The 1,153,433-nt window shown below is 37.1% G+C and overlaps 2 protein-coding genes, 5 long non-coding RNA genes and 3 pseudogenes across 16 annotated transcripts; 3 read left to right on the top strand and 7 right to left on the bottom strand.

Moving 5' to 3' along the window:
* Positions 1 to 41,592: 41,592 nt before the first annotated feature.
* Positions 41,593 to 159,330, bottom strand: FAM184A (family with sequence similarity 184 member A). 6 transcript variants are annotated; one of them, XM_082474487.1, is made up of 19 exons: positions 158,786 to 159,327; positions 103,646 to 104,500; positions 102,795 to 102,930; positions 101,185 to 101,366; positions 97,026 to 97,223; positions 93,269 to 93,391; positions 84,982 to 85,143; positions 82,650 to 82,771; positions 82,037 to 82,187; positions 71,297 to 71,338; positions 63,009 to 63,221; positions 60,829 to 60,982; positions 57,186 to 57,313; positions 55,601 to 55,785; positions 55,011 to 55,157; positions 48,292 to 48,409; positions 46,214 to 46,318; positions 43,538 to 43,740; positions 41,593 to 41,939 (listed from the first exon to the last, which is right to left on the bottom strand). In XM_082474487.1, the coding sequence occupies exons 1-19, from the start codon at positions 158,951 to 158,953 to the stop codon at positions 41,858 to 41,860; spliced, it is 3,474 nt and encodes a 1,157-aa protein (XP_082330613.1). In that variant the 5' UTR covers positions 158,954 to 159,327; the 3' UTR covers positions 41,593 to 41,857. The 6 variants fall into 6 exon arrangements, with proteins under 6 accessions (XP_082330613.1, XP_082330618.1, XP_082330615.1 ...); XM_082474492.1 differs by lacking the exon at positions 43,538 to 43,740 and having other exon boundaries at positions 158,786 to 159,330; XM_082474489.1 differs by lacking the exon at positions 55,011 to 55,157 and having other exon boundaries at positions 158,786 to 159,329.
* Positions 104,508 to 111,466, top strand: LOC309667013. Its single transcript, XR_014267475.1, has 2 exons — positions 104,508 to 110,717; positions 111,042 to 111,466. It is a non-coding gene; the product is annotated as an uncharacterized lncRNA (long non-coding RNA).
* Positions 113,524 to 120,563, top strand: LOC309667354 (spindlin-1 pseudogene; annotated as a pseudogene). The gene has a single exon. The product of its transcript is annotated as a spindlin-1 pseudogene (transcript).
* A 24,069-nt stretch (positions 159,331 to 183,399) lies between the features above and the next one.
* On the bottom strand, positions 183,400 to 195,992 carry LOC309666884 (histone deacetylase complex subunit SAP18 pseudogene; annotated as a pseudogene). The gene has a single exon. The product of its transcript is annotated as a histone deacetylase complex subunit SAP18 pseudogene (transcript).
* Positions 195,993 to 257,180: 61,188 nt separating this feature from the next.
* MAN1A1 (mannosidase alpha class 1A member 1) lies at positions 257,181 to 431,143 on the bottom strand. Of its 2 annotated transcripts, none has more exons than XM_082474678.1 (13): positions 430,838 to 431,143; positions 429,793 to 430,637; positions 385,248 to 385,344; positions 382,810 to 382,925; positions 363,212 to 363,292; positions 331,003 to 331,097; positions 290,913 to 291,036; positions 288,808 to 288,901; positions 280,523 to 280,638; positions 271,090 to 271,309; positions 270,155 to 270,327; positions 258,165 to 258,280; positions 257,181 to 257,764 (listed from the first exon to the last, which is right to left on the bottom strand). In XM_082474678.1, the coding sequence occupies exons 2-13, from the start codon at positions 430,399 to 430,401 to the stop codon at positions 257,638 to 257,640; spliced, it is 1,968 nt and encodes a 655-aa protein (XP_082330804.1). In that variant the 5' UTR covers positions 430,402 to 430,637; positions 430,838 to 431,143; the 3' UTR covers positions 257,181 to 257,637. The 2 variants fall into 2 exon arrangements, with proteins under 2 accessions (XP_082330804.1, XP_082330803.1); XM_082474677.1 differs by having other exon boundaries at positions 430,847 to 431,143.
* LOC309667026 lies at positions 312,470 to 883,353 on the top strand. The gene is made up of 2 exons (XR_014267488.1): positions 312,470 to 315,647; positions 881,695 to 883,353. It is a non-coding gene; the product is annotated as an uncharacterized lncRNA (long non-coding RNA).
* On the bottom strand, positions 331,638 to 362,533 carry LOC309666968. The gene is made up of 2 exons (XR_014267432.1): positions 347,391 to 362,533; positions 331,638 to 334,350 (listed from the first exon to the last, which is right to left on the bottom strand). It is a non-coding gene; the product is annotated as an uncharacterized lncRNA (long non-coding RNA).
* Positions 600,374 to 603,831, bottom strand: LOC309666823 (glycerol-3-phosphate dehydrogenase 1-like protein pseudogene; annotated as a pseudogene). The gene has a single exon. The product of its transcript is annotated as a glycerol-3-phosphate dehydrogenase 1-like protein pseudogene (transcript).
* Positions 883,354 to 1,017,715: 134,362 nt separating the features above from the next.
* Positions 1,017,716 to 1,032,676, bottom strand: LOC309666716. The gene is made up of 2 exons (XR_014267258.1): positions 1,025,423 to 1,032,676; positions 1,017,716 to 1,025,102 (listed from the first exon to the last, which is right to left on the bottom strand). It is a non-coding gene; the product is annotated as an uncharacterized lncRNA (long non-coding RNA).
* Positions 1,032,677 to 1,062,318: 29,642 nt separating this feature from the next.
* LOC309667002 lies at positions 1,062,319 to 1,093,384 on the bottom strand. Its single transcript, XR_014267465.1, has 2 exons — positions 1,068,593 to 1,093,384; positions 1,062,319 to 1,068,283 (listed from the first exon to the last, which is right to left on the bottom strand). It is a non-coding gene; the product is annotated as an uncharacterized lncRNA (long non-coding RNA).
* Between the last annotated feature and the right edge of the window lie 60,049 nt (positions 1,093,385 to 1,153,433).

Here is a 1,153,433-nt window from a genome sequence, read left to right as displayed (position 1 = left end):
CCGTGGGCCACAACTACTGAGCCCACATGCCACAACTACTGAAGCCTGTGTGCCTGGAGCCCATGCTCTGCAACAAGAGAAGCCACTGCAATGAGAAGCCCGTGCACCACAACAAAGAGTAGCCCCCGCTCACCCCACAACTAGAGAAAGCCCATGCGCAGCAATGAAGACCCAACACAGCCAAAAATAAATAAATGAATAAATTAATTAATAAAATAAAAAGATAACTCTTAGGATTTACTCTCTTTACAACTTTCATATGTAACATACAGTGGTGTTAGTTATATTAATCATGTTGTACATTGAATCCCTAGTACTTACTTTCTTATCCCTGAATGTTTGTACCTTTTGACCACCTTCATCCAGTTCCCCTCCCCTTAACCCCCACCTCTGGTAACCATAAATCTGATCTCTTTCTTTCATTATAAGTTTGTTTGTTTTTGAAGTGTAACTGATTTACAACACTCTGTTAGTTCCTGGTGCACAACATAGTGATTCCATCTTTCTATACATTACAAAATGATCACAATAAGTTAGTTAACGTCTGTCACCATACAAAGATAATACATTATTATTGACTATATTCCCCACTCGGTACATTTCATACCTGTGACTCATTTATTTTGTAACTGGAAGTTTGTACCTCTTAACCTCCCTCACCTATTTGTCTCCTCCCCTCTGGCAACCAGCTGTTTGTTCTCTATATCTATGCCTCTGTTTTCTTATGTTTATTCATTTGTTTTGTTTTTTAGATTTCACATGTAAGTGAAATCACACAGTATATACAGTATTCACTGGGCATAATACCCTGTAGGTCCAACCATGTTGTTGCAAATGGCAAAATTACATTTTTTTTTATGGATGAGTAACATTCCATTATTATATATCATATCTTCTTATCCTTTCATCTATTGATGGGTATGAAGTTTGCTTCCATATCTTGACTATTGTAAATACTGCTGTAATGAACATAGGGATGAATGTGTGTTTTCGAATTAGTATTTTTGTTTTCTTCAGATAAATATCCAGGGGTGGAATTGCTGGATTTTATAGAACTTATTTTTTTACTTTTTGAGGACCCTCCATACTGTTTTGTTTTTTATTTTATAATTTTTAAAAATTGAGGAATAGTTTATTTACAGTGTTGTTCCATACTGTTTTTCATAGCAGTTGCACCAATTTACATTCCCACCAACAGTGCACAGGGGTTCCTCACCAACACTTTTTTTGTATGATCTTTTTGATAATAGCCATTCTGAAAGATGTGAGGTGGTATTTCATGGTTTTGATTTGCTTTTCCCTGATGATTAGTGATGTTGAATATCTTTTCATGTGCCTGTTGGCCATCTGCATGTCTTCTTTGGAAAAATGTCTATTCAGGTCTTCTGCTCATTTTCGATTGGGTTGTTTTTTGATACTGAGTTGTATGAGCTGTTTATATATTTTGGATATTAACCCCTTGTCAGTCATCATTTGCCAACATTTTATCCCATTGTGTAGGTTGTCTTGGTCTTTTCATTTTGTCAGTGATTTCCTTTGCTGTGTAAAAGATTTTAAGTTTAATTGGGTCCAATTTATTTACTTTTACTTTTATTTCCTTTACCTTAGGAGACAGATCCAAAAAATTACTACACCTTATGTCAGAGTGTTCTGCCTATGTTTGCTTTTAGGGGTTGTAGGGTTTCAAGTCTTACATTTAGGCATTTAATCCATTTTACATTTATTTTTGTATAAACTGTGGGGAAATGTTCTAATCTCATTGTTTTATATGTAGTTATCCAGTTTTCCCAGCAGCATTTATTGAAGAAAATGTCTTATCTCCATTGTATATTCTTGCCTCCTTTGTCATAGATTAATTGACCATAGGTGCATAAGTTTACTTCTGTGCTCTCTATTCTGTTCCAATGAACCTATGTGTCTGTTTGCCAGTACCATGCTGTTCTGATTACTGTAGTTTTGTAGTATAATCTGAAGTCTGGGAGGGTGATACCTCCAGATTTTTTAATTTTTCTCAAGATTGTTTTGGGCAATTCGGGGTCATTTGTGGTTCCATATTTTAGGATTATTTCTTATAGCTGGGTGAAAAATGTCCCAGGTATTTTGATAGTGATTGCATTAAATCTGTAGATTGTTCTGGGTAGTATGGCCATTTTAACAATATTCTTCCAATCCAAGGGCTCAGGATAACTTTCCATTTCTTTGGATCATTTCCTTTATCAGTGTTTTATAATTTTCAGTATATAGGTCTTTCACTTCCTTGGTTAAGTTTATTCCTAGGTATTTTATTCTTTTTGATGTGATTTTAAATGGGAGTTTTAAAACTTTATGATAGTTCATTATTAGTGCATAGAAAAGCAACAGATTTCTGTATATTAATCTTGTATCCTGAAACTTTTTGAGTTCATTTGTTAGTTCTAGTAATTTTTGGGTGGAGACTTTAGGGTTTTCTATATAAAGTATCATGTCATCTGCAAATAGTGACAGTTTTACTTCTTCCCTTCCAATTTGCATGCCTTTTCTTTTCTTTTTTTTTTCTTGTCTGATTGCTGTGGCTAGGACTGCAATACAGTGTTAAATAGAAGTGGCAACAGTGGGCATCCTTGTCCTGTTCCTGAATTTAGAGGAAAGTCTTTCAGCTTTTCACCATTGAATGTGATGTTAGCTGTGGGTTTCTCACAAATGGCCTTTATAATGTTGAAATATAATCCACTTGCATGAGATTTTTATCATGAATGGGTGTTGAATTTTGTCAAATGCCTTTTCTGGTCTATTGAGATGATCGTGTGATTTATCCCTCCTTTTGTTAATGTGGTGTATCACACCAATTGATTTGCAAATATTGAACCACCCTTGTGTCCCTGGAATAAATCCAACTTAATCATGGTGTATGATCCTTTTTACATATTCTTGGATTTGGTTTGCTAATATTTTGTTGAGGATTTTTGCATTTATATTAATCAAAGATATTGGCCTGTTATTTTCTTTCTGTAGTGTCTTTGTCTGGTTATTATAAGAGGGTAATTGTGGCCTTGTAGAATGAATTTGGGAGTATTCCATCCTCTTCAATTTTTTGAAGTAGTTTGGGAAGAAAGGTATTTTTTCTTCTTTATATATCTGGTAGATTTCCCCTATGAAGCTGTCTGGTCCTGGACTTTTGTTTGCTGGAATTTTTTGTTACAAATTCAATTTCACTACTAGTGATTGGTCTGTTCAAATTGTCTGTTTCTTCCTGATTCATTTTTGGCAGTTGTGTGTTTCTACAAATTAGTCCATTTTTCTAGGTTGTCCAGTCTGTTGGCATATAACTGTTCATAGTCTTTTTTATGATTTTCTGTATCTCTGTGGTATCGGTTGTTAGTTCTCCTCTTTCACTGATTATTTATTTGGGTCCTCTCTCTTTTTTTCATGAGCCTGGCTAAAGGTTTATCAATTTTATTTACTTTTAAAGCAACCCAGCTCTTGGCTTCATCTTTTCTTTCTTTTGTTCTCTATTTTATTTCCTCTCTGATTATTCTTATTTCCTTCCTCTGTTGACTTAGAGCTTTGTTTGTTCTTCTTTTTCTAATTCCTTTAGGTTGTAGCCTAGGTTGTTTGAGATTTTCTTGTGTCTTCTTTTTTTTTTTTTTTATTGCCACGCTATGTAGCATGTGGGCTCTTAGTTCTCCTGACCAGGAATCAAACCTGCGCCTCCTACAGTGGAATCATGAAGTCTTAACCACTGGACCTCCAGGGAAGTCCTGAGATTTTCTTATTTCTTGAGGAAGGTCTGTATCACTATAAACTACCATCCTAAACTCTTCTTCCTGTATCCCATAGATTTTGGAGTGTTGTGTTTCCATTTTCATTTGCCTCAAGGTATTTTCTCATTTTCTCTCCTTTTTAAAAAAATTTATTTATTTTATTTATTTGTTTTTGGCTGCATTGGGTCTTCGTTTCTGCGCACAGGCTTTCTCTAGTTGTGGCGACTGGGGGCTACTCTTTGTTGCAGTGCACGGGCTTCTCATTGTGGTGGCTTCTCTTGTTGCAGAGCACAGACTCTAGGCACATGGGCTTCAGTAGTTGTGGCTCACGGGCTCTAGAACACAGGCTCAGTGGTTGTGGCACATGGGCTTAGTTGCTCCGCGACCTGTGGGATCTTCCTGGACCAGGGCTTGAGCCCATGTCCCCTGCATTGGCAGGCAGATTCTTAACCACTGTGCCACCAAGGAAGTCCCTCATTTTCTCTTTGATTTCTTCATTAACCCATTGCTTTTTTAGTCACATGTTGTTTAGTCTCAAAATGTTTATTGTTTTCCCATTTTTCTTTTTGTGATTGATTTCTAGTTTCATACTGTTGTGGTCAAAATATATTTGATGGGCTTCCCTGGTGGCGCAGTGGTTGAGAATCTGCCTGCCAATGCAGGGGACACGGGTTCGAGCCCTGGTCTGGGAAGATCCCACATGCCGCGGAGCAACTGGACCCGTGAGCCACAATTACTGAGCCTGCGCGTCTGGAGCCTGTGCTCCGCAACAAGAGAGGCCGCGATAGTGAGAGACCCGCGTGCACCGCGATGAAGAGTGGCCCCCGCTTGCCACAACTAGAGAAAGCCCTCACACAGAAACAAAGACCCAACACAGCCATAAATAAATAAATAAATAAATTAAAATATATATATATATATATATTTGATATAATTTTTATCCTTTTAAAAATCTGAGACTCGTTTGGTGGCCTAGGTAGAATGTGATCTATCCTGGATGATATTCCATGTGCAATTGAAAAGAATATATATTATGCTGTTTTTGGATGGAATGTCCTGTAGATGTCTATTTACTCCAACTAGTCCATTGTGTCATTTAAGACCAAGTTGCCTTATTGATTTTCTGTCTGGATGATTTATACATTGATGTAAGTGGGGAATTAAAGTTCCCTACTATTATTATATAATTGTCAATTTCTCCTTTTTATGTCTGTTAGTATTTGCTTTAGGTATTTAGGTGCTCCTGTATTGGGTGCTTATATGTTAACAAGTGTAATAATAACCTCTTCTTTTATTGCTCCCTTTATCGTTATATAATACCCTTCTTTGTCTCTTGTTATAGCCTTTGTTTTAAAGTCTTTTTTATCTGCTATGAGGATTGCTACCCTTACTTTCTTGTTGTTTCCATTTGCATGAAGTATATTTTTCCATCCCCTCACTTTCAGTCTGTGTGCCTTTAACTCTGAAGTAAGTCTCTTGTTTACAGTGTATAGAAGGGTCTATCTACCCTATGTCTTTTGATCAGAGTATTTAGTCCACTAGCATTTAAAGTAATTATTGCTAGTTATGTACTTACTGCCATTTTGTTATTTGTTTTCCAGTTGCTTTGTAGTTCTTCTCTGTTCTTCTTTCTGTTTCTTCTCTTTTGGTTTGATGATTTTCTTTCATAGCATGCTTGTGTTCCATTCTTTTCAGTTTTTTGCATCTATAGTAGGTTTTTGATTTTTGGTTACCATGGGATTCGTATATGTTGGCCTGTAACTATATCTACTGGTAGTCATTCAAGTTGAAACACATTCTAAAAGATCTACATTTTCACTTCCCTCCCCCACATTCTGTGGTTCTGATGTCATATTTTATACCATCATGCTTATCCTTTAACTGTTTATTATAGTTATAGTTGCTTTGTAAACTTTTTATCTTTTAATCTTCATACTGTCTTAAGTGGTTGATCTTTAGTCCTTACTATATATTTGCCTGTCCTAGTGGGATATTCCCTTTCCTATAGACTCTTCTTTTTGACTTGGGGAAGAATTTTTAACATTTCTTTTGGTAGATTTAGTAATGATGGACTCTTTTAAGTTTTTACTCATCTGAGAAGTTCTTTTTCTCTCCTTCTATGCTAAAGGATAATCTTATTGGGTAAAGTACACTACGTTGCAGGATTTTCCCTTTTAGGACTTTGAATATATCATGCCCCTTTTGGCCTGCAAAGTTTCTGCAAGGAAATTAGGTGATAGCCTTATGGGGATTCCTTTGTATATGACTCTGTTTTTCTCTTGCTACCTTTAAATTCTCTCTTTAACTTTTGTGATTTTAATTATATGTCTTGGTTTGGATCTGTTTGGGTTCATTTTGTTTGGAACCCTCTGTGCTTCCTGTACCTGGATATATGTTTCTTTCTTCAAGTTAGGGATGTTTTCTGCCATAATTTCCTCAAGTACATTATTTTAAATAAATTTATTTATTTTATTTTATTTATTTTGTTCTTGGCTGCATTGGGTCTTCGTTGCTGTGTGCGGGCTTTCTCTAGTTGCGGCTAGTGGGGGCTGCTCTTCGTTGTGGTGCGCAGCCTTCTCATTGTGGTGGCTTCTCTTGTTGCGGAGCACGGGCTCTAGGCACATGGGCTTCAGTAGTTGTGCCACAGAGCTCAGTAGTTGTGGATCACAGGCTCTAGAGTGCAGGCTCAGTAGTTGTAGTGCACGGGCTTAGTTGCTCTTTGGCATGTGGGATCTTTCCGGACCAGGGCTCGAACCCGTGTCCCTTGCATTGGCAGGTGGATTCTTAACCACTGCACCACCAGGGAAGCCCTCTCAAGTACATTTTTGATCCTCTTCTCTCTTTCTTCTCCTCTTGGTACCCCTAAAATGTGAATCCTCATAAGCTTAATGTTATCCCAAGATCTCTAAAATTGTTTTCATTAAAATTTTTTTGTTTTCTAATTGGGTGCTTTCCATTACTGTATCTTCTAGATCACTTATACATTCTTCTGTATCACTCAGTCTGTTATCCATTCCTTCTAGTGTTTTTTATAATTATATTTCATCTATTGAATTCATTTCAATATTTGTTTGGGTATCTGTTATATTTTCTAGTTCCTTGTTAAAGTGTTCACTACATGCATAAATCCTTTTCCTAATTCATTTAATATTTTTATGACCAATATGTTCAATTCTTTATCTGGTAAATTACTTATTTCTATTATTTTTTTCAGGGGTTTTCCCTTGCTCTTTTAAAAAAAATTTTTTATATTATATTGGAATATAGGTGATATGTTAGTTTCACGTCTACAGCAAAGTGATTCAGTTATACATATACATATATACATTCTTTTTCAGATTCTTTTCCCATATAGATTATTACAGATTATTGAGTAGAATTCCCTGTGCTATACAGTAGGGCCTTGTTGATTATCTATGTTATATATATTGTTATATATATATCTGTTCATCCCAACCTCCTAATTTATGCCTCCCCAACCCCCACCTTTGCACTTTGGTAACCATAAATTTGTTTTTTAAGTCTGTGAGTCTGTTTCTGTTTTGTGAATAAGTTCATTTGTATCAATTTTTTTTTAGATTCCAAATATAAGCAGTATCATATATTGTCCTTCTCTGTCTGACTGACTTCACTTCCTATGGTAATCTCCAGGTCCATCCATGTTGCTGCAAATGGCATTATTTCATTCTGTTTAATGGTTGAGTAGTATTCCATTGTATATATGTACCACATCTTCTTTATCCATGCATCTGTTGATGGACATTTAGGTTGCTTTCATGTCTTGGCTATAGCAAACAGCACTGCAGTGAACATTGGGTTGCATGTATCCTTTTGAACTGTGGTTTTCTCTGGATATATGTGCAGGGGTGGGATTGCTGTGTCATATGGTAGTTCTGTTTTTAGTTTTTTAAGGAACCTCCATACTGTTCTCCATAGTGGCTATACCAATTTTCATTCCCACCAACAGTGTAAGAGAGTTTGCTTTTCTCCACACCTTCTCCAGCATTAATTGTTTGTAGATTTTTTGATAATGGCCATTCTGACTGGTGTGAGGTGATACCTCATTGTAGTTTTTGATTTGCAGTTCTCTAATAATTAGTGATGTTGAGTATCTTTTCATGTGCCTCTCCACCATCTGTATGTCTTCTTTGGAGAGATGTCTATTTAGATCTTCTGCCAATTTTTTGATTGGGTCATTTGTTTGATATTGAGCTGTTTGCAAATTTTGGAGATAAATCCCTTGTCAGTTACATTGTTTGCAAATATTTTCTCCCATTCCATGGGTTGTCTTTTTGTTTTGTTTATGGTTTTCTTTACTGTGCAAAAGCTTTTAAGTTTAGTTAGGTCCCATTTGTTTATTTTTATTTTCATTATTCTAAAAGGTGGATCAAAAAAGATATTGCTGCAATTTAGGTCACAGAGTGTTTTGCCTGTTTTCCTCTAAGAGTTTCATAGTATCTGGTCTTACATTTAGGTCTTTAATCCATTTTTTTTTTTTTTTTAATTTATGGCTGTGTTGGGTCTTCGTTTCTGTGCGAGGGCTTTCTCTAGTTGTGGCAAGGGGGGGCCACTCTTCATCGCGGCGCGCGGGCCTCTCACTATCGCGGCCTCTCTTGTTGCGGAGCACAGGCTCCAGACGCGCAGGCTCAGTAATTGTGGCTCACGGGCCTAGTTGCTCCGCGGCATGTGGGATCCTCCCAGACCAGGGCTCGAACCCATGTCCCCTGCATTGGCAGGCAGATTCTCAACCACTGCGCCACCGGGGAAGCCTTTTAATCCATTTTGAGTTTATTTTTGTGTATGGTGTTAAGCTGTCCAGTTTTCCCAGAACCATTTATTGAAGAGAGACTGTCTTTTCTCCACTGTATGTTCTTGGCTCTTTTGTCATAGATTAGTTGACCATAAGTGCATGGGTTTATTTCTGGGCTTTCTGTCCTTTTTCATTGATCTGTGTTTTTGTTTTTGTGCCAGTACCATACTGTTTTGATGACTGTAGCTTTGTAGTATAGCCTGAAGTCAGAGAGCCTGATTCCTCCAGCTCCAGCTTTTTCTTTCTCAGGATTGCTTTGGCTATTTGGGGTCTTTTGTGTCTCCATACAAATTTAAAAATATTTTGTTCTGGATCTGTGAAAAATGCCATTGGTAATTTGATAGGGATTGCACTGAATCTGTAGATTGCCTTGGGCAGTATAGTTATTTTAACAGTAGTGATTCTTCCAATTCAAGAACACTGTATATCTTTCCATGCTTGTGTTATCTTCGATTTCTTTCATCAGCGTCTTTCCTTTCATCAGCATCTTATAATTTTTGGAATACAGGTCTTTTGCCTCCTTAGGTAGGTTTATTCCTAGGTATTTTATTCTTTTTGATACAGTGGTGAATGGGATTGTTTCTTTAATTTCTCTTTCTGATCTTTCATTGTTAGAAATGCAACAGATTTCTGTGTGTTAATTTTGTATCCTGAAACTTTACTGAATTCATTGATGAGCTCTAGTAGTTTTCTGGTAGCATCTTTAGGATTTTCGATGTATAGTATCATGTCATCTGCAAACAGTGACAGTTTTACTTCTTCTTTTCCGATTTGGATTCCTTTTATTTCTTTTTCTTCTCTGATTGCTGTGGCTAAAACTTCCAAAACTATGTTGAAAAATAGTCGTGAGAGTGGACAACCTTGTCTTGTTCCTGATCTTCGTGGAAATGGTTTCAGTTTTTCACTGTTGATTATGATGTTAGCTGTAGGCTTTTCATATATGGCCTTTATTATGTTGAGGTATGTTCCCTCTGTGCCCACTTTCTGGAGAGTTTTTATCATAAATGGGTGTTGAATTTTGTCAAAAGCTTTTTCTGCATCTATTGAGATGATAATGTTGTTTTTTTATTCTTCATTTTGTTAATGTGGTGTATCACAGTGATTGACTTATGGATATTGAGAAATACTTGCATCCCTGTGTTAAATCCCACTTGATTGTGGTGTGCGATCCTTTTAATGTATTGTTGGATTCAGGTTGCTAGTATTTTGTTGAGGATTTTTGCATCTATGTTCATCAGTGATATTGGTCTATAATTTTCTTTTATTTGTGGTACCTTTGTCTGGTTTTGGTATCAGGGTGATGGTGGCCTCATAGAATGAGTTTGGGAGTGTTCTTTCCTCTGTAATTTTTTGGAAGAGTTTCAGAAGGATAGGTGTTAACTCTTCTCTAATTGTTTGATAGAATTCACCTGATCCTGGACTTTTGTTGGGAGTTTTTAAATCACAGTTTCAATTTCAGTGCTTCTGATAGGCCTGTTCATGTTTTCTACTTTTTCCCAGTTCAGTCTTGGAAGATTTTACCTTTCTAAGAATTTGTCCACATCTTCTAGGTTGTCCATTTTATTGGCATATACTTGCTTGTAGTAGTCTTTTATGAGCCTTTGTATTTCTGTGGTGCCTGCTGTAACTTCTCCTTTTTCATTTCTAATTTTATTGATTTGAGCCCTCTCTCTTTTTTCTTGTTGAGTCTAAAGCTTTATCAATTTTGTTTATCTTTTCAAAGAACCATCTTTTAGTTTCATTGATCTTTTCTATTGTTTTCCTTGTCTCTATTTCATTTATTTTTGGTATGACTTTTATGATTTCTTTCCTTCTACTCACTTTGGGTTTTGTTTGTTTTTCTTTCTCTAGTTCCTTTAGGTGTATGGTTACATTGTATATTTGAGATTTTTCTTATTTCCTGAGGTAAGATTGTATTGCTAGTAACTTCCTTCTTAGAACTGCTTTTATTGTGTGTCGTAGGTTTTGGATCATCATGCTTCAGTTGTCATTTGTCACTAGGTATTTTTTGACTTCCTCTGTGATTTCTTCAGTGATCCATTGGTTTTTTTCATACCATATTTTTTTAGCCTCCACCTGTTTGTGTGTTTTTTTGCAGTTTTTTTCTTTCAATTGATTTCTAATCTCATAGCATTGTGGTCAGAAAAGATACTTGATATGATTTCGACTTTCTTAAATTTTTGGAGGCTTGCTTTATGTCCCAGCATGTGATATATCCTGGAGAATGTTCATGTGCAGTTGGAAAGAATGTGTATTCTGCTGCTTTTGGATGGAATGCTCTATAAATATCAATTAAATCCATCTGGTCTAATTTGTCATTTAAGACCTGTGTTTCATTATTAATTTTCTGTCTGGATGATCTGTCCATTGATATAAGTGGAGTGTTAAAGACCCCCACTATTATTGGGTTACTGTCGATTTCTCCTTTTATGACTGTTAGCATTTGCCTTATATATTGGGGTACTCCTATGTTGGATGTATATATATTTACTATTGTTATATCTTCTTCTTGGTTTATCCCCTGATCATTGTGTAGTATTCTTCTTTGTCTTTTGTAACAGTCTTTATTTTAAAGTCTATTTTGTCCGATAAGAGTATTGAAACTCAGCATCCTTTTGCTTTCCATTTCCATGGAATACCTTTTTGCATCCGCTGGCTTTCAGTCTGTATGTGTCCCTAGATCTGAAGTGGGTCTTTTGTAGACAGCATACGCATGGGTCTTCTTTTTGTACCCATTCAGCCAGTCTTTGTCTTTTGTTTGGAGCATTTAATCCATTTACATTTACGGTAATTACTGATATGTAAGTTCTTATTGCCATTTTGCTAATTGTTTTGGGTTTGTTTTTGTAGGTGTTTTTTCTTCCCTTCCTCTTTTGTTCTCTTGTGATTTGATGATTATCTTTACTGTTGTGTTTCGATTCCTTTTCCTTTTTTGTGTATATATCTATTGTAAATTTTTGGTTTGTGGTTACCGTGAGGTTTTGACATAGCAGTCTATCTGTATACGAGATTGTTTTAAGTTGCTGGTCTCTTAATTTCAAATGCATTTCCAATAACCTACATTTGTACTCTCCTCTTCTCACGATTACTGGTTTTGATATCCTATTTGTGTGTGAATAATTTTCTACCTTTACTCTATGTTTGCCTTTACTGGTGAGCTTTCCCATTTGTCATTTTCTTGTTTCTAGTTGTGACCTTTTCTTTTCCTCCTAGAGAAGTTCCTTTATCAATTTTTGTGAAGCTGGTATGGTGATGATGAATTCCCTTAGCTTTTGCTTGTCTGTAAAATTTTTGATTTCTCCACTGAATCTAAACGAGAGCCTTGCTGGGTAGAGTGTTCTTGGTGGTAGGTATTTCCCTTGCATCACTTTATTTATTTATTTTTTTGAATTTTTGAATTTTGTTTTTTTTTTTATACAGCATGTTCTTATTAGTCATCAGTTTTACACACATCAGTGTATACATGCCAATCCCATTCGCCCAATTCAACACACCACCATCCCCACCCCACCTGCCGCTTTCCCCCCTTGGTGTCCATACATTTGTTCTCTACATCTGTGTCTCAACTTCTGCCCTGCAAACTGGTTCATCTGTACCATTTTTCTAGGTTCCACATACATGCGTTAATATACGATATTTGTTTTTCTCTTTCTGACTTACTTCACTCTGTATGACAGTCTGTAGATCCATCCACATCCCAACAAATGACTCAATTTTTTTCCTTTTTATGGCTGAGTAATATTCCATTGTATATATGTACCACATCTTCTTTATCCATTCGTCTGTCTATGGGCATTTAGGTTGCTTCCATGACCTGGCTATTGTAAATAGTGCTGCAGTGAACATTGGGGTGCATGTGTCTTTTTGAATTACGGTCTTCTCTGGGTATATGCCCAGTAGTGGGATTGCTGGGTCATATGGTAATTCTATTTTTAGTTTTTTAAGGAACCTCTATATTGTTCTCCATAGTGGCTGTATCAATTTACATTCCCACCAACAGTGGAAGAGGGTTCCCTTTTCTCCACACCCTCTCCAGCATTTGTTGTTTGTAGATTTTCTGATGATGCCCATTCTAACTGGTGTGAGGTGATACCTCATTGTAGTTTTGATTTGCATTTCTCTAATAATTAGTGTTGTTGAGCATCTTTTCATGTGCTTCTTGGCCATCTGTATGTCTTCTTTGGAGAAATGTCTATTTAGGTCTTCTGCCCATTTCTGGATTGGGTTGTTTGTTTCTTTAATATTGAGCTGAGTGAGCTGTTTATATATTTTGGAGATTAATCCTTTGTCCGTTGATTTGTTTGCAAATATTTTCTCCCATTCTGAGGGTTGTCTTTTCGTCTTGTTCATGGTTTGCTTTGCTGTGCAAAAGCTTTGAAGTTTCATTAGTTCCCATTTGTTTATTTTTGTTTTTATTTCCATTACTCTAGGAGGTGGATCCAGAAAGATCTTGCTGTGATTTATGTCAAAGAGTGTTCTTCCTATGTTTTCCTCTAAGAGTTTAATAGTGTCCTGTCTTACATTTAGGTCTCGAATCCATGTTGAGTTTATTTTTGTGTATGGTGTTAGGGAGTATTCTAATTTCATTCTTTTACATGTAGCTGTCCCGTTTTCCCAGCACCACTTATTGAAGAGACTGTCTTTTCTCCATTGTATATCTTTGCCTCCTTTGTCATAGATTAGTTGACCATAGGTGCATGGGTTTATCTCTGGGCTTTCTATCCTGTTCTATTGATCTATATTTCTGTTTTTGTGCCAGTACCATATTGTCTTGATTACTGTAGCTTTGTAGTATAGTCTGAAGTCAGGGAGTCTGATTCCTCCAGCTCTGTTTTTTTCCCCTCAAGACTGCTTTGGCTATTCGGGGTCTTTTGTGTCTCCATACAAATTTTAAGATGATTTGTTCTAGTTCCGTAAAAAATGCCATTGGTAATTTGATAGGGATTGCATTGAATCTGTAGATTGCTTTGGGTAGTATAGTCATTTTCACAATATTGAATCTTTCAATCCAAGAACATGGTATATCTCTCCATCTGTTGGTATCATCTTTAATTTCTTTCATCAGTGTCTTATACTTTTCTGCATACAGGTCTTTTGTCCCCCTAGGTAGGTTTATTCCTAGGTATTTTATTATTTTTGTTGCAATGGTAAATGGGAGTGTTTCCTTAATTTCTCTTTCAGATTTTTCATCATTAGTGTATAGGAATGCAAGAGATTTCTGTGCATTAATTTTGTATCCTGCAACTTTACCAAATTCATTGATTAGCTCTAGTAGTTTTCTGGTGGCATTTTTAGGATTCTCTATGTATAGTATCATGTCATCTGCAAACAGTGACAGTTTTACTTCTTCTTTTCCAATTTGTATTCCTTTTATTTCTTTTTCTTCTCTGATTGCCGTGGCTAGGACTTTCAAATCTATGTTGAATGATAGTGATGATAGTGGACATCCTTGTCTCGTTCCTGATCTTAGAGGAAATGCTTTCAGTTTTTCACCGTTGAGAATGATGTTTGCTGTGGGTTTGTCGTATATGGCCTTGATTATGTTGAGGTAGGTTCCCTCTATGCCCACTTTCTGGAGAGTTTTTATCATAAATGGGTGTTGAATTTTGTCAAAAGCTTTTTCTGCATCTATTGAGATGATCATATGGTTTTTATTCTTCAGTTTGTTAATATGACGTATCGCATTGATTGATTTCTGTATATTGAAGAATCCTTGCATCCCTGGGATAAATCCCACTTGATCATGGTATATGATCCTTTTAATGTGTTGTTGGATTCTGTTTGCTATTATTTTGTTGAGGATTTTTGCATCTATGTTCATCAGTGATATTGGTCTGTAATTTTCTTTTATTTGTGGTACCTTTGTCTGGTTTTGGTATCAGCGTGATGGTGGCCTCATAGAATGAGTTTGGGAGTATCCTTCCTCTGAAATTTTTTGGAAGAGTTTGAGAAGGATTGGTGTTAGCTCTTCTCTAAATGTTTGATAGAATTCACCTGTGAAGCCATCTGGTCCTGGACTTTTGTTTGTTGGAAGATTTTTAATCACAGTTTCAATTTCATTACTTGTGATTGGTCTGTTCATATTTTCTATTTCTTCCTGGCTCAGTCTTGGAAGGTTATCCCTTTCTAAGAATTTGTCCATTTCTTCCAGGTTGTCCATTTTATTGGCATAGAGTTGCTTGTCGTAGTCTCTTAGGATGCTTTGTATTTCTGCGATGTCTGTTGTAACTTCTCCTTTTCATTTCTAATTTTATTGATTTGAGTCCTCTCCCTCTTTTTCTTGATGAGTCTGGCTAATGATTTATCAATTTTGTTTATCTTCTCAAAGAACCAGCTTTTAGTTTTATTGATCCTTGCTATTGTTTTCTTTGTTTCTATTTCATTTTTTTCCACTCTGATCTTTATGATTAATTTCCGTTGCTAACTTTGGGTTTTGTTTGTTCTTCTTTCTCTAGTTCCTTTAGGTGTAAGGTTAGATTGTTTACTTGAGATTTTTCTTGTTTCTTTAGGTAAGCTTGTATAGCTATAAACTTCCCTCTTAGAACTGCTTTTGCTGCATCCCATAGGTTTTGGGTGGTCGTGTTTTCATTGTCATTTGTCTCTAGGTATTTTTTGATTTCCTCTTTGATTTCTTCAGTGCTCTCTTGGTTATTTAGTAACGTATTGTTTAGCCTCCATGTGTTTGTGCTTGTCACGTTTTTTTCCCTGTAATTCATTTCTAATCTCATAGCGTTGTGGTCCGAAAAGATGCTTGATATGATTTCAATTTTCTTAAATTTACTGAGGCTTGATTTGTGACCCAAGATGTGATCTATCCTGGAGAATGTTCCATGCGCACTTGAGAAGAAAGTGTAATCTGCTGCTTTTGGATGGGATGTCCTATAAATATCAATTAAATCTATCTGGTCTATTGTGTCATTTAAAGCTTCTGTTTCCTGATTTATTTTCATTATGGATGATATGTCCACTGGTGTAAGTGAGGTGTTAAAGTCCCCCACTATTATTGTGTTACTGTTGATTTCCTCTTTTATAGCTGTTAGCAGTTGCCTTATGTATTGAGGTGCTCCTATGTTGAGTGCATATATATTTGTAATTGTTATATCTTCTTCTTGGATTGATCCCTTGATCATTATGTAGTGTCCTTCCTTGTCTCTTGTATCATTCTTTATTTTAAAGTCTATTTTATCTGATATAAGTATAGCTACTCCAGCTTTCTTTTGATTTCCATTTGCATGGAATATCTTCTTCCATCCCCTCACTTTCCATCTGTACGTGTCCCTAGGTCTGAAGTGCGTCTCTTGTAGACAGCATGTATATGGGTCTTGTTTTTGTATCCATTCAGCAAGCCTGTGTCTTTTGCTTGGAGCATTTAATCCATTCACTTTTAAGGTAATTATCAATACGTATGTTCCTATGACCATTTTCTTAATTGTTTTGGGTTTGTTTTGGTAGGTCCTTTTCTTCTCTTGTGTTTCCCACTTAGAGAAGTTCCTTTAGCATTTGCTGTAGAGCTGGGTTGGTGGTGCTGAATTCTCTTAGCTTTTGCTTGTCTCTAAAGCTTTTGATTTCTCCATTGAGTCTGAATGAGATCCTCGCTGGGTAGAGTAATCTTGGTTGTAGGTTCTTCCCTTTCATCACTTTAAGTATATCATTCCACTCCCTTCTGGCTTGTAGAGTTTCTGCTGAGAAATCAGCTGTTAACCTTATGGGAGTTCCCTTGTATGTTATTTGTCATTTTTCCCTTGCTGCTTTCAATAATTTTTCTTTGTTTTTAATTTTTACCAATTTGATTACTATGTGTCTCGGCATGTTTCTCCTTGGGTTTATCCTGTATGGGACTCTCTGCGCTTCCTGGACTTGTGTGGCTATTTCCTTTCCCATGTTAGGGAAGTTTTCGACTGTAATCTCTTCAAATATTTTCTCTGGTCCTTTCTCTCTCTCTTCTCCTTCTGGGACCCCTATAATGCAAATGTTGTTGTGTTTAATGTTGTCCCAGAGGTCTCTTAGGCTGTCTTCATTTCTTTTCATTCTTTTTTCTTTAGTCTGTTCTGCAGCAGTGAATGCCACCATTCTGTCTTCCAGGTCACTTATCCGTTCTTCTGCCTCAGTTATTCTGCTATTGATTCCTTCTAGTGTAGTTTTCATTTCAGTTATTGTATTGTTCATCTCTGTTGGTTTGTTCTTTAATTCTTCTAGGTCTTTGTTAAACATTTCTTGCATCTTCTCGATCTTTGCCTCCATTCTTATTCCGAGGTCCTGGATCATCTTCACTGTCATTATTCTGAATTCTTTTTCTGGAAGGTTGCCTATCTCCACTTCATTTAGTTGTTTTTCTGGGGTTTTATCTTGTTCCTTCATCTGGTATATAGCCCTCTGCCTTTTCATCCTGCTTATCTTTCTGTGAATGTGGTTTTTGTTCCACAGGCTGCAGGATTTTAGTTTTTCTTCTGCTGTCTGCCCTCTGGTGGTTGAGGCTATCTAAGAGGCTTGATGGGAGGCTCTGGTGGTGGGTAGAGCTGACTGTTGCTGTGGTGGTCAGAGCTCAGTAAAACTTTAATCCACTTGACTGTTGATGGGTGGGGCTGGGTTCCCTCCCTGTTGGTTGTTTTGCCTGAGGCAACCCAACACTGGAGCCTACCTGGGCTCTTTGGTGTGGCTAATGACAGACTCTGGGAGGGCTCACTCCAAGGAGCACTTCCCAGAACTTCTGCTGTCAGTGTCCTTGTCCCCACAGTGATACAGAGCCACCCCCCCTGCCTCTCCAGGAGACCTTCCAACACCAGCAGGTAGGTTTGGTTCAGTCTCCCCCGGGGTCACTGCTCCTTCCCCTGCGTCCTGATGCGCACACTATTTTGTGTGCGCCCTCCAAGAGTGGGGCCTCTGTTTCCCCCAGTCCTGTCGAAGTCCTGCAATCAATTCCCATTAGGCTTCAAAGTCTGATTCTCTATGAATTCCTCCTCCTGTTGCCGGACCCCCAGGTTGGGAAGCCTGACGTGGGGCTCAGAACCTTCACTCCAGTCGGTGGACTTCTGTGGTGTAAGTGTTCGCCAGTCTGTGAGTCACCCACCCACCAGTTATGGCATTTGATTTTACTCTGATTGTGCCCCTCCTACCGTCTCATTGTGGCTTCTCCTTTGTCTTTGGATGTGGGGTATCTTTTTTGGTGAGTTCCAGTGTCTTCCTGTCAATGATTGTCCAGTAGCTAATTGTGAATCTGGTGTTCTCACAAAAGGGAGTGAGAGCACGTCCTTCTACTCCGCCATCCTGGTTCAGGCCTCTCCTTTCATCACTTTAAATATTTCATGCCATTCCCCTCTGGCCTGCAGAGTTTCTGCTGAAAAATCAGCAGATAACCTTATGGGGATTCCCTTGTATGTTATTTGTTGGTTTTCCCTTGTTGCTTTTAATATTTTCTCCTTGTCTTTAATTTTTGTCCATTTGCTTAATATGTGTCTTGTCATGTTCTTCCTTAGGTTTATCCAGTATCAGACTCTGTGTGCTTCCTGTCCTTGCGTGACTGTTTGTTTCCTGTGTTAGAGAAGTTTTCAGCTATTATGTCTTCACATATTTTCTCAGGCTGTTTCTCTCTCTCTTCTCCTTCTGATACTCCTGTAATGTGAATGTTGGTGCATTTAATGTTGTCCAAGTGGTCTCCTAAATTGTCCTCATTCCTTTTCATTCTTTTCTTTTTTTAAAATTCTATTCCTCAGCAGTTATTCCACCGTTCTGTTTTCCAGATCAGTTACCCATTCATCTGCCTCATATATTTTGCTATTGATTTCTTCTAGTGTATTTTTCATTTCACTTATTGTATTGTTCAGCAGTGTTCATTTGTTCTTTAAATCTTCTAGCTCTTTCTTAAACATTTCTTGTATCTTCTCTGTCTGTGCCTCCATTCTTTTTCCGAGAATTTTGATCATCCTTACTATCATTTCTCTGAATTCTTTTTAAGGTAGATTGCCTATTTCCACTTCACTCAGTTGTTCTTCTGGGGTTTTATCTTGTTCCTTCAACTGGAACATATTTTTCTGCTGTTTCATTTTAACTTTCTGGGTTTGTGGTCTCACAGGCTACAGGACTGTAGTTCCTCTTGCTTCTGGTGTCTGCCCCCACATGGGTGAGGCTAGTCTAAGGGGCTTGTGCAGGCATCCTGGTGGGATGAACTAGTGCCTGCCCAGTGGTGGGTGGAGCTGGATCTTGTTCCTCTGGTGGGCAGGTTCATGTCAAGGGATGTGTTTCGAGGCAGCTGTGGGCTCAGGAAGACTTTAAGCAGCCTGTCTGCTGATCAGTGGGGCCGTGTTCCCACCCTTGGTTGGTTGGCTGGCATGAGGCATCCAAGCCCTAGAGCCTAAGGGCTGTTGGTTGGGACCAGGTCTTGGCATCAGAATGGCAGCCTGAAGCACAGCTCATGCCAATGAGTACTTTCTGGTACCTCCACCACCAGTGTCCTTGTCCCTGAAGTGAGCCACAGCCACCCGCTGCCTCCCCAGGAGACTCTCCAAGACCCGCAGGTAGGTATGGCTCAGGCTCCTTTGAAGTCACTGCTTTTTTCCCTGGATCCTGGTGCACAGGAGACCTTATGTGTATTCTTCAAGAGTGGTGTTTCTGTTTTCCCCCAGTCCTGTGGAGTTCCTACGATCATGCCCTACTGGCCTTCAAAGGCAATTGCCCTGGGAGCTCCTCCTCCCGATGACAGACCCCCGTACTGGGGATCCTGACATGGGGCTGAGAACTCTCACTCCTATGGGAGAACCTCCTCGATATAATTATTTTTCAGTTTGTTTGTCGCCCACCTGCCGGGTATGGGATTTGATTGTATCGCGAATGCTCCCCTCCTACCATCTCATTGTGGATTCTTCTTTGTCTTTGGAAGTAGAAAATCTCTTTTGGTAGGTTCCAGTCCTTTTTTGTCAATGGTTGTTCAGCAGTTACGTGTGATTTTGGTGTTTTTGTGAGAGGAGACGTGCTCAGGTCCTTCTACTCCACTGTCTTGTCAGGAAAACCTGTGATTTTTTTTTTTTCATTGAGATAATTGATGTACAATATGATGTAAGTTTCAGGTGTACAACATAAAGGTTCACAGTTTTTAAATATTATATTCCATTTATAGTTACTATATACTATTGGCTATATTCCTTTGTTCTACAGTATATCTTTGTAGCTTATTTTATACATAATAGTTTTTACCTCTTAGTCCCCTACTCCTATCTTTCTCTTCCCCTCTTCCCTCACCCACTGGTAACTACTAGTTTGTTCTCTATATGTGAGTCTATTTCTATTTTGTTACATTCACTAATTTATTTTTTAGGTTCCACATAAGAGTCATATCATAACGTTTTTGTCTTTCTCTGTCTGACTTATTTCACTAAGTGTAATACCCTCCAAGTCCATCCTTGTTGCAAATGGCAAAATTTCATTCTTTTTTAGAGCTGGGTAGTATTCCATTGTGTGTGTGTGTGTGTGTATTTATGTGTGTGTATATATGTATGTGTATATATAATATACACATACATACCACATCTTAATTATTCATTCATCTGTGGATGGACACTTACGTTTCTTCCACTCTTGGGAATCATAAATAATGCTGCTATGAACATTGGGGTGCATTTATCCTTTTGAATTAGTGCTTTTTTTGTTTGTTTTTTTCGGATATTTACCCAGGAGTGGAATTGCTGGGTCATATGGTGTTTCTAGTTTTAGTTTTCTGAGAAACCTCCATACTGCTTTCCATATTTACATTTCCACCAACAGTGCATGAAGGTTCACCTTTCTCCATATCCTTGCCAACATTTGTTATTTGTGTTCTTTTTGAAGATAGGCATTCTGAATGATGGGAGATGATATCTCATTGTGGTTTAATTTGCATTTCGCTGATGATTAATGATGTTGAACATCTTTTCATGTGCCCATTACCCATCTATATGTCTTCTTTGGAAAAATGTCTTTTTAGTTCTTCTGCCCATTTTTAATCAGGTTGTATTTTTGATGTTGAGCTGTATGAGCCGTGTGTATATATATATATATATATATATATATATATATATATATATATATATATATATATATATATATATATATATACATATAGTATATTAACCTCTTATTGGTCATATTTGCAAATACTTTTTACCATTCTGTAGGTTACCTTTTGATTTTGACAGTGGTTTCCTTTCTTGTGCAAAAGTTTTAAAGTTTGATTAGGTCCAATTTGTTTATTTTTCCTTTTATGTTCTATGCGTTAGGAGACAGATCTAAAGAAATATTGCTACAATTTATATCAAAGAGTATACTGCCTATGTTCTCTTCTTGCAGTTTTAGTATTTATGGTCTTACATTTAGGTCTTTAATGGATTTTGAGTTTATTTTTGTATACAGTGTTAGAGAGTGTTCTAATTTCATTATTTTACACATAGCTGTCCAGTTTTCCCAATACTTCTTATTGAAGAGACTGTCTTTTCTTCCTTGTATATTCTTGCCTCCTTTGTCATAGATTAACTGACCATAGGTGCATGGGTTTATTTCCGGGCTTTCTATTCTGTTCCATTGACCTATGTGTCTGGTTTTGTGCCAGTGCCATGCTGTTTTGATGACTGTAGATTTGTAGTATAATAGCATGAAGTCAGGGGGAATGATTCCTCTAGCTCTGTTGTTCTTTCTCAAAATTGTTTGGGCTATTCGGGGTCTTTTGTGTTTCTATACAAATTTTTAAATTATTTATTCTAGTTCTGTGAAAAATGCCCACGGTATTTTGATGGGGGTTGCATTGAATCTGTAGATTGCCTTGGGTAGTACAGTCATTGTAACAAAATTCTTCCAATTCATGAACATGGTATATCTTTCCATCTGTTTGTGTCGTCTTTAGTTTCTTTCATCAGTGTCTTATAGTTTTTCGAGTATATGTCTTTTATCTCCTTAGGTAGGTTTATTCCTAGGTATTTTATTCTTTTTGATGTGATTGCAAATGGATTGTTTCCTTAATTTCTCTTTCTGATATTTTGTTGTTAGTGTATAGAAATGCAACGAATTTCTGTATATTAATTTTGTAACCTGCAACTTTACCAAGTTCACTGATGAGCACTAGTGGCTTTCTGGAGGTGTCTTTAGGATTTTCTTTGTATAGTATCATGACATCTGCAAACAGTGACAGTTTTATTTCTTTCTTTACAATTTAAGTTCTTTTTATTTCCTTTTCTTTTCTGATTGCTGTGGCTAGGGCCTCCAATTTTGTTGAATAAAAGTGGTAAGTGTGAGTATTGTTGTCTTGTTCCTGATATTAGAAGAAATGCTTTCAGCTTTTCACCACTGAGTATGATGTTAGCTGTGAGCTTGTCATATATGGCCTTTATTATGTTGAGGTATGTTCCCTCTATGCTCACCTTGTAGAGCGTTTTTATCATAAATAAAATGGATGTTGAATTTTGTCAAAAGCTTTTTCTGCGTCATTTGAGATGATCATATTTTTTTTTAATTCTTCAAATTGTTAATGTGGTGTATAACATCAATTGATTTGTAGATATTGAAAAATCCTTGTGTCCCTGGGATAAATCCTAATTGATTGTGGCGTTTGATCCTTTCACTGTATTGTTGGATTCTGTTTGCTAATATTTTGTTGAGGATTTTTGCATCTATGTTCATCAGTGTTATTGGTCTGTCATTTTTGTTGTTATCTTTGTATGATTTTGGTATAAGGGTAATGCTGCTCTTATAGAACTAGTTCAGAAGTGTTCCTTCTTCTGCAATGTTTTTGGAGAGTATTGGTGTTATCTCTCATCTAATTCTTTCATAGAATTCACATGTGAAACCATCTGGCCCTGGGATTTTGTTTGTTGGGAGTTTTAAAATTATTATTGATTCAATTTCATTACTGGTAATTGGTCTGTTCATATTTTCTATTTCTTTCTGGTTCAGGTTCAGTCTTGGGAGATTGTACATTTCTGGAAATTTGTCCATTTCTTCTCAGTTATCCATTTTATTGTTGTATAATTGTTCATAGTAATCTCTTATGATCCTGGTATTTCTGTGGTCTGACTTGTGACTTTTCCTTTTACATTTCTGGTTTGATTCTTTTGGGTCCTCTCTCTTTTTTTCTGGGTTTATCAATTTTATCATCTCAAAGAACCAGCTCTTAGTTTCATTGATCTTTTCTAATTTTTTGTCTTGTTTCATTTTTTTCTGCTCTGATCTTTACGATTTTTTCCCTTCTACTAACTTTGGGGTTTGTTTGTTCTTTTTCTAGCTCCTTTATGTGTACGGTTATGTTGTTTATTTGAGATTTTTCTTGTTTCCTGAAATAGGCTTGTATTGCTATAAACTTCCCTCTTAGAACTGCTTTTTCTGTATCCCATAGATCTTGGATTGTGTGTTTCCATTTTCACTTATCTCCAGGTACTTTTTAAATTTCCTCTTGAGTTCTTCAGTGACCCATTGATCACTTAGTAGCATATTTATGGTATTTTTATGGTAGCATATTTTAACCACCACATTTGTGTTTTTTGTAGTCTTTTTCTTGTAGTTGTTTTCTAGTCTCATATTGTTGTCAGAAAAAAATTCTTGATATAATTTAAATCTTCTTATTTTATTGAGACTTGTTTTGTGGCCTTGCATATGATCTATCCTGGAGAATGTTCCATTTGCCCTTGAAAAAATTATGTATTCTGCTGCTTTTGGATGGAATGTTCCATATGTGTCTGTTAAGTCCATCTGGTCTAGTAAGTCATTTAAGGTCAGTGTTTCCTTATTATTTTTCAGTCTGGATTATCTGTCCATTAATGGAAGTGGAGTTCAAAGTCTCCTGCTATTATTGTGTTATCAGTTTCTCTCTTTCTGTTTGTTAATATTTGCTTTATGTATCTAGGTGCTCCTGTGTTAGGTGTATATATATTTATTTATTTTTGGATTGATTCCTTGATCATTATGTAATATCCTTTCTTATCTCTTGTTACAGTCTTTGTTTTTTTTTTAATTAATTAATTTATTTATGGCTGTGTTGGGTCTTTGTTTCTGTGCGAGGGCTTTCTCTAGTTGTGGCAAGCGGGGGCCACTCTTCATCGCGGTGCGCAGGCCTCTCACTATCGTGGCCTCTCTTGTTGCGGAGCACAGGCTCCAGACGCGCAGGCTCAGTAATTGTGGCTCATGGGCCCAGTTGCTCTGCGGCATGTGGGATATTCCCAGACCAGGGCTCGAACCCGTGTCCCCTGCATTGGCAGGCAGACTCTCAACCACTGCGCCACCAGGGAAGCCCACAGTCTTTGTTTTAAAGTTTATTTTTTCTGATATAAGTATTGCTACTCCAGGTTTTCTTTTCTTTTTGGCTTCCATTTGCAAAGAATACCTTTTTCCATCCTTTCTCTTTCAGTCTGTGTATGTCTTTATTTCTGAAGTGAATTTCTTGTAGGCAACATATACATTGGTCATGTTTTTTCAATCCATTTAGCCACTCTGTCTTTTGATTGGAAAATTTAGTCCATTTAAATTTAAAGTTATTATTGATAGGTATTTACTTAGTGCCATTTTGTTAATTGTTTCTGGGTTATTTTTGTAGTACTTTTTCTTTCTTCTTTTGCCCTCTTTTGTGATTTGATGATGAACTTCAGTGTTATGTTTGGGTTCCTTTCTCTTTTGTGTGTGTTTATCAATCATAGATTTTTGTTTTGTGGCTACTGAGAGTTCTATCTCTATCTATCTCTGTTTTTCTTTATTTGTGATTATTTTAGGTTGATGAATTTCTTAACTTCAAATGCATTCTTATACCCTGCATTTTCACTCCCCCCTCCTCATGTTGAATGTTTCTGACATCATATTTTACATCTGTTTGCTTTGTGTATCCCTTAACTACTTATTGAGGGTAGATGAATTTACTACTTTTGTCTTTTAACCTTCCTACTAGCTTTATAAGTGGTTGATCTACTACCTTTACTGTGTACTTGTCATTACAAATGAGATTTTCCTTTTGTAATTTTCATATTTCTAGTTTAGGTCTTGTCTTTTCCATTTAGAGAAGTCCTTTTAACATTTTTTTTTTAATCTGGTTTAGTGGTGATAAACTATTTTAGCCTTTGCTTGTCTGTAAAACTCTTTGTCTCTGTGTCAAATCTGAATGTTAGCATTTCTGGGTAGAGTATTCTTGGTTGTAGGTTTTTTCCTTTCATCACTTTAAATATATTGTGCCACTCCCTTCTGGCCTGCAGAGTTTCTGCTGAAGAGTCAGCTGACATTCTTATGGGAGTTGCCTTACACGTAACTAGTTGCTTTTTCCTTGTTGCTTTTAATATTCTTTTATTATCTTTAAATTTTGCCATTTTAATTACAATGTGTCTTTGTGTGGACCTTTTTGGGTTAATCTTCTATCGGACTCTCTGTGCTTCCTGGACCTGGATATCAGTTTCCTTCCCCACATTAGAGAAGTTTTCAGCTATTATTTCTTCAATAAGTTCTCTGCCCTTTTCTCTCTTCTCCTTCTGGGATCCCTCTAATGCAAATGTTAGTATGCTTGATGCTGTGCCAGAGGTCTCTTAGACTATCCTCATTTTCTAAAAATCTTTTTTCTTTTTGTTCAGCTTGTGTGTTTTCATTATTGTCTTCCAGTTGCTGCTCTGTTCCTCTGTATCATCTTACCTACTCTTGATTCCTTCTAGTGTATTTTTAATTTCAGTTATTATATTCCTCAGTTCTGTTTGGTCCTACTTTATATTTTCTATCTCTTTGTTAAACTTCTCACTGTGTTTATCCATTCTTCTCCTGAGTTCATTGAACATATTTGTAGTCATTACCTTGAACTATTTTTTTGAGTGGATTGCTTATCTCCAGTTTGCTTAGTGTTATTCTGGGGTTTTATCTTGTTCCTTTGTTTGGAACATATTCCTTTGTCACTTCATTTTGCCTAATTTTCTGTGTTTATGTGTGTGTTAAGTAGGTTTGCTACATTTCCCAATCTTGGAGGACTGTCCTTATGTGGGATATGTCCTATGGAGCCCAGTAACACACTCCTTTTTGGTCACCAGGGCTATATGATCTCAGGGTGATCCCTATGTGGGCTTCATGGGTCCTTGTGTTGTGTTGGGGTGGACTACTGTGGGCACACTAGTAGGCAGGGCTGGTCCACTGCTTGTTTGACTGCCACACCCTGCCTCGTGTGGAGGCTGCCAGCCACTGGTGGGAACTGGGTCATGGTGTGACTGGGTGCATGATCTGGGGTGTCCTGGCTGCTGGTGCTTGGAGCCAGGTTCTAGCACTAATAGGAAAAGAGGGAGGACTCCAGAATGGTGCTTGCCAGCACCACTGTCCTCATAGTAGGACAAACTTCCAGAAAAAGGCTGCTGCCAACATCTTTGTCCCTAGGAGGAGTCGCAGTTGCCTCCTACCTCTCTGGAAGGCACTCCAAGATCAGTGGGTGGGTTTAACCCAGGCTCCGTTCAAATTCCTGCTTCTGCATTGTAACTGAAGCATGTGAGATTTTGGTGGACCCTTTAAGAGTGGAGTCTCTGTTTCCTACAGCCCTCCAGCTCTCCTGTATGCAAGCCCTGTGGGCCTTTAAAGCCAGATGTCTAGGGGCACTTCTTCCCAGTGCAGAAACCCCAGGCTGGGGAACCCACTATGGGACTTGAACCCCTTGTTCCTTGGGGAGAACTCTGCAACCCTCCTGTTTGTGGGTTGCCTACCCTGGGGATATGGGTCTTGATTTTACCAAGTCTCCACTCCTGTTACTCATCTCTTTGTGGTTCCTTCTTTGTATCTTTAGTTGTGGAAAATCTTGTCTGCTAGTCTCTAGGTCATTCTCATCAATAGTTGCAATTTTGGTGTGTCTGTGGGAGGAGATGAACTTAGGGTCTTCCTACTCTACCATATTGGCCACTTCTCTGGAAGGACATTTTTCAGCTACATTATATACCAGGAAGTCATGCAGCTCTAAACAGATGCTACAGGGATGCATGACTGAAGCTATTCTTTAGCCATGGTGGGTGATGTCAACAATTGCTTTGAAAGTGTTCCAACCAAAATTATTTTGGCTATGCTTTATGACATGGAAGTCTGGAATTCAAGTAGAGTGATTTTAAAAAGTAAAATAGATCCAATTAAAAGCAGATTTCTGAGGAAATTTTTCATTTTGCTTGAAATAAAAGTCAGAGGAGATAGTCATAACATAGGTAATTTCACATTTCATAATTTGATTTCAGATATACCATTTCCAAAGCATATTGTTCTACCATTGGTTAGAAATACAAAATAACAGCATTCCAGGTATTGTCATCAGTAGCTTGTCTGATTACAACCTCTTTCTACTATCCAAGAGTCTAGCTAAGAGAAATGATATTTAAGGAAACTTGTCCAAGGGGCTTTTCATCCCTTTATTTACAGTTCTATCCTAGGATCAAGTTAGACATTAGACAGTTACTGCTTAGTAGTCTGGCATATTTTTACAGAATTTCTTAAATTGAGTTGTTTTTTAATGCTACAATTTCCCTTTTTATATAAGGTTATTCAAGATAACAGCTTTAAAATTCACATGTTTTGTTGTAAAAATAATTGAGAATACCATTTAGTATCATCAATTGAGAATTGATTGTCTCCTATAATGAAGTTCTATGAGGAATTACTTCTAGAATTCAGGGCTCAGAAATCTTTTTATCCTCATGAGAACCGTTCCTCTTTTCTGATAATAAGAATTATATAACCATACATCTTTTCACCCTAGCTCAAAGACACATCAGGCAAACACTGAGGTTTAATTTAAGCCTGGTTATGTTAGCCTTCAACTGCGTGTTTGTATTCTCCTTTCAGTTAGTCCTGATTTTCCACTACCATTTAGTTAGTTGCTTTGATAAAGAATATATATACTTAAAAAAAAATTATTTATTTATTTATTTTTGGCTGAGTTGGGTCTTTGTTGCTGCACGTGGGCTTTCTCTAGTTGTGGCGAGTGGGGGCTACTCTTCATTGCGGTGCGTGGGCTTCTCATTGCAGTGGCTTCTCTTGTTGTGGAACACTGTCTCTAGGCGTGCGGGCTTCAGTAGTTGTGGCTCACGGGCTCTAGAGTACAGGCTCAGTAGTTGTGGTGCACGGGCTTAGTTGCTCTGTGACATGTGGGATCTTCCCGGACCAGGGCTGGAACCCTTGTCCCCTGCATTGGCAGGCGGGTTCTTAACCACTGCGCCACCAGGGAAGCCGAAGAATATATATTTTTATTGTATATCATCCATGTAGTCACTTCTAATCCTTTTTGAATGGAGCAGTGTGTGTCTATATTTTTAATGTATATCTACATATATGTTAAATTAACATATATCTACATATATAAAATGACAGTGAATTTAGAATGTAAAAGGATTTGTGTATATGTATTACCACACACATATGTACATGAACATATGGAACACACAGAGTCATTTTTATTATTTATTTTATTTTATTTATTTGGTTGCACTGGGTCTTAGTTGCAGCAGGCAGGCTCCTTAGTTGTGGCTCACCAGGTCCTTAGTTGTGGCACATGGGCTCCTTAGTTGTGGTATGTGAACTCTTTGTTGCAGCATGCATGTGGGATCTAGTTCCCTGACCAGGAATTGAATCCAGGCCCCCTGCATTGGAAGCATGGAGTCTTAACCACTGTACCACCAAGGAAGTCCCAGTCATTTTCTCTTGAAAATACAGACATATTTTATTCTATTCTTCCAGTAACCTACTAAGTGTTGGGCATTGTACTAGAAGGGAAAGGCAAAAGATAAATTACATGGTAATTGACTTTGACATTTTGGGGAGACAGGAAACAAGTCTTTCCTCCTGTATCACTTTTTTATAAGGCTAACCCGGACCATTCTGTTTAATACTGCATCATGTCCATCCCTTCTCACCCTCTGCACTCTTACACATCTTTCCCTTTTGTCTATGGCACTTATCGCTTTCTAACATTAAATGTATTCATGATGTTTATTGTCTACATCCCCTGCTTCTAATCTAAGTTCTATGAGGACAGGGATATTTGCCTTTTTCAATGATATATTCATCCCAACCACCTTAAGTAATACCTGGCATATAGTAGGCACTTAACAAATATTTGTCGAATGATTGAATAAATGTAATATAAATGCTACAGGTGCACCTAGAAAAGAATGTCTAATTCAGTGTGAGGGTGTGGAAAAAGCTTTCACAGAGGAGGTGACAAGAGAGTTCACTAGGTGTCAACAGAAAGATATTTCAGACACAAGCCCAGATTACTCAGAAATAAGAAGGGTAAATGCCTTGGTAATACTCTGGGTAGAACATGCATTGGTCTGTACATGACATCCCCCCAGCATCTGAGGGTAATCTTCAGTCATCCTTCTCCATCTCTCTGACTGTACATTCCAAGCACTTTCTGTTCAGATAACATAACTTAAACATACTGAGGTACCAAGAGCAGAACTTTCATTTGTGTAGCAAATGGCATGTAGAAAAAAAGCAAAAGGAATGGATCTTAGTAAACAGAAGAGATGTCACCTTGAATAATTTGCAAATATAGCACCTTATAATTATTTTTATTCAGAAAGCAATGAAGAATCACTGGGATAGTATTCTACTACTTAGCCTTCTTTTTTAAAAAAAGTTTTAATTTAGGTGTAATTGACATAACATTATTAGTTTTAGGTGTACAACATGATTTGATATTTGTATACATTGTGAAATGACCACCACAATAAGTCTAGTTAACATCTATCACATTACATAGTTATACAAAATTTATTATTTTTGTGATAAGAACATTAAGATCTACTCTCTTAGCAACTTTCAAATATGCAATACAATATTATTAACTAGTCACCATGCTGTACATTTCATCCCTATGGCTTATTGATTTCATAACTGGAAGTATGTACCTTTTGACCCCCTTCACTCATTTCTCATACCCTTGCTACCCCCCACCCCAACCTCTGGCAACTACCAATCTGTTCTGTGTATCTATGAGCTTGTTTTTGTATTTTTAGATTCACATATAAGTGAGATCATATGGTATTATTCTTTCTCTGACTTATATCATTCTTTTTTTATGGTTGAATAATATTCTGTTATGTATAAATATAATATATATACATGCATGACACATTTTCTTTATCCATTCATTCACTGATGGACATTTAGGTTGTTTCCATGTCTTGGCTATTGTAAAGGTGCAAAGAACATGGGGGTGCATATATCTTTGGAGTTAATGTTTTTGTTTTTTTGGATAAATACCCAGCAGTAGAATTGCCGGATCGTATGGTAGTTCTGCTTTTATTTTTTCCAGGAATCTTCATACTGTTTTCCAGAGTGGCTGCACCAATTTACATTCCCACTAATAGTGCCCGAGGGTTCCCTTTTCTCCACATTCTTGCTGACACTTGTTTCTTGTCTTTTTGATAATAGCCTTTCTAACCAGTGTGAGGTGATATCTCATTGTGGCCTTGATTCACATTTCCCTGATGATTAATTATGTAGAGCATCTTTTCATATAATTGTTGGCCATCTTTATGTCTTCTTTGGAAAAAATTTATTCAGATTATCTGCCCATTTTAAATTGTATTGTTTGTTTTTTTGCTATTGAGTTGTATGAATTCTTTATATATTTTGGGTATTAACCCCTTATCAGATATGATTTGAAAATATTTTCTTTTTTCTTGAATTTTTATTTATTTTTTTATATAGCAGGTTCTTATTGGTTATCCATTTTATACATATTAGTGTATATATGTCAATCCCAATCTCCCAATTCATCAAACCACCACCACCACCCCTGCCACTTTCCCCCCTTGGTGTCCATACATTTGTTCTCTGCATCTGTGTCTCAATTTCTGCCCTGAAAACTGGTTCATCTGTACCATTTTTCTAGGTTCCACATATATGCGTTAATATACGATATTGGTTTTTCCCTTTCTGACTTACTTCACTCTGTATGACAGTCTCTAGATCCACCCACGTCTCTACAAATGACCCAATTTCATTCCTTTTTATGGCTGAGTAATATTCCATTGTATATATGTACCACATTTTCTTTATCCATTAATCTGTCAATGGGCATTTAGGTTGCTTCCATGTCCTGGCTATTGTAAATAGTGCTGCAGTGAACGTTGGGGTGCATGTGTCTTTTTTTTTTTTTTAATTTATTTTTGGCTGTGTTGGGTCTTCATTTCTGTGCAAGGGCTTTCTCCAGTTGCGGCGAGTGGGGGCCACTCTTCATCGCAGTGCGCGGGCATCTCACTGTTGCAGCCTCTCGTTGCGGAGCACAGGCTCCAGACGCACAGGCTCAGTAGTTGTGGCTCACGGGCCTAGTTGCTCCGCGGCATGTGGGATCCTCCCAGACCAGGGCTTGAACCTGTGTCCCCTGCATTGGCAGGCAGACTCTCAACCACTGCGCCACCAGGGAAGCCCCCACGTGTCTTTTTGAATTATGGTTTTCTCTGGGTATATGCCCAGTAGTGGGATTGCTGGGTCATATGGTAATTCTATTTTTAGTTTTTTAAGGAACCTCCATACTGTTCTCCATAGTGGCTGTATCAATTTACATTGCCACCAACAGTGCAAGAGGGTTCCCTTTTCTCCACACCCTCCCCAGCATTTGTTGTTTGTAGATTTTCTAATGATGCCCATTCTAACTGGTGTGAGGTCATACCTCATTGTAGTTTTGATTTGCATTTCTCTAATAATTAGTGATGTTGAGCATCTTTTCATGTGCTTCTTGGCCATCTGTATGTCTTCTTTGGAGAAATGTCTATTTAGGTCTTCTGCCCATTTCTGGATTGGGTTGTTTTTTTAATACTGAGCTACATGAGCTCGTTTGATTCATTTGCAAATATTTTCTCCCATTCTGAGGGTTGTCTTTTCATTTTGTTTGTAGTTTCCTTTGCTGTGCAAAAACTTTTAAGTTTCATTAGGTCCCATTTGTTTATTTTTGTTTTTATTTCCATTAGTCTAGGAGGTGGATCAAAAAAGATCTTGCTGTGATTTATGTCAGAGTGTTCTTCCTATGTTTTCCTCTAACACTTTTATAGTATGCGGTTTTACATTTAGGTCTCTAATCCATTTTGAGTTTATTTTTGTGTATGGTGTTAGGGAGTGTTCTAATTTCATTCTTTTACATGTAGCTGTCCCGTTTTCCCAGCACCACTTACTGAAGAGACTGTCTTTTCTCCACTGTATATCCTTGCCTCCTTTGTCATAGATTAGTTGACCATAGGTGCGTGGGTTTATCTCTGGGCTTTCTATCCTGTTCTATTGATCTATATTTCTGTTTTTGTGCCAGTACCATATTGTATTGATTACTGTAGCTTCATAGTATAGTCTGAAGTCAGGGAGTCTGATTCCTCCAGCTCCGTTTTTTTCCCTCAAGACTGCTTTGACTATTCGGGGTCTTTTGTGTCTCCATACAAATTTTAAGATTTTTTGTTCTAGTTCTGTAAAATTGCCATTGGTAATTTGATAGGGATTGCACTGAATCTGTAGATTGCTTTGGGTAGTATAGTCATTTTCACAATATTGAATCTTTCAATCCAAGAACATGGTATATCTCTCCATCTGTTGGTATCATCTTTAATTTCTTTCATCAGTGTCTTATACTTTTCTGCATACAGGTCTTTTGTCCCCCTAGGTAGGTTTATTCCTAGGTATTTTATTATTTTTGTTGCAATGGTAAATGGGAGTGTTTCCTTAATTTCTCTTTCAGATTTTTCATCATTAGTGTATAGGAATGCAAGAGATTTCTGTGCATTAATTTTGTATCCTGCAACTTTACCAAATCCATTGATTAGCTCTAGTAGTTTTCTGGTGGCATTTTTAGGATTCTCTATGTATAGTATCATGTCATCTGCAAACAGTGACAGTTTTACTTCTTCTTTTCCAATTTGTATTCCTTTTATTTCTTTTTCTTCTCTGATTGCCGTGGCTAGGACTTTCAAAACTATGTTGAATGATAGTGATGATAGTGGACATCCTTGTCTCGTTCCTGATCTTAGAGGAAATGCTTTCAGTTTTTCACCATTGAGAATGATGTTTGCTGTGGGTTTTTCGTATATGGCCTTGATTATGTTGAGGTAGGTTCCCTCTATGCCCACTTTCTGGAGAGTTTTTATCATAAATGGGTGTTGAATTTTGTCAAAAGCTTTTTCTGCATCGATTGAGATGATCGTGTGGCTTTTATTCTTCGATTTGTTAATATGGTGTATCACATTGATTGATTTGTGTATATTGAAGAATCCTTGCATCCCTGGGATAAATCCCACTTAATCATGGTGTATGATCCTTTTAATGTGTTGTTGGATTCTGTTTGCTAGTATTTTGTTGAGGATTTTTGCATTTATATTTATCAGTGATATTGGTCTATAATTTTCTTTTTTTGTAGTGTCTTTGTCTGGTTTTGGTATCAGGGTGATGGTGGCCTCATAGAATGAGTTTGGGAGTGTTCCTTCCTCTGCAATTTTTTGGAAGAGTTTGAGAAGGATTGGTGTTAGCTCTTCTCTAAATGTTTGATAGAATTCACCTGTGAAGCCATCTGGTCCTGGACTTTTGTTTGTTGGAAGATTTTTAATCACAGTTTCAATTTCATTACTTGTGATTGGTTTGTTCATATTTTCTATTTCTTTTCTACTTCTATTTCTACTGCCATTCAGTAGGTTGCCTTTTCATCTTGTTATAGTTTCCTTTGCTATATAGAAACTTTTAGTTTCATGTTGTCCCACTTGTTTATTTTTGCTTTTGTTGCTTTTTAAAATTGGGATTCAACATATATAACACAACATTTATCATTTTACCCATTTTTAAGTGTACAATTCAGTGGCATTAAGTACATTCACAATGCTGTGTAATCATCACCACTAGCCATCTCCAGAAATTTGTCATTGTCTCAAACAGAAACTCTGTACCCATTAAATAGTAACTCCCCTTTATCTCCTTCCCTCAGTTTCTGGCAACCTCTGTTCTCTCTGTCTTTATGAATTTGTGTATTCTAGGTACCTCACATAATATACAATATTTGTTCTTTAGTCTGGCTTATTTCACTTAGCATGTTTTCAGGGTTCATCTATGTTTTAGCATGTATCAGAATTTCATTCCTTTTAAAGTTTGAATAATATTCCATTCTATGTATATACCAAATTCTGTTATTGTGAGATAATAGATAATACATACATTGGTCTAAAACAAGGTTATACAAAAACAAACATTTTAGTGATATGACAAAAATTCAGTTCAACAAGCAGTATTCAGTGGCACTAATTTAGGAGCTTCCAAACCAACAAAACCAACAAAAATTCCTGCTCACATTTTAGCAGAATGTAAATTGTGAAGTAAAATAGAATAAAAGAATACAAAATAGTAGGACAAAAATAGAAATTAAGCATTCTTGTAACACAGTATAATCATTTTAATCTACACAACTAAAAATTTACAAAAATAAAACAAGATACATCTTTTAAAACTACATAATTAACAATATGAAAGATTAAGTATTAGAGGAACATGTTAGATATTTTTAAGACCCAAACCTAACTTCTGGAGATGAAAACTACAATGGCTGAGATGTAGCATACATTGAACAGGATTAACAGCAGATTAGACATTGCAGAAGAAAAGATTAGTGAATTTATAGACATAGCAATAGAAACTATCCAAAATGAAACTGAGAAAAAAGCTCCCAGAATTCAACAGGGTATTGGTGAGTTTTGTAGGACAATGTCAAGTAGCATAATATATGTATAATTGGAGTCCTCAAAGGCCAGGAGTGAGGGAAGCAGAAAAAATATCAGAAGAAATAAAAGCCAAAATATTTTACAAATTTCATGAAAACTGAACCCACAGATCCAAGGAATTCAGCAAATCCAAAGCATACGTGTGAGAGAATGGGAAATAAGTATTGGTCTCTGCTGTTGGTCCCTGGCACAGAGCTCCTGAAATCCTTTCCTAAAATGATAAAAAATTAGGAGCATCTCTTGTTCTAATATTGTCTTTAACCCTGTCACTGACGCAGTGCTCCAAAAACCCTTATAAATTCCTAAGTGATAAGAGCATCTTTTGTTCTATTGAAGTGGCTCTGAGTGGGCTGCTGGATGGCTTCCAGATGGGGCTAGTCACCAGAAAAACTAAACCTTGATTAGAAGCTTAGAATTTTTCAGCCCTGTCTCCCCCATTTCTCCAGAGTGGGGAGAGGGGCTGGGAACAGAGTTAATAATTGATCATGCCTACGTGAGGAATCCTCCATAAAATCCCAATAGTATGGAATTCAGAGAGTTTCCAGGTTGGTGAACACATCCACACTGGGAGGGTGACACACCCCAATTCCATGGGGACAGAAGCTATTGCCCTCATGGCCCTCTCAGACCTTGCCCTGTGTTTCTCTTCATCTGGCTGTTCATCTGTATCCTTTATCATATCCTTTAATAAACTGGTAAATGTATTTTTCTGAGTTCAGTGAGCCAGTCTAGCAAAGTAATGAAATCCAAGGAAGGGGGGTCATTGGAACCTCTGATCTGTAGCCGGTTGGTTGGAAGCACAAGTGATTACCTGGGCTTGGGCTTGGGACTGACATCTGAAGTGTGTGTGTGTGTGGGGGGGGGGGGGGGTCTGTGCAGTCCTGTGGGACTGAGCCCTAAACCTGTGGGATCTGATGTTATCTCCTGATAGTGTTGGAATTGAGTTAAATTGTAGAATGCCTGTCTGGTGGCAGAGACTTGCATGTTGTTGTGGAGAAAACCCAAAACCCACCCACACATTTGGTGACCAGAAATAAGGTGTTTTGTATAGGGAGTAAAGAAGACCCACAGGAGATAGACTGAACTAAGGATTTTCCCTACAACAGGAGGGAAAGACTGTGTTTATTTTAGTTATCCATTCATCTGTTGATGGACATTTGGATTGTTTCCACTTTTTGGCCACTGTGAATAATCCTGCTACAGCCATTGGTGTACAAGTAAATGTTTGAATTCCTGCTTTCAATTCTGCTTTTGGGACTATACCTAGAAGTGTAATTGCTGGATCATATGGTAATTCTCTGTTTAACTTTTCGAGGAACTGCTAGACTATTTTCCACAGCAGCTGTACGGTTTTACATTCCCACTAGCTGTGCAAAAGGGCCCCAATTTTTCCACATCCTTGTTTCATTTTTTTTCTTTTTTAAAAAATAAATAAAAGCTATCCTAGTGGGTGTGAAGTGGTATCTCATTGTCGTTTTGACTTACATTTTTCTATTGGCTAGTGACATTGAGCATCTTTTCAAGTGCTTATTGGTCATTTGTATATCTTCTTTGGAGAAATGTCTATTTTTTAACATTTATTTTATTTATTTATTTTTGGCTGTGTTGGGTCTTCGTTGCTGCACGCGGGCTTTCTCTAGTTGTGGTGAGCGGGGGCTACTGTTTGTTGCAGTGCACAGGCTTCTCATTGTGGTGGTTTCTCTTGTTGCAGAGCATAGGCTCTAGGCACGTGGGCTTCAGTAGTTGTGGCACGCAGGCCCAGTAGTTGTGGCGCACGGGCTTATTTGCCCCGCGGCATGTGGGATCTTCCCAGACCAGAGCTCAAACCCATGTCCCCTGCGTTAGCAGGTGGATTCTTAACCACTGTGCCACCTGGGAAGCCCTGGAGAAATGTCTATTGCCCATTTTTAAATTGTTTTTTGGTTGAGTTTTAGTAGTTCTTTATATAGTCTGGATATTAATCCCTTACCAAGTATATGCTTTATAAATATTTTCTCCTATTTGGGGGAGTTGCCTTTTCACTCTGTTAGTACTGTCCTTCGGTACACACGTTTTTAATTCTGATGGAAGTCCAATTTATCTTTGTGCTTTTGTTACCTGTACTTCTGGTGTCATGTCAGAGAAATCATTGCCAAATCCAATATCATGAAGCTTTACCCTGTTTTCTTCTAAGAGTTTTATAGTTTTAGTTCCTATGTTTGGGTCTTTGATCCACTTTGAGTTAGTTTTTTTTGTATGTGGTGTAAGGTGTAAGGGTCCATGTTCATTCTTTTGTATGTGGATATCCAGTTTTCCCAACACCATTTGTTGAAGACTGTCCTTTCTTAATTGAATGATCTTGGCACCCTTGTCAAAAATCATTTGGCCACATATGTGAGTTCATGTCTGGGGTATCTATTCTATTTCAAAGAGATTCTGACTATTAATAAGAGTAAATTAAATTGTTAAAATTAAATATAGCTACATTCAGAAAATTACAAAGATACTATATTCCTGGTATTACCAGAGGTGGTTAATATGTAGTAATCTTCCAAACTGAAATTAATATGGTATAATCCATTATCACAGTGGTGTCATGTGACAGAGAATTTGGAATATTTGTAACAACATGAAAAGAAAAATGCACACCATTATTGTCAAAGAATATGTCTATTCCAAATAATGTTGTTGATCTTGTTTTGTTGGAAAGATAAAATGTGTTCTCCTTTCATATATGAAAATAAATGAAAAGTTATGAGACTTCCTATGGATAATTTTTAGCTGGGTCCAAAGCATGATACTGCTCTCAAAATATTTTCATATGCTTTGATCATTAATACATATTTTAGAGTCTGAATGCATAACTAAAACTTGTTTTAGACATATTTCTAAACATCTAATTTGTATTGTTTTTGGACAAACTTTTGCATATGTTTCCTGTGTACATGAATGAAGCATTTCCTACCATGTTATACATTTTTCCTTCTCCACTCCCTAATCCACATTAACATTCCCTACAACATAAAGAGGGACACAGCAAAAAAAACCAATCATGGTTCAGCTCTTCAAGAAGCACTTTTTCTGCTCTAGCTGTAGTATGGAGTGCCATATATAGAAAGAAAATATTCCTTACGATTGTCCCATTAGGACCTATCTCTTCACTCCAGATTTAAAATCAGTATTTGGGAAAAAGCTATGAGTTAGACACTTACTGTTTGATGATAATGAAAAACCTTAGGTAAATATTTTAAGATATGATGTTAAGATAAAAATAAGAATTTTAATCATACCTACATATGACTGGTTATGAAGGAGGTGACAGAATGAGATAAAAACTAAGAACTAAACATCTTGACCTAAATACAAAGATTAATTTGACAACTTCTAAGGTAAGAATGATATTGTGTTTATGTATTTGGTCTTTGTCCCAGTTTCTGGCACAGAGCTCCTAAAAAACCACTGGCATTTCCTAAGTGATGAGAGGAATAAAAAGGTGTCTTTTTTTATGTTAATAAGGTGATTTTTGGACCCCACCTAAGGATAGTTGCCAGAAAAACCAACCATGTGATTAAAGGGTTAGAGCTCCTTGGTTCTCAGGGAAGGGGAGAAAAGAGAGGCTGCAGACTGAGTTCAGTCACCAATGGCCAATAAATTTAATCAGTGGATTACACTGATAATGCCTATGTAATGAAGCCTCCATAAAAACCCAAAGGACTGGGTTCGGGGAGCTTCCAGGTTGGGGAACCAGTACACTTTCATGTGCCATCATGCTGGGCCCTGAACTCCAGTAGGACAGAAGCTCCTTTGTTTGGGACCTTACACTATATATTTTCATCTGGCTGTTGATTCATGTCCTTTAATATCCTTTATAATAAACCAATAATCTAGCGAGTAAATGGGTTTCCTGAGTTCTGTGAGCCACTCTAGGAAATTAATCAACCCAAGGAGGGGGTCATGAGAACCTCTGGTTTACAGCCAGTAATAGCCTGGGCTTATTGGCATCTGAAGCAGAGGGTAGTCTTATAGGACTGGGTCCTTAACTTGTGGGATCTGATGTCATCTCTGGGTAATTAGTGTCAGAATTCAGTTGAATTGTAGGACACCCAGCTGGTGTCAGAGAATTGGATGTGTGGGGAAATGCCCCCGACACACATTGGAAATTGGTGACCAGACCCTTTGGAAAGGCAATTGATAGTATTTTTCCACTGTGGTTTTACTTCTAAAATTCTAGTATAAAAAATAATAATAATCAGTTCTCTGCAAACACTCTTGCTCCTCTGACTTTATTCCTTTTGTTGTACTTACCTAAAAAAATCCTAATCCTGGTTAAGTGTCCATTATTATCCATTCCTATAATCCTGCATCCAAGTAGCCAAACATGGTCAAAGAGCAAAATCATGCTGCTGGGTGTCAATATAAACATATAGCCTCTGAGCTCAACCACTGCCTGACTATCCTTGTACACTTCTCCAGTATATTTGCTCTACTTTCCAAGACAACTATTTACTCACCTATAGTAATTTATACCTTTCTCAAACTCTCTCATTATCTTTGTAGGAAGGTAGGGTTAAGAGTATCCATCTTACTACAAAGCCCAGGAGACTGAGTCACAGAGGTTAAGATACTTGTTGGTGGCAGAGCCAGTAGGCAGGGAGGGCGCCTCAGAGGAGGTGAGCTTCCTATCACTGAAGTATTAAAGTTCACTCAGGGATGTTATAGAGGAGATTCAAGCATTCTGTGGGAGATTAGAAGAGATGGCCTTTAAGATCCTAGGATTCCATGTTGCTTCTTATATTCTATCAAAATAAATGTCTTGCTGAAACTTCTTCTTCAATCACAGTGTTAACAGTGTTACGGGACTTCTTTGACCATCTCTTTAATGTTATTACATGTAACCCAGTGATAGAGTTGAAGGTTATAAAATTGTTGCTTGTCTCTTCTTTCTCCTTCTCTCCCTCCCCAGTAGCAAAATATGATAAAACACAAACAAAACCCATCTGACCCCCCATCTCAGTCTCACTATTACCTTCTCTGCCTCTTTCCCCTTACCTGTATAGCCAAATTTCCTCAAAGAGGGGTTTTCACTCACTCTCTCAACTCCCTTTCACCTCACTTCTCCGGAATCTAGCTTTTGCTCCTGCCATTTACCCTGACTCTGCTTTTGCTAAGACCATTTTCTAGTTGTCAAAGCCAACAGACACTTTTCATTATTTCCCTTTCCTGATCTCTACAGCACTTGACACTGTTGGTTGGCTGCTCTCTCCTTGAAGCATTCTTCTTACACAACATCATGCTTTTGGGGATCTATAACTCTACTTCTCATTCTCATCCAAGGTCTGCCTGCCCTTTAAGTGTTGGTGCCCCCCCCAAAGTTCTGCTCACAACTCTATTCCTTGTTGTTTCATCCACACACCTTTGGCTTTATTGATCTCATATATGCCATATTCCACTCCAGACCCTTGTGTTTAACTGCTTCTGTTATTCCAGAGAAGCTTTAATGTCAACATACCTGAAATCACACTGCATCTTTTGCCCACACTTCATTTTCTTTCATATTCAACACATATCTGTCACCAACTCCCAGCAATTCTACATTTTCACTCTTTTTATTCCTTCATTTCCGTTCCCATGAACAATTCTTCCTTTCAGTCCTCATCTGAACCAATTCAATAAATCTTGAATTGGTCTTGCTGTTAGTCAGGTCCCCATCTTTTCTTAACAAATTGCGGCCAATATGCTGACTAAACAGTTTAAAACCTAACCATGCTATTTATTACCTGCTCCAAATTCTAGAGGATCAAGTTGAATTCCTTACTAAGCATTCCAGGCCGTTTGTAGCATAAAGAGTACAGGTTTCAACCTTTACGAGTTGTGTGTGTGTACGTATGTCTGTATAGTGCGGGGATGACAAAGAGGGGGAGTTCAGGTTTTTCATCTGGGTGGTTGAAGGGTTAAAAATGTTAAAATTATACTGTCTAATACAAGGTAGGTGCTCAAGACATGGCTGCTCTCTTATTATGCCCCGTGGTCCTACAGGATTACACTAAGTTCTTTGGATGCAGCTGGCCTGCTCCTTCCTGACTGTTGTTTCAGCTTGTGCCTTAACCAGACAGACCAAAGGTGGGGCTGTTTAATTCCTACTCATCCTTCAATATTATATATATTATATATATTATATATATATAGTATTATACTTGAGTACCACTTCCATATGCAGCTTAGGTAGCTTGACACCGTAGGCAAGTAGCCACCACTTAGGTAGCAATCAATCCCTTCCTCGTCTCCACTCCCAATGTACCCTCCATAGAGCTGATTGGGGCCCTTCTGATACTGCTGTAAAAAAACAGTTTGGTACTGAACTATTTCAGCGAGTATATGATTAGCTCCTTGAGGCCAGGTGTTCATCTTTGTATGCCCATAGTCACCTGCAGGAGTTCTAATCATCAAATCTTTCTTTGGTAAATAAACGTCCAAATTATAAGATATGTATAAACTAGGGGCAAGAAAATGAGCTTATAACTGTGTTTTCTGAAATAAGCATTAACCATTTTTTGTTGGAAAATTCAATCTCTTAGTTGAAGAAAAAATTCAAAGCAAGCATTTTATAAGAACTTTTTTTCAGGATAATTTAAAGAACACACTACCAGCCATGCATACTCATATGCAGTGGTTTATTCCTTGAAGATTTTGTGAGGATTAAATGAGCTAATCTTTCTACTGGCCCCTCAGCACAGTGCCTGACACATAACAATCATTTAAAAAGTTGGTCTTTAACATTATTATTATCATTCATAGATCATGTTCACCCAGGTTATTCTAAAATCTACATTACTGAGTCAACCATATTTGGCAGTCTTAGAAATGGATGCACTCTTTCAGGCCACAGGATACAATACAGTAGCCTGCCAAGGTGGACTGAAAACTTAAAGGAAGAAAAGGTCTCATTAACATGTGATGATAGTGGTTAGTTGGGTCCATGTTCATGTGTCAGCACCAAATTGCCTACTTAGAAAACTAACAAGCTGGCTTCGTAACACTGAGCATAGATGCTGTACTAGAAATCCTAGGTCCTCAACTATCAGAATAATTTTAAAAAACAATATAAATCAGTTGGCAGTATTTTACGTACTTGAAAGTCCATAATTTCCACATGTGTTTTCATTCTAGCCTTGTAAACTTAGAGAACACAGTTACAGTTATACACGGAAATGAAACAAACAAATTAACAGGTTATACTTCCCTATCCTGATTTTGTTATTGAAGTAATTTGACATTTTATGATTATTATGTAGTAAAACTTTTTCTGGCAAGTCTTACCTGGAATTAAAAAGTATTTAAAAGTTAAAACAAACTTACTAGAAAAAAAGAAACACTGTTTGTTCTAACAAAATTTATTATGCAGTAATTACAAAGATTAAAGCCTCTCCCATCTCAAATAAAAATAACTGTTATAATTACACACATAATATAGTACCTTATAGAGTGATTCCAATAAATATCACAGGACATACAGGGCATTTTGAATTGGAGAGACAAATACTTTCACAGTGTTTGACACAGGAAACCCTGTTCACATAACGATCTGCATAAGGTCATGCTTTTAGTAACAGTCCACCTAGAACTGTGCCAAAACAATTCTTTCAGAATGTGAAGTACCGGGCAAACCACTCCTGGCGCTGGGGATCTGGAGAAGCCACCGGGGAAGCTTCACTCTGAGGAGGACTGAATTCATAAAGAGAGAGACATGTAACCCAGCATTAAGCTGTTTTGCAAAATGAAGGGAAAAGCACATAAAACATCAGTGCAGATGACCACAACTGGTTCCCTACGTTAGGAGATGCATTTTAAAGATCTGCTACTTCCTCTACACTGGACTGTGTTCTCCACTCCATGAGAGTGCAGCAGCAGCTCAGATGAAGTCCGTGAAGGAGGAGCCACATTACAACAATTACAAGAAACAAAAAAATCAAACAGTTGAGAAAAGTCAGGTGACCTTCTTGGAATAAAAAAGTTCAGGAGGAACTGTAGGAAATAAGAGAGAACCAGATAACATTCTTCTTCTTCAGCACCTTTTCTCTTTTAGTTGTTAGTTAAAAAAAAATTTTAGAATCTGACACAAGCATTTCTTACAGATGTGTCCTTAACTATAACTAAATTAAGTAACTAAACCATGGTATAATATTTTTTATATATGTATGTTTATATTAAACTTTCATAATTCCATAAGCAGATACTCTAGGGGAAAGGAGTACATTAAAACGCCAATTTCCCCTCCATCTTCAAAGTTATATAATTTATACTTATCTTAACTCTAACAACTAAAGATTCTTTGGGCTAGTTAAGAAAATAAAAGAATCCCTACCGTCTTTGGGGGAAATTACAAGGCACGCAACAATGTGTAATGGAAACTCCAGTAGTCATGTTCCTTGAGCCCATGCACATGCATCTTACTGATACCTGAACATACCCATGCACAAGGGAAAATAAGCAACACAAAATATTTAGCAGGAGACACATTCAAAGGTGTATTTGACTATTTTTCATTCTTGCTATCTTTTTCTATTTAAAATAATGTCATTAACTAGTCATTAATCACTGAGCCTAGAAAAAAAAAGTAGTCTACCTGTATGATTATTACTAGTGACACTGAGACTTAGTAAGAATAAGTCAAACAATAAATTTTAAACTAGCACAAGATCAGTAATAGTAAGGTAAGCACAAAATGACAGCACTTTCTGACTAATTATTTAATGGATAAACAATTGGATTTCATTCAAATTTTACTTGTTAATACATCTACTCAAGGACTCTGAGATAAAATTGGAATATTAATTATAAAATTTTTTTTCTAAATTTCCCACTTTTATCATTAAGTTCCCAGAGCTTATATATTTTTTGTTTTGGCAATAAGCACCTATATATTTATAAATAAGCAAGGGAAAAATAAACAGATAAGAAACAAAAGCCACTTAATAAATAAAAAATATCTTAAATTTCTGTAATAAGGGGGATGGATTATTAATGAAAAACTGGTGATAATTCTAAAAATGAAGCACCGGTCCATAAATGTTAAAATTCTAAGCATATGAATTACATTAGTACCTCTTTAAGCATTTAGAAAATTGACAAGAAAATAGAAAAAATCTTTTTAACAGAGTTAAAAAGGAGTTCGCTAGAGAGGTGGTGAATATATTTTGAAACTATTTCACAGTAAACTTTCTTTTCCTAGGCTGTTCTTAAAGGAGTAGATTTCTGCAATGTAAGAAAGTAAATTTCTCAAGTTAAAAAAGAAAAGAAATCACTGGTGAGACGGGGCTCACCTCAAAAATGTCTTGGGCTCTTTGGGTGGCACTGGCTGTGGAAGTGGTTTGCTGCTGTTGAACTCAGTCTCGTGGACTGGAGAATTAGGAATGGGATCCAGGCGGTTAGGATGTCCATTGCCCACTCCACCAGATTCCAGAGCACTTAGATTGGGAACACTCACAAACCTGTTTGTTGGTGATTTATTGTTCTTCTTCTTTTGCTGCATTAAAAATAATACATGTGAGGACAGTCCCTGCATAAGGACGAATGAGAAAACAGGAACAATAGAAGATACAAATTCGGCGTGGGAAAATTTTGGAAGCTGGATGTTAAGATGAACCAGTGTTACCCAAAGTGTGGTCTGGGGATCCTTGGAGGTGCTCTTTACATGGAATCCTCACAGACAGACATGCTGCTAGGACAGAAAGAATGAGGAAGAAATGTTCAGGAATGGTTCATGGGGAGGAGAGGAGGGGGTGGAAAGAAGGCCACGGGATAAAGAATACTGGGAGGAAAAGGGAAAGGGGGAAACAGTAGACCTCGCGGATACCATGAGGTTAAATGGGTTTAGGCTAAAATTAGGAGAAGGTGAAAAGTTAACATAATTTTAAAAGAGAGGTCTGTGAACTTTAGCCATCTGTCAAAGGGAGGCAGTCCTTGCCTGGAAAATAAAAGGAATGAGAAAATGCTTGGCAATGTAGTTTGAATCAAATCTCACATTTCTACCTAAGACTTAGAGCTGACCTAGAGAAATAATTTGGTTTTAAATTCACTGCACCATCTCTCTGAAGAGGGAAGATGAAATCTGTATACTTAAGTCTCAATTACCAATTAATTGGTAGTATTACCATTAGCTCACAATCTTTGAAAAAAATTTAAAGGTTATAAAACAAAAGCGATCAATCTTTTTTTACCTTTTAATTGGTCTTTAAAATTGGTGGATGAAAAGAGCAATACAATTTCAGATTATTAAAATCTATCAGCTTTCAAATCATTAACTTTAGTCTCTATTCATCTGTAGATTCAATGAACGTCATCTTGCTTTGTGTAATAAAAATTAACATAAGTGTGTGCTAATTTATGAAATAATTTTTTGCAAAATGATTCGAGTTTGAAAAAAATGCAATTAATAGACAAGATGGTCCTTTTCCTTTACTTATAATGATCTCAACTATCTAGACATTGTCCTTTGTCATTTTCTGTGAATCACAAAGTCTCTGAAAAGAAGCCTATTTTAGCATAACTGCAAAAAGAAAGGAAGAATAATATCTTCTTCAGAATTATTTGTGAAAATTGAGTCCCTATTAGGAGTCAAAATTTACAAAGATGTATCTTTAGCATTTTCTTGTTCTAGTCATGAGAGGGCATAATTAAACCTACTTAAGGTTTCTATTTTAAGAAATCAGAAGTATCATTGGTAAAGTTCTACAGTAATGGTTTTGTGGCTAAAAATGTAATTCCAATAAAATAGGTAAAAAGGAAATATTTCTAATCTTAATTAAAAGCTTATTTCACCCTAAATAATGAATTTAAAAACTGAAACTAACTATATTCATTCATTCACCAATTATTTTTTTGAGAGGCCTGTATGTGCCAGACACTGTTTTGGACTCCGGAGATACAGCTATAGGTTTCCTGACTTTAGTCATTCCATTTTGCAAATCATTCAAGTCATTCTGTTTTAATAAACATTTAAGTTTAAAGTTTGGAGCACTTTAAGTTGTGAAGAAAGGATAGATTCCTTCTTCTTAATAGAGAAGTTTTATGAGCTTTGAAAGCAGAAATTTTTCTGGCTAAGGGCCTAAGAGAAATTAGATATGATGTGCAAATTAATTAAATCTGAATCCAAAACATAGCTTTAGCACGGGCATTTTTATTTCTACTACTGATTTCTGCTAAAAGATATGTAATCCCTATAAAGCCCATATACATAATTATTTATTCTTTATTACTTCCTTTATTCACTAGAATAATTTGTAGTAGCTTATAGAAAACATGACGAAATTTTGCAACTGAACAAATATTTACTGAGTACCCACTATACCTATAGCACTATGATGGGAGTCATAGGAATCTCGGGTACAAAGATGTATAAGACTTAGCCATGCCCATTTCATTTATCTGCAAGGCTCTTCTATCTGTCCTAAGACAGCAACAAAATGTAAGAATAGGTCATGTTCAATTTTAATTGTCAAGAAAGGTGATTAAGACTGTAAGAAGTAAGGCCCTTCTCTGAAGATCAGTGGGCAACAAAATACATGTCCAACCCAAGGCCCATTAAGATGGCAGGCCTTAAGTCAGGGAGAGCTGTTGGGTATACAGGGCTTGGAGTACTTTTCAAGACCCCATAGAGAACAGTTAACACTAAGGAAATGACAAAAAGTTATCCTGAGGAGACTCAGAAGTGAGTTTTCTTTTTTTTTAAGAGATATAAAAAAACAAAATGGTATAACCAAGGTTTTATAATATTAATAAAATACTGTTTTAAAGAATATGAATTCTCAACAAATAAATGAATATTAGCATCTCATTTGAAAATGAGTACATAAAGAATTCATAGATTTTAGTCCTAGATTATTAAATTTAAGAAAACATTTTTTGGAAGTTTTATCTTCTGCTGCTCTAAATATTTTATAAAAATTTTAATCAAGTTTTAAACCATATTCCTACTTTACAATGTTTACAGCACATACCTTAGTCAGTGGATTAATAACACCAACAGTAGGACTTGAGTTAAACACTTTGTTGAAGTTAGTTTCTCGATTGACTAATTCCAGCTGATAAAATTTATTATCCTCCTATGCAAAAGAATTACAAACATTTCTTAAACATTTTCTATTGAATATTTAAAAACTTAATTGTATAAATGCCATTTCATTCAAAATTTAATATAAAACCTGAATGAAAATTTATATACCTTATTCAAAGATTTCTAGACCTGATTGTCAGGTCTAGAAATCTTAGAAATCTTAAAGTCTGCTGGTGGGTGAGTTTTCTTCAACACATTTCAAACCCTGTGCTCTGGGATTCTTCTCTACCCTTTCATACCTTTTCCCTCCAAGGCTGGAGCTAAATGTTTTATTTGGCCCATCTCTTTTCCAGAGGGCTGACTGTGCATTTTGAGCAGGCTTAACCTGCATTCATGGAGCTGCTCTGTGCATGGCTGAGTGGTTTCCAGACATGAAGATGGCACTATGGTATATCATTATTCTTGAGTACTGGAAAAGTATTTGATCTTGCCTAATCTCCTCTCTGAGACATCAATGTATTACAGCAATGGTAACCACAGAACAGAGAAAAAGTGAATGGCCCATGCAGAGATAAACCCTTTGCCTTTGGCTTCACCAACAGGTGCTAATTGAACAACCAGACTGTAGGAAGTAAACACATAAGTGAATGGATCACTGTGTGTGTGAAAGGCAGGGTTGTGTGCTCTAGGAGAACTAGATTCTCAACCCCCTCCTAGTTACCACTGACCATTTGCATCATTAATCTCAGCCCACGTGCCTCACAGTCCACAGAATCGGGGTGTAGTGAAAAGAGTATAGACCATTCCCTGGCTAGAACTGGAAAATCAACAGCTATTTCTACCACAGATGAAACATAGTAATACATTTGCTAATTTCATATGTAGAATATAAGGTAATTTTTCATGAATCTACTGCTATCAGACAGAGACAGAGCAAGCTATGATGCCTGTGCTCATGTTCACAAAGCTTGGAAAACTGGGTGGTTATTGGGATGAAGTAGCACATATTCTGTCTTTCCAATGCCTGCTCCTGGGCTCCATCTATGAACCCCAATCAACTACCTGTTGCTTTTTGGCAGGAACTTCTAGTCCCATATAACAGGATGGCTTTCCTAAATGCTAAGAGAAATACGTTAAGGAAAAAGGACTTCAGAAATAAATGCTCTTAGGCTCTCTTTGCATGCTAATGTCCAAAGTTTTTATGAAGAGATCAATGAGTAAATAGAATGATTAGCATTCTATTTCTAGTTTTACTCTGATTTTTATTTGTTAGTGGCAGTAAAAAGCAATATTTTAATTATTGATCAGGTCGTATAATTTTAGAAGACTCTGAAATGTTTTATGCATTTTAAAACATTTGTGTTTTTTTTTTATTCTTGAGGAATAATGACTTTAATGAAGGCAGTGTATTTATTGTTAAGTCTGTATTTTCTTCCCTGATGGACGTCTCAGAGCCGCTAACATCTCAGTGTGCACTGAGACTCTCAAGACAGAGCCTGTAGCTTTTCTTAGGCTAGAACCCTAAGAAAATAGAATCCTTTTTCCATGAAGTATGTCTTTGGATCAGGTTTTAGTGGGACACACTTTAGGAAGTTAACAAGACTAACTGGAAGTGTGCAATGCAGGCTTGTGCATGTATGTGTTGACTGTTCTTTCCCATCCAATTCTAATTCTACATGTACAGCACACACACACTTCAATAGTATATTAACTGTACACTGGCAATAACATATTATTAAACATTCAATATGTATTAAAAAGTATTTCTTTTTAAAAATTACTGAAAAAAGACACAATCTTCTTACCATAATACCAAATTTAAAATTTTAAATTACTTTGTATTTCTTATCCTCATTCATAAACATTTTAATAAACATTCAATCACAATACATATATTTTGTACTTTCAACTTTTGTTTAGCATTACTTAAAAATATTTTCTCATGTTTTCCCAATCAACAGTTCACAGATGACTAACATGGTTACACCACAACCCCCTACCCCCCAAACCAAAACAACTTACCATTAGTTTCGTTATGACCTGATCTCTTTCTGTAAGCATGGCTTTTAATTCTGCAATTATCTGTAAATCTTCTGGTTTTGATTCTCTCATTAGATATTTTTCTTCCATCTCTTCTAGTCTAAAAACAAGAAAACCTTTCATTGATATGATGCAGACATTCTTTTGCAATGCCTCTATTTTTCAAATTGGTCCAGTTGAACACACAAAAATTTAAAATCAAACTTTTTCCGTTAAAACTTGTAAGTGTAATGACATGATTGCCTCAAGGGGTAGTGTTATGAAAGGCTCTCCAAGTGTAGATGAGGTTATTAAAGGCTTTGCAGATTACTTTTGGAAGAATTCACTCATTTTTAAGTCATTTAAGTGTATATGGGAATGAGGTGAGGTATGCTCTGTAGAAGAAATAATATACTGAATAATACTAACCTAGCAATGCAGGCTTGATGCTGGAAATGTAGGCTTACTATTAGAACTTACCACACATACGATATTGTGTGATGACATAAAGTTTGTTAACATATATAAAAAGGACAGAAGATACAGAGGAAAGGGGTACAAAGGACACACACATATGACATCATTCTTTCCCGGTTTATGGGAAATGCAGTTTACAAATTCTGCATATCAGTTAATATACTGAATATATAAACTGGAAAAAAAAAAACCGGTTCCTTGGATAAAAGAAGAATTATATTTCCTTCTAGGCCTGTTCTGCCCTGAATGAAATGAGAAGGTAATAGAACTAAATGCCACTGAAGACTCTAGAATAGAGGCCATTTTTTATGAGCAGAGGTGCCATGGATCCTGCAGAGTCTAAGAATATAGCACAGGGCAGAATGAAGAGGATGCAAATGGAAACTGCTAGTGTAGCTTGAAAAAAAGCACTCTCAATTTTAGAAAATTCAAATAATTAGAACAGTTTTAAAACTTGTTTTCAAAATATGAAGAATAAACTAAGCTCAACAAAATTATGGTTAATGAAGATTCACAGAAAACTTTCAACAAATATTGAGTAACTTCTAGATGATCTATCCTCTGGGTATCAGTGATCCACTCCCACCCTCCAGTTCCAGAGGGGTACCAGAATCTGTGCATTTTAGTACTTTTAGTAAATTCCACTAACTCAGCTCAAGCCAAAGACTTGGAGATAACATTTTTGGCTCCCTCCCCAGCGCCATGGCTAAAGTTCTAATCTGGGAAGTAGGGAGGTATGAGGGAGAGGAAGTGTGGGGTTAGGGAGTGACTGTCTCAGGATCAGCTGGGACTTCGTCAGTTCACTGTGAGGCTAGTTTCATTATCTTCACTTTTGTTCTGTGACAATTCACTGAGCTCATATAAAGTAACCTTGCATTTTATCATGATGTGGCATTATATGGGCAAAGGTTTATATTTTATGGGCAACGGTTTTGAGAAGCTTGAGAAACATGGAAAAAGGCATTTGCGTTTCATACCAGAGTAGCCACAAGATGTCACTGGAGTACTTTCTTTATCAGTAAAAACAAGGTACAAGATTTTTGAACTGTTTCCTGAAGCTGAACAAAAATACTTGGTAGTAAATGGTCACTAAAAAACTCAATTTAGGGCTTCCCTGGCGGCGCAGTGGTTGAGAATCTGCCTGCCAATGCAGGGAACACGGGTTCGAGCCCTGGTCTGGGAGGATCCCACATGCCGCGGAGCAACTGGGCCCGTGAGCCACAATTACTGAGCCTGCGCGTCTGGAGCCTGTGCTCCGCAACAAGAGAGGCCGCGACAGTGAGAGGCCCGCGCACCGCGATGAAGAGTGGCCCCCGCTCGCCGCAACTAGAGAAAGCCCTCGCACAGAAACGAAGACCCAACACAGCCAAAAATAAATAAATAAAGAAATTTTAAAAAATCCTCAATTTAAAGCCTTATTCAAAACTATTACGTCTTAGAATAATTTTGAATGTTGCTTTTAAGTATGGAAAATTCAGAAAGCATCTTCTTGGGGTGTAAATAAATACATGTACTTCATTTGTAAAGTTAAAAAAAAAAAAACCAATAACTATTATGTCTTTTTGTTCCAGTACAATGAGAAGTTAAGGTAAAGTGAGTCTAAAATAGTCAGTTACTATCCCTGAACCACCTTTTTGCATAATAAAGGTCTCTGAACTTAAATTCCAGTGTATGTTTTTGCTTAGTTTCAACATTCTTTACCTACAAAATTATTATCAGTTAAATCTTCTCCACAAACTATCTTTACAGCACCAAAATTTTTTTTAAAAGATACCTGGATAGTAAAGGGAAATAAATAATTGATTAAACTGAAGAAACATCCATATAGACACAAATGGGAAAGCATTAAAGGAGAGAACAAGTAATATGATGTAGATTTAACCTGCAAACATATTTCAAGAATTATGAGTCTTTCAAAATCCTGATGGGGGAAGCACGCTTCGTCCTCTTCTGATGCCCATTCACGCCAACACCGGGCAGTCAACGTTTTCCCTTTCAGTTGCCCCATGCACCTCTCTAAGCCAGCTGCTTCCCAAAGACTAGGTGTGAACGACTAGTGATACAGGAGACAGTTTAGTTTGTTCTCCTTTAATCTTTCTGACCACGAGGAGAAAAGTCTGTTTGGTTCTGTGTATCTTGACTGGTCTTCATAGCATATATGCTTATTACGCTGTTTCACAGCACTCAGGCAGGCCTCAAGCATCAGTGCTAGCCAGGATCTAATAACACTGCTGTATTTTTAAGAAGAAGACTTCACAGAAGTCACATTTATATAGTTATGGCTTAACTTCTATTTGGAATAATGGATGCAATTTTTCAGTAGCTATAATGGTTTTACTGCAGAGTTAAAAATTTAACAGGAAAAGTTGATTAAGTTAAAACAAGTCAATTAAAAATATTAAGAAAATAATATCATAGGTAGCCAGAAATGACCAAATTCCCAAAGGCTGTATAGGAAGGATTAAAGCCTGGGAAACACTGCCTTGAGGGAACCACACAAGTACATACAGACTTTTACTCAAAATACAGATTCCCATTAGAAGTAATACAAAGAGAGAACAGACAGAAGTAGAACATATAAAATTACTAATTAGGGTCACTGCTGGATTCTCCCCAGGCACGCACGCCCTGATTTTTTTTTTTTTTTGGCTCTGAGAATATATAGGTCAGTGTCTATGGCTCATGGATAACATAAACCAAAAATATGAATGCATAAAAAGCTGTATAAAAAAGTTTCCCAGTTGATACTCCTTCCACACTTTTAAAATAAATAATTGACAAAAAAAATCAGTAAGTTGAGATTTTAGAGCCAAACAACAGTATTATTAGTCACTAATGACTAATTTCTAAAATATGACTAGATTCTAAAATAGTCATATCTGTTTTAGAATTTTAATTGTATAAGATGAAAGGACTCTATTATACTGTCTCCTACAGCCTTAAGGAAAGGAAATATAGTAATTCAAGCAGCTTAACGTCAAACTTCTCTTTCCCATAAATTACAGGCACAGGTTCAGACTTGTGACAATAGAATGACTTCATCCTTACCTCACAAGATTATGAAAATAAGCTGTATGGCAACTTAAAAATCAAATAACAACAACAAAAAACTATTAGGGTATTGTAGATAAAAAAAAAACTCAAACAACTTTTAAGGAATAAGTAATTCTGGTGCGGTGGAGAGCTTCTTTTTAATTAGGTATTACTGACCTACTTAAAGTACAAGTACAGAAACTCAAATGTTTCCCCCAATTAGAAATTACCTTTTGGCTTCAGTACAGTGAGAAGTTAAGGTAAAATAACCCTAAACAATAATAATCTCTGAACCAAACTACCTTTTTTGCATAATAAAGATCTGCCATGACTCCAAGTTCTGTGTATATTTACATTTAGCTTAAACAAAGTTCTTTAAATTCTCATTTGTTTCTAAAACAAAAACCACGACATATTTCTTAGATACAATGTTTTTACTAAGATATACTATACCACTCAAGAAAATAAAACAATTTCTATAGCATATCTGAAAACCTAAGTAGACTTTAATACCCAGCACTAGAGAAGAGGATTTCTAGTAATAATTCCGTAAGAGACACAGAACTCTTACCACCATTTCAACGATGTTTAGAGGGTACAGTCCCTCCTTTAAACTTTTGTCCCCATTTCATTTCCCTGGAGTCCAACAAGGTTTGGGGCAGGGACAGAAGCAAGAAATGTCCAGCTGCTCCAGGATCCCCTCAGCTCCAGGCTTCAAGTGGCAGCCTGACCCATCCTCCACCATACCCACTGCCAAGAATCCACGGGGCTTTGCTGATTTTGAAGTTTTAAAGTCAGCATGCAGTTGATTAGGAACTTCAGTAGGGTACCCTTAGTTCTCTGAAACAGGCTGAGAATAGTTCAAAAGTTGTTCTCCCCACTTCCTTAAACTGGAATGGACCCTCCCTGCTTTCCATCTGTTTAAATCCAAACCATTCAGCAGATCCCAGCAGGCTGCATTTGAGGATATGGGCCAGAAATATCCAACTGTCTACAACTGTGCTTTTCAATATGGAGGCCACTAGCCCATATGTGGCTATTTACATTTAAATTAATTAAAATTAAAGGAAGTTAAAAATTCAGTTCCTTGGTTGCACCAGCCACTGTTCAAGTGCTCAACAGCCTTTGTGGCTAGCAGCTACTATACCGGACAGAGCAGATACAGCACATTTTTGTTATTACAGAAAAATCTACTAGACATTGCTAGCCTAAATACAGTTGTATATGTGTTTGTTTTTAACTAAATGAGTAGATACCTAAAACTAGAGGTTAATTACATAATGACAGCAGGTGAAAAAAGAAATGATTGGTTAGCACAGACCTAGTTGAAGTAGAAAACAAATGGTAGATCTAGAAAAGCAGAAAAAATATTTGACTTATGAGTAACACTAATTCTTTGATTAAAAATGAATATTAAAATACTAAATTATTTTCTATCTACTGAAAGTTCATAATGCGCAAAACCATAAAAAGCGGAATAAAGTAAAAACAAAGATATAACCCTTACTACTTTGTAACGTAACATTCCTAAGGAGACTGGACACATGGACAGACAGAGGTTATCCTTTCTGTGAGCATGTTTTCTCAGAGTATGAAGAGAGGGAATACCAGGATTTTAGCCTCTGCCTGATAAACAACACTGTGGTCACTGGGGTTCATTGTAACTCATCTCTGCAAAATGCCTGAGATTATGAGCTTTTCGAGACGGCAGGTGAGCAAGCTCTTATTGCAGCCCAAAAGATTTAAAAATTACCCCCAATAACTGCAAACACCCAGAATCACTGTGACTGGGGAAATGACCTCATGAGTCTCTTTACCGTTTCAAGGGTAACTTTATGAAGTGGTAAATATTATAGGGAATCCTCAAAGATTTTATTTGTGAAATATTCATTGAGTGCCTACTGATGTGAAAATTCTGTATGTGTCCATTAGAAAGAGCACCTCACCTCAGAGGCCTCTGAAGTAAATGCCAGTGACTGGGGGTCTGTTTTCTGTTTCAGCTGAAGTGAATGTGGGCATATGTGGTACAAATTTAACAAGACTTACTGGAGGCTTAGCTGGTTAAATGGATGAAATGCGAGATGATTTTTAGATTGGAGGAAGGTAATAGGCAGGAATGACATAGAAGGTTATTCTAGACTGTAGAGGATAACACAGGAGACTCTTAGAAGGAAACTGTGAGGGTCAGTGTGGCTGACACAAAGGTAGCAGACAGGGAATATGGGTGGCTGTGGGATGAGGCAGGAGATGGCACGCTGGAGCTAAGAGTTTAAGTTTGACTTTGACACTGAGGGTAATGGGATTAAGTCACTATTTTGACTTTATTGAAGTATATGGAGATATTTATATTTTTTATGAAGGCTTTTTAATTGATTGGAAGAGGAGAGACTGAAAGTGAATAAACCATTGCAGCAGCTTAGAGTAAATTATTTCTGAGATAACTTAAACTGGACCACAGTTTAGGCCACAGAGATGGAGTGAATGCCAGGTGCATTAGCTATAGAAGTTTATAAGTAAGTGTGTAGGAAAGAGAGAGGCTATTAAATATTTTTTAAAACATAAAGCAATAATTAGAACTTTAGGTTTTAATGATGCTGGAGCTACTATCTATGAGCAGTAACTTTGTGATGTTTTACATTTATTGATTTTTAAAATCATAAAACACTCAAATGCTTGTTGTAGGAATTCAAACAATGTGTAAGTAGAGTATATAAAAAGGAAGTTTCTGCTCTTCTCCATCATCTCCAATACCTCCTAATCCAGTCCATAGACGGAATCACTACCATTAAAATTTGTATTTGTTTCTTTAAGATCTTTTGATATTTTTGTAAAATATGTATTATTAGTGTATATATAGGATCATAATAACCCCATTGGTCACAATATGCTCTTTTTACTTAACATTATATAATGGGTATCTTTTGAGTTTTCACCATGGCATGATAGTTCATGATCCTGAGGGACAGTCTTTGGACAAATATTGTCCTAGTAAAACCATAGCAGTAGCAGCTGATAAAACATAATTGTTCAACTGCCTTCTTGTAATTAAAGAATATATCATATTGCAGTTACCATCTGTAAATACAGCACTTAAGTTTTCTTTTTAAAGTATCATTTAATTAGATTCAAAAGACTAGCTAATCTGAGGTTAGACACAGTGCTCCTCAGTTTATTCTCCACACATGAATTTTCTTTAATATAATGTGACTTACGACACTTGTAAAGCTGCATTTATTTCCTTGAGTAGCTCGTTAGTCTTATTAAAATCTGCCCGCATGATATTTTTCTCTCTGAGGTGGTCTGCTGTCATGACATCCAGCTCTTTTTCAAGTCTCTTGTTTAAATCTTGTTCATGCAACCTGTTTAATTTATTTTTAGTTAGGAAAACGTTATTCTGAAGTCGAGCTTTCAAAACTTTCTATACTCTAACAGATTTGAAATGGTTTTAGGTATAATATACAGAAAATTAGTAGAAACAGCCTAAAGTAAAGTACTTACTTTGCTCTAATCTTCTAGCTTGTTAAAGTTGTCTCCTTTAATGCTTTTTAAAATAACATTTTTAAAAGATTTTAGTTAATTACATACAATTTCCAAAGTTAGTGAATGTATATACATCTTTCAAAATATAAACATTTCTTCTACATTCAAATTATAACATAGTCAACAAATAAAGTAAAAAGTGGTCTTCAATATCTTACTAGAAGGCTATCTAGTCGTAAAACTAGGCATGTATTGCTAAATACCATTGCAATAGTCTTTCAGGTAACACTGCAAATTCCTTCTGTGGTGACTGATGGCATACCTCATCTGTTGGTTGGATTCACTTCTTATTCTGAGAATTTCTTTTCCCTTAAATTCCAATTCTTTGGTTAGAGCATTTATATTTTCATGAAGGTGCTGTACTTCCTTATCCAAGTCTGAGATGTGATGCTCTCTGTGCCTTACTTCGTCTTGTAGATCTGTTATCCTACACATGTGCTCCTTACTCTGAAAAATACAAATAGTTCTTAAAAGTTTTCTGCATATTTACTTTCTGTGTTTAAGGGAAAGAAAATGACACACTGGAATGTCAAATGTAAATCTGACATTGCTTCAAAAGCAAACTGCTGAAATAAGGAAACCTCGAGGCCGCCTCTATTTTCATATATCAATATATAAGAAGTGTTTATATGGATGCAGCTTAAATAGCTTCAGGGCCACAGGGGACCCAAAAGACCATATAAGCACATCTCCCTCATTTTACTGATGAAGAAACCAATACCCAAGAGATGATTGGTCCAAGGATGATCTATAATCAATGGCAGAGCTGATATTAGAATACAGGGCTCTTAAGTACTCAATAAGTTACATGGTCTTGCAGTAAAATGCTGGTGCCATCGTCCTTTAATTTAAAAAGGACCTGCATCTATGGAGGCCATCCCAATATATACACATCCCATTGCTTAGAAGACTTTGTCTGCTTCATGCTGGTCTAGCAGTTATCCTGTCTGACAGATAAGCTCCCTTCCATTTTCCTACAAGTCACTGTTTTCTGCAAATTCTGCAGGCCTAGACATTGTCAATTTCAGCAGTGTCAATTTCAGCAGCAGCCTAGTTGGAGAGAATATAAGTTCCCTCCGTGGTTATAAGGTGGCTCATTTAAAACTTTCTAGTAATGAAGAAAAATTTGAGCTGATCATTTAACATACTTGAAGACTAATAAAGTGAAAGTCATAAGTAATAAACGAATAAACAAAGAATAGCCTTCATTGTACTATGACTAGAAATCCATTCATCCAGACATACATTCAGGATCACAAACTATCTAAAGAAAGTACACTTGGCTAATGAGCAAAATTTAAAAAGTGTGAACAGTAGCTGTGCTAGTGATATGGAAATATAAATTATCTTTTTTCTTCCTGAGAACCTGCTACTTCGATAGCTGTGCTATCTGATATGGCTGTGTAAATTAACTGAAATTAATTAAATAAATTAATAAAAATTAATTAAAAATTCAGGTCCTTGGTCACACTAGACATATTTGGCTCGTGACTATCACAGTGGATAGCACAGATATAGAATAGGTCCCTCATCATGGAAAGTTCTACTGGACAGACACTGCTGTTTTATAGTATTCTGTTTTCACTCTTTGTATTATTTATATTACATTGTTCACTCAAGATGCAAATAAAATTCAAAATGTTCAATTAAAAGGTCATAAAATAAACTGACCATTACACTAAAGTCGAATTACCTAATTCCCTTTAAAAATAAAACTCTTTAATATAGATAGTAAATAATTACTAGTGAAAATACTAGTTATTACAAAATAATTTTCAGAAAATTGTGAACATTCAAATCTATTCACATTTATTTAAGAAGCCATCACAGAACAGAATGTTCTTTACCTGTCTTCTGCTGATATCTATGCTTCTCTCTAATTCCATTTTAGCGGCTGACAATTCTTGTTGATGATTATGCCGTAACAAATCAATTTCAGCTGCATGTTGATGGTTTAGTTCTGAGCGTAAAGAAGCTTGAATCCAAGGAAAAAAAAGATTTAGTGTATTTTTAAAATATTAGTATTTTAGATAAAAATCATAAAAGTTAGAGTATTATTTTTTAAAATTAGGACACATATTCCCATTAAAATATCATAGGATTGTCTATGCCTCTTAAAATACTACATATTATCATAAAATATAAATTTAGAGGTCATCTGGCTTTGAAGAGGATAAGAAAATTTTCAGCTGCTCAAATGGATCAAGGTGTTTTCAGTTTGCAAGTAAGGTGCTAAAGGAGAGGAAATTTTTAACTCTTCTCACTCACTAGTAGAATAACACATTTTAGAGTTGAATGGTACTATAACATATATTTAGGAGGCAACTTCCCACCCACGTAAGACTTCTTCCACGCTATCCCTCAAAGATGTTAAGCACTGTCTGCTGAGTGTTCTTAGTGATTTGGAAGTCATTATTTTTATCTGAATTTGAGATTATTTCATACAATCCACACTTACTGAATGCCAGGTACTATATTATGGGAGAATAAAATATGACCCTGTTCTTATAACTGCACAGGCTAGAGGGAAGGGCATCAAGGAATTAGGTGGGATATCAGAGATGAACATTATAATGAAATACAGTGTTTCAGTTATAATGAAAGCAGGGTGGTGTAAGAACCCAGATTTCCTAGGAGAGGGAAACTGGGGATGCTATCAACAAAGGAATTGTCACGGTAACACAGTCTAAAAGCCTGAGCTGGGGTCCTCCAAGTGGAGGAAGATAAAAGCATTCAGGAAGAAGGAGTAACATATGCAAAAGCAGAAAGAACCCGCTCTGTCAGACAAGCTATAAGAAGTTTGGTATGGCAGGCGCCCACAGAGCAAGTGGTCATATTGGAAAGAAAATGGAGCCCAGCCTGAGAAAGTTTCAGTACAAAATGATTTTCACTCCCTGTTTAGATTCATGGTCCTCAAACTAAGATGTGTGTGGCAGTGTGCCTGAGGGACTTTTAGAGTACACATGATCATCTTCCAAAACATGAATTTTACATGAAGATTTTTGGAAAAGCCACTGTTTTTAATGTTAACACTGAATATATGAGTAAAATACAAGTTACAAATTTCAAAGCTAAAACATGAGACTTCAAAGGAATGCTGTGCTTGTAGCAAGTCAATTTAGGCTCCTCCCGAGACCCTCATGTAGGGCATAAGTTCAGTTTACCCTGGTGTTAAGGGCTGCTTCAGTGGAAAAATTGACAGGACCTGGGGAAGGGTACGAGGAATCACTGAAGGATTTAAAGTGGGGAAGTCACATGGTGAGATTTGAGTTTTGCAAAAATTAACCCAACTGGAGTTTGGAGAATGGACTGTGGGAAGGAAGATCAGCAAGAAGGTTGTGGTACTAATCCAGGTGAGAAATGATACGACCGTGAATTAAGGGTGGCAAAAGGATGAAAGAAGAGGAAACAGATACAGAGAATATTTAAGAGGAGGAAATAACACGATGTGCAAGTGAAAGAAAAAAGGTTGAATGCATCTCCCAGATTCATGGTTTTGGCAACTCAGTAAACAGTGATACCATAAATTCAAGTGGGAGGTATGGGAATGGAAATATATTTTAGACCTGAGGGAGATGGTGAGCTAATATTTTAAAACAGAGTGTGAGTTAGAATATCTAACAGTCTAATAAGCAGTAAAAAATATAAATCTAATTCGCAAGGAAAGCAGATTGGTCTAGAAATACATATTTGGAGTCACAAGCACAACAGATGGCCGTTGAAGCCATAGATGTGTGTGTAAAAATAGAAACAATCCAATTGGAAAAGAAGATATACAAATGGCAAATGAGCACATGGAAGAATGTTCAACACCATTAGCCATTAGGGAAATGCAAAGTAAAATTCACAATGAGATATCACTACACTCCTACCAGAGTGGCTAAAATAACAAAATAATGACAACATCAAATGCTGGTGAGGATGTGAAGAAACTGGATCATTCATACATTGCTGGTGGGGATGTAAAATGGTATAATCACTCTGGAAAACAGTGGCAGTTTCTTAAAAAACTAAACATACAATTATCATATGACCCAGCAACTCAACTCCTGGGCATTTATCCCAAAGAAATAAAAACTTAAATTTGCACAAAACTGAAAACATACAGATGTCCTTCAGTGGGTAAAGGACAACAAATGTGGTAGTTCAATACTATGGAGTACTACTTAGCAATAGAAAGGGACAAACTATTGATACATACAAGAACCTGCATGAACCTCCAGAGAATTATGCTGAGTGAAAAAAGCCAATCTCAAAAGGCTACATATTGTACAATTCCGTTTACAACATTCTTAAAATGACAACATTATAGAAATGGAGAAGAGATTAATGGTGGGGGAGGGAGTGAAGTACATGTGGCTATAAATGGGCAGCAGGGATACCATGGTGATGGGAATGTTCTGTGTCTTGACAGTATCAAGGTCAACATCCTGGCTGTGACACGCACTTTAGTCTTGAAAATGTTACCATTGAAGGAAACTGGGTAAAAGGTTCAGAGGATCTCTCTGTGCTTCTTATAATCTCACGTGCATCTACAATTATCTCAAAATAAAAAGTTTAAGAAACCACAAAAAGTCTTTTGTCTACAAAGACAAATGTATTTAAATCATGTTTCAGTGGATACAAGTTCCAACACTTCGCCCATTTTTACCTCTCCTCGGGAAGAGGAGAGAGCTATAACAACTTGGCCTAGAACTCCCAGCAATAGTAGAGATGATGAACTGGGTCAACTGGTTTTCCCTTTGAGGCCCCAAATATTCAGAACACTTTGGTCTTCTTTGTTCTCAATTCTTACTTGGAAAAGAGTGTGCCACTGAAGTGTGACAAAAGACGTCAAAAACGTTAGGAGAATTTGGAAAAAACACAAACAGAAGGAAAATGAGATGACAGGAATAAAAAGTCATTGAATGACACTAAAAAACAAACAAAAAATCCTTTAAATACATATTCAGTTTTTCTTCCAAACTCAATTGATCTCCTATAAAAACTATAGTGATTTGAATACCTCAAAGATAAAAGTCCTATTTAATAAAAAATCTGGAAAATATCCAAACAAAAAGTCAGACCTAGACATGACTTTTCTCATTAAAACAAAATCCTGAAGTGGAAAAAAACCCAATATGATGATCTAGTCTAAAGACATGTGGCTCCATCCTTATCTATTCCTTTCAGTCACTGGATAGTGGGAAGCCTAAATGTTCTGACTCTGTTTAGTCCCTTAATGATAAATGCAAGCACCATTGGGTGTTGCTTACACAGCCAGAGTATGGAGAACGTTGAGGGGACCTCACTTTACTGTTTGTGTTCTATCCATTCTACTCTGCCATACTTGCTCCTTCATCCAGTAACTTCAAATAAAATATGAACAACACTTAGATATTCGTTTTGATGTTTCAAAAATTAAGAATAAAACTTTGTGATTTCTTGTTGAATTTTAAGTTAGAAGGATGTAAAAATAAATATGACAGGATTATAATCTTTTCAAAATACCAAGCATAGCCTTTCCTTCATCTTCTAATTCAAACCGAAGCGTCTGAAGTTCCTGTTCCATTTCTATCCGGAAGCCCTCCATTGACTCTCTGTGTGCATCTTTTAATGATTGAAGCTCTGCAGAATGTTTCTGTTGTAAATGATTTTCAAGAGCCTAGAATAAGAGAAACATGTTCAAATTATTATGCTAGAATATAGGAAAGGAAATGGAAACAAAATAGAAAAATTACTAAAACTCAGTTATTATTCAAGGAAAACAAGTCTTTTTAAATTCATTTTCAAGAAAATTAGATATAAGATGATCATCATTAGAAAATAAATTAGTAGGTTCACTTCAGTTAGAATAATCATCATGAAATCAGGCTGAGTCAATATATAGTGTTTGAATTGGGATACAGACCCTTTACCTAAGGCAGTTTTCAAATAAAGCTGTTTTCTGAAGCTGCTAAGGGACATAAACCACCTAAAATTAAAGAATAATTCCTCTGTGTGCACAGACTTAGACTCAGGAAAGAGGTGGGGGAGGGCAGATCAGGAAAGATCTCCTGATCAGGAAAAGAGAGATGAGGGCTTTTCCTACTCCAACCTTAACAAAACTTTTGTAGCTATTTTCTGTAGTCATTCTTTGCTCCTGCATTTGTGAACAGAAGCAAAAGCTGAGAGGAGGTAGCTGGAAAAGTGAACTAAAGCCCTTCATGTGATTAGTTTTAAAAGCCTAGCCAGAGAGAACAGACTACACGTGGCCAAGACGCAGAGAAGATACAAGAGAAAAAAAAAAAACAGAGCTCAGGGTACTTCAAGTTTAGAGTGAACTGTAGCACTCAGCCAGGAAGGGTTTTCCTTACTATAATCTATAACATGAAAGGCTTCTGAGAAAGATACCACATTATAACTAGGACTGTGTTTCTTCAATCACTACTCTAAAATGCTGCTTTTAAAAATTATTTGACTACTTATGTTCTTCCTGAAACGTACAGCGTAAGTTCCTTTGGATACAGGTAAAATAAAGGACTTCTCGTATAGACAACATGACTCAGGTAAGCTTGGCTACCTAATGACAGACAATAAAACTGCCAGTTCTGATTTCTTTTGAAAAATGATTACAGTTTTGAAAAGACTGAATGTGTAAAATTAAAGCACTGATATGAAAGCTTACAGGTTGTCACAGTTCACAAATGGAATCCAATGAATAGATTATTTAGTAATGCGAACAGGACGAATTTTTAACCAAAGGAACTTCCTTGATTTTCTGGACAAGATCAATAGACTACAACTTATTGTATAGGCAAATGAGTTGTTTTTAAAAGAATATGACTTTTTTGTTTTAACAATCTTTAAATAACATACCATTTCTTAAAATAGTATCTATACCCAAATAAAAGATTAAAAATGTGTATCTGTAATAACTATACATGGTGAAAATTACTGTTAGTAACACTTTTTCTATCAAATCTTTATCCATAAGGTCCCTAGAAGAAATTGAAAAATACAGTGTTAAGAAGTGAACTAAACCAAAATTAATCACACTAAGGCTATGTCAAACTAACATTTTAACACAGAACTAAATAATGGATATGGGGCGATTCTGGCATATAATTAAATAAATAATATATCTGTTTATGTCTTTTTTTAGTGATTTATTTGTATCACTACTTTTCATATAGCTGTTAGGGCTGTATACAGGGAACTATACTATTTTAAAATGTCTCCCATTTCAATTCATTGTGAATTCTGTACATAAGAAAAAGTATGAGGGACAAAAATGTGAGATTAAAAAATATAAATTCCTTGGGTACATGTGTCTTTTGTAGATCCAGACTGAAAGAGAAAAATCTAAAATTTGATGAAAGACTATTGTAAGTTCAAGATAGTATTAAGTGATCACAGTGGTTACAACTAAATTTATTTAATCACTGCTAACATATGACAAGCCAGACGGTGTATTAGTTTCATCATGAACTTGGCAATATCTTGGGAAACAGAAATAAAATTTGTCTGCTATAGTGTATAATTAGCGTCTGTGTTTAATTACTGTGACCCCCTACAAGAAGTCATAGCCTAGAAAACACAAATAAAGCAATATATAATTTTGGGGGGCAAAAAATGAACTCTTTAAAATTAGAAGGCTAACAATTATTAGGCTGTTGATTACATTTGAACATATGTCACTTTAAACTTACTCTTTGTTCCTTTTCCTTTTCTTCTTCCATAGTTTGAAATGCAAGGACATGTGCTTCTTGTAAAGATTTATGTCTTTGTTGATGCTGTTCCTCTAATTCTTCAAGCTCTTGTGTAAGTCGTTGTCGTTCTTGTGTAAACTGGGCTTGCAGTTGCTGCAAAGAGGTCTGAGACTGGGAAAGCTGCATCTCCAGGTTCTGTTTCAGCAAGGAAATCTATGCCACAGAATGGTACACAAAGAAGAATAAATACAAGGCATGTTTCACATATTGCCTATCTAAGGAAAAAAGCATTTCAAAGATAGTAAGAAAAGCAAAATAATTGCCTTAACAAAGTGTCCACTTACAATGTTTTATAACATATCATAGATAACTAATCTTTAGGTATTACCACTTTTATTCTGTTTTCAGTAATTACCCTAAAAATAGACTGTTTTAGTGGTATTACGCTTGTAGACTCTCTAAAGAACACTGCAGCCCACGTTTAAAAATACAACAAATACCTATGCTGCACTGCAACAAAAATTCATGATGTGAAATAATAACAAAGATAGCTAACGTATTTACTAGGTTATGGTCACTTTACGGAATCACACTATTTAGTATGAGAAGTTAAGCTGCTTATTTTTGAGGCAGCAAAGTTGAGTAGTTAAGACTGTGGGCTCTGAGTTAAAACTGTAGCTCTGCCACTTGTCACTGTCAGCACCTCACTGGGCTGTGTCAGGGGAGAGTGTTACTACACACAGTTCACTCAGAACGGCCCCTGCAACGTAGTAAGTGCTCAATGAAAGCTAGCTAAGATTATTTGAGGATTAAAAAACTACTCTTTAAAAGATTTATTAGTTTATAATTTAGAATTCTTATGTTAAAAAAAAGGTTTTTATTTTTGAATTTTGATTTAATTCAAAGGATTTCAAACTTTCAAGCTTTTTAAAAATCACAAACCCCTCACAATCCTCCAGTTACAGCCTTCTAATAATGACAGGTGCTTTTCATTCACTATGGAAAACTGATTTGTCCCTACTTTTGAAAACAGACAAATCACCCTTAATATGTCCACACTGCTTCTATGTGTTTTAAAATACTTAAATTTAAGTCCATTTTAAAGACTAAAAGCACAAAATACATGCATCTGTATATGTGTGTGTGTGTTCATTTACACATTTGTTGAAACCAAATTTTTATTTGATTTATTTCTCTTCTCATATACAGGAAACTATAAACTTGAAACTAGATAACTCAATCATATTCTAGAAGTCTGAGGCTAAGGGGAACTTAAGGGAACCAGATAAAAAGTTGTCAAATGTGTTCCATTAAATAACTTAAGATGCTGTGTTTATACACAAGTAAAACCGTTTCTGTGGCCAAGAAAGCTAATGGAAAGAGAGAACTTTAAAGTGAGTTTTTGTAAATGAGAAAAGACTTTCTTTCGATTGATGGAAGGCAGATATAGTCTGCCTCACATGTCTCACCAAGGAAGGTACCTGGGAAAGAAAGAGAAAGGGTGGAGAATCACCAGAGATGCAAAATAAGAAAGAAAAGAAAGAAGGAACTGGAAGACAGGAGAGGTCAGAGGTCAGCAGCTGGAAACAGTCACAGACTGCAGTGAGCTTAGGGTGGATAACAGCTCTCTGGAAGGGTTTTGAGCAATGTTATACATCAGGATTAGATGTAAAGATTAGCACGTGCCTTTGCGGAAAGGGTCAAGCACCGGTGAGAAATGATACAACTGACATATGTGCAATCTGTTTTAACGTATTTCCAAAGAAGTGAGTTTACCTATTGAAAGTTATATGAATTCTACTTATTAATTTCTCCATAAGCCTAAGATTTCAGAGGTTATTTCATATGTTTGGAGTCATGGTGAACCGCAACACTCTGACCCCAGGCAATGCAACTTCCTACACCTCTAAATGGCAGTGGCACTCATGATTTACAGCTCAAATAAACCCTGCAAGTGTGAAAACTGCAGGAGAAAGTCACAGCAACAGCTAAGCCTTATTTGTGGAGAAGGAGGACCAAAACAAATTATACTATGTGATTTCTTACCATTTTATGCAAAGAAAATCAGGATGAAATGAATATTAAACACAACCCAGAAAGAAAAAACAAACCATAAAAGGGTAAAAGGCAATAAAAATGTTTGTGAACCCTGATGTGTAAAGTGACAGAGCCATTTTCTTCCCAGCTAGGTGGTTCTTGAAATAGAGAAGGCACCTAGCCAGTCTCTTCCCAAGCTCAACCCTAGTCACAGACCCAGCACAGGGACCCACATGACTACCTTGTCTCTGGTGACAACTTGTTAGAACACATATGAGAACATGAGGAAAAGACTACTGTTACATGTAGAATAATGACTCATATTGTCAAAGCTATTATCTGGCCACTGGCCACGTGAGGACTAATCTACCCAGTGAATGAACTGCTCACCAAGCCATCTGGCCTGGTACGCATCCGTGTCCACTCAAAGAAAACGGGCATGATTTTCTGATTTGTACACTATATGGGCTAGCAGTGGCCCTGGATTCTGTCCTCCAATGAAGTGTGCACTCAGGTTAATAAGAAGCCAATCAGTTCACAGCAGTGTAGCTTATTTTCTGAAATACCTACTTCAAAAGTTCACTGTGTCAAAAAGAGCTCCCACATGTTAATTTGACTATAATTTGACTCACACTTGAACCACTTAAGGATGAAATTTATCAAGAATTATAACATATAATGAAGTACCACAGTAATATAACAGTTATACATTTAAAATCTAAGCACACTTTCAAACCTCTCAAGCTTTAATAAAATACACTTACATATTTTATATCATAATATACTTTACCTTGATAGAACTCCAAAGTAATATTTTTCATTTTAGGATATATGATTAATCTTTATTATCTATACTCAAGAAAACATAAAGTATATGTAAAAAGACATTATCGTGCAATTTAGTATTCAAGTATAGTTTATATATTTTATACTCTTAATTTTGGAAGCACACCAAAATAATATTAAGGCTATCTAAAAATCTTTGGATTCATGCTCAAGACAGTAACATGAATTATAAGCAGGAAGCCTTTATCATGCAATGCAGCATCAAAACTTACTTATTTTGTTCTTTTTACAAATTAATAAATTAGTAGATTGCATCATATTGTCAGCCTTTATTCAGCATGAAAATTACACGGCACTTTAAAGACAGAAATGAGCAAAGCAACGTAAAATGAACTAATGTTTTATAACTATAACTTAAAACAGCAGAGTTTAGTATACTTTACGGAAATACATATAAAATTTCATTAATTCAAAATAAAAGAGAACGATAGATTTTGCATTAAATACTTTTGGTAACCTTGATCAATACTTTTATTACAGTATTATAGAAAGGCATGTGTTGAATAAATGAGAAGCAGTAGTTACTTCAAATTATATTTTCAAAATATGGTACTACTTTCTACACATTTGTTATAATTTTAAATCTTAAGGCTTTTTATTTTGCTGATCTTAAATAAACCAAAGAGAATATTTACTTCAGTAAAAATTTTAATCCTAATTAAAAAATTCTAACCACAGCAGTTTAGATATGAATTATATAATATATTCTACTGATCAAGCAGATACCAGATACTTTCAAACAATTTTAAAAGCCAAACTTTGCTGATAGTGATTGCTACCTTCTGATCTCTACCACTTAAAATACTGTCTTTTTGAAAATAAAGTGTTGTAAAAATTTCAAAAAGATAAAATTAAAAACATATGGATACATTTTTCTGAAGAAGGGAAAGCTTTACCTACTTCCTACAGGGCAGTTTCACAAAGATTCTGTACCTCTACAATGGCGCTTGCAGAAATCCCTCAAAATAGAAACTGAAACATCAAATCTGAGGTACTGGATACGATAGGATGTCAAAATGAGATATGTCATTAATTATGTACATCCTACGTTTTTGATGCACTGTTGGGATTTTTTTTTCCCCCTTTAAAAAAAATCACTCTTATTACAGAAACGAAAGAATACATAAAGTATACAAATAGTTTATCCTTGAAACAAAGTATTTCTTGAGATAGTAAATGTAATCTGTGGTTCTCAAACCTGGCTGTATATAAGAATTATCTCTGTAGATGTTAATAAATGTACTTGCCCAGGCCCTGATCCCTGGATATTCTGATTAAATAGATCTGGAATTGAGCTCAGGCTACCTAACATATTTTTATTCCTAACTACCAAAGTAATGTGTTCATTGTGAAAAATAATTTTTTTAAATAAAGTAGTTTATAAAATGAAAGTGAAAGTCTCCTTCCTTCCCTTTTCCTTGCCAAATTCCAATCCCTAAGGGTAACCAGTTTTACCACTTTGGTATCTCCCCAGACTCTTATTTATTTCTCTTTTGATATAATTTCCTGTTTTGCTTTCTTTTGTTTGTTTGTTTGTTTTTTTTAACTACATTGTGTGTAAACGGGTGGATGCATTTCACCATGTAGAGAGTACAGCTGCCATGATATGACAAAATATTGGCTATGTCTTACACACAAAAGTTACTTGGGGGCCCCAGGGCACACCTCAAGAGACCAGTGCTTAATGTCCAAAGTAGCTGGAACAGAGACCCATGGGGCTGCTGATTGGGACAGACATTCCCTATGTCTTACACAGAGAAAGAAACACTACTTCATTTGCGAAACCATGAGGGAGGGTGTCCAGACCTGCAGGTGTTGCTATGTGATGGAGTGGCTTTTCAAACACTCAAGTCTATGTAGCTCCCTTCAAGATGAGTATACTCATGGATTTGCTCAATGACGGTCAATGATTTCTCCATTAGGGAGGCCAACAAGTTTGGTTTTAGAGGTTTGTTCTTCCTTGCACAGTGACATTTCTAGGGTACACAATCCATGACACGTAGGCATGCCCCATTCTTTTCGATGACTACATCTAATGCGAATGGCAGGCACTGTTTCTTGCCTCCCCAAATGCCCATCTCCCCAGTTTCTTTTCTTCCCAGTTAGCTGAACTCTTGAGTTTGTTCACAGACTGAATGGAAATCCCTGTCTTCAAGATGGTATGCCCCTCTCCCAGCACCAAGGAGTGAATTATGACTGGGATAAGAAAGTCACGGTAATCTAACTCTAAGGTCATATCACCCTGTTTTAGTTAATAAGCTAAAAGGAAGTATGTGGGGAATTTGGGGGGAGGGGAAAGACTTTATTTCCTGATAAAAGTAAAAAATGCTTAAGGAGAGTCTCTTGCATTAGCACAGTTGTTCAAGAACACGACAGCTGGAGCTGTAGCAGCCATGTTGCAACTATGACATGATAAACTTGAGGTCCAAAAGTTAACACATTGAACATGGCAAAGCAGAAGTACAGCAAGTACCTGAGCACTTTATTATCTTGACAGCTTGAGCCACTGTTACCTGGGTATTCTGCTGCTTATAGCCAAATGTATCCTAATAGACATCATTCCAAAATATAAATACACTATAATTACTTTAATTCTTCCTGACGGAAATTCAGATCATCTCACCTGGTTTAGCTATTATAAACACTGCACCAACCCCCCCCCAAAAAAACAAATGGTCTAAATGCACACACATATGAGTCTATCAGAAGGCTGTACATACCTCTCTTTTTTAAGTTTCATAGATGACTTTAATGCACAGTCACAGCTGAGAACCACTGCCCCAGAATTCATAAAACGAAAGACTCTGGCTGGTTCTTTAATAATAATCTTAAAGCAATGTCTAGAGAAGTCTTTGAAGCCCTGGCCTTTTACTTGTCCTCTGCTCTCTGTTCATTTTATGAGACCAAGGAGGAAAACAAAATATTTTCCTCAAGTAATAATACCTGTGGTTTTTTCTTCCTGTAGTTTTGATCAATTTATCAAGATATTGGTGAACTGTTTATCTTGTGCTTCTGTGTGTTTTTGAAGATGGCTGTTCTATAAATCATGATTTTTCAAAAATGATTTGCTTTTTAGGGTAGAGGTTTTGTGTGAGAGGGTTCATTCATTTTTGTGAAAACAAGAAAATTAGCAAGAAAAAGCAATTTGAAAAATAGGATGTGTAAATATAATTTCATTTTTCAATAAGTTATAGGTATGGAGTTGTGTTGAGCCAGAACACTTATTTATTTTGACAAGAAAGGCCAACACAAATTACTAGAAAGTCTAAACCACATGATATTAATATTCAGTTCAATATTTTCAAATATATAAAGCAACATTAAAAACTGCTACCATAGGCTTAGTAGAGGACAGTAAGGATAATTTACTACTATGTCAACAACTTAACATAAATGCTCATGTAAAATGTTTGAAGGTGTCTGAATATTTTAATTCTTTCTATGCTTTTTCCTTTTTTAACCTCTAATTTGCTATTTTTGGAGAGTCTAGCTAAGAAAAGTAAACTTAAGCTTCTGAAATTATGACCATCCTGAAAAATTCTGAATTGTTCATAATTTGTTTGGTATTTTCTAAGACCTATAAACTGAGTTTATTGATTAAGAACCACAGTAATGCCTAATTAATGTCCTTAAGATATTTCTGGAATATGTTTCTAATCATCCTCTCATTCTTAGTTGGAAAAAATTACAAAGCTTTTATAAAGAACAGAGGAATCAACAATCACTTGTTTTTTTAGAACAAGACAGCATATAGTGGGAAGCTTCTTGCATGGAAGGCTGGCTGAAGACAGTGTGTGGAGCGGGTGGGTAGATCTCACCCTGCTGAATGACACTGACAAGGTCACATCTTGTTTGGATGATGACTGAGTGACGAGTTCATCCTCAATGACTACGATATTACAAAAGAGAATTAATGAATGGGGATTTCAGTGTGTTACAAACCCCTTTTACTTATTTTGTAGGAGATGAGTCAACGCATTCTCATTTCAATTAATAATAGATTCAACTTCAGTAAGGTTTTTATTTTAATGAACACCTTTTCATTTATAACTATTTAGAAAGAAGTGACTGTGTCGTTGCAAGTATTCTGAAGTACAATTCAACTAATTTTTGACAATACTCATATCTTATTTGGGTTCTTATTTCTATCCCAATTAGTACATATGTCAAAAAGTCTGGATTAATATAGCAATCATGGCCAAATTCTTACTATGTTCTATGTGACTGTTTAAAAAAATTTCTAAATGTAGCCTTATTTCACCAACATTGAGATAAATATCTTTATTGCTTACTTTAAAATATATTAAAGAAGCTGGCATTAAATGTATTCATGTATTTCTAATTTTTACATAGACAGTAAAGTTGAATATAAAGAGTAGATAAGAATTTTCTTGCATAGTAGAAAAAAATTAGAAAGGTATGAGAACATAGTTTTGAAGCTATCAAAATTTCACAGGCTATCTCTAGACTCAAGACCTGGTTCCTCTAGGTCAGGAATTGGCACATTACAGTCTGTTTCTGTAGATTAACGGATTCATTCACGTATTGCCTGTGGCTACTTTCACACAGTAGCAGAGTCCGGTAGCTGCCACAGAAACTGCATGACCCACAGAGCCAGAAATATTTACCGTCTGGCCCTTTGCAGAAGAAGCTGGCTGACCTCTGGCCTAGGATATCAAGAAAAATATTCAAAGATGCTTAGCTGTCTGTTAACTTATTTTAAAAAAAACAAGTTGGGTATGGGTTTGATGTGAAAATAAATCTCATTTTCTCTCTTCACGTGTAAAGAAAAAAAATTTTAATGAGTGTTTAAATGGAATATAACTTTGAAGCTTAATTTCTGCACATTTTAGTGTACATAAGTAGAAGAATAGCTTTGCCAATTCTTAGGAAAGGGATTTACTCCATTTTGCTTTAAATCTTTTAGTAATTTTAACATTAAAATGTAAAATATGTTCTGAATCTATGAACCTGCACAACTATCTAAAACTCTTAAGAAGTCAATTGATACTACTTTTTCAAAACAAACTAGTTTAACAAAAGAAGAAATACATTTATTTCCATTTTTATGAGAGTCAACAACTTAATAGTTTTTCAAAAATATTACTATATCTTTCAAAGTAAACATTAAAATAATGAAGTTTACGTGTGAGAGGTAAAATCTTGCTTGGCTTTAAAATAAAGTACATGCTTATCAATACAATGTGGTGGATGTATGCACACACACAAATGCATGCCTGAAAGTTAGAAGCTTCTGTTACCCATATACAAAACATATCTTACTGAATGCCAAAAAGTGTATTTTTTTAAATCATAAGTTAAAGCTTTAAAGCGGTGATGATGCTTATGCAAAACCAAAAGTGCAACATGCCCTTGTGTACAAATTGTAAGTGCCGCTCACTTACATTGTTGATAGATTTATGCAAAGCTTCACCCAGAGAGTGCCTCTATGAAAAAGATCACAGGAATAAAGGGAAACATTCAGAAATCAACTAAGTGAAAGAAAGAAGAATAAAAAGGGAGAGTAACACACAGAACATTAATTACAATATGCTCAAGAAAAAAGTAAGTTGAAGACAGTTCTGAGAAAGAAATCAGACAAAAAGACATTTGCAACATAGAGTCTAAATTATTTATAGTCCCTTAGAACAGTGTGGGCTGGCAGACTTACCTATGCAAGAGACCAAAGGCTAGTACATGTAAACCAGAGGTCAGTTTAAAAGATAATGGTTACTGAAGCACCTAGAAGGAATATTAGTGTTCTAAATGCCTCCCAGAAATCTCGAATATAATGCTTCAAAGCATTCCACTCAGCACTGGAGTAGGTTTTAGAAGGATTTCTCTTACGAGAAATGAGCAGATGAGAACTGAAACACTAACTTGATTGACTACATAATTTGGGGGCCAGAAATAAATATGGATAATCATTGAAAATATAAAGATTTGATAATAATCTGGTTTTATACTCAGGGGAAAGGAAGAAGAGATGCCTTCATATCTTTTCAACCCTGTTTTCTAGGATATATTTGGTAAAATTTTGTATGATCTAGGTTCATTTTTTAGAAGTTCATTGGAATTCTGAGTGATAAACCATTGAAAAAACATACACTCTCCCTCCCCCAAATGTAGGGAAAATGTGATTTCATTTTCAATTGCCTCACTTTTTTTGCCTTCCAAGGATACAAAATAGTATTTTAAATTTATATTATTAATATAACTAGAAAAGTTCCTGTAAAATGGTTTTTACTTTGGACACTAATCAAATTTTCAGACAAAACATAATTTTCTGTTTTTCCTCATAATGTGAATATCCCTTGGTGTGTCATAAACTAAAGCTAGCTTTTATTTGGTAAACAATTTTTTACCAATAACTTAAGACTAATACAAAATTTAGTTTAGGATATAGTTCACAGAGTTGAAAAAATAAGTTGAGAAAAATGCTTAACTTTCTATTTGATTATACCATAACTTCTTAGTTTAAACTCTCATACTTTAGAGAGTCTGTTAATTTTATTTTTTTTCTTTATGCTTTCTCATACTCATAATATGCTTTATATACTAATGAGACACTTCTCCAGACTTCACAAAACTTAAGAAAATCTGAGGGATTTTTAGTTGTAGTTTCTTTTTTTTACCTCTTTGTATTTCTCTGAACTGATGTTCTGGCATTAGAAGTTAATGTAAAATGTATGGCATTTACTTATGAAGTAGATTTTTTCCCTCTTTAAGGTATCATCAGACAAAAATATATACGTTATTTAGGATTCCTGAACTAACTGATAAATTAGACCAGTATGAAAGATCAGAGGTTCTTCTGTAGGAATTCTAGATTTTAGATTTTATTTAAGAGTATATTTGAACATTTGGAATCTAAACTCATATGGTCACTAACTCTGTCAACATACTGTTGGCAGGCCATGGAAATATCTAAACCAAAGGCATGGTCGCTAAGCTGTGCCCTGGGGTGACTTACACCATAGACCTGGCAACAGCAATTAGAAAAGGCACAACAGTGGTGCTGGGTCACAATACCCTTATTGATGAGTACATAAACGAAGTAAGATTTATTCTTTTGTTAAAAAATTTTTTATTAGAGTACTATTATATTCCAGGAAGTACAGAGTGATATAGAGAACTGAGTAAGAGAGTAAAACAAACATACACAAAAAATAAGAAAAAGTTCATGGTAAATATTATGACAAAAAAGGTTGATGTGACAGGAAATGACTAGAGGTGATACTGGGTTGATGGTAAGGAAAGATCTTTTGAAAAATGTGACATTTAAAATGGCATGATCCGATTTACATCATAAAAGATTACTTCAAGTTTGTGGAAAAAAGTGAAATTGGGGAGACTAGATAGAAGGCTGTTACATGGTGTCCTGGACTAGTGTTTTCTAAGGGAGGTGGAAGCAGGTGGCGCTGGGATATGCTTTGGAGGTGGAATGAACAGGATTGACATTACAGGAGAGATAAAGGAAAGAGAGAAAGCAAGGATGACTCCTCATCCTTTGAGCAAAAAGCAGTGCCAAGAAGCGAAGATAATGGGATGGGGTTGAGAATCAATACTTTTGAGTCAGACATGCTAAGCCTGAGATGCCTATTAGACAACCAAATGACTGAATTTAGGTGAAGACATCAAGGCTGGAGATTTAACTTTGGAAGTCACTGACATACAGATGGCGTTTAAACCACAAAGCTGGATGAGATTCCCCCAAGTAAATGTTTGCTTGAAAGAATATCGGATGAACTAAAAATCTGTATGCAAAAATATTATTTGGCAATACTCTATATAAGCAAGATCCATGCTAATAAAAATCGATGCCCTATATAATAGTCAATTTGTTTTAAAGCATCTTAAGCTACTTGTTAGTTTTTGAGATGAGTGAAAAGGGCCTCAAGAGGTCCTCTTCAGCTCACTGAGAGCACTTAGATACTTCAGCATAGAAGGCTTACATAGAGTGTAAGGCTTACATAGAGTGTAAGGCTTACATAGAGTGTGTTTCAGCATTTCTAGTCTTGAAGGATGAATATAATAAGACTTTCAGCTAAGTGAGGAAGAAAACTGAAAATAACTAAAAATTGCTGCACTTAATTAGAAATTTACAGCTTTGTACATAAGAAATTATGCTCTTAGGAGTAATCTCATTGTTCTAAACCTCAGTTTATTCATTTAGAAAATAGCACAAGGTTTTTTACATGTTTGTAGTTTGCAAACATATTGGTATATAACTATTGAAATCCACTGAATTACAAGCTTTTAGAGGACCCTGCCTTGTTCATATTTTGTATCCAAATTGCCAAACTTGGTACCTGGCAAAGAGTAAGTGGTCAATAAATGTTTACTAAAAGACTAAATGAATGACATGGACTTTTACTATTGAGTTAGTTCTTACTACTCTCTACCTTTTCCCTTTCCCCACAGTAACATAAGCAGTAATGAGACATTTCTAGATAACGAAAAAGAAAGAAATTATTTAGAAAAAATATGTATATCTTGAATAAATCCTGTTGACAAAAGCCAACAGAATCTAAGACTTAGAAATGTAACCCTTCAGAGAAATGAACTAATGAGTATACTAAATATTTGTTCAGAAAATATTAATCTGAACAAAGATAGACTGCCAAGAGGGAAGCAACATACGCTGAATGGCACCTATCTTGCCCTACTCTATTCTGTTCTCCATACCGCAGTCAGAGTTTTGAAATTTCAATATTTGAATGCATCACACTCCTGATTAAAACCTTCAGTAGCTCCTCATTGCACTTTAAAGTCTCAACAAGGCAAACAAGATCCAACCCTGCCTACCTCTACCACCTTCCTAGCTCTCTATTCCCCAGAACAAAGGTATTTGGGGGCAGGCTGAGGGCCTCTGCACATACCTCCCCCTCTCCCCACATTGCTGTTCTCCTTCTCCTCTTGGCCCGACTACTGCTTCTCTTCCAGGTCTCAGGTAAAGGATCCCCCACTCAGAGAAGCCTTCCCCAAGTTCCCAGGCTATGTTAGGTCCTCATGGTACATACACTTGTGTCCCATGGTTGTAATGAATTAATGTGTCACACTGTTATTTCTATTTGCCTTCTTTTCTAGATTATAAGCAACGAGAAGGCAGAGATCATTACAACCCCATCACTGGTCTGACACAGTGCCTGGCATATCAGAAGCACTGAATTTTTGACATATGTCAAAATGTCATCAAATGCCAATAGACAGAATAAAATTTTCATTACTAACAAAAGAAATGTAATTTGTTAAATTTCTAAATTCCTTGAAGGAATATCTACACTAATCTTATGTTGCAATTCAAGTAAAATATGTTAGATCTTAATAAAATGTTCCAAAATTAAATATTTAATATACAATACTGTAATTTCTTAAATTATGTAAAGCTTTTTCTAATATTAATTTCAAATATACTAATATCTAGAGAAAAGCAACCAATAAACCTAAGATTAGAAGTAGGAATCACAACTTTAATAATTCTCCTGAAGCAAAAAATAGAAGAAAAAGTCATGAACAATTGTTTAATATTTTAACTAAATTAGTAATAACTGGCTTTTAAATGAAATTAAGGTAGAGAAAAGCTAATATGTTAGGTAATCTTAACACTTCTCAGAGACTACGTCTTTAAATAACTTTATAATCATACATCCATTGAACGCTTTCATATCCAAAATATTTTAATTCTTTTTAGTATCTTGCCATAGGAAATAGAAATAGATTAAACTGATTTATTACTACAATGCCATCTAGAAGTTCTTAAGTATTTTTCAGGTGTGTCTGGGCCCTAGTACCCCTGAAGGCACAAACTGTTCTGCATTTCATCACAGTCCTACTATAGTATTTTGCAGAACAGATACACACACACACACACACACACACACACACACACTCAGTACACATTAAAACTACCCAGTATTTTAACATCTCTTTTAAAGTTAGGTATAGATATCATAGTTTCATCTCTTCACTCTCTTCTAAAGATGTCAATATAAAAACTGGATAGACTTAAATTTGCAAAAGGCAGTTTTTGGCAGGGAAAAGAAAATTAAATATTTTTAGATTTGCAAATTAATTCAGAAAGCAATTTAGTACTATTTATTTTAGAAGAAAAAAAACTCAAGCAGAAAAATAACATAGGTCTGATAAAAGAGGATATAACATAGTTGAAGTAAGAATGTCATTAATTTTTTTGACTGAAGAAAAATTTAAAACTTCCATATTTACTAAGGAAAATATTGCAAATTAACTTTGAATCCAGGAACTGAAGTAGGAAGAATGAAGTATAATGGATGTTGGTTGGTTTTTGGTAGACTTTAATTCCATTCCACATTTTCTGAGAAAGCAAAACTGAGCCATGCCTGCTATTCCCACTCTCTGTTCTAGCTGGCTTTTCTCTTTTCTCCATGTTATTTCCCTTCGTCTTCCTGCTTCTTCTTCCTTTGACTTCCCTCTTCCTTACCCAAGTCCTCTCTTTTCCCAGGGTTCAGGTTGGATCTCTGATGTTTCTTTTACATAGTTCCTGCCCTCCTAATTTCTAGGGAGAGGATTCTGAACCTTTAGGGTCAGCTTCACTGATCTCCTGGCACTGCTTAGGGCTTCCGTCAAGGTCATGGTTCGAATTAGCTGAGAAGAGATGATTATTCCAAGTCCTTTTCTATTCCTTCTACCTCAGAATCTGCTTGCAGCTATTCTTCCATTAAAAGGTAGTATTGTTACTCATTTAAAATGCGCATAAAACTGATGAAAATATAATCTTTTTTCAATAGACAGAAATATGATTTCTAAAGAGAGAGAATTCCTTTCTTCCTAACATAAAACTTCTCAAAGAGTTAAGAGGGAGAGCCAGCAGAATGAGTCCTGAGCTTATAGTGCCAAATTTACTCAAAATTTTGCGTTCTAAATAGTCTAGACCAGTGCTAATAGAATTATAATTCAGAGCCACATATGTAATTTTAATTTTTTAGTAGCCATATTAAAAAAAAAAGTAAAATTATTTTTAGGCATATATGTAACCCAATATATCCCAAACACTAGCATCTCAACATGAGATTATATAAAAAGTACTAGTGAGACATTCCATATTCTTTTTTTATACTAAAATTTTGAAACCCGGTATAAATATTACACTGACATCTCAACTTGGATGAAGTTCATTTCAAGTGCTAAACAGTCATAGGTGGCCTGTCACTACCATTTTAGACAGCACTAGTCTAGAAATCAGAAAGCGGTCTGCAACAGCCTTAAGAAACTGGCTTTTCAGTCACTCTTGATCAAGAGCATTGATTTTAATGCTCTGTTTCTTATTCATGTCATTGTTCTTTCCTACTGAGTGTGACAAATGCCAAAATATCCTGGGATTGTAGAATCAATACGTCTAAAACCAAACTTACCACCTCACCCCCCTTCAATGAAGTAGTTTGTCGTGACCTCCCTGTCTCAGATGATGATCTTCTTTTCATTATCCTGGTTTCAAATCCTGGGTCAGTTTTAACATTTCCTTCTCCTTTACCAAAGTATTCCATCAAATTACATGATTTGTTCCTTTACAAGTTCTCTGGTAATTCTCAGTGAAATAAACTTAACTCAGGTCCTATTTGGGTAGAATTATTTGTACTTCATATATTTGACAACTTTCGCTTTGGATGCCGTGCCTCAGTTTTTCTTTATTCAACAACTACTGAGGGCTTACTGCATGCCAGGCACAGTTTAAGCTGCCGGGGATGCAGCAGTGAACAATACAGACAAAGATCCAGCTCTCATGGAACCACATTCTAATAGGGAAGAGAATCAATATGATGCTATGTAGTAACAAATGTTCTGAAGAAACACAAAGCAGGATAAGCAGACAGAGAGTGACAGAGGGTGCTATTTAAAGTGGTCAAGGAAGATCTTTTTGAGGAGTTAGGATCTGAGCAGAGATTGAACAAATTGAGGAACAAGCCATGTAGATGTGGGGAAAGAGGATTCCGTTTGGAGGGAGTGGCAGATGCAGAGGCCCTGAGGTGGATTAAGCTTGGTGTGTGTGATCCAGAAACTCCACGTAGTCCAGTATGACTGTCAAAAAGGAAGGGAGAAAGTGGCAGAAGATGACACGGGCAATGCAGCCAGAGGCCAAATCACAAGGTCCGAATCACGAGGCTACGGCAGGCCATAGTAAGAGTGTGGATTGTGTTCTAAATGCGATGGGAAGCCACTGGTGGATTTGAAGCAGAAGAATAACTTCATCCAACTTAATATTTTAAGAGCACCACTTTGGCGGGTTGGAAAGCAATTTGTAGGTAGGTAAGAGGAGAAGCAGGGAGACCAAATGTAGGTTCCAGGTGCGGTGCAGAAGAGAACTGCAAATGGCTTGTTCTGGGCTGGTAGTGCAGGAAGCGGTGAGAGACGGGCAGATGCGGGCTCACTTACTGTGAAGGTAGAGAGCAGGAAGTGCTGACAGGCTGGCTGTTCAGGGTGAGAGGGGAGGCTGAGCAGTAAGGGATGGGGGGGTCTAGGAGGGGCGGGCTGCCTTAGGCTGGCACGGCAGAGGGCTGCACGGCACGCATTCAAGAGTTCTGCTGCAGACACTAACTTAGGTATTTATATCGAGATGTCTCCATTTCATCCTCACTTCAACATCACAGCCATATTAAGCTGTCTAACATAAAAATTTCAGCATGTGATTCCTCTGTCCACAGACCTTTGATAGAATCTCACAGCTTATTGAGCGAACTTTGAACTCCCAAGCCTAGAAGTCAAAGTTTTTCACAATGACCTCTCTCCCCAACTGTCCTCTTATTTTTCTGTATTCCCCACAGTGCCTGGGAGATAAGAGTATATTCAATTAAATGTTTGGTAAATGAATAAAAATATTTGTGTTCGTCCTTCACCTTATTCAAGAGTCACACTAAAGCTGACCTCCTCAATGAACTCTTTCTCAATCACACTGGTTATACTACTCTTTCTCTACTCTATTCTCCTACCCTGCAGTATGTCGGTAAATGTTTAACAGCTCTCTGAAAAACAAAGCCCTCATTTGTAGCATCTGCTGTATCTGTGAGGTAAACACTCCCACCATGGATGACTTCAAGCCACCGCCGTGATGACCCTGAATGTGAAGTTGAGAAGGTAGGTGCACAACCAGCTTGGTGAGCTGGCAGAGCTGCTGCACCATTGCTCCTACAGTACAAACTGTCCATACCATCTATAAAGTCACTCACTACATAGTGACTTTTACTGTAGGTATCTTGTATACAAATCTTTCCCCTATTATACTGTAAATATGTGGAGAGTAAAAATTGTGTCATATACATCGCTATAATCAGCTAAATGACCTTGGGGCCTCAAAGTTCAAAATGGAAAGTCACACATAAGCTACAAAATTCCATAATTTTATGCCTGAATGATCCGTGTGTCTCTCAAATTTCTCAGTCCACTGATCTGAATGAGGGCATTGGAATATGAAGTCATATTGGACCCAAAATTAAATCTGCCTTGAAAAAGGTGAAATAAAGAAATAAATGATGACAGTTTAGGATCACAAATAGAAAATACGATCACAGGGGAATCTATATAATCGCTTTTCTTTAGACAGAGTTGAAAAATAACAATGTAGTTCTTTTGCTTTCAAGGAATTCAAATGTACGCACTGATCAGCCCAGGAAGCATAATTAGTTTTGCACTAAAGTGTAATCATTGAATAGAAAAAAAAGAACACAATGAAATAGTAAAAGAAAACTAAAAGATATAAAATTAGACTCTGATTGGAGCACAGAATGAAAATAATAGCTTTTGGAACTTTTCATAAAGTAAAAAACATCTGATTAAAGAAAAATGAAATTCTTATGCTTTTCTATGCCCATTTTTCTGATACGTTGGCTATGAGGGTTAGTTTAAATCAAATTTAACTCTCAAGAGTTTAAATTCATGTGAAAGACAAATTACTTTACTTCTTCTTTGCTCTGAGTAGGATGAAATACATGTAAGCTAAGACACAAAAGTTAGACTTGTGTTCAGTTCACTCAGAAATAATTAAAATACATGAAAATGCAGATCTTCTGATACCTTTCATAACATACGCTTCTGCCTAGGCCCTGGCTGTTTCCCATTCTATTCTCCACTCTTACCTCCTTAATGTCACGAACCCCAAGCCAGGTCTGTTTTCCCTAAGTGCGGAGGGGTGCAGGCTGTGCTGGGTGAACAGAGTGGAATGGCTGTAGGGGTCAGGGTTGGGGGTGGAAGGTTTGAGGAGCTGGGCCGAGCAGGAGTCAGGCAAGTGGAAAGTGGTGGAGCAGGTGTCAGAGCACAGCCTCTAGGAAACTATCAGAAAGAATCAAGAGAACAAGATCCAAAGGGCCAGGAAGGGTCTTCTTTCCAAAACAAAGTTCCATTAAAAAACTGCTAGTTTGCTAGAACTGTTGTCATCTCATATGTCTACAAAGAGTGAAACCTCTAACATAATACCCACTTTTACTTTAACGTGAAATCCTTTGTTTAGTTGTTTTCTTAACTTTCTTCAGGTAGACAATCCTGGATGCAACAGCTATTTGCCAGCTTATCTACGGTAATGTGTGTGCCCTACATATTTTAGAAGTGGCGAGAAAGGAAGATACTGTAATTTTGGAAATGGCCTGATGGCCTGAAGCAGCACAGAACAGTTTTACCTTTGGAGGCAATTAATTTATGGTTAATCTGCTTTGAAAACTGATTAAAAAATTCTATCAAGCTAGCAAAAATTGGAGCCACATGTAATAAAGTATTTTATAATACATAGACCTCGAACAAGATGCAAAGCATTATGTCCTCTCGGGAATGAACAATGTAGACTAGGTATCCAAAAAAAAAAAAGACAAGAAAAGAATATCAGAGAAGCATGGATGAAATCTGACAATTTAATATAAGGAAGAGTAAATGAATAATGAATGAAATAATTTGATAGAAAACAGGTGGGAGAAGTGGTGGGCCCTCTTTACAGTGCCAAATCTAGCCAGAAAATGTCTATGTCAATACTTTCTGATTGAAAAACAAGGCGGACTTTTAAGGATGTTTTCCATTTTTATCATGTAGTTGAATTATATGATAAAATTAAATATTCCAAAGTACAGAACATCATAGAGGAGTAGTACCACTCTATCCAGTAAAACTTGTCCTTCTAGATCCCGAAGTAGAAATGTAAAATAAGTATACAGAAGGTATAAGCAATGCTAACATGGTGACCAACTTCTAATGAGAGTTGTTGTTTTCTTATTTTTGTTTCAAAGGTTTCAGATTCATTTATTCACAAAAGCTCATAAATATTCATGTAGGTATACTCCCTTTCCAGAGTAACATGTAAGTTATTATGAAATACCAGTCACAAATTGGCAGGCTCAAAGTACTCTTGAAAGAAACTGCACGTATGTACCTGTGTAATAAATAATCTTACAAAAAGCCTGCCCTGTTTATTTTGGAATTCATCATGATCACAAATAGAAAGATAATAGTGTATTTCAGGCACTAAATTGCTGAGCTGCTTCTGGTCCAAGTTCTGCACTTGCTTATCAACTGGTGACTCATGCAGTCAGTCCTATTTAATTATTGGCTTTGCAGGAGACTGTTAAGAATTCATAAATTTAGAAGTTGTGTAAATGAGTGAAAATGTGCAAATTCTTTTAATTATAGTTATAAATGCTCTGGAAATAACGAGCCTGACATAAGAAGATAGATTTAGAAAACCACCTTTCATTTATGTCATTTTGAAGCATAAGAGGCAACTTCCTGTTGGTGAGAAAGTAAATTACTCACTTCTGGTAAGTGGTTTTAGGAAATCAGAATAACATCTAATAAATTTTACCTTCCACTGCCCAAATGGTATCTAATGGCTTGGAAAAAGATGTTATACTTCCAAAAAAAAAACTTTTCCATTTAAAATCTTTAATGCATTCATTTCAAATATTAAACCAAAAAACTGTAAGTGCTTCTCAGTATTTAGGACTGCAGATGTAACATGATTATTTAGCACATGGTTTCATAAGTTTAAGAATATGTCTCCTTGATTTTATACATTTAAAAAATTTTAAGTTTGCCCTATGAAAAATGACAAAATACAGTGAATTAACACACAATTTCTGTAGCTAGAGAATGTCAAGGAAAATGAAACTCCATAATCTACAGACTATTATTACCTGGTTTAAGAGATCTTCTACTTTTTTCTGCCATGAATCCCTGGCTGCATTTTTCTCTCGCTCTTTTAACTGCAAAAGTTGAGACATTGCTGACTTTTTATCCTCTTCATGTTGAAGCCTTAACTCTTCGCGAAGCTTAGAACACTCTTGTCTAAAATAGAACAAATGCACTTAATTTGTGAAGAGAATTATTCCTCTCAATAACTGCAGTATAGTTGTTTGCAGGTTTTCTAAGCATTAATTAATCCTCCTCAAAAGCCAACTCAGAATAAGAGGTGATTATTTCATAGTTAAAGACCATAAAGTAAACTGGTAACTTATCCAAGGTCATTGATTTATCAAATTATCAACAGCAGAATAGGTACTAGAGCAAAAAGTCCTTTGACTTCCGGTGAGTACTCTGCCTATGTTATAGTCCAGGAAATGAAATAAAAAGTAATCTATATTTAAGCAGAGAAAGAGAATTCCAATTTCTCTGCAATTAATCATGGGAAAAATTCATTAAAAATGCTGCTACTACACTTCAACAATGAGACAATATAAGCCATATAACAGAAAACCATTTTCTGCACGTCTGTATAGATAAGATTACATTACTGAGTAAAGAATATACCTAAGGTTTTCAGTCCATTTTATCTCTAAGTCATGGGCCATTTTGTCCACTCTCAGTTTCTCCTCTTCTTTCATGGCAGCAAGTGTTTCTTCATGCTGTTGCCTTTCTTGTTCTAGCTCACTCTGAAGAATAAAAACTTTTCAATGAAGACTAGTCTTCAAAAGCAAAGTCACTGTTGCTTATTTCAAATAACAGAGTGCTTGCATTATAACTTTTAAATTCTACAGCACAATAATTGATAGTGCTATCTATGACAATTATTTGAGATTTTCTGACAATAAAATCATGGTACCCATTTAATATTTTAAATGTCCTTGTGCAAACTATATTTTATTAAGGCTTATAAATTTGCAAATTATTTTAATAGTTTAAAGTCAGCATTAAATTAATAATCTTAACTAAATTTTCCATATCATAGGTATCTAAGGATTCAATTATCTTCACCTGTACACACATTACATAGGCAGATACGCTGTTAAAATTCATTCCCATTCATATAAAAAGTATGCTATCTACAAAGCTTAAGCATTATAGTTGTATCTCACTGACATGATTAAAATAATCGTGAGACATTTAGGCTTCTATTTTTATCCTGTAACTTGAAACCAGTGGTCCGTGGGTTTAGTGTTATCATGGTAACATGAAATCTCTGTAGAGTAGCATAATAAATCAAGTGGTTTTCTGGAGCTTGGGGCTGGATATGACCTGTTTGGACAACACTGGCAACCACGATCCCTGCCAGCAGTGTAGCTGCTCTTAGGGTACAATGGAAAAGGAAGAGATGATGGTCCATCCTTCTGTTAACACAATGGCCCTTTCTGGATCACCCACTTGCTAGTAGCACATTGCAGCATTGTTGAGGGGCATATCCAGATTGATGGGAAAGTAGCAAGTCAGTGCTGAAATTGTTGACCTGGCTAGTAAGCAGTAAGTATTGAAACCTGAATTCAGCCATCTTAGCCAACTGTCATTTTCACTAAGTACTCTGCCTCTAAGAATTATTTTTTTCCACCAAAGACAGTGTTGAATGGAGTAGAATTTCTCAAAGAGTATGTCTTTTACTGAATGCAAAGCACTTTATTAGACATTATTGGGGTGGGAAAAGAAGTAAAGAAAACACTTGCTCTTAAGAAGCTTACTCAAAGTTATGGTAAACTGTGAGGCAGCACCTATATTTTCTCAATTAAATTTGTCCAGCAGAACAGAAAATGAACAGTTGATAAGGTTTTGCTTAAGTGTTTTTATTATGTTCTACTATTTGATAGAAGAACAATGTAAATATGAGCAAGGACCTTAAAGAAATGGAACTGAATCCAATTCTAAGCTAAAAAAAAAAAATTTGAAGGCAACATTTACTGAGCGCTTACTATCTTGCTAAGCACTGTGCTGTAATGGTTTACCTCAGTCAATTATGACAATAGCAGTGTGACGTGCAGTATTATCCCCCCCCTCTCCTGCATTGTGTGGATGAGGAAATTAAGATTGAGAATAAGTAACTTGCCCAAAGTTACACACTAAGTGATAGATCCAGAATTCACACCCAACCAATCTGACTTCAGAGCCCACACCTTAAACCATCTCTCTGAAAGAAAAAATAATAAATCTCTAGCTACTGTCCCCCTAGTTGTATGGTTCACTTCTCTACCTTCTAAGGCAGTCTAAATATTTGCTCTGCTTCAAGACCCTGAAGGGGAAAGACAAATCTTTTCCAAAATCTGTAGGTCACAGAGAATTACTTAGTTGCTATAGATGAGAGTTCAACTCTTACCAGTAAAAGAACTGTGCATACTAACTGTTACGGATTGAATTGTGTTTCCAAAAAGATATGTAGAAGTCCTAACACCCCAGTTCCTCAGAACGTGATGCTATTTGGAAACAGGGTCAGTGAAGATGTAATTAGGTAAGATGGGGCCACGCTGAAATAGGGTAAGCCCGTAATCCAGTATGACTGGTGTCCTTACAAGAAGATGTGAGGACACAGGAAGAATACCATGCAAAGACAGAGAAAAGATTGAAGTTGTGCTGCCACAAGCCAAGGAATGCCTGGGGCTACCAGGAGCTGGAAAAGGCAAGGAAGGATCCTCCCTTAGAGGTTTAAAAGGGAGAATGGCCCTGCTAACACCTTGATTTTGAACTTGCAATCTTCAGAACTGTGAGAGAATAAATTTCTGTTGTTTTAAGCCACCTTGTTTGTAGTACTTTGTTATGGCAGTCCTAGGAAACTAATAATAATTATATATAAATGTGATGTTTGTAATAAACTTTAAGCGAAGTAACTAAATTATATTTTTACCTTGCTGATATTTAGATTATAACAGGATAATGACATTACCTCAGCATTTAATAGAGCATCTCTGGTCTCCTTCAGCCTGCCTTTAGTCAAGTCCAGCTCATTTTGAAGTCTTTCCTGGGAGTCCTGAAGACTAGCAATGAGTCCTTCTGCAGAGCCAAGACCTTGTTCACTTTTGCTTACCATTTCTTGGAGGTGGCCAATCTGCAAGTAAATACAGTACTTTTAATACACCTCAGTGTAATCGACCAGCAAACAGTCACGTTTGTTTTCTTAAAGTCTTTTCTTTAGATGTAATTTTACTGATGGATCTTTGTTGATGAATTTGGAAGAAGCACTCAACCATGATAGTCTTCATCTGTTGTTTTTTGAAAAGACCTCCATATTTATGATTTCCCTTTGTCATGGCAACCATGTAAATACATGGATACCTCAAGCTCCTGTGAATTCCTGGTTCTATCATATAATCAAATACCTATAAAAAAGAATTGAAGATAAAGATCATACCCAAGATTGAGAAAAAAGGATCTTTTAGATAAAAATATTTTTTAAACCGCTCTTTAAAATTGGATCACTTATACTTCATTTGAGCCCTGTTCTCCATCTATCTATAAAAGTGATAGATTTAGGTCAATATTGATAAGCTGGTAAATGTAGCTTAAATTAGGATATGTTGTGATCTCTATGTTTCCATAAAAAATGTGTGTCTTGAAATTGTTAAGAGTTGAATTTACACACTCTTGAAATTAGGAGCTAATAGACAATTTGTTGATTAAGCAGACCTCAAGTAATGAGAACTATTATAAAATCAGTAAATGAAATACTTTAAATTATCTAGGAAAATATTACGAAGTAAAAATCTCATTTTTATAAAACAGCCAAGCTTATCAAAACTCTACAGAAATGACAACTGGTAATTAAAAAATAATACCTGACTATTTCTCACTGTAAATACAGACATCACAAAGAAAACTGAAAATCCTTCTTTAATCCCCTCTCTGACCCGAAATCCCCTGCCCCCAACTTCCTGTTTCCTTTCCATGCAGATATATGCACATGCTGAACAATTCCAGTGATGGTAGCATTTTATTTTGTTAGTATCTTTAAAGGGATGCCAACCTCATAAAATGAGCTGGGAGCTTCCATTTTTTTCTGGGCTCTGAAATATTTTCATAGCTAAGATTTACTTGTTTTTTGAAAATTTAGTATAATTCATCCATTAAAATCCTCTGGGTCTAGTGCCTCTCTAGATACACGTTGGACTATTTAGTTTCTTTCATGGCTATAATTGGTTTGGCCAGGTTGTTCAACTACTTTGAGTCATTTCAGAAATTTAAATTCTCATATGAAGACATCAGTTTTCCTTAAATTTGAAAACTAACTAGCATATTTGTAAATAATATTCATTTACAATGTTGTAAAATTTTCTCTGTCACTGTATTTATGTCACATTTCCCTAGTCTACATAGCTTACTTGTGTCTTCTCTACTTTTTGTGTTGATCTGGCTTGCAGAATGTGTTCTGCGGCAGTGAATGAATGAATGGAAGAAAAGTGACTGTTAACAGAGTTAAAGAGTACTGAATTTAGGAGAAAATCTAGTTTCAAGTTCTGGGTCTGCCAGTATAAAATAGCAGTAAAAATACCTACCTCACAGAGTTACTATGATAATTAAATTCAAGGATATATGGAAAAAGGTTCTTTAACTAGAAAGCAACATACAAATATTAGGTACCAATCAATACTCATACAATTCGCCAATCACCTATTCCACCCCTCCCAGTTTCTCCTCTCTCATAATTTTGCTTATGGTGTGTTTTGATATCTGTACAAATATTCTGTGTTTTTAATTCATGACACTGCCATCATATTTCAAAAAGCCTTCTTTGTCCTTGTATTTTTGTCACTTGAGTTTTGTATTTTATTTATATTTATATTCATGATTTAATATTACATTTCAATGCTTAGCCCACCTGGAACTTTTTTGGTACAAGGTTGAAGAAAGACTCTAACTTCATTTTCCTCTTCTCTTCCATTTACGTACAGTCTTAAAAAAGCATTGTCATCCACTATGATTCAGATTAAACCTATTAACTCTGGCCTCTATCCTACTATTCTACTGACATTACAGGCAAGTCCTCAGAGAACTCTTGCTTGCATAACATTTTCAGGCCTCATAGTCTGAGCCTAATCACTGTCTGACACCGACACTTCCACCCTCTTGCAAGTATCTGCTTTCATGCTTTTCTGATATCCATTAATCCTTGTTCTCATGCTTTTGATTTCTCCTTTTCAATCGCTTTTCCTGGCTCTGTTAATTCAATACTGGTGCACCTCTTGTTACCAGCAATCTTCTCATTAGCTACCCTTGGGTAAGCTCTTCTACTTAAATGGCTTCCAGAACTGCCTGATCTTTAGCTCCAAGCCTGCACACTCTACTTAGTTCCAGCCTAGATGTCTCACAATCACCGCAAAGTCAGCATAGCCAAACAACTCGATGTCTTGCCATCCAATGTATTTTTCCTCTACAGGAAGTACAGATTCCTATCTTCCAACAGTGGCATTATTATCTGTCCAAATACCTAAGCTAGATACCCGAGTCACTTTCTACCACTCACCATATCAAGCCCTATAAATTTTACTTTAAAATTTTTTTATTTTTGTATTTTATTGACATATAGTTGATTTCCAATATTATATTAGTTTCAGGTACACAGCATAGTGATTCAATATTTTTATAGATCGTACTGCATTTTAAAGTTATTACAAAATAATGGCTATATTACTCCATGCTGTACAATATGTCCTTGTAGCTTATTTTATACATAGTAGAGTGTACCTCTTAATCCCATACCCCATCTAACCCCTCCCCCCGCCCCGTCCCTACTGTAACCACTAGTTTGTTCTCTATATCTGTGTCTGTTTCTGTTTTCTTATATACATTTGTTTGTTTTCCTTTTTTAGATTTCACATACAAGCATTAACATAAAGAGTATCTGTCTTTCTCTATCTGACTTACTTCACTAAGCACAATACTCTCTGTGTCCCTTGTTGCAAATGGCAAAATTTCATTCTTTTTTATGGCTGAGTAATATTCCATTATATACATATTGGGTTGGCCAAAAAGTGCATTCGGCTTTTAAGTAAAAATAAAAGACAAATTTTTCATTTTCACCAAGAACTTTATTGAACAATGTATTCACCCTTTTGTTCCACTACCTTCTGCCATTTTTCAGGCAACTTCATAATTCCATCTTCCCGAACCTTTTTATCTTTTTGAGCAAAGAACTGTTCCAGGTGCCTTTTACAGTCTTCCAAGGAATTGAAATTTTTTCCATTCAGAGAATTTTGTAAAGACTGAAATGAATGGAAATCCAAAGGTGCAACGTCTGGTGAATACAGCAGATGAATCAGAACTTCCCAGCCAAGCTGTAACAGTTTTTGCCTGGTCATCAAACAAACATGTGGTCTTGTGTTACCCTGATGGAAGATTATGTGTTTTCTGTTGACTAATTCTGGATGCTTTTCGTCGAGTGCTGCATTCAGTTGGTCTAACTGGGAGCAGTATTTGTTGGAATTAATCGTTTGGTTTTCCGGACGGAGCTCATAATATAGGACTCCCTTCCAATCCCACCATATACACAACATCACCTTCTTTGGGTGAAGACGGCCCTTTGGTGTGGTTGGTGGTGGTTCATTTCACTTGCCTCATGATCTCTTCCGTTCCACATTATTGTACAGTATCCACTTTTCATCGCCTGTCACAATTTGTTTTAAAAACGGAACATTTTCATTACGTTTAAGTAGAGAATAGCATGAGGAAATATGGTCAAGAAGGTTTTTTTTTGCTTAACTTACGTGGAACCCAAACGTCAAAGTAATGAACATAACCAAGCTGGTGCAAATGATTTTCAGCGCTTGATTTGGATATTTTGAGTATGTGGGCTATCTCCCACGTGGTGTAACGTTGATTGTTCTCAGTTAATGTCTCGATTTGATCGCTATCAACTTCAACTAGTCTACCCGACCGTGGAGCATCATCCAGCGAGAAATCTCCAGCACGAAACTTCGCAAACCACATTTGACACGTTCGATCAGTCACAGCACCTTCTCCATACACTGCACAAATCTTTTTTCTTTTTTTTCTTTTTTTGGCTGCACTGGGTCTTCGTTGCTGCGTGCGGGCTTTCTCTAGTTGTGGTGAGCGGGGGCTTACTCTTCGTTGTGGTGCACAAGCTTCTCATTGCGGTGGCTTCACTTGTTGCGAAGCATGGGATCTAGGCGCACAGGCTTCAGTAGTTGTGGTGCATGGGCTCAGTAGTTGCGTCCCGCAGGCTCCAGAGCACAGGCTCAGTAGTTGTGGTGCACGGGCTTAGTTGCTCCGCGGCATGTGGGATCATCCTGGACCAGGGATTGAACCTGCCTTGTCTCCTGCATTGGCAGGCAGATTCTTAACCACTGCACCACCAGGGAAGTCCCACAAATCTTATTTTGTGTTTTGGTTGCATTTTTACCTTTCTTGAAATAATAAAGCGTAATATGCTGAAAATGTTGTTTTTTCTTCCATCTTCAATATTAAGATGGCTATACAAAAACTAGCTAATTTTGGTAAGTCTTTTTTTAAATGCACGTTGATATGACAGCTGTCACATACAATCTAACAAAATTGTTTCAAATGAAGTTAAAGACAACTAAGGGCTACTAGAGCCATCTTGCGGAAAAAACCGAATGAACCTTTTGGCCAATCCAATATATACCACATCTTCTTTATCCATTCATCTGTTGATGGGCACGTAGGTTGCTTCCATATCTTGGCTATTGTAAATAATGCTGCTATGAACAGAGGGGTGCATGTATCTTTTTGAATTAATGTTTTTGTTCTCTTTGGATATTTACCCAGGAGTGGAATTGCTGAATCATGGTAGTTCTATTTTTAGTCTTTTGATGAACCTCCATACTGTTTTCCATATTGGCTGCACCAATTTACATACCCACCAACAGTGTAAGAGGGTTCCCTTTTCTCCACATCCCTTTTCTCCACATTTGTTATTTGTAGACTTTTTGATAGTAGCCATTCTGACAGGTAAGAGGTGATATGGCATTGTTGTTTTTGATTTGCATTGTCTAATAATTAGTGATGTTGTGCATCTTTTCATGTGCCTGTTAGACATTTTTCCAAAGTAGACATATGGATGACTACTTAGGTCTTCTGCTCATTTTTTGATTGGGTTGTTTATTTTTCAATATTGAGTTGTATAAGCTGATTATATATTTTGGATATTAACCCGTTATTGGTCATATCTTTTGCAAATATTTTCTCTCATTCAGGAGGTTGTCTTTTCTTTTGTTGATGGTTTCCTTTGCTGTGCAAAAGCTTTTACATTTAATTAGGTCCCATTTGTTTATTTTTGATTTTATTTCTTTTACCTTAGGAGACAGATCCAAAAAATATTACTACAATTGATGTCAAATATTTACTGATCTCCTACCATGTGTCAGGCAGCGTAACAACTGTGATAGAACATCTTATAATAAACAAATCCAAATGCTTTTCATTTTAACAAAATATTGAAAAAATATATATCTACTTAAAAAGCTTATTTCCAGAAGAAAATCTACAACTTAAATGTTATAAGAACATTTTAAAAGACCATAATGGTCAGAATTATTGATGATTCAGCCTACTATTTTGTCTTCAAAGGTGATCCCAAAATAACATTTCATAGGATAACAGGGTTATCCTTCACCTGAGATTTTAAACTCACTAGCATCCCTTAATATACTATTATGATTCTGGCATTCATGAATTTGTCATCTAGATCCACAGTTGAACTACTTAACATTTTGAGGCTATTTCACTTGGAAGGGTATCAAGATCTACCAACTTATGAAGACAGTACATTCCTTAATTTTTTCTAAAACAATCACTTTCAGTTTTTATGAACTACTCCCCTAATTCTTTCCTCCTGTCTTTCCACAGATGTATCTATTTTCCATCCAATAAATGTAAGTGGAATAAAATCTTTATTTAAAAGGCAAAACTTCTGACTAGGTATTTTTAAAAATGCAGCTATATGTGTTGGGCAAGAGGCACACGTAAACATAGGATGCAGAAAAACAGAGAGTCAGTGGATGAAAAAAGATACACCAGACAGCTTATACAATACCAAATAACACAGACTAAGCCAAAAAGTATGATTTGTTAAGTAGCTAAAACAATTTTATATTTGTATGCATATAACAAAGCCTCTAAATATACAAAGCAAAAATTGATAGAATGTAAGAAGAAATAAGCAAATACACCATCATAGTATCAATGTTTAGAAACTGATAGATCAAGAAGATAAAAATGGAAAAGAATACAGAATATTTGAAGAAAATAGCTTAAAATCTTGATTTAATGAACTGGAATACAGACTACATTGCATTAAACGAGCGGATGCACTCAGAACATTAAACTTCGTTTATGTGTGAGGTCACAATGCTAGGCCTTAACAAGTTTCAAAAATTGTTTTCATATGAAGCACAATGCAATTAAGGTTACAAAAGCATTTCAATCTCACACAGCTTTTCCAGAGAACAGAAAAGCATATAAGTCCTACTTCATTTTATGAGGCTTGATATAACCTTGATTCCAAAACCAGAAAAGGATGGTATAAAGAAGGAAAAGTACGAAGCCATCTTATTTAAGCCTAGGCTTAAAAATCCTAAAATGAATATTACAAAACTGAATCTAGTATTATATAAAAAAGATATATATAATCTGTCATGACTAACTAGGACTTATTCTAGAACTCCAAGGTTGATTCAAAATTATAAAATTGATTAATGTAAGGTACCGCATTAACAAGTTAAAGAAAAATGAGTATGTTCCCAATAGATGCAGAAAAATCAACATCAATTTGTAATTTTTTTTTAAATTAGGAAGCTAGAATTATAAGAGAATTTTCTAAACCTGATAAACAGCATTTACAAAATAAAGCTTCAGAGAAGCATCATAATTAACTGTGAAATGTTGATGTCCTTCACTTTAAGAGCAAGAAACAAAACAAGAATGCTTACTGTCTCTGGAGATCCTAGCCAGCAAAGTAGGACAAGAAAGAAAATGTCCCAGCATGAAGGGAAGGCAGATACATACAGAGGGATGAGTCAGGCAGATTCCTGGGAGCCACTCTAAAGTGGCACCAAAATATTACCAAGGTGCTAAAACATAATTGAGAATGTATCCAGAAGCAAAATCAATTACATATTAATTAGAACTCTTCTCAGTGAGATTACAATATGTAGGTTACAGGAATGCTGAAACCACTTGGAATTGAGAGTAGAACTCCAGGGCACCTGCATGAGAAACACAGATGGTCACTAAACCACCTTCTAATGACAGCAGGACACCATAACCACAAGGATCACAGACCGCGAGAGAGGTATGCAGTGGATGATCTTGGACAATCGAAAAGAGACTGAGCTAATACCAGTAACAACATTAATTCTCTATTATATCCAAATGTCGTGCTTGGTACCTTCTCTGGATAAATATTTAAAGATAATTAAAGAATACTGAGTGCAAATCATTAGCCTGCCCAGGGGCACTCATGTGTTTTGGTGTGGTTTCTGTGAGCAGAAGCAGAGTGATGAGAAAGCAGGACTTAAAGACTGTTGGGAAAGATGAGGCTAGTGAGGTAGGAACAGCTGACAAGATGAGACACATCAAGACAAGAACTTGTTTTAGGAAGACCAGTCTACGAGCCCCATGAAGGATGAGCTGGAAAGGAAGGAAAAGAGGACAGTAGGGGGGCTGTTCTAGGACGCAGATGAACCAGGACACAGGAGAGAAAGGGATGGAACAAGCAATATTATAGCTTTTCAACTGTCTTTACATTTCTTTTATTCACAACTTTCTGATTTATAACATTCTATTCTATTCTATTCTTAGTCTTTTCTTTTCCAAGCTAAACAATACTATTTTCATATAGAATTTAAAAATTATTTTAGATGTCACTATCTAAAGATTCAGGGTAGAGAATACGAAGTCAATGTTTTGCAAAAGGGTAGAAAAAACTCTTTCGTTTTCTTTCCTGTAATGGGCTATTCTCCTTTGTTTTGCTTTTCCCCACAAAAGCATCTTGGTCCAATATTTTTTGTAGTAAAATTTTACCTGGTGAGATATAATCACTGTCACTATGAAAAATTCAGCATTAAAGAAAGTTTTTGATTATTTTTACTCCAGATATGTTACCTTCATTGAGGCTCATCTACTTATACAATGTTCCCAAATAAGGTACTATCAATGAGATGTAACATAGGTGATTGATTGGCCTAAAGAATCCTTGCCTCTTGATTGGCTGAATTCAGCTTGTCTTCCAGTTCTTCCTTCAGGTTTTCTAGCTCTTGTTGAAGCTGATTTTTATCCTCTTCCAGGTTTAGCTTTTCCTTTTTATGTTGTGCCTCCAATTCCTTAGAAAAAGAAATTTTTTAGAAATTAACAAAATTGCAAATATTGTATACTTCGAAGACTCCAAGAAAAAGACTACTCTGTTTTATATTTTGATGCCTTGCTCTTCAAATTAGTCTTATACTTAATTATTAATATCAGAGTTAACAGTGAATCTAATTAATCCTAGGGGCTTAGAGTCTATCATTCTGAATCACTTATGATGCAGTGGTTAAGTCATTTTTTTAAATGGTAAGAATATCTGACTAGTCTAGATCAACCTGAAGTCAAAAAAAAGAAATGTGTGATATAAATGATAACTTGGTGAGATGAGAAAAAATTCTAACTATCTCTTGGGTTCATAATTCTTTTATATTTACATAAAAATACAAAATCTAGTAACACTTCTGGAACTCAGTGGTCTAGCACTGGAATGTAGTCAAGGATTAACCAGTAAGAAATTAAGGTATCTAAAGAGCAATATTACTAAAATTGATACTTACTGAAGAACATCTACTATTTGCCAGACATGCTACTTACTACTTGGGATACAAAGGCAATAAGACATGGTCCCTGCCCTTAATAGGCTCATTAAAGAATATGTGATTAAAATTAGATGTAATGGGGAGTACCAGAGTATATGAATAGGGAACTGATAAGTCCTGGCTTGGTGTGAAACGTTCACAGAGAAAGCAATTCCTAAGCATAGTTTGGAGTGTACCAGTAAGAAAAGGTGGTGAAGCAAGAGGGAGATATAACATTCTAGGCAGAAGAAAAAGCATGTGCAAAAACCATGGAGGTGGCAAAGAACCAGGTATGTTACAGGTGTTCAGTATTTCTACAGTGTAAGGTGAGAACAGTAACGCATAGGGTTCTATGTTGGGTGTCCCCAGGACAAACTCCAGGTTTGATGATTTGCTGGGATGTCTCACAGGACTCAGCGTTTAGTTGTACTCACAGCTATCTGTATTACAGCAAAAGGATACAAAGCACAGTCAGCAAAGAGAAAAGGCACATGGGGCAAAGTCTGCAGGAAACCCGCCTCAAGCGTCTAAGAGTCCTCTCACACAGAACTCTCCTGCAAGTTGGGGCAACACGTGTGAAATGTCCACTAGGAAAGCTCATGAGGGAACTAACACAACACTGTAAAGTAACTATACTCCAATGAAAATTAAAAAAAAAAAAAAAAAGAAAACTTTCATAGAATCAGATATTGGTAAATAACTAAATATGAGAAATATAACAAATACATTATTATAATTATTATTTTATAAACTTACCTTAACCCTAAATAATATCCTTACACTTAGGATGGATTTGTAAAATTGCCTTTGTGTCTATAAAAATGGTACAGAACTTTGTCAGTTCAGCCTAGGTGGTTAGGTATCTACTTTCATGATCATTAACTTCATTTCCCAAATAAACATACTCGGGGGCGGGGGGGGGGGGGGCGGAAAGCAAAGCTCATGAGGGACTTAGTGCCAGGTTTCTTACTGGGGGCTGGCCAGTTTAGCATGTTCCAAAATTCGAGACTCCAGGAAAGAAAGTACATGTTCAGGATAAACCATATTGTTTGCATAAACAGTTTAGGCACAGGGAGCCATTCTTATCAGGGAATGGTGGGAACCCTCCTGAAATTCAAGTTCTAGACACCAGCCACGGGCCAACCTTGCACCATGTTTTCTAAGGATGGCAGGTTCAGGCCTGCTGTGTTATCTCTTTTCTGCATGGATTCTCTGTATATTCACATCCTATTTGGTAGCTAAGTAATAAGGAATGGTGAACTCACTTTTAGATAAATGTTCTTTAAAAGATAATTTGACACAGGAGAAAGACTATCTGGAAGGAGGTTGGTTTTAGCTTAGGCTCAGACATGAACTAGCCGGGCAAGAAAGGAATGAAGCAGCAAGTGATAAGTTATTCTGAGAAAAGACAAGGGTAAAGATGAGGCTATCCTAAGAGGTTTTGACTATGTTTACATACAGGAAATTCATGTCATCTGCCTTATGGCAACCATGCTTTAATGAAAGTTTGTAAGAAATGCAAATGGATGAAAGTAGATTTTCAGGTAGCTCAGAAATTGAAATTTAATGGGTGAAGGGATGATTAGAAGAGTAGTAATGAGGTAAAAATTATATTGATGAAAGATGCCTTGATTCTAGCACTTAGAACTTAATACAGAGGAATAAAGAGAGGCAAAAGGCACCTGCAATTTAAATATTCCAGTAAGAGAGATGGAGGTTAAGGTGAAAATAGGATGTGGAAATGAAAAAGAATAACAAAAAGTAGCTATGGGAAAGATTACTGCAGCCACAGTTACTGCTAAATCCTTTACTATAAAACCTCGAACACTTCATACATACACCCAGAGTCGGTAAGCATGCACATGCTTAATTAATTAACTAATCAATTAAAGCTGTACTGACTGGTCCTGGAATAGTGAGCTGGCACAGAAAAAAGGACAACTACAACTTTGAGAAATAACATATCATTAAGTTTTGTCTTTAGTTATATAAACACATAACAGTATATTTAGGTAGAAATATTCTAAACGGAAGTTTTATTTTGAATTTTTAATTAACTTTAGGTGTTATTTTTTCCAACTGGTTGTCAGAAAAGGAAGAAATGTAGAGGCAGAAGATCTCAATTCACATGCTAACCTCTTCTATTTACTAGGTTTGTGGGTCTGAGTAAATCATTTAGGTTTATTAAACCTATTTCACCACCCACAGAATAAAAATGTCATTAATCTCCAAGACACAAATAATAAGGAATATATAAAAAAGCTTTCAGTAAACTGTAAAGTGCTGTTATATAAACACATAACCATCATTAATACATGCCTACATAATGTGGTGGCTAAATGCCTTAGGGTTGGATACCTGAGACCTGAATTCAAGGTCTGACTGATCCTTACTAGTTGCACGTGCTTGAGCAAGTGTTTAACCCCTCTGTGCCTCCACCTCCTCTTCAGTAAACTGGGTATAGCAATGAAACCAAAAGCAGTGTTATAAGGATTAAATGAAAAAATAAACGTAAAACATCATGGCAGTGTCTGCTACACACAGTAAGAAGTACTAACACTTATTTATCACTATATGCTCAGACATGTCTGGGTTTTTAACATTTTGCCTCACTTAACCCTCACAGGGATATTACAAGATGGATCTTATCTTCGTCTGTCAAATGAGGAGCCTCAGGCATAGCTTTTGGGACCCAAGAATAAGCAGCTAGAAAGCAAAGAGCTCAGTGTAAGGCCCCAATCTGTCAGATACTTGGCTTTTTCTACTATATAATTCCTGTCTGTCATGTATGACTATTAGCGAGCTGATTACTTATTTGAGGGCAAAACCAAAACAAAACAGATCATTTTTCCAGGGAAGGAAACTGGCTACAGGAGAATAAGGGCTTCAACTAGTGAGGCTTCCTGAGGAGGACACCAATGCTGCTGTCTCAAGATCAAGGGAGTGTTTCTATTACGGCTTAACACCAAGTAGAAGAGCCTCATGTCGATTTAACAAACTACACCCCCTATAACAACTTTTATGTATGTTACTCTTTGAACCGAGATTTACAGAGTGATTACAAGACAGCGGCTAGATCATTATAGAAAGCCCACCAATTTACAATGCAATGCTAAGCTGAATTTTTACTCACCATTTGCAGTTTTTTCTTATCCCTCATCGCATTACTGTGGACAGCCTCAATTGCCATATGGTGCTTCCAAGCTAATTCTTCCAAAGTCTTAGAATGGGCCTCATTTAATTGAGCCACCTCTCCTTCCAGTCTATTTTGCAGGTTGTTTAGCTCCATCTCATAATATTCTTGCTGAGTTTTCTTTGCTTCATTTACTTTCTAAAATTGAACAAAAATAAAGATCAATAATTGGCATCTGCTTTTTTCATTACTGCTATTAGTATTGAATACTCAGTAAACAGATAAACTTGGATGAACTGAGTGCTACAGGATTCAGATATGGTACATGAGAATACACCATTGGGTGTTCTCAGAAAATGACAGGGTGGCACAGGCAAAATGAGTAATTTTAAAGCAAATGATAAAATACACTATTATTAGGTTAGAACCGAGTGTGAGTCGGCACATCTGCAGGCTTAAGAGAAAAAGGCTTCCCATATGTCAAAGTTGTACACAAAATGGCTTACCAATTTACCCACTCAAATGATACTATTCAATACAATTTTATTGCGTGCCAATTATATGCCTTTTAAGCATGAACAGTCTAATGATGAAAAGAAGTCAAAAGAGTGTGGCAATATAATTTTTTAAGTTCTATGAAAGGAGCATGCATCGTATGTTGTGAGAGTATACAGGAAAGGAACCTAACCTGGATGGGGTGGGAAACAATGTGATGTGTGTGTGAGAGACAAAGAAAGAGAGAGAGAGAAAGAAAGAGACAGAGAGAGACTGACCGATCAGGGAAGGCTTTCCAGAAGAGAAAACATCTGAGCTGATGATGACACAATCTCTCACTTAATTCTCACAAGCCCATCAGGAAACAAGAGATGAGAAAATTTCAAACCTAGATCTGATGTCAAAAGCCTGCATTCATAACCATTTCCAGCATTTTGAAAGCTGAGAAGCAGTTTACCAGGCGGTGAAGCTAGGGAGATAGAAACCCATGCAGCTGAGCAGTGAGACGAGAACACAGGATTCAAGGCTGGGAGCAGAGAGGGATGAGGCTCAGAAGCAGGCAGGGTCAAATGATGACCAGGGAGGGGCCTGTTATGCTAAGGCCTCTGGATTCTATTCTGATGGGGATGAGAAATCACTGAAACTGACATTTAAAAAAAATTTTTTTTTTTTTAATTTTTAGATACTTATTTTTAATGTTTGTTGTTTAAGCCACCCAGGCTGTGGCATTTTGTTATAGCAGCCCCAGCAAACCAAGACAACTTGTCAAGGGGAGGAAGTAGAAAGGAAACAAAGAAAGGAAGACCTTTGGGAAGTATCTGAATTTAGGGAGCAGGAGGAGAAAGAGGAGCCAGTGAAGGAGACACGAGTCATTAGGGAAGGAGGAGAGCGTCAGAGAGACAAAGGGTGGCCAGGGGGTGACCAAGAGGTGTGAGTGCTGCTGAGAAACTGGGTACAGTTTTTGGGTGTGCTGGCTCTGTCCCCACTGATGCCTTAGGACCCAGTACAACGGAGCAGGAGAGGGGAAGCCAGGCCGAAAGGAGGAAATGGAGGTACTGGATGAAGGCTACTCTTTGAAGAACTTACGTGGTGTTATGAAAGAGGAAGATGAGAAAGTAAAACTTCAAGAAAATGAGGTTGAAAGATGCTTTAATTCTCTTTAGGGGCTGGGGCAGATCCCCTCCTTGATGCTCTGTAAGACTCTCGGAAGACAGACACACCTCCTCTGGATCATTAATTCCTCCCGGATGGGCAGAGCGATCCTGCTGTCTGGCCTCTACAGCACCTGCCTGCCTGGCTCAGTCTGCAGGTCCCTAGAACTACCTAGGTGGAAATAAAAGGTCCTCACGTCATAGGAGGCAGCACAATGCAGAGATGGAGAACATGGGTTTTGGAGTCTCACAGACCTGGGTTCAAGTTCCAGCTCTGCCACTTATTAGCCATGTGACTGGGGGTACCATGCGTGCATAACGTCAATAAGCCTCAGTTTCTCCATCTGTGAAATGGCAACGATACGGTAGAACCTATTTTACAGGGTTGCTGAAGATGAGATAATGTGCCCCCAAATGTTTAGCAATATACCCAGCCTACTGTAAATATTTTATAGTTGTTAGCAATTATTTTACATAATAAAGAGATTATAATTATTCCCAAGGCCCAGTGAGGGGGAAAAGCCCTAGGGAAGATTCTTGAATGTAAGGCACTGGACTTTCTTTCCTTTCAAAGCCAGAAGGTGTAGACAGAGGAAACAGAAACTCCCAGCTTCTTCTTTCTTGCCTGGGACAGACTGGGTGTCAGCTCTTCCCTTCAAGCCTCCCCTACAGGGATGGGGGTACTGGGGGCTCAGGGCTCAGAGCAATGTTCTGAGAACATTGGATCCCAATCCCTCTGCTAGCTCTCCCTGACTTGGGGTCACCAGAAACCAGAGCCCCTACTGGAATACTTGAATACAACATGTTTAAGGTTCTTTTACCACCATCACCCACAGGTCTTTTTGTTTCACAGCTCAGACATGAAGTCCCCCTCATCATAGATCATAGCTTTTACCTATAAAACTGTACCAGCCAGGGCTCAACCAGAGAAGCAGGAAGAAGAAAGAAGCGGAGGGGTGCTGAGGAAGAGAGAGGTCATCAGGAAGGGTGGGCAGGAACTCTTGGGCATGGGCTAAAGCTGCTGTCCACAGGCAGAATGTCTTCAGTGACTGACATTTAAAAAAAAAAAATCATCTTGGCAGTAGGCTAGTGAGCTGATAGAAGGCAGGGAGAGTGCAGAGCTGAGAGGACTTGGAAACTGATAAGGGGGTTAAGGAAACAGTAATCAAGAACGACTCCCAGGTTTCTGATTTACCGAACGAGACAGACTATAGTGCTACTGGTTGAAAAAAGGAGTAAATGAAATATAGTATTTTGAGGGGAGGAAGTTCTAAGCAGGTTGATTTGACACATCTGTGAGAAACAGATACCTAGTGGGAGTTAGATACACAGGACTCAAGTTCAGGGAAAAGATCTGGCCTAGACGAACGGCTTTGGGAGCTATCACTGACCAAGTGACAGCTGATGTTACTGGAATGGATGAGCTTGTGGAATGAGATGGGAATGCAAGAGGAACATCAAAGGTAAGGACACAGAAAAGACTAAAAAAGAGTGATATATGTGTATGTATAACAGATTCACTGTGCTGTACACCTGAAACTAACACAGCATTGTAAATCAACTATACCCCAATAAAAATTTTTTTTAAAAATTAAAATTAAAAAAATTAAATAAAAATTTAATTAAAAAATAAAAAAATTAAATAAAAATTAAAAAAAAAAAAGGTAAGGCCACGGAGAGAAGAGGGAAGCTCACAGACAAGACTGCAGGGCCTGGGAGACAGGAGGAAAGTGTGAGAGAACCAAAGACAGATGCTGTAAATCAGAGGAGTCAGTATCCCAGGAAGACAAGATCCCCCAAGTCCAGCAGCCAGGACGTCACTGGAGGCTGAGGACAATGCCGAGCCTGTGGGGTGGTGGCAGGAGAACCCAGCCCACACGAGGTAAGGAGTGAGTGGGAGGCGAACAAGGGCGAGGAGAACAGACACTTTTCAATACACTTGGCTGCTGAGAGAAGGAGGAAGAGTGTCCCAAACCCTCACCTGGTATTGTAGATATGTGAAAAACTGGAATAAATATTCAGCAATTACTCTACACATCCTATGTCTTATTTATTTCATTTAGAAATTAAGTATGTTGGTATATGAATTTTCAGGGCTTGATTTTGGTCATCCTTTTCAGTTTAACAGACATTTCCTAGGTGTATACACAATAATACGTTTCATCAACAGAAAAATAAATACGATTAACCGTAATGTACATCCCACTGAAATAAGAGTTCATTCAGCTTCTGGCTTGAAATAGGTTGAAGTGTCCTAAGTTTTTACGTTATAAATTGTTATCAGCAATATTTTGAACATATACACAATATGGGAGAGCCCAGCTTTATATCAATACCTTTTCTCCTCAAAATAAAAACAAAAAATTACTAAAGACATAGACTGTTACTATGAAATAGAAGTAAACACTCTAAATCAAATCTGAAAAAGAGGAAAACTGAACTTTTCTTTCTTGTCTTTCATGGCGGGTGGTGGGGGTGGGGGGGGGGATGTGGAACTCTCCATCATTCTTTACCTTCTCCAGTTCCAAAATCTGCTGCTTCTGCTCTGCATTCAGACTCTGGGTTTTGCTTTGCAAGAAAGCTCTTTCTTCTTCAAGCTGAGATAACCTCTCATTGGCCCTTGATTTTTCTGATTCTAGATCTTTAATTGTAACCTCCTGGGTCATTTGAGTTGCTTGAAGCATTCCAATATGACCTACCCCCCCAAAAGAAAGCCCCAATTTAAAATCTGTTGCATTGTCGTATAAAGCAGTTTATAGTTAATGACACAAGGTACTTAATATGGAAGTAAAATAAATGGCCTGCATGTACAAATAGCTCTTTGGTTTCCTCACTGTATACGACAGAAATGTTTACCACGGGAATACTTATTATCCAAGTAGAACTACTTAGATGAGAAAGCAGTCCATTTTCACACCACTGACGCTGCTCGCTGCACCTAGGACCAGTCCAATCATTTCTGAAGATTTCAAGCTCTACAAGTTGAGGTAGAAACAACTCCTCAGGGTACATATAAAAGTCCTGGGAGTAAAACAAAGTAAGAGAAGATGCACTGAGTAGCACAATGGCACTAAAATGAGTAATTTATTCTTTTCTAATCTCTTTTTTTTTCAAATTCTAACATAAAGAGGAAGAAATCTGTATGCAGCAAGGAAAGATGGCGGGCAGCAGTTTGGTTGAAACTAAATTTGCTGTAGACAACAGACCTGATAAAGAACTGAGGCAGAGCAAGAACAGATAAGGACAGCAAGGCTATGAAAACCTAAAACGACAACAGCAAAAAAACAAAAGTATGGGGGGTGGTATGAGCAGAGACAGAGAGATGGGAAGTGAATATGAGAAAATATGCTCAGAAGGCATGTGCGTTAGGACAGCGGTTCTCAAAGCGCCCCGGACCAGCAGCGCCTGGGATCACCGGTCACAAGCGAGGCTCGCCCCAGACCTACTGCGTCAGAAACTCTGGGGATGGGGCCTAGCGTCTGCGGCTGCACGAGCCGTCCAGGTGATTTTCATACACACTGAAGTCGAAAAGCTTCTGCTTCAGGGGGAGGGTAATCTGGGATTCACCAACGAGCCAGTCAATCAGATGACATCCTCAAAGAATTCGTTCAAAGGCCTCCCCTGGCTCACCAAACACCCCAGCGAAATGTCACTTCAGATTGATACAGGTCACCCCCTCCTCTAGCGAGGGCTTCGAAATGGGCCCGTCAGCCACGTCAGGATGGGCAACCCAGCTTTAGTATGTAAAATGATCCTTATTAATAAGCCAAATGAAATGAGGCTGCTGTAATTCAAAGATAGTTCCACTAATTTAAGTATTTTAAAATATTTATGTTTTAAAAGGACATGTTTTTAAAGGACAAAGCCTCTTAGAGTGTTTTTCTTTTAGTGACTGACTTATTGGTGCTAAAACCTATAATTCTTAACGTTTTTATAGAAATATATTCCTAAAAATAAGTTATCATTTGCTTATCTTATGATTAACAAGATAACAGAACCCTTTAACATGGTTAGAATCTAAATAATTTTAAAATATGAGAAGAAAAGGCTAATTCCGTCTCGAATTAACATTTAAGTGTTGGTTTTAGCTGAGGAATACACCAAGAACTGTGGTCAGACATACTAGCTTTGAGGACAAGATCTGAAGCTTGCTGCTGTAAACGTTCTCTGGCTGCTGCTAGCTCACTTTCCACTTCCTTGTGCCTGCTTAATAAGGCCATTTCTCCCTCCTTGGCATCATCAAGCTGTTTTTGAAGAACCTAAGAAAAATCAAATAGCCATTATTAATATGCAAGAATGATGCTAAGCTAAAAAATTCATTTAAACTACCAGCAGCAACTTTCTCTTATTCAAAAGTCAGACTTAACAATACCTAGTTTTGAATCTGTATCAGTGACACATAACTTGTTATCTTCATAAGTCAAATGACCCAATCATGAAAGGCTATTTGACCCTTTCTAATATATTTAAATGCTGCACAGATATTAAAAACACACCTATGAAATTTTCTATGCCAAGAAACAAAGAAACTTGCCAGACAGACTTTTTGGCTTTTTTTTAAGACTTGTGCCATACCCCTATTTATAAAGCAATCTTAATTTTTTGTTCAGTGTCTGGATATCAACTGATGTGCAGACCCCATCATTAATGGAGAGAAAGGAAAAAAACATAATTAAAGACCAATATTTTAAACTTCCCAAATCACTGGGAAAATATTAACATGTTATTAAAAAATCCTTTCATAAACAATCAACAAGGTTTTAAGCTTATCTTTTTGGGCCTTTCATATCTGAAATTGTTGTAGAAAATAACAGCTACAGGTAATAAAGATTACCTTTTCACTGATTTTCTCACAAAAGAAAAGTAGAAAAAAAGCAAAATGGAAAAAAAAAAGTTGAAGTGGTCTAATCGAAAAGAAAAAGAGAAAAGTGGGAAAAAAAAAACCATGTGTTGAATGTAATATTCTTTACTCACCTGAACACTGTTCTCTGCTGTAACAAGTGCTACCTGAAGCTTCTGGCATTTGTCATGGAGACTTCCAGCTTCATCCTGTACCATCTGTAACTCTGTCTTTAATTTTCCTATGGTTTTTCGTAAAATTGCTTCTTGCCCCTGAAATTCTTTTCTAAGATCTGCTTCCTTTTCTTTGCTAGCCTGGAGGCTTTCTGCTGTAAAAAGCTGTGACCTTTTCAAAGTATCTAGCTCATGTTCATAAAAGGACTGAGCTTTACGCAACTTGCCTTCATAATCCTCAATTAGCTTTTTCCGCTCAAGCCTTAGCTCTTCCAGTGTCTTGTTTAAGGCCTCCACCTCCATTCTGTGCAGCTCCTCCGCTTTCTCCTGTCCTTTACTAACTGAGGCACTGTGATCCTGCTGTGACTTCAGCAGCTCTTGGATCTCCCGTCTGTGAGCAGTTCGCAAATCTTCCAATGCCAACCGTTTGTCTTTTTCAAACTGTACTTGGACTTGTCCAAAACTCCGTAATCTTTCCTCAAATTTCCTTCTAATCTCTTCAACCTCTCTAGACATGGTTACTATGCGTTGGACATGCTGGGCTTCTGCACAAAGTTGCATGTCCTCAACTCTGTGCTTATAAGCCTCAAATTCTGTCAAAGCCTGCTGCTTCATTTTTATGTGATCTTCTAATGATGCTTCTAAAACTTGAATCTTTCTCTTAAGGTCTAACTCCTCTGATACTCTGCTTTTATACTGCAATATTTTTTCTCTTGTTTCTGCAAGAATTTGTTGGACTTCTTCTTCATGAGCATCTTTGAGGGCTTGAATTGCAGATTCGTGCTCATCATTTTTAGTGTTCAAAGCATATATTACCTGCATGGTTTTAAAGAAAAAGGGAGAAGAATTCAGTAAACCATATTATTTTCTAATTGAAGTTAATTCTTTCATTTGGATTGACATTATTTTCTATGCAGATAATATTGGCTATGGTAAATATTAAATACTAAAACTTCATGCATTGTTTTTGTACTCACAGATTTATTTAGCAAATTTACGTAGCCCAGTCTTAAAATCTGCACTTGAAGACTTTTTGATTAGGATTTTAAAGCATTCAAAATTAAGAATGTTTTCCTAGAAATAAACAGTGAGGAGGAAAGAGACAAAGGAGGCTACCTGGTCTATGAGAATGGAGTTTTCCTACGGCCCAGTCTAGCTTCCTGGGGACTGTGGTGGGATCAGGAGAAAAGCCTCATGGTAAGTCTCTGCCCTACACTGGAGGCCTAGAGATGAAGGAGGCTTTGCATGAGTGGAAGTTCTAGGCCCTACGTCTTCCCAAAGGCCTCTTTCAACTGCCTAAAGTCTGGTGTATTTTAAATTTAGAAATTTCCTTTTCTAATTCCATTATGGTCTGTTTTTAAAGTTGATCCTTTTCACTCCCAAGTGGTCTCCTTACAAAATCCAGTTAGTACTTTTGTGCTCACCTATCAAATGTTGTAGTTTTACTCATTGCCTAATTTTCCCTCTGCCTCCAAGCAAGCCAGATTCCTAGAGCCAGAGTGTTCTGAGTACAGGTCTTTATTTTCATTTTCGTCCTTGGGTTTTAATGATTCCATTGAGATTTCCCCACCTTAATTCCAATGACAACATACTCCTTTTATAGTAACACTCCCACTCCCGTATGTTCCTTGATGTCCTCCACATAGCCGTGCGGTCCAACAGTAATATTCACAACTGTTACTTAAGGCTTAGAGATGTGCCTACTTTCTTCTGAAGTAAAAAAAAGTAAATACTATACACTCCAGCAAAAATCCAGAGGCTAAAAATCAGTGTCCTGGAACTTCGCTTATTTTAATATCATCTTACTTTGGCTTCAGAAATGAAGTCCAGCACCAAATACTACCTATCTATCATCTATCTATCTATCTATCTATCTACCTATTTATGGTTGCGTTGGGTCTTCATTGCTGCGCGCGGGCTTTCTCTAGTTGTGGAGGGCGGGGGCTTCTCTTGTTGCGGAGCACGGGCTCAGTAGTTGTGGCTCGCGGGCTCTAGAGCACAGGCTCAGTAGTTGTGGTGCACGGGCTTAGCTGCTCCGCAGCATGTGGGATCTTCCCAGACCAGGGCTCGAACCCGCGTCCCCTGCATTGGCAGGCGGATTCCCAACCACCGCGCCACCAGGGAAGTCCCAGCACCAAATACTTTTGCAATTAAGATGCAGAAGTGTTGCCCTTTTTGTAGAGAACTTCTTTATGCAGACTGAGGCAACTGAGACAAACTACCTGGCTCTCCACAGATCCTGGTAACTCCAAATCCTGCTGCTAAATCTAGGCTGTCGCCTGCCAAGCCTGCAGCTACACTGGCAGAAGGCAGAATACACACTGGAGCTACCCCACTGCAGGGGCTTCACTCCCTCCATACAGGGCTTTGTCTTCCACACCCAGTCCCCTGTCCATACACTCGGCTAGGTCTGCTGTATCTATTTTCTTCAGCATGACTGAGATGTGGTCATACCAAAAGAAAAAAGGTTGAGAGATGGCAAGATTCCACCTGTCTTGCCACAACTACCCTTCTCCTACAAGGGCCACAGGAAAACATGTGCACAGAGGAAAATAAATACTTATTCACGGTGTCTCTCTCTTTTTTAATAAACCTAATTCCAAATTCCACGTTATGTCCCTAAATGGGCTAACACGCATCCCCATGGAGGACTCCTTTTATTTACACATTTAATCTTAAAGGTAGCCTATAAACCAAGAAAATTGGGTGGCTTCCTATTCCTTTCCCTCAGGGTCATACCTGTCTACCACACTGATGCCAGAAAAGACTGGAAGGGGCACTATGGAAAAAGACACCAACCAGCTGGAGAGAAGTCCATTTGCCAGAGTGCCTGGAACAGAGCTGGTCTAGCCCACAGGTTGCAGACCTTCCCAGAGCATGTCTGCATGCATTCCCTCTTCATCTTACTAAGCACGTGGAAGGAAAAGAGATAATCCAAAGAGATGGGATCTCCAAAGAAAATAAGTCACACTGTTAGCACTTTGCTCCAGGAAATGATCATGAAAAGGACCAGTCCATGGTGGGATTCTATATAACTGGTGATGAAAAGGGAGAGGGAAGCAACATGTGAGCCACCCCTTGTCAACTATTTATTGAAATACTCTTCTTTTTTCTAATTTAATTTCCCTCAGTCTTCAAGAGTCAGCTCAAGTTCTGCCTCTTTTAATAAGCTTTCCAAAGCTACCCACATCCATGGGATTCTATCTTTTCTTTATATCCAACATCACCATTTCCTTACCACCACTCATTCCTGATGTTAGATTGGTTTAATTTGGGGTGTCCTGACAACAAGGCTGGAAAGCTGTGTGATGATGTTAGCCTAGAAAAGTAGCTGAAGGTACAGAAGCTCAGGAGCACACAAAAATGTGAATAAAAAGGTGAAATTAAAGGGGATCGAGGTTATGAATTAAAGCATTAAATTAAAACAGAATTTAAGAAAAGTAAACATCTGATAAATAATAGGGAAATATTATGGTGAGAAGTTAAAACAGAATTTAAGAAAAGTAAACAAAACATCTGATAAATAATAGGGAAATATTATGGTGAGAAGTACTATTTCATTTTATATTCTAATCCAGGGATCAGCAAACTAGAGCCTACAGGCCAAATATGGCTGCTGCTTGTCTTTGTAAATAAAGTTTTATTGGAGCACAGCTAGGTCCATTCCTTTATGTATTGCCTACGGATGCTTTCCCACTACAACAGCAGAGCTGAGTTGTGGAAAAGACCTTATTACCAACTCCTGCCCTAATCTATACATAGCTATCTTACCAGCCAAAACTGGCAGCCAAAAATAAAAAAGTGTGATTTTGCACTAGCTTTGTTAACTCTCTACTAAACAGTCTAGGCTTTGTACCACTACAACTCATACACTGAGAACACCAATTATGTGATTCTGAAAGTATATTACATAAAATAAATACAGTATCATACTGACCATAATTTGTATCTTCCAGGACAGCAATGTTAAAATAAATTTCTAAAACCTTAAAAAGGAACAATAAAAAGATGGCAAGTACAATAACAAATTAGCAGTGCTCTTAGAAATGACCATTTAAAATATACCACTATTTAATTATACTATTTTTAAATGACAATGCTATATATGAATTTTCAAGTACCTTAACTATACATAGTATCTTCTAGCTATTCACTTTTCTACATAACTACAAAGGCAACCATTTATTAGTATCTTTCTGATTAATTATTATTTCTCAGTCAAAGGTAATATAGATGGTTCTATGTTCTTTGAACACATAGACGATATATGACTTGAAGTAACAGAATGGACCCAAACTGAATTTTTGACCCTAGGTAAAATAATTTCTCCAAGCTTCAAGTTTCTCAATATTAAATGGAGATCGTATTTATTCTACCCTAGTGACATTGTTGTTATAAGATCAACTTATCACTGACATTTTAAAATGATGTTATATAAAGATTTTTTTAAATATAAAGCACTATAAGATACTAAGCCTTCCTTGTTAGTTGTATCATTTATTTATGGAGAGAACGAGACTAATTTTAAAAGAAACTTCAGTAAGTAATCATAATCATCCATAAAATTGGCTATGATTTTCCACATAGGAAAAGGAAATTCTCTAACGTCTCTTTTCATAAACTATTTTAAAAGCCATTAAGAGCCATTCGCAATTTTTCTGGAACTATGAACATTCATGGAATGGGACAGTACAATCATTTCAGCAATTTCATGCAATTTCACAGTTCCATTTTATGCCCATGATGCATAATTTAACTATATAACCCATGATGAGTAAGCAATTGTGAGTAATTTTTATTTTTTCTATGAAGATTTTCAGATACTCTTACCCACAGATAAAATGAGAACAATTCTAGATCCTAATTTTAAAAATGCTACTTAGGTAAAAAGTGTCTGAAATAGTTCTGAAATAGTCACTGTTGCCTGCTGTGAACTGAACTGTGTCTCCCCCAACCCCACAAAATTCATATGTTGAAGCCCTAACCCCCAACATGATGTTATATGGAGATAACAGGAGGTAATTAAGTTTAGACAGGTCATGAGAATGGGGGTCCCATGATAGGACTTAGTGCCTTTATAAGAAGAGACACCGGAGCTCTTGCTTCCTCTCTCTCCGCCATGTGAGGACACAGCAAGAAGTTCTACAGTATTGGTCAACGGAGCAAATACATTGGCAATATAAATGTTCCCACTAAAAGCTAACTCATTAGTAATAAAGCATGTTCATTGAAAAGTATGTTATATTAGCTTAAAATATTTTAAGTGGACCTCAATTGTTGCATATTATACCAACAGGTTTAACCCTGCTAAGGTAAGGGAATTATTGAATAAATGATGGTACATTCCCACAGTGTAAAACCATGAAACCATTAAAAAGCACATCTCATTTAGGAGGATATTTCAAAGAAAAAGCTTGTAGTATAAGGCAAATACACATGCTACTATATACAATAAGATCCAATCGCATACAGAGAAAACAATGAGTGCAGATGCATATTTAAAGGTGTATTAAGAAATTAACCAAATTTTAACTGAGGATATTCAGTATTTCTAAGCCTTCTGTAATGAATGCATGTTACTACTATAATCAGAAAACAATAAACCATTTTAAAAGATTAACATTAACAGTGCTAAAAGAATGAATCAATACTCTAAATGCCTTAGCTGTAGAAAAACATGACAATGAAAATGAAAACAGAAAGTTAAAGGAACATTAATTCCAACAGATACCCTTCAAATTTCCTTAAAAATCACTGACTGAAATAAAACTGATTTATACAAATCATCCTTAAACTTTTTCAAGAATACTGAACTTTAATCATTTCACTTATAAAAAAGAACATGCATTTTGGAAATGTAAAAAAAATCTAATTACCTAGATAAAGTTTGATAGCTTACTAGCAAATCTTTAACGGTCAATTCCTACTTCATTCATTCTTCCCTTCAACAAAAATTTACTGCACACCTGCTACGTGCCAAGACCTATAATCGGCACAATGGTGAACTGGATGCGTATGTGTGGTGTCTATTCTCTTGCAGCTTAGAGGAGACTAACCTTAAAGAAATATTTACTCAATTTGTCAAAGTGAAATATTGATAAGTCTTACAAAGGAGGAGAAATACAAAATGAATCTTTGCTGGGGTGGGAGTGAGGGTGGTAATGTATGAGTTTTCCCTTATTCTGAGTAAAATGCTTACTTTATCTTAACCAGAATCTCTTTTTAAAAAAAATTTTACTGATGTATAGTTGATTTACAATGTTGTGTTAATTTCTGCTGTATAGCAAAGTGATTCAGTTATACATATATATATATATATATATATTCTTTTTCATATTCTTTTCCATTATGGTTTATCACAGGATATTTTAACCAGAATCTCTTTTAGTCAAAATGTTAAGGGGAAAGCTATAGAGATGGAATTACAGGCTGAAGGAACAGTATGAGCAAAAGACACATCGATGGGTAAGCACAGGACTCTGTGAAGGGAAAGATGGGCTCTGCAGCTAGAAGAGTGGACATGGTCCACACTGCAGAGATACTCATAGCTGCTGAGCTGGACAAGATCAAGAGGGAGAGACTACTGAGGAAGAATGAAGAAGACCGAGGACGAGGCCTTGGGCGGGGTTCAGCGGGAGGAGGATGAGGGCCCACAGACAGAGGCAACGTGCTGAGAGGGATGAGCAAGAGTGGAAGCAGGGCGCCACAGTCCAAGGTGCGAGGGACGGGCAGGGCGTCTTGTCAAAAGCTGCACAAAAATCCAGAAAAATGAACACCTGAAGCCCCTGCATTCAGAATCTCAGAAACAATCTTTGAGAGAGCACATTCAGTAGAGTGGTGAGGGCAGAGCGAGTGGACACATGGATACTGAGTAAATGGAGGCACTTAGCTAGCAGAGAAAAAAACTCCAAGAAATAGTTGGTCAAAGGAAGGAAATAACTAGGGACAACTAGGATGATGGCTTAGGGGGCAGCAGCGTCCAGTCCAGGGAGAGTTTTTTGTTTGGTTTTTTTTTTAAAGAGGAATTGAAAATGTATCCTAGGGAAGGGCTAATTGTTGGTTTTTTTTTTGTTTTTTTATTATTATTATTATTATTTTTATTTTTGGCTGTGTTGGGTCTTCGTTTCTGTGTGAGGGCTTTCTCCAGTTGCGGCGAGCGGGGCCCACTCTTCATCGCGGTGCGCGGGCCTCACTATCGCGGCCTCTCTTGTTGCGAAGCACAGGCTCCAGACGCGCAGGCTCAGTAATTGTGGCTCACGGGCCCAGTTGCTCCGCGGCATGTGCGATCTTCCCAGACCAGGGCTCGAACCCGTGTCCCCTGCATTGGCAGGCAGATTCTCAACCACTGAGCCACCAGGGAAGCCCTGGAAGGGCTAATTGTTGCACCAAGGTCATGGAGAAAGTTTGAGGCTAGGATTGCCTGACACAGGCGGAGAGACTGGCACTGACTGACAGTAGGGAAAAACTCCTCCCAAGAGAGCAAGGTTAAAGAGCAGGATTTGAGGGCTTCCCTGGTGGCGCAGCGGTTGAGAATCTGCCTGCCAATGCAGGGGACACAGGTTCGAGCCCTGGTCTGGGAAGATCCCACATGCCGCAGAGCAGCTGGGCCTGTGAGCCACAATTACTGAGCCTGCGCGTCTGGAGCCTGTGCTCCGCAACAAGAGAGGCCGCGATAGTGAGAGGCCCGCGCACTGCGATGAAGAGTGGCCCCCACTTACCACAGCTAGAGAAAGCCCTCGCACAGAAATGAAGACCCAACACAGCAATCAATCAATCAATCAATCAATCAATCAATCAATATTAAAAAAAGACCGGGATTTGAGGTGGAGAGGGAAAATGGGCAACTCCTGTCTGATTGCTGCATGCTCCTCCGTAACAGGGGGATGAGATCACGTTCTTAGAGCGCAGAGGCCATCAGCAGCTTCTCTCCACTGGCCACAGATGATGGTCTTCACCGTGGTGAGGCCAGCGTCAGGCAGTCTTCCCAGTGTGTCTGTCTCACGACAGACTCAGCCACTCAGCAACCATGAGCAGACCCTGTCATCACTGCTCCTCAGGGTGATGTTTTTCCTTATCTCTTGCTTATTCGAAAATTCTGGATATTTGTTCACTTTCCTTTTCTGATCAATGCCAGAGACAGTCAGACAGACCAACAGAAGAGAGAGAGAGAGAGAGAGAGAGAAACTCACCCTCAGAGTATATAAGCACTACATGAGGCACCGACTACTTAACAAAGAAAAAAAGGAGCAATCTCATATTCGACAATTTTTTTTAAAGTTCTAGTACAATTAATTTATGATAAACAATATATAGTGGAAAATAGCCTCTTCAATAAATGGTGTTGGGAAAACTGGACAGCTACATGCAAAAAAAAAATAATCAAACTGGACTACTTTCTCACACCGTATACAAAAATAAACTCCAAGTGGATTTAAGACTTAAATGTAAGATGTGAAACCACAAAACTCCTAGAATAAAATGTAGGTAGTATGCTTTTTGAGATCAGTTTTAACAATATTTTTTTGGATATGTCTCCTCAGCCAAAGGAAATAAAAACGAAAACAAACAAATGGGACTACATCAAACTAAAAAGCTTTTTGCACAGTGAAGGAAACTCAACCAAACAAAAAGGCAGACTACTGAACGGGAGAAGATATTTGCAAACAATCTATCTGATAAGGGGTTAATATTCAAAATGTACAAATAACTCATACAACTCAACATCAAACAAACAACCCGATTAAAAAATGGAAAGAAGACTTGAATGGACATTTTTCCAAAGAAGACATACAGATGGCCAAGAGACATATGAGAAGATACTCAACATCACTAATCATCAGGAAAAGGCAAATCAAAACCTCAATGAGATATTACCTAACACCTGTCAGAATGGCTATTATCAAAAAGACAACAAATAACAAGTGCTGATGAGAATGTGAAGAAAAAGGAACCCTTGTGCACTGCTGGTGGAAATGCAAATTGGTGCAGCCACTATGTACCGACGCACAGTGAAAGCAGTAAGAAGGTTCCTCAAAGAATTAAAAATTGAATTACCATGCAATGCAGCAATTCTATTCCTGGGTATTTTTCCAAAGAAAACAAAAACACTAATTCAAAAAGATATATGCACCCCTATGTTCATTGCAGCATTGTTTACAGCAGCCAAGATATGGAAGCCACCTAAGCGCCCATCAATATGTGACTGGATAAAGAAGATGTGGTACACCCACATACCCACCCACCCACACACACACAATGGAATGTTACTCAGCCCTAAAAAATGAAATTAAAAACAATTTTATTTTATATTGGAGTATAGTTGATTAACAATGATGTGTTAGTTACAGGTGTACAGCAAAGTGATTCAGTTATACCCATACAAGTATCCATTCCTTTTCAAATTCTTTTCCCATTTATGTTATTACAGAATATTGAGCCAAGTTCCTTGTGCTATACAGTAGCGCCTTGTTGGTTATCTATTTTAAATATAGTAGTGTGTACATGTCAATCCCAAACTCCCAATCTATCCCTCCCCTCCTGCATTTTCCCCCTGGTAACCATAAGTTCGTTCTCTAAGTCTGTGTTTCTGTTTTATAAATAAGTTCATTTGAAACTTATTTACAAAATGAAATCTTGCCATTTGAGACAACATGGATGGACCTAAAGAGTATCATACTAAATGAAATAAACCAGACAGAGAAAGACAAATACCATATCATTTCATATATGTAGCATCTAAAAAAACAAAACAAAGAACAAATAACAAAACAGAAACAGACTCACAGATACAGAGAACAAGCAAGTGGTTGCAGGGCAGGGCGGGGCGGGGTGGGGGGGTGGTGAGTGAAATAGGTGAGGGAGGTTAAGAGGTACAAACTCCCAGTTACAAAATAAACAAGTCGTGGGCATGAAATGTACATCATGGGGAATATAGAAAATATTGTAATAACTTTGTATTATGTCAGATGGTAACAGACATCATTTTGTAACATATAGAAATACCAAATCACTATGTTGTGCACCTGGAACTAATGTAGTGTTGTAGGTCAGTTATACTTCGATTAAAAAAACAGATCTCATACATTTAAAACAAAGGAAGAACTTCCCTGGTGGCGCAGTGGTTAAGACTCTGCGCTCCCAATGCAAGGGGCCCGGGGTTCAATCCCTAGTCAGGGAACTAGATCACACATGCCACAACTAACAGTTTGCATGCCACAACTAAGGAGACCATGAGCCACAACTAAGGAGACCATGAGCCGCAACTAAGACCCAGCGTGACCAAATAAATAAATATTAAAAAAAAAAGCAGCCCTAAACACAGGAAGAATATGTTTCTATAATTCTGTTTTTATTATTAAACCCTTAGATACAATTAGCAAAAGGTTACTTGGTCCTTAAGCCACCAAAGTTAAAGAATATTGAAAAGAGTCTCTCAAACTTCTCAACAACAGTGGGTTATTGACCTCTGCCATATAGGGTCTGTTCTATCTGTTCTAGAGCAATAACACAGACCAGAGAACTCTGCACCTCAACTTACATTCAATGGCACTCCCAGACCAGCCTTACAAGTAAATGTTTCACAAATTATTAAATATAACTGATGAGCTCTAAGTAGCTAACTCAGAGAATCTAATGTTTCTATAAAATGGTTCACTTTTTGGAACCTGATAATTATTAGCATCCTTAAGGGCATGTTAATGAAATGCATTTAAAATGTGTTTTAGAGGTGATGAAGTTGCACAAATCCATCCATATTTTCTTCCTATTCTACTGATGATCAATAATAGCATGTATTTATGCTACCTAGGTTATAGGATTAATCATTGCAATGTAAGAAAAGTTTATAGAACTGAATTCAAGAACCAGCCCCAAGCAGCTCCATGCTAGCAAAATGAAGTGGAAAAAAATAAAATGAGAAGGTCACAAATGACCATTCATCCTGAAGAAAAAAAAACAAGAAGCAAAACCCACAGAACATCATTTAGTGTAAAATAAGTGTCTGAAAGAAAAAAATCCCAAACTCATACAGCACTAAGCATGTGCATGCGTGCGCACATGTGCGTGCACACACACACACACACACACACTCACTTTCTTTTTTCTGAACCATCTGAACATAAGTTCCAGGTACTTGTCACCCCTAAATACTTCAGTATATATTTCCTAAGATCAAAGACAATAGCACTATTACACCCAAGAAGTTCAGCCTAATGGAATATTAACTAATATACAGCCTATATTCAAGTTTACCAAATTATTCCAATAATAAAATTTATAGCAGCTTTTCTCTATCAATGCAGATCCAATCAAGGATCCCACATTGTACTGAGTCTTCAGTCTCCTTTAATCTGAACACTGACATTTTTTAAGAGACCGGGCTGGCTGTCTTGTAGAATACATATGATACAGACTCACAGAATTATGTCAGGTTCCTCTTTGTGGAAATTTTATGTTGTGCTTTCTCAATCTATCCTATTGGTGATTAGAGTACTTAATACCACATTATGAGGGCACATTTATCAGTCTTCTTTTCAAATATTACTCTTCCCCAACCTTCTTCCAACCCACTGTTCCTTTTTCATGATGTCCTACTCAGTTTAAAGAAACGAGAAAAAAATGACAAAACGAATTTAATTTTGTTTAAAAAGGTTTAGTCCCTATGAAAACCCATCCTACCTATATGTGGCAAGCCCTCCAAAGGGGCTGCCTGAAGAGTAAGAGCTCCCCCTGTGGGCTACCTGTCCAAAGGCCAAGCTTGAACTGCTCGTAACTTTGAGGGGATTTTTTAAAGAGGCTGAGAGAACGGTGAAGAAACAAGGCAACTGGCAGGCTAGGTATTTAGAGAGAATTTTAACAGTCCTTTTAACCCATATTCTCACAAAATATTAAGCCACATATTCATTTGCCATTAATAACTATGGAACTGGATCTACCAGGAAGATTCACAGAGTATCTGTAGTTCAAGGTGAGTGGAAGGGGAACACTTGCTACCCATATACAGTAGTTTACTCCTGGCAATGAATTACTTCCATGTTTTTATTTTCTTGGTCCAGTTTCTTTTGTTATAAGTCAGAAAAAAAAATTTAAAAACAAAGGCTGTTCTTCATTCATTATGTAATCAAATTAATCCCAACAACAGACTTATGTCCAAATAAAACATTTACGAAGCAGTTAACAAAATAAAAAGCTCATCTGGATTTATTTAAGCCAAAGGCACTATAAAACCCTAGATTAAAAAGACCTTTGGGTAGTACGGCCCGTCCGGCCGGGTCCGGCCCGGGAGGCTCGGCCGGTGCAGTCGGAGGGCGCAGGGCGCGTGCGCCGTGCGGCCGGGGGCGGGGCAGCGCCGTCTGGCTCGGTCGGGCAGGGGCGGGCGGGAGCTCGGCGCGGGACCGCAGGGCCAGCGGGCTGCCGACGGTGGCCTAGGTGGCTGGCAGAGTACTTAGGATTTCACGTATTTTTGCTGAACTTATTAAAAAAAAAAAAAAAAAGGGCGCTGGGATGATGGATTAACAAGAACATTGAAATCCTGTGAAAAGTTTCAAATTGGAGCACACTGAATTTTCATCCTAGTCCAGCAGCTCTGCTGCTCACTTAAATACAGATGAATGAAGACCCCATTCGGGAAGACACGTGGCCAGCGGTCCAGAGCTGATGCAGGCCATGCTGGTGTATCTGCAAGCATGATGAAGAAACGAACATCCCACAAAAATCACCGGACCAGTGTGCGGCCGAGCGAACCTGTTTCCCAGCCCCGGAGGAACATCGTAGGCTGCAGGATTCAGCATGGGTGGAAAGAGGGGAATGGCCCCATCACCCAGTGGAAAGGAACCATTCTGGACCAGGTGCCTGTAAATCCTTTGTATCTTATAAAATACGACGGATTTGACTGTATTTATGGACTAGAACTTAATAAAGGTGAAAGAGTTTCTGCGCTTGAAGTCCTCCCTAATAGAGTTGCAACATCTCGAATCAGTGATGCACACCTAGCCGACACGATGATTGGCAAAGCAGTGGAGCACATGTTTGAGACGGAGGATGGCTCTAAAGACAAGTGGAGGGGAATGGTCTTAGCACGCGCCCCTATAATGAACACATGGTTTTACGTCACCTATGAAAAAGATCCTGTCTTCTACATGTACCAGCTCTTAGATGATTATAAAGAAGGTGACCTTCGCATTATGCCCGATTCTAATGATTCACCTCCAGCAGAAAGGGAACCGGGAGAAGTTGTGGACAGCCTGGTAGGCAAACAAGTGGAATATGCCAAAGATGATGATGCTAAAAGGACTGTCATGGTCATTCATCAAGTAGAAGCCAAACCATCTATTTCAGCAAGTTTGATGATGAGTTCCATATTTATGTCTACAATTTGGTGAAAACATCCTAGATGTCATCACGAACTTTGCCAAATTTGTGGAACTATTAAATGTATAATTTGTAGACATAAAGACTTGATTGCTTTCCAGTTTAATGAAAGCTTAAATGTCCCTGTGAACCCACAATCTCTGCCAGCAGAACTGTTTTTGTTCTGAATAGTACAGATTTATGTGAACACAAAGCATTTTGCGTAAGGAACTCCTTCCTCTTAAAAGAAGTCTGTCTGTTTGGAAGGGAGTTACAGGCAATTCTGGTAAAAGTTAAGCTAGTATCACAGTCATTTAAAACTGCAGTAGATCTTATCCACTTTCCCCTTCATTCTTAACACTCTTATTCTGCTGCCACAGTGCAAGCATAGTTTGATATTTTTGTTATTCCTTTTTTTGAAATATATATGTATCTATATCTACCTACCTACCTGTATCTGTGTGTATACATACATAATGTATATATACATACACACAGATCTGTATGTACACACACACACACTTCATGGGCAGTCCTTTCTTTGTGGGTTGGAGTGGGGCTTACATAATTTTCTCCAGTTTAACAGGAGTGCTGACCCAAGCCATTTGTATTCAGTGTATTTAGTGTATTACTGCTGTTTATTCAAAATTAAATTCGGGCACAGGAAGCGCATCGGGACATTCAGCTTGTTTTGAAAGTCAAGTTCAGAGCACCATTTCAGTCTGGAGGCTTTAAACTGTAAATTCAAATATGAATCACCTGTGAACATTTAATGACACACACATTAGAATTTTACGAAACAGAAATCTGGGTAAAAGGCTGCCTTTAATTCTAAGCTTTGTACATTATTTGTTTACATTTTTTATTATAAATACTGCTTTTTAAGCAAAGCCCAGGTACTTGGTCCACATAGTGTAATGCAGGTGTATTTTGAATGGCACATTTGGTCCATTATTTGCACAAATTAGTAATCTGGATTTTAGTACATGGATTTAAAAGGCAACAGTATATCAGTGGTTTCTGTGTATTTGGTAAGTTCCTGGAAGAACACAGTGCTTTTATATTAGAAATGTAAGTTTAAGAATGGCGGTGTTGCCTTTTAACAAGTTCTCTGGGATACCTTTATTTTTATTACTATTATTACTGATATATGATTATGGTCAGAAGGCTTTTCCCCCTCGGCTTTTCCCCTCAAAGAATGCCTAGACAAATAACAGCTTAAATTCCTGACATGTTTTGTGGTGCTGTATGTTCTTGCTCATGGTGTGCTGTTGATGTAGATTCATTCCATTTGGTGGATCTTGCCACATCAGGGTCAGTCACCTGCACTGGCTTGTGTGTGTGACTGATAGCAGCCCTTAGCCATTGAATCCTTTCCTGCAAGTTGTCCTTAACTAAAATAGAACTGCAAAAGTGGTTCGTTTAGAAGCAAAACGTCAGTTTATCACTTTATTTTGGATGATCCCTGGCAGTTTGAAAGCTAGGAGAAAGATGGTTTGTGAAACCAGTCTTGTGGAGATTGAAAATCTTACCTAAGATTTGGGCAGAAAGCTTAAATGCATATGAATCTCAGCCAAACACCAGGTCTGTGTGACGTCTGTCATGGCTGTTCTTGATGTTAAGAGATCCTGTAGTTTCAAGGCCGCGCTATGCGAGGTTTGTGTGATGCCCATTTTCGCCTTCAGGAAGGCTGTGCCTTGTTGTGCTGGTGGGTGGTAACCTCGCGCACCATGTAAATACAGCACCCCAGTTCTCTCCAGCGTGCCCAGTGCCTCACCGAGGGCAGCCAGGGGTGAGCTTCTCCATGCAGTGGGTACCCAGGTCTTAGATGTTCCTCCTGTGCTTGAAACAAGTGTCATGCTACAGATCTGTCATCTGTTCTCGCGGTGGCTCTTGTAAGAGTTCCTGCATGTGAATCTCAAGGCTGAGCCGAGCTCCCCGTGCCCAAGTGGACACGTGTGGCCCAGAGAGGGAGTTGTCCAGTGTGCACTGCATGAACAGGACACAGTGACTTCAGACTGAAAAACAAAGTCCTTTGGAGGTATCCTGAGGGTTGGGTCAGTTGAAACATTTCTGGCATTACTTAATGACTTGCATTGTAGTTTTTCTGCAAGTACCTTTAGCAACTTTTAATACCATGTGATCTCTCTAGATGAATGTGACGTGTGATTTATTATCATCATTATTTTAATCATTGTTCCATTTATCGCCTTTAGGGTTGAAGGAAGGGGAAGGGTTTTTTTGTTGTTGTTTTTCCTTTTTTTTTCCCATCCTTTTTTCTTTTGGTGGCTTAAACCACACTTCCTGACGCCGTGACTAACTCTGCTCCCCAGCTGAGTATTTCAGCCTTCGTCTAGGCTCATGTTTCAGATCTGCATGCACTGCTTGCATTTTCCTGGTATCGGAATGTTGGTTCCTTGTCCTAGGAATACGACACTAATTTCTAAAATTATCATGGGACTTGTGACAACACAAGACATGAAACTCTGTATAAAATGTATTGGCCTTTCTCACTGACCTGCTACAGTATCATTGTGTGTGTGTGCGTGCGTGATGTCTGGATGCCATGTAAAGCTTCAAAGGAAAACCTTAAAAGCAGACCACCCTTTTTTTGCATGCTCTATTCTAAGTAGAATGTTCAATGTAACTAACTAAAATTGCATGTTAAATATATTTCGGTTTTTTTCTTTTCTATCTGTTTTTATTTGTTTTCAGTTTCTGTATATTTGCTTAATTCTGCTGTTTTACTGGCTGTAGGATAAAGATGCACTGGTGAAGCAAATGCAGTGCCAACAGAAGGTGATTTTCCAGTTGTGTATGTCATGCAGCATTTGAAGGGACTGTGCATTCTTAAAACAATCACGGTTGCTTCTAAACCAGATTTCCTTTCTATTATTGTTTTAAGTGCCAAACCCCGAAATGCATTGGTATTGAATCTCTGAACGCTGTGGACCCATTAGAAGACTGTTTTGACTGTCACAAATTGCAGTGCCTGAAAACATTCTTGAAGCTGATTGTCTTAAAAAAAAAAAAAAAAGAAAGTTCTCCAAAGACACAACAGAAATTATTGTAACAAAATAATTATGGTCGAAATGTCTGTGGTTCCTTGGAAATGCTGCGCTTTTTGTATTTTCCATCATTAGTGCAGTTTTAACGAATGTGTATAGTTCAGAGGTCTTCGTGTTCGCATTTTAAAATTAGGTAAATGACCTCATCTTTCAAGCTTGAATTCATTTTTAATTTTAATTTTATTTTATACAATGCGTAGACAGTTCCCTGTTCTCTGCATTTAGAAGTATAAACAATATAAATCTGTTAATTCTGTAATTTTTATAATTATGATGTAACTCTATCCTATCCTTAAAACATTTAAAACAAACCCTTTATGTACAAAAATAAATAAATAAAAATTAAAAAAAATAAAATAAAAAGACCTTTGAAATCCAATTGCTTTGGGAAAGAATCACCTTTAAAGATATGTTTGCTCTATGCATTTCTATAATGATTGTTAGAAAAGTCTTTTTAAAAATATAAAGTCTAATAACATTGGAGGTATTTTCCTTGATGGTAATAGAGAATACATCTGTTTCTCCAAGAAAAATTTAACTTGACTTTTGAAATAGCAAACAGAAGTCTTATTATAAGGCTTATTATTTAAGGTCCATGCAATGGGATCTGTGCTACCAAATCTTAACCAAAAACAACAACAACAACAACAACAAAAATCAATCAACAAATTTTGAGTGAATGCCTTACTATGTTCTCAGCACTTTTATATATGCATTATGATAAAGAAAAGTATAAATGTTCGTACTTAATCTTACTTAAATAGAACTGCTTAACACACACACAAACTAACGGCAGACAATTTTAGATAATACACGTAAAGTGCCAAGCTGTTGAGTACAGAATACTGTATACATAGCATGAGAGGTTTTCAGTAGAGGAACTGGATGAAGACTGCAGTAAACAGAAAGGCTTGAAAGGACAAAGGCCGGTGGAGAGAACTGTGAAGAAAGCAACCTGAGTTAAGGCACAAGACAGGAATGGTTTTGGTGGGTGGCTGGTGTGGTCAGATAATCCTGAACAGAGAGACGCGTGAGTGCCAGGGAAAGCCAGATAGAGTCAAAGAGTTCCTGGTGATGAGTTTTGTCCCTGCAATTTAACTGGGAAATGAGTCTCTCAAAGAATTTTAAGAGATTTAGAATCTATACATATTTTTCTGTCTGTTTGCTCACAGTGGTGCTGGACAATGATTCTAAGACAGACATTTCTTTTCCCCCGCATTTAAACATCTCATAAGTTGAGAAGAATCTTATAATCAATTGTGTATCACAGATGGACAGCATTTTTTCCTTCTAAGTGGTACATAAAATAATGATGCATCTTAAAAATCAACCACCACCACGAATCAAGAGTGCTATGAAGCCATTAGGAAAAACGAATGAGTAAAGTCTTTTATGTTTAAAGTAGAACATAATCAATTCTCAATTCTACAAAAAATTGTCTGAACCTCTTGCTCACAAGGAACAGAAGAAACCTGAGGGTCTACAGTAGGAAGGCGCAGGAACAAGTCTAAATTGAGTCCTCACAGAAAGTGAAGATTGAGTCCAAGCCAGAAAGACCAGAGGATATAAAGCAAATGCAGAAATAGTAAATTATTCGTCAGAGTACAAGCTGTAAAAACCTAAGACCTGGGAGAGAGAAATGCCATTGAAAAGCAAGCTGAATTGTCTAGCAGAGTGCTAGAAAACACGGGGTAAGACCAGGGGCTGATGATAAAGAGGTTGTTTCCAAGTTTGTCAAGAGCAGTTAAGTCCTCAGGTCATCACTTGTACCAAGCAGACAGTTAACCCTCCTCTATGCTGGTAAAAAAACAGAAGAGAAGTGAACTGGGAAAATGAGCTGGAGCAGTTCCAGCCTGGGGAACCAGAGGAGGGCAGGTGATAAGGAATGAAACTAAGAGCAGAGAATTCAGTGAAAATCTAATGAGCCACGGACTGTGAGACGATATTTGCAAAAGACATCTGATAAAGAATTGCTATCCAAAATATACAAAGAACTCTTAAAACTCAACAATAAGAAAATGAATAACCTGATTAAAAAATGGCCAAAAGATCTGAACAGACACCTCACCAAAGAAGATATGCAGTAGTAAATAAGCATATGAAAAGATGCTCAACATCACATGTCATGAGGGAATTGGAAATTAAACAATGAGTTACCACTATACACCTGTTAGAATGGCCACAATCCACAACACTGGCAACATCAAATGCTGGTGAGGAAGTGGAGCAACAGGAATGCTCATTCACTGCTGGTAGGAATGCCTTTTAAAGTGGCTGCACCATTTTGCAGTTTAGCAGTTTCTGACAAAACTAAATGCTCTCTTACCATATGATCTAGCAACCTTCCTATTTGGTATTTACCCAAATAAGTTGAAAACTTATGCCCACATAAAAACTAGCACATGTATGTTTTATAGGAGCTTTATTCATAATTGCCAAAACTTGGAAGCAACCAAGTTATTCTTCAGTAGATGAATGGATAAATAAACTGTGGTATCTCCAGACAATGGGATATTATTCAGCACTAAAAGGAAATGAGCTATCAAACGATGAAAAGACATGGAAGAAATTTAAATGCATATTATTAAGTAAAAGAAGCCAATTGAAAAGGGTACATACTGTATGTATATGACATTCCGGAAAAGACAAAGCTATGGAGACAGTAAAAAGATCAGTGGTTGCCAAAGAGGAGGGAGGGATGAAAAGGCAGGGCACAGAGGATCTTTAAGTCGGTGAAAGTGTTCTGTATGATACTATAATAGTAGGTACATGTCACTACACAGTTGTCAAAATCTATAGAATATACAGCACTAAGAGTGAACCTTAATGTAAACTATGTATTTGGGGTGATTATGTGTCAATGTAGGTTCATCAGTTAACAAATGTATCCATCTAGCGCAGGATGTTGATAGTGGGGAAGGCTGTGTCCATTAGGGGAGAAGGGTATGTGGGAATTCTGTACTTTCTGCTCAATTTTTCTGTGACTCTAAAATGGCTCTAAAATATAAAGTCTATTAATAAAAACTGCATCCTGAACAGTAAGTCCCCATTCCCCTCCCCTCCCTAGATTCCAAATGCCAGGAGTTAGGCTTATAACACGTCCCTGGCAGCAAACTAAAGAACCCTCTGGAGGCAGTGAACCACTCAAAGAAAAAAACCTAATCATAATGACATTTGGGTGTGTGTGCTCAATTAAAAAAATCATCTGAGGGGCTTCCAGTTTCTATGCAGGATGTAGAAAGATGGAAAGAGCAATGTTCCCCAGAAACAACTAAAAATACCAAACAACCTACAAAATCATAAGTTTTCTTGAACCTACCAAACAGCTGAAATCACAACACAACCTCCTGGCTTTAAATCTAAGACAAGTCTCCCAGGGCACACAGGACACAAACTTACGGCAGAGCACAGACGTAAGATGAGGATCTCATACAAGTGAGTAAGAAGAATTCAGCTAAAATTTATAACAAGCTGTTAAAGGCAGAGCATGGGTTTAGTTAAACTACTCCACAATATTGCTGCCTCAGCATCCATTCTGTGTGGCCAATCGGCCTGCAGGGCCTTGAACTGATACTATCCTCTCCATCTAGCATGCATGCCCTCGAAAACAGCCCACAGGCTCATAAGTAAATGTAAGTTCCTGATGTGACTCCCCCAGCTGCCCTGGTGATCATCAGTCTCCCCCACCTCCCAGGGTCTTCCTCTTGTGCCCCTTAGATAAAAACAGGCCCCTGAGAAGCTTACCAACCACCTCCCCCTCCTTTTTGGTTTGAATTGACCAATCTGGCCTTAGCCTGGGACCCCCCAAAGTACTCCCCCAGGATCCACCCTGATCGCTGCCTACACCCTGCCTTAACCTCCCTCATGGCCCCTTAAGGTGTGCCATGTACCTCCTCCAGGACCTGTAAAGTAATAAACTCGATTTCAATACTCTTGTGGTCTTTTATTGAACCATCCATCACCCCACGGCTCTACTTAACAAATGTTAATTTAACAAAGTTACAACAATGGGCAAGTGTGAGAACATAGAACCCACGAATGCCACAGGCAAATGGGATTGCGCACACTCACAACCTCTTAGCCATGACCTCAGTGGGTGACCACACGAAAGACTGGAGACAGGGCAGAAGACAAGAGAAAGCCTCCCTCCATGCAACAGGCCAGCCAGCCTCAGCTGAAAAAGCACAAAACCCCACCCAGATCCTTATCATCTAAGGAACAAGAGCCATAAGCTACCCGGGTAAGAGCAACAAACCTTGTTTCGCCATTGGCCCTACCTCCCCCCTCCCCCCAGGGCACAGCTGATAACCAACTGAGTCTGGGGAAAGAGAAAAAGAGTAAAACCTTTTGGGCAAGGGTGAAAATGAAAACAAAACATATCAAAACTTCTTAGATGCAGCTGAAATGGATTGGCAAACTGCAGCTTGTTTTTTATAAATTTATTTATTTTTGGCTGCGTTGGGTCTTCCATTGCTGCGCGTGGGCTTTCTCTAGTTGCAGAGAGTGGGGGCTACTCTTCGATGTGGTGCGCAGGCTTCTCGTTGCGGTGGCTTCTCTTGTTGCGGAGCGTGAGCTCCAGGCGCACGGGCTTCAGTAGTTGTGGCACGCAGGCTCAGTAGTTGTGGCGCATGGGCTTAGTTGTTCCGTGGCATGTGGGATCTTCCTGGACCAGGGCTCGAACCCATGTCCCCTGCATCGGTAGGCGGATTCTTAACCACTGCGTCACCAGGGAAGCCCTGCATCTTGTTTTATAGATAAAGGAACACAGCCATGCTCAATACATTCATTAACGTATTGTCTATAACTGCTTTCCCACTATAATGGTAGAGATGAGTAGTTGCCATAAACTACATTGAAAGAGAAGAAAGACTTCAAATCAATAATCTAAATTCTCATCTTGAAGAAGCAGAAGAAGCACAAACTAAACCCAAAGCTAGCAAAAGGAAAGAAATAGTAATTAGAGTGGAGATAAATGAAATAGAGAATACAAAACAATAGAGAAAAATTAATGAAACCAAAAGTTGGTTCTTTGAAATGATCTACAAAATTGACAAGCCTTAGGGATATCCACCCACTTTCACCACGCTATTTGACATCGTACTAGAAGTCCTAACCAGAGCAATTAAACAAGAAAAGGAAATACAAGGGTTGGCTTCCCTGGTGGCGCAGTGGTTGAGAATCTGCCTGCCAATGCAGGGGACACAGGTTTGAGCCCTGGTCTGGGAAGATCCCACATGCCGCGGAGCAACTGGTCCCGTGAGCCACAGTTACTAAGCCTGCGTGTCTGGAGCCTGTGCTCCGCAACAAGAGAGGCCGCGATAATGAGAGGCCCACGCACCGCGATGAAGAGTGGCCCCCACTTGCCACAACTAGAAAAAGCCCTCGCACAGAAACGAAGACCCAACACAGCCATAAATAAATAAAATAAATAAACCCAAAAGTTTAAAAAAAAAAAAAGAAATACAAGGGATCTAAAGTTGAAAGGAAGAAGTAAAACCATCATTATTCACAGATGGCATGGTTTGAATTGTAGAAAATTCCAAATAATCCACAAAAAACTATTAGAGCTAATCAATTCAGCAAATTTGCATAATACAAGATTAATACACAAAATCAGTAGTGAATGAGCAATAATCTGAAAAGGAAATTTAAAAGGAAATGACATAGGTTCCAGAGATGTGACTTGCATGCCCCAAATAATTTAATATTAACAGGTAAGAGTCTGAAGTTTGCAAATGTGAAGAAAAAAAGCCTTGTGGTCCATACTCTGGGAATTGCATATAATTTTTAGTTTATCTAATCTATATTGCAATTTCTGGAGACTGACACTTACTGACATCTTTAATGTGTGTGGTAATTTGGAATTATAGCATTTTATTTTTTCTCAAAATTGTATGGGATTGATCTGAACCTAGCTCTGTACATTGAGATATACTACATAGGTAAACATCATCTATCACACATATTGAAATAGAAAAAGGGGTTGACAAGGACCACAATTCTAGCGACCTCTTCTAAACTGAAATATTTTAACGACATCTCCTTGCTCTCAAAGTCATATGGGTTCTCCAATTCCTGCCCTTCCATCCATTGCAAGAATTGCAGACATTCTCAGGCATAAGGGAAGTGAAACCATAAGTGACATTCCTTCCTTCATCTACTCATCTTTCATGGCTCTATGGTCAAAGAACCATCTCAAAGACCCATGGAAAAGAAAATTAGCTCCTAATTACAAAGAAGTTAGGAAACCCTTGCTATATTGATAAAAATAAATCAAGAGTAAAGGAAGGCTTGCTCCTCTCTTCCACTCACCAACATAAAATGCTATTACTGTCCATGAGTCTCTCAAAACCTCTGCTTTTTTTGTTTTATTCTTCTAATTAGATCAAGGAAAGAGACCCTAATAGAAACTAGCCTTTTTTTTTTAACCACTTACTGGCTTCTAGTTGTTTCTCCTCCTCCTAGCTGCTGAGCAGCTTACATGATCATCTCATAGGGCTGGCTCTTGCTCAGGTCTCCTCAAAAAGCCACTCTGGCATTACTCCTTTCCCCACCAAATCCTATTTCTCCAGTAGAAAAATCACCCACAGGGACTTCCCTGGTGGCACAGTGGTTAAGAATCCACCTGCCAATGCACGGGACACGGTTTCGAGCCCTGGTCCGGGAAGATCTCACATGCCGTGGAGCAACTAAGCCCGTGAGCCACAACTACTGAGCCCTGGTGCCACAAATGCTGAAGCCCGTGCACCTAGAGAAGCTCCACAACAAGAGAAGCCATCGCAACGAGAAGCCCACGCACAGCAATGAAGACCCAATGCAGGAAGGAAGGGAAGAAAGGAAGGAAGGAAGGAAGGCTTAAGGAAGGAAGGAAGGAAGGAAGGAAGGAAGGAAGGAAGGAAGGAAGGAAGAAAGAAAGAAAGAGAGAGAGAGAGAAAGAAAGAAAGATCACTCACAAACCAACAGTGGAGCAATGACTTAACAAAACAGGACACTTCTGCAGCTTGGACTTGGAGGAATCAGAATAGTAGTGGAGAGGGAATGTGGAGTAGGCTACAAAAACGGCAAAGGAGACCAGAGTGCCTGCCATCCTCATTCACAGACAGACGATGCGTAAGGCACCACAATGAATTTAGTAATGAGAATGGCAAATAACAAAGCTGCAACAAAAAAGATTTCCTGTATTTTCAAGTTCAACTCAAACTATCTTCTCAAATACAATGAAGAACAATTGTTTTTTTAAAAAACATTTATACTGTAAAAATCTGGATTAGGGAAGTAGATAAGTATTTCATAACTAATTATGTTTTTCTCTGAACCTTTGCCAATACTCGTGTTCTCCCTGGAATGTCTTCCTCTTGTTATGTCCAATTATCAAAAACTATCTTTTTAAAAAGTTGTATGTTCTATATATTTCCTGATTACTAAAGTAATCTTTGTGCCATGTAGAAAACTTGAAAAGTATTGGGTTGGCCAAAAAGTTTGTTCGGACTTTTCCACAAGATGTCATGGAAAAACCTGACTGAACCCAAACAAACATTTAGGCCAACCCAATAGAATAGATAAAAACAACAACAACAACAAAAAACAAAGGAAAAAATATTTGTCACCCTTTATCCTATTACAATTGTTACTTTTTTTTTTTTTTTTGCACCTCTCTCCTTATAACAGAATTTTATAAGAGATTGGATATAGGGAACAAAGTACAAAGAAGAATAAAAATCACACTAATATTTGTAACCTGAGGAGTCAGAAAAAGAGTTGTATCTATGATGGAAAAGGTATACTTTGTAAAGTTAATTGTACCAAGTTGATCCTCAGATGAACAGACAATTTTGTAGTAATTGTTATGCCCACCAAATAAAAAATTACCGAAATACACCATAACTATGCACCATAGTTTTTTATGATACCCATCCAATTTCCTGTATTATTGCTCTTCTCCATTTCTACTTTTCTTCTCAAAGGAATTTCAGTCAGAGACATGCATAATATATAATACACTAATCAATATTGTCAAAACTGAATTGGTAAGTCTATGTAAAAGTACTTTTAAATCTACCATAATATCACCTCTATTCCAACCAGCGTATGAATCCTAGGGAGACCTACAATATGTAGGTTCCTATAATATTTTGAACATATCTCTACCATGGTACTTATTTAACATGATATAATATATCCCATCCCCATAAAAATCTATTTTTTTTCCTATATTAGAGCCTTTGCAATAACTGGATATATAAGGTATCATATGTAAATGTGTATTGGGCAGTATTAGTGAATTGTTAACCAACATTTTAACTCATGTTCTAGAAGGCTTTGTATCAGATATACAAAACAGGATAATAATAATATTCCAAAGATCCTGTGCTGTGGAAACAGGATGAAGAGTAAAGTGTCATCAGCCAGGAAGAAGGAAGATGAAGCCAATGTAACATTCCAGCAGCTGACAAGTACCTTCTTTTCAGGAGGCCCAGGCAGGAAGCTGATTCTTCTACAATTTTCCTGCTTATTACTTCAAGAAGCAGTACATCAAAAGCATGAATTCCCTGTGCCGCATATCAAGAGAGTGAAGCCATTACGACTGGCATGTCTCCAGTATTTGGGAGAAGCCACGTCGGACCCCAACCCTACTTTTTTTTTTGCCCCAGCCCTACTCTTACATACTCCAATAATGTGCCTCTGAATGGCCAGGAATGCAGAAAAGACATTAAGATATTAAGAAGAGCGAATGTCACTACAACAATTACCTGGTACATCACAGGATCCACAAGACTGTAGAATCTTTATTGGTAAGAACATTCTGCCACTGGATGGAGAGGTGGAGTTAGAATGGGAGGGCTATAGTGTGTTATCTTGTCTGGTCACAGGACTCAAATAAATAGGCTTTTGAATAAGGGCTTGGATGTCAGCAAAACTCAATAAGGTGAGTCATGTAAGACTGGAATAATATTATTCCATACAGCATACACTAAGCTCTTTAGAACCTGGTTGAATTTGGGGAGATACCCTCCTTGAAAAGTCAGAGCCTTCAGAGCCAGTGGCCCTATACAGAGGCCCAGGTCCCCAGACACCAGTGTTGAAGACTCAGGTCCTGAGCTGGGGTGTGGACTCCTGAATAGCTCCTGAGGTACAATCAGTCTCTCAGACTGGGCCCTCCACTATGTCAGCCCTTGACTAGCCCTTATGTCCTCTAAGTCACGTATTCCCTTGCTCAAGCATACTTCAAGGACTTAAAATAATATTCATTATCTGTTTTGGATGTAGACAACTATATTATATTTTTCTCATTTCCTCATTTTACACCTAAATATGCTATTTAGAATGAAAATATACAAATGTGTCACCTAAGAGTTCTTCCTTCTCTTTTCCTCACCTCCCACAAGAAGTCGTTGTTAAGTCCTATCAGTTATACTTCCAAAACATATCATGAATCTCTGCAGCGTTCTCCATCTCCACTGCAACCACCCTAGTGCAAGCCACCATCACCTCTGGCTCCAGAGCAAGGACCACTGCAGTGGTCTCTTCAATGACCTCCCGGCTCCCATTTACGCTGTGCTGCAATGCATTCCTCACTCAACAGCCAAAGTGGTCCTCTCAAAATATAAATCATAACTAACCCTTGCTTTCAACCCTCTAAGAGTTTTCCATCACACACATACAGGGGGAAAAAAGCCAAAATCCTTTTCTGTGGCCTTCAAAGTTGTACTTGATCTGGTCCCCACTCCTGACCTAAGCCTAAAGCCACTTTCACCAAAGGAATCAACAAACATACCACCAGAGACAGGTCAGGAAGCAGCAGTAGCTGAGAGAGACCAACTGTGCAGCTGTGTTGAGAGGTTTTGTGTAAAACTCATGGGGCATCTGAATTTCTATATACTGAGTTTTCTTAAAGGAAGTACCCCAATATAATGAATCAATCAAAAGTCAAGGTATCAACACTTTACAGAATTCAATAAACATGCCTTTCTTTGTACGTAATGGAGAACCAGTGAAGGATTTTAAGCAGAGAAATAACTTGATCTGACTTGCATTTTAGAAACTGAAATTCTGGTTGCCTTGTGGAGGATATATGCAATGGGAGGAGACTAAAGAACAGTCAAAATGCATCAAAATAACTCAGGAAACAGCCTGAGGTTCCTACACAAATCTTGATGGGGAGGGATGAGACCTGACTGAAGAGCTATTTAGGAGGTCATGCATAGCAAGAGAATCTGGTGGTTGATTCAAGGTGGGAGGAGAGATACCCTCTCCGAGTTGTTCAGTCTGTCAAGGAGGTTATGGACCTCTACAAATTTTATTCTAGCTTCAAGCAGGGCTCACATCTGACAAGTTACAGGGACTTGTATGGCACCCCTAACTGAGATTACTCACATGCTCTCCGCCCCATTGGCGATCTCTGGGCTGGGCTGGGATGTAACGCAGGAGCCTCTGACTCCAGGTCCACTGTTCCATTCTGAGCGTCTATCTTCCCAGCAGAGTGGGCACTTCTAAAAACACACCACCCAAATTTCTCTAGCCTTCACTACGGCTCGCTGTGCTGAACTATTTTCTACCCAACAACCAGAGGGCTGTTACACTCCCATTAATAACTTTTAATCACTACGGTGGTCATTCTCAACCTGATGTAGGGGTAGGACACAGTATAAGAATCAGCAAGTGCCCTTTTAAAAAACTACACACTCATTCCCCTCCCCTTTCAGATGGCTATCCACACACCCACCAAGGGGAGTGACTGATTGGAAAGATTTTTTTTTTTAATTTTTAAAATATTTATTTATTTAGTTTTGGCTGCATTGGGTCTTCATCGCTGCGCGCGGGCTTTCTCTAGTTGCGGCGAGCGGGGGCTATTCTTCGTTGTGGTGCGCGGGCTTCTCATTGCGGTGGCTTCTCTTGTTGCGGAGCACGGCCTCTAGGCGCACGGGCTTCAGTAGTTGTGGCACGCAGGCTCAGCAGTTGTGGCACACGGGCTTAGTTGCTCCACGGCATGTGGGATCTTCCCGGACCAGGGCTCGAACCCGTGTCCCCTGCATTGGCAGGCGGATTCTTAACCACCAGGCCACCAGGGAAGTCCCTGATTGGAAAGATTGAGAACTACCTGCTGCTTTACTAAATGCAAAGATAAGGGCCTATAAAATTAATTCAGTAATTAAAAAGAAGAAACACTATGCCAACCTATTCTATAAGAATAAGAATTATGAAACATAACAATAGTATCCTACACTGAGTTCCAAGAGAAGTTACTCTGTGTTTTTGAAATATTTTTTTCTGTTGTTTTTTACGATGACAAACATTTTCAGGTCTCAATTTATTTCTCAGCAGGAACTACATAGAGTTTAATGAAACGAACATTATGATGCTCTTCCTCCTGAGAAAACCTCAGTGCCATTCTGAAAGGATCTGAAGAAAGCTAATGAAATTCTAGAAAAGAGCTTGAAAGTTGTCAATATTCAAATTCTTTAGAGAAAAAATTCATATTAATGACCAAAACAAAAAAACCCACATATTCCTCTTTTTACCATCCTGTCTCTGCTTTTTTTATCAGCAAATTTTAAAGAAAATACTGTATGTAACCCTGAAAGGAAAGCTAAGATAAATGAGTGAATTACAATAAAATAAAGCAGGTTGGCTTAGTAATTAGATACAATAATCTAGATTTTTCCAAAGTGTGGCACAGGAGATGACTTTAAGTATTCAATATATTTATGTTAATGGTCCCTAGAAATAACACAGTAGTAGCGCATCAAATCTGTGAAGTCATATATTATTGCTTAAGATAAGATTAAAGCAGGCAGAGGAATTCACACAGACATCTTGTCTTACAGGTCCTATACTCAGGAATGCTCTTGCTCTGAGCCTGAGTAACTGAACAGTGTGACAATCCCTTTTAAAAAGATAACGACAAGATATAACTCACATACCATAAGATTCACCCTTTTAAAGTGTACAACTCAGTGGTTCTGAGTATATTCACAAGGTTGTATAACCGTTACCGCTACCTAATTCCAGAGTATCTTCGCCTAAAAAGAAACCCATAGCCATTAGTAGTTACTCCCACTTCCCGCTCCCCCACAGCCCCTGGTGACAGCTATCCACCCTTTGTCTCAACGGACTGGCCTATTCTGAACATTTCAGAGAATGGAGTCATATAATATGTGCCTTTTTGTGTCAGGTTTCTTTCACTTTTGATGTTTTCAAGGTTCATCTGTGTTTTAGCATGTATCAGTACTTCATTCCTTTTTTTTCTTATGGCCAAGTAAAATTCTACTACATACCACATTTTGTTACCCATTCATCAGTTGACGGACATTTGGGTTGTTTCCACTTTTTAGCTATTATAAGTAATGCTGCTCTGAACATTCGTGTACAAGTTTTTGTGTGGACATCTTTTCAATTTTCTTGAGTATATACCTAAGACTAGAATTGAGGGGTCACGTGATAACTTCACGTATGTTAACCTACTGAGAAACTGAAAAGCTATTTCCCAAGGTGACAACATCATTTTACAATCCCACCAGCAATGCATGAGGCTCCAATTTCTCCATACCTTTGCCAACAACTTACTGGCCACTTTTAAAATTATGGCCACCCCAGTGGGTGTGAAGTGGTTATCTCACTGTGGTTTTGACTTGCAGTTCCCTAATGACTAGCGATGGCAACCTAACTCCTTGAAAGTACACGTGGTACAGATAATACATCTCTCTGGTGTCCAATCTCATAGTCTACATTTCTTTCGGCATTACAACAAGCTCTTTTAGCCTCTACTACTCTCTGCGGTGGATGTGGTTTACTGCGGGCTTCTTCCACCCTTTCAGCCCTTGTCCTGACTGCCTCCCGAAAAGCCATGCCCTTTGTCTAACACACCTGCTCTCTTCTCCCTCCTACAAGGCCTGCAGTGCCCACTTCTTCTCTGAAGAGAAGCCTGGTCTTTATCATTTTCCTGCTCCCACCCAACGGCACATACTCAGCTTTACCTCAGAGAGCCCTGCCCTCACACCAGTAGCCTCCGTCAGTCCTAACTCTGCAGACTTCAGTTCTTCCCATTCTTTCAACTCCCTCTTCCATTTCCCAGTCTGACATTCCACATTTCCAAAGTCCTTCCTAATTTCTCCACATTCCAAACCACCTCTCCCTTTGACTCCAGCCTCCTCTGTGCCCCTCTGGTCCTCTCCATGTCTCCCCCTCCTGATACGCCTCACGCCACAAGCGCTACACCTAGCCCTTCACTGACCCTCTCTTCTAGGCACTATGAAATGTTATCCCACTCTTGTTCTCTACTCCCCACTTCTCACTATAGCCTGGAGTCTGTCTGCCATTTGAGTTGTAAGTGACTAAAAGCAATAATGGAAGAAAACCTTTTCCAATCGAAGTGCTGTGATGGTTAATTTTGTGTCAACCTGACTAGGCCATGGGGTACCCAGACATCTGGTCAAACATTATTCTGAGTATGTCTGTGAGGTGTTTCTGCATGAGATTAACATTTGAATTGGTAGACTGAGTAAAGCAGAGTGCCCTCCCTAACGTGGATGGCCTCACCCAATCAAGTGAAGACCTAAATAGAATAAAAAAGGCCGAGTAAGAGTGAACTTCTTTGTCCCATTTGAGTTGGCACATTTGTCCTCTCCTGCCCTTGGACTGGGCTCACCTGAGTCTCCAGCTCGCCGACTATAGATGTTGGGACTTTTCAGCCTCCATAATCATGTGAGCCAATACCTAATAATGAATCATATTTATATATCCTATTATATATTGCTAAAAGATAAACTGAGGGATATTTAAAATTTTAAGAGTTTATTTGAGAAAAAATTGAGTCGCATTGGGCAGTACCAAACCGGAAGTGATTAGGAACACTCCACCAACAGGAACTCAGGGAAGGGCTTTAATAGAGAAGAGGTGGAAGCAAAGCAAGGAAGTTATTTGATTGGCTACAGCTTAAAGCCTAGTTGGCTCTTTGTGATGGGTTCTCCTTAGGTTTAGATTTCATAATCTTGAGGCATTTACAGGCTTAGATTTTGGTTGGCTTACCTAGGCCACCATGGCATTACAGCCACCTTACTCTAAGAGCCACCTTGTTTAATTAACTTAACAATATCCTACTGGCTCTGTTTCTCTGGAGAAATCTGACTAATACTTAAGCCCTGGAAGCCCCTTGTCCCACGAATGGGTAAATAAGCAAAAAACATGCAGAGGAGTTTAGATTTGGTCTAGTGAACAAAGAAGAGAAAATGAATACTCATGCAGGGGATTACATTTATTAATAGTACCATAGCACTAAGAAGCAAGATAAATTGAAATAGGGAGAGCACGAAAGTCAGGAGACTACAAAAACAAGGTCTACGCTGATTTCTACCTGGGGGAATGCAAATGAAAAGGAAAATCTAATAGAAATACCAAAGAAAAAACCAAAAATACTTAAAAAGAAAAAGTTAATCCCAAAATTCCACTCTCAAAGGAAGGTAGGGTCAGACAGAAATGCTAGAGTAGAGAAAGGAAACTAGATTTTTTTTTGGCCTATTTCTTTATTCTTTGGCATGTGGGAGATGTCTGATGGAGAAGATGATTAATTCAATTTTGGACATGTGGTATTTGAGGTGATGGCAGACATCCAGGTACAGATGACAGTCTTAAAAATTAAATGGACAGAAGCTTCCTAAAATTAATTTAGGGTTCTACCGTCCCACAGCAACATTCTATGCTCACCAGAATATATCTCTCGTCTTATTCAAGGGCATCACGTGGCACTGGGCATCAAAGTAACTGGCTACTGAATCACAGTTCCAGCATGCAGTTAGTTTCAGCTCTGTCACTAAAATCTTCAAATATCTCCCAAACTAAAATTATTCATATAATATACCAAGTATTTTATCCCTTTCCAAAGTGATGTAAATTTGGGCACTCACACATGCTGAGCATCTACACTGTGATAAAATGAAGCCAAGGACAAATACAAAGGAAAGAGCTGTCATAAATATTCAGTATTTGAACCACAATATCACTAACCTCCTTAAATCCCCTTAGATGGAACTATGTCCTAGATAATCCTGGCTTGGTGGGAACTCACCAGTGTGCTAAAGATTTGGTCCTCTTCCTTCCTGACACACTACTTACGTAAATACTATCATCTGCCCCCTTCTCAAAGAGGATAGAAATAAGAGCTTAATCAGATTGAAAATTTTCTTCCACAATATGGTTAAAAATTAATGTACTGTAACTTGAAGCCAATAAAGGTTGTTGCCCAAATACACACATACACCATTACCAAAGATCCAAAATCTTGGAAGCAATCTCCAAAAGCCTTGAAATTATTGTCTTCTTGCTTATTGTCCCAATAGGTAAGTAAGACTGGCAAGTGGCTAAGCAGTGACAATATCCAAAATGCACACCAGTATATTTTCTAACTTTCTGCTACACTTATAATAAAAAGTTTTCTTATTACCATATATTACCATATATCTAATAATGCCTTCATTAAATGTTGAGGGAAAGCGTCTCTGCTAATCTGGAGATTCTATATTTGTGTTTAAAATGGCAGTAAGAGCTATTTCCTAATAATGTATATTAGGTTACCATCTCTCTTTTTTTAATCCCTTAAAAGTTTGTGGCTAATCACTGAAAAAGCTGTTAATGTGAGTTAAATTTTTTCCTCTCTTCCCAGAAAGTGTATGTTTTGGCAGACTGTATTTTCCAAAAACGATCACAACATTTCCCATCCCACATGCTCTTCTGCAGTGGGACCTTGCCACTCCCCCATCAAGAAGTAGAGTCTGACTCTCCTCCTCTCAAATCTACACTGGCCTTAATGATTCACTTGTAACCAACAGAATGTGGCAAAAGTGATACTGAGATTTCCGAGCCTACGTCAGTAGAAGCCTTGCAGCTTTCTTTCGTCTCTGGAGGACCCAGTCTCCAGAAGCCAGCAAACTGTGAAAAGCTCCAGCTACCTGGAGAGGACATGTAGTTCCTCTAGTCAACTGCCCCAGCTGAGCCCAGCCTTCAAGTCATCTCAGTCCAGGCACCACATGAGTAAAGAAGTCATCCTGGAAGTGGATTCTCCAGCCCCAGTTGTTTCAACTCGCCCTGATCAAGTCACACCCAGCTATTCTAGTCTTCCCATCTGAAAATCCAGACATTGTGGAGCAAACCATCCCCACTGTTTCTTCTCTGAATTCCCAACCCAACAATGTATGAGAATAAAATGGTGGTTGTTTTATACAAGTTTTTGGGTGGTGTGAAAGGCAGCAATAGGTAACTGGAAGGTATGTTAGGTAACATGGCCATCTCCTCACTTTAATGACCAGAGTCCACATTTTTCTTCCCATTTACTTTACTGAAACTTTCATTTCCAATATTTTTTTTTAGATGTCCCTGTTAATTTCCGCAATTTATTTTGACAGTTCAACTTCAGAAACCAACATATCCAATAAAACTATTTCCTAGGGTTTGGTCTTCAGCTTATATGTTTTATAAATTTATCTATTTACTTATTTTTAGCTGCATTGGGTCTTCGTTGCTGTGCATGGGCTTTCTCTAGTTGAGGCGAGCGGGGGCTACTCTTTGTTGCGGTGCACAGGCTTCTCATTGCAGTGGCTTCTCTTGCTGTGGAGCACGGGCTCTAAGTGCATGGGCTTCAGTAGTTGTGGCACACGGGCTCAGTAGTTGTGGCTCACGGGCTCTAGAGAGCAGGCTCAGTAATTGTGGCACGTGGGCTTAGTTGCTCCGTGGCATGTGGGATCTTCCCGGGCCAGGGATTGAACCTGTGTCCCCTGCATTGGCAGGAGGATTCTTAACCACTGCGCCACCAGGGAATTCCCAGCTTATTTGTTTTAAAAGCTTCTTTCTAACATCCCTCTTTACTTATTGGAATTATTTCAGTTTTTTTCACCCTTTTATTCCAATCTGTGTTTGAATTAGGTCATGACTAAAGGCATAATTACTTGAAGCAAATGCTGTGCACCCAACTATACCATGATAAGTAAATATTCTGTCAGGCATAAGAATTATTCAGTACTTATTATAACAATACACTATAGCAGTACTTCAGGCATTTATCATTATAAATGCTGTGTTAATAAGAAGTGGCTATACTGAATTTTATCTACTCTTACCCATAAGAATTATCTTGGCAGAAAAGCACATTTTACTATTTTCAACAAAAAGACTTCTTATTTGAGATATAATCTTAACATAAAGTCTTCAAACCATTGCATCTTTGTAAGTATAGCCTATTTTATAACTTGCTACTATATTTAATAAGTATAAATTGGTCACTCACAAATCACAGCATAAAAAAAATCAAATTCTTCATTTTCCTAATGGAACTTCATTTTCTTTATGAGTATTTGGTTGATGAAATGTGTGAAAATGAGTAGTAGTCACCTGCAAAAGCAGCAGGGAAAGGCAGTATCCTGGGGAGGGAGCCAGGTTTTCAATTAAAGTAAGAAGACGGCATATTTTCTGAAGAGATGTGGCTGCAGAGAAGTTTGCTGAGCATGGAATAAGAGTTCCAGAGAGCAAATATAAAAACCCAACAAGTGTCCGGGAGAAGAAAGCACAGATGCCTGAGGGTAAGCCAGATGACCCAGGGGGCTATATGTGGAGCCGGGTCCAGGGACAGAGACATGACGTAAGATAGAAATAGCTAGCTTGAAGCTTCCAAGATGGGCTCTGGTCTTACCATTTTGAACACAGCAGACTGTGGGTTTTACACAGGATCCCAGATATGTCAGAGAAAAGTGACCAAGGCCAGCCTTCTTACTTCCACTGTACAACTGTGAGAAAGTTACTTTAAATGTCTCCAAGCCTCGAGTTTTTTTCTGTAAAGTGAAGAGAATACTGCCAACTTCATAAACGTATGATGACGAAACAACACAAGTAAACTGCTTAATACAGGGCCTGATAGACTTTAGTGCGCAATACGCTTTTTGGTTTAACGGCTTTTGTTCTTGACGTGGTCCTCCCAAGAAAGTGTAACCAGGTATGTGGGGGGCAAGACTGGTCAGTCCCACTGCCTCGCATCTGTGGTGAAGGCAGCTGTGCTCAGTAGAGGATGAAAGCACCCAGAACGTTCTTGCTGATCTGACCAGAGTTCCACTCAGATAACACTGACCATTAAGCGGTTTACTGAATACAAATACCGCTTTGCCTCAGGTAACTTCTGTCTCGTACCTCTGCTAGACTGCAGGCTCTTGGAGGACGTGCTCCTGACTTACTCGTGTCCCCCACAGGGTCTAGTATTTGTCAGACGCTCTGAATGGCTGCTGAATGACTATCCATGCAGGGATAAAGTAAACCAGGCAAAGCCCCACACCTCAGAGGTGTTCACTCCACAGGCTGTAGTTTGCACAAAATCCCTTCTTTTGTTAAATAACTTCTATGCTAGTTTTCTAAAAGATGCTGTCATTTTCAGATTTAAGATTAAGTATTGGGCTTCCCTGGTGGCGCAGTGGTTCAGAGTCTGCCTGCCAATGCAGGGGACACGGGTTCGAGCCCTGGTCTGGGAAGATCCCACATGCCGCGGAGCAACTAGGCCCGTGAGCCACAACTACTGAGCCTGCGCATCTGGAGCCCGTGCTCCGCAACAAGAGAGGCCGCGATGGTGAGAGGCCCGCGCGTCGCGATGAAGAGTGGCCCCCGCTTGCCACAACTAGAGAAAGCCCTCGCACAGAAACGAAGACCCAACACAGCCAAAAAATAAATAAATAAATAAATAATAAAAGTGTTAAAAATAAATAAATAAATAAATGTTCGTTTAAAAAAAAAAAAAGATTAAGTATCAATCAACAAAAAGATGACAATCTAAAAACAATCCCAGATATTTAGTAAATAGGCATTTTTATTTACGTTATTCACTATTTTTAGGAGGACAAACTATCCAGAAATGTTGTATAAACAAGTTAATAATCAAGTTGAAAAGACAATTTGAGCAAATAATTCACTTAAAAGCATCACATTTTTCTCAAAAAATCTAGCCTCTTGTTTTACCATTTGTTGAATACCTATAATTTTCTAGTTGATATTAAAAAAAATGCTTAAGCAAAATAAGATTCTGCATAAGACCATATATTCCAGCTTAGTTAGACATGTGAATGCAGAACGGCTGCAAATTAAATTCCAATATCCATCCTCACTCCCTGGTTCCTTCACCCATCTCTGTCCCTCTCAGCCAAAGACACAGATTCTCTTCCAACAGAAGCTGGACTTTACGTTGTACCTAGTACATCATGGGGTCTGGAACTGATGCGGGCATTCACCTAGCTGCCTAATGCTGCTTTCTAAAAAGTCAGACAACCGAGGTTCAACTCCTACCTCTTCTAGCAGCAGGGCCCAGGGCAAGTCACTTAAACCCTCTAATGCTCAACTTCCTCATAAAGTCTAATAACCTCACAGGGTATGGTAAGAATTGAATTAAGTATCATAAGAAAATAACACGAAATGGTTGCTTATAAATGGTACTTACTGTTAACCATTCCAAATCATTATTCTTCCCCCATAATGAAAACTGCCTCTTGCTTTACGACTCATCCTATTACTTAGCTTTATCACTCCACCTGCCTCATCAGAGTAACAAACCAGGCTCCCAGTCACTGCCACATTCAGAATAAATTCAGCCATGGGACTCGCAAATCTTCCTCCTATCCCAACTCTGCCATTATCTTTGGAGATTTCAAAAATGCATGTAGAATCCAAAAGACCAGACTTAAAGTTCTTTGGGATTCCTAACTCTAAGAACCTCACTCACCTATAAACATTCTCAAGACTGTGCCCTGGATCTTGTTATAACTTATTTCATCTTAGAAATCTTCATATAGCTCCTTCTCATGCTACAACTCCTTGTGTTATCCCTCAACCACTGGCCATTATCTACATTACATACCGATGGTCCTCTCAATTCCTAAATTTTCCTTTATCTATTAGCTCCATCCCAAACCTCACTTCCTTCCCCGTGCAGCACACCAGGGTAGATTAACTGAACTATTCTCTATCAAAGTTCTTTAAGTCTCTTAAATCCCAGTTCTGCTACACCTCTCAGGCAAAACTCAGACTCCGGATTAATCCTTTAATAACATGCCTTTTCTCCTACATTTGGTGAACAATGGTCCTCTCCACAGTACGGCAGGACTTTGCAGAAAACTGCGCAGCATTCAAACTGATACCAAATATCACGTCTAAATTCCTCCTGGGACAACCACACATCTCACTGATCCTTTCAGTTGAATCTGGTTAGCTATTTTCTCCTCCTTCCCACTGCAGCTATTCTAAATGTTTTCTATTCTGCTTAAGGCCCCAATCACTCATGATTTTAATAATCACCTATATGAGGGGAGATTACTACACCTCCCCTCATATTTAGTAATCTCTCCTCAACTCCCTCGCAACACCTGCTACAGAGAATCTCACTTGGTGAAGCACTAAAGTCCCACACTAACAGCCACGAGTCAACTTGAAGCTGGAGCCTCCAGACCCAGTCAAGTCTTCAGTGTGACTGCAACCGCACGAGAAGTCCCGAGCCAGAGCCACCCAGCTACATGACAACTGAATTCCTGGACCTCAGAAACTGGCAGATAATAAACGTTTGTTGTCTTATGATGCTAAATCTGGAGGTAATGTGTTACACAACAATAGATGTCCTTCATATATTCCTATCTCAGTTGACATCAATCAACATCTATCTAGTCGCTCATTCATTCATTTAACCATTATTTGAGTACTTACTATGTGACAGAGACCTGTTATCCTCAATCTTCCCTACAATAAATTGTCATAAAATCTTTACAAGTTTATCTCCAAAACGTTTCTCCAATCTACCCCTCATATTTGAGATTTCCCAAATCACCTCTTTCCCTCTCTCACCACAGTCCTAATTCAGGCCCTCACAATTCTCACCAATACTATATTACAGTAGACTCCAAATTAGTTTCCTTGATTCTCATCTGTCCCTGTCAAGTGTGATCTATTTAAGACACAGAGAAACAGCACGTACACAAGAGTTAAGGTGGCAGGATCAGGAGAAAGTTCTCTCAAGGAATAGATGACTCTGTAGTCTTTGTACACAAGTAACTTAGGCTTGACAGTCTTCATAGTTTTAGTAAAATAGAAAGTAGCTCACCTACTCAATGTGTATAAAGAAAGAGAAGAGGATACAACTGTGGACAGTTCAGAGACAGCAACATGACACAGTGCAGCCATACTGAGTTACATGATGTTGATCAGATAACACTGGGTTACATGATGTTGTAGAGCAATATAAGTCCATGCACTGGTTCCCTGTTGCTACTGTAACAATTTATGACAAAGTTAGTGACTTCAAGCAACACAAATTTATTAATCTTATAACTCTGAAGGTCAGAAGTCTGAGAAGAGGCTCTTGGGGAGTATCTGTCTCCCTGCTGTTTCCAGCTTCTAGAGGTCACGCATTCCTTGGCTCGTGGTCCCCTTCCATCTTCAGTCCCAGCAATGGCTGTCAAGTCTTTCTCACACCCCATCACTCTCACACTGACTCTCCTGCCTCCCTCTTTTGCTCAGGAGAATACTTGTGATTATACTGCCCCATCCAAATAACCAAGGATAATCTCCATTCCAAGATCCTCAACTTAATGATACCTGTAAATGTAATGTAACATATTCACAGGTTCCAGGGATTAGGACGGGGACATCTTGGAGGTGGGGGGAGGGTGGCAGTATTCTGCCATGGTCCAGTCCCAGAATTTGCTCTAGCGATGTTCCACAATCCAGAAATAGAAACAGAGAAAACAAATAGCAAGTGTGACGCAGGATTGAAGGTTAAAAATATGTAGAGTCCTAAAGACCAATATTAAAGTGACAGGCTTGTCTTCAGATCAAAATCTTATTTTTTTCTACAGCAGTTAACTTTGCTAATTCCTTCATGACCACAGAGTAGTCTTATCTGGGCTCCTTTTTCACCAGTATTTTCTGATTATCACCAGGAGATTGGGACAAGAAAGCCTGTACCAATCTGAACATACCTTACAATTAACAACATTGAAAGTGCACATTCTTCTAGGTCATTTAAGGAAGATATATGTCAGACTAGAAACCAGTAAGACTAATTACCTGCCAAAGACATTCTATATTTGAATAAATAGTTTTTAAGAGTTTTCTGTATGTTGCATGAAGTCAACCCAGAAATATCCAACCAATTGTGCTGTAGTCTCAGTGAGTAAAAGATTTCTAGTTATCTTTCGGTGCCTAGACAAAGGCTTTTAACAAAACCAACTCCCACACTGACAGTTTGTGCTGGGAAGAAAGTAACTGTAACTGGAAACATTTTAAGTAAATGATGACTATAAAAAATAAGACTTTGTTTTACTTAAATTAAAATAAGTCAACAGTATATTTTTAAAGGGTTCACTCCATGCCATGAAATAATGTATACATTTCCTTTTTCTGACCTAGGGCAATATGGTAGATCCAAGTTCAGATTATGTAGATTATAATTTACATACAAGGAGAGAATCTGATTGTAGTTTTATCCCATGCTTATGATTGCAGGGTGTCTGCTAGGTGATTGGCAACTCACACAAAAGATGAGTATTGCTGTCCCCACCATCCCTTCCAGCCCTCTCATCTGAGGGTATTTAGGGAAATAATACGTCAAACTCACACTCACATGAGGGTGTTTAGGGTGTAATAAGAGTCATAGTCATACAGGCCCATGACAACATCGAACAAACCAGAGCAGGACTAAGTAAACTGCAGATGCAAAGTTCTACATCCATTTTTAGATACACTCGATCCTCGTTATTCATGGATTCCATATTTCCAAATTCGCCTACTTGCTAAAATTTACATGTAACCTCAAAATCTAACACAGTATGTTAGACAAGCTTCATTCAGGCATGAATTATAGTGCTGTTTGCTGTGAGTACTCTGTTAATGAATCAACAATATGTATTAAATAAAGTGTCATTAAACAGAAATACACCTAAAACAAGGTTATGTATTGATGGCTTGATGAAAATGTAACCATAGGGTGTCAGGACCATAACCCCGTATTTCCCCTATATAACTTCATAGAACATAACTACCTCAAATAATGAGAATCAAATGTATTTTATTATCCGTTCAACCTTTACTTTGGATAGCTGTGGTCCCTAATAATGTAGAATATATCTCCATCAGAGGAGAAAATATATACAAAAACAAATACGTTAGAGATGGGCTTCCCTGGTGGCGCAGTGGTTGAGAATCCGTCTGCCAATGCAGGGGACACGGGTTCGAGCCCTGGTCTGGGAAGATCCCACATGCCGCGGAACAACTGGGCCCGTGAGCCACAACTACTGAGCCTGCGCGTCTGGAGCCTGTGCTCCGCAACAGGAGAGGCCGCGATAGTGAGAGGCCCGTGCACCGCGATGAAGAGTGGCCCGCGCACCGTGATGAAGAGCGGCCCCCGCTTGCCACAACTAGAGAAAGCCCTCGCACAGAAACGAAGACCCAACACAGCCAAAAATTAAATAAATAAATAAAATTAAAAAAAAAAAATACGTTAGAGACAATGTCAGCACAGGCTGAACCAAGTGGGAGAGGCCTGGAGAGTGGGTACAAATTGACATTTATTGACCTCCTCTCCTACACAAATTACCTTGTTTCATCTTTACAGTAATTCTATGAGATAGGCTTTGTTATTCTTATTTTACAGATGAGGAGGCTGAGGCTCTGAGAAGTTAAAACACTTACTAAAGGTCACAGCCTAGTAAGTGGTGAAACAGAAATTCAAACTGCGGTCTGTCTAACCCACTGAACCACACCTCTGACCCGTATGGCAGGCACTGCTGCCTTACTGGGCCAGTGGCTCTGGGAATGTCACTCTCTGGCCCACAACCGAGACACCAAAACCCAAAACATACCCATTAACTCCCGGGACTCAAAAAACCGAAATTTCCCTCATCCCCTTTACCCCTGGTCATTACAGAGATTTGTAACCAGAGAATGTGTCAACCTTATTCTTTAAATTATTCTTAAAAGCTGTATGAAAGAAGAAGTTGGAAGGTACTAGCATAGTTTCTTTATCTAAGAAAACTAGATATATACATTCTACCCAAAACAAACCAACCAAACAGAAAAAGCTGCCAATAATTAAACATTTAAAATTTGTCATACTAAACTAATCTCTTGATTAAAATGTTCACCTACTTTATTCTGGTCACATTTTCTCAGAAGTCTATAGAAGTTAGATAGCCTCATCCACCAGAAGGCAGACAGCAGAAGCAAGGAGAACTACAATCCTGCAGCCTGTGGAACAAAAACCACATTCACAGAAAGATAGACAAGATGAAGAGGCAGAGGGATTTGTACCAGATGAAGGAACAAGATAAAACCCCAGAAAAACAACTAAATGAAGTGGAGATAGGCAACCTTCCAGAAAAAGAATTCAGAATAATGATAGTGAAGACGATCCAGGACCTCAGAATAAGAATGGAGGCAAAGATAGAGAAGATGCAAGAAATGTTTAACAAAGACCTAGAAGAATTAAAGAACAAACAGAAATGAACAATATAATAACTGAAATGAAAATTACACTAGAAGGAATCAATAGCAGAATAACTGAGGCAGAAGAACGGATAAGTGACCTGGAAGACAGAATGGTGGAATTCACTGCTGTGGAAAACAATAAAGAAAAAAGAATGAAAAGAAATGAAGACAGCCTAAGAGACCTCTGGGACAACATTAAACGCAACAACATTTGCATTATAGGGGTCCCAGAAGGAGAAGAGAGAGAGAAAGGACCAGAGAAAATATGTGAAGAGATTATAGTCGAAAACTTCCCTAACATGGGAAAGGAAATAGCCACACAAGTCCAGGAAGCGCAGAGAGTCCCATACAGGATAAACCCAAGGAGAAACATGCCAAGACAGATAGTAATCAAATTGGCAAAAACTAAAGACAAAGAAAAATTATTGAAAGCACCAAGGGAAAAAGGACAAGTAACATACAAGGGAACTCCCATAAGGTTAACAGCTGATTTCTCAGCAGAAACTCTACAAGCCAGAAGGGAGTGGCATGATATACTTAAAGTGATGAAAGGGAAGAACCTACAACCAACATTACTCTAGCCAGCAAGGATCTCATTCAGATTCGATGGAGAAATCAAAAGCTTTACACACAAGCAAAAGCTAAGATAATTCACCACCACCAAACCAGCTCTAAAACAAATGCTAAAGGAACTTCTCTAAGTGGGAGGAAACACAAGAGAAGAAAAGGACTTACAAAAACAAACCCAAAACAATTAAGAAAATGGTCATAGGAACGTACATATCGATAATTACCTTAAACGTGAATGGATTAAATGCTCCACCCAAAAGACACAGGCTTTATGAATGGATACAAAAACAAGACCCATATATATGTTGTCTACAAGAGACCCACTTCAGACCAAGGGACACATACAGACTGAAAGTGAGGGGATAGAAAAAGATATTCCATGCAAATGGAAATCAAAAGAAAGCTGGAGTAGCAATACTCATATCAGATAAAATAGACTTTAAAATAAAGAATGTTACAAGAGACAAGGAAGGACACTACATAATGATCAAGACATCAATCCAAGAAGACGTAACAATTATAAATATATATGCACCCAACACAGGAGCACCTCAATACATAAGGCAACAGCTATAAAAGAGGCTAACAGCTATAAAAGAGGAAATCGACAGTAACACAATACTAGTGGGGGACTTTTAACACCTCACTTACACCAATGGACAGATCATCCAAACAGAAAATTAATAAGGAAACCCAAGCTTTAAATGACACAATAGACCAGATAGATTTAATTGATATTTATAGGACATTCCATCCAAAAACAGCAGATTACACTTCTGAAGTGCACATGGAACATTCTCCAGGACAGATTACATCTTGGGTCACAAATCAAGCCTTGGTAAATTTAAGAAAATTGAAATCATATCAAGCATCTTTTCTGACCACAACGCTATAAGCTTAGAAATAAATTACAGGGAAAAAAACATAAAAAACACAAACACATGGAGGCTAAATAATACATTACTAAATAACCAAGAGATCACTGAAGAAATCAAAGAGGAAATCAAAAAATACTTAGAGACAAATGACAATGAAAACACGACGATCCAAAACCTATGGGATGCAGCAAAAGCAGTTCTAAGAGGGAAGTTTATAGCTCTACAAGCCTACCTCAAGAAACAAGAAAAATCTCAAAAAACAATCTAAACTTACACCTAAAGGAACTAGAGAAAGAAGAACAAACAAAACCCAAAGTTAGCAGAAGGAAAGAAATCATAAAGATCAGAGCGGAAATAAATGAAATAGAAACAAAGAAAACAATAGCAAAGATCAATAAAACTAAAAGCTGGTTCTTTGAGAAGATAAACAAAATTGATAAACCATTAGCCAGACTCATCAAGAAAAAGAGGGTGCTTCCCTGGTGGCGCAGTGGTTGAGAGTCTGCCTCCCGATGCAGGGGACGTGGGTTCGAGCCCTGGTCTGGGAAGACCCCCCATGCCGCGGAGCAACTGGGCCCGTGAGCCACAACTACTGAGCCTGCGCTCTGCAACAAGAGAGGCTGCAATAGTGAGAGGCCCGCGCACCGCGATGAAGAGTGGCCCCCGCTTGCCGCAACTGGAGAAAGCCCTCGCACAGAGACGAGGGCCCAACACAGCTAAAAATAAATAAATAATAAAAATAAAGGAATTCCTTTAAAAAAAAAAAAAAGAAAAAGAGGAAGAGGACTCAAATCAATAAAATTAGAAATGAAAAAGGAGAAGTTACAACAGACACCGCAGAAATACAAAGCATCCTAAGAGACTACTACAAGCAACTCTATGCCAATAAAATGGACAACCTGGAAGAAATAACCAAATTCTTAGAAAGGTATAACTTTCCAATACTGAACCAGGAAAAAATAGAAAATATGAACAGACCAATCACAAGTAATGAAATTGAAACTGTAATTAAAAATCTTCCAACAAAACAGAAGTCCAGGACCAGATGGCTTCACAGGTGAATTCTATCAAACATTTAGAGAAGAGCTAACACCCATCCTTCTCAAACTCTTCCAAAAAATTGCAGAGGAAGGAACACTCCAAACTCATTCTATGAGGCCACCATTACCCTGATACCAAAACCAGACAAAGACACTACAAAAAAAGAAAATTACAGACCAATATCACTGATGAAAAAAAATGCAGAAATCCTCAACAAAATACTAGCAAACAGAATCCAACAACACATTAAAACGATCATACACCATGATCAAGTGGGATTTCTCCCAGGGATGCAAGGATTCCTCAATATACGCAAATTAATCAATGTGATAAACCATATTAACAAATTGAAGAATAAAAGCCACACGATCATCTCAATCAATGCAGAAAAAGCTTTTGACAAAATTCAACACCCAATTATGATAAAAACTCTCCAGAAAGTGGGCATAGAGGGAACCTACCTCAACATAATAAAGGCCATATATGACAAATCCACAGCAAACATCATTCTCAATGGTGAAAAACTGAAAGCATTTCCTCTAAGATCAGGAACAAGACAAGGATGTCCACTCTCTCCACTATTATTCAACATAGTTTTGGAAGTCCTAGCCACGGCAATCAGAGAAGAAAAAGAAATAAAAGGAATCCAAACTGGAAAAGAAGAAGTAAAACTGTCACTGTTTGCGGATGACATGATACTATACATAGAGAATCCTAAAGATGCCACCAGAAAACTACTAGAGCTAATCAATGAATTTGGTAAAGTTGCAGGACACAAAATTAATGCACAGAAATCTCTTGCATTCCTATATACTAGTGATGAAAAATCTGAAAGAGAAATTAAGGAAACACTCCCATTTACCACTGCAACAAAAAGAATAAAATACCTAGGAATAAACCTACCTAGGGAGACAAAAGACCTGTATGCAGAAAACTATAAGACACTGATGGAAGAAATTAAAGATGATACCAACAGATGGAGAGATATACCATGTTCTTGGATTGGAAGAATCAATATTGTGAAAATGACTATACTACCCAAAGCAATCTACAGATTCAGTGCAATCCCTATCAACTTACCAATGGCATTTTTTACAGAACTAGACCAAAAAATCTTAAAATTTGTATGGAGACACAAAAGACCCCGAATAGCCAAAGCAGTCTTGAGGGGAAAAAATGGAGTTGGAGGAATCAGACTCCCTGACTTCAGACTATACTACAAAGCTACAGTAATCAAGACAATATGGTACTGGCACAAAAACAGAAATATAGATCAATGGAACAAGACAGAAAGCCCAGAGATAAACCCATGCACATATGGTCAACTAATCTATGACAAAGGAGGCAAAGATATACAATGGAGAAAAGACAGTCTCTTCAACATGTGGTGCTGGGAAAACTGGACAGCTACATGTAAAAGAATGAAATTAGAACACTCCCTAACACCATACACAAAAATAAACTCAAAATGGATTCGAGACCTAAATATAAGACTGGACACTATAAAACTCTTAGAGGAAAACATAGGAAGAACACCCTTTGACATAAATCACAGCAAGATCTTTTTTGATCCACCTCCTAGAGTAATGGAAATAAAAACAAAAATAAACAAATGGGACCTAATGAAACTTCAAAGCTTTTGCACAACAAAGGAAACCATAAACAAGATGAAAAGATAACCCTCAGAATGGGAGAAAATATTTGCAAACGAATCAATGGACAAAGGATTAATCTCCAAAATATATAAATAGCTCATGCAGCTCAATATTAAAAAAACAAACAACCCAATCCAAAAATGGGCAGAAGACCTAAATAGACATTTTTCCAAAGAAGACATACAGATGGCCAAGAAGCACAAGAAAAGCTGCTCAACATCACTAATTATTAGAGAAATGCAAATCAAAACTACAATGAGGTATCACCTCACACCAGTTAGAATGGGCATCATCAGAAAATCTACAAACAACAAATGCTGGAGAGGGTGTGGAGAAAAGGGAACCCTCTTGCACTGTTGGTGGGAATGTAAATTGATACAGCCATTATGGAGAACAGTATGGAGGTTCCTTAAAAAACTAAAAATAGAATTACCATATGATCCAGCAATCCCACTACTGGGCATATACCCAGAGAAAACCATAATTCAAAAAGACACATGCACCCCAATGTTCATTGCAGCACTATTTACAATAGCCAGGTCGTGGAAGCAACCTAAATGCCCATCGACAGACGAATGGATAAAGAAGATGTGGTACATATATACAATGGAATATTACTCAGCTATAAAAAGGAACGAAATCGGGTCATTTGTTGAGATGTGGATGGATCTAGAGACTGTCATACAGAGTGACATAAATCAGAAAGAGAAAAACAAATATCGTATATTAACTCACATATGTGGAACCTAGACAAATGGTACAGATGAACCGGTTTGCAGAGCAGAAATTGAGACACAGAAGTAGAGAAGATACGTATGGACACCAAGGGGGGAAAGCCGCGGTGGGGTGGGGATGGTGGTGTGATGAATTGGGCAATTGGGATTGACATGTATACACTGATGTGTATAAAGTTGATGACTAATAAGAACCTGCTGTTAAAAAAAAAACTATAGAAAAAAATGAGAAAAATATATAGGCTAAAAATGGTACTAAAAATTGATAGTATTAATTAATAGTGCCCAGCACAGTATCTTTCAAGGACTAGACAGTCAACAAAAGTTTACCAACCTTTTAGATCTACATGCTCTATTTTAGTCATATTTAAGTATATCTTCTCTTGTTGCTCTGAGTAGACCATTATATTAAACACACACGAATACACAACTTCCTCTCAAAATTACTTGTACTTTGTTTACATAGTGCTTCACTAGGCAAAAGATTTAAGAATAGACAGGGGGCAAGGGGGGAGAAGGGATAAATTGGGAGACTGGGATTGACATATACATAGTACTATATATAAAATTGATAACTAATAAGAACCTACTGAATAGCACAGGGAACTCTACTTGATACTCTGTAATGGCCTATAAAGGAAAAGAATCTAAAAAAGAGTGGAGATATATACATATGTATAACAGATTCACTTTGCTGTACACCACACCTGAAACTAACACAACATTATAAATCAACTATACTACAATAAAAATTTTAAAAAGAAAAAAAAAATGAATAGAATACTATTTAGTGTTTTGGTTATGAAATGTTTTCTGAAAGAAATGAGATTCTGTTAAGACTGTGCTTAAGGAGAAACAGGATGAAAAATGCAAATACTTGTGAACACTCAGACACACATTTAGCAGAATAAACAAAATCTTTCCAACCAGAAAGCCCAATATCTAGAGTATGTAACTATCCAAACTCCGCACTTCATTTTATAAGGAAGAGAGACACAGCAAATAAAAAATGAAAGTAACAATTTATTCAGAAATAAAGTTTCAGCATTTGGCAAAGGATTAGTATAGTTCTGGCCTAATCTGTAAATATACTGATTATCAACAAGGATCTGGAAGTGATAAAGGGCTCTACATAATTTATGAATGGTATGACTTGAATGTAAGTATATTATTTTGGAAGGCAGAAAATCATTAATCCCTATGGTTAACTTCTAGTTAACTAAAATAATTCATTCTCCAACAATTTTGAATAGGGATTTATCTTTATATTTTACTAAAATTAGCAATTTTATTGATAATTTAAGTATTAGTAATGTACTTTATGAAGCAACATTTTATTTTCAAACCTTCTTAAACCTCAAAACAGAGATGTACATATAAAGAAATACAGATTAGTAATTTTTAAAAGTCATTAAAATACTATCTCCCTTATAATAAATAAGGTGTTACCGCGTAGCTGAGTCTATTATCCAAATCCCAAGTATTATGGTTAATCATTAAGTCTTGTTTTCCCATCCACTATAGGTCCTTTGGTAGTCTCAGCCTCCCTTTATATCTCAAAATGACAGTAATAAAAGATATAGGACAAAAATTTTTCACATATTCAACTTCACTACTTTTTATACATTCTTGTTAAAGTTTTGGTAGGAGAGAAAGATGTAATAATTAATGAAATAAGTTTGAGGCCTACAAATGACAGTACTCACTGCTGTAGTTTAATAGAAAGCTAAAAATAAAAGGTTTATTTTCTAAAATATTTGCTCTGGTCTCAAATGTTAAGTATACCAAACTTAACTGACTGTAACTGGTGATCCTCAACCTGCAAAGACTGGTGTTTCCAAAATTCATTTCTATATCTTAATTGATTGACAGTAAGAGACTATTTTCCAAAATATTTTAAAGGACCGTTAAGTTATGAAGTTAACGTAAAAAAAAAAACAAAAACCTTTATGGCTCAGAGCACACCCGAAAGTAGTATTTTCCCCACATATTTATAAAACTGTTTTTATTTTAAAAAAAACAAAAACAAAAAAAAAACCCTGAATTCAGTTAGCAATTTTCTCCCATCTCTCCTCAGGTGTTTGTCTCCCAAAAGGGCTGGAGGACACCAATTCCAATAGACTCACTGTTGTTTTCATTCAAAAGTAGCCTGAAGGATAGAAACTTTCTCCGATGAAAAAACAAGTATGGCATTAAGAATTTCTATTATTCACATCAATCCCATTTTCATGGCATAATATTCAAGTTTATTTACTCACAGATAAAAGAGGTTTTTAATCTCATAACATAAATTGAAAGGGCAGAATAACAGTACTTTACCACTCCTCACCCCACCCCCACTACCTCCTATTGTCATTTGGAAGTTAACTGGCTTTACAGGCCCAGGTTACTCCATTCTCATCTCAAATTTAAGATATGAAAATTTCAGAAATACTCATAATTTTAAGAAAGCATAGAAATTTACTTATTAATTAAAATTAAACAAATTGTTTCAATCAAATTTTGCTGAACCCTTATCCTTCATACTACTTTTTAAGAGGTTGACAATTAGAAGACAGCACAAGATTTTCATAAACAAAGAAGACAGAGAGGGGTCGGGGGGAGAAAAACTGGAAAACTTCCAATGTACTGTCCTCAGAAATGGGACCTAAGCAACAATCCAATTAAGAAAGCAAGAAGTCAAAAGAAAAATAATTAAAATAACCACATAGTAGTAACTTTGACACCAAGTGTGACAGTATTTAAATCAACCTAATTAAAGAATTTGTAAAGTCTGGAATGACTGAAGCTGTTAATAAAAACATGAAAATATTATGACATTTATCTGAGAATATAAAAGAAATAGCTATTACAAATCTACCAAAGCCACAGTCACAAACTGTACAACCCACATATCCAGAAATTGTGCAGTGTATGGGAGAGGCATATGGGTTTCACTCTCATCAGGTCTGTGATTCAAATGGTAAGCAAAACATAGTTCCAACACGGGGAAAAACAACTCCATGGCCTCTTAGGAGCTGAGTGGGTAATATGAGTTAGAAGGAAGGCATACACAGCAAAAAGAGATCTGCTAATATGGCTGCCCCTCTCCTAGACCATTCCAGAGACCTGGGTTCGAATCCAAGATCTGCCAGTGACAAGCTATATAGTCTTCAATGACTTTACACCCTCAACTTCCATACCTGTAAAATGAGAGGGTTAGGCCGGTAAGAATCTATGGTTTCTTCCAGCTCTAAACCTTTTAACTCTAAAGGCAGTCGATTTATAAGTTTTTAGAAAATTGATTAATAGCATATCATGCTTTTGTGCCCATTAGTAAAATACAGGAAATTAATTCAAACCACTCAGCTATGACTAAAAGATTACACCTAAGCTGCTGCATAATAGAATGTCAAAGCTGCAATGTAACAAAGGAGGGAAAAAAAGATGCTACGTTTGGCATATGCCAAGCTGAAACAATCCAAGTCATAACCAAAACGAAATATTATTATGAAACAGTATTTAGGTAATTCAAACAAACCAACTAGTGAGAAATCAGTTGAAGTTAACAGAGAGAAAACAGAATTGTTTGAAAATTTCACTGGTTTTGGTATTATATAAACACATTCAGGTTTTGAATAGAGTAAAAGCAGAGTTAGTATTAAATGACTGATCAAAAGACTGTTTTTCCATATTTGCTAAGAATCTGGTATATCAATTACCTTCCTTTTGAAATGATAAATAATACTTATATTTTAGACAAAGTGCTTTATGTTTTTATTTTTGCATCAAAAATAATAAAATAATATATAGCTTTTTGAAGCAGTTTAAGGGGAAGCCAAATATTTAAATATTTACGAGTAATTTAACTCAGCTGAAATGATCTAGCATTAATCCAGAAGAGCAGCAGATACAACCCCTCAAAAATATTTACTGACTTTGTCTACTATATAACAAAATTACGTGGTACATCATTATCTTCAATAAATATTTTTAAGCTTTTATAACACTATGTGCAAAACATTCATATTAAGGTTACATGAAATATATAGTCCCTACAGCTGAGGAACTTACAGCCAAATTAGAGAAACAAAGTATATTTATAAACACAATAAACGGTGTGCAAATGTGTATTATTAAGTATCAAATAAGAAGTACAGACAATAAATGTTACAGTAATTCAGAGTAAGGTAAACCCAAAAAGGCCCAGGTTGGTCAGGGCAGTTCTTGGGAGGAGACGCATAAGTTGGGTATTAAAGGAAGACTTTCAAGAAGGGTTTGATGCTAAACACAGAGAACGCAAAGCAACTGTTCCTGCTCTTTGCAACCTTATACCCAACCTTATACTAGTTACGTCCGTACGTGATAACTGGACTAAACTATATCAAAAGTGCAATCAACTAAAACAGTGTTGGATGGGCAGCTAACATGACAGGATGTTAAAAGGGAAGTTTCTACTGAGAACCAAAGACAACTGACATTCCAAAGCAGGTGCCAGAACATTCTCAAAATTTCCAAAGGAGGCTAAAGTCTAAAGTGTTGAGATGTGTTACCTCCTACCCTCAACACTAGTGAGAGAAGCTTCAAGGAGAACACAGAGCAGGGTTCTGGAGAAGAGTTCCTCGGGGAGAGCTACAGGAACAAGTGCTCTTGCCTTCCAGCGGGGAGGGAGGGGATGGATGCCTGCCTCTCACCTAAAGCCTAGAGGAGAAGGCTTTGATGGGACCACTTGAAGAGCCTGATATGTGTCTCGAGCACTCTGAAGAACGCACTGAACTGGCACCTGATTCACCCCTGGAAATTCCAAAGGATAAGAAGCTAGATGAAGAGGCATGTGAGAGCAGAAGAGAGACAGCTTCATTGGGACCACTTCCAGAGTTTGTCTGGACAAAGAATGAGCGCTCCATATGGACCAATGTGGGTCCAATGAGACAGACAGAGAGAGCTGGGGTGATGGCATCTGGGTCCAGCCAAGAGGGTCACCTGAAGCTTGAACAGACCTCAGCAAAATGAACATGAGGTCCTGCCAGATCCAAGAAGCTGAGGAAGACATAAAAACCCAGCCAGAATTACAGATGCATTCTCACTGTCAAGCAATGTGAGGTGGGCAATTGAGGTGGGAGGTGCAGGATCCACAGGTGAAAGAAAGAACTTGAAACATCTGCCGAGTCTACAGCAGCACCGAAGCTAGATCACCAGGCACTAATCGAGTGTTAGTTAGCTAGTTGCCGCTCTTCTTTCCTCTCTTCCCTTCTTCCTTGTCCAACTTGGGAGAAGTCAGAAACTCGCACTGACAAGACAAAGAAGGAGCAGTAGAAAAGCCCAGTCAGAAGAAACAAAAACAGTCCCCGATTATTGGCTTCCCCCTTGCAATGGGCAGAGCTAGGAACTGGGCATGGGGGAGAAGCTTCATCTTTAACTCAGGTTTGGTTTGGGGTTTTTATTTGTTAGTACTAGACATTTTAATAATCAGACTGAGACTTTTGTGACTTAATTACTGAAGGACAATTTGCAGTATCTAAAAGCAACCAGGAAAGTCAAGTTTATCCATGGGCAGGGAATGTGCCAGCCTCACAGCGTAAATTGAAAGGAACAGTGAATGACAAAAATAAAGCTGTTTTATAATTCCATCCCATAAGTCCTGCTTCTCAATCGAATGCACTAAAAAGTCAACACAGTGGAGAGCAGAGAAGTACACAAATATCATCTTATAAAACATAACTACCCATCCAGCTTCTCTATCTTGAGATGGCTCAGTCATTAACAATTCCAGAAATCTGCCACAACATAACTCAGGAATCTAATAGTAATTCTTAAAATTTGACATGAGCAACAAAGTATGATAGACTCACTTTATTTATTTGGTTGTGCCGGGTCTTAGTTGTGGCATGCATGTGGTCTCTAGTTCCCTGACCAGGGATCGAACCTGGGCCCCCTGTATTGGAAGAGCAGAGTCTTATCCACTGCACCATCAGGGAAGTCCCTAACAAACTCACTTTAAAAGGCAAAGACTGTCTTGCTCCCTGCTGTATCTCTAACACTTCACAAAGCACCCCTTACATAAAAGATGCTTAAAGAACAGCTGTGTCCTTTCCATGCGATGGCTGCTAGGTTAGGTTCTTAGAAAACAGAACCTGAACAAATATGCCTGCAGCTGAGACTGCTTTTTAGTTAGTTTAAAATATGTCAGTATGTGTAAAGTTATAATGTAGATTACTTTCATCCTTCTCCTTTCATTGTCAGCCAAATCTCGGAAATGTGCATATTGTATTTTTAATACTGTACTATAAAAACAGAGAGCAACTGTGAAAATTTTAAACCCTGATATTCAAGTACAAGAGAAATTACTATCAGTATATACATTTTTAAAGATTTTAGCAGAAAACCCACAAAGAAATACAGTATCACATAATGTTATTAATGCAGGATGGTTTATTTTAAAAAGAAAGTAGCATTTTAAAAGTATATTATCCAGTATTTTACTAATACTTTGTTGGCATATACGTCTTTTCAGTGACAGCCTGAATTAAGAGCCTACTATCTTAGAGAGTTATAGTATCATCATCTTTCTTTAAAAGATTAGGAGGGCTTCCCTGGTGGCTCAGTGGTTAAGAATCCGCCTGCAGATGCAGGGGACATGGATTCCAGCCCCGGTCCGGGAAGATCCCACATGCCGCGGCGCAACTAAGCCCGTGAGCCACAACTACTGAAGCCCGCAGCCTAGAGCCCGTGTCTGCAACAAGAGAAGCCACCTCAATGAGAAGCCCGTGCATCACAACGAAGGTAGTAGCCCCTGCTCGCCACAACTGGAGGAAGCCTGCGCACAGCAATGAAGACCCAACGCAGCCAAAAATAAATAAAATAAATAAATTTATATAAAAAAAAAAGATTAGGAAATTGAGGCTCAGAGGTTAATGACTTGCCCAAGGTCATACTACTAGTAAATGGTAGAGCAGGAGTTTTAACTCAAGACAGTGCGTCAGCTTCCCAAGCCATGCTAACAATAACACTGAAGAGGTGAGTTCTGTTGACTCACTTCCAAAAGAAATAAAATCTTATTTTAATGGTTACCTCTATAATGTCTAATTTTGAAATACAAGCTATTGCCAAGTTCCAAACATAGTTCTATTAACAAACCTCTACTGGTGTGAATTTATTAATAAACTCTTCATGAGTGAAAACTCAATAAAGCAGATAGCAGTAAAATTTCTATCAGTCAATATATTACTCATGATATCATTCTTATGGTATTTACAATAAGTATATGTGACTATAAAACTGACAGTTTCCAAGTTGGTACCTAAAGCAAGCAGGTCTTATTGTATGTTTCAGAAACTGAAGGGTGTTGGCTGAAACAGAGCCCTATTATCAGATTGTTCCATTCTCCTGCATTATCTTAGTAACAGAGGTAAGAGATGGGGTGGGATATTTCAGTGTTAATCAGTAGCTCTCCACCTGCCCATCCCTCCCCGGGGAACATTTGGCAACATGAATTGGCCTGGAGACGTGTGTATTGTCACTACTGTGTGTGCATGTGGGGACTACAAGTAGATGGTGCTAAACATCCTACAGTGCACAGGGCAGCCCTGCCCACTCCCAACAAGGAATTATTCAGTCTAAAATGTCAGCAGTGTCGAGGCTGAGAAACTCTAGTGTGAGATTAAATGTCTGAGGTACTTAGCAGAGAGGGTGGCGTGAGTGTTTAGAGACTGTAACTATAAACACTAAATCAGAGTCCAGTAACACTCAGGAAAGACTAGACATAGCACTCAAGCCGTGATGAGAGCACTGGCAAGAGGGCAGCCTCCTGCTTTGTTAGGTTTGAAGCGGGTAGTGTAAAGAAAGTGATTGCAACTTCTAGTAGTACTCCAACATTTCACAGTTGTGCTGATTTTTTTTTTTTGATAAAAGAACAGGAAATTGAAAAAGTATATGTAAAAAGAAGAGTAGTTTGCTGGAGAGAAAAGAAACTTCATTTGTTAAACTGTACACAGTTCCACTACCAGCTTACTGAGTGTTTCTATGACTTACAGCAGGGCCCTAGAGGGTTACAACCTAAAACAAAAAATAATGGATGTTTTGGACACTCTATAAGAGAAAATGAGAATAAATAAATATACATGTGCTTCATTCTGGATATCAGTGTTCTAAAGACCAAACATGATTTCAGAAAGCCTGGCTCCCAAAATGTGTAAATGCTCCCAAATGTGTAAATGCTCTGATGGTATACTACTGTTCCTTCTTGGGCCTTCCCTTCCCTGAATTTGGGGACCCTCAGTCAAAAGAGAAAACAGTAAAAAATGAACACGTAGCAAACCTCTGAGATGGTGCTGACATAAAACAAAAACCTAACACCAACAAGCAAAATTGCTTGGAGTTGAAAGAGTCAGACTTCAGAGGTTATCTAGTAGCAAACCCCACAATGCCAGCCTCTCTTCACATACCAACACCCCTAACAAGTGGTTAGCCGACTCCACTTAAACGCTAAACTAAGGTCTATCACTTCTACTAGCTTTCAGAAACCACGAATCACTTCTTCTCACGTAATGGGTATTGAAAGATTGCGCCTGAGCTCTAAAGAGAGCAATGTAATTGATCTAAGTTGCTCCTGACCCACAGATACCAACTGTTTCTCATTACCAACATTTCCTTAAGCAGAAAAAAAAGCTCACCATCCACAGACGATTCTAAACTACAATTGGCCAAATCTGCGGGCGTATTTGCCCCTTGAAAATTATCTTCTGATACATTGAAGCATTTAACGAAATGCAGACACATGATTCATCTAAAAAGCCTTGTTTGACATTCTGTCAGTATAAGGAATGACTCATTAAAATGGCACGCTAGGTATGTTTTATCCTCCTACATCGCTCAGCAGGATTTATTCTCCCCTTAACTACGTAACCAATGAAAGATACTGATGAATTCGAAGACTCCGGATCATGTTGGGTAAATACGGTACTGTACTTTATACAGTTACAGTAAAGCCTCGTGGAGCCTTGGCAGATGCACGAGAGCAAAACTAAAGTGATTTATTATTGTGCCGTAAAAGAAGTAGATCCTAATTTGTTCTGTGCTGGCTTACCCCAAAAGGGTAGCGGGGGGCAAGTCCCATAAACCCAGCTTTGCTGTCGGGTTTAATTTAGTTTAAATTAACGTCACCGGCGTTGCTCCGAAGTTTGAACGGTTCCAGGAGGTAAGTCTCTGGCTGTTGCTTCCCCAAAACAGCCCCCTTTCAACTCGCCCCGGGCGCAGAGCGCGCAGCCTCCCAACCGGGCAGGTGGGCCCCGCGCGGCCCGCACAGGTCTCCGCAGTGCCCACCCCGCAGCCGCTCCCTTACCTTGGTGAGCTGGGCGATTTTCTTGCTCATTTTCAGGTGCAAGTCCTGGCTGTAGTCCATGCAGTGCCCTGCCTGCTGCGCGGCGGCCGGCGAGGGCGCGAATTTGGCCGCCCCGGCCGCCGAGCCGCCGTAATAGTGCTGCTGCCAGCTCATGCCCGGGGTCGCCATCTTCCCGGCAGACCCCGGCCGGGGCACCGGTGCCCGCGCTCGGGGGGCGGCCCGCCGAGCAACGGCGACGGGGACGCAGGAGCCGGGGCGGCCGCTTCCGGACCCGACACCCGGCGCCCGCCAGTTGCGGCCGCCCGCGCCCCCCCGCCCGCAAATCCCGAGTCACCGCCGTCCAGGGACGGGGCGGCCCCGCCGGCCCGAAGCCGCGGGCGACACCGGCGCGGGGCAGATGCCCGGGGGGCGGCGGCGGCGGCGGCCCGGGGCCCGCTCCGCTCTCACCCGCTCTTCGGCTCGCGCCTGGCGGGGGAGACGTGGGCGGCGTGGCCCCGCAGGTCCCGCTCCCACCTGACACCCAGCGGGACAGCCGCCTAGGGGGTTGCGGAGGGAGGAGGAGACTGGGCGGGCTGCTGCGGGGGGAGGCGGGGACCTGGAGGAGAGCGCGCGAGCCGCTGAGCCGCCGTTACCAGGGTGCGCGGCCCGCGGAGCGCGCGGGGTGGCGACGTCATTTCCCCGCAGCCAAGCTCCGCCCCGCGCCGCCGCCTTCCCCGCAGCCCCGCGGCCGGCGCGGGCGCCTCTTGCGGGGCTCGCCGCCAGTGCCTACCCCTGCGGCGGGGAGCTCCGAGCTCCGGCCGGCCGGTGGTAAGCCCCGTGTGCCGCGCGTGCCAGAAAAGACGGGCCCGTGGTCACCTTCGGTGTGTAGAGCGCATGCCGATTTACCGAGCCTTTGCACGTGCATCATCGCGTGCGCTGGGCCCAAGTGGCTCTTCCCCAAGAAAAGCGGCAAACTCACATCCCGCTCCCTCCCAACGATGGCCTCAGCACCGGAGACGTGCGTAATGAAGTCGCGGGGAATCCGATACCCCCTACCCAGACCCTTCCTTCCAAACTCACACAAACATGATTGTTACTGTCTTAGGCTGACGGACTACGTGCCAGGCACTGTCCCTCATTCAACACCAAGTGTCTGTGTGGAGAGGACACACTTCATCAGTCAGTTGGTATAGCATTGCACCACTTCTTCCCAGTCTAATGGAGCCCCAGACAATTATATATGAAATCTACTTAGCTGCAAGTAAAGGGGAAAACAAGCTGAACAAGATGTCCTTAAGGATTTGGAGCTGGGCTAAAATGTGTCATTACTTGTGCATCTTCACCTTACTAAATGTGTTATTTCCTACTAATTTTCTCCTAACATCTCTACTCCTGCAGGTCAAATAATTTTTTTTTTTCAACGTAGTGTCCTGTGTTGAAGTAAATCAGTCATTTTAGAGCATTCTTAACACAAACTTTAAAAATATAGAATCGTGTCTATTTAAAAAAAAATATGTTCTCATGCAGTTTTGCAGGACTGAATCCTCTCCTGTTATAATATGTAATTTCTCTTTAGCATGCAACTAACCACCATATAAATCTGATATTATTAACAAATCCGACTGGGGGCCATATTAAAGTATTTGTGACAAAATCTAAACCTACAAGGTGAAGGTCGAATAGGATCTTGAAATACTTCTGGAACTGTTGGAATTCCAGAAAGGAATTTTGAAATTGGCTACCTCTTTTCTCAGATGCTAAGTACTCAGCCTTCCCTCTAACAGAACTTTCAGAAAATTAAGTTGTCTAGTTCCAAGGTCCTGAATGGAGCAGATGGCCAGAAACAAATATCATGCAAATTTTGCTCCCTTCTTAAGCTCTAATGATTAAATGAAATTAAAGAGAATTAGAAGGTGGGTTATTTCATCAAATTCTAGGCATGGAAGATTCACAATCATTTTAGAACCCTCATGTCCTTTATATTCTATGCAGGAGTGTGTGCTCCAAATGCTCCTAAGTTTCCCTAAATTTTTATAGCTAACTTTTGCTAGGGCAAAGAAGGTGTTTTTTGTTTTTGTCTCTATGATATAGTGGAAAGAATATAGGACTGGAAATAAGACCAACGTGTAGCCTCAACTGAATCACCAATCTTGTTCATCCCTCAAGTGCATCCTCTGAAGAGTGTTATCAGCCCCTTCCCGGTCTAACTTGGGAGTTAAAGGTTGCAACTCTGGTCCACTAGTAGTTCACTCTGAACCCCATCACAAGAGTTCCTGCCATCACTATACAGCATAGCCCAGGAGGAGCCTTTTCCTAAATGCCCAGTGTCATTCCATGAATTAAATAGTTTTACCTGACCACAGTGGGATAAAACAGGTCATCTGATACAGAATTCTATTTAATTATGAATGATACATAGAAATATAAAGTCTAATATAATACACTCATAATCCCATCACTCAGAATCACACTTTTAAAAGATTCAGTGAAGAAGTTGTGCAATAAGAGAAAAGAGGAGAAGCTAGTTAGGTAAGAAATCTTTGTTTAGCACCTGTATCTCCCGTGAGATGGTTTATGCAGAAATATTTCTCAGAAGTCTATTGTGTGCCAGGTGCTGAGGCTGCAGTGATGACTAAGAATCAGTCTCTGTTAGCAGCCTAGTGGGAAAGACAGACAAGTAATAAGGCGCAATACAATGTGGTGTTAATTAAAGGAACTCACAAGAGGGGCCCTTAACCCAGCCTTGGAGTGTTGAGAAGGCTTCACACATGTGAAAAGGTCATGTCTGAATGGACTCCTGAAGGATGAGTTCTTTGGATTAAGAGAGATAGTAGATGTGGACTGCTGGCTCTGAGGACAGCAAGGGCAAAGCCCTGGTGATGGGAGAGAGCATAACCCATTTAGGGAACAGCAAGTGGTGTGACATGGCTGAAGCAAAGGGTTTGATGGGGTGTCAAAATACGAGGCAGAGTATGTAGCAAGATTATTCGGGAGGGTGAACTTATTTGCCTTGATAAAGAGGTTGGGACTTTATTCTAAAGGCAATAAAGAGCCACTGAAGGGCTCTAAGCAGGTGACTGAAATAATCACATTCGCAGTTTAGTAACGTAACTCTTGTGACTGTGGAAAATGGGTTACATGGGCAACTTTGTAGACATGGAGACTAGTTAGTTGGGAGGCTATTGCACTTACTCAGGTAAGAGAGGATGGACCAGTGACCTAAAATATGGCAGTGAGAATAAAAGAAATGGATGGATCTGAAACAACCATAAGTTAAAATAGAAAGGACACTGGGGCTGAGGAGGAGAGAGTAGTCAGGGGCTCCCCCTGAGACAGGGACTGGAGAAGGAGGAAGAGGTGGGGGAAGGTGATAAATTCAAGGTAGAACGTGTTATCTTTGAGATTCCTGTGGGACACCTAAGTGGAGATATTCAGTTGCAATTGAATATAGAATAGGAGAGGTAATAAGAGTAATCAAATTTAGCACAGGGAGATCAGCTCGGTGCTTTGTGACCACCTAGAGGAGTGGGATAGGGAGGGTGGGAGGGAGACGCAAGAGGGAGGAGATATGGGGATATATGTATATGTATAGCTGATTCACTTTGTTATAAAGCAGAAACTAACACACCATTGTAAAGCAATTATACTCCAATAAAGATGTTAAAAAAAAAAGAAAAAAAAGAGTAATCAAATTTGAATACAACAAGAGAAGGTAAGTATTGCTTACATGAGAAGACCAGAAGCCATCGGTATGTGAAAAGAAGCATCTGTCTAGGTGGGTTGTCATCTATGACATGATAGAACTTATCCTTGAGAAGTAGTTGTAATCCATAGATGGAAGCATCAGGCCCAAGGGCATGATACCTGAGAAGTGGGCTTTTAATGCAGAATTTGGGCACAGCAGGAGTAGAGGCTGATGCAGGGGTATAGTCACTGAAAGCAAGTAGAGGAATGAGCTGGGAGTAAAAATAATTGTGAGGATTAGAGCTGGAACAGAACTTCAAGTCTCTTATTTTACACATGTTAAAGATTAGAAAGGTTGAGTTGCACAGATTTTAAAAACCAGTTAGGGCTAGAATTATGACCTAGATATTTTAAACCCCAGTTCTCTCTGGTTTACCAAACAATAGTTTAAAGCTGTTTATCAGAGTATCTCTGTTCTGGTATTCTTTAACTAGACATTTCTTATGCTAATATTTCCATACACTGATCTTTCAATTATGATTTATATTTGCAATGATGTCGCACAGGCTTGCAAATCCCCTACACACTTTCTGAATTGTTAGAAATGGTGGGAGGAGGGAAGAAGAAAGTGGTAGTGGTCACTGTAAAGACCAATTAATGATGAAGCTAATGAGGCTCATGTGATTCCTTCCAGGAGATGTCCTCACGAGTGATAACATGATTATAAAATTTAGTAAAAGTTTATAAAGATAACATTTTTTGTATTTCTCCATTAAACTTCCCAAATTGTGTATACTTCAGGCTCCAGAAAACCTAGATTAACCCCAGGCAGCAGTACCTAAAGTTAAGAATTAAAATGAGGACTGGAATGGAATATTTCATACAATGGACTATTACTCAACCATAAAAAAGAATGAAATAATGCCATTTGCAGCAGCATGGACGGACCTAGAAATTATCACATTATGTGAAGTAAGACAGAGAAAGACAAATATCATATGATATCACTTGTATGTGGAATCTAAAACAATGATACAAATGAACTTATTTATGAAACAGAAACAGACTCACAGACATAGAAAACAAATTTATGGTTCCCAAAGGGGATAGTGGGGGGGAGGGATAAATTAGGAGTTTCGGATTAACATATGCACACTACTATATATAAAATAGGTAAACAACAAGGACCTACTGTATAGTGCAAGGAATTATCTTCAATATTTTGTAATAACCTATGGAATTATAAAATGGAAAAGAATCTAAATATATACATATTATTTTTCAGAAGAATTTCATATGTATTTTATATATATGTATAACTGAATCACTTTGCTGTATACCTGAAACTAACACAACATTGTAAATTAGATATACTTCAAATTTTTTAAATGGTAAACAAAATTTTTTTAAAAATGAGGATCAAGATGCGTACTCAAAAGTTAGTGGACCAAAAGCCCAGGCAACAAAAGAAAGAACAGGTAAATTGGACTTCATCAAAATTAAAAACTTTTGTGCATGAAAGGACTTTACCAACAGGGTGAAAAGGCAACCCATAGAGAAAATATTTGCAAATTATATATCTGGTAAGGGATTAATATCCAGAACTTATGAAGAACTCCTATAACTCAACAGTAACAATAACAAAACAACGCAACTGCAAAATAGGCAGAGGACTTGAATAGACATTTCTCCAAAGAATATATACAAATGGTCACTAAGCACATGAAAAGATGCTCAAGACTACTTACCGCTAGGGAAATGCAAATCAAAACCACAGTGAGATACTGCTTTACACTCATTAGAATGGTTATTATAAAAACAAACAAAACAAAGTAACAAGTGTTATATGAAGAAATTTGGGACCCTTGTACGTCACTGGTATGAATGTAAAATGGTGCAGCTACTGTGGAAAACAGTATAGCAGCTCCTCAAGAAATTAAACTTAGAATTAACATATGATCCAGCAATTCCACTTCTGAGTATGTATCAAAAATAATTGAAAGCAAAGACTCAAAGACATATTTGTAAATATTTGTACACCAGTATTCACAGGAGCATTATTAACAGTAGCCAAAACGTGGAAGCCACCCAAGTGTCCATCAACAGATGAATGAATAAATAAAATGTGGTATATATATACAAAGGCATATTATTCAGCCTTAAAAAGGAAGAAAATTCTACATGCTACAATATGGATGAACCTTGAAGACAGTATACTAAGTGAAATAAACCAGTCACAAAAGGACAAATACTGTATGATTCCATTTATATGAGGTACCTAGAGTGGTCAAATTCATAGATACAGGAAGTAGGATATCTCCTACTTTTTTATATTCCTATAAAAAAGTTATATATCAATTATATCTCAATTTTAAAAAAAGAAAGTAGGATGGTGGTTGCCAGGACTGGGAGGAGGTTAGAATGAGGAGTTATTATTTCATGGGCATGGAGTTTCAGGTTGGGAAGTTGAAAAAGTTCCAGAGGTGGATGGTGGTGATGATTGCACAGCAATGTAAATAACTTAATGCACTGAATTGTACTCTTAAGAATGATTAAAATGGTGAATTTTATGTTATGCATGTTTTACCACAATAGAAAAAAAAGTGGACACTGATTTCTTCAGTGAAAGACATCCTTGCTACTTATGGGAAATCCATTTTAGAGAACAAGGAGAGAATGCTGTTCCATCAACCAACAAGCATTTTTTGAATGCTTCCTTTGTGGAGGTGAAACCGTCATTTTCTACCCCAGGTCGTCGTCGTTAACTATAGGGAACATCTGGATTTGAGGTTTGAAAGAAGGAAGAAGTGAGGAAATGTTCTTCTTTTTTCTTTTCTCCTCCATCCCACTTGTGCCAGAAGAGTCATAGAGATCAAGTCAGCCAGTCAATTAAGAATGGTATTAAATATCTACAAAAATGCATGACAAGTGGGGATGGCCAGGTGATCTCCAAGGAACCTTTTGTTCTCATCTGCATCACATTGTTAAGCCTCTTAGGAACATTCAGTACTTGAATGGGACTTAATCTAAGGTCATGCAACAAGGCTTAGTTGCATAATGGACTCAGAATCAATAGAGACTGTCTACCAGCAACTGAACTCCAGTGGAATCAATAAACACAGTGGATCTGTGTAAGACTTCACACAAATACAGAAAATATTTTGCGTTAAACATTTTTCAAATGACCACTATTTTCTTAATGCAAGGCTCCAAGTATAATTGGAAAGAGTATCAGAATCCTGATAGTCCAGGCCTGATTGTGCCACTAAGCTACAATCTTTTTTTTCATCTTTAAAGCAAAGACATTGCCCAAATGATCTTGAAGATTTCTTATATTTCTCACATATTACATGGTGAATTATCTCGTATTTTTAGAACATAATTTTGTTACACTTATTTGGATATACCACAAATCAATCATGTCCCAACCTTCACTTTCACCTTTTAACACACCCAAAGCATGGTACACAGTATAATCCTAAATCAGGTTTCAAATCTGTCCAGATAAATCCAGATGGCTACAAGCTGGTAGACATCACCATAAATGAGTTTGTCTTTCATTGGTGTCTTGCTATGTGCTTCCTTCTCTTTTTAACCTCTTTGTTATTTTTTTGTTCCTTCCCCATGAGCTCAGAAAACTCATCTCTGTAACATCAATCAATTGAAAATAGTATTGAATACCTTCTAAAATGCACAATCCATAACAACTGTTTAATAATTGTTTGTTTCTGAATTTTAGTTGACTTCATCCACCAAAAATATTATTAGTTTTTCCTTTATTAACAAAGCCAAATTTTTCTGTAAACATCATGATCAACCGGCAGCTAACTGGTTTATCAACCTGCTTTGTGTGAGTTTCTCTGAAAGCAGAGACTGAATCAGGTAGTTTACCTGGTAGGTGATTGTGAGAGCCAGAAAAACTGACAAAGATAAGAAGGAAAAGCCATTAGAAGATATATTATTGATCTGCCTACCACTTTGATCAATTGGGACTCAGTCTCACTAAGGACTCTCTGAGGAACCGTGTAGAATGCATATCAAAATTTTCCCTGCTGGGACAGAAGGCTGACACATTTATCCACTATATCCCTTCACTCATTGGTTGAGGGTGGCTCTCAGGGGAATTAACTTCCCTGGGTGTCTGGTCATTCAGTATGGGTTTAGCTCCTGGGGCTTTGGAGAGAGCTGTGAGTTAGCAGCAGGCACTTGAGGGGTACCGTGGCCTGTGTAGGAACTGTCCAGCACCTCTGCAGCTGAAATCAAAGGAAGTGGCACAGGACACCAAAAGTATCTGCTGTAGTCTATGACTTGCACCTTTCAGATCCATTTTTTGCCCTATGTAAAGTCCATTCTACCACCAGTTCTTTAAGGTCATGGCCAGCTGCTAATTTTCAAAAGGCGTTAAGGCAAGAGAGTTAGTGTAGCAAGCAGATGTCCCTTGCTGCAACTGGTCCAAAGGCCATAACACATTCATCAGGTCCCTTCTCCACCACCCATTTTACATTCCTTACCCTTAGCAAACACTTCTGCTGGTCTAAGTTATTTGCTTGGTGGGGAGACCCAGGCCTTCAACCTTGAGGAGTTTAAGCTTTGCCCATGTCAGGCTGAGGTTGCTAAAATTTTTCATTCAGTGCTATCACCAAGCATGGAAGGATAAAGTGAATCCCAATGAATCTGTTGAGATCTAGAAATACTCCTCCTTTTCTCCATTATTTAGCAAAAATCCTAGGTGCTCATGATAATTGGATCAATTACCCTGCCAGTATAAAAAGTGCCTTTCTTTAAGTGCTGATCTTCTGGAATAAAGAGCCAAAGTTAACAGGTGGTAGTCATAGCTATAGGTTTTGTGAGACTCTTACTGTGTTCCCTACTAGAAGTGATTTTCTTTCTCCCAACTTTAGCAGTAACCAAGACCTAAAAATCTCACAGAGCCTAGGGACATGGGAATAGGAAGCACAAATTCTGCAAGTATTTCTGTTACTGGGTATGATGGTGAGAGGAGCCATTCCTACTTCCCCTCCTTGGTTTCCAGACTCACGTATTTTAGCTGTTGAGTACACAGCACCCTATATCGGTCATTGGCTAAATGCATATACCACGTCCCGTAGGACAACTCTCAACCATGTGGGATGTTGTCCCAAACTAATCTTAGCTCTCAGATAATAATCCTGAAAGATATACTATAAGAAAGGAAGCCAAGCACATATCCAGAATAGGAGATGCTTCCTGTAGGGATGAACTGCTTCCTCCTCTGTGGGGTGGGGGTGGGGAGATCTGATGTAATAAACTTGCCACTAAGTGCCTGGCTGTGTCCTTGAGGATTGATACCCTTCCCAATGCTTAGTACTGGTCTTTGTCGCTGACAAGTCAGGACTTCTGCAGAAGCAGTAGCTATGTCAGTTTGGTGAGAATGAGCCAATACTATTAGGGCCATGCATAGTCTCTATACCTGCCAACAAGGCTACTATATTCATGGGTTCATTGCACTAGCACTGAGGTGTCAAGAATAGAAGCTGGCTTAACCTAAATGGGAGGAAAGTCCAAAAGGGAGGGGATATCTGTATGTGCATGGCTGATTCATTTGTTGTGCAGTGGAGGCTAACACAACCTTGTAAAGCAACCACACTCCAATAAAAATTAATAAAAAAAGAAAAGAATAGAGGCTGGCTGACATTTACCTGAGGAGAATCCTGTCTGCCTGGTTTTTAAGAGCCTACTCAGTGATAGATGCTTTATGATAGACGTTAGTGTGACACATATAGCTGTGCATATTTGTTTCTACTCCTTTAGCTACTTACATATGCCTTTTCCTCAAATCTCTTTTTTTTCGAGGATTGGCAGTATTCTTAGTCCTATTTTTTTAACATCTTTATTGGAGTATAATTGCTTTACAATGGTGTGTTAGTTTCTGCTTTATAACAAAGTGACTCAAATCTCTTTATACTAAATATTATAATCTTGCTCATTCTAGGCCTCCGACAAATCAGCCTAATAATTCACCACTGCACAAGAGAGCATATATAACCTTATGTCAGGCTAGTTCTTCCTCCATACACCAAGTGCCTATTCCATGCTCTGAGAACTGTGAGAATTTCTCCTCATCACTGTCTTTTAGGGCTACCTGTGAATGGGGTATAGTGCAATAGCAGACCATTTGCACCTGTACCAACATATTGAGCCAATATGTCTTTAAAATAGGCTCAGATTTTTTTCTTCCTCTATCACTTGGTTACAGGGAACATCCCATGAAGCCATGGGTGTGGACTGATAGAGACTCACTGATGCAACAGAGGGTAGTGACATGAGAATCTGACTACCTGTTTATAAAATTTACTTGTGCCTTCTGGACTTTCTCAGGCCCCATCCTGTAGGTACCATTTCTATCATATGATGAATTGCTGCTGTGCAAGCTCACCTTGTAACTTAAATGTTTTGACATTTCCAGTTGCAGTCACTTGATGTCACATGGTCATGTTTTCAGTCTCTACTAGGACGCTGGAATATACCAGAAACTGTTTTTCAAACACTGGGTGGTTCCCTGTAGCAGAAGTCATATCTTGACTCAGAATCTCAGATCTCTGAGTTGCCACTCTTTTGTTAAATATCTCTAGCACCACTGAATCTGTCGGGTCACGTAGTCCTAGATACAAGGAAGCTTGCACCACTGCCTGAACCTGCCGTGGAGTCTTCTCTTGCTTTGGACCCTACTTGTAATTGGAAAATTTCTGAGTCACTCAATAAATGGTTTGGAACAATATACCCCATATGGTATCTGCTGCCTCCAAAATTAAGGACCAAATTTGTGCTGTACCTCTTTCTAAATGTGAGGAATACAAAGTTCAATAACTAAGTATATCCATCCTAGTTATGCACTCGGATATTGGGAGAGTAACCATAAGATGGCCTGCAAGCCTACTGGAGATGCCTTGTACCAGGACTGCATTTATCCCCTGGCCTCCTTAAGCTCCCACTTTACTGATGGGGCCATGTTGGCATTTAGGTTCCCTGTTATCAGTGTCACCTTAAATTCTGTATCTAACAGCCCTTGAAAGGTTTGGGTAAAAGGTCATAGGCTTTTTTAGGGGAAGAACTGAAGAGTTAATGTATATATTTATAATGGAGTTTCAGGGTCTTTCCTCAAGAGGGATCAGGCTTCCCCCTCAGGTAGTGGGTCTGGGCCTGAGAACTATCTCAGATATGGAAACTCAACAAAGGATTATGATTTTCTATTATGGTTGCTGATCTTAGCATGCTGCTCACCTGCTTTTAATTTTTTCTGAATATGAAAGTCAAGTAATACTTTTGCAGGCTGACTATCTATCTTATCCCTAGGAACATAAAGGTCTATTAGTAATTACTCCAAATCCCTGGGTCCAGGCACCCTGGTTACCCTTCTAATCTTATTGCCTATTACAGTGATTATGCCTTTCATGTTTAAGTACAGCTACTTGGCCTTTAATATCATGGAATTTTTTCAATCCCATTGACTCTAGGGAACCCAATTCTGTGGCAGCCTTTTATTCCATGAACCCTGGTTCATAGACAACAATGACACTGAGATTTTAAAAAATGCTAGTGCATTTCTTATTGCCCTAGCGAAGGGAGTATTCTGGGAAACATAGTCAAAGAGTGGGTCTCACATAAAAAGCTCATTCTAATGTGTTACCTCCTTGAGCCTTCTGACCTGTTCCTTTATACTCTGATGGCAGTTCTGGCATCTCTACATCATTGTCTTGTCGAAGCTTCAAAGCACCATCTTAGCAGTGTGTTGGGACAAGCTCCAGGGACAATTGAAAGGATGTTAAATCCTGTGTCATATTATATTTTCCAATAAACTCTCCCCTATTGACCCTTATATCCCACTCACTATTCAATTTAACACTTTTTAATCTATTCCCATAGATCTTTCCCTCTTTCCTGTCAGTACATACTAACCAGATACTGTAATTCTTTCATTAAGTTATTTCGTCCCATAGCAGAGACTGTACCTCTCTCTTACCGTATTCTAGGCCCTGGCTCACATTATCAATCTGAAAGCAACTGGAGGAGTCAGTGGAGGGGATCCCAAGGAGGTCGGCATCATCTTGTAAGTCCTTCCTCTCAGGGAGGTGTTTATCCTCTTGAGGCAAGGGGAGACTGCTGTCCTCTAGTGAGGGGGGAAGAGACTGGCTTCTACAGCCTCCATGACTCAAGAGCATCCAGGGTTTAAGGTCCGCATACATTTCCTCACTGATGCTTTCATTCCAAGTGTTGGGGGTCCCGGTCTTTCTCTGTCAAAGCTGTCACTTGAGCAGGGAGACCCTCATGTTCAGTCTCCTTTGCCATTGTGTCACTCTTAATATTAAATTCGGAGCCTGGCTTTCAGCACAGCCTGCCTTTTTGCCACAGGATCTCCTTACTGTCTCTCAGGGAGGACTCTGATTTTCACAGAATGCCATGAATTGATAGTTGGCTGGACTGAACTTATCTCTCTTTTCCTTTAAATCATTCTTCAAGACTTCTAAGGCAGTTTACAAAAGCCATCCAATTCCACTCCACGTGTAGTTACCATTGCCCCTTTTCATGCCAGTATTAGAGATACTGGATAAGCAAAGCTCCCTCTTCTTCTACATCCTATCCACCACAGTTGAGAGTTTGGTATTTATGTCGGAGGTATGGACATTACAATTACCACCAGCAATGGAGTTTTTGTTTCCATCTAACTGGTGAATAAACCATCTTCAGAATACTATCCTGAGGTCTGCTTTCTAGGGTTATATCTGGTATTACTGTCTTAGTTTGGGGGTCCCTCAAAAGCAGAGCCTGAAGTAAGGACTTGAGTTTAGGTAATTAATTTTCTGGATGACTCCAGAAAATAGGAGGGAAGTGAGTAAGCTTATTGAAAGAAGGAAGATGAAAAAGTCAGTGAATGGGAGAAAATATTTACTAATCATATATCTGATAAGGGGTTAATATCCAAAATATATTTTTTAAAAAAGCTCATACAACTCAAAAGTTAAAAAAAAAAAAAGCAAAAACAAACCAATTCAATTTAAAAAATGGGCAGAGGATCTGAATAGACGTTTTTACAAGTAAGACATGCAGGTGGCCAACAGCAACATGAAAAGTTGCTCAACATCACTAATCATAAGGGAAATGCAAATCAAAACCACAGTGAGATATCACCTTACACCTCTTAGGATGGCTATTTTCAGAAAAACAAGAGATAACAAATGTTGTCCAGGATGTGGAGAAAAGGGAACCCTTGCACATTGTTGGTGGGAATGTAAACTGGTGCAGTCACTGTGGAAAACAGTATGGCGTTTCCTCAAAAATTTAAAAATAGAACTACCATATGATCCAGCAATTCCACTTCTGGGTATTTATCCAAAGAAAACAAAAATACTAACTTGAAAAGATATATGCACCCTATGTTCACTGCAGCATTATTTACACTAGCCAAGACATGGAAACAACCTAAGTGTCCATCAAATGATGAACAGATAAAGAAAATGTGACATAATACTATTCAGCCATAAAAAAAGAATGAAATCTTGCTATTTGTAACAACATGGATGGATCTTGAGGGCATTATGCTAAGTAAAATAAGTCAGACATAGAAAGACAAATACCATATGATCTCACTTAGATTCTAAAAAAGTAAAATAAAATAAACAAGCTAATAGATACAGAGAACAGGTTGGTGATTGCCAGAGGTGAGGGGTAGGGGTGGGCAAAATGGGTGAAGGGGGTTAAAAGGTACAAACTTCCAGTTATAAAATAAATAAGTCATGGAGATGTAATGTACAGCTTGGCGACTACATTTAATAATACTATTTGTATTACACGTTTTAAAGTTGCTGAGAGAAATAAAATGGAAGAAACTATTAATCCATGATGCAACATGAATGAATCACAAAATAATTATGCTGAGTGAAAGAAGCCAAAAAAAGTGTGTACTACATGACTCCATTTACATAAAATTCTAGGAAATGCAAAGTAATATGTAGGGACAGAAAATAGATCAGTGGTAGCCTGGGGAGGGGATGAGGATGTGATGGGGAGAAGCAGGAGGAGGGAGGGGATTATAAATAAGCAAGAGATAGTTTTTAGGAGTGACAGATATGTTCATTATCTTGACTGAGGTGATGGTTTCATAGGTACATACATATATCAAAACATCAGATTCTATACTTTAAATATGTGCAATTTATTTTTGGTCAATTATAAGCCAAAGAAGTTTAAAAAAAGAAAAAGAGCAGTATTTATTTTTAATCGTATACAATTATCAATTAATTTTGTTTATTACTTCCAACCAGTGTGCCTTGTCAATCTAACCATCAGCTTGCATGCCCCTTCTGAGCTAGACTGAGTGTTTTTAACAAATGAAATTGGCTTCTCAAGTCCATGTTTCTCCAAGATCTCTGACACACAATAAGTGAAAGAAGAATTTTTGTCTTGCTACCAAACCAAAACCCTCTAAGAATCTTAAACATACATGTAGCACTTAGGTGTTAAGTATTTTTTTAAAAAGGCACATAGAATGACCCAATTTTACATATTATATTAATTCTCAGCAGAAAAAGCTAATAATTATATATCAAATCTTATTTCCCTTACTGACTTCTATTATAATATACTTGGAATAAGTTAACATATTTTAAAAAAAGCATAGCATATTTTTTATCTCAAAGTCTTTTTTACAATTTTCCTGTACTCTAAAAGCATCAAGTCAGTAAAATAAGCCAAATCTATCATTTCATACCCAGCTTTAACTCTTAACAACCCTAGTGAGTATTTTGTTATAGGCAAGGGTGCTAGAAAAGCAGTAAGAAAAGAATTTGAGTTGGAGAACTATAGAAACCTCATAAAGGTCAATCTCCCTCAAGAATCCATTCTATAAACATATATGTCGCAAATTTTCTTGGCCTCATATGAATCTTCTTGAGCTATCCCATTCCATAGTCATCAGTATTGTATATATACCTGGTATATCTCACCAAATCTCACATTTATGAATTAACTACTACTGGGCTTAAAGAAAGCCTGGATAGATTTCAATAACTCTTCATAAGGATAAGTTTCACAAGTCATGTCACCTGACTTTATGTACACTTAAACATTCATCAACTATTAATTGCTATGAGGTGGAACAGGATTAAAAAGTTATTATTTTAAAAGGTCAGTAAATTAAACTGAACAGTGAAAGACCTGGGTATCATCCAGAAACCTACAATGGTGTTACTGTTTCCTTGAGGTATGAAGAGCCTAATGCAACTATCAAGACAACCTATGGTATACCCAAGAACATATGGTGAAATAAATGATGTTTATTATGATATAGTAATTTTTGATGAAATAAATTATGTTTATTACACTGTAAAAAAAAGAACGTTTCTAAGAGAATAATTCTCAACAGTTCTCATCACAAGGAAAAAATTTGTAACTATGTATGGTGACAGGTGTTAACTAGGCTTATTGTGGTGATCATGTTGCAATATATACAAATAGTGAACCATGTTGCACACCTGAAAGTAATATAATGTTGTATGTCAATTATACATCAGTAAAAAGAAAGAAAGAAAGGAAGGAAGGAAGGGAGAGAGGGAGGAAGGAAGGGAAAGGGAAAGGGAAAGAAAGAAGGAAAGAAAGAAAGGAAGGAAGGAGTCAGGGAGGGAAGGAAGGAAGGAGGAAGAAATAAAGGAAGGGAAGAAAGAAAGAAAAAGAAAGAATGAAAGAAAAAGAAAGAAAGAGAAAGAAAGGAAGGAAGGAAGGAAGGAAGAAAGAAAGAAAGAAAGAAAGAAAGAAAGAAAGAAAGAAAGAAAGAGAGAGAGAGAGAGAGAAAGAAAGAAAAAGAAAGAAAGAAAGAAAGAAAGAAAGAAAGAAAGAAAAAGAAAGAAAGAAAGAGAAAGAAAGAAAGAAAGAAAGGAAGAAAGAAAGAAAGAAAGAAAGAAAGAAAGAAAGAAAGAAAGAAAGAAAGAAAGAAAGAAAGAAAGAAAGAAAGAAAGAAAGAAAGAAAGAAAGAAAGAAAAAGAAAGAGAAAGAAAGACTGGGTAAAGTCAGTGAAAGCTGTGTTATTGAGCTAACTACCACCGAGGGGAACAGATCTCAAGTTTCTGAGGGTCCTCTGAAGAACCTTGTGGAATCCACCTCAGAATTATTCCTCCAATGAATGGGAGGCTGAAGCATTTATCCCCTGGCTTCCATGCCCCGTTGGTTGAAGCATACCTGGGGGCATTTCTTCCTTACATTTTGAGCTTTTCCTGCACACAGCTGTATAAGCTCCCACTGCTTCAGAGAAAGACTTGGGAAAGAAAGCCAGAGAGACGAAGAGGGCACTTGGGATGGGACTCTGTCAGCACGCATCGGAAAATCCACTACTCCTGCAGCGCAAATCAAAGGTGGGCTGCGTGGACATAGCGCAGGTTACTAAGGGCATTTGCTTCATCACCAAAGCCAGTTCCATACACCAGTAACTGGTCTCCTAGTCTCCTTGAATTAATATTTCAGTTTCATAAGCCCCATCCATTCTTACCAGAAGAACCTTTGTCTCCTCAAAGGCACTGAGTGAGAGAAGAAACAATCTATGTACATTTTATAAAGTTAGTGCTGAAGTCAGGAAAGATCCTTGCTCCTAGGAGTTGTGTGATTGTGTGACTTCCTGTCAGGTGTGTGTGTGTGTGTGTGTGTGTGTGTGTGTGTGTGTGTGTTAACCTGTGTTAAGATATTGGGGGAAGAGCATTAAGCAGATTATCAGTTGTCCAGTCTCTTGCTCCAGGCTCAAAAATCCAGTGTCCAGGAGATAGAATTTTGCTTCACTTTTCATGACAGTCTCTGGGAGGGCCTCTCCCAGAGAAGATATTAAAATATCTAGATGAGAAATAATACAGGTTTTTCTATTGTTTGGTGAACTTCTGGCCCATATTCCATCCTTCCAGAGAATGGGAAGAATAGGAAGAAAGAAAAGGGTAGTGTTTAAGAGTATCATTAGCATCGTGTCTGAATCTTGGCTGAGATTCAGTGTGGGAGAGACAGCACTTTGTAAATGTTTGGATACATATTTATCTCCCTCTCCCCCCCACACTTGCTCCTCTCAGGCCCTGGCCTGTCCTTGGCATTGGTAGATATGGGCTGGTCTCCAGGCAGCCCATCCAAGTTCACAGCTTGGAGACAAAGCAGTAGATTTTGGCACGTACTACTCAAAGCTCCCTCTCTTTTCTCATTTGAAGAGTTGATGTGTCACCCTAGGGGGATGAGAAACGCAGTTAAAAAGAAGGAATGAAGGGAGTACAAAGAGTAGGGGCCAGAAGAGACAATAATGAGAAGAGTCCAGATTTAGAGAAATTATATTTAAAGGAATATTTGGGTCAGAACAATGATGACATTATCTTCCATCCTTTCCATCCAGTGGTTCACACTGTTCTCTCACACCTCTGCCTCATGACTGATTTTATTTACAACTTGAAAAGTGCTACTTCCTTTTTCAAAAAAGCTTATTCACTTAGGTAAAAGAGCTTAGCTTTCAATTCTTCACCTCTTTTCCTCTTTCTTCTTCCTGTCTTACTCTCCAGTTTCTCAGGCTACCTTTATAAAAAGAGCAATTAAAAGCAAAGACTGAAACAAAATGAGAGCCATCACAACGAACGCCTGTAAAACAAGTTTCACATATTGACACTGAATTTAGAAAATGGAAAACTGAGATGTCTTCCTTTGAGTTTCATCCAAAAGCAGATTCTGCATTAAGGATTTGGGTACAAGGAGTTTATCTGGGGAGTGATCACAGGAAGCAGGGTGAGAGAGGGGGGAAGTGAGACATAAAATGGAAGGAGACAGGGCAAGATGGTGCACTGTTACTGCAAAGGTTACTGGGGTGAGCAACTGGCCTTCACTACCACTGTGGACTCTCTGGGAGGCTGTGTAAAACACAGCTGAAATAGTCCCAACAAAGGACAAGGAAGTGGGAGTATTTTCCCATCAATATCCACTCATTAATGGTTGAAGATGCTCCTGGGACATTAACTCCCTAGGAGCCCTCAGGCAGAGAAACACTTAAGGTAAGGAGTTGCTGGAGGTAAGCAAATTGTCTACCCAAACACAGCTGACCTCTGGGGTGAGCTGAGGGGATGTGAGCAGGGCATTGATGTCAGAGTTGCGTATTTTTGTTTTTTGATGGAGTCTTTAGGATTTTCTATACATGAGACCATGTCATCTGCAAAAAGAGAAAATTTTATTTATTCTTCATTTCTGATTTGGATACTTTTATTTCTTTTTTTGCCTGATTGCTCTGGCTAGGACTTTCAGTATTTTTAAAAAATTTTTAAATTTAATTTGATTTTGATTCTTTTCTCTTTTTTAAAAATAATTAATTAATTAATTTATTTTTGGCTGCTTTGGGTCTTCATTGTTGCACGCAGGCTTTCTCTAGTTGCAGAGAAGGGGGCTACTCTTCGTTGCAGTGTGCAGGCTTCTCATTGTGGTGGCTTCTCTTGTTGTGGAGCATGAGCTCTAGGCGCATGGGCTTCAGTAGCTGTGGCTCGTGGGCTCTAGTGCACAGGCTCAGTAGTTGTGGCTCATGGGCTTAGTTGCTCCACGGCATGTGGGATCTTCCTGGACCAGGACTCGAACCCATGTCTCCTGCATTGGCAGACAGATTCTTAACCATTGTGCCACCAGGGAAGCCAGCACTTTCAGTATTATGTTGAATAAGAGTGGTGAGATTAGGCAACTTTGTCTTGTTCATAACCTTAGAGAAAAAGCTTCCAACCTTTCACCATTTGATATGATGTTAGCTGGGGGCGTGAGGATAGTTAGTTTTAGAAGATTAATTTGAATTTGCAAATATTCTAGATACCATAGCAAGAGAAATGAGGAAAGTATTGGCTTTCAGGACGTGGAATCTATGATGGGACTTAAACCTCTTGAGGGCAAGGATGATGTCTCAGATTTGTATTCCCAGAGTTCAGCATAGTGCCTAATAAATAAGGGGTTGTCAAATCTAAAAAACTAGGAGGACTTCCCTGGTGGAGGACTTCCCTGCGCTCCTAATGTAGGGGGCCCAGGTTCCATCCCTGGTCAGGGAACTAGGTCCTGCATGCCACAACTAAGAGCCCACATGCCGCAACAAAGATCCCACATGCGGCAACAAAGATCCCGCATGCCGCAACTAAGACCCAGCATAGCCAAATAAATAAATATTTTTTAAAAAATTAAAAAACAGGGAAAATTTAGTTACCCACAGTGAGTATCCAAATGGTATCACACAAAGAGTATTCCTACAAAGATTCCAAGAATAGAGTCTTAACTGTTCAAAGTTTCAAGATGCTAAAACTCACCAGGACTTTCATTATTTCATTTTTTAACGGTGCATGCTTTCAAAATTATGAATTCCATTTTATTCACTTGTAAAAAGTATATAGGTCTCCACTCAAGTGTGGAGTGCACACTTCTTCCAAAAGAGTACTATGGAAAGAAGGGAAAAGAATAACTTTAGAGTGCAGAAACTGACAAACACTACCTTAGCCAGATGATCAAGGTGAATATCAACAGTGACACGTCATTTTGATAACATGTACCATTGATACAATGTGATGAAGTGGCACTTTAGCTCTGTGATTCTCCTCCCTAAAACTCATAAGCCCAGGATAATTACGAGACAAATGTAAGGCAAAACTCAGTAGAGAGATATTCTACAAAATACTCACAAGTACTCCTCAAAACTGTCAAGGTCATAAAAAACAAGGGAAGTCTGAGAAACTGTCACAGCCAAGAAGAGCCTAAGAAGACATATCTATTAAATGTAACATGGTATCCTGAATGAAATCCTGGAACAGACTACTGACATTAGGTAAAAACTAAGGAAAACTGAATAAACTATGGACTTTAGTTAATAGTAATGTACCATACATTAATGTTAATAACAGAGGAAACTGGGCATGGAATATTGGGAACTCTCTGTACTATCTTCACAATTTTCATGTAAATCTAAAATAGTTCAAAAAAAATTTATTTTAAAAATATATAGGCTACAGTCAAAACAGAAATATTAGCTTTCTAGTTTCCTGTTTTTCCATAATTTCCATCTCATACAAAGCTGTTTTTGCCCTTCCAGTAATAGAAATACACATAGAAGCATATTCACATCACAGAAATTAATAATAATCTGTAGTTTTACAGTAAATATCAAGTACATTTATTGCCAAGATGCATAGTAAGTTAGTTGGTAAACATTAATTTTAATTAACTATGTGTAACTAACCTAAAGGCATCAATCATGAACAGCCAAGTGTTAGTAAGTTACCAATTCTATGATTAAAGAAACTGTACCACTATCCAAGGTCAGAGAATTGTCTTGGATTTTTGGCATACTTTCTATAAACTATCATTTGTGAATTGGATATTGCCAGGAAGAGAAATGCTATTTAAAAAATCAAACTGACTTATTTTAAAAAACAACTTATTATATAATAATAGCTACTGTTGTATAGCTATTACTCAGAATGTTACCTTTTGTCTTCTCATCTGTTTTCTTATGATTTTGGAAAATAGGAAGCCAAGTACTGACAATGCCATTAGGTTTTTTTACTAGTTCAACTTTTATAATTAGAGGTCATATGAAATATTCAGAGTAAATTCAATATATTTACATAATTGCTTGGCTCTTACTAGTTTTAAAACTAATTAACTGGATGAACTTTGGTAAATTACTTAATCTTTCTGTGTCTCAGTTTTCTCATCTCTAAGAATGATGGCTAGTAATTATCTCATATGACACAGAGTTGTCATGACGATAAGTAAAGTAATAAGGCATGAAAATTATATGGTAGGTAAGTTATTTTTCAGAGTACTAAAAGTTCTTTGTAAATAAAAACATTCACTGAAAAAAGTCTCAGAAGTTATGGTGAATGGGAAAGATTCTGTAAGAGGAAAGATTAGTAACTGGGAGTAACTTTTTCCAAAAATGGGGAAAAAAACCATTTACATTTGTTATACTAATTTATCCAGGTTACTCACTTTATGAAATGTTTCTGTAGGCCATATAGTCCTTTCCCAGCTCTCAAGGGAATATCAAAATTTGGGGTTAAATCTTTTATCTTAAACTTGTAATAAAAGATAATTAATAGGGACTTCCCTGGTGGCATGGTGGTTAAAAATCCGCCTGCCAATGCAGGGGACACATGTTCACTCCCTGGTCTGGGAGGATCCCACATGCCGTGGAGCAACTAAGCCCGTGAGCCACAACTACTGAGCCTGCGCTCTAGAGCCCGCGAGCCACAACTACTGAGCCCATGTGCCTAGATCCCGTGCTCCACAACAAGAGAAGCCACCGCAATGAGAATCCTGCACACTGCAACGAAGAGTGGCCCCCGCTTGCCACATCTAGAGAAAGCCCGCGCACAGCAACGAGGACCCAACACAGCCATAAATAAATAAATAAATAAATAAAATTTAAAAATAATTAATTGAAAATACCACTTAACATAGAGTAAACATTAAATGTATAAACTGCATATGAAAAATACTGCATGATCTTAATTTGCTAAAGCCTGTAACTTCTCTCATAGATACTCATGTTCATACTACTTTCCTAGGTCGTCATGGTTTATTAATATTAACCCGAATGTGAACTCAAGGTTTCTGAAGCAGAGCGGATTAATATTTGCTTACAGCAAATAACTGTGCCAGTTCCCTTTTGTCCCAATTCTTAACCATACAGCAACACGATAAGAGGTAGATCTGGCATCATCCCACACATATCAGCGTTTGTAATATGGTTAAGCACCCTGAAAATATAAATCTGGGCGTTTATGTAGAAAGGGACTGCTGTCTCTCCTCCTATCCTGAAAGATGGGGACAAAAACCTTTTTTCCTTGAGAAGGATCCTAGGTTCTTGCTCTTACCCTTTGAAATATATGTAAATCTCTCCAGGGGAAGATAAGACTAGCATCTCCGGGGGGGATTTTATAGCAATTTTATAGCTTCCCCAAAAGTGTTGGGCTGAAATGTGAAATGTAACATTCCATCACTGCAGGCTACAAGGATAAATTTGATGGGCATATTTTTAAAAGGATGTCATAGATGGAATTTCTGTATTAAGAAGGATGATGGACTAGAGAATCTTCAAACTTTTCTTCTTTTGAGTTTGTGATATAAATTAAAAAGGCATTGATTTTTTCTTGCTATTAATAGTCTGAGGAAATTTAAGACAATTCATTAGGCAGCAGCATTGTTTACAAATATAAACTGAATTGGAATAAAAGGTCAGTCAGGCCAGGTTCTCCAGAGACCAGAATCAGGAGTTCTGGGAATAAGGTCCAGATCTATATTTTAATGAGCTCTCCATATAATTCTGTGTATTCTAAAGTTTGAGAAGCACTAACGATGATGATGATGGTAATTTTTCATGCAGAGTTTTTGCATGATTTCCATAACATTCTTTTTCCTCTTATTTGTGGTTAATATAGGTAGCTCATCTAGACCTTTTGATGCCTTGATACAGGATGGGTGAATTCCCCTTGACACCCTTACTAAATAGTTACTTTTGTCGAATGAGGATGTAGAAGTGGGAGGAACTGGAGAGCTTGCCTAGAGCAGAGTAGAACCATAGCCAGGGACCTAGGGTCTCTTCTTTCTTCTGAAACACTGTTAAATGCTCTATACCCCACCCAGGTTGAGAATTTTTTCTTGAATTTTTTTTAGGCTTCTCCATCTACCTTTTCAAATTGTGTACTTCTCTTCAAATTGCGGAAACTAGCTGGTTTCCCAGCCCCTCACCATGGACTGGAAATGACATTGCCCTCTGGAGGTTGTGTTGACTTCTATTTTGGAAGGAATCAACCAGGCTTCGGTGGATGGATGGTTTGATGGAGAGTGAAGAGAGCTGCTGATCAGTACAAGCTGAGACTCAGTACAAGCTTGGGCACCTTGGGATGCTGCTAGGTTTTCCAATCATCAAGTGTCTGAGTGGAGCCGGAAATGCTAGAACCAACAATCTCTGTTCTCTAGGAAATAAGATTGCTTTTTCCTACTCAGCTTCAAAACTTTTTCTTCCTAGCTTTTGAGGGCACCTATGAGTTGACCCAATACCACAAATCTGTATCTATTTCTCACATATTTTCCAAAACAAGCTTTCCTCTGCATCCCACAAAGAAGTTGATTGTGTTCATACCTCCTTGCCTTTCCTTCCTTTCTATTTGGAAAGTTCTTTTTTTTTTTTTAAACTTCTCCCTTCATAATTTCTCCCTTTTCCCATCTCCTCCATAAGATCTTTCTCAAATATCCTTGGTCTTAAATTCTCGGTCTTATATTCTCAATCTCTGTAGCACTTATCCTCTGAACCATATGATTTAGCCATTAACTACATGTTGTGCCACATTATTTGCTCTAGTGTTAATGTGTCTTAGATTTTTTATTCTCCAAATTAAATTATTAAGTGTCATGAGATTTTTTACATCTCTCACTTTACAAATGCAAAAGTCTGCTCTTAGTAGAGAAAAGAAATTAAGGTCATAGATTTAGAACTGGTTTTAGCACTTGAGCCTCTGCCCCTCCTCCTATTTAGTTCTATTCTACCAGGTGCTCTGATTCTGGAATATTTTCTCTAAACTCTCTTATCTTACTTTTTTAAAAATTAATTTTTGTATTGGAGTATAGTTGACTTATCTTACTTTTAATTAATTAATTTATTTTTTATATTTATTTATGTATTTTATTTTTTGGAACCAAGCAAATAAACCACTTTATTTTCAACTAGTGGGAGAATAACCTGGAATTACAGGCGAGCCCCCATTGCAGGAGTTCACACTGTTATGAAAAGTTGGCTTACAAAGTCCTTTAACGAGTTCCTGCCTTCTTGATCTGCACAGTACATCAGTATCTTCTCTACAGACAGGAAGGTAATCATGGCTCCTCTTCTCCAAAAAATTAGGTTTAAGTTAATTGTATGACTTAAGGAGCTCAAGCCTATCTAGTATGAATGAATAAAGAGTCTAAGGGTTTGGGGCAAACTTCAGTGGAGAAGAGGCCCTAGATTGGGGTTCCAGGCTTGCATCTGTCACCTGTTGACTGCACCAGGGACCCCAATCCTACAATCATTAGATTTTAAAAGGCTGCTTTTGTATGTACAAGATCAAATTACTGCAATTTTACTTTGGTAGTACATTTTTTCAAATTTTGGAATACACATTTTCAAAATTTTCTTCTGCAATAGATTAAAGGTAATAGGCCTTATCACATACTGCGCACTGTTTATAAACTTCAAAATGAGACTGTAACAGTGCCGTGAAAGAGATGGCACCCGTTCTGACTAAACTCTATGGCTAACTTTGTTTCTTACTTGTCAGGCACTATTCTAAGCCCTTTGCAAACATTTAATTAGTCTTCACAATCCTATGGGCTGTTACCTCCATTTTACAAATTTTAAACAAACAGAAAAAAAACAGGTCCAAGTAACCTGTCCAAGGTTACTATTAGTGTAACCAGGATTTAAATGTTCAGTCCAGCTGCTTATAACCACTATGCATACTGCCTCTCAAATCAGACACGAGTCAGCCCCAGCGCTAAACAGGGCATGTGAACGTCCCCTACTTAACTTGACCTCATCCCTGACCTTCTCCCTTGATCTAAGATTCTTCTTTCATTCCTCCCTGAATTTTCAGATCTTCAAGATAAACCTTTCCATCCTTATCCTAAGTTCTAACCCTTGCTCCTCTATACTACTTCCTGCCCTCAGAAGGCCCCATTCTCCCTCTTTTCAAAACATAAAAAGGCCTCACCGTGGCACCCATTCTCCTTTTCTCTAAATTGCCATCACACCTTGATTCAGGCAGGCCTCTCCCTTCAAACACAGACAGCTTCTTCAACTTGCCTCAGCTCAGACTGTTCCAAAATGTCTCAGCTGCCCCGCCCTGCACCTTCCCAAAGGTCTTCTGCACAACTCAATACAACCTTCTGTGCGACAAACTCCTGCACTATTTAATACAATCTCATGGCTTTCTTGTTCTGCCCCATTTGGGCTTAAACATACCAACTCCACTACTTAGCATAAACCCCCAATACTAAATTAAACCCTGAACCCATGCCCCATTAACTTTCACACTCAAGGTGATTGCAACATATGTTTAACAATATAGTTTTACATGGAATGCTAAGAGCACTTTTCATAGTTTACAGAACTTGAAACATATGGACTTTCTATTAATATTCATACCATAGCAAAGTCAAGTCGAACTCCTACATAGATGCATTACAATTTGTTTAGAGTTTAAAGGCTTACTGGCAACAAGGGGGTAGGAAAAAGCGAAAGTTTATTTTACATAACTGAATGGAAAATAAATTCAAGAGATAGTAAATAAAATTTAATATGGCCTCATGCGCCCTGAAGGAGGTGGTGCCCGATTTGGAGGAGTGATTGCTATGTCCAGACAGTCCCCTATTTGGAACTTCTGCGACTGCAGCGTCATGGAGTCGTCGTCTGTCCCCTTCTCCCAGACACGGTGCTGCCAATCTCCTTTACTCAATAGCCAGGCCTTTTAGGATCCGTAAAAACAATTGCAAAATCGAAGTGTGTGCCCTTCTTTCTGGCTTCTGGGTAGACTTCTTTTACTAACCTAGTCAATTCTTTCAAGGTTGCATCCATCCAAGTGTAGATCTGCAGCTCGCTGGACGGCACGTTTCCGCGGGAGAACTCGTGCAGGCGTTGGTGGCGGCCCTAGGTGGTGGTGAAGACGCGCAGCAACAGCGGGCAGGTCTTCTCCCGATCGATGGGCTTCTCGGGCTCCTTCTTAATTTCCTCCTGGGTAACGCACGACTCCACCACCATCTTCCTCCTGCGGCCCCTATCTTACTTTTTAAATGACTCCTTCTCTTTCTCTCTCTTGGATGTTGATGAATGTTCATTTCACAGGATAAATATATTAGTTATGTACAGAGACCACCAAATGTTCTCATAAAATATAATAGGATATGGATGGGAACTGCATTATCTTGACCTTGTGGCATCTCACAAATGAGTTATTATAGCATGTGGTAAAATCTGATAAATTGAACTCTTTAATGAATAGGGACTCCCACATTCATGGTGATCTTTATGAGAAATATTAATAAACTCAACTCTACTTTTATTATTTAAAAAGTCATTCTCTCCTACTATTTTCACTCCTAAGTGCCACTGCTTCATTTATCTAAAGGCCTACTAACTCATTACTTTTAATGCTGCACAATGTCTGCCTTAGTTAATTTTTCCTAGAGGCACATCTGATTAAAATGTAATTCTGCACTATATTTTATGCACCTTTTCTCAATTGAAAAAAACAAGTATATTTATTATTTCTGTCTCTAAACACACCTTTAATTCATCTACCCATCTCAGAATGTCTATCTATCTGACTAAGGGATTGGGTCTGCTTCACCACCATAAACCTGACTATGGTGATTGAAGCAAATAGGGGAATATTTTTCTCACATAACAGGAAATAGGAAGTCCTACTGGAAAGTAAGTAATCCAGCTAGACGTGGGTAGCCCAGGGATGGTTAGCACCTCACCTGGGTCATCTTCTCCAGGCTCCTTTTTCTACTTTGCAATGTTGAACATGTGCCTTTTGTTTTCCTGATAGTCTCATGGTTACAATATAGCTGCCCCACATTCTGTTTCCCATCCAAGTTTTAGGTAGGAAGCAAACAAATCAAACAAACAAAAATAAAACAACAAAGAGAACAACAACAACAAAAAACAACAAGGAAGGAGGAAGAACCTCTATCAGGAGAATAAAACTTTTGATCTGCAGCAGAGGAGCTTACATGTCAAGGACAGAACTGTGTCATGTGACCTCTGGCTGCAGTGGAGGTAAGGAACTGTAGTTTTTTTTAGTTGGGTACACTGCTAGCCTAACAAAAAATTGGGGTTTTTTATTATTAGGGAAGATGGTGAGAAGGATATTGGGTAAACAGCTAGCAGTGTCTTATCACAAAAAAGCCAGAGGCAAATCACTCATAAACGATTTAACCTACTTTGAAAGTTCCAAGACGTGGCAAAGAGATTATAATGTATGCGTGGTTGGCTGAGACATTTCAGGCAAGATTGTCGAAAGCTTTGAGCCGAATATCAAGCCCTCGGATACTGCTTCCACTGATTCATTAGTCTTTTATATTACTCAATTAAAGTATGCCTCATTAGTTAAACCCAAATAAACGCTTTAAGAGTTCCTTATATTGAACGTAGGAGACCTAAGGAAAAATATTGATCCTACTCTGTTTGAAGGGTCAAAACTAAACACAGGAAAAAACAGCTACGCTTTTGTCAAGCGTTATGCCTAGTTTATTGATATTTGCTGCCACCTGCAGTTTAAACTTGATATTCACTCTGGTCGTTACCTGTAACTGGAACATGTTGACCCAGGAAGTGAAAAGAAAGAAGAAAATTGCATGAAGAGTATCTTTGTCACTGCTGCAGCCATATGCTTACTCAAAATTGAATTTCTTATTTGCACACTATGTTCACAGCAGCATTATGTACAACAGCCACAAGGTAGCAGCAACCCAGGTGTCCACTGATGGATGATTGGATTAACAAAATGTGGTATATACACATCATAGAATATTGTTTAGCATCTAAAAAGAAGGAAATTTTGACACACGCTACAACATAATAAGTGTCTTTGAAGACATTTTGCTAAATTAAATAAGCCAGTCACAAAAGGACAAATACTGGATGATTCCAGTTATCTGAGGTTCCTAGAGACACAAAGTCCAAGGGCAGTTGTCAGAGGATGGGGGAATGGGGAGTTAGTGTTTAATTTGTGCAGATTTTCATTTGGAGGAAGATTAAAATGTTCTGGAGATGGAAGGTGATGATGGTTGCACAATGATGTGAATTTACTTAATGCCACAGAACCGTACACTTAAAAATGGTTGAAATGGTAAATTTTATGTTATGTATATTTTACCACAATAAAAACAATTTTTAAAATATTGAATTTCCAGGGAAGCTGATTCTGTAGAATACCGAACTGCACATACTCTAATTTATATTACCATGTAGTAACAAATTGATACTAAGTCTTTTGGGTTTCTTCTGGTCCTGAAAAAGTAGGTCCCTTGCCTGTTGATGAAGAGACTGTCAAGTTCTAATCGCTATGCAAATTGTTTTGGCTGTGTCAGGGATGCAGCAATTTAATGTATTGGGTTGGCCAAAAAGTTCGTTACTGAATGAACTTTTTGGCCAATCCAATACTACGAAAAAGCATGTATCAGATTCAACTTCAGGGAAGAAGGCGAATAAGGGTAATTTGGGCAATTCATATATCTCTGAAAAAGCAATCTATTGGTATATGGAGCTGAATATTTTCATTACAAGAATTAGTTTTTGGGGACTTCCCTGGTGGTGCAGTGGTTAAGAATCCGCCTGTCAATGCACGGGACACGGGTTCAGTCCCTGGTCCGGGAAGATACCATGTGCCGCGGAGCAACTAAGCCCATGCGCCACGACTACTGAGCCTGCATGCCACAACTACTGAAGCCTGCGTGCCTAGAGCCTGTGCTCTGCAACAAGAGAAGCCACTGCAATGAGAAGCTCATGCACCGCAACAAAGAGTAGCCCCCGCTCTCCACAACTAGAGAAAGCCCGTGGGCAGCAAAGAAGACCCAACACAGCCAAAAATAAATAAATAAAAAAAAAGAATTAGTTTTTGGATGTTAAACAGCTGTTGAAAATTAAAAAAAAATCATTTCTATAGTTTTTTGGTAGTTTTAGAACATAGCAAAAGAACAAGACTATGCCTATGTGTGTATTATTTTAACTATTAAAAACTATATAATCCCCGAATTTTATTTATTCTGGAAAGAAAGCAGGTGGGGACCGCCTAGGTTCATGAAATGGCCTATTACATAGGGTTTCTGAACGGTCATATTTCAAATTGAACATGTCATATGTAATGGCTTCCACCCAGGTTATGTTTAAATCATTAAAAAAACTTTTAATGTAATATTTTTAGTTTTCTGGTCATTGAAAGTTTAATGGGTTCTACATAAAGCAGTCTCCTTATTTTTTTCCTTTTTCAGCTTATTGGGTTTCCCTTCAAACACTTGTGATTCAGATCGCCAGAAGCTGTTACCCCTTATACCCATGAAGAGTGGCCCACCAGACAGCTGTCACTCTAAAAAGAAACTGAATTTTATTCTTTTAGGAATAAAATTAGGAAATTGTCTGCTGTCCTTTTTCATTACTTGAGATGGTCACACTATTTTTTTTTTAAAGGAAATACATGTAGAAAAGATAAAAACTGAATTGAGAAAGATATTTGAAATATCAGAAAAAAATGAAAAAAGACGCAGAATCCAGGGCATCCACGGAAGATTTATGTGTGTGGGACAGAGGAAGAATGACTTCTGCAAAGAACAGCAACAAAATTACTAACTACCATAAAAGGCCACTTAAAATACATATTTCCTTATTAGCAATGCTGAGTGGAGCTGTTTGGGATAAAAGAGGTGGAAGCTTTACTTGTCTATCTTGGCAGAGGGTAGTTGACGGACAGTCCCGCTGCTGTCCCTTCTGGGTCCACATGTCCCCAGGGTTACTCCAGCCAATAACTTCGCCTGGCAGAGGTACAGTTCCTGTGGATGGGGCCCTGATCTCATGGGCAGCTTTGGCTAGTGGATTCCACACCAGCCTGGGCAAAGTTTCTTAGAACTGGGCTGCAGTCTGGGGCTCCTACACAATTCTAATTCTTTCCCACCTCCTTTCACAGCTGTCAGACCTGCATTGCTGTCTGAAGCCTCTCCCCTTCTACTCCTGCTTTATCCCCATTATCCTTTAGAAGCACTTCCCCTAATAAATCTTTTGCACATCTAGTCTGTCTTTGCATCAGCTTCTCCGAAGTCCCAGTTTACATACCAAGAAACACACCAATTTACCAAGCTAAGTATTCAGGACAATAATGCTTGAATCCACCCTTCCTCTGATAGAATAGCAGACCCAGGCAGCAGGCCTCGCTTTCCTAGTCACCCCAGGCAGCCTCAAAGCCCCACTCCCCACATGACTCATTTTCAGCTTATTTCACTCAACACTTTCCTTTTAAACACTCTCACTGTATTCTTTGAAATTCTAGAACTGTGATCAACAAACTGTCACATATATCCAAGCTGCTATAAATTCCCCCAAATCTCTGAATTCTCAACATCCTTCCCCTTCACTGCTGTAATGAGACCTGGTTGCATCCTGAGGTCTCTGATTCTCCTGCAGCCTTCTTGAGCTCCCATTAGGCTCAGTGCCAGGATATGGGATAAGAACCCTCCTCATTCCCAGTCACACTTCGGAAACCATTTCTCTTCCTTTCTTTCCACCCCCAGCCCCAATCACGGTCCTTTGGAGCTCACGTCATATAGCTCTACCGTGTTGCTATCATCTCTTATTCACTGAAGACTTTAGCTTCCAGCTCAGTATTTCTCTCCACCCAGGGCTGTCAGATTCAGCAAATAAAAATACAGAACACCCATTAAATCTGATTTTCTGACAAACAACACACAATTTTTTATTTGGCAACTCTCTCTCCTCCTTTACTTCCCTCATCAGTTTCAGTGTTTCAATATCCATGTGGATAATTCTGCTAACACTGGCCTCTGGTTACCAGCCTCCTAACCTCTGATGATCTTTCTTTCTACTGCACGTTAACAGCCACTTCTATAGTCACACTCAGAAACTTGACCTCCTCCAAATCTCAGTTTAAAACATGCACTTTTTGACGTTTGCCTTCTAGTGTTCTAGCTTACACACTCTAGAAGAGGAACAGGATTTGGCAAACTATGACCCACAGCCCACATTCAGCCCAAAGACAGCTTGTGAGATAAGAATAGTTTTTACGTTTTTAAAGAGTAGTAAACTTAAAAAACAAAAAAGAATATGTGACAGAGACTGGAAGTGAATCACAAAGCTTAAAATATTTACTATCTAGTACTCTATAGAGTTTGCTGATCTTGTTCTAGAACCTTCTCCGTATTGAGACCTCTAATTCACTGATCTCACTTCTTTCTTAAATTGTTATCTACACTCACTCCAAAATGATTCTTGAATTTTGTCCACAAATCTATTTCTCCTCATCTTAGTCAGAATCCACAAGAAAACAGAGCCCGTTTAATGGGCAAGGTGTAATGCTAATGGTATGAGATGACAGAAAGGAAAGCGAGGCAGGGGGCCATGGGAAGCCATGCAAGGTGATGTCCTACTGCCCTGGCCACCGTGAGAAGCTTGACCATGTGGAGTTCTTTGGGCAAACCGGATGGAGAATGCATGCCTGGGAAGAGGCCATCATTGGCCATCATTGGGAGAGGGGTAATTATCTGACCACTCCCTCCTTTTCCTATTTCCCACTGTCAAAGTGATAAGAGCAGACAGAGACCCACGTGTGTGGCTGGTTAGTCAACCTCAGGGCAGAATAGTGTCAACCCACAGTGTGGCTGAGGCAGGACACAATATCAGAAGGTTCAGGAGACAGGTAAGGCTGAGGGGACCTATGCCCATGTCTTAGTCAGTTCTGGCTGCTGTTACAGAATACCACAGACTGGTGATTTAAACGACAAACATATTTTTCTCACAGTCTTGAGCCTGGGAATTCCAAGATCAAGGGACAGGTAGATCTGGTGTCTGGTGAGAACACTTTTTCTGGTTTGCAGATGGCCATCTTCCTCTTGTGTCCTAACATGGTGAACAGAGAGAGAGGAAGCATACTCTCATGTTTCTTCTGATAAGGGCACTAATCCTGTTTATAGGGCTCCACCCTCATGCCCTAAGCACCACCCAAAGGTCCTACTTCCTAATACCATCACACTGGGTATTAGACTTCAACATACGAATTTTGGGGGAACAGAAACATTCAGTCCATAGCAGCGCAATACACTCTCTTAGTTTCCCTTTTTCAGTAGATCCACAACTCATCCAACACATTTTTTCCCAGCCAGAAACCTTAGACTTTTTCTTGATTCTCTCCATTCTTTCACTAAGCTCCTTCAATAAAGGGGCAAGTACTGTCAGCTTTGTTTTCAAAAGATACACTGAATCCATTTTCCATCTCCACTGACAACACATCAAGTACCTCCAGCAATAACCTCCCAACTTGTCTTTTTTTGTTATATAGTCCATTCACCAATAGCAACCAAAGTTATCTTTTAAAAAGTAAATCAGATAACATCAGTCACCTACTTAAAACTCTCAATGGCTTCAATTTCACTTGGAATATAATCCAAATACCTCACCACGTGTCATGATTCTAAAACTATTTGTTGAGCCTATACTATATGGTAATATGGTTTTTAAACACTTGGGGTACAAAAGTAAACACCACAGGAAATAATTCCTGCCTCATGGGTTTCCCTGGTGGCGCAGTGGTTGAGAATCTGCCTGCCAATGCAGGGGACACGCGTTCGAGCCCTGGTCTGGGAAGATCCCACATGCCGTGGAGCAACTAGGCCTGTGAGCCACAATTACTGAGCCTGCGCATCTGGAGCCTGTGCTCCGCAACAAGAGAGGCCGCGATAGTGAGAGGCCCGTGCACTGCGATGAAGAGTGGCCCCCACTTGCTGCAACTAGAGAAAGCCCTCACACAGAAACGAAGACCCAACACAGCCATAAATAAATAAATAAATAAATAATTTTAAAAAAATTCCTGCCTCATGAAATTTATATTCTAGTGACAGAAGAACATTAATAAGCAATAAGTTTAATACTAGGTTCAAATCAATGCAATGGTATAGATAAAAAGTAGAGTAGGGTAGGGGGGTTTGGGAATGCTGGGGAGGTGAGTGGCAACTCCAGATTTGGTCATTATGTTGGGAAGAAGGTGACAATTTATTAGTGAGTTAAAAGAGGTGGATAGTTTGCTGTGCAGAAATCTAGGGGGAAAGCATCTAGGAAGTTCAAATGCTCTAAGGCAGAAATGTGTTTGTGTTTTCAAGATCCAGCAAGGAGGCCAGTACAGGGAGAGCCTAGTGGAGAAAAGGGAACTCTCCTACATTGTTGGTGGGAATGTAAATTGGTGCAGCCACTATGGAGAACAGTATGGAGGTTCCTTAAAAAACTAAAAATGGAGCTACCATATGATCCAGCAATCCCACTCCTGGGCCTATATCCAGAGAAAACCATAATTTGAAAAGATACATGCACCCCAATGTTCACTGCAGCACTATTTACAATAGCCAGGATGTGGAAGCAACTGAAATGTCCATTGACGGAGGAATGGATAAAGAAGATGTGGTAGGTATATACAATGGAATATTACTCAGCCATAAAAAAGAATGAAATAATGCCATTTGCAACAACATGGATGGACTTAGAGATAGTCATGCTGAGTGAAACAAGTCAGAGAAAAACAAATATCATATGACATAGCTTATATGTGGAATCTAAAAAATGGTACAAATAAACTTATTTACAAAACAGAAATAGAGTCACAGATGTAGAAAACAGACTTACGGTTACCAATGGGGAAAGGAAGGAGGGAGGGATAAATTGGGAGATTGGGATTGACATATACACAGTACTATATATAAAATAGATAACTAATAAGAACCTACTGTACAGCACAGGGAAATCTACTCAATACTCTGTAATGACCTAAATGGGTATAGAATCTAAAAAAGGGTGGAGGACTTCCCTGGTGGTCCAGTGGTTAAACCTCTGTGCTTCCAATGCAGGAGATGTGGGTTCAATTCCTGGTCTGGGGAACTAAGATCCCACATGCCACATAGCGCAGCCAAAAAAAATAAATGAAAAAAAGAAAAAAGATTGGATATATGTATATGTATAGCTGATTCACTTTGCTGGACAGCAGGAACTAACACAACATTGTAAATCAACTATACTCCAATAAAAATTAATATAATAAACAAAATAAAATGAATAACACAAATCCTTCCCCCCTTCCAAAGATTGTTTAACCTTAGAAAATAAAAATAGATGAATATAATGGAAAATTATGGATCCCTTAAAATAATAAACATGTGGATTATATGTAACAATGGACTAATGCTTATGATCTGATATGTGAAAATAGTAGACTATGTAATTAATATAATATATATGTTGCAATTTAATATATAATTAAATATACACTGAAATTTCTAATGTGAAAATGTATATTAATATAAATAAGAACTTAAGTTACATTAAAGATGAAAAGAGTTATGTTGGAATGGCAGATTTAGGAATTTTTTTTACTTTCTTTTTTTAGTTTTATATTTTTACATTGAAAAGCCCTCAGACCCCTGTAAAGAGCCTGTATGTAGAAGAGAAGCATTATGAACAGTATCCTTTGTTGTACTTTGTGTTCAGCTGTCTAAGAATCATATGTTGCATGTGGATATTTGGTTTCCCCAACACCATTTACTGAAGAGACTATCCTTTCCTCGTTCTTGGTTCCTTTGTTGAAAATTAGTTTATTTCTGGGATTTCAATTCTATTCCATTGGTTGTATGTATTTATGCCAATACTATACTGTTTTGATTACTATAGCTTTGTAATATAGTTTGAAATCAGGAAGTGTGATACCTCCAGCTTTGTTCTTCTTTTTCAAGATTGCTTTGGCTATTTAGGGTCTTTTGTGGTTCCATATGAATTTTAGGATTGTTTCCATTTCTGTGAAAAATGCCATAGGGATTTTGATAGAGATTGCATTGAATCTATAGATCACTTTGGGTAGTATCAACATTTTAACAATATTAATTTTACCAACCCATGAACACAGAATATCTTTCCATTTATTTGTGTGTTCAGTTTTTTGCCCAATGTTTTATGGTTTTCAGTGTACAGAGTTTTCACCTCCTTGGTTAAATTTATTCCTAAATATTTTATTCTTTTTGATTCTATTATAAATGGGATTGTTTTCTTAATTTCTCTTTCTGGTAGTTTGTTTTGTATAGAACTGCAACTGATTTTTGTATATTGATTTTGTATCCTGTAAATTTACTGAATTCATTTATTACTTCTAACAGCTTTTGGTGTTGTTGCTATTTAAAAAAAAAAGCTTTATTGAGATATAACTTTCATACCCTAGAATCCACCCTTTTAAAGTATACAGTTCAGTGGTTTTTTGATATATACAGAGAGCTGTGTAAGCATCACCACTATCTAATTCTGGAATGTTTCATCATCACAAGAAGAAACCCTATACCCATTAATTGTCACTCCCTATTCCCTTGCTTGTCCCAGCCCCTGGCAACCATTAATCTACTTTCTATCTCTATGGATTTGCCTATTCTGGACATTTCATAGAAATGGAATCATATATTGTGTGGCCTTCTGTGTCCGGCTTTTTTCGCTTAACATATTGTTTTGCTCAAAATAGGTTTCACGCGTATTTTAGAATGTATCAGTACTTCATTACTTTTTATAGTCAAATAATATTCCATTGTATGAACATACAACACTTTGTTTATCCATTCAACAGTTGATGGACATTTGAGTTGTTTCCACTTTTTGGCTACTGGGCTGCTATTAACATTATTTTTCAAGTGTGTGAAAATGTTTTCAATTCTCTTGGGTATATGCCTAGTAGTGGAATTGCTTTGTCATATGGTAACTCTATGTTTAACATTTTTAAGAACTTCCAAACAGTTTTTTAAAGTGGCCACACTATTTTATAATCCCAGCAACGAGGATACAAATTTCTCCAAGTTTGTCTTTACCAACTCTTGTTATAGTCTGTTTTTTTTTTTTTTAATAGCCATCCCAGTGGGTGTGAAGTGGTATCTCAATGTGGAGTTGTTGCTATTTGAGTGGAGAAATGCATTACATTTTTAATGGAGAATTATTTTTTTAAAATCAGAACCTTAGATATATAAGCAGTGTGTAAGTTTCAATTGTTAATTTTAAATAGTCCCTGAAATTGCTTGATGCAGAATTTACAAAACTCAGTGATGTTAGAAAATCTGGAGTGGCATCTACACTTTATGAAATGTTTTTGCCGCACCAACTTTCTAGTGCAGACCTCTAAGATAGTTGCTCTTAGTTGAGTGATTATTTGATATTTAAGTGTAAATTAACTCATCAGCTGTATCACTTACACCTGGCTTCATGCTAAATCGATTAGAAGGCTAAGTGGAGTGAGAATAAGGCAAAGTGATTTCTCAAAAAGGCATGAAGATCTGAAATGTCGATGAAACTGAACAGTGGTATACTCTGCTTTGCTAAGAAATTGATGCAGTCCCTAACAAAATTTGGCTCTATTTATTACCCTTTTTTAAGTAGACTATTTGTCACATTTTAGTGCAACTTTTTTTCTTTGAGAGTTAATTAATTGACCCATCCTCTAGTAGGACTACTGCTCTTCTGTGTAGGGTTGTGGATCTTTACAGAAGCACCAGATGGTCAGCCCTCCCTGTACAGGAAAATCCAGCCTCAGTGGTCAAAGAGAAGTGGGAAGAGGTCTCCGAAGGGCATGTCCTGCATAAAGAGGGCTTCTAGGGGAATTCATGTATTGCTGATCTAACAGGAACTAGCTCCTTTGTTAAACCTCTGCTATTTATGTTGACAAGTTGATTGCTGTTCACGCTATTTGCAGTATGTATAGCTATTTTGGTCACATAATCTTTGGTGAGACAGATAGATATTTAGGAAATAAATCTAGGCGGTTATATTTTAAAATTGTAGAGAAATATATCTGGAGACATTTGTTTCCTCCCTATTCTATTTTTAATTCTGTCTGTCTGAGTCACCCATTTTTTGTGGGGTTACATTACAGTTGTAATATGCAGGTGCAGATAGATTTTCAGACACAAACATTTACAAAGAACACCCCCAAAGCATATTCACTATCAATTACTATCTATGGAACCCCATGTTACTGATAAGTAAAATTCGCCTTTAAAATTTTCATTTTATTATGAGGTAGCACCTCACACTGGTCAGAATGGCCATCATCAAAAAATCTACAAACAGTAAATACTGAAGAGGGTGTGGAGAAAAGGGAACCCTCTTGCATTGTTGGTGGGAATGTAAATTGATACAGCCACTATGGAGAACAGTATGGAGGTTCCTTAAAAAGCTAAAAATAGAACTACCATATGACCCAGCAATCCCACTACTGGGCATATACCCAGAGAAAACCATAATTCAAAATGACACATGTACCCCAATGTTCACTGCAGCACTATTTACAATAGCCAGGACATGGAAACAATCTAAATGTCCAAAAACAGCTGAACGAAAAAGAAGATGTGGTACATATATACAATGGAATATTACTCAGCCATAAAAAGGAACAACATTGGGTCATTTGTGGAGATGTGGATGGATCTAGAGTCTGTCATACAGAGTGTAAGTCAGAAAGAGAAAAACAAATACCATATGCTAACACATATATGTGGAATCTAGAAAAATGGTACAGATGAACCTATTTCCAGGGCAGGAATAGAGATGCACACGTAGAGAATGGACATGTGGACACAAGGGGGGAAGGGGAGGATGGGATGAATTGGGAGACTAGGATTGACATATATACACTACCATGTGTAAAATAGATAGCTAGTGGGAACCTGCTGTATAGCACAGGGAGCTCAGCTCAGTGCTCTGTGATGACCTAGATGGGTGGGATGTGGGGTGGGGGGGAGGGAGGTCCAAGAGGGAGGGGATATGTGTATACATATAGCTGTTTCACTTCATTGTACAGCAGAAACTAACACAACATTGTAAAGAAATTATACTCCAAAAAAAAAGATGTTCTTGGCTATTCATAGCCTTAGCGAATCAGTGTTTATGGAGTTAAAGATGACAGTCAAAGAAACTTTTTAATTCAAAAGATTCTTTTCTTTTTCATTTGGTTTAATTACCTGGCCTATAAACAACTTAAATTCTGGCAGGGTTTATATAACTCCAGTTCTTAGCCACTGCCTTAAAGACTTTTTATATATGTATATTAATTATGCAAGAGCTTTACAGTATCAAAGTTCATCTTACAAGTTCAATATCTTTTATTAATTGGCAACATTTTATGTAATTTTTAGAATTAAGTTATGTTGAAACTTATGATAGCATCTCTTGAATTTTTAAATCAAGGCAAAAATGATTATAACTAGTTCATTGGCTTTAACTTTATGCCAGTAATTGTAATCATAATTTTAAAAATCTACATTTATTTATGAAGCTTTACCTGGGGTTGTGAAAAAAGCTTCTCATACTCTATTAAAAAGAAGATAGTTTTATATACTATTAAAATGAGTCATGCTGAAATCATTGCTTACAAAGGGTCCATCTAAGCGATAATGGGTACAAAAAAGTAGGTTACGCTCTGGTAGTAGAGGTCTTTTTTCCATCTGGCGAATCTAATGATACTTGAAAAGATGTTAAGTCATGAACAAACTAATAGCCTAATTAGAACATCAAATAAACCATGACCCTAATGGCTTATTTTATTTTGCGCCTTTAAAGTACTTTTGGTAACAATTACTAACCTGTATATTCCAAACAAATACAACCTCAGAACCTCTAGAGTACTGTAGTTTTTTTAGCTTTTTGGGGGTTATGTATCTGAGGAAAGTGATGAACACTTTGGCCCAGGAGAATGCATATGTTCACACCTAATTTTACATAAAAATTCCTGGGATCCATAGATCTCTAGAAATCCTGTTCTGTTAGTCTCAGAGAAAATATTAATTGTAATTAAGTTAATTTTACTAATGCTTTGAAAGGTATTATTTATAAATTATTCTTTATAAACATTGTTGTGGCTTGATATTCAGAAATTTTAATTCATATCCAGGCCATAACATTTATTAATATTTTCTTAGGATAAGCTTTCAGAAAATTTGCATATAAGTCTGGTCTCAGACTTGAGCCAGCTTTATTAATCAATCAATCAATCAGCAAATGTATGGTTAACAATTACTGTGTGGCCATCTTTAAGAAGTCAAATAACGTGAAATATTATTGCCTTTTTCTTCAGGTTTATTCCTTTACATTCTAGTTATAAACCTAGACGGACACACCGATTTGCTCCTCAGTGTTGGAGATTTTGCATTTTCTGGCATATAAATTACACGTCTACAACTTTGCACCCACAACTGGCAAACAACTTTTGAATTCCCAAAGAGTTGGCAGACTACTTTTGAATTCCCAAGGAGCTGGGTCTAATTCCACAGGGTGTCCATAGGTTAATATTCTGTGAGGAGGAGTTGTTTAGAGTCTTGCTCATAACATGCACCTCAGGGAAGTAGCAAAAGCAAGCCAGCAAGTAGGAGATATTTCCCAGTAGCATGCCAGCCAGGGGGAAGTTTGACAGTGGACATTAGGATGCTACCTTGAAGAAACAGTTTCTGAGTAGTTAGTGTATTATTCAGGGTCCCAACAAGAAACGGATGGCACACTCAAATTAGGATAATTTGAGAAGGGTCCATTTACAAAGAGATAATTACAAAAATGTGGGTGGGGTAGGGAAATTATTACAATAGTGCAGGAACCTGGGGCCACTAACTGGGACTGTCACCACCCCTAGGTCTGAGGGGCCATGACAAGGAAGAGGTTACTAGAAGCTGGAAGGGAAAGAGTGATGGAAAGCAGGTCACCTGTGTCCAGGGACACACCAGCCCAGGGTGGCCTCCCTGGGAGGGAGCCAAGGAGGTAAGTATCTCTATGTCACTCTCCTCCCACCTCTGATCTCTTTTAGCAAGAACCAATAAAAATCCCTCTGGTCAGCCTCCTGGGGCAGAGAGTGATAACAGACAATGGGGGAGAGTGGCTCTTAGGGCAAAGGGAATATTCTTCCAGACAGTCCTCAACCTGGAGGCTAGATGTTTGAAATCTCACCTTTTTCAATCATGGATGGCATTTAAGAAATTATGGCAAGGGGCTTCCCTGGTGGCGCAGTGGTTGAGAGTCTGCCTGCCAATGCAGGGGACACGGGTTCGAGCCCTGGTCCGGGAAGATCCCACATGCCGCGGAGCAACTAGGCCCATGAGCCACAACTACTAAGCCTGCGCGTCTGGAGCTTGTGCTCTGCAACAAGAGAGGCCACAACAGTGAGAGGACAGCGCACCGCAATGAAGAGTGGCCCCCGCTCGCTGCAATTAGAGAAAGCCCTTGCACAGAAACAAAGACCCAACACAGCCAAAAATAAATTAATTAATTTTAAAAAAATGTAATGGCAGATCCTCCTACGTGAAACAATTTAAAAAAAAAAAAGAAATTATGGCAAAATACTACAGGGGCAGAAAATTTTTCCATTGTTTCCTTTTTCTCTGCATCTCTCCCTGCTTCTTCCTCCCATGAAGCTATTAAAATCGGCCCCTTTAAAAATCAGACCCTCTGAGGATATAAAGGCTAAACCCCTAATTTGTTATGTTCCCTGGACTAAACCTGAACTATGAGCCATGTTCAAAGATTTTCCCAAAGTAACTGAGGATCCCCACGGATTTGCAGAGGAATTTAATATAGTCATTTAAGCTTATCAACCTGGTTTTTCTGATTTACATCAGCTAGTTCATATGCTTGTATGTGAAGGCCAGGCCCAACCGTGGATGAAAACTGCTAATTGGGATGATCCTGAGAAGTCTTTAGAATTACGTCCTGGAGACAAAGAAATTCCTGCTGCTTCATTACATGATCAGGCATGGGGAATTGCTAGGTGACTCCATTTGGCAATTCCTAGGGCTTTCCCAAAGCCAGTTGATTGGAATAAAATTCAGGCTTTTACTGAGAACCCCAGTGAGCCCATGCACGATTATTATAGCCAGCTCCAAATTGAAAACTCTGGTCTGTTTGTGAATGTTGAATCTACTTGGGAAGACTTTATGTTCATTGACAGGCTGAATGGAGATCTTTTTCTTCTAGTTAAAAGCACCAGGATGGAATGGGAAACTATGTCTAGTCCAGATTTAGTTAATTTAGTAAACGAGCTCACCTGCACCCTAGGTGATCAGACCAAAAGGAAGACCACTAAAGTCCTTAATTTTCAACTCCAACAAATGGAGGCCCCTAAACAAAACCAAAACCCTCTTAGCCTCTGCCATTATTGCAAAAATCCAGGACACTGGAAGAAGGACTCTTAGAAGCTTAAGTGCTCCAGGTACCTTCAGACTTTTCAATGCCCTCCTGACCCCCAGTGATGGGACTCTGAGGAACTATGGGGGTTTTTCCCAATCCTTTCCCAATCCTTCTTAGTCAACTTGGAGAAACTGGGAATGAATCTTTCTCTGTCTTTACTGACACTGGAGCTATACTCTCGGTGCTCAACCCCACTGTTATTAAGGCCTCTGCCTCAGAGTACTAAAATGGTTCAAATAGTAGGGGTCTTATGTAAACTTCAACAAGTTCCTCTTTCTAAGCCCATCCCCTTCGGTTTAGACCCTCTAAGAGATACTTACCCTTTTCTCCTTAGTTCCTCCACCTCTATTTATTTATTGGGGAGAGATTTCTTAGAAATATATCATGCTGGAATATCTTTCTCCCGAAATGGGGAAATAATCCTAGAACTTGATAGCAGCAACCAAAATAGCCAAATAAGCAAGGCAAATGACCCTTCAACATCCTCTATTTCCTCTGCCTCTGATGACACTAGAGCTAAGTTTAGGGACACTAATAATTTGTCCCTGTTGGACCAGTTACCACCTTCCTTATTGGCAAAATCCTTAACTGATATTGGTAGAGTGCACCTTCTATTGAGGTCCAAATAGATCCCTCAAAGCTTCTCCCCAGAATTAAATAATACCTTATAAATAAAGAGGCCCTGCAGGGCATTAAGCTGATAATGGAAGACTATAAGGCCCAGGGCTTCCTTATTCCCTTCACTAGACCCTGCCACACCCCTATTTTACCTGTAAAGAAACCTGGTGGCTAAGGCTGGAGATTTGTCCAAGACCTCTGAACCGTAAACAATATTGTTATCCCTCATCAGCATTTTGTTCTCAGTCCCCTTACTTTATAAGCCTTCATCCCCACTGAAAGCACATTTGATTGATTTATGTAGCTCCTTCTTCAGCATCCCCGTGCATAAAGCTAGTCAATATTTCTTTGCCTTTATTTGGGAAGGAAAGCAGTACACCTGGAAGTGATGTCCCAGGGTTTCACCAAAAGCCCTTCTTACTCCTCACCTTAAAAGCTTATTTAAGAGAATATAAAAGATAATATAAAATTTCCTGCAGCCTCTAGTTTATTACAATATGCAGTTAACTTGCTTCTCTGCTCCCCTTCCCAGGTCTCCTTACAGGAAAACAGCATCCACCTGTTAAAGCTTTTAGCTGCTAAGGGACATAAAGTTTCTAAGGAGAAATTGCAGTTTGTTCAAACCCAAGTCTGTTGTTTGGGGCACCTGATCTCAGAACAAGGCCTGCACCTAGATCCGGATAGGCTTTGTGGCATCCTGAACTTCCCAAAACTCAAAACCTAACACCTACTATGAGGTTTTCTTGGGTTGGCTGGCTATTGTCAGACCTGGATTCTGAATTTTATCTCATGGCCTTGCTGTTATATGCCTTACTATAAAGAACACCAGACCTGACCCTATTACTTGGAAGGATCAGAATGACCTAATTTTAATACCTGAAAGGAGAGTTTGATAAATGCTCCCTGCCCTTGGTTACCCTAATTATCAACTTCCCTTTTTCCTCTTCATACATGAGAGGGAGGGAAGTGCTCTTGGAGTACTTACCCCAAAACGTGGAGATGACTATTGCCTCAAAGGGTATCACCCTGTGGCACAAGGATCCCCCACTCTTGCCTCAAAGCTATTTCTGTCACTCTGTCCCTTTAGTTAAGGCCAATGAAGAAATAGTCACTGGATCCTCTCTAACCATTTTTGTACCCCATGCTGTAGACGCTCTTCCAAATTCTCATCACACTCAACAACTTTTGGCCAGTTGTCTCACCTCCTATGAAATCTTCTTGCTAACTGTTCCTCTCTTATAATTCTTTCACTCTGTAATAACTTTGACCCTGTCACAATTCTTGCCTTCTCTACTGATGATATTCCTTATGATTGTTCAACTCTAGCAAATCACCTTTTGACCCCTTGCAATGATTTACAGGAAACTTCCCTAACCATTCCTGAGTTTTCATGGTTTACCCATGGTTTTTATTTAAAGGATTAAAATGCTAAATATTGTGCTGGATATGCAGTTGCAACTCCATTTGAAGCCATCGAGGTGGCACCTTTGCCTCTGGCTACCTCGGCCCAGTGAGCTGAATTATACTCTCTCACTCGGACTGGTACTCTAGCCACAGGCAAAACTACAAACATTTATACTGATGGTATACCTTAGGGGTAGCCCGTGACTTTGGAATGCTATGGAAACAGTGAGGTATCTTTACCTCTAATGGGGATAAAATTAAAAATGGCTCTTATGTTCAAAATTTGTTAGATGCCTTACTCCTACCAGCCACTTTGGCTATTACTAAGGTCCCTGGGCATTCCAAACTTAACTCCCTGGAGACTAAAGGAAACTACCTCACTGATATTTCTACCAAGAACACTGCTCTCAAAGGAGTCAACAACCCACCTTTGTCATGGTCTGGAGGGATGTTCCCCCAAATGGTGATCTAGAAAAATTGATTACAGGTGCCCAAAACTTGACCCCAGAAAAGGAAAAAAAACAATATTGGAAATCTATAACTGTTGGTTCAGAAGAAAGAGAGAACTTTGGTATAGGCCAAATATCAATCCAGTCCTGCCATAGACTCTAAAATTCCCATTACTGACTACTGCACGTACATTAAACCATTGGTCTGCAGACAAAATAATAAAGTCTATGAATCAATACTGGTAGGGGAATATTAATAAGACTGCAAGAAGCGCCAACTTTGTTTGCCTTACCTGTTCAAAGTATAATCCAGGGAAACCAGTCTGCACTGCTTCCAGACTCTTTAAATCACTCAGTGAACTGTTCAAGGTTTGGCAAGTGGAATTTATTCAGCCTCCTTTGTCTCATGGATATAAATATGTTTTAGTCATGGTTTGTATGTTTTCCCACTGGTTTGAGGCCTTTCCATGTAGACAAGCTACTGCCTCTTCAGTGGCTAAAATACTATTAGAAAAAAATTATCCCTACCTGGGGAACCCCTCTTGACCTCCATAGCAACTGGGGAATCCATTTTACTGGTCAAGTACTACAGCAAGTCTGTGCTGTTTGGACAGTCCTACAGCATTTTCACTGTGCTTATCACCCTCAGTCTTCAGGACTAGTTGAACAAACTAACAGCATCATCAAAACCCAATTGGCAGGGGCTTCCCTGGTGGCGCAGTGGTTGAGAATCTGCCTGCCAATGCAGGGGACATGGGTTCGAGCCCTGGTCTGGGAAGATCCCACGTGCCATGGTGCAACTAAGCCCGTGCACCACAACTACTGAGCCTGTGCTCTAGAGCCTGTGAGCCACAACTACTGAGCCCATGTGCTGCAACTATGGAAGCCCACGTGCCTACAGCCCGTGCTCCACAACAAGAGAAGCCACTGCAATGAGAAGCCCGCGAACTGCAACAAAGAGTAGCCCCCGCTCTCCACAACTAGAGAAAGCCCGCACGCAGCAACGAACACCCAACACAACCAAAAATAAATAAAGAAAATAAATAAATTTATTAAAAAAAAACCCAATTGGCAAAATTTGTGGAAACCCTTCAAATACCTTGCTCAAAAGCATTGCTTTAAAGTCTCAGATCTATTCCTTTGAAATTCATAAACTCTCACCCTTTCAAATAATTGCTGGCTGCCCCCATGCATCTATCTTTCACCTCTTTTGATCTTCAACCAATAAAAGGAGATATACTTCAGTGTTGAAAAGGTCTAATTACATCCATTGAAAATAACCATGCTCTAGTAGAGCAGTCTTTTCACAGAGCACTCCCGGGAGATGAAGACATCAAACACCACACTTTGCAGCCTGAAGATGTTGTCTCTTAGAAAAGACATCTCCAGAAAGACTCTCTTCAACCCCATTGGAAAGGCCCCTATCAGGTACTATTAACCAATCCTTGTGCCACCAAAATCCAAGGAGTAAACTTGGATTCTTGTGTCATATCTAAAGAAAGCATCAAGCCCTGACTTCACCTGTATACCAGGTGGTGACCTGGAAATAAAGATTTCCAGGAATTGAAGCAGATGATAGCTGAAGGAGATAGCTTTCCCAAGATGACTAGACCAGGCCTGTATACTTTTTTTTGCTGTTGCTTCTTACCTTATTTTATCCCTCTCTTTATTGGAAAGACAATGCTTTTATCCATATTTTCCAATCTACTGCAAAAGTGGAAAACCTTTCTGACCATTGGACCTGTCACAGGAAACTCCAATCTGTTCATGATGTTGGAGACCCCTTGTTCTTACCTGTAACCAATTTCTCTTTAATCCCAAATGTCACAACTGATTATACACACAAACCTGTATATGTTACCTATAGGGTTAGGCTGTTACAACCAGGTGTTTTCCCATACCTTCTTTCAACATTTCCCCAGTCATAACTGTACTTGCTCAACTAAATACCTCCATCTTTGCCAATTTTATGACCTTTGCTCCTAACATTCTTTTCCTTATCTAAATATGATTTGTCTCCCTGCACCCAAGGGAGATACAAATAGGCAAACTCCTCTTTGCCAGGCTTTTTGCAAAGATTTTTTAAAGGATGAGACAGTACCTCCCAGAATGTCATCCCAATTCCTCTGATCACTGGCTTGAAAAGGTCAATCAAGAAATTCCAGCTAATGGATCTGTCAATAACTAGACCTTAGCTGGAGTTTTCTGTGCTCCACCTGGTTTCATTTTTATCTGTGGTGGATGGCATTTACATGGCCATTTAGACAACTGGTGAGTTGGAGGTCAAAGCTTATTGGGACATTTAACTGTCCCTGTTAAAATCCATAACAAACCAGAAGCTTCCCATTGGTCCACCCCATTAAGCCTCTATGGCTGCCTTAAATGAGAAATTCCAGGAGTCATATATGACTCTGGGTTTGCCTCTGTAGAGTGAGTCTGTCTCCCTTGTGTCACAGTAAGTGCAAGAGATCAGAAGTAAATGCATGATCAAAAGTCTCTCCCTAACATTAGAAGAGCTAGCCCATTCTACAGCCAAAGCATTAGCAGCACAGCAATGATCATTTGACTCATTGGCTAAAGAGGTTTTGGACAATTACATAGCCCTTGATTACTTACTTGCTGAACAAGGATAAATGCCTCTGTAGAGGTAGAAACTCAATTACACAAGATCAAGGAACAAGCCTATTGGTTACAACAAATTTCACTTGACTCTCCATGGTCCTTTCACTTGTTCAGTTGGCTACCTTCAAGTCTAGGGTCCTGGTTTAGGAACATCATACAAATTGGATTTGTCATATTACATTCAAAAAATTTTTGTTTGCATAATTATTTTTAAACTTTGTACCTATTGCATGTCAAACCCTTGTAGAAATGACATACCCAATAAGATAATGCTAGCTCAACATGCTGAGATGATCTCCAATGCTTATGACCTTAATAAGACAGAGTTTAGATGGGAAATTCCTGAGAGTTCTCCTTCCTACCCTTCCTTGTTACTCAAGTGTGGCCTCAATGGTTTCTAGTCTGTACACTTTCCCTCCGACGTGGGACATGACAGCCAGGAAAGGTCCTTCCTGGCATCTAGGGTTAAAACTACTAAATACAGAAAACCTGATTTTTGATAAGTGATGTTTTTGAGGAAAGAGCTTGATTGTAAAGGGAAAATGTGAAAATGAATAAAGGAAAACCTTACTCAAAATGGAGTAGAGAAGCCCTGAAGGTGGAGCTCTCACACACATACCACTCATATCACTTACTTTACATACCCCAGCAGGAAGAAGGAAGATTTTCTCCTTGCCCCGCAACAGCCCAGCCAATGAGAAACTGCTGCAACTCAACCAATGAGACTCCCTGAACTCTCACTCTCCTCCAATACACTTTCATTCAAAACAACCTCTCCCAATTCCTCCTTTCCTCTATAAAAGAATGCTCCTCTCCTTTTTTCTATGGACTTACTTATAGCTCACAGTAGTTTGCATGTCCCGAATTGCAATTCTTCTGCTATTCCCAAATAAACTTGATTTTGCTGGCTAAACTGCTTACCTTTTTATTTTAAAGGTTGACATTACATCTGACTACGTCCCCTACCAGACCAGGGCAAGGACTCTGTTTTTCCATCTCTACCTTTTCTATACCTCTAGCACTTAGCACAATGCATGGAATATAGTAAATGATAAGTAACTTTTTTGTTGTTGTGTTGTTGAAGAAAAGAAAAATGTGATATAAATTAATTTTAAGGTAGTCATGGAAGGAAACCAGAATAGGTCACCACCAAATATGCCTCTTTGACATAAAAATTATTTTGAGCTGAAGGCAATTAAGATGTAGCAAGTGCAGAAGAAGTTTCCTCTTTTTCCTAAAAGCAGGATATAAATTCTCCTTCTCCTGGAGACAGAATCTTATCAGCTCAGAGAAGACACCAGAGGAATCTGTAAACGAAACTTACTCCATTATATTTGTCTCCCATATATTTACCTTCCTACAGTTTGCCATCCTTGGAAGCCTAAAACTGCTTAACTTTTTCCTGTTATTTCTCTACAAATTTATTGTTCTTTGTTGAATATGCTATGGAAGCCGAAATTCTAAGCCACCGCTTTGAGCTGCTTTTGATTTAGGTTTCTCCTGTGTGATATGTGCTGCATGTGTTAATAAAGTGTTTTTGTCTTGTTAATCTATCTTTTTGTTAAAGAGTCCCAGCTGAAAACCTAAGTCAGGAAAAGTTTTGTCTCCCTACACCATTGGTGAGGTGGACCAGGTAATAGCAGCTAGTATTTTTTTGATTGCTGATTCCATACCAAGCCCGGTTCGAAGCACCTAACATAACGTAAATCTCATTTAATCTTTATAACAATTCAATGAGATAAGTACTATTTCCAATTTATGGTTTAAGAAACTGAGGCGCAGATAAGCCATGTGACTTGTTCAAATTCACATGGCTAGTCAGGAAAGTAGCCCGTATCTGAATCTAGGTGTCTTGTATCAGAGCCTGTGCACTTAAGTGCCACAACATATTGCCACACAGAATTTTCCTGAATGTGATCTTTTGCCGTTTCAGTGTAGAGAGTATACTAGTTTTCTTTTGCTGCATAACAAGTTGCCGTTAACTTAAAGCCTTAAAAGAACAATCACTTATTAGCTCACAGTTCTATAGATCAGAAGTCTGGGCATGCCATGGCTAGGTTCTCTGCTCAGCATCTCCCAAGGCTGAAATTAAGTGTCGGCCAGGGCTGTGATTCTCATGTGAGGCTTGCAGTCATCTTCCAAACTTATTCAGGTTGTTGGCAGAATATAGTTCCTTGTGGTTGCAGGTCTGAGGTTCCAACTTCTGCTGGTGGCATTGCTCTTAGCTTCCAGGGACTACCTACTGTTCCCTGCCACATGGCTCCTCCATTGTCAAAGTCAGCATTGGAGACTCTCCTTTGCATCACACCTCCCTCATGTTTGACTCTCTTTCCAGGAAGAGTCCAATCTCTTTAATGATTTATCTGATTAGGTCAAGCTCACTAAGGATAATCTCCCTATCTGAAAGTCACTTATTTGGGACCTAAGTCACACCTGCAAGATCCATTCAGTGTAGCACCTAGGCTAGGGTTTCACTGAATAATTGGGAAAAGGTATGTGCACACCGGTGATAGTGGAGTACTATGGAATTCTGCCTACCACGGTTAGGAACGGGGTGGGGTGGGGGTAACAGTGGGAGGACAGAATCTAGGAACTGACAAGGGAAACTGGTAGCTCAGACTGTTCTCTGCTCTTTAGAAAAATATCTAAGCTCATGCAGGCTATGAGAGGGCATGTTCTGGGTATCTAGCAATGTCATTGAACTTCACAGAAGAGGACTTAGCCCAGGAATTAGGAAACCTGACCCTGCCACTAAGTAGCCATGTCATCTTGGCCAGATCATTTAACTTCTGCAGGTCTAGAACTTACGGGGTTGAACAGATCAGGAATTTCCAACGAGGCAGGAGAGCAAGAATGAGGCAGCTACCCTGAAGTCACCTGGGGGGATCTTTCAAACCAAGTATGTCCCCTTCTTTCCCAAGATGTTGTCACAGTTCTGAGAGGTGGAAGGGAAAGGTTGATGAGCACGTGCAGTGTGGAATTGTTCCTTAAGTCATTCCCTCATCCATCCATTCATTCCACAAATATTCATGTAAGACCACCTACTTTGTGCCAAACACACAGGGAGGAAATGAGAGAGAATAAAGCAGACAGGCTCTCTGCTTACTGTCCAGTCAGGGACACAGAGGCAAGTGAGTGCAAGATGCTGAATGTTACTGAGAGGGGAACCACAGGGTGCTAAAGGGGTTGAGAGCAGGGGTCCTTTTTGAGGAACTGATGCTTAAGCAGTAGGCATTAGCTAAGAGAAGAGGGTGGAAAAGCAACAAAGCGGGGAAGGGGGGGACTGTTTCAGGCAAGGAAAGAGCATTTATGAAGGGTGGAAGCTTAAATGACTAAGGCACATTTAAGGAACTATAATTAGCCCACTATGACCTGAATTGGTACATGTCCAGCTGGTACATAGCCAGCTGTACAAATCACGCTGAGTCTGAATTTTTTTGCTAAGCACAATGGGAAGGCATTGAAAGGTTTTAGGCAAGAGTGACTTGAAGAGATTGGCATTTAAAAAATAGCACCTGGGCTACAGTTTGAAAAATATAGTGAAGAGGGTGTCTGTAGCAGAGTCAGGGAGGTGACTGCAGTTGGCTAGGGCCAGGATGGTGTCCATGGGCACGGAGAGAAGAAGGCAGATTTGAAAGAGATGCACAGTGGTTGGTTGGATTTGAGGGATGATTTGTATATACCACCAATTACAGGAGTTATAGGATTAAATGTGACTGCATGTATCTTAACTCACAGTTGCCCCTTTATACTATTCAAGATGTGTCTTCTCCATTCACAAGATCTTTAGGTTGCAACAAGACAGCAGACCTTCTTTATCCTTTCGGGATACTTACTCCATTGGTTTGGAATATTCCACTGGAATAAGTTTTTAAGTGAGATATAGAAGATCTGGATTCCAATGCCTTATTTCCTTATCTGCTCAATGAGGGGGGTGAATTGCAAACCTCAGAGACTGATTCTAGGGCTGACCCTCCTGACCCCAGGGGAGCTAATCAGAGGCACTGGTCTCACTCTGGTTTCCCCCCAGGCTGGCCTGAGTTGCTGGCTGCAGTAGTAGCAGAATTGGCAGTACCCTGAGCAAAGTGCACATTTGGATCAAGGGCCACCCCAAAGGAAGAATTTTTGTACTCCTCCAGTCCCAGGAGTAATGCAAAGGTAGTAGCCAGGGACAGTCATGCCTGTAAATTTGGCTTCATAGCCTGATACCTCTGAAAGTTGCCCAACATGTCACATGGCAGGGTTATGTACCTTGAGCACATGCAGGTATTTAATCACAGTCAATTTCCTTTTAATTTCTCATTTCTCAGTGGAAGAATATGCATTGAGTACAGTGAATGACATGAAGTCAACATAAAAGGTACTGCATTTTATAAACTTCATTTTGCTCTGTCCTCAGAGATTCCAATCAGCAGTGGAACTCTGTGCCTGGGCGGAGATGCCTGAATGCAATCTGCTGGGGATGGCAATGGAAAGTTCTGTCTGTGGCTTACCTACCCCCAGGCTCCCCCCAGCAAAACCAGCCATGAAGCAGATATGATGGAGATTTTCCACCCTTTTAGGACCCAGACTCATGTCACTGGATATATATCGCCTTTTTGTAAATGCATCTCATAATTTGTCTTTATGCGCATTTTAATCTAATTTCACTCGTACAATTGCTTAGATGAATTGTAGAAAGTGCATTTTATTTTAATCCACTAGAGGGCGCCAGAGGGATTTAGACATTGGAGCAAACAAGCTTTACCTAAGGTTCTTAGTATCCGTATTACAGAAATTTCCAGGGGTTTTCAAAGTGGGCTTACTATCAGAATCACTGGGCGATGTTTTTTGTTTTTGCTTTTTAAACTCATTTGCATTTAAAAAATAGACTTTTTAAGAGCAATTTTAGGTTCACAGCAAAACTGAGCTGAAGGGGAGTATTAAAACATATGTATTGATTGATTTCCAGGCCCTGCGCCAGATCTATAACATCAGAAGCTTTGGGGTTGAGGAATCTCTATTGTAAGGGTTGGTAGAATGCCTGCCTTTGTAAAAAATGTATTTAATTATACAAGCTTAAAGCCAAGAACAGGGGCAGGAACACACTGAACTTTATGTAGCATACACAGCAGGGTGTAGAAACAAAGGCTCACAAGGATTTAAATATTAAAAAACTATATAGAAATTAAACACTTGAGATTGTCAATATTTAGAATATGGGTCATATAGTTTTACAATTAAACAATTTCAACTGTTAAATAGAATCTATATGATTTACATAGAGTCAGAGGACAATCTGAGAATTACCATTAGAGTGAGACTTCCAAGCTCCAGAAATGAGATTTTAGGGAACCCCCAACTCAGGAAAGAGTATGCTGTTTCTGAAATAAACATTTCATGAAATACTGCCAGATTCCTGTGCATCTTTCCCAGGGAATAGAAATAAATGCCTTAGATTCGATGGCCATCTGACCCAGATGTCTCCATAGTATCCAACACAATCTGGCACACTGGCCCAAAGACACAAGCAGCTTAAAAAATTGAAGAAAGAAAAGAGGGCACATGGATCATCATGGAGAGAATTTAATAAATTCTGTCCCGATAAATAGCAGTTTAAAATAAAATGAAAGTACTCGGATTGATTTTTAGGAAAGTGTGTTGGAAAACTCAAATGGTATGAAGAAAATTAGCAATCTAGTCCCTTTGGATGCTGCTGGCCTTGTGGAAATTTACAAATTTATTTGTTTAAATCAACATCAAATAGCCAGAATCCTTGTGATAAGAGCTGGTCTTTATAACAGGTCTCTGAAACCTAATGTGAATATCAGATAAAAACTCAGAACAATGCTCTATCCCACCCCACCGAGGTCCACCCTAACTGGGTATTTGCTACAATCTCAGGGTCAGAATTGTATTTTCTGATGCTGATGTATTTCCTAAGCCAAAGGTGAAAGAGCATGCCTCCTTCTGGCTCAATCTAAAAACAAAGATTCTGAGCACAGTCAAATTTGAAATATTTTTCCTCAAAGATTGTTCTGGATGAATTAAATAAAACAATAATTTTAAAGAGTTGCAAGGCCCAATTAGCCCAATGGACCCTGATAAGTGTGGAAACAAGATTCTTCCCTTTACACTGCTGCCTGAGAAATCTGGGCAGGTTGGCTGCAATCTCAGAGTTCTTCATTATTCTTTCTTCAAAGGTTTGTTTCCTCTGTAAGGAGGGCCCTCATATACTTTTATAACCTAATCTACTCAATCATAAAATATAACCCTGTATTATGTTTTATGTTGTAGATGTATTTCAAAACAGAAAAACAGTAGAGGAGTGGGAGATGAGGTGGGGGAGTTAAAGAGGAATAAATTTACTCCTATAATTTATTCTCAGACTAGTATTTGGAAAGGAGGTTATGAGATGGAGAACAATTCAGTAATTTACACTTGACTCTTCTGAGTAAATCATGCAAATGAATAAAATTCCATTTCTAGCTAACTTGATTATATATCCTTCCCTACATAATCATGTCCCATTTTGAGAATAAAATTTTAAAGTTTTTTTCCCTATAAAAATATTCTCTCTTTTTTTCTGTTTTAAAATAACAAATGCCAAGTTCCCTATGGATTTTAATGATATTGAACATCAGACTATATGTCATTTTTCTCATAATAAAGAATACATTTACAGGGCTTCCCTGGTGGTGCAGTGGTTGAGAATCTGCCTGCCAATGTAGGGGACACGGGTTTGAGCCCTGGTCTGGGAAGATCCCACATGCTGCGGAGCAACTGGGCCCGTGAGCCGCAGCTGCTGAGCCTGCGCATCTGGAGCTTGTGCTCCGCAACAAGAGAGGCCGCGATAGTGAGAGGCCCGTGCACCGCGGTGTAGAGTGGCCCCCGCTTGCCGCAACTAGAGAAAGCCCTCACATAGAAACAAAGACCCAACACAACCAAAAAAATAAATATAAATAAATAAAAATTAAAAAAAAAAAGAATACATTTACAATGTTATTCAGTCCCTAATGACTGCAGAATGAATTTCAGTCCCCTGTCTGCCCCTACCTGCTAAATATTTTTCTCTTATCAGCCTTTGGTTGCAAATGCAATACAATTTACAGTAAGTTAGTTGGCTGCAAACCCCAGTAATTCCTACTAGGCTGGCTTGGCTAGAGGACAAGAACTCTTGTTTGAGGTTCTGGTACAGCTTCAGCGTCACGAGATCATTAAAACTGTCAGCTGGTCTGCAGCAGCTGCCTAGGTCCCAGGTTCAATAACTTGCGCATACCAAACCTACATTTTTGAAGAGGAAAGGTAATTCTAATTGTAAATGCCACTTTTCATTCATTTGCAAATTTCTTATTTACTCAATCTCTGATTTTTTTTTTTTTTTTTTTAACATGTTAACCGCTTTCTGTTCCTGCCCTACCTATCCCACCCCTGAGAGACACATTTAATGGATTACAGCTCTTTCTTCCTCGGAATGGGGATATAGTCCTGTAATCCAGCACAGCGATCCATAGTTCCTACAATTATTGGAAGTTGGCACTTGAGGTGAAATCTATTTACTACCTTGGCTTTAAGTTATACCTGTCAGAAACATTAGGTTCCAATTAGCTTTTCCCTTGGTAGTAAGGAGCTTAGAGGATGGGTTGAACTGGGACCCAGATGCTCACATAATGCTCCCTTCATTTTAATCAACACTTAGTGTTGAAAATATAAGGGGACAAAAAGCCAAACCGGGCAATAAAGACAGACTTTTTTCATAAATATTACTGGCCTGAGACTTCTCACTGAGTTGAGAAACTGGGTGACATAAATCTTGTTTGATTGTGCTTGTTTATCCTCAGTTGTGGATATTTTTGTGTGACCAATGAGTGATAATCTCATCAGAGGTTTGAGAATTAGTAAATTCTCAGGAGGGAACCTGTGTTCAGAGGAGAAATCTCGGCAAGTATTTGGCACATAAGTAAACTCTAATTGGTTGTCGCCAACTGCATTCTACAGTTCAGTTCCTATACAGGTTTTTTCACATGAGTTTTAATTTAGTCTGGATTGTTTTACTAATTTATTCTGAATTATCTTAATTGATTAAAAAATGTTAGAAAGATAATGTGGTAGATTATTTATCCAGCATAACTTTCCTATTTGAAACAGTCAAATTCTAGATAGTTTTTTAAAGTCTCCTTTCCTTCCCACCTGCATTGGTAAACTGACATTGAAAGTAAGAAAACCAAAAACCTCCCAAACAGAAGAGAAAAGAAGAATTCTGGAAGGTAAGCAAGTTCAAACCAACCATCACTCTGAGGTTTCTGACAAGCCTTGGAGACCTTGAGATCTGTTTGATCAATGCAGGGAGTAGGGGGCAGGAGGTGAAACCTAGGGCCTCCTCCAAGTGAAAAGACTGATGCTAGGCGTTCACATACAGCTGAGACCCCAAAGAGCTACACCCTCAGTCTCAGGGTGAATAAGAAGTGAAACCCCTGCCTTGAAGGGGAAAGTGAGAAAACCTGTCTTGACCTTGGCACCAAGGGAAGGGCAAGGAACAACTCTGTAGAGAATTCCTAACTCTATGCTGATCTCAAGTGGCTGTGCGTTCTGAATTCATCCTACCCATGTGGCCACAAAAAGCCTTATGTGTAGAATGTAATTTGAAGTGGTTTCAGGTTGGTGGTGCCCCTGGATGACTGGCAGAAGCAAACACAAATCCCCTCTGGAGAGACTCAGGCTACAAAGAAAAATGGAAAGTTGCCATGAAATGATCCTCATTAGAGGAAACTCTGAAGTTTCCATGTACTTTGAGGAGAAGGAAGGTCTGAGATGCAAGAAGGAATGGGGAGCAAAAATACTGCTAAATATGTGGATAGATATAAACACGTACTGTATAAAACAATAATGATGTTTTATCTGTGGGAAAAAAATAAGGTAAACCAAAAGACTAGATAGCAATAAGCTTGTAAGGTGTAGAGAGGAAAGGAGTTAAGTTTTTTAAGGTTCTTATGTTATTCAGGAGGGGAATAAAGATATTAACTATAGTTTTTCAGGTATGTGTACTAAAATAGCTTGGATTGCCATTAAAAGGCTAGGAATAGTATAACTCTCAAAGAAATAGAGAAGAAAAAATGAGATGGGAAAAACATAATTTTAATCAGTCTAAAAGAAGGCAAGAAAGCTAGGAAGAAAAAAAACCAGGAAGTTAAGACAAAGAGAAAGTACATGATACAGTGCTAGAAATAAATCCAAATATATAAATAATCACAACAACTCTCTAGTTAAAGACAAGTTTCGTCAAAATAAATAAAATCCTCTGTATGTTCTCTATAACAGATATACATAAACATAAAAACACAGAAAGATTGAAAGTCAAATGACTGAAAAGATATTCAGGCAACACCTAAATGAAAACTGGTATAGTGGAATTGCTACTGGACAAAATATAATTAAAGGTTAAATATGAAGTCACGGGCTTCCCTGGTGGCGCAGTGGTTGAGAATCTGCCTGCCAATGCAGGGGACACGGGTTTGAGCCCTGGTCTGGGAAGATCCCACATGCCACGGAGCAACTGGGCCCGTGAGCCACAATTACTGAGCCTGCGCGTCTGGAGCCTGTGCTCCGCAACAAGAGAGGCCGCGATAGTGAGAGGCCCGTGCAATGCGATGAAGAGTGGTCCCCGCTTGCCACAACTAGAGAAAGCCCTCGCACAGAAACGAAGACCCAACACAGCAATCAATCAATCAATAAATAAGAACGTGAATTTCTTAAAAAAAAAAAAAATGAAGTCATTTTATGACGGAAAAAGTTAAATTCATCAGGATGATATAACAAGTCAAAACTTGTATGCACTTAATGAAGTCTCAAAATATATAAACCAAATACAGAACTGCAAACATAAATTGATAAATCTGCAAGCATGGGGGAAATATTAAATATCCCTCATAGTAAATAAATATCTCTCATAGTAAATTATAGATAAGGCAGACAAAATATCTGTAAGGATAAAGAAGATTTAAAGAGCAAAATCAACAAACTTAATCTCCCAAGTTGGAGTATGCACATTTTTTTGAAACACAGATGAAACATTATGAAAACTGACACTATGAAACTTGACATTAAGCTTCCACAGGCACTCTGTATAAAGCCTCAAGTCAAAGGACTGGTATCATATAGATCGCTTCTCTAACACAACGCAACTAAATTAGAGATCATTAAACAAACATAACTAAGAAAATCCTACACATTTAGCTATTCCAAAAACCACACATGTCTAAGGGTCAAAGAAACGAGTCAGAGAAAATTAGAAAATCTTAATCTGAACAATAAAAATACTCCCCATCAAATTTTTGGGGATTCAGATAAAGTGGTACTTAGGGAAAATTTATATCAGAAAGAATAAAGGCTCAAAATTAATAAGCTAAGTATCTAACTTAAGAAGTTAGAGAAAGGAGAATAAACACAAAGAAAGTAAAAGAAAAAAAGTAATGTAATTTGAGCAGAAAATAATGAAATAGAAAACAAAAATAGAATAGAGAGAGCAACATAGTCCCAAACTGATTCTTCGAAAAAAACTAAAAAAAGAACAAACCTCTGGGAAAATTAAGGTAAAAAGGGAGAGTATTCTCAAATAAACGTCATGAACAAAAAGAGTGATATGACTAAAGATGTCAAAGTCATGAAAAAAAAAGTCAATTGTTTTACAATCTAGATGAATACATTCTTATGAAAATACAACTTGTTAAATCTCAAGAAGAAATAGAGAACCTGAATAGTCTTATAACCATTAAAGAAATGAAATAGTTAAAAATTTTTGCACAAAGAAATTTTGATCTTCAGATAATTCCAGTCTTACACAAACACTTTCAGAGAGTAGAAATAGAGGGAAATAATCCCCAACTTATTTTATGAAGCCAACATTACCTTGATGTCAAATCTAGACAAAGACATTACAAGCAAATCCAAAACCCAGAATACCCTGAAATAGGCCAATCTCAATCATGAACATAGATAAAAATTCTGAACAAAATTTATATTAGCAAATTGAAAATGCATAAAAAGACAGTACATTATGATCAGATTGCCTTCATCCCACAAATGTAATATTGGTTTACTTTTAAATTGTATACCACCTCATAAATAGAGAAAAATCAGGTGATTATTCCAACAGATTCAGAAAAAATTTAGAAAAACTCAACATTCACTTAGATTAGAAAAATTCTTGGTAAAGTGAGAATAGTCATTGTCATAGCTTGAGTTCCTCAGGAAGAAGAACCTGAGATGGGGGTTAACGTGCAGGCAGCTGACTAGGGGGTGTTCCTGGTGTTAGCATCTATGGAAGAGAAAGAAGGAAGTAGGACTGGGCAGAGGGGGGAGAAGTTGGGCTGCACTGTAGACTCAGGGAAAGCCTCAGCCAACCCTAAAGAGAACTCTGAAATGAGGGTGGCCCTTTGCAGTTGGCTTGACTTGGGGTGAGTAGATTGGGCCTTTATATCTCATGTCAACCCGAGGTGAGCTGCCCCAGGAAGTGGATGTGAGGTGGGCAGGTTGACTCTCTTTAGCTAAAGAAGGCTGACAGTCAAGGGCTGTCTGCCAGCAGCACTCCCAGCTGCTGGAAGAATTACTTCAGCTCCCAAGGGGGACCTCAGAGGCACATCAGAGTGTCTGTTACAAGTCTGTACAAAAATCCTACAGCAGATGTCACAGTTAATGTTAAAGTGTGGAAACCATTCCCTTCAAGATTAGAATCAAGACAAGGAAGCCCATTATCACCACTTCTATTTAGCACTGTGTGCTGAGACAGGACAAACAAAAGGTTTAAGGATTAAAATGCAAACAAAATGAATATGATTTGCAGGTGCTATGATTGTCTATGAAGAAGATAATTTACAAATAAATTATTACAATAAACAAATTTGTCAGAGTTGCTGTATGCAAGGTAAATGTATATAGGTATGTGTATACATATGTCTGTCAATTGTATTTTTATAAATAGTTATTTAGAAAACCTTATTTTAAAATACTATTTACAATGGCATAGAAATATAATAACTTGAAATAAATTAACAAAAACGTGTGATCCCTTTTTGGAGAAAACGATAAAATTGTTTTGAAAAATATTAAAGAATATGTTAAATAAATGGGAAATATATGATGTTTATGGATAGAACTCTGTTCTATAAAGATGTCAATTCTTCCCAAATTGATCTATAGATATGATGAAATGCCAATAAACAAAAGTACCACTGTGGTTTTTGTGGAATTTCATTTATTTATTTTTGGCTGTGTCTGGTCTTTGTTGCTGCACGCGGGGTTTCTCTAGTTGTGGAGAATGGGGGCTACTCTTTGCTGCGGTGCACAGGCTTCTCATTGCAGTAGCTTCTCTTGTTGTGGAGCATGGCCTCTAGGCACGGGGGCTTCAGTAGTTGTGGCACAGCGGGCTCTAGAGTGCAGGCTCAGTAGTTGTGGTGCACGGGCTTCATTGCTCCGTGGCATGTGGGATCTTCCTGGACCAGGGCTCAAACAAACCCAAGTCCCCTGCATTGGCAGGCGGATTCTTAACCACTGTGCCACCAGGGAAGCCCGGTTTTTGTGGAATTTGACAAGCTGATTTGAAAATTTATATGGAAGAATAAAAGACCAAGGAAGAAGAAAAGTGAAAAACTTGCAATACTGGATAAGATGACTTATTATCAGATTATATTATTAAGAACATGATGCTGATACAGGATGAAACAAATTGACAAGTGAATAGAACAGAAGAGAGCCCAGAAAGAAATCCCTATATATGCATATATGGAAGCTGGATTTTCACAGATCATTGGAAAAAGGAGACTATTTTGTAAATGGCTTAAGGACAATTTGGTTCCTGTATATATATATATATATGTATATACACACATATATATATATATAGTTTTTATTAATTAATTAATTAATTAATTAATTTTTGGCTGTGTTGGATCTTCGTTTCTGTGCGAGGGCTTTCTCCAGCTGTGGCAAGCGGGGGCCACTCTTCATTGCGGCGTGTGGGCCTCTCACTATTGCGGCCTCTCTTGTTGTGGAACACAGGCTCCAGACGTGCAGGCTCAGTAGTTGTGGCTCACAGGCCTAGTTGCTCCGTGGCATGTGGGATCTTCCCAGACCAGGGCTCGAACCCGTGTCCCCTGCATTGGCAGGCAGATTCTCAACCACTGCGCCACCAGGGAAGCCCCCCCATATATTTTTTAAAACCTGAAAATAGATCCTAACTTTATATCATAAACAAAAGTCAATCTAGGTGTTATAGACTTAAGGTGAAAGGCACAAGCATACAGTTTTAGAAATAGCATATAGGGAATAGCTTCAAAATCTTGAGTAAGGGAGAGTTTCTTAAAGAAGACACAAAAGTGCAAATTATGCAGGGAAAGATGAATACACTCAAGTACATTAAAACTGAGAATTCAGATTGTCAAAAGACACAGTAACAAGAATAAAGAAACAACACGAAAACTGAGAGATGATATTTGCAACCCTTATTGTCAACAAAGATTAGTATCTGGAATATATAAAAACTTTGAAAAATCAATAAGGAAAGACAAACCAACACAAAAATGGAGAAAACACAGGAGCCAGATCCTTACAAAAGAGGAACACAAAAAGTCCATAACCATAAGAAAAGGTGTTAACCTCATTAGCAATCAAGGAAATGCAAACCAAAACCAAAATAAGCCTTGTAAGTTATGTTTTCCTTTGCCCCCAAACTTAACAGCAAACATTTATTATCTAATAGTTCCTGTGGGTCAGGAATTTGAGAGTGGCTTAGCTGGGTGATTGTTGCCCGGGATGTCTCATGAGGTTGCACTCAAGGAGTTAGTGGAGACAAGGATATACTGTACAGCACAGGGAATATAGCCAATATTTTATAATAACTATAAATGGATTATAATCTTTAAAACTTGTGAATCACTATGTTGTACACCTGAAACTTACAAAACTTTGTAAATCAACCATACTTCAATTTAAAAAAAGAAGGAAAAATGAAGGTAGATGAGCTGTAGTCTTCTAAAGGCTTCACTAGCACTGGAAGATCTGCTTCCAAGATGGCTCACTCACATGGCTAGCAAGTTGATATTGGCTGTTGGCTGTTGCCACATGGAGAAACTGCTTGAATATCCTTACAATATGGCAGCTGGCTTCTCTCAGAGCAAGTGATCTAAAAGAAAGTCAGGCAAAGCTGTGTTGTCCTTTGTAATCTCGCCTCAGAAATCATAGTCCATCATTTCTGCAATATCTTATTGTTTATGCAGATCAGCTGTATTTATCGTGGGAGTGCAGTGTATCAGGAGGTGAATGTTAAGAAGCAAGATTCACTGAGAACCATCTTGGATACAAGCTACCATAGCTACCGTTGCACATGTAACAGACTGACAACATTTTAAAAGTCTACCACTCCCTGTCATGAAAAAGACACAATTACACTCACTAGGACCACAGGGGAAAAATCAAGACAGAAGAGCTAACTATGTTGTGTGGGTCCCCTATCCTCTTGTCATCCTTCTGGTGAGAGAGAGGCGCTAGGGCCATTGAGCCATGCTGTCTCTCTCAATCCAAGAGTATAGAGCAATAAAGACTGTCACCTGCCTGCACATGGGAAGATAAACTGGTATAGACATGTCAAAAATATTTGCATTTCCTAGGAGAGTTGAACTTTTGCACAACCCATGATCTAGCAATTCCACTCCCAATATATATTTTAAAGACAGTTTTGCACATGTGCAATAGAAAAACATGTTTACAGAAGCCTTACTTTTAAGAGCAAAAATTTATAAATAATCCATTAATGGATAAACTAATTATGGTGTACTTATCAAGTAGAAAACTATATAGTAATGCAAAATGAATGAACTAAGGTACATGCTTCAATCTTAAGTAATCTAAAAAACAATGTTGAACAAAAGATGCAAATCACAAAGGAATATGCACAATATATTCTTTAGAGACCATACATATGAGATAAAACTGTAAAGAAAAGCAAGAGAATAAATGATCAATACAAAATGTAGGCTGGTAACTACTTCTGTGGGAGAGGGATCAGGAAGTAATTGGAAAGGAGCACTGGTAATGTTCTATTTTTCAAATGCCATGGTTCTTTAAATACTACTGATACATTTTATACAGTCTTTTTGTGAAAAGAATATGCTTCACAATAAAAAAATGCAAATAAAATGTTCTTAAAAAGTAATTTTAAATGTCAGGGCTATTTCAGTGAGCAAACGAATTTTTCTTAAATATTCATCATTACACATCAAGCATCTCCCCATCCTCCATTCCTCTTCATCAAAAGAGAAAAGTATAAATGTACCAAGCCTAGAAAAGCGAGTCGAGTTTCTTCAATTCACAAATGCTACCACAAAAGTCATGGTAATTTGCCCTCAGAGCTCCGTCTGATTCATTGTCTGGCTCCACATCTTTGATGTGGATTTTCAGAACAGCTAAAATAGGCTGAGAATAATAAACCCAAATCCAACTTCATGCAAAAGAAAAATCAGAATTTGACTCAAATTGATTTGCTAGGTGAATTCTATTCTTCCTCAGGTCTGTGACATCATGTCATGTTAATGTTAAAACATATATTATCCTCTTTATTTTCCTCATTGCTCTGTAAATGGTTCAGAAGAGAAATCTCATCAAGTCCAGATGAGTTACCAAGATGGCCCTAAATATTAGGGTTCTCTTACTGATAAAAAAAAATCAGAAGAATATTTCCAGAAATATAGTACATTTTTCTACAGTATGTTAATCACTAAACTCTTAAGAGTTTCCAAATCATAAATAGCTTTCAATAGTGTATATGCATTTTAGTTGCATAATCATATAAAAATAATTCATTGGCATTAAGGAAAGATCAATAGCACAGATTTGACAGACCCACGGATCAGTCAGAGTTCTTTGGTTGCAAGTACCAAACACCAAATGTGATTAAAACTAGAAAATAATTTATTTTGAGAATATGGGGTGTCTCACCAAAGCGAAGAAACAACTGACCAAGCAGACTTTGGAAAGGGCAGGACTTAGGGTAGCTTCAGGAATCTAGATAGTAGAACTCATTAGGCAGTATTTTTTTCCTAGGTACTATCATCAAAATAAATTAGCTCCAGTATCTTTCAGTTCTTGTGTCACTGTGCTCAGTTTTCAAATTCCTGTGACAGTCTGGCCTGGGCCACTTCTTGACAAGAGGAAGGGTATGGCATAATTGACAATTCTACCCAGACTGCTGCAGTGATAGATTTGGGGTGGTAATGGGAAAAGATCCAGTATTCTCCAAAGTAAAATCAGGTGCTGTTACTAAAAGAATAGGGGGTATTGACATTGAGCTGGCAAAATAGCAGATATCCACTATAACCCTCTTAGCAGAAATTAATTTTGCTGTAATCTTCTTATCCAGAACCATTGCACAATTTAAATTAATGTTACAAACATTTGGGCATTGTCTTAGTTGGCTTGGACTGCCATAACAAAATCCAATAGATTGGGAGGCTTACACAACAGAAATTTATTTTCTCACAGTTCTGGAGGTTGGAAGTCTGAGATCAGGGTGCCAGCATGGGTGGGTTCTGGTGAGACCCCTCTTCCTGTTTGCAGATGGTCATCTTCTCCCTGTGTCCTCACATGATCTTTCCTGTCTCTTTTTCTTAATGCCACCAGTCCTATCAGATTAGGACCCCACCCTTATGACTTCATTTAACCATAATTATGTCTTAAAAGTCCTATCTCCAAATAGAGTCATACTGAGGGTTTGGGGCTTCAACATATAAATTTTGTGGAGACACAGTTCCGTTCATGGCAGATACCACTATGGGATTCACAATTTGCTAACTTACTTTTGACAGTCTTCTTGTCCTCATGCACAAAGTTGATTGCAAATTCTGGAGAATGTGTGCTGTTTTCTAAGTAATCTGTCCGGGGTTTGTCACGCTCTGTGGGGAGCCCTACCTCTCTGCCTCCTGGACCAGGAAATACTGTGCTCAAAGCCAGAGGCGCGTGTCTGATGTCCATGCGCCAGGCTGGCTGGTCCGAGTCCATTACTTTTCTGCATTTCAGCTCTGGAACACTCTCTGCTCCAGTCTTGGTAGTGTTTCCTCTTCTGTTTTTCAGACACCCCAACAGGAATTGCTTAGCGAGGCCATGTGGAATTGTGGAAAGGTGTCAGAACACCTATGTTCTATCCCTAGCTCCAGTACCTCAAGCTGTGGGACTTTAGGGAAATCATTTAACTTCAGTAAATTCATCTATGCCACAAATGTGCATTGCTTTCTTACTTGCAAATTTGGGGCTAGGAGTTGAGAATTCCGTGATACATGCTACGAAGGAAAATGTAGGATGCTGTGAGAGCATGTGAGGAGGGTGAGGAACCAGCAATGTATCTGGCAGTGTAGGTCGCGGAAGGCTTTCTGGAGGAGATGACCTTTGACAAGGAAAATGAAGGATGAGCAGGAGTTACCTAGGAGTAGAGTGGGGGCAGACTGGGGGAGGAAACACCTTCAGGACAGGGGGCCCAGCATGTGTACAGGCCCTGAGGTAGGAGTGACTTGGCACACTGAGCTTCTGGCTGGATCAGAGAGGCACAGCAAGAGTGATGTAAGGTGAGGCTGGGCAGGGAGGCAGGGGTAAGAGCAGACCGTTGTCAGACCTGTCGTCAGTTTTGTTCTCTGTCCCAGGACCGGGGATAGGAGTAAAGGAGACTTGCTCCAGTGTGTGTTTTCAAAAGATCACTCAGACTAGAATATGGAGGAGTACTGAGGGAGGAGGAGGGACGGCTGAGGCTAGATCAGTGAAGCGGCTGGGGAGGACGGTGGTTTGGAATAGAATGGGGAGAGTAGAGGTAAACATATTAGTCATTTCTAACCAAGATTACTATGGCTGCAGATTATATTAAACCTACCTGATTGGCCCAGAGTGATGTTTAGTGAGTGATGAATGCATTCAACATTTATCGAACCAGACACTTCTCTAGGTGCTGAGGATATGGCAGTAAACAAAACACAGAATTTTCCCTCACACAGCTTATTTGCTAGTGAAATGGTTTACATTCTAGTGGGGTAGTTGAAGGGTCAAATGAGATACGTAAATTACCCAAATGTGAATGGTTACCTTGGGATCTCTAGTTCACTGATTTCTAGAGAATACTCGTTTTCAGCTTCCTCCCTCTATTAGTTTCCTGTGGCAGCTGTAACAAATTACCACAAACTTAATGGCTTAAAACACCACAGATGTGTTACCTTCAGTTCTGGAGGTCGGAGATCTGAGGTGGATCTCAGTGGGCTAAAATCAAGGCAGGGCTGCATTCCTTCTGGAGGCTCTTGGGGAGAATCTGTTTCCTTGGCTTTTCTCGCTTCTAGAAGCTGCTTGCATTCTTGGCTCAGGCCCGTCCATCTTCAGAGCCAGCAACTGCCAGTCACGTCTTTCTCACACTCCATCCCTCTGGCACTCACCCTCCTTCCTCTCTCCTTGACTTATAAGGATTCTTGTGATTGCATTGGGCCCACCTGGATAATCCAGGAAACTCGCTCCGTCTGAAGATCCTTCACTTAATCACATATGCAAAAGTCCCTTTTACCATGTAAGGTAACGCATCTACAGGTTCTGGGGGCCAGGACATGGACACTTTTGGGGGTGGGTATTATTCTGCTGACCCCATTCACCAGTGCAGGTTTAGTCTGTCCAAATCATGACATGGAATCAAATTTTCTCTTTTCTCTTTTTGGTGACCTCCCCAGGGTGTCACAGAGCAGTAACGTGAATCACAGAGACAACCAAGTTGGTTCAGTCTCTTTTTCCTGTGTCTGAGAGGTTTTAAGAGAATCCTAGAGGACTCCCTCTTTATAAGAGGGTCTAGTGTCAAAACCACAGGTCTGGCCCGGTGCTGCTGGGGAAGGGAGCTGAGCGGGTGTTTCCTGCTTATCACAGCCGCCTCCATGTTCTCAGAATATTCCAGCCAGTATCTGGAAATCTTTAACCATGAGCGCTCTGTCAAGCACGATGTCCTACCTACAGGGTTACTAGTGGGGAAAAAAATGACACTTTAAAGAATATCCCCTGACACATTTTATAGCATAGGGGTAGGAAAAAATTCAGGTCAATAAGAGAAGATCTGGAACTTGTTTCCTTATGGGGGAAACGATTCTAAGCAATTCCTTAAAGAATTACGCTTTCCCATAATGCTGTTATTTTTCTTTTAATTTTAATTTTAATTTATTTATTTTGGCTGCATTGGGTCTTCATTGCTGTGCACGGGCTTTCTCTAGTTGCGGCGAGCGGGGGCTACTCTTCATTGCGGTGTGTGGGCTTTTCATTGCAGTGGCTTCTCTTGTTGTGGAGCATGCACTCTAGGCACACGGGTTTCAGTAGTTGTGGCACACGGGCTTAGTTGCTCCGCGGCATGTGGGATCTTCCCAGACCAGGGCTTGAACCCGTGTCCCCTGCATTGGCAGGCGGATTCTTAACCACCGCGCCACCAGGGAAGTCCAATGCTGTTATTAAGGGATGAGAAAAACACCACTGGGGATTTTTAGTGACCCCTTTAAAACTAAATTTATTGGCATTTCATCGTCAGGGACCAGGCTGCAGTTTTTTGTTTTTTTTTTTTTTAAAAGAAATTCACGTCCTTATTTATTTATTTATTTATTTATTTATGACTGTGTTGGGTCTTCGTTTCTCTGCGAGGGCTTTCTCTAGTTGTGGCAAGTGGGGACCACTCTTCATCGCGGTGCGCGGGCCTCTCACCATCGCGGCCTCTCTTGCTGCGGAGCACAGGCTCCAGACGTGCAGGCTCAGTAATTGTGGCTCACGGGCCCAGTTGCTCCACGGCATGTGGGATCTTCCCGGACCAGGGCTCGAACCCGTGTCCCCCGCATTGGCAGGCAGACTCTCAACCACTGCGCCACCAGGGAAGCCCCAGGCTGCAGTTTTGTACATCTTTCCCATGGCTGCTCTAGAGGAGCAGCTCTGAAAAGGAAATAAAGGGTTAAGTTAATAAAGGTTAAGTTCAAGTCCTCTCTTTTCCTTCAAGAAAATGACTACGGTTTTCTGATTCTAGGTAAGAAACTGCCAACTCAGTAACAGCAAGTGATAAACGCACCCCCTTCAGATGCACACATTGTGTGAGGTGGGAGTGAGGCCTGGGGCTGCTGCAGCGCCTGGCGGGTCCTTGGCTGCACTTTGCAGGGACGGGCATGTTTGGTTTGGACCTCCAGCCCCTGTGTGTGAGAGGGCCAGGCCGTGGAGTGTGGTTTCAAATACGTGGATGAAAATGGGCTTGAGAGGGAGGACGGATACTAGAGCGTTGCAGAAGTCAAGGCTGTTATCCGGCAGGAAAACAGTGCACTCTGCCCTCGTGAGTTGCCCCTGGTGTGACAGGGCCAGGAGCTGACAGTGGAAAGCTGCGCTGAGAAAGGGGGCAGGACAATACGCTCTCTGGCCCCGTGTCTTTATCGCCTGCTCATGGGTCCTCAGGTCAGATTTGCTTCTTCAGCGGAAATGATTCTCCATTTTCCCCGGCCTCTGAGAAGGCCACTGGAAGCAGCAGCCAAATGAACTTCAGGCGGGACGGGCCTCGTCTCTGAAGGAAAAATGCACAAGAGGCACCCAATCTGCACTATCCACTTTCCTAGACGCACAGTGCACTTCTTTCTTCCTTTCTCAGCCGTTTTCCAAACCCTGCTCTCCGCTTTCTTTCAGTCCTTGTAATCAGCATCATCTCATCCACACCTTTCAGTGGCCGGCAACACAATGCCTGCACCCCGGCTCGCTGGTCTCAGTTCCCTGCAAGGCAGTCTCGGCTCTCAAGGGCATCGGCTGAAGAACAGACGCTGCCTCTGCGTCCCCTTTCCCACACTCCAAGCAGGAAAAGGGGTGAAAGGGAGGTGAAGAAGGGCCTCTCTTTCCCTTTCAAAACCCTGGCATCAAAACCCTGCTAGGGTTTCCATGCAGCACTTCATTGTGCAATGTGGGCTACAGCCCAGGTCTTTCCCATTAAAGCTAGAATTGATTCACTAGGTAATAAATGGAAGAATCCTCCCCAGGCTTCCCAGCAAAATTACTTACACTATTAGTAGCATTAAGCAGGCTTTTACAACTGGAGATAAGCTACCTTGATGTTCCGTCTGTCTAGATGTGTGAAGTCCAGGGCTATTTCTCATGGCCTCGAATAGGTGTCAGGGCCAGAGGAGAATGTGACTGTCTGTGTCTCTGATCTCCTGCCTGGATTTGTTCCTATGAGGCATTGCTCTTTAATTCTTTCACTAGAAAGCCGTAGCTCATTAAGACTAACTACACACAGAGAGCATAAAATAAACACACTTTTAAACTCTGACTTTGCCTTAGGGTTTAGCAACCTGCCTAGTCAAATTGTCCTGGTGTTGCTCTTAAAGCAAAGCTGCCTCTGTAAATAAATCACCAGGTGGCTCTGTCCAAGCATCTGAGAAATTTGTGTCAACATGTCTGTCACTTCTGCGGGCTGCCTGCTGTTTCGACAGTCAGGTGCAGGGTAGGCACCAATCCCAGCTAGCGTCCTGGTTGTAGGGTTGCCGAGCTGTTGAATGGGGGAGATCAGCTGAACTCCTTTAAAAGTCCATCTCAGGGTCCCAGAGTTGTATATCTGGAAGAGTCTATGTGATAATCAGTAACACCTTTTTTGTTTTTGTTTGTTTGTTTTTCAATAGATGAGCTCAGAAAAATTTTAAGTGAAATCTTATATTATTATTATGGTTATTATAGTCTCATTTAAGGAATCACATAACAAATCCTTTTTAAACACAAATAATCATCTGTTAATTTTACTTCTTCTAGAAGTGCTGATTTTTGTATGTTGGAAAATGGTTATTCCTCTAGAGAATAGCGTTCAGGGGTAAGTAAGCCATTTAGCAGCAATATAGTTAAAGTACTGAGAGTGAATAATTTCTGTTCCCACTCTCAGTAAATCTGTTTTGTGTGTCCCAGCTTGAAGAACGTTACGGAGGACACGGACAAACATCTGAAGACGATATATCAGCTAGGCAGCCTGGGCCTCCCTGGGGTGCGGTATTTAAGGAGGTGGCGACAATTGAATAAGTCAGGGAAGGATGAGATGACCTTGCAGCCCTGATGGTTTCACTTCCCAACAGCGTCCAGGCACAACATTTCTGCCTGTCCTCTGGGACAAGGTGGGCAATGCAGGGCAGCAGAGGGGGCGTTCTTCAGGGACCAAAAGCAACAAAAAATAGAAAGTGTAAGGAGCTGACTTGATCTATTGAAGTCCATGCTTAATGTTCTTCCTTCTCCCAGGGATGAAAATGGCATTGAACATTTAACAACACACAGCGAATGCAGTCCCAGTGAGAACCACAGGGGCACTCAATAAGCAAGAATGGACTTAACACTCCAGAACAAGCAGCAAAGGGAGAAGGAAGTCCTTGCAGTCAGAAGGCACACAAGCTAAATGTCAGCTTAGATGTGATCTTTACTCCCATCCAGTGTGATGCTTCGGCATTTACAAAATGCATTTAATGCTCACAGAGATCCTGGAGGGTAGCTATTGTGGGTTGAATTATGTCTTCCTGAAAGTAATGTTGAAGTCCTAACCCCAGTACCCGTGAATGGGACCTTATTTAGAAATAGGGTCTTTGCAGGTGTAATCAACTTAAGATGAAGTCATACTGGATTAGAATGGGCCCTATTCCAGTGACTGGTGTCCTTGTAAAATGGGGAAAATTTAGACACACATAGAGGAGAGAATGCCATGTGAAGACAGATACACAAGGCAAGACAGCCAGGTGACAATGGAGCCATGTGACAATGGAGCCATGTGACAATGGTTGCAGCTGAAAGCCAAGGATGCCAGTATTGCCAGCAACCACCAGGAGCTAGGGGACAGGCACGGAACAGATTCTCCCTCTGAGCTTCCAAGAAGGAACCAAACTTGCTGATACCTTGATTTTGGACTTTTAGCTTCCAAAATTGTGAAAGGATACATTTCTGCAGTTTTAAGGCATCTAGTTTGCAGTACTGTGTTATGGCATCCCTAAAAAACTAATACTGTGGATGATCTATTTCCAACTGTATGAAAGAAAAACCCAGGTTTCAGAAATGTTAAGAAACTCACCCAACATTCTATAGCCAGTAGGAGGTTAGTATGGAGACTTAAAACCCAGAGCTGTGACTTCAAATCCTAGGCTCTTTCCCCACCATGGCCTTGAAAACAGTTGACATGGAGGTGAATAAAGAAGAGATGTGCAGAAATTTCATTTCTGGGTATACACTCAAAAGTATTGAAAGCAGGGTCTTGAAGAGATATTTGTACACCCGTATTTATAGCAGCATTATTCATGATGGCTAAAAGGTGAAAGTAACCGTAATGTCCATTGATGGATGAATGGATAAAAAAAATTTGGAATATATATACAACGGAATATTATTCAGCCTTAGAATGGAAGGGAATTCTGACTCATGCTACGACATGGATGAACCTGGAGGACATTTTGCTAACAGAAATAAGCCAGTCACAGAAAGACAAATACTGTCTGATCCCACTTATATGAGGGGATCTAGAGTAGTCGGATCCCTAGAGACAGAAAGTAGAGCGGCTGAGGAGAGGAAGCAGTGGGGAATTGTTTAATGGGTATAGAGTTCAGTTTTGTAAGATGGATTGAGTTCTGGAGACTGGTTTCACAGCAACGTAAATGCACTCAACACTGTTGAACTATACACTTAACAGCGATTATATGATAAATTTTACGTGTATTTTACCACAATTTAAAAAGGAGAGAGAGATATGGAGGGTCAGGGTTAGGGTTAGGGAGGCATGGAGGTAGCCTGTTCTGCTAACACAATTGTTAGGTTGGTTTTGCTCTGAGAAGGCACAGCCAGATTGGAAGGGCTGGTTTCCTCACTCAAGAAAATATTGCTTCCACCTGCCTGGGACTTGCACGCTATGGAAACCTTCAAAGAAGGAGGGTCACCTGCCTTCCTCCAGGGGGAGGGGGCCCACCCTCTGACAGTGCTGGCCTCGCCCTGCAGGCCAGCACACACTCTCACCCCAAAATGCTGCTCCAGGCAGCCTGGCCCAGGCGCTGGGCATCTGCCCCCGAGACTTACCTTGCTGCGTTCTTCTCTCCGAAGACTTGGGGAACGCATCCTCCATTTGTTAGTAGGAGAGCGATTTTCATTGCTCTGCTTCCTGATCTTGCTGGCTTGTGGTGAAGAAGGGAGGCATGGGGGTCCCTTCCACGGACTAGTCCCTTCACCTCCAAAGTCACGTTCCCTGATAACAGAGCTGTGGCCCACCAGCTAAGAGATGGCCTCAGTGCTGTTTCCTGGATGGGAGCTGAGGGCTGAGCTGCTGGAAGCTCCAGTGCAGTGGCCCCTGGCCTGCAGGGTGCGCTGTCTCGGTGGGCACTCTAGATGGGTGGTACATGCCTCTATTTTGTCTGCGCCTTCACCTGTGCTTGTGTCATTGACATACACATTTATGGTCTGATTCATTTGAGATTTACAACACCTTCTTTCGAGAGTTTAAAGGGCGCAAGGGGACAGCATGGATGGATAAGCATCATAATGTTATGTGAATGTGTTGGTCCCTCTGCATCTGGCCTTCCCCATCCACTCCCCACACTCTTCTGCTGACCTCTAAGGATGACATGTCCAGTGCTCCCCTTGCCCTCTGGCTTCCAACTGGGCTCAGCCCCTGGGAGGCACTGGCAGGGGACGACAGGCAGGGGGAGAGTCCATTCATGGTAGGTCTTCTCTCTGCTCCCTCGCTGCTGGCCCGTGGCTGAATTCCTCCACTAAGCCTGCAGGTCCTGTTGGGGTGGAGTGGGGTGGCCCCTGCTGGCTTTGGAGCTCCCAGAGTTGCAGCCACAGCTTCCTCCTAATGACAAAGCTGAAACATTTTAGTCACGAGTTTGATGTCCTATATTCAAGGGGAAGCAGTCCATGGACTGGGGGGGGGTGGGTACAGTGCCTCACAAACAGTGGCGCATTCTTCCCTAGGGAATTTAAGAAACAGCCAGCTTTACAGAGCGTTAGAAACGGCAACTGGGAAACAGGGCATGATTGACTGGGGTTGCACATCTGACCTTACGTAGAAAGGTCAAGGGGTAAGGAAATAAGTATAGAGCCTAGAGTTGGCTTGACATTTGGGGATTGGATGACCAGATATACTGCGTTACAGGTACGTGAAAGTACAGGTACACCTCCGTAAAGAGCTCTATTCCTAGTCTCTTCCATTCCTCCTCTGGGTACCATCTGATTCCTGCTGAGACTCTGACTGATACAGTGAGTGTCAGGAGAAAAAAATATTATCACAGAGAACCAAGAGGTTGGGAAAGGACAGGCAATATAAAAAATGCAAATCAAAAGTTGATGGATATACTTAGGTTCTCTGACTTACTGACTGGAATTTTTAACATGAAAGACCCAACAGCTGCATTGACTAGATCCTGTGGCTTTTTATTTTTAGTAGTCTGCAAGTCTTATCAAAAAGACATCCACCTTCTGTATATTATGGCCATGATTCCTGTCCACAGATAAGTGTGGATGTTTCGAGGACCAGCTATGAGGAGGAGCTACACACTGGTGCCCTAGTCCAAAAGGCTAATATTAATAACAGTAATAGTAACATTACCATTTATAATATGTTGGGCATTATGCTAAATCTTTTCTGTATCGTCTCCTTGAATCCCCACAACGGCTCCATGAAGCAAACACCCTAATGTACAATGAAGAAACCGAACTTAGAGAGGCTAAAAATGTGCTTAGGATTTTACAGTTAGACTTCAAGCCCGGGTATCTGACACCCCAGCCTTGCATTTGCAGCAGCCCTGCCCTTTCCAAATCACGGCCATTGCATTTCTAGGAAATCAAATATAGTTTTTTACCAGGATAGGGCAAGGTCCCCAAACTCTAATTAGAGGAACTAAGACACCCCATGGAACAGTGGCAGGCTCTGTTTCACGTCTCTTGCTTCCCCCAGCTGCCCACAAAATGGGACACCCTACCACCACCACCACCACCATCACCACCACCATTACGACCACCATTACCACCACCACCACCATTACCACCACCACCATTACCACCACCACAATTACCACCTCTATTACCACCACCACCATCATTACCACCACCACCATCATTACCACCACCATTACCACCACCACCATCACCATTACCACCAGCACCACCACCACCATTACCACCACCACCACCACCACCACCACTACCACCACCACTACCACCACAATTACCACCACCATTACCACCACCACCACCACCATTACCACCACCACAATTACCACCACCACAGTTACCACCACCATTACCACCACCACCGCCACCATTACCACCCACACCACTACCACCACAATTACCACCACCACTACCACCACCACTACCACCACAATTACCACCACCATTACCACCACCACCACCACCATTACCACCACCACAATTACCACCACCACAATTACCACCACCATTACCACCACCACCGCCACCATTACCACCCACACCACCACCACCATCACCACCACCACCACCACCATTACCACCACCAGCATTACCACCACCACCATCACCACCACCACCACCACCATCATCACCACCACCACCACCATCATCGCCACCACCGTCACCACCACCACTGCCACCACCATCACCACCATCACCACCACCACCATCATCATCACCACCACCATCACCATCATCACCACCATCATCACCACCATCACCATCATCACCACCATCACCACCACCACCACCACCACCACCATCACCACCATCACCACCACCACCATCATCACCACCATCACCACCACCATCACCACCACCACCACCACCACCACCACCGCCGTTACCACCACCATTACCACCACCATTACCACCACCACCACCACCACCACCATTATCACCACCACCACTACCACCACCATTACCATCACCACTGCTACTTCCTCCTCCTTCTCTTGAAGCTTAAGTTTCTTCCAGGTTCCTCATCCAATCCTGACTAAGGCAGCAAATATCATGACTCCCAGTGGGTAGATTTCCTCTCCTCTGCTGCCTGTCTACATGGCCAAGTCCAGCTGCTTGGAGTCTCTTGTCCCACCCCTGCTCTGTCTCCAGGGATCTTCTCAGCCCTGACTATCCCCTCCCCCAGCACACACACTATTGCTGCCTGCATCAGATAGAGGACGAGCCAGCCCTATTCTCACAAGCCCAACATGGTTGTCTATCAGTCAGTCTCCCTGCCAGGCTTGGCTCTAGCTGAATTTTGGAACAGACTGAGAAGTGGCCACACGATGGCACTATAAAGCTGCCAATGCTCTCACAGAGTTGGCAAACTGCAAAGCTCCAGGGAGTCAGGATCTGTGCTTTTCTGTTTTTGTGAATGTCAGAAAACTGAAAACGGGTAATGGTCAACAACCTCCAGAAAATCTTAATATTGTTTTGCCAAGGACTCTTCCTAATCAATGGCTACTGGTGTTTGACACTTGCCAAACGTCAGCTGTCCTTCTTCAGCACACATCCTCACTGCCCAAGGCTCTCTTCTCTTTGCACTCAATACCTTTCTGTTCTAAATAGTCTGTCAGTTGCTATGAACCCAAAAATACACACACAGAGATATAAGAAAGATTAAAATTTCTTACCTAAGCGTGAGTGAAATGCTATCTCCTTTTGTTTTGGTTCATGATTATGCTAAATAGTTAGAAGTCTTTTCCATTTCTACACACATAGCTGGGCAAACATGCACAAATGAAAACTGCCCACATCTAGAAAAATCCCTCTGCTGCCCTGGCTGATTAGTCATTACATATTTACATAACACAGGCAAGGTTGCCCAAGTAATCATACAAACATTGGCTATTTTCCTGTATCTTTCCTGGCTGATTCAAATTCTTAGGAATTGAGATTTGTTTTGTGCACGCTTTTAAAAACAGCACTGGTGAGATTTACTTGGACTTCTTATTTTTTAATGTGACCGAATGATAGCCTAATGTTCTCTGAGCTCTGTGTCAAAGACAGCAAAACACAGTGGGGAGAGACACATCTTCAGGATCTAGTTGGTGAGGAGAATGGGCTGAATCCTGGCTCAACCTTTACTTTGTGACCTTTGCCAAATATTCTCAGCTTCTTTGACCTTTAATTTGCTTATCTGTGAACTGGGTAAAGAGTATTTGACTTCCAAAGTTGTTTGGTGGGATTAAATGAGATAAGGCAAATATGCATAGAAGGTGCTCAATCATTCATAGCTAGTATTCCTGTGATTAGACTGGATGATCACAGAGCGTAACCTATAGTCAAGTGGCTGAAAGGTCAGGAGAGTGTCTCATGCTCCTCTGGAGACCCCATGTGGTGATGAAGAGCATGATCTTTTGAGTCAAATAGTCTGTGTTCAAACCTTGGTTCTTCCATTTCCAAGCCTCAGTGTCCCAGTTTGTAATGGTGATAATCATTGCCATTATAACATTGAACGAGACAATACACATATTGTGGGTTGAATTGTGTTCCCCCCCAAAGATGCTGAAGTTCTAATCCCCAGTACCTGCAAAGGTGACCTTATTTAGTAATAGGGACTTTGCAGATGGTCAAATTAAGATGAGGTCATTAGGGTGGGCCTTAATCCAAAACAACTGGTATTCTTACAAAAAGAGGAAATTTGGACACAGAAAGACACTCACAATGGGAGAACAGCATGTGAAGATGAAGTAAGAGATCGGGGTGATGCACCTACAAGTCAAGGAATGCCAAAGATTGCCAACAAACCACCAGGAGCTAGGAGAGAGGCATGAAAAGATTCTTCCTCACAGCCCAGGGAAGGAACCAACCCTGCTGAGACCTTGATCTCAAACTTCTAGCCTCCAGAGCTGTGAGATTATAAATTTCTCTTAAGCCACCCAGTTTGCGGTACTTTGTTACGGCAGCCCCCCCAAACTAACACAGCGTGGATGCACTAACCCAGTGGTTGGCATCTAGTAAGCATTCAATAAATGTTAGTTTTATTGCTGTTGCTGTTGGCTAGTGAGATTTCTCACCTTTTCTAACACTAGTTCCTTTGCACACAAATATTCCCAGCTGGTCTCTCCTGCTTGGTTACTAGAACATGCATTTTACTGTGATGCTTAAACACGTACAGAAAGGAATATACGAAAGCAGATTTCAATCAAGCTGTTGTTCGGATTTTTAAAACATTTAAACACCTTCAACAGAGTTTTCACTAAATAGAAAGCCCAGTGTATAAATAATGATTTTATACAAGGTGAGGGTAGAACCAGAAAACATCCCTGATTAGATTGTGAGGTATTCTGGCAGGTGTCAGGCCCGTGGCCAGCAGGAGACAAATCAGTAGCTCTGAGGGGGAGGATGGGGCATCCTGACTTGCTAGTCACACATTTCTAGGGAGTGGAAGTTCACCTCATGAAAAGCACAAGATTCCTAGCGGGGCTCCTCAGTGGCTGCTTTATTTTACACTTGTCCTGTAACAGCACAACAGAAGCAGTTTTATTCTCTCATTTCTTGGTATGACCTGTCTTGCTGATGACAACTACTCAGAAGTCTTGACCGATCTGACCTGTGACTTGATTTTGTATCTTGGCATTCGAATTGTCTCTAAAACACAGCACAGAAGCTCACACAGCTTCTGAGTCACAGAAGCTATTCAACAATACGTATGTGTTGAAAGAATAAATGGGCTGCAAAAATAAATATGTATTTTACCAATACCTGATTCTTGACCTTAAAGATCATTAGGATGGTCTCACAGGAAACATGCTTTAAAAGTTTCAGGTAGAAAGTGTCGGTGGTCTTTCTTTCTGGAGAAATTAAAATTACAAGCATTCTCTTCCTCTCATACATGCAGTGTACAAACAATCCCTAGAAATGAACTGTCTGGAGTATTTTATTTCTTAATTAATCCAGTTTTGCTATTTGGTGTAAGTAGGATGATGCTCAAGCTCAATGAAAGAACAGGAAAGTTTAGGGAATACAATCCAAGGAGGGGTTTTAACTCCCTCCACATCTGCTGCTCTATTTTGCTTTAAATTAGATTTTAAAATTAATTTAATTTTTCATTTGAAGCTGCTCAGCTTTCCCTCACCCCTTTCTCTTTTCATTCTTTACCTGGTCCTCCTGTCTGTGTCCCCTTGGAGGCCAAACACTACTTTCTACATCACCTGATAATTCTTTTTCCATCTTTTTTTCTTTCTTTTTTTTTTTTTATCATTTAGCTATATTTCTGTAAGAAGAGCATGACATCACTTGACAGAACTATGCTTATTGGTATATGAAAAGGGCAAAGCTCTCCCCTACTGATGTTAGAAATTCCACTCCGTAATTCACGTCTTTCTTAAAGCACCGCCCTCTTTCAACATGCAAATACTCAAGGTAACACAACAGTACGCAACTTGACACATCTTTACCTTAGTTTCCGCATTTGGAAAACCAAGACCCAGCATGGGGATAACTATTTCCCAGGACTATTGCTGAAGATCACATTTTCATGTAGCTGTTGATCAGTACTCAGCTTTTCACCAAGCAAGATTTTTATCTGCTGACCACAGGTATGATACAAGAAAATAATGGTAAAATAAAATCAAGGAACCAGGAACAAGGATATTACATACAATAGCAGAAAGTCAAGACTAAGTTAGGAAAAACATCTTGGGGGGCGGGCTGGGCTGGGCTACCCAGTTTCTGTGATGAAGCTTTAGTTATTTATTTTATTATATATTTTATTTTTTTTGGCTGCATGGCATGTGGGACCTTAGTTCCCTGACCAGGGATCAAACCCATGCCCCCTGCAGTGAAGCTCGGAGTCCTAACCACTGGACTGCCAGGGAAGTCCCTGTAATTAAGCTTTAAATATGACTGAGATTCTTGAAAGTTCAAGGGTTAAGAATCAGTTATATGATTTTTATGATCAGAGAGAAGAGTAGGTCTTTTAAGAGATGATGTGTGGAACTTGAACGTCCTTAGCCCCATCAGCATGATTTTTATGACCAGAGAGAAGAGTAGGTCTTTTAAGAGATGGTGTGTGGAACTTGAATGTCCTTAGCCCCATCAGCATGTGGTGCAGTGAGGTCCTGATTATACAAGTAATACATGTCCCTGACCGAAAATCTAGAAAACACAGACAATAAAAATGACACAGAACCTTCCCACATAAAATTAAGAACAGTTAATATAGCCTTACTCATACTGCACACATAGTTTTTTTTTAAACATCCTTATTGGGGTATAATTGCTTTACAATGGTGTGTTAGTTTCTGCTGTATAACAAAGTAACTCAGCTATACGTATACATATATCCCCATATCCCCTCCCTCTGTGTCTCCCTCCCACCCTCCCTATCCCACCACTCTAAGTGGTCACAAAGCACCGAGCTGATCTCCTTGTGCTATGCGGCTGCTTCCCACTAGCTATCTATTTTACATTTGGTAGTGTATACACACACATAATTTTTTATTTTCCTTTTTTTTATCCTAAATATTTTCCTACAGTGTTAAATCTTTTTGGTTAACATCCTTTTTAATGGCTATACAATATTCTGACTTATTGATGTGCCTTCATTTTATTTAGCTATTTCTCTTATCCTAATGTAGGTCAGTTTTGATTTTTCACTATTATAAGTAACACTGCAGTGAAAATCAAATATAAATTTCTGTTTGCATTTCTGATTGTGTGCTTAGAATCAATTTCTAAAAATCTTTTTTCTCCCAAGTTGTTCAGGGCAGTATATTTGAGTGAACACTGGTACTTTTTGCCTTTCATTAGTGACTTTGGGTAAAGGCAAACATTGTTACCAGCTATTAGTTTGCTGATGGCCCTTTTTTAAGGATAGAGACCCAATAATTCCTACTCCTCTAGCCTTGTGACTACCTACTGAATTGCATCATTACCTCAGCCAGGTTTACAATGCCCCCCACCCCTCCCCCACCCCACCTGGGCTGTCTGAATGCCCTGGACATTTCCCTGACACCCAAAGAAGGGTTTTGAAAAAGCTGAGATTGATGGGGTCCATTCAGGAGTGTGCTCTTTACGTGGAAAGGATAAAGGTAAGTGCATTTTTATGGTAGCCTTCAGTCACCCTGAACACCTACTGACCTAACCAACCTCCTGAGTTTATGCCCCTTGTAACCCTCTGAAGACTACTCCGGACTCTAATACAAACTCAAGGACATGCTGATTCTATAAACACAGTGTGTGGCAGCAGATCTCATTAGAAGAGGAGATGGGTGTACTTTAGCCCAACACATTACATAAAGAATGCCAGTCTCCATAGCAAGAGAGACAGCTTACCTTGACGGTCCAGAGGTAGCCTTTTCATGGCTAAGACCTAAGTGGATACAGTAGATTTTAAACTGGGCTGAATAGAAATTGCCATGAGGCTAAAGACACAGAGCTGGTTCTGGTCCCCAGCTCTGCACTGGGGAGGTTCCTGTGTAGATCCCTACGGCTGCTGGCCTATGATCTCCAGCTGCCACGGGGATAGAGGCTTCGTGGACTGCATAATAAGCCACAGCTAATGGCACAGGATGGCTCTCAAGATGGTCATGTGGCTCAGAAGAGGGTCAAGAGGGTTAGGATGCCAAGTGCCCACCTCTGCTTTTAGACATTTTATGGGTTACCGTTCCCTGAGAGGTTGGCTGTTCCAGAAGAAAGGAAATCCTTAGAAAGTCAGGGGAACTGGAGTCATGTGTTGGAAAGCTGCATATCCCAGGTATGAGATGAGCACAGAGGCAAGGACAGGGTAGGAAAGATGCTAGAGGGAGGCTGCAGGTAACTGTCAACATGCCCAAGTCCCATAGCCATATTCTTCATTCTTGGGATTTCTGGTTTTAGAATGAAAGGAACAATTGGTCTCGAAATAGATGATGGGCAGGATTAAAGCAGACATTTATTAATTAATAGCATGAACTTTAAACAAGTGATACACACTTAACTGTAGCCAAAACACTGCGGTTTAAAAAAGAATATCACGTGGCCAGCAACCCTTGCCAATATATTTTTACAAGGCGGTTAATACTGCCAACACTCTGTGATGTTGAGGCAAACTACTCTGGAATATCGTGGTACAGAGCACAACACCATGTATTTGTGAAAGACTAGATACCAGGGGAGCAACCCCTATAACCCAGGAATGTGCAGTGGGAGCCAGGATGTATTGGTGGGATCCAGCCCTCGTGCTGAGCATCTCACCTCCCTACCTTTAATGGTAGGTGGGCGTAGAGTTAGGCTGAGTGAGACGTCTTATGCAGAGGCAGGGAAGCCAAGACCTGGGGTTTGTCTTTTAAAAGCCCGAGAATGTATCTCATAACTAGAGCTGGGAACTTCTCCCAGCCTAACCTTTGCCTCAGCGTGTGTTGCTCGGTAGAGCGCCAGCAATCTTTTCCAAGAGCCAATCTCAGCGCTGGCTGGAGCTCCACTTGTAGGAGCCTGGAGCAGGTCTCCTTGAGATCATCGACCTCCAAACAGGCCCAGCATCCTCCAAATGTTCACCGCATCCATGGCCAGGCCAGGCCAGCTGCTGCCTTAATAGATGCCCCCCTCGCCAACACACTCCCAGTGGGGCTGACTTCCTGCCTGCCTGACTGGAGCTCCTCTTGATTCTCTGACATTTAGCCAAGTTGCATAATGAGGAAGCCATGGTTCAGTCTGTAGTTTAGTACCAGGAGACACAGAGGCCTGTGAGTTTGGCAACGATTTGACTGGTAGCAAAACCAGATTAGAGCTGAGGGGCTGCTAAGTGGGCAGATGGGTTCTTTACATCTGACTTTTTTCAGAGGTCCTCTGCAGAGTTGGCTCTTGCCTTGTTGTGTAGCACGTGGTCTCCCAGAGCGCTGGTGAAGATGGGCAGACCGGAGCTGGTTGAAGGCACCAAGAGTTACCGGGGTTCAGCACCCACACAGACCATCAACTTAAGCATCTAGCACTTGCCGTGGAGCGCGGAGTACGTGTGCCCTAACTATTCACTGAAAGAAGACATCAGCACTCTCAACTGTGGATAACATTAAGAGAGAGAGAAAGAGGATGTATTTTTCATACAAGCAGTGGTTCTATTCACAGCAGCAACCATCCTCCCCAGCCCAGCCTCCAACTAAGCTGTGATGACCGAGTAGGGAACGAAGAAGCCCTGACCCGAGGGAAGTCCTTGCCAGATGGAAAAGGGAGAAGAGAGAGCTCCTTCCTTCGTGGGTGGATTTCGAAGTGACAGAGGACATGACGTGGAGGGTGAGGGGTCAGCTGTGAGAGTCCTGGCCACCATCTGTTGCTGGTAGGTGAGGCTTTGGCAACAGCCTCAGGAGAGGATTCTTTCAAGTAGTAAGGGACCCTGGAGCCCCTCCTCACTCTCCCCCTCCCTCTACCCAGCCCAGCGCTCTGTCTGTGATGAAACATTTCCCGGGCCACTGTGGTTGGAACCTGGAAATGCAGAATAAAAGAACAAAAATGGAGGATGCCAAAGCAGTGCCGTCTGTGCTTGCCATCTGTGAGTTTTCAGAGTGATTTTGCTTCCAGCCTCCCCTCCAGAGGCAGCTGACATTATTTTCATACGCAGAGCTTCCCATACCCTGGCAGCCTTCTTTGGCTGCCAGAAATAGAGTCTCGGGGTCGAGGAGCTTCCCCAGAGATCTGATCCACTCAAGAAGAACGTTGTCTGTGGCTGCCCGCTCACCGGCACCAGGGCAGCATTTGTTCCTGGTGATGAACTGAGCGTGTGATGTGCTGTCTGGAGGGGGCTTCACGTGGGATGTGCAGCTGCCCTTTCCTCAGCAGCGTCAGCCTCATGCGTGAAACCTTCAGTGACCCCGCATTTCTTAATGGAGAATTTCTCAATGGAGAATTTTAAACTTTTCCCCCTGCTTTCAAAATCCTACTTAGCCTGGCCTCACCCTGCTTATGCAATTTGTTTTGTACTCGTCCTTAACATCCCATCCTCAGTCTGGTTGCCCTGTTGCCCTTATTCTTAGATTCTTCATCTTCCATAGAATCTTCCAGGTCTCCTGGCTCTCCTCCTTTTTGATCATTGTTTATCACACATTAATTATACACTTTCTTCCAAAGCTCTCTTGTGTCAGTTTTGTTCTCCCCAACTCATTTAAGAAAGCATTGAGGCCAGGGTCCCTGCCTAACTTTTCTTTTTGAAGCCCCATCTTAGTAAACATAGACAAGGGCGAGCTTTTGCTGGGATTCAGGTATTGGGTCTCTGACCTAAGACCCAGCTCTTTCAGCTGTGACCTGTGTGGAACAGGGAGGGACAGCTCGTTCTCGGTAGAGGAAGAGGAATGAGGTAGCTGCTGGCAGACAACTAGGGTGAACAATTCCTGGAACTCAATCACACACCAGTGGAACAGATCCTAGGGTGGCCACGAGGGCTCCTGCCCCTTCTTGTCATTTGTCATCTTCTCTCCTCCTTCCAGGCTGTAAGGGCAGGGCTAGAAAGGAAACCACAGCCTATGGTCCTGCTGGCAAGGAATCCACAGCACTTCACTGTGTTGGCCTCCTCCCTGGGAAGGGAGGTCTGTGTGAAGGAAAGAGGTATTTGCTGCAAGAAATGGTCTGGCTTTGGGAAGTCTGGCCGTAGTGGATGTCCATCCAAGCACCTGCACCTCCAAGGTAGGAAGGGGGGGATTGCTCTCTTTTCATGTCAGCATTTTACTACCTCTTATTGGCAATGAGAGAGGGAGGTGAAACCCCAGCCAGAGAAGTGGCGACTAGCTTCTCCCACCCCCAGGAGGTGCCAGAGAGGGGCAGCCCTCCAGACTCCCTGGCACCAAGCATTTCTCTCCTGGAAAGGCCCCCAGCTGCTTGCTGTCCCTTCGTCAGTCTGCCCCCCTCCTTCCCAAGAACCTGCTGGTCCACACATGTTTTGCTCTTCAGTGAAATGGGGGACTCTTAGTTGTACCCAGCGGCACACCCCAAGGGGGTCCACATGACACTGTACTGCAGGATAGGACCCCAAAGGCATGGAAGTGGGATGGGGGAGGGGAGATCAGGCTGGGGAAGGGGACCCCCTTGTGAACAAAAGTTCCTGCATCTGACCTAGAGAACAGACTTGAGGACACAGCGGGGGGAAGGGGAAATTGGGATGAAGTGAGAGAGTGGCGTGGACATATATACATTACCAAATGTAAAACCGATAGCTAGTGGGAAGCAGCTGCGTAGCACAGGGAGATCAGCTCGGTGCTTTGTGACCACCTAGAGGGGTGGGATAGGGAGGGTGGGAGGGAGGGAGATGCAAGAGGGAGGAGATATGGGGATATATGTATACCTATAGCTAATTCACTTTGTTTGTTGTACAGCAGAAACAAACACAACATTTTAAAGCAATTATACTCCAATAAAGATGTAAAAAAAAAACCCCAAAAACGTTCCTGCATCTCTGACTCCCTCCCTTGACCCTGGGTCTCCGGGGGGGGCTTTGGTGGCCAAGAGCTTGGACTGCTGGCTGGGGGGTGGGTATGGACGGGGATGAAAAGGCTCAAATTTGTTGTAGAAAAGACACCTTGTTTTAAAATGTTTGCCCTCTGCTACTCTGTTGTGGGACACAGCTTCCATTTCCCAGCTCTGATTTTGGGCTCATTTGCACTAGTTATGCCAGCTGAGGTTAAAGAGGTGGAGGGAAATCTTTCTGATCTTTATGGAGGCTCTGCTTTGTGCTCTGCAGAGCCTTTCACGCCTATTATCGTGTTCTCACAGCCCCTCGCAGAAGGCATTTTATATCCATGGTACCCAGGAGGAGATGAGAGCCGAGACGGGGGACTTGCTCCTGACGGTGGCCCCCGTGCCCCCCTGCCGCCCTCCTCTCCTCTCACTCATGCCCTCACCCACTCTACTCCTGCCCTGTCTCCTCACTGTTCCTTGACCTCCATGCCCCATTGTGTCTTAAATCCTTTGCTCTAGCCAGTCTCTCTGCCTGGCACACTCTTCCCCTGGATGACCCAATAACTCCCTGCCTAATTCTTCCTATCCTTCATGCCTTTCTGCCAGTCTCCCATTCCCCACGGCGGTCCACCCTGACCACCTGATCTTCATACTGCAACATGTACAGCAGGTACCATCCCCGGCTCTTGTGATTGTCTCACCCTGTCCCACTTCTATATCTTCCTGTACTTCTCATCTTCTAACATAGATATAGTTTCCTTATTTATGAAATTTATTGTCTTCTGCTAGAATATAAGTGGCCTGTTTGTCCACTGCTGTCTCTGCAGCACCTGGAATCATGACTGGCAGGTGGCAGGCACTCAATCAATAGCTGAGGAATCAATTTAGTGAAAGGTCACCTTAGCCTGGATCTAGCAAGAGACGGAGCTGGATTCAAACTCTAAAGCTGGCCATCTTGCTCTCCCATCTCAGAACCCACGGCCTGTCCGGGTGGAGAGCACAGCACTGGCTGCTCAAGAGATGCCTGTTAATCAGATTTCCCCCACAGACTGCTGCCCCCTCACAGCAGGGATACCAGAGTTAATGTCCGTGAACACAGGGCCTTGCCTTGTTTTTCCTGGTTGACAGGTTTGCTGGCATCCGGATGAGGTGGCATGCTCCAGGTCACAGGGCACCAAGCTCTGTGGTACTTAGGAATGTCCTGAATGAGCTCTCCTTGAAAGCAACACAAGCTGTTGGGCCCATGCTGAGTGCTCAAGACACAAGCTTGAGATCTCTCCAAGTCAGACACCTGTCAAATTCAGAATTGGCTCCCAGCCTTGCTCGAAGGATTTGCTCTCTAGGAAATGATGGATGGAAAGAGCTGGGGCTTGTAAGGCATGAGCTGGAGGTACCAGGGCAGCACAGAGCCTGAGGGGATTCGAGGAGAAGCCAGTGGAGCAGGGGCACCAGGTATTTATTACCTGAGTGGCTGCTCTCCGGGCAGAAAGGCAGCTGAGCCCCAGTGGGTTAGGCTGCTGCAGTGGTCTTGTCATTTTTGTTTTTAATTAGGGTCTGGGGATGGAGATACTGTGAAGAACTCTATAATGTGAGGGCAGAATTGGGTCAGTTGGGGTCCACTGGCTTGAAGGATGCAGACATTTCACTGCTCATTTCATAATCTGTTTCCTCAGAACAGATTCTCCCCTGAACTCCATTTACCCGGTCCTTTTACTTGTTATGCTTGTGGTTCTGGTTTCTGTTTTGTTTTTCTTGTTTTTATTCCTGTTATTAGCTGACCTTGTTTATGTTGGCATTAAGGACAATTTTCTTCCTAATCTCAAAGGCTTGGTAATAGAAAGTTACACATGGTTTGGATTCTTGGATAAAGGGAACATTCGTATTTATTCTCATACTTACTGGCTCACTATGTTAGTGTTTCTAGGATAGACCCAGAATTAATGTTGTAATGAACACTCCAACTGCTAGGAACACCATTCTGGAACATATTAACCCAGTCAGAGAGCTGCCAGTTAGGCTGGTATTTGGTCAACAACAGGCATTTTCTTCCCCACAAAAGAGAGTAATGGAATTCATTTAGCATTTCCTAGCTTGTGGTATCTATTTCAACATAAATTCCTATATAGGGATCGATTGCACATATAACTATAACACAGAGCATTGGGGGAAATATTATGATGAGGAAAATCAGAACACAAGCACACATCAGGTCCTGGCTGATGTCATACAGGCAACCGATACATGTTCTCAGGAACAGCATTTAGAAAACGGACTTAATGAAAATAAATCACCTCTGTATGATTTCCCATTGCGAGAAGCTGATATCTGTGGCTAATCTCAGTACTTGGAACGAGTGTGGCAATGTTTCAGTTAATTCTGGGTGATTCTGGGTGATTTAGTTTTGCTCCCAATGGATATACACTTTCTGTTCATGAGTTGCTTTGTAATAGAAGTGTGTCTCAGGATTGAGACTGTCACTTTTTGATGACCTAACAAATAAATAAAACAGTTTTTAAAAACAGCATCCTGGCGACTTGAGAGAATCCGCTTGGCTTCCCAAAGTGTATAGCTCACCAGGACGCAGTTTGCCTCTGGCCCCAGATTGCCTGGTCTGGCAGAAAATACACAGGGTGCCACACACAGTAGCAACATCCTTTTTCACATGTGCATCTCTTCCTTCGTATTCTAATAAAATCTCCCAAATGAATAAAAAAGAGGCTCAACTTCTTCACCATATGTTAACTGGGATCACAGAAGAAAAATGAGCAATTTTAGCAGAATTCTCTAGATCTAAATGGTGCAATGAACCTACATTTGGAGAACTCCTAGGTTAACTGAGCTACAGTTTTTAACTTGTTAACTGTAGCCTCTAGCTACAACAGTGGTTTCCAATCATTTTCAGGTTACAGACTCTCTTCCTCCCACTTTGGGAGTCTGGTTAAAGTTTTAGGTCCTCATTCCTGAAAAATGCACATAGAGGTATACCCAGATTTTCGAAAGTTCACTTTTCGAAAGTTCACTTTATGCCACTTTACCAAAGACCTACATTAGTACTTGTTTTCGCTAACCAAAAGAAATCCAAGGAGGAATTTCAATTTTACAAAAAAGGCAAAAAGTGAAAATAGTGTTCAGCATGTGTCTTGCAGTGAGCCGTTATAGAGGCAGCTCACACCTTAAGCAGCGACAATGTCACCACCAAGCTCCTTCCCTGGGAACTACGCTCAGCATCTCAGCATCCAGGCACCACAGCTTTGAAATGTGTCTGTGAGCATCTGGGCTCTGTCTCAATTTATTTTGTGCATCTGTTAGCAAGATGTGTCCTAAGGTAATTGCTTCTTCCATTTCGGCTTACGGAAGGCTTTTCGGACAGTGAGGAACCCTGTACACTCACAGGCCCCATTCACAGACTTCTAGGTCAACAATCCCTCATCTGACACCATGCCAGAAGTTTCTTGTGTTTATGTTCTTTGGTGTGCTCTCTAGAAATGTGCCCAGATTCGCTGTTTATACTGAAACAGGTACACACACTACACACATACACATATATATGTGACATTTTCTCTATTAGAATGAATAAATGAAATAATGTATGAAAAGATATGTCATAAAAAGCCAAATATGAGAATATTGATATTATTGTTGCTATTATTATTATTTGCATTGGCCATTTAAAAATTCAGCACTAAAACTTTTGGTCGATGTTGCAGCAAATAATTTCTTTTATGGAAATTGCTTTAAAATATGACCTTTACATTCTTATAATCCAAACTGCCTCTTTATTCTTATTTCATTCTAATAAATCTTTAAAAAAAATCACAGCACACCCACTCACCAGTCTTTGTGGGACATGTACTTTGCGGTGTATACTATACGTGAAGTCCTTTTCATTCTGTGAAAAAACCACTTCTCCGTAGTACTCTGATGGGCTTGCACCTTACTGTAACTCCGACAAAGGTCCTGCCGAAAACAATTTAATTCTGACCTGAATTAGTAATTTTATTAATTACATTTTGAGCAAGTCAATTGCTTGTTTGTTTAACTGATTTCTTGTCATAAACTGATTATAGACCATTAATGTTCATTAATATACCAAATTAGATTTCACATCTTCTGCATTATACACTGGAAATGACACCAGTCCACACATTGACAGGATCAGTTAAAAAGAATGCCTGTTGCAATCACACTCTCCTGTGTAATTTTAGAAGTAGATAACCACTCAAGAACAATTTATGAGCATGCTAATTCTTTTTTTCCCTCTCCTTGCCTGTAGCGGTAATATACAGCTCTGATGTGGAGAGCCCTCAGGAGTGTTGTCTAAATGAAATTCTTACAGTGGGGCAGAAAATAACTTATGAGAGTGATAACTTTGTTCCAGCATATGGTTTATGGACTTTTGCTTAACATTTGGGGAGGAGGAGTAGGGAATGGGGGGAGCTGGGAATTGGAGAAATACACTGAGAGAAGAGTAGGGAGGGAAACAATGTTTATTTCCCATTTTGAAAAATAGCATCTCAGCTCAGTAGAATCAAATTTGAACTAATGGACTCATGCAAAATCTTTGACAAAGAAGGATCTCTCAATATATACATTTGTTGAATGCCTGAAAGAGTGGGTGCCATCTATCGATATGGATTGAACTCAGAAGGAAAAAGAACAAAATTACATTTATACTGCTAGTCCATTTGGGCTGCTATAACAGAATACCATAGACTGAGTGGCTTATAAACAACAAACATTTGTTTCTGACAGTTCTGGAGGCTGGGAAGTCCAAGATCAAGATGCTGCAGATTCGAAGTCTTATGAGGGCCCTCTTCCTGGTTCACAGATGACTGTCTTATTGCTGTGTCCTCCCTTGGCGGAAGGGATGAGGAAGCTCTCTGGGCTCTGGGATCTCTTCTTATAAGGACACTGACCCTATTCATGAGGGCTCCACCCTTATGACCTAATCACCACCCAAAGCTCTACCTCCAAATACCATCACATTGGGAATCAGGTTTCAACATATGAATTTGGAGGACACAAACATTCAGTCTATAGCACATACTCATTTACTAAATGCTTATTATATACTATGAGCTAGAGTCAAAGATGAATAGGCATTATTATAATATTTTCTATAAAAAGGAAAATATATCTTAAATATTATTTTCTAGCAATCAATTTTGGACTTCAAAGTTGTTCCAATTTGTCACCTAGTACTAGACATTTGTTTCAACCAGTCTCCCAAATTGGATATTTTGGTTGTTTCAACTTTTACAAATAACATAGAGTAGCAACAACTAGCTGAAAAAAATAATTTAGCAAAATGAGAAAAGCTCTGCTCCCAATTTTGAAATAAATGACAAAAATGCTTAAATTCTGGACCCACAAATTGTTGCAAAACAACACTATTCTATAACAAAGTGATCAAACTTGGCAACAGTGACTGAGGATATTAATTTTTGACCAAATTATAGTGCAGACCGGCCTTATATTTGTCCAATTTATGAAGTTAAATTGCTTTTGATAGGTTGTTTTGGTCTAAATCACTAGTAGAGAGAGAGAGAGACTGGCAACAAATAATTGCAATATAATGTAATAAGTACACCCATTTAGGCTTATCCAAGATGCTAACACAGCAAAAAGGAGGAAGACTGGGAGAGGTTCATGGGTGACATTTGAACTGGGCTTAGAAGAGTAGGCATTTCCATCTAAACCCAGTGAACAATGCAGAGAAAAATACTCCAAAATGTCTTTAATTTTTTTAAAAAAAATCAGGATTCTATGCTGATGAGTATTATTAAACTAATAGAGTCAGTGTTTTTTAAAAAAATCTAAGTTCTCTCTCGGAAGACCATTTAGCTTTCATCATTTTTATGTTCCACTAAGTGGGGTATAAAACTAGGCTGATGTATTTGGGTTGGCAGATAAAGACTTAGAAAAGTGCTACTACCAGTCATGTGAAAGTTTGGAGTTAAGATCAATTGTGATCCAAAGCAGGGTGACCAAAGTTTAATCACTGACATCTAAAACGATCATTTTGATGGCCATACCTTCTTCAGGTTTTATTTTAGTCTTATCTGTCCTATTCTCTGAGAACAAGCGCTTCATGGACTCACAGATTTCCTTCTCTGAAGTCTATTCTTTGACTGAAAGCACTTGTTAAACTTTTTGGATCTTTCACGGATGGGCAAATGTGGCTTCTCACCAGCAAGTTCATCACTGAGATATGAAGGCTCAAAAATATGTTCAATATTTCTGCTCTGCAGCTCCGGGAGGACTCATGGATCCTTGCAATCAAGGTTCTCAATCTGTTAGTTTCTAGCAGCTGGTAGCCTTAAGGCTTGTTTTTTCAATGAAGACCTCTCAAGCTAAGCAGAGGTTCCAAATGGTGAGTCTAGCTATAGCTACTTTTGTGACGTTTACCTGTTTCCTCTCATATCTATTCCCTGAACTTCCTCAGCTTGGCTCTGCATCTCAGGGAACTACATTTCCCAGACTTCTTTGCTCTGTTTTCCTGGTAGTCTTGACCAACAGAGGCATTGGTAAAAGACTGTAAGGTAGGGGAAAGGAAGAAGCCAGTGTATTTCTCTTATTCATTGTGCTTCTAGTGGTGTCTCTAGCAGTTGCTGTATCACCTTCATGATTCTAGCTCCTCTTGGACTATTCCTTCCCTCTGTGGTCTCAGTTTCTGCTGTAAGTCCTCCACTGTCGATCTAGCTCATGCTCCGATCACTTCTGCTCTCTGGTAGCATCACCTCCACCTTGTGTCTCTCCCGCTTCTGCCCCAGATAGTGGCATACTGCAGTTGCTAATTGCTGAATTGCCAGCAGAATTCACCATCCACTGTTTGGCGTCTCAGCTCTTCTATCACCGATGTAACTAATTCTTTGTGTTAAATTTCTTCTTTCTGAGACTGAGTGGTTTCTGTTTCCCTGGCTGACATACCACTTGTAATGATTACAAAGCTAATGACCAAAAAAGAAACTGGAGGAATTCTCAATTTAGACAAATCTGTTCACAGTGTGATGCCTGCTCCTGAGAATCTAGGAATCTTGGTATCGTAACCATTAGAATCACAGAAAAAAGGTTTCTCCAACTTCCTTTGAGACGTGGGGGCATATCGGTAGTTTAAACAAAGGTCTCAGGGCAGTTCCTAATTGTATTGGGGAACTGCCATGTAACCTCTGTCCAGTGGAGTAGTAATTGGCACTTGGTCTTGAATTTTCCTCTCAGGAGATAAACTACAATCTCATTGCCAAATAGATTTTTTTTTCTTGCTTCTAGCTTTTTATAGAAATATCATGGGCAAAAAATGTAATATAGCATATTTTTGCAGGGTCGGGGGGTATGTATGTCTCATTTTTCCCTTTACACCTTTTACTCCAAAATAGAATAAAACATTTATTTTAGAGAGTATTCAAGACTCATTTTAAGCAGAATAGCCTGTACAGTTTTAATCAATAGATAAAGACCCTGGAGAAGTCTTTGCTCTTGCTCGGACATACTGAATCTCCTGTTTAAAGAATGAGCTGTGTACATAAGCCAAGAATGCTTTTTGGTTTGGCAGTCTTTATCTGATCTTTGGGAGAGGTTAAAAGCCCCGATACACAATGTGGAAATGTTGAAACTTCTCCTTAATGCAATCATCATTATATGAGGAGAGGGAAAGAAGAAAACCATCTATTGTATACCTTTTTTAAAACAGAAAAATAAATCCAAGATCTTGTGAAAATTCATTATTTTTATTTACCTTTTAATCATGGTTTTGACATATTATATGGTTTTTATCTAGTGTTTAAAGAAATCCTGTATATTGATTTGTAATAATGACAGAAGTCACTTTCAGAGTTTCAGGGACCGATTAATCTCTCTGAGAGCCCTTGTTTTTCTCCCTCTCTGTTATTTGCTCATTTATATTAGCACTTCCGCTAGAAGTTAGAGGCAAGAAGATAAGGTGGATGAGAGTGAAAATTCTAATCAGTCATTTTTGTCACCGTTAGAATGGTTGAAGAAAGGCCAGCTTGGGAAAAGGAAGCTGAACTTATTAGGAAGAAAATAACAATGTAATTATTAATGGATTTGCTTGAGTCCTAAAATCCTTGGTCCTATTACTAGAGAGGATTACAAAAAGGCTGCAGTAACTACAGAGGAGTTCTTTCTCCTTTACATCACTGACAGTGCCCCTCGTGTGTTTCATCGACCAGAAGAAGCCAGTCTCAGATGTGTGAGCAGCCTTTATCTATGATGGCTCAAATGAACAAACAACCCCTCATCCCCCCGAAACAAATTAAACAAACAAGCCTAACCCTAATGGCGAGAGAGTCTCCGGTGTGTCTGTTGACCTTACCAGCGGTGTGTAGTCCAGAAGCAATTAAGATGCAGGAATACAGCTTGGACTCCTGTGGGTTTTCCCTGAGACAGTTGATATATTTTGAACATACTAAAAGATAAGAAAATTGTCCTATTTTTGGTGGGTTTTCTTTTGCAAGTACAGTGATGAAAATTTTCTAAGGACAGCTTATAATTAGGTATCTCACAGTTAAGGTAAACACTAGATTACCCACTAAAAATAGAATCTGCATTCAGTTTTGCAGATAGAAGTACCACTTTGAGTTAGTAGGGCCTAGCAGAGGCTGTATTCTGTTGCAGTCAAACTTAAGATGAAAATTCTGTTTATATTTTTTTGAAGAAAAGTTTGAGACTTTTTCTTCATTCTTAACACCTTGTTCACTCTTTACCAAATGCTCTCTGAGTGCCTCCTAGTGCAGGATGGGTGTAACCAGACTGAAAACAAATATATGCCAGATGCCATATTAAGTCTTATATTTATATTAATTAATAAGCCATGGCACCTTCCTTTTAAAATTTTATGTATTTTTGCATATTTGCCCTTTTTCTAGTCTTTAGCTCTGTGCAGACAAGAAGCAAGTGTAACTTGCTCTCTGCTGAATTCCTAGGACCTAGGATACTGTCTGATATACTCTGGGTGCTTAATAAACATTTGTGGAATGAATGAATGAGTAAACAAATAATGACACTGGAGTGTGATGCATGTGAATAGGAGTTTGCATAAAGTCCTGTAGAGAGTCAGAAGAAGCAAGAACAAATTGGGGGAAGAGAGAGGCAGACAGGTCACAAACATGTAAATTGAGATTTGAAGAGTAGACATTTTTCAAGAAGAGTAGAAGACAGGGAGGGCCACTTCAGGTAGAGTCCAGAAAAGTGAAAGTCAGCAAGGGTGTGGCTGCGGGAGGGAGGAGAACTGTGTGTACTTTGTCAGGCAGAATCTGGGGCAGAACTGCAAGCCCCTCTTCAAGAGTGAACAGTCTTCTGTCACTGGGGGCGGGAGCGGAGGCGGGGTAGGGGGTGGGAAGTACCAGAAGAAAAGGCAAGTGTCACTCTCACCTAATGCGTGTCTCCACTGCTGTGGAAACTAAGGGTTTGTTTGTTTGTTTTGGAGGAGGGGGACAGGTAAGGGGATTCTCAATCAAAACCACTTTATGCATTCTTTGGATATGATTATTTTAAGTCACTATAAGTGCTTTTCAAACATGTAAGCTGATTTTGGAAGCAATACTGTTTCCCTCAGAAGTTATTTCATCAATCTTTCCTAGATCATAAAATTGAATTTGTTGGTTTCCAAAGCTACTCCGGGATGAAAACAAAACTATACTTCAATTTTAAAAGCAGTTCTTAACTTGCAGTCACTGTTTTATTTTCATGGGATTATTTGAATATATCAATGACACAATTGATAATAATGCTCTTACCAGAGCAGCAATCAGGTGGGTTGAACCCTATTTCTTTTCTTCTACAAATGTTAAAAGAAAACCTCCTGTTCTTCAATAAAAAATATGTGGAAAAGTCTTCAATTAGTGCATCACACTAGTGTGAAGAAAGAACTGGATATTTCTGTTCTCATGTCAGAAAATAAGAGCTAAACTCTGACCTTGGAAAATGAGCAATAATGTGTGTTTGAAGCAGTCTAATTGAAGGACAGCATCCAAAAAAGCCTAGGGTATTTGGAAATGGCAAGCAAAATAATAGCAAATGTGTTCTCATAACAAAACAAGCTGGAGGCTTCCCAAGGTAGAGGAGAGATGATTCTTTCTAGCTCTTTCTTACAGAGCTAGAAATAGGGGCTGGGATTCAGGGATTGAAGGCATAATCCTGCCAGGTATAGAGCTAAGAACATGTACATATATTAGCTACTTTAGTCCTCACGATGTAGGTGTTATTATTCCCATTTTACAGATGAGAAAATGAAGGTTTTGATGTCTTGTAATTTGGGCGTGGTGGCCTCTAGTCCATGGACGGAACATTCCTGGCTTGTGTACTGCTGTTTCCTGCTCCAGCATCCACAACATATATCACTGAAGGCATAGCCTAGCTGTTCCACATGGGCTGGTCACTCCTCTCATTTTACAGATGAGGAAACTGAGATGTAAAGACTTCAAGGGCTTGTTCCAAATCACGCAGGAAGTTAATAATAGAGCCACGTTTGGCACTCAGTTGTCTTCTCAGTGAAGTCTGCTTCCCATTGGCCCAACTGTACCTACTTTCTACCCCTTCTCTACAGCATCATATAGAGAAAAGAGACTAGAGGGATTTTATTTTAATGGTGGCATGTAAAACATTTAAAATTTTGCAGCTCCTCGCTAAGACTACATTAAGTCACAAAGTTATAAATCTGGAAATAGCAGATAGCAGTGTGAATAGCAGTGAAATTTACTTAGGATTTATTTAACTAGTGAGGTTAAAGTATTGTATTGACTGGCAGGGTGGTGATGAGGTTTTGCACAAAGAAGGAAGAGACTTAGTCTGCTTCTCCTTCTGTCACTTACTAAATAGAGGCCTTGGGTCCCAACAAGCCAAAGCTGTCATGTCCATGAAATGGGACCAATAGCACTGTGCTTGCCTTAAGAAGTTGATATGGTGACCTCCCATCCTGGTTCTAAGCAGTGATTCAAAGCTATGTGTTTCTACTTTCCACCACCAACTATAAAAATTGAAAGTCAGGAACAAAGTTCTTAAAGATTCTGTGAATGAGAATCATCACTTATTTCTCCTAGAAGAGTTAAAAAACAGAACAAAATAAAACAAACAAACCAAAGAGCTCTCAGGTGTTCGTCATTTTCTGGAAAATGCTATTTGAAAATCAGTACATTTTATGGCCCTTTTTGCAGAATTATGAATTAATATGTGTTCATAGCCTAAGGCCAAAATATCCCAGGATGCAGAAAAGTTGCTATGCATCTATGACTGTTCTCTAAGCTTTCATGGTAATTTGCATTCGCTGGGGAATCAAATGGATCTGTAACACAAAATTACGTTAATTTATTAGTAAGTAATGGCATGTCTTAAGGAGATTCAAAGTGATCATAAGTCAAAAAATCTTTGGCGATTAGCATTGCAATGAATGTAAAAACGCGGCAGGGGTGGGGGGGCGTAGGTGGGTGTGGGTGGAAACAAAGGTCTTTTTCAGAGGTCATTTCCAAGAATATCTTATACATTTACATGGCGCGTGGCCAAACTAGGAATCCTGTGTAGTCTGTGCAAGTGACAGTCATGTTAAAATTCAACAAGAAGAAACAATTTAAGAACTGACTTTAAAAGCAGCTATTGGGAGAAGAAAGCAAATGAAACAAAGGAGTGATTGAAGTTAATACTTTTAAGATTACCTCAATAAGAAAGAGTTGTTTAAAAATCCAATGTAAATCTGTTTCTTAAAGATTTAGGTGTACGGCTTACTGTTCAGAAATGCTTTTGTGAAAGGATGAATCTACGTTTTCCAAAATGATCCAAATTATGTTTCAAGTTGTTGTTGTGCTTAAACCTTGAAGTAGAAATAAAAATTCAGAAAAAGGTACATATGCTTGTCATGACTTGCTAATTAATTCACGATTTCTTCTGCTATCTCAGGACTTCCACCTACCTATAACTTAAAACTGTGGCTCTCGACTTTAGTATGCATAGGAATAACAGAAAGAGCTCATTAAACGTGGATATTCCAGGCCACCCCCCAATTTTGATTTGCTCAATTTAGGGTAATGCTCTGGAATCTGCATTTTACCAAGACCTACAAGAGGTTCTGATACAGGTGAACTGTAGCCCACACCTTGAGAAATACAGCCTTAGACCAATTTCCAAGGGTGAACTCTGAGTTTACACCTTTCTGTTGGAGTGGCTGGTTGGATATAACATATGCTCTCATATATTGTTCTTTCTTATGAGCATAAATCTTACCAAATCCCTGTGTCTGGTAGCACAGAGCCAGGACAGAAAAGAGTTCCTGACCTTGGGAAAATTTCCCAGTTTCCTCATATTTAAAATAAGAGAGTTGGACTAAATGCTGTCTAGACTCCTATGTAGTTCTAATAGTTTATATGCATATCTGATGCCTGGCAAATATTTTGTAAAGATTATGACTCATGTGTTGGCCAATGTAGACGGAATGAGCCAGGAAAAAACAGAGATCAGTCTTTGGGTCATTAAATCAGTTAAAAAGATGACATAAGATTTCCCCTCAGCCCCAACCTAAGGAGCTAGAAGGGCAATTAGAAAATGAACTCTGTGCTTGAATAAAAAAAGATCTATATTGTTTTCCTAGACATTTAAGCAACTATCTACATATAATTATCAGAAATTAGATGTATTGATTGTCAAGTTGCCATCACTGTGTGGATGGTTGACAATTAGTATGAATAAAAATCATGCTTAGAATCTTTTTAAATAATCCTGTCACCAACAGAGTAAACACAACCAACATCATTTGTGTTACAAATAATTGAATTCAGAAGGTTCGCATTTGACTAACTCTACGTTAAGTGAAAAACCAATTTCTTTGCTTCATGCTATTGAAATAGGTTTTTTTATATGATATAGGGACTGTGAGATTAAGTTACAGAAAACAATAGTAGGCTATTCAAACGGAAACACTGAAAAACTCAGTATTAAAGAAATCAAGACTTAACAATTTTTTTGGTGTGTATTTTACACAAGGCCATACATGGTACGTTAATGATATAAATGGCGTAAAAAAAAAAGCTGTTGGTTGAGGGTTGATTCCAGTCATAAATACTAATTTACTCTATATTTCCCTAAAACTACTATAAGTAGCAATAAAAAATTACCCATTCTTATGATTATTTATTTAAAACAACAGCATGTTATGTAATACTGGTACTTAATATTTTAAAAATTGTACTGCTTTTAAGACATTTGCAAATAGCTGTAGCAAAGCCTATGAATATAAGGTAGAATCTCATTCATTCATTCATCTGTTAACCAAACATTCACTGTGTACTACCAAGTGTGAGATGCCACTCTAGGCACTGAACATGGCAGGGAGAGAAAGACCCAATAAAGTAACTTTCTGTTTGCATGGGGCTTAAATTCTAAGAGGTTAGACATACAACAGACACTTAAGGAAACATATATGTTATATAACAAATGTTAAATAGAAAGTAAAATAGAGTCGGGGCAAAGGGTGATGGGGAATGTTATATTGATTTGTCAAGAAAGCTACTCTGATAAGGTGCCAACTGAGCAGAGGCCTGAATAAGGTGAGGAATGAGCCAGAAAAACATCTAGGAAAGAGAATTCCAGGCAGAGAGAACAGCAACCCAAATGTCTGAAACATTTTAAAAAGTACCACCTGAATTTGAAAAACCTATGCTTTTAAAAAAATATTGTAGGCTCTCTTGTAGCTTACGTTGTCTCTTTTCTACTAAGCCTCTTTGACCACTCAAATCCTAGTGGCCTCCTGCCCGCCTGACCATCTACAGCAGAATTAACTTCTCATTTAACACAACGAAATGCTGTTTTGTTTTGTTTCAGCGGTGGTGGTGGTGGGGGAGTTTGATCTCCTCGATTGGACTGTAAACTTAAGAGCAAGGGCCGTACTCTTTATGTTATTTCTAACGCCAACTCCCTGCCTCTACCCTACCTGCCCTGGTGTTCACCATATGTTAGATTCTTAATAAAACTGTTTGATTAACTAAAGGTGGTTATGCAACATTATTTGCAATTTAAAGTTTTTAATGGGAAATATTTCCTCGTCACAATTCTCCGGGTGTGGTACGGAATCACTGTTAGGATCTAATATTTCCATTTGCAACTGTACACACTCATCCCAACATATTCAAAAGCTTCCTTAAAAGGAAAAAAAAAAAAAACAACAAATGAGGAGATATATTAAAAGGCTTTATTTACAATAGAGAAATTTTACAAATATAGTTTTTAAAAATTATGTGTCGATCTATCGTTTCCCATAACATTAGAGATTTATATAAAGTTGGAAATGACAGAATGGATTTAAGTACAAATCAAAAACAATCAATGGAAAGAACTGGTAGTACATAGGAAGGCGTCATGACAAACATCACTGAGTTCTGTAAACTGCCATACAACTTATATGTGTAATATTAATTGCACGACGTATCGCAAAACAAATGCAGAAACACAAAATTAAGTGCTATTTTTATTATTCACCTTTTGGGATGTGAAAACATATGTAAACTTAATTGCACAGTTTTTGCTGAAAATGAATGAAAGACAGCATTTACCTAAGGACTTCAGTTGTTTGAAATAATTAATGCAAAATATAACTTCAATTAAATTACATCACCATAATATTAATCTCTTATCTTGTTTACATTTTTGGTGTTTTGGGTTTTGTTAAAATATCCAAGTTCTAGAATTGAAATAACTTTGTTCTTGCCACTGGCCGAGCAACACGTAGTACAATCTTCTTGCCTATTTATTCCAGAATACAAAAGGTACGTCACAGTGCAGTGTGTACATACAACCTGATTTTAATATCCTATCTGCTGCAGAAATACCTATCAGCTTGTGCTCTTTCAAATCAGATTGAAAAGCAAAGAAAATAAATTAATTTAAATTGCTAGTCCAAGGACATTCATGTGAAAATTATAATCTAAATACATATGGCCCAATTTTAACAAGAATCTTCTATGTTTTGCCTTTAAGTCCTGGGAATAGCAATCATGACGTACTAAGGGATCTTTTTCACTTACTAATTTTGTTGATTTATTGTTTGAATGAATAATATTGAAAAAGAGGGCAGGTCACACAAGGTGGTCCTTTCAGACAAAGGAAATCTTTTGAAACACTTTCAAAAGCTGAAATAGCTAAAACAACTAAGTCTATTGAGATCTAAGAAAATAATTGTCTTAAAAAATATTAGGTTGAATCACATGAAATTGCTGATACTGAACAATCTTTAAACTAGAAATGCCTCAATTTCACGCGCTTCAGCCTAATCCGTGGGGTTGCACTGATCTATTTGACCACTGTAGCTGAAAATGCAGGTGGTCAAAATCTTTGTACCTCAGTATATGCATCATCATATTAGCCCTTTCATGGGAATATATATAAAATATGAACAAATATGATAAGAAAACACAAGGTGTCACCAGATCTATTTTTGGGAAAACCATTCATATCTCAAAAAAATGCTTTGAAGAGTCATATAATCATAATTATTTTGATCTGCTACAGGATTGTAGGGGATTGGCAGTGTCCATTCCTACATATTACTTCTAAGCGGAAATCGCTATGTTGAATTTAACCAGACAAAATACACTATATCCTAATTTGGCCTAAAAGTTTATTAGATTTTCCTCAATTGACCATGAATAGATACATTGGCAAAAATTCTTTCAGAGTTAAATCCTGCTTCCATAAACTGAAATGAAATAATTTACTACATTTGAGAAAGTGCTCTTTTCAAATCTGAAAAACCTGAAAGAAATGTAATGGTTTCTTTTTTTTGAGAAAAAAAAAATTAAAGATGAAATGCAAACAAAAAACCGTATGAAATACTCACCCTCTCTTCGGAGAGAGCCCCAATTTCTTCATATATTCAGATGAAAGCAAAAGCTAACACACTAAAAGTTATACAATTTCCTTTTAAAAAATATAATTCGGTAACAGCAGAGCTCTGAAAAACTGGAAAGCTCACTTCACTGTGTGGTAGAGAATGGAAGAAATTAACCAGTACATGATCCAGAGATGACACAGGGCATTTAAAGTAAACCCTGAGAACTAATTCCCAAATTAGGAAACACTAATATAAGTAACCAACAAAAATATACCGTGGATCCAATGAAATGAGGTCAAGAGGAGATGATCCTTTTGGGATGACATTCTAATTTGAATTAAAATGTGAGTAAAGTATTTTAGAAGACATTCTATCAAATAATGATAGACCTGCATAAGGAGGCTTGTCACAGTTATAAGATCTGTCTCTGGTGGATAGACAAACCAGATTAACACGAAATTGAAAAGGAAAAAGCTTTTTATTATTTAATTTATTATTATGGCTTTTTGCAACATGGCAAAACATTACAGCTTAAAGCAGACATCATCTCCTCATAGAGGAGGAAAAATTTTTGCAGTCAAATCAAAATTGTAATTAAGAGGTCATTGGTATACCATTCTATTCAGTTTAATAAAAATGATACTACACCTTCATGAACTCCAGAGATAAAAGATTACTTAAAACAAACAAACAAACAAAAAACCATGTGATTCACTGAATGAATAATAAAGGCTACAATAAGGAATTTAGGTCCATCTATGTCTATGATAATAAACATAAAAGACTGCAAAACAATTTTAAAACTTAGAATGATCACAGACCTATTATTAAAAATTCATCATATGCCTGATCACCAGAAAAAGAATTATTAAGGTATGCAGTGAAGGGAATGGAGGAGAGTAAAATATAAAATGTCTTTTTATTTCTCATTGACTTCAACTTTCTTTATATCCCTAGAGAGTACAGGGAGAAGATGTGCCTCGGTATTGAAGATCCAGTGTTCCAGTGGAAGTAGATCATCATCAGAAAATATTAAGTACAAATATCTGGAGAGAGAAACATGGGTATGTGAGGCCTGAGAGACCCTGTCAGCCAGTGAAACCACAAAGAGACAGAAAAAAAACACATCAATGTCTCCATTCATCTTATGGAGAATCATGGACAACCGTCAAGTATAGCAAAACCTGAAGGGGTATACTCATTAATGCCGAAGAAAGAAGCTGCTCTGTGCTTTGGTCCCTGTGTACGAGAACCATACAAAGCAGTCCCAAGTCATTGAACTTACATGATGATGAAAACACACCTGCAATTACTGCCATGCATGTAGAATGGCATTCGGAAGCAGTCACGCTTGATGTTATTTGAATGTGTTCATGATAAAGACAACTAGAAAGAAGATCTCTTCAGGTATCTTAGTCACATACATCCAGAATAATTTTTACTTACTTTAGTGTTTCTGCCAGGAAGAAACTCTGCTGCACATCATCATAGCTCTCCTTATGGAAGTAAACATCCCTGAGGCCTGAATAGCCTCCTTTCACTCTGCAGTGTTTCTCCAAGGCCTAAATCACAAAGAGGAGGGAAAAAAATGGTCACATTCCAGTAAACTGACTGTCACAAATTTTTACCATTAGATTGTCACATTTAAATAAAATAAGGATTCAAATGGAATGACAGATTGCAATAGTTTCAGGTGAAAATTTAAAAAACCATAACATGTAAATGCAAATAAAGTATGAAAAGTTAAAGGACATATGGACGGTATATCTCATCTAATTGGAAACACTTCTACATTTAGTTCTGGAATTTCAGTGATTTTTACCATTTCTTTTTATGGTCTAGAGCAGGATGCATCAAACTACAGACCACAAGCTATATCCAGCCTGCTTTTTGTTTTGTAAGTAAAGTATTATTGAACCACAGCCACACTCACTTGTTTACATATTGTGTGTGGCTCTGTTTTTTCACTACAATGGCAGAGTTGAGTAAATGCATAGGGCCCCCAAGCCTAATTATCTCTGGCCCTTACAGAAAAAGTTTGCTGACCCCTGGTCTAGAGAGATTGTTCATGTCAACTGGGATTCTAAACCGCTGGTTGAGAAAGTGTACTGGACCAAAACAGCTGCTACTATCATCAGAATATCTTACTTAAAAAAAATTGATTGTGGAGTACTGAGTGATATTGGTGACCGACAGATATAAAAGAGAAAATGGAAAGCAGTGAAAAAAACATGCTTGGTATCTATTTCTGAAATACATTTTTCTTTTCTTTAGTCTGAGATGGAAGAAAGATGGGATGAAACCACTGGTAACTACCAAGAGAGAAATGAGCCTACATTTCTATAGCTGCCTGACTACAACGAGTACTACAGTCAGAGATGGGAAAGGACACCAATTGGGCAGTGTGGGAATGAAAATTTAGGTAACACCTAAAATAACTTGCCTTCCATTCTGTCAGCTGCTGCTAACCTGACTGCTCTTTGTATTTGGAAATTACACTGGTTTGCTTTGCTGGTTACCAGGTATAGTCATCTCCAGGAAAGTTATTTTCTATTCACCACATCCTATTAATTCTAATAACTATATGGTCAAATAAAGATTTCCACTGTATACAAACTGTCATTGGAAATCTGGTTCTAATTCACAGAATGTGGACAAAAATAATAAAGTGTAAGCCTAAACCCCTTAAAATTTTTAATGAGATAAAGAAAACACAAGAAACATGAAAAAAATGTTACTCTTAGGTTCTCATGTCATTATTCATTTATTTTTCAGTTTTCTTTTACAGATCACAACCCTGTTCCTCTTTTTTTATGTGCATAATTACATCATATTTTCCTCCCATTTAGCTCAACTACCAAGAAGATATGGCATAGATCTTGCCATGTTAGTTGAGAAAAATCTTCATTGGCTAGAAAAGGGCTTTGGAGGAAAGCACGGCTCTAAGCATGCAGAGCCCAGAAAACGTGAGATGGAAGGCAAAGGCAGGGAGCAGGAATGTGGTGCTGAGCGCTCAGCTTCCATCTGCAGACACTGATAATGAGGATATTGACTCTGCACCCTAGGGCTGGAGGGCAGAAGGGAGAGAGCATGGGGCCCGGAGGAGAAGCATTTAATTACCAGGTGAAAGAAAATCTAACTGGCAGGCTATGTGAATAAAAAACACCCATCTCCTCGTTTGGTACTGTTTAAAAGCCCTGGGGAATATAAGAACAATTAACTTAAAAAAAAAGCTTCCATTATATTCTTAGTTTCAGACAAAGAGCTAAGTGGGGGAAAAGCCTGAAGAAAGGAACTTTCAGGTCCTATTATATTTTTCCTTCCTTCTTTTTTGATAACAGTTCTTTTTGACAAAAAGTCAAATACCAGATACATGGAGTAGGTCAAAAATTATTTGTAAAAAAGGAAAAAAACCCCAAGATTTAGAAGACATGGGTAAATTTGTTATTACTGAACATAATGAAATCCTATTTCTAGACATCTTCTTAAAAAAAAGACTTTATCCACAGAAGTTTTTCTTGGTTTGCCCCTTGAAGTTCTTTGGTAATAAAGAAATAAGCTAAAGAGAGGGCCAGGCATGATAAACAGCTAACCCTCCCTCCCGTAGAAATTTCTAAAAGCTCCTTCTTTTATTATAGAAAAAAGAGTTGTTTTTGGGGTAGGCACTGCCCAAACGTTGTTCATCTTTTCAGTTCACCTCCACTCATTCTTTTTCTCCCCCAATCCTGATGTGGTGAACCAGAGTAGTCAAGAAGACAATCTAACGTTTTAGAGGTGGGGACCAAATCCAAGCTCCAGACTCCCTAGCTGTGGCCTCAGTTTCCTGGACCCAGGCAGCATGCCTTTTCTCAACATGAGGTTGTCCTGAGAATAAAACTCAAGACTAGTCCAGAAGATGGCGGAGGAGTAAGATGTGGAGATCACCTTCCTCCCCACAAATACATCAAAGATACATCTACATGTGGAACAACTCCTACAGAACACCTACTGAACGCTGGGAGAAGACCTCAGACTTCCCAAAAGGCAAGAAACTCCCCATGTACCTGGGTCGGGCAAAAGAAAAAACAGAGACAAAAGAATAGGGACGGGACCTGCACCTCTGGGAGGGAGCTGTGAAGGAGGAAAAATTTCCACACACTAGGAAGCCCCTTCACTGGCAGAGACGGGGGTTGGCTGGGTGGAAGCTTCGGAGCCACGGAGGAGAGCGCAGCAATAGGGGTGCAGAGGGCAAAGCGGAGAGATTCCCCACAGAGGATCGGTGCCAACCAGCACTCACCAGCCTGAGAGGCTTGTCTGCTCACCCGCCAGGGTGGGCAGGGGCTGGGAGCTGAGGCTCAGACTTCGGAGGTCAGATCCCAGGGAGAGGACTGGAGTTGGCTGCGTGAGCACAGCCTGAAGGGGGCTAGTGCACCACAGCTAGCTGGAAGAGAGTCCGGGAAAAAGTCTGGAACTAAGAGGCAAGAGACCACTGTTTTGGGGTGCATGAGGAGAGGGGATTCCTTCCCTGTCTGTCCACAGAAGGCAGAGCACTGCCTAAAGAAGCTCCAGAGACGGGCACGAGCCGCACCTATCAACTCAGACACCAGAGATGGGCTTAAATGCTAATGCAGCTGCTGCAGCCACCAAGAAGCCTGTGTGCAAGCACAGGTCACTATCCACACCTCCCTTCCCAGGACCCTGGGCAGCCCGCCCCTGCCAGGGTCCTGTGATCTAGGGACAACTTCCCCAGGGAGAACACACTGCGCGCCTCAGGCTGTTGCAACGCCATGTCGGCCTCTACCACCGCAGGCTCGCCCCGCATTCTGTACTCCTCCCTACCCCCGGCCTGAGTGAGCCAGAGTCTCCTAATCACCCGCTGCTTTAACCCCGCCCTGTCTGAGAGAAGAAGAGACGCCTGAGGGCAACCTACACAGAGAGGCAGGGCCAAACTCAAAGCTGAACCCCAGGAGCTGTGCGAACAAAGAAGAGAAAGGGAAATCTCTCCCAGCAGCCTCAGGAGCAGTGGATTAAATCTCCACAATCAACTTGAGCTATCCTGCATCTGTGGAATATCTGAATAGACAACAAATGAACCCAAAATTGAGGCGGTGGACTTTGGGAACAACTGTAGACTTGGGGTTTGCTGTCTGTGACTGACTTGTTTCTGATTTTTATGTTTATCTTAGTATAGTTTTTAGTGCTTGTTATCATTGGTGGATTTGTTTATTGGTTTGGTTGCTCTCTCTTTTTTTTTTTTACTTAATTTTTAAATTTTGTTTTATTTATTATTATTATTATTTTTTCTTTCTTTTTTTCCTCTCTTTTCTTCTAGCCACATGGCTAACAGGGTCTTGGTGCTCTGGCTGGGTGTCAGGTCTGAGCCTCTGAGGTGGGAGAGACGAGTTCAGGACAGTGGACCACCAGAGACCTCTGGGCCCCACATAATATCAATCAGCGAGAGCTCTCCCAGAGATCTCCGTCTCAATGCTAAGACCCAGCTCTACCCAACAGCCAGCAAGCTCCAGTGCTGGACGCCCCATGCCAAACAACTAGCAAGAGAGGAACACAAACCCACCCATTAGCAGAGAGGCTTCCTAAAATCATAATAAGGTCACAGACACCCCAAAACACACCACTGGATGCAGCCCTGCCTACCCAAAAGACAATATCCAGCCCCACCCACCAGAACACAGGCACGAGTCCCCTCTACCAGGAAGCCTACACAACCCACTGAACCAACCTTACCCACTGGGGGCAGACACCAAAAACAACAGGAACTACGAACCTGCAGCCTGCGAAAAGGAGACCCCAAACACAGTAAGTTAAGCAAAACGGGAAGCAAGAGAAATATGCAGCAGATGAAGGAGCAAGGTAAAAACCCACCAGACCAAACAAATGAAGAGGACATAGGCAGTCTACCTGAAAAAGAATTCAGAGTTATGATAGTAAAGATGATCCAAAATCTTGGAAACAGAATGGAGAAAATAAAAGAAATGTTTAACACGGACCTAGAAGAAATAAAGAGCAAACAAACAATGATGAACAATACAATAAATGAAATTAAAAATTCTCTAGAAGGAATCGATAGCAGAATAACTGAGGCAGAAGAACGGATAAGTGACCTGGAAGATAAAATAGTGGAAATAACTACTGCAGAGCAGAACAAAGACAAAAGAATTGAGGACAGTCTCAGAGACCTCTGGGACAACATTAAACACACCAACATTCGAATTATAGGGGTTCCAGAAGAAGAAGAGAAAAAGAAAGGGACTGAGAAAATATTTGAAGAGATTATAGTTGAAAACTTCCCTAATATGGGAAAGGAAATAGTCAATCAAGTCCAGGAAGTGCAGAGAGTCCCATACAGGATAAATCCAAGGAGAAACACACCAAGACACATATTAATCAAACTATCAAAAATTACATACAAAGAAAAAATATTAAAAGCAGCAAGGGAAAAACAACAAATAACATACAAGGGAATCTCCATAAGGTTAACAGCTGATCTTTCAGCAGAAACTCTGCAAGCAAGAAGGGTGTGGCAGGACATATTTAAAGTGATAAAAGGGAAAAACCTACAACCAAGAGTACTCTACCCAGTAAGGATCTCATTCAGATTCCACAGAGAAATTAAAACCTTTACAGACAAGCAAAAGTTAAGAGAATTCAGCACCACCAAACCAGCATTACAACAAACGCTAAAGGAACTTCTCTAGGCAGGAAACACAAGAGAAGGAAAAGACCTACAAAAACAAACCCCACACAATTAAGAAAATGGTAATAGGAACATACATATTGATAACTACCTTAAATGTAAATGGATTAAATGCTCCAACCAAAAGACATAGACTGGCTGAATGGATACAAAAACAAGACCTGTATATATGCTGTCTACAAGAGACTCACTTCAGACCTAGGGACACATACAGGCTGAAATTGAGGGGATGGAAAAAGATATTCCATGCAAATGGAAATCAAAAGAAAGCTGGAGTAGCAATTCTCATATCAGACAAAATCAACTTTAAAATAAAGACTATTGTAAGAGACAAAGAAGGACACTACATAATGATGAAGGGATCAATGCAAGAAGAAGATATAACAATTGTAAATATTTATGCACCCAACATAGGAGAACCTCAATACATAAGGCAAATGCTAACAGCCATAAAAGAGGAAATCGACAGTAACACAATAATAGTAGGGGACTTTAACACCCCACTTCCACCAATGGACAGATCATCCAAAATGAAAATAAATAAGGAAACACAAGGATTAAATGACACATTAAACAAGATGGACTTAACTGATACTTATAGGACATTCCATCCAAAAACAACAGAATACACTTTCTTCTCAAAGTGCTCATGGAACATTCTCCAGGATAGATCATATCTTGGGTCACAAATCAAGCCTTGGTAAATTTAAGAAAATTGAAATCATATCAAGTATCTTTTCTGAACACAATGCTATGAGACTAGATGTCAATTACAGGAAAAAAACTGTAAAAAATACAAACACTTGGAGGCTAAACAATATGCTACTAAATAACCAAGAGATCACTGAAGAAATCAAAGAGGAAATAAAAAAATACTCAGAAAAAAATGACAACGAAAACACAACGACCCAAAACCTATGGGATGCAGCAAAAGCAGCTCTAAGAGGGAAGTTTATAGCAATACAATCCTACCTCAAGAAACAAAAAAAATCTCAAATAAACAACCTAAACTTACACCTAAAGAAATTAGAGAAAGAAGAACAAAAAAACCCCAAAGTTAGCAGAAGGAAAGAAATCATAAAGATCAGATCAGAAATAAATGAAAAAGAAATGAAGGAAACAATAGCAAAGATCAATAAAACTAAAAGCTGGTTCTCTGAGAAGATAAAATTGATAAACCATTAGCCAGACTCATCAAGAAAAAAAGGGAGAAGACTCAAACCAATAGAATTAGAAATGAAAAAGGAGAAGTAACAACTGACACTGCAGAAATACAAACGATCATGAGAGATTACTACAAGCAACTATATGGCAATAAAATGGACAAACTGGAAGAAATGGACAAATTCTTAGAAAAGCACAACCTTCCGAGACTGAACCAGGAAGAAACAGAAAGTATAAACAGATCAATCACAAGCAATGAAATTGAAACCCTGATTAAAAACCTTCCAACAAACAAAAGCCCAGGACCAGATGGCTTCACAGGTGAAGTCTATCAAACATTTAGAGAAGAGCTAACACCTATCCTTCTCAAACTCTTCCAAAATACAGCAGAGGGAGGAACACCCCAAACTCATTCTACAAGGCCACCATCACCCTGATACCAAAACCAGACAAAGATGTCACAAAAAAAGAAAACTATAGGCCAATATCACCGATGAACATAGATGCAAAAATCCTCAACAGAATACTAGCAAACAGAATCCAACAGCACATTAAAAGGATTAAACACCATGATCAATTGGGTTTTATCTCAGGAATGCAAGGATTCTTCAATATACGCAAATCAATCAATGTCATACGTCATATTAACAAATTGAAGGAGAAAAACCATATGATCATCTCAATAGCTGCAGAAAAAGCTTTCAGCAAAATTCAACATCCATTTATGATAAAAACCCTCCAGAAAGTAGGCACAGAGGGAACTTACCTCAACATAATAAAGGCCATATATGACAAACCCACAGCCAACATCATTCTCAATGGTAAAAAACTGAAACAATTTCCACTAAGACCAGGAACAAGACAAGGTTGTCCACTCTCACTTCTATTATTCAACATAGTTTTGGAAGTTTTAACCACAGCAATCAGAGAAGAAAAAGAAAAAAAAGGAATCCAAATCGGAAAAGAAGAAGTAAAACTGTCACTGTTTGCAGATGACATGATACTATACATAGAGAATCCTAAAGATGCTACTAGAAAACTACTAGAGCTAATCAATGAATTTGGTAAAGTAGCAGGATACAAAATTAATGCACAGAAATCTCTTGCCTTCCTATACACTAATGATGAAAAATCTGGAAGAGAAATTAAGGAAACACTCCCATTTACCACTGCAACAAAAAGAACAAAATACCCAAGAATAAACCTACCTAAGGAGACAAAAGACCTGTATGCCGAAAACAATAAGACACTGATGAAAGAAATTAAAGATGATACAAACAGATGGAGAGATGTATATACCATGTTCTTGGATTGGAAGAATCAATATTGTGAAAATGACTATACTACGCAAAGCAATCTACAGATTCAAGGCAATCCCTATCAGACTACCAATGGCATTTTTCACAGAACTAGAACAAAAAATTGCACAATTTGTACGGAAACACAAAAGACCCTGAATAGCCAAAGCAATCTTGGGAAAGAAAAATGGAGCTGGAGGAATCAGGCTCCCCGACTTCAGACTATACTACAAAGCTACAGTCATCAAGACAGTATGGTACTGGCACAAAAACAGAAATATAGATCAATGGAACAGGATAGAAAGCCCAGAGATAAACCCACGCATATATGGTCACCTTATTTTTGATAAAGGAGGCAAGAATGTACAATGGAGAAAAGACAGCCTCTTCTATAAGTGGTGCTGTGAAAACTGGACAGCTACATGTAAAAGAATGAAATTAGAACACTCCCTAACACCACACACAAAAATAAAATCAAAATGGATTAAAGACCTAAATGTAAGGCCAGACAATATAAAACTCTTAGAGGAAAACATAGGCAGAACACTCTATGACATAAATCACAGCAAGATTGTTTTTGACCCATCTCCTAGAGGAATGGAAATAAAAACAAAAATAAACAAATGGGACCTAATGAAACTTAAAAGCTTTTGCACAGCAAAGGAAACCATAAACAAGACGAGAAGACAACACTTAGAATGAGAGAAAATATTTGCAAACGAAGCTACTGACAAAGGATTAATCTCCAAAATATTCAAGCAGCTCATGCAGCTCGATATCAAAAAAACAAACAACCCAATCCAAAAGTGGGCAGAAGACCTAAATAGACATTTCTCCAAAGAAGATATACAGATTGCCAACAAACACATGAAAGGATGCTCAACATCACTAATCATTAGAGAAATGCAAATCAAAACTACAATGAAGTATCATCTCACACCAGTCAGAATGGCCATCATCAAAAAATCTGCAAACAATGAATGCTGGAGAGGGTTTGAGAAAAGGGAACTCTCCTGCACTGTTGGTGGGAATGTAAATTGATACAGCCACTATGGAGAACAGTATGGAGGTTCCTTAAAAAACTAAAAATAGAACTACCATATGACCCAGCAGTCCAACTACTGGGCATATACCCAGAGAAAACCATAATTCAAAAAGAGTCATGCACCACAATGTTCACTGCAGCACTATTTACAATAGCCAGGACATGGAAGCAACCTAAGTGTCCATCAACAGATGAATGGATAAAGAAGATGTGGCACATATATACAATGGAATATTACTCAGCCATAAAAAGAAATGAAATTGAGTTATTTGCAGTGAGGTGGATGGACCTAGAGTCTGTCATGCAGAGTGAAGTAAGTCAGAAGGAGAAAAACAAATACCGTATGCTACTACATATGTACGGAATCTAAAAAAAAAAATGGTTCTGAAGAACCTAGGGGCAGGACAGGAATAAAGAGGCAGACGTAGAGAATGGACTTGAGGACACGGGGAGGGGGAAGGGTAAGCTGGGACGAAGTGAGAGAGTAGCATTGACATATATACACTACCAAATGTAAAACATATAGCTACTGGGAAGCAGCTCCATGGCACGGGGAGATCAGCTTGGTGCTCTGTGACCACCTAGATGGGTGGGATAAGGAGGATGGGAAGGAGATGCAAGAGGGCGGAGATATGGGGATATATGTATACATATAACTGATTCACTTTGCTATACAGCAGAAACTAACACAACATTGTAAAGCAATTATACTCCAATAAAGATGTTTAAAAAAAAAAAACGAATAAAACTCAAGATGAAGCCACACTTAGCACAGTGACAGGGGCCTTTCAGGTGTTTAGAGAGGCCTAGCTATTTTTATTTTTTGAGGCTTTTGGTAAGTTAAGAAGAAAAAAGGGGGGAGGATGCTGAAGAGGCATCTTTAACTTTCAAAAAATGAAAAACCTTCATGTCAAGTCTAAATTTTAAGACTTTAGGGATGTGAAGCTGGGGACAAGCAGCTCTCCTGGGCCCCCCGTAATAGGCCCTGGTTTTACAGTTTTTCCACAGTGGAAGTGGCTATGTAACCAGGCCGCTTAGTCTGATCAGAACATCATTTCACCACAGTCTGTTCTTGGGGCTCTCAGCCTCTGGGCAAGAGTTCCTCTAAAAACAGAGCATGAGACGAGGATTGGATGCAGGGAGATTTTGGGGGAGGTGATATCAGGAAGTGAGCGAGTGAGTGGGGAGAGTGAAACAAGGAAGGGAGAAGGGCCAGTGAAATACACGTTGAGCAGGTCACTGCTGTGTGCATGGGGGGGGCTTGCTCCCGCTGGAAACCCTGTAAGGAACCATCTAGAATGCATCTCAGAATTATTCTTCAGAGGAGTAAGACTGGATAGTTATCCATCAACTCTAAAACCTCACTGGCCGAGGGCTGCCCCTGGGGCTGCAGACTCTCCCACGCTTCCCAGACCACAGCCAGCTGCCTGTGAAGGGGCTCTGAGTCAGCACAGCTGACAAGACTGGGCGCTGGAAGTCATGCTGCCCGCAGGTCAGGGTGCCGCCCACTGGAGCCGTAGCTGAGACATAGGGTGGGCTGAGGAGATGGGACACAGGAAAAAAGGAAAAAAAAGGGCTGCCATACCTCCTAAGTCTATGGTCTTCGTGCTTTACAAAAGACCAAGAGCCCCTAGCACTCACTCCTCCCTCCCCGCTACACCTCAAGTTCTAACAGAAGTTATTGGTACTACTGGCAAAAACAAGGGGAATTCCTGTGTTGTGACAAGTTAACAATTTGACATCATATGCTACACTAAAAGGGGTTAATAGATAAAAATCCTAACACATCAAACCAACCTTATTACCCTACAAACAAACCTTGCACCCCCCCCCCCAAAAGAACCAAGCAAATGGAAGCTTCCTGCCCACATGATAGTATTTACTTACTTCTTCCACTTTTGATCAATTCTGTAATATATTTTTCACACTTCAACGTCTCTAAAATTGGCAATGTCATAATTTAATTGGTAGTGTTGTGCTTTCTTAATGGTATATAAAATGGTGTTTCTTATCAATTATGGTGTTTTATATTTGATGAAATATGTTATTTCTGATATTTTCAATTTAAACTGATATTTGCAAGGTGAGTATTAACCTTAATTTCTTTGCTGGCCTATTGAAGACCAAAATAATTCCCAATCACCAAGGCTTAGATGAACCTCAATTTTAATATACTTTTTTCAGAGGAAAAAACATAAACTTAAAGAAACTGAAATTACAACTAACCATAATTAGAAAATTATGCAAAAAAAAGAGGCCTAAAAAATTGCTATTACTTAAAATGATTGATAACTGGTTATAAGACACACATTAAATGAAGAGGGTAATAAGCAAGATTCATCAGTGGCTCCTAAGATATCAGTTAAATTTTACACAAAGGCAATATTCATTTCAGATTTCCCGAGAGGAGTTATTCCCTAATGGTTTTAAAAGACAGCTAACTTTCTAACAAAGAGTGCTAGACAATAAGAGAATGTAATTAAAGCATTTGCTTGTTCTTATCCCCTGAATTCCCTCTCACTCCTTTTGGAATGATAGCTCTAAAATTAGACGTTGTTTGATGCATATCCTGAAGGGCACCTCTGCTGGCATTCGGCACACAAAGTGTTCAACAGATTAGTTTAGGAAGATGATACACCATATTCAGCAGGAAGAGACCCAAGTAGTGACAAAGACAATTCAAATAACACACTGGACAGATAGGAAGCTTATAGATATTCGGAGAATCCTGAGACTAGTGTTGGAATCTTCTTGTACAAAGTAGTTCTTCTATAGGTACTTTCTAAAATTTAGCTCTAAGTAGCTAATTTACTCTAACTAAAAGCATATTTTATCATTTTCATGCCCAAAGACTAAAAGAAGCAATCACATAGTGGTTTCTTGAAACAGAGAGCAGTTTGGGGTAACTATTCCCAAGCTGCCCGTAATCCTTTGTGGAATTAACCGATCAGCATTTTTATAGTCATGAGAACTTAATTTTATAATACGCCTTTCTAGATTTCTCCTTCAACACCAGAGTAGGTATATTTATATCACTGTTACGTAAAGCAAAGCTGAAGCCAGGGATATAGGATGACTTAACTGAAAACACTCAGTCTTGAATGGAAAGATGGCAGGTCAAAACTTTAAGCTTTAAAAATCATAGAAAAGTTGATATGCTAGATTTATAGGTATCACTGAACATTTTTTCCACAGACATTTTTCTATAAGAAACATGAGCAAACTAAAACGTCACCTCTACAGCTTCCCAGGCCCATTTCCTGTATTTTGGATCATGAGTCAGTCGCCACATGTACATGTAAGTCTCAACAACTTCTGGCCGTAGGATGTAGTATTTTTCATTTTGCCTCGTAGCAATGGCTTCAACACCGCCATCAAATCTGAAAGCTTCTGGTCCCAGTTTCGCAACTAAAGGAGATGCAATGGAGGACAAGGGTTATTGTCCTAGACAATGTTTAGTGTCTATAACTTAAGTGAAACTAGAAAGTACCTTACAACATTCAAGAGAGGTGCCAAAACAATCATTTTAAGGAATAATTATAAACACTCTATAATAAGCAATATTCAATATACCTTTATAATTTATTCATTGAAAAGAGTCCATTTTAGAAAATGGTAATGATCCCTTATTTTCTTTCATTTAACCACCATTTACTGAGCACCTACTGGGTAGGTACAAAGCACCACCTTATTAGTGAGCTAGAAAATCAGTGGTTGAGAATTATAAGTCATTATGTCATGAAGGTTATTTAGTATTTGTACATCAAACTCCTATTTTATAAGAAGGCCGCCAGACTCATCATATATTTCATGGAGATTCTGGGAAGATTAATAATGGTTTATAACATACCAAGTTTCTTTTGTACTGGGACAGAGACTCTCACCCAATGTTATTTACCTAAAGCAGGGCCAATAAGTTAGACAGACTTAACCCTTTATGGCCTGGATTTTTGTTTCTTGGTAAACTAAAGGTAAATATTTTTATATAGAAGAGCAATGCTTCTTGAAGTAAAAATAGAGATTCATTTAAGATATTAATCATGATCATCAAGTTTCATCAGGCATGGTGGATGTTCTTTTGATGGCAACAAATGGACAAAATGGACAAAGTTCCTTACTGAATGAAATAAAAAGCACACAGATTGTGTATGAAGAGTAACAGGTACTCACATGTGCGATTGTAAGATTCATGACAGGTACGGGCAATTTCAGCCCCGAGTTGAAGGTAGTGTTGGGTCAGGCCTTCAGGAGCGTTGTCTGCCCCAAGGGCAAACATGCCTCCTGCAAAGCAGGTCAGGTGGCCCATCTTGTGTTCCAGGAGGCCCCCTTTCCACTCTGCGATGTAAGTCAGTCCGTTACGTGACTTCCGGATCAAGTGAGTCTCAATTGCCTGAAAATAATACTTATTTTCAACATTTTGTAATCTCTTCTCAGATTTATACCAAAAACACCACAACATTAAAAAAATAAAAAAAGATAAAACATCACTCACGATTTGAGTTTGTTACTACAAATCCAATTCGACCTGAAATTTCATGTTATTGCTCTCTGTATATGTCCTCTAGTCTACGCCTTATTAGTTTGGTTAGTTAGAATTAACACTGTTGGGCCAGCCCAGTAGGTTTTGCTTGGTTCCATGACCAAACACTTGTAGTCCTCATACTGAAAAAGCTGTTTCCTTTTCAAAGATAGGCCACTGGTATAGTGATAAGAGCTGCTTTAGTGCATTTCCATTTTCACAAATGGAGAAACAACACAAAGCACAGGCTCTACCATGAATGGTGAACAGACCATATTTGTGTATAAAATCCAGGCTGGTGGTATTACCCCTCCTTTCTCTCTCTTAGGCTTGGAGGGGTAGCAAAACAGAGTGGGAAAAAGGAGCTGTTCTTGAGTCAATCAGATTGCTTGGCTTCAAATTCCAGCTCTGACACTTACTATCTGTAAACTTTGTGGGTAATTTGCTTACTGTATCCTTAAATCTCAGTGTCCGTATGCATAAAATGGGAATAGTAGTATCCACTGAGAAAACTGCAACATTTTGCTTATAAAGCAGTCAGTACTGTGATTAGCACTTGATAAAGGTCATTTATCATCATCACATCTCCATTGTGGTAACACTTGAATTAAATTCCTCCCTAATAATTCTTTTAAAAAGGACATTAATATACAATGAATAAGTATTTTTTTAAAAAAAGAATAAAGGTCTGTAAATTTGGGAGAAATGATGTTTACAAAAGTGGCTTGTTAAACACCTTTTATTTCTGCCCCAGGACTGTTGATATTCTTTTGAATAAACAAAATAAGATAAGCCTTTTTTAAAAAAAAACCCCAAAATTGTAGTGTAAGTGCTTGGCATTACTATTTTTAATTACTTTAACAGGAAATGCTCCCCTACACCCCCAATTACTTCTTGGAAGGAGAAGGGCTATGATTGTGTCTATAACTGTTATACTATTATAAAAAAAGAGAGGATTTTAGGAATCACATTTGGGAATACAGGCATAGCTCATTTTATTGAGCCTTGCTTTATTGTGCTTTGCAGATATTGCATTTTTCACAAATTGAAGTTTTGCAGTGACCCTGCGTCAAGCAAGTCTATCAGCGCTGTTTTTCCAAAAGCATTTGCTCTTTTCATGTCTCGCTGTCACATTTTGATAGTCTGCAATACTTCAAACTTTTTCATTATTATTATATTTGTTATGGTGATCTGTATCAGTGATCTTTAACATTACTATTACAACTCACTGAAGACTCAGATGATGGTTAGCATTTTTTAACTAAGGTAAGTACATTGTTTTTTTAGACATACTGCTATTGTACATTAAACAGTCTAGAGTATAGTGTAAATATTAACTTTATATGCACGGGGCAGCCAAAAATTTCATGTGACTTGCTCTACTGTGTTATTCACTTTATTGCAGTGGTCTGGAACTGAACCCACAATATCTCTGAGGCATGCCTGTAGTAGATACAGACTACTTGTGATACAGAAGAATGAATGAAAATGAATGCATAGGTAGATAAAACCTCTCCTACCTTTACTGGAAATAAACAAATGAAACCAAGATGGTAAGAAATAAATGAACGCACTACTGTGCTCATTAACTGTGGTTAAGCTAATTTTATTGATGGTCTAGTTATTACATTAATATTTCATTCTTATTTAATGCAACTGAACATCTTAGCTATTTATACTTCTCATAGCACAAATTGCAATAAAGTCCTTCAAGCAGATACTTGTTCATCACCCAAGAAATTATTCTTTCTACATGGCAAGAGTAATAGCTTTTGAGCATGCATTAGAGAAACATTATTACCCTGTTACAGATCCTGAATAAAGTACTATATTATTTTTGGCATGATTCTGACAAAGTTGCTATCTCTCAAAATAAATTACAACGAAGTTCCAAGACTTTTAAAACAATGTTTATGTGGCAATGGGAAAATGTAAATAAATATAAAGGAGGAAAAAATAGTCTTTGGTGGCTCTAAAAAATGTGTCAAGCCTACAGAGAATTGATTAGGAAAAAAGAGTATTGTATATTTTGTGATTTCATCCTTCTACATTTGAAAAAAATTAGTTGGCTGTGCCTATAGAATCCTAAATGCCTAATACATCACCTGCCCAGGTATCATTCACTCCAGTGGACTTTCTTGCAGCATGAGCATCCACCACTATGGATTCTTAGTATGGCCTCCAGATGAGGCCATAACAGCCAGTTGAAAACTCAAAGTATTTCGTTATTAACACACAAAAGAAAACATGCCACTCTGGGATTAAATGATTTCCAAAATGCACTGGAAGCTAAAACTGATGGACTACATCTCCAGTAACTCAACTGTCCGGAACAGTATTGTAAGGGATCCTCTCTTTCATAATAATGATATTTTAAAGTACAAGCAATACAAAGAAACTTTACTATGTAACACATGACTACTTCTTAAAATCAGAAGTATAACTGTTCTAGCTTTGCTTTCTATGTTGAAAACACACAATGGATTGAAAGTGTTTTTACTATTAAGAGAAAGAGGAAACACTTTGACTTCATTTGCTCTTAATGGATTTTCCTGTCAATGGTTTGTCTAAATACAATATGCTAAAAGCTGTGTGGGTATAGTTCTCAAAACTGGAGGAAAATTATTTCAAAGAGTATTTTAAAGTTGCCTTTCCTGGAACATCAAGATCTTAGGGGGCCACTTTAAAATTAGAATAATTAAAATGTCTGCCAGGACTGTAATTAAAAATGACATAATGCAAACCACACTGTATGGAGAACTCCCTGGTTTAAAACCTGAAACCTCATAGGAATGAAGAAAAATAAACCTGAAGAGGCCATATGGACCATATCCTAGTATGCTTTTAATGTTTATCATGTCCTTTAAAGGCTGTGCGAAATGAAGGCCAATGTTCTAACTAAGGTGTCTGGTTCCTATATGTGAAATAGTAAAGAGTTGTGTCTGCTCTACTTAGTGAAGTTCACTACTGACCTTGGAGGGAACCAATGTAATATTAAATCCAGTCAACTAGAGCAGTACAAGTTGTATTTATATTTAAACAAATAAGTTGGTCTATTGTGAAATCACCCAGAATTCCTTTTAGGGACACTGATTTTAGAACAATGGCAACATCATTGGAATTACAAATATCCATTTTTTCCCCTATGAATTATTATTATTATTTTTTTTAAAAAATTTCTTATTTCATATCTAAACTATGTAAGAGGCTGAGCCCGACAGGACATCTCCCACATAAGGCCACTTCTCTAAGATTAGGATATGTAAGTTACCTACCTAACACACAGAAATAAACATAGAGAACTGGGAAAAGGGGGAGACAGAGAAATATGATCCAAGTGAAGGAACAAGACATAGCCTCAGAAAAAGAACAAAACAAAGTAGAGATAAGCAATATACCTGATAAAGAGTTCAAGGTAATGATCATAAAGATGCTCACTGAACTCAAGAGAAGAATGGATAAATACAGTGAGAATTTCAACAACAAACAGAAAATGTAAGGAAGAAACAGAGCTGAGGAAAACAATAACGGAAATTTAAAAAATATACTAGAAGGAATAAACAGTACGTTAGATGATATAGAGGAATGAATTAGTGATCTGGAAGACAGAGTAGTAGAAATCACACAAAGTTGAATAGAAAGGAGATAAAAAAAGAAATTAAAAAAATGAGGTTAATCTAAGAGATCTCTGGCACAACATCAAGCATACTAACATTTGCTTTACAGGGTCCAAGGAGGAGAAGAGGGACGGGAAGGGACAGGGAACTTATCTGAAGAAACAATAGCTAAAAACTTACCTAACCTGGGAAAGGAAACAAACATCCAGGCCCAGGAAGCAAAGAAAGTCCCAAACAAGACACACCAAGGCACATCATAATTAAAATGGTAAAAATTAAAGATAAAGACTCTTAAAAGCAGCAAGAGAAGGGCAACTAGTTACCTACAAGAAAACTCTCATGAAACTATCAGATGTCTCCTCAGCAGAAACACTGCAGGCCAGAAAGGAGTGGCACAATATATCTAAAGTGATGAAAGGGAAAAGCCTATAACAAGGAATACTCTTCTTAGCAAAGTTATCATTCAGATTTGAAAGAGAGATAAAGAGTTTCACAAACAAGCAAGAGTTGAAAGAATTTAGCACCACTAAACTGGCTTTATAAGAAATGTTAAAGGGACTCCTCTAAGCAGAAAAGAAAAGGCCACAACTAGAAATATGAAAATTATGAGAGGAAAAACATCACTGGTAAAGACAAACAGATAGTAAAGGTAGTCAATCAACCACATAAAGCTAGTAAGAAGGTTAAAAGACAAAAGTAGTAAAATCATATATATCCATAATAAGTAGTATGGATACACAAAACAAAAAGATGTAAAATATGACATCAAAAACATTACACATGGTGGGGGAAATAAAAATGTAGAGTGGTTAGAACGTATTCAAGCTTAAGAGATCATCAACTTAAAATAATCATATATACATATGAATGATGTTCAATATGAACCTCTTGGTAATTACAAACCAAAAACCTATAATAGATACACACACTCAAAAAAGAGGAAGGAACACAACATAAAGCTAAAGATTGTAATCAAATCACAAGGGAAGAGAGCAAAAGAATAAGAAAGAAACTAAAAAGAACTATGAAAACAATGAACAAAATGGCAAAAAGTACATACGTATAATAATTATTTCAAGTGTAAATGGACTAAATGCTCTTATCAAAAGACATAGAGTGGCTGAATGCATGAAAAATCAAGACCCATATATATGGAAAAATCAAGACCCATATATATGCTGCCTACAAGAGACTCATTTCAGATCTAAAGGCACACAGACTGATAGATAAAAAAGGTTATTCCCTGCAAATGGAAATGGAAAGAAATCTGGAAGCAATACCATATCAGACAAAATAGAATTGAAACAAAGACTGTAAAAAGAAACAAAAAAGGACATTACATAATGATCAAGGGATCAATCCAAGATGAAGATATAATAATTGTAAATATATATGCTCCCAACATAAGACCACTTAAATACATAAGCAAATATTAACAGACATAAAAGGAGAAATTGACAGTAACACAATAATAGTAAGGGACTTAAACACCCCACTCACATCAATAGGCAGGTCATCCAGAAAGAAAATAAGGAAACACTGACCTTAAATGACACATTAGACCAAACAGACTTAATAAATAGATAATTTAAGAAAACTGAGATCGTATCAAGCAACTTTTCTCACCACAATGCTATGAGACTATAAATAAACTACAAGAAAAAATGCAAAAAACATAAACATGTGGAGGCTAAACAATACACTAGTAACAACCAGTGGATCACTGAAGAAATCAAAGAAGAAATAAAAAAATACCTGGAGACAAGTGAAAATGTAATCACATTGATCTAAAACCTATGGGACACAGAAAAAGCAGTTCTAAGAGGGAAGTTTATAGCAATACAAGCCTACATCAGGAGACAAGAAATATCTCAAATAAACAACCTAAACTTACACCCAAAGGAAACAGAAAAAGAACAAACAAAACCCAAAGTTAGTAGAGCAGAAATAAATAAAATAGAGACCAAAAAACTGCAATAACAATAGAAAAGATCAAAGAAACTAAGATCTGGTTCTTTGAAAAGATAAACAAAATTGATAAACCTTTAGCCAGACTCATCAAGAAAAAAAGAGAGGGCCCAAATAAATAAATCAGAAATGAAAGAGGAGAAGTTAAAATGATACCATGGAAATAAAAAGGATCATAAGAGATTACTACGAACATTTATATGTCAATAAAATGGACAACCTAGAAGAAATGAAAAAATTCCTAGAAATAAATAATCTCCTAAGATGGAACTGGAAATATCAATAGAAAATATTAATAGACCAATTACCAGTAAAAAAAATTGAATCAGTAATAAAAAAAAAAGTTCCAACAAACAAAAGTTTGGAATCAGTTGGCTTCATGGGTGAATTCTACCAAACATTTAGAGAAGAGTTAACACCTATTCTTCTCAAACTATTCCAAAAAACTGAAGAAGAAGGAATGCTTCTGAAATTCTATAAGGCCAGTTTTACCCTGATACCAAAATCAAAAAAAAAAAAAAAAAAATACAGGCCAATATCAGTGATAAACATAGATGATAAAATCCTCAACAAAATATTAGCAAACCAAATTCAACAATAAATGAAATGGATCATACACCATGATCAAGTGGGATTTATCCCAGGGATGTGAGGATGGTGTAGTATCTGCAAATCAATCAATGTGCTAGACTACATTAACAAATTGGAGAATAAAACTCATATGATCATCTCAATAGATGTAGAAAAAGCTTTTGACAAAATTCAACATCCATTTATGATAAAAACTCTCAACAAAGTAGATACAGAGGGGATATACCTCAAGATAATTAAGCCCATATATGACAAATCTATAGCCAACATCATAATAAATGATAAAAAGCTGAAAGCAACAAGATCAGGAACAAGGCAAGGATGCCCATTCTTGTCACTTTTATTCAACATAGTTTTGGAAGGCCTAGCCACAGCAAACAGAAGTCCAAATTGGAAAGGAAAAAGTAAAACTGTCACTTTTTGCAGATGACATACTATATATAGAAAAATCCTAAAGACACTACCAAAGTAGTAGGACTAATAAATAAATTCAGTAAAATTGCAGGATACAAAATTAATATACAGGTATCTGTTGCATTTCTATACACTAATAACAGACTATAAGAAAGATAAATTAATAAAACAATCCCATTTACGACTGCATAAAAAGTGTAAAATACCTAGGAATATATCTAACCAAAGAGGTAAAAGACTTGTACTCTGAAAAGTATAAGACATCAATGAAAGAAACTGAAGACAACACAAACAAATGAGAAGATATACCATGGTCATGGATTGGAAGAATAAATATTGTTAAAATGACCAGACTACCCAAGGCAATCAACAGATTCAATGCAATCCCTATCAAACTACCAAAGACATTTTTTTATAGAACCAGAACAAATAATTCTAAAATTTGTATGGAACCACAAAAGATCCCAAATAATCAAACCAATCTTGAGAAAGAAGAACAAAGCTGGAGGTATTAGACTCTCTGCTTTCAAACTATACTACAAAGCTACAGTAATAAAAACCATACAGTACAGTCACAAAAACAGACACATAGATCAATGGAACAGAATAGAGAGCCCAGAAATAAACCCACACTTATATGATCAATTAATCTATGATAAAGGAGGAAAGAATATACAGTGAGAAAAAGACAGCCTCTTCAATAAATGGTGATGGGAAAACTGGACAGCTACATGCAAGAGAATCAAACTGGACTACTTTTTCACACCATATATAAAAATAAATTCAAAATTGATTAAAGATTTAAGTGTAGACCTGAAACTATAAAACTCCTACAAGAAAACACTGGCAGTGCTCTCTTTTGACATTGGTCTTAGCAATATATATATATATATATCTATATGTGTGTATATATATATCTATATCTATATATATATTTTTTGATCTGTCTCCTCAGGGATGGAAAATAAAATAAAAAATAAACAAGTGAGACTACAACAAACTAAAAAGCTTTTGCACAGTGAAGGAAACTAACAAAAAAAAAAAGTGAAAAGGCCACCTACTAAATGGGAGAAGATATTTGAAAATATATCTGATAAGGGATTAATATCCAAAATACACAAAGAACTCATACAACTCAACAAATAACCAGGCTAAAATGGACAGAAGACCTGAATAGACATTTTTCCAAAGAAGATGGAAGGCAGAGAGACGGCCAACAGACACATGAAAAGATGCTCAAGATCACTAATCATCAGGGAAATGCAAATGAAAATCACAATGAGATAACATCTCACACCTGTCAGAATGGCTATCATCACAGACAACAAATAACATGTGTTGGTGAGGATATGAAGAAAAGGGAATCCTTGTGCGCTATTTTGGGATTGTAAATTGGTGCAGCCACTATAAAACTGCCATACGATCCAGCGATTTCACTTTAGGGTATTTATCTGAAGAAAACAAAAACACTAATATGGAAAGATATATGCACCTGCATGTTCACTGCTGCATTTTTTCCCATAGCCAAGATATGGAAGCAACCTAAGTGTTCAAATGGGTGGTTGCCAGAGGGGAGGGGGAATGAGGGAGCAGGAGAAATAAGTGAAGAGGATTAAGAGGTACAAACCTCCAATTATAAAACAAGCCACAGGGATGCAATATACAGCATACGGAATATGGTCAATAATACTGTAATAACTTTGTATGGGGACAGATGGTTACTAGACTCATTGTGGTGATAATTTCATAACATATACAAATGTCAAATCACTATATAGTACACCTGAAACTAACATAATATCATACATCAACTACATTTCACTTTAAAAAAAAACTATTTAAACAACACAACATTGTTAATCAATATAAAATAAAAATAAAAAAAAAACTAGTTAAGGAAACAAACACTACATAAAGTATCTATCTAACACACTACTTAGAACACAGAAGGTAATTCAAATATTTGTTCACTCTCATTCCTCCTCCATCACAAAGGACCTTTGAAAACTATTAATAATCTTCGATTAAATATTAGTTCGGTTAGTTCAGATTTTTATTTGAAAGTACTATTTATCTCTGGAGGTTAAGTTTACTTCAAAGGGAGGTAGCCATTAGGATTGTCTGTAATCTTGGGCAATTTTAACTTCCTCAATTTTTAGAATATATAATAAATTCAGGATTTTTTCCTCTCCATAATTTTAAGTGTGACTCTAATAGGGAACTCATACTTGTTGAAGAAAAATACCCCTTTTTCAGACGTGTGAATCTTAACTGAGGTTTGAACCATGAAAAAAACTTTTAACTGCCCTATTAGAACTAAACATTATCAAGTATGATTATTATTGTTATAATTATATTAGCACATATTGAACTCTACCTAACTGGAAACATTCTGTAACCCACTCAGGTAGTATTCCATTTTTTCATTAAAGCTTGATTAATATGCAAGTTATAAGTTAGTTGAGTGGCAACGATGATTTACATTTGGGTTTACCTTAATAGCATCGAAATACATCTTCTTAGCTTGTAGATCTGTCTTGTCAGACATTAACCATGCCTTTAGCAAATATTCATAAAAGCTGTCTCCAAGTCCTCCAACTGATACATGATCTGCAAAGAGAGGGAAATGAATCTTAGACTGATTCAGACTTTAATTCAGATAATGCAGTAAAATCATATTAGTAACTAGAATGCAAAACCGTTAAGTCAACTGCAACTCAATGTTACATTTAAATTCCAACAAATCTCTTGTTTTCAGAAAGATATTCTGAAATGAGCAGATGTGCTGTTAACTAATGTGATATACTTTAAATAATTACCAATGTAGTATTGTAAACATGCAGATAAAAAATATATAATCAACCCTAATTCTATTTTTACTCTGTTTCTTTAGTAAAAATACCAAATTAAAATGTTTTACCACATATATTCAAATATATTTTTAATTGCTTTATCTCTCAATAATAAACTATGTCAAAGCTATGAGTATCATCAAATCTTAAAAAAAAAACAAAACAAAACTGGCTTGCAATATAACCAGAAGCTCCTCAGCTTCTTGTATTATAATTTTTATTATTTGATAGGTTTTGTAGTGTTATCAATCTGAAGGGTCAAAATCCTTTGAGAGAGGTAAGAAAGAAGACAGGGCAGGAGAAGTTTTTCTTTTTAATACAGTCACCCCTCCATATCTGTAGGTTCCCCATCAGTAGATTCAATCAACTGTGGATTGAAAATATGATAAAAAAATTCAAGGAAGTTCCAAAAAGCAAAACTTCAACTTGCCATGCACAGCCAAATTCTATTTATATGGCATTTACATTGTATTTACATAGCATTTACATTGTATTAGGTATTATAAATAATCTAGAGATGATTTAAAGTATCTGGAGGATATGCATAGGTTATATGCAAATACTATGCCATTTTACATAAGGGACTTGAGCATCCATGAATTCTGGTATCCCTGGGGTCCTGGAACCAATCCCCTGCAGATAGGGAGGAATCAATGTACTCCAATCCGAACATCCCCCTCCACTGTCATTTATTATGCCAGATCCACTACATATTTATATTATTGCTATACAAACAGTCTTTGACTTATAGGTAGGTAATCCTCATTAAAAGTGAGAAAACTGAGGTTTAGAGGGGCTAAATGAGATTATAACATTGGTAGGTGCCAGCTAACTCTTCAGCCCACACAGGGTCTCAAACTTGGAATCACTTGCTCCCTAACATATAACACTAAATGTACATACTCTTTTGCCTACTGCTTGAATCAATACTGTTACTTTTCAAGCATATTTACCTACAAAAACAGAGACATACTCTCTTTGAAATATCATTCCTAGAATTCATAGAGAATTTGTGTGTTAATAAGGTAGTCTTATTTGGGAAATTTGCATTTGAAGTTTCATAACTTGAAACTAACTTTATGTATCTATTAAAAAAATAAAACCTTTATTAGTTGATTTAGTTACACAAAAGTAAATTAGTTTTTATAGTACTATCAAGACAATTTTCTCCTGAGTCCCACCCAACAACTCCACTTGGACATGGGGACCTAAAATTGAACACAGGTTAAAAGTGAATGCATTATCTTTTCCTCCTCAACCTTATCTTAGCCTTGGTCCCTATCTCACTAAGTGGCGCCATCATCCTGCCAAGTCTGCACAAGTCAGACATCAAATAGTCATTCTTTACCTCTTCTCTCCTCCACTCCCATATTCAATGAGTTACTGAACTCTACTCATTTTACCTCCAATGTATCTCTTAAGTGCATCTACTCCTTCCTGTCCTCACTAATGTGATTCTGGCCCAAGCTACCACTGTGCCCTGCCTGAGTCTGCAATGGCAAATTATCTGGTCTCCTGCACTGTGATAGCATCTTGCTATTTAAACTTATTAAAATTAAAAAAAAATCAGTTCCTCAGCCACACTAGTGCTCATACATGTGGCCTGTGGCTACTGCACTGAAGAGGGGAGATACAGAACATTTCCATTATCACACAAAGTTCTGATGGCAGTGCCACTCCAATCTATTTCCCACATTAATGAATGCCAGAGCAACCCTTTTAACATGTGAATCAGATCAGCCCTTACTTGAAGCCTTCAATGATGGAGACTCAAAGCCTGGGTCTCTGGAGACCTGGGAGGCCCTGTATGACCTTAATCTTCTCTATATTATCAGTTCTGCTCTATCTGCTCTCTGCCCTCTTGCTATATGGTCCCTCTTTTGGTTTCTCAAAACCATCAGGCTCCTTCCCACCTCAGGGATTCTAAAGGCATTGTTCTCTCTGTCTGAAGTGCGCTCCCTGATTCCTTTTCCCTTCATTTAGTAATCCTGACTCATATTTCATATCTGATGCCCACTAAGTTCTCTCATTATACACTTTCTGATCGCACGCGTGTACCACACCTCACCTGCACTTTCGTAAGATGGTGAAATTTTTTTTGTCTCCTTCATAAGATTATGATCCAGGAGGGCAGGGACCAGACCTATGATGTTTCCCAGTCCACATCAGCTCCTAAAAACCATCTTGCACATAGTAGGTACTCAGTAAAAAACTGATGAACAAAGCAAAATTCTTTTAAGTCAGTCTTATTAAGGACTACACCTATGAAGCCCAGAAGGGCTATATTTTTAAGTAAATACGTGATTTTCTTTTGCAGAAAGTCCAGAATTACAGTTTTAATTTTAATGTAAAATTAGTATTTTTATAATTGTAAGGCTGATCCTTAAAAGAGCAGTTTGAAGTGACCTTTACAATTTCCTAAATAAATGGCCACAGAAACCTCTGACATTTACAAACTAAATAGACTAAGTACTATCCCATCGATAATAAGCCCTGTTGTTATAAACATGACTGCAGGAGACAAATGCAAGAGATGTGTGGTAAAGCAAATCACGTCCAGTTACTGTCAAAATAACGGGGACTAAATAAGTAATAGGAAATGATGGCCATGCTCCAGACATGTCCTTTAGAGTTAAAGCAATGAGAGTTGAAAACTAACAGCCAGAAGCAGCTTCATTTTCTTCTCCCTTGGGTTATGATTCTATAATGAAGGAAGAAGCAAGCTTGGGCATTTGGTGATTTTTTAAAAAAGGAAAAGGGTTTACATATTTGTTTTAATTAATGTTGCTAAGTGCTGGTTAATTTTCTATTTTCCTACCTATAAAATTTTTATATTTGGAAAGAATCAAAATAAAGGAACACAAAGGAACATAAAGGAGAAACAAGAAAAGGTCTTTTTGATAATTTAGCATATCACTCACTAAGCTTCCCCCATGTCTGGATGACTATTTGTGTTGGCAACAAAGTCCTGTGTAAATATCTCAGTGGCTGTAAGAGAGAACATGCCTGATTTTATCAGCAGGAAAGGACTGTCTACTTCTAGAAAGAACATATGTGGTATTCTTATTCCGAAATGCTCTAAACATAATGTGTATAATAGCTACTCAAATATTATGTTCTTTTATAAAAGGGGTAATGTATTCTTTTCTTTTCTATAAAAGGGGTAACGTATTCTTTTCTTTTCAGTAGGATTAGGTCACATAAAAGGATTCCTAATACTTAAAAAGAGAAAAAAAATATCAAAAGAATCAAGACAAAAAGGATTAAATACTCAGCATCTTCACTTTTTAATTTTATAGACTTCATCTGAATCTGAACTTCTCTCCTCAAAGCAATCCCCCAATGATACTAGTACCACCATATTTTATAGATACACACACACACACATATAACGTTGCTATGTTAACTGAAGAAGGGTGATAATTGTTCTGTTTATAAGACACGGAGCCCCATATTTGGCCTCAACAGTCAAGAGATATTATCATTGACCAGGACCGGATGTTGCCTCTCAGCCACAATTGAGGAGCAGGAGACAAATTGTTCAGAGAGGAAAAACAGAACCATTATTAAAAACAGAGGCAGAAAAAGTCAGATTGGATACGGACTGCATGAGTATTCACAAAATTCAAGTAAGCTCCTACTAGCTGGAAGATACTATGTGCTGAGTTAACAAATATGGCGAAGTCACTGTCCTCAAAAGTTTTGGATCCATAGGAAGATGGGTATGTATATGAATCATTAGGAAAAGACTGTGATAGGAACGTACCCAAAGTGTTGGGACAGAGGAGGAAGAAGGGGGCGGGCAGAGGAGGAGTGGGTGCTAACAATTTCCAACCAGTGTCTTGAAGAAAGCCACCTAGAAGAAATGGAGATTGAGCTGGTTCTTGGTAGAGTTAGAAGTGCAGTAAAAGGGCTGAGGAAACAGCACAAGCCAAGACCTGGATATGGCCAAGCAGACCTTGATTAAAGAATAAAAAAAAGTGTGTCTTCCTTGTGGCTGGAACACAGGATGGGGGTGGGGGAAGAGAGACGGGGGACTCATGAACCCTATTTGTTTTTCCATCAGGAATTGGCCCATAAACAATCCAATTACAAAGGGCCCTTTGTACCAGGAAGCATGGCCAAATACGTAGTGTATTGGTGACCCAGAAGGTGAAGCTGGCATGTTCCAGAACAACTGACTCTTTTTGTCCCTCTTCATAGTGACTTCTAAATCCTATATCACAGGAAGAAAAAAGTAAATCATAGAGACTTTTTTTCAACTTTTGAAATCTTTCGTGAGAAGGAGAACTCTAAAAACGCTTGTCCTTTCAGAGAATCGTATCTAGTTATCTTGAACTCAGAAAGCTACTCAGGTTCTATTTTATCCCAAATACTATAGTGGCCCTCACACTTTTTAGCCTCAGCACCCTTTTACACTCTCAAAAACGAATAAGCACCCTAAAGAACTTGTTTATGTGATATCTATCAATATTTACCATATTGGAAATTAAAACAGAATTTAAAATATTTTATTAATTTATTTAAAGTAATAATATACCCATTATATTAATATATAGATTTTTCATAAGAATATGTTACATTTTACAAAACAAAAATAATTAGTGGGAAGACTGATACCATTTTACATTTTTGCAAATCTCTTTAATGTTTGCTGTACTAGAAGACAATTGGATTTTCATATCTGCTCTACATTCAATCTGCTGCTATATGTTGTTCTGGCTGAAATATATGAAGAAAATTCAGCCTCACACATTTATACAGTTGGAAAGCAAAGAGTATTCTGATAGTCTTTTCAGATAATTGTGGGTAATTTTTCTTTGGTACTACAACAAAACTTGACAAGTGGTCAAAGTTTTTTAACAGTTGCAATGTGGCGTTAGAAACCACATCGATTAATTTTTGTACTATTACATTAAAATCCACTGGGCCATCTTGCACTTTGAATGCACTTTTTCTCACACATGATTTTACAGCAGCATGCATTGGTCATTTGGAAAATACTGGTTCACTGAATTATGCACATCTTCCAGATGTTGATACATTTGATTATACAACATTGAAAAACCATATTTGTTAATATCATCACCAATCTCAGCAGAAGAGTCTTTTAGTGTTGGTGAAAGACATTAAGCTTATGGTGGCAATGTGCAAGTTTTTCAAAACTCTAATTTTCATTTAGAAGCTCAAGTTTTACCTTTGGCACAGATACTGTTAGTTTTCCTGGAAGCAACGTGCTCATTTTTGCGACCACGTCTATCAATTACCCAAGTCTGAATAACCAGTTTGTCTTCAGTAGTTCTTTCAAGTAAAAATGGTGACTTGTGAAACAACATGCGGCTAGTTCAGCTTGCAACTCAATCACACGAGTGCTTTTCTATGAGGCAACCACTATTTTTCATCATGCAGCAGAAACACCTTAAGCGTCCTTTCCATTTAATCATACAGAATATTACAATGATGTGCACTCAATGATTGAGATTTACTAGAATCAGTAAATTTTTTGCTTCATTAAGAGCATTCATGAGTGAAACTGGCATCTTTTTATTTGTTATCTGCAGTGAAGGATATGACCACAGGTATATCTCATTTTATTGCCCTTTGCAGATACTTCGTTTTATAAAAATTGAAAGTTTGTGACAACCCTTCATTGAGCAAGTCTATCAGCATCATTTTCCCAACACAATTTGCTCACTTTGTGTCTCTGTGTCACAGTTTGAAAATTTTCACGATATTTCTTTTTCATTACTATTATTTTTTTATGGTCATATGTGATCAGTGATCTTTGATATTACTATGACTTACTGAAGGCTCAGAAGATGGCTAGCATTTTTTAGCAATAAAGTATTTTTACATTAAAGTATATACAGTGTTTTTTAGACATAATACTACTGCATACTTAATGGACTACAGTATAGTGTAAACATAACTTTTATATGCACTGGGAAATAAAAAAGAATGTGTGACTAGCTTTATTGTGATATTTGATTTATTGCAGTGGCCTGGAACTGAACCCACAATGTTTCTGAGGTATGCCTGGTGTTAGTACTATCTAGTGTCTCTGCCATGGCTATCACTATGGCTTCAGCAGTTTTGTCCACCATTGCTTTTGCAATGTAACTGCAACTGTCAGCACAGTAAAAAAGGCAGAAAGTCTTAGTGTTATTACAAAAATAGCTTTGATTTTGTAGATCCCCTGAGAGATTTCAGGGACATCTAGTGATCTGCAGACCACACTTAGGTTAAGTGGCAACCTTGACCATGGTGTTGTGGTCTCAATGCTAGGGCCTTCCACAGACATTACTAACACAGACATAGATTTTAGCACATTTTTTCTACTACATTATTCTTTAAGAAAAATACTTCTAAAGTAACAGTGAGGCATAATCATCTAGGAATATCATATTTAAATATAAAGAAAACAACTCAAATTAGAGTAAAATTTCAAGACGTTGCTAACATCCACGGCACAGCTAGACATCTCACTTAGGATTTTTCATTTGCTCTCAGGTGCTGCTTAATCTACCACACTGTTTTTCCAAATCAGCTTGAGAACATTTCTCTCAGCTACTCTGAATCTTTATATGCCTGGCCACAGTCCCTAAGGATCTGAAGTGAGGGCTTCTAGCACAATACTTTCTTCTACGGTAAAGTTACCTCTCCTGGCAGGAAGCCTTTATCTGCTGGCTTAAAATTGACTAAAGTACCCTGTTTGCTCTTACAATTTCTCAACCCTTAAAGACGGCTCCTCTCCCATCCTGTAGCCAAACAGAAAGAGAAAATGTTACAAGATAGAATACTCTAGTTAGTCTAGGTAAACCTTGCTAGTCATTAGCACAAAGGAACAATTTTCTTATCTATATAACCAGTTTATTATAGGCTAGCATCCCCACGGTACCCTGACCAGATATTCCCTTTCTGATTAACAGCTTTAAGTGTGCTTACAGATCATCATGCTCACAGTTATGCATGAAAAATAAACAATCTAGTTCCCCGGTAACATTTACAGTCTGTCTTATGACAGAAGCCTATTTATTAAAGGAACCATGCTCCCTTTCCCCTTTTCTAAAGATTCTCCAACAAGATCTGTGCTTTTCTTGGTGTTCCTTCTCTCTGTTACTAGAACAGTGCTGGGTATCATAAAGAGCTAAAACAATGCTTAACTTTTTTTTATTATTAATTATTGGAGTATAGTTGCTTTACAATGTTGTTAGTTTCTGTTGTGCAGAAAAGTGAATCAGCTATACATATATGTGTATCCCCTCTCCTTTTCATTTAATTTAAATTTAATTAAATTAAATTAATTATTTATATTTTTTTGGCCGTGTTGCGTCTTAGTTGCGGCACGTGGGATCTTCGTTGAGGCATTGGGATTTTTCCTTGCGGCACGCGGGCTTCTCTCCAGTTGTGGTGTGCAGGCTTCTCTCTAGTTGTGGCATGTGGGTTTTCTCTCTCTAGTTGTGGCGCAGGGGCTCCAGAGTGCGTGGGCTCTGTAGTTTGCAGCACTTGGGCTCTCTAGTTGAGGCGCACGAGCTCAGTAGTTGCGGCGCATGGGCTTAGTTGCCCCACGCCATGCGGGATCTTAGTTCCCCTACCAGAGATCGAAGCTGGGTCCCCTGCATTGGAAGGCGGATTCTTTACCACTGAACCACCAGGGAAGTCGCTATACCCCCTCTCTTTTGGATTTCCTTCTCATTTAGGTCATCACAGAGCACTGAGTAGAGTTCCCTGTGCTATACAGTAGGTTCTCATTAGTTATCTATTTTATACATAGTAGTGTATATATGTCAATCCCAATCTCCCAGTTCATCACACCACCATCCACCCCCACCCCCGGTATCCATACTTCCATCCTCTACGTCTGTGTCTCTACTTCTGTTTTGCAAATAAGTTCATCTGTATCAACAATGCTTAACTTTTGACTTACATTGAGCCCATTGTCCACTATTGGGATTCAGATAGTTAGGATAAAGGCCTTGTGGTTTTTCCAGGTTGTTCAGTACTGTTCGAATATTCATTACCTACAATAGAAAATGGAATGTTACTATGAACATATGAAGAACAAGTTTGGTGCCATTCTTCTCTCTTTCTTGATTCCATTTTTCCATGTTAGAAAAAAAAAAGTTGATTTAAATGATGCAGAATTAGAGCAAAGAGAGTTGCCACCAGCTTACAAAAATAATAACTAAGTGAATATAGTCACACTGATCTACCATATGGCAGAAACAATAGAAGGAACTAGGATGTATCAGTGGATAAACGAAGTCATTACCATTTTGGAATTTGCATCCAGTGGAGTGAGACAGCTAACAAACAAATAAATATATCAGGTGGTAATAAATGCTATGAAAAAAATACAAAAGAGTAATGGGACAGAGTGATGTGAGGTGGTGAGGTGTACTCTGTTAGTCAGGGTGGTCTGGGGAGGCTACTGGGAGAGTGTTTCAGCAGAAATTTAAAGGAATGAAGGAGTAAGTCATGCAGAGCAATGGAGGAAGAGCACGTGGACAGAAGGAAGAGCAAGTACAAAAAAGCCCTGAGAAAAGGGTGGGTTTGGCAAGACCACCAAGGGTGAAGGTGAGGAAGCAAAGGGGAGAACGTCGGAGAGCCTAGAGGTGGCCAGGGCCCACATCTTGCAGGCCTCACAGACCATCATGTGGGCTCATCTTAGTGTGATGCAAAGCCATTGAAAACTTGTGTTTTTACAGGATCAGTGTGACTGAGGGGGCAAGGGAGGAAGTGGTAGTCAGATGGCTACTGCACAGTCCAGGTAAGAGATGATGGATCCCTGGACTAGGGTAGCAGCACAGGTAACGGGATACAAAGGATTTCTTGATGGATTGGATCTCAGGTTTACCAAAAAGAGAGGAACCAGGATGACCTCAAGATTTCTGGTCTGAGCCATTGGGTAAACCGAGGCGTCTTTACCCAGATAATGAAGACTAGAGTAAAAGCCAGTGTAGGGGCTGAGTCTGAGACATTTTAAGTGGGAGTTGTCTGATAGACCTTTCAGTGGAAATGCTGAATAGGTACTTAGCTATACAGCCTGGAGTTCAGGGGACAGGTTGGAATTGGAATTACAAATGTGGAGTTAACAGCCTACAGATAGTATGTAAAGTCATGAGATTGAATGAAATAATGGAGAGAGTGAATGTAAAAAGAAGAGGCCCCGGTTTGAGTCCTGGGGTTTTCCAATGTTTAGAGGTTGGGGTGATGAAGAAGATGCAATAGAGGAGACTGAGAAGGAGCACCTGGCAAAGACGGAGGCAAGCCAGGGGCAGAGAATGCACATGGAGAAGGAAGTGATCTAGTGTGCCAATGCTGAGAGGGAGAGGGAGAGGGAGAAGGAAGTGATCAAGTCTGCTGATGCTGAGAGGGAGAGGGGGAGGAAGAGGGAGAGGGAGAAGGAGAAGGAGGCAGAGGGAGAGAGAGAGGGAGAGGGAGGTGAGAATGACCATTGGATCTGGCAACACAGCCCTCACTGGTGTGGCTGGGGGAAAAGCCCGGCGGGAAGGCATTCAAGGGAGTGGGAGTCAAGAAGAGAAGATAACAAACACAGACAACTCTTCCAAAGAATTCTGCTGTAAAGGGGAGCTGACAAGTGGGGTGAAAGCTAAGGGCAGAGTGGTGGGGTGATGGGTGTGTTTCTTGAAAATGAGAAATTGATTCAATTGCTACTTTGCTTTTGTAAAACACTTTGAGTTTAAAAAGTCTTTCATGTATATGGTTCACAGAGTCCACAAAACATTATAGTTTTAGATAAGGGAAAAAATTCAGAGACGTAAAGTTACTTGCTTGAGGTGTAGAGAATCAGACATGTAGGCGAGGCCCTCTTGCACTGAGTTAGAATGGTGCCGTGAAAAGAATGGTTTACAGTTTGGTTAAATGAAATGCATGTAACAAAACTTCATAAAGGGCTACATTAAAATTGGTGGTTCTTTTCCATATTCCGTATTACTAAATCTCCCCAGAGAGGGATATTGTTTCCTACAAGTACTTTTTTGCAGTGCAAGGTATATTGGAGAATCTCACCTTATCAGCAAAGATGGGGTTTCCTGATAAGTAGCTCAAGTGTATAAACTCCAAATGCAGAGTTCCAAATTCTGCCAAAATACTACTGCCTCCTGAGGCCCAGGGCCAATTCCTTCCAATCCCACTAAAGAAGAGAAGAGAGTGAAGAGTTATGGGTCAGAATGATTCCATTTTTTGCAGCTCTAAGTAGTAGAAGTGAAAGAGACAGCTTTTGAATAATGGCACCTCAGTTAATAGTTTGCTCTGTATATTTTAAAATATCCAGTGTTGCTTTCTTTGGCTACTGGTTTCAGGCTTTGATTCCTATCTTCAAATTGAAAATTACTTTTGACTTAAGTCAGAAAGAAGTTGTTATGTGCTTGCTGTTGATGAACAAATATTTTAGAAGGTACAGGTGCCATAAAGAGATATACACCCATTCCAAGTAGAATATAAAACAAAATCAGACCAAAACACCCCTACCATGCTCCATATCCCATATTAAGCCTTTCAACATTTTCAACATTTTAATTAATTTCAGTCTGAGAGTCCAGGGACTTTTTTAGACATTCACATTATATACAACATTTTTCTTGGATATAAGATATATTTCAAAGATTCGTTAGTTATATACTCATTCCACCCTGCTCTAAACTTCCTCCCCATTTACTAGACTTCCTTTCTTATGTTTCCCTTCACACAATTTTACCTATTTTCTAAGGCACTCATGTATTCCATGACCTATTTAATCTACGCTCAAGAATTTCAACAAAATTATGTAATTCAAATCTGAAAGAGGTCAAAGGAATAAGCTTAAAAAATTATTGCCTTGTGGCTCATCTTAGTGAAATGCTTTTTAAAAAGAGTTAGTCCTAAACATACACTGACACAAATACACATAAAGTGGCTCTTGAGACATGGTCATATACTTGGGTACAGTTTATTTCTGGAGAGCTACTTAAAATGTCAAACACAGGTGATAATTCAAATAAAGAATAAAGTCAATGATTCTCCTGACCAATAAATTCTCTTCCAGAAAGCTGAAAACCCACATTTTGGTTTTCATTCAGACTCACGTTTACTGCATGCCTACACTTTGCCAGGGACTACGCAGGGCACTGGGTTACAAGGATCCTTATAATGAATAAATCACTCTTAAGGACCTTATAGCGTAATGGGAAAGAAAGACCTAAGCGTAAATAATTCCAATCACATAGAGTAAGTGCCAAGTTAAATGTGTGAAGTGTTCTGAGCACCTAAGGCCAGGACATGCAATCCAACATGGAAGGGATCACAGAAGGCTTCTTCGAGGCGAGTCCTGAGTAGATTCTTGAAGGGTAAATAACAAGTAGTGAGGGAAGAATGGAGAGAAGGAGAATCTGGACACAGAGAGACACACAGCAGAAGGGCTAGCCAGGAACCTGAGGTAGCTCCTGAGACTGGTGAGTGGAGGGAAGGGAAGGTGGCAGAAGAGAAGGCTGCAAGGTTAAGTTGAAGCCAAACCTTGCAGGCTTGTGGATTTCTCACTTTCCTCTCTTTCTAAGTTGGCCCCATTGACATACTGCTCTTGGTGTCCCCTAGGTTTCCTATTCCCTTTGTTTTTCATTTTACGCCTTCACAACCCTGGGTAAACCCTTCCAGTTCTGTCACTGCTTCTGCCACAGGCATGCTGAGGATGCTGATGAAAAGGAAAACATGATGACAATCTGGTATCTGACGTTGTAGGCTGCCACCCTCTTACTCCCTGTTTCTTTTTGGAGTAAAATCTAGATTTTGCTCCCAAACACGGATTTATAGTAAACCTAATAAAAAATAAACAGAAATAAAAGACAGAGATCTGAAAACCACATATTCATTTATTTTAGAAAATGCCTTACATTTATTAACTTCTGGGACTGAGAGTCAGTTTTTATTTTCATCGTTGGCTTAGAGAAAAGGAATATCCAATCATCCAAATAGGATGAACAGCTACTTTCAAATTTTATTAACATATGGCAAATGCATACAGTAATTGGTCACTATTTTGCTGTCATGACATGTTATTTTTTTATTCCAATCGTTCTATCACTGACCAAAGTCAATAAACCTATTTAGCAAAACTCCAAATTTCTATGTTCCAGAGAAACTATAAAAGCCACAATATCAGGGCAAGAGGGAATGATGACTTCATCCGGGAGAAGGAAGACGATGGCATGCCGAGGAGCCCAGCCCAGTTTCCAGATCTTCAGGGACTGGTTCTTTTCAAGTTCAGGGTGTTAGAGGCTGTGGCAGCACACTCAGATGTGAAACTTAAGCAGTATATGTACTAAATAAAATTCAAATTACTTTTGTATGCAGGCATTTGTTCTCTGCTATTAATGTGGTTAATCAAGAGAAAATCAGAGATATACTGAAAAAATTTCAATATGTTAAAAAAAAGATTTAAAAACGTTTATATACATATATATATATATAATCTCTTTGTCTTTGCACACATTCATAGCAGAAGGAAAACAGCACTGTATCACTAATTATATAGGGAGCAAAACATTAAAAGCACTAGCAAAGGATATGTCATGTGAAAAGAAAGGAAGCTGGGTTTCGAATACCTATATGTTTATATGAAAATATAGCTTTGGTTGCCATTCTTTCAATCTACAAAATTAACGTGTTTCAGTAAAATTATAAGATCAATGGTTACACTGGCTCTTAAATGTAAATCAGGGAAGGGTTTCAGGAAATCAGATAGGGCATCATTATATCTAGATATTAAATAAGGTCATTTGCCTTTTCTTAGGCAAAGCTGCAAAGACATGGAGATTGGCCTGGAAAGCATGAGGCACATGCCATGGGCCAGCACAGCTGCAATACCTGTGTGTCGGGGAAGCGGCTGCCTACTTGCACAGCAAATGTGTAGTGAGTCAGAACCAAGTGTTGGTCACTCACAGAACAATTTCTAAGATCTTTTTTGTCTCTAAATTCTATGAGTCTACTGAAAAATCTATATATTTATATGGCTCTAATTTCTTTTTTTTTGGTATTTTTATTTTTTAATTTTTTTAACTTTTTATTTTATATCGCAGTATAGTTGATTAACAATGTTGTGTTAGTTTCAGGTGTACAGCAAAGTGATTCAGGTATACATATACATGCATCTACTGTTTTTCAAATTCTTTTCCCATTTAGATTGTTACATAATATTGAGCAGAGTTCCCTGTGCTATACAGTAGGTTCTTGTTGGTTATCCATTTTAAATACAGCAGTGTGTACACGTCAATCCCAAACTCCCTAACTATCCCTCCCCCACCCTTATATGGCTGTAATTTCTAAAATAATATACATGGACAGTGGGCATTTGACATGAATATGGTGAGTTTGTGATAAAGGGAAATGAGTCAAGAAAGATTCTGCTCCCTTGGGCTGGGAGTCAGGGTGCCCTGGGCGTCCCACGATACCAAAGGCTAAGCTTTCTAGACCTCTGGCTCAAAATGAATTTAATTTGAGAGAATACGGGATTTTAAATGTCTTTAACTTTAGTTCTGCTATCATAGTATTTTAAAGGCAATCATGTTCTTTATCTATCTTTATTTTATAAGCACTAATAATACTTTAGAAAAATATTTTAAAGACAAAATAACAGTTTGTGTTCAGAAACTGTGTGTTCCATAAGGCAGGCATGAAAGGGAAGAACATTTAAATATTGCCAATATTGTTATAATGACTGCATTTTAAGCCAAATATTGCCAATATTGTTATAATGACTGCATTTTAAGCCAAAATGATGACTCAGCATATGGAAATATATACAGACACAAAAAGGCAATTAACATGACTGGGGAGCTGTCAGGTGTTTGGTTCAAAGAATCCTGGAATAGAACTTCAAACTTTGCTGTCATTCTAATTCCATTTATTTCGGTTTCCTCCAATCTCCAGTTCTTCCATTTTAAATTGGAGTATTATTTAATACATGTGTCTCAACTTTTAATTTAACTTAAAATTTCACTATTCTACAAAGGTAATAATTCTTTGAAAGTAAAACATCACATCAGAAAATAACTGATTATGGCAATTGCAATTAGAAACATGTCTTTTAAAAAATTGAGTTGCTATGATTCTTTTGAAAATGTGGATTACTGTGTTGTTGCTCTAGAGACTGTAATTTGAATGTGGTTTATTAGCAGCCGTAATATACTTCCTCATTCTACTGCACTCAAAAGCAAGAAGGTATAATTATTTACTGAACTCATAACTCTGATAAGCAATGGGTGTTATGTGTTTTCCCTTCTCTCTCCTGGGAATGGTTAATAGCTCCAGAGGAAGGAAGTACAGTACTAATGATGTTATTCTACGCACGTTGGAATCCTGTGGGAGAGCTGCTCTTTTGCCAGAGCTTGTAATGAATCAAGTAGCTGGAGGATTGCTCTGGATTGATGGTATACGCCTTCAAAATAATCTTAAATCTAGGTACCTGAAGTTATATGCTATAGTTACTCCCCAGATACAATTTGGAATATTAACAAATACATTTATTTACTTAATATAATCAAATGCAACAAATAAAGAATTTACAGAACTGAAACAATTCTAAAAAATTGCCAGATGAATATGTAAGCAAAACATTAAATAGTTCTAAAGTCTTGATTAGCTATAGACTTTCAATTTACTCTTCCTTGCTGCTTGCTCTTCTCTGCGAAATGGGAAATGGGCCAATAAAGAAATTTCTTGAGGATTCTTGTCTGAATAATTTCTGATTAGCTGATCAGTAAACAAACTCCTCTCAAGTTCATAGTCCAAAATACAGCTTATTCCTTGGGGCTGTGGAGTTAACAAGTTTTGGAAGAAAAAAATTTCCCACATTCTATATAGCATGGTAAAGCTTTACTTATGTTTGCAAATGATGGGGCACACGGGGATATTTAATTCAAAAGAGCAGATAATCCAATAATATTCCTTTTGGATTTTAGCATAGATTAGGAAAAAAATAATTGGAAAGTTCATGATGATTGTTTCGTTTAAATGTATTCCCAAAGCTAACTGATTTTGAGATTAAGCAATTTCAGCTTCACTTATTACAAATGCTTCCTTCCTGCAAAGGCTTGCACAGTGCCAATCTTTCAAGTTTGTAGTCTAAGACCTCATTAAGACTTGGACTAACAATTCCAGGGACTGGCATTCTAAGACTAGCCAAGATTCTACTGTAGCTCACGCACAGAAATTTTGACTGGGGAGCACTAGTCTCCTGAGGGCTATCCTATCAGGGAAAGCTGGCTAATAAAGGGTAGCCACTTGACTGAATTAATTCATAATCCAATACTTACTGCTTCTGAACAGCAGCATGTGGTTTATATCTCCAAAGAATTTTCATGCTTAAGTTTTTTAAGCAAGGGCCCAAATAATTTTTTAAAATTATCCATATCTTGTCCCACATTGTAGGTATTTAGTTTAGACAGAATCGAAACTGAATATTTATTATTTTAGTTTATTCTCACAGTCAATACTGCTGTCCTTGTATTTGACTATCTTGGATTGGAGGATAGGCTGGGGGCTACAAAGACTGAGATGATGAGAAGTCCTCTCTAATTCCATAACTAACCTGCTCCTAAGGTTCAAAGATGCTAAAATTCTGTTTTCCAGCTGTCCTTTGGGTAAGACCCCCTTGCTAACCAAACCACTTTCAACAGACTGAAAATAAGTTGAATGTAGTTTCTGCCCAGTTATTGGGCAAACTGGGATAGCCTATCATTAGGTCAGAGAACACCACCAAAAGGCAGTACTGATGAGAAAGCATTTCAGTGCCCTTAGGATGTGTGGGCATGCACATACATTTACTTTATCGCACTTAAAAAAAAATCATATTCTACCTGTTGTTTTAAATATGCATTACATTTTTCACGGACATTTCCCATGTCAATCAATGTACATCATCGTTGTTGTTGAGTGTTGAGTGCATAGTATCTGACTGAATGGATATATTCTAATTTACTTAAACATACCGCTACTGATGGACACTGAAGCTAATTTATTTTTTATTTTTAAGTTTTTTTTTTCCACTGTAAACAATTTAGTGGTATGTCTGGACCTTTTATAAAGCTAACTTATTTCTTAATAAAAATGCCTACATTGATTCCAGCTGGAAGATGTTAGCTGAATTGTCTAAACCGATAATGAGGATGGATTTTGGAATGTGTATTGGAGGCATAAATGTCCACTATTTACAGAGTTATTTCTCTTTACAAAGTGGGCCTATTGTATCCCACCACATTTGGTAGCCTCTAGAACTCCTGGGATAGCTCAAATCCATTTGTTGAAATCACATTAAGTCCTTTAAAACTGGAGAGGTGGAAGTTACAGACAAGGATCTATATCCACTTTTCTAATAAACCTCAGGAGGGAATAGAAGCATAGTATAGTCCATCTTCCAAATGGTAATTCACTAATAATAGTTTGCCAGAACTTCCCTTCCTTTTAGATACAATTATTCCACTATTGTAAGAGTTTAACACATAACATCATTCCAAAACATTACTTAAGATCCAAGACTACAGTCAGATTTGGCTATGTTTATTCATCTCTTTTTCTGCCTTTCATTCTATGGGTCTATGGCTCATCTACAGATCAAGATAAATGAAATCAGGACAGATCCCAGGCTTTTAATTTTCCAAATGGTATATAATAGTCTCTTACCACAACCAGAATGGCCAGGATTTCTCCTTTCTACTAGATTCTAAGATCCTCAGGGACACAGATTCTGCTTTATGCACCTGTGTAATCCCAAAGTCTAGGGCATTAGACATTCCCTAATGATTAATAAATTAGTTATCATTATACTTCAGGGTGGGCAATAAATTGTTTTTAAGGCAAGATCAGTAAAATAAATGCTAAATTAAGGAATCTGTAGTGGGAAAATGTAGCTAAATGCTATTCAAATTCCCAATGATGAATCAGCAAGAAAGTTCAAGAAAATAGATGATATATAGGTAATCAGGGCTAATAACTAGGGCATTCTTTTAAGCTGCGTTATGTAAATTTAGATATTTCTCTTATCTCTAATGGAAATCTAATCAGCCAAAAGAAACTAGATGGTTAGTTAAACCACCTTATCATTTGAAATGGTAGCATTAGTTTTGAACTTTTACATAAAGATCATGCAAACAAAAATGTGTGCATAGCTTGTGGGAAGAACAAACAGATTCAGGGATTACTCTGAACAGATGCTGGAGAATAAAGCTACCAAGCTATTGCATTCTCATTTTTCTGCCTTCTGCCTACAACGTATGGTTCCGAGACTGTGGAAAACCGTGTTATGAAACAGTGTGGCAATGAAAGTTTTAAAAACATAAAGATTAGGAAAAATCATGACACAAGAATAAAAAGGACAATCGAGAATGAAGAATAAAGAGGAAGAATAAACTGTTGAGGAAAACTCAACAATAAAGACAGGTGTCCTCAACAGAACATTGAGCTACTATGATGAAATCAACGACTGTTCTGTTTTGGCTCTCACTGACATCCTTATATAAAATATAGTCAGTGCTAAAGGATCATCTGTGTATAATTAGCTATATGCTGCCTTGTGATGTCTTCTCTGTTATTTATCTTTCCACATGCTGAAATTCATCTCTGTAACCTGAGAATAAGACCTAAAGGTGGAGATACAATTGTTTCTTTTACCACCACCGCCCCTTAAAATAGATATTCACATAGTAAATGCCATAAGTTGATGACTGATGCATTTTATATATTTCAGCAACCAATCCATTTCTAATATTACTGTAAATCATATTTTTTTTCTATAAAATTCAGAAAGTAGTCTAAGGTTTACTACTTATAGTTAAAATATTTTACATGGGGGCTTCCCTGGTGGCGCAGTGGTTGAGAATCTGCCTGCCAATGCAGGGGACACGGGTTCGAGCCCTGGTCTGGGAAGATCCCACATGCCGCGGAGCAACTGGGCCCGTGAGCCACAACTACTGAGCCTGAGCGTCTGGAGCCTCTGCTCCGCAACAAGAGAGGCCGCGACAGTGAGAGGCCCGCGCACTGCGATGAAGAGTGGCCCCCACTCGCCGCAACTGGAGAAAGCCCTCACACAGAAACGAAGACCCAACACAGCCAAAAATAAACATAATAAATAAATAATAAATAAAAATTAAAAAAAAAATATTTTACATGTATAGACACTTTCAATTGTTTACCTTTAACTTACATGTTTATATATTTTCAGTAATTAAGATTCTTTATACTATAGGAAACAATACTAAAAAAAAATGTAACTAACCCCTTAACAACTTTCACAAAGTGAGAATAATCAAAATGGGTAGTTTACATGGTCTGAACTTTTGGTAGCCTCCTAATGCTGATATGAACATTCGAAAAATGTTTCAAAATACTAAGCAAAATGGTTGGTGGAACTTTGATAGTAAAACTACCTATTTCCTAGTAGAATATTCAAAATATGAGCACTGACAAACATAACTAACTTTAAAAAATCTTTATTTAATGTGTGTTAGCGCTGTAAAATGCCAAAGTGAATACACGAGTATAGTACTTTGAGACCATACAATCATACTTATTTTACCTTTAAGGAAATAATCAGATAAATGAGTGCTGACACAAAAATGTAGCTTTTGGTAACTTTGTTAGAAAACATTATAAAATGCTAAAATGAAAACATCAAAATAGTATTTTGAAATTAGAAAATAATAACCACTCTCATTTTACCTGTAAGGAAAAGGAAGAGAGAAAAAAACCCTTCCTTCTTTACCCTCTGCTAATGGAGGTTGGGCTTTATATTTCATTTAAGGTTCAGTGCAAACTTGCTGGCTCAGAGAATTTTATGTAATTATTAGGCCCCGAACACTGCTGTTCTTAACCCACTTAGGATAGAGTTTGGTGATATTATGAGAAGAATCTCTAAGAGACAGAGGAATCTGGAATGGAAGGGGAGAGGCTAGGCTTAGGACAAACTATACTAGACTAAGGTAAGACCAGACTTTCCAGAAAGATCTGGTCTGAAATGAGCTGCTGTGAAATAAAGCAATGAACTAGTAGAAGGATTCCAGGGTTTTATGGATTGGGGCTAGTCTTGGTACAAAATAAATCTTACAGCTCTGATGAGCGTCTTCTTGTTCCATGAATGCCAATTTAAGAACAGTAGCAATGTTTATGGGCTACTCCCCCCCTCCCCTATTCAAAATGGAAATGCTCTCTTGGGTCCTTGAGGAAAATGTGCTTTCTTGGAATTTAAGATTACCTACTTCAGTTAATAGTAGGATGTCAATGTGAAAAATAGCACAATTATCATGTAATGTTAAGCACTAAGAAGAGACTAGAACGGGCTGATGTGACAGAGTCTGACGGGGAGCTTCTTTAGATGGGTTTGTTGGGAAGATCATGTTAAAGAGGAGAGTTTCAAGCTGAGACAAGCAAGATAAAAATGAAACCGTCAGTGAGGACCTGGGAATGGTTCCCGCAAGTGCCCTAAGGGGTCATGACTTTGAAAAGTGTGAAAACAGAGGCTGGCTGTGTGGCTGTAGTGACAGGGACACTGGAGAGCTGATAAAGGGGCAGATCACCCAGGACTGGTAGGCCAGAGCAAGCGTTTGATTTATTCTAAGTGCAACGGGAACTCACTCTAGGGTTTTAAATAGGAGGTGATAAAATCTGATTTGCTTTATGAAAGTCCACTCTGGACACTGTGGTAAGAATGCACTATGTGAGAGCAAGACCTGGAAGTAAGCAAGCAGGCAGGTATCTAGGCAAGAGGCAGATGGTGGCCTGGACTAGGTGCTAATTGTGGAGATGGACAGACATGGAGGGATTCAGGCCATGTCTGGAGGAAGAACCGGATTTGGAGATGAGGGAAGACCGGAATCAAGGATGATTTCTAGTTTTTTTGGCTTTAGCAGCTGGGTGGGTATTGATGCTACTTAAGAAGATGCAGAAGACTTACACAGGAGCAGGCATGATACAGAAAAGCATGAGTTCTCTCTTTCAGATTCTGCTATAATAACCATCATTTATAATTACAAGGACAAAGTCAAATTTGATCATTTTAATTTTCCTTTTTTAGTTTTTTTAATAAACATCAATTTATTCAATTTGAGGGAATTTTCAGTTTGAAGAAATCTTTGTCTTCTCATACTCTAGATCCTAATATTTTTCAGAGTAAACACCATCAATAATTTACTGAAATCTCTTCTGAAATTTCCTAGTACATGGTCACTAGACAGAACTTTTAAAAATAGAAATGGAAGTATGCTATACATATTACCATATACTCTGTTTCATGAAAGAGTTAAGTACCTTGGTGCTCTACTGCATTATAGCTACATAGTATTTCAGTGTGTGGGTGTACCCTGACTTACTCAATCATTTATCTCTGTTCTCAAGTTTTGCTATTATAAACAATGTTGCACATTCATGAGTAGGTCTCTAGGATAAAATCCTACAAGTGGAATTTCAAGGTCATAAAGTATGTATTTAAAATTTAATAAACACCACTCAATTACCTTCTAAGGAGTTTGTGTGCAAACAATGTAAAGATGAACTGAGAAACAGCTAAATATTGAATCTCTACCCCCTTGTAATGTCTCTCGCCTGTAAATCCTAGTTAACCAATGTTTTCCACCCATATGCATACAAACATACAGATATATATCTATATAGATAAATATCTCAAGGAGTTGTTCTTTCCAATAAAAGACGTTACATTATATCCATTACTTTTTTAAGGTACCTCTCTCAATTAGCAGCTCATCACAGACACTTTCTAGGATAATCATTTTTAACAGCTGCATAATAATATTCCACAAAATGGATAATCACATTTCATTAAGCCAATCCTCTACTGATAAACAGGTAGATCTATTCTAATTTTATAGTCATGTCATATTAACCATCCATATTCATACTAATGCTTTTAGAAAGAGCTTTTTATACATTAAGAAAACTTGCCTTTTATCTATCATGTGTTTTGCCAATTGTTTCCCAAGTTGCTGTTTGTCATTTGATTTTAGCCATTTTTTGCAGCTATATTAATTTTTATTTGGTAAAAATTTACAATTTTTTCCCTATATATGTTCGGGGTTCTGTGTCCTATTTACAAAGTCTTCTCCCCTCACCCAAGATTATGCTTTAAAAATCCTGAAAATCTGGGCAATAACTTCTTCTTTTAAAAGTTAGATTCAACAGTGAAAATCAAAGTATTATTGTATATAAGTAAGCATAAAATTTACATTTTTAACTATAAGTATTTTGTTTCTCAAGTCATGTAACACTTTAAAAAACTGTATTAGGCGCACCTGTTCAATAGCTTAGCTAATTATAGCTGTTGAATATTTAAGTATTCTGAAGTTAATTTCTCTCAGTATTTCTTTTTGATCCTACTGCAAATTTACTGATTTATTTCTTCCCTGTAGAGATTTAATAGTTTCATCAATATTTCCCCATTAAAGGAGGAGAAAAAAAGTTGCATTTAAACAATAATGGAGAACATTTTATCCAAAAAGACAGCAGAGAGGCTACAGGTAAATCAGAGAATGGGCTGCATAATCTTTAAAGATTATTTATGCATTTAGAGAATTTTTAGGTGTGACCTTGGGCAAATCCTTTAAACTCTCTAAGGCATCCATCTCCTGATCTTTAAAACAAAGTAACACCTATGCAACCCACCTCCTACTATTTTAGCGGGATCAAATGGGATAAGACACATGAAAGTGCTTTGAAAATATAAAGAGTTTAGTCCAGAAAAGTATTTTTATCTTTTGCATTAAGCAACTGACATTTAGCTAACCAAAAGAAATCTGGTTTTGGTTTTTTTCTCTTCAATTTTAGAGATATCTGCTCAATAAAAATAAATTAACCAAATGTTCACTTGGAGGTAGAAATTATAACGCAAGTAATAAGGAAACAAAGTAAGGCATTCCCAAGTTTTAAAAATGTAACAAATTGCTACCATTAACAGCCAACTTCCTTAAAGCAATTTAATTGCTGTAAAGCTACCAAATATGCAGCACTTTAAGAAAGCTCTTATATGTCTTGCAAGTCCTCCAGAAAAAGGTAATTCAAAAAATGTTCCTAGGGACTTCCCTAGTGGCGCAGTGGTTAAGAATCTGCCTGCCAATACAAGGCACACGGGTTTGGTTCAATCCCTGGTCTGGGAAGATCCCACATGCCGCGGAGCAACTAAGCCCGTGCGCCACAACTACTGAGCCCACGCGCCACAACTACTGAAGCCCACGCTCCTAGAGCCCGTGCTCCACAACAAGAGAAGTCACCGCAATGGGAGGCCCGCGCACCTCAATGAAGAGTAGCCCACACTTGACGCAACTAAAGAAAGCCCGTGTGCAGCAACGAAGACCCAAGGCAGCCAAAAATAAATAAATTAATTAAAAAAAAATCCTAGTAGTAAGGGACAGCTGCACAGACTGATGACATATTAATCAGGAAGAGTATGAAAATCCTGCCCAGGGATTCCCCTCCCCCTCTCCCCATCCAAGCCAAAGGTAAGAAATCTTAATTTGTTCTGGACAGGTACAGTATATCCTTTCTTCAAGGTGGCTAAATAATCAACTATGAGTCTTTAATGGAGCATCATTTAAAAAATTCACATACTTATAAATATCCATATACATAGCAAATTATTAAAGATTATTCTCGTAAATTATCCCCTGCTGAAAGAGGACTTACACAACAATATCCATTTTAGAATGATTTCCAAAAGACTATCACAGAACTCTTTCTTAGGCTCAAACTTGATCATTATGCCAACTACTTTACTATAGTAAATATGTAACGTTTGTAAAGGACATTATGATTTCCAAAGCTGCTGATCCAATCAACTGTGAACCAATGGGTTAAACCCAATAGGAAGTTTAAAGCTTAATTCTAAAGGGTAAAGCGTTGATAACTCAAAAATGTATTTTACTTGGCAAGTTTGAGAAGACATTGGTGCAAATAATTTCTTGAAATTAACCTAAATTTTATATTTAATTAAGCTTTTCTTTTTTTGGCTTTGCTGGGTCTTCGTCGCTGCGCGTGGGCTTTCTCTGGTTGCTGCAAGCGGGGGCTACTCTTCATAGGGGTGCGTGGGCTTCTCATTGTGGTGGTTTCTCTTGTTGTGGAGCACGGGCTCAGCAGCTGCGGCACACGGGCCCCAGAGCGCGTGGGCTTCAGTAGTTGTGGCGCATGGGCTTAGTTGCCCCCAGCATGTGGGATCTTCCCAGACCAGGGCTCGAACCCCTGTCCCCTGCGTTGGCAGGCGGATTCTTAACCACTAGACCACCAGGGAAGTCCTAAACTTACTTTCATATAAGGTCTTGTTTGCAAGGGAAATAGTTTAAATTTCATTCTTGTTAGAATTACCTATAAATAATGAAGCAATGTAATAACCAATGCCAAAAATCATAGTCCTTCACAGACTTATTGGTAATTCACACTTTAAAAATAGGCAATGGGTGCCTCTTTTAAATGAGAGCATGACAGGCTGTTTATATAAGTCAATTAATCTTCACAACAACTGCATAGGTAATATTACCTTACTATTTAACAAAGGAAACTGGGATTTAGCAAGGTCAGGTGACTTCCCTAAGGTCTTCAGTTAAATGGCAGGAATGGGGTGGGGTTCCATGCTAGGTCTATTTCTAGAATGTGAGCTCTAACTCTTTTCACATACTACATCATGCCACTTTTTATGCTGCTAAATATGGTAGGGCCATGAAAATAAGCCAACTACCTGAGTCTAGGAGAGCAAAAGGAATTTATTAGCAGTGAAAACTGAGATACGACCAATCAGTATTCATTATTTGAAACAAGATGGTGTTTTAAAAAAGAAGAAAATAATATATATATAAGACTGACTCATAATATACTTTTTAAAAAAAATAAAACTCCCCAGTGCAAACATGCTATAGAGATAACAAGAAAACTGATGCTGAAATCTTGCAACAAAATAAAGCAAGTTCACTTTTTTAGTGTCCCCAAAATGAACTCTAAATGTCCAGGTCAACAATAGTTACTAGATCCACACAAGCCTAATGCTTTACCAAGATCTGAAAAGTCTTTTGGGCATGCAAAAATTATTTTTCTATTTTTTTTAGGATCCAGTTCTTAATGATAATTTAGGGCCATATTCTCCTATAATGCATGTTTTTGTTAGATATGTTTCAAAATATTAAAAAGCATTAAAAAAGTAAAGTTTTACTTCCAATTTCTACCTCATCCTCTATTTTCCTATTCCCTCTTCCCACAGAGAATCATTATTGTCTCTTGAATAACTTTTCAAAGATAAATTTTTTTGCATATGCTAACAAATATGAATAAATATCCATCCCTTTTTACATAAATAGCAGACTAAACACTGTTAAGACCATATTCTTGTTTCATATTTAGAATATTCACAGATCCACTTTTATAAACTTTATTTTTAATAAAAAATTTCAAATACATAGACAAAGTAAAGCAAAAGTTCAATAAACACCTAGATTTACCCATATACCCACCACTTAGATTTAATAACTAGTAAAATTTATATTGCCATATTTGCTTCATCTACATACCTATATGTAAGCATATTAGTATTCTTTTGAGGAATTATCATTATTATTTTTTTAACATCTTTATTGGAGTATAATTGCTTTACAACGCTGTGTTAGTTTCTGCTGTATAACAAAGTGAATCAGCTATATGTATACATATATCCCCATATCTCCTCCCTCTTGCATCTCCCTCCCACCCTCCCTATCCCACCCCTCTACGTGGTCACAAAGCACCGAGCTGATATCCCTGTTCTATGCGGCTGCTTCCCACTAGCTACCTATTTTACATTTGGTAGTGTATATATGTCCATGCCACTCTCTCACTTCGTCCCAGCTTACCCTTCTCCCTCCCCATGTCCTCAAGTCCATTCTCTACCTCTGCGTCTTTATTCCTGTCCTGCCCCTAGGTTCTTCAGAACCGTTTTTTTTTTTTTTTTAGATTCCATACATATGTGTTAGCATATGGTATTTGTTTTTCTCTTTCTGACTTACTTCACTCTGTATGACAGTCTCTAGGTCCATCCACCTCACTACAAATAACTCAATTTCATTTCTTTTTATGGCTGACTAATATTCCATCGTATATATGTGCCACATCTTCTTTATCCATTGAGGAATTATTTTAATGAAATTATAGCTATCTAGTCACGAAATATTTCAGTATTCATCTCCAAAGAATAGGGACATTTTCCTATATAACCACAATATCATATGGCACCAAAGAACATTAATAATTTCTTCAAATCATGTAATACCTAGTCATTATCTAATCTCATCAACTAATTGACCTCAAAATGTAAAGAACCATTATTTTTTACAGAGCTCTTTTTGGCTGTAGTACTGCCGGCATAAGAGAAATAGTACAGGCTTCATCTAATACCAGAAGTTTACAGTGTTTATTTTTCATTTTGGTTGTTGTCATGTTATTTTTATTAGCACCTTTCATCTCTATCAAAAAAATACTGTCTAAACTTTACTTTGACATTGGCATAGGAAACTTTCCTCACCATGTTTAGCTTTCCACAGTTTGACATGCACAAAGTTGCCCCAAAAGTGTTATTTATATAATTATAGCTAACATCCTGAGCAGAGTTAGGAAATGGAGAGGAGAAAGTCCAGCTCCCCTTGTGGCAGAATCTTTCTTCTCTCTGTTCCACAAACTCTCTACTCACTGACCTTGCCAGGACTCTATCTAGTATTCTCAATTTATTATTTAAAACGAAGGGATATCAGTGGTGGTGATGGCTGCACAGCTCTGTGAATATACTAAAAACCTTTGAACTGTACACTTTAAATGGGTGAATTGTATGGTATGTGAATTATATCTCAATAATGCAGTTTTAAAAAGAGAAGAGAGGGAATACATATAAAACTCATTCTAAAATATCTTAGAATTAGTTCCCTATAGTGAAATTTAAAAATTTTCTATGTATTCTTAGCACTGAAAAAAAAAAGCCTAATAATTAAACTAAATGACTAAAGTTCCTATTTATTCTACTATTTTGATTATGTAACCATATTACAACTGTGACTCTTACAAATGTTAGTTAGTATGTGGAGACAGTTTATTAAAAAGTATAGTCAGGAATAATTTTTTGCTTTATAAAAACCAAATAATCCTTTAAGTAAAAAAAAAAACTCATAATAAATTTAAAGTTATTTGACTTGAAGGGAAATAAGTAACCTCATTTTCAAAGGTAACACTGACAACTGGTACAACCATTCTGCAGGGGTGTTTGCCAAAATATATCAAAAATATTAATAATATTCAGACTCACTAATTTAATAATTCCATTTTCCAGAAATTTATCCTGAAGAAATAATTTAATTCTATTACCAAGTATAAACACTTATATTTCTAAGTATAAATAAATGACTTGTACATTAGGGTATTATAATGTAAGACTGAAAAGAACTTGGCTATCTAACAATAAGAGAAAGTTTAAAAATTCTGGCCCATTTAGAAGATCTTATAGTATGCAGCCATGTTGTAAGAAAATGTTTAACAACATGGAGGATTCTTTCTAATACTTTTTTAAAAATGAAGGGACTTCTGGCTTCCAGTAATGGTGAAGGGAATTGGTTGGCAAATCCTCCAGTAAGTAACAATTATAATATCAGGTATCTATCTATCTATCTATCTTTTAAAAGCACTAGAAAGTGACCAAAATCAGGCTTAATCTAAAAAAAAAAGCACTGACCACTGAAAGACAGCCACTGCAATGAGTTAAGAGTTCGAGTTAGTGACTTTTCCCCTGATCTCACAAAATTTCAATCTTACTTTAGCCAGAGTTAAAGGTTGGCAGAGTAGCTGAAAATGTATGTGGGGGGGGGGCGGGGGGGGGGTAGTCCACAGAAGCCATAGAAGGAGTGGGACTAAAAATCTGAGTATACTCTCTGCCCAAATCCCTGGAGGACCACTAAATAAGATACCATTGGGTCACCAGGAAAACAGCTGACAGAAACCAGAGGAACACTTACCTCTGAAAGGCAGAACTGCACCCTATGAGATTTGTGAGTTTGCGGCTTTGACTCAGGTTACTCCTGAATCCAGGCCTAACTCAGAAGGCAGAAAGCTAAAGCCTTACTGATTTCAAGTGTAAGAGGACAGAGCCTGCTAATGCTAACACAAACTTTGCCCCAAACCTTGACAGAATGCTAAACTGCACAGGTATGAGAAAGTTCCCCAGGAGGCCAGATTAAAAACAGTAGCTGGAAGCTAAAAGAACTGAGCTTTCGCACACTGCAGGGGAGGCAGAGCTTATGGTTTGAATCCAAAGGAGTGAACTGCTTACTAAACAACAAAATCATCCTCAGAAGAACACAGAACATCAAAGGTTGCCAAACATATCCACAGTATCTAGTTTTTAACCAAAAATGACTAGATATGCAAAGAAACAGGAAAATGTGACTCATACTCAGGAAGAAGGACAGTTAAACAGAAACTGACTCTGAATGGATCTAGAGGCTGGATTTAGCAATGACTCCAAAGCAACTACTTAAATACATTCAAAGAATTAAAGAGGAACTTGCCAAAGAAGTGGGCAGAATAAACAGTAAACTTGAAGCTATTAATAAAAATGATCACATCTGAAGAACAGAAAGAAGACAGTTTAAACATAATGAATAGAGCTTCAGAGTCCTGAGGAGAACATTTAGAGGTCCAACAGAAGTGTAACTGAAATTCCAGGAGAGAAGGAGAAAGAGGCGGAAAAAATATCTGAAGAAATAATGGTTGAAAACTTCCCAACTTTTCTGAAAAGCATGAATTTGCTAATCTAAAAAAATGCAGTAAACACAAGCAGGATAAATACAAAGACACCCACACCTAGCTAGGTATATTAGAGTCAAACTTCTGATAGCCAAAGATAATGAGAAAAATTTGAAAACAGCCAGAAAATAAACAGCAAATCACATACAGGGAAATAATGACAAGGTAACAGCTGACTTATCAGAATCAATGGAGGCCACAAGCTGAAGGAATGACATATTGAGAATGTTGATAGAAGATCTGAAAACTAAAAATTCTGTATCTGATGAAGTCTTCCTCCAAAGGTAAAAGGGAAATAGGTATTTTCAGATAAGCAAGAAACTGAGATTATCTGTCCAGTAGCAAACAAACAAACAAAAAACTAATACTAATACTCAGTAAATACGAAGGGCCAACTATACGATACCATTTTATTTTATATAGGGGACCTGAGCATCCTTGGATTTTGGTATCTGAGGGGGTCCTGAAACATATCCTCTCTCGGATACCAAGGGCTGACTGTTTACAGTTGTAAAGTTCCTGTATTTTACCTGAAATAGAATATTAACTCAAAGTAGACTGTAATCCTTAGAACAACTATACATTATATCTAGATATATAGATTATATACCAATATGTAAAAATATATGTTCTTATTTAATAATACAGGAAAGGAGAAAAAAGAGGGACAGCAGGCAGCATGAGCTTCATAGGTACATCAGTTCCTCTGCCTTCACATCACACAGGGGTGAGGTACAGCGACCTGGGTGGACGCTACACATGTGGTCGCTTTGTATTACAGTCGAGGAACCTTCATCTTTTAAAGGAGCTGCTAACAAGCTTGCCCAACTTTTGCTCCAGGATGGGACATTATCTTTATTATCTTGGACAGCAAAAAACCACAACAAAACAATACAAAACAGAACTGCCCACTGCCCTAGAAGCCATGTTAGCTATTTTATCTTTGGAGGCTGTTTAAAACATCTTTGAAAAGAAGAGTCAGGAACAAAAACTGGTATGATTCAACAATTTCACTCCTAGGTATTTACCCCAAGAGAACCGAATACAAAACACGTCCACATAAAAACTTGAAGTTTTCATAAACAGCTTTATCCATGATGACCAAATTTTGGAAATAACACAAATGTCCATAAACAAAAGAATGGATAAACCATGGTATATCCATAAAATAAAGTATTACTCAGCAATCAGAAGGAATTAACTATTATACACAGAAAAATATTAATGAACCTCAAACACTATGCTGTATGAAAGAAACCAGACAGAAAAGAACATTTACTGTACGATTCCCTTTGTATAAAATTCTAGAAAGGGCAAAAGTCATCTATGGTGACAGCAACATATCAGTGGTCGCTGGGAGGCAGCTGAAGGGGAGTGATGATTGCAAAGGTCACAAGCAAAGTTTGGTGAGTGATGAAATGCTGTATACCTGATTGTGGTGGTTACAAAGTATATATTAATACATTTGTCAAAATTCATTTAAATTTACATTTAAAATGGGTGCATTTTTGCCTGTAAATTATAACTCAATAAAGTAGACAAAAAGGAAAAAAAAGCATGGGAAAAAAGTATATGATTTCATTGTTGACTCCTTGAAAATGAGCACTGAATGATATATAAAGTGTTTACACGGGATTGAAATTGTGATTATTTTCTTCTTTTTGTTTTCTACATTTTCATATTTTCACCAATTAATATAGTTTCTTTTATAATAAGAGAAAAAGCAACTATACATTTTACTAAAAACAATAGCTTACCAAAGACTATTTTACTCATTAAAATTATTAAAAAATTCGTTATCTAGAGAGAAATACACCCATAGTATTTCATTGCTCTACACTGATGCTTAGAAAACCAAACATTTTCTAAATATGCAAAATACCTACTGGAGTGAAAAAGGAGACAAGAAAAAACTGCTTGATTTTCTAGTTCTTAGGTTAACATATTCAACTGAATGCTAAACAATGTTGGCATACTAAACTTACTAGACTTGTGTAAGTGACGTGGTTCAGAGAGACCCTTGTAATATAGCTTTGTGGTAATTACTTATTGATTGTTCACCAGCATATTTATTCCTTGATAACTTAATTGAAGAAAGTTTTACCGTTAGTCCAGAAGCAAAGAATCTGATTAACTTCATTCTAACCCTACTGGTATTTAATGTGTTTATGATGAATCCAAAGCTTTGGTCAATAAAAATGATCACACTTTGCAAATATCATGATATTATCATATTGACTTAGGATTTTCTTTAATATATATTGATAATTCCCAAACATTTTTTAATGATTCATTTAACAATTTTTTTTTTTTTTTGCTGAGAAACTCAACCATCGTGACTGGCCATTCAAAAATGCATCATGGAATAAATTGTTAGCACACGAAAGGTACCTGTAATTCAGAAAAATAAGAGTTCTGTAACTATACACCTTAACTTTTTCTTACAAAATAAAATAAGTCAGACTTTTTTGGGAAGCTCAGACTCTTGGGAAACTAATTGCTAAACTAATGTCTTAGTAACAGGATTATTGGAAATTGAGAATGAATCTAAAAAACTTTAAAAAACAAACATGGAGGCAATACTAAATTTTTTCTAAATAGAAATACAGATGCTTTGCCTGTCCATAGATGAAAATGAATAGTTTGTGTCAATCTTACACCTTTTAAAAATTACAAAATATAGAAATAAAAAGTGTGGGCCCTCATACTGGCCCATAACCAAGCATCACATAGTAACTATGTATAACTCTACCACTACTCCTGCTACTTAACCTTCAGATTTCAAACCTCTCACTGAGGGCAAACATGTAAGTCCGCTCTTTTTCAATTAAAAAGAATCATAAAAATAAGCAATAATGCTAATTTTCTACAGTGGGTACTTTTTGAGATTAAGATTTCATATTGCTAAACACATGGTATTCTCATTAGTAACTAACATAAATGAATAATACATGACAGCTCAATTCATTTTCAAATATATTCTGGGCAATAAGTTTATTACTAGAATAATGATATATTTACTAAGATGACTTCTTTGGAGGACATGTAACGGCATTCATCTGAACCAGTAATTTATGAAAGTGTATTCTGGAGACAAGAAATGTAGATCAGGAATGGCAATAGCTGTTCTGGCTAAAAGAGGTTACATGTGAAAGAAGTCTGGAAAACAATGTTGTGAAAAAGCTCTATTCCAGAGATTAGCAATGCACTCTGCACATTGACATTGGCCAGTTAATTGCTCTGAGAAGCCTACAGTGAGGAAACCTTTGTAACCCAGTGTTCACATTTACCTACAGGGCTATTTTCTTTCCATAGATCACCTATTAATATCTCATGGACATAATAGTCTATGAAACACAACTTGGGAAATATAACTTATCTATAAATTCTGCTATGCTGGTTTAAAAAATATATATTTCACAAATGCAGTTGAGTTGCAAGCATTTTTGATTGATAATCAACGGCACACACTTACGTCCTATGAGGATAAATGCTTTTACCGATACAAGAGTAGAATGCTACATCTTTCATGAACCTTTCTCTTGTTTTTCTGCAGTGCTACTTCCTCTGTCACATTCTCGACTAATGTAATGCCCTCTTCTCTATTTTAAACATATATAAAATAAACTGATAAAGATATGCTATATACCTGTACTTTCTGAGTTCAGGATTTTCGTGGTGGGACTCATCTCAGGCTGTAGCAATTTTGAACCTGAATCCATTTTACATGGTGTTCTCTTCTCCAAATTAAATGATCAGGTTCCTTTTTTTCAGTCTTCATTTTTGACTAACCAAAACTGAAAAATACAAACTTGCTACTGGTATAAATCACAGGCTTTTTCTCCTAAGTTAGGTCTTTTTTTGGTAGCAGTCCCTTGTCAAACAATCTGATTTCAGAGATCATTTCAGCTGAATGGAAATCTTCGAGATTGCTGCTTGATGGCTAAACCAGTGACAGAAGACCAAATTTAAAACTGGACCCAGCATTTTGAGGACCTAACTGGCTGTGAACTTCCACATGCAGGACTTCATAGGCTTGTGTTCTGGGGAAAAGTTAAATATGAAAGAAGTAAAATATAGAGATCTAAAATCATCAGCTCCTGAGAGTGGGCATGGTTTGGTCGTATGTTTTTTGGCTTTCGAGACAGGGATGAGCAGTAAACCTAACTCAGCTAAACTGAAGCCCAATCATGTTACTCATGCTGCTTAAAATCTTCAATGACTTTCCACTGACATCAAGAGAGCTATGAAACTCCTAACAGGAGTCTGTTCTTGCTCCTCTCCAGATGCTGCTCCGGGCCCCCAGCGGCCTTGCCTCTGTTCTGCATCTCAGCCTTACCCTGCTCCTTTCTGACACAGAAATTCTCCTTCACGGGCCCCAATGCCTGGATAGTCCACTCTTTCCTCTTCACCTAGATCTCACCTACACATCCCCTTGATCTCACCTTGAAAATCACTTCTTCAGGAGAGCTGTCTCTGACCTCCCTGAGATTTGATAGGTTTTTGTGATTAATTAATGTCTGTCCCTCCCATAGACTGTAAATTCCATAAGAGTCACCAAGAAAGTGTTTGTGTTTACCAGTTTATCCCCGGCACCTAGCCCAGGATCTGGAATGAGGAGGGTGGTCACCTGATGATTGCTGAATAAGTGAGCAGGTTCCTTTAACTCACTGCAATGGAAGCACAGGTCTAGTTCCCAGACCACTTTCACGGAGCAGCTTCTCTCTGCCAGCACTTCCCCTATTTAATATAACTGCAGCGACTATGACAAATATATAACTGGACCTCAGATAACAAGCACAGAATATGTTTTGGACCACATGTTCCTTCTGCTGATTGTACAGTTAGTTCTATGCTTGCTCTACACCAGCCTACTTGCTTTCTTGTCTTGCCAAAGCATTACTGAAACCTGTTTTACCCTATCATTAACCCTTGAAACAGCTTATCAAAATGCTCATGAAAAGTAGACTCTTATTGGGTAAAGAAATAAAGCTGTGTTTTTGAGTCTTAAACAATTTTTCACACAAAAGGAATCTACCCAGAGTTTAAAAGGCAAAGGCTGGGACTTGCCTGGTGGTCCAGTGGTTAAGAATCCACCTTCCAATGCAGGGGACGCGGGTTCAATCCCAGGTCGGGCAACTAAGATCCCACATGCTGTGGGGCAACTAAGCCCGTGTGCCGCAACTACCGAGCCTGCACACTCTAGAGCCAGTGTGCCACAACTAGAGAAGCCTGCGTGCTGCTAGGAAAGATCCCGTGTGCCGCAACTAAGACCCGATGCAGCCAAATAAATAAATAAATTTTTTTTTTTAAAAAAAGGCAAAGGCAGGAGAAATGTACTGTTGGGCCACGGTCTGGGCAGTAGGTCAGTGATTAATGGGGAGCATATGCCACACTGCACTGTGATATTCCACTTTTATCATTCCAGATACAACGGACCAAAGATTCATGCATTTACATATTCTTAATTGAACTTACTTTCTACCTCATCTTCTAATTAAAATGCTTTCGTACTAGAAAATTATGAAGATGTTTTCCCAAAGTGGTCTCTCTACTTTTAAAATCAGCCTACCTGAACCAAACACCTTCCATCCCATTCTTCTTATATCCTTCTTAAAGTATCCAGATATAATTTAAATCCTTCCTATGAGTCACACGTTTGGAAGTCTTGTTTTCTTATCATGCCAGAGTAAGAGAATCTAAACATTGTTTAGATAAATCACTGGACTTGGTATACCAGTTTTTAAGGTTTAGATGATGGGGGAGCCTCAATCTCTTCTCTAGCTATGTAAAACAGGAAAAAGAGCAAAAGATGGAACACCACTTTGTTACATATATACAATGGAATATTACTCAGCCATAAAAAAAGAATGAAATAATGCCATTTGCAGTGACATGGATGGACCTAGAGACTGTCATACTGAGTGAAATAAGTCAAAGACAAATACCATATGATATTGCTTTTATGTGGAATCTAAAAAAATGATACAAATGAACTTATTTACAAATAGAAATAGAGTCACAGATGTAGAAAACAAATTTATGGTTACTAGGGGGGAATGGGGGAGGGAGGGATAAATTGGGAGATTGGGATTGACATATACACTCTAATGTATATAAAATAGATAACTAATAAGGACCTACTGTATAGCACAGGGAACACTATTCAATACTCTGTAATGACCTATATGGGAAAACAATCTAAAAAAGAGTGGATATATGTATATGTATAACTGATTTACTTTGCTGTACACCTGAAACTAACACAACATTGTAAATCAACTATATTCCAATAAAAATTAAAAAAAAAAGAAACACTACTTTGTAAAAAGCTGCCTACATTATTTTTCACTACAAATTAATGTCATATTTACACAATAGAGATTGACCAGAAAGACAGTTTTGCTAATTATACCTCTATGCATCGTTTTTTGTTTTAGAGGGGAAAAATAAATGATCATATTACTTCTTAATTCACTCAGGAGCTTTCATCTCCATGAATTCAGCACACAGTTATGCAGAACTTTTAGAAATCCCACAACTCAGTGGTATAGCTTATATTTGTAGAAGGAAACAAAATGTTAGGAGAACAAAGAAAGGAAGGTGATTAAACTTGTCTAGGGTGGGGAAGGGACAAGGTAGAGAGAACGGAATTGAAGAAAATCTTTCACAGAATAGGTGACATAACTGGACCTTTAAAAACTGCAGACATATGATCCAGCAATCCCACTCCTGGGCATATACCTAGACAAACTATAATTCAAAAAGATACATGCACCCCTATGTTCATAGCAGCACTATTTACAATAGCCAAGACTTGGAAACAACCTAAATGTCCATCAACAGATGAATGGATAAAGAAGATGCAGTACCTATATACAATGGAATATTACTCAGCCATAAAAAAGAATGAAATAATGCCATTTGCAGCAATGTGGATGGACCTAGAGATTATCATACTAAGCGAAGTAAGTCAGAAAGAGAAAGACAAATACCCTATGATAGCACTTATATGTGGAATCTAAAATACGACACAAATGAACACATCTATGAAATAGAAACAGACTCACAGACATAGAGAACAGATGTGTTGCTGCCAAGGGGGAGGGGAGGTGGGGGAGGGATGAATTGGGAGTTTGGGATTAGCAGATGCAAACTAGTATATAGAGAATGGATAAACAACAAGGTCCTACTGTATAGCACAGGGAACTATATTCAATATCTTCCGATAAACCATAATGGAAAAGAATATGAAAAAGAATATATATATATGTGTGTATAACTGAGTCACTTCACTGTACAGGAGAAATTAACACAACGTTGTTAATCAACTATACTTCAATACAGTTTTTTTTTTTAAATGGCAGAGTTTTGTTGGGGGTAAGAGGGCCCTTCCAGGCAAAGGGGCTGAATGAATACGTGGGGGTTTGAGAGCACAATGCCTATTTGAAGAAAAGCCCTATAGCTCTTGGGAAGCTGTTAAAGATTCTTGACTAAGGGGAGAAAGTGTGGACAGCAGAAGGATAATGTTTTGAGAAGATTACTCTAGCTATAATAGATACATGCATGTAGTCAAATTGGAGGGTAGAGAAATTGGCGGCCGGGAGACTATTTCCAAAGCTACTGCTCCAGACCAGAACTAAACTGACAGGGGCTAGAACCGGGGGATGAAATGAGAATGGGAAAGAAGCCTGGCTGTGAGAGGAGTCAGAAATATTATGGGAATGAAGTACATAGGATCTGATGACAGACTAGCTATCAGGAAAAGTATTTCAAAATGTCCTCGGGAGGAACTGAGGTTACTGGTGTAACAAAAGGTCAGTCTGGAAGGGACACTGGTTTGGGGATTAAAATCATGCAGATGACTTTTGACAGGTTCAGTGCTATCTGGCACTCAGCAGGATATAGGGAGTACATTCTGTAGTGAGGCCTGGGTTAGAGATTTGGATTAAAGGGTGGTTACTGCCACAAATGTAGGACTTAACAGTAGAATACCCAGATGTTTCTATCTAGAGGAGGCTCATAGGAGAATATCTTAACATCTCTGCAGAGTGGGGAGGATGAGGTGTGGATAAGTAGGTTGTGTGAAAGATGAAGAGAGAAGGACTGATGTCTTGAAGAGTCAAGACAAGACAAGAGAGGATACAAAGGCCTCTCTCACTGAACTGAGGGCTTGGCCACAGTACTAAAGGAAGCAGGGGGAGACTGAACCACAGAAAAACGCTTTCACTCTTTCCTATACCACTAAGACGCTTAATGAATACAGTTTCAAATTTTGATCACTTTGACATTATCACAAAGATGAGGAGAAAATACAGAAGTAGAAGAGTAACTAAGATGGTAGGAAAGAAGAAAAATTGTTTCTAACAAAAAAGGTTTAAAAGAATTCAGGTTCTACATGAAAGGCTTAAAAATACAATCTGTAATTTTTATCAAAGTATCTGTTTTTGATTTGATCCTACTTGCAAAATAAATTTTTTTTTTTTCCAAAAAAAGAAGAAAAAGGAATTCAGGTTCTTTATTCTAAAAGAGAGAATAGAGGGAAGATTTATACATAATCCTAGCTCTTTCACCCAGATAAGAAAGATGCTATGCACATAATTTTCCATTTTTAACCCTTTAGAAAGGAGGGTCTATTTGTTTACATTTATTTTTATCTTTAGTGAAAGTGGGTTTAACAAAAGGTATAGTTCTAACCGAAGGGTACTGGTGAAGTTTCATTCTGGGAGGTATGTGGAATTCAACCATACTCATTTAAAACACTTTTAATAACCTGGAAGTGCTGAATGATCGATATAGTACAAAGAGACAAACATGGTGATAGCCTATAATGGCAGTAAAATATTAGGACAGTTTTCTCTTCCCTGTTTTTCTGCCAGGGATCAGAAAAATTTTAAAGCATAAAATTATTTCTTTTCACTGCAACTGTTCCAAACTATTTCAAAAGGAAATCTGAATTACAGAATTGGATATTTATGTCTGTGCCAGACTAGATTAAATCAAATTAATGAAAAATTTGAAATACACATATATTTGGAACTCCTTTGTGGACTACAGAGAATTGCAGAAGCATAAGGCATTAATATTAACTTGTCTGGCTGCCTGTAGCTTGTGCACTCATAATTCCTCTTGCTTCCCATCTCCTCCCCTTTACATCTTTTCCTTTAGGATCAACATAATAATAAATGTATTTTGTAGCATCTTTAGTTGGAAAAGACACCCTAGGTTTTACTGTCTTTAGAAAAACTTGAAAAGCAAGTTTATTATTCTTATAGATCTATAAATTCCAGTTTTTGAAACTTCTTTTTAAAATATAAATATGAAATCACCATCTCTTTGTCATAAGCCTCAGAAACATAGATTAGCGAATTCTGTAATTTGAAGTCTTTTGAATCTAGCAAAAATTTAGGATACTAGCACTAAATATGGTGTTCATTTTAAAATACCACTCTTCCAGTATAGACTAACACCCTCAGCCATTTTACTGCATACCCAATCAATATTAAAGATTAATGTCTTTAAGCACTTTCTGACCTATTTCATCTTAAAACCAATAACTCACCTAAAAAAAGCTCTTGATCTAATTAACAACTTTTTTAGGCAAACTTCCACAGTTGGCCCACTTTAAAGTGGAGAAAATTAATACCACAAGATCATGTAGTCTTATAATATTTATATCTAGTTAAAAGTAATTTAGAACTTCCCTCGAAACCAATTTAAAAAATATTCTCAAGAGTAATCTAAACAGGATCAAAGTCCACTAAATATAATAAGACAATATGCCCATTATAAACTGCCAAATGATAAGACATTGGTCCAGGCTTGATAAAGGCAAATGACATTTAGATATTTATTGTTTATGGCAGTAGCCTTTGAGACAGAATGCAAGACTCTTAATTAGAGTGCAGGAAGAAACTATCAAAGCTGCTATTTCTAAATTTTTTATCTAAAAGAAAAAAGCTTTATTAAATTAAATATTCAGATATACACTGCTCCCCTCCCTTGGTGCTTATGTAAAAGGTTTCATATAAGACACCCAGAGGTTCCTGTAGAGACTACACAGTGAGGAGAGGTCGGCAGTGGAACCCTCACTTGTTCTACAGCTTTCAGCGACTTCGGATGTATTGGGGTTTATGAGCACAGAATGTCACTGATGTACTTAACTTAAAAATCCAAGACTTTGGGCTTCCCTGGTGGCACAGTGGTTGAGAATCTGCCTGCCAATGCAGGGGACACGGGTTCGTGCCCTGGTCTGGAAAGATCCCACATGCCACGGAGCAACTAGGCCCGTGAGCCACAATTGCTGAGCCTGCGCGTCTGGAGCCTGTGCCCCGCAACAAGAGAGGCCGCGATAGTGAGAGGCCCGCGCACCGCGATGAAGAGTGGCCCCCACTTGCCGCAACTAGAGAAAGCCCTCGCACAGAAACGAAGACCCAACACAGCCATAAATAAATAAATAAAATTAAAAACAAAAATCCAATACCTCTACACAGTAGAAAAATTACAATATTATAACACTTTGTAAAGGGATGGAGAGTGACTACACAAATATTCTGCACTGAACAGAGATTTTTCTGATTGTCCTGAGGCAAAGTATTTAATTAAGAGTTGACATTTCACAAAAGAAACGTGTCCCTATTTGCTGATGTATTCTGGTACAAGTGGCTGTTTGTACGATGCTACCTACCAGATAATTCAAAAAAAGAAAGAAAGAAAAATAGAAGAAAAGAAATAGAAAGAAAGCATGCTTAACCCATCACTTCAAGATAAAGGTAACAATTTAAGAAGAATTAAAAAAAAAATCTGAGTTCGAAAGAAACTCTAAGAAAAGATCGTTTTGAAATTGGATGTTTATGAAAATATGCATGAATGTGGTTCACCTTTAAAATTCATATTTGTATCAAACTTGAGAATGGAATTTTCTATCTTGTTTTAAAATCTTCCAAAGGAAGAGTTCCAGAGGCTTTTCTTATTTTCTATTAGTTTGTAAGAAGAAATGATGATATCAGGAAAGACTGAAATTTTCTAGCAGAGTTACAAGAATATTCTTTGCATAATTAAAGAATAGGATTTAAAGCAAGCATCATGTTTTAAGAAGATCAGCCAATACCACACTCCTCTCATCAACACAACTTTTTATCTTTTCCACCTGGACAAAATTCAAACCAAGTTTTGAAATAAACACAGAACAAGACCTTGGAATCACTTACTGTATCACAAGCATTAAAATGAAATTAAAAAGAAATACAGCTCACACTAAAAATATGATTCATTTACTCTTAATAAAATTTTATTTCCTCATCTATATCTTATCCTTTTACAATTTTTTGAGTGTTTTAAAATGATCATGACATATTAATACAGTGGTACATATATATATATAATTTATTAATAAAAATACATGTTCTGGGGTAACATGTATTTACCCCAGAATCAAAAATCAAGAATCAAAATATCAAAAATATTTTACTGATAAGACAGCAAAAACGCTTAAAAACCATGGACTTGTCCTGATATAATTGTGCAGTACAAAATTCTATCATGCAACTAGCTATGGTAATTGCATGTAAATAAATGGCTAAAAGTGATGCATTTATACAGTGTTAACATTAATTCTTCCTGTTAAGTTCAGGAACCATAATTTTTATACCTCATAATGAATGAAATTGCCACAATTTTAGTCCTTATTTTATGGTATCCCAATAATTTAAAAATAACCCTTCTTCAGCTGGGCAGTTCCACTGTGTACTTCCCTTTGTTGTTCCAGAAGATGACAATTACTGAGGCCTCTATAATGTTTCCCTTGTTTGAGGAAGACTATGAGTTATAAACTGAACACATAGGAGGCTTGTTAGAATTACAGATGTGTGTATATATATTATACACACACACATAAACACACACACAATTCTTTACTTGAAAATCCATTCTTCCCTCCTAACTTAAACAGAGGTGATATGGATGGCTACCACAATGATGTCGGGTTCCTGAAATTCCATAGTGATCTGCTCTTTTGCATCTAAAAGACCCCCACCTTCTCGAATTTCTAAAGGCCTGTCATAAACTTTATCCTTGTAAAATTGATACTATTTATTAATCTCACTTTAACAAACGAGGAAACCAAGGCTAAGAGAAAGAAGAGACGTGATCACATTATTTTTCAATATTGTTATATTCAGTAAAACGCAGCATCTTAAACACATGGTTTGATGTATTTTGAGAAATATATATGTATTCGTCACACTATTCTTAAGGTAGTGGAAGCAGGACTTATATTCCTATTCTTTCTGCTGCCATTTTCTTACATACTTACAATCAGCAAAGTTATAGGAATTGGCACTGTCGGATATTAAAAAAATTATGGCAAATCTGTAATTCAAAACTCATTTATTTTCCAAAGTCCATTTGCAGAATGCCAACTAGGTATAAAAAAATCACTATGCTGACAGCAGTTTGGAACAGAGAGAGTGGGACAGGACATTTCGTAGCTCCCTGAGGAGAGAGGGCAACAACCCAAGGGCACAGGCATAGAAAAGCAGAGGTAAGAGAACACAAGAATGTGTAATAGTTTTGTCCAACCCATATAGAAGATCACTTATAAAATCATATGCTTTAAGGGTCTGGCAGGTAGATTTACTGACCTTTGAAATAAATGTAATCATATTTTAAAAGAAACACAAAAAATCCAAGCTCTTGGTATAATGTACACACACATAGCCATTAGGAATGATATGCACCTTAAAACAGCTTATGCAACTTTTATTGTACTTCCAGGGAGTAGAATAGACATGCTTAAATTTTGGAAAACTGCTCACTGATAAAGCCATTATAGTAATTGCATTGGGTCTGTTTATTAATTTGTCACAATTAAGTCAATAACAGCTTTACTAATGTCCTATTACTTGATTAGTTTTGAAAGTGATTATCTTAAGAACTCAACTTAATTGGAAGCCTCTCAATTTACAAGGTACATTAAACTCTCAGTAGCATCTTAAGATTATTCAACATATGCAGGTCAATTACCAGTAATCACTGTTTTGTACAAATGTTCCATAGAAACTATAGCATGACATGCCAAAGAGGGAGAGTGAGAGTTAATTAATAATGCCAGACTCCAAGTGACATTTCCAGGATAAAAGGGCAACATGGGCATTCAGATAAAGTCTTCCTAAAACTGGGTCTGGTACTAAAAATCAAATAGTGGAAAGCTAGCAACGCTGCACCTTACAGATGAAGATAATTTGTCATGATTGCTAAATCACCAGATTGCACTGCCTCTACTCATGCCCAGCTGCATATTAATTTCCAGGTTAGTAATTTACAATTAATTCTTACTACTGCTCCATCACTTTTCTTTTTCCAGTTAATAAAAGAGACTGCAATCAATAATTGTTCATCCCAGCTTTCAGAACAGTTCAACTACAGCTATTACTACATAAGCAGGAAACATGAGTGGTTCACGTACCCAATGAGACTGTGAGGTCTTTAAAAATTATTGGCTGTAGCATAAATATTTTATATTGACCTTCCAATTCCGACTCAAAGATTCAATGTAGTTAGTTGAATATTTACAATGATTAACAATTACAAAGGCTGAGAAAGTGCCTTGAGACCTAGGCTGATTTTCAAACACCTATTCAAACAATTTCATAACTTTTAGATTAAACTTTATTAGATATTTGAAAGGTCTGCCCCACACTAACAACGTGAGCCTGGTCTTGAGATTCATCACAGGAAAACTGATTGCTGCTTCATTAAAAACCTGGGATTGTAACTCCTTGAAAAGATTATTCCACTACTGACCTGTAAAGGCACTGTATGAATTATGTGTTTTGACTTGTTCCTAATCTAAGTTCTGTACACAGAATACAGTTCAAATTGCCAAGGCTGATTTGCCCCCAACTGTGTGAACACAGTGAACAAAGCTGAATCTGTAAAACATTAGTTCTGTGCATTTGAAAATCTTGGGATGAAAGGCACTTTGAGTTTGTTGCATTCAAATAACTCCACGTCCTTAAACAAAATTTTCCTGGTGAGTTAACCGCTTAAACAGTGGGGATGCTATGGGGAAAGTCACGGTCATATTTAACAATCCAATCCCATGGATTTTGTACCAAGAATCTATCTGCCAAAAATTGAAGAGTGAGGAAGGCCTCTTAAGAGACTTCCCACACACCACAAGTCGTTTTTTAAAGGCTTTAACCAATCGTCTTGGGATAGATTGTCTCTCAATTGCCTACACATCACCTTTGATACATTACTGCACTTTAATTACTCATTTGCTGTAACTGAGCCATAAAGGCAGGACCTTACGAAAATATACAAAAAATATTTTTCAATATCTAATCCATGGTTGAGTAAAATAACCAGTTTACTCTATTCACACGTCACTTTTCTGCCACTGCCCTACCAGAAGCACAGCAGAAGCGGTCTGTGGCAGATGGAGATTCATGCAGAAAGAGAGTGGGTGGTGTGGAGAACTTATGAGGACTCTTAGAGCCTGTGTTCAGAAACAGATTACATCTGCTTCTTCATCCAGGGAACAAAGGACACTGAAAACCCCATTTACCTGGGTATTAAGTTCAATTATGACCAGAGGAGTGGGAAGAAAGGGAACAGTTCATTTGCCCTTAGGCTCTTCAAATTCCTTCTGCCTCAAAACGCATGACTAAGAAACAGCAAAGCATCCTTTGTCAGAATTACTTGTCCCTTAAGTCTTAATAAAGGAGGCTATACACAAACTACATTTAAATTAACTGTTGCCATCCTTATTGTCCACTTGCAATAAATAAATGCCTTTAGTTTGGTCAAGCTACTAAGTGCCTGGCATGGACGCAGTGATCGGTAGCTTGGTGAGAGAATTAAATGATTCTGAAGAAGCTTAGGTTCTCTCTTCCTCTGGTGGAAGGATAACCTTAGCCTCTTTTCATGGACCGTGGAATGTCCTCAGATACAAAACCGGTCACCAGCTGCTGTTAATAAAGTCGCTTTGCTTGAAGCAACAAGAATGGCTTTATGGAAATAGCTCTTCTTTTTAACAGTCACCCCGAAGTCCTTAATGAAAGATGCCTTTTTTCTCCTTCTATGCTAAAATGACCCAAACCTTGCTTTCTAATCTTACTAGATTAAAAACTATATATTGCAAGGGAAAAAAGGAGATGTAAACTCTTTTTCGGTAATTAAGGTCTGGAATTAGCTGTTTTCTAGAAGAAGCAACAAACTGCTTAGGGATAAGTGAAAATGTTGGGTAATTATTAACAGAAGTAAATTAATCACAGAAACTGACCCCCTAACCCCCCACCTCCACCCCGTGGATGTTTGGAGTTGGCTGCCTCTCTGAGCAGCTCTGAGATTTAAGAATCTAAACAGCTCGGATGTCTCAGTCATTTCTTCTATTACAATGGTTCTCAAAGTGTGACCCCTGAACCAGAAGCATCAATCAGCCTCTGCATCACCTGGGATCTGGTAAGAAATGCAAATTATCAAGGCTGACCAAAAATCTGCCCAATCAGAAACTCTGTGGGAGGGGCCCAGCAATAAGTGTTTTAACAAGCCCTCTAGGCAATTCTTACATACTCTAAAAGGTTGGGAACCACTGTTCTATTAAAGCTGGGTATTTTCAAACCAATTGCCTAATATATTTCTATATTTCAAGAATTAAACTGACCATCAATGGGGAGCGAAAAGTTTTCAAAGGTAACTGAGAAGAGAAATGCAGCTATCCTTAGGATAAAAATACTAGATTCATAGCAGTGATTCTCAACCCTAGATGAATACTGGAATGGCTGAACAGGCTTAAAAAAATACCAGGACCTTACTCCAAGCCAAATGAAACAGAGTGTAGGGTAGAGAGGCAGCGATGATATTTTAAAAATGCACCAGTTATTCTAAAGCACCGGGAAGGCTAAGAATCACTGATAGAAAATAACCACAGCAGTCAGACTCTTAATAGAAGTAGGACAGCCTAAGAACTAGAAAACAGGGCTATGTGGATGTTTCTGGCAAGAATATATATTTACATTTTCATAGACTAGGTTTGTGTCATATTAATTAAGCACTAGCTGGCATGCGGGACTTGGGAAAATAACATTACATTTTATTGTCTCATACTCTCCTTAAACCTCATGGGTTGAACAGTTCTTATTTCTAGAAGAGATAAGTCACCAATAAACATAATTTGAGAGAGGAATCTGAGTTTTGATCCTATAGGCTTATTCCAAAATAATTTTAAAAATAATATATGTTGGAGCATGAAGCCACCACGATCCTATATGGGCTATGGGGATACATTCTCTCCACACTTCTAGCTGGTTCTACTAATACCATCTTCCTTCCTGACAGAGGAAAATGGGACTCGAGTTTGAGAATGGATTAGAAGCACTGAGTGGCTTAAAAACAGAAGATTACTATAAAAAGGCATCAAAACCAAGTCAGTTTTAGCTATGTCCTATTTTACTGTTTTATACACACACACACACACACACACAATTTCATAATGAAAATTGAGCACAAAACCATAAATTAATAATAATTCCAATTTACATTTATTTCATAGCACTTTGCAATGATTAATCTTCTTTTACATATTAATTCATTAGATTTCCACAAAAATGCCTCATGAGGTCATCAGGATAGATACTATCATTGTTGTTATTTTAGTTTTACTTATGAGAAGACAAACTTAATTAAGTGAATTATCCAAGGCCAAGAGCTATATTGACAATGTTAATAAGTAGCAGCTTTAACTGTGGTAATAATATTTTGATGTCTGATATTAGTAATTTAGTAGTGCATGTCAGTTTTAAAACCTCAAAGTATGGTTATTTTTATTTCCAGAAGAGTATAAATGGCCAAATGAATTAAAATAGATAAAAGAGGGAAACCCAATATAATAAAGTATCCAATCAGAAAAAATAAACACATAAAGCAGTTTCGCTTAAAATACTTGGAAAGACTGTAACTTCTTTTTTACTTTTCTAGAGTTGGTAGAACTTATCTTTGAATTCTTAACAGATCCATAAAACATATAAATAAAAGATAAATTGTAAGATGCAGCTCTGATTTTATACTTGGGCTATATAACTGCTACAGAACATTTTTAGGATAACTAAGTACTATTTTACTTCTTAGAATATTAGCAAATCATTAAAGTTTGATCTGCTCATATCAGAAGATTTGTTTCTTGATAATTTTTATATTATTCTTATGATGTTAAAGTATAGAACTGTATTCTGCTTCATTTTAAAACATAATACACCTCTTTCAAATCTGAAACCAGGTACTTTAAAAGACGGTTAGCAAATTTAAAAATGTAGAAGTTTATATTTCAACTGTCAAGTAAATACGCAGGGAGATATATGGAAAATACTTTTAAAAAAATTTAACCTAATTAGACTGTCTTTCATACTTTGTGTCTATTAAAACTCTCCAACTATAATTTAATATTCAAGCATTTTACACCATCAAAGTATTACGAAACACAAAAAGGGGGTTTGTTACAATATACATACTACATGCTTCATACAGGATAATCTTTCACTATTAGAAAACATTAAGCTGTGTACTATTCTTAATTAAGGCCCCATTTCAGATAAAGTAAAGCAATTTGCAATTTAATTATAATAATACACACTGCAAAGTAACTAATGACATAGTATGCATTTGCATTGGATAATGAGAGTAGTCGGTAAATAAAGCTTTACAAAGCAGGAAATAAAAACAGGTGAGGGAGTTGTGGTTCATTCATCTCCTTGCTTACTAATGAGAGCTGGAATAACGATCAGTCACTTCCCAGCACGTTCCTTGATGTGTGCAATAAAATCACGTGCTGTAGACAGATCCACTAACCTAATATAACCACCAGGTAGGTGTCAGTTCAGAGAAATACACGAAGAGAAACAAGTGATAAAGCAGTATAAGCTAAAACTAACTCATAGTAAAGACAGAATAATTACTAGGAATGCCCAGACTATATGCCCTGTGATATAAATGAGTAATGGGAATATTAACCATATTATTTTAAATTAAGAACATACTTTAGAAAACCCCAAATTAGTACATATATTCTACTTAGGCTTAAATTATACCTAGAAATATGGAAGTGGTGAAATGTTTGATTTTACAAACCACAGAAGTGATTTTTCTTCTTTAGGTTGGAGAAATAAAAATGCATAGGGTCTCTTGCTAATAGTAGTAACAAGATCAGACATCAAATTTTAACATTTTCACATTAGAGAAACTGAGTTATACCAAAATCTAATCTGTTAAATCTAGGCAATGTTTTCCTTTTAGCAGAGGTGTTACGTAACTTACGCATCTTCATTCTACTGTCGTATTGGTGAAGCAAGCGTGTTGCTCTAATCAGGTACTGTGTATAACACCCAGGTGTTTGTTCAGTCAAATTACCACTTGTTATCAACTCATAATTTCAATTAACTTACAACTTAATATAGCATCTCTTGAATTGAGAATTTACTATAGATGGAGCAGAAGAGATAGTTATAACATTTTTTTCTGAACAGATTTTGGGACAGACTTTCTAATGCAGGATATGAGTAAATTATTTAGGTTCTCTGCTATTCTCAGTTTGCACAAATCCTGAAATCTAATTTGGCTTATTGGTGTTTTGGCTCCAAATACATAAACCTCCCCAATTCAAAATACTGCTTGCTTTAAATTCAACCTGGTGAGTACTTATTATCTCTCCTTGGCACAGACTACCTTACATTTGTCAATTACATGAGTGAGTGTATAACATACAAAATATATATTCTGCTTTACTAACCAGGCTGTAAATATGAATACCCTGAGAGGAAGACCATGTCTGTTATCTTTTTAAATGAAGTGAAAAGAAGCAGAAAATCTTACCTGGACCTAGCATAGAAACTTCATCACAGCAGGGACTAAAATAAATGCTTTTTTTTTTTTTTTTAACCAAGAAAAGGTAAAGAAACCAATTATCTTTAGGCAAAAACCTGAATACTAGAGGAATGTGAACCGATAATACCAGTAAGTTCACATTTTTGTTAACATATAGGTGTTGGCAAAGAGTAGCCTCCATAACTATTTTCAAAATTGAGGCGGAAGAGCAGAATTATGATATTACAGACAGCATATTTGCCTCCCCCATCATAATTACTGCCAAGAGTTTCAAAGCCAGTCAACAGTGAATATGGAGCTTTTCTAAAAAGCACCCTTGAGCACTTTTTTCTCTTGGGCATCCTTCTATAGATACTCCCTTATTCTGAGAAGTTAATTAAAATATAATTTTGCCAGACATATTTTTCCCCATCTCCTTTGAAACTTCTACTGGTGACAGGCTTCAGAAAACTAGAAAATAAGCTCTATGCCAGCTGTCCCTTGTCCCCTGGCCCATACTGTGAAAATACAGAGATTCAGAGAAAACAGCATATATGTACAGGCTGACATCAACAGCACATCCTGAAATCTAATTATTGCAGTTAAATATGAAACACTGTTTTTGTTCCCTAGAGAAAATTCTTCAAGATGATAAATCAGTTTCACAGATGGAAGAAGAAAGGATTCCATGAGAGTACTTGATTGGGCAAAGGGATAGGATGAATTTTAGTGGGTTGATATTACTATTAATTTTGCCAAGGTTTATTGTATAAATTTGGGTAAGCCACTGCTATTTAGTAAATGGAATTGAGAGTGGCTAAAATATATAATAAAAAATTCATACAGGTTGCCAGGAAGAAGTTAAAAGTGTTCCTGTCAGTTGTAAAATGGTCACCTAATTTCCTCTAGTTTAACATGAAAACATCAGAGAATACATAAATGAAATGGCACATTATTTTTGACCCAAAATAATTTTCCTGTAATATTTGAAATTAAAAGTTCTAATGTAAAATAATGTAAAATACTATACTGTAAATCCAAAATAAGGTCTTAAGAAAAAGTTAAGGCCCTAGGTTAATGAATTTTCAGGAGATACAGATAAAAAAGATAACAGCAGATTCAATACTGAATAGTTTTTAGAAGTATTCCTTTATGTACTGAAAAATATCTCCACTGTACACAAAGGATAGATATAACTAAGGAAAAAATCCTCTTGGCTGTAAAAAATAAACACTACGTTAAATATGCTTTAAAACAATCTAATTTCTTATGATGATTTCAAGAGAGGCTAGAATTAATTAAGTGATATCAGCACCTTACAATAACTAACTGAACTTTTGCAAAGATGTAGCCCCACACCTCTATTAGTTTTCAGAGGCCTTTATCTAATTCCATTACCTTCCAGGAAGCAATAAGAACTAGCTCCACAGCATTTTAGAGGAGAAGGCTGGAGTGATCATTCACTCCAGCATTTTAAACCTGGGGGGCCCTTAGGTCCTAGGTGGACTCCAATGGTACTGTTAGCTTTTGGAAACTGAGTAAAAGTATGTGTCCTCAGGAACATGCATTTTATGAGGAGAAGGCCGTGGTTCATCAGAATTCCAAAGTGGGCTACAAACATGAAAAGGTACAAAAAAACTAGTTAAGTAGCCTAACTTCCAGTTTACAAATAAGCCTGGAGAGTTAAAATGATTGCTCTAAAGACAAACCTAGAATAGCTATAAAATACCTAGAACCAGGTCTCTTGATAACCAATTAACTCAGTGTACTATTATGCCCGTATCATTCTTCTCAGAGGGTAAGTAGGAAAAATATCTGTTAAATATGCACAGTGTTTTCGTAACTGGATCTTATCTCAAGTAACAGAGAAGTTTCTAGGTCAGAATACTACCTATAAATACAAAGTTAGAAGATATGGAAGGCAATATAGGTGATCTACATGAGCCCAAAAAAACCCTCATGGATCCCCCAACACCGTGCTGCCTCCAAGCCAAGCATATATGCCCACTTTCACCTTAAGACAGCACAGCACATGCCATTGATCTCCAAGCTGACAGAGAAAGCCGTAGGAGTCCAAAGGGAAGAATGGATCCTGAGCTATCACATTATGCAATAGAGAACTACCTCAGTTTAACATGGCCCAGGGGTTTGAACTCTCCCTGGCTCACTGCCTCAACACCCCTGCCTCTGCCCCAAACACACACACACACACACATATACATATATAAAATTATAGACAGGTACAGCATGATTTCAAGGTATAGATATGTAACATACAAATGAAAACAAAGCATGAATTTAACTGATTTATTAGCCAATTAATTTCATGATTTTTCATGATTAATTTTAGGAAGGAATGTCACTAAAATAAATAATTAGGAAGAACTGTGCATTAATCTTGCCAAGTCACCCTGTGCATCCTCTTGCCATTTCTAAAACGAGAAAGCCATTTAACTTGTGCCTATGAATCAATGTGTGTATAAACATCTAAGTACATATTGTAGCTCTACCGTTTACATATGGTATGATTTTAGGCAAATGACTTAGTCTCTCTGTGACTCAAGTTCCTGATTAGTAAAACAGAGATAACAGCAGTACTGACCTTACTGGGTTGTTGTGAGGATTAAATGTGGTAATATGGGTAAAGTACCTAGAATAAACCTTCATATTTTATGATGACAAAATAGCTGTCATCATTGTCATCCTCACCATCCTCACAAAGAGACATATATGCAATTAATTAGGTATGGAGAAGAAGGAGTTAAGAAGGAAGCTTAAGATAAAATTGTTTATTAACAAAATGCTCAAGCTCTCATGAAAATTCAAACTACTTCCTGGGAGAATACCAGAAAGTCTATTCGGGCCCAGGCGTTTCTTGGGGCCACATTGCCATGGACTTGGCATGCCAGGGTTCTCCACCCAAATGGGATGAGAAGGATGGGTTGATCTGGGCCAATGGAGCAGTCCCCTTCCCTCCTTACAACTGTGGGTGAGCAGCGTCAGGTGCTCCAGTCTCAGTTACACCAACTTGTTGTGTGGGAGACCTGATTATTCTAAATGTTGTTATCTCTGCTATATCTCTGACCAGCAGCTTAACTGAAGGGAAGTGATCTTAGGAACTGACTTCTTTGAAAGTGAAATGCTTTGATGACAATTTTAAAGATAATGGGATGCTCTTGGAATTTATGGAGACAGTATGCAACATCACCATGAAACAGTGAAAACCTTGAATCATGTCTTGTGTGCATGACTCTCTTGGGGTCATTCGATCCCATGATGGGAACCCATCTAAAGCCACGGAACACTGAAAAACACTAATAACTTCCAACCCAAAGACAGACACCAAGACTCCCGATGGTGTTAGTCACCAACATCATTCAAGTAATTATCCATCCGGTGTCTATCTGTTAGACCACAATCTTGAATATGTCAACTTAAAAAACATGTTGTCGAAAATGAAGAGTTTTACCTTTTTATATTCAGCAATGCCCAAGGTATTCCAGAGGGAGTATGAAATGCAGGTAGCAATTTTACCCCAAGTTCCACTGCTTTCTTTCGAAATATCTGAAAAGTTAAACAATTAAGTGAGCTACTGTTGAAAGAAAAACAAAATGTGCTATTCTACTATCTCACATTGAGCATGTTTCTACTTAAAATTTTTTTGATATGAAAAAATAAAAGTTTCCCAAATTAACAGAATTACCTAGGAAAGTAAGAATGGTCCACAGGGGCCATTGTGCTGTGCAGTATTTATTACCAATCTTGGTTGCACGAAGAATCATGTGGGGAGATTTGAATAATACTGATGTCTGGGTAGCACTCCTATGATTCTAATTTCTATGGCTTGGGGCTCCATGGTGAGAATTTTTTAAAGCACCACAGGTGGTGTCAAGTGATTCCAATGTGCAAGCCGGTGGGGAGAACCACTGTTGCTGGTGAATAAGTCTTGGATTGAAAATCAGGAGCTCTGGTCCTGTTCTGGCTTCACTTATTTACTAGGGCACAGAGAAAGGATAAGTTGTAAAAAGACATATTATTACAAGTAATCTATACATCCTCTCAGCCCTGTGCGGTTTTAACTTCCTCTTATGTTAAGTGTAGGTGATATGGAAGATACAAATTTAAATTTGATACAAATTTCTGCCAATAATTTAGTAAAGAAGGCAATATATGCACATAAATATCTGGAGCACAGATAAAATGACTGCATAACATAAAATCACCTAGGAGTTCAGATGAGTTCAGTAAGGCTGTATGGTGGAGATGGCATTTAGATGAGGATTGTATGCAGCGTGTAATGGGGGCTAATGATGCTAGAGACAGGCTGAGGTGCGGGGAGTAGAGGGGCATCCCTGAAGGTATCAATGTAAGCACAGACACAGGCAAGCAGGGGCCTGCAGAAGAAAATGGAACAAGTCAGCTTCCCTGTCCACAAAAAGGGGGAATACTGGTAAATAAGGTCAGGTATACGTAGCATAGGCCCAAATCATGAAGGCTCATAAATGTAAGGCTAAGAATTTTATCCTGTTAAAATGGAAAAATATTGAAAGTTTTTGAGCAGCCAGTTCACTTGAGCAGAACTGTGCTTTAGGAAGATTAACTAGATGACATCCCTTCACAGTTTTAGGTCCAAAGAAAAGCACTAAGTTAATTTGCTCATTGAAGGAAGGACTGCTACAGCTTTCCCCGTTATAGCTATGGCAGCAAGCAGTTGCCTTGTCCCTTCTCCCTGCCATACTGTACGACTGAGCGTGGTGGGCTGGGAACTTACTATTTCCTCTGCCTCTTCCTCTAACAAGGGAGATGTGAGAAAGGTTGGGGAAACCCTGAAAAGCATGGAGAATGAAAGCAAAGTCCTCTCCCAGCAAGGGAAAGCATTCATTAAAGCCACTGTCAAAGAAGCCTTGTGTGGCTTTTCCAGAGGAAGGAGTTTCAGTCCTTAACTCCTGCTTTAAGACCCGAGCCTCCCCACAGAGAAATCCAGGCACGGGGCTTCTGGGCTGAGGAGAATTCAGTAATACTGATATTGACACTGTTTCTGAAACCCTACTCTTTTGGAATCTAACTCTTACTTTGTAATGAAAGTTGAGGAAATAATGAGTTTTAATGTAAGAATTTGGCTGGCAGTCAATTTAGATAAACTAGCATTCCTGGAATACAAATGAGGACACAGACATTTGTAGTATATAAGGCACTAAAAAATAAAGATACCATTTTTTCCCCGCAAATTATTATAACTCTTTTTGAAGTGGACAATTTCCTGTTTCAACAACAAATGGTGAATGGAAGAAGAGGAGAAAGAAAATAAGCCAAAAGGTATATTCTTCCTTTCCTGTCTCTGTCATACCCTAGAGAATTCCAAGGTCTCTTCTGCCATAAGGGATTATCCAATCACTGCCCAGCCATCTGCTGACTTTCTAGTTTCCACCCAACTTTTAAAACTGTTAATTAATTAACTCCTTTTCAAGAAACTTACATAAGACAGAAGTCAGACTTGTAATTAAAACACCATCATGAATATTATAGCCATATGGCATGAGAGTTAAGGGCTCAGGCTTTGAAAACACAATGCCTATATTGGAATCTCAGCTCTACTTCCTCAAATTGGGTATAATCTTGGGCAAATTGCTTAATCTACCTGTGCCTAAACTTCCTCAACTATAAAATGGGGATAACAATAGCATTTGCTATTTTAAAGGCTGTGGAAAGAAACTTAATGAACTATTATATTTAAAGACCTTAGGACACATAGTCATCACTCTAAAAGGTTAGTGGTAGTTTTTACGGTAAAATGATAAAGGTATTTCCCCAAGAACTTTCCCTATTTACTGCCTGAAATTCTTTCTTGTCTTTAATCCAACTGCTGTTTTGGTACGTTCTACTTGGGTTCTCTGTGTGCGTGAATATATATTTTTATAGACACATATACTGGGTTGGCCAAAAAGTTCGTTCGGATTTTTCCATAAGATGTTCTGGAAAAACCCAAACGAACTTTTTGGCCAACCCAATACATATGTGTGCGTGTGTGTGTGTGTGTGTGTGTGTGTGTGTGTGTGTGCACGTGCACATGTATGCCTCCCCCACCCCCACACACTCTTCATCAAAAGCATTCATTCTCAAGAGCTATGCCTTTAGTTCTCATCACTGCATTCCCAAATTCAACTTTCCATCTTGACTCTAGCTCTGCACTTCTACTTCTGCGCTCACATCACAATCTGGGCGCCCTGTTGTCTTTTGGAACTTAAGGTATCCAAGGTGAAATCAATCATTTAATGTCCAAGGCAAATGTCCCTAGTTCCATCACTGACACTACTGGTCAGCCAGTCCCTGGGGCTCAAGAGAGCACGCATTTTGACTTCTGATTTCTCTCTTCAGTTATTAAGCATCAACATTAAAGTTCTTGGCAACATCGCATATACAGCCCATTCCCTTTCTGTGATACGAGCATAGTCCATTCATATTTTCATCACCAGGTACAATGAAGGGCATGACAGCAAAGAAGGTCCTCTTACCTGGTTTCCCATTCTCCAGGATTTCCCCTCCTGTCTCCATTGATCTGTATCTATGTTATCTGATTTCTCTTTTTACCATACAACTTTCTTATTCAAGAAACCATAATAATTCCCTCTGTTGTATGAAATGTCAAATCAAAAATGATCTACTGACTTTTCAATGACCTCTATGAATCAGACCATCTATTATCTTCTATTTTTTCAAAGACCATCCTGGCTGAAGCTTGAGTCTTCAGGGTTTCAAGTACTCATTCAAGTTCAGTCTACCGCAGTATCTTTGTTAAAAAATGTTTTTCCCCTCAGATCTATTGAGATATAATTGACATACAACATTGTGTAAGTTTAAGGTGTAACACATGACGATTTGATACATGTAGATATTGTGAAATGATTACCACAACAAGGTCAGTTAACACTTCCATCTTCTTGCATAATTATCTTTTGTGTGCATGTATCATGCCATCTTAGTATACTTATTTACATAGTTCTCTCATCCTGAAACACGCTGTTCTGCCTCCTGTTGGCCAATCCAAATTCACTCATTCTCCAAGGCCCAGGTCAAGTCCCAACCCCAGGCCAAGATCTTTATCTTCTGTGAACTTCTACACTGACAACTGGCATCACAAAATGCAGCATTTGATTACAGAAGGCAAGATCCAAATCTCTCAATGTTTTCTCGTGTTATTCTCTTGTATCCTCAAATAATTTTCTTTTCTTTAAAAGTAGAGAAAAAAAATCTCCATTTCTCCTTCATTGTCTATTATACATATCCAACCCAAATTTGGTCATTTTGTATTAAATTTATTGATATCACCACATTATTCCTATGAGTGGTAGGTGGGAAGTTTTTATAATCTCAGTTAACAGACAGGAAGGAAACAGCAACCCTTTCGATCTTGAGGGTTTTGCCTTTGCTGTTTCCTCTGGCTGCAATGCCCTTTCCCTAGCTCTTTGCATGCCTGGTTCATTCTTAACTTCAGGAATCCGCTTAAAAGTCCCCTTTTAAGAGAGGTCTTTCTTAACAACCCCACATAAAGTTGGCCATTCTCATTTATTGTTTATCATATATCACCTTGCTTATTTCCATCCCACTATTTATCACATCCTAATTATCTTATTTGCTTGCTTGTTGATTGTTTGGCAACCACACTAGATGTAAGCTTCATGAGGGCAGGATTTTGTCTTGTTCTAGCATCCAGCAAAGTAGCTGGTACTCAATAAATGTTCATCTAATAAATGAATGAATCAATCAAATATTAATAAATATATCTGGAGCACTGTAATGAGAAACCACTAATATTCTAGTATTTGCAAAGTGTTCTATTCTATTCCACGAGTTTCTATTGTCTGCAAATAAATATATCAAGTATTCTGCAGTCTCAACCTTGGGCACAATTACAAAATAGTTTTTGGATGAAAACATTAATTAACCTATTGATGCTTTAAATGAAATCATATGTTGGCCTAAATCAATTTCAATTCTTAATATTTGATTTGTTACCTCCTCTTGAAACACGAAGAGGTTAGTTACTTGGAGGAGGAATCCAGATTCTCAAAGAGAACATCTTTCTACCCAAAATGGTGAGTAATAAAACTCCAAACTAGCTAACAAAGTTAATATTGTTAAAAGAATGAAGGAGAAATGTCACAAATCATTCTAAAGAGCAGTTAAGTTTTAACTAGCACATCTTAGAGAATGTGCTCAAAAGTAAATGACCACAAAAAGCACACTAAATGGTACTTCACTGCCCCTTCAAATGGGGCAGGCATGCTGGAGGGAGCACTGGACCCAGGCCAGCACTTGGATCCTAGGATTGGCTCTACTACAGTTCAGTGGGAGACCTGGGCCCATCACTTAACTTTTCTGGTTCTCAGCTTCCCCAGTGAAATGGGACAGCAGGGCTGATAATTTCTAGTTTTGATTTATTCCTGAAAAAACTAGTATCAGAAGTCACAAAGCTAGTACTAAAATGAGACTGGCAAAAAAGCAAAACTATCATAATGTTTTAGATAGAAAGTGTTAATTTGCCACCCAATTCTTAGTCAATCTTGGTTTCCAGGGTGTGTTGGTACTTATATTTGGCGGGTGGGTTTTGTAAAGTTAAGAGGGCAAGATGAAAAATGACAGGTAATAAAATGTAATCTGTGCTGATAATAGAAGACATACTCTTTTTTTAAAAAAATGACCATTAAAACTAAATAGGGTTTTTGGGCAACTTGTACCAATCAGTTTGAAATGGGCAGACATCTAATGACCCAAAAGGGATCTTCAAAAAGATTCCGCATTATGGAGATTCTGATTACATTCACAGAAAAAATCAATACTAATACAATTTGCTGAAAGAAGGGTGGTAAAATGTTATGAAATAGCTTCTAAATAATCTTTCAAGCATGTAATGAATAAATAGGTTTAAATAAAAACTTTTATGGTCTGAAGTTAAGAGTTTCAAAATGACTATACCTAAACTGTATCTTTTCATTATACTTAAATAACATCATCACAGTCTTATTGCTGTTTTTGATCAAAAGTTTAAAAAAACTTCAGATTTTAGAACCTACCAAATAAAAACTTTTATCTTTTTACTTTACCCTTACAGATAGGATTAGACAAGGCTGTAAACAAGATGTATGGCTTTCTTTGCCTTTCTAGTTTGCAGATCCCCGAAGAACTGTACAAGAATATTTACACACCAGAGCAAAGAGTAAGGAAAGAAGAAATGAATAAGAACAGATGGTTCTGGAAAGAACCAGTTTCAGTTCAGACATGCTTCGGTTTGAAATGTACAATTAATATCAAAGCCTTTCTTCAAATGCTCATGCTGAAAACTTCACTGTTAAAAGATCAAACACTAATTCCCCATTAGTACAAGCAGAGTTTACCTTTTACTCATTTTTGCTACATAAAGCTTTCAGCACAAAATGCCGTCGATCTGATAAATATCTTTGGCTGAAAATAACTGAAATAACCCACATATCATTAGCTGAGTTGATTAACGCACGTAATATGGGCCAAATTTAATCACTCAACCAATAAGTACTTATTGAGCTACTCTGGCTTTTCAATTTAGAGTGGAACCTTAAAAGTTTTAAATATTTGAATAAAGATATAAAAATAGTTAATGCAGGAGAAATTTAGAGCTGGAAGGGACATCAAAGGTCATCTAGTTATATAACCTTGGTTTACAGATGAGGAAACTGAGGTTCAGAGAGGCCCTATTCCCCTAATTAAATGCTCTGACGTGGGACGGTTTGATGACAGCTATAGCCAAGTGAATGCCAGATTCATACCATCTCAGATACACGTAATTCTTTTGATCTGGAGGGATCTCCCCTGTGAGTCCCTTATATGTAAGTGTGTACACATCTTTCACTGCCTCTTTCTAACTTGTGCATTCTCTTTAATTAATCAAAACCCTAAACTGAAGTTTCTCTAAATTAAATGATTTGTTGTATTTGTCAAACTGCATTATGAACTTCATTTTTAAAATTTATAAATTTAATTAGATGAGAACTTTTGTCAGCTGTTTTGTTTTTCTTCCCTGTGATTCAGTACAATTCAATTTTTAGCCTCTAGGCCATTAGATGAAGAGAGTATTCTTCACTTTTCTGAAAAATTAAAGCATTAAAATCTCCCCAACTTGTTTATTCAAAATAACAAGGATATGCATGCTAACCTGCCAGTAATCATAGGTTATAACCAAGAAGAATCAATATAACTGTACCTTAGACTTGACTTTCTAATGTATGAAAGCACAAAGTTTAAGTGAAAGAAAAAACTTCTGATAAATATAACTCAAAAAATCTAGATGTAGAATGTTCTTAGTGAACAGGCATTTTAGACTTAGCTAGCTTTTTAAAGATATTTATTCTCATGAAAAAATTAACAGCTAGTGGGCTTCCCTGGTGGCGCAGTGGTTGGGAATCCGCCTGCCGGTGCGGGGGACGCGGGTTCGGGCCCTGGTCCGGGAGGACCCCGCGTGCTGCGGAACGGCTAGGGCCGTGCGCCACAACTGCTGAGCCTGCGCTCTGGAGCCCCTGAGCCACAACTACTGAGCCCGCGTGCCTAGAGCCCATGTAAAAAAAAAAAAAAAATTAACAGCTAGTGAAACTTTTTTAAAGTTTGCGTTTATACTATCCCCTAGTCAAAATGAATAAATGTTGATAAATGAATTAATAAAATTGCATCCTGATATTATTTTTTTCCTGAGCGTTCAATTTCATTCCCTAGCTCCCAAGTGGGGAAGATTTCATAAAGTTAAGAGGGCAAGATGAAAAATGGGAGAAATACTGGGAAGAATTTCAGGCTACTGTTCAAGGTAGACATCACTAGCATCCATGTGGGCAGAAACCAATGCCACCTACTCCTGGAAGTGGTCCAGTGCCTTCCCTGAGCGTAAGCCAGAGTCAAGGTGGCTTGGTAACAGACACGCAGAACAGGGCCCGAGTTCTAGTTCAGGGTCTACTACTCACCTGTTCTGCCACAATAAAGATGAGTCATTTCACTTGTCTCATTTTCTCTCTTGTAATATGAGGGCACTAGATAAGACACTTTCTAAGGTACTTTTCTGCTCCATAGGAAGTGGTTTTCAGACTTAAGAAGCACTTAACTACATGTTTCCCAGTGTGGTAAGGGAGATACACCAGAAAAAATAAGATCCCTGATCTCAAGGAGCTTACAACCAGGAAGGCAAATCAGCCATATAAAACTACATAAACATAAAATATACAGCAGAGAAAACAATATGAAGCAACATATAAGAAGAGAATAAACAGAGTGATATAGGCTATAACTAGGGAAATAAAACAAAAAGAGAGATTGAGTTAGGTGATAGGGGAGAGCAAAACTTCTGTGGGTGCAGATGTGTGTTTACTTGGGGGTGAGTGTGTAGATGTTTGTGCACACTCTGGGTTAATGTGGTGGAGGACAGGAGATAAAGCAGAAGGGGAGAAGAAGGAGCCTGACTGACAGCAGGGGAGAGAGGTAGATTAATAGGTTCTAGAAAATGATAAGAAAGAAACAGAGGAAAGAAGGCAAGCTAATGACCTTAACTATCAAGTTAAAGGGTTGGTTAAAAGAGCACATCAGTTGGGTCAAGAAAGTCCCAACACTTACGATCTTGGTGCCTCCCATTTACAAGTGGAAGGATTTCTCAATCATCAGGATTCTGAGAGATGGGACAGGGAGAAAGGCAGTGGTTCTCATTGGTTATGGAAATTTTCTGAGTTGTAACGGCAAAGATACATAAATGACAACACCAAGAAACATTACAATGGCTGCCTGAAGGAAAGACCTGAGAAATAATTAGGGTCCTTTAAAATAATGTTTCCTCAAGAAGAAAATTTCTCTACATGTGCTGTAGAGATAAATGGGGCAGAGGTGGGGCTGGGGAAAAGGAAATAGTATGGTAATAGAAAGTTGTATGTCCTTCTTCTAACATACATTCGATATGGAAGTTAAAAATGCACAGAAAAGGAGAGGAACACCAATGGCTAGATAGCTCTCACTCTTAGAATTATCATTAGGTGTACTGCACACTGTTATCTTAGATGTTCTAACTCCTAAAGCATTGGCCCAAGAACAGTAAATAACAGCATAATAGTTCAAGTCATCACACAGGGCTTAAAGATGGATTTTTGAGCCGATCTTTCCACCTCAATTTAAGTTTAAAAAAATGGGCAAGTTGCCAAAATAATGTTTTGAAAATATGCAGTCTATTGTTAATAATATTTAATATTAGGTACGTATGCCACATAGTTCCTGAACATACATCTTACACCAAAAAGAAAACATCTTTCTTTCTTCTTCTTTTTTTTTCTTTGTTTTAAGAAAACATAATGCCTGCTAAAGAGAGAGAATTATGAAAACATATACCCTATCTGGCTATTATTTCTAACAGAATTTGTGGAAACTACCACACAAAGGTTGTTAATATGTGATATCACAGTGTTAAAATGGGGACTGCTTTGTTTACTATTACATTTGTAGGTAAACATCACAAATCATTTGAAATATACAAAATCCAGGCTTAGAAACCTTTGTTCAAAAGAAAGAGGAAGAAAATGAAAGAAAACAGCCTCATCTATGCAAATATATTGTGATTTTCTGGCATTTTTGAGTTATGAGGCATTCTCTGCTAGTGAATTTTTCCAGATACTGAATCTCACTTCTAAAGAGCATCAAAATATTTATAGTTTAACCTTTTTATTTGTATAGGTTTTATAAACATGTTTATCTGTTCTTTTGATTTAGTGCAATTACATGAATCCTGTCTTGATGACTCAGCATCAGTATCACATGCCAACACTGAGTTGAGGCTAGAAGATCTAGTTCCTGGTCATCAGATGACTGGGCTGTACAATCTTGAGAACTCACTTAACACCCTCTTTGCCTCAGTTTCTAAATATGTGAATAGGGATCATTCTTCCAAATCACAAGATGATTAATTGTGATTAAATGCACAAGTGCTTTTAAAAGAGCATAATAGTTATCATGATCATTGTTCTTCGCTGTAAGATACTGGTTCCCTCAGGAATAATTTAAGCATATTAGGCTTTTTGTCCACACACTAAATGGTCCAAAAACTGCTGAGCTTTTACGTCTGCTTCCTATAATCCTACTGTTTCCTTCTGTTATTAGCTATCCGTTAATTACAATGAAGACTTCTCATTGCTGTAGTGTATTTGCTCTCCTTCTAAGTTGCGGCCTAATTCTGTAAACAGTTGTCTGTACCAGGGCCTCAGGATAAGTCAAATGTCTCTTCTGTGTCTATTTTACAGTGCAGGGTGTGAGCTTCAGGAAATGTGCCCTCTTTTTTGCCAGATGACTACATTTGAACTACTAACTCTATAGGTATGAAAAAGCAACTAATTAGTATGTTATTTAGGAGCAATAGTTTGTAAGTTTACAAAGTAAACTAAATACCTATGTCTACATAGGTTTTGTTTGCTTTTTTTAAAAAAATGCAAAATGTTAGCCACTCTTTTTTCATTCTATCTAAGCAAATGTAAACTTATCTGGTTGTGCATCTATTCCCATTTAACTGGTGGTTTTTGATTTCTGCATCACCCTCCTTTATTTATTTATTATACATGGATACCTCCAAAGTGCCTCTGGGCACAGAGTTCATAATTTCATATGTCAGCTGATGGATGAACATTTTAAGTTATCAAAGGGTGATGCTGCTGGACATAAAATTTGGAAGCAGGGCTATTTCTGTCTGATGTTTGTGTGCCCCAAAGCAAGTTGATTAATCTCTCTCAGCCTCAGCTTCCTCATCTACAGAATAGAGAAATATACCTTTGCATTCTAGAACTCAGAGAATTTCTCTTTTCCCTATGCCAAAATTAAAAATTGTAATTTTCTTATTATACTATGAATATATTCTCATTATTGAAAAATCATAAAATTAGACAAATAGACAAAAAATATAGAGCCCCATCAATCCTATCCACCCAAACACAATTATTGTTAACATTGTAATTATCTATCTTCTAAATGGTATTGATTGCATTTCTTTTGAAAAATGGCATCTTCCCATATATACTATTTTGTAATGTTTTAAATTCATCCCCAGCAACTTAATCTACATTAAATACATCATTCTACATCAGAGGTCAGCAAACATTTTCTGTAGAGGGTCAGATAGTAATTATCTCAGGCTTTGCCAGGCACATTCTCTATATTTCATGGTTTTAAAACTATTTTCTCTTACAATCTTTTAAAATGTAAAACCATTCTTAACTCTGGTAGTACAAAAACAGGTCTCAGACTGAATTTGTGCTATTGGATGTTGACTCCTGTTTTACGTCAATGGATAGATTTCTGTAACATCTTTTTTAAAACAGCTATATAGTATACCAATGTATGGATATGTCAGAACTTAGATACCAGTCCCCTATTATTTGACACTTAGGTTTCCACTGTGTTGATGTTGCAAACAGCAGTGAATAAATATCTCTGTACATACTTATCTGTATTCATGACTATTTCCTCAGGTTGAATGTTTGAAAGTGGAATTTCTGGTCAGAGGGCATTCGCTCATTCACTCACTCACTAATTATAGTTGTAGGGTCAAAGCAGCCACATACAAAATGTAAATGAATGAGCACATCTGTAGTTTGTGAACCCCTGGATTACACTAACTTGACTGAAAGCATCTTAAATATTTTTCATTTAAATGAAGAGGTTTTAAAATATATTCACATATCCTATTTCACGATAGCACTACTATGTTTTTAATAGATAAGTGTTATATTCTTACAGTACCATAAGTAATTCAATGAAACAATGCCTTTTATTAATAATGATCATCATCAGAATACAAAATGTCACATAACTCAATACTTTTCCTATTAGAAGAGTTTTGAATATATCAATTGAAATAATTTGGGAGGCATTTCCTCTTTAAAATATGAGCATAAATAATAACTAATATGAAACATAGTTTATCTTGTCAATTGTGGTCACTCTTGTACTATCTGAATGCATTTTAAAGCGATTACACACACACACACACACAGACACACCTTAACATAGTTTAAACTTTCTAAATTATAAGCTTTCAAAAAGGAACCTGTTCTGTAATTTTGACCTTTTAGAGATGTCAATTCATTTATTCAACAGATATTTATTGAATGCCTATGAACTACATGCTAAGTTGCACAAGGCACCTGGAATACATAAGTAAATGAGAGAGTTGTGGTCAATGATTCCTAATAACACTTATTTTTGAAGTGTGACAACAGAAAAACATTCACAGAGTAGTATTTTATGATATACAGGGAAGGCTCAGGTAATAACTTCCATTTCTTCTCCAAAAAGAAAATGAAGACAAATACAGTAATGTTGTAGCACTTCAAAAGGTAATCAGACAAATCCTTGCCATTAGTCTGACCATGTAAAATTGGCAAAGGTATCAGATATATGGAAAAACAATTGTACAAAACTGTAGAGAAAGTTATCATTTAGGTGTTTTTGAAGACCTCAAATTCAACTTTAGACCAAGCAGGTTTACCCTAATATGATCTATGTAAATAAAATGTACATTTGTGTGTGTGTGTGTGACTAGTCAACATCTTGAAGGTTATCATTCAGATGGGAATCACCTACAGTAGTTAAGAACTGATCAATTAGATCTGTAAAAAGAACCAGCTCCAACAGAAAGCACTGGAATAGTCTTTTAAAAAGACTCATGGACAGAGAAAGACAAATACTGTATGATATCACTTATATGTGGAATTTTACAAAGCTGAACTCATAGAAACAGAGTAGAATTATGGTTGCCAGAGGAGGGGAGCAGGTGCCAACAATGGGGAAAGTGGGAAGATGTTGATCAAAGGGTATAGAAGATGCGTAAGTTCTAGAGATCTAAAGCATGGCATGGTGATTATAGTTAACAATAATATATTATATACTTGAAAGTTGCTAAGAGAGTAGATCTTAAATATTCTTACCACAAAAAAGAAATGATAATTATGTGAGATGATGGAGGTGTTAACTAACCCTATTGTGGTAATAATTTTGTAATACGTAAGTGATCAAATCAACACTTTGCACATCTTAAACTTACACAATGTCATATGTCAGTTATATCTCAAAGAAACTGGAAAACAAGTAGAAGACATGGCAATCACGGATAAAAGGGGAGTAATCAGAAGTAATGGAGGGTGAGCTGCAGCCAACAATCCAGCTGAAGGGCCAGGCAGCAGACCCACAGAATCAAGATGCAAAGGAAATGGAGTCAAGTTCTTTTAACAATAAACAAACAGCAATGCACTGCATTAAAACTTGACATGAACACTGAAAATTTCATCTGTTAACAAAATAGAATAAGAGTGGGGTATTCTTACTTTGGCCCTCATTTTATCACTACAGACAGTACCGTTGAAGACAACGACTGAAGACCCTGGGAAAAAGCAACTATCTCTTTATAAGGGTTAGAAAACAGAAACTGTCTCTTTTTTTTTTAGGGATAGAAAAAGAAAAACAAAAATTCTGGCCAAGTCCAGCATGGATCTTGGACTTTGGGAAAATAAGATTTCAAAAGGCTCTTTAAAAATCTTCATTATATATTAGAGTAATGATAGAAGTTTGTGTCACATATTCCTCAGGGATTATGACAGGACTCTTCTATTTGCAGGGCAACTCTATTTAACTGGAGTTGTCCTTAATGTAAATGGAACCCCAAAGAGCTTATGCTCAATTTGATACATTTGTCAGATTTTAAAGAGCTTTATTATAATTCCCAATAGAGAAAATGTTTCCCTCAATTTTTGATCTAGCAAATTATGACATGGTTTTGCAAACAATGGTGAGAGCCAAATCTGGATGTCTATTTTCTTAGTTCATTTTTTTAAAAAAAGGAATCCTGTTAATTGCAAGAGGAGGGACTCATGGTATTAGGTCAGTGGTTCTCAAACCAGCAGCATCAGATCACCTGGGAACTTGTAAGAAATAAGAAATACAAATTATCAGGCCCCAATTGAGATCTACAGAATCAGAAACCCTGATAGTGGGGCCCATAAATCTGCGTTTTAATAAGCCTTCCTGGGAAATCTGATACACATCACAGTTTGAGAAGCACTGAACTAGGTGAACTCAGGTGATTCAATACGAATGGGAAATAAATTGATTGGAAAGAATAATAAAAATATTTATTGTCACAGGTATAATGTATACTGTTTCTGTAGTGAACTAAGCAAAAAATCTTTAATAATCTTCAAGTTTCACAAATAGCACAAGAGGTATTAAGCCATGTGATGCTGAATTTGCAGTTTAACCAACAACTCTCTGTTTGCTGCTCGCCTGATATTTAAGAGCAAGTGGGACAGCCAATTCCTAAATGAGTAGCAGTCATCACTGCATAATTTCAGTCTTACGTGCTTGCCACTGTGGCTTAGGAGCTGATTTTGCTGTTAAGTCATGTCTCTAAGTCACTTAATAGCATTAGAATGGAAAGATACGGTCAAATTTATGAGGCCAAGAACGAACCTCCTGTGAGTACTTTATACCACACTGAGAATCTAATTATTGGTTCACAACATGGCATTTATTAGTTTTTTCTCTCTTCATACAGACTCTGTGGCAAATCAGCACACAATAGTATTGTTTTAAAGGGCCATTTATATGTAAAGTAGTTCTTGTATCTATTTTTGGTAGTTCACAGGTAAAATTATCCTGTTTTAGCATAAGACTGGTCATACAAGGTTAAACACATTAAAAAACAATAAAACAATTATTTTTCAACTGTGAGAGTTAAGTCAATACTGTAGATTTGAAATAATGTAATTGAGAAATATCTGTAAAATGAGGCATGGTTTGTATTAATACTGTGAAGAAGATTTATGTACAACGTTCTTAGGCTATATTTTGGGCTTTTTTTCATTAAAGTTCTTAATAAGGAAATCAACAGGAAAGAAATGGAAACTAGTGGATATATGTAAATATTTCTTGATGTCTAGATTCCTCAGAAAACTTGGAAAAATTAAATACATAAACATTTTTAAGTTTCCTAAGGCCTTTCCAAACTCTTTCCACACAGGCTAAGCTTTGTTTATCAATGATTGGTTAGAATCTAGAATTGGGGTGGAGGGGATCAACATACTGGTTTTGTGCTGGTTGAATAACTTTTTACATTTGAAATGTCATGATAAAGATTTTTCACTAAGAAATACAAATATAGTTGAATAAAATAATCACACAGCTAATTATAATCACAGACCACACGCATCTCGTTAAACTGGATTGCAAATCAAATATTTCAAGGCCACTCCTTTTCCCCATGAGTTTTTTTCTTTCTTTCTTCCCCCCTTTCCTTCTTTCTTTTCTTTCTTGCCTCCCTTCCTCTTTTCCTAAACATCTTCCTCTTTTATAGCTCTTGCAATAATATACACTTATACTGTGAACTGATAACATTTCAAGATAAAAAGAACATAAAAGAGATTTCACTCCAAGTTACCTGTAACATGCTAACTGTATTTGAAAGCGAATATTCAGACATAAACTATAAAATCTGAACAACGTGCTTTGTTTATACTACTGTCCCATACTAAGCTGCTTAAATAGGATGAGAACCTCTGAGAAAACACAGTCATTTAGTAAGAACGCCCAAGTTCAGGGATGCTAGGAATGAGAATGTTTAAGTAGGCTTTCAGCCATATAATTTCCCAAAGACTGAAATGCATAAATGACTTTGGCCAAGTAATAAATAGCTGATGCTTATATAGCATTCAATATATTCCAGTGACTCTTCTGTCTTCATTTACTAAGTCACTTAATCCTTCTACCAAGCTTCTGAGGTTGGAAAGGTTATCACCCCTAATTATGTTCACACAATGCCAGCAAGAAGCAGAGCTGGGATTTGAATGCCACAGGCTGGTGCCAGAGTCCGTGGTCTTGACCACTACTCCACACCTGCTGAAACCAAGTTTTGGAACAACTCTGAACAAAAGTAACATTTGTTGTAAAATGAGAATGAATTAATGAAAAAATTGTTTAGTGTTGTCTATAAAATATATGTCATATCATAGTACATCCTATTAAGTATACAGTATGTTTATGACTTGAAAATTTACTAAAAGTGGTAAATAAAAAATTGTTTCAAGTTATTTGGGTAATCTGTTTCATAAAGTAAAAAGATGAACGCTGTAAGTTAAAATACCTGTTCAACCAGAACTTTAAGACATGTAGAACATTTACATGTACTTTATATTTGAATTATGCTTGTTTTACATGTGAAATATGATCTCTAATTTATACACATCACGCCAATGCAAATGCATTAAATATTCTTTTAGAGAGAGAAAGAGATCCAAAATACATCCCAAGATCCAAAATTCATTTCACCAAGCTTGACTGTTGTTCTGGGTAATCACTTTTATTACTGATTTATTTAAAAACATATTTAAATTCTAAAGACACACAGAGATATAGATCCTCTCACCCACGACACACATGCCTACAGAATGCACAGCCTAGTGTAAAGACACACATCCTAGTAATTACCATCCAGGTCAAAAAAACAGGACTCCGTCAGCCCTGCTAGAAGCCCTCTGTGTGCCTCGTCCCAGTGGTTACTCCTTCCCTCTCTCCAAAAGTAACCACGTCCTGGCATTTATTCTCTTATATTTCTTTATCAACCAACAGCACATCCTTAGACACTACAGATAGTTTTGCCCACTTTAAAAAATAACAACAACAAAAACTACTTCTAAGCCCTTTTTAAACCATAGGCTCCCCCTTTTCCTCTTTCATTTCTTTATAATTTATCTGGACAAATTTAAGTCATTTGAACTTTAGGAGCCTCATTCTGCACATGTGTAGTGCAGTTCAACACATTCTTCTCACCGTATTTTTGACAAATTGGAAGCTGGATCCAGAGACTTGATCCCTTTGACAAGACTCCGGGTGATATGTTCTTTTATCAGGAGGCACACGTGCGGTTTGCTTTCCTTTTGAGAAGTCAGCAGCTTTGATAATCATGGCCTGGATCCATTAACTCATCAGGGGTTGTAAAAATGGGTGAGCTTCTACTTTTATCATTTCACTTTCGTTTATTAACAGAAATAATTTTATTAACATATACTTGGCTTATCTATTACTTGGTTTCCAGTGATACAGTTCACATAGTCAAAGGCTTGATTCAATTTTCAAGGTAATAAATTGCTTCCCTGTCATTCTTTGAAGGTGACCAATTGTTTTTGCTTTTTAATATCATTAAGAAGTTACCAACTTAAACGTACTTAATGGGTGTTAATCTGTTACATTTCTTATTTTTACTGAAACTCAAAATGCTCATCTTTTGCTGGAGGAAGCCTCTTTTAAGTTGGCCCTTGTGTCCTTTTTACATTACTCTAGTAGTCTTTGTCAGCATCTTTGTTACCTGATTTGATAAGATGTTTCTGAATAATCTTGTAAATTTTCTATTTCAGCCATTTCTCCAGGAAACCGTGGTTAGTAAGAAATAGGAATTCAAGACCCAATCTGGGTGCTAGGGATGCTTCATTGTTTCTAGTCCTTTTCAGGGGAGACACACACACACACACACACACACACACACACACACACACACACACACAGAGATACACAAGCATATTTATATATTTTAAGATAAAATATCTCATAAGTTTTTACTAATATTTTCAATTAAAATTCAGAGCTACAATGTTTTTCTTTTTAACACTTTCATCATACAATTTACCCATAAGTATACATTTCGCTGGTTTTAGTATAGTCATACTAAATTGATTCTCACAATAAATTTTAGAACATTTTTATCATCCCACCAAAAGGAACACCATGTTCATTAGCAGTCACTCCTCATTTCCTCCAATCACTTCAGTACTAGGCAACCTCTAATCTACTTTCTGTCTCTACAGATTTGCCTATTTTGGATGTTTCATAAAAATGGACTCACACGATATGGGGTCTTCTGGTTGTCTGAAGCTTGTTGCTTGGTATATTCATCAGCAAGAGCTCTTGGAAACAATATTCTCCAAGTTCTTGCATGCAGATAATTGTCTGCCTGTGTCCTTTATACCTGAAAGCCAGCTTTGCTGTATATAAATCCTTGTTTTTCATTCTTGCTACTACTGCCAAAATTCTTGTTGAGTTTGTCAATAAAAAATGGGAGATCTGATTATAATGGAAGCAATCTGCGTTCACATTTTGGGTAAGGAAGGAGTTAAGACTGTAGGTATTCATAAGTAAAGAATCAGTGCATGTTCCTAATTGTTTCTGTGTCTATAGCAGTTTATTGTTTTCTTTGCAGTGCTTCTCTAATTTTTAGCATCTCCCTTCCACTATCAACCAGCCAATTTCTCTTCCATAGGACACAAGGTTTTTCCAGAGCATAAAGATGCCCAACTTTCTTACTACATTTTCACTCCAGGTATTTACGTATCTGGGCTACCTAAACATCATATAGCATGAAGCACCAATCTACATTTCATCAGAAGGAGTCACTGTGTTTACACCCAAAAGTAAGTTAAGTTTTGAGTTATGAGGAGGAAACTTCTCCCACACACTGCTCTTCCAATTTATAACATTCTGTGAACTTGAAAATCAGTGTATCATAGCTCTAGAACACTGAATTTAGCAGATGCTTAAAAGACATTTATTTCATATTCCATTACTTTAATGAAAAAAATCTGAAAAGTGATAAAATGGCTCGCTCAAGGTAATGCAGTGAGTCAACCACTAAACAGGGTCTGAGAAGCCAGGATTCTAGATTCTAAGAGCAATGTTCCTTCTACTCCATAAGAGCTACTTAAGTTCACTAGGTAGTTGTCTCCAATATGATGAATATTTCAAGTAGACATCTGTTTCAGGTGGTTTACCTATAGGTCCAAAATATGGCAACTTTCCTTAGAAATACAATTTTAAGTAGTGAGAGCCTCAGATTATTACACAGACATCTACTCCAATTACAGGATCACAGGTAAGTAGCTAATCCTCATAAATGGAAGGAGAGGCAGAGCTTTAGGGTGAGAAGAGAGTGCAGTGAAAGAAGACACTTGGCTTTTTATCACATCTATGGGTTCCCCCAAACAGTTTTTAAAAATAAAGTATTTCAAAATATAGAAATTTCCAATGTCAATGTCTGTGTGCCCATAAGCAAGCTCTAGCAATTCATATCATGTAGCCATATAGCCATATTTGCTTTAGATTTTAAAATATAAAGGAAAATATTACAAATTTTTAAAAATACAGTTTCTAATTACCTTGGGTTTCCATCGTAAAGCGAATCTAGACTTTGAGAAGCCTCACGAGTGTCTGGTAGACTATATGTTCCCCTCTTTATAGTTACCTCCTTTATATCTCAGACAAGGTTTTCTTTTTTCCCTGGCTCATTACTGAACAGCTTTTCTCTTACTCTCTTCTTCTTCAAGCAAGCATGCATGCTTTTGAAGTTTCTTAAGGGATATTTACTGCTGTAACAACAGGAAAAAGGCTCTCTGCTATGTCTTTCCTAATACCTTCTTTCAATTAGATCCTGTAGAGAAAGACAAAGTCACAGATTGTGCCAAATGCCTCAGTAGTCCCAGATTTCCTTCTATGTTAGTAATGGACATAAACTTTATTATTGAGTCTATAAAAATAATCACAAATAATTCCACTCTTTCGGCTTTTAAATGGTTGAGGATGGAAAATGCAAAGAGATTTCCAATGAACATATTTTTTTTAAGGGTATGAAATACTCTACATATTGTTTTGTATCACACTTTAGATAGGTGTGTGTGTGTAACAAAAAAATCTTGTTACTATAATTAGCTTTTGTCTTTTTAAACTGCTCTTGAAAATACAAAGGCTAAGTAGTTAGATCTGAGACTGCAAGGATTTATGACCAATCTGTTTACTTAAGCTTTGTGTCACCTCCATTTCCATGTGAACTGAGGATGATATTAACATCTAATAGATGTTGTTGTAAACAAACCCACCATTTGAAATGGAAATCTATAAATTGACTATAAAGAAGGAAATTCAATTATCACTGAGTAAAGCCATTTTCTTTATGAAACAGATAAAGTAGAGAAAGGGAGAAAGTTGACTTTCAAGACTTCATAAGCTGGATTCTTGTAAGAAAAGTTAAAAAAATTCAAACCTTAAAAAAGGCTAGAACAACTAAATCCTGAGGAAGCCTAGGGGCAAAAGTTTGGTAAGGATTATTTTCAAGTTTTTTGCAATTTTTCCTTTAATATTTTTCTGATCATAAGATTAGCACTAGTTCACTGTGAAAAACCGAAGTATAGAGAAATAAAAAGACGGGGGAAAGATCATATACCAATTATAAGCAAATATTGTTTACATTTAAGAATAATTTCCTATGTAGTTATTCTGTTTTCTGTAGCTGAAAACAAAGAAACAAACAAAAATACTAAGTTCGTAGATACAGAGAACAGAATGGTAGTTGCCAGAAATGGGGGGGATGAAGGGTGGGAGAAATGGGTGAAGGAGGTCAAAAATAATCATATACATATTAAATTTTATATCTTGCTTTACTTATCAATATTTGCCCATGTCAGTAAATAAACAAGCATAAATTTTAATAGTTGTACAACATGCCATTATGTGGGCATTCCATGATCTGCTCCACTATTCTTTTACTGTTGGATATTTGAGATGTCTCTTCCTATTTACTGAGTATATAAAATATATTCATTAATTGCTTTAGGCATAATATGATTACATTTTGGATTATTTCCTTTGGCTAGATTCCCCAGTGTTGAATAACTGGAACTAAATGAATACCTTTATTAAGGATCTTCTTTTATATATATAGTACTTAATAGCTTTTCGAAGCAACTGTATCGAATTACATTCCCTTCAGCAATGTCTGCGCAAATTTTTGCCCTACTCTCACCAAACTGGGTATTAACATGGTTTTTAGTCTTTGCTAATTTGACAGGGAAGAGGGAGAGAAAGAAGTCAAAGTGTTGGTATTTAACTTTGAGTATTTATAAGGAGAGTCAGTGATTATTCTGCATCTGTCTGGACACGGGGATGGGGGGAATACATTGAATGGATAAGTAAAACTAGTGGGAAGTGCACTCCAGGCAGTGGTGACATGAGACTGGTAATCCTTGAAAGTGTGGCAACTACCCATTTATCTAAGTACTAACTAAACCCCATTATTTAGGTAGCATCTTGAAATTCCACAATGGAAAAACTTCTGGAGGAATGCCAGGTCACTGGATCTAATCTTAGTTTAACCCAAGGCCCTGGTTTTGAGTCTTGCCTTTTGACAACAGTTAACATAATGGAAGGAAAACATACTAGAAAATGGTTGACTGCAAATTTTTAATGACTATGAGAAGTAGATATTTTAATCATTTTTTTGCAGTTACTATTATGATATATGACAATAAATATGAGCTTTCCTTCTCTTTGTCTAAGTGAATAAAATATAAAAAGCAAGTAGGCAACTGGATTCCAAATTTTTATTCACAGTCAGAGAAATTTATTAAAGTGCTGTCAACATACGGTAGATTTATGAGCTTTTCTAAGTTCTTTTGGAATTTTCTAATTACATAAAAGCATTCCAATTGTATTGGTAAACCTTCACAATTTATGTCTATTAATAAAACCAAACTATTTTAATTTCATTTGAAATGACAATGTACTACCTTTTTCCTTCATATTTCTTTATCAGAAAATATGATTTAAAACTTGAAAATACTATTCTTTTTTCTAAATTGCATACATCTACATCATTCAGTGCTATCAATTACTACTGTCCTCAATATGCATTTTATTCTGATGAAGAGGGTGAGGGAATGAAGAATAAAAACACAGAGAAGGAAAATGAGAATGCTTGCAACTCAAAGAACAATTTAGAAAAATTCAAGGAAAACTGTTTTGGAAAAAGACATGAATGTGATGAATAAATAATTTCAAATACAACTGGAATAAAAATCTGTTATAAACTCATAAGTGTTAACATATCATAGTTTAGTTTTCAAATATCAGTTATTCTTTGTTGCTTAGGAAGTGGAAGATTTCATTGGTTATAGAAGACTGCAGCTAGCTCATTACATGAGGGTTAGATGTTGAACTAATGAGCAAGTAAATAAGAAAGATTGTGGTACTAACCCTGTTGGCTTTGGGAATAATATGTGGACAGGGTTATGGCGCAGACAGAGCAGGGTCTAATTCCAGTTCTACCAATTCCTACATGACTCAGGAATCAGCCAGTCCGAGCTTCAGTGTAACTACAACATGGAAATTATGAAATCTCTCCAGTATTAATACTGTACACCTGGCACACAATAAACCCTCAAAAAATGGTCTTACTATCACCATTATCATCACCATCACATTCCTCCTCCTCTTCTTTGTCCCAAAGAAAAGAAAGAAATCTACCATAAACTCAGAACTCTTGGGTTCCTCTGTTTAGAATGTTATTTTCTCCAAATCTTCAATGGTGTCATTCCAATCTGAGCTCCCTAAATTCACCCTAAAGTAGTGAATTCCTACCCCTCTTCCTACCCCTCTCTCTGTCACTCTTTATCACATGATTGCATTGTATTTTCTTCACAGCACTTACTGCTATCTGAAATTATACTGTGAACTTCTTTAATATTTTATCTCACTAGCATGTACATTTCATGAGAACAGAGACTTTGTATAGTTTTTTCATCACTGAATCCTCCAGAGACAAGAACACAGCCTGGCACATAATAGATGCTCAAAATTATCATAGCTGGCACATAATATTTGCTGAATAAAGGTGTGAATCGTAAGCAATTAAACAGGTTAACAACTGCAAGCCTGACAAGATGATAGAGCTTTAAGGTCCACTATACCTAATTCGTCAGAGTTAAACTCCGGGTTAATATTATTCTAAGTCTAGTCATAAAGCATTATATAGTCATAAAGATTAGACAGCAGAAACTCAACACACTGTCATACAGAGTGAAGTCAGAAAGAGGAAAACAAATACCGTATGCTAACGCATATATATGGAATCTAAAAGAATGGTACTGATGAACCTAGTGGCAGGGCAGGAATAAAGACGCAGACGTAGAGAACAGACTTGAGGACACAGTGGGGGAAGGGGAAGCTGGGACGAAATGAAAGAGTAGCATTGACATATATACACTACGAAATGTAAAATGGATGGCTAGTGGGAAGCAGCCACATAGCACAGGGAGATCATCTCGATGCTTTGTGATGACCTAGAGGGGTGGGATAGGGAGGGTGGGAGGGAGGCTTAAGAGGGAGGAGATATGGGGATATATGTATACATATAGCTGATTTACTTTGTTTGTTGTACAGCAGAAACTAACACAACATTGTAAAGCAATTATACTCCAATAAAGATATTAAAAAATAAACAAAACTCAACACACATGCTACGGTTGTTATTTGAATTAATAGTTAAATCTAAATTGAATAATAAGTCTACTTTCTACCTGACTAGAGGAAGTGCATGACAGAAGACTAAAGTAAGAAGCCACTATTTAATAATTTTAATACCAAGTTAGCTATAAGAATTGAAACACAGAAGTTAGCAGCAATTTATAAATTAGAGCAATTGTGGCGATTATTATATGAAGAACTTAAAAATATCTGTTAAAATAAGATTAAACAAATAAATGCATCAACCAAATGGGACTTATAAGACAAATGTGACAATCTCTTTTGCTTATCTGGTCTAACCCTAACCTTCTATCTAATGGCATGAATGAAAAACAAAAGTGTTTATAATAAAGAGCTGTGAAAAAATTCTTGTGTTCTATGCCCATATCATTAAACCTCTTGGATTTCCTCATTTTGCAGGACCCTGGAATTACTCAGTATTTGTACTGCTCAGAGGAATGGGCTACGTCAAATTAAAATAAAGATCAATTATTAAGTTAAAAACAAACATTACCCTCAAGGCTTAGGTCCACTTTATTATCAATGTAAAAGAATTTCCAGCTAAATTATAAGATGAACTTCCAAATGCAAAACTAATGGTTGTATATCCAGATATATCAGCAGATCTCTCTTGGAGAAACACTTCATAATGTATCAGAAATGGCTTAAGTTACTAGAATAGTTAACCCTAAGATTTGTCAATGAATTATCTTCTAAAACATTTTAAAGAAAAAAACTTTAAAGAAATACATAAACTATAAATCTACATCATAAAATGGTAACACAAGAAAGCTTTGTAAATGAAATCTTTAGAAGACATACTTTAGAAGGCACCTACTATAGACTGAATGTTTCTGTCCTCCCAAAATTCATATGTGAAATGCTAATCCCCAATGTGATAATTTGGAGGTGGAGGCTTTCTGAGGTGTTTAGGTCATGAGGGTGGAGCTCCCATGAATGAAATTAGTGCCTTTATAAAAGATACCCTAGAGAGCTCTCTCACCCCTTCTGCCATGTGAGGACATATAGAAAAGATGGACATCTATGAAACAAGAAACTGGCCCTCACGAGACACCAAATCTTCTGGCACCTTAATCTTGGATTTCCCAGTCTCCATAACTATGAGAAATAAATGTTCATTGTTTATAAACCACCCAGTCTATGGTATTCTACTATAGCATACAGCAGCTTGAACGGACTAAAGGGAATTCAAAACAAATTCACATCACTACCATCAAATTTACTAAATTTATTGTAGATACAATTTCATCTAGTTATAGCTTAAAAGAAACAGCTCTGCATAGGTACATAGTTGCATTTAATCTAATTAGTTAATATGCATTTTGTTTACATTTCTACTGCCAACTCTAATCATCCGTACTGACTTCTTAAGGCTCTAGAGTCATGAATGTTTGTCCAACAATCATATATTTAAATTTCATACTGCATGAATATTTTTCTCTTTTTTGTTTAAGCAGCAACCTTTGTTCCATATATATTTTCATATGGATTTATGAATATTATGTAAAGTGTTTATATCTTAGCAAATTTAAAAATAAGTTCACTGATGCTTGAAAGTTTTTTTTTTAAGACCAATTTTTTTTTTTTCAATTAAAATATATTGCACAGTAAGCTATGCAGATAGCTTCTGGCAAAATCCCTCCTTAATCACTCAGTCTTGTGATGTTATCCTGGATTATGACATCATTCAAGACTTCCCTATTTTTTAAATCTCTTGTTCATACATTCCACTATATAGCCTTAACTTCCAGAGCTTCTAGTCATCTGCTAAATTACTGCTACTTCTACTATCCTACTTCAACTAAACATCAGGCAATTTAACCAGTCCATTTTCTCTCTAACCATTGCTCACCTGTTTTTTTCATACTGTCTTATACTCATTCTTGGACTTTATGGTCTATAATTTTAATGAAATTTTTTGCCAATACCATAAAATCCATGCTTTTGGTGTCTCTGTCTCATCTGTCTAGCAAAACTCAAGGAAAACAAACCAACTACCTTCTTCATGCTTGTATCTGAACTGCTGAGCACTACTGGATAAAGAAATATCATACACCTGAGGATTGATGCCACCATGAATTCATGGTCACCCATGTAGATACTGTCCAGAAATTCTACCATGTATCTCTAGTCACAACCCTCTCTAGAATGACAATTTCAAATTATACACACTCATCTGAAATGTCTATTCTCTCCCCGTGAACCTCAGCAGATGTCCTTGTCTGATGCTTCTTCATACAGTTAACAGGGGCCATCGCATAGCAAACATCTCATATCTTTGTCACTAAATCTACCAAGTCACTGACATGTGTGCCCATTTTCTCCTCTACTCTCTCATACTGCAGTGGAGGAGGGACCACTCCCTAAGGCTATCTGTCCTCTGAATCCTACCCTCCCCTACCTTCTAAAAGACCTTCTCCTCTTCAATCAAAAACAATTTGGATTATATGCTATTATTCTATTAAAAGTACTTTCAGTAAAGTCATCTGTGACCTCCATATTGCTACGTCCAAAGATATTTTCAGTCCTTAAACATCTTGCCCTAGCAGCAACCTTTGACACAACTGAATACTTCCTCATTTTTCAAAATACTATTTTCCCTTTGCTTCTGTGATAATCACATTTATTGGTTTTCCTCTTACTTCTAGGATTACCACTTCTTACTCTCCTTTTCTAGCTCCTTCCTCTCACCAAAGCCTAAATGTTAAGGCTCCCTTTTTTCAATCTATATGCATTCTCAGCAGCCCCATTCCCTTCTATCCCTTCTATTATCATTTAGCTGTTGATGACTCACAAGTTCAAGCCTATAGCCTACTTCTATCTTCTATGTTTGAGATCCCTAATGTCTGGTTGCTACCCGCTGTCTTGTAGCTAGACTGTCCAACTTTGAAGGCCAGCTCTGCTGCTTTGTATGCCCTTGGGTAAGTTACTTAACACTCAGTGCTCTGTTTTTCCCTATGTAAAATGAGGATAAAAACAATATCTACTCCTACTTTACAGGGTTGTTATAACATCTAAATGAATCAATATCTGTCAGTGGAGACTGTTTCTCTTGTTCATTGTTTCTGCACCACCAAGTGCAGTCAGTGCTTCAGTGCAGGTATTCAATAAGCATATGCTGATCCACTAAATAAATGAACTTACCAGATGGTAAATTATCACAATTCTCAGGAATTTTCTACTCGTCCCATTAAATTTTAAATTTCTTGCTATAGGTACCTCATGATACCTTCCTAAAGGACACTGCAATAATTTCAAAGAAAAAAAATATACAGAAATATTACTAGAAAAGTACAGCTTTTGTTTAAATCACACACATACATACACACACAAATTTAGTATTAGAAATCTATGCCAATATGATTCAGACAATAAAAATGATTTAAGTATTGGTTTTAACAGACATTGTAAATTATGAAATGATTCACCATAAATCTAAACATAAACATATTACCTCATCTTTTACATTAGGTTTTGCAAAACAACAAGTTCCTGGCCTGAGCAAACACTTAAATCAAAGAGAAAGTGGTTGGAGGAAAGGCACCAGGTCCACAAGGTCTGCTCAACACAGCACGGTGCTGCCAAAGAGCAATGATTAGCTCCCCCACTAGACAACTGCAGTACTGATGACAGGCATTCCTTTTTTATAGCATAGTTTACCTGGGTTTCTCAACTTTACTGTTTGAAATTTGGAAGGTTAGAGGAGAAGTCTAGAATAGGAGATGTTTCTTGCAGAAACAGAATTTTGTAGACAAGTGCTAGAAGAGTAGCCTTTTACTTGACAAGTCAGTGAATATGTTTTCCTATCCCAAGGCATGACTCTCTACTTACTAACGTAGGGCCACAGGATGGAAGTCTTTTCCTTGTGGTGCAGACTAATTCCAGTTTGGGGACCCTTGAAAAAATACCCCTCTTTTCACAAATTCCTATCTTCTGCTTCTCCTGGCAGCTGGGAAGGCTATACAGTTTAACCCATATCAGTGGCTACTGTGGCAGTCAGTAACACTATTTACTCCCAGGCATGTGGTGGTAACATTGCATCCTGTCCCACAACCCTTTAAGTTACAGTGACCATGTGACTTGCTTTCGCCAATAAGATGAGAGCTCAAGTTAACAGGTGTCTTTTTGATAGACATTTTTAAAAGCCAGTGTGTGATTTTCCAGGTTTGCTTTTGCCACCTCAACACCCTGCCTCCTGCCTTGGCAAATGGAAATGACTCAGATGGCAGCTGCTGCACCGGTCTGGGCTCTGGAGGGAGGATGATGAGAAGCAGAGTTGTGGGCAGAGCACGCAGCATGGGCAAAACACAAAGAGTGTGTAGAGCGTATTGTCTTAAACCATTGAGAGTTTGAGGTTGTTACTTCATCATAACAGGTCTATTCTCACTGATATGAATTTGTAGTCCACTTACTATATGCAAAGTACTGTGCTAAACTAAAAGGGATACACATATTTCATTAAGAAACAAGTTAATTTTCTGGGTTTCCCTCTCCTTTAGGTGCCAAGCCCTCTCATTTGGTCTACCACATTTATCAATCAGATGCAAATCTATACCAGCTTCTGCCATTTACACCTTAGCCGTGAATAGGTTTTGGAGCTGAAATTCTTGGCAAACTGTAGAACTGCTTTCATGAATTACTGAGATAAAGTTCTTATGGCTAATAAAACTTCTGTGCTTCTAAAAACAATTATAAATACAGGATAGAGCTTTGTACAGAGTGAGACACATAGAAAACCTGAATTAAGGAGTAGGTATGACTTCTGTAATTCAATGCAGGCCAAAAAAAGGTAGCATTTTCATTTGACGAAAGTGTACATTATTTCAGAATTGATTCCATGTACTCCTAAATCCCTTTTAAAGTACAAAATAAACTTCCAATCTTAATAAAATATTCAACATGAGACAATTTAACTCATTAACCATGGAAACAATTACAAATTTAAGCAAAATTACTGTAATCTAATATCATTTTGCTAAGTTAAACCTTTTAAAATGAAAATATTACCTATTCAGTTTACCATATTCCTTTATAAAAGTTTCAATAATGAATGCTAAACAGTAAATTAATATCTAAAGTATATATAAGGATCATCACTAAACTCTACAAAATTGATGTCTGGCACCCCAAATGCCTGAATCCTATTATGAGAGAAAAACAGATCTTTCTACCACTACACTCACATTCTCAATCTTATTTCTCTCCTCCCCACTCCACAATCCTACCCCCTTCAATTATGTTTTCCCCCTTGATATTTTTAAAATTAGAGGTATTAGCTACTTCTCTTTTTCAGTAAGTCCTTCGGCAATCTTTTGTACTGGTGTGTCTGGAGCAGTGGATTTTTTTGGTTAATTTGGGAAAACGTTCTTTTGCTGCCTTCAGAATGAAGCCTACCTTGGCAGAGTAAACTGATCTAATGTAAAAATCTATTATATGTGTTTCCCCAGTCTTGGATCAGATGCCCTTGTTGCCTTTATTCACTGAAAGCTCATTCTTCAATCTTTTTAGCTTTGATGAGTTGACTTTTTCTAGTTCACATACTTAAAACATATTACTTGAATGTTTCCTTCGAGGATTAAATACCTTGTCAGTTCTAAATGTTCTCTCTCAATTTACAGAATAAAGTAGTTTTTCAAATCAGGAAAAGCTTTCCTAAGTAGTATTTTATTAAATTATCAGTTTCCATACAGCTTGTCTATTTCCTCTGACACCCTTATTCATCATAGTGGAATTATGTCTTTTTTTTGACTCCCAAACATCTTTTCTTCCTACCCTTCCAATAGGGCCTTCAATTTCCTATTCAGGAATTATCTATACTTGGTCCTCATGGGATACTGAATTCAAACCCTGTGGAAGACTTTTTATCATATCCTCTCTTTCATTTCCTAAGATCCTTAAGGGACCACATTAAATAAAACTGCCAATTGACCTCTTTCTTCTGGAACTTTGTGTCTTGACAAGGGTAGGAAAAAATTAGTGCATGTTTATTAATTCTAGGGTGACCCAGAGAGATTGTTGAGCCATAGAGAGCCTCTGTGGCAACTTGAGAGTGCTAGTTCCAATTTCTTCAGCCTTCTCTATGAGTCTGTGGCATCACTATATCCCACTAAGTTTACTTTCTGCTCAATACAGCCACTGATTTCTGTTGTAAAACAAATAATAATATGTGGTATAGTCATACATGCTATTTTCTACGTGTACCATCTTCTCTTGAAATGTCTTGTTTTGCATTTGCCAATTTTCAATATCACTTTTGCTTTGGTTACTCTTACTCTACAGTAATACTTCCCAAAATTTGTTCTGGGAAACAATGTTTGTAACTCAGTGTTAGCAGATGTTACATTAAAAAAAAGAAAAAAAAAAAAAGAGGGGGGTTATAGTTAAGTAAGTATGGAAATACAGGGATAAATAAAATTAGTTTCTTTTTCTGTGAATTGTGAATTTCTAAGAAAGAATATAGGATGTAACTTTTTCCAAATTTATTTTTAGTATGTATACAGATACAGATTTATCCTGCCATATCTAAAGAAACTAGTGGTCTGTAGAACATAATTTGGGTAATGATATTCTAGATGCTGCTATTTACTGTCTCCAATGAGGACTTTAGTTTCCGTTGAGCTTATAATAGAGCAATGCTATCTCTTTTATTTATTTTTATTACTGATCATTTAGTATTTGGTATTCATCTTATTTTTATCCCATCCGTTTGTAATTCTCGTGGTTATCTGCATTTCTTATATAGACTCTGGAAATCTTGTGGCTTGGCTTTTTAAAAAAAAATAATACTACAAAATAGTTTAACTGAGCTAGGGCATTTCAAGTTTTTGAATATGTCCCTGTAATCAAAGTATATGTCAACAGGTATTTCATGTTCCTATTGTTCTTTTCGTAGGTTTAGAGGTCCATTGACATTCTCGATTATTTTATTGTTCAGTGTTTCTAATTGTAATTTTCCTGAAGCAGGTAACACAAGTCAGTGGTATTTCCTCTTCTGTTTTTGTAACATAAATTTAAGAATCTTGAACTTACATCAATGTGGGCCTATATACTTCTGATGGTGATTTATAAGATGTTCTCAGAATACTCCTGAGCCTCAGCGATGAAATGAGAATGTTAAATTATGGTGATTTAGTAGTCCCTCTACCAGATAATTTAAGAAGATGAATTTTCCTAGACTATCTTAGTAATACCTTGATCTATAAAAGGCTGTGTAGCATAGAACTTTATCAACAATCTAAAACCAACTAATCCATAATGTGGCCATGTTGATGTTCTTTCTATTAAATGAATGCCCAATTTTTCATTTTGATATGGAGACAAATAGATCAAGCTCAGACTTAGGGTAAAATAATTTTCCTTGATCACATTCCTGACAGCTAATTCTCCTGAGTGCATTGGTCAAATGAAAGGCAACCGTCAGTGATGAGGTAATAATTGGGAGGAAGAAACAGGAGATGATGGTAAAACAGTCTTATACTAATCGCTTCTCACTTGGCAATCCCACTTTAGAGGATAAATATATTTATTGGCTGATTATAGCTACATTATTCAAAATATAGGAATATTGGAAACAACCCAACTGTCTAATGTTTAGGGAATAGTTAGCAAAAACTATGCTGAGAAGATGAATCTTTAAGAACTAAAATTAAAATGGATTCTATAGAAACAAAGAAAAGTATTGATATATAAGAAAGGAAATACCTACGGTAACTTTTATCATAAAATTAAAATACAGAAAATATAGATATAATTAACACAATGAATGTTTTGCACAGGGATAAGGACAAAGCATATATACTAAAAGAATAATTATTTTCAATGGAGGTGTTCTTTGTAGTCCTTTGCTTACTAAAGTTAGCTAAGTATAGAATTTAAAAATATCCTTACAATGTCTTAGGCAGATGATTTTATCTGTAGGCAAGCTATATCTGTATTATATTTATATCAGTATATAAACATATATGTCTCTAGTAAGCATACGCACATATAGAAACAAACACAGCTATATAAACTTAAGACACTGTTATGAGTAAAAAAGTATCCTAATCTACATGATGCATATTTAGAAGAAATACATAATTGTTTCTCTTTGCATGCTCCATTACCCCATCTGAGCCCAGATACAATGAAGAAGTCCTTATTTCCTCCAAATTGTCTCAAGCCACAGAAATGATGAAGGAAGTTAAAACCAAGGTCATCCTAAGTATGTCACGTCAAAAACAATGAGAATACACAGGCACTGGATACTCAAAGACATATATTCTAAAAGCAAAAACTTCTTTAGTAAAAAAACAGTAATTAATTTTAACTATGAATTTTTAAAAATATGGATTCCCAGGCTCAGCGTTTAGAACATCCTACACCAAAATGAACAAATGAAGTTATCTGCGACTGGAAAAAGGGAAGAAGAGGGATAATGAAGAACAGGGTTTATCACAAACAGGACAGATACAGGGGAATATAGAAGCCATCTATATACTTTGAAAATCTCTATGGTAGAATAAAACCTAAAAAGAAGGAGAATGTTAAGATTGTACAGGCTGTTTTGTTATGACTAGGAAAGCATCTGAGAGACAGAAACAAAGTAAAGCAGTCTTTCTCATTAAGCATATATTAGGTTGTTATTCATAAAGCTGTCCAAAACCTTTCAGGAAAATAGCATCTGTGATCTCCATGAGCATGATACAAAAATCCTTTCTTAATCTATCGATAAAAGGCAGCTAAATTAAAAATTCCTTCTTTGTTCTGAGCAGCAATAATTAATTAAGCCCCAACCTAGGAGGAGCTGCAAAGCACTTTATGTAGGGTTACTGGCCTACAGGACTTCTAACTGGGAAGCTGAGTATCTAACTCACCCCCTCAATTTCTTAAATACTCTAATTTTTATATCTACTTGCCAAGCTTTATTTCAAAAAAGTTTTTATTAAGCTAATATTATACTAACATTAAAATAATTTTTAAAGAAAGAAATCCACAAACCTGCCACTATACTAAACCTCTTTACTTTGTCCATAGGCATACATAATTTGTAGTTTTAATCACACCATACATAACATAATGGAGCCAGGCTTTTTGAAAGGCATTGCCTAACATTTCCTGACAACATGCTCTGTCAGACTTTCCCAGTGTGCTCATTTAATTAGTACATATTATAAGAAATTCGGTATATGCTAGAGGCCCGTCAAAACGTGAAAATTTAATGGATACCACAAAAAGCATACTTTACTTGGAGAATATCATTTTAAGACACTTCATAATTCCCATTTATATGTCACTTTTCATCTTACCTCTTCTCCAGACAGGTAGTAAGCTGAGATTAGTCCACCGACAAAGCGTATATTTACTTCAAAAACAGAAACTTCAGCATTCTGTGGAAACAAAATAAAGGAGGTTCATATATAAATGGTAGTACACAATTGAGAAAAATATCACCGTGATAAAGTGCATGAAATATTTAAATTTTGTTCAATCCTATATGCTTGCCCAGAGAAATTTATACACAAGAGGGAATAGCCCTGTCTTCTAACAGTGTCAAAACACATGTAAATAGATAAATAATTTTGACTCTTAAAATAACAATTATAAAAATATTTATAAAATGAAGTTATTTCCTCCCTCTATTCAACACTAGATACAATACTCAATATTCTTTGTGCAGATGCGACAGGCCCAGGACATTCTACTTTTCTATTCTGTGTTCTTTTATTTTATTCATTTGCCTGTTTTTCTTCCCGAAAGACCATACAGACTCTTTATACTTTTGCTGGTAGTTTATACTTTTGCTGGTAGTTCAACATTATTCTAGAATTCTTCCCACATCATTTTAAAGTAGCACAGCTAGAATGCAAATAGGATTTGAAGTTGGAGTGACTTGGGTTCTAGTGCTGGTTCCCAAATTTTCTGTCTGTGGTCTGGGATGATCACATTTCTCTGAGAAGAAATTTCATCTTTGCATAAAGGAGATTATAATAATATATGTTGTACCTTGTTAAAACAGCTCTTATATATATCAATAATAGCTTGCTTTTATTATTATTTACAAAGCTCTATATCCTGTGCTAATCTCTACATGGAATATGTCATTTAGTCCTATATCAACCGTGTGAAATAATTGCTATTCTTACATCCATTTTACAAATGGAGAAACTGAGATTTACAGCAGTTACTATGACTTTTTTAAGGTCAGACAACTAATAAGTGGTTGAATCAGGATTTAAACTTGACTACTCCGATTCCTGGTCTAGGGCTCTGTTTTCCTGACTCCTATATCACCTCACATGATAATGCATCAAGTATCTTTATTAATGGTCATATAATTGTGGCATGTAATTAGTAATTATTGCCAATACTTCTATTATTTTACAATATTTGACTACTACATGGATCTGTCCTACATTCTATTACTAGATAATTTAGCACAGCTAACCTACAATAGATGGTAGGTACACTTTGTTTCCGAACCAAACTTGGGTCCGCTTGCCCACACACACTAAAGCCAATCTACTGACACCATGTTGTGTGTGGTAAAGGAGAGTACAACGTTTACTGCAGGGCACTAAGCAACAAGAATGAGCAGCGTGTGCTCAAAAGACCGGAATTCTCGATGGCTTTCAGGGGAGGGGTTTTAAAGGCAGTGTGAGGGAGGGGCTGCAGGGTGTGTGATCAGCTCCTGCACCATTCTCGGATTGGTTGGCATCAAGGTGAAATTTCAAGCGTCATCAACCTTCTGGTTTCAAATGGTCTAGGGTCTATGTGCTTGTGGTCAGCAGTTTTCATCTGGTGTGGGCTTGCTTCCTGTAAAAACAACATAGGAATGTGTGCCAGGTCTTTATGTATATCTTTCAGGGGACTGGGAGCTCGGTGATTCTGCGATGTGGCAGATTTATAGTCTAAATTGTTACCAGTTTCCTGGCCCAACAGCTATTCTTTGTTTCTACATCTTCATATTTCCTGATCATTAACTCTTCAGCCAACCTTTTGAGGCTCAGGGGACGCCTAGAAGACTAAAGAAAAAGCCTTTTGCTTCAGAGGATAGGGACACAGGGGCTTGTGTATGGTTTCAGCTTCAAGCTTTTGTTAGCTTCTTTTCATGTTCATTAGGCCTACCCAGTAATTGTTCACTTTTGCTTGGTATCAAACAATTCGCTGAAATCACAGGGGCTAACAGCAAACTAATATATGGAGTCACATATCCAGCAGATGAGCTTAGTCACAATCATCTGAGACATTATTTCCTTTAACAAACATTTATTAAGCAACTACTATGTGCCAGGCACTGTCCTAGGTTCTAGGGACAGGGCAATGAAGACTCATAAGGTCCTCAAACTCATGGAGTCTACATTTTAGTGGGCGAAAACAATTCCAGAAGGAAAAAAAGAGGTATATTTTCTTTAATTTCCACATGCTCTCTCTAAAAAGGTATAAGGATCTAACAAATTAAAGCTAAATAATTGTTTAAGTTAAAAAAAATTTTCAAAAAATTTCTTGCAAAAGGAAGGTCATGAATATTACTTGGGAGAGACACATACTAGGCCAGAGTTAGGCAAAAGCATCATAATATAAGACTTTGGTGAGTTCGTTCAATTGTATTTCATAATTTGTAGTATGCACCTAATACAATTTGATTAAAGTACTTTACATGGGAACAATGTATCTGTGATGTTTATTACTCTGAATGAGTATTACATAAATATTGGTAAAAGCTTTAATATTCCACAAAATTACTGATAAGGAAAGAGGAAGCAAATCATTAATTTGTTTTGGCTCACACAGCTATACTTCTTATGTCTAAAGGTAACAATGTCTAATAATAAAATCTAATAAATACAACCCTCAAATCCTATCACTCTCAATTTGTACTTGTGTTTTTCAGTTTTTAAACCTAAGAATAGTCCTCCACATTTCTGCCTACTGAAGTCTGTTAAGATGATTTTATATTCTTATTCTAGCTTTGGCTTCATTTGATATACATTCTCTTTTCCTCCTATGAAAATTTTGGACAATCAGGACTTTTATATAAACATCTGATGAAAATTATTGCATGGTAGAAGACTGAGCCATGTCAAACACCATCATAAATACATCTTCAGCAAGACATCAGTCACCTACTGGGTACAACCAGTTATTGATCCAGCAATGTATTCTAGAACCTAAACTCTATTTATCTTCCGCTGTCTGTAAGATATTGAGAGACGGTTTTGCAAAGTGCCACGCTCAAGGTCAGTGCTCTGTCTTTTGAATTTCTCGGACCTAACAGTTTGGTGAGCCTATCCAAGAAGCAAACCTGGCTTGTTAGTGAATCCATACAGGTTCCCAGATACTTGTGTTCTTGTCTTTAAAGATCTCGCTCAGGATGTCATATCACCATTAGTTGTATTCAATAGTCATCATACCTACCTTCTTTTGAAAACCAAAATTACATTTGAATTCCCAGCATATAATTTTTTCTACTTTTTTTTTTCAAAGTTATATCTAAATTATTTAGAAACCTTAATTTGAGAGCTCTTAACATTTTGGGTTATATTATGTTTTAGGTCAGAAGCCTGAAATTTATACACTTTAGGTCACTCTTTACAGATCCTTTGATGAAAAACACTAAGAAGATAAAAACATAAATTGGCTGGCTAGACTGGGGGCAGCAGACTATCAAAACACTACCTTAAAAAAAAACAAAAAAAACAAAAAAAACACTACCTTAGAGTCAGAAAGACCTGGAACTGAAGGTTGGTTCAGGAGCCCACTGAGTGCAAGATCCCAGGCAAGTCACATATTCTCTCTGAGCCTTGGTTTTCTCATTTGTAAAAAGGGACAGTGCATTTCTTACAAGGCGCTACCAAGTCCATGAATGTAAAGCACCATGCACAATGCCTGCCACGGGTAAAGTACTCAGTAAAATAAGTGCCATTACCACTGCACAAAAGCTCAGCTTAAGTAAACAAATAAGGCCTAGCTTCCTCAGGGGATCTTGGAAAATCAGAAACTCCAGAATCACAATCTTCTAAATACTAGAATGCAAGCTGATACACCTTCTCTGACTCTCATGGGAGTCAGGTTTCAAATCCTCTTTTGAAATACAGTATCCTGACCAAGCTTCCTTTAGGGCTTGATTTAATTTATACGATATCTGGGTTTTCAAAAGTGAACTTCTACAATCTGAGGGTTTGAGGTCAATTTTATAAACTTCTGACTCTGATTTCCATTAAAATAAACTTATTAAATCTAAATGAAGATATGCATTCTATTAACATTCATGCAGCATTTTTTAAGATGTTCTAAAACTTTTCCAGTGACTTACCCTAATGACAGGAGAGGGGTTAGGGCAGGCAGAGAACAATATGTAAAGGAGGGAAGCTCCAAACAGCCTGCAACACTAAAATCTTTTTTATTTATCTTAACAATGTAGATTCTGTAGTCTCCTTCAATCTGTGTTTGTTTTAAATGAGATTAAATCCCTTAAATCTTTAAGTAAGGTCACATTCCAGGAATATGCCCCATGTGGTCCATGGCTTCTAGTACAGAGCTGTATGTGAGCACCAGTTTGAGAAGCAGATCCAGTCTTTGTTTAAACTGCACGCACCTGCTAGTTAATATCACAACTGATGAGCAAGTAGAAGGTGGATATTTTTGGCTTAAGGCCTACCCACAAAACCATGTAGACTGGAGAAACTGCTCTTTCACTTTGAGTTTCCTCTACCAACAGCCTTTGAATCAAAGAACACACTTAACCAGAATCATACATAAATTTAATAAAATATATGGTATAATTAAGTTTACATGTAAAATCAAGAGGTGAAATCATGGAAAAACTAGGCTTCACTACTTATCTCTCATATTGCCTTAGGTGTCTTAGACTGATAATTTCCACCTTAAGTTTATCCCTTTCCTTAGTATTGCTGTCCTCTGGCTTACTATACGTATATGTAAAATTATGAGATAAAGTGATAAAGCTTGCTAAAATGGAAAAAAGTTTAATGCAATAAACCATTTTGTATGGCTCCCTGCCCCCATCCTTCACGTTATCTTCCATCTCTCTACTGGGAAAGGTGTCCTTCAAGTAAACAGATCAGGAGCTCACAGGCATGAAGAATCTAACCATATCCAGAGAAGAGGGAAAGTGAACACTTCAAAATCCCTGTTTCAACCTGAGTGCCTAAGAGATCAACCTCTTACAAGATAGTATTTTAAATAACTCAGAGAAATTAGGTTGTATTTTTCATAAGCAACTTATTTACCAAAATTATCTATAAAATGATAGATTTTAGTAGATTTTAGTAAGTGAGATAATGGGCTTGACCATTTGAATAACAAATTTAGGTTGGAGAACAGATTCAGCCACAGTTTTTGACTGCAGAACTACAGAGGCGCAGACTTTCCTTGAAGAATAGATACATTGTTTCTTTGCACCTTCAGGCCTTATGATAATTATTTAGAATCAAACCTGCATCACGTTTAAGGAATTCTCCTTAATTCTTAACTTATGATTCCATACAGCAGGGCAGGTCTGATTGATTGCATTAAATTGAAGAAGACTTCTTGGAAAAGAACTTTCATTTTCAGAAATATCTTAATTCTCTTCTCAGTGTTTGGTTCCAATTATTAGAGTTTTTTTTTTTAAAGAGTATTTCTCTGAGCCCTAAGATAAGAGAATACTTCTTTGCTAGCTATTCCTCCAAACTTCCTGTCAGCTTTCTGCTCAATGAACTATAAGCGAGGAACAAGCAAACATTAATAACAACTGTCCCACTACAAACCAATGTAATAACTGTTTAGTAACGATTGCTCCGCTACTAACATATGGTAACTATGCTTCACCTTACTGAGAACCAGTGGAAACATGATACTTTACTAACCCATTGCTTAAAGACAGGTTATTGCCTATAAGCCTTGCCTATGTTTAGGCTTAGCATACACATTCATTTATAAATGGTACTTTAAAGTATGTGTTGTATTAACATTCTGAGGATTACAACTCCTTTTAACAGATTAAATTGCAACATTAAACTTTATAGCTTAGTATAACATATGTCTGAGCAGCTTTTAACTTCATATTTAAGTAACGTGATAAACCTCTTTAGATGAACAAAGTGCAAATTCTTTGGGCCACAAAGATAGGCAAAATCAACATCTTCTCTCTGTCAGTAGATTGGTTTTACCACGAAGGTCCAGAAGGACCCTCAAGTAGCAGTTCAATCTATATATCACTAATTATGGTCAGAGGGAACAGATCAGTATCCTTATAGCCAAAACCCAAATCATCACCCTTGGCAGACACTGATTAGCATTCGGATAGAAAATATTAAATAACTCCATTCGACAGGATAATTAACTCAGTTATCTGCACCATTAGGATGTAATGCTGCTCTAAAACAGAGCTTTTACAAGAGCAATACTAAGGCAAATGCCACTTCTTTCATGCTCCATGGCATGGAGCTCTGGACCTAAGCCAAGAACTCATTCAGGCATTCAAAGAGATCCAAATTTGCTTTTTGAGGTCAATTTACAACCTTCAGATAGAGAACCCTACAGCTTATTTTTCTGAAAAGTAGGATGGCATTCTGGTTGGATAAGAGAACAATCTGGATCTTTAAACTAAAAAATAAAGTCACTGTTGCCACCAATACCTCTGTTATCCAAAACTAAGGTGTTCATTACAATCAAAAGCACAATCCTGGTGCTTGTTAAAGATCAGTCTCATTGTGTTGCTAGTTAGTGTCTGGAACAAGCTAATCATCTAGGCTTTGTCATTCTCAAAGCTCAGTCTGTCATACAGAGATATCACTTTACCTCAATGGAGAAAAATGCTTTTTAATTTTCATATAGCTCTGATTTTTACTGAAGGTTTATATAAGAAATTGTTATCTGGAAAAAATGTCTATATATTCTATAAAATTCATTACTGAAGACAGTTTTCAATATTTCTCATGGAAGGATCGAGGTAATTAATACTTCTTTAAAGTCACAGTAAAGAGGAGGAAGCTCAGAACTGAATTTGGAAATGCCCAAATATAAAACTCTTGATCATTTGCTCTTATGTTAGTGATCTTCCTGTATTAGGAACCACCACAAATCTGTTCTGGAAGGTTAGGTGAAAACAAGCAGATCAACTGCACCTGAACTCCAGATCATTTCTAACTACATAAAAATATGACACAATGCAGCTACCCTTGCACTCTGTCAGCTTGTCTCCTAGCTGAGTCTAGCACAGTTTGTCAGGAAGTAGGACAAGATAACAACTTCTCAATCATTTAATTAATCTTTATTGAATACCTATGGAACAACATAGCCTAATGAGTACTGAGATATTAGATTACATGCCTAACTTTGAGGGACTCAAATTCTCTGGCTGCCTATATATTTCACAACTCTTTGCATTTCCTCTCCATTAAAAACAGGGTCATTGACTTAGGCAGACCTTATTCAAAACACAGCTCTTACTTGCTGCATGATTTGGGGCAGATTAATTAACTACCTCTTCATTGATAAAAATAGGGAAAACACCACTTACCCTCTGTAATTTGTCACAAAGACTGAATCAGATAACCTATGAAAAAAATCACCTAGCATAATACTTGGTACGTCTTAGTACTCTTTAAATAGCCATTTCCTTTGTCCTTTCTTCATTCCTAAAAAACGTGGGCTGAGCTCGGTATTCTGACTACTATTCCTGCTATATAAGCTCCATGAGGATAAGTACCTAACAATTAAAAGTTATTTAGTATATAATTAATACATGCATGAATTAATGAATGAATAATGAGTAATCAAGGATCTGTTTTAGATTCCTTGTCCTAGGATTACTTTGAATTAAAACCAGAAAACTCATCCACTGGAGTCTACCCTTAGAGTTTTCTGCCCAGACCTCTGTGCCTCTAGATACTTGGAATAAATACAAAGCTCCACCTGAAGCCCTTGCTCCTACATATTATCCCCAGTGACTATTTTAAGTCAGCTATTACAACCATTTGAACTCTGTACTACCAAGTATGCAAATTCAATCAAATTGCTATGTCTTAATTAAAAGAAAATCAGTTTTAGTTAATGACAGTATAAACCAATAAAAAACATTTACTTTACACCTTTAAGTGATGCAAATTGAATATTTCACATATAAATAAATTTATTCTTGACTCTAAGATTTGTTTATACTCAGGAGCACCACAGGATAAACCAACTCAACAACAGTGGCTCTTTTTCAGTTTCGTTCTTATTTTTTCCCTTGCAATAAATTTGGATGCATTAACTTTTTTTTTTTTTTTGCAATACCTTCCTACTGTCAATTAAAATACTTTATCAGGAAAAAGCGTTAATTTGAAAACAAGCAATAATTTATCCAGGCTGGAATGATACTACACGTTATCCATAAAAATAACTTTTCTCTGTCTCTGTTTAAGCTTTTCCAATTTCTCCTTCCTTTGGATAAATGGGAAAAAATTTTCAACGTTTTCAAAAAAAAAACGGTGTAATTGTTGACATAATCACTTGAATCTGTGGGTAGAATGAGTGAATATAAGACAAATTCTCTAATGGGACATAATAAAACCAACTAGAAAACTGTAAGTTGAAGCACTTTAAAATGATTAGGAGATGGGACTTCCCCGGTTGCACAGTGGTTAAGAATCTGCCTGCCTATGCAGGGGACACGGGTTTGATCCCTGGTCCAGGAAGATCCCACATGCCGCAGAGCAACTAAGCCCATGTGCCACAGCTACTGAAGCCCGCGCACCTAGGGCCTGTGCTCCAAAATGAGAAGCCACCGCAATGAGAAGCATGCGACCCGCAACTAAGAGCCACAACTACTGAGCCCGCTTGCCACAACTAGAGAAAGCCCGCGAGCAGCAACGAAGACCCAATGCAGCCAAAAAAAAAAAAAAGAAAAAATGATTAGGAGAGTAAATCAAGATAGCTGTCCTGAATTTATATTTGTTATTAATTTTGATATGGGAAGTATTATCATTTGGATATTATTGATAAACTTTTATATTTTTAAAGGAAAATATGGCAATACCCAAAGAAAGAACTGCAACAAATATGTTTCAAGACCTTTCAAATTAGGAATAGTAAAATAAACAGAAATTCGAGACCTATGACTATGACTTTTAAAAGTATATTTTTAAAGTATATTTTGAAGGTTATAGCCCAAGACTATCAATAGCAGTTTTAAAATGATATTTTACATAAAAATCTTTCAACTCATTGAATAATCTTATAAAAATACAAAAATACAATTTTAAAGAAACAAAGCTCAGTATCTTAGCCATCACTCAACCTATAGTCTAATCCCTTTATCTTACAAGTAAGGAAGCAAAAGAATTTGCTCTTCTTCTCTTCTAAATACTCTGGGCTTCCCTGGTGGCACAGTGGTTAAGAATCCGTCTGCCAATGCTGGGGACACAGGTTTGAGCCCTGGTCCAGGAAGATCCCGCATGCCTCAGAGCAACTAAGCCCATGCACCACAACTACTGAGCCTGTGCTCTAGAGCCTGCGAGCCGCAACTACTGAGCCCAAGTGCCACAACTACTGAAGCCCGTGTGCCTAGAGCTCGTGCTCCACAACAAGAAAAGCCACCGCAATGAGAAGCCCGTGCACTGCAACGAAGAGTAGCCCCCACTCGCCACAACTAGAGAAAGCCCACGCGCAGCAACAAAGACCCAATGCAGCCAAAAATAAATAAATAAATTTATAAAAAATAAATAAATAAATACTCTGATATCCTCTATTAGAGTCCGTCTGCTTCCTAATAGGTCCCCACGGTCATGGAATACATTCATGTCACCCGGTCATGGTCTGAGGCCAGCCAACTGCCTTCTGTTACCTTGTCTATTACCTTGAGAGGCCTTTTTGCTTAGTCCTTTTAAATAAATGATTCCAGAGTTTCTCAGACTACCACTGGGCATGAAAGCAAAGAACTGCTGCAGTATTTGGGGGAGGTTTGGGGCAGCAATGATATATGTGCCAGACAAGGGACCTGGACACTATTCAGGTCTAGTGTCACTAAAGTCTACTTTCCCGTCTTCCATCATTAGACTCTGGAAGAATCTAGTTCTCATTCCCCTACCTTTCTGGAGGCGAGGGGCGGTGGAGGGAACACATTCTCCATTCTCTCCTCCATATATAAACTGAAGACAAGCTCATTATTATTTACTGGTAGGTAGCTGAACTTACTCAAAAATAACAAGGCAGGAAAAAAGTATTATTAAGAAATAATAAACCCTCAGAAGGAAATCTAATTTTTTGTTCATTGCCTGAATTTTTCACACTCAGCTCTATTGGTAATATCCGAGCTACCAGACGTCATATTCAACCACAGAGCTGTAGAATCTTACAAAATCACTTGCTCCTTGGGCCTGTTTTCTCATATTTAAAATAAAAAGACTGAACACATCAATCTCCAAGGTCCCTTTGTATTGGAATACTGTCTCCTTTATATTCTAAATTCAATTATAAGGCAGATTAAACACAGATTCATCTGCTTGTACTTTAAGTCAGTGATCTCCAAAATGGGGTACATATGGCAATTAATTAGAGGAGTAGGAACAAAATATTAAAACTTTTAATTTATATATGTTTTTAATCCAAAGAGGTAGGAAAAAGACTCAGCTTTATGCTGCCTTTATACTCTGAACGATGTTGGTATTCTCACTTGGTCTGTGGGAGAACAAGAGCTCCACAAAGCAGAGGGGTCAGCAGGGAAACACCCTTTCTTTGTCCATTCTCAACATACAGCATGTTACTTGTGATTGGTTATGGAGATTTACAGATGTTATCGAATGCTTACCAGATAGGCAAGAGGCTTACAAGAATTTTTGCAAAGTAATCTCAGATTAAAAATAATACCAATAGTGAAATAAGTGAGGCAGAGAAAGACAAATATCACATGATATCATTTATATGTGGAATCTAAAAAAATGATACAAATGAACTTATTTATGAAACAGAAATAGACTCACAGACTGAACTTAAAAAAACACCAATAGAGCGGAGGGGGGAAGATGGCGGAAGAGTAAGACGCGGAGATCACCTTCCTTCCCACAGATACAGTAGAAATACATCTACACGTGGAACTGCTCCTACAGAACACCCACTGAACGCTGGCAGAAAACGTCCGACCTCCAAAAAGGCAAGAAACTCCCCCCGTACTTGGGTAGGGCAAAAGAAAAAAGAAATAACAGAGACAAAAGAATAGGGACGGCACCTGCACCAGTGGGAGGGAGCCGTGAAGGAGGAAAGATTTCCACGCACTAGGAAGCCCCTTCGCGGGCAGAGACTGCAGGTGGCAGAGGGGGGAAGCTTCGGAGCCACGGAGGAGAGTGCAGCCACAGGGGTGCGGAGGGCAAAGCGGAGAGGTTCCCGCACGGAGGAGCGGTGCCGACCAGCACTCTCCAGCCCGAGAGGCTTGTCTGCTCACCCGCCGGGGCGGGCGGGGCTGGGAGCTGAGGCTGGGGCTTCGGTCGGATCGCAGGGAGAGGACTGGGGTTGGCGGCGTGAACACAGCCTGAAGGGGCTAGTGCGCCACAGCTAGCCGGGAGGGAGTCCGGGGAAAAGTCTGCAGCTGCCAAAGAGGCAAGAGACTTTTTCTTTCCTCTTTGTTTCCTGGTGCGCGAGGAGAGGGGATTCAGAGCGCCGCCTAAACGAACTTCAGAGACGGGCGCGAGCCGCAGCTACCAGTGCGGATCCCACAGCAACAGGGGCGCAGAGGAAAAAACGGAGAGACTCCCGCACAGAGGCTCGGCGCCGAGCAGCACTCACCAGCCCGAGAGGCTTGTCTGCTCGGCGGGCGGGGCTGGGAGCTGAGGCTCGGGCTTCGGTCGGATCGCAGGGAGAGGACTGGGGCTGGCGGCGTGAACACAGCCTGAAGGGGTTAGTGTGCCACAGCTGGCTGGGAGGGAGACCGGGAAAAGGTCTGCAGCTGCCAAAGAGGCAAGAGACTTTTTCTTGCCTCTTTGTTTCGCTGAGCGCAAGGAGAGGGGATTCAGAGTGCCGCCTAAATGAACTCCAGAGAAAGGCGCGAGCCGCGGCGATCAGCACGGACCCCAGAGACGGGCGTGAGACGCTGGGGCTGCTGCTGCCGCCTCCAAAAAGCCTGTGCGTGAGCACAGGTCACTCTCCACATCGCCCCTCCCGGGAGCCTGTGCAGCCCACCACTGCCAGGGTCCCGTGATCCGGGGACAAGTTCCCTGGGAGAACGCACTGCCCGCCTCAGGCTGGTGCAACGTCACGCCGGCCTCGGCCGCCGCAGGCTCGCCCCGCCTCCTCTGTACACCTCCCTCCCCGCGGCCTGAGTGAGCCAGAGCCCCCGAAGCAGCTGCTCCTTTAACCCCGTCCTGTCTGGGCGGGGAATAGACGCCCTCAGGCGACCTACACACAGAGGCGGGTCCAAATCCAAAGCTGAACCCCAGGAGCTGTGCGAACAGGGAAGAGAAGGGGAAATCTCTCCCAGCAGCCTTAGAAGCAGCGGATTAAAACTCCACAAACAACTTGATGTGCCTGCATCTGTTGAATACCTGAATAGACAACGAATCATCCCAAATTCAGGAGGTGGACTTTGGGAGCAGGATATATTAATTTTTCCCCTTTTCCTTTTTTTTGTGAGTGTATATGTATATGCTTCTGGGTGCGATTTTGTCTGTGTAGCTTTGCTTTACAATAGCTTTATTTTACTTCACTATATTATAGCCTCTTTCTTTCTTTCTTTCTATTTTTTCTCCCTTTTACTCTGAGCCGTGTGGACGAAGGCTCTTGGTGCTCCAGCCAGGCATCAGGGCCGTGCCTCTGAGGTGGGAGAGCCAACTTCAGAACACTGGTCCACAAGAGACCTCCCAGCGCCACGTAATACCAAACGGCAAAAATCTCTCAGAGATCTCCATCTCAACATCAAGACCCAGCTTCACTCAACGACCAGCAGGCTACAGTGCTGGACACCCTATGCCAAACAACTAGCAAGACAGGAACACAGCCCCGTCCATTAGCAGAGAGGCTGCCTAAAATCATAATAAGGCCACAGACACCCCAAAATACACCACCAGACGTGGACGTGCCCACCAGAAAGACAAGATCCAACCTCATCCACCACAGCTCAGGCACTAGTTCCCTCCACCAGGAAGGCTACACAACCCACTGAACCAACCTTAGCCACTGGGGACAGATACCAAAAACAACAGGAACTACGAACCTGCAGCCTGTGAAAAGGAGACCCCAAACACAGTAAGATAAGCAAAATGAGATGACAGAAAAACATGCAGCAGATGAAGGAGCAGGGTCAGAACATACCAGACTTAACAAATGAAGAGGAAATAGGTAGTCTACCTGAAAAAGAATTCAGAATAATGATAGTAAGGATGATCCAAATCTTGGAAATAGAATAGACAAAATGCAAGAAACATTTAACAAGGACGTAGAAGAACTAAAGAGGAACCAAGCAATGATGAAAACCACAATAAATGAAATTAAAAATACTCTAGATGGGATCAATAGCAGAATAACTGAGGCAGAAGAAAGGATAAGTGACCTGGAAGATAAAATGGTGGAAATAACTACTGCAGAGCAGGATAAAGAAAAAAGAATGAAAAGAACTGAGGACAGTCTCAGAGACCTCTGGGACAACATTAAATGCACCAACATTCGAATTATAGGGGTCCCAGAAGAAGAAGAGAAAAAGAAAGGGACTGAGAAGATATTTGAAGAGATTATAGTTGAAAACTTCCCTAATATGGGAAAGGAAATAGTTAATCAAGTCCTGGAAGCACAGAGAGTCCCATACAGGATAAACCCAAGGAGAAACACACCAAGACACATATTAATCAAACTGTCAAAAATTAAATATAAGGAAAACATATTAAAGGCAGCAAGGGAAAAAAAACAAATAACACACAAGGGAATCCCCATAAGGTTAACATCTGATCTTTCAGCAGAAACACTGCAAGCCAGAAGGGAGTGGCAGGATATACTTAAAGTGATGAAGGAGAAAAACCTACAACCAAGATTAAACTACCCAGCAAGGATCTCATTCAGATTCGATGGAGAAATTAAAACCTTTACAGACAAGCAAAAGCTGAGAGAGTTCAGCACCACCAAACCAGCTTTACAACAAATGCTAAAGGAACTTCTCTAGGCAAGAAACACAAGAGAAGGAAAACACCTACAATAACAAACCCAAAACATTTAAGAAAATGGGAATAGGAACATACATATCGATAATTACCTTGAATGTAAATGGATTAAATGCTCCCACCAAAAGACACAGGCTGGCTGAATGGATACAAAAACAAGACCCATATATATGCGGTCTACAAGAGACCCACTTCAGACCTAGAGACACATATAGACTGAAAGTGAGGGGATGGAAAAAGATATTCCATGCAAATGGAAATCAAAAGAAAGCTGGAGTAGCAATTCTCATATCAGACAAAATAGACTTTAAAATAAAGACTATTACAAGAGACAAAGAAGGACACTATATAATGATCAAGGGATCGATCCAAGAGGAAGGTATAACAATTGTAAATATTTATGCACCCAACCTAGGAGCACCTCAATACATAAGGCAAATACTAACAGCCATAAAAGGGGAAATCGACAGCAACACAATCATAGTAGGGGACTTTAACACCCCACTCTCACCAATGGACAGATCATCCAAAATGAAAATAAATAAGGAAACACAAGCTTTAAATGATACATTAAACAAGATGGACTTAATTGATATTTATAGGACATTCCACCCAAAAACAACAGAATACACATTTTTCTCAAGTGCTCATGGAACATTCTCCAGGATAGATCATATCTTGGGTCACAAATCAAGCCTTGGTAAATTTAAGAAAATTGAAATCGTATCAAGTATCTTTTCCGACCACAACGCTATGAGACTAGATATCAATTACAGGAAAAGATCTGTAAAAAATACAAACACATGGAGGCTACACAATACATTACTTAATAACGAAGTGATCACTGAAGAAATCAAAGGGGAAATCAAAAAATACCTAGAAATAAATGACAATGGAGATACGACGACCCAAAACCTATGGGACGCAGCAAAAGCAGTGCTAAGAGGGAAGTTTATAGCAATACAAGCCTACCTCAAGAAACAGGAAACATCTCGAATAAACAACCTAACCTTGCACCTAAAGCAATTAGAGAAAGAAGAACAAAAAAACCCCAAAGCCAGCAGAAGGAAAGAAATTATAAAGATCAGGTCAGAAATAAATGAAAAAGCAATGAAGGAAACAATAGCAAAAATCAATGAAACTAAAAGCTGGTTCTTTGAGAAGATAAACAAAATTGATAAACCATTAGCCAGACTCATCAAGAGAAAAAGGGAGAAGACTCAGATCAATAGAATTAGAAATGAAAAAGGAGAAGTAACCACTGACACTGCAGAAATACAAAAGATCATGAGAGATTACTACAAGCAACTCTATGCCAATAAAATGGACAACCTGGAAGAAATGGACAGATTCTTAGAAATGCACAAACTGCCGAGACTGAACCAGGAAGAAATAGAAAATATGAACAGACCAATCACAAGCACTGAAATTGAAACTGTGATTAAAAACCTTCCAACAAACAAAAGCCCAGGACCAGATGGCTTCACAGGCGAATTCTATCAAACATTTAGAGAAGAGCTAACACCTATCCTTCTCAAACTCTTCCAAAATATTGCAGAGGGAGGAACACTCCCAAACTCATTCTACGAGGCCACCATCACCCTGATACCAAAACCAGACAAAGATGTCACAAAGAAAGAAAACTACAGGCCAATATCACTGATGAACATAGATGCAAAAATCCTCAACAAAATACTAGCAAACAGAATCCAACAGCACATTAAAAGGATCATACACCATGATCAAGTGGGGTTTATCCCAGGAATGCAAGGATTCTTCAATATACGCAAATCAATCAATGTGATACATCATATTAACAAATTGAAGGAGAAAAACCATATGATCATCTCAATAGATGCAGAGAAAGCTTTCGACAAAATTCAACACCCATTTATGATAAAAGCCCTGCAGAAAGTAGGCATAGAGGGAACTTTCCTCAACATAATAAAGGCCATATATGACAAACCCACAGCCAACATTGTCCTCAGTGGTGAAAAACTGAAATCATTTCCACTAAGATCAGGAACAAGACAAGGTTGCCCACTCTCACCACTATTATTCAACATAGTTTTGGAAGTGATAGCCACAGCAATCAGAGAAGACAAAGAAATAAAAGGAATACAAATCGGAAAAGAAGAAGTAAATCTGTCACTATCTGCAGATGACATGATACTATACATAGAGAATCCTAAAGATGCTACCAGAAAACTCCTAGAGCTAATCAATGAATTTGGTAAAGTAGCAGGATACAAAATTAATGCACAGAAATCTCTTGCATTTCTATACACTAATGACGAAAAATCTGAAAGTGAAATTAAGAAAACACTCCCATTTACCATTGCAACAAAAAGAATAAAATATCTAGGAATAAACCTACCTAAGGAGACAAAAGACCTGTATGCAGAAAATTATAAGACACTGATGAAAGAAATTAAAGATGATACAAATAGATGGAGAGATATACCATGTTCCTGGATTGGAAGAATCAACATTGTGAAAATGACTCTACTACCCAAAGCAATCTACAGATTCAATGCAATCCCTATCAAACTACCACTGGCATTTTTCACAGAAGTAGAACAAAAAATTTCACAATTTGTATGGAAACACAAAAGACCCCGAATAGCCAAAGCAATCTTGAGAACGAAAAATGGAGCTGGGGGAATCAGGCTCCCTGACTTCAGACTATATTACAAAGCTTCAGTAATCAAGACAGTTTGGTACTGGCACAAAAATAGAAATATAGATCAATGGAACAAGATAGAAAGCCCAGAGATAAACCCACACACATATGGGCACCTTATTTTTGATAAAGGAGGCAAGCATATACAGTGGAGAAAAGACAGCCTCTTCAATAAGTGGTGCTGGGAAAACTGGACAGGTACATGTAAAAGTATGAAATTAGAACACTCCCTGACACCATGCACAAAAATAAACTCAAAATGGATTAAAGACCTAAGTGTAAGGGCAGACACTATCAAACTCTTAGAGGAAAACATAGGCAGAACACTCTATGACATACATCACAGCAAGATTCTTTTTGACCCAGCTCCCAGAGAAATGGAAATAAGAACACAAATAAACAAATGGGACCTAATGAAACTTAAAAGCTTTTGCACAGCAAAGGAAACCATAAACAAGACCAAAAGACAACCATCAGAATGGGAGAAAATATTTGCAAATGAAGCAACTGACAAAGGATTAATCTCCAAGATTTACAAGCAGCTCATGCAGCTCAATAACAAAAAAACGAACAACCCAATCCAAAAATGGGCCGAAGACCTAAATAGACATTTCTCCAAAGAAGATATACAGATGGCCTACAGACACATGAAAGAATGCTCAACATCATTAATCATTAGAGAAATGCAAATCAAAACTACAATGAGATATCATCTCACACCGGTCAGAATGGCCATCATCAAAAAATCTAGAAACAATAAATGCTGGAGAGGGTGTGGAGGAAAGGGAACACTCTTGCACTGTTGGTGGGAATGTAAATTGATACAGCCACTATGGAGAACAGTATGGAGGTTCCTTAAAAAACTACAAATAGAACTACCATACGACCCAGCAATCCCACTACTGGGCATATACCCTGAGAAAACCATAGGTCAAAAAGAGTCATGTACCAAAATGTTCATTGCAGCTCTATTTACAATAGCCAGGACATGGAAGCAATCTAAATGTCCATCGACAGATGAATGGATAAAGAAGATGTGGCACATATATACAATGGAATATTACTCAGCCATAAAAAGAAATGAAATGGAGGTATTTGTAATGAGGTGGATGGAGTTAGAGTCTGTCATACAGAGTGAAGTAAGTCAGAAAGAGAAAAACAAATACAGTATGCTAACACATATATACGGAATCTAAGGGGAAAAAAAAAAAAAAAAAAAAAAAGGCCATGAAGAACCTAGTGGCAAGACGGGAATAAAGACACAGACCTACTAGAGAATGGACTTGAGGATATGGGGAGGGGGTGGGGTGAGATGTGACAGGGTAAGAGAGTGTCATGGACATATATACACTACCAAATGTAAAATAGATAACTAGTGGGAAGCAGCCGCATAGCACAGGGAGATCAGCTCGGTGCTTTGTGACCACCTAGAGGGATGGGATGGGGAGGGTGGGAGGGAGGGAGATGCAAGAGGGAAGAGAAATGGGAACATATTGTATATGTATAACTGATTCACTTTGTTATAAAGCAGAAGCTAACACACCATTGTAAGGCAATTATACTTCAATAAAGATGTTAAAAAAAAAATTTAAAGCAATAGTTGATATAATTATAGGAAGAAATTAACCATGTAATGGGAAAAAAAAAAAAAAAAAAACACCAATAATGCAAACATAAGTGAATGACTCAAAAACACCAGGGTCAATTTTTCCTGTTCTTAAAACAAGCTCTCTGTCAACCTCATTACAAGGTAAAGCAATGACTGTGGAATTAGATTAGCTCTGACAAGATGTAGTCCTCCTTAATTATCAAGAAGTAGTATTAGAAGAGTCCACTGTCCTTAATTATGAACCTTTTCCTTGGCGTACAGTGGGTATTGAGGTTTGTTAAAAATGATAGTACATATATGAAATTTAAAAAAATATTTCGTATATAAATTGACAAAAGGTTATACTGGGAATTCCCTGGCAATCCAGTGGTTAGGACTCTGAGCTTCCACTGCAGGGGGCATGGGTTCAATCCCTGGTCAGGGAACTAAGATCCCTCATGCACATGATGTGGCCAAAAGAAAAAAAAAAGTTTAAGCTGATAAGGGTCTACAATCAACAAAGGTTAAAGCCTTATTTATGGGAAAGTGGATGCAGCTGCTCCTGGATGCCTGTGGAGCGTTGAGAGGAGATACTTCATGGCATTACAGCCATTCTGTTTGGCCAAGTGGCTTGCAGGGGCTTTAAATGGACACTAGCCCCTCATGCAAGAGTGTGCCTTCGATTAACAGCCCCAGAGTCCCAAGCAAATGTCAGTTCCTGATATGATTTCCTCTGTGATCATGTCTCCCCCACCTCCCAGGGCCTTCCCCTTGTGCGCCCCTTAGAAAAGACCACTGTGGAGCTTACCAATTGGTTTGAATTGACCAATTTGGCCTTAGCTTTGGAACCCCAAAGCACTTCATCCATCCTAATAACGGCATGTGCCCCAGGTCCTGTCTTTCTGTCTGTCTGTACTCTGCATTGACCTCCCTGTGTGGCCCCTGCAGGTGAGTCATGTACCTTCTCAGGACCTGTTAAGTAATAAACTTCTCTATTTCAATTTCTTTTGTGGTCTTTCATTGAACTGCAGCTCACCATGGCACCCTGGGCTCCATTTAACAAATGTTCATCTAACAAAGTCACAATAATGCACCATGGTGCAGTGCAAAAGCATGAGCATTGGAGTCACACAGACCTGTGTTAGGCTCACAGCCCTGACACACAACTAGCTGTGTGGTGTAGATAAGCCTCTGAGGCTCCGATTTCTAACCTGTAAAGGTGTGAAAATAATACCCGCCTCACAGGGTTGTTGAGAGACTTGAACAAGAATACTTGGCACATGTAGGTCTTAATAAATATTAATTTCTTTTTTCTTACTCTTAGTTTGCCAAAAAACAAAGGCATGGATTTGTGTAGTAAGGGAGGGCAAGTTAAGAATATAGTATGATACTACTTAAAACTGCATTATTTGTTTCTGCTAGGGTACAGTACAATAATCTGCCCCACAAGATAATTTATTTATGTTAACTGAGATTTAAGAACTGAATTGGCAGCTGTTTTTAACTTACCATATTAAAATTTAGATTTTCGTCAACCCATGCTTTTGCCTCTTCAAATTCATCTTTCATTTTCATAATAAAAAGTGTATCTAGGGCATCTACTATTGTTGCTCCTTGGATATTACCTGAAAATATCAGAAAAATATTTACTCAGTAAAACACCTTTGACAGATCCATACATGCACATTGACCATACCTTGGAAAGGAAGTGGGTAATACTGAATTTACTGGTAAACAAGAATACTGAACACAGTCTAAACATCTTTCAGTGAAAGAAAATTTAAAAGTTGCATCAAAACCAAACTAACAATTATCACAGGCTATAGATTGGTACACTAATCTTTAAAGTCTCTTCTGAGTTGCAGAAAATAAATCTCTTAGAAATTTCATTTGGGATTGCATTCTCTAGCAAGAAAAAAAAAAAAGACCTGAAACCAAGGAGCAACACACTTATTAATTTTAATGTAATTACATCAAAGTGCACCTGTGCAAAACTCTTTAAATATAATTAGATCTAAAATTGTTTAGTGATAGCTCTAAGAAACCGTTACTCAAAAATGGAATTCTACCCCCTCTTTTTGCAGCCCTGACTGATCCTAACCTCTCCTCCCATCCTCCTAGCCAGTCCTGACTCTCATTTATTTCCTCTGAACTCCCTCAGCAGGAAGACTTTGCTCTTGCACTTACCACTTTCTGTCTTCCATTATAACTACTTATATGCATCTCCTTTTAGTCTGTAAACTTCCTTAGAATAGAGAAGGCATGTCTTATTCACCTCCACATTCCACACTAAGAGACTCAGTATGTTTTTAAGGCTTAATAATAAATTTAAAAACCATCACTGTATTAACAGAGAGCCAAGTAATCTCTTTAATAAAGACTACGGCAAATTTACACAAAACTGACTTCTTAATACTATGAACAACTTTCATAGAGATAAAAGCAAAAATAGAATTAAAATTTTTTTAAAGTTATAGTAAACAGTAAAAAATTAAGATCTTTGAGTCTGCATGAAGTTTCTGAGTTTCTCTCTTCAATTCCTACCTCCCATCACCCATGTTAACTAGTCACCGTGTCCTAAAAAAAAAAAAAAAAAACTACTCTAGTAACATCTGAAATCACTTGTACCGCCATGACTCCAGGTGTGGCTCTTTTCATCTCTAAAGTGTGTCACTGTGATAGACCAGCCTTTTCCCCATTCTTCCAGCTCTCCCTAACTGTTCCTGCAATGCCTTTCTCCCTACCAGAGAGCCTATGGTTCTTCAGAACTTCCTATGAATATCTATTGAACCACCTAGTGCTTTGATAATTCACTATCTACACATATGTCTTCTGCACTAGGTCATGAACTTTGCAAAGACTTGTATTGTGTTTATTAACACCAGTGCTGGAAAGAGAGCCAAACACATGGAAGGTCCTAAATAAATGGAAAAGCATAATGGGGTGATTAGGAGCAGACTCTGACCTTGGCCACATGTGGGTTCAAGTCCCAGCTCAGCCAGTTAGTAGATGGCTAACACTGGGCAAGCTGTTCTCTCAGCTTCATATTTCTCATCTATAAAATACATATAATAATGAGGTTAAATGAGAAGATGCACAAATGGCACGTGGCACATAGTGTCAGCTGATACTGTTGTTATATGATTTGATACTATTTAACACCTTTAGTTAAAGTACAGAAAGTCACCTTTTCTATGGTGAATTCAGAAGCATCAGACCAAGGTTCCCTCCTCTTCATCCTGTTACTTATAGATAAAGTTGTGGGAACTGAAGAGGAACTGAGTTCAGTGAGAAGGGCACTGGGTAGCTCTGTGACCCAAGGAATCTACCTAACACTTCTGTTACCTAGCTTCTGCACCTGCACGATGGGAATGTTATCAATACCTAGAGTACTAATCACAGAGGGATGCTGTGAGGACCAAAAGCAATAAAATGATGCCAAAGTGGATAAATGGAAGTTTAAATAACTGACGACTCCATCCTCACTTTCACTTCCACTGCACAAACAGGAGAAATTTAGAGCCAAAGTTGAGAGTCACTGAGATACAGTGAAGGTCACCACGGCTGGCTGCCTTGGCCAGCTTATTGATAAAGACACAGCTTTTACCTGACAGGAAGCAGTTAATGCAGCCAACAAATGCTCCTCTGCTTGGTACCACATGGGAGCTGAAAATCATGATACTGTGCCCATATCCATTAAATAAGGATCTCTGGAAGTGTGCCCCAGGCATCAGTATTTTTTCAAGGGATGCAGGTGGTTCTAAAGTGCAGCCAGTGCTCTGTCTGAAGGACACACTATGCACATTCCCTGCAGACAACTCCATCAGGTATGCAAGTTTCCTAGCAACACAGTCTGGAGGATCACACAAACTTTTTCCATCACCCACAAGTTCAGTCAATTGGAGAGAAGTTACTGTCAGTAAAGAGCCAAAGCACATTCTACTCACCAAACAAACTGCTTGAATGGCCTCCTTTTGATACAGGCTTCAGTTCATTTTTTCCCCAGGCATAACGTTTATAATTATTCCAAGCATGTTTCATCATCTGAGAAAAGATATGAAAACGGGATTATATTTTGAATTTGAGATATTTTTGCTTCAAAATAGATCATATATTGAAGACCTAAAGGTTAAAACATTAAAACTCACTGCTTAGTTAAAAGGATGATAATTAAAAGGGTGACAAGGGTATGAATAAGCTGGAACACACACATAACACACAAATACACATCATCCCTTTATGTTTACAAATGGAGATTTTTTTAATCCATTTAATCCTATTTCATATACATATCATTTTCAAAAGTCAGTTCTCAGCAACAGAAACTTAGCTTATCATAAAAGGATGAACCATTCTTACATTTATCTATTTCATCCTCATGATGCATTAAATCTGCAAAGACTGCATACTTAAAATTCACATTTTTGCATAAGGTTCTCTGTACTTAGTATATAGACAAATATCCAAAAGTTATGACTTTAAACACTTTGATGTATCTTGACCAAGTCTATATGGAGAAGTATTTTTAAATATCTATAGGAAATGAAAAAAAGAAACTCTACAGGTATACATAGATTTTGGAAAACTTCAGCTTAATATAATTAATCTTTAATTGCATACATATCTGTGTACACATATGTAACTGAAGACTAATTCTATATATTCCCAACCTAGACTCCTTGTACCAGGAATGTTTTTAAAGTCCCAAACTCTCTGCCATAAATTAGTTGTATACCTTTTTTAATTTTAACAAATTAATTTATCTACATATAATGAAAACCAATCAATTTCTCCTGACTTATAAACTAAGTTCTGACCTATTGTGCTAGATATTAACTCTAGCAGAAAGTGAATAATTTTCAAGGGGAGAAATTGTTCTCTAAGAGCCTGTCAAAGTTATACAAAAATTTGTATAACTATTGTGTAATAGTTGTACAAATTTTTTTCAGTGACTCCAAGAATATACTGTAGATAATTATTTTTGCATACTTTAAAAAGGGTTGAGGACTCCTCACCTGTCTAGAATTTCTTCATGCCACTATTCCCAATCCATTAGCAACAGTAATTAAAATATGGACATAATCTGGAAATATTCTAATCTGGCTCCATATTTTAAAATATCTTAAAAAGCATCACATAAAGTTATAAATACTATGTAAAGGCTGTTTATCACTAAAAATCTTCAGTGAGATCAATACAATTTTATTAATAAGAAAGTCTTCATGTGTCCCTGAAACCAATAATGCACATCTTTCTTTAATCAATTTGTATATTTTCTTCCTATCTCACCAGTACTGCTACTAATAATAGCTACCAAAAAATCTGTACTATCTGCTGGGTACTCTGCTAAATGCTTTAAATTCAGTATTGTATTCAATTCTTGTTATAACATTATGAAATGCATTGTATTATCATTGTTTGGTAGATGAAGAAACTGAGACTTTTAGAAGTGAAAACACAAACAACTTTACTCAAAGTCATGACATTTCTCCACAGCTGTGGAGCCAGGGTTCATCCCTGTGTTGGTCTGACTCCAAAGCCAACGGCATTAACCATACACTGCATCAACTTCCTTTAATGAGTCGGCAACAGAATCTTTCTTTGATGAATCAGATTTCTGATCTTCTAACGATCAACAGAATGTGTATATCGTAGTGTTTTTGAGATTTTCTCTTATAAATTAATTTCATTGGAAAGTATAAAAGGTTTGAAGGTAAAATAACCTGATTTATAATCCCTATCGTACCACCAATTAGTCTCATAATCATGGATGAGTCACAGTTTTGCGAGACTTTATCTGAAAACTCGGGATCATAATTCCTCACAGGGTGCATGTAAGGATTACACGAGCATGGCCTGTGTGATGGCTCCCGGCACACATGGCGAATAATCACACGCTTATTGAATTTTAAGCCTATATTGAGATCAATTAAATTCACATCACAGAAACAGAAACCAATGAGCCTCTGAAAAGACTAGGTGCATGAACACTAGGTATAAAAACACCTTGAGATTACATCTCAGTTTGACTTGGTTTTCCCATTAAATGTACTGTACTTGGTAAACTCTTCATTCCTATTCCAAGGATAAATTCAAAAGCTTTTGGAATACACCTGATGCAAGAACAGAAAAAAAAATGTTATGATGATTTGTTTCAGCTCCATGTCTGAATCGAAACCAGTGCCATGTACTATTAATATCTCAAAGACAGCATAAAGCTTTCCTATAGAAGACTGTTGTCAAAAATTATCATTTATACAACGTACCACTAGAACAGAACCTCACTGAGTTACCACTGTAGTATATATTAACTTTCCTTATCTCTTTTTCCCCCTAAGAGAAAATTTGACACCAATTGTTTATCTGCCTGCATTTCAAAAGCTGCTGTGACCCGTTTCTCAAAATGGGCTCCTCATCCCATGGGATTTCTATGTGCAAAGTCAGAAAAGAAAAAGAAAACAATGTGGTCAAAGTGCCCTGTATGGAGCTCTAAGAGTGGTTTCTCCAAGAATCTGTGAAATGAGGAACAGCCATGTTGTTCATGGATTCCAGTGGTTGGTCACCTCTGGAAATGATTTACCACTTTAAAGCCAAATAAGACTTCATGTGTGTGTTTGTGTCTGTGTGTGTGTAGAACAACAATGAGATTAAATTCACAGGTCATACATAAAATCAACTTTGTAACTCAGATTTACGACATACAGATATTTGAAAGCATCAAAATGCTACTAGCCTCTAATTTTACAGTATTAAGCCACTAGCCAGCTAAGGGACCATGAGAATGAAAGCATTTACTCTTTCCAGACTCAGTATGCTCATGAGCTGACAGTACAAGAAGGTCACTTTTAAAATTCAGCTACAAAGATGTGCACAGATAGGATTAATCCTTCACCTTCACAGGCTCCTTCATTTTGTTTTGTAGTCTTTCATCACTTTAATTAGGGTTAGACAGCCTGACATCCGTGGTAGAAAGATTAAAACAGGCCTAAATTCCATGTTGATTAGGATTTCAAACTCCATACTGAAACCCTAATAAAAAAAAAGATAAACTGAAAACAAACCAAAGATTTTTGTTTGAATTTTATTTTTTCCTGAATATTCATATTTGCATTGGTCACACAGCTCACATACAGTGTGAAGGGAAATAAATGAGATTTTGTAATAGTAATCCTTTGTTTTGACCCAGAGAAGCTGGAATTAGGCACGAAATATCCAAAAAATAACATGACTTCTCCTTGACTCTATGCTTATCGAAGATTCTTGGATTAGCACTTTGTTATCAATTGGCATCAGGGCTGAGTAATTAGTGCCACTTATTGAGTGTCCGCTACACTATGTGTGATAAGATGCTAAAGGACTAGCAGGAAAATGTACATGAGTCTATCATGCTTATAATCTAATAGATAAGATGGAAGCTTAACGTTTTCCCTTCTTACACACTCACAAATGTTTATAAATATGAGAACAATAAGAAAAGCAATTAAATGTTGTGCATAACTCCATGAAAGGATGCTCAACATCACTAATCATTAGAGAAATGCAAATCAAAACTACAATGAGGTATCATCTCACACTGGTCAGAATGGCCATCATCAAAAAGTCTATAAACAATAAACACTGGAGTGGGTGTGGAGAAAAGGGAACCCTCTTGCACTGTTGGTAGGAATGTAAATTGATACAGCCACTATGGAGAACAGTATGGAGGTTCCTTAAAAAACTAAAAATAGAGCTACCATATGATCTAGCAATCCCATTCCTGGGCATATATCTGGAAGATGAAAACTCTTAATTCGAAAAGATATATGAACCCCAATGTTTACAGTGGCACTGTTCACAATAGCCAAGACATGGAAAAACCTAAGTGTCTATCAAAAGATGAACAGATAAAGCAGATGTGTTATTATATACAATGGAATATTACTCAGTCCTAAGAAAGAAGTAATGCCATTTGCAGCAACATGGATAGACCCAGAAATTATCCTACTAAGTGAAGTCAGAGAAAAACAAGTATCATATGATATCAATTATATATGGAATCTAAAAAAATGATACAAATGAACTTATTTACAAAACAGAAACAGAGTCATGGACATTGAGAACAAACCTATGGTTCCCAAAGGGGAAGGGTCGGGCAGGGATAAATTAGGAGTTTGGGCTTAACAGATACACACTACCATATATAAAACAGATAACAAGGACCTACTGGACAGCACGGGGAACGATATTCAGTATCTTGTAATAATGTATAATGGAAAAGAATCTGAAAAGATTCAGTTAAAGTGATATAACTGAATCACTTTGCTGTACATCTGAAACACAACATTGTAAATCAAATATACTTCAATTTAAAAAAAATTTTGTAACTAACAGTTTGTTTCAATTTTATGTCCTAATCAAGAGCATGGGAAGCCATGAATAAAGAAAAATATGTTTGAATTTCCCCAGGTATGTGTAGATTTCATAACCTACGTTTTTGTTGCTAAGAACTACCCTTAGCAAATGTTTTTATTTACTGATTCTTTAATCACATGATCTTAAGTTACTCATAAGGCACATTAAAAATCTTTTTGAGGGACTTCCCTGGTGGCGCAGTGGTTGGGAATCTGCTTGCCAATGCAGGGGACATGGGTTCAAGCCCCGGTCTGGGAAGATCCCACATGCCGCGGAGCAACTGGGCCCGTGAGCCACAACTACTGAGCCTGCGCTCTAGAGCCCGTGCCCCGCAGCAAGGGAGGCCACCGCAGTGAGGGGCCCGCGCACAGCAACGAGGAGTGGCCCCGGCTCTCCGCAACTAGAGAGGGCTCGCGTGCAGCAATGGGGACTGAACGCAGCCAAAAATAAATTAAAAAAAAAAAAAAATCTTTTTGAAAATCTCACTCTTTTTTTCCAGACAGGTCTGATGAGGGTTTTGGGCTTTCACTGCCTCTTTTAAAAAGCATACAAGGTCAAGTCCCACTTACAGGGCCATCCTGTGGGGTCTTACACAAAATCTCTATAGTCTGACAGTGTGATCTGGGTCCCTGGCCCCAGCTGACTGACCCAGGGCCTGGTGCCTGACCCACAGGGAGACAACTGAGGGCTGGCCAGGAGCCTTCGAGGTGAGGCACCCGCAGTGTGACGCCCTCGCCAGCGGATGGACCAACCCAATCATCTACTCTACCTAGGGGAGTATAACTCGGAGACAGTCACAGAGAATCCGGAGGCCAGAGAGTGATGCAGAAGCAGAGAAGTACAAATACATAAAGAAAAAAAGCCACAAGAAAGAGTCAGGAAGCAGTTGAAACCACGCGGGAAGACGGAAGGCAAGGACTGGGAAGCGGGCACGGGGTGCTCAGTTAGTTACATGGTGCCCCAGGGGAATTACGTCAGGTCTGTAGAGCCGCTGTACAGCAGCAAACTATGCTGCCGAATGCTGAATGTTGATGAATTATCTTCCTCTCCTCCATGAGGCATGGCTCTTTGCCTGCTGAGACTGTTTACTTACTTCCCTGTGTGTCCTTATAGAAAATCCTCTTGTTTACTGAGGAGCAATGTATAAGAGCGGTCACAGGAGCAGGCATCTAACAAACTGGGTTCATATCTGAGCTCTGCCATCATCGGTGTGACTCTAAGTGAGACAATTAATCTCTCTGAGCCCACTTCCCACACCCATTAAAGGTAAATAAACAAAACTACCAGGCCAGTGGCACTCACATTCCCGCTGTTCTAGAGGACATGAAGGAGCCGTTATCTGGTCCAGCCGAGGACTAGGGTAGGGGTCAATCTACCTCCCTGATTGTTGAAGTGGAGATTGGTGGCCTTCGCTCTTAAAGTTATACTTACAATGGATGCGTGGAACAACACCGATTTTAAATGCCTCTCAGTAGTTTCCACCAAACTTTGTCTGACATGACTTGATTGTCCCATGAAAGTAACGTCTGAAACTCCCAGATAAAAATCTCAACACAAAACATTTTTAGGATCACTGTATCAATCTTCTTTCCTTTAATCTTTGGTGGAACAGGGAAATGGAAGAAAGGAAACAAGACTAAAAAGTATTTTCAGGGAATCAAGTCACAGCTTCACCAAACCCTCGCTTATCCACTGGAAGAAAAATTTCTAGATATGTGAACACGCGACAACAATCTTGCCGCCCCTTCCTCTTATCTGGTGTGGGCCTGCTCGCTGTATTTCCCTGTGGGAATGAAGACTGAGAGGACCAGAAGAAGCACGGAGCCAGCAGGAGACCCTGTGCTGAGGATGCCATCTCAGGGAGCAAGGCAGGTGGGCTTCAGCTGGGGGAGCCGGAGCCCTGCTGCCTAAGGGTCTGATCTCTCACACTCTGTTTCTCATCTTTAAAAACAATAACTGAAGGAAACCAACGTCCCACTGAGGTGCAGGATGTTAACAGTGGGGGAGGATAGGGTGCGTTGGGGCAGGGATATATGGGAACGCTCCATACTTTCCACTCAATTTTGCTGTGAACCTAAAACTGCTCTAAAAATAAGTCTGTATCCAAAAAAAAAAAAAAAGAGAGAGAGAGAGAGAGAGAATAGCATTGTCTTCCTCACATCATGGTCTGGAGATCAAATCTGATAAATGTCTGGCTGGAGGGAGACATCCAAAGAGTGTTCCTGGCCTTCATGCACATCTCCGCCTCACTGCCCCACCAGGTGCAGGAGTTAAACAGAGATAAGGGAGAGCAGTGCAAAGGAAAGCAGACACTGTGCTACACTCACAGCGGACAGGGCAATTCAGGGAGAGAGAAATTAACAGGGTAGGAAAGAGGTCAATGTCACTGAGAGGTGACAGAATGTAGAGCATGGTATAACCCTGCATTCCCAGACACTGCAAGCCTGCAGTCTACCACAATTACAGCGTTTAGCATCCTCTTACCCTAAACGGTATTAGGATGCCACCTAAGACAGTACTGGGAAGATCGTCCCCTTAACACAGTGTCCTGGGCAAGCCCAGAGTCCAGCTACTTTCTATCTGTCCTCACCCAGAATGGAGAAAACCCCTCCCAGCCGTGATAGTTTCCAATCTTACCCCGTATCAAATTAAAACACTCATTCAGCACCTTGCTCAATTTATCTCTTTCGAAAGCTGAAATATATTAGTTCTCTCTCCCCTTCCCCAAGGCTGTTAAGGTATTCTATTTCCAAGGTTCCTTTTCCCCAAAGTCACAAGGACAATTACTACTTATTGAGTACTTATTGGTGGCAGGGCGTGAATTATAAAGACGATATAGTAAGGGTGCCAGATTTAGGAAATAAAAACCTTGCGTGGGACACACTTATACTAAAAAAGCATTTATGTTTATCTGACATGCAAATTTAACAGAGTCCTGTATTTCATCCAGCAGCCCTAGTATAGAGGGATAGGACACACTGAATCCTTGGTTCTGTGTCCAGGGCCAGCTCCCTGGATTGTGCCCTGCTCTGCCTTGGGCTCAAAAGAGGGACTGAAAATTCAGGGGCCAGACAGAAATAGAATGGCCAGGTTTAGGGCAACTGGAAATGACGGGGAATGAGGCCAAACAAGACTGAAGGCCCTGGCTAAAGCCATTAAAAAAAAAATATTCTTAAAAAAAAAAGACTAAGCTTGCTTTCAAGGTTTGAGCCAGGTTTTCCAGGGGTCTAGAAAAAAACCAGTATGCCAGCTAAGGGGAAAAAACATCTGAGCCACAGATGGCCCACAGACCAGCCGTCTGCACTGCAAGCCCTGGTTTATGGGCACATGTCTAGACCTGACTGCTCTGTGCTTAGTAGGCCTGTGGGCATGTCGCTTCCCTCTGGCCCTCTCCCCTAGCTCAGGGAGCAGCGCCCAGCCCACTTCTGACCCAGGCTGCCTTCTGTGCCCGCTCTTGACCGTCCAGGGCCTGCCAGGACATCAATGCTGACTCTACCAAGAATTAGGGAGGTCCTTGAGACCTGAGATGTACAAAGCATTATGCACACACCTCTCAGCAATTCTCTTCCTGCTGAATGAGTGGTAGGTTCACACTTCAGAAAGCATGTATAATTCTAAATCCTACACTGTTCTACAAGTGAAACTGCAGAAGCTGTAAAGGAGAAAGTGCCTTAACTTTGTCCAGCACCTGCAAGGTGCTGGGAGGGGAACCTGATAACACTTTACCACACACTTAATCCTCCTTAATACCTCTGGGGTATTACTACCCCATTTTACAGATGAGGGAGCAGAGGCCCAGCGTAGCGCAAAGGAAGAGCGAGGCATCAAACTCTCTCGTTCTGATTCTTTTCCCTGCATCACTTAGGATGCCTTGACTTTTTTGCTGCTTGCAAACCTTAAGACAGTCCCCCACAGCCTCCGAACTCTTCTGCTGCTCTGTGCACAGGGCCAGCCCTACCTGGGGTACGAAGAGACGCGGCTGGGCCTGGCAGCAAAATGGCACACACCAAGTTGGGCTTGTAAACTGGCTCCAGGACAGGACCTGGCAGCACCAGCTTTTCTTGCCTGCATTGTCTCCTTTAACCCTCAGGACCCTCCTTCCCTCCAATTCAGCTCTCTCTCCAGCTCTGTCTCCCGACTCTTCTCCTCTGGCTGTGCAGACTACTTGGGCAGACAAGATGGCCCTGCCCTGCTCCGACCCTGCCTGTCCCTGGATTTACGGAGAACCGTGAGTCCCTCTCCTTCACACCAAGCCGCTGACTGTGCTGACACCTGCTCTCTTCAGCTGCAGTATTTCCTGAGCTTTATCACCACCACCAGAGCTAAGGGTGGCCAGTTTTTCTCTCCTCTTCTCCACTACTCTACTGCTTCTTTCTTGTCTCTGTGTGTGCAATGTTACCACACACCCCAGGCTGCCTCATAACCAAGGAGGGGATAGATACGCGTTCATATTTTCTTCAGATTGAGATGTCCTGAATTCTCCCACAGCCAATTTAGTATACTTTCTTTTTAAAGATAGCAGGAGATATATAAAGGAGTAATTATTTAATGCTAGTACTGTATGAACCCTAATGGGCTAATAAACACTAATTCCCAATGAATTGAAAGAGCAGTTGGAGCAGTAATCTCTTCTGAAAAAGACTCAGAATGCCTGATAAAGCCAGTTTTAAAAAATGAGAATTCCAGTTAATTGCCACTTGTAGAGGAGGACAGATTGTCCTGTTTCTAAGAATCATCTCACACTCCTAAGAAAAAGCCAGTTTTTCTAGGTCTAGCTCAGAGAATTGGGTTATATGCTATTTAATGGTTCTTTGTGACCAAATTCTGACATTATTTTATGAAACTCTGTGCTATTACCGAATGGAAGAGGGTAGAGGACACCCCTCAAAAACCCAAAACTTGACTAAAATGTAAGTATACAACTCGAAAATACTCGAAGAGATAGTGATTTCACATCTCAGAACTCAGCCATTCGAAAAACACTTGTTCGTATGTTGACTATCTAGCATATTTCTTTTTTTGGAAAGAAGTACTGTTGGTGAGAATGTTTTCTTTACATAGAGAAGCTCTCGATCAGCCAAGGGTCTATGACTTGCTGTTATTTACACCTCAAAAATATCTGTCTTGTAGTTAATGATCGTGCTCTCTTTCCACAGAAGTTGTCACTCGAGTTTAAACGCTCAACGTCAGGGTTTTCATTGTTTGTTTGGTTGATTTTTAATTGATCTAAAACTGCCTTTGTTAGATTACCCCTGCTAAGTAAGAACTAGCAGGCCAGCAAGTGGGCCTTCGCAGGCCAGATGCCAGCTGATCTTCCCTGCCCAGTCCCCAGGCAAAGACTTAGCAGAGCCTTCCCAAGCCTGGGAAACATCATCAACTACAGATCTTTCCTGGCAGTTAAGAGAAAATGATATCCCCTGCTGCGATATCATGAAACTTCCTTTACTCTAAGAAGAAAGTCTAAAAAAAGTATCCACATAGGAAACAAATACTATCCTCATCAGTGAGTATCTTATCTCAAAAGATAGTTTTTTTAGTTTTAATATTTGTAATAATAAAGCAAGTCCAAACATTCTTTTAACTCATGCATGTCATTTCTACAGCTTCAAATTTTCACTACATTTATCTTTTTTGCAGTAGTGACACAATAATGTTTTAGAACAAATATGCTCTCCTTTAAGGGATTTGTTCATAAGATTTGTCAAGTTCACGAAGACTAATAAAATTTTTCTTTTAATATTCCTTTTTTAAACATTACAAATACTATGAAGTTAGAACATAATTAATAAGAAATGAAAAAAGAATTAGCAAAAATTCTCTAAAAAAAATTGCTAATGAGCAAAAGTTAGAGATATTTGCCTTTTAAAATTATGTTCTTTTCTTCTTATTTTTTTAAGCAAGCAAAGTAGCCCTAGAAAGTCAAGACGTGTTCTGCTTCAGTTATCAAGAGGAGAGCTGCAGGATACAGCATTTCTTTTCTTTTTTTCTTTTGTGTGTATGTTCTTTTAATAGACTTTATTTTTTTTTTATAGCAGTTTTAGGTTCATGGCAAAATTAAGCAGAAAGTACAGAGATTTTCATATACCCCCTACCCACACACCGTACCACCTCCCCTACTACTAATATCATGTTCCAGAATGATACACTTGTTACATTGGTGAGTCTACACTGACACATCACCATCACCAGAAGTCCACAGTTTACATTAAGATTGTTATTGTACATTCTATGGGTTTTGGCGAATGTATAATGACTTGTATCCATCATTATATTAACATACAGAATAGTTTCACTGCCCTAAAAATCCTCTGTGCTCCCTCTTTTCTTCCCTCTCCCCTACCCCACCCTACAACCACTGATATTTTTACTGCCTCCATAGATTTGCCTTGTCCAGAATGCCATATAGTTGAAATCATATAGTACGTAGCCTTTTCAGACTGGCTTCTTTCACTTAGTAAATATGTACTTAAGGTTCCTCTATGTCTGAATTTTCATGGCTTAGTAGCTCATTTCTTTTTAGTACTGAATAATATTCCATTGTCTGCATGTCTCACAGTTTATTTATCCATTTACCTTCTGAAGGACATCTTGGTTGCTTCCAAGTTTTGGCAATTATGAATAAAGCTGTTATCAATAGGAGAGTTGCAGGGACGAGTGTTTCCTTTTCAAATTAAAACCAGAAATCACTATTTTCTTAACTAAAGGATTACAAATTATAATTTTGTAAGTTATTACTTCTTGAAGGTAAAATTCATACAAAATATATTGGTTATAAAATGTCACATATTACAGGGAAATTTTTTTTAAACTTCTTAAATGATTACCCGTAAAATTGTCCACTATTAGTAAATAGTTGGGGCACTCCTTGTCATTCGAGATTCCATAATTTTATATTATGAAAGTAATCCTTTTGTATACTGCAGATCACAGTTTTAAACATTATTATCAGAGAATACCAATAATGAAAATGTTTTATAAAAGGTACTATTTTGAAAATCACCTATGAAATGTCATATTTATGTATACTAAATATCAAAAATGCTAGTTCCTAAGTATAAACTTGGAGTAGCAACTAGTGTTTCTATAAGACTTAAAATCCATAATTGGTGTGCCACAAAAAGGTACTTTCTTATCCTTAACAGAAAGGGCCAGGGGCTTCCCTGGTGGCGCAGTGGTTGAGAATCTGCCTGCCAATGCAGGGGACATGGGTTCAAGCCCTGGTCTGGGAAGATCCCACATGCCGCAGAGCAACTAGGCCCGTGAGCCACAACTACTGAGCCTGTGCGTCTGGAGCCTGTGCTCCGCAACAAGAGAGGCCGCGACAGTGAGAGGCCCGCGCACCGCGATGAAGAGTGGCCCCCGCTCGCCGCAACTAGAGGAAGCCCTCGCACAGAAACGAAGACCCAACACAGCCAAAAATAAATAAATAAATTTAAAATAAAAAAAAAAGGGCCAGCATTTATTGAACACTTACATGTCAGGAAATATGTAAAGCATTTACATATTCTCTCAGTCCCTCACAACAATCTTACGAGGAAAGTAGTCTCCCCACTGAGAGTCCCATTGCACAAATGAAGAAATCAAGAGGTTAAATAATTTTCCCAAGGTCAGCCCTTTAGCAGGGGTGGAGGCTGTCTCTGAATTTAGGCTGACTCTGAAGCCTGTACACTGTACTGACCTAAAGATGTGACCCATGCAATCGGGGGAACCTGCCTTCCAAATAAGCCTCCAAACAAACTGTTAACTCATGTTATTGATATACATATTTGCATGCTTTCTATTACCTATTTAATTATTTTGGATAAACTCAACTTTCAGTAGTGAGACTTCAGAAATGTGCCATGCAAAACCACCTTCCAATCTTTCCCTTTTTGAAAACTTTGCTGATACAGGAGAGAAACATTAAATATACTGGTAGATTAAGGAACTAAAATGAAAATGAGAATATCTCTTGCTTCTGGTACCCTGTGGAAAAACATATCTTACATACATTGAAAAAGAATTTTGCTTTACATACATTTTAACATCTAAAATTTCCTTCCAGTGAAGTTCATCTCCATTTGAGCATCCTACAGTGTTAGATCATAATCTTTATTCTTGGTTTCATAGTATATGACACTTCTTCACCAAGAAAACACACCGATAATTTTGTTTTTTGGCAACTGCAAAAAGACATTTTAGCCAATATGAGTTTAAATGTCAACAGCATTCTATAAATTGCCCTAACATTGGCAATAATATCAGATTTCTTTCTAAATACCTACCAAAAAAGTATAGCAATACTGATTATTTTTCAATGCTCTTTCTACTATAGTTTTATCTAGACTTCTACTATGTTACTAATGTTATTACTGAAGATGGCAAACAATTATTTTGGACTATATGTGGTACCACTGTTCAGGCAAGCAATCATACCTAGTATGGTTGTATCACTGCCGCCCTATAAGCCATATTTTCTATGGGTTGAAGATAATCTGAGATGTTTTGTAAGTGGTGGCAAGTATTTCCCAGGCTTGAAAATATATTACTCTAACCATTCTGTTAGAACTTTAAATTCTGATAAGGCTAGATTTTTTTTGGTAGAAAGAGATAATCATCATTCATTCTACAGTTGCTGGATGGCAAGTGCACAGAATTAAATATATGCCAGATTCAGTGATCTGTTAAAAGAAGACGGTATTACTTAGTATTAGCTTTGGAATGACTTCCAATTTTGTTCAGCTATTTCATGGCTTAAAAATTGGGCAAAGACCTTCATAGATTTAAGAAGGAAAAAAAAAGTGCCAAGTTTATGAGCAGAGGTCAAATTATTTCACTATTCAGAAAGACTACATAAAGCTACAAAACAATAATAAAAATGGGAAAATTATGAATATACATTCTACCTGTCGCAGACTGATTCACTCCACACCCAAATCTCCCTCTGCCTTGCCTGTCCTTGGAAGAGAAGCTGTAAAAGCCAAATGTGTGCTTCCCTAATCTCTCTACAGCTAGAGGTAGCTATGTGGCAAAGCTCACGCCAATGAGATGTTTGTCAAGGTCTGTCAACAGCCCTGTTCTCCCTCTTCTTTCTTCCTTGAATGGAGGTGTGACACAGGTAGATGTGCTGTCACAGTGGCTGTTCTGCTACCATAAATGAGTGAAAACCCAGAACTACAGAGGCATCAACCTGATGCAGGAGACTGTGACAGCCTGCCCAGTTATAAGTTCAAACTACAGTTATTTTATTACTTAACTCATTGATGACCAGTCACTAATGAATTTAACATTTGAGTAGCTATCCTTTGGTTGTCTTTTAAAAACCTGAGTGACCAGATCAAAATTGGACTTATACCATACCCCAATCTGGGGAAAGAGGAAGTTTTTCTCTGGATTATTTCTTTTCATAATACTGTTTGGCAGCTGAAACTACTCTAAAGGTTTGATCAGAACAGTTGTATAATAATAAATCGTATGATTTATCAAAGAAATTATGGTAGCTGAGTCCTTTGTTCAAGCTTTAAAAGACCAGTGTGGGTTAGGGGGATGGGCATAAATGATTAAAAAAAGAAAAAGTATGTAGTCAGGATTCCTGGATTCACCCAGAAAACAGTAACTTCATGGGACAATTTGAGTTGTTTTCCTCCACCTTGCTTGAAAAAAGTAAAATATTTGTTCAAAATGGGATAAAATATTCAAGTAAATATTGTTATCAAACAAGAAGACTATGCTATATTTCTGAATGAAAATCTCAAATATTAGTTCAGGCATCTTCTATAATAGAACTTATCCACAGTGCTGGTAAAAACTGAATTACCCTAAGAGTTGCATCCCATTCTTGTTAAGCTATCTGAAAAGGGCTCTGGTTAAAAAATATATAAAATAGTACTTACTAAATATTGTGCTTCTGGGGAGTAAAACTAACAATATGAGTTGAAATGTTTAATTTTTATGTACTTTTTTTAAAAATATTTATTTATTTATTTATGGCTGTGTTGGGTCTTCGTTTCTGTGCAAGGGCTTTCTCTAGTCGTGGCAAGCGGGGGCCGCTCTTCATCGCGGCACGCGGGCCTCTCACTATCGCGGCCTCTCTTGTTGCGGAGCACAGGCTCCAGACGCACAGGCTCAGTAGTTGTGGCTCATGGGCCCAGCTGCTCCGCGGCATGTGGGATCTTCCCAGACCAGGGCTCGAACCCGTGTCCCCTGCATTGGCAGGCAGATTCTCAACCACTGCGCCACCAGGGAAGCCCCTTTATGTACTTTTATGGAGCATCATAGCTGAGTTATAATTTCTTTCTCTCAAATGTAAAATTTATCTCCCTCAAATATGTGTGTGTCCCATTTACCATTGCAACAAAAAGAATAAAATACCTAGGAATAAACCTACCTAAGGAGACAAAAGACCTGTATGCTGAAAACTCTAAGACACTGATGAAAGAAATTAAACATGATACAAACAGATGGAGAGATATACCATGTTCTTGGATTGGAAGAATCAACATTGTGAAAATGACTATACTACTCAAAGCAATCTACAGATTCAATGCAATCCCTAGCAAACTACCAATGGCATTTTTCACAGAACTAGAACAAAAAATTTCACAATGTGTATGGAAACACAAAAGACCCTGAATAGCCAAAGCAATCTTGAGAAAGAAAAACAGAGCCGGAGGAATCAGGCTCCTGCACTTCAGACTATACTACAGAGCTACAGTAATCAAGACAGTGTGGTACTGGCACAAAAACAGAAATACAGATCAATGGAACAGGATAGAAAGCCCAGAGATAAACCCATGCACATATGGTCACCTTATCTTTGATAAGGGAGGCAAGAATATATAATGGAGAAAAGACAGCCTCTTCAATAAGTGGTACTGGGAAAACTGAACAGCTACATGTAAAAGAATGAAATTAGAACACTTACCTAACACCATACACAAAAATAAACTCAAAATGGATTAAGGACCTAAATGTAAGGCCAGACACTATAAAACTTTTAGAGGAAAACATAGGCAGAACACTCTATGACATAAGTCACAGCAAGATCATTTTTGACCCACCTCCTAGAGAAATGGAAATAAAAACAAAAATAAACAAATGGGACCTAACGAAACTTAAAAGCTTTTGCACAGCAAAGGAAACCATAAACAAGACGAAAAGACAACCCTCCGAATGGGAGAAAATATTTGCAAATGAAGCAACTGACAACGGATTAATCTCCAAAATATACAAGCAACTCATGCAGCTCAATATCAAAAAACAAGAAACCCAATTAAAAAATGGGCAAGAGACCTAAATAGACATTTCTCCAAAGAAGATATACAGATTGCCAACGAACACATGAAAGGATGCTCAACATCACTAATCATTAGAGAAATGCAAATCAAAACTACAATGAGGTATCACCTCACACCAGTCAGAATGGCCATCATCAAAAAATCTACAAACAATAAATGCTGGAGAGGGTGTGGAGAAAAGGGAACCCTCTTGCACTGTTGGTGGGAATGTAAACTGATACAGCCACTATGGAGAACAGTATGGAGGTTCCTTAAAAAACTAAACATAGAACTACCATATGACTCAGCAATCCCACTACTGGGCATATACCCTGAGAAAAGCATAATTCAAAAAGAGTCATGTACCACAATGTTCATTGCAGCACTATTTACAATAGCCAGGACATGGAAGCAACCTAAGTGTCCATCGACAGATGAATGGATAAAGAAGATGTGGCACATATATACAATGGAATATTACTCAGCCATAAAAAGAAATGAAATTGAGTTATTTGTAGTGAGGTGGATGGACCTAGAGTCTGTCACACAGAGTGAAGTAAGTCAGGAAGAGAAAAACAAATACCGTATGCTAACACATATATATGGAATCTAAAAAACAAAAAAAATGGTTCTGAAGAACCTAGGGGCAGGACAGGAATAAAGACGCAGACATAAAGAATGGACTTGAGGACACGGGGAGGGGGAAGGGTAAGCTGGGATGAAGTAAGAGAGTGGCATGGACACACAGACACTACCAAATGTAAAATAGACAGCTAGTGGGAAGCAGCCGCATAGCCCAGGGAGATCAGCTCGGTGCTTTGTGACCCCCTAGAGGGGTGGGATAGGGAGGGTGGGAGGGAGACGCAAGAGGGAGGGGATATGGGGATATATGTATACACATAGTTGATTCACTTTGTTATACAGCAGATACTAACACAACATTGTAAAGCAATTATGCTCCAATAAAGATGTTAAAAAAAATGTGTGTCTGTGTGTGTATGAAAGAACACAATTTTTTGCTGTTTTATTATAACTACATCAAATCTTGTTTAAAATAGGTCAGTATATTTGTGATCTTCAACTACTGATTTCCATATAAACTGACTGTTTTGTACTACATATTTTCTTCTCATTGTTTGAACAATATTAGAATTCCACATCCTTCATTTCTGAACACAAGACTGTTGTTCCAAATAGTATGACCTTCTACCGTCAACAGAAAATACCTTCCTAGCCCTGAATATAAAATACTGTCCTTGGCTTAAGACTCTCTAACTTGATTTAGAATATCCTTGTTTAAAATGCTTCTCAGAAGGAGGAGAATATTCTGCCTTCTCCCAGGACGCTCTATCAGGATTTATGAGGGATCTGTCCCTCCTGCCTGCTTCCTTAGTCCTGTCTCAGAAGGATATCCTCCCAGGAACTAACTACTCATTTTAAAATTTTACTGGCAAAGATCTGAGGTCCTGAAATGTAATAATAGATCAAATACATAACCTGAAAATGTGTACCCTGGGCAATAATGAGGGTGATGCAGTAGGCTCAGCCTCCAACACACTGGCCGGCTCCTGGAGGATATGCTCTCACAGAAGGAAGCAGATGAAACCTGTCAGCCAGGCAGAGAGCAAATTCCAGAACAGATTCAGTGGGGCAGTGGGGTGCAACTGCTCTGCTGTCCTCATACTGGACTCTCTGGACTCCAACTCCCAACTTCACTCCCACCTGTTCCTTTGTGCCAGGCTGAACTGTTCATTCCTTTCACGAACATGTGCGTGCCTATAGCTACAAGGCCTGTGCTACATTCACTTTCTGTCCACAAGGGGCTAACCTGTGCACGGCTGTATGTCTGTGTGATTAAGTCTTACCAGTGTTACTAAGTGCTGTAATTCTGGTTCCACTGTTTTCTCCTCTCTCTGACTTGGACCTCTGGGTCCTGGGCTCTACTCAGCTTAGACCCAGGACTACTGTGATATGCCTTGCTGGTGATATTCTTTGGAACCCAGACTCACACCTCAGCTCCATTCTCAGGACTACTGGCAACCAGCTGTTGTACAGGAACTGTCTTCCTAGCATGACTTCTACCTTCAACCCAGTCCCCTCAAGTCACTGCCCCAGTCCATCACAATAAAATGCCATTCTATGGGGCTTCCCTGGTGGCGCAGTGGTTGAGAATCTGCCTGCCAATGCAGGGGACACGGGTTCGAGCCCTGGTCTGGGAAGATCCCACATGCCGCGGAGCAACTGGGCCCGTGAGCCACAATTACTGAGCCTGTGCGTCTGGAGTCTGTGCTCCGCAACAAGAGAGGCCGCGATAGTGAGAGGCCCGTGCACTGCGATGAAGAGTGGACCCCGCTCGCCGCAACTAGAGAAAGCCCTTGCACAGAAACGAAGACCCAACACAGCCATAAAAAAAAAAAAAAAACAATGCCATTCTACACGTTTACACAGGCAAGAGGCATGGTCCTGTGATTGCTGCTGAGCTAAGCCTGTTTACCAAAGTTCTTTCCATAGCAGAACATGTGTAACTGCCGATTCATTGCAATCCAAGGTCCCTCTCTCCCAGATCAACTTATTCTCGATGGAGAAACTTAAGCATTTCCCTATGTTTCACTGGTAAAGTTGCTAAAGAGTTTTTCTGAGTCTTCATCACAAAGCTCTAAATTATGAAGTGGCAAAATAAAATTTGGGTAACAGTCATTTCAAAATCGAAGGAAGGCCTTAACTTGTTTTCAACGGCTATGTAGCTTGATCTTTTAATGCTCAGAGATGCCACCAAGCCATATCGAGGTGGTCGCTGATGGACAAGACTCTCCAATGTAACAGCCTGAGATCACAGGACATGAACTGGACTTTGTCCAAACCCTTGAAAGATGCCAATTACTCTTAAAACTAATCCCTCTTAATCAGGAAGTCTGTGAAGAAGTAGTTATCACTGTTCTACCACTTTTCTAAAGAGTGTCACAAAAACAAAGTTTTGAAGCTTAACAAAAGACCACACTAAAAAATGTAATTATACTGTAAACTGCTTTTCCCAGTTTCTGGCCCTGAAGACAAAGTAAGGCAGATATGGTGCATTACCAAAAACATTTTGTTTGTTCCTTTTAAATGAAGTGCCTGGGGGTTTCTCTTTGAACCTCTATAGGTACATAACAAGCTGAAAAGGACAGAGTGGATGTCATCCTCACTGCAATGAACACTCTCCTTTTGCTGATATTTGTATAAGCCAAGAATCTGTTAAACACAACAAGAAAAATCTATTTCTAGTCTATACAATCACATATTTTACCAATACTTAGCAACTGTATCATGTAATCATGTAATCAATTATCAAGTATTTCTCAGCACCTACTTGGTGCCCAGCATATCCGGGTTCTGCTTAATCCATAATAATTTACAGCTACAGGTTGTTGTGTTTGTGTCTTGTGGTTCTCAGTTCCTTCAGGGAGATGACAGAGAGGAAGGTAAGGGAATGCACCCAGATTCTTTGCTTTCCCTCCCGGATGACAGTCTAACCAGTTCTCTGCACCCTAGTGGTAGTGCAGGTATTGATGACTAACTGACCCAGTCATCAAAAGGACAAATTCTGTGAAAAAGGAGAATGGATAAATATAGTCCTGGATAGTGAGAAAGACAACTCAAATAGCTAAACTTGCGGTGGAGGTAACAGGGGTGAGGGGTAATGGAGAGGAAGGACTGGGTGAAGAATATTCTAAATCATTTGATACACGTAAGAGGGAGGGGAGGGAGTGAAGACAGTAAACACACAAGCCTTATATGATATTCAGAAATAAAAATGGCACTGGCACAAATGTTGCAGGCCTTTCTAGACCATATACTACAATGTAGGTAAATTCTAAATTGGTAACTAGAGTGGGTAGTTATCTTGACTGTTACTCTGTTTCAACATACATAGTAACAGCAAATTCCCAAATTCAAGTAATTTCTTGCCTATGATCTCCCGAAGAAAGCTCACTGGAAAAGTAGAAATTCTGCTCATTTCTTCACAAGAACAGAGTATTTCTAACACCTAATTGTGTATTCTAGAGGTTAAGCACATTCTTGTGAAATCTGTGTTACATATAAAAATAGATAAGTAGATAGACAAGGATTTTTTTTAAACACTGGAAAACAATTATTATTACTACTACTATTATTATTATTTTACAGTAGAACTCAGAGCCCCATGGCTGTCAAGCATGAACAGCCTCAGTGTTTAAAAGTCATTAATGAAACAGGAATATCTTATTTGCAAATGAAGTTGTTACTAAAACCATAAACCACTGGTTTAAAACAGGGTTTCTCAACCTCTGTACTACTGACATTTTGGGTGGATAATTCTTTGCTGTAGGGGGATTTTCTGTGCATTGCAGGATGTTTAATAGGATCCCTGGCTTCTATCCACTAGATGCTTAGAGCATATAACCCCAGATGTGACAGCCAATGTCTCCAGACATTTCCAAATGTCCTCGGGGGGGGGGGGCGGGGGGCAAAATAGCCCTGGTTGAGAAGCCATGGTTAAAACAAACTGTTTGATTAGAATAATAATCCTAATACTTATACAGCACATGTACTAGGCACGATTCAATTCAATGCTCAATGACAACTTTATGAAGTAGGGCTTATTTTAACCTCCATTTTATAGATGAGGAAACTGAGGTACAGAGAGGTTAAGTTAGTTGCCCAAGGTCACTGGACATATAAGTGGCAAACAGGGAAGTCAAACCCAAGGAGTCTGGTTCCAGAGTTTGTGTTCCTAACTTCTATACTACACTTGCTATGATATATGGAGAATAGACACAAATCAGAATTATTTTTCATTCAAGATTTTTAATAGTCTATAACATCAGGTGCCTTACATACCCCTGAGTTCAGAATACTCATTTGTAAAATAAAAATGATAATGAAATGAAAATAAGATACTTTATCAAAGGCCTCAAGAAAATCTCTAAGAATAAAGAGTAGAATATTTTTCTTATTTAGCAATACTCTTTACATCTGGATATATCTCTGGTTTCTTTCTCCTCTTTACCTGCATACAGCAATTAGAGTCGGTTATACACAAAGGAACTACTATAAAACCTGGCTTCTTTTGGTGTGGTTTCCCCTACTCGTAATCTGAAGCACAAAATACCTCCTGCATAACAGGTTGGTTGATCACAAACTACAGCAACAGGCCACACAATTCACCAATAGCTGCTGAGTAACTCTTGTATGTAAGGGACTGTACTGCACTTAGTGCCACATTCTGGATCACACATAGTACCCACAAGTGGTAAGTAGAAATCCCCCCAAAGAGGCCCACTCCCTGGACTTGTGAATATGTTATTTTACATGGCAAAAAGAAAGTTTGCAGATGTAATGAAAGTTACTTGAGGATAATTAAGACAACCTTAAAATACAGAGATAAGCCCGTATTATTCAGGCACACCTAATCTAGTCACCTGAGCCCTTAGAAGCAGAGAACACTCTTTAGCTGGAGGCAGAAGAGATACAGCAGAGGGGAAAGTCAGAGATTCATCACACTCAATGTTATGTTGCCAATTTGAAGATGGAGGGGCTATGTGACCGCGAATGCACGCAGCCTCTAGGAGCTGAGAGCCTCCTGGCTGACAGCCAGCAAGGAAGTGGGGATGCCAGCCCTGCAGTTACAAGGAACTGAATTTTGCAACAATTTGAAAGAAACTCTAAGAGGATCCTCCTCCAGAGCTTGCAGGTAAGAGCCTGGCACCTTGATTTTGGCCTTATGAGACCCAGTGCAGAGAAACCAAAAAACAAGCCCACTCAGACTCTGACCTACAGAACTGTGAGACATTAATTTGTATTGTTTTAAGCTACTATGTTTGTGATAATTTGTTGCAGCAGCTATAAAAACTAACAGCACACAATATGCCTGAGACAAGAAAGAACAGTAATTTACCCACTGCCATGGCACAAATTACCAAGTGGTAGATGGGTTTAGAAACCTGGTCTTTCAACCTCCAAACTATTTCCTTAAATAATCGATATCTACATCATAGTGGAAGCAAATAGTTTTGCGTCCACTCATTCACTGGCTCCTAACAACAGCCATGAAAGGTAGGCATTATCGTCCTTTTTAGAGATGAGAAAGGCTCAAAGAATTGTGTACTTACACAGGGTAAGGCTGTTCATAAGTGACAAAGCCATGAGTTCTTTCATCTCACTGCCTTTGCATGTGCTGCCTTTAACAGTAAAACTGTAATAAATATATTATAGAGGATTAAACAAAGCAAGCCATAAGAGCACAGAAAGACAAATGATTTTCTGCTGAAGGGGGATAGGAACAGGTAAGAATTTGTGGAACTGGTAACATTTAAGTTGTATTTTGATGGACAGGTAGGATTTCAAAAGATGATGATTGCTAGGACTTGCTGTTGTTATCGTAAACTTGGAATCAAAGCAGCAATATGATAGGTATTAAAGAGTGAACATCTCAGGGCAGGTTTGGTTCATGAACTGGTATTTTTCAGGCAAACCTGTATCATAGTTACTGGAACAATATGAAAATGCTGATGCTGGTAAACTGCAATTTCATGACAGGAGAACTTTCTGTACTGAACATATAGCAGAACCACAGAAAATCTGCCTCTAACAAGTAGTCCTACAACAGAGAAACTTCCAATAAGAAAAATGCAGCTGGGTGCAGCAGAGATGGTGGGAGACCTCTGTGTAGCCAGGAAACCCTCTCCTCCCCGACAGTCAAGAGGCTCTGTGCCATGGCTGCACCAGTGCTAAAAACCAATTCTCCACCCCTTGGCCATAGCTGATTAGACGCCTAACTACTGCTGGGTCAGATTCCCTGTTCTGGGAATTTGGAGTTGAGTCTTTGCCTTCTCCAAATATGGCAGAGTTGCTGAATGCTGCTAAAGAGAAAAATCAAACAAGTGAGCAGATGGGGCCATCACAAATCCATGGCCGCCAGCCCCAAATGTGTGCTCAGCAGGCTACTTATTTCTCTGTTCAATCTCCCCATTGTCCCTTGTCATCTTGCAGCTACTACCCCATCTCTCTAGTCCCATTCATGGCAGCCTTCTTGAAAGAGTTCTCTCGGTCCTTCCTTACCTCCACTACAACATGGCGCTCACCACAAATATGCCACTGAAGATGCTCCAGTCGGGGTCGCCTTCTACCTGCTTAATACCAAACCCAAAGGCCAGTTCTTAGTCCTTCTCTTGCCTCTCAGCCACATTTGACACTGCTGAGACTCACCAGAAAAAATGCAAAAATGCTCCAGGGTGCCACACTCTAGTTTTCTTTGTACACCTTTTTTTTTGAATTTTATTTATTTTTTATACAGCAGGTTCTTATTAGTTATCTATTTTATACATATTAGTGTATATATGTCAATCCCAATCTCCCAGTTCATCCCACCCACCCCCCCACTCTACTTTCCCTCCTTGGTGTCCATACGTTTGTTCTCTACATCTGTGTCTCTATTTCTGCCTTGCAAACCACTTGATCTGTACCATTTTTCTAGATTCCACATAGATGCCTTAATATACGATATTTGTTTTTCCCTTTCTGATATACTTCACCATGTGTGACAGCCTCTAGGTCCATCCATGTCTCTACAAATGACCCAATTTTGTTCCTTTTTATGGCTGAGTAATATTCCATTGCATATATGTACCACATCTTCTTTATACATTCATCTGTCAATGGGCATTTAAGTTGCTTCCATGACCTGCCTATTGTAAATAGTTCTGCAAAGAACACTGGGGTACATGTGTCTTTTTTAATTATGGTTTTCTCCGGGTATATATCCAGAAGTGGGATTGCTGGGTCATATGGTAATTCTATTTTTAGTTTTTTAAGGAACCTCCATACTGTTCTCCATAGAGGCTGTATCAATTTACATTCCCACCAACAATGCAAGAGGGGTCCCTTTTCTCCACACCCTCTCCAGCATTTGTTGTTTGTAGATTTTCTGATGACACTCATTCTAACTGGTATGAGGGGATAACTCATTGTAGTTTTGATTTGCATTTCCCTAATAATTAGTGATCTTGAGCAGCTTTTCATGTGCCTCTTGGTCATCTGTATGTCTTCTTTGGAGAAATGTCTATTTAGGTCTTCTGCCCATTTTTGGATTGGGTTGTTTGTTTTTTTAATATTGAGGTGCATGAGTTGTTTATATATTTTGAGATTAATCCTTTGTCCGTTGATTCATTTGCAAATATTTTCCCCCATTCTGAGGGTTGTCTTTTCGTCTTGTTTACGGTTTTCTTTGCTGTGCAAAAGGTTTTAAGTTTCATTAGGTCCCACTTGTTTATTTTTGTTTTTATTTCCATTACTCTAGGAGGTGGATGAAAAAAGATCTTGCTGTGATTTATGTCAAAGAGTGTTCTTCCTATGTTTTCCCTATCAAAATTTTTTGTATGTATATGTATGTATTTTTTGTATGTATAGTATCATGTCATCTGCAAACAGTGACAGTTTTACTTCTTTTCCAATTTGTATGTTTTATAGTGTCTGGTCTTACATCTAGGTCTCTAATCCATTTTGAGTTTATTTTTGAGTATGGTGTTAGGGAGTGTTCTAATTTCATTCTTTCACATGTAGCTGTTCAGTTTTCCCAGTACCACTTATTGAAGACATTGTCTTTTCTCCATTGTATATCCTTGCCTCCTTTGTCATAGATTAGTTGACCATAGGTGCGTGGGTTTATCTCTGGGCTTTCTATCTTGTTCCATTGATCTGTTTCTGTTTTTGTGCCAGTACCATATTGTCTTGATGACTGTAGCTTTGTAGTATAGTCTGAAGTCAGGGAGTCTGATTCCTCCAGCTCCGTTTTTTTTCCCTCAAGACTGCTTTGGGTATTTGGGGTCTTTCGTGTCTCCATACAAATTGTGAAATTTTTTGTTCTAGTTCTGTGAAAAATGTCAGTGGTAGTTTGATAGGGATTGCATTGAATCTGTAGATTGCTTTGGGTAGTAGAGTCATTTTCACAATATTGATCTTTCAATCCAAGAACATGGTATATCTCTCCATCTGTTGGTATCACCTTTAATTTTTTTCATCAGTGTCTTACAGTTTTCTGCATACAGGTCTTTTGTCTCCCTAGGTAGGTTTATTCCTAGGTATTTTATTCTTTTTGTTGCAATGGTAAATGGGAGTGTTTCCTTAATTTCTCTTTCAGATTTTTCATCATTAGTGTATAGGAATGCCAGAGATTTCTGTGCATTAATTTTGTATCCTGCAACTTTACCAAATTCATTGACTAGCTCTCATACTTTTTGGGTGGCATCTTTAGGATTCTCTATGTATAGTATCATGTCATCTGCAAACAGTGACAGTTTTACTTCTTTTCCAATTTGTATTCCTTTTATTTCTTTTTCTTCTCTGATTGCTGTGGCTAGGACTTCCAAAACTATGTTGAATGATAGTGGTTAGAGTGGACATCCTTGTCTTGTTCCTGATCTTAAAGGAAATGCTTTCAGGCTTTCACCATTGAGAATGATGTTTGCTGTGGGTTTGCCGTATATGGCCTTTATTATGTTGAGGTAGGTTCCCTCTATGCCCACCTTCTGGAGAGTTTTTATCATAAATGGGTGTTGAATTTTGTCAAAAGCTTTTTCTGCATCTATTGAGATGATCATATGGTTTTTATTCTTCAATTTGTTAATATGGTGTATCACATTGATTGATTTGCGTATATTGAAGAATCCTTGCATCCCTGGGATAAATCTCACTTGATCATGGTGTATGATCCTTTTAATGTGTTGTTGGATTCTGTTTGCTAGTATTTTGTTGAGGATTTTTGCATCTTTGTTCATCAGTGATATTGGTCTGCAATTTTCCTTTTTTGTAGTATCTTTGTCTGGTTTTGGTATCAGGGTGATGGTGGCCTGATAGAATGAGTTTGGGAGTGTTCCTTCCTCTGCAATTTTTTGGAAGAGTTTGAGAAGGATGGGTGTTAGTTCTTCTCTAAATATTTGATAGACTTCACTTGTGAAGCCATCTGGTCCTGGACTTTTCTTTGTTGGAAGATTTTTAATCACAGTTTCAATTTCATTACTTGTGATTGGTCTCTTCATATTTTCTATTTCTTCCTGGTTCAGTCTTGGAAGGTTATACCTTTCTAAGAATTTGTCCATTTCTTCCAGCTTGTCCATTTTATCGGCATAGAGTTGCTTGTAGTAGTCTCTTAGGATGCTTTGTATTTCTGCTGTGTCTGTTGTAACTTCTCCTTTTTCACTTCTAATTTTATTGATTTGAGTCCTCTCCCTCTTTTTCTTGATGAGTCTGGCTAATGGTTTAGCAATTCTGTTTATCTTCTCAAAGAACCAGCTTTTAGTTTAATTGACCTTTGCTATTGTTTTCTTTGTTTCTATTTCATTTATTTCTGCTCTGATCTTTATGATTTCTTTCCTTCTGCTAACTTTGGGTTTTGTTTGTTCTTCTTTCTCTAGCTCCTTTAGGTGTAAGTTTAGATTGTTTATTTGAGATTTTTCTTGTTTCTTGAGGTAGGCTTGTATAGCTATAAACTTCCCTCATAGAACTGCTTTTGCTGCATCCCATAGGTTTTGGATTGTCATGTTTTCATTGTCATTTGTCTCTAGGTATTTTTTGATTTCCTCTTTGATTTCTTCAGTGATCAGTGACCTCTTGGTTATTTAGTAACGTATTGTTTAGCCTCCATGTGTTTGTCTTTTTTACGTTTTCTTCCTGTAATTCATTTCTAATCTCATAGTGTTGTGGTCAGAAAAGATGCTTGATATGATTTCAATTTTCTTAAATTTACTGAGGCTTGATTTGTGACCCAAGATGTGATCTATCCTGGAGAATGTTCCGTGCGCACTTGAGAAGAAAGTGTAATCTGCTGTTTTTGGATGGAATGTCCTATAAATATCAATTAAATCTGTCTGGTCTATTGTGTTATTTAAAGATTCTGTTTCCTTATTTATTTTCATTTTGGATGATCTGTCCATTGGTGTAAGTGAGGTGTTAAAGTCCCCCACTATTATTGTGTTACTGTCAATTTCCTCTTTTATAGCTGTTAGCAGTTGCCTTATGTATTGAGGTGCTCCTATGTTGGGTGCATATATATTTATAATTGTTGTATCTTCTTCTTGGATTGTTCCCTTGATCATTATGTAGTGTCCTTCCTTGTCTCTTGTAACATTCTTTATTTTAAAGTCTATTTTATCTGATATGAGTATTGCTACTCCAGCTTTCTTTTGATTTCCATCTGCATGGAATATCTTTTTCCATCCCCTCACTTTCAGTCTGTATGTGTCCCTAGGTCTGAAGTAGGTCTTTTGTAGAGAGCATGTATATGGGTCTTGTTTTTGTATCCATTCAGCAAGCCTGTGTCTTTTGGTTGGAGCATTTAATCCATTTACGTTTAAGGTAATTATCGATATGTATGTTCCTATGACCATTTTCTTAATTGTTTTGGGTTTGTTTTTGTAGGTCCTTTTCTTCTCTTGTGTTTCCCACTTAGAGAAGTTCCGTTAGCATTTGTTGTAGAGCTGGTTTGGTGGTGCTGAATTCTCTTAGCTTTTCCTTGTCTGTAAGGCTTTTGATTTCTCCATCGAATCTGAATGAGATCTTTGCCAGGTAGAGTAATCTTGGTTGTAGGTTCTTCCCTTTCATCATTTTAAGTATATCATGCCACTCCCTTCTGGCTTGTAGAATTTCTGCTGAGAAATCAGCTGTTAACCTTATGGGAGTTCCCTTGTATGTTATTTGTCATTTTTCCCTTGCTGCTTTCAATAATTTTTCTTTGTCTTTAATTTTTGCCACTTTGATTACTATGTGTCTCGGCGTGTTTCTCCTTGGTTTTATCCTGTATGGGACTCTCTGTGCTTCCTGGACTTGGGTGGCTATTTCCTTTCCTATGTTAGGGAAGTTTTCGACTATAATCTCTTCAAGTATTTTCTCGGGTCGTTTCTCTCTCTCTTCTCCTTCTGGGACCCCTATAATGCAAATGTTGTTGTGTTTAATGTTGTCCCAGAGGTCTCTTAGGCTGTCTTCATTTCTTTTCATCCTTTTTTCTTTATTCTGTTCCACAGCAGTGAATTCCACCATTCTGTCTTCCAGGTCACTTATCCGTTCTTCTGCCTCAGTTATTCTGTTATTGATTCCTTCTAGTGTAGTTTTCATTTCAGTTATTGTATTGGTCATCTCTGTTTGTTTGTTCTTTAATTCTTCTAGGTCTTTGTTAAACATTTCTTGCATCGTCTCGATCTTTGCCTCCATTCTTTTTCCGAGGTCCTGGATCATGTTCACTATCATTATTCTGAATTCTTTTTCTGGAAGGTTGCCTATCTCCACTTCATTTAGTTGTTTTTCTGGGGTTTTTTCTTGTTCCTTCATCTGGTACATAGCCCTCTGCCTTTTCATCTTGTCTGTCTTTCTGTGAATGTGGTTTTTGTTCCACAGGCTGCAGGACTGTAGTTCTTCTTGCTTCTCTCAATATTTCTCTTAAGAGCAGCTTTTCCAAACAAACTGATCATGGGTTTTACTTTCAGAATTAAGTGTAAAAATAAAAACCAAAATAAAATAACCCTCAGCAAGTTGTTTGCCACAAGCTGAGATGAAAGTAGTGTCAAGCTTTGTGCTCCTGCTTCCCCCCTTTACTTCTCAGGCAAAGGAGTGACTCTGTGACAGGCGTCCCAGTGCTTTAGTCAAGGTGGGTAAGATCCTCAAGGGTCCCAAGGCATGATGGATGCGGGGGGGAGGCTGAAGGGCATTCACTGGGGTGAGCGCAGTGAGAGTAGGATGTGTGCCAGGGCCAGATGACCCCATGTCAAATCCCAGGTGAGGTCCCAGGAGCTCTGTAACCTTGGGCAACTTGCTTGAACCCTGTCTGCCTCAACTTCCTGTGTGTGAAACTGGGAAAATAATACAAATCACAGGGTTGTTCTGAGAATTAAATGAGTTTATGTATGAAGAGTGGTTAGCACTGTGCCTAACTAGAAGTAAATACTCCACAAATGGTATGGTGTAATTACTTTCATACTTTTCACCACTCTAGAATTAAAATTACAGATAAAGGGGACACAATCTATAAAAAGATGAGATTGTAAAAATCTAGTTATTGTTTGTTTTAATTATATATAGGTCAAGCTACACAGAAAATCACTTAAGGAGACTATTTTCAGAAAAAGAAAAATAATACATGCATTCTATTGGGAGAAAGAAGGGAGCCTATTTTAGACTATAACCGAGAAGGTGTATTTTTAATTAAATATTTAGTCTTGACTGCTACCGCAATTTTAAATCTAGAGAAAAAGTGGAAATTATCAGGCATTGTTGTCATTGTTGTTGTTATTCATAAATGAAACATACCTGCAAACTAATAGCCAAGGTTTGCATCAATTAAGGAATAAAAATCTTATTTTAAATATTAAGGCAAAATTCAGTTTCATAAAAGAAATAGCTAACTTGGGGTCTTGTTATATAAGGACAGAAAACTAGGGTGCATTATATCCAGACACTCTCTTTTATGATCACTAATGTGTTCTGTGCCCCTGGGGTTTGTGAAGACAGGATACTCCAGAGTGAAGTATAGGTGCAGTAATCTCACCTAGAGGTAGACAAAGAAGCTTCCCTCCCTGCCAGTTTAGCTTCACACCTTCAGATCAGCTCTTGAAAGTGCTGTCTTCAAAAATCCTCCAGTGTTTTGGAAAATCCTAGCAACACTATGGGGATGCCTCAGATTTCAAATCAATCAAAGGCATTCCTTCCTGAGATAGCTTTCAAGCAATTCCATTGAGAGCCAAAGGCCCACAAATATGCTAACCAATCATGTAACTGGACAGCTTTCTCCCTCAGGAATTCTAAAAACTAGCAGCGAGTGCCTGCAAGTCAGGGAAAAGGTGATCTGTCTGTGTGCCAGTGCTAATGTCTGGACTCCACCTCTTAAGGTTGCAGGAAACCAGAGTGCTGCTCGGTCCTTGCCAATAAGTATAGTCACTTCTGGATTATTAAGGAGACTAGTGATCTGACATGTAATATATGTAATCCCACTTGTGCTACCCTCTGCTATCTACTTTTGTGTCATCAGCACCACCTCTCTCTGAGAGAAAACAGAAAAGGATGGAAGATGATTAACAGCATGGGTAAAAAGCATGACAGAAAAATACAGCTACATTAAGCTAAATTAAGACAGCTAAAACTAATACCTGATTACATGTGGTGCATTTGGCCATAAAATCCTAAACCTCTATTACCACATCCAAGTCAAAGTAGAGTATTTAGGTCAAAACTTTCACTTATCAAGAACACATACATGCAAAGAATAGTTTTCCTGATGAGGAATCTGCAACTGGTTAACTCAGTCCTGGTATTACAGTTTATCAAACTTCTTCCTAGTCCCCAAAGAAGTCCCTTCTAAATGCCCAAATTCTAGTGCCTCTACCTTACGAAAACCTAGAGTGTAATTCTCCAGATCACAGGTGGATGGAGAACTACAACCACAGAAACACATACACTGAAACCCAGATTTACAGGCATATTCTAATGAAACTATATTAACGAAGCATTAAGAAAGAAACAGATGAACAGCGTCTCTCTTCCCCACTCCACTAAGGGCAACTGTTTTTTAACCTCTGTATTTCAGCTTGTCACATCATGCTATATCTTGGAATAGGACTCTTTCCGATTTAGATAATTACAACTCTCTGTCTGTTTTCAATTTTAGAAGCATTTGACAAGGCATGGCAATACAAATACCCTTTGATTTTAACTTTTCCTATTTTCCTTTCCACCAATGGCAAACAGATTTAAATTCTAAGATTGGAAAAAGTAGATGGGGCTGGGGGGCTGTGGCATAAAAAAAAAAAAGCTAGAACAAAAGGAGACTAAATGAAACATACTCATGGCCAACAAGAATACCTTTACTTCTTAATTGGTTTTTATTAAACAAATTCTACTTTGAAACCTAACATGAAAAAACTTAAAAATTAAAAATATCATAGCTCAAAAGTTTTCTATTGTTTTAGGTTGAATCATAAGAACTTACATATCACCTCTTATGTTAAGACTAAATTCAGCCAAAATATTCTTCAGAAAGTCTTTAATATAATATTCCAATAAAAGAAATTAAACTTTAAGAACATTAGTTGGTGTTCTGTTTCCAAATCTAATCCTCCAGGCATAAACTACAAAGTTAATAAAGAACAGATTAAAACCAACCAAGAACAAATTATTAATTCCATTTTCCATTTCACTCTTCAATTCTTGTTTTAAATGCACTAGGAATCTCTGCTGCCGATGTAGTTAAAGCTGCAGCAGCTCTGATAATCAACGGATCTTATCACAAAGGGTATAGATACTTCCTAAATGAAAGCACCGTATGCCTAATTATTGAGCTAAATTTATACCCGTAGCTATCTCTGAATGAAACATATTCAGCTTTTTCGGCTCACAAAACATTTCTTTCCATGCCCTTAAGGTATTTTACATTTCATTCTTCTCCTCTGACTTCTTTCCTCCTCCCATATCTGAGTGTTTGTGTGACACCAGGCCGGGAAGCCAGAGGTAACTGGCCCCTGATGAATGGACACACTCTCCCTGGTTTTCCTAAGGACGAGCATCACTTCTGTGAGATAACAATTGAAGAGGCAAAAGAATGCTTTCTTTCCTGCCACAGGAAGCAGCAATTTTGGCAACAACAACTAAGCAGGGAGGTAACAGCAGAAAATACAACTATTGGTTAACACAGCAATACTGCAGCCCAAACTTCCTTTTCTTTCCTGGAAGTGACTTCTCAAAACCAGTTCTTACCAACAATCCCTTTTCTTAACCTATTACTCCAATCAACCCCTAGTTGCTAATAAATACTATTTACTGAATAATGCTTTGTACCAGGAATCATGCAGAGAGATTCACATACATTTTCTACTTTAATTCTTACAAGAACTCTGCAAAAGGGAATTATTAGCCCCATTTCACAGATGGAAAGGGAGGCTCAGAAGGGTTTCTACTCTGCCATCTTGTCTCACCATCTGAATAGGTTGTAAAGAATTTTGGTGACATAATTAAATTGTTTCTCATTTTGGTTGTATTTAAGACAAACTGCCCTCCACTGTTAAATTCTGGACCATGAACCTATGGAGTAGAAAAAGGTGTCTCCACACTGAGGAGGTCTAAACTCTAGATGGAAGATAACCATGCCCATGAACTTAGCAACAAACAGGCCAAAGACACAAACAATCAATGCCACATGACTTCGGAGAAGGGAGAGATCAGTAAAGGCTGGGAACGTGAGAGAGGGCTTCAAGGAGGCATAGATGTTTGAGCAAATGAGAAGACACTCCATTTGTGAAGAATAAAATAAGGTGTGTTATGGAGACAGTACCTATGCAAGTTTAGCTGAAGCACAGAGTCCTTCCTAATTTAAGGGATGTGACTCCAGCAAACTGAGGCAGATTTGTAGAAGACAATGAATGCCAGCCTAAGGAGTTGGGACTTCGTTCTAGAACAATGCTTCTTAAACTTTAGTCACTGGACCAGTGGTATCAGCATCACCCACAGGAATATGTTAAAAATGCAATTTCTGGGGCCCACCCAGACCTACTGAATTAGAAACTCTGGAAGCAGCAACTTGCAATCTGAGTGCTAATGTGCTCTCCAGGTGACTCTTAAGCTGGCTAAAGTTTGAATCAGTGCTCCACAGGAAACGAGGCCCACTAAAACCTGAGTTGGGCAACATGAGAGAAGTGATATTTTTGGAAGATTAATCTAATAGTGATCTGCAGAATGAACTGGAAAAGGGACCATGTGCAAATTCATGAAATTCACAGAGCCTCTACCATGCAATTATTTATATGAGACAACACTTTTCAAGAGATATAATATTAAACAGGGAAACAGAAGACTAAGGTTCTTTCTCAAAATATTACACCTTCTTACAGAGAAAATTTTTATTAAATTCTAATTTCTCTAGTGGAAATAACACCTAACCTATGACTTTTCATTTCACTGTGGTATTGTAAGCACTATTTATAAAAACACCACGGTCTCCCAAAAATGTTTGCTGGGATAGGAAAAAAAAAACAAACAAACAACCCACACTAACTTTAATTAGGGTGTACCATGTACAAAACTGAAATGTAAGAAAAATGACAACTCTTATTAAATATAGTCCACAACTCTAGATAATAATGAACAGAAATGAATGAGGACTCTACCTAATTTAAAAATCACAGAACTGAAAAACAAAATGCTGACTGTAAATATAAAGCAGACTACTTTTAAGCAAAACAGGACTTTTTATATCCAAGTAAGTGTCGACCTTCAAAAGAATCTCACAAGTACCCACATTTATTTCAGTGATGTTACATCTGCTCAAGAGATTTTTTTTTTATGAACCACCTTCACAGCCAGTTTACAAGTCATGTAAGAAAATGAATACAGCTTTTCACTTTATAAATCATTCTAAAAACAACTTTAAAACTAGAAAAGCTGTCTCCTACATTGATGAATCTCTTTATTCACTAGATCTGATTCTGAATGACTTTTGACTGTTATAACAAAAAATCAAGTCTCCCCTCCAAGACAATGGCCTGTAGCCCACGAGGACAGGTAGCAGGGGTTCCAAAGACGAGTGGACACCACTTTTGGAATATGTGATTATTTAAAGGGGGGAGGGTGTCACACTTAACCTAAGTAATTCCTCCTGGTACGCTTGTTTAAAAAGGTGTATTCATTCAACTAATATTTACTGGGTGCTATTATGGGTGAGGCCCAGGGCTACGGCTCCGGTGGACGAATACAGGGGAAGCTCTTTCTCCTGATCTTAACGTGACAGTCCTGTAACAGATTCATGACTCTGAAGAACCAACATCACAGAGATTCTGTACTCTCAGAGTAAGCGAAAACAGAAGTACTTCTTACCTCTGCTGTGGCTTTATCTTATTACTGATAGAACACTTAATAAATCATAATTTTTATTCACCGTAACTGCTAAAGCAGCTTTCAACAGTAGTTAATAAATCATCTTCATTTTTATGCTCCTCCAATTAGCTGCCCAACCCACCTGCTTTTTTTTTTTTTTTTTAAGCTAAGTTCTTCGTCACACATTCTGAGTTAAGCAAGCCCTAGGAGGATTAAATAATGAAGACTAACCAAAATGCTTAGTATGAGTGAACGTATACAATGTATGAAACACATGCCAATTATAAAATATGTTTTTGACTACATAAAGTTCCTTTTACACTTACCAAGAATGCCTTATAAAACTGACTCAGGCTAACTCCTGAAATCACAACATGGACGGTGAGGCACTTCTAATCATGAGATGAAAACTTGTAGTTGACTAGATACGTTATGACAATCAACACTGCTAGTTGACTACAAAAATGACATGTCTCAGAGAACAGCATCCTAAATATTCTAAAATGACTATCATCTCAAACCACAATTTATAAAAATAATATAGTACATTTATGTCAATCATTATTCACCATGTTAATGCAGTCTCAAAGCCAAATTTAAACAGTTCTGGCATTTGGCAGACTTTTATGAACTAACCAAGGTCAGAATATAAATACATTTTGAAATGTGCAGCTCCTCACTATCTTAAAAAAGCATGACTGAAAACACGTTTATTTGGAGTTAGCCAAAAAAAAAAAAAAAAAAAGCCTAAACTTCCTAAATAAATCATGCTTTTCTTTTATTGTAAAATAAAATACCTTAGACAAAATGCACATTTATCCTATTTAAGACACCAAAGGCCTCTAATATACAAAAGATCAGCCTGCCCCTTCAAACGTACACATGTATATTGCTTTGAAACCTTACTGACAATTTCCTTTTGGTTAATTTTTCTTCTTTAAGAATTCAGCTTTGTCAGACTTGCCATTTTCTGGCACCACTAAAAAAAAAAAAAAAAAAAAAAAAAAAAACCACTTCTGAAATTCTATTTGGACCATTTCTGAATTTCTGAGCTTCAACTATGATCTTAAAATATTAAGAAGCCATCCTGATGAATTCTAAAAAAGAAGATTCCATCCCTCCTTTCCCAGATCTTCAGAGAGGCCAACATCTTCCTCAAATATGTGATGCAAAAACCCAACGATAACAATGAAGACGAGCTGATGGAAGCTGGTGGGCTGCGTCTTGGCTGAGGGAAAGCAGGCTGTTCCAACGTGCCTGGTAGGTACTCCTATCAATAAAGGGCACTTATAATCCTAGGGGTCCAGCCCAGGGAAGAGGCAAATTTTGCTGCTGTTTTTAGTAGACAACGCTGTCCACTGCCTTTCAGGACTTTGCCCCCTTCAGGAGCCATGTGCCTGATAGATCCATCTTCTCTGACACCCTACTTCTTAGTCTCCAAGCTCTGCCTTCATCCCAATCCTGCTTCTTTAAAAGCCTCCTTGTTCTATACAATTCGGAGTAAGGAAATCCAACTAGTCACCCAACACAGGAGAAAAATGCTGCTCAAAGAAAGGTAAATTAAATATACAAGATACTGTTTCATCACCCATGAAATTTATAGAGTCAAGACTAGGTTCACTACATTACAGGTGGAAGTATACATTGTTTTTGGAAAGTCATCCCTCAAAATGTACTACGATCCGTTGACTTATTCATTTCCTCTACTAGGAATTTAAGGGGAAATCCTACTCACGGGGTTGGGGGTGGCAATGAAAAATGAGCTGGAATCTTAATGGACAAAGGTGTTTATCTCAGCATTTTAAAATAAAAACAAAAAACTGGAAATAATCTAAATGTTCAGGTCCAAGGGGATGATTAAATAAACTATGATGCTTCCATTTCATATACTATGCTATCATAAAATTACACTAAAAGAAAATGAAAAGAAAAACATGTATACATAGTGTGGTTATAACTGGGGGAAAAAATAACCTATATGTTGGGGCAGGAAGTGTTGACACTGCTTGTGACTGAGTGATTGAACTGTGAAGGATTTTTTTTTTTCTTTTTTCTACTCCTGTGTACTTTCAAAATGTTCTTTCCTAAGCAAGTGTTACTTTATAATGAAATAACAGTGCAAGATACTTGCTTCTTTTACAAACCCATTCTCGCCCTTGTTAAGATAAATCCCAAAGTATAATAATTTCTGCTGGGCAACTTTAGTGATATTGTTTTAATAGCAGCCTTTAAGAAGCAATACATCAACAAAAGGGAGGCACTGATGGTGAAATTTCAGGCAGCTGGGAATGAGATTTTGAGACTAGGTACACACCCCGTGCTGCCTTCATCCTTCCACAGGTCTGTCCTTTTGTTCTGCGCCCCAACAGACAGACAAACAGTGAGGAAACACAACCTTTTAGTAGTTGCAGCACGTATTCTTGTGAAAGAGGAACTAGAGTCAATCATGGCTCAAACATCAGCTCAGGGAAGCTGGACGTGGCCACCCCCAGCGTGGACCATGAGCCCTGGACTCCTATCTCTGGACCCTCTTGTCCCTTAGAAGAATCAAGTGCGCTTCATAGGACTTTGAAAAGACCTTTCCAGGACCTCCCTGGAGGTCCACTGGTTAAGACTCCAAGCTTCCACTGCGGGGGGGGGCGGGGGGGCGGGTTCGATCCCTGGTCGGGGAACTAAGATGCCTCAAGCCACACAGCTGGGCCCCAAAAAAAGATCTTTCCATGAAAAAGGATTTGGCAGATATGAGGATTCCAGCAATAGCTCATGGTCTTTGGATGGCCCAAGTTCATGTCTCAACCACAATCATTCACAGACCCATGTACATCATTATTACTGCACCTTTTCTCATAAACTCCTGGCCTAGGCAAGTGTTGCAACAAAGACTGTTTTAGTGCGTAGTGCGCTGTATTATTAAGCCGCCCTTGCAGAGCTCAGCGCCCTTCACCAGGTTTTTATCCCCTCACTTCCGATCCTTCTCTCATACAAAGCACCCTTACACTAGGCACTGGAGACAGGACAATCCAATGGGAGAGCCACATATATAAATACATAAAAAAGTATTTATATAATACTTAACATAAAAATAAAAAGTTAAGGGCGTCCCGGGTGGCGCAGTGGTTAAGAATCCGCCTGCCAATGCAGGGGACATGGGTTCGAGCCCTGGTCCGGGAACATCCCACATGCTGCAGAGCAACTAAGCCCGTGCGCCACAGCTACTGAGCCTGCACTCTAGAGCCCGTGAGCCACAACTACTGAGCCCAAGTGCCACAACTACTGAAGCCCACGCGCCTAGAGCCCGTGCTCCGCAACAAGAGAAGCCACCGCAATGAGAAGCCCGTGCACCGCAATGAAGAGTAGCCCCGGCTCGCTGCAAATAGAGAAAGCCCGTGCGCAGCAACGAAGACCCAACACAGCCAAAAATAAATAAATAAAATAAATAAATTTATAAAAAAATAAAAATAAAAAGTTAATATAAATGTTAATAATATTAACAAATCAAAGTTAATATAATACGACCTGTGTGTCACTGTATGAGAGGATGTAGAACAAGAGTGACCAGAGAGTACAGGAGCAAATGAGGGACTGGGACTTTGATAAGCTTAAGAGCGAGGGAGACAAATGGACTGCAGTAAAAAGGAAGTGAGGCGGCATTTCAGTTACGAAAGTCAACTAAATAACAAAGGCTACGTGGGCTTTTTAATTTCATTATCTCTGTTCTGGATTATCTGAAGCTCTGCTGGGCTCTAATGTACCTAAAGCAACTGCCGGAGGAGTATTCATGACAGGAATGAGGGCTTCGACTTTTCAATGCTCTTAAGTCTTAATCTCATTTGGTTTTCTTTCAAGTACCTAATGATCACAGAAGTCTTCATCAGGACTCCGTGTGTGGGGCGGGGTGGGGGGTGGGGCCAGTGCTGCTGCATTCTGCAGAGCAAAGGAACTAGCCAGGGTTGCTTTCCTTCTAGGACGGTCTCAGTGGGCTTCTTGCTGCTGGCCTGCTACTCAGGGCTGAGGAGGAGGGAGGGCCAGGCCAGCCAGCCTCCAAAGCGTATGTTCTCATTAGAGACAAGATGTCACAGGCGGAGCCGGGGCCTGAGAGCTAAGAGGCAGTTTCCAGCTCTGTAGGTAGTGCACTGGGGGAATCTCAGGAGGAAGTCACAGCTCACAGGGCCCTGTTTCTCAAATGTAAAATGAATACCTGGGTTAAGCATCTCTGAGGTCCTTCTGGGCCTGATACCTTAATAAATCTAAGTTCAAAGCTCTCAAAAAAGGCCAAAATCTGTGAGTTACGAAGTACAGCTGATTTACGTGAATTTTGACTACCAGATGACAGAATGAGCTCTGATTATAGAATTGATCACAATTACACAAATTTTTGCTAAATCTAAAATAATTTTCTTCTCATTTCTTAAAAACATTCATCCAAAGACAAAACAGGTTAAAATGCATTTTACTTAATCCCTCTTTTTCTCTATTTTGGGGAACAATTTCAATGCTTAAGGAGGTAACTCAAGAACTGTGATCATTCTGAGAAGATGGTACTTCAGGAACAAGCACATCTGACTGTGAGAAAGAGACTAATTCTTTAACACATATTTTGAAGTACAGAAGCTGGAAAAGTATGTAATTTTAAGGATAGCAAAAGTTTTTTGGAATTTGGCAGGAATGTGAGAAAATCAAGAGTTGACAGTAGCACAGTAAAATCATAGCTGTCTGGAATGATCATCCTGAACTGGAAATGTATCCCTTTAAGCAAACCTAATTTAAACTGTTTTTGATAACTTTTTGAAACATTATTACCCACTTCCCTGATGTATTAAACAGTATCTGAAACAATGTAATCTCGGCTTGGTGGCTTTAGGTAGTGATTAGCAACAGTAATAACAGCAAGCAACATTTATTATACACTCCCTGCATACCTGATACCATTCTAAGTGCTTTGTGTGGATGATCACATTTAAACTTTCCAATCCAACAAAGTGGGTACTTTTATTACCTCCATTTTACAAACGACAAAACTGAAGCTCTGACAGATTAAGCAATTTGCTTAAGGTCACAAAGCTAGTCAATGGAAGAGGCCACATTCAGACCCAAGTCATCTGACTCCCAAAACTAGCCCTTCTCACCACACCATGTTGTTACAAATGAATGGAGCAGGGGCAGGTAAAAGCATCCAGAGAATCTCCAGGACCTACTTGGGTGAAGAGAACTATGTGCTCCTATAATGAAGAGACCACAGATTGGTGTGATTTTTAAATGTATGTCTGCTTTTTTTTTTTAAATGTAAGTATAGTTGCTGTACCATATTATGTAAGTTACAGATGTATAGTACAGTGATTAAAGGTTATACTCCATTTATTGTTATTATAAAATATTGGCTATATTCCCATGTTATACAATATCCCCTTGCAGCTTATTTTATACCTAATAGTTGTACCTCTTATTCCCCTATCCCTATATTGCCCCCCTCCGCTTTCCCTCTCCCCACTGGTAACCAATAGTTTGTTCTCTATATCTGTGAGTCTGCTTCATTTTTGTTATAGTCACTGGTTTGTCATATTTCATGGATTCCACAGATAAGTGATACCATTAAATATATATCTACTTTTAAAAACACATACTCCTTCAGATTAGCTTTCCATTCTTCTGTTACACATTGCACAATGTCCGAAGAGCATGTACATTTATAGTTTGAAAGAGCTCCTCGACGTTGGCCCACACCTTTTCTTTTTTTCTCCCTATTTCTCCCCCATCTCTCTTCGTAAAGAATGACCAATTGAATGATTACTAATGCCTCTGTTTCCTGCAGATATCTCTATAAGGAGAAAAAGATGTCATCAAATTTTCCCTGGGTGGCTTTAAAAGGTAGAGGCCTTCTGAATTATGCCCCTAGTAAGTTTTTTTTTTTTAATTACTATAGTTAATGTAACTTAACTAATACGAGGTCAAAGTTATAATACTGCAGGACTGTACATGTTTTGTACTCACTTGACATTAGTGTCTGCAAATAATAAATATAGGCAGTCAATTTATATACCTCTTTGGCATTTTACTTAGGAGACAAGCCGTGTCAGGATAACGAGCAACATTCATCCAGGATTGGGCTTCTATTCTCAACTCTACCACTAACTAGCAAAGTGATTTCCAGAACAATCTTTGTGTCTCAGTTGCCTCTATTGTAGCTATCTCTGAAGTGTCATTCAGATACAATATTTTATGGCTTAGAGCATATGTTTACTTTTAAAAATCAGAGAGTTATAATTTTTATGGCATATTTTTGGTAACAGAAAAAAATTTTTGCAGACTTTGTATAAAGGACCTTTAAACATATTTAGTAGTAAAGGGTGGGGGACTAGAGGTAGTTCAATCATTTAACACTAAACAAGGTACTAGACAAAGAACACTGAGGGAAAAGTCAAGACTTAGGTTCCCCAAAGAAAGAATCTCTTCCTTAAGCTACCAAACACTGGCTTCTCCTGTATCATTTCTGTCTACTTAGGGAAAAGGCATGTCATAGTATCCCTGGAGCCCACAGGGGGGCTGCTCCTATTTTGACCAACCAAAACTTACCTTTGACAAACACATACATTTTTGTGGTTTTGTAGGTTATAAAGAACTTAAAAGGCCACAGGTTCTCTACTGGGTTATGACGTATAAGCAGGGTCCAGTGCAGTGCTGATCTACCCATGTATATTTAGCCCTCACACTGATCTGTTGGGTTTCCTCCCCTCTGACCTTGAGACACATGCTTTAAACGCTCTCTAATAAAGAATTTGTATTACCATAGCTTATTAAATAATTTAATACAAATAAGTTAACTAAGCTGAAGTCCAACAAATTCAGATCTCATCCAAAGACACTTTTTACACATGTGAAATATTAGCATAAATTTCTCAAAGTGGTTTAGATTATTAGCTCACCTAAGAGATGCAGATGCATTTACTCAAAAATGCATTTTTTTAACCTCTTTTGCACAGCCTAAACTAGGTTCTAGGTCCTATATAGAGTTCCTTTATATGAATGTTAAGAACGTTAAGTTACCCAATATGAGGAAGACAGAATACTCCTCCCAGACAAATTACCAATAGCTTACAGAAAATTAAGTTGAGCATAACTGATTATCCATTAACAATCTTCTGCTTTTGTATATTAATGTTCAACAGTCAGCATCTACTCTAATACATACACTGTTGAAACCTTAATTTATTTCTTTACTTGTTAAAGAGAGAAGCCTTTTACAAACTCTCCATGACCTACCTGCTCTGGGAAAGGTCCGAAAAGTGGGGAAATCTTGCATTTGCCCATGTTCAATGTCCAGTGTGTTTCAGAACAGGGTGAGCAGAACAGGCAAGGTAACCCAAGGACATCTAAGCTCCTTCAGAGTCAGGTCTTCAAATTGTGGTCTTTATTATTTTGCAAATATTATTTTCCACCCTACTACCCAGACAAATAAGTTAAGTTTCAAATTAAAAATGCTTTGTTTTAATATGTCAAGGTAGATTATTCCTATGTCTGACCTTTAATAAAATGCAAATAGCTTTAATAAAAGGGTCAATCGTCAGTAGTTAACATAAATTATAGACTCAAGAACAACCTAAGGCTAGTAGTGTAAGGCATAAAAATATATATTCACCATTAGCCATCAATATGAAAATTTTCTTTCAACTTTTTATTACATAAATAGTTCTGGAAATAAAAACTAAAGCCTGTTTGGAGAAACCTAGGGAAGATAACTGTGACCCTACAGCTAACTGGTCTGAGAGCCTTACCTGATAGGCCCAAAGCTGGCTGTCAGCCTCCCCACTCCCACCCCATGTAGACTGGTAGGGGTTCCAGTCTGAGAAGGGAAGAATCCCACTGATATTTGATAATTAGGGCTCTAATCCTAAAGGACAGTGCAGGCTCTTTGTAGTGACCCCCCGCAAAAGCTTCCTGATTTTAAAAAAGAGTTGGGGTAGAAGGAAAAATGGACTACTTTTCTAAAAATGCCGTGGTGCTCTTCAACTTCTGTGCTTCGTTTGTCTACCAGTGTTTTTTAAAGTTAAAGACCACTTGAGCACAATTTTTAAAAGATCAATCTCGTGAGAATATGCACTATGTGTGTATTGTAAATTTCAGGGAAATCCCAGAGTTAATTTATTTACAAAGTTTTCATGGGGTGGGGGGCTGTCTTCATTTCGGCTTTAAGTTTTACATCAAATGTTTACCATCCATCAGATATCAGTACTGGGAAGCACGTGGCACCTTTTTGTGACGGGTGCTAGGCAATAAATATCCTATTTGAAATGAGAAAGTGTTTCCCCTTAGCACAAATTTGTTAAAAATTTACCACGGTACCAGTAACACAGCTGTGTTGGCAATATAAAAATAGCATTGGCTGTCTTTAAACCAAATTTACAAAATGAAAGTTTGGCTCAAATATTATAGTCCAAGCTCCCAACACGTTAGACTTGCTTATACCTTCTAAATTTTACCCATAAAACTGTTAGTACATTCAGGTGTGATAGAGAACCTAAGTATATGAAGAGAACTAGAAAATACAGGAACAATAAAAATCAAGATCAAGGCAAAGATCCGTTGGTCCATGACAAGGCATACATGGTGGTACCTGAACTGAATCTAAATGTGTAAAGTCCAGAGCCTTATTCACAGCAGGCAACCACTCTTTCCTCTCTAAAACTGAACATCATTTACAGTGTACTTTTAGAATAGCATGAGTAACTTTTTTTTTTTTTTTTTGGTTTACGAAGGAACACATCTGCTTGAACTAATCTGATGAAAATCCATAACCCATTTCTTCCCGTTAGCCTTTGACTAAATACTGAAGCTAATCATGCTGGCTTCCCCACCCCCCGGGTTCTCACGGCAACATGAAATTTTAAAGAACCCATTTAGTTCAACCACTTTATGCAAGACTGGGCAGTTTCAAAACGTCTAGGTGCGAAGATGTTAGCACCACATGGACATAGAAGGCTACATAAAACGTGGTTAATTAAGACCTTCTGATCTAGAGATATAGATAACATGGATCTAATAAGGACAGATATGCATACTGTTAATATGCTATCCTGAATTGACTGCTACTGTCTTAGTGCTTCTGCTCTAAATGCACTTTTAATCACTACTGGTCAGTACCAATAGCTTTTTCACATTCATGCATCTTTAGCATTTAAAATAATTTCCTGGGACAACTGATCTGCACTAACTGGCAGCACATAGGAATTTAGAGGCATGAAACGTGTGAATTACATTGCTTCAAACTTAAGAGAAACATAAGCAGATACAAATTTGGGGCTAAATTATCTATGGGTTTTGGTTGGCTATTTTCAAGGAGCCTGAGAGATGAAGAGGAGAGGGAGATGGTTGGTGAAAGCAGAGCCTTTTTTCCACCTTCCTGGTTTTGCAGCACTGACAGGATTCCATGGAGAAGGGAAACTGCTAGACAGAAGTTGTCACAGGGAGTAAAATCCAACCCCCCCCCCACCCACCGAAGTCTAGGCGGGTTCTATGCCTCAGGAAGGGTCTCAAAGCAGAAAGGCTGATGGGCTGTGGAAGGCAGCTACTTGCACAGGAGGGATGAATCAAGGCATTCTGCCTAGGGTAAACTGAAAGGCACCCAAATCCACTTTAACTTGCTCAATTACAGCTTAACCAAATTCATCTGGTCTTTATACTAAAATCAGAAATCCTACAACAACCAAGCTGCCTCCATTCTGGAGCCACTTAAGCTAAGTACCTCTTCACAACCTCAAAATTCTTTTTACTCTGAAAACTGGGGGGATCAGGAAGCTTCCTTTCCTGATTACCTGCCCAATGTCAAAACACAAAATTTATTTTCACAGAGACTCGGTGAACCTTAAAAAATGGCAAATATATTACTTCCATTCATAATGTATTTTAGAAATTGGAATCAAGATTTGAGATGAAATGCTTTTAATATGTTTCCTGCAGCTCTTGGATTGTGTAAAAAACCAGGCTGGCATAGTTTCACAGGGGAGAGTAGCTGTAAAAGGAGGCATGTCCACAGAGAGCCTGGTGACAAGAGGAAGTCCGGGCTTCAAGTCCTGACTCAATCACTAACTGGTTCTGGGGCTCTGGGCCCTTCAACTTTCATCTTTAAAATGACAGTCCTAAATGATTTGTAAGGTCCTCTTCAGCTTTAAGCTAGGCATGAACTAACCACATGTTACAAGTTCTAACTGAAAATTACAGGAAAGAAATTATGAAAGACTTATCAAAGTCCATGTTTGTCCTAGATTAAGTTTGTCATCATTGTGCTGCTGTGGAGGAAAACCTGTTGCATCACATGGAATACTCTTTTTCTGACTACACCCGAAATGCAAGAGGCGGTAGGCTGGCTTTCTACATTTTTCATTTTTTGAAAAGTAAACAACAGTGTGCCCCCTATGATAGGAAGTTCTAGAGTTTCACCTTTATAGTCTGTAAGTACACACAGGATGCCACCTGGCAGAATGGGGCCACATGACCCAACGCAGGGTGTGCTGGCTTGCTGTTAGAACATTTCTATTGTGCGTGATTGATGCTTTGCGTTTACATGCAAGCTTCATTTCAAAGCCACGTCCAAGCCTCATTAGAAGGCTGTTTGGAACCTTCAATGTCACTGTTCTCAGGGACGATTAACCATGTATCAGGCTGTGAAAGAGGAGGTTTGCACAGCACCTGCCCATGTATTTAATACCTACCTCGTGTGGCTTATGCTCACCGGAGCAATCAAGTTAAGAACAACGGGATTCAACCTCAGATCATAATTGGCCCCATCTACTTTGACACTGAAATGGAAACGAAAGAGCCTTTGACACTGCACCTGGTCTAAGTGGAAAACGATGCCTCCCCACACTGTAATGTTACCGTCATGTCCCCGTACACTGTAATGTTAAAGTCTTAAAGACTTTCAAAGGTTTGTCGTTTCTCCCAGAAAAACACCGCGGGCCCGCAAGGATTTCTAGCCGGGTGCACTCACCTCTTTGATCTTCTCCCTTTTCTCGCGGATGGCGGCGTCGGCCGGCTCCCGGTCAATCGCCCCAACGAGGGGTGCTAAGTCCACTGGGGGCAGCATCTTGAACCCCACCCTGCTACTCAGCTGGTCCTGGGCCACCTTCTCCTTCTCCATCAGGATGTCTCTTTGGATCTCCTCGGGCAGCTTCTGCAGGGTCTCCTTGGCTTCCCTCAGAGCCCGCTCGTGGTTTTCACGGATCCTGGCCAAGTTGTCCTCCAGGGCGGCCGCGGGGTCCCCGGGCGCGCCCTCCTCGCCGCGCCGGGCTCGCCCATCTGCCGCGTCCTCGGCGCGCGCCCCGGGCCCGGGCTTGCGGTCGGCGGGCGGCTGCAGGGCGGGGCTGGAGTGGAACAGGACCCCGCTGAGCAGCTTGGAAGAGTCGGGCAGGAAGAAGATCGCCCCGAAGCAGAGCGTGATAAAGGCGCTGAACACCAACAGCAGCACGAACTTCTCCGTCAGGCGGAAGGCGGCGGGGCCGGACCCCTTCCTGCCGCCGCCGAGTCCCCCACCCAGGCCTCCGCCCAGGCCGCTGCCCGCGGGACTACTGAAGAGCGGTAACAGGCCCCCAGCCGGCATCGCTCCCGCTGCCGCCTGGCTGCCCGCTGTCCAGTGGCCTTGCGCCGCGCCGCTCAGCAGCCAAACTTCGCCGCCGCCCGGCGTCAGCGGCTGCGGGGCTGGGTTCTGTGCATCCAGGCCGCCCAAACCCCCCGCCTGGGCTGCAGGTATCCCTTGGGGAGACAACACCCCTCCGAGTTTTCTCCCCGGGGCGGCTCCTTTGGCAAACAGGCGCGACAGTGCGCTCGCTGCAGCCCCTGCGGGGAGAAAAACAGTAAAACGTAGTAACTACGATGATGGTGATAAAGTTTCCACCGGTCTCCGCCCTCCGACGGCCGCGAGAGCCGCCAGGACAGCTCCCCCTGCACGGAGTCCGGAGTCCGGCTCCCGGCACCGCCCTCGGAGCCCAAACTTTGGACTTGGGGTGAAGTTTGCAGGTCTCGGGGGCAGGCTGTACCGTGCACACCTGGAGCAGAGCCACGCGCGGGCACCTCCTGGAGAGGGCAGCGCACCTCCGCGCCGCAGAGGCGCAGCGTGGGTGGGGGGCTCGTCAACTTCGCCCGCTCCTCATCCCGAAGCTCGGACTAGCTGTGTCTCCGCTTCCCAGTTGGCGGGTGCGCGTGCAGCCCGGCCGCCCCGCAGCGCTGTTCGCCGCTCAGCTGGGCTAGCGCGCCGACCTGCGGGCGAGCAGGAGCGAGCGGGGCAGCACGAAGCCCTCCGCCGCCGCTCCTCGAGCACTAACACCACTGCCGGTCTCGGGGCGGTCGGAAACGAGGGCGGTGACGCGGCCCGAGAGTGATGGTGCGGCCGGGCCAATCACGCGCGGCTCAGGGTCCCGCGGGGGCGGGGCCGAAGCGGGGAGGGGGCAGCGCCGGGAGGGGAGTTTACGGGAAGCGCAGCCTCGCAGGGGCCCGGCCGGGGGCTGGGAGGTAGCGGGGCCTGGAGGCGCGAGGCGGGTGGGAGTGGCGGCGGGGAGGGCGGCCAGCCCGCTGCGGAGGCCAAGGGCGGGAGGCGGCGGGCGGGGCCCGGGGTTGGGGAGCTTATCCCGCTCCGGCCTCGGGCCCGGGTCCCAGGGGCGGTTGGTCTCGAGTTGCTGGGGGAGGCGCCTGGGCTGATGCGGGACCTCCCCGCCGCCCCCTCGGACCTGCGCCTGGCCGTGCGGGGCCCGCCCGGAGGAGGGCCGAGAAGGACAGGGTCTTGCAGAGAATTGCCAGATTGTTATGACGCGCGTCTTTTCTCCAGTTATCCTCCTTTTACCCAAGGCAGGGATTGCCCCGGTGCTCGGTAGCCGTTAACCCAAAAGTCCCTCGGCGAGGAGCTGTGATTTGGAGAGCTTTTGAGCTCAGCTTTTGGGCTGTCCGGTCGAACATCCCTTTACATCCGGAGACTTAATGGTTTTGTGGTTGCTTAGGAGTCTTCGTGTTCATCCTCAACCCCCTTTAAAAGAAAAAAAAAAGTTGTGTAGCTCCCCCACCCACTCCCCCTTTCAAAATTAATTTACCTCATGCAAGTTGGTCATACTTTCCATTTAAAGAAGACAGTATTGTGCTGCCATAGCTTCAAGTAATAAATTTCAGCACTGTTGAAATTAAGTCTTGGATTTGACCACTTCCAGGGAAGTAAGGACTTGGTCCACCAGAGATTGTCTTCAAGACAGCATTATTTTACAAAATGTGTTCGTAATTCCCCTGTTGCTCTGCAAATAAAGGGTTATCGGAGAGGAAAGAGTTGACTGACTTCCCATTTCCCACTTCTGAAAGCTAGTTTGTAGCAGCCTTATCCTATATCCCTCACCTTTCTCTGGAAACGTGATTTGAGCTCTGTTTCTGCTTGTTGTCTTTTTTTAAAAAAAAGGAAACAGCTGACACCTTTCAGGAAGGTGCCCATAATGTAGTTGTTTTCAGGTGTTAGACTGTGTGAGAAAATATAAAATAAAATTAAAAATCCTTATTACAGTTTTCATTTAAGTATTCATTTTAACCATCATTATTTGTTTTGTGTAAAATGAGTCATACACCCAAAATTTCTGTTAATGGGAAATTGTTTGATAAAGCCAACTGTATGCCTTGGTCTTTTTTTCTTATAACTTCTATGAAATTCTACGCCCAGAAGAGTGCAGCATATCCAAGCAGGGTAACAAAGTTTAGAAGGACTGAAAAAGAAAACAATGATTTTTGTTTTTAATGATGGAAGGGTAATTTTTGTTTCAAACTGCAACTTGTAGATAGGCTGAAGAGTTTGAATCACTGGGAATTAAGGTCAATTGCTTTATGATCATCTCTTTTGGAATGATTATTTCAACTACTGTGTTTTAAGAATGGAATTATTTCTTGTAACCACAAAATATTTAAAAATGTTGAAATTAATATTACTAAGTATTCCAGAAAAGCAATAAAATCTACTTATAAATGCATGTTAGAGTGGTGATGAAAGGAGGTTATAAACCTAATGCTATTCTGGCACTCTTTAATTTTGATATCAAACCAGTTTGAGCATTTAACCTATATCCTGTAGTGGAAACATTCAAAATTTAGCATATGGACTTAAAGATGATTTTTTTTTTCTAAAAACTTCAAATTTGACTCATCTATATTGTGTTAAAATCTTTTAAAGGGACGGTTCTGTTTATTTCTGTTTACCTTTATGTAGCTTATTTTAAGATTGCTTTCTTATTATCTGTTTTTCTTATAAAACAGATTTATTATGAGTGAAGCCTGCCTTTAATGACTTGTTAAACAAGAAGCTAGCATGGGTGGTTGATTATGGAATACATATTAAAGGGTGCCAGTCTGTGTTAGGTAGGATGAAAAACATGTGGGAATGCTCATATTTGGGCTAAAACAAGTTAAAAAAAATTCACAGAGAAGGTATTTGAAGAGACATACCAGCTAAATTAAACCAACTAACGGTTTTAACCACGTAAAACCGTTAAAACTAACCATGTGTATTCATGGTAAGGAGGGAGTACAGAATGTTCAATAAGTAAATGTGCATTTTGTAGAAGCAAAATCTGAGGCTTTGCCCTGATTTCCATTCCATAAGCACATATTCTACAGTTGGAAACACAACGGTTTGTATCCTCATATAAAGCAAAAATAAAGGGGACTGGTTCTGGTCCCCAAATAATAAAACCTTGAGTATGTCCTGTAAATCTAGACTCTCTACCTTGCCTACCTGAAGACATAGCATGATCTTTGGGATTACCGTGATTGTGAAAAGCTGCTGTTTTCTCATTATGAATAGTCAATGTAAACTTAGCAACCTTAGCAATTCTGTGCAGCTTTTCTGTTTAAATACTTGCTGTGTTTTCTTATGTGGCCAGCCAGTCCTGAAGCGACTCCCTTGTACTTCTTGCAAGTTTGCTTGCAACTTAATTCTTACTTTTTCCTTTTTCAAAGCTTATATCTCTGTATCTTTCTTTGACAATTTGTAAATTTTTTGTTTCAAGATACAATCTTTAGAATGAAGTAATTTTTTTAAAACCTGGTTTTGGTTGGAGATATCTCCCCACCCTCCACCAAAGTACAAGGAAATCCCCAATTTATTTGACTGCTTGAATTTCTCTGTTTTTAGAATAACATTTAACAAACGGTAGATTTAACTTTTACATAGACGTGCCTAAAATTAAATATAATGATAATTATAAACAGGATTACAGAAGGAAAAGTGACAATATTTTTATGAAAACTGTGGTGAATAAATGTTTTTATAAAGTTATAAGTTCTCAAAAATTAAATTGCAAAAAACATTTCTTAGTAGGAAGTTTCTAGAAAGTACTAGGTTTATGGAAGAATCCTTTTGATAATCTTTGTTCTTTAAAAATAAAAGGTAATCTAATGAAAGAATTAACATATATATGTAATAATTAATACTGAAATGCTCCAACAAGTTAGATTTCTGATAAAAATCTTCCTATAGCTGATTTTCTAATTGTCTTTAAATTCCAGATCAGCGTAGGTTTCTACTTTTATTTTTAAATAAACAAAATATAATATGCAAAAAATTGTTCATTGTGAACATTAATCTTGAAATTTCAATACTTCAGTGGGCAATGCTGAATTTTACATGAAATGTATTAAGATGAGAATTAACCAAAGTTGTAAAATAAGCTATCAATAATATTCTTTGTCATTTGAGGGGTTACAGTTATATCTCTGCTTCTTTCTTTTCCCCTCCTCAATTTACTTTGGAACAGCTTGAGTAGCAGATAATTTTTATAGAATTCCAATCACCTTTGTGTGTGCTTGGGGGCAGTGGGCAGGGAGTAAGAGACTGAATCAAGGAGCCCTCTCTGTACCTGCATGTGCCTGTTGAAAGATCTGTTTTTGTTCTGAACGTTCACTTCGTAAATATTAGCAGTCTCCAAAAACATTGTGATCCACAAAGTATTCGTGCATTAGCTCTTCAGAAATTTTAGAGCATTTCTCTCCATAGAAACAAAGTTGTAAACGGTGCTTTGGTTGCTAGTCTGCTCTGCAAAGATATATAAGACCCTAGGGAAGAATAAAATGTTGGAAAAAATAGTGTTGTAATGCTAGTAATCAAAGTAGCATTAAATTAGTAGGTGTTTTATTTATCATGATTGGTGGAGCCTGAGGACAAACAGATTTATTTGGAAGAAGAGATATAATGATTGTTTCAGGAAGATTCTAAACAAACTTGCAAGGTCAGTAAGGTTTATGGAAGTTCTTAGGTATAGTTTTCCTTCACCATGTATACATTTCTTTTGGTTTCAAGTGTATCACTAGTGCTACCCTTAGGGTGTTTTGTTTCTGTTTTGTTTTGATTTGATTAACAAAGGAACTGAAAGAGGTAAATAGGTTCCTGGAGAGGTTTTCCTGAGGTAATTGGGCAAGGGTTTGAATGAGAGAGTAATTTATTATAGAGGACATGCATGTCCTTGGCTGTGTGACCATGGGTGATAAGTCACCTATCTTCTGTATCTCTCATTCTTCATCTATAACATTGCTGGGGCTCTTAGATTAAATGATATAACTAATGTGTCTGGCACAACAGCATTCAAGAAATTCAATTTCTCTCCTCCCCTAAAAAGGGAACTAATGTCACTAGTTTCACTAGTGGTGAAAGAACAGTGTCTATAGGATTCTTATAAGCAAGAACCAGAAAAGGGTGGCAGGAAAGAAATTTTGGATTACGTGGTTCTTCACATGGTTGTCACTTTTAAACTTCTGTTTTCTATTTAAATAATATCCACTAGAGAAAAAGTGAGGGAAAGAGCCCCAGGTTTGGTAGGGAGAGCGTCCTACAATGTTTCCCCACTCTTTATATAAATAGGACCAAAAAGTTTACCAAACAATCAACTTTATATTTCCTAAAGCCTTGAGAAAATGTGAGTGATGGCAAAGTCTCCATGTGAGGAGAATGATACTACTTACTGCTCAGTGCTTGAAGAATCAGGAAAAGAAGGATTCAGGGCAGAAAGGCTGGGCAGAGAATGCCAACAATGACCTTTCGGAGCCCTTGTATATAAAATGTTTGAATTTTATGACTTGAAGAGAATATACTATCTCAACTGAGTAAAACTAAAGGAAAAAGTTTTTTCCCTATGACCAGAGAAAGAGACAAAATTTTTCTTAATTTTAAATTCATTAGATTCATTTTTTAAAAATAGCCTTTTCTTTTAAAAAAAAAAAAAAAGTATTTTTTCTGTCCGTTCTCTGTCCCATAAAGATCACATGCTTTTCCAGAAAAACCAAACGAACACTGAAAAAGAGAAAAATTATGATACATTATTCTGCCCAATTGAAATTTTTTTCATGAAGTAAAGTGAAATGAAACCACATGTGCTTGTTCCTATTTTGGAGAAACTCTCTACAACTATGACACGATAGCACTTGGCTTCCCAACTTTATTGCAGAATAAATGTGCTGTTTGCACTACAGGTTTGGTCCTTCATACTGTCCTTCAGGGCACAACTTTTTCTTAGCCCTGGGTCTCTGTAAATGACTAGGAATTCACTTGTGGTTCTTTGTCCACAGAACGTATTTTCAAGTTTACTTGAAGCATTCCCCTGCAATATATAGTTTCATTTAGGGGCTAAGGTAAAAGCAGATCTGTGTTGCAGATAGTACCTGAACAAATTATATATACTGAATGTGTGACTGGTAGTCTAATTGTTTGGTATAATTAATACTGGTCTGGACTGTGGGAATGGGAGGGACATACTGAAATTAACATAGGAAAAGAGAAGGGAAGAATTCCAAACCAGTGACCCATATATCTATTAGACTTAATGGTCTGGAACTAGCTGGGTCTCATATAGGGTTTCTACAAATAACTAGGCTTCAAATGTGTTGAGTTTGAGATACTTACTCTGGCTCTTAGATTATAAACAGCTTTTGAGCATCTGCTGAGATCATTAGGTTCTCCAGTTTCTCCCAAATATTAAATGGGTATAATGCATTCAACTATTATGATATATCATATCTTGAACAGTACCCAGCAAGATATGAAAATATCAAGTGCCTAAAAGTGCCATTCATTTAAAAAATTATTAATATTAAAGTCCATATATATCTCTATCAAGAAATTAATTTCAGTGTTTCTAAAAGTAAGAATTTAGATTACTTAAGTAACTGTAGAGCTATTTTCTTTTATTCCACAGCTGTTTATAGGATAGAATAAATTACTATAAGAAGAAAGTTAGGAAATGTAAATTTGTGATACTTTTCAATTAATTAATAAGCTATACATAATGTGCCGTTAAGTACATTTTATTGTATGTATAGTTTCATTATTTCCCTCTCCTTGAAAAAAAAATGTTTTAAATCACATACACTGCTGGTGGGAATGTAAAATAGTGCAGCTGCTTTGGAATACATTTCGGCAGTTTTTTAAAAGGGTAAATATAGAGTTACAACATAAGCCAGCAATTCCAGTACTAGGTATATATGCAAGAGAAATGAAAATATCTGTGTACATAAAAATCTGTATATGACTTTTCATAATACCAATATTCATAATACATAGCAGCATTATTCACAGTAGCCAAAGGTGGAAACAACATAAATGTCCATCAACTGATAAAACGTGGAATATCCATACAATGGAATATGATTCAGTAATAAAAAGGAATGAAGTGCTGACACATATTATGACATGGATAAGGCTTAAAAACTTTATGCTAAGTTAAAGATGCCAGTCACAAAAGACTACATATAGAAATGTCTAGAATGGGTAAATACATAGGGACAGAAAGTATATTAGTGATTGCCTTGGTCTGGGGTCCTAGGGGAAAGAAGGGTCGCTGCTGAAGGATACAAGGTTTCTTTTCGGGGTACAATAAAAATGTTATGATATTGATTGTAATGATAGTCGCATGACTCTGTGAATGTACTACAATTGTACACACTAAATGGGTGGTTTTTATGGTATGTGAACTATATTTGAGTAAAGCTATTACAAAAAGAATGTTTTCCTTTCAGAACTCATTTATAAGAATCTTTCTTAAGAACAATGGAATACCTTAAGCAAAAAATGGTAAAAATAACAAGATGAAGTTGACATCATACAAAATGGTATTATTAAATATTTAAGTCTGAAAGTAGTAAGTAGAGAGTATAAAGTCAAAAAAGATTTTCAAGAACACAGAGGAAAATGCTACAAATTCTTAGCTTGAGAAATATATATTTTTATTGAGTAGTCAAACCAAAGGAATGTTTTAAAATTATGTATCACTTCTACACTCTACACTCTTTCCTATTAAGTAAAACATGGACAAGTAATATCATTCATAATTTTTGTGTGTGTGGAAAATGACTATTAAATTAACTGTACCTCACAGAACTGTAGTGACCAAAATGTTTCCAGGATAAGTTAACTGCTTAGAGTAAGCACCTTATACTAAGCAAAATGATGCAGGGGCAAGAGAGTTGGATTAGGAATCAGAAGACCTGGTTTTAAAACTAGCTCTGATTTCTGTGGATTTTCAAACACTCAGCTTCCATTTTTTTTCTGTAAAATAATGGGGACTCCTAATTGAAAGGGTTGTTGTGATGATCAAATTAGATACCGTATATATATATCAGAGGATGCTCTACAACTATAAGGTATTATAATAACTATTAATAATAATATTATTAACACAATAACATTATATATTAATATTAATTAATAATAATAACAATAATTATTATTATTAAGCACTTGGAGAATCTAGCATAAGAATTCCAACACAATGATCTTTGATAAGACTAAAGGGATAAAATTTTATATCTATTATATCATTTCTTTCTTTCTTTCATCTTTTCTTCTTTTTTCTATCTTCTATCTATCTCCAAGATAATTAACTTAATATTTCAAAAAGTTGAAATATTTTGAACAATTGACTACTATTCTATTTTTTAAAGAAATCAGAAGTATTTAATAGACTATGTTATAAAATTTATAGTAGAATCTATATCTGACTCTTCTATGTTCAGTTAATTCTACCAAAATAGAAAACAATATTTTGCATACCTTCAATAAACAATAAAAACCAGACATCCTGAGAAATTTTATATTTTTCTGCTTTCATATAGTATTCATATATACACATTAACCTTATGTTTTCTCCTCTTGTTTTTTACCTTTTGCGTTTTTATAGTTTTATAAGCTTATCACAAACATAATATGTATATATTATAGAAAATTTAGAAGATATGGGCAACAAAAAGAAAAAAATCTTAAAATTTTTACCACAATAATGCCTTTGTACATATCCTATGTAGAAGAGGAAAACTTTTCCCTTCTAGGTTCTTTGGCTGGTTGAATAACTAAATTGACATGAGAAAGATTAACAGGAGAAAAACAAATTTAATTTCATATTTATGGGAGTTCATAAAAATATGAGACTCAAAGAAGTAACCAATTTAGGCAGCTTTTATACCTTCTAGATAAAAAAACTATTATTCGTGAAGATTTGACAAAACAAAGGGGTTTGGGCTTGGGTTGCAAATTAATAAAGAAGTAATAAAGTTTGTTTATACAGCCTTCTCCTCCTTGAATTTCCTATCTCTGGTGGTAAGAATGCCTTCTACATGCTGGTATAGGGAGGATACCTTCATATGGGAGACTTATTTTCTGCATTCAGGGGGACAAAGAGGGTCAGTATTATTCTTGCACTGGCTGTTTCTTAAGTAACAGTAAATTAAAAATAATTTAATTTTACTTAATTTACAAATTAAGTAAATTTAAAAAACAGTAAATTAAAAATAATCAACGTGCCAAAGAGGCATATTCTGAGGTAGCCTATTTTGCTCACCCTCAGTCCTGCCTTTGAAACTTTCCTAAGAAGTTTCACTCTCCAGAAGTTGAGTTGGTAGATTGTTCCATCTCATTGAACCAGTCTCCTATTCCTGACAATAGGTTGGTTCAGATAAACTCATTTCAGGAACTGGTGATGCAAATGGGATCCCAAAATTAGGCCTATATTGTGCTAGCTCTCAGGTATTTGATAAGAGGCATTTCTATGGAAACAAAAGAAAAACAATAATTAGTGATTGGAGTAGACCATACATCTAGTTTCTGAGTTCTGCAGACAGCCAGTAAGGAAGAATTTCTAAATATCAAGCTTGAAGCATCTTCAGATAGATGAGGGCAAGCAGTGGTAATTTGATAAATTTTCCTGGTTTGTGGATTGAATATATTTGATGATCTGAGTGGTCCACACAGTAGCAGGTGCAAAGATTGTCCATATATGAGCTGCTGTGGTGATGTCTCTGAAGTTTATATCAAGTTGTCCTATTTTAGCTTGCATGACATCAGGAAAAAATGCAGTTTTAGTTCTCAATGATTTCAAGTCAGAAGGGTGGGAGAAAAATTGGAAATATTAGTTTGGAGAGTTGTAGCCAGATATTGGAGAAAACTGGAGTTCAGGATTCAGTCCCATTTGCAGGTAGGAAACAAACCGCAATGACAATTAATAGCACTGAAATTTGATATCCACAAAGATATATTACTGAAACATATTTTTTCTCCATATAATCACCCCCATTTCTATCAAAGATAACCACAATAAGGCTAATTTATTTGCAAATTAAGTCTAGTTTAATAAACGACCTGCTTGCTTACATACGTGCAGCAAGAATGGTGAATGACCATATAGGCTCTTTCAAATCTGCTTTGCTGGAACTTTTCATAAAAAGACTCAGACTGAACTCTAAAAAACCTCTTGAGGCTAGGAAAGCAAGGCAAGAACTTGCCATTAGACTTTGCCTGCAATACCTATAGATTTGGGTACATTCCTCTCTTCTTGAGTCCCCCCAGATCCTGAGGTTCCTGCAACTGCTGGGAAGTGACCTTCCTTACTCACTTGGTAAGGCTGCTAGGAACCCTGTAGGCAAGATACCAGGTTGTTTTTCCAAGTGGGTTTATTGACTCCATAAACTCAGTCTTAGTTTCTTAAAGCTGTCTGGTCAAATTCGAGTCTATGCACACCTCTCTTAAGTATGACATTCCGGTCAAAGCCTCGGTAATATAACTAATGTTTTCAATTTTGTCCTGTTACAAGGAGAACAGATTCTTATTGAACTTATGCAAATAACTGTATTGCCATGAAAATAAGAATGCTCACTGAGAGTTTTCAAATTCTAGAGGGATCACATAGGGAGAAAAAGTAATTGCTTTATCTTTGTTCACAGGGTATGCTTTACCAAACTGCTTTAAGTTAGGGGTATCTTGAGAGAAAACAGAAAAATATTTTCTTAAATTGGAAAAAATAAAACATAAAAGAACCAACAACTTTTCAAACAAAAGAATCATGAAAATTATAATCATCCTTATCAGTTCATTCAGTCCCATGTAATTATTTCTTGTTGATCTTGATCTTTTGTTAGCAGCTTCATGAAGCTGTTAGTTTCTCCGTTAGAAAGTTATCAGTACTTGTCAGAGTCCTTTCCATGAATATCTCTGAAGATGAAACACTTTTGCAAAAGCATCAGAGTAAAATAATAAATGCAGAAGACTTTAAAATGCCCATGATTAAAGATCTGATGAGAGCTCATCACAAGGTTCTTGACAAGGAAATTTTAGTTATTTCTGCGACATATATTTTAAGATAGTAATTAGAGTTATAAGTGATAACATCATGCTGGGACATATTGGATTTTTTTTTTTTTTTTTTATAATGAGTTTTTTTTTTCTTTTTTTTAAAATTTTTATTTATTTATTTATGGCTGTGTTGGGTCTTCGTTTCTGTGAAAGGGCTTTCTCTAGTTGTGGCAAGTGGGGGCCACTCTTCATCGCGGTGCGTGGGCCTCTCGCTATCGCGGCCTCTCTTGTTGCGGAGCACAGGCTCCAGACGCGCAGGCTCAGTAATTGTGGCTCACGGGCCTACCTGCTCTGCAGCATGTGGGATCTTCCCAGACCAGGGCTCGAACCCGTGTCCCCTGCATTGGCAGGCAGATTCTCAACCACTGCACCACCAGGGAAGCCCCATACTGGATTTTGAAGTATTTTGTACAATTTCTGGAGCACTTATGACATATACCTATACATATAAAACATAAAGAAGGCTTAGTATTATCTTCTTATTTGACAATGTTTCCCATGTAATTTAACATATCAAATAAGACTAATCAAATTAAATTTCTCTTTCATAAGGAGAGAGAACAAATCTTTTGAGATGTTCCAGTATCCCTCTGGAAAATCCCAAGGTACTTCCAGGTTAAAAAAAAAACCCCAAAAAACCCACAAAACTTCATTTAGAATTTGATTTTGGGAAGTTTGTCAAAAATATCAAAAGTTTGGTACCATATGACCCAGCAATTCCACTACTGGGCATATACCCTGAGAAAACCATAATTCAAAAAGAGTCATATACCACAATGTTCATTGCAGCTCTATTTACAATAGCCAGGACATGGAAGCAACCTAAGTGTCCATTGACAGATGAATGGATAAAGAAGATGTGACACATATATACAATGGAATATTACTCAGCCATAAAAAGAAACAAAATTGAGTTATTTGTAGTGAGGTGGTTGGACCTAGAGTCTGTCATACAGAGTGAAGTAAGTCAGAAAGAGAAAAACAAATACCGTATGCTAATGCATATATATGGAATCTAAAAAAAAAAAAAAAAAAACGGTTCTGAAGAACCTAGGAGCAGGACAGGAATAAAGACGCAGATGTAGAGAATGGACTTGAGGACACGGGGAGGGGGAAGGGTAAGCTGGGACGAAGTGAGAGAGTTGCATGGACTTATACATGCTACCAAATGTAAAATAGCTAGCTAGTGGGAAGCAGCCACATAGCACAGGGAGATCAGCTCAGTGCTTTGTGACCACCTAGAGGGGTGGGATAGGGAGGGTGGGAGGGAGAGCCAAGAGGGAGGTGATATAGGGATATATGTATATGTATAGCTGATGCACTTTGCTATAAAGCAGAAACTAACACCCCATTGTAAAGCAATTATACTCCAATAAAGATGTTAAAAAATATACCAAAAGTTTTGGACATTTGACTAGAAAGGATGACAAATCACTATGAAACTATAATTATCCATTTAACCAAATGAAAATAAAAGATTTCAAAGGCAAATACAGAAGGTTACATAGTCCTGAGCAAACTTAGGTCTTTTAATATCAAGAAAACTTGGTTTACCTAAGTAATCAAAGACTTGATATAAAAGATAACGATGCACAGTGGATTACTTTGATAAAACGCGAAATCTTTGCTTTCTAGAAAGACTACTTAAAAAGGTTTAAGAAAATTTTCACAATATCTTATCAAGAGTAAGCCAATAGTTCAATAAAACTACATGCTTTTAGCATATAAAAATTAACTTTTAGTTTTGCATAAGTACATTACTGGTATTAAAGCTTATTTTAAAAACTCTTGTAATAACAATTTAATCTTTAGCCAACTTGACCACACAAGATTCTTTTCTGTCTCTTTTTTTCTCTCTCTCTCTTCCTAACTTTCTATGTCCATAGTTTGTCCTTTATTCTCCTCTCTCCTATTCTGAAATAACCAGATTTACTTTAGGACAAAATTACTTTATTTTTCCCTTAACAAAAAAATGCATCTCCAGGGACTTCTCCAGTGGTCCAATGGTTAAGACTCTGCCTTCCAATGCAGGGGGCATGGGTTCGATCTCTAGTCAGGGAACTAAGATCCCACATGCCGTCAGGTGCAGCCAAAAATTAAAAAAAAAAAAAAAAAAAAAAAAAGCATCTCCATACCTCATACCTGTTCTTAGCCAAAAAAACACAACTAAGTTGCTTTGCATACAGAGTTGTTTCTCTTACTATTTTTTAATAGCTTTAATTACATTAGAATTCTTAACCCTTAAAACCCTTAATATCTAGTGAAAATTGAGAAGTAAGAAATTGCGAACTGTTATATCAGCATTCTTAAAACTGGCAAATTTATGAATACATTTCATAATTCCTAGAAGCATATACTTTCTCACGGTACATATTTTTAAAATGTGGCACAAAACATGATTACTGACAAATCCAAATATCTTAGTTTCTCTTTAATAAGAAGCCAAAAGTGGTTAAACATTCAGTAATGAATGTTTCAGTATTTTATCTTATCTGGAAATGATCTAGATATTTAATAAATATCCATCATTTAACTTAGTAAAGCTTCAAGTTACCACAAATTTTTAGGAAACATAATTAATGCTGAAAAGTTCACCTATAAACTTTTATCTCACTTACATATATCTAAATCATTTGTTCCCAACAATGATGTTTAGACTACATTTAAAAACTTCTTAAGACATTGGACAAAGTCAGCCATCATCCTAAGCTATTTTCCTTCCTGATAAATTTTGTAAAAAATAACATGAACTTATTTGACTAGTAAACTCGGGTAGAATAAAAATTGTATGTCTGCATTATATTTAATGTTGATAACTCTGAAGACATGTCTATTTTAATTAAACCAACAAACTTAAATTAGCTTCTATTTACTAAAGGTTGTCCCAGATCACAGAAACTTAAAACACACACACACACACACACACACACATTTGTGTTAGTTTCTATATTTCTGAGTTTTAGAAATACTTCGTTCATAAACACTTAATTTTAAGCCAGTTAAATAGAGCTGTTTTACAAATTAATTGGCAATATCATCTGGAGGTAGAAAAACACCATACCTATAATGTACATACATAGACCTGCATAAACATACAGACACAGAGATCTAAAAATTTTATTCTAAAATTTTAGCCATGAATCAAGTATAACAATATAAAACTCGCTAGTTTATAAATAACCGTTGAATTCAAATTATACCTCTTTTTTTTTATTGGAGTAAAATTGCTTTACAATTTTGTGTTAGTTTCTGCTGTACAATGAAGTGAATCAGCTATGGCTAAAGCTTTTTATTAACATTTATGGAAGAAGGCTTTTAAGATTTATATTTGCCCTTGACAAGTAATTTAATGGAGGCTGTGGACTCAATTTTGGGCAAGGGAGCTTCTACAGCAGTCTGTATTTTCAAAGGCCTCCCCTCTGTTTTCAGTCTCTGGCGAGTGGAGCCTGTGTTTTACTAATTTCCTGAGGTGTTACTATTTCAAAGACTTGGTAAGATTTATAACTTCATGGGATAGGGAAAGAATGTAAGTTTTTTCCTAGGAGTTTTGGAGTCTGTCTATTTCAGAAGTCTAGGGCAATTACTATTTACATTTTTTCTTGTTTTTTCTTCTGTGCGGGACAATTGTACTTTCAATGTCCCAATTTTTTACATCTGCAAATGTCTGAAGGCAAGTAGGAAGGGGTATGAGTGGAGTTTGAGTTGCTCTCAGAGTTATGCCTTTGTTTCTCTAAAGATTCAAGTGTCAAATCAAGACTTATTGACTTTAACTCCCTTTTTTTTCTGTTGTACTCTTGCAATCTACCTTCAAAGAATTGGGTAGCTGCTTTTATTACAATACTTAGAGGTTGATTAGCCCACCCAGCCACACTATTTTGAATTTGTCATCTTATATCAGGGAGAAATTTTCCTACCAAGGTGGAAATTAGAGGATTTCTATGTTCTGGAGCTTTAGGGTTTAGCGCAGTATGTCTTTGAAAAGTTTGTACAGAGCATTCAACAAAGGCATTTGGATGCTCTTCTTCTTTTTGAGTGCACAGTTTAACCTTAAACCAATTCACCTGAGTGCAGAAAACCTCTACCAATGTTTCTATTTGTCCTTGAATATCAGCTTGCAGTTAAGCCGTTTCCTGATCATTTGCAGGAGGGCCTGGGAGAATTTTTGGCCATCTGTTTCCTCTGTGAGGAGGGTTTTTTCCAGGGGGCCATCTGGCTTGTCTGATAGCTACAGTATAATCATGGGTGGGAAGAATACCCCTTAGTAGCCAAACAAGGTCCCTGTGCGTGGGGTTGTAAATGGCTATTAATCTTTTTAATTCCTCTTTAAATTTGGTAGGATCTTCTGAAAGTGGAGGTAAAAGGGCTTTATAATTCAAAAGACTTGTTGTTGTCTAGGCAACATGAACTCTTTGCAGGGGTGGGGCGGGCATCTAGGTCATATCTGTGAAGGACATTGCTTGGGAAGGCCTGAAGCTGGCAGAGCCTGATTATAGAGCCCTGGAAAGTAGGAGGAGTTTTTAAGAGACAGCAAAGCAAGTTTTATTGTCTGTCTTGGGTGCTTCTGCTAAATTCACTTACTGGCTTCCAGCATTTACCTGAGTAACTTATATACACTGGGCCTTGAGACTAGAATGGTCTCTGTAAATCTTGCAGGAGAAGGAAAGTTAAAATAAGTAGTTGGATGCTTAAGAAATTTTCTGAGGAAGGTGGAGGATTTGGGGAGTTAAGGGAATTAGTTGAGGAAATGGGGGATTTACATTGGATGTGGACTTTAATTTTGTTTTAATTTTAATTTCTATTATTTCATCTTGTTAAGGGAGTCCCTCAGGCTAGTGTTATATTCCTCTGTATTCATTTTTCAACTTGGTTTTTCTACAGGTATCATCAAGACAATTGTTTAGGATGAGAGCTCCCTAAAAAATTTCTTTTTCCCTTTCAAATATAATCAAAGGATCCATCATTTGGCCGTTGACAATAGGATCTTATGTTAATCTCAATAGCAACTCAAACAAATAAGCCTCTTTATAGTTTAACCGAGGATGCAAGAGGTGCCTCCAAAGAGGCTGCAAAAAATGCAGCCCTTACAACATCCAGAAAGTTTACTCTCAGAGTTAGCCTAAGAAAGCAAAGACCTTTGTTGTCAGAAGCAGTAGGAATCATGTAGTGAAAACAGTGACTCCGGTCTCTCATGGGAATGGGAGACACCTCCAGTTACACATCGGCTAATCTTTGATACCAGGCAGGTCCTAGTGGGATGAGACTTTTCCAGTACTAACAAAGCAACAAATGTTGAGATGGCAAATGCCCCTTATGGACTGGGACCCCTTATGACAAACTCCCCTGAGAGCTAGCATAACCAGACAAAGAGAAGGCTGCTTGTGACCTTGTGTCTCAGAATCCCAGTCTATTCAACCGGCCCCCAGATGCACACTGGTACACGACCTTCCGAATGGTGGAGACCAGAGAGAATATTCTCACTGGTCAAAGAGCCACACTCTCAGCACTTAGAACAAGATGAAAGGAAAACTTCGTCTGTTTTTTATATAGGGAATCCACAGCAAAGTTTGTCTAAATAGATGCTAGTTTGGGGACTTCCCTGGAGGTCCAGTGGTTAAGACTCTGTGCTTCCACTGCAGGGGGCACGGGTTTGATCCCTCATCTGGGAACTAAGATCCTGCATGCCATGTGGTGTGGCAAAAATATATATAATAATAATAATAATAATAATAATAATAAATACATACATAAACAAACACTAGTTTGGTGAGAACCATGAACTCACAAGTCTGTGAGCCCTGCTCAAACAATAGGCTTATAGACCCTAGCTTAGGTGGCAATAATGGTATTCTGCTGCAGTGGTTTTGATGTCTGGCCAGATAGTTCCTCCTGTTTACGGTCCTTTGTGGTTCTAGGACCTCTGGAGTGACCTCAGTTCTTATCTATTTTCCAAGCCTGATCAGTCAGAAAAGTAGGGATTACTTCTGAGGACAAAGGTGCATTTGGGGGAGGTCCTTTTCTATGTTGTAATCCAAGTTCTTTTGGTACCACTTGTGAACAATCAACTCTTATTTTCATGTGAAACCTAGATAGATTGACACTGGAGTGGGATAGATTAACATTGAAATGTAGCAAACCCAAAAGAATTCATGCTGGAAGTGGTGAAAGTCTGATTTTGGCTTAGGTTTTGCCAGAGATGAGAGGTTTTGTTAGTCAGAACTAGAATAGTCACTTCCAGAATAGTCACTGGAATTTCCTAGGTTTTAATTCATACTGTGAGCCAAAACTTTAAGTATTTGAATTTAGTCATCTCTTTCTTTACGACTTCTAATGCTGTCAAAGGCACTAACTTCCACCCATGGTCACTGAATTTGTTGAATCCTTCACTGGTGGTGGCAACATTGTCCCCCAGATCTTTACCCCTATTGGGTACTTGCTGCAGGTGACCAAAGATGATAATTTATTACTTTTTGGTCATTGTATACCATGAACTTCTGGATTATCTTCCTATAATATTAAAAAGGCTTTCATCGTTTTCTGTAACATCCTACTTCCTGGTTCAAAATTCTTTTATTAGTTTAGATGCTTTTGATTGCAAATAACAGAAAGCAATACTGGTTTCCTTCAGCCAACAATAAAGGAGAGTGGAGGGATTTATTAGAAGGATACAGAGGATTCATGGAATCAATGTGTGACTACTAGGCCCTTAAATGAGGCGGTTGTACTGCTAGTTGGAACTAGAATTATTTGCAGACTTGTATCCAGAGTTAAAACCCAGAAAGCCCCAGGGAACCAGTTATAAAAGTGAAATCTGGGAGGAGAAGGCTTAGACATCAAAAGATTGTGGGTCATATGATATCGTTTATATGTGGAATCTAAAAAAATGGTACAAATGAACTTATTTACAAAACAGAAATAGAGTCACAGATGTAGAAAACAAACTTATGGTTACCAAGGGGGAAGGGAGGGGGAGGGATAATTTGGGAGATTGGTATTGACATATACACACTAATATATATAAAATAGATAACTAATAAGGACCTACTGTATAGCACAGGGAACTCTATTCAATACTCTGTAATGACCTATATGGGGAAAGAATCTAAAAAAGAGTGGATATATGTATATGTATAACTGATCTACTTTGCTGTACAGCAGAAACTAACACAACATTGTAAATCAACTATACTCCAATAAAAATTAATTTAAAACAAACAAACAGTGTGAGGCACACACACACACAAAAGATTGTGGGACTTCACCAATTTATATTAGCAGTAATTTGGAAAACATATATAAGGATAGAAATTTAAGGTATATAACCAAAGATGGAGAAATATATTTTAGATTAAACTGAATTTATTGATATGAGTTCACTTGCCAGAGATTCCTGATGGCATGTGAGGGTAAAAAGCTGGGCTGGTTAACACTATCCTAGACTTACAAATGAACCTGAGATGTCAGAAATGTCTTAGAATAATATAAAGAAAATAATACAAAGAATTGGGAGTTTGGAATACTGGATTTGATTTATTATAGGTGTCTTGTCCACTCATCCAATAAATATGTTCCTTCAGCAGGCCCTGAAGACACGCTATTCACTAGGATTTTGAGACATCCATTGTGATTGAAGCTCTGGTATATTACAAAAGTGGTATAGTGGTTGTTCTCTGGAGGCTGTGGAAGAAGCTGAAATAGAAATGGGTTTCCTGATTTCAGTAGGAACATTGAGTCCCTAAGGTGGCAGAAAACAGATAGGCACTCACCACTGGAGGAATGGTGGGTCTGGTTTCTGTAATGGCAGCAGGGTATGAAATGGGCTGACTGTAGGGATCTTTGCCAGTGACTAATTGGTCACGGAATCCTTGGGGTTGAAACAGAAGAATAACCAGTTAAGGTCACTTTTTATTTCTCTAGCCCCAAACTGCAGGTCTGGTGGAGTTCTTTTCTCTACACTCTACACTAGGGTATAATACATATGGCTTATTAATGGTGGTTAACTCTAAAATTTATCTTTTAGGCTACAGAATGCATATCACAGTGAAACTAGAGGAGGAAGGGACATTACCCAGAGTTTGTAGACTTGTGACTGGATAGAGTAACTCATGAGATTTGGGACTGTCTTCATTTGGAAAAGGAGTGTGTTTTTATGGTACAAGTAACGCATTATATTAGGAAGAACAATTGTGGGGGAAGTGTAATTTTGGGAAGAAGGATATTAATGAATGTTTGTCTGCCAAAGGTGTGGACCATACATTTTTCATTTTATTTCTGTCTCATATTTAACCATATTTCTATTTGGGGCATTCCCCAGTGAATATAGTCTTGGAAAGGATAAGTGCTTTACCTCCCACTACTAATACTGAAGATCCTAGCTCCTCTCTTTGTCTGCCCTTGGAAGACAGGCTTGGGCATATGACCTAGCCAGTTAGACACTGATACCTCGGATTGTAAGCTTGAATATGGAGGACATAAATAAAGATAGGATGAGGATTCACCTTTGGTAGTATAATGGCATAATTCTTGCAGTGTCGGGGTGTTCTGGTCAGATGATTCTTGTCAAAAGACACTTGTTATGGCCCCTGATTCTTGGACTTCTGGACCTGCTTTGATTCCTGCCTCGTTTCCAGGGCTTGTGGTCCAGCATTTTTTGCTTTAGTGAGCTCCTGATAACATTTCTTCTCCATTTTCTTGCGCTTAAATAGAGTTCATTTGTATTACTTGCGTATGTTATATGTATCCTAATAGACACAGAATTTAAATGGGAATTTCTTTCCTCCATAGTCCTGGTCCTCTTCTAATATTTCCTGTCTCAGTGAATGGCACCATCATTTATCCAGTTGAACAAGCCAATAGCCAGGGGTACATCCTTGACAATCCCTGTCTCCCAACTCCACATTTAATCCATCACTAAATTTTATCAATTTTTCCTCCTAAATATCCCTTGAGTCTATCAACTTCTCTACAGCTTTACCACCATCAATACCAACACCCTAGTCTAAGCCACCATCATATCTCACCCAGGCTATAACAACCTCTTTGGTCTACTTGAATTTTCTTTTCCTCCTCTAATCCATTTTTTTCTAAATGTAAAATATGGTCATATTACACGTTATTTCTGGTGAGGGCCTGCTTCCTGGCTTTTAGACAGCTGACTTTTCATTGTGTTCTTACATGGCCTTTCCTGAGTGCATAGGCCTCGAGGTGTGTGAGGTGGGGGGATCTCTTCCTCATCTTATAAAACCATCAGTCCTCTCAGATTAGGGCTCCACTCTTACAACCTCGTTTAATCTTAATCACCTCTTTACCTTATCTTCAAACACAGTCACACTGACATCGACAGATGAATTTGGGGCGACCCAATTCAGTCCATAGCATTCTGCCCCTGGCATCCCAAAATTAACATCCTTATTGCATGCAGCACACATTTATTCCATCCCAACAGCTGCCAAAGTCTTAACTCATTCCAGCATCAACTCTAAAGTCTGAAGTCTCATCTAAATAGCATTTAAATCAGATATGAGTGAGACTAGAGGTATGATTCATCCTAAGGCAAAATTCCTCTCCAGCTGTGAACCTACGAAACCAGACAAGTTATGTGTTTCCAAAATACAATGATGGGACAGGCATAAGATAGACATTCTTCGTCCAAAAGAGAGAAATAGGAAAGAAAGAAGGGATGATGGATCCCAAGCAAGTCCAAAACCTAAAAAAGGCAAATTCCATTAGATCTTAAATCTTGAGAATAATCTTCTTTGGTTAGATGTCCTGCCTTCTGGACCCACTGGGGTGGTGGCCCTGCCTAGGTGGACCCTAGGCAAGGGTCACAACCTCATGTCAGGCAGAGGCTATCCTGCCTGTGGAAACTGAGTTGGTGGCCCTGATGATCTCTGAATCACCTTTGGGGTCATTCTTCCCTTTTTTTTAAAGGGTAAAGCATGTTCACAGCCAAATAGCTCTATGGTTCCATCCTGCAGAATCCAAGAAGTCTGACAGCCTTCCTTCATTCTGTTCCACTTTCCCCTTTGGTCCAAACTGGCAGTATCACTGCTGATATAATTGCATCTCTATTCCAAGCTTCTGCTGAGATGGTTGATTATAATCCACGAGTCACACCCATGGTCTCTTTACCAAAAGTTGTTCAGCCATACTTCTATGTTGTCTTTAGAACAAGCCTCCCCCCTCCCCCTTAATTTTTAGCAAGATGGATAGGCTTAGCATGTTCCTAATCTTCAAGTTCTGGTTCCCTTATGCTTACCAATTATTTATTTGATTCATCTTTCTCCTCTCACATTTTACTAAAGCAGTAAGGAGGACCCAAGCTGCACCTTTTTAATACTTTGCTTGGAAATCTCCTCTGCTAATATTTAAATTCATCGCTCAAAAGCTCTACTTTCTACGAAACACTAAGACATAATTCAGCCAAGTTATCTGCCACTTTATAAAAAGGACCACCTTTCTTTCATTTTCCAAAAAACTCTTCCTCATTTTTGTCTGAGACCTCAGCAGTCTGGGTGGAGTAGGGTTTGAGAATTTGCATTTCTAACTTTGAGGATCATTATAAGCTATAAAAGTGCCTCTCAGACTTTAAAATGCATTCTAATTTCTGGTCATTTTGTTAAATATGGGTTCTGATTCTGTGGGTCTGGAGGAGCCTGGGGATGTTGCAGTTCATACAAACAAATAGGAGAATAGCAAACTGCCTCCAGGTCAGTTGCACCTGCATCATCTGAAACCTTGTTAGAACTGCAAAATCTCCATCTGATCCCCAGGCTTCCGAATCAGAATGTGCATTTAACAATGCATCTTAACATGATTCATGTCAATCAGTAATTGAAAAGCACTGTACTAGGTGCTGTGTATCATCAGGAAATTTAGGTAAACTGCCATGCAGGCTATGATAGGCTTGAGTCACAAAAAACTTGTGGACAGATGCTTTGTTCATGACAGATGGTGTTTAGCTAGACAGTCCACTCACTTTTAAAAAAATTTAAATTTTTAAATTTTTAAAACATCTTTATTGGAGTATAATGCTTTACAATGGTCTGTTAGTTTCTGTTGTATAATAAGTGAATCAGCTATATGTGTACATATATGCCCATATCTCCTCCCTCTAGCTTCTCCCTCCCAACCTCCCTATCCCACCCCTCTAGGTGGTCAAAAGCACTGAGCTGACCTCCCTGTGCTATGCAGCTGCTTCCACTAGCTATCTATTTTACATTTGGTAGTGTATATATGCCAATGCCACTCTCTCACTTCGTCCCAGCTTACCCTTCCCCCTCCCCGTGTCCTCAAGTCCATTCTCTACGTCTGTGTCTTTATTCCTGTCCTGCCCCTGGGTTCTTCAGAACCTTTTTTTTTTTTTTTTTTTTAGATTCCATATATATGTGTTAGCATATGGTATTTGTTTTTCTCTTTCTCACTTACTTCACTCTGTATGACAGTCTCTAGGTCCAACAACCTCACTACAAATAACTCAGTTTTGTTTCTTTTTATGCCTGAGTAATACTCCATTGTATATATGGGCCACATCTTCTTTATCCATTCATCTGTCGATGGACACTCAGGTTGCTTCCATGTCCTGGCTATTGTAAATAGAGCTGCAACGAACATTGTGGTACATGACTCTTTTTGAATTATGCTTTTCTCAGGGTATATGCCCAGTAGTAGGATTGCTGGGTTATATGGTAGTTATATTTTTAGTTTTTTAAGGAACCTCCATACTGTTCTCCATAGTGGCTGTATCAATTTACATTCCCACCGACAGTGCAAGAGGGTTCCTTTTTCTCCACACCTTCTCCAGCATTTATTGTTGGTAGATTTTTTGATGATGGCCATTCTGACCAGTGTGAGGTGATACCTCGTTGTAGTTTTGATTTGCATTGCTCTAATGATTAGTGATGTTGAGCATCCTTTCATGTATTTATTGGCGATCTGTATATCTTCTTTGGAGAAATGTCTGTTGAGGTCTTCTGCCCACTTTTTAATTGGGTTTTTTGTTTTTTGATATTGAGCTGCATGAGCTGCTTGTATATTTTGGAGATTAATCCTTTGTTGGTTACTTCGTTTGCAAATATTTTCTCCCATTCTGAGGGTTGTCTTTTCGTCTTGTTTATGGTTTCCCTAGCTGTGCAAAAGCTTTTAAATTTCATTAGGTCCCATTTGTTTATTTTTGTTTTTATTTCCATTCCTCTAGGACATGGGTCAAAAAGGATCTTGCTGTGATTTATGTCATAGAGTGTTCTTCCTATGTTTTCCTCCAAGAATTTTATAGTGTCCAGCCTTACATTTAGGTCTTTAATCCATTTTTAGCTTATTTTTGTGTATGGTGTTAAAAAGTGTTCTAATTTCATTCTTTTACATGTAGCTGTCCAGTTTTCCCAGCACCACTTACTGCAGAGGCTGTCTTTTCTCCATTGTATATTCTTGCCTCCTTTACCAAAGATAAGGTGACCATGTGTGCATGGGTTTATCTCTGGGCTTTCTATCCTGTTCCATTGATCTATATTTCTGTTTTTGTGCCAGTACCATACTCTCTTGATTACTGTAGCTTTGTAGTATAGTCTGAAGTCTGGGAGCCTGATTCCTCCAGCTCCGTTTTTCTTTCTCAAGATTGCTTTGGCTATTTGGGGTCTTTTGTGTTTCCATACACATTGTGAAATTTTTTGTTCTAGTTCTGTGAAAAATGCCATTGGTAGTTTGCTAGGGATTGCATTGAATCTGTAGATTGTTTTGGGTAGTATAGTCATTTTCACAATGTTGTTTCTTCCAATCCAAGAACATGGTATATCTCTCCATCTTTTGGTATCATCTTTAATTTCTTTCATCAGTGTCATAGTATTCGGCATACAGGTCTTTTGTCTCCTTAGGTAGATTTATTCCTAGGTATTTTATTCTTTTTGTTGTAATGGTAAATGGGAGTGTTTCCTTAATTTCTCTTTCAGATGTTTCATCATTAGTACGTAGGAAGACAAGAGACTTCTGTGCATTAATTTTGTATCCTGCTACTTTACCAAATTCATTGATTAGCTCTAGTATTTTTCTGGTGTTATATTTAGGATTCTCTATGTATAGTATCATGTCATCTGCAAACAGTGACAGTTTTACTTCTTCTTTTCCAATTTGTATTCCTTTTATTCTTTTTCTTCTCTGATTGCCATGGCTGAAACTTCCAAACCTATGGTGAATAATAGTGGTGAGAGTGGGCGACCTTTTCTTGTTCCTGATCTCAGAGGAAATGGTTTCAGTTTTTCACCATTGAGAATGATGCTGGCTGTGGGTTTGTCATATATGCCCTTTATTATGTTGCGGGAATTTCCCTCTATGCCTGCTTTCTGGAGGGTTTTTTTGATAAATGGGTGTTGAATTTTGTCGAAAGCTTTTTCTGCATCTATTGAGATGATCATATGGTTTTTCTCCTTCAGTTTGTTAATATGGTTTATCACATTGATTGATTTGCATATATTGAAGAATCCTTGCATTCCTGGGATAAACACCACTTAATTGTGGTGTATGATCCTTTTAATGTGCTGTTGGATTCTGTTTGCTAGTATTTTGCTGAGGATTTTTGTATCTATGTTCATCAGTGATATTGGCCTATAGTTTTCTTTCTTGGTGACATATTTGTCTGGTTTTGTTATCAGGGTGATGGTGGTCTCGTAGAATGAGTTTGGGAGTATTCCTCCCTCTGCTATATTTTGGAAGAGTTTGAGAAGGATAGGTGTTAGCTTTTCTCTAAATGTTTGATAGAATTCGCCTGTGAAGCCATCTGGTCCTGGGCTTTTGTTTGTTGGAAGATTTTTAAATCACAGTCTCAATTTCAGTGCTTGTGATTGGTCTGTTTATATTTAATATTTCTTCCTGGTTCAGTCTCAGAAGGTTGTGCTTTTCTAAGAATTTGTCCATTTGTTCCAGGTTGTCCATTTTATTGGCATATAGTTGCTTGTAGTAATCTCTCATGATCTTTTGTATTTCTTCAGTGTCAGTTGTTACTTCTCCGTTTTTATTTCTAATTCTATTGATTTGAGTCTTCTCCCTTTTTTTTCTTGATGAATCTGGCTAATGGTTTATCAATTTGGTTTATCTTCTCGAAGAACCAGCTTTTAGTTTTATTGATCTTTGCTATTGTTTCCTTCATTTCTTTTTCATTTCTGATCTGATCTTTATGATTTCTTTCCTTCTGCTAACTTTGGGTTCTTTTTGTTCTTCTTTCTCTAACTGCTTTAAGTATAAGGTTAGGTTGTTTATTTGAGATGTTTCTTTTTTCTTGAGGTAGGATTGTATTGCTGTAAACTTCCCTCTTAGAACTGCTTTTGCTGCATCCCATAGGTTTTGGGTTGTCATGTTTTCTTTGTCATTGTTTCTAGGTATTTTTGATTTCCTCTTTGATTCCTTCAGTGATCTTTTGGTTACTTAGTAGTGTATTGTTTAGTCTCCATCTGTTTGTATTTTTTACAGATTTTTTCCTGTAATTGATATCTAGTCTCACAGCATTGTGGTCAGAAAAGATACTTGATACGATTTCAATTTTCTTAAATTTACCAAGGCTTGATTTGTGACCCAAGATATGATCTATCCTGGAGAATAGTCCATGAGCACTTGAGAAGAAACTGTATTCTCTTGTTTTTGGATGGAATGTCCTATAAATAGCAATTAAGTCCATCTTGCTTAATGTATCATTTAAAACTTGTGTTTCCTTATTTATTTTCATTTTGGATGATCTGCCCATTGGTGAAAGTGGGGTGTTAAAGTCCCCTACTATGATTGTGTTACTGTCGATTTCCCCTTTTATGGCTGTTAGCATTTGCCTTATGTATTGAGGTGCTCCTATGTTGGGTGCATAAATATTTACAATTGTTATAACTTCTTCTTGGATTGATCCCTTGATCATTATGTAGTGTCCTCCTTTGTCTCTTGCAATAGTCTTTATTTTAAAGTCTATTTTGTCTGATATGGGAATTGCTACTCCAGCTTTCTTTTGATTTCCATTTGCATGGAACAGCTTTTTCCATCCCCTCACTTTCAGTCTGTATGTGTCCCTAGATCTGAAGTGGGTCTCTTGTAGATAGCATATATACAGGTCTTGTTTTTGTATCCATTCAGCCAGGGTGTGTCTTTTGGTTGGAGCATTTAATCCATTTACATTTAAGGTAATAATCTATATGTATGTTCCTATTACCATTTTCTTAATTGTTTTGGGTTTGTTATTGTAGGTCTTTTCCTTCTCTTGTGTTTCCTGCCTAGACAAGTTCCTTTAGCGTTTGTTGTAATGCTGGTTTGGTGCTGCTGAATTCTGTTAGTTTTTGTTTGTCAGTAAAGGTTTTAATTTCTCTGTTGAATCTGAATGAGATCCTTGCTGGGTAGAGTAATCTTGGTCGTAGGTTTTTCCCTTTCATCACTTTAAATATGTCCTGCCACTCCCTTCTGGCTTGCAGAGTTTCTGCTGAGAAATCAGCTGTTAACCTTATGGGGATTCCCTTATGTTATTCCCTTATGTATGCATGTTCTTTGTTCCTTTTCCCTTGCTGCTTTTAATATTTTTTCTTTGTATTTAATTTTTGATAGTTTGATTAATATGTGTCTTGGCATGTTTCTCCTTGGATTTATCCTCTGTGGGACTCTCTGTGCTTCCTGGACTTGATTGACTATTTCCTTTCCTATATTAGGGATGTTTTCAACTATAATCTCTTCAAATATTTTCTCACTCCCTTTCTTTTTATCTTCTTCTTCTGGGACCCCTATAATTCGAATGTTGGTGCGTTTAACATTGTCCTAGAGGTCTCTGAGACTGTCCTCAATTATTTTCATTCTTTTTTCTTTATTCTGCTCTGCGGTAGTTATTTCCACTATTTTATCTCTAGGTCACTTATCTGTTCTTCTGCCTCAGTTATTCTGCTATTGATTCCTTCTAGAGAATTTTTAATTTCATTTATTGTGTTGTTCATCATTGTTTGTTTGCTCTTTAGTTCTTCTAGGTCCTTGTTAAACGTTTCTTGTATTTTCTCCTTTCTATTTCCAAGATTTTGGATCATCTTTACTACCATTAGTCTGAATTCTTTCTCAGGTAGACTGCCTATTTCCTCTTCATTTGTTAGATCTGGTGGGTTTTTGCCTTGCTCCTTCATCTGCTGTGTGTTTCTCTGTCTTCTCATTTAGCTTAACTTACTGCATTTGGGGTCTCCTTTTCACAGGCTGCAGGTTCACAGTTCCCATTGTTTTTGGCCTCTACCTCCAGTGGGTAAGGTTGGTTCAGTGGGTTGTGTAGCCTTCTTGGTGGAGGGGACTGGTGCCTGTGTTCTGCTGGATGAGGCTGGATCTTTTCTTTCTGGTGGGCAGGACCATGTCTGGTGGTGTGTTTTGGGGTGTCTGTGAACTTATTATGATTTTAGGCAGCCTCTCTGCTAATGGGTTGGAGGCTGTGTTCCTGTCTCGCTAGTTATTTGGCATGGGGTGTCCAGCACTGTAGCTTGCTGGTCGTTGAGTGGAGCTGGGTCTTAATGTTGAGATGGAGATCTCTGGGACAGGTCTCGCTGATTGATATTACGAGGGGCCGGGAGGTCTCTGGTGGTCCAATGTCCTGAACTCAGCTCTCCCACCTAAGAGGCTCAGGCCTGACACCCAGCCAGAGCACCAAGACCCTGTCAGCCACACAGAAGGCACAGCATGGCGGTAAAGGTTATGTCTTATGGTCTGCTGGAGCTCATGATCAGGTGACCCTTTCTGGAACTGCTGATTGAGAAAATGTCGCAGGTCCTTGTTCAGCTTTCCTCTTGTAGCAGCCTGAGGCTCCCTCCCCCTTATTCCCTGTCCACTCACTTTTAATACTTTTACAGTTTATAAGCCACTTCGAAAATATATTACTTTTTTTGATCTTGACAGCAATACTGTTGTATAGGTAGAGCAAGTATTTCTATTTCCATTTATAGTTGAGAAACTAAAAATTAGTGTAGATAAATCACTTATTTAAGGGCACACAACTAATGCATTGCAGGTCTTTAGTTTGAACAAAGAACTCTGCCCCAAGTCTAGTGTTCTTTTTTGCTAAATCACACTTCCAGATCCTTCTATGTATTAAAAAACTACTGATTTGGAAGTTGTATTACTTGACAGGGAACTGGTCTTTCCAGTCAAATCGTTTCCCATGATTTATCAGCGTGCCCCTTCAAATTCTCCAGAAAATAGCCTTTATTCTAACTATCATCATCATGCTCTTCTAAGATGTTCTTTTTGTATATTTTACTTTTTCAACATTTGGAACATGGCTGGAAGTCAGGAAATAAAGAGAGCTCTGCACAGCCAAGGTGGGAATAAGACGATCAAAATGCTAAAGCTTATCCAATTTGCTCATAGGTGAGTGGTCTCTTATGTAGAAAAGCTCCTGGAGCACTCCCCCAGAGTTGGAATACTCTGGAACATGTCCTAGAAGTATGGAAATTTCTGTCGTTCTTCTTCCTCACCCCCACCCAAAGCTAAAGCATATAATAAGAAGCATTTGGAAGGAGAAGAGTTCCTGACACAGGCAGATACAACAACAGAGGGGAAAAAATATTGGATCTTTTACGGTAGAAAGGAGACAGTAACCATGAAAAATGAAGGAGAAAGAGAAGGAGAAAAAGAAGAAGGAGGAGGAGGAGGGGAGGAGAAGAGGGAGGAAGATGAGGAAGAGGAAGGAAAAGAACTCAGAAAGCTCAGCAATACACAGTCTTATGCACCACTGTAGGTCATGCAGTCATCACTGCATTACACTAGAGTGGAATTTTATTTTAAAATAACAATGATTGTACATCATCCAAGAAAAGGTTAAGTTATATTTAGAGTACCTTTTGAAGAAAGCAGTAAAATATGCAGTGCAATTCAGAAAGATTTCTATAAAGAGATTTAAGTGAGCAAATCTCTAACATTTCAGAGTGACACATCCTCTAAGGATTTCTGATAGATGAGATTATATTGTATTTTCTTTTTAGTGCTTTATAGTATGGAGAAGACATATCACACTTGCATTTCACACCTGACTTATATATCCAGAACAAAAAAAAGAAAACAGGAAAGAAAAGGAAAAAAAAATCATGGTGGGGTTTTCACCAGCCATTCCATCAGTGAGTGCATATTTTGGCCTGAGCTTGGGGTGGAAGACAGGCCTTTGCTGTTACTTCAATCTCGGTTGCTCTTAGGGCTCTCATGATGCCTGCATCCTGTGATTGTAGTGTTTGAAGGCACGTATTTTTTGTGCTCTATCACCAAATAAATGTTTTATCTGTTGAACAACTGAGAAAATATTAAACTCTTCAAATGCTAGTAAAACCAGATTGTATCATACTTATTGAGAGGATATTGAGTTGGTATCCAGTGTTCAGTGTCAAATAAAAAACAAATCCGGACTTAGTAAAGAGAGACTTCATTTGAAAGGATTATTGCAAGATGGGGAAGGGCAAGCATCTCAAGAGTGAGGGAAAAAAAGTAGATTTTATTTTATGCAGAGGAGTAAACAAGACTAGAAGGAACCAGGTGGGGAGAAGTGAAACGAGACAGCAGCATGATCTGATAGTAGTACAGAGGATGTTTACTCTGAGACCAGCCTGTTTAGGTGGGTTTTGTGCTGATTCAGGCTGAGGGTGAGCCAAAGTTCAGGAACCTGGGGGGAAGAAGAGAAGTTACTAAAGTTTGGTTAAGAAGCATTTTGTTCACATTGATCAGTGGGGATGAGCAGTTCAGCTAATCATTTATGAAGCAAAGAATGTGAACTTGGAGGGTCTGTGTTTGGTCTCATCATAGGTAACCAGTGGGTGTGAAAGGACTTCAATCTGAAAAGGAACTGGAGAGGGAATTCCCTGGCAGTCCAGGGGTTAGGACTCGGTGCTTTCACTGCTGTGGCCCGGGTTCAATCCCTGGTTGGGGAACTAAGATCCTGCAAGCCATGCAGCATGGTCAAAAATAAATAAATAAATGAACAAACAAACAAACAAATAAATAAATATAAAATGGAACTGGAGAATATGAAATGCAGAATCTCATGCATGTGTCCTCAGAAGAATGGAACTTAAGAACTGAGACTGATTTTCCCTAAATGCCTGATTTACAGAAGATGGAGACTTGTCTCCTGACCAATGACTGTTCTCATAGAATCTCTCCCCATCCTCAAACCAATGAACTTACTGCTTAGACTCTGGATGAACTTCCCCCTCTTTGTACTCCTTGCCCATGAATACACCCCAAACCTTCAACAGACTTGCCTATAACTTGCTACAGCATGTGTTTCCTGAATTGCAATTCTTCTGCTATTCCCGAATAAACTCAATTTCTGGTAATTTGAGCTTGTCTCAGTTTACTTCTTTATTTAGGTTGACAGGGGGTACCTATAATTCTTATCTAAGGGTCATTTTTTTTACAGTGATTCATTTCCTGGAACACAAAAAGGTGGTGGTCGGGGGGGGGCGGATTTCTTAACCTTTGCTATTTTCCAAGAGCACAGGGTGAAGTTAAAATTCAACACTGTCAATAGCATATAAATATCACTACATATACTGAATTTTGGGGTTAATTTAAGGAATTTCCAAAGGTAATTTTAACTATACACAATAATCAGCTGGCACCTGCAGAATCTAACACATGCTTAAGATGACTTTACTACAATTACTATTATTTTTTTAAAATAAATAAACAAATTTATTTATTTCTTTATTTTTGGCTGTGTTGGGTCTTTGTTGCTGTGTGTGGGCTTTCTATAGTTGCGGCTGGTGGGGGCTACTCTTTGTTGCAGTGCGCAGGCTTCTCATTGTGGTGGCTTCTCTTGTTGCAGACCAGGGGCTCTAGGCACACGGGCTTCAGTAGTTGTGGCACGTGGGCTCAGTAGTTGTGGCTCGTGGGCTTTAGACTGCAGGCTCAGTAGTTGTGGCACACAGGCTTAGTTGCTTTGCAGCATGTGGGATCTTCCCGGACCAGGGCTCGAACCTGTGTCCCCTGCATTGGCAGGCGGATTCTCAACCACTGTGCCACCAGGGAAGCCCGACTTTACTACTATTATTACAACCACATATGTAAGTTTGAAATTTCAGTTCCCAGTATTTCAGAATCTCTAAAGAATGAAATCCTATATATCTAGATAAAATGCAAAGTCATTTCATTTCCTCAAAAAAGCCTTTCTTGACCCAGACCAACTTTAGTTTAGGGGTCTGTTACCTGATTGCATTCTTAATACTCTTCACATTTGTAAGTCATGCACTTAATACCTCTTTCATGATACTTTGCAAACTCAATGGGAGCAGGGAGCCTATCTGTGTCCTTTGCTGCTGTCTTCCAGCATCTGGCCCATAATAGATGCTCAAATCATATTTGTTGGATGAATAAAAGCTATTTCTATCATTCTCTCACTGTAGAATAGACTGAGGAAATAATAAAATTATTGTTGTTTCTAAAAAAGTTACTTCACCCTCTGCCCTCCAGTGTATGTAGTTTTGACTAGCGATTCCTTGTAATTCAGGTTTGTGAAAACTGGAAGGAGTGTCTTGAGAATCATTTTACAATATTTTGGATAAGTCTATGTAAATGTAACACCATCACTTATTAATCAATACTAATATTTATTAATGCTTATTATATGTCAAATGCTTTACATAAATTTTTTTTTAATTTTTGAAATAATCTTATGAGCAAACTGTGGAATATATATAGAAATGGTTTTAGACAATTTATATATAAATAAAGACCAGGATAGTCAAAATATCTAACTCTTACTGTAATCATGGATTCCTGGAGCATAGAAAAGAATGGATCCAAGGTGAAGCGGTATCTTTATTTCCTGCAGTTATTTTGCATAATAATTCTAAAATATATACATTATGAAAACAAAGTGTGGTAAAAGGAATTTGGGAGATAATTCTTACTTCTGGAGACCCATCCCAAATTTACTACCATAACAGTTTATAAAGGTTTCTCCTCTGATTATAAGTATGGATATTTTTGTGGGGGAAAAAGCATAAAATATGCAGTTATTTGCATTAAACAGAATTTATATAGCATATATTCACCTCTGTAAGTCACAAGAAATGATGACTAAGTATGGTGTAAGCCAAAAATAATAAGTGTAAATTAAAGACTAATAATATAATTCCAAGTAAGATTCTTTTTTTTTTTAAAAGCTTTTTTTTTTTTTTTAATTTTTTAAATTAATTTATTTATTTATGGCTGTGTTGGGTCTTCGTTTCTGTGCGAGGGCTTTCTCTAGTTGTGGCAAGTGGGGGCCACTCCTCATCGCGGTGCACGGGCCTCTCACTATCGCGGCTTCTCCTGCTCTGGAGCACAGGTTCCAGACACACAGGCTCAGTAATTGTGGCTCATGGGCCCAGTTGCTCCGCGGCATGTGGGATCTTCCCAGACCAGGGCTCGAACCCGTGTCCCCTGCATTAGCAGGCAGACTCTCAACCACTGTGCCACCAGGGAAGCCCCCAAGTAAGATTCTTTTGTCCTAGCAGGATACAGAAAAGATGAGTGGAGAGGCCATAGACAAGAGGACCTTGGTGCTGGGTCCCTTGGCTGGGTCCAATAGTACAGGCTTCTGGTCACCACTTAATTCCTAGCCAAATGAGTGGATAAAATAATTGAACAAGCTACTCAAAGATAGAACACCTTCACAGACTTTAGCCATTTCCAAAGTCTTGGACTCTAAAATCTGTTTGAACCTGTTGGGTTATGATGGTGGGAGGAGGGGTGTGGAGGCAGCTCCTTCCATCTCCCAAGGAAGTTTAGTGCTTCATCCTCCTCTCCCTTCCCTCCTTCCTAATGCCTTTGTGTACTCAGTAAATGTGGGGGTTTGGGGAGGATGAAGGATAATTAAGAAGAAAAAAGCCTCTCTTGTACTTTGTTATGTACCCTCTATTGCCCTGAGGCAGAATCCTAATTACAGTTTTGAAATTAAAAGCTAGTTTATTTAGATTAATAGAAAAGAAACTCCAAATTCAAGATTGCCAAACTTGTGTATTATTTTTGAATTCTTTCCAGAATCCAGCCTTTCTGTTTTTCAGAATTTGTTTGATACAGAATAATAATGGTTATCAGAATTAACTCAGGTAGTTATTGAAAAGCAATTTGCTTTCTAAGCCAGTTTGTGTGCCAGGTGCCACTGTCTAGGCACTGGAGTTATATTGGTGAACAAAGCAAAGTTCTTGTCTTCTAATGCTGGAGACAAGTAATAATCAACAAAAACGTAACATGATTTCAAGTAGCATTAAGAGCTCTGAAAAGAAAGTAAGATAAAGCATAAGAAATGAAGTGTGTGTGTGTGTGTGTGTGTGTGTGTGTCCTTTCCGATGAGGTGATATTGGAAGAAAGATTTCCATAAAATGAGAAGGCCAGGCAAGTGATAAGTTGGGCTAAGAGCTCTCTAGGTAAAAGGTAGAGCAAGTACAAAAGCTTAGAGGGAAGCATGTCCTTGGCAGGAGGCTAGTGTGGCTGGGGAAGAATTAAGGTATGAGTGGGAGGAGACATTAAATCAGAAAGGTAGCCTAGGACCAGATCATATAGAATGTAAGAGATCATGGATTAGGAATTTGGATTTTATATTAAGTGTGATTGGAATCCACTAGAGAGTTTTTGTGGAAGAGTGACATTATCAGATTTACATTTATAAAAGAAGACCTTCTGGCAAAAGAAAAATTACAGGAGATGGAAATTTGAATCTATACAGAAAAACAAAGAGCACTGGAAATGGTAACTATGTGGCTACATACAAAATATTTTATTTTCCTTGTATTTAAATATCTTGAAAAGATAATTGTTTAAATAAAAAACAACAATAATATATTGTGGAGTTTTTAACATATATAGAGGCAAAATGTATGTCAACAATGGCACAAAGATAGGGAGAGGAAAAATAAAAGTATACTGTTACAAAATTATTATAGTACGTGTGAAGTGCTAAAATATTAGTTGAATGTAAATTGATAATTAAAGATATATAGTATAAACCATAAACAACCACTAAAATAACAAAACAAAAAATTATAGGTAATAAGCCAACAAAGGAGATAAAATGGAATCATAAACATACTTAATTCAAAAGAAGAGAGAAAAAAGGAACAAACAACAGATGTGAAAAATAGAAAACTAATAGCAATATGGTAGATTTAAACCCAACCACATCAATAATCATTAAATGTAAATGGTCTAAATATCCAATTAAAGGCAGATGGCCAGGTAAAAAAGCAAGACCCAATTATATTGGCTTACAAAAACCCATTTTATTATATTTTTATTTATTTGGCCATGCAATGTGGCTTGCAGGATCCCTGACCAGGGATTGAACCCAGGCACCCAGCAGTGAAAGTGCCGAGTCCTAACCACTGGACCACCAGGGAATTCCCACAAAAACCCATTTTATTTTATTTTATTTATTTTTTTTATACAGCAGGTTCTTATTAGTTATCCATTTTATATATATTAGTGTATCTATGTCAACCCCAATCTCCCAATTCATCACACCCCCACCCCCCCACCCCCGCCTCCACTTTCCTGCCTTGGTGTCCATACGTTTGTTCTCTATATCTGTGTCTCTATTTCTGCCTTGCAAACCAGTTCATCTGTACCATTTTTCTAGGTTCCACATATATGCGTTAATATACGATATTTGTTTTTCTCTTTCTGACTTACTTCACTCTGTATGACAGTCTCTAGATCCATCCACGTCTCTACAAATGACCCAATTTCGTTCCTTTTTATGACTGAGTAATATTCCATTGTATATATGTACCACATCGTCTTTATCCATTCATCTGTTGATGGGCATTTAGGTTGCTTCCATGACCTGGCTATTGTAACTAGTGCTGCAATGAACATTGGGGTGCATGTGTCTTTTTGAATTATGCAAAAACCCATTTTAAATGTAAAGACACAAATGGGTTGAAAGGAAAAGGATGGAAAAAGAATACATGGTAATATTAATCAAAAGAAAGCTGAACTGGCTATATTACTTCAGATAAAGTAGATTTCAGAGCAAGAGATATTATGAAGGATAAAGAAGATCATTTCCCAATGGTAAGGTGTCAGTTCACCAAGAGGATACAAGAAACTTGAATGTTTGTGCACCAGATTACAAAACTTCAGAATACATTAAAAAGAAAAAAAACTGATAGCACTACAAAAAAATAGACAAATCCACAATTATAGACAGAGATATTTTAACTTCTCTTTCAATAACTGATAGAACAAAATAGAGAATTAGAAAATATATAAAAGACTAGAACACTGTCTATCAATTTGACCTACTGATTTACATAACACTCCAATCAACCACAGAACACACATTCTTTTCAAGTGCATACAGAATACTTATCAAGATTGACCATGTTCTGAGCCATAAAACAACTCTCAATAAATTTAAAAGAATTAGAGTCATACAAAGCTTGTTTCATGACCACAATCGAATTAAATTAGAAATAAAAACAGAAGGATACCCACGGAAATCTCTAAATATTTGGAAAGTAAATAACACCCTTCTATATAACCTGTGGATCAAAGGAGAAGTCAAAAAAGAAAATAGAAAGTATCTTGATCTGAATAAAATTAAAATAGCAAATAAAAAAATTGTGGGATGCAGCTAATGTAGTATTTGGAGGGAAATTTCTAGTATAAAATATTTATACTAGATAAAAAGTAAGGTCTCAAATCAATGACCTCAGCTAAGAGTAAATGAAACACACGTATAGTGGGAGAAAGAAAGTGATAAAGATCAGACCAGAAACCAATGAATTAGAAAATAGAATCTTGTAATCTTAAAAGTTCTCCCTTTGAGATTGGGAATAAAGATGCCCCCTGTTTTTACTTCTATTCATCATAATTATGAAGAGCCTAAACAGTACAAAAAGTCAAGGAAAAAAGGCATGCATATTACAAAGTAGAAAATAAGCTGTCATCATTTTCAGAAAATTTAATTGTGAAGAAAATCCCAAATAATATACTAAAGATTTATTAGTTAATATACTCATTTAGCAAGATTTTTAGATCTAAAAATCAATATACAAATATTAATTGAAGTTTGTTACAATAAGAAAAATGTTTAGAAAATGAAGTTTTAAATATGGCGCTATCAGCAAAATCATCAAAACATCCCCTATAAAGGAATAAATATAATCATGAACGGGCATCACCTTCACAGAGAAAACTACAAAAATTTAAGCTATTAAAGACCTAAATAAAGAAGAGATATACCATATTCATGGTTTGGAAGACCATATTTTAAAAATGTCAGTTCTTGTCCTATTGATCTGTGGCTTTAATGAAAGTCCAATACATTTCTGAGTAGGGTTTCTGTTTGGAGATGGGGGAGGTTGTTATAAATGTAACAAACTGATCCTAAATTTTATGTAGAAGTGCCCAAAGCAAGAATGGTTAATACACATTTAAGTAAGAAGACTGTCGAAGGTATTTGCTCTACTTAATATCCAGATTTTATTATAAACCTATAGTTATTAATACAGTGAGATATACAGTGGTTCAGTGTCAAATGTGCAAATGGTACAGGATAGGGGACCTAGAAATAGAGCACACATGTAAGGATTTTTGGTATATGACAGAGGTTTTCTTGAAGAGAGGTGGGAAAAAATGATTTTTTCCAATAAATTGTATGGGAACAATTGATGTCAATATGGAAAAAAATTAAACTGAGATCCTACTTCTTAAATAGCACAAAATTCAATTCCAGTTGGAGTACAGATTTAAATATGAAAGGCAACATTTTCAACTTTTGGAAGAGTATATTTGAGAATGTCTTTATGAACCAGGGTTGGGAAGAATTTCTAAACCAAACACAAAAACACAAAACTAATGGAAAACACTGATAAATGTGACTACATTAAAATTAAGCAGTTCTTCTTCATTAAAGAAAAATAGTGAAAGACGAGTAATAAACGAGAAGACTTTACAACACATATAACTGACAAAGGACTAGTAATTAGTATATATAATGAACTCCTTCCTGTCAATAAGGGAAAGAAATAATCTAATTGAAAAAAAGTCAGGTAAACAAGCTCTTTCTAGAAGAGGAAATCCAAATAGCCAATTAGTATATGAAGATCTGTCAACCTCATTAGTAAGCAACAATATGTCAGTAAAAACCGTAATGGTTTATAACTTCCAACCCACTAGATTAGGAACTTTTTATGTTTCACAATAGCAAGTATTGACAAGGATGTAGAATAAGAAGAATTCTCTTCCTGTTCTGATGGTAAAAACACTGTGGAAAAGAGTTTGACATTAACTAGTAAAGTTGGTTGAACACACTCATACTCAGCAACTTGGACAGTTGCCTCCTAGATATACACTTCTGTTTATTCAGTCAACAGATTTTTACTGAGTGCCCACATGTGACAGGTACTGTTCCAGTGCTGGGGGTATAGCAGTGAATAAAGCAGAGAACAAAATTTATGTCATAGTGGAATTTATATTATAGTATAGGAAAACAGGCATTAAATATAAACATAACTTGATAAGTGTTCTGGAAAAAAATAGATCAGGGTAATGGAGATTAAGAGTTCAGAGTAGGGTATAATTTTAGATAGCTGCATAGTGCAGACCTCATGGAGAAGGGATATTTAAGCAAAGGTTTGAAGAGAGTTAGCCATGCAGATACTCAGGGTAAGAGCATTCCAGACAGAGGGAACAGCCAGTACAAAGACACTGTCTTGGTCACCTTGCATTGCTATAACAAAATATCATAGACTGGGTGGCTTAAACAACAGAAACTAATTTTCTCACAGCTCTGGAGGCTGGAAAGTCCAAGGTCAAAGTTCTGGCAGGGTTCAGTTTCTGGCGGGAGGTCTCTTCCTGTCTTGTAGGTGGTTTCCACCTTGCTGTATGCTCACATGTTGGAGAGAGAAAGGAAGTGAGCTCTCTGGTGTCTTTTCTTATAAGGGTATTAATTCTATCAGAACAGGGCCCCACCCTTACGACTTCATCTAGGCTAAATTACCTCTTTATAGGCTCTATATCCAAATATGTTAGCCCAAATACTAGGGGCTAAGGCTTCAACATATGAATTTTGGGAGGACACAATTCAGTCCACAACAGTCCCTGAAGCTGGACCATCTCTGGCACCTTTGAGGAAAACCAAGTTGTCTGCATGGCTGGAGTGGAGTGAAGGAGGAGGAAGCATTAAGAGATGAAGTCAGAGGTGATGGGGTCCAGATTGTTTAGGGCTTTACAAGTCATTGTGAGCACTTTGGCGTCTACTGTGGAAGAAATGAGGAGTGGAAGAGTGACATGATCTGAATTATATTTTAACAGTAAAAATTCAGTTGCTAAATAGACTATGGGAGAGCAACATGGAAACAGGATGACAAGTTAGGAAGCAATTACAGTAATACAGATGAGAGACAATGGTGGCTGGAAACAGGGGGAGAGCCACATTGGTGGTGATAAACGGTCAGATACTGGGTGTCTCTTAAAGTTGGAGTCAACAGGATTTGCTGATGGATTGGATGGGGGTGTATGTGAAAGAGAAGGGCATCAAAAATGACTCCAAATTTTGTGGCAAACCAATTAGAAAGATGACACTGCTATTAACTGAAATGTGGAGAATATAGGAGGAAAGGTTTTGAGGGGGAACACTGAGGGTCTAGTTTTAGAAATATTCACTTTAAGACGTTTGTTAGACTTCCAAAGGAGGTGTTGAGGTCTTGGATACACGGATTTGTAGTTTGGAGGAGAGTTTTGGGCTCAAAATATAAATCTGGAAGTCAAAAACATACAGAAGAAATTTGAAGTTATGAGACTGGTTGAGATCACTAGGAGAGGGAGCAAAGATAGGGTAGCAGGCTCCAAAGACTGTACCCTGGATTATGCTAACACTAAGATAAGCACTTTCTTGTGTGAAAAAGAGGATGTGTACAAGAATATCCACAGCAGCATTATTCATAGTAGCAAAGAACTAAAGACTACCTCAATTCCCATCAACAGTGGAAAGAATAATATGGATCATGGATTATTTTTATGATGGAATAGTATAGAGCAGTGACAATGAATGAACTAGAGTAATATGTACCAATGTGGGTGGATCTCAAAAACAAATGTTGAGAGAAAAACACAAGCCACAGAAGAACACATGAAATATGATCTCGTTTATATAAAGTTCAAAACTGAGGCACAATGGAGCAGTATTTTATTTATTGATACATTGCCATAGGGACAAATTATAAAGACTAGCAAGGAATGATGAACACAAAATTGGGAAGACTAGCAAGGAATGATGAACACAAAATTGGGGAGAAAGGTAGGGGGGCTGTGATTATTAGAGAGGGTCATCTAGGGACGTCTAAAAAATTATAAGAGTACAAGATGGCTAGCATGGTGTATTGCAACTTTGATTTTAAAAACACATGCAGAGAAGACTAGAAAGAGTTACACCAAAATGGTAGCAGCTGTATTTGGAGGGTGGCTTTCAGTTCGATTTCCTTCCTGATGATTTGAATGTGAAGTAAAGGAAACAAGAACAGAATCAGCCACTTTATTTTTTGTTTTAGTCAATTAAACAAAATTTGATCACAAACATTTCCTCATGCTTTACAATTTTTTGTAGTCAATATAGACAATTTTTTTTTCTGACTTTTTTTGGGGTATATTCTAACTTTTTAAAAAACAGAGCATGTTATATTTATAATGATAAAATAAACTTTAAAAATAAACTATAATTTTCCTTTCCATTTTCAAAGGTGAAACAAGCTATTGAAAAGGCTTTCAGGATGTCCTGATACATTATTGCAAGCCAAAAAAGATTACTCTCTCTGTTGCAAGCAGGACAGCAACACCGTCCTTCAAATCCCATAGCATAGCAGGCAGAGCTGACCCGAAGCATGCCTGGGTCAGAGACCAACATTAGGGCAAGGACTCCTCAGTCTCAGCTAAGGACCCACACTCGTTCTCACTGAGCCAAGAGCTTACCCGTTCTAAGGGACAGGGCTGGATGCTCTAAGTGCCTGTCCAGCTATTGCTCTTTCTGAGGATCATTATTGCAGGTGATTCCTCATGATTTGTCCAACAGTTGGTTGGACAAAGGATTGATCTGAAGACACCATCCACGGGCAAGTCAGTGACCTTGAGTGGGCCTGGTGAGAGAACTCTGTCCAGCAGGAATGCACTTTCTGGATTGTGTCTGCTAATCCATTCAGTCTTTCTCTCTCTCTCTCTCTCTCTCTCTAGTTTGAATGTAGGATGCCAGGGTAGGTAGAAGTGTTTGGAACACGTGTGCACCCAGAAAAGAGGAAGCAGAAGCCATGAGGCACTGGAGGCTAAGAGGAAAAGAGACAAAGTTGCAGGTCAGAGAGAAAAAAAGCTATAGAGGCGGAAACAGAGAGAGAAGCTGGAAGAGTAACTACAACTGCAAGCAAAGGGAGCAGGGGTGCTTGCCTTTGAGGGGGTGGGCTGCTTCTCGATCCAGGAGGCCTGGAGCTATAGCTGTTGAGACTGAAGCAACCAGAATGTGCATTCTTTCCCCTTACAAACTGAAAGAACCGAATGCATATATTATTTAATTTAATGTTAACAATTCCAAAAGGTGATTCCCATTTTATTGATGAGATTGAAGTTCAGAAAAATTACTTGACTTGACCATGGTTTTGTGAAAACCCCCGATACTTGCTTCTAATGGAATACTTTCTTCTAATGAATAGTAGTAAGGTAGAGTTTTTGAAGCCTATATTCAAGTAGAATAACATAAGACTTTTTTTTCTATTGTAATTCCCTTTTCTGTTCACCTTCCAGTGTAACTCTAATGCTTTATTCCCTACTTCCTTCTATTTGCCACTTCCTCTCTTTCTGTCTCATTAACTGGTATCACATACAGGCTAGTTCAACCATGTACTATTTGATACCTGTATTTTGAAGACTTGTCTTGATAAACCCAAGTTGGGATGTTTTATTTTGACACAATTCATAAAATGAAATAATCTGGAAATGCTCAGTCGAGACCAACCTGGTTTAACTAACAGTGTAGCAGGGATTATATGTAATTTGTGACCTGGAAAACGTAATTCCCTAATTAGGAACTAAGAGCATGTTATAGCCTGTGGGGTCCATTTTGGTTTAATATGTTTATTTATAATTCTTGAAGTTTTCTTTCTTTTAAACTCAGGGTATTAGAAAATAAAAGAAATTATTAGAGAATTCATTGAAATATGGATAACTAAAAAGGTCTTATTTTGGGCCTTCCCTGGTGGTGCAGTGGTTAAGAATCCACCTGCCAATGCAGGGGACACGGGTTCGAGCCCTGGTCTGGGAAGATCCCACATGCCGCGGAGCAACTGGGCCCGTGAGCCACAACTACTGAGCCTGCGCGTCTGGAGCCTGTGCTCCGCAACAAGAGAGGCCGCGACGGTGAGAGGCCTGCGCACCGCGATGGAGAGTGGCCCCCGCTTGCCGCAACTAGAGAAAGCCCTCGCACAGAAACGAAGACCCAACACAGCCAAAAATAAAGAAAGAAAGAAAGAAAGAAAGAAAGGTCTTATTTAATTACTATTTCCTCCTCAAGATCAGGCAGATTTTTATCTATCTATCTATCTATCTTCCTTGTCCTAGGACTGATGGACAATTCTGAGTCCTGGCCGGGGCCCTCTTTGTTTTCCTCTGATCCTTATCTGCTCGTCACCATTGACATAGAATTTCATTTTTTCTAAGGGTTTATTCTTCATGATTGGTTTCGTATGATGACTTGCCACCTTGCCTCAATAAATTCTCTACTGCTGGTGCTGCTACTTTCTGTTCAGAGCTCTTGGACTCTGTGTTGCGGTCCCTGTGCTGGGCTTGGTTGCCCTCATGCTGGTTTTTGCTGAGCTATGTAACCTAAGTACACACATTCTCTGTGGGTTCCTGACCTCTGTAAGCAAATCTGAGGCTTCCTTGGTTCAGTTGCCAGGTGGCACTACCATTTTTGCTCAGACTTTTCTGAATGTTCTACTGTGACCTTTGTGTCCTGTGATTCACTAGACTTTCCTCTTACCGTAAAGGGAGGAGCCATTATCCTGTGCCTGGGTTTTGGGTGAGGAGGAAATGCCCCTAGGCAGAAAGCCCCTGGACAGACAGTCCTTGAAGACAATAGACATCCTGGTCCACAGCCATTTTCTGGCTGAGAGGGTTTACAACCATGCTGGGGCTCACGGCCAGGCCTGTGTACAGCTGGAGAAAAGCCTCCTACCATACTGTTCTTTAACCTCTCTGCCTCTCTTTATACTTCATAGTGGTCTCATCAATGAGACAGAACTATAGAAGAGTTATCAGAGAGAAAAATGAAAATAAACAGGTTTGGCTCCCAACTGGGCAACTGACATTTGGCTCTTTCTTGAATTTTCCAAAAATTGGATTTAAAAAGGTATCATTCTATTCTAGAAGAAGGTCCTAACTCATCATTCCTCAAGGATTTCTGAGAACGAGAAGTCATTTTTGGCTATCCCTTCTGGGCTAATAATGCCTGGTTTTTGGTGCAATGGGGTAGTTTCTATTTCAGTCTCTATGGTCTCTGGAGACATGTAGGGCTGTCTGGCTTCAACTCCACCTGGAGCAGCGTTTCTAAACTCCCCAGCAGGGCTGGCTTTATGGGCATGTGACCTATGTAGTCACACAAGGGCCCACACTTAGAAGGGCCTCACTTTTGGTTTAACACTCTGCTGTCGCCATCTTGAAATTCCTGATTGTTTTTGAACAAGGGGCCCACTCTTTCATTTTTCAACGAGTTCCACAAATTATGTGGCTTGTCCTGCTTCTCAGACCGTTCACCTCAGAATCACCTGGTGTATGTAGATAAATCAGATTCCTATTGTATCAGACCCTCTAGGGCTATAACCCCTGAATCAGCATTTTAATAAACATCCAATTAATTCTTTCACAAAGTTTACAAAGCCAGAGAACCACTGGGATAGAGAGTCAAGCTATCAGATTCTCAGGCAGCTTTGCTTGTTGAAAGATTAAAACAGAATTCTTGGCTTTTATTTCAGGTGGGAGTGGGGGAAAGACACATCCATAATTAAAAACGTTTTATGTAAATTATATTAGGTGGTTTTGTCTTATCGCCAAGATAAATATTTGGAAATATGCCTAAATTCTCACATTCTCAGCATTATTTATTTATTTATGTTTATTTCTATTCCTTTCCCATAAAGTCAGGACAATGCAATCCCCCATTTGTTAACTAATTAGATCTGCTAAAAGGGAATAATATTGCCCTGAAAACAGTCTCAAAAAATCTCCCCCAATCCCCTAAACAACTCACAAATCAGAAAAGAAGGAGTCCTCATACATGACTTGTAGGTTTATGAGTAGTGTTAGTTGACAGTCCTGCAGGCATATATATTTAATTTTTATTCCAAACTAATTTCAAGACAGGAAGCAAGATCAACTTCCTAGAGGACTTCATTCAGGACTTCCTGGCTCTGGAAGGGCAAGGCCCTGGACATAGGACGACTGGGGACGGCTGTCTTTTTGTGGATCTTTTTTGGGACTGTTAACGTGAAATTAATCAGTATTAGTTGCGCTAAGATTGTAACATTAAATATTTAATCTAGGCTAAATCACCATAGAGTCATTAGAAGGAAAGAGCTTTTCATTACAGTGTACAGAACACAGTTTTAACCAGCCTGCTAGTGATAGGAAAGTCCACCTGACACCAGAAAGCTCCTGACTCATCTGACTGCAGTGCTGTTTGATGTCTAGGCTTGAAATTTCATTGTTTCTAACCACATCAAGCTCAGTCTGTGAACATGAAGTATTTTTCTAATCCATATTCTTAAAAGCTAGGTCAATACACTGTTTTGACTGATTTTCTGTGCATTTAAAAAATAATAGTTTATTATGTTTTTTCCTTCTTATGAAAATGAGAGAATTTCTTAGCAGAAAATTTGGGGGAAAAAATCTATACATTGTTGGACAAATATTTTGACGCCTTTTGAAATTTCATTTTACTGAATCCATTTTACTTAATAGTTAGAACTATTTATAATATATCGTTGTCATCTTTTGATTCAAACATATGAATAAGAATTTTTGGAAGTTAATTAGCAATACTATTAATTTAGAACTTTCCCCATTATTGATTTTATCTCGTATGTTTTAAAATTAAAATCTTTTGGAGTGGTGTTCATTCTTTCTTTAAATAAACTCTTTTAACCTGGACTTTCCACTGTCTTTTTTTTTTTTTTTAAATCTTTATTGAAGTATAATTGCTTTACAATGGTGTGTTAGTTTCTGCTGTATAACAAAGTGAATCAGCTATACATATACATATATCCCCATATCCCCTCCCTCTTGCATCTCCCTCCCACCTTCGCTATCCTACCCTTCTAGGTGGTCACAAAGCACCGAGCTGATCTCCCTGTGCTATGCAGCTGCTTCCCACTAGCTATCTGTATTTTTTTTTTGAATTTTTGAATTTTATTTTATTTATTTTTTTATACAGCAGGTTCTTATTAGTTATCCATTTTATACATATTAGTGTATATATGTCAATCCCAATCCACTGTCTTTTGATAAGGAAATTCTTTACAGAGGAATGAGAACATAAGTCACACCCCCCAAGTCAGACCCCAAAGACAAATAGTATAAATGATTTCCTGAGAGCCTCTTCTCATCTTTCTGTGTTTCCCTGCGGATTCCTCTGCCCCCAGGCTTGGGGTGGCAGGGAGCCTCTCAGTCCGGCTGCTCATAATCAGCCCTTAATGCAAGCCTTATCTGAACCTCTCCCAGAATGGCATTCAGCCATCTGCTCTGCCAGGATGTAAGGCCAGAGAAACAAAGTGAACTGGACTAATTACCTTGACTGCTAAAGTCTGTCAAACAACTGGGCAAGGGCCTTAACAGGTATAAACAAACAAAACCTCACAAATAACTGAGATGTATTTATTGTTTTTGATGTTATCGCCCAATTAAATAGTGAAAATGGTTTGTGTGTGTAGTTATTCATAATTTTGATTGGGCTCTTTCTCTATAAAAGATCTGGTTATTAAAGAACTAATACAGTGTTCTGTGTAAACAGGTTTTATGTGGTTTATAATTATTTGGTTAAAAAAAGATAAACACTAGAAGGATCTTAAATAAAGGTTCGCGTACTCAGGTTCACTGCCGTATCATTTACACGCCAAGAGGTGAATGCAACCCAAATGTTCATCAAGGGATAAATGGATAAAGAAAATATGGTAGATGCACACATCGAATATTATTCAGTCTTAAAAAGAAGCAAGTCGTGTCACATGTTGCATCATGGATGAACCTTAAGGACATTTTGCTAAGTGAAATAAACCAGTCACAAAAAGACAAATACTGTATGATTCCACTTATACGAGGTATCTAGTCAAATTCATAGAAACAGAGAGTAGAATGGTGGTTGCCAGGAGCTGGGGGGGTAGGGGGAGTAGGGACTTGTTGTTAAATGGGTACAGAGTTTGAGTTTTGCAAGATGAAAAAGTTCTGGAGATCTGTTGCACAGCAATGTGAATACACTTAACATTACTGAACTGTACGCTTAAAACTGGTTAAAATGGTAAATTTTTTTCTTACTACAATTAGACATGAAAATTAAAAAGAAAGGTAAACAGTATATGATGACTAATTAGCTCAGTTAGTTAGGACAGGCAATAAAGTTTAACCCTAACCTTGAAATTAATTTTACTCCAAAATTTAACAGTAATTGTCTTTCTTTGAGCCAATTAGCTTTCCCTCTGTTGTATGTTCTGATACTACATCAGTTACTTTGGCCATCTATTTTCTGAATGTTTGCCCAATGTTTCATGGCATTGCTACTGGACTGCAAGTTTAAATGGCAGGCCTTTAGGACAGCTTTATAAACAAACATAAAGGATAGCACATTTGCTAAGTACCTCACAATAAATGTTATATAACCTTCCAAAGGCACGTTATTTAATCTTCCTAAGTTTAAAGTGGAGAAGAGAAACACACAAATTCCCACTCCCTTTTCATTTGTGCTTTTAAATTTTTAAAATTACTTTTTTGACATTTAAAAAAGCATCTTCCATTTATAGATACTAAAAGCTGGGGAATTAAAAGGGAATTTTAGTTGAAATTAACCATTTTGCTTAGACTGTGCATTCAAATTTAATAGGTAAAGTTCATCAACAGGCTGCCCAATTTACAATTACAAATTCATTTTCTATTATCAGGCACTGCACTATAAGAGATAATAATCTCTTTCTGTTCACCAATCTAGTACAATTCTTGTAAACACTAGAAGGAAACATTGGGTTAAATGTTTAACAATTTTTGCCAATGACTAATGGTTGACTTTGTAAATGAAAGTGGTTTGAACTCAAGTTTGACATAGTACAGTTCCTCCTTTGGAGGAATACTACCAAATTCAAGATAATATATCTAACAGCAAACTTTGTATTATTTTGTACCAGTATTACTACAATCGACTGATCTTTTGTCATTCTCAGTAGCCCTGTGTCCTTTTTAGAAATGAAACAAATTTTAAAAAGTGTATTGAGCAAATTTATTACTTTGAGAAATATCCAGCTCAGTCTTTGTAGGCGATATTAATTTACAGTTCATTGCATTTACATTCTCAATGAATTATTGGGAGACTTCCACCAAAAGTTTTTGCTGGAAGAATTTAGATCATTACTTTTGGCTTAGGTCAACTATTAACCACATATGAAATATGGATTTTTTTCCTTAAAATCTCACTCGTGTAACATATTTCATTTCACGCAGTTATATATCATCAATCTGTAATCTGAGCTAAACTGCTGCTGTGTCTAAATCATTGTATCATTTATTTAATTTTACTCTTCCCTTTCAGAAAATCAAAGTGCAACTAAAGTAGAATTAAAATAAAATGACAGGATAAGAGAAAAAAATTACAAGTGAAAATATATTATAATATAGCTCTTTGTTAAAGATTTATACACTGTGGTTACATTGTATTCCCTTCATGTAAAAGTAAATTTACACAGTTTTCCTATTGAAATAGTCTTAGGCCTATCTCCCACAACTAGTATTAGAAAGGAATTCCACCATCTTGGAAAATAACAGAATTTATGATAAATGTAACCATGAAGTAAATATGTTGGGACAATAATTTTTTATGTTTATTACAATAGTGTTGCAAGTCGCCTAATAGAAAGCATATTGCTGATCATGTAGCATATCCTTCTAGAACTGGTGCCACTTATTGGCAGGGTACAAGGACACAAATGAAATTAAGAAACAAAAGTCAGGGAGTAAAAATATTCACAAATATAGTTTTTAACTCTTTCCTTTTGACAAATGCTTTTATTTGTGAAATTATTATTTTTATTTCAATAAGCTCTTTACCAGTAAGCAGACAAGCACATCCATAATTTATTAAGCTATTTCAGATCTTAAATATTCTTCCCTAGGCCTGACTTTCCCATCTCTCTTAGCAGATGATTTTCTTATCTCCTTAATCACAGAGAGTCTATCAGGAGACAGCCTCCTCATTTTCGAATTTCTTTCTCCACCCCCTACTCCTAAGATAGCTCTGTCTACACCAGGACATAACTTACTCCCTCCATTTTAGAGGAATTATTTTTCCTACTGTCAGAAATTTAATCTCCATTGTTCCATTGACTCCACTCGTCTTTGCATTCTTCCTTGTACCACGGGTCTTTCTTGTATTTTTGACCTGTTAGGATTTCCTCCTCCTTACAATACAAACACACTGAAGTCTCCATATCAAACAAAGGAAACAAACGCATTCACGAGTCCACACCCCCACCAACCCTACAGCACCCTCTATCTACTAACTTATTTTTCTAATTCATTTATAGCTGAAATTCTCCCAAGAAGCCAACAGTATCTTTACCTCTCATCTCTTTTTTTTTACACTTGAATTCACTGCAGTCTACTCCCAACAATTAACTAAAATTTCTCTGTCCAAATCATCAGGGTTCTCATTGCTAAATTTGACACTTTTGCTTACTACATCTCTCCTCAAAGTTTAGCATTCTTGTTCATTCTGTCTATGAAAACTTTTCATCTTGTTTTCACTTTACACTAATCTTTCATGGTTTTTGGGATATCTTTTTGGCATCCTTCTTCCTTTACATTTCCTTTAAACATTGGCACTCACTAGTAGCCTACATGCTCAGACCTCTTTTCTTCTTAATCTACACACTTTCTATGAAAGACCTTCTCTATTTTGCTGGCTTCAATTATGACCTGCATGATGGTGAATCTCAGATCCATATTACATCCCAGATTTCTCTCCTGGACTTTTGCCCTTGACTGTGCCACAAGCACCTCAAACCTAATTTGGTCAGAAAATTGGAGTCTCTACTGAATCTGGTTCTCTTCTGTGTGGTGTCCTGTTCAATGGACCAACAGATATCCAGTCATCCAAGATAAACTGGGACACAGTTTATTTTTCAACTTCTCCCTTCACACCACATCTAATTAGTGTCAGAGTCTTGTCAATTTTACCTCTGTAGTATCTTCCAAATTCATCGCCTTCTCATGTCACTCATTGAATTCTGAGCATTATCATCTACTGATAGAAACAATCACCTTACTACTCTTTCCACATTCAGCCCGATCTCATAAAGTCAATTCTTCATCTTAAAAAACAGAAAATTTTCTAACATTCAAATCATATTATGTTATAGGCCTATTTAACATCTTTAATAGCTCTTTAATGCCTTTAGAAAAAAAATCCCACTCATTAGCATAGTGAAGAAGATCCTTTATTTGGCCCCTCTCTGACTCTCCAAACTCATCTCCTAACACAACTGCTATTTCTTTCTTGTAGCCTTCACTCAAATATTAAACCTCTCTCAGGTTGTAAAAAAGGCCAAATGTTCTGCCTCTGTGTCTTTGCAAATCCTATTATTGTTGTTTGGCACATTTTTCCTGTCCCTTTTCATACCATGTATCCTTCAAAACTTAGCCTGGACATCAGCTCCTCTGAGAAACTTCCCACTGGTTTCGTTGTCTGTCTTGTGAGCTCATTTTAAATCCTGTGCTTAGATCATAGCACTTTTTCATTTATATTGAAATTATTTTCCTCTTCAAACTCCTGGAGGTCAGGGACCTTTATCTCTGATTTCTCAGTGGCTGGAAACACAGTAACTGATAGAGTTGGTGTTCAATAAATGGAAAAAGAATGAATGAAGGTGGAAAGAAAATTAGGTGTTTTGTTAGAGCCAAATAAGGAACTCTGAGATCCTGTTCTAGTTATATTGAGATTTGAGAGAGCAACTCAATTTCATTATCTAGAAGATAGAATCAATTGTGATGATGATTTCTAGTTTTTCTTCTGAAAGATTTTGACAATAGAATTTCCTAAGTATAGAATTTTAGGACTAGAATATACTTTAGAAATTAAAGCTGTGTCTATTAGCCACAGAGACACAGCCATAATATATTTTATATATTATAATGTCAAGTAAATATATAAATATATAAATATTATTAAAAGACAAGATGTAAGATTCTCTGGTAACTACTCAAAACAATCTTGCTTATTAAAGTATTTTAAGTGGTGTAATGTATATAAAAGTTGATCCATTGTAATGCACCCCTTCCTAAGATATTCTTCTAGAGAAATTAGCATTTCCCTGGCTTAACTGTAACCTTTAATGTCTTTCAAATATTATTATTGCATACATTCTCAGTTAACAAAGAGCAAAGTAAGAATATTTGCAACTATATAGTTTCAACATCTGACGGAAGAAAGTACTCTCATTTTATTTTCTGTTTTCTGAAATACTTTACTAAGTTTATCAACCACAAACAACAAGTTTCCATTACCATTTTAATGTTGGCTCTACCCTGCCAAATGTAATGGTCAAAAAGTAAACCAATTTAGTCACCCAAATGTTTTGTTTACTTAACCTAAGGCAATGGGTTTGGCTTTCCTCTATTACCTGGAATCATGAATAAATCAGCCAGTAATTGTGGTATCTTGCAGTTACTAGGGGCTAAAAACACACTATTTGGTGCTGCAGTTGTATGCATTCATACTTGTTCTTTAAACATTATTCCATGACCTCTGTGGAATGTTAAAAAAAATTTTTTTTATAATTCAAAGTAAATTTGAAAACCAGTTGACTAAATTGTTATGCCTAATGATGCTTTAATCTAAAAAGTCAGAAATAAACAAGTAACAAAAATATATTTAAATAACAACCACAAAACCCACAAATCCTTCTAAAATCTACCATGCAAATATTTCTCTTGCTTTTGAGAATTTCCACCTCTAACCTTGTTCTACCTGCTTATGCAGGACTGTAGCCTCTTATAAATTCCCTCTCTCCAAGAATTCCTGGAAGTCCTCACACACACACACACACACACACACACACACACACACACACACACACGTCTCATGAATTACTGAGTGACATTTTCCTCACTCTCCCATGCCTACTGCCTCCTGTTTTTCCTCCTTCCTCAGCTGTACTTCTAAGATTTGTCTTCTCTAAGCCAGTTTGGGGAGACATCCTCACTTTATTTTGATGTAATACTCTGTTAGAAAGTTGTCAAAGTACCACTGCCTTACGTCCCAGTGTATAATGAGATTTTAGGGCAACCAGCTCTTAAACCACTGGAAATGGGGTTAGAAACAATTCCATCTTGCCTATTGTCCCTTTTATATGGGCTATCATCCAAAAATGCAAGCCTCTCCATGTATCAATAAATTCTTGAACAGAGGGCTCACATCTTCCTTGGGGATTGGGTTATACAGGTGGTGCTTAAGGCAAAATCAGAATCACTCTTGAAAAGCCTTCAAATTATCCACACAGGATAGTGTATGTGGTTTTGTACAGTTTTGTACAGAAATTCTTTGAGATCCACTGAGGTAGACTACAGGAAGGAACGAAGGGAAAGAATATAGGTAGTTGTGTCTGACTTGTTTCCTTCAAAGCAGTCATTACATTCCTGGTGGTAAAGTGGGTAGAGGATTCTGAAGTGTTCTAGCTTATCTGCTGACCAATCCACTCTGTTTATATAGTAAACCTTTGCAGTCTGAACATACATAGAGTTTGATTTGTGGTGGTGAGAATTAAATGAGATAATATATGTGAATGTACCTAGCTCAGGCTTTGGCATGTAGTTAATACTCAAAAAAAGAGAAAAAAAAAAATGTTTACTGGGTTTGAGGATAAATCTTGCCTGGTCAGATCAACATATACACTGTTCTTTGAAAATGAGCCACCTGTTTCCTGTTTTTCCAAGTTGCTTTTCCTTTTTGAACAGCTGTCATTTCGTGGGCATTGGTCTCATGACCTCTAAGTGGAGTCAGAGCTTTATCAAGGGTTAAGATCTATGTCAGCCTGTGTGGCTGATGCGTCCCCACTGGACATACAGTCTCACCCACACTCCTCTGTACAATTCTTTTCCAACTCAACACTCTCCATTATCCTCACTTTCTCCATGCTCTAAAACTCCTTTCTTGAGTAACAAACTCTTCAATTATTTGTAGGCTTTTCTTTCTTTTCTCCAGTTCCTTTCCTTGCCTGAGACCCAGTTGGACACTCTTTTTTTTTTTTTTTTTAATTTATTTTTGGCTGCATTTGGTCTTTGTTGCTGAGCGCAGACTTTCTCTAGTTGCGGCAAGCGGGGGCTACTCCTTGTTGTGGTGCGCGGGCTTCTCACTGCGGTGGCTTCTCTTGTTGCGGAGCATGGGCTCTGGGCATGGGGGCTCAGTAGTTGTGGCTCGAGGGCTCTGGAGCGCAGACTCAGTAGTTGTGGCACAGGGGCTTAGTTGCTCCGCGGCATGTGGGATCTTCCCAGACCAGGGCTCAAACTCGTGTCCCCTGCATTGGCAGGCGGATTCTTAACCACTGCGCCACCAGGGAAGTCCCCAGTTGGACACTCTTAACCAGGATTAAAAAAAAAATTTGATGTAGTGTTTTATTTGTTTGCTTCATGCTCCATCTTCTTCAAGGCCAGAAGTGGGGTCATTGTCCTCCTTGCTTCCAAGTGTTGCTTCCAGACCATTATTCTTTCTCATTTAAACCCTGCTCTTTGAGGCTAACCCTTTTGCTCTCATCTAACAATATTCATTAACACTTACTGAAAACTTCTATTGAGCCAGGCAGTGTGCTAATCACTTTGCACAGAGTATTTCATTGAAAACTCACAATAACTCCGTAAGGTAGAAACTGTCATTATCATATCATTGTGAGGTTTATAGAGGCCAAGAAACTTGTTCTCATCTGAATACCAAGGATAAAGGGTGCCTAATGCATTGGGTTTACTGTGAGGTATAACGTATGTAAAGAGCTCAGTAAATACCATGTAAGTGTTTGCTGTTATCTTGTTGCTGAAGGAGACTCTGAGAAAGTGGGGGAGCTGGCATTCAAACCCTGGCAATCTGACTCTAGAACACGTGTCCTTAATCATTATGCACAGCCAGGTGACATTCTACTGACCTCGCCTCATTCAGTAATGAGATCCTTGGCTCACAGCCTTTGAAGCCAGTTCTGCTTCAGTTCTCTGAGGCTTTTTCATAGTGCATGATGTGGCTCATTCCCAACCCTTGCTCTTTTTCCTTTGTCTCCTCTGCTGCAACTCCTTCTTCTACCTTTTTCACATCACCTCACTGCCACAACATACCCTGCATCCTTCTCTACCTCTGAAATCTCTACCTCACATATTTCACTATCTCGTCACAACCTAGTGCCTTTTAGTACATCCTCATTGACACGCCCACTCCATCACAATTTCATTATCCATCAGCTATTCTTCACTTCTCTTTTTGCCCAGCTTAGATTTTTATGGTTCAAATCATAATCATGTCCTTGTAGAGACTCTCAACTCCCTTATCTATCTCTCTGCCTCTCACACTCACCTGACTTTAGCACTGGTTGAGCCCAACTATCTAGATACTTTCTTTGCACCTACATCTGAACAATTGTGTATGGCTGGAGAACAAAACCAGTAACCAGGCTGACTGTTTTTTACATTAAACAAATCCATCATCGTATTTAAGTCCCTTAAAGAGGCACTTGGCACTGCGTGACATTATAGTGTTTCCCTAATAAACTCAACCACTTTCAAGATAATTATTTTATATTTTCTCCCCTCACTTCACGTCTCACATCTTCTCTTTACACTCGTTCTCACTGATGATTTCATTTCTTACTTCATTATGAAAATAGAAGTAATGAGATGGAAACTTCTTCAACTTCCCATTTTCAGACCCATTTAAAACCACTCCTGCATGAGTCCCTTCTTTTCTTCTCTTTTTCTTAATACAGAGTAAGTACTCTCTTTTGTCAAAGACCAGCCTCTGCATTTGTTCTGGATCTGACTCTCTCCTGTTTTTGCAAGGATTTCCTCCTTCTCTTTTCTGCATGTCCAACTCTCCCTCTCAGCAATGTTCCAGGTTGGTGCGTCCTAAAAATCCTCCTGCAGGTGCACACACCCTTTGAACGTTTAGGAAGCTTAGATTTGAAGGGGACCACTTTCTTTGACCTCTGTCTCTGCTTCCTCAACCACATTCATTGTGTCCCCACCTCATCAGCCCACTCCCATTTGGCAGATGCCACTTCTCCACTGAAACTGCTTTTTCTAAGGTCACCAATGAGTTCCATGCTGGCAAACCCAATGGTTGCTTTCTTGTCTTTAGTTATTTCACTCACAGGATGGCTCCCTTTTTTCATTCAGGTCACATCTCTTTAGCAAGACTTTCTCTGACAGCTCAAGCTGAAATAGTGCCTCCCTTCCCCCATAATGGCACCATTACATCACTCTGCTTTATTTTCTTCATGGTACTTATTATCTGAATTTATCTTGATAATTTATTTGTTCATTTGCTGACTGGGTGTCTCATGCCCCCGCCTAGAACAGTGCCTGGCACATCACAGATGCTCAATAAGGATTTGTTGAGTGACAGCACAATGCTTTATTTAGAATCTTCTCTCCCCTGTGATAACTAAGCTTTTGTTAACTGGATGAGGTTTGTCTGCCCCTGACCACTCTCTAATATTAGCAGAGCTTTCTAGCGCCTCTATCACTGAGACTTCCTGGTGGGCCACCCTCATTTGTGGACAGGTCTGAGTCCCCTAAAGGACCAGCTTCATTTTAGTGCTGTGCTTCCCGTCTCTCTCCTCCTCTTATTCTCCCCACCCATCCATACCACTCTGGAGACACATTTCTAGTCTTTTCTTTTTTTCAATATGATCCTTGTTTTAAAACCTCCTTCTTCCTAAACACTAATTACAGGTTGCTGTGTTGGTGGTGATTGGTGGGCATCTCTGAGCCAGTTTGCGAATGTCACAGTCCTACACTTGCTCTTTAAAACTGTAAAACGTCCCTGTTTGGGGCCAGCTGGCTAAGTTCTAGATCTTGTCTCTAGTCTTCTGAAATCTTAAGTACCTGGGTCAAAGTTATTTGCAGGCTTGACTTTTGTCAGCTAGTCATTAAAATATTGTGGGCACCCAGTGAAGCATACTGATAGTGAAAACTAGGAGTGTGCCTATGAGAAGTCCAATCTACATCTTTTTCTAGTCGACAGGGCAAAGCAGCAACAGTGCCAAAAAGAATATCCAATTAAAAAAAAATCACCAACTGCTAGCCAGACAATGTTATTCTCCATTCTCCTATTGTTAAACAAACATGAAAACAAAACAAAGCCCACAAGGGCATTAGTATTGAGAAATATTTTGGATTCTAGTTTATTATGTTTTGAGTGGTCTTCAATCTCTTTAATTCATGATTTATTGATAATGAAAATATTGTCATATACACATGGACATAAACATCTTCTTGAGACCTGGACTCAGCATGCGTGTATGCTAGAAACCTAACACTTTCCAGTCAAGCGCCACTGGTTATTCAATTTCAGCTCCTATCCTGACCACACCCAGTAAACGTGCCATAACCAGGTGATTGTTTAATTTACCATCTAAACTGGGATACTATTAAAAATTAGGCTGGAAAAACATGATTATAAGAGGGCTGTCTTAAGAAAATGGGAACATATAGTCATTCCAACCATAAGTTCCTATGATGGCACGAACCAGTCCAATCTCCTGCAAGTGGAACAGAGGCTCTGGCCCCTGCCGCTGTGACTCACTGCTGCCCTTGGTCCACAGGCTTAAAGATGTACAGAAGGCACTGTTAATCGTGAACAAGGGACTTACTCTTTACAAGTGCGTTCTTGTATTCTCACAGGTTTGTGATAACAGACCATATCCTTTTTGGTGTTTTCCAGCCCACCTCTCACAAAATAAAGCAGGTTTTAAAATAAATGTCTTTGAGAAAGAAGGAAATTTCTCTCTTTGAGAGAAAAAGCAGAGACAAAGAGAATTCTTCTCTGAGAGAGAGGCTTATGTGAACTAACTTCCCTTCCCCCAGCCCAACCACCGTTTAATTCGACATGAGTCTTCAATGGCAAGTAAAATCAAATCATTTTTAGAGAGCATCTGACTTGCAATGCACTTGCCATTTCTAGCAGAAGAAAAATGTGTGTGTGTGTGTGTGTGTGTGTGTGTGTGTGTGTGTGTGTGTGTTAGGGATAGTGGGGTGGGTGGCAAAACAGAATGGAAAAGAACTGAGGTTTGTTAGAGCTAAATTTGCCTTTTCTCCCCTGAATGTGTGTGTGTGTGTGAAGCACATGAACAAAAAAGTTTCTTAGAGAAAGGTTATTATTACACATGCCAAAAGCAAGCCAATAATTTGATAATGCTTATATTCCAGTAAAATTTTTCAAAGGCCAGGACACCAAAATGCTCTTCCTCCTTCAGGGTGGCTTCTGTGAGCTGATACTCGTTATCTTCCTTTAATTGAGGCCCTAAGGCTGGCCCGGGGGAAGGGCACCAGCACTGTTCTCTGTACTCACTTTAAGCTGTGAGCAGTCAACTGTGAGAAAAAAAGCGATGAATACTGAGAATACGAGGCATGTTTGGAAGTAAAGAAACTCTTTTCCTTGGTGGCTCAAGGAATATTCCTCCTCATTTCATATCCACCTTGTATGTGCATGAAGTCTTTGATTCCATAGGTGGGCTCACCTTTGAAAGTCGTCGACTCCTACCTCCTCTTTATTGGCCGCTTCACGCTGAGCTGAGTCTGAGTGTCTCCAGAGACAGCAAACTTGTTACCTCCCACTGGAAGGTTCTGACTGCTGAAAGGTGCCTTCTTTAATTGAACGGAAATCTGTCACCCCAGATGAGCAACGTTCTTGTTTGCCCAGCAATGCTCTGGTTTTAACTGCAAGTTTTGCATCAGGGGGTACCCCTCCGCCCTGGGCACACAAGGACAGATGGTCACTCTGTCGTTAATGCTCATCTGTTGGCCCTATTGTCCATCTTGGGCTATGCAAAGAAGTGCTATTATTTCTTCTAAATAAATCCATTTTGACACACTTAAGGCACATTTCTCTTGTTCCAAACATTCTCAGCTGACATAGCTTTAGATTCTTTATTTCACACTCAATCTGCTCTGCTCGGAATGAGCTGTCCTTTGTTGGTGGAGAAGCTTTCCCTTCCTTTCCACATGTTTCCACAGAGGAGGGGAATTTTACTTCCCTTTTCTTTGGGGAGAGGGTGGGTGTGGACACTTTTGTTTTACACTACCCACTTTTTTTTTCTTATCCCACTGAGAGGAAGAGCTGCAGCTAATCTTATTGTTGAAAACACATCCTTTGGGCCAGGGTTCTCACAATGGCCAGGATTACTTTAGCTCAAAGGTAAAAACAGTTGCTCAACATCACTAATTATCAGAGAAATGCAAATGAAAACTACAGTGAAGTGTCATCTCACACTGGTCAGAATGGCCATCATCAAAAAGTCTACAAACAGTAAATGCTGGAGAGGGTGTGGAGAAAAGGGAACCCTCTTGCACTGTTGGTGGGAATGTAAATTGATACAGCCACTATGGAGAACAGTATGGAGGTTCCTTAAAAAACTAAAAATAGAACTACCATATGATCCAGCAATCCCACTCCTGGGCATATATCTGGAGAAAACCATAATTCGAAAAGATACACGCACCCCGGTGTTCACTGCAGTACTATTTACATGTCTTGAGCTAAGTAAGACATGGAAGCAACCTAAATGTCCATTGATAGAGGAATGGATAAAGAAGATGTGGTACATATATACAGTGGAATCTTAGCCATAAAAAAGAATGAAATAATGCTATTTGCAGCAACATGGATGGACCTAGAGATTATCATTAAGTGAAGTAAGTCAGACAGAGAAAGACAAATATCATACATCACTCATATGTGAAATCTAATTTTAAAAAATGATACAAATGAACTTATTTACAAAACAGAAACAGACTCACAGATTTCGTAAACAAACTTATGGTTACCAAAAGGGAAACGTGGTGGGGAGGGATAAATTAGGAGTTTGGGAATAACACACACACACTATTATATATAAAATAGATAATCAACAAGGACCTATTGTATAGCACAGGGAAATCTACTCAATGTTCTGTAATGACCTATATGGGTAAAGAATCTGAAAAAGAGTGAATAAGTGTATATGTATAACTGAATCACTTTGCTGTGCAATCGAAGCTAACACAGCATTGTAAATCAACTATACTCCAATAAAAAAATGCAGAATACACAACTATGCATTACCTGTATAATTCCAATTTTGCTTGAAATATTTTTAAGATTTACGTATAACTATGCATAGACAAGAAAGAATGTGATCAAGAGCAATGAAAAGTTAGCCTGAAAAAAAGGTGACGAACAGGCTCTATCCTGTCTTTTTCACTTCCAGTCTCAGCCCCAGGGATCACACAACAGACTCAACTTTACTCCTTCCTCCTTCCTGCTTCCAGGCAGTGAGCACGCTGGCAGCAAGATGGAGCCTGTCCTCTAGAGGCAGCCAGAAAGTTCCATGATTTTGCTTTAGTTTCCAATTTCCCTGCTTCCTGGGTGAGTACGTCAGGTCATTTAGAGAGGGTGAGAGGGAGGAGGACCCACCACTTCCGTCCGTTTTTCTAGGGAATCCAACACTTGTCATAACAATTAATAAGTGTAATTCTTTGGTCTCTCTTTTGACTTAATACTTCAGATCTTTTCTTTATCCTTTGCAATAGTGATGGAAAGGAGGAGTGACTCTTTGAATTGAAAGCACATTAAGCTGGAATTTAAGATATAGTGCCCCAAATGAGTATAATACTTCATGTGTGACAACTTTTGTTTTTGTTCCAGATTCAGCACTTCTTTAATCCAGTATATGATCACATTAGTTATTTTACTGTCTTCATTCTAGGTTCCTAGTTTTCTTAATGATGACTAAAATCTCCGATAAAGAACACATTTCTCCCCACGCTTCTGTGTTGGTTGTTTCTACCAAAGTCCAAAGGTTTGGCCACCTCTGTACCTACCATTCACTTCTTAACTCACTGCTGTAAGCCTCCTGTCCCCCAGTGCTCTGGTGTAACTGCTGCTTTTAAGGTTACTGATGATTTTCTACTGGGCAATGATCTTCATCCCTGGCCCTCTGCTTTATCACCATTCACTTATACTGGGTGACCTCCTTCAAACCAATGGCCCTTATCTACCACTTATGCACTGATTATTTTCAAATCTATACCCACAGCCCAGCTCTCTCTCCCAACCTCCATACTCATGTAACCCAGTTGCCTGTAAGATGGCTCTACCTGAATATCCTACCTGCAAATTCAACATACCCCAAATCAAATTCATTATTTTGGTGTAAGATGCTAATTTTACTCCAGCAGTCACTATTTTAGAGACTGGCACTGCTATTCACTTAATTTCCCAAGCCAGAAACCTGAGTACTATTCTTAATTCTATTCTCTTTTTCTTTCTCTGCCACCAATTTGTTCTGTTAATCCTACTTCCTAAATATCTTTTACATCCCTCTCTTGCTCTTGGGTCTCATTGTCACTGCCTTACTGCCCTTTCTTGTTGGTGTTGCTTCAATGCTGTCCTCTCCGCCTCCAGTCCTACCCATTCCTACTCTCCACACAGTCGCCAGAGTAACCTTTCTAAAAGACAAATCAGACCGTGTCACGTCCCTGCTTTTAAAATCCTTGAATGAGCTCTCGTATGCTTCAGAATAAAGATCAGACATTTTGGGTTAACACAGACTGCCCTTCATGGCTTGTCTCCTGACCATGCTTTAGCCTCATTTCCCGCCACCCTCCCGACCTCTGGCACCCTCATTCCTACCATTCTTAACAACATGCAAGTTCCTCAGTACATTGTGCTGCTCTACACTGCAGTGCTGTTTCCACACACTGCTCCTTCTACCTGGAATACCATTCCTCCCTTTGCCCTATCAAACTCCAGCCCACATGTCCTCATGATCATATCAGGGGTTACACTCTCTAGAAATCTCTCCTGAGCCCATCTTCTTCCATTATCAGCCAGTCTCATGTGTGATGCTGTTGTTGGAATCTAACTAAAACTCATGCCTAAATGGACGGTCATTTCAATTCTCCACTGAGATGACTCAAAAGAAGATCTTTGGGTGAAGAGTAAAATTTTCTATAGAAAGCCCCTCTGCATCGCACCATTAACAAAAACAAATGAATTGTCATGTCCCAAAGCTCTATACTATAAAACACAGTGGGTATATTATATCCTGGAATATTTTCAAAGGAGGACTTGCCAATTGCCTGTCACAATCATAGAGGGTTCCTAGTAGTTTGCTCAAGAAACATCTGGTTTGGCAAAACTGAGCCACAGAGCTTCCCAATGAAACTGCCAAGGTCCTAAGTAACCACAAGAATGATTTGTTAGATGGAATTACTGAATATAAACTAATTGAACCAGAGAATATCTGCCAAAAATAATGATTTTTACCTTCAGAATGATTGGTCTTAACCTATTCTTTCTAATAATCATTAGACAGCTGAATCAATTAATTGTCTATTGCTGCTATTAGTTCACGACAATAAAATTGTGTCAATAGTGTATGGGAGGGATATTTTTCTTTCTCTCTGTAGCTGGAGAATGTGCTTTCAAATCATCCTAAAGAGGTTTTATTTCAGTAAAGTATAAATTTAAGAGGAGTTTAAATTATAATATGATCAGGCTTCCCTGGTGGTGCAGTGGTTGAGAATCTGCCTGCCAATGCAGGGGACACGGGTTCGAGCCCTGGTCCGGGAAGATCCCACATGCCGCGGAGCAACTGGGCCCGTGAGCCACAACTACTGAGCCTGCGCGTCTGGAGCCTATACTCCGCAACAAGAGAGGCCACGATAGTGAGAGGCCCGCGCACCGCGATGAAGAGTGGCCCCCGCTCGCCGCAACTAGAGAAAGCCCTTGCACGTAAACGAAGACCCAACACAGCCAAAAAAAAAAAATTATAATATGATCTTTTAGGAAGCTTTCTACAGATCCCAAGTCTCATGGTGGTACTAAAGAGGACGTTTTGTGTAAGAATTACCAGCTTGGGAACATACAGCTTAAACTATAATTGTTCCTGGTCTAAGAGTTAAAGGCCCAGGACAGTCAACAATATTTTATTCACACCAAAATGACTGCTTGTGCGACCAATGCCATGTTATACTTTTGTCTTGACAAATGTCTTCAGAAGATGATTAGAGTTTAACAGGCTCTACAGTGAGAGAGGGGATGCTAAAGATCATCAGCTCTACTCATGTTCTTTTGGACTAAAAATTAGAATTAAATAGTCATAAGGGTTAGATGGAGTGTCTGACAACAAATGTGACTGTGTTGTAAAACACTGTTTATTTTTTACAAATGAGGTAAATAATATTTCACACCCAGCCGGCTAGTATCTTGCCTAGACTTAATAAAGACAAATACATATGTTCTCAAGAATTAGAAACCATCAGTGAGAACAAACAAATCCATTTCTTAAATATGGATTATAAAACAGAAAAACATAAGTCTCCAGGTGCTAGGTGGGATCTGGACTTCTGCAGGCTTTATCAGATACACACCAAAGATGAATTAGTCCCCAGTTACACCTAAATGTTTAATGTTTAGTTAAATTAATAAATGTCAAAAAAAGTTGTGTCAAGAATATTTGGGCTTCCCTGGTGGCGCAGTGGTTGAGGATCCGCCTGCCGATGCAGGGGACACGGGTTCGAGCCCTGGTCTGGGAAGATCCCACATGCCGCGGAGCAACTGGGCCTGTGAGCCACAACTACTGAGCCTGCGCGTCTGGAGCCTGTGCTCCGCAACAAGAGAGGCCGCGATGGTGAGAGGCCCGCGCACCGCGATGAAGAGTGGCCCCCGCTTGCCACAACTAGAGAAAGCCCTCGCACAGAAACGAAGACCCAACACAGCTATAAATAAATAAGTAAAATTAAAAAAAAAAAAAGAATATTTAATTACAAAAATTCTTATCAAAGAATATTTAATGGCACAACAAAATGTTTAAGTGAAAAAATTTAAGAGCAGCATATGTAGTATAATCTTAATTTTTAAAAACGCATAGATATGCCTATAAAAATATTGGAGAAGTATTCAGAAAGATTTTTATTTGTTTGTTTATTTTGAAGAGTTAAAATGAGGGGAAATGGTCAAAACCCTTTGACCATGTTTCAAAATGCATCCTACAGAGTATGGTAAGCAGGTATTGGCAGACGGTGCTGTAGACCACCAAGGATGGGAACATGAACAAACATTTCCTCTGTTTTGTCTCATGTGCAATATCAGTTTTTGGTTTTGACTATTTTTAATGAGAAGTTTTATACATGAGTTGACACAGCTGATCCTAAAAGAATGGCATGGGGGAGAAAGCCCCCCTCTGCCATGCTGACCCTGGTAGACTATGGTACTTTGTGGATAATCAGCCTGCACAAAGCAGTTTTCAACTGTACTGTGATTGTTTATCTGTATTCCTCACTGTACAGTTGTACATTATTTCTAGATGAGCATATATCTGCAGAAGAACAGGGTTTCTGGCTCCTACATGGAAGCCCCCATGCCGAAATCTGTGCCATTTCCACTGAACAGAGGGCTTTGGAATTGGTTTGGGGAGGTGAAGTAATGTTTTTTTCCTTGTTGCGGTCTCTGTCATATGGTATGTGGACATGCAGAGGGAAGGGTGGCCATCCCTGATGTCACTGCATGTTTGTGCACACGCATGTGTGTCTGTGTGTGTTTGTGCTGGTGGGTGTACTCACGGGATGAAGAGGATGCAAATGGTTTGGTCTATAGGATCAAAGGGCTTGAGCCACGTGGGTGGATACTGTCTGCCATGATTCCATTTAATAAGGATAGAAAAAGGCAGGCTTTTTTTTGTTTGTTTGTTTCTGATGGTGGGGGCAGGTGATGGGCTCACTTGAGCTTCTTTGTGCTTCCAGAAATCAGGCAGCTCAGAGAGCTGAGTCATGATATTCCTGAGTGAGCAAAGGAGTGGGGCAGGGTGTTCATGCATGCATCTGTGAGTGTGTGTGTGTGTGTGTGTGTGTGTGTGTGTTTCCAGATTCTATTGTGGGAATCCCTTGTTAACAGGCCTTAAATAGGAAACCTATTAGGGATTTAGTCCAGTATCCTTTTTAGATATGCATGAGGAGAAGAAGTTGGGAAACACACATCCAGCTGGCAGAAAGGTCCTTTCCTTTGCCGATTCAGACAGGGTTGAAAGCTGTCTGTACAGTACAGTACTTTCTGCACTTTCAGCTGCAGCTCTGAAGCTTTGCCTCATTTAAGCTATTCATGGAGAAGCTGATTTTTATAAGAACAGAAATTGTATTCTTGAGGCCAAGCTTTCCCTTTTTTCTTTAAAATTTCTTGAAAAGACTTAAGACGGTTAAACAGTTAACTACATGACCACACAGTGAAAGGCATAACACTGTTTAGAGTAAATAAGGGAGTCTTATGAAAATACCATGATGCATACACAGTGGTTTCTGCATGAATCAAATTGTATGTTTTCAAAACATAATTGATATTCTTAGGTGGGATGATGGTTTGATCCTGTCAGCAAACTGAATGTACTAGTGCCAGTCTGTAAGGGATAATGATTAAATCAAAAGGAGTGACACCAGCAGAGGAGTACAAATAATCCATATTAAAATACTTGAGTTTGGGAATTATTTATAACCTTGAAATTCAAAAGGAATTGCCAGAGTGCATGTATGAGCGCGTACAGATGATTCAGCTCGGCATCTAATGGAAACTTTACTTTTCACTGGTTAAGGAAGCTGGACTTCTTAGGTGTAATTGCGTATCTTTGTTAGGAAGATTATAATAATTGGCCTGGTCTTGGAAATAGTATGAATAAAAAGAGCACAATTCATAAATGGAAGTCCTCTTTTCCCCCTTTCACTCTTTCTTAGCATATATTTTTTTAAAAGTTACTATTTTAGAAAGTAAAATGGATACAGTTTATTGATAGAGTGTGTTGTAGGAGAATCTTTCTGAGTTAACAGCTCCTATGCGAAGAAATGCAAAAGTCTTTTAGCTATTGAAAAGCATTGGAGTGTGATGGCAAAGCTTAAATAATGCCCTGTTTTTAGTCAGGGAGGGGGCTCGATATGTCTCTTGTGTATCACAGTAAGAACAAATATATACAAATACATGACATTGGGCTGTCCTCCACTAACTGTTTTTGTTCTACTCTCAGTGATGTGAAGAAAAAAACAACAAACCCTGTAACTCATAACAATCGCATTTCTCCATTTCATTTCAAGTATAAGTTTTGTTCCAGAGACATATTCAAAGTGGAGAATACGACAAAATATGTTTTATGTTCGCATTCATCTTTAAAATAGCCTCTTGACACTGTTAAGTTGCGACTGGACAATTACTTGGCACGTAACCCATGCAGACCGCAACCTTGACAGAATTAGAGGAAATCCTTCTCCAAAGATGAATGTTCTTGACTGATTCATCAGAAGCATTAGGCACAAATGCACTCTTTTTCTGCACCTCACGCATGCCAACTTTCTTGCCCATCTTCATGTATTATAAATGGCCTTGTTTCCTGTTTCCTGTTTTATTTCCACAATTATCCCTTCCCTGTGACTGAGATCAGGCAAGCAGATATGGAAGTATCCCACACATGTGTAATTCCCATCTCCTCAGAGCATTTTTCTTGTCCACCCCTGCTCCCCACCCAGCTGCTTACATGGCATTAACAATAACCCACATAGTTCTTCAAATGTCATAACTCCTTAGGGAAAAAAAAGCTTTTATTTAGCTCACTTTTTTTCCTTTTGCTGAACAAAATACAATCTCTAGCATGGATTATAGATGTAAAGAACAGCATTCCAGCCCAGTGCTGGGCCTTACCTTATGCTCAAGTGATAGAATGAATGACTTTCCTACTTGGGGTGACTGTTAGTTGCCTCTGTGAATTTTTCAGGGGCCAGGTAGACACACACACACACACACACACACACACGCGTGCGCGCACACACACACACACACACACACACATACTGTATGCTTAATACAAGCTTAAAAAGAACTGGGGGTATGATCTTAAAAATGTCTTGACAAGCATGATGCCCTTAACTGCTCCTACCTAAGCTCCTGCCTAAGAAAACATGGATTTTCACACCCTTACCCTTTAGTGTTGTGTCAGGGGCCATTTTGGGGCTCAGTCTCCTGAAGTCACTCTCTTGGTCTTGCCTGTTTGAATTCTTCTAGATTTCTAGCTTCAGATTCCATTTTTCTATCTAGCCGTGGCCTTGATGCTTTAGAGTTTCTCTTGCTTTCCAGCATGTCCATATGTGATACTGTGATTTATAATAAGAAGTATATATTTGACCTTTGTCCCTGTTCCTGGCACAGAGCTCCTAAAACCCTTTCAACTTCCTAACTGCTGAGGATGATCAAGGTGTTTTTGTTGTGTTAATAATGTGACTTTTGGAAAGTCCCTAGGTAACCTAAGGGTGGAGGCTGGTAGCCTGTGAAATGAGCCAAGGAACTTTCAGTCCTTCCAACCCCACCCTTCCCCCTCCAGGGAGGGAAGAGGGGCTGGAAATTGAATCCAGTCACCAACGGCCCATGATTTAATCATGCCTATGTAATGAGGCCTCCAGAAAAACACAAATGGATGAGGTTCGGAAAGCTTCGGGGTGGGTGACCCCGTGGAGATGCAGGATGAGTGGCAGAGGGCATGGAAGCTCGATGCTCCTTCCCACATACCTTGCCTTGTGCATCTCTTTCATATGACTGTTCCTAAGTTATATTCTTTTATAATACACTGGTAATCTAGTAAGTAAGATGTTACTCTGAGTTCTGTGAGCTCTTCTAGCAAACTGATTAAACCCAGGAGGGGGTCGTTGGAACCTCAGATCTATAGCTGGTCCATCAGAAGCACAGGTGATTATCTGGGTTTGAGACTGCCCTTTGAAGGGGGGCGTGCATCTTGTGGGATGGAGCCCTTAACCTGTGGGATCTGATGCTATCTCCAGATAGATAGGGTCAGAATTGAGTTGAATTGTAGGACACCCAGCTGGTGCTGTGGGAAAAGCCCCCATACGTGGGTTTAGTGTCAGAATTGTACCATATTTGGATGATTGCTCCCCTTTGAGCGTATGTCTTGCCTCCACGGGTAGCCTTCACCTTGGTAACCTTGGCATCAGACTTCACCTCTGCTTGTTCCATATCCAGCAGCCAGCTAACTGCGCATTCCATATCCAGCCACAGCCCCAAGGGACTTTGGCCAGGGTCAGAGCTAAGGGAAAGCGAGTCAGTAGAGAAACGTAAATGCTTTTTCTCTTTTCTCTTTTGTTCCAGTCTTGGCCATGAGTACGTGTGAGCTAAGTGTAGCATCCTAGCATTTTGTGGGTACCTGGAGGAAAAGAGATTCAGAGAGAGGAGCTTTCTCACTCACTTACCTAGGCCCCATTTTAAGTCCTCTTTCCATTTACTCTGTGAAGTAGAACACCTCACAACAATATCCATGCATTAATTATTTTGTAGCCTTTGTGGCTTCCATGTCTCAGGGACAACTTGAGAAAGATTGAACCAAGGAAGGTGCTGCTTTCCATCTACCTTCCTTGGGCTTTCTTCATGCTCAGCTTTCTCAACAGCAAGGACACAGACACCAGATTATCACCCCTAAAGCAAGCCATTATCAGGAGAGAAACTCAGGAAAGCCCTTCTGTGGAAAATGTGTTCTTGAAGGCTCACCCTCTGCCACATCTTCTGGTGGTTTACACAGTGCCTGCTATGCTCCCCTGAGGGGGTGACAAGGGTGGAGGTCAAGATCAAGAAAACCAGCACGGAAAACCCTCAGTGTTCTTACAAAACCGGGACCAAAGATTCACAACATTTTAAAGTTACAAAGAGTTAGATATTAGGATTCTATTGCCCCAGAGATTTTCAGATGAGAACGTCTTGTTCTGCAATATTATCAGAAGCAGAAATCTTTTGAACGAACTGGTCAGACTTCAACATGAATGATGATAGCGGGATCATTTTCCTGACAGAAATTTTTGCTTGAAATTGGAGAATTGTTATTTATTATAAAGTTCAGATGAGTATTGAATCCACTCATTTTTGCAGCACAAAACCAAAAAAAGCCCATTAATGCCTTCCTAAAGATTCTCACTAGTAACGATTTTAACCAAGGTGAAAATACATTTAATAGTGCCATCTAAGGTTTCAGATTAATTTTACTTAGGAAAGACCTTTCAAAAGAGTAATTGTTTGAAGTGTCTAGTTTGTTCAAAATGTATTTTATTATAATTTCAAAGGGTTGTCATCTTTTTTTTTTTTTTTTAACCTAACCCATGGCACGGAAGACATTAGCATTCCCATGAAGACTTAGCGATGCTAGGTTTTTAGTGTGAGACGCATACTCATGCATAATGCAGGTTCTCTCTCATTTCTATAGTAGGTATTGCTTAGTGGTACTGAAACTGTTGAAAAATTATAAATTGATGTAACTCTGACAGAGGGTAGACCCTGGCCAAATGGGCTGACTCAGCACTGTAGCATAATCTCTGCTTTGGCTTTGGCTCGGAATCAGTCCTAATCACTGAGTACCACACCCATGCTGATCTATTAAAAACAAAAAAACAAAAAAAACCCAAAACAAAAAATGAGTTGAAAACACTGATGTTTGATTGATTCACTACTAATTTCTTGACCACTTACTACATGCAAGGGGCTGTGAGAGGCCCCAGGGATAGAGTAGTGAACAAACAGATGAGATTCTGCTCTCATGAATGTGAAAAACAACACAATTAGACGAAGCAAAGCCAAAATCAAAATAAATCATACTGGTTTGTTCCAGGTATTTTTCTTCCTTTTTTTTTTTAATGAATTCTTGGCTCCACATCTAAATGCTGGCTCCCACACTTGGGAAGCACATCATGTTTCATGCTTTTGCACACTTCCCTCCAGGCATTTGCGATCTTTGCACATCTCACCACCCTACTTTTTTTTTTTTAAATATAGTTGACTTATGATATATTCATTTCAGGTGTACAACATAGTGATTCCACATTTTTATAGATTACCTACCATACAAAGTTATTATAATATTAATATTATTGACTATGGTCTCTATGCTGTACATTACATTCCCATGACTTATTTATCTTTTAGCTGGAAGTTTGTACCTCTTAATCCCTTTCACCTATTTTGTCCATCCTCTCACCCCCTTCTCTTCTGGTAAGCACCCATTTGTTTTCTGTATCTATGAGTCTGTTTCTGTTTTTGTTTTTTTTGAATATTCCACATATAAGTGAGATAATATAATATTTGTCTTTCTCAAAAAAAAAATTTGTCTTTCTCTGTCTGATTTATTTCACTTAGTGTAATACACCCCCACGTCCATCCATGTTGCCAAAAATGGCAAGATTTCATTCCCTTTATGGCTGAGTAGCATCCATTGTATATATACCACATCTTCTTTATCCATTCATCTGTTGATGGACACTTAGACTGCTTCCATATCTTGGCTATTGTAAATAATGCTGCAGTGAACATCAGGATAAATATATCTTTTCGAATTAGTGTTTCCCATTTTCTTTGGATAAATACCCAGGAGTAGAACTGCTGGATTGTACTGTAGCTCTATTCTTAAATTTTAAAGGAAACTCCATACTGTTTTCCCTAGTGGCTGCACCCATTTACATTCCCACCAATAGTGCCTGAGGGCCTCCTTTTCTCCACACCCTCTTCAACATTTGTTTCTCACCACCTCCAGTCTGCTCTTCCCTTTGACTTCAGTGTCCCCATTGCTTCAGGCCAGGACTTGCGGCCAGTGACCCTGGCCCTAAGAAACCTGCCCATTTCCACCTCCCCATGCCCTGGCAATCTTAGAGACCCAAGAAATCCTGTGGTGTTGCCTGCATGGTGATGGTTTCTGTGACTGCAGAGTCTGCTTACAAGTGATTTAGATCTGTTTCTACTTCTGTGATCTCAGGTGGGGAATTAGGTGCAAACATTTTTGGGGTTTGTAGCTGAAACTTCATCATGACAGATTTTCAAATACGATGAGACAATGATGACAATGAAATGGAAGAAAAACATCTGAGAATACTTGACTTGTCCTCCTGACAGTTTTGTTTCTTGGAAGTAGAAAGGGGAACTGGCACTCTGCACCTAGTTCTGATGAATAAGGGAAGATTAATTGCTGAAGCGGAAGAGACTGTTATGATATATGCAATAGCCAGAGGAAAGAACCCTAACGTCTAGGGAGAGGGAGATTTATCAAAAAGCATAATCTTAAAACCTGAGATTCTAGAAAGGAGCCAAGAGGCATGAGTGGTTACTTAGAAAAGAATCTGACAGTCCCGTGAGAACTGGTTCTTATGAGGGATAAATTTTTGTTATCTAAAGAAACAGGAAGCTCTCAGGTAAGTACATGTTTCAAAAGGACGTGCTCCAAGCCTTTTGGTTCTGGATGTGCACCAGAACCTGCAGAACATCAATCCCATTCTTGGAATCTGAAGTGAGTGTGGATAATGAGTAGCTATATCACACCCAAGTCTTTCCTATTCACTCTTGTTCTGTTTTCCTTGTTTGCTTTTTAATATCTCCCCTGGCGTTGGATCTCCTAACAAACTCATCTTTGTGTTTAAATTAATCTCTCTGGGTCTCGTTCATTCTTGTATTTTCTTCTTGGTGTTTCTCTTGGATTTCAACCTATTTCAACCCACACTTACATAACTTTTCCTTCTCTCTCATGGTCGGTTGTTCTCTTGGTCCTCCACTTTTACCTCCTGATTTCTTCCTCCTTTCCTAACTCTCCCTCCCAGTTATGATGTCCAGAGAACCTCCACATAAACAGTGTACCTCCAGTTGATGCTGGGGCTAAAAACCCAAAAGCTTTCTATAGCGATGCTTCCTTCTCTTCAAACCCCACCACCCCCAGCCCCATTTTTTTTTTAATTTATTTTATATTTTATTTATGGCTGTGTTGGGTCTTCGTTTCTGCGCGAGGGCTCTCTTCTAGTTGTGGCAAGTGGGGGCCACTCTTCATCGTGGTGCGCGGGCCTCTCACCATCGCGCCAGCCCCATTTTTTTGACTTTAGTAGCAGACTGATTACGTGAAAATTGGAAGATGAATTCAAGAGTGAATTCATTCACTTAGCAAAGTACAGAGGGATCAGAGTTCCTTTAAGTAGCATCTTCTCAAGTGTTTGTTTACAGATCATTACATACTTAACTTGGTGAGAGACTAAAAGTTGAAATGTTCCAAACCACTGCTGATTAAATAGCAATCTGGAATTAAAATAAGGCAAATCTAAAATTAAAATAGCAAATTTGAAATGTCCATGTTATCAGATAAGAAGCTAAAATATGTGACTGTCTTGTTCGACAGGAGACATCTGGCCAGTCCAGGTCTTGCCTTTTCTGGTTACTAAGATCTGATGTTCAACCTTTGTGTCGTTCGGATGACCTGTGCTGCTTGTACTACCAGGACCTCCCCAGGGCAGGGGACACCTGCTCCATTTCAGCCTGGCTCTTCCAACTCTTCACCCCCTCTCCCTGGACCAAGATACAAAAGACTGAAAGAGGGACTCATTACCAAGGATGACTATTCCTAAAGTGGTTAACAATGTAAGAATGTAATCAGCAAGGCTAATTTCATCATGATAAAATGCTAAAGATAATAGAAAAGGACATTCAAATCTGTATTTTGAACTAAAGAATCAGGAAGAGATAAAGGCTAGATGGAGTAGGGATGGGTGGTGTAAGGCTAAATGAGAGAACAGAACTACTGAGCTTTGATTTCGCCTCTGTCTTTTTTATCAAGAAGAATCATCTTCAAATGAAAAAGAGCAGACCAAATATAGAAAAAAGAACAGAAACCCCAGATAAGGGAAGCGATAGTGAGAAAGCACTTAGCTGCCCTAAATGTATTCATGTCCCTGGGTAAACTGCATTCTAGCAAAATTATTTACTGGTGTGATTATGAAACTACCCTTGGTAATTTTGGAGGGTTAATGAAGAGAGGTATGCAAAGTCCAGGATGGGTAATTATCCCAATTATTCATGAGGGGAGAAAGTGGGTTTCAGACCCTAAAGACTGGTGAATTTGAAGTCAAGATCTAGAAGGGGAAGTGATGACTCCTATTAACAGTGGGAACTTAGAAAGTAATTAATTTTCTTTTTCTTATGTGAGCATTTAATTTCTTTTTATAAAAGTTACTAGGCAATATGACACAATTCACTTTGTTGATTCATGCATTCAATATATACATACATTATTAAGTGCTTACCTGCCTCTGGGGTCAGGTATGGGAGATCTAAGATAATCAGACTCTGACTCTGACCTCGAGAGCTCCCAGTCTATTTGGGAACATAAGGAATCGAGAAGGAAGAACAGATCTGTGGGAGCATGATGAATTATGTCTTTGGGTGTGGTGATTTTGAGGTTCTTCCAAGTTGGGATATCTAGTTATCATTTGGAGATGTCTGAATCTCCAGAGAGCTCTTGTCTGAGAAGGCATATAGGTGGTAGATAAAGCTGTGGTCTCGGGCGAGAAGAAAGTCAGGTGGGAGGGGAGGGGGCCAGTTAAAGAGGCTGAGACAGAACCAGCAGGAAGGTAGGAGGTGCTTCATGAAAGGGGGGCTATCTGGAGACCAAGGGAGGAGAAAATGTGATGAAGGAAAGAATACACAGGCTAGAAAAATGAGACCTGCAGAGCCCACTACTTTTGGAATTTGATCATTGAAAATCTTAGCAAGGCTAGTGGAGTGGAGTGGTGGGGTCAGAGGCTGATTACAACATTCTAAAGGGTGATGAGGTATGAGAAAGTGGAGGCAAGGAATACAGGTTTTTATGAGCTTGGTTATAAAGGGTAAAGTGGGACATGGGGTAAAGGGAGGGAGTTTTTAAAAATGATGATGGAGATTTAGGCATTTTCTGATAGATTAAGCAAAAATAGCTTCCATTTATTGAATATCTAGGCATTGTGCTGAGTGGTTTACCTACATTATCTCATTTAATCTTCATTTACATCCATAGAGGTAGGTATTATCATTCCCAGTTTATAGATTAAAATATTGAGGTTTAGGGATGCTAAGTCATGTGACCTCAGTACACAGGAAGGGACACAGCAGGGATCCAAACCCAAATTTCCTTGTCTGTAAAGTCCTGTTTTTCCTCAATATGCTGACCAGCGGCTCTTAATCTTTAGTGTTTATGAGAATCACTTGGAGGGCTGGTTAAGACACAGGTGGCTGGGCCCTAGCTCCCAAATTTCTGATTCAGTTGGTCCGAGGTGGAGCCTCAGAATGCACATGTCTAACCAGCTCCCAGGTGGTGCTGGTGCTGCTGGTCTAAGGACCACATATTAGAACCACTGAAACTTGTCAGAAATGCAAATTCTTGGGCCCCAGCAATCTGCGATCTAATAAGCCTTCCAGGAGATTCTGATGCATGCTAAAATTTGGGAACCACCGTGCTAGGCTAAGGAAGAAGCTGGTGGAAAGGAGGAGATGGGAAAAAAAGAGAAGAAAAGTGATAAATTAAAGACCTAGAGGAGAATTGGAGGTGCTGGGATTCATGGCACAGGAATGGACTTTGGCAGAAGGAGTGACCGTAACTTGGAGATGGGACATGGTGGGAGGAAGAGGTGAGCCTGTGTGCAGAGGTAGCTAAGCGTGTGAGAGCGGAATGGAGAGTGGAAAAGTGAGGGCACGACTATGACTTTCAGTGTTTTGGGCTTTTAGCAAGACTTCTGATCATACCTCTTTTGATGCTCTTGTAGGAAGGTGAAGAAATGAGGGCTCATTGAGAGTGCCGTAAGTGGCTTTGAAGAGGGCTATCTATCTCCTAGAGAAAGTTTTTAGGGATGTGCCACAGGGTTCCATTGAACTTTTAATAAACCAGCTGCAAAGCATGGAAGATACACTCATTGAATCTGAAGATGACATGAAGCTGGGAGGAACAGCTAATTACTTGGATGACAGAGTCAAGATTCAAAAAGATACTGACAAGCTGGACTAATGGGCCAAAAGAAACAAGATGAAATTTAATAGGTATAAATATAACCTCCTGCACTGAAGTTTAAACACACATCACCCTCTCCGGTAGAGGGAAATTTCTAGAACCTGAGTCCAGTATCTCAGGCAGCTCAGCATTGTATTAGCTTTATGACTGCCTGGCTCACCTCTTAAATCCTGGTTCCATAACAAAATTGTTGCCTTATTCCTTATGCCAAATTCTTTTCTTGTAACCTACCTCTGGTAACATGTCTCAAAGGGTATGAGACCAGTTTCCAATGTGGGGTGGGGAGGTTCCCCCCAACACCCACCAAGCATTGTTCCAACAAGAGCTGTGTGTCCTAAAATTTAACCCAGTTCTGACACTATCTACCTGGAGACAGCATCAGATTCCACAGGTTAAGGGCTCAGTCCTATAAAATCTGACTGCCACCACCCTCCCCTTCCCCCCAGCTTGAGATGCCAGTTGTAAGCCCATGCTGTCCCCTGTGCTTCCGAGCAAATGGCTGTAAACTGGAGGTCCCAACAATATCCTCCTTGGGTTCGATTAATTTGTTAGAGCAGCTCATAGAACCCAGAGAAACATTTCACTTACTGGATTACCCGTTTATCATAAAAGGAGACAACTCAGGAACAGCCAAATGGAAGAGAGGCACAGGGCAAGGTATGGGGAAAGGACACGAAGCTTTCATGCCCTCTCAGAGAACATCACTCTCCTCAAATCTCCATGTGTTCACCAACCAGGAAGCATTCTCAACCCAGTCCTTTTTGAGTTTTTATGGAAGCTTCATTACATAGGCATAATAGATTAAATCGTGGGCCATTGGTGATTGAACTCAATCTCCAGCCTCTCTCACCTCCTCAGTGGTGGGAGACTGAAAGTTCCAACCCTCTAGTCACATGGTTGGCTTCATTGACAACCAGGCCCCATCCTCAGGTGCTTTCCAAAAGTCCCCTCATCAACATAAACCCAATTGTGATGGAAAGGGGCTTGTTATGAACAACAGGAAACCCATTTCACCTTTATGGCTCTGAAGCAATTTCAGGAACTGGGGACAAGAGAACAAGTATTATGACAAAAGATGCTCAGGAAATTCTTATTGCTCAGGAAACTCTAATGAGGATGAAGACCAAGTATATATTTATTATATCACATGCCTCTCTCTTGTTTTGTCTCTGTGCCCATGATCTTGCCTTGGTTTTTCTGTCTCTAAGTTTCTCTGAAATTGGGGTCTGGCTTTGCCCTTGCTGGTCCTCCCTAGCCTGAACTCCAGTGCCATATCTGTCTAGGATTTTATCCCCTGATGCCTGACCTTCCTGACACCCAGCCCATCCCTCCAAGCCTTCATGTATTTCCTGTCTATGATGCATCATGGATGTTGTTTCTCAGAGCTGCCTGGAGTTCTATTCCCGATTGGAAGTATTTCTGACATCACCTGCTTGCCTGAGGCCACTTCCTTTCATTTTCTGCTGCTGGGTGCATCCCAATACTTACAGGAAATAAGTAACTGTAGAGATTTTTAATGAAGTTTCATTTTGAAGGAATGAGAGCTTTAGTTTTGATTTATGTATAATTGCTCACCAAAATTAAATTCTGCTCTCACATTGTACTGTAAAAATGCATGAAGGGCTTTCATGTACTTTTTTTTTCATTTAAATTTGACAATAATCCTGTAGATAGGTATTGTAATCTTCATTTTACAGCTGAGGAAATTGAAGTCCAGGATGGTGAAATAACTTGCCTAAAGCCACACAGCTTCCAATTGGTAGGACTGGGATCAAAACCCAGGCCTGTTGATGCCAGCTACCCCCTCACAGCTGCACCTGTTCATCAGCTTGTAATGAAAACTCAAGTTTTCTCCCAAGTGTTAGCTTTTCCTAAAGATACATATTGCGAGAGTATCAAGTAGATAATGGCTTCAGTGCACAAAAGAGAAAGGGCTGCAAGGCCTTGAAAAAGGAATATTAAGTGTAATCTATCATCATTTGTTTGTTTTCTTATTAAACGCACCAGCAACTACATCACCACTTAAGCTCTCTAAACAACTTAAACAGATAATTGTCTTAAGGAAACATAAGAAATGTAGCTTAGTCCAGTGTGGAGACATCATTCCTGTTTCTATCGTTCCTGTCTGAGCTCTCATTAGTTCGTGCTTGGATTTTTACATCAGTCATTGGCTGGTGCATCTGGCTCCATTCTCTTTCTAGCTGTAGTTCTTCCAGCCTCACACTGTGAGGTGAATCTTTCTGAGGCATTGCTTTTATTATTGCCATAACTTGAATCAAAGACTTTTATTGGCTTCCACTGGCCTGAAACATCAAGTTTAAACTACTACTTGCATGGCTTTCAGTGCCCTTCCTAATCTGACCACATCCTACCTGGCAAACCTATTCCTCAGTAGGGACCGTTCTCCTCCCTTTATCGTATCCATGCTGGTTACTCCTCATGCTCCCTGAACTCCCCAGATCCAATTCACTTCTTCACGAATTTCTGGTCTCTAGGTTGGGTGGTGCCCTGTGCTCAGCCCTGCATACTTGAGTGAATAATATTATGGTGACTGATTTAGCTGGGGAAAGCACTGGCTATGTAAACAAGTAACCATAGTGGAAAGCGGGGTTCGCAAGCACGAAAATTTCCTTGGAAAGGGCACAGATTGGGAGATTGAAACCAACTTTAATAAAGAAATATGACAAAGAATAGAATATCATTTGAAATTTATGAAAATGGTGATTTTTATAGACATCACAGAGTCCTTTAATTTTAGATCTGGAAGGAACATGAAAGATCAATTATTTTATTTTTTAAATTAATTAATTAATTAATTATTGGCTGCGTTGGGTCTTCGTTGCTGCGCACAGGCCTTCTCTAGTTGTGGTGAGCAGGGCCTACTCTTCGTTGTGGTGCACAGGCTTCTTATTGCGGTGGCTTCTCTTGTTGCGGAGCACGGGCTCTAGGCGCGCGGGCTTCAGTAGTTGTGGCTCACGGGCTCTAGAGCGCAGGCTCAGTAGTTGTGGTGCACGGGCTCAGTTGCTCCGCAGCATGTGGGATCTTCCGAGACCAGGGATCGAACCCGTGTCCCCTGCATTGGCAGGCGGATTCTTAACCACTGCACCACCAGGGAAGTCCCTGATCAATTATTTTAAATGAGAAATATAGTGTGTAGAAAGAACATGAGATTTGGAGTTAAAATCTCATCTCTAACATTTATCAATTTGTTAATTTGGTTCCATTGTTTGCCCTCCACAAGCCTCATTTTTTTATATCTAGAGTAGAAATAATGGTACTTACCTACATATATGGTAGTAAAGAGGATTAATGAGTGAAGTGGATTATGTAAGTGTGTACAATAATTACTACATAGTGTGGGCTTAAGAAAGGGAGCTATTAAAGACATGTTAGTGGGCTTCCCTGGTGGCGCAGTGGTTGAGAATCTGCCTGCCAATGCAGGGGACATGGGTTCGAGCCCTGGTCTGGGAAGATCCCACATGCCGCGGAGCAACTGGGCCCGTGAGCCACAACTACTGAGCCTGCGCGTCTGGAGCCTGTGCTCCGCAACAAGAGAGGCCGCGATAGTGAGAGGCCCACACACCGCGATGAAGAGTGGCCCCCACTCGCCGCAACTAGAGAAAGCCCTCGCACAGAAACGAAGACCCAACACAGCCAAAAATAAAATAAAATAAATAAATTAAAAAAAAAAAAAAAAAGAGACATGTTAGTTTTGGATGAGGTTATAGTATTTGTCTGAGAACCTGGATCCTGAGCACCCTAGTCTTGTCTTTTCTTTGAGAAATACATGTGCAAAATAACACAGGAAATACGCATATAAGGTTATTGCTCTCAAACCCAATGTGCAGGCCTCCCTTGAGGAGTCCTGCGTTCTTCCTCTCAGGCATTGAGGACACCAAAGAAAGAGGCAGTTGCCTCAATCTGGGCAAATCCTTTACTTCCTGAAGACATCATTTCACGTGCAGCATACGCCTTCTTTGGCTAGTGTGATGTGTAAGGGCAGGGTAGTGTGCATCTCTCTGAGAGCTTCTAGCGTCCTCAAATCACACTGATATTAACTTTTCCCCACAGACTCAAACTGTATTAATTTTTCTCTGAATTCAAAGGAGAAAGAACCCAACTCTTCTTGGGGACAGAACTTTTGAAAGCAAGACTTCTAAAGGTCTCATGTGGAATCTATTTATCTTTGAAACTCTTTGACCTGTAGGGTAAAAATAATCTTGGGCAATGGTGTGTAAACAATAATTTAAAACAAACGTTGGGCCCTTCTTCTTTAAGGGAAGAAAAAAATAAAATTTTTAAATTGCTTCATTCCTCCTTAAAAAAATAAAATAAAATGCACTATTTGATTTAACAAACAAAAATTTAATTAAAAATGTGTATTATGGCCTTTTGAGGAAGAGTGAAAGGAATGAGAGAGAAAAAAAAAGAGAAAAAAAAAGGAGAGACAGAGGGAGAATGGACAGAGGAGATGGTTTTCCAGCTGGGACAATACATGGAAAGAGGGAGGCAGGTTAGGAAAAGAGGAGTGGGTGGGCTGCGAGGAGAAACAAAGGGAAAGGGAAGACCAGCATTTTCTTCTGCCTATTCCATTTTCTGCAGTCCAGCCTCAAAGTGTGGTTTCCCTGCAGTGAGCCCGCTGTTTAGAACAGACTTCTAGATGTGTGTAGAATCCTTTCAGCCCTTTGCTTTCCCTGTCCACAGGCCCTGAGATGCCATCACCTCTTCTTGGTTCTTCCTCTTTCACTATCTTGTCCCATCCACTTCTTGGGCAAGTCACCCCAGCACCTGGCCTAGTGCCCCAGATAGGGGCTTCCTGCTCTAAGAGCAGAACTCAGGGCACAGCAGTCAGAAGACAAAGTGCTGGGTGGGGTGTCAAGACTGCTGTGTGTACTTTGAGATGTGGATACAATTGACATTTGATGAACTTTCTTTAGGGGAATTATGAGATGTCCAGTTGATGCTTAATTTCAGGACTTTTGCTTTAGAACTGATGAGATTAGGACCAGCTTGATCTAGCCATGGGTCAGAGAGAGGGTCCATACCCTGCCAAGCAGCAGGAACTGCATAAGCCTTTACTGAAGATTCACCCTTATTCCTGGGGGCACAGTGGGCAAGGCAGGATGATGCAGAGGGAGGAAAGTCCTGAGCCCAGAAGTGGGAACCCATAAATATGCCATTATTTTGCAGCACTATCGGTGAAAGAAGTTTAAAAATCTTTGCGGACTCAGTTTTTTTTTCATTTATACAATTAAAAGACGTGATAACTACTTCTAAAATCCTGTTAAACAGAAAAGTCCTATGAGTTTTGGTAAATTACTTTGTTCTTTTTCACCAGAATCTCTTTGCAGTATTCTATGAGATGATTGTCCAGGCTCATTTCCAATGACTGTGAGGCAATACGTTCCATTGATACCCATGTAGAAAAATCTCATTTTAATTACATTTACTGAGAAAACTTACCTGGTCATTTCTGTAACTCCATGCCAGGCTAGGCAGAAGGGGTCTGAGACAGAGAAATGAAGTCCTACGTACTCTGCAGGATACTGAAGCAGCAAGGCGAGTCACAGGCCTGAAGAGAAGGGAAAAGGACAAAATTGTTGGGAACTGTATGATAGTGGCCTGTGCAGACTGCTGACCAAAGACCACAGGGGACTGAGGACATCTCAGCCAATGCTCACATGGACGGACAACATACCAAGGACAGAGGCCCTGCTCTGAATGAAATTTGGAGTCCACTGTTCAGAGGAATGGGGAATTCAGAACAGAGAGGGTAAAGTTATAGAAAAACAAAGGAAGGTATATTTCTTTGCATCAGACTTTAGGGCCTGAGAATTTGGACCTGCCACACGGAAAGTGAACATGGTTATACAGTTTCCTTGTTCTGTGCTTGCAGTGGGCTGAACGGTGGTCCCCAAAATATATGTCCACACCCTAATCCCTGGAACATGTGGATGTTAACTTTTTTGGCAAAAGGGTCTTTGCAGAAGTGATGGTTAAGGATCTTGAGATGGGGAGATCTTAAAAATTAAAAATGTTCTACTAAAAAATCTTCTATTTTGTAGACTGTGTGCGCCATGACAACAAGGACTAAGTCATTAATATTTAACTGTGAGACTTCAAAACATTACTTAACCTCTTTGTGTCTCAGTTTCCTAATCTGTAAAATTAGGATAACAATAGTATGTACTTTAGAGACACAGGTGAAGACTAAATGAGATAAATGTATAGAGGAAACAGACACTGGCACTGGCATAGGCTTTTCATTGGTTTACCTGCTGCTTTGCCCAGTGACTGGAATATAGGAGGTGCTTAATAAATGTTTGTAAATGAATATAGACAGTAACAAACATAGAGGGAAGTACCTACAGAGAACCTCCCCCCACAGTAGATGGCTTACACATATATTTACAAAGACAATGTTTCTTTACCCTAAAGCAGCAGATATATTCTCTTCCTATCCACCATCTGATTTTTAGATCCTAGGTGCATAGGGGACAGAATCAGGAAAATTTCACAAATTAACCTTGTAATCTTTTAACCACTGTCAGGGCAAAAGTGTCAAAGAGGTAAAGTTTACTGGTTACCCCTTCATTTGCCGATTTAGTGTCCCTCTAGGTCTTTCAGTGCTCCTGTAAGGGTTACTACTAGAGTGCTGTGGGCTAAGATTAAAATAAAAATTTCTAGGATGTACTGAGTATACTTAATGTGCCAGGCACTATATTAAGTGTTTTACCTGCTTTATCTCATTTAACCTTCACAACAAACAAGAGAGGGAAGTACTATCACTTTGACCACTTTATAGAAGAAGTATCAGATGTTGAGAGAGTCTAACTGACTTGCCCAAGACTGTATAATTAAAACTTAGCAATGGATGGTCTTCAACCCACTCCAGGCCACTGCAATTCATGTTCTTATTTACCGGATACCCCATATACGGATGGCAGCCTATGATCTTACACTCAAGAAAGTTGGGATCTCTCCTAACTTTTCTCCCTAGATTTAAGAAGTCAGGAGCTGGTTGGAGATTATTAGATACTCAGGGCTAACTGTAAATATACCTATAATTATTGTCCCCATTTTACTCAGTGTGGTGAAATGATTTTGCTCTTGAGAGAGAACATGAGATGGATGAATCCACAAAGGAGTACTGGATTCAGATAACTTAATTTTTTGTGTGTGATTGAAATGCATTCTTATCACAGTTTGGAAGAGTACCTGAAGTTCAGAGAAATATAACAAAGCTAGTATGTGGAGAGTGAGATATAGGCCTTAAATCTCTTCTAGAGCAGTGTTTCTGCTGCTTCTTCCTCCTCCTATTCAGGAGGAATAGTTATTTGGAGGAAAAGGAGAGATAGGAACCGGGGGGACTTTATGCACTGGGCTGAAACAGGGCTAGTGGCAATGTCATCATAGGAGAAAAAGTTACGGAAAAACAGTCCTAAGACTGGTTACGGAAAAGCAGCTTGTGGCAGATGAGTGCTCCTGATGAGAAGGGCTAGAAATGTTGGGTAAAATATAAAAATCATCAGTCTATTCTAGGAAGTGAAAATAGTATTAATTTATACTAGGTTCTTCAGCTCAAAATGCATGTTATTATCTCTAGGGGTAGAAGAAAATATATGTAAAAAGCTAACAGAGGACAAAAAATGGAATGATAAAACAAATACTGGATAAATCCAAAGAAAAGCAATAAGTAAATAAAAGGAAAGAAAACAGATGGAATAAGTAAAAAACAAATGGTTATATGATTGTTATAAACTTAAGTATATCAATAATATAGTAAATGAAAGGGATCTAAATACTCCAATTAAAAGGTTGTCAGATGCATTAAAAAACCCAACAACTCTGTTACTTGCCAAAGACATAACTTAGATATAAGGATTCACAAAGCCTGAAAGCAAAAGAACGCAAAAAAAACGTACTAAGTGTATTAGTTTGCTGTTGCTGCTATAGCAGATTACCAAAAAAAAAAAAAAAGCATTAAAACAGCACAAATTTATTATCTTACAGTACTGAAGGTAAGACGTCTGAAATGGATCTATTATCACATTTCTTTTTCTGACACTCCTAATCAGCATACATGGAACAATGCCCTCAGCAATATAACCACACATATTTTTTTAAGTGTACACAGAATATTTATCAAAACTGATCATATGATGTGTCATAAGGTAAATCTCAGCATATTTTAATAATGAAAATCATTGAGAATATGATGTATGATCACATTGTAATTAAGCTTGAAATCCACAATAAAAAGGTAACTAAAAAAACCCCCAAATGTTTGGAAACAACCCATGAGTCTAAGAGGAAATAACAATGGTGATTTTAAAATATTTTGAATTAAATGATACTGAAAATATGACATATTAAATCTTGTGGGATATAACTAAACCTGTGCCAAGAGGAAAATTTATAGCTGTAAGTTGCTTTATTATAAAAGGAGAAAAACTGAAAATCAATGGTTTTAGTATCCACCACAAAAGTTGGAAGAAAAAAGGAAATTAAACCCAAAGAAAGCAGAAAGATTAAAATAATAAAGATCAGTCTAGAAATTAATAAAATAGAGAAAATCACCAAAGTCAAAATCTGGTTCTTTGAAAGATTACTAAAACTGATAAACTCCAAGTAAGATTGATCAAGGAAAAAAAAGAGTACAAATTACCAGACATGAGTATGAAAGAGAAGACATAACTAATTTCCTATAGACATTTAAAATATAGTTAGAAGATATAAAATAATATATTATTAATATATTTGATATTATAGATAAAATAGAGAAGTCCATTGAAATCCACAATTTACCAAAAATTACACAAAAAGATATGAAAATATGAATAGTTCTACACCTATTTGTACATAAATAGCTTCCCAAAGGAAAGTCTCCAGGTCTAGAGTGTTCATCAATGAAGTTGTTGAAATATTTAAAGAAATAACATCAATCTTAAGAAGCTCTTCCAGAGAAGAGAATGAGAGAGGATACTTTCCAAGTTATCTTATAAAGCCAGGATAACTTTGATACCAAAATGTAACAAAGATATTACCAAAATAGAGGCCAATTTCTCTCAAAAATATATATGCAAAAGAATCCTACCCCAAATATTAGCAATTTGAACCACCAATATAAATACAAAGGATTACACATCACGGTAAGTTGGGTTTAATCCAGGAATGCAACGTGGTTTCATATTAAAACAATCAACGTAATAAACAACATTAATAGAATAATGAAAAAAATCACAGTCATCTCAATAGATGTAGAAAATATATTTGATTAACTTCAACAATGATTCATGATTCAAAATAAAACCAACTTGTAGGAAACTAGGAATAGAGGGGAACTTCTTTTTTTTTTTTTTTTGGCCGCACCTCATGGCTTGCGGGATCTTAGTTCCCCCACCAGGAATTGAACCCGGGCCCCAGCAGTGAAAGCGCTGAGTCCTAACCACTGGACCACCAGGGAATTCCCAGAGGGGAACTTCTTAAATCTGATAAGGGATATCTACAAAAAACATACAGTGCATATCCTACTTTATGGTAAAATATTGAAAATTCCCTTGAGATTGAAATAGTGCAAGGATTGCCTTATTACCTTTCTAATCAACATTGTACTAAAGGTTTATAGCTTGAGCAATAAAGCAAGAAAAAGGTATTAAGATTAGAAAGGATGAAATAGAATTGTCTTTGTTTTCAGAGGACATAGAAAGTCAAAAATTATAGAAGATACAAAATAATCTATAATCAAACTATTTAAATGTAAAAGTAATTTTAACTAGGTCTATAGATACAAAGTGAATATACAAATTCAACTGTATTTCTTTATATGAGCAGGAAGCAATTTGAGATAAAATAATAAAACATATTTTTTTATTTACATCAGCACCAGAAAACATCAAAAGCCTAGAATTAAATCTAACAAAAGATGTACAAGGCCTCAGGAGCCGCATTCCCCAGGGACTGATCCTAGCCTGTGCTCAGTCCAGCCTCAGCCACCCCACCAAGGTGGCCTCCAGCACAGCGCTCCCCAGGGGCTGCCCTCAAATTGCACCCACTTCAGCTCCAGTTGGTCTGCCAAGGCCGCCAAGTATAAGCAGTTTACACTAAGGACACTCCCACACAAGGTCACTCCTTCAAGACCAGGAGGCATAGCTGTTTCACCTAATTTATAGAAATAAACAAATGTCAAACAAAACAGGGAGACAAAAATATGTTCCAAATGAAAGAACAAAATAAAACCCTTAAAAAAAAACCCCTAATGAAATGAAGATAAGTAATTTACTTGATAAAGAGTTCAAAGAAATGGTCATAAGGATACTCAGCAAACTTGGAAGACGAATGCAGGAACTCAGTGAGAACTTCAACAAAGATGTAGAAAATATAAGAAATAACCAACAGAACTGAAGAATACAATAACTAATATAAAAAATACACTAGAGGGAATCATCAGCAGATTAGATATACAGAAAAAGAAGAACAAGCAACACCAAAGTTGCTAGAAGAAAAGAAATAATAAAGATCAGAGTGGAAATAAATGAAATAGAGGTGGAAAAAAAAAAAGAAAAATTCAATAAAACTAAGAGCTTGTACTTTGAAAAGATAAACAAAATTGACAAAACGTTAGCCAGACTCATTGAGAAAAAAAGAGAGCCCAAATAAATAAAATCAGATACAAAGGAGGAGAAATTACAACTGACACCACAGAAATACAAAGGATCATAAGATAGTACTATGAACAATTGTATGCCAACAAATTAGATGGCCTAGAAGAAATGGATACATTTCTAGAAATATAGACTCTTCTAAACCTGAATCACGAAGAAATAGAAAATCTGAATAGACTGATTACTAGCGACAAAATTGAATCAGTAATCAAAACACTCCCAACAAACAAAAGTCTGGGACCAAATGGCTTCACAGATGATTTCTACCAAATATTTAAAGAAGAGTTAAAACCCATTCTTCTCAAATTATTCCTCAAAAATCGAAGAGGAAGAAGCACTTCCAAACTCATTTTATAAGGCCAACATTACCCTGATACTAAAACCAGGTAAAGCCACCACAGAAAAAGAAAATTACAGGCCAATATTCCTGATAAACATAAGTATAAAAATCCTCAACAAAATATTAGCAAACCGAATTCAATAATACATTAAAAGAATCATACACCACGATCCAGTGGGATTCATTCCAGATATGCAATGATGGTTTAACATCTGAAAATCAATCAACATGATGCATCCCATTAACAAAACAAAGGTTAAAAATCATATGATCATCTCAATAGATGTAGAAAAAGCATTTGACAAAATTCAACATTAGTATACAATAAAAACTCTCCAGAAAATGGGTATAGATGTAATATACCTCAACGTAATAAAGGCCATATATGACAAATCCACAGCTAACGTCATACTCAATGGTGAAAATCTGAAATCTTTTCCTTTAAGATCAGGAACAAGGCAAGGATACCCACTCTTTCCACATTTATTCAACATAGTATTGGAAGTCCTCGCCAGAGCAATTGGACAAGAAAAGAAATAAAAGACATCTGTGTTGGAAAGAAATAAATTAAATTGTCACTATTTGCAAATGACTTGATACTGTACAGAGGAAACATCAAAGACTCCACCAAAACACTATTAGAATTAATAAATCATGGTGGTGTGATGAATTGGGAGATTGGGATTGACATATGTACACTAATATGTATAAAATGGATAACTAATAAGAACCTGCTGTATAAAAAAATAAATAAAATTAAATTAAAAAAGAATTAATAAATCAATAAAGTTGCAGGACACAGAAATTAATTAATTAATATATGAATGTATTAATAAAAATTAATATACAAAAATCTGTTATATTTTTATACACTAATAATGAACAGTTAGAAAGAGAAATGAAGAAAACAACCCCATTTACAATTGCATCAAGAAGAGTAAAATACCTCGGAATAAATTTAACCAAGGAGGTTAAGTTTTCAGACCTGTACTCTGAAAACTATAAGACATTGATAAAAGAAATTGAAGATGACACACATATATGGAAAGATATACCATGCTCTTGGATTAGAAAAATCAATACTGTTAAAATGTTCCTATTACCCAAAGCAATCTATGGGTTCAATGCAATCCATTTCAAAATTCCAATAGCAGTTTTCACAGGATTAGAACAAATCCTAAAATTTGTATGGAACCATAAAGATCCCAAATAGCCAAAGCAATCTTGAGAAACATGAACAAAGCTGGAGGCATCAAGTTCCCAGACCTGATACATGAAACTATAGTAATCAAAATAGTACAGCTGTATGGAACTGGCACAACAAACAGACATATATCAATGGAAAAGAATAGAGTTCAGAAATAAACCCACACTTATATGGTCAATTAATCTATGACAGAGGAGCCAAGAATATACAGTGGGGAAAAGTCAGTCTCTTCAATAAACGGTGTTGAGAAAACTGGACAGCTACATGCAAAAGAATCAAACTGGACCACTTTCTTACACCATATGCAAAAATAAACTCAAAATGGATTAAAGACTTAAATGTAAGACCTGAAACCATAAATCTTCCAGAAGAAAACATGGGCAGTAACCTCTTTGACACTGGTCTTAGCAATATTGTTTGGATATGTCTCATCAGGCGAGGGAAACAAAAGCAAAAATAAACAGATGAGACTACATCAAACGAAAAAGTTTTTGCACAATTAAGGAAACTGCCAACATGGCAAAAAGGCAGCCTACTAAAGAGGAGAAGATATTTTCAAATGGCGTATCTGATAAGGGGTTATATCCAAAATATATAAAGAACTAATACAACTCAATATCAACAAAACAAACAACTTGATTAAAAAATGGGTAGAGGATCTGAACAGATACTTTTCCAAAAAAGACATACAGATGGCCAACAGGCATAGATTCTCAACATAACTCATAATCAGGGAAATGCAAGTCAAAATCACAGTGAGATATCAAGTCACATCTGTCAGAATGGCTATCATCAAAAAGACAAGAATCCACAAGTATTGATGAGGATGTGGAGGAAAGGGAATCCTCATGCACTACTGGTGGGACTGTAAATTGGTGCAGCCACTATGGAAAACAGTATGGAGGTTCCTCAAAAAGCTAAAAATAGAACTGCCATATGATCCAGCAATTCCACTTTTGGGCATTTATTTGTAGAAAACAGAAATACTAATTCAAAAAGATATATGTACCTTTAGGTTCATTGCAGCACTATTTACACTAGCCAAGAAATGGAAGAAACCTAAGTGTCCATCCACAGATAAATGGATAAAGAAGATGTGGTATATATACAGAATGGAATATTACTCAGTCATAAAAAGAACGAAATCTTGCCATTTGTGGCAATATGGATGGATCAGGAAGGTATTATGCTAACTGAAATAAGTCAGATAGAGGGAAAAAATACCATCTGGTTTCACTTACAAATGGAATCGAAAAAACAAAGCAAATGAACAAGCAAAACAAAAGAGAAACAGACTCATAGAAAGAACTAGTGGTTGCCAGAGGGTAGAGGAGTTGGAGAACAGATGAACTAGGTAAGGGGATTAAGAGGTACGAAATTCCAGCTATAAGATAAATAAGTCATGGGGGTATAATGCTCACAAAGGGAATAAAGTCAATGAAATTGTAACAGCTTTGTATGGTGATGGATGATACCTGGTCTTATTGTGGTGATCATTTTATAATGTACAAAAATATTGAATCACGATATTATATACCTGAAACTAATATGATATTGTATATTGATAAAAAATCAATTAAAAATGTACAAGAAATTTACACAAATTTCTTGTATAATATACAAGAAATATACAAAAACATTGAGAGAAATGAAAGCAGACTTATGTAAATGAAAAGTTATTCCATATTGTGGATTAGAAGAGTCATTATTGTAAAGATGGCAAATCTCCACAATTGATCTACAGACTCAGTGAAAACCCAATCAACATCGCAGGAAAATGTTTTTCTAAAAATTAACAAGTTGAATTTTAATTATGTATGGAAATGCAGAGGTCCAAGAACAGTCAAGGTAATACTGAAGAAGAACAAAGCTGGGAAAGTTACACTACCAGATTTTAATATTTACTATTAAGTTCCAATAATTAAGACAATGCTGTATTGTCTGGAAGATAAATAGATCAAATAGTAAAAAGTCCAGAAATAGACCTACCAATATATGGTTATGTGATATATGACAATGTGGACATAGCAGCGGAGAGAGAAAAGAATGCTCCTTTTATTAAATAAAATGGTTCAGTTGCACATCCACGTGGAAAAAAGCAAAAACGATGCTTACCTCATGTCACACACAAAAATAAAATCCAGATGGATTATATATCTAAATGAAGATAAAACAATAAAGCTCACAGAAGATAACAAAGGAGAAGATACTCATGGAGTTGGCAGAGAGTTCTTAAAAAGGACACGAAAAGCACTAGCCATAAAGGGAAAGATTCGAATTCACCGAGATAAACAGCTCCTCAGAAAAGCATACAGTTAGGGGAATGAACAGGCAAGCAACCATGAGAGAGTATATTTACAATACATATATTTAACAAAGAGCTCATATTCTCAGTATAAAAGCAACTTACAAATTAGTAAGAAAATGATAGGCAACCCAATTAAAAAATGTGCATAGACTGAACATGCATTTGAAAAAAGGGGATATCCAAATGGCCAATGAACAATGGACAAATAAGTTGTAGAATATTAGTAAAATGCAATAGTATACAGCAATAAGAATACAGGAATTACTGTTACATACAACAATATAGATGCATTTTATAAGCATAATTTGATTGGAAGAAACGAGACAAAATAAAGTATGAACTATATGAGTCCTTTTATATGAAGTTCAAGAACAGGCAAAAATGGGTAATTGATGTCAAAGTAGCAATTACCTTTGGGGAGGCTTACTAATGGGGAAGGAGCACAAGGCAGGATTCTGAGGTGCCTGTAATATTTTATTTCTTGATCTGAGTGGTAGTTACACATATGTGTTCACTTTGTGAAAATTGAGTTTTACCCTTAGGATTTGTTGCCTTTTTCTGTGCATATGTTATACTACAATTAAGAGAAAACTTCAAAAAAAAAAAATAAAGTGAGATAACATCCAAATGCAAAGTTGAACTTAGATTAGATCCTGACAATATGTTTTGGGGACAATATGGGAAATTTAAATATTGTCTAGATATTAGGTGACATTAAAATACTTATTAGTTTTTTGAGGTATAATGGTATTGTGGTCTTTAAGCAGAACATTTAAATTTCTATTAGATGTAAGCTGAAGTGATTATGAATAAAGTGCCATGATGTTGGCAATGTACTTTCAAATGGTTCAGTAAAACAAATATATACACATATGTAAATATAGACTTACATATGTGTACACACATAGACAAAGCAAATATGGTAAAGTGTTAACAAAAATATGAACAATTGTCTAATTTAGGCACTAGGAATACGTATGATTAATGTACCGATCTTTCAATTTTTCTGTATGTTTAAAAATATTTATCATACTAAATTGAGGGAGAGTCCTAAAGCATTAGTTAGCTTGTGTTGAGCCACATGTGGCTTGTGGGCCTGGAGCCCTGTCCAACGGCTCTACTGAGTCAGAGTGATGTGTAACGTTTTAGGTGTCCTCGCAATCTTGCTAGCTCGTTTCACGTTCCCTGGAGTCAGGAGGCAAGGCCCAGGCCAGCTGCTGCCTTGCTTGGCCACTCATGCCACCAGATGTCAGGCAGCCCTTCTGGGCTTCTCACTGGCCACCTCTCCCTTTGCCTTTCCTTCTCTCCTTGGGCTCTGCCTTAACTTTTCTTCAGCCCCTTCTCATGGCTCCAGGCGGTTCAACTTCATTGTTTTGGAACCAGGAAAAGAGAAACAAGGAAAGAGAACAAATATATCACCCCAACACGCTGGAGGAGACTCTAATTGAGCAAAATTAAACAATTCCTCTGTAGCCAGGGCTGCAGCAAGAACTGGGCTCCCCACCACATATAAAACACTCTGTGAGAATTTTCAAATTGTCTCTTTAGAAGAGGAAACCCAGGCACTGTCATACATGGTCCAGCTGTTATCAGATCAGGAGAATGAAAATACGAAATGCCAGATAGTCCTTCTGTAAAGGAGAGAGTATCCCTATTACGTATAAGAGGCTGTATGAGGATTACACAGACAGAGGAGACAAGACGCCAGCAGGCTGCCTCTGGAACATTAATAGAGCATTGCAAGGTGTGAGCAGACAAAACCCTGGCCACCTGTGAAAGCGGGGTAGAGAAAAGAGGAAAGCCTCTGGTACTAATACCCTGTCATGTAAGGGCTAGAGGTCCTCTCTGCAAGTACAAGATTGTTTATTAATCCTAATTTCCCCTATCTACACTACTGAAGAACACCAATAAAAAAGTTCATCCAATAAAAATAACATTTTGATACCTGCCCTTCATTCAGTTTTAAAAATTTCAAGGTGGACTCTGGAGCCATAATGCCTAGGTTTATAATTCAGTCTCCACTGCTTATTTATTAATGATAGGACCTTGGGCAAGTCACTTATCCTTCTGTGTCTCAATTTTCTTATTTATCAAATGAGGGTATTATTAGTATGTACTTCATGAGCTGCTTTTACTGCTAAATTAGTTACTATGTGTAAAATGCTTAGAGTGCTGCCTGACACAGACAAAGAGCCATCACTTGCAGACCATGGTGATAGCGATGAGGAGGAGGAGGTGCAGGAGGAGGACTTCATGGGCGTTATCTTCCCTTCAACAGTCTCTTCTTACCTATTTCTATTTCTGAAACCATCATGTCAGCCTCTAACCCCAAATCTGGGCATCACTGTTGACTTGGATTTTCTCTAAGATTTCCAGAACTTAATCAGTTAGTTGGCAAGTTCTGTTGACTTGGTCTTTTTATGTTTATCGTATCTCTTACTTCATTCCATCATCAAGGCCTAAACTCTAAGTTTTCTTCTTACCTGAATAATTGGCAATGACCTCTTGGTCTTACTGTCTCTCTAGTTCCTTCCACTCCATTATGTCCACACAACGCCGTCAGCTTGGGTAATGTCAAAACCTGCTCAAAACCTTTCAGTGGCTGCCCATTTGCCTGTCAACTAAGCATACAGTTTTTATTCCAACATTTGGAGCCTTGGGAAATTCTGACCTGCATTTCTAGACTTAGTTCTTTTTGTTTATTGATAGTCACTATATGGTCTATTCAAACTTTTCAGTTACCTGAACCGTTCTCAGTGTCAGATTGTGCTACTTTTAGCTCTATGGGCCTGGGCAATTAACCAGAGTTTCAGTTTCCTCTTTTGTAAGATGGAGATAATAACAGACTTTACTGGGCAGTGTCGTTGTGAAGATTACAGGAGTTAATGCATGTAAAGCTTAGCACAGTTCCTAACATAAAGTGAGTACTCAGTAAATGCCAGTCAGGGTGATGATGACTATTGTTTATGCTGTTCTTTTCCATAAACCTTCTTCACCTCTGTTTCCTTTGGACAAAACACGAGCCGTCCTTCAAGTCCTAAGTCTTTTCTCAAACCCTGTCCATTTATAACATGTTTTCTTACTCCGTTCAACCAGTTATCTTCTCACCCTCCTCTGAACTCTCATGTGCTCCCCTTTCTTTTGGAATTTATATTTCTCCATGTCCTACAATTAGTTTCGACTTTTAAAACCTTTCCTGCAGCCATCCTCACTCAAAAACCACAACAAAAATTCCCAAACAGACAATTTACCCTTTGAAGGTAAGGACCATAGCTTAACTCATCTTCGTATCCCCTGCAATATCCAACATGATCACATGGAAGATCCTCCAACGCCCCTTTAATTGATAATTTAAGTTTAATTGAGAAATTAATTAAGTTTAATTGATAGATTCAGGTTGCTGGATTACCGGTCATAACGCCCAGAAATTCTACATTTTGAGAAGACAGCCATAGAATTAGGTGTTAACTATTTCCTAAAGCTCCTACCTCCCACAGGGGACCACTTAATAGGAAAGCCTACCCATAGGACAACCATAAAATCGTGGTGTCCAAAATCTTTGGGGAAAGTTTCATATTTTATATTTCCCTGTTAAGAGATAAATATAAAGTAATCAATATGAGAAATCAGACCATTGTTGATACTCCTTTACACATATTGGGGCTGGTGGAAGGACTGCACTACCATTTTTTCAGTGTTTAAGCTGTGAAGTTTGTAGTCTGATCCTATTTTTTTTCCTCTTTCCCAACAGGGAGCTTTTCTCAAGCTTACCTTTTTTTTCTCCTTTATTCTGCAACGCCCCTGTTTTTCACTTGGGTGCGGCGTTGTGGAAATGTTGGTTCACAACCTCGGAAGTTCTCTTAGTGAAATCTGAAACTGGTCTCTGGACACAGAGGGCAGGGAGGGACCGAGGAAAGCGGCAGGTCTCTCCAGAATGGCGGGTGGCAGTTTTAGTAAGCAAGGGAACTTACATTCAAGGCTTGTCTTGGGCGGCTGCAAGACGAGTAGATCTCCTCACCCACCCTCCAGAATCTTAAAAGTTTATACAGAAGCCTTAACTGGGTTCAGTCATGTATACTGTCCACATGGTCTCAAAAACACGTTACTCTCTCGAGGTTTCTCCATGGAACAACTCCCACTGGGGGCTCTGTAGGCAGAACGTAATTCTAAGGCCAGGGGAGGGGGCTAGGAGCCTCTGCTGGGGTCACGCTGGCAGGTCAATGGGCGGCCGCGCCCTCTGGATGACCTCCGACGCTCCGCCCTCCTGACCGGCGCTTACAATCTCACACACACCCCACTTCCGCAGTGTGCCCTGAGCTGCCAGCAAGGGGTTTCACTAGCGTGGAGGCGGCTCGTTTGGTGGCTATCGGGCTGCACTGGAGGCAGATGCCACAGCAGCGATAGAGGCGCAGGCAAGAGAAAACGCAGGTCAATATAATGAGTCCCAAAAAAGTAACAATGGTTTCCACCCAGAGCCCCATGATCCGAACCACTGATGTATGAAGACCCCTAGGCTGGGAGTTGGATCACGAGGGGTGGAGTGTTGGAGGAGGACATCTACAGGACGTGACTGCCGCTTGACCTGAGAGCTAGTCCCAGGCAGTCAGAGGCGCCTCACCTCCTTCTGTCCTTAGAATGTGTCTTCTGCCCACCATTCCCACAGCGGAAGCCGTTTTCATGGATGCAGCCTTGAGAGAGTAACGTGTTTTTGAGACCATCTGGCCGCTATACGTGACTGAACCCTGTGAAGGCCTCTAAAGTTTTTACAATTCAAACGGGTGGCTGAGGAGATGCCCAAGATGAGCCTCGTCTGTAAGTTCCCTTGCTTTTTAAACCTACCACCTACCTGTCTCTTTCTTCAGCCTCCCCCCACCATCTGTATACCGGGACTGTTTGAGAACCAAGAGAGAAGTGTATGGAGTGAAGAGGATCCCTTCTCCTGGGAAGACGCTCTAAACTACATTCCCTTACCTGCACCCTGAAAAGTCTCAGCTGCAGAGAGTTGCTGATTCCAGGCTTCAGGTGAAAAGCAACAGCCTTCTTCAAGCCAAAGCAGGAACTGTTTCTCTGGGTGGGCTCTTCACTAGGTCCCTAGACTGGACACTGGGTTCCCTGAAGCACCTTTAAGCAAACCAGACCACTCAGACCAAGTTTTGAAAAACCAAAAAGGTAAGAAAATGAAGGATGTATTTGTGTTCAGATTTATGTTTTTAACGATATCCTTCTATAGATTGTATATCCAAGAATCCGTGCCCCATAAGCTGGGTAAGTGAGGACAAATCTGGCTCAGGCTAAGGAAGTTATTACAGATTCAAGGCTGGTGATTAGAAACCCTTCATGTTAAGACCAAGGGATTGTTTATGCCATATCCACTGCGGAAAGGCCGGGTCACAGCACCTCTCACCTGGATATGCTACAGATTCGTGATTGAAAATTGCTGACTTAGAAGAGGTAATAGAAACTCTTTAAAGATATCTTTCTAGTGTATTTACTTTCCAGACAGTCAAATGCCAGGCTGCTAACAGATGAGTTGTTTGTACTTTAAAAGTTTACCGTTCCAGTTAGGATATTCTTGATGGCATTTTATATTCTCTTTGCAGTGCAGCCAGCTGATTCATGCTGTATTCTGAAGGTTAAGAGTCTCCATGTGATGTTAAGAGCTATATGTCTGAACCATTAAAGAAGAAGTGTATAAAATGCAGTGTAGCTCAGTGGAAGTATATGAACCAGAAGTATTTCATTTTATGCCATGGCTCTAGCTATATTTGTAGCTTTTGAGCACTGGCAGTTCTACTTTCTTTCACTTTTGGAGTTATAGCTGTCTCCTCTGTTGAAAACATAGAGCAAGGTTATTACCTGATGAGCTCTTTATATTTATTATATGTGTTTTCAGTTCAACTTACAAATGCCACTATTTACTGTATTGCTGCTATATGTAAGGTTTTGTGCTAGATGCTGAGAGGGCTACCAAGATGATTCAGGTATAAACCTCTGGGAACTTATCAGCACACCCATAATTGAAATGCATGGTAGAATATGTTAGAGATTATTAGAAAAGTACAAAGCATTAGAGAGATTCAAAAAAGGGAGATGACATATTGTTTGTGAGATCTGGAAGAGCTGCATAAAAATATCTTTTGAGATGTGCACTGAAGAGTGGGTAGGAATTGAACAGATGGAGCTTGTTTGGGTGAAGGAAATCCAGGAAAGGGGAAAATCATAAATTCGCCCATACAATCTGGGAAAATATGGAACACCATTAATGCACAGTGGGTTGTCATGGGGGCTTATACAGGAGTAGAAGGGGCTGTGTCCACCTGTGATTCCTGCCCTCTTTTGTAGTGTATTATTGCTAGAGTGTGACTACCCCACTGAAGGATACATTTCCCAGGTTCTCTTGGAATAGAGGCAGAACTAATGGGTTATTTTCAGGCTTCATGTGCCAGTTAGAAGTGGATTCTGGAGGTGACCTTGAAAGCCTCATACTGCAGTTGGTACAGCCTCTGTCAGCTTGGATTCTGAATGACTGAGTGGAGCAGAGTACTCCTTACCTTCCCTTGCCTACTCCAAGTGGGAACACTCATATCTACTTCGGTGAGCAAGGAAAAAACCTCTTCAATGTGTTTAGCCACTGAGATACTGGGTTTGCTTAGGAAAGCTGGAGTTTTCCTTAACTAATGTGGTAGTTAAAAGGGAAAGGTAGTCCTGGCCCCATGTTTTAGAGGTAGCATAATATACTGGAAGCAATTCTAGGCTAGAAACATGGATTTCATTTATTCACTTATTTATTCATTCATTTCATATTTACAGAGACTTTTATAGCCTGTCAAATCTTGAGTTAAATGTTGGGAATCCTTATGATTAATAATGCATAGTTCAGGGCCTTATGGAGCTTACAGTGGGGTGCAGGAGAATTAAAAAAAAAGCAGAAACGGAAAACCAGGCTGCAGTGATCCACTGGAATGCCTTAGACCAGCAGCATCAGCATCACTCTGGAGCTCATTAGAGATACAGGACCTCAGGCCCCACCCCTAAATCAATGGAGTCATAATCTGCATGCATATTAAAGTTTGAGAAACATTGGTAAAATGAGTGCTTTGGTAGGGACAGGCAATGGGGCAATGGGAACCCCAAAGAAGGACAATTAGTCCAGTCTCGATTGAGACTTTTCAGGTTTCCTAGACTAAGTGATGGCTAAACTGACTGCTGAGTGGCATGGTTTAGTCATAATAATTGTGTGACTTTGGGTAAGCTACTTATTTTCAATTTTGGTTTCCTTCTCTGCAAAAATACAGGTAATATTACAAGGTTGTTTTGAGTCTCACGACTTTCCCAGGTTGTTTTGAGGCTCGTAAGCAATATGGTAAAATGCTTTGAATACTCTAAAGCTGTATGTGAATGGGAAATTTATATTATTTCAGCTGTAGTTGGAGTATAGTAAAAAATTGTGTTCTTTGGTATAATAATGCATTTTATTTATTTATTTTAACATTTATTGGAGTATAATTGCTTTACAATGGCGTGTTAGTTTCTGCTTTATAACAAAGTGCATCAGCTATACATATACATATATCCCTATATCACTTCCCTCTTGGGTCTCCCTCCCACCCTCCCTATCCCACCCCTCTAGGTGGTCTCAAAGCACTGAGCTGATCTCCCTGTGCTATGTGGCTACTTCCCACTAGCTATCTATTTTACATTTGATAGTGTATATATGTCCGTGCCACTCTCTCATTTCGTCCCAGCTTACCCTTCCCCCTCCCCATGTCCTCAAGTCCATTCGAAGAACCTTTTTTTTTTTTTTTTACATTCCATACATATGTGTTAGCATACGGTATTTGTTTTTCTTTTTCTGACTTACTTCACTCTGTATGACAGACTCTAGGTCCATCCACCTCACTACAAATAACTCAATTTAGTTTCTTTTTATGGCTGAGTAATTTTCCATTGTATATATGTGCCACATCTTCTTTATCCATTCATCTGTCGATGGACACTTAGGTTGCTTCCATGTCCTGGCTATTGTAAATAGAGCTGCAATGAACATTGTGGTACATGACTCTTTTTGAATTATGGTTTTCTTAGGGCATATGCACAGTAGTGGGATTGCTAGGTCGTATGGTAGTTCTATTTTTAGTTTTTTAAAGAATCTCCATACTGTTCTCCATAGTGGCTGTATCAATTTACATTTCCACCAACAGTGCAAGAGGGTTCCCTTTTCTCCACACCCTCTCCAGCATTTATTGTTTGTAGATATTTTGATGATGGCCATTCTGACCGGTGTGAGGTGTTACCTCATTGTAGTTTATATTGGCATTTCTCTAATGATTAGTGATGTTGAGCATCCTTTCATGTGTTTGTTGGCAATCTGTATATCTTCTTTGGAGAAATGTCTATTTAGGTCTTCTGCCCATTTTTGGATTGGGTTGTTTGTTTTTTTGATACTGAGCTGCGTGAGCTGCTTGTAAAATTTTGGAGATTAATCCTTTGTCAGTTGCTTCATTTGCAAATATTTTCTCCCATCCTGAGGGTTGTCTTCTTGTCTTGTTTATGGTTTCCTTTGCTGTGCAAAAGCTCTTAAGTTTCATTAGGTCCCATTTTTTATTTTTGTTTTTATTTCCCGTTCTCTAGGAGGTGGGTCAAAGAGGATCTTGCTGTGATTTACGTCATAGAGTGTTCTGCCTATGTTTTCCTCTAAGAGATTTATAGTGTCTGGCCTTACAATTAGGTCTTTAAACCATTTTGAGTTCATTTTTGTATATGGTGTTAGGGAGTGTTCTAATTTCATTCTTTTAATGTAGCTGTCCAATTTTCCCAGCACCACTTACTGAAGAGGCTGTCTTTTCTCCATTGTATATTCTTGCCTCCTTTATCAAAAATAAGGTAACCATATGTGCATGGGTTTATCTCTGGGCTTTCTATCCTGTTCCATTGATCTATATTTCTGTTTTTATGCCAGTACCATACTGTCTTGATTACTTCAGCTTTGTAGTATAGTCTGAAGGCTGGGAGCCTGATTCCTCCAGCTCTGTTTTTCTTTCTCAAGATTGCTTTGGCTATTTAGGGTCTTTTGTGTTTCCATACGCGTTGTGAAATTTTTTCTTCTAGTTCTGTGAAAAATGCCATTGGTAGTTTGATAGGGATTGCATTGAATCTGTAGATTGCTTTGGGTAGTGTAATCATTTTCACAATGTTGATTCTTCCAATCCAAGAACATGGTATATCTCTCCATCTGTTTCTATCATCTTTAATTTCTTTCATCAGTGTCTTATAGTTTTCGGCATACACGTCTTTTGTCTCCTTAGGTAAGTTTATTCCTAGGTATTTTATTCTTTTTGTTGCAATGGTAAATGGGAGTGTTTCCTTAATTTCTGTTTCAGATGTTTCATCATTAGTGTATAGGAATGCAAGAGATTTCTGTGCATTAATTTTGTATCCTGCTACTTTACCAAATTCATTGATTAGCTCTAGTAGTTTTCTGGTAGCATCTTTAGGATTCTCTATGTATAGTATCATGTCATCTGCAAACAGTGATAGTTTTACTTCTTCTTTTCCGATTTGGATTCCTTTTATTTCTTTTTCTTCTCTGATTGTTGTGGCTAAAGCTTCCAAAACTATGTTGAATAATAGTGGTGAGAGTGGACAGCCTTGTCTTGTTCCTGATCTTAGTGGAAATGGTTTCAGTTTTTCACCATTGAGAATGATGTTTGCTGTGGGTTTGTCATATATGGCCTTTATTATGTTGAGGTAAGTTCCCTCTATGCCCACTTTCTGGAGGGTTTTTATCATAAATGGGTGTTGAATTTTGTCAAAAGCTTTTTCTGCATCTATTGAGATGATCATATGGTTTTTATTCTTCATTTTGTTAATATGGTGTATCACATTGATTGATTTGCATATATTGAAGAATCCTTGCATTCCTGGGATAAACCCCACTTGATCATGGTGTATGATCCTATTAATGTGCTGTTGGATTCTATTTGCTAGTATCTTCTTGAGGATTTTTGCATCTATTTTCATCAGTGATGTTGCCCTGTAGTTTTCTTTCTTTGTGACATCTCTGGTTTTGTTATCAGGGTGATGGTGGTCTCGTAGAATGAGTTTGGGAGTGTTCCTCCCTCTGCTATATTTTGGAAGAGTTTGAGAAGGATAGGTGTTAGCTTTTCTCTAAATGTTTGATAGAATTCGCCTGTGAAGCCATCTGGTCCTGGGCTTTTGTTTGTTGGAAGATTTTTAATCACAGTCTCAATTTCAGTGCTTGTGATTGGTCTGTTCATATTTTCTATTTCTTCCTGGTTCAGTCTCGGCAGGTTGTGCTTTTCTAAGAATTTGTCCATTTCTTCCAGGTTGTCCATTTTATTGCCATATAGTTGCTTGTAGTAATCTCTCATGATCCTTTGTATTTCTGCAGTGTCAGTTGTTACTTCTTTTCCATTTTTAATTCTATTGATTTGAGTCTTCTCCCTTTTTTCCTTGATGAGTCTGGCTAATGCTTTATCAATTTTGTTTATCTTCTCAAATAACCGGCTTTTAGTTTTATTGATCTTTGCTATTGTTTCCTTCATTTCTTTTTCATTTATTTCTGATCTGATCTTTATGATTTCTTTCCTTCTGCTAACTTTGAGGGTTTTTTTGTTCTTCTTTCTCTTATTGCTTTAGGTTGTTTATTTGACATGTTTCTTGTTTCTTGAGGTAGGATTGTATTAAGCTATAAACTTCCCTCTTAGAACTGCTTTTGCTGCATCCCATAAGTTTTGGGTTGTCGTGTTTTCATTGTCATTTGTTTCTAGGTGTCTTTTGATTTCCTCTTTGACTTCTTCAGTGATCTCTTGGTTATTTAGTAGTGTATTGTTTAGCCTCCATGTGTTTGTATTTTTTACAGATTTTTTCCTGTAATTGATATCTAGTCTCATAGCGTTGTGGTCAGAAAAAATACTTGATACGATTTCAATTTTCTTAAATTTACCAAGGCTTGATTTGTGACCCAAGATATGATCTATCCTGGAGCATGTTCCATGAGCACTTGAGAAGAAAGTGTATTCTGTTGTTTTGGATGGAATGTCCTATAAATATCAATTAAGTCCATCTTGTTTAATGTGTCATTTAATGCTTGTGTTTCCTTATTTATTTTCATTTTGGATGATCTGCCCATTGGTGAAAGTAGGGTGTTAAAGTCCCCTACTATGATTGTGTTACTGTTGATTTCCCCTTTTATGGCTGTTATCATTTGCCTTATGTATTGAGGTGCTCCTATGTTGGGTGCATAAATATTTCCAATTGTTATATCTTCTTTTTGGATTGATACCTTGACCATTATGTAGTGTCCTCCTTTGTCTCTTGCAATAGTCTTTATTTAAAAGTCTATTTTGTCTGATATGAGAATTGCTACTCCAGCTTTCTTTTGATTTCCATTTGCATGGAATATCTTTTTCTATCCCCTCACTTTCAGTCTGTATGTGTCCCTAGGTCTGAAGTGGGTCTTTTGTAGAGAGCATATATATGGGTCTTGTTTTTGTATCCATTCAGCCAGGGTGTGTCTTTTGGTTGGAGCATTTAATCCATTTACATTTAAGGTAGTTATTGATACGTATGTTCCTATTACCATTTTCTTAAATGTTTTGGGTTTGTTATTGTAGGTGTTTTCCTTCTCTTGTGTTTCCTGCCGAGACAAGTTCCTTTAGCATTTGTTGTAATGCTGGTTTGGTGGTGCTGAATTCTCTTAGCTTTTGCTTGTCTGTAAAGATTTTAATTTCTCCATCGAATCTGAATGAGATCCTTGCTGGGTAGAGTAATCTGGGTTGTAGGTTTTTACCTTTCATCACTTTAAATATGTCCTGCCACTCACTTCTGGCTTGCAGACTTTCTGCTGAAAGATCAGCTGTTAACCTTAGGGGGATTCCCTGGTATGCTATTTGTTGTTTTTCCCTTGCTGCTTTTAATATTTTTTCTGTGTATTTAATTTTTGATAGTTTGATTAATATGTGCCTTGGCATGTTTCTCGGATTTATCCTGTATGGGACTCTCTGTGCTTCCTGGACTTGATTGACTATTTCCTTTCCCATATTAGGGAAGTTTTCAACTATAATCTCTTCACATATTTTCTCAGTCCCTTTCTTTTTCTTGTCTTCTTCAGGGACCCATATAATTCGAATGTTGGTGTGTTTAATGTTGTCCCAGACGTCTTTGAGACTGTCCTCAATTTTTTTCACTCTTTTTTTTTTTTTAACATCTTTATTGGAGTATTCTTTTTTCTTTATTCTGCTCTGCGGTAGTTATTTCCATTATTTTATCATCCAGGTCACTTATCCTTTCTTCTGCCTCAGTTATTCTGCTATTGATTCCTTCTAGAGAATTTTTAATTTCATTTATTTGTTGTTCATCATTGTATATTTACTCTTTAGTTCTTCTAGGTCCTTGTTAAACGTTTCTTGTATTTTCTCCATTCTATTTCCAAGATTTTGGATCATGTTTACTATCATTACTCTGAATTCTTTTTCAGGTAGACTGCCTATTTCCTCTTCATTTGTTTGGTCTGGTGGGGTTTTGACTTGCTCCTTCATCTACTGTGTGTTTCTCTGTCTTCTCATTTTGTTTAACTTACTGTGTTTGGGGTCTCATTTTCACAGGCTGCAGGTTCGTAGTTCCCGTTGTTTTTGGTGTCTTCCCCCAGTGGCTAAGATTGGTTCAGTGGGCTGTGTAGGCTTCCTGGTGGAGGGGACTGATGCCTTTGTTCTGGTGGATGAGGCTGGATCTTGTCTTTCTGGTGGACAGGACCATGTCCGGTGGTGTGTTTTGGGGTGTCTGTGACCTTATTATGATTTTAGGCAGCCTCTCTGCTAAAGGGTGGGGTTGTGTTCCTGTCCTGCTAGTTGTTTGGCATAGGGTGTCCAGCACTGTAGCTTACTGGTCGTTGAGTGGAACTAGGTCTTAGCATTGAGATGGAGATCTCTGGGAGATCTTTTGCTGTTTGATATTACTTGGAGCCGGGATGTCTGTGGTGGACCAATGTCCTGAACTTGGCTCTGCCACCTCAGAGGCACAGCGCTGTCGCCTGGCTGGAGCACCAAGAGCCTGTCAGCCACATGGCTCAGAAGAAAAAGGAGAAAAAAAGAAAGAAAGAAAGAAAAAAATAAAATAAAATAAAATAAAATAAAATTAAATTAGTTATTAAAATAAAAAATAAAAAGTTATTAAAAATTAAAAAATTAAAAAGTAATTAGAAAAGAAAGAAAGAGAGAGCAACTAAACCAAATAACAAATCCACCAATGATAACAAGTGCTAAAAACTATACCAAAAAAACCAAAAAACAAAAAAAAGACGGACAGACAGTACCCTAGGACAAATGGTGGAAGCAAAGTTATACAGACAAAATCACACAAAGAAGCATACACATACACACTGACAAAAAGAGAAAAAGGAAAAAAAAATCTATATATTAGAAAAAAAAGGAAGAGAGCAACCAAATCAATAAAAAAATCTACTAATAATAATAAACTCTAAATAGTAATCTAAGATAAACATAAAACCAGAAACAAATTAGATGCAGAAAGGAAACCCCAAGTCCACAGTTGCTCCCAAAGTCCACCGCCTCAATTTTGGGGTAATTCATTGTCTACTTAGGTATTCCAGAGATGCAGGGTACATCAAGCTGATTTTGGAGATTTAATCTGCTGCTCCTGAGGCTGCTGGGAGATATTTCCCTTTATCTTCTTTGTTCGCTCAGCTCCTGGGGTTCAGCTTTGGATTTGGCCGTGCCTCTGTGTGTACGTTGCCTGAGGGCATCTGTTCTTCATTCAGACAGGATGAGGTTAAAGGAGCAGCTGATTAGGGGGCTCTGGCTCAGTCAGGCCGGAGGAGGGAGGGATACAGAATGCGGGAAGAGCCTGCGGTGGCAGAGGCCGGTGTGATGTTGCACCAGCCTGAGGTGCACCGTGTGTTCTCCAGGGGAAGTTGCCCCTGGATCACGGGACCCTGGCAGTGGCAGGCTGCACAGGCTTCTGGGAGGGGAGGTGTGGATAGTGACCTGTGCTTGCACACAGGCTTCTTGGTGGCTGCAATAGCAGCCTTAGCGTGTCATGCCCGTCTCTGGGGTCTGCGCTAATAGCCTCGGCTCACGCCCATCTCTGATTTTGTCTGTATAACTTTGCTTTTACCATTTGTCCTAGGAGCTCGTTTAGGTGGTGCTCTGAATCCCCTCTCCTCACGCACCCCAAAACAATGGTCTCTTGCCTCTTAGGCAGTTCCAGACTTTTTCCTGGACTCCCTCCCAGCTAGCTGTGGTGCACTAGCCCCCTTCAGGCTGTGTTCACGCAGCCAACCCCAGTCCTCTCCCTGGGATCTGACCTCCAAAGCCCGAGCCTCAGCTCCCAGCCCCCACCCGCCCCGGCGGGTGAGCAGACAAGCCTCTCGGGCTGGTGAGTGCTGGTCGGCACCGGTCCTCTGTGCGGGAATCTCTCCGCTTTGCCCTCCACACCCCTGTGGCTGCGCTCTCCTCCGTGGCTCCAAGGCTTCCCCCCTCTGCCACCTGCAGTCTCCGCCCATGAAGGGGTTTCCTAGTGTGTGGAAACCTTTCCTCCTTCACAGCTCCCTCCCACTGGTGCAGGTCCCATCTCTATTCTTTTGTCTCTGTTTTTTCTTTTTACTTTTGCCCTACCCAGGTACGTGGGGAGTTTCTTGCCTTTTGGGAAGTCTGAGGTCTTCTGCCAGCGTTCAGTATGTGTTCTGTAGGAGTTGTTCCACATGTAGTTGTATTTCTGATGTATTTGTGGAGAGGAAGGTGATCTCCACCTCTCACTCCTCCACCATCTTGATGGTCTCTGTAATCATGCATTTTAAACAATGTTTAGTAAGAAAAAATTATCCCATATGGATTTGTTTTGATTATATGCAGATCTGAAAGAGAATTTTTTTTCCTCCTACTTATTGCAGAAGACTATAAAATCTGAAAAATAGGTCTAGTGTGTTGGTCAAATAGGGTGTCTCCTGGGGTTGAAAAGTATATTCCACTGGGGCTTGTGGGTTCTGGACTTCAGCCATTTGTGCCCTTGTATAGAGTTTATCCAAAACATAGAGATATAGTGGAGCAACTTTCTTCCAAATATTAATTACTGGGCTCAAACAGAAAAATTGAGCTGAGTGAGTTTATTCAGAATTAATAGGCCTTCAGAATGTTAAAGAAATATAAACAAAGAACAATAATTAATTAACAATGATAGTGGTCCAGTAATATAGCCTCTGCATAGAATTTCCTCACTACCAGCAAGTATTTTTAGTGTTGTTAGGTTTCAGGCAAGGCTCCAGTTGTGTATGTTACGGTCACACAAAATGACCTGTTCTTTTATGCTTCTGTCCTTTGCACATTTTTTTTTCTTTGCCTGGAGTGTTCTTTCTTTTCTGGACCACCTGCGATATTTGGGCTACCTGATGATTTCCTTAAAGATGCCATCCAGACGTCATCTCCTGACAATAAGAAGCTTTTACTGACCAGTGTAGGCCAGTTTATTGAATAGATCACCTTCCTCTGTAGTCTTGTGGAGGCAAGAAAAATATATTGAATCACACTGGGATCATTACTCCAGGAAGTAAGTCTTACTTACTTCCTACCCCTAGCATATGGCACTGTGCCCAGCACATAGTAGGTCCTAAATAAATATTTATTGAATAAATGTGAGAAAGGCCAGCAACTTTAAGAATGAATAAACAAAAATCGTTCATGCTAATACTGATAGAAGCTTAGTTACTTGTTGATGTCACTTAGAAAGAGAATTCTGTCAAATAACAGTCTAAAAACATGTAAAAAGAGGTAGTTATTCAGAAATATTAGATGTTCTATCTAAAACATACTTAGATATTAATATCTATTTCACATTACAGATTCTTTAACACAGAAACTCTATATATAGGAATTTATCCTAAGGAAATTAAGGATGTGCACAAAGATCTAACTGCAAAAGTGCTCATTTTATTCTGTTTATAATAACAGAAGTTTGTAGATGAGCTAGATGACCTACAATTGTGAATTAGTTAAATAAATTGTGATATAAAATTAAAAGCTATGATGGAAAATGTATTTATTAATTTAGAGAGATATTCATGTTATTTCAAATATAAAAAGCAGGTTACAAAATGGCATCTTCATTGAGTTGGCATTTTATGAAAAAGAAAAATTTAGATGCTAAGAAGGGGAAGTCTGGGAAGAAATATTCACTAAAATATTGATAGAGATTTCTCTGGTTGGTGAAATTCTCAGTCATTTTGACTTTTGTTCTCTTTGCTTATAATTGTTCAACATTCTCACACTAAAATATACTAATTAATCATTTTTTAAATTATAAAAGGAACCATAAATGTTTTTGGAACAAATTATCCCCCTTAAGCCTTCTAGAAGGCCTCATATCTTTCAGTGTTTCCCACATTCTATTCTTGCACAAGTCTTCCTCCTCCTCCAGTGCATTCCTCAGAATATTATAGGGTGGTGAAAAGAGGATGGAATCAAGGAACAGGAGGTATAGGAGACTAATTCACTGTATGCATATTGCCCAAATTTATCTGCTTAATTTAACCACAAGAAGTCAGTTTTCGGGTTGGCTGGGTTGTTCTCTTGTGTCACTGATAGCAGGACTTGGAGTGGAGAGGAAGATGTGAACCAGGTGCTACAGATGTTGACAAATTAGGGGATGTGCAATGCAATTCTAGATATGAAGAGAAAAGGGAGAGGGTGGAACAGCAGAAGCTCATGTTCTTTAAAAGAACATGGCGTTTTTCAAGAGAGTGAGGGAGTGTGATTCTGGAAGCTGCAATGAGGAATAAAACAGACAATAACCGCATTCATTGATCTTCAGGTACATGAGGTGTGAGAGAATAAATAGGTACCCCTTGAAAGGGTCAGAGAGGATATGGAGTCCTTGGAAAGCTAGGTTTCATTAAGGCAGGGGATGCTGTTGGTGTCAGATTCAACAGTCTTGCACTTCAAACTCAAGGGCAGTGGGTATCTCAGGGGTTGCCCAAGAAGGATAAGACATAGTTCCTGGCTTTAGGTAACTTGCTCCAGTTAGGAAGCCATATGTAACATACACAAAACACCTGGAAAACATTTTGATGCTGAACTGTAGCAATTGGCTGTCAGCCATGGTCCTTAAAACCAGTCTAGCTTGATCTAAGATTTTGAACTCATCACCCTTTGAACACAATCCCTGCCCTTAAGTCCTTCATCCTCTCTTGGCTGGTATCTGACCCAGCAAGGTCAAGTTCCATGTCATGAAGAAAGGGTAAGACTGCAACTCTGAGTGGAACAAGAATTTAGAAAAGACAGAGTGGCAGGGAAGTGCTGGAATGAGGATGATGCATGAGATTGACTTAGCCAGTTCTTAAAAGGTGAATAACATTGAATTTCTAGGAACTGGGAAGAACGTGAACAAAGATCCAACAGTGGGGGTGAGCATAACATGAATATTATAATACTTTTTGTATGATAAAATTGTTTCTATTTTTCCTAGACCATATTTTAAAATTAAGTTTATTTAGTTATAATTTACACACAATGAAATTCAGCCTTTTTAGTGTGCAGAGTTTTGTCAATGTATACAGTCATGTAGCCAATATCACAGTCAAGGTACAGAACAGCATTGTCTTGTAGAAATATAATACAAGCCACGTATGTAACTTTAAATTTCTAGTAGCCACATTAAAAAGTAAGAAGAAAGGTGAAATTTATTTTAATAATACATTTAATTTAAATAAATATATAAAAACATATCATTCAATATGTAATCAATATAAAAGTTACTGACATATTTTACATTATCTTTTTCATACAGAGTCTTTGGAATCTGATTTTTTTTTACATTTACAGCACATCTTAATTCAGACTAGTCACATTTCAAGTGCTTAATAGCCACATGTGTCTAGTGACTACTGTATTCAACAGTGCAGGTATAAAATATTCCCTTCATATCAAAAGTTTTCTTGAGCCCCTTTGCAGTCAATCTGTTTTTCCCCAATTCTGACCCCTGGCAACTACTGAACTGTTTCTTGTCCCTTCCTGTATAAGTTAAGGATCTCCAGAGAAACAGAACCAAAAGTATGTACCTGTCTCTCTCTTTCTTTCCCCTCTCTCTATTTAGAGAGATTTAATTGGCTCATGTGATTGTGGGGCTGGTGAGTCTGAAATCTACAGGGCAAACCTATAGTCTGGAGACCCAGAGAAGAGCTGCTGTTGCAGCTTAACTCTAAAGGCAGTCTGGAAGCAGAATTCCTTCTCTCCTTCTTTAGTCTTTTCTTTTAAAGTCTTTAACTGATTGGACAAGGCCCACCAACATTATGGAGGGTAATCTGCTTTACTTAAAGTCTACTGATTTGAATGTTAATCACATCTTAAAAAACCTCACACCACATGATTCAGCAATTCTGCTTCTGAGTATATACACAAATAATTGAAAGCAGGATTTTGAAAAGATACTTGTACACCCATGTTAATAACACCTTTATTCACAATAGCCAAAAGGTGGAAGCAATCCCAGAGTCCAATGACAGATGAATGGATAAACAAAATGTGGTATATACATACAATGGAATATTATTCAGCCTTAAAAAGGATTCTGACACATGCTACAACATGGATGAATCTTGATGATATTATGCTAAGTGAAATAAGTCAGTCACAAAAAGATAAATACTGTATGATTCCACTTATTTGAGGTACAAAGGGTGGTCAGATTCATAGAAATGTGGTTTCCAGGGGCTGGGGAGAGGGTGGAATGGAGAGTTATTGTTTAATAGGTATAGGGTTTCAGTTTTTCAAGGTGAAAAGAATTCTGGAGTTGGTTGCACAGTAATGTGAATGTTCATAACACTACTAAACCGTGCACTTAAAAATGCTTAAAATGGTAAATTTTATGTTACGTGTATTTTATTACAACTTAAAAAAAAATACCTTCACAGCAACATCTAGAGTGATGTTTACCAAAAACATGGTACCACGGCCTAGCCAAGCTGATACATATAGTTTTTCCTTTTCTAGAATATCAGATAAATGGAATCATATAGTATGTAGCCTTCTGTGGCTGGCTTCTTTCACTTAGCATAATGCTTTTGAGATTTATCCATGTTGTTGGATGTATCAGGAGTTTATTCCTTTCTATTACTGAGTAGTATTCCATTGTATTAGTATATACTGTAATTTTCTTAACCATACACCAGTTGATGGACATTTGGATTATTTCCAGGCTTTTGCTATTATTATTAAGGCTGCTATAAACATTAACTTACAGGTCTTTGTTCCTAGTTCATTTTGAGAAAACATTTAAACCATTGCATCATGCAGAATGCTCATGGCACAAGTTACAGAAAATTGCCTCAAATCAACTTAAAATATAGAAATCAAAAAAAGAAATATAGAAATCTTTCCATTTGTGACAACATGGATGGACCTAGAGGGCATTATGCTAAGTGAAATAAGTTAGACAGAGAAAGACACATACTGTGTGATTTCACTTACATGTGGAATCTAAAAAAGAAAACAAATGAACAAACATAACAAAACAAAAAGAATCATAGATACTGAAAACAAACAAGTGGTTGTCAGAGGGGTGGGGGATGGGTAAACTAGATGAAAGGGACTGAGGTACAAACTTTCAGTTATAAAATAAGTCATAGGAATGTGATTGATGTATAGCATAAGGAATATAGTCATAACATTATAATAACTTTGTATGGTGACAGATGGCAGCTAGACTTATAGTGGTGATCATTTCATAATATTTAAAAATATTGAATCAAGATTTGTGCACCTGAAACTACTATAATATTGTCAGTCAACTGTACTTCAATAAAAAAATTTATATAGAGAGAAATTTATGATCTTATTAACAAAAGTCCGAAAGAAGGATAGCTCTTAGGGTGGTTAATTCAGCCGATAAACAACATTATCAAAGACCCAGGCTTTCCCTGGGTCTTTCCCAGCCTTCTCTTTCCAAGCCTCTATTCTTCTGTGTATTGGTTTTGTCCTCAAGCTAGCCTCACTCCTGGTCACAAGATAGTTGTGACAGCACCAACCATTATACCCAGATAGAACAATGTTTGTAGGTAGTAGATGGAGCTGTCTTTTCCTCATGTTTTTTTCTGAAGATCAAAGAGTCTTGCCCAGAAGTCCCTCAATAGACTTTGCCTTAGTTTTTATTGGTTAGAATTGCATCAAATGCCCAGAATTGCATCAAATGACTAAAGCAACTAATGGCAAGGACAGTAGGACTCCCTTAGTTAGCTTAGAGCATTCGGAATTCAGTCCCTAGGGATGAGGCTTGTATCATTTCCCCTCAAGCACATGACTGTGCAGAAAAGAATGGACACCTGAACAAAGCCAGGGTTTGCCAGGAGGGAGAGTAAACGGATGTTGGGGAGACAGGGACCACTGCAGTCCTTAATTCTGTTCCATGCCACTTTCATACTTGTTCTTCTGTTCCTAACTTATGACACACTGTCTGAAATACTTTTGCTTCTGTTATTCTATTTTTACTAAAAGGTTAACAACAACAAAAGAAGCTTCCACCCTTTAGAACAGATAACTGATAATTGTACTTGTTCCTCCTTCCAGGCTCAGTTCTAAATTATTTCAATCATTTGTTCAAGAATAATCTGCTGAACTCCTATTCTGTTGGAAGGCTTTGAAGGGCAAATAAGGAAGAATAAAATTAAGATTCCTGCTCTTATCGCTTTACAATCTAGTTTAGAAGACAAATTAAAAGTGATAAGTTAAATAACTGCAGAAGTTACAAACAGTGGTTCTACATAACTGTGCAGAGCTGGCACGGGCAAGATGATGATTAATGGTTAAATGACAGTAAGTACCATGGCAGTTCAGGGGAGGACAAGATACCTGCAGGCTGGAATGGGCTGAGGAAGCTTTCCAGAAGAGGAGGGATTACAGATGGGTCTTGGCAGATAGGGTTTGCAGAGGCAGACGGGATCGAGGGAGGGCCCTCAGCTGCAGCATCAGGAGCTATTTGAACAGAATGGCGGGACAGTGTGATATTTCTTTGTATTCAGGATGTAGAGCAGACTGTCCAAACTGATGTTTTCCACTCGTTCATCAGATAAATATTTTTTGTGTGCCTCTTATGTCCCAGGCTCTGTTTTCAGCAGAGGGGATACTGCAGAAAACCAAACAGACGAAAATTCCTGTCCTCATAGATGCTGTGTTCAAGTGGAGGAAGATAGCCATATAATAAGAAAAATATATCTTGTGTCGAATATAATAGAGGAAAATCAGGAAAGGGGGGGCAGTATGATGAGGGAGGATATTGTGATTTTAGGCATGAGTCTAGATCTGGAGGCCTGAAATGCCTTCTCTGACATGTGTGCATAGGGATACAGGGCAAGGAGACTGGCCTCAGAGGATTCAAGGCAGATGATGGTGGGAAGACTGTGAATGTGGCAGGGGAGGAAAGGGTGGAGGTCTTGCCAGGAACACACAGGAATCAAGGCGCCCCTCTTTATTCCTGCCGATGGCAAGAGGGAGGATGGGCAAGGCTTAGCTAACCAGAGCTTATGGAACTCTTGGCTTCTTCTTTACGTCTGCCATGGGGAGATAGCTTTATTCTTTACAAATAGTAGGAGTTAAGGTTGGAAAAATAGGTTGGAGCCATGTTGTGGAAGGCCTGAAAAACCAGGGTAGGGAGATTAGATATGGTCTTAGTGAGCTAGGAGAGGGTTAAAATGTTGTTTGCTCGGATGCTTGTCAGTGTGATAAAAGCGATGTATGGGCCCTCTCAAGTATCCTCTAAGTCAAGTATCTCTTAATTTTGAAGCTCCCGGTATGCTGCAGAACAGAAGAAAATCCAAAATAGTTTTGCAAAAATTGTTGTCTGTTTAAAGTATTTAAATTTAATAAATAAATGTTTTATCAGACAATAACACAATGCTTCTTATAAGATATTACAAGATTTACTAAAAAATAGTTCAGTTCCAAGTGCACTAGTAGGTCTGGTCTTGGCACTGTTATTTACATTTCTATGACAAGTGCCCTCTCTCAATCCTGACAGTGTGTCTCTTGCATCTGTGTGTGTGTAACCTCATTCGGGCATCATAACCCTCTACTTTGAACTGACCTTCAACTTTTGCTGATTCCTCATTTGCTCATTGTTGGGCCTTTTTTATCTCTCTCTGTCCTCTGCTGTCAGTGTCCTTTGGACATTTATTTGTTTAATGACTTTTGACCAACCCTGTTACTGTTGTGACCCTCATGTTTTGTTTGTATCCTGGTTTCCTGGTTCTGGCTCCTTGCCTGGATCCCTCGACCTGCTGCCATTCACAGCCTGGCATGACAGATGGCCGTAGGCTCTGTGGCACTCCATCAGTGCCTTGGCACTGCAGTCATTTAAGACGCGTGACAGGCAGCAGAGAGGAAAATGTGAATAGGTAGTAAGATGCTTTTCATAGCTACTGAATGGTGCCAATTCTTGGCTGGACCGCTTGTTGTATGCCTAAATGAATCACTGCAAATGAGACCTTGTGTAAACAGACTCTCCCTGTGGGTCATATTGCATATTGTTTTGGTTCAGTGCACGCTTGTTAGAGGTCAGTCCTACATAAAGCTGTGCTGGGTACTGAGGGGGGATACAAAGATGACATGACTGTTACTGCCCTCGAGGAGCTTACAGTCCAAGGAGAGAGATACCCATGTGAACAGAAATTTATAATATAAATTAAGATGGGAAAGTCTTATGGCAGAGATCCAAACCTTGCTGCAGGAAGCACACAAAGCCATGACTGACCTGGTGAAGGATTGCCTTGTTGATGGATTTAGGTTGTAGTTCTAATTGTGATATGTGTGCTTCTGGGTCTTGAGAACAACACACACAGCAATCAGTTCTACTGTTTTGAATAATTTATCAGATTCGTGATTTCAGGGGAGAAAGGAGCGTTTATATACAATCGCCACAATAAGGAATTTATCTATTCCATAGATGAGATTCAAAAGTGGGTCCTATTTATAGAAGAGGACGTGACAATGAAAAAAAGGGCAAAGAAAAAATGGCTCATTATGGTAAAACGAAGCTATATATTAATCAATAAACTGTAATGTTCAAGATCAAACAATATGCAGAATATTTTGATCATTCCATTACCACAGATCCACTATATCAGCTTCAATAGTCATTTAACCATTTTAGGGTACAACTTTTTCATCTGAAAACAAAAATGTCTGTCCTCTGTTTATTGTATGTGGTCAAGATTGAGAAAAATCTCTTAAAAATGCTTTGAACTTGTAGTAAAAGATTTTTCTCCTTGGAGAAATACACCATATCAATTAAATGTTCCAACTAATATTCCTACTATTTATTTAAAAATAACTGTATTACATGAAATGAAGCACTTTACCTTTTTTGATAAAAAACAAACAAAAATGACAGTTTTAATTTCACAGGAAAATGTACAGGAAGTTTCTTTTTTTGGTGAAATATAGGTTTTAAACACCAGCTGGTTTCTGTATTTCCTACCAATATTTGCTCAGAGGAATGCTGTACATACATGAATTTGAGCAGATGGGCATATGCATGTATATATAGAAAACATCATTCTAGTTCATATTACGAGCCTCAGTATATGCACAAATTAAGTTGTACAGGACACAGAACATTATTTTTCTAAAACTGTAATTTCTATTTCAACCTCTTATTTTTATGGGATGGTGGGGATTTAATCTTATCAATCTGGGAGGTTCTTCCCATATCCCCCAGTGTCATAAGGTCTAGGGGATCTCCACTCTGCCAAGATGTGGGAAGGTAGCTTGTCTAGTACTCAATGCTATCTGTCCATCCATAGAGGTATCAGAAAAAAATATCCCTTATTCCTGTCCTGAATTATCCTAAGGAAAAAACCCAATTTACATTTAAAATTATCCCAATGCATTAAAGAATTGTTTTTACTGCAGTTCATTCTTTTAGCTATCTCATTAAGTATTCATCCAAATGGTCTGTGCATATGCAATATCTCCATGGAACCAAATGAAACAAAATGAAACTAAGGTAAATACAATCTGAGTTTCAATTTATCTTTAGATTATACCTGATGGAGACATTTAAAATGCTTTTTGGAAGTAGGTATGGATGTAAATAAATAAAAATAGCCATATGAGGACTTCCCTGGTGGCGCAGTGGTTAAGAATCCGCCTGCCAATGCAGGGGACACGGGTTCAAGCCCTGGTCCGGGAAGATCCCACATGCCGCGGAGCAACTAAGCCCGTGCGCCATAACTACAGAGCCTGTGCTCTAGAGCTGGCAAACCACAACAACTGAGCTCGCGCCTAGAGCCCATGCTCCGCAACAAGAGAAGCCACTGCAATGAGAAGCCTGTGCATGGCAATGAAGAGCAGACCCCGCTTGCTGCAACTAGAGAAAACCCGTGCGCAGCAGCAAAGACCTAACGCAACCAAAAATAAAAGTAAATAAATAAATTTATTAAAAAAAAAAAGGACTAAGTAGGCTTTTAAAAAAAATTAACCATATGATTGATGAATTTGTAAATTTAATTATTTATAATCTTATTTTCTCCAGAAAGGATTTCAGGAAGCTAAAAGAAATGAATGCAGTAATATATCATGATAAAATAAATAGATAAAAATAAATCATACAATAAGTTTATGGAAAATTGCTAGAACTGGGTTGCAAATTTCATTCTGAGGTTTTTACTGGCCCAAGCCAAAAGGAGATCACAGTCTGCTGAAGGATTCATGTGTCATCACAACACTGTTCAGAGGTAGCATAGCTTCCCCAGCACTGGGGCCTTAGAGAGGGGTCTCCAGTAGATCTTCATACATGGGACCTCGTGATGTGGGCGATGTCCTCAATGCTATCCCTAAAACCAGTCGAATACTATCAAGTACAGTTCATGAAAAGTGATGTCATGAGGTGTCAAAGCAACGTTTCTCAAGTCTAGAGTACTCTCCTGGTATGGCTTCAACCAGGAACCATAGGGAAGTTGGCATTTAGCTCAACCCAACATTTCCATCTGTAATTGAATGAAGGTTGGGATATACATCCAACAAAAGCACACCCAGTCATAATTTTGGTGTTTAGAGGTTCCTCTCCCTCATTAACTGGAACCCAGTTGTTGACACAATTATTTTAGAGTGAAAACCATTTGCTATGTGACCTAAGAGTTCAGAGCAGAGCAGTTCTGGAGCCCAGGAGAAGCAGAATGAAAAACAAATTTGTTACCTCTGTTCTTTGTGACGTGACTTTCAGTGCTATTATCAGCAGATGCCATCTGGTCGCTGCCTATTTTTACTAGTTTTTTTTTTTTTTTTTTTTAAAGGTTTTTTTTTCCCCTTTCACCTGAATCAAAGCCAATTGGAAAGGTTTTTTTTTTTTTTTTTTTTTTCCCCTTTCACCTGAATTCCTCTCCCCCTATTGATTTTTTTATTTTATTTTTTTAATTTTATGGCTGTGTTGGGTCTTCGTTTCTGTGCAAGAGCTTTCTCTAGTTGTGGCAAGCGGGGGCCACTCTTCATCGCGGTGCGCGGAGCCTCTCACTATCGCGGCCTCTCTTGCTGCGGAACACAGGCTCCAGACGCGCAGGCTCAGTAATTGTGGCTCACGGCCCCAGTTGCTCCGCGGCATGTGGGATCTTCCCAGACCAGGGCTCGAACCCGTGTCCCCTGCATTGGCAGGCAGACTCTCAACCACTGCGCCACCAGGGAAGCCCTTTACTAGTTATTTTTGCAGCTAGGTATTGAACTCACTTGTTTCTGAATTACTGAAAGGGGGCGTATACTGTAAACATGTAAAAGCCACATATTTTCAAAGAAATAAATTCAGAAATATTTATTATTATTATTATTTGCTTCCTATAAATTTTAGTGGCTCAAGACAAAGGTCCAGGTGCTCTAATTCACTGTAGTCACATTAGAGCAGAAAGTTCATTAGGGCTTTGGGAATGTCTCCCATTTCAGATCCAATCTCTTGTGTCCCAGACACACTGTACCTCAGGAACAGGAGAAATAAAGTCTTTGCTGCCATAATGACCCTTATGAATTGCAAAAGTTTATTCACTTGTCTGACTCTGCATTATTTTGGAAGCTCCCCAAGAGCAAAAAGTATTTACCTGACTTAGATTTTTTTAAAATGTAACCTTAAAATATTTTAAAGGTTTTTGTAAACACAAGAAAATGCACAGAATAATTCTTTACCATACATCCACTAACCAACATTAACAAAGGGTGACATTCTGTCATATTTTCTTACAGTCTTTTTGTTGGCATGGCAAAGTGTTAAGGTATAATTTGTATACAGTAAGATGCATACCTCTTAAGTGTGAGAAATTTTGACAATTATATACGCCCATTTTACAACCACCTAAAACAAGATATACCTCTCAAGAGTCTAAAAAGTTCCCTCAAGCCATTTTCCTGTCCATCTCTCATGGCTCAAGGGGCAATCTTTCTGATCTTCTTTCTGATTTTCTATCACCACAGATCAGTTTTGCTTGTTTTCGGACTTCACGTAAATTAAATCACACAGTATACATTCCTTTGTGTCTGGCTTCCTTCACTCAGGAAAATGTTTTCTAAATTCATCTGTGTTGGTACCTATTACAGTAATTCGTTCCTTCTCATTGACAAGTACTATTTCATTGCATTTGTTCATTCTCCCTGTTGATGTGTGACATTTAGATTGTTTCCAGTTAAGGCTGTTGTGAAGATTCTGTACAAATCTTCTTATGGACATATGTTTTCATCTTTCTTTTTGGAGGGGGTAATTATTTAGGAGTGGGATTGCTGAGTCAGAGGGTAGGTGTATGTTTAACTTGACAGGAAAATGCTAAATTGCTTTCCAAAGTGGCTGTAGCATTTTACACTCCCACCAGCAATGTGCAGGAGTTGATTCACAGCCTCCACAACTTTAGGTATTGTCAGTCTTTTCAATTTTAGCCATTCTAGTGGTTTTATTTTGCATTTTCCTGATGACTAAAGATGTTGAATACTTTTTCATGTACTTACTGAATGCGTGTATATCTTCTCTTGCCTGTTCAAGTCCGTTGTTTCTTTCTGTTTTTTTTTCCCCCTTCTGTTTGTTTATTTTTGTTTGGTGATTGTGTTTTTACCTGAGTTGCAGGAGTTCTTTATATTCTGGGCACAAATCCTCTGTCAGATATATATTGAAAATATGTTTTCCCAGTCTGCGACTTCCCTTTTCATTTTTTGCCTATCTTGATTTGTAAGGATACTCTTTGATGTTTTCATTTAGAAACTTTTAGTTTTTGCTTTTAGGTCTATAATTCACCTTGAATTAGTTTTTGTGTATGGTTTCAGAGAGGAAGTCAGGGTTCCTTTCTTTCTCTCTCTCTCACTCTCTCTCTCATATGAGTATCTAGTTACCACAGAACCACTTATTGAGAAGATTTTTTTATCCCATTAAGTTGTCTTCGTTCCTTTGTTGAAAGTCAATCAACTGTTTAAGTATGTTCTGTTTCTGAATTCTCTGTTCTGTTACATTGATCTACTTGTCTGTCCTTATGCCAATACCACCTTGTCTTGATTACTGTAGCTTTTGATTGTCTTGAGGTTACCTAGTCTAAGTCCTCCAGCTTTATTTTTCTTTATCAAGATTGTTTTGGCTATTGAGGAACATTGTATTTCCAAGTAAATTTTAGAATTTGCTTGTAAAGTTCTGTAAGATAGTCTTTCAAATCTGTGAGTTAATTTAGAGAGAAATGACATTTTAACAATAATGATTCTTCTAATCTACTATCACAGTATATCTCTTCATTTATTTAGATCTTTAAACATTTTTCTCAGCAATTTTTTTCATTGTTGTCAGTATATAGGTTGTTTCTGATAGTATTGTAAATGGAATTGTTATTTAAATTTCTCTGACCAATTGTTTGCTGCCAATGTATAGAAATACCACTGAATTTTTCACATTGACCTTGTATCTTATGACTTTCCTAAATTCACTTACTTGTTCTAGTTGCTTTGTACATTCTTTAGGATTTTCTGTAAGACAGTCTTTTTATCTGCAAGTGACAGTTTACAGAACCCCTTTCGATCTTTATGCCTTTTGTTTCTTTTATTTGCTTTACTGCACAAAGGGTAATATTTTGTTATATGTTCTTCAGGTCTTTTTTTCTGTTCTCTTTTTACTCAGCCCCTCCTTTCGCCTTTCTTGTTCCCATATCCATGTTACCTTATCCAAGTTCTTGTTATAGCTCTAAAACTTTCTTCATTTTTAAAATGTCCACATCCCCATTTCTTTTTGTAGGTTGGTCAGATTCTCATTTACAATCAATTAGCATTTTCAAGTATTCATGTTGATGAAGCTCAATGAGGTGCCCTTTCTTCTATGACTAATAGGAGAAATTAAAGTACACATTTTTTGGAAGGGCTATATCTCATAGTCAGGAAATAACAAAATTCTAATTAGGTAGTGAATTCTTAATGGAGGGAATTTAGTGAAAAATTACCTGAATAAGTGAATTGCAAGTAAATTCAGAGTGACTATTTATTACTCAGAAGTGCCAGGCTATTTCTAAGGGCACCTTGACATTGCCTAATTGTGGAGATTTAAAAGTCCTGTAAATTACAAGTCATTGAGATAATAGTTTTATTTGCTTCATTTAGAACCATAAGTCGATACAAAAATTTTGTTCATTGCAGATGCTCCCTTATATCACAATCATAAGGAAAACCCCTCCATTCCCACTAAAAAGTACAAAATATAATCTTTGCATGCAACTTGTAATCATAATTTTACATGAAAAAAATTTATAATTGATTTAATCAATTCATGTATGAAGTGATATTTTCTCCAAATTAATTTAGATTTGTTATAGAAATAAGTTCATCAAATGATAAATTGCTTTACCAATATACTATTCATGAAACAGATAGAAATCTCTTTGATGAGAAGGAAATACTGATAAAATGCTGAAAGCTCCTTAATTTTATGAATCTATATGTCTATCTAGTTACCTATCACAGTTCATATTTAAAATCAAATTAATTAAAGCTGGCATAAATGTACCAAGACTCAACCTTTTGATACAATTAATTTTATTTCTTAAAAAGAAATGGGTTCCAATGAAAAATTCATGACAAGGGAAATGTACATTCTACATCTTAATATCTAATATTAATGTTCAATTTTTAATGTATATTGATGATCCTAACTGTGTGAGGATCTGTAGCATCTGTGTATAAAACACATAACCTCTAGGACAAAGGTTTTTAACATTGATGTTACATTGGAATCATTGTGGTACTTCTAAATATCTTGATGTCCTTCCCTTCCCTGTGAGACTCATGCCACTTGTCGATAGCAGCCTTTTCCCATCCTTGTCATTGTCACCCACTGTATTAGTGTGCTATTGCTGCATAACAAATAACCACCAACTTGGTGCTTAAAATAATACCCATTCATTAACTCACAGTTCTGTAGATCACAGTCTGGGTAAACTTGATTGAGTACTCTGCGCAGGGTATCACAAGGCCAGAATCGAAGTGTTGACTGAGCTGGGTTCTTTTCAGGAGGCTCTGGGGAAACTGTATTCTTCCAAGCTCATTCTTATTGTTAGTAGGATTCAGTTTTTTGTGGTTGTAAGACTGAGGCTATTTCCTTGCTGGCTGTTGGAAGGGGGTCTATCTCATCTCCTAGAGGCTGCTTTTAGGTCCTTTCATGTCATTCCCTCCTTCTTCAAGCCAGCAACAGAGAACTTCTCATGTACTGTGTCCCCCTTGTACTTCTACTCTATGACTTCCTCTTCTGCAACTAGCTGGAGAAAGCTCTTTGCTTTTAAAGAGCTCATGTGATTAGGTTTGGCCTATCTTGATAACCTTCCTATTTTAAGGTCAATTGGTTAGTGCACTTAAATACATCTTCAAATCTCTTATGCTATATAATGTAACACAATTATTGGAATAACACCAGGGATTGGAGATCATGAGGCTATCTGAGAATTCTACTTACCCCACCCACCAATCTCCAGGCCATGTTTCTCTACCCACTGACCACTTGAGCATCAGAATCATTATCTTCCTCCCTGTCATGTCCCAAGTGTCACACAGGGGCTTAGTATTTATGTAGAGACCTTTGTCACACATTTACCTTCAAATTCCTTGACTCTGCTCAAATGATACTCAGCTTCAGACCTTATTATTATCATTCAGAAATACTATACATATGAAGTCTGAGACCTGTTTGCCACCTTGGACAACAACGTTCTCTTAATGTTTTTGTTATAACCCATGTTGACTTCACTAGGAGACATACTGTGAGGGAAAGGGGAGGAAGCTAGCAATGGGCAGAGCCAGGGATGTAAGGACTGACTTTGCAGGAGGGTTGGAGGGCTTAGGCCAATAGGTCATTCACAGTGTTCAAGGAGGCAAGGCCTGGTGCTGATACCTAAGAATTCCTACTCGTGGTTGAGGCTGGAGTTTTGGCTTCCATGATACTGGAATCAGCGAGGTGGCTGTGTTTTGGCACCAAGGGTCATTCTGGATTAAGGCTGGATCCCAAGCCAGCAGGTGACAGCAATTATGTTGGGTGACAGAGGGCTGCCAGGAATTAGGTATGTTGTTAGTGCTACAGGCAGTCATTTGGCATCAAGGTAGAACTCCAGTTCCATTGGAAACCTGCTAGGAATCAGGAATTGGAGCACAACACAAGGCAGTTGTAGAGGGAGTTGGGAGAAGGCTGTGATTGAGGTGAATATGGAGGCTAAGCTTTAGGTAGCAAGATTATTTTAGATCCCAGGTGCTGGACAGATGATACTTTTAATAATCTTTTGGGCTTGTAGGCTGGACCCAGGGACTGCATCAGGCTAGGTGTAGTATAGTCTAAACTTCTGATTCATGCAGCTGGATGGGGCTAGGAAAGGCAGGAGCAACACCTTCTGGCTTTGTCGGTCTCACTGAGCTTCTCACTCTGTAGTCTCCTGCCCAGTCCTTTCCCCATGTGGGAGCTGGGAGAAGAGTCTCCTCTTCTAGTAGGTCCCACAGGGATGCAGTGGGGTAAGGTCTTGGGAGCCTCTATCCTCATGTCACAAGTAGGAGGTCAGTGAGCAGTGACAAGTCAGGTCCTGGATGAATAGTGCTGAAGTCAAAGCACAGAGAGTAAATCCAAACCTAGGTGCCTATCAAGGGGGGCCATCAGAGCAACAGTAGCAGGGGCACAGGGTGAAAGAAAGGGTTTTAAGACCCAGGAAAATTAGGGCAGCAGGGACATGGGAGACAGGCTGGGTGAAATGCAGACCTGCAGTTCAGTTCCTTCTTTTCTCACTCCCTCCCTCCCTTTCTTCTTCTCTTTTTAATATTCTCAGCACATTTTAACAGGAGCTAGCCAGAGTGGGTAGGCAAATCGTTCCATTTTACTCTAGTCTAAAACACCCTGTATATGTATGTGTAACTTTTACAGCACTATGTATTCTCTAGTGCTTAGAACAGTTTTGGGGGTGGTATTTAATGGTAAGGTTAATTTAAATTTAAAAAAAAATAGTGAAAGGGAGAAAAAAAGATCTTGTTCACAACTAAGGCAGAAACATTATCCTAGCCTTGTGTGGCTAGGATTTTACCAGCATCTTATTGAAAAATGATCGACAGCTAAACAGTAGGCCCAAAGTGTAACTACTGTGGGTGTTACTTGTATTGTGCTGTGTGAAGTTATAGTTAAGTTATCCATTGTAAATGTATAGGTTTATTGCGTTACAAGGGTGAAATTCCTTTCAGCCCATCCTGTTCTTGGGCTTACAGAGCTTCAAAGTAAAGGCCCTTCAGTCTTGTTACAGAGAAGTGCTTCAACAGCGTGCACTCCATTGATTGTTTTAGTGGCTCTGCTGATGTCCAGACCATTAGGGATGAGACTCCTTTAGGGATGAGACTCCGGGGGTGCCCATGAAGGGTCACAAGAGTGCCCTATGCCCTTCAGAACACAACGAAGTACTGTTGCATCCCGGTAATGTCCTGTCACGCCATGTCCCACGGGACACATGATGTTCCACTAAGGGTATTAGAGGGTTTGTAGAACTGCCTAAGTTGGGCTGGTCAATAAATAACTATTGAGACCTTTACTGTTTTCTCTGAGCAAGAATATTGGAAGATGAAGAGACCAGTGTGTGGCTTGGGGCCTGCAGCATCAGTGTCCTGCTCCTGCCAAAAGCTTGCTTCAATGATTGCTTCCTCTCTCGCTTGGCCCCAGCAGGTGGGCTAGTGTGAGCGCAGGTCTCCTTCCTGCCTGGAGCTCAGCAACACTGTTAGAAACATGTGTGTATCATCAATCCCCGATCATTCCTGAGAGACTGTTGCATTCCCGTAAAAAACCTGATTTACAGGGTGTGACTACAGATTAAAAAGATGGATTTTGTTCTGGCTTGTTGAAATCATTCTTTAGAGACAATATTTGAAACAAAAGTTGTCAGATGGTCTGTGGTCTACTTACTCTCAGATATTAATCTCTGCCTACAGTGCCAGGATGCTCTTTTCCTCATGAAAAGAATTTCATTCTTGTGAATTTAGTCCATTCATGTGGAGTCGACCTTGTAGGACTGTTATTGCCTTCTGTTTTTTGAGGGAATAGAATAAAAAAGAAAAGGCACTGGCAACCGATTGTGTGGCCCGGTTCATAGAACAGGAGACAAATGATCTTTTCTTATTCTTTAAAAATATACAAAGCTCTACTAAAATAGAACTTCATATTATAGGTTGCAGTTATTAACTTAGGAGGTAATGGGGTTTCTAATTTCCCATGATAAAAGCTTCCCCTATTGACACCACCTACTGCATAATGTCTTGGCATGATGTGCAGAATTTTCTTTGTTTTGTAGTTAGTGAATGGCAGATTTTCCCTTGTGCATTCCAATTTTTAGGCAGAGATAACTCCACAAGTTCTAAGAATGCGAGCCTGTGTTCTCCTTAGAAATAGTGAGCAAGGCAGTAAAACAGATACTATTTTTAGATTGCTTGTTAATCTCCTGTTTTACTATATGCCATACACATATTATTCTGAAAGCCATCCTAAAACATGAACATGAATAAATACTGTAATTCTTTACCACCAACCTTAATATTTCTAGAAAAATGTATGGTAAAAAAAAAAAGAAAAAGAGGTTTAGCCAAAAGTTCTTTTGCCTTTCTTCTTAATCTTCTTGGCTCCTCACCCAGCTTTTTCAAATCTATAATGTCATCTAAAGCCTGTTGCCTGTGGAAGCAGGAAGATGAAGAAATGGATATGACTGGGAAGTCTCATGTTTTTGGAGGTTCTTAAAGCTTCCTGGAGTCGGGGAGGGAAGAGGGCTGAAGACAGAAAGTGTGTCTCTAATACAGGACTTGATTTGAATTATGGATGTGGGACAAAGGGACTTGTTAAATCCTTCCCTGGAATTTTGGTCTCTCCTCTGTACTACTTAGAGACTGTTTATTGACCTGTAGGACCTAGGGATAGTGGCAAATTATTTCCAAAAAAGTGCTCCAGATTCCCACTTTGGTTTGTGATTAGAGGGTGAATTGAGGAGCTATTAGATTTCCATAACAATTTGAGTGTTTTAAGTAGTGAAGGAAGTGCTTTTTAGTTTTTAAAACATTCAGATTTATATTGTACATTAGGTTAGACTCAGGGAAATATTTAGTGTGCTAAAAAGTAGTTCTGAATGCTTTTGTGTAGAACATTAAATTCATGAGATCCAGAAATCATAGAATAATAAAACCCTATTTTCACTTTTAAAATACAGGAGGCATATTTCACGTGCTTGTTATACAGAGTAAATGCAAGAACACACTGAGAATAATATGAAGTCTCGTGTTTCTGACAGGCTACTGTTTAGAATGCTGACTGTCATTCACATTTTATGTGTGTGAAACAATGTGAGTTTTATAAAATTACTAAGTTTATGAGAGGATTAAGCAGGTTTTACTTTTATAGTAATAATGTGTTCAAATGCATTCCCATCAAATGGGAGATTTGTAATTGAAATTTAAATCCCAGCATAAATACAGCACTTAGAAAACTATTTTATAGCCCTGTCTTTTATAAGGATCCTGCAAAGAAGGTTACACAGCTGGAGATTGTTCAGAGACAATTAAGACTTATTGGCTTTTCATCTGGTGATAAAAGCAGGGCTCTGAGACTCTTGGCATCTTGAAATTGTTACCCAGGTGAATTTCCTTTACAACACTAAGCTCTTTAGTATTCTTAAAAAAAATTATTTAGCATCTGAGACTTAAGGGGATGATCTATTGGAGTTTAAGCCCACGATGAATGTAAAGTATACATTTGTCTTTAACATGATTCATACACGGTGAGCCTGAGACCCTAGCCATCTTTTCAAGACTATTACTTCTTCTTCTGAGGAAAATATTGAAGTATGCTGTTAGTTTTTAGCATTCTCTGCCTCCTATTTCTAGTCCCTCCGAAATGGTACCCCATTCCCTTTAGATTTTAACCTTTACCTCCCTCCCTTATCTACTCCAGACTAGGAAAGAGGCTGCCTGATAAACCCACTCTGATAAAGTGATGTAGTTTGACACCCAAAATACTGCTAATAGGGTTAAGGTTTTTATGGATGACTTTTATTAATGAGGAACTTTCAGAATCCATTGGTAAAATATTTCTCACTGAAGGGACCTTTCTGGTAGCTTGCAAATCAGATCACAGAGGGGATACTTACTTTATGAATAAGTTGGTTTGTATTTTCACAAAACCCTGAAGGATATAATTTTTTACAGTTAAACACCTTAAATTGGTGACTGGCTTGATTCACCTTTCAGCCAAACCATACGTGGCCACAAGACTGTGGTGTGGATAATCTGAAGTGATCAATGTTTTGAGTTCCTTTATTAGTGTAACTAGTAGGAAATTTGACTTGACTTATTTTTATTAGTGTGAGTTTGGATATTATACAGGTAAGAATGTACCTATGTTACAGAAGTTTGATTTCCGACCTGAGATTTTTTGATTTAAATCTCTCTATATTTTAATGTGACAGAATTTATTTCTTGATACATAAAGGCAGGCTGAATACTAAATTAATTTAATTTGTCCTATTACACTAGTACTATGTGGCTATTAACTTTTGGGCAAACATATTGATCTTGCCTTTGATTTGCTGTTTCACACAGGGATGAGAGCTGGTGTCACAAATCCTTCCATCTTTGTACTTTGTTTCTGCTTGACAGGGTTTTGTTCTCTTTGACAGACATTCAGTGATAAAAAGTCATGTAATTATTAATTTCCTATTTGACACTGTGAACATTTCTGTGCTAAGTTGGTAGGTAAAAATGTCACAATCCGTTTCTATTATATCTACCCACAGAACTTCAAAGGGCTCCTAGCAATCGGTTCTTGAGTCAGAAAGAAGACTGTGACGTGCAGATACTGAGTACAATTAACTTTGGTAACAGTATTTGACCTTTCTATAAAACAGTCAATTTTTTCAGATATTTTCCTTCCTGATGGTAGTTTGAAAAAAAATTAACATTCATCTTCTTATTATTGCTTGCGTTAACTGGAAAGAAAGTATTTTAGCAATAGACTTGCTTTGGTCTCTCACATATTGAGCAAATGCTACTCCCTGGGGCTAGAATAACCACCAAGCTGTAGTAGGTACCAACCTGCTTTACTGAAGTGGTATATGGACAGAGGCAATTGCTTCTTATGAAGACACTATACTGATTACTGGGTCTCAGAGAGTTAAGTCTCCTTATATCAGCACGAGGGTGGTGAAGAGGGCTGGGCACAAAGGTGTGGAGAGGGACCGTGGCTTTCAGATTATGATGACCCTTTGAGCCCAACCCAAGAGGAACAACACTTGGCACATTTAAAAAATTTCTAGGGAATTCCCTAGCTGTCCAGTGGTTAGGACTTTGCGCTTTCACTGCCGCGGGCCCGGGTCGGGGGAACTAAGATCCTGCAAGCTGCACAGTGTGGCAAAAACAAACAAACAAACAATTTCTAATGGGCACATGAAAATTAGAAATGGGAAATTCATTTTAATAATATATTTTATATGACCCAAAATATTATCATTTCAACGTGAGGTGCTGGACACATTTCCAGAGCTCAATAGCCACCTGAGGCCAGTAGTTACCATACTGGCCAGCACAGCTCTGCCCAATCTCTCAATCTTCAAGTTATTTCAGTTCCTGACAGGGCAAAGCCTCCTTTCTAACCCAAATCTTATGTCCATGGAGGAAATATTGAAATATCAGTCAGGCATTACAAATTTTTTGTTTATAATTTAGTGTTCCATGCAGATATTTTTAGTTTTCTCATTTTTTCCCCAAGTCTGTTGCATAGGCTTTAACAAATCAACTAGAGAAGGTGTGGTTTGTTTTTTGTTTTGTTTTGGTTTTTGGCCCTGCCACACGGCATGCCGGATCTTAGTTCCCTGACCAGGGATCGAACCCGCACCCCCTGCATTGGAAGCACAGAGGCTTAACTTAACCACTGGACCGCCAGGGAAGTTCTCATATTTTACCTTTGATGGACAGTTTTAGCTCTTAATTTTTTGTAATATGTATGATCCAAATGGAAAGAAAGTGATTTATCTGAATCAGATTGATGTGGTAGAAAGAATCCTGGGACAAGTGTTCAGACAACTCTGGTTTCAGAGGGTCACTAGCAAATTAGTGACAGGGACAATTCAGGCTAACTTTGCTGAGATTTAATTTCCTTATCCAGAAAGGAGAAATAGTAAAGTCTGTCTGCCATAGTACCGTGTGTAGGTAGGCATATAAAAACACTTAAAAAAAAAAACTGTAAAGAGCTAAGTAATAAAAGGTACTTTTTTGGGGCTAAACTTATTTGAGACAAAAAGTAATTCTTTGGGGAAACTTGACCCGTGGCTCCATGCTTGATCCCATATCATTCTTCGGTATGAGGGTACTTTCTACCTCTGCTTCCTGGCTCAACTCCTCCTTTAAACTTTTGGATCAATTCCCATTCCCCTTCCAAACACTTAGTTTATTTAAAAAATGTATTGTCTCCTTGGTACAGGTGTTGGGCTAAGTGTTTTGTATACATCATCTCATTTAATTCCCAAAACAGCTCTACAGGTTTTGCTTCATTTTACGGACGAGGATGATTTACAGAGAGACTAAGTAGCTTGCCCAGCGCCCCACAGACAGGACACTGCCATTTAAGTTAGGCCATGTGAATTCAGAGTCCAGTTAATTCTGCGCTAGGCAGCACTGCTGCCCAACTCAGTGCTCCTGAATGTACTGTATACAGTTTTTACATTCTGTATATTATGATTTTTTGACATCTCAAAAAAATCTTTCTGGCTGGGGAGAGAGTGCCCCTCTTGGGGCTAGCCAGTTCTTCGAGACAGCAAAGAACTCAGCTGAGAATGCCTTTGATATGCAATGGACCAATCTAGAGCCATACCTCCTCTATCTGGCCCATACACCCAGGAAGCACTATTCTTTTGCCTTAATCATCCCAGGGCCAGACACTAGGAACTAGAGACCACACCTATGGCTTAGAGCCCACTGAAATCATTCAAACCAGCCAGACGTAAGCTGTTCACCCTGGCCTGCCTTGCATCTCCTGCAGAAACACCCATAAAGGCCGTGGCCTAAGCACTCCACTTGTTCCTATCTTCTGCCACCTGACCAAAACCTGGTGCTACCCCTGTGACCCTGTGTGACATGTAGTGACCCCCCCCTCTCTAGGACCTGTGAGTGTAATAAAATTTGTTTTCTTGTGCCTCTCCTGTGTCCCCTCTTGTGGCTGTACTTGACCACAGCAGGCTGGGCATCATAGCATTAAATTGATGATACACTTTGAGTAATATTTTATTTTACCATACTTTAGTAGTTTTCCAACTTGTAGAATAACTAGAGAGGGACAATGGATAACCCAGAATGACCAAAATCCCATAAGAAGGACTGGAGATTTTCACAAGTTTAGTGAAGACAACCCCTTGGGGAAAGAAAGAAAATACTTGTGACGTGAATGGAGAGGGCTTTTCTAAGTTTTTCTTGGGGACTGGTAAACTTACGGTAGTCAAACATCAGTTTTTAGAGCTGTGGTGAAATTGGGTAGGTTCTTGAAATGTCCATGGGGAAAAAATCTCATTTGGAAAAACAGTATGGATGTGGATGATAGATGTGAGTTGAAGATAGAGTTGGGAGGAAAAGTACAAAGCTTCATGTTCTATTTTTGTCTAAATGGTTTCTGTAAAATGAGGAGAATTAACAAATTCACAAGACTTTATTGAGCATGCACTCTTTTTAGGGGACTCATCAGTATACAAATACGACAGAGATCTCACAGGCACATGCCATCTTATTGGGGAGCTAAAACCACACTACATAAAAAGGCAGGTAATGTGAAGAGGACTAAGAGAGGTGGATATGATTACTGATTAAATAGGGGTCGGGCAGTACTTCCTACTATGGTCAGGATAAGCTGAGAGCCCTGGTCTGGGAGTGTGATGACAGGACCTCCAGTCAGAGCTGGGGCAGATGAGGGCCAGAGAGATGGTGTAGAGTTTGGAAAGTTGACAAGGAAAAGAGAAAGTAGTTCAGATACTTAAGAAGGTATGCAGTTGACTTTTATATGTCATGATTAGAGCGTGGTAGAGCTTTCATAATTAAGATAACTCTCAGATGCCTCCTAAATGTAGCAGAGTGAGACCACTGGCCAGACGACAGGACTCATTTAGATGAAACTTTGATTTATGCTTGTTCAGTAATTTCTCCATAAGAAAGTATATTTTAGTTACGTTCTAGTGTAATTATAAGGAAGATGAAGCTAAATGACCAGGAGTAAGGTCAAGATACATCTCAATTTTTTAAAAATATGCCTTCTGTAGGGTTGAGAAAGGAAGACACAGGTCTCCTGGGGCCATGCTGGGGCAGGGTGAAGTCCCCTGCCTTACTAGTCTTCAAAGCCTCACTGCTTAGTGATTACACTTGCTGACAGGATGTGATCTCCATTGCTGTCCTCACCAGGCACCCTTCCAATCATTGTTTTCTGATTTCTTCCTCATGGGTCTGCTAGTTTTAGTGCATATACTTGTTGCAAATTAAAGGCTCAGTAAAATATAAGAAATGATTGAGATTGCAGATTGTAGACAGGCAAACTTTATTTCACAAGCCCAAGGGGATAATTTACTTTTCATCTCCTCCCTCTCTCTTAAAATAGAGAACCTCCAACAAATGGTATATAAAGGAAAACAGAGCAAACGGAAGAGGGAAACTTTGCAATTTATTAACTCATGCATGAAAGTACAGAAAATAAGCAGGGTTCAACTTATTTGGAAAAATAAGTCTGAACCTCTTGCATTAAAACATGGTGTTGCACTAATCTAATGAGTTTTCAGGCAAATGAGGCATGAAGCATTGCCAAAATATAAAGTCAGTAAAATATCCAAATTACTTTTTAATGGCATTATATGTTTTATCTTATTGGGAGCTGGTAAAGAATAGATTATTCCTACATCTGCATTACTAGCAAAGAAAGTGAAATTATTTTACAAAGAATTTATTATTCTGATAATCTGTGAATAATGGCAGATCAAAAGCAACTGAAATTCCAAAAAGAGATACATACACATATATCTAATTCATAGGAAAGCATTAATAAAAGAGAATACATTTTTACTTCAGTCATTCATTCCCTAGGAATTCAAGATAATGCTGAGGAGATGAAATATGATAGTATATAAGCAGTTTTGAGGATAGCATGAAATAAGCAAGGACTGCGATATATTTCTTTTTAAGAAGAGAGAATTATTTGCCAGACATATTCATAAGATTTATTTAGAAAAGAACAAAGAAAACATTTTTAGAGTTTATCCTAGAATTATTATATTCTGGATATGGTTGAATACAGCATTTCCTTTTGAACATAGTCGAGTGGGTTTCATGAAAAGTTTTGGGTTATGTTTTCAATAGTGAAAAACAGAAATGATTTATTCTAGAAACCCTGATTGTATTATGGTACTGTCAAGTTATTAAAATATTGCAAAATTATATACAGTTTAGTAAAGGATGGCACCTCATGAATTTTTTAAATCCTTATTTAATACGGTTGTTTGAATCTATTTATGTACCATTTGTAATTATTTCTAATGCTTTAGTACTACTGGCTATTATGTGACAAACTCTTTTTCAGAAGAAAATTAATCCTTCATCCTTCACATCATTAAAGCAAGGCTTGTCATTTTGAGGCATCTTAAGTGTCTTCTAGTGGATTTCACTTTGTATTTATTCTGCCCAGGTGAGGCAAGACTAACTTTACAATTTTTATCTCTACTAGCTATCATCCAGTGTGTATTGACAGTTCATTTGGTTTCAAATGGTTCTAAATGATTCTCAGCACTTGGGTAGGTGTGCTTATCTGTGAACGAGCAGGTTTCTTTTGTGCTCTTGTTTCTGTCACCTTTAAATGCCCTTGGTGTTCTAGAATCATATGACAGTGAGAGGACATCAGAAAAAGGAGCTGGCCCAGCAAGAAGGAGAGAATTTCTCCTTTCTCTGACTCTTTACTGGGCCTGCATTTCTGGTTCTGACAGGAATGAGAAATTGCTTGTTTGGTTTTCAGTCCACCACACAGCCAGTGGCCCAGCCAGAAACTCCATCAAACCCATGACTCCTTCACCCCCTCCTACACTGGCCAGTCAGCATTTACTTAATCTTTTGTATCCATGCTCTTGTCTTCATCTTAACTACCACATCTGGGACCCACGTCTTCCCTAACCTGCCTTACCTGGCTTTGCACCTACTCTCTTGTCAAACACAGTTACCTGCGACTTCCCTGAATAATTCATATTGTTCCCTACTTCTCTTCCAGGGCCAAAGCTAACACCACTGTAGCTCAGGCATTCCATCTGCCCATCTGGGCTTTAAAGGGTCTGGTAAGAATTGGAGATAAAATTCCCAATTGATCACTACCAGTAAGCTATAATACCATTAGCATGTCAATGAAAAAAATGTACTTGAATAGAAAGGAAATTTACCTGAACCTCTTTAAAATCTGCCTGTGATTTTATGGTACTGGAACACATAATTTAACTTTTTTTTAAACATCTTTATTGGTGTATAATTGCTTTCATAATTTAATTTTCCATTGAGTCTTTAAGACAAGAGAGGAGGTGAAACTCCTTAAAATATTAGTACATATCTATATTGTATGCTTCTCTTACTGGTATTACATGCAAACTGCTATTAAGGGTAAACTGCTTTGGGGTTTGTTAAGTGTGAGAAAAATAAAACAAATCTTTCCTTGTAACAAATAAGTTTGTTTAACCGTTATACAAAATTAAGCAGATTTATTTACTGATACTATTCTTACGTGTTAATATGCATTGTGAATCTCAAAGAGGATGGCTTCATCAGAAAGTGTTTCCTGGGCCTGTGTGAGCAGGCCTATTTCTTCTCAGAACACAGTCTGTGAAATCAGCTCTACCAAGTGGCCCGTGGGTAGTTCATAATTCTGTCTACTGCACAGTACAATTTAAGCCCCACCCTCCTGAACTGTTGAATAGCCAAATTCCAAATTCCAGATCAAATATCCATGAGAGTATAATCAATACCAAATACATTACTGTACTCATCAATGTTTTTCTGCCATAATTCAGACTTTTCTATTCTGCTCATATAAAGGCCTCTCCCAAATTAATGATGCCACAAATCCTTAGAGAAGAGCACGCTCTGCTTGGATTATGATAATGTGGCATATTTTCCCAGTATTTTGGAGAGATGCAGAGATTGGGGGCCCTGATTAGACATTTTAGCAGTTATGCCACTGCTCCTAGCCTTTGCAAATACCCTCAGTCTTTAATGTTACAATTCAAGGTTCTTGGCAGAGACTCAAGAAGGGGATGGGAACTATTGGTTCACATAAATTGAGCAAATCAGGGAAGGGCAGCAATACAAGTGGAACCCGGCCTTGAATAGAGTGAGGACTCTCTCCAGCCGCCTGGGATCTCTGCTTCTGTCTGCTTGTTGGCTCCGTTCCTTTTTCTGCAGCTCCGCATCTTACATGTGGCCTTAACAGCTTGTTGCCTGACATTTTCCTTGCTTCACCATCAGAGAGCTGAAGACTCTATTCTTTTCCTTCTAATTTAGAAAATCATGAAGAAAGATGTTGATTGGCCCATCTTACATCACTTCCCACCTGGACAAATCACGACAGCCCCAAGGGCAGGACCATTTAAGAAGATGGCATTTCCCCGTTAGAGCACCCACGGGAGAGTGGGGGAGAAGGGCCATGCTCTATAAGAGGGGGAGTGCAATGCTCATCCGAAGCAAAGGAGGTGAACAATCTCTCAAATAATAAACATCTCCCTCAGATGGCCTCCTTCTTTACTAGCTAACTCCATCTCCTTCCCAGGTCTCAGCTCAGGGGCCCTAGAAGCTTTCCCCAGATTGTCCCTATCATCAGCCCAAATATTCTGAGAGGTTGTGGGGACTCAGTGAGTGAGGGCCAGAGAAAGGACATGAGAAGGATGAGCAGAGCAAACTATGTTTACTTCACTCATGCACTTAAGGCCAGTTACATTTCGGGGAGCCTCCTCTGTGGTATTAGTGTGTGCAAAACAGGAACATCTGTCCTTTAACTTTGCTACTTGCAAGGGAATCAGTTTCCCAGGGGTGATTTGTGCCTGTCTGGGATGATTTCCTAAATCTCTTCCAGTCCAGTGATTCTGGTAATTGTTCTTGTTCCTGATGTTCCAGCACTTGTGACAGTCAACCTCAGATCCAAATTAGTCTCTTCTCTCTTCTCTCCCCTTCTGGAGGATGGAAGAGGAGAAGGGGGAGGAGAGATGTTCTTCTATGTGAACATTGCCAATGTGGATCTCCTGTAATTTTGTTGAAATCTCAAGCATGATGATCTGCCACCACTAAAACTTTGGTAGCATTACTTGCTGCCTATGGGTAGACTACACTTGTATAATTATAACAGACTGAAGAAGGGAGTTATGAACTTCACTGCATAAGGTTTCATTTGATAAATTAATACACAAATAAGACATTTTTTACATTTCATTTCTACTAATGCCTATAGCATGATGATATTGGTGAATGGTTCATAAAATTTCAGTGTTGGAGCTATGCGGAAATTTAGAAATCACCTGAATCTACTGTCTTTTTTTTCTTTTTAAATCTATTTATTTATTTATTTATGGCTGTGTTGGGTCTTTGTTTCTGTGCGAGGGCCTTCTCTAGTTGCGGCAAGCGGGGGCCACTCTTCATCGCGGTGCGCGGGCCTCTCACTGTCGCGGCCCCTCTTGTTGCGGAGCACAGGCTCCAGACGCGCAGGCTCAGCAATTGTGGCCCACGGGCCCAGTTGCTCCGCGGCATGTGGGATCCCCCCAGACCAGGGCTCGAACCCGTGTCCCCTGCATTGGCAGGCAGACTCTCAACCACTACGCCACCAGGGAAGCCCTACTGTTTTTTTTTAAAGATGAGAAAACAAATGCCTGGACTGGTGAGACATAAGAGTTAGTTGAAGAAGTAGGCCTCTTAGTTCTCTCCAGGCCAGAGATTTTTCTGGTTTATATTTAAGCTTCTTACATTTTAAATCAAGTGGGTAATTAGAAAACTTATGTTTCACTAATTTATTGAAGTTAATCAATATGGAAAAGAGTAGATCAGTGGGTTCTAAGTTTATGGTAGTAAATGTAGAAATAGTGTTAAAAGAAGAGTTAGCCCCAGGGTTTCCTCTCTTGAAATTACCTGATACAAGCACAGTTCTACTTTTCTCTCCTTCTCTTCTTTCCTCCCTCCGTCTCTTCTCTTGTCCCCACTCTTCCTCTATGTAATGATCATTTTAGCTGGTCAGGATGCAGCCTGGTATCTGGTTGCCTGGAATTAAACATATTTCTCCAAGAAATGTACTTTCGTTTTCAAGAAGAATATTGTTTAATTTGGGAAGAACAAATAAATTCACATAGCAAGATTTGTCAATTATGGATGAAAATCACAGAAGCTTGACGTGGAAACGTCTCTCATTATTCATTTCAAAGCCGTAATGGATTTTGAGAGGAACAGAGCTTATATTTGCTTACATTCTTATAGAAACTTTTATAGACTGTACAGCTTTCATCTATATGTAATCTTATTTGATTAAGGTTGCCAGATGTAACAACAACAACAACAAAAGAACATCCAGTTAAATTTGAATTCCAGATACACAACAAACACGTTTTTAGTATAAGTATGTTTCAAATATTGCATGAGACATACTTATACTAAAAATTATTCCTTGTGTGCCTGGAATTCAAATTTAACCAGCTGTCCTGTATTTTATTTGGCAACTCTATATTTGGACTTCTGATAACTCTGTAAAGTTGGGAGGACAGTGTCCCCCATTATACAGATGAGGACCTTAAATCTGAGTGGCCTTCTGTGTGTCAGATCCCAAACTATTCTTGAGCATGACATGATGCATAATTCATAGATCCTGCCTTAAGGATACTAGAGTCAAGTCACCAGGCAACAACTCATCAGTGTGATGTATGTAATAATAGGGGTAAGAATATAGTACTATGGAGTCTTATAAAAGGGCACCTACCCCAATATTGGCAAATTGGAAGGTTTCCTAAGTTGGTGACATCCATTTTGAATCCTGAATGCTGAGTAAGAATTAGGTCCACGTGACGTTGGGGAAGGAAGAAAGAAAGAGGAGAAACATTATTCTGGTATCACTTAAGGAGCTGCATATGTTCAGTGTGAGTTGCTGGAGGATATGCTTTTGAGTTGGGAAGTGGTGACAGGTGAGGCTAGAGAGGTGTGTAAGAGTCAACTCATTAATTGATGTGCCTAATGCAATTTTTCTTTTTCTTTGGGGCAGCATTTACCCTTCAAGGTGAGACGAAATAATCCAATTTGAGTTTTAGTATGATCACCATGTCGCAATTGAGAGAGTGGATCGGAAGGGCAAGACTTAAGGAAAATTATTCATTTATTCAACATATTTTTATTGAGTGTTAACACTGAACTAGGTACAGATTGGGAGACCAGTAATTTAAGTGCAAACGAAGGTGTTGAGAACTAAGATAATGACCATAGGGATGGGGAGAAGTAGATCTTTGGGGAGGTATTAAGGAGGTGAATTAACAGTAATTGATCATTAACAGGGCTTGGTATGTGAGGGAGAGAGGTAAGTGAAGCTGCTGGAAGCTGGATGGGTGAGTGACATCATTTGCTGATGTAGGAAGCAATTTCACATGGTGAGGGAAAAAAAAGTCCTTTTCAGTTTTGGATGTATTCACTTTGATGTGCCTGTAGGACTTCCAAGGAGAGGTGATAAGGAGGGCAGTTTTGTAAACTAAAAAGAGAGGTTCGGCTGAGCATTATGACCTGTGGATCATGAACTTATTAGAGCTGCTTGTTAAAATAATAGGTGAAAATGAGATCACCCAGGGAGTGTTTGGACTCAAAAGCTTATTTGCCAGACAGAATCTCCAGGGAAAAATCAATATTTAAAAAGCAAAATGGGCAAAGGAAGCTAACAATGCAACAACAGCTGCAAAGGAAACTAAATGAGAATGCCTAAGACAATAGAAAAAAACTCAGGAAGAAGACTCCTTCAAAGATGTAGAAGTCCCCTTTGTCAGAAGTTGAAGACAGGTGTAGTAAAATGAGGACTGGAAAAAGGGGTTCCATTTCTTGCTTTATAACAATGGTCTTTGATGATCTTGGTTTAATGAGGACTGGCTGAGAAAATGAGGTGAACTATGTCTCTAGGAGGGGAACTGTACCACAGGTGGGACCCACTTGTAAATAGAATTGTGAGGAGTTTAGGAAGATCCAAATAGGCCACAATGCTTGCTTAACTCTGTTCCTTGGGGCATTAATACAGTGAGACACTTCCTTAAAAAAAAACCTGGAGCAAAATAAATTTGGGAAATATTACATATTATGTTAGCGTATTTGATATTCTGAAAAGTTTAATATTTAATATTCTGAAAAGTTCTGAAGCAACGAAACCTGCCTAATTTTGCTTATCCTAGTGTTTCCCAAATATATATATATATATATATACACATATATATGTGTATATATGTATATTAAATATGTATCTATGTATATGTATATATATTCATGTAATATATATTCATGTAATAACAACAAATATCATGGAAATTTAGGAAATTCTGGGCTAGCAGAATGAAGCAACGGATGCAAAAAGGTGATCAGAATTGTCTTAAGGAATATATGAAATAATGATAAAGGCTTTTAGCTATAGTTTTTTTGACAAGGGTACAAGATTTTAACAAGATCTACAAATTAACCAGTAAAGTGATTTCCCCCACCTCCAATGAAAAAAAAAAAAATTAAAAATGAATGGTGTTATTTGTAACCATAAAAGATTCAAACAAAATTACGAGTTATATAAAGAGAAAATAAAAATCAAGTGTAATCTCACCACTCAGCTGTGATCATTGTTAACACATTTCACATATGTACACTTAAAAAAACAAAAATGAGAACACATCATTTATATTGCTTGGTAATCTAGATCCTCCCCAGCCCCTATGCCCTATGTGCCAAGAGACCCTTAGTATTGCCTGTTGGGAGCTTCCTGGTCATAAGTCATATGAAGATTTTCTCTTTTTCTGGAAAGATTTGATTGATAAACTCATTTAGTGTTTCTAGAGCTTGGGCGTTACTATTTTATCTCATGAGATAATTTATATGCTTCGCAGCTAGGATGGATTCAGTTGCATAAAATATTCTGCAAAATCCAACGTCTCTTGTCCTCTGGCCAGGAAAACTGTTCATGCTTGCCATTTTGTAACATTTTGTTCAGAGAATAGCAGTGACCTGGATGTCCATGGAGTTTGGCCATGCAGGAAACTCTGCTGGTGGTGAGAAATGTGCTCTCCTGGCTAAGAGTTTTAATAAAAAATAATCGCCCCAAAGGAGGGGTGAGAAACATGCATGGAAATTTGTGGTCTGAATCTTTTTTTTTTTTAATAAATTTATTTATTTATTTATTTTTATTTTTGACTGCGTTGGGTCTTCGTTGCTGCACACGGGCTTTTTCTAGTTGCAGCAAGCAGGGGCTACTCTTCTTTGCGGTGCGCAGGCTTCTCATTGCGGTGGCTTCTCTTGTTGCAGAGCACGGGCTGTAGGCGCGTGAGCTTCAGTAGTTGTGGCTCGTGGGCTCTAGAGCACAGGCTCAGTAGTTCTGGCGCACGGACTTAGTTGCTCTCCGGCATGTAGGGTCTTCCCGGACCAGGGCTCAAACCTGTGTCCCCTGCACTGGCAGGCAATTCTTAACCACTGCGCCACCAGGGAAGCTCCTGTGGTCTGAGTCTTGATCTTATATGCATACTTAAAAAATAGTTGAGGTTGGCAAAGAAAAGCCTAACGTTATCTAAAACAGAGAAGTATCATTTTAAGTCTCCACATAGAGATCAACAACATCAATTAAAATTTTTAGGGGATCCATCTTAGAGACTAATTTCAGCTTATTTAATTCATTCCTTGTTATTGGGCATTTAGGGAGTTATGATTGTTTGTTATTATGTATATTACAACCCCCAAATCCTTTTACACACATACATTCAAACATATACACTCAAATGCACACATACACACACTAATGATATTTTCACATGGTTCTGTAGTTTTCCCCCTTGGTATAAGTTTCAGAAGCTGGAATGCTGGGTCAAGAGGAATATACAGTTAAAAGTTAAAATGATATGTAATGCTAAATGGCTTTCCTGAAAGGCTATACCAATCTCAACTTCTAACAGCAGTGGGTGTTATTAAGTGCTTTAATATTTGCCATTATGAGTAAAATCATATTTGTTTAATTTTTATTTCTTTGAGTAACAATGAATCAATAATGAAGCTGAACATCACTTCACATGTCAATGAACTATATTTTTTCATTTACTTCTTTTGGAATTACTTGTACATATTTCTCAACCATTTTTCTATTGCTGCATTTGCCTTTTATTGATTTTTAAAATACTTTAGTACTTTAACATAATAAAATTTTTGTTATATTAAAAATATGAATCCTCTGTCCATCATATATGTTCCAAATATTTTTACTAATTTTCCATTTCCTTGTAATTTTGTTAATGATTATGTTCACTGTTGTGGTTGAATATATCCATCTTTATTTTATGATTTTTGGCCTTGATATTTTGCTTTAGAAATATTTTGACATCCCAAGTTTATAGTTATAGAAATGTTTACCTAGATTTTCTTCTAGATTTTTTGTTTCTGGTGTTTTTGACCATCAGTGTTGTAGAACAGATACTGTCAGCCCATCCTTCAGCTTCACCCAACTCCTAGGTTCATCAGATGTAGCAAAGTTAGCAGATGGGATAAGGCTTAGAGGCATCAGTTTGACTTAACACATCATTAAAACAGAAACAAATAACAATATTTTTACATATCTTGGTTATCATTTTGGTGCAGCCAAGTCAAAATATCCATGTTTAAATGGGTAGGTCAATTCAATTGCTCAAATGTATTCAGGATGGATACAGGAATAACTTTTTCCTATGGGGATTTTTATAATTTTTATTATCAAGTTTATGAAGCAATGAAGGTAATGTTTTCCCCCTACATTTAAATCTCTCAAATGACTTTCAAGTTTTTTGAAGGCGGCTCACTACGGTAATGGTTTGCAGTGCCATACTGAAGAAAACCAGAAATACACATTCTGTTTTCCAGAAAACCTCTGCTGAGTACATGGAAAGAATTAGCTAGTTAAGTGTGATGACAACAGTAGACATCTGTTGTTTTGGCTTGCTCACCATTTCTTTTTCCTTCAGTACCAGCACACCAATTTTCCTTTGGGAAATATCCTCTCCTCAACTCCATATAGTCCTATGGGAGTGCTCTCTTCTATGCATTAGGAATGGGTTTATGACCAGAAAAGCCAATTAGACTACATGTTCCTTCCTCTTGGTCTTCATGGTTTGTTCAATGATAGTCGTGATCCAAAACTAGGATAAGTTTTTCTTAAGATCTGATATGTCAGCCTTTGGCGAGGGTGGGGAGGGGAGGGTTACATTTTCTTTTGAATGATAAACTGTATTGAAAATATCAGTTAGAGTTTATTAAAGTCATGTTCTTTGCTTCTTCTGTAAAAGAAATTAAGGTCAACATGCAAAGAAGCAGAGAAAGAGATGAGGTGGTGGAGTGGGGACCTGGATCTAGCTAAGTCTGTAATCAGTACTAAACCCTCAACTCTTAGCTATTTATCTAATAAATTAGCTCCTCCTCTTTTTAAAAAATGAGGTTGAATTCTTACTGCTTTTTTTGTTTTGTCACTTGCAGCTGAAAGATTGTTGATTAATACCTCAATAAAGTCACAGCCTTTCAAATGCTCAAGATTATTATTGTTGAGTAGACACTGATGGCTAGATTTTATACTTTGATATCTAAAAATAGGTATAGGATGAGAAAAAACATGGCTTTGAAACTATGAGACAGTACTCTGGTTTTCTAATAAAAGGGCCTGAGAATTATTTTCAGGTTTGCTACTGATTGATTGCATAAGTCTCTTCTGAAAATGGCTGCATTATTAAAGAATGATATCGAAGTGATGCTAAGAAGAGTTTGGTGGGTCACTAAACAGCGGGTCTCCATAGTCTTCTCCAATGAACAGTAGCTCTTTGAGATGCATAGTCTCAAGCACAGGTGTTGTGATGGGGATTGATTAAATGGTTTCAAATGGCTGGAATTCCCTGGAGTATGTGGTCATGCAGTAGATGGTGTCATTGCCCTGTGGTTAAGCAGTGTAGTTAGAGGTGGGTTTGTGGTGCTGATTTACCATGATTGACTTAACTATTGAAGCACACTATCGAGGGCACAGAAACCACAGGGGTGTTACTCCTCATTACACTGCTGATTTTTGAATACCAGATACTTAGTAATATTCAAACACTAGTCTTTTAAAATCTAAGTAGAATGTGTGTTACCACTTTAAGATGTTAAATGTGGCTTTCAAAAGGAAAAACCCTTCAATTTTGTTATCTTTTTACATGGTACATTTCACACGTTAAAAAAAGGCATCTGGGGCATCCCTGGTTGTGCAGTGGTTAAGAATCCGCCTGCCAAAGCAGGGGACACAGGTTTGAGCCCTGGTCCGGGAAGATCCCACATGCCGCGGAGCAGCTAAGCCCGTGCGCCACAACTACTGAGCCTGCGCTCTAGAGCTCGCGAGCCACAACTACTGAAGCCCACGCGCCTAGAGCCCATGCCCTGCAACAAGAGAAGCCACCGCAATGAGAAGCCCGCGCACCGCAACAGAGTAGCCCTCGCCGCAACTAGAGAAAGCCCGCGCGCAGACCCAATGCAGCCAAAAATAAATAAATAAGTAAATAAATTTATGTAAAAAAAAGAGTATTTAAAAAAGAAGGCATGTAAAAATTTAAGTAATCGAAAAGCTTTGGATGGCAAGTCTTTTATTCCTTCCTCCTTTGCTTCCTTTTTTTTTTTTAAGAAAGCCATAACAATTTGGCTGTGGTGCTGGTTGTATTATTTTCAGCTGAAATGAGTGTGTTATTCTATTTTCACTGTTGCTTTATTATCCTTGTAAACTCATTTCCTCTTCTCATCAGATATCCATTATCATAGCACATCACTTCAGAAATGTAGACTAGTGGAGAAGAGAGAAGATGAGTTTATGACATTTGCTTTGTCTTTTCTCAGGTCCTTTAAATAAACAACTGAATGGTTTTAGTAACATTTCTCAGAAAATCCACCTTTGAACTTGGCAATGACATGTTAGAAACATAAGTGAAAGGAGGGGGAAAATGATGAGATAGATAAGTGAGGGTTTAAGAAAGAAGAATTGGTATGGGTGGGGCATTATTTTATTTCCTTAAAATTTTTTATTAGGACATAAAATAAAAATGAAATGATTTTAAATTTTAAATGAAATGATTCTTAATTTTCACATCTGTATATACTCATGTACCCACCTCCCAGATCAGCGAGCAGAATATTTCCAGCACTTCAGAAGCCTCCCTACTTTCCATCCCAAGTCAATACCCGTCTTAATGATAACCATTATTCTGACCTTTGTCATCACAGAACTGTGTTTGCTGTTCTTGAATTTCTATAAATGGAAACCGTATAGCATAAACTATTTGTTTTGTGTGGCGACTTATATTTAAGGTTTTTCTGTTGAGTGTAGCTATATTTTTTCTTTATAAGAATATGCCACAATTTGCTCTAGCTGTAAAGAATTACCACAATTAAGCAAATCTATAGAGAAAGAAAGTATTAGATTAGCGGTTGCTTCCTCCTGAGGTTGAGAACAGGGATTAGCTGTAAAGGAAAATGAGGGATCTTATTGGGGTAGTGAAAATGTTCTAAAACTAGACTATGGTGATAGTTGTGCAACTTTGTAAATTTACTCAAAATCACTGAATTGCACATTTTAAGTTGGGTGAATGTTCCGGTATTTAAATAATATCTTACTTAAGTTAAAAATTTATTTATCTATTCTACAGTTAATGAACACATGCATTGGTTCCAGTTTTGCACTATTATGAGTAAAGTTGCAATAAACTTCTTAAATGTGTCTTTTGGTGAACATATGGACTCATTTAAGTTGGAGTGGAATTGTTCAGTCATAGAACACATAATTTTTATGTTCATTTCTTTTTATAATACTTATTGTAGTATAGTATTTGTTTTATTTATTGCTAAAAATTTTACATTTTATTGTACTATTAATCTTTAAAAAATAAAGGAACCCAGAATGATCATACTTACTACCCATAACTGAAAAATGATAGCACCTATCATTTGTTTTAGATATTTTCCTTTCTTTTTAAAAGAAATAAAATTTTATGGACACAATTTACATTTCTTTCTAACCTTCCGCAGCCTTACTGCCTTCTCTTCCTTTCCAGAAGCTTCTACTTTCATGAAATTGTATTCTTCTTGTTTATTTTTTTTGGTACTTATAAAATATATAAATATATTTATATATACATTCATAATCTGTATATAGTATTGTTTTGTAATGAAAAGTAAGCCTTGTTCATTGGTATTTGGCATAGAGTAGGTATTTATCAAGTATTAGTGAAATAAATCTATTTAAAATAACATTTAGTTTTTAGATTGCAAGAGGAAGGCATACTTAATGCAAAATATTTGAAAATATAGAAAAACAAGAAGGGAAAGAAAAACTATAATCTCTTCTAATCTCACCACTTAAAAACAAATTTTATTAATATTTTGGCATATTTGTATAATTGTTCATACATATAAATATATACATATATGTATTTTTAAATAAATGGTATACTGAATATGCTTATTTATTGCCAAATTTAAAAACAATAATAATATACAAATTAATATTTTTTTGTTTCCTCTGTGTCAGAGTTTTACTAAGCACTTTATATATACATTATTTAATTAAAACATATTGTGACTATATTTATCTACAATATGATTTGTGGTGACTGCATGGCATTCTCTTACATGGATTAATCATAGTTTAATAATTCTCCATTCTTGAACACTAGTTTGTTTCCAAATTTTCACTTTTCTAAGTAACAACTTAATTTCTATATATGTAAATTCCTTATTAGAAATTTCATATATGTCTATATGAAATTTATATATGGAATATATATATTCCTTATATATAACTGATTATTGCCTTAGGCTAAAGCCCTAGAACTAGAACTACAGGGTCAAGGTATAGATACATTTTAGAGTTTTGTGATTTGTTTTGCCAGAATAAACGTCAGAAAAATTGTACACTTTTAGACTCTCACCTGTAGTATAGGAGACCAGCTTAAGAAAAAGAAGTAGATTTTGTCTCAATGTAAGATATAACATCTTAACAAAACAGCTGTCCTGGAGATACTCAAGTAGATCTTGAATAAGCATCTGTTGGGGATGCTAGAAAGGGGATTTATGTAGAATGGCAGTTTTAATAAATTTTAATGACCTTTTCAACTCTTAAATTTGTAAAGGTACTATTTCCTGTTGCTCATTCCTCACTGCTTAATTCTCTCAAAGCAACATTTTAATAAAGACTTGTTGATCTTGATGCCAAGATTACCTTCTGGTTTCTATTTACAATTCTTGTTCGGTTTTATGTTTGCATTTCCAAGTAAATAGAATAACATCTCTTCATTATTTTCTTCATGATTAACTTATTTCTAAAAAGAGCATCAGCATTATATCCATAAGAATGGTCCCATCAGAAGGATTCTGTTTAAAATTATATTTTGGCACTTTGATAAAATTACTCCTAATTTTTTTGTGTGCTGGGAAGAGGACTACATGGAGTTAATACTTGATCCCTGTGAGATTAGAATCTCTATGAGAAAATTCTTTCTAATGTTCATAATAAGAATAAAAATCTTAGTAATAAAAATTAGGAAAATAATGTACTTGAACTTGGTAAGTATATTTTCACTGTGCTTTTGTACTAAACTCTTCCAAGCCCAGCATGGTTACTTATATTTTAGGTTTATGTGAGATAAAGTGTTTAATCAAAAGATTGACTATTTCATAATTAAATCGCCATTGAGCACAGTGGTTGTGGGTTCATTTTGTGAAAATTATCCAACCCGTGGAAATTGGGCTGCAATATCATGCATGTATAAAAAGTACAACAACATAAGTTCTTCATCTTTGAACACTGTACAATCAATATTCTATTACCACAATGCTGGTTTTGCTGCATTGTAGCTAAATTAGTGTGTCAGGTGTAGAAATGCTTAAACCAGACATTCAAGTAACAAGGATGATACAAGAATTCTAATTATTTTCAAGCCTATTTTGCATTTATCTCTTGTCCAGAGGCTTTTGGAAATACCTCTCAATTTGAAAATCATTAAGATATTTATAATAAAGGAATGTGTTAATTTGTATTATTGTAAATAAAATTGTGGGACAGGAACCACATTTTAGTAACAATAATGATGACATTTGTACAGAGCTTTATAGTTAATATCCAGTGGATGTTAATTCTCAGCTTGGTATACAAGTAAAACCTTAAAAGTAAGGAAGAGTAGGATATTTTAAAATATATAAAGGGAGTGTAGAAATGTTACTGAAATATTAATAAAGTTACATAATTAGTCTAAGGTAGCCAAAGAATAGGTTTTATATATATACACATACATATGATTTTTTAATTGGAAATACGCTAGAAGAAAATCTGGTAGCGCATATATATATATATATTACTGTTATATGTAACATGCCATTTTCAAAAATGCATAGAAAAAACTAATGAAAACACTTTGAACTTATCCTAAGCAGTGTTTGTAACATGTTAACAATTTTTATTAAAATAAAATCCAAATTACTATGGCATATGCCATATTTTATTGAGATCTTTATTGTACTCATTTTTATTTGTTAACAGGAATTAATAAGTTTAAGTATATATTTTTCTGATAGTTTTTTCAACATTTTCAAACATGTTTTGCAATTTTGCCTAAGTTTTGCAAGACTTAAAATTTTAATCTTGTTTCTTGATTGTAGAATAACCTTAGGAATTAAGATTTGTATGTGTGTGTTTCCGAAAAACAGGATTGAGATGGACTGAAAATAACGAATATGAATAGTTAGTTGCCCAATTGCATGTTTTTTTTTTCTTTTCATTATCAAACACTTTGATGGCTTTAGTGAGGCTGAATAATGGCAAATTGGCTTTAAAAATACCCCAAAAGATACATTATTAGGGGAATTTTGTCTGAATTGGGTAAAAGGTGTTTTATGGATAGGACAACTATTTGAAATTTCTCTAATATGTAGCGTAGGCTATACAATACACGCACACCTTTGTCTTGGTGAACTTACAGACTATTCTATGAGGACAATTTTGGGTGGTTACATGGAAGAAATGGCTTGCTGTTTTTCAGAAGCTGTTTTTCTTTCAAGGTAGATATCCTAACTGTTTTGTGTCTCTTTTTTCTTTTTGGTTTTATGGTTGCAAACAATAGAGATTCAAATTGTCCCCAATAATAATAGTTGAGAGTTAAGTAGTGTGGGCACCGATGGAAGGGAAAATCCAACAGTCTGGCCTCAGGAGGCACAAAAGGTCAGGTCCTGGAGGAGGCCCTGGAGGCTTCAGCCACAGGGTTTCAGGAATAATTGCTCTAGTCTCTGCCCTTTAACCTGACTCAGCCACTCTCTAAACACCTGCTTTTCTTTTTACTACTTGATTGCCTAACCCCATGTTCTTTTGTTTTCTCTCCCTCTTATTTTTGTATCTGCACGTCAACTGAAAAAAAAAAGCACAACCTAAAAGTTGAGAGTTATGTTTTATTTGGTGGACATACTGAGGACTTAAGCCAGGAGACAGCCTCTCAGATAGCTCTGAGGGACTGTTCTGAGGAGGGAAGGGAGGAGCGGGGATACATAGGAGTTTTTGCAACAAAGACCAGGTAGTCAGAACATCAAACGATTACCGTTAATTAAAGAAAAGACAGACATCTCAAGTCAATGAATTTAGCGCTTTTCTATGTATGGGAAGATGCAAGAGTCTGGATTCATTGAAATCATTCCTTTGATATGCACCTTAGCTATCAAGGACCAGTATCCTGTTTTCTCAATCCTTAATTCCCTCAAGGTGCACTGGGGTGGGGGGTTTGCAGTGGCTCATGACTTGATGGCTGCAACATCCTTTGTTTACTGATATGGCAGGAAACATTTTTTGTCCACATTCATAATATTGGTTTGTACCTGCGAATGTGAGTGTGAGTGAGAGGGCTGGTGGATGGAAGGAGGACACACAATTGGGAGGAGGAGAGAAATGACAGAGATGATGACTTCACAAGATTTAGCAAAAATAGGGACTGTGAGTTAAAGAAAAGTTTAACTGTAAAGATGTAAAGAAATCAGCTCTTCATGCACACCTGAGTTATGTGACTGAGTAAAATTCAAACCTGCTACATAGGCAAATTGCATAAAATCGGACTTCTGTGTCTGCGGAACTTACTCATCTCAGAAAGGATGACTTAACCATGCTAAGCAAGGTATTAACTAGTCACTTAATCTTTGAGAATTCATGTGAATCTTGAATATTTTGCAAATAATATTGTTTCATTTACTTTCAATTAATAATTTGATTTGCCTGCTTGATAACGGTACTTTGTTTTTTATTTGAAAATCTAGAGCATGGACAGCTTTTATTTTTTCTTTTGGCAGACTTGCAAAATATATTCTCTTATTCTCCATTCCAAAGTGCCCAGGAAATCTCAATGAACTAACAGTCCTCTCACGATTTGGTAAAGTATATGTTTTTTCTTTATGATTGTTTGGGGGATAGACAACAAGCAAACTTCAGGGGCTAAACTGCTTCTCAAAGATTAAAATTAAAGCAACTTTTGGTTTCTTCTAAGAATGAAATAAATATAAGAATTTTTACAAATGTAAACAATGAACACATGGATCAGCTAGAAGGTGAAAACGCCCCATAATCAGGGGAAGGGTTAAATATTGAGTGAGAGTCAGAGAGATGGGTCACAGGAATTACTTGGCAATACAAAACAGTGAATGTACATTTTGACATGCTGTGTCAATGAGGCCGCATGGACATGACGGTATCAAAATAGAAATGTCAAAGTTCTCACTTCAGGAGCTTGCTGTGGGAATGTGGGAGCAGTAGCCTGGCCTATGAGAGTGTGAGTCTACTGTTCAATTGTGATTCTCCTTTAACAACCAGGTATCAGATGAATAAATAAACCTTTGAAACAGATGGCATATAGTTACGAATATGCAGTTCTGCTTTGTGGCAAAAGGCATCAAAATGCCTGGCACCATGTATCAGTAACTTTTCAAACATTTTTTTTCCACAGTGATGTCAATACAATCTCTCAAATTAACATTTTCATATGTCATCTCTTTTGGATGAACATGGTTACCATGTCAGTGTGACTAGAGGAGAGAGAAAGAAGTGGAAGAAGTGGGAAGGATAAAGCATTTGCAGTTTATAAATACTTGAGTTTGTAAAGTACCAAATGCCAGCCATTTGTGACTGCCTTATGACACCTAACATTTCATTTTACCCTGAAAAATTACCCCAACTTTCATTTCCCATGAAGGGAGAAAGAGGACTAAAACTAATTAGTATTCGCAAAACAGACTTCCATTCTAAGTGGCCTAAGCTTTATAATTTGAAACATTTAAAACCAGACTCCACAAAGTGCAAAATAATTCTTATTATGAAACAAACCTGTATCAATAGGGGGTGAGTAAGAGGATCAACTAGGTGGGCCCTCTTCTCCCTCCTGACCCTGCTCTTAAGATCCCTAAAGCTGTTCTGTTGTAAAATTAAATTAGTACTTTTGTTACTGGAAGGGGGATCCCTTCTAGGGCCCGAGAGTCGGCTCTTGTCTAACACTCGGAAATGAACTGTCCAAGGAGGCACATGTACTGACAAAGCAAAAGACTGTATTGGGAAGGGGGCGCTCGTGTGGAGAGCAGCAGCGTGAGCGAACCCAGGAGGACTGCTCTGCCTCGGGCTCGCAGTCTCAGGTTTTATGCTAATGAGGTTAGCTTTCCGGGTTTTCTCTGGCCAATCATCTTGCTTGTGCCCATATCTGGTCTGAGTTTCCTGGCGGCGCGCGCATCTCTCGGCCAAGATGGATTCCAGGATGAGGGTTCCTGGGAGGCTGGCCTATATCCTGGGCTGGCGTCTCCTCCCTCCCTGGGCCCCTCCCGAATTCTCCCGGTTAGTTTTCAGTGGCAGCACCATGTTCCTAATCCGGGCCTCCTGTGGTGAGACAGCTCGCGCAAACGGTTATCATCATCGTGCCTGGCCAAGGCAGGCCGTTTCGGTCGACGGTTCCCTAACACTCTCAGGTAGGAAGAACATTGGGTTAGAGTTTTTCTTTATGATACATTACTTTGTGGAATTTGCTCTGCGAGAAAGCTTAATTATTTTTTCCATAACAGTTTTTCTCTAGCATTCTAGCTCCAGGGAGGGAACTTAAAATAGGAGGGAGGCTTTGTGGGAGATTATATAGAAGCTCCCCCAAATATACATAATGAATATGGAGTAGCTGAGCTAAGAACACTCTTTTCCCTTCCAGTTAAAGAGTAAAGATTTTCTTTTTATTCAAATGACAGCTAATGTTTTGTCAGGGTTAAAATTCTTCAATATGTTAGTGTTACAGCTCTTTTAGAATTTGTCTAGCAGGTTTTCCGGTCCGAATTGGAAAACCCCCCCATGAAGAAAAAAATCTTTCAGTATGTTAACTCACCATTATATCCTCTCCTTCAGTACACAGTTCAACAGTTTGGCATTTTTTTCTCATTCTTTATGGACTTCAGGTGACAGTAGCAAAGCAAGATGGTGCTGAGGAAAGGCGTGGGTGGGGGTCTAGGTGTTACCATTGTGGAAGGAAAATAAAAAAGGAGTCAGTATTGCTAAGAGAGCTCTCTAAAATGGAGCCAGGAGGCCGCTGAGGAAGTGTGACCTATGCATGGCTCAGCCTGGAAGAAATCTGACCTTTTGACCACTGATTGTCCTAACGAAGTCATCCAGAAGGTCTGCCAGAAACTCAAGGTATGGATTGGACCCTTACCCTAAAATAACTCAAGATATCCTATCTGCTTATGGTATCCCTCCCCCAAATAACTCACCATTCCTTAAGGATAAATATTTCCTGACTTGTGTCAGAGTCAATCACCATTCTCACTGGGCAACTCTAATAACCTTGGGACTTTTTGCCTTTATAAGCCCCTGACTCTTCCTCTTCCCCAGAACACTTTCAGTCTTACTGAAATCTGTGCCTTGCTGGAATCTGTGTCTCTTGAATTGCAGTTCTTAAGACCACAAATAAAACTCTTTGTTATTTGCGGCCTTGGTACTGATTATTGTTTGACAGCATTTATTGGCTGGTGAAGGAAGGAAGTGAGCCTGCTGGATCTCTGTTTCTACATGTCTAAAAATGGAGATTTACTTCAGAGGTCGTATTGTGAGGAATAAATGAGACAACATATGTAAGAGAGGTTAGTAAATTGTAACAGAACATTAACTGTTATTGCAGGACTGCTATTGAAATAATGATATGGACTTAGAGCTCTTTTTAGGTGGGCAGAGTTAGAAAGAGTTTACCCAATAAGTCCTTGAACGGCTTGGATTCCAGGTTTAAAAAAAAAGACAAAAACACCATCTAAGGCTGATTAAATGTAATTTCAAATATTGTGAAATCTTCCATAAGTATCTACTCTGCTATTAGAATAAAAGTTAAGAGCATTTTAAAAAAATAAAAACTAAACTTTAGGTAGAGACTAAATGGTCTCATGATTTCAAACCCAATTCTTTTTACTAGGAAAAAATACAGTTTATTCCTAACATTCTTCCACTGCATCCATCCATCCTTCATTCATCAAATGTTGTCATCAGATCCCTGCCACATACTATGTTTAGAAAAGACTATAGAAGAAAGTACATCGGATTGGCATCAAATTTACTTTAGTTTGAGTTGTGACCCCTTTAGCCTCCCTGCACCCTGGCTTACCCACCCACATTCTCTACTCATCCTATCTCTTTATTGAACCAATTTTACTCAATCTTCAAGTACCATCTCCAGTTCTTTCTCCTCCTATGAAGAAATCAGTGGTGACTCCAGCCCTTAGCAGTCTCTCTTTATTGCACTTACTTCTAAAACCACTCATTTTGCACTTATCATGTGCTCCTCTGGATAGTTAGCAACGATTTATTGTATACTTGAGTTTGCCCATCCATCCATCGGAATATTCCACGGATACGTATTAAGTACAGTTATGTACTAGATATCAGACTAGATGATAGTTGTGCAGTGTTGTCATAGCATCTACCCTTGTTCTTACATTCTCATTCATACTCTTCTGATTTCCAATATTGCTGTAGGAAGGGAAGGACTATGTCTCAGCCTGGAGTCATGGAATTTGGAACTGAGATATACAAGAAATGTATACAGTTGACCCTCTGTATCCCCAGGTTCTGCATCGGTGGATTCAACCAACTATGGATCAAAAATATAAAAAAAAAAAAAATTCTAAAAAGTTCCAAAAGCAAAACTTGAATTGGGTGATCACAGGCAACTATTTACATAGCATTTACATTGTATTAGATATTATGTAAGTAATCTAGCAACGATTTAAGTGTTGGGAAGGATGTGCTAGGTTATATGCAAATACTACACTATTTGTATAAGGGATTTGAATATCCACAGATTTTGGTGTCCTCAGGGGGTTTTTGAACCAATCCCTCTCGGAGACTGAGGGACAACAGTATCTATTCATCTATAACTACCCAATTTCTATTTTAAGCCTTTTTCTGCCAGAGTGGCAGAAACTAAATGTCAGTGAATTCAGAGATTTCTCCTTCTCCTGAGAGAAGGACCCCAGGGTTGTGTCAGAGTTCCAGAGAGTTTAACCTGAGCCAAGACTAGAGAGTAGGGTTGGGAGGGGGTGTGCAGCGGGTCCCTGCTGTTATCTGGCCACACAGGCATCTGCTGAAATGGCCTTTGCTCCATTAGTTGCTTGGTCGGTGGTCCACATGCTGGCCTGGAAATGTCTTTTGTCCTTACCCACATGACTCTAAGCAGCTCTCTTTGCTGCTTCTCTGCCACTTCTGGGTACAGAGTGTTCATTTTCTGTCTGCCTTACCACCCAGAGAGACTGGAAACTGACAGGCTGCTTAAGATCCTATTCGTCTAGACATACCACCAGGCAGCCATTTATTCTCTGGGTTCTGTATCCTCCCTGAGGATCTATTTGGAATTGATGCACAGGTCTCTCTCTCTCTCTCTCTGTCTCTCATCAATGTTATTAAAGTATAACTGACAAACAATAAATTACATATGTTTAAAGTGTACAGTTTGATATTTTCTGCTCTATGTATACACTTACAAAACCATTGCCACAATCCAGATGATAAACATATCCATCTTTCCCAAAATTCCTTTATGCCCCTTTGTATTCCCTCAGTTTGTTCTCTTTTCTCTCTCTCCTCTTGGACCTCAAAAGCCTTTATTAGGACCTGCCTAGAAAGCAGGTCTGGTGCCCTCTCTCTGGAAAACACCATTCCTACACTCTCCTTGTTTTCCCTCTGACTGTATTCCCTTGCTGAAGACCAGGAAACATTTTCTCTAGCTGAAGGAGACATGGGAGGGGGAAGCCTTGCCTTTATTCATCATATTTTCTCTCAAATCTCTGGTATATGCTGTGAGGGTCTCAGTTATGGAAACACAGAAGCCAGCAAAGGACTACTTTTTTCTTTCTGCTCTTAGATCATTTCTCTGAGGCAATGATACACAGGTTGCAACTGCTTGCATGGCTGATTGAAGGGTGGGTGAGAAGGGAAGAGTAAGGTATTGGGGAGAGGGGATATCAGCTAATAAGCACCTACCTGCTGTATAAAAAATAAATAAATAAAATTCAAAAATTCAAAATAAAAAGAATGGTAAAATGTATTACTTTTCTAATGCTATACTGAGGGAATAATCAGAAATTTTAACAAATTTGAATACATAAAATATTTGTATAAAAAGTAAACTATTGCAAGTAGCCTAACTGGTCATGGTTAAATGAATTATGTACATAGATATAATATTATGGAATTATTAAGACTATGTTTACAAAGAGTTTTTAATGATATGGAGAGTGTTTGTTTTATAATGATACATAAGTAGAAAAACAAAATATAAAAGTTAATTGTTACATCCTTAAGAATATTTTCAAAAGTGAGCAGAGAAAAAGAATGGGAGAAATCACATCAACATGTTAATAAAAATGAAACATTTTTGGATGGTTTGATAATAGACAATTTAAATTTTCTTCTGATTTCTCCATGTCGTTAGAAAATTTGACTTCAAAATGTGAAGGTCAATGTTGAGTTTGCTTTTTTCTCTTTACTTCAGTATAAATTTTTCACAAACTGCAGTTCTTTACAACAAGTTTTAAAATATTTACTATCAAAATACTCTTCCTAAGTACACTGAAATATAAAGAGTCATTTAAATTTGCTTGTTACAGTATTTTTAGTAGTTAAGTACAGTTCTTTGTGTGTGGATCTTCTTGTGGAAGCAAATTAAATTTGGTATGTGACCCCTGCACCTTAATAACATTTAATCTACAGCTGACCAAATAGAAAGTGTAGCCTCTTTTGTTTAGAGACAAAATAAGTTGAATTCTACCCTGTATCAATTCTACATCTAAATTTGCTTCACCTTAAAGATGATGAGTCTTGCTTCAAACCCTAGTGATGGATAAAAGCAGGCAAGCAACTTGCAGATTCCTGAGTGAGTTAAGAGACATTGCCAACCCCTTGTCCTACACCCTCAGTCTGAATCACAGACCTAAATTATAGGGAAACATCCCCAATTTCAAAACTGGTTGAAATGACAATTTCTGGTTACACGCTTATTTTTGTTTTAGATTTTGAGCAGGTCACTTGCATTTAAGAATTTAGGACAAATGAGATTTGTTTAGAGAATAATACTGTAGAAAACAATGTGTTAAGAGCATTGGGCACTTTGAGGTTGGAATAGGGAAGAAAAGCTTTTATACGTACTTTCATTACACAAAGACTTAGAAGATGTAATTCCTGTCCTGAATTAACCTGGGGAGAAATATTGCTGGAGGAGTGCTGTGTGAGAGAGCAGATGAAATGACGGAGAAAAGGCAGGATTGAGAGGGGCAGGGCTGAGCAAGGTTCAATGGCACCTCTACTACATGTATAATTATGGCATTAAATTTCAGTAAATACATAGCATATCACCTAAAGTTAAAAAAAAATTATTTTTGATTATTTGTAGACTGTTTCCAGAAACAAATCACATAGCATCTGGGAAAGTGCCTCTAGGGGTTTTAAACAAATCCTCTATTAGTCATGAGCAATAGACTGAGTTATAAAATCACATCTGGAGAATTACATTTCAAAAGACTCATTTTTCCCTTTAATTTCACCAGGCGCTGAGCCAGGTGTTTTACATGTTATCTCATTTGTTTCCTCTGACAACATACAGCACTAAGGTAGGTATTATATCAATCCTACTTTATAGATGAGGAACGAAGGCTTAAACAGTTAAATACGTTGCCCAGTGTCACTCAACTCAAATGGGGAGTTGACACTAGATCTGCTCAACTCCAGTGTCCGTGACCTCATCCCCATAGACTCACAGAAAAACAGGGCATACTATTTAAAGGTGAGTGTACAGGAAAGGAGTGTGGTGAAGAACTCACAGAAGGTAGCTATTGTGTGGCCAGAAGATAGAAGATGTGAAGTAGACTTACGTAGTAGGCTCTATTTATAGTGACTGTTATCCACCAAAGAGGTGAAAACATGTGATGAGTGTGTTTGAGAGTGAATCAGTCTGGAAAGAATAAAATGAAAGAGTCTAGTAGGTTGGAAAGAAGTCCAGATGCTACCAGGTGAATAGGCAGATCTAGGAAAATTATAGACATGTCTTAAGGACCTGATTGCTGACCTAATATCCTCTGATGGATGTAGGTTCAAGCACATGCAGCTTTAAAATAATTTCGCCTTGATTGTCTGTGGTTGGAAGTGAGTCTTTGGGAAGTAAAATGTATTTTCTTTCCTCTTGGGAGCCTTGTGCACTGCCTCAAATAGCCTAAATTAAAGGAATTGCTTTGGCTTGTGTGTGTTGATAAAATTACCATTTTAAAGCAAACAGAGGACTTCAATTTTTCAGAAGGGGAGGAAATTAGAGAAAGAAAATTGGTAAGCTGTGACACCTGCACGGAACTCTTGTCTGAAGTTCAGAAAGGGAATAAGCTATGTAAAAACTTTTCTTTTCTTGAGAGATACGAGATAGTGCTTTAATCTAAATGAACAAAACAGGAATGTGATGAATTAATTAAATAATCTGGTAATTTCCATATAGTCCAGTTTCCAGGAAGGAAAGAGACATTTCACTGGGATGTTCATAGTAAGGTGATTCAGACAAATGATGTAGAAATGTAAGACGACAGAGACCAAAGGTGACTCCTGTCTGGAGGCTTAAAACTAGCTAGGCAGAGATAAGACCATTAGGGAGCTCTGATTAAGCACCAGTTATAAATGGGAAAGGCAGTTACCTTGCTACCCTTGAGAAGAGAGAGCTGAGCTCCTGGGACTGTTGATGAGAAGGATTGAGCTGAATATGCAGATTTCAGATGCAGCCTAATTTTAATCAGTCCCCAAGAGAATGCCCTACAGAATGAAATCTGGAAGGTAATTTGTGAATGGCAGCTTGTTACTGTTGGGCCAGGCCCAACAGAGGCATATCAGTCAGAAGCTACTCCAGCTCCAGCTCGTTTGAGACAAACGATTAACTATAGTAATTACAATTTCTAAATTGATTATAGAATAGGTAGAAAATAGAAGAAACAGAAAGTTATGCTTTCAGGGACAACTTTGGGCTCGTGACACAGAGGTGAGCTTTTGTCTCTCTTATGGTCAGTAAAGTTGCCATGACCAGTGTCAGGATCTGGAAGAGAGTGCAATTTGGAACATACTACACAAAAACCATGACAGTGCTTGCCAGTAGAAACAAGAGAGCCACAGAGGTACAGCCTCGTTCTCAATTCCCCCTTTTAATTATTATAGAAGTGTTGGTGGAACTTAAACATGTCTGGAGCTCTAGCTGCAATGGAGTCCAAGAAATGCGTTCTGACTTCAGAGAAGTGTAGCAGAAGCATTGTGTGTTTGGAGAGGCAACTTCTGTTGTGGGCCAGATAGCTGCCCGAGACAATGTTCCTTATCTATCAATTTTTTTTTTTTTTCTTAATGGAAAACTTTTCATGTACACATTATCAAACAACAAAAAAGAACTAAATTTTCTTTTACAATTTATGTAGCCAAATGATCATTTTTCCTCCTTTCTTGGAAGGAGAGAGTGTGATATTTGTTATTTTGGGGGAGAGTTGTAGAAAGTGGATGGCAAAATTTATATTTTTCCTTTAAAAAGATTAACCCTCTGTCCCAAATGCTGTATTCCTCCTGGCTATATTGGAGCTAACTGCCCAGAGGAAGTGTGTTCTGACCCAGGTCATGGAATCCAGAGTCACTAAGGGAGGGGTGCTTTTGATGCAGGTAGTCAGTTTCTCATTTTATATAATTTCCATGTGCTTTTTTTCCCCTGCAGAGTTCTTAGATACTAGGGTTGCAGCTGAGAAAAGAGTAGGTTCTTATTCTGTCTTCCAAACCCCTATCATAAGGAGGAATCTATGTAAGTTAATGCCTAAAATTTTTAAATCATAATTTTATACTGTTGCAAAGGATGTACTTTCTGGCAGGTTATTATTATTGATATTTTAAAAGGAAACTGTCACCACTCTTTTCAATGTATCTAACAGAATCTAAATTGAAAGATCTACCTAAATTAGAATAATTCTCTGGAATTATTGAAATCGTTCCAGATAATAATCCTATTATTATATTATTATCCTAATCCTATATGATACTATTATTAATATATATTATTATATTATTTAAGCATATATTTTTATGTATAATTTTTTCATTTCTAATCATATATATTAATTGAAATGTATTTTATTTCCTATGGTTCTAAGTCTTTAAATGTTAAAACATTTTTTCTGGTTTGAGTTATCGTTATGAGGGTTATTAGTACACAACTGATTGAAACAACATAAAGATTACAAACTAATTAAAATACATAAGAGAAAATTTGTTTTTGCAAGTCCATGAATGGGATTTTGCCCCTCAGTGTTCAAAATTTTAGGATAAATATGAAATTCAAGCACACATGCTATTCTAATTTTTTATTTTTATAGAGATGGTGAAAGAACTTGTTCACATACACAGGTAGGTAGAAGTAGGAGTTTTATTTATAGCAAAGTCACTCAAGCACTTGAACTCCTGAGGCGCTATATGCTGAAAATCTCATAGTGAAAAGATAGGCTGCTGCCCATGCCTTGTCTTACTTGTTAACTCTTTTGAATATCACAATTGGGCCATATTTTTACTTTGATGGAAGTAAAAAATTGGAAATTATCTACTTAAAAATATATTTGGTGCTCAGCTACTAGAGTCATTCAATTTCTCAATTTCTGTAAGCTTTACCAGAAGGTAGACTTGTCAGTTGACCATTATTCATACCATTTCTCTTATGAAAGCTTGTAAAACTGCATATATTGAAAATGAGGAGAGGAAACTGAAATAATGTTAATTTTAATACACTAAAAAAAATTTTTTTTCTAAAGTATTTCTATTATGAGCTTTAAATATATTTTCAACAAAACCTAGAAGATACAAATTTAGTTCATCCATTTTATGGAAAATGCCTACCATATAACTTGGAAAAACTAGCTCTCATTGTGAAAAGAATCAACATAATCGGACTTACTTTAAGACAGATAACTTGTAATTACATGACATAATTATTAGACCTCACGTCTAAATGCGAATTCTGAGATAGAAATATTTGTTAAATGTTCCTTAGAAATTTGCTCTTTTATCATTAGGAAATGTACCTTTTAATGCACGGTAATACACTTGGTCTTGGAGTCTCTTTTATCTGATATTAAAATACCCACTCCAGCTCACTGCATGGTAGTTCTTTTTCCATTCATTTGCTTGCACCTTATCTGTGCCTTTCTATTTAAAGTATGTCTACTTTAGGCAACATATAGTAGAGTCATGCTTTTATATTCACTCTCATTCTCTGTCTTTAGAGAGACTGACAAAGATGAAATGTTTAGATCATTAACTTTTAAAAAAATAACCGCTTTATTGATCTATAATTCATATAATTTAAAATTTACCATTTAAAAGAGTGTAATTCTGTGGTTTTTAGAATGTTTACAAAGTTGTACATCCATCACCACTATCTTATTTTGGAACATTTTCATTACCCACAAAGGAAACCCTGTAACCATTAGTTATCACTCCCCATTCCCTCTCTCTCCAACCCCTCACAACCACTAACATACTTTCTGTTTCTATAGATTTGCCTCTGCTAGACATTTCATATGAATGGGATCATCCAATATGTGGCCTTTGGTGACTGACTTCTTTCACACAACGTAATGTTTTTAATATTCATCCATGCTGTAGCATGCATCAATACTCCATTCCTTTTTATGGCCAAATAATATTCCATTGTATGGATAACGACATTGTATTTATCCATTTATCAGTTCGTAGATGTTTGGGTAATTTCCATTTCTGTTATTATGAATAATGCTGCTACATTTGTGTATGGGTCTTTTTTGTAGACACAAGTTTTCAGCTCTCTTGGTTATACATATGGAGGTTGAATATGTATATTCAGGCTGGGTCTGGGTCACATGGTAACACTATGTTTAACATTTTGAGGAACTTCGAATTGTTTTTCAAAGTGACTGCACAATTTTACAATTCCTCCATATTTGAGGATTTAAATATCTCCACATCCTCATCAACACTTGTTTATTGTTCATCATTTTTGTTATATCCATCCTAGTGAGTGTGAAGTGGTATCTCATTGCTGTTTCTGACTTGCTTTTCCCTGATGATTAATGACATTGAGCATCTTTTCATATGCTTATTGGACATTTTTATATTTTCTTTGGAGAAATGTCTATTCAGATCTCTTTTCCATTTTTCAATTGTGTTGTTTGTCCTCTTATTCTTGAGTTGTAAATGTTCTTTATATATTCTGGATACCAGTTCCTTATCAGATATATGATTTGCTAATATTTTAGCCCATTCTGTGAGTTGTCTTTACACTTTCTTGATGGTGTCCTTTGAAGAACAAGTTTTTAATTTTGTTGAAGTCCAATTTACATATTTTTTCTTTTTTTGTTTGTGCTTTTGGTGTCTTATCTAAGAAATTATTTCCTAATTCATGAACTAAGCTTTTATATTATGTTTTTCTCTAAGATTTTTATAGTTTTAACCCTTACATTTAAGCCTATGATCCATTTTGAGTTAATTTTTGCATACTGTGTGAGATAAGGGTCCAACTTCATTCTTTTGCCTGTGGCTAACCAGGGCTCTAGTACCATTCTTTCCTTAGTGGATTGTTTGGCACCCTTGTCAAAAATCAATTGAGCATAAATGTGAGGGTTTATTTTCAGACTCAACTCTATTCCACTGATCTATATGTGTATCCTTATGCCAGCTTCATGTCATCTTCATTAGTGTAGATTTGTGGTAAGATTTGAATTTAGGAAGTGTGAGTCCTCCAACTTTGTTTTTCTTTTTCAAGATTGTTTTAGCTATTTTGGGTCCCTTTCATTTCCATATGAATTTTAGAATCAGCTTGTAAATTTATGCATAAACTCAGCTGGAATTTTTACAGGTATAACACTGAATTTGTAGAATAGTTTGGGAATATTGCCATCTTAACAAAGTTAAGTCTTCTGATCCATAAACATGGATACATTTTCTTTCAACAATTTTTGTAGTTTTCAGTGTATAAGTCTTACTTTCCTTTTGTTAACTTTATTCTGAGGTATTTTATTCTTTTTGATGCTATTGTAACTGGAATTTTTTCTTAATTCCATTTTTGGATTGTTCACTCTAGTGTATAGAAATACAATTGGTTTATACATATTGATCTTGTATCCTGAAACCATGCTGACTTCATTTATTAGTTCTAATTTTTTTTAGTGGCTCTCGTAGAATTTTGTATATACAAGACCATGTAACCTGAGAAGTGAGATAGTTTTATTTCTTCCTTTACAATCTTGATGCTGCTTATTCTTTTCTTTTTCGTGCCTGTCTCACTTGCTATAACCTTCAGTAAAATGTTGATTAAGAGTGGTGAAAGCAGCCATTCTTGTCTTGTTCCTGATCTTAGTGGGGAAGCTTTCAATCTTTCATCATTAATTATGATGTTAGTTATGGATTTTCATAGATACCCTTTATCCATTTGGGGAAATTCCTTTCTATTCCTAGTTTGTGTGAAAGGGTGCTGGATTGAATCACATTCTTTTTATGTATCTATTGAGATGAGCATGTATTTTCTTTCCTTTATTCTATTAATATTCCTTTAATATATTATTACATTGATTGATTTTCATATGTTGAAGCAACCATTGGTCATGGTGTATAATCCTTTTTTATATATTTCTGGAATTAGTTTGCTAACATTATGTGGAGGATTTTTTCAACTATATTTACAAAGGGTACTGGTTTATAGTTTTCTTTTTTTATCTTGTGGATATCTTTGGTTTTGGTATCAGTGTAATACTGCCCTCATAGAATGAGTTGAGAAGTATTCCCTCATTTTCCTTTTTTTTTTGGAAATAGACCATTAACTTTTTTTTTTTTTAATTATTAGCACCTTTAATTAATTATTTATTTATTTATGGCTGTGTTGGGTCTTCGTTTCTGTGCGAGGGCTTCCTCCAGTTGCGGCAAGTGGGGGCCACTCTTCATCGCAGTGCGCGGGCCTCTCACTATCGCGGCCTCTCTTGTTGTGGAGCACAGGCTCCAGATGCGCAGGCTCAGTAGGTGTGGCTCACGGGCCCAGCTGCTCCGTGGCGTGTGGGATCTTCCCAGACCAGGGCTCGAACCAGTGTCCCCTGCATTAGCAGGCAGATTCTCAACCACTGTGCCACCAGGGAAGCCCAGAAATAGACCATTAACTTTTAATATAAGTATTGAAATGGTTAGATTTAAGTCTACTATTTTATTATTTTTTTCCTCTATCCTCTCTGTTTTCTAACTCAGCTATTACCACCTCTCCCCCACCTCCTTTCCTGCCTTCTCTTAGTTTACTTGAACATTATTTCAGTATTCAGTTTACATTTGTCTATTAAATTTTTGACTATATATCTTTGTATTATTTTTCAGTGGTTGTTTTAGTGATTACAATATACATACCTAACCTTTCATCATCTACTACAATTAATTTTGTACCACTTCATATCAAATGTAGAAAACTTGCATCCATATAACTCTCCTATGGTCCTTTATATTATACATAGCATATGTATAACTTGTACTTACATTGAAAATCCCAACACAGAGTGTTATAATTTTTACTTTCAGCAGAACTTACCAGAAAAAAATAATCTTTATTTATCCAGATATTTATCATTTCTGTTCTCCCTTTATTTCTGAAGATTTACATTTTCCTGTGGTGTTATTTCCTCTCAATCTGAAGAATCTACTTTACCACAGCTTGTAGAACATGTCTGCTGATGATGAGTTTTATTAGTTTTCGTTCATCTGGGAATATCTTCACTTTTTCTTTATTTTTGAAGGAAAATGATACATTTCTGTTGGATGTAGAATTCTGAGTTGACAGTTTTTTCAATAGTTTAAACATGTTGCTCCACTGTCTTCTGTCCTCTATTACTTCTGGTGAGAAATCCATGATTATTCAAATCAGTGTTCCACTGTATGTCAGAGTTTTTTCTCTAGCCACTTTCACGATTTTTCTTTATGTTTGGTGTTCAGAAGTTAGGTTATGATTTTCTTTTTGAAGTTGTCTTGTTTGGATAGTCAAGAACTGTGAAGGGCCTGAGATTTTACCCTACTTGTAAGCTAACAAGTTAGCCTGATATAGTTTTGTGGATGCTGGTAGAAGACATGATACTCCTGGGTAAGAGACAGAAGATTTTATTACATGCGGCACTGCAGATAGCATGAACTTCATGTTCATGATGATATTCCTTGCCTCCCAGGTCCTACAGTATGATACAGAGCAGCCAAGGAGGATGCTGTGCATGCAGTGGGTTTGAATCACAACTGAGGAAACTCCAGTCTTTCAAAGGACACTGAAAACAAACCAGCCAACCTTTTGCCTGACAAGTGACATTATCATTATTATAATGGTCATGAAACAAATTTTCCCTCTGTCTCAGAGGGAGACACTATCTCTGTCATCCAAGATTATTTGCTATACAAGCATGCTTGAAAAAGATAGTCTGAAACAAAAGCTGATACAAAATGTGCAGAACTGCCATAGAGAATTGTCTTCCAACAGGAGCATGCTGAAATTCTTGGATCTGTTAATGTATGTTTTTAATCAAACTTTACCATGTTTTTGGCTATAACTTCTTCCAATATTCAGTCCTAATCTTTTTCTCCTCTCCTTTTAGGACTCCAATGTCATGTATGTTAGACCTTTTGATAATGTCCCACAGGTCTCTGATGTTCCGTTAATTTTTTTTTTCTTCTAGAAGATACCTTATAAATGGAAGTTTGACCAGCTTTACCCATTTCACCACCAACCTACCAGCAACCACCAATCTACTTCCTGTTTCTGTGAGTTTGATTTTTTTAGATTCAACATATAAGTAAGATCATACAGTGTTTGCCTTTCTCTATCTGACTTACTTAACTTAGCAAAATGTCCTCAAGATTCATCCATGTTGTTACAAATGATAGAATTTCCTTCCTTTTATGACTGAATAATATTCCGTTGTGTGTGTGTGTGTGTTTGTGTGTGTGTGTGTATATGTATTTATATATGTTATATATATATCTCACAGTTTCTTTATCCATTCATCTGTTGACAGACACTTAGGTTGTTTCCATGTCTTCGCTATTGTAAATAAAGCTGCAGTGAACATGGGGGTGCAGATTTCTCTTTGAGCCAGTGATTTCATTTCCTTTAGATATGTACTCATAAGTGGGATTGTTGGATCATGTGGTAGTTCTATTTTTAATTTTTTGAGGAACCTCCATACTGTTTTCCATAGTGGCTTCACCAATTTACATTACCATCAACAATGTACCAGGATTCCCTATTCTCCATGTCCTCACCAGCACTTCTTATTTCTTGTCTCTTTGATAACAGCTGTTCTAGCAGGTGTGAAGTGGTATCTCATTGTGGGTTTTTAAAAAAATTTTTTTATTGAAGTATAGTTGATGTACAATATTATATGTTACAAGTATACAATAGTGATTCACAATTTTTAAAGGTTATACTGCATGTATAGTTATTATAAAATATTGGCTATATTACCCATATTGTACAATATATCCTTGTAGCTTACTTTATGCCTAATTGTTTGTATCTCTTAATCCTCTCTCCCTATATTGTCCCTCCCCGCTTCCCTATCCCCACTGGTAACCACTCGTTTGTTCTATATACTTGTGAGTCTGCTTCTTTTTTGTTATATTCACTATTTTTCATTTTTAAATTATTATTTATTATTGTTTTTTAAATACATTTATTTATTTATTCATTTATTTTTGGCTGCACTAGGTTTTCGTTGCTGCGCGCGGGCTTTCTCTAGTTGTGGTGAGCGACGGCTACTCTTCATTGCAGTGCATGGGCTTCTTATTGCTGTGGCTTCTCTTGTGGAGCATGGGCTCTATGCGCATGGGCTTCAGTAGTTGTGGCACGCAGGCTCAGTAGTTGTGGCTCGTGGGCTCTAGAGCGCAGGCTCAGTAGTTGTGGCGCACAAGCTTAGTTGCTCCCCTGCATGTGGGATCTTCCTGGACTGGGGCTCGAACCTGTGTCCCCTGCATTGGCAGGTGGATTCTTAACCACTGCACCACCAGGGAAGTCCTATTTTTAATTTTTTAAAAATTTTATTTATTTGTTTTTAAAAATTTGGTTGCACTGCATGGCTTGCAGGATCTTACTTTTCTGACCAGGGATTGAACCTAGACCCTGGCAGTGAAAGCGCTGAGTCCTAACCACTGGGCTGCCAGGGAATTTCCTTTGTTATCTTTTTTAGATTACACATGTAAGTGATATCATACAGTATTTGTCTTCCTCTGTCTGACTTATTTCTCTTAGCATAATGCTCTCCAAGTCCACGTTGCTGCAGGTGGCAAATTTTGTTCTTTTTTATAGCTAAGTAGTATTCCATTGTATATATACCACTTTTTCTTTATCCATTCACCTGTTGATGGACATTTAGGTTGCTTCCATATCTTGGCAATTGTAAATAGTGCTGCTATGAACATTGGGTTGTATATACCTTTTCCAATCGGTGATTTTGTTTTTTTTGGATGTATACCCAGGAGTGGAATTGCTGGGTCATATGGTATTTCTATTTTTAGCTTTTTGAGAAACTTCCATACTGTTTTCCACAGTGGCTGTACCAATTTACATTTCCACCAACAGTGTAGGAGAGTTCCCTTTTCTCCACATCCTTGCCAACACTTGTTATTTGTATTCTTTTGATGACAGGTGTAAGGTGATAGCTCATTGTGGTTTTGATTTGCATTTCCCTGATGATTAGCGATGTTGAGCATCTTTTCATGCTCCTGTTGTCCATTTGTCATTGTGGTTTTAATTTGCATTTCCCTGATGATTATTGATGTTGAGCACCTTTTCATATACTTGTTGGCCATTTGTATATCTTCTTTGGAAAAATATCCACTCAGGTCCTTTACCCATTTTTAAATTGGAGTTTTTTTTTTTTGCTAGTGAGTTATATCAGTTCCTTATATCTTTTGCATATTAACCTATTATCAGATACATGGTTTGAAAATATTTTCTCCTATTCCATAGGTTGATTTTTTTTGTTGTTGATAATTTCTTCTGCTATGCAGAAGATTTTTAGTTTGTTGTTGTCCCATTCATTTATTTTTGCTTTTGTTGCTTATGTCATTTGGTATCATTTCCAAAAAATCATTGTTAAGACCAATATCAGGTTGCTTTTTTCCCTGGTTTTCTTCTTTTAGTTTCAATTGTTTTCCCTTTTGATTTCTTCTTTGATCCATTTGATTTCTTCTTTGATCCATTTGTTGTTCAGGAGTATGTTGTTTGATTTCCATGTAATTGTGAACTTTCCAATTTTCCTCTTGTTATTGGTTTCTAATTTCATACTATCGTTGTTGGAAAAGATACTTGATATAATTTCTATCTTCTTGAATTTGTTGAGACTTGTTTTGTGACCTAACATGTGATCTATCCTAGAAAATGTTCTGAGTCCTATTGAGAAGAACATGTATTCTGATGGTGTTGGAGGGAATGTTTTTTGTACATATGTTGGGTCTATTTCAACTATAGTGTTCAAATCTGCTGTTTCCTTATTGATGCTCTGTCTAGATGATCTATCCATTGTTGAGGGTGGGGTGTTAAAAGTCCCCAACTGTTATTGTATTGCAGCTTATTTCTCCTTTTAGTTATGTTAGTATTTGCTTTATGTTTTTAGGTGCTCTGATGTTGAGTGCATATTTATTTACATTTGTTATATCTTGATGAATTGACATTTTATCATTATATGATGACCTTCTCATGTGACCATTGTGAACTTAAAATCTATTCACTCTGGTATAAGTGCAACTATGCTTGCTTTCTTTTGATTACCATTTGCTTAAAATATTTTTTCTATCCCTTTACTCCCAGCCTATATATGTCCTTAAAGCTAAAATGAATCTGTTATTGGCAGCGTATGATTGGATCTTGTTTTTATTTTTATTTTATTTTCTATCTATTCAGCCACTTTACAATATGTCTTCTGGCTGGAGAATTTAGCCTATTTACATTTACATTAAATTATTGATAAGAAAGAACTTACCATTCCCATTTAAAAAATTGTTTTTTGACTCTTTTGCAGATCTGTTAATTTTTAAAAATACTCTTTTCTCTTTTCTTCAGGTTGGATAATTTCTGTTGATTATCTTCAAATTCACTGTTTTTTTTCCTGTGTCATCTCCAGTCTTCTACTGGACCCATCTAGTGAATTTTTTATTTCACATGTTGACCTTATTTTTTTATATTGATAGTATGTATTCCTCTAAAAACCCTTAGCCTTTAGTCATTTCAGCTGTGTAATTCTTTAATTCACAGAGCATAGCTTAAATAGCTGCTTTAAAGTCTTTGCCTTGTAATTCCAAGACTTGGATCATCTTGAGAATGGCATCTGCACATCGTGTCTTCACTTGAGAATTGGTGAAATTTTCCTGGTTCTCAGCAAGTTGTGTAATTTTGGATTTTCATCCTGGACAAGGGGATTGTTATGTTGTGTAGATGCTGGGTCTGGTTATAATCCTCTGGGAAGTGTTGGAGAACTTGAGTAGATTAAGACTATGTGTTCCATTTTGTCTTCTTTGCCTCTGGTTTATATCTCAGTTCAGTTTTCAAAGCACTTTATAAGCTAGTTTGAGTCTGTTACACACACAAGTATCTCAGAGGTTAGTATGAGACATGGGCAGTGGTTCAAATCTCCCTTTACTTCTCTATGCCTTTTATTGTGTTGGTCTGGGTCTGTCCCACACATGCATAGATGATAGATAAGCCTGAGACTTGTGTAAGGTCATAGATTTAGGGAATCCCCCTGTCTAGCCGTCAGTGCACTGAAATTTCCTTATACCCTCCAGCCTGTAGAATCTACTGTTCCTTATTTCTCTGACCAGAAAAAAGGGAGTTCTCCTGAAAGTTCTGTGGCTGCTGCCACTGGTAAGTGACTCTATGACTGGGCCTCACCCTTGGGGGCAAGTCTGTGAGGAAAAAAAGGGAAACATCTCTCACTTTCTTTTCTATATTTTGGCTCCTCTCTGCAATCTACCTGCTTTGGTTTACTTTTCAGAAGTAAACCAGGAGTTGACTCTAGAGCCCTCAGGTATTTGACAACAAATTTTTTTGCTTTAATGAACTAGAGATATGAGCTGTGGAGTGTTTATATCCAGTGCTGATTCCAGAACCACTGCTGCCCCTTAATTTTTTTAATGAGGATAATATTATTTTAAGGCATGTTCCGAGAAGGAAATTTTGGGTTCAGCCATAGAAAAAATTGTGAATATCTTCTTTGCATTTCTTTTCTGATTTCTTCTCCTACCTTATACTGGGCCTTCTTTCCTAAGACACAAAGTATTCTCATGTTTACTCCTGGCTTTCTGGTGCCTGCTATTTAAAACCTTATCCACGCCAGTTCTCATCTCTTTCTTAGTGTTTTTTCAACCATGTTAAGAATACCATTTTCTCAGTAACTTACTTGAACTTAGTTATCAGGTGAAACACACTTGATAAACTAATTCTCTTTAAGGTGCTATTGTCTGATAAAGGTTATCTCTCCAGTCAGTATTCCACAACCCCCTTATAAGTGTCTTTTTGGAAGGAGACTTTATGTTAAATCTAAAGTCTCATCTCTAATAGGAGAATTTTAAGCTTTGATATCAGTTTCTTATAGAGATACTTTTATAAGGAAGAAAAACAGGAATTCTCAAATCAGCAGGAAAAATTTTACCTAAATATAAGAGTAATCATGCTTAATTATTTATATGTATAATTTTATTATTCATTTTATAAGAAAGACCTGTGTGATAATTTAAAAAATCTTATTAGCAATAAAAATAAACGTATTTTTTAGTAACAGTTTAGACATTTTACTCTAATTTTTGTATTCAGCAATAAAAAATAGAAAAATCTCTCAGGAACAGCCAGGATTATTTTTTGTTATTACTTTCATTATGACCTTTAAGATATCATTAAATACTTTTACTAAATGAAAGGAAAATAGTAAATATAATGAACTGTGAATAATAAAAGCTTAAATATAAGTAAAATCTTCTAAAAGTTACACAGGTATATTTTTCTACAGTTACCTCCCAGGTCACCCACATCTACCTGAGTGAAATTTAGAGAATATAAATCTAAATTTATAGGTCTTCTTCTTCATATTACCTAGAAACAATGTATAGAAACATTGGCCAGTAGCAAGGAGAAATAGCTATTGGCATCCCTTTTCTGGCATTTTTTTAAAAAAACTATCATTGAGATTTCAATTTTACTCTTAGTCTTGGGCTATATTTTGAAGACTCTCTAGGGACACACAACTACTTAAAACTGCAGAGCATTATTAAGTGCTTAGTGTATGCAGACAGCTATGTGATATGCTCTGTGCTGTGTGTGCTAAGGGAAATTCAACAAAGAATCTGTTTTAGGCAAAAACAATATGACCCATGAGTGTGTGTGTGTGTGTGTGTGTGTGTGTGTGTGACTTCATCTGGGCTGAAGTAATCTGTTTCAAGCTTGGCCTGGCAGGAATCCATGTTGTGAAAAAGTCAAATAATATTGGGGGAGAATTCAGCAAACACTTGAAGATCAATTAAGCTTTAGAGGTTAGGGTAGGTGAAGCATTTTCCCCTTGTGCTTTACACTTTTCTCTTTTATCTATCAAGATACTGGGCTAGATTGTACCACATGATGAATAAAAATTAGTTAACTCCATTTGAGGAACTAGTCATTCAATTAATTAAGTCGAATGGGTATTTTTAAATACCTTTTATGTGTCCAGCATTGTGCCAAATGTTGTGCAAGATAAAAGATTATTCTTGGCATTATCTTGCCTTTGAAAGTATATTTGGGGAGATGACAATGAAGCAGTATGAAAAGATAATGAGAAGGCTTAACAGCAAATATCTTAAATGAATTGAACAAAAATAGCATCAATAGCATTGACTCCTTGCTTTCTCAGATTGTACCAATCATGAGGATAAATAAGCAAGGATGTGGATGACCATTGGATTGGCTTTTTTTTTTTTTTTTTTTTTTTTAAGGATTGGCTTTTGAATATAGACCTCTGCTTGATTTTGTTCCTGTTCTTGAGATTCTTTTCTTTCTCTTGGGTGCCAGGGCACTTCTGGGGAATTGGTATCATTGTCATGGCTCTTATGCTGGTGCTCAGGCTCTGGCTACCCAAGTCCTGGGACTCTGGGAAGTGCTAGAAAAGGCTGGGCTTCCTACCCTCTTTTCGGTAATAGGAGAGGAACAGAGCGGTCTGTAAGCAGGAGGTGGGTGCATTTAGAACAGTTGAAATGCACACAGGAAGGAGGTAAAGATTTTCAGCTTGTACAGGACTGTATAATTGACTCTGTTTTTCTTGAGGTTGAGAGAAGAAAATTTTTCCAATCTATTGAGAGCTCTTATGGCCAACCCTAGATGGTCGTGTTTTTTTGGTGACTCCAGCTGTTTGGTGTTTCAATTTCACAGTAAGTGCTGTCAAATAACTTAGAATACATTCTTCAGGGATGCTGTACTACACGTTTGATTGCAAGGAACAAAACCCACTCAAGCTAGCTTAGTGAAAGGATTTTTATATAATATAAGAAACATGAAAACAAGCGGGGGCTTGTGAGAATGGAGTTGGAAACTGGAAAGCTGTTAGGAACGGAGACATCTACTTTCTCTGTTTCTCTCTGGGTTTCTGACTTTTGCTTTCTCGGTGTGTTTGCTCTATTCTCTTATTTATCTGTGCAATTTAGCTTTCTATGACTTAAAAATTAGTGCACACTTGGTCAGAAATGGTCACTCTGGTCCCACCTCTGCATGACGTTTCAGGGTAAGCTCCCACTATCTAGCTCTATAGGTCTTAGATCAAAGTCTCAGGGAAGGAGTTGCCCTCGAGACTAGTGCCCATGTGTTGCTCAGTCACCTGTGGCCATAGGAGCAGGGTGTTATGATAAAAATATAGCCACTTAGGCCTGTCCCTAAAGTAGATGCTGTGCTGTAACATATAAGATGACATGGATTGGGGAGGAATCCCAAAGCTGCCTACAGAAGTGCATATGAATGACATTTACCCATGTAGCACTCCTTCTTGCCAAAATCAAATCACTTTCCTAGCTCTTGCTGAAACAGAATGACTCACTGCTTTCCTGGAGTCAAGGGTGTGCAAGCTCAAGGGCCTCAGAGAACTAACCACCAAATTACAGAGTTACCATTTGTGTTTCCTTAAAGAAGTCTACAGAAATGGATCCTCATGTAAAAGAAGTCCTGGTGGGCTGCCTGAATATCTCAGGGTTCTGCTGTGCTTTTGCTAATTAGGACACCTGGCCACACACAGTACAGATGAATAAGCTTTGCGTATCTGTTGCTAAAAAAGAAAAGAGAATAATAATAATATGGATAAGTTGACATGGGAAAGGGTTATCAGTGGGGAAGTTTCCGTTCTCTGATTTTTTTCACTATAAAACGATTTAAAGAAACTCAACTGTTTGGATTAAAATCTGTCTTGGAAACTAGTGAATACATTTGATTTAATTCATTCAATGAACATTTCCTGTTTGTATACTATACACTAGGTACATGTTACATCATGTGGCAATTGGGATGATGTTTCTTGATTTGTAGTTGGCCTCTTTGTAGGCAGAATTGGCTACATATTTGTGGGGCCCAGTGCAAAATGAAATTGCAGGAGCCCCTGTTCAAAAAATAAGAATTTCAAGATGGTGACAGCAGAGCATTAGATCAAGTACAGAAACCTTGAAGTCTGGTACCCTGGATGACTGAACAACTTGCGTATCCATGAAGCCTGCCCTGGCTGTGCGAGTATGGGCAGTTCACTTTTCACTTTCTCCCTCATAATTTCATGAGGGAAATGGAGGGTACTATATTTTCTTCCCATAGAGTAGATACATGAGGTAGATCAGATGGGTCTGGTCCTTCCTCAGACTGTTATTTTGCCAAAAGAAAAAGCTCACAGTGTGCAATTTTTTTTTAAAGAATAAAACTCATTACTTCTAATTATGATATCTCATACTTTAGTTACAATGTTGGATAATCTGTAGTCACTAGTTAATTATAAAAAGGTATTCCCTATAATGGTTTTCATGTTAAACCTCCCCTTTTCTTGCATTTTCTTTTTATTGTTTAAAACTTTCAGGTGATAAATTTATAAACTCCTTTGAAATAGATTTTATGTACAGTTAATTTTGGTTTAGTTTGTATCTTGGATTATAATAGCCTACAAAATAGCAACTCAGTGCAGTTTAGTTGAGGAAGACAATTGACTGGTTGTGTTTCAAGGGGATACAGTGATTTATAATGCCAGACTTTATGAATTACAAGTCTTTATTATGCAAAACCAGAAGGAAATGGTTTATCTTGAGAGGAAAGTGGCAGTTTCCTACAAGCTGTATAATGTACCTTAAAATAATTTAAGTAATAAGTTTCATCTCAGGATTTTCATTAACTCAAACAGCATGTATTATAAAATATATCAGGCTGATGTATTATAAAAATGTTGAATTTTTTTAAGAAAAAAGAGCTTATAAAAAATATTTAGGTGGAAAAGTTTCTAAAGAGAAAATAAAGGTTCCTGATTTATTCATAAAAAATTATGATAAAATTATCCTTTGTAGCATCAATATAGCCTGAAATTCAGTATGATTATGCTGGGAAGGTCATTCCCTTTTTTAAGACTGCGCTCCTGAACTGATCAATCTCCTTTACGTGTTCTTCTTCCCACTGTGGTGCTCCCTATGACTCTGGCTGGTCTCTCTGTAGGACTGTCTCACACTCTCCCTGGGCAGATGCCTCTGTGTCAGGGACAGGGAAGGCACAATATCAGATGCTGGCAGGAACTGCAACTCTGGGTATTCAGACCTGCCAGCCACAGGCTTGTTCCTTGCTTGGTTCCTGAACCAGAAGAAGCCTGAGTGGCAATACACTGAAGGTCTTCTTCCCACCAGGGAGAATGATCTGTAAATAGTTTGTCACTTTGCACTCATTGTCTGATATGTGACAGTGATTCAGTGTCTGGCAAAGCAGAGATCAGCATCTTCACCTCTGTTTACCTTGCCATCCCATTGTAAGTATGGCCAGTCTGTTGTACAGATCTTCTGTCGATGGGCTCTTGGCTTTTGGTTCTCATTCTATTTTTTTCCTGGGACTGAATTCTGGATCATGGAATTGGCTGGGACTGAACCTTATTTCTAAGCTCCTGCCAGGCTTTTCTCTCTGGGCCTGGATCCTGCTTCCAGCTTCCTTTAAAGAGACTTAAGTAGATTTTCCTAATCTTACTCTGCCTCCTACTAGGCTGGACAACTCTTTCATTGATTAGACATTGTTCTGTGTGCCCTCCCCTCCTTCTTGAAATGAGATGTGGGGAATGTGGCAACATGCCTAGACTACTTTTAAGTTTACTGTGCTCCAATGGGACTACTGATCTCTTCCCAGAGTGGCCTTGCTTTACTGTTAGATTTTTCTCAGCTCACAGTCTTGAAGATCCTGAGTGTCACCAAGGCTTGGCCAACTATAATTAGAACCAGGAAATCGGTTGAGATCAATCATTAATTGCAGTGGCTTAGCAAGGTGTTTTGGATGTGGTCTGAGTTGAGTGGTTATAATTGAGTTGATCTCCTCTATTAAACAATGTGAAATACATTTTATCTATTGGCAAGAAAATTCTTTTGAGATAATAAAGAGTGGAAAGTACCATTCGGTGAGGAATTTTCTATCTAACTCTACCCCACAGTGGAGTAAAACTCAGTGTGACTGCTTTTCTTTTAGCCACAGAGGCTGATCCATTATCCTTTCCACTGTTGTAGCTCCAAGAGACAAAGAAGTTCTAGAGCCAGTGCAGGGCTTCTGTTCTTTCTTCAGTGGCTCTTGAGTTAGAATTTGCTCCAGAACCTGCTCTAGAACAATTAGGGGCAATTGAATTTTCAGCTCCCATTTGGCAATCGCCTGACTACTAAGGACCTACTCTCCTTTAGCTTCTCTACCCACCTGAGCCTCCTCAGAACCAGAGTTCTTCCCTGGACAAAGCTGACTGGTGATTAACATGACAAAGAAGAGTGCTTTCAGCACCTGCTACCTCCATCTAGTTGCTGGCTCTTTTGTTTCCTGTACCTCAAATCCCTTCTTCCATATCAGAGCCCACTCTCAGATTTCACTTGAGAAAGAGCAGAGTACTTTCAGTACAAAGTGTAAGTCAATAATAGCTATTATCCTATTTTTATTATATATACATATAAGTATACTTATATTATCTCATATATCTCATATTATCTATCTCTCTCTCATTATATAGACTATACTTACAAACACAAAAGATATGAAGTTTTTAAAAATAGGAGGCACATTAGCAAAACAATCAGTAGAATTAGGTTAATAAACCAAGATCTAAATAATGAGGATGGGGAAATTTGAGGGAGAGAAAATTTGATTAAAAACATAGGTTAAGAACACTAGATGTAATTGAGAATTAATTTTTTCTCTAAGTTATCTGATATGCAAGGCCAAAACTACAACATGATCAGGTTTATAACCTTATTTTGTCCTAGATCAAAAGAAACATACCCTTTTAAAATGAGAGATAAAATGTTAAAAAATAAATATATGTATACACACACATTGTATATATACATACATTATATGTATACACACACTATATATTTCTAGATGTTTGTGGAATATATTTATAGAATATATATATGTATTTAGTGTGTGTGTACATATGCATATATATGTATATATATATAGCACATTCCCATGATGCCATTCTCTAGTCAGAGTTTTTAGGCATTTTAGGACATACCTATTTCTGAAACTGTACAAAAAATGCAGGTCATAAGATTATCCTTTGGTGAAGTCACCTTGGCTTTGACAGTTGGGTAGGAATAGACCATTGTTAGTAGTTGTCATGGTTTTGATATTATTTATTCAGTGTTGACTTTGTACTTCAGCCTGGCCCTGGCAGCTATATTGGCTGCTGTAATGCAGTTGTGTGGATATATTTTCTGCTCAGGTTTGGTGACCTAACCAAACAGGTTTTCTTTGGGTTGAGGGTAACAAGTTAATTTCAGCAACTTTAAAAGTATTTTCTGCTTGTTTTTTTTAGAAGATGTAAATACCTCATTGGGGATTTCTTTGTTTATAGTTCTTTTATTCTTCCAATACTAAGTCAGATGTCATTAGTGGGATTGATTTTCTGTTAGAACACATTTTAATCTGTGCACACATATATTCCTCTTAGAAAAAGAAAAAAAATATCCATTTACTAGTTCATTTACTAGAGTCCAAAGGTACATGAAAAAGAAGAAAACAAGGGAAAGACCCATTCACTTTTTTTTTTAATTGCCTTTTTATTGTTGTCAATGCATCCCAGTTCAGGGAGAAAAAAAAAAAAAAGCTTACCTAAACAAATAAAATTGTTAAATAAGCTGATTAAAAAATAGGATCAGTAGCATAGGTTCGGGGGATTAAATGTTTATTAAATCAAACTTTTAAATCATATCTACCTACAATCTGTAAACAAATATAGTACATGTGTAGGTAAAAGTCTCTTAGATTAGAACTAGTGGAAAAACTGAAGATTCCTTTGTACAGTGGCACCTCACTACTCCTTGGGCCAATGCCATGGGGGCATGTTATAGCTAAGAGTTAAATGAAAAACCAGAAGGAGTTTAGCTCAATTTCACCTGCTATGATGGATTCCAAGGCAGGTATTTGTTCCACATTATAGTAGGTTGGATTATGGCAAGGCAACAGTGTAGTTTTTACATTAACAGATTGGCTGAAAAAGTATAAATTAAGCTTCTTTTCTAGATGTCTCTCTCTTCCCTATTACCATAATTAGTAAGAAAGATGAATTAAAATAAATGGTGGACTACAGGTGGTTATAAAAATAGATAACTTGTAGAGTAATAAACATCTACAGTTAGCAAAGCACAAACATAAAATTTACCTTTTTCCATATGTGTGGAATATTATAAGTATGTTCAAGTGGTACAGCCAGAGACTTCAGAGTGATAATAAGGCATTTATAAAGAAAAAACGCTCAAGTACAAAACCCAGAGTAGGAAGCTGAATGCAGCTGAGAATATACAAAAGACAAAATCCTAATTCCTCATATCTGATTATCCTACTTAATAGACTCCACAATTAATTTACAGCCTGTTATGTATCTTAAAAAGTAACACTTTGTTACCTATGTACAAACTTTTAAAAAGATTAATTATGAGACAAGCAAAAATTGACTTAACAGTGGCACTAAAATCAATGAAACTTGTATGATTTTGTGTGCTTTCACATACTTCTGTATATAGGAGTTTAAAAAATTCCTGCAAAATCTATTCAAAAAATCATTTCAAGTATAGAAGAAAAAAAGTCCCAAGCTGGAAAATAAAAAAGGATCAAAATCTCAAAGTGACTGAAAATCCATGAATATATAAGTGATATTCATAGGTTCCCTTAATATTTATCAAGTGCTATGTAAGGTAACTGTAATGTTATACTGAAGCCAATCTCATTTAAGAGATACAGTAATTCCTGTTCTAATTCTAGAATTAAAAGCACTTAGTCCACACAACGTGTGTTTCGGCGAAGTTGACATCCACTTACTCATACCTGAGAGTGTCATCTCAAAGCTTTATCAAGGGTCTTTGGCAGACCTGAACTGTAAAGGTTCAGAACAAATAATACCACAGGTAGTCATTCATCCTCATTTCTTGCAGAGAGTGAAGGGTATACTTGAGCTGTCCTAAGGTCACCTCAGCCAGGAACAGTGTTCCTTGGAAACTTTGGTAAGTTTTCTTGCCAAAAGAAATCTCCATAATCTTATATGTCTGGGACTTGCTGGGTTAAATAAACAGGTTCCACTAACAAACTAACATACATTCTACCCCTTCAAGAGGGGTGTACAGATGCAGCTTTTCCCAAACTCAGTGGACCTTTGGAGGGAACACCGGAATCACCGCTGGGTCCTGGGACACGTATTTCCTATGGAACATGGTTTGAGAAATGCCAATGTCAATCTAAAGTAAATTTTCTAAAGTAGTGGTTCTCAAATTGTAATGAACATTGAAACACACAGAAGACATGTCAAAGCATAGGTACAAGATCCCACTTCAGAGGTCTGGATTGGGACCTGGGAACCCGCATTTCTAAGAGACTCCAGGTGAAGCTGATGGAGAGAGGTCCACACTTTGAACGGTATCCTTCTAGATAAGGACCCACACAAACCTCAGCTGCAGGAAGCCCGACTATGGCCTCAGTAAAGGCTGTGTATCCTACAGCCAATTAGCAGGAGGTCAAACCAGCCCAGTGATGTCTGAGCAGGTCCTGGCACCTTGGTAGGGGGAGGACCACTGGGCTTTACTCTGGCTCTGCCCCTACTCACCAGGCAACCAGGCACAGTGACTGCATCTTAAATGATGAATAATAGCAGCCCCCTTTCAGGGGCTCTGTGAGGCTCAAAGGAAATGTTTGCATGAAAGTACTACCTGACAAAAAGCATCATACATGTGTCATTAATCAGAAGAATGTGTCAGTCACAGCAGGAAAATCCCAGATGAGTTTTCTGTCTTCTGCTACTGCTGAGCCTTTATGAAAGCACATTCTGGTAGCTAATGAAGAGAAAAAAGGCTAAAAATGCAGAAAACTGTAGTGAGAGGAATATATATAAGTGGATTACCTAATAAAAATATGTAATTTTTTAAAATAATAAATCAACCCACAATCGAAGTAGTTAATTATGCTGGCTCTGAGATAGTATTTAGAAGTTACAGTATGTTGATCTTTGAACCCACTCACTCTGCCACTCTACCATGTTAATGCTGGTTAAATTTTAACCTCAAGAGAATGAGAAAAAAAATCCCTTCACTGAGATACATATGAATTAGATCCAAAACTTTTAGCTGAGATAGTTCCAGTCTTATAAGCTACCACAGTGGGAAAATTTCAAAAGTAATTTTTAAAAAGGGCCTTTAATTTTGGTTGATAGAAACATCCACAAAATGAGAAAGGAACACACACTCACACGTTCACATATGTGCATCTAGTTGTTGCCCAGTAACATCTTAGCCAATGAACTTCATCTCACAATTCAAAAATGAACTTGTAAAAATTCATAGTATCCATGATGGAGTTACGATGCTGCAAACATCTTGTTGGCAAGTCCCAGTTTCCACTGAATCCAAATGATTGATGCCTTTCCCTGACATGTTGCATAATTCACTTTATATATGCTCTGGATGGCTCTGGAGACAAGACAACATCTCTTGAACGGGCCTACCTTCGTAACAGATCTGGTACACCACAGTGAACAGTGGAAACTTGTCCAGCAGCTCCTTCTGTTTGAGGATGCGGTACACCTCAGCGGAAGTCTGAGGTCCTTGTAGCTTCTGCCCATTCAGCATCTCCCTCTCCAATTCTTCAATGGTCCTTCCGGCCCCGGCAAAGGCCTCTGCTACCTTGCGGTTCCGGCCCCCATAGCAGGTGGTGATCAGGTCGGCTACGCCGCAGCTCTCCAGAAAGGTGGCCGTGGACACTTGGCCCTTGCAGAAGATCCTGGTGAAGGCGATCATTTCCATGAGCCCCAGGCGGATGACGGCGGCTTTGGTGTTGTCGCCACAGCGGAGGCCATCGCAGAACCCAGCTCCCACGGCCACAACGTTCTTCAGGGCACCACAAAGTTCAACAGTGTCTGCATCATCGACCACCGTAATTCGAAAATTTGGAGTCTGCAGAAGTTCTTTGAAGAGAAGGCCATTCTCCATTACCTTGCTGCCAATGGTGGTCTCACAGAACTTCCCAGCAGCCACCTCATTGGCAGTGTTGGCTCCCATGAGCACACTGATGTCAATGCCCATCTTCTCTCGGATGATGTCGGAAATGAGCTTCAGCCCCTCGGGACCCTCGTCTATGCCCTTGATAAGGCTGATGCCCAGCGCGCCCTTGGGCACTTTCCCAGAGATCTCGTCACAGATCCTGTGAATGAACTGGTGGGGGATGACAAACACCAACAGGTCTGCATCCCACACAGTCTCACTGAGGCTTGGGATAGCAACCACATTTTCTGGCAGCTTGTGTCCAGGGAGATATTTTACATTTTCATGGTCATTATTTATGATGTCTGTCAGTTTTCTCCCATTAACTGTTTCTTCAAAGACCCACATCTTGACCACGGAGGCAAACTTCTCAAGTTTCTTGACATTATTACCAATTATTTTTGCAACAGCTGAACCCCAGTTCCCCGAGCCCACGATGCACACTTTCAGGGGTGAAGCTGCCATGGCCAGGCAGGAATGCTGCAGCCTGGCTTGCACCTCCCCAGCCAGCAGGCCGCCTGTCTCCGCCTGCTCGGCCCAGGCCCATTCACTTTCACCTGAAAGGTAACAGGGTAGTAATATTGAAAGGAGTATCAACTAATAGGTACAGATAAAAATTAATAGTGTTCTGTGGGGAGGGATAAATTAGGAGGTTGGGATTAACATAAACACACTACTATATATAAAATAGATGAAAGACAAGGACCTACTGTATAGCACAGGGTACTATACTCAATATTTTATAATAACCTATAAGGGAAAAGAAACTAAAAAAGAATATATATATATGTATCTGAATCACTGTGATGTATACCTGAAACTAACACAACATTGTAAATCGACTATACTTCAATAAAACAAAAAATTAATAGTATTCTACCTGTAGTTCTTTCATTTTTTAATTATATTTATGAATAATTTGATGAAAAATCAGCCATAAAGTTAGAATTCAAAGAACTTACTCTTTTAGAAGCATTTAACTTAAGGTAAATATGATTTAGCAATGGGTATTGATCTTCCCTTGGCCCTGGGGCTTTTAAGACACTGTGCCCACATATATGAACATGGAGCTCTGAAAAACTAACCACAGCTGTGGTGTTAGTGGCTTCTCCTCTTAGAAATTCTTTCTGATATTTCTGCACTCTTTCCAGATCTATTGCTCCCTGGAGTCATGTTCCTGGATCCCTGGTAGCTCCTGGCTTTACTGGTCTGTTCCACGTACTTGCCTTAGGGGCATTTGTTCTGATGATCAGTCTGGACAATTAACCTTCATCCCAACACCTCAGACAATATTTTGTTATTTACACATTACATTCATCATAGCAGTAACTAAAAGATAACTATTCTTTACCTAGTAGACTGCTTTATTTTTAAACCTTTTTCTGGATGTTGCCTTCTTTCTTAGGGAAATAGAGGGCATTTAAGAAGCATCCCTGGTATATACTGTGTTGGATCACTCTTATTTTTATATCATATCTTACCTGTAGGTGAAATCTGTAGGTGTCTAAACATATCAGTGCTTTTTAAGAGGAGAATTAAATAGACATTCCCTTAAGGGGAATATTCAGCACATAATTAGAGACAAGGTGTAAAGGGCAAATATTTCAGGGAGATATTATATGTGGGGTTCAATTCATCCTAAGATGTAAATGACTGATACCTGATCCTTTCCATAGTCACATGGGTGCTGATGAGTGGGGGCAGAAAGAGACAGAGAGAAACACACACACACACACCAGAAAACGAGGATACTACATGTCTTTAGAAGAAATCTGGGGCAATATGGAGAAGGAAATTTGGGGTGGGGTGTGGAAGAGATGAACTCAAAGGCTGGGAAACTTCATAAACTTTGCCTACTTCGAAATGGTGTCTGAAATCAGCTCTGCATAAAATGTAAATAAGTTTTCCATTGTCCTTCTTGTTACTTGCCTCCCTTGACCAAAATAGTTGGAAGTTGATTGTACATGCAGATTTGGGAAGAAAACTCTGAAGATTCAAGTGTATAAAGAGCCAGTAATCACCCCGTAATGTGGAATAGGCACTCACCGATTCTTGATTTCCTTCCCCACCTCAGGCCCTACCTGCTTTTCCCCGTAGCAGTAAGTGGCACGTCTAGACTTTGCAGTCATTGTGATTCCTGTGTCTCCCTCAGACTCGGGGGGATGTGGGGTGGGCACTGCCTTCTCATCACACTTACAGCGTAAAACGCAAATTTGTTCCGAAAGCCTACAGGCCCTTCAGGATTTGGCTCCTGGCCAGTCTCTGACTTCATGTCCTTCCCCTTGCTCTTCATACTCCAGTTCCATTGGCTCTCTGCTGTTCTTGGACCACACGTTCATGCTCCACCTCACGGCCCTTGCACATGGAGTTCTCTCTGCCTGTAGTGCTCTTTCCCTGGATATTCATCCTGTTCACTTCATTCAGGTTTCTGCCCACATATCACCACGTTAGAGAGGCCTTCCTTGGTCACGCTACCTAAAATAACACTTCCCATTACTCTCTGTCTGTCTATCCTGCTTATTTTTCCATTGTTGCATTTGCCGCCTAACATGATATAGTATTACGTATCATTATATTATGTATTTATATATGTATTGATATTGCATGTTTCCCCCACTAAATGGTGTTATATCTATTTTCTTTATATCTGTTTCTTTTTTGTGATCTCAAGATTTGTTAAGTGAATAAATAAATGGACAAGCAAGACAGTGACTTTCTTGGAAAGTACCCATAAGCTAAAACCATGTACAGTTGAAACAGCTTTACGGTAAAGGCAAAAAGCTTTACGATAAATAGCAAGTAATTGCATTGTTTTCAGAGTGCCGGATGTGGAAACTACTTATTGCCTAATCCTAGGTACTGCCTGCTCTTCCTGGCCTCCAAGCAGAGGTGTTACTATCTGGTGGGCCAGAGGCCAGAAACAGTAACTTGGTGCCTCCTGGGGGAAACCGACCCTCATGTAGAAGGGAGATGATAGTAATCCGGGGAAGGTCTTTGCAACTTCTTGAACCACAGGTTTCTGATGAATAGCTTATGGAGCAGATGCTTTCTTGAGCAAGGGCAAATCACAAGCACTTAAAGTAACAAAACAAAACCTGAAAGAAACAATGAGTACCCGTTCTGAGGAATTGTGGGGAGGAAGGAGAAAAGTTTCAAGCCAGAAGTGCTATGGTGATTATCTTATAACTTGGCCTGATAACACAAACTGTGGTGGTGGCCTGTGGGGACATGCTCCAGTCTGGGCTATTTAGAACAATGGTAAGAATGCATTAAAAATAGAAGAGATGGACTAATTACCTACTTGTGCAAGGTAAAACCATATGACCTTTGTAGACAGAAGAGTCCCTCTGCCTTTGTCAAGTAGAGAATAGACTTGAAATATACTGATAAATATATTGTGTATTGAATTTGGGAGGCCATGAGTGGCCAGGCTCTTAGTATAGAGGGAAATGTGAATTTCAGCCTCGAGATGAATTTATGGAACATGAGAGAGCTCAGCCACAGCAGCAATGAAAGAATTAGAAAATAAAATCCAGGAAGAACAAAATTCAAATTTGAGTCAATAGTTGTCTTCCAATTACAAAGCGCTCTTTTGCAGACAATAATGAACTGCTGTTTATCCCCTTGTCTTTGAAATCCCCGTTCTCCTCTACCCTTGTGAAACTTACACCCTTATTTTGGAGCCCTTCCTCAACTATGTGATACTCTGCTGCCTGGAATGTCCTTCATTCCCCTTCATTAGCTGGTGAAACTTACTTCCATTTCAAGGCAGACCCCTCCCCAACCCTTGAAGAAGGACAAACCTTCCACATTCTTCTCTTTCATGGTACTGTAATTTGTTCACACCATCACTCTCCCATGTTGGTCTGCTGTAGTACTTTCAAGGCCTGTTCTCCTGATAGCCTGAGAACTTTCATAAATGCAGGCATTGTCTTATTTATTCCTGTCTTGTTTTGGCACAAACTAGATTTTTCAGCAGATTTCTCCTTTTCTGAAAGATCTTTCCACTGCCCCAATTTTAAGGTGATATGTATCTCTAACCTTCTCTACTAATTACTAATGTTTTGTTTATACTTCTCCTGATGCGTTTGTCACAGTCTGCCCGGCTTTAGAACTGCTTGAATTTGTATCTCTCTCCTTCAGAAGATGGGGGTTCCCTTGAGGGTAGGGACCATGTCTGATCTTATATTCTCTGATGTGCCTAGCATAGTGGCTGGTCCTTAATGAATGTTCACAATGTTTAAATTGTACTGAAGAGATGTAGACTTAGGCTTCCAAATGAAAACTTCTTATCCTTTAGATGAGAAATTGCCTGTCTATGATGGCTGTTAATCATTGGTTTAGATATCAAAATAGGATGTCTAGATTATTTCCTGAAGGTTGTGTAATTAAAAATGGGATAGTTTCATATCTTTGAAATGGGAGGGATAGATATCATGACCTTGCAAGTTAGCTTATTTTCTATTCAAAATCTAAGGCCTTTCCCTGTACTTTCATAACTAATTTTCAAAATCATGTTTGCACTCTACCTTAATTGATCATTTAAGTGCTAATCCAAACACATGCAAAGTTCTATACAGAAGAGAAATTACAGAGAAATTCACAAACGCCAAAAGCAATTATACAGGTTAGGCCGCAAAAGATCATGGTGCATTCAAAATCAAAATCCTACCAGATCCAAAGGACTGAACTGTTAATAGTGGAATTTCAGACACATGGGGGATGGGTGTGATGGTGAGATTTGATCAGTCCTTCAGAGTGTACCATGGAGGCTAAATGCCTGCTATACACTGAACTGGTAGGAAGAAAATCAATCTTCACATTCTTTCCTTACATGAAACTAAAGTCCTTTCTTCAGAAGAAGGGACTCATACTTAAGCTATAAAAATGTAGAATAATCTATGGGGTCTTTTCTGCATCGCTGCTTGCTCTCTTTTTCACTCATGGTAAGTCACTTAGCCAATCTCACTTGATTGCATGACAGACTTTACTCCTCCATATAAATTAATTCAATTGTCTACTCTTTCATTCATTCTAATTTTAGACATAATATTATAGCAGAACAGTTTTTTCTAACTGGAAGAAGATGAAATACAGGTTCTGTGTCTTTTGGGCCAGCAAGGAATTCCCTCCTATTTCTAATGTGGTGAATGGTTCTCGAAGTACAAAACAAGTCAAGGAAACTCTCCTTTTTGTTATTGTTTTTGAAAATCTTACTGAATCAATGTGGTTAAAGTTTTTCACTTTATTTTGCAGATCACATAAATGAATGCCCCTCCCTCCTTCCAAGTCCCATTTGGCACATATAGTTACTCTTTAAGATATTATATAGATTGTCAGTAATTGAAGGGAATATCCAATATTTCTGGAGGGGAGAAAGAGCATTGACTTTTTCTTTTAGTTCTTTCAAATGCAACTTTAAGAAATTTTAGTATTTGGGAAATATATCAACTATAAACCAGAGATTCCCTGAGGCCTGATTTATTTTAAAGATAGTATTTTTGCTTTTGCAAATAGTATATTCTAAATTTGTTAGCTGGCAGAGCAGATATTGTAGAAATGGATTCATTTTGGAATTGCACTGTGAACTCATCATTCTGTAGATGGCTCTGTATATTAATTGATCTAAGTTAGACATTTTTCCTAACAAAAGGATTGAGTTTCTTCAGGACTATGCTAAATTATAACTCAGATGCATTTCCGTGTTGCACCTTGCACCAAACAAAGCTCATGCATGATGATGCTGATCCTTGGTTTATTCTATAGCTTCCAGGAAAGTTTAAGAAGTATATATTTCTCAAATGCTTCATTACCCTTCGAGGATAGTCTGAATTCTTGTACTTCCCTTCTACTGAAGTTGTATTTGTTGGTCTTGGATTATCTGTCAAGAAGGATGGGAAAAAAAAATTGAATGTAAGCTTCATGAAGGCATAGGCCATCTTGCTTGTTGCCTTCCAAGTGTCTAGCGTAGATTAAAGGATAAATAAGAATGTAATAATTACTCATTAAATAAAAGAAAATCAGTGGTTTTCATGTTCAAAATCCCATTCCTTCTGTAGGAGATGTCCCTTGCTTCTTTAGATCACAGTGATTAAGAACAAAGAGTTTTGGCATCAAGCAGGCCTGGATTAACTCTTGACTTTGGTCAAGTTACTAAATATTTCTCTAAACCTGAATCTTCTCATTTGAAAAGGTGATAAATGGGATGCTCTTTATAAAGCACTTTGTAGAGTTTGGAACATGATAAACTCATGGTAGATGAGCTTTATTATGAATAGTAAAGTTTACGGACATTTGCCCATACTGACACATAGAAAAACCTACTTCAACTAAATAGAAAGCAACTCAATGTCATAGTTGTTGGGTTTTTGTTGTTTGTTTGTTTTCACTTGCTTTGTAATGAAAATGGAGGAGACCCTACTAGAGCCCAAGCTATATTTTATTCTTGAATTATATAGCCTGCCTGTGTGTGCCTGGATAGTTGAGGGTCTTATCAGGGGATTATGTATATGAGGAATTATGTTGCTTCCTGGAAGGGCATCATAACAGAAGAGATTTGAGGCACATTGCCTTAGTTAAAGTCAAATAAAAAATGTTATTCTGGGTGTGGTGCCTCCAGTTGAGCAGTCAGCTCCCAGACTGGGCTCTAGGGTGGAACCCTAAAATAAGAGTGAGCAAATAATAAAAGCTAAAAGTAAAAACTAAAAATACCATTTAATGAAAATCTCTTTTGATCTTTGAAAACATATCATCACTATCATTGGTTCCAGCAGCAGTGATGGAGACGAGGGAGAAATGGCACCATCAGGAGGACATAGGTTGCTGGGATAGCCCAAACTAGCAACCACAATGAAGACATCTTCAATCTCCCTGACTCTTTCTGGCTGCACTGTCAGTATATCTGCTTCTGCTTGTATGTTGCTAATGGGCATCTGTGGCCTAAGTACCAGTATAGCAGTGAGATAGCACAACTAAAGATGGAAATGTTGATTGCCAGCCACATAATAACAGAGAACACTAGGTCAGATGTACAGCGATAGTACCTAAGGGACTCCTAGATAGATTAGTATGAAATCTGGGGAAAAAGAAGAGTTCCTACACTATTGTAAGTAAATACATATAAAACAGAGTTTTGAGATTGGTAGGGTGACCTTATTTTTGCCTGTAAACTGTGAAGCATGACCTACCTGAAGAGGAAATAAGTAAATGTAAATTGTAACTTAAAAAAAACTCAGAAGATGATCTTGATTTGATAGTAATCCAGAGTTCTATGATTCCTACATGTCCTAAGAAAATTACTGATTATCTATCCTAAACTAAATTGTTTTAGAAAAAAACAACGACTAATATTTCAGGGATTTTCTCTGAATTTCTGATTTTGTTCCCTGGAATCAGTTAGAAAATTCCTACTGAGAATTGTTCAATGAAAATCTGATCTCCCACAATTAGTGTTCCTCTATATCTTCTTTGGGATCATCTGATTTATAAGATGATGCTCATGAAGAATGAGTGGATTAAAAAATGTTGGTCCTACAGGAAGTGAAAAAAGGATCACATTATGCTGTGCTTTGTTTCTCCTCCCCAAGGTTTGGAAAATATGAGGGCATATGTCCTTTAGTTTTATTAGAGTTTTTCCATCAGTGAATATTTTGATATGATTAATCCTGAGTTTCATAGAGTTATAGGTTTTATTATGTTGATTTAATTCGATAGATCAATCAGTGTATTTGGTCAAAGAGAAAGTTTGAAAATCTTTGTCTTACCCGAACTGATTGATCTTTGAATAGACTGACTGGAGTCACTTGTTTGTTTAACATATTGTAAGCACAGTAACCACAAATCCTGATACACACACATATAGCTCTCAGATCTCTCTATCAATATATATGGAATGACAGATATTTTAGAAAGATAGAACTGGTTATGCATATGATTTTAAAATTAAAAGTTGAAGATATAATTTTGAAAATTGAATTTTACTGAAGAAAAACTAAGTGATGGAATTATTAAATTACACATAAATCTTTTTTTAGAAGACATACCACCTCCCCAAAGATCCTTCCGAACATTTCTTTCTCTCTCTTTTTATGTATATATAATGTTAATGTCATAATTTTTAAAGTATATGTTTCAACTTTATAAAATATTAATTGTCTATAATCTATGAATATTAGTTTATAAATTAGAGGTTTAGATGCAAACAACAGAAACTATGGATAATAGAAAAGTAATTTTTTTAGAAAGATATAAGGTATGTCTCAGAATTGATAGAAAAATATTGACAATATTTTCCTTATGATCCTCCTGGTGGAGCATCATGCTGTATCCGTTAACTGTTGCTGTGCAACAATCCATCTGAAACTTAATGATTTAAACAGTGGGCATTTTGTTATTGGTCATGAAGTTTGTAAGTTGGTTGGATGATTTTTCCGAGCTGGGCCAGATTTGGCTGATCTTAGCTAAGCTCACTCATGAATTTGCTGTCAGTTGGTGCATCTGTTCCTCCCTGAAATGTTTGGGAGCTAGTTGGCTGCTGTCTACAGTGAGAACGATAACTAGGCCACCTGTCCCTCCAGTGGACTAGCCTAGGTTGTTATAGTAGCTAGGAAGGGACAGAGGGAAAGAGAGAGAGAGAGAGATTTGTATGATGTCTTGAGGTCTGGGTTCAAGATTGGCATGCCATCACTTCTGCCACAATTCTTTGGCAGGATCAACTCAACAGGGAAAATAGAATCCACTTCTTGATGGGAGGAGCTGCAAAGTCACATTGCAAAGGGTGTGGATAAAAGAGGTTGGGGAGAGAATTGGGGCCATTCTAGTAAAACACCCTTCTGCCTCCTCATCCCCGGGTCCCCAAAAGCTTTAATCAATCATGCCATCAAGCTTGAATTCCACAGTTTAAAGATCTAAATCAGATTCAAATATGATTCATTAGATGTAGCTCCTTTTGATACAGAAACCTATGAACTGAAATGACAAGTTAACTACCTCCTACATACCCAACACAGAGATAGCAACAAGATAACTGCAGACAACACTCCTGTTAAATAAGAGAAGAATGGGAAGTACATAGCTGTCAGTGGTTTGCAGAAGTTCTGAATTCCAGCTGGAAACATACTGCCAGGTCTTCCTCTCCTGGAGGCTGGGGATGTTCCTTGATTAGACCTGGGTTCTTCTGCCTGGGAGTGTCTTCTCAGCCCCTTTGTCTCTGCTGCTTCTTATGAGTAGCACTGCAGTCCACCCTTTTTCATCACTTTTTGCTCTACTTGCTCATCCTTCCTTGCCCATCACCCCCTTGATTACCTCTGAAGAAACAGCTCATTTTGACTAGCAGATTCACTTTTGTAGCCTGCTTCCTTCTACAGCAAGCTGAAGGCCAAGACCTCTTTACAGTTTGAACAGTCTATTCCTTTTAATCCAGGCTAGTGGTGTTTTCACAACTTTCTGATATGTCTATGAATTGAATAAAATTTCACTACATTGGACAAAACCCAAACATTCCTCTTTCTCTAGACTTGCTGCTACTTTGGGATGACTTCTGTAGAACCAACTCTGAAGATTCCGATCAATTCTTTTTTTTTAAGTTAGAAGATCTATTAGGAACCACCTAGTTCTTTCACAGACTTTAACGCTTGATTTCACTTTTGTCCTCAGGCTAAGGAAACAGGTGATGAGAAACAGTTTTACTTTCCAACTCACTATGTTATGGTTCATGATATTTCCTCCAAATTCTGCTTTCAAACTGGTTAGTTATTTCTTTATCTTATCTTTTTTTCCCTGCCAGTGTCATATCACATGCAGCTAAAACACTTTAAACATTTTGCCTGGAGACTTCCTCAGTCAAATCCAAATGTTCATTAGATATGTTTTACATCTTCCATTAAGCCAGACAACTGTTTTGTCAACTGTCTTGCTACTCTGTAACATAGGTCACCATAGTTTCATCCGCCAGTATAATTTCATCACCATTTTCCCAAATTTGCCAATAGTTTGCTCTTTGTTTTTCAGGCTCTGCTTCTTACCAAGTCCCAAAGCCAATGGTATATGTCTTATGTTTTATTAAGGCAGCATCCCCTCCTAGGTATTAACTTCTATAGGGATGCTGAATAATAAACCACCCCTAAAGGTAGCACTGAAAGCTATAAGCACTTCATTATTGTTCCTGAGCCTATGGGACAGCTTGGCAGATTTGATCTTGGCTGGGTTTGCTCAAGGGTGTGAGTCGCTCAGAATGGCTGGGGTTGCCTGAAATAGGATGTTTGGTTGCTTTTGGTTGATGGGGGCAACTCATTATCTGGCAGACTAGCATAGGATTGTTCTCATGGTACTGGACAGAGTTCTAAAAGAGAGAAGGTAGAAATATGCAAGAGCTTTGGAAGTCTGGGCTCAGAAGTGACCCACTGACACTTCTGCCCTTTCTATTGGCCACATCAAATCATAAGGCCAATCTAGGTACCAGGAGTGGGGAAACAGATTTCATTTCTTGTGAGAAAATTCAAAGTCATGTAGCAAAGGTATGGATAAAGAAAAGAGTGGAGAATTTAAGCTGTTTTTGTCATCAATTCACTACAATCTCAAACTCTGAGAAGTTGGTTTTCCTAGTGCAATAGAGATGGCTTAGGGGTTCTATGGAGTCAATTCTGTGGGCTATAGGCTGCAACCTGGATTTTCTCAGAAGGAGCACAGTAGTTCTTAAGGCATGTACTGTAGAGTTGTTACATATAGTTCCATTGCCTGTCATGGGCAATAGTGGAATAACTCCTAAAATACATTGGAGTTTATCTCAATTTTTACACCCAATAGCTCAGATCTTTGGAATTGGAGCACACCATTGAAGTAATGTCTAATGCTTTGCTAGCCCTACAACTTCCTTCGAAAAGTACGTGCCCAGCAAATTTAACCCAAGATATGGTTAATTTTTGCATACTCAGAAAGCAGAGGCTTAATTCCTTCAGGTGTTTTAGGAGGAATATGGCCAGGTATCACAGAATCACTGTTGGTGGCATTGTATTTTGACATGTTCCCTAAGATTTCTTCTCCTCGTTCCCACTGCTCAGCTCCCTTGCTCCTTTCTCCCTAGTTTTCCATATGAGCTGCCTTAAGGGAGAGGGATTAACCAGAACAAGAAAAAGTCAAATTCTTGCCATTTAAACTTCTAAGAAGACACCTGACACATGTCATCAAAAGCCATGATTCTGGCACAGATAATTGTTTAGTCTGAATACTTAGTCAGATTTTTCTGCCCTTGGGAATAAAGATAAACTCAGTTGATTGAGGGAAGGAGTGAAGTTGAGAAAAGAGGAGAATAAAAGTAGTTGTTGTGAATCCCTGAGAAAGGGGTATATCCCTGGCTTATTCCCAGGTTGGAGTTCTCTGTGTTGGAGGGAATAATAGAATCTAAGAAAAGTTTGAGGCCTCTATTACGAAGAGGGATCTAAACCTTTTCCCCCAGGTTGCAATCAGGACAAACTACAAGTCTTCCCAAGAAGCTGTGAGTCCAGGATGGAGCCAGAGCAGAAACATGGCCCTAGTTGAGAGAGATGTATACGCAGCTGCGTCCTGCATCTCACTGTAGGGTGGGGACGTCAGCTGGCAGTGCCTGAGCTTCTCGAGTGATAACCAAAAAGGCTGGAGGACTTGGAGGCATCCTGCAGTTCAGTCATGCTGGGCAAAGAATGCATGGACCAGGAGAACAAAGGCCATGGAGGGGCCACTGATGTCCAAAACAGATTGTGCTACATCCCAGCTGAGGCTACTATGGCCTGAGGAGGACTGAGGATAAGATGGTATAATCCCTTGAAATTAAATAAGCAGGTCCTCCCCTCTGAACTATCTCCAGGAGAATTCTGAATTGACTGAATGTTTGCCCAAATGAGATTGAGTAAAATCCAGAAAAGACAAGTTTACTTTGAACTGGAAAGATCAGTGTTCCTGTTATCAATAAAAATGGGGGTTGAGAGTTAAGTACAATTATAGAAATACCCTAGTTCACTGATTCCAAGACACACATTTTTTTTCACATTTTAACATATCTGAAATTGAGATGCAGCTCACAATCCATGGCATATCACAGTTTAGTTTGCAGTGATTTTTCTTTCCTAATGGTATGTAAAACAACAGTGCATCTTACAAATGATGGTGTCTTAAATTAAATAAAACACAATATAATGGAAGTTATATCTTTGCATACTTGGGATTTGTAAATCTCACTTATTAAAACTGAAAATGCTGGTATTTCAAGACCTATAGCTCAGCCCTTCTTGGCATTTATAACTCTTCCTTTTTTCACAGTGACATCTTTACTAATAGTCCTGCTAGGCCAGGGAATGACAGCTTGAAGTTGTGTTGGTATCTAAGATGGGAGGGACTGTAGCTGCTGCTCAGAGATGAGCTGAATGCCACTTGGGGCCAAGCTGACAATGTCATGGGGCCATTCTGTGAAATGTATTATATACTTTCTATATAATTAATATTACATACACTGAAAACAGTTTGGAAATCCACTTGATAGTAATATATACCCAGACCTAAGATTATGATTTTATTTTTATATACAAACTATATATATCTATTACTGTAAAAAAGTAGTTTTAATTTTCTTTTTTATAATCTGCTGCTATTTTAAAATTTCTATAATGGATTTTTTTTTATAAATTGTAAAAAAAATGATTTTTATAAAAGAATGATGCCAGGGTCCTATGTACAATTTTTAGGCCACTGCTACTGCCCTCCGTTCCTTTGCTCCAAAGGTCACTGGCAAAAGAATATACATCCTCTGCCACATTTATACCTTTAGAATTTCATGAGCTGTTCCTTTCTAAGAAGCCCATATTCAAACTACTCATTTCCTACTTCTTATTCTTTTAACATCTCTAAAGTAGATAGTAAGTGCTAGTTAATGGGTCAGCCAAACAATGTGTGGGGAGAGTTTTAAGAAATTGAAAAATATATCTCTAGGGAATATACTGGGAGAATATTTTTACATAATTTGTTCTATAATATATAGTAGTAATTGCAATCCCAGAATACTAGGCACATTACATTTCAAATAAGATTTACATTCTTTGAACTCAGTTAATTAGTTTATTTTGTAGTTTATTTAATCCCTGATCAATAAATTACAAAACTCTAGGCAAGCCATTCTAAAATACTATGCTTGTAAAATCTCAGGGTGAGGGACTGCATGCACCTTCAAATCTATGTTTTACAATGTTCATGATTTTATTATTGTCTTCTCACATCCTATATATTCAATAAGCTATTACTGAACAAAGTGTAATGTCTAAACTAATACTCTACACTATAAAATAGTATTACACATTATGCTATAATGTTGGAATTTTATGCCCCTATAAAATTGTTTTAGGAAATGATTTTTGGGTCCAAGCTTTAGGCTTTTTTCCCTTGAGTGCATCTCATTTTAAAGCAGTTTAGTTGGCATTTATTTTTCTTGAAAATCAAACACCATGAAACATAATAGAATATTGATCACCTTCTTTTACTGTTTTCAGAATCTATTATCTCTTTTGTTACACAGAGCTGTTAATACCGCATGGTTTGGTAGCTCTCCATGATTCATGGGAAGATTGTAGCAGAGACCTCATGCCATGCACAAGGTGGCATCCAGGACACCTACAGAGAATTCCTTGGAGACCTCTCTGAACTCCAGATCTAGCTCAGGTAGAGTGTGACTTTCGTGTCAAGGTTTTGGTCCTTTCCTAAATACAAACAACTATGATGACTATACACGGTTTTTTGTAATAGTGAATTTTTTGTGTCAACTTGACGGGGATGCCCAGATGGCTGGTAAACAATTATCTCTGCATGTGTCTGTGAGGGTGTCTCCGGAAGAGATTAGCATTTGAATCAGTAGACTGAGTAAAGAAGATAGCTCTCACCAATGCGGTGGGCATCGCATAAGTCCCCTGAGAGCCCAAATAGAACAGAAAGGCAGAGGAAGGGTATATTCACTGTCTTTGCTTGAGCTGAGACATCATCTTCTCCTCCCTTCAGACATCGGCACTCTCTTATATTTCAATATATATCCTGTTGGCTATGTTTCTCTGAAGAACCCTGATTAATACATTTCTCCACCTTTTTTCTCCTGTGCAACATATGACAGTTGAATTTTACATTCATGACACAGTTATACATGTAGACCAAAAATTTTGTAGATATTTGGGGATATTCCTAAAACTGTTAGGAGGAAAAGACAAAAGCAAAAAAATAATAAAATAAAAAGCCCACACAGACCATGTATTGATATAATAGTCATGCAAGCTTAATCGCCAATAGGTGCTCTTTAAAGAGCTTAAAAGATGGCCCAGAAAAATTTTAAAGGATGTCTTAAAGTTTTCTAGGTACCTACTCAATAAATAATACAAATAAAGATAGACCAGCGAATATATAGTGTATATACTACTGAAGGAAAAAAATTCTACTTGATTTAATTATAATTCTACTTGATTTTTAAAAATTGAAGAAAGGTTGGACTTCATCAAAATTAAAAACCTTTGTGGTTCAAAGGATACTATTAAGAAAGTAAAAAGAGAACTCATAGAATCATGTTTTATATATATCAAGTCATATATCTGATAAAGAACTTGCCTGTAGAATATGTAGAGTCTTACAATTCAATTTATAAAAAGACAATTTAACACAATTTTTAAAAATGGACAAAATATCTGAACAGACGTCTCTCCAAAGGAGATACATAAATTGCCAATAAGCACATAAAAATATTCTCAGTATTATTAGCTGCGAATAAAAAATGTTGCCTGCCATATCAGTAAACAAAGGATGTTGCAGCCATCAAGCCATCACACTATAGCCACCCAGATGGTGAGCCCTGAGGGAATTCAGGATGGAGACAAACCAGCTGCCAGCTGCCAAGCCCTCGACCACTGCATCCACCCCCAGTGGTACACCCTGAGGGGACTCAGGATGGGAAAAGAACAAGATACTGGTCCTAGATAGCTAAGGTACATATCAAAGGAATGAGTTCAACTCTTACATCTTCCTATACATAGAAGAGTGCCAAATTCCTTGAGATATCTGGTTTTCTTTAGTTAACAGTAATGTTTTGAAGTTCCGACTACCTGGTCTTTGTTGCAAAAACTCCTATATATCCTGGCTCCTCCCTTACCTCTTTGTAGCAATCTCTCAGAGCTGTCTGAGAGGCTGCATCCTGGGCTTAAGTCCTCAGTTTTGTTCACCAAATGAAACATAATTCTCAAGTTTTAGGTTGTGTAATTTTTTTCAGTCGGCATAATCATTAGGGAGATGAATATCAAAACCATATATACTAGGAATGGCTATACTAAAAAAGACAGATAACAAATGTTAGAGAGAAAGTAGAGAAACTGGAGCTTTCATATAACACTGGTGGGAATGTAAAATGGTGCAGTTACTCTGGAAAACAATTTGGCAGTTCCCCAAAAGAATAAACATAGAGTTATGATAAAGACCCTGCAAATCTACTTCAAGGTATACTCCCTAGAGAAATGAAAACCTATACACATATATTCATAGCAGCATTATTAATAATAACCCCCAAATGGAAACAACCCAAATGTCTTTCAACTGATGAATGGATAAACAAAATATAATATATCCAAACAATGGAATATTATTTAGACAAAAAGGGGAATGAAGTACTGATACATGCTACACCATGGATGAACCTTGTAAACATTATGTGACGTGAAAGAAATCAGTCACTAGAGACTGACTTTATGTTATTCCATTCATATAAAATGGAATAGACAAACATTTGTCCAAAAAAGACAAATATTTAGAGAGAAAGTAGATTAGTGGTTCCCTGGGACTGGGGAGGTTGGGGAGAAATGAAGAGTGACTACTAGTGCCTATGGGATTTCTTTTTGGGGTGATGAAAATATTCTAAAATTGACTGTGGTGATAGTTGCCCATCTCGGTGAATATACTAAAAACCATTAATTATGTGCTTTAAATGAGTGAATTGTATGGTATATTAATTAATCCTCAGTAAAAAATATATATAAATTGAAGGGCATGTTCCTGGTTCTGCCAAGAGGCAGTATTTCTGTTTCACCTGAAATGAAGTAGCCCCATCATTCCTCCCAGATTTTCCTTCTTACAACTAAAAATCTCTGGATATAATACAACAACAAGCATAGGAAAACTGAAAGGTGAAAATAAGGTCAGCAACCTAAGGACCTCAGAACTTTAGGAATGACACAGTGGTGACTTCTCTGGATTTCCTCATTGCTTCCCATATATCTCAGACAGAGTATTGCAGAGGCCTCCAACCTAGAACTGTCAAACACACGGACAAAAAAAAAAAAAAAAAAAAAGGCTCCAAGGAAGTTTTTCCCTTTAGGCAAAGTACTGAAAAAGTGTGTTTTAACAATAGAAAATCGTTTTGGCAATACCCACCTTACTCTGGCCAAACACCAGTAGAAAAATCACCTTCCTGCCTTTCATGCTTCCACTATCTCTTCCTACCCTCTGCCCTGAGGAAGTAGGCAGCATGCTGTGATTCCCCCACTGTGAGCTGTTGGTGGGACCCAGCTGGAAGCTGTTCTTCCATCTCTGCCTGGCAGAAGCAGGCAGCAGTTACCTGATTCCCCTGCTGGTGTATTATTGGCAAGATGGAGGGGTTAGGTGATCTTCCATTCCCCATCAGGCAGAAGTAGATAGTCCTTTGATTCTCCTGCCCGGGTAGTATGAGTGAGGCTGCCTGCAGGAAGTGGCTCTTACATTTCTTACCTGGTAGAAGTAGATGACACTCTGATCCCCCCTCTCAGGCTAGTGTTGGCAGGGTCTAGTGAGTGAGCTGAACCCTACTCAGCAGCAACAAGATTTAATGAGGTAGTGTGAGGTGCCATCTCATGTCAGCAGAACCTGGTGGGGAGCTGGGCCTCCACCCCCACAAGGCATTATGAGGTAAATGTGGTGACAGGCAGTGCTAGTTGGCACTGTTCTCATCCTCTCCCTTAGTGTCAGTGGGGCCCTGTGTGGAGCTGAGTTTCTGACCCCACCATGTAGCAACAGAGAAGTATGAGTCAGCCCTCTGTTTACTCTGTCTCTAGTGGCAGTGAAGTCCAGAGGGGAGGTGGTCTTAAAACCTCATTCAGAGCCAACAAGGCAGTGCAAGGCAGTGCTACACTTTTGCTGGCATGACGTTGGAAGAGCCCAGAGGGAAGTTGATCATGTACACCCACCCGACCCTCACACTATACCTAAAAAGGGGGACTGTCTACTGAAAAAAGATTCAATAGGACCCAGATTCTCATAATATAATATGCAAAATGTCCAGGGTATAATAGAAAATTATTCATCATACCAAGAACCAAGAAAATAACAACATGAATGAGAAAAGAGAATCTGTGGACACCAACACTGAAATCGATCAGATGCTGGAATTATTTAACAAGGATTTTAAGCAGCCATAATAAAAATGCTTCAACAAGCAGTTATGAATTTTTAAAGAAAATGAAAAAAAAATAGAAAGTCTAGACAAGAAATAGCAATTATTAGAAGGAACCAAATGGAAATTATAGAACTGACAAATATAATAACCAAAATAAAAACTCAGTGGGTCACCTTGATAGTAGAGTGGAGATGACAGAGGGTAGAATCAGGGATCATAAGTGCAAATCAGTAGAAATCACCCAATCTGAATGATAGAGAGAAAATAGACTGACAACAAGAACAATAACAGCAGAATGTCAGGGAAAATAAATAAATAACAATAAAGCTAACATTTTATCATAAGATTCCCAGAAAGAGATTAGAGATTGAACCTGAAAAATTAGTTAAAGAAATAAAGGCTGAAATTTTCCAAATTTAGTAAAAGACATAAGCTTATGGGTGTAAGAAGCTGAGTGAAACCAGGATTGGATAAACCCAAAGAAATACATGCCAAGATGCACCATATTTGAACTTCTAAAAACTAAAGACATTAAAAAGTCTTGAAAGCAGCCTGAGAGAACAACATATTACTTATAGGGAAACACCAATTTGGATAACAGTGGATATCTCATCTGATACTATGGAGACCAAAAGGAAGTGGCATAACATTTTTCAAGTACTGAGAGAAAATAAAAGTCATCCATGAATTCTATATCCTGGAAAAATATCTTTCAAAAATGGAAGGAAATAAAGACATTTTCAGATGAAGGAAACCTAAGAGAATTTGTTGCTAGCAGACCTACATTCAAGAATGACTAAAAGAAATTCTTTAAATAGAAAGATGGTAAAAGAAGGTCTGAAACTTTCAAAATGAAAGAAGAATATCAGAATAAATAAAAATAGAGGTAAATTTAATAGACTTACTTCTCATGAGTTTTGTAAATCATATTTGATGGTTGAAGCAAAAGGTATAATGCCAAATAATCTGGTGCTTAATATATGTAGAGAGAAATACTTAAGACAGTTATGTTTGAACAGTAGTTAGGATAAAGAGGCATAAATAGAAGTCGGTTTCTACACTTGAAGTGGTAAATGGTTGATATCACTAAAGTGTGATCAGTTGTGTATGTATATTGTAGAACCTAGAGCAACCACTAGGAAAACTACACAAAATTATATACTCGAAAACTATAAATAAATCAAGATGGAATCCTAAAATACGTTCAAATAACCTACTAGAAGATAAGAAAACACAACAAATGAAACAAACAGAAAACAAATAATAAAATGGTAGACTTAAGCCCTAAGAAGTCAATAATTACTGCTATGGACTGAATGTGTCTTCCCAAAATTCATATGTTGAAGCCCTTATGTTATGGTATTTGGAGCAGGAGACTTTGGGAAATAATAAGGTAAGGAGGGTGGAAGCCTCGTGATGGAATTAGCATCCTTTTAAAAAGAGGATGAACACCCTCTCTTTCTCTTTCTTTGCCATACGAGGATACAGTGAGAAGGTAGCCTCCTGCAGACCAGGAAGCAGATCCTCATCAGACACTGGATGTGCCACCAACTTGATCTTGGACTACTCATCCTCCAAAACTGTGAGAAATAAATGTTTGTTGTTTACACCACTCAGTGTATGGTATTTTTGTTATAGCAGCCTGAACTAAGACAATGACCTTAAATGGTAGTCTAAATGCACCAATTTAAAAGCAGAAATTGGCATAGTGGATTAAAAACAAACACCACCCCCCTAAACATAATCCAACAATATGTCTCCTACAAGCTCACTTTAAATACAACCACATAGGTAGGTTGAAAGTAAAGGATGGAAAATATACCATGCAAATGTTAACCAAAAAAATAAAAAACAATAGTGGCTATTTAAATATCACGTAAAAAGTAGACTTTGGAGCACAGAAAATTTCTAGAGATTCAGAGGGAAAATATATAGTGACAAAAGGATCACTCCACCTAACACTAAATAATAGAGCCTCGAAAAACATGAAGGAAAGACTACAGAGCTTTAAGGAGAAATAGAGGAAGACACAGTTATAGTTGGGGACTTCAAGACAACTCTCAGCAATTGATAGAACTACTACACAGAAAGTAAGCAAGGATATAGAAAAGCTGTACAATAGAATCAACCAAGAGGATTTATTTGACATATATAGAACATCCCACCCAACAGCACAATAAATATTTTTTTTCAAATGCCCTTGAAACATTCACCAAGATACACCATATCCTCTGCCATAAAACAGACCTTAATAGATTTAAAAATAATTGAAATCATATAGAGTTTGTCCTTTGATTATGATGAAAGCAAACTAGGAATCAATAACAGAAAGATAAAGGAAGCTCTCCAAACATAAGGAAATTAAACAACACAACTCTAAATAATCCATAGGTCAAAGAGGAAATCTTAAAGGAAATAAAAATGACATAAAACTGAATAAAACTAAAACACAACATATCAAAATATTTGAGATACAATTAAAGCAGTGTTGAGGGGGAAATTTCTAGTACTAAATGCTCACATTAGAAAAGAAGAAAGATCTGAAATTAATAATCTAAATCTCTACCCCTGGAAACCAGAAAAAGAAGAGAAAAATAAACATAAAACAAGCAGAAAGATGAAATTACAAAGATTAGAAATCAGTGAAATTGAAAACAGAAAAACAATAGAAAAAATTAATGAAATAAAAAGATGCTTCATTAAAAACAGCAAAATTGATAATTTTCTAGCAAGACTAACAAAACTCCATATCAGGAATAAAATATGTGATATAATGTCAGATTGTGCAGGCACTAAATGGATAACAAGGAATTACTATTAATAGCTTTATTTTCATAAATTCAAAAACTTAGAAGAAATAAACCAAAAAAAATCTCAAAAACCATAAATTACCAAGCTTCAACTAAGATGAAACGAGTAACCTAAATGGTCTTATCACCATCAAAGAAATTAAATTCATTACTAAAATCTCTTGAAAAAGAAATTGGGCCCAATGTTTTCACTGGAGAATTCTACAAAAGTTTTAAATATTTGACACCAATTTTTACACTATTTATCCTTGAAAAAAGTAGAGGAGAGGAATCTTTTCACTCATTTCATGAGGCTAGTATTACCCTGACAACAAAATCAGACAAAGATGGTACCAAAAAAGAAAACTACAGACACAATATCTTCCATGAATTTAGACACAAGAATCCTTAGCAAAATATTAACAAGTGAAATCCAACAATACATCAAAAGAATCATATACCATAAACAAGTGAGATTTATTCCAGGAATACAAAGATAGTTCAACTTTTGAAAATCAACCAATTTAATCTACCCTATCAACAGGCTAAAAATGACAAATCATATGAATATGTCAATTGATACAGAAAAAGTATTGGACAATATCCAACAAATATTTATGATAAAGACTCTCAGCAAACTAAGAATAGAGGAGAACTTCCTTAAACTGATAGAGGTATCTACAAAAAACCTAGAGCTAGCATCATATTTAGTGAAGAAACACTGAATGTTTTCCCTCTAAGATCAGGAGGAAGGCAAAGATGTCTGCCTTTATCACTTTTATTCAACATAGTATCAGTAATTCTAGCCAATGTGATAAGACAAGAAGAAATCAAAGGCATATAGATTAGAAAGAAGGAAATAAATTTGTCTGTACTTGTAGATGACATGATTGCCTATGTAGAAAATCCCAATGAATCAACATAAAATCTTCTATAATTAATTAGCTCATCAATTTCACAAGATACAATAAATCAATCACATTTTTATGTACTATAATAATAATGGCTGTGTGGAAACCAAAATTTAAAATACAATACCATTTACAATCACCACAAAGAAAATGTAATATTAGATATAAACTTAATAAAATGTGTAGGATCTATATGCTAAAACATACAAGATGCTCATGAAAAAAATTGAAGACAACCTAAATAAATGGAGAGTTGTATTATGTCCATGGATTGGAAGACTCAACATAGTAAAGGTGTTACTCTTCCCCAAATTGATCATTGGGTTAATGAGATTCCTATCAAAATCCAAGCAAAGTTTTTTGTAGACATAGACAAGATTTTCTAAAAGTTATATGGAAAGACACAGTCTCTAGTGTAGCTAAAACAATCTTGAAATAGAAGAACAAGGTGGAAGAAGTCATTCTCCCCATACTAAGGTCTACTGTATAGCTACCACAATCAAGACTATATAGTTTTGGTCAGGGGATAGACACATAGATCATTAGAACAGAATGAGAATCCAGAAATAGATCCACACAAATATGCCCAACCAATTTTTGATGAAGGTGCAAAAGGAATTCAATGGAGGAAAGACAGACTTCAGCAAATGGTGCTGCAGTAACTGGACATCCATAGTCACAAACAAACAAAAAACCCTTAAGCTAAATCTCACGCTTTTTTTTTTTGTAATTAAATTTTTTTGGTATCAGGATTGTGCTAATTTCATAAAATGATTTGGTAAGTCTTCCCTCCCCATTTATTTATTTATTTACTTATTTATAATTGAAGTAGAATTGATTTACAGTATTATATTAGTTTTAGGTACACAACATAGTGATCCAGTATTTTTATAGATTATACTCCATTTAAAGTTATTATAAAATATTGGTCATATTCCCTGTGCTGTACAATATATCCTTGTAGCTTATTTATTTTATACATAGTAGTTTGTACCTCTTAATCACCTATCCTTATCTTGTACCTTCCCCCTTCCCTCTCCCCACTGGTAACTACTAGTTTCTTCTCTGTTTGTGAGTCTGTTTCTGTTTTGTTATATTCATTCATTTGCTTTATTTTTTAGATTTCACATATAAGTGATAACATACAATATTTGTCTTTCTACATCTGACTTATTTCACTAAGCATAATACCCTCCAGATCCATCCATGTTGCTGCAAATGGCAAAATTTCTTCCCTCCCCTTCTCTTTTCTGAAAATATGTAAGTTGTTATTGTTTCTTTCTTAAAAGTTCAATACAGTTCACCAAGAATGTTATCTGGAGTGGAATTTCTTTATGGGAAGATTTTGGAGTATGAATACAATTGCTTTAGTTTGCATAAAACTATTTAGGTTTACTATTTCTTCTTGTTCTTAGTTTTGGTAATTTAAGTTTTCCAAGAAATTTGTCCATTTGACTAGGTTGTTGAATTTAATTTTCATAATTTTTCCTTATATGATCTTTTTATATCTCCAGGGTCTTCAATGATGTCTTCTCTTTCATTCTTGAAATTGATAATCTTTGTGTTTTCTTTTCTTTTTTTTTAGAAGATTAGCTAGGAATTTATGAATTAAATTAATTAATAATTTAACTTTATTATATATTTCAAAGAACTAATTATGGCCCTGTTGAATTTCTGTTTTCCTTTTCATTTTATTGATTTTGTCTCATTTTACCGATACCTTCATTCTTTTTTTTTCAAATGGTATGTTGTAGACCTTAGACACCATTATTTTTCTCTGAACAAGGTTGAGTTTTGTTCTAGCAGGCAGCTAAAATACTGAGAAATTACTTTCGGATGGTGAAGGCTTGGCTTTCGGCTTTGTTAGGTAGGTCTTTAGTTTTATTTTGCTCTCGACTCTCAAGTCATGGCTCATTTTTGTTTCAATGGAAAGTCACTGTAACTTGGCAAGACCCGAACTCCATACCTCTTGCTATGGGAAGCTGAGGAAATTTTTGCTCAGCTTTTTTAGACTTTTGGCTGTTGATAACCCCCCTTGGGTCTTTGGAGTCTTGCTACATCATGAGCTGTTTTGCAGTCAACCAAGGATTTGAGGGGAGTTTCTACACAGATTCTGGTGTTCTCCACTGTGGGTCCCTCAATTTCCAGGGGCTCTAAATATGTCCTAAATGTGTCCTCTGACTTCTTAGGGAAATAAGAATGCAGCTTTCTCCTTGATCTCCATTTACGTACTTGGGTTGGGGAAAGCCTTAGGGAAAAGCCAAACAAATGTGATCTCACCTAGTTTGGTTCCTTTCTCTCAAGAGTTGAATCCCCTCCAGTTTCATTCTGCTTTTGGTGGCTCTCCAGTGCCTTTCCACAGTTGCATTTTATACTTCATTTACAGTTTGTAATTGTTTGGGCAGGAGAATGACACTGATAACAAGTTATTCCACCTTACCCTTGGAACACAATAAACCTCATTTTTACTAATATGAGTGTTAATATTACACTACAGAGAATTTGCATGTTTTTCTCTTATTACTATTATGAACATTTATTATTAGCAATTTCACCTCTATTTCTCCTTCATTATCACTTTGGCTTTGATTTAGTAAATGTAATTGTGCTTTTATTACTAGAAGTGTTTTGGCATCATTCTTACTTGTGGGCAAAATGGGTGTAAATTTATTATGGATAGTTTATCCATCCATTTTTTTATTACCAAAAGTTTATCCATGGGTGAGTTTAAAAAGAAACCATCAAAAATAAAAGTCTCAGAGCTCACAGGCATTTAATTCCTATGTCTATGAATGCATATCAGTAACTTGATGATTATCAGTAGCAGTACTTACATAACGTCTTACAGTTATCACTATGCATTCTTTGAGCACTGTGGTTAAGCAGCACTGGACTTGAAGATGTCAGCATGATAGCTGAAATGGGGTTTTCACTTTGTTTTCCTTCTTGCTTTAGCTTCATAATCCCATGACTACTCCTGGTTAGGATATTTTTGTCTTCAAGCTTCAGTGAGCTGTGTTCATAAAGAAGCAGAACAATGGTGGACGAATGAGGAGGTAAATGAAGAGGCCATGGAGGAGGAGAAAGTCTATACTTGAATAAGTATAAACTGTTCACGGGGAATGGTTGAATATATATTAGTGATCTTGACTTTTGGCAACACATTTACTGAGAAAATAACTCCCATTACTCTACAATGAGAGTGTTCAGCAAATAACAGCTCAGGGCTCCACTTCATTTTCCTTTTGAATTAATCTCCTCAAAGGCTTTCTTTAAGAATCCATTAGTAAGTCAGAGGGCTTAGCATCATTCTCCTAGTTTCTCTTAGTTTCTCTTAGTTTCTCTTAGTTTCATTCTCCTCTATTCTTTTTCCTCTCATGGCTTCCCCCCACCCCCTGCTTAGACTCTATTTTTCCTTCTCCTTTTAGAAGCTATAAAAATATGTAAGTAATAAATTTTTTTTTTCTCCATTGGTCATTACGTGCATATGGTACTTAGTAAAGACATGGTTATTTAGCGGAATGAATATTTATAAAGTAAAAGGAACATTGTTAATAACTAACATATGGATTTTCTAAGTAATTTACTAGTATAATGTAAATGTAAATATTTGAGGTGGAAGAAATGCAAATTTTCAAGCAACTGCCCATCCATCAGGGTTGCTGTAATTTTCATTAGGCTTGTGAAAAGTTAAGGAATGTAAGACTGTGCATTGTAACTTATGAAGTTCAATATTCAAGGGCAGTATTTTTATCTACTTGAAAACTGAAGAATATTGAAACGTTCCTAATTGCATTTAATTGGTTGTAAATGTTATAAAGCAAATCCTTTATCAGTCTCCATACTAAGTGTTCTAATATTTCCCATTTTCAACAAATGTACATAGGACTTTGAAAAGTTTGTCGGTCTAAAAGAAGGCTAGATGTTATTGTGCATACTAGTCACATGAACCTGGCTGAGAGCTTTAAGCTATGAGTTTTGAGAGTGTAAGCGGAAGATAAAAGTCTTATCAACAACTAAAATTATAGACCCAATAAGTGGTATGAGCATCTATGCAACCAAATAAAAAGAGCACCACCAAAGAGGCTAGCTAGATCCTCCACCTGGCTCTCTGTATCTTATTCTCTAGTTGCCTGGCAATGGACAAACTTAAGTTAGATTTTAATTGAAAGAGAGAGTTTCCTCAGATCATTTTATTCTTATGAGTATAATATTCTATTTCTTTCAATTTCTCTATTATGAGTTTGTATTACTCTTTTTTATTGATATATATATATATATACATACATACATATGATTTATAAGCATTATTTTTAAATTATTTTAAGTGACATAAAGACCAAGATACAAGGATGATACAGCTGCAGCGGTGGTAAACCCACTGACAATTTGATCGATTTACCTAAGTGGCTGCCTTCCTCCCTCACTAGTTCCCTTGGATTCCTTCCAAAGAAGTAAATTCAAATGAAGAGGACTACCCTTTCAGAACTTTTCTTTCATCAGTGGTATGTGAGTAATTGCACTCTATTGCTAGAGGCTCAACGAGCACAAAATGTTTAGTTTTCTAGTTACTAAATTTGAAGCATATTTTTTTTAGGATCATAAGGTGAAATTTCTAGTTTTATATAACAGTTAAAATTTGAAATTGTGATGAGGTGAACCATTCACCAGAAAGTCCTTATAAGGAATATCTTATGAGAAAGACAGTCATATTGAAGGGAAGCGAGTAGTGAGGATGTACCAGGAGAGCCCAGCGTAAGGGGCAATTCTGACCACCCCTAAGCTGCTAGTGGGCAGGTATGGGTGGGAGCTGAAGTCCTTTTGGTCTCTTCCAGTTCTGGAAATAATGTTAAGTGAGATAGGGGAAATCAGAAAGTGAAATAGAGAGGTAAAACAGAAAAGCAGAGTGCCTGGAGAATTTTAGTAATAGCATTAAAAGTTTTTCTGGATTGATGGGTGAGACAATAGAGAATAGTTGTAATGCGAAAGAATGGAAGGGAAGAAAAAAATGACTTTTATAATATTGCTGTTGTTTATAAATTAAATCACTAAAATTGTATTATATGCAAATAAAGACTGTAATTCCTTTTAAATTACTCTTAGTTGCTCGGTTGTGCTGCTTTGAATGTGACTTTGAGTTGAGCCTGAGCCACATGGGGTCCCAGATTTATTTTGTTCACAAAATTCCATGGTTTCTAAGTGTGAAAAGGTACTTTAAAAGCTGATTTATCTTTTAGAATAAGAGTCACAAAACCAGGCATAGAAAGAACAATAGAGTCCTTGAGTTTTTACTATGCTCTTCCACCAACTACCTGGAGGATTTGGGGGAATTTTTAACTGTTCTGGGCCACATTTTCTTGATTTGCAAAATAAAGGGCCAGGTGAGGTAATTGAAAGGTTAGCTTTTGCCTCTGAAAATCTGTGTTTTATTAGTTAAAATGTCAGCATGAGCAAATGGAGTTATTTTATTACTAATGACTATTAATACATTTATAAAAAATAATGCCAGCAGTAAGACTGGCTGTCCCTTAATGAATCTTTTTCTCTATGTCAGGAATTATCTGTATATTATCTAACTATGTCTCATTTAATTTTGACAATAATCCTTCAAGGTGGGTATTATTATCCCCATTTTATAGGTGAGGAAACTGAGACTCAGAAAGTTTAAATTAGCTGAGACCTCAAGCTTGCAGCTAATTGATGCTAGAAATGAGATCTGAACCCAGGTCTACCTGACTCTGAGGTCAGGATGGTGTCAGGAAATATGTCTACAAAAGAAGGCTTGAGCCCCCTGGCCTGAGTATCAGAACCAGCAACTCCCAGAATGTATCATAGCAATTTCCAGCATCCCCAGAGCAAGGCTTGACAGTGAGCTGTCATCATTCAGTCAGCTAGCACCCCAGTGTGCCATCGCAGCTAATCTTTTTCACTAGCTTTGTAGCATTCACTAGGTGAAGAATTGCTGCTGTTTCCTTCGCTCCCTAGAAACACTGCTATCCATATTCAAGGTGAACCTACAGCTTGTTCTGTGCAGGGTGGAACCAACGGATGGGTTCTGTTGGGTTGGCCAAAAGGTTCGTTCTGTTTTATCCATAAGATGGCTCTAGTAACACTTAGTTGTCTTTAACTTCATTCGAAACAATTTTGTTAGATTGTATGTGACAGTTGTCATATCTGAGTGCATTTAAAGACTTATCAAAACTGGTGAAATTTTTGTAGCCATTTTAATATTGAAAATGGAAGAAAAAAAGCAATATTTTCAGCATATTATGCTTTATTATTTCAAGAAAGATAAAAATGCAACTGAAACGCAAAAAAAGACTTGTGCAATGTATGGAGAAGGTGCTGTGACTCATCGAACGTGTCAAAAGTGGTTTTGGAAGTTTCGTGCTGGAAATTTCTCTCTGGACGATGCTCCATGGTTGGGTAGACCAGTTGAAGTTGATAGCGATCATATCAAGACATTAATTGAGAATGATCAATGTTATACCACGTGGGAGATAGCCGGCATACTCCAAATATCCAAATCAAGCGTTGAAAATCATTTGCACCAGCTTGGTTATGTGAGTCACTTTGATGTTTGGGTTCCACATAAATTAAGCAAAAAAAACCTTCTTGACCGTATGTCCATATGTGACATACTTAAGCGTAATGCAAACGTTCCATTTTTAAAACAAATTGTGGCAGGCGATGAAAAATGGATACTGTACAATAATGTGGAATGGAAGAGATTGTGGGGCAAGTGAAATGAAACACCACCAACCACACCAAAGGCCGGTCTTCATCCAAAGGTGATGTTGTGTATATCGTGGGACTGGAAGAGAGTCCTCTATTATGAGCTCCTTCTGGAAAACCAAACGATTTATCCCAACAAGTACTGCTCCCAATTAGACCAACTGAATGCAGCACTCGACAAAAAGCATCCAGAATTAGTCAACAGAAAACGCATAGTCTTCTATGAGGATAACGCAAGACGGCATGTTTCTTTGATGACCAGGCAAAAACTATTACAGCTTGGATGGGAAGATCCGATTCATCTGCCGTATTCACCAGACATTGTACCTTTGGATTTCCATTTATTTAGGTCTTTACAAAATTCTCTTAATAGAAAAAATTTCAATTCCCTGGAAGACTGTAAAATGCATCTGGAACAGCTCTTTTCTCAAGAAGATTAAAAAGTTTTGGGAAGTTGGAATTATGAAGTTACCTGAAAAATGGCAGGAGGTAGTGGAACAAAAGGATTCATCATACATTGTTCAATAAAGTTCTTGGTGAAAATGAAAAATGTGTCTTTTATTTTTACGTAAAAACTGAAGGCACTTTTTGGCCAACCCAATATTTTGAGAGGTGCAGAATGGCATTCTTACAGACTCCACGCTACTTTTTTTTTGTTTTTCAAACTTCAGGCCTAAAGCATCTCTGCTTGTGCCATAGCTACTCTTGAAAGATTCTGTTGGGTTTTATGTAATAGTTGCTCAGAATCTCAGTAAGTCTCTTAGGGAAAACAATTCTGAGGGTTCTGACTCTTTTTGTTAAACATAATTTAAAATCAATCTTCAGGCCAGGCAGGCTGTACATACACTATGATTGTCATCTTCCTCTCCTCTGTCCCTCTCCCCTAAGACAAATACATTCCCTCTTTCTCTAGTTAGCAAACTCAAGCCCTCATGCCTATCTAAGTATACAGACCCAGATGGGGAATGGAGAATGATGTATGGAGCTGTCTGCATCCATTTCAGCCAGACAACATGCCATCTTACACCCAAACCAAATTTATGGAGGAAACATCTCAGTTGAGTCCTAGACAGAAAGAGCAACATAGGAGCTTGTTGTCCTGACCTCTAAATCAGGTTGTAAAATTTTAGGGAATGCATCACAGTCTTCTTCCACATAAATTTTAATGCATAATTGTGAGCTTTCCAGGTAGAATTAATTGTTCTCTCTTCTGTGGTCCTGGACCACATTTATTTATATCTCTATTATAATATGGATCCTACTTTTTTCTTGCATTACTGTGATTTATGTATGTGCCTTATCTCTCCTCCTAGACTGTAAACTTCTAAAGGCCATAGACCATATTTATAGACTCAAACTGAATATTTAAATGCTTAGAAATATAGCTTAAATCTTTCTGATATTCTCCTACCATGTATCTATGAAACATCTAAAGTTAAAATTTAAAGTTCACAATAATGACTTTAATTCAGAATTCAAAGTTGGTTAGAATGCTTAGGATTATTTCTTTGTAGAAAAGAAAATGTTAGGAAAGAGGATTATCAAGATATATAACATGTCCTTACCATTTGGCCAAGTCAGATCTTAACAGTAGGAGAAATTCTGTGAAATAGAAAGAAAAGGCGTAATCCTTTTTCTATTGACAGACAATTTCTCTTCATAAAGCAAGGCTAGTTTCTCAACAGACGACAGTGCTCCTAGGACCACTGTAGGTTTGTGAAAGATTCAGTTTTCATTTCTGTCCCAAATTCTGTCCCTAAGAGGATAAAGATATATGGGATAAATAATACATTTCAATCAAAGAGATAATGGCTTTATCAGAATGTATCTGTTGTTAAAATTCTAAATGTTATTTACTTGATTCACTAGAGATGATCAGTTGTATTGCCATTCCAAAGCCCTTTGGAGCTACAAAGGCATTTTTCCTACTATTTGCCTTTTTGAATTATATCCTTTTTCTATCTGTCCATAAAGATCAAAGTATGATGTTTTAGAGATTTTCACTGATAAATTCTGAAAGGTCAGTAAAGTGACATTTTGCCCAGAGATCCTGATAATCAAGATTGTATCAGGGCTTTTCACTTGCTTATTATCTATTTATTATCTTTTTTTCTCTCTATCTACCTATCATTTATTTTATCTATCATCTATCCGTCCACCCATTTATCTACCTTCTTTCTTAGTCCAAGAATCTGCCTTTGATAAACAAACAGTCCTCTAATTTTACAAGCATATTTTTCCTCCTTCTCTCCCATGTTGCCTCTTTCCTTGTCTCTCTTCCCTCTTTCATTCCATCTTTCCTTCCTTGAGGTCCTACTTTAGGCCAGGCATTGTATATAAGGGAAATACATACAACCCATGATAACAAAGATTAGAGGACTTTACACTATGGTAATGACACAGATTGGCAAAGAAGCCATTTTACAAAGCAAGAACAGCAGCTCTCATGAATATATTCAAAGCAAAATGAGAGTAGAAAGAAAAGAGCAGGTAAGAAAAAGGGATAACATTTGAGTCAAAATTTGAAGGATGAGTGAGTAGGAGTTTTTATACAGACATTTCAGGCAGAGGGAATTATATATGCCAAGACAGAAGAGAGGTGTGAGTCAACAGGACATGTTAAGAGCATTAGAGACATTCGATATTGCCTACAAGGCAAGTGTGTAGGAAGAGTTGGGGATAGGATGATGGGAGACAATGATCTTGGTTGCCATACCAGGCAGTTTGTCCTTTATCCCAAAGGCTCTGAGAGCCATTGGAGGATTTTGAGCAGAGAATGACAAGCTCTAACTTGCATTTTAGATGGATGCAAGGCAAGACTGGAGGAAGGGAAGCAGAAAGGAAAGGTGGCCTTCCTCCTTGTGTCCTTACATGTCTTTATATCTCACTCCAGGTGAGCGATGCTGAGAAACTGAAAAAGGGTAGTGGCAATGACAATGGAAAGCAAGGGAAAATTAAAGAATTACATAGGAGATAAAATTAACCTAACCTAGTGATTGGATAAGGGAGATGGTAAGAGAGACTCTATAGTCTTCTAGCTCTTACTGCACTCCTTGTATATTTCTCATTTGAATTATAACATTTTACACACTGAACTTTTATTATTATTATTATTTTTTATTGAATAGATTTACAATGTTTCAGTTGTACAGCAAAGCAATTAAATTATACATATATATACATATATATATTCTTTTTCGGATTCTTTTTCATTATAGGTTATTTCAAGATATTAAATATAGTTCCCTGTGCTATGTAGTAGGTCCTTGTTTTTTACCTATTTTATATATAGTAGTGTGCATCTGTAAATCCCAAATTCCCAATTTATCCCTCCCCCGCCACCACTTTCCCCTTTGGTAACCATAAGTTTGTTTTCTGTGTCTGTGATAGACATTGATCTTTGCTATTTCATATGCTCTCTGGTAATCTATTGGTCAGAAAAGTCTATCAGTATTAGTTGAAAAAGATCCATTTTGGGGCCTACCATCAAATCATAGAGTTAGACCTCTGCTAAATTCCTGCCTGTCTGAGATTTTAATTTTTTAATGAGAGATTTTCTTGCAGAGAATCTCTGGGATACTTTGTAGGTATATATTCCTAGTAGACTTCTCTGAGATGACTTGTTTTTTTAAACAAGTTTTGACCCTCACACGGGTAGCTTCTACCTAGTGCTCTTAAGCTAGGTTGAGGTCGTCTTACTCATAAGAGTATAAGCTACTTTTAAAAATGCCTGATTCATCAAAGCAATCACTATCACGAATCACCATGGTCTTTACAGTGTACTATAAAGATGTATGTTACCTCTGACAGGGTTGGAGATATATATTGGTTAATTTTTAGATATTCTGATCTGACATAATTAGATCTATGAGATTCCCATAATTATCAACATATGAAATTTTTGGCAGTTTTAAAAGTATTTTTTTTGGAGAAAATGTTGTAGTTGGCGTGACTCCTGTTTTTAACTTGTGTTTAACATTCTCCTTTTGTTCCATTCTGAATAGTTGGAGGAGTGCATGATTGAGCCTGTCAATTTGAAATATGGTTTTTAGATTTCAAGATATTGTAGAGATTTTTTTTTTACTCTTCTTTTCGTGTGACTGAAGGAATTAAGTAGCTATTTTGGAAGATATTTTTATTCCCATTTTTTGAGACATTCCACCCAGGACATTCAGTTCTTTTCTATTCCTTTAGTAATAATAGTAGTAATAATAATAATAATAATAATAATAATAATAATAACAGCAATTATAATAGCTAACAATTTTAATACCTAACAATTGTTGAAATACAGGTATGTGCTGATACTATATAAATTGCTTTATATGAATTATCTCATTTACACTTCACAATAAGTCTATGAATCAATGTTATTATATCCATTTTGCAAATGAGTAAACTGAGGCATTGAAAGTTTAAGAAACTTCTTTAATGCTAAGTAGCTTAAACAGAGCTGGGATTTGAAACCAGTCTGTCTGACGTAATCACTTTAGTATATCAGAAGACCCTTTATAGTCTTCCTTAAATATATATGTATATGTAATAATTATATATATGTAATATATCTATAAAACTTCAAAAGGAACATTGTCAAGACTGGAAATCAGAGAACTTCATGTTGGACTTTGTTTTTTGTGTTTCTTGCTAAGTGTGTAATTTCAAAGAATCATTGATTTGCTTAAGCAAAACCTCTGGTAGCTGAAAATAGTAACAAATGAATATACACATGACAAACAGGTAGGGTCTGTCATAAGGACATAGATTCAAGTTTTAACTTTTATAGAGTTTGGGCAGAAAAGAGTTCTAAAATGTGCATTCAACTAAGAGAGAACCTTTTAACAGTAACAGGTCTGAAGTTTTCAACTTATAACCACAGCTCTATTAAAAACCTCAGGCATTTTTCTCACTTCAGTTAGTATTGAATACATTTTTTTTTTTTAAGTGGGTATCTCCTGATTGGGGGACTTGCAAATACCCATTTTTATTCAAAAACTTCAGTTACAGCTTTACAAATGAGAAATATATCTTAATTCAAGAAATTTCCAGAAAAATTCAAACTCATATAGTGGAGAATATCACTAAAATGCAGTGAAATTAGGGATAGAAATTGACTGCAAGCAAAACTGTAAAGAAGACAGGTTGTGCTCTCGGTTACCAGCCTTCCCAATGATCATCTCTCCTTTTTGTCCTAGGATAGCAAGTGTACTAGGGTCCCATATCCACCAAGATTGCCTTCCTGCTCTTTCATTAGATCTGACTTGCAAATGATTGAAATGGATACCCTTCCATAGATATTTCCATTTTAGAGGTATCAGAGATTTTACCTGAGGAGATAAACACATAACAAAATTTTAGGCAGGAACCAGGAAATAGAGGTAGTTATTTAAGCTCCTGGGAACTTTGTAAATTCTCTAGAAAGTGCAGCAGTATTTGTCTATATGCAAAGCTGGTCCTGTCTCTTTAGCTAATGTTATCTTTTTTCAGATTGAGCTAAGTCTGAGATTCTCTCTTCCTTGATCAATCAGTCAGTCAACCACATTCAAATGTCCAGTGTATACAAAGGAGATTATGGCAATGACTCATGTCTTTTAACTTCAGCTAATGGGAGAGAAAGGAAGTACAGATAATAAAAACCACAATTAACTTTTGTTTACTGTGTTACAGTTTGCAAAACACTTTTACATGCATTATCTCATTTAATTTTCACCACATTTCTAAAAAGTAGGCATTTTCATTATATCTGTTTTACAGCTAAAGACACTAAGTTTTAGAGAGGATTGGAGCCAGTCTCAAGTCATCTGGCTATTAAACTGCAAAGCAAGGGCTTGAACCCATGTCACTGCTTCCTGCAATTCTTGGGACATGGTTAGCTAGAGAAATATTGATTTTCTTTCTCATTTCTTCACTTGCTCTCTGCCCACCTGCCCTCACTCATTGTTCCCTTTCTTCTTTGAATCTGTCAACTCACCAATCTCTCCTCATGGAAATAAATCACATAAATATGAAATATCATTAATATCATAAATAAATTTTAATAACAACTTGTTGAGTAAAGGTATGTGTGAAACAAATATGTATAACCCTTAAATAACACACATTAGTTGAGGGAATGCATAGTGAATGAATGAGTAAATCAACGAATTAGAGCAGTAGAGAAATCTGGGCAAGTTGAGGGTTTGCCAGCCCAAGAGAAGTAATTGTGTGAGTATCTGAAAGACTTTCTGGCCTTGCCTCTCCATTAATACAGGTCTAGTCACTGTCTAGCAAGGATCCCATTTACTTTATCCTTAATGAATTATTTACTCAAAGACAGCTTTCGCAAACAAAGCCTCTAATTTAGAACTGAGGCTTTTTCATATTTTGGTTGTAAGGAGTCATGAAAATTAGAGCAAGATCCATACAATCAGAAAATGGTCATTTTTTATTTGACCATTTGCTTCACTCTGCTATGTGCTTCACTGTGCTGTGGAGCCAGGAAGAGAGAGGCTTTCTGCTGCTGCTGCTTCTGCTGCTGTGTATGCATTGAAAAGAAGTCCAATCTCAGCTTAGGGCCTGGGAAAAGTGATGCGGAAGCTTGGTTCTTCATGTGGAGCAGGAGAGTGGGGAGAAAGAGATGAGTGTGCAGACTAAGAGGGCCAAGGCTACAGCTGGGAGTTGGGCAGGAGCAAGGTGAGAATTTTGTGTAGACACAGAGAGCATAAAGAGGTGTGTCAAAGGCAGGCAGGACAATCAGATGTGTCACAGTAGACCTAAGAGGACACAGCAACTAAGGCAGGTAAGAAGGAAAGGGTCAGATGACCTGAGTCCAAGGCTCAGCTCCACCATTCACTTTCCATGTGGAATCTAGTAAGTCACTTGTGTGTTATAAGACACAATTTCCTTGTCTGTCCAAAGAGGGTATTGGCATCTTTGCTTCTTAGTCATGGTGATGGTCTTAAAGTTAAAAGTGTGTAATGCAATACACACTTGTTCACCAGCACCATTTGAAATGTAAGAGAGGACAGTTCCCAATGGAAAATTAAGGTGTCTTACCAGTAGAATTGTGGAAAGATACTGTGCAGACAAAACCAAGAGATGTCCATCAGGGAGTTGACAGTATGCATCTCTTTGATACATTTTCCTTATTTATAACATAAGAGAGTTATGAAAGTGGATTGCAGGCAAATGTTTAATAACTGGCTCCCCTTCCCTTCCTCCTAAATACACATACATACGCACACACAAGTAACTATAATTTTATAATATAAAGAATATGTAGCACAAACTTATCTACTAATAGTATAATTTACAATACTCTTTGTTGGGAATCTAATATAGCCAGTTGATCGTCATAAAATGTTTTCATTGATTTTTGTCATACTTTTATATCTGTAGCCAACCTATGATTGCAATTGCTGGATAAGCATAGTTCCAACAGGAATGTTTATGTTAATAACTAGGATGAAAGAGAAACAATGAAAATATATGCTGGAACTTCATTTGTCCTTCAGTGACATGAATGAGTTCTTTGCTGAACTAGGTAATAGCTTTCAAATAGTGGAAGAATATTTTCTCACAACATACTGGCTACAGACATGACACACCTTTAAGTTTAATCTGCTTTAGTAATGTTTTCTCTATCATTTTTTCTATGGACTGAATTGTGTCCCCGGAAAGTTGGTATGTTGAAGCCCTAGTCCCCAGTATGATTGTATTTGGAGATAGTACCTATAAGTAGGTAACTAAGGTTAAATGAGGTCATAAGGGTGGGGCCCCAACACTTATAGGACTAGAGTCTTATAATAGGAGACACTAGGGCGCTTGTTCTCTCACTCTTTCCACTGTGTGAGGACATGGAAAGAAGGTCGTTATCTGCAAAAGAGGAAAGCTCCCACTGGAAACTAAACACTAACAGACTTGATATTGGACCTTCCAGCCTCCAGAATTGTGAGAAAATAAATTTCTGTTGTTTAAGTCACCCAGGCTATGGTACTTTGTTATGCCAGACTAATACACTTTAAGTCTAGTTCAAGGTTCAGCAAATTACGACCCTCAGGCCAACCCTGGTTGGCCGTGGGTGAAATCTGGCCATGTCCATTCATTTACATGTTGTCTATGGCTACTTGCAGGCAACAATGGTAGAACTGAGTAACTGTGACAGAGATTACATGACCTACAAATCCTAAAATATTTTTTTTTAAACATCTTTATTGAAGTATAATTGCTTCACAATGGTGTGTTAGTTTCTGCTTTATAACAAAGTGAATCAGCTACAGATATACACACGTTCCCATATCTCCTCCCTCCCGCATCTCCCTCCCTCCCACCCTCCCCATCCCACCCCCCCAGGCGGTCACAAAGCACCGTGCTGATCTCCCTGTGCTATGCGGCTGCTTCCCACTAGCTATCTATTTTACATTTGGTAGTGTATATATGTCCATGACACTCTCTCATCCTGTCACATCTCACCCCTCCCCCTCCCCATATCCTCAAGTCCATTCTTTAGTAGGTCTGTGTCTTTATTCCCATCTTGCCACTAGGTTCTTCATGGCCTTTTTTTTTTTTCCTTAGATTCCATATATATGTTTTAGCATACTGTATTTGTTTTTCTCTTTCTGACTTACTTCACTCTGTATGACAGACTCTAACTCCATCCACCTCATTACAAATACCTCCATTTCATTTCTTTTTATGGCTGAGTAATATTCCATTGTATGTATGTGCCACATCTTCTTTATCCATTCATCCAATGATGGACACTTTGGTTGCTTCCATATCCTGGCTATTGTAAATAGAGCTGCAATGAACATTTTGGTACATGACTCTTTTTGACCTATGGTTTTCTCAGGCTATATGCCCAGTAGTGGGATTGCTGGGTCGTATGGTAGTTCTATTTGTAGTTTTTTAAGGAACCTCCATACTGTTCTCCATAGTGGCTGTATCAATTTACATTCCCACCAACAGTGCAAGAGTGTTCCCTTTCCTCCACACCCTCTCCAGCATTTATTGTTTCTAGATTTTTTGATGATGGCCATTCTGACCGGTGTGAGATGATACCTCATTGTAGCTTTGATTTGCATTTCTCTAATGATTAAGGATGTTGAGCATTCTTTCATGTGTCTGTTGGCCATCTGTATATCTTCTTTGGAGAAATGTCTATTTAGGTCTTCTGCCCATTTTTGGATTGGGTTGTTTGTTTTTTTGTTATTGAGCTGCATGAGCTGCTTGTAAATCTTGGAGATTAATCCTTTGTCAGTTGCTTCATTTGCAAATATTTTCTCCCATTCTGAGGGTTGTCTTTTGGTCTTGTTTATGGTTTCCTTTGCTGTGCAAAAGGTTTTAAGTTTCATTAGGTCCCATTTGTTTATTTTTGTTTTTATTTCCATTTCTCTAGGAGCTGGGTCAAAAAGGATCTTGCTGCGATGTATGTCATAGAGTGTTCTGCCTATGTTCTCCTCTAAGAGTTTGATAGTGTCTGGCTTAACTTTTAGGTCTTTAATCCATTTTGAGTTTATTTTTGTGTATGGTGTCAGGGAGTGTTCTAATTTCATACTTTTACATGTACCTGTCCAATTTTCCCAGCACCACTTATTGACGAGGCTGTCTTTTCTCCACTGTATATGCTTGCCTCCTTTATCAAAGATAAGGTGACCATATGTGCGTGGGTTTATCTCTGGGCTTTCTATCCTGTTCCATTGATCTATATTTCTGTTTTTGTGCCAGTACCAAACTGTCTTGATTACTGTAGCTTTGTAATATACTCTGAAGTCAGGGAGCCTGATTCCTCCAGCTCCATTTTTCGTTCTCAAGATTGCGTTGGCTATTTGGGGTCTTTTGTGTCTCCATACAAATTGTGAAATTTTTTGTTCTAGTTCTGTGAAAAATGCCTGTGGTAGTTTGGTAGGGATTGCATTGAATCTGTAGATTGCTTTGGGTAGTAGAGTCATTTTCACAATGTTGATTCTTCCAATCCAAGAACATGGTATATCTCTCCATCTATTTGTATCATCTTTAATTTCTTTCATCAGTGTCCTATAATTTTCTGCATACAGGTCTTTTGTCTCCTTAGGTAGGTTTATTCCTAGATATTTTATTCTTTTTGTTGCAATGGTAAACGGGAGTGTTTTCTTAATTTCACTTTCAGATTTTTCATCATTAGTATATAGGAATGCAAGAGATTTCTGTGCATTAATTTTGTATCCTGCTACTTTACCAAATTCATTGATTAGCTCTAGTAGTTTTCTAGTGGCAGTTTTAGGATTCTCTATGTATAGTATCATGTCATCTGCAAATAGTGACAGCTTTACTTCTTCTTTTCCAATTTGGATTCCTTTTATTTCTTTTTCTTCTCTGATTGCTGCGGCTAACACTTCCAAAACTATGTTGAATAATAGTGGTGAGAGTGGGCAACCTTGTCTTGTTCCTGATCTTAGTGGAAATGGTTTCAGTTTTTCACCATTGAGGACAATGTTGGCTGTGGGTTTGTCATATATGGCCTTTATTATGTTGAGGAAAGTTCCCTCTATGCCTACTTTCTGTAGGGCTTTTATCATAAATGGGTGTTGAATTTTGTCGAACGCTTTCTCTGCATCTATTGAGATCATCATATGGTTTTTCTCCTTCAATTTGTTAATATGATGTATCACGTTGATTGATTTGCGTATATTGAAGAATCCTTGCATTCCTGGAATAAACCCCACTTGATCATGGTGTATAATCCTTTTAATGTGCTGTTGGATTCTGTTTGCTAGTATTTTGTTGAGGATTTTTGCATCTATGTTCATCAGTGATATTGGCCTGTAGTTTTCTTTCTTTGTGACATCTTTGTCTGGTTTTGGTATCAGGGTGATGGTGGCCTCGTAGAATGAGTTGGGGAGTGTTCCTCCCTCTGCAATATTTTGGAAGAGTTTGAGAAGGATAGGTGTTAGCTCTTCTCTAAATGTTTGATAGAATTCGCCTGTGAAGCCATCTGGTCCTGGGCTTTTGTTTGTTGGAAGATTCTTAATCACAGTTTCAATTTCAGTGCTTGTGATTGGTCTGTTCATATTTTCTATTTCTTCCTGGTTCAGTCTCGGCAGTTTGTGCATTTCTAAGAATCTGTCCATTTCTTCCAGGTTGTCCATTTTATTGGCATAGAGTTGCTTGTAGTAATCTCTCATGATCTTTTGTATTTCTGCAGTGTCAGTGGTTACTTCTCCTTTTTCATTTCTAATTCTATTGATCTGAGTCTTCTCCCTTTTTCTCTTGATGAGTCTGGCTAATGGTTTATCAATTTTGTTTATCTTCTCAAAGAACCAGCTTTTAGTTTCATTGATTTTTGCTATTGTTTCCTTCATTTCTTTTTCATTTATTTCTGATCTGATCTTTATGATTTCTTTCCTTCTGCTAGCTTTGGGGTTTTTTTGCTCTTCTTTCTCTAATTGCTTTAGGTGCAAGGTTAGGTTGTTTATTCGAGATGTTTCCTGTTTCTTGATGTAGGCTTGTATTGCTATAAACTTCCCTCTTAGCACTGCTTTTGCTGCATCCCATAGGTTTTGGGTCGTCGTGTCTCCATTGACATTTGTTTCTAGGTATTTTTTGATTTCCCCTTTGATTTCTTCAGTGATCACTTCGTTATTAAGTAGTGTATTGTGTAGCCTCCATGTGTTTGTATTTTTTACAGATCTTTTCCTGTAATTGATATCTAGTCTCATAGCATTGTGGTCGGAAAAGATACTTGATACGATTTCAATTTTCTTAAATTTACCAAGGCTTCATTTGTGACCCAAGATATGATCTATCCTGGAGAATGTTCCATGAGCACTTGAGAAAAATGTGTATTCTGTTGTTTTTGGGTGGAATGTCCTATAAATATCAATTAAGTCCATCTTGTTTAATGTATCATTTAAAGCTTGTGTTTCCTTATTTATTTTCATTTTGGATGATCTGTCCATTGGTGAAAGTGGGGTGTTAAAGTCCCCTACTATGATTGTGTTACTGTCGATTTCCCCTTTTATGGCTGTTAGTATTTGCCTTATGTACTGAGGTGCTCCTATGTTGGGTGCATAAATATTTACAATTGTTATACCTTCCTCTTGGATCGATCCCTTGATCATTATATAGTGTCCTTCTTTGTCTCTTGTAATAGTCTTTATTTTAAAGTCTATTTTGTCTGATATGAGAATTGCTACTCCAGCTTTCTTTTGATTTCCATTTGCATGGAATATCTTTTTCCATCCCCTCACTTTCAGTCTGTATGTGTCTCTAGGTCTGAAGTGGGTCTCTTGTAGACAGCATATATATGGGTCTTGCTTTTGTATCCATTCAGCCAGTCTGTGTCTTTTGGTGGGAGCATTTAATCCATTTACATTTAAGGTAATTATCGATATGTATGTTCCTATTCCCATTTTCTTAAATATTTTATGTTTGTTATTGTAGGTGTTTTCCTCCTCTTGTGTTTCCCACCTAGAAAAGTTCCTTTAGCATTTGTTGTAAAGCTGGTTTGGTGGTGCTGAACTCTGTCAGCTTTTGCTTGCCTGTAAAGGTTTTAATTTCTCTATCAAATCTGAATGAGATCCTTGCTGGGTAGAGTAACCTTGGTTGTAGGTTTTTCTCCTTCATGACTTTAAGTATATCCTGCCACTCCCTTCTGGCTTGCAGAGTTTCTGCTGAAAGATCAGCTGTTAACCATATGGGGATTCCCTTGTGTGTTATTTGTTGTTTTTCCCTTGCTGCTTTTAATATGTTTTCTTTATATTTAATTTTTGATAGTTTGATTAATATGTGTCTTGGCGTGTTTCTCCTTGGATTTATCCTGTATGGGACTCTCTGTGCTTACAGGACTTGATTAACTATTTCCTTTCCCATTCTAGGGAAGTTTTCAACTATAATCTCTTCAAATATTTTCTCAGTCCCTTTCTTTTTCTCTTCTTCTTCCGGGACCCCTATAATTCGAATGTTGGTGCATTTAATGTTGTCCCAGAGGTCTCTGAGACTGTCCTCAGTTCTTTTCATTCTTTTTTCTTTATTCTGCTCTGCAGTAGTTATTTCCACTATTTTATCTTTCAGGTCACTTATCCGTTCTTCTGCCTCAGTTATTCTGCTATTGATCCCATCTAGAGTATTTTTAATTTCATTTATTGTGTTTTTCATAGTTGCTTGTTTCCTCTTTAGTTCTTCTACGTCCTTGTTAAATGTTTCTTGCATTTTGTCTATTCTATTTCCAAGATTTTGGATCATCTTTACTATCATTATTCTGAATTCTTTTTCAGGTAGACTGCCTATTTCCTCTTCATTTGTTAGGTCTGGTGTGTTTTGACCGTGCTCCTTCACCTGCTGTGTGGTTTTTTGTCTTCTCATTTTGCTTATCTTACTGTGTTTGGGGTCTCCTTTTCACAGGCTGCAGGTTCGTAGTTCCCGTTGTTTTTGGTATCTGTCCCCAGTGGCTAAGGTTGGTTCAGTGGTTGTGTAGGCTTCCTGGTGGAGGGAACTAGTGCCTGTGTTCAGGTGGATGAGGTTGGATCTTGTCTTTCTGGTGGGCACGTCCACGTCTGGTGGTGTGTTTTGGGGTGTCTGTGGCCTTATTATGATTTTAGGCAGCCTCTCTGCTAATGGATGGGGCTGTGTTCCTGTCTTGCTAGTTGTTTGGCATAGGGTGTCCAGCACTGTAGCTTGCTGGTCGTTGAGTGAAGCTGGGTCTTGATGTTGAGATGGAGATCTCTGAGAAATTTTCGCCGTTTGGTGTTACGTGGAGCTGGGAGGTCTCTTGTGGACCAGTGTCCTGAAGTTGGCTCTCCCACCTCAGAGGCACAGCCCTGATGCTTGGCTGGAGCACCAAGAGCCTTTCATCCACATGGCTCAGAATAAAAGGGAGAAAAAAATAGAAAGAAAGAAAGAAAGAGGATAAAATAAAATAAAATAAAGCTATTATAATAAAAAATAAGAAAAAAAATTATTAAGAGTAAATGTATTCAGAAAAAAAATTATTTTTAATTTTTAAAAATAGATTTATTAATTTTTTTGTAGTAAAAAATAAGAAAAAAATTATTAAGAAAAAAATTTATTAAGAAAAAAATGTTTAATTTTTTAAAATAAAAATATGAAAAAACTTATTAAAAATTTTTTTTAATTTCTAAAAGTAGAAAATAAGGAAAAAATTATTAAGAAAATATTTATTAGGAAAAAAAATTTTTTTTGAGTAAAAAAAAAAAAACAAAAAAAACCACGGACGGACCTAACCCTAGGACTAATGGTGAAAGCAAAGCTATACAGACAAAATCTCACCCAGAAGCATACACATATACACTCACAAAAAAAGGAAAAGGGGAAAAATTAATATATTCTGCTCCCAAAGTCCACCTCTTGAATTTGGGATGATTCGTTGTCTATTCAGGTATTCAACAGATGCAGGCACATCAAGGTGTTTGTGGAGCTTTAATCCACTGCTTTTGAGGCTGCTGGGAGAGACTTCCTTTTCTCTTCTTTGTTCGTACAGCTCCCGGAGTTCAGCTTTGGATTTGGACCCGCCTCTGCGTGTAGGTCGCCTGAGGGCGTCTGTTCCCCACCCAGACAGGACGGGGTTAAAGGAGCAGCTGCTTCGGGGGCTCTGGCTCACTCAGGCCGGGGGGAGGGAGCGGTACGGAGGAGGCGGGGCGAGCCTGCGGCGGCAGAGGCTGGTGTGACGTTGCAGCAGCCTGAGGCGCGCCGTGCGTTCTCCCGGCGAAGTTGTCCCTGGATCACGGGACCCTGGCAGTGGCAAGCTGCACAGGCTCCCGGGAGGGGCGGTGTGGAGAGTGACCTGTGCTCACACACAGACTTCTTGATGGTGGCAGCAGCAGCCTTAGCATCTCCCGCCCGTCTCTGGGGTCCGTGCTGATAACCGCGGCTCACGCCCGTCTCTGGGGTCCGCGCTGTTAGCCGCGGCTCATGCCCGCCTCTGGGTTCTGCGCTGATAGCCGCGGCTCGCGCCCGTCTCTGGAGTTCGTTTAGGCGGCGCTCTGAATCCCCTCTCCTTGCGCGCCGCGAAACCAAGAGGCAAGAAAAAGTCTCTTGCCTCTTCGGCAGCTGCAGACTTTTTCCCGGACTCCCTCTCGGCTAGTACTGAAGCCCGAGCCTCAGCTCCCAGCCCCTGCCCGCCCCAGCGGGTGAGCAGACAAGCCTCTCGGGCTGGTGAGCGCTGCCCGGCACCGAGCCTCCGTGTGGGAATCTCTCCGTTTTTCCCTCTGCGCCCCTGTTGCTGTGGGATCTGCGCTGATAGCCGCGGCTCGTGCCTGCCTCTGGGGTCCACACTGATAGCCTCGGCTCGCGCCCGTCTCTGGAGTTCGTTTAGGCGGCACTCTGAATCCCCTCTCCTTGCGCGCCTCGAAACAAAGAGGCAAGAAAAAGTCTCTTGCCTCTTCAGCAGCTGCAGACTTTTTCCCGGACTCCCTCCCGGCTAGTACTGAAGCCCGAGCCTCAGCTCCCAGCCCCCGCCCGCCCCGGCGGCTGAGCAGACAAGCCTCTTGGGCTGGTGAGTGCCACTCAGCACCGATCCTCCGTGTGGGAATCTCTCCGCTTTGCCCTCCGCACCCCTGTGGCTGTGCTCTCCTCCGTGGCTCCGAAGCTTCCCCCCTCTGCCACCCACAGTCTCTGCCCACGAAGGGGCTTCCTAGTGTGTGGAAACCTTTCCTCCTTCACAGCTCCCTCCCACTGGTGCAGGTCCCGTCCCTATTCTTTTGTCTCTGTTATTTCTTTTTTCTTTTGCCCTACCCAAGTACGTGGGGATTTTCTTGCCTTTTGGGAGGTCTGACGTCTTCTGCCAGCGTTCAGTGTGTGTTCTGTAGGAGCAGTTCCACGTGTAGATGTATTTCTACTGTATCTGTGGGAAGGAAGGTGATCTCCGCGTCTTACTCTTCCGCCATCTTGCCCCTCTAAAAACCTAAAATATTTCTTATGTGGTGCTTTACAGAAAACATTTGCCGACCCTGGTGTAGCCAATCTACAAACAGTAAGTCAAGACTTGTGACATTTGCTGATTTCCTTGGTGTAAATGTTCACACCATGGCTGATTTCAAGCTGCCGATGTGACATCACTGAACACAGAGCTGGGAAGAGATGTGCAATAATAGAGTTCCATCACAGACACAACAGATGTAATTTATAACCTTAAAAACACATGATGGTAAAGTGTTGTAGAATAACTGGGAATTGATGACTTTTGAATATTATTACCTTAGTTCTAATATAATTTATTTACTTGTAAGTTTATATAATATAATTTTTAATAATGGCTGTCTTAACACTCAGCTTGCAAAATTCCTAAATATTTAACAGTCAACTCTCATGAGCCAGTAGGAGTCAGTTCTAGCTCATCACAGTTCACCTTAAATTCCAGATAGTATTTAAGGTTCCTGTTAGTTGCTACATTGCAGTAACCTCAAATATTTATGTCTAGAAGTTTCCATAACCTGGGTTTTGCAAAAAAGAAGAAAAATAATAATTTAAAAATAAAATTCCATTTGGTCTCTTACAGATACAAATAACTTTCACATGTTTCTTCTAATGATTTCCCAAACTTTCCTGATTGTAAGTATCATTTGCAGTGTTTCTTAAGAGATATAGATGCCCAAACTGCTTTCCTGGAGACTTGAATTCTGCCGGTCTGGGTTGGGACCTGGACATCTTTATTTTTAACTAATCCCTCAGTTGACTCCTATGATTATGTTGGGAAACCTTGATTTTGGACTGTGGCTTTAATAAAGGACTGTTGGTAACTATTATCCATTTGTAAGAAAATAAAGTTGTATCCTTCTAACACCAAAATAAATTTAAGTAGATTGAAGATTTAAATGTAAAATCTTTAAAAGAAAACATGACTACTCCAAATGTTGGAGAACATTCAGCTTTTCTAAGCAAGAAAAGAACAATGCATTTTATAGCATAAATATGTTAAATGTACCTACAATTTAAAAAATGATTAACTGGGAAAATATTGTATTTCATGTGATAAAGGGTTGATATTGCTGATTAAGAAAGAGCTCTTTGAAATCAATCAGAACGTGCCATCACCCCAAAATAAAATGGATAGAAGACCTGAACAGGCAACTCAAAAAAGTAGAAATATGAATAACCAATGAATTTATGAAAAAAAGTTGAATTGCATGAAAAAATAGAAATAAAATTTCTTCTGTCAGATTAGTGAAGATAAAAATAATATCAAAACTTTAAGTCAGTAAAGGTATGTGAAAAACTTCAGATTTATGTACCATTAGTGGGAGAGTAAATTGGAAAAACTCTTCCAGAGGGTTTCAGACTGCAAAATGTTCATGATTTCAGATTAAACAATTGCATCTTATTAAAATTCTTTCACTTTAAAGAGATATTTATATACAAATGTGAACTCAGTGGAGTTGTGTTTTAATAGGACAAAAATTGGAATAAACTTAAATGCCAGTTCATAGGGCACATAGATACCAAAGAGCCATTACAACAGATAACTTACACTATAACAGATACCTTTATTGTAATGAAGTAGAGCTTGCTTCTGGTTATTAACAGCTGCAGGTAAAATCTAGTGCTGGTTGTAGAACTTTTGCATAGGAAAGGTGAGAACAGCAATAGTTGGAAGTTGAGTGGTAAGGACTTGAGAGAACACTACAGTTTTTCCTAGATTGTTTGCTTATTTAGGGTGGTTTTGGGGAGGAAGAGCTTATGGAGATTATTAGTGTTAATGACTAATTTATCCAGCACTCTCTAGATCCAATTTTGCAAATGTAAAGTTTACCGTGTTTTGCCTTCTTCGTAGGCCAGGACTCCTTGAAAGCTGATCATATTTTACAGGCTTCAGTTAGGCTAGTACCTTTTTCTTATAAGTATTTTAGATTCTAAACTGAGGTTGCACTGTGTGTTGTATTTCTCTAAGACTGATCATATTTTATTTAGTTCCCATGCATCTCAGCCTGACACTCAAGGAAAAGTGCTCTCTAGATCACTTGAGCAGACTTTTTCTACATTATGTCAATTTTTTTCCCCCCAAAACATGCTATTAAGGAGAAAATGAAACCACTGATATGTCACCTACCTCACACTTTTTCTTAAAGACCTAGTCCAGAGGTTAGAACCCTGCTTCTCAGATTGGCAATGGGTTACCCTTAGTGCACACAGAATAAACATGCAAAGTTTATTCTGTGGAAAACAGTTTTCGAATGACTTCATATTACAACCAATAAAGATTCATTCCAGGGTATGTTACTTATTTGTATTGATTTTTAAGTTAAACCAGGAGAGTTCAAAGATATTTTGAACTTGCTGCTAATAGATTTAGGGCTCTTTCATAACTCCCTGTCTCCATAGCCCCACCTAGACTATGGTCGGTTCACATTGTCATTCTTTTCTGCCACTTAGGGTTTTGTTTTATGGAAGTTTTAGAAAAGTACTAGGTTAGAGACTTGATTTCTGCTTTCTAGGATGATACGGTGCAATGTAGTTTGCAGTTGGATTCCTTTTTCTTATACTTGGCCTGCCCTCCCTAGATGACACTCAGGCATGTATAGACTTAATCCCTGACACCTCCCTGCAGCCACAGAGCATCCTTAGAATTCACCTGTCAGACCTGTTCACAGTGGTGCTGATTCCCCACCTGAAGCTTGTCCGCATACCGCTTGTGGCTCTACGAGGTCCTAAAGGCAGACATTTCCTGCATAGCTGGTGTCCTCTAGCCCTATTAAAGTAATTTCTGTAATTCAAATAAACTAATGTAAACGCAGGCCCCCAATTCACATTGTTTCCTAATCCTTGTTTCATGGACGCTAAAGATCAACTTGGAAAGTTAGGGTCACAGCAGAGGAGAAACCAATAGAAGAAGCTGCAGTATTTCTCCAGATGTTTCCCCTGTCTGTAGATTGCTCAGCTTAGAGAGGACTTGAAGGGCATTAGAACTGTTTCATGATTACAGATACCTGCAAGAGACTTAACCTGCCCATCTGTGACACCCACACAAGTGACAGTCTTATCCTTACTCTCATCATACCAGCAACAATTTTTTATTGTTTTTTTTCATGGTTCAGAGAAGAGAGTTTAACTATTAGACTTATCTCTGTCCTAGTGTTGCTAGGCTATTTGGATTGGAAGTCACAGGAAAAGAACTTGTTGGTAATGTTAAAGAAAATTTGGTTAGCTTTCAAGTATTTTACTCAGTAGGTGAATCAAAAAATCATTTTGAATCTGAAGGTTACTCATGTAATAATTAAGATGACACATTTCGAGCTCACCCTTCCTGACAAATGTTTCTTTAAAGAGACACTGATACCTCATGGAAAACCTGCAAGATGTGACACATCAGCAGAAATTGTTTCTGCACAGAATGTTTTTCAAAGATTTTTCCTGAGTAATCACTGGCATTTTCCCCCCTTTTTCTATAGTCTTTACAAAACCTTCTGTTGCTTCATGTTTGTTATTTTTATGCTGTTAGTAAAGGTTTCATTTTTGAAACAACTTCTAAAACCACAGTATATGTAAAATTGGGTTAAAAATAAGCCAAACACTCTGATTTGAATACTGATTAGGAAAAAGCACACTCATCAATAAACATGGAGCCACAGTGACCTCAGGAGGGCGAGGACCTTGCGATGTGCATCAGTTGTGTTTGGGAAATAGCTTTTACTATGACTCCGAAGTCTGCTTAAATTCAGGCTCTCAGATGCAAAGGACATGAAGCGTCTACCTCACCTGCCAGCACTGCATTAGACATGGCTTCTATTTTAGTCAGGAAGTCAGGCAGCATAATAACAGCAGAGTCATTTCTCTAGGCTATCTTTTTCTTTTTCCTATCCCAAATTGCTTTTTGGGGTTTTGGGAGTGGCTTCGCATTCCGGACAGGCACTTGGGAAGGTTATGAATCATTATTCCTCAGGCTTGCTCTGATTCTATTGCACAGATTTAAAAACAGGAAAAAAAATTAAAATGTACTGATTTCCTGTCAGAGGAATAGGATGGTTTCGTGCAGTATGACTAGATTCTGATCCTGTAACAGGCTGGTGGAGGGCAGCAGCTGGGAAGTCGAGGCCATGCACGTGATTGTTGCAGGAGGGGCCTGTCTGGGTGCCTGGAGAAGGAGTCGGGGAACATCTCGTCAGTATCCATTTCAGCCTCTGTTTGGGGAGCTGATGGGTACATTTGTGTAATGTGTCCCAGTGGGCTTCATTGGCCAGTAGGGTGAGGTCAGCTGGAAGCTTTCTCCAGCCTGAAAGCCCAGTTCCAACAGCCTAGCACTGTATGTTCAAGGGTGGGGTGGATTCCAGCCCAGCATGAAGAGGGACGACCGTGACGGCTCCATTCTGCCCCATTGCTAACACTGTGTGGCCAACTGGATCCCAGGGGGAATGTATGGGTGCCAGGTGACACTAAATTAGTGCGGAGGGAAAACCTGTCTCAATATTTGTGCCTGCTGGGTGCTACTCTCCTGCTCGTGCCCCTGCTCTACTCTTCTCACCCAGGCTACTCCCCTCTTCTTCCCAACCCTCCAGGTTCTGAGCCTTACTTCTCGCAGGCGAGCTAAGACTCGGAGCACAGATTTTCCTTGTTTGTTTGCAGAGAAACCTTTCCACAATGCAGAGATTTCACACTAGTTTGAAACTGAAGAAAAATAAAATGATGGTGGGGGAGGGGGTAGAAAAGAGAATGGAAAGACAGAGAACAAGGGAGAGAAGCCACACACTAAACCAGGAGAAATCGCTGGAAACAGCAACCCTGTGGGGACTTTACAACCTACTGATGGCTACTTAGTCACAAGTCTGAATGATCCCGGGGAGGTTAATAAGCTTTGACAACTGGTGGCTCCATCTCATTTTTTTTCACAGCTTTATGAAATACACTACAGACCCCACCTTATTGCCATGGATGTGGTAACAGCTGCACGGGCTCACCTGGTGTGTTATCAAACGGTCTGCACTCAGCCCTGCCATGTGCTGTACGCAGGTCCGCCTTGCAGGAGCTGTCCTGAACCTTCTGTGGATGTCTGGGGGACAGAGCTTTCTGCACAGGTGCACTCTGTCACTTCCAAATGGGGATCCTGGTGAGATATTCAGATCTGACACAGTTTGGTAGATTTTAAGGTATAATATGTCCTGAATTACAGGTGCTAGGGAAAAGATGTGCTTTGTGTTTGTCCCAGACAGCTTTTTTGGCCTCAGTCTCACTAGGGAAACAACTCATGGGAAAATAATTCAGTGCGTCTGCCTCTTTCAGAAAGGGAGAGGTGAGTATCTTTTTTTAGCAAGTTCGATAGGCATGTTTGGGATGCATGAAGTGAGGTTTCACACTATAAGCACAGCCCTGAGAAGTACATTGGCTTACTTTTAAAATGTAAGCATTTTTCAATGGCTGAGTTTATCACCGAGGTCTTAAGAAATAGCAGATTATATTGGATTTACTAAAAATCACTTATTAAAGGAGTGACAGTGCAGAGGACATAGTATTCCTAGAGAATGATCTTAATATTGATTTCTGTTTGTTTCCTAATGGAAAATAGCTGCAGTAAAATGCAATAAATATTGATGGGGACAAAAAAACTAGTATTGGAAAGGTCATTATAGCTTAAGGGTACTATAATAATAAATTAGTGATTATCCCCAAACATCAACAGCAGCCCATACAAAACAATCAGGTGAAGAGCTAATAGTGACCCCAGATGGGGCACTGGGGAGGTTTGGGATCATCTTGATCTTTTCTGTTGAACCTCCCTTATTATATGACATTTTTTACACAAATGTAGTGCTTTCACACAGAGGTGTGAAGACATTTATTTACATCCTGTACAGGAATCTGCACTGCAGGTACTGTGAATAAAAGAGAATCTAGAAGCTGAAGCATAGCTTGAGAAAGATGGCAAAATGATGACATACCACATATGCTGTTGGGAAGAGCAATGCCACAGGAGAATGTATCCTCCAAGAGGAGCATATCCATCTTTGTTCTTGCCCATGCACTGCATTTCACTCTCCCATGGTGGAACTTGGGGCAGGTCATTCCACCATTTGTGTTGATTTACCCATCTGTAGAATGGGAATAATCACATATACTCAACTGTGTATGCAGTACAAATAAGATAACATGAGGAAAAGCTTTTGAAAAGTTTATAAAGCCTTTTATAAACAACAGGGACCCTTGAGTAAGACAGTAGCATGAAAGTTACCTTGCACGTGACACTCTAGGATGGGGTGGGGCAATAGGAGAACAGACATCTCTTTTAGGGTTAGAGCAAAGGCAAAGAGGCGCAAACAGCAACATGCTTTGAATGAGTCACTGATCATGGAATAACAGGTGAATGGTTTGCTGAGGTCTGGGAATATTGGTCCTTGAAGAATAAATAGAATAAATAGAATTTTATCAAGCAGCTAAAGGAGGAAAGAAGGGGCAGCACAGTGGAACAGTCACTATGTTTTTAAGCCTCCGGGATACCTCTGCTACAAAATCTTTCCCTACTTTTAGTAAAATTGACTCCTTCCACTTTTTTGCCCCATTTGTACCCTTTGTAAGATTTTATAACAGTACTTATACCATATTTTAGAACATACTATTTACATATGTCTGATCAGTTCTACTAAATTGAGCTCCTGAAAGTTGGAGGGTGTGATTTAATTTTAAATGGCAAATTCCTACTATCAATACAATGCCTGCCATGTGGTGAGTACCTAATATGTATTTCTTGGATAAATTAATAAATGAGGTCAAAGGAGTGGGGGTCTAAAAACCAGTATGTGAAATTGGCACATTTATGAAACTGTGCAGTGCAGCAAGTCTAATTTATAGGCTGCTTGGGTTGGGGAAAACAGAGAGTTATATACAGGAAGTCATGACAGTTAAGATTAAGGAAGGAGGACAGACACCTTGATCTTAGACTTCTATTTTCCCGAACTGAGACAAATTTCAGTTGTTTTAAGCCACCCAGTTTTTGGTACTTTGTTATGGCAGTCCTAGAATACTTTGAAGACTTTGGGAAAGAAGAAACTTAATTCCAGCTCCTTGAAGTAATTGCTATTAACATTTTGGTACATTTTCTTCAAATCTTTTTAAAGCTTCTCCCAGGAGTAAATGACAGGGCCTGTCTCACCACATTCTGTCTAGCATTGATCATCATTACTTTGCTAATTTTATAGGTAAAAATAATTTGTGTCCTTTTCCCATTGAGCCCCTTGTGTAGAAGATTTTGAAGTATTACAGGAGATAAAGATCCCTTTTCCTATGCCAGTCACTCATAATCCCACACTTTTGTGTCACTCTCAATATTTTAAAAGATTTCCTTTCAGTTTCCTACAAATTTTTTCCAGTTGAGTTCATATTATATAAAAATTTTTGAGTTCTACTATTGAAAGGAAACATTACAATATATTTACTTTCTCATGTCATTGGAAACCTCAGAAACTTGATATTCCATAATACATTGTAGTATCCTATCAGCAGATATACCATGACATATTTAATCAGTTCCTTAATGGTGGACCTTCGTGTTGGTTTTTGTTGTTGTTATTATTAAAAACACACTGAAATAAATACTCTTTCGTTTTCAGAATGTGTCTACATTTCTGATTATCTCCTTGGGATATTTTCACAGAAGAACAATTACTGGGTAAAAAGGAAATGAGCAATTATAAGACTCTTGATACATATTGCTACTTATTGCTTTCTGGGATAGTTGCACCAATTTGTACTCCTACAAGCAGTATATGAAGGAGATTATTATCTCATCTAAGATCACTTGGAGGCTTTCATTTAAAAAGTCTTAGTAATTTGATAGGAAAAAAACCCATTATATCATTGCTGTTTTAAATTACAATTCTTTCATTGATAGTGAGTCTGAATATTTCCCCATATCTTATTTAGAATTCATATTTCATCTTTTTAAATAATTTGTTCACATTCTTTACCTATTTATGCATTGGGTTTTTAGTGTTTTTCTTATCAATTTGAATTTATTATAAATTTAAAATATTAATGCTCACATACATAATTTCCTTTAATTCTTTTTTTAAATGCAAAGGAGCTAATGATTTTCAGAATTTGTTTTCATTTTTCTATTTCTTCTTTTTAATGTATCCATGTCTTAAGTAAATGTAGTGGGGTCTCCTAGGTAACCTAAGCTAAGATTCTGAGTTTGCCTGTTCTTGGTGCTTGTGCGTGGAGCCACCTCATTTACAGAGAATGTAATTATTAGAGATGATATTTATTATAATTCAAGGAAATGGCTAGACAAAAAATGAGAAGGTTGTTTTTGCCAGAGATGCTGGCTCACTGACTAGTCTGGCAGAGAGAACTGAACACCACAGGTTTCCTCCTTGACTCTTTGAACTGGGTGGTAGTTCTAGGAAATGAAGCATGAGAAAAATGATGGGGTGGATTTCTGAGAGATGCTGTAAGAGCAGTAATTCTGCTCCCAGACCAGGAGACAATATGCAGCCTGAGTGGGGCGAAGGGCCATGTTTTCATTTGTACATAAAATATGACACTCCCTGATGTCCCAAAGGGAAACTTGTGGGAGAACCTTCTAGGCGGCATCATTTATTTTGTAACTTTGGGCACCATTAGTGGTAGTTATGAAGCACCTAAGGGTGGCGTTGTGGGCAGGCCTTGTACTTATTAAGGGAAGCTAATGCAGAGAGAACAAAAACTGCAGGTGGTTTGTGAGCACATGTAAGGCTCTCGCTTTGCAGACTGGGGATATCAGAGGCCCACATTTACAGGTTGTAAAGGGAAAAGGAACTTGGATTATTTAAGTAAGTGTGATCATACCTACAGGTGCTTGAGTCTTAGAATATTAATTAACATTTAGAAAACCTTCCACTCTCCAGAAATTTGAAAAATCCTGAGAGATATTTTGAATGTAGAATTGACTAGATTTCGTGACTGACTAACTCTGACATGTAGGAAAAGAGATGCTTCCCTGGGGCCTGACTGTGCTGGAATTCCCAACTTGGGTAGCTGGCTGGATTCTTGCCTAATCCTTTACTGTGGTCTCAAGATGTATCTAGGTAGAAAGTATTAGAAAGCACTTGGGAAAATAAGTGGTTGAGTTTAGGAGAGTGAGAGTTCAGGAGATACTTTTGGAAATTGTGAAATATGGGTAAAAGTTAAAGCCATGAAAGTAGATAAGATCAATTAGGGAGAATATTATCTATTCATGCATTCATCCTGTCTTTTATTCCATGATTCATTCCTTGGCTTTTTCAGAAAATATTTAAATCTGTGAAACTCAGAGCATTTAGGAATCTTGGTTTCATGTGTGAGAGATGTTTCAGTGAAGTGATGGGGGAGAAGCCAGATTGCAGTGGGCTGAGGAGTAAATGAGAGGAGAGGAACTGTGGGCACAGAATTCAGGGTCTGGAAGGAAGGGAAGGAAAGAAAAGATGTTGTAATTAAGACTGGGAAGCAGAGTCCTTAGAACTGATTCTGTTTTGGACGGGGAAGAAAAAAAGGAAAGGAAGTATATTTACTGAGTGAGCATATGTATCAAGCATTGGGCTGAGTGCTTTATGTGCAGTATCTCATTTAATCCTCCTCCAAGCTCTTTTGAGACATGGATTATTACTTCCATTTTGTAGATGAGAAAACTGAGGTTAGAGAGCTGGTCCTTGGTTACATAGCTTGAAACTGATGACACAGATCTGTTGTCTTCAAACCTCTCAGTTGAGACATAAAATGAAGGTACAAGAATGAGGTGCTTAACTGATGGAAAGAAACCCTGGAGCGTATTGAAAAGGAGAAAATCCATTCATAGATGGTTCACATTAAATGGAATATGACATTTTCCTCTGAGAAAGGAAGGCAGAAAAGAGAAAAGGATTAGTATAGAGTTAAAGAAGTAGCAAGGAAGTAAAGAAGAAAGAAATGGAAGAAATTTGTACATAATGGTCTCTATTTTTCAGTGGGGTATTACGACGTGTGATGGCAGTCAGATTTTGGAATTGGTTTTAGGGGGATTAGGAGAAGATTAAAAGATTAAAAATTTGAAATAGCTGCATAAGAGATGGAGATAGGCCAGGGAGTGGAAAAAGTGATAGAATTGCTGGGTATCACCATAAGCCCCTGAGGTTGAAAACTGTGTTTAGAATAGATCTAATTAGCATATGTGTATGATTATTCATCAGCCTTATCAAGTGACCTGGGAGCAAGAATAGATGTTTTAGCTCCTTCAGGTTAAGGATCCACAAGGAAATACCCCCAATCCATTCATTAGACATTTATTGAGTACCAGAACCTGTGCTAAATGCTGGGGCATATGCACGAATAAGTCAAGGGTCTGCCTTTTGTGAGTACACTGCCAATGGAGGCATCTAAAAGCAGAATTATATTATTGGGATTTAAGAAATATGATGAACAACACTGCAGTGGAGGAAGCTATCTGGGAAGTAGGGAAAGATCTCAAACAGGTGCTTATTTAAAGTAGGCCTTGAAAGCATTCTAAGACTCCATTATTTCTGGCTCTGCTGTAACTTTGTGTGTCTTATATATGACTTTTTCTTCTGTCCTGCAACAACAGAGGCATTCCAAGTGGGCTTCTAGTTTCTGGCTGTTCCTTAATCAGTCAAAACACACAAAGCTCTTCTAAGTACAGTTGGTCTTAAAAGGTGAAGACTCTTCCTTCATGTACTCATATCTTGTGACTTGCACTGATTATTCTCCAGAAAGCATGAAATAGAACAGGTAAGACCTGCCCTAGGATGTGGATGTTCTAAAACCAAATAAATTGCTCATTGTTTTTGAAAAACAGGGAGACTACCCAAGGGTTACCCTGGAAACTGGAATGGATTTTCCTCCACTCTCTTCCTGGCACTTTGCTTCTAGCTGGCTCCCCAGCTTCTTAAGGGGGGGGAGGCCTCTGCTGCCTCAAGTAAATGCTGTGTGGGAGCACGCTGGGGGAGGAGATGTGTTTGCCTGCACGGTGGAGAGCTAACGTCCTTCAGCCATTTTGATAGCGTTCAGTCAGTGCATTTTAGGCAGAAGCTACAGAACTGTGGATTAACATGCTTCTCTAGGTCAGACAGGCAGAAAGCATTCATTCTGTTTCATAACAACAAAACCTCCTTAAAAGGTGGCCTTGGAATGATGGAGGGAGGCGTGGAGTTGAATAGCTATTTCTTGCTTCCCTTAAATGCAGTCCTAATATTCTTCTCAAAATTTTCTGTATAAAGGCTACAGTGTATTTTTTTTCTCTCCTCTTTTCTCTGAGAATGAGTATTTTCCAGAATAGCTTTAATGGGTGAAAGAGACTTCAAGCTTCTCATTTGCATTGCGGTATTATGTTCTTTCATAGTTTCATGAACAATAACCTCCCACTTCACCACAGGCTGATGGGATAATTTGCTCTGCTGAGGAGATGAAAACCAAAATGCAGAGGTTTTTTTAAAGCATGTGGTTCAATGGAAAAGCTTCCAGCAGTGCCAGCAGTGAAGTTTCAGGTCTTTTAGATTATAGGCTGGGATAAAAGGTCTTCCGGTGAGGAAGACTATGTACAATCCATGCGATCAATACATTTAGACTTAAAATCCTTTAACAATATAGCGCTTTCTCCTGTGGTTTCCTGGTACTGATGCTGGGAGAGAGAAACATATCTAGCAGGCTTGGTTTCAACTTTGCCTGCCAAGGGTAGACCCCCTTTTTTCCTCATTTATAATCTGGGGTTTCCTTTATGAATTGCAGTCTTGGTGGTTGGGAAAAGGTAGATTGTGGAAGACTGCCCTTGAGAGATAAATTTAGCCCTGAGAGTCTTACTTAGGGTCCTGACTTTTCCTTTGGTGCCCCCTGTTGGTGGTACATTTGAGAGCTGCAGCATGCAGTTCCGTCCATTCATACTTTCCTATGAAAGGTACATTCTCAAGGAGAGCCGTGGGAGCAGAGAGAAAAATCTGTGGATTTTTCTGATTTCCTGCCTAGAGATACTCTTATTACACTACCGGCTAGTTAAAGGACTGTTCGGCTCAGCTTTTGCCTCTGAGACTATTTAAGAACAGCTGATGGGAGACTGTTTGTTCGCCCTGCACTTGCTTAGTAACTGGGGGTTGGTCAGGAGAACCTTTCCTTCCTTTCTCTAACACTGTCATTTGAACTTCGCCCAGGGAAAGAAAAAGTTATGATGCCCACTAGGATACTTTTGTTAGTGCTCACAGGAGAGTCTAGGTAACCCTAGGAAAGCATAATGCCAAGAAGCAGTAATAAGTAATCTACTTTAGATTAATCTTGGGTGTTTGTTTGCTTCTGAGTGAGGGACTCATGGGGGATTATAATGGGAGCATTCCATAATCATTACTGTTGTGTTTGCTGTAGAGAATACCATTATCTTAACAGATGTTACTCATATTTGTGGAAATGTCTAATGCTTTTTTTGACTTTCACTAAAGCCTCATACTTCATAGCAATGAAATCTGCAGTAAGCATCGGGCACAGCTGACTTACTTCCATGCTCCTTCTCTTCATTCACAATCCACCCACAACCTGCGTCCATAGGAGAAATGTTGCCATCAGTTTGACACCTCAAAACACCTCCTAGGAAGGCCAACGGAGTAGATGAGAGGTACATGTGGCTGGTGTGACAATATACTATATTTCTTTCTGGAAAATCTTCTTCTATACTCAATACCTCATTTTCTCCAGAATTAAACAAGGCTTCTTGCTGAATGAAATCTGCTGTGCAGGGATTTCAGTTAGAGTAGGCTAGGCTGTGGTAACAAATAAACCCCCGTTTTCCATTTCTCCTGGTAGTTCTAATGATGCTTGTTTGTAAGTTTTGAGGCTGTATTATTAGGTGTTTTACAATGGTAAGAGTGCAAGCCCAGGCTCCCCATTCTGATTTTGCTGCCATGGGTTGGGCCCCAGTTTTTTCCGTGGCATTTGTCTGAAAGTTTTCTTTCTTGCTAGATCTTATTTTTGGTCCTTTGGCTAGAAAGAGCAGGGTTTTTCTGGGGCTCTTTTGTTTTTCCCTGTTGGTGTTTCTAGGTTGCCAGCTTCTTCAGCAACAACTCTGAGGTCTGTAAAGCAAAAAGAAAACCTGGAGACACACCACTGTGTTGTTTCTTAGGTTTCAACGTTCCTAGCTGGTCTGCCTTCTTCCCTCTACTTTTCAGGATCATCTTATATTTGTTTTATATATGAAGTTCCAATTATTAGTTGTACTTAGAGGGAGGAGTAGGGAAAAGTTAATTTCCTCCATATTCCTGGAAGAGGAAGTCTCCAGTGTGTCCTTCTCCAATGTGTAATTTTTTTTAACACACTTAAATGTGTTTCTGAAAAGCATTTAGCTTTTGTTTTTCAAAAATCCATTCTAAAAATATCTGTCTTCTAAATGGAGCATTCAGTCCTTTTACATTTAATATAATTCTTTTTTTTTTTAATTTTTATTTATTTATTTATTTATTTATGACTGTGTTGGGTCTTCGTTTCTGTGCGAGGGCTTTCTCTAGTTGCGGCAAGTGGGGGCCACTCTTCATCGCGGTGCGCGGGCCTCTCACTATCACGGCCTCTTGTTGCGGAGCACAGGCTCCAGATGTGCAGGCTCAGTAATTGTGGCTCACGGGCCCAGTTGCTTTGTGGCATGTGGGATCTTCCCAGACCAGGGCTCGAACCTGTGTCCCCTGCATTGGCAGGCAGATTCTCAACCACTGCACCACCAGGGAAGTCCCTAATATAATTCTTGATACAACTATATGTACTGAACTGTCTTGTTATGGGCTTTCAGCTTGTTACTCCTTTTATGTTTCTCATTCTTTTTTTTTCTTAGATTAATTTTCTCATTTGTTTTTTCATCTATCATTTTAGAAATTATACTCCATTTCTGTTTTTTTATAGTGACAATATGCATGTTTAACGTATCAAAGGCTACATTTAATAAATACCTTTTGCTCTCTCAGATAACATAAATGGTCTTAGACTCCTTAACTATATTCACCCTTTCTTTCAGTTAATTTATTTTTGGTGGTTGTATATTTTAATTGTCTTATTTGTTCTATAATACATTGTTGTTATAGGTTTGAATAGTTAATATTTATTTAACTGTGCTAATCAATTTATGTGCTATTCATTTCTTCTTAGAGCTCAGGCCATCCTTCTGGGATCACTAGCCTTCTTCCTGAAATGCATCCTACCAACTTTCTTTTAGTGAAAAACAGCTGAGTATAAATACTCTTAGATCCTGTTTTTCTGAAAATGTCCTCTTTTGTCTTTGTTCTTGATAGATATTTTTGCTAGGTACATAATTGGATAATTTTATCTCAACATATTAAATAATCAGTCTAATTTCTTTGCTTATGTAATTTTTTTCACTTTGTTTATATCTCTTAACCTTCTTTCTTATTTTTCGTCTCTTTGTCTATGCTGTCTACAATCTGGATAATTTCTTCATTTTCCTATATCTATTTTCCAGTTTACAAATTCTCTCCTCATTTATTTGTTTTTAAACCTCCCCACTTTGTTTTAAAATTTCACATCTAGAAGTAATGTTGGTTTTAAATATGCTTTGTCTGTCTCGCATATATTTCCTAGCTTTACAAAGTTTCTTTAAAAACATTAAATAGGGGAGGTGGAGTCAAGATGGCGGTGTGGGAAGACGGTACCGTCTCCCCACAACTAGGGCACCTGCTGGCCGCTGGTGGGGGACTCTGACACACAAGGAGATGGGAAGAAACCCAGAGTGAACCGGTAGGATGTAGGGGGACTGAGGGGGGAGGAGAAGTGGAAACCAGACAGGATCTGTGCCCCTGAGGCTGGGGAGATCAGGAGAGGCAGGCGGGAGGGACTCTGGGAAGAGAGGGAGAGGAGCAGAGGGCAATCGCCTGGCCCACTCCGGCCGGGGAGCCTGCTGAACTCCCAAGCCGATGCACTGCCCTCCAAACACCCCACCAGGGTACTTGGGGGCATAGGAGAGAGGCAGGGGAGATCAGGAGAGGCAGGCGGGAGGGGCCCTCCCAGACTCCAGATGGGAGGAGCAGGAGAGGGGAGGAGGGTGTTTGCCTCCCGATTCGAGCCCAGGAAGCCTGCAGGGCTTCCAGGTGAGGTCCCCTGCCCTCTAAGACCAGGGGTGGGGGCACGCCTGGGCCCCTTCTGTTCCTTGAGCCTAAGCCCCACCCCCCACAGCCCCCAGGACCTTTTCCAGCCCTGTGGATCCTGAGCATTGGCCCCGCCCACCACCCAAACCTCACCCTTGCTTAGGCCCCACCCTCCACAGTCAAGACCTTCCCCCCGCCTTCTTTTTTTTTCTTTTCTGGCCTCCTCTTTTTTACTACTGTGGTACTGATGTACCTTCTGGTTCTTGATTCGTCTATATTTTTATTTTTACATTCTTTCTAACATATCTGTTAGTTTCCTAGTCTAATTTTATTTTTTACTTTGTTATTGTTCTCTCTCCTTTTTTTTTTTGCCACCCCACACGACTTGTGGGATCTTGGTTCATGATCCCGTGGTTGGGTGAAAGTTCCTGCAGTGGGAGCTCTGAGTCTGAACCACTGGACTAACAGAGAACCTCAGACCCCAGGGAATATTCATCGGAGTAAGGTCTCACAGATGTCCTCATCTCAGCACCAAGACCCAGCTCTACCCAATAGCCTACAAACTCCAGTGTTGGAAGCCTCACACCAAACAACCAGTAAAACAGAAACACAGTCCCACGCATAAAAAAAAAAAAATGAGATGGCAAAGATTATGTCACAGATGAAGGAGCAAGGTAAAAACCTACAAGACCAAATAAATGAAGAGGAAATAGGCAATCTACCTGAAAAAGAATTCAGAGTAATGTTAGTAAAGATGATCCAGAATCTCAGAAATAGAATGGAGGCATGGACTGAGAAAATACAAGAAATGTTTAACAAAGATCTAGAAGAACTAAAGAACAAACAAACAGTTGAAATACAATAACTGAAATGAAAAATACACTAGAAGGAATCAATAGCAGAATAACCAAGACAGAAGAACGAGTAAGTGATCTAGAAGACAAAATGGTAGAAATAAATGCTGAGGAGCAGAATAAAGAAAAAAGAATGAAAAACATTGAAGACAATATCAGAGACCTCTGGGACAACACTAAATGCAGCAACATTCGAATTATAGGGGTCCCAGAAGAAGAATAGAAAAAGAAAGGGTCTGAGAAAATATTTGAAGAGATTATAGTTGAAAACTTCCCTAGAATGGGAAAGGAAATAATCACCCAAGTCCAGGAAGCACAGAGAGTCCATACAGGATAAACCCTAGGAAAAACACACCAAAACACATATTAATCAAACTATCAAAAATTAAATATAAAGAAAACATATTAAAAGAGGCAAGGGAAAAAAAAATAACATACAAAGGAATCCCCATAAGGTTATCAGCTGATATTTCAGTGGAAACTCTGCAGGCCAGAAGGGAGTAGCAGGATATAATTAAAGTGATGAAAGAGAAAAACTACAACCAATAGTACTGTACCCAGCAAGGATCTCATTCAGATTCGATGGAGAAGTCAAAAGCTTTTCAGACAAGCAAAAGCTAAGAGAATTCAGCACCACCAAACCAGCTTTACAACAAATGCTAAAGGAACTTTTCTAGGTGGGAAACACAAGAGAAGAAAAAGACCCACAAAAACAAAGCCAAAACAATTAAGAAAACGGTAATAGGAACATACATATCGATAATAACCTTGAATGTAAATGGACTAAATGCCCCCACCAAAAGACACAGACTGGCTGAATGGATCAAAAAACAAGACCCATATATATGCTGTCTACAAGAGACCCTCTTCAGACCTCGGGATACATATAGACTGAAAATGAGGGGATGGAAAAAGATATTCCATGCAAATGGAAATCAAAAGAAAGCTGGAGTAGCAATTCTCATATCAGACAAAATGGACTTTAAAATAAAGACTATTACAAGAGATAAAGAAGGACACTGCATGATGATCAAGGGATCAATCCAAGAAGATGATATAACAATTGTAAATATTTATGCACCCAACATAGGAGCACCTCAATACATAAGGCAAATGCTAACAGCCATAAAAGGGGAAATTGACAGTAACACAATCATAGTAGGGGAATTTAACACCGCACTTACACCAATGGACAGATCATCCAAACAGAAAATAAATAAGGAAACACAAGCTTTAAATGACACAATAGACCAGATAGGTCTAATTGATATTTATAGAACATTCCACCCAAAATTGGCAGATTAAACTTTTTTCTCAAGGGCACACAGAACTTTCTCCAGGATAGATCACTTCTGGGTCACAAATCAAGCCTCAGAAAATTTAAGAAAATTGAAATCGTATCAAGCATCTTTTCTGACTAAAACACTATGAGACTGGAAATCACTTACAGGAAAGAAACTGTAAAAAACACAAATTCATGGAGGCTAAACAGTGCACTGTAAATAATCAAGAGATCACTGAAGAAATAAAGAATAGAACTATACATAGAAACAAATGACAATGAAAACACGACAACCCAAAACCCACAGCAAAAGCCGTTCTAAGAGGGAAGTTTATAGGAATTCAATCTCACCTCAAGAAACAAGAAAAATCTCAAATAAACAATCGAACCCTGCACTTAAAACAACTAGAGGAAGAAGAACAAAGGAAACCCAATGTCAGTAGAAGAAAGAAGTCATAAAGTTCAGAGCAGAAATAAATGAAATAAAAATGAAAAAAACAATAGCAATGATCAATAAAACCAAAAGCTGGTTCTCTGAGAAAATAAGCATAATTGATAAACCATTAGCCAGACTCATCAAGAAAAAAAGGGAGAGGATGCAAATCAATAAAATTAGAAATGAAAAAGGAGAAATCACAATCACAACTGGTTCTCTGAGAAAATAAGCATAATTGATAAACCATTAGCCAGACTCATCAAGAAAAAAAGGGAGAGGACACAAATCAATAAAATTAGAAACGAAAAAAGAGAAATCACAATCCTTACAAAGGATTATAAGAGACTACTACAAACAGCTATATGCCAATAAAATGGACAACCACGAAGAAATGGACAAATTCTTGGAAAAGCACAATTTTCCAAGACTGAACCAGGAAGAATTAGAAAATATAAACAAACCTATCAGAAGTAATGAAATTGAAACCGTAATTAAAAATCTTTTAACAGACAAAAGTCCAGGACCAGACGGCTTCACAGGTGAATTCTATCAAACATTTAGAGAAGAGCTAACACCCATCCTTCTCAAACTCTTCCAAAAAATTGCAGAGGGAGAAAAACTCCCAAATTCATTCTACAAAGCCACCATCACCCTGTTACCAAAACCAGATAAAGATATCACAAAAAAAGAAACTTATAGACCTATATCACTGATGAACATAGATGCAAAAATCCTCAACAAAATACTAGCAAACAGAATCCAACAGCACATTAAAAGGATCATACACCATGATCAAGTGGGATTTATCCCAGGGATGCAAGGATTCTTCAATATACACAAATCAATCAATGTGATACACCACATTAACAAATTAAGGAATAAAAACCATATGATCATCTCAGTAGATGCAGAAAAAGCTTTCGACAAAATTCAACACCCATTTATGATAAAAACTCTCCAGAAAATGGGCATAGAGGGAACCTACCTTGACATAATAAAGGGCATTATATGACAAACCCACAGCAAGCATCATACTCAATGGTGAAAAATTGAAAGCATTTCCACTAAGATCAGGAACAAGACAAGGATGTCCACTCTCGCCACTCTTATTCAACGTAGTTTTGGAAGTCCTAGCCACAGCATTCAGAGAAGAAAAATAAATAAAAGGAATACAACTTGGAAAAGAAGAAGTAAAACTGTCACTGTTTACTAATGACATGATACTATACATAGAATATCCTAAAGATGCCACCAGAAAACTACCAGAACTAATCAATGAATTTGGTAAGGTTGCAGGATACAAAATTAATGCACAGAAATCTCTTGCATTCCTATACACTAATGATGAAAAACACTGTAAAACTCTTAGAGGAAAACATAGGAAAAACATTCTTTGACATAAACCACAGCAAGATCTTTTTTGACCCACCTTCTAGAGTAAAAGAAATAAAAACAAAAATAAACAGATGGGACTTAATTAAACTTAAAAGGTTTTGTACAGCAAAGAAAACAATAAACAAGACAAAAAGACAACTCTCAGAATGGGAGAAAATATTTGCAAATGAAACAACAGACAAAGGATTAATCTCCAAAATATACAAGCAGCTCATGGAGCTCAATATCAAAAAAATAAACAATCCAGTTAAAAAATGGGTGGAAGCCCTAAATAGACATTTCACCAAGCAAGACATACAGATGGCCAAGAGGCACATGAAAAGATGCTCAGCATCACTAATTATTAGAGAAATGCAAATCAAAACTACAATGAGGTATCACCTCATGCTGGTCAGAATGGCCATTATCAAAAAAGCTAGAAACAATAAATGCTGAAAAGGGAACCCTCATACACTGTTGGTGGGAATGTAAATTGATACAACCACTATGGAAAACAGTATGGAGGGTCCTTAAAAACTAAAAATAGAACTACCATATGACCCAGCAATCCCACTACTGGGCATATACCCTGAGAAAACCATAATTCAAAAAGAGACATGTGCCACAATGTTCATTGCAACACTATTTACAATAGCCAGGACATGGAACCAACCTAAATGTCCATCAACAGATGAAAGGATAAAGAAGATGTGGAACATATGTACAATGGAATATTACTCAGCCATGAAAAGAAATGAAATTGAGTTATTTGTAGTGAGGTGGATGGACCTAGAATCTGTCATGCAGAGTGAAGTAAGTCAGAAAGAGAAAAACAAATACCATATGCTAATGCATATATATGGAATCTAAAAAAAAAAATGGTACTGATTGAGCTAGTTGCAGGGCAGGAATAAAGAGGTAGACATAGAAAATGGACTTGATGACATGGGGTGGGAGGGTGAAGCTGGGGCAAAGTGAGAGTAGCATCAACATATATACACTACTGAATGTAAAATAGTTGGCTGGTGGGAAGCAGCAGCATAGCATAGGGAGATTGGCTTGGTGCTTTGCGATGACCTAGAGGGGTGGGATAGGGAGGATGGGAGGAAGGCTCAAGAGGGAGGGGATATGGGGACATGTGTATGCATATGGCTGACTTGCTTTGTTGTGCAACAGAAACTAACATGGTATTGTGAAGCAATTATACGCCGATAAAGATCTATTTAAAAAAAAAGAAAAAACAAAACAAAACATTAAACATAATTATTTCAGTGTTTTTGTCTGAAAATGCTCTTACTTATCTGAAGTCCTTTTAGATTCTGTTTTCTTTCTGCTGATTCTCAATCATGGTGCCTCTTTCTTTTTGTTTTTAGTTTCTGTTTGTGAGCTGATGATGTTCTTTGAAATGAGAGGAGTTTCTTTTGTGAGGATTTTCATTTGCTTTTGTCTGGCAACCAGGGAAAATTCTATTTCAGAATATCTAATTTTCATCCTTAACTTAATGCTTTCCAAACTCTGAGGCAATGTATATTGTCCTGTGGACACTGGTGAGGATTGGCTTGTGGTTCCAAATTCTCAGTGGTGATTTTTTCCCTTCGTTCAGCCCTAAGTTTTGAGATACATAAATTTATTTTCAGGTCTCTATGTATGAAAAGCAGAGGGTTATATTTGTTTTGTTTTGTTTTCTTTTTTTAAATTTAACTATAGTTGATTTACAATATTGTGTTAGTTTCAGGTGTACAGCATCAGATTCTTTTCCATTATAGGTTATTAAAAGATACTGAATATAGTTCTGTGTGCTGTACAGTAAATCCTTGGTGTTTTTCTATTTTATATATAGTGGTGTGTATCTATTAATCCCATACCACTAATTTATCTCTCCCCCCCTTCCCTGTCCCCTTTGGTAAACATACGTTTGTTTTTTATGTCTGTGAGTCTGTTTCTGTTTCGTAAATAATTTGTATTATTATTTTTTAGTTTCCATATATAAGTGATATCATATAATATTTGTCTTTCTCTGCCTGACTTCACTTAGTATGATAATCTCTAGGTCTATCCATGTTGTTGCAGATGGCATTATTTCATTCTTTTTTATGGCTGAGTAATATTCCATTCTACATATGTACCATATCTTCTTTATCCAGTCATCTGTTGTTGGAAATTTATGTTGCTTCCATGTCTTGGCTATTGTAAGTTGTGCTGCTATGAACACTGGTGGGCCTGTATCTTTTCAAATGAGAGATTTTGTCTTTTCCAGATATATGGCCAGGAGTGGGATTGCTGGATCATATGGTAGCTCTATGTTTAGTTTTTTAGGAACCTGCAGACTTTTTTCCATAGTGGCTGCACCAATTTACATTCCCACCAACAGTGTAGGAGGGTTCCCTTTTCTCCAGTATATTTGGTTGACTGTTCACTGAGGGTTTATCTCTTTGGTGTTACAGGCTCCAAAATCTCATGAGTGTGTGAAAATTGAAGCTTAATTTTACTTAGTGAAGCAAGTGATCTCAGGGTGAAAGTTGGCTTCAGTGTTCTACTTACTTCTATGGATTCTAGTTCTCAGACTTTTTTCACTTGAGAATTTGTTTTATTCTTGCCAGCTTATTGTTTCTGTTAAGAATATTTAAACATATTTATTATATTCAAGATTATTAGTTATTTTCAGTAAAAAATTGTTCCAATTACTTAGGCTGCCATGTTACTAGAAACAGAAGTAAAACCATATTTGAATCTGAGCTATAGTGATTATATTGGCCCTATTTGGAGCACATGTATATTTTTCTTTTAATTGGTCAAGATTTTCTTTATTGTCTTGTGTCTTAGCTTATGGTGATCCGTTCCATTATTTTTCTTTTTATTTTCCTTTGTCTATTCAAAGACTGCAAATTCTAATGCTTAAATGTTCTACATGTGTATTCCTGACCTCTGGGAATACATTGTAATACCTGAAGAGTCAAGGCAGTTAGTCTTTTTAATTCATTTTATTTAGTAAAAATAAAGTGTCCAATGAATCTTTGATTTAATATGTATTTGGCCAAGTAGTGTCTTCCATAAGGTTTTAGTAGTATTGTTTTAGCAGTATTCCTAAGCAATGATAGCATTTACTCAAATAAGTTAGCGATACATATTATTAAAGACCAAAGTAGAGTTGATTTAGTTTCCTCACTCAAGAAACTGAAAGTGTTGATTAAAATCTTAAATTGAAAATCTCTAAAATCTGTTCCTATATAAACACTGGAAAGAGTAAGTTTTACTTCAGTGTAAGATTTTATAGAGGCATTAAATTTGTTCGAAAACCTGAAGTATGAGCCACTTAGAACTTAAATGCTTATGTTACTAGAAACTTGATATAACTTCTGAAAGGATGGTTATTCAAAAACTCATTCATCGCTTAATGCTCAAAGTTCATTCATCATGAGTACTTTATGTCATTCTTAAAAAAAAAAACTTTATCAGAGATTCAAATTTCTGCAAGGCGCATTGTGATATGTCCATATGGTACATTTTGCAACTAACAAAAGGAGAAGGAAATAACATCCTAATCTGTTTCATTCATTCATCTGCTCTCTTTATTTCATTTGGGAGGATTTTCAACAGAAAGAGCTTCAGTGATGGTGGAAGCTGCAGAAATAATGTCGGGAATGCATTATTGGATGCAAATTTTGGAGAAGAGTGAGAAGCCTGAGTAATTCTTCCTGTTTTGCTTTGCATAACTAAGCCTATGTTCCTATCAGAAAGAGAGAGAGGTTTTCCTGTAGTATTTTCTATAGGGGGAAAAAGAACCCGGGAGTTTTATTTTTTGCAGTGGGAGATTCAGGTTAAAGTATTAACTTAGAGTGTTTGGGGTAAACTTTTACAGAGAATGATATAACTCAAAGTACACCAAGGCAATTTAATGAGCAGTTTTTGTAAGCCAGCACTGTCCAGTAGAAATACATTTCAAAACAGATATGTAATTTTAAATTGTCTAATAGTCACATTAAAAAGATAAAAACAAACAGGTGAAAGTAACTTTTATGCTGTATTTTATTTTACCCAATATATCCAAAATATTATCACTTCAGGATATAAAGAACAAAAAATTATTGAAAGTTTTTACTTCTTTTTGATACTGAGTCTTCAAAATCCAGTATAAATTTTATACTTACAACACACCTTAATTGGCAAACTAATATGGAAATATTTTATCTGCATTTAGAATTCATAAAACATACAAGAGAAAAAGTAGATTCATATCTAAGTTGTTCCAAAATACTTAAAATTTTCTAATAACTGAAATGAATATGTTTTAAATTTTACATCTAAATAAATTAAAATTATAGAAAATCCAGATCACACTAGTTATATTTCAAGTGTTCAACAGCCTCATGTGGCTAGAGGCTGCTGTATTGGACAGCACAGCTCTAAGCCAGAGTTAGATTTGAAAAATGAAATCTTATTAAATACATACAGATGAGGTTAGCCTCATGTTACTGATGATGATTTGGCAAACTAATATAATTTATATAAAGTTGTATAAACAGAGCAATTTTTATAGTGATGTTGTCCTCAAGACTAAAAATTCTATGCTAATTTTGGCAGAAACATAGATGCAGTCACTTGTTCCAGATTTGCTATTTCTAGGCTAATCAGAGTCACAGCTCATAGTCAGCAACAACAAAGCAAAATTTAGGTTAGGTGCTGGGCTTGCGTCAGAACCCCAGAGTTCAGAGTTAAGGGTCGAGCGAGGCAGTGGCAGCAATGTAACAGAGAAAAGGAGTTTGCCTCTCACCCCAGAAGGCTCAGAGGCTCAGTCTTGTTAACCCTTGCTGCCCAGTCAGCCTTCTGTCAGGTCCAGGGAAACATCTGCAGGTGGTAAGAAACCAAAATAACCAAATAATTGCACCATTCATCTATCTATCTATCTATCTGTCTATCTAGTGAGTCATCTACCTACCTATCTAACGAAGAGCCATACTATGCCTTCCAGCCTTTGTGTTAGAGGTGAGTTATCCAAGGTCACCAGCAGAGATATTTTGATATTGCAGCATTACAGGTAGGGTTTTTGAATGGGCAAGAAGAGATTACACACACGCCTGGTAAAATTCCCAGTTTGTTTAGCCATGCTACAGTATGTAACAAGAGTGAGGTTACTTTATGCAGCAGGAGCAGAAGCCAAGTATCTTTGCATAGCTTTTCCCTTCTTGTTCCATGTGGGGCAAGCTGTAGCCTGTGACAGTTTCTTCTCAGCTAAGATCTTGCCAGAATAAGAATGAAGATGGGTTTTTTGTCAGGCACAGCTCTTTTTACTGGCGCTTATAGCAATGTTTTAGAAGAATTACGTGAACAATGTTGGTACTTGCATTTAAAGGAATGTCTACAAACATTAGCGTTTCAAAGTTCGTGAACCAATTGAGGCATCAGCAACTGGCCGTCCTTGTCAGTACCCAGGTAACCCTAGACACACCCCCGACTCTGGTTTCAGTGACCTGGAAAATCTATTTCTCCATTGATATTTGCCCAATTTTGTTGATGTTGTTTCTCCAAGTAATTTCTTTGTACCCTTTGACCAGAATGTGCAGTCGAATCTGGGGGAAAGAAGGTGGGAGAGGACCTGAATTGACTTAAGATTTTTTTTTAATCACCTAGCAAATCCAGCACTCAAAATGGAAATTAAATTCAACCATAAAATAGAAAATTACTTTTCTTAAACACCTGAGTTGGTTGACCTAAGATTATTTATACTTGTTCCGAGTTGGGACTGTCCAGAATTTTCAAGAATCCTCATGATCACCCATCTCTGCACCATATTGATTATAAACCCTGGTCCAAAATCATCTAGAGGCAATGGGTGTTATCCTGTGAGGGATCTGGTGTGTAGAAGTGAGAGGGACTCAGAGGTTACTAAAGATTTCAGTGAAAGTTTTAGTGTGAAAGAGAACTATATGATGTCTTAAATTTCCCTGTTAAAAGAAATCTTAGATAAACAAGAACTGGCAAAGGAAGAAAGGGAGAAAAATGGAAGGTGATTTTTGAAGCTATTAGGGACTCTGAATTTCTGAAATAGCTAAACTTCTTCCTGGCCAAGGAAGAGTCCTTTCAGCAACATCAACTAAACCAGCTTACCCTTCAATCTGCCTGCATATTTGGGAGATGCGTCTACTGTAATTTTGTTTTTATTGCCAGGAATTATTTTTCAACTTGTTGTTCTTCCTCCATTTAAGGTAGAATTTGTGAAGCATCCATTGTCACAGGTCAGAGTTATTGTAACACCAAAACAGAGAAAGGGATTTTGGGTTTTGAAAATCTAGGCTGTTGAATGTCAAAAGAAATGATCATAAGGGAACTGGCTAACAACAGATTTGGAAGAATATATATTTTATTAATAAGAATCTGTTTCCACTAACTCAAAGTGGACACATTTTTTCCCAAACCAGAGGCAAAGGAGGGAAAACTCTATACAACCACAAGACAATTTAGTTTCTGTTGAGTCTCTGTGAGGGGACATTGTATCTCCCTGTGTTGAACAAAGACCTGAGAGATGAGATATAACAAGATGACAGTGGCTTGAACAGTATGAAAGCAATGGAGGTGGTGGGAAAGGATCAGGTACTGAATATATTTTTGAAGTAAGAGAAAACAGAGTTTGTAGAAAGATTGGATGAACGTTATAAAAATAAAATAAAAATAAAAGAGGAGTCAAAGTGGCCTCAAGTTTTTGACTTGAGCAATAGGGAAGAACTACTGTTATCTGCGATAAGAAACTGCAGGCAGAGCAGATATTTTGGGGAGCGGTGAGTGTGAAGATCAATGATTTCATTTTAGGCAAGGTAAATATGAGATGGCGATTAGGCATCCAAAGAGAGTAGTTAAATAGGCAGGTAGTGAGGTGGGGATTAGAGATGTGACTTTGGGAGTTATTGCTGTATAGATGATGGGACTGGATAAGATCACCAAGGAAGTGAGTATAGGTAGAGGAGAAAGGAGGTCCAAGGAACAAATGCTTTGGGAGTTTAAAGTTTTGATGTATGTTGAAGAAAAGGATAAGTAGAGAGGATTGGGGAGCAATCAGTGAGGTAAAAGGAAGACCAGGAGTCCTTCTAAATACACAGCGACTCAACAACCCCACACCCTAACACATTTGTGTTCTGGTGAAATCTACTTGAAAGGAGGCCATTCTTTAGAATGGGAGGAAGAAGAAAAATGGAAAAATATTGATAGGACCCTCCTTCTTCCTTCCCCCACTCTCCATGCCTCTTGGTTTCTCATGAAGATATGGGGCTTTGTGGGATGATTGTATTTTACAATACCCTCAGGTTTGGTTCAGTATCTGCTCTTGACAGATCCAACTTTTTGTTTCCTGCCTGACCTCTCCATGAGTCACGGGTACAATTTTCTGTGGATTAGCAGAGGGTCTCTTGGAATTCAGGTCCAAAACATGAACACCTCAATCTTTCTGTTTTGTAATTGTCTCATTCCACCATTTCTGGAAATTTTTGCAGCTCTTGAACTGTTTCTTGTCATGAAGTTTTCTAAACGTATTTCAGAGAAGAATAACCCATTCTTGATGGATTTTCTGCTTCTGGAATGAACTTGGTTTAGTTAAGACAGATAATGTTTCTCATTCTTTTTTCCTTATTGTAACTTCCTATTTAGGAATGCTTGAATTCTATATATAAATTGCTCATGTTAAGAGATTATTATCAAATCTACTGATTTAGTATCTGAACTGAACAATCATTTAGATGAGATAGGTTATTTAGGAAGTAAATGAGGAGTAGAAGGCATGCCATTTTCTAGTGTATTAAGGAAGAGTACTTTATCTGAATAAAAGCTCTTGGGCCCAGTGACTCAAGTGGATGCATCATAAGCCTTAAATGTAATCATATGGATTCTGAGACTTGTGAGAAGTTGACTTCCAGAGAACAGACCATCCTTCACTGGCTGGCTGATAAGGCAAAACTGGTAAATGCCAAAGGCATTCCCTACTTTGCAGTCCTTTGGATTTCCTCTGTGCTTCATTTTGACCTTTTTGACATTGGAAAATAGTAAATTTAAGAGCTAACATTTTACATAAGAATAAATCCTTTTCTCCCCATCTTATGTACAAATTTAGTGATAAATACATTCAGAACACAGGTAACTGGCTCTGAAAATAATGAAAATAATATTTTATATCTTTCCTAGTGTCATTTATTTGTATATTATACATTTGTGTCTTCCAGTGCATATAACAGTGTTTTCCTTTGAGCTCTGGAAAGGAAAGGATTATGTCTTTTTCATGTGATTTGTACAATATCTAAGCCCAATATTCTACTTATACTTGGATTAAAATATAACTTAATGATGATATTATGCTTAGATAAATTAATGATATTTAATATTGCATAGAGTATAATACATATTTATTGGTCAAAAGCAGAGAAGTTTTCCTTTTTTGATCAATATTTCTATACAAGTATATAATTAGAATGATTTCTATATCTTTTCTTTGCAGAACTGCCTTCAAGTCTTAGTTATATCTTTAGCTGTATGTTGTGCACTGTGACATAGTCTGTGGCACTGGAGTCTGACCATTATGGTATTTACCAAGCAGGCACAAAGGTTAATTGAAAATCTGTAATAGCTACAATACTATACAGCAAAATCCTCATAGCTATTTTCTTCCTTTATAAAGGCTTGAGCCTGTCTTACCATTAATGTCAGAAGCACAAATGATGCATTTGAATGGGATTTTAGAGCACGGAATCTGCAAAAGAGGAAAGAGTTGATGCATGTGGGTTGCTTCTTAGGCGGTATGCAATTCCTTTTATAGGCTTACTTTAAAATGCCTTCCTTACATCTGCCTAAAACATACAAGTATGTACTAGTGGTGGAGTAAGAAATCAATTGTAAAACTAACATGAAGAATAACTGAGTCATACAGTTTGGGTTTTATCCCCCTGAAATAACCAACTTTTAATTAGGACTTTCAGATGATATTGTAATACAAATATTCTAATTTTTGCATAGAAGAATAAAAATTTTTGTGACAAAAAAATGGATAGAACTAAACCCAGAGCCCACAGACCTTGAGCCTTGATGCTCTCAGGTGATTTTCTCACATAATACTCAGTGAATTGACCCTCTGGGCTGAGACTGTCAATTGAGACTTGAAAGACTCTGATTTTGAGATTGTTTGCTTTACTGACATTTGATCTTGGCTAAATCACAGAACCATCTCTGCTTCATTTTCTCATCGGTAAAAGAAAGATGATCCTTGACACCTACTCAGCTCGTAAGATGTTATTAAAGTACCTTTGGTTAACGTGGTATGAAAGAGAATTTTTGGTATCTTAAAAGCAGATTGTATCTAACTCATAGTCTCTATTACTGTTAGGTCATTGCCGTTGACTTTTTGTACATATGGGAAAAAATTCATGTTGCCTATACTTTCTCTTTAGTTCTTTGAAACACACATAAACAACAATATTCTCTTTGTTTTGTACAGAACAACTGATGTGGAATACATAAAGTCAGGCAGAATTGCTACTTGTTCCATTCCATTAATTAATTAAGGATTTTTCTTGCTCTTCTGCTGAAATTTGAAACATATTTGCTTCATTTAAGAGCTCTAGCTGGTTCCTGTCCTCAATTTGAATTTTGAAGTCTAACTTCACAGCAGAGAGCCTGCCATATAAATATGTTTTCATAAGTTCCCCTCTTAAGCTAACAAGTGATTATCCTTCACAGTAGAACTACAAAAGGAGTCTAAATTAATGAACGTCTTAAGTGTCTTTTCCTATTGCTGTGATATAAAGGTAGAAGGCCTAAACAGGTGAGGTAATCACTCAGGTAAAAAGAAGGGAAAACAAATAAAACACATCTGAGGACGACTCTTGAGAGTTGTCAAGACAGTTTCTCCATTATTCAACTCACCTTGCAGTTTAAAACATTGTAATGCCTTTGTCCTGTTTTGCCTATAATGCCTATTTTGAGTGTTTCCTAAGATTTTCAGTTCTTTGTTACTGCTTTACAGCTGACAATTGCTTGCTTCTGGGATACTAAGATTATTTCTCATTGTGCTTTTCCTTACAACTTCATAACTTGAAGAACTTGTTCCTCTCAGCAGAAACTAGTTCCTTGTTATTTTGGCATCTTCATTTATTTCTAATACACGAACCAGCCAGGAAACCAATAAAATGAAAGGCCTGTTGGCAACATTATGTGTGAGATTTTCTATGGGTAAAGATTTATTTTACTCACTTTTTTTTTTTAAGGTGTCTGAGAGGAGGACATGAGGCAAAAAGCTCGAATTGGATTTTTAAATGTAAAAATATAGGAAAAGGCACTAGCTCAAAAACAGGAGACTAAAATGCCATCTTAATTCTAAGAACTGAGTATAGCTTTCAGATTGAATTCTAGGGGTTCTTCATTTTGGGGTCAGCTTAGCTTAGAGAACAGAAGGCACCATATGGAATGGCCTCCAAAGTAATTATACCAATAAGAGTTTGTAATGCAATGATTTAGAAATAATAAAACCTAGATTAACTAGGACCTAGTTAACTGGAACTTTCAATTATACATATTTTAGCCCCTTTTTCTCTTTTAGAAGAATAGCTAAATGACGATAAAACTTTTGAGGTTAAACATCCCTTTTTTATTTTTAATTAATTAATTATTTTATTACTTATCTATTTTATACACATCAGTATATACATGTCAATCCCAATCTCCCAATTCATCCCACCCCCACCCCCACCCCCCACCACCCCTTGGTGTCCATACATTTTTTTCTCTACATCTGTGTCTCTATTTCTGCCCTGCCAACTGGTTCATCTGTACCATTTTTCTAGATTCCACATAGGTGTTAATATACGATATTTGTTTTTCTCTTTCTGACTTACTTCACTCTGTATGACAGTCTTTAGGTCCATCCACGTCTCTACAAATGACCCAATTTTGTTCCTTTTTATGGCTGAGTAATATTCCATTATATATATGTACCACATCTTCTTTAACCATTCATCTGTCGATGGGCATTTAGGTTGCTTCCATGACCTGGCTATTGTAAATAGTGCTGCAGTGAACATTGGGGTGTATGTGTCCTTTTGAATTATGGTTTTCTCTGGGTATATGCCCAGTAGTGGGATTTCTGGGTCATATGGTAATTCTATTTTTAGTTTTTTAAGGAACCTCCATACTGTTCTCCATAGTGGCTGTATCAATCTGCTTTCCCACCAACAGTGCAAGAGGGTTCCCTTTTCTCCACATCCTCTCCAGCATTTGTTGTTTGTAGATTTTCTAATGATGCCCATTCTAACTGGTATGAGGTGATACCTCATTGTAGTTTTGATTTGCATTTCTCTAATAATTAGTGATGTTGAGCAGCTTTTCATGTGCCTCTTGGTCATCTGTATGTCTTCTTTGGAGAAATGTCTATTTAGGTCTTCTGCCCATTTTTGGATTGGGTTGTTTGTTTTTTTAATATTGAGCTGCATGAGCTGTCTATATATTTTGGAGATTAGTCCTTTGTCCATTGATTCATTTGCAAATATTTTCTCCCATTCTGAGGGTTGTTTTTCGTCTTGCTTATAGTTTCCTTTGCTGTGCAAAAGCTTTTAAGTTTCATCAGGTTCCACTCGTTTATTTTTGTTTTTATTTCCATTACTCTAGGAGGTGGGTCAAAACCTTTTTTTATTATATTGAGGAAAATGCGGCCCATGGCCTAAAGATAAAGTGCCTATTTTTCTGCCTAAATTCGGAGCTCTAACAACCATCTTTTAAAAGAGATGTGTTAAGAATAGGAAACTCCCTAATTTGCAGATATCAAAGATCATTACAAAGTCAGTCTACTTTTCTGTAGTTTTCGTAGACATATCTACTGTACTGCAAAAAGGGGACTAGATTAGGTGTCAAGACCTGATCCAAGGTCTGCCACTATCTAAGTGTGTGGCCCTGGACAAGTTCCTTCTGTCCTTTATATCTCAGTGTCTGCATGTGTGGAATGAGGAGGTTGGGTCTGTCCCCTTCAAGCACTAAAATGATTTTTAATCTGGTAATCACTGAATCGTTAGAATGATTGTCCTGAGGCACTGCCAGATCTTCAACTAAGATGAGCAATTTTGTTGTTGCTATTGTTGTTCACAATAGTTGTAATGTATTGTGAACTAGAGAAACTGCATACCTACCTTCAGAGAAAACAGTGGCTTGGAGAAGTTAGGTAACTGGCCTGTGGTCACATTATCAGAGTTGCAGTATCAGATTGGGATAAGAACCCAGGACTCTCTGACTACAGAGTTTATGTGTTTCCACAACATCAGTGGGTATATCCCAAAGGCTCTGTTGAATTTGGGATTTTGAAATGGGAAATACTGATCTCACTCATTCTATAAACTGAAGGCAGACCAGAAATATCTAGAAATTCTCATGAATTTGCTCTGAAGACTAGGAATTGCAGAAAATAGGGAGATGGGTTCAATATGAATCAAAGACACAATATAATGAGATAAGTGTAAAATAAATGTTTATTTAATTTCAAATCAACATTTATGTAATTTGGGCATCCAAATAGATATTATTGCCTCTGTTGACTTAGGATTACTTGCTTCATTGTTGATTAGAATAATGTTAGAGAATTGTATCTAAAGCCAGCAACACATTTTTTTTCAAACGTGTCAGCCTTGATGACGAATTCTCATCTTTTGAAGATGGATATTTTGGAACTGGTAAAATGTCAATAAACCTCTTAAGAGAAAACTGTTTATCTTCCTTATTTTATATCTCACAGTGCCTATCCTAGTATCTTTTACTTAATGGACAGTCAATAAATATTTTTTTTAAATTTGATTTGTTATTTTTTACCATAATAAATGTAAGTGAGAACTTTGTGAAATTCTTACTTTTTATAGGTGTATTTGTTAGGGTTTTCTAGAGAATCAAAAGCAAGAGGATATATAGAGATATTTATTTATTATAAGATATTGGCTCAGGTGATTATGGAGACTGAGTTGTCTGCAAGCTGGAGACCCAATCTGGTTCTGAAGGCTTGAGAACCAGGAGCACCAAAGACAGGTGAAGGTGGGTGTCTCAGCTCAGCAGTCAGATAGAGAATGAATTCAACTTCCTCCACCTTTTACTTTCATTCAGGTCCTCATTGGATGGGATGATGCCCAGCCACATTGAAAAGGGCCATCTGATTTACTTAGTCCACTAATTCAAATGCTAGTCTTATGTAGAAACACCCTCACGGACATACCGAGAAATAATGTGTAACCGGTTATTTGGGTATCCCTTAGTTCAGTCAAGCTGACACATAAAATTAACCATCATAATGGGTTTATACAGCAGAGGAAGAGGAGTCATTTAGGATAAGACTTTTTGCTTGTTGTTTTGATTGTATCCAGGAATACTCTTAAACCACTCTTAGAAACTACTAAAATTGAAGTATGTTGTAAAGTCTGATATTTCTATTGGGATCCATAGAGGCAGGTCTCAGAGGCAGGAGCAAAGGTTTGCCTCATAGGAAATCGCTCTTGTTTTTTTTTGGAAACATTCAAATGATACATTTCACTATTTATAGTGTTTTAGGTCATAGGTACAGAGTAGCCCTTCACATTTTTCATGTGGTGGCTCAGATGAAAACTGTGCAATGTAAAATTAAAATTTAAGATGCCTGTTTATGCCAGTTCCACTTAAGGATGACTTGCCTTGGGAAAGCTGTACTGTGGGTTCTACACCTGACAGCAGACAGGCAGTGACTCTGTGTATCTGTGCTGGAAAGTATTTCTCAGAAAAAACCTCATGTCAGACATAGAACACTCAAACAATTTAAACTTAGGCAAGTGGGAAAAGGCACTTTCCTTGACTTTATTTGATGCTAGTCACTCCCCTTTCATTTTCTCCTGTGAAAAACAAACCCAACCATATATTTTCCATGACGGTTTTAAGCATTTCAAATTATTTGTTTCAGGCCTGAGGGATTTTAAGCAAAGGTACAACCTACACAAATCTCCATGATCCTAGAAGGAAAAGAAGAGCTTTCAGGGATAGGGGACACTATGTTTTTTGCCACTAAATGAGAATCACACAGTTATCTTGCCAACTGAAACGCTATGCCTATTTTTCCTCTGGAAGAGTCCAAGCTTGTATGGAAAGGTTCCCATTAAGGCTGACCTTTCAGAAATGGAGTTGGAAGGGCCAGGATTGCTGTAGCAGATAGGCAGATTCTGGGTTTTATCCCTCCTGCCTGTGAATCAGCACATCCTATTATGTTTCAAGGAATCACATTTTGCTGCTCCTTGCAGTCTTGCAGCATTTCTAATTAAAAGTGCCTGCTCTTCTGAACAGGTTTTGTAAGCTTTTAAAAGACACTTTTGTGTTTATTTCCCTTTATTTGTGTTTTTAGTGCCATTTTTTGATATCGCCTTTAGCAAAGGAGGAATATGGAATGCTTAGATATAGTGCTGTTAAAGTGCTTATAGCAGTAGTTTGTGGTTACTTACATAAATAGATATGAAACATCTGTTGGTGTATAGGAAGTTTCAACTGGACCAATGGTTTCCCAAGAGCAGCCTTTGAAGTGAAAATATATAAGCTGGCTTGAAAGTTGATCTAAGATAAATTTTTTAAGGAATTGGAAATATTTGAGTTTAATTCTGGGGAGAATAAGAGCTGAAGTTGGAGAGATTGAAATAATAGGAAATAGGAGTAGAGAAAGGAGAGTTTGAAATGGCCAGACGGGAACTGAAAAGACCAAACTGTGGGGAGACTCAGGCATCCATCGGTGAATTGAGACATCTGGAGACTGCGGTCTGGTCCTCAGTCACTACACCCCTGTTCCCAGATGTCACAATGAAACACAAGGAGATTAAGCAAAATTCCTGAGATCATATGGCTAGAAGATGATGGATCTGGGATCGAAAAACAGGAGGTCTGAAACAATATTACTTTTACTATTGAAAATGCCTTTGTGATTTGTGTCCTGCATTATACGATCTCTATTTTTGATATCAGATTCCCCCTCTGATAACACTTTTGTTCATGCCCTTTGCCACCACCAAAAAATCTTCATTAGCTCTTTGTGTTTGAAACCATCTCTTAATCTTGAACAGAGTGGACATTTTGTCACCATGTTTCTGTCTTTGACCCTACCTGTACCATGGGATGATGGCTCACTGATGATGGCTGTACATATGACTCAACGTTCTACAACTCCTTGCAATTGAGTAATTAACCTGAGACTTTGCTTTTAAATTTAAACCCATGTCTTTCTTTATTTCTCCTGTCCCATTACTGCCTCAGCCCCAGCTCTGACAAGAAGAAAATATTACCAAAGGTAGCAGTGGGAGCAAGAATTTGAATACCTTAAAGAGAAGGAAATAACCTTATTTTCAGGCAGAGGAGGCTAAACAGATGTTGGGGAAGAGCACTATTTCCCTGAGAGATAATTTTCATTTGTTTAACAGTCTTCATGCATAGGATTGTTATTCAGTTTGCCTTAGGATACCCCCGAGTGCTCTTTCACCTTCTTAATCTATTTGTTTGATTATATTGACTTGGCAGGAAAAGGTATTTGAACATGTTAATGTTTAAATATTCTTGTTTGAAAAACAAGCCAGGAGAACAAGCTATACCCCACTTGTGTTACCACATCTGTATATCTCCTTATTTTGAAAGTCAAAATATGTTCTTCAGTAGTACCTCTTGATCTCACTCCAAGCTTTTATGAGAATATAAAGGTTACTATATGTTAGATACAAGAGAATTCAATACTATTTATTTGTTTCATCAATTTGCTGTCATAAAATGAAAAATATTAAAAGAAAATTGATGGTCAACAGTGAAGGAGTAGGAGTAGATTGTTAGGATAACTGTCTTGCAGATAATAATTATAAGTTATGAACAAAATTAAACACACACACAAATATATGTGCACAATTATTTAAAGTCATGTAGAGCAATCATAAGCAGGTGTAAATGAGAGGTTTTGGCCAAAAAAGGTAAGTACTTTGAGTGAAGTCTATATTTATGGGGCTCCTTCTCCTGAGAGCATACTATTTAGTATGGCCTGCAGGAAGGCTAGAACTCAAGTAGAAAGTTACATCTGACTAAATTCAACATCCATTCGTGAACGAGGAGTAGAAGGAAGCTTCCTTAATCTGGTAAAGGACATCTACAAAACATTACAGCTAACTACATACTTAATGGGAAAAACCTGAAATATTTATCCTTAAGAGTGGGAATAAATACAGTTTTTCTACTTTTACCACTTCTGTCCGACATTGTACTAGATAGGTATAGCCAGTGCAATAAGTAAAGAAAAAAGAAAGAAATGGTATATAGATTTGAAAGGAAGATGTAAAACCAAATCTATTCACTGATTGTCCACAGAAAAATCCTATCAAGTCATCTACCAAAAACACCCAAACAAACAAAAACAACAAAAAACTAACTTTAAGTTATAAATGGATTTAGCGACTTCTCAGGATATTAGGTCAAGATAATGAGCTGCATTTCTACACACTAACTGCAAACAATTTTAAAATTAAATTTAAAAAGGTTTATTTAATATAGAATCAATAAATATAAAACATCTTAGGAAAATGTAACAAATACATGCAAGACCTCTCTACACTGAAAACCATGAAACTTTGCTGAGTGAAATTAAAGACATTCTAAATAAATGGAAAGACTTAACCATATTCATGGATTGGAACACTAGTAGATTCAATGTAATCCCTATCAAAATCTCATCCAATTTTTTATAGAAATGGACAAGCTGATTTAAAATTTATATGGAAATGAAAAACTGACAATAGCCAAAACAATAGTGAGAAAGAACAAAGTTGGAAAACTTAAGAATACCTGATATTAACTCTTGCTATAAACTATCGTATTTAAGACAATGTGGTACTGGAATAAAGATAGGCAAATAGATCAGTGTAATAGAACAGAGAGTCTAGAAAGAGATCCATAATTATGCAGTCAAGTGATTTTCAACAAAATGTACCAATATAGTTGAATGAGGAAGGAAAAGTGTTTCTTCCAATAGAACTAGAGCAGCTGGGTGTATGTATGAAAACAAATGAACACTGATTTCTACCTCACATCCCACATAATAATTGATTCAAATTGGAGTGGGATTTAAATGTAAAACTAAAGGTATAATGATTCTAGAAAATACATTGGCAAATATCTTTATGACCTGGGGCTAAACAAAGGTTTTATAGACACAAAATAAAAAGTACTAACCATGAAATTAAAATTGATAAAGTTCATCAAATTTTAATGTTTGCTCATCAAAATACACTAAGAAAGTGAAAAGTCAAGCCATCAATTTGGAGAAATATTCTCAACACATATCCACCAAAGGACTGTATCCAGAATATGTAAAGCACTCTCACAAATCAATAATATAGAGAGAAGAAAAATGGGTAAGAAAATTGGGCAATTAACAAAAGAAGATATACGAATAAAATGAATCTATGTAAAGATACTCAACAATATTAGGTGACAGAGAGATGCAAATTAATCCAACATGAGGTATGATTTCATGCTCACTAGAATAGTTAAAATAAAAAGGAGTGATGATTGAAAATGTTGTTAAGGATATAAAACAACTTGAGCACTCATACTTTGCTGGTGGGAGTGTAAAATAGTACAGCCCCTTTGGGAAACTGTCATTAAATCATCTAATCCAGCAATTCCAATCCTAGGTATTTGCCCAAGATAAATAAAACCATACGTTCACAAAAAGAATTGTGCAAGAAAATTTAGAGCAGCTTTATTCATAATAGCCCACCAGAAACAACCCAAATGTCCATTTGAGTGTGAATAAACAAATTATCCTGTATAATGGAATACCACACAGCAATAAAAAATAATAAACAATTATACATGCAAACAGCATCTCAAAAAGCATTATGTTAAGTGAAAAAGTCAATATGATTGGAAAGGGTACATATGGTGTAATGTCATTTATATGCATTTCAAGAAGTAGCAAAACTTAGATGCAGTAATAGAAATTATGGAGGAGGGGATTGACTGGAAGGCACATGTGAATTTTATGATGTGAAGGAAATGCTTTATATTCCTGATTTGGGTGGTGGTTAAATAGCTGTATACATTTATCAAAACTAGTATTTTGTACACTGAAGATCCTGTGTATTTTACTATATATAAATTTTTAAAAATTGCTAGTTTCTTGTATGTGTCTAGAACAAGCTCTAGACCTACATTTGTTTCTTTGTCTATCCAGTCCTCATTTCCATCTGTAGTCCTGTCTCATGTTTAGAGATCACACTTAGTACTGTGCTAAGGGCTTTATATGTATTGTGTAGTTTAATCATCACAACGTTATGAGGCAGGCATTGTGGGAGCTTGTCCATCTGACTATCTGTCCACACCTGTCGCCTCACTTCAACCTCTATCATGTAATGCCATTTCTTTTTCCAGCTTTATTTCATTCACGGCCACTCTGAAATCTACTGAGAGCCAATCAGATAAAACTTGTTTTCATTATTGGTCCAATCCCAACTAATGCCAAACTTCTTATTTTAAAGAGCTCTCTCAATCAAGTGCCGACTTACTCCTGTCCAAATCACTTCATCTTGCTGTTCCTTACCTATTCTGCTTTTAATGAGGAAGAATACATTCTTACATCACCTAATATGTGTTGAACAGAGAAGCAATGGCTTTCAATGGTGGGATGAAAGTCATATGAATATCTATGGAAATATTGAATATGTATTTGTATTGTTTATTAATAATAATGATTTAGTTCATGCTCTCTAATGCCAGTTAACACCAAATTCATATAATCTAAATATTTAGTAAAAAGGGAAGACTGTCCTTAGCACTATATTTGTAGGAAAATCCAAAAAGACTATATGTTTATGAAATGGACTGCAGCTTGATGGGCAGATTTCTCTGCAAGCCAAATCCTAGGAAATTGTTAAGGAAAATGGAGATACTCTTGATAAAGATTACAACCGAGCAGCAGGATAGAAGCAGGGCACCCATCTCCACACTAATGGTTCCTGATAACACAGAGGAAACTAGCAATTTTCGCTCTCATTGAGGGGAGGAACAGGCAAGTGGTATTACATTCTCCTGTGTCTAATCAGGAAACCAAAATAGTAAAACATATATTCTCATCAGGGACGCTGTTGGGTGGTGTGTTTGGTGAAGGACAGATTGTGACTTTCAAAAGAGGGAGATTTACAAATGTAGTAACACAAAGGTAATGACAGATGAAGAACTGAAGAACCACAGGGTAGAGGAAGGCTTTTTAGCTGCTGCTTATTAAAATACTGTGTGGGAAGTGAGAAACTCTTCATTCTGCACCAACACATTCATCTAACGGTATTTGTCTTTGTGATGTGAAGGAAACAAAATCCTATGATTCTTAAACTTTTCTACCAAAGTGCCTTAATAGTGGATGAAATCACAAGTTTACCTGGGAATTTGAGGTGAGAAAATAGAGGGAGAGAGGAGGCTTGGCAGAGACAGAGGGTATAGACTATAATGGTCCTATGCAAGTGGGAAAGTTTCTTGAAATCTTCTGTTTTATCTTTTAAAAAATATGTAAATAGCACCCACTTTTTATAATGCTTTTGATTTTTCTCAGAAGTTATTTACTTCACATGTATCATGTGAATTTTTTTTGTGACCTAGCTTGGGAAATTGGATGAGTACATTATCAATGGTCTTGATCTTTTTGTTAAGCTTTCCTTTTTCCTTTCAGAGGACCAGATATAAGTAGTCTACGTTGTTCCTCTTTCTACTATTCCCTGGTAAACCCAACCCTCGACAGGTGATGGTGGTGGGTCATGGTAAGGGTGATAAGAGGGCAGGCAAGCAACAGAGAGTGAGCACGCACCTTCCTCCAGCCATGGGTCTGTGACTTCTGTGGTTTCCTTCCCAGCATCAGCCTTGGCAAGAGGGCCAGTTGAGAAAGCATGGAAATATATCTCTGGAATTTTTTGCTTAATGCTGATGCCAGGAAGCCAACCAAAGTAATTGGAAGGAGCTAGAGCTGAGTAGTCTTAGGATGCTAGCAATAGGCTGAAGTTAACTAACCTTTTGTAATATGTCATACTCTTCTTTTTCATGACACCATTCTTTGTCAGAGATACAAATTCTTTCAAGAGTTCTTCTCAGATGGTTTTTGAAGACACAACCCATGATTACACTTCCCATGCATTTATATTTTATTATTCTAGTGTGGATATCATAGGTGTGGGTGCTATAGCAGGACCAGCAATGGCACATGCACAGAGTAGCTTGTCCTGAGCCTTTATCTGTGCTAGTTCCTATTCTCATCATGATGTTTTCTTCCCTCAATCTGTGATTTAAAATATTTAAGTCATTTCACTGTTCTCTCCTTTTCCTCCCCTTGTTCAGTCTCAATACCTCCTCAAGACCTGTCTGGAGATCTCTCTTTTCCTCTCCCAGTCCACCTCAAAGACTACATAATTTGCAAAATTTTCCCTGAATTTACTAATTTAACTTCTATTTCTATAATCTAACTTGATGCTTTCTCCTTCTTGCACTAATATATATTTCCTTCTCTGATTAATATTTCCACATAAGTTTCACATTGGTTGTGTTGGTAGCAATACTTTATTTGTAAGGCTTTTCAGGAACAGAGTACTTGCATGGATAATGAAAATAGTCAATATATATTGAGTGTTTGCTATATGCCAGACACTCATTGCATGTACTTATTTAATGCCCATAATTTTTGAAATTGTGATCATTGTTATGGCATTTTGCAGATGAGGAAACTGAAATACAAAGAGCTTAGCAATTTGTACAAGGTCCCAGTTCTCATAGCAGTAAATATAGAGCTGAGATTTGAACTCATCAATTTGATTCAATGTAGTGTGCTATGCTGCCATCAGCACTAATTCTAAGAGTATTATGATGGTGTCCACTTTGGGCAATCTCTTTTATAAGGCTTTGATAGAATAGTCAACATTAGATATTGATATTTAAGTACATTGTAATTTCCCTGTAGATTTCTCATTGTAGTGAACCAACAGTTTAAAAGTTAGAAATCATCCTCAGGAACCCTACTTGTGTTAACAGGCAGGCAGATAAATGATCAGTTCAGTGCTGAGTCTTGAAACAAGAGTATGTGTTCAGAGATTGATGGAGCTGTTGAATATGCTGTCATAGAATATTGATTTTTAAAACTAAAAGGGATCTTAGATAATAATAATATTAGTAATAAACTAACAACTACCAGGCACACCAAGCTTTCTATATCCTAGATCTTTTACTAAGATCATTATATATGTTATTTCATTAAATCTCAGAATTACACTATGAAATAGGCTATCATTTTGTACTATGATATTTTACAAGTGAGAAAATAAACTTGTTATAGTTTGGTAACTTGCCCAGGTGGTAATTGGCAAAGTTGAGATTCAAATACTGTGTGCAGAATTCATGTTCTTAAACGTTCAGTTATTTAGTAATGTTTATTATATCCACAGATTTCTACAAATGATGAATTCTTGTTTAGAGAAACTGCCTGGCTTTCCTAGACCCTACAACTAGTCAGTGATAGAGTTGAGGCTTTTCGTTGAGCCTTCTTCCCATTACTGGTTACATTTTCTTTCATGTCACTTTCCTTTTCATACAAGGTTTTAACTATTACCATTCTTTTCTTCATACATTATTTCATTCAATGCAAAACTGAAGATCGAGCTTAAGCAGAGCAAAAGTACTGTGAAGGATACAAAGATGAATATGTGTTCTAAGATCTTATAACCTCATGAGGGTAGAGAAGAAAAATATATATGCATCTGATTATGTTTCAAAGCAGAAACAATTATATACTAATAGTACAAGCAAAGTATATGATAGTGCAGAGTAAGATACAGTCTTAAGTTGGAGTTGGAAAGAATACTTAGAGAATGTGGAATTTGAAATTAGCCTTGAAGGAAGGGTAGGGGATTTGAAGGCAGGGTATTCCATCGAGGTCAGTGTATATGAGAGCCAGCTAGGTGCTGTGAGAGATACAGAGGCAGTTCAGAGAATAGTCTCTCATCACAAGGAAGTGAAATGCTCCCTGAAGATGCTAGACACATACATGTGAAGTGAAAGTGAACAGTGAAGTGTTTAAGAGTTGTAGGAGGTCAGAATTGGAGAAATATCTGAGAGCTACAATAATCAGGGAAGGTGCCTGGATGGAGCAGAGCCTGAACAGGACCTTGAACGATGGGCAGGGCTTCTGGGGAGAGGAGAGGCAGTGCAGGTAAGGGGAGGGTTCCAGGCACAGCCACATGGGAATGCACAAGGGTGTTTATGGCTTAGTGAGGAGGTATACAATAGTACGTGTGTGTGTGTTCATGTGGTGGTTAAAGAATAATTGTGGCAGACAAGAGATGCCATCAGGCAGTGAGATGGCATGTACCAGTCAGAAGTGAGGGACCCAATGCCGTCTCCTGTAGACTACTGAATAGTGACAGACTCTGGAGAAGGTTGTTATATAGCCCTGAGTGATTGCAGCTCATGCATCAGTCATGTGAGTGCCCCTCGCTGAGAATAATCTTGTTAGCAGCTTCATCTTTAAATATGAAGAGCAAAAATAGTCCCCAGCAGACTATATAAATATACAAGTGGTGTATATTTAAAGTTTTTTTTTTAACATAAACAACAATATTCTGTTATGTGCAAAATTTTACAAATGCTGAAGAAGTCTGCATCAACCTACATTGCTTTTCCGTAAGTATTCATTAGAGTGGTCTCTAATATACTTGTATGAAAATCTAAATCAATTGCTGGTGATAAAGACATTTGAATTCTGGCATATGAAAGTAGTGGAGTAGGAGAGGGAGCAGAGAGATGAAACTGACTTGGGTGAGGGATCTGTTAACGAGGTGAGTAGAGAGCTGATAGTCTCCATCGGCCACACTTTTGGGAAGCAACACATTGAGGCCATGAGATGCTTCCTGCTGATGCCCAAGCATTGGTGGGGAGGTGACAGGGACTGGAGACTTCTGCCCAATGCGGGACTCCTCTATGATTGATCTTTGCATTGAAGTGCCTGGTGGGCTGGCCAAGACTTTCTCAAGCTTGTGCTGTTGTCTGAGACTCTTCCTGATGAATCCTCCCTCCTTCTTCCTTTCCTTTTGTAAATGTCAGTCTTGTATCTTGGTCTGAAAGCTTTCCTTGCCTACTCTTGCTCCCTGTCCACCCCCCCCCCAATAAATCTCTTGCCCTTGAATTCTTTCTTGATATCCGTTTCCTGGAAGTCCCAAACTTACAAACATCTTTATGATGATTGAAGTCTAATAATAGAACTATAGTCCAGAATAGAGGTCAGTAAACTTTCTGTAAAGGGTCAAATTGTAAATATTTTAGAGTCAGTGGGCTGCATATAGCCTCTGCCACACAATTCTTTGCTTTTTCTTACAACCTTTAATAAATGTAAAAACCATATTGAACTTGCAAGTTGTAAAAAAATTGGCCCTAGTTTGTCTATTCCTCCTGCTCTAGGATATAAAAGATCTAATTTCAGAGGTGTATTCTTATTTGCTGCATGTTTCTATTTTATTATCTGTAAGAAAGTGGCTAATTTCTGCCCACCAAGCTCACAGGGATGTTTGTTAGCTTTAGCAGTGACATTAAATAATTTCAAAATGATTGGGGGTCTGAGGGAGCAGTATTCTGAGATGTGGTAGAAATTTAAGAAGTGGAGGTGAATGCCAGTGAATATATATAGGTCTCAGGCAATTAGACTGATAAAGAGAAAAGTACAAGAACAATAAAAGTGGTAGCATCAGAAGCCCTTCCTTACATAACTTCTGTAAGCCAGCTGTGCACGAGAACCTTGAAGAAAAGGAATGAAAGAAGAAAGCTAGAGGATAAGAATAGATGGAGAAAGAAAGTAAAAAAGACAATGAGAAGAAGGGCAAGAACATGAAAAGAAAGCAGAAATTGTACTTAATCTTTTTTATTCTGCATGATAAAATGGTTAAGAAAAGATGGAATGGAAAAGGGAAAAAAAGACAGCCTATGGGAGTGGAGCAGATAACCTAAAATTTGATTGAAAGAAGTAGTTGTCCAGAAATTATGTTTTACATTGCATAAAGGTAACTCTCCAGGAAGAGAACTGTGTAATGGAACCCTGATTAGAATCAATTAAGATGAACCCAAGGAAAACATTCTTAATAATTTGGATTTCTGGAGTTTGATGAGAATGCAGAGAATTGCTGTTATTTCAATGACTGTATTAGAAGAAGATGTTTTAGACCACTTAACAGAACAGTTGTACAAGTTTTGTTCATTCCCTCTAGGAAAATATATGGTTTGGGACGTAGGACTCATTGTTCTGCATTAAATGTCACAGTAAAAGGAACATTCTGGTGTGGTTTTAGATTAGAAAATGTAAATATTGGATGGAACTAAAGTGAGGGTCTAGATGGGATTAACTATCTGGGGCCAATATGTGCTGTGTTTCATCACACCATTCCTTTTTTCTGGGCACACCTTGCAGTTAGGTTGGGGCAATACCTATGAGTTTCAGCCAGTGCGATGAAGGCAGAAATCATACAAGCCACTTTCAGGCCTGGACCATAAAACATTTCTCTTGACCTTCCAGCTTTCTCTTTTGTGGCAGTGACCTTGGAGGCCAAATGCTGCAGTGGGAATAGCTACAAGTTGAAGGAGGGCAGCCCAATTTTTACCATGCTATGCCTGGTGAGAAGTAAACTGTAATTGAGCTAACCCGATGCTATTTGATGGTTTATTTGTTATTTTACCAGAGTGCAGCCTATATTGATCAGTAGAGGTTCCACAAGTACCAAGCCACAATCAATGGCTTGCTGCAGGTAGGGCTCAGGAAAACATCTGAATGTTAAGTTTGGTTAGCCAATGTCATTAAAGAGTGGCATACAGAAATGCCGTCTGTTGAAAAGCAGATTAAAAGGACAGCAGATGTTGCTGGAATCATTTCAAGGGTACAGAATTCTAAACAAGGAACAACAACAAAAAAAGCACTCAGTGAATGAACCTGCCCAGATGAATTCAAGCAAGCCTTTTAAGGCTAGAGGAAAAGAGGGAGAGTCAGATATGACATGTACCTTTTGGAGATGTCAACACTGAGGCAGAATACGATGGTAATTGCTGGCGCTGTTAGTGCTGGTTGAGTGTAGGATCAAATTCTCCTTCCTAATGTTTAAAAACTAGTGACAAGGGAAAGTTCTCCTGAAGAGAAATTATTGTTGTAAATAGGAGTTAATATATTAAAGGGTAGATACCTGTGCTGTGGAAGCCTGATGTGGTAATTTACCCAACATAAAGAGCTGATCTGCCCAGACCCCTGCCTAAAACTGCAGGGCTCCCTCTGTCTCCTCCCTTGAACACCGTGCATGCTGAATTATTTATTGTCTCCCAAATTAATCTTCCATTCTCTCACTTTGATGACTTTACTTGTCTCGCTCCCTCTGGTGAACATGATCTTCTCGGCCACTTTTTTGCCTGCTGAATTCTAGCTCTTTTTGAAGGCCTACATCAAATGCCATCTTCACATAAAGGATTTCCAGATGACTCTTGTGTATCAGATTCTCTCTCAGTTCTTTCATAGACCCTAATAACTTTCTGATGCCACTTTCTTTCTACTTGTACTATAGTTGTTTGTGTTCCTGTCTGTTCTCTCCCACTATTTGTAAACTTCCTGAGATCTTGTCGAATTTATTTTTTGTACACCTCCTAGGACAAATCAAAATCTCTGGTCTTAGGATGGGATAAATGAATGAACAGATAAATAGATAAATAGATAGATAGATAAATAAATAGATGTTCAATTAAATTGAAGAGAACTGAAGAATGAAAAGAATATGTCTTTTTGCCGTTATTAGATAGTAAAACATATTAAAAGTGATCATTAAATTAGCAGAGTATTATTATAAGGAATGGGAAAGTGGGAGGAAGGGAAATTTTGGTAGCCAAACAGTTCTTAGTAAACACAGGTGATATAAGTAACAAATTATCATAAATCAATGATGCTAGGACACTCAGTTTGCTATTTGTAAAAAAAAAAAAAAAAGTTGGTTTAGAGTGGTTTAGAGCTTACCTTATACTCTATCAAAATAAATGGCAGTTAGAGCTAAACATTAAAAAAAAAATCAAGCCATAAAACACTGGAAAAGATTAATATTTATCTTGTGTCTAGATTTGGAACAAGATAACCTTAAAAGCACTGGAAGAAATTTTTGACAAATGTAATTGACTTGAAAAACAAGTTCAAACAACTTTGATTCTGCAAAGCAGTATAAACATAAAGACAAGCATTAATTTGGGGGAAATATTTGCAAGAAATATGACAAAAACAGAATTTACATCCTCTAAATATAGAGCTTACATAACTTAGATGGACAATAGGACTACAATAGTACCTGAACTGAAAACTGATAAAAGAGAAAATAAAATGTTCAATCTCATTAGCAGTTAAAGAAATGCAAGTTCAAAAAACAATGAGATACAATTTTTGACCTATCAGATAATATTAAAGATTTAACAATTGATAATACTGAGTGTAATGTAGGTCAGTGAGTCATACATTTATACTTACGGGAGTGGAAACTTTCTAGAAGTCAATTTAATAATATGTATCAAAAGACTAAAATATTTATCACTCTTGGCTCATTAATTCCACTGCAAGAAATCAATCCAAAAGAAATAGTGTATAATATAGACAAAGTTTTAGGCACAATGATGTTTGTAGAAATGTCACTAAAAATGGTGAAAATTAGAAACAACTTAGATATCTAGCATGAGGGGAATAGTTCAGTAAAATATAATATATTTAGTGAAAAATATTATGCAGCTACTAAAAATTTTTATAGAGTTTTAAATGATGTGAGGAATTGCTTATGATATGATGTTGAACAAAAGCATATGATACATACCTGTGTAAAATTTTATATAGAGAAAAATTTGTCAAAAGGTTTACTGTACTTACTCCTGGTGCTAGCATTATAAATGGGTTTTTTCTTTGTAATTTTCAGAATTTCTACAATAATCATGCACAGATTTCTAAACAAAGTCATAAGCAAAATCACAGATTTTAAAAAGACTGATAACTTGAATGAAAAACTGGAAAAGTAAGATGATAAAGCACATACACATACAAAATAAATTCATGAATTTGAACTTCAGAATATTTTTAAAGGTCTTTAAGAAGCTGTAGCATTTAGAAGCACATTCAGTTGGGTAGATTGAGGGAAGTCTGATAAAGGGATCACTTACTAGATTGTACCAGGTGCTAAAGGAAACTAACAAGAGATAGTTCAGAATCCCAGGGTTAGCAAAATGAGGAGCTATTTCTACCTCTAGATCTGAAGTGGAAACAAGATGGTGGTTTCCAGCCCTGGGAAATGGTAGCCATATGGAAAAGGGTCTCTGGCAGAGGCCACCAATACAGGGACATCAGGATATAGATCGGGGGGACAATGACCTCAGCTTTACTACCCTCTTGTCCTCCAAGCTCCGGCCTGTGCTCCCCCTCGGGTAACCTCTCAACTAGAAGCCAGAGAGCAAGGGAGCCTGTTGATGAAGAACAGCTTCTCACTGCACAGAGCAAGGTGTAAGGAGGAGAGTGGATCTGGAGGATAAATAGGAAATACAGCACAGATGCTATAGGAAAAAATCCTCCAGAAAACAAAAAACAACCCACAGCTTGTCAGATCTCATAAGAAATTCTTTACGTAATGAATTGTGGTTCAAGTCAATATGAATTGGAGGAGTGTTTGATACAAAATCTTCCAAATGAAGGAGAAACCTGGTTGATCAAGGTTTGGGTATGTCACAAATAGCAAAAGGATTTTTGGACACAGTTAATACTATAGGAGAAAGAAAATAAGCTATAGAAACAAAAAAGCAGTATATGGAGTCTCATTAAAAGAAAAGCTGAACAACAAAGAATCATCAATTTAGGGATAAAAATCCCCTGGAATAGGAAAATGCTGTAGTTCACAAGTATGTGAGTGGGGATCAGGGAAAGAGCTAAGAAGGCTGGGACAAATTAGAGTAAAGAGAATACAGAAACTAATGAGAAGAAAATGATGATAATTTAAAAAATTGGAATGTAGGAGAGGTTTATATACATTGCATACATTTTGGTATATTTCTTTATGGAAAAAAGTATAAAAGTGGAAGTTTGAAAATGGGATTTGAAGTTAAAAATTACAATTTTGTTATTAGTGATTATTTAAAGCTAAACTGAATAATTTTGCAATTTTCCTGTCTGCTTTATTGGGTGTTGCATTTTCAGTGATGTTTAATTCGTTTGAAACACATTTTTGTGAATTACTTAGGAGTGAGGTCATGTTATAAAATGCAGAATATGGTAGCCTGCCAAAGTTTTTGGATAGTTGTTTTAAGTGGTACTATTAACCCTGGAAAATAAAATATGGCTGTTTTGGAAAGACAGCATTTCCTTTAAAGGTTAAAAATATATTGACAGACTCTGAGACTCAATAGGAATTCATCTTTAAGATACAGCCCACATAAAAATTTTAGATATTGCCTGATGGCAGAGATAAATGGTTGTCAGAAGATGGGAAAGACTCATTTTCTAAGTCTGAGTGGCAATTTTCCTATAGCTCTGTCACATGGATAAAGTACTTGCCTTTCCGAAGCAGGTTGCCTGAAGGGAAGGAAGGAATGGCCAAGATGAATGAGATAAGCCAAAATAATATTTATTTTTTGAAGTACACTATTAACATTTCAGAGTGGGTCTGCCAGATCCTTTCTTCCAGTGTCATTATGTGGATGACATAATTAAGACATTTGTTAAGTTAACAGAGGTGGAGAAGAGAGACCCTCTGCAAAAGCATATTTGTCAAAAATGAAGGCATCTGTTGCAACCCTGCCTTGTGTCTGTTGCTCTTCTTTTGCCTGATCCTATCCCCTGTGTGCTTGAAATTTGTTCACTGTTCTTCCCTTCTATTTAGAGCTAGATGAAGAAAACTTGGAATGGATATTGTGTCATTTGTAACTTTTTTTTTTGAATTTTTAAATTTTATTTTATTTTTTTATACAGCAGGTCCTTATTAGTCGTCAATTTTATACACATCAGTGTATACATGTCAATCCCAATCGCCCAATTCATCACACCACCACCCCCACCTCCCTGTCGCTTTCCCTGCTTGGTGTCCATACATTTGTTCTCTACATCTGTGTCTCTATTTCTGCCTTGCAAACTGGTTCATCTGTACCATTTTCTAGGTTCCACATATATGCGTTAATATACAATATTTGTTTTTCTCTTTCTGACTTACTTCACTCTGTATGACAGTCTCTAGATCCACCATGTCTCAACAAATGACCCAATTTCGTTCCTTTTTATGGCTGAGTAATATTCCATTGTATGTATGTACCACAATTCTTTATCCATTCGTCTGTCGATGGGCATCTAGGTTACTTCCATGACCTGGCTATTGTAAATAGTGCTGCAATGAACATTGGGGTGCATGTGTCTTTTTGAATTATGGTTTTCTCTGGGTATATGCCCAGTAGTGGGATTGCTGGGTCATATGGTAATTCTATTTTTAGTTTTTTAAGGAACCTGCATACTGTTCTCCATAGTGGCTGTATCAATTTACATTCCCACCAACAGTGTAAGAGGGTTCCCTTTTCTCCACACCCTCTCCAGCATTTGTAGTTTGTAGATCTTCTGATGGTGCCCATTCTAACTGGTGTGAGGTGATACTTTATTGTAGTTTTGATTTGCATTTCTCTAATAATTAGTGATGTTGAGCATCTTTTCATGTGCTTCTTGGCCATCTGTATGTCTTCTTTGGAGAAATGTCTATTTAGGTCTTCTGCCCATTTTTGGATTGGGTTGTTTGTTTTTTTAATATTGAGCTGCATGAGCTGTTTATATATTTTGGAGATTAATCCTTTGTCCGTTGATTCGTTTGCAAATATTTTCTCCCATTCTGAGGGTTGTCTTTCCGTCTTCTTTATGGTTTCCTTTGCTGAGCAAAAGCTTTGAAGTTTCATTAGGTCCCATTTGTTTATTTTTGTTTTTATTTCCATTACTCTAGAAGGTGGATCAAAAGAGATACTGCTGTGATTTATGTCAGAGAGTGTTCTTCCTAAGTTTTCCTCTAAGAGTTTGATAGTGTCTGGTCTTACATTTAGGTCTCTAATCCATTTTGAGTTTATTTTTGTGTATGGTGTTAGGGAGTGTTCTAATTTCATTCTTTTACATGTAGCTGTCCAGTTTTCCCAACACCACTTATTGAAGAGACTGTCTTTTCTCCATTGTATATCTTTGCCTCCTTTGTCATAGATTAGTTGACCATAGGTGTGTGGGTTTACCTCTGGGCTTTCTATCTTATTCCATTGATCTATGTTTCTGTTTTAGTGCCAGTACCATATTTTCTTGATGACTGTAGCTTTGTAGTATAGTCTGAAGTCCGGGAGCCTGATTCCTCCAGCTCCGTTTTTCTTCCTCAAGACTGCTTTGGCTATTCGGGGTCTTTTGTGTCTCCATACAAATTTTAAGATTTTTTGTTCTAGTTCTGTAAAAAATGCCACTGGTAATTTGATAGGGATTGCACTGAATCTGTAGATTGCTTTGGGTAGTATAGTCATTTTCACAATGTTGATTCTTCCAATCCAAGAACATGGTATATCTCTCCATCTGTTGGTATCATCTTTAATTTCTTTCATCAGTGTCTTCTAGTTTTCTGCATGCAGGTCTTTTGTCTCCCTAGGTAGGTTTATTCCTAGGTATTTTATTCTTTTTGTTGCAATGGTAAATGGGAGTGGCTCCTTAATTTCTCTTTCAGATTTTTCATCTTAGGTGTATAGGAATGCAAGAAATTTCTGTGTATTAATCTTGCATTATTATTATCCTGCATTAAACTTGTATCCTTCAACCAAATTCATTGATTAGCTCTCATAGTTTTCTGGTGGCATTTTTAGGATTCTCTATGTATAGTATCATGTCATCTGCAAACAGTGACAGTTTTACTTCTTTTCCAATTTGTATTCCTTTTATTTCTTTTTCTTCTCTGATTGCCGTGGCTAGGACTTCCAAAACTATGTTGAATAACAGTGGTGAGAGTGGACATCCTTGTCTTGTTCCTGATCTTAGTGGAAATGGTTTCAGTTTTTCACCATTGAGAATGATGTTTGCTGTGGGTTTGTCATATATGGCCTTCATTATGTTGAGGTAGGTTCCCTCTATACCCACTTACTGGAGAGTTTTTATCATAAATGGGTATTGAATTTTGTCAAAAGCTTTTTCTGCATCTATTGAGATGATCATATGGTTTTTATTCTTAAGTTTGTTAATATGGTTTATCACATTGATTGATTTGCATATATTGAAGAATCCTTGCATCCCTGGGATAAATCCCACTTGATCATACTGTATGATCCTTTTAATATGTTGTTGGATTCTGTTTGCTAGTATTTTGTTGAGGATTTTTGCATCTATATTCATCAGTGATATTGGTCTGTAATTTTCTTTTTTTGTAGTATCTTTGTCTGGTTTTGGTATCAGGGTGATGGTGGCCTCATGGAATAAGTTTGGGAATGTCCCTTCCTCCACAATTTTTTGGAAGAGTTTGAGAAGGATGGGTGTTAGCTCTTCTCTAAATGTTTGATAGAATTCACCTGTGAAGCCATCTGGTCCTGGACTTCTGTTTGTTGGAAGGTTTTTAATCACAGTTTCAATTTCATTACTTATGATTGGTCTGTTCATATTTTCTGTTTCTACCTGGTTCAGTCTTGGAAGGTTATACCTTTCTAAAAATTTGTCCATTTCTTCCAGGTTGTCCATTTTATTGGCATAGAGTTGCTTGTAGTAGTCTCTTAGGATGCTTTGTATTTCTGCGGTGTCTGTTGTAACTTTCCTTTTTCATTTCTCATTTTATTGATTTGAGTCCTCTCCTTCTTTTTCTTGATGAGTCTGGCTAATGGCTTATCAATTTTGTTTATCTTCTCAAAGAACCAGCTTTTAGTTTTATTGATCTTTGCTATTGTTTTCTTTGTTTCTATTTCATTTATTTCTGCTCTGATCTTTATGATTTCTTTCCTTCTGCTAACTTTGGGTTTTGTTTGTTCTGCTTTCTCTAGTTCCTTTAGGTGTATGGTTAGATTGTTTATTTGAGATTTTTCTTGTTTCTTGAGGTAGGCTTGTATAGCTATAAGCTTCCCTCTTAGAACTGCTTTTGCTGCATCCCATAGGTTTTGGATTGTCGTGTTTTCATTATCATTTGTCTCTAGGTATTTTTTGATTTCCTCTTTGATTTCTTCAGTGACCTCTTGGTTTTTTAGTAACGTATTGTTTAGCCTCCTTTTTTTTTTTTTTTTTTTTACATTTTTTCCCCTGTAATTGATTTCTAATCTCATAGCGTTGTGGTCAGAAAAGATGCTTGATATGATTTCAATTTTCTTAAATTTACTGAGGCTTGATTTGTGACCCAAGATGTGATCTATCCTGGAGAATGTTCTGTGGGCACATGAGAAGAAAGTGTAATCTGCTGTTTTTGGATGGAATGTCCTATAAATATCAATTAAATCTATCTGATTTATTGTGTCATTTAAAGCTTCTGTTTCCTTATTTATTTTCATATTGGATGATCTGTCCATTGGTGTAAGTGAGGTGTTAAAGTCCCCCACTATTATTGTGTTACTGTCGATTTCCTCTTTTATAGCTGTTAGCAGTTGCCTTATGTATTGAGGTGCTCCTATGTTGGGTGCATATATATTTATAACTGTTATATCTTCTTCTTGGATTGATCCCTTGATCATTATGTAGTGTCCTTCCTTGTCTCTTGTAACATTCTTTATTTTAAAGTCTATTTTATCTGATATGAGTATTGCTACTCCAGCTTTCTTTTGATTTCCATCTGCATGGAATATCTTTTTCCATACCCTCACTTTCAGTCTGTATGTGTCCCTAGGTCTGAAGTGGGTCTTTTGTAGAGGTATACATATGGGTATATATGGATCTTGTTTTTGTATCCATTCAGCCAGTCTATGTCTTTTGGTTGGGGCATTTAATCCATTCACGTTTAAGGTCATTATTGATATGTATGTTCCTATGACCATTTTCTTAATTGTTTTGGGTTTGTTTTTATAGGTCCTTTTCTTCTCTTGTGTTTCCCACTTAGAGAAGTTCCTTTAGCATTTGTTGTAAAGCTGGTTTGGTGGTTGCTGAATTCTCTTAGCTTTTGCTTGTCTGTAAAGCTTTTGATTTCTCCATCGAATCTGAATGAGGTCCTTGCTGGGTACAGTAGTCTTGGTTGTAGGTTCTTCCGTTTCATCACTTTAAGTATATCATGCCATTCCCTTCTGGCTGGTAGAGTTTCTGCTGAGAAATCAGCTGTTAACCTTATGGGAGTTCCCTTCTATGTTATTTGTCATTTTTCCCTTGCTGCTTTCAATAATTTTTCTTTGTCTTTAATTTTTGCCACTTTGATTACTATGTGTCTCGGCATGTTTCTCCTTGGGTTTATCCTGTATGGGACTCTCTGCACTTCCTGGACTTGGGTGGCTATTTCCTTTCCCATGTTAGGGAAGTTTTTTACTATAATCTCTTCAAATATTTTCTCGGGTCCTTTCTCTCTCTCTTCTCCTTCTGGGGCCCCTATAAGGCGAATGTTGTTGCATTTAATGTTGCCCCAGGGGTCTCTTAGGCTGTCTTCATTTCTTTTCATTCTTTTTTCTTTATTCTGTTCCTCAGCAGTGAATTCCACCATTCTGTCTTCCAGGTCACTTATCCGTTGTTCTGCCTCAGTTATTCTGCTATTGATTCCTTCTAGTGTAGTTTTCATTTCAGTTATTGTATTGTTCATCTCTGTTTGTTCTTTAATTCTTCTAGGTCTTTGTTAAACATTTCTTGCATCTTCTCGATCTTTGCCTCCATTCTTTTTCCGCGGTCCTGGATCATGTTCACTATCATTATTCTGAATTGTTTTTCTGGAAGGTTGCCTATCTCCACTTCATTTAGTTGTTTTTGTGGGGTTTTATCTTGTCCTTTCATCTGGTACATAGCCCTCTGCCTTTTCATCTTGTCTGTCTTTCTGTGAATGTGGTTTTTGTTCCACAGGCTGCAGGATTGTAGTTCTTCTTGCTTCTGCTGTCTGCTCTCTGGTGGATGAGGCTATCTAAGGGCTTGTGCAAGTTTCCTGGTGGGAGGGACTGGTGGTGGGTATAGCTGACTGTTGCTCTGGTGGGCAGAGCTCAGTAGAACTTTAATCTGCTTGACTGCTGATGGGTGGGACTGGGTTCCCTCCCTGTTGGTTGTTTGGCCTGAGGCATCCTAACACTGGAGCCTACCTGGGCTCTTTTGTGGGGCTAATGGCGGTCTCTGGGAGGGCTCATGCCAAGGAGTACTTCCCAGAATTTCTGCTGCCAGTGTCCTTTTTCCCATGGTGAGCCACAGCCACTCCCCACCTCTGCATGAGACCCTTCAACACTAGCAGGTAGTTCTGGTTCAGTCTCCACTGGGGTCACTGCTCCTTCCCCTGGATCCCGGTGCACACACTACTTTGTGTGTGCCTTCCAAGAGTGGAGTCTCTGTTTCCCCCAGTCCTGTCTAAGTCCTGCAATCAAATCCCACTAGCCTTCAAAGTCTGATTCTCTAGGAATTCCTCCTCCCGTTGCCGGACCCCCAGGTTGGGAAGCCTCATGTGGGGCTCCGAACCTTCCCTCCAGTGGGTGGACTTCTGTAGTATAAGTGTTCTGTGGTCTGTGAGTCACCCACCCACCAGTTATGGGATTTGATCTTACTGTGACTGCGCCCCTCCTACCATCTCATTGTGGCTTCTCCTTTGTCTTTGGATGTGAGGTATCTTTTTTGGTGAGTTCCAGTGACTTCCTGTCGATGATTGTCCAGCAGCTAGTTGTGATTCTGGTGTTCTCACAAGAGGGAGTGAGAGCACATCCTTCTACTCTGCCATCTTGGTTCCTAATCCATTTTTAACTTTTAATAATAAAGATAACCTACAGTTTAGCTGAAGCACCAATTTCAGCAGTAAAATTATTGCTTATATCAGAGTGAGAGAGAGAAGGAGAGACAGAGAGACTTAGGGAGAAGATTTATTAGTGTAAGTTGTGACCTAAAACTTCAAAAGCACTTTTAATTATCCAGGTACAGTGTGTGTTTGCCTGTTTTACCCTTTTACTTTCTTGTGTATTAAAGAGTATTTCCAAGTCTGGCTGAGTGGCCTTCTCACATTCAGGAAAGTAATGCTTAGGGGAGATAGTGTTGCTAGATATCAAATTTATGAATGATAAATTTGTTAATATAGAGTATAACTCAAATTTGGGTAATTTCCCCCTTGTTTGCCCCAAATGCTAACCCTCTGGTGTTAGTATAAGATGTGAGGTAATCTTGAGCTTGTATGTTATTTCCCTGGAAACAAAGTTATTATATCATGAAAGTGCACAAAGCATCTAAAGATATCTTATGCAAAGTGCACTAATAAAATGACCAACATCATGTGTGTGCCCGCATGGGCATCTTTCCTTGTCCAGCATGTTCTTTTGGTTATTTTTGGTCCAATCCTCAGATCTGCATAATTGTGAGAGATTCTCAGGGGCCCATTAATCCCACTCTCCAGAGAGAAACTCTGTTATTAGTAAAATGTTTATCTTTCCAGCCTTCTGCAGTGCACATTTAAATGTGTATATTTTCTATATTATGCATACTGAATTGTAATTTGCATTTAATGTATGGTAAGCCAATACCTAGCAACTACCTGATCCTTCCTAATGGCTGCATAGTATTCGGCTGTATGGATATACTCTATTTTAAAAACTTTATTAGACAACATTTACATTATTTCAAATTTTACTAATGAAACAAATGCTCCCAATCTCCCAGTGAACTTCACAGTAATATGTATCTTTGCATTTTTGCTTTTCTTTTTCCTGTAGGATACATCCAAAATGTGGAATTGTTGTGACAATAAACAGTTAGATTGCTGGGGTGGGTGCATTGCAACATTGCCATCCAGAAGCTTGTGCAATTTATATTCCGAGTATAAAAAGTCTATTTCCTCACACATTCTGCATTGGAATCTATAGCTCTTTTTAATTTTTGCAGGAATGATAGGTAGAAAGTGATATTTTATTGTTTTAATTGTTGCATTTCTACTAGTTGAAAGGTTGAGTAAAATTTTTAAAAGTTTAATGCCATTTGTAACAACATGGATGAACGTTGAGGGTATTATACAAGTGAAAGAAGTCAGACAGAGAAAGACAAATTCTGTATGATTTCACTCATACGTGGAATCTAAAAAAACAAAACAAACAAGCAAAAAAACCAAAATAAATGAACAAATCAAACCAAACAAAAACAAACACATAGAGGAAGGGGTATGGGGAGACTGCAAAATAGGTAAAAGGGGTCAACTGTATGATGACAGATGGAAATTAAACCTTTGATGGTGAGCATTCTGAAGTGTATGCAGAAGTTGAAATATAATGTTGTACACAAAAATTATATCATGTTAAAAACCAAATTAAATAAATAAATATATAAATAAATAAGCCTTTGGGGTCATTGACCCTTTGCTTCAACCTTGTGCAGCAACTCAAAAAAATAAAATAAAAGTTTAAAATCCAACTAACCAAAAAAAAAACAAAAGGGAAATTTTTTTTCCCAGAATACACTCATTTTCCTCATTATGGAAGCTTTAGGAAGCCTTTGTGTTTGCCAGTGTTCTTCCTGTAATGTTGTGACTGGAGTTACTGATCCTTATTATAATTTGTGTGGACTCCTCTCTTTCTGGAAGAGTGCATTTCTCTCTGCAGTATTAACTGAGAGGGAAGGTTCTCTGTTCTTTGATGAGATTGATGCTGATCATGGCACGACTCACTAAGTGGATCCTATTTCTTTCTAACTTAATGGTGATTTTTGCAGCTTTGAAAATAGCTTCTATTTAAGATTTGCCTGTTACTTAGGGGTTTATTTTTTCTTGAACAATTTCCTGTGTATAGCAGTGTATATGATTTCTGGTTGTATATATTACAGCAATGGATCAGAATTTTAGTATGGATCAAAGCATAAATGTCCAAACTCAATAGTCATTAGATATTGATAGCTATTAAAATTTCCACCAGACACATTATTTCTCTGTATGTTCAAACTTGGATTTCACAGTAATTATAGAATACTTTTTTGCTTGTTTTATTTAAGAAATACATTGAACTTTATGAATCTTGTAAAAGAAATGTACTTGAGATTTAAAACCTTGTGTATTAACATTTCAATGATATAATAGTATGTATTGAGGAGGTAAAAAGAGGCACTTGCTCTGGCTTTGTGTGAGATTGTTACTACAATATATATGTGCATGGGAAGAATTGATGAGAAAAGGAACTGTGAGTAAAATTTTTCATATCAGTTATGCTTAAGACCATGAGAATATGATTACCTACAATAAGAATTTTTGAGTTATTGTCACACATTGGTTTCTAAGTCCAAGATCTTAACCTGTAAGCAATTTAACCTCTTGGAACAAAGGTTACTTAATCTGGAAAATTAGGATAATAATATTATTCCTGTCCCACATATAAAACAATGTATTTATGATAAAACAAATCTGTATTTGAAATGAAATCAAATATGCATCTAGTGTTGTCTTTTTCTAATCTTTATTATTACCTAAATCCTATGTTTTTGCTGCTAGTGTAAAAGGTTAGGAATTTTAAATGGCTGTTTTTGATGCTTCATATTAATTGCATAAATTATTCAAGTGCATAGTTTATGGGCTCACCTTAAAAAAAAGGATCACTTTCTATAGAGAGAAATAGGGACATAATTGAGGGGAGAAAAGTCCAGGCAAATATGCCTCCATTGTACTTTCATTTCACTTTGCATTCTTCTTTTCCACATTCTGGATCTGATTTTTAATGCAGTGTCAAACATATGTATTAAACTAGTATCTGAGACTCTGCATTAGACACTTTTAAATAAAAACAATTTCCATTTTACAGTTGAGGAAACAGATTCACAGAGAAGTTAAGTGACTTGCTGAAGCTCATACAGTTAGTAAGTAAGTGAGCTGGGCCTGGAACCCAGAGTTCTTTGGTACCTAAACATTGTTCCTAACCTCAGTGCTCCTTGTCTCATGGGGCACTTGTCTTTGTACACCAATATTGTGTAAATTTGTATTTCATGAGTACCAGCTGAGAGTAGTAGAAAGAATGTTGCACTAAAAGTCTGGAATCTGGGGTTCTAGATCGACTTTTTCATCTTATTAGCTCTCTGGTCTTGAGTTATAATTTAAATGTCCCCTGAACTTCCATTTCATACCCTGGAGAATGAGGCTAGTAATACCATCTACTTCTTCCTCACCGTTTCACAAGAATGATGTACGTGCATAATGAAAAATTTATGTAGATACTGTAAAGCTTTGTGGTAAACTCTATTACTGTTCAAATTTTTCACTGTCCCTCCCTATGGAAGGATTTATACTTTCCTTTTCCTGCTGATAACAGATTGAGCATGTGTTTTGCTTTGGTCAATGAAATATGAGCAGAACTGATATGTTTTAAGTGGAAGTTTTTGATTTCTTTTCCCTGACTCTATTCTCTTTCATCTGTGCTTGCAAACAAGCCACCTTTTTTCAGAGTTCATCTCTTTTTTTATAATAAGTTGTTGAACATAACCAAGAGTAGCCCATACATAGTATTAAACAGGTTCCAACTGTTAGAAGATAAAACTGTGAACATCTGGTAGCAACTTAGGCTAATTAAAACTGAAAAAATGGCTTGAATAAAAGCAAGAGTGTGGCTATAAATCCCATTGCTTAAAATCTTCAAATTGACTAAGGTGATAGCCAAATTCCTTCAACTGGATAAAATTTCCCAGGGAGATGAGACCAAGATCATGGTTCTCTTATAGAAGCCTGACAAGCTTAAACTAGAGTGGAGGCATGTTCCAAAAAGAATTGCTATATTGTGGTTCTGGACACATGGTTCTGGTTTCAGTCAAACAGATGAGAAACTATGTTTTTATAGACTAGTGTGACCCCAAAATCCACTAGGCTCAATTTTCAAACTTAATATGACCCTTAGGCTTCCAATCTTTTATGGGTAGAAAACAGGATGTGAAATTTTCTCAGATTCCAAGAAGATCATTTGCTCTAATGTCTTCCTAAAGAAGTCGAGGGAGATGATGGAAAAAGACTTTCCAGAGGGTTGAGCCAAAGGCTATTGATAACAGTGGAATAGAAAGCTCTTCCTCCAGGCAGAAACATGGCTTAATCAAGAAACACGCTCTACTGTATTGGTCTGCAAGGGCTGCTGCAACAAAATACTGCAGACTGATGGCTTAAACAATAGAAATTTCTTTTCTCACAGTTCTGGAGGCTGGATGTCTGAGATCAGGGTGCCAGCATGGTCAGTTTTGGGTGAGGACTTGCGGAGAGCTGCCTTTTTACCATGTAATCCCATGGTCTTTCTTTGGTTTGGAAAGAGACTAAGCTCACTGGTGTCTCTTCTTGTAAGGATGCTAATCATATCAGATCAGGGTCCTAACCTTATTGCATCATTTAGCCTTATTCACTTCCTTAGAGGTCCTATCTCCAAATACAGCCACACTGGAAGGTTAGAGCTTCAACATATGAATTTTGACGGTACACAAACATTAAGTCTGTAATACCTACCTTCACGGTGAGGTCCTTACAATGCCTGTTAGCAGGATTTTAGAATTACTATGGATCAGTGGCCACTTGTGTCTGTCATTCTTCCTGTTTCTGAATGGGTGTGATGATTATGAAGCAGGGTGGGGTAGGGAGGGCTGATAAATTGTTTTTTTGCTTCTGTCTGGGTCTTTGGATCAAGAGGATCCACATATGAACCTAGTGTTGAAACCCTCATGTGAGTGTGAGCCTCATGCCTTGAAGAGATGATGGGACTTTCAGATTGCTTCCTTTTGGAGATAGTATGGGAATTATATTTTAAATATGGAAAAGAGGATATTAAATATTTGTGAATAAGAGAGCAGACTGTTATACTTTATACTATGGTTTAACTTTTTTTTTCTGCCCTCCTTGCAATGCCCCTTCTTGTCATGTATCTCCCTGTGGAAGGATTATATATTTGAATCCCATTGATGTTAGACTTGGCAATATGACTTGTTTTGTTTGGCCAAGAAAATGTGAACAAAAATAATGTTTGTCACTTTTAGTGGAAATGTTAGGACAGAGTGTGCTCTCTATGAGATGGCCAACATCTTAGATGAAGGCTACTCTATCAGCCTAAATGCTGTTGAGAAGATAACATTGAGCAAACCATGTGGTATGAATAAGAGGAAGAGTACAATAAAACAAAACTTTTGTTGCTATGAGCCATTGAGAGTTTGAGATTGTTTGTTATCACATATAAGCCAGCCTAAGCTAACTGATAGCATCCTATGTATATATGGGGAATTAATATTACACTTAGTATATAAGTTCCAAGTTTATCCAAATTGACCAAAGGATTAAACATGCTATTTTATTTAATTTGCTAGAATCTTGAGGTTAAGGCTGAACTATAGAAAGGCACATTTTCATATTGAAAAGCAGCCCAAAGAAGAATTGAATCATTTATTTTACTTCATTGTTAGTATTATAAGATCCACTAAACTGTTCTTAACACAAGTTTGGTGAGTCTCAAAATGAAGAGTAGAGATTCTGGAAAATCTCCTAGGGAGTGTTCCATGACTCTAGCTCCTTTTCCATATCATGATAGGGGTGTAGTGCACTATTTCTATTTCCAGGATGACAAACTTGCTGACTCATCCAGTCCCATTTCATTATAATAAATTTAGGATGATTTCAGCAACATTTTCTATGAACTGGCCAAACCTATTAAGAGGCCAATTCTGCTTTTTCCTAATTTAAATTCAGTTGATGTTCCAGTGTGAGCTCTCTAGCTTATCTGGTCTTCATTAAAGGCCTATTAAACTATTTTTAAAAGTATTATATTTTTTGGAAATTTACACCATTACATACAATATTAATTGCCAAAATGTACTAATAAGCTGATTAGAATAACTGTTCTTTGTATTTATATCATTTCACTTACTATAGAGTCCACATTCTGAGTAGCATTAGGAGTAAAGAGAGAATTTTTATGTTATAAGGGAAAGGGTCACCCAAGTATTCCATGATCATCAGTATTCTTTTCAAAGTTGTACCAACTAAAACTCCTTTAGTCACCACCTTGTTTTCAATCACTTGAAGGGACTGGGCCCTCATTAGTAAGCTTCTCCATCCAGTTTCTGGTGCTGAGCATAGTGTTGAAGGAGGGAGATAAAATAGGCTTACTCAGCACTGAAGATAGAGTCAGTTGATCTTCCAGGCAGCAAATACTTGATCAGCTCTTCTCATACTTACCAGCATCTCTACATGGAGATGTCTGAAATCAGTGAACAGCAGCAGCTTAGCCAAGTGAGATACTAACAGGATGTGCTGTAATTGTGAGGAGGTTCTGTCTGCCTACACTAAGACCCATAATAATTTGTGGGCATGAGAGCCCAGGCTAATTAACAAGACTTTTTCTTTTATCCTATAAACCCTCTGTTAAGTTTTTATTAAGTGAGTATAAAATACTGTCCTAATACAAAATCTTAATTTTATAGATGTGAAGTATGAATATTTCCTTAAGATCATATCATGTGAAAAAAAGAAAATCAAAACAGAATGATTCAGCAGGACTATCGAGTATAATGTGATCCCTGATAATAGCCCAAGTTGGAGAAATCTTGGTAGAGAGAAAGCTAAGTATTCTGGGGTCAGGCTACGAAGTCCTGCAATGAGAATATCTGAAAACAGGTGACTTCCTTTAGGAAAAGAGAAAAGCTAGTTCTAGCATCAGTAGTATGTTATTTGAGAAGTCCATGTCTATGTTTTCTGAATAATGGCAATAGAAATGCTAATAAAGCTCATGGAATTTTCCAAATGTTGTGGTTCCCAAACTTCTAATATTATGTATTGCTTACTTACTTTCTTGTTTTGCTGTTTATTTAGCATTCACTTTATTTTCATTTTAATCAGTTTATGCTTTCCAAATATTTGGAGAAGGTAAATCCTTATTGTCAAAACTTCCTGCAATGTAACAAGGATAATTTAATATTCTTGTTCATATTAATTCACTACCTAGTTCTAAGTGCTTATTTAGTTTTAACAATCAGCTTTTGTGATGGCAACAGATTTCTATTGATCACTCACTTGAGTACTTTCTTATACAATGGCACGACTGAGGCTTATATTTATTTTGATGCACATTTTCAGCATTGACATTCCCTGCTGTGTAAATAGGACCATTGTTAAGGAAGAGTATGGTTTTTCATAAGTATATGTTCAAGAAAGGTTAAGTACTCACCATTGGGAAACACCTGTTAAGAGACCATTACCCAAAAAATTGCTCATCTGTGTTGCTATTTGCCTACAGGATATAGTGTCTAGTGCTGGATATATATCTAGTATGGGATCTAGTGTAGGAGTCTGGGAAAATACTGAGAAATAGAGAAGCAAATATGAAGATATTTCTACATGGTTTCAACTTGGTTCAAATATTGAGAATATTTAATAACACTAGAAGTAATTTAATAACATTAGAAGTAGAGTATGAAACTTTAGAACTGAAAGAGCCCTCAGAAATTACTTTGTTCAGCTCCCATGCTTTAGAGACGAAAAAAATGATCCAGATATATCCAGTGCCATAGTGCAAGAGAGTGACAGTTTTGAGGCTTGAATAAAGGACTTTGTGACCAATCACTGCTCTTTCTCCTGCTCAAAGTTGACTCCTTATGGTCTTAAAAATCACAACTTGGTGAATTTATTAGGGAAAAGTCAGGGCACAGTTCTCCTATCAGTGTGTTGGTTTTTTGTGTTTTTTTTTTTTACCAGATCAGATGGGCATTGTTTGCTGTTATGACCCAAACCGTAAAATGATGATTCTCCTTGAACTGGATTCTAAAATTCATGGTTTCTGGAAGAATTAGTGATAATTAAGAAATTTAATTGTCCAAAGATAGATGTAATTTCCTAAAGTTTCTTTTAATCTGGCCTGTAACTCATCTTTTCTTTCTATGTGCAACTTCTTTTTCTCCCTTTACTGAACTAAGGGCCTGGATAAAGGATCTTATCAAAATTCTATTATTCTATTGTTTGTGATATGTGGGAATGTCTATTACAATAAAGTGAGGAGCAGTTATTTTTCAAACATGTTCTTGCAAACACTGTAAGGTGGGAATGTGATTTCCTTACACCATTATCTCTAATATAGGTCCATGGTAGGAGAGCTTGATTAGTATAATGCTCCCAGAATCTCTCCTTTTCTTTACTTGCTCCACTCCTGGCAAGTAAGGGTGACTTACCTGATTGAAGCATTTGGTAAAAGTAAACCTATCGTGTTTGTCTTAGTTCGCTTTTTTTTTTTCTCTCCTGTTGGGGTCTAGCTGTCCCAGGAAGCAGGAGTTCTGCAACCTTACCACCCAGAATAAGGAGATCATCTGCTATTTAGTTTTTCCTGTAACAAGGTGGTAAAATCTACTGAATTATTGGGCTTAGTTATCAGGGTTGTCATGGTTCTCACAGTAAGTTATCTTCTCTAATGGTCTTTATGGCTAACAAATGTGATATTTTGATCTATAGCCCTTTCTTATCTAAGTTTTCAATTTGTTTGAAAAAACCAAGGACCCTACAGACCTCAACCGATGCTCCTGGCATAAAATAATTAAACACATAACCCATGAAAATATAATATTTAAAAATTAGCTTAAGAACATGGGAGGGAGAAGGAAAACTCCCATTTTTTTCCCCTTTCCCATCAACTCTATCAGTGAACTCCTGAATGAGTGACCACTCCTAGGCCAGTTTTAAACAAGGGATTTCTCCTTCTTGGTTTTGTACAATGAGATTCTCCTCTTCCCACCTTCTGGGTGTTGGTACTGGGCTTTCTCTCTCTTGCTTTCTCTCTCTCAGCAATCCATCAACTTTGCACATCCAGTATTCCATGGAATCCTGGCTATCCCACACCTGTAAGCCTCCTTCTGAAAAGAAGCTCATGTTTCAATTTTTATTTATTTTTATGTCCATGTTTTCTCTTCTTCCCCTAAAATTCTGTTCTCCTTGGAGTCTCTCTTTTTCACATAATTCCTGCAATATGCCTTCCCCTCAGTCCCACCCCCACACATGTAACTTACATATATATATTTCTGTATACTGTATGTAATCCTTACATTTTGTACTGTAGGAAAATGATGATTGATGTTTAGTGACTAATTCTCCTCTACTTTGCCACTTATGGTATCTATATATATGATATTACTCTCCAAACTCACCAAAGAGGAGTTACTGGAACTGACAGTGTGAGAAAAATCTACCTGACTTCACTTACAACCCTCGAAGAAGGGGGTTCCTTCTTCCTTGAAGAAGAAAGTCAATAATGTATATGGAGTGACCACTGCAGTCTGCTGAGCTAGATACAGTGCTTGATGTTGAGGTGTATTTGCAAATTTGATTTTCTTGAGAAGGAAATATGTGCTACTAAGTATTAAGGGAGCTTCAGTGAAGAGTCATTTTTAAAAATCTATTGCACTTTCTTTGTTCTGATTACAACTTTCAATATTTCATACCCTACAAATCTTCACTTGGAACACAGTGAAAAGAAACAATTGAAATTTCCTTATTTTGGAGCCATATTGTTAGAAGAGGAGCGATTTTTAAAATATTAGAAAATGATCAGTGCCTCATTTGACAAAACGGTATAGAGTAATATGAACTTAGGAAATTTTTCCAAGATGCCAAGGCTAGGCCACATTTAACTAGTGTTGCAAGAATCTTATCCATAAGGGCTTGAAATTCAGGTCAGCTATTGAAGCCAAATTAAACTACTTAGCAAGTTTTATCTATGACACTAGAATTACATGGATTCATGGATCAAGGCTAAAGTTACTTAAAGACTGAGGCAGGGGACTTCCCTTGTGCTGCAGTGGTTAAGAATCCGCCTGCCAATGCAGGGGACAGGGGTTCGAGCCCTGGTCTGGGAAGATCCCACATGCCGCGGAGCAACTAAGCCCATACGCCACAACTACTGACCCTGCGCTCTAGAGCCCTCGAGCCACAACTACTGAGCCCATGCGCCACAACTACTGAAGCCTGCGTGCCCTAGAGCCCAAGTGCTCTGCAACAAGAGGAGCCACCGCAATGAGAAGGCCATGAACCACAACGAAGAGTGGCTCCTGCTCACCGCAACTAGAGAAAGCTCATGAGCAAAACGAAGACTGAAAGCAGCCAAAAATAAATTGAATAATTAATTAATTAAAATAAAAAGACTGAGGCAGGGTTCACTGAAAATCAACTGTGTTGAGAGGATGTTGAGTAAATTGTTCTGTGATGGACTGAAGAGGGGGGACTCTGTGTAAGGGAGGACCTCTGCTAAGGAGAGCTCAATCCCAGCTTGCAGCATCTTTGAAGACTGAGAAACAACTCAGGTCACACTGATGTGAAGATGAGAGGGTGATCAGGAAAGACATCCAATTGATTGGGAGGTGCATGCAGAGCCCAAAGCAGTGTTAATCCTAATGGGGAACCGAGAGTTTTAAAAATCTTTGGTTTCATTAAAAAAAATTAGTTCTGAAAGATCAACAGGAAATGAGGTATTGACTATATGTGTTGACATTTCAGGCCATAAAGGGACTGGAAGGAATACAAACATACCCTTCAAATATGCTAATGCATTTGAGCGACATTTATACTGGAGAAAAATATTAAAATCATATTTCCCTCACTCTTAAGGCTATGCACCAAGGTTAGGGAATTAAACAACTGGCCTTTTCTAAGGAGTTTCTAATTTATAATGCCTGGTTTTGCTCCAGTGGCTTGTTGGGCATTGTGACCAATATCCAAGTTGACCCCAGGTCCTGATAACTTTCAGGTCCTCTCTGATGACAAACAGTGTCCTCTTAGGGTGATTTTGTGTATCTTTTTTCCAACATTAACCAAAAGTATAAGGTAAATTGAATCATATCCCAGAGGTAATGATAAAAAATAGTTTCCAAAGTTTTGTTATATTTTTGTTAATATTAGCTGAATTACAGAGCAAACCTTTCCTTATATCATGTAGTTATTTCCTTCTAGAATAGAGGCCACATATAGCAGAATTTGGGTTCAAAGTGACTTATACATAATTTTTGTTTGTTTTCAGTTTGATAAAAATTGAGAACATTAGCACAAACATCCAGATCTTCAGAGTCTCTTGAAGAGAAATTAAAAGATCTGGGACCACTTTTTCCACTTCCCTCATGGTAATGCCTTAATAGAGTAGAATAGTACTGCATATCCAAGCAGAGCAGGTGTTTTCCGATATGGCACCACTCCCTGTGATTTTATGTTAGACCAGCCTCATTACTTACTTTACCCAAGTGGCCTTGTAAGTATTTGAATTTGTGACTTGGATTTTGATAGTCTAGCCTGATCCTTCTTCAAATTGTCTCCTGCAGGCCTTTTAACTTACCTTGCCAATAACATTATTTTCCTAAATATTTAAAAACCAAAATATTAGAACAGCCTTGAGAAATCAATCCTTATCATCCTTACCAGCAATTTTGTTAGACTTTCCTATTTTGACCATCCTTTATTCTTAAAAATTTACTGCATCAGTCATATTGATGGGGTGGATGGTGGTGGAAAAAGATGAGATATTTAACAAATAAGTAGAAGTTGATAAATAGAAACATTTCTTTTGTGCAAAACAAAATTCCTATTGTCCTTTGGGTCCCTATCTCTTATTCTGACAGGACTTTGATATGTTGGGTTTTCTCCTGAGATCTAACTAACCTATGTCACTTTGCTACCTTTCATCTCTCTGGCAATGTGCTATATTAATGATTAAATTTCAGTGGGTGAATGTGTGAACACGTTAGGCAAACTGCTCTGTGGGGAAGAAAACTCTCCTAGCAGTCTTTTATTTTTCTTTGACTTAACTGTGTAGCAAAACCCTAACTTGTGGCCCTGATTCAGTGAGTGGAATAAATTAGAGTTGGACAAATCTGTATCATAATTCCAGTTATGGTGCTGACCCAGTGTTAAATGGGTTTCAACTTATTGACTGTAGTAGTACATTATGCTTAGTTTTAAGGTTTTAGTTGAATCTTCAACTAAAGGTTGAAGCTAGACATTGACCACCATGACCCTTTTCCAATGGATGTAGAGAAAATCAGTTACCTTTTCTTTTTTTGTACAAACGCATAAACACACCAGGATTTGTATTCAGATTACTCTGTCTTCCATGGCTTCTTTAGTTAGTGTGACCTGCTCATTGATGAGAACACCTGTGGTAGGCAAGATCCTAAGATGGTCCCCAAGATTTCCTGCTCCTCTAGTGTTCAGACCTTGCATAATCCTTGGGGTGGTAAATATGATGGATTTTCTCCCATGGTTATGTTGTCATATGGCACAGTTGATCTTAAAATAAGATTTATCTAATGACCCGACCTAATCACATGAGCCATTTAAAAGCTGAGAGTTTTCCTGGCTATTGGCAGAAGGGGAAGTCTGAGATTCAAAGCATGAGAAGGATTTGATGCCCCATTACTGATTTGAAGATGGAAGAGGCTACATGACAAGAAATGTGGGCAGCCTCTAGCAGCTGAAGGTGGCCGCCACTAATAGCCAGCAAGGAAATGGGGATCTCAGTCACACAAAAGACTAGGAATTAAATTCTGCCAACGAGAAAGCAATAGATTTTCCCTCACAACCTCCAGACAAAAACTCAGCCCAACTGACACCTTGATTGCAATCTCGTGAGCCCAAAGCAGAGAACCTAGCACGCCATGCCAGACTTCTGACAAAAAGAACTGTGAGCTAATACAGTTGTGTTGTTTAATGCTGCAAGTTTGTGGTAATTAGTTATGCAGCAATAGAAAACTAATTGCATTGTAGATCCTTTCATCATCTTTTATGTCTTTTATCCCCTTTTTTGTATTTTTCTGTTTTTTTTCTTTGTGCACCATTTAGGATATATTATTTTTTTGGCTTATTTCAATATTTCAGTTCAATGATTCTTTCTTTAGCTGTGTTTAATCTGCTGGTACGATGATCCACTGAGTTCTTAATTTTGGCTAGTTTATTATATTACTTTATTGTCTAGAATTTCCACTTGGTTAATTTTTATGGTTTCCAGTTCTCTGCTGAAATTTCCAGTCTTTTCTTTTATCTCTTTATGTAAAGTAAGAACACCCATTTTAAAGCCTGTGGACGATAACCTTAATTTGTATACCCTAAAACTGTGTTTCTCTTGTCTTTTATTGCTGTTGCTTTTAAATCATATCCTCTTGTTCACATATGTACAAGATAACTTTTTATTTTGAGCCTGACATTATATTTTTAATATTGTGTGAAGAAATAATTCAATGCTTAGAGTGATGTCATCTTCCTTTTGAGAGAACTTATATTTATTTCTCCCTGGAGATCTACCACTCTGGATGCTAGAGCCACTTGCTCTCAGACCACCTTAATACAATTTCAGGGATTGATAAAATTCAAAGTTGGGTTACAGTTTCTGTGAGATCCATTTCCATTTCCAGTTCACCTTTATTTGTAGGTTCTAGCCCTTTTAAGTCCCAATCCATAGTGAGCTGGATTCACCAAGAACCTCCTACATGGTGAATCCGGGACTTCAGTCACTGTCCCCCTATCTTCATGAGACCACCCAAAGCTCTGCTCAATCTTTTAGTCTCTCAACCACTGCCTCCACAGTCAGTCAGTGCTCTGAGGAAAAAATTAGCCCTCAAAGTGAACTCATCTTCCTGGGTCTCTGTATTTCTTTCGATGGTGTTTTAGAAATTTGCTTTTAATTAAGCAGCTTTAAAAATGTATATTCTGTCCAGCTTTTTTAGCTGTCCTCAACTGGAGAGTTGGCTCAAATTACCTACCATTACCAGAAATAGATGTCTTCACAATCCTTACTTTACAGTTTCTATCTTATTAAAATGAGTGCTCATGACAAAAACTTTATATGAACAGAAGAGTGTATTTATGTTGATAGATCTTTTTGAATTGAATATCACATTAGTCCCCTCTTGAGTGAAAACTTTTGAATTGCTTTTCCCTAGAAGAACATTCTCCTTGTGGTGAGAATTGCTTTTGCTGCCCAAATCTGAAATAAACTTCCCTGTTTACCCTGATAATAGTACTTTTAAGCTACCTACAGCTGTAGTTTTGGCTTCCTTTTTTTAGGGTATTATATTAAAAACTTTAGACAGATTTGTTGACATCCTTTTAATGCCTACCCACTGGCTCTGGAGAGACTCGTTGGTCCCTGAGCTTACATTTATTGTATTATTTTTGGAGAGCATCCTGTTTATACTATAACTTTGACATTTGCACATTAAAATTTTTGGTTTCATTTCTTCATAATTAAACTGAAGATCAATGACAGAAGCTAATTTGTGATTTTGCTGAGGCAAGATCTTGACTTATGAACTCTTCGAGGCTGGTGTGGTGATTGGGAAAATCAGCTGTTAGCCAGTGATTGAGCCCCACTGACAATCCAGCACTCAGTTATACTGCTTTCTATGCAGAGTTTTGATTCTCTATGGTGATATTTTAAAATTTCAGGATTGTGTAAGTTCCGGGAACTATCTGATATAAATGTCAAGGGCCTAGTGTATTTCATTTTAATTAGTAAAGAGAATGTGTTTTCCTCACTTAAGTTTTGAAATCTTACCACAGCTTTCACAGAAAAATAGTTGGAATACGGGGTAGCAAAAACATCTTGAAGAAATGAGATTGTGAGCTAAAAATTGTATGAGGAGCTCTATCCTAATCAACTTTGGAAGCCAACCACATTAGACTATTTGTAAACATGTGCAACTTTATCTAGAAATATCTCAGCATTCTCCCTTTAATATATCAAAGTAAAGCAGAAGTGGCTCAATGTTCTTCAGAATATGCAGATTGACTTTTGGAAGGTCAAAATCATTCTGATCTTGGGCACTGAAAGCTAAGTTCTTAAAATAGATTTTGATAATTTAGTTAAAAAACCTTTACTAGTACGGTATAGTTTAATTATTGCAAAGTTATTGAGCTATTTTAATTTTCTTTTTTGTGTTATTTCTGACTTTTTATAAAAGCTTAATAAAATTCTTAGAGGACAGGTGTTTGGGGTTCACTGAATTTTCTGATTAATTTCTGCTCAAGCTTATAATCTTTTTATGTTGATGGGAATAAAAAAAATTGTATCCACTTGACTGACTTAGTAGAATATACTGAACATAATTGAATTTCCTTTTTTTGATTATGACACTTAACAATAAATGATTCATGGTGGTCATTCAGAACATCAGAGTTTCCTGTGTTGTTTAGGAAACTGAACTAAATTTCTTCTGACTTTTGGACTCTGCGGAAATGATTTCCTCAAACTGCATGATATCAGCTTGGTTTCTTGCAATTTGACTTCGTTCCTTAGGGTTGTAGACCATGAGAATGTAATCGCATCCAAATAATGGTTAATGGAGATAGTACATGTATGTATTGGGAATGGATTTATTTATATTAATTTTAGAAGGTGGAATATTCTTTTTCTTGGACAAGGATTAGAGAATCAAGCTAAAATGTCTAAATATACCTAAATTAGAATTTACATCATTTGATATGATATTAGTATAAGTTTGGCATCATTTCTGGCTTGGTATGATTGATACTTAATCTGTAATTGGAGAAGCTATGGCAGCAATTTCCTGTAATGGCTTACAAGCTGTATCTGATTTCTCCTCGGGGGAGAATTTCAATTGTGTATTACTCCCCAAATATGGACAAATTTGGCTGCCAGCTCTTTCTTGAATTTGGTATTAATCTTTCTGGTGAGCCTGCAGTTTTATGTTTATCACAATTAATTTTGATGTGAAGAAACAACAAAACCTTTGATATTTTCAAGACCAGGGGTTAACATCTTGGTTCAAGAAAAATTCACAGCAAACATGAAAATGAATCTCTTTAGTAGAAGTCTCTGAGTTCAGCCTTCAATGTTAACGATCATAATCATAATCATTCAATAAAGAGTTATTGAGAGCCTCCTGTTCTGCTATATGTCAGACACTGTGATAAGCAGTCCTATAGATAAACTGTGGAGCACGGTTAAGTAGAGCTTTAGATCTCATCTAGATTGCATGTATTAGCAATGATACCATTTTATATATGCATGTGCACATACACACAGGTTTTGTGTGTTTCAAAAAGCTTTTAGCATCTTGTTTGATGGTGAAGCCCTCACTCACTGAAAAGATGGAGACCCTGAAACAAAAGAAACCTGTAAAAGGTTATGAGATTTCTCAGGATGCCTATTTCTGTGTTGATAGTCATATGAGGAAATGTAATCATTTGGAAATGTCATTGAGGCGGGAATCATTTTTTTTTCTCCTTTTAAATTACCTCAGTGAAAGACAGAATAATAATATTGTTCTTGTGGTTATAGAAGTTGTGCTCATGGACTGAGGAGTCAAGGGTAAAATCCAGAGTTTAAATTCTGACTTCAACTTTATATTGGCCCAGGTTATCACATAAAATGTTTACACTAGGAAATTGTTGTCGGTACTTACCACCTACTTACTTTCCTATTTAGGTATGATTATGATTTCTGTTTCCCATTGCCACATTGCCCCTTGTTTGAATGTAGATTCAGGAGTTAATTAATGGTTTGTGAATTCACAAATATTCTATGTGTCATTTATTGCTCCACTTTGTGTCATCTCATGAGTCAAGCTTATATATTTTAATACGACATAAGAGGACAAGCGATTTAGGAGAAAATTTTGTTTTCTTTGACCTTCAGTGAAAATTTTAATATATTTGTAAGAGACAGAAGTGTAACCAAGGCTTTAATTCTGCTTCACTTGTAATAGTTATTTTACCACAAGCAGATATCATTGTATGCATGTTACTGTCTGACCCAAAGAGCTGCTTCCAGGACTATCATTTATTTGTTGGGTATTAAGTTCACAAGAAAGCAATATAAAGCTGCTCTCAACCATTAGCTGGGGAGAAAAAGCTCCGTGTTTTACATCAGTGAATTTCGAAAGGGTAACATATTTAGTTACCTGTGTGTGAGGTGATTATACAATTGCTCTGTGTCTTTTTATGTAGTGATCAGTTGAGAAGACTTTAAAAACTTATTTGAATTTATGGCTGTTGCCTGGCCCTCCTCTGGCTTTATATAAAGCAAGGTAAACAGGGTGAATTCACCCATGTGGGCTCAGTGTTTGGCAACTTCCTGGGGCGTGCAGTCACTGTTGCACGCTCTCCAGTCACTCCATACGAAAACCCTTATTAACAACATGGTGAAAGCTTCACTGTCCCCCAGGAGCTTCTTCCTAATCAATGCCTGTGGCCAATCTCTTTAGAACTCCACAGCCTGCAGCCTGGGACATGCTTGGCAGCCAAATTCTGAGTCACAGGTACAGTAGTTTGCAATGAGATTGTGAACATGCCAGGTGAAGAGGTTGGCACCCCGCCCCCCAGGCTGTTTCTCTTAGACAGCTGAATGTTACTCTGCAAAGTAATCTGAAGCATTGATTTTCTTTTTTCCCCTATTCTAAAAAAGGTATTAGACACAAAAAAACAAATGTTTTTCATTTTACCCATGTGGGACAATATTGGTGTTTTATATAAAAATAATCATATAAATAAGGTTGTCATTTTTGTTGCCAGAAGCAAGAAGAACTAAGCGTGTTAGTATTCTTGGGACATTTTCTTTAGTTGTGAGACTGAGTCAACCAAGTAAATAGGATCTTACAACCTCTAACATCTATTATATAGATGTCTATATAGTTGTTCACAAAGAGGTCAAGTCTCTGATATAAAATAACTACAGGAATTGTGAAATGAGGCTATAGAACCTCCTTTGTGTCACTGTTCTAAATAAGACACGTTCATGTAGGGTCTCTGCACTAGAAGGATGAGTAAACCTTGTTTTGGAAGCAAGTTTAAAAAAATCTTCTGACCAAAAGAATACATTTTTCTGGCCTATTAAATCTATGTGCACTCTAAAATCTAATCTCAAATCATTATATCTTGAATCACTCCAATTTTAAATCAACCATAAATAGTAAACAGTGCTATCCTACTCCACATTTGAGGAGACATAGGTTCAAGACCACATAGCTAGTGAGTAAGGAAGCCATTCTATCTATAATGAATGATTGTTTTTAAACATTTATTGAGTTCTATCAGGGTGTTTTTCAAATACTAGACACAATTCCTTTCAGATTTTCTCTTCCTTGTTTTGGGTAAGTGACCTTCATGACTTTGTTCTAATTTGTCAGAGGATGTGAGATGTTTCTCTTTGTTATGATTTTTGTTTTATGTTCAATTCTGACTTTTCTTCGTAATGGTAATCTAGGCTGCTTTGGGGAAGAAAGAGAATACCTGGGATTTATATCAAAGACATTGTCAGATACTTTTTTTTTTCCCTCTTTGTTTTCACTGCTTGCCCCATCCCAGAAAGATGTGTCATGAGAAACAAAGAATTAGAAGTTTTCAACTGGCCCAAGGGGAAGAAACAGCTCATGTACTGTGCTACATGGCATCATAAATCAGCAAGGGTAATACCCGTGTGACTGTAATCTGGTATTAATTCTGGCACTAAAATTTTAATGCTTCCCTGGCCAACCCTCAGAAGTATTGGGGGTTAATAAGGGATTTTAACTGGGGGACACTGAGTTCCTCTGGAGGTAAGTATTTGGGAATTTGGAGAGTCCTTCTACAAGTGAGCTTTATGAGGTCTGTGTATTAATACAAATGGCATCAACAACAAGCAAGCCAGGGCCTGTGGTAATGGGGGGTTGAGTATCTTTAACAGTTCATTCTTTAGTATTATCTAGATGCTGAGATCAACTCTGCTCCATTGGGTATATAATAAACCTTAAAAACAAGAATGTCGAACTGTTTATAAAAATGTACTCTTCTTCATGGACTCATGGACAAATATTCATTGCCAAATGAAGCAAATCAATGTTTTTTTTCTGCAAGTTCATTAATTTAGACTTGTCATGTGGGTGACTATTCATAAGGCTGGACTACATATTCTGAACTGCATATATTAGACTTAATATATATTTATTCTTCTCACTGCCTAAGCTGATACTATAAACAGTGACATCCTATGTGGAAAATGTTTCATAGAAGAGGGGCTGACTAATAAAATCTGTATATTTTGATAAGAATGCAAAAATATGTAAAATTACTTTTGGCTGAGCCCAGGATAAGTTTCAAAGCGAGGTGCTAGACCCCCTAAGTAGGATTGTAAAGAAGGCAGTAAGAGCCATAACTACCCTCATCCAGTGTGAAAAGGAGAGAGAACACAGTGGTATAGAACTACTTAACACCTAAGATAGCCACCTGGAGCCTGACCCATCTACGGGAGTGTTAAGGGACCTCTGGGGGAATTGGGACACTCCAATAGCAAGAATCTGATTGGAGGCCTACTGCCTAGACTGGGGGCCAAGGGAGACTCCTTGGTGTTCAGAGGGAGGGTGAATATTTATGTCAGGGAACTGCCAGGGAGATTGTGGTTTTGAAGAATCCATAGATGTGCCCAGGAAAGAAAGGAGAAGAGAGAACTTAAAATGACTGCCAGGACCAGAGGAAACCAAATCCCGACAATACTGGCACCGATCTTGGAAGGTTTTTCCTCATTTTTTTCTCTTCTCTCCTCCTGAACAATGGAAAGGGCTGCAAGCTGCAGCAAGGAGGAGAGAGTGGAATGGTCAGTGGAGGATGGGGAACTAATGAACATAGAAAGAACCTGCCCATGCCTTCCTTTCCTACCGTAGAATTCCTGCCTGCAGCAGGCCTAACTGGGCAGAGATATTCTAATGTCAGTTGAATTTCTGAGTTTTTATATTCTCTGGGACTGGATGTGTCCGTTACTGATTTGTGACTTTTGGGGGAATCAGGGTACAATTCTTCTCTGCAGCAGATTGTTTATATAATCCTATAGACTTTGTAGTTAAAGATTTTATTTCACATCAATATATTTCTGTGGCATCAATTTATGTAAACATCAATCAAATAATCAGATAAACAAGAAAAATAGACTAAGTGCTTTTCAGTGAATTAAAATACAATGAGTTGGAAGCTTCTTTGGATTAGAAACAGTTGTCTGAGGGAAAGGAGCCACACAAATACTGTGTGGCATTTTTGCATTTCAAGCAAAAGAAATAGCTAGTGCAAAGACTTTCGGGATGGAATGAGCTGGTGTATTTGGGGAACAGAGAGAAGGCCAAAGTGGCAGAAGATAAATTCTTGAAGTCGAGAGTGGTGTGAAGTTGGAGGGGTTAGCTGGGGCACATCACATGGAGCTTCCTAAGCTAGAGTAAGGCAGGGGAACATTGGAGGGCTCCAAGCAAGGGAGTGATATAGTCTGAGTTATATTTATAAAATTCTCTCTCTAGCTGACATATGAAGAATGGGTTGTAGGAGGGCAAGAATTGAAGCAGGAAGACCAATTCAGAGATCGTTTTCAAAGTTTAGACTAAATATGATTATGACTTGAATAAGAGTCATAGGGATACATATGGAAAGAAGTAGCTGGATTCTGGATATGTTTTGAAAGTAGTTAGTTACCTTAGTGATGTTCTGGATGTGGGATAAGGGAAAGCGTTCTCAAGGATGTGTCCTAGAATTTTTACTGGAGCAACTAGGTTGGTGTTTCAGCCATCTGTCAGTCCACCACTGAGGAGACTTGTCTTGGTTCTACCATAAGATGGATACAATAAAAGACTCATAGGAGCCATCACCAGAACCATGATAAAATCAACACTGGACCTCAGAAGAGTGGTTGTTGTAATCCCAGCATTGGCAGCAGTAATGGCTGCAATGCTTGCTGCCTTTACGGCAGTTCACATGGGCATCTGTAGCACTGGGGGCAGTAGTGATTAGTATAGGGTTATAGCAATGGAGTTAGTGGATGGGGCTCTAATATTAGTCATCATACATGGCATGGACTTCAGCATCATTTCTGATGCTGAGAAGAGCAACCGAAAGAGCAATGCCTATGGCTGACATCCGCAGCTGTGGTGGTCGTGTTCAACAATGATGGTGGTCATGCCTTTGAAAAGCTGAAGCCATGTAGCTACCACTTTTGATGTTGGCTATACAACACATAAACAATAAAGACCTAAAGCAGGAGGACAGGAAAATGGTGGTGGCCAAGAGAATTAATTAATTCTTTGTTTACATCAGAAAAAATCCTATGTTGATTCCTAGACATTTTCCCAGGAATTTGTATGATGCTTGAGTTCTCAAAGAACAAGTAGGAGAGGATTACAAACATTTTTGTTTTGTGGTTATGTGCTTGAATAGCCTGCAAAATATAGATCACACATAAGTATAGCAACTCTTGAGAGAGATAAAGTGTATAACTGTGATGCTGTGTAAAAGCACACAGGTAGAATATAAATGGCTTAAAAATGCAAGCTGTTAGTTATACAAAAATTACGGCGTGGCATCCAGAGATGCCATATGAAGGTTTTTAGGTCGGCGTGAACAAGTTATATTGGTTGCAGTGGAGATTTTAGTTCTGAGCTGTGATCTTGGTATCTTATCCCAGTGGAATTTGAACTTTTAGAATGCTCCGAGGGCTTTAGGACTTCCTGCTTCTGCAGAGAATTTTAGGGAGATAACTCACCATCAAAATGAAGCTTGGAGCCAGGTTCAGATTCTGAGAAATGAGGAAATACAGCTTTAGAGTAAGTCAAGGTTTTCTTAGGGTATGATTTAGTGGACTGGCCATAACATTTGTTATTGCCTGGTTTTCTGGGACAGAGTCTATTCCCAGCAGGGCTGTGACTCACCCTTTCAGCCAACCAAATGGAATACCAGAAGGATGAGACTGTAGAAAATGAGGCTTTACCTGGACCTTGTGGGGATTTAAGAGCTCATGGTCTTTTCTGTAATGTGTTTTGACCAAATGAAATTGGTCCAAAGTATTCCCTTTCCTTTTTCACCATTAGGCTCTTTGCTTTTTTTTTTTTTTTTTCCTTCTGATTTTCTTCTATTCCTGAAGGGTTTACATTTCTTTTGTGAAAATGCATGTGTGGGGTTTTGAGAAATGCTTCAGGATGAAGTGCTATCTATCAATCCAAAACTCTATCAAGAGATTTATTTGTTGATTGCTGTTCTTCCCCACAGGGCCACCTCTTTGCTTTCTAATGCGTTTTCCTTCCATTTCTATTTTTCTTCCATCCACAGCAGAAGGGCTGCCTGAAGCTTTTCCCCAGAGCAATTCAGCAGAACAGTCTTAGAGAGGAGTTAAAGTCTTCAGTGTCTCCCCTGACAGGCACTAGAACATTTTTTCTTTAACTCTAGCATCACTGATTTTTGCCACCAAATAGCCACCACCCTGCTCCTCTGCCTCAAATAAGACATTCTTACTGATGGTGTGTGGATGGCAAAGAGCACTATTAGCCAGACAGTTTTCATGTTTTTACAGAGGAGAAAGTTGCCTTGCTAGACATGTTTTTAGGAGGAATTAATAATACTATTCACATGATTTAAGTTGGCAAAATAACTCACCTGGCAAATTTTGGCTGGGTCAGAAAAGCTACTGAAGCCCAGCCAGCTTAATTATGACAAGGGTGATGAATGTATCTGTCTCAGTGAAAGACCATTGCAATTATTAGAAAATCAATAACATATAGAATCACCACCACTTTGCCCTACAAATATGCCCCCGCCCATGATGCTTTAGGATGTGAACATCCACGGTATGCTAGCCCTTCGTTGTCATATCGTTTACGCTCTACCAAGGAAACTATATTAAAAAGCTTTTGCTCAGCACAACTGCAGTTTTTAGGTGCTATCCTGTCCAGATTCTTAAAACAGTCAATAGTGTTAGGAGAGCTTCACTGATTGAAGCTCTGACCTGATTATAAGAATCAAAAAGCTTTGGTGATTATCTAAAGCCTATAGGAACTTAATCACATTGCTTTATTTATGGAAATAAGCCAGGATTCCACAATCAGCTTTACAAATAAGATATCTGTAGATCAAGGGTTGAAAGAGAATAATGCAATCCTTCTTTTTAAATCAGACCTTCCTTTTAGAGCAGGCGGTGATGAATTTATGTTGCACCAAGTTCAGGAAGGATGTGAGGGGGAGGTCCTTGCTGCTATCATTAATGCTATTTCACAATTTCTGAGAGATGATACTAGATGAATCATGGTTGAGAATGTAAAATATCCAAACTACTTCAATACAACTAAATATTTCTTTCGTTAGGGTCTTATAAAGAGCCATTTTAGAAACATCTGGGTTCACTTTTAAGAGATGTCTCTATATAATTTTAAAAATTGAATTTTTATTTTAACTAAGTGTTCAAGGTTTTAGTTAACGCTAATCTAGCCTCTACTGACAGGTGTATATCACTACGCCTTTTTCTTCTTCTTCTTTTTTTTTTTTTTTTGGCAGTGCCACGTTGCTTGTAGGATCTTAGTTCCCCGACCGGGGATTGAACCCAGGCCCTTGGCAGTGAGAGCCCAGAGTCCTAACCACTGGACAGCCATGGAATTCCTGTCCTTTTTCTTCTTGTTTAAGGCCAAGATTTGCTATGGATCCCACCCCTTCTGTCTGCCTGAGGTCACTTAGGGGCCAGCAAACTATAGCCAGAAGGCCTGCTTCCACTCTTTTTGGTAAATAAAGTTTTATAGAAACACAGCTATATCCATTAGCTTATGTACTGTTTCTGGCTGCTTTGTGCTCCCATAACAGCGTTGAATAGTTGCAACAGAGACCTTGTAACCTCTGAGCCGAAAATATTTGCTATCTGATCTTTTACGAAAAAAATTTCCAAGCTCTCTTTCAGCCAAGAACATGCAGATCTCTTTCTACCTCACTAGCCCTTTGACTCTATAGAGCTTCTAGACCTTTCTAGTCGATTTCAATTCCCTTCTATTCAAACTTCTTGGAAAATACTAGCCACTCACTGGACTAGCCAGTCACTCCCTGTTTCCCATTCACTCCTCAATTCTGCATTCTTGTTTCTGCTCCTACTCTATTGCAGTTGCTGCTGTTTAGGCTAAAAAATTTTCCTTAATTACTGAATCAAATGGCCACATTTTTGGTCCTTTTCTATGACATTTGATTCTGGGGTCAGTGGTCCTCATGCTGGACTCTCTACACTCTAGGTTTCTGTGATGATATAGTCTCCTTTTTTAACTCTGACCTCTGTGGTATTGCTCCTTGGGCCTCTTTGAGGCTACATGTTAAATGCTATGACTCTATTTCAGGCACCCATTAGCTGTCACTTGGACAACCTCAGCAAACTTCTAACTGGTTCTACCCTTCTGCATCACTGTCCTCTTTAAATCTTTTCTCATATAGAGTGATCCATGTTGAAACCCAGTATCACCACTCCCCTGTTTACAAAACCTTAGAAATTCCCATTGCCTACAGCTACAACGAATAAGTCAAATTGCTGCCTTACCCAATGTTTCCGTCTGAGAATTGCCCAAGACCACTGTTTTATAACCTGGGTTATATCCCAGTAAGAGCAAAACACATTGTAAACATAGAGTGGTGATAGAGAATGTTGGGTGAAGTAGTTCAGTATTTCACAGGGTTCCTAAGGAAGATGGGTAGGAGATGAGGAGGGAAGCTGAGTAGGGAGAGGCAATGAGGAACCTGGTGTGCTATGTTAGAGAACTTATGTTTTATTCAGTAGGAGCCACTAATTTTAAGTCAAATAGTATTGTCAGTTTTATAGTAAAGAAAATCCATTCTTAAAATTGCATAATATATCTGGAAAACAATTTTTATAATATTTATTAAGATAATTAAGAAATTACAGGGCTGAGCCCTTGTTACTTTAAGTAGGAGAGATTTGAACATACTTATGTGAACTACTAAACATGAAAAGCCTGAATTATAGGAGAGATGGGATGATTTACCAGGAGGATAGGATGCCAGTTAAAGGATTAGTATATATAGAACAAGGAGCACCTCAATACTAGGTAGGAAGAAAGGAAGGGAGAATAGTGGGAATGTCTGCGATATCAAGATGTGCAAAGGAAAGTGAAGGAATTCTCATGGGCTTTACTTAACTTGTGAACTAGGAAGCAATATGGTCATCTGAGAATGATGAGGGAAGTAATGGCAGACGGTGCTTAAATGAGATTTTGGAGTAACATTTGAGGAAAATAGGAGCGAGAGATAAATGTGGAAAGACAGAAACAGAAGGATTATTTGGCAGTGTTAAAGATCACCTGAGATGGGATGTCATCAATTTCTAGTGACTTCAATAGAAAACTCTTCCGCTGATGACACTCAGCCAATCATAGGAGACTAAGGAAAGTGGGAGACGGCCATTTGGTTGGCACAGGCCTGGAATTTCATCATGTGAAGAGGCCACAGGTAAAGGGTATTGACAAGTATCATTTTTTTTTTTAACATCTTTATTGTAGTATAATTGCTTTACGATGGTGTGCCAGTTTCCGCCTTACAACAAAGTGAATCAGCTATACATATACACATATCCCCATATCTCTTCCCTCTTGTGTCTCCCTCCCTTCCACCCTATCCCACCCCTCTAGGTGGTCACAAAGCACCGAGCTGATCTCCCTGTGCTATGTGGCTGCTTCCCACTAGCCATCGGTTTTACATTTGGTAGTGTGTATATGTCCATGACACTCTCTCACTTTGTCCCAGCTTCCCCTTCCCCCCCCCCCCATGTCCTCAAATCCATTCTCTAGTAGGTGTGCATGTCTATTCCAGTCCTGCCCCTAGGTTCTTCATGAACATTTTTTTTTTTTGATTCCATATACATGTGTTAGCATACGATATTGGTCCCTCTCTTTCCTACTTACTTCACTCTGTATGACAGACTCCAGGTCCATCCACCTCACTACAAATAACTCAGTTTCGCTTCTTTTTATGGCTGAGTAATATTCCATTGTATATATGTGCCACATCTTCTCCATCCCTACATCTGTCAATGGACACCCAGGTTGCTTCCATGTCCTGGCCACTGCAAACAGAGCTGCAATGAACATTGTGGTACATGACTCCCTTTGAACTATGGTCTTCTCAGGGCATATGCCCAGTATCAGGACCACTGGGTTGTATGGCAGTTCCATTTCCAGTCCCTTAAGGAACCTCCATACTGTTCTCCATAGTGGCTGCATCAATTTACATTCCCACCAACAGTGCAAGAGGGCCTCCCCCTCTCCACACCCTCTCCAGCATTCACTGTCAGTAGACTTTTTGATGATGGCCACCCTGACCGGTGTGAGATGACACCTCATCGCAGCTTTGATTTGCATTTCTCCAATAACTAATGATGCTGAGCACTCTTTCATGTGTTTGTTGACAATCCACATATCCTTCCTGGAGAAATGTCTATTTAGGTCCTCTGCCTATCCCTGGATAGGGTCGTCTGCTTTCTTGACATTGAACTGCATGAGCTGCCTGTAAACTCTGGAGATTAATCCTTCATCAGTTGCTTCACCCGCAAATATTCTCTCCCATTCTGAGGGTTGTCCTCCCACCCTGTCTATGGTTTCCCTTGCCGTGCAAAAGCTCCCAAGTTTCATCAGGTCCCACTTGCCCATCCTTGTCCCTATTTCCATTTCTCCAGGAGGTGGGCCAAAAAGGATCTTGCTGTGATTTATGTCATAGAGTGTTCTGCCTATGTTTTCCTCCAAGAGTTCCACAGTATCTGGCCCTACATCTAGGCCCTCAATCCATCCCAAGTTCATTTTTGTGTATGGAACCAGGGAGTGCTCTAATTCCATTCTTCCACATGTAGCTGTCCAGTTTTCCCAGCACCACTCACCGAAGAGGCTGTCTTCTCCTCTGTACACTCCTGCCTCCCTTATCAAAAGAAAGGTGACCATACATGTGTGGGTTTATCTCTTGGCTTTCTGTCCTGTTCCATTGACCTATATTTCTGTTTTTGTGCCAGTACCATACTGTCTTGATTACTGTAGCTTTGTAGTATAGTCTGAATTCAGGGAGCCTGATTCCTCCAGCTCCGTTTTTCTTTCTCAGATTGCTTTGGCTATTTGCGGTCTTTTATGTTTCCATACACATTGTGAAATTTTTTGTTCTAGTTCTGTGAAGAATGCCAGTGGTAGTTTGATAGGGATTGCACTGAATCTGTAGATTGCTTTGGAGAGTATAGTCATTTTCACAATGTTGATTCTTCCAATCCAAAAACATGGTATATCTCTCCATCTACTTGTATCATCTTTAATTTCTTTTATCAGTGTCTTACAGTTTTCTGCATACAGGTCTTTTGTCTCCTTAGGTAGGTTTATTCCTAGGTATTTTATTCTTTTTGTTGCAATGGTAAGTGGGAGTGTTTCCTTAATTTCTCTTTCAGATTTTTCGTCATTAGTGTATAGAAATGCAAGAGATTTCTGTGCATTAATTTTGTATCCTGCTACTTTACCAAATTCACTGATTAGCTCTAGTAGTTTTCTGGTAGCATCTTTAGGATTCTCTATGTATAGTATCATGTCATCTGCAAATAGTGACAGCTTTACTTCTTCTTTTCCAATTTGGATTCCTTTTATTTCTTTTTCTTCTCTGATTGCTGTGGCTAAAACTTCCAAAACAATGTTGAACAATAGTGGTGAGAGTGGGCAACCTTGCCTTGTTCCTGATCTTAGTAGAAATGGTTTCAGTTTTTCACCATTGAGCACAATGTTGGCTGTGGGTTTGTCATATATGGCCTTAATTATGTTGAGGTAGGTTCCCTCTATGTCTACTTTCTGTAGGGTTTTTATCATAAATGGGTGTTGAATTTTATTGAAAGCTTTTTCTGCATCCATTGAGATGATCATAAGGTTTTTATTCTTCAATTTGTTAATATGGTGTATCACATTGATTGATTTGCGAATACTGAAGAATCCTTGTATTCCTGGGATAAACCCCACTTGATCATGGTGTATGATCCTTTTAATGTGCTGTTGGATTCTGTTTGCTAGTATTTTGTTGAGGATTCTTGCATCTATGTTCATCAGTGCTATTGGCCTGTAGTTTTCTTTCTTTGTGACATCTTTGTCTGGTTTTGGTATCAGGGTGATGGTGGCCTCGAAGAATGAGTTTGGGAGTGTTCCTCCCTCTGCTATATTTTGGAAGAGTTTGAGAAAGATGGGTGTTAACTCTTCTCTAAATGTTTGATAGAATTCACCTGTGAAGGCATCTGGTCCTGGGCTTTTGTTTGTTGGAAGATTTTTAATCAAAGTTTCAATTTCAGTGCTTGAGATTGGTCTGTTTATATTTTCTATTTCTTCCTGGTTCAGTCTCGGACGGTTGTGCTTTTCTAAGAATTTGTCCATTTCTTCCAGTTTGTCCATTTTATTGCCATATAGTTGCTTGTAGTAATCTCTCATGATCCTTTGTATTTCTGCAGTGTCAGTTGTTACTTCTCCTTTTTCATTTCTAATTCTATTGATTTGAGTCTTCTCCCTTTTTTTCTTGATGAGGCTGGCTAACGGTTTATCAATTTTGTTTATCTTCTCAAATAACCAGCTTTTAGTTTTTTTGATCTTTGCTATTGTTTGCTTCATTTCTTTTACATTTATTTCTGATCTGATCTTTATGATTTCTTTCTTTCTGCTAACTTTGGGGTTTCTTAATTCTTCTTTCTCTAAAAGAAGAAATCGGAAAAGATACTTGATACGATTTCAATTTTCTTAAATTTACCAAGGCTTGATTTGTGACCCAAGATATGATCTATCCTGGAGAATGTTCCATGAGCACTTGAGAAGAAAGTGTATTCTGTTCTTTTTGGATGGAATGTCCTATAAATATCAATTAAGTCCATCTTGTTTAATGTATCATTTAAAGCTTGTGTTTCCTTATTTATTTTCATTTTGGATGATCTGTCCATTGGTGAAAGTGGGGTGTTAAAGATTACCATTATGATTGTGTTACTGTCGATTTCCCCTTTTATGGCTGTTAGTATTTGCCTTATGTATTGAGGTGCTCCTGTGTTGGGTGCATAGATATTTACAATTGTTATATCTTCTTCTTGGATTGATCCCTTGATCATATGCAGTGTCCTTCTTTGTCTCTTGTAATAGTCTTTATTTTAAAGTCTATTTTTTCTGATATGAGAATTGCTACTCCAGCTTTCTTTTGATTTCCATTTGCATGGAATATCTTTTTCCATCCCTTCACTTTCAGTCTGTATGTGTCCCTAAGTCTGGTGTGGGTCTCTTGTAGACAGCATATATACGGGTCTTGTTTCTGTATACATTCAGCCAGTCTATGTCTTTTGGTTGGAGCATTTAATCCGTCTACATTTAAGGTAATTATCGATATGTATGTTCCTATGACCATTTTCTTAATTGTTTTGGGTTTCTTATTGTAGGTCTTTTCCTTCTCTTGTGTTTCCTGCCTGGAGAAGTTCCTTTAGCATTTGTTGTAAAGCTGGTTTGATGGTGCTGAATTCTCTTAGCTTTTGCTTGTCTGTAAAGGTTTTAATTTCTCCGTTGAATCTGAATGAGATCCATGCTGGGTAGAGTAATCTGGGTTGTAGGTTATTCCCTTTCATCACTTTATATATATCCGGCCACTCCCTTCTGGCTTGCAGAGTTTCTGCTGAAAGATCAGCTGTTAACCTTATGGGGTTTCCCTTGTATGTTATTTGTTGTTTTTCCCTTGCTGCTTTTAAGATTTTTTATTTGTGTTTAATTTTTGATAGTTTGATTAATATGTGTCTTGGCATGTTTCTCTTTGGATTTATCCTGTATGGGACTCTCTGCGCTTCCTGGACTTGACTGACTCTTTCCTTTCCCATATCAGGGAAAGGAAAATAATCTCTTCAAATATTTTCTCAGTCCCTTTCTTTTTCTCTTCTTCTTCTGGGACCCCTATAATTCGAATGTTGGTGTGTTTAATGTTGTCCCAGAAGTCTCTTAGACTGTCCTCAATTCTTTTCATTCTTTTTTCTTTATTCTGCTCTGTGGTAGTTATTTACACTATTTTTTCTTCCAGGTCACGTATCTGTTCTGCCTCAGTTATTCTGCTATAGATTCCTTCTAGAGAATATTTAATTTCATTTATTGTGTTGTTCATCATTGTTTGTTTGCTCTTTAGTTCTTCTAGGTCCTTGTTAAATATTTCTTGTATTTTTCCATTCTATTTCCAAGATTTTGGATCATCTTTACTATGATTACCCTGAATTCTTTTCCAGGTAGACTGCCTATTTCCTCTTCATTTCTTAGGTCTGGTGGGTTTTTGCCTTCCTCCTTCATCTGCTGTGTGTTTCTCTGTCCTCACATTTTGCTTGACTTACTTTGTTTGGGGTCTCCTTTTCACAGGCTCCAGGTTCATAGTTCCAGTTGTTTTTGGTGTCTGCCCCCAGTGGCTAAGGTTGGTTCAGTGGGTTGTGTAGACTTCCTGGTGGAGGGGACTAGTGTCTGTGTTCTGGTGGATGAGGCTGGATCTTGTCTTTGTGGTGGGCAGGTCCGCGTCTGGTGGTGTGTTTTGGGGTGTCTGTGACCATATTATGATTTTAGGCAGCCTCTCTGCTAATGGGTGGGGTTGTGTTCCTGTCTTGCTAGTTGTTTGGCATAGGGTGTCCAGCACTGTAAATTGCTGGTCGTTGAGTGGAGCTGGGTCTTGGCGTTGAGGTGGAGATCTCTGGGAGATTTTCGCTGTTTGATATTACGTGGAGCTGGGAGGTCCTTGGTGGACCAATGTCCTGAACTCGGCTCTCCCACCTCAGAGGCACAGGCCTGATGCCCGGCCGGAACACAAAGACCCTGTCATCCACACGGCTGAGAATAAAACGGAGGAAAAAAAAGAAAGAAAGAAAGAAAAAATAAAATAAAATAAAGTTATTAAAATAAAAAATAATTATTAAAAATAAAAAAAATTAAAGTAATAAAAAAGAAAGAACGGGGCTTCCCTGGTGGCGCAGTGGTTGAGAGTCTGCCTGCCGATGCAGGGGACACGGGTTCGAGCCCTGGTCCGGGAAGATCCCACATGCCGCGGAGCAACTAAGCCCGTGTGCCACAACTACTGAGCCTGCGCGTCTGGAGCTGTGCTCCGCAACAAGAGGCCGCAACAGTGAGAGGCCCGCGCACCGCGATGAAGAGTGGCCCCTGCTCGCCACAACTGGAGAAAGCCCTCGCACAGAAACGAAGAACCAACACAGCCAAAAAATAAAAAATAAATAAATAAATAAATAAATAATGTATGTTTAAAAAAGAAAAGAATAGCCCCCGCTTGCCGCAACTAGAGAAAGCCCACGTGCAGCAAAAAAGACCCAACGCAGCCAAAAATAAATAAATAAAATACATTTAAAAAAAAAAAAAAAAAAGAAAGAACGAAGAGAGCAACCAAACCAAAAAACAAATACACCAATGATAACAAGCACTAAAAACTATACTAAAAAACAAAACAAAACAAAGAAACAAAAACAAAAACGGACAGATAGAACCATAGGACAAATGGTAAAAGCAAAGTTATACAGACAGAATCACACATAGAAGCATACACATACACACTCACAAAAAGAGAAAAAGGAAAAAAAAAACTATATATATAAAAAAAAGGAAGAGAGTAACCAAATCAATAAACAAATCTACCAATGATAATGAACTCTAAATACTAAAGTAAGTTAAACATAAAACCAGAAACCAGTCAGTCGCATACAGCAAACCCCAAGTCTACAGTTGCTCCCAAAGTCCACTGCCTCAATTTTGGGATGATTTGTTGTCTATTCAGGTATTCCACAGATGCAGGGTACATCAAGTTGAGTGTGAAGATTTAATCCGCTGCTCCTGAGGCTGCTGGGAGAGATTTCTCTTTCTCTTCTTTGTTCACACAGCTCCCGGGGTTCAGCTTTGGATTTGGCCCTGCCTCTGCATGTAGGTCACCTGAGGGTGTCTGTTCTTCACTCAGACAGGACGGGGTGAAAGGAGCAGCTGATTAGGGGGCTCTGGCTCACTCAGGCTTGGGGGGGAGGGAGGGATACGAATGCAGGGTGAGCCTGCGGCTGCAGAGGCCTGTGTGACGTTGCACCAGCCTGAGGCACGCCGTGCGTTCTCCCGGGAAAGTTGTCCCTGGATCACGGGACCCTGGCAGTGGCGGGCTGCACAGGCTCCCGGGAGGGGAGGTGTGGATAGTGACCTGTACTTGCACACAGGCTTCTTGGTGGCTGCAGCAGCTGCCTTAGCATCTCATGCCCATCTCTCGTGTCCGTGCTGATAGCTGTGGCTCGCGCCTGTCTCTGGAGCTCGTTTAGGCGGTGCTCTGAATCCCCTCTCCTCACGCACCCCGAAACAATTGTCTCTTGCCTCTTCGGCAGCTCCAGACTTTTTCCCGGACTCCCTCCCGGCTAGCTGTGGTGCACTAGCCCCCTTCAGGCTGTGTTCACACAGCCAACCCCAGTCCTCTCCCTGGGATCCGACCTCTGAAGTCTGAGCCTCAGCTCCCAGCCCCCGCCCACCCTGGTGGGTGAGCAGACAAGCCTCTCAGGCTGGTGAGCGCTGGTCGGCACCAATCCTCTGTGCAGGAATCTCTGCGCTTTGCCCTCCGCACCCCTGTTGCTGTGCTCTCCTCCATGGCTCTGAAGCTCCCCACCCACCACCCCCCGTCTCCGCCAGTGAAGGGCCTTCCTAGTGTGTGGAAACCTTTCCTCCTTCACAGCTCCCTCCCAGAGGTGCAGGTCCCATCCCTATTCTTTTGTCTCTGTGTTTTCTTTTTTCTTTTGCCCTACCCAGGTACATGGGGAGTTTCTTGCCTTTTGGGAGGTCTGAGGTCTTCTGCCAGCGTTCAGTAGGTGTTCTGTAGGAGCAGTTCCACATGTAGATGTATTTCTGATGTGTTTGTGGGGAGGAAGGTGATCTCCACATCTTAGTCTTCTGCCATCTTGAAGTTCCTCCAACAAGTATCATTTTTGAAGCCCTGAATCACAGTGCCTAAGGCTGGCTGTAGATGGAGTTAACTTTCACAGATTCAGAATTATGACTGGTACACAGAGCATCAGCCCATCATGTTAATACTCTTCAGTGGTTCCTAATTGCTTTGCATGTTAATACAATCTATTGATAATCAGCTTTAATGTCCTCCAACTGTTAGCTCTCTTTTGTCTAACAGTTGTGGATGTTTTGGAAGGGAGAGTCTCAGGCAGAATTGGAATGAACTGTGAGGAACACCCCAGTTTATGGAGGCAGCCAACCTGCCTAACTCTGTGTTCCTTCTTTTTTTCTTCTGAAAGTGTTTCCTTGTTGTCCACAAACTTCCTTCATTCTCTTCTACCTCAGAACCTTTTGTTGTTCATTTACTTAGTCAATGAATATTTGAGTGATGTGTTCCAGGCACAGTCATTAAAGTTCAATCACCTGAGCTGGAATGTTTAGTCTTAGTATTTTTGGACATGGAAGAATTTGAGAATTATTCTTGGTTCTAACACGTTGGGAGCAACCAGTTATACCTGGGGCTTTTTCAGAGCTAATGGGTCATGCAGTATAACAAGGTGCCAAACACTCACAAGGAGAAGTAAGATAACTATATGACACCACTAAGGGCACACATCTCCTACTTGGAGGGAAAAGACTCATTTGCACTTTTAATCTCTTCCTCTTTTACAATCTCTCTACTGTGTATTATGAGATTTGGTGGCTGTGGTGATGGGGGTTTTAATCTATATAAAACTTTCTTAATGTTTATTTATCTGAGCTAGACTTGGAGAGAGCCCCTTCCCGCCTCTTCTCCCTCCAGACTACAAGTCCAGGAGGACATGAGTGGCACAGGGTCCTGCTCAAAAGTACTTGTTAAATGAATTGATGAATCATGCTAACAGGTATCATGAGTCTAGTAAAGTGATCTAAGGCTCTGCAAGCCAAGACTGGGTTCTGTTAAAATCCAGTGACCACCCCCCAGGGGAACCACGGCTCCTGGGGAGTGAGGTTCCTGAGATGATTAATGCAAATTACCAGAAACTCTCTGTGGTGTAAACTTCAAACAGGTCAGCCATTCTCACACTCTCTAATGTGATTGGCTCCCTGTTCTTTCTCCACTTTCCATCTCAAATGTCCTCTAGGTAAATTGCGTCTGAGAAACTCATCTGAAGAATCCATATCATTACAAATTATTTCCTGCCTACCATTACAATCACTGTTAAAGGCTTTGCCTACTTCTTTTACTCTGTTTCCTCATTCCCCAGTGCTATCAAGTTCCGGGAGAAACAGAATTGTGTGATGATGTGTTAATTATATTTTTATGCCTTAAATATCTAGTGCTTAGGACACAGCTTGGTTTCCTGCATATGTTAAAAATAAGCAAATGAACAAAACAAAAAGCAAGTAAACAAATAAAAATTACCAAGCGCTACTATATTCAGATCTTTGGAATACACAGAAGCCATTGTTCTGCTGCCTATGTCTATAGCTATATCATAACTTTCTTTTTTATTTTTCCTCTCAATAAATGTAAGTCAAGAATTGTTACCTTCTGGGACTTTCCTGGCGGTCCAGTGGTTAAGACTCGTGCTCCCAGTGGAGGGGGCACGGGTTCAATCCCTGGTTGGGGAACTAAGATCCCCCATGCTGGGTGGTGCGGCCAAAAGAATAAAATAAAATATCAATAGAAAGGTGTTATTAAAGATAGGATACGAAAATGTTTGAGAACTACAAAATTAAAATCTACTGGTACCAATGTGAAAACTCTTAAAAAAAAAAAAAAAAGTTACCTTCTAACATTGTATAGTTTTTTACTCAGTGGGTTTTGATAAATGATATAGCTTGGGGAGGTAATTTTCTTAGAGACCTTATTTAATTTTCATCCTAAACCTATGAGATTTTTATTACCTACATTTTGCAAGTGGGAGAGCAGGTTCTGAGAGGTTAAGGAACCTGATAATAAAAACAAGTATTGTGACAAAAGAGTAGCATTCAAATATATGATAATGCAAACTCTAGGCCAGGTAGGTATTGTCCTCACCACTTTAAAGACAGTTTAAATTCAGGGAGAGAAAGTATTCTGCCTAAGGCCACTCAACTAGTACTAGTGTGTGACAGAAGCTAGTGTTTCAGCTCGGTCTGTCTGACTGCATAGCGTGTTTTCCTGGCTGACTGGCTTGTTTAACTCAGGGCTTTTCTCCCAACAGGGGACCATTCGTGAGCAGATACGGCTGTATCTGTATCTTTCCTGTAACAGGAAGTTACTGGATAAGATTGTATGCTGTCTTGTCCAATTATAAGACAATCAGTGCTGGGAACACCTTACCGACTAAAAGTGAGTGTTAATGCCTCTGTTCTTTTACTGTCATAGTTTAGTCTTGGTCTCAGGAAAGTAAAACATGATAAACAAAAACAAGTAAAAATTCTATTGCTGCTTACTGCCTTTGCCTTCTTCCTTCTTTTCTGCTTAGCTAGTGCCGAAGTAATCACCTAATACACAACCCCCAGAAGCATTATGTTGACAGATCCTGATGTTCCATTTCTGTGTTTTCATTTGAGCTGTTCAATTCTATCTTCAGTCAAATGGAGATATGTTGTGAGAAATGCTGAGTGGAATTTTTCTAAAGGCAGTGAGGATCACAGCAACTACTTCTTGCTGACTTTCGGTGGGGAAGGAATAGCAGGAAAATAAAATAAAAATGAAAAATCGTTGTTTCTTCCATATTGCCATGTAAAGTTACTTTTCTAGCTGTGTTCTGTATACATTTAATCACATCAATCTAGCTGATGAAATAAAAGCTCTCCTCCTTTGGCCCCATGCTAATTATTCTTGTTAATTATTTTTTAATTATCTTTCTATCACTGCTTCTACAACAACTGTCATAATTTCCACCTCAGAGGCTCCAGACATGACATACCTATAAACGTGGTATAAAAGATGGTGACTGGTGTATGAATGCTTTCAAAGGAAACATAGAAGGGAAATCAAATCCAACTGCATCTCCTACTGCATTAGTGTGGGTGAGCCTCTCAGATTGCTTCTGTTAATTATTCTTTATAGGAACACATACACACTAAACCCCTTAATTATTTGAGGGTTCATGTTACCTAGTTCATATCTCTGTATTTGTCAGGTGTCTGACAGCATGTTGGACAAAGCAGAGCTCAAATAGCCTGCTACATTGTCTAACCTTACTTCCGGAAAAAAAAAAAAAAAGACAGGTTAGGCACCAATTAATTATGCAGACCTTTGATGTCTGCCATGTACTAACTAGTTCTTCTGTGTTGGAGTGAAGCCATTAGCACTATGCTAGGCACTCTGGGAGGGTACAAAGTCATTTGATTTCTGTTCTCTATTCTTTTTTTTTTTTTTTAAAGTAGCCCTTGAGTTGAATCTTCATTTATTTATTTATGTCTGTGTTGGGTCTTTGTTGCTGCGCGCAGGCTTTCTCTAGTTGCGGCGAGCGGGGGCTACTCTTCGTTGTGGTGCGCGGGCTTCTCATTGTGGTGGCTTCTTCTCTTGTTGCGGAGCGCAGACTCTAGGTGCGTGGGTCTCAGTAGTTGTGGCATGTGGGCTCAGTAGTTGTGGCTTGAGGGCTCTAGAGCGCAGGCTCAGTAGTTGTGGCACATGAGCTTAGTTGCTCTGCGGCATGTGGGATCTTCCCAGACCAGGGTTTGAACCCATGTCCCCTGCGTTGGCAGGCGGATTCCCAACCACTGTGCCACCAGGGAATCCCCCCTGTTCTCTATTCTTAAGTAATTTAAAATGTCAATAGCAAGGCAAAATATACACATGTGACATTAAAAATATTAGAGACCAAAAGAGTGAGAAAGAAGTCCAGAGGAGACTATCAGGGCAAAGTTTTCCTAAAAGACGTTTGGGTGGGAGGACATCATGAAGCATGGATAAAAATTTAGAGGGTTTAGTGGTGGCAGTGAACATGGGGTCTTCGGTGGGTAGCTGGCCTGATTGAAGACTGTGTGTAAGAATCTTATAGGTAAGGTGAACATATAGCATATATATCATATAAAGTATTATCCATTTGCTCAGAATATCCTTGGTCAAATTCCGTTTCAGAGGCCTGAAGCCCTGCAGTACTCACAATATAGTTAATAAGTTTTTCTTCTCTGGTATGAGATTAGCATGTTGTACCTCAAGTCAGTCCCATCTGTGTGCTTGTTTTTTAGAAAGATAAATTTTGTATCATTGTCACAACTAGGATATATAATATTTATAAAGTTTCCTGCAAACTCTTTGTCGAAAAATTGGACCAACCTACTTGTTTAATTAATGTGAAAGATCAGGGAGGGAACTGCTGCTTAAAAATATTCCATATGAGATCATCATGTTTGCTTGAATGTCATCTCTGCTAATCATTTCTAAGAGAGATTATAAGGAGTTTGTTTCCCCCACTCCAATAAAGCAGACAGTCAATTGAAGGCAAGACTAGTGCTTACTCTCAAAGAGTTGGAGTATCTAGTTATTCTTCAGTATTAAGAGAAAATTGATCATCTTTAAAGCACAGAGTCCAATACAGTGCTGTAGTCCCTAAATGTCTTGAAATGGTTGAACAGTGAAATAACACTGACTGGCCTCCAGGTTTGTTCATTTTCTAAAGATACAGCTTCATTGCCTTTTTTTCCAACAAGAATTAGAAGCCAAGCTTAGAGAAGAGTTACTCCTGATATTGATAATGGTATAAATCATAGTTCATATGCATTGTCATATTTAATTCCCACATAATTCTACGAGATAATTACAATTATCACAATCATTCCTGCCCTTAGACGTGAGTAAGAGGTGTACCCAGTCAATGCTCTGAGCCTTGGCAAACACTGCAAATCACAGATATTGAAACACAAAGAAAGTTCTTCCATTTCAAGCTAAGATTTTCTTTTATTTTTTTTCTCTTTTATGTTTGAAATTAATTTGACTACGCAAGAATTATGGGAAATAAACGCATTAGCCAAAATGGCTGTCCCAGGCCAGAGGATGCTAGGCTGAGTGTGTGTGTGTGTGTGTGTGTGTGTGTGTGTGTGTGTGTGTGTGTGTGTGTTATCACATTTCCTGCCCTGGGAAACTAGAGAAAGAATTGGTGCTCTTGCTTACATCCAGCTGTCCAGACACCAAAGTGGGTGTCTAGGCAGACTAAGATCCCCACATAGCTGCATTCTCTTCCTCCCTATTTCACCCCCTCTCCTTGGATAGTCTAGTTTTGGTAGATGCTTAGAGTCTTCCACAAATGCTGAGTCAGAAGGATATCCCTCTGGCACTCCAATCATCAGCCAGGAGGCCTGGGAAGTTTCTACCTTTCTGGCCCCAGCAGATCTGTACTCCCACCCAGGCTTTCAGGGAGGCAGGGGCAGGCTCAGGGAGAGCAAAGTGCCTCTCTGGCCTCTGGGTGGTGAGCACATTCTAGAGGAGTAGACTTGAGGAGTAGGGGGGAGGTGGAGGCTGAGTGGAAAACAGGCAGGTAGGGGGCATAGTCTATCTGATAACTTTTAGGTATTTAGACATATGCTGTGTTGGCCCTCATTTGTCCTTTTGCCTTAGGCTGTGCTAATATTAGGGAAGACCTGTTCTCACTTCTACAGAGGAGCAAATTGAGGCTAAAAGGGATTAAATTAATTGCCCAATGGCTGGTAAATAACAGAGCTGGGATTTGAACACTGATCTGCTGACTTTAGAATATCAAATTTTGGGTAGAGTGGAGGCAGTTTATGGAGGGAGCACCTTGAAAAATGTAGGTTTATGTAATAAATGAAACTTCTTGTAGAAGTCTGAGGAGAAAAGCAACATGAGAAAATCTTGTCCTGGAAAGATTTGTCCCCTGGTCTAAAGGCTATTAATCTTAGATGCATAAGAATTGGCCTTGGTTCTTAATCTAAAGATTTCCAGAGGATTGTCTCTTGAAGCTTGATTCACTAAACGTTAATAGTTTTTACACATGTGCACAACACAAAAAATTATCTCAAATTAAGAAGAGTAGGAAATTCAAAGTTAAACCAAGGGGAATAACATTCTTTATTGCAGTACTTCTCAGAGTCTTAGATTCCCTTATTTGGATTTCTATGGAGTAAATAACATGCGTAACTTCCCCAGACTGCTTGCTGATTGACCTGTTTTTGTGGAGCCCTTTACTGCTGCAGAAGTACTAGTTCATAGCCCCTCTCCTGCTGACTCTTCCACCGGAGGCAGTAGAGGGGAGCAGCCCAGTAGCTGCTGTGTCTGACCCATCGTGGCCAAAATTAATGATTCCCACATCTGACTAGCACTCAGCCCTCTAGCAAGTGACGGAAAGACTGATGAGCACAGTTCTGCCACAAAACTAGTTTTCAAGTTATAGTGATGGTGCTGATAGCCAAGAGAACTGATCTGAACAAAAACTTAAGAATGCTTGCTTTTGTGGGTTAAGCTTCTAGGCTTTCCACATAAATGGAAAGTAAACTGAAAATGCAGTACCTTTATTTACTTTTATATTTCTGTTTTGGGAAAAATAGGAGAAGAAATGATCATCCAGATAAATTTGGACAAAGTCAGACAAGAAAAGGAAATGAAAATTATTGAGTGTCTGTGCCTGTAGGCGAGTAGTATTAGAAAGAAAACATCCACAGCATGGGTGACAGAAGAAAATTATGAGATACAAAGATTTTATATTAAAAAAAAAAGCAGTCTTACTGCTGCAGGATAGCAGAAAAGTCTAGAACATGTTATTATGCAATGTGCTTGCAAATGGAAAGGGTAATGATGGGGTATAAATGGGAGTATTATTGACTAATTTTCATAAAAGAAGAATGAGATTAAGAGAATAAGTTAGTGCTTCTCTAAAAGGTTTAAAAATAAAGCTACTAGAAGTAGGTATACTACAGACCTCTAGGACAAGAGATAAGGCAAAGAAATATGTGAAATAAGAGCAAGAGAAGATAACAAGATTAGGCTTATGGGAGATTTCAAACTCCTTGTTGTGATGTGTGATTTGTGAAACTTTGAGACAAGGTTAGAATGAGGGAAAAAGACATGATGGATTTTCTAAATGGAGATCATAGATTTTTTTTTTTCAACTTGCCAAGCCCCAACTGATAAGGGCTGCCCGACAAAGTTTGGGTAGGGTAAAATTTTCAGTCCAGCTATAAATAGGTGTCTAGAATTCCCATATACATCAGTAGAAGTATAAATCAGGACAAACTTTTGTAGAGTAGCATCTGTCCCCCCAAAATATTCATTGTGTTATGCAAATGTACAGCAGTAATCTCTGCCACAACAATCCCCTGAAGATCCCCCTAACATTCAGTATTATTCTCCAAGTAGTATTAGCTGGCATGCACAAAGTTCCTCATGGCAGCTGTGAAGAAGATGAATTCATCCATTCTGGGGAAGTCCCTGCTTGGGCATCAAGGTTATGGTCAGTAGGCTTTTCACAAGCTCCTGGATATTAGGAAACAAATTAAAAGAACAATGTAAATAGTTTATAAAGTAACTAAGTAGTTAACCTTGGTATGTGTATATATGTGTAATTATGAATATACTGCTGATTTTTATGTACTTTTTATACAGGTAAGCTTGTTTATTAACAATTCTCTCAGTAGAGACTGGTCACATCTTTCAGAATCCTGGGTGGGTGGGAGCCAAATTGCAGCCATGGTTCACAAATTTATGTCTTCCTCAGCCTCCTTGCATTTTGTTTCTGCTCACTGAGTTGGCTTTCTTTTTCCCTAAAATATCTAGCTCTGAAAATATTTTGACTCTGTAGCCCTTCAGACTCCTTTTTCATTTTATTTAAGCCTTGATTTTATTGTGCAAGTGTTTCTGCTTTTACCACCATTGCTGCTAGACTATTGCTACTGCTAGTCATTTTCATTGAGCTCTGTTTATGCCATTTACTCATGTTATACTGTGGAGTTAGAGATATCTCTGTTTAGTCAGAAAAAAATGGGAACTTCTGTCTGTTCCACTAAAATTTTTCTGGCATAAAATTATGAGCTATCAATGTAACACTTTTTTCACCAAATTCAAACATGTAATTGCAAACCACACATATTCATTGACTCCTTGCTATGGGCCTAATACTAAGTAAAATGCAAGAAGAAAATATGTCTGCCTTCAAAAAACTCATAATCTAGCAGAGAAGCTAGGAATGAATTAAATAGTGTGAGGGCTATCATAGAGGTGATTGAATGCTCTCCTTGTCCTCTTTGACGGAACACTCTCTTGGTTTTCTCCCTATTTCTCTGGCTTCTGTTTATTTTTATTTTTCCACTGCAAACTTGTACTCTATGACCAACAATTTGGAGTTCCTCTAAGGTTGGTCATAGCCCTCTTCTCTTCTTACCCTATGTATTCTCTTCCCCAGTTGTTTCTCTGTATCCATGTCTATTATTTTAATTTATATGCAGAAGACTCATACTTTTTCCCTTTACTAAAAACTCTACTCTGAGTTTCAGACCGATATATCTTAATTTTTGTATTTGACATCTCTCCAGGGAACCTCAAACTCAATATAATAAAAGACTGAACTCAATATCCAGTCCTCTCCCCCTCAAAATCTGATCACCCTCCAGTACCACAGTGTCAGTGAATGGTACCAACATCAATTTCCTTGTTCAAGCTAGAAAACTAGGGACTATGCTTTGGCATCTCTTTTTATTTGTCTCCAATACTAAATCTATAATTAAGGTCTATTGGTTTTCCTTTCTAAATTTCTCTCACTTGTATTATTATAATAGCCTCCTTTCTCTACTCCCAGATCTATTTTTTCACACTGAAGCCAGAGTGATCCTTTTAAAACTCTAATCTTATCAGAGAATTCCCTTTTAAAATCTTTAATACTTTTCCACTGTTATTTTTTTAATAATAACCTTATCAAGATATAATTTACATACCATAAAATTCACCCTTTTTAAAGTATGTAATTCGGTAGGTTTTAGTATATTCACAGAGTTGTGCAATTATCGTCACTATCTAATTTTAAAATATCTTTTTCTTCTCAAAAAGGAAACTTGTATCTATTGGCAGTCACACTCCATTCTCCCCTTCCCTCAGCCCCTGACAGCTACTAATCTACCTTCTGTCTCTACGGATTTGCCTACTTTGTATATTTCATTAAATTAAATTATACAATCCCATTGCTTTTTGGATAAAGACAAAACTTATAAACCTTGGCTTTAAAACCCTGCAGAGCCTGGTCTCCATTTCTTCTTATGTCTCATCTCAAACTGTGTTCTCCTCCATCTCTTGAATCCATCACACTGGGCTTCTTTCTTTACTCCCCACTTACCATGCTTGCTTCCTACTGCTAACGGTTTTTGCATGTGTTGTTTTCTCTTTCTCTTCTTATCTAGTAAATTCTGCCTCATTGTTCAACCAAAGCTCAAATGTTACTCTTTCAGGATGGACGTTCCTGACCCTTCTGACTATATCAGATCTCCTAAGTACAGGGTCTGATGACACAGGGTGCTTCTACTTTACAGCATTTGTCACAGTTGCAATATTAATCACATATTGTCATTATTTGATTATTGCTTTTTCTTCACTAGTCCAAGCTCTGCTTTAGTATCTAGCACAGTCTGACCCATGGTAGGAGCTGATTAATGTTTACTTAATGAATGAAAGAAGTTTGGAATAAAAAGATTTGTAGAAAATAGGTACTGAAGTTGAGCGGAAATTAGAAAAAGATGAAAAATGGAATGCAAAATTTGGTAGTGGGAGTATGCAGCAAATATTATCAGAATTGGCTCCTGGAATCCTGGGAAATAATTGTAGTTCGTCCTTCTGCACCTTCTTGCCTCACCTTCTCAGTCTGTAAAGTGAGAATTATATTTGCCTTCTTATGTCCCAAATTCAAAGACTCAAATGAGGTAATGTATTTAAAGAAGGTTTGTAAACCATATATCAGAGTTATTAAATTAAAAAGTGTTCTTATTAAATAATCAGGAAATGTATACTCGATAATCTTGGTTACTTATAGGATATAAAACTAGATTGTGTGGAAAATAGGGAGAATGATAACTTTTCCCATTTGTGTATGTAACACACATATTTGTCAGTTATAAAGATTAAATCTGTTTTCTTGATTGATGAAAATTTGAAAGACATTTTGCAATTTTATGAAAAAGAGAAGTGATTGGATCTAAAGTAAGAAAGATGACCTATGTGACAACATGACTAAAAGTAGGCAAAACAATGAACACTGGCAGAGATCTCTAAGATCACAACTATACCTGAACCAATAAGATGTTCAAGGTGAGTTTGCTGAGTTGGATAATGTGAGATTTAGTTAGGAAGAAAAAACAAAGGCTGTATATGAAAATGGATGTTTCAGTTGAAAACCCTATTTTTGTTTCATATTGTTGATTAAATATATTATACACTGTAATTCAAGTATTCCTCTGAGTTATGTGTGATTAAAAACTCATCATGGGGGCTTCCTTGGTGGCGCAGTGGCTGGGAGTCTGCCTGCCAGTGCAGGGGACACAGGTTCGTAGCCCTGGTCTGGGAAGATCCCACATGCCGTGGAGCGACTAGGCCCGTGAGCCACAACTACTGAGCCTGCGCGTCTGGAGCCTGTGCTCCGCAATAAGAGAGGCCACGATAGTGAGAGGCCCGCGCACCGTGATGAAGAGTGGCCCCCGCTTGCCACAGCTAGAGAAAGCCCTCGCACAGAAACGAAGACCCAACACAGCCAAAAATAAATAAATAATTAATTAAAAACTTAAAAAAAAAAAAAAACTCATCAGTAGGTTGTGTGGGATAAAAAAGTTTATGTGCAGACCAATCAGAGTATCCTGGAGAGGGGAAAAATTGGTGTTAGCACTAAATACAGTGCCTGTTTAATAAATGTGTATATAGATATGTTATATATGTTGATATGTCATTTCTATGGTCTTAATGTTTGATTTGGTTATACATCCTAGGAGCAGAAAGACCATTTATGAACACTTAAATTCCTACTATTATAGAATTTTAGGATAGGTAGGGCCTCAAGCATTATCATGTTATAATCCAAGGAGTATATGACTCTCTTACAGGTTTATAGCTAGTTGTTAGTGGCAGAAGTAGGCCTAGAGCACAGGCATTGAGATTTCCAATCTAATGTTGTTACTTTACTACTGTCACTAAGACAGTAACTTAAATTATCTTATTGGTTCCACCCTATATGTGGCTATCTTTATTTCTAGCTCTACATCCAGAGATTGGCTTGTTTACATTTCCACTTACAGGCCATTGTGTAAGGGCGTCTAATCTAGTTCCAGCATTATTACCCTTTGAATGTTAAGACTATCAAGATTAATGCCCATTGCATAATTATTCAGGGTTTTCATGTCTAAGAATTTATAAGAAGCCAGTCTTTAAGTTCACAGAGAAGCCTCTTGGAATGGCAGAACTATGAAAAAGTCAGGGGAGCCAATGTTTAATGCCTGTAAGCATAATATTTGATTTATAAATGCAAGTGGGAAATCAAGAATGTGCATATATTTGAGTAAAATAAAAAGCATGAAAGAAAAAGACATGGATCAATACAGAGAAAAAACTAATGCTTAATCTTTTTCAAGTGAAAAAAAGGAGAACTTAAAAAAGTTTTAATTTGTACATTTGGAGTATTCCATAAAATAGCCCCTTCATAGAATTATAATTGGCTGGTATGTAAAATAATCAACCAGAGGACAAGTATTTATTCTAAATTAAAGGTATGATCAGTAAAATAAAAATCAAATAGAAGGGTTAAAGGATAAAGTTGGTAAATTGTTGATAAGGTAGAAGAATAAAGGCAAAGAGAAAAAGGGAGAGGTATAGAGGGCAATCTAGGTGGTCTAATATTTATCTAATAGGATTTACAATAAGAAGAGAACAGAAACAATGGGTAGGAGAGAATAATACAAAAAGACTGCAGGAAGAGTTGTCAGAGATGAAGAACTTTTAAAAGAGTTGATTAATGACCAAATGGAATGAATGAAGCTATATACATTCTAGACCTAACTTAATGAAGGCTTACAATTTAGAATATAAAGAAGACATTCAAAGCTTCCAGGGAATATGAAACAATTTACAAACAGAGGGATGTGAATCTGATTGTTGTCAGACTTCTCACCAGCAATATATATTAGAGGCCAAGAAGTAAAATTTTGAAATTCTGAACAAAATTATTTTGAACCTAGAAATCTTACCCCAGCTAGTCTATCAGTTGAGTGTGAGGACAAAAGGAAAACCTATTAAAACATGAAAGAATATTACTTACCATCAACTTTAAAAATAGAGTTAAGAACATATGCCAAGAAAACATAAACAGAAATGAAGCAAGCAGACAGCATGGAAATAAAAAAAAATAAGATTGAACTTGGAATACTATAAAAAGAAATGTCAGAATGAAAAATGTGCATCAACTTTAGAAAATATAGCAACAGGCTTCTTTGTGTAATTAATTTCTAAGTTCATACCATTGTGGTTGGAAAAGATATTTGATATGATTTTAATCATCTTAAATTTATTAAGACTTGTTTTGTAACCTAACCTATGATCTCTCCTGGAAAATGTTCCACATGCACTTGAGAAGCATGTGTACTCTGCTGCTTTTGGATGGAATGTTCTGCATATATCTGTTCAGTTCATCTGGTCTAACATGTCATTTAAGACCAATATTTCCTTATTGATTTTCTGTCAGAATAATCTATCCATTGATGTAATTGGGGTACTAAATCCCCTGCTATTACTGTATTGTATTTATCATGTACTTAATTACACAAAGCAAATTGGAAAATTCATAAATACGTGGAGATTAAGCAGCATAATATTGAACAACCAATGGGTCAAAGAAGAAACCAAAAGAGAAGTTAAAAAATACCTTGAGACAAATGAAAATGGAAATACAGGTTTCCTCCACTTTTCAAAAGTTTACTTTATGCCACTTCATTTTTATGAAAGACCTACATTCGTTTTTGTTTAGCTAACAGAAAGAAATCTGAAGAGGATTTTTGCTCTTACAAAAAAAAAAAGATAATTGTTTCTTTGCTTTATGCTGTTTTAGCATATGAAAGCTTTCATAGGAATGCTCTAGTTTTGAATAGCAGGAGAAATCTGTATAACATACCAAAATTTGTGGAATGCAGGAAAAGCTACATTTTAAGTTCCAAGAGGGAAGTTGATAGTGATAAATACCTACCTCAAGAAACAAGAAAAGCCTCAAATAAACAACCTAAACTTACAATTTACAAGGAACTAGAAAAAGAAGAACAAACGAAGCCCAAACTTAGAAGAAGGAAGGAAATAACAAAGGTTAGAGCAGAAATAAATGACATAGAGACTAAAAAGACTATAGAGAAGATCAAGAAAACTAAGAACTAGTTTATCAGAAAAGATAAACACAGTTGGCAAGCCTTTAGCTAGACTCACCAAGAAAAACAGAGAAAGGACTCAAATCAAATCAGAAATGGAAGAGGAGATATTACAGCTGATACCACAGAAATACAAAGAGTGATAAGAGACTGCTATGAACAATTATATGCCAACAAATTAGACAACCTAGAAGAAATGGATAAATTCCTGAAAACATAGAACCAACAAGACTGAATCTTGATGAAATAAAGAAGTCTTAAGAGACTAATTACTAGTAAGGAGACTGAACCAATAATCAGAAACCTCTGAACAAACAAAAGTCCAGGACCAGGCAGCTTCACTGATGACTTTTACCAATCATTAAAGAAAAATTAATACCAATCCTTCTTAAACATTTCCAAAAAATAAAAGAGGAAAAAATGCTTCTGAACTCATTTTATGAGGTCAGCGTTATCCTGATACCAAAACCAGTCAAGGACACCACCAGAAAACAAAATTACAGGCCAATATCACTGATGATTATAGATGAAAAAATCCTCAACAAGTTAAAAGCAAATTTTACTGAATTCAACAATACAGTAAAAGGATCATACATCATGAAAAAGTGGGATTTATTCCAGGGATGCAAGAATGGTTCACCATCTGCAGATCAGTCAGTATGATACATCACATTAACAGAATGAAAGATAAAAATCTTATGATCATCTCAGTAGTTGCAGGAAAAGCACTTAACAAAATCCAATATCCATTTATAATAAAAACTCTCAACAAAGCAGGTATAGAGGGAACATATCTCAACATAATAAAGTCCATATATGACAAGCCCTCAGATAATATCACACTTAATGGCAAAAAGCTGAAAACTTTTCCTATAAGATCAGAAACAAGACAAGGATACCCACTCTTGTCACTTTCATTCAACAGAGTATTGGAAGTCTTAGCCACTACAATCAGACAAGAATAAGAAATAAAGGGAATCTAAATTGGAAAAGGAGAAGTAAAATGGTCACTGATGACTCAATCAAAAAGCTTTTGGAAATAATAAATGAATTCAGTAAGGTTGTAAGATACAAAATCTATACTTAAAAATTTGTTGCATTTTGATACACTAATAACAAACTATCAGAAAGAGAAATGAAGAAAACAATTTCATCAAAAAGAATAAAATACCTAGGAATAAATTTAGCTAAGGAGGTGAATGACCTGTACATTAAAACTATAAGACATTAATGAAAGAAATTGAAAAAGACACAAATAAATGGAAAGATATTTCATGTTCATGGGCTGGAAGAATCAATACTACTGTTAAAATGTCCATACTACCCAAACAATCTACAGAGTCAATGCAATCTGTATCAAAATTCCAATGGCATTTTTCACAGAGATAGAAAAAATAATCCTCAGATTTGTATGGAACCATGTAAGAACTTGAATAGCCAAAACAATCTTTAGAAAAAGAACAAAGCTGGAGGCATCACACTCCTTAATTATTTCAAACTATATTTTAAAGCTATAGTAATTAAAACACTATGGTGTTGCATAAAAACAGACACATAGGCCAATGGACCAGAATAGAGAGCCCAGAAATAAACCCATTCGTATATGGCCAATTAATTTACAACAAAGAAGCCAAGAATATATGATGGGGAAAGGACAGTCTCTTTAATAAATGGTGCTGGGAAAACTGGACAGCCACAAGCAAAAGAATGAAACTTGACCATTATCTTACACCATACACAAAAATTAACTCAAAATGGATTAAAGACTTAAACCTGAAAATTTAAGACTCCTAGAAGAAAACATAGGTAGTAAGCTCCTTGACATAGGTCTTGGTGGTGAGTTTTTGAATCTGACGTCAAAAGAATAAGCAACAGGGTAAAAAGAAACAAGTGAGACTTCATCATACTAAAAAGCTTCTGCACAGCAAAGGAAACCATCAACAAAATGAAAAGATGACCTACTGAATGAGAGAAAATATTTGCAAATCATGTATCTGATAAGTGGCTAATATCCAAAATATATTAAAAACTCATACAACTCATTAGCAAACAAACAATTCAATTAAAAATGGGCAGAAGATCTGAATAGATATTTTTCCATAGAAGATACACAGATAGCCAACAGGTACATGAAAAGATGCTCAAAATTATTAATCATTGGGGAAATGCAAATCAAAACCACGATGATATCACCTCACACCTGTTAACATGGCTATTATCAAAAAGACAAGAAATAAGGATGCTGGCAAGGATGTGGAGAAAAGGGAATTCTTGTGCACTGTTGGTGGGAACGTTAATTGGTACCGTCACTGTGGAAAATAGTGTGAAGTTTCCTCAAAAATAGAACCACTATATGATCCAGCAATTCCACTGCTAAGTATTTATCTGAAGAAAACAAAAACACTAACTTGAAAAGATATATGCACCCCAATGTTCATTGCAGCATTATTTACAATAGCCAAGATATGGAAACAATTTAGAGTCCATCAATGGATGAATGGATAAGAAATTATATATGTATAGTATATATATTATATATATATTGCATACATATACAGTATATTATATTGTCTATATAAAAAATGGAAAAAAATGAAATTTTCCACCTGCAATATATGAATGAACCTCAAGGGCATTCATTATGTTAAGCGAAATAAGTCAGACAGAAAAAGACAAATACCATATGATCTCTCTTGCAAGCATGTGGAATCTAAAAACACACAAACAAATAAAACCCAAGCTTATAGATATGGGGAACAGATGGGCAGTTGCCAGAGGCAGGGGGTGAGGGGTGGGAAAAGTGGGTACAGGGGGGTCTAAAAGTAAAAAAAAAAGACAGATGAGGTTCTGTCAGGATTAAAGTTTATCATATCTTTAATTTCCATGTATAAATACATAGGGAGAAACAGGCTTTATACCCAATGGGGAAAAGAAATAAAGAATTATCATTACTGTAAGCCTTCTGAAACATTATTAATCTGGTCTGTGTGTGAAGTGAGGCTGCAGTGATACCACACAGGGCAATACCATGTGGCCTCATCACATGAGTGAAAAAAGAAAAGATAGCAGTAGGATTTTAAGAATATTGTTTTCAAGAAAAAAAAATTTCATTCAACATATTTAATTGATTAAGAAGCTGGATGACTTAGTTATTTGGCCAAGGAGGGAGACATTTCTTTTGGTAAACAAGAAAATAAATGAGAGAGTGGGTGGGGGGAAACATTAGGCTTTCAAAGGAAATCAAGCAAAGGGCTAACAAAAAGTTCATCCTAGATAGAGAAAGCAAATTGAGTAACTAAGAGTTTAAAATAAATAACTCATTTGACCACGAGCCTGTAATATTTTCCTTCCAGAGGCAGTGGCTTTCTGAATAAAATTACTTGTCTTTTTGTAATTTGCCCAGTCACTATACTGGTTTCGGTAGTGAATAATATTCACATAATGATAATATTAATGGTTTTCAATTTTTAGAATTGAAACTTAATTTTAGTTATAAAACCATGAGATTTAATTATAGTTGTACAAAAGAATATAAATGTTATAAACTTTGATAGTGGAAAAGCAATGGTATATGATGACAAAAGCTGGCCGGTTGAAGCATGGGAGGGACAACTAGAGAGTGATGTAGCAGTGATAATTTCTTCATTGTCCAGAGTAGAGAGCTAAATGAGTCTGTCTTAAGTTCTATCTCGGTTCAGGGGCTAGCTTGGTCATTAACTACTTCATAATTCAGAACAAGTAAAAATCACTCTGTGATAACATTTCAAGCATAAAATAAAGATTTTGGAGTATATAATACCCATGGTCATTGAAATAATATATCAATTCTAGACATATACTTTTAAATAGCAATCTGAGGTGAAAAAGAAAAATCTCTAAATAAAAATTTAAAACCAGCAAACTGACTAGTACTCCTAAAAATACTGGAAAAATACTTAAAATATTACATACATATATATATATATATATATATATATATATATATATATATATAAAACAATGTGTATGAGACTGATAACAAAGTGTACTTGAAGTATTTATCAAAGAAGACAATATTATAACCATAGAAGCTAACATTGATTGAGCATCTGGGTGCTAGGTACGTTGTAAGTAAATAATATATATGGCACAGAATAAATGCACGTTCATAGTTATCACCAGAATTTGAAAGGATGGAAGTGAATACTAGTAAAGAAGTGGTGTATGGTTTATGCAAGGTGTTTATGATTCAAAAGAAAATGAATTTAAAAAATAAGTTGGAAAAATATTGACTTTGTGGAAAACCCTTTCCTTGACAGCATAAACACAATAGGAAATATTCAGGAGGAATGTAGGAGCAGAGAAGAGAAGTGACACTACAGAAGCACACCAGTGAGATGACAGATAAGGGATGACGGTAGGATCAAATTACCATAGTGTTTACATTCAGATTCCCTCTGGCTATGTTTTAAAAAGTTAAGTAACTGTTTTTAAAATTTTTTTTTATGTAAATATTTATACTGTGACAGAAATTATATCTTTGGTAACCATTTAAAATTCAGATAGAAAAAATTAGAAGTCAGTTTTATGTTTGAGGGAATATGAAATTATTCGGTATTATGTGGGGTAACACAGGCAAATGTGTGAAGATCAGTTCAATAGTTAACCTTTAATTTCTCTTCTAATTTTTAAATTCTGTGATTCAAGGCACATTTATTTAAGAATACATAAACTCTTAACAGTTTAAAAATGTATATTTTTTTCTTTGATCTCATATTTCCATTATATTTCTTACTCTAATATAATGTACTTTTATACTTCTGAAAGTCTTTTATTTGTCGCCTATCATATTTCTCTGCAACAAACAAATTTGTCTGTATAAATTAAAATTTAATTGTTTTTTATTTTTCTGACCATAAAGCTCTAAGTGTTAAAAAAATTCTTCTAGACTGAATTTCATGAAAATTATTATTACTACCCAACTGATCAAAAAAAATCATACTATAAATTTTAATACTTATTAAATGCAAAAAGCAAAATATTACTGAAAATTAGTCTCTTAATAAGAATAGCTTATTTTTTCCTGGATGAATATTAGTTTTAATGTAATTGAGGCAAAGTTCAACATCAATTATATTTATATTTTTATATTTTATATATATATGTAAGCACTGAGAAAACATTATAAATAAGAAGATAAAAATGGAAGTTTTAGTATAGTAATGTCACTCAATTCTTTGAGTTCTTTCTGAGTTCTGTGCCAAAAATTCATATAGTGATCTATCATCAAAAATATTTTTATTAATCTCCCAGCTGACAATTTAATTATGTCCTCTTCAGTTTTGATCCTGACTTTCAAAAGGATTTGTCACCCTGTCATTAGTCATTTTCTTTCTCAATTTATAGGCAGTACACCAAAAAGGCTTTACTGAGATGTATTCAATCACTATTATTGTTAATTCTGATGCACATTTACCAATAAACAGTTTTGATAAAACACTTTCATTTCATGCACTTTAAATATACTATTGTTAAAATCTCAGAACTACAGAATTAACTAATTTATGGGAAATATTTAAGTTGCTTATTTGGCAAAGCCAGTCCTGAAATCAAATCAATCAGCCAAATCAGATTTACTGTCAGAAAAAGTCTGACTTCACTTCTCAATTCAATTACATGTGTTATTACGTGTCTTCATGAAATCCTCTCACATCTGAATTCTAATTCTGAGAGAGACAGTCATAGCAGTGAGCCCTGCCAAGACTCTATTACTTGGATGGAAAAAAATGCATAAAAAAGTAAAAAAACAAAATTACTAGTCCCAGACAAGCATACCTCTAGAATTTATGAAAGCCTGGCTCCAAGAGTTGGGAGAAAAAAAAGAGATAGGCACATCACAAAACCAGATACTCTTAAAGGGAGATGAGGTCCTCTAGAAAGGAACAATGTGAAAATCTGATAGTAAAATTGCTAATTATCCTTAGAAAAAAAATAAAGGGGAAACAACCAAAGAAATCAATGACACTTCACAGAAAATGCTGTGATGATTCAGGTTCTAAGGGACCCCGAAGATGGAATGCCACATGCATGTTAAAGAGTGGCAGAAGTCTGAAAGAATATGAAAGCAGGCAAAAGGCTAGAATAGTAGAGAATTATAAAAGACTGCTACAGAGGGCAGGGAGCAAGATGGACAAGGATGAGGCAGCCCACTGTTTTCCTAGGTGGTGTGTTACTCAAGATGGTAGATACTTCTCTACTCAACATATTCAAGATTGCTCTTGAAAATTAGTTTTCCAACTGGAGAAGTAGAATTAAAGTCTGAAATGTATGATGAAACAATAAATGACACTGGTCACCTTTATACAAAAATCATCTTAATTCCAATAAATGACCTTATAGTCTATTGAAAGGACTTGTAAACATAGTTGCAGAATATCTATCAGCAATATTGAATAGTCATGATTAATTGGGAGACAACACATGAAGAGACTGATACTTTTCTAAAAAAGTATATCAAAAAGTCTTAAAAATTGGGTGTTGATATACTTAATGTCAATGCTAAAAACTGTCTAGAACTAAAAACTATTATAAATAGTTTACTAAAGATCTCTTAGAAAAATGCTCTTCTCTCTCTCTCCCTCTCTCTTTCTCTCTCTCTCTAGGAATAGTCAGAATCTCCAGGTAAAAAACAAAGGGAAACAGATGTCAAGTCAAAGTAAGAAAAATTTCCCTAAGATTTACAGTGGTCCAAACCTGAACCAACATCACAATCATGCTCTCAATACCTGCAGTGGACAGACTGAAGCAAGGTCATCATCATAGTCAGAAAGGCAATTGAGGGGATTCTTTTGGGGTGGGATTGGATTTAGGTGATCTCAGGTTTTGGCTCCAATTGTTAGTTCCTTAGAATTCTATTCATATGTCTTGGGTGAATGGAATAGACCTGCTTAAAAAGCACACATTTCTTTGAATGCTTTCTAGGTTTCTCCATTAGCACTTAGCAAGAGATGGTGTGAGTTAGTAGTTCCAGAGGAGTGTGGAAGAACACATGTGCATCATTGGTGAGGGTAGGGATGGAGAAGGAACTGCTCTCTACTAAGCTGGGCTGTGCGGATCACCAGCGGGATCTACAGGGAAAACCAATGGGAGGCAGGGCCTAGATTCTCTGGGGTTAAGATTTATCTGCCTCACATATGGTCTCTGGCAGGACCCTGCTGTTTTTGTGGATTTGGAGGCCGAGGACAGTTTGGGAAATACCTGAATCATTGACAAAATCTCCCTTTTTTTGTTTGCTGCTATTGTGTTTACCCCTCACTCCAGCTGAAAAGAAAAAGTCAGTTATGTGTTTCATTGATCATTCCTCGTGCAGAGAGACCTATATTGGCCTCATCCCCACTGTTTTTATGGTCTTCAGTTTCTGCCTTTTGGGAAAAGGGGGACTATCCAACTTCCCTCCACATTTTGATTATATGCAGTTGTAGAAATTCATTAGTTTTCCATGGGAAAAATTATTTGAAAATTACAAGCCTTGTTAAAAGCAGATATGGAGTAGCTCATAAGAAAGCTCTAAGGTGTGTGTGTGTTCTGTGTGTGTCTGTGTGTGTCTGTGTGTCTGTGAATATTGAGATGAATAGTTTCAGGCATCCATTAAAGTGAAGCTGCATTTTTGTGTGTGCGACAGACCCTACTCAGCAATCTCTTAGCTTCCTTTTACTTACTTACAAACCAAAAGCTTCGGCTGTTTTATTAAAGACTGGGTGTAAAAGCTGAAGTGCTTTGCCAACACAGACATCAAAGGGTCCTAAGTGTACTTTTCCCCATATGTTTTAGATAGTTTTTCCCTTCATGCCTGATATCAGTAAGAGAGGGTGCTAGAATGTAATACCTCACACCTTGAAGATTAAACACCTTCTCAGCTGGTATTTCTTTTTCGACTTCATTTCCTGCCACCTTCTATCATAAGCACCTTGCACCATGTCATGGTTCTGTCTGAACAACGAGACTATGTTTTTCAGAAGCATTTTTCCGCAAATCAGTAGTCTCTGCCTTGCCTTTGACATGAGCTTAGCTGCTGAATGAATTACTTTGTTGGACAGCGAGATAAGATTATAATAGAGTCTGTAATAACGATGCCCATCACGAATGGCAGGAAGGCTGTTATTCTTGGACTGTTGTATTTGTAAATCATGCTAGCTGTCCCACGCCTTAATCTAAAAATGCCACCTTGTCAGTGGTAGAGGCTTACAGTTTTAGTTCCCAAGAAAAATATTTCATAAAGAACATCATTTTCTTCTTCATTGTGTAATAAAAAAGTTCCAGGGAAGATTCATATTATCTAAAGAATCACTCAGGTGGCATTTTCACTTCTGTACCTAACCCTGTATGAGTCAGGCAGTTATCACATTCTCTTATGTGTAGAATGATTCTTACTTGTATTGGAGGTTGTTGTTGTTTTGCTTTAGTTTTCTTTTTGCTTGAATTGGAAGCACATGTTCTAAGATGGGCTAAGGAGTGTGTTTGGGAGCTCTGTGGCCAGGGGACAGACCTCTAAGGAGGAAGAGGCAGGTTGGAGGACCAGTTCGGGGTGAGGAATCAGCCCTTCAAAATAGGAAGACTTGACGTTAGGTATTAAAAAAGAAAAAAAAGGGAAGTGTTTCCAAACATTCTATACATCTTCATGGAACTGATGTGTTCTTAAGGGTAAAACACCAAACAGAATAAATCAGATTTTGTGTTTCATTTGCCTTATATTTTCAGAGGTGTTTCATTTTTTTATCCTGAGAAGGTAGCTTCTTATATTTTGGTTTTAAATTTTTCTGTCCCTTTGCTATACACCCCAGTGACTAAAAAGCAGAATAGTCACCATTTTGTAGCTATAAAGGGACTGTGGACTATTCCTCTATAAGAAAATGACCTATTTCAAAGTATGTTCCTATGTAAGGTCTAATTGTGAATTTAGGAATCTAAAAGCCAGAAATAGTAGCTAATATTTTGTAAATAACCACTTAAATGAATCAATATTTAAGGGGACACTTTAGGACAATTATAAGGAAATTATAGGCAAATTTGGATTTAGAAAGAACATCAGATTATTTCACTCCATCATCGCAGTTGAAAGATAAACAAAATGAGGCTCAGAGAAATTAAAAATGTGTCGTAAATATTGTTGAATGAGCTAGCTGTGAAATCCTGGTCTCTTGAATGTCATTTCTGGAGCTCTCTTAAATATGCTTGGTATCTCCTGTAATATAAGTATTCATAACCAAATCTACCTATTTTGAAATACAAGATTTTTTTCCAAACCAGAAAAATGTCTTTAATCGTAAATTGTCAATTGTAATAAAGTAGCAAAAAAATCTAAAATATGACTAATTTCCTCGATCAAAAAAGAAGTTCTAAAAGGTTAAACTCATTTGAAAGAATAGCATGTTATAAAAGGATTTATTATATATCATAAATTTTAATTATAAAACACTTTCACAGATGTTTATGTATTCTTTGTTAAAAAAACCTGTGAGGTGATTGACTATTAACTGCATTTTGCAGATAAGAATCCTGAAGCTCAAAATTGAAGAGGTACATCTGAGACAGCAGGATTGGGTGGTAGGTCCAGGTCTTCTGACGGCAAATCCCAGCGCTCTTGTCACTACCTCCTAGTTTGTTCCTCAGTAGATAATAGACCCACTCTTCTTCACCTGCATTCATTATCTCTCAAATTTCATTCCAGTTCAGGAAATAATAATGAGAATTTTTTAAAACCAAAGAGGTTGTAGTAGGGAATTTCCAAAATAATGTTGCAGCTGAGGAAATACACCTAGAAAGACTAGTTAGAAGGGCAGCATGCTGTTCTGCTTGGACGTTGGGATGGGTAGCGGCAGCTGGCATGCTCCAGCCACCTCCTACTGGCTCTCAAGAGCCAATTGTTAAATTTACAGTGATTTTGCTGTTTGTTAAATAGCCATTATTAAAAATGAAATTGCATAAACTTATAAATGAGCATTATGTTAAAAACAAATATAGTAAATATGAAAGGCTTGTCACTTCTTAATTATTTTACTACATTTTACTATTATCTATGTTTTTGATGTTATTTACATGTCTGGTATCTGTATGGTGGAAATGCTATGTAATGCTATCTGCTCTTCCCAGTCCTGCACTGGTAGTTTGGAATCAACTATGATGGAAATATTTATACCATGACAATCACAAATGCTAAAAAATTATTGATTTGTTCATTGTCTAGACTTAAAAATATTAATATTTTTAATATTAGCAATGCAGATTAAATTTTAAAGCGTTTTGTATCTGCAGCTGTTACATTGTAAATAGCACATAAAATTGAGAAAATATTCTTTTAGTGTTTGAAAACTGCTATCTGATTTAGCAAAGAAATTACTCATGTCATTGAAAACTAAATGAAGTCTGACAGACATCCTTCTTGTTTTACTTTAGACTCACCCTATAATATAAAAAATATATATATCAGCCAACATCTATGTCAGAACTACACTCATTTGTCAATGAGTGGACATTGACATGAGGACTTCTTTTTTGAATCAGATTGTAATCAAACATTTATACATAGTCCAATTTTGTGGCATTATTGTTGGGAACAGAATGAAAATGAAACTGATGGTGGATTTTATAGGAAAGAGCAAGCCGCAATGAAGTCATTGGAATGGAATTTACGATGATGATTATTACATATTTTATTGTTATTTGTAAATCTGTTGCTATATGTTTTTAAAGCAGTGAAATTTATAATAATTTTTTTTCTTGGAGAGTCAGTTGTTGAACCCTTGTCAGCACACCATGGATAGAGGGCATGGTTTGTTGGAAAGATGAGTGCTCTTTGCAGACGAGAATGCAAGAGAAATCCATTCTTGTCCCTTTGTAGTTTTCCTTCAGCACGAGCTCTAAGTCTAAATAATGATCCCAGTTTTATGTAATAGACCTCTGTGACCTTTTTCTATATTGTATGGGGAGGGTCTCTTTTCTATTTGTAGCATCTCAACTTCAAATTCCAGAATGCATTTTACATTGTAAAAAGTAACCAACTTACACAGACAAATGGAGGACAAAAAAGCTATCATTAGTTGTAGGGAAACTTCTGGTGTTGGCCCCAATATTCTATCTCAGCTCTGTCCTTTATTTCACTTTCCTAGTACCCAGTACCTAGGACAATGATTCTACCTTCTGGAAATAAAGCCCAAAGCTCTGGTGCATTTTTGGTCCTTTACTCCATTGATGTGACTTCTCCAGAATCAGTCATAATTTATCTGTCTTTTATTCTATCCCCTTGGAGCTCTGCATTGTATTATGCTACTGCAATAATAGTGGCCAAGGAGTTACTGCTATCCCATCTTTGAGTAATACATATTTACATTAACACATACTCATTCTCTGGGAATTCTTTAACCCCAATGGATAACTCAAGGGCTGGGATTCTAAGAATTGTGGCATAATGGTAGTTAGTGGTGGCGAATATTCAATAAGTAATTGTGGATTGATTGATAGGATTCCCTTCTAGACTCTTTCAATCATACCAATTCCAACTTCTCCTGCACTGACAGGCAAATTAGTCTTATGATTCCTTCTTCTCCTTTTTACTGACTTTTGATTTCAAATTAATTTATATAAAATCCAAAATTACAGATTGAACATCTACTAGTTTGTTTGTTTTTTTAAATTTTATTTATTTATTTATTTAATTTATGGCTGTGTTGGGTCTTCGTTTCTGTGCGAGGGCTCTCTCCAGCTGTGGCAAGTGGGGGCCACTCCTCATCGCGGTGCGCGGGCCTCTCACTGTCGCGGCCTCTCTTGTTGTGGAGCACAGGCTCCAGACGCGCAGGCTCAGTAATTGTGGCTCACGGGCCTAGTTGCTCCGCGGCACGTGGGATCTTCCCAGACCAGGGCTCGAACCCGTGTCCCCTGCATTGGCAGGCAGACTCTCAACCACTGCGCCACCAGGGAAGCCCTACTACTTTTCTGATAAAGCTATGTTTGGTTTTAGAACTGGCTTGATTTGCCATTCATATATGGGGTTTAGCTTGTACTGCAGTTAATCATACTTAAGTTCCATTTGTAAAGGCCTTGATGAGACAGCAGAACTGTTGAAAGAGAAGAAGAAATCCTGAGATGCCATGGTCTTTTGATTTCCGGTTGAAGAGCGGAGGTTAGTTATAGGTCAAAGTGAAAGAAGGGTTATTTTGTGGTCTCAAGAAGCTTGCTAAGGTAAAATAGGGGAATCTTACTGAGAATACATTTTTACTTTTAAAACTTCCATGGCTCCTGTAAGATTTAAATAGGAAAATCAGGGTGTTACATATTTTTAATATATGAAACAGGTAACTGAATATGAGCATTGCAGAGAGAGGTGGGTTAAGTAAAGTGCTTTGTAATCAGCAGCCTGATTTCCAATCCTAGCTCTGCCTCCGCAGTAAACTTAATTAGTTTCTCTTAACCTCAATTTTATTATTTGTAAAATTGGAGATTATTTACAATGTAACTACTTTATTGGATTGTTTTAATTATTAAATAAGATAGTAAATACAGAGTGCTTAGCAAAATTTCCACTCACAGATATTGATGACAACATGTTGCCAAGAGGGTTTCCATGATGCAAAACCTTATCCAGGAGACAAGTTGGGGAACTGTTTCCCTTCAGAGAATCTTTTATTTCCTGGGCCGTATAACGACCTTCTCTATTATACTAAAATGGTGTTATTCCATGAAAATATTTAAATTAACTGCAAATAGATTTAGCTACTTTAAAGGTTATTTGTTGAGTTTTGAAGAATTGCTCAAAAATTTTTATTATGTGCAATTTGTGAAGGTGGAAATTATTGAATTTCATTGAGAATTCTCTTTCTGTTACAGAGATCATGAAGATCTGAGGACAGTGCATCACATCTCAGGGGAAGGTTATGGTAATGCTGTGGTCTGTCATGGTGCGTGGTTTAACTCCAAATTCAGCCAAAGAGTTTCCATTTTATATCCATGTGTTCTGGGAATTTAAACTTTTTTAATCCGATTAAATGTTATTAATATTATGTTATGTTTTATCATGGTGCATTCTGTAACTATTCTTGAAAGAGTTATCTCTTCCTTTTACTAGAAGTAATTTTCTATATTATCAAGAGATAAAAGGTCACATAAATGTAAAGCTTTTCCAGAATTTATTGCTTAATCTTAGCTATATTAACGGATTGTAATTGGGAAGTAAATGCAAAGACTAAGATCATCAGACCTCACTTACCTGGTCTGGTGAACACTCTCCCCCACTTCCCGCCCCACTGGGACATTATTTTCTGCAGTTTGCTCCTTGGAAGTCTGGGGGTATGCTATTACAGAGGGTCACCTCGGAGGTCCAAGTAGTTATGGAAATACTGCTTTCAGAGATTTATGAAGCATGTCAGCACATTAAAATCTCTGAGAAGTCCAGTAAAGCAAGTTGTTTGAGCCAGTGTTTGCCTCTTTTATTGCATAATACATATACCTTGTATTATTTGTTTGATGAAACATGTTTTAGGAAGCTTTACTCTGGATTACAATTCCTCAGCCAGAAGCACGAAAAAACCTGAAATTGCTTTTAACAAAGTCCTTAGAGTTGATTTGGAATGAGAAGAATTGGGTTTGAGACTTTATGCTGTAATTTTACAGCTAGGTAACATTGGGTAAGTTATTTCATTTCTCCAAATCTCAGTTTCCTTTTCTTTAAAAGCATAAAATACCTAATACTTATGTACAGGTTTTTATAAATATTATGTAACAGTGTAAGTGAAAATCATATATAAAACCAATGGATGATATTTACTGACTCAAATACTTCCCTTAAAGATTTTTGGGGGCCTTATTTAACACACATTGGGCCTTATGCACATGCTAATGAACTTAGGTCTCCAGTGTCTCAGCCCATGAAAAACTAGAATTAGGAAAAATGACGAGAAAGCTACTGAGGCTGTTATGGATCAGTGGCAATAAGACCAGCAATCCCCAAACTGAAAAGCAGACTGACTATATCGATACCTGGCGTAATAGCCAGTTTTTACAGTTCATCAAGAAATGGTTAAATGATGATAGGAGCCCTCCAATTAAAAAAGGTAGGGTATAATATTTTAGGAAAAATACCATAATGTAGTTCCTTTAGATGAAGATCTCTGTTATCCATATTTGAACATCTGGTTCTTGTTCTGAGGTCAGGACATACTGAGATCTCTAAATTTCTGCTTAAAAATTTTTTTCAGTATTAGTTGACTGATAATTATTTGTTTGGAGCTACTCTGTCCCTGAAAATCCTAGATTGATGTTTTTTAAAAAAATTGTCAAACATGTCTGATTGTTTATGTAGATTTTATATATACATATATAGTACAATATATAATACAATATATAACATGTATACAATTAACAGTGGAAGTATAGGAATCATATTTATTCATATGAAATATATTTGTGATATTGAGTGTATAAAAATCAGGCTATCAAATAATGTAAAAATATATTTGTTTAAAAATATGTATGCAAAGAATATAAATCTGGTAGAAAAATAATTGGCCAAAAAATTAGTGTCTGGGTAGTGAGTTCATGGTGAGTTTTTATTTTATTGTATTTGCTTATCTTTATGTTCCAATTTTTCTATAATTCATACCAATGTGGAATATTTCATACCAACATAACCAAAAATATTCACTCTGATATTTTATCTTAGTCCATTTGGATTGCTATAACAATATACCAGAGAATAGGTAGCATAAAAACAAGAGAAATGTATTTCTCGCAGTTCTGGAGGCCAGGGAGACCAAGGTCAAGGTACTAGCAGATTTGGAATCTTTGAGGGCCCACTTTCTGGTTCTTAGACAGTGCCTTCTTGCTGTGTCCTCACAAGGTGGAAGGGGGGAAGGATCTCTGTGGGGTCTCTTTTGTAAGAATGCTAATCTCATTCAGGAGGGCTCCTCCCTCATGACCTACTCACCTGCAAAAGGACCCCCCTCCTCATATCATCACATTAGGCATTAGGATTTCAACACGCGAATTTGGGGGGGGGGGACACAAATATTCAGACCATAGTACTGACCAAAAGAATTGAGCAGAACAAATGGTAGCCTTTACATGACAGTCACTCAGGAGCGTGAGGATATGTCCTTTAGTCACCTCTGTGTCTCTCTGGCCCTCTGCCTACCTGCCTCCCTGAGTGCCTACCTGCCTACAGTCTCAGAGGAGATGATAGGCTGTTACACCTCCAATCAATCAAGTTCTTACCCGAATGAATTTTCTAAGAGAAGAAAACATACACATCAACAGAACTCTGAAACCTCTTAATCTTAACATCCCCACAGGACTCTTCAAGAAGTTTCCAACTCCTATATTAAACAGTTGAGCAAAATGAATTAAAAAAAAGAGAGAGCGAGTAAGAAAGGACATTGTGAAAACTGTAAACAGTTTTGTAGATTGTCTTTCCACTGAGCTCTTCAAGCTAATGTGGCTCTAAATTTTTAATGATTATTCAGTAGGTATTGATGTGGTACTCTCAGTGACATAACAAGAGATATAAAAATTTCTCAACATACCGTCTCTTACAGATATATCTTGAAAGTTACCAAGAAGGATTCATCGAATATCACCTGAGTGAGACAGTCCTGAGAGCATAACCCATGAATATAATTCATCTGAGATAGCACTTAACTCCAGGTAAGAGATAAATGACATAACCAATAATGTATATAATTCTTAAGAAACTTCCATCATTCTCCTTTATTCAAGCTCTCCTTTGTCAGAGAGAACAAAATCATAGGCTAAAAGTTACTTTCCTGTAACTCCTGCAGAGTACCCTGCTGTTGGTCATTGTGTTTATATTTAATGATGAGGTAGAGGAAGGCTCTTGGGTTTATATCACTGTCAGATTGTTAATTCATTTAAGGTTTTTGTCATTTGTTGCACTTAGGAAATTAATGAATTTTTTATGCTACACTGGTATGAAGCCTTAGGGCTAGTAGGCTAATTACTGGTCATAAGTGGAAGGACAGTCTATACACTTAAAGCCACATATTCCAAAAGGTAGGTAGTTTCCATATGCAAACAAATTATATGAATACATAATTTTAAAAACCAGATACTTTGATGTGTTTTTATTGATTATCAAAGGGGAACTAAAAATCCAATATTATTTAAAACCTTGTCTTAGGCTTGCCTTTATGCAGACATTTCTATCCCTCACATTCTCTTTTTATTTATTTATTTATTAATTAATTCTTTTTTTAATTCTTTTTATTTTTGTTTGTTTTTTGCTGATTAGCCAGATGAAATGTGGATTTGCACCAGCAACCCTGGTCAGAGATGACCAAAAGGATGCACAGTCCATACAGATTCTCCTCTTGTTCTCTTCCTTAGCTCACTGGCTTTGCTTTTCTGTTGCTTTCCTTCTATCTCCTTTTTTCCCCTCTGTCTTTGATTAATTTTTGTTCTCCTTGGACCCCTCCACTCCTTTTCTTTTTATTTTCTCAAGTGTTTCTCTTGTGTCCTTCTTACTTCCTCATTTCTCTTTTTCACCGTGATTCTTTTTTCCCTGCATCACCCTCCAGGTCCTGTTTTCTCATCATCTCCTCACAGCAGTGCCTAGCAGTCCCCCACCCCACATTATTGTTTCTTTTCTGTTCCATCACCTCTCTTTCTTTTGATCCCCATGGAGCCAGTTTGACACTTTCATCCGTGTATACACTGAGACAAGGCTCATTTAGATTTGTCTGGTATTAGCAGCAGAAGAGAGTTCTATTTAGAGCAGGGGACATGAGGTACAGTGAGTGTCTCTAGTGCCTGGCTTAGCTGAGATCTGGCTTCTTGCCAGTATCAGGAATCGGTCAGTGTTCCGGAAAAGTGAATTTCGGTTGCAGGGGCCAGGGTGATGTGTGAGGCCAGCTGTGGTAGGTGAGGCGACAGGGATTGCACCCTACAGATCTGCAGGTCCTGGGCTGACTAGGTGTGTTTCAGTGCTGAAGGGCATCATGCTGATTGTAACAGGCAAAGTAATAATCCCTGTCTGCTCCATCGTTCAATTTATGCCACATATCATTGCCAAAAGAATTCACCAATTTTGCTGCTTTAATCTCCCCTCTCTTGAACCTGGTTCAGAAACTCCAGTTACTGCTTTGTGCAAGCCTCTACTCTTTAGCACCTTGCCTGCCACCACACCACATGGAAGCCCTGTCTTCCCTCTGCACTCCCCACACCAAATTTTCTTCCTTCTTTCACTTATACTCTTTGAATATCATCATACAGATATATATATATCTATATATATATAAAGATATATATCTAGATATATATCTATATCTATATATATATATATTTCAAGGAATTGGCTATGTGACTGTGGACCGGCAAATCTAAAATTTGTACGGCAGGCCACAGCATCTGATGCTGCAGTCTTGAGGAAGAATTTCTCCTACAGGGAAATTTGTTTTGCTCTTAAGTCCTTTCCACAGATTGAATGAGGTCCACCCACATAATCGGGGATAATCTTCTTTACTTAAAGTCAACTGATTGTAGATCTTAGCCAGATCTAAAAAGTGCCTCTACAGGAACACCTAAATTAGTGTTTGTTTGGGTACCCGAATCCCTTGGCATAGCCAAGTTGACACAAAAAACTAACCATCATAGTCTCCAAATCTGATCAGAATCTTACACATGCAGACTGATAGGATCTCAGCTTTTCTCCTGTAAAATGTCCTCAGAATCCCCATTCTGAGGGGGAAGATCTGATTCACATTTAGTTGAACTGCTGTACCAAGCTGTTCTTCTCATCTCGGTGACTCTCAGCCTCATACTGCAGCTGTCTTCAAACATCTGGTGCTTTAATGAAATTCTAGACCTTCTGCTCAGGCTGCCCTTCCAGTGGTGCTTATGAATCCTCGATCTTTGAAAACTCCTTTCCCCACCACCCATTCTGAGTTCTCTTACCTCTGCCAGTGCTTTAGCTGGTTGGGTTCTTTACCCAGTGCAGTGGCCCTAATCTCTATCACCAGAGGATTTGAACCCTTTGTGGCTTTACCTTTATTGCGTTTCTACAGATTCTCTTAAAAATTATTGTGAGAATAATGAGGCACTCCAGTGAATCTACCAGACTCCCCACATCTCCCTCCTTATTCCCTTTCTGTAGCAGCAGTAAAATCACCCCTTGACAATTGGAATGGATCACTCCAACAATGTTACACACTCTTTCTCTGCTTTCAATTCAGTGGCTTAAGAGCCCTAAATTAACAGGAGGTAGAATTGGTCTCCAATATAATGAAATCGTGACTTCATTCCCACTTGAAGGCGTTATTCTCTTAGGAACTCATATTTCCAAATTTTTGGAACCCAAGGGTGCAGGAACAAGAAGCAAATTTTTTAACATAGAGATTTCAGGTTTAATATTGAGGGACCGCTACCAATTTGTTCTGGGACTTGGCTATGGGGCAAGTAGGGGGACATTACTGTACATTGGTCACTGGTTTAAAGTACCCTAACCCCACCCTCCTCAGCTGGTACCATAGCTGTCCACTTCTAGATGATGGGACATGTGGTAAAACCCATGAATTCTATAAGCGTGAGCCCATCACTGTCTTTGTTTCATTATAAAGTGAGTGACTTGATTGAGGTTGACGCTTCGTGATATAACTTTTAACTGAATAAGGTATGAATAAGGATGTGTAGTAGATACCTGGGACTACTGTGACAAAATACTACAAATGGGGTGGCCTAAAACAACAGAATTTTATTCTTGTACAGTTCTGGATGGAGGCTAGAAGTCTGAAATCCAGGTGTCAGTATAGCTGTGATCTCTCAAGGGACTAGGGGAGAATCAGTTCCAGAAGCTCAGCTATGAGCTTCTGGTGTTGCTGGCATTCCTCGACTTACAGTTCCATAACTATAATCCCTGCCTCCAACGTCATGTTACGCTTTTCCCCTGTGTCTTCACATCATCTTCTTATAAGGACATCAGTCATGTTGGAATAAGGGCCCACCTTGCTCCAGTATGACCTCATCTTAACTAATTACATCTTCAATGGCTCTATTTCCAAATAAGTTTACATTCTGAGGTACTGGGGGTTAGGACTTCAACTAGGGACACAATTCAGCTTATAGTAGGGTGTTAGAAGAAACACTGTAGACTGGGATGCCAAATGCATATCTGGGGCAGGTATTTGGGTTCCTGAGGACAAATATCTACCCCACTCACAAGTAGAAAGGATAATCAACTTTCCATCAGGGAGCTTGCTAGTCCTTTTGGAGAATGGTGTCATATCAGAGCACATCATTGGTCTCTATGATTGAAAGTCTGGGTGCATAGGCATTTTAATAGATTAGCCTTGGGGAGAACAAGTCCATGTTGCTGAGTTCCATGTATATCCTTCCACCTTGCCACCATGGCCATTTTGAACACAAATGCTGGATTGGCTGGGTAAAGAGGCTGAATGGCATCTGTAATAGGAATCTTCCTGATCATTAAGAGATTCTTCAGCAATAGGTACCCTCTGATGGACTTTTATGTAGGACATAAATAGCCTAACAGCCCATGACTATACCAAGACATCTATTCATGTAACTTTTCCCCAGAACTCCTTGTCACCAATCCTCTAATCTTGTTTTTCAAATCCCTGATGGGAAAGGCATCCCATTAGCTCCTCCCAGGAGTCATTATGGATCCATACAGTGGACCATCTCTCCCTCCACACAAAGTGTACAGACGTACAGCACAAAATTCTGCCAACTGGAAATATTTCCCTTTAGGAGTTTCAGACTGTCACAGGTGGGGCTGGAGTGTAGCAGCTGTCCATTTCTGGATGTGGTCAACATCCATCAAAAAGACAGGTAATTTTTCCTTCTTGACTAACAGTCATAGATAACTTCCCAGGAGGCCACAAGTGTGGTTTGAGGAACTGATGACAGCAATAGGAGTATGTATTTGTGTGTGTGTGTGACTTGATTTATTGCAATATTTGCTTTATTGCAGTGGTCTGGAACTAAATGCACAATATCTCCGAGGTCTGACTGTACTTTGTTATGGCAGCCTGAGCAAACTTATACAGAGGGGAAATTAAGGATCTTATAGAAACTAAAGAGAAACAAGATGTGCCAACCCCTATTCCTTCTCCCACCCCACTACCAACATCCATTTTAAAACTGCACAATACTGACAGAAAGAGGTGTTTTTGAACTAAGAATCCTGTCCACATAATACCTAGGAATATGAAAAATTAATCTTGCTTTATGCAATTTTTTTTGTTATGGAATTGATTTTATTTGAGCTGAAAGAAATCTTTTGACTTCTTAATTGATTTATTTTTTAAAATTTTTGTTTTTTTAAAAATTTTACTGGAGTATAGTTAATTTACAGTGTTGTGTTGGTTTCAGGTGTACAGCAAAGTGAATCAGTTATACATATACATATATCCAATCTTTTTAAGATTCTTTTCTCATATAGCTCATTACAGAGTATTGAGTAGAGTTTCCTATGCTATACAGTAGGTCCTTATTAAATCTATTTTATATATAGTAGTGTATATATGTCAACCCCAATCTCCCACTTTATCCCTCCCCCCTTCTTCTCTGGTAACCATAAGTTTGTTTTCTACATCTGTGACTCTATTTCTGTTTTGTAGATAAGTTCATTTGTACCATTGTTTTAGATTCCACATATAAGCGATATCATATGATATTTGTCTTTCTCTGTCTGACTTACTTCACTCAGTATGACAATCTCTAGGTCCTAGGAGTATGTACTTTGAAGTCTGATTCTGCTCAGCTGGGTTATTTGAGTTTTCTGGACTTCCTTGGGCATGTTAGATATATTCCATTCCAAATTTAATCATTCAATGCACACATCTACTTTTAGACCAAATAATACCCAATTCATGATGAGCAGCTCAGGTCATATGGTCTCCTGGTTGTTGTGCTCAGGTGTTGTGTTGTTGTACCAGGGCCAGTAGCAAACCAGAAATAGTTTTACACATGGGATAGTTTTTTGCAGGAGGGAGTTTGGATTGCTCTATAATATTAGGGTCTATACTGTGTTTCTCCTATTGCGGCACAGTAGAGGCCTCAAAGGGAGCCTTTCAAGTTGTACCAGAGAGTTCAAGTACCATTTAAATATTCTAGCTTATGAAATCCAAAAGGTGGGGAAGCTTGCACCATAACCTGGTCCTATTGCTAAGCCTTTTTTGCTGTGGGCAACAATAAAATTGGTAACATTGTGGATTATTCAGGAAATGGGTTACAACAGTGTTGCCAAATGTAGTGTAGTCTTCCTCCAAAACCCAAAGATTTAAGCTAAATATGCTGCCTCTTTCTTCATAGTAGTAAATTCAAGGTGCAATTAATTGTAGCTTGCTTTAGAGGGAATATCCACACATGCTCTACAGTAAAGGATTACTAGAAATTTTGCAGTTTGATAGTATCCCAAAGCTTTGTGTAGTTTGTCTTCTACTCACTAGCACACATGGTTTTGTTAAGGCATCTTGGAACTTGTGACCTCCTAGTCATCAGGTCCAGTTAGCATAATGTCTTCAATATACTAGATCGGGGTGATGTTTTCTGGGATTTCAACATGGTCAGGATTTTTTCAGGAGAGTTGACATAGTCCTGAGTTGAGACGTTGAGGTATAATTATGTTCCTACTATTTAGATAAAGATGAACAGTTTCTGATTGTCTTTACTAATGCAAATAGGGGGAAAAAACCCACAAGAAAACAAACCACTTCTTAGATCAATAACTACATTCCAGGAGCCAGCAGCTGTGCTGATTTGCTCCAGTTAGGGTACTACATCTGGATCAGCAGCTATGGCTGATCACAGTAACTCAGGGTCATTCTTAAGCATCCATTTGGCCTTTGTAACATCCAAACTGAAAAGGCCAGTATAAAATGAGGAAGGGACAGGAATTACCATCCATGCTGCTTTTAATCTTTGATAGTAGTACAAATTTCTCCAGTTTTTTCAGGGTATTGCTTTCTGTTTACTACTTGACAGGGGAAATTCCAGAAAGTCTACTTGGCTCTTGCCACCATAATAGCGTTTACTTCATAGGTCAGAGAACCAATGTAAGGATGTTTCCAGTTGTTAAGTATGATTATTCCAAGTATACAATAAGAAGCATGGGAAATAACAATCAGAAGGGATATAGCCCACTGACCACTCTAAGGTAGATATGGGCCAAGACTCCATTTATTTCCTGACTTTGTGCCTACACTGATTAGTGCTCAACTGAGGTAGTAACTCCTGGGTAGTATGGTTACTTCTCTTTCCCAATTCACTGTCACTCTGTTAAATGGCCATGGATCTTGTGAGGGAAGGTATGGAGGAAGATTTGCAGTGTATCTTTGTGTCTACCTTTCAGAATGATTCCTTAAAAAAAAAAAAAAAAAAAAACTAGCCTCTATCTGAAAAGGTTCTGGGTTTGTGAACTGGGTAAGAGGCCATGAATTCCCACTATAGTATTTTTATTTGGGTATTGCCTACCAGGGGAAGAATTGGTGTGATAATGTAGACTAAATAATATTTTAGAAAGTTGATCATCTATTTCATTCCTAAAATTCTCACACACACAAAATTAACCACAGTCATATATCCATGTAGGTCAACACACTTGTATTGCTGTTCTGTCTTTGTGGTCTATTGCAGTAGTTGTGCCACCCTCACCCCTGAAACAGGTCACTGCCGCCTGGCCTCTACCACTCCAAGACCCCATCATTCTCATTGAGATTAGGGAGCCTGATTCTTCAGTAGCATCTCTAGCCTACAGAGGGCAGCCATGACAGAACTTTTGGGGGATACTGGTGCTCACAACCAAGGTATTCTTTTTGCTTTGGGGAAGGAAGTGTCCTTTGGTCCTTCCTAGAGGTATGGTAAGAGTGGCTGAGTAGGTTACAGATAATAGGTCCACTCCAGCATTCCCACCTCCCTATGCCTTTAATTTCTTTCCTCTTTGTTGCAGAGAAGTTCCCAGCATCTCAACCTCATTACTGTAGGTCACCATTGAGTTCAGGCTTCAAGCAAACTAATTAGAGCTTCAGCTGACATAATATATCTAGAATCTTAGATAAGCCTTCCCATATTGATAAATTCTTCTTGAACCAACCTCATATTTTTAGCTCCTTGATTTAATTCTGTCAGAATCTATTTGTAAACATGCTTCCCCTACTCCCATTTCTTGACTATAAAAATTGGCAACTTCCTATCACCCCTTTGATTTTGAACCTATCTTATATTTGAGAGTACTTTGCAATTCTCCTTGTGGCCATGGAAGCTATGGATGATGGTGTGGGTTAACCTTGAGAATAATGGGAATGTCCTGTCTAGGTAAGTGTTCCAGATGAAGCCACTGAAAGTAATTTGTTTAGTCTGGAGAGACTGTATCAACTAGCAACGATGATGCAGGGGGATTTGAGAATTCAAGTTAAGGACCTCATCTCAGGTGTCAGGGTTCCCCTTTTTTCAACCAGTGCTTTATTACAACAAGTCTCTTAGATTACAGTTAGAACCCTGGTTACAAAGAAGTGGGATCCTGAGACTTGAGAAGGGCTGCTAACCTTAATTTTAACTTGGACTTTCAAAGCCCACTGAATGTGTATATTTAGTTGGTATTGCAGCTCTGCAGCTCATATCATCATGTCATGATTCTGATCATCAACTATGTCTGTTGTACAATACGCAAGATAAGAGATACATTTAAAGCTAACTAGAAACTTTCCGGTTCTCCACCATGCCTTGAGTTGAAAGTTCAGGCACTAAGCTTATATTTTTATTCTTATAATCTCTCCAGCACAGTGAGAGGCCGCCTATAATCTTTATCACCACAAAGCTCAAATGAAACAGATACTTAATCTCCCAAAATCTTGCCCTCTGCTCTTTACCCTCCACTCCTCCTCCCACTTGAGTAGGGAAGTCATCTGTATATTATAAAATAATATGTGTGGAATCAATACTGGAATTCCGACCTGAAGGTCTGTTCCTGGAACCAATCACTGCATCAGCCAGGGGCCCAGCGAGACAGACAGAAAACACACTGATGGAATTGTGAGGAGAATTTAATGAAAGTACTTGTTAGAGAAGTGTGAGGTTGGGGATGATGACAAACAAGAGAAGTTGAGGCACCCCTGACTAGCAACATTTGGAAGGTGTTACCATCCCTAAACCCAAGGAGAGGAACACACATTAAAGCCCTGTGAGAGACAGAGCCCTGAGGAGAGACCGCCTGTCCAGAGCTGTGGTCAGAGGGAGCCACATTCACTGTTAGAATCCTAGCATTGAATCCGGGCATGAGCAAGCCAAGAAGAACCCTGCCCTCTTTCTCTTCCCGCTTTCTGATTTCCTGCTGGGCTGCCATTAGCCCAGGTGACGCAGTTTTGCAGGTGTCAGCCTTTTCGCCATACACAGAACACGACAGAACATAGATCTGGGTAGCAGGAGACTGGAGAATGGCTGAATGGAGAATAGTCACTGCGTGGCGGTGGCAGTGGGAGCTGTCTGTGCAGTCGTGGTGAATTCAAGGAGCATTTCCTACTGTATTCAGAAATACTATTCCCTTTTAGTATTGCTCCTGGTAGAAGATGTATAATATTTTTTCAGGCTCATTGTGCCAACATAGCAATCACTTTTCATACCACATCCCACCCCAGTATGTCAGAAATTCTTTCCTACAGGTCTCATGGTCCCCAGGAAAATCAGGAATATGGCTAGAAACTCTTTAAGTGTCCTTAAGAATTCCCATTTAAGGTGATTATATGCGATCGTGGCACGTGAAAGCCTCCAGAGAGATTGTTTGTTGCCCAGCTCATCTTAGCCTGAGCCACAATAACTTGTTAGAGTAGTGAAATAAAAGAAAATTAAGGTGAGCATTACTTGGAAACAAAATTAATTTATAATGTGATGTGGCAGCAGAAAAGCTGAATGTTTTTTGAAGAACTATATGAGGAATAATCACAGTCCTGAGTGTTTCTTCCCACACAATTCAGTTACAATGCTTCAGACATCACATTTGATTTGGAATGTCAGAGTTACAATCAGTTGCAGACATTTGGTGGAAGAAATGGTGGTAGAAAGGGAAAATGTACAATTAAAGGAAAAAAGCCTTACTAGTCAAAAATATCCTCCTCCCCACCAAAAACCTAAAGTGAAATAGATTAATTGCCTTGACTCTATAGCTGGAAAATGAAGTTTTACCTTAATAATCATAAAATGTATAATATGTTGAAGGCATATTACATAGAGAGTATAGGGAATATATACCTTGGGCATGAGAAACATGGCTAGAAATGATCACTCCTGTATCAGTAACATAATCTTTTCTTGAGAAAAAACAAAATCAGACATACATAGAAGTGTGTCAGAGGTGTTGATTGTCATTTCAAGTATAACTTGTTTATTCATAGCTATGCATCCCTTTCTATGATGCATCTTTTAACTCGTGAAGGTGAAAATTCACACTGGGGATAGAAATCTTTACTCTCCTTCCATTACCATAAGTAGAACAAATTTAGCTGTATTTTGCTAGAGGCAAGTTTGCTGAACTTGAATAACCTTTACACTGATTGCTATAGACATTCAGGTAAGATTGTGAAGCTTCTGTGGCGTTGCAGTTTTACACGGTGTAGGTTTTTGGTCATTGGGTCAATTTACATTGCTTGCCTCATACCGTCTCTATTTGAGTAGAAAGTGGCCTTTACTCGAGATATTGGGTTTCTCATCTCTGTGCTGTAGGGGAGAGCATGCAAACTTTGAGGTCAGTCGGTCATGGTTTGAGTCTTGCTTCTTCTGCTTACTAGCTGTGTGACATTAGGCACATTTTTAGCTCCTATGAGCCTCAGTTTTCTTTTCTGCAATGTGGGATTAATGCTCATAGTAATGTTTTGAAGCATCTAACATGGCTGGTATATAGTGGGGATTCAGTAAATAAAAGCTGCTGTAATTCTTCATTGTTGTCTTCTCATTTCTCAATTAAGCAATTAATATACCTTCCCTGTGGAGTAGAGTGGTGGTATTTCCAGGAGAGAGAATGTTGGCAGGGCTAGGACTTGTCTCTGCTACCAGAATTAGACACCATTTACCTGAAGTAGTTTCTCCATTTCTACCTCTCAGAATAGACTGATTGAGCACCCGCTGGAGATTTTAACTTCTTCCCTAATAAATAAAATGTTTGAATCTGAAGTCAGGTAACACTTTGCCTTAAAGCATTGTCTTAAGTGGATTTTTCTTTTCTGCCTAAAAGAAACTCAGGAAAGATTTATTATAAATGCCCTCAGGAGACCTCTTCCAAAATGCTTCCCTTTAAAGAGGTAGTCACAAAAATGAGCACTGAACATTGTCATGGAGATTTGTAGAGTGACAGCAAAACCATTTTCTGTATGTCTATTAGTGGATTTGGGATGAGTTTGAATATGCTAAAAATTAATCTAAAATTTCACATTTGATTAAATTATGATCCACATATGAAGACATGGATAATAATTCATTTTTTAAAAATGAACCAATTACTAAAAAGAGATATGTATTAGAAAGCTGATAAGCAAGCCAGATTATATTCAATAGCTTTATAGTTACATCTTTAAGGCCATTATCTCTTTAAGGGATAACTTCACCAGTATTTAGTTAACTTACATTTATATATTACATTTCTCTCAAATAGCATTTCTGAATTTAATTCAGGTAACATAAGTTTTTCTTTTACTCTTTGACTTTTTATAAATCTTTGCAAATAATCTTTTAATTTGGGGAGGGAATGGGGATAAAAATCAAGAACATGAATTTTGCCTGTTCAGCTGCCTTTTTCTGTCTTTAGGCTTTGAGTAATTTTTGAATGTTTGAAGGAAGGCAAGAGCTTGAAGTTTACAAGTTTGCTTCATCTATACCCTAAACTCTATCAACTGCTTAATATCCATTGAGAAGGAGTGCTGTATATCTAGAGATTTTTCTAAGCTGATCTCTTTGAAACATAATAATAGCCTGATAGATGAGCAAATACATGTCAGGAAATGTTAGGCCCTCTTACAGGTGTAATAAATTGTTTCTTCTTCTGGTTTAATAATCCCTCATAATCAATTAATACAGAATGGCAAATTGGAAAGTATTCTGGTCATGGCATAGAAATTCCTGGGTTTTATTCCTGGTAATTCAATTTATTGAACACTGAAGTCTTGTGCAAGTCACTTAAATTTTTTGAATCTCAGTTTCCTCATCTGTGAAATGGAAGTTCCAACAAGCTCCCTGTGGTGGTATGGCCGATCGGTCTGTTCTCAGCATCCATTTCTTTTTTTTTAAATTTTATTTATTTTTTGGCTGTGTCAGGTCTTTGTTGCTGCACACGGGCTTTCTCTAGTTCTGGTGAGTGAGGGCTACTCTTTGTTGCAGTGCGTGGGCTTCTCATTGCGGTGGCTTCTCTTGTTGCGGAGCACAGGCTCCAGGCACGTGGGCTTCAGTAGTTGCAGCACACATGCTCAGTAGTTGTGGCTCACGGGCTCTAGAATGCAAGCTCAGTAGTTGTGGTGCACGGGCTTAGTTGTTCTGCAACATGTGGGATCTTCCTGGACCAGGGCACGAACCCGTGTCCACTGCATTGGCAGGCGGATTCTTAACCACCGTGCTACCAGGGAAGTCCCAGCATCCATTTCTAACTCCTTCTGCTTAGCCTTCTTGGCCTGTAGAAGCTGGAAAGCTAAAAATCCATATTTCCCAGGCTCCCTTGCTGCTAAGATTTGGAAGCAAATTTGATTCTATCATTTAGAAATATTGATTCAAGATTTATAAAGTGGGAGTAATAAGGGAGCCATCTTCCTGCAGCTTTGTTTGATTTTTTCTTTCAGAAAACAGGTTGCAAAGATGTGGGGTTTTTCTTCAGCAGTGTTCCAGTGTACAGCTTTACGTAGTAGTTAAGGTGACAACAGCAGTTGCTTTCTCATTTCCAGGTCACAGCCATAGCATAATGTCTTTTTTTATGTTTTGTTTTATTTTACTTAAAAATTAAAAAAAGAAATTTGTATACAATTTTTTAAAGTTACTTTCCATTTACAGTTATTATAAAATGTTGGTTATATTCCCCGTGTGGTACAGTACATCCTTGAGCCTACTTTATACCCAGTAGTTTGTACCTCTCACTCCCCAACTCCTACATTGCCCGAACCCTGCTACCCCCGCCACTGGTAACCACTAGTTTGGCCTCTATTATCTGAGTCCATAACAGAATGTTCTTGACTTAATAGTTCCAGTAGTGGCCTCTTGATTTTTACCTCTGACTGTGGCAGAATCAGCAGCCTTCCTGGTGTTTTGGTTATGCAGTGTTTGGGGGTTATTCCTGGAGGCCCAGTCTAGAGCCCATTCCTTCCAAACTTCTAGTTATTTTGTAAGCATCTTATTTCTTGAATTAAACCCATTTCTCTTAAAACATCTAAAGTGTTTCTATTTATTATATTGAACTCTGATACTTGGCCTAAAGTCTTGTGAATATCATGTGGAATTAATCATGTATTTTAAGGTGCTTAGACGTAGAAATTATTACAATTAACACACACAGAAGATTTGCCATGTAATTTGACTAGTGGAATTTAACTAAAACATACCCTATGATATGCTCCCTGAGGCTTTAAGGAATTAGATCAAAGTGGGTAACTCTTCACGTAGGGAAAGGAATAACTGTGTAATCAAGTTACATTAAGTTTTCTGATTACGCCTTGGTAATGGGATCAGGGCTGAGTGAGTTGAGGGTGCAGGAGGATGGCCTAATATTTATTGAGTAACTTGGGGTCTGGCAGTGCAGGAGCACTTGGTCCTGAGTGATTAACTTGCTTCCATGCTCTATTCCTGATCTCCACTGCCTTTGACTAGAATTTTCTGCAGCACTTGTGAATTTGAAGTTTCTGAAAGTCTGAGTACTGGACTATTTCTTGTTTTCCTCTTTTTCTTATAAGTAATGTTCCTTGGGACACTTAAGGGTAAAAGGTTTAAAATTGTAAAGGATTGGGCCAATTCCTAACATCACTGGTTATTCCAAGATGCAATCCTAGTATATTTCCTGCAAGAAATCAAATTATTCAGTTAGAAAATATGATGATTCTTGAAACATAACAGGAAAGGTATACCTGCTAAATCAGCACTCTGGGTCTCAAGATTTCTGAGTTATGATTAGCTGTCTCAGTGTTACTATTCACTTAATGTAGTTGCCTTTGGCATTTGTGACTTTGGATTTGTGGTTAGTATGATGAGTCAATCATAATCTTTTTCCTCATCCTTGGGGAAAATAAGATTTATAGTCAGTGGACTGCTCTGATCAAACACAATCAATTTTAAAGGAAAGATATTCCTAATACTATTCTGAATCGATAAGGACTTATTAAAAAAATGTTAATTTAACACTGAATAATGTATAAATACTTTATGTTACCATATATCAAAATGATGCTGAAGAGGTTTTTGATTGCAGCACGTGGTAGGAATTAGAAAGATAATACCTGGTAACCCTGCTTAACTGCCCAGTGGCTTTAATATCTGAAAAGTAAAGCAGGATTTTACTTTATGGATTCTTTCTACTTTGCCTAATGAAATACATAATTGTACAAATTCTGATGTAGTCTGTTTTTCGTCTAGAAAGAGATTTTCAAGTCAAGGCTTAAGCCACACCCGTAAATGAGGCTACATGATTCAGTGGCTTTCTCGACACTTTTGAAACATAATTGTTACCCAGGTAAATTAGAATATTGCCTGAACAGCTGTGAATTTAGAAAATCACATTTTTAAAATGTTTTTAGTATTTATCTATAAATATAATAAATGTTGGGCAAGTGTGAAACGCTTCTAAACCTCTATTAATATTTAGATATGTATCATCTGCAGGCTAATTTCTATCAATCTCTTTCTCTCTGTATATCTATATCTACATCTATATCTCCACATCTACATCTATATCAACAATATTTATAAATACGTGTATATATACAGATATATATGTAAAAAATGGAACATGAAATAATAATAATGCCTTATAATTACTTGCAATATCAAAGAACATTTACTTCTCTCTTCTGATCCTCATGACCATCTCCAATTTAGATCACGAGTTCTTATAGAACAGGGAGGGCTGCGGAGACCAAACACATCTGCTGAGGTAAAGAGCTGAGGGACCTCAGCTCTTTTTACTCCCCTTTGCATAATAAAGTACTTTGAACCACGTTGAGCGTAGAGAGGAATCGAGTTTTAGATGAAGAAGAGAGAGGAAAAACTGGCCTGGTGTTGTTTTATTCCTTGACTCCTTGTGCTGAATATCAAACGGAAAAGCAGGACACAAATATTAGAAGCCCCCAGGGAGTATGCAGAAACTTGAGAAAAGGAGATGCACGCACTGTCTTCTGGCTGCAGATTAAATGTGGCAGCCAGGCAGATGTGCACCGCACCATCCTGCACTGGTAAAGCGAGGGAGATGGCCACATGGTTCATTTATATATGAGAGGGGCCTCCAACCACCCCCTGCCCTCCACTGAGTCTCCAGGGTATTACATGGTCCAAGAGTGACGTGTCAGGGAGTTGCTCATAACAGTGAGTTGAACATGGATGGACCTCACAACTTACCCGGGAGGGGCAGCTCATGTGCAGGCTGAGGAGAGAAGAGCAGAGCTGCTGCATCTCTGAGATGTCACCCTTTCAGTTTGCTGCCAGCAACCAAATGTGACCCCTTCCAGCACCCCTCCTGATGTGGTTCAGAGACAAGAGACTATGCTGACAGAAGCAGTGGAATACCGCACAGAAGGTAGATTTTGTCACTCTTCTTCACGACCTCTCCCCACTACAGAGAGGCAGCCAGCTGCTGCCCGTGGAAGGCAGGTGCTTTATACCCTGGAACACTGACAGCTCGATGAGGTGAGAAAGAAATGTCTAGGAGGCACTAGAGAACCACCCTGTAACCGGTTTACACAGTCTAAGTGGACTATTAAATCACTGGATGGGGCAGAACTAGAATGCAAGAACTAAATTAAATTGCCTGATATAAGGCTGGTGAGTTGGCGATCCAGATTTAGAAAATAAATTCACTTCAAGACAAAAAAGCATTATGTTTTTAAACATCCAACTTTGTGAGTGTATTACATAGTCATGTTATTCAAACATATAATTACTGATTTTTTTCCAAAATGAGATCACGCTATAAATGCACATTATCCTTGCTTGCGTATATATTAACACTAATTTTCAATAGGTCTCTAAAACAAACGTTTTAAATTTATGTGAGGTCAAATATATTTTTTATGATTATTAAATTTTATGTCATGTTTAGATTGTTGCATTTATAATGTAATATAATATAAAATTATATAATGCATTATACCAGACATATAAATATCATCTCTATATGCTTATAGCACTTTATGATTTGCTTTAAATTTAATCTTTATTTCCAGCCAATTTTAGGGTAAGGATGAAGCAGGAATCTACCTGATTTTTTTTGCCCATATTACTCAACCATTGTCCCAATTCCATTTATTAAATTATTTATCTTTCCTGTGTCAACTTGAAAAGCCATCTTTATCTACCAATTTTTATATATTTGTGTTATTGTTTATTTCAAAAATACCACAATTACTCAATTATGACAAATTTAGGCTACATTTTAGGTTCTGAAAGGGCAAGTCCTCTCTCATTCTTCTTTTTCATAATTGTCCTGGCTATCCAGCGAACTTTAGGATAATTTTTATCAATTCACTGAAAGAATGTTCAGTATTCTGACTGAAACTGAAATAAATCTATAGCTTAATTTGGAGAAGAATTTCTATTTTTCTTTAGAAGTTCCTTTCTATCTCATAATCTGTATGTTTTCCACATATTCATTTTGCTGCTATGCTTCTGACTAAAATTTTATAATTTTATTCAAGTAAGTGATCTAACGTCTTGTGAAGTTAACTTCTTCTGTAGTTCTTTTTCATTTCTTGTTACTATTTTATGTGAAATGTTTTTTCTTTGCATTTTTAAATTTTGGAAACATTAATTTTTTAGCTTAGTTGTCCATTTTACTGAATTTACTTTCTATTTCTAATGGCTTCTTAGTTGATTCATTTATTTTTTTTTCTAGGTAGACAAATATATTTAAGTGTTTTCCTCTATTTCAGTACTTTTCACTTATATTTCATTTTCTTATTTAATTGCATTGACTGGCTGAATCAGAGTAATCATATGTGCATTTGTAGAGAGAATGATTATTATTTGGGGCATACTAATACTATTATCTGGCATTAATGGGCAAGCATGCAATGCTCAAGTATGAGGCTGGCTGGAAAAACTGTGATTGATTTTAATATACATCTTTCTATTCATGTTTTTAAGAGATCTTTCCTTTAAGAGTGGATGGTAAATTTTATCAAATGCCTTTTTTCAATGTACTATAAATTGAGTTGTTTTTTTCTTAGTTGATCTGTTTATGTTATGAACTTTATTAATACATACCTATATGTAACCTATATATTCCTGGAATAAACACAAAGAATATTAATTTTAAATATACAGCTGGATTTGATGGGTTAATACTATATTTTATTTAAGATTTTGATGCATTATATTCACCATTCACATTAAGGTAGGACCCAGTTTTTCATGGTTTCAGAGTTGGATATGGTTTCAAAGATATTGGGAGAACTTGACTGTGTACGCTGGAGGTTTTGGAGGCACAGAGGCAGGTACCAGACTTTAGTCTGAAAGAGTCTACAGAGTAGAAGCTGGTTAGACTTGCCTGCTGTGGTAGAGTCAAGGGCACGTGACTTTTGTGGGGCAAAAACAGAGCTGTTGCTAGCCCATTGTGTGAATAAGGAAAAAACACTCCTTGCTACAGGCACGCACAACCCCATTCCAGGATGCACCGTTTGAGGTCAAGAATGAGGGTTCCTCCTTTGTGTACATCACTGTGTGTGGAGCACAGTGCACAGTGTTCCGTGGCCACGTTGGGCAGACATGCCAAGGGTTTATCAGGGCTAAAGAGACATTGCAGAAGAGAACCAAGTTAGAGACATTTTGAAATCCATTAAATAGGACTATCTATAAAGGGTGAGACAATCCCAGCGGAAGAGGAATGCTGGTTTGATAGGGAAAGACTGAAAAAAAAAATAGGGATTCTTTGATTCTTACTGATTCTTACTGATTCAAAATATTGTTTGATTCTTACTGATACAAACAATATTTCTCCATGGCCTACGGAGATGATTATGCAAGTTACATATGGAATGGCCAGTCAGTAATTATAGAAAAGAAAACGAACTCTCCACTTGGAATAAAATGAAAGCAAATACATGGCGCAATTTGGGACAGGAGTCTTGTGGGAACAGATACGACATAGGATTGGCAGATCTTGCTAAATGGCCAGGGATTGAATGTGCTTCTGCCTGTCCTCTAAGGGTGCCCCACTTCCTGCCAATAGTAGTATTTTCTTGAATCAGCCATTAACTTAGTTTTTATTCCTGGGAGAAAAAAAAAAATAGTCTCCTAGTTTTTAGGTTAGTGTATGATTTACAGCTGGCCTCCATGTGTTCAAATGAAAAAATAGCGCAGAATATTACGTGGAAACTTGGGAAGTCAACGCTCCGAATTTGTTCCAGAGTGTCTGATTTATGATAAAAGTCCGTGGCACACTGATGTTGCCTGACCCTATGTGAAGCTGCATTTGATATTTGGACTGTGAGTAGAATTTCCTTCATTTATAATATCATGAAACTCAGCAGTAAATCTTCACAAGATTATTGTAACTCAGACCAACTGGAAGCTATCCTTAGGGTTTACTGAGTGGCGTAATGGCAAAAATTTCAAATTTTAGTTGATAAATAACAAAAGAAAACTCCCCCTATTTCCCTTCCTCAAAAATTCTATACAAATGGAATGATGCTTCTTGCCCTAGTGTCTAGTCTTTGGATCTTTATAAAACCATCAAGAAATAACTCTTTATTACTTGTCTAGAGCCTTGAATTTAAGCAGCTAGAATATTAGTAAAAACAGATTAGTGCACATTCCTTAGGTGCAATACTTTACATCAGAGATAAAAGGGAAGCAGAAATCCCTAAACTGTTGTAACTTGAAAAATGAAACAAATTTAACCTACTGCAAATGGGCCATGTGGATGTAAGAAAGGACATATTAATCAAACCTTACCAATTAAGGAGCGGATACTTCACTATTAAACTCTAAGATGAATTTCAAGAGCCTGGCTTGATGGAATGGATATTTATGTTATTAAGATATCATGGCAACCAATCTTTATCTATTCTGAGTGCTACATAGAGGTCAAGTTGAAAGTTCTCAGCTGATTACTATCGTGACAATGAATAAAGATGATGTAGCTTGTCTGTTCTAACTTCTTTGAAAACATGAGAATCTAGAGGTAGGAGAGTCTTTTATGCTAAACAGTAATGTCTTCTGCTAAATAAGTGAGAGATAAATGAATTGAATCATTGTTAATCATTCAACAAATAACTTTAAACCAATTTTAATTAATGTTAGAGCTCTTAGAATTTGTGAAATTTGAAGCTAAAGTCCTGCAGTAGTCTGAAATGATTTTCAATTATGCGTTCTAAAGATGATTTTTCTTGGGATGTTATTTTCTCCTTGTTCCTGCTCTGATTACTACTGCTACTTTTAAAAATGCTACAGATTTGGAATTTGAAGTTATGTACTTATTATCACTTACATAAACAGCTTGCAATGGTATTAATTTGTACTTTTTTGGTTTTTAATTACCGAATTAGCATTTGTGGAGCATCTGTTCTTGGGAGCCCTATTCTAGGCTTCTCCCCTAGTCTTCCACATCTCATAACTGCATCACTATTCACCTCTTTTCAGACTAATAACCTAGAAGGCATCCTCAATTCTTATTTCCTCACAATTAACATGAAAACCATTAGAAAGTCTTGTCTTCCATCTCTACTTTCAAAGTATGTTCAAAATGTGATCACTTCTTATTACCTCCAGGTAGTGCCAATCCAGGGCACTACCACGTCTTGCCTGGCCCATTGCAATACCTCCCAACTGGTCTAGCTTCCATTTTTGCAACCCTATAGCCTATTTGTCACAGAGCAGCTAGAGTAATATTAAAAGACAAATCAGATTATGTCACTCCTTTGCTCACAACCTTCCATAAGCCTCTCATTGCATAAATATAAAATCTAAACTGCTTACCATAGCCTATGCTGGCCTTACATGATCTGGCTCATTCTACCCCCGTCTTATACCCCTCTGCCCCTCTCTCACTCAACTCCAGCCACACCATCTTTCTGATGTTCTTGGAACACACAGGGCTCATTACCACCTCAGAGCTTTTGTACTTTTTGTTCTCTCTGCCTAAAACATTCTTCTACCCAGATCTTTCAGTGCTTTCCTCAATACATTAAGGTTTTTGCTTAATTGTTCCTTGGCCATTTCATCTTAAATAACCCTCATACTTACCAGTTCCTAACCCTTTATCCTGTTATATAAGTTTTTATGGCACTTTTTCTAGCTAACGTATTTCATATTTGTTTGTTTACTTGTTTAATCTTTGCTCCACCCCACCTCCCACATACACATTCAATATAGCTTCACGGGAGTGGGGACTTTATCTTGTTCTCTATATCATGGGTCTAGCAGAGTAACTGACACATAGCAGACATTCAATAAATATTTGATGAGTGAATGTATGAGCTGATACGTAAGAAAGAAGGACAAATGATGACAAAAAGGAGTTAACCAAGAGTCAAGGTGTTTGTAGCCAAGGAAATTCAGGTCTAATCAGAGGAAAAAACCCACACCTATGCAAAAGAATATAAAGCATTACAGATTGAATGCATAATATCTAAGTAAGGCAGAGCAAAGGAGGACATTTTATTATGTATATTACATGGAGCCATCTGTCTCCCTCCTGTTACTTTTGCATTTCTACATATTGCCTAATATGGTCTCTGCACATAAAGGTTGACTATGACTAATTGATTATTTTTTTAAATATGCAAATATGAATAGAAAGTAATACTGAAGGCAAAACTAAAGGGAAGGTTTGAATTACTCTGAATTACCCGTGATTTAATTTTTCCATGCTTGATAATAAACATAGATAAATATGTATTGACTTTTGTTTAGCTGCTGGACATACATCAAAGCAATTTTTTATGGCATGGTACAATATTTTCAAGGTACCACTAGTCAAAAATAAATTGTATTTAAAAATCTAAATTCTCAATGTTTTCTTCTACTCTTCCATGTCTCTGATCCTTATAAATTTTGGGAAATTAGGTTATACACTTTCCTTGAGAATCAAGTTTGTTATAACTTGACTATATTTGTAGAGTTATAAATGAATAACACACAATTTACTGAGTTCATCATTGAGTCAAAAAATTGCTGCTCACTGACTTGGATAGACTGGGCATAGTAATTTGAATAAGATATGGTTCCAACTTTCAAGAAGCTACTATGCATTTATTTATTCACGTGATGTTTTCAGACAGTTGAGAACTAACAGATTTCAGGCACTGTCCCAGGCATTAGGGATGCAATTGCGAACAGGATTGTTTAGGTCCCTACACTCACAGAATTTAAGGTTCCAGGAAATAGAAACAGTACAATGCTGACATGTGATTTTATATAAAGGAAGAGAACACAACAGAATGGGAGCGTATAACAGAGAAAACCAACTTTGAGCCTTCAGGGAAGGTCAGCCTGAGGAGTCACATTAATAGACCCCAAGAAGAAATCTAAGGACAAAGGCAGGGGCAGACGTGCATATAGATCACCGTAGGGCAGTGTAATCAGTCAGGGCTTTAGCAGAAGTAAGGAAGTGAGTACAGAATCTGCTGGTTGCATTGAAAAAGGGAAGATAAACAGAGCCTTGTGGCATCAACAAAGGCTTGCCCTGGAGGATATGCTTGGGCTTCAGGAGTATGGATTTTCCAGATGGATAAGGGGGTAGGATTCAGCTTGTACAACATTTGAAGATTGTAACATCGTACGAGAAAGTAAGCAAGTGATGTAAGCCTCAAGCAAAGTGCACCAGTAGTGTGAACTGGTCTAGGGAGCTTGGCTGGTGGGGTCCTGCCTTTCTGTCCACATGTCAGGCACCGTGACCTTTAGAAAGGTGATTAATACTTGAGAAAGGGTACAAGGCAATGTTCTGGGCTGATCTGGCTCCAGAGCTGCCTGTGGCTAACTCCTGGCGTGACAAAGTGCCGTCGTTGCAGACCAGCCATTAGCACTTGCCTGTTTGCCTTGCTGGCTGAAAAACGGGCACAGTTACAGGAGAGAGAATGGACTTTGTTATTCTAGACAGCACAGCACTTGGTCCTGGACATGAAAACAGAGAAGTAGAGCTAAAAGCTTTTCACAATATTTGGGAAGTACCTAAATGAACAAATTGTGTTACATAAATGTAGATTATGCTGGTATTTTATAAGTGTAGATTAGGGTTTCTTTTATTTTAAACATGAGAAATAAACAGGGACCATTAATTTTCCCTTTAAGGAAGGTAGTTAAGAAAATGGTTAATAATCTGTCTACTAAAAATAGTAGACAATCCTCAAGAGAGATTTTTTCACAAACAACAAAATATACATCTAGTATTGACATCCATTTTTATGAACAAATACAGAGTAGATTAGGAGGAGAGAGATTCATGAAAACAACTTGAATTTTCTAAGGCAGATGTTTAAAAAGGATTTTATCTGCTTTAGAGAGAGTTGTTATTTCATAAGACTGATTTTCTCCATGGTGCCCCGTTTTGAGAACATGGATTTACTTGGCTGTTATATGCAATTGCTTGCCTTCTGTGGTTCTCTAGTACCGGCATTTTTCATATACGCAAAAAACGAGGCAAGTGGGTTTGTGAAATGGTGTCTTGTTTAGCTGTATGAGAGCTGCCTTGTCGCGAGAATTACTGTAATAATTATTTCACAGAACTTAGTGATATCTTTTAGGCAATGCTACTATTTAAGGCTTTGCTTGTGTCCTAGCCAAACAGATGTGTTTATTTACATGTCTGATCTAAACAGGAAGACAATGGGGACTCTGCCCGCAGCCTTGAACTTCCTCTAATACAGATAGAAGCGGAGGAGAGATGCAAGCAGTTGGGGCTCATGGAAATGAGAGCGGGAATGAAGAAAAGCCTGTAGGTGTGGGTCAAACGGAGGCAGCTGTGCTTTCCCTCTCAGCACTGTAACAGCTGTGTGCGGTCTGAAAAGAAGCAGAGGGAGAGCTAACTGCTGGCTCTGGTTTGGGGCGGGTGGTCTCCTCGCTTTGTGTGCCTGAGAGGGAATAGACGTATAATCGTCGTCTCTGTGCAACGATGCTACTGCCAGGGCACTTCTGAATCCATGTCAGTTCAGGTGCCGCCAGGCACATGGACATATGCTGTTGCAAACTGTAACTGCACACGGACTGAGGGACGTGAAGAGGCTGCTTCTCTCCAAACGTGGATTAAATGCTATCAACAGTGGGGAAAGCTTTGCAAGTAGAGGACCTGCAAATCTAGAGTAGGCAGAATAAAGAAGTCAGATTGCATAATGAAGTGGTCTCTTAGGGAATGAACTGAGGGTTGGGGGACAGGGATCAGGGGAAGGTCCTTGTCCTGGGTAGCAGCAGGCTGGGGACGGGGGGCTTGAGCCGTATGTGCCAGTGGAGAAATGAAGAGAGTGCTACTCTCATTTGAGGGATTGAGATTTTCATCTTCTGTCACTTCTTCTTTTCTTCATACTTAATAACATTATACAATAATGGAAACCTTAACAGAAAGCAAAATCGAACAATTACAGTACCAACAATGGCTTTGGAATTGTGTCCCGTTTCTACTCAGTGAAGGAAATGGAGTTACCATTTGTAATTATTCCTTGAAAAGCATATTTAGTTACTGTTCTTTTAGTCATAGGTTAGAAAAACAGGTACAGAACTGCATGTATACACACACACACACACATACAACCACAGAAACATGTACCCTGTAACTTTGTAGGTGAAACTTATCATTTGACTCTGACTAGTTTTGGGCTCTTTATCAAATTTTGTTCCCTAAAACTTTTCTCATAAGAAATAAGGAAATAGCTTTACTAAAGAGAATTAACAACACTCACTTTAGTGTGATATTGCTCCCCTATGGGTTGAAAATGGCACCAGAAGTCATCTCTGAACTGTAGGATTAGAGTCAGCTGAGGTTTCTTGATTTTTGTTTTTAATTGGTTTGTTTGCTTGCTCACTTAGGGCTGGGGATTCTCTAGTTTCATTCTAAATATTTAGTACTCACTGTGGGCAGTAAGGAAGGGGGGAGTCCTCTGTGCCTCATCTGTCACGTTTGTGATGACACAGGGTCAAAAGCTCAAATGTAAATATAATCTTTGCTTATCATAACTGTTTCCAAATGTGAACATACCTTGACAGGCCAAATACATGGTTGCACGTGGATTTGACTTGATCCAAGTATGTGCTGTGGATATCTAAGGTTCCCTGAAAATTGTGTATACATTTTCGGTGTGTGTGTATGAGTGTGCGCGTGTGTGTTTAATTGTGGCCATGTTAAAAACTGAAATGGAGACTTGTTTTATTTATAAGAGGATCCCAAATACAGATTTGGGGAGCATGGTGTGAAACGGTGTATTCATAAAACTCGATTTCCATCAGTAAAGAAAAATATTACTCTTATTTTGACTTTTCCTTACTTGGTCTTTAGAAAAGAAAGGAGCCAAAGAAGGACTAGGAGGAGGCAACAGGGTTGGGCTGTGTTAGCCTTTATATTTTTCTGATGGTGAGGCCACCAGTGCCTACCATTACAGTTCTGCCAAGTGCTTGCTTGCAGCAATATGAATCTGTTTGGATGTTTAGTGGAAATAGTGTTCTTCTTCAGAGGAACTGTAGTTAAAATATGCACTGCCTTCGGTTGCACTGTGTTTGTTTTTGTGTAAAGGTTCTTGCAAATATAGTAGGTGCCTTCTTGGTAAGCAAAGCATTCTAACACGTGAACTGCCTGATCTTTGGCTAGCTCTCCTGTTTACTAGCTGTGCAGGTGGTTAGTGTGCCAGGAGCTGCAAATAAATCAAAGCTGTGACTGGTCTCCAGTGATAGGAGCACCAGCGCTCTGCCTAAGTGTTCATTTTTACAGCACAACTCTTATCCCTTAGTTTAGTTATATCTACTGATTCTTAGGCATAAGGATAAGTCACCAGTCAATGCTCCAAACTGAAAACGGGAAGGGATGAAGCAGCAGAGGAAAGAAAGTAATTTTCCTGTTTTGAGAACCTGCTGCATACTGCCCTGTGGTCGTTTCAAATGTTTGCTTTTGTGCAGAGAGTAAAGTAGTCTTTCTCTCCTGAAATATAAAAACATGTTCAAGTAGAAGAATAAACAGTGGGTTGCACTAGGGTCTATTTTAATTTCTAAATTAAAACTAAATTGGTTTTATGACATATAAGAGCGCTTTTCATTTTACATTTTAAATCAAGTATTTTGACTGATCTAAGTACAAACCAGATAGCTTGTCAAGAGAGTAATAAGCTGATAAACATGGTTTAAACAAAATAGACTCCTGGGAATAGTCAGATATGAAGATAACATTGCCTCCGTATTTCTTACCTCACCTTAGATGATGTATTCAGTGTGTGTTCAGTAGAAAGGTTTAGAGTGTAGAATTTCCTGGGCTGTCTATGAACTCGTTGATGTGATGTACTGGAAATGATAATTTAGCTCTTCATCTCAGTTCTGAACTTTTTCTATTTAGCTCAGCAAGCTGGTTCCATTTCGTTTTCTTCCCCTACTCAGCTGAGAAAATAGATTTAGAAATTAACTAGGAGCTCTGGGCTATTTCAAAGACCAAGAAAGACAATTTTTGTTTTCATTTCTCATAAGTGATACATAAAGTCTGGAAAGTAAGAGAATGATACCTGAATATGGTCAGAACTAATTAAAATATTATATTCAGGACTGAGATTGAAAGGCAGCTAAGGAGAAAAATCCTACAGATGCTCAAAATCTGTGAGACTTCTGAATTAGCTGAATCCCCAGTGAATCTTCATTATTGACTAGAGGAAATTGTAGAGTATTTTCCTTCTTTGCAAGGCTTGACAATTTATTGAATTGCTACCAAAAGCTTGCAGAAGGTAAGGGGAACTTCCCAGAGGCAATTATGCTGCATTTTGCCAGTGAAATTTTCTAAGTTTCTCCCTTGTGTGACAGGGTTTTAAATGAAACTAAGGAAAACAAAAATGTTAAAATAGACCAGCATGGTCTTGCCTAGAATTAGTGTGTATTCACAGAGTTTGAGAATGGTGGTTCAATATAGATGTCTCAGAATATGGCTTATCTGCCAAATGACAGATGGTCCAAAGCCAGAAGAGAAAGGCTCAAGAAGATGTAGTCAAGGGTAAGGCTGATTCTGGGAAGGGCTGAGCAGCTGTTTAGTGGTTGTGTTAACACTGATCATTAGTACAGACTCTTTTTCATTCTGTCACATTAATTTGTTATTGTTTTCACTTTTGTGATGACTCAACTAGGCTCTTTATTAGATGGGGTGATATCTGCAAAAAGGTTCACTGAAAATATTCTGAAATAATTAGACTGAACTAAATATTTTTTTAGATAGGGCACTAATGCTCTGTATTACACATTAGTGAAAAAAATTTGAAAATTGATTTTTAGTCCTTCGTAATGCTGTTGAGACATGCCAATGTGTTTTGCTATTAGAATTCAATTAAAAGGGGCTCCAGAGAGGTAAGTAAGCCAAAGAAACTTCATCATGTGTATGTAGCTCGTGCATTGTCGATTATGACATTTTAAATCACTAAGTACTTATCTACATATTTGTTTGCTTGTTTTAAGTCAATTTTATTGACTTAATAAAATGCACCCCTTTTAAGTGTACATTAATGGAATTTTGACACATTTAAACCCCTGCGTAAACACCATCACAGTCAGGATATAGAACATATCTGTCACCTTCCAAAGGTCTCTTATGTTCCTTCCCACTCAATCCATTCCACCTTGGACCACGTAACCACTGATCTGTTTTCCTACATATTAGATTTGCCATTTTTAGGATTTCATATTAAATGGACTCATACAGCATGTACGCTTTTGTTTGTAGCTCCCTTGGCTTAGCTAAGTGCTTTTCACATGCATTTAACTTATCTGTTTCAATAGTTCACTCCTTTCTATTGATGACTAGTATTTCATTGCATGCATATGCCACAAATTACCTATTGTAGGACACTGAGTTGGTTTGGCAAGTTCTGAATAAAGCTGTTTGAACATTTGTTTACAGATCTTTGTGTGGACATATGTTTTCATTTCTCTTGGGTTAACACCTAGAAGTGGAATATGATAACTGCATATTTAGCTTTATTAGAAAGTGCCAAACTATTTCCCAAAGAAACTGTACCATTTCTTATAGCAATATGTGAGATTTCCAGTTGTTCTTTACCCTCTCCAAGACTTGGCATTGTCAGTTTCTTTTAAAAATTTACCCTTGTAATGGGCATGTAGTGTTATCTTATTGTGGCACCATTCTTCTTGGAGGCCTTACTTCATTCCCAGGCTGAATTATGTTACTCTGACTGTGTTGTCCATTCAATGGGGACCATAAATGGACAGGTAATGATATTTCAAGAGTAGGATTAGTGCTATGGGAAGGACCTCATAAAAGGAGCACTTTCAGTTGAGGAGTATATTTTATACTTCAAATACATCCTTTACAATGTGAAACTTTATAATCATACTTGTGTACACTCCATACAATGCACTCCATGTGCTAAAATCAGAACAGGTATTCTTAATGGTTTTGAATGGCTGTGAATCAAGGCCAGGGGGTAAAGTGAGCAGAGGCCCTTAGGGGGCAGCAGAGGACCACATACCAAGAGAGTCATGGGCTGGGGAATAGGGTGTCTGTCTAAGTAAAGGGGCCTCTGTCTGTCACTAGCTAATAGGTTAAACTGTTTGCCCTTCTATTCCTCAATAGTAAATAAGGATAAAAGATAAAGGAGTTGGGGCGTAAAAACTCACAAACTCAAAAGCATGCAGGGGTATGACAAGAAATATACTTCTGAGAATGTGACCAGTGTTAAGACAAGGGGTGTTTAAAGGTTTGTGGTCAAATTGAGCGTACAGTGCCTCACCAGGAGGCATGAAAATTCATCAAATAAACGAAGTGAGCTTTGCTAGCTAATCATCTTGCAGCACCTTTGCACACGTGCTGCAAATCTGTGACCCTAGGATGTCACCTGAAGAGGATTAAGAACGGTGGACCACACCGAGACACATAGGGAACTCCACTGAAGATGGGAAAGGAGGCAGGAAGTATCAGCAAGGGAGAGCTAGAACTAGGGCCAGAACAAAGATGGAAATGAGGACTGAGCCGAGGTGTGTTATAAGGGAGGGTGTGAGGATTGTGGTTGATGGTGACATGAGCGAATTCATACTTACTGGGCACCTACTATGTGTATAAAGAAATGTATACACACTTTATGTTAGTTTTCAAAATAACCCTTGAAAGTAAGAATTACTATCCTCATTTATACATGGACAAACTGAGTCACCTTGTGCAAGTTTATAGAGAACTCAGGCTTATGTAACTCTAACTTCAAATCTCTAAAGTAGATGAGAGAATTGGTAAACTGAGACTTGAGAATCGAAACAGATTGAAGATAAGGTGCTATCAGGGTTGCAGGCCAATGACTCTTAAGAATTAATATGCCTCTGAATCCCCTGGGTATCATGTTAAGACACAAATTCTGATGCAGAGGACCTGGGTTGAAGCCCGAGACTCTGCATTTCTAACAAGCTCCCAGGTAACGTCCATGTTGCTGCTCTGCAGACTATGTGTTGAGAAGTTTGCAGCCACGCTCACCTGAACCTTACATTGCAACAATAAGTTTTATTCTGCTCTCTCTAACTTGAAAAGCCAGCATGTATTGAGGAATACCACTTCTGTGGGGGTGGGGGAGGCTTAATTGCACACAGGCTAGTTTCTAAACTGTGAGATCTGCTTGTTTTCTGTCATAAGACTTGGATTTTAATCCGTACTCCACTAATTCCTGCCTGAGTGACCTCGCACAGTCCTCTTGAAGAATTAGTTTCCTCCTCTACAAAATGGGAATAATAATAATCTACTACTGCATAAATCATAATGCCCTTTTTCATTGTTAATATTTCACACTGTAAAATAACTTGACAGATGAGGACCTTGACACGATGTCTGGCACATGGAAGATGATCATTAAATGTTTGCTGAAGACTGAATGAATATGTATATGTTGTATATGTTGATGAAAACTGACATAGCACCTAATATGAATATTAAATTAACACTTAATTTGGTCCATATTTTAAACTATAGAGTTATAGGTTGTAATCAGAGTGCAAAATACTGTGAAGTAAAAATTTTGTGTCATCTTTCTCTTTAAGCAAAGAAAATACATATAAAACTAATCTGTTCAGTGCATCTGAATTACAGTATTAGAATATTCACAACATTTTTAACTGGTTACTTACACTGGATCAGGCACTGCAATGGGTGCCTTACATATTTTATTCAATTTAATTCTCAGAAAAAACATAGTGATGTAAGTATTATTTTTCCCCATTTAGCCAACAGGGAAATGGAGGTTTGGAAAGGTGAAGTGATTTGCTCAAAGTCAGGGCTACCCTCACAGAGTGTATATGTGTGTGTGTCTAGGGGCAAACATTATTTGCTGGGCCCCTGTCTATATAAACAATTTGAGATATCTCAAATCACTCGGAATCAACCCACTTGTCTTCTACAACCAGGCCGGCCATGCAGCCCCAGGAGGAAACAATAGGCATGAGTACTGGAGCTTCTTAGGGCATCTGGTTCACCCAGCATGTGGGAGATGGGATGGGGGTGTAGGTGGAGGATTGGAAAGCTCCTTGAAGGAGAAAAACAGGTTAGAGGTGCATGAGTGGGTGGGGAACTTTGAGGTAGGAGCTCCCAGTGAATAGGACCCATCTAGGCACCCTTTCTGGAAGGCTCTAGTTCCAGGCACTCTGCAGGAGTCTTAGACAATTTTAAGGGCAGTGCTGCAAAATGTAGGGACTCCTACACATGGGCCCAGGGCAGGTTCCCTGCTTCCTGGGTTCAAGGGCGACATTGCCCAAAGTTACCCAGTAAGGATTAGCATAATCCAAGTCTTTCTGCCTCCTGCACCCATGATCTTTACACAGAAGAATGTCATTCACAAGCTGGAGTTAGATCAAACTTCAGAGAAAGTACAAATCACATTTACTGTGTTTTTATTTTGTCTTCTACCCTGGTCAGGACATTAGTAGGATCTGTGTAGTCTAGCCAAATTTTCATCATCATCATTATCATTATTACTTTAAAGTTACAATATGTTGAGGATGGACACTTTTGTGAAATACAATAAAAATGTCCCAGCAATATCAAATTTCTATAAAAAGTTATAGGCATTAACTCTCACTTTCTAAACTTTCTTTACATGGACCACACAGGTCCACAGCTCCCACTTTAAGTAGTTCTGGTCTAACCTAATGTCTGGAGCTCTCCCATTTACTCAGGACTCCTGACTGCCATGTTCCCATAATTTGCTATAGCAATAAATCAATATATAATGTGACTTGCAAAGAGTTCACAATGACAACTCATTAATCCATATTCAAATAGGTAAAAACTAGAGAAGCCATGTCTTTGGCTGGAAATGTCTTCACTTTTTTCATCTCTTGTACCATCTAACTGAGACATTTTAGAGACTATGGCTCAATATTTATGGTCGAAGCTATTTCCATCTGAGGAGTAAAGGGTTGGAGATTGATGGGTCCCTGTGGTTGATATCTTTAAAGTCTGACTTCTTAACCTCCCACAAATCTCCAAATGCGGGTGGTTAACTTCATCACATACATATTAGGATATTTTTGTAATTTGCGTTTGAATGACTTCTCCTGGATGAACCTGGTTGGAGGGGTATAAAATACTGTTTATGGAAAAAGAAAATTAATGTTGTGGTGGCTATGTCTGCCAGACTTTTACGTCTCCCCATCCATGTAATCATTTATATGAAACTTCCTTCAGTGGGCAACAACTCACAGTTGAGGGAATTTGTCTATAATAAACCACTTGGCTTATGTTGCATCAGATTAGATCAGGTCAATTTCCTTCATTCTTAATTCCTTCCACATCATATCACAATGCTTCTTAAATGAGATGCCTGTAACCAGATCTGGGTCCTTAAGGGAGATGAAAAGATATGAACATAAATGTCAAACTGCTTTTTGGGAAAGGAGACTTCTCCTTTTGTGAATGATGAGTTGAAGAGTGGTAGAATGAAGAGCTAGGTTTAAGGGGATATTTGAGGCAGAAAATAAAGATCCAAGATAGAATATTTGTATTTTTTGCTAAGTAAATGTATATATATATATATATATAGAGAGAGAGAGAGAGAGAGAGAGAGAGAGAGAGAGAGTCAAAACCTAAGTCCTTAACTTTTAAGGAAAGGGTGTTGCTGCTTCATAGAAAGTATAGAAAAATCATGTTTTACTTACAAAAGAAATGAGCCTACGTGAAGCATTGCAATGTTGGAAGGCCTCCTGTGGGTATACCACTTTATAACACTGATTTCCTGTAAGCATACATCAGCTCACATCAATGCTCATATAGTTAGGTGTGCCATCTGTTGTAGCTTTAGATGCCAGATAACATTTCTATGGGTTTTCTTAAATCATACTAACTCATAGAGTGTCTATGATACTTGATTAAACTTGCTGACCAAACAAGCTAAGAAGAGATTGAGTTTGCCTCCTAGCAAACATAAGATTTTTTTCCTTTTCAAACATTACTTGAGATCTTGCTGTCCTTGAAGTCTCTATAGGATTTATTGCCTTACTTCTCATTTGGAATTTTCATTATATTTCCATTCATCCTAATGATCTTTCTTGTATATTTGTGTTCTTTCTCCATATGACTATCAGACAATAAAAACCAAGTGATGACTCTGGGGGTTGAACTGCTGGACCTATTTTTCTCTGGTCAGAGAAATGAATGTTATAATCTAGGTAATAAAGTCTGAGAGAGACCAGTTTATTTCAACTAATTTCCACCAACGTAAAATTGTATGATGAAACTTTATATTGTGGTTGGATGCATAGAGTACCAAGTGACTGATTAGTAATGATAACTTAAAATTATCAGATGTTGCCATATATTTGATATGTATGGTAAAAGGAGAAAGACAATGAAACACTTGTAGCTCAGTAACCCATGAAATCCTTAGACTAGCGGACTTGTTAAGACATGTTAAATATTAAATATCTTCTAAATAATTTTCTCAGATAACTCAATGATCAACTCAGCAAGAGGAGCAAACATCAAAATTCTATGGCTGGGCTTCCCTGGTGGTGCAGTGGTTGAGAGTCTGCCTGCCAATGCAGGGGACACGGGTTCGAGCCCTGGTCTGGGAAGATCCCACATGCCACGGAGCAGCTGGGCCCGTGAGCCACAATTACTGAGCCTGCGCGTCTGGAGCCTGTGCTCCGCAGCAGGAGAGGCCGCGATAGTGAGAGGCCCGCGCACCATGATGAGGAGTGGCCCCCGCTTGCCACAACTGGAGAAAGCCCTTGCACAGAAACAAAGACCCAACACAGCCATAAAAAAAAAAAAAAAATTATATGGCTTTGTATATGTACAACTGAATCACTTTGCTATACACCTGAAACTAACACAACACTGTTAATCAACTGTACTCTAATATAAAATAAAAATTAAAAAAAAATTCTATGGCTTAGGACATATCTCACATCCTGGGAGCACTGTGTACAAGCTTTCAGTCACCAGAAAATCAGCAAGAAGGGAAATGAAGACTTGTGGTACGTTTGAATCAACTGATGTCTTATTTTAAGCACAGTTTTCTTTTTCCTTTTTTAAAAAAACCAGGTGAATATATTAATGTTGATATTCATGCACAGAAATGGGTCAGCTGATATTTTTGGAACTCTGTTTTGTTCTGCTTTGTTTCTAAGGTCATTGAGGAGACACTGGACAGGTAGTGCACTAGACTCTAAATATCTCCAAGGGCAGTTTTTTATTTGTTCCATGTGGAAATGCATGAGAAGACCCCGAGCCTGATAGAGTGCTTAGCATATGATAGAAGTTGAGTTAATATTTGGTAATGATGATGGATTTTAGGCCAAGTATATTTTGAGAGCTGGAGTCTTTTTGTGAACAAGAGTAATAAAAACGATGAACCTTTATTAAGCACTTATTTCAGCCAAGATGCTAAGCATTCCACATAGATTTTTAAAAATTCATTGTTAGACCAACCTTAAGAGACAGATGTTATTATCCCTCTTCCAGAGATTAAATCAAAAAATAAAAATTAAAAAACAAAGAAGCTGAGAGTTAGAGGTATTGAACAGTATTGCAGCTCTAAATTGGAATGCTTGAGCCCTGATTTGAACTGAGGCATTCTTAACTCCAGAGCTCACTCTTAATCAACAAGTGCGCTATTCTGCCTTGCCACACGATGTTCCAAAGTTGTGGTAATAACCATCAAAAAGGTAATTTAAGGAAAGGCCTGACTTCAAGAAAGACAATCAAAGAAAATACACATTGGTGGGACATTCTGCCATGACAGCTGGATGTCTTCATTTTACAGAAGATGGCTTGTTAGATAACCAGTTTAATTAGCCAACTTCCTCTTGGGTCTCCATGTAGTTGCTAACTCCCTTGACCATGGAAATGACCCTGAAAATTGTGTCTGTGTCTGGTAGCTGGCAATGTGCCCTAACAAAATATCTATATAGTAGGTAAGTTGCTTCCTAAATGTTTCATGCCATTTTCAAAAGCCATTTTCTGACCACAGAAATGAATGGAGTATGCTTAGAAGTGACAAGTGGTATGAGAGGGCAGATGATTCCACTTAGCCGTAACCTAAGTGACATGCACAATATTAAAATGTATAAATTTATATGCTTAGACTCATTTTCTTTCACAGACTTTCTCTCCTCTTTATAAAACTGAGTGTGACTAGTTCTTAGCAGCCTATTAGAGAGCATGGAGATTCTAATCTAAAAAATGGTTTATCATGGCGCTTATTTCAAGGTGCAGCAGAAGCGCACCCTGTTGTTTGCCTGGAGCAGGGAGTAGATTGTCCACTTGTGTGACTTACCTATCCTGCTGTTCTCTCATGTACTCTTCTTCAGCAGAGGGATTATAGGACTTCCAGAAGCTAAGGACCATGTTTGTCAGACAGGGTGTATATATCTTATATCATTTCTTATAGGTAAAACTATTTCTTGTAGGCCAAAATATTTAGAGCTGCTATGTAAATGAATATAGAATAATGTCATCTTCCTCACAGAAAAGTTTGGGAAAGTAAATATCAGAATTCTTTATTTTTAAAAAACAAAGTGCGCTATTTTATTTTTAATTTGTTTCTAGCCATTGTCAAGCAGGGATTTAGCTCTTTATTTTAGAATACCTCAATAAGTATCCCAAACTTATATGACATTTCTGGTTTTACAATCTAGGAATACTCTAGCAGATTTGACATTCACGGAGATTCTTCTCTTCTTTTGGTTTTTTCACCTGATTTATGTATTTTGCTATATTTTTACTCTGCACTATTACATCTCCCTAAATTGCATGCATCTTGCCTTCACTATCTTACTTTTACTATTGTAGTTTACAAATTAGTTGTATGATGTGTTGACAGTTTAATTATGATTATTGTGCCTTAAAGTTTGGGTTAAACCCAAAAGGTCAGAATATTCACTATTATTATTATTATTATTATCATTCTGAGCTTCCTGTTATCTTGTGTGCTGTGTCAAATTGTGCATTGATGCAGAACTAGAGTAGGATCAAAATCAACCATGTCTTGCATAACAGTTTCAGCTTTTGTGCTGTTTTAAATTTACTATTTTTTATGCCATAATAACATCTAATGTTTTCTTTAGGAAACAAAAAAAGCATATTTTTCTCTTTGACAGTAGCTGCCTTCCAGACCTCTTTTTTGATCAAGTTGGTAGCATAGGTGTCAATGTAAATTTTTTTTACCTCAAAACTCTAGTGCTCTGTATATTAGAGGTAACCTCCATGCCATATAAGCTATTTACTTCAGTGACTTCTTCTGACAAGCATCTACCTCTTTACCACTTAGTGCCCACTGGTGAATTTTACTTGGTTTTGGATGAAGAGCTGGGAAAACCAATTATCTCAGTCTTGCACATTTCCCTGATCAGGGATCAGTCATGTGCTTTAATCTTAGTGTCATGTAATGCCCAAACTGTTTCTTGCTTTGCAGTGAGTTGCTGCAACTGTCCATCTTACTTTGATTACTCTTGAAAACATATCCACATCTGTCTGTGCCTAATTCATGGGCATAAACTGCGTGTTGGTGACAGCGTAGTATGATGAAGGGAACATTAAAACTTTAGTGTCAGAAAGTCTGACTTCAGTGGTGGCTCTGCCAATTATTAGACATTTGATGTTGGGCATGTTGCTGATCCTCTCTGTGCTTCAGCAGCTTCAATGATAAAGTGCAGTTTATTAAAACAATAATTTTAAGGATGTTTATATCATATATGTTGTATGTTATATATAATATTATACAGTTATATACAGTTATATATAAATATAATTTTAATTACGTGTTATGAATTAGATATTACATATTACACAATACATATTAAGTGTTGTACATATTTTGTGTGTGATATATTATTTTGTTATATATATTTTGTTTCTCCTTTTAGTTTCATTTCAAAGTTGATGTGATTTATCCCACGTGAGTCAGTGTATTCACCCCTTTGTCTTTTTTAGTCTTGGAAATCATTCTTTTTGTTTTTGCTATCAAAACACAGGCAAGGGGCTTCCCTGGTGGCGCGGTGGTTGAGAATCTGCCTGCCAATGCAGGGGACACGGGTTCGAGCCCTGGTCTGGGAAGATCCCACATGCCGCGGAGCAACTGGGCCCGTGAGCCACAACTACTGAGCCTACGCGTCTGGAGCCTGTGCTCCGCAACAAGAGAGACCGCGACAGTGAGAGGCCCGCGCACTGCGATGAAGAGTGGCCTCCGCTCGCCTCAACTAGAGAAAGCCCTCGCACAGAAACGAAGACCCAACACAGCCAAAAATAAAAATAATTAATTAATTAATTAATTAAAACAAACAAAAGAACATGGCCTTTACAAAAAAAAAAAAAAGGCAAGGACCTTAACCCTCCCTTGTTTGAATTGTCATTGACCCTGAGTTACCAGTTGGCCTTAGAGAACTTATCCATGCTATGTGTACCAATCCTCAGGAGCAGTAGGTTCCCCAGACCTAGGAGGTTTTCACTTCAAATTTAAAATATCCCAAGGATAGTCTCTGAACACGGGATTAATATCTTGTGTTCTAGGTCTAAATGTCATACTGGTGGAATGACTAAAATATCTTGGCATCCCCAGGAAGATAAAATTAATTATGTCTGGTCCATCAGCAAGGGCTCCAAATTATAGCTAGCTTTACTAGGTATGTAGGATTATGTCAGTCACAGCTGGAGTAAAAGTAAATTCTAAGAAGAGAGGATAGTATAAGAAAATATACAGAGATTAGAATTTTCTATGGAGTTTTTGATGTAGGAAATGGTGAAAAGTCCATTGCAATAAGCGCATAGCGTTCTTTCTGTATTGAGGAAAAACATAAATTATCCGGGAGATATCTGCTTGCTTTGATTTTGAAAGCTTAATATTATGATGATATTTAGTTTTGTTTATTAACTGTGCTAACCAGCAAGGATGAGTTTTTGATATATAAACACAAATATTAGCAAAATTATGATGGAGTATTAAAATGGGAGAACTAGTCACTATACATTTGAACATAAAATTTCTTAAAAATACATTTATAAAAAGACTGATAGTAGAGTTTACTGGTAGTGGGGAAATTTTAGACATATCAACAGCCTCATAAAATATTTATATTTAGTCCCTCTGTGCTTTCTGCCATACTTAAGATGAATATTTTTGATTTAGATGTAATGTGATGATTTCGATTCCTATTCCCCTCCTCCACAACAAACACACTGTCTTTGGTCCTTGGAACAGAATCTGTACTCATTTGTACTCAGCAATTGGACTGCTGGATGGTATAGTTTGAGAAGTCTGAGATGAAGTGAGTAGTTTTTAAATCTTATTGGTATCATGTAAAGGGAAGTCTTCTTTATACAGTCCATGATTAGAAAAAAATTCGAGGTACCAATGTAAATTGTTTGCAAAGAAGCAAGGAGAATTGATTGAGGAACAGAGACTTGAGTTAAGAGGACAAGTTAGATGTTCACTGAAGTAATTCAAGTAAAGGATGTTGAAGGACTGACCTAGGGCAATGAGAATTGAAGAAAAATTTTAGATTTAGAATGTATAAGACTTGAGAACAGATTGTTAGGGGTTGAGGAGTTGGAGATGATGAGGAAAACTCTGAAGTGCCTAGCTTGGGTGACTGGTTAATGGTAATACTGGTAACTTGGGTAGGAAAAAATGACTGAGCTGAAACCATCTGTTGGAAAATGAAGTGGGTTAGAGTGAATTAAGGGGTTGAGAAAGTGGCAAAGGTTTGGAATAGTAAAAGAAATGGTAGCAAAAAGGATGAATAAAAATCATATTTAGCCTCCATGAGGTCACAGCTAAGGTTGGAAAACAGGAATTGATATTGACATTCAAGTTTTCAATGGCTCCTCACTGGTTGCCACAGCAGCCTTCAATATTTTCCTAATCTGAAATACAGGAGGGGCAATATCCACATCTTAAATATTATCTTATTAGGCTTTGGCATAGACAAAACTGGCTTTAGAATTGTAAAATTGCCTATTAGCTAGCTGTAAATCCACCCCTTTCTCCTAAGTATCTAAGTGAATGAGTGGGGTATTATAAAGGGATAACCTTATACGAGCTCTATTTTATTTTTGTAAAAAATGTATTTCAGTTTTGATAGTTTAAACTATTATTTGAATAAATTACTTATAACATACTTCTTAACTAGTCTGAACACTGAAATTTAGAACTTGTCTAAACAAAAAAGTTTTTGAACTTGTTAGCCCAGCAAATGTCTCCACAGTCAGACACTGTCTCAGATTTTATCTTCCAAAGGTGGTTGCAAGAGGTATCTATTACTCCATATGGATTTCTAGAACCTTTCCACTATAACTAGAGTCTAATTCTAAGACTGGAATCTGGAATCTAAGTGTATTTGCGATTTGCTTGCAACCGAAGGAATGCAGTAGAAATGACAATGCATGACTTCTGAGGCTACATAAAAAAAACACAGTGCAAATGGCAAGATTTCATTCTTTCTTAGTGCTGGGTAATATCCCATTGTATATATATTTACCACTTTATGACGTAGCTAAGGGTGTTTCCAGGCATAGTTCTGAAAGTGCCACCTACCTTCTTCTAGCTACCAATAATAAAATGAGAGCGGTGAGAGATGTATTGAAGAAAAAATTATTCAGTTTTAAAGTGGAATTCAGAAGAAATGTAGATTCCAGAGGGTTTTTTTCAGACAACCAAGTGTTTTCAAGGTAAGAAAGGACCTCCACATAAAGATCAAATCCAGGGTGGAATTATACAAACTTTTGTTAAGACCTTAGAATTGATTTAAGATAGAGCTACATTAGAAACCGTCAGACAGACACAATGACCTCTAAGTAGCTTAAGGGCATGCTGCACAGATCCTTCTAATTAAACAATAGGGCTTCTAAGATTCTTCAGAATACTGTCCAAGGGGACAGTAGAAAATGTATTGTCTTGAAGAGATTATTGATACAACTTGGATTCTAGTAGCTCTCTTTGCAGACTTGACCTCTTTTTCCCTCTAACACTGCCTCTACATTACTCTGAAAGTGTACTTGCTTTGACAACAAGGTGCCTTGGGAGTCAACCTGCTACATAGATTGAATCAATTATTCTCCAAGAAGACGTGGCTCCTTTTAGTGGAGAGAGCCATAGGATTGAATCTGGATGCGACTAATTGAATACTGGATGCATTTCTTTACAGGAGCATGTGAGATAGGACAGGACGACACAGAAGCAACTAGATTCATTTTTCTTTGGCCAGAATATAACCTTTTTTTAAAAAAATAAATGTAAGTTTGAATTGATATTTTGAATTCAACTCTTTCTTTTATTTATTTTTTTAAGTGTTGATAGAATTGCCTTTATTGAGAATTTATTACTTGACTGTTAAATGTTTTTTTTTTTAACATCTTTATTGGAGTATAATTGCTTTACATTGTTGTGTTAGTTTCTGCTGTATAACAAAGTGAATCAGCTACACGTACACATATATCCCCATATCCCCTCCCGCTCACGTCTCCCTCCTACCCATACTGCTAAGATGACCTTTCTTTTTCCAAAGCTACATTACATTATCATATTAAGAAGGTGTCCAATTACAGTGTTATCCCTAAATTTAGAAGTCCACTCCCACCTTCCTGGCATTTTCATCTTTTACTCAAGGGTCTTGGAGTTGGCTTCAAAGAGGACATCCTTGTCAGGATGACCTGAGCACCAAATGAGCGATGAGACAAAGATATCTCCATTTCCAGCTAAAGGAACATTGGAAGTCATAGAAACTTAGTGTCACAGCATAGTATTAAGGAACAGCAGTAGAGACAAAGACTTTAAGATTTTGACTAAAATGCTCTTTAAAAAAAAAGACTTTATTTTTTTATAGCAGTTTTAGGTTCACAGCAAAATTGAGAGGAAGGTACACAGATTTCTCATTTAACCCCCTAAACCTACACACGCATAGCCTCCCCCTGTTATCAACATCACCCATCAGAGTGGTACCTTTGTTACAATTGATGAACCTACACTGACACGTTTTTTTCCTTTCTTAGGATATAAGTTATACTTCTCTTTTTACTTCTTTAAGTGGTTGCCCTAGAGTTTTCAATACACAGTTACAACTAATCCAAATTTACTTTTAAATAACAGTATAGCACTTCCTAGGTAGTGTAAGTACTTATAATAACAGAATCTTAATTCCTCCCTCCCATCCCTTATATTATTGTACCATTTATTTCACTTATATATAAGCATACATAAACGTATGAATTTATGCTTATTATGTATGTTTATATACATCAAAAACATTGTTTCTATTATTATTTTGAACAAATTAGTGTCTGTTGGATCAATTAAGAATAAGAAAATTTAAAATAAAAGTCTTTATTTTACTGCCAGTATTCCTTATTCCTTCCTCAGTGCTCTTTTCTTTATGTAGCTCCAAGTTTCTGATGTATGTTATTTTTCTTTTTTTCTAAAGAACTTCTTTTAACATTTCTTACAAGGCAAGTCTACTGGCAACAAGTTCTCTCAATTTTGTTAGTCTGAGAAAGTCTTTATTCCTCCTTCTCTTTTGAAGAATAATTTTGCAGGGTGCAGAATTCTAGCTTGCTGCCTTTTCCCCCAACACTTTATATATGCACTCTACTCTCTTCTTGCCTGCATGGTTGTTGAAGAGAAATTGGATGTTATTCTTATCTTTGTTCCTCTGTAGGTAAGGTATTTATTTCCTCTGGCTTCTTTCAGGATTTTTTCTTTATCTTTGATTTTCTGTAGTTTGAAATGATATGCCATGGTTTAGTTTTTCTGGTATTTATCCTGCTTGGTGTTTTATGAGCTTTCTGGATCTATGGTTTGGTGTTTGACATTAACTGGGGGGAAATTCTCAGTCACTGTTGTTTCAAATATTTTTGTTCCTTTCTTTGTTCTCCTAGAATTCTCATAACATTTATGTTACACTTTCGTAGTTGTTCCATAGTCCTTGGATATTCTGTCTCTTTTTTTTAGCCTTTGTTCTCTTTGCTTTTCAGTTTTGGAGGGTTTTATTGATATATCCTTTAAGTCAGATTCTTTCCTCAGCTGTGTCCAGTCTAATAATAAGCCCATCAAAGGTATTCTTCATTTATGTTGCAATCTTTTTGATCTCTAGCATTTCTTTTTGGTCCTTTCTTATAATTTCCATCTCTCTGTTTACATCACCCATCTGTTCTTGCATGCTGTCTACTTCATCCATTAGAGCCCTTAACATATTAATCATAGTTGTTTTAAATTCCTGGTCTGATAATTCCAACATCCCACATCTGGTTCTGATGCTTGCTCTGTCTCTTCAGATTGTGTTTTTGTTTTTTAGTATGCCTTGCAATTTTTCCTGATAGCTAGGCATGATGTACCAGGTAAAAGGAACTGCTATAAATAGCATTTGGTAATGTGATGGTAAGGTATGGGGGAAGAGGAAGAGCTCTGTTGTCCTGTGATTATGTCTCAGTCTTTTAATGAGCCTATGCCTCTGGACTGTGAACTTCACAAACGTTTCTCAGTGTTTTTCTCCCCCATTAGGTGAGACATCATAAGCAGAATAGGCTGGTGTTGGGTTTTCCCTTCTTCCATGTGTAAGGCTGGAGTGGAGTGGAGTTGGATATTTCCCTTCTCCCAGGTCAGTTAAACTCTGATAATACCCCAGCAGGTTAGGCTCTAGTTAACTAGTTTCTCCTGAAGGCAGTCCTTGCTATGAAGATCACAGTAATCTGGTTTATTTCAAAACGGTTCCTTTTCCTTCCTTCTGCTAGAAGTACAAGGAGATTTTTCTTGATATTTATTGTGAGAACCTCCTTGAGTCCCTGAAGGTAAATCTCACAAAATTGTAACCCTCTACTTCCCAATGACTGGGCTCCCATGGAGTTTCTGACTCTCAGAGTTGTCCACACTGAACCTCCAGCAACTCATCAATTACAACTTAGGATTTCCACTCTGGCACTTGTTCCTGCAATAGTTTCCACTCATGTGTCTTTGTTTTAGTAATCTCTGACTCCTTGTATTCACCTGTCTCTCTCCAAACTTGAGGGTAGTGATTTTTCCTGTGTCTTTTCCTTTCTTACGGATCCAAGAAGAGTTTGTTGGCTTTTCAGTCTATTCAGCTTTTCATTTGTTGTTAGGATGGAATGGCAACTTCCATGCTCCTTATATGTGGAAACAGAAACAGGAAAATAGGAATTTTCTCTTTCTTTCTTTCTCTTTCTTTCTCTCTCTCTCCCCCTCTCTCTCTCCCTCCCTCCCTTTCTTTGTTTTTCTTTCTTTCTTAGAAGTTTTGAATATTTTTAAATCTCATTTTCTTTAATCTATTCTATAATTTGATTTTCTTTCCTTATTGTAGTGACTTTTGGAGGATATCTATACTAGTCAAAAAACACCTTTCTGACCTTTGTTTGCCTCTTTTCTCTATGGAGCAACAGGCAATTGTGTTCATAAGCAAGCTGCTTGAGTATGTTGTGGATTTATAAGGACAAATAGAAAGATTAGCATTTAAAAGAAATATCTAAATTTTTAACCAATCTAGACAGTTGGTGAAGATTAATTTACCTCACTGCTACCTAGAAAAACATAAGACAGGGCTGTCTGCACTAAGACCTCTTAATGTATTTCAAAATTCTTTAGTAAATTAGCCTTCATTTTTAAAGAAAGCATTGGACTTACATTCATTCAGTTAGAAATGTGTTACATGGGCAAACGCTGACCAGATTTTCCATTGACATCAATTATATTCAATCCAGGGTACATGTCTATTAATTAAGATCTCCCTTAAATATTACTATAAGGATGTTACTAGAAAAATAAGTTCAGAGAGACCATCTTGAGGCAGATGGTTTCCTGCTTTACAGTCTTCAAAGAAAAAGAGAATTCTACCTTTAGGGCCCTCTATCCATTATAAATGTAGGCATAAAATTACTACTTTGTTTTAATTTGTGATTTTAAATATTATGTGTTTTGAGAGTGTGAAAGGTGAAGTGGGGAAATGAAAGCTATCAAGCTATGAGTCCCCTTATTTCAGGGGGGATCACTACAGCTGTTACCACCCCTCCCTAGTCAGTGCCCAGCAAGGGTCCTTCTGCCCGGTGTCATTTGAGCCAATAGAACGAGACCGAGTTTGATTTAGAAGCAAAAGAAAGCTTTAGTCTTTGATCAGAGCTGAGAGGTGCAAACTGGCGCTTTAGAGTGCATGCTCCCCCCGCAGGGCTGTGGGCGGGGCTGCTTTATAAGGTTCTCATCAGCACGGGGGCGGCAGCGGCGTTCTCACAAATCTGGCGCAGCTGTGCTGCTCACGCCTCTAGATCGCAGTCCCGGCGCAGCGTCTGCGCACAGCCCACCGCCGCCATCTTGAATAGTGGTGTTGTGCGCAGCGCTTCTGCGCACGGCTCGCCAAGCTGCGTCAGTGCAGCTTTTCCGCGCAAGGAGCTCAGGGTGGAAGGGCCAGGCCAAGGCCTCTGCAAAACTGGACTGGGCACGAAGGAAAAGAAAAAAAGGTTAGACTTTATTTTATTACCCAGATTCTGTTTTTATTTCCTGGGAATTGTTAATGGACTTTGCCGGTGACGCAACTAGAGTGAAATCTTTGAAGATAGGAGAGTGTTTTGAAAACAGCTGTGTGTGTACGTGTGTGAAGGGCCGCATAGTATGCACTCACTAATTTTTTTCCCAATATATTATAATTTGTCAGACTGTTCATTTACCCAGACATATTTTGTATTTCCCAGAAAAGAAAAGTTATGTTTTCTTTACATTTCAGAAATGTAGGCGTTATAAAGAGAAAGAATGTTTACGAGGTGCTCTTAGATATTTTGTGACAGCGAGGAGGTAAAAGCAGGCAGCAAAACAAGTAGCTTTGCTTGGGTGAGCAAGCACGCCATGACTTATGTATGGCTTCCTTCTGTGCCTTTCCTGTGTGTTCTCGTTGATAAATTGCAATTCTTTGCCTGTGTTGATGAGGAAGAGATGGAAAAAAATAAAAACATGCTCCCTGATTCTGTTAAAAAAAAAAAAAATGATGAGTTTGTAAACATTTAAAGGTAACACTTGAGTTAATTTCATTTCAGTGAGTTTGACTACCATTTATCTCCCTGCTCTCAATGATAGGTTTTCTGTTGTCATTTTCCTGATGTTTGAAAGCGAGGTTTGCTGACTGCTGAGGACTGGTCTCCCATTAGCATTAGTCAGACATGGCTCCCGTGGTTCTGTCATGGCGCCCTGGAGTTTCCCTGACACTCCCTGTCCTTGATGTACGTTTCCCTTTTGGGTCTCAGGCTGTGCAGAGTGGGGCAGCACCTGTCAGAGATCTGATTGAGCTGCCTGGTGCTGTCTTATTTCCCGGCTGCCCTGGCCAGGGAGGCAGATGTAGAAGGAAGTGCACCCACTGGGACTTTGACGTGTTGTCAAGTTGGTTGGTAAACATGCATTATCAGAGGAGATTTAGAGTGCATGGTCTGCCCGCAGGGCTGTGGGCGGGGCTGCTTTATCAGGTTCTCATCAGCACGGGGGCGGCAGCGGCGTTCTCACAAATCTGGCGCAGCTGTGCTGCTCACGCCTCTAGATCGCAGTCCCGGCGCAGCGTCTGCGCACAGCCCACCGCCGCCATCTTGAATAGTGGTGCTGTGCGCAGCGCTTCTGCGCACGGCTCGCCAAGCTGTGTCAGCGCAGCTTTTCCGCGCAAGGAGCTCAGGATGGAAGGGCCAGGTCAAGGCCTCTGCAAAACTGGACTGGGCACGAAGGAAAAGAAAAAAAGGTTAGACTTTATTTTATTACCCAGATTCTGTTTTTATTTCCTGGGAATTGTTAATGGATTTTGCCGGTGACGCAACTAGAGTGAAATCTTTGAAGATAGGAGAGTGTTTTGAAAACAGCTGTGTGTGTACGTGTGTGAAGGGCCGCAGAGTATGCACTCACTAATTTTTTCCCCAATATATTTGTCAGACTGTTCATTTACCCAAACATATTTTGTATTTCCCAGAAAAAAAAATAGTTATGCTTTTTTTACATTTCAGAAATGTAGGCGTTATAAAGAGAAAGAATGTTTACGAGATGCTCTTAGATATTTAAATCTTTTGTGACAGCGAAGAGGAAAAAGCAGGCAGCAAAACAAGTAGCTTTGCTTGGGTGAGCAAGCACGCCATGACTATGTATGGCTTCCTTCTGTGCCTTTCCTGTGTGTTCTCGTTGATAAATTGCAAGCAGTTTTTTGCCTGTGTTGATGAGGAAGAGATGGAAAAAAATAAAAACATGCCCCCTGATTCTGTTAAAATCAATGATGAGTTTGTAAACATTCAAAGGTAACAGTTGAGTTAATTTCATTTCAGTGAGTTTGACTACCATTTATCTCCCTGCTCTCAATGATAGGTTTTCTGTTGTCATTTTCCTGATGTTTGAAAGCGAGGTTTGCTGACTGCTGAGGACTGGTCTCCCATTAGCATTAGTCAGACATGGCTCCCGTGGTTCTGTCATGGCGCCCCGGAGTTTCCCTGACACTCCCTGTCCTTGATGTACGTTTCCCTTTTGGGTCTCAGGCTGTGCAGAGTGGGGCAGCACCTGTCAGAGATATGATTGAGCTTCCTGGTGCTGTCACATTTCCCGGCTGCCCTGGCCAGGGAGGCAGATGTAGAAGGAACTGCACACACTGGTTATTCTATGTGTTGTCAAGTTGGTTGGTAAACATGCATTATCAGAGGAGATTTAGGGCAATAGGGACAGAAAGAAACAGAAAATAAATACCTCTTTTATCCTATTATCTAAAAAGCATTTACGGGGATGTATTAATTAGTAATTGGCAAATCATTTCTTGAACACCTGATATGCCCAAGATAAAGTTCTAGGTCCAACGAAAGGCATGAAAAGAATAAGGTAGGAAACCATCCTCTCAAGAAACTTATAATCTTATAGTGGAAATAAGAATTATGTAATTGACCATATTTTAAGGTGTCAGTTGCCACCAAGAAGCCTATGGGAGCTCAGAGAGAAAAACATCAGGGGCATTAAGAAAGTCGTTTTGGGGAAGGGGCGTTTAGGTGATTTATCAACCTTGGAAAAATATATTCCTTTTGAAACTAGGTTTGTAAAATTTTATTGCATGTTTCCATGATTACAGAATGCCTCAAGCCATCAGTGATATTACATGATAGCTTGTGTGACACTGGAGGGGTCTCTGTTAGCTGTACAAAAATCATTTGTCACAGGAGACAGACATTTGGGAAGATGAAGGAAAGAGGTACTGAAGAATAAAGAATGAAGAAAAAGGAACATAAAAAGGCTCCCATCACTCTGCCATATTTTATGCCTCAGAACTGAGTCATTAAATGCAATACACACTTAAATGGAAGGGTTTACACAAAAGTATGAATACCAAGAGGCAGAATAATTGGAGGACATATTAGAGGCTCTTTGCTGCAATTCACCCTCTGACACCTAAAATTCATAACACTTTCATAGGCAAAGTACTCTCATCTCCTCCCAAGGTCCCTCAAATTCTCATCTCACTAAAGAAATAGCTCAAAATTCCAGAATTTCATCTTCCAGATCAGGTCCAGGTAGATGAAGTTCTGGTGCAATTCCTTATGCAAATTATGGAATCGGTAGAATCATTCCATTTCAAAAAGAAAGAAAGAAAGAAAAAGGAATATAAAGGATTCACATTTCAGAAATGGTGTAAGGCTATAATGGTATAAAGGGAGCAGGTTGGTATAAGGAGGAAGGATGAAGCCATTGCCATAAGGAGTTCAGGGTGTCAGGGAGATTGGTTTATAAAGGAACTGGAGTAGAGGTTCATGGATAGCCTCCCTTTAGCCTTAAGGCTCATTTCTCCTGCTGCATTGAATGAGGAATGGGTGTCGAAATCGAACTTCGTTAAGCAAGCTGCCCCTTTCCTCTAACACTAAAGCATCACTGCACAGGGTGGCCCAGGAACTTTATTTCTAGGCCTTGTGCGTAGGACCCTGCACAACTCAAACAACTGCAGTGCTGAAAGGTCCCACTTCCTGTCATATCCGTCTGCATAGTGCATTTCACTCTGCCTATTAACATTTCTCCCTTGTTCAGAGCGATGATGCTGCATAACACTGAGTTATTATGTAAAAGCTGTATGCTGCTGTGCTGATAATTGGAAACTTCCAACTTTATGTGGCCCAGTGGAACAAAGTAAGCCTGCTGGCTTTAGTGGTGTAATGCGTTTGTTTTAGAAGAAAGGGACGTTTAAATTGCGTTTGGGTGCTTGCTTACAGGTTTGACTGTTAAGGTTCTTACGTGATGTGTTAACTGTGTAGAGGCTAACTCCAACCTGGAAATTACAGGGCCAACTCTAGGAACTAAATAGTATAAGATAATGTAACACATGATTTTTAAAAATGAGCTTCTATATAAAGCATTATACAGAGTCTGTCAGAGAGTTTTAAAAACGTGTAAGACAATTCCTGCTTTTAAAGAGATTATGTTTGTTAATGGGAATAACAGATAAGCAGATGCCCATATTACAAGGCAGACTATAATGGGTATAAAAAGATATAAGCAAATAAGCAAAATGTCATAGCATCTCTTAGAAAAGCAATGAATCAGGAAAAGCTTCATGTAGGAGGGTGTTATTTAAAATAGGCATTGAGAAGCAGTGATCTGAAAAGAAACTTACTATTCTAGTCTGATAATAATAGAAGACCTGGGTGTAGGACATTGCAGAGTAGTCTTGGAGAATAAGAAATAGTTTACTTGTTCTAGAGTTGGGAATATCATATATATGATATGACATGTGTAATATATATATATATGTTTCTGAACTCTACCTACAACTTACTAATATAGAATGTCTGAAGATGAAACAAAACAATCTCTCTCACCTTCACCTCTTCTGGTTTGAAATCAACTTGAGTGTAGGTTACATATGAGAGAATATCAGGAGATAAGATTGGAATTTAAGTAGATGGGAGACCTATGGTATTGTCTCAATAAACTATTAATTTTTTTCAATAAACTTTTTTCAATAAACTATTAATAAGTAACTGCTGAAATTTCCTGATCTGGATTGTAATATACTTGCACATTATGATAATCTTGCACATAAGGGGATTCAAAGGTAAAAAAGATAGAATTCGTATACTCTAAAGACTCATAGTCTTGTAAGGGAAATAAAAACAGACAAAATGACAATTTAAGACAGTGTGATATATGGGAATATCAGAGAGAAATTCCCACTATATTTCAGATATGAATCAAACATTTTCTTATTTTCACTCATTAGAGCCTATCCAGCCCCTGGGTAATTGAATGATCACATAAAATACTTTGACAGCTGAGGAGCACTATAAAAATTTGTCCCAAAATAAGAGAAACTGTAGGACTAGGACCAATTAAGAGGTTAGTTATTGCAAAAGTCTGGGTGAGATGCTTAAATTTTGTTTCAAGTAGTATCTCTCAATGAAAAATTCTAACAAAAAACCAGGAAAAGTTTATCTTTGCAGTGTAAATGGGATTGTATTGAATTGATGTCATTGATGATTCAATTGAATTTCTGATGAAGTATACAGTCTGAGTCTCATGGATCCAGAGTAAATACTGGCTGACCTTGCTCAGGAAAAGGAAGAAGAGCAAAGTTTTTGGTCTGGGATCTGGGCATACTGAATTCAACAGACTGATTACATGGTAGCAACCTAGAGAAATGAGGTTTCAGCTTCAATTTCTTTACATGTTTTTTATCCTTGATTGGTTCCATGCATAAAGACTGATTCCTGGGGATAGGCACCTATGTTTAATGTGGATTGCAACAGTAATAAGAGAACATGAAAGGATCAGCACATATCTTTCTACACTCTGGGAAAAATAATTCCAAGTCCATGGACCAGTTATGCCAATTTCCAGAGGACAGCCCAGCCCAATGACCAGTACTCTCAGAATAAAAACTACATCTTCATCTCATATTGGAACCCAAGACACAGATGATGAGTATGAATTTTTATTGTGCTCATTAATTTTGAAAATACTTCCCTATGTGTTGTCCTTCAGTTACCATGGACTAAGGGGCTGGGCAGATATAAATGAACGAAGGCAAGAACAAATTTTTTCACACCTGAAGTAAAGTAGGAGTTTCTCTCTGATATTTCATATATCGCACTAGTTTTATTATGATTATTTATGTGTTTATTTCTCTCAGCAGCCTGAGTCCTCAGAGTGCAGAGATTCTATCCTATTTAATTTTACATCCCTAGAAATATCTAGCATTGTATTTTTCAGAATGGTGATTTTTAATAAATGTTTGTCGACATAATTAGAATTAAATATACAAATTATTTAGTCATTGGTGAAATTTGGCGAAGATGCCCAGAGAATGGTTCTCCATATAGAATAGTTCTCCATATATGCCTAGAGAATGGTTCTCCATATAGAATAGTTCTCCATATATGCCTAGAGAATGGTTCTCCATATAGTTCTTAATATGATCAGTATGTTCTAAGAAGTTTTAATGTGTTGTATCATTTAATAACAATGATTTTATTAGATAAGACATTATCATTATTCCCATTATACCAGTATAGAAAGTAAGGTCCAAAGAAACTAAGCAGCTTTCCTAAGGATACACAGGTAAGAAATAACATAGCCATAATGTATAATTAGCATATCACCAGGGTCTGAGCTCTTAACCACTTTGCTGTTGTTCATGTTAATTCTGTCAGCATAATTTTTGTAACTGTAATTTACAAATTTTTGTACCCCCTATATTTGTGAGGTGGTTTCTACAGCACTGAGGCTCTGTATGTTACCTAACTGTCATCACAAAACAACTGTGGAAGGCCAGCAGGGCAAGTGTTATCTTTATATTACAGGTGAAGAAACTAAAGCTCTGAGAGGCTGTGATTTCCCCCAGAGCCACAGAGCTCATAACTGGAAGAGCTTGCACTAGATCATGCTCTTATGATTCCAGTTGAACTTGGTTTCCTCATTTGTGTTATGGAGTTCCTACACTGCAGTGTTTTGTGAGTAAAGTAAAGTACCTTACTACAAAATATGCATCCAATAAATGTTTTCTTCTCAACCATTATTATTATGCTAACTTTATATCACATGATGACTAATATTTATAACACCTCTCAAAACAAAAACAGATTTCTCTTTCAAGATTGGGTTTAGAATTCTGTATTACTTCCATGTGGGTAAAGCTTTATTTTCTTGATCATTCACCTATTTTTTTCTTTCCCTATGGTCAAGCTTGACTATTAACGATTCTACTTGATCAATGTTTACATTGGGAATATACATATAAATTATGAAAATTATACTTCTGATTCCCTATTCATATCCTGTCTCTATGATGTTCTGAAATTAACATTTGTAGTATCTGGTGTACCTTCCATAATTAATTTTGTTGGCGTAGTTCTCAGACTCTTTGTTTCCATTTTTATGCTTTGTCATCAAGTTACCAAATTGTTGAAAACTTCACTTTATTCTAGCTTTTTCATGTTTATGTGTGAAATTTCACCAGCCTTAGCTAGAGTGTCATCTTTGAGTCTTTGGCAAATACTGGAGTCAAATTCTTAAAGATTCGATTGACTATATGTACTGGCTGAATGTTTTTGAGATTGTTGACCATGTTACCAGCACCAGAAGTGAGTGAATTTTGTCCTAAAAGGGCAAAATAATATGGGCAAATATTGTGTTCTCTGAGCATCATTGTAAAGAGGGGATAGTGTCATTAATTTTTTTAATGTATAATTGCTCAAATTTTTCTTGGCCCTGATCGCTTGTAAAATAGAGTTGCATTCATTTATTCATTTTTTAATGGAGCAAAGATAGTCATTTAAGCAGATGATGCTGGAACAACTGGATATCTATATGTAAATAAATGAATCAAGACACAGACCTTAGACCTTTCAAAAAAATTAACTCAATATGGTTCATAGACCGAAATGTAAAATGCAAAAATATGAAACCTCCTACAAGGTAAGATAGGAGAAAACCTAGATGACATTATGCTTAAACCTAAACATAACTATAAAACAAAACAACTTTGAAAACCAAATGCAAACAGTATCAATGCCAGTAACAAACCAATAAAAATTAACGTAATTTTACTATGATGAAGCCTGAAATTATCACTCTGCTGAAACCACTGTTGTGGTTGTAGAAGAGACTGGCATGGTGCAGGTTTTGTTAAGCTCCGTGTAACCAGGCTCTCCCATTTTGTGCTGTGACATCTCATGGTTCAAATGCTTCCTTTTTTATTAAGTTCATCCTTTTCTCTTGTCCTTCAACCCAAATTGTGCTTTTTGTTGCCATTTGAATTGTAAATACAGGCACAAATGAGAGCACACATATTACCCAGCAGCAGATTCCAGATGACTTAAACATGTTTATTTTAATTATTTTAGGTTACCATAAATAAGAAACTCAAATTAGAAAAAAAGTCTCAGGGTACTCTCAGGATTTTGAAAATATATTTTTTTCTCCAGACAAATGATATAGTGATTGATAGGGAATTATTACATTTTTCTTAGGTTTCCATACATCAATTCATTTTTTATTATTTCGTTTGAATCTAAATTCCTTTAATTACTTTCCAAAAGCTGTTAGGGTAATGCAAATAGGAGCTTTGATTTTTTTCATGACTTCTAAGAAAAGTTTTTATAAGTTGTATATTGGATATTGGAAATTCATCATAAACTTATTCCTCCATCAATGTATCTATAATATAGAAAATGTAGCCTAATCAAGTAATAATGTGGCAGAAGTAGTCATTAAATATTTTGAGGTCTAGTTTGCCTATGGTTTTAAATTGAAATAAAAATTGGCATATTACCTAATGTCCCTTTTTCTACCATTTTGTATAGTAGCAGATTAGTATCATAATGACACGAGCTAAATGTGATTATTTCTAACCTTGTCTATTACTCTGAATATAATAAGTTTGTATAATGAACAAAAAGCCATTTGAGTCATTGATTTATTATTTAAGTTTATTATTGCGGGTTTTGCCTTTGCTCATATCACCGTAGTAACCTCTTAGTGTCAGCCTATTGATTATTTTGTATTATCTTACCATTTGAACTTCTAAGTAGTAAGAAATATACAAGTATTCCTGATTATTTATGTTAAAGATAGTACGTATTCTCTATGATTTTGCACATAGCAATGGGAATTATTTCCTGCTTTTGCTCTTATATTTTTGATAAATGATAACATGCTTTTTATTTCACATTAAGCAATTTTACAACTAGACAGCTGTAGTCTATGGCATTATACATTTGCCTTTATTTCTGTAGGGAGTTAACTTAGGTGGATAAGTTGGCAAATGTGAACAAAATAAATATTGTGAGTTTAATAAATGTACAGGTTTTGCCTCAAAATCTTGGCCAGGTCCAGTTTCATAGGTCATCCAGGACCTGACATGGATCAAACTGATTTGTTACCTCTGGAAAGTAAACTGAGTCTTCGCGGTGAACCTGTTCTGTATAGATGAGGAGCAGATTCTGTATATGGGTATTCTTATAGATATTTCAGTCTGCAGATCTGTACATTTATAGCGAGTCATAGCCAGTATTTTCCCCCTTTAATGGGATTTCCTATGCTGACAATCAACAAACATACATAGTCATTACTAAAAAGAGAATCTTGATTTGTTTATAATAATACAAGTTCCTAGTAGGGGCCAAAATACTATTATTTTCCCACTTTTAATAGCAACTGCCATATCTAGAGATAGACTTTTTCTTCCCCCCCTCCTCACCATTTTTCTTTCCTGAATTCTGTTTTGAGGCTCTCAACAGCTTTTTTTTTTTTTTTTTCCAAGTGAGATGTTTTCACATGCAACAAGAAACAACCACCAAGTAAGAACATAATGTCCTTGTGGTTACATGATTCCACATACAGCATTTCTGGTCAACTGGAAAGTTATCTCTGGTAACTTTACTTTTTGAAAAATGAACATTAGGACTATTTTGAGATATATTTTTATGTTTTATTAGCTATATTTTAATTTTCCTTTTTTTTGCCTTCTTTTTTTGGTCATGATGTCTCTCAAGGCTTCTTCCTGTGTTTATACAAGGTAGCTCTTGCTCTTTATAAAACAGCCCCAGTGTGTGTGTGTGTTTGCATTCCTATATGTCTGCATTTTTATAGATAGTGAGTTTTTGCTTGTCAAGGAATTCTGTGTTAACAGCTCCTTCCTGAGCCAAAAGGAAGTTAGAGTTGGATATAAGCCTTGTAATCAGAGCAAAGAGCCTACGAGCTCCTCCAGCTGACTTGGATTCTATTGTCTTAACCTTTGTAAGAATTCCTGGAGAAAGTGAGGAGATACTGCACTGCCTTTCAGTCTCAAGGAATTGAAAGCCCCAAATGGGAATAAGGAACTGCAGAGATATAAGGCACACATTTCCTGGGCATCTAAGTGGACAATTTTCATGTCATCGTAATATATCACTCAGTACACTGTGCTACCAAACTCCACATTTCTTGGTCTCTCTTCAGAGTCTTTTTGATTGGCCATCAATAAGCAAAGGGAATGGGAAAGGCTCCCTTGAATTTCCATAGGTAGGCCAACCCTCTTTAGAGTTCTGACATTGTCTTTGAAAACAAAATAATGAATTCAAACATTGCAACATCTTGAATCCCAAACATTCCTGTGAATTTCCTTCCTTGCTCTTTTCAAAGCGCCCATATTTTGTGTCTATTGTTGTGCTACATTAAGGAGTCTTGATTCATTTTCCCTCTGTATTTCCTTGTCTGCAGTAGCTCTTCTTATGTCTCATCTTCTTTTGTTAATGTTTGTTTTATTTCTGAGATTGAATTCTCAACCTTATAAAGAGGAGGTGGCCTCACTTATTTTCCTTTATTCTCTTTCAAGAGTGGTCACAGCATGCATTTTAGCTGTGTTATTCTTGGCAACTGAGTTCTGAATGGCAGATGAGTTGTTGTTTTCTAATTGCATCCTATCATGTAGCTATGTAGTTTTGTCTTCAGTAAGAGACTTCAAAAACTATGCTTTTGCAAGTAAATTCAAGTCTCTTTATTTTGAGTTAGGTTGCCCTTTGCTGTAGTATTTACTGAAATGTAGATTAAGTTCACTTGGCATATTTTATTGTACCTTTAATTATACACATTTAGCATTAAAGAACTGAAGCATATGACCCGAATTCTTGCCTAAAAGGAATCTCTCCGTCTAGTTGGGTGAAAAAAGTAAGGACTTTGAAAAAACTAATAACACCAATGCAAGTATATTTTAAAAGAGTCATGACACAGGAGAGCTCTCACATGTACCAAATATAGTGTGTAAGAGTAGCTCTGCCCTTACAATCATGTGATAAGTGAGATTATAGTTAAGCTATTTTGAGCTTATAAAACTGTAATGATTATAAATTCCAGTTGACCTGTGGGAGGAGAAAGAGCAATAACTAAGAATTCAAAGTCAGAAAAAGCTTGGGACCAGAACTGACCCCAGAGACTAGAATGGCTGTAGAGCTGAAGAATACCAGAAGAGACAAAGGTAGAGATGGGGAGGGTGGAATGAGGGTGGAGATTCTACAAGAGAAGATGCGATAGTATATCCTGATGGGTCTCATAACCCTGGGAATAGATCCAAACCAAATTCAAGGCCAGCTTGCTCAGTGTAATTTAAGTGCTGCATTGGAAAGAGAATATGCCTTGGCAATAGAGACCTGAGTTTTTGTCATGGCTCAGCCACTTCTCAGCTGTGTGACCCTGACCCGTTTTTCTCAGTTGTGAAACTGGGATGATAACTATGCAGTAATGCTATAAGGATTAGGTCTTCTGATAGGATTCCAGGCACATAGAAGATATTCACTGAATGGTGGCTATAGTTCTTGTTGTAGTTCAGGTAAAAGGAACAGGATCCTGTGTATTCTAGAGTTGTCATTGCAAGGCAGTCTTGAGTTAAACTTTTTGTGTTTTAATATTTTGCATTTTGACATTTTTGATTTTTAATATTTTGTCTTTTTTCCATTGCTCCCACTTTTCTAATAAGGGTACGATGAAAAAAAAAATGAGTCCATTCTTAGTGGAAACTAAGGAGAAAAATAATTTGCTATCAGAACCAGAGAGTGAAGTGATTTTAGAGGACATTTTTCAGGCAGATCAGCTATCTGGCTGAAAAATGGGTAAATGGAGGGGACAAAAGACAACAATGGTACAGAGAGTGGTAAAGTCAGGTGAAGTGTGACTTCCAACCCTCTCCACTAGAGCTATTTATTTCCTTAGTTTTCGTTTTTGTTTTTTTTCTTTTCTCTCTTTGATACTCTTTGTTATCTGGGAAGGTTAAAATGGGGCAAGTTGGTCTTGCTCTTTGAGGTTCTAGAAGAACTTACCCTTGCCCAGTGCATTGGATGTTAGACACACTCAAGGGAAATGTTAAGTATTGTGAGGGCAAACTAGGGCAGATTTGGGGACAAGTCATGTGTAGGGCATGATAGGGAGGAAAGAAAAGCCAGAAAAGCAGTGGTTCTTAAACCCTGCTTACAGTCATTTATAGTCCTTTGAAAAAACACTGAGGCTTGGGCCACATATTCAGAGATTTTGATATAATAGGACTGGATGGGACCTGGGCTTTGGTATTTCTGAAAAACCTCCCAGGTTGTTCTAAACCCCAGCAGGGACTAAGAACCATCAGTTTAAACTAAGGATGAAGGTTTCGGACAGATGCTTTTCGTATGTGATGCAAAACTCAGGTTAATAGAAGCAGGGAATAAGAGTAGGTACTGAATGCTAATATACAGGCATGTATGCACATGCATGCTCACCTACACATGCAGACTGCAGGTAAAAATCTAATCCTGATCTTGCTCCAGATCTTTGTAGCATGATGGATTAGCGGGCAAGCTATGTTTAAAGAACATTCAACATTTCTCCTGTTACCTCTTCTTCCTACCTACCCCCACACCATGACTCCAGTTTCTCCAGCGGTTTACTCATGGTCTGAATTATGCATTGTGCATTACCTTCCCTTGTCTTAGTTTTCTGGAACTTGACATATCATCTCCTACTGGTCCCAGTTTAATGTCACACAACTACAAGTTAGTGCGGGGAGTATTTGATGCTGCGTGTCTGACTGAAGCAGTATCTTTACTGTAAAGCTACTGATGGTAAAACTTCATAGATCTTTAAGTGAGGTCTTGCAAGTAACTTCAGTACAGCTCGTGACACAAAAGGAATTGATATTGTGTGTGTGTTTTAGTGTCATTACCATAAAATATGTTTTAGCAATAATACTACATGTTTTTATTTCCTTAAGTCTTGCCAGGAAATAATTCCAAACTCACAATATTTATCTGAGAAGAAATTACTTTTCTATAACCTGGGTTTCTTTGATGGGATAATGGGAAATAATAATAATCACAAATTATTATAACTAATATTTATTTAGGACTTACCACATGTCAGGCATGGTTCTAAGTGCCTGACAAGTTTTACCTGATTTAATTCACATGATGTGACATATGAAGCATATACTGTTTAAGATAAGTAATGTTTCTGAGGCTATATAGCTAGTAAGTAGAACAATGAGGTAGGATACCAAAGGCAGTGAAACACTGCCTCAGCATACATTCAAGATTTTACAAATTAAAAAAACCTCTTGATTTCCTGAGTGAATCTATGTTTAATTAAAATCTCTTTGGCTTGATACCTTCAAATTTGTCTCCATTTTTATTCTAAATTTAAAATAATTCTTAATTTAAAAACATTAAAAATTCAATATAATCTGTGTTGTATGCAAACGTTTATGGTATAAACTCTCTACTTACTACTTACGATATAGAGATTTGATTTAGAAATCTACACCAAAACATAATAAACTGTTGTTTTAGGAAAATATTTCTAATCTAGAATGTAATGTTGTATATATACTGTAAGTCCCCTACATATGAACGAGTTCCCTCCCACAGAGCACGTTCGTTAAGTCCAATTTGTTCGTAAGTCCAACAAAGTTAGCCTAGGTACCCAACTAACACAATCGGCCATATAGTACTGTACTGTAATAGGTTTATAATACTTTTCACACAAATAATACATAAAAAACAAACAAACAAAAAATAAAGAAAACATTTTTAATCTTACAGTACAGTACCTTGAAAAGTGCAGTAGTACAGTACAACAGCTGGCCCTTCTTAACAGTAGCAGCTACATCACTGCTGCTTTTATATTTGCTTCCAGACATCCTGGGCTTGAAATAAAGATACTGTATTACTGTACTCTATACAGTACTGTACAGTAAAGTACAGAAAAGCACAACCACTTGTAGAGGATGCACACACGTGACAATGTATGTCAGACACAGGAACTAACTTTTTTTCTCATACATATTGAGAAATAGGTATTTTGCATGATTGCATACCCTGTATATGTACTCTCAATAGAGACACATATTTGAGAATTTTCAGTGTCTCAGGATTCCAGCAAGAGTGTCTGAGATTTATCCAAAGGCTATATAGTTTTTTTAAGGTGACTGTTCTTGAAAAGAGAGTCATATTTCCTTCAGTGTTTGAAAGTTGTTTTTGTTTTGTTTCGGTTTTTTTTAGCAATTAGGATTTTATTTAGAGTTTACAAGAGTCTTGTGAGCAGTAGTTTCTACATGATTATTAAAACACACAGGAACTTCCCGGGTGGTCCAGTGGTTAAGACTTCGCATTCCAATACAGGGGGTGAGGGTTTGATCCCTGGTCGGGGAGCTAAGATCGCATATGCCTCACGGCCAAAAACCCAAAACATAAAACAGAAGCAATATTGTAACAAATTCAATAAAGACTTTAAAAATGGTCCACATCAAAAAAAAATACATGAGAGATGTCTGAATACCACCATCTTACATGCTATCATCCCTCATTTATTAAAAAAAACAAAACACACAATAATTCACAGTGGTCAAATGACAGAGCGTAAAATCAAAGAATAAAAGGGATAGTAGCAATAAACAAATGATGTTTACAGATAGTATGGGCATTTTTGAGTGTCACTGAGAAATAAAAAGCTGTTGGATCCATATCAGTTAAATAACCAAAAATTTAGTAAGACTTGAAACAAGATGGTAGACTGAGTGCATTTATCTACCTCTACTCTTGCCCCAGATTCCTTGAGCTGAAAATAAAATACTAATACATTATGCTGCTAAAAAAAATTGATTCCTTTATTATAGCAGATATTCTTAGAAATTTTTGAAAGGCAGAAATTAGCCTGAATTAGAGCAAAGGAGAATAAAATGGCTAAAGGTACTTGTAGGAGGAAACTGCACCAAAGGAGGGATTGCTGTCAGGGGAACAACCTTCTCAGTGTAAATATGAGGTGCAGAAGTGGATGTGCGAAGAATCTTTATGATGAATAACTGTGGAATTGCGTTTGGAGCAGTTGTGTTGATTCTTTCTTTCGATTGTGCATATGATCACCCTGGAAAAAGTATCAATAGAAAAAAAAAAAAAAAGACACCAATTCTTTTTTTTTTTTTTTTTAAATTTTTATTTATTTATTTATTTATGGCTGTGTTGGGTCTTCGTTTCTGTGTGAGGGCTTTCTCCAGTTGCGGCAAGTGGGGGCCACTCTTCATCGCGGTGCGCGGGCCTCTCACTATCGCGGCCTCTCCTGTTGGGGAGCACAGGCTCCAGACGCGCAGGCTCAGTAATTGTGGCTCACGGGCCCAGCTGCTCTGCGGCATGTGGGATCTTCCCAGACCAGGGCTTGAACCCGTGTCCCCTGAATTGGCAGGCAGATTCTCAACCACTGCGCCACCAGGGAAGCCCGAGACACCAATTCTTAATGTGAATTTCTAGCAAAGTAGGACTAAACCTGATACGTCCTTAGTCTGATAAAAGATGGCCTTAGTGTAAGTATACCCATCAGAAACCTACAGAAAATATGATCGTGAGAGGTTGGAAACACGTTGTTTAAAGTCAAGAACAAGACAAAGATGTCATTTATTATAATTAGTATTCAACATACATTGGGCTTAGCTAATGGTGTGACTATGAAATGAACTAAAAATTTAGTTACCTAAAAAAAAAATTAGTTACCTTTCTGTACTTTCTGCTCATTTTTTTCTGTAAATGTAAAACTACTCTAAAAAAAGTGGTTTGGAGAGGACCTTCAAGATGGCAGAGGAGTAAGACGTGGAGGTCACCTTCCTCCCCACAAATACATCAAGAATACATCTACACGTGGAATAATTCCTACAGAACACATACTGAATGCTGGCAGAAGATCTCAGACTTCCCAAAAGCTGACAGGGTCTTGGTGCTCTGGCCGGGTGTCAGGCCTGAGCCTCTGAGGTGGGAGAGCCGAGTTCAGGGTATTGGTCAAACAGAGACCTCCCGGCCCCTCGTAATATCAATTGGTGAGAGCTCTCCTAGAGATCTCCATCTCAATGCAAAGACCCAGCTACACTCAATGACCAGCAAGCTCCAGTGCTGGACACCCCATGCCAAAAAATTAGCAAGACATGAACACAACCCCACCCATTAGCAGAGAGGCTGCCTAAAATCATAATAAGTTCACAGACACCCCAAAACCCATCTCCGGACACGATCCTGCCTGCAAGAAAGACAATATCCCGCCTCATCCACCAGAACACAGGCACCAGTCCTTTCCACCAGAAAGCTTACACAACCCACTGAACCAACCTTACCCACTGAGGGCAGACACCAAAAACAACGGAAACTACAAACCTGCAGCCTGCGAAAAGGAGACCCCAAACACAGTAAGTCAAGCAAAATGTGAGGACAGAGAAACACACAGCAGATGAAGGAGCAAGGTAAAAACCCAGCAGACCAAACAAATGAAGAGGAAATAGGCAGTCTACCTGAAAAAGAATTCACAGTAATGATAGTAAAGATGATCCAAAATCTTGGAAATAAAATGGAGAAAATACAAGAAATGTTTAACAAGGACCTAGAAGAACTAAAGAACAAGCAAATGATGAACAACACAATAAATGAAGTTAAAAATTCTCTAGAAGGAATCAATAGCAGAATTACTGTGGCAGAAGAACGGATAAGTGACCTGGAAGATAAAATAATGGAAATAACTACAGCAGAGCAGAATAAAGAAAAAAGAAAGAAGACAATTGAGGACAGTCTCAGAGACCTTGGGGACAACATTAAACACACCAACACTCAAATCATAGGGGTTCCAGAAGAAGAAGAGAAAAACAAAGGGACTGCGAAAATATTTGAAGAGATTATAGTTGAAAACTTCCCTAATATTGGAAAGAAAAGAGTCAGTCAAGTCCAGGAAGCACAGAGAGTCCCGTACAGGATAAAATGAAGCAGAAACATGCCAAGACACATATTAATTAATCAAGCTATCAAAAATTAAATACAAAGAAAAAATATTAAAAGCAGCATGGGAAAAGCAACAAATAACATACAAGGGAATCCCCATAAGTTTAACAGCTGATCTTTCAGCAGAAACTCTGCAAGCCAGAAGGGTGTGGCAGCACATATTTAAAGTGATGAAAGGGAAACACCTACAACCAAGATTACTCTACCCATCAAGGACCTCGTTCAGATTCCACGGAGAAATTAAAACGTTCACAGACAAGCAAAAGCTAAGAGAATTCAGCACCACAAAACCAGCTTTACAACAAGTGCTAAGGAACTTCTCTAGGCAGGAAACTCAAGAGAAGGAAAAGACCTACAATAACAAAGCCAAAACAATTAAGAAAATGGTAATAGGAACATACATATCGATAACTACCTTAAATGTAAATGAATTAAATGCTCCAACTGAAAGACATAGACTGGCTGAATGGATCCAAAAACAAGACCTGTATATATGCTATCTACAAGAGACCCACTTCAGACCTAGGGACACATACAGACTGAAAGTGAGGGGATGGGAAAAGATATTCCATGCAAATGGAAATCAAAAGAAAGTTGGAGTAGCAATTCTCATATCAGACAAAGTAGACTTTAAAATAAAGACTACTACAAGTGACAAAGAAGGACACTAGATAATGATCAAGGGATCAATCCAAGAAGAAGATATAACAATTGTAAATATTTACGCACACAACATAGGAGCACCTCAATGCATAAGGCAAATGCTAACAGCCATTCAAGGGGAAATCGACAGCAACACAAAATAGTAGGGGACTTTAACACCCCACTTTCAACAATGAACAGATCAACAAAAATGAAAATAAACAAGGAAACGCAAGCTTTAAATGACACATTAAACAAGATGGACTTAATTGATATTTATAGGACATTCCATCCAAAAACAACGGAATACACTTTCTTCTCAACTGCTCATGGAACATTCTCCAGGATAGATCATATCTTGGGTCACAAATAAAGCCTTGGTAAATTTAAGAAAATTGAAATCATATCAAGTGTCTTTTCCAACCAGGGTCAAAAAGGATCTTGCTGTGATTTATGTCATAGAGTGTTCTGCCTGTGTTTTCCTCTAACAGTTTTATAGTGTCTGGCCTTACATTTAGGTCTTTAATCCATTATGAGTTTACTTTTGTGTATGGTGTTAGGGAGTGTTCTAACTTCAGTCTTTTACATGTAGCTGCCCAGTTTTCCCAGCACTACTTACTGAAGAGCCTGTCTTTTCTCCATTGTATATTCTTGCCTCCTTTATCAAAGATCAGGTGACCATATGTGTGTGGGTTTATCTCTGGGCTTTCTATCCTGTTCCATTGATCTGTATTTCTGTTTTTGTGCCAGTACCATACTGTCTTGATTACTGTAGTTTTGTAGTATAGTCTGAAGTCTGGGAGCCTGATGCCTCCAGCTCCATTTCTCTTTCTCAGGATTGCTTTGGCTATTTGGGATCTTTTGTGTTTCCATATACACTGTGAAATTTTTTGTTCTACTTCTGTGGAAAATGCCATTGGTAGTTTGATAGGGATTGCCTTGAATCTGTAGATTGCTTTGGGTAGTATAGTCATTTTCACAATGTTGATTCTTCCAATCTAAGAACATGGTATATCTATCCATCTGTTTCTATCTTTAATTTCTTTTATCAGTGTCTTATAGTTTTCTGCATATAGGTCTTTTGTCTCCTTAGGTAAGTTTATTCCTAGGTATTTTATTCTTTTTGTTGCAATGGTAGATGGGAGTGTTTCCTTAATTTATCTTTCAGATTTTTCGTCATTAGTGTATAGAAATGCAAGAGATTTCTGTGCATTAATTTTGTATCCTGCTACTTTACCAAATTCATTGATTAGCTCTAGTAGTTTTCTGGTAGCATCTTTAGGATTCTCTATGTATAGTATCATGTCATCTGCAAACAGGGCCAGTTTTACTTCTTTTTTTCCGATTTGGATTCCTTTTATTTCCAATAAAGATGTTTTAAAAAAAAAGTGGTTTTCAAAGTGTTTTTTTTTTATTTAAACTTCCATTATGGATTATTATTGTTTGCATTTCTTCAAACCATTAACAGTATTTGGTATTGTCAATCTGTATAAATTTGGCCAGTTGGGTTTGTGTAGTGTTATCCCATTGTGGTTTTGATTTGCATTTCCCTGACCATCCATGAGTTATAGTGCCTTTCAGTATATCTATTCACAGTTTGAATGTCCTTTTCATGATATACTTATTCAAGTACTTTGCCTACCTTACAGATTTGCATTATCTTTATTTTCCTTATTAATTTATGTAAGTTCTTTATAATATTCTGGATATAAACTTTTTATTGATTATGGACGTTGCAGATATCTTGCCTACCCTAATGCTTGTCTTCTTACTCTCTTAATGTTATCATTTCAGGAAGAGGAGTTCATTTAAATTTTAATATAGACCAAAGTGTCAATCTTTCCTTTTATAATTAGTACATTTATGTCCTGTTTAAGAAATATTTATCTATTGCAAAGTCATAAAAATGTCCTCCAACTTTATCATTTAGAACTATCACTATATTACATGTCACATTTACACTTACAAGCCATCCAGAATTAATTTTTGTGTATGGTATAAGGAAGTGTCAAATTTCTTTTTTATATATAAATCCAGCAACCCAACACTGTTTACTGAAAAGACCAGTCTTAGCACACAGCACTGAGGGGTCATCTTTTCCATGAATGAGGGGTTTACATCTACATTGGAGAGGTTCCAGACTGGATAATGCCTATGCCTTCTGTTCTATTTAATCAGTCTATTTATCTTTCTTTACTCCAACACCAAAGATATGAATTGCTGAAGATTTTAAATTTTCTTGATAACTACTAGGGTAAATTCATCTTGTATTTCCATATCCATTTTATAGTCCATTCATTTCCCATAGCAAAGCTCTTGATATTTTAATTGGATTATGTTAAATTTATAGATCCATTTGGGGAAATCTGACATGTTTATGACATTGAGTTACCTAATAAAGAACATGTATGTTACTACTTTATGTATTGCATTTCTACTGATAAACTTACATTTTGTGGATTTTTCAGTGTGTTTTATTACTTGTAATTTGATGTTTTTTATGCAATGAAATGGTGTCTTTCTTTTTGACAAATTTAATTTTTCTATTTGCTGATGTGTATGGAAAATATAAATGTAATGCATCATATGTAGTTATAAAATGTGTGTTTTGTAGCCCTTGATCCAATTATTAATAATTTTTGAAGAAATGCTGGCCATGGTATATATTAATTTGAGTGTTCAGATGGTTTTAAAAACAGCATTTACAGAGCTTTGTTCTTATATTTAAAATTTATTTACTCATTTATTTTGCAATTATATCTATGCTTTTTATTTTTTATACAATTTTTAAAGGTTATACTCCATTTACAGTTATTGCAAAATATTGGTTATATTCCCTGTGATGTACAATATATCCTTGTAGCCTATCTTACACCCAGTAGCTTGTACTTCCCACTCCCCACCCCTATGTTGCCCCTTTCCTCCTCCCCACTGGTAACCACTAATTTGTTCTCTATATGTGTGAGTCTCCTTCTTTTTCTGTTACATTTACTAGTTTGTTGTATTTTTTAGATTCCACATATAAGTGATATCCTATACTATTTGTTTTTCTCTGCCTGACTTATTTCATTTAGCATAATGCCCTCCAGGTCCATCCATGTTGCTGCAAATGGCAAAATTTGTTCTTTTTTATGACTGAGTAATATTCCAATGTGTGTGTCTCTCTGTGTGTGTGTTTGTGTGTGTGTGTGTATCACATCTTTTTTATCCATTCATCTGTTAATGGACACTTAGGTTGCTACTATATCTTGGCAATTGTAAATAATGCTGCTATGAACATTGGGGTGCCTGTATCTTTTCGAATTAGTGTTTTTGGTGTTTTTTTTCTGGATATATACTGAGGAGTGGAATTGCTGGGTCATATGGTAGTTCTAGTTTTAGTTTTTTGAGAAACCGCCACACTGTTTTCCAAAGTGGCAGCACAAACTTACATTCCCACCAACAGTATATGAGGGTTTCCTTTTCTCCACATCCTTTCCAACGTTTGCTGTTTGTGGTCTTTTTGATGATAGCCATTCTGACAGGTGTGAGGTGATATCTCATTGTGGTTTTGATTTGCATTTCCCCAAAACAGTATCGTACTGGCACAAAAAAAGACACATAGATCAATGGAACAGGATAGAGAGACCAGAAATAAACCCATGCACTTAATGGTCAGTTAATCTATGACAAAGGAGACAAGAATGTACAGTGGAGAAAAGACCGTCTCTTCAAGTAGTGCTTGGCAAAACTGGATAGCTGCATATAAAAGAATGAAATTGGAACATTCTCTAACACCATATACAAAAGTGAACTCAAAATGGGTTAAAGACCTAAACATAAGAGCAGCTTCTATAAAACTCCTAGAGGAAAACATAGGCAGCAATATTTTTTTTTGGATCTGTCTCCTAAAGTAAAGGAAATAAAAGCAAAAATAAACAAATGGGACCTAATTAAACTTAAAAGCTTTTTACAGCAAAGGAAACCATTGACAAAACAAAAACACAACCTACTGAATGGGAGAAAATATTTGCAAATGATATAACCAATCAGGGATTAATATCCAACATATGTAAAGAGCTCACACAATTATACATCAGATAAACAAACAACCTGATTAAAAAATGGGCAGAACTGAATAGACCTTTTTCAAAGAGGAAATGTAGATGGTCATCAGGAATATAAAAAGATATCTATTCTATTTCTTGCTTTGTAGAGCCTAAAATCATATTCTGTCCCTGCATGGGCATTGAAACTCAGCTCTAGTGAATTGTGCATGTATAAGTTTCTAGGAAGCCAGTGGATCACTGTGGGGCCTGTTCACACTCGTAGGCTCTTGGTTTAAATTTCCTTTTAATTTATGGCACATTTGTGTTGTCCTTTATTTCTTGTCTTGGCTATGTATTAACTTTTTTTGTTATATTGTATCCAGCATACTTTTTAAGTAGGATATAGAATTGCATCCACTCAGTCTGCCATATTGCCAACAGGCTTCTGCAGTCACATTTTTGACGTATGCTGTAACTTCCTCTTTCTCTTTTTAAAGGTCTAGGTAACACTATTTTCTCAGGAGCGAAAAAAAATCATAAAGATTATAATTTATTGCTTCTGATCTATGTCAAGTTCACTAAACTGCATTTTTTGTCAACAACTTTTATTAAAGATAAGTGCTATTTTCTTTTAGATAGTCTAGGCATGTAATTTAAACTATCTCAAAAAATCAATGACAAAGTGGTGGCGTTTTCCATAGTATAAATAATATTCATGCTGCATAGTTTTCTTTTCATGTATTCATAAAATATTATCAGAAAAGAGGAAACTGAACAAATTCTTTAGGTCCATGGTTTATTTAGTCCACCACTTTTTATTTTATAGGTATAATAATTGGGGGGGGCAGAGATTGATTTTTTTCCTCAATTTCAACTTCAGAAAAGTTAGGATTACATACCCAACGTTCTAGTTTCTTTAATAATGTATTATGAATTTATCATCTAAAAATTTATAGGAAGCTGTGTTTTTGGCTTATTCCACCTGTTGGGGGGAATAAGTTTCATGAGTTTACTGCTTGCTGTATAAATTAGTACTTTACTTTTGTTGTTTTATAACTACAGCTTTTAGGCTACCTAGGGTGCCTTTTAGTTCTGCTATTATGGAATTTGGTGAACGAGGTTGTAGTGGATGAACATGATTTTTTAGACTTTGACTGTGTGAGGAAACTGCCATGTAACTGTTTCAAAAATATTATTATATTGCGTTGAAGTCTGTATTTAAACTGTTGAAAAAAAGTATGACTACTTTGAAGTTTGTATTTTCTGCCAGAAAATATCCACTTTTGCTAACCAAAAGCAAATTAGGCTGATGGCTATGGAAGAAGCAGAGCTGTTTCAACTGTGAAATGCATGTAACTGAACTCAATGCTTGAGAGAAGCAGGATCAAAGAGAGGAGAGCTGGAAGAGGTGACTATGACATACAGTTGGAAGAAAGAGACACTATCCTCTTCTCTATCAAGGAATTAAGTTATCAAAAATAGTAATGAGAGAAAGAATAGTGCTAATCATTTATATTTACTTAATGTTTGTTCTCTCATCACACCCGCGCTACAAATCTTCAACATTTTATCAAATTGACGTATTTATTCCAATATCTCTAACTTTGAACACTTCTTGAGAAAATGCCCCATTTTGAGTATTTTTGCCACCTTAAACTGATGACCTCCAACCTTGGTTGGGCCCTCAGTGCTACCCGACTGCTTTTCTACCATCTACGATCAGCTCTGCTCCCATTTCTCTCTCAATCTTGCTACCTCACTACCCCCATTCTCAGAAAATTGCTTTCTAAGTCAGGACCAGGAACTTCAGCTCTGCTGCTTAAGATTTTGTCTCCACTTTCCTTCTATTCTTTTCTCCTTCAGTCTGAACTTTGTGTAATCTGCATTCCTTTTCCAATTCAAAATATCATCTCTTGAAATGATGCTGCATGCAAATTCTATTTACACGGAATCATCACCTCCCTCTTGCTCTCATTTCCTTCCATATTCAGTTTAGTTTCTGTATTTCATTTTTATGATTACCTCCTTATGGATACTCACAACAACTTTTCCCCTCTCTCTTCCTATCATATGCACTTGTAAAAATTCTAACTTTATTTGTTCCGATCATCTATCTTTTCCATGCCCATATGAGAACAACGGAAACTTCTGGGGAAAAAAATCACCCACCTTGAATAACTAGTTTTACTTTAGTTACTACAAACCTGAACTACACTTAGTAATGCCTAGTAATACCTTTAGGTTTCCCTGGTAAATTTGCTTTACTCTTCTTTGAAAGAACTATTTTAAAATATTTCCTTTTCCCTTAACCTTCCTGCACATTATATACTCCCCACATTCTAAGGTGATAGCTTACCTCATACCTCATTAAACAAATAAAAGCAGACTGCAAATGCTTTGTTCTCCCATCACCAAGTCAACAAACTCTTCATCTTTACCCATCCTCTTTTGTTTTTTCTCCTTTTGTAATTGAAGAGATATCCTTGCCTCTGTTCGAGGTCCATTTCCTTCACGTGTATTTTCATGCCCTAATATTTCCCATTTTAATTTCAAAACCCCTCCTTTGATCTCACGTCCTTTCTTAGCTGACATCCTATTTCTCTGCTCTTTTTCAAGGCAAAACTGTATACCTGATTTCTGTTTACTCTTCATCCCACTCCAATTTGGCTTCTTTTCATACTGGCAACATTTTCCATCTCTTTAATTGTGTCCTCCTCCACTTACCCCTACCACTAAATGTTTGAGCGCTCCACTTTTGGGCCCAATTTTCTTCCTGTGTTCTCCTTAAGTGAACTAAACCAGTTTCATAGTTTGAATACAAATCTCTAAACTGATAACTTTCACATTTGTATCTTAAACCTTGGTTTCTGACCTGACCTGCAGACTCAAATATTCAACCACCAACTTGACATTTTCCCTTGGATGTCTAAAAGGCATCCCAAACTTATCAGAAATGTTACTTCATGTCTGCCCCACCCCTAAAATTATTTCTCTGTGATGTTCACAGCAATAATTACAGGCAATACCTTTTGTACAGTATTTCAAACAGAAACATGTGATTCTTCTTTGATCCCACTGCTTAGTGTATCCTGTTTATCCAGTTCGTCAGCAATTCTTATTGATGGAAAAATATGGCACTTCTGTATTTACAACATCAGTGGTGTCCTTTTAGATGTGGCACCCTTGTGTAGTTTACAACCTGCATAATCACGCATGATGGTCCTTATTCTACTCACCAAATTATATCTAAAAATATATTTCTCTCTTACTTTTACTGCCACCATAGCAGAGAAAACCACCATGATTTTACGCTTGGACTACTGCCTGCAGCTTCTCAGCTGGTCCTACTATGTTTTGCTTCACTTGATTTTATATGCAATTGTCAGTATAATATTTTTAAAATATCAATTTCATCATGTTGCTTCCTTGATTAAATGCTTTAATTTAATTAAAAAACTTCTTGCAAATTTCCATATGATTTGGCTCCTGTCTACCTATCAGACTTCATCTTGGCCACTGCCTCCTTGCTGGTCTCTTTCCAAGTTCCTTCCTACTTTTGACCTTCTGTACTCTTTGCTTAAAATATTATTTCCCTCACAACATTCCTGGATACCTCTTCTCCTTCAGCTGTAAGCCTGAAAAACACTTCCCCCGAGAGGCATTTCCGTCCAACCAATCTAAAAGAGAACTCTTCCTGTCCACAGATTGCTATAGAACAGTGACTATTCCCTTCATGGCTTTTATCACAATCTCTTATTAATATAAACGTCATGGATTTTTTGTTTGTTTACGTGTATGTCTTCTGTCACTAGGTAAGATCCATGAGGGTAGGGGCATTATCTTGTTTACATTATATTTTTAACTCCTAGGATAGCATCTAGGACAGCTCTTCACCAAATATTTAAATATTTGTTGAGTGCATAAGTGACACTGTTAAACAGTCACAAAAGTTTTATTTATATCTATTTAAAAATTTAGGCTTAGTGAAATTAGATCACTTACCCAAGGATATATAACTGGGCCATGATTGACCCAGATTTCCAGGAGTCAAGGCTATTTCTGTTGAACTGTGTTGGATGATACAATTCCCAGAATAGTTCAGGGAAATCGTGTTAAGACCTTGCAGGACCATCCAGTAGTTGTTTTGCACAGGAAGATGATTAGGGAAAAGATCAGAAAAATTGTTCCTTTGGACACATGGAATAATGAAGAAAAATATAATCCCTTTTTGGATGAGGCGTGGAGGGTTATGCTTGGTACTTACAAACAGCTTGTTTATCTTCCAGCAATGGCACGCTCTGTAGGAAACAATCAATAAGGGGATCGATAGGGGATAGATTGATAACTGCATCAAGATAAGTGACAATCAGGTATGTTATGAGGTTGTGAGAATAGAAATAGGAAAGACAAGGCCATTACTCTCATCCTTGGCCAGGACTGAGAGTAAAGTGAACTTAAGAGAACCTGTCAGGTACTCAAGAGCCAAAAATTATTATAAGCAGGGACAATCCAGAAACTTATAAATCCAAGCAGTAAATCAGAGTTTAGAATCAAGATGTTCCCGAAGCTCTGGAGAAAGAAAGCTCTGGTACCCCAATAGCTGAATTAGAAAATTAAGTGAACCAAATAATTTCAAATATGAATTTAAGCTATGTAAATTAAGTGAATATAATAAAGTTGGTAATAGAAAATAGAGCTGTCTTACCTACCATATTCCTCTGCCTCCCCTTGTAGATGGAGAGCATTTGGAGATGCAGTGGGAGAAGCTGGGATCCTGAGTGTGAGCAGAGGCATAGTGGAGGACAAACCTGGAGATATTTAAGGGCTAGTGATGAGGCCTTGAATCTTTACCTGAGGCATACAAGAGTGAAACTGGCTTAATGTCAGGTACAAACAAAGATTTTAGCCTTTACACCTCTTTGGGCATTATGGTATCTCCCATTCCAGACTCAGAAAACTGCCTGTGTATCTGTCCTTGATCCCCATTCCACACTTGTCCCCATCCAGGAAGGAAAATCATGTCCTTCCCACCCACAGCAATCTAATCTTCACAACACCTCATGTTGAAGCCCCTCGGCCAAGGGCATCACCAAAAATCTTAGTGAGATTTCTGAACATCTCCATCCCTATTTCTATTCTTTCTTCCTCCAAAAAATATATATTAGCAGGCCTGTCCTGTGTGATAGGCATAAGAAGATGAATAAGATCTGATCTCTGCCTCAGAGGTGTCCATAGTCTGGTAGAGGTACACACAGTTCTACTGTAGTATGACAGGAAAGTTTCTTTTTAACATAGGAAAATTTAAGCATATTTGTAACAATAATTCCCAAAGCTTTAAGAGCTTTATGCTTTTACTGAATTCTCAAATATCTATGAGGATGACATTTGCCCCATTTTACAGATGAGTAAACAGATTCACAGAGATGAAGTCACTTGTCCAAGGTCATATAGCTAGTAACATTGAGGGGGGGTTGGTTAGGGAGGTGGCACTGCGACCGATTCTTCCTGGATCCACAGGTCACACTTTTAACCTATAGGTAATGTTGGTTTGTATGTTGATAGGAAGGAAAGAAAGGAGAAAAAAATTGAGGTTGGAAGAGATATTTCCCCCACGTTTCCTGACCTTTTCAAGCACTATTTATAAAAGCTCTGGCTCAATGGTGCATATGGTGATCCCTGAAGCTTTAGATGAGTCATGGTGATCCAACATGATTTCATAATGATTCATGTTGGTGGTCGATTGCAACCCATTATTGGTGGTTCTGTGGTGATCCATGGTTATCCTTGATCCGTTGGAATCTATGGTGTTTTATGCTTATCTGATTGAAGGTGCTCCATGACAGCAATGAAAACGCCATTTTATACCTTTGCATTTTATTCTGGGGCAGGTGCAATTTTCATGATGTCAGTCACATGATGTGACAGTAAAAAGATATAATGCACTGTGCCTACTTTCAATAAGATGAACATTTCTCATGCTTAAAAAAAAAAAAAAAAAAAAGAAAATAGAGCTGTGACCTCGTATCCTTTGGCAGAGGGATTTTGTCTGTTTTGAAAACCCTGGTTTGCCTGAGATGGCAGATAGAGCCCCAGGTATCAAAAGATCCTGATAGATTATAACGGATACAAAATTATTCCTTTCATCCACAGCTATTAGGAGAAAACAACACTGTGGTCTTGAGAATATCAATATATTCATTCTACTTTAAGTGAATACCATCTTTGCAGCAAATTTTCTTAAGAATGTTTCTGATTTATTCTGTTGTTTTAGTAATTACTTTTGTGTAGCAAAAGCAAAACTGATTGGGAGTCATTGATTCTAATCTCATCATCAATCAGTGTTTTAGGGTATCTTTCCTAGCTGATACATTTCTCATATAGTAGCAAGTTCCTAAAATTACAGATGTAAAGTTCTGCAAAATCATAGGAACGAACACAAAACCACTTTATCTTTTCAAAGTTTCCCTTCCCCTTTTGTTTGTCTTCATAAAGTAGACCGTTAACTATTTTTGCTGCCTGTATTGGTTTTCTGTGTCAGCTTGGTGGAGCTATGGTGCCCAGTTGTTTAGTTAAATGCTAGTCTAGATGTTGCTGTGAAAGTAGTTTGGAGATGTGATTATCATTTACAGTTAGTTGACTTTAAGTAAAGATTGCCCTCCAAAATGTGAGCAGGCTTCATCCAGTCAGTTGAAGGCCTCAAGAGCAAAAACAGGTTTCCCAGAGAAGAAGGAATTCTGCCTTAAGACTGTAACAGCTTGAGTTTCCAGCCTGCCAGACAGCCCTGCAGATTTCAGACTTGCTAGCCCCTACAATTGCATGAGTTGATTCCTTAAAATAAATGTGTGTGTGTGTGTGTGTATGTGTGTATCTTACTGCCTCTGTTTCCCTGGAGAACTCTGACATACTACCCTTGTGTGGATCTCACCAGGCATCTGTGTCAGCTTGGACTTTCGTTTTCAGGGATGGACACATGTAGATTTTTATAAGGGTGAATGTTTTCTCTGTTGGTTTTTAATAAATTTCTTGAGGATAACTTACATTTTTGGACCTTTTGGTGATAACACTACATTGAGTCATCCTCTTTGAGGAACAGTCTATAGTAAATTTTTAGTAACTTTCTAAGGGTATAATTGATGATAACATTGTCCAAGCTGTGCCTAGCAGTTGGTGGTTTTTTTTTTTTCTTACTGACTAATTATCCTCAGTGGCCCACATTGAAGTATTTTAAAGAACAATAAAGTTCTCCAACAGTCCTAAGATAGGTACAGTGCAACAAGTCATGTGTTTAATGGACACTGGATCATAATGGATAACTCACAAATTTTCACTGTGTGTGGTTTATATGATTTTCACTTATATTGAAGCTCATCTGCCACTTTATTTATTTCACAGGCACAAAGCAGAATATTTTTGTACCTTTTCTGCATTGGGTTAGCATTTTACTATCCCCAAAAGCCCATCTTCTGCAAACTTTAGGAATTTACTATATGTTGTTTCATCCTGGTTATTTATGAAATTCTGATCCCTATGGACCCAATGGTTTGTAGTTTACTCTGAAGGAGCCACTGTTTTTCCCCACATTACTATGTCTTTACAACTCAGTACTTTGTCTGTGACAAAAACAACCATATTTACATTTCTGATGTACATTTTTATTGGTGTGGTCATTCAATTTTACAGTCATCTTTTGAGCACCCAACCAGTGCTGATTATTGAGGTACCCATTGAGTATACAGGGATAAATAGAAATAATAAAATCAAAGTCAAGTGTTAAAGAAGTTTTGGAACTAAATAAATCACATCTACTTGTTTTCAACTTCCTTACTTTTAATGTCTCAGAGGAGTCAGACCTGATTTCTGGCCAAGTTTCTTTTCCTTTAGAGATCATGCCTGCTTCAGCATACATTGAATTAACATGTATTTGAATCCAACCAGCTTTTCTAGTATGAAAGTGAGATTCATTGGTTTGTACTTCCTCAGAAGTTTCTGAAATTCTTATAGGTAGAGGTATCATTAGTGTTTCAACAAGCTTTTTGCATTACCATTTGTCTGATTTAGGAAGTGAGTAAACTGATGATATTTCAAAGGCATAAAAAAAGACACCTTGTTTTCCAACTCTAGAAAAGTTATTCAGACAAATATTTTCTTCTAGTGTTATTATAAAAGTCATACAGAGCATATTTTGAGTGGCTTTTAAATACTAAAGGAAAAATTTTTAGGAAATATTAAGTAACACTAAGGCATATAATGCTATGTAATATTATATACTAAGTACAATAAATGCGTATGTGTAGAATTATACATATGTAATATGCATATAATTTATGTATAAAGCAGAATTCACCAGTACTGGCTGGTGATTTTTACTTGAAAATTAGAATAATGAGGTAAGGTAGGAAAATGATCTATCTTGAACAGGTTTTTCTACACTAATAAAAAAAAAAAAGGAACATAAGCAAGGAAGAGTAATGGAGAAAATACATTGTACTTTAATGCACATAACTGAAATGCAGTGGGATGATTCTTATAATAAATGTCAAAATTAATAGATGCGGTCTGTGTGGGAGAGAATAAAAGGAAAGAAGGGTGGCAGTTTGTGCCAGAAACATTTATGAAGCAGCTGAGAGTCTTTTTGAAATATGCAAAAGGAGAAAATAGTTTGAATAAGCCCTGTAAGCAAAGAAAAGTAAGTTCTATTCAGGTATTCCTATATTGAGTTGAATTCTTGTATTGGTTTTGTGGACTGTTTTTCCCGACAGGTGTTTTTTTTGTTTGTTTTCCCCTGCTTTACTGCTACTTCTTGGAGCTTGGGAAAGGACTGGCTATAGCAGTAAGAGGCTGTCTATTATTTTCGCTATTTGAAGAAAAGAGAGGTCTGTGCAAAAATAGAAGGATTCTGAGCCTATTTTGCCATCCTGTGTAGTTTCCAGTATGTGCCTACCTTTGGCTGTATTAATTAGGGTGGGAGTGAGCTGTTTCAGGCCTTTGTCACGTATCTCTCAAATACTTAAATATATCCCTCCAGTAGATTGGTCTCTTCAAATTCTCTGATTTACCTCATTGATCAGACTGTCTGCCTGTGTTAGCTTGGCACTGTTGTATGTCTGAGGTATCTTTAGCTTTTAATTGCAGCTTTTAAAACCCTATTCACCCTGCAAACACCCACTATCTGTATCTATATCTTCCCTTGAGAACCTCCCTTTACCACTACCTCCATACTGACTTCCCTCTCTTTTCTCTGATCTCATAAAATTTAATGTCTGGATTACTCATCAGTTGTTAATCTGGGTCTTAAGAAGCATCAGGCTAAGGAAGAAGGTTGCAGACTAAGACCAGAAACTGAGTGTCCATAAAATATGGAGGGAAGACTGGATAAGCAAACAAATCTCTCTCTCTCTCTCTCTCACACACACACAGACACACACACACACACACACGAAGAAAACCAAGGCAGTAATTTCAAAGTATATGTAAAGAACCATAAGATCAGTAGGATTTGAAGGAGGATGTCAGTGTAGCTGTCAGAAGTCCAAGGAGAGATTGTCTAAGACAGCCTCAGCTTTTAATATTTCTTTCTAAAGCTAATTTTTAGTGAATTTTAGGTCACAGTTTTGGCTGCCACGAACCACCCAGCACCAGCAGTTTACTTAGTAGGCATTCAATAAATATTCTTTGAATAAATAAAGGAACAGATTAAGTGATTCTTTCTATATGTTTACAAAAGTGCTTATCATTCAGAATAACTAAGTGCAGGACCAATTCAGTTATCCTTGGGGCTCTCAGCTTTCTGATTGGCTCATTTGGGGGGACAATTTTCATAGACTCATGAATATTAGAGCTTGAATAAAATCTGATTTCTCATTCAACCTTTTCATTCTGCGAATAAAGAATCTTTTAGAGCTACTGATGATGGATACATAAAAGTATACATAACAAGCCCCAACCTTGAGTATGCTCTTAATGGAAAGATCTTTCAATAAAATTCTTTCTTTTTAATACAAATCAACAAATAGTAAGTACTTTTTTGTGTGTATAAAAGGCACTCTGCTAGGTGCTGGGATATACATAAGACATACAAGAAAACTACTGCAAGAAATCAAATAGATTATATTCTAATTCCCAAACAAAATGATGAGGCTTTATGTTTGTTTTCATAACATATTTTCATTGAATTTCTGTTGTTAATACTTTTTTTTTTTTAATCAGTCATCAATTTTATACACGTCACTTTATACATGTCAATCCCCATCACCCAATTCAGCACACCACCATCCCCACCCCACCGCAGTTTTCCCCCCTGGTGTCCATACATTTCTTCTCTACATCTGTGTCTCAACTTCTGCCCTGCAACCCGGTTCATCTGTACCATTTTTCTAGGTTCCACATACATGCATTAATATACGATATTTGTTTTTCTCTTTCTGACTTCACTCTGTATGACAGTCTCTAGATCCATCCACATCTCAACAAATGACTCAATTTCTTTCTTTTTTATGGCTGAGTAATATTCCATTGTATATATGTACCACATCTTCTTTATCCATTCGTCTGTTGATGGGCATTTAGGTTGCTTCCATGACCTGGCTATTGTAAATAATGCTGCAATGAATATTCGGGTGCATGTGTCTTTTTGAATTACGGTTTTCTCTGGGTATATGCCCAGTAGTGGGATTGCTGGGTCATATGGTAATTCCATTTTTAGTTTTTTAAGGAACGTCCATACTGTTCTCCATAGTGGCTGTATCAATTTACGTTCCCACCAACAGTGCAAGAGGGTTCTCTTTTCTCCACACCCTCTCCAGCATTTGTTGTTCGTAGATTTTCTGATGATGCCCATTCTTACTGGTGTGAGGTGATACCTCATTGTAGTTTTGATTTGCATTTCTCTAATAATTAGTGATGTTGAGCATCTTTTCATGTGCTTCGTGGCCGTCTGTATGTCTTCTTTGGAGAAATGTCTATTTAGGCCGTCTGTCCATTTTTGGATTGGGGTGTTTGTTTCTTTAATATTGAGCTGAATGAGCTGTTTATATATTTTAGAGATTAATCCTTTGTCCGTTGATTTGTTTGCAAATATTTTCTACCATTGTGAGGGTTGTCTTTGGTTGTCTTTTCATCTTGTTTATGGTTTCCTTTGCTATGCAAAAGCTTTGAAGTTTCATTAGGTCCCATTTGTTTATTTTTGTTTTTATTTCCCTTACTCTAGGAGGTGGATCAAAAAAGATCTTGCTGTGATTTATGTCAAAGAGTGTTCTTCCTATGTTTTCCTCTAAGAGTTTTATAGTGTCCAGTCTTACATTTAGGTCTCTAATCCATTTTGAGTTTATTTTTGTGTATGGTGTTAGGGAGTATTCTAATTTCATTCTTTTACATGTAGCTGTCCAGTTTTCCCAGCACCACTTATTGAAGAGACTGTCTTTTCTCCATTGTATATCTTTGCCTCCTTTGTCATAGATTAGTTGACCATAGGTGCGTGGGTTAATCTCTGGGCTTTCTATCTTGTTCCATTGATCTATGTTTCTGTTTTTGTGCCAGTACCATATTGTCTTGATTACTGTAGCTTTGTAGTATAGTCTGAAGTCAGGGAGTCTGATTCCTCCAGCTCCATTTTTTTCCCTCAAGACTGCTTTGGCTATTCGGGGTCTTTTGTGTCTCCATACAAATTTTAAGATGATTTGTTCTAGTTCCGTAAAAAATGCCATTGGTAATTTGATAGGGATTGCGTTGAACCTGTAGATTGCTTTGGGTAGTATAGTCATTTTCACAATGTTGATTATTCCAATCCAAGAACATGGTATATCTCTCCATCTGTTGGTATCATCTTTAATTTCTTTCATCAGTGTCTTATAGTTTTCTGCATACAGGTCTTTTGTCTCCCTAGGTAGGTTTATTCTTAGGTATTTTATTCTTTTTGTTGCAATGGTAAATGGGAGTGTTTCCATAATTTCTCTTTCAGATTTTTCATCATTAGTGTATAGGAATGCAAAAGATTTCTGTGCATTAATTTTGTATCCTGCAACTTTACCAAATTCATTAATTAGCTCTAGCAGTTTTCTGGTGGCAGTTTTAGGATTCTCTATGTATAGTATCATGTCATCTGCAAACAGTGACAGTTTTACTACTTCTTTTCCAATTTGTATTCCTTTTATTTCTTTTTCTTCTCTGATTGCCGTGGCTAGGACTTCCAGAACTATGTTGAATAATAGTGGTGAGAGTGGACATCCTTGTGTCGTTCCTGATCTTAGAGGAAATGCTTTCAGTTTTTCACCATTGAGAATGATGTTTGCTGTGGGTTTGTCATATATGGCCTTTATTATGTTGAGGTGGGTTCCCTCTATGCCCACTTTCTGGAGAGTTTTTATCATAAATGGGTGTTGAATTTTGTCAAAAGCTTTTTCTGCATCTATTGAGATGATCATATGGTTTTTATTCTTCAATTTGTTAATATGGTGTATCACATTGATTGATTTGCGTATATTGAAGAATCCTTGCATCCCTGGGATAAATCCCACTTGATCATGGTGTATGATCCTTTTAATGTGTTGTTGGATTCTGTTTGCTAGTATTTTGTTGAGGATCTTTGCATCTATATTCATCAGTGATACTGGTCTGTAATTTTCTTTTTTTGTAGTGTCTTTGTCTGGTTTTGGTATCAGGGTGATGGTGGCCTCATAGAATGAGTTTGGGAGTGTTCCTTCTTCTGCAATTTTTTGGAAGAGTTTGAGAAGGATAGGTGTTAGCTCTTCTCTAAATGTTTGATAGAATTCACCTGTGAAGCCATCTGGTCCTGGACTTTTGTTTGTTGGAAGATTTTTAATCACAGTTTCAATTTCACTACTTGTGATTGGTCTGTTCATATTTTCTATTTCTTCCTGGTTCAGTCTTGAAAGGTTATACGTTTCTAAGAATTTGTCCATTTCTTCCAGGTTGTCCATTTTATTGGCAGAGTTGCTTGTAGTAGTCTCTTAGGATGCTTTGTATTTCTGTGGTGTCTGTTGTAACTTTTCCTTTTTCATTTCTGATTTTATTGATTTGAGTCTTCTCCCTCTTTTTCTTGATGAGTGTGACTAATGGCTTATCAATTTTGTTTATCTTCTCAAAGAACCAGCTTTTAGTTTTATTGATCTTTAATCCATTCACGTTTAAGGTAATTATCGATATGTATGTTCCTATGACCATTTTCTTAATTGTTTTGGGTTTGTTTTTGTAGGTCCTTTTCTTCTCTTGTGTTTCCCACTTAGAGAAGTTCCTTTAGCACTTGTTGTAGAGCTGGTTTGGTGGTGCTGAATTCTCTTAGCTTTTGCTTGTCTGTAAAGCTTTTGATTTCTCCATCTAATCTAAATGAGATCCTTGCTGGGTAGAGTAATCTTGGTTGTAGGTTCTTTCCTTTCATCACTTTAAGTATATCATGCCACTCCCTTCTGGCTTGTAGAGTTTCTGCTGAGAAATCAGCTGTTAACCTTATGGGAGTTCCCTTGTATGTTATTTGTCGTTTTTCCCTTGCTGCTTTCAATAATTTTTCTTTGTCTTTAATTTTTGCCACTTTGATTACTATGTGTCTCGGCGTGTTTCTCCTTGGGTTTATCCTGTATGGGACTCTCTGCGCTTCCTGGACTTGGGTGGCTATTTCCTTTCCCATGTTAGGGAAGTTTTCGACTATAATCTCTTCAAGTATTTTCTCTGGTCCTTTCTCTCTCTCTTCTCCTTCTGGGACCCCTATAATGCGAATGTTGTTGCGTTTAATGTTGTCCCAGAGGTCTCTTAGGCTGTCTTCATTTCTTTTCATTCTTTTTTCTTTAGTCTGTTCCGCAGCAGTGAATTCCACCATTCTGTCTTCCAGGTCACTTATCCATTCTTCTGCCTCAGTTATTCTGCTATTGATTCCTTCTAGTGTAGTTTTCATTTCAGTTATTGTATTGGTCATCTCTGTTTGTTTGTTCTTTAATTCTTCTAGGTCTTTGTTAATCATTTCTTGCATCTTCTCGATCTTTGCCTCCATTCTTATTCCGAGGTCCTGGATCATCTTCACTATCATTATTCTGAATTCTTTTTCTGGAAGGTTGCCTATCTCCACTTCATTTAGTTGCTTTTCTGGGGTTTTTTTCTTGTTCCTTCATCTGGTATATAGCTCTCTGCCTTTTCATCTTGTCTGTCTTTCTGTAAATGTGGTTTTTGTTCCACAGGCTGCAGGATTGTAGTTTTTCTTGCTTCTGCTGTCTGCCCTCTGGTGGTTGAGGCTATCTAAGAGGCTTGATGGGAGGCTCTGGTGGTGGGTAGAGCTGACTGTTGCTGTGGCGGTCAGAGCTCCATAAAACTTTAATCCACTTGACTGTTGATGGGTGGGGCTGGGTTCCCTCCCTGTTGGTTGTTTTGCCTGAGGCAACCCAGCACTGGAGCCTACCTGGGCTCTTTGGTGGGGCTAATGGCAGACTCTGGAAGGGCTCACGCCAAGGAGTACTTCCGAGAACCTCCGCTGCCAGTGTCCTTGTCCCCACGGTGAAACAGAGCCAGCCCCCACCTCTGCAGGAGACCCTCCAACACTAGCAGGTAGGTCTGGTTCAGTCTCCCCCAGTGTCACTGCTCCTTTCCCCGGGTCTCAATGCGCACACTATTCCGTGTGCGCCCTCCAAGAGTGGGGTCTCTGTTTCCCCCAGTCCTGTTGAAGTCCTGCAATCAATTCCCACTAGGCTTCAAAGTCTGATTCTCTATGAATTCTTTCTCCCGTTGCCGGACCCCCAGGTTGGGAAGCCTGACGTGGGGCTCAGAACCTTCCCTCCAGTGGGTGGACTTCTGTGGTATAAGTGTTCTCCAGTCTGTGAGTCGCCCACCCAGCAGTTATGGGATTTGATTTTACTCTGATTGTGCTCCTCCTACCGTCTCACTGTGGTTTCTCCTCTGTCCTTGGACGTGAGGTATCCTCCTTGGTGAAATCCAGTGTCTTCCTGTCGATGATTGTCCAGCAGCCGGTTGTGATTCTGGTGCTCTCGCAAGAGGGAGTGAGAGCACGTCCTTGTACTCCGCCATCTTGGTTGATCTCGAGTTAATACTTTTTATCAATCTTATTACCTTCAACAGGGGCAGTTAACTAAATTTTGGATGACCTAAACATGGAGCCTTCTAATTTATATCACAGTGAAAGTGTATCAAGAAAGGATAAGGAGTTTAATTCTGCCTCTCTGGATATCATTTTGCATGATCCAGATATGTGCTTCTTATATTCTTTTCTTAAACAAAGTGCACCTGGGCTCCCATTTGTTTTATTTGATCGTTTGTGTTTCACACATGCCTGCAGATCTTCTGCTTGATTCCATGTACTGTGATAAGAGGGTCTACTCCTTGGGATTCTGTCCTTCATCATATCATTTTTTAAAAAAAATATGAAATATTTCAAACATATAAAATATTTTAAATTGATATAATCATCAACTGCCAACTTATGAATTAAAACATTAAAAATACATTAGAATCTTCCTACTTGTTTGCTACAGGAAACTAATTGACAAAACAGCAGGAGAACAAGCACTAAAAGTCAATCCATTCTTAAAAGCCATTGTAGTAAAAAGCATCAAATATTACTGAGACCTAAGTTTGTCTTCTGCACTGGGGATGTAAAAGAATTGGTATATGCTCTCTGGCCTCTTTTAATTTATTGGTGGGATATACCTGTAGAAGTTCTATTAAAAATTCAAGTATGTGAAATACGTTTCACGCCATGCTTCAACACTGATTGGTTGATCATAGTTGTCTGCAGAGCTGTGTTAAGAAGACTCCACCCAATGCCTTAGCCAGAAAGAGTACCAAGAATGACTAGTGAGATCTGTCATGAGCACAACAGAAAGGTATGAAGCACTAGTACTGTGTTTGGAGTGTCTGTCATTGTCTAAGAGCCTAGTAAGTGGTACAGGCACAGAAGTACAAAGTGACAAACTCAAATGAGTAGTCATCATAGAAGAGGTAATATTGAGCTGGCCCTTGGAAAAAGAAGCCCAAAAATTAACTGAAATTGCTTTTAGTGAGTAGAAAATGGGTAGCAAAGTTGAGAAGATGGCAATGAGCATGACATTTTGGGGGTTTTAAGCAGATTATTAGGCTAGGGTACAAAATATAATGTGATGAACTGTTTAAAATAGGTCAAATAGTCTTTCATCTAAATTTCTGCTTAGGCCCAGAGACTGAGAACAAAATATTACATGACAGGTATTCCCATATCCCAAATTAAGATACCTGAGAACTAGTTTTGAGAACCTTAGCTCTCCTTTCGCACACAGTCTTTAAAAGAGCTTAGAGAGGCTAAGAGTTGGAGAGAATTGTTGAGGTGCTCTTCATCTCACCCTTGCCCTCATGGGGATGAGGAAGCATGCTGCTTTCTCTTCTCTTCCCGTTACAGGGCTTCAGTCAACCAGAGAGCTGGATATGAGGTTAGGCCTACCTTAGATGCTATCATTCAAGCTGTGTAGCATTCAGACAAGATTCTTTATCCCTCTCAGAGATTCTGTGAGCTGATTGGGGGCCACAGAGGACAGGTGTTATAAACACTTGAGAAATAAAAGGTGAGAGGCGAATTCTGGAGTTTCTTTCTCTGACAATAGGACAAAATTTGGTGACTATATTTGTTTAACCTGAACTCCCACAATTTGATAGTTATGAAATTTATGTATTTACTAAGGACCAAAAATGAACTAGATTTCCAACCTGGCATTCCCTTAGATCCTTTCCAAGAAGCCCACATGGGTAGGTGAAGAGACCTCAGCAGAAGCAGGTGGACTTTGTACTGACAAATTCCCAGGAGCTAAGGGAAGACTGAAACAGTTGTTCTGAGGAGCTGCATTCACTTCATAAGCAGAAATTCAGTTGTGAAATTCCAGCGATGATGGAGAGGGAGGTCTCTGAAGAATACTCATAGCTCCATATATTTGTCAGAATTCTTCATTTCAGGAATAAGTAAACAAGAATTTATTACAGGTTATTTTCATAACCTACACAATCTTGGGAGTTCCAGGAAACCAGTTTTAAAAATATAAAACTAGGAATATCAGTAGCCGGAAGAAATAACCAACCTCATCACAGAACTGGCTTTTGAATCAGGAAAATTACAGCTGCTGCTTCACACAGACAGAAACTTAGAATATCAGACCAAATGCTAGAACCTCTGCTAGAGTTATCCTGAAGAATCAAAGGCCTCTGCTTACAAGACGAGTCCATCTCCTCATCCATGGCTGCTGCCTCCTGTTACTCTCTTTCTCTGGCTGACATAGAAATTAGGGCCTGTCTAGGACCCTAACCATAAGCTAATGGTAATACAGCTGTTGGTGTTCTAACCTGGTAAGTATAGGAAGGATACTCAAGAAAGATGGTTGGTGCAAGTGCTAAACTAGTGGAACTCCAGTATCTACCACATACTTCAAGAAAGACAGCTTTAGATCCTTTAACAACCAGAGGAAGCCAGTGACATATCACAATATGCATGTGTAGTAAGCCCAGCAAGACTTTTCTGTTACTGATTTCTAACTTAATTACATTTGGGCCACAGAATATACTCTGTGTGGTTTCAATCCATTTACATTTTTTCATCCTTGTTTTATGACTCTATTTTATTTGGAGTGTTGAAATCTTTTATATTTAATGTAAGTGGTTGGGTTTAAATCTGCTGTGTTGCTTTTTTTTTTTTTAATTCTGTTTTTTTTCTCTTTTTCCTGTTGTCCTGAACTCTCTTCTGGATTAATTTAGTATTTTTTTTTTAGTATTCCATCTTATCTCTACTATTGGCTTATAGCTATTGCTTTTTGTTTTATTTATTTATATTGTTTTAGAAATTGCTCAATGGTTTACAATATGCATTTTAATTTATCACAGTCTACTTTCAAATAATGTTACGTCATTTACATCTAATGTAAGAATCTTACAACAGCACAGATCCATTTCATGCTCCAATTCTTTATTTTATTGTTGTCAAATAATTTACTTCTACATGTTAAACCCCAAAATACATTGTCATTTTTTTTTTTTTTTTGGTCTCTTACGGATGGCTTTTTTTTTTTTTAATTTTAGGCTGGATTGGGTCTTTGTTGCTGCGCGCAGGCTTTCTCTAGTTGCACTGAGCAGGGGCTACTCTTCATTGTGGTGCATGGGCTTCTCATTGTGGTGGCTTCTCTTGTTGTGGAGCATGGGCTCTAGACATGTGGGCTTCAGTAGTTGTGTTGCGTGAGCTCAGTAGTTGTGGCTCGCAGGCTCTAGAGAGCAGGCTCAGTAGTTGTGGCACGTGGGCTTAGTTGCTCCACGGCATGTGGGATCTTCCCGGCCCAGGGGTCGAACCTGTGTCCCCTGCATTGACAGGCGGATTCTTAACCACTGCACCACCAGTGAAGTCCCACATTGTCATTATTTTTGCTTTAAAGAGTAAACTTACGTTTTTGATTAATTTTTCATTTTGATCTAATTTTAGACTTATAGAAATGTTGCAAAAAATGGTACAGAGATTTTGTATATTCCTCCCTCAGTCTCCCAAATGTTAACATCTTACACGACATAACACATTTTTCAAGACTAGGAACTTAACATTGGCATGATACTATTAACTACAGATCTTATTAGAATTTTAACTGTTTTAGAAAAATTCAAAACAAGAAAAAAAAGACTTTTATGTTTGCCCACATATTGGCTGTTTTGGATGTTATTTATTCCTTTGTATAGGTGCAGATTTCTACTTGATATCCTTTCTGCCTGAAAATCTTCCTTTACCATTTCTTATAGTACAGATCTGTTAGTGATAAATTCTCTCAGTTTTGTTCTTCTGAAGGATTTTTAAAGGATACTTTTTTATTTTATATTGAATTCTAGGTTGACAGATTTTTCTTTCAGTCCTTTAAAGATGTTTTCTGGCTTTCATGTTTCTTTTCAGCATGAAGTGTGTGATTACTATTTTCTTGTTCCTCTTATATAATGTGTCTTTTTCCTCAGGATGCTTTAAGAATTTCTCTTTATCACTGGTTCCTAGCAAAATAATTATGATGTTTCCTGTAGTTTTCTTTGTGTTCATCCTGCTTGGGGTTTGTTTAGTCTTTTAAATCTGAGAATATATAGTTTTTATGGAATTGGAAACATTTCAGTCATTATGTCTTCTAGTTTTTTTTCTGGTGTCCTCTCTTTAAATTTTGGGACTTGCACATCAATTGATAATTTCCCCCATAGGTTGTTGAGGCTCTGTTTCATTTTCTGTTTCTGTATTTATTCCCTACTTTATTTTGGAAAATTTTCTTCACTAGATCTTCAAGTTCACTGTTATTTGTTTCTGTAATGCCTAATTGGCTATTAATCTCATTCAATGATTTTTTTGGTTTCAGATACTACATTTTTCATATCCAGAAATTCTATGTGACTGTTTATATATCTTCCACTTTGCTCTTTATTTTATTCATGATTTCCTTTAAATTCCATCATTTCTTTTATTTCTGGGTCCGATTCTATTGACTTCTAATTATGAATCTCATTTTTCAATTTTCTTGCTTTTCTTCATACATAGCAGTTTTATTAGGTACTATACCTTGTGAACATTACATTGCTAATTGCTTGATTTTGTTGTTTTCTTTTAAAGATTGTTGTATTTTGTTCTGACAGACAGTTATATCGTGTGTATATGAGTTTCATTCACTGGGCTTATTTTAAAGAGTTTTAAGCTATATTTTGAATAGGCTTTGGTCTAGAGATAGTTCAGTCCTACTGTGAAGATGTGGACCTTCTGTCTCTCTACTTTTGTCTCTCTACCTCAGGAGTTAATACAAGCTCTATCATGGCTAATGGAAACTCAAGTGTCTCCTGGCCCTATGTGAACTCTGGGATCTGTTCAGCCTGCGGCTTCAAGTTATTATTTGCTCAGTCTTTTTAAATTTTATCCTGTGCATGCATGAATTAATGTTTAACACTAGACTTAAGATCAACCCTAAGCAGATTTCTGGAGCCCTTTTTCTGGGCATACCACACTGTTCTAGAAACTTGCTCTGCAGTGTGAGTCTCTGTCTCCTCAAATTCTGATCTTTGTGTCTTCAACCCAATATGATTGCTTCCTCTGCTTGTTTAGAAAGTACCCTCTGATAGAAAAGACATTTGTATTATTCTCTTACAAATCTCAATTTTGTGTTCCCTGTACAAACAACATCCATTGTCTAAACATGGTTGTTTCACCTTTTTTTGAGCAGTTTTATATCTGTTTATGGTGGGAAGTTTAGCCTGGTCCCAGTTAGTCCATGATGGAAAGGAGCAGGAGTCCACGGAATGCTTTTATACAGGGAAGTAACATGATGTGTTCTATATTTTTAAAGTGTCATTCTGGCTTCTTTGTGGAGAACGGACTTTTGAGGATCAGGGTGGATGCAGAGAGATCCTTTAGAAAGTTCATATAGTTGTGCAAGAGTGTAATGGGCTTCCGTGTTTTCAGTGTATTTTGTAAGAAGCGATTGGTCGGTTTTAGTATTTATTCATGAGAGGAGACGGATAGTTTGCTGATGGTTTGGATATGTTAGGGAGGAATAGGAGAGGAATCAAGAATGATGTTTAAGTTCTTGTCATGAGTAACTGGGAGAGTGGGGATGTGTGAGTAGGAGCAGGATTAAGGGACATAGGAGAGCCAAGAGTTCTCTTTTTGGACAGATTAATCTCAGTGAGCCTACCAGAAATCCAAATTGGATATGCAAGTTAGAGGTCTTATATAAAGATGGAACCTGACATCAAAATTTTTGGAAAGTAAGGAGTTAATATTTTTGGAGACTTTCTTATATTGATTTTCACTGTGACTTTTCAAGTAGAAGATAAATGTGCCGTGTTTTCCAATATGTTCTCAGAACCTTGTTTCTCAGGAGCGTCTTGTAGAGTGATTATTCCGTGGAATGTATTTTGGTAATTTCACTCTGGGCAGAGGGAAGCCAGTGAATGTTTTAAGTAGAGTTACATGGTATAAAATATTTTAGAAGAGTTATTTTGGCAGGACTTTGATTTGTTGAGAAGGAGGCTGGAGGCCTAAAGAACAGATGGGAGCCTGTTGATATCATCACTTAGACATTTGGGGATGAGGGTCCAGATGAAGGATGACAGTGGGAATCAAAATGAATATGTAGATGCAAGAGAGCACGTGAAGGACAGAAATCATCAGATGATGCTTTATTTTTAAAATGTTGGTGACCCAGATTATGCCGTAGAAAGTTTAAATGAAAAATTTAGTATAGATGGCATTTAATGAACATTTATTATAGGAGTGATTCTGTCTATCTACCTATCTGTCTATCTTTATATTCCATAGCCTAAGAGAAATGGACTTATTTATCCAAGATCACATGGCTAAAATTGGAATAATAACCAAGTTGTGTTATAATTAAGATTTTTCTGGACTGTAGACATGATTTGAAAGAATATGAGCAATTAGAAATAGTTACTGTGAGATATGCATGTACTATCAAAGTCTTCCAGGATAAGAATTAAATAATTTAAACATGACACTTGAGCATTAAGAAGGAGTTTTGCTGGTAAAAATATACAATGGATAATGTGACATTATATGATATATAATTAGATATAATTTGATATAAATTGATACAATATAAATAAGAGGCTACAAGTACAACTAAAACTCTTTAACCTCCAGAGTTTTACTTCTAAAGTTGTGGCGTCTGATACTAGACAAACTTTTGAACCAAAGTAATAGGGCAAATGAAGACTATAGAATTAGCTATCCTAGAATCATCTTAGTAGACCATAGCAACAAAAGCAAATGATGATGATATGAGTGCCAATGCAGTAGATATTTTTTTGAATTAATCAAACATATAATACCTTACTGATGTATGCTACACACTGTATAAATTGCTTTATCTGCATATTTACTGTACCTCACAACGTCATGTAAAGGTGGTCATATATCCATTTTATCCATGAGGAAACTAAAACTCAAAGGTTAGCTCATCAAAGATTCACATTCAGTTATCCACAGAATTGGAAGTTAAGTTGGGTTTCTGTGACTTTTATGTTGCTTTACTTCACCTAGCTTTAAGGAAACATTAGCATTCCTCTATATTGTTTTCTGATTATTTAAAAAATTGCTCTCCATTATCATATAAATATATCCCTTCTTGTTTGTTCAGACTGTTTACAATTCCACTTCTTTTGTGAAACGTTTCATAAATAAAAGGGAGGTAAAAGATTGTTCTTCCTAAATAGTGATTACTTACCATCCAGGTAGGAAGCATTTTTGGAGGAGGTCATTGAGAAGGTGTAACCACTGGTTGACCTGAAAGCTGGACCTGGGCAATCGAAGACACCTCATCCGCTCTCCTGTCCTTGGACCTGCATTCTACATTCTACCCACCATTCCCACTGTGGGAGCTGTTCCAGGCATGTAGCCTTGAAAGAGTAAGGTGTTGATGAGACCTCTGGATGGTATATGTGATTGAGCCCAATTAAGGCCACTATAAACTTAAGATTCTGGCTGGTGGATATGGAGATCTAGTCATCTTGCCGCTGCCCAAGACAAGCTTCTTAAGTAAGTTCCCTTGCCTATTAAGCCTGCCACACACCAATCTGAAGTGATTTGCCTCTTTCTTTGGTCTCTCCCTCTCAGTTTGCAAACCAACAATTGGCAAGTCAGTCTGGACACTGAAGAAATGGGCCTTGGGAAAGAGGCATTTGTGGGGAAATCCTGAGTTGGACATTGGCTTCTATGTACGGGGGATGGCCTATATGTTAGATGCTTGTGGACCACTGTGTGGGTATGGGGATGCCCCCAAAACATCAGCTTGGTCTAATGTGCTTGTTTGAGGAGCTGTGCACAGTACACTGTGACAAAGAAGGGAAATGGATGGCTGCTGCAACAGGGTGGCCTCTACTGTGAGCAGTTCATCTGGTTAGCGATGCCAAATTAGAGGCTAAAGCTCAAGTTAGAAAGTTGGAAGAAGAGTTGAGGTTAGAGACAGACATGCAGGTATCTACTGGTTTGCTGGCTTCGGGGCTGGAGGACAGGTGGGAGAGTAGGATAATAAGTCAGAGACTTTAGTGTGCTGTTTTGCAAAGCTAGGAGGGTGCAAGCTGCTGTGGATTAAGGTCTGAGTGCTTATGATGAAGCCTGATTGGGATGCTAAGAGGTGGAGTTGCTGGGAAAGTGAGGAGAATGAAGAGGAAGATGTTATGGTGATTGACAGTGAAATGGATGGAGTGTCCCATCTGTCTGACTCTTAATACAAAGGAAAGCAAAAGCACAGCAACAGCAACCTCAGCCAGCGGGTCAGCCCCCGATTCAGGAAACATTTCTGATGAGAGAATAAACTCCTGCTGAGCTTATTGTAGGAGCTGCCAAGTTCCAGCAAAAGGCCAGGGAAAATAATTCAGGCATGGTTAGTGCACACCAAGGGAGGGGGCAGTGGGATTTCTGTCACCAGGCAGGATTCATGGAAAGTGAGCAGCATCACCACACACCTGCCTTCAGGCAGCCCCTGCGTGGCATGAAGGGGGTTCAAGGAACTTACTCCCTTATGCAATGGAGTTTTCCAGTCTGCAGGGAGGCTGGGCCCAATGAGGAGGATCTCCCTGGGTACAGGAACCCTGGAAATCTCTAAAGAGGTACAAGTTCTTAGAGAGTTGGGAATGACACAGGCAATCTACTCCCCTGTCTTTGAAAGCCCTGATCGGGCTACATTCACTGCAGGAATGAAAATCAAGATACTCTAGTTTGCTCCTGGCACCTGGTATGAGATGCTGATATTCAGGCTGACCCCAGTCTTGGGACAAGACATTTATGATATTGGGCAATCTAAATGATCCCTGATGATGTCCCTTCTGCTCTAGCAGAGGCCTCAAGGATATAGTCCTATTTAGGATGGGTGCCTTCCTTGTCCCATGTATGGAATGCAGGCCAAGACGGCCTCTAGGTGAGAGCCATTGGAGGTGATCAGAGACCACATGTTGAGCCCACTATTCACTGGTCCCTCAGAAATAAACAAAAGATGACTCTGGTTTACTTTGGAACTGAGTGTACTCTAATACACAGTCACCCCCTGAAGTTTCCTGGCCCCTTCAGTGCCGTCAGTGGTTATGGAGGCAAACAGTTATGATCAGAAAAGTCCCTTTGACACTGTAAATTGGTTGTTCTCCCCCATGAGAATACAAAGTTTTATCTCTTCAAAACCAGAGAACATATTGGGCATTGATATCATACAGTGTCAAACTCTGCAAACCTGTATTGGGGAATTCCTCCTCAGAGTTAGAGTAATCAAATCGTTGCTGAAGGAAAAGGCCAAATGGGAACCAGTAAACCTACTGCCCCATGAAGAGTGGTAACTGTCAAACAATATAAATTGCCTGGGGGGCATAAGGAAATAGGAAAAACTAAGCTGTGCCAAGTGGGTGTTGTATGCCCACTTTCTTTTTTTTTTTTTTTTTTTTTGATTTTATTTATTTTTTGGCTGTGTTGGGTCTTCATTGTTGCACATGGGCTTTCTCTAGTTGCGGCAAGCGGGGGCTACTCTTTGTCACGGTGCGCAGGCTTCTCATTGTGGTGGCTTCTCTTGTTGCGGAGCACGGGCTCTAGGTGCGCGGGCTTCAGTAGTTGCGGCGTGTGGGCTCAGTAGTTGCGGTACACGGGCTCTAGGGCGCAGGCTCAGTAGTTGTGGTGCACGGGCTTAAGTTGCTCCATGGCATGTGGGGTCTTCCCGGACCAGGGCTCGAACCCGTGTCCCCTGCATTGGCAGGCGGATTCTTAACCACTGCACCACCAGGGAAGTCCTGTATGCCCACTTTCAACAGCCTAGTATGGCCAGTAAAACAGCCAGATGGCTCATGGCAGATGACCATGGATTGTTGAGAATTGAACAAGGCAGTGCTTCCCCATCCATGTGTCTGTGCTCGACGCTGCCACCATTTTATATAACTTGGCCACAGTCGTAGGAGTATACCATGCTGTACTGGATTTAAACAAATGCTTTTCTCAGTATACCCCTGGCCACTGAGTCACAAGATCAATTTGCCTTCATGTGGAAGGGGCAATAATGGACTTTTCAAGTGCTTCCCTAAGGCTACCTGCACAGCCCCACAATGTGTCATGGGATGGTAGCCTGAGATCTGTCCCTGTTATCCTTTCCCACATCAGTAAAATGGGCCCATGACATTGATGCTCTAATGTTAACACATGAAGCCTTGCCTCTGCTGCAGGGCACTCTGCAGATTTTGCTGGACTACCTGTGAGGGAGAATGGGCAGTGAACTGGCAAGAAATTCAAGGTCCAGGCACTGCTGTAAAGTTTTGGGGAGTAGTTTGGTCAGGTAAAATGTATATTGTCCCAGAGCTGTGACTGATAAGGTGCAAGCCTATTCAACCCCTAAGAACGTGAAAGAGGTGCAGGCTTTGTAGGGGTTTGGGAGTTTTGGAGGACTTGTATTCCTCACCTGGCACAGTGCTTCTGTTCCTTATACTGCCTTGTAAAGAAAAGGCAGATGTGGGACTGGGGATCAGAGCAACAAGACACCTTTGAGAAGGCAAATATGCTAGTGAAGCAGATTAAAGCTCTGGGCATCTGTCAAGCTGGAATACTATTTGAATTGTATTTATCTGTGACTCTAGAAGGTATGAGTTGGACACTGTGGCAGAGACAACAGAAGGAGAGAGTACCCTTAGGATTTTGGTCCCGGCTCTGGAAGGGGGCAGAAACCTGATATCCTCCAACAGAGCAAGAGCTCCTAGTTGTGTACACAGCACTCCTCCAGGTAGAGCCTCTCATGAAGGAACAGCATATCATAGTAAGAACTTCCCTTCAAATTAAGGGGTGGGTTGAAAATATGTTCCATTAACCCACTTCAAACTCCCACACTAAGTGGCATGCCTATTTGCAGCAGACGATTACATTGTCCACCAGCCCGCTGTCTCTAGATATGAAGGTGCACCTAGGCCCTGTAGAGAATATAGAGCTCTAAATGCCCCCACCCCTATTCCTCTGGCAGCCCCTTCAGCCTGTAGAAAGGGAATGGAGGAAATTCCCCCTGAGGCCTGGTAGATAGATGGAGAGTTGGGGCAACAAATCCACACAGACTACAGTTGCTATTCTGCCCAACACTGACACCATCTGGATGGAAACAGGAATGGACCACTGCAGCCAATGGACTGAACTTAGAGCCGATTGACTGGTGATCTTGACTGGTGATGGATCACTCATGAGCCCTGGCTGTTAACCCTTTGCACTGAGAGTCAGGCTGTTCTAAAGAGATTCACCCTATAGCTTGGCAGTGGGAAGCTGAGGGGTGAATAATCATGAATAAGTCCTTGTGAGGTCAGGATTTGTAGACATTTGGGTTCACCTGTAAGAGCCTGAGGCAGTTCTCACTGTTTTCCCCCTCCCAGCTGGCACTGGCACCCCCTGGCAATCAGGAAGCTGATGCCCTAGCTCAGGTATGAGCCCTAACACATGACCTGTCAGTAGATGGTATAGCAGATTGGATACACAGGCAGAGCAGTCACCGTACCACCCAGGTGGGAATGCATATTGTCCAGGATGCTGGATTGCCCTTGAAATACAGTGACTTAGTTAATGCAATAACAGCATGTCCTGTGTGTTCTAAAGAATGCCCAAGGAAGCTGCCAAAGGACTCTGGGGGCAACCACCAGAGTTCCCAACTAGTAAGGGGTTGGCAAATTGATTATATTGGCCCCCTCCCTCTGAGTGAGTGTTCTAAATATGTCCTAGTTTGTGCGGACCCTGCATCTGGCTTAACCCAGCCTCTCCCCTGTTACCATGGAAACCAGGCCGGCCACCATTAGGGGATTAGAATAGCTAAGTACCATACCCTCATCTAAAAGATAGTGACTGGGGGGTCACATTTCAAAGGTCATGATATGCAAGACGGGGCAAAGCAAAACAAAAAACCCAAAAAACATGACCTTAATGGGGCTTCCAACTCCCCTCTAAACTTTAAGCACAAGCGTTGGTAGAAAAGAAGAATGAAATATTAAAGCAGCGATTAAATTACTAACAGGTAAAACAGTGTTGGCCAGGTATACTAAAGTACTGTCCCAGGCTTTAACACATTTGAATGATCAACCTGTAAGGCCTGTTACCCCGTATGCCAGACTGGGAACCCCTGCCGAGACACCCAACACTGTAAAGATATGAAATTCACAGGAGATAGCCACTGCCCCAACTCTCATGGTAGATCAGTGTGCTGTGCTGCTGAGAACACTAAGTCATGCCTGGAAAGGCATTTTGTACTGAAATTTTTAATGGGACATCACACCAGGATGGGTGAGTTATTTTGCACCTCTGGGTGAGGGGGAACAACTCAGTCTCCACTGGGATACCATTGTCTTGCTGCAAGTCAGACCTGTTGAAACACTATACTTGGACTGGAACATGCACCCCTGAAAGGAGGGAAAGGTGGAAATCCTGGTCTGGCATATCCCGCCCCCTAGTGCATCACCTCATGCCTGACAGTGCTGCTTCCCCTGGACAGTATGTGTAGTGTGTGCAACCCGCTCGAGTTCCTAAAGCTGCCCACTTCAAGGTCAGGTAGGCATGTTCTGTTTTGCACTTTCACAATCATTTGGCTGTTGTCCTTTTTCCCTCCATTGGCCTGGAGGACATTGTAGCACACATAGAAGCCTTTACCAAATTCACCAGCAAGTTTAAATGATAGCTGGCAAAACCTATCTTTACTGAACACTGAAATGTCTCTAATGAGAAAAACTGTCTTTCAAAATAGGATAGCCTTTGACATTATTACTGCTTTAAAAGGAGGCACCTTTGTCATTATCCAAACAGAGTTTGTGTGTTCATAACTGATGTATTGTCTTTATTAAATCACATGAGGACGCAAACGAATGCTGTGAGGGATCAGACCCCCAGTCTAAGGGACTTCATAAATCAGTGGTTCGGATCATGGGGCTCTGGGTGAAAAAAATTGTTACTTATTTTGGGAGTCATTATTATTATTATTATTTTTTTTTTTTAATTTTTATTTATTTATTTATGGTTGTGTTGGGTCTTCGTTTCCGTGTGAGGGCTTTCTCTAGTTGTGGCAAGTGGGGGCCACTCTTCATCGCGGTGCGCGGGCCTCTCACTATCGCGGCCTCTCTTGTTGCGGAGCACAGGCTCCAGACGCGCAGGCTCAGTAGTTGTGGCTCACGGGCCTAGTTGCTCCGCGGCATGTGGGATCTTCCCAGACCAGGGCTCGAACCTGTGTCCCCTGCATTGGCAGGCAGATTCTCAACCACTGCGCCACCAGGGAAGCCCGGGAGTCATTATTTTGATCTGTGTTTTCTCTCGCGTGTGCCTCTATTGCTGCTGTGGCATCTGCCTCCAATGCAGCCAGATAGCCACCAAATGAGCCGCTTCCACGCTAGTGAAACCCCTTGCTGGCAACTCAGGGCACATTGCGGAAGTGGGGTGTGTGTGAGATTGTAAGAGCCAAGAGCTGGGTCTCGAGGGGCTGGAGTGTTGTAGGAGATCTTGGAGAGGACACGACCGCTGGTTGACCCACAAACTGGACCCAGGTATTAGAGGCTTTGCATTCGCTCCCCTGTCCTTAGGATGTACACCTTCTGCGCACTGTTCCCACAGTGGGAGCTGTTCAAGGATGCAGCCTTGACAGAACAATGTGTTGTTGAGACCATCTGGACGGTATACGTGACTGAACCCAGTTAAGATCTCTGTATAAAGTTTTAAGATTCTGGTTGGTGGGTGCAGAGAGCTGCTCATCTTGCTGCCCCCAAGACACAAGCATTGTATGTAAATTCCCTTACTTATTAAAACTGCCACCTACTAATCTGGAGTGTTCTGCCTCTTTCTTTGGTCTCTCCCTCCCCCTCTGTACATGAGCACCAGTTTGCAAACCAATAAGCAATAAATGTGCATTCTTGAGCCTTGTATTTTGTAATATTTTGATTTGTTGTTTAACTCTATTTATTCATCTTAATAGTTTTTCTGGTTAAGGAAGAAACTTTCAAATGGAAATTAGGAAGGATTTGAAACCACTTAAAGCCTTTATAGTTATGTTTGATATTAAACAGAAGTGGTGAAATGGTATTATATCATTTAGGTACAGTCTTCAGGGGTGTGCAGTGCTGGGTACAAAACAAATCTTGGTATTCTTATGAAAAAATAAATTTGGACAAAGAACGAGAAAATGAATCCTTTGGATTCATTCAAGGAGGAGGCTCACATGTGTTGAAAACATAATTAAAAACAAGATCCTCAGAGGGAAAGACTACCCTGGAAATAGTATTGTCAAAAAGACCTATGGTAATGGAGAAAAGCAAATGGGAAATGAGGCTGAAATGTGATGGTACACAGGAACATTATTATGATTTTAGAGCCGTCTATGGATGCACCCCATTACGTAGCAGGAGGGAGCTGTACCTCTTTACGGGGCAGAGACACAATCGCGATTGGAATAATAAATGATACTTCTGTTTGGGGGATCTCATTACCAGAAAATTATTGTCAAAATGCAAGAAATACCGAGAAGAGTAATAATAGTGGTTAGGGAACTGCTAGGATTACTTCTAGAAGAGATGATTAGAAGAATTAAATAGCTTGGTAAGGGGTGACTAAGAGGGTGGGAGTGTTTCCAATCACATGGAGAATGTTAACCCTAAAGAGAAAGACATGTCAATTATTTGGCATGGTAGTAAGGGCTATAATTAGAAGAAATGTAGTGAGATTAGCAAAAGGGAGATTGGAGCAGCAGTCATAAGACCCATCTGAACACTGACAGGACTGTGCTTAGAAACACAGCCTAGATTTATAGTTTGCAGTTTTAGCTTCTATGATTCTGAACAGTTCTGTGGATCTCGTACGTTCTTTTTCCCTCTTTATTACCTTTCCTCCTTACAAATCTTATCCCTCTCATTTGAACCATAAGTTCTGTGTTCCTTTGTGTCAATACATTTTATGGATAATCTGTGGATTCCTGCCCGCTTAAATACACTATCTTTTAAAATTTATGTTTCAGCTTGAGCTAACAGTCATTTTGCCAGCACTAGAAACAGCCTTTTCCTCACAAATTTGTCTTCCTTTAGTCCATGGGGATATTGTATTTCCAAGTACTATAGAATGCATTTCTGTAACCAGAATTTCTCAGTATTCTAATAAAAGGTATAAAAAGGTATGGCTATTGGTAACTCATTTAAAATGTTATATCACAGCATTCAATGCTTCCTAGCTACCAAGTTTTAATGGAACTTTAAACAGGCTTGGCTTTGAGTTATGAATGCAATGAAATGTAGCAAAATATATAAGAAGTCCCAGGGAAATGTAAATTGGAGGACAGTATTCCTTTCCTATGGAATAGCTGCCTTCTCTTAAAAGAGTGACATCACTTCTGTAAAGTCTTATCTAAACTTTATCAGGAAGCAGCTGTAAGGAGCAGAAGTGGAAAGATGCTTTGGAAAACCAAACACCATCATCCTCAGTGGTACATAGAAATAGGTCTCCAAAGAAGATGCAGATTAGAGCAAGGCAGGCATCAGTACTCAAGGAAGGCTGAAGTACCTTTACTGATGCCTCTGTTCATAGCAATTCAGTGCCCTTATGAGGAATGTTCTCTTAATCAAGAATTAAAATATTCCATGTTTTTTACAAAATCCAATGACATTTGTAGGATGTCTGAAGGGTAATGTGGGAGAACTCATGCCACAACTACAAACACTAAAGAAATATATTTTAATTGTTCTTATGCTTTGGAAAAATATTAAATTTACATTTAGAGAAATTCTTCGTTTCTTCTTCCTTCCTCTCCCTTTTTTCCCCCTTTTCTCTTTTCTGCTTCAGTTAATGTTATTAGAAGCAAGACACTAAGTTGTTTTGACTGACTGAAATGTTGTAGCCTAGATGAGTCATAAGAAAAGTGAGGGACTGGCCTTTCTTTTGTTCAGATGATGTGCCTGACGCACAGACGGTGCCTGTGGCCTCTTCTGCGACTGGAGACGAGGAGCGTGTGTTCACAGTGATAGCCAGAGCTTCCTCCTGCTTGCTGTGGTGAGTACCACTTGATCTACGCTTGTACGTGATATAAATCCTCCAGAGAGAGTACTGTGTGCCTCTAGGTCCTCTAGAGCCTGGTTATAGGATAATACCCTGAGAGATAATCAGTTGTTCCTCATTTTAGAAAAAAAATCATCTGTGACCTCGGCAGATACCTCCTATCTCTGGATTCTAGTCCAGTTCAAAAGAAGTAAGTAGGTTAAACGTGTGTCTTGAAACTTCTGCTTGGTAAGGGAGCTCACCATGGTTACTCAGTCCTGACTTACCATTTTTAGTTTGGAAATAGGGGAATAGCTCTTGACCTAACTGTCTTACTTTGCTGGTGCTGTGATGATGGGGCTACGAGGTGTGGAATTAAAAGGGGCCCATTTATATTACAATCACAACATGATCACATATCTTTCTTAGTAAATCTCTAAATGAAATGGAAACTTGGATCTAAGAACAGCAGTAGTAAAACAGGAAATGAAGAACAGTGCCTGAGAGTGTACTGTATCAAGGTGCTGACCCAGGAATTAAATGTCAAGGGGTGTCAGTTCTCAGTCCCTCTCTTTTGTAAAACCAAGTTTAATGTATACATTTGCTTATCATACATGCACATGCATGCACACAAGTGTGTGTATGCACACATAGTATGCACACACACGTGCATACATATGTAGTTTATTTATAAAACTGACAACTGTAGAAAAAAACAAAGTTGGAAGAATGAATAATATTTCTATAACCCAAAGGTAATTGGAAAGTTACTGCTAATATCCTTTTGTTTTTTCCCCCCAGGCCTTTATTTAATGTAGTTGTGATTATCCTGTATTTTGTATCTTGTTTTTCTCTGAAATTTAAGATGATAATGGTCATTTCATGTACCTCTGTAAAGCCTTTATAGACATCATTTTAAATATATTTTAAGAGTCTACAGTATGGGTAATTCCATGGTTTATTTAACCATTTCCCATATTTGGGGCTTTTGATTTCTCTCTCTCTTTCTAGCTCTCTTACATTAAAAAAAAATTTTTTTTCCCATTTCCCTCTTCTTTCTCTCTTTCTCTCTTATTTCTTCTCATTTTAATAGGGACTCTGACAGAACTTTGAGATATGGCTGGCATTTTTAAATGGATGACAGTCTTTGCTTCAGAGAAATATTTATATCCATTAACTTCGGATGTTTAGGAACCTCATAACTGGAAAAAAAATGTGATGGCAATGCAACTCTCCAAAAGAAAACCTTGAATAATGTTTGCATATGAGTGTATATGGGTGTGCATGTGAGTTTGTATGTATGTATGCATTTGTACCCGTGTGCATGTGTATGTGTGTGTAAGTATGTATGTATGTATCTGTCCACACCTGCGTAATAGATTGAGGTATAGGTATGTCAGCCAGTCAATAAATTAGGCTTCAGAGGCAGATGAGCAGCTCCATCAAACAGAATTCCTAAAATGCACTTGCAAATCAGCAGGTTTGGCAACATGGCCTCATAGTTTTGGGTTTAATGTGACAGTTGGTGTGGACACCTATTTTTTTCTTAGCTTTATTGAAGTATAATTGACATATAACATTGTTTAAGGTGTACAATGTGATGATTTGATACACGTGTGTATTGCAAAATGATTATGGTGTGGATGCCTTTTTCAGTCTAGATGCTCTAATAATGATATCTGTGTGCCTTGAAGGAGAGGTGAGGAAGAGCCACGTGTTTAAACTGAAGTTTAACTATTGGTAGTTCTTTGATAGCCAGGTAATGCCCACAAAAACCTGCTGTGGAACCCCACATTGAGCATAACTTCCTAGTTTCAAGAGGAAGGGGGTAGAACATTAACTTCTTAGTTTTAAGAGGCTATGGACTCACAGACTGCAAAAACAAACTATGGTTACCAAAGGGGAAAGGTGGAGGGAGGGATAAATTAGGAGTTTGGAATTAACTTGTACACACCATTATATATAAAATAGAGAATCAGCAAGGATCTACTGTATAGCACAGGGAACTCTACTCAATATTCTGTAATAACCTAAATGGGAAAAGAATCTGAAAAAGAATGGATATGTATATGTAGAACTGAATCACTTTGCCGTACAACTGAAACTAAAACAACATTGTAAATCAACTATACTCTAAAGTAAAAATTAAAGTAAAATAAAATAAAATACAGGTAAACAAACAAACAAAAAGAGGCTATGGAGAAGAAACAGCATCATCATTATGAGCGTTGGTGATGGGGCAAGTTCAGAGACTTCAGCTCAGGGCAGTAGAGGCCAGTGAAGTGGTAAAGGCAGAGGCTTCAGGTGGTGACCTCCCGGAGTGATTTGGAGGCAAACATAAGGTACCACTTGTGGACTTTCAAAAAGTATTTAGAAGAGCTAAGAGCCAGTTAGGTTTAAGTATTGGGATTCAAATACCAATGTTAAATATAACCTTACTGATAGACTTGGGGAGATTTGGGTTGCATGACTAAAACCACAGTATTCAATCTTTATTCATAAGGGTCTCCCTGTCCCATATTCCCAATTGTTTTCTTAAAGATGGATTCCCAGATGATAACTTACCAGATTTTTCAGTTTGAGTTTGTCCCTGAACAAACTCTGACACAAGTATTTGTGTGCAAAGAGTTTATTTGGAAGATCCCAGAATGCCCAAGTGAGGAATAGGAAAAAATGAGGTGAGAAAAAAAGAAAAGCCAATAAAAGGTGCTGTAATGAGTGGATTATCCATGTGGGCAACTGGGGCTTGATCCCACTGGGGACCTTCTGAGAAACCAGCCTGCAGAAAGCAGCAAGCAGGCCATTTCCATACCTCCAGGAAATGCCTCCTTGCAGCAGAACAGGATGATAAGAAGAGAGATGTGGGTACTAGAGGCGTAAAGTTGTCATCAGGCTGAAAATTGTATATTGCCACTGCCAAAGCTTTCAAGTGGACCACAGGGTAAAGGATGGGACACTGACAGCATCTGCCACACTGAGCTTATTACCAAGTCTCTTTCCATTTCAGTACACTGTTCTTGTGATTATGTGCTATTTACATATTTAGGATTGTCATTCCTTTGCTTTCTGCCATCTAGCAATCACAAGGTTTCTAGGTATCCGAGATAAAATATGCCTCCAAAGCTTTTCTCAATCTCTGTGCCAAAGTTCACTTAAGCAACCAAGCGATAGAGGCCCTTCTACATTGAAGGTTAATTGATGTCAATTTCTCCTTGGAAAGAAGAAATATTGAGGCAGAAACAGGCTTGAAATTTGGAAGAGAATTGTGCTACCATAAGCAGCCTCACTCTGAGGGTGGCCTAATAGACATAGAGTTTTGGCTCATACCTTTGAAAATTCTCTTTATTTCCACCCCAAATTCAAGTTGTCTGATGTCAGTGCCTATTTCTTTAAATAACGTTTCTTTCATTTTCCAGTTCTCCTTCGTTCTGCTTGTAATAAATAAACCAAGAAACATTTTTGACCTTTCCTATGTCCTATCTTTCTTTATTCCTTCTTAGTTAAGAATTTTGAAAAAAAAAAAAAAGTAATTTACACTTCCTCACTGTGCAGTCACACCTCAACACACAAAAAATCTGGCTTCCACCTCCACCACTTCACTGAGAATGTTCTCGTCATATTCACCAAAAATATACTGTAAATCCAGTCATCACTTTTTGTTTTTATTCTGTTTGCACTTACTGATTGCTCTGCTGATATCAAGACTGTTACATACTACATGATGAACATCTCCACTTGTACAATCTACAGAGGTCAGGTTAAAAGCTAAGTTCATCATCTCTCAAACCAGCCATACCCATTTATCCTGCCCCAAATTTGCTCCTTCTGTTGTCTTGGTGGCTAGCATTATCATCTGCCTATATAGCCTAAGCAAAAAGAGTTGGAGTCATTTTAGAAATTCTCTATCACTTATTCTCCATGTCCAATCAGTCTTACAGTTTTTACTTCCTAAATAAAATATATTTCTGAGGCTACACTGTAAGTCATAAAACAATGTTTCTTTGACTCTGGACCTCTCTAATCTTTGGAAATTCCAGTTTCCCTCAAGATCTTCCAAAACTTTTCCAGTGGGTATCTCATTTATTTCAAGAACGTGTCACTCCTCTGAGATCTGTTATTTAGTCTCTTTACCTTATATCTTCAATTGCTTCTGAGATCAGCAGTAATATATGCCCCAGTATCATATTAACAGAAGTCCCCAGGGTCACTGCTGCTGCCTTACAAAAACGTTGCTCCTACTTCTGATGTTCATTTGCATTAAGGCTGTGGAAACTAAAAACTGAAAATGCTGATCTCCAGGACACTGGGGACACCATGATTCCTAGTCACTGTTGCTGTCTGTGACTGATAATGCATGCCTGGAGATTGTTGAACCAGCAGTCTTCTAAATTATTTTTCTTCTTTATGATATTTCCTGATTATTTGTTTAATTAGACTCTTGGCCAACTATGGCATCCTGTCTTTTAGACAAACCCAGATACAACTGCATCCTAAGGCAAACAAGACTTAAGCTTAAGGTTGAACCTCTGCTATATTCTGTTTCCAGTAAAATACTTGAAATTTCTCTGTGTCTCATCAGAGAATCCAACTTGGAATGATAGAAGAGAAGGTTATTTGCCTGGGCCACTCCAACATTTCTGCTGGGGACAGACTCTTTTTTTTTTTTTTAATTTTATAAATTTATTTATTTTTATTTATATTTGACCGCGTTGGGTCTTTGTTGCTGCGTGCAGGCTTTCTTTAGTTGCGGCGAGCAGGGGCTACTCTTCGTTGCAGTGCGCAGGCTTCTCACTGAAGTGGCTTCTCTTGCTGCAGAGCACGGGCTCGAGGTGTGCAGGCTTCAGTAGTTGTGGCACATGGGCTCAGTATTTGTGGCTCGCAGGCTCCAGAGCACAGGCTCAGTAGTTGTGGCACATGGACTTAGTTGCTCCGCGGCATGTGGGATCTTCCCGAACCAGGGCTCGAACCTGTGTCCCCTGCATTGGCAGGTGGATTCTTAACCACTGTGCCACCAGGGAAGTCCCAGGGACAGACTCTTGAATACAAGGACAGGCTGTGGGTGTGACACCTTCTCCTGGCACACCAGGGCTTAGAAGAAAAACAGTGTCCTGGCAGTACCTCATATACCTCACATACTTTGGCAATGATGGATTTTTTTCTGGAGGTGAGAGTCTTCACTTATATCACCCTCTCACATCTGACTGTGACACCTCCACTTACCTCTGGGATCTTCCTTGGAGGAGCAGCATGTGTAAATGACACTATACATGTCTTCTATCCTATGCATATGGGGTGACTGAGCTGCTCAGGCTAGGGTATCATCATTCTTTTCCAATCCTTTATGTACCTTTGATGCTAGAGTTACCTGAGACATGACGTCCTCCAAAACCTACATGATTGAGCTCTTCTTTTCCTTGCCTTTTATTCACCACCTGGTCCAGGGGTGAGATTACATCCCTCAGGATTATTTTGATGGGTTCATAATACTCAGGTAGAGCCCCACACGATCTTCCTCTAGCTGGGGAATTAGTGCATTGGTCACTACGACCCTTCTGCAGCCTCCTATGAGGCCATCACAGCCAGCACTGTTCTGTGGATCTGTGCCACTGCTTCTCTCACTGGCTCTGCTGCCTGCACAGCTGCTCTGGGACTAGCCGAGTTGACACCTGGACCCCTCATGTTACATGAAGAAGAGAAAGGTGGGTTGTTCTTATTTGTGTCCCTAAGGGCTGGGCCAGAGGAAAGTTGAAGTAATAAATACCTAGTGATTTTCCCAAATAACTAGTTCTTAGTATGTTAATTGAGCCTGTTAGCCTGAAGCCAAAGTTATACCTTGACTTTCTCTTCTCCCAGGTGAGCTCTTTTTCTTAAGTTCCTCAATTTTTCATGTAAATAGACCTCTGAGGAGTCTATTTCACTAGTTTTCTTGATTTGTCTAGTCATCCCAGATTCCTAGTATATCAATACTTCTTTTATGTATATTTCTTTTATTACATCTCCCGTATTATTTATCAAGAGCAGACACTAAAATTCCTAGAGCATGAGGATGAATTCCTAGGCTAGACAAACCTGAGTTCAAATCCCAACTCCCCTGCTTACTGATTATGTGGACCTTGGCATATTCCTTATCACCTTCTCTTATCCTAAGTTGATTTATCTTGAAATAAAAATAAGAACAGTACATGCCTCGTAGGGTGATAGTGGGACTGAATGAACTAATGTAAATGAAGCACTAGGAGCAGAAGTCAGCACATAAGCCATGCTCATAAATGTTAGCTGCTATTATTGTTATTACTTTTGCCTGGATTACTGCAGAATTGTCTTAACTGGTTTCCTAATCCTTATTTGGAGCTCCTCCAGTCTATTCTCCACATAGCTGTAAGAGTAATCTTTCTGAAACTTAAGTCTGATTGTGTCACTTCTCTTCTTCAAACCTTTCACTGATTTTCATAGCTTTTATCATGATGCTTAGACTCCTTAGCCTGGCACACAGGCCTCTTGTAAACTTGAGTTGTCTCTCTAGTCTTGTTCCCTACCAGTCTTTCCCAAACTTCCATTGCTTTTAATGTAAACAATACTTAGAGTTCTCTGAAAGCAGCACATTCATTTGTGTCTCCTTGATGTTGTGCCTATGCCTATTCATGGAATGTCTTTGCCCCCATTTTCCTCTCTTTAATTTCTACTCATTCTACAAAACCCATCCAAAGCATCACAACACCCAGAAAACCCTCCAGTTCTTTGAGTTTGATTGAGAGGACCTCCTTCTCTGCCTGTTAGCACCTTCTAAACATGTCCATCCTAGCACTTGTCATGTGGTGCTAGAATTATCCCTTTCCTATCTGTTGACTCTTTTAATTGAAAGCTCTCTAAGGACAAAGAGTGTGTATTATCCTGTATCTATATTATCATGTATCTTCAATGTCTATAAGCCATCTAGGAAATAATACTCAGTGTTTGTTGAATAAATACCTGACAGAGGAATTAAAAAGCAAGGTATGTGTGGGAGGAGAGGTACAGTGAAATGCAGAGGATGGGCCAAAGACTTCCTCTCCCATACTTGAATTTCATTTTGCACTTTTAGGATGGTAAAGTGGATCTTGGAATTGTCAGGTTATTTCTAAGATCTTACGAAGTATGTGAATAAAAGGGTTTGGGATTCTCAGATGTTTCTGGCATGCATTTATATTTGTATTGAGTTGTAGAAAGTATTTAATGGTCTGAAACTGCCCCTTCTGTAGGCTGTAGAAATAGCTGGTTTACTTATTTGTACTCAAAAATGTCCTAAGAATAGATCTCAAATATCTGAAATGCTGATATTTCAATAACCTTATTTCATTTTATAAGCGTCTCAGGATCCTACATTCTCTCCCTTTCTTATCCCCTGTAAGAAATAAATAAGATTGCCTAATACATATTTACATATGAAATGATAGCCACATTATATAATATGGTGGTAGTGAAGAAAAAAATGACTAAAGTCAACTGAATTTCTATGAAAAGAGGCTTTAAATTCATGTGTGTGAAGGTTGTTTAAATAATTCAATATTATTTTTCTTCATAAAAATTTTTCCCATAGTGCTTAGTTTATTTGTGAAAATGCAAACAAGTGCTAGAGGCTGTATTATTCAGTAGGTAAAGTCTTTATCTGTATTAAGTAAATGTGGTTTTAAAGCCTTTATTAGAAGCAGAATTTCCCATGGTCAAATTTGACCCAATGACCACATTATTTGAAAAAACTTAAAAATTCTCCAATAATAAAAAAATAATTTTCTACATGGCAGTATTACCCAAAAAGGACTCAGATAACTTTATGCCCTTACCAGAAATGTAATATAGCATTTCACAATCTCTGATGCTGAAATTCAGTTATTGAGTTTTTAATAAAGCACATCATCAGTAAATTGAATAAATGGTTTTAAGGCCAAAAAAAAATTGAAAGAACACCATAAATATTTGAAACCATAAAACTGTAAGCATTCAGAGCTAATAAGTAGGGATTTACAAGAAGTCAATTTGGCTTCTTACACTTGTTAAAATAGGGGTATTTGGTGCTAGTATTAATAATCATAAAAAAATACTTGAAATTACCTCTATTTTATTTTATTTTAACATCTCTATTGGAGTATAATTGCTTTACAATGGTGTGTTAGTTTCTGCTTTATAACAAAGTGAATCAGCTATACATATACATATATCCCCATATCTCTTCCCTCTTGTGTCTCCCTCCCACCCTCCCTAATTGGAGTAATTTATGTTGATGTTATCACATTAAATTAAAAATAAGGCATAATGAATTCAGAAGGCGATATATACACAGTTTTCAATTTACAGATGAGTTGTTTTCCTCGGGTTCCTTTGCGTGTTCATTGAATGGGACTTTGAGAACACAGCAATTACGGTTCCATTATGTAGTTGGATTCCCAGACCAGGAAATGGAAGTCACTTCTGGAGGAAGTAGAGTACTAAATATTATGACATTTTTTCACTGGGAGTGTGCATTAAGCATTTTGGCATTTGAGGAGCACATCTTGCTTTACTGCAGTGAGAATGAGAATTACCAACTCTAAATTACAGGATTCTTAAAGCTACAGTGACCGTATGCCTTGATTTTTCTGAGTCGGTCCTGAAAGCATGTGATGTTGAGGAACAAACACTCTACAGTGTGAGATCCCTAAGCCAGTGAACTGTGCACTCAAAATCCCAGCTTGATGCTCAGAATACAGCAAAGAATAAGATAAACTGCTCTCATAGGACTTTGTATATAATGGGGGAGACACACCATTAACATATGATACAAAAATTATTACCATTTAAACAAGTATTACGAAGGGAAAGGACAGGATGCTAGGTAAGCAGGTAAGGAAGATGTTAATATTGTCACGGTTTGGACTGGTCAAGAGAGGTGTCCATGAAGACGTGGAACCCGCAGGAAGAGTAGGAGTTATCTAGGCTAATAAATGGGGAAAGCAACATCATTGAAGACCCTGAAATAGAAGGTTCAGTATATCCGATGAATTGAGAAATTGCCGAGATTACTGGATTACAGCAAACTAACAGTGTGCCAGTGGGTGAGACTGCAGAGGGAATCAAGGGCCAGATGGTGCAGTGCCTTTCTTAGATGCCTTAGTAATGATCCTGAACTTTATACTAAGGCCAATGGGTAGTTATTGGCGGGGTTTAGCAGGAGAATGCCTTCATTAAATCTATATTCAATGTCAATAAATGCTGACCTGAATTGAATAATTGAATTGTCTGGATAAAAGCAGAAGTGGATCTAAAGGCAATTACTGTCAGTGGGGGTGTACTCTGAATCCTTCAGTTCCAAGCCGTGCTACACAGCACAGATTTCTGGCAGTGGTGATCCTAGCAGGTACTTTGGTTAACAGCTCTTATGTGCTACCGTGGCCAGTTTCATTTGTGTGTGACCAAAACCTAGCTGTTGAGTCCAACCGTACTTTTGAGTAAGGTGACTAACACTTCTGGTATTCTCAGTATTGAGGGTTTTCCAGGGAAGCAAGGCTTTTCAGGGCTAAAATGAGGACAGTGGTAGACAAACAAGGATGGTCAGTCACCTTATTGACAAGCCAGAATCATTTCTTATAGAAACTTTGGCTTCAGATGGTTACACCTCAAAGCTGATACATCCAGTTCTGAAATTTGAGTCCATTTCATCCCACTGTTTATTTCCACCACTCAAAGTGTAGGCTGTTTTTCTCTCTTACATGTACTGTTTCCTTTCCCACAATTTGCCTCTTCATCCCTTCCTTTCATTAGAAACCTCTACAATATTCTCAGGCTGTTGGGATAATCCTTATTCCTCCTCTTTGCTTCAAATGGAACCAGAGAACTACACCTTTGATAGTAATCCTAAACTGAGGCTGCTCAGGTAGTCCCCAACCTGCATACATAGGTCTTGGAGGTAAGAGCAGCATTCCCCTTGCTCCCCAGTGCTTTCGCCTTCTACATTCTACTGTAAGAGTTCTTTCTATTTTGACACTCAGGCCATCAGAGCATCTATCCTATACCTTGGCTTGTCAAAGTCACTTTCACACATTCACAGTGAACGCTGGCACCTGCTGGCACCTGGCTCGTAGCCTCTCTCCCTTACCTTAATTCTCACCACCAAACTCCTTTTATGAAGGTCAAGACTTACCAAATCCAACACAGACTTTTCAGTCTTCACTTATTTGACCTCTCTGAATCATGTACTCTCACCCAAAGACTAGGACCCCCATCTCCCCTTGGCCTCTCCCAGTGTGTGGGGCAGTGGGGTAGTAATGGATTCCGTAGGCCCATTATGCCACCTCTCAGCCATAAGAAGAAAAGTCTATAAATCAAAAGAGATTTATTAATTTTTATGAGTTAATTCCATTTTATCCTCGCAAGTATCATGTGAGGTGTGCAGGAAAAGTAGTGTTGCAAACACATATTAAAGGAGAGAAAATGGGGCACGAAGAGAATAAGTAGTTTTCCTCCGAGTTGCACAAGATGGCAGAAGCCAAAACTAGCATGTAGATCCCCTTCTGATGCTCCTTCCACTGTGCCAAGACGTGTTAGTGAAAGAATAAGGGTATAGAAATTGCCCTCGTAAGTAAGTTTTTAATTCAAATTCTTATTTGTGTTTATGATTCAGTAGCATGTGATGGAAGAAACTATTAAAGTACAAATTCTGAGGTAGATATCCTAGGTGATCTTGCATTCAGAATATTGTTTCAGAGCTTGTTGAAATGAATTAAGATTGGCTGACATGGCTTTCCATCTGCAATTTCTATGTATTTTGATGTGAAAGAACTACCCTGTGAAACTTGCGATTAAAAGAAAGTAGAATAATAATTTTTATGTAACCTCTGTAGCAGAAGAATCTTAATGGTGGGTAATAAAATGGTGAAATGAGATATATTTTAATTAGGTAATAATACCAAGCTTTGTTTATTAACTACTCTGAAGGTTCTAATGAGCTGTGAATTTCTAAGGCTCTTTGGCAAGGAAATGAGAACATTTAACAATTTCCCAAACTAATCTCATTATGGAGAAGTCAGCCTTGCCCATGCTTATTTAAAAATGAAGGCGAAATGGAAAACTTCTCTGCTGGCTCCTCATGATACATGTTGAATACAACTTCCTTTGTTCTTTTATATTTCTGAAAAATATTGTTTTATCCCTAAAAACTAATAGGCCAAATTTTCTGTCCCACGATAAGCATAACCAAGCTGTATCATCTTTTTGCAGGGCAAGGTTTTAGAAAGACCTCCTAAGTTTGAAGTCTTCTCAAATCTCTTTCTGTCCTCAGATTACTCAGGAGACGTGTGCTAAAGCTGAGATATCTTCTTTATATCATCAGGGAGATGTGACTGTACTCCATCACTCATAGATCCAAGAGGAAAAACTCAGGGGGCCTAAGCAGGAGGTGACCAGAGCAAATTGCGGAGCTAGTCAGAGCAGGAACATGATTTCAACCCAGATAGGTCAGAATCCGAAGTTCAGGCCTTTCAGGCATATAAATCAAAATTGACATCTGTTCATCCTAATTACCCTATATTGCCACTTTATTACTGAAATTAATTCTTTAAATGCAAGTTCATTGGTATGTCCTCAGAGTGTAATCCAATCTTTTCTAAGGTTAATTTTCCAAAATTCTGAAAGGCAAATAAATAGCTGTACATTCTCTTTCCATGTGGACTGTTGGAAGATCCCTCTGTGTAAAGATTTTCTCTCCTGGATTGTTAAAAGTTTGGCATAGCAATGAAAAAAATTGTATTTTTAAATTCTTTTAGTTGAATGTTTATCTCTGAGAAAACTGCATTTTGCAAAATGCATTTTCTGTTGTTCCCAAGTTTAAGCCTTTTCTTTACTGGCAATAACAAGACATAATTTTGTTAGAAATAAAAGAGGTTTAACTGGTAATTTTAGAAGAATGTTTTCACAATTACAAGGCATATATAATAAAATAATACTTGTGGTATTCATGATTCAGACACTTTATACAGCCAAATTGGACTTAAACTTTCATTTATCCTGTCAAAATGTTTTTAGATTCTTGTCTTCAGCATGTCATAGCTATTTAATTTACTTTACAGGGGTTTCAACTGATATAATTTGCAATCTTCTACTGATATTTTATCATTAGGAAATCATTGGAAGACAGATTCCTCATGGAATATTTCTCTAGAAATAGTTGCCAAGACCATAGCTAAATTTACCCATAAGCACACTTCATATTGTTAGCTGACAACTTGTGGGACAGGTCTGGACTGAATTTAAATTTTACCTTAAGCAGTGGTGGCAGTGTTATTAACTACTTACCTGTTAGTACACATTTTTGCTTATTTGAAATGTATGATGTAGATTATGTTGAAAGCTATCTCTTTTCTTTGGTATAGCTATTCAAAGTCTATTTGTACTGAATCAGAATTTTAAGAAGCTGAGATAATGAGATTTCTAACTTCATTAGAAAACTGATGTTAATGATACACCAGTAGATTATTAACTCTTAAGGAGGCTCTACTCTCAAGGATACAGCAACCAAGTACTGCATCTACAGTATCTGCCCCAGATATTATGCACTGGTATTAACATCAGTCCATTCTGATCAGTCCAGATTGCTCAATTTCTTCATCAACTTGACTCCAGATTATAATCCAACCTGGGTGATGTTTAATTCTGTTATAAATCATATACCAGAACACTGCATTTAAATGGAAGTTCTAAATTTCTTAGGCTAATATCTGATGTTTAAGCAACCATGTCGCCAAGAAAAACCTAGGACTCTGCAAAGTTCATTGAAGTATTATTAGCTTTTAATACTATTAGTATAATAGTAAATTAAAATAAAAATTAGTATAAACCAATTTGTAAGATTAAGCATAGATGTCAGGATTTTTGCAAAGCCTAAAAAATAAACATGGTAGTAGCAGTCTAAGTGTATAGTAGTATTTCCCTGATAAGCTGGCTTACATTTGAATCTGGTGTAAAGTTGAAATGTTTCCATTCACCTTAATATGTTCAAATAATTATTGTGACTGTTTTTAGAAATTAAATCATGTCCATCTGCTATAAAAATGGCATGGACATCATATTTTTCACTGATGATATTGTTTTGTTGAACACTGGGAATGGGTGCAAAAAGAATCATAACTTATGTAGTTATCATTGGAAAATTGAATTCAGTATTAATAATGTCAAGTCAGAAATGTTTGCTTTTGGCAGGCTTTTTCAATGTTTGAATCTTAAATATTAAAAATCCTGTCCATCAGATGAATTTATTCAGTATCCTGTACATTTTGCTGCTGATTCATCTTGGAGAGACCACTGGAGGGCATGCTGCTCAAAACTGCATAATATACATATGTAATACTGAGTTTCTCTTATGGTTGATACAGATGACTAATAGCATCTTCTCTTTTGCTTCTGGAGATTTTACTTTGAAAAATCTTTACCTACATAAAAGTTGTAATAATAGTACAAAGACAATTCATGTACACTTCACCTTGATTCACCAGTTGCTAACATTTTGCCATATTTTCTTCATATCTCTCTCTAAACATTCCTCTCCCCCCTGTTATTAATCTCTCTCTTATTCTTCCTTTCTTCATCTTTTTCTTTCTTCCTTCCTTTGTTCCATCTATAGTTCCTTCCTCCATCTCTCCCTCCATTCTCCTTTTCTTCCTTTCTTCTTTCCATTTTTTCCTCTTTTCTATTTTTTGCTTTTATCTTTTTTTTTTACAACCATTTAAAAATTTGTCTTAAAAGTCAACTAACTTATTAACTAACATACTTCAATATATATGTTTCCTAAGAGCAGACATTCTCCTAAATAACTATGATTCAATTATCACCCTACGAAAATTTAGGAATTTTTCCTAATTGTTCCAGTAATGTCCTGTGTAGCTCCCTCTCCCCATATGTTACATTTATCCACATCTTTTTAGTCTCATTGAATCTAGAACAGTTCACCAGCCTTTGGTATCTTTCATGGCATTAACATTTTTACAGAGTTCAGGCCAGTTGTTTTGTAGAATATCCTTCACTTTGGATTTGTTTGTCACCATATCTATTCTTAATATGTGATAAGCTTATATAATCTCTGCTATGATATATGGTATCATTTCTACAGTCTTTCTAGAGCACTTATGGTAGGTATTGTTTCCATAAAAATAGGAGTGGTTTTAGAATAAGTGTTGTATGGTGTGCCAACTCATTATTTTTGTCTTTGGGTTTGAGGAAATTCTCAGATTTCAAATTTTTTCCAAAAATATTTAGTCCACTCTCTAACACTACTTTTGGATGATAGATGGTCCTAAGTATTGATAACATCTTGTTCCCTTGGTTACAAGAACTTGGATATAAAAATATGAAACCAGAACATTGGCCATTTCTTGTTTAAAAATAAAATGTGAATCAATCTACAGTCAAATGATAATTTATTATATCACTATAAGAGTGTCTGTAGACATTTATTAAATGCTAGATAGATGAGACAGAAATAATAATCAAAACACTCCTAACATTCTAGTAGTTTTAGAATAAGGTGCGAGGGAAGACAAGTACACACACACAAATACCCAAAGTACTCAAATATAGAATTGCAAGTGCTTAGACGTGTGAACAAAGTGTTAAAAAATACAGAGCAGTTAACTTCTCTTGCTGCCTGGCGAGGAATGGTTTGGGGGCTAGGGTGTCAGGACAGGCTTTACATTTGAGATGGCAGTTGAGGTATGGAAACAGTTCAGTGTGTTGGTAACATGCTCAGGTTTTAGTTACCCAGGCTTGGTTCTGAATTCAATTTTGTGATCTTTGGTAAAATGCAATAAATATCTGGTCCACAGTTTACTCTTCTGTAAATTGGGGTTAATAATACCTATCCTGTAATGCTGTGAGGATTGAATAAGATAATGGACATATGTAACCTGAAGTAAATGTTTAATAAGTGGTAGCTCTTACTAGTAGTGTTATTTAAATGTGACTGGTAGTTCCTTTCATAAAGAAGTAGAAAACGACACAAAATTGTGACATATACAGTGTGCTAGAGAAAAGGATGTTTTCTGTGTAGTCAGCAGGCTTGTCAGGAGATTAAGGCTGCAAAGTTTGTCCTCAGATTCTGTGGAACTTTATGCTAACCAAAGAAGAGAGGATGTAATCTTTAAACACAGATTTTTGGAAAGGGGAAGTGTTTAGGATAAGATCTGTGTTTTACTAAAATAAATCTGGGGTCAGTGTAAGTGATGTGTTTGCTGGATCTTAACCTAAGAGGTCATAGATGACTTGAAAGCTATATATGCACATATAAAATATAGGGATTTATAGACTTTTAAAAGTCATCTAATCACTACCCTGGGGCAGAAGGATATGATTCACTGGGCTTCAGGAAGACTTTTATTTATTTATACTTCACTTTAAAAAATTCTTTTTGTATATTTAAAAATGTACATTAAGCATTGGCAAAATAAAACAGGCACATAATTTATGAATAAATTAATGCACATATGCTGTGAGTGCACAGACAAAATTTTTTTACTGAGAGGTGAGTGATGCGAAATGTTTTGAGACCTCCACTTCAGAAGGACTAGTTCGGATTCGAGGACTTCTGAAATAGAAGAAAGCAAGCTAGTTAGTGTAGAGTTTCAGTGGTCCTGATGAGTTTTAATGAGAACTTGACCTAGGTTGGTAACACTGGAATTGAGAAAGGGGCTGTATCTGAAAGACTGAAAAATAAATTCATCATCAAGACTTGAAAGCCATACCTATCTATCACTGTGGATATCTTTGCTTATCAAGGATTTGAAGGAGATCAGCTGAGAGATTGTAGAAAATACATTCTACACTTGGATAATACTAGGGAATGGGAATTTATTTTAAAGGCAAATTTAAGTTATTTGATACCAGGTTGCCTAATTGAATTACAGAATTCAGCTGATAAATAAGAAGTAAAAGAAGGATAATAATGTGTATTCCGTTTTCAGTATAGATGTGGTTTTGTGAGGAAGAGTTGATTAGAGCAGAATTTTCTACCTCGTTACATGAATTGAGTGGTGATAACTCAATTAAAATGATTAAAGTATCAATTAACTACATGACTTTATGGAGAACAAAGTTGTGTGCTTTATTGATACAGAGTCAATAGGTTATGGTTAATTTTGAGAAGTGCACTTACATACTGTGTCTGAGGGAATGAAAGTTTGCTGAGTCACAAACTGCTAAAATGAGCAAAGAAGTAAAGTTTTTCATGAATCAAAATCAAATATGAATAAAGGACACATATTTGTTTTGTAAAATGACAGTAATATACGTTATCCTCAATCTTGTCAATATAGAGGTATTCTTTGATTTTGTCATACTCCTCTGTCAAAACATGGAGGGTTGTTTATTACTTCTTATGAAATCAAGGGAGTATGAGTATTTTAAAACCATGCTTGAAAAAAAAAATTTATATACTAATCTAATTAGAGAAAAACAAGGCTTGGGAAGTTATTCTGTATATAACAGAGCTACATTGTCTATAAAACCCTGATTCATTCATTCATTCTTCACTTATTCACTCTTTCAATCAGTCATTCATTCATGAAATATTTATTGAATATCTCCTGTGGAGTAAGACAGGTAGGTCTGTGGTAGGCTTGTTAATAGTGTGAACATGAGAGAAAAGGATCCTAACTTTATGAAACGTCAATCCTAATAGGAGAGACAGACATAAATTTAAAAAAATACATAAATAAGAGTAATTATAGAGTGTGATAAGAAATGCTGTGCAGTTTAACAAATGATATGATGGAGAGTACCTGAAAGGTGGAGTGGTGTGTGTGGTGACTTTATACACAATGGACAAGGAAGGTCTCTGAAAACAGGTGACATTTGAGACTTGAAAGATGAGAAGGAACCATATCTCACTCCCCAGATTTCTGCTCTTCATGGAAACCGAAAACAATTTCCTATCTTACCATAATTTTCCTTTTCTCTTCCAAGCAAAAATAAACACAAATATAAAATCATCCCTCCCTCATTCAACCCATGATGAAGCTTCTCAACATATAACTCTACCCCCTCTAGAAACATCCTTGAATTACTCTTTTCTGCCTATTGACAGATGTATTCACCAATTACTGCCTTATCCTTTCTAGTGTAGCTCACCTTAGTGTCTTCTGCTACTTCCCTGTCTTTATGTTTCCTACAGTTCAACCCAGCTTGGCAAAGGGCCTGCAGCTGAACAGCTCAGTAAGAAACTAAAGGGATATATTCAGATGTCAGGATGAGGGAAAGGATGTAAGACAGATTTTAATAAAGTTGTCGACAGTGCTGTAATTTATCCTTTATGAAAAAGGCTATAATATGTACTTCGGCGTCCAGTGTCCCTTGCCAACCAAATCTCAATCCTTTGGTCCCCTACTCCTTCCACTGGGTTGAGTGTCACGTCTTTCTGTTACTCTTACTTTTGTTCTTGTTCTTTCTGAATCAAGCTTACTGTGCTCACCAGAGTATTTTCTATTCAGTCAGAAAGGAGGGTTGGTGTTTTTATTGATTACTTTTCTTCTTAAGTATAATCTGCCAACAAATGCTTGACTTTACCGTAACTGAAATAAACACAGGGTGTTGCTCTGTCCCAAAGTCCTTAGCTGAGGACTGTTAAAATACCTGTCCCCACATCTGGGTTCTGATACATTCCAGGAGATGAGTGCTAAGTGGCCAGAGAGTTGCTGTCAATGACCAACTCTTATGAACAAAAGGTAAATTTGAAGGCATAATCCATAAAATTGTCCCCAGGCTAGTTCTGAGGGCCTTTTGATAGAAAGAGGAGAAATGTTTCTCTCCATGCACATGAAAATCTATGTATTTAAAGATTCATTCCTTGTATACACTTTCTTACATTAACTTTTCTGGTCCCCATGACTATCCTGGAACCTCTAGACTGAAGTCCATTGTTTGACCCTATCCCTGAGGACTGGGACAGTAACCTCTTTCTTCTCATCTTTAATTAAATTTATTAACATTGATGATTCTGGAAAAAAGTCTGTTTGTTCAGCAACCTTTGGCTTTACATTCTTTTGCATTGACTTGCCCCAGCCATTTTACCTCTCCAAACTATGCTCTAGCACAACTGTGTGATCTATTATCAAAGACTCTTGAATCTCATCACTATACAGAAAACTTCTCCCTTTCCTCTGATGCATTTTTATAAATTGATACCCTCAACTCCCTGACTTGCTCTGCATTCTTTCTAGGGCTACTAGGCATTCAGTCATGGAAATGGAAGTCTACGTCTCCAAGTCCTCAAACTATTCTTAATGCAAGACCCATAATATTCCTCTTAATTTCTGTTGATTCTCAGTCTCTGAGACCTGCCACTACTGTAGTATTTCAGTAGAACATCTCTTTTTCAGACCTGGAATGTGGTTTCTGAAAACTTCTCTAGTTCCTTAAAGGAAGGATTTTTCAGTCCTCTGAGGTCTCCAAGCACCAGTGAATCAGGTCTTAGCCTGTGAGGCCAGACTAACGTCCTGAGACTATTCAATTGTACCTGTCACAGATCGCTTGTCTTTTTCTAAGAAGGACTCAGATGTTTCAATAAATTATGTGTCTATAGATGTGGCTTAAATACTCATTTTCTTCCTGCAGCCTCATGAGGGAGTTTCTTAGATTTTTACAGTCTAGCAATCTCACATAGTTCTAAGGCTCTCTATTCCATTTGGTATATCTAGTTACAGATCAGGCATTCTCCCTATCTTAGAGTAATTCTTACAATTTGCTTCTCACCTTAATATGGTACTATAAGGGCAGTCCAATCATGGATTGTGTCTATTCAGCTTGTCCCCCAAATTCAGCAACCTGACTCTCATGATGATAGGGCATTCTTGGCCCTCTGGAAGTACCGCTGGGCAGTCACCTTATGTCTAAAATTCCATGAGTCCCTGAAATGTTACTTGAATAAAATTAAGTCTTTTTTTCCTCTTGACTTTAAGAACAGTCACAGCATATTGTAACATTAAAAAAACTGAAAAGAGATACTGTATTTTGGGGGATTTCAGAAGGTTTCAGATAAGGACGTTATATTGCATATTATGTGGCATAATTAAACATCTCTTTGTCATCAGTCCTATTTCTCATTGCAGCTGGTCAAATCTCAACTTCCTTCTTTGTTTGTCTTCCTTTTCCTGATAAATGAACATTGCTGGTTCACTGGTCTTTTTTCTTACAACCACTTCCTTCCTTCCTTTAGCTCAGCTCCTCCAATATTGTGTCTCTCTACTTTCTCACCTCTTTTAGCTACCACTAAGAATCTCTTGTCCATATTTCCATGCACTTTCTTATTCCAGTCCACTTAACCATTTTCTCATTTTTCTATTCTCCTTTCTAAGACTATTATACTTCACTCAGCACAATGATGGCCTCCTGTCTGAAGTGTACACAAAGGATCAAAGAAAAGTAGTACCTTAGGATGAAGGTAAATACCTCTACATCCTTTCGATTGGATGGTTTTTGTCTTTATCACATTAATACAAATTTCATAACTCTCAAACAACTTATAAACGTGTAAAAAAATGATACCAAGATAGATTTGTTACTGATGAAAATTCTTAGCATTCAACCCTTAATAAGGTTTCTAATTTCCTTCTTAACATATGTAAAGCGGATCAAATTAAGCACTCTTGACATTTAGACTCTTAAAACAAGAAGCCAATTTACACTTCACTCAGAATAAGCAAAAAAAGAAAAAAAAGAAAAACCCACAGATGCATCCTGCCCTCCCGTCAACTCCTGCATCAGGGTCTTATGGATATACTGTTTCTCAAAAAAAAAAAAAAAAAAAAAAAAAAATCACAGCTTAGTGGATTCACTGGATGTAAGAGATGGTAGAGGCCAAGCAGGGAGTTTGTCCTACTCTAGTTTTAGATATGTGGCTTGAGGTTGGACCAGGGGCTGATTGGTAATTATTCCTGTGGATGAACAAGGTCAGATATCAGTATGATGAACAGAAGTCCTTCTATATATTGTTCCTAATTGCTTCACAGAGCACTGATACCTTATGATCTGGTGCCCATCTTTATAATGTCAGAGATTGGAAAAGATCCCATACCAGACAATGTGTATAATACTTTGATTCTCTACCTGCAGGATATTTTTCGGCTTAAGATTGTTTTATGGATCCTTCCATTATACCTATACTGATATACTCCTCTCTCCCATTTTGTTTGGTTAGCATAGGACCATTGAACACATTGACACAGGGTAACCTAAAAAATGACTTCTCAGTGGTTGGTTGTTTTACCTACATTGTTATTTTAATGATGATATACTTACAAGAAAGGACATCTTAAGAATTATGATTTATAAAAAGACATCACACCCAAGACATAAAATAAAGCAGTCAAATATAGAAAGATGAATATTTTAAAGATAATTTAACAGGATAAACTATTTTAACCAAAATCAAGTTGTACCACAGATAATCATAATTAATATTTTGAAAGACTTCTTAGACTTGGTTTTGCCAAACAAAATTATAGAACCTCAGAAAAGCAAGGAGTTAGGTGGCTATGTGAACACTCATCAGTTAAGTTATAAATATTGGATAACATTTAAAATCAATGAATAACTGTATAACAAAAAACAAACAGAAACCAGGGATAGTTTAAACTCATAAAACCACGACTGGAATGCATAGGAACTTCAAGTTTGTTTATTCTTGACCTGAGTATGCCATTCTCCCCTAAGGCTACAGCTGTTTAAAATGGCAGCCAAGTGTGCTAGAGATCAGAGTTCAAGACTAGATGTTCAGAGGGAAAATACTAAGTAGTATGAGAAGCAAGGAGTCTCAAGTTCTGAGCATAAACTGTCCAAATATTTGACTGACAGCTAAACTATTTGTGTACAGGGAAGACCTCAGGAGGCATGATAAAAAAGAAGCCAGAGACCAGGGGTGAAACATAGGATGTCCCAGATTCAGACCTCTGAGTTTGATGTTTTTAAAAATGAACTGCATTCCTCAATCATGCTCAGTTCAGTTAGCAAAAAGATGAAAGTGTCAGAGTACAGGGCCCAAAACCAGCAGAGCAACTGGAAATTAGGGGATTCCCTGGAAACAAGGTAAAGCAGAAAGCATGAGCCCCATAATCCACCTAAATTTACAGTTTTTTGACAAATTTGGCAGGTATGGGTGACCGATAGGAAACCTGGCTAAAAATGCAGCAGTAGGAAGGCATAAGAACAAAGCAGATATTTTAGCAGCTATATATTGCTGAACTTGGAGGGTAGGTGAATGTGAGAGCAGAAGACAGGCAGTTGGCAACAGAGTTTGCAGTTTGACTCCAGGCAAGGTAACTGCCTAAGAAAACAAAACCAGAATAATACCCAGAACAGGATAGAATTTGGAGTCACTACAACATATTATTTGCAAAGTCTGCATTTTCAACCAAAAATCAGGCGTCCAAAGAAACAGCTAGATTTGACAAATAATCAGGAAAATAAAGACAGTCAATGTAAATTGACTCACGTGTTGGATTTGGCAGACATAGGTGTGCTCACCTCCTCTCACGAGCACACCAAAATCACAGCAATCTGCAGAACAGCCATCATTGAAAAAGTCTGAAACCTACCAGAAAAGATCTTCTACAGCTAAAGACATAAAGAAGGAACCTAAACGAGACCAGTAGAAGGGGCGGACTCACAATATACTCAGATCCCATACCCCATGGGTGGGTGACACACAAACTGGAGAATAATTATATTACAGAGGTTCTCCCACAGGAATGAAAGTTCTGTCACCCACATCAGGTCCCCCACCTGGGGGGTCTGGCACCACAAAGAGGAGCCCCCAGAGCATTTGGCTTTGAAGGCCAGTGGGGCTTGATTGCAGGAGCTCCACAGAATTGGGGGAAATAAAGATTTCGCTCTTAAAGGGCTCACACAAAATCTCATGTGCGCTCGGACCAAGGGCAAAAGGAGTAACTTTATAGAAGCCTGGGGCAGACCTACCTGCTAGTCTTAGAGGGTCTCCTGAGGAGGAGGGGTGACTGTGGCTCACCCTGGGAACATAGACACCAGTGGTGGACGTATCGGGGAGTATTCATCTGCATGAACTGTCCTAGGGGCTGACATCTTGCTTGGATCACTCGCACCAAGACCTGGCTCCACCCAACAGCCTGTAGGTTCCAGTGTTGGGACGCCTCAGGCCAAAGAGCTAACTGGGTGGGGACACATCCCCACCCATCAGCACATAGGCTGCCTAAAGACTTCCTGAGCCCACAGCTGCCTCTAGATATGCTGCTAGACATGGATGGCCCTGACCACCAGAGGGCCAATCTCCCAAGACTGAAACAGGAAGAAATAGAAAATATGAACAGACCAATTGCCAGTACTGAAATTGAATCAGTAATTAAAAAACTATGCTATATATAGAAAATTCTAAAGATGCTACCAGAAAACTATTAGAGCTCATCAATGAGTTTGGTAAATTTAGTTGCTGGATACAAAATTACTCTACAGAAAATCTGTTACCTTTCTATACACTAACAATGAAATATTAGAAAGAAAAATTAAGGAAACAATCCCATTTATCACTGCATCAAAAAGAATAAAATACCTAGGAATAAACCTACCTAAGGAGGCAAAAGACCTGTACTCTGAAAACTATAAGATGTTGATAAAAGAAATTGAAGACAACACAAACAGATGGAAAGATATAATATGTTCTTGGATTGGAAGAATCAATATTGTTAAAATGACTATACTACCCAAGACAATCTACAGAGTCAATGCAATCCCTATGAAATTCCCAATGGCATTTTTCACAGAAATAGAACAAAAAATTTTAAATTTGTATGTAAACACAAAAGACACCAAATAGCCATAACAATCATGAGAAAGAAGAATAGAGCTGGAGGAACCATGCTCCCTGGCTTCAGACTATACTACAAAGCTACAGTAATTAATACAGTATGGTATGGGCACGAAAGCAGACATATAGATCAAGGGAATGGGATAGAAAGCCCAGAAATAAATCCACGCACTTATGGTCAACTGATCTATGGCAAAGCAGGCAAGACTATATGACGGAGAAAAGACAGTCTCTTCAATAAGTGGTGCTGGGAAAACGGGACAGTTACATGTAAAAGAATGAAATTAGCACATTCTCTAACACCATATACAAAAATAAACTCAAAATGGATTAAGGACCTAAATGTAAGATAAGATACTATAAAACTCCTAGAGGAAAACATAGGCAGAACACTCTTTGACATAAATTGCAGCAATAGTTTTTTGAATTGGTCTCCTAGAGTAATGGAAATAAAAAAACAAAATAAACAAATGGGACCTTAAACTTAATTAAACTTAAAAAATCTACAGATAATAAATGCTGGGGAGGGTGTGGAGAAAAAGGAATCCTCCTATACTGTTGGTGGGAATGTAAGTTGGTACAGCCACTATGAAGAACAGTATGGAGGTTCCTTAAAAAACTAAGCATAGAGCTACCATGATCCTGCAATCCCACTCCTGGGCAAATATCGGGAGAAAACCATAATTAAAAAAGATACATGCACCCGTGTTCACTGCAGCACTATTTACAATGGCCAAGACAGGGAAGCAACCTAAATGTCCATTGACAGATGAATGGATAAAGATGTGGTATATTTATATAATGGAATATTACTCAGCCATAAGAAATAATAAAATAATGCCATCTGCTGCAACATGGATGGACCTAGAGATTATCATATTAAGTGAAGTAAGCCAGACAGAGAAAGACAAATATCATATGATATTGCTTATGCATGGAATCTAAAAAAAAAAAAAAAAGATACAAATGAACTTATTTACAAAACAGAAATAGACTCATAGACATAGAAAACAAACTTATGGTTATTAAAGGGGATAGTGGGGGTGGGGGGGAGATAAATTAGGAGTTTGGGATTAACATATATACACTACTATATATGAAATAAGCAAGGACCTACTGTATAGCACATGGAACTATATTCAATATCTTGTAATAACCTACCATGGAAAATAATCTGAGAAGATATATATATATATATATCTGAATCACCTTGCTATATACCTGAAACTAACACAACAGTATAAATTAACTATACTTCAGTTTTTAAAAAATGGTTAAGAAAATCAAAGAAAAATATTTTCAAAGTACTGAATAAAAATATGGCATCAATGCATAAACAGATGAGAAATCTGAACATAAAAATTGCAGTTAGTAAAAACTGTAAATTATAGAGTAGAAAAAGTAGAAGTAATAAAAGTAATCAGTAGATGGGCTCAACATCAGATTGCAGATGACAGAAGAAAGAATCAATAAATTTAAGATAGATTAATAGAAATTATCCAATTGAAGAAGAAATAGAAAAAGGCATAAGGAAAAATGAACTGAATCTTAAAGATCTGGAGGAAAATATGAAGTGGTCTAACGCATATGTAAATGAAATCCCCAAAAGAGAAAGGAGACAGGAAAAAGCAGAAAGAAATTTAAGGAATAAAGGTCCAAAACATTCTAAATTTGATGGAAAACATTAATCTACTCAAGGAATTTCATACAAGTTAAACACAAAGAAATACACTCCTAGACACATCATGGTAAAACTGCTGAAAGCTAAAAAAAGAGATAATATAGAAAACACCCAGAGAAAAATGACACATTACATACTGGGGAATCATAATGAGATTACTGCCTGACTTTTTATCAGATTATGAAAGCCTGGAGACATATATTTAAAGTGTTGAAGGAAAATAAAATCAACCAATAATCTATATCTGGTGGCGCTATCCTTCAAAATGAAGATGAAATAATATATCTAGATTTTTTAAATCTTGAAGAATTCATTGCCAGCAGGCCTCCCTTATATATATATATAAACATATATATAAAAACATATATATGTAAATAATACTGGATGGCAACATGGATCTACAGGAATGACATAGTCACCAAAGCTATATACTATATGATTCATTTATATGAAATTCTTAAAAATATAAAATTATAGTAACTGAAAGCATGTCAGTATGCCAAAGTGGGGTGCGAAATAATGACAAAAAGACGAGGGAAATCTGAATGATGTAAAATTTGAATTAGCTGATAGTTTTATAAATGTATACATTTGTCACAATTCATTGAATTTTGCACTTAAACTTGGTGATTTTTATTTTGTACAATACATAGGGCCTTACTAAGTCACCAGCTAGAACCCAATAAGCAATACTCTGTTAAAATAAGTAAATTCAGATATTTAGCTATTATAAATAAATGTATTCTAGTACAATTGAAATTTACATTATTTATTTAATATAATTATATTTCCAGCCATTTTTTAATGAGGTAATATGATTTGGGATATTACTCCTGCAAACTCCATTTAAACTAGAGCAAAATGATTTGCCAAAAAACTGTTTTGTTAATGCCAACTAATAAAACTTAGTAGGTTGTAGAATGTAATGAAAAGATGAACATTGGTGCCAGGTACTCCTGGGTGTGAATCCCAGCCCGCCTCCTTAGCAGTTTTGTAACCTTGGATAAGTTACTCAACTTCCCGAAGCTTGGTTTGCCTCATATGTTAAATGAAGGTATTATTACCTGTTCCATAGGGATGTTGTGAGGATAAGATGCAAAAAAGGTATGTACACTGCTTAGTGAAGTTCCTAACACAAAGTCAACATGAAATAAATGTTATCTATTTTGTTATTTGCAGTATCAGGATATTCTTTTTTAAAAAATATTTATTTATTTTATTTATCTTATTTTTGGGGGCGTTGGGTCTTCGTTGCTGCACGCGGGCTTTTCTCTAGTTGCGGCGAGTGGGGGCTACTCTTCCTTGCGGTGTGCGGGCGTCTCATTGCAGTGGCTTCTCTTGTTGCGGAGCACGGGCTCTAGGTGTGCAGGCTCCAGTAGTTGCAGCACGCGTGCTTGGTAGTTGTGGCTCACGGGCTCTAGAGCGCAGGCACAGTAGTTGTGGCGCACGGGCTTAGTTGCTCCACGGCTTGTGGGATCTTCCTGGACCAGGGCTCAAACCCGTGTCCCCTGCATTGGCAGGCGGATTCTTAACCGCTGCACCACCAGGGAAGCCCCATATCAGGTTATTCTAATTAATGTATAAAATAGATCATCTGAAACAGTGAATTACCATAATGGTTACTGACCAATAATAAAATATTTGTATACCCTTCCTAAAATATTTATGAATAGGAGAGAATGTGATAAGGGAAGAAAATCAGAAATTATGTGAAAAGACAAATTATTGACTGGCACTGGAAGAATAAATTTGGCTCACATGAATCCTTTTATTGAGGGTCCTCAACAATAGCCTCTGTCCCTTTTCTAACAACCCACCTACCTAAAGTATATGTGATTTTGCATCTCTCTTTCCCTCCCTCTCCCTCTCCTCCCTCTTCCCTTTCCTCTCCCTCTTCCTCCCTCTCTCCTTCTTCCTCCCTCTCTCCCTCTTCCTCCCTCTCTCCCTTTTCCCCTCCCTTCTCTTTTTCTCTGTTCTCCCTGGCATATATTCAGTTCCTCTCTATCAATTTCTTAGTTTCTGTAACCTAGAGGTTTTTCCTGTTTTGTAGTCTGAATGTGTACCTAAGCTTTTTTCTTTGTTGGGTCCGTGATAATTTCCTAGTATTTTACTCCTCTTACAGCTCCCTTCTGTTGTTCCACAGTGCTCTCCCTCTGACTTATCCTAATGTGATGTTTAACCTGTGACAACTCCATCTTCCCATACTCCTTTTATCCCACCCAAAAGGTGAAGAGAGCATTTACTTGGGAGGAAGTGAAAGGTAATAAATGCTGGAAGGTAAAATGCTCTGGAATGAAGACTTGGTGAGGGACTCAGGTGAAAGGGGTTGAGGCATCCTTCTAAGGAAGGCCTCTTGTGAAGAAACAAGTGGTGTTTGGTGATCTTGGAGAAGATGGGAATATTTAGAGAAAGTGGTTTAAAGAAACCAGTATGAGTTCAGAAAGATAAAGAAGCAGCTTGAAGTAATATAATCACTCAAAAAGCATTATAAGCAAGGACAGAAAGGGGGAAAAGAATAAGAACTAGGATATACTGGTGGAACACTGCATGTTGGCTGAGTCCCTGGAATTGTGGTAAAGATTGATCAGTTTTTCATGCACCAATGACTTGGAAATATTTACCAATGGAAAGCGTGAGTCGGATGACTTTGAGGAGCATGGTTTTTCTTGAGGCTGGAAAGCGATTTGGATCTAAAGTCTATGCAGGAAAAAAAAAATACACTGGTTTCAGAAAGGTAATGAGAGAGGTCTAAAAATAAAAAGAAGGGGAGAGAAGAGAAAAAAGCCTACATTTTGAAGGATACAGATAGAAAGATAAAGAAAGTAACATATAAGAGAATTGGGCTAGAGAAATAATAAATGAAAACAAGGATGCATTTAGAAAATACTGTTTAATTTTTAAAGTATGTCATAGGCTAATGGAGTAATGTTGGGTTGTGAACGTGTGTTAAGTTTACGCAGCAAGATTTCCTCACTTTGGGACAATGTGCCCATAACGCTTGCTGACTGTATACCTTACATCTTATTACATACCTTATACCTTTTTCCTCCATATTTTATTTGCCTACTGCAATATAGTATCATCTAGAACAAAACATACATAAATTACCTTTTTCTTTTCCCATTAGAATCAACCCTGTTTGAAACAAATGAGATTTTTCCTAAGTTTTCCTTAAAGTGAGATAGGGCTGGCCCTTTAAGATAACAGCAGTTTCACCTCTGTCTGAATCTAATTGTTGCAAATGACACAGAGAAATGAGAAAAAACAATGGTGACCAACTAAACAAACAGAAAACCTGCAATTATGCAGAACAATCTCAATTAAAATTTTTTAATATTTTCTTGAAGGAAGAGGATCAAAGACATATTTAAAGGCTGCTCTATTCATATATCTTTTTCGACCCATCATCTTTCCTCAAGAACATCCCAAGTCTTTCTCTTACTTAACAAAATAGATCCACAAAGTTTCCTTTCTGTCTCATATATATTTGTGCCTTTTGTTGTCTATGTTTTCCTGCTTTCTGTCTCTGTACCAGTATCGACCAATTATATTAATCCACACCCTTGCTATAATAAGTATCATTTCTCATCCAAGACCAAACTACTGTGTTTACTGTCTTGTTTTTGATTCATACAACCCATCAGCTATTTCCCTTGTCTCCCATATATTCCTTTTTTCTTCTTCCCCTCATCCTCCTTCAGTATTTGAGCCATTAGTCAACATTTTTCTTCATTCTATCAATTCTGAAAAAAGTATTATTTGAAAACTTCTTTATCCCCAATGAGTCTATTTTTTATCAATATTTGCACTTCATGGCAAGATTAAACAACTCTTTAAGCACTGACAAAATATCAGAGAACTGCAGTTAGAACCAACTTATGACCTTAAGAAGTACCTGTGGTGATGGAAAAGATCAAGACAATTTAAAGGAAGGTCTTAATAATAAATACTGTGGAGCCCAGGGCTGTTAGAGAAAAAATTGCAAAGTGTATAAACCTTAACATTTCTCTGTGCCTCCACCATTTCTTGCCCCCAGAGTCAAAATCATGCCACAGGATTCTTATTTAATGAAGTCACCATACATGCCTGGTATGTGTCACTTGCTTATATATCTCACCTCTGGCTTCTTCCCTGAAACTCTGGCCCCTTGAGTTTAAATGGCATGGGCGAAGTGTTAGGAGGTAACAATCTAATAGTTTAACAATTTTACATTGAAGTGTCAATGATGGATAGCCCAGCTTAAGGTCCTAGGAATGTTTTCATTTTAAAACACAGAAACATTAGAACCTAGATCACTCTCTAGTTGGCTTATTTTCAGATGGAATTACAGGCTTAAGTTATAATTATTAAGAAAAATATTAGTTAATAGAAAACTAAAAGGACTTTCTGTTGCTCCTGAATCATTTTACCTACCACCTTTCTTTTGATGAATAAGACTGCGGATGTAGAAATCCCAGATAACAATAGCAGCAAAACATTGAATGCCAATGTAGAGCTACAAAGAGTTTGCAGCAGAAGTAAAAACAGATCTATAAACATGTTGCAATTTTGGGGGAAGACAAAAAAGGTTAGAATAGAAGCAAGATAAATATGTAAGATACATGTATACTGGGCCGCAGACACACATATCTAACGCCTGCCATCCCCCCAGGTCTCATTGACCATCCCACATTGTTTCCCACAGCTTTCTCCTTCTTCAGCAGCTCTGAATTATTTTCCTGTGAAATCTATGTCAAAGTCATCTGATGATTTCGAGCAGGCTACAAGAGTTTAGTTGTTGCTTCCTTTCTCTCTCCCTCCCTCCCTCCCTCCCTCCCTCCCTTCCTTCCTTCCTTCCTCTGCTTTTATAAAGATAAAAGTGAAAAAAGAGAGGAGGATAATGTCAGGTTTTGATTCAGAAGTTGAATTAGTTTGAAAGAGGGTCATCAAAATCTTCCTGACTGAGATAGGGTGTGGGTAAAATAAGGATGTGTGTGCTGTGCTACTTTAATTGAACTCGTTTAATTTGGTGAAACTTTTTTTTTAAATTGTGTGTCTGCCATGTTCATCTATTTTTAGTTTGTCAAATTATAGAGGTGTAGGTATTGGATCTTCGTTGTGTCCTTAGGGAAGGAAGAAGACATGCTGTCTGTATGTTCAGCTCTCTTACCTGGATATGCTCCCGTATGTCGTGACCCTGTTCTAAAGACTAGGCCAATATTGTTTGCAAGGTTTTCTGGTCCCTGAAACCTACTCAGTTTCTCTAGGCTCCCTGCTAAAAGAGAGGAAACACTCAGAAATACATCATAGTGGAATGCTTATTAGAAAACACAAGTTTCATAGCAAGTGACTTTTCTATGAAGTACAATAAATCATAGATCGGTAATAAACAGTGTTAGCCAGCTGCTGGCACAATCCTTTCCTCTTGTCAAGATTAAGACAATTAGGTGATCTATATAGATTTCCAAATTAAATATCTGTTCTGAGTACACTACTTTAAAACATTCCATTTGAAATAATAGTATATTTGGTCATAAAGCTTGATATTTTCGTCTACAAAACTTCTTAGAAGAGCCAAATTTACCTCATTTATTTTTGTAATATGTAAATGAGTCAGAGTGGATTTAATTATTTTTCCTCTCAAATATCTACCCTCTTCCTTATTATATCAAGGTTATTTTACCTTTTTCCACTCTGTCTATAGGGTACTTTGGTTGCATCTGATTATTTTAGATGCATTATATATAACCAAGAAATTAAAAATAAAAAGCTTTCAGCTTAGGGTTCTGTAAACATTTTTACCCTGCTTTTTCTTTATGGAGTAACAGCTGATACTGCTATTAATACATCAACATAGTTGAAATTCAGCTACAGAAATACACATACTGCCAGATACAGACTTTTAGCCCAGTGGGGACTTCATTAGTAGATGTCTTCTTCAGTTCAAAGATGGCACTTGAGAGTTTTAAGACTCTCTAGTTTACTAATTAGCTTACCTCCAAGGACTATGTTTAACATCGCTCAAACCTTTTTAACTTTTATTGATATGGACATTTGCACATAATTGTTTTCAGTTTAATGTATCCAAATCCCTAGTCACATTCAAGGACAAGTGCGTTAGAACACATTAGAAATCCTGTTTAATGATTTCCTTTCATATGTATGTATATTTGCTTATGAGCAAATAATTTGTTTTGTTTTACCTTTCTTCCAACTAAGCATATTCTCTTTGCCTAAATCTTCAGATTACAATAACCACATAAAAGTAAATTCGCTGTGAATTGGCAAATTCTGAACTTAATCCCGCCTAGTGGGATACTAATCACAATAGAAACCTTTGACATGACTCTGTATTCATCAGATGGTATTCTAGGGAGTAGAGAGCTCTCCTGGTAGGTAAATATGTGATTAGTTTTATAAACTCAACTGCCCTATTCTGTTTTCTGTAAACTGTATCTATAAAGGCTTTCATTTAGAGTACTTTTTGTAAGGTTATTGACAAAGTTTTATCTTGAGTCAAGAAGAAGCACTTGGTGTTTATTTCCTGATATTAAATTTATACTGTAATATCACACAAGGTATATTTTAGAGCTGTCTACTTCTTTCCATCTCCATTGTCACTCCCCGAATCCTATGTGCATTATGTCAGAGGTGCAGTAGCCTCATGACCGCTCTTCTTTCCCTATAATTTATCCCCACCACTCCCCATGCTGGAGTGAACCTTTTATGAATTAAGTTTGGCCATGTCCTTCCCTTGCTTAAGACTCTTTAATGGTTTTCCATTGCATTTAGGAAGAAAAGCCTACATCATTGCTATATCCAATTGAGCCCTGCATGACCTGGCCCATACTTACTTCTCCAGCCTCACCTTACTCTCCATCACTAATGAAGCTCTTACCTCACTGTCTACCTTCCAATCCCTTGAAAATACCAAGATCTTTCCCACATTGCAGACCTTTCTACACATTGCTTTCTCTGCTGAAGTGAACATCCACCTGGGAAATCCTAATATCCTTGCGGAAGTCAGATTAAATGTTTTTTTCTCAAACCTAAATTAGATCATCCTTTCTTCTCTATCAAAGTACTTTGCTTTTTCATCATAGACCTAATCAGAATATTTAATTGAACATTTATTTGTGTAACTTAAGGTTTGCCTTCAATATAAGAATGCAAATTCTATGAGGTCAGAGGCCATTTTCTCTTTTATTAACTTCTGTATGTCAGTATTTAGAACACAGTCACATAATGAGTTATAAATACCTGCTTGTTTCTGAATAAATGAATAAAATATGGTGTTGGATTTTTCAAGTTATCTTCCAATTTTTTCAGTTCTGTCAACAATCTAGTCTCTAATGGTAAAACTAACTTTCTTATATAAACAAAATCTCTTGGTTATTTAATTAATGAATAATATTTATTTATTTTATTTTCAACTGAGCATCCATGGAGAGAAAGTATTAGTGGGGATTTATATGGACAACATCAATCAGACAGTGGTAGGAGAAAACTGCAGTATATCTGGTGGGCAATATTTTTGTCATATACTATATATATGACATAATGCATAATGTGACTCAAAATAATCTAATCTTCAGCTAGAAGGGACATTCAGAACATCTGGTTTACTTCTGACCTTTTAGACAATTCCAAACTATCTAGATAAGGCAGTTCATTTTGGTCTTAAAGTCTTTCCATTAATTAAAAAAAATGGCTTCCTTCTACAAAATTTTTATTTGTATTTTTCCTTTATAAAATATTTTTATACCTAATCGAAATATTTCTATTTAGTAGAGCTAGAATGGAGCTAATCACAACCCTCTGGATCCATCTTCTCTGAATTATGATTATAAAGTGATGAGATTAATTTCCTTTAGGGCTCCTCAAGTGACTCTGAAAATAATTCCCTAAAGTGGAATTTTAAAATGGTGTCAAAATGGTACAAGTTGCAGTAAGTTGCTTTGAAAGGAAAAAACATTGTCATGTCATCAGTTAAACATGTATGCTTACATGGTAGTTCGAAAACACCGGAAATCCCATGGAATTCCTATACATTTAATGAGATACAATATGCTAGAAAAAAAGAAACTCTTGTGACCAAAAAAAAAATCTTTCAGACTTTTTAAGGCCTATGGTGTTGATCCAATTTCTTCTAAAGCAATATATCATATGATTGGTTACACTTATTGAAGATTTTGACTCTATGATGTTGCCAGGCGGCTTCCTTTTTCACATAGATTACTTTGATTCTACCAATCCCATTCCAAGAAAATCACCTACTGCATTTGGTACCCATTTACTGACCTTATGGATTGCATTTGTGGTTGATAGTCTATTAAATTACTGTGCAGATTGGATTCAGGCCAGTGGTTAAAATATTTCTATTAGATTCCAACAGCATACGTGTATTTCTTACAAATTCACATCACTCTCTTATCGTTCACAGTGTTTCATTCTGTCTACAGAGGTTGAATTGGGTGCACACTCAATTTCACAGGTGAACAGAAGCCTGCAGTTTCTCTGGGCTGAGTGTTTGGGAGCAGAGAGCAGTGCCCAGAGTCAGTGTAAAGGCTTGTGTGTCACCAGCACCCTTTCAAGAGGACCTTATGTCTCACTTAGGAGATACCAAAAGAGAAATTTCCTCCTATTTTGTTTTAATTATTAAAGACCCTAAAATATACATTTTTACAATTCATTGCTGAGATTTTTTATGCATTTACTTAATCTGTGCCTTACATTGACATCTTTAAAAAGGCAACATGTATTTTGTTCTCTCTTATTAAAACTAAACATATCTCTCCTTGTTTCATGATAAATACAGATCATGTTGTTATTGTTCTGAGAACCAAGACATAGCTTTGGTTCAAGGATCAGTTTTTATTTAGAAGTTACATATCCAGCTCTGATTATGCTTCCTTTTATTTTTGATTGCTTAAAAAAACTGTTCTTTTCTATTTCAGGACATGCGTGATAGGAATAGTAAGATGACTACTTCCTTCTGTTATTTAATTGGGAAAAATCTTTGACCTTGAGACTCTTCATGCTCTGATACTGAGACATTCTCTTTCATTTGATCTGTGATTCCCTGGGGATTATAGAGACATGATCAATAAGTTTTACAGAAGTTTCTGGGTTAGTACTATAACTCGTTAAATTGTTGTTATTAAACCTCAATGAGTCCATGAAGAGAGTGGGAGCCTGATACTCAGAGTGACTGATGTATCACAGCTGGCTCCTTCTTCATTTGGCTGGTTTGGGCCCCATCTTGGCATTTTAGCCTTCCCTTAGAAGGCTATCTGGCAATTCTTGATTAGCCTAAAATAAACCTATATTTTCCAAGGAATGAGTGTAACAGCAGTTTCTCACACCTGTATTCCTTTATTATTTGAATTCTGTGGACATCTGTTTTGAGCATATGCTATGATCAAGTGTCTGTGCACCATTCAAAATGAAGAAGGACCCTCAGGGCTGGAGGGTGCAATAATATGAGATCTAATATTTTGACTCTACAGTGTATGTGCAACTATATATCATACCATCCCTAATCCTTACAGAAGCCCAGGAAAGTGGATATTCTCTCTAGTCAAGTGACTTACCAAAGCCCCCCACATTTTAAACAAATGTGAGAGGTAGGATTCTAATCAAGATGAGTCAATCTCTAACATTCTTCCCTTTTAACCACCCTACACTACCTAGCGAAGAAGATTATATTATGCTGTGAAATAATATAGATTCAGACTGGGGATATCCAGGAAGGTTTACAAATAAGATAACATTTTATCTTGACTTGAAGGATGAGTAAACTTTTGGAGGGTAGAAAAAGGTTGAAGAAACATTGCGCTCAAAGATTTGGAAGCAAGAGGCCTGTGGTGTGTTTGAGAAATGGCAAACAACTTCATGTGGCCAGGCTGTGAAATATGCAGAGGAATGCAGTGAGATATCTTAGCTTAATGAAAGCCTTAAGTGTCATGATAAGGAGTTGCAACATTATTCTGTAGGTGATGCTACCAAACAAGGGAAAAATCATAAAGATGGATTGGTTTTGTGTAGGATGAGTTTTTCAGCTCATCAACCCTGATTCTTCTCTTTCCTGGCCTCAAGGGTTTTGAAATCAAGGAGGAAAGAGCACACAGAGAGATTGTCTTTGTGGCAATTGTCTTCAGGCAGCTATCTTAAGATAAATGGAAAGTGAAGACACTGATCCTGGTTTATCAGAGAAAGCATTTTTATGGCAGTAGATTTTATGTATTTAAATGATTCAAGAGACTTATTTTGTCAGTTTAAGTTGGTGAAAATTCTATAATTTTTCTTTCATGTAAAGTCTAAAATTTATTTTCCTATATCCCGGGGGGAAAAAGAATTCAGTATTACTTCATAGACATTTTTTAAAGTAAGTTTCATTTAACCTACTGTATAGGTCTATTTTTTAAAATAGTTTTCTTCCACTTTTAACACCTAAAATGTATTTGTAAATTAATTTTTTTAATCTATCTGTAATCAAACCTAATTTATATCCCTCCTAAATCAAATTTAATTCATATTTATGTTAATTATATTTGCTCTAAAAATTTTCCGGTATTCACTATTCTTTTTTTTTTTATGTTTTTGTCTGACAGTTTAATTTAGACAACACTTACCTGACACAATAACTAATTCCAGTTTTTAGCAAAGAAGTACAGAGTTGGCTATTAAATGAGTATATAAAATTAAAAATGGTGGATGATATATATTCTGTTACCACATGTTTTTTGATGTAATTTTAGTCATGATCTTGGCCTGTTGACTTCGGGCTAACTTTTGAAAATATGCTTTATCAGGAGAAAAAGTGTACTGTGTTTGAGAAATGCATTATTTTTCCAGTGTTCTGGAATCTGTTGTTAGTATAATTTGAAGTGAACTTTCTTTAGCATGGCCTCCAGGGTAATCAGCTACAGGCATGTGGATGATGAATAGCTAATAACTGTTCCCTTAGAGGTGACAGAGAGTTGTATACACATTGTAAGTCTTGGCAAGGAGACAAGACTTATCCATCCAGATTTTGCCAATGAAGACACATAAGGAAAAGAGAGGGGAAAAAAAAAAAAGCACCTGTACTGAAGAAATGTTACAGCTGCAAATATTTGACAACTTAAATTTTCCATGACACTTTGGTTTATTTTATCTATTAATTCAACAATATTTACTGAGGTCTATTTATACTTAGTTCAGTTTATATTTATATTTAGTTCAGCTCTAGGCTAGGCCCTGAAGTTGATGGAAAATGCAAAAAAAGCTCTTTCCTAATTCTTTCTGTTGTTTTTCTTATAACAGACTAAGAAGTTATATGCAATCATTTAAAGCAAGTGAAATCATATTTCTGCAGATACCTAGAAACATCCTATATTAAATTTATTTATTTATTTATTTAAATTATTTATTTATTTATTTATTTGGCTGTGTTAGGTCTTCGTTTCTGTGCGAGGGCTTTCTCTAGTTGCGGCAAGCGGGGGCCACTCTTCATCGCGGTGCGCGGGCCTCTCACTATCGTGGCCTCTCTTGTTGGGGAGCACAGGCTCCAGACGCGCAGGCTCAGTAGTTGTGGCTCACCGGCCTAGTTGCTCCGCGGCATGTGGGATCTTCCCAGACCAGGGCTCGAACCCCTGTCCCCTGCATTAGCAGGCAGATTCTCAACCACTGCTCCACCAGGGAAGCCCTAAATTTATTTTTGATTTTATTCACATCTCTAAAAAACTCTTTTTCTTATGTTCATCTTGATTTCCAAGTGAAGGGGAGCTTAGCAGATTTGGAAAGCTACTAAGAGAAGAGTAAGAGGACTTTCAAAGAACATTATGAGTCCATTGAAGCAAGTGTGAATATTAACTGTCATTTTCTTTTGAAGCTTTGAAGTACAATATCAAGAACCATAGAGGCTGACTGAGATGAAAGCATTTTCTGTCACCATTTAAGATGATAGAGGGATTTGAGATAGGAAAGCCACCTTCATGAAGTATAAGGAGGGGAGAGGATAGAATCTAATATTGTTATATATGAGTATTATCTGTTTTTGACAATATATAGTAGTGGTAATGATGATAATAATAGTATGTAGTAATTGTTACATTTTTATTTTATTCTATCATTCTAAATCCTTTACATATTCTATCATCTAAATCCTTTATCTCAACTAATCCCGATACAAACTATATAACTACTACCAGTATCATAATATGAATAGAGGTGCAAACTTAGGCACAAATCAATTAAGTACCCTCCAAAGATTATCCAGTAAGTGTGCTGAGGCTAAACCACTCTGCCCTTGAGGGAGAAGGATGTGGTTGAATGTTTCCATGCAACCAGCAAATCCTCAAAGAGCAAAACTTGTTTTGAAGAATAGTTTTCCTGTCTCTTTCAAGAGAACCATTTACCATTGCCTTGAAAAGACTAACATGCTTTTTGATCATACCAGTAATTTTGTAAGACCCAAGTATAGATGCTGTGCCAAGGGGCTAAAGAAAGGTGATGTTAAATTTATTATTTTCCTTAAAAATCTTGATTGAATGAGGTGCTGTTTTTCTCTCATCTTGAGTTGTATTAATCCTAGAGGTCTTTTGCTCCGTAAGAACTCGCCACAGAGTTCCGTTTTAGAGCATCACAGCATACCACCACATCTTAGGTTTGATTTATGCAGTATAATGTAAAATAAAGAAAACTGCATTGAGATTTCTGTGATTTCTAATCTTGGCTCTGCTGTTATGATCATGCACAAGTCACTTTGCCTCCCTGGGTCTTAGTTTAGTCATCTGTAAAATGAAGGGGTTGATTAGAAAGCCCTATGGTCCATCTCCAGCTCTAAAATGCTGTGACTCCATGATTCCTCTTCTGATGCAAAAGAGAAGGCAGTGAAAAATTAAAAGAGGCTTATCTTCCATGGCTTTCCACCCGTTTACATTAAGACTGAAATTGCTTTGAAAGTATTGGAACAACCAGTAATGTTTTATTTGGAATGTTTCAGTTCTGTCAGTTTTTTTGTGAATGAACCAGGTTAAGACTTTTATTTTTACTTTATGAATTCACCTATTAAATGCTTTCAGTATAAAGCACTTATTATTGTTGATTAACAAGAACTCACTAAAAATCACTGATTTAATCTTTCATTTATTGAGTAGGTAAGACACAGTAATAGGTGCTGAGTGGTAACAAAATGAATCAGGAATCTTATAAATAAATGAATAATAACTATCAATTATTGGGCAACACTGACATGCCAGTTATTTTGCCTGCATCACATCACTGATTCTCAGCAGCATCTCTGCACAATTTATATTGGCCTTAGAGAATAAGTAAACAGATTATAGAGTTTGTAAGTGATAAAATCGAGAATGGAACTCATGTCTATCTCTGAATATTGCACTGTGTTTATTTATTTTTCAATTTTTAATTTTATTTTATTATTATAATTTTTTTTAACATCTTTATTGGAGTATAATTGTGTTACATTGTTGTGTTAGTTGCTGCTGTATAACAAAGTGAATCAGCTAAACATATACATATATATCCCCATGTCCCCTCCCTCTTGTGCTTCCCTCCCACCCTCCCTATCCCACCCCTCTAGGTGGTCACAAAGCACCAGACTGATCTCCCTGTGCTATGTGGCTGCTTCCCATTAGCTATCTATTTTACATTTGGTAGTGCAAATATGTCAATGCCACACTCTCACTACATTCCAGCTTACCCTTCCCCCTCCCTGTGTCCTTAAGTCCACTCTACATCTGCATCTTTATTCTCTACATCTGCATCTTTATTCCTGTTCTACACCTAGGTTCTTCAGAACCTTTTTATTTTTTTTTAGATTCCATATATATGTGTTAACATATGGTATTTGTTTTTCTAACTTACTTCACCCTGTATGACAGATTCTAGGTCCATCCACCTCACTACAAATAACTCAATTTCGTTTCTTTTCATGGCTGAGTAATATTCCATTGTATATATGTGCCACATCTTCTTTATCCATTTCCCTGTTGATGGACACTTAGGTTGCTTCCATGTCCTCGCTATTGTAAATAGTGCTGCAGTGAACATTGTGGTACATGACTCTTTTTGTGTTATGGTTTTCTTAGGATATATGCTCAGTAGTGGGATTGCTGGGTCATGTGGTAGTTCTGTTTTTAGTTTTTTGATGAAACTCCATACTGTTCTCCATAGTGGCTGTATCAATTTACATTCCCACCAACAGTGCAAGAGGGTTCCCTTTTCTCCACACCCTCTCCAGCATTTATTGTTTGTAGATTTTTTAATGACGGCCATTCTGACTGGTGTGAGATGATACCTCATTGTAGTTTTGATTTGCATTTCTCTAATGATTAGTGATGTTGAGCAGCTTTTCATGTGCTTCTTGGCCATCTGTATGTCTTTGTTGGAGAAATGTCTATTTAGGTCTTCTGCCCATTTTTGGACTGGGTTCTTTGTTTATTTAATATTGAGCTGCATGAGCTGTTTATATATTTTGGAGATTAATCCTTTGTCCGTTGATTAGTTTGCAAATATTTTCTCCCATTCTGAGGGTTGTCTTTTCGTCTTGTTTATGGTTTCCTTTGCTGTGGAAAAGCTTTTAAGTTTCATTAGGTCCCATTTGTTTATTTTTGTTTTTATTTCCCTTTCTCTAGGAGGTGGGTCAAAAAGGATCTTGCTTTGATTTATGTCATAGAGTGTTCTGCCTATGTTTTCTTCTAAGAGTTTTATAGTGTCTGGCTTTACGTTTAGGTCTTTAATCCATTTTGAGTTTATTTTTGTGTATGGTGTTAGGGAGTGTTCTAATTTCAGTCTTTTACATGTAGCTGTTCAGTTTTCCCAGCACCACTTATTGAAGAGGCTGTCTTTTCTCCATTGTATATTCTTGCCTCCTTTATCAAAGATAAGGTGAGCATATGTGTGTGGGTTTATCTCTGAGCTTTGTATCCTGTTCCATTGATCTATATTTCTGTTTTTGTGCCAGTGCCATTCTGTCTTGATTACTGTAGCTTTGTAGTATAGTCTGAAGTCTGGGAGTCTGATTCCTCCAGCTCCATTTCTCTTTCTCAGGATTGCTTTGGCTGTTTGGGATCTTTTGTGTTTCCATACACACTGTGAATTTTTTTGTTCTAGTTCTGTGAAAAATGCCATTGGTAGTTTGATAGGGATTGCGTTGAATCTGTAGATTGCTTTGGGTGGTATAGTCATTTTCACAATGTTGATTCTTCCAATCCAAGAACATGGTATATCTCGCCATCTGTTTGTATCATCTTTAATTTCTTTTATCAGTATCTTATAGTTTTCTGCATACAGGTCTTTTGTCTCCATAGGTAGGTTTATTCTTAGGTATTTTATTCTTTTTGTTGCAATGGTAAATGGGAGTGTTTCCTTAATTTCACTTTCAGATTTTTCATCATTAGTGTATAGGAATGCAAGAGATTTCTGTGCATTAATTTTGTATCCTGCTACTTTACTAAATTCATTGATTAGCTCTAGTAGTTTTCTGGTAACATCTTTAGGATTCTCTATGTATAGTATCATGTCATCTGCAAACAGTGACAGTTTTACTTCTTCTTTTCCTATTTGGGTTCCTTTTATTTCTTTTTTTTCTCTGATTGCTGTGGCTAAAATTTCCCAAACTATGTTGAATAATAGCAGTGAGAGTGGACAACCTTGTCTTGTTCCTGATCTTAGTGGGAGTGTTCCTCCCTCTGCTATATTTTGCAAGAGTTTGAGAAGGATAGTGTTAGCTCTTCTCTAAATGTTTGATAGAATTCGCCTGTGAAGCCATCTGTTCCTGGGCTTTTGTTTGTTGGAAGATTTTTAATCACAGTTTCAATTTCAGTGCTTGTGATTGATCTGTTTATATTTTCTATTTCTTCCTGGTTCATTCTTGGAAGGTTGTGCTTTTCTAAGAATTTGACCATTTCTTCCAGGTTGTCCGTTTTATTGCCATATAGTTGCTTGTAGTAGTCTCTCATGACCCTTTGTACTTCTGCGGTGTCAGTTGTTACTTCTCCTTTTTCATTTCTAATTCTATTGATTTGAGTCTTCTCCCTTTTTTTCTTGTTGAGTCTGGCTAATGGTTTATCAGTTATGTTTACCTTCTCACAGAACCAGCTTTTAGCTTTATTGATCTTTGCTATTGTTCCCTTTATTTCTTTTTCATTTATTTCTGATCTTTATGATTTCTTTCCTTTTGCTCACTTTGGGTTTTTTTTTGTTCTTCTTTAATTGCTTTCAGTGTAAGGTTAGGTTGTTTATTTGAGATTTTTCTTGTTTCTTGAGGTAGGATTGTATTGCTTATAAACTTCCCTCTTAGAAATGCTTTTGCTGTATTCCATAGGTTTTGGGTCGTCGTGTTTTCATTGTCTTTTGTTTCTAGGTATTTTTTGATTTCCTTTTTGATTTTTTCAGTGATCCCTTGTTTATTTAGTAGCGTATTGTTCAACCTTCATGTGTTTGTACTTTTTTACAGTTTTTCCAGTAAGTGATATGTAGTCTCATAGTGTTGTGGTCAGAAAAGATACTTGATGTGATTTCAGTTTTCTTAAATTTACCAAGGCTTGATTTGTGACCGAAGATATGGTCTATCCTGGACAGTGTTCCACAAGCACTTGAGAAAAAAGTGTATTCTGTTGTTTTTGGATGGAATGTCATATAAATGTCAGTTAAATCCATCTTGTTTAATGTGTCATTTAAAGCTTATGTTCCCTTATTTATTTTCATTTTGGATGATCTGTCCATTTGTGAAAGTGGAGTGTTAAAATCCCCTACTATTTTTGTGTTACTGTCGATTTCCCCTTTTATGACTGTTAGCATTTCCCTTATGTATTGAGGTGCTCCTATGTTGGGTGCATAAATATTTACAATTGTTATATCTTCTTCTTGGATTGATCCCTTGATCATTATGTAGTGTCCTTCTTTGTCTCTTGTAATAGTCTTTATTTTAAAGTCCATTTTTTCTGATAGGAGAATTGGTACTCCAGCTTTCTTTTGATTTCCATTTGCATAGAATATCTTTTTCTGTCCCCTCACTTTCAGTCTGTAGGTGCCCCTAGGTCTGAAGTGGGTCTCTTGTAGACAGCTTATATACAGGTCTTGTTTTTGTATCCATTCAGCCAGTCTGTGTCTTTTGGTTGGAGCATTTAGTTCATTTACATTTAAGGTATTTATCGATATGTGTGCTCCTATTACCATTTTCTTAATGTTTTGGGTTTGTTATTGTAGGTCTTTTCCTTCTCTTGTATTTCCTGTCTAGAGAAGTTCCTTTAGCATTTGTTGTAAAGCTGGTTTTGTAGTGCTGAATTCTCTTAGCTTTTGCTTGTCTGTAAAGGTTTTAATTTCTCCATGGAATCTGAATGAGATCCTTGCTGGGTAGAGTAATCTTGGTTGTAGGTGTTTCCCTTTCATCACTTTAAATATGTCCTGCCATTCCCTTCTGGCTTGCAGAGTTTCTTTTGAAAGATCAACTGTTAACCTTATGGGGATTCCCTGGTATGTTATTTGTTGCTTTTTCCTTGCTGCTTTCAATATCTTTTCTTTGTGTTTTATTTTTGATAGTTTGATTAGTATGTGTCTTGGTGTGTTTCTTCTTGGATTTATCCTGTATGGGACTCTCTGCGCTTCCTGGACTTGATTGACTATTTCCTTTCCCATGTTAGGGAAGTTTTCAACTATAATCTCTTCAAATATTTTCTCAGTCCTTTTTTTTTCTCTTCTTCTTCTGGGACCCGTATAATTTGAATGTTGGTACGTTTAATGTTGTCCCAGAGGTCTCCGAAACTGTCCTCAATTTTCTTCATTCTTTTTTCTTTGGTCTGCTCTGCAGTAGTTATTTTCACTATTTTATCTTCCAGGTCACTTATCCGTTCTTCTGCCTCAGTTATTCTATTGATTCCTTCCAGAGAATTTTTAATTTCATTTATTGTGTTGTTCTTCATTGTTTGTTTGCTCTTTAGTTCTTCTAGGTCCTTATGAAATGGTTTTTTTATTTTCTCCTTTCTATTTACAAGATTTTGGATCATCTTTACTCTCATTGCTCTGAATTCTTTTTCTGGTAGATTGCCTATTTCCTCTTCATTTATTTGGTCTGGTGGGTTTTTACCTTGCTCCTTCATCTGCTGCATATTTCTCTGTCTTTTCACTTTGCTTAACTTACTGTGTTTGGGGTCTCCTTTTCGGAAGCTGCAGGTTTGTAGTTCCTGTTGTTTTTGGTGTCTGCCCCCAGTGGGTAAGCTTGGTTCAGTGGGTTGTGTAGGCCTCCTGGTGGAGGGGACTGGTGCCTGTGTTCTATTGGATGAAGTGGGATCTTGCCTTTCTGGTGTGCAGGACTGTGTCCAGAGGTGCGTTTTGGGGTGTCTGTGAACTTATTATCATTTTAGGCAGCCTCTCTGCTAATTGGTGGGGTTGTGTTCCTGTCTTGCTAATTTTTTGTCAGGCAGTGTCCAGCACTGGAGCTTGCTGGTCGTTGAGTGGAGCTGGGTCTTGGCGTTGAGATGGAGATCTCTGGGAGAGTTTTCACCATTTGACATTACGTGGAGCCGGAAGGGCTCTGGTGGTCCAATGTCCTGAACTCGGCTCTCCCACCTTGGAGGCTCAGGCCTGACACCAGGCCAGAGAACCAAGACCCTGTCAGCCACACGGCTTTTGGGAAGTTTTTTCTGCCTGCTTTCAGTAGGTGTTCTGTAGGAGTTGTTGCATATGTAGATGTATTTTTGATGTATTTGTGGCGAGGAAGGTGATCTCGACGTCTTACTCCTCCGCCATCTTGAAGGTCCTCTCTCTTCACACTGTTCAGTTTTGAAGTGTTCCATACTCACAGATCAATCGAGGAAAAGCTTGAGGGCAGATTTAGGGAAATCTCCCATACTCTTGTTGCTAGAGGATCCACATTTCGTCTGGAAAGGACATAAATCTGGCCATCTCACTTCAGGCCTACCCCATCCACCTTTTTTCCCTTTGTGCTTAGTCTGTTTCACTTGCTCATAGCCAGCTCTGTGCAGAGGCCTTGCTCCCGGCCCTTCAGACCAGAGTTGCTCATGAAAGGGCTGAGCCGACACCTCAGCTCGGATGTGCGCTGAAGCTCCTCACAGGACACTCAACTCAAGATATGTGTATTCACTTTTATCTTTTAAAATTAATCAATAGACAGCACACGTGCCTGGCACTTTTTTCCTTTGTGCTTAGTCTCGTTTCACTTGCTTATAGGGTACTGCGTGCAATGGCACTCTTCCTGGCAATTCAGACAAGAGTTCGTAGCCTGAAATGGCTGCACCTGATACTTGAGCCTGGTGGCCTGTGTGCAGAAGTTCTGCGCATGACAGTTTGGCTCAGCGGGGCTGTGTGCAGAGACACTGCGCCTGGCAATGTGATCTGGAGCCTTGAGCAGCGCTAGCAGCAGGCAGCTATGTGGACCCACTGCACTGTGTTTATTAAAACATATTACCTCTGCTTAATTTCTGAAGATCATTTCCCCACCTCCCCCTCCCCCCATGACAGTCAGAGGCCCTGAGAAATCATTGAAGAATTCAGCCTAATTATTATAATGCACAAGTATAGTTTTTTCATGATATCATTTAAAAGCAAGCTTATCAAAACAGCTAAATAAGGGTTATCTTGTGAGGAGTATTATTTTAGGTTGAAGGAGAGATCAGTCAAGGAAAGTCTGTCATTCATTTCTTATCAGCTGGCTTCCTGCATTCCTCCCACTCGCCTTGGTGTGAGTCTAGCTGTGTCTTTTGAGATGACTGTTCTAAATCTCTCATCTTCCAGGTCAGCAGTTATATCACAATCCAAAGGAAGTTGTCTGGCTCCATAATGTGACTTAGTAGAAAGCAGCATGCAATATTCTGTGAGTCACATATGGTCTGAGGGTTGTAGGATGACTATCACTATGAGAATCTGGATCCAATGATAGTGAAAAAGTATGTTTTTCTCAATTCCGTGTGTTTTCAAAAATTGGAACAAGAATGTTTGGTTTCCAAGCTGGCTATACAAAAGTGATTGCCTGATATCCTCCAGTTCAACCAAATCATGCAACAAAAATGAAAAAGCCCACAAATAAAACAATTTCATAAATTGCCTTTATGGAGAAATTTGTACCTGAAGGAAAGGATTCAATTTCCATTACTTAAATTAGCTCTTAATGTAGCTTTAATACACCTCTTTTCCAGTGAAATGATTGAGTAGTGTGCTTGAATACACATCAGAAACAAACCACCCCTTCCTTATTCCCATTACATAATTCTCATAACAATAATGAAATTAAATGTACTCACCAGTTTTTTGTTTTTGTTTTCTTTTAGGAAAACACATTGCTTGAATGAAGGAAATAATGTAGCTTAGTTTCAGAAAGGAAAATCATTTTGTTTAAAATTGTCATAAATCTATGCTATTTGCATATGATATTCTGAATTTTGTTCAAATGGAATACTTAAACCATCTAATTGATACTGTAGACTTTTACAGGATGGGACCTACTTGTGTGGAAGACCCAGTGGATTAGAGCCTCTTTGGAGGTGAGAGACATACAGAGAAGGGCTAAAAGCTGAGGCTGCCCAGCTAAATTTTTGATAAGAGTCTTGGAAATATCTCATTTCCACTGTTGACATTCTGACTTTCTCTTTAAGAAGAGTTCTGAACTTTGAATCCTAATTAAACTAGTGAAGCTGTCAATAAAAAATTTACCTAATATACAGCTTCCTGATAAATTTGTTACCAAAAAAAAAATGCTATGCTTTGAAAGCAGAATTTGTCATCAGCTAGAAAAGCACAGAAGTAGTCTATACACAGTTACCAAAGTTTTCTCCCTTAGCTTTTTCAGGAGTAATTTTCCATACCTCCTACACTTCCTCACATTGCTGGGCTAAGAGAACAAAATGCATATCATCATTATGTCCACTTAAAGATTAATCACATAAAATTGAGCAGTTTGCTGAGTGGGTCCAGGATATGATGCATTTCTTTCAGGCCGATTGCTTTATTTCCTTCAGATTCTGTATATTCGAGCAAATTGCTATTCTGTAAGAGTTAAGGAATTAAGATGATTGAGACTGCATAATTAGACTAAGGACAGATTTAAGGAAATTATCTTTTCTCCTAGCTGAAGTCTAGATTAGTGGGTAAAGCCACCGCGTTGTCATTACACAGTTAGTATGCCTAGTCAGATCCTTATCTTGGTCCTGGTATTCCAATTTCAAGCTTGTACTACATTTTAAACCCTAGTTAGCTATTTTAAGCCCTTCATATTCAAAAGATAACCCCAAATCTTACTTCACAAGAAAAACAGAGACATTCAGGTAGAGGATCCTCAGCTGTCTAGCTCCCCACATCCTAAAGTCACTTTCATTTGGTCCTGGGAGTGGAGTGTACGTCTGACCAGATCATATTTTCCCATCTCCTCCAGGACTGTGCTCTGGCGGCTTCCCCCTTTCTTAGATCTTTCTCTGCTCTAGTTCCAGACTCTCTCTCTCTCCCTGGGCCATCTTTTCCCTTTCACATGCTCAGATAATTCATATGGTATAGTCACATGTTACAAAGGCACATCTAGAGATAAAACAAAAGAAAAATAAACAAAAGGAAAGTTATTTTTTTAACCTCTAGATCCCCCTCTAGCTAGGCCTTATTTCTCTTCTCTTTTTCCAAACCAAGCAGTTTGAATTGTCTGAACTCACTGACCCTGTTTTTTCTATGTTTATTACTTCATTAAGGTATAATGCAGCAAGGTGCACAGTTCTTAAATATACAGTCTGATAAGTTTTGATTAATATAGACACTGAAGTAACCACCACTCCATTCAAGTTATAGAAATTTTCACCACTCCTCAAAGTTTCCTCATGCCCTTTCTCAGTAAATCCCTGCCCTGCCCTTTCCTACAATCACTTGTCTGGTTTCTTTAAATGTAGATTATATATCTCCTGTCTCTTTTCCTTCAGTTTTTAAAACAGCCTCAAAACTTACAAAAATTTTGTAAACACAGTACAAAAACATTTTTTTTCCTGAACCATTTGAAATTAAATTGCCAACTTGTTTCCCCATCAAGTCTGAATATTTTAGTGTGTTTTTTTCTCCAACAAAGACGTTTTCCTTCAGGACCACAATGCAACCATTAGAATTAGGAATTAGTGTTGAAGTATCACTAACATCTAATCCTCAGGATCCATTCACGTTTCACCTATAAAAGTGCACTGCAGAAAAAGAATCCAGTTCAGAATCATGCATTACATTTAGTTTTATATCTCTTTAGTAACCTTTAATCTGGAACTGTTCTTCAGTCTTCCCTTGACGTTCATTGCTTTGGCAAATTTAAAAAGTACAGGCCAGTTGTTTTATAAAATGTTTCTCAGTTTTGTTTGTCATGATTCTGTGTTCTTCTCATTGCATCATATCAGTGGCTTATGGCTTTAATTTGTCCCATTATTGATGATCACTTTGGTCCCTTGATTAAGGTGCTAATTTCCAGGCTTCTCTACCATAAATTACTCTTGTTCCCTTTGTAATTAATGAACATTTCATGAGGAGGTAATTTGTGTACATGCACACACACATTCATTTATATTTATTTGTATTTCTCCTATATATAGAAAACCATGAGTTCACACTGAAACTTCCAATTACAGTCCAACACCACAAGGTTCATTCTAGTTTTTTCCTTTTCCGTATTTGTAACTCCTTTCTCTGATAGAAATAGGATCTCATTATTCTTAACATTTTTACTTATTTGATGAATTCTCCTCTATGTAACCCATCTCATTCTTGATGCTGCCTTCTCCCCATGTGGAAATTCTCCTTAATGCCACTCATACTCAGACAATGTGTGCTATGCTGCCACTACCATACCCTCCTCTACCTGTAGAGCTCTGAGACCCCATTCAAGCACCCCCTCCACTTGCATGTTTCTCCCTCTCACACCACTTGGGCTCCAGTATTCTGTGCTGGCTGCTGCCACCCCTCCCGCGTGGATGCTGTCCTCATCCTTCCTGTCGTCTGACACTTACACCAAGCCTCTCTGCTGGGTGGAGCACTGCCTCACTTTGCATGGGCACCAGAAACCCATGATGGGCCATCTTCCCCAACTCCGCCAATGGGGGTGTCTTTTTTCCCCTTGTTTGGTCTTTGACACCTGCACCTCTCTGCTACTCACACCCCACACTTGTGGTTGCCTTTCTATCACTCTCCTCACCCCACATGGGCTCTGACACACTACATATTGCCACTGTAATCTGTCCTTATCCAAACCTTAGTCTGACGCCTATCTGGCTTGGCCCCAACACAAGCCTTTTGGATTGAATTGTTCAAGAGAGGAAGGGAATTGTTCAGGAGAAGAAGGGAATAAAAAGGAAGTATTATGAACTTAATCGTCCTCCCCAGCCCACTGGCAAATCTATAGTTTGCATCCCTAACCTCCAATGTGACTGTATGTGGAGATTGGGCCCTTAAGTAATTAAGGTTACATGAGGTCATAAGGATGGGTCCCTAATCCAATAGGACTGGTGTCTTTATAAGATAAAGAGACATCAGGGATGTTCATGCACAGAGAAGAGGCCATGTGAGGACACAGCAAGAAGGTAGCCTTCTACAAGCCCAGGAGAGAGGCCTCAGGAAAAACCAGATCTGACAACACCATGTTCTTGAATGTCTAGCCTCTCAGAACTATGAGAAATAGACTTCCATTGTTTAAACCACCCAGTCTGTGGTATTTCATAATGGCAGCCCTAGAAGACTAATACAGGAAGATAAAAGGAAGAGGAAATAAAAATGGAAGTGCTTCCTCTATATTTTACTTTATTTTGTAAGCTGCTTCAGTCCTCATGGTGGTTCTGGGCCTGCTTTTATCAAAACCATTATGAATTTTAGTGGATATCACTATAACACAATACCCTCAACTGCTCCCTCTTCTTTAAAATTTAGTTAATATATTTATTCTTCTTCCTCTTTTTCTTTTTTTGAAAATTAAAAAAATTCCAGATTTATTGAGATAAAATTGACATATAACATTGTGTAAGTTTAAGATGTACAATATGCTGATTTTATATACTTATATATTGCAAAACCATTACCACCATAGTTTAGTTAACACCTCCATCACATAACTACTATTTCATTTTCTGTGGTGAGAACATTGAAGATCTCTGCTCTTAGCAACTTTCAAATACATACTACAGTATTATTAACCGTAATCATTATGCTGTACTTTACTAGATTCCTAGAATTATTCATCTTATAACTGGAAATTTGTACCCTTTGACTAACATCTCCACATTTCCCCCACCCTGGTAACCCCTGTTAATCAACATTTCTATTTTACACCACTCACAGAAATTAACTTGAAATGGATTAAAGTTTTAAACATAGACCTGAATCCATGAGTTTTATAAGAATGCACAGGGGAAAAGCTCCTTGGCATTGGTATTGGCAATGACTTTTGTTTTGTTTTGTTTGGATATGACACCAAAAGCACAAGCAACAAAAGCAAAAGTGGGACTACATCAAACCAAAAAGCTTCTGTGCAGCAAAAGGAATAATCAACAGAATGAAATGGCAACCTTTATAAAGGGTGAAAACATTTGCAAATCATATATCTGATAAGGGGTTAATATCCACAATATACAAGGAAATCCTACAACTCAATAGCAAAAAAATAAATAATACAATTACAAAATGGTCAGAAAAACTGAATAGACATTTTTCTAAAAAAAAATACAAATAGCCCACAGGTACGTAAAAAGTGATCAACAGCACTAACCATCAGGGAAATGTGAATCAAAGCCATAATGGGATCACCTCACACGTGTTAGAATGACTATCATCAAAAAGACAAGTAGCAAGTCTTGGTAAGTATGTAGAGAAAAGGAAACACTTGTGCATTTTTGGTGGGAATGTAAATTGTTGTAGGCACTTTGGAAAACAGTATGGAGGTTCTTCAAAGAATTAAAAATCGAGCTACCATGTTATCCAGCAATCCCACTTCTGGATATGTATCCAAAGGAAATGAAAACAGGATATCAAAGATATCTGCATTCCCATGTTCATTGCAGCATTATTCACAATAGCCAAGGTGTGGTAACAACCTAAGTGTCTGTCAGTAGATGAATAAAGAATATGTGTATGTGTGTACTGTGTGTATAATACGTTGAAATATTATTGTATAATATAAAAATATTATTCAGCCATAAGAAGGAAATCCTGTCCTTTGAGACAGTATGATAGATCTTGAGGGCATTATTCTAAGTGAAATAAGTCAGAGAAAGATAAATACTGTATGATATCACTTATATGTGGGATCTAAAAACACACCCTCCTTTTTAACTCGACAGGCTGAATGACCAAATGAGCTTGTCATTTTGGCATCAAACACACTAGTCCTTCAAGAAGCGCCTGCTACTTTCCTTACCTCTGTCTCACATAAACCAACACTTAAGCTTTAACTTCCCAGAGTAAGAAGATTATTTTTAATGGGTTAAATCAATTCTGGTTATTAGCATTAAAAATAGGCATTGAGGCATTTAAATAGAGATCCTGGATCCCATAAGGAAAGTTTTGCCACGAAGACCACTTTATTCATATTGCCCTGTAATCTAGCCCCACAAATCTACAGAATCATTCTTTTGCACCTGACGCATCTTCTCATCAACTAGGGCCATATTTTTGGTTTCCAAAATTCCTCTCCATGGTCTCTGACTGACAGTGCACGTAGTATTTGTGCAAACAATGGGAAATGCTGTCGTATCTGTGGTACTCTTTGTAGTGACCACTGGCAGAGAAGGCAGGAAGTAACTGCTGCAAACAGAAGTAGACTCTATATTACCATGCAACTTAAACAAGTGAGATTTTGAAGCATCTCCTTTTATAAAACTGCCTAATTAGAAGTAGTGATCTGTCCGCTGACAAGTTAAGAGGCCCATGTACTTCTGCTAGTCTACATTTTTAAAGACTTCTGGGACCCAGGCCAGTATCTGTCAGGAGAAGGGTTTTGTCTCTCTCAGAACAAAAGAGTATCTCAAAGAGCATCACTGAGTCCAAGTCACTGGTCTAGGCAGTGAACATTTTCATGTGAATGTTTCAAAGTATCTTGAATTTAAGAGGGTCATATGAAACTTTATATATATATATATATATATATATATATATATATATATATATATATTCTTATACCTGTTTCTCCTTTTGAAACCTCCATTTTAATTAATGATACGAACATTTCTCTAGTTTCCCAAATTTAGGAATCCTTTTCTCTTTCTTTCTTCCATATCCAGTTAGTAACTATATCTTAATTGATTTTACCTCCATAATATATCTCCGGTCAGTCAACTGCTCTCTATCCCCGTGTTCACAGCCTTAGTTCAAATCCCCATCCTTTCTTAGTTGGATTACTCAAATGCCTTATTGTTTTCTCTCTTCTCTGAGCTTATGGTCTGTTTGAAAAGAGCCATTTTTAGGATATTTGATGGGTTGGGTGTATGTATATTGTTGGAGGTGGAAGATTAGCCTTGTAAGCCCCATAATCCAACATCTCCCACCATTCCCAGCAACATCATCACATAACTTCTAGACATTCCAGAATAAAATAAGAGTGTAGGAAATGTGGCTGTTATGGTTAATTTCATGTGTCAACTTGACTGGCCAGGAGGTGCCCATATGAAACATTATTTCTGGGTTTGTCTGTGAGGGTCTTTCTGCATGAGACTCAATAAAGTAGATCACCATCCCCCAAATGGGTGGTCATTATCCAATCCACTGAGGGCTTGAATAGAGCAAAAGGCAGAGAAAGGAGGAATTCTCCCCTTTTTGCTTCCTGCCTGCATGCTTGAGTTGGGACGTCTCACCTTATTTTCTACAGCCTTTGGACTGGGATTTAAGCCACTGAGTCATCTTTAGGCATTCAGACTTGAACTGAATTACATCACAGGCTTTTGTGGGTCTCCAGCTTGCAGACACCAAATCGTGGACTTCTCAGATTCTATAATTGTGTAAGCCAAATACTTCATGACTTCTCTCTCTCTCTCTCTACCTCCCTCTACTTCTCCCCCCACCCCGTGTGTGTGTGTGTGTGTGTATCTCCCACTGTTTCTGTTTCTCTGGAGAACCCTGACTTAATACAGTGGTAGAAGTGTACCATTATACATGAATTGTTACTTGAATTGTTTAATTTGTCTTGTGACAATGTAAGCACTAATTTTTTTCATCAAGATAGAATTTAAAAATACAAAAATACCATATTGTGGACAGTCCTATTATACTAAGTTCAGATCTTTATTCCCCCACCTTATGCCAACTCTCTTGCGTACCTCCCCAGCACTGTGGTGGCTCATCTGAATTGTGCATAGACTGTACGAAATAATAAAAAAATAATTGTATATATTTAAAAGGGATTTTGATAGAGCAAGACCCTCTGCATTTTGGTGCCTTCCAGCACTGGCTCTGAGTAACTTTACATCTTGGTGAGTCACTTCTATGCTTAGGTCTCTGCCTGCTATTCTGCTGGAGGAATATCAGTACAGATGTGGAATCCAGAGGGGACTAAGGCATGCATCAAAATGAATATAGCCATGAGTTCTGAGTAGACAGACATAATCAAGCAAAATAGCACTATGAAGATTAAATGAAGTTATACATATATGGAAAGAGCTCCTTGTTTAGTACTTGACTCATGGTAGAAAGTCAGTTAATGTTAAAAGAATTGGTGAGTAGATATTAGAAGTGTTGTGAGGATGGGTCACCAGCTTAAATGATGGGGTGTGAGGCTGACAGGGTTTGCAGGGCATGGTGCCTAGGTGGGCTAGCTTAAAGGTCTGTCTTTGCACAGCCATGTATCTTTTATGTCTAGCACAGTGTCTAATTCATATTATATTCTGGTTGAATGTGTTTGCATATATAAATTTTTCATTGACTGTATGGGAAATATACAAAATCTTTGGCATTATTTTCCCAATGACTAGGGGGTTGGGTACACTTTCTCAATGACTTAAGAAGTCAGTGTGCCATTGTCTCTTTACTATCAATTTCTTATGGCGATTTTCTGTCATGGGTGGAGAACTATACATGCATTTCTAGTCTCACATCAGAGAGATGCCCTTTTAGTATTACAGTATTCTTAGTGGATCTTTGGCTTGAATTCTCTTCTCCTCATCAGGTGTTTATTTTCACCTGGACTTAGCTTCAGGATTTACTAAGTTTCCAAGGCCCCTGTAACACTGTTGTTCCTGGCAGCTAAAAACACTCAATTTGCTCCCCTTTCCAGTATATTTTAGCAAGGGTTGAAGAGCAGCAAAGCAGCATGTAAAGAGGAGTTTGAGGCCCTATTTTGGTTCAGGTGAAACAGGGGCACTGGCAGAGGTCCTACAGCTTGTTCATATATACCCATCACTTTATGACACTTAAACCCTAAGGCACAGAAGCAACCAACTTCCCTGCAGATTTCTCATCATCAGAGCAGATGGGTGTGATCTTAAGCAGCCAACAGCGCACATATGTTCCTAAAGTTGAAAGGAGGATTCTGAGCCAAGAATGACTGCAAAAGCCTGTCTCTTCATACCTTCTCTCTCAGGTGGCAGCACTAAATATGGCCCTCTGTAAGATTAAGTAAAATGAAAAGCACAGTGGAACATTAAGAGATGAAATAGAAGATACCATGCAGAAGAAAGTCTGATGGTGATTTGATCTCAGTGGGAAATGTTGAAGAAAATTCCTGACAAAATTTTCATTAGGACATCATCAAATTGGTCAGCATGTGTTTCCAACTATGGGTTAGCTACTCCAGAAACTGTAAACCATAAGAAATACACATGATCAAGCTTCAGGCCTATGGAAGCAGATATTAAATATAATGATTTTTAAATGTCAGCTTTTTATCTTGCATGTTATGCACAGGACTCAAACTACTAAAAAGCCTCCTGTAATTGAGGATTTTTCCCCCAGCACGTTTCAACTGGTAATTTCTTGCTTTAGCTTTCAATGACCATATTTACTTATCACAACTTATCACAGACTAGAACATAATCTCTCCTTTTAAAACTTATGGTTTTTGATGACACAGTTTTGTATATTACAATACCATCGATGTTTGTGGGGGTAGAACACCCCTTTAGGCTTTTTATAACGGTAATATTTCTACACATTCGTTGGCTAAGAATGAAATACTTTTTCACTGGGACAAAAAATAAAGCATTTGTTAATGATAATAATACTCCCACGGGTGACACAATGCAGAGATTCTTATTTCAGTTTAAATATATAATTTAGAAACATAAATCATTACGAAGTAAAATCCATTGCCTATCACTTAGCCAGGTGTATCATGTAAATATGTAATTTAAATAAGTTTTTACTATTCTAAATACGGATACTTCCAATTACGTTAGTACTCTGTCCTAATTACTCTTAAAATAAAGATAGACTGTTCCTCCTATTACATAGGGGAAAAAAGATTTAATTATGGATCCTAGTCTTTCACAAACAGGTTTACTCTATGAAAAATAAATGTCAATTAAAATAATATGAACATTAATATCCATAGACTGTGCGTACAGTAAGGCAAAATATCACAGCTGTATATAACACTGAACCATAGCCATTGCTGTCAACTTGATCCTCCACATTGCAAAGGTGCTGGCCAACAGTCTGGGACTTATTAATTTCAGCACAAATATTTACTGAGGGCTTTCACATCATTGGATACAAAACTACTTTCTGTCTATCACAGAGCATCTCAGATGATCTATACAAAGACTGTTAGAAGCATAATGTAATGCATTTTAATGTGCAGTTTTGTTCATATGTAGATCAAAGCTTGGAGAACATCAAAAGACACTGAACCAGGAGTCAGACAACTAAACTCAGCATCTTTCTCTGATGCTTGCTGGGTGTATGCCAGTCATTCAACGCCTCAATTTCCATTCCTAATGTTTAAAATGAGAGACAGTAATACCTTCTCGGCTGCATGAGAAATTATTGAGAGAATATGTGTTTGAAAATTCTTTGTAAATTCTGAAGTGTAGCCTCATTATCATACATATTGTTAGAGACTGAATGTTTGGGTCCTTCCAAAACTGATAAGTTGAAATCCTAATGCCCAATGTGGTAGTATTAGAGGGTGGGGCTTTTAGGTGGTAATTAGGTCGTAAGAATGTGGCCCTCATAAATAGAATTAGTGTCCTTGTAAGAAAAGGCATGAGAGAGCTTGCTTTTCTATCTTTGCCATGTGAGGAAACCAGAAAGAGGGCTCTCACCAGAACCCAACCATGCTACCATCCTGATCTTGGAATTTCCAGCCTCCAGAACTGTGAGAAATAAATGTTTGTTGTTTAAGCCACTTAATCTGTGGTATTCTTGTTATAGTAGCCTGAACTGACTGAGACACTTTTTTTTATTATGAAACATATTATCACTCAGGTATGACTTTTAAGCTTCTATCTGGAGTAGCATCTTTCATCCCCTGCATGATTTGCCTAAAACTACATGACATTAGCCTGATAATATCATATGAATGGCTATGATGAATATTACACTGAACTATGCCTATAAAACCAACTTAGATACTAACATGTCACTTTAGTTCAGTTTACACTGATATTTCTGTTAATCTTTATGATATATTAACTCTTCCAAAACTCTTCTGTCAATGTGGTTAACCATCTCAACCTTAAGTAGTTGAATAAGCATATATTATGGGCAGAAGGATTTAAAAGTTAGAGTGGTCCTTAAAGGCCACTTCTAGGCCAGATCCAAGGGCTGCAGAAATGACTGTTTTTGGTGGGTAAAGTAAAACCTCAATAGCAAGGTATGATGGACAGAAGTTTCACAAATATTTAGTGCCTTGTGTTCAGAACTGTGTTTTGTGTAATACCATTGCACAAAAGGGCAAAAATAATTAACAAATCAATTGTAGGATTCATCTTTCTTCATCCAGGCCACTTGGTTTGATAACTGGAGAGTAGTCAGGTTAGATGTGGTGATATCACATTCGTCAAGTTGCATCTGCATGGCCAATGTGCATGATTTCAGCAAAATGACTTGGGATCTGCTGCCCTACAGGGATGCTAGGTGCTAGGTAGTGTTGAAAGGCCTCAAACCAAAAATGTGCTTCACATCTGAACATGTTATGCAAGGCAAACACCTTGATAATTTCTCAGTTTTATGAAAATTGGAAACGGAAACCTTATTGTCTCACAATATGGGGCATTTTCAAGATACAAACTCTACATTTGGGTTCTCAAATATTTTAGCTATGCATAGGAATCTGATTTGACTCACTAGATTATTTGCCTAAGTATTCATATGATTGTACAGCTGCAATAGTTTCTGTGTCATCAGTGCTTAGGTAAGAGGAATATGTACTTTGGTTGTGCCATCTATGTGCAAATTTTTATTATTTCCATTCCTACATAAACCTGGAGTAAACAAAACAATTTGATACACACACTTGCACTTCCATGTAGTATATTCTAATGCAGTTTAACTACAGTAAGGTCTTTGGATATATACGCTGGGAAATTCATTTTGCTTGATTTAAATGGGTTAATTAGGGTTGATTGTGTCAGTGTTAACAAATGACCAAACTAACTTTTCCTATCTCCATCTTTTACTCTGTAAATCATCTACAATTTACATCCAAAGTGTTACATTTGGCCTGGACATTTCATTTCTATTTTTTTGTTTTTTGTTTTTTGGCCTTGCCTTGAAGCTTGTGGGATCTTAGTTCCCCGAGCAAGGATTGAACCGGGCCCTCAGCAGTGAAAGCACAGAGTCCTAACCACTGGACTGCCAGGGAATTCCAATGGACATTTCATTTCTATAAGCCCAGTGTCACTACATGATTGTTCAATCAAAATAATATAAAATGTCTACTTTATGCAGGCATATATAAATAAGTGGAAGGAATCATAAAAACAACAATGGAAGTAGAGGTCAAAAAGAAGGGGGCAAGGGGGAAAAAAATAAAGATTGAAGGGGTATATAGAGAGAATGAAGGGTTGCTGAGCAGGAAGATGATTTTAATTAGAGAAGTAAGAGATGACGAGGAAGAGGAAGAGCCTTTCTCCCTTCATTCTAGTTTGAAATAGTAGTGACCCTGAACTGTTCCAGCTTCCATGGTAACATTCCTTTTTAGTACCATTCCCTGCTCGAGTCCTCAGAAGTTCCACCACTTAACCTTAGCCTTCTTCACTTTTCCCTCATTCCATGTGGCTTGGGAATTCCTCTACCTCGCTATCACTGTCTGTCATCCTACTGGGAAAGAAGCTGGTACTATTCTGTTTGTGCTGCCATAATAAAATATCATAGATTGGGTGGCTTAAACAACAGAAATGTGTTTTTTCACACTTCTGGAGTCTAGAAGTTCCAGATCAAGGTCCTGGCCAATTTGGGTTCCGGTGAGATCTCTTTTCCTGGCTTGCAGATGGCTATCTTCTTGTTGCATCCTTACATAGATTTTTTTTCTGTACATGCTGGGGAAGGAGGAAGGGTGGTGATCTCTCTCTCTTTTCTTATAAGACCACTAGTCCAGTCTGATTCAGGCACCACCCTTTTGAGCTTATTTAACCTTCACGATCTCTTATTTCCAAACATAGTCACATTGGGGGTTAGGGCTTCATCATATGAATTGGAGGTGGTGTATGATTCAGTCCATAACGAAGTCTCTTTCCGTGTTGCCATAGAAAAAGGGGAAAATCGACACCATCACAAAAATAAGTCAGAAAAATACTCTGCTGTCTTTGTACGTTTCCATTTCCTACTCATATGGTTGTTTGACATATGGCTCTCCAAACCTTCAAAAAAGACATACACTTACATGTGTGTTTCCAAGATATATAGATTTATATGAAAATAGCTCAGACTGTCAAATTAAACTGTCCTGAAATTCAGGACCTTCCTTTGTAGCTGATACTCTGTTTTTTCTGTTGTTAGAACTACCTTGATTGCTGACCACTTATCCTTGTCTATACCTATATGTTACCTGTGACTAAGAATTTGTTTGAGTTTTGCATATTACATCAAGAAAGCCACTCTGGTGTTTGTGTCAATTGCTTACCTATCAAGATTCTTCCTTTCCTAGAAGTTTTAGATTTTTTAGGTGTCCTGCTTTCCTGCCCAGAAATCCTTCTTGGTTTCTTATCTGGGCCTTTGGCCTGTTGGTTTCCAAATGTCGGTAGGCTGTCTACTTTTTAAAGGCCGTTCATAAAAATTTTGAAGTTCGACGATTATGTTTTTAAAAATGACTGACAGTTAATATATCATGTTGAATATATTTTTCTATATTGCCAATGATACCATTTATGGATTGACCAAATTTAGGCATAGATCCTCTATTTTTCTGATATGTAGTTTTCGTAGAAGTTTCACGTACTTACTTATTTTTATAAATAAAATATGACAAATTCGCATATAGTTCATAAGTTTGTTTACAATTCTTGGATCCCTTAAATGGCAATGTAGTTTCTGATACTCCTTTCCAGAAGTAACCATACTACTGATGAAAGAGAATGTGTGCTTGTGTGTATGTTTGCACGTGTGCCTCCTAGCCAGGAAATCTCCTGTGTTGCCATTATATGTTATTTCAGTCAGTACATAAGGATGTCAAGGATAGCAACAGGCATTCTGGTGAAGGCCCTGTTTCTGATACGTTTGTTGTCTTTTGACTTAGCCAGGCAGACAGCCTCCACTGGAGACACCTGGGTCTACAATTGTCACTTCTCAGACTCCATGAAGAAGCTGCAGAAAGTCGTAAAAATTCCCAGGCCCAGGGCTGAGATTTCCTATAAGTAGCTATATCAAGAATCCAGGCTGGTGCTTTGCAACCTACACAAAAATGCCTGAATTTCTTTCAGCCTGTTAATGACATATGAAAATTTTGCTCCTTACACCGTGACCATTGGACAGTCTCTCTGCTGACACTGGCAGAGTGACAACTGAGAGGCTTTACTCCCTTGATATAAGACCCCGTGAAGAAATGCAGAGCAGTCAGTTAACATTCCATTTAATAAGCAGTCACTTTTTATGGATCATCTATTGTAGAAGTTTCTTATATCTGTCTAGAAGGCTCAAGTTTAAAATTGAAATCACTAAGAAGGTCAATAAAGCAATTAGTACATGTTGATTTTTTATCGTTTGGCATGTGAAGTATACAGTAGACTTTCCATAGGAAGATAATGACACCCATACACAACTGGGCTTTAAAGTCCATTTTTCCTCTGCTAACATAAATATGATTTAAAAAATATTTTCCTCCTTGTGAAAAAGGGCATAAAAATGAAAAAGGAAAAGAGGTCAGTCTAAAGCAAGGAACAGACATTTACAACTTATTTGAGAACTGAACTAATGGCTACAGCATTCAAAGACTGATATCCACCTTTTCAGATACATCAAATTAAGGAAAGAAATCCTGTTGTGATTCTGTTCTTCATTTGACTGTTTCTTGTCAAAGTGGTGTAAGATTTCATTTTATCCTCCCCTATGGCCTTAGCCAGAACACAGTACTGATATGAGGCATTTGTTTTAATAACTTGGTAAAAGTTAATGTGGTGTATAATGGACTCTAGCTGGTTTGGCTTGAACAGTTCTGATTCACTTGTAGATAGGACTACATTTGATTTGGAGAGAAAGTTGGTACCAAAAAGGAACTGTGCTGAGTTGAGACCCAAAAACCTCCCTTCAGCCACATCCTCAGCAATGTTTCCTGTTCCAGTTTTTGGTTCATGGGGCAGTAGCCCCTGAAAGCATCAGAGAGAGAGAGAGATGTGGTGACAATTCAAATTTCTATTTGTCGTGTTTTACCATTTGTGGACTTCACTTTTTTGCAGAAAGTAGCCATAGCGTCTTCCCTAAGGGTTAGCCACAGTGGCTCTAAATCATTTTAACTCTCGACTTAAATCTCTCAGGTACAATCTAATTTATACTTGACCTGGCAACATACCTTATTTTGGCCTCTTTGGCAGGGCAGGCTGAGGAAAGTCATTGAGTAAGGCCTATTGTTCTTTTTATCATTCTTCCTTGTCACTGTTCATTTCATCTCCCCCCCGCCCCCACTCCCTGCCACCTGAGTCCTCCCTGCCACACGCTGGTTTCTCAACGAAGACCATTCTCTGGATCTTCTGGATTCTCCTTGTTTCCATGCTCTGTGTACGGCTTCGTGGCAGCAATTGGTTTAATCAGATAGAGCAACTTCAGCCGATGTGGAAGCAAACTGAATTTTTCCCTCTCCCCGATAATCTAGTGTATTTATAATGCCTTAACTCAGTAAAAAGCACATATCTCAGCAGGCCTCTGTGGAATGTGTGCAGCCTGAGAAATTAGTGCTGGTGGGAAAGGTACTTTTCCATCCCACAGGCTTAATTAGTTTCTACAAATACTACTCGATAGACAGAGGTCAGAAGCATGCAAGCCAGGCCCCACAGTGAGTGCCGAGGTGTTTTGTACTGTTGGATGTGGGGGATAAAGCTAAAGATTGTTTGATTGCCAATATGGTTGCACCATTTTTGCTCACTTTTTTCCTTCAAAAACGTTTACACATTTAAAAAAATATGGAAACAGTTGAGAATATTTGTTTTATTATTGTTTTGTTGGAGTAAAGAAAAAGATAAGTGCAGGGGTTTTATTGAACTGCATAATTTACAATCATTTTTTCTCTTTATAAGAATAATAATGGACTTAATTTATATAAAACCTATAATGAAATCTGCTAAATTTTACTGTTAAATTTTTACTTTCAGTTCCCACCTCTCTCATGCACATACATGCATATACACCCACATAAAAATATTTCATAGAACAAAGGACTCAGGGTGCAATCAGAAAATTACTCCCCAATAGCCCTCCCTGACTTCCCTTCACCCAGTTTATTTAAAACCCTCTGTAGTGCTAGGTAAAATCTTTACCAGGCTTTCTGCTAATCCATTGATAATATGAAGTACTCACAAGAAAATTCATCTCAAGGCAGTTGTTTCCATAATTAAAACGTTGGGTCCCATGTCTTTTCTTAAGTGTTGCCTCTTCCCTTCCCCAGCTCAGACCTGTTCCACATGGGAAGCCTTCTGTGGCAAAGGTGGGGAAAGCAAGGTTGCTTCTCTTTCTTTACTCACTTTGTTCTTCAGTGTTTTCACTCTCCTCTGGGATTAACAGGATAGCCCATGTGATGTGTTTCTCACGGCGACCGCAGAGGAGCTAGTGTAAGTACAGGCACTTTCCAATCTCTGGTGCTTCACACCTGGTAACATCCCATTGGCCGAAGGAAGTCTTGTGGAAAAACTCAAAGTCAGTGGGGTGGAGGATCTTCCCATGGAAGTGAGTGAGAGGGAGTGAACATTTCTGAACAACAATTCCTTCTACTAACACTAGGTAGCTCCTGTCCCTTCAACCTGGGCTTCAGAATAAAAATGTGTGGAGCAGAACTGAGTTACAAGCCAGGCCACCTGACCCACAGCTAAAAACTAAACTGTCCAGCTGACCCCCCAGCTGACTTCCAGCCAGCCTGCAAATCTGTGAGAATAAATGCTTATTTTGTATGCTACTGATTTTATAGTTGCTTATTATGTAGCAATAGGTGTCAGATAATAGCAAGCTCAATGTAAACCCTAGGCCAACTCATTCTCATGTCACCTACACTGGTCTACAGAGAACATATACCTTAGCCCTGGTCTGTGGCACTGCAGCTGCATACCAAACACAGCCCTCTATTCTGTGGTTATAAACTGCTTCAGTCGGTCTTAGACTCTTTAGAATTATTCACATACAAGTCTGTCATTTGCAATCTTGGGTCACATATCCAGCTCTCTGAGTTGTCTTCCTGAAGCCATCCGTGTGCTCTGCTTGAGGAGAAGGGAGAGAACCTCTCATCATTCCCCATTTGGGATGCCGGTAGTTCTCAGGACTCAGATGAAGTGGGTACTGAGGGTCACAACTCGGATGTTTATCACACCCTTTGTATCTCTGTGACTGCCTTTGGAATGTGGGATTATTTGCTGCTTATGGTCTTGAACCCTCATTAGAACTGATACAGAAAGATGTCCACTTTTCTATCCTGTTACACACAGGAAAAGAAACACATGCCCATGTACATATATAATGGGATCATGGTTTACATATTACTTTGTAGCTGGCTTTTCACTAAATATATTATGAACATTTTTATCATTAAAAAATCTACTATGATATAATTTTAAATTTAGAATATAATATTTAATAATTTATGAAATAGTACCTATTGTAAACTTGGGTTATTTCTTTTTTATTATTTTTTCTCTTATATTCTACACTGTAATGAACATGTCATACTGTACCTTCACAGAATTTCTTGGTGCCATAGTCTAGTGGACAGAAGCCTTAGTTTTTACAATCTCATACATCCATTGCCATTTACTTTATTCATTACAGCTTTGGTGTTTAAGGTTTCCTACCTCCATCTTTTTATATGTAAGGTAGATATTATGAACTTTTTCACATATATTGTATCAGTGATGTTAGGGCTTGTTCTATATTCTTACCAAGAGTCTTATTTTTCTTCAGTTGAAAGTAAAGTGAAAACAATAAGAGTTTTCACAATGCACTGTATTTTATTGAAACAATCACTTTTCTAGATATATCCATTAATCAGGTGTCCAGTGGGTACTCAGTATTGTTCTTGGTGCAGAGGAGAATAAAGAAAAATTGTGTGATATGTTCTACAGCCCCAAAGAACTAAATTCGTGGCCAAGAAAATGGACACATACAATAATAAGTAAATAATAAGGCAACTCTACAGGGAGTATATGATTAGGTGCCACACTGTGAGGTATTGGCCTATGTTGATTTAGATTAGTGCTATAGCTGAGGTACCATGCATATAGGGAAGAGCATGCCCTCTAGGAGGAGATTGAGATTAGGGATTTGAATCATTGCTTTGCCACTTATTAAATGAGTGATCTTGGGAGAAGACCTTAACAATTTTTTAGATTCAAGATTTTTGTCATTTAAAAGGGGCTAATAGTGCCATCCTAAAAGACTATAATAAGAATTTGAGACATCGTGCCTGAAAGTATCAAGGTAAGATCAGAATAAATTGGGGCAGTTAATTATTTTTGACCAGAGTCAAAAAAACAAATTAGGCCTTGAAGAAAGCGCCAAATTGCTCTTCATTAATATTGAAGTGGTTTAATTTCCTCAAAGCGATGTGTGAATTATAGCCTTGAAAATATTAAAAAATTCTTTACTCACTAGAACTGATTTGTGATTAGTATACACAAGTCATATGTTATTGAGATCATTTTTTCAAGGTGAGCATATATAAACAAGGACCAAGGTTTACTCTTTGCAGAAATAATTTTCACAGTCTTTTATGAGTATAAATAAAATTTGTCATAATATTCTGAGGTTCATTACCTAAAAATAAATCACTCCATTTTAATGGGTACCAGTTTGTACCTCTGCCATCTGGTTTCAATCTGTTTATGAGTTAGATATATAGAAAGAGTGGTAACCATAACACCTCTCTAAAACCCTGCAGATATATTGATATATTACCTCAAGTGTCAGACAATACACATGAAACTGTTTTCAGTATCCACTGTATTGGCCCAAATAATTTCACATAACTTCTATAATAAATACATTGCAAACTTTTATATTTTAGCACTTTAAAAAGTTTTACATAATTATAGAATTGTGTTTCACTAGACCATCATATTGTAGAACCCTTTCTTCTTTCAATTGCTGAGACTGATGGCAAAAAATTGGGTTAGAAAACCTGTTTTCATGAAGCTAAAAATTTCAGACTCATTAATCATGTGGTGGTGTTTTGCATTTTTTTCAAGATGACCAGCATTAAATAGGGTTATTATTATAAAAACCCTTAATCATGTAGGGTTTTTTGTTTATTTCTAATATGTTTGTTATGCTGTTTAGCATGGATTTTAACCACTAGAGGGGACAGTAGCCATTTTGTTTATTTTCAGACTGTTCTCTGGACAATAAGAGCATAATGAAAATTTACTTACTTTAATACAATTCATGACGCTTCATCACCCATTGAATTTCATAGTTTCGAATTATGAGACTTAGAATGCCCACTTACATTCAGCCTGAGGCCAACACACTGGGGCTTCTGAGAATTTCTGTAACCTTTTAATCTCCCTGTCTCTATGTACTGACCTTTTACAAGAAACTGATAGGATAAAAAATTCAGTTGGCTGTAATCCACCAATTACCTCCTTCTACACTAAGTTGACCTGTTGTGTTCATGATTCGTTAACCTGGAAGTTCAAGAAATGATGTGCACTGCTGCTCCTTTGGGTTAATTCTGTGTGTAAATTGTTGTGTAAGTGGAGAAATCAGTTAAGCACTATTGGAGTATATGCTAGGTATGGTGAGGTGTGGAAACGTGTTAGTCTGATTTAGAAGCTATTTCTCCAAGTTGAGAGAAAAGATGGAATTGATTTTAGATTTCAAAAGGAAAAAAGACTGAATAGGGATTTTCTATATTTGGATATATAAGAAAAGGAAGACAGGCCTAGGGTGGTGTTTGGAGCTAGATACAAAAAATATAAGAAAAGTGAACTGTAGAACATAACTCATTTGCTTGCTTGCATCTTTTCTCTGTTGGAGAGAATAAGCTTCGCATTCAAAAGACTAGAACGTTTATTGGTAGTACAGAAATGAAGCCAAGCTATTGAAGAGAAGGTAAATGTGCCCATAATTCTCTCAATGTGTTCTACTCTTCAGGACTAGGTTAATTGTATTCTAGTTTACTGAAAAAAAAATTTATAGATGAAAATTCTGAATTGATGAATTTATAGATAAAAATCACTGAAAGATTTAAAAAATTATAGGGCACAATATAAGTAATGGAAGATTGGACACCAACGACTGCTATCCTTATTTTAAGGAATGTAAGAAAATGCTTCCTATAAACTTTAAATTAGGGAGAATTACAATAATCATAGAAAACTTTCCAGAATGAATAATTAAAAGGATGGATTATGAATATTTAGTACAAGTAGCTGTGTTCAGTGGGAGCCAGCATAAGCTCATATGTTGTATATTGTGGCAAATATTATAGGTTCGCTTATGACCAATCTTTCTTACTACCTAATTTCCTATTGTTTTATACCATAGAGGTTTAGAAGCAAAATATTCGATTTATAGCCTTTTTTTCAGCTATGGAGGGACATTTGCCATATTTCTGGCCAATGAAATAGAAGTAAAATTTGTTACCACTGTCCTTTTGCCCTTCATCTTTCTTACTTCTTACTCCTGGGAATAAGATGTGATTCTTGGAGGTATGACATCTATCTTTGACCATGAGATTATAAATCAACAAGCTAAGGATGCAAGTAATATAACAGGTCAATACTGATAGTAATAAAACTGTGGGATTTAGTTCCAGGTACCATAGCTGAATAGAATAGGACAGAGAGATATGACTTATGAGCAATACATTTGAAAAATACATAATTTTTAGTTGATAGTAAGCTTAATTCAAAGCAACACATTGTGTGATATCACTTCCAGAATTGTAGACCATGCTTTAGCTACACTGAATATAGTTGTTTTATATTCTGCAATTAATCTAACCATGTCTAGGTCAAGTTAAAGGGCACCGAAAGATGTCATGATGGCCTGAAACGAGGACTAAAGACAAATGACTATTTAGCTTGTAGAAGAGGAGACTTAGGTAGAAAGTGACTGCTAACTTTAAAATATTAAAAGGTTATAATTCAGAAAAGGAAGCAGATGACTTTTATGGCTCCAAAGTACGGAACTAGGACTGGGGGCTAGAATTTAGGAGATATTTTACTGAAGTAAAAAGTGGAATAGACTAAGGAGGCAGTCAAGTAGTTTCTGATTTCTTAAAATATTCAAGCAGAAGTTGGATGTCCACTGGAAAAGAACATTATAAGAAGATGCATCTGATAGGATTTGAAATATATAACTTCTAATATTCTTATCAATTATTGTTATATACCTTGATGCTTTCATAACATTAATCTCAACATCCCAAAGAGTAATATTTGGTCTTGCATATGTTTGAAGTTAATCATTTGTTGATGTGATAAAAATTCTATCAGGCAATAATTCGACTTCAATAAACATATATTTATTTTAGCTTAAAATTCAGGATGGCATGACAAGTTTCTCATTTATTAACACCCACTTTTATGCTTTACCGTCTTCCAAAATAAAAGGTCATATGTTTAGAGCTATTTGGGGAAAAGTTAATTGTCTGGATTGTTAAATTCAGTTTGTTCCATGATTGTGCCTTAAAGGTCACAATTACGGGTTTATCCTTGTGCATGAACTTGATGCAGTTTATACTGAATATAAAAGCAAGAAACACGTTTGGCAACAATTTGCACCTTTAATAGCTTAATTAGTGGTCTTACCAGTGCATTCAGTTCGGAAAGGAGACTGATTCGGAGAGGGTCAGAACAATTTTACTGGATACCCTGGATTGATTCCGTGGTAGGTTTCTGGTGGAAAAGACTGAAAACTTAACAGCTGCATTTCTTAGACTCCATTGTGTCTGAGATTCTGGAAGCAAAATATTCTTACCAATTAGATGCATTTGTGTGAAGTTTAGAAGGTAAAAATGAGGCAGATGCCATCTTTTGATCTGCACTTAGCAGTTGTTACTGGCAGGTATGGTTATGGGATCAGTGGGTTCCCTACAGCAATATTCCAGGCCTTGTCCTTCAGACTCCTGGGTGTCCTGTGGTTGGGGCATGGCAAGAGCTGGTGATTTAGCAAAGCTCCAGAGGCATCCTAGGGGTAGTAACTCTATACAATTTTTTGAGTTTTTTCCTGGAGGTCCAGGATTTGATTTGTTGCTTCAACCTTTCTAATTTGTTGAAAACTTTAAAATTTTCTTTATAGTCCCTTCTTGCCTAAAATATTTGGAATGCTGTCTATAGTGAACCGTCCCTGATAGTTATTCACAACCAAGTTAAAAATGACTACCCAGTACCTGAAGTGCTCCCTGGCACATAATAAGTGCTTCAGCTGCACTGAGATTCCCGCGGTTATGTCCTGAGTATATCATGCCACATCATCAGTGCCTTAGTACATGCTCCTCCTAGACCTAGAATGTGCTATTCTGAGTTCTTCACCTGACTAACTCCATGTTATCTTTTAAGTCTCAGCTAAGGTGCTCCTCAATATTAACTCAGTTTTGATCCTGTCTCCTACCCCTTACTCTTGATTTCTGGGAACCTCCTAGAATCCATACTACCCTCTTCTTGCCTCTACCATAGCCCAACACAAAGGCCTATTTTTGCTACTACAGTGTGAGGTTTTTGATTGCCAGTGCCAAATCTTTTTATCTCTGGGTGTAGCACAATGTCAGACAAATTGAAAACAGTTGATAATGTTTATTACATGAGTTAATGTATAATTAATGCACAACTGAGTGGAACGTGAAGGAACTTCTTTGCCCAATTAATGCTCAAATTGTAAAAAACCTGAAGGAAATGCATATTGAAATATTTAGGAATGAAGGGTCATAATGTTTGCAACTCCTCTCAAATGATTCAGAAAAAGCCCCAAACATCTTTTTTGGGGAGAAAAGAGTTACAGACTATCTTTTATCTATTCATCTATCTACCTTAAACATCTTACCGTATTTGCTTCATATATATATATATATATATATATATATATATATATATATATAAAAACATCTACTTCCACGTTATACCTTTGATAGATAATGGAACCTATTTAGTTCAGAAATTCTTTGCAATTTAAATGAGGTAGTGTATAAGAAAAGTATTTTGTGAATGCTGATGATTATACAAATGATAATTATTACTTTCACAAGTATTTGTAAGATTATACCCATCCACAAATATGGACACTTCACACAGAAAAAGACTTCCTCAAGATATCTTGTATTCCAGTACTTTTGTTTATTAAATCATTAACTATTTATTTGTATATTGTTATACATTTATTTTTAATATCCATGTGCTTACTGTAGTAAATTTGAAATGAAAACCTATAAAACAGTTTGTTTAAACATTAAAAAACCTTTTTTCATACACACATATATGAAGCAAATATGGTTAACATATACATATATGAAGCAAACATGGTAACATATATATACAGTTGACACTTGATCAGCGCAAGGGTTAGAGGTGCCGACCCCCACACAGTCAAAATTCCATGTATTACTTTATAGTTGGCCCTCCATGTCTGTGGTTCCATATCCTCGGATTCAACCAACCACAAGTCATATAGTACCATAGTATGTACTTAGTGAAAAAAAATTGCTTATAAGTAGATCCGTGCAGTTCAAGGGTCTATCATATATGAAGGAAATATGGTAAAATAACTAAATCTAGGTGGAGGTTGCATGGTATTCATGGTGTTCTTTCAGCTGTTCTGGATCTTTGGAAAATTTTGTAGTAAAAGTTGGGACAATATAAAGATATACCAAGGAAAACTATAAATATATATGTGTATTTATACACCACACACATGCAACAAACTTTCTCTAATATATTTAATGAAATATACATGCAGTGTTCATAAGAAGGGGTGTGTGTGTGTGTGTGTGTGTGTGTGTGTGTGTGTGTATGTATATGTGGTAGAAGGGGATGTTAAATAAAACTCAGACTAACTAAATTGAAGGCCATAAAAATAAAGTAGTTCTATAAGGAAGGGAGGATTTTTAAAATGAAAATACATGTAAGTACAATTCTTAAAATTATGATAATTATGTTATTTTTATCATAGATGGTTATCACAATGCAGAGGGAAAATTGTGCTTTGGCCACTGTCAAGCCAAATGTTGCCTTCAAGACTATTTTGAATGTTGCAAATATTTAGATATAAGCATGCCTCATTTATTGCACTTCCCTTTAGTGTGCTTCACAGATACTACATTTTTTACAAACTGAAGGTTTGGGGCAAACCTGTGTCGAACAGATCTACTGGCACCATTTTTTCAGCAACATTTGCTCACTTAGTGTCTCTGTGTCACATTTTGGTAATTCTCACAACATTTCAAACTTTTATTATTATTATATTTGTGATGGTGATCTGTGGTCAGTGATCTTTGATGTTAATGTTGTGATTGTTTGGGGGCGCCCATATAAGACAGCAAACATAATCGATAAATGTTGTATGTGTTCTGACTGTTCCACAGATTGGCCATTCCCCAGTTTCTCTACCTCTCCTCAGGCTTCCCTATTCCTTGAGACACAACAGTATTGAAATTAGGCCAATTAATAACCCTACAGTGGCCTCTAAGTTTCCAAATGAAAGAAAGAGTCACATATCTCTCACTTTAAATCAAAAGCTAGAAATGATTAAGCTTAGTGAGGAAGGCATGTTAAAAGCTGAGATGGGCCAGAAGCTAGGTCTCTTGCACCAAACAGTAAGCCAAGTTGTGAATGCAAAGAAAAAGTTCTTGAAGGAAATGAAAAGTGCTACTTTAGTGAACACGCAAATAAGAGAGTGAAACTGCCTTGTTGCTGATAATGGAGAAAGTTTTAAAAATCTGGATAGAAGATCAAACCAGCCTTAACATTCCCTTAAGCTAAAGCCTAATGCAGAGAAAAGCCTTAACTATCTTCAATTTTATGACGGCTGAGAGAGATGAAGAAGAAAAGTGTGAAGCTAGCAGAGATTGGTTCATGAGGTTTAAGGAAAGAAGTCATCTTTATAACATCTTAGTGCAAAGTGAAGCAGCAAGTGTTGATATAGAAGCTGCAGCAACTTGTCCAGAAGATCCAGCTAAGATAATTAATGAAGGCAGCTACACTAAACCACAGATTTTCAATGTAAACGAAAAAGCCTATTGGAAGAAGATTCCATCTGGGACTTTCATAGCTAGAGAGTAGAAGTCAATGCCTATCTTCAAATCTTCAAATGACAGGCTGATTCTCTTGTTAGGTGCTAATGCAGCTGGTGGTTTTAAGTTGAAGCCAATGCTCTTTTACCATTCTGAAAATCCTAGGGCCCTAAGAATTATACTAAATGTACTCTTCCTGTGCTCTCTAAACAGAACAACAAAGCCTGGGTGACAGCACGTCTGTTTACAACATGGTTTACTGAATACTTTAAGTCCACTGTTGAGATCTACTGATTAAAAAAAAAAAAATATTCCTTTCAGAATATTACTGCTCATTGATAATGTACCTGGTCATCCAAGAGCTCTGATGGAGATGCACAATGAAATTAATGTTGTTTTCATGCCTGTTAACACAACATCCATTCTGCAGCCCATGGATCAAGAAGTAATTTGGACTTTCAAGCTTTATTATTTAAGAAATACATTTTGTAAGGCTATAGCTGTCATAGATAGTGATTCTTTTGATGGATCTGGGCAAAGTAAATTGAAAACCTGGAAAATATTCACCATTCTAGATGCCATCAAGAACACTGATGATTCAGGGGAAAAGGTCAAAATATCAGTATTAACAGATGTCTGAAAGAAGTTGATTTCAACCCTCATAGATGACTTGGAGAGGTTCAAGACTTCAGTGAAGGAAGGAACTGTGAAGTTGGTGGAAATAGCAAGAGAACTGGAATTAGAAGCGGAGCCTGAAGATGGGACTGAATTGCTGCAATCTCAGGATAAAATTTTCACCTTTGAGGAGCTGTTCTTGCAGGAGGAAAGACAGTGGTTTCTTGAGATGAAAACTTCTCCTGGCGAAGATGCTGTGAAGAGTGCTGAAATGACAAAAAGCGCTTAGAATATGACATAAGCTTAGTTGATAAAGCAGCAGCAGGTTTGAGAGGATTGACTCCAATTTTGAAAGAAGTGCCACTGTAGGTGAAATGATACCAAACAGCTTTGCATGCTACAGTGAAATTATTCGTGAAAGGAGCAGTCAATCTACGTGGCAGACTTCACTGTCATACTTTAAGAAATAGCCACAGCCATCTCAGCCTTCAGCAACCACCACCCTGATCAGTTGGCAGCCATCAGCATCACGGCAAGACCTTTTACCAGCAAAAGATTAAAACTCGCTGAGGGCTCAGATGAGGATTAGCATTTCTTAGCAAGAAAGTTTTTTTAATTAAGGTGGGTAGATAGGTTTTTTTAGACACAATACTTTTATACACTTAATAGACTATAGTGCAAACATAACTTTTATATGCCCTGGGAGACCAAAAAATTTGTGTGGCTCGCTTCATTGCAATATTTGCTTTATTTCGGTGGTGTGGAGCTGAACCCACAATATCTCCAAGGTATGCTTGTATAAAAAAATACACTTAAAGTTCCGATTTTTGGCCTACTCTGGAACCTCCGATGCTCTGGAACCTCATATTCCTGCGAGGCATCGATCCCTAGAGGGGATTAGTTGTTTCCCCTTTTAGAGAGTGACATGTATCTTCAGCTTACCTTAGTCCCTTCCTCTCACTCCAGCCTCTGTCAAACTCACGCCTAATGTCAGTTGCTTTACCATCATAGCATGTGTATTGATGATTATTTTACAATAAAGTGAAAGCAAATATTTCTTGTATGCTATAAAATATGAGAGAGAGGAAGTAGGTAGCTGGAAAGAGCCACATATAATAAAAATGAGAAAATATCATATTTCCTTGTGGAAACGAACACTATCTTATGCATTGAATATGCAAAAGTGACTTTCAAAAAAAATACAACCTGACACAAGGTGTTTGCCTGACCTCTGTAGGAATTTGAGCCATGTACCTTAGAATAAAAGAGACAGAGTAAACAAAAAGCCTAGTCAACAAATATTACATGTTATATTTCACGTTGTATTTTAATGGCTAAGATAGTAAGAGGAGCATATTATGTGCCAGTCACTATTCCAAATGCTTAGATGATTTCATTCAGTCCTCATGGCAACCTAATGAGGAACGAATTGTTACTAGCTGCATTTTAAAGTGAAAAAAAATAAGCCACAGAGTACAATATTCTGGTGATTGGGTAATCACCCAAGACTCAGCACTAAGTGAAAAGGAAGGCTCAGTTTCTCTGAATGTAGAGCCTGTGCTCTAAACCTCTATACTATAGCATGCTGACAACTGGCTTTCGCTTTACTACATATTTTAAGGGAGAAAAATTTTTCACATCTAGTGCACTGACAGTTGCTGGATTGAGATTCTGAAGATACAGAGACATTTGTCTGGATAGTGGGCCTTGCAGCCAGATGAATGAATTATTCTAGGATTAAATTTACTGATCTAAAGTTAGTATTCATTTTTATCTGCTTAAAGAGTAACATCACTGGGTAATATGTACTCTGGGGGAAAAAGCTCTACTCCAAAGGAAAAAAAAAGTTCTCCAAACATCTTATTGGTACTTCTATAAAGCCTTTTCCCCACAAACATTGAACAAAATATTTGTGCATTCTCACTTCTCCTTCCCCATCCATCAAAATGTGTTTTATTGGAAAGTGAGCATCAGAAATTTTTGAGTGGGGGTATTTTAAAGTGCTAAATTCTAGGGCAGTCTACTTTCTGCTCTCTCACTCCTCTTTCAGAAATATAATACTTTGGAGAAGAACAAAATATATCCTTATATTGCCTGATCAGCTCTTTTAATTGTACCCACGAAGTAAATTCTTATGACAACTCTCATCTTTTAAGAGTAAAACATAGCCTCTTCAGCCTTTGCCATTTTAGAAAATGCTATTACTACCATATTTCTAGAAATATTTTCTTTTCCACCATACAGGAAATTGAATGTCCATTTTAAAATATCATTGTACATATTTTTAGTCAAACCTAGCTCTACATGACACATCATTGAAGTGAGAAATGTAAGGCAAAAAGAGGCTTATATCCTGTTTGCATAGCAAGTATGAAATTATTACCTGAATTATTTAAGATGAAAATCACCCCATTGGCAGGCACAATTAAAAGAGTAGCACTTCATTCAGGAGTTTCACACCATTTATTTGAGAGAAGAGATAGTGGAAAGAGAGAGTCAGACACTAGGCCCTTTTAATAGCATTTATCATCAAAGGGCCGAAATATCATAAGCAGTGGATATTATACTTTTGAGGAATTATAGAAGGAATTATACTTTGGAGCCTATAAAGTCTATAATATCTATGATATTACCAAGTAAGTAGTAGCTAGATTATGCTGAATTTTAAAACCAGTGGACTATCTTGGATTTTCCTAAAATTGCTTTTCATTATAATATCGCTGCATTCATGGGATGCATAGAATTTTATATATCACAAATGAAGTATCATATCCGTGGTTAGACGTTGGATTTTCAAGTCTTGTAAGCATTTCAGTGTAGTCACTGTATGTACTACAGTTTTTCATGAGATGTTCTTGAAGTGTCCTCAGCCTGCTGCTATAGAGAAGTTAAAATTCAGAAACTTTCTTAGTAGAACTGGAGTTATTACCTCCTTGTTGTGATTAGCTATGTTTTCTCTCACAGGGAGTATTCAGTACTCGGTATGAGATTTTTCTGGTAGTGGGAGGCACATCTTCAATGCCACGGTGAATTTATTAACTTAGTATCTGCTGTGAACTATTTTTATATTTAATACATGTAACCGCAGTATGGCACATATTACTGTTTATAAAGAACAAATTTAAAATGTCAAATATTTGCCTGAATTAAACATCTTATTGGTCCACAAAAATAATTCACGGTTGTTTCATTATGCTCTAAAGAACAATTGAAAGGAAAGTCCATCTTGGACCATATCCAGGTAGATTTAATTATTGGCATAGCAAAATATCTTAATATTAAGTGCTCATGTCCAGCACTGAAAGTATTATCTTTTTCCCTGAGCCTACTCCTTCTTCTTTGTTTCTATTATTTTTTCATTATCAAGGATTTCCATCTCCTGACCCACACATGCCAGTTAATTGCTAAATCTTGCCTATTCTCTCCCCTAGTATATTATTTTCTTAGTTTAGGACTGAGGCATCTCTCACCTAGACCATTCCTACAGTGGATATTTCTCTCTTCTTTGATTATAGGGGGATGAGGGGAAATAATGAATTTTACAGATTTATAGGAATAAAGAAACAAATGTTTACAGTTAGAATAAATCACACGTAATTCTAGGACTAGGAACAGCTTTGAGGATCATATCAAAAAATAAAATACAGGGGGAATAGTGTAAGCTTTTGAGACATGTAGCCAGATTGTCTCCCTGCTGTGCTATATCCTAGCTGTGTGGCTTTGAGCCATTACCTTAAATGTTGCTAGTCTCAGTTTCCTTGTCTATAAGGTATTAATAATAAAACCCATAAATAGTAAGATATACTCCAGAGGGTAATCGTGTCATTTAAACAATATTAACATAGATAAGACATCCAGCAGATCCCCAGGAAGAGGTAGGTCTAACCATTCTTGATTAAAAGAAACATGCCACCCTTCCTCCCATTTTATGTCCTAAAATATATATAAACCCCTCAAAAAAAAACAAGAAAATCTCTTAGGAATATATGCATAGTTTTTTTTTTAAACAGTTATTCTAAGAAGCAGACTGCACTTTGCCATTCTTGTGTTAAAATATGATTGTTATGTATAAACAAACAGTATCATTCCTTAGGAACCCAGCTTCAATCTTAGAATTTGGTAACCACTTTCTTGATTTACACTGCTTTATCATTTGAGAATTTTTCCTGATGTCTAAGCTAAATCCCTTGTTTCAGTATCAACCCTATTCCTTTTACTTCATATTTCTTAAGAATGAAACAAGTGCTAAAGTACAGGTTTTCCTGAACTAGAATTAATTTATCTTCCTTATTTGCTTTCTCCTTCAGGAGTTATCTTGTGATGTCTTAGCAAAGCATTATTTTGTGGTCTTGCAACATTTGCATTCGTTAGCATTCCATTACAGATAAATATAGTCTTCGCCTCTGGAGTGAAGTGAATGAAAAATAGTGTAAGCTCCCATGATGGATCAGGTCAAGGCCTCAATCTAAGTTTCCTCCAACACCTTGCCTTCTATACTGTAAAATTCCTTGGGGATTTTATGATTTTTGTTATCTCTCAAATCCCTTATATTCTGTGTGTTCAGTCATTAAGACTTGCAGTTGCTTGTTGTTTAGGTAGATTTTTCTTTTTATGTGTTGCATGAATTAAAGAAAAGCATGACCAACTACACACTTGGCTTTCAATCAGATTAATCCTCTTAATAAATTTCTTACATCTTTTGATTCCTCAGAGGTCTGGTTAGTGCTTTTGGATTTTATGGTCTGTGGCTTTATTTCTTTCGTCACATTCTTTTGGTATTCTTTCCTAAGAAGTCACAGACCCACCCCTCTTGGACTCCTTTGCTTTTGCCGTTTGGACAAGACCTCTGCAAAAATCTAAGTCCCTAGAGATAAGATTGGTGAAAAAGGGCACAGCCACCATAGTGTAGTTTCAGCTGGTTGAGGAGGGAAAAGATTTTTTTTTCTCTTTTCTTTGTATTGGTCAATAACTAACCCGTATGCAAATTGGTGTTGAAAAGACAGTATACTGCCCAAATGATTTTTAAAATAAAAATCTGCATTTGTCTAATTCTTTGTCTTCTCTCTGTGTTCATCTTCTTTTTGCTTTTGTTTACTTTAACCTTGGTCCTTTGTTAAGAAAATAATCATCACTGGGGAAAAGCATGCATGCTCATTTCATATCTTTTAGTGCTGGGAATACATTAATGTATCCATTTCTCTTATAAATAGAACCTTCTGAAGTAACGTAGGCAGGATTTATGTGAAAGGAAACTCATTTGTTTTAGTTACACAACCAGTGAGAAAGAAGTTCTAACATGTTCTCCTGTATTACTTTGCATTCTAAATGAGCACACACGTCCTATACAGACACTCTCATATTTCAATTACAAGGTGATAATAGTTCTGTTTTCAAATTTGGTTGGTTTTCTGTTTCCTTACTTACCCATAGATTTCTTTCAGCTTATGTTGACAAAATATTTATTAATCCTCACTTCTTTATTGATACCATTCATGATCCTTCTACTGGCCACTGTCATTTAAAAGCCTGTGATGTTTCTAATCCTAATCAGATTGAGCTAAGCCAAGAAAGCTACAGAATAATTCAGTTTCACAAACATTTTCTTATAGTCACAATACCATTCTAGGTTCTGGGAAGCCATGATGAACAAGCACAGACTGGGCCCTGAAGGGGCTCAGAATCCAGTGGGGTAGATGGACAAGTAAGCTGGCAATTAAAATGTGTGCTGGTATTGTTGGTATTGTAAGAAGTGCTAGAGCAGGCCTATCTTTTTTTTTTTTTTTTTTAATAATTATACCCATGTTGAGATCCATCATCAAACCCTGCTAGGCCTCATTTTCAGGACAACTCATTTCCTTTGATCTATTGCCTCATTCATACCCTCCTAAAGTTCATGGAGGCTGAGGCAGATGGTATTGATATCTGGTGACTTCTTGGGGAACAAGGGGTATGTCATTTTCTTAGAAACTAGTACAGTGCCTGGGACAGAGTAAGCTTTCAGTATAAATTTATTTGTTGAATCCCTGAATCTTGACAGCATTAGCAATGAATAGCTGCATTCAGATAACCTTAGGCTAATCTTTCTCTAGGACAGTGGTTGTCTTCTTTGTTCCTCCTTCTATCATCACACACTCTTACCTTTCACTTAACCAGTGATAGCATGATGGTGTTGACCTAAAACAGACAGACTGCCAGTTATTTCTCCAGCAAAAATTGGTTTATTTGGGATCAACAAAGAATTGCAGTTTAGGGTCTACAAGCGCGGTGAGCCACATGCAAGTCCCCCCACAGAAAGGAGAGGAGAACTCTTTCAAAAAGGGGGAAAGGAAGCTGGGACGGCTATGGTAAACAAAGAGTCCAATGGAGAAATTGAGAATTCATAGTATAGTGGCTTGTCATTAACTGAGCTGTGACAGTCTCTCATTGACTGAGCTCTTGCCAGGCAAGTGGAGGAAGTCTTTCCTTCCTGTTGGGCTCTGCTATCATGGTAGGGCATGAGAGCTTCCCCTCTGTCCTCCCAACTCTATTTTAATTGAGGTTTCTGTTTATTAATTTTTACAATGGACTCTAGTCATTTGGGACCTCCAAACTCCTTCTTGCCCTGCTGGCCAGCACCCTTTTTAATATGACTTAATTCCCCTTGAGTCCCTGAGAATCCTTCAGAGATATTCTGGCAGAGACATATTTTGATCACTGACTTTAGTGTTTAACCCATTAATCTGGGAATTTCAGACAATATTTTTTTTTTCCAGGGCTAATAGAGGATATTTTAAGCATTTAATCTGGAAAAGACACCACTACCACCACCAGCATTAACATGAACATAATAACTAACAATTTTTGAATGTATTCTATATGGCAGCACCATATTGAGTGTTTTACATTCATTATCTTTTTTCCTCTTCACAATTATCAGATGAGGAAAGTGAAATTCAGAGAAATTATGACACTTGTTTAAGGTGACACAGCCAGCAAGTGTTGGTATCTTATCAGTTCCCATTCATCACCTTGCTTGCTTCTCTGGGTTTATTATTATAGAAATCTCCCAAATTCATGATAATTTTCAAACAATTATCTATGTTTCCAATTGACTGGCTTGGTTCTCACTTGGCCTCCAGCAATAGCTCTGACTGCAAATGTATGTGCCACTGAGGTATTTCATGACGTTCATGGCATTTTTGTACGTAGGCATTTCCATGCCATTTGGTAGAATACAATTCCTTCATAGAAAACTTTGTCTTAGGATGATAGACAGAGAAAAAAAAATGATTGCATTCATCTTGGCAATGATTCACCTTGAGGAAAGACTAAGCGTTATATACACAAAATGCAAGTTGTAGCAGAGTAACCTATTGGGTCTCAGGATGCTTCATGAAATTAAAAAAAAAAAAAAAAAAGCCCTCATTGATTTTCTTACTCTAAGATAGCAGGTTTGAGTATAAAGCTTTTCCTTTTTTGTGACAGTGGCAAGAACTATTTGTATAGTACCTTATTCTGCATAGTTTCATAAAACTGGACATTAGAGTCTATATTTATGGGGGAAAAACAAGGAAAGAACAAAACAAGAACTCATAGATAAACATTGCTCTAACCTTCCAACAGAGCAGCAAGGGTGTATAAATTGAAACTGAAACATATCTGAATCCATTAGGGGTCTGTGCTTTAAGACTTAAGAGACACTAAAGGATTTCTGAAGCAGAGCAATGACTTTGTAAATCTGATGTTTCTATTAGTTGTAATTTTCATTAAATAGCCTCCCATTTAATTTTCTCTCTTCTGCATGAGCAGTAATTCAGTGACAACTTTTTCAATCCACACAGGTATATTTAGGCACACTGAGGAATAAAGTTGCTTTTGGCTTATAGTGTAGGCTTCTATCCAGTGCCGAGAACTGATTTTAGAATTTACTTTTCCATTAATAAGTCCGTTCACACCAGGAAAATTATGCAGGGGTTTGTACAGAAGTATTTTTTTCTTGCAGAAAAGTGTAAGTCGAGCACAGCTGTATAGGACTAGATAAATGGAGTGAATCCAGTAGCTACATGAGACATTTGGTAAAGTAAATCAACACAGTGGCAGTTCCCTCTTTTCCAGGGATTCCGAACTTATTTGAACATTTTTTTTCTTCCATACATCAACATTTTATCAAATATATTTTTCAGTGTTACTGTCTGTTCATAGTACAAAGCCCATCTACTAAATGTGTTTATTTTTACTGTTTGTGTTATGCACACTGACTCAAGAGAAGTTTGGAGAGAATGAAGGCAGAGGTATATTGAGAAAGAGTCTTTGGGTACAGAGTAAGGATAAAATGAGAAAGTCTCGGCTGAGAATCAAGAAACCCGTGTTTTCCCCTGGTTTGTATCATTCATTTATTCGTTCTTTCATTTTGTCAGTCATTGAGTGAGTCAGTCACCTCACTCAATGTGTTTATTTGGTTGGGGCCTATGATGTGTCGGGAACTGTTAAAGGCATAAAAGATGCAGAGATGAAAAAGGCAGAACTGGTCACTGCCCCTGAGAAGCTTGAAGTTTGCCTTTGGTGCTAACTGGTTAGATGCCTTTGAAAGAAAAAATTAGTTAATCTCTCTGGGCTTCAGTTTCTTCACATATACATGGAAAGGTTATTAAATGATCTGCTTTCTGTGATTACAAGTCTTGATTAGATATTACACCCTGGTATGACCAACTCAAACCTAAAATTTGATTTTTTTTTTTTTAATAAACTTCTGTTCCTACAGCAACCTCTCACTTCCAGTCCCTGCATTTCAAAAGAGAGTTTAAGACTTATGTTAATGATATATTCAGGCTTTACAATAGGGATATTGTTCACATATTTAAATTCCATACTTTTTATATTTTATTTACTTTGATTTCTTCAGTGGTTGGTCATCATTATTTGTTTAAGGCTTAGGAGTAGGAGCAGCCTTAACTTTCTTAAGAAAAAGAAGTTATGTCACTGAAACACATAATAAAAATTGCTAACATTTCTTGAGCACCTACTCTGTGCCATGCCTGGGGCCCGGCATTTATAACCAGTTTTTCATTTAATCCTAGGGATAAAGTAATTTGCCCAAGTCATTTAATAAACAAAGGATGAAGTCAATATTCAAACCCAGGTCCTATGCTTTTAACCATTGTTGTATAATCAGGTGGAAAAGACACCCAGAGGAGGTGATATTTTGGGAGTGAGTGACCAACCATTCTCATTTGCCCAGGACTGCCCCTGTATTGGCACTGGCAGTCTTACATCCTGGGATACCACTCAGTTCTGGGCAAACTGGGGAGAAAGGACCCTTAGTTATTTAGAGTGATAATAACTGAATACATTGAAGGGGGTCTATCCTTTGAGGCTGAGAAAATATTTAATGACCGCTTTACAAAAATGTATTCTGCATTGTGCTATCTTGACATAAAATGGTTTGTTTTAGAAGTAAAGAGATATAAATCGCTCTCATATTTTAATTAAAAGAAATACATTTTGGAACGGCAAAATTTTAGGAGTTAATAAAATGATAAAATAAACAAAACTTTCCTATACTGACCCTACATTTCAGTCTTTAAAAAGCAGTATTACATTTTTAAAGAAAAATTTTTACAGAATATAATGATAAAGGAACTCTGGAGGATCCTAACTAAAAAATATTTTAAAATGCAAATTTATTCAAAGAAAATAGAATAAGAAATAGTACCTTAAGAAAGAGACAAAATAAATTTCAAAGGGAGATTTTTGAATTATGGCTTATTTGTGATGCTGAACATCTGGATAGTATTTGAGAAATTCTGTCAAATATTTTAGTGAATAATTAGCATCATAAAGTTATGCCTATGACAATTGCTTTGAAGCTATCAGTTTTATAGTAATGTTTGGTATTTTTAAGTTTTAGTCTTTGGTTTAGAAAATTGTTTTTTAATAATTGCTTGCTGAGGACATTATTGATCTCCTGGTGACTAAATTGGTGCTTGTCTTACTAGACTTAGAGCAGCATTTTTCACAGTTGATCACTCCCTCCACATTGAAACATGGCCTTCTCAGAGATCCCAGGACACCTACATTTCCTGGTTACCCTTTTACCTCAAAGCTACACTTTCTTTCCCTTTTGCTTCCTCTTTCCTCATCTAAACACTAAATGCCCCAGGGCTTGGCCATCTGGATTTCTTATCTTTTCTATTTACACTGACTCTCTTAATCTCCTCTAGTTTCTTGGCTTTAAAAAACATCTTTATATTGAAGATACCTACATTTCTTCTTCCAGTCTAAACTTCTTCCCTGACCCCAGTTTTGTGTATCCAACTGCTTAGTCAGCACCTCCACTTGGATGTCCAAAAACGTCCTTAAATCTAATATGTCCCAAACTAAGCCCAGATTTCCACCCTTAATCTTGCTCTTCCAGCAGTGTTGTCCCTTGCAACCCTGGGAATGGCAACTCAATCCTTTTAGTTCCTTGGGCCAAATTCCTTGAAGTTAGCCTTGACTCCTTTCTGTTCCATGCATTCACATCACCTCTGTCAACAAATCTTGTTGCCTCATCTTTGCCATCTAACTATTTATGTCAGCCTCTTCCACTATCACTCTACTCCAAACTACCAATATTTCTCACTTGAATTATGGTAATAACCTCCTAACTAGCCTCCCTGCTTCCTCCTGAGGACAGCAGCCAGAGTGATTCTTTATAGAAATGCGAGATCATGTCACTCCCATGCTCAAAATCCTCATCATACTCACAGTAAAAACCAAGGGTATCATATTGGCCTCTAACTACACACAATCTGAATTTCAACATTCTCCTCTTCTCCATATTCGCTCCTACAACTCTTCCCCTAGCTCTCTGCCCTTGAACCACCTAGGTCAAGTTCTTGCTTCAGGGATTTTGCACTGTATTGTTTGCACTTGCAATGGTCTTCTCCCAGACAGCTTCACAACTCCCTCTCCTACTTTCTTCAGTTTTCCACTTTAAAGTCACATTCTCAGTGAGGCCTTTCTTTTTTTTTTTTAATTTATTTATTTCTTTATGTTTGGCTGCGTTGGGTCTTCGTTGCTGCGCACGGGCTTTCTCTAGTTGTGGCGAGCGGGGGCTACTCTTCATTGCAGTGTGTGGGCTTCTCATTGCGGTGGCTTCTCGTTGCGGAGCGCGAGCTCTAGGCGCATGGGCTTCAGTAGTTGTGGTGCACGGGCTTAGTTGCTCCACGGCATGTGGGATCCTCCCGGACCAGAGTTCGAACCCGTGTCCCCTGCATTGGCAGGCGTATACTTAACCGCTGAGCCGCCAGGAAAGTCCTAGTGAGGCCTTTCTTGAACTCTTTAAAATTATACTCACATACTTCGTCACCACCAGCACTGCCTATCTATTTTCCCTGATTTATTTTTCTCATAGCATTGTAACCATATTTAGTCCAAACTTAACCATGAATATCAATACTATAATTTTACCAGCAATGCCAGAATTCTACCATAATGCAGTATGGTAGATGTAATCTGAAAAACAAGGGTCGAAAGATATTGGCACATTACCAAAGTCCTTTCTGTCACTAGCAATTAGTCCACTCCATCATCATGTCCAATGACCAAACTATCTCCCAGTGTGAGGCCACTAAGGTTTCAGGTTTCCATTTGATCTTGTCAGGTTCCAAAAGCAAGACTGGCCTCAGGAATATTTCTGGTATCTGGCAGAATTGACCTAAGAGACCATATTGTCTCTTGCTGTAAGACTCTTTTGTTACATTGGATTACCCTGACTGCATAATTCATTTATTCATTCCTTTACCTTCAGGTACTATCCCTCTTTCTTTCAACTTAAAGTCAAACGTTTCCTCTTTGGAAGGAATGTTAGGCTTGGCCATCCTGGTGTAGATTGGAGGCAGCAATGATAGTCTAGCAAGTGCTTCTCCCTTTATTCATTTCCATCCATATCAGGTAGGATTACTCAGGTAGAGAAGTTGTGGGCTATCTCAACCCCTAGGCTTACAGCTGTATTCACTGGCAACCCTAATTTTGCCATAGGGGGAAAAGGCATCATTTAGTCAATCAGGACCTTAGGAATTTGATACAAATCTTTAAAAGTATAGTCACAGTTTCTGCTTTTATCAAGAACCATTCTTGCTTCTGATACCTTCAGTGGAAGTCCTAGTCCTGTCACCACTGCATCAGATTTGTGTGTAGGCAAGGGAGTTGAGGTGACATGAAGAAAAATAAAATAGTTGAGGTTATTTGGGAAGAATTGTATAGTCATACCAGCATCCTCCCTAACCCCTTCTTCCCCCAATTCACCGGAAAACAAAGTTCTCTTTTCTGAAAAAGTAAAAGTCAAGGAATCTATCTAATGGGGACACTCCCTTGCCCCCTGCCCATGCTGAGTGTAAGCACACACTTGTTATGGTGTGCAAGCTAGCCCTTCATGCTGATATATTGCCCCATTTTAGACAACCCGTGTTTCAATTGCGCATTTCAATTCTCTATCAAACCATTACTCTGAGTATGTTGTATCTCTGCCCATTGTTGGACATTATAGACTGTAGAGTATTTCTTGGTCTGAAGAAATGTGACTCAGTTTTTTAAATTGGTGCAATATCTTCTGTTCTGTTTCTTTTATAATACTTTGAGTATTTACATCTACCACTGGATTCAGTCTAGAGTAAGTACCTATTCCTGTTAGTGCTCATTTGTAGCCTTCTGGGGCTAATGGCATCAGTTCAACTTGCCAGTTATTTGCAAGTTTGCCTTACCCCCAGGGAATCATCCCCACAGCCATCTGCAGCCTCTTTGTCTGTTTTTGGCAAACAGAACAGTTTTGGTAAACAATTTATGCCTCAGAGGGTATAAGAGGAATATGTCTAGATACAGTCCATCTCTGCATAGCTGTAGTATTCCCATGACCACTTATTTCATGAATCCAGGTGGCCACCTCAGTTGAGTACACCACAATATCTGCTCATCAATTCTGATCAGCTTCCAGTCCTGCAAGGGGATTATTCTGATGAGCATCAACATGTCCTACTTTTTAATGCATTCCTCAGATTCTCATAAATGATTTCCATAGGGCCATGCAGCAAGTTGGCATCCCCTAACAGGCTAGTTTTCCATTTTCCTTTTGCCTGAACATATGGCCAGGATATTGGCTTCTGCCCATGAGTGGTAAAATGCCAAATGTAGGGATAAAAATTGTGCAATTCAGCCCAGCAACCTGATTTGATCTACCTTCTTCAGAGTGGTGGCCTTCCAAATAAGATGCTGTCCATTTCCCTTGGAACTACCATGCATAAACCAAACAGCTCTTTGTTAGTCCAGCAAGAGCAGTTTATGGGCACCACCCAAGTAGCAATAGGGTCAAGCATTTCCAAAATTGACTCTAGGGGAAAAGAGCCTTCTTGTTCATTAATATCTTCTTGCATTCCCCCAATAGCATGTTCTTATATAAACCATTTCAGTTTTCTTTTGGAACTCTTCTGGGCATTGCCTTCCTATTAGATCATCTCTAGGACATCATTCAAGATATTAGCGGTATTTCACTCTTCAGGATTATTTTATGCCCTTCAGCCATAGGGGCAGTCTCATTAAAAACCCAATATCTAGCTAATTGTTTCTCAAAAGGACATTTTCTGGTCTGAAATCCCAGTAGTTATTGCTGGATGATGCTCACAGGCTTTTGTAATAAGCACCCATCTATGTTCAGTAGACAGTTGTACAAATAATTTGTTCATACCAACACTCCAGCTTCTATTCGACTCTCTTTCAAAGTAATAATTTGCATGGGCTCGGGCTGTCTTATTGGTTGCCATTTAGTGTGTTTAATTAATATTGCCTGAAGGGTAGATTTACATACCTTCAGTTTTATACTAGGTAGGAGAAATGTTGGAAATGTTTCCCAGTAATATAATACATTCATCCCATCCCCATAATACATTCAAGTAAAGGAGGTGCTACTACTTCACATAAAGTTTGTTCAAATATTGCAATTTTCATCCAAACTTTCACCTTAATCTCTCAACTCTTAAATTTCTATATCTTTTCAATTTAATTGCAGCCTGTGTTAGGGTTTCACCAGTGGGTTTTGATACCAAAATGCATAGGGCTTCCATTTAAAGGAGTCCCAGAAATGTCTTTTCTCCACTCCCTGATCCTTTTACCCATTCATATGCATAAGACTTTGAGTCCCCAGTGGAAGGGTCAATCCTTGTACTGATTAGATTGCTTATGGGATCATTGCCCAAACTAGGTTGAATAAAGCAGATCTGTTGAGAGTACTTTAATGTTGAGGGACCAACAGGGGCTACTACTGGTCCACCCAACCTCTGAGAGTGCTGCTTTAAGATCTCTGTTTTGACTGCATCAACATCTGCTTTATTCATCTGACTTTTAAATAACTGCTTTCTACTCTGTTGGGATGAGCCCCTTGGTTCTCCCCCTTCTCTTTCCCCTTTGTTTTACCACATCAATGCTTTACTCACTCTGTCTCTTAATAACATTTAAAGATGTCCACTCTGCTGGGATGAATCTGCTGACTTTTCTCTTTGCTTTCTCCATTGTCTTGGAAATCAGTCTAGCCTTCTTTGCTGTCCTTGTTTTAGCATAACTTTTCTCTTTGGCAGTGGCTCAGAGGCTAGCAGTTCTACCTCAGGCTATCCAAAATCTAAACTTGACCTGGTGTCAGGGTTCTACTCCAACACATTCCTTTGGTAGGGTGCCTGAGATAGAGGCTGTAGTTTGAAACAGCCAGAATCTAAACTTGATCTGTCTCTTAATTCTGTTTTAACCATTATAATAGCTGATAATAATAACCAGGGAATTGCATATTTTAATTTTTTAGTTACTTTGCATTTCCTTATGTACCTAGTGAACCAACTCCCTGGAACTTAGATCCATCATTTCTAAATTCCATTGGTAAATTTTACCTTCAGTAACTAACAACATATCATGGAATGTTGTGCCCCCATGACTACTCAGGAATCAAAAATTCCTTATACCCTACCTGACAAGAGCACAGCAAGTTGGTCCTCCCTCATCCCTGCTATAGTTCCTGAAGTGGTCTGTTCTGAAGAACTGGGAGAGCTCTGCACAGTCCCATTTGCCAACATTATTATTGTGATGTTCAACATCAAAAACCACATTGGAAATGACCTTCCCAATGTATAACATGTAGGTTAAATATTTTAAAAAATAAAATAGTTTATTCTGAAAAAGGAAACATGACTCCTAAGAAATATTTAAAATTTTAAACCATATTTTAATGTAAATATTTTACTCACTTTGAGCATTCAAAAATGCTCATGAACTCTAAAGTTTCAAATAATCTTGATCTGTCCTTAATCTAAGAGCAAATTTCTATGACAAAGTAATAGATTATTGGTCAATTGAACACTAATCTTGTATTCTAGTATCAACAGTATATCAATCATCTTTCCATTTTGGAGAATTTTAGCCTTGTTCTAGGATGATGTAATTCTCTCACATCCACGACGTCTAAAAGAATCATATAATGTTAACTTACTGTTTACCCAAGACAGAACTAAAACAGTAAAATTCAGTTATTTGTCATTTGTATCGTTTCACATGTTTTTCTAATTTTTACATAAAAGGAATCCAAAAGTCTTGGATTGAGACTGTCAGAGAGCACAGTCTTTGTAAAAGGTCATAATAAGCAGACAGATAAAGCAAATACCAAATTCATATTGTTTTATTGATATAAAAAATGAACTCTAGTGATTTTATTTTATTGTATTGGGTAAATTTTTCAGTTATTTAGATACTTGTAGAAAAAAATGATTTAGACGAAACAGTAAGTGAGTAAGTAACTGAAACAGTAAGTAAGTAAAAACCACTCATACTAGAAATGAAAATTAAAAGCAAAAAATCTCCAAATTATAGTGCAAAAGTAGCCATTTCCTTCTTTTTCTCCACAATTTCAGGAGGTTTTATGACAAAGGTTCTCAAAATGTGGTCTCAGACAAGGAAGAGCAGAAATGCAAATTCTCAGTCCCACCCCAAACCCACTGAATCAGAAACTCCCTGTGGCCCAGTGATCCATGCTGTAACAACCTCTGGGTGATTCTGAGGGGCCCTGAAGTTGGCGAGCCACTGCTTCAAAGTGATTGGCTCCCAGGATGCTCATAGAGACAGCATGTGCTTTTTTCCTGGATTACTTTACCAGGAGGTCCACCCTTCCTTCTCAGTTTTTAGCATTTCCTACAGGGTAGGTATAGATCCAGTCCATGTGTTAAATAGTTCCTGTTAATGAGTTTTGTAAAGTCACATTCTGACAACCTGGATGGCCAATGTGGGAACACTGGTTATGTACAGATTGAGTTTTAAGGGGAAATGTCCAAAGGATTTGCAGAAAGTCCTCTGTGAATGGAGAGTACAGAGAGGGTAAACATGGTGACTGCTGGGAAGTACTCCATCCTGGGAGCTTAGCCCAGCAGTGGTACTACCCCAAGTCCAGCATGGTGAGCCCGGTAAGGTGAAGGAGGAAGCACTAGCAGCGCAGGCAGACATCACGTCAGCTCTGTGAAAGCTGGGGTGTCTGTGTTGTTCACCTTTGTAGCCCCAGTGCCTAGCACAGTGGCTGGTACATAGTAGGTGCCATGAGTAAATGCTTATGAACTCCAGGAAGAAGAACAAATAAGGGATTTAAAAAATACAGAAAAAAAAATTTAAAAGTAGGGAAAGAATGTAATCAAACTTCTCAGGACTAGTAATATAATAATAACTAGACATTAAAGAATGCTAAAAGTCTATTCTTTATAATACATAGGCAAGAAATTAAATGCCAGCAGTCAAGCTTACAGCATTGAGACTCTGGCCCATAGGTGCCTGTCTCTCTGTATAAGGAAAAATGAGTCTTGAGTGTTGAATGAAAACTGTACACTATATTTACATTAAGTTGTAATGTTTAGATATTAAGTTTAGTACAAGGTTGGAGATAACATATGATTAAGTGGATTTTGAGCAAATTCTTTTTGTCTTGTTTCAAGCCCAGATGAGGAAGATATTAAATATATAGGATATCAGGAAACTTTACTGGCTAGGATGAATTTTTCTCTCGTATATACTGGGTTGAAACACATGAAATTGCTGTTTTTGTAGGTCCGAAATGATTAATTCTTGGCAGTATCATATAGTTCCACCTAATAAAATGAGGTTTTAGTAACTGCTACTTTTTGAAAATTATGTAAGTTTCAAAAAAAAAAATAGAGTAAGGTAACACCATAATGTTGTTGTATACACCACACGTATCTTTTAAAAAGACAGCATTTTGCTAGTGTTCTTGCATGTGAGTATGGAGACCATTGAGCATACAACTCTGGGCTGGGGTGGGGGTGGGGGGCATGTACCATTCATATACACGGCTTATGTGATGGCACCCACCACAAAAACCACACACCAGGCAGACTTAACGCTTGCAATGTTCTCAACAAATAATTATTTTAAAAGAAATAAAACATCACACAGTTGAAACATCTCTTTTACTTTTCCTTAATCCCATCCCTCCTTCTCCGAAGTGGAAAGTAAGTCTAAAGTTGATGTATATCTTTCCTATTAGTGTTTTATACCTTTTTAAAAATACTTATTTTAAAAGATAATGAGTAGAAGAGACCAAAGTCTATTAATAGCGTTTGTAGCTCTTATTATCAAGTGATCATTATTAAAACATTATATCCCACCTAGTTTAAGAGACAATTTAAGAGAAAATATCAAGGACAAACTTTCCCAAGTGTGGTTCCTGTTGCACAAGTGTGATTTGGGTACCTAGTTCAAAATGTAGATTCCTAGACTCCACTCCCCACTCCTATACCTTAAGGACCCAAAGCCAGAGAAGTTCTCCAGGTGATTCTCACACTCACTAAAGTTTACTAACCCATGATATGAGAATACGTAAATGGCCATGTGAATGTAAGCTATCTAATTTCATACGTAAAATTAAAAACCTCTTCATGGCTTGGATGTGTGGTAAGTATATCCATAACCATAGATAGGATGAAACAGATGAATAATTTTAGTTTCTTTTTTTTTTCTCCCCAAGAAAACCCAATATGTTACTCATTGAAATATATGTCATTATTTTATGTACCACTTAAAAAAAAGAAAAACTACCAATTAAATATTGCAAATTGTTCTTTTCACTTAAATTTTTTATATTTATTGGAAGGGCACTACTAGACATCTTGACCTAGAAAACATGTAATCCATTCTCATGATCTTGAAACCTTTAGCACTTTTACCATTAACAGAATAATTCTGAGGCATGCCAGGATTCTGTCAGAATTTCCTATGGGATAAGACTTAAGCCTCGTATCTGTATCACTTGAATCATTTGTCATTGGAAGTTATGCAGGTTTGGTTCAAAGTTAGAAGTCTCACAAATCAATATTTGATAATTTAATAACAGCCCTACTTAATACCAGAATCACAGAACTTAGTCACTCCAAATTCTCAGGATTTTGAAATTTCTTTCATTTATTCAAGGGCTCTTCCAGGTTTTTTGTTTGTTTGTTTGTTTGCATTTTGTTGTGATAGTGGTATGTAATACTGGGTAGGTTTCTTATACAGTAGCCTCAATCCTCCACTGCTCCCCATATACACATTCCTTCCTGTGTGATGTTGCAGCTCCTGCCTCCAAGGGAAAGTGTCTACTTCCCCACCCCTTGTACCCACTTTGGCCTTGTCACTTGCTTGGTCTAACATGAATGTGGTGAAGTACCACGGAACCAGTGGGGAGCCTTGTTCTCAAGAGGACCTGTGCATCTCTCCTTTTTCTCTTTGGACATCTGCTACTACCATGTGAACAAGCCCCACCTAGTCTGCTGGAAGAAGGGAGACTAATGGGGACCAGAAGATTTTATTCCTTCAGTGACAAATATTTGCTTCACATTTATGCCATGCTTGTTTCATTTCTGAGTGAAAAGAATATTTCATTTTAAAGCAGAAACAGAATGTAATCTTTCTGAAGCTGTAGAAAAGGCAATTAAATTCAATACATGAACTATTAACAGTACACATAACTCAAAATGGTGACAACATGAACACCTATGATGAGCTTATATGTGTCTAGCAATGAGTATATTGTGGCTGAGAGTGATTCCAAGATGCTTCAGATTTCAGAGATAGAAAAATAGATGCAAAAAGTTCACACTAGGTAAATCTGCATATAAAGAATAAAATACTTTAAAAAAAATTTGGCATCTGGTTTGAAAGTGCTGAAGACACTGGATTTTATGGAAGCTTTCCTTTCACAAGAATTGAATAGCTAAGGATTGAATAGTAAGCCTGATTTTAACTAGAACATTTAAGTATAAAGTGTTTCAAGGAACTAAACCAAAGGAGAATTGACTAGAAATAGACTAGATTTGGAAGCTGGGCAGAGGTACCAGCCTGAAGAAATCAGATCTTTGCTCTTTTGTCACTTCCTTGGAAAGGGCATCAATGACCTTTTAATCCAAATAGTAACTCCTGTAACGCTCAGTCCTCTTATACTTCATAACACTCACTATCACCTGAAAATTTGTTATACACACAGGTTTATTTTCTCCCTCCCACTAACTTTATTGCTCTATCCCTAGAACCTAGAAAAGTGACATATAGTAGTCACTCAGTAAGTTTATTGAATAAATGAATTAATGATTGAGAAGCATAACTAAGCTCTGTCTAACCCACATATGTGTGTTGATTTTATACACACATTTGTCTCATTGCTTGTAGTAAAATAATTATGTTTGAGCCTTTAAAAAACCTTGCATGGGACTTTATAACTATTGGGATAACTCACACTGAAGAAAGAAATGAGCAAGGACTTTGGGGGAGGGTACTGTGGGGAATAGTGGTGTATATGTGTGAGAGGGAGAAAGAGAGGCACATTTGTAGAGTGAATGCTATTGAAATGCATCCAATATGCTGAGAGAGGCATTAAAGACAAGAGTCTTGTAAGTATACTGGCATCCTAGGCTTCAAGTAGGTGATGGCATTTGAGCTGAGTCTTGAAGATGAGGTAGTACTCCACATGTTAGAGAAGGATTTTCATCTAAAATTATGTGCAAAAGCAAAGGGACCACTGTTGGAAGACGTCAGGAATGTTCTTGAGCATGATGTATAATCCGTCAACTGTATTTTTGGATATTTGGTTGAGGGTTTTTGCATCTATGTTTATTTGAGATATTGGCCTTTAATTTTCTTTTCTTACAGTGTCCTTGTCTGATTATGGTATCAAGGTAATTCTGGCCTTGTGAAATAAGTTTGGAAGTGTTCCCTCCTCTTTTTTTGGAAGAGTTTGAGAAGGACTGGTATTAATTCTTTTTTAAGTATTTGGTAGAATGGTATTCACCAGTAAAGCCATCTGTTCCTAGACGTTTTTTTTTTAATTGGGAGGTTTTGATTACTGATTCAAACTCTTTACTAGTAATTATTCTGTTTAGATTTTCTCATTGTTATGCTCTGAAATTCCAAAACCATATTAAATAATTTATAGTTTTATACTATCATAAAAAAGATTTTATTTTTGCTACTTGTGTGTATTTTTCTTTTCTTTATTGAGGTGAAATTTACATAAGATAAAATTAACCATTTCAAACTGTAAAATTCAATGTTATTTAGTATATTTATAATGTTGTGCAACTAACACTTCTGTCTAGTTCCAAAATATTTTCATTACCCTAAAAGAAAATCCTATGCCCTCTAAGCAGTTACTCTCCTTTCTCTCCCCACTGCTAGTGCCTGGCAACCACCAATTGGCTTTCTGTCTCTTGGATTTACCTCTTCTACCTATTTTATATAATGTAATCATAAAGTAATTGTCTTTTGTGGCTGGCTTCTTTCACTTAGCATGTTTTTGAGGTTCATAAGCGTTATAGCATATATCAGTGCTTCACAATTTTTTATGGCCAAAAAAATATTCCATTGCATGTATATAGCACATTTTATTTTTCATTTCATTCATTGATGGACATTTGGATTGTTTCCATTTTTTGGCTACCATGAATATTGCTGCTATGAGCCTTTGTGTACAAGTATCTGCTTGCATACCTCTTTTGTACTTATTGTATTTTAAAGTCCTTTCCTTGTTGTTAAATAGTCTTCCTTTTCTACTGATATGAAATCTGTTTATTTCTTACATTTTGATTTAAGGTTCTAGTCTGCTCTATCATTTTTTTAAATTCAAAACTATTATCCTTTAAGTTGGGAGAAATTTTGTATTTTATTTTTCATCACTTGTTTGAATAATTTTTCAATATTTAATGCACATGCTAAATTTTACATTTGTACCAATATTATGGAAAACTTGACTATATTCTTCTCCAAATATGTGAAGAACTGTTTGCTTTCTTAGTTTCTGTCAATCTCAGGTTTTAATGAATTTAAGTACTAGATTGTGATTAAAATAATTTTCTTTTTTACTTCAATTCTTACACATCAGATTATTGGTTAAGAATCTTTACCAAATTCTCTTATTATCCTTCTATGACTCACTTCTTTGTCTTCTTGAAAAACGTCCACTAGCTTTGCTTTTTTAGAATTAGTAAATTTGTGCTAAATTTTCTATGTCCTCTTGTCTAAAAATAATGGTTTTTCTGGGTATACAATTCTAATTTTTTTTTTTTTTTTTTTACAATTCTAATTTAAAAGCCGTTTTCTCCTAGAATTTTAAGCTTTGGCTCCTTGTCTTCCTGTTTCCAGTGCTGTCAATAGCAACTTTGTGGTCCATATAATTGTACTTTTTAAAATGTAATCTTTTATTCCCCCATTCTCTCTGGAAGCTTTTTAGTATTCTGTCTTCATACTTGTTCTATTTTTAGGTGTGAGTTTTGTTTTTGCTATTATTTTTCTTTTTGCTCCTAAAATGCAGGCTCTTTTAGTTTTAAGAGTTATATCTTTCTTCACTACTAAGAAATTTTCTCCTGGGTTTTTTTTTTTTTTTTTTTTGAAGCTTGTCTCTCCCATCTTCTCTCTACTTTCTTGTCCTGTAAATCTTATCAAATGGATATTGGAACTTTGATTTTAAGGCAGACATAACAAAGTAGTGACTAAGAAGATAAACACAGCTTGCAGACTTAGTTTGTCTAATCTGCACAATGTTTTGAAAATCATTGATTCAGATATTTTAAAATTAGTAGATTTCACCTAAGTGTATAAATTTCTGGCATTTTTTGGCAGATTGGAAGATCTGACAAACTGAACTTTCATTCCTAAATGGAAGTAATTGGCAAGAAGTAAGAGCCTCCACTCTTAGATGGGATGCACACATTCCAGGTTGTCCCTGTCATTTCTGCTGCTGTTTGTCCTCCTGATTTTAAGCTCAAGTATCAGCTGCTATGCATCATCATCCTTGTGCCATTTTTTTTTAACTGGAGAGAGAGATTCTCAATTTGTACATTTTTCAAAGTAGACATAAGAAAGAAAGTACAATTAGTTTCAAGAATAATGAAAGATTATTCCTAAGTGGAAGTAAACAGTTTTCCTATATGTTGATAGTGTTAACTAAATGTCCGTTGAACAAATACAATGGAAAGCGCCATTATATATATCTCTAAAAACTCAGGATTATGATAGACTTATGGAAAGATTCATGATGAAAAACTTAATGAACTGAAACATGGACTAAACTTTCCACAGGCTTATTTTTTGAATACAAATGCATAGATATAAAGTGAGTTATTTTGCTATGATATGTTGCTATGAATTAGGTTAAATATCGCCCAGATGGCATTTTTATTACAGTTGGTGGTTTTATAAAAGAGTATCTGTTGAAGGCAATAGAAATTATATGTCCTGAACAGAAACCATCATTGAAAACATAAGACAAACTGGAGATAGGGCTAAAAATTTACAGTCTGTGTTGGAAGAAAAAAAGTTAAGTCATTTATGGCTTTGTTTCTTCTAGCTGATGATAACACAACTATATATAATGCCATCTATTTAGGTGTATACATTCATCATCAGTAAAAACTCTTCATATGACTGAATAACATTTGGAGATGATGACTTTGAGAGTCACAGAATTACTGTGTTGAGAAAAGTTTAATGTAAATTGGCCAAATAAGTAAGTGTATATATAGATGGTGCTTAAGTGGTGATCTATGTTAGATTTTTAACTAAACTTAATTAAAAGCACTAACATTTTGCAGAGACATAGAGCTTATGTCTTTGGATTCCATTATTATTCAGAAATAGTTTTGTCAAAAAAAAAACAGAGCATATAATATATGTAAATTCCTTTTCTTAAAAATTTAAAAAATCTTCTCATTTCAGAATAAAAGCCAAGACCTCACCATGGCCTACAGGCTTCACAATTGTGTGTACCGTTCTCACACACACCAACCTCTCAGACCCCATATCCCAGTGCTTCTTCCCTTGCTTAATCCACTTCAGGCATCTTAAGGGCCAGGTATACCTCTGCCTCAGAGCCTTTGTACCTGCTCTTCCCTCTGCCTGCAAAATTCCCCCATAAATAGCTATAGGCTTGTTCCACTACCTTATCTGGCTATTCCCCAAAGTGTCGCCTTCTCTGTAATGTCTTGCCTGGTCAGAGAATTTAACACTGAACCTCCTACGTTCTGCCACCTGCCAACACACACATGTCATATCGCTCTTCTGCTTTTTCTCCATAGCCATACATTCTTATGGCCTGTATATTTTTATTTTCTGTCCCCCTGCCTCCAACACACTTACACCCACATGCATGCTTAGAGAGTAAACTCCAGAAGGACAGGGTATATTGTTTTTAAGTTTTGGTCTCATTTGTTTGTTTGTTTTGATTTTTTGTTTTTCATTCCCAAAGGTTAGAAAAGTGGCTGGAACATAAAAGGTGCCCAGTAACTATTTGTTGGGTTACTAAATGAACCAAGTAAATTGGATATTTTTTGACCTTAAACCTCAGTCAACTCTAGATCTTGCTTAATTGATTGGATGTACAATATAGTCTGGAAGTTATTTGACTAGGCAAGGATATGGAGGCCTAGAAATGTTTGAACTCTTGGAAGAAATTAACATATTTATGTCACCCAGAGCAAAATCCCCACCTCAGTTCACCAGCAAATGTTGAATTATGTAACTGATTTTTTTGGTTGACATTAACACACATAGTTAAATATTCTTCCAAATGTGATTTCTCTGCAAATGTATGCACATGTATTTACCTAAGTGTATATACATTGATTTATTTGTCCCAAATGTATATTTGAGAAACTCATTTGGTCCTTTTTTCTTTGTTGATGTTTATTTTCTCAGGACATGACTTTCTGAAATATTTTTACAAAATTGGACTATTTGTGAATTCTGAATTCCAAAATGAATCTCTGATTTAAGCCATTATGAATAGAACTATCATTGTTGGGTTTGCCTTTCTTAATTATAACTGGCAGTTTCAATAAAGACAGGAATAGAAGTTATTGAATTGTGGTGCCATATAGTAGTGTAAACCAAATGTGATAGCATCAGAATATCATAATTATGCAAGTATTTGAGAATTAGTGACTGTAAGATTATTGCAAAAATTCTATTCATGTTTTTGATAATTAGTGACATGAAAATATTGCTCCTAGGTGAGGATTCAAGCCCCAATTCACTATTACATATTTACTCTCCAAAAACAAACCTCGTTATTGACATTTTTGGGCAGAGAAAATAATTCCAGCTCTTCTGTTTATATAGAAGGAACAACACATTACAAAAATATAATATTTAAATACTTTATTTTTAATCTCTATGTTTGAAGTTACAAATTTAAATAATACCCAATCTCATACATGCTTATATTTTGAAACATGCCCAATTTGTCTTATTTTTTTTATTCCTGCCTTAGGGCTGTGGGCAGCAGAGCTTGGTTTTCCTAAGTGAGGTATGGGAAAGGCACATGGAACGTCCTACATTATATAAAGTGGAGGACTTTGCCCTGGAGAGACAGTGCCTCTTTTAGCCTTTCTAGTTCTTTCCAAAAAGATCCTATGATTTCATAGGAGAAAAATTCTCTAGGTTTTCTTTTTCTTCTTTTTTTCTCTTTTCTCTGCATGGTTAAAAGACTGTGTGCATAGATTTGAAGGTGGGATTGTGAATCAAGTTTTCTATATATGGACTTTAAATGAGTTACCTTTTTCTCAGCCCTTCCTTTTACTTGGTGTTTTGAAGGGAAAATCATACCTTCCCTTAGCTGGCTTTATTCAGCCTGAAATATGATAGCCTATACTTTTAATCCATTTACATTTATTATAACTCTTGTACTTTATCTCACTTTTGCCTTTTCAGTTTATGCTTTTTATTTTTGCAAATATTTTCTTACTCTTTATACTTTGTTTTATAGTTTCATGACACTGTTTTTTGCTTTTTTCCCTTTTTTGCTAATTGCTTTGAAGTTGTGTGGTCTTGTTTTAAATCTAGTTATTTCATTTCCATCTAGTTTTTACATGCTCTTAACTCAATTTTTTTAATCAATTGATTTTGGGATATTTTGTAAGATGAGATTAAACTTGATATATTTGTTTACATTAACTAATTTTTAAGTAACATTTAACAAGTAAATGTTACTTAAAACAAGTAATTTTTAAGTAGCATTTAACATAAACTCGTGATTCCTTTACACACCCTATGTTAAACTTTGGCATATACCATTGTATTTGTTTCCCATTATCTTTGATTTCATCATTGGTCTGAATGTTTATTCCTATATAAAATATCATTACATTTTCAAAATATATTGAACATCTGTCAAGAGTATCCTTATTATTTTACTCTTTAAATAATCTCATAGCCATTCTCGTGTATTTATACTTTCTTATGGAAATTCAAATTGATCAATTTCAGAACATCCCATTTAAGATATTGTTTGTAATTTTATTAAATTCACATAGTAACTTAGGGAAAATAGTGTTACTTATCTTCCATTTGAGACATATTGCCTTTTCCTTTTTTCTTTCATCTCACAGTTAAAATATTACAGCTCTCTTTAAGCAACTCCTAAACATTTGTGATTAAGCCACTCTTATTTTTGTTCCATATACATTAATTACATATACACACATTTTTCTTGAAATTCAAAAATTGTACCAAGATATATCTATGTTTTAGTTTTCACCTATTTTGTATATTATGAACTATTTCGAGCTGTATGTTTAGCTCCTTTTGTTTTTTTAACTATGGAAAGTTTTCTTTTCATAATTTTACTTATTGGTTTAGCTATATTTATTGGGATTGTATTTTCAACTTGAATCTCTATATTTGAAGAAAAATTTCTCCTTTCTCCATATTTATTATATTTTCTTATTATAGGTATTTCTGTGTTCCTTTATTTTCTTCCTCTGAAATCTGGAATAACTTTTGAAGTTGGTCTTTGTATCACATATTAAAAAGTTAATTTTCTGAGTCATTTCTGCTCTTTAAATTCTTTTTACAGGAGGTTAAGTTAATCTCTTACATTTTTGTGTCCTTAAAATTATTTTCTTAACTTGCTCCTTCATCTCAGCCTTCATCTTAGCTAATTGCCTTAATCTGAGCTACTTCTCTTTATGATATTTTAATATTTGTTCATACAGGCACTTATATCTGAATTTTTTAAGACATGGAGCTGTTACTTTTAAAGTCCTTATATATTTCCTGTGTTAAATTATTTTCAAGATATTAATTCTCTTCTGAAATAATAATGTTACTCTTTTCTTTTGCACTGGACTCTTAATAGTTTCCACCCTAGTTTAATCATTCACGTATGAAAGAGGATACATTTTTTTCATGTCAAGCACTTGCTAAAAATAGGGTGCTTTGATTGTTTTTAGAGCCCTCTTCATGTGTTTGGGTGCTAAACACTCTCAGATCTAAACCTGAGTTGATGAATATAGTGTGTAGTCCAATTTCTGGTAACTACAGGCTTGATCTTATATTGTTCCATGCTGAAGTTGTGATTTTTTTTTCTCTCTGCCTCTTACTTCTTCTTATTTTTTTTTTAAATGTTTAGGGAATTGATTCTCAAAAAAGAGAGTGCTTTTAGATTCTCTCCAGGTTTGGGACTAGGTTCAAGTAAGTGAGGCACTTTGTCTTGGGTGCAAAATGTAAAGGGATGCCAAGAAAATCTCAGTAATCAAGACAAATAATACTTGTGCATAAACATGTCATATTTAAGTAATGCAGTATTTTAAAATATTTTATAAGATCAAATTGGGAAGCAGTGCCCCATGGGTGGCCTCTGTTTTTATAGATAAAGTTTTATTAGAACAAATGTTGGATTAGGATGAGGTGAGTGAGGCAGGGTCACATCCTGGCTTTAAGTTTTGATTTTTTTTTCAACATTGATTTTTTGTATTTAAAAATATTTCAATAAAACATTATATATCTTGATTACTGAACTTTTTGGTGCCTCCTTAAATATGCTTGAAGAGAGTACCTCACACACCTTACCCTAGTTCTAGCCCTGAGCTGAAGAACTTTATTCAAAATATACATGTCTGGGTTCTACTTTGAACCTACTCATTTTGAATAAAGGGCTATAGGGAATGCTATCACTTCCTTCCACTCCTATCTCCAGCCCTGCTGCCCATCCCATCCCCATTAAGAACTGCTGAATGAGATAATTTTCATCCTAGAGGGTCAAAAAGTATGTCGTTCTTTAACTGAAAATCAATCTAGAGTTTTAACAGTTTCTTCTCAACAAGCTCCAGATCCTTTCTGTAAGTACCACCATATGCTATCCTAATTTCTATTTCTGCCTGATATACCAGAAAGTATCTAAATGGATTATAGAAATGAGAAACTGGTAGAGTAGGTATGTGTATTAATCTGCTCTGGCTGTTGTAGCAAAATAGCACAGACTTGGCTGGCTTAAATAACAGACATTTCTTTCTCACAGTTTTGGAGGCTGAGAAATCCAAGAAAAGTGTAGGTGTTATGGTTCCAGTGGAGCCCTCTTTTTGGCTTCCAGATGGCCACCTACTCACTATGTCCTCACATGGTAGAGAGTGAGAGCTCTGGTGGCTCTTTCTCTTCCTATAAGGGCACTAATCTCATCATGAGGGCTCCATCCTCATGACCTTATCTAAAACTAATTATCTCTCAAAGCCCCATCTCCAAACACCATCAAATTTAAAGTTAGGGCTTCAACATATGAACTTTTGGAATTCACAATTCAGTCTGTAGTAGTATGTGACTCTGATAGCTTCAGAATGTTACTCTCTTTAATTGGGGAGCCAAGTGTAGCATGGTGATGAGTATGGAAGAAACTGTTTCTTTTTTGATATAGACCAGAGACCTTTAAGATATATATAGATAGTCCTCATTTTTTGATACCGCCTGATTGGATATTTCCCTGTTTTGTATTAGTAGAAAACTCTGCAACCTGGCTCTCTTCCTTAATCTACCTTTATCAGTGCTACAGTTACTTAAGTTTACTTCTTTGGCAAAAAGGTGGCTGGTGTTCTTACTCAAAGATGCTGGTATAAAGTGTTTAACTTTTCTTTTAATCTGCAGAGAAAATATATCAGACTGTAAACTTGTTGCCACTCTAACCTGGAAAGATAATTTTAATTTAATTGCACTACTTCCTGGAACTACTCATTTGCATACTCCCTATCCGTTTTAATGGCAAGTGTGGGATAATTTGCTTCTTATATTTTGACTGTATATCTCAAATTTCAGTCTCAGTTACATAATGGATTTTTGTCAATTTCTTTACAGTGAAGAACTAGAGAATCTTACAGTGTCACTTAATTCTGATAATCCCTTACTGCTGTCCTCTTGTTGTTATGATATTACTGTTGTTACTAACAATCTTCATTGTATCATATTTTTATCACTTGTAAAATTAGAAAACAATTATAATGAAAACTAAATATCTGATCTGTAATCACACCTCCACCTGTTTCCAGTTGTTTCATCTGGCACAACCCACTGAACCACTTTGGCCCTCAGTTTTCACACCTGTGTTGTACTAAGGGTGTATCACTGCTCCATGTACCAAATAAGTTTTGATAGCTTCATAGCAAAGCAACAGGACTTCCAATTGAAAATAATTTTTAGACTACAGCTTATACTATGAAGGCCTTCCCAATAAAAGTTTCTTGAAGATGCATTAAAAGAGAAAATTTCAAAATGACATAATCAAGATAAAAGGGAATATAATTGCTAAAAGAAAGAGAAAGAAAGTATGGAATAGATTTTTGGACTGAGAAAATCATTACCAGACTTTACTTTGACCTTACTTTCTACAACAGAAAAATTAGAATAAAGCTTCATACTTTGTATTGAGTCAGCACTCTGATTCAAAGATGCAGGACTCTACCAAACTGAAAAAAAAATATCATCATTGTGTACCTCTTTGGATATTAATCTGTATGGTGTAATGCTGTTACTACCTCTCTCCTGCATCATGTTTTAATCCTAGACAAAAATTACAATTCCCAGGAAACCATGGGCTGAAGGAAATGGCAGATTTACAGAGGTGCAGTAGATTCAGGGAGTCATGATTTCGTAAGTCAAGTGCTGTGGGCAGATGGCTAACACTTTCATAGCAATGCTTATTTAGAATTATAGCTTAAGCATGCTTATCTAATTATAATGGGATCCACTGATTGGCTGGTTAAGAATTTTATTTGTTTTATTTTAAATTTTTAAAAATTTACTTATTTTTAAAATAAAAATTGTGTATAATTAAGAGGTACAACACAATGGTTTGATATACATATACATAGTGAAATGATTACTGTAGTCAAGTTAATTTTCTCCTCACGTATTTACCTTTGTTTGTGTGTGTGATGAGAGCACCTGAAATCTACTCTCATGGCAAATGTCCAGTATTCATAGTCATAAACAAATTTAAATATTTTGTTCTGATTAACTATAATAAAATATATACTTGAATATATGTTTAATGAAATCAGTAACATTCCTCTGTTTAAAAGAAGACACAGTTTTACATTAAAGCCCTTCTACTTTATCATAAAGTCAGTGACTACTGATTTAATCTTTTCAAAATAACAATAAAATATGTGAAATGTGTCTTTCTACATATACATTTCTACATACATGTCCAGTTTTTCTATATACCTAATTTTGGCCTCTACATATTCAATTTTTTTACTCTGAATTTGTGTCTTTTTTTTTTTTTAATTTTATTTATTTTTTTGGCTGCCTTGGGTCTTTGTTGCTGGGTGGGCTTTCTCTAGTTGCGGTGAGCGGGGGCTACTCTTCCTTGCTGTGTGTGGGCTTCTCGTTGCGGTGGCTTCTCTTTATGTGGAGCACGGGCTCTAGGAGCGTGGGCTTCAATAGTTGAGCACATGGGCTCAGTAGTTGTGGCTCGTGAGCTCTAGAGCACAGGCTCAGTAGTTGTGGTGCATGGGCTTAGTTGCTCCATGGCATGTGGGATCTTCCCAGACCAGGGATCAAACCCATGTCCCCTGCATTGACAGGCAGATCCTTAACCATGGTGCCACTAGGGAAGTCCCTGATTGTGTCTTCTTGATGATAACCAATACACCAAGTTTTTCTTGGAAAAGTGATTTTATACTAATACTGAACTGTAAACAATGTTTTTGTTGGAGAGGAGTTCTCATGATTCTTTAGGATCCAGACTTTTAAGTTTGTCTTTCCCAAAACACAAGGCAAACCTTTGCCAAAGTCATTTCTTTATTCCAAACTTTTTTCAATTAGGCTATATCAGGACTTATAAACATATCCTTTATGATCCTCAAAATAGGTTTAGGGAGCCATATTACTAGAAGCCTTTTCAGTTAAAATATTCTTTAAGTGTTTCTATTCATAATGTTCTTTTTTTTTTTTTAAAAAAAAAAGCTTTGACTAAATCAGAATCCATTCATGTTAATTTTTATGGTCATTAGTATGTTGGTGATGAATAATGTCTATTTTATAACATTTTAGAATTTCTTAGCTGGCCAGTCAAAAAAGCAACAATTTTTGAATTTTTGTTGTATTGTCCCAGGCAGCTTGTGTGTTTCTTTCATTAATTTTTTTCTTATCTTGTTATGCATACTCTACTTTCTGTGTCACTTCAGTAGGTAGAAATAATATGATTCAGAGCTATTTCATCTATATCATAGAATTACTCTGCATTCACAATTTCTTTTTTGGTAAAATACTTTAATCATATCATAAATTTTGAGTAATAGGGTGACCAGTGGGTAATTTAGCCAAAACATGCTCAATACCTAAGATCATGGGGTTTTTTTCTCCTAAAGTCAAACCATCTGTTATTTGCTGTAAAACTTCCTGTGTTTCAAATCTTTTCATGTAGGGAAGAGTCCTTTTTACTTATGGATCCACAGACTAGAAAATCCTAAAAAAGAAAAATAGGTCAGAGAAAAGGAAAAGCAGTGCTATATAAGCTCAATAAAAAGATAAAATAAGTGAAAGGAAACAAACAATTTTTTTTAAAAAACACAGTCATAGAGGCAGTCAATATAAAACCTAAAGCTGTCAAAAAATTGAAACATGAATATGAAAGATGCACTTCATCATTTTAGTGAAATAATCCTGAAAAAGAATGTGGAAAAAAGATTAGCTATGTGAGGAACAGAGAAAAGATATGCTATATATATATATATATAACTTTTTTTCAAAAGTGGAGATCAACACAAATGAAAGTGATAGGATAATCTATAATGTAATGGGTGGAAATGCTCTATATAAAGAATAAACACTGTATATGAAAATTGAAAAATTAAAACTATACACTAGTAAAAATCTGAAGTGCCAATATTGAATACATATGGACAAAAATTTTGTATTGCAAAGGACCAAGCAAATATTTCGTGCTACCCATGAAGGCAGGGGAAAAATATCTGTCTTTAAACTTCTCCATTATTAGTTGTTTGAAAAATAAGATTAATGAGAGGGATCATAACTGACTAGCTAAGAAAAGTTGTCTCAATTTCAAAATATTATGATAGAAAATCAGCCACTAAGTCTATGAATCCATTCAAATAAATATAGACACTTAGTATATCATGAAGATGACTTTTAAATCACTGAGGAAAGGTGCTATAATAACTGATTTACCAAAATGAATTCTATTATAGAAGAAAATACAATTAAAAATTTTACAGATTTGGCTTGTGGAAAGATTTGAAGTTACAAATAGATCTACAAGAAACCATAAAAGAAAAACTGTAATATGTAAAATGCAGTAGAACTTAACTATAAGCAAAATAAAAATATTAAAAGCTAAATGTAAAAATGTACTACATATGACCAGCAGTACATATAAAATGTACATATAAAAAATCATATAAATCAATATGTAAAAGACAAATACTCTAATAAAGACCAAAAGATATGAATAGTCAATATATGCATATGTTTAGTCAAAATATGTGAATATATTTAAGTACATTACCAAATAAATAGAATAAGAAACAACAGTTACCACTTTCTGCCTGTTAAACAACAAAACTGAACTGAATAGGTTTTAAAGATCTTATTGACTTTATTCATGAATCGGGCAGCACTCAATCCAGCAGATAGAAAGAAGCTCTGAGGAGATGTACAATATGAGATGTGTAAACAGAGGGGAGCAGGAACAAGGAAGTTATAATAGTCTAAAAAGCAGATTGGTTATTCCAAGGTTACTTCTCTTTAGGGAATGGCAGGGTCTATGAGGCAAATTACCTAACTAATGCTGATCAGGTGATTCTTAGTTTAAGATTCCATTTCTGAGAGAGCCAAAACTGTAATTAAGTCTTGTTTTGGTGATGTGGGGCTTAGCATAAGCAACTTCATTTTGGGCCTGTTGTCTTGTTTTTAACGTGCCTATATTGAGAGTTCCTAGAGGCTTTTGGTGTCAATTAAAAAATTTTTTTGATTTGCAATATTATATTAGTTTCAGGTGTATATAACATAGTGATTCAATATTTTTAGATTATACTCCGATTAAAGTTATTACAAAATAATGGCTATATTTCTCTGTGGTATACAATATATGTTCTTGTTGCTTATTTGTTTTATACATAGTATCAATAGTTTGTATCTCTTAATCTTATACCCCTGTTTTGTTCCTCCCTCCTACCCTCTCCCCACTGGTAACCACTAGTTTGTTCTCTTCATCTGTGAATCTGTTTCCTTTTTGTTACATACATTTTTTTGTTTTATTTTTTAGGTTCCACATATAAGTGATAACATACAGTATTTGTCTTTCTCTGACTTATTCCACTAAGCATAGTACCCTCTAAGACCATCGACATTGTTGCAAATGGCAGAATTTCATTCTTTTTTATGGCTAATATTCCATTGTGTGTGTATGTGTGTGTGTGTGTGTGTGTATTTATATGTATGTGTGTGTGTGTGTGTGTGTGTATATATATATATATATATATATATATATGAGCCACATTTTCATTATTCATTTATCGATGGACACTTAGGTTGCTTGCATACCTTGGCTATTGCAAATAATGCTTTTATGAACATTGGGGTGCATACATCTTTTTGAATGAATGTTTTCACTATCTTTAGATATATACCCATTAGTGGAAGTGGTGGATCATATGTTTTTGGGGTTTTGTGGCAGTTAGGACTCTTACAACCTCTTTGGATCTTTGAATGAAGAATATACAGATGATTGGTAACATGTCATTAGACTTACAAATACACTTTGGCCTGATGGATCTACTTCTAGGAATTTAAGCAAACATTTTAACAGTAATACAAAGTTATAGGTTAAGAATACTTAACTGCAGCATTATTAGAAATAGCAAAACAAAACAAGCCAAAAAACAACCCACAATGTTGTCCTGGTTAATATGTAATAACCTTAAAGTGAAACAGCAATCAACTATTTTAAATGTTAATTTGAAGATAGATGGATAGATAGAGAAAATTGTCACAATGCAACTTTCAATTTAACATGAAAATTTGCAAATCTCCATATAGTTGAACTTAATTTTTGTATGCTCTCTAATATACTTATCTAGATACATAGTAAAAAAAACTTATAAAGCAAAATATAAACAATAGCATGCTCAATACTATTTTACTTTTAATTTTTACTTTTATATTTTTTCACATTGCTTCCTATTTTTCTATGATGAACATGTATTGTCTGTACAAAATTGTACAAAAAATTGTTTCAAAAAATTGAAAGCATTTTCCAAATGGTAAATTACAAGACAAATGTGAAAGATTGTAATATACACATGAGAAGGGTTTTTCCCAAATTTAGGATGTAAATCTAGAATTGAGCAGCAATAAACTGTGACATTTTAAAAAGCTCAGAAATATGAGCTGGCCCCCAATAAAGGACACCATCTGGCTACAGCTTTGTTAGAGGTTTTCTTTTCGATTACATTTTCTGTCATTTTTGCATAAAAATGCTTCTCTCTGGTGCATTTCACGCACATGTTTGGAAGGTTCTATGCTGGGTTGCATTCAGCCCATTTAGCTGTATTGTGCAGACATTTAGCTCTAAGCTTTAGGCATTTAGGCAGGTGTGTTTTCAACTTAAATACTAACAGGGAAGAGGTAATATGGAGTAGGAGGTCAGGGACTACACAGGCAGCATGATTATCACGACCTAAGGCCTGGAACACATCCCTGGAAACAGAATGCTGTTGGACTTTAGGAAATGTCTTTTTTACTGTCTTTCTTTGGCTAGCTGATTGCTTGCGTGAATGTGCAATCGGATATTTCAGTTCCTTTTCTGAAAAAATCTAGTTTGGCTTTTGTAAGATGGATTTAAGTTGTAATATTTTTGCCACGTGGGTCTGAATTCATTGCCAGGCTGACAATACATCAATGTGTTTCTTTACCTTTCAGCGTTTGACGTGTTGCACTACTCATTAAGAGAACTGATACAATGCAGAAGTTGTTCATACAGATAGGAGAAAATAATTCCTGCTGAAATTCTAGCAAGACTGTTACTCATCTTGAGTCAGGAAAGCACTTATTTTACAGCATCTAAATATATGATGAATATATACAGGACTTTTCCACAGCAAAGGGCCTTATGTGGAAGTTGTTATTTTGAAGCTATGAAACTTTCCTCCTTTTTTTGGGTTGAGCAAATATGACATGCTCCATGAGTTTCACTCTGGGATTGTTCATGGCTTTTCTAAGTGACCATTATGTGGTTTCTAATGCTTTTCTATAATATAATCAGGAATCCTCTTTACTTCCCTTTCTCACATAGTCTTGTCATAAGTGCAACAATCCATTGATCAAAAATTGCAGAAATAACTTCTTACTTTAGTATCCAATTAAGCTTTTATGTAGGTTTCCATAATTACAACAGCTAAGGCCAAATATTTGCTGACAGGCACTATTGATAATTAACTAGAATTGACTAGGTTCACAGGGCATTTAAAAATGTCAGTAATCTGTTGGCAGATTAGGGGGGATGAGAAAAAATTGATTTGTAAGAGAAAAGTAAGGGGTGGATTAAGGGTAGTCTGGCAGAAAATTAAAGAATTACATTCTGTAAAGGAATTTTAAGGCAACACGTTTTGCTCAGATTCATCATTGTCAAAGAGTTTCTGTCAACTACCTTCAAGTGGAGTCAGGCATTTGGGTAGGAATGTATTATATCTTATATTTGGTGTTGTAGCCTTTGCCAACCCATTACTGGCATCAAATGGCAGGACGTCTATTTTACATCGTCTAAGAAGACGTTTATTAGAGATAACAATATTTTAACATATTTTCAGGGTGTATTTGGAAGAGAAACGTAAATAATCTTAATCAAATACTACCTGTAAATCTGCCTTGGAATCAATCAAACCCTATGTGTAGGCACTGACAGAGAAAAACTTAGATTGCAGTCAGTGTCAACCTTCCGGCCTATTTTGTTTCACCTAGATGCAAACTCACGACACTCTAGGAGGCCTGCCAAGTTCTATGACTCCCATTGGACATAAACTGTGACTTCTACAGTTAGTCACCCTTCAAGTTTCAAATTCTATTTTCATTATCTTTGTTACTGAATAGTTGTTGGCAGGAAGTAGAAATAAAAAAATGATAGAAAAATATACTGCCTTTGCCACCCCTGCAATGTTTTCTTTTCTTTTTCCTGTAAGCCCAGTAAACTGCCATGCCAATGTTTCCCTCTTCCTCTGCTCAATAAAGTACAACTAAAAGTATCTACCTCAAAAACTCTCTCCCTCATTATCTCTCTTTCCATTTGTTTAACATAATTTATTCATTTCACACCTCCCAAAAACTGTTGTATTTTGCAACTGCCATTTTATATTCTGTATTTCAAAATGTAGGACTTTATTTGAAGAATAAGTACAATAGCCAGCTTTTTCTTTTGAAACACAGCATGAGAAATTTACTACATACTATCTTGTATTAACATGGAAGACAAACATTTTCACTACAGTGTTGGAAAGATTAGATATGCATACCCTGAAATGATGTTGTTCTATTTACAATTTAAATTATTTATCTATACAGAGAAGATGGGGACAGGGGCGGGGGCGAGGGTGGAAGAAGGAATTGTCAAATTTAATACATATCTAATTTTTTTTCTTGGTGAATACAGAACAAGTTGGCATTCTCCTCATAATTGTACTTTCTATATTCAACAGTAAGTCACCTTGCAGTCCATTATTCTCTAGTTTAAATAATTCCAGTTCAGTTAGGTTTCCCTTTAAAGCCTATTGTTTAACTATTTAATGGCCTTCCTTTTTTCCTCTTTAAATTTATATTTTTCTCTGTGACTTTAAAGTATAGGCATTATGGTATATACTATTAGGCATATGGAAGTTTTGTAAAACATTTATAATTATGGTTTGTAGTTTATTTATGCACTTTTATTGTGAATCTAAAAATGACAAGGTAGGCCATGGATAAGACCATGACTATTTAATTTCACTTTTTCATTTTTGAATTTCCACTAGAAATACCTAGAGGTATATAATTGAATGTAAGTCTACTAAGAAGGTCATTTCACATCCTTCACAGTGGAAGACATAGCTGAACAATTACCTTGGAATTATTCACTGCATTAATCAAATGCTCTCAATGTTTAAGTAGACTTCTGAGATCTCTTCGAGATACTGTAGTATTCTTTATTTTACTGATTACTGCTGGATCACTTAATAAGTATCATTGCTTCTATTCACTAAATGCCTTATGGAATATGTTAATACAGGTTCCAAAATTGAGAGATGTAATCCAAGAGAGCAGTTTATGCATTGGGAGAATCTGGTGCCACTATATCAAACCATTCACAAATTCAGCTTTTTTTTTTTTTTTTTTAAAGCCTATGTCACACGGTTTTGACATTGCAAAAAAAGCCTGTATTGCATGTTTTGACATGAGCTTTAAGTATATTTTCATGATAGATATTAGGCTCAATTAAGATACATACACTCTTTACATTCAGATGAAAAAGTAGCAGAGGCCAAACTTTGTGTTTCAAATCAAGAACAAGGCATTCTGAAATAAAATTATGTATAAATTATACCACAAGAAGAGAATAACCACTGGCTTAAATGCTCAGAGGAAAGTAGATCTGAAAAATAACTCTTTTTTTTTTGGCAAGATAAGCAGTATCCCAATCTCAGTAAGAAGGGAAATCCAAATGTGTCTAATTATACTTTGTGTAAACCGAGATGGACAGACTAGCTTCACCTGGATTCTGAAATGTGATCAATAAAATACTTTCATGAAAGGCTTGGTCAAGCACTAGTGAAGAAGCCCTGTTGCAGAATTTGAGTTTTAAAGAACAAATACATGAATGAGTACATGAATGAAAGTATTTTAATCTGGCGAGATTGGAATTTAAGAGATTGTCTTTTTAATGAAAGAGCCAAATTACATTGAAAATTCCTCAGTAAACTATCTTTGTTGGCAGGGTAAAAACCCTTATAGTTTATCCTTATGAAATAGTTTTGAATGTGATGCCTGGGTTTAGGGATGAAAAGTATTTGAGTGAAAGGTGAAGGGGAAAGGCTTACAGGAGTAGACCCCAAGAGTTTTACTTCTCCTAAATGGGAGGAAAATATTTGTGATTGTTCTGCAAATAGGCGCAAGAGTTGCATTTCCTTATGTCATAATGCTAATCTGAGAAATATAAAACACCTTATTCAGTTTCCTGGCCTACATATTTTATAACTTTTATATTGATGAGCATTAAACTCTTTCCAGGAGTAATCACGGATATATTTTATTTAGTCTCAATACTTTCTGGTTGCCCCAAAATGATAGAAACTGTAACAGGCCATTTACTGATGATAAATTTCAGGTACTTAGCTTTAATTTGACATATTTACTTAGATTCTTTTACTGGTTTTGTTGACAGAAGAGCTCAAAGAATGACATGTCTTACTCAGTAATGACCAAGATGCTGATGAGACTACTAGAAAATAAAATCTGAAAGTCAAATATATTTGGGCAGTGTAGTGAGTGTTTGAGGGACTGCACTTATGGGATATTACATGGACAACTTTTCTCTAGAAATATTCACTTTGAAATGCATTGTTTTCATGTTTAATCTTTCAACTTGTACATCATGAGTTTCTGTTGGTAGGAGAACATAGTATGGAATTTTAAATTTCAAAAATGATACACATTATGTCATAATGTGTTATGTAAATGATCCTATAAACCTATAAATTTATTTAAAATATACTTCTGAAAAGCTATAACAATAGTATGTGTAAAGAATTTGCTTTATTAATAAAATTAATGGGTAGAGCCATAAACTTTAATAAATAGGGAATGGGAAGTATTAAGTAACATTTAGGTGTTTGGCATCCTGAATTACCTGAATTTTCACAGGTAGTCTTCATTTTATAAATGAAGTCTTAACTGCCTTTAGTTCATCAAGGCACTAGTGCATAAATATGAACTTTGAAAGAAGAATTTTAGAAAGTTATGTTAGAAATACTTTTTAATTTATTATGCTTAAAATTAGATAATAAAAAGTGATACTCTATAGTTTATATACATTTTTATTGGTTTTTATGGAAAAGATCAAGGTCCACCCAGCTCTATAGATAAATGAATGCTACATTTAAATACAAGCATAAGGCTCTTTGGAGAAATGACTAATCTAGGACTGGGGCAGGAAATATACAATGAGCTTAGAGGATTTTATAGTGTCAAAAGGTAAGAAAGTGATAAAAACAAAAATTCAGCAATTATGTGGTTATAATAAATGGATACTCAGACCAACCAAAAGCAATTCCAATGGCCAGAGCTGGAACAATGAGAGCAATGAATAAATAAAATAAGATTATAATCCAAAATATAAAATAAATATCCATGAGTTCATATTGATACAAATAAATGACTGAACAAGTTAAGTAAATAAATGTCATATCTCCCTTGTAGAAGAATTCAAAATAATTTATGTAGTTACTTCACCTCAAGAAGATGGGACATAACTCCTCATTTCTTTTTTTCTTTTTTTAATTTATTTATTTATTTATATTTTTGGCTGTGTTGGGTCTTTGCTTCTGTGCGAGGGCTTTCTCTAGTTGCGGCAAGCGGGGGCCACTCTTTATCGCGGTGCGCGGGCCTCTCACTATCGCGGCCTCTCTTGTTGCGGAGCACAGGCTCCAGACACGCAGGCTCAGTAGTTGTGGCTCCCGGGCCTACTTGCTCCGCGGCATGTGGGATCTTCCCAGACCAGGGCTCGAACCCGTGTCCCCTGCATTGGCAAGCAGATTCTCAACCACTGCACCACCAGGGAAGCCCACTCCTCATTTCTTAAGTGTTGGCTGCACAAAGTGAATTCCTTCCAAAGAGTTCAGTATGGAAAGGGAGAAGAAAAAAAAAAAAAAAGGAATAACTTTACAGTGGAGAAATCTGACAAACCCTGCATTAGCCAAGTGATTAAGGTCAATACTAGCAAGGATAAGTCATGTTGATAGTGTGTACCCTTGATATGGGAGAAAAATGATACTTTACTTCTGTGGTCTTTCTCATAAAAACCCATAAATAACCCCAGGTGAATCGTGTAAAATATCAGAAAAATACCTATTGAGGGAGTTGTTTTTTTTTTTTTTTTTAACAAAATACCTGACTGGTAATCCTCAAAACTATCAAGGTCATCAAAAATAAAGTAAAATCAGAGAAATTGTCACAGTCAAGAAGGCATGATGACTAAATGTAATGTGGTATTTTGGATGGGATCCTGGGGGAAGAAAAGGGTATGATATTTATCTACCTGGTGCATTTTGAGTATGATTGCATGATAGATATTAGGCTCAATTAAGATACAGTACTCTATATTTGGGTAACAAAGTAGCAAGGAGCAAAAATTAACCAAAAGCAGACAAAGATATTACAAGCTAAGAATGCTATATTGGTATAACAGATTTCCATCATAAACAGAGATGCAGTAATCCTTATTAAAATACTGGCATGTCAAATCCAAAAATATACAAAAAAAGATAATGCATCATGACCAAGTAAAGCTTATCCCCAAAATGTAATGTTGGTTTAACATTCAAAATTTTAATTAATGTAATTCACCTCATCAACAGATTAAAATAGAAAATGACATGATCATTTCAATAGATGTAGAAAAGGCACTGGACAGATTTTAAAAAGCACTCATAATAAAATCTCTTGGTAAAAAATGAATAACAGGGCATTTTCTCAACCTGACACATTTCATCTAATAAAAATCTGCAGCCAGCATCATACTAAACACTGAAAGCTGAATGCTTTTCCTCTAAGATCAGAACCTAGGCAATCATATTGATCTTACTTGTCATAGCCAACATTTTACTATAAGTTCCAGCCAGGGCAATAAGGTAATGCAAGAAAAATAAATAGTAAAAAACAGATTAGTGATAACATGCTAATCTATATAGACTATGTGAAAGAATCTATTTAAAACTACTCAGACTAGTAAGTAAGTTTAGTAACATTGTGTAATACTTGTTCAATATACAAAAATTTATTATAATATTATATACTGTGTATAAATAGTTGGAAATTGAAATTAAGTATCATTTATAAAAGTATCAATAAGCAAGAGATATTTAGGGTTAAGTATAAACAAATATGCAATACCAGTACAGTAAAAACTATAAAAAGTTACTCATAAAACTTAAAGAAAATTTAAATAGAGGGAGAAATATTCCATGTTTATGGATTGGAACACTCAATATTGATCCAAACTGATATACAGATTTAATGCATTTCTAATAAATATTTCAGCTGACTGTTTTGTAGCCAAACATCAATGAAACAGAATAAAGTTGATAAAAAAAGCCAACATACAAATGGTAATTGATTTTGAATAAAGTGCCATGGAGGTATCATAGGGAAAAGATAGTCTTTCCAACAAATGATGCTATAATATTTGGAACTCTGTTTAGTGATAAAGACAGTTTTTCAACTTTCATCTCATACCATACACAAAAGTCACCTTGCAACTAATCAGAGATATAAATATAAGAGCTAAAACTACAAATATTTTTTAAAAAGGAGAAAATCATTGTGATTTTATTTTAGAAAAATATTTTTATACAGAGCACAGAAACTTAAACCATAAAAGAAAATAGATTAATTGCAATTAATCAAAAAAATTTTAAAAACTGCTCTTCTAAAGTCATCATTAGAAAAATGAAAATATAATATACAGGTTGGAAGAATGTATTTAAAAGCCTTTGCACAGCAAAGGAAACCATAAACAAGACGAAAAGACAACCCTCAGAATGGGAGAAAATATTTGCAAACTGACAAGCAACTGACAAAGGCTTAATCTCCAAAATTTACAAGCATCTCATGCAGCTCAATATCAAAAAAACAAACAACCCAATCCAAAAATGGGCAGAAGACCTAAATAGACATTTCTCCAAAGAAGATATACAGATTGCCAACAAAGACATGAAAGAATGCTCAACATCATTAATCATTAGAGAAATGCAAATCAAAACTACAATGAGATAACATCTCACACCAGTCAGAATGGCCATCATCAAAAAATCTAGAAACAGTAAATGCTGGAGAGGGTGTGGAGAAAAGGGAAGCCTCTTGTACTGTTGGTGGGAATGTAAATTGATACAGCCACTATGGAGAACAGTATGGAGGTTCCTTCAAAAACTAAAAATAGAACTACCATACGACCCAGCAGTCCCACTACTGGGCATATACCCTGAGAAAACCATAATTCAAAGAGTCATTTACTACAATGTTCACTGCAGCTCTATTTACAATAGCCAGGACATGGAAGCAACCTGAGTGTCCATCATCGGATGAATGGATAAAGAAGATGTGGCACATATATACAATGGAATATTACTCAGCCATAAAAAGAAATGAAATGGAGGTATTTGTAGTGAGGTGGATGGAGTTAGTGTCTGTCATACAGAATGAAGTAAGTCAGAAAGAGAAAAACAAATACCATATGCTAACACATATATATGGAATTAAAAAAAAAAGTCATGAAGAACCTAGGGGCAAGACAGGAATAAAGACACAGACCTACTAGAGAATGGACTTGAAGATATGGGGAGGGGGAGGGGTGAGATGTGACAGGGTGAGAGAGTGTCATGGACATATATACACTACCAAATGTAAAATAGATAGCTAGTGGGAAGCAGCCGCATAGCACAGGGAGATCAGCTCGGTGCTTTGTGACCACCTAGAGGGGTGGGATAGGGAGGGTGGGAGGGAGAGAGACACAGGAGGGAAGAGATATGGGGGCATATGTATATGTATAACTGATTCACTTTGTTATAAAGCAGAAACTGACACACCATTGTAAAGCAATTATACTCCAATAAAGATGTTAAAAAAGAAAAAAAAAAAGAACTACCATATGATCCAGCAATTCCACTTCTGGGTATTTATCTGAAGGAAAAATAATAATAATAATAATAATGTATTTGTGTCACACTGACAAATAAAAATATGCTTAGCTCCATTGTTTACTGAGGATGTAAATTAAACCACAATGAAATACTGTACATAATCACTAGACTAGCCACAGTTTAAAGGATGGCTATGAACAGGTATTATTGAGCTGGTAGAGCAAGTGGAAATCTCATTATATATTTCTGGTGGAAATGTGGAAATGGTGTAACCACTTCGGAAAATAAATCAGCAGTTTCCTATAAAATTAACCATGTATTCATTATATGATATGGTTATTACATTCTTGCTTATTTATCCAAGGAAAAGGAAAACATATCCACACAAAGACTAGTACATAATTTTGTATAGCAGATTGATCCATAATATAAAAATCTGAAAACAGCTGAAATATTTGTCAACTGGGAAATTAAAAAAATATTTACCATGTAATAGATTATTACTCAATAATCAGAAGGAATAAATTATTGATACATGTAGCAACATAGATGAATCTCAAAAACTTCATGCTAAGTAAGAGAAGCTATTCAGCATAGATTCTATGCTGCATTATTCCATTTACATGAAATTCTAAAATAGCAAAACTGTCATTACAGAAAGCGGATCAGTTTTTGCCGGGGTCCAGAGTTAAGGGGAAGGGATTCTTGCAGATAGACACAGAAATTTGGGGGTGTGTTAGAGCATTTAAGAAACCATTTATATTTGTTAAGAGTCATTAAAATGATATATTGAATCATTGGTTTTTATTATATGTAAATTATACCTCAATAAAGCTGACTAAAAATATAATTCATGTATCTGCATGCAAAAAAAAAAAAACAAAAAAAAAAACAACAGATGGATCTAGACACAGTGCTTACACCCTTAACAGAAATTAACTCAAAATGGATCACAGTCCTAGATATAAAATGCAAAACTATAAAACTCCTAGAAAATAACATATAGAAGACAGTCTAGATGACCTGGGGTTTGACTATGACTTTTTAGATATGACATGGAAGGCATGATCTATGAAAGAAATAAGTGAGTATCTGGAATTCACTAAAATTAAAAACTTCTTCTCTGTGAAAGATGCTGTCAAGGGAATGAGAAGACAAGCCACAAACTAGGAGAAAATATTTGTAAAACACATATCTGACAAAGGACTGTTGTTCAAAATATACAAAGAACTCTTAAAGTTGAACAATAGGCAGATGAACAACCCAATTAAAAAACAGGCCAAAGACCTTAATAGACACCTTACTAAAGAAGATATATAGACGACAAATAAGCATATGAAAATATGCTGAACTCATATGTTAAAACAACAATGTGATGCCATTGCACATCTATTGGAATGGCAGAAATCCAAAACACTGACAATACCAAATGCTGGAAAGGATGTGAAGCAACAGGAACTCTCATTCATTGCTGGTAGGAATGCAAGATGGTACAACCACTTTGGAGAACAGTTTAACTCTTTCTTATAAAACTAAAAATACTCTTGCCACATGATCCAGCAATCATACTCCTTGATATTTTCCCCAATTAGCTGAAATCTTATGTCCAAACAGAAACCTGCACATGGATGTTTATATCAGCTTTGTTCATAATTGCCTAAATTCTGAAGCAACCAAGATCCATAATTGTCAACACTTGGAAGTAACTTCATTGGTGAATGGATAAATACTGGTAAATCTGGACAATAGAATATTATTCAATACTGAGAAGAAATAAGCTAACAAGCCATGAAAAGACATGGAGGAAACTTAAATGCATATTTACTAAGTAAAAGAAGCCAATCTGAAAAAATACGTACTGTGTGATTCCAACTGTATGGCATTCTGGGATAGGTGAAACTATGGAGACAGTAAAAAGGTTACTGGTTGTTAGCAGTTTGGAGTGATGGAGGGATGAATAGGTAGAGCACAGAGAATTTGGGGGGCAGTGCAATTATTCTCTATGATACTACAATGGTGGATACATGTCATTATACATTTTTCAAATCCATGATTGTAGAAAACCAGGAGTGAACCCTAATGTAAACTGTGGACATTGGGTGATAATAATGTGTCAGTGTAGATACATCATTTGTAACAAATGCGCCACTCTAGTGCAGGATGTTGATGTGTGGAGGTTGTGTGTGTCAGGAGACAGAGGATATGTGAGAATTCTCTGTACTTTCTGCTCAGTTTTGCTGTGACCTAAAACGTCTGTAAAAAAAAAAAAAGTCTGTTAAAGAATAACAGATATATAATTGACTGTTTAAAAAAATGAATAAAGTAATTTGGACTTATAATATATATGGAAGCTAAATATATGTCAACACTATCCAAAAGGATGCAATAGCACAGGGAGATCAGCTCGGTGCTTTGTGACCACCTAGAGGGGTGGGATAGGGAGGGTGGGAGGGAGGGAGATGCAAGAAGGAAGAGATATGGGAACATATGTATATATATAACTGATTCACTTTGTTATAAAACAGAAACTAACACACCATTGTAAAGCAATTATACTCCAATAAAGATGTTAAAAAAAAAAAAGATGCAAGAGGAGAAATGGAAATTTACTCTTGTAAGGGTCTCATAGTCTCTGTGAATTAACATATTATTTTAAAGTAGACTGTGATGGTTAAAGAGGCAAATTGTAAACCCTAGAGCAACCATTTAAAAAATAAAAGATGTATAGCTAACAAGCCAATAGTAGAGAAAAATGGAATCTTAAGGTAGATAACCTACAAAAAAGTTGTAAAATAAGAGAAAAGAACAAAAAGAACGGCAGAAAACAGATGGGACAAATAGAAAACAATTGGCAAGACAGTAGACAACGCAAACATATTTATAAAAACATTAAACATTAATGGCTATGAAAAATGTCTTAGACATAAAAACACTAACTGTAAAAGAAAAAAAATGATAAATCAGATTTCATAAAAATGAAAAACTTCTTCAAAAGCTAACTTCAGCTACAATCTGTCAGAAAATATTTGCAATACATTTTTTGGACAAAGGAACATATAAAGAACTCTTAGAAATCAACCTTTGCTAATTGGTATTGCTGTTATAACAAACGACACCCATATTTCAATGGATTAATACATTTAAAGTTACTTTTTAGCTCATTTCACATATCAGATACATGGTGTATTAGAGTTCTCCAGTGAAACAGAACCAATATGAAGATTTATTATAAGGAATTGGCTTGTGTGATCATGGAGGGTGACATACAAGATCTACAGTCAGCAAGCTGGAAACTCAGGAGAGCTGAAGGCCTGCAGGCTCAAGGCAAGCAAGAGCTGATGTTTCAGTTCAAGTCCAAATGCAGTCAGGCAGCAGGAAATTCGTTTTTACTTGGGGGACGTGGAGTCTCTTCGTTCTATTCAGATCTTCAGCAGATTGTATGGGGCCATACACGTTAGGAAGGGCAATGCACTTTAGTCAGCCTACTGATACAAATGTTAGTCTCGTCTCCAAACACCATCACACTCACACCTAGAATAATGTTTCACCAAATATCTCAGCACTCCATGGCTTATTTCAACCAGTGTAAATCAGTGGGAAAGTATACTTAAACCACAGGAATATACCATAAGTCGCATGAAAATGAATGCTGAGAAATAATCTTCTTATGGGGGGGCAGGGAAACGGGGGACTATAATCCATTCCATCAAGTTATCCTCAGGGATTCAGTGAGATCAAGCTGTTGTATAATTTTCAAATCTAAAATAGAGAAATACTTCAGCATTAAGCGATCTTTATTTAACTTTGTGACTTTGACAAAGAGCTGAAATAATAAATGACACAATAAGTTGACCAAAAAATAATTTACTGGCAAAAAATCATAGCATCATTTAGAGCATGAAATAAAATCATAAGAGGTACAAAAATATGGTTCTTGATTTATTTTTACTGCCATTTTATATGATTAATATATTAATAAATACTGTACTAGTTTTCTTATCTCAACTGGCACAGGGAAATTTTCTGTGAAACTGACTCTTTTGCCTCATTCTGGTGAAAAGATAGAGACTTTATTAACTGTAGTACCACAGCCACTTAATAATGGAAACAAAGTGTCACCACATCTGGTTTATCTGGGTTAAGTCTACCTTTCTAGCTTTATAAACCTAGAATATATACAGACTGGAATCTGTTGGAAAATTTTATATGAGGTCTTCTTCTAAGACATGACTAAATTAGCTTCAAATTTTAACATTCCACTTCCATTTTAACATTCCACTTCCATAGTCAGAAAATAATATGTGACAGAGACAGCTCATTATTTTCCTCTGCTACTTCTGCCTTTTTCCCTTTAGAGCAACAGAATTCTTCAAACACTCAGATATACACATACACACAAATACACATATACACACAGGCAGTTTTAGAGTTCTGTATCTTGACATTTAATTTTCCAGCTTCCTTTGCAGCTAGGTATGGCCCTTTGACTATGGAATGCTAGTAGAAGTGATATGTACTATTGTCAGGCCAATGAATGCTGGTCTTCCTTCAGTTCCCTCTTTTGGCCTTCTCATCGTGCAGAAAATGACAAAGATTGGATCAGTCAGTGACATTAGGCCTAGAGAGAAAAAACAGAAAGGCACCTAATAAGGATGACAGGGGCTTTATGCTAACCCGAGTCCCTGGGTGTTCTTGTGGAGCAGACTTGCCTACCTGCCCTGGACTCCTCACTTCCTCTGGTTATTTTGTGTGATTGAAAAAAAAAACCCGAAAACCTGTCTTGGTTACGTTGCCATATTTTGGGGTCTCTTTTATAGTAGCTTAGTTTATACATAACTAATTCATAGACAGATGTGGGATCTGATAATATACATGAGACTTAAAATTGGTTAATTGGATAGAATCTACCAAATGGTCAAGAGCTGGTAGCAGTGGATCTTGGCAACTGACTGCCTATTTGACCTTTCCTAGCAGTTTCATTGGGTCTATATGCTTTTTTGATGATCTCATGGCAGTTTAGCCCAGGTCAAAAGAATCATACACAGATTTAATCAAATTTTCTCAAAATGAAATAATTTCCCAAGTCAAAGATTACATTTCTTTAATTATAAAATGGAAACTTGAATTAATTTCTTCAACTTTTAGCCAAATCCTTGGTGGTTCAGATTGATCACTTTTGCCTCTAAAAAAGGCTCTTGACCTCAGATCTAATTTTCTCGACTTTCTCATTATTGGGCATGTGGTTTATGAGTTGTTGTTCATAATACAGGACTCATAAAAGTGGCAAACAAATGGGGATTCCTTAAAATAAGAAACATGCACTAGTTTGACAAAGCCAGAGACATCTGATTTTATGCATTAGCTAGGGAAGGTCATCCATGGTTTCTAAACAAAGTCAGTGTCCCAGCATTCCATTTTCTACCTTCCATGGGGTCTAAGAGTGAGAATTCTGCCTTTGAATTACTACAGAATTTATTTCTCATGATAATGCCTCAATTTCTATGAACCCATTTATTCATATATTGATGCTTCTTTCCCTTTCCTAACAACAATAAAATTATTTTTAAGAATAGTGGGTCATATACGAATATTGAATCATTGTGTTATACACCTGAAACTAATATAATGTATGTCATTTATACCTAAATTAAAGAAAAAAAAATAGTGGGTCTTATCATCAGCTTAGGAGAAAATATATTCACTTTCCTTTTCAAACGAGAGGCTGCTATTTCAGCTTTCAAGTCAGATCTCAGGTAAGACTTTTACAGAAAAAATTAAAAATAGAAGGAAATGAAACTGGTGTTTCATCATTCATGAAGTTTTTTTTGACCTTTAAGGGAAATGAATGGCATTGAGAGAAGTTGTAATGAACACTGGCTCCAGTGTTGTGACATTTCTATTAACTCATTGTTTGATAATTTCTGTCTGCCTTGCTCATATGATGTCTGTAGTGTGCTTTTTCCATTTTTCACCTTGTGATTTATCCTGTGTTACTGAGGACTTGGTCTGTTTACAGTAACTGTGTTTTTATTATTCTTGTCTAAGGATGACTTTATGATTATGAGTTCCCTCTGAGTCTGCTCTAAATTATTTGTTGCTAGCATTCTACAACATTACTTTAACTCATAATGTCTTACAGTACACTACTGTCGAACAAATGCTGCACAAATTTATTTCTTTACCTCCTCAGACTTTAATTCAGCAGTCAACTGTCTTGGGGAGTGGTTTACTCAGTACAGCAAATGAAAGAGATATAGATCCAGTAACCAATATGGCTGGTGAGAAAATTCCACAGAAACAGAAATATTACACATTCATAGCTTTCGTGCACTAGTAAACTCCCAGAATTTTCATTTATTTTGTAAATGTAGAGATAAACGTGAAGGCTATCTTAAAATATATTGCACCATGCACACCTTAATGGGATGTGAATGTGGAGCTATCAAGTTATGCTTACAAATAATGTTATTTTCTAGACAATTTTATTTTACAGATTTGAACACATTATTTTTCCTTAGCAAATAAGTGGATTAAGCCAAGATATGTCAATAAAAGTGCTGGGGAAATAAATGTCTTATGGGTATGAACACATTATCTGATAAAAATTCATATGCAGCTGTTTGCTCATGGCTGAAGATATAGGTAGGCCAAAGATCATTGAAGAGGAAACAAATCCTATGAATTTGGAATCCTCACCATAGTGAACACATACCTAATACACCAAAACAGCACAGTATAGATTTTTTTTTTTTTTTGAATCTGCAGTTGTGTTTATGATCAGTGAGAACTGTGGTCTCGTATAAATAATTTTGTGGTGCAGACCTGCTTGCCATTGTGCTGCTGACTGGAAAAATGTCCATTCACCTCTTTTTGCCTTAAGTATTTTTATAAATTGGGATGTTTAAAGAACTATTCCAAATCAGAGTATACTGGCCTAGAATATTCCGGAGTACCTTCTTTAACCCTATGCTTTGGTAGGAGGCTACCTAGGACAGTGTTTAAGAGCATATCCTCTGAGGTCAGACAGCTGAGGGTTTAAATATTGGCTCTGGACTTCCCTGGTGGCGCAGTGGTTAAGAATCTGCCTGCCAATGCAGGGGACACGGGTTCGAGCTCTGGTTCCAGAAGATCCCACATGCCGCAGAGCAACTAAGCCCGCGTGCCACCACTACTGAGCCTGTGCTCTACAGCCCACGAGCCACAACTACTGAGCCCACGTGCCACAACTACTGAGCCCGCGTGTCACAACTACTGAAGCCCGTGCGCCTAGAGCCCGTGGTCTGCAACAAGAGAAGCCACTGCAATAAGAAGCCTACGCACCACAACGAAGAGTAGCCACTGCTCACTGCAACTAGAGAAAGCCCTCACGCAGCAACGAAGACCCAACACAGCCAAAAATAAATGAATAAATTAAAAATAAATGAATAAATAAATAAATATTGGCTCTGTCAAACACCCAGGCTATGTATGACCTTGGGAGTTTTTTCAGAAGAGAATGGGAATAAAAATGATACCTGTCTCATAGATGTTGTGTAAAGCATTTAGCCCATGTTAGAGGAGGCATCATGGTGCCTAGAAAATGGTTACAGTGATGTTGCCTATCTAGAAAAGGAACACACTGCTGCTTCCCTTGTACCCTAGTGCACAACCAGACCTACTGAAATACCACTGGCAGAATAACATTACTTTCTTTATACATTTGAGCATATTTGCTGTGCATATAGCCAGTGTGGGCTCCCTCTATTTGTTGGTCAAGAGACTGGTGACCCAATATTTACAAACCTCAAGGCCTATGTACCTTTCAGAATTACTACCATTAGGCATTAATTATATATTGATTTAAAAAATCATTATTTCATGAACTTTAGAAAAGGAAAAAATCACTACATATCTAGGGGTAGAGGAAGCATGATTAAATATAATGAAGTGTGATCGCCTATAATCATTTGAAAAATGAATTTTTAAAATTGCAATGTTGAATCAAAGCAGAATGCAGATAATTGGGAAGAGACCTTCAAGATGGCGGAAGAATAAGATGTGGAGATCACCTTCCTCCCCACAAATACATCAGAAATACATCTACATGTGGAACAACTCCTACAGAACAACGACTGAACGCTGGCAGAAGACCTCAGACTTCCCAAAAGGCAAACTCCCCATGTACCTGGGTAGGGCAAAAGGAAAAAGAAAAAACAGAGACAAAAGAATAGGGACAGGCCCTGACACTCGGGGAGGGAGCTGTGAAGGAGGAAACGTTTCCACATACTAGGAAGCCCCTTCACTGGAGGAGACGGCGGGTGGCAGGGGGGAAGCTTCAGAGCCACGGAGGAGAGCGCAGCCACAGGGGTGCAGAGGGCAGAGCTGAGAGATTCCCGCACAGAGGATCGGTGCCGACCAGCACTCACCAGCCTGAGAGGCTTGTCTGCTCACCCGCCGGGGCAGGCGGGGGCTGGGAGCTGAGGCTCAGGCTTCGGAGGTCAGATCCCAGGGAGAGGACTGGGGTTGGCTGCATGCACACAGCCTGAAGGTGGCTAGTGCGCCACAGCTAGCTGGGAGGGAGTCCGGGAAAAACTCCAGAACTGCCTAAGAGGCAAGAGACCATTGTTTCAGGGTGTGTGAGGAGAGAGGATTAAGAGTGCCGCCTAAATGAGCTCCAGAGACCAGCGTGAGTCATGGCAATCAGCGTGGACCCCAGAGACAGGCTTGAAACACTAAGGCTGCTGCTGTAGGCACCAAGAAGCCTGTGTGCAAGCACAGGTCACTGTCCACACCTCCCCTCCCAGGAGCCTGTGCAGCCCGCCGCTGCCAGGTCCCGTGATCCAGGGACAACTTCCCCGGGAGAACACCTGGCGCACCTCAGGCTGCTGCAATGTCACGCCGGCCTCTGCTGCCACAGGCTTGCCCCGCATTCTGTACCCCTCCCTCCCCCCGTCCTGAGTGACCCAGAGCCCCCTAATCAGCTGCTACTTTAACCCCGTCCTGTCTGAGTGAAAAACAGATGCCCCCAAGCGACCTACACGCAGAGGCGGGTCCAAATCCAAAGCTGAACCCAAGGAGCTGTGAGAACAAAGAAGAGAAAGGAAAATCTCTCCCAGCAGCCTCAGGAGCAGCATATTAAATCTCCACAATCAACTTGATGTACCCTGAACCTGTGGAATACCTGAATAGACAACGAATCCTCCCAAACTTGAGGCGGTGGACTTTGTGTGATTTTGTCTGTATAGCTTTCCTTTTACCATTTGTCCTGGGGTTCTGTCTGTCCGTTTTTTTTTTTTTTTTTGTACAGTTGTTAGCACTTGTTATCATTCGTGGATTTGAATTTTGGTTTAGTTACTCTTGTTTTTATTAAATTTCAATGTTTTTATTTTTAATATTTTTTAAAACATTTTTAAAACTTTATTTTATTTTTTCTTTCTTTCTTTCTTTTTTTTTCTCCTTTTACTTCTGAGACGTGTGGCTGACAGGGTCTTGGTGTTCCGGCCGGGTGTCAGGCCTGTGCCTCTGAGGTGGGAGAGCCAAGTCCGGCTCCATGTAATATCAAAGAGCGAAAGGTCTCCCAGAGATCTCCATCTCAATGCTAAGACCCAGCTCCACTCAACGACCAGGAAGCCACAGTGCTGGACACCCTATGCCAAACAACTAGCAAGACAGGAACACAACCCCACGCATTAGAAGAGAGGCTGCCTAAAATCATAATAAGGTCACAGACACCCCAAAACACACCACCGGATGCGGTCCTGCACACCAGAAAGACAAGATCCAGCCTCATCTACCAGAACACAGGCACTAGATCCCTCCACCAGGAAGCTTACACAGCCCACTGAACCAACCTTAGCTACTGCAGGCAGACAACAATAACAACAGGAACTATGAACCTGCAGCCTGTGAAAAGGAGACCCCAAACACAGTAAGTTAAGGAAAATGAGAAGACAGAGAAACACAGATGAAGGAGCAAGGTAAAAACCCACCAGACCAATCAAATGAGGAGCAAATAGGCAGTCCACCTGAAAAAGAATTCAGAGTAATGATAGTAAAGATGATGCAAAATCTTGGAAATAGAATGGAGAAAATACAAGAAATATTTAACAGGGAACTAGAGGAACTAAAGAGCAAACAAACAATGATGAACAACACAATGAAATTTAAAATTCTCTAACAGGAATCAGTAGCAGAATAACTGAGGCAGAAGAATGGATAAATGACCTGGAAGATAAAATAATGGAAATAACTACCGCAGCGCAGAATAAAGAAAAAAGAATGAAGAGAATTGAGGACAGTCTCAGAGACTTCTGGACAACATTAAACACACCAACATTCGAATTATAGGGGTCCAGGAAGAAAAGAAAAAGAAAGGGACTGAAAAAATATTTGAAGAGACTATAGTTGAAAACTTCCCTAATATGGGAAAGAAAATAGTCAAGTCCAGGAAGCACAGAGAGTCCCATACAGGATAAATCCAAGGAGAAACACACCAAGACACATACTAATCAAACTATCAAAAATTAAATACAAAGGAAAACATGAAAAGCAGCAGGGGAAAAGCAACAAATAACATAAAAGGGAATCCCCATAAGGTTAACAGCTGATCTTTCAGTAGAAACTCTGCAAGCCAGAAGGGAATGGCAGGAGATATTTAAAGTGATGAAAGGGAAAAATCTACAATGAAGATTACTCTACCCAGCAAGGATCTCATTCAGATACGATGGAGAAATTAAAACCTTTACAGACAAGCAAAAGCTAAGAGAATTCAGCACCACCAAACCAGCTTTACAACAGATGCTAAAGGAAATTCTCTAGGCAGGAAACACAAGAGAAGGGAAAGACCTACAATAACAAACCCAAAACAATGAATAAAATGGTAATGGGAACATACATATAAATAATTACCTTAAATGTAAATGGATTAAATGCTCCAACCAAAAAACATAGACTGGCTGAATGGATACAAAAACAAGACCTGTATATGCTGTCTACAAGAGACCCACTTCAGACCTAGGGACACATACAGACTGAAAGTGAGGGGTTGGAAAAAGATATTGCATGCAAATAGAAGTCAAAAGAAAGCTGGAGTAGCATTTCTCATATCAGACAAAATAGGCTTTAAAATAAAGACTATTACAAGAGACAAAGAAGGACACTACATAATGATCAAGGGATCAGTCAAAGGAGAACATATAACAATTGTAAATATTTATGCACCCAACATAGGAGCACCTCAATACATAAGGCAAATGCTAACAGCCATAAAAGGGGAAACCGACAGTAACACAATCATACTAGGGGACTTTAACACCCCATTTTCACCAATGGACGGATCATCCAAAATGAAAGTAAAGAAGGAAGCATAAACTTTAAATGATACACTAAACAAGATGGAATTAATTGATATTTATAGGACATTCAATCCAAAAACAACAGAGTACACTTTCTTGTCAAGTGCTCATGGAACATTCTCCAGGATAGATCATATCTTGGGTCACAAATCAAGCCTTCATAAATTTAAAAATTGAAATCATATTAAGTATCTTTTCTGACCACAACGGTATGAGACTAGATATCAGTTACAGGAAGAAGTCTGTAAAAAATACAAACACATGGAGGCTAAACAATACACTACTAAATAACCAAGAGATCACTGAAGAAAACAAAGAGGAAATTAGAAAATACCTAGAAACAAATGACAATGAAAACATGATGACCCAAAACCTGTTGGATGCAGCAAAGGCAGTTCTAAAAGGGAAGTTTATAGCAATACAATCCTACCTCAAGAAACAAGAGACATCTCAAATAAACAACCTAACCTCACACCTAAAGCAATTAGAGAAAGAAGAACAAAAAAAAAACCCCAATGTTATCATAAGGAAAGAAATCATAAAGATCAGATCAGAAATAAATGAAAAAGAAATGAAGGAAAGAATAGTAAACATCAGTAAAACTAAAAGCTTGTTCTTTGAGAACATAAAATTGATAAACCATTAGCCAGACTCATCAAGAAAAGGAGAAGACTCAAATCAATAGAATTAGAACTGAAAAAGGAGAAGTAACAACTGACACTGCAGAAATACAAAGGATCATGAGAGATTACTACAAGCAACTCTATGCCAATAAAATGGACAACCTGGAAGAAATGGACAAATTCTTAGAAAAGCACAACCTTAGGAGACTGAACCAAGAAGAAATAGAAAATACAAACAGACCAATCACAAGCACTGAAATTGAGACTGTGATTAAAAATCTTCCAACAAACAAAAGCCCAGGACCAGATGGCTTCACAGGTGAATTCTATCAAACATTTAGAGAAGAGCTAACACCTATCCTTCTCAAACTCTTCCACAATATAGCAGAGGGAGGAACACTCCCAAACTCCTTCTACGAGGGCACCATCACCCTGATACCAAAACCAGACAAAGATGTCAGAAAGAAAGAAAACTACAGGTCAACATCACTGATGAACATAGATGCAAATATCCTCAACAAAATACTAGCAAACAGAATCCAACAGCACATTAAAAGGATCATACACCATGATCAAGTGGGGTTTATCCCGGGAATGCAAGGATTCTTCAATGTACACATATCAGTCAATGTGATAAACCATATTAACAAATTGAAGAAAAAAACTCATATGATCATTTGAATAGATGCAGAAAAAGCTTTTGCCCAAATTCAATACCATTGAATTTATGATAAAAACTCTACAGAAAGTAGGCATAGAGGGAACTTACCTCAACATAAAACGCCCATATATATGATAAACCCACAGCCCACATCATTCTCAATGGTGAAAAACTGAAACCATTTCCTCTAAGATCAGGAACAAGACAAGGTTGTCTACTCTCACCGCTATTATTCAACATAGTTTTGGAAGTTTTAGCCACAGTAATCAGAGAAGAAAAAGAAATAAAAGGAATGCAAATCAGAAAAGAAAAGTAAAACTGTCACTGTTTGCAGATGACATGGTACTATACATAGAGAATCCTAAATATGCTACCAGAAAACTACTAGAGCTAATCAATGAATCTGGTAAAGTAGCAGGATACAAATTAATGCACAGAAATCTCTTGCATTCCTAGACACTAATGATGAATAATCTGAAAGAGAAATTAAGGAAACACTCCCATTTTCGAGTGCAACAAAAAGAATAAAATATCTAGGAATAAACCTACCTAAGGAAACAAAATATGCAGGAAACTATAAGACACTGATGAAAGAAATTAAAGATGATAGAACCAGACGGAGAGATATACCATGTTCTTGGATTGGAAGAATCAACATTGTGAAAATGACTGTACTACCCAAAGCAATCTACAGATTCAGTACAATCCATATCAAACTACCAATGACATTTTCCACAGAACTAGAACCAAAAATTTACAATTTGTATGGAAACACAAACGACCCCGAATAGCCAAAACAATCTTGAGAAAGAAAAACAGAGCTGGAGGAATCAGGCTCCCGGACTTCAGACTGTACTACATAGCTACAGTAATCAAGACAGTATGGTACTGGCACAAAAACAGAAATATAGATTAACGGAACAGGATAGAAAACCCAGAGATAAACCCACGCACATGTTGTCACCTTATTTTTGATAAAGGAGGCAAGAATATACAATGGAGGAAAGACAGCCTCTTCAATAAGTGGTGCTGGGAAAACTGGACAGCTACATGTAGAAGAATGAAATTAGAACACTCCCCAACACCATACACAAAAATAAACTCAAAATGGATTAAAGCCCTGAATGTATGGCCAGACACTGTAAAACTCTTAGAGGAAAACATTGGCAGAACACTCTATGACATAAATCACAGCAAGATCTTTTTTGACCCACCTCCTAGAGAAATGGAAATAAAACCCAAAATAACAAATGGGACCTAATGAAAGTTAAAAGCTTTTGCACAGCAAAGGGAAACATCAACAAGATGAAAAGACAACCCTCATAATGGCAGAAGATATTTGCAAATGAAGCAGCTGACAAAGGATTAATCTCCAAGATTTACAAGCAGCTCATGCTGCTCAATATCAAAAGACAACCCGATCCAAAAATGGGCAGAAGACCTAAATAGACATTTCTCCAAAGAAGATATACAGATTGCCTACAAACAGATGAAAGGATGCTCAGTATCACTAATCATTAGAGAATTGCAAATCAAAACTACAATGAGGGGCTTCCCTGGTGGCATAGTGGTTGAGAGTCTGCCTGCCAGTGCAGGGGACACGGGTTCGAGCCCTGGTCTGGGAGGATCCCGCGTGCCGCGGAGCGACTGGGCCCGTGAGCCACAGTTTGCTGAGCCTGCGCATCTGGAGCCTGTGCTCCGCAACAAGAGAGGCCATGACAGTGAGAGGCCCACGCACCGCGATGAAGAGTGGCCCCCAGTTGCCGCAACTAGAGAAAGCCCTCGCACAGAAACGAAGACCCAACATAGCCATAAAAAAAAAAAAAAAAAAAAAAATACTATGAGGTATCACCTCACACCAGTCAGAATCGCCATCATCAAAAAATCTACAAACAATAAATCCTGGAGAGGGTGTGGAGAAAAGGGAACCCTCTTGCACTGTTGGTGGGAATGTAAGTTGATACAGCCACTGTGGAGAACAGTATGCAGTTTCTTTAAGAAACTAAAAATAGAACTACCATACCACCCAGCGATCCCGCTGCTGGGCGTATACCCGGACAAAACCATAATTCTAAAAGAGTCATGTACCACAATGTTCATTGCAGCTCTATTTACAATAGCCAGGACATAGAAGCAACCGAAGTGTCCATTGGCAGGTGAATGGATAAGGAAGATGTGGCACATATATACAGTGGAATATTACTTGGCCATGAAACGAATGAAATTGAGTTATTTGTAGTGAGGTGGATGGACCTAGAGTCTGTCATACATAGTGAAGTAAGTCAGAAAGAGAAAAACAAATACCATAAGCGAGCACATATATATGGAATGTAAAAAAAAGAAAGGTTCTGAAGAACCGAGGGTCAGGACAGGAATAAAGACTCAGATGTAGAGAATGGACTTGAGGACACGGGCAGGGGGAAGGCTAAGCTGTGTCGAAGTGAGAGAGTGGCATGGACTTATATATACTACCAAATGTAAAATAGCTAGTGGGAAGCAGCCGCGTAGCACAGGGAGATCAGCTCGGTGCTTTGTGTCCACCTAGAGGGGTGGGACAGGGAGGGAGATGCAAGAGGGAGGAGATATGGGGACATATGTATATGTATAGCTGGTTCACTTTGTTATAAAGCAGAAACTTAACTCACCATTGTAAAGCAATTATACTCCAATAAAGATGTTAAAAAAAAAAGTATGCAGATAATTGAAATAAGTTGTTAGAAAATACTATTAGATAAAGCCATTTTTCACAACATGGATGGACCTGGAGATCATCATACTAATTGAAGTAAGTCAGACAGAGAAATATCATATATCACTTACATGTGGAATCTTAAAAAATGATAAAAATAAACTTCTTTACAAAACAGAAACAGACTCACAGCCTTCGAAGACAAATTTATGGTTACCAAAGGGGAAAGGTGGGGGGAAAGATAAATTAGGAGTTTGGGATTAACATATACACATTACTATATTAAAAATAGATAATCAACAACGACCTACTGTAGAGCACAGGGAACTCTACTCAATACTCTGTAATAACCTATATGGGCAAAGAATCTGAAAAAGAATGAATATATGTATATATATATATAACAGTCACTTTGCTGTACATCTGAAACTAACACAACATCAACTATAGTATAAAATAAAAATTAAAAATGAAAATACTGTAAAGAGAAAATAATATGAAAGATGAACATTTCCATTTTATTCATTTATTAAAATTCATTTATATTTTTGAAAAGGTGTAATGCTTCTAAAGCAGGCACAAAATCCATCTCAGCAAAGATGATATTAACCTTATAACAAATTAGGTTTCATTTTTCAACTCAGGCTCAAAGTTTCCGAATTAAGGAGAGTTTAAGCTGTGATTTTATAACTATCAGAAGAAATGGATACAGTTACTTGAGTGTCTAAGGGAATTAGTTGTTGAGATGTTGGAGAGAAGCAGATTAATAATGTATACTAAGTGCTCTCTACTTAATTAGTGAACAAACTGATGTTTCATGTTACTCTTATCTCATGCGAAAATCTCTTTATCTAAACATAAGGTGGTAGCAATGCTTTTTATTGTTGAAGATATAGGAATTATCGCTTTTAGAAAAAAAATTGTCTGCATAAAGTTTTAAAAATGTGCCCAAAGTAAACAATGCAATGCAAATGTCTTCATAACCACATATACCCATTTACTCCCAAAGGAAACCTGGTTCTAGTTTTGCTTCACAAGTTGGATGGATACCCTTTAGCTCCTCCCTTGGCATAATACTGAGCCTGGGGTCCAAGGCTTATAATTTCAGCTATGTGATATTTGAGACTGGAATCAGGATTTTTCATATCAGTGTTTGGTGTTAGGGAAGTAGAAACCCTCCCCTTGCATTTTAGGCGTGATGTTAAGACTTGCAGTTCACCAGAACAGATTCCCTTTGTAACTGGGCTATAGCCAATTGCCAGGGAAACTTGTATCTCCCAAGTTCTTAGGGGGAGGCCAGCCTGCAAGGTATAAATCTTGGATTGGTTAACTCTTATCTCTCAGAGTCTTTGCTTTGATATTATTTTTTATTGTAATGCTTCCCCTTCATTTTTCTGTCTAGTAAATTGTCAGTACCACTCTGGACCTGAAGTGAAATACCATGAACCTTACTTGATTCCTGTGGAACTCAGTAGTAAGAAATACCCACTCAAATATATAATTATAGTACATCATAGATTAGATTGGTCATATTACTTGCCACTTACACTATCTATATCTATTTATACTCCATCCACTACACTGATATATTTATGTACACTCCTGTCATAATCTCATCCATCCTCTTGGCTTTAAATTCCATCTATATTCTATTGCCTCCCAAATGTATACCTCTAGCCCAGAACTGTTCTTTGAAACCCAGACCTATATATCTAATGGTGTACTTGATTTATCCAGTTGAAAATTAGAACTAACTTTCTGAATTTGAAACCTGACTTATCCAGCTGGCTTTTATCAACAGAGGAGAGGTTCATTGCCACCCCAAAAGAAACTCTAGAGATCACTGAGGTTTTAAAAGTCTGCTGAGGACGTATAGTTATTCATTTAGTCTTAACTCTTTTTGAATGAAATTATTTTTCTACTGCTATCATATTTGGGTTAATGGATACTGTTCATTTGTTAGTTCAATATGTCTTTAAATTACTAGACTAAGTTAAAAATGTGTCCCTTTCTATTAACATTAGACACACATAGTTTATATTGACTTTAGTTGTGCCATTCAAGAATTCATGGAGTTCAGTAATACCTACCCTAGTTTTTGTTTTCCAAATGCAAAAGTTCAGATCTTTTCATTCTCTTCTCATAAGATGAAACTACTCTTTTCAATTCTCACTCCTATTTCTGGAAGTCTTTATTAATATTTTCATGAATTATTTCCATCTCAGACTATAGTAAAAATTCTTACCCAGAGGTAGACTTTTTAAAATAGAAGAAGCAAGTTTCCCTTTGATTCATCTTGTTGTTTTAATGATATCTAACAGTTTGTATTTTTACTGGACTCAGCTCATTCCAGGAGAAATATAACATAGAAAAATCTATAGCCAAGTTTGCTCAGTGGTGTCTCCTGACTCACTCTTTAAAAAAATCTGTTTGGAACAGTGTTACTGAGATACAATTCACACACCATACAATTAACCCACTTAAAGTGTGCAATTCTATAGTTTTTACTATATTCACAGAGTTATGTAACTACTACCATCATCAGATTTAGAGCATTTTCACAACCACCACAAAATAAAACCTACAACCTTTAGAAGTCGTTTTCCATTTTCTCCCGAAGTCCTCCTCCCTAAGTTCTAGGCATCTATTAATCTATTTGTGTCTCTAACTGATATTTCCCTATTCTGGAAATTTCATCTAAATGGAATCATGCACTATATGGTTATCTGTGACTGGCTTCTTACATTAACATAATATTTTCAAGGTTCATTCATGTTTTAGCATGTAGCAGTACTTCAGATTTGTTATTGCTAAATAATAATCCATTGTATGAATATATCAAATTGTGTTTGCTCATTCTTGGGTTTTGGCTTGTTTCCACAATTTGGGTATTATCAATAATGCTTCTATGAACATTCCTGTACAAATTTTTGCATGGACATATATATTTTTTATTTATTTTTTTGGAATGTGCCTAGGTATGAAATTGCTGAATTGTGCAGTAACTCTATGTCAAACTTTGGGGAAATTGTTGGGCTGTTTTCTAAAGTGACTGTAACATTTTACATTCCACAGCAGAGTATGAGGGTTCCAGTTGCTTCACATTCTTGACAATACATTTTGTTATCTCTTTTTTTGATAACAGCCATCCCAGTGAGTATGAAGTGGTATCTCAATTCAGTTTTGATTTGCATTTCCCTGATGGCCAATAATTTTGAACATACCTTCATGTGCTTTTTGGCTATTTGTATATATTCATGGAGAAATGTCTATTTAAATACTTTTCCCAATTTACAGTTGGACAATTTGTCTTTTTCGTTGAATTTAAGATTTCTTTATTTAATCTACATGCAAATCCCTTACTAGATACATAATTTAAAGACATTTCTCCCATTTATGAATCGTCTTTTCACTTTCTTGATGGTACCCTTTGAAACACAGAAGTTTTTCATTTTAAAAAAGTCCCACTTGTATACTTTTTTCATTTGTCACTTTTGGTTTTGGTGTCATAAGAAAAGTCCTTTGATTAAGGTCATGAGGAGGTACTTCTATACTTTTTTCTAAGATTTCTATAGTTTTAGCTCTTACATTTAGGTCTATGATACAGTTTGAGTTAATTTTTGTGTGTGGTGTGAGGAAGAGGTCCAACTTGATTCTTTTACAGAATATCCAGTTGTCCCAGCACCATTTATTGAAAAGACTATTCCCCCTTCCCATCATTGAATTGTCTTAGCACTCTTGTTCAAAATGAATTGACCATAAATGTGAAAGTATATAAATGAATTCTTAATTCTACTGAATTGATCTATATGTTTATTTTTATGTGAGTACCACTACAGTTTCTTGACTAATATAACTTTGCAGTCAGTTTTGAAAGGAGGAAATGTGAATCCTCCAACTTTGTTCCTCTTTTTCAGAATTATTTTAGCTTTATGGGCTCCTTTGCAATTTCATATGAATTTTATGATCAGCTTTTTCATTTATGTAAAAAATACCTTTGGGACTTTGAAAGGGATTGTATTGAATTAGAGACCAATTTGGAGTGTAGTGCCCTCTTAGTCATATTAAGTCTTCTGATCCATGAACATGAGATGCCTTTATATTTATTTATGTCTTCTTTAATTTCTTTCAACAATATTTTGTAATTTGCAGAGTACAGATTTTGCATTTCTTTTGTGAAATTGATTCCTATATATTTTATTCTTTTTGATGTTGTTATAAATTCAGTTGTTCTCTGAATTTTATTTTTGTGGGTACAGTTGATTAATGCATATTTCTCTTTAACCCTTCAAACTTGCTGAATTGGCCTATTAGTTTAAATATATTTTAAATGGATTTATCAGGATTTTCTGTATATAAGATCTTATCACCTAAAAATAAAGATAGCTGATTTCCCCTGTTCAGTGTAGATGATTTTTCTTTTTTTTTCTTTGACTAATTGCAGTGGCTAGAAACTTTACTACAATCTTGAATAGACGTAGTGAAAGCAGACATCCTTGCCTTGTCTCTGATTTTAGGCAGAAAGCATTTAGTTCTTCACCATTAAGTATGATCTTAGTTGTGGATTTTGCAGATGTCCTTTATCATATTGAAAAAGTCCATCTATTACCAGTTTTTTGAGTTTTTTTAATCACTAAGTGAGGTTGGATTTGTCAGATGTTTTCTCTGTAACTGTTGAGATAATTATGTGTTTTTTGTCCTTTATTCTGTTTGTATAGAACATATCTATATCTATATATCTCTATATATGATCTTTTATTAGCTGCAAATGTTATAATTTTTTATATTTTCCTGATAATTAAACATTTTTTCATTATAATACAGCTTTATCTCTAGTAAGTTTTTTGTTTTAAAGTCTATTTTGTCTGTTAGTCTAGGCATTCCAGTTCACTTATGGATTTTGTTTGCATAGTATATTATTTTTCTAACCTTTTATTTTCTATACTGTGTCTCCTGTGAGCAGTATGGTGGTATAGAAGTTTTCTACTATTATCCACCCAAAGAACATTGATTTTGACCATCACCCACAAATGAGAATACTTTTGTAGGAATCCAGGAGTCTTAGAAGAAAAGCTTCAGTACAGTGTGAGAGCGAAAAATCCATAAATAGATGAATTGAAGAGGGGAAGAAAAAGTTTCACTTAACTAGTGTCACCCCTCCCCTAAGGTGGCACAGCTCAATACCAAGAGAGACCTCCCCAACTTAGACTTCAGTTTCTCCCATTGGAATAATGAGAGCAGAGTGAGTGAGTGTCTGGCTTCCCTATCTGTGCAGGATGCTGCCCAAGAGGGCTACTTCTTTCTAACCACACTCAGAATACTGAGGTTATCATCAGGGCTGAGGGGTTGGGAAAGGCAGGGAGCACAGCAGCCAAGGATTGGAACTCATCAAAGGTCCATGTATCCCACAAATCACTTTACAGACTCCATCAGACCCATGACCCTCTTGGGACACCTCATCTTCAGAACCCATAGGTTGGCCCATGGGCACCTCTGACATTCTGCACACCTCACCTGCAACCCAGTGGCTGAATCTGCCATGTACCAGCCCCTATGGATGGTGCATGTAAACCTTTGCAGATAGTTTGAGAGCATGTGCAGAAAGCTGGTCCAATTTTGTGGGATTGGGAGAAAACACACAGTCTTGAGCATGTCAGGGTCCTGCCCTAAGGAAAATAAATGAGATGCTCTCAGCACTTGGTCTGGCTTTGTGGAATTGAGAGAAGGCATACAATCTTAAAAATTAACCCCCTAAGAGGGAACAAGAGTTCCCTCTTGTAGGTGGGATCATTCATAGAAAACATCTGAGAGAGCCTCATAATCCCTAGTCAGACTGACTGATGAAGATGTTTCTCTCCCAAAGCCAGTCAGTAAAGACTGAAGGAAGTGACTGCTTCTCTATATGTGAAGACAGCACTGCAAGACATCAAGAAATATGAAAAATCAATGAAACATTATAACACCAAAGAAACACCATAATTATCTAGGAACTGGCCCTAAAGAAATGAAGATCTACAAACTTCCTAACAATGAATTCAAAATAATTGTTTTAAAGACCCTCAATGAGTTACAAGAAATTACAGATAGACAACTCAGTGAAATTAGGAAGAGAACACATGTACAAAACAAGTTTAACAAAGAGATAGAAATAATAAAAAAAAAAGAACCAAACAAATTCTGGAACTGAAGGATAGAGTGAATAAAATGAAAAATGTAATAGAGAGCATCAAGAACAGAGTTGATCAAGCAGAAGATAGAATATGTGAATGCAAAGAAAAGTCATTTGAAATGATCCAGTCAGAGGAGACAAAAGAAAAAAAGTAAAGAAATGAAGAAAGCCTATGGAATTTATGGGACACCATACAAATAATAATATACACATTATAGGAGTCCCAGAAGGAGAAGAGAGAGAAGTGGCAGAAAGCTTATTTAAAGAAATAATGGCTGAAAACTTTCCAAATCTGGGAGAGACATGGGCATCCAGGTACACAAAACTCAAAGGATCCCAAATTCGTTCAACCCAAAGAAGATTTCACATGACACATTATAATCAAACTGTCAAAAGTCAAAGACAAAGTGAATTTTGAAAGCAGTGAGAGAAAAAGGGACTTACCACGTAAAAGGAAACCACATAAAGGGAAACTACTATGTGACCCAGCAATCCCACTTCTGGCTAAATATCAGAACAAAATAAAATTACTATCTCAAAGAGATATCTACACTCGCATGTGTATTGATTCACAGTATGCAAAATAAGGAAACAGCCTAAGTATTCATTGATGAATGAATGAGTAAAGAAAATGTGACACACACACACACACACACACACACACACACACGCGCGATGTAATACTATTCAGCCTTAGAAGGAAATCCTGACATTTACTACAACATGAATACACCTAGAGGAATTAAGCCAAGCGAAATAAGCCACAGAAAGGCAATTGCTGTATGATCTCACTTATAGGTGCAATCTTAAAAAGTCAAACTCATAGTAACATAGAATAGAATGGTGTTTACCAGAGCCTGAAGGTTAGGGGCAATGTGGAGATGTTGGTTAATGGGTACAAATTTTCAGTTATATGATGCAGAAGTTCTGAAGGTCTAATGTACGGTATGGTGACTATACTAAATGTATTTTATATTGAAATTTGCTAAGAGTAGATTTCAAATTTTCTCATTAAAAACAAACAAAAAAAGGTAACTGTATAAGATGTTGGATATGTAAATTAGCTGGATTGTGGTAATCATTCCACAATATATATCAAAACATCACATTGTACACTTTAAATATATACAATATTTATTCATTGATTGTACCTTAATAAAGTTGGAAAAAATGAACTGTGTGTCTTGTAAATGGCATGTAGTTGAATCTCATCTTTTTAATATTCAGTCTGACAGTCTCTGCTTATGATTGGATTGTTTAATCCATTAACATTTAATTTTATTGTCAATAGATTTGGTTTTATCTCTGCCATATTACATTTTGTTTTCTATGTAACTCATTTCTTTTATGTTCCTCTATTCATCCTTTATTTCTTTCTCTTTCATTAGGTGAATAACATTTTAAATACTTCAAGGATTTTTACACGATGTTTTAGAGTAATTATTAGTACTGGTTGCTTTAGGGCTTACCATATACATCTTAATTGACTCTAGTTCAGAAATACTAATTCTGATAATATATAGAAACATTGTTATATAACTCTATTTCCTTTTCCTTCTTTTTGTGTCATTATTATAACACATATTACATCCATATATATTGCAAACAAAGCATTGCATTGATATAACTATTTATATAATTTGTGCATTTATCTTCTGTGAGTCTTTTTAGTGAATTATTGAACTTGAGGGTGGTTTTGGGTAATCCCCTGTATTAGTTTTTCTGGGATGCCATAATAAAATACCAAAAAACTTGTTCCTTAAACAACAAAAGTATATTTTTTTAAAAGTTCTGAAAATTGGTAATCCAAGGTTAAGGTGGCAGTGTTTTGTTTTGTTTTTTCTTCTGAGGCCTCTTTCCTTGGTTTACAGATAGCCTCTACGTTTGTCAGGGTTCCTCAGAGAAACAGAACCAATAGGATATATATCCTTTATTTGCCCCTTTGCAGGAGTATTTTTTGAGGCTGGTTTTTGTGGTTTGTTCTCACCCTAGAAGGACTCTTAGTTATCTCTCTTTCTTTCCTTGGTTGTCTTTGGTAAACTATTTGACCTATAAATAAGCTTAATTTTTTAACGGATCTACTAGCTTCCTCTTAATTGCTTACTGCTAAAATTTACATAGTTTTTAAAAGTATCCTATACATGAACTTCCCAACACTCTGTTCCAAATAAATTTAGTTACTTTGGAGAGAATTTTGGATCTCTCTCGTCTTATGATTTGCCTCTATCATTAGGCAAAATCTCTTAGTTACTACCCCAGAGTTGGTGGCAGGGATACTGGCCCACATCTCTGGGAGTGATACTCTTGTTTTATGAGCAGAGCCTAGGCAGAGGCATTAGTTTATAGTCTTCTCAGCTGCTTCTCCCAGCATGGATGTTCCATCCTGCAAGTGACCTAGGCAAACGCAATCAGGACCCAGTATTCTTAGTCTGCTGTGTCTGAGGCAGAAACTCTACCATACAGGAGAGTGCTGGGTTAGGGAAAGGAACCTTCAGTTTCTCAGCATCCCTTCTCTGGAATACAGCCTGTGAAATACAGGCTGATGTGAAATGCTGGTGACCTGCTTCTCCCTGAGAGATACTGTAGCCCTTGACTGGAATTTGGGGGAACAGTGAGCTCTACCTTCTTGGTCATACCTACCAAATCATTGGTTATTCTTGCTCTAAGACCTTATACTTGCTACCTTTCAAGCCTTACTTTACTTTGAGAGATTTTTTCCTCCCATGCCATATACTTTTTCCATTTTTTCCCCCTGAACTGCTAATAGAAATGTCTAAAGTCCTGGTAATGTTTTATCCAGGCCAATTGAGCAGTGACGTTTAAATATCACCCACCTTCACTGTGTTGACTTTCTCAATCAACAGTAGCCATCCACCATTAAAATAATATTTATCTTTTCGAAAGTAGGAATACAAGTATCTTCTTAATTTCCCCAAAAGACCAAGATTTTATTTCCCATGAAATGTAAACATCTTACTATTTCCTTTGGGTTATACAAATTCGCTTTCCTCTTTTCTGCTCACTTTATCAGATTTTTCTCACATTTTATCTGTGGCTATAAATAAGAATTTTAACCATTCATATTTCATACTAGGTCTTTAAACTCTGGTCAGATAATCTATGAGTCATTGTGATAACTCTTTTATAATTAACAGACATTTTAATGAAAATTATAGTATAAGTACTTCATTAAGAGTTATTTATCAATGATTTTTATAAAAAATATCAATTATGGATCTACTGTGGGCATACCCTTTTACAAGTGGTTTATCCACATCATATCATTATTGGTAACAAAAAACACTTTTAGGTGGATATTGTCATTATCATTGTATCACTGAGTAAATAATCAGCCTTTATAAAATAAAACTATATTCCTACTTAATGCTTCTCATACACAATCTATAGACCGTATTTACTCCAATCCATTGATTACTTTTTGGTTCTATACAAGACAAGAAAAACAAATATGTTATTCATATAGTCCCCATTTGTCCTATCACCTCTTATTTTCGTTCATCTTTTACCTCAAGACTTTTGTATTTCATTTGCCATTTATAGTTGCCTTAGGCAGCTTGAGATATGTAAAGTAAACCATATGAGCTTATAAACCATTATGAGTTTGCTTCAGTTTTCTGGGTGGAGTTAATCTTCCTTTCAAAGAAGATATCTGTTCTGACTCTTAATTTACAACATGGAGTACTTTGACAGTGATTAGGAGATTTTCCCACTGAATAAATAACAAATATCATCACTGAACGTGCTTCAGGGCAAGTAGAAGGTATAAATTTATGACATTAATTTGAAGTAAGAAAACACAAACATGCATGAACTCCCCAAGCTTGGCTATAGGTATTAGTTACTTAATGTTTTCAGGAAAATAATAATATAGAACAAATTATTATTTACTCTGAAGGCTACTAATGGTTGCAATTAGATTTTGCAATAGATGAGTGAAAGAAAGAGATGCTGTTATTTTGTGTGAATCCATTTGTGTTAGCATTGTGGATTTTTAAGCAGGCAAATAAGTTCCTATCATTCTCTTAAGAGAAAGAAATGTTTCCCAGCAGAGTAAAATTGTGTGGATATAGCACCCATATTGATTAAACAAGGATCCACTAATATCTAGAAAATAACATTTAGAAAACTCAAAGATCTCTAAAGGATTTCAGACACAATAGGGACCAAATTCAAGGTAAAAGTAATGACAATGTTAAATTTCTTGGAAAAAATATACTTTATATACTCAAAAATTTTGATTTCAATCAAATAATTTTGATATTAGAAGCAAATAACTTTTTAATAATACTGACTTGCTATATAAATTTGAAATTTATCCATAAGAAATTGCATGATATCCAATTCTTATCCATAAGAATTGCATGATATGTTTTATCTTAAATATAACTGGTACCTATGGACTAACTGTCCATAGTTTTAATTTTTCATCCATTAGTAATATGTTAACGGTGACAAAACACTATATTTTCAACATGTGTGTTTACTTTGGTGGAAGTTTATGTATTCTTAAAGCTTCCACTCAATCAATTAATGAGTTTGAATTTGGTAAGAATAAAAACAACTGTGACCATAGATTTTATCACCCTGTATGCTTTGGGTGAAAATGTGGTACTCTGGCTGCCATCAGTGGGAATCTCAAGGCAGAAGACAGGATATGAAATAAAAGGTAATGCATTGTGGTAGCTGATGAGAGAGAGCATATCAAACATCCTTGGGCAGCAAAGGCATTGTATTCATGAAGCGAATTTCTGTTGCATTTCCCTGCTTTACCTGTTCTATAAGATTTAATTCAAGGTCCTCTTTTCCTGGCAAACTTTCATGCGTTCTCCTACCTAGAATACTTGTTCTTCCTCTTCTTTTACAGCACCTTGAGTTTATAATGATCTTAGCACTTAACATGCTATATTATAACTCTCCATTTTCTTGTTTCGTCTATTTGACTAGACTGTGAGCTTCCTAAGGGACAGGATTGTGTTGGATTCATTTTAAATATCCAAAGCCTAGAATGGTGTCTTGCCCGTATGAGACATTTAAAAATATTTTTGGGTGAATAAATAAACGGATGAACTGAAATTCTAAAAGCTTCTGTGTTATCTAGGCTAGTAAGTGTAACTACATTTTTAGTAAAGAAAAATAAAAACAAGTCAATTAAAGGTTATTTTCAAAACCAATAAGATTGTTTCTTTAGAAGAGTCATTAAGTTAACTTGGAAGCCAGAATGTTTTTAGATAATAGAAATAGAACCTTGGAGAAAAGAGACATAAGAAAGGGCTTCTCCTTGTTATATTGATAGGCATTTTAGACCTGTGTTGTGACTTACTATATGTTTAAGGTATTTACTTCATTAATGGAAAGAAACTTCATGTATCTAGTAAGTATTAAGTTTCTAGGAATATGTGGGGGTGGACTCCAACCAAGATTTGTCTTTCCGGTGTTCTGCTCTGACTATGAAGTGAGACATGCCTTAGGGCAACGAAAATTTAGGGAAAAGAAAAGGCTATTTGCTAGATTTCATGCCACATTTGTTGTCATTCAGCTGTTGTTACCATTCACTTATGACTTAAATTCCTTTCATTACATCTCCATTTCACCACATGGGCATATAGGGTAAAACCATTTTTAGTGCACACGATTTCCTGTTTAGCCTCCAAAGACTTAGTTGAGTGCTTTTTCAATATGTGAGGCCTATTCAGCTTTCCAAATTATGTGTTCCTGGGGCATTTTGCCTACATCTTCTGAATTGAAATAAAAGATCATGGAAAATAAAACAGTGGGAAGCTTTTTTTGCTCTTAGGATAAAGGAATAGAATGGACATTTGAAGAATTACAGCAAAGAAACTAAAGAAACTAAATTTTAAAACTTTATTTTCCATTTCATGGGGCTTATGAATACAAATGTTGGATAGACATTTTTTCAAAGACATACAAATGACCAGTGAACACATGAAAAGATCGTCTGCATCATTAGTTATTAGAGAAATGCAAGTCAAATCTCCAATAAGGTACCATTTCATACCCACTAAGAATTAGGGTATGTATTAAAAAAAACACACACCAAAGAGCAACAACAACAACAAAGAATAAAAAACAACAAATGCTGGTGAGAATGTGGAAGAATTAGAACCCTCATATATTGCTGGTGGGAAGGGTTCATTCTCTGTGTAAAAGAGTTTGGTGATTCCTCAAAATGTTGAACACAGAATTATCGTATCACCCTACAATTCCACTCCTAGGTATATACCAAAAAGAATTTTGAAAACAGTCATTCAGACAAGTACATGTACACATATGTTCGTAGCAGAACTATTTACAAGAGCTAAGAGGTGGAAACAGCACGATGTCCATCAACAAATGAATGGATGAGTGAATTACGGTGTGTGTATGTGTGTGTGTGTATATATATATATATACACACACATATATATATACACACACACACATACACACACACACACACACAATGGAATATTGTTCTGACATAAAAGTCAATGAAGTACTGATATAAGCTACAATATAGAAGAACCTCCAAAATGAAAGAACTTGATACAAAAGATCCCATATTTTATGATTCCATATATATATATGAAATACCCAGAAATAGATAAGTTCATAGAGACAGAATACAGATTTGTGGTTGCCCAGGAAAAGGGGAAGGGGGCTAATGGATAATGGATTTTACTTTGGAATGATGAAATGTTTTGGAACTAGATAAAGATGGTAGTTGTACAACATTATAAATGTACTAAATGCCACCGAATCGCTCTAAAATGGTTAATTTTGTGTTATGTGACTTTCACTTCCACGTTATTTAAAAAATATAAATGTTGACAAATATTTATGTATGCAAATGAGTTTAAGGAGTAGGATGATGGCAGACAGTTTGGATGAGATCTTAAACTTATTTTTAAGACTAAGTTGGTTTCTTTTTGAACTAATTGCTGAGTCTTAGGAACTGTGATTGTAGGATTTGAAAATGAGATTAAACCACTCTAAATATAAAGAACAATGCCAAAGGCATTTAATTTCAATAATAATAAAAATAATAGTAATAAACATCTGGAGAATACATCGTCAAGGGTCCAATTCCATTAACAATTACCAAAACAATAAGTTTGTTCCTATTTCCTACACATCTCCTCAAAATTGCTTTGGAAAGGGCTTCTAGTTCTAAATTTTCTCTTAATAAACAACTGTTAAATTACTAAAGTCAAAATGATGTTTCTCTATAAAAGAAATCATTTTCTTGCTACTTTTTAAAAGATTTGCCTTTTATACAAGCCGAGAGACAACATATTTTATCCTAATCTGTCAGCCTCCTCTCCATTATACGGCTATCACCATAATAACCCTCAAGGAATGATTTAACTTCTTAATTGTAAAGATTCAAAGAATGATTAGAACAATGTTTTCCTTCTGTCTCATTTCCTCTTGTTAATTCTCTAGCCTGCAATTCACTTTTCCTTTAATGTTCACTGTCAGGCCCAATAATGCCCCCTGGTAGAAGCAGGATGAGGAGTTTATTCACTGCTGAATGATGAATGTCTCTGCATAGCAGGGGGATGCACAAGCATATTGAATTGATTGCTGGCTTGCTTTCCCCATTTCCTTTAAAAATTTGTTGTTTAAAGACCTGTAGTGACAAATATTAACTCTGACTTTTTGGAAAATATCAACAGCTATTTTTAGAGTTCTACAGAGCAATATTGACTGAACATATTTTATGTTATTTTAAATATCTCGCATTTATATAATTGGCTGTAAGTGCACGTTCTAGTTTTAGGCCATGTAAACTCCTGGACATTTTATCACAGGGATTGAATTGAAAACAGTGGATTGTGTAGTTGTGTCTGCCTGTCTTTTCTTTACTACAAGTCCTACTTAATTGTAGACAAACGTTTTATTTTTATAGCTTGGTTAATAAATTAAGGCAAAATAAGGGTACAATTAAGGAGGAAATATAAATACATTATTAAGATGGACTCAAAGCAGGCTAAAGGAAACTGACATTTTAAAGGGATTATAACAGAATGCAAAATAGAAACTATTAAATAAATGCTTTTGGAAAAGTTAGCTATCTATTTGGGTCAAAAAATAATGTTAACCCCCTGGATAATACTATACCAAAAGTTGAAGATGTTCAAATAACTTAAACGTGGAAAAAATGTGCACACACTAGACTGGAATATAAGAAAATTGTTTCTTTTTTTTTTTTAACATCTTTATTGGAGTATAATTGCTTTACAATGGTGTGTTAGTTTCTGCTTTATAACAAAGTGAATCAGTTATACATATACATATGTTCCCATATCTCTTCCCTCTTGCATCTCCCTCCCTCCCGCCCTCCCTATCCCACACCTCTAGGTGGTCACAAAGCACAGAGCTGATCTCCCTGTGCTATGCGGTTGCTTCCCACTAGCTATCTATTTTACGTTTGGTAGTGTATATATGTCCATCCCACTCTCTCTCTTTGTCACATCTTACCCTTCCCCCTCCCCATATCCTCAAGTCCATTCTCTAGTAGGTCTGTGTCTTTATTCCCGTCTTGCCACTAGGTTCTTCATAACCTTTTGTTTTTTTTCCTTAGATTCCATGTATATGTGTTAGCATATGGTATTTGTTTTTCTCTTTCTGACTTACTTCACTCTGTATGACAGACTCTAACTCCATCCACCTCACTACAAATAACTCCATTTCGTTTCTTTTTATGGCTGAGTAATATTCCATTGTATATATGTGCCACATCTTTATCCATTCATCTGTTGATGGACACTTAGGTTGCTTCCATGTCCTGGCTATTGTAAATAGAGCTGCAATGAACATTTTGGTACATGACTCTTTTTGAATTATGGTTTTCTCAGGGTATATGCCCAGTAGTGGGATTGCTGGGTCATATGGTAGTTCTATTTTTAGTTTTTGAAGGAACCTCCATACTGTTCTCCATAGTGGGAATTTACATTCCCACCAACAGTGCAAGAGGGTTCCCTTTTCTCCACACCCTCTCCAGCATTTATTGTTTCTGGATTTTTTGATGATGACCATTCTGACTGGTGTGAGATGATATCTCATTGTAGTTTTGATTTGCATTTCTCTAATGATTAGTGATGTTGAGCATCCTTTCTTGTGTTTGTTGGCAATCTGTATATCTTCTTTGGAGAAATGTCTATTTAGGTCTTCTGCCCATTTGTGGATTGGGTTGTTTGTTTCTTTGTTATTGAGCTGCATGAGCTGCTTGTAAATTTTGGAGAGTAATCCTTTGTCAATTGCTTCATTTGCAAATATTTTCTCCCATTCTGAGGGTTGTCTTTTGGTCTTGTTTATGGTTTCCTTTGCTGTGCAAAAGCTTTTAAGTTTCATTAGGTCCCATTTGTTTATTTTTGTTTTTATTTCCATTTCTCTAGGAGCTGGGTCAGAAAGGATCTTGCTGTGATTTATGTCATAGAGTGTTCTGCCTATGTTTTCCTCTAAGAGTTTTAGAGTGTCTGGCCTTACATTTAGGTCTTTAATCCATTTTGAGTTTATTTTTGTGTATGGTGTTAGGGAGTGTTCTAATTTCATACTTTTACATGTACCTGTCCAGTTTTCCCAGCACCACTTATTGAAGAGGCTATCTTTTCTCCACTGTATAGGCTTGCCTCCTTTGTCAAAGGTAAGGTGACCATATGTGCGTGGGTTTATCTCTGGGCTTTCTATCCTGTTCCATTGATCTATGTTTCTGTTTTTGTGCCAGTACCAAACTGTCTTGATTACTGTAGCTTTGTAGAAAATTGTTTCATAATTAGTGACAAGGTAGGCATTCTATTTCTACTTAAGTTTTAACTGTAAAGCAAAAGATTGGTGGGTTTTGCAATGCAAAATTTCAAATCAGCACAGTGAAATATAAAAGGTACAATGTAAAATACAGGTTGAGAATAAATACATGAAAAACACTTGCTAAATAAAATATCATCCATTATATATAAATAGCTTATAGAAACCTATATAAAATGTTCGGACTTACTGAAAATCGTTAAAGGCAAAATGTTTCACATCAACAAATACGATTTCTTACATCTCATATTGGAAAAAAAGGATTGATGATATCTAGTATTGAACATGAGTGGTAATGTATATTTTCATACATTTCTGAAAGAAATATAAACAATAAATTCTTTTAAGGTCTGTTTATGAATAACAAAATTTTAAATGTGCATTCCTTGGCTTAGCAACCCTTTTAGAAATATTCAAACTAAAGAAATGTTTGTACATGTGCTCAGCTCCTTCTGTATAAGAATATCCAGGTAACATGTTTTAAGAGGAATTTTCAAAAGCAACGTATATATCCATCTCTAGGAAATATTTGGATAAATATTAGTACATCTGCCCCCTATAAAAAGGAATGAAGTAGATTTGTGATAATGTGAGAATAATATATTCATGATTTTTTGTTCCATGAGGGAGTTTTTTAATTTACAAAAAATATTGATAGTATGATCTCATTTTTATTTAAAAATATCCATATGGCTGTGTGCATAAAAGTCTCTGCAACTGCATAGAAAAAAGCCCTGGATGGTTATTCAAATATTATCTCTGATACACAGAAAATAATGTATTGAGGACTGGTGAAACAGGACATGTAAGCTTTACCTAATATACCCTTGTACTGTTTGACATTTTTATAAGTGAGTAATATTTTAATAAGTTTAAATATTATAAAAAAGAGTAGAGAAAAACAACTGAGACATTTGAGTTTTACCTTTTGCATAATTTTTAAACTGAGATTTTTCATAAATTAGTTGTCTAAGAAAACTCCCCAAAACATTGGTTGCCCTAATATGTAAAGCAATTAAAATGAAGTCACTTTTCAAATTAACCTTTTGATGACATTATGGATTGAAATAAAATGGGTATATTCTAACAGGGCTCTAGGCATTTTCTCTGCATGTGTATTTCTGTGAAAGAGCTTAAAAATGTGAGGTGTTTAAATCAGAATGTCCTTGAGGGAATATGGACCCACGAATCCCCTGAAGTGTTGGAGAAATCACAAAAATCAAATTATTCATCTTGTGAAAAAGTAATCTTCAAGTGTTACAGATTTCCTTGGATCTGGAAAATAACTTTGTTGCCTTTCACCTTGCCTGAACTTGTAACTCACAGTGCACTCCTTTTTTCTGACTACACAAACTCCTCACTAATGTTAAAGCAAAGCTTTGATATTTGTACATGATTTTCATATATGTGTTTATGCTAATAGGTACACTCTTATAAGGGATTTGTCTGTTTAGCTGCTCTTTGTACATTCTCTAGCATGTCATAACACACATTCAAAATACCTTTTATGAAAATAATTGAATTATATACTAAATTGTAGAATATACTTTCCTAATATTATATGAAGAGGGACTTTAAATCCTTTTTAGTTTACAATTACTGTTTTTAAATGAGTGTTTTTAAAAAAGTATGTTTAATATATGCCTTTTATTTTCTCTATAATTGGTTAGTTGATCACTGTTTTTTAAAAATAATCTCAATTACTGTGAATTTCATAATAATAATATAACAGTCGTGGTAACTTATTGGCTATACTGTATGTGACTTGCCAGAATATAAATATACTTGGACATTCTCTATTGCGGAAAAGAAAATCTCTAAGGGATTCTCAATTAAAGGGGCCACTTGGATAATGTATTTTTGTTTGCTGGTTTCTCCACAGGTTTATCTCCATGAGTTAGAAAACTAGGAAGAAAAGAGTAACGGATTACAGAAAACCATCCCTAGATGATGCTCCCTTTTAACCAGTACAAAAGAGAGGTAGGAATGATACTTTTTTTTTTTATCATTTACTTGGGCATGTTGTCGTGGATCTATGTTTTATAGATGAAAAAGGTTGTTAAAACATGGAAATTATAGCTAGAGACATCCTCCTTATTCTTCTCACTTTGCACTCTTTTTGTTTTTCCTTTTCCTTAGAACTCTTTCCTCTTTCATTCAAGAAATGTAGGCATTTATTCTAAATTAGTTGCTGTTACTAAGAAAAATCCATGGGTCTAAAGTACGTTTATTTTTGCACATAAGAGTTATAGTCTGGTTTTTGCAGAATTATAGGTATTCAATACCCCATTAATCTCTGTGAAACCTTCTGTAATAATACAAATGAAACAACATTGCTGATAACATTCTGTATCAATCAACTATAGAAGTTGTTATTTAGCATATTGCGTTTAGTTTATCTACAGTAGTTATAGTCTTGTCTTTGACAAGTTGCTTTCTAGGTTGCAGGGTACTATTGTGAGTTTGTCCCTGTACTATTCTAGATATCTTCTTGAACTTCTAAAATATTAATGAGTGGAATTTGGCATAAGGTAATTTATCTGGGAACGCATGTTGCGATAATAATTTGGGATTAAATGATTTCCACTGTTGCCAATTTATGCAACACTTAAACTGTTCGGTTGTGGTCTGCTTGTCTGAATTAAGGAGTAAGTGAAAGTGGTTATAAAGTCATTTTGTAAATAAGACAGGAGATTGGTAAGGTGCATATTCTGACTTAAATTCAGTGTCTTTCAGTAGACTTGTAGCCATAATGCAGGCATACTAATATGAAAATTGCCAATTTGGTTTTCTTACCAAATATCTCTCACAAGTTCATTTTGATGATTATTGTATTTACTAAAACCTCAAAAAAACCTGTTTATGACCAAAAAAAAAAAAAACCCAAAAGACAGAAAACCTATATTGTGTCATGTTTTGAGGTAAAATTTAACAGATATTCAAAGTAAGAAATAATACATATGTGACATTTTTGTGTGATTAAGAACAATCCCATTAGGACTTTCAAAACTATAAGGGAAAAAAAAATCATGGCTTTTCAAAATCTGTTTTTATATTACTTTACATAAGTCTGTTTAAGCATTTTTTTCATTTTATATATTATGGTCTCCAAATTATGTACCAATATAGCTGCCTTTTTTTTTTTTTTTTAAGAAACATATGTTCAATCAAAAATAATTTCAGGTAGTGTAGATTCCTTGCTGAATATTGTTTTAGAAGAAGATACGGTCAATATTGAAGAAAATTTTTAAGATATATCAGGACTTTGTATGTTAGATTGCTGTGTAATGATTGATTTATATTATAAAATTTAAGAGAAATTACCAATTGCAATTAGGTAAACTAAACTTTAGGAATATAAAAAATTTACAATTTCTAGTCCAAACTCATTAAATGATTCTTGCACTTTGTTTTGCTACTAAGGGGATAATCATTTATTTCTCTCAATGACTGGAGCTTTGAAACAGTTGAGTCTATACTAATAAACTAAGTGTCTTATTAAAGTAACCAAGGAACAAGAAAACATGTTTAGATGGTGAATCTATCATGACTTCTCAATTAAATTCTAATTCCATATATGCATGGTTAATATCATTCAATGCTGTTTTTATTACTGAGCCACAAATTACTGGTCATCGTTTTCCAATCTCAAACAAATTTCCCCACTTCATATATATATATGATAATATATATCATATTTATATATCATGCAGAATAGTTTCACTATTCTGTGAAAACAGAAATCCTCTGTGCTCCACCTATGCATCCCTTCTTAACCCCTAATCATCGGAAATCTCTGATCTTTTTAGTGTCTCCATAGTTTTGCCTTTTCTAGAACGCTGTATAGTTGAAATCATACACAATGTAGCCTTTCCAGATTGGCTTCTTTCACTTAGTAATATGCATTTAAATTTCCTCCATGTTTTTTCATGGCTTGATAGCTCATTTCTTTTTAGGGTTGAATAATATTCCATTATCTGGATGTACCACAGTTTATTTATCCATTCACCTACTGAAGGACATTGTGGTTGCTTCCAAGTTTTGGTAATTAAGAATAAATCTGCTATAAACTTCTGTGTACAGATTTTTGTGTAGGCATAAGTTTTCAACTCCTTTGGATAAATACCAAGGAGCACATTACCGGATTGTATGGCAAGAGAATGTTTTGTTTTGTTGAAACAGCCAAACTGCCTTCCAAAGCAGCTGTACCACTTTGTGTTCCCAGCAGCAATCAATGAGTTTCTGTTGTCCCCCAACCTCACCAGCATTTGGTGTTGTCAGTGTTTTGGATTTTGGCCCTTCTAAGTGTGTTGTGGTATCTCGTTGTTTAACTTTGCATTTTCCTGATGACATATGACAAGGAACATCTTTTCATATGATTATTTGCCATCAATATATTTTCTTTGTGAAGTGTCGGTTAAGGTCTTTGGCCCATTTTTTAATTGGATGGTTAATTATTGTTGAGTTTTAAGAGTTTTAAAAAATATTTTGAATAACAGACCTTGATCAGATTTGTCTTTTGCAAATATTTTCTCCCACTCTGTAGCTTGTGTTTTTATTCTCCTGACAGTGTCTTCACAGAGCAGAAGTTTTTAATTTTAATGAAGTCCCAGCTAATCAATTCTTTCTTCCATTGATCATGTCTTTGGTGTCATACCTAAAAAGTCATCACCAAATCCAAGGTCATCTAGATTTTCTCCTATGTTATCTTCTAAGAGCATTAGAGTTTTGAGTCTTATATTTTGGTCAGAGTTCCATTTTGAGTTAATTTTTGTGAAGGGTGTAAAATCTGTTTATAGATTAAATTTTTTGCATGTGGATGTCCAGTTGTTCCATCACCATTTTCTTTATTGTATTGCCTTTGCTTCTTTGTCAAAGATCAGTCGAGTGTATTTATGTGGGTCTATTTCTGGGCTCTGTTCTGTTTTATTAATCTGTTTGTTTATTCTTTTGCCAATACCTCACCCTTAATTATTGTATCTTTATAATAAGTCTTGAAGTCAAGTAGTGTTAGTTCTATTTTTTTTTCTTCTCCTTCAATATTGTGTCGATTATTCTGGGTCTTTTGACTCTCTATATAAATTTTAGAATCATTTTGTTGATATTCATAAAATAACTTGCTGGCATTTTGACTGGGATTTCATTGAATCTATAGATCAAGTTGGGAAGACTGACATCTTGACAACACTGAGTACTCCTAAACATGAACATGGAATATCTTTCCATTTATTTAACTTTTCTTTGACTTCTTTCCTCAAGAGTTTTGTAATTTTCATCATATAGATCAAGCACATATTTTGTTAGATTTATACCTAAGTATTTTATTTTTTGGATGCTAGTGTAAACAGTATTGTGTTTTTAATTTCAAATTCCACTTGTTCACTGTTGGTATATGGGAAGTGATTGACTTTTGTATATTAACGTTATATCCTGCAACCTTGTTATAATTGTTTTTCAGTTCCAGGGATTCTTTTTCTTGTTCTTCTTCTTTCGGATTTTCTACGTAGATGATCATGTCATCTATGAATAAAGACAGTTTTATTTCTTTCTTCCCAAGCAGTATACCTTTTATTTTATTTTCTTATTTTATTACATCAGCTAGGATGTCCAGTATGAAGTTGAAAAGCAATGGTAAAAGGGAACACCCTTGCCTTGTTCCTGATCTTAGTGGGAGAGCTTTTAGTTTTTCACTGTTAAGTATAATGTTAGTTTTAAGTTTTTTGTAGATAATTATCAAATTGAGAAAATTCTTCTCTATGCCTAATTTACTGAGAGTTTTTGTAGTGAATGGGTGTGGATTTTGTCAAATGGCTTTTCTGTATTCATTGAAATAATCTGTGACTTTTCTTCTTTATCCTGTTGATGTGGTGGATTACATTAATTGCTTTCCGCAGGCTTCTTTCAAAGTACTAATTTACATTTTCCCATGGTTTAAGGGGAGGACTTGCCTTTCCATTTTTAGGTGCAGGACACATAGGTAAGGCTCAGATAATAGTTCTTTAACTATTTAATCAATTGACAAAACAAATACTCATGTACAATTTAAATCAATGATTGAAATATTTGCTACTAAAGTTTATATATGTGTATAAATGGCCCTATTTACTTTTCCACTTCTGCAAATCAGAGTGTATGGAATTTTCCCCATATCTGGAAATTATTAGTGTATTTTACTTGAAAGAATTTAAAATACAAACCATTATCTTATTGTTACCTTTCTGTAACCCCAAAATTTATATAATTTTTTGTTGTTGGTGAAGAATGATAAGCTTCCACTTAATGATTCATATTATTGTTATCCATTGGAATAAGATTTAGAGGAATATCTCTAGAACTGTGTATATGCTAGTTCATTGATATCACAGATGGAATGCTAACTTGGGTTATCCTCATATCATTCTTCCTACTTAAGAGTCAGTCTAGTCAAGTACCTGGTATGTTAACTTATCCACAAAACTGACTTGCAATTACAGCGCACTTAATGTTGACTGTATATATAGTTCTTTCTTTTTGACATACTCATTTGAAATAATTTTGTTCATCATATTTTCTTGCATCTAGTATTCATTAAATATTTTTTTGAGAATCTAGCAAATGTCAGGTGTTGTTCTAGGTACAAGGAGTATGACGGCAAACGTACTTTCCCTGCCCTAAAAGTCCTTACCTTTTAGGGAGAACGGTGTAGGGGATTAAAAAAAGGAAAAAATTGATGTGTAATATACTGGGTGTTGAAAAGTGTAAGGGGATATTAAGCAGGATGAGTGGGTGGAGAATGAAAGTGGGATGCTATTTTAAGGTAGTCTGAAGTCTCTGTGATATAGTGATATTTAAGGAAAGATCTAAAGAAAGTGAAGAGGAGAACCTCCATGGATATCTGGGATTAAATCATTACCTGCAGAGGGAGTTACAGTAGCAGTTCAGTGTGTTCAAAGAACAGCAAGTAATCTAATGTAGGTAGACCACTGAAAAGACTGTGCTTTCTTTACATGCTGTTGGAGAACTCTGAATAAAAGAGTTTTACTTTGTGACTCTGGCTATATTTTGAGAACGAAGAAAAGCAGGGAAAAGATAGAAGCAAAACTGTGAAAGGTGAAGCATAATGCTGGCTTGAACCAGGGTGGCAGTGGTTAAAATGGCACAAAATTGTTACATTTTTAATATATCTGGAAAGTGCATTGTCAGGATTTGTTTATGGATTGTATGTGGAGTCTGAAGGGAAGAGTCAAGGTGATGTTTAAGTTTTTGTTTTGAGTCAACAGAAATTTGGTGTTTCCATTTATTTAATGAAGAAGACCAAGGGAGGAAGCTCTTTGGAGAGAAAAAAATAATTTGGTTTTGGACATGTTAAATATGAAGTTTTAACTTGTTAAACATGTTAAATATGAAATATAGTCAGAAGTGTAAGCTGAATATGTAAATTTGAAACTCATCAGCATATATGTAGTATTTAAACCCTTTTAAGAGTGGATAATAGAATGTGGGGAGTGGGTAACCCTAGATATGAAAATATGTCTAAGGACTAAATCCTTGAACAGTACAACCAAGGAAACTAAGAAAGTTAGCAACCAGTGATAAAGGAGGAGAACCAGAAGATGTTATTCTGGGTGTCAAGTGAATATAATGTTTCAAAGAGGGAGTTTTCTCCTGGGTCAAAAGATATATATGTATCAAACACTGCTTATATATAAGCTTGAGTAGGGTCTTACTTTTGAAAGCGTTTTTTTTTTTTTATTTAATTTTTTAATTTGGTGAGCTCACTGCAAGAGAGAAGCCAGGAACATATTCTGGGCTAGCAGGATTTTGTGTCTGGGTTCACTAAAATTAAATTTTGATACAGACAATCAAAGTAATACAGAGTTTCTCATCTCTCCTGCCCTCTGATCCTGCTGCCATAAGGAGAGCTTGCTTCCTGTAAATATATATTTTCTGTGTGATTTCATGTTTACTCCTAATTTTTTTGCTTCCTACAGAACCAGATGGGTCCAGAGAAGTTTTGCCAGTAGAGTACCCCTATGCAATTGTTTGCAAATCAGAATTTTTGCTTTTGCATGTGGGAAAATGAACTTTTCTGGCTCATTCCCAAATATGTAGCCACAGGGGTCTTCTCTGCTTCATCCAGAGCTCTGGATCCAGATCAATCTCCACTATGTCTGGCATAACTCCTACTTATTTTGAGTTCAGCTTTATTTCATTTGAAAATGATATTGGAAGATACATTGTACTTTTTTTCTGATGGTCTATAGAGGAAAGCTTTATTGTTTGTGACAAAAGAAGTTAACATTAAGAAATTTGTACCATGTTTTTTATATTTTATTTTGATAAAAGGGAAGAAAAATAGCTCTAAACTAATGAAACTCAAAATTGTTATGTAATAAATGATTTGACTAAAATTGATCTTACTTGAGATAACAAAATTATTAAATTTTAAATTAAGGGCAGTTTTATGGATAAACTGATTATTTCATATGACTGCTCACCTCTGGCTCCCTCATAATTCAACACAATGAATCATTATATAAAGTAGCTTCTTTTGTTTATGGGAAGGATCTGTCTCCAGGGAACATTTGAGATCCCTTTTGGTAGTTCAGATTTTGTTGCAGTGGCAGGCACATCAGAATGATTGTGAAACATCTTGTCTTTGTAAGTCATTGCAAAATTTGTGGCTAATGGTCACAGAAAGGGACAGATTCACCTGATGTATTACAAATCAGACTTTTTCAGTGTTCAAACTGAAACTTAAAATTATGCAACTGTAGCACTATATCAAACTTGAATAAGGGAATAAATTGTTTATTGAAGAATCAGGGAAAACCCACTTAACTTTAACAGAACAGAGGACGTTGTGTCATTTTTTCCTCTTCATCTTCTCCTGCTTCTGTTCTACATGCTTTCTACTGGCTTATTTTGGCTTGGTTTCAGAATGAATAGAGGAGAACGTTGAAGAAAGTGTGATTTACTCCATCTTTTCCAGTGTTACATTGCCAAAACATAGCCAGAAAAGGCACTCCTTGCTCCATTTTGGAAAGCAAATTATAACCTCATAGGTTTTAATAATAATATTTAAATGCTTATTTAAAGTTTACACAATTCTACAAGGAACTCAATCAGTCCTCATTTGAATCCCATGAATTATCACATTTTACAGATGAGAAAAATGAGGATTATAGAGGATGCATAATTTTTCCGTGATTAAAAGCTATCATTGTAATTACAACTATAAATTTATTAGTTTGTGGGCTTTTATGTTTCTGTTTTCACAAAGGGAATTATATCAAATACAACTACCTCATCCTCTACTACATAAATTCAGAAGTTTTGAGTGTTTTTTCTTTTTTATGTTCTGTTTATTTTTTGAGATACAGACATATAATATGAGCTCAGATGTACAATATAATGATTCAATATTTTTATATATTATGAAATGATCACCACAAGAAATCTAGTTAGCATCCATCATCACACATAATTCTCTATGTTCCTAAAAAGTACTAGGCACTATGTGCTGTGACATTCTCAAGTAGAGAAATATTCCAAATAGCTCTCAGTTTCAGGCCAGAGAGACATAGATTGAAGATTTCAGAGCAAGGTGGAACAACCAGTGCTAAAATAGAGGGGTCATAATTACGTATGGGAAAGGTACTTAGGCAGGCCCATGGGCTCAGGTGATACGTGAGCTGAGTTTTGAAGGCTGTGAAGACAGTGATAAGAAGAGTGTAGGTTAGAGCAGGGAGGTGGCCGGTGCCATCCAGTGGTGCTCTAATGTTGCTGTCACTCCTAATCTCCTTATGATGAGTGCAAGGATAAGGCAGTCATATGAATACAGATAGACTTGCTGAGTTTGGTTTTTGCTGTAAATTGAACAGAAGGGAAGGACAATCAAATGGCACATAGTTAAGTTTTTTGATTTTTGTTTTTTGTTTTTGCCAGATCTAACCTTTTCACTCTGTCTCAATTCAAAACTTAGTCTAACAGTTATAATTATTGTTGAAGAGGCGACCACTCTTCCCTTAAAGAAATAGCTTTACTGTTGATAACTTTTGTCAAATTCAAATAGTCTCACTCTGTGGAGTATAATGTAGAGTTTATAAGTTTACAAGACTTTGAAGTCAGAATGCCCAGATTGAAATCCGGGCTTTATCTGTTGTCTTTTGGCAACAAATTCAGCCTCTTTTTGCCTCTGTTCCCTCATCTGTAAAATGGGGACAATGCTAATGCCTATGTTATAGTATTCTCTTTTATGGAATGAGTTAAACATTGGAAGGGTACAATGCCTGGTACTTTGCCAGCACTCAATAAACATTAAGTTCTTTATTATGTAATTGCAAAACTAACTGGAACTGCAGCAACAAGCAAATAGAACCTTGTATAAACTGGGGAATGGCAAGTGTGAGACAGATAGATGCATTTGCCTGGATTCGGGTATGGCTACTTTGAGAATGACTATAAATCCAAATGAAAGTGTCTACGAGAATGTGAGCAACTCACACTTTATCTGTGTTGTCAGTAGTTAAGTGTTTTAACAGTGTATGTGGCGGGGTGGGAGAGTGGTCCAGGTTATAGCAATACCCTTAGCCAGGACAGTGTGTAATAGCTGAGGGGAGTAGTGGTGATAAGATGGAAGTAATGAGAATATAGAGAAGCTTTTCCTAGGATAGCAAGTAGCTAAAATCTCAGTAGAGAAACTGAGTCAGTCAAATACCAGAGTATCACGCTGTACTGTAGACTGTGAGTCTCTACAAGAGATAGAATGAAAGCTTTTTTGCATAATAAGCAGTAGGATCCTCATTGTACCAGGAGGTCCGTGAAAACCCAGGACCTAACAGAGTAAATGAAAAATGAATACCTGGGTTTGGTTCATTCACTCCAGGCACATATGTTGCCTTAGACAAGATACCTCCTAAGTCTTTCAGTTATTTCAACTATAACACAAGTATAATAATATGTACTTTACAAGATTTCTGTAAGGATGGGCAAAAATCATGTAATAAAAATGTTGTAAACTTTGAAGTGTAGTACAGATGTTGTTATGGTTATTGTATTATTTTTATTTCCTTCTATTTCTTGAGAGTTTCTTATTCGATATGTCTTTTCAGAGGTGAATCTTATTAATATTTTCTACATTTAAAATTTTTTCTTAATATAACTAGGAACCCTCTTGTTTTTATCATCACTCTGCATACATTCTAGTGACTCCAGTATATCTTTGACTCTTCAAAGACCTTGTTTTACCTGAGGACTGACAACTCTAATCTGGATCATTCAGCCATTTGAAAAATCTGATTTTTGTAAAATCCAAAATGAGTTAGAAGCAGTATTAGGGCAGTGCTCTTGCATGGGAAACAAAGTGAAAACTGGTGGTTGGTTAGTTATTTTTAGTTCAAATTGCAAAGTCAGGATTACTGTGGTAAGAGTTTGTTTAGCCCAATTGAGTTTACTTATTTTATATTTACTAAACCAGTTGAATTTCACTTAGATTGATTCATAATACATCTACTTCATCTCTTTGAAGCTTGGTGTAAATTAATTTACTTTGGATCCTGCTTCCATCAAAGAAAACATCTAACAATTTATCTTTGAGTCATAAGTAGGAAAATCATGGGGGACTGATCATTTTATTTGATCACCTCCAAATTGAAAGAGCTTATTTAAGCTAGAAGCAGTGATAGCACATTTTCATTTATCTTTTTTCCTTTGCTAAAAATCTTACAGCTAATATTCTCTGGTGGCTGCCTTTACTAATGTGCAAAAATAGTTAACTCTTGATTAAATCCTACTGGCCGAAGGATAAAAAGAACCCATGGCCTTTGCTTGAACCATGCTTGCCTATTTATTCAGCACTACTCATGCTTTCTTTTTTCAGCAACACACGGGATATTATTGGTAAGCTAAACATCATGTTCACAAGATGGAGCCTCTACTTTATTTTCAAATTCTTGTCTGAATAATTGAATATTATCATCTGAGCCATGCATTATAAAGTCATGCCCAATGAATCTGAAGAAGAAAATATGCATGGTTGACATGTAGTATCCTCAAAATACAAAGAATTCTACCGAGGTAGCAGGCTTTGACTTTTTCCAATGATACACACATTTTATTTTGATATGTAGTCACATGTTGCCTTCCAGAAAGGCAACTTTAGTTCACATTCTCATCAAGAGTATGTTTTTGTGCTGGCTTCCACAGATTCTCTTCAGCAGTGGGCGTTCTAAGACTTTTAAATCTTTTCAAATCTGAGTCATGAATATTTAAATGTTATTATTCTTTTTCTTTATTTTTAAAACAGGTATTATGAATGAGACTGCATGTTTGCCATTTTGTTTATTTGATAGTCACATTTCTTTCTTTGTTGAGGTACAGTTGACATGTAGCATTATATTAGTTTCAGGTGTACAATATAACAATTTTATATTTGTATAGATTGTAAAATGATTACAATAAGTCTAGTTAACATACTTCACCATACATAGTTACAATTTTTTCTTATGTGATAATCACATTTCTTACACAGATGGTCCTTGACTTATGATGGTTCAGCTTAACAAATGTTTGACTTTACGAAAATACAAAAGCAATGTGCATTCAATTCAAACTGTACTTCGAATTTTGAATTTTAATCTTTTACCGGGCTAGTGATATGTGGCACAATACTCTCTCATGATACTAAGCAGCAGCAGTGATTCACAGCTCCCAGTCAGCCACATGATCATGAGGATAAACAACTGATACACTTACAACCATCCTGTACCCATACAACCATTCTGTTTTTCACTTTCAGTACAGCATTTAATAAATTACATGGGATATTCAACACATTATTATAAAACAGGCTTTGTGTTAGATGATTTTGCCCAACTGTAGGCTAATGTAAGTGTTGTAAGCATGTTTAAGATAGGCTAGGCTAAGCTATGATGTTCGGTAGGTTAGGTGCAGTAAATGCATTTCGACTTATGGTATTTTCAACTTACAATAAATTTATCCGGACTTAACGACATGGTAAATTAAGGAAGATCTGTACTGTGATTTACTTACTTATGTCTCTTATCCACTTTTCTTTTGAGCCATTGGTCTTTTACCTATCCTTTTAACAGAAGGTTTCTTAGTATTAATAGGTAATTGTGTTTGAGGGTTTATTATATGTTGAGTAGGCTTTGACTTTTAAAGCAAAGGATCTCCTGCTAAATATGGCATTGTTTGGTTCTTTCAAAACTGTGAGCTCTTTGTAAAAATTGAGCATGAAAAATCATTTTTCAAAATTCTAGCTTGAGTTTTTTTCCCTCCTATTATATTTCTGATTCACGCAGATTATTTTTTGTCTATGTAATTTAAAAAAAAAATAAATCATTCATGGAGACAAATTTATATCGTGCTTCCAAATGTTACTCATTCTACTACTATGATTAAAAAACCAGTCATTATAATTTCAGAGACTCATCAACAGAATATCTAACAATAAGGACTTCTTTTTCATTTGGTTGTAGTGGTTGTACCTAACTAGTTTTTTCAAATTCATGATAGTGGTCTCTGTTTTGCTTGTTATTACTTCTATTCAAAAAATAGAACTCATTGAAATTGACAGATTAAAATAAAGATTAGTGTTTCTAACCAACTCTTTCAATTATAATGCCCAGAAGTCTACCTGTGTTTTGTGTGGACTGCATTCCTATTTCATACAGACAAGGTTATGATTATTTGAGACACATTTATAGTGTTAAGCTCATGTGATCAGCATTACACAAGGCATAATTTTTTTCACATTTACTTTAAGCAACTATGTTTTAAGAATCTATTAAAATCTGACACATTTCAGCCTGTTTATTGGCTTAATTTAATCAATTCTAATTAGACAGTGTATACCAGTTAGAGAGATATTAATTGATTGTGAGACATGTGTGTCACAGAAGTAGGGCTGAAACTGTAGCACTGATTATTTTCCCTTGAATTTTTCCCTAGATAGCCATAACACCAAGTTTTCTAATGGAAAAGAATCTTAGTAACCACATAGTCCAGTCATTCTCCATTCTGCCTGCATATTAGAAACCCTGGAGAGTAATTACCCTGACAGAATTTTAATTATAAAAATCAGAAACTTGAACAATGCAAATGACCATCAATTAGGTAATAGATAAACCTACTATGATACATTTATAAAGTGGAATATTACCCACCAATGAAAGTCAACATATTGAGTAATGGAAACCAGACACAATGAAAAACATTTTGTCTGATTTCATTTATACAAATGTCTAGGATAGGCCAAGCTGTTGTGGGAGAAATCAGATCATTGGCTTCTTGGGGAAACTGGCAAAAGGGAATTTATAGAGAAGATGGCGATGGCAATGTTTTTTCCAAAATTTTATTATGAAAACTTTCAAATACACAACAATGTTGAAAGAATTTACAGTGAACATTCATTCATATATCCATGACTGAGATTCTACCATTAATATTCCACTATTCTCCATTTGTTAAAAGTCTATCCACTTATTTCTCCCTTTATCCATTCACTGATCAATCTTTTTGGTGCCTTTCAAAGCAAATTGTAGACATCAATATACTTCCCATTAAATACTTTAGCATGCATATCATTAACTAGAATTCAATCAGTCAAATTGTTTTAAATTTTTATTTTGAAATTTTTCTTGCCAGTATGTATAAATAGGATTGAATTTTGTATAGTATTCTTGTATTCTGCAACCTTTCTTAATTCACATAATGGACTTAGGCGCTTTCCATATTCCATAGGTTTTAATGTAAAATATTATGTCATGTGCCAATAGAGACAATTTTACTTCTTTCTTTCACATTTTAATAATTTTTATTTCTTTTCTGTTTTTTATTGCAATGGCTAGTACCTCCAGCATGATATCAGATACAAGTGACAAGAGGAGACATTCTTGTCTTTTTCCCAATCTTTGTGGGAAGCGTTCACTATTTAACCTTTATATATGACGCTAACCGTTAGTTTTCTGTAAATGCTCTTTATAAGTTTGCTGATAATTTTCATTACAAATGAGTATTGATTTATTCCAAACATAATTAATGCATCTATTGAAATAATCATATTTTTCTCCTTTATTCCTTTGTGATGATGAATAATTATTGATAGATTTTTTTAATGTTATACTAATCTTGCATTCTTGGCATATACACTACTTTATCATTATAATATATCTTTTTTATATTTCTGACTTTGGTTTGCTTATAACTTGGTAAGTATTTCTTGTTTCTGTTCTAAGGGACATGCCTATGATACACATTTTTGTATTTTTGCCAAGTTTTGTAGTAGGACCATGGTAGCTTTATACCATGAGTTGGAAAGTTTACACTCCTCCTATTTTCTAAAATATTGTGTGTAAGATGGCTATTTTTTCTTCCTCACATATTTTATTCAATAGAATTCACAAGTGAAACCATCTATGCCTTTTGTTTTCTTTGTGGGAAGGATATATATATATATATATATATATATATATATATATATATATATATATATATATATCTCCCCAAGATAGTGCAGGTTTTATTCCAGGACACTACAATAAAGCAAATAACACAATAAAGTGAGCCACGTGAAATTTTTTGGCTTCCCAGTGCACATGAAAGTTATGTTTACGCTATATTGTAGTCTATTAAGTGTGCAATAGCATTATGTCTAAAAAAAATTTAAAAATTTAAAAACAACATTAATTAAAAACAATGTTGTTGGAAAAATGGCGCTGATAGACTTGCTCAACTCAGGGTTGCCATAAGCCTTCAACATGTAAGAAATATGGTATTCCTGTGTATATAAAGGAATATTCTGATGTACTGTTTCATATTATGTCACTTTTATTGTGGTAAGTTGTATATTTCAGTGGATTAGTTCATTTTATCTATGCTGTTTATTTTATTGGCATAAAATTATTCATGCTATGTTATTATCTGCTTTATGTCCGTAGCGTCTATATTGATAAGCCCTCTTTTATTTCTGATACTGATCATTTTTGCTCTTCTCCTCTTTTCTTGATCAGTCTAGCTAAATATTTATATATTATTTTGAACTTTTTCAGTAACCAAACTTTTGGCTTTGTTAATTTTCTTGATTGTTTTTCTGTTTTCTACTTGATTGATTTCTGCTCATTTCTTTATTATTTCTTTCCTTTTACTAACGTGGGTTTAATTTTGTCTTATTTCTTTTAGCTTCTTAAGGTTAAACCTTAGATATTTGAGTTTACGTAAGCATTTAAAGCTGTAACTTTCCCTTGAAACACTCCTTTAGCTGAATATTACAAGTTTTTATATATTATATTTCCATATTATTCAGTTTGAAATATTTTAAAATTTCCCTTGTGATTTTTTAACACATGCACTCTTTAGAATTATACTGTTGAATTTCCCAATACCCTGTGTTTTCCTCTGCATTTTATTATTATTAATTTCAAATATAATTCCATTACTGAATTAGTTTCCAATGACTGCTGTAACAAATTATGATTAACTTGATGTGTTAAAACAGCACAAATTTATTTTCTTACATTTCTGGAGGCCAGATGTCTAAAAATGTCCTATGGGCTAAAGTCAAGGGGTTGGTGAGGCTAGTTCCTTGTGGAGACTCCAAGGGGAGAATCTGTTTCCTTGTCTTTTTTTAGTTTCTAGAAGCCACCTGCATTTCTGGGCTCATGACTTCTTCCTTGCATCACATCACCTTTTCTCCCCCTGCTTCCACTGTCGCATTGCCTTTTTCCACTTCTATAGTCAAATCTTCTACTGCTTCCCTCCTATAAGGATGTATGTGGTCCAGCATAATCTCTTCATCTCAATATTCTTAATTTACTTACATGTGAAAAGTCACTTTTTTGATATAACATTTACAGGTTCCTTGGATTAGGACCTGGATATCTTTGGGGGCCATTGTTTAGCCTACCACTGTTATGAACAGATATGATTTCAATCATTTTATGTGTATTAAGACTTGTTTTATAGCACAGTATATGGTCTGTCTTGATGAATGCAGCATTTGCTCTTGAAAGAAATATGTATTCTGCAGTTACATGGCTTAGTGTTCTAAAAATATCTGTTAGGTCAGAGTTGTTGGTTAACTTGTTCAGATCATCTGGAACTTCATTAACTTTCTTCTGATTTTTCTATTATTTGCTGTTCTTGAGTGTTAAAACCACCAACTGGGATTGTAAAATTGTTTAATTTTCCCATTGAGTCAGTAAAGTTGTGCTCTGTAAATTCCGAAACTCTTATGATTTATTAGCACATTTATCATTTTACATCTGCTTGATGCACTGACCCTTTCATCATTATGGAATGTCTCTTTTTTTCTGGGAATGTTTTTATCTGAAAGTCTTGTTTGTCTGATATTGATCTAGCTACTCTGGTATTCTTATGCTTATTGTTTGCATGCTATATCTTTTCCATTCATTTTTAAAATCTCCCTGTGTCTTTTTTATTTAAATTGCATCTTTTTTTGGTAGAAGACAATCTCTGAATTTTACTAGAGTGTTCAATCCTTCAACATTTAATGTGTTAATTTATGTAGTTGGATATAGCTCCACCATAGTATTATTTTTTGTCCATATTGCTAGTTTGTTTCTCTCTTACTCTTTCCTGAAATTTCTATATTTTATACTCAAAAGTTTATATTAATTTTAAAAATCAAAATTATGTTTTATTTCAATTTGTCTTTGGCTCCTTTGCTATACCTTCTTTACATTGGTTGCTTTGATAATTACAATATATATTCTTATATTTTTAAAGTCTACTTATAATTAATTTTTCTACTTTCCATCAAATACAGAAAACTTGGAACTGTTCAGGTCATTTGTGCTATAGTTTTCATATGTATTGCATCTAAATACATTATAATCCCTTTACAACAATGACTCATATATATATCATACTCTTCATATCTACTTGAAGATGTATATTTTTACCTGTATTCCTTTAATCTTTCTTATACAGCAGGTCTTTTGGTGACAAATAGTTTTGATGTTCTTTTATATAAAAATGTCTTTATTTTGCCTTCACTGTTAGGCACAGAGTTCTGGATTTGTACTTTGTTCATTTATTTATTTTTCTCTTAACACATTAAAGATGTTGTGAAACTGTCTTTGAACTCCATAGTGTCTTATATTATGAGACGTCAGCAATTTTCTCATTGTTGTTTCCCTGTATGTACTGTCATTTTTTTTTTCTGATTGCTTTTGAAAATTTCTCATTAACTTTACATTTAGGCAGTTTGACTGTGACGTACCCAGGCATTTAAAAAATCCTACTCTGATTCATGATCTTAAATATGTAAATATATATATTTTACCAAATTTGTGACATTTCTTAGGACGTACATCTTCACTTTTTTTTTTTTTTGCCCCACTTGCTCTTTTTTTTTTTTTCCTCTGGAATTCAAACTACATCCATATAGTAGACTTTTTGTTATTATACCAAAATGGTCTCTGAAGCTCTTTTTTTTTTTTTTTTAAATCTTTTTCTCTTTTATCATCATGTTGGATAATGTCTATCTTCAAGTTCTCTGATGTTTTCCTCTTCTTTCCCCATTCTGCTGTTCCACTAAACCAGCAGGTTTTAAATTTCAAGTAATGTAATTATCAGTTCTATGATTACTTTGTATTTTTGTTGTTGTTGTTGTTTAGTTTTTACTTCTTTGCTAATAGTTTCCATCTTTTCAGTTATTACAGGTATACTTTCCTTCAGTTTATGGCCATAGGGGTTGCTTTGAAACCTGTGTCTGCAAATTCCAACATCTATATCATCTTAGATTTGATCTCATTAGATTATCTTTACCTGTGAGTTAGATGTGTTTTCATGATTGTTTGGTGTGATGAATAATTTTGGGTTGAATCTTGAATGTTGTGAAAGTTATGTTTTGGAAACTCTGGATCATTCTACTTTTCCAAAGTATATTGATGTTTTTGTTTTAGTGAGCAAGTTACTTGGTTGAATTCAAATATTAAATTTTAGGTCTTGGGCTACAGCTCAGATCTCCATTAAATGATTGTTTATTTAATGGTCACCAGAGAATTGTGCCAACTTTATACATCAAATCAGTGGCCCCTTCTCTCTGAACCCCTGCTTTCCAGCATTTCTTTCTACTTTCTAGTGGTTCTTGTTACCTGAATTCTGTTCTTTCAATCATTAGGCAAAAAATGATTCTGGGTTTTCTGAGTTTCGTTTCTCCACGTGGGACTGACTTTGTCCTGCTTTCAGTCTAAATACTGTGAAAATGGGAAACATGTTGTGCTAGTACTTTCTTCCAAGCTTTTACTACACTCTAGAGTCTTCTTAATTTAAATCATTTTCCAGTGTTTTTAAATCATTGTTTTTCTATTTTGTCCAGAGTCTATAACTGTCATCTGTAGGAGCATAGGTCCTGTTGGAGTTTCCTTGTAAATTTCAGAATCTGAAAGATCTTACATTTTGATTGATGTGATTATATTACTGATATGGTATGCATCTGTTAAATTCATAAAAATGTATAAGCGTATTATTTAATTGTATGTAAATTTTTCTTCAGTAGGATGAAGAAAAGTTTTAAAAGTTGACATGGCACATATAACTTCAAATTATTACATGCCAAAACAACAAAAACTAATCCAGGTTATAACTTGAACCAATGGTTCTCAATGAGGGAAAGGGGAGAATTATGACTTCTAAGGAATGTCTGGAGATATTTTTGGTTGTCACAAGTGAGGGGGTAATTAGGTGGATCCTATTGGCCATCTAATGAGTAGAGGCCAAGGGTGGTACTCAGCATATTACAATACAAAGGAGAGTCCCATACAACTAAGAATTATCCAGTTCCAGAGTTGAGAAACCCTGTCTGAGTCTAATTAAATCAGACATTCTGGATATGAACCTGGGTACTGGTATTTTTTTTTTTTTTAATTTCCCCAGATTATCCTAATGTACAGAAATGATTGAGAAATAGTTACAAAGTTCCATCATATAATTTTACTAATTATAGAAATTAGAAAATTTAAGTAATTCGTCCCTATTTTATAATTAGTATGTGATAAATCTTAAAATAGAACTCAAGGTAAAGTTAAAATTTCTTTGCTACTTCTTATCATGGCATTTGGTCTGATTTCAATTCACCTTGACAATTCTCTTCATATCAATTTTTTCATATAAAATATTTTCTAACCACACTAAACTTATCATTCTTGACCACATCAAGCCACTCACATGTTATGCCTTTGTGTGTGTTCTCTTACCCATTTATAAATTAAAAATAACCAAATCCTTTTTTGAAGTCTCACTTGACTGCCTCAAAAGCACTGATTGACTCTTTCTTCTGAGTATCTACAGTGCTATTTATAGAATACTTTTTCAAACATATAAAAGTATAACAGTATTTTTCCTTCATAAATTGTGAACAACTATAGAGAGATATACTTGAAAACATTTAGAAGCAGGAATTTTGGCCAAGATAGTACTTGATTGCCCACTTGTATACAACTGATTTTTTAAATCTATAAACTTGATTTCATAGAGTTTGCTTTGAATCTTATAAAGCTTGTCTGCTATTGGAGTGAGAAATGCTTGGATATTGCAGGCTGTGTATTGTAGCTTTGGAATAAATATTTACCTTTTATGGTAGTTATCCTATCCAAGGTTTAAGTATTTTAAAATTGCCTCTCCATTTCCTAGATCCGATTTCCTCATTGCTAGCCCTGTTAATGAGATCATCAGTGCCAACCAGCATCCCCTACACTTTGAGGACATTGCAACTGTCTGAGTGCTAATAACTCAAGTTCTACCATTGATTCCTGAAGGCTCTTAGCTGATATTGGTGGTCCAATTTAAATTATTGCTCGTGCCATCCCATAGATTTATTTTTATCGTTTAGGAAACATTCCTCAAGCTTCCAGTATAAATACAGTGCTTAGTTTAATTTTAATTTTACTTACTCCATCTATTTTTTTTTAACTTACTCTAAATAAATTTTCTTAAAGGTGATTAAAAAAATAAATTTCAGTATTACTTTAGAGGCTTAAGGAACTAACTCTGGAATCAGACTCTAAATTAAAATTTTACTTCTACCAACTACTAGCTGAATGAACTTAAGTGAGTTAAACTTTCTGTGAATGCTATTGTGAGAAATAAATCTTAATTTTGTTTGGTACTTAGAATAGGTCTTGCTTCAAATTATGAGCTCACTAAATGTTGGCTGTTATTTTTCTCACAGACTTTAAAAAAAGTAGTTAAATCTCCATTCTTCTTATAAATATTTTTAAGTAGTATTCCAGAAGTTCTCTTAACTGATCTCTTCTTAACTGGCTAAATTAAGCAACAATTTCCTTCTCCCTCTAAAACATACTAAATATTTTAAATGTTATACAGAGTTCCTCCAAAAGGCTAATTCTAATGTGCTGTCTGCTTTTGAAACCATAAGTCAAATTGTGATACCAAGAATCTGCCAGGTGCTCCAAAATATGTTTATATTGATTGTATTTGCTATTGATATTTGCTAATTGAAGGACAAAATATGAGTTTGAAAGAAAAAGAGCTAACATTTTTTATTAAAAATATGATTTGAATGCTTTGGTAAAATCTAATAAATAGAAGTCAATGGAAAAATATGCTATTAGTGATGTGTGGGTAACAAAAACTATAAAAGACTGGATGTAGATTATAAAAATTCAGAGGAAATATGCACTCAGTAATAACTTTACTTTATCATTCCTCTTTAAAGGAAGAGAACATAGAAATTGAACATAAAGTGTTATTTTCTGGCTTATGCAATAAAGATAATCTGCAAATCCAAAGTGTGGACCCACACTAAAAGAAAAGGCCTGATCTCACATCAAAAATTGGTAAAAAAAAGTATGATACGTGTAGAAATAAAACACTAGTTAAATTTGGAATTACCAAATACAGTTGTTAAAGTATGAAAGAAACAATTCAGAATCATGGTTTGTGATTGACTTTTCTCAATAATTTATTTTTTAAGTATAAAAGTATTAGCAAGAATAACAAAGATTTGAACAACACTATCAACCAATTTGACTTTATTGAAGTTTAAAAATACCATATCTAACGATTGCAGAAAATATTATTTTTTCATATAGAAACAAAACAGGTCTGCATAAATTTGAAAAATTGAAATCTTAGAGATTATGCTTCCTTATCATTAAGTTACCTTAGAAATTAATAACAGAAAGATGTTTAGAAAATCCACAAGATTTGGCAACTAAAACTAACTTTGTGGGGTCCATGGTTTAAGAAAGAAAGAAAAAAACGAAGTTAAGAATAGTCCAAACTGAGTGATAACGGAAAAACAATATAAACATTTGAGGAATGCAGTAAAAGCTGTGCTTAGAAGGCAATTTATGACATTAAATGCTTATATTAATTAAAACAGTTATTTAGATTCTATCCCAAAAATCTAGAAAAAGAGCAAGTTAAACCAAAAATAAATAGGGACATGAATATGATGAATATAACAGCAGAGACAATGAAATATAAAATAGAGAAACAAAAGAGAAAATTAACAGTGAGAAGTTTTTTCTTTAAAAAGATGAATAAAATTGGCAAAATTTTAAATACATTAATCAATTTAAAAAATGAAAGAGAGAAACAGGTCAGAATTCGAAGAGAATATCACCATAGATCCAATAGACATTTAAAGGATTCTAAGGTGATGATGGTGTGCGGAGTTACATGACAATAAACTTGACAACATAAATGAAAAGGAAAAAATCCCAAAGAAACAAAACTTGCTAAAATCAATACACATTCTACATATTGCTAAGCTTTTTATTTATTAAAGTAATTAAATTTCTAATTATAAAACTTTCTCATAAAGAACATTCTAGTGCCAGATAATTTCACTTTTGAACTTATTCAAACTTTAAGGAAGACATTATCTAATGAACAATATTCTTCAGAAAAATGAAGAACAGGAAGTATTTTCCAATCAGTTTCATGAGGCAATATATCCCTCTTGCATAATCATGACAAAGACGTTATAAGAAAAGAAAGCCACAGACTGATATTGTGAGAAAGAAACTACAACCTACAGGCTAAATCCAGCCACACCCATTCATTCATATATTGTCCATGGCTGCATTTACATTAGGCGAGCAGAGTTAAGCAGTTAGATCCATTAAGTGAAAATATTTATCTTTTCCTTTATAGAAAAAGTCTATGCTGCTGGCATACATTTAAAGACATGTAGCAAAATATTAGCAAGTTGATCTAGCAAGAAGGACATAAGAAGGAAAATATATCACACTTATGTGGGTTTATCACAAGTATGTAGGTTTGGTTCAACATTCAAAAATCAGTTTAGGGCTTCCCTGGTGGCGCAGTGGTTGGGAGTCTGCCTGCTGGTGCAGGGGACACGGGTTCGAGCCCTGGTCTGGGAGGATCCTGCATGCCGTGGAGCAACTGGGCCCGTGAGCCACAGCTGCTGAGCCTGCGCGTCTGGAGCCTGTGCCCTGCAGCGGGAGGGGCCGTGATGGTGGGAGGCCCGCGCACCACGATGAAGAGTGGCCCCCACTTGCCACAACTAGAGAAAGCCCTCGCACGAAACGAAGACCCAACACAGCTAAAAATAAATAGATAAATAAATAAATAGAGTAGCTATTAATTAAAAAAAAATCAATTTATACCATTTACCACGTAAGGAGAAAAATCATATGATCGTTTCAATGGATACCAAAAAATTAATCAAACTTAATGGCCATTTACGACAAAACCGAAGAACAAAGCAGAAAACTTCCTCTATTTGATAGCATAGCTACAAGATCATACAGCTAACCTCATAAATAATGGTAGTGTATTACATGATTCCTTGTTATGATCATGAAAAGACAAGAATTTTCTCTGTCATCTCCCTATTCACCTTTCTAATGCCAAGTCTTAGCCAGTGTAATGTGGCAAAAACAATACATATTGGAAATGAAGGAATAAAACTTTCTCTGTTAGCAGTCACAAATTTTAACTTACAATACACAGCTAAAAAAACAATTACTTCAAAATGGTTAATAAAAATCAGATATATGAATACATAATAAATATTTATTAAATAATAGTAAATGTTTCCTTTTATTTATTATTACGATAGTAAAATGGGACAAAATGTAAGCAACTGATGAATTTGGGTTGAGAGTAAATGGGAGTTCCTCGTGTTGTTTTGGAACTTCTTTGTGAGTATGTAATTATCTCAAAATAAGAATTTAAATAAAACGTATATTATTAGTTAGGATGAAGGCTAATCTGCTTTAACAAACATCCAAAAATGTAGTGGCTCAATAAGAAGTAGTTTATTTATCTCTCATTTTAACAGTTTAGGGCAGGTGTGTATGTGTGTGTGTGTTCTAAGTAGACACCTGGGGATCCAGGCTACAAAGTGGCTCTGCAGTCTTTAACACTTGACTTGTAAGATTGCTTTGGTTAAAACCATTTCCAGCCAGCAGGGTGAAAAAGGGGAGAAGCAAGTCCTGAACAAGCATCTTTAAGTGTATGATAAGTGGCACTGAACTGCATTTGGTCTGTTTGGTAAGGAGGGTTGTTTAGGGAACCTTATACATAGGAGCAGAGTGGGGTGGGGGGGACCTGCAGTTGGCCATGCCAGGCCCTTCCTCTCTAGATATCAAGGCAGCACAAAATATGAAATTTAGGCCTTACACCAAAGAGGGTAATACATAAATAATTATACATAAATAATTATAAAAGTAATCATTAGATTAATTACCATCATTAGAACAAAAAGTTGAACCCTCTAAAATATCAGGAAAATTACACATGCATAGATACACACATATACCCACCAAAGAAAACAAATCAGATATTGAAAGGTTGAAAAATAAATGTAAACAGGAAACAAAAATGCAATAGAAAATAATATGATACAACTAAGGACAAACATATCTGTCAGGATAGTAAAATTTAAGTTCTTCTATTTAAACAAAAGTGTTTTCAGCAGACAGGATAACAAAACAAAGCCTAAGTTTTTACTATTTACAAGAAACACACCTTAAAGCATTATAAAGGGCTGAATATTAAAGAATGGGCAATGATATAACAGATGATTGAAAATAAAGCTAGTAGGGGTAGTGATCTTAATATACGTGGGATTCAGACAAACGTGCAGACACTTTAATGTCAAATATTGTCATCATTCACAATAAAGGTGTAACATTTAGGAATGTCTACTGACAACAGCAGTAATATTCTTAAAAATAAGGGGAAAATTGAAGGAACATACTAACTTGATATTTTATTTGACCTCTTTAATAAATAAAAAAAGAAAGAAGGTGTGACTGATAAAACAGATCTTACTGATATACACTGAGGTATTTTTGATACACATTGATATACATGAATATTCAATTGATATACATTGAAGGTATAACTTATTGGTATACATTGAAATGTGTTATGTGAAAATAGAACCCACAACTTCTTTGCAGGTAGCTAAAGAGTGTTTAAAAATATTGATGGTACCTTAAGTTATGAAGACAAACAACCTCCATGAGTCCCAAGCAATAGAAGTAGTACTGAGAGCACTGTCTGCTCAAAATTCAATACACCTAGAAAATAGGCTGTTTCACCTGGAAATTAAGTGCTTCTCTCTTAAGACATTATCTTTAGAAAATCATTAATTATTTGGTCAAAGAAGAATACAAATCAAATAGTACTAACTCTAGCAAAAATAATAATGAAATATTAGATATGAGAATGTTTTCTGTACAGCTAATCAGTTCACATGGAAATTCATAGCCTTTATTGCATGTATCAACAAATAAGGAGATAATGAAAACAAATACATTCAGCACTGACTCCCAAAATTAGTAAGAGCACTAGATAAACTGAATTGAAGCAAAAGGATGAAATAAAGTTAAAACAGATATTATTTAATTGAAAACAGAAAACATACCAGTAATCATCAATAAATCCAAACTTTAGATCTTTGGGAAAAATCAGTAAAATAGATAAGCTGATCAAATAAGATGAAGAGAATATTTAAACGTGTAAAACACAAGGGTGAAAAAAACACAGAAAGAAAGGAAAATAAAATAATTAAGAAAATAATGAAACTACCAAAGTTGCTTTGTAGCTCTTTGCTTTTATATCCTCCCTTATTACTCTACCAGCTTAAAGTCTATTGTAAAGTATTTAAAAATTAACCTTGCTTCTCACTTGTTTCACCATGTAAATTAGGCAAAATACCACCCTGATTTAGTCTGACTCTGCATCTCCTCTGTACTTCACCCAGGGAACTGAACGTGGCTGGAGAAAAACTCAACCATGCTGACTGGTCTCATTCTCACTTAATGATCATTAGCCTCAAATGATGCTTCCAAGTCATTACAGTCTACTTCCATTTGCATCTTCTCTTCTTTCCTAAAGCTTTCAACTCCTACCTTCCCTACTTTACTATGTCAGCTGATACCTTTGTTCCCTGTATCACTGAGAAAATTGAAGCCATAATAACAGAACATTCCCATTACCACATACTTTATATCCATATATTCTTCTGCATTCACACATTTGGCATTCTCTCTGGCTACCACACATAAATTATTCATGCTTCTACCTAATACCTAGATGCCATTTTCTTGAGGAACATCTTCAGTTGTTATTTTACCTCATTTCCCCCAAATATTTAATTAAAATTGTGTTCACTTGCTTTGATATCATCCTTATGCACAATGTATTTTTAAGCAAGCGAGTGTTTATTCATAATCACAAAGACAGAAAAAAATCATACTGTTTCTGGTGAATGCAGAACCGTACTGTGGTCCCTCCTTACAATGGACTACAACTCAAATAAAAAGAATGAAATGTGATACCTACAACAATATGGATGAATCTCAAATACATTACACTAAATTTTAAAAATCAGGCTTAAAATGCTACATATTGTATGAGTCCATTTATTTGACATTTTGAAAAAGGCAACATAGTATGGAAAGAAAACAGATTAGTAGTTTCCAACTATGGTGGGACTAGAAAGGAGCAGCACAAGGGAACTAATCTGTACATCGATTATAGTGGTAGCAACACAACTGTGTGTCTTTCTCAAAACTCAAGAAATGAAAAAAAAATGTTAATTTTTCTGTATGTAAATAAAAGTAATATAAAGTGAAAAAATAAGGTTCAGAAAATATATATGGTATCCTACCGTGATATGAGAAGATGGAATAAGAATATATATTTGCTTTTTTACATATATGTATAGCTGACTCTGAAAGGTTACACAACAATATATTAACACTTGTTACTGATATGTGTACATGGAGCAGATGGGTTGTTATAGAACTTAAACAGGGGCCTGAAATACACAGAGGCTTTCACTCCTGTATCTTTATATTTGTATATTTCTTTTGTTTTTTAAATTATGGAAACAAGCACAACCTGTTAAAATATCTCTACTAAAAATGATGAAAAATAAGCCTGATATAATGGAATTTTTAAGTACAGTATATTGCCAAAAAAGGGACAGTTAGAATCACAAGGAAAGATAAAGTACTGTCATTCAAAGAAGAGAAATGTAATGATAGTACTCTGCTTGTCTTGGCTGTGAACACACTCACGAAGACATATTGCCATAAACGTTCTTGTAAGGTTTAATGGTAAATAGTGACATAATACTTTGAGAAGATGGAGAAGGACAGTTGGGCTTGTTATAAGATTACTTAATCCTCATCCATCATAGCATAAAGTAAATAAAGTGTATAGATTTTATCATTTTAATTAGCAATGCAAGTATTTTAAAAAATAGTGCTAATTTAAACAAGAATCTGAGTCAAAACTGGTGGCTTCTGAGGAGAGGGAGGGGAGGGTGGGGAAAGTGGGATCTGAGAAGTGTTGATTTTCAGTATAATATCTTTGGTACTATTTGACTTATAAACCATGTGCATTGATTACTTCAGTAATTTGAATGAAATTAGCCAAGGTGTAGTATAAAAACAGAGAAAAAAATCCATGGGGAAAATCTTTCATTACAATCTGTAAGGATTATTTTACCCCCTCCCACAAATTTATAAACTGTTGATCTAAGACAGTAGACAAATTAACATCCTTTGGCCAAATTCATTCTGCAGATATGTTTTACTTGGTTATACAGTATTCTAAGGAGTTTGCATGTACATGCCTTTAGTTTGGATACGCATTCTCCAATTTAACCCAGTTCTTGGCCTTCAGCATCCAGCCTTCAACATCCAGTATGCTATATACATTAAAGTTCCCTGCCTCATTCAAGAGGCATTTGATTTGCAACTGCTGGGCAGTTTGCTGCTATGAAAATGAGAAGTCAAAGAAATGCTCTTTATAGGAATAGGGAATCATGCTAAGGGAGATAACAGTTTTAAGACAGAGGGATGAATCAACTGGTGAAATGAGGCAACTAAGAAGTCATAATTGTAATTACACACTCCAAGCTAGTTTAGCCACTCTTAACTATCAGCACTAACCTCTGCTAATCTTTTGGGTGTTTGCTGATGCTATATATCAAATCCAGTTGAGTTCATTAAATATAATCACCCACACAGAGAGTCTTCACTGCAGTAATTCAAACAACAGAGACAGACACATACCTATTTTATATAAATGAAGATTTGTTTTTTCCTTGAGAGTTATGATGAAATTATGGTGCATTGTAATTAAGAATACTTTTTGCAATACTTTAGTCTCAATTTTTGAGCTCAATTACCTCTTTAGTTATATCAAACTTTTAATGAATGCTGTTGACGAGATTATATTTCAGTATTTGCAATCTGGAAGAGTAAAAAGGGGTAAAAATTATTATTTTAAATAGGCTACAGCTATTTTCTAATTCATCTTTGAAGAAGGCTAATGTTTATTTTGGGGAAAGATATTGTAATGATCTTTTGCTTAGGTATTCAATAGAAGTTGAGCCAAAATCCTTTTATGATATGAAAGTGTTTAAATAAGTGAGGAGGTAAACCACTTTACATACCAGTGTAAAATGTTGTCTTTCTCCTGGTCAGAGTTTCACTTCAAGGGGTTGTGTCTACTTTGAGTAGACACAGACTTTTGTTCTGAGAGTAAAAAACAATTTCACTTTTCTTGCAAAGTGCTGCAGTGTGATGGCAGATTATGGATTGGAAATGCTCCACTCTCTGCTGGGAAGAGGACTCTATAGGCTTTGGGTGCTTGGGATTCTGGAAGGCCGGAGACTACATGCAGTTTCACGTTCTTATGTGGAAAAAATAACAGGGAGATTTTTGAGATTGGATCCTAGCGGTATGTGTTCTCTGTGGCTAAAAGTTAGTCAGACAAGATTTTGCATGATTATACAAGTTTCATGGGGCAATTTTTGAGAAGACTTAAGCTAATGGGACAACCTCTCTTGCTTTGAATTTCTCTTTTCAAGAAGGGCCCAACGCCTTCTAATGGCTCACCCAATTAGATCATGCCCACCCAGGAAAATTTATCTTCTGAGTAACTCAAAGTCAGGTGATTTGTGGCCTTATGGCTTTCTAACCAATTAAGTGAGGTTGATCCAGTAAATCAAGAGAAAAAAAATGTTGACCAAGTACTTCAAACAGAGTATAACTTTTTTGGTGTTTGCACTCTTCAAAAATACAGCTATATTACAGTGATCACCCAAGTTTTACAACAGGATATAATAATTTTCTAGTTAATTGATTTACTTCTTAAAAGGGGAACATTCCGCTTGAAACTTGAATTTAATGGCAACATACTTGTACATTGTCCTTGTGCAATATAAAAATTGAAATCACTGATTAAGTTAATGGTTACTAATTGATGGCTATTAGAACAAAGAGTTCAGGGCAAAGAAACTAAACTTTCAAGTATAAATGTATGACTATTAGCAATTTAAAAAAATCTCCACTGTATATTAAATGTTTATTATGTGCTGGATCTTAAATTCAGGTAATAATAATTACCTGAGTATTTATTTTGTGACTGGTATTGTTCTAAGCATTTTGTGTGTATTGTTCCATTTAATCCCTTTGAAGTAGATATTGTTATTACTTCCAGTTTGTACATGAGAATTTATGTAACTCGTCTCATACCAGCTAGTGGTGGTGCCAGAGTTTAAAGCTTGGTAGGCTGACTCCAGAGTCTACACTATATGTCTCCCAGAATAAAAAGGAATAGACCTTCCTAAAGATCCATTTAGAGTTGTAATATTTATTCTTATAATAAACATCCAGTGATCCTCATATTACTCAGAAGAGATAGTCCTAGTTTAGTTTAGAGTCTGAGTTTTTTCCTACTAAAGATTGAGTCTAGCAAGCATCCACAGAAAAAAGTGATTAATTCCTTTTTTTATGGGCAATTATATCCTCACGTATGGCAAGGATAAAGGTAGTTTTTTGATATAATACATTCAATAAAGATTTTTTAAAAATATGCATTTTCTCTTTAGTTGTATTTATTTAATATAACTTTTTTTTTTAAACACACTTTTACAGGCATTTTTATTTATTTATCTATTTATTTATGGCTGTGTTGGATCTTCGTTTCTGTGTGAAGGCTTTCTCTGGTTGCGGCAAGTGGGGGCCACTCTTCATCGCGGTGCGCAGGCCTCTCACTATCGCGGCCTCTCTTGTTGCGGAGCACAGGCTCCAGACGCGCAGGCTCAGTAATTGTGGCTCACGGGCCTAGTTGCTCCGCGGCATGTGGGATCTTCCCAGACCAGGGCCCAAACCCGTGTCCGCTGCATTGGCAGGCAGATTCTCAACCACTGCGCCACCAGGGAAGCCCCAATATAACTTATTTTTATGTTCTTTAAAGAAATAAAAAAAACACTGGAATCTCTTCCTTTATCCTTTCCTTAATTCCTTGCTTTCTCTTTGTCTAGTCAAACACTTTATGTACTGAATACTCATCCCCTTTGGCAAGATGATTGTTTTGTTCTAAAGACTACACAGATTAGGTTGTGATCTATCTAAAAATTATGCTGCTCAGGGCAGGTGCATCCTGACAAGAAGTGACATTCTGCATGTTGACACTAGGAGTTCTTTAGACAAACACTGAAAATGTGACAGTGGCATTAACATTAAATAATAAATATTATAAATAACCAGAGCAGTATGAAGTGGAACTCAGCAGCTTGCTAAAGAAAGCCTACATATTTAAAGCTTATACATACATGACCCATCATTAGAGTGAACCGAAGTGCTAGCACAAATAGAGCTGAGGATACCATATAAAGCAGAAAAGTAATTGCCAAAGATAATATTTATCAGATAACTAGTATAAAGTTTAAGCAATTAGCAATATCCTTGAAAAGCTCTCAGATCTCAATCCCTGATCTTTGAATGTCAACATATCATAGAATATGCATGTGTTGACACAAATCTTACTTTCAAATGATTATTTCTTACCATTTTTGAATAAGACAGTGGAATCATTTAATGTCTTTGCATTTGATTTTTTTTTTTAAATGGATTGACATGTTTTTATTTATTTATTTTTGGCTCTGTTGGGTCTTCGTTTCTGTGCGAGGACTTTCTCTAGTTGCGGCAAGTGGGGGCCACTCTTCATCGTGGTGCGCGGGCCTCTCACTTATCGTGGCCGTTCTTGTTGAGGAGCACAGGCTCCAGATGCGCAGGCTCAGTAGTTGCGGCTCACGGGCCCAGTTGCTCCGTGGCATGTGGGATCTTCCCAGACCAGGGCTCGAACCCGTGTCCCCTGCATTGGCAGGCAGATTCTCAACCACTGCACTACCAGGGAAGCCCCTGATTTTCTCTTTACCTTTTTTCATGTCATGTTGCTTTTGCCTTGAGTTCTGAATATCATATTTCAAGATTTACTGTTTTAACTTACCACTGTTTTCAAGTTAAGAAATCTAATTGCAAGTTCATTTAGATTTTTATCTCTCCTTTTCCGAAATATTTCTAGCTTTAAAAATTTACTTGCGTAGAATTTCCCTCGGCTTTCTGTTAGAGTTTTCAACTAGTAAATTATCTACCAGGGACAATGAAGGGATGGGGTAGGGAGAGGAAGAGTGGGAAGATAAATTTTAACTATTTACCTAACTAGATACTTAATGAATGTAGAGGAGAATGTTATGGTGAGGAGGATATACAGGTTTGCCTTGCCTGATCCAGCTGTTGAGATGTTTTTGATGTCTATTTTTCTTTATTTGAAAATTTTTCAAAAACATTTTTTCTTTTTTAGATTTTCATTTCTTTTATTTCCTTTCATGCACTTAACCCCTCAAATTCTGTAACATACCAATTGGTTTTTTGTCTCCTTTTCTCTCCCCTTTTGCTATCTTATGTTAATTTATAAGTTATTCCTTCAGTTTCTTTCAATCATAGAAACTGGTAGAGTTTTCTCTTCACTCTAACTCCTTCTGTAATTCTAGGATACCTCAATATCACCACCTGAGGCATACATCATTCTCCCTTTATTAATTGGGCTGGTACTCAATGACTCTGAACCACGGAAGGGAAGGGCATTTTGAGATTGACCAATGTGGATACTTCTTCACAGTCTTCTGGCAGCTGAAGGGATAAAGAAGAAGGATTGTTTGATCTGTATTTTTGATCACCATTCCCTTTCTATCCATTATATGCTCTCTGCCCTTTTCCATGATTTTGTTCTTTTGCCCTTCATTCTGAAAACTGTATGTTCTCTACATCTTTGGGATCCCCTGTTCCTTAGACCAGGTTTGTGTTCTCAGGGTTGGCAGCTCCCTATTCAGCTCATGGAGTGGAACTATATCTTATTTCATCTCTGGCTTCTTTTGTGGTATAGTCAGAGGAATGCTCTACCCCTACTGGGGGTTGTCCTTCAGACTCAGAAAAGTACTTGTCTAAGTCAAGATGAGACTCCGAAATGCCAGGGGGAAGTAGAGTCAGGAAGGAGGTGCACATTCCACAGCTTTTCTTAGTCCTGTTCCTGCACATGGTGGTTCAACACTGTGTAACTCCCAAAGCCTCGCTCATCTGCTAAGGCAATAGTTGCTACAAATGGAAATCCCCCATATCTATTAATTCCAGTATTTTCCCCACTACACTACGAAGATTACCTTTCAGTTCAGGAGAATGGTAGATTTTGTCTGATAGGACCTTGCCACATTTTGAAAATCCAAATAAACAAAAATGCCCATGGCCTGCAAACTTCCTTTAGGTATAGCTCCATACTTGCTGTCTATTTCTTGGCCAGGCATCTCATCTATCCTCTATTTCCATTCAGTTTTTAAAAAATGTCTTTATAATTTGCCACAAAATAGACAAATTATAAATTTTTCACAGTTATCTCAGTGTGGGGCTTGTGTCCTTTGCTGACATCTCTCAATATGACCATCTTTGTTTTGTACATAAAAGAAAAAAAAACTGTATTTTCTCGAGGTATGTGGGTAATGCTTTTCTCTATCCATGTTCATACTAGAGTTTTTTTATTGTGAAAGTTTTCTCTTCTCATTTTGTTTTTGTTTTATTTTGTTTTATTGTCACAGAGTTGAGACATCTTCTATTACTAGGCTATCATTGTCTTCCAATTCCAAGGGAGAGTTATTGAGAAGAGAATGTAACATAGCAAAATGATATTTTAAAATATGATATTTTGAAATATGTTAAATAGAGACCATAAAACTAGACGTAGCCTATTCAAGCATCTAGGCCTATGCTGATAAGGGGCTAATGTGGAAATGTAGGACAGTGTTATGAATTAGAGAAACATGGCACTTACATTGGAGGTTAATTTGAAGGGAATGTAAAGGAGATGGATAAGCCTCAGTGACATAAAGGTTTTTGAGCCTAGCCATACCAGTTAAAATAGCTGTTACTGTAGAGAGTATGAAACACTGCAGGAGACATATGGAGTGAGAAGTTTATCAGTGAAACTCACTGAAAGCTCTCTGCATGAGAAAAAGCTGATTCTAGATATATAAAGCTGTTTTGCAGATGTTATATTAAAATTCTACCATCCCCATTTGAGCAGCTGCTAATTTTCCCTTGACATAATAAATGCAGTCCTTCAAAACTTACATTCAAGTTATAGGTGCTGCTGACGAGTACAATTATACACAAATTGTTAGAATTCTTATTTTCCATAAATGGGCATTGCCAGTGTTGCAAGTAAGTTTTGTAGTAGTTCAAACCCAGAGGTATTCTGTTTAGTGTGCAGAATTTATACTGAATGCTTTGCAAATGAATTTGCTAAGCATTAGTTCCACTCTCTGGAACTTACCAGATTTCCGTGTAACATAGAAGTATAAAGAAATTATTAATGAATGCAGTGGTTAATAATAAGAAACATTAACAAAAAAAGTCAGTGAGTTCACTGAGAAAATCTTGGCAAAGGAAACAACGCAATCACACTTTACAGATTTTTTCAAGAAAAAAAAATTATGCTTTCCCTCTATAGTCAGACTTGTGTACCTATAGTCCTGACATGTATGACATAGTTGGTGAGAAACATCTTCGTACCCAGGTTTGGGCTTAAGTTCCTTCTCCTGTCCCCATTTACCATTCCATCCTTTCCTAATCATGTTTGTCCTCTCCAACAAATTCTCATCTAAATGAAATAAGAAATAGAAACTTCTTTCTGTAGCAGTGTAGTATAAAACCTGACAGTTGGTTTTTTCTTGTTTTTTAATGCAAGTGCCTGACTTAAGCTTTGATTGCCAGGTATCGATTTCAAGCATGGTTATCTAGAATAAACACATCACCAGCCATGTGAAAGAGCCAGAGCCCCTAGCCCAGGCTCCTTTGTTTTAGAAATCTTGGGTGATTTCAGTAACTGATTATTTTGACTGTTTGGAGTGCTTGCTTTTTGTTGTTGTTGTTGTTTTTGTTTTTTCTCTTCCTGGGCTTTGAATTCCCACTCTTAAGTTTCAAATTCATCAATAAATAGTGAGCTCCAGAAACCATAGGCCCCACCTTTAATCCCAATAAAAGCAGAACCCCAGGCTCATGCTCACACTTCCACTCTCCACCACCCAGCTTGCTGTGTGGCCCCCGGTGTGCCATGTAATTTTTAGGGCATGTATGTGATAAACCTTTTTTTTCCCTCTAAGTTTCCTGATGGTTATTGCTGAGGGTGTCTTGCAATCATAAGAACCACAAGGGCCATTCCAGCCACGTGATTGATTACTGATAGCCTGAGACTGGCACAAAACAAGCAACTACACAAATTTCTTATAAACAAGTGCTAATGAAAAATAAATTAAAAAGGGAAGAAAATGGGATGATAAATTATCTGTGTATAGCTGATTTTTATAATGCTTACTTCAGCCTAAAAAAGGTTAATGGTGGTTTTTCATGGTTGTAAAATATTCAGTGACAGTGGAGGAAAAAACCCTGCCAAAATTCAGGTTTTCTTATATCCCCAAATATACTCTTTTCCTAAACACCCAGTATAAAAAAAAAACGTATAGCCATTTCCAGGAGTGTATAATTGGTATACAAGTATGATACAAAGTTCGACATCTGACCTGCAAAATAGGCCAGGTGAACTGCCCATATTCCCATTGCTGGTCATGAGAGACTGCTCTGCTCTTTGCTGTATGCAGTTCTCAACATGGTGCCTTGGACTATACCACTTCTGAGGATAATATAATTATCTCACCGTCCTTTGGGATATAGTGCCTACAATGTGGTAATCAGGAAAAGTATAATCCAGAAATGTGAGTGTATATTCTCTTTTGCAATTGCTTATGGAAGCACTTTTTTTAAGAAAAAATTAGAACTCACCAAGCACTCATGAATTTAGACTTTTGATATCTATTGTTGATGGCTCTTTAATACTGTTGGTGTTTACCTGGTATCTATGTGCATTGTCTTATCTAAACTGATTTAAACATTTTTTAGGTTCAATTTTTAGGAAAAAAAAAAGGAGCTAAGGATGTAGAGATCACTGAGATTAACATAGTCCTTTCAAAATGCTGTCATAAGGAGATATTACAGATGATAAATACATCTCATTTTATGCTCTCTAAGCAAGCAAAATTTTAGGTATATGTATGACTTATAGTAAGCTTCATGAGTGCAGGTACTTTGCCTTTTGTGTTTACCATTGAAACCAGTGTTTTGAACTCAATGTAATATGCCAAATTCTGGTTTTCTGATATAGAGTAGGTATTCATTAAATATTAAGAAATGTATTTACCGTCTCAGACTCTTTTGTCATGTCTTTTGGAGGCTCTGTCCAGCATCAATACAAATGAATTTTTCACTGAAGCAACTAATTTGTTGTCTTAACTGGACAATTTAGTTGTCTTAACTGGAGAACTAATTTGTTGTCTTAACTGGTTGGACTCTACCATAAGGAAAGCCTTTTTCTTGAAGAAGCTTCCTTAAGTGACTGGTGCTCATTTTTCCCATTTCAGGTACCACTATCACTCTGAAAATGCATATTCTCAGCTTCTACTCCTACTATAGCACATTACATGCTCATTCACGTGTAAAGATTCTTTCTCTGCGGCCATGCTGTCTGATTATAACTGTACCTTCTTGAAATGTTATCTAGTAATTATCTACTATTCATCAGTGGCTCATGCCTATGAATTTCAAATGATTTATGGGGCTTCAGCATCTACAGAGTTGATTCTTCTAATATTTAAGCTACATATCTTTGACTTTTTTCAGTTTCATGAACTTTACTTCCATCAAATTCTGCCTCCTGTACCCATGTTTACACCTTGGTCTTTGACATCATCTAGGATTTAATCAACTTTGAAATCATAAAATATAGCATACATAGGACTTATTAAATAGTGTTTAGATTGCAATTTTCCAATTACTCAGTTACTTATAAAAACTGAAGTGAAACTTTATAAAATAATACTAAAACCCAAGGCTGGTAGAGACAATCATTGACGTAGATGAGAGGAGATAGAATTTATCGTAAGTGAGATCTGAATTGAGAATACTCCACCCACCCACACTTCTGGGCAAATCTGACTTTTACCTCATAAAGAAAATGCCAACTGAAAAAAGGCAGAAAGACACATCACATCTCTTTAAATGCAAACAGATATAAATGGAAACGGGTGGGCATATATTATTTTAGGCAATATCTATATATTTTTACTGAATTTCATTAAAACTACCAAACAAATGTTGTGAACCATTTTTTCCTACGGTTACTGCAATATTTTGCTTCAAAAGTTTGTCTTTCCACACCCTCTTGTATCCTATGTTGTTTGTCTGTTATGATGCAGAAATTTTTTTGAGGGCCCACATTTATTCTGTTTTTCATCCTTGAGCATTTGGCAATCTAACTAAGCCTAATTTTTTGTCCATAAAGAGAAGATGCATTTTCTCACTCCACGTGAGTGCTGGAATTTCTCTGCTAATCTTAACCACCTGGAGTAGTAATTAATATGTAGCGTCTCTAACCCTATTTCTGGAATATAAATTTTTTATATACTGGGTAAGCCCCTTTATCTAGTGAGACATCTCATTAACTACTCCCTGGAATAAATTGACTTTTTTCTGTAATAGCCTGAAACAGTCCGAATTTGGTATTTATTTCATTAAAAATTTTTATATTGTTCTTCCTGGAAGAAACAGTAAAAACTACCGCCTCAAACTACACTGTGTAACTGCTGTGACTCTTACCAGTGGACATGTGTCTTCATTCACATGAGATGGCTGACAAATGAAGTCTTAAAAAATATATATATTAATGAAAAGAGTAGGGGTATGGGCTTGCTCTAGCTATACTAGAAATCAGTTTTTAAACAGTCTTTGCTCAGGTAGGCAAGGGGCCAAGTGTGTGAAGTAGTAGCAGTACAATGTAATGGTTAAAAATAGTCTCCCAAGTCTGATTATCAGACTGTGTTGAAATCCTGATAATACCAATGACCCAATTACTTGATTTATGAACTTGTAGAAGTTCCTGAACCTCACTAGGCATCTCAATCACCAGTTCTTAACATGTGTAAAATAGTAGGCTTCATTCTGAGGATGAGGTATGACTGTGTATGCCCTGCACTTTGTCCATAAGACAAGTGGACAATTGACCCATGATGGGAGAATTATCAGAATCTTCCAGAATATTAGATCTGGATATCCGTGACATGCCATTTTTTTTCTGCTTCTGGCCAGAATTTTAACTGGAAACTTGGGAACTATGTTATTATCATATTAGGTCTTCCATAATGTTGAGGAAGAAGAGAGAGAAATAGAATAATCAGATATGTAAAGAGAAGAAAATGTAAGAGATTTAAAAATTATCTTGATCGTTTTCCACATCCTGGTTACAATCTCTCTTTTCCATGGCAGACCCCCACCATTGAGTTCTGTGAGATAGTTCTATTTTCTTAGGACAAATTTATCCTAGTCCTATCCCAATTTTATTTTGTAAACTAGCTCCAATATGCTTCTTTCACTTGAAAACAATCAGTGCTAACTAACATATCCATCTTTTTTCTGTGTCTGAATTACAACCACAAAAGCCTTCTCACACCACCCTATGTTCTAGTATGCCTCTGACTATTTGGTTACACTGCAGAACAAAACAAACAGAAAAAACTATCTATTGTCCTTTCTTTCTTTATATGCCCATTAAAGTTTTATTTCCTTTGTGGTTTAGATTAAATGATTCACCCATGATGTCACTCCTATTTCCTCAGTTGAATTAATTGTCCCTTCCATGATCTATCCATGGACATATGTACCTGCTTTGTGGAAGTTATTTCGTTTTGTCTCACATTATAGTTACTTAAAAATCTGCCCCAGTTTGAGTCTCTAACTCTTTTAAGGGCAGTGCCATATTTTCTTACTCATTTTTATATTCCCCATGGACCTAATATATATCTTTGCATATAGTGTGTATTTAATGAAAGGTCATATATGTGAGTATATATATGAAAATCCATTTCACACATATATTTATCCCTTTTATCACATATAGTCAACGTTTGTTGAAGGTTTACTGCATTCTGTGTCTGTGTCTGTGTGAATGTTTGCATAGCAATATATCACAGAAGAGAGAGTAAATATCTGACTAATATTTGATTGGGTGATGAGAAAAGAGCAAGTAAAAAATCAGAGCAGCAAGTTTCATTCAAGCAACTGTAAGCAGGGTTCCAGGAACATAAAGTTTGATGAGAACAATCATGATAGATACAGAGGGCAAGATAGCTAGGAGCTGGGTAAAAAGGGACCTTTTATAATATAGTAAAGAGATAACAAATTGCCAAATTTATGGAATGTAAATTAAGTCATTTGGAAGTATATTTACTTTTCAGGTCACTGGAAGAACATTGAATGGATGTAGCTGTAGTATTAAAGAGAATGCATTAATGGCCTGAAAGACTAATTTGGTCTTCTGTGGCATCTAGATAAGGTAATCTACTTCTGGTAGCACAGACTGATTCAAAATTAAAGAGACTGTTAAGCACTCTGAATTAATTGGCTTCAATTTTATATTTGAATATAGATTTGAATTTCACTATTGAAATGCAGTCCCTGCTCATTATCCCCTGGGCAGGAAATCTAAGTGCAAATGTGCTAAACTGGCAGAGATAGCTATTGTCCATGTAATGCATAATTAATGATAAATTGTATAAATGTATATGTTCCTAAAAGATTAGGAAGTTCCAAAACAAGACAGGATTGTGCACTGGCAAGTTTGTTTCACTTATTTCTTTATTACTTTTTTCTTTTAATAAAGGAAAAAATACAGAGTAAACTGCTCCTTCTTTCTCTTTAAAGTTATACTGAAAGCATACTTTTAGTCATTAGAAATGCTGATGTTATTTGCTTCCTCCTTTGGGTAATGAATGCAGAGCTTAAAGGTTACTGAATAGTGTAAAATAAGAATGCTTAGTATAATAAGTACCAAGAATCGGTTGGTATAACAAATCAGAATAGTCTATTATACATGAATTTTTTCCTATTTATCTCCCAGAAAATTTTGTAACCTCAAATGGTTTATGATCAGCACACTTAGAGTACTTATAATAATATATCAATTATTGAACCTGATAGTTGATCTCTAAAGTATAGCTCAGGGATCAGCTAATAGCATAATATATAATAGAATTTATAAATATCTGCACACCTATATAATGTGATTTATAAATATAATATTTATAATGATTTATAAATATTATATAAATACTAATTTATATAAATTTATAAATACATTTGTATTATATTTATACCATGTTTTATGTACACATGTCCTTAGCAGAAACTCATAAAAATTCTGAGATTTCTATACTGCAGATTCATCAACATCATGATGTCTTACGGACTTTTTCTACCTTCTATGTTATAAGATTATTTAATAGTGGTATTTCTCATTTTTGACAGTTTATAGAGCAAAGGGTAAGAATCAACTGCTTATAAAACTCGATACAAATTAATTCAATTTCAACCTTACTCCTATGCATGTTGAATCATACAGCTTCTTGCCAGAAGTCTGGTTTATGTGTATGTATGTTTTTTTTTTTTTTTTAATTAATTTATTTATTTATGGCTGTGTTGGGTCTTCGTTTCTGTGCGAGGGCTTTCTCCAGTTGCGGCAAGCGGGGGCCACTCTTCATCGCGGTGCGCGGGCCTCTCACTATCGCGGCCTCTCTTGTTGCGGAGCACAGGCTCCAGACACGCAGGCTCAGTAACTGTGGCCCACGGGCCCATTTGCTCCGCGGCATGTGGGATCTTCCCAGACCAGGGCTCGAACCCGTGTCTCCCGCATTGGCAGGCAGACTCTCAACCACTGCGCCACCAGGGAAGCCCCTGTATGTTTGTTTTTATTGGAGCTTTTCTTTGCAAGTGATAGCAACCTGACTCAGAATACCTTAGGGAGAAATGAGATTGCATAGGCTCATGTAACCAAACTATGGCAAGGGCAGGGCTGCAGGTGTGTCTAAAACCAGAGATTTTAGTGTCTTAAAGAAATTCTGTGGTTAATAGTGTTGAGGTCATTTTCCAGTACTACCGAGACTTTCTTTTATTTAGGCAGGAAGCATTACCAGATACTCAAATATCTGAATGCTAACCATCTGATAGGAATATGATGTCTCTGGTCGAAAATGGGAATGGATATTGGAAGGAGAAATCATCAGAATTAGGTAAGGAAAGCAGAAGCTACCCTAGACAGTCAATATGGGAAGAAGTTTATTTTAGGGAGGTAGAGGTTTATAAAATCTTTGCAAGCCAAAACAGATTAGAAGGGTAACTTTCAGGACTACCAGAAGGGTCAGAATCACATAAAAGGTAGTATCTATGTTTTTCTGCTTCCTGCTTCCCCTAAGCAGAGTGGGTTCTTCTCCGGAAGTTGTCCAGAAATTGCTGGCAAAAACCTACTTATGGACGCTCCTAACACCAGTGCATGTCTGAGCCATTAGAAGTCTTCTACAGCATACCGAAGAAGTTCTGGTTTCTCAGATTATTTTCCGGTGTTGCTGGCATTTCATTAAGCAACCAAGCAAATTGTGAGTGCTATTCTGTGTTCAAGCGTATAGGTTAAATTGAGAATCTCTAGAACGTATACTCAAAACTAGTAAATTTGGACAATCCAAAATTATATTCTTCCTCCTTGATCTAATATCCTTAGAATCCATCCTTTGGCATACTCCAAATGTTTCCATCTGTATATATTGGAAAAAGTTTGCAATTTGTCTGGTATTTACGTACCTTCTCCTGGGACAGACTTTAATTTGTCTTCCTGGGTTGCTAGGATATGACACTAAATATAGATCTATAAGTATTTAGAGTAGGTGGCTCTATGGGTCCTGAGAGGAATCAGCTTTCCTTACAAGCCAACTCACTCAAATGGGATCATTATTGGGTCTTCAGAAAGTGGAAGCAGTGGCAGAAAGTATGCTTATCATGGCAAGATAGGCTCAGTGGAATCTTGGATTGCAAATGTGTTTGTGTTATTAAGAGTACGAGCAAATATCACTGTTTCAATTCTCAGGGAACTCTTCCCCTAATCAATCTCTTGACATTAAGGATAGACATCTGATAAGGCTGTGAATTCATCCTACGTTATAATTCAGTAAACCACAGGATCATTTTTTTTTTTTTTTCTGATTTTCAGTAAAACTGATCTGTACCTATGAAGAAAGATATTATTTCAGGGCAGTAGTAGGAAATCTCTGGTTGTTGGCTATACCTTTACCTGAGAATTTAAACCCTCTACTTATGATTTTCTGTAAGTTCTTCATTACAGTATGACTTAGCCATCCTATATCTATAATCTGTATACTCATTATTTCCACTATAATGTTTTATTGCAACAGTGACATGGTCGTTTAAATTCCATTTTAATTACCACATTCAAACAATAACGATGTAAATTTGTAAATGTAAGCACATACCAGAATCTTTGCATATACTGGCATGAGATCATTACTTGCTTTCAAATCTAACTAGATCAGAAAACCAATTCCAGATTCTCATATTTGGGGTTGTTTCTTTAGAATCACTGCAGGTAATGAATGTTGATTTGGTTAGGTTTAGTTTGGAAACTGAAGTCGCTCTAGGTATTTAAAATGAAATTACATTTAGTACAGAGAATTAGAAACTTGCATAACACTTTGAAGCCTGAGGGAGCAAACATCAGCAAGGCCATTTACAAAAAAATCTGGGTGTGTTGAAATGACAAAAAATTTGTTACCAATAGTCCTAGCTTCCATCAACAAAGAAAATACCCCAAACTTTCTTTGAAAAAAATCCCTAAACCCACCCACATTCATAGCTGCCAACTTTTATTTTTCTTTCATCCTTCACAAATCATCCCAGTGCCTCTCATGGTGAAATTTATTTGGGACTCTACTCACAGAAGAGTCTGGGAAACGTAGCTTCCTTGACTCCTTTGGGAGTCAGGGATGATCTAAGAAAGATAAGGATAGTTCTGAATATTAACAAACTATCTGGAGTATCAGGTATGTCCATAAAAACAACACCAGAAATCATTATTGATGACAAAATATTGAAAGTCTGCTTTTAGTTCAACAATGACACAAGGATTCGCACTATCACCATTCCTGCTCAACAATTTACTAAAGTGCTAGCTAAAGCAAAGCAAGATAAAATACATCAAAATAAAGGAAGAAACAAAAGCATGCTGTTAATACACTATAATATTGTCTATATAAATAATTCCAAAGAACCTATAGCTAAATTCTTAAAATTATTTTGCATCCTTAGCAAGGTAGGAGGTAAAATATAAATCCACAAAGATTGATTGGAGTTCCTTATACTCATAAAAAAGTAGTTTATAGGTATAATTCAAAGATACTATTCACAGGACCATCAAAATATAAAGTAGACAGAAAAAAACTAACAGAAAGATTTAAAATATTTATAAAAAATTTATAAATTTATTGAAAGATATTTTAAAAACCTCTAAATAAATTTAAAATGACTAAATATAATATTCATGCCTTGTTAAAAGTGTCAATTCTTTCCAAGTCTTAATGGAAATATTTAGGAGTCTTAGTTAATTCTAAGATTTAAATAGAAAAGAAAAGTGTCAAGAATAGCTAAGACCCTTCTGAAGAGGAATAAGGTTAGGTGACTTTCTGACCTGATATCAAGAATTATTGTAAAGTTGTAGTAATTCAGATGGTGTAGTAAGAGTAATTGCACCATGCAACTAAATAGAGAATCCAGAAAAACACCCAGGCAATATGGAAATGATTTATGAGAGGTCTGGCAGTGCAGAGTAGTAAGAAATAAAATGAGAAGAATGAAGCTGGGCCAACTGGCTCTCCAAAAGGATAAAAGTGAAATTAGACTCTGTGGTCAGCAGAATTCTAAAATGCCTCTAAGATTCTCACCGGTGCACATACTCTGCATAATCTCCCTTTGTGAAGTGTAGGCTGAACCTGTGAATTCGGTGGGATATCACTCCCTAATTAATATTACACCACGTGGCAAAAGGGCTTGTGCATATGTAATGAATATCCCTAGTGAGCTGATTTTGAGTTAATCCAGAGACAGATTTTCTTGAGTGGGCACAGCCTATTCAGGTGATCTCTTAAAGAAACAAGAAACAGTAGCAGACACTCTCCCGCGGGCTTGATGAAGTAAGGAGCTATGCTGAGAGCAGTCCGTAACCTACAGCTAGCAAGAAAACTTGAACCTCAGTTATACAGCCACCAGGAAATGACTTTTGCCAACAACCAGTGAGTTTGGCAAAGATACCGAGCTCCGAATGATAATATAGCCCAGCTAACACCTTGAAATCACCTTGTGAGCCCTGATTAGACAACCCAGCTACGCCACATCTGGATTTTGACATATAGAAACTGTGAGATAATTAATGAGGATTGTTTTAAGCCACTAATTTTGTGGCAATTTATTACACACCAATAGAAAATTAATACTGATCCTTACTTCCATCATAAACAACATCAATTCTAGTTGGATTAAAGACTTACATATGAAAGAAAAAAAAAGCATAAAACTTTTATAAAAATGCATGGTTAAAAAAGCCTTTATAACACCAAAGTAGAGGAGTATTTCTTTAAAATATACAAAAAGCACAGACAAAATGAAATAATTTATGTTGAGTACATTAAAATCAAAAATATTTTTTCTAAAGATACAATAAAGAGAATGAAAAACAACCCAAAAAACTAAGAGTTTTATAAATACCTAAAATTGACAAAGGATTAGTATCCGGAAGTTATAATAAGCTGTTATGAATCAGCAAGAAAAATACAAATAGTACAATAGGGAAAGAGGTAAAAGAGATGAATAAGCACTACACAAAAGAAGATATCCAGATGGCTAATAACCATAAGAAAAGATGCTCAGATTCATTAACAACAAGGAATATACAAACAAAATAAAAATGAACTACCAACACACAAACTCCAGATTTTGGGAGGAAGTAAAAAAAAAATTCCACCAGAAATAAGGGTTGGCAAAGATACGGAGCAAGTTGAACACAAATACTGTTGGTTCGAGTATAAATTGGTAAAGCCCCTTTGGGAACAAAACAAAACAAAATGTGGTTTTTCCTAGTGTTGAAGAAGCACATGCCCTATGACCCAGTGATTCCGTTTCAATTTAAATACCATAGAGAACCTCTCACACTGTGCATGGCAAGACAAAAGTAAGATGTCGAGACTGTGTTGTGATGCTTTATTTCTTACATAAATTTTGTAAATATTGTTTTGTATCTACTCAATATTTCATAAAGATATTCTTAAAAATTCTTGGAGATTGTCTTTTGTTGTGTTTTCTTCAGACCAATCACAGTTGTCAGAAAAAAAGATGAGTTTCATTTGAAATTAGATTAGAAACAATATTTTCGAAACTAGTGGGTGTTGTTTGTTCTTAAAGTCCAGGATCAAGACAAAAAAAAAAAAAGAAACTACCTTTGCTTTACAATAAAATCTGAAATGTTAAAAGTGAAAGTTAAAGAAAAGTAAAACAATTGTGATCCACACTATATAATGATACACACTATATATGCCAAATTATAATGATCTGCACTATATATGTCAAATTAGTCTAATTAATCAGTATGCCTGACTGAAACTCTTGGCTGATGGTGAGACTGAATAGTTTCTCAGCAGGAAAAATGCCGTGAGCAGTTGTTAGTGTAAACTATGGCGGTAGTAGGATAGAATGGTGAGCAAAGTGTTTTACATATTTGTTAGTATCTTATTTATATACTTGCTTAAAATAATCCAAAATTTTTACTGAAAGCATTCTACCAGCTAATGATAAAGTGAAAACCTACATAATTGCAAAATTCATAGTGTTCTTAAAAATAAACCAATTACGCAGAAGAAATACAACACTTCTTAGATAATCATTCTAGAAATATACTTCTTAGATAATCATTCTCCTGAAATCCTCATAGGTGTGTACAATTTTATATATTGTACTATTGTTTTTTAAATAGTAGGTGTAACAGGGAGTTGCACAGGGTTGTCTTACACTGATACTCAATATAAGCTGAAGGTATCAGTCTAAAAGCAAACTAATAAAAGTGATTTTTGCCTTCAAACGATACCAGAGGTTCAGGTGCCATCTTTCTGCTGATTATAGTTTGAATCAGAAATAAAATTAGATTAGATGAAAGAAAAACAGGTGTACTTCAAATGGTTTTCTCCAAATATTGTTTTTATCATTTCACAATTTTATGGATTTGAAATGTATTTTATGAGCACTGACAATTTATCTCAGAGATATTTGAAAGGGAGTGGGGATTAGTTTAATATTTTCTTGTGAGGACTGAGGAGTCCCTGGTCTTTTACCTCATCAAGGAAATAAACTGGTGGCACAGATGTAATTGGGAAAAAATTATACTTAAACATTGTTTTGATTGTACTCCAGTGAGCTAATGTATGAGTAATGGAGGGCCCAGAAGTCTAATTCACAGAGGGTTTTTTTCCCTTAAAAATGCACATTTCATGGCTGTAAGCAATGTCAGTTTACCATATAACCATAGATACTGTTCAAGAAAGTCACTGAGAACCCAGAGCCGTTCCTGAGTCCTCCTCTGCCCATTCAGTTTTCTTTGTCTCTGTCTCAAGAAGATTCTTCACTTTAAGAAACCATTATCAGCACTGCAGAAAGTAAAAAGAAAAGGATTCAAGGCAAAAGGCAGGTAGCGCCTGTAAGGTCTTTCCCTATTTATCAAAAATCTCCTATGGCTTTCCTAGAAGCCCCATTTAGTATACTTCTGCTTACTTTTTTGTTATTATGAATGGACTTTATTTTTCAGAACAGTTTTAGATATACAGAAAAAATGAGCAAACAGTACAGACTTCTAACATATTACTTCACATATAGTTTCCCTCTATTATTAACATTTTATGGTGGTTTGCTACAGTTAATGATTTGATATTGATACATTATTACTAGCTAATGTCCATAGTTTACTTAAATTTCCTTAGTTTTGCTGTAAGGTCCTTTTTTTCTGTTCCAGAATCCCATTTATGATACCATAGTGCATTTAGCAGTTATGTTTTCCTAGGTTTTTCTTGCCTGTGACAGTGTCTTTGTTTTTGGTGACTTTAGAAGTTTTGAGGATTATTGGTCAGACATACTGTAGGATTGGAATTTTTCTGATGTCTTTCCTCACTATTAGGCTGCAGGGTTATGGGCTTTGGGGATTACAGAGTTGAGGTGCCATTTTCGTCACGTGTTTTATGACTATTGATGTTGACCTGGATCACCTGGCTGAGTAGCGTTTATCAGGTTTCTCCACAATGAAGTTACTGTCATTTTCCCTCTTTCTATTCTATGCTCTGGAAGGAAGACACTACACACAGCCCATACTTAAGGAGTAGTGAGTTATTAATGTATTTAATCATTTATTCATATCGGCATGGCCTTATAAACAATTATTTTATACTTATAGTCCAAGTTGTCTTATAACCCAATGGTATTTACTTTGTTTTGTTGCTCAGATCATTCCAGCTTGGGCCACAGGGAGCTCTTTCAGATGACTTTTCATTTGGCTTTTGTATCATTTTGACAAGCCTCTATCAATTTTTTTTTTTATAACTATATTTTTCTTCCCTCTCTTTGTTTGCCAAGTGCTATTTAAATTTATTTATTTATTTTTATTTATGGCTGTGTTGGGTCTTCGTTTCTGTGTGAGGGCTTTCTCTAGTTGTGGCAAGCGGGGGCCACTCTTCTTCGCGGTGTGCGGGCCTCTCACTATCACGGCCTCTCTTGTTGCAGAGCACGGGCTCCAGACGCGCAAGCCTCTATCAGTTTTTTAACACTGTTTGTTTTCTGGTATCACGTGATGCTCCAGGCTCCTATTATATATTTCTTGCCCCTCTCTTAGAATCAGCCATTTCTCCAAAGAGCCTTGGTCCCTTTTATTAGAGAACGATATTAGAAACCAAGATCTGAGTGCTAGGTGTTCTGTTGACACTGGGGTATTATTTTTTTTAGGTCTACTCACTTGCCTGAGCAAGATAATATGTGTGCATATTAATATTTGTATATACAGATAGCTGTCTATATATTTTATATGTCACCATTTGCATCTATATTAAGCAAAACATGAGCTCTTACTGATGTCTGCAACTTTAATTTATTACCGTATGACTCATGCTAGCCTCTTCCACTTGCTTACCTGCACGTTTCCACCCCGACAGTGAGAACCTGGCTCCTGTCACCTGCCATTTATTTATTTTACTGTTCGATTCTACCACGCATGTAGAGCAGTACCAAAATTGTTTAACCATCCCCCAGGGTAAACACACTTTATCAACTAGAATACAATGCTTATGTGCAATTCTTTTTATCTATAGTCTACAGATTCTGTTCACTTTAAAAGTTACTCAGGTTATCACCTTATTCTCTGTCCCTTTCAGTGAGGTTTTTCTCAAACATTTGTAATATAGGTAGATTATTCTGTCATAGTCTGCGTTCTTTCCTTGGAGTCCCCAATCTCCTAAACGATCTTTAAAAATGTGCATTCTTTTTTTTTTTTTAGAAATTCACGTTCTTTTATTTATTTATTTATTTATTTATTTATGACTGTGTTGAGTCTTCGTTTCTGTGCGAGGGCTTTCTCTAGTTGCGGCAAGTGGGGACCACTCTTCATCGCGGTGCGCGGGCCGCTCACCATCGTGGCCTCTCTTGTTGCGGAGCACAGGCTCCAGACGCGCAGGCTCAGTAATTGTGGCTCACGGGCCCAGTTGCTCCGTGGCATGTGGGATCTTCCCAGACCAGGGCTCGAACCCGTGTCCCCTGCATTGGCAGGCAGATTCTCAACCACTGCACCACCAGGGAAGCCCCTAAAAATGTGCATTCTTGAGAGTTCACTTTTTCTGTTGTAGACTTCTACAGGTTTTGACAAACGCAAAATATCACGTATCTACCATTTCATTATCATACAGAATATCTTAACTGCCATAAAAAATCCTCTGTGTATTCACTCCTCCTATCATCCTGAAACCTTGGCAAATAATGATATTTTTGTGGTTTCTAGTGATTTGCCTTTTTCAGGATGTTATATAATTGCAATTATACAGTATGTAGCCTTTTCAGACTGGCTTCTTTCACTTAGCAATATGCATTTAAAATTCCTCTATGTCGGGCTTCCCTGGTGGCGCAGTGCTTGAGAATCTGCCTGCTAATGCAGGGGACACGGGTTCGAGCCCTGGTCTGGGAAGATCCCACATGCTGTGGAGCAACTGGGCCCGTGAGCCACAACTACTGAGCCTGCGCGTCTGGAGCCTGTGCTCCGCAACAAGAGAGGCCGCGACAGTGAGAGGCCCGCGCACCGCGAAGAAGAGTGGCCCCCGCTTGCCGCAACTAGAGAAAGCCCTCGCACAGAGACGAAGACCCAACACAGCCATAAATTAATTAATTAATTAATTAATTAAAAAAAAAAAAAGTTAGTTTGTGAACTAGGTTCCCACTTCTCCATTCTTAAAAAAAAAAAAAAAAAAATTCCTCTATGTCTTTGTGTGGCTTGATAGCTCATTTTTTTATTACTAAAAAAATTCCATTGTACATATGTACCACAGCTTGCTTATCCAACTACCTATTGAATAACACCATGGTTGCTTTTAATGACTATAAATAAAGCTTCTATAAATAATTTTGTGGAAGTTTTTGTGTAGATATAGTTTTCAACTCAATTGGGTAAATACCTAGCAGTATGATTATTAGTTCATATGATAAGACTATGTTTAGCTTATGCCAAACTATCTTCCAAAGTGTACCATTTTGTATTCCTACCAGCAATAAATGAAACTGCCTCATCATATATGAATGCAGTTCTGATGTTTGCTTTGTCTCTTCAGATTGTGTTTTGTCTTGCCTTTTAGCATGCTTTGTCATTTTTTGTTGAAAGATGATCATGCAATGGCAAGTGAGGTAAACAGGCATTTAATGTGCGATTTATGCTAATCTGGCTAGGTGCTGGCTGTGTTTAGTGTTTACTGTAGCTGTAGATACCAGAGGCTTAAGTTTCCTCAGGTGTCCTTTTTTGTTTTTGTTTTATTGAACCTTGCTGTCTTTGGTTTTCCCTCACTACTCCTTAAGTAGAGTCTGTGACTTGCATCTCTTTTAATTGTAGTCCTGTGTTACATTGGAGCCCTGTTGATGTAGTGGCAAAGTGTGGAGAGAGGAAGCATTCTATAATATTGTGATTAAATCTGTCTTTTAGTAGGCCTGAGACCCTGAGCTCTGACTTTAGAAGTGTTTCTTAGTGTTCCTCCTCCTGTTAGGTAAGACTAACAGGAAGAGGAACAGGTAATTAGAAGAACCTGAATTCGGCTAATTGCCCTTTCCCCACGTTGCAAAAAGTCTCTGGTAAACTGGTTTCCTTTAGAGAACAGGTTTTTTTTACAGGAAATGCTATGGAAAATTTTCAAAATGGTTACTTTGCTCCTCTTCCTGCTAGAAACAGGAGGGGATTTTTCTCAAATCTTTACCATGACAACGTGATGGGTTTCCTGGAAGTAAAACACATGAATATGTGGGGTCCTTCTTAAGACGGGGTGCCCAGGAGTTTTCACGCTCAAGTTTGTCCATACTCAACCTCCAGCCATTCTCCAACATTACTATTTAAGTGTTCTTACCCGTTTATGCCTTTAGTGGCTTCTGCTTCAGGTAAGCTTATTGTGGCTGCAATTTTCTGTATTTGCCTATTCTTCAGATTTGGGGGCTGACAGTTTTCCATGTACTCTCAGTTCTCTAATGGATTTAAGAGAAGTCAGTGATTATTAGTTTCTTCAGATTTTTTGTTGTTGTAAATTTGGGAATAATGACTTCCAAGCTGAAACCAGAAGTCTTCTGCCTACTTTTCTTTGGTAGAATCATGCCATTATTGCTACCCTGTCCACACACTGCTACTCCTAGTAGTGCATATTGTCAAAATTAGAGGTCTGTTAGTAAATGATGAAGGAAGAGTGAACATTGGGTAGGCACTAGTAGCAGTAGTTACGTTTACTAAAAGTAAAATAACTTCAGAGAGAAAGTTTTTATTCTGTTAAATTATGTTGTCTTCTAAAGAGAAAGGTCTTTAAAGCTGGTTCATAATTTGAAATATTTGAGTTTAATTCAATTTTATAAAATTATATATTCCCTAGTGGTTCAAATCTTATTTATGACATTTACAATCCTTGTAAATATTATTTGAATTGAAGGTTCTGATAAGTTTTGCTGAAAAAAATATCTGATGTTATTTATCATTGTATCTGATATATTTATCACTGAAAACAGGAGAATGATTATATATATAAAATATTAATAAGAATGATGGATAGTTGGCAAAACATCAATGAACTTCATATCCAACTTTATTTATTAGTATGCATTTTCAAATCCATACTATAAATGAATCAGCCACACCTGGTTAGCCTCACATCCATTGCCTTTTAATCTGGTGAGGTTTCAGTTTATTCTGCTTTATCCAACTACCTTATTAACCTTGCCATATCTTTTTTTCTTATATAACAGAGGAAACTACAGATAAGTAGAATTAAAGTTTAGCCTAAAGCTTAAGGTTGGCAACTGCATGCTTTTTAAAACAATATATTTATCCATATCTTCCTATTCAGAAAGTAGAAAGCTAAATCTAGAGTTACTGCTTTGAATCAGTCTGAGAACGTTTCAGCTTGTAATGGAAGAGAGTCAGCAGATTTGAAAGCTCTTTCTGCATTGGATTCTGAGTGTTTACATGTATAAACACTTTCAATTATTATACAAAGTACACGAAACAGATACTGCTATTTAAAAATGAGGGAAGAAAAATGATATGTAACTTGGCTATGTTTATATAACTACTAAGTGACAGGATTCAAACTCAAATTTTTTACTTCCAGAGTCCCTTCTTTTAAATTCTGTACAGTAACTCCCCTACATACGAACGAGTTCTGTTCCAAGAGCACGTACGTAAGTCCAATTTGTTTGTAAGTCCAACAAAGTTAGCCTAGGTACCCAACTAACACAATCGGCTATATAATACTGTACCATAATAGGTTTATAATACTTTTCACACAAATAATACATAAAAAACAAACAAACACAAGAAATAAAACATTTTTAATCTTACAGTATAGTACCTTGGAAAGTACAGTAGTACAGTACAACAGCTGGCATACAGGGGCTGACATCGGGTGAACAGGCAAGAAGAGTTACTGACTGGAGGAGGGAGAGGAGGTGGGAGATGGTACAGCTAAAGGATTGCCAGCAATAAGAGTCAGAGGGCAAGCTACAATTTCACTCACGCTGACATTGATGGCACAGGTTCCGGTTCCTTGCTGGATTCAATTCTGTCTTTCCTTTTGAAAAAACAATCCAGTGATGTCTGGTTAGTAGCTCATTTTTTGTCATCATAGATGACAGGGTAGCACTGGATTACATTCTGAACGGCTGCTGCAAACTTCGTGTACTGTTTTACATTCAGGTCCTGTGCCTCAAAAACTAACAATGCCTCCTCTTGCCATTTCCTGTGTCATGAATCTCTTTGATTCTTCAGTTACTTCTTCCTCTTGTCTCTCTTCGTCCTTTCTCTGGGCATGTTCGCCATCTTCGAAAGTTTGTAACTTGAAGGTTCATGTGTAGGGGACTTACTGTACTCTCAGTAAGAGAGTACTTTTCATTCCACTTTCCTTGTAGAATTTTCCTCCCAATTTACTGCATTTTATGCTTGAAAGTTATTTATTTATTGTCCTATTTGTCTTTAATAAAATATGTGTAAAAGTGACATTTTATCTTATATTTTATTTTCTATGACATTGAAGATATAAGTATTCAAATATTCACTGGATATTTTACTTCTTTTTATTAAGTAAATTTTCACTGAAATATAAAATACATGTATAAATAGTCACAAATAATAAATATATATTAGCAGCATTTTCACAATGTAAAATTATGTTCACAGATCAATAAATAGAAAAAGACCAGCAATCGAGAAATCTCCCTCTCCCTCTTATTCACTGCTTCCCCTCGAAGTGACTATTATCCTGATTTCTAACATTATAGAGATTAGCTTTGCCTACTTTTGAACTTCATGTAAGTGAATCTTACGTTAAGTGCTTATTTCTGTGGCTTCTTTTCCTCAATACGCGCTTGTGAGAAACTTCCACATTGTTGCATGTAGCAGTGGGTCATTCATTCTTATTGCTATTTAGTGTTCAATTATGTGACTATAACATGTTTTTTTTTATTTCTCTCTACTTCTGCATCTACTTAGTCCTCTAAGGTTCCCAACTGAGATGATGAGGTGTCTACCAAGGGTGCATCTCCTTGGTGAGGTCTTGAACTTTAATTTTTGTCTTCTCAGCACTGAAAACTGCAGAAAATGCCTATTTGACCACCAGGAACTTTCTGTCTAGCTTCTTATATTCTGCCCTGTGCAGTTCAAGGATTTGGCAATTGCCTTAAGGACAAAACCAGTATAATGTTAGGTTTACTTTCCTGTGCCACATTCTCACAGGAATATATCAGGTAACTCCCTCTCTCCCAAGTTCTGACTGTTTTTGTACTCATAACCCTTGCTTTGTTTCCTGCGGCCCCATGAAATCAACAGAATATCTCCTGGCTCCTCTGCCTTTAGTAGTAGTATTTCCTACTTGGACTATCTCTCAAGATATATACCAAGAATTATCAAATGGCCTGAGGGATGAAGAGTCTGCAGAATTTGCTCCTTTATCTGTAGTTCCCTTTCTCTTTAGGATACTGGCTTCTTGAGTACTGTTTCTTCTGGGAATTCTCTGTTGCCTTCTAACGATTTTGTTGTGGTGGTGGTTGCTATTTGTCTGTTTTTTATATATTATCTGGCTATTTCCATATTTCTCCATGGTAGATTTGACTGTTGCAATTATTTTATCATAGCCCTGTAGAAAAGTCTACCATCATTTTAAGGAGACTCTTTTTGTTAAAGCATAACATACAAATAGAAAATTGCACAAATACAAATGGACAGATCCAAGAATTTTCAAAAGTAAATGTATGCATATAACTAGCACCCAGATAAAAGTAGTAAATTAATACCCTTGTGCCTGTTCACAGCCAATCCCCACAACTATCCAAGAATATCTACTATACTAGCTTCATAGATTAGTTTTCCTTATTGTTGACCTTCATACATAAGAAATCAGCGTGGACTTTTGGCAATCTTACTTTGCTTAACATTTTGTTTTTCAGTCAATCATTTTTTTAAATCATGTTGAGGTCTATTTTTGTTAATTGGTGAATTGATTTATTTTCAAATGTTAAACCATCTCTGAATTCCTAGAATAAAATTTGGTTATGACAATTGGCTGCAATATATTATCTGGATTTGATATTCTGATATTTTGTAAGAATTTTTGTATATGTTAATAAGGGTTATTTATTGCATTTAGGCTTAATGTAATTATTTCATATTTTTTGGTATAAACCAAAAATACATTTTACTACATTTTACTATGTGTTTTCTATGCGAACCACCTGTATTATACCTTTTTATCAGTCTTTACTTGACTATTTTGATCAATCTAGTGTATTTATCATTGAATTTTATCATTTATTAACATGTATAATATAGTTATTTATTATTTCCTTATTTTTTAATGGCTACCATAGGACTTACATGTATCTTTGATTTATTACAGTTTAATACAGTGAACACTTATATCTCTCCCCTAATAACTTTAATAAAGTTAAGACTTTAAAACAATTTATTCCCATTCATGTACCTCACTGTTGCCTTTTGTTTTACTGTTTCATGCATTTAAATTTTAATTTATATATATTTGAAACCCCATAGACAGTATCATTTTGAGCCCTCCTTCCCTCTCTCTCTCCCTCTCTGTCTCTCCGTCTCTCTCTCTCTCTCCCCCTCTCGCTCTCGCACACACATACACTCCCACATGTCTACCTCTTCTGTTCTTCATAACTTCCTTTTCTTTTCCTTATTTCCATCTGAAATGATCATTCTGCATGAAGAATATTCTTTGATTTCCTTTAGATCAAATTTAGGTTGGTAATAATTTTTGAGCACATTCAAGATGTCTTTATGTTGGGAAGCCACCTGTCTATTTTATTCTATTGCTGCTCTGGTGAAGGTAATGTATCTTTATTCCTTAGTTACTTTTAAGATTTTCTCTGTCGTGGGGGTTCAGCCATTTTACTAAATAAACTAGGTTTGGCTTTCTTTGTGGTTTTTTTTTTTCTCCTTAGAGTTTTCAGAGCATCTTGAAATATATTTTGATATATTTTGTGAACTCTGTCAAATTTTCTCTCCTCTTTCTCTGAAACTCCATATAAATATGAAATCTTTTCATTGGGTAGTATATGACTCTTGCTCTTTTTTTCCTTCTGTGCTTTAGTTTGTATATTTTCTCTTGGCTTGATAGTTCACCAATTCTGTCTCCTGCCATTGTCTAATTTCTTATTATGTCAATTAATTATTTATTTCTGTTATTGAATTTTTCAGTTTTAGATTTCCTATTTAACTCTTCCTTCAGTTCCATTTTTTTTGGTAAAGTTCTCCAGGTTTAACAAACTTTTTCTCCATCTTATACTATTTCTTTAAAATTTTAATCATGATATTTGTCTTTGTGATTATACTCCAATATCTGAATCACATATAAATCTTCTATTTTCTTGATTTTCAGTTATATTTTCCCATATCTTGTCCATTCTAATACTTGTTGATTAAATTATGGACATGGTAGATAAAAATTTTAGGTGTTCCACATGGTATACTTCTCCTTCAAATACAGTTCACCCTTTCCTCTATTAGGGAGATAGAATGGCGATCTTTACCTTATTAATTCAATCAGAAACAGCTGAGTCAAACTCTTCTGCACATTTGGTATTACTCCATCTACTTCTGTTTCCCTCCTGTCCTTAGAGAAAAATATCTAAGTGTGTTATTGAGATGCCAGTCCTCATGGGTATACATTCTATTGCTATGTCCTGAACTGAAATTTTTTTCTGTTTAACACATCAAGATATTCAAAGAAGTTTTTGTATTGCCTTTCTATCTCTTCTACTCATGTGGCCTCCAAAGTTTTCAATGTGTTGAGTAGAAAACTTGTTTCATTTAAGCTCAGTTCTCTGGTCATTTTTTTCTCATCAGGATCTTGATATCCCTAGCTTCTAATTTTTTTCCCTCAACTCCTGAAAAACTACAAAATTTCTCCTGATTTCTCTATCCCCTAGAAGTGTTCCTTTGTCTCGAAAATGCCAAGGTTCTAAACTTCTTGTCCTACATTTAGTAAGAGAAAATATCAAAGGGAAAATGCAGCTGCCAAATGTCAGCTCATCTCTTCACAGTTACTACTTCTCTGGGATTTTGCTCTTCTATTTCTGATTGCTTCATTAGTTATCTGGTAACTTTATTTTTTTTTTTTATTTTTTAACATCTTTATTGGAGTATAATTGCTTTACAGTGTTGTGTTAGTTTCTGCTGTATAACAAAGTGAATCAGCTATATGTATACATATATCCCCATATCCCTTCCCTCTTGTGTCTCCCTCCCACTATCTGGTAACTTTAAATAAATGTTTATTACTATTGTGGTTGTTATTTAATATATTTTTTTCTCGTTATTAGATGGAGCATTGGTTTTCTGTACAGTACTTTATCATACTCCAAAGTGCACATCTACTTTCATTTTTATTAGATAATTTTGATGGGTATAAATTTATATGTTCAAAGTCATTTTCTTTAAGCAATTTAAAGATATTTTAATATTTGCAAGTACCTATTGTTCCTTTTGAAAATCAGCTGTCATTCTAATTTTTACTTGCTAAATAATAAGGTAAACATTCTTTGTTTCTCTGCCTCCTTTCAAAGAATTTTCTCAAAAGTGGAACCCAGTCATTTCTGCTTGTATCAAATTGGTCATAACTGGGGGCACAGCCACACCAATTGGTAAAAGAGACCAAGAAATATGTTTTTTCAGCTGATTTTATTGCATGCCTCTTCTTATTGCACACAGTGAGAATGGAAATTTGACATAGATATTTATTTCTCATTCAAAATATAATCATTTTGAGGAGACTGCTATAATATATCTTATGTTTATGTTAGGAAAGATATGTTAAATGAATTATTTTAAAGGTAAAATTCTACAAATTTAAGTAATTTTTCTGCAAGGAAATAATCTACAGTGTGTAATACATCTATAGCATGTAGCATATCTATAGCATCTATCTACTTACATCTATCTATTAACTATGTATCTATTTGTCTATGAAGATGAGAAGCAGACAGAAGAGCTATGATAATCTTATAGTTTTTCTGTACGTATGCCAATGTTGTGGCAGTTGTGGGGTGGAGATGGAGTGCAGTAGATGTTACTAAGATGTAATGGCAGATATGACCTACAACAGTGTTTCTAGAGAGTGGCATGGACATATATACACTACCAAATGTAAAATAGATAGTGGGAAGCAGCCACATAGCACTGGGAGATCAGCTTGGTGCTTTGGGACCACCTAGAGGAGGTGGGATAGGGAGGGTGGGAGGGAGATGCAAGAGGGAGGAGATATGGGGATGTGTGTATATGTATAGCTGATTCACTTTGTTGTAAAGCAGAAACTAACACACCACTGTGAAGCAATTATACTACAATAAAGATGTTAAAAAAAAAGAAATGAATTATATCCAAACACACAAAAAAGAATAAATTTGCAATAAACATTTATATACAGAAAAAAAAATATTGGTGGTGAAGGACATTTGTGTAAAGATCACTAATCACTTGCAGGCCAACATTTTGTAAAATAAACTAAAAATAAATTACAACGAAATAAACTGACAAACAGACACGAAGATGTAATCCCAATTTGATTATTAGATTCAACTGACATAAATTATTGTGTTAAATTGCTGTGAGAATTTCTAAATATTGTCTCTGTTTCTGTACATATCTCATCCCAGAGTGCTAGCAGTTTGTAGACCACACTTTCAGTTGCACTGATCTAGAGGTTGTGAAGAATGAAACAGAAAGGGATACACTCCTTTTTGGCTATTACTTTTGCATTAATATGAATATAATTTTGTATTAGTATTTTTATAGTATTGGTATTGGATTTATAGTTTGAACAACTGCATGGGTGTTTTTTTTTTTTAAAGAAATTCACGTTCTTTTATTTATTTATTTATGACTGTGTTGAGTCTTCGTTTCTGTGCGAGGGCTTTCTCTAGTTGCGGCAAGTGGGGACCACTCTTCATCGCGGTGCGCGGGCCTCTCACCATCGCGGCCTCTCTTGTTGCGGAGCACAGGCTCCAGACGCGCAGGCTCAGTAATTGTGGCTCACGGGCCCAGTTGCTCCGTGGCATGTGGGATCTTCCCAGACCAGAGCTTGAACCCGTGTCCCCTGCATTGGCAGGTAGATTCTCAACCACTGCGCCACCAGGGAAGCCCTGCATGGGTGTTTTTAAAGGATACATTTATATTGAGAAAGCTTAAAAAGAATTATTTTGACAGGCAACAAAACACACTGAGATTTGTGTGTAGCATGTTAACTTTGAAATTTCTTTGAACATTCACGATTGATATTTCACATAGACACTAACACCTGCAATCTTTCCAGAATACTTAAAGTTGAAATTACATGAGATATTATTTCTGCCATTAATAGTCTCTTAGTATACTTTTTCCTTTAGGATTCTTACCTATAGTGTATATCATATGACTAGATATATCTTTCCAGTCATATATCATATGACTGGAAAGATCATTGTGTTTTCTTTCTGCTTGAATGTTATCTTGTATTGAAATTATATTTTCAAGCTCTTGCTTCACTTTCTTCCAGAATCCATTATGGCTGTTCCATACCAAATTTTCATTTGCTCTTTTATAACAATACTTTTAATTTTTCTGTCTTTATCTGAATGATTTTGTAGTTCTTAGTTATCCCTGTTATAAAATTGCATCCTGCTCAGCAATTAAAGAGCACTTAAAATTTATAAATTCCTATCCGTCTACAGTTCTGGAAAATATTCTTGTTTTATTTCCTTCATTAATTTCCCCACCAACCTCTCTATGAAACTTCTTTTAGATTAATATTAGAAATGCTAACTATATTCCATGCATTTTAATTTTCATCCATCCTTTTTTCTTTGTGATAGAATTGAACTTCTTTGTATGGTCTTCTGGTTCTCTAACCCTTCTGTAATGTTTACTTAGCACTTCAACCTATATATTGCTTTTATTTATATATCATTGATCAAATGTTTTCTTTTAAAAAATCTGTATTTGTATGAGTTTTTGCCTACAACTATTCTGAATTTTCTGTCAGAATAATAACTGTATCCTGCTGGATATATGTATTCTGCTGGATATATATATCCTTCTTGTTGAATTTGTTGCCCTACTATTTTGGTATTTTTTAGTTTTCTGGTCACATTTTATTTGAGAGAACCTCTTTGCCTACCAGTTTTTTTTAATGATAAGCTACCTCAGTAAATAGCAACCAGCCATCTTGCTTCTCCTACTCCATGGTCAACACTTATTTAATTTGCTGATAGATATTACTGTCAAACTCAAGTGTGTTGGGCAAGTAGGGGGATACACTAATCGTAGTGTTGATTGAATCCCAAAGCAGTTATCCTTGGAAATGTCACAGGAACTCCTCCAATTACTTGTATCAGCAATACTAGAATTAAATACTATATACTTTTCTTTACAATTCATACTTAGTCTTAAATATAATGCTCACCATTAGCCTTTATCTTGATTTCTCTCCAATCATTTGGTTGCCTAAAGCTTGTACACTAATAAATTCTTCAGGAAAGACTCATGGGAACACTATTTCCTGACTTCTTTCATATTGATAACTCTTTTCTGTAGCTTTTACTTTTGAAAATCTGTTGGCAGATAAAATATTCTTAGTTCATATTTTCTTTCCTTGGGGATCTTAGCTATTTTGATCCACATTCTTCTGGCCTAAAGAACTGAGGTTGAAAAGTAATGAAAATTTGTTTTTGTCTAATCCCCTACTCTGTTCTTTAACTTCATATTTTTACTTGTTTGCCTCAAGGTTTTATTTATTTATTTAACTTTTATTGATTTTTTTTTTGAGAGTATGTTTCAGTGTTGGTAATTCTGGATTTATTTTCTCAGGAACATGATATGCCCATCCAGTATGTCATTTCAATTGGTTTTGCTACTCAAGGACATTTTCTTGAGTTACAGTTTTTAGCACTTTTCCCTTTATTCTTACTTTGCTTTTCTTCCTTAAAGACTCCTATTATGTATATGATGGATCTTGTTTGTTTGCCGTCTAATTCTTCACTTTCCTTTGAATTTTTTAAAAGTTTCTTCCTTCCTTTATTTTTTAAAGTTTTTATTAAACTATAATAAATATATAGAATAGAAAACATAAATGTGAAGCTAGTTAAATTGTCATAAACTGAACATACCCATGTAACAACATGTGGGTGAAAAAACAGAACATTAGCAACACACTGGAAAACTTTTCCTGTCCCTTGTCAGTCTCTACTGCCCACCTGGTTAACCATAATTATGACTTTTAACAGCTTATTTCAAGTGTGTCTCCTTTTTTGTTCTACAAAGATGTAATTTCTATGTGAACACTGAGGCAATTTCCCTTTTAAGAGTTTTAAAATGTAAAATTTCAAATTATTATATCTTGGCATGTCTACATCTTCATTCTATTTTTACTATTTATATTTTCTTTTTGATATGCTTTTTTTTACTTGAAATATTACTTTTATTGAAGTAAACTATAAAAAGTCTACATTTTTAAAGAGATTGTAAGATAAAGTAAATGATAAAATGTGTATCACTTAAATTACTCTAGTCATTTCAACTTGTACTGACCACAAAGAAGATTTTTTTCTAATATGGACTAAAGTTAATGGTTATTCCTCCTAACAATGTTGTTTTATAAAACACAGCTTACTGTATGTGTGAGGTTGAAATGCTTACAGAATTATGTCAAACTATTCAATTTGACTTAAATTGGATCTCTTGTAGCCATGAAACTTATTGGAAGATTCAATTAATGAAGCTCTATTATTATCATGTTAATCTATTAGGTAAGATATGAATTTATAATATCAACTAGGAAACTTCTCTATTCTTAGCAGTAAACAGCAATTACTATAAAACCAGTGGCAAAAAATAAAATTTGTTTCTTTCTCTTTTTTCCAACAATATTTAATATAACACTTTTCTCTGACCTTGTGAGTTATTGTATGTGAAAATATTTTGTAAACTGTAAATATGTATATAAATATTAAATGTTATTATAGCTACATTTTAAGTATAGCTGATTATAAGTTGATTTAATGCAAATAAGCTAAATCAATGTAGCCGGTGTGCATCTCTATGTAACAATTTTCCTTAATTGGAAAAATTAAGATTTCCAAGTATAATTTCCCTATATGTAAAACATTCAATACCAAATTAGCATCTGTTGAAACAGTTGTCTGATCAAAATTCTATTGCCTCTCTGTGGCATCTAGTGAGAAATGAAACCTAGGCAGTATGTTGACAGTGCATATTCATTCAACAAATATTTTTGAACAGTTTTCCCATGCCAGAGAGTATATTTAAAATTCAAACATAAATAAGACATGATAACTTGCATTTTAGTTATGGAAGGATAATTGTGGACATGGAAGGAACAGTAATTACTATACTACTATGAGCATAGGTTAGGATTCTTACCTATAGTATATCACTTAATTCTTACAGTCACCTGTGATGAAAAGTTTATTTTATGTATTTTATAGATAAAAAAGTTGATGCTCAGATAATTTTTGTGGCCAACCAAAAGTTAAGCATACAGTAAGTCCAGGGACTGAAATTGGAATCTCTGCTTTTCTTACTTTAATGCCCAAGATCTTTCCATTATATACCATATGGCTTGTTAAATAAATTTAAATGTACTTATGTGATAGTGCTGTGTAAGTATATAATGAATCTCTAAGTGGGAGTCAGTTTTCTAAATTCAAAGATTGACATATAAATATCCATGCACTGGGACTCAGAAAATGTTAGTATCTTTAAAAAATTAATATGGCTATTATATCTTAATAAATCCTTAATTAAGTAGCTATCTTACAGCATATTATTCAATAGTCAAAACAGTAATTTTGTTTTTAGCTACATATTTATTTCCATTCTGTACTAAAACATGCTAGTGCATTTTTCAAGAACAATACTTTTTCTTATTTCTAGTTATACGTGAACAATTTATAGCCAAATCAAATAAATTCCAACTATTTCTAATGGCAATGTTAGGACTTGAAAAATGAGAATCACTTGTTAGATTAAAGTGAATTTATTTCAGATTCCATTTATTTGCGGTGGTCAGTAAATCTTTCAATTTACCTTAAGGGCTCAAGAAATTCATTCAAAATTTGTCTAAAGGGAAATTATACCCCTAGTGGGAAATGTTATTTATTTTATTTTATTTTATTTTATTTTATTTTATTTTATTTTATTTTATTTTATTTTATTTTAAGGGGGGAGAAACAGGAGGTATTTATATTACAAAATAACATTCAACTCAACAAGTTATAATATTTGTTTGGTAGAATAGGAAATCTTGGTATTTGTAACAGTTATCCAACAAACTGACAAATATAAGAAATAAAAGTTTAATTTTAAGAATAATTGTCCTAAGCAATGAATTACATTATAAATTATATATTTATTTTTCTGTTTCTAGAGATTTTATATTTAGCTTCAGAATTTGAAGAAATAGATATTGAAAGAATAAATCCAATTACCTTGATCCCACGACTTTCTTTCACAGCAGAATTAACAAACTTACCTAGGTGTTCACTGTAAGCTTTTTTTTTTTTTTTTTTTAAATAAATTCCCTCTGTTTGAAATACTAAGAGTGAATTCATTTTCCTGATTACTCTTTTTTTTTTCATTTTTTTTTTTTTTAATTTTATTTATTTATTTATTTATGGCTGTGTTGGGTCTTCGTTTCTGTGCGAGGGCTTTCTCTAGTTGCGGCAAGTGGGGGCCACTCTTCATCGCGGTGCGCGGGCCTCTCACTATCGCGGCCTCTCTTGTTGCGGAGCACAGGCTCCAGACGTGCAGGCTCAGTAGTTGTGGCTCACGGGCCCAGTTGCTCCGCGGCATGTGGGATCTTCCCAGACCAGGGCTCGAACCCGTGTCCCCTGCACTGGCAGGCAGATTCTCAACCACTGTGCCACAAGGGAAGCCCCACTGTAAGCATTTTTAAAGGATTAGTTCTTCGTTATATATTGTCTAGTAATTGTATTTTTTCTTCTTTTTTTAAAGAACTTTATTGAGTAATTCACATAAAATTTGCCCATTTAAAGTATTCAGTTTAGTGGTTTTTTTTTTTTCTTTACATCTTTATTGGAGTATAATTGCTTTACAGTGTTGTGTTAGTTTCTGCTGTAGAACAAAGTGAATCAGCTATATGTATATACATATATCCCCATATCCCCTCCCTCTTAAGCCTCCCTCCCACTCTCCCTGTCTCACCCGTCTAGGTCTTCACAAAGCATTGAGCTGATCTCCCTGTGCTATGCAGCAGCTTCCCACTAGCTATCCATTTTGGAAATGTTATTTTAGATGAGATCCTGCAGCAATCATGAGGTGTTATAGTTACAGAGATTAATTCTTCTCGAGAGATATCATTCCTAAAATATCTCTGGTGTATGTTTATGTTTCATGTAACATAAATTTATTAATTAATTCATTCATAACACCTTCTAAGTTATGATAAATATATGGTCATCTGAAATCCAAGATTAAGTCTAAAAAATTAAAAATAGAAAATAACTGGTACATTAAAATTTCTTCTAAGTTTAAAATTGTGGTAGAATAGAATGTCTGAACATCTGGACCCTTCTTGGTCCATTATCAGAGTCAGAACCATGAAGTACAAAGAAGTCTAGAGATATTTCATATTAATTTTGCCTCTCTGTAAAAGAAACATTTTATTTCTTAGATATCTTCAATTCTTAGGAGGAAAATGAGGATGTAAAAGGAAAGAAAAAATGTAAAACTGTATTTCTCAAAGGTAGTGTATGGATACCACTAAAAAATATCTGTTAATATATCCCTAGGGTTATTTAAATTATTTTTATTGTACTGTTTCTTAAATATGTACAAATAGAAACAATAAATTCTTACAACCATAAACGACAAACCAAACAGCAAATTTGTAAGCTAATACAATCAAGACTAGAAAATCAATAACATTTTAATCAAAAGGATTAACTTGTTGTGTGAGTTGACATTTTGTTGAAAAACTAAATTGTATTTCACAGTGTGACTTGTGTACTGATACTATTGCACAGGTACTTGTGAGTTTGGCATATCTATGTTGCCATGTAAAATATGATAAGTAATTTAGTCTACCATTTTCCTCTAGTTAAACTATTGGAAGACATTTATTCATATATAATATTCTGATATCATTCAGTTCTCACATAACAGTGATGGACATATGCACATTATTCTCTTTTGCCCTTATTAGCCTACTACAATTAAAGTGGTAAAGGCGCCAAGACAAATATAAATGAGAATATAATATTAAGCATTGAAACTGCATAGTAAGTAATGGTTATCATCCAAACCGTTTTAAAATTAAATTTAGATATTATAATAGTATATTATTATTATAATGAAAATCAAGAGTTACTGACTTATGTTAATGGGCATGGAGGGGTTGAGATGGCATATTGATCAGCTCATCAACCCAGACGGACTAGTGTATTACAAATGAACTCCAGAGACATCTTCCTCTTTAATCATCTTCGTGATATATCTCTAATCCTCAGTAATTAATTCTGTAAGTCTTTCTGGATTGATTGAAATGCTAATTACAGAATGTTTCTACAATCTTAAATCTGCAAACTCTTCAGGCATATCAATTGCATATATATTCTACCCTTGAAATCTCAATCCTTGTTCTAAAAGAAATTGCAGATATCAGTGCAATGGAGAAATTTCATTATACTTCCTAGGTAGTTTATTTTAATTTCCACTAGATGTATTCTTTATCGTAGCCTTTTATAGGTTATAAGTATTACAAATATCTTCTCCCAGTTTGTGGCTTATTTTTAATTTCTTTATGGTACCTTTTGAAAAAGAGAATTTGAAAAATGTCAGTGCAGTCATTTTGATCAATGTGGGCATGTATGTTTGAGTCTCATTTAATATATACCTCCCTACTCCATGGTGAAAAATATGTTTTACATTTTTAGCCAGATGAAATTTTGGTTTTCATACTTAAGTTCCTCATACATTTGTAATTCATTTTTATGTAAGATATGTTTTGAGCTGAAATGTGTTCCTCCAAATTCATAAGTTGAATCCATAACCCCCAGTACCTCAAATTTGACTGTATTTGGAGATAGGGTCTTTAAAGAGGTAATTAAGTTAAAAATGAGTTCATTAGGATGGGCCTTAATCCAGTATGATTAGTGTCCTATAAGAAGAGAAAATGTGAACAGAGACACCAGCGATGCACATGCAGCAGAGGAAAAAACATGTGAAAACACAAGGAGAAGGTGGCTTATCTGCAAACCGAGGAGAGAAACCTCAGGTGAAATCAAGCTGGCCAACACCTTGATTTTGGATTGTTATCTTCCAAAACTGAAAAAAGTAATTTCTGTTTTTTAAGCCACCCTGTCTCTGGCAATTTGCTGTGGTAGCCCTAGCAAACTAATACGCTATCACATTCCTGTTGGCCAAAAATATAACCAACCATTCCAGGGTCATTTTATAGTTTCTCCTTTTCCCACTGCTCTGTAGCATCACCTTTGTCCGTGTGTCAAGTTTCCATTTATATATGGCTCATTTTCTAGGACCTCTATTCTCTTCAGTCTATTTGTGTAGTCCTGTCCAATTCCACACATTATAATTACCACAGCTTGAAAATATAACTTGATAGAGCAAATATTCCTACTTCATCATCACCTTAATCAGTGTCACTCGCCATCAGTCTTTTTAATACAATTATTTGTCTGGATTCGTAGCAAGAGTTCTTAATCAGAGTAGAAGGCAAGGCAAACAACGCAGAAGTCTTCCAAGAACTATAGATAAAGGAAATGCCAGGAATGAACAAATAAGTTTGAAAAAGAAAAAAAGAGTAGTTGAAGTTCTAGAAGTTGAAAATATAAAATAAAAATGTATTGGATGGCTTAAATAAAAAAAAAAAAACAACACAGCTGAAAGGAGTGTTATAAGCTGGTAGATATACCTAAACAAATCAGTGTGCTGCACAGAGAGACAGAAAATATATACGTGAAATAGAAGGTAAGAACTATGTGAGAGAATGCAAAGGTTTGACATGTGTCAGCATAGAATCACAGAGGGAGAGAGAAAATGAAGAAGTTAATATTTGAAAGAAAATGGCTACAGTTTTACAAGACCGAAGAAAATAAAAATTCACAGATCCAGGATTTGTAACATATCACAAGCAGAAGAAACAGAAATCACTCTGAGTCCAAACACATCAAAGTAAAACTGTAGAACACAAAGGAAAAAAATAAAATATTTTATGCAGCCAGAAGAAAGGAGAGCCAGAAGAAATAATAATACCTTTATTCTGCCAATTGTTATGAAAAATTGATTATTAACCTACCTTTAAATTCTCAGAAATATTATCATCCAAGAAAAATTATGAATTAAAATTCCACCAAAAAAGCCTATGGTGGGCTTCCCTGGTGGCGCAGTGGTTGAGAATCTGCCTGCTAATGCAGGGGACACGGGTTCAAGCCCTGGTCTGGGAAGATCCCACATGCCACGGAGCAACTAGGCCCGTGAGCCACAACTACTGAGCCTGCGCGTCTGGAGCCTGTGCTCCGCAACAAGAGAGGCCATGATAGTGAGAGGCCCGCGCACCGTGATGAAGAGTGGCCCCCGCTTGCCGCAACTGGAGAAAGCCCTCGCACAGAAACGAAGACCCAACACAGCCAAAAATAAATAAATAAATTTAAAAAAAAAAAAAAAAAAGCCTATGGTAAGGTAATTTTCTAGGATATATTTCAAAAAGAAAAGTCATCCCAGAATAAGGTCTGTGTTGCCAGAAAGAATGAAAAGCAAGTCAAATAATAAATGTGTATGTGAGTAGCTCACTACTTGATCATCTGTAGGAGTCTTGCAGGCCGAAATTCAGTAAGCTTTTCTCCAGACAGGATTGTTTCTTTTGGCTTAGGGGAAGCAACCGACTAGAAACAATCTCAGCCCCCTTAAGATTTCTGCCTTAATGCAAGCAGCCGGGTTCACACTGGGCCATGGATCAGATATTAGATCAGCTTTCCTATTGGCACCCAGCCGAAGGTACCATACTGCTCCCATTTGCCTGTTGCTCCTGGCTTAAAGCTCTGATTTGAAATCATATGTGTGTGTGTGCTTGGTTAGATTTGCATCTGGTGGTGATGTGACGGCGAGATCATCTGAGGGTCTTCCTCTACTTCTTATGAGGGCTTGAACAGTATGTTTTGCCCATATCTGTATTGGGAGGGCACACAGAGCACCCAGCTGACCAAGATGCTGGTCACAACTGTTTAACAATTTCTTGGCATCTGTGGATGACGAATGCAGCTTTTACAGTTATGACGAAAAATCAGTCAGTATTTCTGGAGCAAAGTAGGGTTGAATGGTTTGTTTCATAGATGCAGGCACATTCCATTCTCCTTATTTTTAAATGTTACAAACAAGTTTGCAAACATAAACAACCTTGGAAATGGAATGGGGAAAAATGACTAACAAAATTTTAGAAAATTATAAAGAAATAAAGTGGGGTTTTCTTATCTTAACAATTCTCCAGGACTGCTAATTATTCCTTACAGTATTTTCCTGATCTCTTTTGCTTGAACTTCATGGTAACATTTATTACTAGGGTAAAGCAATATATTTTTGTTGTTGTTCCACTGCTTTTTTTTCACTCCATCTATTCCATGTGCTTTGATTTGTTGTTTCACACTGTTAGTTGTCAGATTACAAAGCTCTTGAGTATCACATGTGTCTGTGTCCTTACAAGTTGGTCCATCTGGCAGTTGAAACAGCTTTATAAACTTTGTAAGCTTTATAGGAAGAGATACACTATATCTTGAAAAGAAAATTTGATTCTTTGTAATACATGTGGTTAATAAGTAATACTTAGTAAAATCTCTGCCTCTATTGTTAGAATAATAGTAATTAACCAAACTGCTATACTACTCCCACATGGATCGACAGTTGGTCTTACTACACTGTGTCCCTGGAGTGTGTTAATTGTTATGTATTTTTTCTCCAAAAAGGGATAGTCTGGAATCATACATGAATGCACCAGAACCTAAGATATTCCAGGAAATTATTACTTGTTATGTTATTTTTTAATTTAGAAGGCTTTTAAAATATATTCCAGGCCAACTAATAACAGTTTAAATATTTTTACTTCACAAGGTGCAATGATTGGAGGTATATTAACTTGAAGTTGTGTTTTCCAGTGTGGAGATATTTTCCTAATATAAGTCTGTATTTATTTCTGATTGAGAACTGGTGAAATGTGATGAGTATAAATCATTGCTTTTTATGAAATAATCTTATTTTACTCCAAAGTGACTCTCATGTTATAGTAGTTACTTCATCTGCAACAAGTCAAAATTTTGTTCATATGAACTTCTTGGCTAGAGTCTGTGTCTAGTGGCCTGGAATAGTTTTTGCTCTTATACTTACCAAGAAAAGGATAGCATGAGCCTCTCTGCCAAAGCTACTTTTTAAGGAGCATTGACTAAGAAGCTTTGGTTAGAATTTGTCTTTATTTTTTTAAAAGAATGTCGTGAGTCATATGAATCACTCTTGTGTTTATAAATTATGGAGTATATGTAATACAGAATCTACCTTAATATAATTTTTTGGTTTTTGTTTTTAGTTTGTTTCTTTGTTTTGCCATTGATGATTATTATGTAACATGGTTTGTCTTTTTTATAGATTTTATTTTTTAGAGAAGTTTTAATTTTCAAAGCAAAATTGAGCAGAAACTAGAGTTTCCATATATTCTTTGCTTTCACACATTTACAATCTCCCTCACCATGAACATACTGTACACGGTGGTATATTTGTTACAAGTGATGACTTCTGACACGCCGTTATCACTCAAAGGCCATAGCTCACATTAGGGTTCACTCTTAGTGTACATTCTGTGAGTTTTGACACATGTTTATTGACATGCATTATCCACCACTGTAGTATCAAAGAGAATAGTTTCACTGCCCTAAATGTCCTCTGTGCTTCTAAAAATCCTTCCCTCCTTCTTGGCAACTACTGATTTTTTAATGTCTCTATAGATTTTCCGTTTCTAGAAAGTAATATATTTGGAATCAGATAGTGTGTAGTCTTTTCAGATTGGCTTATTTTACTTAGTAATATGGATTTAGGATTCCTACATGTCTTTTCATTGTTTGATAGCTCATTTCTTTTTTAGCACTGAATAATATTCTGTCACCTGGATATACTATAGTTTATTTATTCAATCACCAAGGACATCTTGGTTGCTTTCAAGTTTTGGCAATTATGAATGAAACTGCTTTAAACATCCATGTGAAGGTTTCTGCATGGTAAATACCAAGGTGTGTGATTGCTCAATTGTATGGTAAGAGTTTGCTTGGATTGTTTAGTTTTGTAAGGTATAGCCAAACTGTCTTCCAAAGTGTCTGTACCATTTCACATTCCCAGCAACAATTAATGAGCATTACTTTTGCTGTACATTCTCACCAGCATTTGACGTCAGTGTTCCAGATTTGGCCATTCTAATAGATATATAGTGATATCAATTGTTTTAACTTGCAATTCTCCAACAGCTTATGATGTAGAATAATTTTCATGATAATTTGCCATCTGTATATGATCCTTGTGAGGTATCTGTTCAGTTTTATGGTCCATTTAAAATGGGATTGTTTACTTCCTTATTGTTGAGTTTCAGGAGTTGATTCTAAATTTTGGAAAACAAAATTTAGATTTGGATAACATCCATAAAATGTTACAGAAAAACCTGAACAAACTTTTTGGCCAACCCAATACATCATCAGATGTGTTTTTTGCAAGTATTTTCTCCAGTTTGTGTTGTTATTCTCTTGAAATTGTCTTTTACAGAGTGGAAGTTTTTAAATTTAATGAAGACCAGTCCATTTATTTCTTTCACAGATCACACCTTTAGTGTTGTGTTGAAAAGGTCATTGTTGTACTCAAGGTCATCTAGGTTTTCTCCTATGTTATATTCTAGGATTTTTATGATTTTGTGTTTTATGTATGGGTTGGTGATGTATTTTCAGTTAGCCTTTGTGAAAAGTCTAAGTTATATAGCTAGATTTATTTTTGCATGTGGATGTCCATTTGTTCCAGCACCATTTGTTGAAGGGACTACCTTTGCTCCATTGTGTTGCCTTTGCTCCTTTGTCAAAGACCAGTTCACTGTACTTATGTGGGTCTATTTCTGGGCCATCTATTCTGTTCCATTAATTTCTTTTTCTGTTATCTCACCAGTATCACACTGTCTTTGATTACCACAGTTTTATAGTAAGTCTTGAAGTTGGGTACTGTCTGTCTTCTGACTTTGTTCTTCTCTTTCAATATTGTGTTGGTTATTCTGGGTCTTTTTCCTCTCCATATAAACTTTAAAATCACTTTGTGAATATCCATAAAATAACTTTCTGGGATATTAACTGGGATTGCATTGGAATCTATAGCCCAAGCTGGGAAGAACTGACATCTTGACAATATTTGGTTTCTATCCATGAACATGGAATATATTTCCATTTGTTTAGTTCTTCTTTGATTTTGCTCATCATAATTTTGTAGTTTTTTTCTCATACAGATCTTATTTTGTTAAATTTATAACTATTTCATTTTTGTGATGCTAATGTAAATGGTATTGTACTTTCAGTTCTAAATTTCACTTGTGCATTGCTGGTATAAAAGAAAGCAGTTGACTTTTTTTTTTTTTAAAGCTGAAATCTTGAGTGTTACTTTTTTTTTTTAAACTTTGGGTTTGTTTGTTTGTTTATTTATTTATTTATTTATGGCTGTGTTGGGTCTTCGTTTCTGTGCGAGGGCTTTCTCTAGTTGCGGCAAGTGGGGGCCACTCTTCGTTGCAATGCGGGCCTCTCATTATCGCGGCCTCTCTTGTTGCGGAGCACAGGCTCCAGACGCGCAGGCTCAGTAATTGTGGCTCATGGGCCTAGTTGCTCTGCGGCATGTGGGATCCTCCCAGACCAGGGCTCGAACCCGTGTCCCCTGCATTGGCAGGCAGACTCTCAACCACTGCGCCACCAGGGAAGCCCCCAATTGACTATTGTATATTAACCTTGCATCCTACAGTCTTGTTCTAATTGCTTATTAGTTTCAGAAATATTTTGTTGGGGATTCCCTGGTGGTGCAGTGGTTAGGAATCTGCCTGCCAATGCAAGGGACGTGGGTTTGAGCCCTGGTCCGGGAAGATCCCACATGATGCGGAGCAGATAAGCCCATGCACCACAACTACTGAGCCTGTGCTCTAGAGCCCATGAGCCACAACTACAGAGCCCACGTGTCACAACTACTGAAGCCTGCATGCCTAAAGCCCATGCTCCACAACAAGCTAAGCCACCCCAATGAGAAGCCCGCACACCTCAATGAAGAGTAGCCCCTGCTCACTGCAACTAGAGAAAGCCCGCATGCAGCAATGAAAACCCAACACAGCCAAAAATAAATAAATCAAAATAAATAAATTTTTTAAAAAAGAAATATTTTGTTGATTCATTTGGATTTTCTACATATAGGATTATTTCATCTGAGAACAAAGACAGTTTTATTTCTTTCTTTTCAATCTGTATATCTTTTATTTTATTTTCTTGTCTTATTGTATTAGCTAGACCTTCCAGTATGATGTTGACAAGGAGTGGTGAGAAGGGACATCCTTGCCTTGTTCTTTTTTTTTTTTCCGGCTGCACCACGCAACATGTGGGATCTTAGTTCCCCGACCAGGGATCGAACCTGCGTCCCCTGCATTGGAAGCACAGAGTCCTAACCACTGGACTGCCAGGGAAGTCCCCCTTGCCTTGTTCTTGATCTTAGTGGGAAAGCTTCTAGTTTCTCACCATTAAGTATGACATTAGCTATAGGCTTTTTTTGCAGATATTCTTTCTCAAGTTGCAGAATTTCCCCTCTGTTACTAGTTTATGGAGAATTTTTATCATGTATAAGTACTGAGTTTTGTTAAATGCTTTTTCTGAATCTATTGATACGATTATATGATTTTTTTATCTGCCCTGTTGATATGATGGATTACATCAATTGAATTTTGAATGTTGAACCAGCCTTGCATACCTGGGATAAAGCCCACTTAATCATGGTGTATGATTCTTTTTATACTTTTTTGGATTTGATTTGCTAACATTTTGTTGAAGATTTCTTCATCTCTGTTTATGAGAGCTATTGTTCTGTAGCTTTCTTTCCTTGTAACATGTTTGTCTGTTTTAGGTATTGGAACAATGCTAGCCTTGTAAATGAGTTAAGAAGTATTACCACTGCTTCTATCCTCTGAAAGAGATTGTAGAAATTTGTATAATTTTTTTTCTTACAAATTTGGTAGAATTCACCAGTTAACCCATCTGGGCCTGGTGTTTTCTGTTTTGGAAGGTTATTATTATTTTTGTTGTTGTTGTTTTAATATTTTTTTAATTTACATTTTTAAATTAATATTTATTGGAGTATAGTTGATTTACAATGTTGTGTTAGTTTTTGCTCTACAACAAAGTGGATCATTTATACATACACACATATCCACTCTTTTTAAGATTCTTTTCCCATATAGCTCATTACAGAATATGGAGTAGATTTCCCTGTGCTATACAGTAGATTCTTATTAGTTATCTATTTTATATATAGTAGTGTGTATATGTTATTCCCAAACTCCCAATTTATACCTCCCCCTCCTTTCCCCCTTGGTAACCATAATTTTGTTTTCTACATCTGTGACTCTATTTCTGTTTTGTAAATAAGTTCATTTGTAGCTTTTTTCTTAGATTCCACACATAAGCGATATCATATATTTGTCTTTCTCTGTCTGACTTACTTCACTCAGTATGACAATCTCTAGGTCCATCCATGTGGCTGCAAATAGCATAATTTCATTCATTTTTATGGCTGAGTAATATTCCGTTGTATATATGTACCACATCTTCTTTAACCATTCCTCTGTTGATGGACATTTAGGTTGTCTCCATGTCCTGGCTATTGTGAATAGTGCTGCAATGAACATTGGGGTGCATGTATCTTTTTGAATTATGGTTTTCTCCAGATATATGCCCAGGATGGAAGGTTATTGTTTATTGAGTCAATTTACTAGATATAGGCCTCTTCAGATTATTTCTTCTTGTGTAAGTTTTGGCAGATTTTATCTTTCAAGGAGTTGGTCCATTTCATGTAACTGAGTTGTTCATAGCCGTCCTTTATTATCCTTTTAATTAATCATGTGAATCTGTGGTGACGCCACCTCTATCATTTCTGATATTAGTCATTTATGTCTTCTCTCTTTTTCTTAGTTATTCTGGCTATAGTCTTATTGATTTTATGGATGTTATCAAAGAATCAGTTTTTGGTTTTGTTGATTTTCTCTACTGATTTTATGTTTTAAATTTCATTGATTTCTACTTTAACTTTTTGTTACTTTTCTCCTGTTTACTTTGGGTTTAGTTTCCTAATGTGGAAACTTTGCTCATTGATTTTAGAGTTTTCTTCTTTTCTAATACATGCATTCAATGCTATAAATTTTCCTCTAAATACTGCTTTCATTAGTCTCATGACTTTAATTTTGGAGGACTGTTTTGGGGAAATACTACCTGGATTCTGGGAAGTTCATTTGCAAACTCATCCCAAACCTATATTTCAGCAATTGCAAACTTGCATGTCTATATTTTCATGATAGTTACTACTAGAAGCTCCAATCATGTTGAATTATGAATATAGAAAATGTTCTAAAACATGCTTAACTGTGACCCCAGAGGCTTATACTAAGACTTACAAATTAAACAAAATTATATTCTGGGTGCCACTGTCAGCACCTACTCATTAGTTCTTTTCTACAGTAGTTGGTTTTTCGTTGGTGCCTATAAAACCAGATCAAGGTAGAATTTTACTACTCTTAGAGTCATAGAGTCAAAATTTACAAGGTTGAGGGTGTTTATGTGTCACTGGGCTTCTCTAATCTTTATGAAGTTTCACAAGACTCTTCTCCAGAGCACTGTGGCTTCAACTACTGAAATGACACTATCCTTTTATAGAGTGGTGTGTCTATATCAAATTATGTGACTCATGTTTTTAACCTTCTTAAAAACCTGAGGAAGAGAATGTGGGAATAACCAGATGAGGAACCGAAGCAGTTGCTGCTTCTCTCCTTGGGCATATGCTCTAGATTTATGATTTGGTCAATGTATTTTTTAAAGGCAAATTGTTGGCATAATGAGTTTTAGAATCACCTGGAGAACTGGTAAAAATATTGTTTCTTGGGCCTAACTCCAGGTCAATTAAATGAAAATCTCTGCAGGTGAAGACTTAGGAGTTAGTATTACATATTAACTTTCTAGTTAATTCCTATTATTCCTGCATAATAGGAAACAGTGTAAAATCAGTAGTCTGTTTAAAATTTAACTGAAATGCATGGTCAGTCTTTGTGATGCTTATAAAGATTGTTAAAGGTTTGCCCATATTTATGTGCTGTTTGACCCACCAACAAATGCAGTAGGTCTTCTCCCTGGGCCCCTGTGATGCCCCCAAACTTATTTCACCTGATGTGAGAACTTGACTCAAATTCTTCAAATGAATGATATATGATCTGAGGCTCACATAGAGTTATGGATATTTTGAGTTCTGGTGGCTCGTTACTGCAGGTGATTTAATGTGGAGTTAATTCATTAGTTTGTCCAGAGTTAATGGAAGTAAAATGGAAGTTCTAGTTCTGCTCATTTGTTGCAAGTGTTATTGCTAATGAATACAGGTAAATCCGGCAGAAATAGACAAATGCATATTTATTTTCTAAATTACTGAATTACCCTAACTTAGTGTGGAATTTTTTTGAAGCAGAATTTCCTACCCTTAGTGCTGTGTATGTCTTAAATTATTTCCTATCACAGAAAGTGATATGCAATGTCTATTTAAGATAATATAAAAAGTATAGCAGATATTTCTTGGTGCACAAATCATAACTTATCTTCACTGAAAAGATATGTGGCTGAGTAAATGATCAAAAAGGTTTCAACTTCAATATGATACTTTCAAAACTAAAGTTTGAAAAAAAGGAAAAAGGATATGATACATAGATGAGAATTTTATCATTAGAAAGGAGAAGTTTCTTTTTTTAATGAAATAAATGATTCTCCTAAGGGTCTATTTGAATTATTAATTTTCTTCATTACTACTTTCCTTTTGCTTATCTTTCATACTCAATTAAGATTTTAAGCCTCTGGAAACTCTTTAGAGCTTGTTTCTGTTGTTTGGGAATATTTTCCCAGGAATATTTTCTTTTCTTTGAGAGTTTCCTTTCTTCTATGACCTCTGATTTAAAGCAAAAGTAAATGGGCACACAGGAGAAAAGATGAATACTGAGCTAATTATGTACCTATGTATTCTGTGAAGCTGACACTATTCAGTAACCTTAAACCTAATGAACTTTTCTCCTGACTGAAACTTTCAATTACTCACTCACTGTTACATTAGTACTTAAACATTTCAGTTATTGCCATAACTCATTAGAATGTAAATGAAGGCCAAGGATTGAATGAACACATTCAGGGCCTAAGTCAGGATGAGTTTAGACAGATTTTCTTTCAGATGTCAGTTTCTCTTACGATATGCAAACAATATACATCAGATCAAAGGAATTCTATTACTCACAAAATCTTCGTGTGATTTTTTAGCAGTACTAGATGTGCACATATATGGCTTCATAACAGGGACAGTCTGCCTGTTTCTCCTACTCACAAGAGATCCAGAATGAGCATGAATAATGTTTTAGGAATAAAGACTTGCTAATGTTTGATTGCAGTTTCATTGTTTCTAACACTTCTCATTAGCAGTGTCACATTTGCTTCCCAAAATAAACCAGCCACACTGTAGTTCACCAGAGCGAGGTTGTATGATAACATTGGAGTAAACTTAATGGATTGGTCAAATTCTTTCAGAAGACTAGCCTAGAGATAATTAACTTTTCCAAATAAAACAAATATTTAAAACTAAAAATAGTATTGTTAATGACTATTGCTTATTTTAACCAAGCGGTCCAAAACCTTTAATATATTTTACAGTTATTGAATATGCAACTGATTCTAATATGATTATATATACCTGTGTTTTTATGTATAAATTATGTAAAAAGTTTAAAAATTATTGACATGTCTTCAAATTCTTGTAGTTGCATAAAAACCACATGGCTCTGTGTCCTGATTCTTTAACCCTCACCTTTGCTACTTTAATTGAGGCTATGAGAGCAGCTGTGTCTGTCCACATAAAATGCACACAGAGGCCATTCTCCTGGGGAAAAAATTTTGTAAGAGCAGAAGTGGGTAGCAGAGATAAATATTTTAATTACCTACATTATTGGGAAAGAAGAATGACATAGGTAAAGAAAATTTATCAATAATCTAAAAGTGTTGTTTTTATAAATTGTGTCAACCTATTTCATGGGTGTTTTTTATTTTAATGATGTGAAAAGGAATGGTTTCAGGCTTTGTCCATTTTTTATTCTCCTTTCTTCAGTTTTTCCTTAAGGAGAAATGAATTACTCCTAAATTAATAAATGTTGTATTGTCCCAAAACAAACAGCTAAAGCAGAAGAGGTGAAAAGAAAAAAAAAACCTGCATAGTCCATTCACTCATAGGCACCTCTTCAATAAGAAGTTGACACTTCAGTAAATTGCAAGTCAAGCCCACTGCCACTGCTATTTTTCAAATTCAAGGCAGGTGAGCTAGTTCTTTTCAGGACTATCTGAAGGATGCAACCATACTCCAGGTACAATAGCTAGTCAGCCACAACCAAGAGCAAGCAAAGTTCTGATCATCTCTAGGCAGAAGTTCCATATTTGGCAAACCACACATGCTGTACATTACAAAAGAGGTTGAAGTAGGATGTGCCATTTATTGTACCTGGCATGATTTTACTGAGAATTAAGGTGGTGCTGATTGCATGGGAGAAGTCAGATGAAAGGGTTCTTGGTTAGACTTCTGGCGCCATTTTATATCACCCTGCCTGACAGGTGTCTCTTGATCTGTGTTCTTCCTGGGATTGCATTAAGATTTTGATAGTATGTAATTCTCCCTGCTTCAGTCTCTCCATATGAATATTTCCTTTAGATTATTTTAGTTAATTGTAATGGTAAATTAATTTGAGAAGAACTCAATTAAATATTGTTTTTTAATGATTTCGTGAATCATGAAGAACAAGAACATGGAGAGTTTATTCCAGCTCTTGTTTTCATGAATCAGCTAAGCCTTTGTCAGTGGCCTTCATGGCCATGATTGACAATTCAGGCTTGTTTAGATTGGATTGGGCCTCAGAGAGGATTTTATTCTTGGTTTGAAGAAAGGGAGGTGACTTGATATGGGCCATTTCCAGGCTCCTTTGAGCAGAAAAGAATGTGTTTCTTGGAAAACTAGAGCTTCTGATTTGAAACTTGAGCTTTGTAAATCGGAATAAGTGTGAGAAAAATAACTTGGTTTACAGATTTTATCACCTAAAATATATTTTTCCTTCTTGTCCCAATTGGAGGGCTCATTTTTTTAAGTGGGTTGAAGATCATCAGTTTGCAAAAAAAAATTTCCTCATGTTCAAAATTTTAGACCTTAGCCTTAAAAGGATGTGAAAAAAGAATTAAAGTGGTAAAGCTAAGATCTGGGCCTAGATGATAAAATGTGAGAGCTGTTCTCACACTATTCTGTCATAGTCTGCCTCAATATTTACATGTTTTTCGAAAAGAGTGTTACCCATGTTTTTTGATAATTTAAATTCATTAATATGGCATTCATTGGTAAAATATCAAAAAGAGAAGGAGAAAAAAGTAAACATAGTCTGTAATTTAAAAAAATCCAGGATGAACATTTTCTTTATCCTTAATATCTATTTCTACATTTTATATGCAGTTAAAATCATATAATGAATACTTTTCTAAACATACATTTTCACTAAACATCATATCAGAAACACTTTCATGTCCATGAAAACCTACACAAAATGATTTTTATTATAATAAGGCATTATGTTTTCCTAAAACAATATCAGTGTATTGTAATAAAATATAAAACACTTAAAGTAGTAATATTTACATTGCACTTACTTTGTGCCAGATATAAGTGCTTTATTTATCTAATTATTTTTTAAAATCCTAAGCTTTTAACTACTGTGCTGCAATGTTTCTAGATAGTGTAAATAAGTGAATATATTAGAAATTAAAAGTACTCACTTCCCAGAAATTAAATTCTTATATATCATTCATTAGATTATACATATTTCAATGAATAGATTTAATTAACTTCCATTTGTTGATGTATAGGTTGCTTCTATTTTATAATGAATGTTGTGATGAACAATTTGTCACTTAAGCTTTTAACATATTCCTAATTATGTCTTTATGTCTGGGCCTCTCAATTTGGGATGAGTATTTGTGGGAACGCAGTGATGTGCCAAGATTATCTCAAAGACACAGGATACATATGTTGAGTTTTTGTGAAGTTTAATTTAACTCAATGATTTAGGGAAAAAAAGTTCATTTTTAAAATTTTATCCATTCAATTCAGAAAGTATTTATTGAGTACCTATTTTTCCCAAGATTCGTTCTAGAAGCCCCATGTATCAACACACTGTGTGCATCCCTTATACTCTCTTGGCATCATGTGACTGGGTTTTTTTCTTATGGTTTTTTCTGGGAAATGCCATCTCCTCTATGTAATTATAGGCTTTGAAATGTTTTAACTTTATTTCCAAATGCACACAAAGCAAATAAATAAATCCAGTAGCTTCAATTTTGTATTGTGTGGTAAAAGTCTAATGAGGAAAGGACAATGTATTATTAAGAAAGAGGAACTCTGTCTAGGAGGAAGTATACCTGTGTTAAACAGAGATCACAATCAGAGAGAAGAGGGCAGATTACTCTTTGTGTAATGTCACACGTTTAGTGAGAAGTGCTAGTCTGCCGGATTGAGCAAACTGCAATGTTAGTTAGATTCATCAGTAAATCTGAAAAGGTCCAAGCAGCTAGCTTTATAAATTGTTGAACTTGTCACTGTGCAAACAGTATTTAAAAAATTTGTTTTTGGTTACAGAATATTAAATGGTGACACTCATGAATGCATTCAAACCATGTCACAATTATACTCAATCAAATGTTATTTACAAACACCGTTAAATTATGGTTCATTCCGTTTCTCAACTCAGTGAGTTTGCAGATATCATAAAATTACAAAATTTTCTAGTTTGTATATTTTGATGCTATTCTTCATTTACTTTTAAAATTCTTTAATTGAAGTATTATATGCATACAAAAAATGCAAACACATAAGTGTAGAGCTCAATGAATTTTCATAAACTGAAGCATGTAATATAGACACCTAGATCATGAAACAGAACACTCTACAAACTGAACTCAAGCAAAAGTGCTCCCTCGCCTGCAAGAATCCCTTCCTGACATGAACCTATCAAAACAAACCACCTTCAGGGTCCAGAAGGGGAAATGACTGTCCATACTCCAAATGCTTGTCCCCATTCTGGTATTTTAGACTGTCTAGTCCAAGTTATTTTCCAGTTCTCTGATGCTCTACCCAAGTTTTTCTAGTTGTTGGCAATGGGATTCTTGGCCTGCTATGAACTACTATATACTACATGGTATAATAAATCCTCATTTTTCATTTTCTTTAAAAATAACACTCCAATTAAAACCTACTATTTTGTGATACAGAGTAAGTGAAATCAATCTAAAAGTTGTCAGATAGTCAAATATGTGCTTTATTACTGATTAATTAGAAGTGAGACTAAACATGGTGTATCTTCGGAAAGAAAAGTGTAAGTATAGCATGAAGGCTATAAGCATAATACAGATCTTTAAAATCAAATTAGGAACATTTTGAAGAAAAATAATTCTTAATTGATAAATTGAGTTGAGCATAAGTATAACAATCACAGTAAGACAAGGAAGTAAAACATGCCAAATACCTGAATCTTTTATTCCCCTAGAATTACTGTGGATAGAGAGGCCTTCATGATAGGTAAACATATTGGGGAATCTACAAAGTAGTTGTGTCTCAAACTATTTTCAATCAGGAAGTTAAAATTAAGCTGAAAATGAAATATATGCTCTTAAAAACACATTTTAGGACTTCCCTGGTGGTGCAGTGGTTAAGAATCCGCCTGCCAATACAGGGGACACGGGTTCGAGCCCTGGTCCGGGAAGATCCCACATGCCACTGAGCAGCTAAGCCTGTGTGCCACAACTACTGAGCCTGCACTCTAGATCCCGCAAGCCACAACTACCGAGCCCGTGTGCCACAACTACTGAAGCCTGCATGCCTAGAGCCAGTGCCCTGCAACAAGAGAAGTCACTGAATAAGAAACCAGTGCACCACAACTAAGAGTAGCCCCCGCTTGCTGCAACTAGAGAAAGCCCATGCGCAGCAACAAAGACCCAACACGGCCAAAAATAAAAATAAAATAAATTTATTAAAAAAAAAAAACAAAAACCACATTTTAATGGCCCCCAAATTCATACTTGACCATCTGGTTGAAAGAATATTAACCTCATTTTTAACCGTGTAGCTGGACCAAGAAGAAAATGTTAATGTTTTTGCAAATTAATTCGTTTTGATTCCTAAAGTTATACTCATGGCTTGCTTGTAAACACTCGGTGACCAAGTAATTATCTAAGAATTTTCTTAACAAATGCCTTTTGTAACCATGATATTGATTTAAAAATATAAGAAGTACAAAAGTCCAGACAAACATTTTTACTGGCATGATTTTAGCAGTTAATTTGGGAATGAAAATGTTTTCTACAACACATAATAAATCTAGCAAAGTGTTGATCAGTGTTTAAAAATCAGGATGTTTGTGTTGTGTGTGTGTGTGTGATTATGTGTATCATACTGTAGATTATTTGGTGATTATATAGAGTCTCTTGTACTTCCCAACACACTAAAGCAACACTTGTTTTTGCTAGATAGATATGTCTCTTGTTTTTTATTTTTTTTAAAGTAGATCACAGTAATGAATAAAACTAAGAAATTGAAGCCAGAAATGCTAGATTGATTTACACTGGAAACCTACAAAGAAATGCTCTCTAAAGAGAATAAAATATGTCCAGAAGAAAAGGTGAGGTGAGGGTCATTTGGATGTGAAGTAATTTAGGGACTTGCAAAAAAGGAGGTGCTTGGGGAAGAGTCATGCTATACGTGAAAGGAATAATAAAAATATAATTGTAGTGAATTTTCCTGAGAATACTTATAAAAATTCTGTCTCTTTGCAGAAGTGAATCGTTTCTAAATGGCTTTTTATTTAATTTTTTTAATACCAGAGTACTGTGAAAGTACTGGTGACAACTATTATTAAAATTCTTATCCTAAAATAGCAAATATCACACTTTTTCCAAAATAGCGAGACTATTCTACAAAGGAAAACAACTTAACCAATGAAACCATGATGGGCTTTGGAACACACTTGCAAAGTCAGAGGCATCCAGTAGAGACTGCTTTGTGACCAGAATCATAATGTTTGAAAGAGGAAATTATCAGGGACTTAATAGAAAAACAGAGCTAGGCAAGACTGTGCACTTTCTCTAACATGAGAAAATCAATTTTCAAAAACTTTTTCATAAAGTTACAAACTAGAGATCAATTTTATTCAACATTTATAAACATTTCAATTATTAAGAAGTTAGAGAACTTTCTGAATGAAGATACTAAGCAGTTGTTAAGCTTTTATACGTTAAAGTCATTGCCCTGCTTCCCTGGCTGATAAGGGTCCCTGAAGGTTTGGCTGGCAGAGACAAAAAAAGTATTAAAAGTTTTTTTGGAACCACTGATATAGTCTCTTTACCACTGGAAACTAGAAAAGACCAACTGGAAGGTATATCTGTACCAGAAAAAAAGTGGATTTGGGTTCTGGTTCTAGAAGTTAATAAAACATTACAGGGATAGATTTGGACAACCACATTCAAGGCTGAGTATCTGGTATTTGGTATCATTTCTGGACTTACAAAACCGAAACTTTTTTTTTTTTTTTGATTGTGGCTTACAGCACTGTTCTAGAAAATATATAAAATTGATTGAAGTGTCTCTCAGAAAATTATATTGAGTTTATAAACATATTCTGAGAGGAAAAAAGATATGATACATAATTCAGGATGACATACAACTCAGATTAAAAGGACTTTTTCAAGAGCCCACCAGTAGGAACAATAGAATGAGACTTGGCAAACCAAAAGTACTTTTAAGTAAGGAAGGCTGAACATGCCAATGAAGACATGCCTACACTGATGGTCTTTGGTAACTTAGATGCGGGAATTTAAGGTTAACATCGGGGTCTATATATGAGGCACTGGGCCCATGTAAAGCAGGTATTAAGAACTTAGAACCTCATATGAAGCCAGAATAGAAGAACCATTGCTTTAATGAAATTACAGACTGGAAAAAAAAAAAAAAACTATCAAAGGAAAAGAAGAGTGGCTCTTTGTGAGTTTGGATTTCAAATTTACACCATCTGCTTGTTGTGGGTAATTCCAATCTGAGAAATTAACTGAAAATTGTGTTATTGCACATGATAGAATCTAACATAAATCCTTTCAAAAAGAATACATTCTCAATTTTTCTCAAAATATTTCTGTATTAAAACAACTATTTTTTAAAAAACTGTTTTTGGCTATCAAGGATCAACTTATATGAGACTAAAACCCCAGTTGTCAGAATGTGTCAGAGAACATCCAGGGTACCCAGGATTTGAGTATAAAAGATGCCAGACAAAGGAAAATGCATTGTGAAGAAAATAACATTCTCTGCCACTTTTCCACTTTGATGTATTCACTCATTACATTGTGGTTCTGGGCTAAGTGACTGAGCCAAAACAGGCACCCCCAAGCTTCCAGCTGTCTCATGGTCCTAGACAGACAGACACTGGAAGGTAGCACGACCCAAGCAGGCAGGAATTGAGACAGTATCACTGAGGGAAAAGAAACTAAAGGGAAGTGAGCTGACTTTATGTGGTGCTCCCCAGCCCTCAAGGCATTAGTTGATATTTAAGCTGAACAGAACAAAAGGTCAAAAAACCCAAGCAGAAAGTTGTAACAAGAAGATAAAAGACTAAGCAGAGCTTTCACCAGTTTTATTGAGCTGGAGACACAAAAATTAGTGTTTAGGGGCCACTAAGGAAGAGACATAGTATTTATACTTGGCTTGCAGTTGAAAACCCTGGAAGGCTTTTAGTTGAAATACCTGATTAGTAAAGTATACCAGAAATAGATCAGTCCTCACAGAGACAGAAACATGGCCTAATAATCTCAGTCTCTGATTGGAACAAGAACTGCTTCTGTTCTCACTGCTTGGCAAAAGCAAATGAATAATCTCTGAAGGAGTATTACATCATTTAGAACATCTACCTTACTTTGTATAAAATAGCTAGCATAAAAATTAATGAAGACAGAAATAATGTCTAAAAATTAAGAAAAAATAAAAAAGAGACACAGACCAACATGCAATTCAGATCCTGAAGAAATTAAACATAGAATTAGAAATAATTTTGTTGAATATGCTCAAGAGAATAGATACATTGATGGAGAATTTCACCAAAAACAAATCTATAATATCTATAAAAAATCGAATAGAAATTTCAAAAATGAAACACAAAATACTTGATATTAATAATTCAAAACAGGAGTTAAGAAGTGGAAGAAAAATAATTAGAGAATACAGACTAAAGCAAAGAGATAGGGTAAAGATATATGGACTATAAGAGATATGGTTAAATATCCAAACTATGTATAAATGGACCCACAGAAGAGGAGAAAATTATAAGGCAGAAGTTATATTTGAAGAGTAAATAACCAACAAATTTCCAAGATTTGAAACAAATGAAGCCACAAATTTAGGAAGCTTCAAGAGCTTTAAACAACATAAATCCAAAGAAACCCACACCTAAGCAAATAATGGTAAGATTTTGTAAACCAAATGTAAAAGCAAAGTCTTATAAACAGCAAAGAAAAAAGTAATATTAATTGTAAAGCAACAACAATAATTTGACAGCTACTATTTTAACAGAAAAAAAATTTTTAATACAATTTTCTATTTGGCATTTTTTTATTGTGAGAAAACACACATAACATAAAATCTATCATTTTAACCATCTTAAAGTTTACAATTTAGTGGCATTTAGTACATCCATAATTTTGTGGAGTCATCACTGTTATCTAACTGCAGAACATTCTGTCACTCCCAAAAGGAAAACCTGTATCCATTAAGCAGTCACTTCCCATTTCCCCCTTCCTCCCAACCCCAGAAAACCACTATTCTGTTTTCTGCGTCTATTTGCCTATTATGTATATTTCATATAATGGGATCATATAATATGTAGCCTTTTGTGTCTGTTTTCTCTCACAATGCTATTTTCAAAATCAACCCATGTTGTAGCATGCATCAGTAATTCCTTCTTTTTTATGGCTGAATAATATTTAGATGGCATTAAAAGTGCCGACAGAAAGTAAATGAAAATGTATAATTCTATCTGCGATGGAATTACTCTTCAAACATGAAGTTAAAATAAAGATGTTTTCAAACAAGTGGAAACCAGGAATTTGTCCCAAAGCAGACTGCCAGTAATAGAGATCCAGGAAGAAGGGTGTTATGTATTATCTCTGAAAATGCAGAACAAAATTGGGAAAAACAAAATATTAAAACATGAATAAATATAAATTAATATTGATTAAGTATAATTAATAATAATTATAATTACTAATATGTTTTGGAATTTTTAAATGTAAAATTAAAATAAATGACAAAGTAATCAAAACCATCAAAGAGTTGTAAATGCAGTTACAATGATCTAAGGTCTGGTATTTACTGGGAAATGCTAAAAGTGATTATTTGCATTAAACTAATAAACTGAGAATTCGTAGTATACTTTCTATGGTAACTCTTGAAAATAAAAAATATCTATAAATAGAGATTTACCAGGGAGAAAAAAGAGAATTAGAAAAGATACTTTTTAAAATTCAAAAGCAAACAAGGTACAGAACAAAGAAAGATAAAAAATAAAAGAAAGGAAAGGAAAGGAAAAATAAGGGACGTATATAAGTAGAAGATGAAAAATTTGAAACAAATATGAGTTCTGACAGTAAATGTAGAGAAACCAAATACTCCAATTAAAAAAAGTGATCGTTGGAATGGATGAAATACAATTCATTTATATGCTGGTAATAGTAATCAGCACAACTGAAATATTAAGTATAGAGAAATATTGGGGAAAAAGAATGCAAAAATATATACCATAAAAACACAAATCAATAGAAAGTGAAAGTGACTATTCAATATCTGACAAAATGGACTTTTAAACACATTTAATAGTAGACATATCATAGATTATGTAGTGAATCCACCAAGAAGATGTAATGTAGCTTCAAAATAGATAAATAGAAAATTGACAGATTTTAAAGGAGATATAGCAATTCCATATTCATGGTAGAAGATTTTAGACAAAACGCTCAATAGCTCCAAGTTAAGGACAAATAGAAATCAATTAAGTGCACAGACTAAAAAAATCCCAGCTCCCCAGAAACAAAACAAAATATAAACCTAACAATAAATGCTTTAAATATGGTGATTGGCAAAATCAAATATGTATGTATGAATCTATAAGTATGCTTGTATGTATGTAGAGATACAGATATAAAGATGTGTATCTATATCTAGTTAGATATCCAGGTAGATATAGATATAAGTAGATATATAGGTATCTCCACTAACTGAATAATTCAATTCTTTACAAGTACACATTGGATTAGTTATCAAAATTAACCATATACTGGCCACATAAGCAAGTTTAAACAAAGGTCAAGGAATTGAAATTATATACAGTATGATCTCTGAACACACTGGAATAAAGTTAGAAATCAATAACAATATGACAACTAGGGAATCTAAAATATTTACAAATTATACAATAATTATAACAACATATGGGTCAAATAAAAACACACTGAAAATTAGAAAATGAATTGTGCTGTATAATAGAAATATGAGGCAACAGTATGTGATGGGTGCATCCAAATCTGCTTATAATAAAATTTAGAGCCTTAAATATTAGAAAAATGGCTAGAAAAAATTAGTTGTCTACATATTCGTTTCAAGAAGTTCAAAGTGGTATCTGTTTAGAAAGTTTGATATAACAAGAAACAAAGAGAGTAGGTCCAGTATTATAGTAAGAAATTATGCCCACATTTTACAATAGTAAAAGAAGTAGCAGGTAACAACAAAATCAAAACAAAAACCCAGAAATATTACAGAAGGTCTAAAAATGTAATTAACAAATTCAACCAAATGAATATATATAGAGAGAGTCCTACAAGAGTGAGAGTATGAGTACTGATGGCATTCTGGGTTTTAAAGGAATAATGATTTCAGTATTATAAGATACTGAAATCATTAGGGGTCTGCTATATTTCCAGAGAGCAAATAATGCAGAAATTGATAAACAGAAGAAAAAAGAAAACAGAAAATTTTCACCTGCTTGAAAATTAAGCAACTACAATGCTAAAAACTACGTGGTTCAAAGAAAAATAACAATGGAAATTAGAAAATACTGCTCTAGTGTAAGGAAAATATATCAGAACTTGTACAGTGTTGCTAAAATAATGCTTAGTTTTACTTAACCTTAAATTCCTATATTAAAATATAAGAAGAGCTGAAAATTAATGTTTTCATCTCAAGATGCTAGAAAAAAAATCAAACCTGAAGAAAGTGGGTGGAAGTGAATAGTAAAGATAAAAACAGAGTTCAGTGAAATAGAAAACAAATAGACAATAGGGGAAACATCAAGTTTTGATTCAGTTTCTTTAAAAGTTTAACCAAGTCAATAAATCACTAAAGAAGAATAAAGAAAATACAAATTACTAATATCAGGATTTAAAATGTGATATCACTATAGTTTTAACAGATTAGAAAGTAATAGAAGGATATTATAAATACCTTAATCAATAAATTTGATAATTTAGTTTAAATCGACTCATTTCTTGAAAAATATAATTTATGGAAATTTATACAAAAATAAAAATAGAATTTAAACAGGCCAATGGCAATTAAAGAAATTAATTTGTGATTAAAACCCTTCCCACAAAGATAACTCCAGATCAGTATGGCTTTTGCTTTTGAATTATACAGCTGTTTAAGGAAAATTAACACAAATATTATACAAACTCTTTCAAGAAGTATAAAAATAAGATGCACTTCTGAAATTCCAACATTATCTTAGTCTCAAAACCCAACAAGGATCTTACAAATCAGGAAAGTTATACACCAAGAACTTCTACTTGACATGCATGCAGAAATCCCAAGCAATGTGTCAGGAATTTAAACAGCAAGGTTGCTTGTTCAAGGGAACCAGGCTATAAGAATTATTGCTATGTGAGTTATCTCCCAAGATATAAGATTTAATGCCTAACAAGATTTCCAAGAGATGGTGCATATTTGCTATGAGGCTGTTTCCTAGAAGCATAAAACAAGTAATGATCCATGGTAACTAAGGTCAAAATACCATAACTGTCAGGGCAGACGGTGAAAGAAGGGATTGAAAGGTTCAGGAAAGTGGGCAGGTGAGGGTAAATATACTATATAAGGCCAGAGGCCCAAAGAGAATTGTGTTCCAAAGGCAGGTACAAGTGCCATATCAGTTACCAAAGCCATAAGGAATACAGTAGTGAGAAAAGCACCAGAATCTCGTTCTGCTCTGTAGATCAGAGTGAATAGTAGGAGAGACCATTATAGAACTAGGCTCAATGAGAAGAATGATAGAACCCTGAAGAACAGAAGCTAGGTGGCAATAAGTAACTGCTCAAAACCAAATGGATATAATTTTAATGGATTTGGTAAAGCTAAAGTGGCAGCTAAATTCTGGAGACTGTTAATTGAATAAAGTGTTTGTCGGCGCCAAAGAGGTGATTGAATTTTTACAATCATAAAAAGTCAAAGATGGATTTTCAGAAGGCTGAAGGCAATCAGCACAATAAAACATCATGAACCTTGCCCAATTTCTAGGTCCTGACACCATTGTCTTGACAGTAGGTCAGGTGTCCAGGAGAAAGTACTCTACAACATCATCTTTTCCCTAAGGGACCTGCAGCTCATTATCCGGAAAGGGAAATATCCAAATATTTTGAATACTGTTTGACACAGGGAGGAAGTTGACACTGAAACCTGGGGACTCAAAGCATAATCATCACCTCCTTGGTAGAGTAGGGACATATTAGTTCCAGGTAATAAATAGATGATACTCTTTGATTCACTGCCTGTGTGGTACCACATATCAATTAGAATGATTAACCAATGAATGTCTTCATTTTCACATAATCAATATCCTCCCCATCACCTTTGTGCACTCACATACCTTTGGAATTTGTTCACTGACTGTTATCAACTAAATTTTGGCACGCAAACATTAGCACAGGAAAAAATAATATTTTCGTATATCATTTTAGAACAGGATGTTCTAGATTCTTGTTGCAAAATATTGTGTGAATATTCCTGTTGAAAGACAGACTGGATGAGAATATCATATTTCCTTTTTGTCCATAGGAATATATTTTGTACTCATCAATTATCTGGTTTGCAAAAGATACATTCTAAAAAGTATAAAAATAAAAAGGGACAAGAATTTTAAAAATTTTTCCTCAGAAAAAGATCAAGTTGGGGTATACAAGTCCTACTCAAGATCAAGACAATGTCAATATTATCATAGTGTATTTAGCTACATACAATGCAATTTTCTGTTTTTTCAACATATATAAGCTAAACTAATCCTTGCCAAATCCTCAAATTATATGGTGACTAAATAGCATATTGAAAGTCACATAGCTGACAAGTTGTAAAGATAAGATTTAAATCTGCAGTGTTTGTTTCTATGAATTTGGCTTTTTAAGATTCCACGTGTGAGATCATACAGTATTTGTCTTTCTCTGTCTGACTTATTTTACTTAGTGTAATGCCCACAAGGTCCATCCATATTGTTGCAAATGACAGAATTTTCTTCTTTCTTATGGCTGAATTATCTTTTATTGCATATATATACTATATCTTTTTTATCCATTCATCCATTGATGGACATTTAGGCTGTTTCCATATCTTATTGTCAATAAAGCTGCAATGAACATCAAAGTGCAAATATATTTTTGATATCCTGTTTTTGTTTCCTGTGGATATATACCCAGAAGTGGGATTGCTTGATTATACGGTAGTTACATTTTTAAGTTTTTGAGGAACCCCATACTGTTTTCCATAGTGATTGAACCAGCGTACATTCCCACCAATACACAAGGTTTTCCTTTTCTCTGTGTCCTTGCAAACAGCTGTTATCTCTTGTCTTCTTGATAATAGCCATTCTAAAAGGTGTGAGGTGAAATCTCATTATGGTTGTGGTTTGCACTTCCCTGATTAGTAATGTTGAACATCTTTTGACGTTGAGCATCTTTTCAGGTACTTGTTGGCCATTTGTATATCTTCTTTGGAAAAATGTCTGTTTAATTCCTTTGCCCATTTTTAATCAGATTGGAGGCTTTTTTTGTGGTTGAGTTGTATGAGTTTTTAATATATTTTGGATATTAACCCATTATCCAATATGTGGTTTGCAAATATTTTCTCCCATTCTGTGGATTCACTTTTTATTTTGTTGATTGTTTCTTTTGCTGTGCAGAAGTGTTTTGGTTGATATAGCCCCACTTGTTGATTTTTGCTTTCGTTGCTTGTGCTTTTGGTGTCATATCCAAAAAATCATTGCCAAGACCAATGTCAATTTCTTCTCTATGTTTTCTTCTAGGAGTTTTACCGTATCAGGTCTCATTTGAATAGCATAAGATAGGAATCTGATTTCACTTTTCTACATGTTGTTATTCCCATTTTCCCAATATCATTTGTTGAAAAAGCTATCCTTTCCCCATTGAGTGTTTTTGGCTACTTTGTCAAATATTAGCTCACAGTATATGTGGGGATAGAAACAGAGAGTAGACTGATGGTTACCTGTGGCTGAGAGGTGTGGGAATTGGGGAGATATTGTCAAAGGGTACTAACTTGCAATTAGAATATGAATAAGTTCTGGAGATCTAACGCAAAGCATAGTGATTATAGTTAACTTTACTGTATTATATGCTTTAACATCGTTAAGAGTATAGATATTATATGTTCCCACCACGAAAAAGAAATAATAATTATGTGAAATGGTGGAGATGTTAGCTAAAACTACAGTGATAATCATATTATGATATATAAATGTATCAAATTAACATGTTGTACACCTTAAACTTACACAATGCTGTATGTCAATTATATCTCAATTTAAAAAAATCTATATTGTTTGCTGTTCTTAACTATTGTCTATATTGAAAAGCTGTTGTATTTAAGATAGGATCAGGGATAGATAAATATAACAACAGAAAAAAATATCACAAAACACAGCACACACATCAGAATTGGAATGCAGATCAATTGTGGAAAATAAATGAATTATATGACAAGTTGTACTAGAACAATTAGTTCTAGAAAATATAAAAGAAAATATAACTTTATCCTTTCTTGAGACCATACAGAAAAAACCTATTATAGATAGATGAAGAAATTAAATTTTATAAAACCTACAAATATTTAGAAGATAATATAACAAACATCTTTTGACTAGGGGGTAAAGAAGTTAGTTCTTTTTTTTTTTTAATTTATTTATTTTTGGCTGTGTTGGGTCTTCGTTGCTGCACGCGGGCTCTCTCTAGTTGTGGCGAGTGGGGTCTACTCCTAGTTGCGGTGCACGGGCTTCTCATTGCTGTGGCTTCTCTTGTTGCGGAGCACAGGCTCTAGGCGCTCAGGCGTCAGTAGTTGCAGCACGCGGGCTCAGTAGCTGTGGCTCGCGGGCTCTAGAGCGCAGGCTCAGTAGTTGTGGTGCACGGGCTTAGTTGCTCAGCGGCACGTGGGATCTTCCCGGCAGGGCTCGAACCTGTGTCCCCTGCATTGGCAGGCGGATTCTTAACCACTGCGCCACCAGGGAAGCCCTAAAGAAGTTAGTTCTTAAATAGTAATCAAAAAGGGCAAAGCACAAAGTAAATGACTGATTAATCTAACTACATTAAAATTGAGAACAAACATTGTTTATCTAATGTTACCATAAAGAAAGTAGCAAGATAAGCCAAGAACAGGGAGAAAAGATTTGAAAACATAGTCGAAATATAATTTCTATAAAGTTTTCAAGCTTCATAGTTACTTTCTATAAGTCAATAATAAAGAATATTCAATAGAAAAATAAGCAAAATATATGAACAGGAATTTCCCCAAAGAACAAACACGACTAATAAGAATCTGTAAAGATGCTCAATCTCCTTAATAATCAGAAAAGTACATATTAAAACCACAGGGAGATATGTTGTGCCCATTAAATTAGCAAACATTTTCAAGTCTTATTGTACAAGTGTTCAGAAGGATGTATTGTCAGGTGTTTAGATCAATGACACCTATCATATGCTGCAAATAGGAAGGAAAATTGGTACAAACTGCTTTGAAAACCCCTTTTGATATTATCTTTTAAAACTGACTATGTGTACATCCTGTAGCCTTTGAATTCGAAAGTGTGTACATGAATGAATGTCTTGCTTATGTACATTATATATATGTACACTAATCATAATAACATTGTTTATAGTAATATAAAAGTTAAAATAACCAACATATTAAAAGAAAAATGAAAAAGTCAATGTGGTATAATCATAAAACATAACTATAAAAAAGTAAAAGAGAAGGAACTAATATATTAATGATGGAAAAGTAGGAATTTCAAAAGGGTACGTGCAGTATGATAGCAATCATCTACAGGATAGAAACATGCAAAATTACAATGTATGCTTTAGAAATGCATAAGAATATAATAAATATATAAAGGAATTAATGCAGTTGGGACAGCTGCCACCAGAATATTCAACAACATGAGTAATACTGATTTCTTGAACTCTGTGGTGGGTAAATGGATATTATATTATTCTGTATACCTTTTTGTATCTCCCAAATATTTTATAGTATATTTAAAAATAAGTTTAAAAAAAAGATTGGTTAAGTAACTTTTCTAAGGTTATACAGCTAATAAGTGATAGTGACAGAATTTAATCACAGGTAGCCCTACTTCTGACCCTAAGTTTTTAATAACTACATTATTTCTTAGACTCTTTGATACCAACTGTACACTTTCTATGTATGACTGTAGTCACAACAATAGGGAAAATAAAGAAGGTCATCATAGCACAATTTCACGAGCAATCCAAACTAATTATTTGACTAAAAATTCAGTATACCTGATAACTAGAACCAACTATAAATTCTTTGGAGAGAACCCCGCATTCCCCCCACACACACCCAGAGAGAGAGAGAGAGAGAGAGAGAGAGAGAGAGAGAGGGAGGGAGGGGGCGGGGAGAGAGAGAGAGAGAGGAGAGGGGGAAGACAGGAAGAGACAGAGAGAAAAAGGAAGGAAGAGAATAGAGGGAGAGGGTTTGAGAAAGAAGAGAGAAGAAGAGAAGTAGGATAGGAAAGAAGAGAAAGATATTTGAAACTCACCAAAAAATAGACAAAAAGCATTAGGAATAGAAATGTTGATACAATGACAGAGATTAAAATAATTAAAAAGAGAATATTATAGTATACTATATTCCACTAATGTCAAAAAACTATAAAGGTTTTTTGAAGGTTAACTTTTAGATAAAGTATGAAGACAAAGGTTAACTTTTAATAAAGTATGTTAACCAAATTGCTTCTAGAGATTAGAAACATGAATAAACAAATGATAGAATAATCAAAAAAGAAAAGTGATCTATTTTCCTTCTTCCCTCTCTATTTTCACATAAAAATAATTAATGCCTAGATGGTTTTAAAATAAATTCCTGGAAACCTTCAAGATACATACATTTTCTTTGACAATTAACTTGCCCATAGAATAGAAAATCTTCTGAACAGAAGTTTAATGTATCCATTTATACAGAATTAGGCTAGGATGACACATATTGCTTATTAATGAATACACAGAAAAGCTAATAGAACATTAGCAAGATAAGTGCACTATATTAGTGATATACATCATGACTATTTATGTCTTTTTAATGTAAGAATAATCCAATCTTAAGAAGTCTGTTAATGTTCGGGTACTCAAAATTGGTTCTCTCTCATTCTGTTGAATATTTGTGAGGAATGATCACATGACTCCGTTTAGTTTCACAGGGGTTGGGGAACTCAGAAAGGTAGTAAGTACATGGCTGGGAAGTCATTTCCCAGCAACACTTCTACTCCAGGGAAGGGGCCCAAAAATGATTTGGTGTAACTGTAGCCATCTCTATACTACATCAAACACCAGAAATGGGCTCTGAGTATTTGAAACTAATTGGCATAATCTGTATTATCGACCATAGTGGTTTCAAAGATGGGCAAGTGATTTAAGCTGCTCTAATCAGTTTCATTTCTAGGATTTGAACTGTCAGTACTCTGATACAGATTCTCTCTTAACTGTTGAATGTGCTCTTGGGAGGTTACAGCCCTGGGAGCTACTAACATCCTCTGGTGTCCAGAAGAGTAAAGCTTGACTGAGAATGGAGCCAATCCAACTGAAGGAAGAAAATCAAGAGATGGATCCTGATCTTAAATGCTATTTAAGCACTGAATCAAGCTTCATCTGAAAAATACCAGATTAGGCCTGGTGTGTTTAGTTATGTGAGCTAATTAATTTCACATTTTTGCTTAACTTTGATTGTTCACTTATTTGCAGCTAAACATGTTCTTATACAAAAATGAATAAAAAGGTTCATTAATGTGACCAGTTAACATAGCTTTGGAGAAAACAGTAGCCAATTTATAAGAGTAATGGGGAAAAAAAATCCCATTAATGCTCATAACAAAATCTATTAACAAAGAATGAGCAGGACCTATATGAAATATATTAAAATGTATATATAGAGGCCTGGATTTAGCTTTTAATAAAATTATCTTATAGTGAGAGCTTGGAAGATCTGAATCATAAATTAATACGGATGAGTCTTTGTTTTAGAGAATTGTCCTTCAACTTTTTTCTCCAATTTTATACATTATTGGTTTTTCTTCTTTATGGTGATAATTTCATTCTCTATGTTTTCCTAGAAAATGATCCACCTTTGTGGAGGTTTTCAAATTCATGAGCACAGTATCTCACTTAGTGTTCTCTCATAATTACTGTACTATGATATCTCCCATACCTGCAGCAGTAGCTCATGTTTGTTCCTAATGTTTTGTACTGTTGTTTCTCCATTTTTCCTGATTAGCCGTATTAGATGTTCCTAGAGTGGTTCTGTCCCTCTATTACCCCTGTTTAACTTAGAGGAAGCAGAGACTGATTGGGTTGCAAAATACTAGTTGTTTATTGATGTTATGATGCTCAATTGCTTTCAGCCCGGGAGTCTGGTATTAGCTTTGGCCAAGGCTAAATCAGAGAGGAAAAACTTTATAAAACCATTCTTTTTAATGCAAACACCAGTCTAACATTATATTACTTCTTCCCAATTCTACCCTCTGTATTTTGGAAAAACAACTTTCCCTGGTCTTTGCCTTTAAGTATTGACCTTTTCTGACAGCATATGATATACAACATACCCCCAATGCCTTTATTCTTCCCAGAAACTTTGGCAACCTCAGGAATATTTAAAGGTCACTCACAATATCTCAGTGCCCAGCAAGCATGAGCCAAAAATGTAAGAAATAGCAATTTTGTTTTCCAAACAGGGAAGAAACAAATGGCTATCGTGAGAGTCACAGAAAGAAAGGAAGGAAGGAAAGCAAGGATGGAGGAAAAAAGGGAAGGAAGAAGGGAGGATGGCAGGCAGAAAGTCTTTTAAAGAATTTACTTAAATTAAAGAATAAATCACTTGCCCCTCTAGCTTCCTGAACATGATAGCTCAGACAGATACATGTGTTGTGGTCAGGTAAATGAAAACAGTTTAAACATTTCTGATGCAGCTGAGTTTGCTTCAATTATATTTGACAATTAGGTCCCCTTTATGTTAACAGTAAGTGTGTCTCATATTAAATCTAATTAGCATTTGGGTATTCACATCAGTGATACTCATAATATTCAAAAAACCCCACAGCACAGAGAGTAGTCAGAGCAGATGCTGGCTGTAAGCAATTGGTAGACTCTGTTGGTGCACACTGTCTGAAAAATCAGCCCGGTGTTCATTGCAGCATGAGGAGGACGACGCCGACAAACCCACTAAGAAATTCAGTGTATTTAATAAATTCTATTGTTTTATGTTTTCTAAATCAATATTTTTCTTTATGTTTACCTATATCAATTTTCTGTTTTGCCTTGCTCATTTGTAAACCTTTGCCAGTTTATTTGACTGGATAGGCTCATTTTCTTTTACAGCCTGTTTTACTGTACAGTCTTTGATGTATATTAATAACGAATTTACAGGTTTTTCATCTGAATACAACTTAAATGCCATGTTTGAAATGTGTTATAATCTGCTTTCCCTTTAATTGGTCATGAGATGCAATGCTGTCATCTTTGCTAACCCAAGTTTTACTTAAGAGATTAGTTTTTTTAATTTACAAATATTTGTAGCTTTTTTTAGTTGGGCCATTGTTATTAATTTCTTATTTTATGGCAATGACATCAAAGAAAACATTTAACACATTTTGATTCTGAGATATTAATTTTTATCCCATAATACAATAAACTCTTATGATACTCCATGATCCATGGCATTTGAGGAGTGCGTAATATGAAAATATGGTATGCTTTGGAAGTTGATCCAAGATATCCTTTCTCCCTTTTTTTCTTTTTGACATAAAAAAATGTTTGCACTAGTTAGTGCCCAGCGCAGAATATGCCACATCACAGACTCCCTTGCAGCTTGAAACAGTCATGTGAACCAGTTCTGGAGAAGTAAGCAGAGTATGGACTGAGTGAATCCTGAGGAAAATGACTGCTACTTTATGAGATTAGAATAGTCAACAACAAGGCTTTGTGGATGTGAGACAAAGGAATTCTTTATTTCTTTAAGCCACTATTTGTATTAAATATAGTTTTATTCTCTGCAGTAGAGGTTGGCAAAACTTTTATAGAAAGCTGGATAGTAAATATTTTAGATTTTGTGGATTTTATGGTCTGTTGCAACTATTCAACTCTGTATACAAATGACCTTGGATATATTTCCCTGAAGCTGTTTCTACAGACAGTGGATCATATTTAATCACTGTGATGATTCTCATTCTCTCTCTCTTTTATTTTCAGTTTTATCTGCTAAATGCAGAGGTAGATTTTTCTCAGTATTACTGTTGTTTTTTTCAATTTTTTCCTATTTTGTCTATATTTTTAGTATTTTCATGCATTGCCATAAGTTTTAACAAGTTACAGCTTAATATTTATTTGTAAATTTTATCAATATAAAATGATCCAGTGAACAATTTAAAAAGGAACTTAAGAAAATCATTTACAATATCCTCAAAAAGAATAAAATACTTAGTAATTAAATTAAGCAAGTAGATGAAAGACGTACACTGAAAACTGTGAAATAATGCTTAAAGAAATGAAAGAAATAAAGAAATGGAAAGACATCCTATCTTTCCATTCATGGACTGGAAATATTCATGGATTGGACGATTTAATATTATTAAGCTGTCACTACTACCCAAAGTGGCCTGGGCTATGTGTTAAATTCAGTCTCAATTAAAATCCCAATAACAATTTTTTGCAGAATTTGAAAAATCCATTCTAAAATTCATATGACATCTCAACAGGCTCCAAATAGACAAAACAATCTTAAAAAAAAGAACAAGTTTTCAGGTCTCTCGTTTACTGATTCTAAAACTTATTACAAAGCTGCATTAATCAAAACAATGTAGTACTGGCATAAAGGAGACATATAGACCAGTGGAATAGAATAGCGCCAGAAATCTGACCTCACTTATATGGTCAAATGATTTTTCACAGTGGTGCCAATCAATTTATAGAATCTTTCCATCAGACCTGAAATTTCCCTCATGGCCTTTGTAGTCAGTCAGCCTTCCCCCATTCTGCAGGGTTGCTTTTTGCATCTTTCCTGTTTGGGTTTTTCTGACCTCCTTGGATGTTGTAGCTTGTTGTCTTTCACTAATTTTGAAAAATTCTAAACCATTATTTTCTTATACATGTCTTTTGCCTCTCTCTTTTTTTCTTTCTGAAAATGCAATTCCATGTATGTGCTGACTCATATTGTTATAGAGCTCTTGGGAGCTCTGCTCTGGTTCCCAAACACAAACACACTTTTTTTTTCCCTCTAAATAGCCCATTTTTTATTGAGTTGCTTTTTTTTTTTTTTGATATTGAACTCTGTATACTTTAGAAATTAATCCCTTGTCAGTAGCATCATTTGCAAATATTTTCTCCCAGTCCGTAGTTTGCCTTTTCATTTTGTTTATGGTTTCCTTTGCTGTGAAAAAGTTTTTACGTTTGATTAGGTCCCATTTGTTTATTTTTGCTTTTATTTTTGTTACTCTAGGAGACAGATGCAAAAAAATATTGCTATGATTTATATCAAAGAGTGTTCTGCCTACATTTCCCTCTAGCAGTTTTATGGTTTCTGGTCTTACATTTTTGGTCTTTATTCCATTTTGAGTTTATTTTTGTATATATGTTACAAAATGTTCTAATTTCACTCATATAGCCTAAAGTTACATAAGGGATAGATATAAGTAAAAAGGAAATCACAAAAAATTTGGCACAAGCACTGGAAGAGTGTCATTTGCCAGTTAAAGAGTTTAGAAATTTTCTAATAATAAGCAATAACCCTGAAGCCTGAAGAATTATTGAGGTTTATACACTAAAGAGACAAAGGTAAGAGAGTTATGAGTGGAGGGAAGTTCAGAGTTTAGAAATTAAATTGCACATTCAATTGATCTGTTTATGGGGAGTAGATCGAGAAGGGAAAATGTGGAGGCAGGCAGACTTGTAAAAAAGATATTTATTGTTTTGTTTTGTATTTCAGCTATATAGTTGAGACATACGTATGTTGGTGCCAACAGAGATAATGAAAAATGGATGGGTTTGTAAGTTTAGCACTAAGAATTGACATGATTTGATGGCACATGGAATGAAGGAAGAGGCAGAATGAAGGTATTTTTAAAGTGATATGAAATGTTCTATATCGACAAATATTTAGAAAGTTAGACAACTTTCATTAAGATGGTCAACTCAGAATCATAAGGCAAAATGTTTAGTTTTGGAGATAATGAATGTGAAGTGTTATGGGACAATTCAAATGGAAATATCAAGTCAGCAGTTTAAGTCTGAGTCTAAGGAGATAGAACTGGTGAGAAGCCATAGATATTTTGCTTATGGTTATAGCCCTGTTAGAAAAGGTGGAGAGATCACCCAAGGGGAGTGAAAGAAAAAGGGACCTAATGCAGACCCTGAGGAAGAATGTCATTTATGACATAGACAGAAGAAAAGGACCGTACAAAGTAGTTTGTGAAAAACAGTGGCAATACAAAAGGAGAAAATCCTCAAGAGTTCATCATCATAGGAGGCGATATTTAAGAAAGTCATTCTTTCCTTTTTATGGCTGAGTGAATACTATTTAGTCATAAAAGAGAACAAAATTTTGCCATTTGCAGGAACATGGATGGACTTGGAGGGCATTATGCTAAGTGAAATAAGGCAGAGAAAGACAAATACTATATGATATCACTTATATGTGGAATCTAAAAAATAAAACAAACTAGTGAATATAACAAAAAAGAAGCAGACTCAAAGATATAGAGAACAAACTAATGGTTACCAGTGGGGAGGGAGGGTATTATATATAAGGGTGGAGGAGTGGAAGATAAAAACAATTGGGTTTAAGATAGGCTCAATTGTATGACACAAGAAATAAAGTCAACATTTTGTAATAACTACAAATGGAAATAACATTTAAAAATTGTATAAAAATTTAAAAAATTAAAAATAGCAAAAAAAGAAAGTCATAGTAAATGGTGTTAAATGCTGATGAAAAATAATGTATAATAAAAGATTGACTTGTCTTCCTGATTTAGAATCCAAAATAAGTTAATAAATCTGTGAAAAACAGTTTCAGTGCTTTTGTGAGGAAAAAAACTATCAAGCATTGTGTGAGGATTAAATAGTAAGTGAGGAAAAGGAAATGCAAAGGAAATTCAAATTTTTGGCCAGAAAGACGATCTGAGACCTAAGGCAGTAATTGAGACAGTAAGTGGAGGAGGCATTCAATAGAGTATTCACGAGGCATTCAAGAAATTGATGTGGATTTAATTAGTTGCTGTAAAGCTGAGAAAAATAAGATTTGGAAAACCTAGAAAGATTGAGAGGCAGTTTTCAAGTCGGCTTTGGAAGCCTTGATTTTTTTTTTATTATGGTAAAATTGTGCTATAGTATTGCTTTCTATAGTAGCTTGTGTGAAGGTGTAGAGAAGAGTTGGTTTAATCCAGTGCTACATATTTAAACTGGAAAGAATTAAAGAAATTGGAGAAATTGAGTAAGAATACTGTCAAGATTTTGCCTGGATAGCTTAGATGACTGGGGTTAAAAATGAGGATTGGGAGAGTCTGATCGATAAAGGAGAATTAGAAGTATCACTGTTGTTTGAGATTAAAGAATAAGTGAAATGAGAATCAGAAGAAAATTGCAGTCCTTCAGCAAGAGAACATGTTGAATTTAACATTTAAGAAGTGGAGCTGTTCAGGGAGATGACAGAGTAGAGTGTGTCACCATTGGAGTGGGTGGTTGAATTGAAGTAAACGTCCAGGTCGCTGAAGTGCTGCCCAGCTGGGATGGCTGATGAATTATTCTCACTCATATTTTTTCTGACTGAATTAATATTCTTACTGACCCTACCTTCTCTGAAGAATTTCATCTTAGAACTGCCATTTATTTCACTTCCAAACTTAGTGAAACCTCTCGTCCTGCATTACACACTTTCTCTAACAGGCCACTGATGACTTGTTGTCTCCAATTTCTATCTTCCTCATTGATGTCTCCACAACATTGGAAAGCATTGATTTCACCCAGTTAGATATTTTCTCACATTTCCTCCAAAGTAACATACAGTCTCAATCCTCTTCCATCTTTGATGACTATTTCCATGTCTCCTCATTGGTAGCTTTTCTTAAGACCTATTTGTCTATGGTTTTGTCTGTTTCATCAGCTCACAAAGCTACAACAAACATCATTTTCATGAACATTACTGTCAAATCTAGTTTTGCAATGTTACAAATGCTTAAACATAGTTTTGAAAAGTCTAATCTTACAGAGAGATTTGTTTATGTCAAAATAGAAACAAATAGCTGAAGTTCTTTTTTTCAGGTAAAAATTTAATCATTTATTAATTTATGGACATTTTCAAGTATATGATCTCCTGGTTCCTCAAATTCAACATGTCTGAAAATAAACTTTTGTTTAGTCATATCAAACTTCGTCTTTGTTACTTAGTAAACACTTTCTCAATTCTTCCAGTCATTGCAGCTCTTAAGACCTCTGCTTTGGTTTTAACCCTAATCTCCAGGCTGCTTTTTTTTTGCAATTGGAATTTGGGGACCTTTAGTCTTCAGTATCTTCTGTAATTCCCTGTTTTTATTGCTTCCAAATCCTTTTACTCTTGTTATTTTGTCAGCCTGGAATAGCATTTTCATTCTTCTCTGCGTGTTGAAATTGTATCCATGATGTTGAGGACTGGTTCAGATATAATTTCCATGAGGAAACAACCATGAAGCACATATGCTCTGTTCTCTGGATTTTGTTTCAATATTCAAGTTTAGGTACCCACTCTGCAGATCCTAAACCTGTTTTGAAAGTCTTTCATCAAAAGGACTATATTTTCCATTTAAGTATTAGTGAATATTTTATACATATATGATAGTTTAATAAATCCTTTTTGCCTTATTTTTATTTTTTTTAGAAATCCCTGAATATGTTTTAAGTTTAACATCTGTTCTTTAAATTTATATTATAATGCTTCATTGTTGGAGGATTTATAAATTACTAATCGTACTTTTTGAAAATGAAAAAAGCATCTTACTATTGAGTGTCCTGCTGAAGACCTAGTAAATTCAATAGCTTTTTACTTTGAGGTGCGTTGCCTTGTTATTGTCTAGTTAAAATTGTCTTTTGAAATGAAGAGCTGGTATTTACATTTGCCAAATTACCTGTGTGCACGTACATATGCCCACACATAGATACTGAGAATCTACTCAGCGGTGTAACATATTTGCAAATAGTCTTCAAAAATATGATTTGGGTATCCTGATATGTTACATGAATTAATTATTCACCTCTCATCTCAGTTAACCTTGGCTAAATAATCAAGAATGTGGAAGTGTTCATTCTTAAATAGGGAGTGTTACAAATTCAGTACACGTAGAAGATAAATGATGAAGTATAGCCTACTACCTGATTTCTAGATTTATTTTTGTTTACTGTTTTACCAATCCTAGAAATAAAGAATAGAGTTATTTTTATTTACATGTGCTTATATAACTGTCTCCCTCCAAAAAATGAGAAATTTAATGGAAATAAAGTAGCAAGAGTTTAGAAATAGTTTAATTTCACGGTTATTGAACTAATTATACTAGACTGTGATATCAGTTAAAAAATGAGATTTCATCTGGATATTTCTTCTCTAGTCCTAGGGCCTTTGCTATATATTAGATTCTGGCCATGCTACAAAATATTTATCTGTATTATATTTTATGACATTTTATATTAAGAAATATAATGAAGAGTGTCATCCTTTATACATATTTCTTTATTCATAAGTTTGCTTTTCCTGCTCACATCACTGAAGTAGCAATAAAAGTTTTTCTTCTGAATATACAGACTGCTGAGGCCTAGATTAAAAACCTATATTTAGTTAATTTGTTTGCATTTCATTTCTAGTATGTCTAAGGAAATGAATGCTTAAATAAATGACTTTTTAATATGGTTGCTCAAGTGTTTGTTCCTTTTCCCGTCTGTGGTGACAAGGGTCTTATTAAATTTTGTTTTAAAGTGGATACTTTTAAGTGGCTTTTCTTCCTATAAACTGCAAAACTGGCAATTTTAAGGAACATTTTAAGGTACACACAGTTAAAGGAAAACATTTATTTGCATTGTTCTTGGAGATAAGGGTGAAAGCGATTTTAAATAGAGAAGAAACCATTTTTTAGGCTTTTTATTTTTAAAATATATTGTGAGATAGCTGCAGGAAATTTTAACTACACCACTGTAAACTTAACTATTTAATTACAATAATGTAGGATTAAATACAAAAATAAATGTGTTTAATTTCTTCTTACTGTATCATTTCTGATAATGATAAATAAAAGTCTGTTGGGAATAATATGTTTTTGATTTTTAAAGAGCACTGTAACAATACTAATTAAAACTTATTATAAATTTTTATATAGAAAATATGCTTAATTTAAATACATTAAAGGGAGTTTAAGAGAACTTTTTTTTGGAAAATGACAGGCTCTTTGAATTTGATATCACTGTTTATAATAATTGATTAATAAGTAGTACTACTATATCTTCAAAAATCAAGTAATAGAATTTAAAATAGATATGCATCTCTTTATTGATGTTGCAAGACTGGAGAGAAACTTGTCAAAGACCTGAGTATAGATAAGCTTCAAGAACTGAGAGTGAAAAAATCTATTTAGGCATTCATTACTGATTTCAACCTTGAGATCCAAGGCAAATATTGAAATGATCAGACATCTAATAAAGATTCACTGAACCATCAAAATCATTGCAAGGCAGTTTGATAAAATGGCAGCATGAAGGCAAATATACTCTTCTCTGCTATCCTTGAAATTTTCTAAAACCAACAAAAATATTGAAAATAAAGGAAAGAAGTCTGTATTTTTAAAAAGCAGAGAAAGTCAGAATTCCAAACTACAAACTCTGAAGAAAAATAACCCAGTACTATGAATTTAGACATATACGAGAAGGATGTTGATAACATATATGTAACTCAATAGAATTCAGGCAGGTACACATTTCCCTAGGAGTAGTTAAGCAGTTGTTACATCTTGAAGGCTCCATCTACCAATTTTGATTACAGTGAACCTATATAGCAGCTACGGTATGAAAAAGTGTATGTGAGGAGGGATGAAATCATATCAACACTGCATTTTTATTTTCAACATCTTAGCCCTCTATATGACAGAGATTGTTGTGATGAGGCAGGATGAAAAGGGAAGCAGCAAGGATCATACAACTGCAAAGTCATCATAACTGAATCCCTTTGATAAGCACAGTAACTTGCTAATCCCGGGAATCTAAGGACAGAACTCCTTCCAGGGCAATAATCATCTGGGGAGGAGATATTTGAGAAATTTAATATCAAAAATATAAAATTAAAATTAAAGTTTTCTGTAGTTCTCTCTTTTAATCACTTGCCCTGTTGAGTTGATACTTTTTAAAAGAATACTAATCATAAGTAAATCATCATGGAACTAGAGCATATAAACTTAAGAAAAAATGGAAAGGAATTATGCAAAAGATAGGTAAACAATATCACAAGAGGAATTGCCTGAGATTAGACAAATCATGCTCTGTAGTTTCATAGAAACGACAAGCATAATGATACCATAAGATGAGTTCAGGGAGTGATATATAGGAGGAATGCAAGTTTAAAAAAGAGATAAATAAAATAAAATTAAAAAGTCAAAAAAATTGAAATAAAACACTTAAGAGATGATAGATATAATGAAAACAATAAAGGTAGACTCAAAAGGAAAGAAAATTGAGTCAGGCAAGGATAAAATAACTAAGCACAGTGAAGTCATACAAAAGAAAATGGAAAATTATAAAAAACTTTAAAATGCTTTGAAAGATGATAGAAATTAAAGGGAGGCAGAGGAAATCTAACATAAACATACTTGCAAACATTAAGAAGAGAAAAATACAACTACAAACACACAAAATAAAAATATGTAATAGAATAAAACCTTGGTATAGAGATCTCAATGTAAATATTTTAAAGTCATACACTCAACAGATAAATTGATAGAAAATTATCATCACTCAAGAATAACCTTTAAAATATTAAAATTCAGTGGAAAAAAATAATCCTATGGGCCATTAGAGAAAGAAATAAAATCATCACTATGGGAAAAATGTCATTCTGTCTTAAATTTCTCTATACCAATATTTAAACCTAGAAGGTGACTGGGAACTGTATAGTAAATTTTTAAATAAATTTACGTATTACTTAATAATTTTTTATATCTTATTTTTCAAATAAGGTATTTTCAGGTATGCAAAAACTTACAGTACCCATTAGCTCGTTCAGAAAAGAAAATTTTGAATATAAATGATAGAAATCCAAGAAAATAATGAAAATTTTATATTCAACAAAGAAAAGCTATTGTAAAAAGGCAAACATAAAACAGAAAATCATTTTTTATACAGAAATAAGGCTGAACAACTGTGGGGGTTTAATGAAAGAATAGATTGAAAATGAAATAATAAAGAAAACTTGACAATGAAATAGTAAAGTAAAAAGCACAAACAAAACAAAGCAAACACCGAAAACCTAGGAAGAAGAGATGAATTGTGGAATGGAGGCATATTTTTCCTGTTCTTAACTTTTTCTGCACAGAGTAAATAGCTACCCTCCTAGATTAAACAACATACTTAAAAATAAAATATACTGAAAATATTAACCTATGTGGAATCATCCAATAATGAATCCCCTCTACCTCTTTTCAAACAAAGCCATAAAAACAAAAAGGGCAAATGAAACCACACAACCACAGCACCCATAACTTCTTCTTTCTAGGACACAGAGAACATTATATTCTCAAAGTTATCTGTAAGTAGAAAAATAAAACAAACTCCAATAGAGCTCTCACTGCCAAGAACAAAGAATAAAGGCTTACGAGATTCTGTGACAGTAAAGAGAAGGAGAGGATTTAGAAGAAGCACACATGAAATCACCCCCAGAAAATAGAAAGTGAAAATACATGACAAATTACTAAATATGGACCAGGTCTTGGTAGTCCACAGCTCTGACTAGAGGAAGAGACTAGGAGCTGTGTGTAACAAGATCAGCAGCCTCCAAAAAGCATGGTTTCTTAGGGAGAATCAGATATGTAAAGAAATATTGATACTCTTGGAGAGAAGATAGTGAAGGGAAAGAAGAAATAAGATGGGAAAATAAAGGGTGTTAAGAAAGAAAAGAAAACTAGACACGCCAACTCTTCTTTTTCAAGTAGAAAAAAAGCAAGCTTATATCTAAATATCATATTAGATCTGTACCCTGAAAAAAGAGAACAAACCATTTTTCAGGGACTCATGGAATTTTTACAAGAATTTATCATATATTAGAGTTCATATCATCAGAAAGAAAGTCATAAAATATATTCAAATACTGAAATTATAAAGATAACTTCATCTAATTATAGCTCAGTAGCACTAGAAATTAATACCAAAATACAAGAACAATATGCTTTTCTAACTGGAAATTGGAAAAGAAAGGCTCCCCCTCAAACACCACTTGACAAAAAGATGAAGTCTAAATATAAACTTCTGAATATCTACAAAATATCAAATATTGTATTAGAGTTACCTTCCCTTTGGTTTGTTTTTCCTTCCTCCTTGTGAGACTCAAGGAAAGATTTTACAGCTCAATCTAATCATTTCCTCAAAATCTGCCTTTATTTATTTAAAGCGTAGCGCTTGTTCTCTTTACAAAAACTCGTTGTTCAAAAAAAGAGAATGAGGAAGGCAATTCGGTCCTGATGTGTAAGGATCTCCAAGAGATAGTTTCAGGTTATATACTGTGTAATCCTTATGCACATCTTAAAATGTTGTATATCCAGTGACATACTTAAGGTATGCACATTTTTGTAAGGAATAATAAAAATACAGTTTTAACTTTTGAGGATGGGTGGAGAAGAGGAAAAATTTTTACTTTTCATTCTACACATATTTTGTACCATTAGAATTTCCAAGCCATAAATTTATATACTTTTAAATAGAATATATATTTTAAAATGCATTTTAAATGAATATATAGTTTAGATGTGTTTTATATATTTTTAAATAAATATATATTTATAACCTCTATTTAAAAATAAAACAAGTGCAAATGAATAGTTGGATTATCAATCACTTTTTGTTTCTTCTTAATACTGCTCTATATTAATAAGTTATCCTTAAGTTAAAAAATAAATCTCAGGCAAATGTGTAAAAATTACATTTCGTACAGGTAAAGCAATACTATGAAAGAAATTCGTAGACTTAAGTATTCATATTAAATGAAAGAATGAATATAAAAAAATTTCCAAAACCAAAATATTGAATGACAAAATAAAGAAGGAAAGAATTATTTAGCATAGGAGAAGTTATTTAGAAAACATAGAGTCATATAAAAAATAAATACATTCATAGTTGATCAAGATAAAAGAAAATATCAGTACTTCAAATAAGAAATTATAAGAATGAAATAGTCATAGAAACAGGGAAAACTGAAGCAATCACAGATTGGTCAATCTGTACCAATACATTTAAAAACTTAAATGAAATTCATAATTTTCTAGGGAAATATAGCTTACTAGAACTCATGCCAAATGCATTAGAAAGTCTAGACAAACAAAATAATATAGAAAAAATTTCTTTTTTCTTTTTTTTCCCAAAATGTTGGAAAGCAAACCTTTTTAGATTTTTCTGGTGTTCCTATAGATTCCTGGCTTTCTGAGCAACAGAAATTAATGTGCTGTAAAGAAAGATAATGTATCCATTTCCCCAAAACCATTTACTCCCACTCTAAGGTGATAGACCAAGAGACACTTCTCCCCTCTTCTAGGAACCATCTGCTTCCACTCAAAAGTAATAAAACTTTTCCTATTTCAATCTCCCTGGGTCCAACCGCTTATATTTCAGAGTAGAGAACTTCCCCTACTTCCCTAAGGTGTGATTTGTTACTTTCCAGAGTAAAATATAATGTCTATATCTTCCTCATCCATTCATCTTCCTCTATTTCTAAAGGGAAGATGAATGGATGACCGGAAGTCCCTATATAAGCTTTGAGTTTCATAATTTCTGTGTATTTACTATACACACAGATGTAAATATCTGGCTTCTATGTTGCCCTGCGGACAACTGGGTGTGGGGAACCTGCACTATGCACTTACTCCTGCTGTTGTTAACTGCTGTGAGTAAATAAAGGTTTGATGACCCATCCAGCCAGTCTACGTCAGGCTACTTGTTAAACTGCAACTTAAGACTTCACATAAAAGGATCCCACGCACTCCCCCTCCCCCCAAAAAATCTAGAACCAGTCACTTTCACAGAGTAATTCCAAGAAACAGTGAAATGAATAGATGATTCTCGTGCTATTTAAGATATTACAGAATACAACAAAGAAACAAAATGAGCAAATAATTTTCATGGAATGAGCATTATATTAGTATTTACACTCAAGAGGACTACTCACACAAAAGAAAACAACATCAAAATTACTTATAAATATCAATGCAAAATCCTTAACAAATTATTACTAGGCAGAGTATTCCATATACCATAAACAAATGAGGTTAATTATGGGACTGCAAAGATGGTTTGCTCTCTAAGAATTCATATGCAACATATCCAAGAAGAAAAACAGATCATTGGTATAAGTGACAATGCTTTTGATAAAATTCTATGCTTATTATATTTTGACAGGAAACAAAATTATATAGTAGGAATACTTACATGCTTCCATATCATTCTAAACCATCTATCTCAACCTCAGAGTGATGTCGTACAAAAAAGGATAATTTATAGGAATAGTCACATTAAAATTTTTTAAATGGTAGTTATGTCTGTTAATTCCACTATCAATATACAATGGTTTGAACTCTTAGTGGGAAAAATAAAATGAATTAGAGGTATAAAAACTGAAACAGAGGTAGAAAATTACCACTTTATTCAGATAATATGACTGTATACTTGAAACACCACATGAGATCTAAGAGAAAAATAGTACAAATAGTAAAAGAAGTCATGAAGATGTATGGATAAAAAGTAATAATTAATCACTTTTACATTGTGCAAAGAACAATCATTGAAAATATATAATGAAAGAGGAGACCCATTTACAATAACAACAACAAATTAAATGCCTATGGCTAAGACTAAGAATAGTAAAATATTTATATAAAAATAACTTTAAAGTATTTGTAAGATACATTAATGTATCTTGGTCAAATGTAATAACATTCCTTCCTTATATAGGTCTTATTATCATTCCAAATTACAAATGAGAAAATTGATAGAGGAAGACAATAACTGTGGGTCCAAGGTTACACACAGTACCTCAATACATTACAAAACCAGAATTCAGACCTAATCTGTATGATCATAGATCATAGATCTTAGATTCTTAACCACTGCACCATCCTCTCTATCTAGAAAGCCTCAGAATATCAACCAAACCCATTGCAGAACCAGTCTGAGTTCAGTAACACAGAGATGAAGTACTGCACAAATGTAATAGCACAAATCATCATTTAGCAAAAATCAGTTATAAGACACTATAGGTAAATAAAAGATCCCCATTCTTCTATAATAGCATAAATAAATAAGTAAATGCACACATAACGAAATTTAAATGTACTTTAAAATAAGTAGAGTAATGAATATGAGAGTCAAAAATGAAAAACAGGAAAAAAGTTCTGCAACATATAAACTAAGACAAAGAAACACACTTCCTTTTCTTGATGAAAGTTTTTGACTATTGTAAATATGTCATTTTTTCAAAGGTAATTTACAGATTAAATGTAATACCAATGGGGGTTTTAGTAAATATAATTTTAAATTTTCTGAAAAAATGACAGGATACTTAAGATAATTTTTGAATAGATGATGAATTAAGACTAGATGTCTTTGCAGACATTAAAGCATATTATAAATGAATGTGAATGATAGAAGAGCAGACAGTTTGGTCAGTGGGCAAATATAGCCCAGATATAGAACCAGAGTGTGCTGGAGCCCCCTGATAAAAGCCCACTAGAGCCTATTCTGCACATCTCTTATCAACTCTGCTTTCAGAGACATCACACTGGTAGTTTGAAATAGCCCACGGTGCCAGTAATTTATGACATGAAAATTGACTGCTATTTTTAAAACAGTTATTACCACATCACTGAATAGAACTAATGATATGCAGTTGCTACATGAGAAAATTGGCTTCATACATCAGTTAGAGGAGAGTCTCTAAAATGATATTTATCTCATGGTGACAATTGTCTCAATTCCGAACTGTATTCCAAGTGTATTAAATGGTTTTTTAAAAAGTGGACAAAATTTCTGAAACTTTGTAATGATATAGGCGAACATTTAACTTTTCAAGATAAAGGAAAAGCAAACTTGCGCAGGTTAAATTATGTAAAAAGTTTAAATAAATTTGAGAAAAACAAGTACAGGCAAAACTATAACACTAGTATGAACATGGAAAAATGTCTTCCAAAGTTTCAGCAAATTTTTCTTGCTTATAAATAGCGTTATCTAAAAAGAAAATGTCTAAGTGTCTAAAAAATAATTAAACATCATACACATATATTTTATTACAAAGAAACATAATTGCTAAATAAACATGAAAAATCATTCTCATGAATTATCAAAAATTGAAATGAAATACACAAGGTGCCATATTTCCCTATCATATTAACAAAGATTAAAATTTAATACAAACTAATTGTAGGGGAGTTTGTAGTATGATAATAAACCTCTTATAGGATTATTAAAAGGTATAACCTACATAAAAGGATTTAATTATAGGTATTAAGAGTTCCTAAATAGTTCATATGCTTTGAAGCACCAAGTAAAAGAAATAATAGGAAATACATATAAAATTGAATATATTATTATTTATATATTTTATGTTTTATGGTATACATATATTAAATTTTTATTACCAAGGAATTAAGACATGAAAATATCCCACAGTTATGTTCAATTAAATTATAAAATATCATGAATGAATTTATAGTGACCACTAAAATGGTATTTAAGATATTTTAAAATATATTGTATATAAATATAGGATGCGTTAATAAAAAACAGAACAACAACATTTTATATAAAATATGTAAAAAATATATTAACATTTTTATAGCAAAATATTTGAGGGAAAATATTCTGCTGGTAGATTTATTAATAGCTGTTAACCTTGTTTTTATAATTTCTTGCATTAAAAAAATTCTCCTCTGGGCATTTCTTTCTTCACTTTATTTTAGCACATTTTGTCATTTGTTCCCTCCTGCTTTGCTGATTCTTCTTATTCAAAACTCTATTTTCATGCCATTACCTTCAATCCCTCATCCTAGAGCCATGGGTTTGAACCTGACATCATTTCTGCCTCTATTTCTTATTTCTTGGACTTAAACTGATGCTTACTTACCATTTCCCCTACACTGACTCTTGTGTATCTCCTTTGGTACTTGATATTTAGAGAGATATATGTGATATAGCAAATGCTTCATTTCTTTCTGTGGTATCCTTGCCAAGTGCTAATCTAAGTTAAACTTGAAGACTTTGAAGTCCAAGGGAACTCACAAGTTTCTGAGATCAAGGTTCATCTTTGGATGGTATGGCTTTTAGACAGACTTCACATTTACTGAGTTGAAATCACTCTCCCTATAAACGCATTGACCTAATGCCAGTACATAAAGTTACAAAAAGCAAATTAATCATTTTTAATAGTCTGTGGTACACCTCTCAACCTCTCCCTGCAGCCACACTTTTGCTATGTGACATTGTAAATCCTTCTGTTAAAATATTATATTTGATGGGAGAAGTGGAAACAGTAGGACTTCTATGGAATAAGAGGTTTGTTTTAGAAAATGGCCAAAGACAACTATGTGAGCTGGTTAAACAATATACATATACCTATTGCTTCTGCACCTGGTGCCAGGCGGTTAGCAAGATGGACTTGTGTTGGGAGAGAGCCAGGACAAACTTGGAAACTATGAGAACTAATTGGAACCCACAAGTGCAGCACTGTCCCCCCACCACTTCTAGTGTCAATACCAGTGATATAGGTAACCTACAGTAGAAGCTTGTCACTTCACTATGGAGCTAAACATCAAGGATGTTTGTATAGCTAACAGTTGTGAAGACACACCCTTTCCCCAGGACAAAAGGCATACTTATTGCCGAACAATACAGTAAAGATACTGTCTTCCTCAGTTGCAGACTTTGGGAAGTTTTGCTTACGTCACCTTTAAAAGATTAGGCTTTCCTCAGCTCAGTATTTCCTCAATTCTGATGAATTGAGGAAATACTAAGCATCACCCTGGACCATTTCATGTGGCCTCTGTGGGTTTTGCAGGACAAGAGAATAAGCACAAACATGAAGTTCATGCTGCCTGTTGTGCTGTGCACAGTCCTTTGATTCTGACCTAGGGATTTTGTGTTATCTGCCAGCATCCACGAAACTGTGGCAGGCTAATTTGTTAGGTCGCAAGTTGAGTAAACTGAGACTCGTCATAGGTTTTGACAAAGATTCATGGAAAGTGGAGGAGCTGCAGGACCTATTGTGGCCTCGCAAGGTTCAACAAGGTATGCCAGCAGGTCTGTGACATCATGCATGAGCTACAGTAGCGTCTCCCTCACACACACCCACATCCCCATGGCTGCTGCTTCACTTCCACTTTCAAATCTCATGCAGATTTCCCTAGTGGCCAATCTTTGCCCAGATCCATGCAGGAAAGGCAAGTCTGGAATGCATGGTTAAATCAGTCAGCAGAGTGCACAGCCACTACAGAGGTGGAGATTAGTTTTCTCTCCATTCAATCTGAGTTGTGTGGTATAAGGCTAGAAATTAAAATGCAGTATGAATTGCTGCCTTGACATCTTTGCACCTCACAGGGACTCAAAGTCCTAACCATGAGTTCCCTTGCCTTCCCCAGATATGCCTTCCAGCAGATGGGAAGCTGTGCCCAGCTAGTTCCTCTATCAGCCAGACCAGCTTCACTTCACCACTCCTCAAAATAATGGGTTTCATGTCGCTGCCAGCCCTTAAAATTATTCAAACAAGCCAATCAAATCCTCCTGTGGGAATCAGGGGCACTATCCTTCCTAATACTACAAAGTTCTTCTCCCGCAGCCCCTGCTGCCCTCTGTTCCCAAGTACAACTACTGTGTGGACCTATGCGGTGTGGTCTTCTCTTCCCCAAGGATGTGAATATATATGACTGATAATCTGCTGTCAAACTCATCTGTCCAGTCTCAGGTGTTGTGTGCTTGGGCAGTAACTTTGGGCAGGAATCCCTCCCTCACTGACAGTGAAGAGGAGATGAACAAAGCAGCCCAAACTTGAGACTTGTTTTGGCCAAAAGAATTCCAAGGCAGTAGCATTTTGCAGTTTCCTATATCCCATCTTTGTACCTCCTTTATAGTTTCTCAGAGAGTAGTAACATGCCATAGTTACTGAATTTGTAGGTTTTCTTAGACTCTGGGCAAATTATTTTTCTTGACTAAGATGCATAAGTTCTTTTATTACAATTTTTCTCTCTAGTATTGGACTTCAGTTTTCTACAATCTAATTTTGTTCTAATATTTTCAGTCTTACGGTCACTTCTGACAAAGAATACAGAAGCCGATTACCAAAGAGTCTAATAACAGTTACACCTCAGAGCCACTCGAAGCTTGCCTTAAACATACAAAGCCTGAAGATCCTCCATTTTCTGCTTTTTTCCCAATACTTAAATATCCCTGCCTGTCCCTAGAGGAGTGAAGTTTTAAATTTCCTTGTCCTCTACTTGACACTTTTCTCTATCTTTACCTCTTTATCCAAGTGTTGCTTTTTTCTTCCCTTTTGGAGAATTTTCCTCTATCTTTTCTATATTGCTTTATTTTCTGCTGATGGCTTTTCCATGGGCCAAGCCATACCCTGTTATATATTTCCATGGTCCAGATTATTTTTCCTTTTCTATTACTCCATATTAAGTGAAGTCTTACTGAGTCTCTTCCACCTACTAGCACATCTCATTTATTTATTTGCTTAATTATTTATTTCTATTTTTTAATATTTAGGTTCTCTTCATCTTCTCTGATAATTTGAAAGAAAGAAATACTACGAAGGGAATATTTGGGAGATTTCTGAAAGTTTATTTGGGACCTCCTTTAATGGATAAGGCAACAGAGACCGAGAAACAAAGTATTTTATTAAACCTTTTATGGCTGATAGATCCAAAATAGCAATCAAATTGCTTTCTATAATGGTTCTAGGTTATCTTGGAAGAAGGGTTCTTACCACTAATTTGTAACTATTCATGTTCCAATCTATTACCTGCCTAGCTATTCGGATAGACTGAAGTATGAATAAACATACTCCAAGACTTTGAGATAGCTTCCTGACTGTTCAGACCAATCTGCCTTCATTATATTTGCGTGTAGATTACCTCTCATAAGGGTAACAGATTGGTATAAAACTTTTGTATGCCTTTGGAATGATTGCTCAGGCAAACTCCTTGTTTTTTCGTAGGCTTTTATTTAACACAATCAGATCTGAAAATGGCAGTTAATACTACTTGCTCTTCACATGATCTCGTTCAGTTCCATGTGCACTAAGCTACTACCAGATAAATGCAACCAATTACCACCAATTAATGCCAGCTTGCAATAATCTTCAGAATATGAAGAATACAGAAATTAGAAAAGGAGAATTTATAAAACAACATTTTCCCTCCTTTCAATATTTATTCATTTGTTCTTAACTATGAAAATACTGTTAGCTTTATTGGATAAGGTCATTGATATTTACTTATTTAAATAAAATAGTTTTGGTTAAAACAGAAGTATTAAAATCAAGGTCAAAAATAGTAGGTTAAATAAAGTGAATAGGAAATTTATACAAACAATGTACATAGCACCCTTTGGATAATGATTCCCACATTTAAATATATCACTAGAGGGCAAAATATGTAGATTGCAGAATCCTCTCTCCTGATGATTCTTCCTTCCATGAAAAGAAGTAAAGAAGCCACTTGGGGGACCTAAACTGTAAAATTAAATCTGTAAATTTTCAGGTCAGATAGTGCTGTAAGATAAATGTATTCAAGATAAAATGTATTCAAAATCATATTTCAATTGATACCTTTGCCTCATAACAACACTTAGAACAATAAATAAAATAGAATAAATAAATAAGCAATAATAGAGACAGAAAAATAAAATAATAAAAATAATAATGTGGGATTCATATTTTCGCTGAACCTTTACAGCGAAACTTCTTATATTATGAATAAAGAAAGTGTGTCCGAATTTATTAAATAAGTTCCAGAAGGTCACACAGATAGCTGTGTGGGTAGAATTCAGATCCTTTAAACTTAAGTCTGTGTTGCTTTTAACTTAATAAATTAACTAAAATTAAATCCATGAGACATTAAATGTCCCTGTTTTCATTAGTAGCCAAGTTACCATTATTTTTATGATTCAGTATTGTTTCCAGCAAGTCAAAAGTGTATTTGACATGTTATTGTACTGAAGTCCCTACTGGATAAGACTCTGGAAAATGTATTTGAGATCTTTTACAGGTACAAATTATTTGGGTCATTGATTTCATTAAAAATCTCAAATACTTATGTTTGAAAAATGATAGGCTGCATTCATGATAGGAAGAATATGAGTCTGTTCAAATGATCTATTCAGATGGTCACAGGACCGTATTTAATTTATTCTACATTTAAGGTACACCGTGGGAAGGAGAAAGGAAAATTATAGGTCTGCAAACCTTAGTCCTCTTTCCTAAAGGAGGTTGAATATAAAAATAATGTTACATATGGTCATTTATGTGAACTGAATGATTCTTCTGCCTATTTTATGTGAGCTGTGATATCTAAAAATAACTGTCTAGAATATTCATCCATAAGCAACTCTTATAAACCTACATAGTGATATTGATCCCATATGAATTAAGACTGCATGAGAAATATTTCCCTAAACTTAGTATATGGGATCTGATGCATTCAGGAGGCAATGAAAAGTAGCTTTGAAAAAGACAAATTTATGAAGGAAAAAGAAATAAGCACCAAAGATATATTGTAGGTGGAAAGGTGATGGCATATTGGGGAAAAGAATACAGAAGAATGTTTGCTTGGAAAACTGAGAAAGCTTGACTACATTTTTAAAAATCAAGTGCAACTTCAGTAATTAGCATAGAAAATTAGAAGTAATTGCTTTTTTGCTGAATTGTTCATTTTGCCCCCTTAAGTTTGTACCAGTGAAAAATTGTCATATTAAAGTTGAAATTATTTTAATATGATATACTGAATTATAATTAGTATAATTGAAATATGAAATATTTTAGATCTGTTTATTTGATACAATTGTTCCCTTAGGAACAAGGAGAAGAGTTTATTAATGTGTACTTTGCCCATTAATGAATAATATATACAGCATTTACTGTAATATTTTATATGCTTTTCATTAATATATCAGAAAAAATCAATAGAAAACTAAGAATAGGCTATTTCCTGTGGTTCTTTCCTGGGGATGTGACATTGCACTTTTTAAATGAAAAAAAAGAAAAAATCAAATTCTTTCATGCCAGCAAGAACCACAGATGTATTCCAGTATTGATCTCCAGCAATTATAATTTTTAAACAGTGAGCAAATACATATGAAATATTTCTAAAGAGGCCAAAAAGGAAAAAAGCAGGATGTTTTTCACATAGACAGCCAAAACTCAACAATTTTCAGTTTAGGCCACAAGGCCTGTGTTTTCTATACCTTAAAATTTATTGAGAACTTTAAATAAGGGTAACACCATTAAACCCCATACTGAGTCAGTGTTGATCATAGCTAAATGATTTTTGTAAGCTCATTTATTAATATCAAATTACAGATGTTAACCGTGTTCTGATGCAGAAAGGAGCCAGTGAGTAAAGGGGAAGCATAGCCTGCAGCTCTTACTAAGACAAAGAAAAGGTAAGTGAAAGAGAACAAAGTATTAACATATGCATTCAAGTGTTTGTACTGCTAGCCTTACAGCTCAGTATTCAAGCACAAGATCATTGTTAACACGTTTATGTCAGGTAATTTCTCATTCTTCTGAAAGTTCTTTGATATTTTTGTTCTTCTGTTCCTACGTTAATATTTTATTATTAAACATTTAAAATAAGAGATCAGTTTATTTACCTTAACCCATCTTAAGTCAACTTAGTATGACGCTATTCTTCACATGCATATTATATATCTAAATATTTCAAAAAAAGATATTTGAGCCATTATAAAGGCCAAATCGCTAGTAGAATGCTGCTTATACATCACTTGTTTGTAGAAAGAAAAGAAATGGTCGTTTTTTCCCCTTCCTTTTTATCTTTCTTTGCTTCTAGTCTTCCTTCCTGTGAATAAATGCTTTAGGATGTTGGTATATGTTAAAACCATATCAGGACCTTTTACTATTAATTAATACTACTAATGTCCACATGTAAAATTATATGTTAAAATTTCATAACTATATTTGACTTCTTTCAAATCTTGGGAATTCCCTCCAGTAAAGCCAACTGCCGTTCTCATCTTTCTGGGCTTTAGGTAGTGTTGGTCACAAAAGGTGTTCTGGGAAATAACCTTTGAGTCCGCTTGGAGGAACCCTCTGGGAAGCATTTACTGTCTTTTAACTATTAGTAATTAGCAGTAATTAGATCAGCTAGGTGAGTCCACCCTTCAGTAGGCAACTGCATATATATAGACATTACGACAATATTTTTCAAAATATTCTATTTTTGTCTCTCTACTTCTTTCATTCTTTGGCCTATTTCTTCTGATTTCCTGGTTATATTGGAAACTTTTACCTAGCAACCAAGTTACTGACCCTAATAAATATAGAATATGAAAAACCTTTTATGCTTTTCTGTGGCGGATGGAGTGGGTTTTTAGGCAAATTAATTCTTGTGCAAACATGTCTCTAGGGAGCTTAGTTAATGCATTTAATGAGTCCAAATACTTATAGAAATGAAAGCCAGAAATGATCTATTATGTTATCCTTTCTCCTCTTGAGAGTTCAGTACTCTGCACTCCCTCTGGCTTCTCTTACAATATTATCAAAAGTGATTGCTTTGATTTTTTTGTGTTTCCTACCAAATTATAGCAATTCTTGTTTGCATAACATACATTTTATTTTAACAATTTTCCACATAGTATTTCAGTGAAATAATTTACATGTATGGAGAGTCACTACTAAGTTTGTAGGTAAGCAGTGTCTGAATACGTACTCACTCCTCCACTGGTGAAATATCCGGGAGAAATAGGTGAGAAAATAGATAAATTGGAAGATGCTCAAGGTAACGAATATACTCTTAGAAACTGTGTTATGGAATGGAAATATAGAAAGGTGTTTGGCTTGACAACTAGTCTCCTCTTTTTCTTTTTCTCTGCTTCTATAGGGGTCACAATGAAGGTCATTGTGATTGTCCTATGTTTTGAAAGTCTTAGGAGAGAATTAATATTATGCCTCTTCCAAAACTCAGAACTAATTAAGAGGTCAGTATATAATTCAGTCATACCTTTATTACTAAAGAAGTTATTGAAAAGTTTGACTTTAGATCTGTGACCAAAATAGCTCACTGATAATTTATCTGAGAAGAAAGCAGACTTATCTAACCAGTTACAGCCTACGCTGCACAATTCTAGATCTCCTGCACCCTTCCTCAGGGAGCAGAACCTGCTCCCCTAATTTGTCACATACATGAAAGCTGAGTAAAATATACTCTCTCTGAAGCGGAACAGGCTAAGATAGTAATGATGATGGCAGTAATAATAATGATGATGACAGTGATGATGATGAGAAAGAGAGAAAGAGAGATTGATTGAAAGAAAGGAAGGAACTAATTACCTTTTCCCCTTACCCTCCATCCACATATCCATTCCCTTTTCATTCTCTTTTGTCTAAGGAAGAGCAGGAAAGGTGATGTAAAGAGACCAGGAAGGTTATTCTAGTCTTTCATCTGTAATGTGAGTTCCAGAAAAAAATCTCTACCCCACCTTCTGGGTCATAATATATATAATCAGGTCACATGACAATTGAACACAATTGTTAAACTGAATTTAACAGTTTTTGAAAAATTTTCATAAATATTCTCAGGTGATTTGATCTTAAAATAAAATTTATAGATCTGCCTTCTAAATATTAAGATCAGACAGTACAAGATCCAAATTTAAGATTTCATAATCACTCCATAAAAAGGGTAGACAGAAAATTGTCCTTAAATTTGTAAAGTGACAAAATGGAGGTCTATCATCTGGGGTCAGATAAAATCTCATAAGAAGACAGTACCTTGTAAGGTCACTCATCACTTTCAAAAGTTTAATGTTCAACTTTGCAGGTACCTGGAGTAATTTAACAGTTGATCTCCTAAAATGTATTACTTTCCTAGGGATTAAATCATTGTGACCAAATTCACAGGATACTAATGTGTAAAGAATCTCAGATATAAGTGAGAAATTGTGTATCTACAAAATATTTTGGACTATTAGTTGTCACTGATAATCAGTGGGATCCTCTTTATGCTCAATTTCCTCATCTAAAAAAATGACATTACCTCATAAATTAGTTGTAAGGTTAAGAAGATCATGCATACAAAAGTCTACTTTATTACCTGGTGTATAGTGAAAGCTCAATATATATTAATTACTATTTAGTGTTACCTAGCACTTCTTAACTACTTTTTATATACCAGACTGTCTTCTAAGGATTTTGTATGTATTAACTCATTGAATATTGCAATAATACTGGGACTTTGATGCTATTACTACTCTCATTTATACATAAGGGAATTAAATCTCTACAAGTTGAACATTTGTACCACCTTTGGTATTTGGTGGATCTAGATTCAGTCAAACTCAGGCATCTAATTTCACTACTCCTTATAGATAGAAAAGCTAGAATTAATGGTGAAAATATAATTAGAAAAAGCAGAGTTAGATGATCTTAAAGCGTCTAGATGATCAAGTTACGCCAGGTATTTGTTTTTGTTTTGTTTTGTTTTTTGCTTCTAACTTCACTAATATCAGAATTGGATATTTGTATTCATTGATATATCATGATCTCCCTAGGCCAGAGTCAAGATATAATCACTAACTCTTAACTATTTTCTTAGCTTCCTTGAAAGCTATTTCTTTTTTATTAATTTAGTATTTCTTCAGGTAATATATGACACAACTAATTAGACTTGGGTTTCTTATTTAAAATCAAATATAATTTTCCAAGAAAATAATTTAGTTAATGAAACAGGAGTTTGGGAAGAGAGGGACACTTCTCAGTTTTACAGATATATATTTTTTCAATTAAGCTTTATTCCTTTAAATATGAATTTTATCCAGTAAGTGAGAATTTAACTTAAATCTGAGCTGAGATAGTAATTATTTTCAGTTTCTTGTTGCATATTGTAGTTATTTTCATCCTTGTTAATAATTTTATGTCAGCTAGTTAAAATGTAATAAATACCAGATGCTGAATACACAGAAATAATTGTAATGCAACAGCAACACTATATGACTCACAGTTCAGATCATCTGGCCTGAAATTTTAGCTCTGCGTCTTGATTAACTAGTTTGGTCAAAGCACTTAAGGTCACTAGGTCTCCTTTTCTTTCTCTGTAAAATGGCAGAACCTTACAATGTTATTGAGAGTTATATGAGCTAATATATGTGAATATCCTTTATACGTGTGTGTATATATATTATAAAAATATTAAATTCTGCAGAATTTTGCTTTCCTTACAACTTGAAAGTCATAATTTAATTTTTGATCAAGTTAGACAAAAAGTACTCTTTTACTTTAAAAACTTTCAAAGTATTGATTAAATCAAAAACTGTATAATGAAGCAAACATGAAAGATAGTTTATTATTATTTGTTATTATTTTAAATTAATATTTTATTAATATAATCCTAGTTTTATTCAATACCAATTCAATGGAGAAAGGTCATCTTAATAAACTACATGAAATGCTTCCTTTAAAAAGCCAGTTTTAATACTTATCCTCTAAGTTTTAGGTTAGTCAAAGGGTAACAATGGATTTACTGGTGATGATGATGGAGAGACAAGAAGCATATGAGTTCTGCTTTCTTCTGTCCTAATTAAAAAAAAAAAAATGTATGACAAAACTGAACAAACTTTTGGAAAAATAGAATTTCATTCCTAATTTTTTCCAACAACTTTTACATAAAATAAGTGCTCATGTATTTCCATATGCATTGCAAAGAAAACTTGTTTCTAGCATTTTAATAATTTTCAGTTATAATTTTATTTATACAGATTTTTTAATATGAAAGTTTTTTAAATCTTTTCTGTAATATTTTTACCATATCAGTCCTGGTTCAGTGCAAGAAGAAGAAACCACATTTGATATTTTAAGCTGAAATGGACTAAATACAGAGAATGTGATGCTTAAGAAATCATTGGAAGGGGTGTGGAATAGAAGTCAGGGGACCACAGGGGCCACAGGACCTTCTGGGGTTCGAACATACTTCCTTAGCTAGATGCTACTGTTGCCTCCATGGTTGCCATGAATCTGGTGATGACTTTGGAAAGCTGCAACATCCTCTTGACTTTCAGGCCCCCATGGCTTCACTTGTGTGTAGAAAAACAGAAGTAGGCCAGAAGAGAAACTTTATTGACTTTCATTCAAAATCTTGCATGAAATTGTTTTCAATTGAAGAATGAAATTCACTTCCAGAACTCTGGCAGCAAGGGCCTGGAAATAGGGCTTTTAGCTTCCAGACTTTATAGTACAGAAAGGCCTGTGGAAAGAGGTGGCAATAGGGCAAGCAGTCCACAGGATACACTATACATGCTTTCAATATAGTACATATTATAGAACTATAAAGGAGATCAAGAGATTTTCAATGGAGTAATGCACATTATTACATCTGTTAGAATGTCTTAATGTAAATTACTAGGTCCCAGACTTCAGTTATTTCCTGTAACAACTCACGTGACAGGTAAAGTTTACCTTTATGGCATATTCTAATAATAGAACTCAAGCTTGTATTTGATTCAGTACATACATCTAAACTTTCATTTGTTTTCTTCCACTGAAGACAATATGTCAGAATGTAAGGAAGAGGGATATAATTATATGTTTCATCTTTAATCTGATCACATTTGTGAAACAAATCACTCAAAAGCAATGGCAATTTACTATTAATGAAATATTTACACATTTTTGTTAATAATAAAATACATCCTATATAATGCAGTACTGGTTAATTGTTAAGAATCTCAGGCCCAGATGAACTCTTTGGTACAATAAATTACTGTGAATTACAATAAATTACCATGATTCTCTAGTCTAGCCTAATGTTTTAGAGTTGATCTCTCTAGAAATTATCCTCAAAATATGAGCCAAAAACTACAGATATGCTTCAAATTCATTAAAACCTACAAGTTCTTTCTTTGCTTCTTATAGCCAAGCAGCAAGTAGTTAATTTGGCTTTCATTTTATATACATGTAAGAACTATTTATTAGTGACTTACTGAATTGTGAGTTATTATAATTTTTCCATGTGTGGAGAATCTGCTCCTTTTTAGCTCCTCCTGTACTACTCATTGTGAAGAGCCCAAATGGCAGGTGACATCTAAAAACATTACAGGAAAATTAATGTAGATAAGTATACCATTCGCCTTTTCAGCTGCTATTAACGTAAAAAAAATTTTCCAAACATGCACACTATAAGTTTTCACCTCTTTGGAATCTGTTCTTTCTTATGGAAAAGCAACTTGAGTTATGTTGTAGGAATAAAATAATTACTTTTAAACTATTAAAAAGATTAGCCAACAGCAGTATTTCCCAAAATATGTTTTGTAATAGTTAGTGCCAAGGGATGATTTTTAAAATACTTAGTTCAAATGAAAAAGTTTCTGTGGTCAAATGAGTGCAGTATATTCTGATTTGAATAATTTAAACTATGGATTACAGAGCCTTTAACATGTTAATAAGAATGTTAAACTTCCAAGAGGCTTTCATTGTATTTAGCATATAGGTAGCATTTTCAAAGTTTATTTTATCTTGTAATCTTTTAAAACAATTTCTATGAATATATCATGAGATTAGTTCCCAATGCGAACAATATTTGGAAATATTGAGCAAGAATCTCAATCCCTGTGCAGATCTATTCCTTCTCTACCTTCACCTTTCTTGTACCCTTGAGTTTCTATTATTAGGTTAAGGAAGTAAGAATTATGGAGCAAATAATTTAGTTAGTTTTTGCTTGTTTGATTACTTTGTTTTGGTTTTAGTCTCCTTGTCTTTTAGATACATTGGAAATGATCTTATACTTGTTACACAAAAAAACTTCATAAATCGTCACATGTAAATATTAATTTCAACTTCAAACTTGACATATTCTGAATGACTTCTCAGAAATTATTAGCAAGTGTTTGGTAATGCATTGTTATAGCTAAAACTAATTTAGATAGTGTTGAAGTTCCTATGATGAATACAGAATGAAGAAAAAAGACTAAAGTAGAAGCACACATACACATTCACATATATGAAAGGAAAATTGTAAGTGCAAATTAAATTAGGCTATTTTCCTGTTGTTTTTAAGACCTTTCTTTTCTGCAATCACCACTCTCCTTCATGCCCCCCACAATCTTGCTAGATTTTTTTGTAGGTGTTTAGAATTGCAGAAATATAAGTCTCTCTCTACTTTTTCTACATATCTTAATATACATCTAAATAATCCCCATTTTTAGTTCAACTTTAAAAATAGCTCAACCTTGATAAAGCAACAATTCCTGGATTAAATAATTTTTATTTCTCTCACTGGTTATATTAGGTACACTAGTCACATTTTTAGCTTCTACTTGTTTTCCTGCCCGATAGAGTGACAGTCTTGATGTAAATAAATCAGTAGAGCTCCGTGAAAGTTACAAAAATGATATACCTTATATTCCATCTATATTTCTCACAGTAATCTGAGAAGCTTCATACTTAAGTCCATTACTAAAAAGGGTGCTTTTTGTTTGTTTTAGCTTTGATCATGTAATTTAATTCTGGATTTATTGGTTGCTAAATAGCTACAAATTTGAGATAGCCTTTATATTTTATGAATTCAGATTCTTTTTATTCCTGTTCAAAGGGTACCTCAACTAAGGAGCCCAGGATACTCCACCTGTCATTAAATATGATCTCAACCAAGAATGGAATATAAATATAAATTACTGATAAACCTTGAAAGGGCTCTCCATTACATGATCTTATCTGAAAGCCTCACACATGACCATCGATGACATTTCCCTCACAATTGTTTTAACAGAGGAAGGTCTCAAATCTTAAGAAAGAAACTTTCACTTGAAAATTTTAATAAATTTTACCATGCATACTATTGGGTTTTGCAAATAGAGTTTCCCTTTTCTTGCATTGAAAAGATATTTCTTTCAAGAGAAATGAAGCTTATCAAAGATTTTTAAATAGGTATTTCTGAGAATGATTCATAATTAGTCAGGCCTTTTAATAATGTATTTGATTATTTTAAGGACCTTTTTTAGATAATAGACTACATTTCGTTTTCAGGATGGCTTTGACCTTCAAAATGATTGACTTCGTGCGTATGAGTTGATGTGTCAATGGATGGGCTGACCCAACTGACTTAACTTTGTTTAAGAAAAAGCCATGAGAACGTGTGCATGCACACCACACACACATAAATAAAAGTGGTGAATGCACTCTATTCTTTCAGGCAGACAAGCACTGTGAAGTGATAAACATTTGTACCCCTTTTATTTATTTTTTCTTTCCTCAGTAACAACTATTTGCCTTTATCTAAACTTCTGTAGAACTCATGTACACAAATGAGACTAGATGAAAAGTCAGAGATGAGAAGAAAAATGGGTAGATTATTACTTTAACACAACAGCTTCATTGAGGTGTAATTGACAATTATACTACGTAAATATTGTATTTTGACCTATGTGTACAACCTTGATATCATCACCATAAGCAAGAAAATGAACATATCCACCACTCCAAACTTCCTTCATTCCCACTTTAATCCATCCCTACCTTTCCTATTTTTTCCCTCCTTTCCAAGTAACCACTGGCAAGCTTCACTATAGGTTAGTTTCATTTTATGGAGTTTTACATAAATGGAATCATACAGTATGCACTTCCTTATGTCACTTGGCATAATTATTTTGATATTCTTCTGTGGTGTTTTATGTATCAATAATTTATTCTTTTTACAGCTGAGTAGTATTCCATTTAATGAACATATCTGTCGAAGGATATTCTAATGTTTTCCAGATTTTGGCTACTAAAAATAAACCTTCGATGAACATGCATGAACAAGTATATTTTGTGCTTTTGCTTAATGATCTGTTTTTTTCCTCCTGACACAGAATACACGGTCTTTTCCAACACCTTTCTCCGACTCTGACACTAACTAGGTATGCGAAAATTCAATTCTGACACCATCTACCTGGTGTTAACATTAGCTCCCACAAGTTAAAGTGCTCAGTCCCACAAGACTGCTCCCACTTCAGATGCCAATTGCAAATCTCGGGTCACTTGTATTTCTGACTGACCAGCTGTAAATTGGGGCGTCCCCTTCTCAGGTTCAATAATTTGCTAGAGTGGCTCACAGAACTCAGGAAGGCAATTTACTTATGTTTACTGGTTTATTGTAAAGTATACAAATGAATAGCTAGATGAGGAGGTATATAGAGCAAGGTCTAGAAGAGTCTTAAATATAGAAGTTTCTGTGCCCCTGGAGCTAGGGTGATCTGTCCTTTTAGTACATGAATATGTTCACCAACTCAGTAGCTCTCCTTGTTGTTTAGGGGTTGTTATGGAGGTTTCATTACATAGGCATGATTGATTAAATCATTGGCTGCTGGTTAACTCAATCTTCAGCCCCTTCTCCCCAGGGGTTGGGGTTGGAGGTAGGGCTGAAGGTTCCAAGCTTCTGGGGCTTGGTCTTTCTGGTATTCAGCACCTATCCTAAAGCTGCCAAGAGCTGCCTCATTTGAACAAAAAGAGTTCCTATCATCCTTACAACTCAGGAAATTCCAAAGGTTTTAGGAGTTCTGTGCCAGAAAGAAACCAGGAACAAAGACCAAACATGTATTTCTTATTACCTGGCATTTAGCTAAATCCTAAGATGTAAAATGACTAGATCATAGGGTAAGTTGTCAAATTGTTTCCCAAGTGTTTGTACAATTTTACATCACCACTGGCAATGTAAGAGGGTTCTAGTTCCTCAACATCCTTATCAACGTTTGGTATGGGCAGTTCATTTTATTTTAGCTATTCTGATAGGTGTTTAGCGTTACCTCATTTTAGTTTTAATTTGCATTTCCCTAAAGACTAATGATGACGTGCATCTTTTTATGTGCTTATCTGACATCCATATATATTCTTTGGTGAAGTATCTATTCAAAGATTTTGCCCTTGTTTAATCTTGTTATTTCCCCATGTAGTTATCATTTCCAGAGTTCTTCATCTTTTTAAGAAGGTACATACTTCCATTTGGTTTCATTTTCTTTCTACCTGAAGGACTTCCCTTAGTAGTTCTTGTCGTGGAGTCATGATGGTGATGAATTATTTCCAGTTGGTGTGTCTGAAAAAGGTTTTAATTTGCTCATATTTTTGAAAGATATTTTTACTGAGTAAAGAATTCTATTTGAACATTTTTTCTTTTTTCATATTTTAAAAGTAAGGCTCCATTTTCTCCTCATTTGCAGTGTCTCTTACATAAAATATGTTGTCATCCCTATTTTTGTTTCTCTGTATATAGTGTGTCTTGGTTTTCTGGCTGCTTTTTTTTTTCCTGGCTGCTTTTAAATTTCTGTCTTTATCAGTGATTTCGAGCAATTTTACTATGATATGCCTTGGCTACATTTTCTTTATGCTTTTTTCACTTGAGTTTCTTAAATTGGTCGGTTCATTGAGCCTCTTGGTTCTGTAGTTTCATAAATCTAATCACATTTGGATTTTTTTGGCTTTTATCTCTTCAAAATCGTTTAGCCCTCTTTTCTTTCCTCTACTATAGGGACCCTAATTGCATAAATATTAGCAGGCTTGAAATTGTCTCAAATTTGTCTGGTATCCTTTTCATTTTTGTTTTTTTTCCTCTCTGTATTTCATTTTGAATGTTTTCTATTGTTATATTGTCAAGTTCACTAACCTTTTCTTTTTTTTTAATTTTTTTTTTTTGATGTGGACTATTTTTAAAGTCTTTATTGAATTTGTTACAATACTGCTTCTGTTTTATGTTTTGGCTTTTTGGCCACAAGGAATGTGGGATCTTAGCTACCTGACCAGGGGTCAAACATGCACCCCCTTCATTGGAAGGTGAAGTATTAACCACTGGACCACCAGGGAAGTCCCAAGTTCACTAATCTTTTCTTCTCCAATAACTAACTTGCTGTTAGCAGCGTACAGTGGATTTTTCTCCTCAGACATCTCTAAAAGTTTATTTTAGGTCTTATTTATATATTCCATGACCTACTTAACTTTTTAAACATATGGAATGCAGTTTATAATAATTGTTTTAATATACTTGTCTATAAATTCTAGCATCTGTGTGAGTTTAGGTTGTTTTTTACTGGTTGATTTTTTTTCGCATTATGTGGTGTATTTTTCTGCTCACTTGCACACTTGGCAATCTTTGACTTGATGGCAGACATTGTTAATTTTAACTTTTTGTTTGCTAGATTTTTTTGTATTCCTATAGATTTTATTAAGCTTTATTCTGGGACAAAGTTAACTTATTTGGAAACAGTTTGTTCCTTCTGAGTCTCATTTTTAGGATTTGTTAGGGGTGTTTAGAGCAGCTTGTAATCTAGGGATAATTATTCCTCACTACTGAGGCAAGACTTTTCTAAAAGCTCTACTAGATGAGTCTGAACAATGAGTTTTTTTCCAAGCTATCAGTCATTATTTCTGTTCTTGTTTGCAGTGGACATCGTTTAATACTTTCAGATGGATCTTCCTCTAGCCTCAGGCAATTTCCTTACATGCATACAGTGAACAGTGTTCTACTGAATGTTCAAAGGGTGCCCTCTGCAGATCCCCAGAGCTTTCTTTCAATGATGCTCTCTTTTTTCCGGTAATGTGTTCTGCAACTGTTGTACCTTGTTCTTCCCAGACACTCAGCTCAGTCTTCTCAAGGAATCTGTTTTAATCCTCCTGGGTTTCCTCCTCCTGAACTATGTCCTAAAAACTTTCTCAAAAATTTAAGCTGAGATAATTATAAGGGTCATCTTGTTTGTTTCCCACCTCACAGTGATCACTCTCCTTTATTGTCTGATGTGCAGTATCTTGAAAACAACTCTTTCATATATTGTGTCTGATTTTTTATTATTTCAGGCAGGCAGATAAATTTAGTTCATGCTACTGCATCTTGACCAGAAACAAAAGTATGACTAAACTTTTAAAAATCTGTCTATATATGTATTTCAACTTAAAAATAAAGCACATACATTTGTGCAATATAATGATGCATTCAGTCCTGCACTTCTACTTTCAATGTTTCCCTTATTACTGTTTAACTTCCTACATGTCATACATTTTAATTTATATTATTTAGTACAAAGTTGCAGTGGGTAAACTAAGGTAACAGCGAGATGCATTTTACTACAGTTCAACTAGTTAATATTTTTTAGACATGTAATAAGCATTTTTTCTTGGTATGTTAAGTAGTAATTTTTTCATGATAGACTGAAACGGATTGCAACAATATTATTGTGCATCGAAAAGTTAACATGTACAGTTGACCCTTCAACAGTGTGGGGGTTAGGGGCACCAACATCCTGCCCCATCAAAAATTTGTGTACTGCTATCTCTGCCTCAAAAACAAAGGAATTTATAAATCACTCATCCAAGTGCAGGAAGCTGAAACAGTTTAGATAGAATCAGAACTCAAACCCTAGTTCTCAAACCCTATGATTCTACATATTGTGATCTCTAACTGAACACAAACTTTTCCCTATACATAACTAAAGATCTGTAAAATAAAAATACAGATACTATATTTATTGAAAAAATCTATGTATAAGTGGACCCACATACTTCAAAAGTGTGTTGTTCAGTGGTCAACTGTATTTATGTGGGTTTTACATTCTTGTAGCCACTGAAATACATACTTCCAGGGATTCAGGGATTTAAAGAAAAGTTTTAGTGTTCAACTTCACTAAAACCTGTGGAAGGAGTCTGGCTTCCTGGTAGTTGAGACCCATCTTTTTTCCCCTCTAAGATATTTCTTTGGGTGTTTGAGATAAAAACAAGCTAGAATTTTGCAAAGTTTTAAAAAAATTGAGTTTCTATACCATAGCGTATATGAGCATAAGATGAATACAAAATTATATGGTAAAATCCATTAATATTGTTCCATAAGTAATATATCATCTTGTTTCTGTGTTAGATGTAAAGAATTCTAGTCTTTTTTAAAATATTTGACTCTTCCTAAGATGTTATATGTTTGTTTACTTTTGTGGGAAGTGCAGCTCCTCCCTTACACTTTTGTTAAACGTAAATATTTAATTCACAAAGTACTTCAAGATCAGTAGGTAGAAATAATTTATATCATGAGTGTAAATTTGTTCTGCTAATTGCATAAATATTAAAAACATCCTAATGAAGTAGGTCAAGCTTAAAAGTTGTTACATTTCAAGTAATTATTATAATGATGTATAAAACTGAAACATTTAATGCCTGCACTTTTTTATACATGGGGGTGGGTTTTCATTATATGACATGGATTTACATAACTGAGTACTGTACAAATGTGTTTTGAAATCCTCGTAAACCCTTAGTTACAAGTACAGAACAAGTTGGCAACAGGATAAGCTCTATCATGGGGAATTCTGGAAAAATAAGTTGAGCCTTAGATAATTTTTACTCTCTTTAGTGGCTTATGCTTATATATCTAGTGGAAAGATTAGTTTTACTAAGTAAAACTTTAATTCAGATAACTCAGCTCTAATTTCTTTCTAAAGTAATCTATATTATACACTTTAAGTGATACTATCTATTATTTACTATTTAGAATATCAGCTAAGTCTAAATATTAAACATGTAGAATCACATATAATTTTTCTAATTAGATAGGATTGCCTATAAAGAGTTACCAAACTAAATGTTATTTTCACACAAAAATTAATAAATAAGAAGATAAAATATTGGGGGGAAGAAACAAAAATATTTAGGCCAGAAAGTGAATTATTTAAAAAGTTTTCCTGTCACTCATAAGCTAGCTTCTGGTTTTTGAGATTTCTGTGCTCTCTGAGTCAAAGAATAAGATAAATGTTCAAATGGATCTGTTTCATGTCCCCATTCTCACCTGTAGTTTTGGGTCGTTTTGCCAACCAAGACAGTATATTTGACTTTTACAGTTCGTGATTTTTACAGTTCATCATTATTTTGACAACTATAGTCTAAGAGATTGTATTGTCTTTAAAATTTCTCATCTTGTAAGTAGAGCTGTAACTTTTCACTTGAAAGTTATCAAGAGAAAGAGCAGTAAGCACAGTAAAAGGTTCCACTGTTCTTCACCATAATTAGCAGATGTTCTATGTTATTTGTCAATATTGTGAATGCAGTTCCTCCACTTAAATAACTGATGTAACAGGAGGAAAAGATTATCTTCACTGTTCTTTGTGAAAACTTAACTGATGCTATAGTATGGTGCTTTAAATAAGTATATGTGATTTATGGATATGAAGTGGTACATATTTAATCCCATTAGTATTTATTTCTACTTCGTTATTGCAAATGCAATACATAATAGATAAAATAAAATATAGAATGGCTGTAGTTGTATCATATATGATGAAACTCCTTTGTTTAAAGTCCAACTTCATTAATTATCACATTTTTAGCATATTTTCCAGGTTGTATCTTGCCGTGATTATATCCTACTGCTTTTAAATACTGGAGAACATGAAAAGAAATACAATAATGTAATAGTCAAGTACCAAGATCCACTTATAAGTTATAACTGAATTAATAATGGTGGGGAAATGAGAATAACAAAAAAAAGATGTGATATTTAATGTATGTTGTCAATTAATGACATACAGTAATATCAATAAATTGTTGCAGAAATAAGTTTAATTTAAAGGTATAGGAGTCCATTATGTGTTATAATTATTCTGTGTTAATTCTTCTCAGTCTCATATTGTTTTCCAAGTCTATATAAATTAGCAAATTTTATCGTAGTACAAAGGAGGCATGATGTTTGGGTCTGTCCTAACCAAACCAGTTTTTCTGAAATAAATTACAAACTGACAGATCATGCAACATTTGTTTCATACTGAACAATTTAGAAAGTTGTGTGCAATAAACGAATTATTTCTTTATCCCTGATTTATAAGTGTATCAGTGAGAGTTGAGTCAAGGAAACAGAAATCATACTAGTTTTTTCAGTAGAGGGAATTTAGTAAAGAAAAATGTTTATTCAGGTGTTGGAGCACTTAATGAACAAGAAGGAAAAACAGAGTCACCCCAAGATAACTTGAGGAAACAGGTAACCTCCCCTCAGGTTTGGAGTAGAGAGGGAGAGGTTGAGGTTATCCAAATCTACAGTCTCAAAGAGAGACTCTTCAGATCTGGAGCTCAGGTGTTAGAAGGTGAGATGCTACCAGGCTGCTGTGGCACCCCTGAAGGAAACTCATGATGTTGGTTCTAAGTATGTGAAGATAATCTGAAGCCTGGAAGTTACTACTGCACCTGGGTTTCAGTGCCATTGCTGAAGTGATGCTGAAAAGCAGAACCATCTGCAGACCTTGGCAAGGTGACCCCTCTAAGTCCCACTCCCAGTACTTGGGACCAATTAGGGCTGGCAGTGGCATTTGAGAGTAGTGCTCTGAGCCTGGTCCAGGATCTTCTGAGCCCTGTTTTCCATTTCACAGTTTGTTCTCTCTGACCACGTACTAATGCATCAGTTCAACTGTTTGTCCCACGGCACTTGGCAAATTGAGCCTATGAGTTGTCTGAGCCTGTGATTGACCTGGATTGCAGAGGGCATCCTAAGGAGAAGGTTCCTCTCACTGGGTGCTGTGGTGCTTCTTTTGAATGATCACACAAAATTATGCTGCCAGAATGGTGTTGATTTGGATGTTTCTCCCTCATGTTGGACACAGGATGAGTTAAGGGTTCTGGGCTATGGAGGGTTCACTACCAGCCTTTGGGCTTAAGGCACATGTATGGGTCCATGTGTCAGATCTTGCCTGTCTCTGTTCTGACCACAGTGCCTCCTCCAGTCTACAGGCAGTGGGGATGGTGGCAGGCATCCTTCACCCTGTGTGCTTCTTGCCACTGGCACCCAGGGTGGCCACCCTAACCCTTCCATAGTCTTCATGCTATATGTCAGGAATTCTTGTGAGGGTGACCATGACTTTCTCATTTAAGAGCTTTCAAGACTGTTGCTTGACAGTGACAAAAGGCCCTTCAGATCGCTGTCTTCTCTTTCCTCTGATTGATGTGGTGAGGCACTGCTCTTCCAAGCCAGTGTTAAGCCATCCTGGACAGGATGCTTGAGCAAATAAAACTGCGCTTTTTGCTCCACCCATATCCCCTTCCCTTATTTTTCCCACTCATGGTAATGTGTGTAAGACAGGGGTTTAGTCAGTTTTGAAAGAGATTACATTATAGGAATGCATTGATTCTGACCTTGATGGCTCAAGAGAAACACAGTTGGAAAATGTGTTATCCCAACTTAATGCTAGAAAATTCTGAATAGTAAATTTAACATGACTAGAAAGTGAATTATTATTTATGTGGTTTTGCATAATCTGAGCAAGACTTGCTTTCATGCTTATAGTCAATGAAGCACAGTAATAACTTTTGAGAGAATCACTGAAAGCCAATATTCTCAAGTGGCCCAATAGCTAATGCAGCATCATGAACAATAATGTAAGTAGCACTAAATAAATGATGTGTGTCTCAGAGATATTGCAGGTTTGGTTCCAGACCACCACAATAAAGTGAATATCACAATATAGTGAGTCACACAGATTTTTTTGGTCTCCCAGCACACATAAAAGTTATGTTTACATTGTTTGCAATAACATTATTTCTAAATAACAATGTACATACCTTAATTAAAAACACTTTATTGCTAAAAAATGCTAACCATCATCTGTACCTTCAGTGAGTCATTGTAGTAACATCAAAGATGACTGTTCACAGATCACCATATCAAATATAATAATAATGAAAAAGCTTGAAATATTGCAAAAATTACCAAAATGTGACACAAGACACAAAATGAGCAAATGCTGTTGGACAAACAGTGCTGATAGACTTGCTTGATGCAGGGCTGCCACTAACCTTCAATTTGTAAAAAAAAAAAATGCAATATCTGTGAAGCATAGTAAAGGGAAGTGCAATAAAATGAGGGTATACCTGTATTAGGAAATGAACTATATTGTTTCAGTACACACAAGCATTAAACAGGTATGGCCTTGTAAATAATAACAGAGTTACTTTTTTTTCAGGATAGGACATAAGAAATTATCCAGGAATGTCATATTTGAAAATAGAATAGGAGATTTGTGCATTTCAATATATGTACATTTACCTCAAAATAACTATATAATAATGATAATAATTGAGCAAGGTTCTGCAGAGTGAGAGGAATAATATATGAAGTAAAAGGATAGGATATTAATATTTATGGAAGATGAGTGATGGGCAAATGGGTTTACCTTTTACATGTTTGAATTTTTCATGATAAAAATATTTTTAAAAAATTACCGAGAATCAAAGTATGGACAAATATTTAGAAACCAATAGCACAATGAAAATAAACATAAATATTTATCATACTAAATTATGTTTATATTAGGCATGTTAGAATGATTCAATACTTTGAAATCCATTTGTGTAATCCATCATTTCATTAGATTCATTGTATGATCATGTTCATAGACATAGAAAAGCATGGGGCTAGATTCAAGAACACCACCAGAAATTAGAGGTTAAAGGGGACATTAATGTGGTCAATAGTGAACCACTTCCTTGGGCAGATATTACGGTCAAGAAGCATGGTGAAGTGAATCTGAAGGGATAAAAGAAAAGTACTCTGTGAATAAATTTTCTAAAGTTTTTTCTTTTCCCTAAAGTTGTTAAATGAAAAATTGGTCTGTTTAAGCATTATAACTCAAATATAGTTAACTTTAGATATTTGCTTTTCCCTAAGGAATTATCTATCTCATTTAAATGAATTTTTTTTTTGTTGGAGGTCATCAAAGTCGCACTTACGATTTTAAAAAATTTTCTCTGTTTTAATACTTATTTGCCCCCTTTTATTTCCTCTTTTATATATTTTGCCTTCTTTTTTCCACTGATCAAGTTAGTTAGCAGTTTGCCTATTTCATTAATTTTTTTCAATGAGCCAGCATTTTTATTTATTAATTAAATCTACTGTTTTCTATTTTCTGCCTCATTAAGCAATGCTTTTTAACGTATTATTTCCTCCTTTATCCTCTATTTTGATTTCCTTGGTTGTGCCTTTTTAAGGCTTTTTAGCTTAAATTTTGAGGAATTTAACTCTCAGTTATTTTTATTATTTTATTTTTATTTATAAAAGTATTTGGTGCAATGAATTTACGTCTTCCTCTCCCCCCCTTAAATTGCACCCATAAATTGTGATAAGTGCTGTTTTTGTTGTTATTATTTTTATCTTCCTGTTTCTATTTCTCCTTTTACTTTGGAGATGTTTAATAGGAAGTCTATAAATTTCCAGATGGAAGGACAATTCTGTCTTTGTTTTTGTGAGGAAATTCTAGTTTTATTTCAGTGTGATGTTTATGATGTTTGTAAAATTTCTCCAGTAAATTCCTGAATAGACGTATTCAGGGCCATTTTGACTTGTACTCAATCTCCGATGAAAATACGTTTTTTATAATATGAATTCTCATGAAAAAATATTTGCTGTTACCCAGGTTTAGTGGTCAATAAAGTATGCATTTCTATGAAAATTTATGTTAGAAATGGAAATGCATCAATTTCTAATTCAACTCTGGCTGTAATCAGAAATAAGAATAAATCCTTTAAATATACATATATATCGTTAATATATATATAAACCCTATATATGTGTGTGTGTGTGTGTGTATATATATATATATACACACATATTCAAAATGTCTGGGGTGAAGTCTAGACAATAGTATTTTCAAAACTCTGCTATTCTGTTGAAGGAAAGAACATCCTAGGGTTTTTGCAGGTAGTTTTCTCATTTTTATACAGCTTTCTAGATAATTCAATTAATAATGGTGAGCTGTACATGAGAGAAAATATTTGTTGATTAATATGCCAGTTAATTTGTTTATTAGTTTCATATTTAATAGAAAAGTATAGGATGAGTTAAAGTTTATATCAAGTTAGGTGACTACCACTTTTCTAATTAAAGAGAGAAAAGATTCTGGCATCTTATCAGAATATGGAAACTCGTATTGAAAGGAATCTGTTAGATATGTCAGGGATTATCTATTTTAAAGAGTGAATTAGTTGAATTTCCTTTCATAAATAAGAGAGGAGAAAAATATTTTTGGCAAAACATTCAGCATTTCTAAACCTTTATCATCCAATTTAGCAAAATATTATTTTTAATAAGCACCATATAAAATTGGCAAACATGAAATGATACATGCCGATGTTCTTCATTTTTTGCAAATATTAAAAATATGTTTTATGATGGATAATTTTAATGGTCTGGGAGAAAATAAGCATATAAATTAAATATTTATTTATCTTTAATTTGGAAGCAAAACAGTAATATATTATCTAAAATAATTAAAAATCACAAACATAAGTTTTAATATGTACCTTGTTAAAACTTGCAGATCATTATTTTCAATTCAGACCTTTATTAAAAAATTCTGGTTTTAATACCAGTTTTTATTAAGAAAGATCATAAAATTATTTTTCTAAAGTGTCATTCATTATAATATTGATAGGAAACATTTTTTAAAATATTCCTTTATTAGCCTCATAGTTCACATTTTCAACAGTGGCACCAACCAAAAGCATTTCATATACCAGTGAAGAAAAATCTGTAAGAAAGTTAAAAGGACATATATAAACAATTCATATATGAACAATTGACCAAGAGGTCCAATTTAGGTAAAAGGTGAAAAAAGTATAAAAATTTTATTCAGACTTTTCACTTCCATTAGGATAAATAATAAAGCATGAAATATTATATTGGTGGTTGTGCTCATGAGCATTTTTTATTCTTTGTGGATATTTCCTATTTTTCCTTCATTGAGCTTTCATTTTTTATGATTAGAAAAAACTTCCTACCATGGAAGACTACTGCAGTGTGATACCACTAGTGGCAATGGATAATTTGAAAGGAGACATTTAATACAAAAATATGAACTCCGATTTTGAGAGAGTTACATTTATAACAAGACATTTTGGAAGCAATAGTTTGCAAAAAAGAACAAAGCCAAATTCTAGTTCTACTAATATGACTGGTTTATGTGTGCAAAGCCTAGAATTCCAGCTAGATGTAATTTTTGACCAGGAAGTCCTCCACTAAAAATAAAGGAACTTAATGCTTATGTGTCCATAAGCATGCACACACACACACACACACACACACACACACACACACACACACACACACACGTACACTGTGCCTTCTTTATAATATTCCTCATAATCCCCCAATTAAGGACTAAGAATCTCCTGTTTAAACATATATCATTCTGGGTTTTTATGTTATATATGTCAGGTTAGGAACCATATGCATGATGTTCAGATTGCACAGGGTAGGTACACATGTGTTCTTTCAGTGAACATGTTAGCATCCATTACCAGAAAACCATGAGTTCATTTACTACCATGTTTCCACAGGGATAGTTAGGTTAACCTGATAAAGAAGGACACAACACAGGAAAATATTTGAAAGGAAGATGTTGTGTATTTGTTTGATATGAGTTCAAATCCACTTGTTTATAAGTAAAGCTGCTTTAATATAAAAGTGAGCTTGTTGTGTCGGGAGGTCATCGTTGACATTTGTGGTGGCTGATACGTGCTCAGTAGCTCAGCTAATGAGGGGTGCTGCTGGGGACTTATCATTAAGAACCCATGAAGAAGCAACTATGGCGAGGGGACATTTAGTCTATAAATACCCAGAGTTTGAGAGGACTATCTGAGAATGTTCGGCCGGGGCAAGGTGACTCTTGCTCTCCAAAGACCTTGGGGCATTAGCTCCTGTCATGGTAAGGCAAATCTTTGCTTGGAAGTGGTGGAAGCTGTGCAGTGACACCATGAAGGAGGTCATCTTGCCAGCCTGCACTGACACCTTTGTTCGCTAGCAATGTGCTCTAGTGACAGGGACTTTCCTTTTTGCCCTGGCAGCTGGGATTCATTCACTCCATAGATTAAGCCTCTCTCCTGAGAACCAATTCCTAAAAAGGTATACCTCAAACTAAATTTAGGCTTTATTCCTTTTATCTCCCCTTGCCTGGAACAGTAGTACAATTAATCTCTCATTGGTTTGGAGTACATTATTTCTTTATTGGCTTATTAAGACACATTATCCTGTATGCTATAAGCTTGTGAAATTATTATAATTTCCACAGTGAACCTGTGTTAAATAAAATGTGGGCAAAGGCAGTCTCAGTCTCTGAGCATAATTTGCCCCAGAAACAAAACAGAAGAGAAATAGAGTGAGACACCCAGGGGTAAGTATCCTACAGGTAACACAGGCTTAGAAGTGGAAAGTGGTGAATTTGAGCAGTCTTGGAGCAGCATAAAACCTGGACACTGCACAAGTGGCTGCTATTGCAAAGGGAGGCATGTTTGCTGATGGAGTCGAAATACTTAGAATGAACATTTTGAAACAAACGTGGACAGGGCCTTTATCAGCATAAGTCTAGAAGATATTTTACTGTGGTTAGGTGAGAGAGATCATGTGAACCAGAAAGACTGGTTCTTTTTGGCCATTCCAAAAATTCTACCCATTCTGTAAAGTATGGACCATGTCAAGGAGAAGTGTGAACATGTATTTATTTAGGGAAATCTGAAGGTTAGTCAGATTGGAGGGAAAACCAAGGTTTAGCATTTAGTTTGTAGTTTTGTAGGTCCAGAAGCTAGATTTAATCAGGTGTATCCATAAATGATTGTGTTCATTGGTATGTCTCATTCTGACCAACTTAAAAGAATATTTTGTAGTCAGTTAACAGTCATTTATTCATTAATGTGATAAAAATAACTTGCAAAGAAACTTGAAATAGGTACTCTAATAAGTGTATTTTTCCGGTGGCTTGGAGAAAATTAAATTATACTCAGACTTTGCTTGGCATAGAGAGTGCTACACTTTAGTGTTTTATCCAAGCCATGGTGAAGACCAATGTGCTGTTCTAACTCTGAAATAGAATAAGCCAACTATGGAGATTTCTCAGTGCTTCTGAGAAAAGCCCTAGACTCTTTAGATATGGAAATGTATACAACATAAAGGTAAGGGATGTTTACTTTCACTTCTCCTAGAAATATTTTTCTCCTCGCATACCATGATAATTAGAGCTGTAGTCATTTATCTAGTTAATTGCACTGATCCAAAAAGATAATAGAACTTGTTATCTACCTGAGATTGCCATTGGTTATAGCCTGGACTAAGCTCCTAAACTTCCAAGGTGCCAGGAAAACTGAAGCACTGTCCCCCTAGATATTTGCGTATCAATGGGACGAAGCCCAGTTCTTGGAGACATCTCTTTATTTTGACACTGGGGCTTATCTGGCTCTTACATATATGTAGTTATGTTCGAAAGAGATAAAGTAAGATGCTAAGATCCTTCACATCTCATCTGTATAGAGCCAAAGTGATTCCATCTTTTCAGGAGGGAAGAGGGAAGCCTCTGCCTCTTTCCTGTGTGAAAATAGAAGGTCCGTTGTTCTCCATCCCATGCCTCCTCTATAGAGTGAATCCCACCACTCATGCAGAAGGTTTTCATTGGCTCTCATTGCCTTGCCTGCAGGTCTAGATGTGGAGGATGTATGCTAACTATGTCACTCTGGCAGTTGATTGGGTTGTATCAAGAAAGAATTCTTTTCCTTGACTCAAGTGTCTCATGTTTCATGTATAAACATATATACATTTACTATATATGTATTTCCATATGCCATATAGTACATATATACATATATACATGCAAAATGAGGTAATATCTCCGTCCATTCACAGTTCTTGACAAAACACTTACTTAGAATCTGTTATATTTTCATGAGCCGAAAGCTTTTCTCTGAATTCTACTGGATTTATTTGCATCCTACCTAGCTCTACCTACCTCTTTGTTGATATATTATTTCTTTAGCTTATACATCTGAAGTTAACAGTAAGTTATACCTTCACTTTATATCAGGCTTTGATTGCATTTTTCATACTTCAGACTTCTGGGGCCTGAGAAACAGCCAGATTTTAAGGAACTTCCATGGAAGGATATTCTGTATGTGGCATGAAATCACTGAAAATTTTTGAATAGGGCAGTTACATATTCATATAGTGCATAGGCTGGGTTTAAGGTGGCAGAGCTGGAGGTGAAAGGGATCTGCTCAGAGTCTGTTAGTATAGTCCTAATGAGAAATAATGAAGCCTTCAGTTAGGGCCAGTAGCAGTGGTTAGGAACCAGAATGTGAATTAGAAATGCAACTGCTTTATAAAAACCACTTAAAATAAGTGATTTCTTGTGAAAAATTATAATCCAAGTTTAAATTTTAACAAGGAAAAACTGTTATCTATGTATCTGGTTATTTCTTTTGAGTTTTACATGATTAACTACATAAATTGCAATGACAATGCCTGGGCCTCTCTTTAAGCTGTCTTACATACTTCTTAGACGTATAAGAGATATAAAAATTGAATAAGTTAAGGAATAAAAGAATTACTTAAACAATCCTTATATATTCACAATTTCAGATGTACACTAAATGTTAGGTGAAAGCTTTCAAATCATTAAATATTGTCATGAAATAGATCTGTTTAAACCAGAAGCATCTTAATTTTATACAAAAACTTTAAAATGTTTTCTTGCAGTTTTATTGAGATATAATTGAGATATAGCACTGTATAAGTTTAAGGTGTATAGCATAATGATCTGACTTACATACATCATGAAATAATTATCACAAGTTTGGTGAAATCCATTATCTTATATAGATACAAAGCTAAAGAAATAGAAAAAAAATTTTTTTCTTGTGATGAGAACTCTTAGGACTTAACTCTTAACAGCTTTCATGTATAACATAGAGCAGTGCTAATTAAATTTATCATATTGCACATTACATCCCTAGTACTTATTTATCTTTTAACTGGAAGTTGGTATCTTGTGACCACCTTCATCCAATTCCTCCTACCCCCGCTACCCATCTCTAGTTACCACAAATCTGTTCTCTTTTCCTATGAGTTAGTTAGCTAGTTTGTTTTTAAAGTATAATTGACCTACAATACTATGCTAGTTCCTGTTACACAAAATAGTGATTTGGTATTTCTATACATTTCAACGTAATCACCATGATAAGTCTACTTACAATATGTTACCATACAAAGGTATTACATAGTTATCGACTGTATTCCCACCCTGTACATAGCAATATATATGTAATTATTTTAAGTTGCTGGTCAAAAAGGTTCAAATGCAGCATTTTAACAACCCTGCATTTTTACTAGACTCCCCCCCCCATGTTTACTGTTTTTGACATCATATTTTACATCTTTTTTGTTTTATGTATCCCTTAACTACTTATTGTGGATATAGATGATTTTAATACTTTTGCCTTTTAAAATTCCTACTCACTGGTGGGTGGGACTGGGTCCTGAGATTTCTGGCTGCAGGACCTGGGGGTCCTGGAGCTTGACCTGCTCATGGGCAAGGCTGATGCCCAAGGGGTCCTGCAGCTAGTGCCGGCTCACTGGTGGGCAAAGCTGGGCCCCAGGGTCTCTGGCTGCAGGGGTCCCAGGACTAGTGCAGGTACACACGTGTTTGGGGCCAGGTCCTAGGCCCTCTGATGAACAGGGACAGGTCCCAGGGCAGCTGTAGGCTCAGGAGGTCTTAAGACAGTGGGCATGCTGGTGGGTGGGGCTGGGTCTCTGCCTGACTAGTTGCTTGGCCTGAGGTGTTCCAGTACTGGTGCCTCTAAGCTGGTGGATGGGACTGTGTCCCAGTGCTAATAGCTGATAAGCTAGTGGGAGGATTCCAAACTGGCACTTGCCAGAAGCAGTGTTCACATGGTAGAATGAGCTCCCCACAATGGCTGCTTCCAGTGTCTAGTTCCACAGGGTGAGGTCCAGTTACCTCCTGCCTCTCCAGAAGGCTCTCCAAGATCAGCAGGTGGGTCTAATCCAGGCTCCTTTCAAATTACTCTTCTTGGGTCTGGGAGCACGTGAGATTTTATGTGTGCCCTTTAAAAGTGGAGTCTCTGTTTGCTACAGCCCTCTGGCTTCCCCTAACATAGGCCCCACTGGCTTTCAAAGCCAATGTTCTGGAGTCTCATCTTCCCCAGCTGAAGAGCCGAATGTGGGGCTTGGATCCCTTGCTCCTTGGGGAGAACCTCTGCAATTGTAGTTAACCTCCAGTTTGTGAGTTGCTCACCTAGGGGTATGAGTCTTGGCTGTACAGCATCTCTACCCCTCTTACCCTTCTCATTGTGGTTCCTTCTTTGTATCTTTAGTTTTAGACCTTTTCTGCTACTCTTCTGATTTTTGTCATCAATACTTGTTCTGCAAATAGTTGTAATTTTGGTGTTCTCACGAGAGGAGGTAAGCCCAAGATCTTCCTACTCTGCCATCTTCTTATATAGAAGCTTGTGGTATCAGCAATTATTAATATTAGTTAATATGTAATATAAATTGCTTTAAAAGTTTAGTGACTTTTCAAGAGTTCCTGACTGGTCTATTTAAGAATGGAAGCTCCTTGAGAGCAGAAGCATGGCTATCTTATTCACCGTTATATCTTTGGCTGCTAGAACAATGTCTGCAATGAGTTTAGTTTTAATGAATAATTCTTGAGTAAATGAATAAGATAAGATCTCTAGAAATGTCATAACCTGAAAGCTCTTAATTTTGAATATTAATAATTATATAAAAGCAAATAAATGACCATAATATTAGGGATAGGAATAAAAGAGTCAATATTTTAATTTTAGAAGATTCTAAGTGAGTATGAATGAGCTCCTGTATTAGTGTCCTCCAGGACCAAAGGGATGTGTATGTCTGTCTGTCTGTCTGTATACACACACACACACATATATATATATATAGAGAGAGAGAGAGAGAGAGAGTTTTTGTTTGTTTGTTTGTTTGTTTTTAAGGAATTGGCTCATGTGATTGTGGGGTTAGTAAGTCCAAAATCTGCAGATCAGAACCCATCAGGCTAAAAACCCGGGAGAGAGTTGGTGCACCAATCTTGAATCTGAAAGCAGTCTGGAGGCAGAATTCCTTCTTGTTTGGGAGATCTTGGTCTTTTCTTTTAAGGGCTTCAACTGAATGGATGAGGCCCGCCTACATTATGGAGGATAATCTGCTTTATTCGAAGACTATAGATTTAAAGAGTTAATCACATTTAAAAAATATTTTTACAGCAATAGTAGCTTAGCCAAATTAACACATAAAACATCATAACATCATAGCTCTCCATAGTGAAGGAAAGGATTTTTTTTTAGTAGTGTGGAGTACAATGATAAAAATATTATGAGAATGGTATAAACGTGTTAATGCAGTGATACAGATACTTGAAATACTACAAGTGATTCAAGTTATTTTTTTGCTGTTGTACCAAAAATAGTTCATTGTATATCTCCATACCCACAGGAAAAACTACAGTATTTTTTAAAATCTGCAGTTAAATTACTAGTGAACTTGAATCTATACCTTTTCTGAGTACAGCATAGTGGAAATTCTCCACATTTTACTTTATTATAATTCAACCCTTTTCTTTGTTCAGTTTTCTTAAAATCCTTTCTTGTTTTCTGAAGTTCTTTTAGGTGATACTTTGCTCTACCTGTTGATCTCTAGGACAGTTTTACATATGATGACTCATCAGTATGTTTTTCAGTAATTATTAGCATAAAAAACTAAAATGACAGTTGGATGCAGGGAAAATGTTGAAGGCCATCATCTAAACTTTGGACACAATATTTGAAGGTGCAACCTTTAAACTGGTACTTCTTCCCTAAAGTTAGAAATAATAATAAGATTACTATAGCAATTCTCACCAGGAGAATAATTTCTTTTCTGATTGGGCCATGGATTTTTTACTTTGCTACAAGCTTCTGTAGGCATATCTGTGATTAAATGAAAGAACCAAGAATAAAAGTGTGTGTGTGTGTGTGTGTGTGTATGCCATGATAATTTCCCTCCCCCTCCCTGAAACTGCTGCATTGAGCTATTACAGCTATTATTTCCTTCGGCAGAATGTTTTATCCTCAGAGTAAGCTTTTACTGCTAACGTTACTGGATTCTGGGGATGTCAAAAACAAAAGAACTTGTTCTTCATAATGGCATATTTTCCTCCTTGTAAAAGTCTCTGAAATGTATTCATAGTGTTCTATTGCTCAGCGTTCTAGCACTTTGTATTCTCTAAGAAGGTATACTCACCTAAAAGCCAAAATATTCAGCCAGTTCATTTGTGCAATCCCAAGTGAATTTGCTTGGTATGAAAGGGGCAGTTGATTGGGAATGAGTTTTATTTTTTCTAGCAAATTCTTCTTTGAGTGTAGTTATAGAGACAAAAAATTCTGAAAGAAATTGTTTTTCAGCCTCTCTCCTATTCTGATGAAATTGAGATACAGTAAGAAATCTGCCCCCAAAGGCTTTATAAATACGGAATGAGGCTGCCTGTGAGGATTGCTTATGGCTATAAGTGGTTTATAGAGACCAGATACGAAATTTACTGGATCTCTGTCAAAAATAATACTGTTAGTCAGTTGGACAGATCAAAAGTTTAAGCTCACATGAGGCAGGTTTTTTCACCTCTAGGTCAGTGACATGATTCTCTAACCGTTTGTAAAGACGGAGAAGTAGATTTCTTTCTCTGTATATTTCCTAGTGGAAAAACAATATTACTGATGTAAAAATAACATACTAATAATACTGGTTCCAATCACACATTCACACACATAAACATGCAGATACTCATACATTACCTCTCCAATTAGATTATTGGTTATAATCTAAAAATAACTGAAAAATGAAAGTTGAATAAGGAAATTGGTATAAATTCACCAATAAAAGAATTGAAGAATTTTATAAGGAAATTGTGTTTTCTTTTGTGAGGTTTACAAGTGTTTATGTAACCCAGACGTCTGTATAGAAACTTTTATGTATTCTTTATATATCTAAAAAATATAAAAAGGAAAGAAAATATTTCCTTTAAATAATGCTCTATATCTATTCTAATTATTTTTATTTTCTTGGTATACCCTGTGTTGTTTATGAGTTTATTATAATCATCCTGGCTCTTAATCTATAGCAGTATAAATTTCTCAAGAACCTGCTTAGTTCAGCCGCTTGCCCTGTGCTTATACCTGGTCTTACAGATTGATGCCAATCCTGTTATTAAAAACCTTGAAGGAATAAGACTTCTCAGGTTTTTAAAAGTTTCTTAATTAATTCTTCCCAGTAGTTAATAACCTTTACAGAGAAGAAGAATTTTTAATTTATTTTGAGCCTGAATCCTTACTTTGTGATTTAAGCTTAGTTTATTATTCTTTCTTAAGATAAACTTTTATAAGTATGACAGTTATTATGGTCAGTCTCCTTGCTGCCCACCTTTGATAACTTTAATTTAGTAAAATGCTCTTCTTTTTGTTGATATCAGTAATAGTACTACCTATGGTGTACAAATCTTTAATTTCAGGTCCACCTGCACACATGCAACTCTACTCACTAGTTCTAGATATGTTAACTTCTGGCTTCTTAGGTGATCAGTTATATTTTCTTCATTATGTATCAAAACAGTACAGTCCTTTCGTTTTTACTGATTAATGCTTGCTATACTATTTCCAAGTGATTCTAAATGTCCTGAGCTAACTAACAAAAACAACATTTTTTTGAAAAATGTTCACTTCTGAAGCCTTGTAGGTGTTGGTTTGGTCAAGATAAAAAGCCATTAACTTCCCCCCACAATCTCCATGTGTAACTGTGAGTACAAAAAAGAACATTTCCTTTAAAAAATGTAGACTTTGAGAAAAGAAACCAAACTTTGAGCGATATTTTGATTCATCTTTGAAGTTAGGGGAAACAGAAAAAATAATGAGTAATAAAACCAAGAGATGGGTTTTTTTCAAGAAGAATGTGGTACACATAATAAAATCTTGCAAATATGGAGACAGAGGAAAGACTACGACTCAGTCACAAGACAATCACTGATAGTATTACAGCAATATTGGTAAAACGTTGTGCAAGTTAAATAAAGTTTGCATAGGAGGAATAAAGAAAGTTGAAATGGATGAAGTTAAGCAGCATGATTTTTTATTGAATCTCATTAACAAAAAATCTTTAAACTATATCCAACAATAATTAGGAGACTGAATTTAAAGGGAGGAAAATGAATACAAGTGTTGAATTAGCAAGAGAAGAAGGAGATGGGGGTTTTTTAAAAAGTGTAGCCTTATTTTTTAAAAAAAATTAATTTTGTGATTAAAGACCTTGGAGGAATGAGTGATTGGCAGATTTGCTGATAATTAAGGGGTAGTGAATGGGGAAATGAGATAGGTGGTTGCAATCTGAGAGAGAGAGAGAGAGAGAGAGTTCTGTTTTGGGTTTGAGGAAAGGGAAAAAGAAATAATAATGCTGCTCAGAGAAATTAAGGGAATTCTCCTCTTTATCTTTTCTGTTTTCTCATGCCCCACCCCACAGGCAATGTCATTGCTGCAGCAGCAGTAATATTGATCATAGCAGCACTGCAGACCTACAAGAGCGTAAAACTCTGAGGCAGGGCAACCTTCTTTTCTTATCGGGTGACCTATGGTCCCTAGTAGCAGAGCAATCCACATTGCTTTTGTTTTTCTCTCCATCTTCCTGCCACTTGGCCCCTGCCAAAAACTATACAAAGAGATACAATCAAAAACATGATAAGTAAAATGGAATATTAAAATATTTTCAGTAGAGGTGTAAAAAACAGGAAGAACAAACATAAAACAAATAAAATGATAGACCTAAATCAAAATATATTGATAACTAAACCAAATGTAAATGATCTAAACACACCAGTTAGATAAGAGATATTGGCAGAACGGATACAACCAATGATTTAACTATATTTTGTCTATAAGAAACTCACTTCAAATAATGTAAATATATGTAGGTTAAAAGTAAGAAAATGGGAAAATTAAACCATCAAAAGAAAGAAATGCAGACTTGATTATTATCAAAGTAGTCCTAGGGGGAAAAAATTAAAAGGGATAAAGAGGAACATTGTCTAATAATCAATAGGACAGTTCATCACCAAGATGTAATTATCATACATCTGTATACACCTGTAGTAAGCAGAATAGCCCCTCCCAAAGATGTCCATGCCCAAATCCCTCTGTGAATATATTACATTACATTGCAAAAGGGATTTTGCAGATGTAATTAAGGTTATGGACCTTTGAATAGGGATTATCCTGAATTAGCCAGGTGGACTTAATCTAATCATATGAACACTTAAAAGAAAAAACTTTCTCTGGCTGGAGTCAAGAGATGCAACAGAAGAATTTAGAGATAATCCAAACACAAGAAAGATTTTAGCTGATGTTGCTGGCCCTGAGATATGTAGAGGACCATGTGCAAGAACTGGAAAGAGGTCTCTCATACATAAGGGCATTCTCAAGCTGACAGCCAGCAAGGCAATGGGAACCTCTGTTTTATAGCTCAAGAGACTGAATTCTGTCAACACCATGATTGAGTTTGGAAGTAGATTCTTCCCAGAGCCTCCAGTAAGATCCCAGCTGAATAACATCTTAATTTTGGCCATGTAAAACCTGGATCAGAGAAACTAGCTAAGCCAAACTAACCTACAGAACTATGAAAAAAATTCTGTTGTTTAATTCATTAAGTTTTTGGTAAAATGTTACAGCAGCAATGGAAAACTAATACAGTGCCTAATAGAGCTTTAAAATATCTGAAACAAAAACTGACAAACTGAGATGAGAAATAGAAAAATCCGTAATTATATTTGGAGATGTCAAAACTTTCAGTAATAAATAGAACTAATAGACAAAAAATAAACAAATTTATAGAAGATCTGAATAACACCATTAACCAAGAGGATCTAGTTGATATTTACAGAGTATTCCATTCTTTAACAAGTATGCATCCTTTTAAGTGAATATGGAACATTCTCAAACGTTCTCAAAGTATTCTGAGCAATAACACATATCTTGACAAATTTAAAATAATTGTTATTATGCAAAATATATTGATTAATAGAATTAAACTACAAATTAAAAGAATTATAACAGGAAAATCAAACACTTGGAAATTACACACTTAGAAATAACTTAATGATCAATGAGGAAATTGCAAGGAAAGTTAGAATATTTTTGAATTGGTAGAATGTAAAAATATCAAAAGTTGCAGGATGCTGCCAAATCAGATCAAAGGGGGAATTTATTAAATGCTTATAGCAGAGGAGAATTCTCAAAACAGTAATCTAAGATTCTACCTTAAGAAACAAACAGAGTAAAACACAAGAGGCTAAAGGAAATTATAAAGAATAGTAATATATGAAATTGAAAACAGAAAACAATAGAGAAAAATATTGAAACCTAAACCTATTTCTTTGAAGAGGTCAATAAAATTTATAAACTTTGACCCACACTGATAAATGAAAAAGGGAAAAGATACAAATTACCAACATCAGGAATAAAATAGGTAATACCACTGTAGACCCCTGTCTGTTTCCCCAGACTTCAGGCTTATAATGAGGCCATTTTAAAAACTCCATGAACATAAATTCTGAAAAGTAATAAAATTATCCAATTTCTTAAAAACCACAAACTACAAAATTCATTCAAAATAAAATAGATAACCATAAGGAATATATAACTATTAATGAAATTGAATTTATACTAGAAAGCTTCTGAATAAGAAATTTTCAAACTCAGATGTTTTCACTGGCAAACTCTACAAAGGAGTCACATAAAAAGTAATACCAATTCTATGCAATCTATTCCAGAAAAGAAAAGATGAGTGAAAAACTCCTGGTTCATTTATAAGGCCAAACCCATGTGCTAAGCAGAATTCTAAGTTGGTTTCTTTGATTATTGATCCCTTATGTACATGACCTATATGATCCCCTCCTCTGGAGTGTGAGTGGGGTCTGTAAATATGATGGAAGACCATTCCCATGATTAGGTTACTAATCTCTTAACTTTGAGTTATTCAAAAGGGAGTTTAGCCAGTGTGGTCCTGACTTAATCAAATGTGCCTTTTAAAAGAAGGTGTAGTGCCAAAGAGATATTTTTCTGCTGGTCTTAAGGATGCAACCTTTATGAGTTCTGTGGCTGAAAGGAAATTGAATTTGCCAACAATCATTTGAGTTTGAAAAAGAAGTCCATGTTCCAGATGAGAATGCAGCCCAGCTGATACCCTGATTTTAGCCTTGTTAGACCCTGAGCAGAGAAACCAATTATGCTCTACCCAGTCTTTTAATCTTCCACCCCAAATCCCTGAGATATTAAATGGCTATCGATTTAAGCCACTAAGTTTGTGGTAATTTGTTATGCAGCAATAGAAAACTAATACACCCTGATACCTAAACCAAACAAAGACAGTATAGGAAAAGTAAAATTACAGACCCCCAATCCTCATAGATATAGACACAAAATCCTCAAAGATATTAGGAAATAAAATCCAGAAATATACAGAAATAAAAATACGTTATTACCAAATTGGTTTTATCCTGAGAATGACAAGGTGGTTTAGTATTTGACAATCAATCAATGCAACCTATCATACTAACAGAAAGGGGAAGAAAGCATATGATAATGTCAATTGATGCTGAAATTTATGTGACAGAGCTCTATCCCCATGAATAATAAAAACTTGCAACCAGCTGAAATTAGAGGGAATTTACTCAACATGATGAAGGGCAAGTATGATAAATTTACAGATAATATCAAGTTAATGGTGAAATAGTGAATGCTTTCCTTCTCAGATCTGCGAGAAGATAAGAATGTCTGTTCTCTCTGATCTTACTCATCCTAAAACTGGATGTCCTAGTCAGTGCAATACGGCGAGAAATTAAAATAAAAGACAAACAAATTGGAAAGGAAGAAATAAAACTTTTCATATTTACAGGTGACATGAATCTCTTTGTAAAACCCCTCCCCCACAAATCTATAAAGAAAAATTAACATTTTCTAGAACTTTATTTGGAATATAATTTCAGCATACATATTTTAATTGAATTACTACATATTAGTATTAAATGAAATTAGAAATGAAAATTACCATTTATAAAATTACAAAAGTTAAATATTTAGGTATAAATCTAATACTATATGGATAGGATTTGAATGCTGTTAACCACAAAATACTGATGAAAGAAATCAAAGAGTTAAATAAATAAATGGAGAAACATACTATGGGAATGAATTGGAAGAATCAATATAGTAAAGATGTCAAACTTTCCCAAATTGTTTTATGTGTTTAATGCAATTCCAATTAAAATCCAAGCTGGATTTTTGAGAAAACAAAGCTGCTGCTAAAATTTATATGGAAAAAATATGAATTATAATAGGCTCAATAATTTTGATTAAGTAGAATAAAGTTGATATAGTAATTAAGATAGTGTTCTGTTGGTGAAGTTATAAGCACATATACCAGTGGAACAGAAGAGAGGTCCAGAAATAGATCCACACAGATGATGGTTAGCTGTTTAATGTCTCATGAAATTTTCATTAGTAGTCTAAACACAATTGTTAAGAATAAGTAAATTAAATAGATGTAAATAAGGTAAAAGTTTATAAATAAACTTTTCAACAATAATTATGCTTCATGGCATGTCAACTTGAAAATAGTTTCTGAAATCTTTTGGTCACTTGAAACCTTAATGCTATACAGTCTTAAGATGGGGTTATGTTCCAATAAACCAACTGTAAATTGAAAATATAAGTTGAAAATGCATTTAATACCCTTAACCTACCAAACATCATAGTTCAGCTTAGCCTGCCTTAAACGTGTTCAGAACACTTACTTTAGCCTGTAGTTGGGCAGGATCATCTAACACAAAGCTTACTTTATAAAAAAGAGTTGAATGTCTCATGTAAAAAAAAAAAAAAAAAATAGATCCACACAAATATGGCTATTGGATTTTTGACAAAGATACAAAAGCAATTCAATGGAGAAGGGATAGTCTTCAGCAAAGACTGCTGGAAAAATTACATACAAAAAAACCAAAAACAAAACCTCATTTTAAATCTCACATCCTATAAAAATTAACTCAAAACAAATCATAGATCTAAGTGTAAAACAGTATAAAACTGTAGAAGAAAACATAGGAGAAATTATTTTTGCCCTGAGATTAGAGTTCTGATGTGATATAAAATGTACAATCCATTAAAAAATGAATAAACATGAATAAACTACACTTCATCAAAATTATGTTTTGCTTTGTAAAAGATATTTTTAAAAATTGAAGTATAGTTGATTTACAATGTGTTAGTTTCTGGTGTACAGCAAAATGATTCAGATATATATATGTATATATATATTCTTTTTCATTATAGATTATTACAAGGCGTTGAATATAGTTCCTTGTGCTACACAGTAGGATCTTGTTGTTTATCTATTTCATATATAGTAGTTTGTATATGTTAATTCCAAACTCCTAATTTATCCCTCCCCTCACATTCCCCCTGGGTAACCATAAGTTTGTTTTCTATGTCTGTGAGTCTGTTTCTGTCTTGTAAATAAGTTCATTTGTATCAGTTTTTTAGATTCCACATAAAAGAGTTATCATATGATATTTGTCCTTCTCTGTCTGACTTACTTCACTCAGTATGAATACAAATGAGTAGCATGAGAAAATTTTGAGGGGTGGTTGTACTTTTCTGTATCCTATTTGTGGTCATGATTCTATGAATGTATACAAGTATTCAACTTCATAACACTGTACACCAAACACGTCAATTTTAATTTATATTAAATAAAAATACTTAGACTTTTTTACATATAAGTTTAACACACAGTATAGCCACATTATCATATCAACCTTTCTTACTTCTTAATTTATCAATTAACAATTTTTAAATCTTTTAGTATCAAAAAATTTCCTTTTGATATTGAAAATTCAAAAAAAATTGTGCGTGTGTGTGTTAATAGGAAGATTTACCTTAAATGTAAGTATAAGTTTGGAAGAAATTAAACATCCCATTTCATAATAACTTCAAAATGTATAATACTACACCTATGTTTCTTCAAATACATTCCAAAGGCTTCAAATATCTCTGCAGTCAAAATGTTTCTACTAATTTTATTCATCAGAAAAACTTCCCAGAATTTCTAATATATTTGTTAAAAACTTCCAAAGATTTTCTTTTTCTGCTAAAAACGCCCTACCCCCCACACACAAAAAAAAGGCTTAAAGATAGCAAACATTGACATTATTTGCTGTAGTGTCCAATTTATGATAAAACAATCAAGTCATTCAAATATTAGCTTTTTTATATTTGCTGGCAACATAAGAACAGCATCTTTTGTCGTTTCTCCTGGCATTCACAAATGACAGAATAGATGTAACTCAGTTTCTGTTTCTTCATCTTACAACCTCTGGGCTCTCATTCCTTATTTCAAGTCTACTGTTTAAATGCAGGAATATAAAGCACTATATGTGTTGAAGACACAAATTGAACAAGAAGAAAGCTCAGATCATTCTGAACTATGATAAACTCTTGAAACAAACATAGGTACCTGGACATTAGATGATTCTGGGTTCTTCAAACTAAATTATGGGTAAAGTATAATGTTTATTAATGAATACGTAATAAAAAGTACATATGTGTAGCATACGTATGTATTACATAACTGCAGAAATATTTAAGAACATAGATAACATATATTATCACTGATATTTTTAAGAACTGAGAATGCATATAATAATCAAATTGGACTAATTTATAATTAACATTATTATTGTTTTAAATTCTGTACCAGCAAACACACAACCTTATTGCCTGCATTTGGGCTGTATAACTGCCACAATCCCACCCTTGATGCTCTCCTATCACTTGATGAAATGTTCTTAGCATCTGCATCCTTCTCCCTGTCTTCATTTACCCAGCTCCTTCCTACTGGTCCTAAATTTTTTATCTCAATCTTCATCTTCTCCAAGAGACATTTCCTGATTCTTCCCTTGCCTTTTCTCCAAAGCATGTTGCTTTTACATTTGTTTTAGTATTTATCAGGTTATGGCAACTTATCTATTTTCACAAGTGAACATAGTTTTCTTCATGTGGGATCCTCCAAAAGTGACTCTTGAGATAAAAATTCTAGTGTTAAGTAATTTGTTGGAAATGATCCCAGGCCACATTGACAGACAAGTGGGGAAGGGTAGCAAACAATGTCAGTATCTTATTCAATATCCTCAAATATCCTCAAATCTTCTTATTTCAAAATATTTATTATGCTGCTTCACAAAGGACTGTATCTGC

Source organism: Balaenoptera physalus (genome assembly GCF_965194825.1).
Source record: "Balaenoptera physalus genome assembly, chromosome: 9".
Classification (NCBI taxonomy): Eukaryota; Metazoa; Chordata; class Mammalia; order Artiodactyla; family Balaenopteridae; genus Balaenoptera; species Balaenoptera physalus.
This window is presented reverse-complemented; position numbering and strand designations above follow the sequence as displayed.

Excerpts from the sequence above, each read along its gene's own strand:
- MAN1A1 (XM_082474678.1), bottom strand. The coding sequence starts at position 430,401 with ATGCCGGCTGGGGGCCTGTTACCGCTCTTCAGTAGTCCCGCGGGCAGC. Across the intron at positions 382,926-385,247 it reads CCATTCAAGCAGTTTGTTTG|GTAATATCCAAGGAGCAACA; the intron begins GTGAGTAGAATG and ends TGATATTTTCAG. Across the intron at positions 363,293-382,809 it reads AAAATCTAAATTTTAATATG|AATGCTGAAGTTTCTGTTTT; the intron begins GTAAGTTAAAAA and ends TTGTTTCCACAG.
- FAM184A (XM_082474487.1), bottom strand. The coding sequence starts at position 158,953 with ATGGCGACCCCGGGCATGAGCTGGCAGCAGCACTATTACGGCGGCTCG. Across the intron at positions 57,314-60,828 it reads TGAAGGAAAGGCTATGCTTG|CTTCTTTACGCTCAGAACTA; the intron begins GTATTTTGAAAA and ends CTTGGATTCAAG. Across the intron at positions 41,940-43,537 it reads GAGCCCAAGACATTTTTGAG|TCCTCCTCAGAGTGAAGCTT; the intron begins GTGAGCCCCGTC and ends TTATGAATTCAG.